The sequence below is a fragment of the Mastigoproctus giganteus genome, chromosome 5 (genome assembly GCF_048544385.1).
Source record: "Mastigoproctus giganteus isolate SK-2022 chromosome 5, ASM4854438v1, whole genome shotgun sequence".
In the NCBI taxonomy this organism is placed as follows: Eukaryota; Metazoa; Arthropoda; class Arachnida; order Uropygi; family Thelyphonidae; genus Mastigoproctus; species Mastigoproctus giganteus.
Window position 1 is genome coordinate 129,375,812 of NC_143579.1, and position 1,153,433 is coordinate 130,529,244.

At 36.9% G+C, this 1,153,433-nt stretch overlaps 2 protein-coding genes across 2 annotated transcripts; both read right to left on the reverse strand.

Moving 5' to 3' along the window:
- Positions 1-123,524: 123,524 nt before the first annotated feature.
- Positions 123,525-742,727, reverse strand: LOC150085702 (protein turtle-like). Its single transcript, XM_090374652.1, has 13 exons — positions 742,385-742,727; positions 461,833-462,168; positions 338,965-339,075; positions 273,057-273,263; positions 249,867-250,163; positions 238,018-238,308; positions 234,744-235,031; positions 193,938-194,234; positions 162,367-162,492; positions 138,232-138,262; positions 133,965-134,068; positions 126,437-126,561; positions 123,525-124,267 (listed from the first exon to the last, which is right to left on the reverse strand). The coding sequence occupies exons 1-13, from the start codon at positions 742,545-742,547 to the stop codon at positions 124,055-124,057; spliced, it is 2,589 nt and encodes an 862-aa protein (XP_090230778.1). The 5' UTR covers positions 742,548-742,727; the 3' UTR covers positions 123,525-124,054.
- A 377,086-nt stretch (positions 742,728-1,119,813) lies between these two features.
- On the reverse strand, positions 1,119,814-1,120,320 carry LOC150085703 (uncharacterized). Its single transcript, XM_090374653.1, has one exon. It carries the CDS (start codon positions 1,120,318-1,120,320, stop codon positions 1,119,814-1,119,816), a length of 507 nt encoding a protein of 168 aa, XP_090230779.1.
- Positions 1,120,321-1,153,433: the final 33,113 nt, after the last annotated feature.

Below are 1,153,433 nucleotides of genomic sequence, written 5' to 3' on the forward strand. Positions count from 1 at the left end.
ATTGCCACTCAATTATCTCACGGCATCCCACTTCGAATGTGATAGTTATCACACTGCCAGTGATTACCTGATGGCTGAACAGTTTGTACAAAAGAAACGCGTGTATTGATTTATTTGTTGGCTAGAAATTTATTTAAGATAGTTACCATTGGTCCGAATTAAATTTGTGGAAGGATAGCAGTTATTTTAAATTTATTTTCATTCTATCCTTCGTATAGCACATTCTTCCCTCTCTCCTCCTCCTTGGTATATTACTAACTTTATTAGGTAAAATTTAAATTACTGCATTGCAGCTTTTACAAAACGCTGAACTCATAAATCCTTTTTACCTATTTTGTCCTATTTTATTTTAAAACACTCACTCTTTAAGCATCTGGCTTAAAGCAAGTTGTCGGAAATTTTACGTCGAACGTCATTTGTCGATATACAGAAAGTCTAAAGGAGTTACCTGGCAGCAATATAGACTTATCTTAATTGACTACAATTAATAGACGTATAATTATGTCGTGCTCATCTTTCACTAAACGAACTGTAGATCATTATTAGTATTATAATCTTTAAAAGTATAAATTTACTTTGGCTACTAAGGAATAATTTTGCTCCTTTTTAACGGAGCATTAAATATCTCATAGTAGCAATCAACCAGAATCCAATGAACTCATTTACCCAATTATTTGAAAATGCGAAGGGTAATCGATGAACCATGAAGCGGGTGTTAAGTTAGGCTGCAAATTAGCTGTATGAGGAACCACTATGCATGAATTTGCGCAATCTTGGCTTTCAGGTTTGAGCTGCAAGTCCAAAGCTAATGATAATGTTGAAGACTGTTAAATGTTGCATTAGTACCAAAGTCCACCACTATGGGATCCGTAGAGAGGAAAAGAATCTTTATTAAGCGATGAATCTTTTGGAATGGGGGAAAGTGTGAGATTACGTTCCTTGATTTTTGGCCTAGAGCCTTTGCTGATATTTAAACTTCTCGTGGTCATCACTTTAAACATTTCGAGCATTTCCGTAAAACCTGCAGTGAATTCTACTGCAAAATTAATTCGCCCGATGAAGCCTAAAGATGGCTGGTCAGTCTTTGATCGTACATTTTATGACTACTTTGAAGAGGGGGGACAAAATATTATTTATCTCGTATCGTTGCTTCATAAGTGTCCAAGTTGAGTCTACAAGCTTGCATTTTTACCGTTGTGCCCTTGAGGTACTATATGAATATCATTAATAATTATTTTCCGAGTAATAATCGACTTAAATAAGAATAAATTGAAATTTCATAGATTACAGCTAAGTGCTTTATGTAATAAGTCCTAAAATACAGAAAAAAAGGGACATACGAGCATATGTGTTATTTTTACGATAATGTTCGAGGCGTAGAAAACTAAGATCGCACATTTTTAAAATTTATTTGGTTTCATTTATATTGAATTACTTGAGAAAAAAATGTTTTTTTTCTTCGCATGCGACTTTTAGAAAAATATCCGTTTTGCCATTTTTATTCTTTTAGCATACCATTCACTTAAATTTAAATAAAGATAAAAATAACATTATATAAAGCGATGAAAAGATGGATTAAAATTGAAAATTATGAAAGGTTATCAGCAGTTTAAAAGTGTATTATTTATTTTGATAAACGATGCCGATAGTTTACCATCTGAGAAGATATTCCTCCATTAATCACAATTGTGTCCCATGTCCTTAAAGTTCTTGTAAGAGGTACAATCTCTCACCGATTTCTTTAACTTATTTTCCGCGCTAAGAGATCTCCCCACCTCGTCCCCCGAAACAGAAGAAATATTATCTTGTCTGCAGCAACCAGAAAGGGCGGAGTTTTCTTATTGGAAGTGAATAGGAATTGTTACTGGGTCATTCTTTTCCTCCTCGCTTCCGATGAGCTGGAATCGACTTGGTGAGCGATCATTTATTTCTGAACATCAACAGTTAAAACGGAGTTGACACCAAGAGAAGAATCCGAAATACTGTGCTGGACGGTCGACTTTTGACATGGATTAAACAGTAAGATGGGTAATTCAGAGTATTTTTAAAATATAAACTTTGAAATTTCAATTTGAAGGTCAGAATAAAAAAAAAAAAAGTTATTTTTTCTTCATGTTTACCAAAACTTATGCAATGAATCAACGATAATTAATATACGGTACGGTTTATGATCATTCCCTTATATTTTGTTTATGGTTTCACAAAGACTTCAACATCACATGAATACAGAACCACCTTACAATATTTTGATATTTTTTGCTAACCTTCATTTTAATCTTTTTAAGTCAATATTCACAGGGGATATATACATCATCCTTAAGGACTAGTCCTTTTATTTTGTATAAAATTTTGTAAATATAAAATTTTATTATGCAAAATTTCTTCCTCATTAAATACTTCGAGGGTACATTGCGTCTAAAATAAACAAATAGTATTATGCTTATCTTCTTCCTGCTACTTGTAGGATTTTTTCCATCTCCAAGATGGGTTATTATTATTAGTTTATTTTCGAAGAAATACCCATTTACAACTTGCTTGTAATGAATCGAACCAAACTGACATTCTGCTGGATTCCAGGACATTGTGGAATAACAGGAAATGAAATAGCTGATCTTGCAACCAAAAAGCTAGATACTACTCTTTTGCAGATTTTTCATACTCCATATATCGATTATAAAAGTATTATCCGTAAAGCATGTTACAATAGCTGGTCATATCTGGAGAGGTTATCCAGTTAACAAACTATACCAAATAAAACCAGAACCAAAGCTGTGGCTCTCCACTTTCCAGGAAAGCAGACGAGAAGAAACGATTTTAAGAAGACTAAGGATTGGGCATACTCGCCTGTATCTAACTAATGGCAGCCGTCCTCAATGTTCATCATGTCAAGTACAACTGGCCATTCGCCATTTGTTAGTGGACTGTCCCCACTTTCGAAATATCAAAATACCTTTAAATCAATTGCTAATACACAATCATCAATAAATTTATTGCAGATTCTGGGAGATGATCCTAATAAAAAAGAACTATTTACTTTTCTATGTCGTATAGGAATATATTATAAAATACAGTAATTACAACGAAGCTAATATTTCATATTCGCCATTAGAAAGACAATATGGCCCTAGCAGCCTATGTGCCGTTAAACTCAACAACTATTTACAACTGTCCAGGTAGGGTGATTCTCAGTGGCAAGATTCGTGGCATCGCCAGGTTACAAACAAGCTTTATCGGATTAAGCCTGTGATCTATCTTTGGCAGCCTAATCTACGCAGTAATCGTAAATAGGAAGTTGTTCTTGCTCGGCTCCGCATAGGACACAATCATCTGACATTCTCCTTTCTTCTGAGGGCTGATGACCCTCCTATGTGTGAGCAATGCGACACCGTTTTATCCGTTCAACTTATTTTATCTGAAATGCTCGTTTTACAGCTTTTACCCATCTGACTGAGCCATGTACACTGTTAGATTTTAACTGACAATGACAGCGTCAGCAGGTTTTAATTTTGTTTTTTTAAATTGATTAATATATATACACTTTTATGGAATATTTGAATTTTTTAACCCTTATACTGATTTTTATTTATTGATACTTTTTCAAAAAAGATTAGCTTTTGACAAGGTAACCTTTTTAAAGGTTACTAAACTTATCTTTTTGAATTTTGAAGTTTCTTTTTCATGGCGCACTATAACCTTGTTTTTTTTTTTGCGCCACAAAATCCAAATCAAATCAAACCAGCTAGGATAAAGCAGGTTATGTATAACGTTAAATGCTACATACAAGAGACAATTATAGGCAAATATAATTACCATAATACTGTATATGGTTGACCAGACCTTAAATCAGAGGCTCCCGGACCCAAGAGGTTTCGTCCGATTAGATCCACTCCTCAAACAGACTTTCTTCCGTCCTTTCCGCCGTGAAAGGATATTGTCGTAGTATCCAATCTTGTTACTGGTTACAATCGAATGTTGCGCAATAAATTTTCTCTAATATTTAGACAGTTTTGAGGTAGGATTTCGCTTGGCTTCTTTTGATGAGTGTTTCTTATGCTTGATAAGGACGTAAGTGTCGGTTAGAGTGTTGGTTTTATTATAGTTCATCTTCTGGTGTTCAATGGATAGTCAATTAAATATCTAGATGGAATTGAGAAGCGTGGTGATCCAGATAGATCGCGCTTCGCAATTTCGATCTGATGGGGAACAAATTGGTATGGCTTCTATTTCGAGTTGGAGATCTGGAGATGGTATTCCAGATATCTGGGGAGTCGCATTTATGCAGTGGTTGAGCAAGGATCGCAAAGTCTGATAACCTAGTTATTCATCACAGAGTAACAGACTGAAAAAAAAACACCCTAAAAACACAAATCGAATACTACAATTGTAAAGAATTTTTGTAGAAGAATAAGAGAAATTTATCTCAATATGATACGCAGAACAATATTCTTCTACGATTATTGATATCAACGTAGAACGTATTGAGCATCGTAGCTCTGGTATATACTATCAAATTGAAGAATATAATTTTAATAGGCGTTAATGCTATCGACAAATATGATTTTATGAATAAAATCGTTTGATATCTCGTTGCATCAAGGTATAATAATGTATGGAATATATTTAACAGAATGTGTAAGTGACTTATTATTGTTCATTCATTCATAAGTGCAGTCCATACCTGCCTATATAAAATATTCCTCACTAATTTGACAAGCAGTGCATTCGATTTAAGTGATTCTTATACTCGAGAAACTTTACTAATCAAAATATCTAATGAAAGTTTCTTAGTAGGGTGAAATCTAAAGTTAAGGTGAAGGAGTCCAGATCGCGAGTAAAAAGGAGCAAAATTATATATAACATAATTAAAAGTATATAATACCAATAGGAATAGACGAAAAAAATAGAAAAAATAATCTATGTAGTCTGAAACTCAATGAAAATTACAGGGTATCGAATCAAATCAGTCACAGAAATTAATCTTGTAGGTCCAGAGATGATGATATCATCCACGGCAGAAAGAAATATCCACAAAATTTATGATACTTAGTGATTACGAAGAAGGATTCGGTTAAAGGGAAACTTGAATGGGAATGCGTTTTCCTGTACACTCCACAAACATGGTGAAGTCGGCAACCAGACCTTGGACAGGTGAAAGTATCTAAGCTAGCAGGAAACCATCTGAAAGTTGAAGTCGATAACTCATATATAGGGGTTTTGCGGAAGTTTAGTTTAGGAGTTGTCCTTAACTAAGCTGTTAGCGGAACTTTCCTGCAACACGTGTCCCAGAAGGATGGATGAGAACTTGACCGATAAGTAACTTAACAGTAGCAACAAGCTTTCCCGTGTTAGTAGCATCTGCATCTTTAGGGTTTTACCCAGTGCAGTTGTTATGCACTGGGGAGAAGTTTGCTGCTCTCTCGTCAACGCATTTTAGGTATTACCTGGAAATCCATTTAAGATGAAGCGTGCGGTGAGGAAAAATTCAAGATGTCATCTGAAACTTGGGTCAAACACCAGGTTCTAACATAAAAGCAATTGTAAACCATATGGAGATGCAGTGTGGGATTATTTCTGTAGTTGCAATGGAATTCTGTCAGGATATCAACAATAAATTAATACTTAACTATTTCAGTTGCGTGAATTCTGAATCACCTTATCATGTGACTTGAATTGGAGTATTTCATTAAGTAATAATTCATTTGTTAAATAATAATTCAACAAATGAATAATTGTTGAAATGAATAATTCATTAACATAGTAATATTCATGAAGTAAAAGAATGATTTGTTGTTACAAAGCATTATGGAATCTCTTTCTCTCTCTGTATTTTTAACTTCATTCTGTAAAAGGTTATCTTGGTAAGGTAAATATACGTCGCTCCTTAACTTTCATAACTATTATATATATTCTCTGTACTGTTTATTTTATTTATTATACAACATATTCTTGAACTTTATTTTACTCGGTTTAGCTTCGAATGAAAAATAGAGATAAGCATGCTCATTTTAGTATACAGGTTGGAGGTGGGGGATTTGGAGGAAAAATATTACGCTGAAATTGCGAGGTGTTTGGATTAATTCTCGACATGTGCTGCGTGGTCATTACATTAGTGAGAACATTTAGTGTGTAGTTATTTTATGATCCGCATGCTTGGGCTCACCTCTAAATAAATAACCAGCAATGATCTTCTAGCTGCTGGTGGCCTACTGTAATTATCTGCTTGATAAAATCATCACGATCTTTCTATTTGCTGGTCTCTGGAAGTTATTACTAGAAAACCAACTGTCCAATGAATAATTGGCTTATTGGCAATAACATTCGAGTCATATAGAGATAATACAGCTGTTTTTCAAGTGGACGGATAACGATTATTAGAGTAGGATTTACGAATTTAATCAAATTCGCATATAATGCTGATACCAACATTTGATTGCGCAAAAGAGGTACAAAATACCAAAGAACTTTTAAGCATTTTGGAAATTTATTACTTTTATCCCGAAAAGTACTAAATTCTAGAGAATGTCGCGTGAGAAATTTTCTCTTAAAAATTTATGAAAAAAATTGAAACAAGAGGTGAACGAAATAAAAACATTAAAATCAACCAACGTTTCAGATAAATGAGTTGTTTACAAACCAAGTGGTTAAAATAATTAGGAGAGAAATACGGTACAAGTTTCATCAAAAGGATGAAGTGAAATGCAGTTCAACAGAAATAATCACAATACCCGTTATAGGGTTGCTAATGAAGCAACGGGGAATGCGGCGTAATCAGTTCATTAAAGATAATAATGAAAAGGAAAAAAAGAAAGGGAGGGAGGAGAATGCGAGAACTTCTTTTGAGCTAAAAAAATATACGAAAATGCTTAGTAGAGAATATTTCCTTTAGCATTAATCGGTCCATTAGTTTTAGTTCTATTTTAAGATAATTTTGAAAATAACAAGCGGCCAGCGCAGTTGTATACAAAGAGATAAATTCGCTAGAGAAATGTTTTTCGATTAAAAGCAATATTATAGCACGAGGAGCATACCAATCAAATCAGATATTCCGAAACTCAACAGAACAGAGATGGGATCGTCGATGTGAATCCGCGGTATCTCCACGTTAAACGGCAGTGCATGCCTGAAAATCACTGTAACGTGGAAGAACATTAAGGGAATAAAGGAAGCGGCGAAGTTACATCTGATGTCGAGATTTTGCATTAATACACATCTTATTCGAGCGGTACTTGTTGGAAAATCCATATACTTAAATAATATGAACTCGATTCAACAGAGGAAAAAAACACACAATAGCTTAATCACACCTACCATTTTAAATACCTCGGGTTATCCTAAAAATCCTTAGAATGGTCGTCTCAGAAGTTTCTGCCGGTATAATTCCAGCAAGAGTGTTGGAGTTCGGTGTTCCAAGAATGTAACATTAGATCATTCTAAATAAATGTAAAATAATTCAAATTAAGTTGGGTTTATGGTCAGCACCTTTCTTGTACGAACTGGTTTATAGTTACGACTGAGGCGCTTTTTCCTGATAATAGCTGCCGCGGGGGGGGGGTCTTCTGCTTCTCGGGGGTATAGATAGTTTTATAGAAAATCGTTTTTGAAAAAAGTAGTAAAAGATGATTGAATGAGGTCCTCCAAAACGTTATATGGTAGCCTCAGAAGCCCCATGTCCACAGGAGAGTGAGTGATATCCATACACAGCTTTAAGACATACGTTTTTCATGGCAGAGCTGCTGTCCACATATCAAACCCGTGAATGTCAGACGTCGTTTGGAGTGGTGCCTATCATTCTTTGACAATGGAATAATGGAAATAGGTCCTGTGTAGTGGCAGGTCGCGTTACTATATCAGACGGTCGAATTGTAGGCGTGGAGAATACCTGAAGGATGTCATCTGCCTCCGAAGTGTTGTGTCCACAGTATGGTAAGGGGCCTCTTTTCGTAGTTTGCACTCGGAATAGCGCTGTGATGTTGTAGTTCCAAACGCATGTACGGGTATATCTCGCTTGACAACACTTGAAAAATTCCATCAATATTTGGATGCCATCCCTTATCTCGTTATAGTGACACCTTAAAATAATATATAGAAATATTAAGGAATGGACCACCAAATAGCAGTCCTCCAAGATGATTAGAAATAAATCAACGTTTTGATATTTACTGCCTAACCGAAGCATTATTAATAAGTAGAAGGTGCTCTCTGTGCTTACTTAATTCAGTTATTGGCTTGGTTATTAAATTTGTCTTTTTAAAATGGCCCAAAAATGCTAATGAAAGGAAGAAAGTGAAAGGAACGAAGGAAGTGAAGCCATCAAACATGACTGGATAAAAATGTGGGCTCGTTGTACCCAATATTACCTTTGATGGGAGAGTCAGCTCAGGATATACAACGAAACATTGAAAAGAGTGCAAAAAACCGCGACTTCGAATAATGTTCAGAAGACCAATAACGATTTGTTAGAATTACGTAGTGAAAATTTTACTACTAAGAACTAGTTCCACTTGAAAAAATCCAAATATGGAAGATAAAGTTGAAGGAATGGCAGCACAGTCCCAAAAATTAACATAAACCAACGACATGTTAGAAACATTTACCATATTGTCAATATAAATTTGGATGCCAATATTTAAAAATAACAAAACGCATTGATGTGCATCTTAGTAAATTCTGCTGTCAAAATCAGCATAAATGTTACAAACGAAATCATAATTTATATAACGTTTATATTTCCCATTACTCTTCGACAGTGTTAACATTTGATTCTTCTGTTAAAATATTAGATAGACTGGCAAAAAAATGTAATGCCTTAAAGATTCTGTGCCAGGTACATAATGTGTCCTACTGCTAGCATGTTTAACGTGTTTTACGTTTAAAAGTCATCGGCAGTCGTTAAAAACGTTTTACTTTTCATATTATATTAATATGACATATTACATATTTCATATTACATTTATATTAATGTAATTCATGGATAATAATATAACAATGTTTTTATTTTATTAATAATAATTACATATCGGTTACTGAAAGTATTGGTCTGTGATGACTAAAGTAGGATATATAATTTTTACATTGAAAAGATTTTAGTTCACGACCAAATACCCAACCTATAGTTGTTCCATTACGTGTAGTATTTATCGAAAGATCTGATCACATGTCCAAGTTGAAGAATGTTTTCATAAATGTGCACAACACAGAGTTTAATTGTAAATAAAAAAAAAAATTATACCCGATCTGAAAACACCCCAGGTGACTTGAAACCAGATGTTTTCGAATTAACGCATTTCCCAGTTTCCGAAAGTTTTTGTATCCTAAAACCTTAATATTTCTGTTTCTAAATTCCTCAACTTTCCAGTGATATTCTATACGTCCAAATTATCCCGTTTATTATTTGAGAAAAATTCCTTGATCACATGTTCATATTATCCACTATCCTGGAAAACTACTGAAATTTTCAGAGGTTTCAAAGTTTTTCCTCTAGTATAGAGCTAAGATGAAGCTCCGTGAATTTTTTTTTTAAATCCAGTAGAAGATAAGTTGTTGCCATCATACTTGTATGATGGCAACAATACAAGTTACAATAATTCCTTCTGGAGGAAGCTGGAGATGGCGTCAGTTCCGTAACGCATTTCGCATGACGGTTTTTCGTTACAAAATTTTTGGAATAACGCCAGTAAAAACATCTTTAACGTCAAAAGTTTTTTTTTTTTTCACTCTCCATTCGCACTCCAAGGATGTGTTTAAAATGTATTTTCAAATACTTCGAAGTAAATTGTATCGTCGATTATTTATTTCATGATTAGTCTTGATTTTGTTTGTTTATTGATATAATTTCGTGCCATAACCGTAAAACGTATGTTAGTTACAACATGCGATCTTTCGTTAAGCCACTCTTTAACTAGTGAATCTGGAGATTCTGAAATTGTAATATTATATATAAATACTGATTCGATTGTTTTATGCAATCAGATGCCATTTTATTACAAGCTTGCTTTGCCGCAATCCTGAAATAGAATACTTTCGGATTCCAGAATATTGTTCGATTCGGTTGCTGACGTAAGCAATGGAATAGCTTTAAATAAAAGAAAAAGAATGCAGTTGCGTGTTTTGTAATTGCGAAAGTTCTTGCCTATGACTGGAATTGGCAAAAGATTGAAGGCTCGCAAGGCCATTCGTAAACAGAAGATGACAGTAAAATAGAGTGGAAATCTCCAGGCCCTTTCAAATGCTAGTCATGTGCCTCCTCTTCTCTCCCTTCGACTGAAGTTTAACCGCTGGAAAACGATTCGTTACTGATGAAATTAAAAATATCTCTCGTTTCGCTCTCATGCGGATATCGATTTTGTCATTACCAGACCACAAAACAATCCATCATACAAATCCATTTTTTCTCGATTCTGCCAACATAACAAACGTTACAGATAGAGAAATCCATCGTGAAATTTAAATGCTCTTGTTTTTGTCCCCCTTTTGCATTCCACCGGGTGTAGAAAACACGAGATTTGTCACCTTGTTCCGATAACGCTCAACTTATCAAGTTTTTGTTTATCGCAAAATAATCCCCCAAATCGGAAAATCAATCGATACTGATGATTCGCCTCCTCTTCAAAATATAAATCAAAATACTTTTCGACGTAGATAATTTTTTGGATTAAGTAGCTCGTGGGATACTTTAATGTCATAATTTTTCCTTATTTACGAAGGATGATTACGCAAAATCGATATTTGTTCAGACTTACCAAATGTTCATGCTTAAAGGATCTTCTTCAAGTGACCTTTTTTATTATTATTATTTTTATTCACATTTTAAGCGATGCATTTATTCATTTTGCTGTTTATAACAACAAATGATTATTGGATATATTTAAACAGAAAAACAATCTACAACGCTATCAATATGGTTAACAGAAGGTCTATCTAGTGAACCGACTATTTTATCTATATTATTATTTCAAGCTTTGAAATATTCGGATATTCCCGAAAGTAGTGTCTGCACACTTCTTTCTCTCTGTGATCGTAACTTAGCATAATTTTTTTATGCTAAGTTACATAAATCATAACTTGGCATAATATAAATAGTTTCTGGACTCTGAAAAAAAAGGCATCCTGTTTTAATATTAATAAAGGGAAACCTTCCAAGATTAATTTAATGATCACATTAAATCAGATTATTATTCTGCATTTTGGAGCTTGAAACAAGAGCTTGCTTTACTTCGAATCGACAATTAGCCTACTTATGCAATGTGTGAGAGGCATCAATCCCACAACGCATGTTTTATCAGTCCCACAAGATGCATGTCCCATCTGCTAATCGGCATCATTGTAATTAAATATTGAGTGATGATGGGTTACTCTACAACCCAGTTATTGTTTCGAAATCAGTCGGTTTTGTTACTCTCGAGGTCAATCACTGGAAATTTTAGTGATTTCATCTCCTTCCTTCCTGGAAGATTAAAAAGAAACAAGATGCATTCCAGTACTATCGGATTTCAAAGCAGCTATGTAAGCCCAACAACCTTAAATGCGTTAAATTCATTTTCCTTGAAAATATAACTGACATTTGCAAAAGCCTCGAAATGGATCCCGTAAATTCTGCTCGGACTCGAAATATGCATCTTGAGGAAATATTTACATCAGTATGAAGATTCAAAAGATCCAATTGCAATTCATTAGATTAATCTTCTCGGAGCACCATCATTTTGTTGAAGTATACAAGAAACCTGATATCGCTAACTGCTCTTGTGGTTACATATCCTGATGGAGTTCAATAAAGACCCTTTTGACTCACCATACAACGCGCAGTGTTATTTGAACTGGCAATGTTATATATACCTCACGTTGTCATCATTTCATCAAATATATTATAGGACTGTAGTTTTTATTCATAATTAATAACTATGCATATTTGTAACGTGTGGGTATTATTATAAGCCTCTAGGTGTGAATTAGGAATAACAAGCTGTTCCCACAATAAGCTTCGGCTGAAATAAAATTTTATTATAAGATGTCTACAACAGTTCTTTAATTCAAGAAGGGCATGCCCCATAGTTTCCGTCTCTTGCGAAAGAGAAAAAAAATATTCCGTTATTCAAAACATTCTCGAAGCCTGGAATATCTTCATTGCTGCCATGCAGATGTCTGGTCTGAAGACCTCGCAACCCACAATACTGAAGTCTGTTTGTAGGAATACTTCTTTACATCGAAACTCTTAGTTGCCATTCACTACCCTCTTTCAGAGGATCCAAATCCTTACCGAAATGGGATCTCGAAATCTGTATATTCAACCTTTAAAATGGCCTAAATATACCAATAATACCAGAGTCCAAAGGGTCCCAAAAGTGCTTTCCCTAAATCCCTGGGGACTGTGGATTTCAAAATTTTATGATCTTGAAGCCCTCGCGGGGTGGCACAGTGCACAGAAACACTGTCCTACCAATACCAGTTGGAAAATGCTCGGGTTCGAATCCCGTGAATGGTCAAGAACTTTTACTGGCTGTTTTCACAACGTGTCCGAGTTTGTTTGTCTCAGACGTGGGTCGCATGGATTTTGATCGGAATTTGGGTTTTTCTTCTAGCAAACACAATTTACAAACGTAAAATTAAGATCTAAGTTACTGATGTGCCTAACACCTCACTAAGCCGTTGTTAGTAAGTCGTATAATGCAAAATAAACAAAATATACGTTCCTTATTACCATAACCTGAATCAAAATAACAACCACCACGATATTAATCGAAATTAAATTTAATACATGTACATTTTAAAGTGTTATTTTAAAGAATGCATTCAAATATATCGCCATACCGTAGTGGGATGAAATTTACCGCCTAATTGACAAACTAAAAATTTTTGAAAGGTTATAGTGCATGCTTCTCTTTATAACATTTAATGCATTGATATTATAGCGCACTCATCGGTAATGTATACTTATTGTATCATATTTCGTTGATTACGTCGTGCATTTCCTGATCTCTGACTCCTGCAGCCTTTGCAGGTGTAGTGGGGAACCTATCCTAGCTTTTCCATTGTAACGCGAGTTCGTTGCTGCAAGTGATTGAAATGGGACTATAATCAATTCCATGGCGCAGCGCGAGACTGACACGTTGACAAACATGCCATATTGTTGTAACAGTCTATGTAATTAAACAGCTGTGCATTGCGTTGATTGTTAAATGTTCACATTAATTTCCCATTAGCAGTTCTCCACCGAGAAAGGAGACAAATCGAATTCGAGAAACTGGATAAATTAATGGCCAGACTTTCCTTTTTAAAAAGTAAACTCAAACTAAAATTGGAATTTATTCTAACTAAAGCAGCATTTTCGATAAAATTCGATATCCGTGATGTACAGGATTGTATTATTCAAAATGCGAGCCGAAAGAATTCAAATAATGAGGGGCTAAGAAAATATCTGTTCATCAGTATTATTCAGTAATATTGCACGACGTCTTGTAATGGAAAGAATATGACTTTCTGACGTTTTAAGCACTCACGCACTCTTTGAGAACATTGTGGTGTTCTCAAAGAGCGGAACAGATTGGACGTGATGAGAGATAACTCGCAACACGATTAAACCACTTCATTATCCAATGTTTGAGGTTCATATGGTTGTTAAGTGTGTTTCTGGGCATATAACCAGATGGTGGCAATATATTGGTGCCAAGTATGTTTGAGTACAGTAGTTGCTTGTTAGTAGTGCCTGCCAAATCTTTCATAATTGCCCATATGGTAGAAAAGGCTTTTATCTATTTGTATTTGATCGAATAGAGAATAAATAATCCTCCTTTCAAAATCAATATTTGAAGTTGTTCATTTGTGAAAACATTATACTGTTTATCATACGGACTTTTGTTCGCATGGGATTATCACAATTTGTTGTTCGTAGCTCGTGGAGTGACTCATTTTATTACTTCTTGTAGTCTAAACTTCGCTAAACTGATAATAATTAACTAACTTACTATTTGTAAAATAAATAAAAGCTCAATTTTCACTGTGTTTAATTATCAACGGATGGCATTATATTCGTATGAATTTTATGTCAAACTCAGAAAGGTAAACAGAACAGAAGCTCAGAAACAGACTTGCTGAGCCCTAGCCGTGGCCATTTCTCAGTATGGAGGAGAAAAAGAAAAAAAAAAACCGACACATCATTGGTTCCATGGTTTTTCGTACAATGTAGCAGTTCTCAATGCTTAGCATCCTGAAGAAATTTACACCACATCTTATTGGCTTTATTCTTCTCGATTAAACTTACTGGCTTTTATCCTCTTCATCACAGTCAATCGAAACTGCCTCCGTTGATGATAATACGAAGATTAAACGCATCCACGAATCTGGATAAAATAACAGAAGAGCTACTTAACTCTAAATCACAAATTAAATGCCTATAATCCCATCGAAATATTTCGATTAGCAATTACCATTCTGTTCAATGATTCGTAATGAGGGATTTACGAAATTAAATTTTCTAATCGAAGTTATCTGTATAGAGATATTATTGAATCATATTACTTTGTATTTGTGCTATTATGGTGTACCGATGGGTGAAGAGTTACATTACTGTGTGCATGCGGTTCTTGTTTGTCGCAGCCTGAGATACGCATCGTCTCAGGACAAACGTCTACTTCATTATTTTACTAACAGGATTCGCCAATATTCTTTAAAATATTGTTCGTTGCATTGCATACCTCAACATGATTATATTACTTTTTATTTTTAATAACCTAAATAGCTAACGAGTAATATTTCATAAATGAGAATGATAGGCATTTCTTTCTTAAATATTATTATGGTTTGATTACTCTTACATTTCTTCTTTATATCTTCTTCATTTCAAATTAAGCAATTACTAGTATTAGTATTAAACGTTGTGTTACATCCCTTAAATCAGAACTTTTTATAAGAAACTGGTTAAGATTTTGGCAGTTCATCACTGTCTGGTATGCGTAACCTAACAAGGTACCCGATGCTATTTACTAGGGTAATTCATTTAGTCAGTAATTACCTCAAATAACAAGACTAGAAAAGTCTGAACTTTTACGGTCAATGACCCCCATAGTTAAAATTACGCTTGTTAAGTAGAATATGAGAACGAGATGTAAGGGGAAAAGTTCAGCTACGTGTACGAAAATGAAATAATTTTGTAGTGAAATACCAGAATTTGTCATCGAATGTCCTCACTCACTCATGGCAGTTGTATTCAACATTTTGAAGACACTGGAAGAATTTTATAGATAAACTCCACGTAGAATGAGAGAAAAACTTTTCAAAAGAAACTGGACGTAACTGGTAAAAATAAAAAATAAAAATACAGAAATAGCGCAAGGGCATTTAATTCCTGCGTTCTGTGCAATTTTCAGTCCGAGTGCATATGGAACCAGATAGCATGTTTTATGACTAGCCAGTCGTGAACATGTGGACTCTTTTTCTATTAAAGAATACATTAAGGAATACGAGAGTGTTTTGTTTCTTCCAAGTAAGTTCAAGGAAAGGTAGAAGCATAATCTAGGATCCCAGTACAACATGCTTGCTTGAGTGCCCACTAACAGATGTTACTACCAACTGTTTTTCCAGATACATCAGAGTTGCTCTCGAAGCATAAAGATCTTGATTATCTGTAGGAAATGAAGGAATTTTGAAACAGCAAACATTCTTTCCGTTTCTCTCCAAGTATAGAGAACATACCTCCATCTCTCTCTCTCTCTCTCTCTCTCTCTCTCTCTCTCTCTCTCTCTCTCTCTCTCTCTCTCTCTCTCTCTCTCTCTGAATAACGTTATAGGTAAAAGTTCTATTTTAAGAATTGTGCGTTAAGATTTCTTACGTTTAGCATGTTTTATCGAACCTCTAATTTGTACAAAGCAGAGTTGAATTATACTTTTTAAATCATAGGCTACCTCACGAGTGGATTAATTTTCTCCCAGGTACTCAGCACTCTGCAAAGTTCCCGTTTTATATAAGGCAGTTATCGTGGTACCTGGTTATCGTCATAAATTTTTATATCGATAAAAATGATATTAAGAAAAGCTGAGTTTGTATTAACCCCACATTAAGGGTATTTCAGCAGGCGCTTTTATTAAGCTCAAATTCTACTTTACGGGTATTTCAGCAGGCGCTTTTATTAAGCTCAAATTCTACTTTGAATCCCCGAGATTACAGAGCTTTAAGTATCTTAAAATTATATTTAATTTTAACCTAAATGGATTAATATTTAATTAATCCATTTAGGTTAAAATGAATTAAATTTAATAAATTTAATTAAGATCGTCGTATAAAATGTACTATGACGGTTATATTCGATACTGACATTAGCCGCTAACACTAACGCAAGAGCATTATGGCCAAAGTAGCCTATGCGCCATCAAACCTCCATATCAACTAACGCAAGGACATATTCCTTTGGTACACTTAAAATGTCATGTACATAGCAAGAGGCTTTCTTCCATCAGTGCTGTTCCCAATCAGATCTAAACAGATGATGGGATTATTCACCTTCTGCCTTTCACGAACTGGAAATGTCATCAGTTGTATTTAGCTGCGGGCACTCTATAGTTCTCATAGTAGTTTCATGTTGGCATCATGAGTGGTTAGGCCTCTGAATGCTGTACATAATAACGATCAATGTTATCAACCAGCTATAGGGAACTGTAGGCAATTCAGTTAGGTATGCAAATTAATATTAATATCGTATAGAGAACTGATGCAAACTTTACCAAAACATCATAATGTAAGATGTCAACACAAGGATTAAAGAGATTCCGCTGTAACCTTGAAATCAATCTTCATGTTTGATTTAAAGGTTAAATCAATCAATTTATCAATGTTGATCGTGATATGACACCGTTGGCGGTGTCATATCACGATCAACATTCTTTCAGGTATATGATGGTCACATGACAACTCTGGAAAATATCAGAAGGGGCCAATGATCCTAATGGGAAAGACATTACTGTAGTATTAAATTAAAAAAAAAAAAAACGCATTTTCTTATGTATTAAATCGAACAGTGATTCAACACATACAACGTTGATTCAACACAATACGCTTAAAAACTCAGCATCATTAATACGTTATAGACTCCATCTGCATAGATCGCACTGGTTGAATCTCTGCTGATGTTCTCCAGTACAAATTGGAACTGGCGATAAAGCGCATACGCAGTGCATAGTCTAATGCTAATAATTTTGTCTTGATATTAGGTTACCTCAGGAAATATTTCATATTTGTTATTGTTCATGAAATATAAAATAAATGTGCATCTCACAATCGTTAGCATTATACGTTACGTAGCAGATATGTTAGTGAAGGCTAGGAATGAATGTGCAATAACCATAATTCAAAATGTCCCTTTCATGGTTTATTAAAGAATCCTTGCCCCCTCCTCCAAATCACCTGCTGGTGTTCCTGGAATTGGAAAAAAATAGAGTTCATGTTGATGAACACATCCTCTTTCTCTTAATAATAATAGAGTGGTAATAGCCATATTGCAAGGAAGCCACAGGCTTTTGCTTTGATAAAAATTGTGTGCGGACAACATCTTTTATTTTTATGGTATTTTTCACACCATAATCCAGTTAGTCAGTCTGAGGCGCGGGTTACACGGTTTTGGGAAATTGACCAAAGAATATAATCAATTTATTTACAGAGTATCGATGTCTCAGAGTGTTGCTTGCTTTTGTTACCAACATTAATGAACTTTAATGTAGGAGACTACAAAGAATGTGTTTCATAAGTCTTTCAGCACTTCCCACTTTTGGGTAAAAATTCGAATCACTTTGCATTATGGTATTTTAGGCAAGTGTCGCTAGGCAAAACAAGCGTTGATCCTCGCTATCGTAGTTACATAAACGAACTGTGATAGTATCCTCCTCCTGTCTAGCCCACCATAAAAAAGGTTTTATCATGGGCTAGACAAGGTTTCATTAATGTAATAAGTAATGTGTTACGTTAATACACATGATCTATTTCATATAGTTTATCTTTTTAAATTACGTCTTTAAAAGCTTCGGTATCACCCAAATATATCGCACGGAAATCAAAATTGCCTTAGTTTAATTTGAACAAGCGATAAAAAAATGTTTAAGACATTTATAAATATGAAAATAATTGCTACTTCTGCTCCAAATCTTCATCTGGGTTACCTATGCGACCAAAAGACCCTCAAAAGAGCTGTTTAGAAGTAATAAACCACGAAAATGAATAATATATTCAAAACCTTCAAGTTGAACGAGTTGATATTATTTAATGAGGTGGACATTCCAATAACCTCGCTCACATTATTTCCTTCTTCCTTCTGCCGCGTTTGCTTCCGTGCCATACTGAGATTTCTAATAGTAATAAAGCAATCTTCAAATTCTTGTTTAAATAAACTGAACATGTTCAATTATTTGTCAGACGAAAGTTAAGCCTTATATAATTAATCTTCGCATTGCATTTCTTCTGAATTAGTTTAATTAGAAGGACTACTGCTATTATTCTTCTATAATGGATATAAAAATGTCAATCCGGTACAGTTTGAACTAATATACTCCGATGTCACCTTCAGTTGAAGTATTTCAAAAGTTCCATTAATGTAGGTCTCGTTATCCGAAAGGAGTATTCCAGTGAGGGCAGTGTCTTTAAATTTCATTAATTGGAATTCTACATATTCTTTGAGAACAGTTACCAGTGAAGAATCTACAAGAAATAATGAGCCTATTAAAGCATGATATAAGATAGAAACGTAGAAGTAATGTGATAAATGCTTTAATGGAGATAATTAATTGACTTTCATTTTATTAGAAAAGATCTCCATTGGTACCACAGAATCAGATTCAATTGCATCATCTTAATGATGTAAAAGAGAGAAGCTCGACAATACACCGTGAGTTCAAACGTATTTCCTTTCATTGCAAGGCAAATCTTTCGAAATTATTTTATTCTCCTTCGCTAATTAACGAAACAGTTTGAAAACTCGAATGGAGTTTACACTAGGGAGGAGAACGCGTGAATTAATCCACAGTGTTCTATTGAGATAGCTTCGAGGAAGAGAATAAATTGCTACTTGAACAAATACCTGAAGTGAAATATTATCCCCTTAACAGTGACAGTGCAAATTAAATGAATGCCAATATGACAATACATTAAGCTGATTTGTCTCAGACGTTCCTTCTTCAATGAAAACCACATTAAAAATTCTTGGACCTCTGATAATTAAGTGTTTAATTAAAATTCATTGTGTCAGTCGAATTATAAGGTCATCGGTCAGTTTAGCAGGAGTTCGATAACTGTCTTTCGAGTTTGTTACAGCGGTTAAAGGCCTGGAGTTTTCACTGGGATGATATCTTTTTAAAAAATAAGAAAAAAAAAAAGACTGCTGAGTATGTATTACTTAAAGCCTACTTATCTTGTAGAAAACTGAACGGAAAGAGGAGTGAGTAAAAACTTCCACTAGAGAATATTTCAAATGTAGCATAAATGCGTACGGTAAGACACGACATGGGGCTTACTAAAATTGAAAATTCTTTCAGCTTCTGGAATTAAACTCTCCAGGAGCCATACATCTTTAAAAGAAATGCATAATTAAATATATGTTCCGAAAACTCGATTCGATTATGAGGAATTCCATTGAAAGAATGGGGATCCGATCTAGCTAATGCCCTTTTTTACTTTTTAACTCTTTTGATACAAGGTACCGAAACATATCACTGCAATTAAATATTTAGAAAATAAGTTATTATAGGTGGTCCCTTACGTATCGACTGTTCAAATATTTCTCCCACCAGAAAGATTCGCTGAGTAGTGCCTTTAAAAATGTACTAGTGAAAACGTCTCACTGGGCCAGAGCGCTTTTCCATGTACGGAACTAGGACTTCAATTCCGATCCTTACACAATCGCCAGGGAAGGTACCCGCCTATACTTAATCCATCCATGGTACTAGCCTACTACTAACTTCTTTCAATAAAAGCTGTAGCTGTCTTTGCAAACGGAAAGTCAGAAGCTGCGCTTTACCCAACATCATCCATTAATATCTACTTTTGGTCTCTGTAATCCTCCCCCCATGTACATTTCTTAAAAAAAGCAACTTAAAGAAGGGAACGTAAAGCGTGAATAATATTCGTACTTTCACTTCTGTAAGTTGCATTTTTTAGGAAACTTTTGGTTCTCTTGTGTTTAACGTGTCCGTGGCACTTTTTAATAGGATCTCCGAAAAAAAGTAGAATTGCATTAAAAAACGAAAGTAGATAGTAGGCTCCATCAGAAATATAAAATATCAAAAACGGTATCGTGATCACTATATTCACCATTTGTAGCACGGCATGGTAAAAGTTTGCATTTTCTGTCTTCCAGTCACATAGTTCCCTGAGGAGCTGTTGTGACCACCAACAAATTCTTCATACTGCATCGATGATGTGAGATACGAGCGGCATCGCAAAATGTCACGCCCAAAAGTTCAGTGATCCCATCCTTCCACCTAGTTACAGGTCTTCCTTTAATAGCAGTTTTTGGAGTTGGTTTTGTTATGGTATTGCTTTGCCATTTACTAATTGTCTTAGCCACCAATTTTCATACACCGAATGGTAACATTTCAGCTAATTGTTATACACCATATTATCATTAAATCATGCTGTAAATCATGAATATAAATTGTGTTTATTCTGTAGCTGGTTTATTTGTTTATCGGGATGAAAAATCCCTATTGACAAAAAGAAAACTCGGCCACTTGTTAAAGATAGTTTCTGTTCTCACCGAATACTTTGAACCATTATGTCGAAGTCAGACAATTTTTTAAGAGGATACAGGTGGTAATAGTCATTATACTGTCACGGAGAGAATGATTTCATGCTTCTGTTGGTTGTTCACACAGTAATGTACGCAACGGTTCTGTCACTTTCAGGAATTTCTATGAATTTATTATTTTACTCTCTTTTATCTGACATGTAATATCCGAAATAATATTCATTATACAGTACATATTTTGACATCCGCATGGTAAATTACAGTCTGGATATATTTTTTTCGTTGTTCTTCAGTTATTTATATATAGAGTGCTGTTCTCTGGTGGCCACTAAGCCCACAGAGAATAGCGAGCGCTTCCATCTCTGTTCTGCAGAAAGAAGGTAAATTTGGCCGGTGACTGCTTTAAAGAGAGAATATCTTCACTGATTTATTGGGATTTAGGCGCAGCCTAAACTGTTAAGGATAAAAAGCTGACTCAACGATCTCGTTGTTTATTTAGTTGGTAATTTTGTTTGGGCCAGCTCCTGGAAGGGTTGAGATATGCATATCGATGTCGTTGGCGTACACCAAAATATGTCCATTGTGGTTGCAAGAAAGGTATGAGCTCATCTTTGAAGGGCAGTTGAACTAACATTCCGGAGACGACTTCCGTAGCCGAGTGGTCAGCGAAACAACGGTGTATAAGTGCTTTGAGCCACTGGGATTCAAGCCTGTGATTGCTAAATACGATGCTGTTTCTTGTATTCTCTCTTTTGCAAGCTCTTCTGACCGTGTGGTCGTCCCGGAGTATAAACAAAATTTATTTTATTTATATACTTTAGCAGTTATTTTTCTAGTGTATGCTAATTTTTTATTTCCTGAAGTATGCAGCTCTGCATATAAGGAGCTTATGAAGGTCATGGTTAAAAAAATGATTACAGCAGCGCAAGGCGTGTTTTGACGTTGTTTCTATCAAATTCTGCCTCCAGGTCAATGTACAGAACTGCTAATTCTTCTTTATCATCGATAGCTATGAGTGCAAGGTTAGACATCGCCAGGAGATTTATAACGGTGGAGTGGTTAGCTAATGACTACTAACATTATGGAGGCTGTAGTGGAGAGAGAAATGCCTTGTTAAAATAGATATTTCGAGTAGGGTCGAAGCGAACGATATAGGCCTGAAGTGCTTGGGTGCTGTGGGCATTGACCTCTTACATAGAGTTCTAATGGAATACTTCTTCCATGTGCGAGGAAACGCCTGGAGAGATAACTGCAAGCTGTTAGATATAGGAGTTCATTACGGGAAGTATCCTGGAAACTAAAATTATTTTAGTTTCGCAAAAGAAAGGTGTCCAAGCGGATGACCAGTGAGGTCAAGGGTTTAATGGAGCTAAAGAAAAAAGCATGGGATACTCATATAGTATTGCGAATACTGATTTATATCAGTATTATAAGCGCACTGTAACAAATACGCTGATAGGAAAAGACAGATGAAAGCTGAGTAAGTACAAGAAATCACTATCAAAGAGAATTAAAAAAATGGAGACATTTCCATTTCTTTTTGTAAGTGCCTACAAAAAAGAAGAGTGTTAATCAGACATTTCCCTTACTTGACCGAACTGGAAATGTCAGAGAAAGACGCAAAAGTGGCAGACGAGTTGAACTGGTATTTGACGAATTTTACAATTTAAAGACCCTTCGAACCACGAAGGATCAGTGACAAGAAGTTAAGCTGCTGTAAATTGAGTGATATATATATATCAACCCCTCTAGGAAGAATATATAATTTTCGAACTGCTGAAGCTGACCGAAAATAAGGCTTCAAGAGTGGATGGTATACATCCTGTTGTACTAAAATCGGCTGCATGTGAGTTTGACCTCAGTGTAGGTACGATCATAAATCTCTGATTAAGGATACCTGGTGGTAAAAAGGACATTTTGCTTTAAAATGATTTAGATCAGTCGAAATATGGCAACTGAAGTTAATGTATCTAAACGTAAGGTTTTGCACCTAGGGAACAGAGATACAGCTGTTACAAACTAGGGGAAGTGAAGTTAAAAATGGTACCTTACGAAAAATACTTAGGGGTAACGATTCAGTCCGACCTGAAATTATCCGAGCAGTGTAAATAGATGGCTAGGAAGCGCATAGTGTCTTATTATTGAGCCTTCGAAAGTTTTTTGGTTCATTTGATTTGATGTTTAATGATGCGTTGGCAACGTAGGCCATAATGCGCCAAGTCAATCCTTCCAAAGTGGAATGAAGAAAGACAAATTTTAAGAAATAGTTCAGAGAAGAAACACCTGATTGATGAGTGCTACTAACCGGAGTCCATACGAAATATGAAGAACGATTTACACAGTGCTGGCTGCAAAGTTTTCTTAGCGGGGACCTGATAGTGGTATATAATTCCCTGAAGGGAATCATTAAAATGAAGGGAGGAGAACTGCACACTGGTCGTGGTGTACAATTTAGTAAAGTTCAGTGCTAAATGGATTGATGCTTTTTGGCGATGGGGAAGATAAGATAAAATTTTTTAGCTATTATAATATTATTAACAAATAAATATGTAACAAAGTTTTCCTCAAACATCGCATCACAATTTGCAGCCACAGTACATCAGCGTATGTAATATGAGTAAGTTTAGATTTTAGAAAATTTTTGTTTGATCGTTGTTGATCAAATGGTTTTGCTAATAAATCAGCTGTGAGGTTGAAATGAAGGAGGTACTACACAGCGTGTCATATTATTTTTTAATATTTCGGACCTGAGGATGCAATTACAATGGGCATTTCGATCAACATATGGCGCATTATTCACTTCTTAAGCCCCTCACAAAAATTCAATACAAAATGTGGACGCCAACTTTTATCTTAACCCCGTTAGCGCACATTTCCATAACGGCTTCACTACCCTAATTCATCTCTGTCGTGCGTGAAAATTTTCCGCATCACATAGCAAATAATGAGAGAGTAATTTGAGAATTACCGTGACGACCCTATTCTTTGTTTTGCTCTAACTGAGTCTTGCTTCATTATGGTAAATGGCGATTTGCATTTTAATGGTTTCCAGCCATTGTCACATTATACTTCGAATAGACGACAAAGGTTATTCTTGAGCTGATGAGGGTTCTCTACTTGGCTTTTCGGAATATAGTCGGAGAAAAATGGAATCTTTGGTTGCTGACTGAGAGTGAGGGCGCAGAGAAAATAATGAGCTGTCATTATAGGATTACTCCCATTACGCATATGTAATCCTACACGTGTGGTAGGATATTATCAACCAAAGAACCTGGATCAGCGTTCATCACTTCCGATTAGAAAGATAACCGCGTTAATCAAGAAACCCTGGAAAAATATGGATAAAATTTCTTAATAGGAGTACCGAGAGATAAAGTATGCTCTCAAGTGAAAAATTCTTTTGATTAGTGTAATAATAATCCCAAAACATATCAGTTAAGTAACTATTCCATCATTTTCTCTTAATCTCAAACATTTTTGAGAAAAGGAAATTGAATTGGAATATCTTTACACTTAAGTAAAAAGACTTGCTAGTTAGAAGTGTAGTGGTTTTGCTACTAGACAGGACTGGCCTTGAATTCTGTTGAAGACATTATTCTTAGATTCCATTTGTTGGCATGAATTATTGAACAGAAGTTTGGGATCCCGAATATCATCTATTAATAAAATAGAAATAAATATGCAGATAGTCTTATAGTAAAATGGCTGTTCATTTCTCTAATCAGCAGTGGAGTCGAACCCAACATTTTCCAAGAGATTGTTGTCTTCATCCACCGCCATGGAAGTTCTACTAGCTTTTACTACATCGGAATGTAGTCCATTCTGTTGGAATGAAGGAGACTTGTGAGCACTCTGGGACGACCACATAAGGTCAAAAGAGTTCACAAAATAGGGAGAGAGAGAGAGAGAATATACGAACAACACCGTATACAATAGTCACGTGAACTTGGACGTAAGTCACTCAAATGAGTGACCGTGGTCGAAGTATTACTGCTTTCTCTGCTTGTGGGATGGACGAACAATGAATCAACACCATGTTGTCACAGGTTGGATAGCCCGGAAGAGTCGCCACCGAGGAAAAGTAATGTTGAATGTGCATCATTAAAAAAGAAAAGTATAACCAACTGGTGAAAGAACTTTTGTATAACTATAGAAACCCGTCCAAGTAGGTGACATTGGTCATAAACAAGGAGCAAGGTTCCATCACTACATAAGCATAATAGAACAACACTATCATGGAAGGTGGAAGCTGATTATTGTTAGTTTTTGAGCCGACTTTAACAAAGTCCCAACAGAAAAAAAAAAATATTTTATTAAAGTTTTACTTTTCTAATTCTCCGGTTAATATATCTACATCTCATAAAGTAACAATATATTAATTCATGAATAATAGTTTGTTCCCTTTTAAATAACTTCTTTCAAATCGCAAAATAAATCTAAGCAGGCTCCATGTTATGAACAATAATAAAACATAAAAAAAAAACATTGCCTTCATTTTCTTGATCATTCAAGTCGTGGTAGATATAGTTATACATATTATTAAAAGATTGTGCAATCGCCTCAGCTTGCCTTACTGCAATCCCCTTACTGCATTATCCGAATTCATTCGAACGTAGCAACATTTGATACAAAATACTGCTTTCCCAATCACGATACAAAATTTGATAAAATACTGAAAACCCCAATCACGAAAGCTATTAGAATATATTAGTACTTAGTACCATGCGTGGGTTGAAGGTTGAGAAGATAGTAATTGACATTCGACATGAAGAAAACCCAGTTTTTGATGTGGAACATTCTTGAGGGCACCTACAAAAATTTCAACCGAGTAAATCTGAGTATTCACGAAAATAGGCATCACGGAAGTGATTACGTCAACTTCTTCCTCCGCCAGAGGCGCTTCCCACGCTCCCGCCAATAGTCTGTGCCGAGGACTCGAGCAGCTGTACTGTGATTAGAGCGCATGACGCAGATTTTCGTGACCGGTATGATATCTCGAGTTACAGTGAACCAATTTACAAAATTCAAACACAATAAAACAAATAATTTTCGAAAATAAAATTTGAGTTTTCAACGATGCCAAAGTTCAGAGCGTTCTCGAGAATATTAACCAAGAATTAAAGCGATAAGACCATTCTTACACTAAAAGAATGAAGACGAAGCAATGAGTGCGCGAGAACGAAAAATGTTATAGAGATTGTGTAAAAGAGGAAGAGAAAATCAGGGGTTGGATTTAGCAATACCTTCAACCAGCAATGTTGCTTCATCTAACAATGATGCACCCGAAATGAGTATTAATTATGTTCAACAGAACGCAGCTGCAATGGCTAACTAATATATTCATCGACAAAATTAACAGAACACGTAGAAAAGGTGGTGTAACTCGCGCAGCTGGCGATGAAGCGGCAGGACAAGTTTGGTATGGTGGTGGTGTACCATAGAATAACGATGAAATGTATAATGGGCATTTTAAGGGTTGTACAAGAATTTACCAAAAAGGTAAAAAAGGTCACAATACAAAAGTCGATACAGGATGCTCGAAAATATGGTCACATGATATTAGTATACAGCGTATGACCCTCCAACAGCTGAACAGGACTGACAGCGCTGAACGAATCAAGCTCGATATTAGGATGTCTATAAGATTCTGTGGGAACAAATCCCGTTCTTCCATCAGTCCAGACCTCAGCTCACCAATTGACCGTGGAGTTGGCGTGCAATGTGACGCCCAAGGGCGTTCCACACATGTTTGATTGGATTTAAGTCTGGTGATCATGCTGGCCACGGCAGTTGTTGGTAGCGGTAGAGGAAGATATTCCTCTACCGCTTCAGCTGTATGTGCAGTGGCGTTGTCGTGCATGAAGAGAAAATCTGGGCCAACCGCACCCCTAACAATTCGCACATACAGTTCCGGGATCTGTTGTCGGTACCACTGAGCAGTTACGTTACCCCTATCAAAAACATGAAAATGTGGCTAAGGAAGGAAATGCCGAGTTTCTATAAGGAAAATAGGAAATCCGGTATTATACAGTTTTACCGAAAGGTGCACGAATGTTGTATGTTCTGGCCTTCAATTCCTTTAACTGAGACAGTAATTTTTAATTTTTTCAATACGTAGCATAGACTGAGATTTAACTGAGACATAGACATTTTTCAATACGTGGTTAGCGTTTTATTGTACTAATTGACTAAGTCGGGCTTTTTCCATAGCCCGATCCTCAATTCCGCAATCAGAATGATTTATTAAAGACCTAGCATACACAATACATTCGAAATTTAACGCAAATAAAACGACCTAATAAGTTTGAGTGGTTTGTAGTTGTACGTTGGTGAACATATTTTAACTCCGCGCGCAATTTGAATACTAACAGTATTTAAATGGTATGGTGGTGGTATTCCAATTTGAATACTAACAGTATTTAAACACTAAGATACATTAATGATTAAGACACAAAAGGTACATAAAATACCAACAACAAATACTAGGAAGAAATAACTCATCATTATTGCTCCTCTTTGGCAGGAATTAACAGATTATTTCTATTCACTTATTGTTTCCAGACATTCTCTTTCTATCCTTATGGAACAATATTTGTAGAATCTTCCACTTACCCAGGTCACTATGGCGCCCTCAGACGTTCAGGCAGTCTGGCGACCGAAGAACCAGCCTGGCTATTTGGGCGCTGGCTTCCTTTCTCTTAGTGGCGAACCCCATCGGCTTTTGTCTACCTCCTTCTGTATTTGATCTTCCAAGGGCCCTCTTTTATGTCCGAAATTTCTTTTCCAGTTTAGCCCAACTCGGCATCCAATTGGATATCGGGAAGCTCGTGTTCCAGGCACTCGGACAACACGTGATGGAAAAAGGAATGATAACAACATCCTTCATCACCTCACAGATCCGTCCCGCCCCCGTGTGATGACTAATGCAGAGTGCGAGCAAAAGTAAGTAGCCCCGCGACGTCGCCTTCCGGGACTGAAAAGAGGTACTACTCAACACTTATGAGCGGTTGCAACACTTAGACAAAGTACAAAGTGCGTTGAGGGTCAAACGGCACCAGGAATTTCTCCCATCTCCGCGAGTGTTTGCTGTATCGAGGGACAGTACTCAGTAAAGATCAGAAATTTAAGTGTGTGGATCATGTGTTGTGTAGTATTTTGTGCCCATTGTTCTTCTGGCCACTGATGGGACTCGATGTTGTCCGTACTATGCCAACGAGGAGGCTGGCCAGGTGTACCTTGTAATTTATTATACCCTGGCAGGTCCCGTCGCCTAATTTCCTGGGATTTCAGCTGCTGGGTCCTAAGGAAAAAAAAAAAGTGATTATCTCGGAAATGACCATAGGGCTGTATGCTAAGGTGAAAAGTTCTAGAAGCCTAATGGGGCGGGCAATAATTTTGGTGTTAATTTAAATTTAGATGTGTGGGGGCTTTCGCGGTGTTATAGTCAAGAGAAGAGTAGGGAGACTGAAGGCTGGGGGGAAGCAGGATAAGTAATGGGATAAGTAAGGATAAATAAGTAAGGATATAAACAGGAAGGTAACTGTGGCTGTCATATACTGGATTCTCACATTTAGTGGTGGTGGTGGTGTAGTCTCATTTGCTGCTAGGCCTCTGCATTTACTCCCAAAATATAGGTGGTTGTCTTCTCTTGGTTTTGGTGATGACCCGGATAGTGACTATATCCATGGTAAAGTCTTGTGCGTAGCGCGTAAAGGCGACATAGTCTTCTTTTCTTTCGAGGATGTGCTGTTATTTGTTTTTAAGAAGGTAATGTATCCTACCCACAGAGGCATTGTGAGTTTTCTGTGATCCTGAGTGCAGTGAGCTTTCCTCTGATAGATCCATGGCCAGTTAACAAAAAAGTGACGTATAGGCCAGGATAGAACCATGTGGGAGATTTTGAGTATACTGTTGCTATTGTAGGAATGAATTTTCTGGTGACTTCTTTTGTAGACTGAGTACACCTAGCCTGCCAGACCTTCTGCAAATATGCAGTGAGGCGCTTCTTCTCGGCCTTGATGTTATTTGAGGGGTCGGTGGTAAAATCCAGACAGGAGATACCTTTGGAAAGCAAAACCACATTTGATAATTTCTATATCTAGAGGTAGCATGTCGGCCAGCACATGTAAGGCATGTGACCTGACCGTGCAGCAGGCCCGGGTGATGGTGAGCAGGATGACGCGCTGTATAGAGTCTTCTTAACTGCTGTGGTGGTCTTTGAAAACCAGATACCGGATGCATAAGTGATTATGGGGGTGAACATAGCCTTATAGAAGAGGGTGAGCACGCGTCGCTTCAATCCCCAGTCCCGACGTGCGATTCTTGCCACTAGTGCAGTATATTTTCGAATCTTGTTGTGAAAGATAGGTTCCTATCCAAGATCACTCCATCTCATCTCATCCCAGCTGTTCACCGGATAGTTCTACCTTGGATTTTGATTTGTAGTGGCCTCACTACCTTCAGAGAGCCTTTAATCAGGATGGAATTTGTCTTTACTGGTGAGATTTTACAGGTGGTTATGCCAGGCCCAGTCCTGTAAAGTGCCGAGTGCTCTATTTGCTGCGGCTTCCAGTTGGGATCTAGTATCAGCGGCAAGATTAAGGACTAAGTCGTCTGCAGGTCTATGTTCAGGAACTCATCAAGTACGATGTTCCATCGTAGGGGCCCCAGGACAGAGCCCTGGGGACATCCTCTGTAGATTTGGCGCGTAACTTTGCGATACGGTGTCCTGACGATTATGCTCCACTGTGATAGATAATTTTTTATGCATTGGTACAGGTTGCTAGGGAGATTTGCTGTACGGAGTCTGCCGAGGACGCTTGGCCACCAGAGTGCATCAAACGCCCCCGCAAAGTCCACTGAGATGGCTAAGAAATATTTGCTGTCCATGTGCTTTGCGCCTTCAATCATGTTGTCTAGTGCATCAACAATGGAACGACCCTTTCTGAATCCATATTAATTTGGGATGGTAAGTTGGCATTGTTGTAATATGTTTCTATTTGTTGTATTAGAAGAGGCTCAAACAACTTGTTTATTACTGACAGGAGAGCGATGGATCTATAGGAATCTGTTTGGTCATGGGGTTTTCTGGAATTTTTCAAAATTAGCCTGATGTTTTCCATTTTCCAGTCTGTTGGGAACCATCCATGCTCTGAAGACAATGGTTAAAGAGATTAAGGAGAAGCTCTGGATTGACGTTTTTCACGATTTCTGGTTCTAGCAAGTCTAGTCCCGGTGATTTTCAGTCTCTCAGTTTTGATGCTGCGATACTGAGGTTTCAACTGAAACGTAATGGCCCGATCGTCGGATGTTGTCCAGTTCGAGAGATATCGTGCCAATGATCTGGATGCAAGGGTCACATCGATTGTGGCCTCCTAAAGAGTACTGGAAAAGGTTGCTGGGTTGTTTGGTGGAATTTGCCAGTAATTCTTCCAGTCGCTGACCACGTCGGTCTTCAGTTTCACTGTGCCACAGCTGGGAGCGGCAATTAACATCAGCGCCGATGACGATTTTTGCATTGGGATGTTCTACGAGGACTGTCTGCATATATCTGATTGCAGGTAGGATGTCTTCCCTTGGCCTACAATACAGCGAGACGACATATAATTCTCCTAGAGGTGTAATAAAGTGCACACATGCAGCCAAAGCTGAGCAAACGTGTACAATTTTCCTGACCGTAATCTTAGGATTTCCGACCGCTACAGCGGCCCATGGGGGTGTCTCCATCCACTTGGACGGTCCTGTAAGTTAGGAGGTACCTCCTGACTTCCTTAGAGCTCTTGTATTAGGATATACAAGAGCTCGTGTAGAGCTCTTGTATTAGGATAACGTCGATGTTCTCTTCGTCAGCTGACGAAGCCACGTCTTCGAAGCTTTCGTCAGCCACGTCTCTTCGTGCTCGAGCGGTAGTATACCAAATAAGGACTTTGTCCTTATTTGGTACACTACCGCATCTCCGCATAGTTTACATTGTGGGTGAACCAGTTGACTGGAAGAGCCAGATTTAAAAGTGATGGACTTTGTATATGTGTGATGCCTTGTACCGTTGTTCATCTGGTCATTTAGCCGATGGGCCCCTACTGAGGCGCACTTACGCCCCGTGGAGGCAGACCAGGAACCCAGTTTCACTCTTTTCATTCTGGCAGGTCCTGCCGCTTAATTTCCTGAGATTTCGGCGGCTAGGACCAAAAAAAAAAAAAAAAAAAAAGAGAGAGAAGAAAGAAACGCGTTGACGTAGGGGTAGAATCGCTTAGTTTTGCTAGGCCAAGTTGTGGGCGTTAGGTAATTTATACATGTTAAGTTTTTGGTGTGTAGGGCTTTCGCTAGAGTATAGGTAGAGAGGGGTAGGCAGAAGGCTGGGGGGAGAAAGACAGAAATATGGGGCCAATAGAGTAGGTAACCCCAGTTTTCAGTGGGGCATGCCCCTGCCCCACCAGAGTAGAAGATATAGGGTGGAGAGGAGGGGAGGACGAAAACGTCCCCCCCTCAAGGAAGTAGGTATAAAGGTGAAGGGGGCTAGAATGCCCTCTTCAGATCGCCATATGGCTATTGGCAGCTACTGTTGCATTCCTTTTTGCAAGCTCCGTCCTTGTGCTTGTGTCCCTCATCTTTAGTTTCAGCCCTTACATTGTTCTGGCTGGTGTCTCAATAGTGGTACTTGATGTCAGTCATTGTAGATGGTGATTAATGTCCTTCGCCTGACGAAGAGGTCTTGTGCGAACTGGGGTAATGCTCTATATTCATCCTCAGTATCTATGAAATGGGATTCGAATCCTTTGGTAGGTATCTTATTTTTGTTATAAGTACCCCTCTGAGGTACATTAGGTGCTCCCACGTTTACTACAGAGGAAAACGGAGTATCAGTCAGTCCAAATCCTTGTAGTTTGTCGCTAATGGTCCCGCGTCCCCTCAGCAGGTAAGTGGTGTAGAGTCTTGGTGAGAGCCACAGTGGATAATCTGGATATATCAGCCGTATATTGGATAGAAATTTTCTAGTTATTGCACCTTTTTTGGAGGTCTCCCAGCGGGCCTGCCTAGTTTGTTGTATGTAAGTAGAGAGACGGTTCCTTTCTACTTTGGGATCATTTGACAGATCTGTGGTATAGTCGAGGCATGGTCAGTTGATAGAATATCCCATGCTTAACAATCTCCAGGTCCAGAGGGAGGGATCCCGTTAGGCCGTGGAGTGCGTGGGTACTTACAGTGCTACATGCTCTCGAGATGATTGAGTATGAGTTATCAGTGGTGGCGTTGCGATACCATATTCCAGCAGCGTATGAATACTTCTCTTTTTACTGAAGAATATGGTGCTCTGACTGTCACGAACCTATTCGACAGGTAGGATTTCATGACTTGATACAGATTTGACAGTAGATTGGCCTTCCGGAATCGGGCCAAGGACGTTTGGCCACCATAAAGTGTCAAACGCCTCGGCAGTCTATTGCTATGATCAGAAAGTATTTCTGATCTGAGGTAGTTGCAGCATCAGTAATATTTTCCAGGACATCTAGGGTTGAGCATCCCTTCCTAAATCCATATTGTCGGTGTGACTGCAGGCCGGCTGCAGTGTAGTGTATTCCTATTCTGTTTCCTAATAGCTGTTCAAAGAGCTTGCTCAGGACTGATAAGAGTGCTATGGGTCTGTAATACCCCCGGAAGATCCAGTTGTGTGTTGGGACTTTTGGGGATGAGGCACAAGTTTGCAGTTTTCCAGGCCTTCTTTGAGGCACTGGTTGTATGAGTTAAAAAGCACCTCTGGAATGGTTTGGCTCCAAATGATCAGAGCCAGGAGACTTCTTGTTTCTAATCCTCATGGCAGCTGTTTCCAGTTCAAGTTTGATGAAAGGTTCTTCTGTTGCAGTCGTGCAGTAGGTTTAATTGTCCACGCAGAGGGTTATCTGCTCTGAGTTAGTGGGGGCAAGATGGTCTTGAAACATGGTATCCATAATCGCCAATGAGAACTCCTGCTACTTCGTTCAGTGGGCTTCTGTTGAGTTACAAATGGAGTTATGTACTTTCCTCTTTTATCAACATAAATTAACAATTACACAAAATACCTAGTTTTCGTTAATATTGGTACAATACAAGTAAATAAGATTCTGTATAAATCCTTAATAATGGACATTGAAAGAGGGAAAAGGGAAATAATCAGACAAAATGGGGTCAATTTCTAGCTGGAAAAATGAAGGGGAAAAATGAATTTCTAGCTGGGAAAAATGAAGATTGTAACAGTACAATCAAGCAGTACATAGTTCTAATTTCCCTTTATAACAAGCAAACGCTATTGTTATACGTTCCAGCTGGTTGTAATTTCTCATTCAAGTCACCATGCCCTCTCAGAAGGTAGGACGTTTTGAGACGTAGGAAGAACCATGAACTTACAAACATGACAAATCATGTCCAAATTACCGCAGGAAGGAATCTTTTGGTTACTATGCCGTGGATATAGTATCCCATCTAGTTTGCCATATATTTACCAGTTCGGGTTAATGGGATTATTATTTTTTATTTTTTTGTACTTGGTTGCGCCCTCCAGGGTGTCCCCTATACGCCGAAATCAATGGAATACAAACCTCTGGCTTCCTTTCGAAGAGTCCATTTGAATTGAGCCGTCTTATCACAATCCGGTTGGAAATGTTTTCACCTGTGGCGGCAGCAACCTCAAGAGATAGCTGATGACAGACACTGTAGGGTTCTTTCTTGCTATTAGAGCCAGATAGAGGTCTGTTCTGTTTGACGTAGCCCTCGTATGGCCTTGGCCAGTTCTTCTTGTAATGGTTCCTGCCTCCTGAAACCAGGGGCGTCCCTAGGGAACGTGGCCCCAGGGTGCCAACTGCAATTTGGTGCCTCCTCAAAATTATTTATATATTTTGTTGTATTTTTTTTTTCATTCATATAATAATAATTAAGAACAAAAGTAATACAATTATAATTATTGACAACGAAATTTACGTAATCAAAACTCAAAAAGAATAAATTAAAAATTAGAAAAGAAAAAATGCAATAAAGGTTATGTTTATACATAAAAATCATATAACGAAGAAGAATACAATAATACCATAGTAAATAACTGAATAATGTTTATAATTAAATTAAACAATATTAATAATGTCAACGATTATTAAATAATAATAATCGTTGACAATTTCAGAAATATTGAAACTGGAAACAATCTTTTTCAGCACTAATGAATCTCGAAATCGTTAACCTTTCTTGCGTCCTTGTTGAATTTCTGCTTCGTAAGAAAGCTTGGAATTTATGCATCACTGAACATTTTAGTGATAATTTCTGTGTCTCCATATACAAAACACTTTCTTGGTGTTTGTTACGCCACATTATCAATTTCAAGAGACGTTTACGTGAAGATCTTGTATTGTCCGCTTTTAGCAGTACTGTTTAAATGAGAATACCACCTTGATTGGGATTTTTTTTTGAAACCATTATTGTATTTACGCCATGGGCCTGGATTGGGTGGGGCCTCCCACCAGCACACTGCATTTCACTGTAATAAAAGGCATATCGTACTTCTACGTTCCGTCACCCCACAACTTTTTTTTTTTCCAGCCACAGGAACCATGCCACAAGATTTAGCCTTTACAAAATTCTTAATTTTAGTATGATGGGGCTCAAGTCTATATAGAATCTATCCGCACTTTACTTTAGCCTATATAGGCTAAAGTCAATATAGCACTATATGGCGAATGCTATTACTAAGTCCTCTCTAGCAATACTTGTTAATTTAAATGAATTCATGGACCTAATATCCGATAATGTTCCATTAAAAAGGAAACATATTTTCAGTTAGTTGTAATGTCCATATTGGGCCTATTAAAATCGACCCGAACAGGTTCTGTCATGACAAAACCTACAGGAAGCTCATTGCAACTGAAATGTGTGCTAGTCTACAAATTTAATGAAGAATCACATTCTTTGAATGCCTATGAACACTAAATAATCTGTATAGAACGCTAAACAGTATCTTCCAAAAGATTCTAAAAGGACTGAGGAATATCTTTCAACGAAGAGACTCGATTCATTGTGTTAATGACTGTATCTATGTAACTTCCTTTTGTATTTTATGAGATTTTATTCTGTTACTGTCTAATTTGTTATGTTGGATGTATGTATGAGCCACCATCCAAGATATAGATATTTTCTGTACAGGGGTGTTTGATGAATAAACTAATAATAATATCGAAATTCAGCATTTCAAAAAAAAAAAAAAAAAATAGGAGGTTGAATAAATTTATTATTCGGTTAATTAAGGAGCTCACTAACATCATGCAGATGAATATGTACATAAAATTAAATTGTATTATTACTGCAGGGAGGTGAAAACATCGCTAACATCATGCACATATCCAGCTACATGATGTTAGCGATGTTTTCACCTCCCTGCAGTAATAGTACAATTTATTTTTCTGAATTTAATAAAATTAATTAGATAAATCATTTGCATAGAGGTAGGGTAGGGGGTGTTCGGGTCTGTATTTGTGTGTGTACATCGGTCGATTTTGGTTGGTGAGGGGGGAAAAACCCCCCCTCACAGGGCCCGGCCCAAGATCGACTAACTTGGTACTGAAAGAAAAAAACCTCTGGAAACTCGTCCAGCGGGATTCGAACCCAGGTTGTTTTCAGTCAGCAAGCGCGCTGCCGCCGAAGGCACTACGCTACCGAGCCCCTTGCGTACACTCGGTAACTTCGCTTACTTGTAGTCTGCGTGCAGGTACATTACAGAGGGTAACGGAGATTGCGCTGTGCGGCTAGTAATGTAGTCAGCAGCTTTATGTGCATCCATATTTAAAGATTAAAATCAAACATTTATTTATGATTCTGTTTTTCTTTAACGATTGATACTAAATTACATAAAAAGCAAAGAAAATTTTCTACTGAATTTATTTATTTTTTTTATTACAAAAAAGTTTAATTTATTAGCCATTCCTCGATGATACATTATCTATTTTTAAAATCATTATCTCGGAAATATCTGTATAGAGCATCATATATTTTATCAATATTGAATTTAAGGACTTTTGCAGTATCAGTTCTATATTCCCATCGCGTTGGAAGTTCCAATTTTAAGATACGATATGTTGATACTGAAAAGAAAACTTAAACTTCATGGACAATGCTAAAAAAAAAAAAAAAAAAAAAAAATCTCGCACGAAATTCCTGGAAAATTGTCATCGTGAGTACTGGAGAAGTGGCTAACCCACTGAGCAAGCCAAAAAACAGGAATGAAATGGTGAGGTCCCAACCCGCGTTTTTATATGCATGAATAATTTGAATAATGCGCGGCTCTATAAGGCGATAGATCAATTTCTTTTGAATGTCAAGATGCCTATTATATCAAATTGGAGCATACCATTGGACATTATACCATTGGCATAATGGCATATTATACCATTGGAGCATAGCAAACAAATTTTCAGTTTGATTTGAATTACATTAGGTTATTTTACGAATTATATTAGGTTCCACCCACCCATCCATCCATCTTATACCGTATTGTGCAAGAACGAATCCAGTTCGGTTCTGAATATTTTTAAGTGCAATTAATTTTATAAACTACTAAAATCTCTAAAATGCCTAAAACTGCGAGAACACTAAATAATTTCATTACATTTATTGGTAAACACATAGAAGCAAAAAAAATCAGCTGACTTTTTCTTTGGAGTTTGTGGATGCAAGTTTGTGAATAATTCTGGTTGTGGGTGGGGGCTATTAGTGAATTTGATTAAAATTTAATGTTTGTTTAACATCGCGCAAACTGTGATAAGTGAATTTACATGGACGTCTGAAGAATCTTTCTTTCATTAAGTGAAGTAATTTTCTCTTAATGACATTACGGGGAACTCATTTCTAGAATATTTTCCTAAAACAGTGTTAAAGTAACCACATGGTTCTCAGCGAAGCAATGGGTTACGTAAAATTAAAACCTGTCTTTATTTTCTGTTATTACATCTCACAATTCACAATGTAAATACTGGCTTGTGTTATTATGCATTGCATAATTTCCAGAATCCACAAATGTTTTCATCTCGAATCTTAGCGAAATAGCTGCTTAATGGGAAAATGAGAAAGACGTAATAGCGTTAAGAGCAAATTTGTTCTATTAACATCGGAAAGAGTTCTCCCATTAACACTTCAGAGGAAACACACAGGCATAATCCAAAGTAAAAGATCATGCAACGTATAAAGTGTTTCATAAGCCTTGTATTCCTTAATGAAAATTGTATGAGATAGCATTCGAAGCATTGTACTGTAGAGTATTCTTTGAAATTGAAGGCTTTATTAATATTCTTAATTTCTGGAGGCGGGGGTTGTGTGAGAGGAAAGCCATTTAAAAAAATAGACTTTAAATTAGGGAACAGTTAAACTATAATTCAGTATCAGACGATTAGGTACTTAATAATTTTGAAGGTCGAGGGAAAATGCTTACCTCAATCAACCATTGTCCTACATACCGGCTTGAGTATGGTTAAGATCAATACTCAAAATAGTTAACTTATAAACCGGTTAATTAGAGAAATATCTATTTAGTTTTTGGGAACACATTTCAGTTTCCAGTTAAATATCACGACATTAATACCAGTACTCTACCAACAGAGCAAATCAAAGAAGTTTACAAAAAGTTCATATGTATTTAAGAGTAAACGTCTTTAAAACGAAAATAAAGTTTAAAAACCGTATACGTGTTTGAGTAAAGGATGTATTCAGGTCTGTAACTTTGTTAACACGTGGAATTTCGTTCTCCATGATAATATAGTGGCTTCACCACTTGCCATTCGTTTGGTGAGGTCTGAATTCCATTTCGTCACCGACTGGAAGAATTTCTGAAGTCCCATTCAATTGAAGTAATAATTATCCGACTTCAGGCAGAGGAAGTAGTTTTTTTCCCTTGAGTTATTCGGAATTTCTCGCCCCTTGGAATACGAATTCACAAATATCTGTTAACCATCCTGCAATAGATCTGTTGTGAATATCAGATGGCATCTTCTCAATATCATGTTTCGAAGAAAGACTTTGCTCAAGATGAACTTGCACAGATTTTCAACCGGCTTACAATATTTCTCGAAGGAGATGGTCTGATGGAAGGATGTGGCACGACGACGGTGAGGATAAAGTTTTCGTTATTTTTGTAGTAGTGATGAGACGCCCCCATCTCAACAGATTGGCGAATCTACCTATTTTCAATTGCTTTCTCTTGTGATATTTTACTTTATAGGATCTCAATTTGTATCTGGGTAGATATTTTGTTGCATAATTTTTATTCTACTTTTGGAGCATGCAGACTGAACAAAGGCAGCTTATTGTAGGAATTATTTCGGCTTATAAAAATAGTTTAAGGATGCCTGGTGTTAGCTTGAGAGAGAGAGAAGTAAGAAAGAAAGAGTAAAATCTTTTTTTTAAATTATCTCCTTTTTTTTCTAAATATTAAGTAAACATTATTTTTAAATATTCAGTGAAATATTTAACATTAGCCAGCATTAGTGAAGAATAAGAGTAACTTCAAAATGGTGTTCTAGTTGATTTTAGTAATCTTTTTACCATCTGTTTCTCGCACTCTATTCATTCGCTCATAACAGACCTCTCAAATCATAGTTAAGATGATATCTTCGTTAAACTTAATTTATATGTGAAAAAAAATCCCGTTGGTGCTTTCTTCTTACGTTTGTGGTTAGCCGAAGAATGCTCCTTTAATCCATGCAAGTGTCGACAGTAGAAAAGTAAATACCCGCTAGAGCGGAATTTTAAACTACAAAATTCCACTAGCCGTTAAATTCCCTTATGATAATGGTTATAAGGACCATCTGCCAGTCGTACCAGCAGCATCCCTAAACAGCCGCATTATTTTCCTTCATTTTCACCAGATGACGGTAAAATGAGGAGAAAATGACCATCCCCCTTGTTTCTCTTTTACACGAGAATATTGAAACGACAGCATAAACTTCAGGAATGAAAAGAAACCACACGCGAAACGACCCTCAGCTGGCATGTGTATTGAAACTGTGGCGTCTAACGAGCCATTACGTCGCCGAAGTGAGGAGAATGCCAAGAATGTTTCGTTGTAAGATTACACTACGTGCAAATCTCCCACAAGCCACCCTTTTTGGTATCGTATATAATGCTACTCTGCTGTTTAAGGCCAGAAAACCGCCCCAGTGGCACATACGTTTTCTTGTCACGGTCTGTATTTCACGTAGTATAAGCTGCCTCCTTTGTTCAGTCTGCATCCTCCAGAAGTAGAATAAAAATTACGCAACAAAATATCTACCCAGATACAAATTCAGCTCCTATAAAGTAAAATATCAAAAGATAAAGCTGTGAAACTATCTGCTTAATGAAGGCCTTCACCACATCAAACTGAATGGAAGGTCTATTTATTATGTATTTGATGTTATGTAGTAGTCGTCCTTGTAGAAGAGTTATCTGCACAACACTGATTAAGACAGCTAACTTCCAAAATACATAGTTCTTGTCTTCATATTGTTTGATTGGTAGATTTTGGCGTATCGATAACTTTGGTTGTAGTGCGCAGAGCTAATAAGCACGTTACCAGAGTGTTTTCAAGCTTATTATTCAAATTATAGACAGTGCTGTTTGATATTCTTTATAGGGGTTCGAATGGTAAAGTTTTAGGCAGAAAAAGGCTAATTGGGTTGTTTTGTTGCCACCATAGTGGTAACTCAGATCATAAATACATTCTACGTTGATGTACTGTGGCAGTTGTGTGTTTTTAACATGTTCTTTTATACTCGCTGTCCCTTAATGTATTGTCCTATGTTATCATTGCATTATTATTCTACTTATTATCATTTTCATCATCATTATATTATCATTTTATGATCGGTGTAAAAGTGGAGGCTGTGATTCAGCCTCAGCCAGCCTGGCGCCTTGGCCACTTCCTGAGCCTTCTTTCACTATTCTCTTTAATTTTTTTCCTTCTCTTCATTTGCCTTAATTCCTCTTCAGCAATCAGAATTTTATCAAGTCTTTTTTTTTTTTTTTGCAGTGGTCGTTGACTTGTTTTTTGCTATTAACTCTCATTGCGTCGAATATTCTTAGTGGGAATCGTATAAATCATCTGTTTTCAATTCTCAAACAGACTAACTGAACACTGAATAAAAACGACAGAACAATTTCTTCCTGTTATCAATGAATAAATTCAAATAAGTTTATTCAAACTTATTCTTTTTGATGAAATTATCATAGTGCAAAATTCTGAAACTACAGAATGTTGTTCCAGTTGTGTGCGTGTGTGTGTGTGTGTGTGCGCGATAGAGATCTTTATTGCAACAAGAGTGTTACATGGAATGATGGTATAATGGTGAACTTACCTATCACAGTCTGAAGCCAGCGGCTCACTTTTACACCGATCATAAAATGATAATGAGTAGAATAGGGTGGTTATTTGGCCTGGACTTTACTCTGAGAAGAAGTGATAGCCATTTTAGGAGCTAGAATTTTGCTGCGAGGGTTGATTGTTGAAGCCAGTGATGTCCATATTTTCTCGGTATAGAGGTAAGAGAATAAAAAGATCTTATATATCTCTTAATTGTTTGGGGATCCTTGATGTTCAGTCGATATTACTTAGCAGTCCATAGAAAACAAAGTGGCTGTAGAAGTAAGCTTTCCTCTGTGAGCACAGAACCAAAGCTTGGGTTCAAGGTTTATTATCAAGTCTGAGTGGCCTGTGACAGATGAGAGAAAAATATGCAGCTGTAAATAATAAGCACCCTTGTGATATATTGGCAAAGATAGCTTTCTTGTAAGTTCGACCACTGGAGTCAACTTATATTACTCGCTTATTGAACAAGTGATAATAGGATCCGATCCAGAGAATACTTTCCTGAATCTGTTGTTGTTGTTTTGGTTTTTAGGAGCATTAGCAACTAAGGCCATATTGTTCCGGGATATGCGGTGGTCATTCCCCGACCTTTCCGCATCTTCCGTATTTGGTGGTGACGGGCCTGAACCCCGGTCTAATCAAGAAGCATGTGATACGCACTACTGCTCCTTCCCACCTGGCTACGGAGGCGCCCTCTGAATCAGACAATCACAAAAGAACTCAAGAAGGCAAAAGAGTGACGGCACAGTGAGCCCCCTAAAGCAGTTTACTTCGATATTTAAGTATGGGAGGGAGAGCATTAAAAATAACATCGTATTACAGACGAATGGCCCATAGTTATGGATTAAGATAAAAATAGGCAGTGAAAATATTTGCTTGATTTCTTCTAAAAAATTAAGTTTTAATCAGGTTCTGCGAATAAATATGGCTATATACAATAGAACTGCAGTAAGTTTCGTTACATCGACCAGAGAACACACGCAATTTACCGACAAAATAAATTTATGGGTAGATGTAATCATTTACAGCGGACCCTAATATCATAATTTGGTGTTTTTTTTTTTTTTTTTGTGTCCCTTCTGAAGACAAGTTGGCTGTGTCTTGGTGGTTTTCCATTCTTGGCGCAGTATGTGTTCAAGTTTCCTGCTTATCACAGATACAAGGGCTATGGGACGGTAGGTGTTTCTGTTTATTTGATGAATTTTTCAAGATTAGACGTACGCTGGCTGTTTTCTAATCAGTTGGGAATCATCCCAAACTAAGGCAATGGTTAAACAGATTGAGGAGTAGATCCGGGGAGTATTCGATGGCCCTTTTTATGATTTCTGGCTTCAGAAGGCCCAAGCCTGGTGTCTTCTTCTTCCTGATCTTCTGGGCTGTGTGGTTGAGGTCTAGTTGTGTGAATAGTTCCTCAACCCGGTCCGACCGTTATTTTTCGTTCTCCTCGCAGAGTAGGAAACCTTATAAATTATAAACGGCTGAAAGCTGAAGCACGCCGAATTCGTAGAAAAGCTAAACAGGATGCGTGGATTCGATTCAGTTCTACCATCTGCAGAAACACTGATCACAGAATAATTTGGAGAAAGATCCGTATCCTCAGTGGAAAGTGTCAACAAACCAAAGCCCCAATCCTGTCCTGGAAAGGAATAGATATTTCTTCTCCAACTGATATTGCAGAGGCTTTAGCAGAAACATTTGCAGTCACTTCATCATATCAATCTTATGAAGACTCATTTAGACGCAAAAAATGTCCGTGGAAAAATATAAAATTAACTTTGTTACAAAACAATCTTATTGTTATAACCTTCCGTTCATTATGAATGAACTCAACGAAGCTCTCCAGAATTCTAGAACTAGTTCTGCTGGACCAGATGGCATTTTCTACATAATGCTTCGCCATCTCAACTCAAACTCAAAATCTATACTACTGAAATTTTACAATAGAATCTTTGAGGAGAATGTTTACCCTGATACATGGCATCAGTCAGTTGTGGTAGCCATAGCGAAACCCGGGAAAGATGCTTCCTCCCCCAATAGTTATCGTCCTATATCTTTGACTAGCTGTTTAGGAAAGATAATAGAAAAGATGGTTCACAAGAGACTTGCCTGGATTGTTGAAGATCAAGATGCTATATCATGCCATCAATTTGGTTTTCGCCGTAACAGGTGTACAACTGATGTCCACATCAAGGTTGAAGCTCACATTTGAAATGCTTTTCTTAAAAAACAGCACATGGTAATGATAACTTTCGATATTACCAAAGCATTCGATACAACCTGGAGATATGGAATCCTCCAAGACTTAGACAAACTTGGACTGAGAGGTAACCTGCCTAGATTCATTCATAATTTTCTTCACCTCAGGACCTTTCAAGTAAGATTCCAGAATGAGCTGTCCAAAATTCATGCACAAGAAGAAGGAGTACCTCAGGGATCGATTTTAAGTGCCACACTCTTTGCGTTACGTACCAGTAGCATTATAAGAGACATCCCCGCTACGTTAGAAGTTTATATGTATGCAGACGATCTTGCTATTTCCTGTCAATCATCGACCATGGCTACCATTGAAAGACAACTACAGAGAGCAATAAACAAAATTGAAACTTGGACAGAAAGCAACGGCTATCAATTAACCGAGGTAAAAACAGCAGCAATACACTTCTGTAAATTACGATCTCTTCATCCGGAACCTGTATTAAAACTGAAAGGCAGAGAAATACCGATGACCGACTCCATAAGATTATTGGGTCTGAATTTAGACACCAAATTAAATTTTCGTAAACATGTAATCTACAAACGTGCCTCCAGAAACTAAACATCCTTCGTGCAGTATCCTCAACATCTTGGGGTGCTGACAGATAGTCATTGCTGAATTTATATCGTGCTCTAATTCGGTCACGATTAGACTATGGAGCTATAGTATATGCATCAGCTAAAAACAGCATCTTACGGTCTATGAACACTATTCAACACAGTGCCCTTCGATCAGCACTATCGCCTACAGAACCTCGCCAGTACAAAGCTTATATATAGTAGCTCACGACCCTCCGCTTTATCTCAGAAGACAACGCCTACTCTGCCAATACGCTGCCAAAATAAGAAGCTTTCCAACTCACCCCTGTTGGGTATACCTCAACCAACCTTTATGGCCAACACTTTATGAATCCAAGCCTAATGAACCCAGACCTGCTGGGATTCGTCTTCAAGAAGTAATAAAAAAATGGAAACTCGATCTCAATAAAATTGCGGAAAGTGCAAATATGCTTTACCTCCATAGAATAGATAATTTATATAAACATTGATCTTTACTTCGCTCAGTGGCCAAAAAATACCATTCCACTATGTAATATCCGACAGTTGCATGCCAACTATACTTCGCAACACACTGGGAAACTCATAATCTATACGCATGGTTCTAAGACCCAATCACATGTAGGTGCAGCAGCCGTGTTCCCTTCGCATGTAATTTCAAAATCCCTTCCAGTTGAGTGCAGCATTCTATCTGCAGAACTGTATTCTATACAGCTTGCATTAAGCGAAATATGTCAACAGTCGTCCCTCTCTGTCTTAATATATACCGATTCGCTCAGTGCTATCTCAGCCATACAGGATATACATTCTCACCATCCCTTCTACAAGAAATTAGCTTTCTTATCTACCGATGTCAAAAAAACCATTCTGAAATAACTCTTTGATGGATTCCAGGTCATTCTGGAACAGATGGCAATGAAAAAGCAGACAATGCAGCCAAGTCAGCATCAGAACTATCAAACGAAACAACGACAGTACCGTTCACTGATTTCAGACCAATTATTATTATAGCAAGTGAAGATGAATGGACTCAAATATGGGGAAATCAAACTAATAATAAACTCCAAGAAATAAAACCGAATCCAGAAATATGGAAATCAAGCATCAGAAAACAGTTGTAAAGAAGAGGTAATGCTTGCGCGATTACGAATTGGCCACACTCACCTTACGCATTGTCATCTACTAGCTAATGAGAATCCCCCTCTCTGTTTTCATTGCCAAGTTCAGCTTAGTGTCAAACACATCCTATTAGTACACCCGCGCTTCAGAAATTCCAGACTACTTTGCTTTCTGAGTCTATGTAATAACCAGAATCCACCTACCCTACAACAGATATTAGATAACTCCGCAAATCTAGAGGAACTATTTAATTTCATTCGGAAAATCCGATTTGACAAACGAATCTGAAAATAGTTACAAAAAAAAAACCCTGGAAAGACACATGTTGGCCTTGATGCCTTTGTGTCTTAAAACCCGTAATCAACAACAACAGCAGAGTAAGATCAGTTCTTGGGTGGAAAGCAGTTTAGCGGGTTTGAAGACGGTATTTATGGACTCTTGCCATGTCGTTGGTTGGTTTTGTTGAAGCCTTGGGTAGACTGGATGACCTCTCTCCTGGACAGTTTCTTTGTGATGATCCGGTAGACCACTCCCTAGGGTTCATTGTTTCCACTGTAGTGACAAGGTGCTCCCAGGAGAACTTCTTTTTCTGACTGATCATTGCAGTGTATTGATTCCTTATTTCTCTGTAGGTCTGTTTCAGGGCTTCAACTTTAGCAGCCTGCCAAGACATGCGGGAACGCTGGAAGATACGGCGTTTTCTGTTCACTTCTCGTAGGAGGTTTGCAACTCTTGATTCAGAACCAGGCATCGGTTTCTTTCGTGGGATCGCAACATTTGCCGCTTTTGTGATGATCTTTGTGACCGCAGGTTGGTGGAGGTCTGGGTAACCAGCCTGTGGATCCGGTGTTTGGAGTGCTTGGGCGCCGGCGACTAGGTAGTCCCGAAAGAGATGCCAGTCAGCCTTTGCCAGGGAGTATCTTTGCATTTATTGTTTGGGGATGATTTTGCGGTCTAGAGACCTTATCATTTGGAAGGAGATTGCGCGATGGACGGATGTCGAGCAGTTGTCTTGTACGGTTCAGTTGGACATGGGTTTTGCTAGCGATCTGGTTGAGAGTGTGAGATCGATGGTCGCCTCCCAAAGGGTGCTGGAGAAGGTAGGTAAATTATTTGACTGATTGAGGATTTCGTATGGGCTGTTGACAAGATATCCTTCCATGTGTTGTCCATTGAATGAGCCGCGACATTCTTGAGTTTCACTGAACCAGCTGGGGGGACGACAGCTCACATCGGCACTGATGAGCATTCTTGCGTTGGGGAACTCGGAAGATAGGGTTTGTAGGTAAGCTATGGCTAGACGGATGTCGTCTGGAGTATATAGAAACAGCATAGAATTCGCCAACCGGGCTGTTGATGTGAGCACAACCTTGGCCGAAAACATATTTCCCATAGAATTCGAATTTATAAGAGTGAGTCGAAGTGGGAGGTAAGAGTCAAGATGATTTCTTCTCGTCTACTTCGGTCCAAAGATCAAAACTGATACAGTGATAGCATCTACTCGACCCGTTATGAGCCTTGATAGAACGAGAATATTTCTTCCCACTAACAGATGTCTCCAGGGAGTGGTACCCATATTTGCTTGAAAAATGGATCTGGAAATAGTACAAGATAGTAATTATATGTAAACGCAAAGTTCCCTCCCCCACTCGGTAAAAACTCCTGGAAATCGGGGATTTTTTCTTCCATATACATGCAAACTTAACTAGCATATTTGCGATCTAAGTGATACCCTCATACCTTGGAGATTCCGTTCCTTTTTTGATTACTTTAAAGCAACCCGGCTTACCATTCAATAATAAATTGTAAAACAAAGTCATAAATAATACGCATCTCCTGTCTTTCGGATAATTTTTTTTTATGCGCAGATGAATGTAACATCCCATTCATGTAATTGCAATTTCTATAAAATGAAATTTCAACAATTCCTGAAGGCATTCCAGCAAGGGACTATTTTTTTTTTCTCAAGCACAGGATGTATTTATCTATCTAATAAATAGCTCAAGCATCAAAATTTTGTTTACAAAGAAGGAGAAAAAAGTTCTACCTATAACGACAATTCAGTAGCAGAAATTCTGGGAATAGCTAAAGAAAGCTGTTTTACTTCTTTCGGAAACAACTTTTTTATGGAACTAAATGCCTTCTACAGATTTGACAAGAGATAGGTAGCACGGAAATTCGTTTTTGTTTGTCTTCCTGAGTAAAAGTTAGGGAAAGAAGAATCGGAAAAAAAAGCACCATCCAGGAGATTACAATATTGTTTTTGTTACGTTAGATTATGAAAGACCTTTGTGTCGTGTGGTAGATAATTAGTGTCGAGGTTATGGTCTTTCGCATAATTTTTCTTGTTTGACAAACCGGCATCTCATTCATCATGTTCAGACACTTAGAGGAGTTCCAAAACACTGCTTTACAAGTGAATCCCATTGTTATAACTCATTCTGAAAGAATGGAACTAAACGATTACAGTAAGCTGGGTTACTTTCTGTACAAAGCCAAGACCATAAAGGTTTGAAACGAAACAAGCTAACAAGGAAAATGATACAGCTTCATTCTAATCATAAAAACTCGAGATCCTTTCTGAAGTAGACAAAAGGACAGAGCTTACAGTTCACAATAGGTGTATATTTCGGAAGTGCTTCATACATAGTTGTACTGTCATTTAGAGCACAAGCGACTTGAATAGAAAGCGCGAATTTACTGCAGGAGACTGGCCACTGGGAATTTAATTTATTCAGTGATTGTCGGGTTGTGAGTATATGGAGTTCTTACTGAAGTGAACTCAACTGGAAAGAAAGAAACATCAACCAGATACGGCACTGCATTGTTTTCATCTCTTATGGAAGTGTCAGCTTTTCTGACATGCAGAAGAATACAGAAAATGTGAATACACACGTCACCAGAACGATATCAGAAAAGCTATTGTGATTTAAATATTTCTGTATAAATTCGCATTAACAACCTTAATTGTTAAAGACAAAAAGGTTAATTAATATTTTATGAAAGAATTGAGAATCTTTCTACGATTGTGTTGTCAGTATGGTTAATATAAATAGAACTGCAAATTTTCTTTTCTGGATGACGCATGCACCTGCATATTTGTTAATATCACATTGCATTAGAAATATAGTCTGGGTACAGAAAACTAACAAATTCCGCCTTATAACACTAATCTCTATTAAATATGCGGCACAATATTTATCAACTTATATATACTGCGCATTTAATAGAGAGCTTTTTCACACCCAGCGACTTGAAGTTCCAATCGGGTTATGATTACATTCTCAAATTTGTCCTAATGACCAGCAGTGGCTTCATATTACAAAGTAGATACGGAGTCATCAGACTGGTCTTCCGTGACGGTATAGACTCTATACTGTCATTTCTAAAAGCTTCCTCAATCGGGGAGGGAGTAGAATTCTTCTTCCCTTAAATTATTCCGTATTTTTCAGCCCCCAAAACATGCAAATTGACCAGTGAACTACACTTGTACAGATATAATGCACAATGGCATACTATGGCCTAAGTTCCAATGCGCCCTAAAACTTAACTAACCGTCAGCAGTCATATTATTCAAGTGATTAGCTGACCCCTTTATTCAGACCGCAAGAAATTTACTGTTGCCATGTCTTCTTTCTGGCCAGTAATTCCAAATTAAGGACATCAAATTTTGCGTCATCAAGGTTTTACGGCCTTGTCCATTTGCTTGTATTATGATATAATCCCGGCCCACCCGCAAATGTTAACTTAGAAAATCCCTTAAAATGTAAGTGAAAACTACTTCCATCTGTAAACTATCGTGCATATTTTATCGAACAAGTACACTGAGAAAGTAATTTCAACTTTGTAATTTCCTCACAACGTGAAAATGCACGCTGAGGGAAATTATTCAGTGACTTCAAAGCATGAACAGTATAATATTCATCGCTCCAACTTTGAATGTAACCGATGTCCCTGGCCTGCCACATTTCGGAATGCGTGATAAGGGGTCCATTATTGTATATGGGCTGCATATACAATAATTAAAGAAGGACAACTGTCATGTTCTGCTATTCTTTCGATTTATTAATTGATGGCCCTAGTAGAAGTTCCTTCTACTAGGGCCATCAATTAATTAATTCAGATGTCCAACGAGAGGAGTTACATGAGCAAAATTTGAGATACCTGAATCCTCCACCCCGACTGGTTGTAGCAAGGAGTTTTAAAATTGCTGATTTTCTTCTTAAACGTAACTGTAATTGGAATTATTTCTTGAAAAAATAAAACCTAGAGGCATTTCCTTCTATCCACCCTCATGTATTTTTCAACTAGAAAATGTAGGAAATCTCGAGGTAGACATGTCATTATTCTCAGAGTTCGTTTTTTTGAAACTGAAATGTGTTCCCATCCCTCTTCCCAACATCCCCTTAGGAAGTGTTGTCTTGGTGTTCAAAGGTCTATCACGACTGTTATCTAACTATGAAATCTTTTGCTCATCCCAATCTATTTAAAAGAAATAGAATAAGTAAAAAGTAGTATGACACTGATTCATTTCTTTCTGACTCACCTTTGAAGGAGATCGTACAGTTGCTAAACACAATGTTGATGAATTCTACAGGGAAAAAAAAATGAAATACTTAATAATGAAAAGATTAATTATATCATTTGTCAATGCGTTAGAAAGTTTTTTCCCCCTTAGAAATAATAGTTTCTTTTCAAAAGAAAATGAGTTTGAAGAACCAATTAAATTATTCAGTTAAGAAAATAATTTAATTTTGTATCAGAATAACTCAATGAATTATCCAAAACATTTTAGCCCAAACATATAAGCTGTCATTAAAAAGCATAAAAATCGAGACTATTAGTAGTCTTAAAAATAAAGAAATAATAAATTTATGTTATGTTCAGATTTATTAAATAATAAATAAATCTGAACATAATATGATATCTATGAACAAAAATATATTTTTGTTCATAGATATCATAGTTTAATGCTAAACTTAGATATGCTTTTTGTCATGTGAAACTCACACGCAAATTATTTGAAAACAAGATAATGAGCATCAAAATACGAGAATGAGAGCCTAAAAAATACTGCTTTTCTAGTATTTTTTAGCCTCAAAAACACAAATAATAGTAATTTATTAATTGTTCTACACCAAAAAACAATTTATTTATAAAATTAATAATAATATAACAAACAAAGCATTGCACAAAAAAGTTGAATACATACGTAGTAAAATAAATATAAAAGTAGTATAAAAATGGTAGCAGGAGTATGCTACGCTAAACGAGATTTTCCCACACCCAGCCCTTTCCAGGGAACCGATATCATCACATTTAAATGTTTAATTTCTATAGCTTCACTTAAATGAAACCATTTGAAGTAAATGCGATGAATCCATAGCATCCAAATAACTTTGCAGCTGTCATATTATTCGGATCACTTAGGATCAATAAATATAATCTTAAGGATCACTTGGCTTAATAATAAATACAGGCCACTCTGCCTAACTCTGAATTCGGCTTGTAAAGTGATTGCTTCTGCCGCACATTTAACCCCATTTTAACCCCTAGCCTCATAAGTTGTGGTTGCCACAATTTCTATATATGTTCCATTAGCAATAAAGGTTAATATACATACGTCATGTTTGTTAAACTTTAACTACGTTTGAAAAAGACCTGAGTGCAAAATTAAGACATCTTGGTTTAAAATTTGCATGTATGAAATTAGATGGACTGGTCAACAATACTCATTTTATCAAAATTTCACTTGAACTGATAATGGACGACAAATTACGGATAAAATATATGAAAACGTTTATATATTTCAATAAATTTTCAATAGATTCAGATTTTTTGTAAATAATTTTAGTTTAAACTTATAGACAATATGGCAAGAATGCTCTGAATTAATGTCAGATGGAAGAATGCAGATTAAATTATTTAGTGTCTTACTCTTATCTACTTAACTAGTACCCAGGTTTTCCTGGCTGCCCCCTTTCTTTTACGTACAATTACTCTTCCACATTCAAAGTTTAACCCAAATTAACGAAAGCTGAGTTTTATTAACCAGATAAGTAATTGTAAATTAGGTTAAGTCTAAGTAAAGTAATGGTAACTTAGATGTAAATAACAAATTTTATATCTAACTAAAAGAAATTCCTGTATCACAATATTTGATTTACTCTCGTTAATGCCAAGAATCACTCTTAGTGGCTGCATCCAAATGCATTCGTCTTATTGATTTATGAATTAGGCAAACGATATCAATTGTAGTCTGTTGAACTGTTGAATAGAATTGCTGTTCAGCTAAAAATTCTCGGTGACCGGAAATGGCGCATTTCGTTTCCGATGATGACTGAAGGCTCCTGATGCTACGTATTTTGTTCGCATCACAATTAGAAAACATGTAGTAGTTCGAATCCATGTGCAAGAACCTCTTCATTGAAGTTCTGCTGTTTGTGAGAATTGATCAATGCAATTCTAAGGCTATTCTGCAATTCTCACGCATTTTACATTTCGGTATTATTCTTAAATTACAGTATTGTTCTAAGCAGATCTACATTGCAACTGTTACAAAGTACTTTTCGATTAATATCCCTGTTTTCATTATGTCCATTATAACAGCCTGGCAGCGGGGAATTTTGTTAAATAGGAATTTCGGATTTCCAGAAAGTTCTCAATCCCTTGTGATATCAGTTAAACCATTTACGCGCTTAATAATCTATTGTGAGGAACAACGATGGATGCCCAAGAAGTCTGAGGAGATGCAAACATTGCAAAAGACAGAGTAAAACAATAAAGCAAGATGGGAATACAAAGGAAAGGATGGTGGTGATGAAATGCTTTTGTTAAATTACGTTTACGCAGCTACTTCTATTTTTGAAGGTTGGAAGCGCTCTGCAGGTTCTGTAGCAGCTTGCTTAGAACGGAAAACTTTCTTTCCACCTTCTCTTTGTTCTCCCTCAGTTTCTCATTCGCAAGAAGAATGAATGAGCTTCTCCTCTCTAACTAAATTAGCCTAGTAAACTAATTAATTAGGTAGGAGAAGTGGCTCATTACTTTTGGTCACGTGCCATAAAAATCGATTCTTTGAGCTGGAATACAAAGTAAAACATGCACCATAGCAAACGCATTTGTCGTTTGCTTAAATAATGAGGTCATTTCACAACAGAAATTAGTAGACTCTTTTGCCAATGAAAAAATTCGGATAAAGCTGTGTTTCCTGGGTGTACTGGAAAATTATTAATGCTTACGTCATGGAGGGTGTGTTCATCCTTGGATATAAAATAATTTATGTCGCAGGTCTCGATTATTTTATTCCCTATAGCTGACCACACTCGTGCGATGCTTGCCACCTTGGAAATTAGAAGGCGAAGTAATTCTTAGACTTAATTGTCCTCGTTTTCATTTGGCGCTTCATTCGTTAAGGAAACTACTGTGGCTTTCTGAAATAAATGCCGATTAATATTCATATTTATATTTCCTTACGAACTTATGCCAGACATGCTACTCATGAAAAATATATTGAATTCGAGTAAGTCGTCCGAAATACAGTTTTCTCTGATTTTAATATGGTGCACACACAATATTAATTATAAAAGAGAAAGGTCTAATAAACAGGAAGTCAAGGGCTTGCTCTCTATTGTATACCGTTGGCCGGGGATATTAAAATTAGTAATGGGCATAAGCGGCTGATTTCCATAATCTAATGAATAGATTATAACCTCTCTATTAAGCCCATCACTAGTTAAAATCGTCCACAACCGGAATTGGAATGAAGGGGATTTAGATTTCAGCAGACAAGTGAGTATTTCATCTGGTGCTTCATTCGTAGAATCTGTAGGGAAGACCCATTCAAGTGAAAACAACAGTTATTGCTTCAAAGTGGATGCAATTGCCGATACTAACACCTTTCAGTGGCGAGTTAATTCTATATTTGCAGAGCTGATCGTACAATCTACCACTTTTATGTTTGTTGAAGTTTTCAAGTTTGTGCAATGTCTGTGTAACTTTCTGCGACCAATTCTTGTACCTTTTCATATTCTAGTCACCGTTTATCACGTACACAAGACACATACAGTTAGCGCAACACGGCTGCCAATGCGTACTACTACAGTTGCAGTAAGTATGCCTAGTCTTTCCACAATGGTTACAAATCGGTTCAATGAGTCCACAAGTTCTCTCAATGTGGCCAAAGGATTGACAATGATAACAAATACTGTGACTGAATGAAACGCATTCAGCCGACTTCAAGCCTAAAAAGGCCCTGCCATGATTCAAGAGATATTTGTAGATGCGCCCAGAAACTTCTAATATCCAATTTCAACCTGTCTTCGGCTTGTTCGTACTTCCAAAGCATAATAGCGCTTCAATGTCCATATGACTTCAATGCTTATGCCCGTATGACTCCGATTCCCATCATTCAGTTATCAAATCGTGGACGGAAGATTCACACGAAAATTTGTGATGAAACAGAAAAAAATTGTAAGAGAGAAGAAATTTTTAAAGGTTTCCAATCGGAACTGTAGCTAGTCGATCCATGCAGATGGAGTTAGATTTCTACATTAATTATGCAGATTTCACTCATAATGTATAATGATCAGACCACACAATGCGAATCAACCCGTGAACTCTCTCTTTTACTGACATCGCACGCGCACAATCATTTGAATTCAGTGCAGCATGGCAAAAGTAGTTTGTGGCAAGTAATTCCTAAAGAGCCAACCACCCAACTGAAATCATAGTATATGATTTGAGTTGTGTGGCGGAGATATTATACACAGTATTCTCAGAACAGTCAGAGCAGTGACTCAGAGAGTCACTGCTCTGACTCAGAAGGAAGGATGGATGGATATGTTAGAGAAGCATTGGATGATTGGAGACGGGTCTCCTGGTCCGATTAGTCCCGTTTCCAGTTATTTCGAGCGGACGGGAGGGCACGTATCTGGTGGAAACCGCACGAAACTGTGCACCCGTCATGTCAACGAGGAACTGTTCAGGCAGGTGGACGGTCAGTAATGGTCTGAGGCGTGTTCAACTGGCACACGTTGGGTTCTCTCGTACGTCTAGATGCATCTGTGAACGGTCCAAGTTACGTGTCCATCCTTGCAGACCATCTCCATCCCTTCATGGTCATCGTGCACCCACATGGGAATGGACTCTTCCAGCGGGACAATAGCCTCCCCGCAGAGCAGCGGTGACTAGAACGTGGTTCGAAGTGCATTCCGCAGATTTCACCACCATGGAATGGTCTTCCCGTTCATCGGACATGAGTCTTGTGGAGCATCTTTGAGATGGTGTGGAAAGGCCCGTTCGAGCTTTGGATCCTCCACCCAGGAATGCGACGGAATTATGAACAGCGGTGCAGCAAGCATGGATGGAAATACCTGTGGAACGCTTTTGTGAACTAGTGGACACAATGCCTAACCGTGTGACTGTTTCACCCTTACCAGGGTGAAAAGTAGACCTACCCGTTACTAGGTAGGTATCCCTTGATTTCTGTCCATATATATAAGTCTACAACATATTCAAAGTAGTCATTTTCTTTACCTGCAGCTACTGTTTGATTCTCTGAATCCTTGATCGAAGTGGATCGCAGAATGCCGTGGTGGTTGCTTATATGGTCAAAAATAAGGGCTAATTAATTATTAATAATGAATTATGTAATAATCCCATCTCTCTTTTTTTTTTTTTTTTCAAATAGGCTTGTGAAAACTCACTTGTACAGACATTACACAAGGACTCAAAAACAAACAACTACTTAAAAAAAATCAGATTATTCCTATGATATGATATCTTATCTTTAATTATTAGATTTCTTTTTTATTTTGTCATTTTTTTTATTTCGGTACATTACGAAAAATGTTTTATTGTATTAAAGCGTCATGATGAGGAGGTGTGCCTTTCATTTTTCTTTCCTTTTTAACCAGTGGCCTTATAGCTGAAATGTCCGTGTGCCGTATAAATAGACCAACTTGTTTCTAAATAGATGAAACCTTAAACCCTCCACTGCGTGGATTTTTGGCACGTTCGGTGCTTGGCAGTATTTTGACAAACTCCGCAGGCAATAACATCGTATATAAAGTTCCCCGTTTTTGAAAGAAGAATTTATCCCTTATCAGCATCCACCTTTCCAACGTCGGAAACAGTAGCCGCATTGTTTAAGTTGTCAGACTATTCGAACAGGAAACGTCGCTGACGTTTCTATTTTTCCTTCGTTCACCCGAACGAACTTACATCTATACGGGATGACAAAAGGGATTTTTTTTTTTTTTAACTTTTACTAAAACTTTTCAACACCTGAATCTTTCGAGGAAATTTACAAGACCATCTGATCGTGTCTCCTCCTAATACCTAGCTTCGGTAGGCTATGCTACCAGAGTCCGAAGAGATTTCTTTTGCGTCACACTGCGAGAGCAGACAAAGCACATGTTTCTGAGTTTTCACTCTTTCTTTAGTTTTTCTTCGGTGCCCGGATAAATAAAGCTATTCTTCCGATTTTCTTAAGAAATATATATTTGGAAAGAATAGAACCAATAAAAAGCTCACGATATTTGACGATGAGAGTATAAAAAAATCATTAATTAACACAACTATGAATCAAAAAATACTTTACAGTCAGTACTCAAAGTCACAATAAGATAAACCCATTAAAACATTAAATCTAGCGAACGTTTTTCATAAATTTAATGTTTTAAATACTCTTAGCGCTGTGTGATGCCTTTTTATTACATATACGAACTTTGACATTGACTTTATTGCGTCCCAATTACAATCTTTCATAAGATAACGCCTCATGATGAATATAAATAATTCTTTATTTCTGAAGATACAGATAGAAAGATATTAGATATTCGTGTGCTTCCATCATACATGCTGCTGTTTGAATGTCTTGCTTACACATTTATATAAATCGTGTTTGTTAAACAAGTATCATTAGTGCTGAAAATATCGATATCAATAAAGATATATGGATGTGGTGCATTTAAAGTTTAGTTAAAATCACTGAAATCTGATCAGACTCACAGTCTGATCTGACCCTATAAACGACTTAGTCCTGTGCAATCAGGCAGCAAGCTTTTGAAATAAGCTTGTAAGTGAGGATGCCTTTTGGAAAATCCAAAAACAATACCACACCAATCTGCAGAATTCAATTGGCAATTAAAGCGGTAAACTTTGCCAAGGGTAATGGGCAAAATGATTGTGGTATATTTTACTAACGAGCGTCTGAAAGAGTATTTTGAATTGCAATTCATTCATGTACGCAGCATTTCTATTTGACAACCTGTATTTATTCTGGTTTTCAGCTTTGTTTTGACGAAGTGTAAAATAGCGAGTATTCTAACTCTACCTGCAATCTATTTTAAGAGACGTGCATCATAATTTTGGGCAAAAATAGCTTTAAGCCATTTCGACTTGCGAAATAGTCCCATTTAGAATCTTTCAGTGTTTTTCTTGCAGAATGCATGATCGCTATTGCAGAAATGCTTAAGTACTCACTGATATTTTCTGCTGTATGTATTATTTTTTTTATCTCCACCTTATTCTGCTATTCTCGCTGCTCTCTGCTAAATGGAATGTCTGAGCATCGCATTGCTTAAAAATAATGAGGTAGCTGAGCATAATAATTTTTATATCCAACTTTTAGATATTAACACTCTCCACCTCATATCTCTACTTATTAAAAGTCGATTTCTAAGTCCGAAGCTGCCATTATGCACCTCCTGAACCAAACTAAATTCCAACAGACTTCTCTTTACGATAAGGCGTTACATAAAAGTTATGAAAAATGGCAAATGCTGTTTCATTGTCAGCTACTCCCTCTCAGTCAATATCATCTTCACTTTATGGTTGTCATAAAACAGCCACTCTAACTTTATCTCATTGTCTGCCCCTTTTATCTTCTTTGCAAAGAAGAATATCCCTGCACAAAGTTTTAAGGTAATCTCTTAGGGAGCATTAGAGTGTAAGAGATAAACATTGTCTATCCTCCCAGATCGAAATATTTCATGATACCCCTTGAACACAGTCCATCATATTTGTCGATACGAAATAATAACAAAAAAATCGCTAATCCAACAATAATATACATAATCAAAAACTGTTTCAAATAAATATTTATTTCCATTATTATAAATCTTCGCGATAGCGTATGTTATATTTTATTACTGCGAGGCATAATGGCACAATTAGGTGTCGTGTTTTGAATCTGATAATTGATGGCTGTCCTTGTTCGAAATGAATTAATACCTTTAATATTTTTGGCATTTAGGAAGTAATTTATAATCTAAATACGGTTATAAATTATCGCGTTTCTAAATTACTTAATAAATAACTTAAAAAAACACGTGTAAAACTTTATTACATAAACTCACTCAAGTAAATTGACATACACTTTTCTCCATACAAAATCCGTCATCTGTGCTGTAAGTTTAAAAATTATTTCAAAGGTTTTGCTTTCTGAAGTGTGTTAAAGGAAAGTCGTATCCGTCACAGACTGTAGTTTATAAAATGGAAGCAACAGCGGACAAAAAAAAGTTCATCTAAGTCGGTTTTAAAAGATATCTGATGGTAACAAAAGGATGTTACGCCATTTTGGCCCCTTATGAACTCATTTGCATAATCATTGAGATCGATAATAATAAAATACCATCAGAGAATCAGAAGCATGCTGAAAGCAAAGCTGAACGGAGGGAACACAATTAAAGCCATAAAAACCTATGCAGTTCCAGTGCTAACATACTCCTTCGGGATCATAGATTGGACTAACACCGAGTTGGAGGATATCATGAGAAAGACAAGGACAATGATGACCAAGAGCCGCCAACGCCACCCGAAGTCAGCTCGGAAAGAAGGAGCCTGATAGACCTCATCGAGCAACAGAAAACAGCGATTGCTAACCTGAACGATTACTTCCAAGAACACACAGCAGCACTCTACCAGGACATAACTAAGACAGGCAAGCGGTATACCCCATTCAACCTAAACGAGGAGTCCCCTCCCACCCAGAAGACACAGAGGAAGCCAGAAAGATGACATCCATCAAGATCACATAGATAATTGCTTCCAATCCATGGCTCACGGTGAAGACCAGGTGTAGAGTGTTTTTAGTGTCAAACGGCATCAGGGGTTTCTCCCATCTCCGCAAAGTGGAGATGGGAGAACATTGTGGGTGTGAAACAGAACACTGTCAATGCCCCAGAGATTTAAAAGTGTTTGGATTTTGTATATGTGTAATGTCGTGTACCGTGGTTCCTCTGGTCATTTAGCCGCTGGGCCCCTAATGGGACCCAACGTTGTCGACACTCTGCCCCGTGGAGGCAGACCAGGTACACCACTATTATAGGAATTACCACCTGAGATTTCTTATTGGAGATTTGGAGTGGCGAAATCCATGTTTAGTCAGAGAGCAAATTTTTACGGCATCCTCTTCCTCCTCATCTCCTTCGACCCATGCATGTACTAAGCAGGGCACGTCCAAGGGAATGTGCACGGTTGCCAATCGCAATTTGGTATCCCCCTCTCAAAAATATTTATATATTATGTTGTATGCTACTGCACACAACATAATATATGCTTTGTGTGCTACTGCACTCTTTTATGCTGAAAAATTAGGAGAAACTCTATTTAGTGCAATTACAATCACTGCTTAGGTATGTCGCAAATATACTCCTTTTGAACTTCGCTTGTGAAAGTAGTGCAAACGTTTGGGAACCATTGATTTAAAGAGTAGTGTAGTCTCTTATTTTATCAGTAGATGAACGGATTGAAGGCTTTGGGATATTTGTTCCGTGTATAAATCCTAACTTGCATTATGGTCGTTCAAGGACTCAAACATAGAAAAATCTGGGAATTTATGGATCACTGAGCATGTTACCCCATACTCAATTGTTATTGGTGTTTATCACTTTCAAATCTGTTATTGGTTATTATCACTTTTAATTTTGAACTTTAGACACCGCATCAGTAATTAAAAGAGACGTTTATAGTCCGCGTTTAGTACTGTTGTTGGAATGAGAATTTTTCGATTGGGATTTTTCTTGTGAGCACGAGTGTATTTACTCCATGGGCCTGGATTGGGTTTGGGCTCCCACCAGCACACTGTATTTCACTGTAGTAAAAGGTTATGTCTCTGGTTAATCTTAAGTCTACCTTCCGTCTGCTGAAAACTTTTTCTTTTGCCAGAGATGTAAACTATGGTTTTAAAAAATCGTTAATTTTAATAGACTTTACATTACTTTTTTGGCGAATACTATTACTATGTCCTCACTAGCTGAATTCTTTGATTATTAAAGTCGGATAATGTGCCATTAAAGAATAAATAAATATTTTCTTTAAGTGTACAAATGCCTATATTGAATACGGCTAAAAAAGTGCTGATTAAGTACATAAAATTAAAGTAAATTTACTTTTACCGTAGTGAGGTGAAAACATTGCTAACGTCATGTAGCTGAATATGTTCAATGATGTTAGCGATGTTTTCACCTTCCTGCAATAATAGTAGAATTTAATCTAATTCATTTGCATAATAGTTGAAGTAGAGGGAGGTGTTCGGGTCTGTATTTGTGTGTGTGTACATCGGTCGATTTTGGTTGGTGAGGGGGGAAAACCCCCCCTCACAGGGCCCGGCCCAAGATCGACTAACTTGGTACTGAAAGAAAAAACCTCTGGATACTCGTCCAGCGGGATTCGAACCCAGGTTGTTTTCAGTCAGCAAGCGCGCTGCCGCCGAAGGCACTACGCTACCGAGCCCCTTGCGTACAGTCGGTAGCTTCGCTTACTTGTAGTCTGCGTGCAGGTACATTACAGAGGATAACGGAGATTGCGCTGTGCGGCTAGGAATGTAGTCGGCAGCTTTATGTGTATCCATATTTAAAGGACAAACCTTTATTTATGATTCTGTTTTTCTTTAACGATTGATACTAAATTACATAAAAAGCAAAGAAAACTTTCTACGGAATTTGTATTTCTTTATCCAAAAAAAAAAAATAATGATACATTTTCTATTTTATGCACAGATTTCAGTTCATATTGGCGTAACTTTTGATACGGGTTGTGGATTGTTATTTATTTCTATTAAAGTAGTGGAAAGAGATCCAAACCACCAGACAGAGTTGCAGACTAATGTGCTAACATCAAATTTAATTCACAGCTATAAAAGATGTGGAGTGAAGAGTTCTTCAGCTGATTTCTGTTCATTTAACTTGAATAGCTAGAAATTTGTGTCTCTCGATTATTTAATATGGTGGGACGTTGCCGGGGATTTTCATAAAAAAAAAAAAAACTTTATTAAATAGACCGTGTTTAATAATTTAGTTTATAATTATTGCAATTCTTAGTGCGTACCATGCTTGAAGATAAAAACAATTTATATTAAATAAAATTAACTTTAGAATCAGTTCTTTATTTAGAATTACATTTCACTCAAACGTGGCATGCCCAGATAGCGTATTTTCTGAATCTTTCACCATGCGAGATAGATTTGAACAATTTCATCCTAAAATTTCGAGGATGTTATTAAAGTACTGGTTTTATTCTACACAGAATAAAATCCACTTCTTTTACTATTCAGCGTTTGTACCATGGCTTCTACTATAGTATACAGTACTAGCTTTTGCAAACGCCTTCAAATAAAGAGTTCACAGTTTTATTAGGTGTTGTATCAACTTTCTCTCCACCAGCTTTGACTGAAAATCCTTTTCGATTTAATTTCGTTGACTTTATTTTAAAATAAGAAAATGTACAGTTCTTAACAAGAGTGTCTTTCTTGTATGTGTTTAATATGCCATTTATTTCGAGGGAGGTATAACCTACCATTAATACCGAGGGTGCCTTTTGTTCGTTCTCGCTCCTCTGATTACCCTGCTACACTAAAATGAAATAGGTTTTATTTTCGAATGTTTCCAGAATATGAATTCCTTGAAATAAAGAAGATTCTTTTCATAACATCTTCCTGCTTAGCGAAATAAGCTTTTTCCTATCAGGGTTTTCTTATTTGTTTGTCTTCTTTCGGTAATCTTACTGAAAGAAAACACAGCTTAGGATATTTCCTGTTACGAGAAGTACTCTCCATTTAAAACTGTAGGGCACTGGAGAAATGCCAGGCATATTCTCTAGAGAACAAGAGAGGAAAGAATAAACTCAACTGGAAATAGGGAGAATGCCTCTGGTTGGCATTGCGTTGTTTTGAGAAAGGTTAATCCCTCTGTGTACAGCAGCCTTTAGCAAACCAAGCTTTCACCGAATAGCCCATGGTTGAACCTTAGCTTCTGAGAGATTTCATTTTGCAGTAGAAGCCATTGCCATAGAAAAATAAATTCCTCTCAGCCAAGTAAAAACGTAACTTGCATGCCATGTCATCGTAGTTAGTATTGTGGTTATAATCGCTGTTCATACACTCTGTAGACAACCCCTGGGCTCAAATTACCGTCGAGAAGCATATATTTTTCATGTCTTAGTCGAATTAGTTGGTTTCTGGCGAAGTTATCTTCCAGTAAACAGACAACAGTATATAAATTTACAGACCTAATGCATTGACACCTAATCATCTTAACTGCCTCTGCGAAAATACCAAAACAAATAAACGCAGATTACATTGACGCTTTTGGGATCATTCTGTCTGTCCCAAGTTACAGATGTTAAGATTATATCAGAGTAGTATTTGATACAGGTAGAAATCTACTTACACTTGCACTTCATTAATGTGAAAGTTAATGCTGCGCTTACGTTGAGCAACATGATACGATGCTTTGTGAATTAACAAAGCCTACTGTTTTTTAACGAAGTATCTTCTGCTGTGCCTGGTGTCCACTGTGTAACTGATCCTGGTTGCATGTTCATACACACACACACAAACAAAAAAACGGAAAAAATATGCGACCCATTATAGAGTGTGAAATAAGAAAAAAAAAGCATATAACCATATTTAGAATTCTCAACTATTACAATGCTATAGTGAAAAATGGCTTTGGAGATTTGAATGAGAAAATAATAATAAAACAGTAAAATATGTATATACTACGTGCGTGTCTGTTAATTCTTATTTGTTATTTTAATAATTTTTACCATTCAAAACTCTATATCCATTTTTTAAACCCAACTTACTATAGCGCTTTAACTGTGGGAAATTAAATGAGATATCACAATGTGGATTGTAATAATATACACTGAGGGGTCACTTTATTAGGTGCGTCTATTCAATAGAGAGAAGCTCTCATTAGATTCCTCACGGGTTGGACAGCGATATATCTAAAGCGTACTACACGGATGCTCATCTATGTTGACTCGGTTGCTTCCTACAGTAGTTGCACATTAGATAGTTGCGTATCTCTACACCGAAGATCTCTTTCCTCTTTATCCCCCATTTACCAGATCTCAATCATTTATATTGAGATCTAGTGACTGGGGAGGCCACTGCAGTAGGTAAAATCCACTGACATGTTCCTGGAGTAATTCAGGATAACACTGCAGCCATTAATGGATATGCCTGGTCGGAAACAATTTCCAGGTAATCTGTGGCATTAGAACGTTGCTCCACTGGTATCAAGGCACCCAAATCACGCGAAGAAAACACCCCCACTCCATTACTCCGCAATCACCAGCCTGCATTGTTGACAACTGGCATGACTCTTCTGGTTCTTCCATCAACATCAAAACTCTCCAGACTAAAACAAATGGACAGGATGTTCCCCAATAAATCCCTTCACCTCATAAATTATCACAACATTGATTGTAAGAGGTTGATCAACTCTGAAGCCTACAGGAGTCTTATTTCCAAACAAATTATGAGAAATACAAACAACTGCCGGCCTGCAACCCAGTAACTACATCCGAGAGCCAAATGTGATGTTCTGCAATATATATTTTTGATCATTATAATTCATATATATATTTGTCTCCTTTGTACTGAATTTATGCCCCTAGCCTAGTGTTGTGATGGGCTTGCTGTAGTTGCAATAAATGAAAACATGAAGCAGCAAGAACCAGGATGGATTCGTCTGACAACCAACACTTTTCTAATTCTCTATTGCTCAGTGTTAGTGTTTCTGATTCCACTGCAACCGCACTTCCTTGTTTTGCTGACAAGAGCTGAACCCCGTTTAGTCGTCGGCTGTGGTATCCCATCCATGCCACAGAAAGACGAATTACTTCATTGGTTCCCACTGTTATATGGGATTATTATTTGACCGACTGTTACCTTTGTGTTACTCTGCAGGAATCTTGTCAACTTCTTACATCAACGAGCTGTTTCCGGCCACTGGTTCGCTGTCACAATAATAATCACAATAAAACGGCCATAATATTATTATCTTAATGATAATCATATATCCGTTTTTAATCTTTTTATATTTCAGAATCGCGTACAATAGGCTTGTGGAAGAGGAAAACCCGGTGCCTCTCACAAAATAAACAAATTATTCATGTAGAATGTATATCCGTTCCCCCACGCAAATAAAAATAAAAAAAGTGTAGATCATCCTGCCCAAATGAGTCTTTTTCTTAGACTCGTTCGTATATATATATATATATATATATACAGTATGCATAAACGCCCTATTGCTTCACCACGCCGTCTGCTTGTCCATCCGCATGTAACAACCCTATTCCCAGTGGACGAATTTTTTTATGGTATCGTCCAATTCACTTTCATCCCCAACTACCTCAGGATTCTTGTTTCTTGAATAATAAGTTTTCATCCGAGAGTTATTGCTTCCGAAACGACAGATCTTATATTTGTCCAATTTAAATAATTATTGACCACTAGCCATCCTTATTGAGTAAGAAGCAAGGTTTTTCCTGCGCGCTGGATTATAGTTTGAGTTCTACCCTGTCACTAAATAATGATTTTTGCTTTCACGAACTTTAACCATACGTTCTGTACATCGTAATTGACCAGCACACGTCACACATTTCAGGATTTATCTTGTATAAGTTATAAATGAACAAGTATACAACGGTTCAAACGCAATGATCATTTAAGCCAAATGTAGGAGCATCTCACGATTTTGATATAAGCTAAAAGTAGAATGCAAATAGAGAGGATTTTTTACTTAAAGCTCCTCAGTCAATCAGTTACTATTCATCTCGGCTAGAATTGCTTTCCCTTTTGGAAGACTGGGCACAACAAGTCTAACATCCGGAAGGAGCACCATATATCATTGGCCAAGCGTGTAACGCAGTAATCATTCGCATTACGCCACGTTTTCAGTTCTTGGCTCATTTTTCCCTTTTCCTTTTGTCAGAAATTTCGGACATGAAGGAATGAGGAATGGGCCTGACCTCATGGAAATTGATTATCCGTGAGGTCAGGCCCAGTTCATATAAAGAATACTCCTCCCAACTGTAACTGAGAGCCCACCATTATTATGAATCAATCAAGTTCATTAATATAACAAACAAAATGAGCTATAATTTTTATCTGATCCTTCTTCTTTCTTGTTTGTTAAAGAATTAATTACAACGCGTGAAAGTAGCTCTAGAATTCCGTTCTAAGAACTACCCCTATCTCCAGTTGGCAATAAGATTCTCGTGAATCGCAAATACGAGGCGTCGTGGCCGAGATGTTTCCTTTTGCTGGAGAGAGAGAGATAACAATGAAGAAGCAAAAGGTTACGTCAGAATGGAAAAGTTATTAGCGAGATACATTCGGGCACGTCTCGTGAAAGTGTCCATAAATTCCATTGCCTGATGTTTCGTGTAGCAAAAACAGCGAACTGAATCAAACAACGCATTGTTCAACCTCAGAATATAACAGGCATTTGAAAAACTGTTTGGCTGTGAGCATACCGCAGTGGCATATGAAAAACAAATGGCTGGAATATAAACACCACTACGTCCAAAGGCGAAATGAATCACTTGGCCTTCGCTACTAAGAAAACATTACTTTATGTTATAGTGGTAGTTACTATCCTCTTTTCTTCTATGTTTGGAGTAGTTTGCGAATCTCTTTAAGGAGGTTCGCACACTGCTTTCCTTCGAAGAACTGTTAATAGTTATTTAGTCGGAGGTCAAGTGACCCGATAGGCAATTTTACTGAATTCCTGAGTTGATAACTAATAAAGGTTTTCACTCAGGAACTATATTTCAACATTGTTACACCGGATAATTTATAAATATTGTTATTATTAACAATGTTAATAAGGAGATAAATGCAAAAAGATTTAATAATACCAGAGCAAAGGCGAGCCGAGATTAGAAAGCTTTAATTTTAACCAGTACGCTATACAGCCTGCAGCCTTTCTCCCTCGATTTTATGGTACAGTTTTCTTATTTCGCTTCATTTAAGAAATAATATTTTCTAGCGAAGTTTAAACTAAATCGCGTATGACAGGATCACGTGCCCTCCTTGACATCAGAGCCTGCCTTTGATGGCGAGGAAAGATGTGACTGCTACAGAAAATTAACTGAAGGGTGCAAAAGTTACAGTACGTTGCTGTGCTTAGGCATTTTTTTCAGTGATAATACTGGGTAGGGCCGTACCTGAAGATAGAGAGAAAAACCATGGGTTAAAAAGTAGTACTTGGCCTCCTCTGGCATTCCTTTGAGTCTATTGGTACCCTGAAAATTCCACGCAAAAATATTTGTATTTTAGAACCGAATGATTCGTTTGTAGGGCCGCCCTAATGCCACGAACTCTACAGGAAATATTCTGTAAACTATATATTCGTTTCTTTTTGATGGGAAACATCCTTGGGGGAACCTGCATCGAGTAAATCCGATCGGTCACGAAAGTGACGTCCTCAGCGGCTTCTTCCAGGATCCAACTAGTTGTGTGATTAGAGGGCGTGATGCATTTTTCGTGACGATATCTCAAGCTCTAGCGAACCGATTTACAATAGTATGACGTCACAATGATACTACAGCAGGAAGTATGATTGCAACAATACGAGTATTTGTCATATGAGAAATATTTGTATTGTTGCAATCAAATGGGTAATTAAGCTAAATAAATACTTTGCTGAAATTATGGAAATTTGTGAATTTTCATGGGTATTTTGTGTAAATCTTCGCGTGTGCCGTTTCACATAAAACCATCTACCGCGCGTACTCCGCACACGCGCCACTTTTTTTGAACTGATTAATGACGTCACTCGTTTTAAATTGTAATTTACATAAAATTAAGAGTTTAATAAGTGTGAAAATACACGTGGAAACAGCATTCAAAAATCGACATAACTGGATTTTGGGATCCGTACCTTCTCCTTTATGAAACAGTGAATCATAATTTAAGTATCACGTGTACTCCGTGCATTTTCTCACGTGAAATCAGCGTCATAACATCCTGAATAGGTTATAAACGTTAACAAATCCTCCTTCTAGAGCGACACTTCACACAAAGTTTATTGGTTACCTGTCTAGTAGTTAAGTTCAGTCACTACTCTAGCTGTACAACTTTCGTTGCCATTGAACTCATTTATGAACTACAAAAGGAAAATGTAAATAAATATGCACTGATGAAGTTAGGTTAGACTTGTAACTTACGCTGGAGGGAGGATAACAAACAGGTACCAATTATCGTATTTTTGTTTGTTTTTTTAACTATTTAAGAAGAACACAAATGTTCGAAGCACGTTACTGTTTCACGCAAAAAATCAAACTATCGCTGGCATTGATAAGGAGTAATCTCGCAGTCTTGATTCGAATTGCTGTAATAAATCAGGAATTCGAAACGAGGTCATAATATTTGAAAACTGCGCACCGAGACAAATTAACTTCAGTGTTAAATATGTCAGTAGGTTAATGATAAGATTCTAATTATTGATAAGACGAACAGATGGTCTCAAGTAATTACTATATTTTTATAGTGCAAAATGAAGAACACGTCGATCGAAAGTGTAGACACAGAGAGAAAATGAGTAAATGGATGCGGAAGTGAGTTGATAGAATGGAATCAACGCTTGCTACAAGGGATGGGTTCGTACAAAAAGGATTTGAATACTAAATGGTTTAGATACGTATTCAACTGAATTTAGATTTAATTATTTTAAAATCTGAATTTCTCTTTATAAGGATTTATAAACCCATTCTCTTAATTGCCTTCAGTGCATTATTACCTCTGGTGCAAAAGAATATTATTCTATTGTAATATGAGCTAAAAAAGGGCTCCTTTTGTGTTTTTCTCTTCATTTTTCCCCAGCATTTAAACGATAACTTTAAGATCCTGTTTTTATTTTCATTCTGAAAAGAAACGAAGGGTATTGGAGAAGATAAATTACTTTTTTTACGCAACACTGCCTCCGCAGTCTGCCTGACTGAATTGCACACAACACAGATGGTTAAAATAAAATAAGATTTCAGAAATTCTCGAGAGAATGGGAAGTGGCTTTCTATTACTTCTTATCCCACTGTTTCGTTTACACAATTTTAGAAGCATTTTCTTTGTGTAATATAGAAGAGAAAAGTTATTTTATGTCATTAGTTTTGTGATAGTGAATCACACGACAATTAATCATTGCGTTGCTCGACTAGGCTTCCACGTTTCTCAATAACGTGCAGGAAATGCAGCTTTTGAGTGTTTGTATATAAATGCGTTATTTTCACACAACGGTTGAAAATAAAATGGATATTGTAAAATTATTTACGTTATCTTCATAGCTGTGGCAATAAATACGGACTTCTGAATCGCTTTATCAGAAATAAATATACATTAGTGAATTTGTTTGCAGTTAATACAGCTTAAGATTTCTTCCCAGTATATTTAACTGTCCATTTTAAAACAGATAGGCAATATTTGTTCATAAATAGGGGCTGAAGGACTATACCCACCACTTATGATCAAAAATTTTATTCATATGGTGATTCAGGAGGAATAGTAAATATTTTGGGCGGTTATAGTATCGATTATTCTGAATAGAAAAGTTCATATAAACATGTGTGTGGGGAGGGAGGGATTTTGTTTCCTTTTTTTATTATTATTATCTTTCTTTGTCTTATTATACATTTAACTCAGGTTTTCTTAGGTGCCCTCACACCTACAAGACTCCACTCTTTGCCACCTGACTGCTCTGCTCTGCAAATGTCACAGAAGATTCTCAAGCTCTTGAGAGTAATTTCCATTGATTCCCCTTAATCAGAGACCAGGACTCTCTAATTGCGGGAGAGCAAGCTCTTAACTAGGCAAGCAAGGCGTGTGTTGATTAGACTTCAGGACTCAAGTGAAAACAAAACATTAAATTTATTACATACACATATACAATATTATATACAATTGAATAAAAGAAAACATACCTTCCTAATATACAAAGTCGACTCAGAGATACCTTGCATAATCATTCTAACTACAGTTTCCATTCACTAGATAATCTGAGTTTACCATTATATGAAAACACCTGATTCATTCTTCTTGCTCTAATTAACTCCTGACACTTATACATTCACTATACTCATTTCATTACTCCTGGACACAATTCCGTTTCTTATATTAACAATCAAATATACTACTTTCAGCATTATGCTCTGTGGTCTCACCATTTTGTTACAATATACTTGTAAACCAGTCTCTACTTGTCACTAGTCATTCAGATAAACCAACCATCTTCATCAATAAAACGTTACATTCAGAGTTTCTCATACAACTTCATCATCATCATCAGCCATTTTCAATCCACTGCAGGATGAAGGCCTCTCCAGCAACTTTCCAGTTCCTTCTGTTTTGAGCACTGGCCATCCATTTATTACTCAAAAACTCATGAATTTCATCTATCCATCTCCGCCTTTGGCTTCCAGGTTTTCTTCTAGCTCCTCTTGGGTACCATTCTGTTATTTTCTTAGTCCATCTGTCATCATGTCTTCGAGCTATGTGTCCTGCCCAAGACCATTTTAGTTCTTTAGTTTTGATAAGAATGTCCTTTACTTGAGTTTGCTGCCTAATACATGTGTTTCTCTTCTTATCTAACAGTCTGATTCCCAATATAATTCGTTCCATTCTTCGCTGTGTAGTTCTTAGCTTCTCTTCCATTCTTTTGGTGAGTGCCCAAGTTTCACTTCCATAAGTCATGGTGGGGAGTATACATTGATTCATTATTTTACGTTTCAGACAAACTGGGATATTGCTCTTCAGTATGTGACTATATTTCCTGAATGCTATCCATCCAAAATTTATTCTTCTCTTGACTTCCAGCCATTTATCATTATTACAGCTAATAACTTGTCCCAGATAAGTATATGACTCCATCTTTTCAATTACTGCTCCTTCAATCATTATTTCCCTTTCCGTGGCATACCTGTTCATCATTACTTTTGTTTTAGCCATATTCATCTTTAGTCCAAAATCCTTACTAACTGTACATAACTGATTAAGATTTTCCTCTAATTCTTTGGGATCGTGGCTTATGACCACAATGTCATCTGCAAATCGTAAATGGTTTAGGTACTCTCCGTTCACATTGACTCCTTTCTGCGACCAGTCTAATCTTCTGAAAGCTTCCTCAAGGGCAGCAGTAAACAGCTTCGGAGATATTGTGTCTCCTTGTCGAACTCCTTTCTCGATTTTAAATTTCCTACTGTCTTTGTCTAGTCTAATAAAGGATGTAGCACTCTCATATATTTTCTTCAAAATCATAATATATGGAGTATCTATGCCTTGTCTTTCCAGTGCCCAAAACATTGCCTTATGCTGTATGGAGTCAAATGCCTTTTCATAATCCACAAATGCCAGGCATAATGGTGTTTTATATTCATTTGCTTTCTCCATTAGCTGTGATATTACGTGAAGGTGATCCATAGTTGAGAATCCTGTCCTAAAGCCAGCTTGCTCTTTCGGTTGATTCTCATCAAGTATTCTTTCTAATCTGTTAGTAATGACCCTTGTGAACAACTTGTAGATATGGGATAACAAGCTAATTGGTCTATAATTTCCAATTTATCTCCTTTCTTATGCAGCAAAACTATGATTGCATTATTCCACTGCTTAGGCATCACACCTTTTCTAATGCACTTTGTGAAGAGCCTTGCCAGTTTTTATGTTATGTCTCTTCCTCCCAATTTTAACAACTCTACAGTAACTTCATCTTCCCCCGGGGCTTTCTGATTCTTCATTTTCTTCAATGCATGTTCTACCTCATCAGGAAGAATATCGGGTATGTCGTATGTGTTGCTACTTTGCAATCCATCTTCCCCACTGCTGGTATCATTCCCTCGCTCCTTGTATAATTCTCTATAGTAGTCTTCTGCTATTTGAATTATGCTTTCTCTGCTGTTTATAAGTACACCATCGCTATTCTTCAGTTTCAGTATCATTTGTCTTTCTGTATTACTGCTCATGGCTGCTGATTTCAATCCTTTGTTTTCCCTTAATGCTTGTTCTACTTTTCTTGTGTTAAATCTTCTTATGTCCTCTCTGAGTCTCTTTCTAATGGCTTTGCATAACTCAGTATACTCAATTTTCTCCCTGTCAGTGTTTTTCTTGCTCTTCATTTGTCGTCTTTGGTTCATCATGACAAGTGTTTCTTGACTAATTTTTTCTTCTTTGGATTTCTGTTTCCCTATAGGTTTCTTGGGCTTTATTACTTTCGGAAAGTTGTAATATTCCTCGTCGATATCTTGGTCCTGAGCAGTCTGCAGAAGCTCAAACTTGTTCTTAAGTTCCAGTACATACTGCTTTTTCTCCTCCTCTGTTATCTCAAAGACCTTTGTATTATTTACTCGAGTCAGTTTTTTCCTTTCCTTTCCTACATCTATATCAAGTGTACATCTTACCATTCTATGATCACTTCCAACATTTACCTTATTCAGGACGGTAACATCATTCACAATATATCTTCTGTTAATGAGGATGAAGTCGATTTCATTAGTTGTTAATCCATTTGGACTCTTCCATGTCCACTTTCTGTTCACCCTTTTCTTGAAAAAAGTGTTCATTACTGACATTCCTTGAGATTCTGCAAATTCCACAAGTCTTTCACCTCTTTTATTTCTTTCACCAATTACAAAATTTCCTATAGTTCCTCTTTCTGCGCTGTTTTGCCTTTTTCCAACCTTAGCATTGAAATCCCCCATAAAAATAGTGTAGTGGGTTTTCTGCTCATCTAGAAGACTCTCAATTTCAGTGTACATTTCTTCAACCTCTTCATCATCATGGCTCGATGTTGGTGCATAAATCATTATAATCTTTAGCTTGTACCTCTTAGAAATCTTGAGTATTAGTCTTGACACCCTTGGTGATGTACTTTTGAATTCCAAAATGTTGTTTTTAAAATCTTTATGGACCAGAAACCCAACTCCACCTTCACTCCTTTCACTGTTTCCATTGGTGTACAGCAGATTTCCACTTGATAAACTTATAAGTGATTCATTTCTTCTTCTTGTTTCAGCCAAACCGATGATATTCCAATTTACATTTTCTAATTCCTTTTCCAGCTCTAATAGCCTGTCTTCACCGATGAGTGATCGTACGTTATAACAGGCCAAGTTCAATTTCCGTGCATGGCAGCCTGGTCGTACCCAGAGATTCTTAGCACCCTCTGCTTCCACTCTGATCCTCTCGCTGCCGTAAGAGGGAGAGTGAAAGCTGCTGGGGACTGAGGGCCATTTGTATTGTTGTGCTCTCATTGCTGGAGGGTTTGGTCTTTTCCTCTTCACGCTGACCAGGCGTCTTGAAGAGAACCACTCTACACGTTCGTTGCCACCTAAGTGACGTAACAGGGCTTACCATCGAGAAGGTGTGCATGAGTGGGTTTTAGGGAGGCAGGCCAACCGGACTTCTCCTAAATCTTCTGTAATAGAGAGATATTGGATCCATCAGTGTTTTAGGCTTAGTGTCTGATAACACACAGGATACCTGTTCCCCTCTAAGCCCCCATACAACTTACTTGTCTATAACTTTAAAACATATATTTAGAATCTTTCTTTGTAAGTTTACTACCCTTCCTAACACATTATATCTGTTATATCAATCTTATCTACTATTCATTTCTTAGTTTCCTTTCCATTATGCACTAACCCCTTTTAACATAATAAAATCTGTTAGTATTTCTACTTCAGAGATAAATTTTCTTTCTCTTTACCTTCTAGTACTACCCCCTTTTCATTAATTATTATACTATTTCACTAATAGTCCTTCTTGCTACCTTAGTGTACTTGATATATTCCTCACCTACTTCTATCTTTTTCCTTTCCAGGTAGGTTTCAGGTTTCCATCTTAGGCTATCTTCTATGGCTCTCCTTCATCTGCTTCAGATTGATTTCCGGAACTCTAGGCTGCATGGGTCTGGCATCCTTTCTCCTGTTTGAATGCGCAACTCCTCCTTTACTAAAGATCATTCTGATGCATCTTGCTCCAAGAGGTCGTTACCTTTTCTGGCACACTTAACTGTCTTTCATAACCCCGTTTTCTTATCATCCTTGGCCTTCCCGTTATTTCTACTCTTAACTAGTTTTTTTTTTTTTTTTCATTACAGTCTAGGCCTCTTTCTATCACACCCTACATTTCTACACTGCCCGACTTACTTTATTTTTCTCTTCTCCGTCTTCCCCCCCCCCCACAAACTCCTTCTTTCTTGTTTTTCCGAGAGAGGACTCCTTTCTTTTTTCCGCTCTCTCTTTTTGTTCCCCTGAACTCCATATCGCCCTTTTTGATTGGCCCGCCTCCGTTCGGGGCTTCAACCAATCTTCCCCTTTCTATTTAAATTTACGTTCCGTTTCATTCGCTAATATCCTTTTCCCATGCTGTCCCTTTAGCGCGTGATTCAACCTTCTTTTTGAATATCTTTACTTTCTTCCCAGGCCGTATGCTCCTTCTATGTCGACCAGCCACCTCCTCAAACACTCATTTTTCATTTTCGCACCTTGCCTTCTAAAGCATCAGAAACCTTCCATCACAGACAGCCAGTCTTAATTTGAAACCGAACATTTGAAGTGCACCTACTTCCTGTTTAGTCTGACGGTGTAACGATCAAAGGAAGCGCTTCGACTAATCCGGTCTCCCGTTCTATTGTTTGCTCCCGAGCAACCTTTTTCACGCCTATTCACAAATGACCCCCGCTACCTATTTCTGCTGTCCCTGTTTGTTTTCGTGTATATTGGGAACTGCAAGTTTATCCGTCTGCTACTAGTTATTCTCACGCTTACCCCGTCCCTTCATTAAATTTTCCTCCGATTTAATCTCACCTTGCGAAAAACCCACTATCTTTATTTTATTAAATTTGTAACATTTTTCATCTTTCAATATCACTATATCTAATTTTTTTTTTTTTCTAATTAATCTCTTAGTTTGCGAAATACAACCCCGCTAGCCTCATTTAAATTAACTTGTAAGATCTTATATCATACACATGCGTCCAATTGTCAATGGATACGGTGATACAGCTGTTTGAAACTGGCGCGCACAAAGCCGTTATGAGAGATATTAAAGAAGAATAAATGACTTATTGTTTGTGTTCATTGACTTTTTGAATGATACAAAAAACAAATAATTCGCAATTTTTTTAAAGGTCACAATAAATATTCGAAAATCCCACTGCCAACCTCAATGCACTTTGCATCTCTCGTGGTAATATAATAATAATAATAATAATAATAAGATTCGTTATTAACATAAGCTGTATAAACTAGTGATCCCTTACAGAAAGCCAGAGGAATCTTAAAATTCGTTGTTTATACAAGTGATTTTGTTTTATAATAGAAAAAAAATGAAATAAAATAATAACTAAATAATAATTAATAGATAAAAACAAAGATGATAATCAAAATGTAAAAATGAAGTATTACAGCGAAAAAGGACTAGAAGTTGAGCAGAACACGAAATGACATCGGCACACATTCAAAAAGGAGCAAGATAGGACAAGATGTCATCGAAATATGCCTTGTCTATAGTCCACAGGGCGATGTCGATGTTGAACGAGTTGAGAGTGTCCAGAATCACATTTGGGAAGTGTCTCTTGAAATTCTGTAACCGCTGGAGCCTTGAGCACGAGGAGGGGGTACTACAGAGATGTCTGCCTGGCAAACGCCAACCAACCGTGTTCCAGATGTTGATGTGATGTGTTGTTCTTGGCGTTCCTTTATGAGGTCAGCAGTATCAAAAATGCGAACGAGCAATTCGTCTCTTGTATTCACCTCTTCTTTGTATACTGCGCCTTTCATCCATCTGCACAATCAAAAATCTAATGGAGTGAGGTCTGAGACCTTGTGGCCAATGAACGGGACCACTGCAACCGATCCATCGTTCCGGGAAAGTTCGATTTAGATATTGTATAACGAGTCGGGTATAATGTGAATACCAATCCTTGTAGCCAAGGGAACATCTTCCAATAATAGTGGAAGTTCGCTTTCCAGAAATTCTAGGTAAATGGGCCCTGTAAAACGATTCTGTAACAAAACAGGCTCAATCAACTGATTGTCGATGATATTCCACCACAAGTTTACAGAGAAACGATGTTGAAAATTTGTTTCTGCAGTGGCATGTGGATTTTCGTCTGACCACCTATGAGAGTTAAGTTGATACCGTCAAGGGTGAAAGTAGCTTTATCGCTGAACAGTATTAATGGAATTAATCGCATTTACCCATCGACAAAATTCCAATTGTTGGAGGTCGTCTCCTGGTTGAAGGTATCGCACCCGCTGTATGTGAAATGGATACAATCCGTAATGTTCGCCATACTCTTGTCTGTGGAACACCGATACGCGCAGAACTTCGTGTGCTAATAGCAAGACTACGTTCTACCAACTGAAGAATATATCAGCGTTCTATATCATCCACATTTTGTTCATTTGCACATTCAGAAGAAATATGAACCCTGGGAACTGTACCAGTCTCACGCAGTTTGGTGTAAACGGTCTTGTCTCCGGTATTCTGCGGTTAGGAATCTGTCGACGGTATTCTCTTCAAGCAGCAGTAGCACTTCCACCACAAAAACCGTAGACAAACACCATATCGGCATTTTCAGCATGTGTGAAGATGTGCAGCATTCTGAACCACACTTCTAACACCAAACAGGTTATAACTAGTTTTGGTCACATCTGATTCAAGGAGCTGTGCGTGCCAGTTTCACACAGCTGTACCTCCGTATCTATTGAGAATTGGACACATGTTTATATGAAATTTTTTACTCAGAATAATCAATACTATAACCTCTCAACATATTTACTGAATCACGCTATGTATACTGCTACATGAGGATTAATGATTCCAAGGAACAATTTTAGTCCCCCCTCCAGAAAATCATGGGATCGCCAGTGAATAGTGCAGCTGTTGAAATACACAGGTGGGATTATTTTTTAAATAAATCGATTAGTAGTAATATTTTCGGCACTTCCAGATACGGAATATATCAGAGAAAAAAAATTAAACTTCTATAACTTTTTATGAGTTGCAAAAAGAAATTAAACTTTTGGAATGAGACTCAGTAGGCATAAATCTTTGAATTGCTATTTCTTGAAAGATATCCTCCTTCTACATATTTTCAGAAAGCCGTCCTGCATTCTGTAAAAGAGTCACCTATTCAAAAAGAAAATATATCCCCGAGAGACTTACTGAAAAAAAAAAACTTGGCTTAGTACAGACATGCCAGCGCAGAAGATGGCCAGAGAGTTCAACAAAAATCAGAGTATTTACTTCACTGAGCGCTATATCAGGAATCGTGGAAAACGTATCCGGTAAAAGTTTGGAAATAACATACACACCTGTTACAGACAGAATCTTGAGAAGTTGGAACATATACATCCTGGGCATCAAATACATATGTTTGCCAACTGCATGTGATTTTCCAAAGCGAAAAGTTATATTTAAATAAACTCAGACTTGAATTACTCGAACTCCCTCAAATGTATTGTTATTCCTTCTGAGCTATAATTCTGCTAAAACCAATTATATAACCTGCACTGGTGTCAAAGATATCAAAAGCTCCATGAGTTAAAATAAATAAAATTGTGGAACATGTCAAGTTTAAACTAAAGTCTTTTTGTTCCAAACTGGCAATTAATTTATAGACGTTTGGATGGCGTCACTTATTTTTGAAAATTCCAAGATGTTTGATCTACAACTTCACTCAGTATTAAAATGGCATAATGATGCAAGGAAGCGAACCTTATTCTACCTCAAAAAAACCTCATTATTTCCATCACCAAAATGTGCATGTTCAATTCCGCTTCGGACATCTTCACTGGCAACTTATTCCAACGAAAATATTCCAACCTCGTTCATTTTACCAGTCCCTTTCAAGGCCTTATAAAGTTTTCCTTATACATTTCACACAAGAGAGAAATCCTGCTCCCCGAGGTATCTAGTTGCTAGGCTCTAAATACCACTTTTTCTAAGCCGTTACTGACAGGGATAATGCTTAGCGCTCTTCATAAATCTGTCACTCGTTCGTGCACCTTCTCTAGAAATTCATCTTTATTTAGATGCGGGCCTCAAGGCCTGAATACAATATTCCAAGTATGGTAACACCATCGTCGTATAGATAGGTCTAATATCCTCCTCTCTTTCTCTTCACAACGCCCTTTCAAAATTCCGATAAATAAAAGATGGTATTATATTCATGTGCCTTTCTTTCCACTTGTTTAGACTGCATGTTGAACTTCATGTCGTTTTCGTTCTGGACTACCTAATTTCCCATTTCTCTCCTCCGTTATATAAACTACAGTAATGCTTAAGTGTTTAAGGAATTTATCCTGAAGACCACAAACACATTTGTTCGATTGAGAAGTACCGCAAAAGAAAGATGCCGAAATGGATGACAGGAAGGTTGAAAGACTTAACTGAGAACAAAAAAAAAAAAAACATGGAAGAGTTGCAGATTATCGTGGGACGCTGTTTCATGTGATAAATATAAAAAGATAATAAAAACCTCTGATGGGGTAAGAACTGGAAGAGCTCAGGTTGAAAAATCCTTGTAAAAAAGAGAATATCGGGGTAAATTTTTTAACTATCTTTACTGTTTGAAACCACATCAGTGCCAGCAACAGAGATAGTTAAATTACAATAAAACAATATTTCAGAACTCCTCCAGATAATGGAAAGTGGCTTTCTGTTTCTTCTTATAACAGAATTTGGGAGAACAGCGAAGCCGAGTTGAACTGTTGTAAAATAAGTGATATTGTGATTATATTAGAGAAGCACCTGGATCTCATAGAGTTGGTAAAATCGAGGGGCGCACATCCAATTATACTGAAAAAAGTGGCAGAAGCGCATAAAACCATTAATGTTAATGAGATTTGGGGATTTTTCCTTTGGACTGTAGAAGTGCCAATGTCGCTCCAATTTATAAGGGAGGAGTCCAAGAGGTGGAGGCCCACTATAGACCAATGACTATGGCTTCTGTGTTGGTAATATTATGAACTCTATGATTCAAGATACAATAGAGGACTATTTCGACAAGAATGGTATCCTAAATGTGCCTCAGCATGGTTTTGTGAAGGGAAGATCTTGCTTTACTAATCTGGTAAATTACTATGACGTGGGTGCGATGCTGTTAGATGATAGAAATAAATTTTATGTTATATTACATGGATTTCAGCATGATTTTTGACTGAGTTCTCATCAAGGGTTATTATATAAATTAAAGAGGTCGAAATAAGAAGGAAGATCCATAAGTGGCTTAGTTGAAGTCAGGAGACAAAGCGTCGTCATTAATGGATGGTCATATTCATTTGTCAAATTGCTGATTCCAGGTGAGAACTATGAAAGTCAGTTCTCTGAAGGATGGAGAAGAAGAGAGCTAAAGGGGTTAGTGTTTGAATTGTAAATGGTAACCTAGAAAAAAATCATCACGATAGAATTACAGATAGGCAAATGCGATAGCGTGTATATATTAATATCCTATTTTAATACTTTCTTCATAACAGGAAAATTAATAATTTTATAAATAATCAAAACAATGCCATTAGTTTTTTAGTTCCATTACATATTTAAATTTTTACATGTTCATAGAGATAAATATATACACAGGGAAAAATACGAAAAGAATATCAGGGATTAATATTTATCGCATATTTGCACTTTATCGATTTTCACGTGCGTAATGCACCCCACAAGGCAGTCAAGTGATTTCTTTTATAAAACTAAAATATTTCAGCCTGGACAGTGAATATACATTTATTTGTCTATCCACGATACTATTGCAATTACTTTTCTTATTTCATATATAAAGCAATTTAAATCTGTTCATTTTATTTTCTTCTGTGTGAAAGCGTCCTCTCGTACTTATTTCTTTCTGTCTCCCTCGATAATTGTCCTTGTAAATTAATTGGCAGTAGAAAAAAGGCTTTCCGTTATCTGCAGGATCACAAAGTAAAAAAAAAAAAAAAATCGTTTGAAGTTCCTCCATTTTTACGCTTCCTCTTTCACCACGACATAATTAAACGGCCCTTCTGCATTACTCTGTTGTTCTTTCATTTAAGATTCGGATAAAAAGAAAAGCCGGGGATGATGAGAAGGAATTACTGAGATAAAGGTCACCACTGTACGGCCAATATTTGCTCCTGTATTGGCATTACATTAAACAAATATTGCCGCTAGTTCTGACAGTTTCACGAAGTGTCATTGAGTGTTCGCTGTAAGGAAAGTTTTGCGACGAAGGAACGTTAAGAATTGTTCAGGAAATACTGGGATGGCATCTGATTACCTTTCTCCAAGAATATTGCGAAAGGCATCGTGAAATTCAATGTTAGTTGTACGCGCAGCGTCAGACACAACAACGCAGTTATTCTGTAAACTAACCGATAGAAATCTCGTAAACTAAACAATATTACCACTTTTATTGGCAATCGAATGGATGCATTTACTGATAATTTTAACGGAGTCATTTAAGAGAACGCTCATAGTCATCAACTTCACTGCCTCCACCTCGGAGATAGTATGATGGTCAGCATTATTACAATGTGTGAAATTGGCCGTTTCTTTTAAGTGGGTTGCGTAGCAACGATGATAAGGGTCTGCGTTAGGTAACCTTAGAAAAGGAGAAAATTCCGGTATTCTTAGTTAGCAGAAGATTTGGTTTTTATGCAAATTTATCAGCAACTCCTGCAGTGAGCGTACTATTAAAAATGCTGTTTAACAAAATAAAAAGTTTCTTTCGAAGATGCTTATTTTGCTTTATGAAATAGTAAATTTATTTCATATTCGTTAAGCCATTCTTTTTCTAATTATGGCTATCGCGCATTACATAAAATACATATACATAGGGGGAAAGGTGCCCCAGTTACTGTTTTGCGATTCTTAATCGAAACCTTGTCACAAGAATTACATACATCAGTCGAAAAGTGCTCTGCGCTGCCATTTTTGTAATTCCATTAATTCAATCGCGTATATATAGTATGGTACTTTTTTCTTTTTTTTTGTGTCTTCAAAGACTGATTTTTGTTCGTCTTAACTTAAAAGTAAACCGTAGCATATAGATACGTACTCCTAACTTTGAATTTCACGATGCCTTTCGCAATATTCATGGTGAAGGGCAATCAGATGCCGTCCTAGTATTTCTTGAAATGATTTTAAAAAGTACTTAACAATTTTTGTCCTTCAGTATCGGGCAAATAACTGTTAAGCTTTTAATTATATAAACATCTTATATGATTCAAGAATAAAAAATACATTCCTCTTTCTATATGGACAATCAGAAACAAATTAGCATGTATACATATATATACACACACTAGTGTGCAAAACTTAAGGACCAACACTATTTCTAAAGGTTGCAACCACAAAATCTTTACTTAAGGTACTCTTTATTGATGAGAGTAGATTCAGTCTCAGCAGCGATTCTGGACATCATCTATGGGATCGAAATGGCGGTCGAGGTATTCTTGTCTGGGGAGGCGTTATCTTGGGTGGACGTACACAACTCCAGAATCTGGAAGGTGGTACTGTATTGAGGTAATCCTTCCCCATGTGCGTCTGTTCCGAGGTGCCATTGGCCCCGAGTTCGTGTTTATGGATGATAACGCCGCATCCCATCGCACTGCAGCTGTTGATATGCTTTTGGAAAGTGAGGACATTGTTTATGGAACAGGGCCTGCCTGTTCCAGCGATCTAAATCCCATCGAACACTTATGGGACGCTCTGGGGAGACACCTAACGGCACGTCCACGCCCACCAGAAAATGTTCACCAGCTGAAGATGGCGCTGACAGGGGAATGGACGATGTTACCGCAAGAACTTATCAACAACATTGTTCTAAGTATGGACAGGAGGTGCAAAGCGTGCATCGACATTAGGGGTGGCCATATCTCCTATTGAGGACCACCTCTTCCCTCTGTTATATCTTTGGCAGTGATGCATCTGTATCATGGCAGCCAGTGCTATGTTGCAATTTTTGAATAAAATCCCTCTATACCGTTTTGTTTCCTTCATCATGTTTGTACCTCACGAGGTTCCTTTTGTATTCTTTTCCCATATCCAGGCCACTCTTATGAGAAGCTACAGGTGAAAACCTGACTGGACCTTAAAATTTGCACAACAGTGTGTGTGTGTGTATATATATATTAAACTTGTATTTGTGATATTTATTATTATATTTAATTGTAGTTGTTGAACTGAATATATTCAACGAATATGATCTGTTTACTTAAACAAGGTAGAATAAATTAATACGTCACCATCCGGGCGGTAACTGGTCGCCGAATGGCCATAAATCGCTTAGAAAATGCACCCGACTTGTCATATGACTACAGGGTATACCTTCTGTCTGCAGTTAACACTGTACTAACGGATTCTCAGATTAATAGCATTTGGACAAGTCATTGTTTTCCGAACGTGAGGAATGTTAATTTGTGCAGCTCAATATACGGACCGTAATGATATTTGATCGGTTGTCGTGTTCTGCACTGCTGGCGAGGGTTGTTATTGCCTGGGGTATTTGCATCTGGGAACGTTGATCAGGATGAGCTGTCTTGAAGATGTTTGACCTCAAAGAAAGAGTCTTTGCGCATGTGGCCGAAATGGATTTAATACAACTTATTTCTCCTGAAATACTCTTGACAAACTGAGTAAAGTCGGTCAGTACGCTTTCTGTAACTTGCAGTTGTATATAAAACTATAGTTGTCCCTCTTAACATCGAATTTCTCACAACTGTAATGAAGTTTAAATGTCCTTTTCGTTGTTCGTGATAAAAGATTCTTATTCAGCCAAATTTTTATGGTTTAGCTAACACAGGTGATGCCATTCTGGCTTTGAAGACTTCAAATATTTAACTTGCACATAAAAGTATTAGCAAATGGCCATTAGAGGGAAAATGCTTCCAATTTTCACAAAAATCACGTTGTGATATGAATTGTACTAATGAATCAATAGATTTTGTACCACTAGAAATCAACGTTATGTGAACTGTTATATTAACCGCGTTAATTAAAAGAAAATATCTTTCATTAATACGAAGAGAAACTGTGTTTCAGTATTCGTGAATAAAACAAAAAAAATCTCGCTGTGTGTGCACACAAATGAGGAAATTCATCGGCCTTTTTCTGGGAAGAAGTAATTCGGGATGCAATTCGGATACCAAGTTTTTCATCTTTATAATTCGCACCACGTTTAATTAAAATATGCAGTTTTTATGTATGGAAGAAGAATCGATGAGTTCTCGTTTTATTAACAGGTCACGCATTATTCTTTTCGAATTATCCCCGAAATTAAATTAGTTCATATGTATGCAGAATGTGAGGACGGTCGTAATTATGGCTTACGGTTGAAACGTTTGCCGGAACTCATTACTATGCATTATACGATGGCTTATATATTATCTACAGATTTCTCTCTCTTGCTTTTTTATATGAAACTGCCAAATTAAATCCTCTCATACATACATTAGTATTAGTATACAAAGTTAACGTGTATAATTTTTGCATAAACTATGACTTCGGTTGCTGCCAAATTTCAAAATTCCTCATTAATATAATATTTTGAGTTCTCTTACAGTTATCATATTGGCAATTTCGTGCGCTCTTAAAGAGAAGATTTAGTAAATGTAATCACGTTACCAGTTATTAATTTCAGAGAAATTTATTATCTTTTTATAAAAACGAAAAATACAGGGGTTAAAAATACAAATCGTTTGTGAAACATGCATTTCTTCAGTACCTTGAATTGGTTGAGCAGCCAGAAGAAACATGCTTGCAATGGACTTTAGTTACTGTTTTTATAATTTCGTAATTTGCATATGGCAGGGTTATTCCAGAGAGTCTACGTGGAGGAAAGTTTAACTCAAAACGACAAATAGGTGCTGGATAATTGACGCACTTTTGTTGATTCGCTTACAGAAATGTGTTAGAATAATAGATATCTATTATTGTAACATAGAACAGTAGAAATAGCGCACCTTGAAACAGGTAGAAAAAGTATATCCAAGAAACTAAATGTTAGGTAGTGGCGCACGCGATTTATGACACTGAGATCCTCGCAAGGTTCCTACTATTTTGCATTATTCATGAAAATAGTTGGGGATCACACTTTAAAATCACTAGTCGTAAGTAATTACTAAATTTTGCTTAACTTTTCCATGGTATTTGACCACAAATGAGTGGCTTAAGTGAAGGTCGACGTTGATGGATCATTAATCAAAAATATCTGAATTACTGTGTCATGTATATAAATACAAAGTTATAAATGTAGTGAAAGATTTATTTAACATTTTAATTAGCTCTAGCGGAAGAAGCGTGCCACTTTCTTTGTTATATTTTTGTCGTTTATTTGATGTGGTGAACTGCGTTTAACGTAGACGGAAACTGTTTTGTGGGTTATCGACATGTTTGTGATGAATAGAGACCGATTGATACCTTCAGGGAAGTTTGGATTGTTCCTGTTGAAAGCTTACGTTTTTCAGTGTTCGATAGTCCTTTCCCGGTTTCAGCAAAGCAAACCGCAGTGTGCAAGACGGATTGTACCCAGGGGTTGCAGAATTACACTTCGAGTCTAAGGCAAAAGAAACATATACGGAGGTGCTTCTGTTTAAGTAGATGGCATCTTATGCTGAAATATTAATTTTTCGGTGCATTTTTAGAATTGACGTTCTCATAGCTTACTTTCTGAGATTTATTAACATTTATAGAAGATTGGACGAAAATTACAACGAAATATGGTGGTTGCACAGGAGAGAAAAAAAGTATGGAAAGGATCGTTGGGTGGACTCCAATAACCTGTAAAGAAATTGGCTATAATAGAAAGCAGCATCTCACCACACTGAACTCAGGTGGTTTAGATTACCTCTCATCTAGTTAGTCCAAGTGAACTTTAAAAATGGAAGATATCACTTAGTGCCATCTTCATCAAAATTTTATTTCTCTAACAGTATATTAAAGTAAGCTATCACTTTATTCTGCGCAATCATTGTGCAGTAAACGAGAAAACATTTCACTCTGCATTTACAGTGTGTCATCAGAGCAACGAAGAGTGAGAAAACCTGGTTATAAAGAGGATAGAAGGAGGGAAAGATTTAGTTAATACTATAGCCATGCAGAGTCTGCAAACTGAGAGTATTCTTTTAATGTTATGCGGTACTCAGCTAGGAAATCATAACATATAGGGGTCCGTTCAATTTTTTTTACAAATTATCGTAAACGATAATTTGTAAACAGAAGCAGATTAAGTGAAATGGTTGCTCCTAAATATTCTCTAAAATTCCTTGACCCGTAAGAGATTAATTAATAAAGATACTCGCTTAAGATCACCGCTTTATTTCATTCCCTTATAATGCAAGCAATTATATAATGATTTTGTTTCTTTCTGAAAAGTGTTTTCAGTGCCTTACACAACCATCACCTATTAAGTGGTGAACTTGGAACTCATGTTAAATCCCTTCTTTTCACTCACTCAATCTGCTTCTGTTGTTAAATCCCTTCTTTTCACTCACTCAATCTGCTTCTGTTTTCTCGAACTTTAAGAATACCCCCGGTTCAACAACCTGCCATAGGTGGTATTCCCATAAAATATTTCACCCGAACTTCTTGCTATTCATTAATTCTGCTTATAGACGATTATAGTTTTCCTTTGCAGATTTCCCAAATGTCTTGCCTATGTGGATGTCTTTCAATCTGTTCCAGCAGTACATCCAACTTATTACCCTGATTGTCTCGGAGACTTTTCGGCTGCCTCTTATTACTGCTTTTCCTTGGGGCCATATTTTACTCTGCAGAAAGAAATGTTGGTTCTCGTAGTCTTTCAAATAATTCTTTCAGTCAGTCGACGCGATGAGTACAATTTGCTGTCCTTATTTTCGCTTCCACTCGGAACATTCGTTCCCAAAGACAGACTACTTGAAATCGATTTTAATATTCGTTATATCCATGAATTCGAAAGCAAATGTTTGCTTTCACTCTTAGGGATGTGTACTTTTGTGTTTATTTTGCCACCAGCAGTCCAGATTATGATGTTGATCAATATTTTTCGTTAATGCAGCTTTCTGTTTTGCTAAGGTCAAAAGTTTACTAGTATCTATTTATTATTTTCACTTTTTTTCTTACGAATTCATAAATGGTAAAATAATTGAAATTAATAATTATTCTTGTTTTTGTAACAAAACTTTATGCATAAGTTGTCCAAATGAATTAATCACGGATGGAAGAATTTTCATGGGTCAACAATTTTTAAGACTGTTAAGTAAATTTCCCTTGTTTAATGCGTCACCATTTGCAACTCCATGAAGACGTCTAAAACTCATTTATTGCTCTCATATTTTCTTTCGTCGTATTCTTGAAGCCTACTTTGAATAATATGCAAATTTGTGTGTATTGCCTTTTCACTTGCCAAGAATGTGAAGTTCTTGGTATCAAAGACCTCCTTTAAAAAATGCTTGCTGATATTCTTGGAGAGGATTTAAAATCCCAACTACTGGACACGTCCTGGAGAAAGGAATATTATTTAAGACAACAAGATATATTATGATAGTGAAATGAGTGTAATGTACGGGTATTATTGATCTTTGGAGGCCTGTAAATGGAACATTAGGCTATAAATACCAAATTCATCAAGAAAACGCCGCAGGAAGCTGCCCTCTCTCTTGCAGTAGTGCATATGCTTTAGAAGCAGAAATTCATGCTTATTTTCTTGTAGTTATCTGTATGCTATTTTGAGCGCTAGCACACACCTTGTTATGATATGGAAGGTAAAGAACCTGGCATTTACCAATTCCATTATCCCACGAATCAGGTCATTTGCCGTCATTGTATCATTAATGACATGATCCGCTGACCACTGTTCTTTGCATTACTGGAACCGTTGCGTGCCATAGACACCTTTATTCACAAACAACTGGCATTCGACGAAAGTTTCACTTGGAAAGCGATCAGAAACTGCATTGTCCCTTGCGTTGATTTGGGCGAATCTATTGATCTATTGTGTCCATCTATATTTCACAGTTCGTTATAAACAATTGCACGATTAATTTTGCTATAAAAAATAATTTCCCCATCTTGATATTTCTAATTTTCAGTTGAACAACTTTAAATTATTCTTACTTTTTGCAACTTCTCTTGGTTGGACGAGTTTGAAAAAAATCCGCTGGAATTCAAATTACCTTCAATCGAAAGAAACCTTATTTTCTTTTTAATGCAAATGTTTTTAGGAAAATAATCGTTGGACCCATAAAATAAAGCTTAAAAATGGTAGTTGAGTAAAGCAAAGCGTTTTAACCTGTTTATATATAAAACACTCGTGTACTTACCAATATTTCAAGATTTTAAACTCTAAACCGTTGTTTAAACATTCTTTGGACAAGTATACTTTATACAGACGTTTGTTTATATATTTTGGTGATTTCAGTATTTCTCGACAATAATTCACTTTGTGTGCATCTGCTCTTACTGTGGCACAAAGACGGTGAACCTTCGTGCTTTTTCTGTTTCAAATTTTAATGTCTTATTCGTCATTAGTGTACAGCACATCCCTTGTGTTGTAACAAAAATGTGTGCTCGTCTACATCTGCAAGTCAGTATGCATATCCCTGGCAAATGCAAGCAGACGTTTTTAATCCCCTCGCATGCATACTTTTAGGAACACTAAAGAGAAGCTGCGTTGACTTATGTAGAGCACGAACAGAAATGGGCTTAAAATCTCTCTCTTATTTGAATTATCCTCAAAGCAGAGTAAACTTAATAAAGTATCAAACAAACGCCAACCTTCACAGAAGAACGAATGACAATTATCTTATACGACATGCGTGCCATGCTATTTTTATGTCATTAAAATTATCAAAAGTAATTTACTGCAGTACAGGCTTTGATAGATGTGGACAATGTTATTCACATCTATCATTATTGTTTCATAAACACGCTTTTGAATAATTACCTTAACAACTTCGCAGTGATTTAGCTGTTTTAAAACTTCAGATTAGTGATATTAACTTAATAATGTTACATCAAAATTGCGAAATATGTTAGTCAACGAGTGTCATAAATTGGGGACAAGTGTGCTACTAGGACTACTTGCTCTATTAAAAATCAAATGAGATCGTATTAAAATCTTATTTGTAAACCACTGTTTTCTTTTTTTCCCTCTTAGTCTCTCAATATTTTTGATAAACTTTACATTCTCTGTATGGCCCGGTTTATTTTCATGGATAAACATTAACAACTTTCATAAATAACTTATTGATTCTTCTGCTTCAATAAGTTACTTTTATATATTTCTTTAATTAAATGGAACTCTCATCAGTCCGCATTGCAAAATTTGCAACTGTTAAAAACAAAATATCACAGCGGCTATAGGACGCTTTCACGAATTTAGTTTTGCATTAAATTTACATATGGAAATAAAGCAATGGAGTTTCTTTGCGTTGGTGAGCTCTCTGTTATTTTTCAGGACAGACACAGGAAACAAAAATAATAAAATGGGGAAGCAAAGAATTTTCTTAAGTACACAGTTTGTCCTGTTACCGAGGACTGGCAGTGGAGGCAATCTGTGTTCTGCGCTATCCCATACATTGTTCGTTTGTTGCTCACTGAAATCGAACCAAAATAAATTACATGTCAAAAACTTGCTTCTCTACTTTTTTGCAATCCCCGTTACAAGACGAACGATCTGACAAAACTCACTTTACGGTACTCGACTTCGTACACTGCATATACCCATTCAACAACGTTCATATTTCTTCATAGGCTATAAACGTAGCATCGACAGGATGCACAAAAACAATAAAACATGTGTGTTCGATATTTGTATCTTTTAGTGCACAGCTTTCCGGTGTCGGTGCAGAGAGGTACCGATTAATCCTGACTGCGTCCGTGAAAAAGTTTTTGAAAGGTGCAAAATCGTCTCTTTTTTCGATAAACAACAAAAGAATCCAATGGTGAAGACATTGTTATGAAATGCCCATTCCTAATTTAAGGTAGTTATTGCAGGATTTTATCCGAGCTTCGTCTTTCCATCATATGGCAAGAACCGCAGTTTATATTTCACTCGAATAAGAGAATAACTAATTATAATTTACACAAATTAGCAAAAGGAAACTCTTTCTAAACGTATTCTAAAATAAAAATTAGAGGAATCACATTTTGTTCTTCAGTAACCACCCAGTGCATTACTAAACTACTTTTTACATTCCTTGTGAGAAGAGTGGGTTGTTATATGTAGAAAATATAAATATAGTTATGCATTTTGAAATGTTTTTTGTTCCAGCCTTAATTTGCCCTGAATACTATTACAGAGATGATTTTATTTTTCTAATGAAAAATATCCGTCCTTTTATTATTGAGATATTTACTGGGATGCCAAAAAATCAGCATTCGGTCCTGTATTCGAATTTTCCATCAGAATTGAAGCCATACTGCTCAATGTTTGTGTTTTCAAGGACCAAGAAACCTGAATGACTCAAGGTAGGAAATCCCTACTCCCTCTGTAGTTTTCCTGAGATAAGCCTAACCACAGACGCGACCGAAGATGCCTTAAGAATTCTTCCAGATCACTCGAAACAAGTAATGCTTGAAGAATCCAATATACTGTTCTGGTAGACATGGAAAACGTTATTTTAGCAAAGGAGACGACTTCTTTGTATCAGAAAAAAAGTGTCTTCGAGAACTTAGGAAACAAACGCACTAAGAAACTGCTTTCGTCCATTTCAGTTGAGGACATCATCTGAATTTACTTGCCCACTTCATATAACATTGCTTCTGAATATTTTCTAACCATATGCCCACGAAATTCTTATACAGTATTTGGGATCAGAATGCAGCGTTTAACCCCAGTCTTTTCTTTTAAATAGGTATTGATGTACCGCCTTCTTTACTCAATGGAACTGTACCACCTGTTAAATACAACTACACTCTTAACTAAGATAGTATGAATCAGAGCTGTAATACTCAATATGTTCTACGTTGATAATAATATAAGTAAATTAATAAGAGGAGTTTACCTCAATATAGTACGTGGAACACTTCCGTATGATACCCTCCAGAAATTAGAACGGAAAAAACGAAAAAATCGACAACTTACCGGTACATTAAAGTAAAATATAAATAATTAAAGTAAAATATAAATAATTAAATAATCAATACGGAAGTGTTCCACGTACTATATTGAGGTAAACTCCTCTTATTAATTTATTTATACTCTTAACTAAGAAAGAATACTTCACACTACAATTCTCTGCGCTGTTTATTTAATTCTCTGACCTGTTAAAAATTATCAAAATTGGCGTGTTTCTATCGGTCTTCAATACGCTACCTTTTCAGTAGTGGATCTCTGAAGATCATTCTCCCATGCATGTATGCATTTCCGTTATCCAACCCCCCCTCCAAGGAATCTTCAACCAGACGCTGTAAGCCACGCTTTCGAAATCAGTTTACCGAATTATAGCCATAAATGACTTCTGAAGTTTTCCATTATATTCAACAGGTCCTATTTTGAATTTCTACACTATTTAAATATTTCTAGGCAAATTCTTCGATGAGTTCTCTCATTGGGATAACTGAAACAGTTACCATTGTTCATACTTCAGCTGTGGTTCCGTACCGATCTAGTTGATCCCAGCGTTTAAGTATATTTATTTTATTCGAGTACGGTGTTGTTTTTAATTAAATACGGAAGACACGTTGTTGAGGGGTTCCAATGATATAACGCGTGCAGAGAATAATACACGGCGATGATCCTTGTATCATTAGGTTTGGCTCTTGAGAAGTTCCTGCGTGAGAACAACACAGCTGCTAAGTGCGCTGGCTAAAGTAATGAAACAAAAACCAAGTCTAGGCTTGCAAAGGAGAAACGTTAAATGTTGGTTCGTTAGGACATGACAGCTTTACTGCCATATGGCTTGAGGCCAGATATTCGTATGCGAAATGTCCATTAATAACGCATAAACTGAGCATAATAACTAGGTACAATATGAAACTAACTCGTAATTCGCGTCGTTCTAAGAGTACATTTATGCTCCGAGGCTTACCGTTAATGTGCCGAAGGTAATGAACATGAAAGGAATTGCAGGAAAGGGACATTGAAAAATAATCAAAGAATGAGAAATGTATAAACTTGGTGGTATCAATTCATAAAATGGAAGAAATGTTTGCTAAGAGCCCATCGATCGCATTATTGCAGCTTTAAATAGAACCAAAAAAGTATTCGTGCTGTTCGTTCACTGAAGACAGATTTCAGAGCGAATTCTGGGTAATTGGAATAGCCAGACAACCGCATTATGTTTCTTTGTTCGCTTCCTTTAACGAACTTAATTTATGTTTTTCCTTTTATATTATTTTCCATTCGATTTTATTCGAAATAACTTTGAAATATGCCCTCTTCCAATGCTTATGCGTGTTCAGTACTAGCGAATGATGCAAAACTGAGAAAAAATAAATAAAATAAAAACATTTCAGTCGTTATATTCGTTTTTGTATTCAAAGGTTTCCTTTCAACCTCCGCTCCCCGAAGAATAACGAACAGTACATATGCATCAACAATTGGACACCACGTAGCCCGAAGCGGTGTACGTTTCACTTTTGAAGGCTGTGTGACTAAAGTGGTCCCTTCCCATGCTATAACTTGAAACGTAGTGAAATTTGGCTGTCAGAAAAGTCTTTTTGAAGGGTGCTGTCACACGAGAAAGAAGGTAATATGACTCCAAACTTGTGACAATACCTGTCATTTTATCAACTGTTTGACACTCTTGAATGCGAGCGCATGAGATATTTTCGGATACACCCAAACATGCCTACTTGAACCTCCTAGATTTCTTCCTTAGCGAAATTCATATTTATTAGCATATTTTACACATTTTAAAATATATCTTTTACTGTTCTATGAATAAATAAATTTAAACAAATTGTTATGCTGCTTTCTAGTATAAGCACTCATTTTTCGTAACTCTAGCTGGTTGTATCACTTGTACACCCCCAAGATGGCCGACTACTAGTCTGTAATATACTACGTTGTATTTTGTATCGTAAAATGATCCTTGCGTATCGTATATTAAAATATCTTCCGCGGCAAGGACATTCCTCGAAACCACCGAATAGAAAATGAAAATTTGTTTTGATTATATCTCGGTTTTTTATTGAACATGGTCTCCATCTTACAGCATCAACTTCAATCTCATTTTCTGTTATTGGTCTTTTTAACCATTGTCGCTCCACAGAGACAGCTAATAATGTTTACAGAAATATTAAGTAATAGGTAGTTTTAATGATGCGCGGACACATCGGTAATTCCTCCGAAATGAATGTGACTAATATTACTAGACCTTGACCTTTTTGTTCAAGATGTAATTCAGTATAAGATAAGAATACCATTATACTAATTACTACCTTGTCCAATTCATCTACATTTTATGAAAACCCCAAATACTAAAGATATTAGAAATTATAGTTTCTAATACCTCTGCAGTCTAAGTACTATACAGGGTATTAGTTTTTCTAATATCCCGTGCATAAGTTGGAGGTTGAGAAGATGAAAGAAGATATTTGTGGACATTAGACTTGAACTTCTGTAGATTGTAATTTTAAGGAAAGGCCTGCGTATTAAGGAAGGTTGTTCCAGAAAACGGCAGTTCAATGAATAAACGAGGAAGATGAAAAGTTGGTTGTTCTGTGAGGTTGAAGTTGGACAGTAAATGGATGTTGGCGGCACGTGTTCGGACTGTTTTGAAAGAGTTAGTGGGAATTACAGAAGCCAAATCAGAAGAACAGTGCCCATGGAAGTATCTGTAGAAAAGGCATGCAGCAGAAACATAACGTCTATGAGACAGCGATTGAAGAGATTCTGTTAGAGAGGAGTCATTAATTAACCTAATTGTCCTCTTTTGAATGGAATCTAGAAGCCTGGGAGAGGTTTTGGGGGCACCACCCCAGTTGAGGGAACAATATTCCACGGTGGGGCGGATTTGCACAAAGTGAACAGCTGTTTGGAAGAAAAGTAACGCCGAGAGCGAAAGAGCAAACACAGTTTTTTTATATTTTATTTTATGAAAACCCCAAACACAAAAGGTATCAAAACCTATAGTACTTAGTACTGTGCATGGGTTGAAGGAGAGGTATGGGGGGAGGTGGGTGCCGGAAACTTTGCTCTAGAGACAACATGGGTTTCACCTCTTCAAGCCTCCAATAAGTAAAGTGGTGGTATTTCACCGGTTGATGAAAGTCATCTACCATTTAGATGCAGAGAAAGCAATATTTGTAATGTTCTTATGCCAAGAGAGATTAGAAGTCAGGGTAATCCTCAATAGAGATCATGCCTAGAAATTGGAGTGTCATAAAAGATGAGCAGAAGAATCCTTTCTGCGAGATATAAGACAGGAATGAGTTTTAGAAGGATTGAAATCAACTAAGTTATTTTTGCCCCACTGCAGAATTACCTGGAGATCAGCATTTGAGGAATTGGTAGGATTTCCGGTCAATGGAAGAAGGTCAGTAATACAAAAGAGCGGGAGAAAGAACTGAACCTTGGGGAACGCCAACATTAATGGAGAAGTTAGACGACAGGGAGAAAACTGGATACCCAATTACAAATAGCAGTTGGCAAACCATAAGGTGGAAGCTTATTCAGAAGACGTTTATGCAAACATGATCAAGAGCAACTGCTTGAGTTTCACCAAAATTTTCTATTGAATTTGTCCATAAATGGGTATTATAAGCCAGAATATCACCAGCGGATCGTTGATTAAATGGAAGGTTTCTAGATAATTTAATAAGAGTTGGTGGTTAATTGATTTTTCCATTACTTAAGAAAGAGTAGAAGTAATTTCAATGAGACGATAATTGGATGTGGGGAATTTGCCACTGGCTGGATATGAGCAAATTTCCAAGCAGAAGGGAAAACATCTTTGGAAGAAGAAATTTAAAAAAGTCGACACAGAAGAAGAGTAAGTTTAGGAGCACTGGTTTTGAGAATATGCATAGATCTACGGTGCTCATGAAGTCATGTCCGGGTTCGAATTCCTTCTGTGATGCCAGGAACTATAATGGAATTTTTTTATCACACCATAGCCCAGTTAGTGTCTCGGGTGAGGAAGGACATGTTTCCTCCTCCTCCCCTTCCCTTTCGGAATCCCGAAGTTTTTCGTCAGCAAACACACAAGCCGACTAGAGAGCACATGCATTTTGCACTATGTGGGTATCAGCTTTCGATTCGGCTGATATTAAAATTGAAAAGTTTATTGTTATAAAGTAATTCATGCTCTAGTTATATAATAATTGATACTCTGTACAGGAATTTTATACAACGGTTTAAAGTGTTTTTTTTTAATAAGTGTACGTACACCTTTTTTCACAATACCAGAATATGTCATGTAATTCTCTTACACTATCAGTCACTGTAAAGGAATTGCGATTAATTTAGTTTAATTTACAATTCAAGAGGAGTCTTTTATTATCCATGAAATTTAGCAGCGAGTGCATGAAGTGCGGGAAGCTCGGATGTAAGTGTAATGATTCCTTTGAAGATGAAAACACATATTTATCTTTAATGTATCGTCTTTTTTACCTTAAAGAAAACAATCATTAATCTTCTTCAAGGTGACAGATTTATTTATTTTTTCATTCATCCCTTCAACCCTTACAGACATTTGCTGTATCTATGATATGCTAGAGGGTTATTGATTGTACCACGTTTTATTAAAACAGAGCAAAGCTAATTATTTCTGTTTATACATTTGATTAACGTCCACGTGCCAGGATGTACATTATCAGCTAATCCGAAGTAATTCTTTAATACCTGTTTGACAGGAATGTTTTAACACTTGTAATATTTCAAACTATCACTCAATACTTTTTTTTTAATAGTGTTTTTTTCTTTAGTTTTATGGCGTTGTCTTATAAGATCACACCGGGAATGCCTACAGGCTGGTTGTAAAGCGTGTTCACCGTTTAATTGAAGGTGTTGATGCTGCTTCATGGATGTAGCATAAGATATTAATCAATACATCAGCTCAGGCGGTGAAAAACGGAGGCATAAATAAAATCCTTTTGATTAATCGACAGTTCTTCCATTGATCTCTACTCCTACATCTGTGCATTCAATATTGCTTGCCTTTCGCTTTTTTCCTAACCTCTTCCCAATATTATATTAATATTCTTGAATTCATTTCCATCGAGATGGAAGTTATATCTGGCTCAGCTATGAGGAGGTGTTCATTTTATTTAAATCAGTGTTTTCCAACTGTTTTATATTCCCTACAAATACTATCGCAGTATTCTGAATAATCAAGCTTATTTTAGTGTTGTTTCAATATGGCAGATCGAAATAAAAACTGTCACCAGAGTAATTTTGATCCAGTCCCATGTTCTGTAAATTCGATTTGAAAATTTATTGTAAACACAAGGGCTCTAAAAGAGAGTGAATGTAATTTTGTCTACTGGCCATCTTGTTCAAATACGGTGGATCGAAATAAAAAAGAATAGATTCCAAGGCATCTGATAGGAATCCTTTTTGGATTCCTATCGCATATCCTTCATATGTACTGCGATTTGCTTTTGGGGCTAGCACAACAGTTATCACTGGTGATAAACATTGTGATTCATAAGTGCGGCTTCTGTTTTTCGAAAATAGGTAAAAATTAGAAGATCGGCTATTTCTCTGAATGTTTCAAATAATTTTTCGAATATATAATGAAAATTACTATTGTTGTAACCACGGCGCCCCAACACGATGATAAAATGTTCAGTCTGAAGAACGTTATAACCTGGAACAACCATGATTCCTCCAACTTCCGCAACTATAAAGATCCGAAGTTGTATCATTTTTTTATTTTTCTCGGTCTCTATCCGTCCCACATCCAGTTCTGAAGCCAAACTGTCCTCTCTCACTCAACAATTCCTTTATCCACTGTAGCAACTTACCTTTAATGCCACACCTCTCCAATTTATACAGCAGTCTTCCATGTGCAACAGTATCAAAAGCTTTCCTGAAATCCAAGTATATGATATCAAAATTATTTTTGGCATTCAGTTCCTTTGTGACCATATCATAGTATACAATCAAATTGGTCAGACAAGACCTCCCTTTAACAAACCCATGCTGTGTCTTTACTATTACTGCCATCTTGTCTAGATGATTCTGCAATGCTTCTTTAACCAGCGATTCCGTTGTTTTCCCCCGGAACACAAGTTAAACTAACAGGTCTGTAGTTAATTGTGTCCCCTTCCCTTTTGAACCCCCTTTGTGAATTGGTGATACATTTGCACACCTCCAGTCCATGGGGACCTCCCCTGAGTCCAAAGAAGCTCTCATAATTATAGCTAAGGGTTTGCTTACTTCCTTTGCTGCCTCCTTTAAAACACCTGGATAGATCCCGTCCACTCCAGGTGCTTTCCTTATGTTTAACTTCAACAATTTCTCCTCCACTTTGCTCTCAGTTATTGCAAAATCACTTAGCTCCCTGTTAACGTTTGATAAACTTCAGGCACTCCCCTCATTGAATCCTCATGTGTGAATGTAGATGCAAAATACTCATTCAGTTTATCAGCTATCTGAGCAATGATCATCAATACTCAACCCATCTATCTTAAGTGGTCCAATCCGATTCATCCCTTTCCTTCTAGAGTTTAGATAAGTAAAGAACTCTTTGCTGTTTTTCTTTGCCAAAGATTTCTCGTAATCTGCCTTCGCCTGCCTAACCTCTTTTGTGACTTGATTGCAGACTAGTTTATACCTGCCATAGGCTTCTGTGTCACCTGATACTTTATATGCATCCCATACATTTTTCTTCTCTGCTACAAGCCTCATTAATTCATCTGACATCCATTTAGGCCTAAATCTTGAACAGTATTTCTTATTTAGAATGAAAAGCCTAGTAGCCTCCAAAATTAAGTTCCTGAAGGCTTCCCATTTAGAATTCAACGTTGGTAACATCATCAGTTGATCCCACTGTACAGAATTTAAAAACTGTCTGAGACCTCTGTAGTCACCTTTATGAAGAGAAAAGCCCTTCCCTTTAGCCTTGATGGTAGTTACATCTTTACGTATTTCCCACATCAATACATTGTAATCACTCTCACCCAGCGGTTCCTTTATCTTCAAATACTTAATACATGAAAAATCATGCATGGAATAATACCCTTGATCTGATAATCAGATCAAAGGTATTACTCCCTCTAGTTGCCTCTTGAATATGTTGCTCTAGAAAACAGTAATGCAATAAATCCACAAAAGTCTTGCTAATGTGCGAGTGATCAACCCACAAGTTTCAGTCAATATCTGGAAAGTCAAAATAACCCCCCCCCCCCATTATAAGACATTCTGATTTACTGGCCCACTCTATTTCTCTGCAGAATTGCTCATTATACTCATCAGGCCTATAACACACACACACACACCTACTCTCCTTTTTCCTTTGCTTATTTCGCACAAAACAGACTCAACATTGCATTATCCAACAACATCAATTGGATGCACTTCCTTAGATTTTATGTGTTTCTTAACTAACAGAATAACTCCTTCTCCCTTGTGTCCACATTGTGCTCTTCAAATTCCAATTCTGCACTGCTTATTTCTGTGTGACACCACGTCTCTGATATCCCAACAATATCTGTATTTGATGTCTTGACTAGCACTTCAGGCTCATCAAATTTATTAACTCTACTCCTAGCCTTGGTGTGCATACATGCACCTGTTCCTACTCTTAGTTACCCTAACACAGCCCATGTATTTACTTGTTCCACTATGACTCCCAACAGTCCTGGAAATCTTACCTTGCTTTCCAAGCTGCTGCTCATTCTAATCGAAGCAGTGCAAGAATCACTTTAGCCTTTGTCTGCGGCCACTGTTAACCTTTTAATCTGTGTATCGCCCCAAGCTAGCAATTTTCCGACCCACCTAACCCTGCCTCGATAGCATCAGCAAATATGCTTGCACCCTTTGTAGTTAAGTATACCCCATCCCTGTAGAAGCAGTCTCTCCTGCCAACAAGCGCAGACCAGGCTGAAAAAAAAATCTACCCCCTTGAGCCTTGCACAACCTCTCCAGGGCTCTCATCATCTGGCTTTTTATTCTATTATTTACCATTTAATGTGGACGAAACACTGTAGTAACCAAAGTGGTCCAGCAAGCAAAAAATTGGACATTTAAACTGTGAGTTTATAATTTTTGCAAACCGATAAATAATACTACATTTAAAAGCTTCGTTCATGGGACCGTTTTGTGCCTAGAGAGAACATTTAAATTGTAACCGTTGTCCTAATATATTAGTTAGAATAAATAATTCATGCATTAAACAGTACTTGTGAAATATGAAACGGAGAGCGTCTTCTACTGGTCGTGGTTCTCTTCCGCATGTGCTTTAGAATCCCTATGCTACCACACAAAAATATATAGCGTGTTATCTACTCTACCTTAACAGCTGTATTATTACTATAGCATAAACCGAACTTTTTTAAAAATTACTTTTATGCTCTTTTCGCACGGACTTCGCTAAGACTTTAGTAATGATTAATCTCATAATGAGATAAATGATTGGAGGAGAGAATGTTATTATTCTTTACTCATTTTAATTTACATTGTCCACTGAAGAGCTTGCCTGCCTAAAGGGCAATATGTTCGGTAGGTTACAAATGGAAACAACTCCTAGTACTTGTTTCTTTCCTACTGTCTAAAAACTTGATGAAATATGATCATTTACGCTTTGCAGGCATCGGACTACAGCCAATCGTAATCTACAAGCATTACGATATAAAACTTTGTCTCACGATGCTAGTAATATGGCTTTCCATTTATTTAGAAAGAAAAAGTAGTTTCTTTTTTTATTTCTCTAGCAGAAATAAAAAAAAAAATTGGCCTTTTGCCAAAGTAAGCTTCAGAAACATGTAAAGAAACTGTACATCATCTGGCGTTATATTCTAGTTATTTTAGCCTTTCTTTAGGATGAAACACTAGCCTTGTTCTACTGCGGATGTACATCTGTAAGGTTATTTTCTTAGCAACACTGAGTAAATTTTTGAAACCTTCTGCAATCTGCTTTAAGATATAAATATAAATAAATAAATATTCATTTATTGCAAATACAGCAAGCCCATCACAGCACATGGCTAGGGGCAGATAAGAATACAGAGGAAATGATATAAAGTATATGTACATAGCAAATTTTATATAGATATTAACAATGGCTAGGAATTTTAGTTATGAAATTTAAAAAATTGTAGAACAGGGCATTTAGTTTTCAGCTGCCATTACTGGGTTGGATTATTTTTCTTCATTTCATCGGAGATCTGACTCCTGTAGGCTTCAGAGTTGATTAACCTGTTGCAATCAATGTTGTGATGATTTATGAAGTGAAGAGATGCATTGGGGAACATTCTGTCCATTTGTTTGAGCCTGGAGAGGTTGGATTTGAATCGCTGGTTTCTTGTATTTTCCCTGTTGGGGGCAGCTATTATATTGCCTAAATTTGGTGAATCGCATGCAGAGGTGATTATCTTTGCAAGAAGCATGACTCCAGACTCGTTGATCATCTGTTGCAGAGGCTTTGTTTTTAGGTTTTTATAAAGCTGTTGCCTGGATATTGTATGTGGAAAGCGAAGCTTCCTATTGAGCCATCTAAGAACCCAATATTCTAGGGCAAGGAATTTCTTGACGGTTACTTGAGGAGCACCAGACCAGATTTCGGAAGCATAGGACAGAATGGGAAAGATGCATCTTTGAACATGCTTAATGACTGTTTTTCTGTCTTGAATCGCTGCTGTTTCTTGTTTCATTAACCATTTTGCTTTTTGAATTTTTTGAGCAACATATAAATAGTGGGCATTAAAGGAGAGATTTTTATCAAAAACAACTCCAAGGTCTTTGTGAGCGTAAACATTTGGGATTGGGACATCTGCAATTTTGATTTCTATGTGGTTGGGTTGTTTCTGAAGGGAATAAGTAATTTGAGCAGATTTGCTTGCATTTATATTCAGATTGAGATCTTTCAGGTACTTGATGATTTCACAAATCTGTGAGTTCGCATCATTGATAACTTTGCGAATATCATCACTGGCTTTGGAGGTTATAAATAACTTTAAATCATCAGCATATGCCAGTAGATTTGGATTTTCTTGTAGAAGTGGTTGAAGAGATGCTGAAAATATCGTACTGGAGAGAACGGCTCCTTGGGGAATGCCTGTTGAGGTTGTGACGAGAATATCGTCAGTATTAGTGGGGAAGAGGAGAAGTCTGCGATTTAGGCTGTATTGAAGATAGGAAATAATCATTGTGTCAACGAGAAAGTGATTTTTTAGTATTTGAAAAGCTTTTTTGAGATCTATGTTGTCGAAAGCACCTTTGATGTCAAAATAAAATACGTCGCATTGTGCCTTGTCTTGAAATGCAGTTTGGATGCGTACAATGGTGTCAGCTAAGCTTGTTGTTGTGGAGCGCCCTCTGGGACCAAAATGCATATTGACAGGTGCCTTGGCGAAGATTGCATGTTGAAGATATGGGAGCATAATTTTTTCAATAATTTTAGTGATTATTGACGAAATAGCAATTGGTCGATGGCCGGGATGGTTATTTCTGCAAGCTTTTTTAGGAATCAGCGTAATCCTGAAAGTTTTCCACTGTCTTGGAAGGAATGGCTGGCAGATGCACCTGGAAATGATATGCACTAACGAATCAATGATGTATACGCTGGACAATCTAATAATAAAACCAGGGATGCCGTCAGGGCCTTCACTACTATCTGGGCGTATTTGGTTAACTGCACGCTGAACTGTATTTTTGTTCACAAGTTGGTTAATTAGCAGGGCTTGATTCGGAGACACATCATGTTGCACTTTGTCTGCTTGTTCATAGGAATTAAATGCTATAAATCTGTTTTGTATACCTTCAGTGAAAATGTCAGATCTGCTTGTTTTCATATTGCATCTTATCCATTCAACAACTAGATCATGCTGTAAGGTAGCTGTTGTTTTTGTAGATAGTGCTCTTTTATTGTGCTTTAGCGTGGACATAACATAATTTTTGTATGACTGAATTTTTTTGAGTTGAAACAAAGCTCTGCTCTTTTTATATTTTATGTGTGCTGATGAAGTGCCGTATTTCTTCCACTGTCTGTGGTATTTTTGCTTACTTTTAAAGTATGGTTTCAGGTGGGATTTGAACCAAGGTTTGGAGTGAGAGGATATTCTAACAAGTTTGGATGCCGACTCTGTTTTCAGTTGATTCAGCCATTTTATAAGAAGAAAGGTGGCGTCCTGTATAGGAATATTTTTGAGAGAATCCCATGGGTAGTATTTTAAGAGCTGCAAAAACTTTTCTTTCTGAAGGAATTTAATTGATGATATTCTTTTAGTGATTTCCAGAGGGGGGCGAGGATTCCCGCAGCAAATTGTTGCTTGCAGTTCTATACTTTTGTGGTCAGATTTAAATGTAATGTTCGTACTAGATTTTTCATGCAGTGGAAAGTTAGAGTATACAAGATCAAGCGCTTGATTACCTCTTGTAACAGGGACATTGATTTTGTTTGCTCCTAGAACTAAAAATGAGTCAGACAGCAGCTTCATTTGTAGATTATATTTGGGCAGGGGAAGGTTAAAGTCGCCCATTATAATGATGTTAGTTTGAGGCTTAAGAACAGTAGTGATCCAGGTTATTACTTCATTAATGATGTCATCAGTAGGTCCAGGCGGAATATAAATATTATAAATTTGAAGCAGAGATTCCTTAACTTGAATTAGTAGGGAAATTCCTTCAAAGTTGAAAGTATTAGAGTTGTATGTGTTCAAAACTTTAAATTTGGATTTTAAAATTATTGCTGTCCCACCACCTCTACGATTAATTCTTGATGTCATGAATGGCGTGTAGCTGAGATTCTTCGGCAGTAGGAAAACATCTTGTAAAGATTCCTGCATCCACGTTTCAACTAAACATATGATGTCATGCGATTCTTCAACCATTAATGAAATAAGCGTAGACAGTTTATTTTTTATGCTTCTTACATTTTGAAGAAAAATGCTGAGATGGACATTTGTGTTAGAAGGATGTTTGCAAACAGATGTATTAGATGGCAAATTAAATGATGGATTAGGATGAGAATTAGGAATATTATTCTCTAGCTATGCAGAGAATTGCGCAGATTGGGAATTAGATGGTAACTTTTCACTAGAGTTGTTGAGCGATCCTCCAATGGCTCCATAAAATGGCATGACGAGTAGACCATTTGGCCAGATATCAGGATTTAGATATTGTTGTATGTCACAATCCTTTAGCTCAATTCTAAATGATGAATATGTGGGATGTTTCGTTCTTATTTTGAACGCTCTACCTGGAATTTCTAACTCTAATAGTAGTTGGTCCATCTGCTGGGAAGTAGTATTCGGGTCTAGCCTGCTAACAAAAATGTTACTATTTCTAAGCGTCGAACTATTTCTGTTTCTAATTTTAACACAAGACTGCATATTTCTTGTTCCTATTATGCTTGCATTTCTGTTGTTTTTGCGAGGAAACTTAAAACTTGGGGAGTTTGTAGGCAAGCCATTATGGGAAGGCACTTCAGGATAATGCTCAGTGCGATCATTTTGACAGTGCACGTACAAATTGCTTGGTTTTTGTTGATTACTAATAGAGGTGGATATAGGTTGTCTGCCTGTGTCAACACGTTGCGAGGAAGCACGATTGTGTTCTCGGACAGAAAGAGAGCTACAGCTTGATTTTTGGTATCGCGCAGCTGTTTTTTCTGGAACGAATTCTTCAGCTTCTGGGCTGAGGGCTGGAACTGCAGAGGCCTGATGAAAAGAAGGGTGAGGCACCGGATGGCTTTCGACCATAGCCTTTAGTTCGAGAAGCAAGTGGTAGAATTTACATTGCTGATCTTCAATACGAAAAAGATGTTGTTTAATATCTTCATTTTCTCTAAATTGTTTCCTCAGCATTTGTTCCAGAGAGGCAGATGAGCGATCATTGTTTGGGGCTGTTGAAGGCAGGGGGGACAAAGAGGAAGCGTCATCCGTTTGGGCGGAGGCATCTTTAGTTGACTTCCTTGTATGGTCTGAGGGCTTAGGAGATTGTACTATTTTGACGGGGGAAAACGAGGGATGGTCAACGTTGCTAAGGAGATCAGCATCTGTTGGGGTATCTTGGGAATTCAGCTTATGCTGATTAGGAGACTGTAAGTTTGCACTCCCCTTGTTAGTACTTTTGCATGAAGGGCATCTGAAATTGTTTTTTAAATTACTGGATTTAGAAAAGTTCTTTATTAATGAACATGCATCACAAAAAACCATACTGCAAATTCCCTTGCAGATAACCCAATTCCGTACTGTTTTTTGACAGACATTGCATGAAAGAGCTTCTTTAGGTGGCATGTTGAAGAGTTGAGAATGGCTTTAAATATCAGCAAAAAGAATGTAACAAATAAGCAGGTGCGCCGTTATTGACACAGCAGGGAATCGAAGAGAAGAGTATTAAGCCTGAAGAAATAACAAAACAGTTCGGACGTGGGAGTGGCTGACTGCAAAATTGCTAGAGGGCTGCAGGACTTTAAGCAGGAACACTGCCAAGGTCACCAACAGCTTTGTGTCAAGGTAGGAATTTCAGGTCAAAAGTCAATAACGTTGCTGTTTGTAGCTATGCTAAACAAAGGCTCAGATAGCAACGTTGCACACTAAAAGTTCAAGCTTAAATAAATAGTACTTATCTTGATGAGGACTTCATAAAAACCATCTAAGTTGCTTGAGAGTCATCTATGGAACATGTCAATACACAGATTTTATAAAGATGCCATTTAAAAACTACTTAAAATCACTATAAAGAAGGAGCTGAATCACACACGTCTAACACCTAGGCCACCTGGCGTGCTCGCCCCTATATATAAGATGTCATTGTTGTAAGAAATAAAACTAGTAAACGCGCATGGTTTTGATTTATTTTATGTAAGTCAAAAGTATACATGAGTTCATAAACCCCGAAATAACAGAGGGGAATAATGTATGGCGCAGTGTGCTTGAGGATACTATTGGTTTGCTGCAAATCCAACTGAAATAAGTAACGGTATGTTGTATTCCTTATCTCTGAATTTATCTCGGATAGTAGTAGTTTGGTCATCTCTTTTTTTCCTACGGATTATCCGCCTGAAGAAACAGAGGCGTGTTTCTGAAATCAGAATTTGGGATTTAATTAAATGAAATCGAAATGTTACTTCTTATGAGCTGTATAAATTATATGAAATTTTAAATTAAAGCATTACAATGGTGAATGAAAAAAAAATGTATGAGATGCATATGAATTATCAGGTGACACAGAAGCTTATGGCAGATATAAACTAGTCTTTAATCAGGTCACAAAGGAGGTTAGACAGAGTACAAGAAATCTTTGGCAAAGGATGCAAAGAAAAATATCAAGCAGTTCTTTACTTATGTAAACACTAGAAAGAAAGGGATGAATCCGGTTGGACCATTTAACATAGATGGTTCGACTATTGATGATCATGCTCAGGTAGCTGATAAACTGAATGAGTATTTTGCATCAACATTCACACACTAGGAGTTATTCAATGAGGGGAGTGCCAAAGGTTTATGGAACTCTAACAGGGAGCTAAGTTATTTTGTAATAACTAAGTGCAAAGTGGAGGAGAAATTGTTGAAGTTAAACATAAAAAAGGCACTGATACTTTAACTTGAGTTCCTGGGAAAATAATGGAATCATTGGTTAAAGAAGCATTGCAGGGTCATCTAGACAAGTCTGCAGTAACAGTTAAGACACAGCATGGATTTGTTAAAGGGAGGTCGTGTCTGACCAATTTTATTGGACACTATGATGTGGTCACAAAGGAACTGAATGACAAAAATAATTTTGATATCATATATTTGGATTTCAGGAAAGCTTTTGATACTGTTGCACGTGGAAGACTGCTATACAAATTGGAGAGGTATGGCATTAAAGGTAAGTTGCTACAATGGATAAAGGGATGGTTGAGTGGGAGACGACAGAGAGTGGTAATCAATGGACACTGCTCTTCATGGAGTGCCCCAGGGTTCCGTGTTGGGCCCATTGTTGTTTTGTATATTTATCAATGATATTGATGAAAGTATATCAGGTTTAATGTCCAAGTTTGCGGATGATACAAAGGTTGGCAGGGTTGTTAACGACAGTAAAGACAGTATGCTACTCCACCTGGATCTAGATAAATTGGGAAATGGGCTGAGAAGTGGCAACTGAAGTTTATCATTGACAAATGCAAAGTACTGCATGTGGGTAGCAACAACCGAAGATAAACGTACCAACTGTGTGGTACTACACTCAGTGAAGTGGAAAGTGAAAAAGACTTGGGGGTAATTAAATATGAAGTTCGCTGAGCAGTGCAGAGGGGCTGCCGGGGAAGGTCATGGAAGTGATTATTCCGTTATACAAGGCAATGGTCAGCCCACACCTAGAGTACTGTGTACAGGTCTGGAGGCCTCATTTTAGGAAGGATGTAGAGTTGCTAGAACGAGTACAAAGAAGGGCAACAAGATTTGTGTGTGGAACAAAGGCTTAATTTATGAAAATTGCAGTGCCTGGAGAGTAGGCACCTGCGAGGTGATTTGATTGAGGTGTATAAAGCCTTGAATCGGATTCTTCCTCTTGCTCAGATTAAGAACCGGAGGGGGCACAGATTCAAATTGAGGAAAGACAGTTGCAGAATAGATGTGCGAAAATTTGCCTTTAGGCAGCGGGTAGTTGATGGGTGGAACAGACTTCCATCTTTTATTGTGGAAGTTGATAACCTAAATAAATTTAAGGCTGAGCTGGACAGGCAGGGGTCTTTTTTTTTGGCTGATGCTGCATAAGCATGCTTTATTGCATCGTATGCCTCTACTAATGCTAATATCTTCCGAGTTTCTTTTGAGTGAACGTGTTGATCGGTGAGAGATGCTGCCTAGAAGCCTTGCTGTTGGGATATTTTGGATATTTTGAACATTTTTTGGCTGGTGACTATTTGTGCAAATGGGGGTCTTGATACACCCTTTCCAGTGTGGATTGTCTTTTTTAATCTTCCAGGTTTGGTATTATTTTGGGTCGGTACTGTGGAGAGGGCCGCCTGAGAGGTCTTTGGGTGGTTACCCCCAGTGTTGTTAGATGTAGGTTTTGGGGAGTTACCTCACTGAAACATGCATCTTTGCTATTGAACTGATTCATATCTCGTTGTGTTATAACTGTCATTGGAGTAAGGATGACAGGCGTATGAACCATTGGATTATGTGTGTTACTCCTCAAGTTGATAATTAGCATTGTAAGGGTTAGAAATGTTTATTGGCTAAACCAAGTGAAATTTCGCCGACGGATTATAGCAGTTTCGGTACTTTACAAATTAAAGGAATAGATTTAATTTTTCAGTGATTTTTGTAGATAATAAATCTTAAATTTCAAATCACCCAGTGTAAGGCGCCTCCGTAGCCAGGTTGGCAGTGCGTAGCACACGCTTCTTGATTAGACCGGGATTTGAGCCCGTGACCACGAAATACGGAGGATGCGGAAAGGTCAGGGAATGACCACCGCATATCCCCGGAGCAATATGGCCTTAGTTGCTAATGCTCCTAAAAACCAAAATAACAACCCAATGTAAGTTCTTAACTGTTCTAAAATCCGAAAATCATGATAAAATTATTGAATTTTCTTTAATAAACAACACATATAAGTATAAACATAATACACAATAGTAGTTATCCATAAAAAAAGAAGCCTGAATCGATGATCATGACAGAGAAAAACTCTGGTATGTGCTTAACGCCATCCAGAACTATTATGACAAAACTTGATTTGCATTTTAATACCCGATACCAAAAAGGATAAGATTGTCTTTCGTACCAAAGATGATAAAAATGTTTACTGGTATCGAAGTATTGCCTTTGGTGAAAAATAAGAAAAAATGGAGAACAGGGAACCATCATTGAAAGAGACGTTTTAAGAACCCTACTTCTTGAAATGAATGTAGCGATTTCTGTATTTAAGGAAGGACATTCAGTCGTTTAATAGTGCTAAGATACCTGTACCGATAGAAACTGAAGATGATATTTCCCTTACACGCTGTTGGTCCTACGAAGAAACAAAGGAAGCATTGCGTGGTTATCCCAACGATATATGCCAGATCTGAATCAATAGGGCGCAAGTTCTATGGAGAGAGGTTTCAAGCCTTCATTTGCTTCAGCCCAACAGAAATTGAGGAATTTTTTTTACCTGCAAACTGAGAGGTGGCGCTACTGGCTGCTGTCTATGATGAAAGCAGTTATGTGCTCTTGAATTTTATTTAAAATGTGGTATTAAGAAAAGTTATTTGATTTTCTTGGTGATAATCTTGTTAACGAAGTTATATTGTAGTATGATTGAGTGTATTTTTCACGATATCAGGTAATATTTAACTACTTAAAGCCATTAGGTTATTTTTGACAGTTGGAACGTTCTTCGTTCTAACCGTCAGTTGATTGTTTACCTATGCTACAGCATAGCGTAAATACTTAAATTTTAACTGGCTATAATTTAAAATCCTGATGTTTAGAGATTGCAAGACTTAATTAATGAGAACGGTCTTACTGTTCTGTGTGCCAAGGTTCCTTAAATTTAAGGAAATAATGTAAACTGTAAAGGAGGATTCAATGAGCTTTAGGTAGCATAAGCTGTACTACCGTTTACTCATCAAAGGATAATGGTTAAAGGTAAGATTAGAGAAAGAAATTTGGATGATAAGTTAGGGGACAGATGTATGGGTTTATTTAAAGATATGGAAACAAAGGAAAAATAAAATATTGTTGAGTGGAAAAGAGTGTGATTTTTGTTGTCAATGGGACATTGGTGAATGAGTCTTGCTCTCTCACACAGCAGAGAATAATCAAGACATAGTGAAGGGAGTAACGATTGCTTAGGATCTTCAAATGACAAGGTTGTTCTAGATGCAATCTGAATAATCGTGGAGAAATTAGGGGAGTTATAAATAGCGAAAGAGATATGACTGGATTTTGGAATGAGGAAGTTGATAATGGAGATGATGAATATTGTGAAATCTACATGTCTGTGGCGAGTCATGAGAAAATAACAGATGCAATATCCGCTGGAACAATGCAAAGAAGTTCTGGAAAGGGTAGGCCAAAGAACGTTAAGAATGAAACCGATGGAACATTAACTAAACTAGATACTGAAGAGGAAAGCAGAAGTGAAGGTTTGCAGATGATTGGTGATAGTTACTTGTTCTTATTAACTGGTGATGGTTCGATTAATGCAAAGTTGCATGGTTTAGGAATTAATGAAAGATCTAGTTGCCATTGTGGCGAAAGAGAATCATGGGAACATATTATGTACAACTGTGAGGAGTACTGCGATCTACGAATCGAATTGGTATCTCGGGTTAGTAATCTCAATCTTATGGCAGAAGGCTGCGAGACAATTCTAGTTGATAAACAGGAGAACTTCTTGGTTTTTCAAACCTTTGCAACTGCAATATTTCTTAGGCGGAAGACTTGGATTTGTAATGCGGTATGGTGTATGCCTTATTACCTAGAATTCTGTGAAATCATGGAGGCTTGAGTCTGCTATATTCACTGCAACTCCAGCTCCTTGTGCTGGTATTTCTCTTCTCTGTGGCTCCTAGCGCTGCTGGCTTTCCAACAGACTGTGAACAGATGCAGATCTTTCCAATGAAGTTTGGACTTTGTCTGAAATTTAATTATATGTATATTTTATTTTTTAATTTGTTCATGGCAGGTTTTTTCCTTCCCTGTACTTGGGCAAACAGGAGAGGGAGTATATAAGAGTACTGCTAAATTATGTGCAACTGACAGCGGGGTTGCCAGGGACCGCTTTAAGTAATAAATATCAAATACCTACAAATTTTATGAACTTAATTCACTTTTTTGTAAATGTTGATTTTGAAAGTTAGAAGTAGAATGGTTTAATAGCATCTCTTACTAATATGTTTTTGTTACATCACCTAAATTCGGAACCGCTTTCTCGTTTACTTGTCTTATTACTGTATGAGCTAGGCATGCTATGATAATTTTCTCCAATACATTGTACTTTTACATATACTCAAAAGTAAAAATCGCCCTAGAAAAAACAATCACGTTCTTTAATCGATTTACTGGTATCTGATGCGTTTGTCATCAACAGTATCTGAAAAACTAATAATTTTGAAGTGGTTGAACTTCAGTTTTTAAGAAGTTAGGGAAGATAAACAATAATTTCGATGCACGAAAATACATCTCTACTCGAACATACTCATAACTCAGGAAGTAGATATAAAGTCGATAAGCTAGACTGATTCCAAAACAGATTGAACAGGCATGCACTTTTAGAAGAAAAAAATTTCTGAAATGCTTACGAGGATAGAATCTGAACATTAGAAATGGAGATTTCTATATCTAAAACTGGAAAAAGTATTATCTTTCATTTCCTTCGCAATATATATTCATGAGCAGCAAACTAATCTACACAAATTTTACTATTGAGGGTGATATGATTGTAAGGAGGACGAGAAGAGAAAATTATACGGTGAATTAAAAAAATATATATTCTGCTGTACAGTACTTGAATTGTAATCTGAGAAGCTAATTTAAAATTTCTCTTCCATGTGAGATTTTGGAAATTTTTATAGCGAGACGCAATGAAATTAAAACAAAAAAAGTCCATATGCCCTAAGATAAATTAAAACGGTGTGCATCTCAGTCTCTTATTCTCAATTCCTTACATTTAAGTAATTAAAATGTGGAAGATCTTATATGGCTAGAACAGAAATCCAAATTGCGTTTGGAAGTTTGTTTCTTAAAAAGCTTAATTATTACGTACACTAAATAAATAAATTTGTCCCAGCATAGTAATAAAGATTTATTGATTTATTTAAATTTCTTATCATATATTTGAGGTGGGAGGACAGACTTACAGATCAAGATAAGAACTCTCAAGTTTGGTTAAGTTTTAAAACGTGGCTTCTTCAACTACAAAATTATTTGTTTGTGCCTACAATAAAAAAAAAATATATCAAAGGGCTTAAAGCCTTGCTCTCTTGAGAGGAGCAGCAGCATTCATTTTTTTTTTTCTAATATATCAGGTTTTCTCGATTATCGGGAGAAATTTTCCTGGCTTTTTCTATCACCTACGGGTGTCTAAGTCAGATAATAAAAGAAATATTCTGAATTCTTTACAGATGTTGTTTATTTGCATTCTATTACGTTCTTCTAGACATATTAAATTTTGTATTAAGTCTTCTCATATAAATTTTCGGTTTTTCTTCCATTTTACAGATCATATGGGAAAATTGTTTTTCCAGTCACCCTGGATAATCGAGAGTATTGCTGTAGACTGAATTTTCCCTCATACAGAACGCCTCCAAAATTGAAGGACGTTCCCTCGGATAACTGGAAATGCAAGACATCGAAGAGTCGAACCTGCGATGTGGAAATCTCTATAGATTACTTTATGGCCTGCCCTGTGCTTGCGAGAATTAAATCTATAATGCCCTCGCGTACTGCCATGAAAAAGTACTTGAGCAAGGTATCCAAAATAAAAAGAAAAAAAAATTCCAGTGGGCAGTGATAAATCTCAAGCTGAAAGCAAAGGATATGAGGAAGATACCTTGGGGATCAATTCATTCGCGCTACGACATCTTCGACAAAACCACAAAAAAATGCCACGTGCATTCCACGTTAGCGACCGAAACACTGCTGACACCGAATGGAAGTTACTGTATGCCAAAATCATGCAGAAGCATTAGTCGTCAGCTTGCTATTGGAATATGAAAAGAGCCCACGTCAAGAAAACGTATTCGGGGAATATCGTCGTATTAAATGCCCTGTGTAAAATTTATCTCGCAAGAGTGGCTGAATTCGCCATATAAATGCATTTTTCATATAAGGTATGACTGCAGCGAGAAATGCAACCCTTTCTTCCATCCCGCGAGAATAAAAGAAGGCGAGGGAACCGCATTAACTTCCGCCTCCCACTTAAATATAAATATTTTCTCCATAAACCTTGCACTATTAGCCGTAAGAATGTGTTTTCCCCCAGCGGCAATACTCCTTGTTGAGAATTATGACCCCAGAATTACAAAATGTGCGTTAGTAATTGATGCGTCTGACATTTATTTTAATGTTTCGTTAACACGATTGTAGTACTCGAATATTTTTCTCGCTGTTTTCACCATGATAGATGGCGCTACTTCCCCTCAAATAATTCATATCTACGGACGCCTCGCAGTGGCTATGAAAGGAAAAGGGCTAAATTATACGTAACATTAAGCAAGCGGCGAGAGTCGCGAACATTACTTTCTTTATAAAATTCAGATTCCGAGGGTAAAATATGTTGAAAAGTTCTTCTTCTACAACCGTGTTTCTTGGACGTTAGTGTCAGTGGTTTGTTTAAGTTGTGGCACTGAAGCAACCTCGTATACCGATACTGAGGGCCAAATTTGCCTCATTTCTTATTCTCCGGTTGATGAAATAACACGCAAAAAAAAAGTGAGCATTAGATGGAAAGTTGCTTTCCGAAATTGAAAATTTTATTTTTCAGCCGTTCAGCGTATAAACTAGAAAATAAATAAGTGCTGCAAACAAAAAAATTACTTTTTTTTTTGCTCGTTCTTGACTAGTGGCAACAACAAAAACGTTTTTCGTTCGAGACGATGCAATTTAAGAAGGCCAAAAATAATATCGATAGAAGAGTGTGAATGTGTCAGAGGGTGTTCGAACACTCAAGGAACCGTAGTATATCATGTCAAAATGGGACGTGAATTTTCCTATGAACAAAGCTATCGTAATAAATGAGGAACCTTAATTCAAAAAAGAAATTATAGGATGATTCAGCTGCCATCCTTCAGAAATTAAAGACAAGTCTTTTGGAGGTAAAGGCTCCTAAGCCCCCGTGGATCACTTCATCCACACTATATAGAAATGACTTGCAGGCGAATTTGAACGGGGGAGCTTTCTTAGAGCCAAATACTTCAGACTCGGAGGCTGTGTGGGTATGCGTATTATGAAACTTAAGCCGCACGCTTCAAAAGAAAAGAAAAATAGTAATAATACACTGCCCATTGCAAACTATACAGTGTAGCAAAGTTTTAAAAAAGAATTCTACTGAATGAGTGTATTGGATATAAAGATAAAAAAAAAAAAACATTTAACTTTAAGAAGCGCAAGTAGTGCCTTGATGACGTCAGTTCCCGTCTGTTTTTTTTTTTTTTTATATTTTGCGCAAGCGGACTTTGACCCCAACGAAGTGAGTAGCTGCCTTCAGTGAATCATAAAAAGAGCGTTAGTCCATAACATACTACTTCAATGTGGCACGTCAAATTTATGACAAAAGCTTCTGCACAAAAAGAAGGGACTTTGATACGCTGTGCTCTCTCTCAAAAACGATCTGGCATTTATTGTTGATCACCATTATAATAAGCACTTGGAGAACTAGTCCCTTGAAAGAATATAGCGTAAGGATCTCAAAAAATAGAACTTGGACTCCGCATTGGAAATTTTCCTTTAAAAGTAACAAAATATGAATTTTGTAGTAAGTATTTTACATTTTAAATCTATTCAAGGAAAACTTGTTTACATTCATGTTATTATCGTAAGGAATATGACAGCTATCTTTCCCCACATTTTAATGCAATTAATTACTTTCCTTCTCTTAATGCACAACTCAGTTCAAAATGACACATATTTCATTAAATGAATTTTAGCATATGATGCAAGAAAGCAAGCTTGTACAGCATCAGCCAAAAAAAAAAAAACCTTCCCATTTCACTCATGCTGTCACTGGAAATGTTTGTCTAGTTCATCGTTAAATTTATTTAAGCTATCAACTTCCACAACAACAGGTGGAAGTCTGTTCCAGCAACCAACTACCCGCACATCTATTCTAAAACTGTCTTTCCTCAATTTGAAGCTATGTTCCCTCAAGCGCTTAATCTGAGCAAGCGGAAGTATCCTGTAAGCATTGAGCCTGCTCGAACCATTCAAGGCCTTATACACCTCGTAGCACTTAAGCCTTTCTTCGTCTCACCAATCTTGTTGTCCTTCTCTGTACTCGTTCTAGCAACTCTACATCCTTCCTAAAATGAGGTCTCCAGACTTCTATACAGTACTCAAGATGTGGCCTGACTATTGCCTTATACAAAAGGATAATCACGTTCTTGTCTCTGCTAGTAAAATTTCATGACCTGCTTTGGCAGCCCGTCTGCACTACACAATTACCCACAAGTCTTTTTCATTGGGTGAGTGTAGTTTTTGGCGCATCGGCTTCTGTGGTCATAATGCACCTCCCAAGGTTTTTGAATTTTTACTCTGATCGAAGCCCGAGACATTTGGTTACCAAGCCCGCACTTGACCCACCTGGTACATTTCTCTTTGGTTACCGCTACCCATATGCAGTACTTCAGTTGCCACTTCTTAGCCCAACTACCTAACTTTTCTAGATCCTGTTGCAGTAGCATACTGTATTTGCTTTCATTATCAACACTGCCATACCTTCATTGATAAATACACAAAGCAACAATGAGCCCAGCAGCGAACTCCACTAATAACATTAGTTCATTTATTACCACCCCAGCATTAAAAGCTTTTCGGAAACCCAAGTATTTTTTTGCATCCAGTTCTTTTGTGGCCAAATCGCAGTATCCAATAAAATTGGTCAGAGAAGAATTTCCCTTAACAAACCCATGCTGTGTCTGAACTATTACTGCAGTCTTCTATCACTTCCTTAACCAATTACTCCATTATTTTCCCCGGAACAGAAGTTAAACTAACAGGTCTATAATTATTTGCATATCTCCCCTGACTCTAAGGGTTTGCTTACTTCCCATGATGCCTCCTCCAATATCAATGGATAGATTCCATCTACCCTAGGTGCCTATTTCATGTTTAACTTCAACAATTTCTCCTTCACTTTGCTCCCTGTTAGAGTTTGATAAACTTCTGGTATTCCCCTCCTTGACTTTTTAACTTTGTTTCACAATATATGTAAAAATAATATTGACTCGGACGATGACCAAAATATTTCTACGCAAGTTCCGTTGATCAGCTTTGAGGGATTTTAACTTAATAAGCCAGCATAAACCGCATGAAAGTGTAGATATGTTACTTAGTTTCAAAAAGAGTGAACGAAAAGCTTATATTTTAGTCCATACATTTCGTTGTTTATTTGATAGATTTTTTTTCTAAAAAGATACTTAATTGTATTATATTATTAAATGTAATAGCACAAATTTTCATATTAGGAAAGAGGATGGGTATTGAATAAATGCCAAGAACCAAATAAAGTCATTAGGGTATATTGAACTGAAATAGAATGTGGAAACCGTAGGTTGACTGATTGTTATTGGTTTTGAAGGGGCGTCAGTATTCCATGTCAGAGAAATACGCTATACCGTGTAAGATTCAGAGACTGTCTAGGTTGCGGAAAAAAATGCGTAGATGTGGATCATTGGCGTCCGCCATATTGTATATGGATGGCTTATGAGATATGCATGCAAAAAGAAATATTAATAATTGCCGGATTTCTTATTGGTCAGAACAAGACAAATTAAAACAAAATGAATGTCTGACAAAACTATTTGAAAGCACAAAATATAAAATTTTACGGCAATCTATCGACTTAGAGTCGAGTTATTATGTGTAAATGGATGGACAGACAAAGAAATAATAATTTTCCAAATTTCTAGTGGTTCAATTTTAATGAACTTTTAGAAAGAGACATATAGGAAAATCAACTGGGAGTTGAGTTATTAAATGTGGATGGGCTGACAAATCTTTATAAAATACTCAAATATGAAATTCATCTACCAAGAGTTACTGCATCATGAAGACAATAGTTGCTTCACGCATATATGTTAAATCTTCCAAAAAACGAAACGGTGGTCCACGGTAAAGGTAGAAACCGTTTCTCAATTTCAGATTCGGAAAAATGTAGAGCAAACATAGACTTATATGTCATATTTTTTAGGAAGTTCGGTAAATGTTTCTTGAAATCTGACTGAATTTCATTTATTTTTATGTTGCCCAATATTCGCTATATTAAGATGTTTTAAAGGAACCCACTCTCAATAACTGACAAGTAATTGTATAATGCGGATTCTTAACTGGACAATACTTTTTCAAAAATTTGACAATGAACACTTCGTTACTACGTGTAACGCTGGCATTCTGACTTGAAACGCCGAGCCACTGTATGTTCACCGGAGAGTTATTGTAATATCTTTAGAAACAAAATGGTCATCTCGCAGAATACAACACAAATAAAGATAATGAATGGATTTCGAAGTTTGCCCACAGTTCCTAATTTCATTACTAGAATGTAAGTTGTTATTGACATTTGTCGCCCCCCCCGACAATTCAGTTATTACTTTTGTATTTAGATGAATATGTATATATTAAAGTTCCACCTACTGGCTCTCGGTATACGCATAGATTACACGGTTGAAAAGTACACACTCAGCCATTGCTTTGGATTGAGGCACTAATCTTCATATACTCAATGTCCAGTTTCCTCTAAGTGCTAATGACCCAAACTCGGGATAACTTGCTGCTATTATGTAAAGTTAAGCAAATGTGGCTACCCTTGTTATAAAATTTCTTTGGTTGCAGTATAATGATTTATTGATGTTTTTATTTTATTCTTTGTGTATAATATATATATATATTTTTTTCAGATAACTAGTTTATGCGGACAGCCCCGGTCTCCATCATGATACCGTTTAAAAATACCCAGAAGGCGCCAGATCAAATATTCACTCCGTGATCCATTCCAGTCTTTTGTATGGTTGTAGAAACTAGGTTCTTCGGTAGCCCTACCAACTTTGAAATCTCTCATTGCAGCAGCATAAGTGATTATTAGTAGAGGACTTCAGAATTTTAGCCAGAATGAAGACGCTCTCCACTGTGATTTCCGAGCCGAATAATGAATTGGAAAAGTCTCAAAAATCCTCTTCTTGATTGCTGATATCAGTCTCAACGGTTGTCAGTGAACTGTCCCCTTCTTTGTGTAAAGTGCAGTTAGAACTGCTGTCGTTTATTCTACGAATAAGGGTGAACATTTGTGAAATGGAGCTCCATAAATCAGACAGTTCGAAGTTCATTAAGAAAATTTACTTTTATTACTTTCAAGCAGTCTGCAACGTTTATCTATAAGTATTTCAACATCTTACCCTGACACTAAGAATCTCGGTGTAAGAGATCTTAAGTATCATTGGATTTGTAATTAGAATATATGCGAACCAGTGATCGTTGTATCTGTAAAGTACAATAAAATGTTTCATTTCAGAATTGTAGTCTTTAGCCAACGAGAGTAACATTCATCTGGAAATTCTAAACTCCAAATGTTGGTGTGTGTGCTTTTTTATTTAAAAACTAACCATAACTAGTGTAAACTTTAAGAGTGTCATGTGCATCAGCTATTTTGTACATAATGCGTTATAAATCCGGGACCATGTAAAAGTACTACACTGAGGCCTTTTTATTTAGACAAACCCTTTATAGAACGCATATACTTACGTGTCATTAGCTAATTCGTGCATTACCAAAAATCTGCAATTAAAGATTTTTTAAATACCTGTCACGTCCTTTATAATCTCAGTTTCATTACATGTATATGAGCGAATAATTATGTCTTTGCCACATAAACTGCAGTTTAAAGAAAACTATTCTACTGTTAGAATTGATTTGTATATCCTATTGTAATAACAAACATTTCCCGAAATTTAATCTTTGACAAAGAGCACCGTGTTCACCTGAATAAACGAGGTCGGTCTTGCAATCGTTTTGTTGTAGCTGAGTATCACATCAAACGGGAGTATTACGAGATACGCGCTAAGATCCAAGACATGCGAAATGCTCGCTATGCATCTTGAAGTAGACGTGTTAAATGACGGTATTTAGCGTAATAGCAAGAATAATATATATGGACAGACTTGATGCAATTGTTCTCCGTCTAGTGCGATCAACATGAGAAAAGCATTAGTAAGATAATGATAGAAATAAAATTACGAAGAAATGAACTCGATCGATAGTTCGAGATATCACTCTGTTATTAAGCAAATATCTATAAGAAATTAAAGATAAAGAAGACAAAACTGTTTTTTACCTTTATCGTTAGTAAGGTTGTCATGGACGAAGTCTATATAATAAATTAACAGAATTTGGCATCAGCCTTCATTCATTAGTAAAGCACTGTTATAGACTGAGTATCTATAAGAAAGAACAGTTTCAATACTTCTCTTACTTTATTGTAGAGTGAGTGTCTATAAGAAAGAACGGTTTCAATACTTCTCTTAGTTTATTATAGAGCGAGTGTCTATAAGAAAGAACGGTTTCAATACTTCTCTTAGTTTATTATAGAGCGAGTGTCTATAAGAAAGAACGGTTTCAATACATCTCTTAGTTTATTATAGAGCGAGTGTCTATAAGAAAGAACTGTTTCATACAGAGCGAGTGTCTATAAGAAAGAACGGTTTCAATACTTCTCTTAGTTTATTATAGAGCGAATGTCTATAAGAAAGAACGGTTTCAATACTTCTCTTACTTTATTGTAGAGTGAGTGTCTATAAGAAAGAACGGTTTCAATACTCCTTTTAGTTTCATACAGAGCGAGTGTCTATAAGAAAGAACGGTTTCAATACTTCTCTTAGTTTATTATAGAGTATCTATAAGAAAGAACTGTTTTATACAGAGCGAGTATCTATACGAAAGAACGGTTTCAGTACTTCTCTTAGTTTATTATAGAGTGAGTGTCTATAAGAAAGAACGGTTTCACACAGAGCGAGTATCTATACGAAAGAACGGTTTCAGTACTTCTCTTAGTTTATTATAGAGCGAGTGTCTATAAGAAAGAACGGTTTCAATACATCTCTTAGTTTATTATAGAGCGAGTGTCTATAAGAAAGAACGGTTTCAATACTTCTCTTAGTTTATTATAGAGCGAATGTCTATAAGAAAGAACGGTTTCAATACATCTCTTAGTTTATTATAGAGCGAGTGTCTAAAAGAAAGAACTGTTTCATACAGAGCGAGTGTCTATAAGAAAGAACGGTTTCAATACTTCTCTCAGTTTATTATAGAGCGAATGTCTATAAGAAAGAACTGTTTCATACAGAGCGAGTGTCTATAAGAAAGAACGGTTTCAATACTTCTCTTACTTTATTGTAGAGTGAGTGTCTATAAGAAAGAACGGTTTCAATACATCTCTTAGTTTATTATAGAGCGAGTGTCTAAAAGAAAGAACTGTTTCATACAGAGCGAGTGTCTATAAGAAAGAACGGTTTCAATACTTCTCTTAGTTTATTATAGAGCGAATGTCTATAAGAAAGAACGGTTTCAATACTTCTCTTACTTTATTGTAGAGTGAGTGTCTATAAGAAAGAACGGTTTCAATACTCCTTTTAGTTTCATACAGAGCGAGTGTCTATAAGAAAGAACGGTTTCAATACTTCTCTTAGTTTATTATAGAGTATCTATAAGAAAGAACTGTTTTATACAGAGCGAGTATCTATACGAAAGAACGGTTTCAGTACTTCTCTTAGTTTATTATAGAGTGAGTGTCTATAAGAAAGAACGGTTTCAATACTTCTCTTAGTTTATTATAGAGCGAATGTCTATAAGAAAGAACGGTTTCAATACTTCTCTTACTTTATTGTAGAGTGAGTGTCTATAAGAAAGAACGGTTTCAATACTCCTTTTAGTTTCATACAGAGCGAGTGTCTATAAGAAAGAACGGTTTCAATACTTCTCTTAGTTTATTATAGAGTATCTATAAGAAAGAACTGTTTTATACAGAGCGAGTATCTATACGAAAGAACGGTTTCAGTACTTCTCTTAGTTTATTATAGAGTGAGTGTCTATAAGAAAGAACGGTTTCACACAGAGCGAGTATCTATACGAAAGAACGGTTTCAGTACTTCTCTTAGTTTATTATAGAGCGAGTGTCTATAAGAAAGAACGGTTTCAATACATCTCTTAGTTTATTATAGAGCGAGTGTCTATAAGAAAGAACGGTTTCAATACTTCTCTTAGTTTATTATAGAGCGAATGTCTATAAGAAAGAACGGTTTCAATACATCTCTTAGTTTATTATAGAGCGAGTGTCTAAAAGAAAGAACTGTTTCATACAGAGCGAGTGTCTATAAGAAAGAACGGTTTCAATACTTCTCTCAGTTTATTATAGAGCGAATGTCTATAAGAAAGAACTGTTTCATACAGAGCGAGTGTCTATAAGAAAGAACGGTTTCAATACTTCTCTTACTTTATTGTAGAGTGAGTGTCTATAAGAAAGAACGGTTTCAATACATCTCTTAGTTTATTATAGAGCGAGTGTCTAAAAGAAAGAACTGTTTCATACAGAGCGAGTGTCTATAAGAAAGAACGGTTTCAATACTTCTCTCAGTTTATTATAGAGCGAATGTCTATAAGAAAGAACTGTTTCATACAGAGCGAGTGTCTATAAGAAAGAACGGTTTCAATACTTCTCTTACTTTATTGTAGAGTGAGTGTCTATAAGAAAGAACGGTTTCAATACATCTCTTAGTTTATTATAGAGCGAGTGTCTAAAAGAAAGAACTGTTTCATACAGAGCGAGTGTCTATAAGAAAGAACGGTTTCAATACTTCTCTCAGTTTATTATAGAGCGAATGTCTATAAGAAAGAACTGTTTCATACAGAGCGAGTGTCTATAAGAAAGAACGGTTTCAATACTTCTCTTACTTTATTGTAGAGTGAGTGTCTATAAGAAAGAACGGTTTCAATACTCCTTTTAGTTTCATACAGAGCGAGTGTCTATAAGAAAGAACGGTTTCAATACTCCTTTCAGTTTCATACAGAGCGAGTGTCTATAAGAAAGAACGGTTTCAATACTTCTCTTAGTTTATTATAGAGCGAATGTCTATAAGAAAGAACTGTTTCAATACTTCTCTTACTTTATTGTAGAGTGAGTGTCTATAAGAAAGAACGGTTTCAATACTCCTTTTAGTTTCATACAGAGCGAGTGTCTATAAGAAAGAACGGTTTCAATACTTCTCTTAGTTTATTATAGAGCGAATGTCTATAAGAAAGAACGGTTTCAATACTTCTCTTAGTTTATTATAGAGCGAATGTCTATAAGAAAGAACTGTTTCATACAGAGCGAGTGTCTATAAGAAAGAACGGTTTCAATACTTCTCTTACTTTATTGTAGAGTGTGTCTATAAGAAAGAACGGTTTCAATACTTCTCTTAGTTTATTATAGAGCGAATGTCTATAAGAAAGAACTGTTTCATACAGAGCGAGTGTCTATAAGAAAGAACGGTTTCAATACTTCTCTTAGTTTATTATAGAGCGAATGTCTATAAGAAAGAACGGTTTCAATACTTCTCTTACTTTATTGTAGAGTGTGTCTATAAGAAAGAACGGTTTCAATACTTCTCTTAGTTTATTATAGAGCTAATGTCTATAAGAAAGAACTGTTTCATACAGAGCGAGTGTCTATAAGAAAGACCGGTTTCAATACTCCTTTTAGTTTCATACAGAGCGAGTGTCTATAAGAAAGAACGGTTTCAATACTTCTCTTAGTTTATTATAGAGTATCTATACGAAAGAACGGTTTCAATACTTCTCTTAGTTTATTATAGAGCTAATGTCTATAAGAAAGAACTGTTTCAATACTTCTCTTACTTTATTGTAGAGTGAGTGTCTATAAGAAAGAACGGTTTCAATACTTCTCTTACTTTATTGTAGAGTGTGTCTATAAGAAAGAACGGTTTCAATACTTCTCTTAGTTTATTATAGAGCGAATGTCTATAAGAAAGAACTGTTTCATACAGAGCGAGTGTCTATAAGAAAGAACGGTTTCAATACTTCTCTTAGTTTATTATAGAGCGAATGTCTATAAGAAAGAACTGTTTCATACAGAGCGAGTGTCTATAAGAAAGAACGGTTTCAATACTTCTCTTACTTTATTGTAGAGTGTGTCTATAAGAAAGAACGGTTTCAATACTTCTCTTAGTTTATTATAGAGCTAATGTCTATAAGAAAGAACTGTTTCATACAGAGCGAGTGTCTATAAGAAAGACCGGTTTCAATACTCCTTTTAGTTTCATACAGAGCGAGTGTCTATAAGAAAGAACGGTTTCAATACTTCTCTTAGTTTATTATAGAGTATCTATACGAAAGAACGGTTTCAATACTTCTCTTAGTTTATTATAGAGCTAATGTCTATAAGAAAGAACTGTTTCAATACTTCTCTTACTTTATTGTAGAGTGAGTGTCTATAAGAAAGAACGGTTTCAATACTCCTTTTAGTTTCATACAGAGCGAGTGTCTATAAGAAAGAACGGTTTCAATACTTCTCTTAGTTTATTATAGAGCGAATGTCTATAAGAAAGAACTGTTTCATACAGAGCGAGTGTCTATAAGAAAGAACGGTTTCAATACTTCTCTTACTTTATTGTAGAGTGTGTCTATAAGAAAGAACGGTTTCAATACTCCTTTTAGTTTCATACAGAGCGAGTGTCTATAAGAAAGAACGGTTTCAATACTTCTCTTAGTTTATTATAGAGCTAATGTCTATAAGAAAGAACTGTTTCAATACTTCTCTTACTTTATTGTAGAGTGAGTGTCTATAAGAAAGAACGGTTTCAATACTCCTTTTAGTTTCATACAGAGCGAGTGTCTATAAGAAAGAACGGTTTCAATACTTCTCTTAGTTTATTATAGAGCGAATGTCTATAAGAAAGAACTGTTTCAATACTTCTCTTACTTTATTGTAGAGTGAGTGTCTATAAGAAAGAACGGTTTCAATACTCCTTTTAGTTTCATACAGAGCGAGTGTCTATAAGAAAGAACGGTTTCAATACTTCTCTTAGTTTATTATAGAGCGAATGTCTATAAGAAAGAACTGTTTCAATACTTCTCTTACTTTATTGTAGAGTGAGTGTCTATAAGAAAGAACGGTTTCAATACTCCTTTTAGTTTCATACAGAGCGAGTGTCTATAAGAAAGAACGGTTTCAATACTTCTCTTAGTTTATTATAGAGCGAGTGTCTAAAAGAAAGAACTGTTTCATACAGAGCGAGTGTCTATAAGAAAGAACGGTTTCAATACTTCTCTCAGTTTATTATAGAGCGAATGTCTATAAGAAAGAACTGTTTCATACAGAGCGAGTGTCTATAAGAAAGAACGGTTTCAATACTTCTCTTACTTTATTGTAGAGTGAGTGTCTATAAGAAAGAACGGTTTCAATACATCTCTTAGTTTATTATAGAGCGAGTGTCTAAAAGAAAGAACTGTTTCATACAGAGCGAGTGTCTATAAGAAAGAACGGTTTCAATACTTCTCTCAGTTTATTATAGAGCGAATGTCTATAAGAAAGAACTGTTTCATACAGAGCGAGTGTCTATAAGAAAGAACGGTTTCAATACTTCTCTTACTTTATTGTAGAGTGAGTGTCTATAAGAAAGAACGGTTTCAATACTCCTTTTAGTTTCATACAGAGCGAGTGTCTATAAGAAAGAACGGTTTCAATACTCCTTTCAGTTTCATACAGAGCGAGTGTCTATAAGAAAGAACGGTTTCAATACTTCTCTTAGTTTATTATAGAGCGAATGTCTATAAGAAAGAACTGTTTCAATACTTCTCTTACTTTATTGTAGAGTGAGTGTCTATAAGAAAGAACGGTTTCAATACTCCTTTTAGTTTCATACAGAGCGAGTGTCTATAAGAAAGAACGGTTTCAATACTTCTCTTAGTTTATTATAGAGCGAATGTCTATAAGAAAGAACGGTTTCAATACTTCTCTTAGTTTATTATAGAGCGAATGTCTATAAGAAAGAACTGTTTCATACAGAGCGAGTGTCTATAAGAAAGAACGGTTTCAATACTTCTCTTACTTTATTGTAGAGTGTGTCTATAAGAAAGAACGGTTTCAATACTTCTCTTAGTTTATTATAGAGCGAATGTCTATAAGAAAGAACTGTTTCATACAGAGCGAGTGTCTATAAGAAAGAACGGTTTCAATACTTCTCTTAGTTTATTATAGAGCGAATGTCTATAAGAAAGAACGGTTTCAATACTTCTCTTACTTTATTGTAGAGTGTGTCTATAAGAAAGAACGGTTTCAATACTTCTCTTAGTTTATTATAGAGCTAATGTCTATAAGAAAGAACTGTTTCATACAGAGCGAGTGTCTATAAGAAAGACCGGTTTCAATACTCCTTTTAGTTTCATACAGAGCGAGTGTCTATAAGAAAGAACGGTTTCAATACTTCTCTTAGTTTATTATAGAGTATCTATACGAAAGAACGGTTTCAATACTTCTCTTAGTTTATTATAGAGCTAATGTCTATAAGAAAGAACTGTTTCAATACTTCTCTTACTTTATTGTAGAGTGAGTGTCTATAAGAAAGAACGGTTTCAATACTTCTCTTACTTTATTGTAGAGTGTGTCTATAAGAAAGAACGGTTTCAATACTTCTCTTAGTTTATTATAGAGCGAATGTCTATAAGAAAGAACTGTTTCATACAGAGCGAGTGTCTATAAGAAAGAACGGTTTCAATACTTCTCTTACTTTATTGTAGAGTGTGTCTATAAGAAAGAACGGTTTCAATACTTCTCTTAGTTTATTATAGAGCTAATGTCTATAAGAAAGAACTGTTTCATACAGAGCGAGTGTCTATAAGAAAGACCGGTTTCAATACTCCTTTTAGTTTCATACAGAGCGAGTGTCTATAAGAAAGAACGGTTTCAATACTTCTCTTAGTTTATTATAGAGTATCTATACGAAAGAACGGTTTCAATACTTCTCTTAGTTTATTATAGAGCTAATGTCTATAAGAAAGAACTGTTTCAATACTTCTCTTACTTTATTGTAGAGTGAGTGTCTATAAGAAAGAACGGTTTCAATACTCCTTTTAGTTTCATACAGAGCGAGTGTCTATAAGAAAGAACGGTTTCAATACTTCTCTTAGTTTATTATAGAGCGAATGTCTATAAGAAAGAACTGTTTCATACAGAGCGAGTGTCTATAAGAAAGAACGGTTTCAATACTTCTCTTACTTTATTGTAGAGTGTGTCTATAAGAAAGAACGGTTTCAATACTCCTTTTAGTTTCATACAGAGCGAGTGTCTATAAGAAAGAACGGTTTCAATACTTCTCTTAGTTTATTATAGAGCTAATGTCTATAAGAAAGAACTGTTTCAATACTTCTCTTACTTTATTGTAGAGTGAGTGTCTATAAGAAAGAACGGTTTCAATACTCCTTTTAGTTTCATACAGAGCGAGTGTCTATAAGAAAGAACGGTTTCAATACTCCTTTCAGTTTCATACAGAGCGAGTGTCTATAAGAAAGAACGGTTTCAATACTCCTTTCAGTTTCATACAGAGCGAGTGTCTATAAGAAAGAACGGTTTCAATACTTCTCTTAGTTTATTATAGAGCGAATGTCTATAAGAAAGAACGGTTTCAATACATCTCTTAGTTTATTATAGAGCGAGTGTCTATAAGAAAGAACTGTTTCATACAGAGCGAGTGTCTATAAGAAAGAACTGTTTCATACAGAGCGAGTGTCTATAAGAAAGAACGGTTTCAATACTTCTCTTAGTTTATTATAGAGCGAATGTCTATAAGAAAGAACGGTTTCAATACTTCTCTTACTTTATTGTAGAGTGAGTGTCTATAAGAAAGAACGGTTTCAATACTTCTCTTACTTTATTGTAGAGTGAGTGTCTATAAGAAAGAACGGTTTCAATACTCCTTTTAGTTTCATACAGAGCGAGTGTCTATAAGAAAGAACGGTTTCAATACTTCTCTTAGTTTATTATAGAGTATCTATAAGAAAGAACTGTTTTATACAGAGCGAGTGTCTATACGAAAGAACGGTTTCAGTACTTCTCTTAGTTTATTATAGAGTGAGTGTCTATAAGAAAGAACGGTTTCACACAGAGCGAGTATCTATACGAAAGAACGGTTTCAGTACTTCTCTTAGTTTATTATAGAGCGAGTGTCTATAAGAAAGAACGGTTTCAATACATCTCTTAGTTTATTATAGAGCGAGTGTCTATAAGAAAGAACGGTTTCAATACTTCTCTTAGTTTATTATAGAGCGAATGTCTATAAGAAAGAACGGTTTCAGTACTTCTCTTAGTTTATTGTAGAGTGAGTGTCTATAAGAAAGAACGGTTTCATACAGAGCGAGTGTTTATAAGAAAGAACAGTTTCAATACTTCTCTTACTTTATTGTAGAGCGAATGTCTATAAGAAAGAACGGTTTCAATACATCTCTTACTTTATTGTAGAGTGAGTGTCTATAAGAAAGAACGGTTTCAATACTTCTCTTAGTTTATTATAGAGCGAATGTCTATAAGAAAGAACGGTTTCAGTACTTCTCTTAGTTTATTATAGATCGAGTGTCTATAAGAAAGAACGGTTTCATACAGAGCGAGTGTTTATAAGAAAGAACAGTTTCAATACTTTGTTTATTATAGAGTGAGTATCTATAGGAAAGAACAGGTTCATACAGAGCTAGTGTCTATAATGAACTGTTTTCAGACGTCTTTCTTTAGTAATGCACAAATTACAAATGAAGAACTGCTCTTAGATTGTATTCATTAAGACACTGTTATAGACCAAAGTGTCTCTAAGAAATTAAAAGCCATAAAACCTTTTTCGTACTTCTCCCTTTAGTAAGCCACTTTTATAGATTGTGTGTAAGAAAGTAAAGGCATCTGAGAAAGCCTGAGCTATTATTAGACAATTGCAGTTTATTATAAAAGACACCATCTTCCCTTTATCTTTCATTGGAATCATTATCCTGTATGGTTTATACTTATCTGTTCCTTGTTAACACGTGAAATATTTTAACAATTCATGACAAATAAAAGAGGTAATTCTTACTTTACACTGTTTTATGATTTTTGTCATGGTTATTTATCGCTATTTTTCTTATGTTACATTACATTAGCAGTCTTATAGATATAATAATTCAAGTCAACTCCATGTTGTACAATGTTTACTAATAGGATTATTAATTTACAGAATAAAAAGTGTAATGCGATGTTTATTTTATAATGAGGTCTATGAAAGAAAGAAAGATATCTTTACATTAATTAAAAGATTTTATCAAGGGCACTTTACAGCATTTGCATGATAAAACATTTTTACAAAACTCCTTTACATTTCATAATTAAACATCCATATATTATAAACAATCAGTTCCAAGAAATAAGCGAATAATATGATGGTGAGACCTGGAAAACATTGTTTACAATATTTTTGTTGGTTGTTGTCCTTGTCCGTCCGAGATTGGGAGGTAAAACAGTCCACACTGTTGGGCTCCAGCCTTTTACATGAGAGAGAGAAATGCTTGAATATCCTTGAAAGTGAAACATCACTGATTGAGTTTTCTGTCTCTCCAACATCGTCGAGGAGTCAGAGATTGTCGGATGTCTCGCAGAATCTGGAAACAGATGCACTGGATTTCGAAAAGAAGCACCACTATAACCATAGTTACGATTTCTCATAAGTTCAGATTATTAAACGACACTGTTTTCCTCTTGGTCTTCCGTATTATCTTCATCCAACGTGGCAAGATCGATAATCAGCTAGTAACAAATAATCTCAAACGCAGAGTGTGATATCGAGAGTATGGAGTGCTTTGAAACAAAATGATTAAGGATTATCTTAAAGAACCGGTTGGAACAAACTGTACACGTTTATACTTGGTCCTGGTGGAATATACATATAAAATGGATGACTCGTCTCTCACATTGTTTGATTAGGGGGAAAAAGGTTCGCTTTCCCCCGTCGTGAATCACTTGGTAATGATAGAAAGTTTGTAGTTAGGTTTAAAATTGCTTTCATACAGCACTCTCGCGTTTATTTTTCATAAGGGGGGTTTCACATGACGTAGATCCCATTTCTTCATCTTCCTCACATTTTGATGGGTGGATATGGCGCTGTAGGTCTAATTTCGCATACTCTGTAGGTGGTTCTTTTCTTCTTACTGTTACTGTGGCTGCATTTTGATGGTCCATTGGTAGAGCAAGCTCGGCATAAGTAATATCTTCTTGCTAGAAAGAGAAAAAAATAATCAGTACATCAAATGAGTCTTAACAGTAATTAAAAAGTGCTTTTGTTGAATAAATACTATCCACAGTAATGTCGAAGTATTATCGTTAACCATTTATGGTTAAGTTTTAAAAAAGTGTATACGTCTAGGTTAAAAATGCATGATCCTGTCAGGCAAATAGTGTATGCATCAAAGTAACTTAACTGCATCAACTACAGCCCTTTAATTTGATTTTCCCTGTTTGACGAATACCTCCATCTTTCTAACAGTCTTCGCCTATATCACTTTCTTTGATTCTTCAAGACATTTGCTTGAAATTAATTTCAGCTATAAACAATTATTTAATTAGGAAATTTTCTAGATTTTTTTTTTATTATCTGGGCCATGTATACTAGGCCCAGATAATAAAGATCACCCATCGTGCAGTATCATGGAATTGACGTAGACCTTGCTTTTGTTTCATATTCTGACGGTTTTCTGAGATGTCTGTGTTTAAAATAAATCTGATAAATATTTCAATGTACTCTATTCTGGGTATACTTAAGAAACTTCAGTTTATTCAAATCGTACGTCTCTGGGCTGATTAATGATGTGTGTTTCTAAGCTGTGTTTCACACATATCATACTTAAATAAATATTTCACTCGAATATTTTGTTGTACAATGAAGTTGTATGAAAACAACTTAGAAACAAACATGACATAAAACAATTTTGCAATGCTAAATTGCTAACTTAATGGATATAGTAATGCGAATTTTACTTAAAATTGATCATTATGGAGGACACTAATATTTCAATCATTTTTGTTTTTCTCTCTAAAGCTTAAAGTTCACGCAAGAATTACATTCACCTCCTTGCATTTAAAAAAAGCAAACAAAAACCCCTTTCCTTTGCATAAACAAGTTTACTGGATTTCAATTACTACACAAAATAAACATTAGTGGCTTGTGCATTGAAAAAATCGATCAACTTCTTTATATTTTGACATACCCTTTGTGAACTTAAGGCACAAAAAAGTATAAAGACAGATACATTTAACATAAAAGTTTTATTCAAATATGGTCATTCACAAATCTAGGAAATTGTAAATGTTCATTGAAGTGGGTATTCATGGTGAAAAGGGACTTGGTTGTTTTAGGGGCATCAGCAACTCTTAGACCCATAAAAATTCCTAGGTTCGAATCTATTACACTGAGTAGATTCATACTTAGGTCTTTTCCACCTGGTTTGGGGAGAACGGAAAAAAGGAACAGATGTACAGAATTCTGATTACATGGTTAGCAGGCGGTACTACCTAAACCGAAAGAAACTTTGCTACTTCCAGTTTATACAGAGTTAATTACAGAAGAAACTATAATCCAACAGACAACATAAAATTTGAAACGATCTATGGTACAAAGCAATGATATATACGATAATAATTATAAAGTAATGCTTTCATGTAAAATCAATGTATTATTATTTAAATAGTCACGAATTTAACATTAACTACAGTACTGTTTGGTTTAATGGTTACTAAAAAGTGAAAACACGACAACAGTTTTATAAAATTTTCCATATCCAACCTGCTGTGGTTTATAATTCCACTCACACAGAAGCGTATTAAGAGCTCCTTTTGTGATGATTTGATTGTACTTTCAACAAAGTCCTGTTGTTCTGATTTTTCAACATTCGTTTAGATCAAATTGGAGAAAAAATATATCTAAGCCTCATAGCACGCGTTTTAAATGGTCTTTTTGCAAGGTAAACTTTTCCAGCATACAACACGACAAAGAATAAGAAATATAATATCATCGTCTTTGTATTAAATCAAATAAATCTTCTCCAGATCCTCAATAAAGGCATGGAACTGTTCCCTTTTCCCCTTTAGGTGTGCAGAGAATAGTTCCAGAAGGAATTATTCTCATTGAAGGAATGGAGCTGTTCTCTGCATATGAGAGGAGGGGGCGATGGAATAAATCGACTTATTTTAAGTATCCGTTGAGGAGTTGCTGAAATTACAAAACTGTTTTTTTTTTTTTTTATTACTCTCAAGAGTTTAAATGACCAACTCTAGAAATCATAACTTTTGACAAACAATTGCACCTTTCATTAAATAAACCACGATTATGATTCAGATTAATCTGCACTTGTGGTGCGTTTAATTATAAACGAAATTTTAAATACCTACCCTCCTAAAAGTTGAACATGCTTGGCTACCTAAAGGATTTTCGACATTTAACGTGCGAAGTGGAGATCCCCACTGACATACCGCAACTGTACTTTTAACTGGAGAAGTAGGTTCTGCTTTTTCTTCTGTAAAAAAAAGGAGAATGATAAAATTTAACTGTTTGCAATTATTAAAATGCAAAACTAATTTCATTCTAAGGTAATTATACAGCTATTCAGTAGGAAAAAAAAGAATAGTCCGTGTATAACAAACTTGCAGCACAGGTTGAGGAGTTGTTAAAAAGCTTAAATGGAATTCTGTTAAAATGATTTTTCTATTAAAATAATATGGCTTCAATTAATAGAGCAGATTGCACAGGGACGGCACATATATTTGAATTATGGAATACCTTTAAAGCAAAAAAATCCACAGAAATCATGAACCCATACATACCATTACGAAAATGGCGTCTAATGGAGCAAAGAAAGGGATAGCATGGGTCAGTTAGGGCGACAAAAAATACTGAAACTTACAACAGCTACAAGTTGACCAATAATAGTACCAATAACATAAGGTTAGCCAGGTCAAATGCCAGGGAGAATAAACCTTTGCTGATCCAATCATAAGATGCATTTGAAGCTTTTAACTTTGCAACATTAGCATTTAAACGATGGGAGGAATCGAGAGCTGCTTCCCTGAGATAGCCTGAATTTGGATCAAGAGAAAAACTAGAACAAAGACTGACAGTCTCTCTTTGCAGACTTGCACAAGAACTGCTATGTAGAAAATATAGACTACTATATCATTACATTATCACTTATTTCTGTCTTCTTATAACAACAACTGGTATTACTACTACCATGTTAGCTGACTAGTAGCATAAAACTTCAACTGTCACTTCCTGCATTTTGTCTCACGAACATTAGGCGATACAGTGATTGAAGTTAAATCTTTATTGATTGGAGTCACGAACCTACTGTGTTAGTTAAAAATAATGTATGTACTTTGACTCTAGTGCTTCAGCTGTGCCATTATTATCTAACATTGAAATTTAGGAATGGTACAACTACCGAACCTCCTTCTGGTCTGTCGTAGAGTTCTGTTATGCATTTGCTCCAAGAGGATTCGCCTATCGAACTGATGGGAGTGCTGAAGAAATCTTCAACGATGGAAGAGTTACCCTTCAAGCTGAAGGATCTATTGAGGAGGCGCCTTGACATCTGCTAATCCTGGTCACAGGATAGGAATTGCTAATCCTAATTTAGGATAGGATTACACCACGACATGTGGCTTGTACAAATGCTGAAAATTGCCTCCACCTCTTTTTTATTTTATTTTTTCTCAATTTCCTCTTATTACGGTGGGTCCCTTCTTTGACCCCCGCTGTACTTCTTTCCTTCCCCACCCATCCCTAACTTTTCCAGCTATTCCCATAACTTTATCTATCCTGGAACCTTGTTCCGGTATAGACTATCATGAAAGTAGTAGATTCTGGCCGCCTCCACGGGACGCTGTGACCAGGTGAACATCATAACATTTACACACCCAACACACTACATAAAAATGGCCGGTTTTGGCGTGAGCTTCAACAAGAAGTACAATAGCGGCTAATGGGGGAAACCCTGGGTTCCCCGACAACAACACATGAATTTCTCTGATGAAAGACCCTTCATGGTGAAGAGAGGCTGTGCAAGTGAGTGTGAGCCATTTCGAAATTACTGATACTGTTTATTAGAAAAACTTTAAGCATAAAGGCAAGTAAGGCTCCTCCAGGAGTTAATATCACATACCCAATAATTCTGAAGGTGATCACTAGTGTAAAGTGTGTTTAGGGTCACACGGCACCAGGAATTTCCGCGTTGTTTTTATTGTGACTGATTCAGTTCGCCGTAAAGGCCAGAAATTTAAAAGTGCATGGATCTTGAGATGTGTAATGTCGTGTACCGTTGTTCTTCTTGCCGTTTAGCCGCCAGAGTGGGTGTACTAAATCACTGAGGTTAATTATGAAGAATTCCTTGGATTAAAGAAATGCCGACGTATCGCCAGTCATTTAGAGTGAAATCGGTAAGTACAGAAAGGTTAATCTGTCTTTAGTGGTAGGAAAAATCTTATAGGCTATGATTATGAGTGAAATCCAAGGACATTTAAATAGAAGTCGCATTCTAAAGAACATGGTTTTGTTAAGGGAAAATCATGTTTAACTAACCTAGTAAACTATTTTGGCACAGTTACTCATTATCTGGATATAGAGAACAATTTTGGCATAGTTTATTTGGATCATTATAGACCATTTGAATCAGTTCCTCACGAAAGGTTACTGTATATAAGCTGGACATGTTCGGATCACTGAAAAGATTCTAAGATGGACTACTGGCTGGCTGCAGGGCAAAAGACATGGTTTGTGTTTAATGGATATTCTTCAGATTGGTCAGAAGTAAGTAAGATTCGTCAGAAGTAAGGTCTCCCCACGGATCGGTTCTAGGATCACTGTTTATAATTTTACATTTCAAGAATTGTTGGAAAAGTGGCATCTAAGTTTTAAAGTAGCAAAATGCGAGGTCATACGCATGGGGAATAGATACCAGAATGAGGCTGAATTAAAAACAGTAGAGGAAAAAAGAGATCTGGGAGTTACAATACGAGCAGATATGAAACTTTTGAGCAATGTAAAAAGGCGGCCAGGAAAGTCCATGGTATCCTATCGACCGTTTATCAAACAGAAATTTGTAGAGATAGGAAGGTCATAATCCTACTGTACTCTGAAAGGACAGAAATCATGGGATACCTGGTCCTGGGCAACGCGACGCTGTCATCCCTCTGGCTAGTGCACGAACCCACTGCTTGCCAGGTATATGCAAGGTGCACTGCATTCACGTAGATGCCATCATTCGATATCAGTATGGATAAACGTCGTGAGTTAACCGACTTTAAAAGGGGGATGACAGTGGGTGCCTGACGCATGGGTCACTATCTCGCAGGTGATACAGAAATTGCACTATCCCCGTTCGACTGTATCGGGACTACGCCATTTCCGGAATAACATCTCATCGTGGACAGCGCAGTGGGCGCAGACCATCCTTCGTAGTAATCGTGCACTCACAGGGCAATGGGATTTTCCAGCAGGCCAATGCGCCTCCCCACAGAGCCGTATTGACTAGAACATGGTTTGAAGAGCATTCCGCAGATTTTACCACCATGGAATGGCCTCCTCATCCACTGAACATGAACCCTGTGGAGTATTTTTAAGATTCTGTGGAAATGTCCGTTTGAGCTTTGGATCCTCTACCCAGGAATGTGACGGAATTATGGACAGCGGTGCAGCAAGCATGGATGTTAATACTTGTGGACTGAATGCCTTACCGTGTAAATGTCCTTATCCGGTGAAAGGTGAGCCTACCCATTACTAGGTAGGTATCTCATGATTTCTGTCCACTCAGTGTATAAGCCAATTGTAAGTTTGCATTTAGAATATTGTCCAAGTGTGGCCACCTCATCCGAAAAAAAAGACCGAACTTCTTGAAAGGTTCCAAAGACACAAAAGGGCGACCGTACGATGATAGACTCCGAGTGAATGAAGGAAAAGAGTGGTAATCAATGCACACTTTTCTTCCTGGATTAACGTTATTAATCGAATTCCTCATGGTTCGGTGATGGACCCATTGTTGTTGTTTTCTATATTTATCAATGAAAGCATATTAGTTTTAATGTACAAGTTTGCAGATGATACAAATGTTGGAGGGGTGGTTAATGACGATATGCTACTGCAACAGGATCTATAGAAGTTAGGCATATGGGCTGAGAATTCGCAACTAGGTTTAACATCGACAAATGCAAAGTACTGCACATGGGTAGCAGGTTATAGGCAGTAACCCCAGAATAACGTCCCGACTGTGTGTACTACACTCACGGTAGTGGAAAATGAAAGAGATCTGGGCGTAAGCATGCAGTTAGATAAAAATTCTCTGAGCAGTGCACACAGTTCATGAGGAATTTTGTCAACGATATACGGGATTTTTACCAGCAGGGATAAGGAGATGATTATTCCATTACATAAGACAATGGTCAGGCCACATCTTGAATACTGTATACAGATCTGGAGACTCCATTTTAGGAAGGATGTAGAGCTGTTGAAAGAAAAGGGCAACGGGATTGGTGAAGAGAAAAAAAAAAGGTGCTCTTAACAAGCAGGTTTCGGTTCTGCAAACTGCAGCGTCTGGAGACGGCATCTGACATAAGATCTTATTTAAGTATGAGTGAGCTCAATGCTGATGGAATTCTTCCTCTTGCTTAGCTTACGCACATGAGGGGACATCAATTCAAATTGAGCAAGGGCGGTTTCATAATGGATGTGCAGAATTTGCCATTAACGAAGAAACTTCCATCTGTTGTTGTTGTGGAAGTTGGTAGCATTCTAATGCTAATTATGTAGGCTACACAGCTAGGCAACCAGTTACCTCAGAGGGTGCCTGACTGAGGTTTATAAGGTTCTGATGGGGATAGTAAAATGCATGACGTTGGAATTTTCAGTTATAAAGAATTCCAGAACTAGGAACTATAAATTGAAATTTCAGAGAAGAGGTGTTTTGTTAATACTGTTTAGCGCTGTTTTGCTAATACTGATACTTTCTCCAATAAAGCGCTGGCTAAATTTGCAGGACCACCAACTTTTCTTTTTCTTTTTTGGAATTAACTAAAAGGAGAAGAGTGCATTGATGGATTCTAAAATAGGAGGTTCCTAAATTAAATTCTAATTAAATCATGCAGAATTTTACTTTTATTGTAGAATCTCTTTAATTCATTTTCTAAAGTTAGTCGCCCTTTCCTTTCCATTACTTGAACTTCAACATTTATCCCTGTGAGGTGGACATTAACACCATCAATATTAACGTGATGAGATGTATAACTCGAGCGCATTGTCTTGCCTGAAACAAAAGATATGTATTTATTCAAATTTCTCGCCCTTCTCTGGATCATCATTTACCTATTTATTTCAAGCAGTGAGACTATTTTTCATTTTCTGAATAGAGGGACAAAAGGTCTGTGGTGACATTTCTTTCCTTTTATGCTACGCTTGTGAAGATCATTAGTCATATTTTTCAAAGAATTTCGTTTTACTGTTTACTTAACATACTTATTTCTGTGAAATAAATGTAGTTATTCCTGGAGCTTATTGATATCTATTTTGTAGCAATAGTTTTAAAATCATTTGAAAACTAGGAGCTGTGTTTTCGTGTGCTTAAAACTAACAATGCTTACAAAGGGATCCATAACCACAGCCATTTAAATTCAAATGTTACACTGCTAGAACGTGGGTAATATGTAAACTCAAACAAGCCTGTCAGCACCAGATTAAAGCCCAAATTAATCTATAGAATTAATTAACGAGTGGTTTTATTAAAAGATTCATGCCAGAGTCACTACTTCACATCGAGGTAAACGCTTCTCTGTTAAACAAGGATAAGAGGCAGAATTCCGTCAAACTTTGAAGGAAATAAATAATACTGGATGTTATAAAATGCAAGTATGACCCAAACTAAAGAAACAATGTGCAGTGAGATGAAGGGCCATGAAAGTAAGCGCAGAAGTTTGTTTTCAATGGCCGTTTTGGATGTTGTGGATGCTGGAAAGCCCTTAATAACTCCTCCCCCTATCATTAAGCATTAAAGAGTACTTCACATTTTTCTTCACTCGTCTATTGTAATCAAACTCGTACCTCTCCAAAGGAGTAATAGATGGCATTGTATCACACTAACAAATCTGCTGCAGAGAACTGGTAAAATGTTTTTCCCTCTGCAATATTATATTTATATGTTCTTCTCTGAAACTACCAACAAAATTAAGCCTTTGTTCAATGAATTAAACATACGTATCAAATTTCTTAGAAACAACAGTTAATATTTCTAGAGTGTAGCAATGCCCACAAAGTGGAAAAGGTGTGCAAAAATACATAAATTAAAAGGGTGAGAATAAAAATGATACAACAAAGTGGGTGGGCAAATTTTAGTAAGCTAAAATACATATCTAACAGTGAAGTCATGATAAATTTAAAATGAAAACCTTAAACAAATACGTCCTTTTCGATATGGAGCTAAACTTGTCTCGTCTCCATTTCACCCTAAGTACAATGGACTGTACGTTCTCATGATCAGAATAAATCAAACACCTGTCTCTAACCTCGATCATAAAGAGTCTTCCATACCAGCTTAGTCAGAAAAATACATGGGAGTGCCTGTCGTTGGACAGGTCTAGATTCTTTAACTGGAGGAATTCTTCAAACCTTCTCAATCGGAGCTGTAGTTAGCCGATCACAATTGGATGGAGCAGGGTCTCCCCCCGGATGTTTTTCCCCCACTATATGGAATTCGGCCAGTAAAAACACATTTTATACAGCCAAAAGACATATGGCCCGTATTAATTATCTAACTAATAGTGCTGGAAGTAGTGGGGCTGAAGTGGGAGGCGACTACGAGAGGAAGCAAAATTGCTTCCCTACTCATTTTATCACAAAGAATTTAAATATGTAGTTTGAATTATAAAATTATAGAACCTAACCCCTTGTACTGAATTTAATGACTTATATTGCATTGACAGTAGAAAACCCCATGCACTACTGTTTATGTATTTGTAAATATATATACACACATCTAAAATTTCTCACTTAAGTCAAGGAGAGAACCTGCTAGCAGTTTTTTGAAGTTCGAAGGACGAATGAAGTGTGGCTTCACACCGAATAAAGAACGTTTTGCCTGCGACAGTGCAGGAGATGTAAATAGAAGTAAAGTTTCCTGTTATTTTATATTAATTCTTTGAGTAGCTTCATTACTCAGGAAATATGCACAGTTGGTGTGGTATTAAGTCAGCGTAAACAAGTCCAAGGATTTCTTTAAGAAACGGAAAACACTTTCAGTGCCACCTTAACGAGGATAATCAAAATGCGCTTGCAATTCTTTATTTTTCTTCTCTTTGCTGATTACCCAGCCTGACTGCACTGACCACTGAATAATAGGATCGTTAGCGTGGTGAAAGAAGCCTTTTAGAAAATGTCTGGGTCGAAAAAACGCCTTTAACTGAAGAGAAAAGAAGCCAGAGACGCACTGCTTCGCATTTTCTATCAGTGTTGAAATAAGAAAGGAGAAAAAAAACGCTGGAGTTGTTTGGCTAAAATTGCTCTTTCTATTATTAGTTTAGTTGGCAACTTATACGTACTGCAGTTGCAGTCTATCTATTTCATACATTTATTTGAAAGAGTTAAACTATTGTATTTTCTCGCACATGGATAGTTTTATTTGTTGAAGATTGCTCAGATTTAAATATACCGTACGTTCAGTTCATTGAGCTAAGTATTCCAGCATATTAAACATTCTGAGTTTGTTGACATTGATACTAACAAACAAAAAGAATTTTGAAATTTTCTTCAAGCAGTCATTAACCAAATTAATCCGAATTAGAAAATGTATAAATAAAATCAATATCATCTTAAATTGAAACAAAAGTTCGTTTTTACTGAGAGGAAACAATCTATCTCCAAATTACGTACAGGGTTTCTTACCTGAAAATTGCGGCCTGTTGTTGATTTTTGAAGGAATGATATCTGGTCCCTTTTCTTCACAATCGGCACTATCGTCTGTATCTTTCTTCAGCGGCGTTTGACATCTGTAAATAAGGAAATTCAAAGTTTAAGCAAACACTGTAAAAACAAATATTCAAATTTGTATATATTATTTAGGTTAACACACAGCTGTTAAACTTCAGCTTTCATTTCATTCAATGGCAAATATTTTAACTCAACTTCTGTGCACTAGGTTGCATTCCTTATTTGCCCATGCATCGCCAGTGGTACACTCGCATAGATTGGAAAACAATGCAACAGTTAGATATGAGTTAACTCAACACGTACGCTTTGTAGCATTTTATTCAACAACCTTAAAAATGTACCTAATATAAATTTCACGAGCATGCTTATAACTTGCGGACTATTTACTTGTATGCAGTTTATCCAGAATGATTAGGACATCTGCACTGCATAGAGCCCAAACCTGTTTTGGTTTAAAAATGCTGAATCGTTATCTTTTAAAGATTCAGTGCCATTTCGGATGTATGCATATTAAATTAATTAAACCTAAATGATGCTACTTTGAAGTACAGCTATTTTTAAGAGATCATTAAAGAGTTCTGTGGAATACTCCCAAATTTTAACTAAATTGTCATGGACAATGATTGAGAAGAGAGGTCAGACTGATTAGCCCTGCTCGATCTCCAAATCCTACACCTTTATTCTTTGATGGTGCGAATAATTTAAAAGACAAGGTTTATTCCGAGTAGATGAACTGAAAGTACAAATTACTCAAGAGGTAGGTGCTGTTACTTAAACCCACATGGGAAAATATCAACTACAAATGGGATGCACGCAGAGATATGGATGTCACGCACATTATTCTTCTTATTCTAAAAAGAAGACACTTTTCGTGCTTGGGGCTTCCATAAAAATGAAATCTCCAAACATTAAAAAAGGTATTCGAAGTTATAGTAATTGTTGATATTAGACTTGAATTTCTGCAGAATGTGATTTGGGGAAACACATAAAAGGCAGTTTGTTTCGGAAAACAGACGTAGAACGGATAAATAGGAAAAGTTGGTCTGTGCGTTTGGAGTTGTACTGTGGGCAATGGATGCTGAATGGTTGCAGCAAGTGTTCCGATAGGTTTGGAAGAGAGTGGGTAACTATAGATTCATAAGAACACTGTAGATTCCAATTAAGAAAAACAAATATAGTTCTGCTGTATTAGCATATAGCAGAAACTGAAAGTCAATGAAACAGAGAGTGGAGGCCTTTGTAAAAGATATGTAATTAATTTAGCAAACAGTCCTCTTTAAATGAAATCTACGAGTTTGAAAAATATTTTGGGGGCATCACGAAAATTACCGCTATTGAGCGATTAACAATTCTACATTTGTATTTTAGAGAAAATTCGAGATTTGTACATAGTGCTCAGTCGTTTAGAAGAAAAGTAATGCTGAGAACGAAAGAGAAAACCCCATTTTTTGTGTTTTTTTATGTGCAGAGGATTGTTAAAATTAATTAAATTTAATAATTTAACCATTGAGAAAGTTATGCAAGTGAAAAATTTAGCAGCACAATATAACTTTTAGGTTTAGAAAAATGCCAAAAAAACCTTTCTTTGTAGCTAAAAATAACGGCATTATTTTTGATTCTATAATCTCAATACACCACTATAAGATTGATCTCATTTGATAAGCGTCTTAGTGAATTATGATTTGGAGAACACTTAAAAGGGGCATAAAAATGCTCTTCAAATTCACTTACTAAATAATACCATCCAGGTCCAAGTTTGAAACTGATTCTAGATCATAAATGTCATTTTGCTTCGCCCAATCATTGATTTTTACATTTTTAAAAGTCTTCCTTTTTTTTTTAATTAAAAGAATAACTAAGATTAACTAGAATTTTAATTACGCGTATATGTAATATTTGGATTCTAGTATCAGCTAGCTGGAAGTTAATCAATTCTATTACTTTAATTCACTTTTTAAGTGGGAATACACCTCTTATATAAAATACTAGAATAGTACTAGAACTTGCGAAATGTACATTTATTTTAAAAATAAATACCGCGAACTTAATTCGTGTCAAACTGTTTAACACGCTACAAACGTAACGATGATTAAGGAATACACTTGTGTCACATGATTACCACTGGAAGCGGTAATCATGCGGGAATACGACGAAAAAAAAATCGCACCTTTCATAGTAGAAAACGGTTACCATAACTCGGCGAATAAAGGGTGGAAATGCTACCGAATCTTCCGTACATCCAAGGGGTCTCAGCGAATGTTTTAAAGGGGTCTCCAGTATGTTTTAAATGTGGATAAAACCACATGAAAGTTAAACACTAATAATGATGAGGAAGTGAGTTGAAAGTGGAAAATGCTTCTCTTGAAGAGGGATTTCGAAGCTCGTGTAGCATTGACAATTTTGTATAAAAAAATGGGCTTATATCAATATCTTTTTTGTTTCTAAAATAAATGCGCTCATTATTGTAGTTGAATCCTCATAAGAAATTACTACTGTTAACGGTCTCTCGCTAATGATGAATGTCATGCCCTGTTGTGCTGTTGAACGAAATGTAAATATAATTGGTTGTCTTATCTGTGATTAATGCAGCTCATAAAAAATTTTAATTTGTATTGTACAATTAGAGAAACTTTTAAATGGAGAGAAATAAGGCTGTGCGTAAAGTTCCTTAAACTATTCTTTTTAATAATGTTAAGCCATAATTCCCTATCTCCTTAAATTATAAATTTAATAACTTATAAAGTACTAAAATAGCACAAATAACAGAAAATAATAAAAATAACAAATAATAATAACAACAGAAACTATTACAATAAACAAATGATTCCATTAAAAAATTTCGCGTCGTCTTTTAGCCATTTTAAAATGCATATTTAATTTTGTTTATGCATCGCTGTAGAGAATAAAATTATTAAAAGGCACGTTGAGTGCGATGAATACCAAACGGACATCAAGTCTGAATAATTTTGAGATTTTACAAACGATCATTATATAAAATTTTACGAGCTCATTATGCGTAAATATAGATTTTCATTAGAATAACTACCTCTTTCTTTTAATGATCTTTTATTAAATCCCTACATTAAGTACAATTAAATCTCTAGCACCTTTTTATTCACTTTATTCTGTCGTTCTTAAACTTGTGTTGCAGCATTCCATTTTCTGAGATGATACCTAAATTTTTATCTAAAAAGTAGAGTTACTGTTCTATGTTAAATATATGCAAACGAATGTTTAAAATAGAATAAAAGTCGCATTTATTCGGCTAATTTTACACTTAAAAAAAACATGATAACAATTTATTCGTGCATGGAGCTTAAAACGAGTGGTTTTATTAATTGTTGAAAAAACTATTGGCATATGTTTTAATAAAGACTATTAAAACATATGCCAATTTTTTTAAAATAATTATTTTATTAATAATTAAGAAAAAGTAAAAGAATGGGAATATTAGTAGAAAACCTGATCATTAAGTCTATGATGGGGCAAAGCCAAAACAAGGAACGTTTTATAAAATATTTTTAATATATATTTTCAGAAAAATATATCGTTTTAAATATTAATAAAAATATGACACGACGTATCTTCAGGGGCTTAGAAATAAATCTGAAAAAAAAATTTCCTACTCTTGTTGCAAAAAAAAAAAAAAATATTTTGACGTGCTTCAAATAAGTTTGCTTTTATTTCAGATTTATAATAAACTACAAAGATTGAAAAATTTAACGTGTGTCTTCAGTGTTTGTTAAATCAATTTCAACTGAAATATATTTCTCCTCTGAATTTACCAGGCTAGTAACTTCTTCCAGGATGAGAAGAATGAAATATTTTATTTCTGTCACAAAAAGAATAATAAGTAAATACGAATCACCAGGCAAAATAAATCACTGAGACGGTCTCCTGCTCCACCGTTCTTGGGAATAAGAATTGGCACAGAGAATATGGATGAAATGCAATCTCAAAAATCAAATTAAATGTGCCCACAATTTTCAAAATTCGTGTATTTCGGCAGACAACGTCGTTCAATTTCAAGAAGAAATTGTCTGAAATATCATGTTTACATCGTTGCAGAGGACATCTTTTATGCGCACTGTCACAGACCTGAAGATTTCTGTGGTATAAATCTATCACAGAATTCAGTTTTATTCTATAAAAATACACGTAACTTAAATGCTATTCAAGTAAAGAAATTCAATATTTCAGAATATACATATTTCACACTTACTTGTCAGCTGTTGATGGAGTGCGCTTAGATGCTGCGTGAAAAAGAAAACAAAAATTCACAAATAATTAGTGGCCTTGTCATCAGAATACTTCGGTACCACATCAGATTTTTTTACATATTAAAATTTGATATTGTCTTACTGTTGCTGAATTTAGTGATATTTTAGAATCTAGAAAGGTTGGGTGCGAATTATAACGAAGGTTAGTCTTTAAAAAAAATCACGCTTGCTTTATTTAACTATAACTTAGTAACGAAGAAAATAATGGATAAAATAATGTCCCTCTTTTAACCAGGCTTATATAAAATTATACTTGGTACGTAATCTTGGTACACGAAAACACACAGACGCTCCATGCTACATTTCTGCTCATGCTCACCTCAGTAATATGGCTCGACATCTAAATCTAACACTTATTTAATCAAGGCAAAAGATGGCATTTCATTTTCACTACTCATTAATGAAAATGTAAGCCCTAGTATACTTTCGGATTTTGAGATTTGTCGTTAACAGAATACCTACAATGTGGACGGTAAACTTAGCAGATGCAAATAGTTTACCAATTATACAGGAAGGCAGGCTCCTATTTGGAACATAGAGAAGAATTCATGTATGGGACTAATCAGTTGCGAAAGCTTTCTCATGATTAGAACCGATAATCAAGCTTCTCCTATGACAATTAATTTTGCTTATAATGCACTTTCATACTCCAAAGCATTGCAAATAGCGGTGCCATTCAGCTTTCGGAACTGGTAAAGCAGACGGCTATCTGCGAATTATCAAAAGTAAAGCCGCTACTGTTGCTAATCATCCTATGGAAGACGAATGTTTCCCGTATTAATCAATAGGGTTCATATGTTAGATGAGATTCTTTCTCTTCATTACTGAATATATAAAATACCGTTGTCCTTTTCTTCTAATCAGGGATGTGGAGTTGCTTGAGCGAGTGCAGAGAGGGGGTGGCAGGATTGGTGAGGGGAACGATGGCGTGGTCTTACCAAGAAAGACTTAGGTTCTGCAAATCGCGGCGTCTGGAGACTGGGCGCATGCGAGGTGATCTGATTAAGGTGTATAAGGCCTTGAATGGGTTGAGTAGACTCAGTTCTGATGGTATTCTTCATCCTGCTCAGATTACGAACCTGAGGGGGCATAAATTCAAATTGAGCAAAGAGAGTGATAGAATAGATGTGCGGAAATTCGCCTTTAGCCAGAGGATTGTTGCTTGCTGGAACAAACTTCCATCTGTCGTTGTGGAAGTTGATAGCTTAAATAAATTCAAGGAGGAACTGGACAAATGTTTAGAGGGAATTGATGTGTGAAATATATATATTTTTTTGGCTGATTCTATGTAAGTTTTCTTTCTTGCATCATATACCTCTACTAATGCTACTTATAGAGCTTAAACGTGGAGGGAATTAACTTATCAAGTGGATGATAAGAATGTGCAAGAATATCTAAAGTACTCCAGACTTTTCTATCAGAATGGATATTTATTAGCTTTATATGATGATTTACGATGATTAAATGAGACATTTTATATGACATATGAAGAGAAATAATAAAAATGTTAAGTATTTTACAGTGTATAAAATAAATGTTAATTTTATAATTATAAAATATTTTTTTATAATATATAAAACGCGGATGGGCAAGTTTTTTTTTATATTATAGGTCGTTTTGAAAATTAAAATGTGTCTTATATTAATTAATTAATATTAATTTACGAGATTCAAATCGCTTCAGTTCCTGATTTGGATGATTTTTAATGAGCGTCTTTTTAAAGTCTGTGTCTGTGTATTATTTTTGTTTCAGAATAATTAAATAATATGAGAAATAATAAAATTCTGTTTGTACTCCGGCACCATCATATTACTCAGAGGAGTTATACAAGTGATAATAATATTTCCCGAACAATTTATCACTAAGATGTTTTTAAATAAAATTATTTGAAGATACTTGGAAAAAAGTATCAACTCGAAACAAAAGTTCAGAGACTCTGCGAATTAAATTAATGTCTCTTATTGATTAAAATAAATTCACGTTTTGGAAAGGTTGATAATTATATCCAAGAAAAGACCTAACAAAGTCTAAATAACAGTTTTATTTTATTTTTTTGTGAACAAACTTCTTCAATTACAGAACAATTAATGATACAAAAAGACAAATCAATAATGAAGGAAAACTAAAAATCATATTGAATGAGAAAGATTCAAGTGAATTTTAATGTTCACTCATTATTCTCCAATTAAAAATACTGATAACTACGATTTGTAATTCCGCTACCACTATCTAAAATGCTTGATTTAAATGGTACCTTCTTCTATAAAATAAGTACAGTATACCTAGGCAAAAAGAAAATAGAAGCTGTAGTCAAATAAATCATTTAATCTTTATTTCATTCGATGCAACAAAAGACTCAAGGAAATAATCGACATTATCTAAATCCTAGAAATGGGACACGGAGAGTCATCAGGACAGCATTATTATAACAAACATATTCATATGGTCGATACCTTGTCTAAATCCCTACCAATAAATAATTCAATAATAATAAATTATTATATTATTTTAATAAAATCAAAAAGGTATAGAGATATTGGTGATCCACATAGAATTTATTGAACTGAAAGGTGGCCTGCGGCGTTAAGAATCACTGGGAACAGGAATATGAAACAGGAGGGAAAGTGAAAGCTTCAAGGGTCATGAGGTTTAATCATAAAGCTCTTGAAATTTCTATAGAATATAGTTTGACAAATGTGCAAAATTATGTGTAGCTTTTAATTTATTTACACCTTTAGTGGAGCGGAAACAACATTATCAGAAAGGATATATATATATATATATATATAGAGAGAGAGAGAGAGATGTGTTAGCTTAAAAGTTTCAGGTGAAAAAAGAAACCAATTTTGCACAAGAAAAATCACTCGTTTTTCTTTTTCTATAAAATTCAGCTTCGTCACCATATGTTACCTCTGCACTGCACTAAAAACTTTCCCTTCACTACCCTTTATTCGTAGTACTATTGTACGATCCTGACAGCTATTTTTGATAATTCTGAGACAATTTGGCCATGTACGCACAAGGGCACATCATCGCAAAATAAAGAACCTAAGTCTTGATATTATTAATAATAAGTGTTGTTTCGTGCCTCGAGTTGTGCTCGATTGCTTTTGCTAACCTTCAAATGCAATTCTCTGCAAGCCGTTATCTGCGGTGTCTCCTTCTAAAAAGCACAGTGCTCCCTACATTGCCACGGTTCACTGTGTCTATTATAGCCCTACTTGAAGGAATCCTCCTTGTCGCTTGCAATACAGGAATACGGAAAAAAGAGAAAAATGTGCAGGTTTTCGCAGATGTGCAAAGGAAACTACGACGAAAGAAGCGCTATCTTCCCTTACTGACATTCAGGAAGCTTACGGATCCAGGTCTTATCTTCCGCTCCCTGAGAACCACTACTGGAATCTTTTATAACTATTTCATGCGGTCACGCCATCAGGAGACATCTGATAACAAAGCTCGATATGCGCTGACAGTTATTTATGTGTGAAAGTCATCACGCAGGAAAGGAAGCCGATCCACTAGACTGCATGAAGATGAAAGTTCCAAGGATAAGGAGACGTATAGAAGTATTTAAATTCACGAAGAAATATGTCACTTTCTTTGAACTACTATCGCTGGCTATGACTCGACATTTCCTTGAGGGTGGGCCGAATCATATCTTAAGTCTAAAAAAAGTTTACAATAGTAGAACAAGATTGTGGGACATTTTCTACATATGGTTTTGAGAAGTTTTGAAACTAGGATGTATGCACAAAATGTAGACATATAGATTTAGTATTGTAAAAGTGTGGGATGCCACGACAGACCAACGCTCTAGGAGTTTGTAGATGAAAACTACAATGGGAAAGTTTTTAATAATTTCGGAATGGAGTTATCTAGTGTTCAGCTGCGATTCGCTGACTTTTTAGATTCTATGTTTATACTATAGGTGGGATACATCGTTTTTGGTGTTAAGGAAGTTTAACTTTATGTTTAATAGTGCGTATCTGGACATACTGACCAGATACAGAATATTAAATCTAAAGTGCAGATTAAATAATTGATTTAATTGAAATATGCATGCATTCAATCAAAATTGCACAATTCTAGAGATATTTAGTGTTCTCGATAATTATTACAATAAATATTTTCCACATTCAAATAAAGACGTTCTAATGCGAAGTAATCCTTCTGAAGATCAAAAGCACCTACACCAGGGTTAGGAGAGGGGGGAAAAAAAAAAGAAGAAAATTTCTCTCACTCCTGCAAGCCAACCTGACAAGTAAGAAAAATCCACTAAGCTAAAAATTCTTGGAAAACAGAGCTCTGAAAACAAAACAAGCCACTTTGAGAGCCACCGACAATACTGATAAGAGAAGCAGTTTGATCGAAAACACATGTTGTTTTCTGCGGACAGCGATAGGGTGGGTGGGTCATTATTGGCTGTCTCAGTAGCAGGCCATGCGCGTGCATCAAACTTTTGTTCTGGCTCTTGTGTTTTTGGCCGATCTGCTCTTTTATCACACATAGGCGGTTTTCATGAACCTACTCTAAGATGGACTCCATCGCGCGACGCATACGCACACAAAGTAGACGTCGGCAGGCAGTGAAGAGGAACTTCTGAAAGAACAGAATGCTGTTTTAAACTTGTCTTCGGTGCAGAGTGTGTGAGAAGTCGATATACAACTGAGAGGGTGGTAGTGCTCTGTAATCATCGTTTCGAAATAGAAAATTCCCTGTTTTCTTTCACTAGAACACCTTACAAGGGTTTATTTGCGTGTAGAATAAACACAGACTGCAACCACCGGATTTATAACATTGGATATTTGCGCGTGATACATTTTTTAAAGAAACATTAAGGAAACGCACAGACATTCTTTCTTATATGAATTATTTTAATTATTAATACATTTCAAAGAACAAAAAAGGCATTTATCTCCATCAAAATTGAACATAAACAAATATGAGATTTATAAAGTACAGGAAACTCTCGCTTTCGAGTTAATGTATCTCGTGAAGATGCCGTGTTAAGTGAAAACGAGTTAATCGAATATAATAACCAATGTAAAATACTGTAATTTATCCAACGGGCTTTCAAAACTATTTTTTTAAATAACGTTTTTACTGCCAATAATAACTATAAAGTAATTAATTCTTGATATAAAAATGTTTGCAATAATAACACAGCAGAGAATTGATACGTGGTATACAACAGCGGGAGGACGGCTCACTGAAACAGTGGTGGACACTTACAGAAGGAAAATGCGCTCAGTCGGTTTATTGCCATCATTGCGATTTTGCGAGTTTGCTTGTATCATTTGAATAACTTCCTAGCAATTATTGAGTAGCTAACTGGAAAACGACCGTGTTAAGTGAATTTTAATCCATGTTAAATAAATTTTGGCAACAATTTATAAACCGTGCTAATTCGAAAATCGTGCAAAGCGGCGAGTCTCCTGTATATCTGCATTATTAAGATTTGGCGACGAAAAGGAACTCCTTCAGACCAGAAGTAGGCAATATTTTCTCAAAATGGAAATGGTAACGAGTTCCCTCCCACACGAAGAAAAAAGACATTTTATTGTAAAGTAATCAGAAGAGAAATAACGTGCATATAACAGTATCATTACCAGTTTAAGTAACAAACATGAATCTCACAAATTAGGTACATCTACGTACCTAATTCGTAGATATTTAGCTCCACAGCAGCCTGGATTCTATCTAGAATGGACTCTACGAAGTTTCGAAGGCGTCACACAGGGGTAATGGTCTATGTTGATTTATCTGCTTCCTACAGTTGTTAAAAATTGGATGGTTGCGGACATCTTCTCTGAAGTGTTCTGTCCACTTCAGAGGAGGCTATATTCACTCACATATTTAGTGTGCCGTAGGTCTGTTGCAATTATCAGATAACCCGTAGTGTCCAAATGTTGCTTCAGTGGTTTAAAGGTATCATGAAATTACTCCCAGCAACATTACACCCTGCATCGTTGACAAGATGGGTCTCCATGGCCTCATGCTCTCCGTATATTGGTCCTGCCATTAGAATGAAAAAAATAGTAAAACTACGACGGAAACCCGGTTTCACCGTCGATTATGACACCCCATTCGTGTCTAGTATCGTGCATAGATTGAAGGAGATGGGGAGGGAGGGGATGCGGGAAACTTGGCTCTGTTGACTAAACATGGGTTTCGCCACTTCAAGTCTCCAATAAGCAAAATGGTGGTATTGCACCAGTTGATGAGAGTCATGTACCACCTATACTAACTAGTGTTAGTATTATATTATTAGCCCTATTTTATATTAGTAGCGGTATTAATAGTATCGTGCATGGGAGAAGGGAAGGGGGAGATATAGGAAACTTTGCTCTAAGAGATTAAACATGGATTTCACCACTTCAAGCCTCCAATAAGCAAACTGGTGGTATTGAACTGATTGATGAGAGTCACCTGCCACCTAGTGTTAATATTAGTAAGTATTGTATTATATTATATTATATTAGTAATAGTCACTGTATATGTATAAAAATTTTGATAAAGCATTTTACCAGTTTTCCTTGCAGAAAAACTGGTAAAAATTACTAAAGTTTCTCTTGGATTTATAAACAATTGATTTAAGATTATTTGTATCTTTCACTGTTAAAGTTTTCATGGTTTCCCAGTTAATTTTCGTACAGGAATGTATCTTGCTAGGCTTTCCTGAAACTTAGTCAATAGGTTTCTTTAATAATACAGTACTTGAATATCCTACAACTGTGTAACCAGACTACACAGTTGGTCGGCGGCGATGGTATCATGGCTTGGGGGATATTTTCATGGAAATTACTGGATCCCACTCATCTACACTGAACAGATCTTCACCTCCAGATCTGCCCGAAGTGGTGACCGTATATCGAGATGGCACCGGACGCTTTAAACAAAGCTAAAATTGCGCAGGTATGGTTCTAGGATCATGTTCAAGCATTTTTTGCGCTCCCATGGCCGTCAAATTCCCCCAACATCAACCCCATCGAACATTTGTGGGAAGCGGTGGAACGTAGATTTCCACTCTACGCCAGTTCCTCTCTCCGTTGAAGAACTTCGGGACGTCCTTCTGTCCAACTGATCCAGGATACCTTCTGCGTTCTAGGGGAGTCATGCCACGCCGGCCGCCTCACGGCGAAAAGTGGCTTAACCTTTTAGTTAGACAGTCATAATATTTTGGCTAGAAAGTAGCCAGGGAACCAGATAAGACTGCTTCCCGCATCATTTGCCACTAGGTGTGGCAGGCGCGATGGTCGGACCCACCTAAAGGCGAATAACACGGAAATTCTTTCCAAATATAGATAGAATCCACTCTAACCCTACCTCTTCGTTTTCACCTGGCTCAGCTATCACCAACCTTCTGACAGGTCATAGAGTTATAAAAGCGAATCTCATAGCCCTTGGAATTGGGACGATCCAACCTTTGCCTGCGGGGATGTGGAAACCTAGATTCACCTGTTCCACGAATGCCCTCTTTACGATGACTTTAGAAGCATTCTTATCACAGCCATAAGATACCTTCCAAAACATCAAGAAAATCACCTACTTGACAGCAAATACAAATATAAAATGCGCTATCACGCTGTGTCCAGAACTTATTTAGTAGAAGAAGAACCTTGTTCAGACCAAACACAGACCCACCACGAATTTAAGACTAAGACAGAGTACCACCTCATATGTGCCTTACTATGGACAATACTGGACTAACCAATCACGAACCTGACCTCAAGTAATCGTGGCGGAGACAAGCCAGAGAATAATGGGCAGCCTAGGTACTTTCTAGCGGTGTGTGTGGGCAACGTGGGATCCCACCAGGGGTCCTGCGGACAAATGCCAGGATTCACAACAGAACCCAACTCAATACAATACTACACAATCAATAAACAACACTTTTCTGGCATTTACAGCACTACTGTATTGCTTCACAGCGTACACACGAATATTTTTGTATTTTAGAAAATGTTTTGCATTAACGAATCATCCAGTTTTCTGATTTTTAAACAATGACATATTGGGAATACATACCCTACCCACAAAATGTGGAATGGTATTTTTTTAAGCTTGAGAAATAATAATATTTTATTTTCAGTCTGTCTTTTTTTCCCAATTACTTATCATAATCGGTTTTAGGATTATTATTTCTCCCAGAAATATGTACGAAAATATTTGCTGAACCTGTATATGGTATTTGAAGCCCGGTGTGCAATCTTGCAGAAATCTGTGATAGAGCAACAATTTAATATAAAAGTATTAAGGACATTCACGAACAATCTGTTTATCTCATTTTAATAATCGTATGCAATTCAGGCAAATCCACATCTTTGGGAACACTGTATATCTCCGCACGCAGAACAGTGGTTGTAAGGTTACACTATGACAAACTCATCCAAAATCGCATAAATAAAAATGCGAACATCACAGCGGAATTTCGAGCAAATATCAAGATTCACTAAAACCAAACAAATCAACAATTTCATGATTATTAACCCGTTTTCGTGAAATAGACATTTGTATGATTTCGTCAAAAATCATACAAAAGGTATCATCGAATATGATGAAAAGATGGTGGATGTTTACGACATTTATTATTACAATTATTATCATAGTTGTTTTAATTACATAGTCTTATAGTAAAAGAATTAACTCATTTTAATTACTGATATTCGGGTTGTGCGAATTTTGAATCATCCAGTATAAGCGTTCAACCTTGATCAAATTTAATTCATTAGTGCGTTCTGAAATGCCATTGCTGTACCTGGTTGTTATGTGGCTCACTCGCCTTTTCTGTTATCCTGCATAAATATTGTCAGCTTCCGTTGGGCTCTCGCATCAACAAGCTGTTCCCCCCACAGGATCGCCGTTGACGAGTTGCTGAGATCGGTTAACCTCAGCCGTGACTGAATAGGCCTTTAAGGGTTTTCCGGTCTCTGACGAATTACAACCGAGACACCGTCTTGTTGTTAGCATTAAAATTACAGCGTTTTTCAGACAATTTAAATCCGATCGGCAACAAATATAATTTGATTAATTTGCAAATTTAAATGATGAAAATATATTAATTATTATCCCCATACAAGTTTAGGAAGGGTCCTGTATTAACTCCTTCAGAAATGAGCAAATACGTGAGGAGGGGCATTTGCCCCTTTTCATCTAGAATGGTAGGCGATTATGTTGGTGCTGGACACCTGCCAACAACCTTGGATTTACATTATTATTAAATGTCAGATTAGATGCCTATCTAACATGCGAGAATGCGGCTGAAGTATTGTAATCGAGGTATGGATTTTGGAAACAGTTATAAAAGTCAGAGGCTTCATTAACAATTTTCAACAAGGGGCCTAATGTCATGTGTTACGGAAACAACTCATTAATATCATATTACAACGGATGTAGACTACCGAACTGCAAAATAAAACTCTGGATTACATTCATGGGAAAAAAAACAAAAAAAAAAAAAAAAAAGACACAGAAAACTTTAAAAAAATCATCAAAAAAGTAAGTACTCAACAATACACCTTTATTACTGAAAAAAAAGTCATCGTGTTAAATTACAGGTGGGTTAGATTATCCTATAACGTGCCTCAGTGTTTACAAACTCCTCTATTATTAAATTCAAATTAAAAGATGCTTACTACCATGTATGGATGCAAACTTATAATTGGTGGGTAATCAAATGTAAACGAAATTTAATTAAATTCCTTTCCACAGGTATGATTAATGCTATGTCAGCTTGCTATTAGGAGCTTAATCCACAGTGAACCTCCAAAGAGCTTACTCTAGATTTCGTTTGTAAAGGTAATAGGAAAGATAAATAAAGACTAATAAAGATAAATAAAAACGTAATAAATAAAACCTGAAACTCTCATCACACGATATTCATGTGGCTTGTGTTTCTTTGTGATCTTCTTGGGAAGTGGAGAATGCACAGCAGAAATGAGCTAATCCAGGAGGTGTCCAAATGGCTGGTCTGAGACGATTATTTGCAGCCTGCAAAAGTATTCTTTAATTTCCCAAATTGTTAACGCTTTCTTCTTGTTTAAAGAAAGGCAACGAATCGAATTCTGTCAAAAGAACTTTACGAAATTCGTTTACTAAATTTCGGTAAAATTTACTAAATTAAATCAAATGAAAAAGTTTATAATTTTTTCAGTTGATTTTAGTATAGAATGATTTAATGGTGTAAAGTGATGCAAGAAAACTTATTACTGTATCAGCCAAATAAAAAAATAATAAATAAATAAAATAACAACAAACTACATCATGTCTATCCTCTCTAATGATTCCTAATCCTTCCTTAAATCTATTCATACTACCCACTTCACACCAAACAAAAGTTTATTCCAACGATCAATTACTCTCTGGCTAAAAGCTAATTTGGAATATTTTGCCATTCCAAGGTTCATATTTGGAATATTTACCATCCTTTTTGAGACCAGGTTTATGACCGAGGTGAAGTAAAAGAATGCCATCAGTATTTAGCTTACTTATTCCTTTTAAAGCATTACACGCGCTTGGATTCCATGCACTGCAATTTTCGGAACTGAATCCTTTCATGATAACAATGTTTTTGACTTGTTGTTCTTCGCTGCACCCGTTTCTATAGTTTCATCAATCTTAAAATGAGTCGGGTAGACTGTATGCAGTAATCCAGATGCAGTCTAACCATTTCTTTATTCAATGGTATAATCACCTTGTCCCATTTCATATGATATCTAGTAAATAACTTTGTGGTGTCGATCCGACTTTTCCTGATATTCGGAAACACTTTTTCTGAAAATAAGAGAAATTAAATTATGTCCAATTTCTTCTGATCACGTTTTAATGATATATAAGATGGATCAAGGGATATCCATAAAAGACGGAAATGCAAATTACACTAGCATCAGGTCTCTGGAAGTCAAATGGTTACACACGGACCGACAAAATGCCCGATTATTTTATCAGGGCTATATTGATTGGGACGGATTGGGGTTACCATTTGGATATTATCAAAGATCCAAACTTATCCTGATTGAAATATCCATGTTGACACTGTTCTATCCAATAAAAGAGCGAAGGCGTGAGAAGAATGTCTATACCGTTCTTTAGCTTATGCCTGCGTTCAAAAGTTTTATTTTAACAAATATTTTTATCTAGGACACTTCGAAAGCCTTTTAGTACTCATACCAAGGCTGAGTGAATATCTGCTAAACAACAAACGTTTCACAAACAACAAAAAAATAAAAACAATTTCATTGCAGTAAATTTTAATGCGCTGCAGTTTATATTGACAACAAAATTACAGTAACGTCTCTTCTTCTCCTCTGAAGCTCAACCTAGAGCAACCCAAGGGATAATAAATGAAGTGCAATTTATGTAAGGGAAGATTATAGCGCCTTACGACCATTCTTCTTGGATTCAAGCTAATCACGTAGCTAGAAAAGAGTAAAGCATAAATGAACCAATCAAATAAGGGTGGTAAGACACCCACAATGCTGTGATTCTGGGTCTTTGTTTGTGCCTTTTGATACAATAACTGTCTTCATCACTCATTACTGACCTTCCCATCTGCATTAGTTTCTAACTGCTCTAATGGATTATTCGTCCTAAAATACAGGGAAGTTCATGAAAAGTAAGTACATTTAATGCAGAAAATTACATACCAGAACAAAAACAAAACCCCCATATAGCTATTCAATACAACGGAGAGTGAGAAAGGTTTAAATTCGTCTTAGTACACTTTTGATATATATATTTTTTTATTCTACACCGGAAGTAAATATAACAAGGTTCGCAGTACTGCATTTTATTGCTCACGAGATGTCAGTCTCGTGGATAATAATTGACATATTAATAAGTTCTGTTCCAGTTATTATATTAATAAATCTAAAATGAAATAAGCTGAAATGAATAAAAACAGAAACATATTTAAACAAATGAATTGCCAAATCTGTCGAAATTTGGATATTTCTTTATGAAACTTTCAATTTGAAAGAATATTTTTACTTCAGAACAACCACGCGATGAGAGAAGTGTCACACGAGATCCCTCAGCTAGCAATGGAAGGAACATATTTCATTGCAATGCTCTTAATCGAACGTGCAATATGCGAACTTCCGATATAGAACTTTATTTTCATTTTGGCGGTAGTTCGAATATCGATTATCCAAAGTAATAAGGTAATAAGATATAAAGCTGGGAACTGTTAATGCAATAATTATTAATTCGTGCATGCAGCCTGCATATGAAGCAGCATTAGATGCAATATCACCATATGAAGTAACGAGGCATTTTATCAGTTTAGAGTATTACAGAAATTAAGTCTGTGTTTATAGGTACGAAAACTAAAAATAATACTAACCAAAAATCAGCTGGGCATATGTTTTTGATCAGATTCGAATTTCCAGAAGTCTAATGGAGGATGCGTGCAAAATTAAAGAACTGATATGTTTAAAAATGGGTTCATACAAGAATTATAGTTTCATTCATACAAGAATAACTGATTTTCGAGGGTAGTGATTGGGTAATTTTATTTAATATTCTACAAAATATTAAGCAACATGATTCAATCACTTGTCACCAGTGCACAACTAACTTAATTTCCCTGTTAATGATAATTTCATTGTGTCGAATATTAAGTGAAATTTTCTAGGGGAGCGGGGTTGAGGGTGGATTCGATAAATTTGAAACAGAAAATTAGTAAATCAGTGTTAAGGCGAAAGACCTTCCCTAGCACAGGACAGAGAAATGAATCCTTTTCATGTAGTAAAGTGTCGACAAGAGGAAAAAATCTGAAATTGTATACTTAGTAAAGAATAAAGTTTGCTACAAAATGCTTTGATCTCATATTGCGAAGCAAGTCGCCACGAGCTGCCTCGGTAACCCACATGTTCCCTGGGGAGACGTAGGCCGATATTTATTTGACATGTTTGCCATTATGTAAACTGCCGTCTCAGTGGCTATTGACAATGAAATTTTATTTGAAGTAAAGGTGCAATACCGAAAACTCCACATAAGTTGCTTCGCTGCAATCTGTAGCTTAGTGTGCTCGTTGCTATGTATACAACACAGGCTTTTACCAATCCTTGTACAGTAACTTCAGTATCTTGTGACTCTTGTGTGCCTGAAGCCTTTGCTCTAAATTTAATTGTCGGTCCTTTCGACTCGTTGTTCTATAGGTTCATTTATAAAGAAATTTCGAAAAGGGAGTCATGGATAACATGAATCCAGGGCTAGCACACGAAATTGAACCAGATTTCAACGTTTGCTGATAGGTGTCTCGCAGATATATTTGCCAATCCGTCATTTCAGAATTAATTTAAGTCACAGGAGCAATTGAATTGGCTCGAAAATTGACACTCACTAATCAAATTGCCAATAAAAGTAACATTTATTCATCCGTTCACTAGGAATTATGAGGATATTTACGATATACGAATATGTTAAGCTAATTTATAGATTTCAGTGAATATGAAAAGTTTATTGAAATTTAATTTAATCACTGGATTAAATCATCGTGTTTATTTAATCGTCGGATTAAATTAAGTTATTTAATTTACGCAATGTTTTTTTTATGGATAACATGGCTTTCGTTCTTTCCACAATATTGGCAATCATAACTTTCGTGCTTCGCTTCAAATATTCGGCAACGGAGTTTAAGCCAGAAATCCTAAACAACCGACTTGTGGATAGGAAACAGCCTTCGCCCGAAGACTGTTTCCTAACAACATCTTAGAGTGTGTATTAAAAAATTACGCATGTGCCAATACAAACAGTTTTCCCAGAGTTATTAGCCTTCAATAACTGATGCTATGGGCCTGTTCCAGATATTGAACCATGCATAATAATAACATGTAACGTAAAAATAAAATAAACGCACAGAAGGAAAGGAAAAGCGCACTTAAAAAATAAAAGAAAAGTAGGAACAGAAGTGGAAAGCAGTTAAACACTACATTCTATGTCTGTTATATATGAACCACCCTTTCCTGTACACCCCACTGATTTCATATTCTGTGTATACCCGCAAGGGCTTCTTATATGTATATTTATTAATTTATAATGTAATATGCCATTTCTCCTGGTTATTAACAAAGATTCTTGTTGCCAGACAGCGTGCTTTCAAGAAGGTTTTATAATTAATTTATACAAAGCAGTACTATATAATTGCGTATAACGCACTGCGTGCTTGATATTAGTGATGCTACTCCCTCCCACTGACCTACTCGTATGGCTGTTGCTGCGGTTACTAATGGGTAAAAACTTTGTTTGTCGAGATGGCAGTTCGTGTTTCTGACCTTTCTGTAAAAAATACACCAATTTCTGTTCTAATTATGATCTGGTTGTGCGTGAGTAATTTCGACAATACCTCTGTTGCTTTGGATGCTAAGAAAAAGAAAACCATAAAATATTCACAACGGCAGTTTATCATCAGAAACTAGCATGACATACCTAATATAATTTAAAATAATAAGAAGGTGTTTCGTGTATATAATGAAATAAAGCTAAAAACGGCCCAGGGCTAATGCTTTGAGAAAAAAGCAAAGTACTGACAAATGGTGATAACATCCAACAACGTTGGGTTGTTTCAAATACGTGCCGGAGGGGTAAGGTCATGAGGAAACTGTATACATAATTATGATGTTTAAAAGTTGGTTATATTCTATCCTGTTTAGCGTTACGAGAAACCCTAAGGAAAACCCCGAAAATGTTCAACATGTACTAATAATGTATTAGTGTTCACATTAGTCGTATTGTGCAAGAAAGTCGTGGGCTTTTGTTACACAAGCAAAAAAAACAAAACAAACATTTGACTTTACCCTCACAGAGATATTCCAATAGCCAACAACTCGCTGCCTATAGGAAACTTCTTACAATCCAACGTAATTTGAATTTATAGCCCCTGGTTCTGGAATCATTCATAAAAGGGAAAATTTCACCCTCGCTCATTTTACTTTTACCTTTCCCAGCCTTTTACACATCAGTGAAATCTGCTCCAAGGTATCCAGTGTCCAAGCTTTGTATAGCCCACGTATTCGAAGTCTTTCCTCACATGGGCGCCCTTCTGCGGATTGTTATCAGAGGCGATGACCTTTTCTGGACAATTACAAGAAGCTTAGTCTTTCTAGGTGAGGCCACCATACTTGGACAGTATTCCTGATGTGGTCTCACTTTGCCTTACAGAGTGGCTGAGGACCTCCCTACCTCGACAAGCAAATGTTCGATTAATCATCTATAGGACACCATTCCGATTGTCTACATTGCTCGGGAAATAAATGTTTCAGAAATCTGCGAGTAGTTCTTCACGCGATATCTATGAATTGATAAAAAACAGGTTTATTCGGACTGCGATAATATTTACCCTTTAGCTTTACTTCTTTGTCTATAAAGAATGTTTTCTGTTTTTATATTCCGCTCTTGACATCATTATTATAAAAATTTTATAAAAAATATCATGGGTCCGAATCCACCGCAGAAAAAAATATCGCGAAAGTCGCTTTATTGGACCTAAATCCCCTCAAAGTAGAAAGAAACATTTATGGCAGAGAGTGGCGCCATCCTTGTGTCGCTCCCAATAAGTACCACCCACCACTGGATGCCAAAGCTAAATCAGGTCCACCTCCATGGCCGGTCTTAGCCTCTAATCAAGACCAGCAGACTCATGATCAGCTTTAGCGCAACAAAGCTATTTCATTGATATCTGAACTAATGAACAGACATATACTCCGAATTGGGGTATATGTTAATGCTGTAATTGCTTTTTCATTGAAATATGAACTAACCTATCCTCCAAATTTGGAGTATTATATTGATGCGTATTATGTTATTAGCCCCACCAACACCACCCGAAGGTGGCAATCGAAATACTGAACATAGCTCATAAAGGAGGGAAGGGAATGACTGACCTCACTGAACAACAGAGGGCGTTTAAGAAACTGCGCATTTACTTCCAGAAAAACAATCTACCAAGCCATAAGAAAATAGACAAACGCACAAAACATTCAACCTCAATAAGGAGACCACACAGACTGGGCACCCTTGCCCAGTTCACTTTTAAAACCCCATCCCTAGGCAGGGAGGGGGAAGAGATGGGCCTCTGCCTCATCCCCTCCCCTGCCTCTCCCTTCTTCCCCTGGTGAGGCTTGCTCCACTGACACTTCTGGGATCGCCTTCTCTTTCGTTCCCATACTTCTACCTGTTCCCTCCCAATCTTCAGTCTCCCCCCCCCCCCACACACTCTACCTTTACTGACCGTGAATGTCTCAACTGCAAGCTGCTAAACTTCAATGCGAAAAATTAACCTAACCTTCATTTAAAACCTATCTCGGTCTTGTCTAAATCTACGCTAAATCTAGCGCTACCCCATTTTTTTTTTTTTTTTTAACATAGGCTCTAGCCACTGAAATCTCAGGAAATTAGGTGGCAGGGCCTGCCAGAGTAAATAACTATAATACTGGTGTACCTGGTCTGCCTCCAATGGGCCGAGTGTGAGCAACGTTGGGCCTCAGTAGGGGTCCACCGGCTATATGACCAGATGAACAACGGTACACGCCACTACACATGTACAATATCCACACACTTTTAAATCTCTGGCTTCAACAGTGTTCTGTTTCACATGACAAAGTATACTACAAACCGAAAGAATCATGCTCGCCATCCAAGATCATGTAATCAACTAAAAGATAAAGAATCAAATATAATTATCTATTAATGGAGTACAAGTTAAGAAAGTCAGCTCTTACACCAATCTAGGAGTAACGTGGTACGAGGGCCTCATCTTTCAAAGGTATTTACTAATGACAAATTAGTAAATCTACCAGATCAAAAACTCTTGTTGCCATATGAGCTATAAGACAGGAGATAACTGGGATTCGAAACCAGGAACTAGTGACCCGATACATCCAAAAATGTATTGTGCCTGTATCCCTTTATGCTTCAGTAATTTGGTTCTCTGCCCCAAATACCTATATTAGGAAGTTTCTCAGCCAGAAATACTGGCTGCTTCGGTGGTTGAACAGGATTACCGGGAAGCCATTTATAATTTCAAAGGCCGTATTTTATACAAACTTGAACGTAGATCCGTGATTTCAGATGGTCCCTTACGTAACATCTGCACTCTAGCAGACAGGTACTGTAATGGTACTGTACTCATAGCAAAAGACTTCAAGTGCCCATGAACTCATAAAAATCTGTACTGAACGCTTTATAGTCTTCTAGGACTGACGATATTCCTTTTTGGTCAACAGAATGACTATCAGATTTAATTCATAATATAAATGGCTGTGTAATTTTTCTATGTACACTGAAAGGGCAGAATTCATGGGACACCTGGTTCCTGAGTTGGTTTAGTTTAGTGTTTAATATCCTGGTTCCTGGGCAACGCGACCCTGTCACCCCTCTCGCCGGTGGACGAACCTCTCTCGGCCTAACCCTTCAGCGATCACTTCCCAATACTATTAAATTATTATTTAAATTCTTTTAGAGTGAAAACTTAAATTACTTGATACCTGGTCTGCCTCCACGAGGCATAGTGTGGAGAACTTTGGACTCCAGCAGGGGTCTAGCGACTAAATGGCCAGAAGAACAACGATACATAACGCTACACTTACAAAATCCATACACTTAAATCTCTGGCCTTTACGGTGAACTGTTACACCTACAATGAAAGCAACACGGTGGTGGGGGAACCCCTGGTGTCGTTAAACACGAACACACTATGCTATAGTAAACGAACCCGCCGCTTGGCAGGTATATAGGCACACTGCATGCACGTAGAGGGCAATTCGATGTCAGTATGGATAAACATCGTGAGTTAACCGACTTTGAATCAGGGATGACAGTGGATCACGACGCATGGGTCACTCTATCACGGAGTTGGTACAGAAATTGCATTGTCTCCGTTCGACAGTGTCAAGAGTTTATCGGGAATACGCCATTTTCGGAATGAATAATATCTCAGCGGAGAAAGGTGGTGGATGAACGTGGCCGTCGACATCAATCTGGCATTGTTTCAGCCAACCCGAGAGCTACAGTGGCACAAATCACCGCCGACTTCAACGACGCAGGTGCCAAGAAACGTCTCCAGTAAGACTATCAGGCGATCATTAGCCGCAATAGGTTATGCACTGGGACTCTGGTGGGGGGGGGCCTCCAAGTCCCCAGAGTCCTAGTGCTAACACCACGACACAGGACTCGCCAAGGATGTTGTTGTTGTTTGATTTTTAGGAGCATTAGCAACTAAGACCATATTGCTCTAGGGAAATGCGGTAGTCATTCCCTGACCTTTCCGCATCCTCCGTCCGAGCTCCGTCACGGGCTCGAACCCCGGTCTAATCAAGAAGCGTGTGCTAAGCACTTCTGCCCACCTGGCTACGGAGTAACAGATGACATACACTGGTGTTCAAAGAAAGTGCATCGCCCCTTAAAATTGTAATTGTCGTCCGAATTACGTAAGTATATGGCAATATTTCTTACAGATTGCATCAGAAAAGATTGACACGCGTAGATGATGACATAATATTGCATCAGCTGTTACTTTCTGCTATATAAGCACGCTCTGCAAGAGTTGCAGTCATTCCTTGCTTGTGTCAGGATGGTGGGTTACGTGCAGTTGACGCCACGAAGAAAGAGTACTATTGTTACTTTACGTGAGGAAGGATGTTCTTCCCGGCATATTGCTTATAGAGTGTATTGTAATCATAGTGTTTAGGGTAAGGCGCCACCTGTAGTCTCCCACAACTGCACAATCTTGTAATCAGTCGACAGTGAGTAGATTTCTTTCCAATCTCAAGAATACTGGTTCTGCTAATAGGAAAAAAAAAGGAATCGGACGCAAACGAGTCTCTACGCGAAAACAGGACCGCGTCGTTTTGAAGCGCTTATGCCTTAAAAACCGTAAAGCTTCTTCGTCTGAGCTGAAAAGAGAATGGGAAGAACAAACAGGAGTGGTACAAGTGCAGTAACAGTCAGAAAATGCCTCTTCAAAAATGGTCTTGTCGTTCTAAAGAAGAAGCCCCTTCTCACACAAAAAATGAAAAAGGCTCGATTAGTTTGGTGTGAGGAGTCAAATGGACCCCCGAGCAGTAGAAGTCAGTTATTTTCTCGGATGAGAAGAAATTCAACTTGCATGGCTCTGATGGGAGACAAACGATTCGCCGTAGACGTGGTGAAGAATACCATCTAGACTGTATGGTGTCTACAGTGAAATTTCCTACCAACCAAATGATATGGGAGTGCATTTCGTATCGCGGAGTAGGTCACCTGCAGTTTATAAAAGGTTCCGTAAATCCCAATGGATTCCTGGCTATATTGGAAGGCAAATTGCTGCCAACCATTAGAGACCATTTCAACCTGCCAAGTAACTGCATCTCTCAGGACGACTCTGCTCCTCGTCGTCGGGCACAAGGTTTAAGTAGGCGCATCTGCAGTTGCTTTAGCTTCACTTCTGCATTACAGGTTCGACAGCAATGTGTTTACATTTGTTACAGGTGAAAAAATTGTTGGAAGAACGGTCCATTACAACTGTTAGCTAGCCAAGAAACAGCCCGGCCCTGAATCCTATAGAGAACTGTTGGCATCGTGCTGAATCTGCCAGAAAGAAACCAAAGACCCTTCGTGAACTTCAGGAGGATGCCATAATTCGTGTTTGGAACCACGAACTATCAGTTGATTATCTTAAGAAATTGATCTTGTCAATGCCTCGACGGTGTCTTGCTGTCATCAGGGCCAGAGGCGGTTCAACTAAATATTAATTTGCACCTGGTGAACGTTTCATTTTGTTTTCCATTTAAAATGATAAACTGAAGTGAGAGCTTCTGTTAACATTTCAGCCATAATTGTCGTGTTTACCAAAACTGTTGTATAAAGGTTACAAATGCTCATTTTGGAATATTTTGAGAGCTCCTGTCAAATATGATTAGTTAGTTATTTGGTTTTTAGGAGCATTAGCAACTAAGGCCATATTGCTCCGGGATATGCGGTGGTCATTCCCTGACCTTTTCGCATCATCCGTATTTGGTAGTGACGGGCTCGAACCCCGGTCTAATCAAGAAGCGTGTGCTACGCACTGCTGCTCCTTCCCACCTGGCTACGGAGGCGCCTTGTCAAATATGACTTAACTTTGCCTTAACTATTAATAAATACCTTTTGTTTATATTTCTATTTGTGATGCTAGTCATTAATGTAACATACCATCGCGAAAATGGGTTAGAAATGTGAAATTCCTAGGTGATGTACTTTCTTTGCACACTAGTGTATATCGGCGATGCCATCTGGCCCAAAAAACAATCCAATACATCACCACAGGATGCCGGGTGATCATCCAGCCAGACTACACTCACAGAGACGAGCAGGTGGCCAGGATAAGGATAATGCATCAGAAGCTAGCGCAAAAATGCCAGCTGATAAAAGAAGGTTTACCATATTACAATACGAGCCTCAAGCCATGCTAGAGACCTCTACTTATACACTATAGAGGGATCATGAAAAAAAACAGACAAGATGATACCGCACAACAGACCAGACATAACCATCATTGACATAAAGGGAATAGCTATCTACCCGATCGACTCAGCGGTGCCCAACAACAGAAATCTCCAGAAAGCATACAAGGAAAAGATCAGGAAGTCCTGAGATCTAAGATGGGAAGTCAAAGACATGTGGCATATGGATCAAGTAAGGATCTTCCCGATCATCAAACTACCGGCATGGTGCGAAGGCGCTCCATAAAACCTCCCAGCAAATAGGGCTTCCACAGAACTCCAGAAAGCTGCAATACTGAACACCTGCAGGATAGTAAGGGAGTTCATCCACCAACAGTAACAGTACTTACAGTAACCAGACAACCAATCATTCCATGTACTTGATACCTGTACCCGTTACGGAGAGGTAAAAATCTCATAAAAGGAGATTTTTTTTATTACAATAATCGAGGAGTTCCGGGGCAATCATAGGAGCAGTTAGCACATAACGACCGAGCCGCGTGGGTAGAACTAAAACGAAAAAAAAAAGACATAAGTTCTGAGGCAACTTGTGGAGCAGGGAAGAAAGGCATAACAGACCAACCCGGAGAGAAGTAGGCCGGACGAAATGGAAAGACACAGGAGAGATGGCAGAATGGGATATCCACGTAGAAGAATTACAAGAGGCAAATTCCAGGAATAAATATCATCCACTATTGCTGGAAAGTTCACTCGCACTCATAAACACCAAGCAGAGCAGTTCACCTAGATGATGTCAAACAGAGGCAATCCCAGAGTTTCTTACTCAAGGAATTACATAACATAAGATTAAGGACCATGATACAAGAACCCCGGCGAAATACAGACCGATCACCTGTCTACCAACGCTCATGTAGTACTACAAGAGATGCAAGCGGATCAGCAAAAGATGCCAGGCCAATTAACAATTAATGCTGCAGTTATAAAGCAAGCCTACAAAGAACATTCCAACCTGTACACGGCCTACAGCGAATATCGCAAAGCCTTCGACTCCGTGCCTCTTAGCTGCCTAACAGACAATGCAGAAAATCCACAAAAGTCAACCCGACAGTGACAAACTTAGTAGAAGCCACCACGACGAAATGGTGCATCATCCTCAAGGTCAAGAACGTTATGTAACGTCACATCTCGCCGATCCACATCAGAGGAGGAATCATTCAGGGAATTGCCATGAGGCCACTTCGGTTCTGTATTGCAATAAACCCACTATCGCAAAGCGCTCCACGACAACCAAGAAGCAACTCTAACAACTACCCAGGATTATCGAAGAAATTAACAATGATATCAGAATGGAATTTAGACTAGACAAATGCAACACTCGCGAATTGCTCCATGGAAAATTAGTCCCCCGAAACTACCAGCTGCAGAGGGGTAAAGCGATCAAAGTCATGACAGTGGCTTTGATCGCTTTACGCCCGACAGTAAAATACAATCAGAAACTAAGAAGGGTACTTAAAGCAAAGCTGAACGAGGAAACACGGTTAAAGGCATGAACACCTGTGCAGTTCAGTGCTAACACTTTTTCGGGATCACATAATAGACTAACATCAACCTCGAGGAAATTATGAAAAAGCAAAGGAAATTGGTGACCAAGAGCTGCGAATACTACCCGAAATCAGCTGTGAAGAGACTGACCATAGCTCGGAAAGAAAGAAAATTGGGGGGGGGGGCTTGACAGTTCTCATCCAGCAACAAAATAGGGCGATTGTGAACCCGAAGGTTATTCCTAGAAATTCACAAAGCCACTCTACCAGGCCATATAAGGAAAAGAGACAATTGGCATACCCCACTCAATCTAAGCAAGGGGACCCTTCCAGTGCCCGGCTCACGAGCAGGAAATTCTTCCCCGACACTGAAGGATCCATGCTTGCCATCCAAGACCAAGGAACTAATCAATACCAGGAACTATAGAAAATGCATCGCTAAGAAACGAGGAGTGAAAGATAACTCATGTCTACCATGCCACTTGGTCCGTCCCAGAAACAATGCAGCACATCACCGCGGATTGCAGGGTGATCACGCAGAAGTAATAAACTCACAGATATGAACAGCTTGCCAAGGTAATAAAATTAGAAGCTAGCGAGGAAATACCAGTTGATCAAAGAAAAGATACCATATTAGAAGTAACCACTGGCTATACTGGAGATCCCAATCCACAAGCTGTGCTAGGACAGCGCTATAAAACGGACAAGACGAACCTGCACAACAAACCGGACATAACCCTAGTCCACATGAAGGAAACGGCTACCTATCTGATCGATACATCGGTGCTCATGACTGGCAACCTCCAGAAAACCCTACAGGAAAAGATCTGGAAGTACACAAACCTAAGAGATAAGGCAAGAGATGTGACATATGGAACAATGTAACAACCATCCCGGTCACCGTGTCAACCACCGGCATGATGCGAAGACCCTACACCTATAAGGATGTAAGAGAACACCTCTTACATCCTTATAGACGAAACTCCAGGTGGAACATAAGGAACTCCAGAAAGTTGCAATCTTCAACACTTGTAGGACAGTCAGCGTTCCTCGACGGGTAGTAATAATAGCCGGACATAACCACCCTCTGTATTTGGTACCAATAACCGTCAAGGGGTGGATATCCCCAATAATAATAATAATAACAACAACAAATTAAGAATAAAATATTCCAGTAATGTGTACAATCATCATGAATGGTGCACAGTTATCCACTACCCTACCTATTTTACTCGCATGCATGTTTGTCGAATCTGTATGCAATGAATTTATAAACCTAATTTCGAATAAACAATAGCATTCGAAGTATGGCTCGCGCTTAATGGGAACAAAATTCATTAATTCGAGTCACTGTTCTGCATATTCTGCAGAACCAGAATATTTATAAAAAAGAACGTAAATAAGAACCTTGCTATTCATCAGGCATCAAGTTATTCGTGTTTAAGTTCCAGCAGAAGGGAAGGGAGTAAGTCTTATTTTGTTTTTGGCAATACTGTAATCAATAATCCCTCCACACCACAATGACAGTTCAGAACCCGAAGACTTATCATTCAGTGCAGCTGTTCTTAGCGATTTTCAGGTGATCGGAGAATATTTTTTTTTTGTAAAAACCCAGTCGTTTTGTTCCTTCTGATATTTCATTTTGAACATCAAAATTCGTAGAGAGGAACTTCTTTTCTTAATGGTCTAATAAATCTGAAATAAATTCCTTAGACTTTTCGGATATCAATTTCATTACATAATGCGGGATAGTTTTCTTTTTAAATATTAATGAAATGCTTTCGTAAGAATTGACAATATTTATCTATCGCAACAAAAAGAACCAAAAGCCATTCGCGTAGAAAATTATGAACTGCGAAAAGCTTAAAACCTTGCTGCATAATTTATTTGAATGAGAATCTATGATATACACCAAAATGAAATATTTATTTGTATTATTCGATCTCATATATTTTAATAGAGTGCCATTATTCGCATTGGTTATCATAAAACATTCAAATATTTGGCGCTGTTGATCAACTGTGCACTGAACTAAATCCAAGTAAATATACACAACAAAATATGTTGAAATATTAGAGTAATCACTGAATCCATTAAACTGATTATAAAACCTCACCATTTTCTTTTTGTCTTCTTTTAACTTTCATATATACAATTATCGCTATAGCTATGACAACAAGCGCTACAACAACCCCGATTAGCAGGCCTAGAACTGGGCGAATGATGATAATCCCTTGCATTCCTACTGGAGAAACAAATAAACTTAAAATTACTACAAATGTTACATTTTTTGATAAATTTCACACATTTAAAAAAATATAATGATTTTATGATAATCTTATTCTACCTTAAATTATTTTGTGTGTTTTTCTTCTTAATTCAGGACTTTACTTATTTATTTCAGATTGTAAATAATGACGCAATTATCTACTAAAAAAATGCTCTTCCCATAACGTTGGATCAAGGATTTAAGCAATCAGATCATTCGCAGTACATCCGTCAGGAAATAATTACGTTAAAAATTATTTATTCGCCCAAACTTTACAGTGAAAATGAGCTGTTTCCTCATCAACAGCCAATCCAGCAACTTGCCAGTTCCGTCTGTTTTGTACAATGGCAGTCTGTTTACTGCCCACGAACTCTTGAATTTCATCTGTCCATCTCCGTTGTTGTCTTTCAGGTTTTCTTTTAGTTCCTCTTGAGTACCATTCTGTGATTTTCTTAGTCCACCTGTCATCGTGTCTTCGAGCTATGTCCTGCCCAAGTCCATTTCAGTTCTTTAGTTTTGATAAGAATGTCCTTTACTTCATTAGTAAAGGACATAAGAATGTCATTTACTAATCCATGTGTTTCTCTTCTTATCTAACAGCTTCCTAATATAATTCGTTCCATTCTTCGCTGTGTAGTTCTCAGCTTCTCTTCCATTCTTTTGGTATGTACCCAAGTTTCACTTCCATAAGACATGCTCTCGGGAGTATACATTGGTTCATTAGTTTACGTTCCAGACAAATTTGGATATTGCTCCTTAGTATGTGACTATATTTTCTGAATGTATCCATCCGAAATTTATTATTCTCTTGACGTCCAGCCATTTATCATTATTACAGCTAATGGCTTGTCCAAGATAAGTATATGAATTCACCTTTTCAATTTCAGCTCCTTCAATGATTATATTCCTTTCTGTGGCATACTTGTTTATCATTACTTTTGTTTTACCCATTTCATCTTTAAAGATTAAGATGAATGGGCTGTTTAACAACTGAAATCAATAAATGTTTTATCAAACATAAACTAATAAAATCAAGCATAAACCAATTATAACAGACCCAAAGATGGAATGGAAAGTAATATAAAGTAGCATAACAACAACATTAATGACATCGAACTAACAGCTTCATAGTACATCTACCAATTAAAGATATGTGCATTTTGGCTAATAGAGAAGTAAGATATGTAACTAGCTAATAGCGAGGTAAGGCCCACATTCGAATAAATAAGTAGCCAAATATATGTGCAATTATCTGACACATTGCACACAGCCCTGCATAATACAAAAAGAAAACAATAAAAGCAATAAATTATACACAAAAGTCCAGTTTTGAAAATTGAATACTGTATATTGGATCTTTATCAAACGTATCGCAATTCAATATATCCAAACCATAATTATTCGTGGGTACCTGTTTTTGATTTTCATTTATCGGTTGGCCCATGGCCGCCCGAATTAAGAGGAAGATAGTAATTATTTAATTAATAATAAAAAGAGTAATTATCAATAACGAACGAGGGAAACAAAAAAATAATAATATAAATATCCCTATTTATATCAACAGATTTGTAGCGGCTAAGGAAACTATCCATCAAGACCTTGGACTTAACTTGGATGTAGGGCTCACTAAGGCTTGAATTCTTCCTCATAAAACACAAATCTTTTGTTGTTCTATACTCCGTAAGATTAGCTGATATGAATAAGGAATGGAACTCAAAGCAGTACATAAAACGCTAAACCCACTTTCCGTATCTAGAACTATACTCCATTCCATTATAAACATGATGCCTTGAGAACTTGGCATCGTGTTTAAGGCTCTAAATTTCAAGATTTATACTTTCTTAAATATTTTTTGAGAGAGCAAACAGAAGCACTCAATGTGGTCAGTGTAGCAGCAAATTTCACAGATTCGGTAGGAAATTTGGGAACCCAAGTCTGAGTATAAGCCTCACCCACCCCAGGTTGGAGTAAGATTTTTTCCAGCTAACAAATCGACGTTAATGCTCGCAGCAGTAATTATGTGTTGTTGTTGTTTGGTTTTTAGGAGCATTAGCAACTAAGGCCATAATGCTCCGGGAATGTGTGGTGGTCATTCCCTGATCTTTCCGCATCCTCCGTATTTGGTGGTGACGGGCTCGAACCCCGGTCTAATCAAGAGGCGTGTGCTAAGCACTGATAATTATGTGAAAATGCCTTCTTCATGAAGATAACATTGACTATTTCTGATAGATTCAGGATCTAATTCATTTACAGATGTTAATATCTGAACTAAACCATATATAAGAGTATGAACATAATTAAATGTAGGTGTTCCCCCAGGCGGCTATAAAGAAAGACATTTGAAAATGGTGTGATGCGTTCGAGTCCATTGCGTCTACCGATTTTCTAGACTTAGTCATGAAACGAAGAGGCTTATATCCACGGTGTAAGCAAACTGAACGTAACTGACATCTGTCGTATCACGACGAAGGAATCAGTTAGTCACAAACAAACGCATCTCAATAAATACTAAATGAATGATTGTACATTTTAGGTGGCGGAAAATGCAAAGTACTAAATAAGTAGCAGTAACTCAAGAGTAACGTACCAACTGTGTGGTACTACACTCAGGGTTATGGAGAATGAAAAAAGACCTGGGGATAATAGTGCAGTCAGATATGAAGTTTTCTGAGCAGTGCAGACAGGCTGCAAGAGCAGCTCATGGTCAATGATATACAGAAATCTTGCTAGAAGGGATAACGAGGTGATTATCCCTTTGTATAAGGCAATGGCCAGGTCACACCTTGAGTACTGCATACAGGTCTGGAGGCCTCATTTTTGGAAGGATGTAAGAGCTGCTGGAACGAGTACAGAGACGGACAACAAAGATTAAGGAATGGAACAAAGGGTTGATCTTACGAAGAAAGGCTTAAGTTTTGCAAAGTACAGTGTCTGGAGACTAGACACCTGCGAGGTGATCTGATTGAGGTGTATAAAGCCTTGAATGGTTTGAGCATGCTCAATGCTGATGGGATTCTTCTTCTTGCTCAGATTACGCACTTGTAGCGGGATAGATTCAAATTGACGGTTGAAGAACAGATGTGCGGAAATTTGCCTTTAGCTAGCCAGTAGTTGATTGCTAGAACAAACTTCCATTGTTGTTGTTATTTGGTTTTTAGGAGCATTATTTAAGCGTGTTTTTTTTTTTTTTTTTTTTTTTTTGGCTGATGCTGTATAAGTTTGCTTTCTTGCAGAATATGCCACTAATAATGCTAACATTCCACGGTGCCAAAAAGCGCTGTTTCCTGAGGTCACGTATTTAACCTTCCACGGTGAAAGATGGCGATTGTACTGTAGCGTTAGCCATTTCCTGGGTCTGTCAGAGCTTTCTTTTATATATTTTATTGGCGATATTACGATACAGTGCTGCGTCTTATTGCACACTTCTGAAAGATCTTAAGGACTCAAATCTCAGAAGTCAGTCTTGACTATTGAGACGCAGAATACGGAGCGTGCAACGCAAGATACCATTAATGATTTGGAGTGAGAATTTGTTAGTTATTCTCCTTAGCGTCCTGACCTTACCTCTAGCGAGTTTCATTTGATGGGTCCATTTAAACAGCTTTCTGGCAAATGTTTTAAACCACGATGTGAGGGTTAAACTTATTACGTAAAACACTGATTATCGCAGCAACAGATTTCCAGAATTCAAAAAAGCGATGGGAACTTTTTTTTAAATATTCAAATAAATTCAAGCATTACATTATGCTCAGTTCACTTTTTTGCTTGCTTTTTCTTACCTCGACTCTACCCTTCGTAACTGATGTAATGAGTAATATTCATACAAGAGAAAGAAATCACTCATATAATGTGCGTACTCTCAGTAAATACATAATTGCACTTCGAGTACTGTCAGTGACAAATCCATTAATGCACTGTTTCTTATTTACATCTTTTGTGTAGAGAAGTAGGATCATAAGTATTACACAAAATATACAACTTTTTTTTGCCAAGATGACAATTTTTTTTCACAACTATTAAAATGATTGAATTCAATTGAAAAGCTATTTTCTAATAGCTTTAGCTAAATATGCTGCCTGTCGCGGCATTTCTAAATTATGAGATTTAATAAGTGACCTTGCAAAGCACGAAAGAATAACTTAGAATAATTCTGGAGGTCAATTGCTCAAACCATCAATTGTATTTAATTGCTGCAGCCAAAGTATTAACGTTATATCTCTGTAAAACGTTTATACTTTGGCTGCACTTCATCCTCCTCATCAGGCATATAAATAAGAATTTACATTCATGCGAAAACCAAATTAGTTGCACACAGTTTATTTCTAATGCTAAACTGTGCAATGTAAAAGTAACCTGCATCCAAGGAGCGCTTTAAAAGAAGAAAGTCCCCGCTCTGTCACTTCAGGCAAACGTTTTTTTTTTTTTTTCGATCTCCTTAACAATGTTTTAATGAAGGACTTTGGATATTTTCATTAGCGATAGTTTCGCTTTTATTAATCAAATAGCCTAAGATTACTACACATGAACTGTATTTATAAAGGATTTGTAACAATTACATAAATAATCATAAATAGGAATCGTAGAAAATAGGATCATGTTGCAATAAATCATAATTTGATCGCGAAACCCCACCAGTAAACCGAAAAATAAAGTAGACTCTGCCAGTGTGGCAATGCACACATTTTTAGAACCATTGAAAATAGCCATTTATCATGTTCAGCACTGATAAATAGTGTGTGAGCTATCAGAGATAAACATAACGTTTAGGTCACGTTTTTCTCTGATAGTGCACACACTATTTATCAGTGCTAAAGATGTTAATCAGTCAGGTAATAAACAATGTAAATTTATTTTAAATTATAAATGAAATGGTAATCTTTGTTTCTGATTTCCTCCGAGTAAAAAACAGAAAAGGTGTTCCATAGAGCGAAGAAGTGTTAGATGACATGGGCGTGTACAGTGGCTTGTGAACTAAGTGTGCAGTGCAGTCAATTTCCACAGTTTTTATTCGTTTCGGAAACAGAATTCCAGAGAACGCAAGAACAGTTTCAGACCGTCTAACTCTATGATGTTTGGGAATAAAATGTAATTCACTTTTCATTTCAATAAGGCGCTGTTGTATGCACTTGAACCCCTGGAGTAATCGAGAGCTGGAAAATTATATTCCAGTAGGGATCTGTATGCATAAAACTCTGCGCATATTTTTCATACACAGGCTTATTGCCAACAGGTACTTAAGAGACATTACAAATAACAGAAATTCCCCTTTCGAGAAGCACAATGTTTTATTCGGAATATAAAGTTACTATTTGTCTCTACGGGGAGTCAGCAAACACTTCACTGCTCATTTGGGAAGACGCGAACGATTTACGGTAGTTCTGAGTGCAGAAATATCTGCTGGTAGCCAAGCTGCAAAATAGAACAATAAAAAACAATAACTTCATCTAAATGAAATTCTTTGTCACCTTATGCTAAGTCTTGCCAGGCAATCTCAAATTGGTATGACTAAAGAAAAGATGAACGTTACACATCCACTATGCCCATCTACCCCCAATCCCATTTTAATGGCCTTCAACTAGTACTGCTCGTTGTCTGTTATGTATGCCTAATAGCATGACTGATCTGAAGAGCACCTGCTCGTTTTGGCCTCTCCTAAATAAATAACAAACAAGGATTCTAAATTGCAGTTTTCAGATCCATTTCAGGGTGATTTTGCGATGCGACATTTATGCCAATACACAACTGAATTTGTAGGTTACTTACCATTCATCTTACTTTACGCCATCTTCGTTCTGAAAAGCTGTAGTCTTCACGTCATGACTGTTGCTCTGGAACTGTCGTATGTGTTCATTCGAAGTCCTCTTGTCAAACATATTCCCACCGAACCGTTGAGATCTTCGAGTGTTAACAGTGCTATCGGACGCGCCGTCCTCTCCCTTCCTATCAATCGCACTTGTCTGCTCGGATAAAGTTCCTGATATTGTCTTTCCCCCCCCCCCTTTCCACAGCAAGTGATCGGACACGGATTAGTCTGTGTCGGGTGTTAACACAGCCCAAATGCTACTGGCAGTCGTGCATTAAACCATAATGCATTTGGTACCCTTATAGGAAGTGCTTCCACGTTGCAAGATTATTACTATTTTTTGCTGTTTTGATTCTTTAACCACTGTCTTTACTGTTTATAATCTGCATGTTGTTTATTGCCTGGATGGAAAAGAGAGACAGTGGAATTCGACGAATTTTTGTTGAATGCAATTTTCTCATTATGCCACCGCACGCCTGTTATTTTTGTATTAAAATAACTTCATCTTATGTCTCCACAAGAATTTCTGCTACCTTGCTGTAGAGATTTGCTGTCAACAATTTGTTTAATATTTGATTGCGCATCGCGAAGTTGGGTTTATTGCACTACGATAAACAGCACATCAGCTTCCTGCTGAAACGTGTATGAGGATAGAAAACGTTAAAAGGTTTGTTAATGCATTTTTATATTTCGGGGGTAAAACATAAATATACAGTTTTGCTTCTCAATTGCTGCGTTTCATGAATTTCTTATTTTTAATGATGCATTTCTAAAGGCATAAATTTAGTCTGGACTAGCAACAGCCAGTTTGCATGCTCAAATTAATGTTTATTTTTTTTCCAAATTATAATGATCAACAACTACACTTCTAGATTAACTGCATGAATAAAATTAATGCTCGCGCGCGCGATTTACTTTGAGCGTGATGACGCCAACAGTACTACGAATGAAAAGTTTTAAACTTAATATAAATTAGCAACAAAACAAGAAAAATAATTAATTTATATTTTTATATTCGGTGGAGAAACTAAGTTATAAATATTATAAAATAATATGAAATAGCTGTGGAAGTTTAATTACGATTATGGGATTAAGAAATTTATGAGAATTTTCGGGGATATTTTTCAGTTTTTTCAAAGAATTGAAACTGCATTAAAAAATGAGATTAGACTTCATCAGTCGATGAGGAATAATGTTACAGTACTTGCTTTAAAAAGCATATATTAAAAATCGAAATGTTAACACAGCTATAATTTTAAATAAATGATCTGAACATCTGCAAACTTTAATAAGCGAAAGGCACAGAATAGTGAGGCTAAAGAAAATACGAACACAAAAAACATAGTGAACGCCGCTCATTGTGATCACTTCGGGACATACATTGATTGATAATAACCAAAGAAGCAAAACACAGCTGTTCATTGATGCAGGGTGGAAATGTAGGTAGAAGTGGACGGAAATAAAACATTAAAATCAAGCGAAATCAAATACATTAATTTTGTTGTCAACTTTTTCTTTGAAAAAGTTATCATTAAAAATTAAACTGTCACAATATTTCCGGAAATCCATAAAAATCATCAAAAAAAATTAAGAACATATTTAAACCAATTAGAAAAGGGTTAACTCCAACCAGTCTGACTCTAAAGCAGTCAGATTGGTAGGAGTGCAGATGCAGTGCTTTCTTTCACGTGACAACCAAACGAACTGTACGAAACAAGTAGACAGGCGACGTGTCAGAATTCAAAAACAAATGCGGATGTTACGTAATTACTTCCGCTGCACAAGCTTAACCGAAATCAGGGAAAAAAGCAATTACATTACTTAAACTCAAGCACTTATTATAAAAAACAGCATTTATTCTATGTACATTACGTTTTATTAGTATGTATTAGCATGCATTTGATCGGGACTCAAAAAAACTGATAATATCACGCGAATGATAATACAGTATTATCTGTGATCACAATAAGCGGTTGCGCTGCATTATAAATGCAAAAGAAAACGCTGATCTATACTAATAGGATTGAGATCAAATATCAGATACGCGACTATAAAAATGTGCGAAAAGGATGAAACAAACTGGTTTAAAACAAATTCAAAATATGACTGGATATAATGGGTACTTTTAAAGTATTAGTCGCATAGTGCAAGAAAGCCTATGGCTTATGCCGCACCAGCCAAAAAAAAAAAAAAAAAAAAACCCGAATAAAACAATTATAAAAAAATAAATAATAAAAGAAGAGGAAATTAAACCTATCATCCTATGCGCTTCCCTGACCCGAAGGTACTATCCAGATGACCTTTGAATTTCCCCAAACTGTCACCCTCTACCACCCATGTAAGCAACTTATTCCAATAATTTATACCTCGCTGGCTAAAAAAAAACTTCCTGAAGTCCAATCTAAACATTTCTTCCCGTAACTTTTATTAGTATTAGTAATGGCAGCTTGGTGCAAGAAAGCCTATGGCTTATGCTGCACCAGCCAAAAAAATAAAAAATAAATAAAATATCCGAACAAAACTATAATAAAAATAAATAAATAATAATAATTAATAAAAAAAAAGGAAAGTAACAACCACCAGAAGATATATAAAAAGCACGGTATACTCTCCGCTTCTCTATGCTGCAGAAGTATGGGCATCTGCTGCCCCTAGCACAATTCGACCACTCTTTTATACTGAGTTTTATACATGAACGCAACTCTTAAAATGAGCCATAAACAAATATAAACTTCTTAAGGACAACTGAAATGGCCAGTTTGATAAAAATTCACGGGCTTTCCACACTGACCAGGGTAAAATACCTTACCACAGCTGTAAAAATGATCACTGGCAAGATTTTGGCACCATCATTCTGAGACCTGCGCTCTTCGAGAGTCCCTCAGCGTGCCCTCAGAGCGACTCCAACTTTGTGCCCGCATCTCAGCCGTCTCCACCTATCCGATAGGTTTCTGCCATTTCAGCTACTTTCATGTGCCCAGTCTTTGGATGCTGACCATACTAAGTTTTCTTGTGATAGGGAGTATAGACGCAGCATCCTTAAATTGTACTTCCCTGTCCCTGATCCTTCTCCTTGAAGCTCGCCTTAATGCTCCAAGCCAGTAATATGACATGAAGATGGCTTACCAACCAACCAACATTGCAGTTTCCCACCTATACATTATTTGTACATTGTGATGTTTATAATTGTATTATACTTTGAATGTTGAGCTGTATTTACTTTTATTCGTCCACATATGCATTTTTATGTTTAATTTGTTAATTTCTTTTTCTTACATATTGAACTATTACTGTTAACCCCTGGCCTTGTGGCCGTGAAGGGCAACATTGCGATGTATCCATTTGTATTATTATTATTGCGATAAAGATTTCTAGAATCAGTCCATATGAAGTTGTGCTTACTCCTATACCGCTGCTCAAAGAGGCCGTTATGAACATCCACTATGGATCACTACATTGTTGTAATTTTGCAAGGAATAAATTCGGGAGATATGTTCCAAGGCTTATTGGTGGGCAGAACCAAAAGGTTTGAAATATGCTGAGTAACTCTAACTAGTTAATTGCTTTGACATTATAGGGAAAAAGCCTCAAGCTACGAGAGCTACAGCACCTCGCATTGCACATATTGTGCATATAATGTATATTGTTGATGGGTTGTTTAGATCTTCACAATGCTCGGCATGTAGCTGTTAAAAATGATCGAAACCAGGGTCTGGGTAGACTGGTCAGCTTGAGGCTATGATGAGGTTGTGAGTTTGTGGTTGGGGTTTTTCAACATTAATGTTTAAAGGATCGAAGCGTGGGTCTGGGTAGTGGCATATACTTTAAATAAAAAAAAAAAAAACAATATGCTTATCCATTGGAGCAGTGTCTTTTATTATAGAAGTGTAAAGTCAGTGCACGTCGTGATGAAGTGTCTCCGGAATATGAGATCGATGTACTTTGTAGCAAATCCAGGCTGCTCACAGCTATGTCCGACTTAGTATCATGACTTGATTATTTCCAACTGAACACATGCCTCAAGATATGGGTACATCTGAAAGATGCGGCTCTTCCCTTTATTCTTCCTGACCTTCAGAAACTGAATAGTATGCTTAATGTTGGGTGGATTGAATCCGGGACCTTTCTTGGCCTCCATAATCGTCTTATCTCAGCCCAAATTTCTATTATTTTTTTTATCAACTTCTGTATTTATAACGGAATCTGCACCAGTCGATGACCATAAAGATGTATTTAACTCATGAATCTGGTACTTATGATGGAAAAAAAATATTTTTAGGATGAAATATAATAATTAAATGACGAATCATTCGGAACATTATGAGGTTTATAAGGGAAGAATTTTAGCAACTTTACTAATTTAAAAAAATAATTTTGCCAAATTGCTTTCTCATTTGTCAACTGACTTTTTCGGTCCCATTGTATGCGTATGCTGATGGTGCAACTGCAGGTCATAACGACGAAGTAAAATACTTAAGAAACGAACAGCGAAATGCACTTAATAGCAACATAACTTACGAAAAAATACCATAGCAGACATGCAAATCTTGCAAAATTAATGTACGCGAACACAATGTTATAATAACAAATCTCTGCAAATCACTCGCAATCTCAGCAACTCGTGTTCTAAACAGAATAGAGCCCAAAATTACAACTTAAAACCTGTGCCGTTGTTCAATTATTTCCGGATTAAACATTATTAAGGAAATATTGCATAAACGCTTTTGTCTGCAATGTTGTAGCAATAAGAATAAGCACATAAAACTTTTTTCTTCTACTTCTGGATATAGACAGCAAAAGCACCTAATCTCATCAACAAAGATTACAGAAAAAATGCATTGTATAAGTTGCAGGGAAGGAAACGATGTATTTCTCCACCTCGCTAAAGTACCATTTTTTTCTCTCTCCCATAACACCGGATCAATGCTTCAAACATTCTGATCATGTGCGTTGTGTCAGCTAGGATCTCTGTCACGTGGAGCTGATGAGATAAGAGAACTGAGCTCAACTTCCCTTCTTTAGGGATTGATCGTCAATATATCTGACATCGGTATTCAGGCATTCTGCCGTTTTTCTGAAAGCGAGAACCTATTTAGGTTGGAAAGTTTAAACTGCAGTGAATGCAACACGTACACATATGTTATGGTGCATTTACTGTTAAAATGTTTTGAAACCTGCGGAAGTCACTGTTTTCGTAATTCATAGTATGTTCTTGTCTTTCTATGAATAATTCAAGACATCTTTAAAGTAGAACTGTCTGGTAATTTTTCATCTTTTTTTTGGAATTTCCGACCGCAACGTTTGATTAATATATAAAGCAGTCTTTCGTAGAGTATTTTGGTATTTTTATTTATCTGTTTCTGCATTATTTATTTTATCATATCTGCTTACTACAATCTTCAACTGTAAAAACGACGAGCATATATTTCATGTTATTAAGTTATAAAACCTAGAAATTTGTATGATTTATATATTCTTGTTAAATGTAAACAGAGTTGAAAAAAGTATAATTTTCTGTAATTTGGATCAAAATTATGTGAAATATTTATGTACTTAACATCTTCTTGGCAAACAGGCTGTCTCAGGGGTGGCACCAATGAATGGAAATAAATGGATTTTCACTCATCTCATTTATTCAGTAACACGAGTTCTCAACAAAAAAAAAAAGTGAAAAAAATAAAGACTTCTACCTCAAGATGCGTTACTTCTAACAAGCAACGTTTTAATTTTTCATCAGAATTTACTGAAATGTTTTAAGCTGGTAAACGCTTTATATATTCAAGCTGTCGCTGGTAATATAGCGGATATAATCTTCATCCTTCCCACAACTGGTGGAAAAGGCGCGAGTTCACATTGCGTCAATGACGAGAGAAAAATTTTTATGGCCTTTTCTGAAAACGCTTAATTAGTCGGTTTCATGCGAGGGTTGAACATTTTTTCCCCCGGAAACTCGGGTTTTCGGCAAGCAAAACAGACAAATCGACCACAGAATACATGTAAAATTTCCCACGCAATATACTATCGCTTCCTAGCTTTAGTTGCCCTGGCGCTTAACAAACACACTTTAATTTGCAAATAGTATATCAAAAACTGCATAGCTTCTACTGAAAAGGATGCAGAGAACTGTGATAACGTTAGATATGTTGTTATTATTATTGCTAGTGGTTGAGACGTGAAGATAATGGCCCATAAACTAAAGATGATAGCACCTCCGAGAACGATCTCAATTTCCAACCCTATGAATATCCCTCTCACACTTCTCTTCTCAAAAACTCTTTATTCACCGGCTTGGACCACTGGCAACAGCTGAGGATATCCAGTCTGAAATAGATCAGGAGCTGCATCCCGACGTATCGGCACATTTACCGACGGAAAAGCGAAATTATGCCTTCTTTAGAGTGGAATGCAATAATCAGGTCTTAAGATAATTGCATTCACATCTATCTGCGCGGTTGGTACTCTAATTGGTACTCCAAAGACCAAATTCAACAACAAACCAGCACTTCCATGTTCCCCCACCGTGAAAGTGTCTACCAAAATGTCCCGAGCCTTCAAAACAATCCTTAAATAATTTCCCCCTTGTCGAACAACGCAGATGAAATTCTGGGAATAATCAAGAGTCAATAGGCTGTACCGTCACTGCTGGATATACGCCGTTCTACAGTTCAAGTTATCATTCCAGAGGTGGCAGAATAACCGTTCTAATAAAAGATGCCATGCTTAAATTTGCGCATACCACGTCTGGCAAATCACTACTCTATGAAGCAGTAATTGCGATTTTGACAGTGGAATTCGATGCCTGATTAATTGAGGTAGTTGCAATTTACATCTCTCCAGCATCGAATATTTCTAACATCGTTTATTCTTGCTGAATAATTAGTAATCTACACTCCTCTGCTCCTGATCTTCTCTGCAGCAGTTTCCACCTTCCATCACATCTAAGCAATCTTTTACAACGACTGGTAATCAGTTTCTCCTCATCTTAAAATAGTCAACGGTGAAAAAATAAGACATACTAAACGTCTCGGCCAAATTCTAAGTTGGCGTTTGCATAGTCAACAGCTCACCAGAAATCTCAAATCACACTTCTCTTACTAACTTCGATATCCTTAACACCGTGTAGCAGACAAGAGCGTCATACTTTAAAGACCACAATAAATGTTAAGAGGAAACCGATTGCATATGGCGCATTCTAGAAGGATGTAACCTAATCCTCACAGCTGGTCTCGTCAGGAGATGGATATATACAATTACCACATAAATAATGGCCAAAACTGCATCTCTCCAAAGACCAAAGTTTGGTGAAACTCGGATTTGTCATTCAATTTTCGACAAAAAGCAGTCCCTTCACAGGCTCTGGAAAAACGCAGGACAGGAACTTGTATTCCAGAGCAAGAGCTCTTTTCTTGACACAAAACAACTATAGTGAACTTTATCTAAAGGAAAAGTACCACACGCTGCCAGACACTGCACTTTATGTTCAAATCATGATCAAGTTAACTGGATAGGTTAGATTAACCTATCCAGTTAACCTGAGATAGGTTAACGCTTTAACGCTCCTCAAAGATCATTCCACTAATACTTTAAGTTTGCTTCTACCAAAGGCCTCTCTAGCGTTTCTGTCACTAGACAGCAACTTAAGAACGCTACAAATTCGCTCCGTCCAGCAAGCATTGCAAGGCAAGACATGATATCATTTTATCATTAAGTGCCTTGGCCCCTACATCTTAGGTACATGGCTTTCCATTTACAACTCAGTCCCTTCCACACGAGTATTTCCTGCCCAGTGGAACGAATGCTCCATGATGCCACTGCCAAAAGTCCAAATACCGACATGCACGAGTGATTTCAGACCTATTTCCAGTGTTTCCACTGCCCCAACTCCTACAAAAGTCACTCATCGCATTAAGCAAACAGCTCATGCTTCAGATACAGAAACACCTACTTTCACAAATACAGTAACCATACAGCAGTGCACAGCACACGCTTCTTGATAAGACTGGGGTTCGAGCCCATGACCACCAAATATGGAGGATGCGGAAAGGTCAGGGAATGAGCACTGCATAACCCTGGAGCAATACGGCCTTAGTTGCTAATGCTCCTAAAAACCAGATAACAAACAAACAATAACCATAACAAACCTCTTAGTGGCACAGACATCCATCCTTCAAGCTTTTAAAACTAAATCTGACTGAGCTGTTTTGTACGTGTATTGAAGCTAATTTAGGTAGCCCAGACACTACAGCCCTTCAGGACCTGTAGAAATCCTTCTTCAGGATAAAGGGCAATCTTAACACCTTCCCCACATTTTAAAGAATAGAAGTGTTCACGCCAAAATAATGAATTTCCACTAATCCGCCCCAGGAGCCACATTACAAATAATACTACACCGGCAAATCACTGAAGGCAAAAATCGAGTCCTTGCCATCCTCCTGTTCTGTTGTTGTTAGTTTGTTGTTTAATGGCACAAGGGAGGTTCCTGTTCTCAGATAAACCTTTCTCCTTTATGTGTCCCCAGGATAATTAAATAACTAAATAATTAAATAAATAACGAATTAATTAACGAAAAATATGAGAGGATTTCTGGTAATAATAGGTAAGTTAACAGAACAATTCCCACTTGCAACCCAGACCACTTCCACTATTCATTTTGCACCCGAAATGCAAAACAACCTTTTGGTTTTTTTTTTTTTTTTTTTTTTTTAATATTTAAGCCAAGGTGACTAAGACACCGGTATACTGTACTTAAACTGCAGGGGTAATGTGGTTGGTTTGCATGTAGTGGAGGATGATAAAATAGAGTGGGAAGGGAATATGCAATCATCTCTTGAGACAAAAGAACTGTGCTGCGATATGACAGAAATCCATAAATATTCCTGCTGTTAAGATAGGAAGTAGTTTTAAATTCAGTTGCGACTGGGATCAAATTCAAGCGTCTTCTACAAGGTATTTCAGAGAGCAGCGATGCTTTCCACAAGAATCATTTTGTAAGTACTATGTTAAAAGTCCGAGATGATGTGCAACAGGTGGATGAAGTTCTCGCAGATAACAGTGGGAATACAATACATTCTATTTGATAAAAAACATATTTTATTCTCACTGGGAATAAATCAGGATGGCTGCTAGTTTTGCATGAAATACAACATATTCTAATTTTACCTGATACGTGACCAGTACCACATTGTTAAAGCATTTTCAAATACGAAGCATCGAATAAAGTTTCACGAGTATATTTGTCTTTAACTGTGATTCGGAACAGAGTCATGACGAAAACAAGGTGTCCAAACTGATTTTTCAATCTGATCTTATTAATCCTATTCCTACTTACAAACGTCATTAAGATTTCTTGGATCTACAGTGAATGAACAGAAACTGCTTGCTAATGAAACAACATGCTCCTGGTATTGGCACCTTTAAAAGCCCCTATACTTTTACGCAATGATAGGGTCGCAGTATACGTATACTGCAACAAAGTGGAGGGCAAAATAACTGGAATGAGTAATAAAAATGTGATTTCATTGCTGCTGCTAGCATAATTGTTCCTATGAAAGGGAGACTTATTGCACTTTCCAGCTTTCCCTGGCAATACTTAATTACCAAGAACAGAAATAGTTGTGAATGTCTTTGTAGAGAACAAGGTGTGCTACACGAAATATTTCGTGTTGAGCCAGTGAACAGCTTTACATATAAACAGGAAGATACCACTTCTTTTGTAGACTGCAGTTGTAAAAGAAATACTGTTGCCAGTTTCCCACACAAAACTTGAATTAAGAAATAATTATATCCTCTTGATGAGAGCAGTGATGGTTGCTATGGTTTATGCTAAATAATCTTCCAAATTTGTTTAAAAGAGGAAGTAATGTTTATTCTTTAACTAAAACATCTCCGATAAAATGCATGGATAAAAGAGAAAGTTCCAACTAAAACCAAATCACTCTAAATAAAATTGTTAAAAGGATACAAAATTAAGATCAACAAAATAAATTTAAATACACCTTATAAATATACTTAATAGTTTAGTCCTATATGTCAAAAAATACTGAAAACCCCAAATATTTGGATGCTCATTAGGTTAAAATTGCGTTTACACTAAACATTTTTCATGAACCAATTACCCAGAAAATAACTGCAATATTTCACTAAAATATTGCGCAAGTGGAAATAGGTTATCAAAGAGGGAGTATCAAATGATAGCTGATTATTACTGCTCGGATTTGAAAGGTAATAAACCTAAAGTAGTAAAAAGAGTAAGTTTAAGGAATACTTTCCGAATAAAAATTAAAAACAAAATACAAATAACTCCAGTGGAAATAATCCAGTGAACTCAGATCAGGAGATTGTGGAGAACACAGATCTCATTATAGCGCTATCCTCACAAATACTTTGACATTTTCAGCATAGTAACTGGAGAGGTCTGGCATAATACATCATCTCGTTGGAAGTAACATTCTTGACCTCTTTATCATTCACTTGATCGAAAAAGCTTGAAAAATATGTAGTAATGTTCAGAATTTAGCGTATTTTCAAATAAACTTAAATTTCACCATTCATCCGTGATCCGCATATCCGCACACCGATTTTGAGAGAAAATATACAGACATCTTGTGAAATTCATGTATATGCTTGCTGCTGTGAATCCCTATGTTTTGACCGCCAAAGGATATTCTCTGAAAAGCAAGGGTAAACCACGTCGAAATAAAATGTGCAATTAACAGCACCATATTCCATGCGAAGGTGGCATTACTTTCTTTGTTTTCAGAAAGAGGAGAACACTGATGAAATATGGTTGCACTTCTAACACTGTCAGGAGAATATACAATCCCAAATACATCAACATTGGAAAAGTTACTACCCTTTTCCAACTTTACCCATGGAACATACTGGCTGAGCTTAACATAAATGAGGCTGCCTACTGGCTTTCGAGATGGATGGAATTCATTACGAGGTCTGCAATGTCCAAAACTTGCATCCTAAGTCCCCACTCAAAGCCATGGTGGAATAACTTCCTGACCAAGGCCTTTAGGGAAAAACAGGCAGCCCATGCCTCTTACAAGAAGTCGCCTTCACAAGAGTCATACACCAAATTTTCCAAAGCAAGGATGGATTTCCAGAAGAAGAAACAATTTTCTATCGACAATTTCATGAATGGCCGGCTATCCAGGGGAAAACGTGTGTGGTCCACTAGTCATACTTGCACCCCTATATCTTTTGATGTCCAGGAATGGTGTGAGCATGTGCTCCGTATTAAGCGAGATCACCGTGAGTCCGAAGCATATCCTTGGAACGAAGCGTTTAACATTTCTTCACCTACTAGTAATACAGAAATTTCCGAAGAACAACTAATAAAAATAATAAATTCTCTACCTGACAAGTCCACCATAGGAATTGACGCAATACCTCTTTTTAGTCTAAAAATTGCTTCTTATTTCATCAGCAAAGAGCTCACTCAACTCTACAACAAAGTTCTCAAATTTGCACAGGTATCTTCAAGCTGGTTATCATACAGAGTCGTGGCAGTTCCGAAAAAGCCTCATGCGAAAAGACAGGCTGACTTCAGGCCAATATCAATTGCCTCTCCTTTCCTGAAATGCCTCGAGAAGTGCATCTATAATGATGTAGCACTCGCAATCTTTGCGCATAGGCCAGAACATACCCATTATGCCATGCCTAATAGATCTACCGTAACCTGCCTACAGTCATTATCACAGAAAATACTTCAGGCCTGGAATGACAACGAAGATCTTCACACCATTTTTCTGGACATGAAAGCTGCTTTCGACTCAGTCCAGATAACACCCCTTCTTGCCTTACTTGAAAGATTCTACGGGATATCCGGAAATATGCTCGAGATCCTCAATAATTTGCTCTCTAGGAGAATGCTTCACTTCAAAGGTGATGGCATTACAGTCACTAAAAGCGTCGAAGTCGGGATCCCACAAGGTGGTTGTCTCTCAGCCTTGTTATTTGCAGCAATATTCGTTCCACTAATGGATCAAATTCCAGCTTTCCTATCGTATGCTGATGATATTGTTTGCTACTTGCCATGCAAACGCCATGTTGGTGATGCACAAGAAAGACAAACCGCCTCTGAATCTGTAAACAGCTACCTAAATACATTCTATAAGTATGCCAAATTTTTTGGCCTGTCAGTCAATCCAGAGAAGTCAAACTATCTCATCTTTACGCCAAGTCCAATGACTTCTACTGATACTGCATCTTCTCTACTTCCGGAATTGGCAGGAAAGGTCCTGACTCCCACAGACAGCGTCAAATTCCTAGGAGTAATCCTTGATGCCAACCTCACATATAAAAAACAAATCCAAGCACAGTATTCCAAAGGACTAAGAGAATTCTGGGGAATGAAAATTGATCTGTGCAAAACGCACAATAAGAAAATAATCAAGAAGTACCTCGCAACTTACTTCTGTAGTGTGCTCTCCTATGCCGTGGAAGTTTGGTCGGCGGCACCACCCACCAGCCTCAGGAAACTATGGGGCCTCGAATTCTGGGTGCTGAAGTGGGCCAACTTGTGGTCGCACCAGAACTACACAACATCTAAATCTACTCTCTGTTGCAACCTGCAATATACGCCCATAGTCCACAGAGCCCATGTGCTAAAAATAAAGTCATTCCTTCATCTGTGCTCAGCTAAGCAGGATCACATCAACATCTGACACGGTTGGTTGGCGTTTGCCAGGCAGACATCTCCGTAGTACTCCCTCCCTGTGCTCAAGGCTCCAGCGGTTACAGAATTTCAGGAGACATTTCCCTAATGTGACTCTGGACACTCTCAACTCGCTCAACATCGACATCGACCTGTGGACTATAGACAAGGCATATCGCGATGGCATCTTGGCCCATCTTGCTGTTTGTAAAGGACATTTATGTAAGTGCCGATCTTAGCTATCCGATGTCATTTCATGTTCTGCTCAACTTGTAGTCCGTTTTCGCTGTAATTACTACTTCATTCATTTTACATTCTGATTATCATCTTTGCTTTGATCTATTAATTATTATATAGTTATTATTATTATTATTATTATTATATATACATATATATATATATTTTTTTTTTATATAAAACAAAATCACTTGTATAAACAACAAATTGTAAGATTCCTCTGGATTTCTGTGTACGGAATCATTATTGTATAAAATTTATGTTAATAAAGAATCTTATTATTATTATTATTAATTGCAATGCTATTCTTCAGAAAGATCCACACAACACTCCAGATAGAAGAATAAGCAGAAGCCGATTACTTTCGTATGGTCTGCACTTAACATCTTTAATCTTTTTCTGTCTCTACTAAACTTCGAGACAGCAGACATCATAAGATCTCCCGTGTTGAATTTTTGCTATGCTCTTATTGCTCTGCAAAAGATCTTTTCAAAGAGTAACTTTCGATAAGAAAATAACGTGCATGATGAAAAAATCCCAGGACGTCCAGCAACTGATAGAACAGAAGAGAGGGTTGCAAAAATTAAGGCATTAATCCTGGAAGATCGCCGTATTCGCGTCAAAGAAATAGCATAGCTGCGGAATTCCAAATTAGTGTAGGGTCTGTGCAGAACATCATCCATCAACAATTGCATGTAGTGTCTGGTAGATGGGTTCCCAGGGTTTTGATTCCTTATCAGAAGAAGTCAAAGGGACAATATGCACATAAAATATCGATGTGCCAGGAAAAGCAAGAGGAGTTTTTTCACTGCTAGGTTCCGTCACTATGATAGCGAAACTAAACAAATGTCAAAACAATGGAAGCATGCAGAATCTCCACCCCATCCCAAAAAAGGCAAAGGTGCAACCAAGTGTTGGCAAGGTGATACTGTCAGTAATGCGATCAATGTGGTGTAACACTAACAGATTACCTTCAAACAGGCTATACTGTAACTGCGAAGTATTATTCCAACCTTCTCTTTAAACTACTTTCTGCTCTAAAAGAAAAAAAAAAGGCGTGGAATGCGCAGGGACATTATCGCTCCACGACAATGCCCCTGTGCATTCCTCGTATGCTGCAGTGAGGTGTGCTCACGAATGTGGGTTTGAAATATTGCCATATCCTGCTTATTAACCGAGTTTGTACCCTCGGATTTCTCCCTCTTTCCTACCTTGTACTCCTTTCTTTGTAGAAACACTTTGCTGCTAACAATAAGGTGATTTCTGCTGCCGAATCGTAGACAGTTTTTAGAAGTCCTCTGTTTTAAGTAACTTTCGATAAGAAAATAACGTTCCTGCAAGGTCATCGCCATCTTCGAATACTGTCTTTAGTTTATATTCACAAGTTAGAGGACTTCTAAAAAAACTGGTGTGCGGAAGTGTATTTAGAGGTAGAAAATATGTGTCATACTGTCTGGTGACTATGTTGAAAACGTGCAATACGTGCTGTTTGTTTTAACCATCTATCACAATTACTTCTGGAAGAATACAAATATATTTTTGAACCGCCCTCATACGTATATGGTGTAAGGAGCGCGAATCCTGGACTGCAGAGCAGTGGAAAACAGTCCTATGGACAGACGAGTCGAGGTGCGCATTCTACCATTCTGATGGCCGTTCCTGGGTGTGGCGAATGCCAGGGGAACAGTTCCTTCCTGATTGTATCCTCCCAACAATGAAGTTTGAGGGAGGCAGTGTCATGGCGTGTGGCTGCTTTTCATGGTTTGGCCCATTAGTCGTTATCAACAAAACCATGAATGCTGTGCAATACCAGGACAGCCTAGACAATTATGCACTTACAACATTATGGGAATACTTCAAGGAAGGCCCATTCCTGTATGAGCAAGACAACGCGCCATGCCATAATGATCGGGTCGTAACAGAGTGGTTTGAGGATATGGGTGTGGAGTGGCTGGATTGGCCAGCCCAGAGAACTGATCTGAACCGTCCTCCATCTTTGAGATGTATTGGATCGTCGGGTACGTCGAGATCGCACAAAGAACAAGGCCGAACTGGTGGCTGCGTTAAAGGCTGAGTGGAGGAACATATCATCTGACATTTATAAAAGCTAGTTGAGAATATGCCGCGAAGGTTGAAGGGTATCATAAAAGCAAAAGGTTTCAGCACAAAATATTAAATAACACAATAAAAGCTCTCTTTTGACTAAACGCAGTTGTCCGGATATTAATGGTAGGGCAGTGTAAATGGAAGACCCAATCTACCACTCTTCAAGCAAATTATCACAGGGAAGTGATCGCTTCCATATGGGTGTTCCCCAAGTGAGTGCAGGGAGTAGAAAAAAGGGGGGATGGAACAGAAAGATCACTAGCAGAAAACGTACAGGTAGGCATGTGGAAGAAAGTGCTAGTTACCCATTTAGAAAGGAAAGATCATTGTCAATGAGCATATGCTCTATGACACGTCCCCTTCCATTAATGTCGGCATTACCCCATAGGGTGTTATGTCCATGGAAATCCCCAAGAATCAGTACAGGGGATGACAGCTGCACTAGAAAAACATCAAGGTCTGTCTGGGAGATGTCAGGATCAGACGGTATGTAAATAGAACAGACTGTTAACAGAACAGACCGTAAATAGAACATACCCAACCGTAAGGCGAATTGATACCGCTTCAAAGATAGTAGAAAGTGGTACAAGTTGGAATAGGGTCTGGTTTCCCACAAGGATGGCAACTACTACATGGGCAGGTCCATTTCCAGTTCTGTCTATGATAATAGTATTATGAATGATGGGTTTTCTTTAACCTTTAAATAAGTATCCTGAAGCAAAAGCAGACCGGCTCGTGGTTATGCAGGAAGGCCTTGATGTCGTCATTATTTCGCCGGAATTCAGGACAATTCCACTATAGGAATTTAGTTATTATGGGTCCATCCGAAGTGCTGATGGCTTATTTATTTCTCAGTCTTGGATCTGTCTCTTTTAGAGAAGTATGAACGCTGTTCTGTGTCCATTTCCTCCTCCACAAAGAGTTCCAAGACTGTTTCCTCAGATACCTCTTTCTCCTCGACGTCCATTTGTTCTTGACATCTAATCATCAAAGAGGTATATCAAGGTTCTTATTCTTTTCTCCGGCGATTTCTTTTGTTACTCGTGGAGCATTAGGAGGTAGATATAGGAGTGGCAGCTGATTGACCCTTCTGTGTAGGCTTTAACGAATTGTGCAGGTGGCGTGTGAGTCTGCGCGGTAACATATTGGTATCGTCACCGTCCTCCCTACTCCGGGTGAAAAAAAAGGCCCGGGTTTAAATCCCGTCGATGAAGCGAGGAACTTTAGTGGGCTATTTTTTCACTCGGTGACTGAGTTAGTCGGTGTCAGGCGTAGATCGCAAAGTGTTTTTCCACAGAAATTGGTCCAGCAAACAGGCAAATCGACCACAGAACACGGAATTTACAGACAAAATAAATATATAATAATAGTGATAAAATTCTTTAATAAATTAACTGGTATACATTTTTGATTCTCTGCACAGATAACCAGAGAAATTTTACGAAACATTCGCTATACAAGTGACCAATCACAAAGATACAACGTTCAACTACAAAGTAACCGTTAAAGACAAAATATCTGAATAGGGAATTAATCTTAATAAAAATAAGACCACTAATTAAGCATAATAAAAAATGACATCGACGTACTAGGGCCGGCACTTGCAAACCTCTCCTTTACACATAGTAAGATAGCCCAAGATGTCATCTCGATATGACTTTTCAATCGACCATAGGTCCAAATCCATGTCGACCGAGTTGAGAGTGTCCGAAGTCACATTTGGGAAATGTCTATTGAAACTCTGGAGCCTTCAGCCCAAAAAGGGGGTACTGCGAAAGTGTCTTCCTTGCAAACGCCAACCAACCGTGTTCCAGATGTTCATATGATCACGCTTAGATGAACACAGATGAAGGAAAGTCTTTATTTCCGAACGTGGGGCCTGTGGACTCCTGGCGTGTATTGAAGGTTGGAGCATAGTACAGATTTGGATGTCGTGTAGATCTGATGAGACCACACTTCAACACCTAGAATTCTAGACCACATAGTTTCTTGAAGCTGGTGGGATTTGCGGCCGACCAAACTTCCACGACATAGGAAATCACGCTACTGAAGTATATTTCGAGGTATTTCCTGATTATTTGTTTGTTGTGAGTTCGGCATAAATCTATTTTCATTCCCCAGAAGGCTCGAAAGGCTTTGGAATGCTGGGCTTGGATTTGTTGTTTAAAAGTGAGATTCGCGTCTAGGATTACCCCTAGGAACTTGACACTGTCTGTGGAAGTCAGAACTTTTTCTGCTAATTCCGGAAGTAAGGTATCAGCGGATGTCATGCGACTTGAAGAAAATATGAGATAGCTTGACTTCTGGGGATTAACTGAAAAACCAAAAAAAAAAAAAAAAAAAAAATTGTCATATTGGCAGAAAGTATTAAAATAGTTGTTTAAAGTTTCTGAGAAGGTTTGTCTTTCTTGTGGATCAACAACCTGGCGTTTGCATGGCTAGTAACATGCAATATCATCAGCATACGACAAGAACGCTGGTGTTTGATCCATTAGTGGAATGAATATTGCAGCGAATAGCAGAGCCGAGAGAGAACCACTTTGTGGGATTCCTATTTCTGCACTTTTACAGACTGTGCTATTATTACGTCTGAAGTGAAGCATTCTCCTACGTAAAAGACTTTTGAGGAGATTGAAGGTATTGCCAGATATCCCGTAGAAACTATTCAGTAATGCAAGGAGGTGTGTGATTTGGACTGAGTCGAATGCAGATTTCATGTCCAGAAAAATGGTGTGTAGGTCCTCATTGTCATTCCAGGCGTGAAGTATTTTCTGCGATAAGGACTGTAGACAGATTATAGTAGATCTATTCGGCATGGAATAATGAGTATGATCTGGCCTATGCGCAAATACTGCGAGTGTAACGTCACTATAGATGCACTTCTCGAGGAATTTCAGGAAGGGAGAGGTGATTGATATTGGCCTGAAGTCCGCAAGTATTTTTGTATGAGGCTTTTTTGGAACTGCCACGACTCTGTAAGTCCACCAGCTTACAGGCGCCTGACCCTGTTTGAGTATTTTGTTGTAGAGGTGGGTGAGCTCTCTACTGATGAAATAGGAAGCAATTTTGAGACTAAAGAGAGGAATTGCGTCAGCTGTTATGGTAGACTTATCAGGTAGTGAGTTTATTATTTTCATTAGCTGTTCTTCGGAAATTTCGATGTTGCTGGTAGTTGAAGAAACGTTGAGCGCTTCATTCCAAGGATATACTTCAGACACTCTGCGATCTCTCTTAAAACGCAGCACGAGGTTACACCATTCCTGGACATCCAAAGCTATGGGGGTTCAGGAATGACTTGTTGACCACACACGATTGCCTCTGGACAGCCGGCCGTTCATATGGGCAGATGTAATCATTTACAGGGCACCCTAATATCATAATTTGGTTTGTGCAGGTGGCGTGCATGACTGTTTTTGTGGTATAGTTATTTCGGTCTGGGTTTCGATAGAACATCTCCCTGCTACCTTCTGAGCGTAGGTTGGTTTATTTGAATTCATAGGCTTAACTGCTTTTCTGGCCTCCTGACATGATATGCTGAGCTCTGTCTTTGTGATGCCTCCGTAGCCAGGTGGGCAGGAGCAGCAGTGCATAGCACTCTTCTTGATTAGACCGGGGTTCGAGCCCGTGACCACCAAATACGGAGGATGCGGAAAGGTCAGGGAATGACCACCGCATATCCCCGGAGCAATATGGCCTTAGCTGCTAATGTTCCAAATAACAAACAAACAAAGCTCTGAATCTGTATTTCTTTTTCTTCCTTCCACTTCTGGAAGGAAGAAAACAGCCCACATGCTCCTGAATATTCAGGGTGTTCTCCTTGGCATCTAATGCTGGTGGGCTTTGTGGCTGAACATGATGTAGTTTCGTGGTCCTATGCAGTACATCGAGTGCATGCAACAGCTCCACAACAGGCCATTTGCAAGTGTCCATACTTGGGGCATTTAAAGCACGTTAATAGATTTGGGCCATATGGACGAACTGAACAGTTGCTATAGCCAGCTTTGATCTCATTAGGAGAATTTGTATGGTATCTTTACACACAATAAAGATTAATTTATTTGGTGAATTAAAGGTCAGGATGGCATTTCTAGTGGGAACAAGTTTCCCATCCCTAAGCATGAAGATTCGTTTCTCAGATGTCACTCTTTGGGGTTTTAATTCAGTGCAGATTTCCTCTTCTGACATTTCTATGAGATCTCATTCGGCTATGGCGCCACGGAATGAGTTTAGTTTCTTGTCGGGGCTAACTGTAATAGGCATTCCCCAAATAGATGTGGCTCGGATGAGCTGTTTTATGAATGTTGTTGCTGTAATAGAGTTTCACAAGCATCGGCAACTAAGGCGATATTGCTCTGTATACACTATCTGTAAATCGCATGTGTCATGTTGTCGATTTTCTGTTTGCTGGACGAAAACCAAACCAGAGTTTCCCGGAGAAAAACCATGCTACCCTCATCTAAGACCGACTAACTCAGCTAAATTGTGAAAAAGGCCCATAAAAATTCCTCACGTCGTCGACGGAATCGAACTCAGATTTTTTCAATTCGAGGCCGTTTTACTGATTTAGGAGAGCCTGCCAGCCCTTCCAATCCTTTCTGTATAAAGAAGGGTGACGTTTTTCCTACAGCTTTCTCACTTATAGAGTGTATTATCAGGTAACGGGGTGTTGGATCTCATATGGTTCCAGTTCTCTGTCTGCTGAAGTGACATCAGCAGGACCAACTTCTAACTTTTCGGATAGGGACCGTGTTGGGGCCCCAGAAGAAAGAATTTTATTAGGGTTCATGAGTTTTTTGAATTTGTTCAGTTCCCGGGCTCCGCAACCACCGCGCAGCAGCCCAAATGGGACGTCCAAACGTGGCAAGCAATAAATGCGGTCGGAAGTGGGACACCAGGGCTACTATACCCGCACCGGCGTAAGCCTGAATCCTGTCACTCGGACCATGAGGATAGGAGCATAGCATTGACAAGGTTGACCCTTGCATGCGAATCCACTAGCCGACTGAGTCTGACCGAGCCATCCAGGACCACCCGTCTTGTCGAATCAGGGATCAAAGTGTTGTGTTGAAGCTGGGCCCCCTAAACCACCAGAATTCCATCCCCTTTCTGATTTTCCAGGGGTCGCAGAGAATGGCAAACAAGCCGGATTCCTATGGAGTTAGTCTGGAACTAGGCTGTATGCATCGATCCCAGTGATACTAATTTCGAGGTCCAGCAAGATCACTGGGAGTCCTCTCACCACGTACAGGTGCCCAGTCGAGAGGTTTTATCACTGCTATTCATCATGTTTATATCATATTTTCAAGTAAACCCCTGGCTTGTAGCTGTGTTGTGTAACGCGATGTACCTTATGTATAACAATATAGAATTGTATTAAACATTCAGAAATATTCATTACCATCATCTTCTTCTTCATAAACTCTGCCCCAGTGTGAAAAAAGCACTTAAAGGCTCTTCCTGCTTTGAGGTGAAATATTTTTCAACTTCAAGCAGAAAGCCTCTGAAAAAAGCTTAATGATGAAATGCAACATAGAATAAAAAGGGGGATATTAAGAAATTTTCCTCTAAATGGAACGAATTAAGCAATGCTATTTTAAAAATATATATAAGTTTTTATGTTTCAAATATAATAAAATCTAATTATGTTACATAATACTTTCTGATTAAGGCAATCAGCAAAATTATGCAGAAACATTATGTCAAAGGCATTACGCAAGATTAACATTTAAAGCTCAATAATTATACATTGACTCCATTTTATTTAGGCAATTAAATGGTTGTTACTGGACCCCTGAAATCAGTCAAAAGGAAAAACTATTTTATATGACAATGCATGCCCAATACACTAAATAATACTGAAATATTGTCGGTGTTTGGATTCCAACTTTGGACATATGTTATCAAGACAAAGTTGAGCATGTAACAAGTATTCTAGAAATGAAGCAAACAAATTTGGAAGAGACCAATTACTGCTGCTCAATATTAATTCGGCTTCAAAACGTCGACAAGATTGCTATATCATCCAGTGCATTGGACTTGCCTTTTACTAGAAATATGTTTAAGTAGTTTGTGTAATTTCTGTGACAGAAATTCCATAAAGCATTTGAATTTGCATAAGCAACCCGAATCAGGTATATTTGAAAGTTGAGTATAAGAAAAGCCTATGTAAGTTTAAAATCCTCAAAGATGTTCAAGCTACACACAGCATTGGCACAAAACAGTGGACTGTTACCCAAAACCACATTACAGAAATCGACTGATGTGTTCAGTTCTGAAGATCGCTGTCCTTGGCTCATCTCTTCACTGTTCACCTGAATTCACCTTGTCTGTCCCTAAAGGACTGCAGACCTGCTTATAGACTAAAGACTGACCTGCGTGGCTATAAAAATTTATTTTCTGCACGAAGAAGGATAACTGCATTTTACTGTTTGAAATATTTTCTTATTTATTACATGTTTTATTAATATACCGAATAAAATATTTATCTAGCTTAGAGTGCACACAGTTTTCTTATTGCGACAAATTTCTTCGGTGATGACCACCTAATTTAGAGTTTATATCCGAGATAATTTTAAACTTATTTTCTAGAAGACTAACGTCTAAGTAAGAAGAATGTGTGACTGTCCATTTTGGAGGATAATCTCTCCATTACCGAAAATCGCAATTTAAACTTTTATCCAACCAAATAATGCTGTAAACTGCATTTGCCATTATCCACGTAAGCACATCTGAGAAATTCAAAAGGAGAAGAAGATAAGCTTGGAAATTACGCTTCAATGATTCTTAAAACCTTTCGCTGAAGACTGATAAAAGCATTAGTCGGATAACTGATGGTATTGCAGCGAGGTTTTAGTGACGGGCTTTTAACATTTAGGAGAGTTAAGGACTGGAATGGACGTTTCACGGTGCCATTCATGCAACAACATCTTAGCAGACGACAAAAGAGTATCCAGATATATCGCAACGACCAACAGTCATCTTGTTGCTGGTGAGATTATCTCCACTTAACTAAGAACTTTTCGTTGGATATTATGACGTGCATTATATAATCGACGTTTAATTAAAAAACGACCATCAGAACTGATAGCAGTGAGAAAAATGAACTGTTGACCATATAAAACAAAGTTTTAGTGTGCTCAAACCGCAGAACGGCGAAATGTTCAAAGCTAGTGTAAATTTGAGAGTGAAATTTGCCGTGAAATGGGTGCACAGGGCGAGGATAGGTTATACTCTTAGCGTGAACTGCTTAAAAATGGCCCCAAGTGCAGTGGCTGCACATCGGCTTGGTACGACATAAGGTTGGAACATCATTGCTCCATATAATTCAATTTAGTGATAGACTTATTCACTGAGGTAGATGCATCGATTTCAATAGAGGTGGGATGATTATTGGTCAGAAATTCGATTGAAAATAGTTAATTCACCAATGGAAATTGGAGTGAGCCAATTCTCGTCATCAAGCTACCATTAAAATAAAGATACTGAAACCCTTACCATACTCTTCTAATATTATTCCATCTGATTTCCATATATTTAAGTAACATAAAAATACACTTTGCGAGGGGAGAGGGGGAGAGACAATGTTTAAGGACGATGCAGAAAAATGCAGTCCATAGCTTGTGTTAATTCCATTAAGTCAGGAAGTAATACTTCCAAAAAAATACGGCAATATTCTTCTGTTCTCTCTAGCTTGTCAAGTTCTCTGGCTCTATGTGGCCGTCCGAATAAATAAATAAATAATTTTTCCTTAATTCTACAGAATAACTGGGACAGAATAACGTTCACATATCCATTGTGACTGCCTACCTTATTTTAAGATTAGTCAAATTTTGGCTGCAATGGTTTACATTGGGCTCTGCATTTTTCGTGGCTGCGTACAAGTTCGAACGTGCGCTCTCCTTACCTATTTATTTACCGAGTGAGAAAATGTTATTCTGAGGACTGGGAAGTGAATTCCACGATAAACAAAATTAGTTGCAAAAATCAAAGAACCGCTAGGAGAAAGTTCTGAAGTGAACGTTAAAATCTGTTACATGATCTGTGTGCAGGGGCATACTGCAAGCGAACACGCCGTTAAAGTTGAATGTGTGATGAGATATATAAGCCAAACAAACAAAAAAGTAATAAACGATTAAACGGAAAATACAGTACATGAGTAATTTGAATTGATCAGAATTCGCGTGTTATCGTGCGCAAAAATTTTGAATCATTAAATTCAGTATTAATCTTATGGACCTTTTTTTAAAAAAAATTTCTAGGTCTCGGGAAAATATTGTGCTGTTCTAGGCCTATATAGGGGACCCTATTCTAATATCCAAGTCTGTCGCATGCCCTCACGTGTAGCGCAGTTGTGATAATCGCTGTTTTGTTTTTTGTTTTCTTTGAGAACAGATCCTTGAACCCTACGAGCCTTGACTTGGTTGACCAGATTTTCTTTTCAGGCACGACAACGCCACTCCACATTGAGCTCAGGTGGTGGAGAAATATCTTGAAACTGAAAATATCCAACGACTGCCGTGGTCAGCACGATCACTAGACTTAAATCGGATCGAACATGTGGGATGCCCTTGGGCGTTGCAAAGCATACCGACAGCAAACCCTTCGGTCACTTGGTTAGCTAAGGTCTGCGCTAGTGGAAGAATGGAATTTATTGCCATAGAATCTTACAGATACCCTTATATCGAGCATGGTTCACTGCTGTCAGGCCTGTTATTCGTTGGGCGGGGGTCATATGCCGTACTGATGTCATGTTGCCATATTTTCGAGGTTGTATCGACTTTTTTTAATGTGACCTTTTTTGGTAATTTTTACACAACCCCTATAAACGTCCCTTATACCTGTCCGAAGTTTCTGGCTGTCTCCTCATTTCGTCGTTATTCTATGGTACGCAACCATACCAAATTTTGTCCCACTTCATTGCAAGCTGCACGAGTTACGCTACGTTTTCTACATGTTCTGTTAATTTTGTCGGGCAGTGTATTACCAGACTAATTATAGTATAGGTATCATACTTTGTCTGGAAGCTTGTTATGCGCGTTCCTAAAAGGTGAGGATGCCTTTACACCATGGCTTAATGATAAAATAATGTAATATGCAAAAAAGATTCCAACCAGCCTTCCAATATAATATTTACAGGCCAATTCGGAACATCTTTCTCACACAAGAAAATACAAACAGGTTAACACTCTTTCTGCGTACAGCGCAACAGAAACGACACTGTTTATATCTCAGAAGCAGGAGATTTAGCATGTCATTCACTGATTCTCTTTGCACTCGAGCTCTCGAAGTGCGAGACATCAACGAGTACCATAAGGATTATTGCCGCCCTACTGTATTTACTATAATCTAGTATCATTTAAGGAATATCAAACAGAATAAAATGCTTCGCGAAGACCATCATTAATCTGGATGAACTGAGATTAATTTGGATGTTCCCATCACCAGAACATGTGTATTATGTTAAATATTAGTTAGGTAGCTTATAGAACGTCTATAAACTTTGAGAGTTTGCATCAAATTTTTTAAGTCTGTTTGAAATATTGGTCAATTCCACCCATTCACTCGAGAAGAAATTGTTAGTCAAACATTTTCCAGGCTACACTTCTGAAGGAAATTTATTCAAAGACAAGCGGATTCTATGACAGTATAAGAGGTGGTTTAGACAAATTACTGCATCGAGGCTGAATAATATGGTTATATTGTGGCTGTTAGTAAAGCAAACAAGTGCGCTGGAAAGTACTAATACACAGAATTTCTCCTGTATATAGTGTATTATGACTTGCACTGTTTTGCACGCCAATGTCTGTAACTATTTTTATTTCAGCATCTCACCTGATGTAAATATCACTCTGGTCTATTCTTCTGTATGGAGTATTATTTCTGAATAGGATAATGTATTTTACCCAGGCTGAGCAGCCATGTTTTTCTGGTAGGTAGATCAATCGTTGAAGGTTGACAGAAGGACCTGAATATTGTCCAGGAGTAACATAACGCGCTCTCTCATTAGGGTTTGACTAAAAACGAATGGTACAAACTACATTCCTTGATGAACTCGAACCCAATATTTGTGTGATATTCTGGATAACGTTCCATAAATCTTCTGCAGAAAATTAGCAGAGAGTATAGCAAAGATTAGAATTACGTAGAAAATCGAGAAATCTACGCTGAATTCTGATAACAAGTGGCAGAGAAAACCTTCAAAACATTGAAATCTCTATTGCAATATCGGTTTTAGTTTAGAAGCAATGGCAATTTAAAAATAGGTAGTCCTCAGGCACCCTGTGTACTGTATATAGAAGCAGACGGAAGACAGTTTGTTTAATCATTCATCGAATGTGTGTAATAAAAGTGAGAAGTTCATGAACTCCGTCTTGTGTACAAATTCCGTTCGCTACTTCAGTTAATAAACGGAAGAAGTGACGTTATCTCAACAGTCAGGTTATTCTCTCTCATGTTTCTGTCTCTCTCACTCCCCTACTCGCTCACGATTACTTTCCTCATGATATTCACGTGGGGCGGAAATATCGCCTCCACGTGCACGTCTTAAGAACATTTCCGTTGAAATTTAATATCACCTTACGCCGTAGCGAACGGTGAAACGCACTTTACCTGTCAGTTTTTCGGGTCTCTGCAGGGTACTAGCGGAGAGATAGACGGGTGGACTTCTTCCTTTGGCGTTCACAGCAAACAGAACCAGACGGAGAATTTTTCCGCTGGGCAAACCAGTAACGACAAACTGCGGTTGAAATGATGTGAGGTTTCCTCTCAAGCGATGTACTCCTTCTTCATATACCTCTAGGCTAAACGTCTGCACCAGTCCGCCATTATAGCCTTCCGTACACTCCACATGTAAGGAATCTTCCGTGTAATTTAAAACGGAACAGTTATGGAGGCTTTCCGGTGGACCTACAAAGTAAAAAAATAGACAATACTGCGATTACTACAAATTGACATCGTTGTCTCTTAGAATTTCATGTCATTGATCTATATATTACATTAAATACATCAAACGATTTTACAAAACCTAAAAGCATACCACACTGCATGATATCGGTGGGCACACATATAAACATACATACTAAAAACGAAAGCTACATATCGTGATGTTCAAAGTAAAAATTAAAAATATAACTCAAAATAGTTTAGGTTGTTTGTGCACCAAAATAACTAAACCCGTTTGGTATCAGTGTGTTATATCTGTAGGCGACACCTTAGCCAGCCAGGTGGGCAGGAGCAGCAGTGCGTAGCAGACGCTTCTTGACTAGACCGGGGTTCGAGCCCGTGCCCACCAAATACGGAGGATGCGGAAATGTCAGGGAATGACCACCGCATATCACCGGTGCAATATGGCCTTAGTTGCTAATGCTCCTAAAAAAAAACCAAACAACAACAAACAAGTTATATCTGTAAGCTGCATGAAGTCTATAGTCGATTTGATTGTTTTTATATACAAAAATCGCGAGTTTCCAGGGAGAGGAACCGTGAACATAAGATCAAATAACTTAATGACAGTGTGAAAAACTCATTCAAATTCCTCCCGTTTTGATAGGGCTGAAACTCAGGCCATTTTCACAGATTGTGAAAGGAGTGCGATCGTAAAAAAGCATTTTATTCGCCAGGTTCAAGTTTAGAACAAAACAGAATAACGCTGAATATGGGCTTGAAAATAAACGAATGAAGTTTTCCGTATATGATTTTCAAAGTCAAATTATTCAGAATTTATATACTTCCTTAGAAGCATGTTTTAATTGTAGTGCCCTGTTGACTAATCGTGTTTTCTCGTTCATTCTCTCTCTCTCTCTCTCTCTCTCTCTCTCTCTCTCTCTCTCTCTCTCTCTCTCTCTCTCTCTCTCTCTCTCAAACACACACACCATAACATTCTTTCTTGACTTAAGTTAGTCATCAAATAGCGATTATTACACACACCCTTTTTCTGGAAAATATTTAATATAGAAGAAGAAATCTTTCTTCGCTAACAACATAACTTACTTGCATGGCTTCTTAATGTACTGGTAATTTCATGTAATATGCAGACGTCTTTGCATCGATGACAAGCGAATTCAATCTTATTCGTTGCTAACCACTCAAGGAAGTTGAAAGAAACAGAATGATTCCCCTTCTAGATATAGAATTCACCACACGACAAAAAAAAACAGCTTATATTCATCGTTTGCCTTGCAAATCGCATTAACAGATGTAGACGAACATAATCAAAATTGTGGTAATAAAAAGGAGTCGAAATTAGAATCCAGAACAATTTAAGAACATAAATAAATATAAGGAATTCTTAGCAGCAACGAATACCTGCGGCAATATCACAAAAAAAAAAAAAAAAAAACACCTATAGGCCGTTACCCAAAAGCGATTCCAAACAAAATTAAAACGAGCTAACGAGGAGCACAGTACCATGAATAAAAAATCTAATGAAAAAAGCCATAAGGATATAAATAAGACTTCAAGACAAAACAAATTAACCGCCAAACTACTGAACAAATAAAAATAATGCCGCATATTACGCATTTTGCTCCTATATATTACATTAAGCCATAAACAAAATTGTTCCACACCTAATAAAACTTTTAAAACTGATAAATAAATCGCCAAAAGTAATTAAAAACGATTCCTTTATGCAGTACTACGAGTTGCACAGATTTCGATTATATTATTAATTTTCGTATTTAAGTTCGAATCGATGAAACAAGCTCAGTTGGATTATTATTAGGAATAAATGAACAATTTGAATTAATACTGCACAACGATATATTAATCTCGTTATAATGAGGTTTATTCCCATTGAATATTTCAATAAAACAATAATGCCATTATACTACAATAATCCGTTCAGTAACCTAGTTTCGAGAAATGGAATGAACAATGTGTCAAAGGAAACCGGAAATGGAGAAGGAAGGGGGGAAATAAAAAAGAAGACACCTTCTGCTTCCAGACAAGGTCTTCCTTTGGTCACCAAAAACGTATCACGACCTCTATTTGCCTCACTAGCGAATGCGAAGAATGAGCTGGACCATTTATAAACGCTACAATCTTTCGCAGCAGTTGTATAGCATAGGATGGGTAGCTAGCAAAAGCCTCCTCTTATATAAAAAAAGGACATGTGCGAAGCTCCTTAGAAATGGGCAAATAAGTAGGTAATTGGTTTGGAAATGATTCCCTACTTTTTTTTATGTCACGTACATCCGTGTATAAATATTTTCCCACAAATTCCTTAATAAAGACAATTTTTGTTTCTTTCTAAACTTTCATTTATAGCATTCCGTTGTATGCGTATAAACACAGTAATTATATTAGTTAAATACAATATGGAATAATTTAAACAAATGGCAAATATATGCTTACTCTGAAATATTACAAACTGCATTAATTTTCAGTTAAAATGTTGATTCAACAAACCTTTTTTATGTAGTTAATTACAGACTATATTTAATAAATACTATCCGAAACATTTTTATAATTAAGTAATCAGCTAGTATAAGTCAGCGATACTTTTCGTTATTCCTCAATGCAATTGAAAGTTTGAAAACAACAGAAGAAAATCTTAATTACATTTGTACTGCTTCTGCAAGATACATAACTGCAAAAAAGAGCTGATACCAGAAAATTGTAATGAACTCGCGAATACAAATAAACTTCATTAAATATTTTTTTTTTTTTGAATACTCTCTAATCTTCCGTGTGGCAGCGAGATTTAAAATGTATGTGTATGCAGTCTTACTTTCGAACAGCTCGTTTGATAATCACAATGGAAACGAGATGTTTTTAAATCCGAGTGGAAGTTTAACCTCCCTGATTTGCATTGTATATCAGACAACAAAAAGGTGAGCGATTCCATCCAGATAATTTACAAGAAACAAAGAAGTTTGGTGAACACAACGGTCTGAATAACTTTAGGAAAAATGAGGGAATCGCCACTTTGCTATAAACAGAAGTGAATATTGCTTATATCCAAGTCCTGGAGCGTCCTTCTATTTCCATAAAAGCTAACCCATCTATCAAATATTGAGAACTGTTTTTTTCAAGACGGTTCTACACTATGCTATCATTCAAGTATATCATTAAATCTATAATCTACTCCCTTTCTATAGCAAAGTCATATAAAATGAATCTTTCTGGGTCAAAGACTATTTGCAACGACATAGAATTTCAGTTTTAAAATGACCGGTTAGCAATCATGTTCGCGGCCCATCAGAAACTTTTCGATTTTGATGTATAAAACAATTACAAAAACATGCTTGTAGAGACATTTGCACGTGTTCAGTTCTGAGATAGACTCGAAATGTGTGTGGAAGATACAAGTCAATATATGGAATAAAACTCAGCTACTTCAAAATAAAGTGTTTTAGCGTTTCCAAAGAAATAACTTCATTAAAATTCGGAGATGCTGCTGCACTGTTATGCAACATAGCTGTGCAGTGAAGCCATCACTAACGTGAGTTACGTAAAACGAAGTAAAAATACGATAACGCAACTTTCTAAAGTGAAATTTACTTTCCAAAATTCATATTATTGTTGTTTGATCACGTAGTCCCTCACATGGAACCGGTATCAACATCCAAAACTATTACCGTTTGCGTTGCGCATAATTTCTGTTCATTTTAAATAAGAATAACATTTCGTAACGTACAAAAGTAAACTACAAAATCCAAATCTGAAAAATATCACGTAAACAAAAGGCGCAAGTACTACCTCACCAGAGCAGAATTACAAAGGATAATATATGACGAGTTCTGCAAAAATATGAATATAAAAACACGAACTCGAACCAGATCCAAAGCGTCACTAAAAATCTTACATAATATTGCTTGACGAAAAGGTAAGAATTCAAATGTCAGTTGGTGACACCTGTATATTTTTATAATCAATGAACCCGACATCTGAAGAAAGAACTGAATGAAATCTTTGAAAATGACGGAAAGTTACAATAAATGCAGCCGACATTTACGCGTGATAAGCTTCGAACTGAGGGTAGAGGTGGTTAGAGACGGATCCACAGGTATAAAGACTCCCAAATGTTGGACGCTGGATTTTTCCTGTTGGTTTTGTGATAATCCGCCCTCTTTCAGAAAATGCGGCTGGACCACATACTTGTACTCACCTAATATACAAAAAAATAACGGTATGAAATAATTTTATGTGCCACAATATAACCAACCAACTAATCAGATAGTCGTTTCTAAATGTGAGCGGTGATGTCGCACGACCACCACTTCATCATGTATTGTTTTACCAACTTTGATAGTAAAATTTATTTTCCTTCAAAATTGTAGAAATTTCTAAACCTCCTAATATTTTAGAACCTCTATTGGGACAATGTTTAATAATTATTTCAAGTGACGCTAGAGAAATTTATAAAGTGCATTGATCAGAATCATCATTCTCCGCTTTATAGTGGGTAGGTAGATGCTCCAAAACCTGAACAATCCAGTGAAAAGATAGATACAGAATATGTGAGATGGTGCAATACGTAAAATAAAAAAGTAATTTTGGTTTCATGCTTTAGGAGCTGTAAAATTAGGACACTGCTTCATTGTGTCCATGCTTAGTGCATCAATACAGTTATTAGTATTTTCATCACGATACAATAAAGCATAACTTATACAGGAATAGTCAAAAATACACTATATTTCTCCCATCCGTTCAAATATTTTATCCAAACCCTTCTGAAATTTATTCAAATTAGCCATATCCATATTCTGTGTAATTTTATCCAACAATTGATTACCCTTTGACTGAACGCGAATTTCCGTACATATATTCTGCAATTATCTTTTCCAATTTAAATTTACACGCATTACCAAGTTGCCTCAGTATTATGAAGCACTAAACACATGGCCTACCTACCCACCGAGGAGTCTCCTATCAAGATTGAAACAACTAACATGTTGTGGGTAGTAGAATACATCTCTCTGAATAAGTGTTTTTAATTAGAGTAGCGCAATATCAAGGCAACTCGTGGCGAAGTTCTTTCACAATATTGGATCGATGCATTAAGCAACAAATCTGGTTTGATGCTGATATTCTAAGACAACTGTTGTTTATGATTGGCGGAGCAAAAACGATAGATGAAGTGAACATTTTCATAAATGAAACTGATTCTAAACAAATGAGGCACACGAACTTCCTGTTCATTTCATTCTTTATTAAAAGTTTTTTTTTTTTTTTGAATTTCCTATTTGATAAACAGAAGTGGATTTCTGATCAAATTTATCACCTACTAGCTTGAATCCTGTTCAGAATATTTTAACTAAAATTGCTAATCTCCATATTAACACAGTCAAACTGATTTGACTGTGTTAGCATGAGGACGAAATTTTTCGGAATGACATTAACAGGAATAAATCTCGGTGGTGGAATCCTCCACCCGAGACAGGCTATCTCAAATCACAGTGAAAACGATTTAAGAAATTCCTCTGGTCAACGACCGAAATCACAGCAAGACCTTTCCAAAGAAGTATAAATTAGCAAAGTGCATCATACTGACAGAAAATGAGAGAGGTGCTCTATATGCTTTTACAAGCATATTCCTGAGTTAACACTTAGGAACAGCTTAAACTTTTCATTTTCAATTTTAAGAAACATTGGTGGGAAGAAAGCAAAATGAAGGCATCCAGCAGAATAGTTCCTCAATATATTTAGTGTATAAATAGTTTTTTTTTTAAATAAAATACTCGAAAACTTCTAAACTTCTTATTAAAAGAACTGGTATGAGCAAAAACGGTATGAAAACGATGCACGCTCCTTTTCTTGGCAACTCTGCCAAAAAATGTTAAAGAAAACTTTCCAAGCCTACTTTTAAAAACTTTTTTTCATCTTAGAACTGTTATATGTTGTTTATATGACTTTTTTGTAGACACCAATACTTGGTTAAAAGCGAACAAGCATCGATTTGACGGAGAGTTTCCATGCATATGTCTCCTCAGGAATTTCGAAGGAAAACGAAATGCGACATTATTTTAACCAAACCACTAAAGTTCAAAGTACTTACGACAGCGCCGGCGAATTGCTAGAAGCGGTATGGTTAGAGACCAATTTTAGTAAAGTTGTTTTTGCCTTCTAGGTGATGGTGACCCACTTTAGTAACAGTCGTCGTATGTCATGAAGGGCCGAAAAGGCTGGAATTTGTCCTTTTTAGATAGCACCCATTCTTCCCCGGAAGAGCCGTTCGAGAGGGGAAGACGAGCATATTCATTACTTTGGACAATTCGATTGATCTTTAATACAGGGTAAGTAAATGCCAATGCAGGGAACGTCCCCCACCTCAACAGCTCAGTTCACTCTTCTATTTCTAGTGAGAATTAATGCAATTAGAAAATTATGTTTGAATTAAATTTCTAGACAAGCATACTCTCCAGATTACTAATAGTTTTTTTTAACTTAAAAGTCACGCAAGTCATTTGATGTCTACTTTTCTAGCTCAGATTACTGAAAAATATCTGTTATGTCCGAAAGATGTAACAACAGTAGTTATCGGCTTATTTCTTTAGATTTAAGAGTAAAACGATCTTTCAGTAATATATACATTTTGATCCTTGAAAAGTATCAATACCCTTTGTGATTCTGATGATACCATAAATCATAAATATTTAAAAAAGTCTTATAATAATAAGAAAGATTTAAACAATCTGCATTTCACTTCGGTTTATAGTAATAAATAATGCTGGAAGCATGAAATTTGATGTGGGAATAGTGTCAGAACTGAGTCTACGTGAGTAAATCCAAGGTAATGTCGTGCAGAGTCTCTCCAGGCAACAACTATGTGTTATACACTGTTTGGTGTATAACATAATCACATAAACTGGTTGCTTCTATCAATTTTTTTTAAGTTCTGTAACTGAATCGCATTTTCCTGAATGTGACACTACAAAGATCAACACTATAAAGTTCTTAGGCCGCAGAAAACAACTAGCTTGTATGCTGTCAAAATGCGTGACATTTTAACAACATGAAACCAAATCCCATCTTCATTCAGCCAATGCTCTCATCAATTGGTGTTCTAACTGGTTCTTCATCGATGGTCAGAAGCCGGTTAGAACATCATTATACTCCGCCATGACTAACATGGATCAGATGAATTTATAATAAATCGGCTCGACAAGAATGTGTACTATCATTTATGAGTTATGTGAGCTCCAACCGCAGCAAAGTCAAAAGCATGCGTTACTGCACTGAAGCATATCTGCTCTCAAATTAATCTTCTTGTAATTGCCATTGTTTATTGTTTTTGTTGTTCTGGACAAAGGAAATCAAGGGATTAATGTATTGTGTTTGCAAATGGCATGTATTCCGAACAGCAAATAAAAACTGGCAAATAGACTGTTTGCCAGTTTGTCTCGATAAAAACTAGGGTTTCCAGGGGAAGAAAACCGAGCAACTCTCGTTCGAGACCAACTAACTTGGCCAAAGTGTACATAAATGTACAGCCCGAAGGAATTCCAATCCGGGCCTTTTCACACGGGTTGAATGGCCCAAACAGTTATCTCGGTTTAGACCACTCAACAGGCACTCCAAATCTTCATATAGTTATACATCCACCAGTAAGAAATTTGCACAGCAGAAATTAAAAGACTCCCCCATCAAAGGAACATACGCTTCGTAGCGGAAATGTATTGAAAAGTAACTGCAGTGACACACTGTGCTAGATGCTATATTTCTAGAAACGAACCTATATATAAACTGAATTATGACCAACTACCAAATACCGTGTTGGGACACCGTTCGCACATATAACAGCCGCTATCCACCTAGGTATTGACTCCACTATATGTCTGAAGACGTCCATACGGATCTGCAGCTGTTCTACCTGCAATGTTTTGTACAGTGTCCGAATAGATGACAGTTGCGTACTCATACGCCTCACTTGATTCCAAAACATGCCATGTTCAATGGGAGTGAGGTCGAGCGAATCTAGAGCCAATGAAGATCGTCGATACCGTTATTGTGTTCCTCTAACCACTCGTGCATGCGGCCCCGATGACATGGCGCATTGTAATCTTTGAAAATCCCTTTTCTGTGCGAGAAAAAAAATGAAACGTGGAAGGGTGCAATATTCGCCTAAGAGCTGCCGGTAAACCTCACCAGGAAACGGTTGGCCAATACGCAACAGAGGTCCTAGTTCTTGTCAGCAAAACATTCCCCATATTATTAACCGCCGCCACCTGCCTGGATAGTGGGCACGATGCACGATCTGCCCATGGGCTCATGTTGCTTGCGTCCCACATGAAGGCATCCGTCCAGTTTTTGCAGCCATGTTTTTCAAAAGGTATTTGGATTCATCTGATCAGCACACACATTCCCAGTCGCCCAGTGTCAAACCACCCTGCTGTTGACACCACAGCATTCGATTCGCCATTGACGATGATCAGCGGTGAGGTGAAGCTGTTTCTTGGGTATTCTTCTGCGGAAACCCCATACATTTGAGTGTGTTGGTTGGTTGTTTTTTTTTTTTTTAAGGAGCATTAGCAACTAAGGCCATATTGCTCCGGGATATGCGGTGGTCATTCCTTGACCTTTCCGCTTCCTCCGTATTTGGTGGTGACGGGCTCGAACCCCGGTCTAATCAAGAAGCGTGTGCTGTGCACTGCTGCTCCTTCCCACCTGGCTACGGAGGCGCCTCATTTGAGTGTGTGGGAGTCATCATCATTTGGGATATTATACTGTGATGCCAACTTTCGCACAGTGGACTGCCGTTCAGCCTGTGCAACCAGCGCCACCTAGATTATAGTATAAAAAGCCGAACAACTTAAAGCCAGAGCAGTGGTAATTTGCATTGGGTTGTGTGTCAAACTGATAAAGTATCAATTATGGAACATAGTAAAGATATCAAGGAGTTTCATATGGATGTGATTGTGGCAGCTCGTGCGTCAGGTGCTTCCATATCGGCAATGGCATGTATGTCTTGCCAGTTGTTCACTGCCTATTGCGGATAAGGTGCACAAAGAATGTTGTCCAACTGGTCAAACCATCTCCCATGGTTTGACCAAACGTAAGGTAGCACTGGTATAACGTGCTGCACCCTTCGCTCGCCACGAACATACACCTGCCTAATCTTTTACAATTCTGTCGGCGGGAGGTGGTTTGACCAGTTCGACACCATTTTTTGTACACCTTATCTACAATAGGCTGTGAGCAACCGACAAGATATGCCGTTGCCGATATAGAAGCACCAGACGCACGAGCTGCCACAATCATATCCATTTGAAACTCCCTGATATCTTTACTACGTCCCATAACTGCTACTTTACCAGTCTGACTTGCAAAAATGCAAATTACCACTGCTCTAGCTTTAAGTTGTTCGGTTTTTATGCGATGACCTATGTGGCATGGTCCATTATGGATAGGGTGATCATAATTCAGTGATCACTACGTGTGTGTTGTTGTTATTATTTCCTTTCAGAAGCATCGACGACTAAGGCCTCGTTGCTTTGTGTATATTGGCTGTAAATTGCGTGTCTTCTGAGGTCCATTTTCTGTTTTCTGGACGAAAAACCGGAGTTTCCAGGAAAACCATGCTACCCTTAGCCTGAAGCCGACTAACTCAGCCACGTTGTGAAAAAGACCTATAAAAAATTTCCTGTCACTTAGGGGATTCGAACTCAAGACTTTTCCACCCGGTGTGGGGAGGACGGTGTGTGTGTGTGTGTATATATATATATATATATATATATATATATATATATATATATATATATATATATATATTATATTATATTATATTATATATAACGTTGAATATTATTATTTTAAAAAAATCACGCATTCTTATAATGGAAAGAAAGATTATTTAGAATCATTAAAATTTTCTAAATATGAAATATTTAGAAAATTTTAATGATTTAAAAATAAAATGCATTTATTAATTTTATATATCAACCAGTGAATAAATTTTTTATAAAGCAAATAAATTATCAGTATATCTGGAGTTTTTTTATGCATACATTCGTTTAATTAAATTGTCGAAGTGAAAAATCATTGCCTATACATTCTTAGCAAAATCAGCAGATAAATTTTTCCACTGTATTCGTTAGCTATGGATTTTACGTAGCAATCCAATATGATACACTTTGCATATATTTTTCGACGCATTTCAAATTTGGAGCCGTTAGTGAGATGTCTACTACAGAAGTCACGTGGGTTTTTTGCATTCTTACAATATTACTATACCGAATTTGAAATCCTAGATGTTGGTTTATTCAACACATCAAATATTTAATAAATCTTTATCGATTGGGGATCTTATTGCGCCTGACGTGAATGATCCTCAACAGAGATGTTCGTAGCCAGACTTAAATTACTTCCTACCTCCAAGGTAATATGATTCCGACTCAATATTTTTTTTTGTAGGGAGTAAATTTTCGAAACTCTCAAACTTTCTTATGATTATCGAAACTGTAATGTAGATTTTGAATTAATAACTAAGTATGCGTTTTCATTTTTCGAGAAACATGATAAAGCACAAAGTTATAAACTTAAAGGCTAAAGATTAGAAACGTGAGAAATAAAGCGAAGAAAATTCCCCTTAGACCAAATCATGAAGTCTCAAGGTTCATTTTTATTTCAGCAAAATTTAAAAGTTTACCGAGCCAGAGACAGAAGAGAACTCGAGGAATGTAAAATGTTTTTAAGTCAACTGGTGCTGAAAAACTGTATATTAGTTGAATAATGGAACTGAAAATGGTAACCAAATATGGTATCGGTCGATGCTAATATTCATAATACTTCCTACCTTGTTAAAATGTTTGGAATAACTTGTGAGCCAGCGAAGGCAATTAGGGACCAATAATATTTCCAGTATGTCTGCGAACTGCGTATTCTATGGACATGTTACTTATTTGCAAAAAAAAAAAAAAAAATCCAATCTCCTGAACGAAGCAGCACATTCAGCAAACCGGTTAACTCGGCCACTGAGTTAAAATTCTTTAATCGCAAGCATTTCCTACCCAGGATTATTTCAATTCTATGCTTTCTTCACAAACTGGAATTCCTTTTGATTAAATGCTTCAATGTTAAAAAGAATTAACGATATAGAGGATAGCCAGGTTAGAATGCTGAACCATGAAATAAACTTTAAACTGAAAAGTAAGGAAAACGAAATCCAAACTTATATCTACATTGCAATCAATAGAGATGTAGTAGTATTTGCATCCTTATCTTACGGCACATGTAAGGAAAGACAAAAAGTATTAAGAAAAGGAATTTATAGATGGCACATGCACTATTGTTCGCAAGCAAGGAAAAACTTTGCTTCTTTCCCTGTCAGTGTTATAAAATAAGGATATAAATCCTACTATAGCAGTCTGTATTATTTACAGACAGTTTCGATACTTTCTTAACTCATATTTCAAAAGTACTGAAATTAAAAATGAACAGCCTTCTCATAAAATCCCAATCCACATTAAACGAAAAAAAATACGTGTTACTGATAGAATCAACCCGTATGAATGTATTTATAAAAATACAGAAATTTAATACAAAAAAGTAACTGTACATTGAACCAAAAACACAGTGAGTAATTAAAGGCACAAAATAGTTACCTCTCACAGAAATGTTCGTGAAGCACTGAATAATGGAAACGGTCTTTTTTCCAGCCACGCTATCATCACAAAGCAAATGGAATTTGGATAATGTTCACCATAAGTTTAGGACGAAATGATTATGCTAAACCGGAAGTAAAAAGGTAGGCTTCAAATGGTCAAAGAAAACTGTAAAAGAAAGATAGCGCTGAGAGATCCGAAAGCACAAAATAATAACTTCACATAATGAACGAAGTGTAAAAGAGGATATTTTTAACTCAGAAACTCCTCGTTCATAAATGATGTTACCATTAGTTTCAGCTGTGGAGAACACGAATAAGGGTGACTTATATATTGCATGTTTTGGATTCCATTCTTTCAGATAAGATTTGGAACCTGTCTGTTATAGGGTTAATAAACAAATAGAACAATGCAGATGGTGCTTTCTTTATGGCGAATCCTCAAGCGCAACATACCGGCATCCTTATATTATGTCTGAAGAAGTGTGTTCACGGGAAATTTGCATATCGTGAAGACTGAAAAATTCGGAATAACACAGGAGATCGTCTAACTACAGCTTCGATTGAAGAGGACTTTAGAAATTCCTACAGTTGTCGATTAGAATCGAACCCAGATCTCTCTCCAACCAAGTGAAAAATGGCAAAACCACTAAACTTTACGAACAGATAGTAGTTTTAGCAAAGTTTAAGGGAAAATATTAGCTAGTAATTCAATTTCCTTAATATAATAAATATCTTTGATTGAGTTGTTTTGTAATAAGTGCTATGACTGTTAAGATCATAAGTTGCATGTGTAAGTATTCAGTGGTGGAGTTATCAAGTTTTCGAAATGAAAAACCAGAGTTTCAGTTAGAGGAAAAAAAAGAAAACATGCAGCTTTCGCTCGAGATCCACTAAATTGGCGACTCTCTGCATAAAGCCCACAGAAACTGATTTTGTACAAAGGGGAAGCGCTTCTTGACTTAGCCCGGCAATCCAAATGGAAGCCAATCTTTTTCTACGTAAAAGAAAAGAATAGCGACGTTATTCATTGTGGTACAAGAAAAATATATTTAAGGAAATAAAACTGTCTTTTTTAAGTACAGTAATTTAGGGAATTCGTGGAAGAAATGACCCACTGTTTTAATAGCTCAGAATGTTCTCCTCGGGCTGAAGGGTATCAAATTCAGTTAAAGTCTTTAAGGAACACGAATAGTTCGCTGATTCTTAACGAGAGGTAGTATATTATTTAGAACCTAATAAAAGTTTCATTCTCTGCCAATGTCGAGAGAGCAACAGCTCAACGCATATTGATTGAAAATTTAGTTTTCAATTCCAACTGGCCTCACAAGATGCGTTATGGTGTGGAATAAAACCAGAAATCTCTCAAAAAGGAAATCTGAACAGAGAGTTTGCTGCGAATTATTCCTCTGGTGGAAAAAACTGTTAGATATATTCTCCACTATCTTCTATCTGAAAGAAATTCTAAATGAGCTTGCACATCAGGTCCCTAGTTTTCCGAAGACATAAATAACAGATGATAAGAAATAAATATTAACTAAGAATTCTATTATTATAATGGGTGGTGTGATTGCTCGTTAGTGTCCAAATTGTATTTTTAGATTTCTTTTGTTTCTTAGTCACTTACAGTATGCATTTATTGAACTGTAATTTTGCTGTAGTAAATAAAATAAAATGTTTTTAAATAAAATAAATTAATGAAATTTTTGCTCCGGATTTTACCTTATTAATCCTATATCCAAACGGTTCTTTCCTATTTTTTAAAGGCCAGTGTCCCCTTGAAACATCCAAATGGACACCACAGCACTTAAAAATTTGCAAATTAAAAAAGAACCGTTAAACAACAAATACTATGCGTAACTGAATGGATTTATGCTTCAGAAAAACCTCCAAACTGTTTTTTAAAAATTGTATTCATAGACAAAGGTAGGAATACTGCAAAATAAAAATAATTTCACTATCCTAGCCATACTTTTGTTTAAGTGAGGTTTAAGTGAATTACTTGAAAATACGTCCGAATAATTAATTTTCATGATTTGTGTTATTTGTTATGCGTTTGTTTCTTTGTTATCAACTTCATTCATGGCGACGTTTGAAATGAAAGTGGCTGTAACAAATACAAAACCACTCTCGTTATGCTGAAGATAGAAATGTAAACTAGCCACCTAAGAAAATGGGTGCGTATGCACCACAAGCATTTATTTTCTTCAGGTCTTGCAATATATTAGGAAGCCTCTATTCAGCAGCATTTCCTTTAGAATTGCATAAGAAAAGTGCACTTATACAAGATGTATGGGTCTAGAACCTTGTTTTATGTGCTATTCACTTTACTGCAACAAACTATAGTGTATATGCGCTTTTCTAAATCATTTATATTGAGAACGCAAGCGACAGTCATAAATCAATATTCAAGGTTCTGAGTTATTGAGGTAAGCAAGATATCTAAGGAAAAACAAAAATCGCACATATTGCGCCCAGTGTCTGTTTGCAGTAGAAGTTCTTATTTCTGCGAATTTTGGTTGTTCAATACTAAAGTGTTATCACAAAATCAAACAAGGAAAGTGGTCCGGCCCAGTTCCAAAGAACCTAACTGTTTTTTCTAAACTAAAAAGCGACTTACTATCTGAAGTACTTTTGAAATGACAATTACAGAAAAGAAGTCAAAAGACCTTCGGTATTCAAAAAAATATTCTGCACTCACTATCCACAAAATTATTTATCTTTTGCAATTTACGTCAACGGCTAAAGTTGTCACATAGTATCAGATAAATATTGTTCGCTTTCCGGGGGTTCTTAGTCAATCCGTCAGGAAAACAAGTGACCTTTCCGAATTTTAGAAACGTGTTATTGGTGGAGCACGTTTAGCAGGAGCTGCAATTGAGGGAAAAAAAAAAAGGAAGCCACTGGTGTATCGAAAGCAACCACTCAAAAGTATACACTGATGGAAGACAAAAGAAGAATGCAGCTCAGAAAGGAAGAAATACTGTAGAATGTAAGTATTAGTATTAGCAATGGCCATATGGTGCAAGGAAGCCTACGACTTATGCTGCACCAGCCAAAAAATAATAATAATAATAGAGTAATAAGAAGAAAATTTAAAAAAATAATAATAAAAAGACAACCTGTGCGTTCCTTCCTCCCGTAGGTAATTATCCACTGATCGTTGAATTTCCCCAAACTGTCAGCCTCTACCACCCATGTAGGCACTTATTCCAGTAATTTATAACTCGCTCGTTAAAATAAAACTACCTGCAATCCAGTCTAAACATCCCCTCTCGTAAATTTAAATTATGGCCCCTTGTTCTAGAATCATTTATAACCGTAAAAATTCCGTGCTCATTCATTGTACTTATGCCTCTCAGAGCCTTAATGACCTCAATCAAGTCTCCTCTAAGGTGCCTAGTTTCCAAGTTCTGCAACCGACATATTCGAAGTCTTTCCTCATATGGACGCCCTTTTTCCGAGCTCACCAGGCGAGTTACTCGACTTTGAACCCTTTCAAGAAGCTCTTTAGGTGCGATCTCCATACTTGAGCACATTATTCCAAGCGTGGTCTAACAATAGCCTTATATAATGGGATTATGACGTCCTTATATCTATTAGCAAATGTTCAATAAATATTCTATAGAACACCATGTGCCTTCCTTGCAACCTGTCTACAATGCTTGGAAAACTTCATGTCTTACCGTATCGTAGGCGCCTCCGTAGCCAGGTGGGAAGGAGCAGCAGTGCGTAGCACACGCTTCTTGATTAGACCGGGGTTCGAGCCCGTCACCACCAAATACGGAGGATGCGGAAAGGTCAGAGAATGACCACCGCATATTCCCGGAGCAATATGGCCTTAGTTGCTAATGCTCCTAAAAACCAAGTAACAAACAAACTAACTAACAAACCGTATTGTAACACCTAAGTCCCTTTCCTCCACTACTAGCTTTAGTTCAACCCCACAAAGTATATAAGTTAATTTGGGGTTACTGTTCCCCAGGTGTAATACCTTTCACTTTGCCGGATTAAAGCATAGCTGCCATTTTTCTGACCATCCTTGAAGTCTATCTAAGTCACTGTGAAGGAATTCTGCTTGGCGGTGATCATTAACTACTCTACCAATCTTTACATCATCTGCAAATTCAGACATCACGTCCTCTATCCCTTCATCAATGTCATTTATGAAAATTAAAAAGAAAAGTGGTCCTAATACTGATCCTTGTGGAATCCCACTTCTTATATCAACCCAATCTGAGGAATATCCATTTATGACAACCTTCTGCCTCCTGCCCTGAAGCTATCGTGCTATTCATCTAAGGATTTTCCCTCTGATTCCAACCTGTTCCAGTTTATAAAGTAACTGCTCATGTGGGAATGAGTCAAAAATTCTTTGCTGAAATCCAAATAAACAATGTCGAAATTATACATTAAATCAGGCTCATGAATGACCCTGTCAAATTAGCTAATCACATTTGTTAAACATGATTTTCCCTTTACAAAACCATGCTGAGTATCCTTCAGAATTCCATTTCTCTCTAAATGATCCTGTCCACCCTTGATCATTGCCTCCATGATTTCCCTACTAACGAAGTTAGACTGACCGGTCGGTAATTTATTTACTGGGGATACATGTGTGTGTGTGTGTGTGTGTATGTGTGTGTGTGTATGTGTGTGTGTGTGTGTTTTGTGCGGCGGCACCTAAACGTTAGTTCAACTCCGCCATGGTACACTGTGAAATGGCTCCGTGAAAAGGCCAGACACAAGTATGGTGCTATGTCTGCGAAGTGCGTGTCTTGTCCTGTAGTTTGTTGTATTTGGCAACTTAGCTACTAGGGAGCAGCGATCACCAGGATGACTACTCCCTAGTACCCATCCACGCCACGAGGGGGGCCGCGAGTAGGTTTTTCACTGTGCGGTCGCATGTTTTCAGGCTCCTGTTCAATGAATAGTTTAAAGGACTATACTTAACATCTTGTCGAGTTTCTGATATCCAGCGAATCAGTTTTTGGTGTGCTTTTTCCTGAGGCAAGTTGTACCCACTAAATGATCAGGTAAACAACTTTATTCTCAATTTAAAAACTTGAATACATATCTTATTTTGTTCAGCCAAGCATTATAGCCAGCGGAATGCTTTCCACCACGTTGACCAGCATTTTACAGATCGCCTAAATTAGGTCAACCGGCAGGTGGTCTGTATACTTTGTCTCACTGCAGCGGACATCGGCTACCCTCTGGGGCACTTAAAAAGGGAAAGTCGTGTTAACGCTAAATATAACTGAACACAAACACTCCTCACATAGTAGGAAGTGCTTTTTTTGCCTAGCAGTTGAACTCTTTAAAAATAAGGAACTTGAGAAACTAAATAGAATTTGCAGTAATATTTCTAATAAATAAAAAAAAAAATAATAATAATAAAAATTGCAGAAGCCTTCTGCCCCAACTGTAGTGCTACTCTAAATATTTGTTCTTTGCCAATTTTCCCTCCTTTTAATAATCATTATGCCTGGTCGCGCAAGCCAACAAACTTGTGATTGCTGCGGAAAAAATATTAAAGTCTTTTTGATCTGTAATGGCCCCTGCAAAAGAAGACTGGGGGAGTGCTGTTCTGGAAGATCTACGATTCCAAAGATAAGTTCCACGGCTCGATCTAGATACTACTGCAGCCAATGCAAAAGCAGTATTTCAAGTGCTGGAAAAAACAACGCAGAGAGAGACAGCACAACAACTGACCAAATCTCTCCCACTCCTGCGGACTTATCTGTCGAGGAGCTACAATTAGGCGAAATCTACTGCCTAGAAAAGGGAAAGAGAAGCAGTTGTGAACCCAAGGATTCACAACAATTGTCTCGCCCGCATCCGGACGTGACTGAAGAGACCAGCAAAGAGGTAAACAAAGATGCACATAAAGAAACAAACGAAGTGCCAGAACCAGCTGCAAACCCGAACCCCACTCTACCCCCTCTAATTGGAACCCCAGTTGACCAAATTATGGCTATCAGAGGGACGCTTGAGGAGTATGTGGGGAAATCATCGAAAATTACTGCTGCTATCCGCACTGACCTCATTAACATATTCAGCAAGATGGAGACGGTGATTTTAAACCTCTACGTCGAATACGAAAAACTGCAAGCGAAATGGGAAGTTCGCCCTCAGAAAGGGGGAAAACAAATGCAACACCGCCCCCCTACCTTTTCGGAGGCGTTGCGAAATGGCGCTAAAGTAGCATCCCATAAACCAGATGGACCCCAAACCAAAACACTAACAAGAAAGACAGAATCACATATAATCCTGATTAAGCCAACAGAAGACGCGCAGTTTGACACAAGTGATGCTGTAAAGGAAACCTTAACCAAAAATCTGAAAGACCAAATGAAGACAATCCAGATCAAAAGTATGCGGAAGACTAGACACCCAGGTGTGGTAATTGAAACCAACTCCAGAGAAGAGGCACAAACAATTTTAAGTAATGATAATATGATTAAGTACGGTTTAAAGGCAGAGGCTCCCAAGAAAAAAGGACCCTCAATTGTCTTATTTGACATACAGCAAGGTGTAACCCCAGAAGAACTCAAAGAGGAAATTTACCACAAAAATCTAAGTCTGCACCTACCTGAGGACACTGTGGAAGAAGACGTTAGCCCAAAATACAGTACTAAATCTAAAACACATTCAAATGTCAATTGGGTAATCCAGCTCTCCACGCGAGCATGGCAAATCTTAGAAACACAGAGTCGCATTTTCATAGGCTGGGGAAGCCATAGGTTTAAGGAGCATATTTCAGTTACGAAATGTTACAAGTGCCTTCGCTTTGGCCACACATCACACACATGCAACCAGCGTGATTCAACATGTGGCCACTGTGCCCAGAAAGGGCACAAGTACAGTGACTGCCCAGCAAAAGACCAGCTCCCAGTCTGTGCAAACTGCAAAGCAGTGAAAGCTCCTCATCAACACTCAATCAGGGATGGGAACTGTATGGTATACCTGAAAGCCAAAAGCCAATACCAAATGAGAATCCACTATGGATAGAGGCCCCTCTATAAACTGCCACCATGAAATAAAAATAGTTCAACTGAACGCACAAAGAGCGAGGCTGGTAGCTGACCAACTAAAAGTGAAAATAGAAGAAAACCAAATTGATGTGGCCTTATTACAGGAACCATATGTTCGCTCAGGTGTGGTCACAGGTTACCCTGCATCCTATAAAATGGTCTACTGTAAAACCGAAACCCCATGGGCAGCAATAATCATCAGAAACCCAGAAATCAGCACAACAAAGATTACACCACTCTGCACTGCAAACAGTGCCTGTGCACAAATCATAACTCAGTTAGGGTCTTTGTTCCTGTTAACAATATATACTCACCCTGGTGAAGACATCACCCCAGCGATCTCAACCATTCAGACGGCTCTTGAGACTCTCCCGGGGGGACGACTACTAATAGCCATGGATGCAAACTGCAGATCTCTGCTCTGGCACAGTCGCACCCCTGACAGATCTGCACAAAGAAATGGTGCAAAACTAGAAGAATTCTTCCTAGCCACAGGCCTCCAAGTAATAAACCGACCAGATCAACTTCCAACTTACAGCGGCCCCCTTTGGGAGAGCACTATAGATGTTACAGCAGCCACCCCAGACATTGCCAACAAACTAGCCAAATGGACTGTACAAGAAGCCTGGACCACGTCGGACCACAGAGCGATATCATTTTCTCTGGTTCGCTCTGTGGAACGGACCCCTCCGATCCCACGAGATGTGATACGGTACAATTCAAAAAAGGCAGACTGGCAACGTTTTCGGACTGAGCTAACAAGAAGACTCCCTGAAGACACTCCACTCCCTGAAGCACTCCCTTCAGACGATTGTGTACAGATTATTACCACTGCCATAAGATCTGCATGTGATCTCTCCATCCCACGCAGAAGGCCCTACCGATATGCAGTTCCCTGGTGGAATCCCCAACTACAGGATCTCAGAAGAAGAGTCCACCATGCAAGAAAAATGTTCCAGCAGGCTCGATCAAGGCTACCTCCCCATGAGGTAGATGCCGCCAGGGAGGCTTATCGCATTGTCAGAAATGAATACACAAAGCTAATTCGTAAAAGTAAAAAGCAAACGTGGCAAACCCTGGTATCCACTTCTGGGAATAAGGACCCCTGGGGCATAGTTTTCAAGATCGTAACAAACAAGCTGCCGCGAGGAGAGGTACTCGATACGACACTAAAGATGGATGGCTCCTCTACTTACACCTGGAAGGATAGCATTAACAATATTCTAGACACCATTTATCCCATTGAAGCTGCAGCTATGACTCAACAACAACAAGAAATAGTAGATGAAAATCACAACTATCATCCTGCCTCTGTGGAATCCCCCTTCACTAACATTGAGATGGACTTGGCAATAAACAAAATGAAAGTAGGAAAAACACCTGGTGCTGATCTGCTGGAAGTGGATGTGGTTAAAAAATTTGCAGAATGCTATCCTGTTACTCTCCTAAGCCTTCTAAATAGGTGCCTGACAGAAGGCACATTTCCAACATCCTGGAAAACGGCAACCTTGAAATTTATATTGAAAAATCCCGACAAGCCACCACAAATTCCAACCTCCTACCGCCCGATTGCCTTGCTCTCTGTAATGGCCAAGCTACAAGAACGCCTGCTCCTATTTCGCTTAACCGCCAGATATGAAGAACAAAAACTTCCAAGTGACAAGCAATTTGGATTCAAAGCAGGTAGCAGCACAGAAGATGCCATTAACAGTTTAATCACTCAAGCAACTCACACAGCCTTTAAGTACTCCCTTGCAATCATGGTAGACTTCGCTGGGGCCTTTGATCGACTATGGTGGCCCAGTGTTCTTCGGAGGCTTCGGCAATCAAATGTTTCCAACAACCTATACAACAGTTTAAGGTCATATTTAACTGGTAGAAAAGTCCAAGTTACCAACAGATTCCAGACAGTGACTAGGTACATCGATCGAGGCTGTCCGCAGGGCTCTGTGCTTGGCCCTTTCCTCTGGTCTATTGTCCTGGATGAGTTCCTGGGCATGGACCTGGGAGGTGTTGAGCCCTTGGCCTTCGCGGATGATCTTGTCCTTTTGGTATGTGCTAACACCAGGACGAACTTAGAGAAAATGGCAAATGGAGCACTGGTAAAACTCCAGAACTGGGCAGCCCTGCACAACCTTACCATTTCAGGAGAGAAAACAAAGTCCATACTCCTTAAAGGCAGACTACAAATCACAAGACCACCTACAATAAAATTAAACTTTATGCCCATACGGCTGCACGCTGAAGTCAAGCTCCTAGGTATCTTCTTAGACTCGGGGCTTACCTTCCACCACCACCTAAAGTATCTAGCCAACAAAATTCAAAGGTACAGTGCTATGATAAGGCGGGTCAGCAGGGCAGACTGGGGGCTGAAGCACAAAGCTCTTACTCTGATATACCAAGCGGCATACGTGCCAATTGTCTGTTATGGTGCCTCCATCTGGTACCGAAAAGCCATCCTAGCAAGAAATAAACGTAAGCTGGATTCAATCCAGAGGTTCATGCTCCTTTCAATTTGCAGGGCATGCCGCACCGTCAGCACCCCTGCTCTGCAGGTATTAACTGGATGTCAGCCACTATACTTAGAAGTGGTTAAAAGAGGGCTTTTTTATCACTTAAGGAAGGGAGTTCCAACCCAACTGCTAAATTTTCAACTTGACACCACAAACGGCACCAGGCAGGAAAGACAACGGATAACCAAACATCTACAAGAGATATGGCAACATGACTGGGACACTACAACAAAAGGGGCCATCACAAAACGATTCCTTCCATCCATAATTTCAACTCACCCAGAACCTCCACCCTGGTTTTCGCCTGGCCTCCATGTGACCTTTATCATCACCGGCCATGGATCCTTCCAACAAAAACTGACCGCCATGGGAATCGAGAATGACCCACGTTGCCACTGCGGCGAAGAGGAGTCCTGGGGGCACCTCATGTATGAGTGCCCCAGCTACGACAACATTAGGCTTAAATTCCTCACCACAATACAGAGAAACCCTCGCAATCAAGAATTCACTCTGCTACTCGAGGAAGATACCTATAAGGCATTAACCACCTATGCACAAGAAACATTTGCACTTAGGCGAGCTAAGATTGCAGAACTCAGAGCCCAAGAACTAAACCGGACCGGCGTGGGATAACTCTCCATTCCCCCGGAAAAAACGCAGACATAATTATGCAAACCCTAATAGGGTAGGATCCACTGCAGGCACCATCCAAGGTGCGGGATGCTGGCACTCCTCGGAGTGCGGGATTTAAAAGTCATCGCAAACCCGAAATGGGTAGGATATACTGCTGGCACCGATCTAGGTGCGGGATTGCTGGCACTGACCTCAGTGCGGGATCTACAGGCACTATGCCATTGACAATTACACAGGGGCACCTGTCCCCTGTGACTTTTAAACCCACACTCTTTCCTATACTTCGCCTAAATTAGGGTGGATTTATTCTCCCCTGTCAACCCACCCAAATTCATTCTCCCTCAAATCCTCTCTTTTTCTATGCTCCTCTCTCTCTCTTCCCTTTTTTTTTTTTTTTTTTTTTTTTTTTAATCTGTTACTTTATTTTACTTAATTTTTTAATTAATTTATTTTTTTTTATTTTTATTATCATTTTTTTTTATTTATTTTATTTATTTTTTATTTTATTTTTTTTATTATTATTATTATTATTATTTTTTTTTTTTTTTTATTTTTTTTTTTATTATTTTTTTTTTTTTTTTGGCTCCGTCAGGAAGCTCAGGCAACCCTGGCGGAGGCCAGCCAGAGTATAATGGGCAGCCTGGCTCACCTCCCAGTGGTGGTGGCGGGCAACGTGGGGTTCCCTTAGGGGCCTTGCGGCTAAGCAGCCAGAGACAGAACAACAGAACACAGCACAACTCTGTCACAAACCAGACACCACACTTTTTCTGGCTTTTACAGAGATTCTGTAAATTCTTCACAAAGTACCATGGCGCAGATGTGGGAAACCACCGGTGGCGCCTTCCACAAAACACTATGCCACTATGCCACTATGCCACGCCACGAGGAGGCGGGCAACAGCAATACGCGTACTGTAAAAGGAAAGCGACAAGGTAAGAATCCTGTATCCACTGTAGGAAAAATCAATTCCAGTGGATGCGAGCAAATCCCGTACCAAAAGGAGCTCAACCCGGTGGTACCAGCAGATAAATAAACAATAATAATAATAATAATAAAATAAATAAAATAAAATAAAAATAAATAAATAAAAAAATATTAATAATAAATAAAAGAAAATAAAAATAAGAATTCTCAAAAAAATTATTATAGACAAATAAAAAAAATAATAAAATAACTGGAGATACATTAACATTTTCGAATCTAACGTATTTTCTCTCCTGCCCAGTGATGCTCTCATAATTTGCCTCAATGGTTCAATGCACTCACTTGTCGCCTCCCTTAAAATTATAGGGTATATGCCATCAACACCAGGAGCCTTACTCGCCTGCAGGCTCGAAAGTTTTTTCGTTATATAATCATGTGAAATTTCAATTTCATTAATTATTTCATCATATTTTAAAACTTCACTCCCATAATTTCTCTTTGGCATAAAGGGGTTTCTTCTGTAAATATAGATGCAAAGTATGCAAAGTACCCTAAGAGTGCGTCAGAATAGATGGTCTATTCACTAAACCATCTATTCTGACGCACAAATTGCTGCACACTGTATTCTAGTGTGGCAAATGACTGAAAAATTCAATTTAGCCAAAGAAAGACTCACTTCCAACCGAACCATGCAGTGGGAGTTGAATAATTTTGAATTCGATAGTTGTATGGTTATAAAAAAAGTACTTATTTCTGTAGAAATTCAAAACATTCGACTAGAGTAGTGTAACTAATGCCTCGTTTTGATTTACACTTCTGAACCAATGGTCAGGTGAAAATGTGGCCTGAACCTCATGTAGTCATGCAGCCAGACTGTTCGTGTCTACTGCTCAAGCGGCTGGAGGTGGTAGGTTCGCTGTTGTAGAGTTTTAGGTGCATCAGCATCTTAGGCTATATTGCGTTTTATATGTCTATATATTGTGTGTTCTGTGGACGATTTGATGTTATTGGACGAGTTTTCGGGAAACTGGAGGTGGTATCACGGTATGGGGTATGTTCTGCTAATACAGACTGGCTCCACACATTTTTCGAAGTTCGTGTTACCGCCAATGAACATCATTTTGTTGTATCTGACAAACATCACGCTGCAAAGTTTCATTTTTTCTCGGATTTGCGATGGATTTGTTCAAGACGACAACGCAACTATCCAGTTTTCAAAACTTGTATCTGAATGATTCAAAGAATATTCCTAAAATCTGAAAAATTTACCCTGGCTGTCTAATTTTCTCCAGATCTAAATCCAATTTAGAATTTGTGGGATAATTTGAAAAGAGCAAACTCCCAAAATTTTGACTTGACATTATGGTCTTAGTAGCCAATGCGCAATTAAACGCCAAATAACCAACCAAACAACCAACACATAAAATGAAAAGGATATAATAATTTCTCTCATAATTCCGGATATTCGATATATCTAATGACAGCCGTAACTATAATTTCTAATATCAGTTTTATTAGTATTATTAGTGGCAAATGATATAAGAAAGCAAGCTTATAGAGCAGGAGCCAAAAAAAAAAAAAAAAAAAATCCGCCTCACCCGTCGAACCCCTCCAAGAAATTGTTTAATTCTTCTCTGAATTTGTTTAAACTAGCCATTTCTACAACAAAAGATGGACATTTGTTCAAACAATGAAAACCTTTCTTGATAAGATTGATACTAAGCGGATAAAAACTTAATAAAATTCATGTGTCCAATCCCTTCTGAGAGCAGGAAATTTTTTGCTATTTTTGCCATATAAAAGTGGTCATCCAGGAATTCATTATAAACGTGCACGCCGAAAGATAAAGTCGACAAAGAGGAGCTAACGGATTTTCAGAGGGAATTATGATTGATGATATATGTCATGAGAAATATCTGTATATGCCACTGCTTAGAAATTAACATTCCCAAGTCAAAAATTGGCAAGTGCTGAAGAAATGGGAACAGAGACGATATTGAGTAATAGCCATGTAGGAGTAAAATACTTACTAACCGGAGTGACTCATTAGCCATCTCCAGGCCGCCTTACTTTTAGATGGCTTACCTCATCTATTCATCAGACTAGAAAATGTAAGTTTGGATTTTCGAATCAGCCATAACCAAATCATATTTCCATGACATGTACAGAGCTTCATGTTATGGATTTTCATGAACGAGCTGAGTGAAAACGCTTTGATAATAGCACATATGCACACACTATCTATTAGCATGGTAACGCACAAAGATCTTGAAATGTGGATCAATAAAAATTGGTACTGTAGGAGGAGTGACGCAAGCCGCTCTTTCAGCCCGATGGATATATTTGTGTATTTAGAATGCCTGGAGAACGTTTATTATCTAGGATGCTGTTTTAATTATGAAGCTGGGAGAGAAGCAGGAGTAGGTGTCACAATCAACTAGTGGCTTGAAAATAATATCAGAATACCATAGTGATTAGCTCAGAGCTCGACCTCAACCCAATTTAATATTCTTGGGTGAAATTAAACGCAGAATTAGGTCAAGGTGAAGATGGCCTTGGCCTAACCTGTCCGGCGAGTACCACCAGTTTTCCATCAAAATTAATAAAAAGTCTTTCAAGATGTACTGAAACAGTCAAAATGGGCTAAAGGATTATTAATTTCTTGGAATTAATTTGTGTTTTGTTCATAATTTACAAGTGTCGCATAAGTTTGGTGGAATCATATATATTGAATGTACATGGATTGTCCTAATAGAATTTTTCTCTTGATATATTATATTATCCAAAAACTTAATCAACAAACTTAGTGTTAGGATAAACGAATATACTGTATATTCATTTATCCTAACAGCCTAACCTGTTTGTATTTATTCTAAATGCATATGCTATTATTATTACATCAGGATCATGCTGAAAGTAATACAAATACTTGGAAAAGAACACACGCAATTTACAGATATTACATACGGCTCAAGTCGCAGATTCGCAAGACCTAACTACCAAACTACTGGTAAAGAAAAATAGCACTCGTAGCCATTACATGAGCTCACATATTGCAGAACTGCTCTGTACATTAAAATATTTAGGTGAAGTATTTTCTAATCGAAAAACAAAAATCACAAATTTTGTAAACTGTGGTGGCTTGCCTGTTTTTTTCAAACTAACTAACCAGATTGGCACCATTCTCAATATAAGAAGCTTGTTTGCCGTTTAACTTCAAGTAACATAATGAAAGTTTTTGATCCAAAAGCATATTGGGAAAAGATTAATGAAACAGTCTGCAGAGTAGAGTTGCGTAAACTAAACTCCTAAATATCGAGACAGACGTACGATGGAAATCTGTGTTTGGATGGATGGAGTGAGCACTTAATGCTATTTTATCAGGCATTAGAGAAGGCAATGTACTGTAATTTTTCGCTGTGTGCGAATGCACCTTCTTGAATGCAATAGGTAACCGTGTTCGCTGCAATGCACATAAGATACTGCTGAACACTGCCGCTCCTAATACGATGAAGCATAGTTTAAAGTGCTGCTTAAATTTAAAGCATGCACGGATAGAGACCAACACGCCTACACAATCACAGTGAAGCGCAGGTATTCTTCACATGCTTCTCATATCTTTCCCACCATGCCATACATAAAGGAATAAAATTTTGTCTAACCTTCACTCAGCTCATTAATTAAAACCGAAGGTCTTAGGAAAGGTATAATGTGATTTCAAAATTTACAAAAATGAAGTGCAAAATGGAGTTTTCTAGATTTTCAGTCCTCTGGTACTTGAAAAACTTTCAAAACTTTCAGTTCTCTGGTTTGTAGGTATGAAAACTTTTCAGTCCTCAAGTAGTAGAGCACCCAATGCGAGAGTGCAGAAGCACGCGCGCAGTCATGTCTGAACACAAAAAAGTACATAACGTAATATCGACCAAAGCAGGTAAATCGACCACAGAAGGTACGCAATTTATAGACTTTTTTTTTCCGTTTAGCCACTTTTCGGTCGTTGGGAGAAGGGTGGATTCCAATCTCGTTGGAATCCTTAGAGGCTCTCTTCATTTGGAGCTGTAGTTAGCCAGTCTCGGTCAAAGGAAGTTGGTGGTTTCTCTATGAGTTCGTCTTGATTTTTCAGCCAGAAATTATTTTATTTATATATAAATAAAATAATACGCTAACGCCTCATAGCTTTACTTGCTTTGGCATAAAATAACAAGCAGGTATTGATATAAACCTAATAATGTTTCTATGCGTAGGTACAATCAGAGTATTCATTATTAGATGAAACAGACTGACTTCTGCGCACTATCCTCACTATGCCATGATTTAACCAGTATGATAACCGATGCCCAATTCTTTTTCTTCCAGTAACTGGGCGTTTTGATCTAGAAAAACAGAAACTCGACTATGGATTATGCGACGTTAGCTGGCTTGGCGAATTACAAAATAAAACAAACATAACCAATGCCAACTCTTCCCTTTATACCAGAAAGAGGACTTTTCAAGCTAAACCTTGAAGCGATGTGCTGTCCATCCATGTTTCTGGCATCATACCCATATATTATTTTTGTGTAACGCTAGAAAAGTATTTTTCTAGTAATTTATCACAGAAAAACGACAATAATATACAGGATCTACGTTTTCGGATATACAGATAGTTTTGCTCGGTATTATGATGGCTGTTTTGGCAGAAAAATTCAATTTACATTATTATTTTAAAATTCATAACTGCAGTTGTGCTTGTCGGATAACAATCCTACTTACATTGAGACATATGTCAATATTTTACCTCCGTTCTTGAATATTTAAATCGCAGTTCAGGTTTGATTTGTTCCATAAACTTTGCGCACATTTAGCATTTCCGGTTTGTAGGTTTTTCTTTGCAGTTTTAGGCAGGTTTCAGTTTGCTTCATCAACGAGTATATTTTAATACACTAATTATACGCAAAGATTTTATTTAAAAGTATTTCTATAAGAAATTATGACTTTATAAATTTATGTTGTTTATTTTAAAAATTCGCTAGAAGCGAAGACTCCCTTATTTGAAAGAATAACCATTAATATAACTTCGAGAGAACAGTTTTATTTTGAATAAAAACACACAGAAGGTGGAAACTAATATTTGTTCACTCGTAAAATAAAGAAAATTCTTATTTTGCATTGGATTTCTAACATAAACTAAGGACAGCCGCACTAAATGAATGAAAAACAAGCAACTGCTTCTATGTGGTGTTAAACACAGAGAAAAGTGACCATCAGAAAGTGAAGTGCTCCTATACACTATACAGTGATATGAGATTGGTCTCCCAATCTCATTTCAGTGCCTTTTTTTTGCCTAGATAATATCATTTGCCTTTATTGCTTCCTCTTTCTGTTCTTCATTTTCTCTAATCCTCTTCGCTACTGAAGTGCATGACCGATATCGCATTCTTCGCATGCATCTCATAACCACAATAATTAATGTACGGAATGTCGTGGTAGAGGCACTCAACCAGGAGCGGAAGCTCACGTTGGGCAGTAAAATGAAATCGCATTGGGATAATGACGGCATGTGTTGTGTATAGCCCACTCTTTCTCCCAGCTAACGCTTGACCTACATTTTTCCATTTGTTTGCGACAATTGCTTTCGTGCGAATTATTTCATTACAAGTAGAATAGATATTCCAGAACAAGACAAGAATTAATTTATAATTTATAAAAACCGATACTTTTTTATGCGTGTATATTCTTCTATTATACGAAGATTGAAAAGGTCAAGTTAAGATCAAAAATGGCTTCACAATAAACAAAAGTACTTCTCTATGGGGAAGTAGAAATTCTCAAAGAAACACCTGCCGAAGCCATGGTGGCAAACACTTATGTTTGGGCAAATAGGTGCCTATTTACTCAGATCCAACGCAAGGCATTTCAAAAGGGCCAGAAGATCTTGGCCAGCTGCAGAAGTGGAGTGCTTATTTGCCCAAACGTAAGTTGGGAAAATAGGCATCAATCATCAATTGGGCCAAATCATCAATTACATATCAACGGGCGCCTCCGTAGCCAGGTGGGAAGGAGCAGCAGTGCGTAGCACACGCTTCTTGATTAGACCGGGGTTCGATCCCGTCACCACCAAATACGGAGGATACGGAAAGGTCAAGGGAATGACCACCGCATATTCCCGGAGCAATATGGCCTTAGTTGCTAATGCTCCTAAAAACCAAATAACAAACAAATAACAGCAACAAACATATCAACGAACTTTGTTTAAAAATTCGAAAGTGAACTGGGAAATGCAAATTGAAATTCTGAAGATATAGTAATGATCATAAGTGCCCACATACATCTTTGATGAGATTATTTCACAGTTTTACAAAATTTACTTTAAAACCCGAACCTCCAGTTATATGATAGTCTGGTAAACTTGGATTTTACAACCGTCAAATTCGGAACTGAGAAAAACATCTACAGACTTGCTGTAGGTCTAACGTGGAAGATAAAGAAGGTAAAAAGAATTCACCACACAAATCAGAAAGAAATGCTAATTATTAATATTTTTCCATCATAATGAAAAATGACTTTAGGTTAATCCATTGAAGTAATTGCAGTCATGTACGCTGGACAAGCGTACATGACTGCAATTACTTCACCCTTAACCCTTAACTAGTGCATATAATACCAAATCATAAGTTAAATTTAAATCAGATTGCTTTCTGATCCTAACAATTTAATATAACCAGTGAATAAGTGAACGAATTAAGAACACCGATAAAAGCAACAGATAAAGAACGAAAATGAATTGAGTCGTCCCACTTCCAAACTGTGTTTTCTTCCAGCTGAAAAGTATGAGCAATTGAAAGATACAATACACCGACGCCTCACAATCTTAGTTAATTAGTGCAAAATAAAAACAAATATGCTTTGCACATTGTGTGGGCTGAAAATTCCAGAATAACTCAATAATCCTACTCATCCGTCTGAGATCGGCTGACCAAAGATTTGATAGTATGTGGAATAATAGCCTTCCCAGGAAAGTATTTCATATTTCTTAACCAATTCTGGAATATTAGAGAAGAGATCTTGAGCGCCAAGAATAATCATATTAAACTAAATATTGCTTCTACTAATTTAACTGGTTCGTCATTGAAGCAATATTTTTAATGTAGTTCTGGAATATCAGCAGGCGCTGTTCTTTTGGCTGCTGTTTTTTCCCCAAAAATCATGATAGTAGACTAAATTCTAATTTTATGTTTGCAAGACGTTGTAAGTGAATAATCAAATACTCACCACCCTTTCCTGTCTTACCACTTTCAAAGGACTTCTGCTTTATCTACAATCATCTTTAATAATATTCATCATTACAAAAAAAGGGCACATTTCTTTACTTTAATTAACTTGTAATCTTTCTTTGCACAAGCATAAAGTAAAATTTTTTGTTTGTTTGTCCCAAGAGTTTCTGCCGAGTTGCTATTTAATTTAACATATTCTATACAATGGCTCAAATTTTCTGCAGTATTCTTCAGGAGATCCTCCGAACGTCTCTGAAATCCCAAGACCCTATCCAAGAGAGATTAATCAATAATCACGCTTGCGAGCTCAATATATCGCAATTACATAAAGAAGCATTTTTCATCGCATTTCTATTCTACGTATATCACCATGGACATTCTTCTGAATTGACGTCATTAATCACTTCTAAACCAGTAAAACATTTGCAGCAGAAACCTGATCTGGCCAGAATTCACCTTCAAAATCAGTTCCTATTCATTCTTTGTATTTGGGTTCCATGGAGTACATTTCTCAGCAAGGATGTCAACGTTTTATGTCTACTAGTTTGTTTGTTTTTATTTCTATGGTTACTACGGATTCAAGAGCATTTAAGTTTTTATATATATTTAAATCCGTCAGTTTTATTTCACTACAGGCTTACGTACTGAACTGGCACGCATGACCAAGGAATCGATGCAGCAAAATAAGGAGGATTAACTCGTTTATAGTTAATACGCGTAATGTTTCTATTTCTGTTCAGGGGCCTCATTTCATAAGAAAGAACACATGTTCACATTACATTATAAAAAAAAGTATAGTTTGCTTAAATTTCAATGTATTAAAATTTAAACAAAAAGTATATTTTATAACAGAAAGCTGCAATCAAAGTTTTATTAAAATTGCACTGGCCGAAATTTTCCAAAAAGCTCTGCGAGATATTTAGATCCTGTAAAGTTTACATCTATATACTTTTTGAAATCCCTTTTGTAATTGTTCGCGTTTATATTTTGTAAACGAGTGTTTAATATTCAGTCAACTTTAACCCAGTTCACAGGGTGAAAAAGTGGGATCGTTATCCACTTGGTATACTAATAAGAAAGCTATCACTGGCCACTCCTAATGCCAATACAAGCCACATTGTCAACCCTGATTGATTACTACGAAATAGACGGGTTCAGCACGAAATGTACATGACTGAAAGTGTCGTTTGTGTATATATATACACGATCGACAGCTGATTACGAATCTTTCCATATTCTGACTGTAAGTAATCCGGTAATCATCCGGATAGTGGAAGTGCAGGAGTTAATCCCCTAAGGGAAGAAGGAAGCACAACGCTCGTGAGTTAGAATTTGCTTCGGCGTGAAAGAAATAGCCTTACGTTGTTTCTGTCACGTCCATTGTGTAATTTCAACAGAAATACCACACTGTAACAAATTTTCTGTTTATTGCATTTCTTGGTGTATCTTTATGAATTTGGATATGTTGATTCCGGTCTCGGGTTTTTTATAACATCAATGGCATACCCAGAAATGAAAGAAAAGTAAATATTTAATAATACCGGATCATTAAATTAACAATGTTTAACTTCTGTACAGAATAAATATATATAATTTTCTGTTTATACGCAGGGAGGACCACACGGTCAGAGGAGTTCACAAGAAGAGAGAATACAGCACCGTATTCAGCACTCACGGGCTTGAACCTCGGTCATTCAAGGCACGTGTACTTATGCGCACACGCACTTGACCACTTGGCAGTGGTGTCTTATAATAGTGGATTAATATTTGCTACAAGCAAGCAATAAGTTTAGAAAAATTACAAACTGAAAAGTATAAACCATCCTTGATCAGAGTTTAATTAAACAGAATGCGCAACATGAATGAATGATCATATGTTCCCATTGTGAAGAAACTTAGCATTCGAATGTTTACTTGAGCTGTCTATTAAAAGAAGCCACTCTTCGGGATTGTGACCAATACAAACTGTTACAAGGAAATTACAATCGAATCAAAACAATAGTACAGAGATTATGCAATAGTTTAAAAAAGGTGTGTAAGCGATATGTATTTTTTGCATGCACCAGTCGTGTAACTAGGGTCCGGCAGTTTTCACTCGCTTTAACGAGATATGAGGGCTAAGCACTGGATGGATCTGATTAGACCAAAGTTCTTCAATCACTAAGCTATTTTATTGTTTCTGATTAGAGAAATATGTCATTTTACTTGAACAGGCTTCTGAAGTGCAATCGCAATTATCCTGTTCACCAGATTCATCATCCAATTCTGGACTAGTCTCCAGAAAGTAGATTGGGAACTGGTAGGTCTTCATTCTGTAGCAAGGAGCATTAAAGAATGTTATGATGAGATACCGTAAGGGATTTTAATCTGCAAGCTTTCGAACTTTGATATAACCGCATTCAAAAGCAGTAGCCGTCATGATGGCTTGTAGGCTCTTTCCATATTCCGGGTACAGAAAGAGGTATTCACTTACGACTACTATAAAATAACTCTTTTGATATGCAACTATCACAGCAGGAAAAAAAGTTGCCTACAACCTGCTTTGATCACTCACAGTTCTCTGAATGGGTCTGTCAAGCAGGATAATGCGCCACGTCACAAGGCCAGAATTAAAGAAAAGTGGTTTCAAGAACATAAAGAGCGAATTCAGCCTACTGCGGAGTCTCATCCAAACCCCCCTTTCCCCAACTAGATCTCACTCCATATGCGCATCTGTGGGATGAGGTGGAACGGGCTGGTCGGCGTTTGGATCCGTAACCATCTAATTTGTAATAAATGTGGGCAGTAATTGAGTCAAAGTGGATTAACATCTCCGTCGCATTGGACACTCACTGAATCAAAGCCATGATAAATTCAAGCTGTTCTAAGGGCTAAAAGAGGGCTTACTCGCTATTATATAGGTGTACTTAATAAAGTGCATACTCTGTGTATTTATGCCCCTTGTATATTGTTGTATATTTAGTATTCATATAATTTTTTTTGCAGTTTATTATGGCACCAAACGAAGGTGTACGTTATCTCCACGCTCGTTCTGGTGTAACGAATATTATCAAGAGCTCTGCACTGAATTTGCTCATACTCAGCTCCCTTACTACGTTAGCCAATTCTTGCTGATTAGGGAAATGTGTTTCTTTACTTGAACAGCAGTCTTAAGGTGCAGTCTCAATTACTCTGTTTACCAAATTCATCATCTAATTCTGAAGATTCTTCATCTGCTTCCGGCGTACATTCCTGAAGCGAAGCATAACGCTGTTGTTGTTACTAAGTTCGCTGCGCAAATGATGCTTTTATAAAATAAATGATATAAATAATAACTTAACGAAATGACTTAATATCCTGGATTTCGATACACACGAGAAATAGTCATGCATTAAAACTCCAGAAGGGCTGCAGTTTTAGAAATATTCATACTTGCCTTGCAAGTATGGCATCAGCTACCGTGCCACGTTCATAATTAATGAAATATTTCTTCTTGCCCAATCTCACACTGCAATGCACACATATATCATCTCTACATATTTGTCTATCTGTTTTGCATCGCATGATAAGAAATGCCTTTAATGAAAGAGTGCTCCATTTCATAAAAATGGTAGATACATCTAATAAAGTAGCCACTCAGTGTATAAAATGTTAGAAAGCAACGATAGGCTGAATTTCAATTAAGTGTACATCGGGCAGTGTGTTGTAAATCACTGGAATAATTTATCTCTAATGGTATCTGAAGGGCACAGCTCAAGGCGGCATTAGTAGAGACAATTTTTGTCAGTAAAACAAGACGTTTTTTTTTTTGTTGTTTTTTTTTTTTGAATTTTGGTTTTGCCAGATAAAGAAATAGTGTCCTTTGCATCACTAGGTATTCTAATATTAGAGCTAAGTGAATAAACTTTTACGAATTTCTAATAAGTATTTCTCTCTCATGATGAGCCGGATCGATTATGCATTACATAAACAAAATATCATATTAGTGGTTGTTGTTACTGTTATTGGATTTTCGGAGCATCGGCAACTAAGACCATTTATACTGTCTGCAAATCGCGTGTGTTCTGAGGTCAACTTTCTGATTTCTGGACGAAAAACCCGAGTTTTCGTAAGAAAAAAACCATGGTATTCTCGCCAGAGACAAACTAACTCAGCCACGTTGTGAAAAAGAACCATTAAAGTTCCTCCAATCATCGACGGGATTCGAACTCAGATCTTTTCCACTCGGTGTGGATAGGACGGCGATCCTACCAACTGTGCTGCCCACGAAGTCTGTCATATTAGAGTTAGGAGAGAATGATAACATCCACCCATGTACGAGTATATTATGTCAGTAAATTGCGGCGTGTGTTCTCTCTTTGGTTTGCCTGTTTTACTGGGCTCACTTAGACTGACTAACTCAGCCCCGGTGTGAGAAAAGGCCATAAAATTTCTCGCATCACTGGTGGGATTCGAACTCGGGCCTTTTCATTCGGTGTGGGGAGAACAGTGATCACAGCCATTGTGCTACCCGCGAAGACATGCATAACATAAAGTAGTTAGAAGAAAATCGTATAATGGTACTGCTCAAAACACGAATTTCCTTGCTAAATGCAACTGACATGACTTCTGAATAACTACACCAATTGTCGCGCATCTGAGAAGATTCCATTACAGCTTTCAGAAGGATATGGAATTCATTAAGTTTTCTCTCAAAGTTTTTCTCATATTTTGCTGCCGCATCATATTTAAGAAAATATGAGGCTGGGATTTTGAGATATTTCTCCCTCATAAAATTCTAGCAGTTTATGCACGTTATATACTCACATATTGATCTCTTGTGGTCTTAGTTTCTTCAGCATTATGCTATATACTTACCAAATTTCACGAGGTTTTACTTAAAAGTTTCTAAACTATAATAAAGAACTGGTTTCACTAATATGCTATTCAAATAGGCTAATCCGAAGTAGCCCCCTTGAAAAGAAATGCACATTTTCCGGCAATTCCCGCATTACTGGAAGTGCTTCAGAATACCCATCCCAGTATCTCCTGAAATTCTCCTTTCAGGTTTTCTTTTGTTTCCAAAACTATCATTAAATATCCATCCTTTGGATTTAAACCCATATCAGATACCACGTTCACTTTGCTCTTGATTATTCCGATTATTTTGCTTGGCCTTCTTCGGTCTAGAGACGAAGGGATTTCTTCATCGAGAAGACTGTTGCTTCATTTTCATATTATATCCGATTCTCCTCTCTGATAACAACCTCTGAAAGGAAGGTGGGACATTCGGAACGTGTTCTTACAGAACGCGAACGTGTTTTTTTCCAAATTCATCATTTCATTGAAACAGAAATCGTAAATATTACTCGAGAGAATCTTGTTCAGAGGGCCCTCAGGGGAAAACTCGTATAGTGGCCCTAATTTCAATTCTTTGTCGTCGAGTGCAAAAGCTCTAGATTTGAATTCCCTCAAGAAAGGTGGATTTTCAGGTTCGAGGGTTGCAGAGTTTATCTTGCACACTCGAGTTTTCAGTCTAGTAATCCGATATACAAACACGGTATAGCGGTACCATCGCTTCAACCCAAAACACATGCACTTATTCCAAAACGCGTAAAAGAGCACTCTGGACGGCTGGGTTGTTGTTGTTACCTTAAAGTAACTAGGTTTGAGGAGTGGTTGTATACGTGTCTGTAACTTACGTGCATTTAATGTTTAATGTTCGGCTTGCCTATTTCCTTCGGTGAAAAACCAGAGCTTTCAGAAGGAAGGGGAGCGTGCAATCTTCACTCCAGACTGAATGACTAACTCTGGTTGTTGGATGGTTGTTATAGGGTTTTTAGGAGCATCGGTGACTAAGGCCAAGTTGCTACGTGTATATAGTCTGTAAATTGCGTGTATTCTGAGGTCGATTTTCTGTTTGCTCGATGAAAAGCCTGAGTTTCAGGGAGAAAAAACCATACTACCCTCACCTGAGCCCGAATAACTCAGCCACGTTGTGAAAAAGAGCCACAAAACATTCTCCCGCTATCCGACGTGATTCGAACCCAGATCTTTTCCATCCAATGTGGGGGAGGACGGCGATCCTACGACCTGTGCTACCCACGAGGGCACTGACGAACACGGCCGCGGTGTGCGATAAGACCATAAACATTCGTCCTATCTTTACGAGATCAAATATACAATAGATACTATTACCATCTAGCAGAACACCATTCAGTCATCTCGCGGAAATGGAAATGAGAATCTGGAAAAGTTTCTGCAACTTGTAAATCTCAACAGAACCTTTATGAAAGAAAATAAAAAATTACTCATAATAACATCGCAACAGTTATTATTAGTCGTAATTTTCCCAACCCCAGAAGCCTATTTGAAGAAAAATAAAAAACTCAACGCCGAAGTGAATATGAATGCATGACAATTAGTGAACGAGAAATACTACAGTAATTAAATCCATTCTTGAAGAAGATGATTAATTTGTGAGTATCGAGTTTTATATCCTCTATTTCATATTTATAATTTTCTAGAAATCTTCTTCTTTGCAATCTAATCCCAATTCTATAAAAAAGAAATCTAATTATTTTAAAGACTGCCGTCCCAGCTTTGTAAGAAAGTCGTAATTTATAGTTTTCATATCACAGAACGCTCAAGGAAACTTTGACAGTTCACCGCAGGAAGAAATATTTCAGTGCTTTAATTAGACGTTGCAAAATATGAGGTTGCAGTCTTGCGCAAAACATGTTATTTCATGTGGAGATTTCTGATTTATAAAGTTGTTTTCCCATTTTTTTGATTCTTTGCCAAAGTTCAAGTTGTCTTATTAAGGTCAGTATTTGGCAGTAAAATTATGACATGTCGACCAAGTAGTAGCAATTTTCCGGTCCACTGCGCTTCTTTATTCGGTAGATCTGTGCTATTACAGTGTACAAACAAAATCTACGATTTAAATTATGATGATAAAGTGAGATGTTGTAATTTTCATATTTTAACCATTTCACTATTTGGAAAAAAAAAAAAGATACTTTCTTAGATGCATACAAAGCGTCTTGAGCTGGTACCTTCGTAACAAGCCAACTGCAAGTTCCAAAGTTAACGCTCCATCTATAATCAGCGCGAAAAATGTCTGCTCTTTAATAATTATTTGAACCTTTGCCATCTGCCTGACACATCCTTACTCGCCAGATTCTAGTATAAATCAGAAACAGATAAGCGCCGGCATTCTTCTTGACTAATATTAGATTCATTTGTACGCACGAGAACTGCTAATTTCATCGTTGTTGTTCTGTCTCGTGTTTCAACGGCCCGAACTAATCCAATCTCCGAAATGCAGCACCTTTCTCATTAATTCTGAATGTTCACGGCTTGAGATAGCAAACTGCAAATGGTTTGGAGATGTGCCATATTTCGGCTTCTTCAATAGCGACGCTTTACCATCAACGTCAACGGAATATTATAATGAATAGATAAAAGTTATACTTTCATGTTTGCTGCTACAAAATTTGAAAGTCTAAACTGAAATGGAAGAACTGCAAAATACAGCTCTTCATTAGTTGAATTTGCCGATATCATTTCCCATAAGCTTTGCCTTTCAGCGAAAACCGAATGCAGTACTACTCTTCTCTAGAGATATGCAAAGGTGGACGGATTGGGAAAAGAGATGCGTTAACACAGAGGAATCAGCATAATTTAGCTTTCTAGACGGATATAAATTAATTCTCTTCTCTTTAAAGTTAAGATCATCACTTTATAGTCAAGCTGTTTGCAACGAATTGAGACTTGCTTATATAATTGATACGAACCTTAGTCCCATATATTCACCTTGTAGAGCAGTCTGAAATCTTTAAATAAGTACTCAGTGATTCCACCAATCTCTTCTGCATGTAGCATAATACTTATCACTATAAAAACTGCCAAGAGATCTTATAAATTTGTATATCATGTCTATAAATAGCTTGCATGATATATTGATTAGTGGGATGAAAAGTCGAAGTTTTCGAGAAGGGAATAAAAAGAGCATGCAACTCTCTTCAATGTAACTTGACCGCAGTATGAATAAGGTCCTACCAGCTCGATGGTAAATGTAATCGAACTATATTCATAACCTTTCCGCTAACACCAAAAAGTGGGTAAAAACAATGAATCATCTGCGTGGGGCAGTGTGGTTATAATCTAGAAGCGCTTACAAGGGCGAAAACAGAAAGTTCAGTTTTTGTAAATTCGTATCACTTCGGGAATTTATAGATAAAACCAAAAATGTAGAAACATTGAACAAATGCTAAAAGTACTTGACATTCAAATACCGACAATATGTAGCCTCCAATTTTCGAATATATGACCATTATAAAATAAGACCCCCCCAAATAATGTACTTTGCTATATGGAATTTTATTATTCAGAATAGAATACTGACCACATCACTAACAAGTCAAATTTTTGATTATAAAAATGAACAAATAATCTTGTAGATATGCTGCTTTAGTATTGAACTGGCTAAAGCTGCTAAAATACCAATTCCAGCTGTATTTTTAAAATATTTTTATTATAATATCTATATTTAAGTTATAGATATTTTAACGATATAATCGAAGAGTCCTTTGAATAATGAACACAGGGATCATTATGATATCTCCTTCCACTAATATACATTGCATGATAACCATGAAAATCAGTATGATGAACAGTGATGTTTGTCCATACCCGTTTGAGAGCAGATGGGACAACGTTTTAGATACAGATGCCTTCATTTTAGATACTTCTCCCAGCTGATCTCCAATCAACATGAATCAGTTATCCGTCTGCTGGCAAAACCCGTATTTTTCTGCAAACAACACAGAAGCCCAAATAGTATTATCCCATTGGGGAGCTCATTACTTTTATTGAATAGAATTAACTTGGGTGCATCCTGTGGATTCTTTAACATAGGCCATGCGCTCCCCTCGGAGTAATGGGAAAAGCATGTCTCTTCTACACCTACGGCGAAATGCCAGGCCAATACATTTAGCTTTGGGTGTTATACCATGTCATGCATTATTCTAACTATTAACAGCCATTGGCTGGGTGGACGTGAACGTCCAGCTCCTAGTCTTCTATGATGAATTCATGGCAAATCGAAGCCGCTAGCGTGGTAGCCGCTAGCGTGGTAGCCGCATACAGTTCACTTTGCCATAGCCACTTGGGACTCCCTGCTTCAGTCTGCCACTGTAAACCATCACTGAAATGTCGCTTTAACATTATACGGTCGAAGGTGAGTCGCATTGCACTGAGTTACGAAAATCTTCTTCGCTATATGAGCCTCAGCTGTTTCCGTCTTCTTTATAAAAGTCACTATGGTTTATAAAAGTGCACCTCAGTTACTCAACGCATTAAGATAAAGGGAATAGGTTAATTTAAATAAATAAATTCTGTTTATACTCCAGGATGGCCACATGGTCAGAGGAGTTCACAAAATAGAGAGAATACAAAAACAGCACCGTATTTAGCAGTTACCTTGTACCCCGGTAACTCAAGGCACGTGTACTTATGCACCCTCCTGCCTGACACACTCGGCTACGGAGGCCATGGAACAACACGTTTTTACGGAGCCAGAGAATATTTTAACCAATTACAACTCTTGTTATTGTAATTTCTCTCTAAATTTTGAAAATTAAATGTGCTTATAAATAACACCTGAAACCACAAAATGGTTGTAACTTAAAATGTGATGAGTAAGAATCGAATATCGAAGTACTTTTTCCATTTTCATACCTTTTTGTATTCATATTCTGCCATTAATCCTTAAAGATGTTCAGTCGTTAGTGAAGATGATCGCATTGTCTGCCAACAGAACACAATTATCCAAACTCGAATAGATGCAGGTGGGCTTTATTATTGACAACACCAGCAGAGCGCTCTCATAAAAGCGTATCATAATTTAGTGGTTGGCAAATTCAAATTGCAATGCATCATAACCATTGTCATTATAATCAATTATATCTTGTGGTCTATGTGTTTTAAACTTTAACAAGAGGACTAGGCTTTCAAATTTATCCACATATTCTAGCATCGGTACAACGTATTAGCTTAACACCAAAAGAAAATAGAAATCCATGAGGACAAAAAAAAAATCATTCGAAATCGTTCTATTCTCTTTAATAGAACAATTTCGAAACAAATTAAATAAAATGAATTAAATAACGATTGTAAGATACCTGTCCACTTTATAAAAATTGGAGAATCACTGATTTTTAAGTCAATTAAGTAAATTTAGCGTACAAGAAACAAAAGGGCAGAAGAGTGAAACTATTTAAAAAATATATCATAAAATTAAGGAATATTGATTTAGAAAAAGAGAGACAGATGTTCAGGAAAAAAAATTAAAATCAGAAAATATTAAAATTTGACAACTTTCATGCTTCGTGATAATCGCGCACATGTGAGGTAGGAGAAAATTTAAATAATTATTCAAGTTTTACGAATTTGGAGAAATGCATCACAAGAACAACGAGCAAGCCACTCCGCATCACCTATGTGTTGTGCAGTGAAACGGCACACAGCAAGTAGGCAGAGATACTCACCGGCAGGAATTACAGTGAACACGCAAGGATCTCTCTGTCTTCCCACAGCATTACTTCCCCAGCATATTATCGATCCGTAGTCGTCTTCGGTGTGTGGTATGTACGTGGCGGTGCTATGCCGGCCATTCATCTGGAAACTTTTCATATCTAAACTCTTGCCGGAGCTGTTGAATCGCCATCGGAAAGTAATATTCTCAGGATCGGCATCCAACTCACACGATACACGAACTGATTCGTAACGCCCAACTCCATAAAGTTTCTTCTGGCCAGTTTTGCATTCCGGTGCATCTAAAGAAAAGAGTAAGGATGGGTTAGTCAAATATAATAATAATAAAAAAAAAATACTCTTCGTTTTTCCATGCATTCATTGGCTCCTTTCATTCTCCTTATTGTCCAGTATATTTATTTTTAACGTTTTTCTCCTTTATTTCCCCCTCCCTCTATATACACAACGTGCGTTGTCAATATAATGACCAACAATAACGCTGCAAAAAGCGAGACAGCTGCTGTTGTACCTTCAGGGATTTTAGAATGCCACGAAATGATGAATTCTATCCCACTTGCTCACCGTAGCCAGCGGCAGTTTTTTGGCCATCGTGTTATGGAGCACGAAGCCACACGAAATTAAGATCCCAAACAGAACTGACAGCCCTATGTGTTGCAACAAAACATGTTCTCTCGGAGCTGTCACGTAGCTATTGGTGGATCAATAGTGTCTCTCTTAACAGTACTATGGTTTGGTAGCCAATCAAGAGGAACAGGCGAATTCTTCAATGTCCCCCATATGTCTGCTTTTAGAAGGAATAGACTTCAAATATCTGGAGTTACGACTGTAACTCATTTAACGACCCGTGGTGTCTGTTTGGTAATGGAACTTCCACGCTTTCCAAGTAATGAAGGATTTAAGTTTCTGACATGACTCTCATGTTCAAGAGAATTGTAATTTGTTTATCTGGAAGACGGGTTGGAAGGGGGTCTATACGTATTCGTTCAACATTATTTTAATGAATCGATAGACGCTACATTATATAACATAGTATATTAAGTAATTTATTATTAAAAGGATACAATTTTATAATTATACACCACCTCAATGCCAAACACTTAATTTATGACTACGTTTCGGGAGCTCACTGTTGTCTGTCTTCAGGTCTGCAATTCGTTTGTCGATATTTACAATTTAACTATGAAATCTATTGGTCATTAGGTAAATGTACAACATGCAAAGTTTATTTAATATATATTTTTTTCTTCATATGCTAGCATTATTTACTCAAGAGTAGATTATTTACCAAGAGTAATATTTAAGTAGAGAGCGTTTGTATTTAAAGCAGAATAACGTCTTGAGGGATACGATGCCTGAATTCTATTTTATATTGATGAAAAAAGAAACAAAAACTAGAAGTAATAAATATTTGTAAACAACAGAAAGCTACCAAAACGTTCCCATTTAAAATATTTATTCTGGTTAATTAGCGGCCTATGTACTGATTTGAGCTCATTCAATCCCAAATCGGCCTAAAACTGAAATAACAAAAAATCTCACCGTGCATCATATTATGTTTTTTTTTTCTCTAATAGTTTTTACTGTAAGTCTTAATCTTAATGTACTTCCAATGAAAGTATATTAAGATTAAGGATCTTCGCGGTAAATGGGTAGAAATTAGTAAAGAAGTAGACTGAAGATAAGGAGTTTGTTAATTATTTTATTTAGTATCTCATACTTTCCTCTTTCTGAACTAATTCCACATTCTCAGTAGTGATCTACGTTTTTTTCATTGACTGATGTTTAATGGAATTTCCTTTTATAATCTGAATAATGCTGTATCTTCACATTCCTAAAAAAAACCTTTTCTGTGGATATAAAAGTATTCACATATGACATTTTCGATATTTTACACTTTATACGCTGTTAGATAATCAATCAGCTGTAAGCGAACAGAGACACTGGAACAGCGTGTCCTCAATTTCTGGGACTGTTTTTTTTTTCAAGAGACTGAAACTTGTACTTCCACCCGCGATTGGCTCCCTACATCTTCAAACCACCCCCTACAACATTAGAGAATTATTCCTGTAAGGGAAATGGCGCCTCGGCTTCTTTCAAATGGGTAGCAGAATGGCTTATCCAATGCGCAACGAACAATCACTAGCCCATCACTGATGTCACTATGATAAACGTAAGCTGAAACAGTTCTGCTCGTTCTAAACAACTGTCCTGCTTTTAATGCATCCGAACTATTCATTCCACAAGTATACACGCAGTACATGTACGGAATGGTCCTTTTTAAATCACAAAAGTTGGCTTAGTTCTAAACAAACCATCCATTCACACAGGTAGAAGCCAGATGAATTTTTTGTTGAACTTGGGTTCCACATAGCGATTATATTGAAAAATCGTCGTGGCCTGCTGAAGAATTCCTATATTTCAATTGTCTGAGGAGAACATTTTGAGGGGTGTGGCGGGGTAGTTTCTCCTAGTACTAAGTTACTCGATCTATAGAGAGGGTGGTAGCGTTTTACATAAGGGAAACTCCCAGTTCTTAATTCTACAAAAAAAAAAATATATATATATATAACTTTGAGGCCAGACAAAACATATCGATGTATCATTTATACAACACTGGTAATATATCGTTTTCAAACTGCGTTCTTTTAGTTTCATTACTATTATAGATTTTTAATCAAATTTGAACGAAACGATCTTATTATTAATGATGGAAAGATCAGACTAATGGGTTTGTATCAAAAGCATTATATTTTTTGTTCTTTCTTCCATTATTTTAATACTGTGATTAATTTTTCCTTTCAAACAGAAATAGGTATACTGTCACTGGGGGATGGGGGAGGGTGGGCAGAGCTCTTTCGATTAATCAACCGTTTTCCACAATTTACTGTACTTCTAGATTTATTTTGGGGTGGAAAGATAATTATATCCGTTAAAGCGAATTGACAATTCCCTTTTACCTGAAAATAATCTGGTTACGAATACAAGTATTATTATTTATATTAACCGTTCTTAACAGTGAGTATTAAACAACAAAAGAAAGGTTTTCTATAAAGTATACTTATCTGATGAGGAAAATCACTGAAAATGATTATAAATAAGTTCTATATTTTATCTCACACTAGACAGCACATTTTACATATTATTTTCGCAATACAGAATATTAAATCACCAAGGCAAATTTGAAATGAATTCTTATTACTGAATTTCCATTCAGAAATATGAATAGTTTTCATATATATAAAATGTACACTAACTTAACATACTTACACCTTATCCTTAAATAAACTTCATTACTTGTGCCTTGCCCTTCAGAATTGGTAGCCATGCAATAATATCGTCCTCTGTTGACACGATTAACTTTCTGTAGAACTAAAGACTGATTGCTTATTACTATTCCTGCCGTTGTGTTTGTCCTGAGTTCGTGACCCTCAAAGTACCAACTAACTTCAGATACCCATGGGTTTGCGTGGATGTTGCACTCGAAGTAGACATCGTTGCCTTCTTGGATTTCTCCCTTTTTAAAGGTGCTTCCGAGTTGAAGCGAAACTTGAGGCGTATCTTCAAAAACAAAACAGATAAACGATATTTATTTCAAGCTGTCATTGACAAATGATAGCGCTTAAGTAATTATAATCATTGTGCTTATTTTATATAAAATTTGAGGTGAACGTTGTGGTACAGTTTCTGGTACTGCGACTTTGACTTCGCAAAACAGTAATCATTTTAAGTTTGCTCTCATGGACATTGCCAAAACACGTCTGAACTAAAGCCGAGTTCATGAGAAGGCCCATAATTTATAACAAATCTGAAAAATAATTTTATAACCCTTTTCAGGAATATGTATTTGATATTTTACCAATTATGGTACTTGGCCTGCCACTAACTGGTAAAAATGATTAAAAGGAGAATGCGCCAGAGAAGACTGAGGGATAACTCTATACTTTAGTCCATTTACTCAATTAAAATATATGGAGTATTTATTTCCTAATTACTATTAGCCAGTCTATACTTCCTTGCATAATAAACCATAAACCAGAGACTGCTTAATACATGATTTACAAAGACAATAAATGAGCAAACAGGAAAGATATTATCCCTACAGTACCCAAGCGCTCGTGTATATACTTGTATATCATACCTGAGATTCAGAACCATATTCATTCTAAATTAACAATATATTTATAAGAATATAAAAAACTTCGTAATATACCGAAATATTTCTGTTGTCGTTTATTTATTTTTTATTTATTTATTAGTATTTATATATATGTATATTATACGAGCGATGTGTCTCTTCAGGCGTGCCACAGGGTGTTGTCTTATCTGGGCTCTTGTTTACAGCGCTTATCTCGCCGCTTGTTGAGTCCAGGCATGATACTCTATGTTATGCTGATGATATGAAACTCCACACACTGATTTCTCCACATGATGATCTCCTCATGATATCAGCATCAATTAATAATATACTCCTGGAATTTTCAAACTATCTCAACCAGTTTGGACTAAAAATAAATCCAGAAAAGTCTGAATTTATGATATTCTCATTAAAGAAAACGCCTTCCTATATTCAGCCAACACTATGCAATTCCCCTATTCCCATCGTCAAGAAACATACTGATCTGGGGGTTGTTTTTGATCGTAAGCTCTGCTTTGGTAACCACATGGAAAAGCTGCTCACCAAGGCAAATCGACTCCGATGGATGGCCAAAAAGCATTTGCATTATATTAATGAAGTAACGACCACCAGAAGATATATAAAAAGCACAGTATACTCTCCGCTTCTATATGCTGCAGAGGTATGTGCATCTGCTACCCCTAGCACAATTCGACAACTCTTTTATACTGAGTTTTGGCTCTTAAAATGGGCCATAAACAAACATAAACTTCATCCACAGTTAAGGATAACTGAAATGACCAGTTTGATAAAAATTCACAGGCTTCCCACGCTAATTAGGGTGGGTAAATGCCTTACCACAACTGCAAAAATTATCACTGGCAAGATTTCGGCACCATCATTCTGGGACCTGTGCTCCTGGAGAGTTCCTCAGCGTGCCCTCAGAGCGACTTCAACTTTGTGCTCACATCTCAGCCGTCTCCACCTATCCGATATGTTTCTGACATTTCAGCTACTTTCATGTGCCCAGTCTTTGGATGCTGACCTTAATAAGTTTTCTTGTGATAGGGGATACAGACGCCGCATCCTTAAATTGTGCTTCCCTGTCCCTTCTCCTTGAAGCTCGCCTTAATGCCGAAAGCCAGCAATATGACATGAATATGGCTTACCAACCAACCTTGCAGTTTTCCACCTATATATTCTTTGTACATTGTGATGTTTATAATTGTATTATACTTTGAGTGTTGAGCTGTATTTACTTTTATTCGTCCACATATGCGTTTTTTTTTATGTTTAATTTATTAATTTCTTTTTCTTACTTATTGTACTATTACTGTTTACCCCTGGCCTTGTGGCCGTGAAGAGCGAAATTGCAATATATTCATTTGTATTATTATTATTGCAATAAAGATTTCTATTAGTTTTCATTATTATTCCTGTGCAGAATTCTTCAGGTTTGTAGCCTTTCGGATATTGTACTGTGGTATAGGCAGATTACGTCAGTATTTATATTAGTTGCATTTCATAATGTGATGTGCTATTATAACGGATGTGTTTTCACCCAAGTTGCGAAAATCCATGCCACGAGAATGAGTAATCTGTGTTCTGCTCACCTCCACCCAACAGGGCCGGACCATTTCGATTGATGTCGCTGAATGAGGTGGAGTTGGCACCTATTTACCAATGCACTACTCTCTCTCGTCTCGATTCAATCTGCAGCCAGATTCGATACATTGATCCATATCCAGTAGACAAAGATCTCTATACAGTTCCTTCAACATCTGGGATAGCGATGGTGTGATGCATCGGATAAAACTCAGTCCTACTTTCGAGGAATCCTACTTTCTTCCTGTTTTCGAGGAATCTTTTCTAATCGTCTAGAGGTCAACGAGATCCCAATCCTAGATTTCCTGTTTATGAATGATATCGCCTTTCAGTACAGAGCCTAGCAGGTTAAAGTTAACCTGGAAATCGAAGATACTTAAAGAACAAGCTGATCTGCCCTAAATTCCATGAAACATTGTTATTGTTGTTGTTGTTATTGTTATTTGGTTTTTAGGAGCATTAGCAACTAAGGCCATATTGCTCCAGGAATATGCGGTGGTCATTCCCTTGACCTTTCCGCATCCTCCGTATTTGGTGGTGACGGGCTCGAACCCCGGTCTAATCAAGAAGCGTGTGCTACGCACTGCTGCTCCTTCCCACCTGGCTACGGAGGCGCATCCATGAAACATGCAATTCCTCCTAATGTCTTGCAGCATTCATTAGTAGGGATTCATTAGTAGAGACACACCAGTGACTTAGACTACATTGAGCAATTTTGTATTATACCTGTGCAATTGTGTGTTCACGGGCCGATGCAAGTTGTGGTAGACTAAAACCACTTACGTTCGTCGCCTGAGATCGATGAACTACAGCCTCGATTGAAGAGGAGTCTAGAAATTCACCAGTCATAGAAGGAAATCATAACAAACTTTTCCCAACGAGTGACTATTGATGAAAAATAATAAATATAGTAAAAATAGTAAAAAAAATAATAAATAGCACCCTCACTATTAAATTATTATTACGAAAACTGGGTCAATCTTGAGTATGAATTGCTATTGAGAAATTAATTTATTAGGGTTTTAGGGTTGAATTTGGGTTGAATTAGGGTTGAATTTGAAAGTGTCTGCAATTCTGCCCAGACACGATAGGAGGGAGTATATGATGAGAGCCTTGTCGATCAATTCGGCCCTGGAAAGATTGTGCAAGGCTCAAGGGGTAGAATTTTTTTCAGCCTGGACTGTACTTGTTAACAGGAGAGATTGCTTCTACAGGGATGGGATACACTTAAATAGAAAGGGTGCAAGAATATTTGCTGATGCTATCGAGGCAGTGTTAGGTGGGTCGGAAAACTGCTAGCTTGGGGGGGAGACAAAGACCAATAGATTGACAGTAGCCACTGGCAGAGGTGAAAGAGATTCTTGCACTGCTTCTATTAGAATGAGTAGAAGCCTGAAAAACAAGATGCATGGTATTTCAGAGACTGCTGGGAGCCATTGCGGTACAAATAAACACATGGGTTGTGTTAGGGTAGCTAAGAATAGAAACAGGTGCAGGTATACTTGCGTGTACACCAATGCTAGGAGTTTAGTAAATAAATTTGATGAATTTGAGGTATTGCTCAAAACATCAAAGGCAGATATTGTTGGGATATCAGAGACGTGGTGTCACACAGATATAAGGGATGCAGAACTGCAATTTGGGGAGTACAACGTCTACAGAAAGGATAGACAGGATAGGAAGGGGGGAGGGGTTATGCTATTAGTTAAGAAACACATAAAAACCAAGGAAGTGAAGCCAGTCGACATCGCTGGACAGTGCAGTGTTGAGTCAGTTTGGTGTGACATAAGCATTGGGAGATCAAAATTGAGAGTAGGAGTGTGCTATAGGCCTAATGACTCTGATGAGTATAATAAGGAACTGTACAGGGAAATAGAGTGGGCCAGTAAATCAGAGAGTCTTATAATGGGAGATTTTAATTTCCCAGATATTGACTGGAATTTGGGGGCTGGTTACTCACACACTAGCAGGGCTTTTGTGGATTTATTGGATGATTGTTTTCTACATCAGCATGTTCAGGAAGCAACTAGAGGGAGTAATACTCTTGATTTGATTATCAGCAGTGATTCTTCATGCATTAAGAATCTGCAGATAAATGAACCACTAGGTGGCAGTGATCACAGTGTGCTGAAGTGGGATTTACTCAAAGAGGTAACTACCATTAGGGGTAAAGGGAAGGGTTATTGCTTCCGTAAAGGCGACTACGATGGACTGAGACAGTATTTAAATTCTACACAGTGGGACCAACTGATGATGTTACCAACAGCAAATTCAAAATGGGAAGCATTCAAAGAACATATCTTGGAAGCTACTAGGCTTTACATACCAACTAAGAAATATTGTTCAAGGTTTAGGCCAAAATGGATGTCAGATGAACTAATGAGGCATATGGCAGAGAAGAAAAATGCATGGGATACTTACAAATTAACACATGACACAGAAGCCTATGATAGATACAAGTTGATATGCAACCAAGTTACAAAGGAGGTTAGGAAGGCGAAGGCGGATTACGAGAAATCCTTGGCAAGGGATGCAAAGAAAAACAGCAAAGAGTTCTTTACTTATGTAAACTCTAGAAGGAAGGGGATGAATCAGATTGGTCCACTTGATATTGATGGGTCAACTGTTGATGATCCTGCTCAGGTAGCTAACAAACTAAATGAATATTTTGCATCGACATTCACACATGAGGAGTTATTCAGCAAGGGGAATGCCAGAGGTGTATTCAACTCTAGCAGTAAGCTAGAGAATCTTGAAATAACTGGGAGTAAAGTGGAGGAGAAACTGTTGAAGATAAACACAAGAAAGGCACCCGGGGTGGATGGGATCTATCCAGTTATATTAAAGGAGGCAGCAAAGGAAGTTAGCAAACCCTTAGCCATAATTATGAGAGCTTCCTTGGACTCAGGGGAGGTACCCATAGACTGTAAATGTGCAAATGTGACCCCAATTCACAAAGGAGGATCAAAGGCTGACACAAGTAACTATAGACCTGTGAGCTTAACTTCTGTTCCAGGAAAATTAATGGAGGCACTGGTTAAAGAAGCACTGCAGGATCATTTAGACAAGACTTCAGTTATAGCTCAGACACAGCATGGTTTTGTTAAGGGGAAGTCTTGCCTGACCAACTTGATTGGATACTATGATGCAGTCACAAAAGAACTGGATGCAGGGAATAACTTTGATATTATATACTTGGATCTTAGAAAGGCTTTTGATACTGTTGCACATGGAAGACTGCTACACAAATTGGAGCAGTGTGACATTGGAGGCAAATTGCTGCTATGGATAAAGGGGTGGTTGAGTGAGAGAAGACAGAGAGTGCTAATCAATGGACACTGCTCATCATGGACTAATGTTATTAGTGGAGTCCCTCAGGGCTCAGTGTTGGGTCCATTATTGTTTTCTGTATTTATAAATGATATTGATGATGGTATATCAAGCTTAATGTCCAAGTTTGCAGATGATACAAAGGTTGGCAGGGTTGTCAAGGACACTACTGACACTACACTGCTGCAACAGGATCTGGAAAGGTTGAGCAGATGGGCTGAGAGGTGGCAAATGAAGTTTAACATTGACAAATGTAAAGTACTACACATGGGAAACAGCAACCCCAGGGCAACGTATCAACTCTGTGGTACTACACTGACAGTGGTAGAGAATGAAAGGGACTTGGGGGTGATTGTGCAGGCAGATATAAAGTTCTCTGAGCAGTGCAGACGGGCTGCAAGAGTAGCTCATGGAGTATTGTCAATGATATACAGGAATTTTTCCAGCAGGGATAAGGAGGTGATTATTCCATTGTATAAGGCAATGGTCAGGCCACACCTAGAGTACTGTATACAGGTCTGGAGGCCTCATTTCAAGAAGGATGTAGAGCTGCTGGAACGAGTACAGAGAAGGGCAACAAGATTAGTGAATGGAACAAAGGGGTGCTCTTACGAGGAAAGGCTTAAGTTTTGCAAATTACAGTGTCTGGAGACTAGGCACCAGCGAGGTGATCTGATAGAGGTGTATAAAGCCTTGAATGGTTTAAGCATGCTCAATGCTGATGGGATTCTTCCTCTAGCTCAGAAAAATCACCTGAGAGGGCATAAATTCAAATTGAGGAAAGACAGATGTAGGATAGACGTGCGGAAATTTGCCTTTAGCCAGCGGGTGGTCGGTTGGTGGAACAGACTGGCATCCCTTGTGGTGGAGGTTGATAGCCTAAATAAGTTTAAGGCTCAGCTGGACAGGTATTTTGAACGAACAGAGGGGTGAAGTGGAAGTGGTTTTTTTTTTTTTTTTTTTTTTTTTTTTTGGCTGATGCTGCATAAGCTTGCTTTCTTGCATCAAATGCCTCTACTAATGCTAATGCTAATGCTAATGCTAACATGCAATCCCTCCTAATGTCTTGCAGCATTCATTAGTAGGGATTCATTAGTAGAGACACACCAGTGACTTAGACTACATTGAGCAATTTTGTATTATACCTGTGCAATTGTGTGTTCACGGGCCGATGCAGGTTGTGGTAGACTAAAACCACTTACGTTCGTCGCCTGAGATCGATGAACTACAGCCTCGATTGAAGAGGAGTCTAGAAATTCACCAGTCATAGAAGGAAATCATAACAAACTTTTCCCAACGAGTGACTATTGATGAAAAATAATAAATATAGTAAAAATAGTAAAAAAAATAATAAATAGCACCCTCACTATTAAATTATTATTACGAAAACTGGGTCAATCTTGAGTATGAATTGCTATTGAGAAATTAATTTATTATCGTACAGTGCAATCACCAAAATTCTTTCAATGAGGAGGAGGGGGATCGTAACCCATTGTTTTAAGAGTATACCTCACAGAATAAAAATGCTGTTTTGAATTTGGAAATGTAGATTAATACTAGAACCGCTGAGATGGTCAATTCGACCTTTTGCCTACTTCAAATTGATGCAGTTTTACAGCCCTTTTAACTACAGAGTCCATGACATTTCCTAACGTTCCAATAACTTTCAGAATGAAAAACTGCGAATTATTTTGCACACATTTTTCTTTTAAATTTTAGCTCTATAACTAAAACTGCAGAAGCAATCAATTTGACTGTAAAATTTCAATAAAATTAGACATTTTATACAGTTAATCAAGTTTTTGCATTTATTTATCGTGTGATAGGTGTTGCAATAAGTAATGATACAAATAAGAAGCTTGATACAGTATTATATTACAACGAAACAAAATATGGGGTTGTTGAGACCAAATGGCAAAAAATATTCAACAAAAGCAAACTGACATCTTGCGCAATATATTAGATCTTGCAGTAAATCACTGCTTAGATTATTTAAAAAGAAATAACAAAAAAGTTATGAAGAAAAGAGATTTTGAATTGAATCTCGCTGAAGAACCCAGAAAAGAATGTATAGATTCATAGACAAAAAGCAGCTGAAACCAGTAACAATAGCGGTCATGCCAAACTTCTCAAAAGGCATCGATGCCAAATTAGGAGATTTGGCATCGATGCCTTTTGTACGCGGAAAGTGTACAGGAACTTTTAGAAAAACCGTCGTTTGTTCAAATTGGGCAAATGAATTTTTAAACTTCAGTTTTCAGAAATATTTCTTTTATGTGTATTACCATACGCACAGCATTTTGTACTGTTACCAGTTGCTCTATATCAATGCTTATAATAAAATGTTAAAAACAACTAAAAAGTCCGTTTTATGCGCAGCGGTCAAAATAACCAGCAAACGGGGGTTTGAAGTATTTTTTCTAACCGGCAGTTATATGTTAATCACGTGTATTAAAAAAGATACAACGTGTGTTCAGAATTACTCGGTAATTTAATACTTCTCTAACAACTAAATACAACAAGGGAAACAATAATGTTTTGCACGATATCCCATTAGTTGCTGCAGCATATGCTATTTTGATCTTCTCTCTCTTTATACACCGCCTGAATATTTCAATTCCTGTTCATCTCTGAAAGAATGTAGTGTTTTCTTACTATTCAAAACACTCCCCCAATTGCTCATTTTGTATTATTAACAGATGCATCTGAAACGATTTGTCTTATATTAAAGTGCAATTGCTCATGTCTCTTCGTCTGTGAAAAAAAAATGAACGTCTCGCTGACATTTAAAACAAAGGGTCTTTACAGACAATAGAAGGAATTGTGATAAAATGAGTATCAATTTTCCTAGAAACGATTCCACTTCAAGAACATGTTTTATCACCCGTTTTATTCGTGAATTGGACATTACAACAAATGAAATATATAATAGTGTCTCGTGCAAATCGTAACCCCGAAGACACAATCGGTATTTCTGGTAAACATGAGCTTTCCACCGGGAAATAAATTTTATTTCGTAGACAACAAGCACGTTGTTCTTCGATTCAATTGTCTATTCTATGACAGTGCTGTTATTATCGAAAGACCGGCCCCGATGTCACGATATATCTCCATAAACAATCCAAACCACTGATTGCTGCGAAGCTTTACTTTATTTCAAAATGCAGATTGAAAACACAGACGACAAACATGTTCTCCGTTTACTAAGATATCTTGGAAGTTTAAAACTTTCAGAACATTTGAAAATAACCAACGTGTGCTTCGCAGGATAACCATATTTATGTTAGAGAAGGGCATCGCAAGTTTCACAAGGTTTAAACTGAGAAATTGTATTGTAGTAATAAATTATATACTGAAATAATATATATATTATACTGCATATAAAAGTTCCTTCTTTTTCTCAAGCATATCTGGTAAATATAGGTGCTCCGTTTCATCATATTAAAACAATCGGACTGTTTTAATATGTTTATTTAAAACTATAAATGTATCAAAGTTATAAGCTTAAAAGTTATAAAATTTATTGAAGTTGTAAAGGTGATTAAAAATAATTGTTTGATCGATTTGCTTTTCAATCAAGTAGCACAAATGATTTCTGTAATCATTCCTAATCATGAATCGCTTTGAAATCAGTATATCGAAAGCATTTAAATTAATTAAATGCCAACACGCATTTTCATTATTTTGTATCTTTCTAATTTGATTTTAAACGGATTTTCATCTTCAGCCCATGTTACTTCTATTAATCTTTCAATATTTTAGTATCTTCAAACGGCAAAAAATTCCAGTCGTTTCATCCAATGATTTGCAAATACTTCGACCAATTCCTAAAACTGAGATGAGAGAAATACGTGTATTATTTCTTTCAATCTGACTGTAACTGCAGCAAATATAAGTGCTACAAATAAGTTTCATTAAGATCGTTTCCAAAAAGCAATTTTAATACTGCCAGCGGCTTTGGTAAAAGATAAAAATTGATTTTAAATCTTCTCCTACTTCCGGTGTGTAATTAATGGCTGGGAAAAAAGTAAAAACTGATATTCGAGTGATGGAGGGGGGGGGGTCCTCGTCGTGGCGTAACACAAAAACCCCCTGCAAAGTGGGGTCCTGCTGCTCCAGTAGGCCCAAAAGATGCAATTTAACTCTATCGAGAGATTCTCAAATGACCGAGGATGTAGGAGGAAAAGAACAGTAGGAGGAGGAGAAGAACTCTTTCATAGAGTCATTTCTTAACATATATACCAAAATGTTAGATAATACAATAATCAAGCCATTAACAAGAGCCGGCAATGCATGAGTCATATGATTAACTGTATTATTTACAATTACTCACTGTTCGTGTAAGCTGGTCACTGATTTTATTGACTACCACTTGGATGATTCTCCAAGATTATCAAAGTTTGTACTGCAGGCATTTTTTTCATAAGAAAAACATCTGACTGAAACTGTCTTTCAAAAAACCATGCTACAATAATAATAATAAAAAAAATAATAATGTTTTTGAATTCGCATTGAATTTCCTGTTGTTGCAATGAAATTACAACATCGTTTGTTCCATCATGATTGTGGGAATACTCAAAATATCTTTTATCATGGTGCTCGTAACTTCTTTTTCCTATAATACTGGAATCAAAAAGTTAAGAATCCATCTCAGTTGCACACGCCAACATCAAGTCTGATGTTGGCGTGTGCAACTGAGATGGATTCAGTATTCTGTTAAAGGTAAAATACTCTTGCATAACAGACTTTGCCGTGTTGGGTGTCACTTTTTATATTCATTTTACTTCTTTGGAAGTGAACGTGCTCTTTTAAATTAAAGAATTCGCAGTCTGTAATGTATGGAGTACTATTTCAAATTGTACAAAAAATAATAGTTAGGTGTTTGGTTCTTTTAAAAGAGGCTTCTTTGATTACTTCTTCAGTCGGATTTAACTTTTGTTTTGTAATTGTTCAGCTGTTGAGAGCATTCCACGTATTCAGAATGTAATTAAAATTTTTGGAAACATGTAATTTAAAAAATAAACAACGACGTCTTAGACTTCAGCATAATTGAAGCTTTCAGCCAGCCTGCCTACTGACTTGATGGAAAAATTATTGCAAAGAGAGAAAATGTAACCGCGTGAACTGTCAAAGTATACAGTGACAAACTGGCAATTTAATATGCATGGCCCGAAAACGGTGAGAAACTAACTTCATGCGTCAGTAAGGTTTTATATTTTATTTATAATTTAATTAAATAGATAAGTATATAGCGTTAGAAATTATTCCAGGTCGTTACCAAAGAAATAAAATGAAGGAGGTGTCGAGGTTTTTACGGATATTATTATAATATCCATAAGTAAACCGAAGGCAAAAAAAATCGTCCGGATTTTTTATTTTATTTTACAAAATACAACATAAGGCTATTTGTCCTTTTTTTTATATTTTGGTTGCTGGTATAATACTTTACCCATGGCATTTGCTATTACTCTGACACAGATTTATATTTCTTTAGCATTTGAAGAAATTTTAATTAAATTTTAGTGAAGCGAAAATGTCCATGTAAATTTTGGGCTCAGGAATTTGTTATTGGCTTGTAGGTTAAGAACGATATAGTTAAAACTTACTCCACAAGAGGATTTCAAGATTGATCAATACGAAATATTTTAAAATGGTTAATGTAAATGCTCATGGACAAAATCATGGTACGAACCAACGTACAGTTCTCTCATGAGAGATTTTTTATTTTATTTTACTTCCTCTTGGAAGGGAATTTCGTGCTAATCCGTTTCACGCGTGACCACTCAACCATGGAATATTGACCTCAGTGTTCCTACCCATACTTAAATTTGATGGTAGGTCTCAGTTACTTTGGTTTATCTTCTGGTTGAAATTTTGTTATAATTTTGTTTACTAGGTTATTTCTTGTTTGCTTCATTTTTCGATTTGAATTGACACTCCACATAATTTTATACAATTATATTATATAATATTTATGTAACTAATAATTAATGATCAATTAATCAACCTTCAAAATACATAATTAAATACCATTAAGTATAAACAAGAGTTTCTGTAGGATACTTACAAAACACTTCCAGTTTCCAGCCGTCTTCAATTGCACTTCCGGGTATTAAAGGATTATAAGCTCGACATGAAAAATAATTTCCGTTATTTTCTATCGTAGGGGTGAAGGTGATGGTACTCGTCGTGACATCGCCACTTTGTGCCACTTTATGGTGTGGACTTTTAATTTGTTTGTTTCCTTTCCACCACGTGATTTGAGCAGGCGGTCTGGAACCAGTTGCTGTGCATGTGAATTCGTATTCTTGTTGAGCGGATAAAGGCTGTTGTGGAGGGTCTATCCTTACATCTATTGGTTTCACTGGGAAAAAAGAAAAGGGAAATATAATTTATAATACAGATATTTCAAAAAACGCATATAGAAACTTTAATGTATTAATGTACTCAACTTTTGACTATCTCCTCCCCCTCTTTTGTATACCGACAATGAACGAACAGGAAGGGAACAATGGTTGACATTTTTTATAATTTAATTATAAGTTTCCTGTTTTAACTTTAAGAAGCAAATATTATTTCTTATTCAAATATTAAATTTTATAACAGTTTTGTGATCATGTTAATGCAAATTGTTTCGCTCTATAAATAGCTTAAAAAGAAACAACATTTTATGTGTGTGTGTGTGCGCGAGAGAGAGAGAGAAGATGGGTAGAGGCAGTCAGTAAATAAAAAGAATGAAACAGAAAGGAACTACTGCATTTGAGAATTCAAGCGAACTGTATTCTGGGTCCGCAGGTGCAGCTAAAGCGTTTTCTATAAAAAAGGAGAAATCTGTTCACAAAAAAGAAGCTTTTGAAAGAGGCAAAAGAGAATGCGCTATTCAGTCATGCTGCATGTAATAAGTGTCTGAACTCCTGAAATTCTTGCTGGCAAACAAATCTCAACAATTCAAAACTGAGCCAATTTAGACTTTCGAAAGTTGAGGATTTAGAATTAATTGTGAGGTGGTATCTCTAATAAAGTACAAAAAAAGTTGTCGGAAAAGATAAAAAATAGATAAAAGTTGAAAACTATCGTGTTTTTGTAAGTAAAACACTCGTTAAATAAAATAAACAACAAAAAAAAATAAGCTCCTGAAAGTGCTGTATAAATAATAATCTATGCGGCTCTACAGTTCTTGCCTTTAAAGATGTTATTAAGGTTTAGCCAAAGCCCTTGATTATCTTCTCTACTAATATTTTTCAGTTTGAAATGAAATATTAACAAGTTAGTTAATGTATACAGTGCGTAGATTAACTAACTAACTTACATAACTTTGTGTGTTACAAAAGCATTGACAGTGACAAATTATGCAAGCAAGCATATACAGCATCAGCCAAAAAAAAAAGGCGACATCTTCCATTTCACCTATTCATTCCCTCCAATAGTTTATCTAGTTCTTGAATTTGTTTAAGCTATCAACTTCCACAACAACATATGGAAATTTTGTTCCAGTAATCAACCATCTGCTGGCTAAAAGCAAACTTCCACACACCAATTCTGCAACCATCCATCCTCAAGTGGAATTTGTGTCCCCCCTCATGTGTGTGTGTGGTCTGAGCAAAGGTAAGAAAGCAAACATAATTCGTGATTTAAAGAAGACAGATTTAAAAACAATGATTTTATGCGCGAACCGAAAATATTTCGTATATGCTCATCCCCCACATTTTCCATTTATTCCTGCAACCAGCTCATGGCAACAAACATAATATCCAAGTGCTTTAGCAACAAACTATGGTATATAGATATGCATGAAAATAAAATAATAAATAGTAATTGTCTGATTTCAATAAAATTTGGTTAAGGTCGCCAACTTGTTCTAAAGAATGAAATATAAAATTTATTGAAACTGCATCCAGTGAGAATCCAGTTATTAGACGAGGACGAAAAAAAAATAATAATAACTAGTTCCAGATATCTACTGATCTGATTTTAATAAAATTTGGAAAGGATCGATTAATCCTTTTAGAAGGCCCAAATATAAAAATATTTGAGCATTCATACAAATCCGTCCACTAGAAGTCCAGTTGTTAGCTACTGACAGGCGAACATGGTGAAGGAAATGAGTGATTTATGCATGTATGATAACGCTCCTAAAATGGTAATAATCTACAAATTCTTCACATGAAACCGAAAACAATAATAATAATCATTTCCTGCCATCAAAGACTCAGAATCCTACTCAAAGAAAAGCTGACGGAGATAACACAGTAAAAGTCATAAACACCTATGCATACCCAGTGCTAACATACTCATTCGGAATCACAGATTGGACTAACGTCGAATTTGTTATTTATTAGATATTTGCTATTTTGGCAGACATTCCTGTGGCCTCCATAAAGAACACATAGTTAAATAGCTTACAGTTCAATCAAATATCTCTTACAGTTCAATCAAATATCTCTTACAGTTCAATCAAACCTCTAATATGAGACAAGTAGAATGCTGAGCAGGAGTGGTTATAATAATAATTTTATTATATTAAAATTGTATTGTTTGAAGGCCAGAAAGGTTTTACAAAATAAGTAAAAACATTCTCGTGAATACTCACATGAATACACAAACAAATGAAAATAAAATAACGACAGCCTGTTATGGAAAAACATTTCATGTTTTCTTTGACATAAACATTTATTTTTTATCAAAATTTTTAAGGAATTTTTATCAAAATAATTAAGCAGGATTTTTTTATCAAAACAAAAAAAAGTCTTGAATACTCGAGTACATGAAATATAAATTTATCTTGTACTGAAGTGTAACAATTATAAAGTGACAGAATTTGAGTGGTGTCAGCCATTTAGCTTACATACTTCTATTTGATTTCAGTTCAAACTAAATTTACAATAAGCAAGGGAGGGAATACCAAAGTACCACAAAAGGAATATATATTTTTTTTATTTCGATCGGCACTCTGAAACAGATTCCATTATTCGTCATCACATTGTTATTATTATTATCTATTTATTTGAACACAACGTTTAGCTCCTACACAGTCTGAAAGCAAGGAGGGCTTAACACAGGTTACAATGCAGATAAATAGTATTTAAAATTCAATAGTATTAAATTAAATATTAAATAGTATTACAATTTAAAATTCTGGTAAGATGTATTTATAGGACCATGGCAACATATAAGTTTTACAGATTAATCACTATCACCAGGATAATATGAAGATTTATTTACAAGTACAAATTCAGCTACGATTGCATGCAGAATGTTTTTATGGCATTTTCACTTACAGCAATTGATGCTTCATCATGCGTTTAACACTGGTAGTCTGTCAGTGGTATTCTAAGTTTTTATGATGAGCTGGCTCTCACAATTAAGTGGAACCTGCCCCACATTAGAGATAGGTACCGTGCTATTTATCAATGAACTGGTAGGTGTTCCTGTTGCTATTACAGGAAGTGGAAAGTAGGATTCATTTGTTCTGCTTTGAACGTCATCTTGACAGGCAATGATATGGATCGCTGTCGTTCCACGTCATATAGAAAAAGCTTTGGTCCGAGACCAATCTAGATGAGAGTAACTTGTGTGGTATTTATAGATTTTTTTTTCTTCCAGAAACTTGATTTTTCGAGGGAAAAAAATTTAATTTTCGAGATTCACGTATCTATTAATTCATCCAGAAAAATACGCAACCGACAACAGAATAATTAAAACATAATTAAAAACAAAGCAAGACTTTTCTGCTGATCCTTTATGAACTAATGAATGAAATGAAAAGCATTTGGAAGGGAAAAATTGCATCTCTATCTATCTTTATTGCATTCAGTGAATAGTTACAAGGATGCCTAATGAAATACCCATAACAGCGACAATTCTAGACTAGGGAGGATCTATTTTTAAGGTCACAGTGTAATTGGGGATTGCGGAATTTCACGTACCGAATCGTATATCCGCACTGCTCCTTTTCACTAATAGTCAATTTCCGATTCTCTGTTATTCTTCTGGCTTCATAATAATTTTAACTTTTTAAAGTTATGCACATTTTTCTGCATAACTTTTTAGTAGGATAATATAATTTTTTTTCTGGTTGACTGAGTAAAATCTAAATTTACAAAGAAATAAATTTTCACCAAAAAAGTCAGTAAATCTTTGGGACGTAAAATGAAACTTATTCGATCCGAATAAACGCTATAAAGCATGCTGTCAGAATAGATTACCCATGTGGTTTCGGAAATATATTTCTATGATGAAGAATAAACATGCATACAGGATTAGATCGGTTTATTCATCCAACGAACTGCGTATAGAACGAAGGATGGAGAAATCAGACACAACGGTACTTTCGATTGTGTATAAATGTTATGGTGAAAAGGAGACAGTAGAGGTCTCATGTTGCTATCTGAATTAATCTATATGAAAGGTGAGCAAAATAAATAGCTGTCATAATGAATTTAATATGTTTAGGTTAATATCAGCTAATAATAATAATGCAAAAATCCATAAAGTGCAAAGTTTACGTAAGGAGCGGTTATAAATAAATAAAGAAATAAGTTGGATGACAGATGAGATTAACATGTGTCTCTGTTGGTCACTTGGAGCGATTCTAACGACTGAATAATGCTTAACTCTTATAATTTCCTGTACAAAATTTGTTTTCTGCTCTTGAATGCCTTAAAGTCTACCGAAAGTAGAAAACGATGCTGACAATCATCGTTCACTATAGCAAGCATTGCTCTGATCCATCACCATTAAGGATTCTGAAATAACAAACGACACTGTCGACATATCTAATCCTTTACAAAAGCACTAACTGACCTTGTTAAAAGACTTGAAGACCAAACTGCTCAAAGGATTACTTTAAGTTTAGGTATTTTCAGTGCCAGGAATACTACCACTTGAAGCCTAGATCTTCTACTGAAGGCAGTTTTAAAATTCAAGATAGATTTTGCTAATATTTATCAAGATTAGATGAAACACAATGTGGCACTAATGTGTTGTGTAGACACGAGCTTCATTTCGACATTCCTGATACTGTCAGTGCCCACAAATTGTGCAATTTATGTAAAGGAGAAGCCGCCCCACAAAAGCGATCACACAAAGCTGTTACAGTGCAAGGGAAAAATATGCCTCCCTTTTCTAATTCAGACATCTTTTTGCCTGAATCAGGCGTCCCTGGCAGATCCATATTTATAGTAAGATGGAGCTCCACATCATTCCGTTTTAAAAATGTAACTAATCTTCGTAAGTATGCACTGATCAATAATTAGCCCGACTTCTGATATTATTTAGCCTCCAAGAAGGCTCAATTTAAAACCTTGCTATTAGTTATGGGAGTTATTGAGGACCATGCTTATAAAACTTGATTTTCAAATATATTATAAAATATTAAAATGTAAACAGGCTAAAATTAGTGAGAATGTTGAAATGTCCAAGACACTTTTATAACGCTGTTTTTTTTTTCTGGATTAACCGGTTAGAAAATGAAGGTATATGGATTGGAACGAAAACATGAGGTACTTAAACTGGGGTACTTTTATATATATATAAATAAATTAGTCATGAGTAACTACTGTATTTTATGGCCACTGTTTTATATGATTCCAATATTTCGTCGGCACCCACTTATAAAAGAGACCTCTGCACGTGTTCCATCAGATCTACATCCTTCCTAAAATGAGGCCTCCACTCCTGTATGCAGTACTCAACATGTGGCTTAACCATTGTCTTATACAATTGGATAATCACTTTCTTATCCTCCTAGCAAAGCTCCTGTATATCAATGAAAAACACCACGAACTGTCCTGGCAGCCTATCTGCACTGCTCAGAGAACTTCATATCTGACTGCACAATTACCCCCAGTGTCTTTTTCATTTTCCACTACCCTGAGTACAGTATAGGAACCTATTTATAAATCATAAAGGAAATTGCTTCGCCTGAGACCGCCTAACTCAGTCACATAAAATAATAAAAATTCATTTAAATTCTTCATTGGCGAGACACTAATTCGAGCATTCTCCATTCAATGTGGGGAAGAAGGTTAATATATCCACTGTGCTACCGCAAGATGTGATAACAGAAACAAATTCATTTGTGTCATCCTTCCGCCAATTAAATCACTCACTCTTTGCCAAACCAATTAGTTTTCATTTTTAATAACATTGAAGTTTTCATAAATAAAATTATCACATTCACTGAAGATTCTGTTGCTTTCTGTGTATATTTATTAAATAGACTTAGATTTTAATCTAAATGGTAATAAATTCTACACAAAGTACTACAGTTACTGCTATTTATGAAATATATTTTAGTAACTTAAGGGCATTCTTGTGAGAGCAAATCTCTTTCGGGAGTTTGATAATGAATTGGGCGTTGTCCTTGGTCTGTCAAGCTACGAGTATATTTTTGAGTAGCACTATTTGTTGATTAACTTAAGTTTCCCCTTAGTAATGAAATTGCTGAAGCCACACTGAGTTTGAAGAGGTGATGATAACCAACTCTAAACAGTTGGATGGTGAGGTAAATAAATATAAAAATTTAATACGTAATTTTGTTACCTTTCTCGCAACATTAAACTACAAAAGAACATCGAAAATCAGTTACTTTCATATCAGTTTATAAAATAATCAAATAATCTAAACGAAATACTTTGGAAGAATTTATTCTTAGCACCATGATTTATATCTGTTTGTCTTTGCTTCTACCTTCGGTGAGTGATTTTATAGAAAAGCTAAAATATAAGAATATAAAATCTCTTTATTTCTCAGCGCTTCCCTAATGCGTTATAAATATAAATAGAAATATATAATGCATTATATATACGTTCTGGATCCCTTTCTGTTACGACTTTAATGATATCATGAAATGTCGGTCGAGGGTTCTATTTTGTCTTCAAGATTTAATTATGCCTTTACCATTCATTTTTACATAGTGACAGAATGAGGCGTTTTGTTGATTTAGTTTTTAATCCATCCATGTTGTGCTTTATTGGTGACAGAATTATAAACTTGTTTACAAGATTTTATACTTCCGATAGAATTTTTGCTATTATTAAAGGAGAAAGAAGTTTTAAAGACACTAGTGGAGAGCACATTAAAATATGAAAAGAGAAAAATGTGCATATAGAATTTAGAGCACATTTTGAAGATTGAGCATTAGCGAATGCACTATTCGTATATTTTAATGAAAAATGAAGTTAGTGTACATATTAATTGCCATTCCAAAAGTACAGTAACAGAAAAGAAAAGTATAGCGTAAATACGAAAATAAGAATATATACTATCCTTTCAAAGGTATGCAGACACTACCATCGAATAGAGGAAATCAGCAGCATCCAATATGTTTCGGTAAAGCACTTAATGGACCTTCCAAAAATTAATTACTGTCGTTTTGTTAGGATTTCGTTGCATTCTGTAACAGTATTGCAAAAACAAAACAAAAAATTCCGTCTTTCTTATGAAGAAAGTCTTCTGTGCACGTGATTTGCGGAGTGCGAGATACCACATTTGGCCTATCAGCTGCAGAGTCCTGAACTGATCATTAGAATGGGCTAACACGTTGCATCAGGACGCAGCTTGTGCAACCCACTTCGAATGCTGCAATGGCGACTGCAGTGAAGGGAGGATACACTAACAAAATCGAGCTAACTTCTACTGTGAAATGGTCGAAAGCCTTTCACGACAGTTCGGTGATGCTATTCAGTTAAATATGATTGCATTTTATTAATTTCTTTAATAAAAATCAATTTTCTTTAAAGGGCGAACGTTCTTCGAGAGGTAAGTAAGAATAAGGTAAGCAAATTTCTAAGAAAAAGCAGGGAAAACGCAAAAATGATTTTTACATAAGAAATATTGAAAAAAAAAAATTAATTAATTCAACGTTTAAAACTTTACTTGTAAGGGCATGATATGCTTTGGGGTAAGATATGGAAATCATTGTAAATAACCCAACATTTTACAATCATCCAGTATTGAATAGCTCCAGGATTTAATGCTCTGCCTGCCGGTTTCTAGATAACGACACATGAAGACATCTAAATACGCCTAATGTTCTTTCTATACAAATAAGTAATGTAAACAACGCAAAATCTTTAGTAGATAATTTTTAAATGTGTATGTTGCTTTGTAAATTGCAGAACAACCTGCTTTCTGCAAATGACTTGTTGAGTCCAGATGAAACTTGACAAATGTGTTCGACAATGCCGTCCGCTGGTTTAAAAGCTCTGTTCAACCCATATGTGTAGTTTCATAGTTCTGGTGGATGGTTTTGATAAACTACTCAAGTTGTCAGAATTACTAGCCAGCCAGCAACATTTTTTGTTGCTTTTATGTCACGAACAGTCGGTCAGCTCGCAGATGAAATAAATGTCAATGTCAAACAGTGCTCACTATATTCAGAAATCTACAGATTTTGATGCTTTGTTTTGAAATTACGTTGAGTTGTAGTTGTATACCTTAGCAGCAGCACGATGATTACAATCGCTGTCTTTCTGCACCGCATTCGATTCTATTTTATGAACGTTTTTGTACAACTTATTAGAATTAGCCAGACGAGGGATGTACGGTTTTCACAACTGAACTGTTTTTTTTTTTGTTTTTTTTATTATTATTATTATCCACAAAATAGAAAAACTGACTATAGGATGCACTGGTGCCCACAGGTTTACTTGTTTTGTTCCAAAAAAAAAAACCTAAATAACCAAAGGTTGAACATAAAAATCAAACCAACAATGAAAAAAAGCCATACAAAATAAAACTGCTTATGGATTTACTTGAAACCTGTTACGTTCTTGTATATCACTAATCTGTATAATCAATAAACTGGATAATCCAACCGAAATGACAATTCATAAACCAGATAATCCAACCACGGATAATTTCTCTCTTATTAGCTTTGCTGTCATCCATTTAGATATTTTATTAACCTTCTCAGAACTTCTTACAAAAATGACGCAGGAATCTTGCATATTTCAAAAGTTAATTTAATTTCATTTTCCTTATCCAAGACAAAGTACTTCATTATCTTATTATAAAGTGGATATTCCTGTTACGCTATGTCTTATAAATAATTAAACCATATATTTCTCTTTTTAGAGAAGTGTTATTTATTGGGAGTGTAGCTGTTGTTATTGGGTATTAGGCGCATCATTAACTCAGGCCATTTTGCGCCGTATATAATATATGTCCGAAAACTGCGTGGTTCTGTGGTCCATTTGCTGTTTGCTGAACAAAAAACCAGATTTTTCAGTCGGTAGGAAAAACAGCGCCTGAGACCGGTTAACTCAGCCATTGTGAAAAAGACCCATAATAATTCCTCAGGTCGTTGATGTGACTTGAACTCAGGTCTTTTCCACCCAGCGTAGAGAGGACGGTGATTATACCAATTATACCAACTACCCACGAGGGCTGTAGGCTAACATATGGTAAGTAATGGTAGTAGCCTTAGGATTTGAGAGTCCAATAGTCCAATATCTTTCAGAAGACTCAGTGGCTTTTTTTCTGCCTGTTCTATAAAATTGGGACGCAAGCCCTATTGCAGCTGGTGTGCAGAATTTACAGGCATGCTTAAAAAATTTTTTAGCTTAATCGGGAAAGCAATACAATAACAGGAATTCTAAATCGGGACTTAACAATTTCTTTAAGAATAACGAGCCCTTGCAGTTAGCACAATGGTTAATCCCACCTTGTGTTAAAAGCCTAAGTTCGAATTAGCTTAATAACTCAAGGAATTTTAATTGGCTTTTTCTCGAAGTGCTTGAATTAATCAGTCTGAGGAGAGAGTTCTATGGTGTTGGAACAAAAACCCCGAACCTCTGGTTTTTGTTACAGCAAACCAATCGAAGAATGCGCATAACTGAAAACCAATATACTGACACCTCATAGCCTTAGTTACGTTGAGTCTTAACACACACACATGCATAACGAACTCAGCCATAATTCCTCGCCTAAAAGAGAGCACTAAAGTTCTCTCTTTTAACGGTCCTCTCTCATAAATCACAAATATCAACTCCAGATTACAAATCTCATTTCACTCCACATGATCATGGATATTGTTATTATTTGGCAACCGTAGGTATACCACTTCCTTCTTCTAAATGAGCTAGAATTTCAACTACAAGCAAAAATAATCCGCTTTTTATATTTTTCATTCATTTCATTTCATTCATTCATTCTACTTTCTTCTGTGAAAATTTCTGGAAAATTATATTCTACAGAAACTGAATTCCAATCTCTCAGATTTATTTTGATTAGTCCACCATCCACGGTATGTACTATTACGCTATTAATATTTAAACAACCTTTTTCGTTTGGCATCACCATAAATATGTCAAAGAAGATTAATATTATGATCATTAGCATCAGTTTCCATGAAATCAACAGTTGGTATTTTTATAGCAACCTTTCCCAGCCTACACTGCAATCTTTGCATAATGCATGATGGACAGTAGAAGACGGAGGAGTGGCATTTGAGAATTTATGATAAGTAAATTAGACCCAATGAGCTCTAAATGTTTTCTGCACAAGTGGTCCTCACCGAACGGCTAAATTCAAGTGAAAGCCGCAAACCAGTTTACGCTGTTTCCTTTAATATTATCAATGTTCTTCTTATCACGTATTCTCGTCTACAAGATTTGACAGTGCGCAAGGCCGATTTGTATGCTGAAAAGCCACTGAATTTATGCAGGGATCGCAGTTAAGGGATGTTCAGTCGTCATACAGATAGATTTTAATGCTTATTTATACTTTTATTTAATAACCGAAATTTTTCGAATGCTTTTTGAATTCACTTTCTCAGAAAAGTCATATATTCACCAAATGAAATAATTTCGATAAAGAGAACTTTACAAACCAAACTTAATATCGTGACTGACAACAATCATAATTGACTCCTATGAACAGAAAGCGTCTCATGACCGTAAAATTGTCATAAAATTCCCTGCTGGGTGAAAAACGGAATTGGTTTAAAAGGCAGAAGAAATACAACTTTCAGATTATTCGCACATTTCAGTGATTATAATTCGAATGAATGCTTATATACTGCCAGAGCAGAAAAAGGGTTTATCAAAAACTCTCTGTAATGTCAAGGAGTTCTGGCAACTATCAATTTGCATTTCTTCTTCCCCACCACTACTGCATAGAATACGTGAACGACTTCAAACGAGAAATATCAGCATTGTGTAGGTTTGCTTAGCTGTGTGATGCCTGCTTTGATCGACTTATCACGCAGCGAATTCTGATAAGGGCATTGTCAAAATCTCGTTTGAACGTAACAGGCATCTGGGACTGCAAGCACAGCTGGTAAGGTTAATGGCTTAATCCAATTTTATTTTCTTAGTTAGTGAATAAAGAGGAGACCAACACACAGGGTATGGACGGGGGAGGGTGATTACCTGAGAGTCTTATCAGCGTACCATAAAAAACAAGCTCTAACTCTGCTCTTTTACCTTCTTAACTCGACCAAAGAAGATCATGGATTAAATCCACCTTCAGCACAGATACTTATTTACTATCCTTATTCCAAAAGAAGGCTACGCCACTACAAAATTACAAACCTGAAATCTTATTTTGAAATTTTGTCCTTCAAAAAGCAATTTTTAATTTAAATTTATAAAAGGACTTTTTCTGGATGCTCATTCTTGAAATGCTGATTACTGCATCATGCAAAATAAAATTGAACATCTATATTAATAATTAACTGCATTTCATCATTGAAGTCAGACTGAAAGCACCATTTCAGATTGGAACTGAGTACAGCGAAAATTCTGTGAAACAAACAAACAAAAAAAAGGGTAGGAATTTAATCATCATAGCGATACATTCAATTTAAATGTAATTACACATTGTAATGACCAAAGAAGGTTGAAGCAGAGATGACAGGAAAAATGGTCTACAGTTCTAAAAGGTGTAACCTTTCCTTTATTTGTCAAGATCATGCTGTTGTTGATGCGCATAGTTAATAATGAAGAATTCAGCAATACAGAAGTAATCATCGTTCAAAAAAAAAAAAAATACCAACTCTTTTCTAAGTTTATTTGCAGCCGTTCGAAGTTGTTTACCAATGGGCTTTGCTAGGTCTCCGATGCCTACAGACGTTCATCACTCATTTTATCTGTTTTCTGACGAAACTGTACACACAGGTATCAATAATTTATTACTCTCCAGTTTAGCTAATGAATATACACTTAGGGGAATTGGGATATACTAATTTACAGAGATGGTGCATTATAATTTCATTGGTCTTTGCACTTTTCACTACAGTTACTTAAAACCCTAAATAAAACTTATCTCCCAAATGTAGACCAACGACAATTAGATAAATCCCAATTCCAAATGCTTATTTATATTTTCTTAGAAACGGAATGCAATGGGTATGTACAAAAGGTAACAAGAGGAACTGGAGGAAGTGTTAGTTTCTTCCGATAAGAGAACTTTCGTTTTTCGCTTTTAGTAATAAGAAGGACACTGAAAACTCTTAAACATCGGCTTAAAATAGTATGAATTACAAGTAGCGAAACTAAGCGATAAAAATAAATAAATTAAAATACAAGGAAAGCTAATTGTGTAAAATAATGAATACATTTCCTTTACATTTCACAAGAATGTTCTAAAAATATTGATACTCATCCCTGTTTGTTATTAAATTTTTAATGAATCTATACAAAGCTGCACTCACCTGTATGAGGTAAATTAAACGACTGTGCGCAGTAAACATTAATTTCAAAGTTGAGAGGGACAATTAATTAATTATTTGAAGCTAATTGCCTTTTCCTATCGTCTAGAAATAAGGTATGCATAAGTGACCAGTAATAAAATTATTAGTAAATTGATTTACTAATTTACTATTAATTCGTACTGGTTTCCAAACCCAAGCCGTTACTAGGCATTTCTGCAAACAGGGCAAAGTACCAAATATGCACTCCTTTCTAAATTAGCATTAGTAAATGCAGATGATGCAAGAAAACAAGCTTATACAGCATCAGCCAAAAAAAAAAAAAAAAACCCTTCTCATTACACCCATCCATCCACTCGCTCCAAATGTTTGTCTAGTTCTGCCTTAAATCTATTTATGCTATCAATTTCTTCTTCAAAGACACATGGAAGTTGTTCCAGAAATCAACCACCCACTAGCTAAAGGCAAACTTCCGAACATCTATCCTACAACTGTCTTTCCTCAATTTGAATTTATGCTCTCTCAGGCGATTATTCTGAGCAAGAGGAAGAATCCCATCAGCATTGATCTTGCTCAAACCATTCAAGGCCTTATACACCTCAATTAGATCACCTCGCATGTGCCTAGTCTCCAGATACTGTATTTTGCAAAACTTAAGTCTTTCTTCGTAAGAGCAACCCTTTTTTCCATTCACTGATCTTGCTGCCCTTCTCTGTACTCGTTCGAACAGCTCTACATCCTTCTTAAAATGAGGCCTCCAGACCTGTATACAGTACTCAAGGTGTGGCCTGACCATTGCCTTATAGAAGGGGATAATCACCTCCTTATTGAATACATCTGCCTATATTTTATACAGATTATTAAGACGCTTTGTTGCACCTAAGACAAGTACACCATCTGCTCCACGCTTGTGGCAGCGTTTGGTTCGATTTATAGTACTAATATAGTACAGTATCGTTCGATTTATATTTATATAGTACTAATTTATAGATTTATATAGTATTTAGTATTTATTTATTTAGATTTATATAGTACTGATATAGTACAGTATCGTTCGATTTAAAGCACCGAAAAATATTCTTCGATTTCGATAGTTTTCTAGAGAAGGTCATATATCTCTATTAAGGACTATCCTGATTTCTAACTTCTCTTCGCATAAGCACATCGCAAACACTGCTACCTCTGCATCAAAAAAAAAAAAAAAAAAAAAAAAAAATATATATATATATATATATATATATATATATACACACACACACATATATATTTTCCTTTGCTCTTGGTGTTCGTCTTCTTCTTAACAACTACTTATTCCGGACAAAATTCAGATCAGCCTTACAGCTGAATACTGTTCCCATATCCGAGATGGTTCGCCAAAATTTCTCTGTAGCTTCTAGACTCCATTCAGAAGAGGGCAGGCATGTTAATTGTTTTTGCTGTTGTAGTAGGATTTTAGGAACATCAGCGGCTAAGGCCATATTGCTCCTTTTTGTGTTTGATGGACGAAAAACCCGAGTTTCGGGAAGGAAAAACCATGCTACCCTCGCCTAAGACCGACTAACTCAACCAAGTTGTGAAAAAGACCCATAAAAATTCCTTCCGTTATCGACGGGCCTTAAACTCAGGCCTTTCCCAACCAGTCTGGGGACGACCGCGATCCTACCAAATGTGCTACCCACAAGGGCATCAGATTAATTTATGACCCGTCTCTTACAAAGTTTCTCCACTTTTTGTCTACACTTTTTGCCTCACCATGACCAACAACTGGCAGGACACCAATAATATTTTAAATGCCAATTTCAAACCTGCAGAAGGAGACAACACCCATGAACAACAGAGAGATATGTCAGGCCAACAATGGGGCAGTCCCCTGCAGGTGGAGGATCCCTTTACTCACCTAGAACTCCAAACTGCCATAAATAAAATCAGAAACAAAAAATCTCCGGACTCAACATGCTTGAGCCAGAACTGATAAAGAAGGTGGCCGAATTTAAACCGGACTTGCTCTTGGAACTGTATAACGACTGTCTCCACTCTGTCACGTTCCCCTCAGATTGGAAAGTTGCTAGCCTAAAACTAACCCTCAAAAATCCGACCAAACAGCCACACATACCGGAATCCTACCAACCAATTGCTCACCTCTCTGTGCTCAGTAAAGTGCTAGAACAACTGCTCAAACAGAGAATCGAAATACACTACTCTACAGCAAATCTACCGACAAACGGGCAATACGGCTTCAATTCAGGAAAATCCACCCTGGACCCACTGAAGCACATGCTGAACACGGCAGGAAACTATACACAGAAATATCTACTCCTCATCTATAGATTTTGCTGGGAGCGTTCGATGCCTTTTGATGGCCTTGCGTCCTCGCAAGACTCAGGGCTGCTCATCTGCCGATAAATACCTACAGCTGCATAAAAAGCTACCTGAGCAGAAGAAGGGTCTTGGTTCAGGCACCCTATGCAAGGCCGAGCGCCAAGTACACCGCTGATGCCCGTAGGGCTCTGTATTGGGCCCCTCCCCGTGGAACTATGTCTTGGACGAGTTTCTTCATCTTGACCTAAGGGATGTACAAGCACTGGCGTATACCGATGACCTTTCCCTGGTTCTACCCGCAGACTCAAGAGCCCAAATGGAAATTCGTGCAAACACAGCGCTAACCAAACTCCAAGAATGGACGGAAAGGCACCGTTCCACTATTTCGCCCACCAAAACTCAATCCATTCTACTGAAGGGTTACCTAACCCCAACCAGACCACCACAGATTAGAATCCATAACAGAACTATCAAGCTAGTTACTGAACTGAAATACTTGGGAGTTATCCTGGATCGCAACCGGTTGTTCACTCTACACCTTAAGTACGTACAGAATAAGATTAAAAATTATGCAGCCATGCTCACCAGAGTTACATGCCGACATTGGGGCTGAAAAGGCGCACCTTGGCGATCCTCTATAAAGCAGCAATCATCTCGGCAATCACATATGCCTCTAGCGCATGGTACCACAAGGCCTCCACCGTGATAAATCGCCAGCGGCCGCTTCGATATTATTCATAGACCCATCTTATTGACCCTCACCCGAGCATGCAAAACAGTGTTGACCCACGCACTGCAATTGATAACAGGATCTCTCCCTCTCGACCTCGTGATGACCCGCACAGGCATTCTGCAGGAGCTTGGAGGGGGAAAGGTTACAACATACCTGGACTACACAACAGATCCGACAATTAATCGGAAAGCCGAGAAGAACAAGCTTCAGATCTACCTGCGATCAATCTGGCAACAGCGCTAGACAAACTCTGACAAGGGAGAAGTCACGCGAAAGTTCCTTCCAAATGTGGAGCAAAATTCCCGACATGGTTTTAACCATAACTGCATGTCACCTACCTCCTTACAGGACACGGAGCGATCCGTCATAAGCTTCATCTCCTTGGAATCACAAACAACCCTGCCTCTCTCTGTGGCTCCTCTGCGACCTGGGACCATCAGATGCACGAGTGTGAACTGTATGACGACCTACGTGTCCAGGTGATCATGCAAGTGCGTTGTAATCCTAAAGACCAGGAGCACCACCTACTGGAGGACGGGACAACCTACAAAGCCTTAACTGAATTTGCCCAGAGCCTATACTCTAGACGATTTATCCTTCCATTTCTTTCAAACCAAGAACAACAAGGACAAATGTAGTACTCCATGCACCCCGAACCTGAAAGCTCCATAATCAAGAGGAAACTTATAATTCCATCAATACCAGACTACTAGGTTTGGACCAAAAAATATCCCAACTCATATAGTATAGTATAACCTCTCAATTCTGCCTCAGTGGATAACGCTGGACATCATGGCGGAACTGGAACTCACTTCAACCACACTCAATTCCTTTCCACTGCGAATTGACTCACGGACGGGACATGGCATCCAAGTGCAACCTCCCAACAAAAGACCAAGCATAGCCTCCATGCATATAATATACGACTTGGACTTGCATCCTGTATGACAGATCCATTCGCCCAAATATCAACGGAATTCGCCCCAATGGCGAATAAATCCTATCAACAAATGACTTTGCATTGACTGCACTGTATGGACCTGGACTCATTGATCCTACATTTCCAGCATCAAATGGACCTCGACTTGGTTCTTGAATACTCATTCCCTACCTCCAGACGGAGTGTACACAAAAAGCCACGAGCGTCCCTCTACACAATATCCTATGGACGCCAAAATCTGATTTAACTGGACGGGACCGGTCTCCAATGAGCGACCTCCAAATAGGCGGCCAAACTTGGCTCACATGGACATCAGAGAACCGGACTTAAATCTCGGAAGAGAATCAATCCTACTGGTCTATACCAAACGCCACATGGACAAATCTCAGTCTGTGCACACAACGCCCTATTGGCGACCTGAGCCAGTTCCATTGCCTGGCTCACCTTTCCCACCCCTCCCTGGCGGGTGGGGGAGATGACTGTACCGCTTCTCCCCCCGCCACCCCATTCTTACTCTCTGGTGGGGCATGCCCACTGTAAACTGGAGCTCTCTTCCCTATGGGCTCCATGTCTCTGCTTTCCTCCCCACTCTACCTGCAGGCAAGTGAATGTCCCACCCAATCTAAATTAAACTATCTAAAATCACCTTCGCCCACTACTTTTGGCCTCCCATTCCTAGCGCCTCCTCGCCACGCGAGCGTATAAATTTATTATTATGTTTTTTTTATTAGGTCCTAGCCACTTAAATCTCAGGAAATTAGATGGCAGGACCTTCAAGAGTACAATTAACACTACTGGGTTTTCTGGTCTACCTTCACTGGGCGAAAGTGGGGCAACTTTGGGCCTCAGTAGGGGTCCAGCGGCTAAACGACCAGATGAACAACGGTACACAGCACACATGATACCACACACCTCTTGACACCACACATGTACAATATCAACACACTTAAATCTCTCGCATTTCCAGTAAACTGGCACACCCATCACAATTCCAGCAACGCGGAGATGGGGGAAACCCCTGGTGCCGCTTGACATCAAACATACTTTACATCTCATAGACCTTCTGTTTCTACTGCGATCCTTTTCTATTGCTTTAGATACTTTGATTGGCACCGCTCTTCTGAACTGGCATTTGTAATTCTCCCTGTCTCTTCAAAACCAGTCCGAACATATGTTGTCTGCAACACGTGTTCAGACTGGTCCATCCATTGATTGTCCAATTCCAAACTCACAGAACCAATTTTTCTTCTTCCTCATTTATCCGTTCAACTTCTTTTCCCCCCCCCAGAACAACCATCCTTTATTCCAACTGTGCTACGCACCCTCGTGGCTATCAAAGTTTGTATAATAACTGTCCTGCTTTACAGTATGTGGAAAAGACCTAAGTTTGAATCCCGTCAATGACCCCAGCAATTTTTATTGGTACTTTTCACAAAGTGGCTAAGTTAGTTGGTCTCAAGCGAGGGTAGAATGATCTCTTTTTCCCGGAAACCAGAGTTTACGTCCAGAAAACAGCAAATAGACCACAGGAGAAAACACAGTTTTCAGACATATTATATACGGCATAATACTGCCTACGTTGCTGATATGCCTAAACTCTAGAACAACCATCCAGCCTTCACATGTATTTGCTGAAAATTACATCAAGACCAAGTCAACCTTCAACGCATTCATGGTACCAAGTACTATAGGCTTTAATATAATACCTTTCTGTTTGCGATTTACATTAAAAAATAAAAAATAAAAATTTGGCTTGGTGTTCCACATTTTAAGATTGTACGCAGTTCGGATGCGTAAGTGTTGCACTAGCATTCAATTACCAAAATCTTATAAAAAATATGTAGTAGTTTAACCATATTCAATGACTTAATATTAATCAGGTTAACAAATGATTATATATTATTCTTTTATACACTCACTGGAGAAAAAATTAGAAACCTTTACTGAATATCTAGTAGAGCCGTCTTTTTCTCGAATTACCGTCGTGGCATGGATTCCACAAGGTGTGCGAGTCTAGATCCAGATTTCTCCATTCTTCCATGAGGATATTTATCAGCTGCTGTATTGTTGTCGGTAGAGAACTACGAATGCGATATGCACTTTCCAACATATCCCAGATATTCTCAATTGGATTTGGATATGGACGGTAGGGTAAATACTGGAAAGTTTGAGAATGTTCCTCGAAGCAATCAGATGCAATTTTTATACTATGGATAGTTGCGTTGTCTTCTTGAAAGGATACGTCGTAATCCTGGTAAAAATGAAGCACTGCAGGGTGAGTATGAGTGGATTAGTTTCTCACAGAACATATCCCATATCATGATACAACTTACAGCCTCTTAAGCAGTGCTCACTAGACAGTCTGGCTACATGGCCTCATAAGTTTCATGCCACATTTTGACCCAACCCTTTGTGTAAAAGCGTAAATCATGGCCCATCGGGCCACTTCTTTTTCCACTGTTCCACAGTTGAGTTTTTGATCTGTGGTACCACTCCACTTGAATCTTCCATTTTTTTCAGAAAGTTGTGGCTTTCTACACACGACTACCAAATTCCAAATTCTTCAATTCCTACTTAGCAGTTCCGGTGGAAATGGATCTTTCTTTGCCTAAATTGAATTTTCCATTTACTTTCTGCAAACCGGATATTCTGTTCTCATGCACAATTCGATTTAAATTTATTTGGTCTTTTTCTTTGAGTACAATTTTAAGATTAAAAAAATGTTTTTCTTCCTTCTTTTAAAATTGCATTCTACAATTTCTCAAATGGCTCCTTCTAAACGTGCTTCAAACACCTTTCTGAAATTAGGAAAGAGTAGTTGTCTTTCCCATGACCAGATCGACTAAGAAGCCACAGGAAAGTCTACAGTATTTATCTGATAAAAAAGAAATGTGTTTATTCGTGTGATAGCTTATATTTGAATATCTTACATTTAATCACCTGTTGACACCAACTGGAAAATGTTTCTAATTTTTTGACTAGTGATTGTATATCAGTGCTCTCCCGGGAAGTATATGGAAAATAAATTGATTGAAATGTCATTTTTATTCATAATTCTTTCACATCCATTACGCATTAAGAATTTTCTTTTAATATGATTGGATGGTAGAATCCATCCAATCATATTAAGTTGAATTTTAGGTAAAGTGGAAAAAAACAGAGGACGAATTGGAAATGCACCCAACACAGCACTCCGTTCCCCTTTGCTCTTATTTTATTTTTTAAAAAAATCGCCATTATATCAGTAATAAATTTGCAATGAAAATACGCTTTCTCCAAAGGTCTATTTGTATTCCAATTCAAGTTTGAGATCGAATTTATTTATTACCAATACATAGATAAGGCAACGCCAAAATTCATTTTATGCAGCCTTAAAAAAAACGATAAATCGAAGCGGCACATAGGAAAAAGTCAAAACATTTATATCCTTAATTAAAAATACAGAAGGATGCGGAGTATTTCAATTTAAATAATTAATTAATTAAAAGAATTAATTGAAATAATTCAGTTGGCAATTAATTGAAATAATTCATTTGGCAATTGATTTAAATACTTCAGTAGACAACTAAAGTAGCAATTAATCAAATGCCTATAAAATTGTAATTGTTAAGCGTAAGGAGAATAAATATCCAAACCTTAAAAAAAGCGAATTCTTCACCGGAAGTAAATCTAAAACTTACGTATATGAAGCCATTAGGTTTATGAATTTTTAATGATAAAACAGCGATGATATTAGAAATAGAATTTACTTCCGAACGTAAAATTTGTGGAACTTAATAAGTATTGGCCAAATTATCTATGATATGATGTACAATTATAATAAACTTCCAGAAATTGTGTTATCATCCAGTATGTGCGAAATGTATCTATCAGACTTGTGGGGGGTGGGGAGGCACTCGTACACATGGTTTAACCAAATTTTGTTCTTGTATCATGTATATGGATGCAACTTCGTTTAGAAAAATGAAATATATTTTCCTGTATTTATAGTTCAATAATTACAGTACACATACACCAGAAAGTTTGACTGTTAGTACAATGTTAACTCAACGTTTTAAACACAATGATAAAAAAATAATAATAATGATCACGAATGCGCCTACCTCTACTCCTTCAGTTAACAAGCATTTCATTGGCATAATATCCAGAGGTATGAAAACCTGTGCTTATTCATGGACTCAACCAATCGGCTGCAATGCAAGTTTGGACATGTCTGGCAGCATCAGCTGACATGGTTTTCTTCGTGTAGCTGGAATGTGTACACAGTGATTGAGTCCGTGCTCCAGCAATGCCTGGATCTGAAGCATTTAAGCACAGGTTTCGTTCAACCTTATAATTTGACGGTAGGTGTCAGTTGTTGCGTTACACAATATATCATGTCCAGTTAAGCGAGAGAGAGATTAGGTACCTCGAGTGAAGCAGTAACGTTTGAGATGCAGCCCAGTTGTTTACATAGCAGCTTCCTCTGGCCATTTACTTAACACTTCAACCTGCGCTTTGTCATCAGGCATGTTGTTGTTTAAATCCAAGCAATCCAACACGAAAGAACCAAAATTAATAACAAAAACATAAACTTTACAAGGGTAATTTATGCAGAAAATAAGCTATAGAGACAGAAATACAGTAACTGACCGTCCGTTAAACGTAAAAGCAGAAGGGGGGGGGGGAACAGAATCATCGCTGGCAATAAAATGACAAGGTCTCTCGTTAAGGACAAAACTACCTGAATTCAATTTACAGAACTTTTTTCCCTAACCAAACTACTCACCACCCCATTACCAACAATGTAAATCCTATCCTCATCTACCAGATTCTGAAAGTGGTGGACATTTCGATTTTATGCTTCTCTCCGTTAACATATCCTAATGGATCTATCTCTGCAGCTTCTTTTCAACATACATTCTCCTTCTTGCTTATACACAAAAAAAAGCATTCTCTTTGCAAGCTCATCGCAGGATTTGCCTCAATTTCTCTGGTCAATCATCTCTTTATTCTTACCAATCATCTCGCACCGAAGCTTAGTTTGTTCTAAACTATACCCAAGTTTTAAGCTATGCCACAGAAAAAGGGACTCTTTTCAAGTTGGGATAGAAGACGATATAACGTAATTTTTATTGTACAGAAGGTTGTCTCTTTGATTTTGTAAATAGGTTTCAATTTTTTGCCCTTTAACTTCAGTTAACATATTGGGCCATAATTAATTAGCTAAACATAGATCTGAACAGAAGAAAATTGTACCTGCATTTGTAAGGTCATGGATTCTTCGAAAGCCGATAAGCTTTTTTCATGTTAAGCTTTTTTTCCCCCTTGTTTTTTTGGAAGTGAAGAAATATCAGTTTCTGAATCAATGTTTGCATCGATGATCACGCTTTAGTTATTAGACTGTTCATCGCCACTGTGGGAAAAAAATTATAAATGAACCGGAAGATTAATTAACGCACGAATAAACTGATAAGGCATGCATATTTAATTCAAAATCTTAATATGGGACTTTTTTGTCGTTCAGTGACAACGTAATAGGCTCAAAGTCCTCTCTCAACGAAATACTTGTCTCATTTCATTAATGCGAAAAATTACACGTTTAATGAAATGAAGCTTTCACTGACGTGTAAACCAAATGCTTTTTCAAACTTATTCCCTAGTGCAATAAAACGACATCTATTTATTTTACATGTCAATTGGTTCGATCATAATTATCCGACTGAAATTTATCGCTCCTTCAGCAAGATATCGACAAAAAATGTCAATGCAATTCATTACCACGTAAAGCAGGTCAAAACTCTTAGAATATCGATGGTGACTGGAAAGGCTCAGACATTTTTAAAACGTTCTTCAGGTTGGTAGCATATCCAAGTTGGTATCACTTCCTGGAGCAAGAGGCCATTGCATCCGTAGCTGTATATTAACTTTCGTAATGAAAGAAGTGTATACAGTAACTCGTCGATGGACACCATATTGATTCAACGTCACGAACAATACACGCATTGAAAACTACTCTTGGACTTCCCACAGATGTCTAGATGATTCTTTGACAGTTTCAGACTTGGTGTTCTCAAAAAATAGCAGGACTTTGAAGATCTAAACCGCAATAGTTGAATTCTGATATTGTCAAGATTGAAAATCTACGAAATCCATAATTTGATAAGCCTTGCCCTATGGTTAACTAGCCTGTCTGTCCGCATTCAAGTTCACTGTGTGCTTTTTAGCATTGCATCCTATTCTAAATGACACCACTGCCTTCTGCAGCTTCGTTAAACTCCATGTGCTGTTGCAATGCCCTCTACAAGATAGGCATAACCAATCATTTGCTCAAATTGCGATTCTTGTATATTCTAGTTTGTACATACTCTCTGATCACTTGTAGACAAGAGCATTCTGGAACCTTTTTTCCCATTTAATTAAGGGGTTTCTGAAACTAATACGAAATAGAATGTTATAAAGTTAATGTAATTACTCAACTGGAATATATTAGGGATTATCTCTTTACTAATAACACAACGTTTTTGGATTACTCGAATTTTGTGTTTTCGGTTAAGTGAAACATTGGAATTCATTCAGTAACATCTAGAAACATCAATTTCATAAAAAGTAAAAAAGCTGAATTTCTTACAGTTAAGATCGAGGGTGACTGCACTGGACGCTGGCACTGTAATGTTGTTATTTGAAGCTTGGCAGGTGAGAACGGCTAACAGATCATGTCGTCGAAGTTCAGCAATCTTTAGCTCATTTCGTACTAAATTGTCCCCAGGCACAAAGGAATAGGTGTCGTCAAGTAGGGAATACTCTCGCCACCAAGTTACAGCCGGTCGAGGTTTACCTATAAAGCAAATAAGAAGAAAGCTTAATCGTGCAATCGCCAAAACTATAAGAAAGAAGTGTTCATCAAATACAAAATATGTGGTGGATAAAAACAAATTTATATACAGATATCAATTGATTGAGAGAATTATTCCTTCCAGCGAGATTTACTCCAAAGTGACAAAAGAGAACCTTGATTGTTTCCACAAACAGATTCAGACATGGTCGATGAACACGAACAATGGAAAACAAAACCATTGGTCCCAGACTCTGCAATCGAGCGAAACACAATGTACACCACACCACAGATTTTTATTTTTTTTTATAAAATCATTACAGAGACTTTTTTCAAATTCACAATAATTAATTCGAGAAATGTAACAGCTCCTAACTAAAGTAAGACAATTTAACTTTGTATTAAGTTTTAACGGTGTCTGGATGACACCAGTTCCATTATTTTACCTGAACGAAACCCGCATCGCTAAATTATAGCTATTTCAAACAAACTAGTGAACTGTAACGCGCAGATAAAACAATCCCATTACTTCACACGAGGGTAACAAAGCTTGACAAAAGACGTTCAGATACCCTCGTGTGAATTGCCACAATGTCTAACAAAAACGTCGGTTTATTCCACGAGAAATGCGCAATGGCCAGCGAAAAGTAACACACTTGGTTCACGCGATCTCGTCTGATGAGGAGCTGCAAAAGTGGAAGCGTGCATTGAGCCGCTCACAATAACTGAAGAAACAAAAAATATATCAATTGCTTTAAGTCCCCAATAATGAGCTGGCTAAGAACTTAAAATTAAGCGACCAATTTTTGAATCAACTGGAACGATTAGCGTGACGAAATTCGGTTATTCAAATTACCGTTGAAATTGCCGCCAGCCACTCTGAGGAGATTATAAGCATAAATGTTTCGCAGTTACTCGGAAAATGAATGTCAAACTTCCTAATTCACCACCTGTCACTCAGAAGAAAAACAGAATGGCAAAGGTTAATTACTTCATTTTTAAGATGGGCCTTGATTTTTATGAGATAGAAGATGGCAATTATACCTTCGAGCACTCATTTAAGAAGTAATTATAAAAGTTTGATATAAACTTCTCAGAATAAGATGTAAGGCGATAACGGCCGCAAAATATAGGCACAACACTAACAAAAAATGTCTGAAATCGCCTGTAAAATGGCATGTCGACTCTTCATGCGTCACGGCTCATTATTGCTAACATAACAGAAAGCAGCTCAGTATTTCCGCTCTTCTTATTTCAAGAGAAGGAAGAGTAAAAAAAAACAAAACAATCTCTCGAGATTCACAAATTAAACGTCCGAATTTTAACAAGCCAGCGAGATTACTCTCTTAAGGTTATCTGATACTGATCCTTAAAAAAAAGAGATCCAATATTAAGTCGGTTAATCATTAATTCATTCGCTGAAAAGGACGGCCTAACCGCACATAAGAAATCACTAAAGGATGCAAAGTTTTTTCGAGAATTCCGCAGCGAGTGGATATTCTGCTTCGTTCGTTTCGGGAAATTACGATTAAATTAGTCTCAGCTGAAGGCTCCATTAGACTAAGTGAATTCATATCATCAGTTTCGCTTCTTGCGCTGGACACTCCTGCACACCTATCCACGCTGTTCAAGTAATTACGCCCAAGTTCTTATTTCCTTTAGCGAAATGCATTTCTGAAGTATAACCAAAACAAGCTTTAAAAGGATAAGCACTTCCCGGAATATATTTTATTGAAATTATTTGCAAAAGAGCCACTAGCTGTTTCCTTCGATTCCAGGCCATTGCCTTTTTATTACTGACTGCATTTTTTTTCTAGCTTTTTATTGATATTTCTTGGTATTTCCCATAATTTCCTTTTTCACTCGAAGTTCACTGTTGGGAAGTGACAAAACCAGACTGGATTAGTGCGATGTCAACATTCTTTTCTTCAGTTTTTCTTTCCCACAACTCCCCCTCCCGTTTTTTGTTGCTTCTACACTGTTCCTAACAGGAAGAACTCTGACAGCAACTGGTTAGATGTTGGCTACTGTCATGAGCAAGCAAGCAATCCATCTTAAATTTTGAAAAGAATAAAAACAACATGCCAAGAAAACAAATCCTACTTTTCAACGGTGGACAGTCAGCTTGTAATCAAAGTTTACAGGGCAGAAAGTAACTTCGGTATATCACTAGTGGCAAGTTAAAACAACGTCTCAAGAAAAATTACGAAGAAAACAAAAGCAGCAGCTGGATCAAGTTGAAGAATTTTGGGCGTACTTTGACGAAATGACATAAACAGGGACTAACATCATCACAAAATACGCTTCTGTTAATGTTGAATACGGTCTGGCTGGCAGAGTAAAACAAAGTTAATTGTTTAATGACTGTTATACAATACGATGTAACAAATTTTGAAAATTTCTGTTTATCTGTATTTCTTAGAAATAAAGGTTTGCCCAGAAACTAAAAAAGGAAACATGCAATAACACTATATCAGATTTATTGTTGCCGTTTAAATTCTGTATAGAGTACTGAGTATTAATCTTTGTCATTTGTAAACAACAACCTAAAAAATCAGAAATTAACACCCTCGAAAAAACTCCTTAAAATATAAATTTGAATGTTTGTCTTTTGTATTCAGTGGGATCATCCCAAACCATGAATTAGATAGTCGCGCATCGTAGATTCAACTCACCTTTCCTAGTATTTCTTCTTCATCGACCCTCATGACCTGCCTGAAACTCACCACGTGCTCTTCGTTAACACTGCCATATTTTGGTCTGAAGAATAGCTCAAGTAATGGAGCTTTACTGACAGTCTGCGTCTCATTTTTCCGTACTTTTCAATCATCTTGCAAACATTTTCTTTTTTTTTGTAATCTTTGCTAGTAATATTACCAAGAAAGTCATTTGTTACAAGGCGAAACGACTGCCAAGCAAACCGTTCAGCATCACTCACTTTGTCTTCCAGTTCTTATGATGCCCATATCTCCTTAACTTGTGGAACAATAAATATGCCATCTTTCACTTTTGCATCAAATAGTTTTATAAACACAAATTGTATATTCAAGGTGCCACCATGAGGATCCGATGTGTTAATTTTTTCCCCCAGCTCAATGCACGCCATACAGAAGACTTTGCTAAAACCAAAGTTCCTCACTAAATTATCCCATTCTTTCTAATTAGGGAAATGTGGCGTTTTACTTGAACACGCTTCTGAGGTGTTAGCCCAGTCATCCTTGTTCACCAGATTCGTAATCAAATTCTAAAGACCATTCTCTGGAAGGTAGATTGGGAATGGGCAGGCCTTTGTTATACCGCACGGGAGCGATGGTGGATGGTATGTTAGGATATACCAATGCTTTTCGATCGATAGACTTTTAAACTTTGATATATGTAACACACAAAAGTAGTAATCATCATGATGGCGTGCTGGCTCTCTCATTATTCGAGAAACAGGAAAAGGTATTTACGATTACTCAAGGATAATCCTTATAATATCGACGTTCAATTACCATACCAAAATTTTTATGAGAATCCATCCATTAGGAGTCGAGTAGGATAGACGCACAGACATGCGAAAAGACGCATAGACTTAGGGAAGACAATAGACGCTTTGGACATATATGCTAAAGGCCTAACCAGCCAAAGTCTGATGTATCGCAGAGGGCAGTCGGTTAAATAAATAAATTATTAAGAAATAAGACCGCTGAAATCCTCGTGCTGATTGTTGATGTTTATCGTATTATGCGAGTATACAGACAGAAGCACTTAATGTTTTCTTAATGATGTTCCTGTCAATTCCATGACGAAATATGCCCGTATGGTGGGTGTTTCCAGATGAGTAATCAAGTCATTCAAATTTGAAATTTAAAGTATGTTGGGTTATGGCTCAACAATCTAATCACATCATTTCTGCCTTCATCTTTTTCACGAATGCAATTAGCTAGTTTAAATATTGAGATCATTTGGACATTTAATGCGAAATAAATTACAGTAAATATGGAGGTAAAGACAAAACATAAAATCCTACGTATTTCAGAGTGCAGGAAATAAGCAACTTAACTGGGTTGATTGTTTGGAAAATTAATTCCACTTTATGTGCTTCTTTAACTTTTGACATCACCACAGAGATATTTGGAAGGAAAGTTCAGCCACATTTATCTGAATAGAGTGTAAGAAGAGTTATCAAAAAATTCATACTTAAAGTTCGGTTATCGTTTAGAAGTATATCTGTAATTTGTTTTTATTCCAGTCGAATCTTGTATTTACTACAGAATAACAATCATCATTGCGTACGCCGTGCCTAATTTTCAAAAGTGCCTCGAAAATTTATAAAAATAACCTGAAGTCCACATGCGAATACAAAACATCCTCATATATAAATTTACACAGAATATACATGGGGATATATCTAAAGATCTATATTGTTTTATTCATGCAATATTAATCCACGTGTTAGTAAATATGGTTTTTTATCTTCTGTACTTTACTGGTAGTCTAGCAATCTCTTTCTAACCACCGTTATCGGGTATTTATTGGTAGTATAATGGCGATATCGTTTGATCTCAATCTTAGTTCTCTCATGGCTCTTTTCTGAATCCTTTATACTCTCTGCTCTTCCACAAATATTCGTGCCTTTTGATCTTAAATTTTCATTCTTAAATCTACATTCAGTTTGAATTATTTGTTTTATTTTGTAGCTTCGGTTTCCATTTTGCTGTTGTATATAAGAATTAATTATAGATGTAAATCTAACCTCAGTTAATATTAGTGTTTTCTTTTTGCCCGTTCAGAATTCCTTTAAATATTTTCAAGTAGTTAAAGTGATCTCTGATGCAGCAAAACATTATTGTGTGTTTGTAGGGGGGAGGACTAGCCGAGAGAGCCTCAATGTTACCTAGAACTGTAAGCAGATCATGGACATCAAAGTTGAGTTTCAAAGCCTTACTACTAAAATTGGTCTTAAGATCAAGGCAAAGGGAGATCGATATTAAACATCACGTATTTCCAAGGAAATTATTATTACAAACTATACACTTAACAACCAGGCATAATTAATTAAACAACATAATTAGCGAATTTATTTCGTTAATTATGTTGACGAAACTGTACGTGAACCAGTGTTGTGAGGAACCCGGGTAAACTATGTCTGCAGTATTTCGCAATGCAGTACAGAATGGCTAATTATCACACACAAAGAGTTGAAGATGGTTAACACAAGACAAAATCAAAAATTTAAACCGTCGACAGAAAATTGCTGAAAATAAACAAAAAAAAGTGTACAACGAAAGAATGAGTAAAATGGATTTTTCAAGGTAAGAGAATGCATATATATGATTCAAGAAGCAACTGCATATTATGTCCGCTGTTAGCAGGCTAACTGAGAAAAAACTAGAAGGGACAGCCAGTGATACTGGCTTCACATTCTACGTGGCTGTCTTTGAGAATTGCAAAAGCAGAGAAAAACAATTACATGAACTAATAAGTTTCAATGTACCGTCAAAGCAATGAAGGCCAGTGTTTCCACATCAAGGAATAAAAGGACAATTAACAGTTCTAACCAAATTACTGTGCGTGCAAATTAGGGGGTCAAGGATCTTAGAGATACAAATAGAATTAACTTGTCATTGCTGACTTGTCAAGATATTTCAAACTGGCATCGCATATTAGCAAACGAAATAACTATAATTAACATTATCTGAATGATAAGAATAGCTCGTATAATAATAAAATAAAATAAAATGAAGCATAAAAGAAAGTAAGACTCTCGCAGTTGATGGCATAAAAGTTTTAAGGGAGGCGACCAGAGAGTGTACTGAATCATTGACGTTAACTATGAGGACACCTTTGAACTCAGGAGAAATTCATTAGGATTGTAGAAGTGCCAACGTGCCGACAATACATAAATGCGGTTCCAAGAGCGAAGTCGGTAAGTACAGACCGGTTAGTCTGACTTCAATGGTAGATAAACCTTATAGGCAATGATCAAGAGTGCCGGCCAGCGACATTTAGATAAAAATGGCATTCTGAAGTACACGTAACATGTTTTTTTTTTTATGTGAACCCCAAACACGAGAGATATTAGAACCTATAGTACTTAGTACCGTTCTTGGGTTGGAGGTTGAGAAGACGAAAGAAGACATTTGTTGACATTAGACTTGAACTTCTGTAGATTGTAATTTTCAGGAAATACGTATGAAGGAAGGTTGTTCCAGAAAACGGCAGTTGAATGAATAAATGAGGAAGATGAAAAGTTGGTTCTGTGGGTTTGAAGTTGGATAGAAAATGGATGTTGGCTGGTGGCGGCACGTGTTCGAACTCTTTTGAAAGAGAGAGCGGGAATTATAGAAGCCAATTCAGAAGAACAGTGCCCAGGGAAGTATCTGTAGAAAAGGCATGCAGAAGAAACAGTACGTCTATGAGAAAGCGAGTGGAGAGACTCTGTTAAAGATGAATCATTAATTAACCTAACTGCCCTCTTCTGAATGGAATCAAGAAGCCTGAGAAAGGTTTTGGGGGCACCACCCCAGATGTGGGAACAATATTCCATGGCAGGGCGGATTTGCGATTTATACAGAGTGAGCAGCTGTTTGGAAGAAAAGTAACGCCAAGAGCGAAAGAGAAATCCAAGTTTTTTAGATGCAGAGGAAGCAATATTTGTAATGTGCTTGTGCCTAGAGAGATTAGAAGTCAGAGTAATCCCCAAAAGAAATAAATCATTTTGCCTAGAAATCGGAGTGTCACTAAAGATAAGCATAGGAGCAGAACAATTCTTTTTGCGAGATATAAGACAAGACTGGGTTTTAGAAGGGTTGAAATCGACTAAGTTGTTTTTGCCCCACTGGAGAATTACCTGAAGATCGGCATTTAAGGAATTGGTAGCAGATTTTCGAGAAGTTGAAGCTGATTGAGCAGGACAAGGTTTCTCAAAATGGAAAGTGGAATGCAATGTGCTATCATCGGCAAAATTATGGATAGGATTTCCAGTCAACGGAAGAAGGTCATTAATATACAGGAGGAAAAGAGTGGGAGAAGGAACTGAACCTTGGGGGACACCTGCATTAGTGGAGAAGTTAGAAGACAGAGAGTTATCTACCATCACCCTCAGTGAGCAATCAGAGAGAAAACTAGATAACCAATTACTAAAAACAGTTGGCAAACCATAAGATGGAAGCTTCTTTAGAAGACCTTTATGCCAAACACGATCAAAAGCCTTTGAGATGTCAAGAGCAACTACTTGTGTTTCACCGAACCTTTCCATTGAATTAGTCCATAAGTGGGTAACATAAGCCAGAATATCACCAGTGGATCGACACTGACGGAATACATATTGGCGATCGTTGATCAGACGGAAGGTTTCTAGGTAGTTTAAGAGTTGGCGGTTAATTGATTTCTCCATTACTTTAGAAAGAGTAGAAGTAATTGCAATGGGACGATAATTGGATGGGAGGTATTTGTCACCCTTTTTAGGAACTGGCTGGATATGAGCAAATTTCCAAGCAGAAGGAAAAACACCATTGGAATAAGAAAGCGAAAAAAGGCGGCAAAGAATAGGAGTAAGTTCAGGAGCACAGGTTTTGAGAACAAGTGGAGAAATACCATCGGGACCTGGAGCTTTCTTAGCATCAAGATTGATCAAAATCCTTCTGATATCCTTTTGACGGAAGACCACAGGAGGCATTGAATGGAGCGTGTTGGGAATGGTGGGAGGTGTTTTACCAAGATCATTAATACATGAGCTGGAAGAAAAATGGGATGCTAGCAGGTCAGCTTTGTCCTTGGCTGAAGTGACAACAGAACCATTTGGTTTGGACAGAGATGGGAGCAGAGATGGGCAAAAGTTGCGGCCAATAGCTTTGGCAAGAGACCAGAATGCTCGGCTACCATTAGGGCAAGAAGCAAGTTTTCTACTCTTAACCTGTTCAAACTCTAGTTTGGACTGATTAATAACTGTTTTACAATTGTTGCGAGCTTTGATGTAGGCAGAAAATGAAACTGAAGAATTAGAAACAAGCCAATTACGATATGCACCATTCTTCTCTTGAACAGCCTTAGCACATTTATTGGAAAACCAAGGTTTAGATAAAGGACGAGATTTTAAAGTGGAGTGTGGGATAAAGGATTCCATTCCTGCAAGAATAATTTCACTGACACGATCTGAGCAAACGTTGACATCAGAAGTTTTGAAACAGTAATCCGACCAAGGAAAAGAAGTCTTGCAGGTCATCCCATTTTACATTCTTTTAATGCCAAACAACACGAGGTTGGGATAAGCCATGAGATAAAGGTTCCATTGGAGAAGAGACAATCACCAAATTGTGATCTGAAGTGCCTAAATGACCTCTCACCTTTGTACTTAGAAAGGTTATTTGTGAGAAAAAGATCAAGCGTATTGGCTGTATGATTAAGATTGTCCGGTATTCTTATAGGTAAATGAACAATCTGTGCTAGGTCATTAGTAATTGCAAAAGCCTCAGCATGTTGACCAGCTGGGTCGGTGTGACTAGAAAACAGAAGCCAGCTGGAGTTGTGAACATTAAAATCACCAAGGAAAATTACCTCACTGTTAGGAAAGTTGGACTGGAGAAAGTCAAGTTGCAAAGACAGGAAGTCAAAGAGTTCCAAGTGATTAGTGGAGTTGGGAGAACGGTAGAGACAACAGATGAATTTGACACAATGAGGTAGAGAGATTTTAAGCCAGAGAAGATCAAAGAGAGGAGATTCCAAATTGCCAAGTCTCTGACAGGGAATATCAGATCGGACATATGCACAAGTACCACCTTTGAGGCGAAAGGAATCATATAGCGAATAATTTGGGCATATGAGATGAGCAGTAGTTGAATCAACCGATAACTGAGATTCTGTCAGAAAAAGTAAATGGGGTTTGGCAGACTGCAAGTGGAAATGGACATCGTTGAGATTAGAATTGAGACCACGTATATTTGTGAAATGAAGTAGGAAGTGCTTAGGAGGTTTAGATCTTTTCGCAGATATGCTTGCTCTATTAGTTTGACAATTCATGGTGTATTCAGTAGTAAGAAAAAGTGGGTGGGGCATGCTGTATGAAGTAATGAAATTTTTGCATATGGCGTACACGTGGTAAGAATATACCCAGATCCTTGACATGACGTGGCCTCGACAATGCTCCCCGCATACACACTACTCGGACTCCCTCCAGTCACTATCTGGCAGAGTAGAGGTAGCAAAATTATACACTAGCTGATCCGGAAGCCTTCTAGAGAGTTACCAATAGGTTCGGTCCGGTGTACTAACTAGCGGCCGGCCTGCGAATACCGTTTTAGAGCTGTACCCTCGAAATGTAAGGAATATTGGATCTCGCCACGACGTTCATCATAACCTCAAAAGTCATCAATCGTACAGCATGATGGAAGAGATAGGGAAGGGCTGACCGGAACTTAGCTCTAGAGACTAAACATGGGGTCCACCACTTCAAGCCTCCAATAAGCAAAGTGGTGGTATTTCACTGGTTGATGAGAGTCATCTACCACCTAGGGGTTATTTATGAGAAAATAACATTTAACAAACCTGATACGCTATTTTGTCACAGTTACTCATGAGCAAGTCATTTCGACAAGTCATTTTACTCAGTCCCTCATGAGAGGTTATTGAAACATGTTAGGATTACTGGAAAGGTTCTAAGATGGATCGCAGGGTGGCTGCAAGGCAGAAGGCAGGCGGTTGTGATTAATGAATATTTTTCAGATTGGTGTAACATCAGAAGTGGGGTCCCCCATGGATTAGTTTTTGGACCTCTGTTGTTTCTCATTTTCCTTAACGATAGCGACGTAGGGATGACGGGCGTGATGTCAAAATTTGCAGAACGTAAAGATTGGGAGAGTCGTTAATTATCAGTGGTCAAGCATGCTGCTTCAGGATGACTTTAACAGACTTTAAGAATGGTCAGAAAAGGAGCAGCAATGTTTTAATGCAGCAAAATGCAACAAGGTCTTAGCAACCTCAAAATAAATCATACAATTGTTGGGGTTGAATTAAAATCAGTAGAGGAAGAAACGAATCTGGGAGTCACGATACGGGCAGGTGCGAAGTTTTCTGAGCAGTAAACAGGCGGCCAGGGAAGCCAGTTTATACTGCTCAGAAAAATCATCGATGGTGTCCTATTAATGATTTAGCGAACAATAACCAGTAGAAATTTTGAGAGCGCATTTTGAACATATTATTACACGTTTGGAATAATGTATCCACGCGCATTTGGAAATGTGTGTTCACGTATGAGATCTCCACGTATGGAGATCTCACCTCAAAAAGGACATTGAGCTTCTCGAAAGGGTTCAAATAAAGTTCGTATGGTGAGATCGTGAAAAGGGCGACCTTTTCACGATAATTACGTGGTGGGCTACAGAGCTTGGCAACCAGGCACCTTAGAGAGGACCTGGTTAAGATTTATAAGCCACTGTGAGGGCTTGTAAAATGAATAAAGGTGGAATTTTCACTGTTATAAAGAATTCGAGAGCCAGGGGCCATAAATTAAAATTACAAGAGAAGTGGTTTAGACTAAATTGTAGGAAGTTTTCTTTTTTCTTTTTATTTTTACCAGGGAATGGTTGATGACTGGAACAAGTAGCCTCCTCAGGTAGTTGAGGCTGAGAGTTTGAAGGAATTCAAAGGTCTTCTAACCTCATGAATCTGATCTTTTCAATCTAAATCTTCTGATGTTGTGACAGAATGAAAAGTTTTGCACTATTCGTTACGGATAACTAGGACTAATTCCTTGTTATCCGCAGAATATGTCTAAGCACGCTGCATCTCCTAACGTCGTTTTGAAAGAAGCCAGCAACAATGTTTGGGCAAACTTAGTCGTCAGTTTAAAACGGATAAGTTACTGTTGATGGTCTAATTTTTATTCGAGCTTGTTTAGTTTCGTGTTTTTGTCACAATGGTTTTGAGATAAACAATCAAGTCCACTGCTTCTTCACGTATGGAAATAAAAGAAAAATGCTCGCTTATTTCCAGCATGATCCGATATGTTTCGGCCTAGCAACTGAACATTGAGTCTATAGTTGCTATCGTTGTAAAAATTCAAAATTGAAAAGTGCTGTATCTTAAAATTTAAAACTTGTGATTCGGGACAGCATCTTGTAGTGTGTAAATCACCGAGTAGAAACATTCCCGAGCTTCGCTCAAAAATATAAAATCATATTTGAAGAGGAATATTTAATATGGTCATTAAATATAACTTCTATTACATCTTAGAAGTTCTTAAAATGGAAATAATGGAGATGCAAGAGAAGACATAAAAGCGGGGTCTTAAATTTATCTTATAATGAAAATGGGATCGTAAAAATGTTATTGTTCAAATAAATTTCTGAAAGTGATATTATTTTTGGAGTTATGATTCCAAACTTTACGTAATACGATATATTTTATAATAATATATTTATTAAGTGAACGAGTTCGGTTGCGCTGGCTACAATAAGCAACAAGGCAACAAACATCATAAGGAGTCAATAAAATTGAGTCTAAAATTGCACCTTTCTCTTCACTAGTCGGTTTGCATATTTTGCTGAATGAAAAAGTCAAATTTTTATTTTCGATAGAGCGAGGAAAAAAAGTTCTTCCAGTGTGGAATATTTATTTTTTTACTGTTTAAGGATACCAATAATTGATAGGACTAACTAACGGGCTAATATACATACCTTGAGATTAGATTACTTTAAAGGCACCTGAAAGTCTTACATTTATGTCAAAGTATTTCTGTCTTCTAAAACTAAACACATAGCATGGCCTAACCGAGTTCAGGAGCGAGAGTATACATGCCCTCCGAGGAAAAGTTGTTCAAGCCCGCATGATGCAAATTATGATTAACGATTGTATTCATGATTCCATGCTACTTGAGATATTCCAAAGATATCCTCCAATTAACAGGGAATAGCTGGGAGTAGAATGGAACAGTTTACTGACATGGTGGTGGGGTATAAAAAGGGACATTTAATTTAAAACTTAGTAAAATGTGAATTTTCGAGTTCTCACAATGAAATACCACAAGACAGGGGAGACAGAATGGGGCATTTGTTTTATTACTTGATTTTGAGAGCGCCCAAAATTCATGTTTGCCTAAGTTTTTTTTTCTTTTAAATTTAAGTGTTTAGTTTTAGAATATAGCAGCACCTCGATATCTTTAAAGTATTTATTGAGGGATAGGTAACGAAATTTTTATTATAAAGTTTAGGGTGTTATTACTGGAACCCTAAATCAGAGATGTTTTCGAAGGGAAGGGGACCAAGAAACAAAATCTTGCTGATGTGCATAAAAGATTGGAAAAATGCCCTTAGATGAAAACGGCGCTGTACGTTGCTTCAGTGTTAAAATATTCATTGTGGCAACTACATAAACCGTGTAGGCACTTTCCTTGAGACCTGTCAAGCGTCCTGTTATATCGCAGTACGACTTGATGTACTCCCATAGGCAGAAACCAGCAGGCATAAAATATAACGCCAGGACTGCCCATCTGTTGCGATTCATGTACTGATTTTCCGTCCCCAAAATCCCTTTATGTTTCATGCTGTTCATGAAATGGGTGTCTACATTGTCTCGCATGGAAACGGTCTTGCATGAAAGCTAACAGGCATATATTATGTTTGCATAATATTTGGCTACTAGCCAAATGTACAGGGCTTTCTCCTATCGTTACAGTTTATGAATAAAAATATCTTTCAATACTCTTTTGTATGTGACGCAAGTACATATAAACAGAATTTGAGGTTGGAGATTTGCAAATCTAAACCCTAGGTAAATGCAAGAATTTCGAGTTCTTAGAACACCGTCTGAAAAGTTCGGCACCATTTCAAGAATTTTAAGAGCATTAGCCCTCTGTTAGGATGTTGTAAGGTTTTAGGGTCATCAGCAACTTAGGCCATATAGCCTAAGTTGCTGATGACCCTAAAACCTTAGGGCCATATAGCCTTAGGGTCATCAGCAACTTATGTCTATAAATTTCGTGTGTTCTGTAGTCAATTTGCTATTTTCTGAACGAAAAACCATGCTTGCTTCGCCTGAGAACAATTAACTCAGCCATAAAAATTTCTGACGTCATTGACTGGAGTCGAACCCAGATGTTTTACACCCGGTGTGGGAAGGACGGTGATAATACCAACTGTGCTACCAACGAGGGATAATCGCTGTCATGAGTCCGATGTTTACTGCCACCATATGGCATTTTTATTCCTTCATAAAATATCATGTGGCAAACAGTTTTAACATTTTGTATTTCACAACACGAATTTCGTCATTTAACCGTGATCTAATTTTTGAATTTGTTTGTCGTCGATGAGGAAAAGTTCTCTCTACGTTCATGCGTACTTCAAATGAGGACTTTTAGTTAGGTACTGTCTATTAAAATCTAACCAAAGCTAAAATTAAACAAAATTTCTTTGGGAACACATTTGCATAATTTCACTTAAATCGAGCATCTTATTGCAGTTTTATCCATTTGAACCGCGAATTTGGGATTTCACTGTTCACTGTCTCTTCAAGACTCTGAAACTTCTATCAAATGCGTTTATCGGATGATTCATTCGTCAGTCCTATATGCTTCAGAGATGTGGGCGTCAGCTTCCGCATCCTTCAGTCCAGCGAATATTGGATGATCAGGTGGCTAGCACGCAAACATAGCCTCGCAAATGACATCAACACTACTCCCATTACAGCATTACATTTCACAACTATGAAATCGAATATTGAAGAAAGAAGATTGACTTCCCTACCACCATAAAATTATTACAGGCTACATCAGCTCTCCTCATTTCTGGGGGGGGGGGACATATTGGAGAATCCCACATCAAATCTTTAAACCCTCTCCCCACAGCAACTGTAATAGGCTCTACCTAACTGACCGCTTCATTCTCACCTTCATGCTTCAGACTATCCAGAACCTGGATGCAGATCTCCATCAATTTATATAACAAAATTTCAGAAAAGATGTCACTGCAAGCATAACATTCTAGGACAGAGGTATACGTCACTGTGATAAAACCGGAGTCCAGTGTCATCTGCCGTTACCTTTTTTCTAAATTTCCTATAATTTTACTTACTTTATTCTTTATAGTAATCACATTTTAAATTTTCTGTTTATACTCCGGCACGACAACAAAGTCAGTAGAGTTTACAATAAATCGTCAATACAAATATTTATCGTATTTAGTAGTCACGGGCTTGAACCTCCACTCAAGGAACGCGTGCTATGCACTTTCGCTCCTGACCACTGGGTTACGTCAAGCCTTAATCTAATTCATCTCTGTAATTTCCGTAATACTTTGAGAAATTAGAGCAGAAGCCAATATCTCGATGTGAGTCTCGTTTACCTCGTTTGTTATTTGGAGCATTAGCAACTAAGGCCATATTGCTCTGGGATATGCGGCGGTCATTCCCTGACCTTTCCGCATCCTCCGTATTTGGTGGTGACAGGCTCGAACCCCGGTCTAATCAAGAAGCGTGTGCTATGCACTGCTGCTCCTTCCCACCTGGCTACGGAGGCGCCTCGATGTGAGTCCTCTATCCTTATGTGTTCTACGCAAGATCAGCCGAATACGCTGGATTGCCCGTCAATGTCTTCTTCATAACACAGATGCAAGAACTACAATCAGTTTTCTGCAAACCTTTGTGTATCCTTCCTTTCTGTATGCCTCTGAAATATGGGCCTCCGCGGTACCTTCTCTCATTAAGCCCATCCTCGCCAGCGAATACTGGATACTAAAGTGGGCAACCCGCAAACATCGACTTCCCCCCCTAACAGAGGGCCACCAGCATGACCGACCAACTTAAAATCCCACGGCTGCCTCAAATAATCCGCATGAACAGAACTGTGACCACTATCAAAATGCTGGTTGGCAAGATCAACTCCCCTGACTTCTGGGGTATATGTCAATGGCATGTTTCACTTTCTTTCCTAAGAGCCACCCCTCTTCTTCAGCTACAGCGGAACAGGCTGAAGATCAGTGACAGATTTCTACCCGGCCAAGTACCTCCTACAATACAAGCCCTGCTAATGATCGGAGTAGACCTCCAGAAATTCGCTTCGGATCGCAATTATAGGCGCTCGTTGGCCAAACTTGTTCCGCTTTTGTTTGACCCCTGATGTCGACTCATATTGATATCCCCCACCTGATATCTGCTATGAGGCCCAGAACGGCACGTCGCAGGTACACCGACGAACTGTTTCACAAGAAAATGCGAAACCGTATACCGAACAACTTAATGCAGGCCTGTGAAATATTCTGTCTTATAAGCATATATGTGCCTTGTACATATGAACGTGTATATACTTTGGTGTACTGTCTGCCTCAGAACTATGTATAAACTCATATCTATAGCATGGTTTAATGCCACGTTTTTAAATTAATTTCACGTTATGTTATCTTTTTGTTATACTGTACATGCTTTTATATTACTCCATAACTTTGTTAAGCCCCTGGCTGTGGTGGACATGTTATTGTATCTTTACTGTACAATAAAGATTTCTTCTTCTTATTTCAGTTTTCGATGTAAAACCTTCTACTGGTCGTGAAGGATTGTATTATTGCAATGCAATAAAGTTAGCAGGTGGTAATCACGTGCTCTTCGTTTATTTTTTGGAGTGGACATCCCCTTTCGGATTGGATTCCATGAAACTGTGATACAGCGATTCTTTTCGATACACGTTGATTCGTGTTTCAGAGTCGGCATCACGGCTTCATGGAATCCAGTCCTATCGGATGGGATGTTGACTCTGGATCATGTATTAAAATTCCTCTCCAAAGACGTTGCTTCAAGTGCGGACTCATACGGCGTGCACTGCTTTAGCACTGGACACGAACTTCCGCCTGCACCGTAAATCCCAAATCCCTTCCTTCTCTACTATTTTTGATTCAACCCCATCAAGTGTATAAATTATTTTGTAACTGCCATTTACCAAGTGATGACCTTACATTCTGATATTCTGAGACATAACTGACACTTTTTTTACCATCCTTCAAGATTATCCAAATCATCCTGAAGGAGGACAGCTTGACTCTAATCATTAACCACTCTCCCCATATTTACATCTGCAAATTTTGATATCGCGTCCTTTATTCCTTCGTCGATGTCATTTAAGAAAATTAGAAACTGGCCTGAGAACTGATCCTTGCTGAACTCTACTTTTAATGTTAGCCCAACCTGAAAAGGAGCCATGATCACAAACGTCTACTTTCGGCTCAGCAGCTACTCGCAGATCCACCCCTGATAATGTGTTCCAATTTGTACAGTAACCTCTCAAGATCAGTTGAGTCAAATGCTTTGCTAAATTCCAACTACATTAAATTATCTGGATCTAGAAATTACTTTCTATGTGAAATTTGGCTGCATCTTAAACAGACGCGTTATTTTCTGTTTGATAAAGTTAAAAATTATGGAAATCAGGCAAAAAAAAAAGAATTTCAACTCTAGATCGAGAAAGAGTGCCCCATGATGAAACCAATTAAGAAATAGAAGTATTCTTATCAGTAATCATCGCAGTTATTATAAGCATTACAGCGACAAAATAAATTGTAGTAATTAAACATGTTTTTATTACTTTTAACCATCCAAAACACCCTAGCCATTTAAAAAAAAAAATGTCATAGCTCTTCACTACCGTTCAGATATATTAATGTGAATTTTTTACTTGTTCTGGTACGTAGATTTACCCCTCTATCATTGTTAGTATAATTTAAAAACATCCTCTATACGTGAGTGAAAAGTCGTGTTATAAACAGCGACTAACGGTGTGCATTTTTGTTATTTCACTACATTACAATGCATCTATTCATATGGCATTTAATTATTAAAACTGTTAACGCGAATCGTATACAAGAGCGCACATTATGTCTAAATGTGTCTTCTACTGTAATTCCCTGGAGTTACCCTCCATAAAAGAAAGGTAGCGGCCCGTTGTTTGCATGACATTCAGAGTACTTTAAAAAGATGACAACGGATTTAAAGGTATGGGAGGAAAGCGTCTAATGATATTAGAGGCAGAAAGCACCATCAAACTCTGTCGACATGGTGGCATTTGAAGAGTAAAAGAACGACCTCGTTGTAGCGTTTCCTGATTTTGGGAATAGTGGCGCGGCAATCAAATTTCACGTGTTCCTTGTGCACGCATATTGGTGAGTAAGAACGGGCTCCACAAACAATAGCAAGGAAATCGATAGAAGGCATCGTCCCAACCAAGCTATCCGTATAAATTCAATTATTCAAACAGCAGTCGATGTAAAAGTCAGGGAAAATTGGTACTTATTCTAACAAAACCTTATTTCGAATTGCAGCTCCCACTCTTCTCCTGTCACTGTCGGATGCCAACTTTTGTACAAAACCTTTTGGATATAAGCAAGCACTGGTACCAAAGTCAAACTGATTGAAATCTCCAGACGTTCTCTATCCTATTCGGTTTTCTTGCTTAGTTTCGTGGAAGTCAGCATTTCTTAGGTGAAATACTTAAGCTCGTACAAAAAATTCGTTTTACTTATCACATAACGTACTTACAGGTGAAATGCTGACTTCGATAATAAAATTCACTTTAGAAAATTGAAGGTAGAATTCTTTAGGATAAATGCATTAGTTAGATACCAAACAAGAATACATAACAGAGTTCGCTTACTGGTGTGTGTATGTTGAAAATCTGCTTTATTAGCTGTTGTGCACGCTTATGGATATTTCAATCTCTCTCGCTCTCTCTCTTATAAATCTAATAACATACACAGTCAAATTACACCATGAAAAAGAGATAGTTTTAATTCTCAGAATGTTTTGCGAAGATGTTTATTTCAAGACAGTCAATGCGATCAGTCCACCCGTGATTAACTGAAAGCTTTCGCATCTTCTTGAGCCTATTTAAATGAAAATTCTCGTCACTGTGTACGAGCTTCGGATTCCATCTAAAGGTGAATTATTTCCTTGTTTTCTGGTTAACAAAGAATTCTTGCTAAGCACAACTCTGAACAGGAAGCGATTTCAGGCTTGATGGGATTATTATAAATTTTGATCTCTGTAGCCGGATCCGTTAGTATCTCTTCTATCGTTAGTATCGCACACTAGAAAAAAGTAAAGGAAAAAAAAAAAGAAAAAACTATGTTATCCTTTTATGTCAAGTAGCAGTTAGGGATGCAGCTAATATGTGATTTACAATCTCGGTCGGTACATTAGGATGTGAAAAGTGTCAGCTCAAAGCATCGGTATTGTCATCCCCCGAGGAAAATCTCACAGAAGGGTAGTTATTCTCAGCGAATTTAAGTACGCGAATAAAACGTCATACGTGAATTCGAAAACCGCAGTTGTTTGAATAAATAATATATTGTCTATATTTGCTACACCACGCATCACAATAAAATAGTCTACTTAAACAGCACTTGCAAATCCCAATTCTTGAGATAATGCGGCTCTTTAACATTATTATGAATTCATTTCTTTTTATAAAAAATAAAACTAAACTTATACAAAAAGGAACCAAGTGTTTTCTTTTTTTTTTTTTGCACCATACCTCACTGTAGTTCATTGCTTAATAATCTATGAGTAGCCAAACATTTAATCATCATCAACATTCTTTATTAATCAAAGTTCACTGTTCTATACCTTCTTCCGCTTCTCCTTTCCGCATTAAGCTTGCAGGGTTCATTCAGTTTTCTAGCCGGATTGCATCCTTACATCTTAATATGGGTCTTCCTAAGCCTCTCTTACCTTTTGGTTATCCAGGACATTATCTTTTTACTATTCTTGTTTCTGTGCCATTCGTTTGATGTGTTCATTCCATTTTAATCTTCTATTTTTTATCCAATTGTTAATGGGTTCAATTTTACCTTTGATATCTCATCCCAAGGCTCCTAATTTTGTCTCGAATGATTTATGTGTAATCTTAGATAGTACCTTCACTTCTATGATTTCATTTATTTCTTAGGTTTTTGTGTTTTGGCTCTACTCTCGCATCTGTATATCAAAGTAAACAAAAACAAGAATATATAAAATAAGCGTACAGATATTTTGTTAGCACTGTTTCCCTGGCCTTTGACTTCGCTCACTTTTCTACAACTGCTGTTAATATGAGCAGATATTACAGTCATTACCTGTTCTGTTATTTTTCTGTACTGTAAGTGGATTTTGTAACAAAATTATTTAGGTAAAATTAGAATTAGAAATTTAAATTAACAAACTATTACAGAAATTAAACTGTACACCACTTTATCCACTAGTGAAATTAAAATTACGCTACCGAAGTTACAGGAAGGAATTTGAATTAGGAGAACTACCTTAGAAAGGCAAAATTAAATGTAACAAAATATTATGGAAATTAGTTTCACGAAATTACAAATAAAATTTAAGTAATTACTGAAATAAAATTTAAAACTTAGAGAAAAAAAAATTAAACAAATTTTAAACAAAGATTTTGTCTACCAGACATCCCATGTTAATCCCTTTCAGTTAGCACGCCGGAGCCAATTAAAATGCGTCTGAATACTCTCTTCGACTGCCTATAGAAGAATGTCTACTTTTGAGCATAATAAAGATTCTGGTAGGCGCTATGAAACTGAAGTTCTAAATCAGCCGAAGTTAACGGCTTTATGACGTGGAATAAATGACATCATATAGGTGGTTGTAATTTTGCTTATAGATCGTGAAAGTAATGTCTCTCGAATATCTACGCATAGGACAAAAAAAATGCTGCTGGCGTGAGCTCAGGAAAGTTATGTGGGGTCCTACATTCACAGTCGCACCATAAATTTCTCAGAATGAGAATACCAGACATACAACCACTGGCGAAGTTGAGCTCCATCTTGTTAAGAATGCTATAATTTTTACGTTCAAGTAATCAAAAATTGTTGTTGGCTCTCCCGGTAAGGACCTGAATGCAATTCCAGCACTGAACTTCTATAAGATCCAAAAGGATTTTCAAATATCAAATTACTGGGTTTTGTGCATTAATGCAAAATGTCGTCCTTGTAAGAGAATACATATCTTCGGTGAATGTCAAGAGAATCAATCATACTCACTTCAACCACACACGCAAATAAGAAGAACCGTCGCGTTTCTTGCAGTCAATTAGGCTGAGAGTTTCTGATGGCCAGATTAAATAAAGGTGTATAATCTACAACATCTCGTAATCTTCGGACAGGTACGTCTCAGTCTCAGAATGTTTAAATGAAAAGTCGGATATATATCATCTGATAGAAGTTGGACACTTTCATGAACTCATCGTAAATGCCTGAGCATGATGATCGGACTCATCATGCTCGTTGCTTAACGGTTGATCACTTTCCAGTTTAAGCGTTAACGATCCCTTTGCTCTGAACTGAAATAACCACAGAATGCTTTACTGTGTTTTTAATTTCTTTCTGTGATGGACTAGAAAAATAGTGCCACTGTTTTAAGAGAGCATATTTGAAATAGACAAGTAATGTGCAACGGTAGGATAATTTTTTCTTTCAATTATTCCATAGCGTTCACTCTCCTAAGAGTACAACATAACACATCTTAAGGGGGCTCATCATGAAATCGCTATCATTATCTGGTTAATAATTTTGTTAAGATTCTCATAGAGCTTTTACATCTAAAGGTTCTAATAAAGTCGTTGGTTGTCGAATCTCCGAATATATTAAGTTAAACAGCTGAAATGTATGGAAATCAAAACCAAAAATATTTTAACAAAACAAGAAAAAGATAAACTTAGAAGGGTTTTAGGTGTATTAGCTACTTGGACCAATTACGGTATTGTCTATTACGTCTGCATAAGTATGATTTGCATTTTGTGCGGGCTGAAACATCTAAAATAACTCGCGGGGTAAAACCGTACTCCCTCCTTGAAGAAACTAGTAGAAGTTCCTCTAAGACGAGTGACAAATGTCACGGAAGTCAACTTAGAAGGTGGAAGCAAAACAACTGATTACTAGGTAGAATCTACCAAGAAGTTTTACTCCACGAAATTCATAATACTATTACCATAAATTATTCCAGTAATGATCACTGTTGTACTATCTTAAGGGTACTACAGAAAAATAAGAAAAAAAAAACAAGTGTGCATGCTAAGAGATATAAAAAAGCATAGATCAAGTAAATTACGTGATTATAATGGATTTCTTTTTAAAAACTCGAAAGATAAATATCTTCTTTCAAAATTCTTATCCATTTCCTAATGGTCTCCGTACGCTCTGAATACGAAGAACCTTTTAAAGATTTCTTAAATTAATTTTCAATTCACTTAAAGAATTCTGGAAGTCCTTGTTATTTAAAAGCTACTACAAACCTTCGTATTACTTTTTTTTTACAAATCGGCACTCCACAAATGAACTATTCTTTACCAAATAAGCAATTATATTTCTTATTACTTTCAGAGTGAAATCGCAGTCATTTTCGAGAACATGCTCTCAAGGGAAATCATCCGAACAATATCCTTTGTAATTAATTTGTATTTAGATAATCCGCAGATGTTAAATGCTCACACAGAAAACAGAATGAGGCAAAATGGAGTTCAATTAGGAAAAGCTAATGAGAACAGATCTACAATGCATCTGATATAAACCATTTCGAAATGACTGCACATAAAAAATACACTCGAATTCTATTAGGCCGTTCTCTTATACAGAAAGCTTATTATAGAAGAATTGTAAGCGAAGCAAATTTTAATGGCATAATTATTTTCGGGAAATCAGGGCTTGATTTTTTTCCTTTTTTTGTCTTAGAATCCGTTAATAATCGGATGTTAGGTTGTTAGCCCGAAAGAAAGCTACAATCAGTTATTACGCCAGTGCTGTATATTTGCTGAAGGGATTACGCTACGTAGTGACCCAGTGTTTTAGGATTTGATATTTCATTTTAAATTGCTTAACTAGAGATGAGCGTCCAGTCATCAACTAAGACACAATGCTTTGTAGTAATGAGTTCCACAAGTGTCAAATTATCATAAAATTCTCCAGATTATGCTTATCCTGATAGAATCGTTTTATTCTTTTGAAACCTCCCTCTGACTTCCAAACTCAGAAATGTTACATGGAAAACTACTTCATGATTAATCATTTACTGTTAATGAAAAAATATTAGTTGATAAACCAAAGAGAGAAATATTTAACAGCAAAGCAATTTTATGCTACTGCAGCCACGGATGACAAATCTCTTTTTTTTTTAATTTTGGAACATCCTAAGGGAAATACACTTCGTATTTTTTTCGAAAAATCTTAGAAAGATGATGAATTACTCAATATTATAAATGGCTAATATCAATGACACTATAAAAAATATGAGCATCACAGACACTTAACTATGGGAAACAATTTCACATTTAATGGAAATCACTAAGTATATACTTAGTGATCACTAAGTCAGAGCGATCATGCTGTCCTAAATTTAGCTTTTTATATTCCACTTCCCTAAAATGAAAACAAAGTTTATTATTATTATTATTTAATTTATTAACCTTGATTATATCCCCTGTACAGATGGTTGGCTAGAAGGGTGTACATAGAATTATAATTGAAAAATACATACATTAAAAGGACAATAGATAACATTATTTGACAATGCGCTTGACTGGACAATGCTCTTGACTGGACAATGCGCTTGACTCTTGCAATTAGGGCAGAGTAGCCCCTTATCTTCTATCTAATGTAGGCTAAATGGGGTTGGAATGATAGGAGCCTGTTGAGATACAGTCCCAGGTACTTGAGTTGGGCTACTAGTTAAAATATATAATAAACCACGATATACTCTGCTTTTATATGCTACAGAGGTGTGGGCATATCTGCTGCCCCTAGCAAAATTAGGCCACTTTTCGCTGCAGAGATTTGTCTCCTAAAATGGGCCACAAACAAACATAAACTTCCTTTACAATTAAGGACAACTGAAATAGCCATTTTGCTATAAATTCACAGGCTCCCCAAGCTGATTTCGGTGAAACGTCTTACCATGACTGTTAAAATCGTTTAGCAAGATTTCAGCACCATTATTCAGGAACTTGCGCTCTTGGAGAGTTTCAGGGCAACTCCAACACTGTGTCCACATTTCAGCCGCCTTCACTTGTCTGATGGGTTTCTGTCTTTTCAGCTGCTCTCAAGTGCCCAGTCATTGTATGATGACTTTAATGAGTTCTCTTGTGACAAGGAATACAGATGCCGCATCCTTGAGTTGTATTTCCCTATCCTTGATCCTTCCCCTCGAAGCTCATCTTAATGCCACAAGCCAACAATCTCATCTGATATGAAGGTGGATTACTAATTTATTCAGTATTACGATGAGTACTGATGAACTTAATCCTTCTACTTCAAGTACAAAGAACGTTACCTGTTTTATATTACAATATAAAATTATTTGCTTCAAACTATATTTTCTTTATACACTGAGTGATTACTGAATTATGACCACCTACCTAATACTTTGTGTCCTCCTTCTGCCCTCAGTACAGCAGTTATCCGACGTGGCATTGATTCAACAAGATGTCGGAAGCGTTCGAGAGGTATGGCCAACTAAGTGTAGTGCGGTCAGCAATGCAGTTATGGAGGTGATCGCTGTATCCAGACGACTGATATGCCTTTACATAGTGTCACACATGTGTTCTATGGGATTTATATCGGTGGAGTTTGGAGGCCAATCGATATGCTGGAAGTCAGAACTGTATACCACAAACCATTCCGGCACAAGAAATGCCCGATGGCTCGGCGCATTGTCATCTTGGAAGACACCATCGCCATTCGGGAAAAAGTGTAACATAGTGGGGTGTACACGGTCAGCAAGCAGTTGACGATAGCGGAGAACATTGATACGTTGTTCCACATGCATCAGGGGTTCACGTTCCTGCCAGTGAAACACCTCACACCATACAACCGCCTCCACAGGCCTATAGTTTTGATACCATGCATGATGGATCAAGAGCCTCATGTTGTTGACGCCAAATCCGTACACAACCATCCATGGTGTGGAGTAAATAATGTGACTCATCCAACCAGCACACCTTTTTCCAGTCTTCTAACGTCCAACTTGCATGCTCTTTGCACCAGGCGAGTCTTTTACGCCGATGAACCTTGGTTAGGAGAGGATGCCGTAGAGGCCATCCGCTGGTATAGCCCATACGTGCGACATGCGACGCATAATCATGGCAGATATTGTTCCGGGTTGACCCATGTTGTATTGGATAGTCACTCTTGAACAGTGCTGCGCCTTTTTGCCTATACGAATCGTCGCCGGATTCAGCGCTCGCCTCTAACATCAACGTTTCGCTGACCTTTGCAGTTTTGCCGTCGTGTCGTTCTTTGACCATTTTGACTCCAATCCTGGTACACTTAAACTACGGCGGCTCTCGAACCTCCACCAGTTCAGCCGTTTGGGAAGTCGAGGCACCAGCTCGTCGAGCACCCACAATCTGTCCTTTATCAAAGTCCGATAAGTCCTTCCTTTTATCTGGAACACTGACACCTTATTTATGCTACGTAGGCCGACTAACTCCGCACTCTAGTACCTCACGAATTGAACGGGGAGCATTCAGTTTTCATAGGGGTGGTAATAATTCAGTGATCACTTAGTGTATATTTTGTTGTATGTAATTGCTCTGTACTTCATTTTATGTTTCCATATATACTGTATATTTCCTAATGTTTGATTTATCAATGTTCTCTGTTATTATGATTATTATATCTCCATTTCTCTTACAGATTGTATTATCACTTTTAAACCCTGGCCTGTTGTCCAAGAAGGGAAATATTGTGATATATCGATTCGTACAAATATTCGTATAAATATTTCTATATAAATAAAGAAATAAATATTTCTAATGATCAATCAAATTGGATGTTCGTAATGAGCGAAGGGTAGGGTGCGGCGTTGTACGGGCTCAATGGCAGGTCATTGTGTGACAGTTGACATCGCAATAAAATATGAGGAATGCAAGAACATTATCGAAATGAAAATTCGCGCACACTCAGAAGTACGGGGTTCTACAACAGACGACCCAAGAAACAACCTCTCCTTACCGCTCATCACCATCGACAGCGAATGCTGTCGAGACAATGCTGGATGGACATTGGAGGACTGGAAACGAATGTGCTGGTCGGATGAGTCCAAATACCTGGTGAAACACGCCGAACGACGTGTTGCACCAGGTATTTGGACGCCTTCGTGTGTGTGGCACAAGCAACATGATGTACTGGGTCCATTGATCTAGTACATCGTGCCCACTATCCAGGCAGGTGGTGGTTGCTTAATATGGGGCATGTTTTTCTGGCAAGAACTAGGATCAAAGTTTCACTGGTGAGGTCTGCAGGCAGCTCTCAGGTGACCATGTGCACTCTACCTTGTTTCATTTTTATCCCACACAGAAATTGGATTTTCCAAGACGATAATGCAATGAGTCATTGGGTACGCACTTTGCACGAGGAACACAGTGAAAATATTACCCATCTTGATCGGCCTCCAAATTCGCCTAATCTCCATCCAACTGTAAATTTGTGAGATGTTTTCGAATGGGAAATGAGGCATATGGACATGCAACATCATCTTTTCAGACATTGTAGAAAGCCATGCAGGCAGCATTGCTGCGGATCCCTACGTACGTCTACAGACATCTAGTGGAGTCAGCGTCTAGGCGAATAGCGGCTGTTATCCGTGAGAACGACGGCCCTAAACGGTATTAGGCAGATGGTCATAATTCAGTAGTTACTTAGCGTATATATGTTTATGGCAATCGGTAGTAATACGTAGTTACATTGATCAAATGACTAAGGCAACACTCAGAACAGTAGTAATGATACGGTTCCTTTCACCACTTTTCTCGATCAGAGAGACATTAGCAGTTCATCAGTCCAAGGGAATCTTCTCAGAGTCCAATGACGTTCTCATTAAGGTTGAATACATACTGGGTTGTTAAAAAGTTAGGTCTCCATTGCTATATTATTCATGCAATGCATGAACTTAAAGAATTTGAAAAAGAAAGGAAAAAAAAAGATTGCATCACTGTCTGATTCTAAACGTATTTAATTAAAAAGCTCGCAATTGTTGCATCGCAATAAAATATTGGTGAGAGTGACACGGTTCTTGATCTTATATGTCTAATAATGGTGATCGTGGTTGATACTATACTTTCTTACAAATAAATAGATTTAATACTGATATGATATATTTTAGGATACCAAGAAAATATCCTGATTTAACATTTGTAAAAGTACCTTCCCCAAACCTTCTGATGAAAAGAGACTCCTTTTCAGCAAAGGAGTTCTTTCCAACTGCACCAATCGTTGACTTTCATAATTGAAAATTCAGTATATCTTCTTCTTCACAACAGATCGGAATCTACAATGGCTGATGTGTGCTAGCATGCCAGAAAGCTAACTATATAAGAGCAACAAATGACCAACTTCTCTGGAATCACAATCTGAATTTCCATAACACCTAAGAGCTGTGTAAAGGTCAGAGTTATTTTGCCACATCCTGTGAATAACAGAAACCAAATTCAATAAATGACTTGATCTTTCGTTCTTTTGTAAGAAAGAGAACTGACTTTGTGAATGCACCGTTGGAGACAGCACTTCAGAACCGTATAACGATCCCCAATATCAATTTAACTGTTGTCTAGACTTAGAGTTAGTTGGAAAAATCAATACAGACGGGTCCTTTTGCTTCTATAGAATTCGTATGTGGTACGATGTCCTTTCTGAATAGCACGAACAGTCTATTTGACTTTCATTTCCCCACCTTTCTTTCTGTGCCATTAAACAGTGTTAGCCCTGTTCAAATTGCTCATTTGTCCAAGCTGAACAAACATCAGTAGCTTCCTGCCTAATTGTAAGGCTTACAATTGGTACTGCTGTTCGCTTGCAGCAGTACCAGCACTTTAGCAGCGTAGAACAACTCAGTTAAGTTTTATATCGGCAATATCGGCCGCGACAGATATTATTTACACATGTTTACTTCGAACACTCTTTACCCAAATTAGATTCTTCCAAATTAGACTTCTTCTCCTCGTGGGTTGTTTCGTTCAATTCCGCTCTGTTGTGAATCTTAACCGTTTCGTAGATCGCTGTAAGCTAGCCTACGACAACAAGCCTTTCTTCCAGATGTAATTTCACTCCAGCCACGTCTCACGTTCTGTTTACCCACGCCCCTTCCTGTTGTAGATAAAAGGGACGATGCGTGACGGGGATACTGTTTACTTGGTATCGATAACATCGAACTCCATCGCTAAACCAATGAACCTTTTTCACTCCTCATCAGTTAGAAGATCAACCTCTGTGACCGCTTCTATACACGCTCCCAAAACGGTCCATATTAAGTTATTGATAGAGTTGCAAATATTATATGGTGCATTTTCTACTTTGATTACCTCTTTCCCAACAGTAATTCATTCATTCTGGAAAAGAGGGATTAAACTAAGCTGAGTGAATATTGCCCCGAGTATATGAATCATACGAATACTGTTTTTTTTTTAGTTATTTACGACATAATCAAATTATTTTAAGCACCTTACCGATTATCTCGGGTTCTCTCGGGTTCATAATTTACGGAAATGGTTTCTTGAGTTAACTCGCAACCATACATTAAGCTTATTTTTTCTGAAATGCACGATTAATACATACGAAACTGTAATCCATCGAAAGTAATTTTCGAAATGACGTTTCCACTAAAAAAAGAACGATCATTGCATTGATTTATGCTTAATAAGGATACCTACTATACACTCCTCTACATTACCTCTGATAATTTGTTAGGGTAAGCGTTGCCATACTTTAAAGAGAAAGCAACAATTGCTTCGTAATTTTAAAGAACTCAGAAAAGGCCCTCATGGGTAGCACAGTTGGTAGGGGATCACCGTCCTCTTCACACTGGTGGAAAAGACTTGAGTTCGAATCGACGGGAGGAATTTTTTATGGGGCTTTTTCACAACGTGACCGAGTTAGAAGGTCTCAAGCAAGGACAGCATAATTTTTTCTCCAGGAAACTCGGGATTTTCATTCAGCAAACAGAAAACAGATCACCTCAGAACACATTCAATTTACAGACATTACACACGGAGCAATTACTTAGTCGCTGATGCTCCTAAAACTCTACAAAAACAACTGAAAAAAATATATATATACAAAAATGGATATCGAAAAGAATGGCCCAGAGTTTTAAAAAGAATATATTCCTGACTTCTGAAGAGGTTTCCTTGCTAAAAGAAATTTTCACCTGAAATTTGTCTAAGAGTTGACCTTTTCTCCTTTAAAACTATATTTCCGCCTTTAATCGAGGTCAGCAACAAATGCCGTTATTATAGGGTTTCAGATGCATCAACAATTGAGGCCATATTGCCTTGCATATACTGTAATATGTACGTAATTTTCGTGTATTCTGTGGTCGATTTGCTGTTTGTTGGATGGAAAACCGAAATTTTCAAGAGAAAAACCATGCTGCCCAATCCTGAGACGATGAACCCAGTCACGTTGTGAAAAAGACATAAAAATTCTTACCGTCATTGACGGGATTCGAACTCAGAGCTTATCCACCCGGTTTGGTAAGGACGGTAATTATACCAACTGTGCAACCCACGAGGGCAGAGTGACAAAAAATGAGTTCATGCATAAAAACCCACTGGTACATATAACCTATTCATTCTTTCATAATATCCTTCTCCCATAATCAGAGAAATAATTTAATACCGTCTCGAATTTGTGCATTAATGATAAGTATGGTATTAATAACTAAATAAATAAATCTCGTTATTGCCGAAGGAATATGTATGCCGAGAAATATCAGCACTGTAGTAAGCAAAAATCCCTCCACATGTATGGCCAATGCAATACCACAAGATTAAAATTATTGGCTGGAGAAAACGGACACTGGGTTTGGTGCGGTGCGCGTGCGCGTATAGTGTGTGGCAGCATGCGAATGAGCTCCGATTAAAGTTACTAATTTGTGCGGTTATACCGTTTTGATTTTCGAGAAAGATGTTCTAAAGAATTCCTCTGGTGATGATCTGTCCGGTAATGATGCCAAATCGCCTACATCTTCCTCAGGTAATGTTTTTTTTTATATATTATTTCTTGACTGATTGTATCAATACGATACAGTACTTCCATTGTCCAACTGTAGAACAAAAGCAGTTGGCTATTGACAACCAGTGTTCGACGACTCTGAGTGCTCCCACCTCTTGGTATCTAGGTCATTGCCTCCGGCTGTTTTAAAGACTTCGCCTGAAATAAACTAGGGAGTTGTGCTACCACAAACACCGCCTAATCCCTTTAGAGCAATTGTCAAAAGTGTTCTGCTTCGCCTTCGTTTTTCCGCCCTGGTAGGGTAACTACTAAAATCATTACTGTCGCTTTCCGTCATACTGCAATGCCGACCAGGAACACCAAAAATCAACTAAAGACGACTACTGTCGTTTGCAGCCGCTGCAACAAAGAAGTCAGTGAAGTGGTCTCGTGTAAATTATGTTTCGCCCTGCTTTGCGAATCATGTTCGGGCCTAAAATCCCTACATAAATTGAATGCCCCGCGTCGCAAGAATTTCACGTGCGTTCCTTGCAAGAACAACCAGCCGAAAAAATTTAGGTCCTGCGAGCAGTTTACCAGTTGCACAGATAATCAAGTTGGTGAAGCGATCGCAGTTCCATTAGCAGATGATAATGATACATCACCCACTTCCAGCACCTCAGCTGCTGATACATTTCATCCAACTGACTGCTTCCCAGATATAAGGGCCGGATCCGTGGAACGGCTTATTTCCCATTGTGATATCACTAACGCCGCAACCTGTTCGGTTGACCCTGATGATGAAGACTCTAGCCTCTCTAACTTAACAGATGCAAAGGATAAGTCCCACCATCGCAGTGTCGCCACTGTAGCAACTCAAACAGAAGACTTCGCCAATATCCCGCATGCACAGCCAACAATGCATGCAGATCCCCAAAGAAGGAACTCCCCACCTTCTATCATGTTTACTAATGTGTCTACACAAACTGATTTTTCGCTTGCTGAATCTTTGTTTCCTAGCCACTCCACGTGCCTCTTCAAGAACCGTAAATCACTTGAAATTATTATAACATCAATACTTGAAGATATCAAACACCGTATGCTCTGCACTACTAATAACTACGTATCCGCCATAGCTGATAACTTTTCTCAAGATCCAAGTTTGTGTACATGTAATGATGGTGGTCCAGCTATTAAATGCGCTACGACTCAGACCTGCGCTACTAATCAGGATCGCAATAACTTATCCTACAGCACTAATGCACTGAATTCTGGCCAAACACTAAATTGCCCCGAGATCCAGATAGCCAAAGAACTTCCTTGCCAGGAAAACCAGACCAGAAACCCTGCCAATCCTACGGAAGAATCAGCTAATCCAGATAAACCACTTAGTGTCCCACTCCACAAATCACAGAAGCCATCTACTACATTGCAATGGAAACCCAATCCTGAAACTATCGTCGAGCCTTACTCGTACTCAAGCCGAGTGTATCAACCTACAATGCCGAAGAAACCTGAAATCCACAATTGCGGCCCCCCACTGCTAACATTACAACCATCCCGGGCGGAAGTTGTAGCTGCACCTCCTCCTACACTTGTGGCCCAGAGTTACTGCAGTAAGCCTCGCCATCCTGAAGAGGGTAAAATGGGAACCCCAAATGTACTAAAGAGAAGGCGATCGTTTAAAATGGGCACCTCGGCCACCTCCAGGCTGCAGGCGATGAATCCACCAACTGTCCGTCTTCGACGAAGTCTATTCGTTTCCCGACTGGCCCCAAATACAACTCCAGATGATATCGCGTCATACATAATGCATGAGCTGCACTTTACTGTGTACATCACACTTCTTAAGAAAACACCCCTGCATACATCGTTCAAAGTTGAGTGCGATGCACAGAATTTCAGCTCCATATCAGCGACTGCTCTCTGGCCGTCTGGATCACTACTCAGGCCATACTATGAACCTAAATCCAATATCACTCCACGCCTAGCCATGGCTAATGCGCTATCCCACCAAGACTGCTCCCAAGCGTGACGGTTTGATAGGCATTCCTATTCTCAGAAGCCCCAAAACCAGGAATCAGGGTCACACGATGATGAGCCCTATACATACCCCGATGACAAAACCTCTGATCAATCTCTGCAATACCACAGCTACAATGAAATCCACCCTCAGCTCATACCAACTATTGTAACCAACCGTGCTAAAAAGCCAACAAAGAAAATAAATAATGTCCTCGAATCAGCACTCGTGAAGGTCTCGTGTCACCTTACACTCAAGATTTTTTATCAAAATGTTCGTAGTATTCGGAATAAGCTCGAGACACTTGAGCAGATGCTTCTGTCCCAAATGGCTGATGTCATCTGCATGTCTGAAACCTGGCTGGAACCACAACAAGAATCAATTGCCTCCACCCAAGCTGCTGGTTACAAATCTTTCTTCACCTCCCGCTCTCATACCTGTGGTGGGGGCGTTGCTGTTTTCATAAATGCCAGTAGACTTGAGTTCGTACATGTAGTCTCCAGCAAATCCAATCTATTCGAAGCATTGATAGTAACGGTCAAGATCAACTCTTGCTTATTAGATCTCGGTGCAATATATACACCCCCAACCCCCGATGCTCAGACAATCAATGATATTGCATCCTGGCTAATAAATACGCTTCACACATCTGCTATCCACCTCATCTGTGGGGATTTTAACTTACCACCAAATCTCCAACATCTTCATGAGTCACTTATGGCTAAGATTGCACCTAGTGGCCTCAGGATCATAAACGAAGGCCCAACTAGAGGTCTTCATCGCCTGGATCTCATATTATCGTCTGGTTCCTGTAGCGTCGACATTAAACCCGAAACTCACTTTGAATCCGATCATGAACCCATCGTAGTCCTATTGCAGCTCCCAACGCCCAACTTTAATGTCTCCCACTACGTCAAAAGGAAGATCATCATCTCTCCCACCTTCCTACAACCGAACAGATGCCTTTATGCAACAAGATTAATTCCCTGGGAAGTTCTCGAATCAGGAGATCCGGAACTGGCTCTAGACATATTAACTAGATGGTTGCACACTGTTACTATGTTCTCAGCAGCTAAACAGGTCAGTATCTCCGCTAGAACTAATGCTTGGTGGTCTTCGGAGCTAAATCACAGTTTCAAGTGCAAACAGTCCCTTCATAAACAATGGAAACAGTCTGGTACAGCATATGACCGAACTCAGTACTCCAAAGCTAGAGCACTGTTTAATAGACTGAAATCGCAAGCCATTAAAGAATACACTGACAAGACCTTATCCAAAAGCAAAGTGCCATATACCCGTAACTCTGAACCAGATTCCAACTTCAATCCAGTTGAATGGATCAACTATGTAGCCAGATTCCAAGACAACATCACACAACCATATGATTACCAACCAGACCCCATTTCAAGTCCAGATGATGAGCTGTTTTCCATTCAAATCGATCGACAGCAGCTTCGTCAAGCCATCAACTCGCTGCGTCCGTCATGCACCGCTGGCATCGATAATGTCCCACATTTCATCGTAAAGTGCCTCAGTCCATATATCCTTGATCCTCTGCTCTACTTGTTCAACTACATCCTCTCTCATAGAGTGTTTCCGGCATCCTGGAGCAAATACAGTCTTGCCCCACTACCTAAAGTTCAACTACCAAGCCAGCCGAAGCACTATAGACCGATCTCCACTGCATCCACGCTCCTAAAGCTACTGGAAAAAGTCCTTCTTCCGCATATAACACGCCATCTTCTTCCACAATCATCAAAACAACTCCATTATGTTCTCCCTAATAGATCAACTGTCTCCAACCTTCTGGCAGTCCAAACGGAAATTTTAAATGCATTTGAGGCCAAATCAGAAATGGCGGTTGTTTATGCCGATATTGAAGCTGCTTCTGATAGCCTCAACATCTCAGCCCTTCTGAATCTCCTAACCAATTTCTTTCGGATGAAAGGTGACGTTTTCGCTTTTCTGCACTCGCTCCTCCGAAACAGAACAGTGTACCTCACTCATCGTAACCTCTGCTATACCCGATCCATCAATGCTGGTGTGCCGCAAGGTGGCGTTTTATCGGGGTTACTTTTTACCGCCCTCCTTATTCCGTTTGTGTGTAACAGAGATGATGTCATTACCTACGCCGACGATATAAAGTTCCTAACGGAAATACCACCATCAGCCGACAGGGGAGTGATCACATCGGAAATCTGTAATAAGATCACAGCTTTCTCTAGCCATCTCAACCATTTCAGTCTCAAACTGAACCCCCAAAAATCCGTTATTATGGTTTTTTCTCTGAAGAAGTGTCCCACATCCATACAACCCTCACTGCAGGGTGCAGTTATTCCAAGTGTTACTAAACACAAAGATCTCGGTGTAACCTTCGACCCAAACCTTAGGTTCAACTGTCACATCGAATGTGTTCTACGCAAGATCAACCGAATGCGCTGGATTGCCCGTCAACATCTTCTTCATAACACAGACGCAAGAACCACAATCAGATATCTGGAAACCATTGTGTATCCTACCTTTCTGTATGCCTCTGAAATATGGGCATCCGCAGTACCTTCTCCCATGAAGCCCATCTTCGCCAGTGAATACTGGATATTGAAGTGGGCAACCCACAAACATCGACTCCCCCCTCAGCAGAGGACCACCAGCATGGCCGACCAACTCCAAATCCCGCGGCTGCCTCAAATAATCAGCATGAGGAGAACTGTGACCACAGTCAAACTGCTGGTTGGCAAAATCAACTCCCCTGACTTCTGGGATATATGCCAGTGGCATGTTCCACTTCCGTCCTTACGAGCCACCCCTCTTCTTCAGCTACAACGGAACAGGCTGAAGATCAGTGACAGATTCCTACCTGGACAAGTACTTCCTACAGTACAAGCCCTGCTAATGATCGGAGTTGACCTCCAGAAATTCGCTTCTGATCGCAATTACAGGCGCTCGTTGGCCGAACTTGTTCCCCTTTTGTTTGGCCCCTGATGTCGACTCATACTGATATCTCCATCTGCTATCTCCTATGAGGTGCATAACGGCACGTCGCAGGCAAATCGACGAACTGTCTTCACAAGAAAATGCAATACCGAACAATAATTTGGCACTGTGAAATTTTCTGACTTGTGTGAATATGCTTAAATATGTGCTTTGTACATATGAACGTGCACATACCTTGGTGTACTGTCTGCCTCACAACTATGTACATACTCATATCTATTGAATGGCTAATGCTACGTTTTTAATTGTTATGTAATCTTTTATACTGCACAAATTTTTATACTGTACATATTTTTATATTTCTATATCATTGTCAAGCCCTTGGCCTCCTGGCTGTGGCGGGCACATTATTGTTATCTTTACCGTACAATAAAGATTTTCTTCTTCTTCTTCTTCTTCATCAGTATCAATATATACAGGAGAACCCTGTCAGCGGTTATTAGGTTATACACTGACCGTGTTAGTTATGGATTAGAAATGAAAACAAGAGTAATTATTTGGATCTTTGTCTTTACATGGATATCGAGGTATAATACGACATATGTTCTAAATGTTCATATAAATAATTTAGTTCTTGACAAAAGCAAAGTTAATAGGATTACTTGGAGGACGAGAAGTATTCCTAATTAATAATTCTCTTTCCCTCTCTCTAGATCAGTGTAACTGACACATATAGAAACATGAAAAACTGCATAAAAATATTTCTACACATTCCAAAAATCAGAATTCGTTGTTTTAACAGAATTCAGAGAAATCATTTAACAGTGCATGCATCGAATTTTATTCATGATTACACGTATTTACAAAAAATTACCTCGTGTAGTAAAAGACAGAAACACCAAGGCTGCTTAGAGAACAAGAAAGGAATGGTAGAAGATTAAATACCCGAGAATTAAAGTAATCATAAGAAAATGGCACCAGCTGAAGAGTCCAACATGAAATTTGATGGATTGTAGCAAATTAGTGTGACGAGACGTTATGGAAATGGTTTCTGAGATGGTTAATGAAAAACAGAAAGGATTCAGTAGACCGATTTTGTTGGAGCATTGGAAGAGGATTATGGTCTAAAATTTTCCGTGTATAGTTATTATTGTACTGAATTCTTAACGGTTTTCGACAAGTGACTGTACAACATTCAGCATATGCCCAGAGAGGAATCTGTTAACCATATTCAACGTGCTTCTGTTGGTAATTAGGACAGGAACTGTCCAAAATGTGCACAGTGGGATTCTCTAGTGTACATTTTTTCATATGTCCAATGAATATAAATAAATAAATCTTACAGTGTGCTGAACTATGCTATATGATTATCCATTACAGCCTAATCGGCCAGTAGTTTTACAGCGGACAAAGAAATTATAGCAGTGGTATATAAAAAAAAATATATATATATATAAGTATGTAAATCAAAAAATAAAGAATAACATTAAGATATGAAACAAATACAGCTGAATTATACAGTAATACAAAAATAATAATAGTTAAAATAACACAAAGTCAAAATAAAAGTATATACACATTCAACACACTGCTCGCACCACAGCATTAGGATTAAGGGAAATTTTGCTGGAGGCATTCGCGTATTTTCATTGAATTCATTTCATGAATCTTCATGAAGTGCAATTACTTTGGGTAATATTTCAGATGGAATAAACTTGCTTGAAGAATACTCCATCACTGTTGATGGAACAGAGAAATGGATTCGTCTTAAGAGTAGGCAAAGGAATCTGCGACATGCATGTATCCCAGATGATTGAAGTCGTGATTATTCCTATGAATAATTTAATTGATTGTCGTGATGGGGTGTCTAGTGTCGAATAAGGTTTGTCAATCTAAGTACTGTTTAGGAATAATACAGTCATTCAACTAGTATTTAGAGAATATTCTCATCATATGGGGTAGGAGATGCTGGTGCTCATATTTCTGTTGCATAAAGAATAACTGGACAGATCATTATGAGATCACATCACGCGCATGCACATCAAGCGAAGTCAGGGGACCTTTACCTGGAGGTGAATTCTTGTTTTAGGATCAGAGATAACACCCACATCCTTATGATGCCCATTCACAGTGACGAAGATCTCCGACAATGGGAATATAATCTGCGCCGGCAGTGATTTAAGCTAGTAGATCATTTGAGCCGACTTAGTAGGGCTGATGTGTAATCCTAACCGAACGAGGTTGGACTGCATTATGAGGAGTTTCTCATTAATTAGATGTGTGATGTCATGCCGACTGTCTGATGGGCTAATTTTAGAATTTCGAGATTGTCAACGAAATCGGCGAAATTTTGAGATCGTTAGGGTCACAAATACTCCATTAAAATTCGTCCTAATATTAGTGTAAATTGACAACGGATTTCAGAAGCGTCATACACAAACGGAATAACATACGGAATAATAATAAGACAACTAGGCTGATTTCTTTTTTATTTTGATTGAGACACAGCCAAAATTGGTGAAGGTATCTGAAACATCATTTAGTTTGGCGGTGAGACTGGTGGTGATATTATTTATATTATCTTCAACGGTAATGCTTGTATCTTGATGTCATCTGCATAGCAGAGACCATGTTTCCTGAATTTATATTACCGCATCACTTATCCAAATACTGTCCACAGACCTACAGTAAACTAATAAACTGCAATATCTATCATGGGTAATCTTTAAACAGTGGATGAATTTTCCTCTGATTCTATATATAATTGACACTTAATCTTTGCTCTCTTACTACACTATTTAGAGAATTTCATATCAGACTGTACTACAATAATAAGGTCCTTTCACTGTGATTTATTTTAACCCATTCGTATTCAAGTAATGAAATAAATGCCGAAATTTGTAAGAATTTGTGGCCATTAAAGTCTTTGGATTTAATCTTTTTTTTTTTTTTTTTTTCTTCCAACATTAAAACCCCAGAGAAGTATTTTAAATATTAATGAAAAACATCAACATGCTCAAGAAACAAGATGAAAAAAATGAATATTTGGTACACAGAAGAAGGAAGACATCTTTTATGAATGTGATTTTCCAATAAATATAGATACCATTAAGGATTACGCGACTTTTTCGATTCCTCTGCATCATACAAATACTCTCCTTTCAGTACCACAAGAGGCTTATCACTGTATATTATGCTATTATAAATTATAAAAAATATTATAAATTATATGAATCATATATTACAAAAACTTATATAATGTATCTAATTAATAAATACAGTTTTATGCAGTTTTCTTAATTTATTACAAATAAATCTAATTTTTCTTCCAAAGTACTTCTGTGACATAATAATCTTATCTTTTCTTGGAATGAGGAACATTTCTTTATATTCTTCCACGGACGTATTTCTTGTAGATTAAACACGTGTTTTTAAAGGCAAAGGAAGTAAAGCCATGAGATGATGACCACTCCCTTCAGCGACGGTAATCATAATAATGCTTCCACAGCGCAGGTCTAATGAAAGAGTATGTGACAGCAACGAACGACTTCAGACATCAGAGGCTAATGTCATCAAAGAATACGAAAAGTCAGGAAGAAAATCGCGTTTCTCTAAGAACATATTTTTTGTAACTTCATGAATGAGAAGTCTAAAATCAATACTTGGGTGCGAGTTTATTACTTTAATCTTCGGCCTGGCAGATTACTCAAGATAATGACAAAATTTATATCTAATTAGGCAAAGACAGCAGTCTGCTATACGACACACACACACACATTGTACTCAGAATGTACTTTCGAAAGCTTATTCAGGTTCGATGCGTGGATAAGAAAATTCTGTTCCCTTTTACGTTGCTTCATGAAAATCAAAATGGTAGATCTGTAATGTCCAGCATGTTGGACATTATAAATTGTCAAGGAATAGATAAAGTCTGTGAAGAATAAATATTCCAAATGTGCTTTTAAGGTATATTATTTTATTAAGCGTACTTCTTTTACACATTTTTACAAACTTCGGCGAAAAAATACTACGATATGCATACTTGCAATGCAACTTGTAAAATTGCAACGTAAAATTATGCAAAATCAAACATGCATAATTCGGAAATATATGCGAATTCACCTATATATGCTACTTGTGAGTTGTTAAGAATATGAGCCAAGGCAACTAAGGACACGCGGATATACGCTCTTTTTTTATATTATATTTAGGAATTATAACTGATATATAATCATTTTAACAGTGAGATATGAGGGATAGTCTTCCCCCATATGCTCTTGTATAAAATTCAACTGTGATTTACCTATATAACAGTATCGCAGGGAGATGGATAAAAAAGAAAAAGTTAATTTCACACTTTTCCAGTCGATCTATACATAGCCTGGATTCTTCACTTCGCAAGTACCATTGCTTTGTACTATACAGGAAAATATTGATTATAATTGATCATAAATTACTACAGCAGTGGCGTGCTTCGTAGAAAAGTTATGTCCATAATTCTTTCTCTCTCTCTCCCTACATACACGACAAAATCTAGAAGAATACATCTAAAAATGAATTTTTTATGCGATTGTTGCGCCGAAATGGGAAAGAGAATTATTTTACTACTTACTACTAGATTCTTCTTCAACCATTATTTTATCACTTGACAGGATATAGTTCTTAGTCATCATAATAAAGAATCCTTTTTACGACTACGAGTATAAAATAATGTTATCTTTAATGGTCTATGAAACGAACAAATGCTTAATTATTCACATCTCTTGAAATGTGAGTGTCCACCTATAGCTTGAAATGTGATTGTCCACCTATAGCTTGAAATGTGATTGTCCACCTATGGAGTACGTACAATGCCGGTTGGGCAAATGCATAGCTAAATTGCGATCTCTTTGGACAATTCAGTTTTTCGATTTCCTGCTAAAAGGCTGGACTAAGTATGATTTTATCGATGCGCAAGGCCTAGAACATTGACGTTGAAGAACACTGGGTTGTAATAAGTCAAACAATTCGATACCAAATAAGTGATGGTATTCGTATTTGTCAAGGATTATTCTCCCTCCATCTTCTAACGTTAAACTTACTAATTTCGTGTCGGCTAACTTTTTCTCACATCAAAAAGAATATTTTAATAGAAGCGAAAATAGACAGATATTGACAAACAGAAATTTTCATCTCCAGTTTATGTTGGAGATTAAATCTACAGCTGAGAAAAAGTTGCAACGAACAAAGAAAGTAATTAGCCGGCAACCACAGCCATTACGTTAAGTTCGCAATCAGCTTTACAGGTTATTTCGTTCTGTAGCGTGAAGTATGCACTCGATTATCACACTTCTTTGGTGCGAGGTTTTCTTTCCGAAACACGAAAATATAGCAGCGAATTCGATTATCCTTTCTAAATGGACTGCAGGAAAAGTTCCGTTAATCGAAAAATGAATTTAATCGCTATTACAAAAAAAAGGGCGAAAAAAAAGAAGGAAAATATGCATTTATGAAAAGGAAATCTATGCGTGTGATATGTTAACTTTTAGAGAGTTACCAATAATATTTATAAAGCAACGATCTACTTTCAATAATAGATGCTAAAGATTTTCACGATATTATATCCACAACGCAATTTCAAAATGGAATACTCCTAGTAGAAAATGGGAGAGTTTGAATGGCTGAAAATGATTCGCCGAAATGGTGTCCGAAATATAAATGCAATTAGGTAAGTCAATACATTACAGGTATCCCGCATTGCGCTCATGCATCCAATCACATGACAGTTGCCATAACCGATAAAACCACAAGCTTAATTAGAGTGGAGGTAAAGCGAACAATGCCTTTAATTTCCGACTGATAACAGACAGAGCGCAGAGAATATTGTTCGCTTTGCTTTATCTTACAAAAAAGGATAGAAATATGATACCATAAGTTTCAAAGCTAAAAATAATAATAAAAAAAGAAGAAAAACGCTATTAAAGCTTCGGTTCATTTTAAAAGTAAATGGAAATTTTTCAGGGAATTCACTGACAAAGAACAGAAAAGGGATTACGAGTAACCTGGAAGTATATTAAAATAAAACAGGAGTGAAACATTAGTAAACGGCAAAATGATAACATATACATTCCCTTACCAACTACACATAACACGAACATATATATATATATAAACACATATTCCCATTTGTACGTTTCACAGATTACGAAATATAACTTAGAGGGTGGAGGGGAGTCATCAATTGGCCGACGCCATTTTCATGGTACTTGAGATAAAGAAATGAAGCTATGTCGTAGTATGGATGGCTAAACGGCAGAATGGATAGGAAATTACCCCGGTGTCGAGCTCAAACTATTTTAGGAGAAGAGTCAGTAGAAATTCTGTGTCATCCCTGTGATTTTCTACTTACGCTTCTCCTAAAATAATTCTTTGACAAAAATATGAAATAATATCGAAGGGATCTACGGACTCGGTCGTGTTGTCCAAATAGTACCTTCGCTGCCATATCATAAAGTCGCTACTTGCTTTATATAGACTGGAACGGGCACGTCATATGTGTCTCTAACACAGGGGCGATTCCTAATAAACTTGTATTCATTGTACACTACAGAGTCCAAAGTCCTGGGACACTTGCAGTTATTCAAAAAACATACAATTTATTAAAGTAAAATTAAAGTGTGATAGTGGATCTTTGACCGTAATGATCGCTTCAGTGCATCGATGAAGGCTTTCTACTAATTTCTGGACGAAAGCTGGTAGTATTCTGTTCAAGTCTCCATTAAAGCATTCGTGAGGGCTACTAACGAAGAAAGCCGTATTGGCTCTTTTCACTAACGAAGAGAGCCAATAGGGCTGTATTCGCTAGTGAGATTATGCCTTCCATTCCAGTTAATTCCAATGATCAGACGTTATTCTCCTCAAATCACACGTTCACAACCCTTGCTTAGTGATATGGAGCGTTTTCGTATAGGAATGCCTAATGGCAGATTCTATAAAACTGTTAATGAATGATACATCTTTCGTGCCAATGTAAGACGCATAAAAAAGCAGCAGCAGTCTGTTCGGTGCACTAAGGCCAATGGACGCATTCCATATAGAGAGAAACTTCTCCAGACCAATGGTCCAGGTCCGGTATGCCTTTCATCATCCTCATTCGAAGGTGTTCGTTTATTTTTGCTTCCTTTTCGGTTGCAGCTCTTAGGTGAAAATTAATGGCATGCATATCTCTACATGTCATGGAACCCCGCTTTGCCTGAGGTGGCCGTATCTCCAACCACATATTCTCGGTTCTTATGGCAAGATTACGTAATTAGTGGTCTCAAGGTGTGTCGGCTTCGGTTAGTCAGTACTTTACGCTTATGCATATCTGATTGCACAATTACACCCAGGCATTTTTCACTACCGCAATTGGTACATTTCATTGGCGTTACTGTACCCATATGCAGTACTCTGCATTTGTCAATGTTAAACCTCAGTTTTCACTTCTCAGCCCATCTGCCAACTTTTCTAGATCCTGTTGCAGAAGCATACTGTTATTACTGTCATTAACAACCCTGCCAATCTTTGTATCATCTGCAAACTTCGATTTTAAGTCTTCTATACCTTCATCAATGCCATTGATAAATATACAAAACATTGGGCCCAACACTTTCTCTTTACAATAAATAACAGTACCGGTATATATATCTCTGGAGAAACCGTTACTTATTTGCAAATGGGAAGAGGAAAATAACTGTGTCAGACTAGGGACCTGAGAGAGAAATTCTATGTAAAAAGACTTAGTTCTGAAGCGCACGCGCGCGCGCACACACACACACACACACACACGATAAATGATCTGCACAACAGTTGGACCACTCTACTGAATCTCTACAGAAACATAAAAATAATTTCTGAATCACATTTTACTCCTGGAACCTCGCTAACACGGAATTACACCAGCCAACCTTCAGAAGTTGGCCTTTTAGACTGAAGATGCCAACGGGATGGATTAATGAATTACAGAGCTGTCAAAAAGTGGTATGAGGATTCGTAATTCACCATATAGAACTATCTTTCATCTGAGGCTTTCAAAGGCTTAACTCTATTAAGAAAATTGTTATCTCTGAAAGCTGCCACTGCGAAGAGATACAACTAGTTTTGCTAAGACGGGGATATCGCACTCCACAGAAATATCTTTAAGGATTGCGATTTTGTTAAACGACAGAAATCAATAACGCCACTGCCGAGCCAGAATCGTCACCAGATTACTAATACAAAACTACAATTTTGCCTTAGTGAAAAAAGTATACCTAATTTTTTTACACCAACTTTTTCACAGTTCATTAGAGCCAGGACAGATTCAGAAAGAATAGAAATATCAAAAGGTACGACTGTTTCTGAAAAGTCCAAACCGAAGAGCAATTTCTGCCAAACCAGCACTAACCAGAAAGATTTATTTAGTTACAATTATTAGAAGAGTCCCTTATAAAGAATCTACAGAACCGAAATCCATTCTTGATTCGATTGTTCGTTCCATAAGAATTGTGCAAATATGATCGTTAGAGTGAGAATGTTTTCTCTTTAGAATGTAAACAGTTCTGAATATTTTTAACGTTACGTTTTTTGCATAATTTATTTAATAATTTTCTATTAATATGACATTAAAATTTTGTTTCTTAACATATTATTCCGGTCAGAGGAGTTCACAAGATAGAGAGAGAGAGAGAGAGAGAATACAAGAAACTGCATGTATAGCAGTAGGGATCCTGTTCCTAAATTGGACCGATATTCATTATTCACATTTTATTTATTTTTTATCTTTAAACTATTTATATGTCGTATATCAAATTTTAAATACTTGGTATTAATTTATTTTATTACTATTATTATTTTGGAATTCGTGGAGATAATTTTACTTTGATCCGCCATCTTGAAACAAGATTGAAATAATTCCTATTATCAGCCATGTAAAACGAAACGAAAGGGAGAGCCATTACTATTTAGAAATTGCTTTCCGTTTTTAATTTCGTTAATTTCAGAAATCGAATATGAAATGAATCAGCTGTTACTTCATTATGAGAAGGGAAATTTTTCATTACAAATAGAGAGACAGTGAAAAAGAGGCTATAAATATTTCTGAATGGAATTTAAGAGAAAGCGATACTGTACACTCAGGCGAAGCAATCTTATCTTTCTCACCACCTATTATAACTATGGAAAATGTACCGAATGGCCCTTTTGTTTTCGGGCTTTTATGTTAGGATTATGAATACCGCCCGTGCCATTAACCTGAAGACATTTCTAAGTAATTTAATCGCTCTCATTTCTTTCAAACTAAGTGCTGAAGCACTCTGAAGGCCATTCACCTCAATTACTATCCTGTATTTGTATCTCTTAGAACAAAAAATCTCTTGAAATGGATACTGAAACCCTTTTTACGTTCATTGTTATCGGTGTCCTTTGTATCTTCACCGATATGGGGCGTGAGCAGCACTTTCCAGATAAAGGTGAGAAATCAATATTTTCAACATTATGACCAACAACAATACAAACATTGAATTTTTTTCCGAAATAATCCTAAATCGATACATATCTAACAAAACCCCTAAAACCCGTATGTGTGTGTGTGTGGGGGGGGGGGGTCGATGCTTTGTTTTTGTCCGCGCCCAAAACAACGAGACATCAGCATATTGTGTCTGTATACTGTTATGCCCTTTTCCTTGAGTTTCAAAGAAAAGGAACTGTGCAACCTGTGCCCAAGACTGACTAATTCGGCTTAAGTAAAAGCAAAGCTCATAAAAAGTCTGCCCGTCTTCTTGACGGGATTCAAGAGGAGTGTCCTATTCCACTCGGTTGGAAAGACAACGCTCGTAGTCACTGGTGCGTATGCGTGCGTTTGTGTGTGTTAGAGAAAATGTCTTCTATTCACATCACTAACTCGGCCACCTTGGGTGATCGGTTTGCCATTCATAAGACATTTACAAAGGATCCGGTTTCGAGTCTCATCGATGATGGATGATGAAATCACCAAAGACTTTTCAAATAAAGCTAAAGTGATCGATGTCGAATGAGGCTTTAGGAATCATCTATTTTTCTCACTCAGAAACGGACCAACTGGTCTAACAAAACAGAAAACACTTATCCTTCATAGCCCGATTTCTGCAAATAGTAATCCAAAAAACTCTCCACACAAACTTCCATTTGTTTCGAATTTACGGACACTATCTAATTTAACGACCACTACAGCATTAGGAAATCGTTCAACGCAGAACTTTTAAGATGTATTTCCTGAGGAAACCGTCATTCGTGCGGTCCATTCGCAGTTCCCAAAAAAGGATTCGCTGTCACTCTCTATTACTTCATCTTATGTGCACTCTCACTGTGTTAACGAGACGCATTGATCAAATAATGTGAAAATAGGCTGGGCAAAAGACACAAATGAGACTAAATAAAAGTTCCATACAAAAAATCAGGTTCCCCATGAGAGTCATGGTTCATCTAGGAAATGCTTAAAATTGATAAAATGGTGTATTGATCAGCCAAAAAAATAAGCAATTAGAGAGAGAGATGTATCCTTTACTCTGATCTAAGAGACCGAACTAAATCACTTCCTGGCCAAACACCGGAAACAAATGGAGAGATGAAATGGTATCTTTCTTTCTTTAATCAGCAGTAAAAACAATTTAAGGAAATCAGAGGGAAAAGGAGGTTAAAAATTTTATCGTTCGAACAGCTGATGCATTCTTGAAATTGATTACATCTCTCTCTCTCTCTCTCTCTCTCTCTCTCTCTCTCTCCACCCCCCAGCCAAACATCATCTGACATAAACGTTGCTGACCGCATATAATTATGACATTTCATAGTGTCATAATGTAATGGATTTCCCTTGGTTTAGTGTGTTTCATTTGCGGCAGAGAAATTTGCCAAAAAATTACCGTAGTTTAAAGCCATTTCTAATATTTTTATATTACATAATAAGCCTTCGGTTTCGTGTCTCGTAGCTTGCTAATAGAAACGCCTGATGAACATGGAGGACATCAAGCTTTAAGCGGCAGCCAAGAAGCAATACCAGCAGCTACTCCATATCTTCAATGATATCGGGATGGAATTTGGACTACAGAAATTTAAAACCCGTGGATTACATCAGGGGAAATTATTCACCCGGATCGAGCGACTGCAGACTGCTAAAGAGATCAAAGCCATGACAGGGGAAGAGACCTACAAATAGTTAGAGCACAGGAGATCAAGGTCTCCCTGACCAAAAAATAACATCAGAGACTCAGAAGCCTGCTCAAAGCAAAGCTAAACGGAGAGAACACAGTTAGAGCCATAAACTCCTATACAGTCCCAGTTCTAATATACTCCTTCAAGTTCATTGATTGAACTAACACTGAGCTGGAGGGAAACATTAAAAAGGCAAGGACAATAATGACCAAGAGCTGTCAACATCACCAGAAGTCTGGTGTGGAGAGACTGACAATAGCTCGGAAAGAAGGAGGAAGGACAGACCTCATAGAACAATAGAAGGCAGCCACACCTAACCTGAAGGATTCTATAAAAACACAGCAGCACTCTACCAGGCCATAAGAAAGGAAGATTGACAAGCGGCATACGCCACTCAACCCAAGCGAAGACTTCTTCCCGCACAGATGGAAAAACGAAGTTAGAAAGAAGACCAAATAAGACACTCTATGGTAGACACTACAATGGTCTCCATCAAGACCACATAGATAAAATGGATTTCAATCCATGGCTCACGAGTGGGACACTCTTCCCCGAGACTGAAGAATAATGCTCATCATCCAAAACCAGGTAATCAACATCAGGAACTATATAGAATGCATCGCCAGGGGGCGCGGAGTGTCAGATGACACATGTCGACGATGCCACATGGCCTCTTAAAGGATCAAATGTTTACACAAGAATTGATGTATTTCTTTCAATAGAGAAATATTTTGTTTGGTACTAGTAAGGAAAAAAAAAGTGAAATGGTTACTGATTCAGTCAAATCATTTTTTCTTGCCTGAGATATTACTTGATTTAAAATTTTACGTTTTAATATTACGTTTTATGTTGTTCTAGTTCTCTTGCATTCAACAATGAATCAAATCAAATTTGCTTGTGGTCCTCTGTCCGGAACGCGCTTTGAACTTGAATAACTCAAAGCCTAAATCAAGACTTGATTCGTTTTGCAATGGGTTTTATTTATCGGTAAAACTGAGAAAAAAATAACACGTTGCAAAATTTTCCAAAAAAATTTCCGACCAATTTTCAAAATTTCAGTTATTTTATTTTTTAATCGTTCCGTAAGGGAACTGTTGAGCAACAATATCATTATGGTTTGGAGAAATATTCTCCACGGGTAACCAGAATTATTGTAATTCTGTCTGTGCAATAATTTGTAATTTTTTATAGGACTATATAGTCATACATGTAAAAAATTACCAAATTGCATTTTTAAGCATTTTTTAAATATATTTTATTAGCCGAGTCCGTTCCACCGAAAGGTCTTTAGAATTACTTCAATATTAATGTTCCCTTCTTCTCTGAAACATTTTCGGCGAAATATTCGCTTTTTATTGTAGTTATTAAATAAAACTTACACAGAAAGCAACCGCAACTTTTTGACTTAAACACTGAAAACGATGCACAGCTCAAGAAACAACAACAAATGCATTTCCAATAAGTTTTGATTATTTTCACTTAAGTAACTTTTTTTTTTCAAAACAATATGCATGACCACATCATTTATTTATCAGATGTTTTCCCCAGTAAATTTGGAAACAGTAGCCAATGGAATGCAAATACTAACTGACCATCTACAAAGAAATAAGTTGCACAGCCAGATCAAATAAATAGCTACTGTAACGTTTCTCCACTCCTTGGTGATTATGCATAAATTAACTTAATCAAACCTTAATCAAACAGTGGTCTCAGATAGTTTTTAAATTCTGTACAGTGGGATCAACTGACGATGTTACCAACAGTAAATTCTAAGTGGGAACCATTCAAGGAATTAATAGTGGAAGCTACTAAAAGTTTCATACCTATTAAGAAATATTGTTCAGGGTTTAGGCCGAAATGGTTATCAAATGAACTAATGAGGCTCGTAACAGAGAAGAAAAATGCATGGGATGCATATAAATTATCAAGCGACTCAGAAGCCTATGGCAGATATAAGCTAGTCTGTAATCAGGTCACAAAGAAGGTTAGGCAGGCGAAGGCAGATTACGAGAAATCTTTGGCAAAAGATGCTAAGAAAAACAGCAAGGATTTCTTTACTTATATAAACTCTAAACGGAAGGGGATGAATCTGATTGGTCCACTTGATATCGATGGTTCGACTGTTGATGATCCTGCTCAGATAGCAAACAAACTGAATGAGTATTTTGCATCTACATTCACACATGAGGAGTTATTAAGGTTTGAAAATGGCAGAAGGTTATCAAATTGTAGCAGGGTACTTAATGATTTTGTAATAACTGAGAGCAAAGTGGAGGAGAAATTGTTGAAGTTAAACATAAGAAAGGCACCTGAGTTGGATGGGATCTATCCAGTTATATTAAAGGAAGCTGCAAAGCAACTAAGCAAACCCTTAGCCATAATTATGAGAACATCTTTGGACTCAAGGGAGGTCCCCACGGACTGGAGATGTGCAAATATGTCCCCAATTCACAAAGGGGGATCTAAGGGTGACACGAGTAATTACAGACCAGTTAGTTTAACTTCTGTTCCGGGTAAAATAATGGAGTCGCTGGTTAAAAATGCATTGCAGGATCTTCTAGACAAGACTGCAGCAATAATTCAGACACAGCATGGGTTTGTTAAGGGAAAGTCTTGTCTGACAAATTTGATAGGATATTATGTTGTGGTTACAAAGGAACTGAATGCACAAAATAATTTTGATATCGTATATTTGGATTTCAGGAAAGCTTTTGGCACTGTTGCGCATGAAAGACTATTGTACAAATTGGAGCAGAATGGTATTAAGGGTAAGTTGCTACAATGGATAAAAGGATGGTTGAGTGGGAGAAGACAGAGGGTGGTAATTAATGGGTACGGCTCTTCGTGGACTAATGTTATTAGTGGAGTCCCAAAGGGTTCGGTGTTGGGTCCTCTGTTGTTTTGTATATTTATCAATGATATTGATGAAGGTATATCAGGCTTAGTGTCGCAGTTTGCAGATGATACAAAGGTTGGCAGGGTTGTTAATGACATTAGTTGCAGTGTGCTAGTAATGGCAGTGTGCTACTGCAACAGGATCTAGATAATTTGGGGAGATGGGCTAAGAAGTGGCAACTAAAGTTTAACCTTGACAAATGCAAAGTACTGCATATGGGTAGAAATAACCCCAGAGAAACGTACCAACTGTGTGGTACTACACTTAAGGTGGTAGAAAATGAAAAAGACCTGGGAGCAATTGTGCAGTCAGATATGAAGTTTTCTGAGCAATGCAGACGGGCTGCCAGGGCAGGTCATGGGGTTTTGTGAATGATATATAGGAATTTTGCTAGAAGGGAAAATGAGGTGATTGTCCCTCTGTATAAGGCAATGGTCAGGCCACGCCTTGAGTACTGTGTACAGGTCTAGAGGCCTCATTTTAGTAAGGATGTAGATTTGCTTGAGCGTGTACAGAGAAGGGCAACAAGATTGGTGAGGGGAATGAAGGGATCCTCTTACAAAGAGAGGCTTAAGTTCTGCAAATTGCAGTGTCTGGAGACTAGGCACCTGCGCGGTGATCTGATTGAGGTGTATAAGGCCTTGAATGGATTGAGCACGCTGAATTCTGATGGAATCCTTCCACTTGTTCAGATTACGAACCGAAGGGGGCATAAATTCAAATTAAGAAAAGACAGATGTAGAATAGATGTGCAGAAATTTGCCTTTAGACAGCGGGTGGTTAATTGCTGGAACAAACTTCCATCTGTCGTTGTGGAAGTTGATAGGTTGAATAAATTTAAGGAGGAACTGGACAGGCATTTGGAGGGAATGGTGTGATTTTTTTTTTTTTTTTTTTTGGCTGATGCTGCATAAGCTCATACACTTGCTTTCTTGCATCACATGCCACTACTACTACTACTGCTGCTGCTTACCATAACTTATAAAAATGACAGTCTAAGTTAGGTTATTTATTACTTTAAAAAATTATCCAATTTAAAGGCGTAATAAAGCAACCAAACTTTGTATTATTATTACTCTAACACATTATATCACAAGGTTTGAAACTTGTAACATTATATGTTACAAGTTTCATTATAAAGCAGTATTATAATACATTATAATACTGCTTTATAATGAAACCTTAAGTGACTGGAAGCTATCAATCATACCTCTAACGACTGCTATTCATGGCATATGGCACCTTACACGTTTTGTTCAAAAAATTCGTAAAAAGCAAGTAGCTTTTATGAACAATACACAAGCGAATGTTTATTTGAAGTCGTTCAATGTTCTGATACTAAAAGAATTCACAATGTATTTTAACACGTAATAATCACAAACGTCTCGAGGCGTAATTTATTTAAAATAAAATAAAAAAAAAAATAAAAAAAAAGAGCCGAAGGACATTTTTGGCAGCAAACAGCCACAGAGAATTTTCATCTCTGCAAGTGTAATGCGAATAGACACTGCAGGTAAACTATCTTATTAACAAAACAAAATGCTTCGAGATATCCGTAAGTGACTTTATTTTCATGCGACTGGTCGCATGATAGATGGCGGAACACCGCATTTTTCGCGCGTAAGCCATTATGCAGTGAACGTGACAGCGTGTTGTGATAAATAGTCGCATTCTCTTCTTAAAACCCAGCTGTTGTCAACTGTTAAACCACAGAGTCAGAAAACATTCCTTTCCAAAAGCGAATACAATGAATATCGATACTTCCTCACAGTGCGTGGAATGGCACTTCGATGTCCATCCACCGCACCTCTTCTTCATCCTGAATGGCTAATGGACTACGCTTAATGTGAACTTAAAGCCTTATATTAAATCGCACATCTTCCACTATATGACACCAAATTGTGAACAATACTGCCGAGATGTGCACTATTCTCCAAGCTGGCATTTCGCCTTCCGAAAATAATCCGCTTAATGGCTCTAAGATTACACTGTGTCGTAGACGTGTAGATATTTACTCTCCTTATATATCAGGAATATAGCGCTGTTCGCGAACTTCATATAAAATTTAATACGTCATTATCTTCCTTAGATTACTTCGTTATAACGGGGCTCATTTCAAAGATTAGCGTAGCTGAATCCTACAACCGTGTTCTCTCCCAAACTAAATATTTGCTTTGAATACATCAAGTCAATGTTCCTGTTCTGCCAAAATCACTACAGCACAGAAAACTAGATATGTTCATTATTTATGTTTCCGTGAACAAATGGATATATCAAGTCCGCTTGCAGATTCCATTGTAAACAATCGTCTCAGTGGTAAACATAATTAAAAAAGAAACTAATAAATTCTAAATAATAAAATTACTTATCTTGCAGTAGACCCTTGCTTTCAGCATTTATCACATAGCTGTAGTTGTGGCGACTTCATTCTGCTTCATCTCGTCTTCAACCTGCTCCTAAGTTGGTATTTATATCCACATATTCCACCCACCCAGAGTCCAGGAGAAAAAAGCCATGCTACCCTCGCCTCAGCCCAACTGAATCAGCCACGTTGTGAAAAAGGCCCATAAAAGTTCCTCTCGTCATCGGCGGGACTGGAACCCAGGTCTTTTCCACCCAGTGTGGGGAGGACGGCGATTCTACCAACTGTGTAACCCACGAGGGCCACCCGAGTACATATGCATAAACGCCTCAGTGTATTTGACATGTATGTATAAAAACGCACAAAGTATTAAGTTCCTATGAACTATGAAATAGATTAACGGAAGTTCTCGGGATGATATAACTGTTAAAGAAATAGTAACCAGCTGCTATGCTATTTTTGGACATATAAAGTTTACCTAAAACAGGATAATGATTCTTGTCATCAATAAATTGACATAATCAAGTGAAATCAGAAATAGGACACTAGATAACACTCGAAGTCCGGATCGTAGTCAATTGGAGAATTTGCAATTAATTACTAAGGAAACTGCTAAAAATCAGCGGTATTACTATTGGTATTACGAACAATCAGAAAAAAATAAAACATCTTGTCTAATAGAGAGCCTGGTACTGACTCGCAGTAAACATGCAAATTATACTGAATTGTACATTTAGCAAAGATGGTAATAAAGTCCACGGACTTTTCAATTGACATCAGTTCGAAAAGAAAAATTTGAGTTAAACACATACGTCCCGCAATGCGAGAAACCCATTAAGGGATTTTCGAGTAGAGGTGCTTGATTTATCTGTGGTTCATTTATCTCACAAACTGGCATGGAGGCATTAGAATACATGTAATTTCCATTCCACAGACCACAGGACTCCTCATGTGTCCCTAAGTGCCTTGGATTTACCAAAATCGTTGGGGGGGGGGGAGGACTCTACTTCTCATCCTTACCCAGCAAACTATCTCTTCAAGTAAAGTCAAACTCAGATTTGTCAATTAGAAAAAAAAAAAATTACAGCTGACAAAGACTGGACAGTCTTAAATGTGTCCAGTCTCCTTACAGTCAGGGCTCTTCGTGCGCATTTCAACAGTGCAGGTTCCGGAATACCGTTGGCAAGATCCAACGGTATTTCGGAATCTAATAACTTTCATTGTACAACAAAGTACCTATTCATACCGGAAGCCTGAGTAGGCTTGTCCTAGTTGATGACGCATTTAAAGGCCCTCAAATAAGCTTACTAATATTCAGCCAAAAATATTGGTTTAATTGTCGTTGAAGCAACTGATGCTCAAATCTCAAAGGCACATCGGAGTAGAAGAACAATATAGTATTAATTTATTTCCTAGTGGTGGCATGCTATTAATATAAAGTAGATGCTGCTTGACAACATATCGAAAGCAACTGGCGAGAGATAAAAGCTGCTATAGGTGATATTTGAACGGCATTTGGAATCAAACATACTCCAAAGATAGTCCATGTCTTTTTTACGATTGACATGGAAACACCAAGTAGCTTACACTAGATAACGGATGGCATGTACTTTAACTTCCATGCACTCGTATTTGTCTAGATATATTCTGAGGCCAAATTTTAAAGTATATTATCAATTAATGAAGTAACTCATCGAGTGACGCACATTTCTTGATGTACTTGTGCCATATTAGATGGACAGCAATACCTAATTTAAAAAGTCCTTAAAAAATCAGAATTTCCTTAATCATAACTTATTAAATAAGTAATCCCTTGTTTACTTATTTAATAAACAAGAAAAATATCATTTAAAAGGAGAAACTGTTCTTCCATTTAAACTGTTGCCTATAAAAGATGTAAATCCTGCCATAACTGCTGCGATGATGATTCCTGTAATTGTTCACGCTCATGATAAAAGTTAATTTATTCTAAAATTCAAAATCTGTTCATTTGTATAAAATATGTGTATTTTGTTGAATAACCAATGCAAAAGCAAGAAACTTATAAAAATGAAACTTATAAAATTGTCGTTATTCAGTTGGTAAAGTGAGTAAATAGTCATTACTAATCACGCATCCATTATTGCAGAAACAAGATTTCATTTTCAAGCGACATTCTCTTCTATTTTGTTTAATACAAATATTACGTGCGCATATAGTGCAAAAGCAACACAGTCTGCTCTTTGTATTATAAGCGCACACAAATGTGATTGTATGGAGAGAGAGAGAGAGAGAGAGAGAGAGAGAGAGAGAGAGAGAGAGAGAGAGAGAGAGAGAGAGAGAGACGGCACATGCTCGTTTGCAGCTACTCCCTTGAGCCTTGAATTATACGGATTGTGTGTCAAATAACTTTCATTAGGAACGGCACGTGCACTTCTCCCATTCCTCCAGTGTGCTGGTTTGGACATTGATGGATACTCTAGCGAGTCAATAACAACACACCTGATGAGAACTTCATTCAAATCGATTGTACAGTGACTGATAAGAAACTCCAGGAGTATTATAAAATGCAGCATCCATTGCTCAAGTGACAGACACGAAAGGGACTTGATTACCTTATTAAGGATGAGATTCTGAAGATAACGATATTGATTTTTAATATCATTCATTATTTGTACGTCATGAATATCATACTAGGATATTCTTTATTAAAATAATTTGCTAATTATATTGCAATACTTCTCATTATACATTATCATGCAATACACACTGTGAATACATTATCATGCAATGTCCTCATAAATTATCATCTTCATTAATCTTTGAAGAAATTCGAAGAGACAGGCCACAACTGCTTATTAATGATACCAACAAGATACGCTTTTTCAACAACATCATTACATCTGGTAGGAAGGATCAAGTATCGGGAAATAATGAAAACTACATTTAGGAATGCAGATGCGACTCCTATTGCGCAAAGCTTCACTCCAAGAGTTCAATGGATTTCCATGCAACTTCTGGGTCCCTGATGGAAAGGAAGTGCAGCATAATCTCTGTAACATACACGCAATGAATTTCCAAGTTTTACTTAAATTTACATATTCAATTGATGAAGTGAGTTATCTCCCTATTGGTTAAAGTAGAGTTCTCTAACTGCCATTATTATAAATTATACTTTTAATGGTGACCGTAAGCACTAAAGGTATTGCAACTATAGTAGTGTAGTGCTATGCATGGGCGAAAGTAAGTATGCTGTGTCTATATACGCTTTTTCAGCATCATTAAGTATGGTGGGTGCAAGTATGTTGCGAAGACAGAAGATGTTTGACGTCAGACCTTGAATTTCGATAGATTCTAATTTCATGAAATTCAAAGGAAGGGCAATTGTTCTAAAGAATAGAAGTAAAAGGTATAAATGAGGAAGGGGAAACGTTAGTTGGGTGAATTTGAACTCGAAGTGTAAATGGACGTTGAGTAGATGAGGTACTGGTTCGGACCGACTTATGAGAGAGACAGATTAGTTTAGGTTAGATGAGATGTGTGTTATGTGGCAAAGGTTTTGGTTTTTGGTTTTTTTTTTATGGCACAAAAACGACTACGGTTATAATTCGCCATCCTTAGTTGCAACTAAGGCAATGAGGCAACAAAAAATACATTGTCTTTGTGAAAACTGCATGTAGTCTGTGGTCAATTTGCCTAATGTTGGAAGAAAAACCCAAGTTCGGGAAGAAAAAACCGCATGACTCAAGCTTGAGACCGATTAATTCAGCTAAGTTTTGAAAAAAAGCTCATCAAAGTTCCTCGCTCATTGATGGGATCTGAACTGGGATTTCAGGAGGCTCAAAATTACTTGTCACTTCTAGCTGGAGAATTATTTGGAGATTAGCCTTTCGATAACTGGTGGTGGTAGATATTCAAGAAGCTCTATTCTGTGCAGAATAGGCTTGTCGAACTGGAAGACAGAATGCAGTGTACTGTCAGCAAAACTATAGGTAAAATTTCCAGTCAATGGAATAAAAACATTAATACAGAGAAATAAAAAAAATGAGTGAAATAATCGAACTATGAGAACCCATGTATGGTAAGGATGGTGATTACATTCACAGTAGTACCTTCGAGGGAGTGAGAGCCGTGAAAATATTCATAGAAAAAGACATTAAGCAGATGGTGAATATCTTGGTGATAACAGTGAATAAGTTTGTAAGTGATGAATCATTAATAATCCTGAATGTACTCTTTTGAACAGAGTCTAGAAGTTAAGAGGGCTTTCAGAGCACTTAGGAGCATTTAGGAATTTATGATTTTTTAATAATCATTAGCTCTTTAAAAAATATAACGCCAAAAGTGAAGGAGAAAACCTAGGGTTTTATGCAGGGAAAAAGAATGCAGAGACGGCATAAGAATTTGAAGGTATGGCATACGAATATGAAATTATAGCATAAATATCAGAAATTGGTGATATTCGTAATTCAAGAAATAACTATGCAGTTGCAAAAAAGTAGAAGGAAGACCATAAGATGGAACTTTGTTTTAGAAAGGTCAACAGAAAATGCTGATTTTATCAAAATTTTTTCCAAAAGTGTAATTTCCACAAAGATAAGTGACTTAAAAGCAAGTATTTCCAGCAGATCGGCATTGGCAGAATCCATATTGGCGGTTGTTTTGTTAATCAGATGGAAGGCTTCATCTGATTGGTGAATTAGCTGCTGAGAGATTTCTCAATTACTTCAGAAAGATTAACGAAAGTTTAAGGGAATTAAATGGAAGGAAGGGATTTATCACCCTTTTCAGAAATTAACCGGATATGAGCCATCCATGCAGAAAGAAAGTCACCAGTGGAATAAAATAACATTAGGTGGGGGGGAGGGTGTACAACATATGGGTTAACTCTGGAGTACAGGTTTTTAGAACAAGTGAAGAAATGCCAATAAGTCAGCTTTATCTTTATATGAGAATAACATAGAAATATTAGGATATAACAGAGCTGTAATTATAAATATACAGAAGCTGCGCCAATATTATACTTGAAAAGAGACCAGAAGATTTCGCTACCACGCAGACAAAATGGACAACAAGGAAGTGTCTCATTCATACCCTTTTAAAAATCTAGTTTGGATTTATTAATAATCCAAACACAGACAGAAGAACATGGATATTTGGAAACAAGCTAATTACGATATGCTATGTTATTATAAACAGTCTTGTCTTAGTACATTTATCGGAAAAAAACATGGTTTAGGCAAAGCTTGAGGGTTTAGTGTGGAATGAAAGAGATCGTTACTGAGTTTTGATCTGAGATACCCAGACGACAACTAACATTGTGTATTTTGAAGAGTTTTCTGGTGAGAAAAATATCAAGAGTTTTAGGTGTATGTGTGGCTAGAACCGTTATTTGGTACTCTAGTAGGAAAATTAATAAGTTGTGCGAGGTCAATAGCAACAACCTCAGAATCTCTACCTGTTGGGTCTGCACAACAAGAAAACTGAACTCAGTTGGAGCTGTTAACATTAAAATCATCAAGGAAAATCACTTCACATTTAGGAGAGTTAGAACAGAAAAGTCGAAATGAAAAGAAAGTCAAAATTGCTTAGTGATTTATGAAGCTGGGAGACCGACAGAGACAACAAATCAATTTGACAGAATAGGGTATAGAAATTTTGAGCCAAATGACAGAGGCTCCATTGTAAAAGAGCCCATCACCAAGTTAAATGAGATCAAAATGATAAGATTTCAAATTAGTAAGTTCCTAAGACTTACTGATTAGAGAAAACATACGTACGAGCCCCACCTGTAAGTGTAAAGGATCGCGGAGCAAATAAGACAAATGAGATGAGTGTGGTTGAAGCAAACGATAATTGAGGTTGCTATCAGAAAAATAAGCGGAGCATGGCAAATTGTAGATGAAAGTGGACAGCATAGGGATTGGAATGGAGACAAAGTATATTTTTAAAATAAATTAGGAACTTTTTGGGAGATTTATTTTCTTTCGCAGTTATGTTTGTTTCATTAGTTTGACTCTTCATGATGCATTGATGTAGATGCAGTAAAAGTTATGGGAGGAATATATTGCATGAATGTGAAAAAAATTTAGAGTTTTTCCACAATTATCCCACATACATTACTCGAATTCCTTCCCTTGATAGCTGGTGGAGTAGAGGCGGCAGGCTCCAGATGATCCACTACCTGATCCAGATGCTTCGAAGAGTATTTTAGATGTTACACATGAGGGATATACCAAGGATTATTAACAGTCCAACCAGCTTAAAGGTAAAATAAGATGACTTGTTTGTTGCAGATTGGTTAGACTACCCAAATTCGACTCAAAAGCCAGAACTCAACATTAGTTCCTTCAGTGTGTTTTAGACTATTTTAGTTTTCATCTTTTGTTTTCACTAAAAGAATGTCTAACTGAAACCCCAAGAATCAATAATTAGTTGTTTATCTTAAAATAATTAGTAACAGATCTTCCACACTAATTTATTATGTAATTAAAATTCAAGCCTTAATTTGTGTATTCAACCGAATGCAATACTGACTTTGCAAGAACCCTTTTTTATAGTGTTTTAGGTTCATAACCATCTTAGGCCGTATTGCGCCGTGTATAACATGTCTGTAAATTGCGTTGTTCTGTGACAGATTTACTACTGTTTGCTGGACGAAAAGGCGCGGTTTCCAAGGTTAAAAACCATCCTACCTCACCTGGGATCGACTAACTCAGCTGCGTTGTGAAAAAGACCAATAAAGATTCATCGCACATTCATGACAAAATTCGAACTCAGGTCTTTTTCCATCCGATGTGGGGAAGAATTGTGATTATACCGTCGCTAATACCTCCAGAATACAAGGTACAGTGTTTGTCTTGGGTCATTGGCTATCATATCATATTACTTACCACTGATTTACAGTAAGTAATATGATATGATATCAAGTAAGGTGTTCTTGGTACTATCCCTACCTCCTCACTGTAGATCCGTAAGTGTATTTTGGTGGCTTTGGTATGTTATTTGTAATTTTTCTATTAAATCTGTGAACATTAACGTAATTTTTTATTCAGTTTAATCACTAATAAAATTTGTTTCGGATTACTGATGACTAAAATTCATTTTCAATTAATTTCTTCACAATAGTTGATAAAATTATGCGAAAATATTATGTACTCGTGATAATCAACATGTACTTAGTAGTAGTAACCTTTGAAAATAAAATCTGAATATCTAATTATGAATTCAAATAAAATATATCAATTTTCAAAGTATAAAATATCGGTACTTCTTAAATCACAAGACTTTACCACTGGAATAGTATTGCAACTTACTGGGACTTGTATTTTCCCTAAGAAGTTCATTAATGTTTAATTCCAATCCCAAAATCTGGTGATTCTAATCTTAATGCTTATTCAACATTAAATTTCCAAATAAACAATCAATTAGGCGTTTATTTTATACTTCAAATGCATATGCCCTTTATGAATTACATATTTTGTGTTTGTTTAAACTTTTCGGAATGTTAGCGCTCCCTCCTATATAAAAAAAGGTTAATACACCCCTGTATACTTACTAAACAGGACGTAAGAGTTCGTTATTGATTTTCCCCCTTGGTTCTTCTATAACTAAAAACAGCTAACATCTAAAGGAAATCTGGAATAAAGCGAATGGAAAACCCTAAGAAGTGTTACTGCTTTTAAAATGTTCCTTCTCCTACTGGAATGTATTTATCTCACGCATGAAGTAGCGTGCAAACTTTTTTTTTTCTTATTATTGAAAAGAGGTTATGGAATTTTATAGAAACTATTTCGTTTTTTATCAAGAACAATTTCAGGATGGCTAAGTTGATTAAATAGTCTGTTCGTTTTTATGTTCAATTACTGGTTTCTTCTTGATCCATAAATAAAAGCATGAATAAAAATTCTGCAGAAAATTAAGACTTCGGCCTTCTTTTGTATTGAAGATAGAGAAGCGGTACAAACTGAAGCGCTTTAATACCAAGAAGAAGAAAAGGATCTTGAAATTGTATTTCAACGTTGCTATCGAATCAACAGAAGTAACTCGTTCACTCATCTTTCGCAAGCAATAAGTTCATAAAGGTTACCATTTCATTTCTAATAAAAACTTGCCATGGTGACCAAATGGCCCGGATAGGATTCAATTTCATCACCGATAAAAACTATTTCAATTCGCTGATTACTAGAATTTACTCACTTTCGATTAATTTTTTTCACAAAGTTTAATCTAAGTAGGCGAAAATATTACGTACCCGGTGTCAATAATCTTTAAAAAGCTGAATATCTTATTTTAAAGTCAAATAAAATAATCAATCTCTTTTTTTCTCTTTTAAATGCACAGTTATGGTTAGCATATATAATTACGTCTGCACCCCACAAAATGACATTGAGATTCTACTACAGGGAGCATATAGGAGCAGAAAGTATCTGTGTATATGATTTGTATGACAAGTCTTGTAAACAAGAAAAACAAAAAAGAAAAAAAAACATACACTGAACCAGAGCTTCTCGAAGAAAATGGGTTTCGATTATGTTCCGAGAGCTACATGCAGCGATCGACCTGTTTGCTCCCCACTATCTAGTTTTGTGAGTATGGTACACGTTTGCATCCTGACACAATAATAACATCTCCTACAAGGATATAGTTGTAGTGGTGAAGGGGAGAAATGAGAGTGGGGGGAAAGGGAGTGTGCTTGCTATCCATTAAACTACCCTAGCAATTTCCTATAAGCGCGGTTCCGGATGATTCTCTTCCATATTTAAATGACTCCTATTATAGCGACAAATTCGTCCATTTAGAGTGCCTGGGAAGCCGATATTTTACGTCAATATTGCCAATAAAATGAACGACATTACTCCCATTCAGAGCTCTGTTAGTTGAGTCGAGACGGTGTAGCTTTAGAAAGTAGATTAAATCTTTTGCAATGCGAATTTATGGTCGCAACCTAATGTGTAGCTACTAAACATAATGTAATATCTATGCAAATCACCCTTCTTTCGTGAAGATGCGAATATCATGATCGTATACGCCAGGGCATATGATCAAATCCTTTTTAAGTGCCATTTTATGTTATGCTAATTGCTGCAGAATATCTGATGAAATATCTGCTTGGGATACTGCATGGCACCATTCCTCTCAGTATTTCAAGCAGTTGTAAATTGTATGCTGACATGTAACACTAGCACAAATATTATAATGATTTTAATATTTAATTATTATATCGATATATTTGCGTAGAATACTGGGGTTCCGCAAGGATCATTTTTAACTGTCACTTTTGATCAAATCTGCTTTCTTGCAACGGGTGATTGCTAAGTATTTTGGTGCAATAGACTGGTCTCGTAGACTAAATCTCAGCTCACTCTGGATTTAGTTAGCAACTGAGCATTAAACACAAATTTAACATTTCCAGATTTACGGATCCAAGGGGAAAAAATTATAATTACTGAATAAATTGTTAAATTCTCGACAGAAAGCAACCGTAATATTTTTAAATAATTTTAATATAATTTCAATGCAACTGCAGTTTCCCATCACATATAGGTCTATATCGAATCCAAAGTGCTCATCAAAAATTAAGTTTTATGATAAGTGTGCGTATGCCTCATTCTCCTCAAATTCGTGTTTAAAAATCTGTGAAATACGTATTCTCAAATCTCCGATGTTGCTGCCCGTGCGTGATCTCCTCAAAAAACATAATGTAAGAGAACAAGGGAGGAGGGGGGAGTCAATGATCCGGTTCGCACCGCATTAGCGGATGACCTTGATTTTGATTTGGGTGAAGGCGATCAACGGGGTAATAAAAAGGAAATATAAATAAGGTTTTGTACAGCTTCATAAGCTGTACAAAACCTTATGCCTATGCCACTGCATAGGCATTAGGTTTTGCTTATGTACCTCTAAATTAAATACTATATGCTTCATTAAGGCAGATCTTGAGAGAGTGATTCAGTAATTCATTGTACTACCAGTTATGAGACATCTGATGACTCTGCAATATTGAGGTTTGAATAGAGGAAAGACGGACTGTGAGGTACCAAAGGAACAGAAGTTTATAGTTCTATTAATGCAAGATGGATTGAATTCGGAAAATAATTGAGAACCTTCCACTGTGTATGTTTAAAGTGACGAATGTGGACTGATATTTAAGGATGGACTGCAGATGACTAAGGAAGGACTACTAATTGACCTAGGATCTACAAATTTGTAGTTTTATTGATTGAGGAGAATAAGCGTGCAATGCAGGATGCTCATATTGTAAGATATTGTGCCTCACCCTTTGCATTCTGTATGATATTCTAAATTGCGAGTTGTATCATAACATCTGCGTATGAAACTGCAAACTGTACTATAATTGGTGGGGATTATCAAAAGTTTGACGGGACTACCTAATTAAATAAATAAATAAATAAATGTACCGATCCACGGAAAACCCAACTTTTTTATATTAGCAAAAAGTTGAGTTCTGAAGAGCGTCCATTAATGCAATTTTCTGTCTCCTACTCTGCAGAAATCTTGCAATCCGAGCGATTGTAACAAGTTCCAGCTTATGCAAGAGCGACTCTCCTGAGCGACTGACTTAAATGCATGGTTGAAATTCAAGTAAACAATGTCGAAATGATTTCTTAGATTCAGTGAATATGTCGAAATAACTAACCAGGTTTATTAAACATGATTTTATTTTTAATGAACTATGCTGTTTCCTTCACAATTCCATTTCTATCTAAATGATCCTGTACTGCTCTTTTAATCGTTGCTTCCATGATTTTTCCTACTATTGAAGTCAGATTGATCAGTCGATAGTACCCACTTCTCTCTTACGACTGGATTTTTGTATTGACGATGAAATGGAATGGCATTTTTACAATCCAAGGAAATCTCTCCTCAGTTCAGTGATATCCTCATTAATCCTAATGGTTCGATACACTCTCTTTCTTTCCCCTCAAAGTTACTGGAAATCCATCAACCTTAAGATCAACTCCTTACTGGACTTTAAACTTACAAGTTTTTCTAATAAATCATCATCTGAAATTTCAACATCGCTAATTTCATGTTTCCCAATTTCAACGGGACATTTTCTCCACAAGATAGCTTATCAATTTAGCACTATGTAAATACGTAAAATTAAATGTTATTGGAACAATTTAAAATTGTTTATTTAATTTCTGAAGTTCTTCCACAACTCAGAAGAATTTACAATTTGTTCCAATATAATATTTGTAGAATCATCTGCATCCCTTCATGGTCATCGTGCACCCACAGGGCAATGGACTCTTCCCCACTCAATGAGATATTTCTGAATTAGTTGCTTTATAGTAACTATGACAGTCGTTTCCTTGCCTGGAAACTCGTGTTTTTCATCCAGCTACGTGGAATGAAAAAAATCCGAAAATTATTCCGCAGTTTTATAAGATTAAAATTGTGCTTATTCGCTGGCTGTCAGAAAGACCAAAGAATAGAAGCAATTTACGAAAACGCCTCAATGATACCTCATAGCCTGAGTCTCCTAGACAATTCATAGTCATTTCCCACCACACATAAGTTATGTTCCTCGCAAGTAGCACAGTGGATATAATCACCGTCCTGGCACACAGGGTTGAAAAGAGTCTAGTTCGAATCCTCAATGATCTGAGGAATTTTATGGGCCTTTTCACAACGTAGCTGACTTAGTCTGTCTCAGACATAATAGAGACCTACTAACGTGTACTGCAACTAAACACACGCGCGCCTAACACGAGTTATGAGGTCAGGGTTAAATTTACAAATGATGAGCACCTAAGCCAAAGCATGTGAAGAGGCGTCCAAAAATGTAATTATAGTTTTTTCCTGTTTATTCTCTGGTAAAAAACCACAGACAAGAGGTTTACCACTAATCAGAATTCCTGTATACATTTTGTCTTTTACGAAAAGAAACGGCGCGCTCTCCCACTGGACTGCGAGGTTCAAGCCATTGCCCATATGACTTATGTTTAATTCCCGCTGTTTCTTTGTTTGTTATTTGGTTTTTAGGAGCATTAGCAACTAAGACCATATTGCTCCGGGGATATGCGGTGGTCATTTCCTGACCTTTCCGCATCCTCCGTATTTGGTGGACCCTGGTCTAATTAAGAAGCGTGTGCTACGCACTGCTGTTCCTGCCCACCTGGCTACGGAGGCGCCAATTCCGGCTGTGTATGAGGTGAGAATATATGTGTCAAATAATAAAGTGGTTTGAGATTCGAGTCCCGTCAAGAAAAATAAATTCAAGGCAAACTAATGATCGGGCTGAAACGAACGTCGTAACCGTTCTAGCTACGAGAGCTACAGATACAGCCATGCTTATAGATTTTACGCGCAGTGTACCTGAACTTTATCTGATTACAAATGAGATGCTTTTCGAAGCGATGAATTTTTTTTAAGCAATTTCGATAATTGTCTTCACTTCACCCCTTTAATTCCATGTATCATATAGGCCCATATAATTCAAAGAGAAATTGACTCTAATAAGGTAGCTATACAAGGGAATTGTGATTACCTACTACACTGAAAGGACAGAATTCGTGGGATACCAGGTTCCTGGGGAGCGCGATGCTGTCACCTCTCTCGATAGTGGACGAACCTACCGCTTGCAGGTATATGGTTACTCTCCATTCACGTATACGGTAATTCGATATCAGTATGGATAAATGTCGTGAGTTAACCGACTGTGAAAGAGGGATGATAGTCGGTGCTCGAAGCATGGGTCACTCTATCGCAGAGGCGGTACAGAAATTGCATTATCCACATTCGACAGTATCAAGAATGTATTCGGAATACGCCTTTCCGGAATAACATCTCATTGCAGACAGCGCTGTGGGCGGAGTAAGGTGGTCGATGGACGTGGTCGTCGACGTCTGAGCCGCATTGTTTCAGCCAACCGGAAAGTGACAGTGGCAGAAATCACAGCCGACTTCAACGAGGGAGATGCCAGTAACGTCTCCACCAAGGCCATCAGGAGATCATTAGCCACAATAGGTTATGGAATCCGCCGACCCACCAAAGTCCCAAAGCTAACACCACGACACAGGATTCTGCATCTGAACTGGGCGAAAGAACATCAGCACTGGACCTTGGATGATTGGAGACGGGTCTCCTAGTCCGATGAGTTCCGTTTTCAGTTATTTCGAACGGACAGGAGGGTGCGTATCTGGCGGAAACCGCACGAAGCTATGCACCCGTCATGTCAACAAGGAACTGTTCAGGCTGGTGAATGATCGGTAATGGCCTGGGCCATGTTCAAATGGCACACCTTGAGACCTCTTGTATATCTAGACGGATCTCTGAACGGTCCAGGTTACGTGTCCATTATTACAGACCATCTGCATCCCTTCATGGTCATCGTGCACCCACAGGGCAATGGACTCTTCCAGCAGGACAATGCGCTTCCCCACAAAGCCATGGTGACTAGAACATGGTTCGGTGAGCATTCCGCAGATTTTACCACCATGGAATGGCCTACCCGTTCACCAGACATGAACCCTGTGGAGCATCTTTGGGATGCAGTGGAATGGTCAGTTCGAGCTTTGGATCCTCCACCCAGGAATGCAACGGAATTATGGACAGCGGTGCAGCAAGCATGGATGGAAATACCTGTGGTTCGGTTTCGTGAACTAGTGGACTCAATGCCTCGACCTGTGACTGCCCTTATACGGGCAAAAGGTGGGCCTAGGTAGGTATCCCAGGATTTCTGTTCACTCTGTGTATTCTTAAATTGATTTTAAAAAAACATACTTCTTATCAAACACTACGCTATACTGCTCTGTAACAATTCTAGAATAAATTACTTATCCCTAGAGATTTCATATCCAGTTTATTTTTCCTTTTTTCTAATTATGTTATTAATCGTAAATAGATTTAGCTTTGCATAATGGCTGTAAGCAAGATTTATTCGACCTCCTGAAGTAATTTCAGTTTTAAAAGCTACTAAAAATTACTTGCTAAAAGTCTAATATGATCCATTTTACTCTTATAAAGTGGACCGTTTCATCAATTATGCTGTACTTTTCTAACAATAAAACAAAACTTAGTCGGTTTAATTTGGGATGCATATAAAATTAGCAATAATTGAATTCTCTATCTAATTCACATTAATAATCCTTTGATAATCTAATATTTTTAATTTTTTTTCTAAAAGCTGTTCTTTTTATAAAATGTTAATTTTCTTTCATTTTAAATTATTTGAGTACCTGTGATGCTTGAGGAAATGTTAATGTAATAAAATTTGCATTTTATTAATTATTCTAAAACTTTCTTTACTGTTTGCCAGTTTAGAGGAACTGGGAACAACCCCCCCCCCCCTCGAAGTGAGATCCTAATATAATTACAAAAATCATACAATAATTTTTCATCACTAATATCATATTCATAAAGCAGATTTATCGAAAAGTGTGTTTAATAAATAATTCATTTCCAGCCCTCTCTCTTCTCAGAAATGCGTTTCCCAATCACCCCGCGAATCAACAATAATTTGGGATAATTCTTTGCCCGGTTTTTTAAATCAATAAAATCTGCAGATTTTTAAAAGCCGATATCTCGTTTACGAGGTTCAAATAAGATACAAAAAATTAAAACAAAGGAATAAAATAGAAGGAATAAAAATATGGAGAAAAAATGCTGAATATAAACTACAAATAAGAAAATAGTTTTATTTTCAAAAACAGTTCACGTTAACAGCTCGTTTACCTTAATCAATATTTAAAGGCCATATGGAGGATATGTTCCCTGATGCCCATAATATGTTGGTTAAAAAAGGCGAAAAAGAATACTTTGTTGTTTACACATATTCCATTTAACAATTCATTCATCTCTGTCTTATACATTCCTATGTTTTCTTTTTTCATAGTTTTTTGAGAAGGTAAGGTAATTTTGTACAGCAGTTTTTGAAGCTTTTCACTGTCCTTTTACAAGCTTTTATTTTGTGACTGAAATACTAGCTTATCATAATTGAAGGATCCAATTCGAAAAATGAAGGTGTAGAGCGCCATCTATTTCAGATACTCTATATTGTTAATATATCGATTTGCAAACGTTGTTAATTAACTAGTTATTATATTATATTAATATAATTATGTACAAAACCGAGCTGTTAAATAATTATCTGTAGGAATGTCTAGTAAACGTCTAAAGTACACGCAGAATCAGTAATATGCAGATAAATAACTATTTTTCTATAATAAAGAGATTTTACTGCACTAACAGATATTTGATAAATAATAAATCACAAATATTTTCTCTCTGAAACATTGTTGTTAAATTAATAATTACTTATTCCCTCTGCATTGATACTAAATGAATTTAATATACTCGTATATTTATGCTTACGTTTATAAAATATACTTTTGTACGCATTTATGTTTAAATATATCATTTACCTCCAACAGCTTCACATATGAGTCGTAATGAATCACCTTCGTTATATGGACCTATTAAACCTTTTATCTGCCTGCCGTCTTCGTCGGTAATTAATGGTTCTCCTGGAGGCACTGCACAGAGAAAAAAAAAATTAATAATAAAATTTAAAACCTTGAGATTTAAGTGTATTTATATAAATAGAGTAATCTTTCAGTATTTATATTATAATATAATGGATATAATGCGTGTAATTCACATATTCACTGACAGTCATTCTCAATATGCTTAATTGGAATGAAGGTGACGACTGGAGCCTATTAAGTCCCATAAAAAGAAAAAAACAAACTTTGCGTAATTTTTTTAATATACGGGTATACTGGGAAACATTTACAACTGACAACGGTTCATTACACTTAAGTGCTGCTCTGCGTAAAAAATCCTCTCTGGATTTTTTCGTTCTTTCCATATCATGATATACTTGAGGTGTCAATTCAGAGCAATCGATTCCTAATCGTGTGTAAGTAGCCTGACTTGGATGACTAGTTTACCCTTTGGTGTGTGTGTCTGCTTGCCAATCGGTTATGTCTTCTTTTTCTCCCAGTAATCACCATTTCGTGGTTATTAATGTGAGGTGTTAAAAAATCGCGTTATGCAATGATCCATTCGAGAAATCTCATCGGATGTGTCAGAGTAGCTTAATCCAATAGTGACGAATTGTTTGGCAGTCCGTAAATAGTATTAAGGAGTTGAGCCCTTCACAAAGGTTATCAGTTGAAAGCATGATTAAGGAAATCATGGCTTTTCTTAAACGTCTCCAAAATCAGGATGAAAATGAATAATTCCTCGACAGTAAAAGGACTCTAAACAGAGATGTGATACATAGTACTTTATTATTTCTTATGATAATGCCAAGGGATTGAAGAATACAGCTCATTATGCGGTTTCTTGATTGGGTTGAAAATCGAGAGGGCAGAAGATGCTTAATAATACTGGACTAAAATTGCTGTAGCTGAAATTTTCAGGAAATAAGAAGGGAGGAGTAAATGAAGAATAGAGAAAGGTTAGTTAGGTTAGTTTAGAGTTGAACTGTGAATGGACGTTCACTAGATGATGCAGGTGTCTAGGCTGGTTTGTAAAAAGAAGTGGTGTAATTACAGTTGCTAATTCAAAATATCTGTGCCCATGAAAATTTCACATAAATACCATGGAAATAATATGAAAAGACTTGCAGCAGAAAGTGATCATCTCTATGACAGAGAGCGGAGTGAATTTAAACGATTGGCATCATTAATAAACCTAATTGCCCTCTCTGTTTAGGGATAGAGCCTGGAGTTGAAGTTCTGGAAGAATTAATGCCTATATGAAAACAGTTCCTATTCACTGGTGGGGTTGTTATTAGATAGCAAGAAAGCAAGACAATATTTCAAATGGTTTCTGAAAATAACGTTTTTGCCTAAATTTATTACATAATTTATTTCTTATTTGTTATACCAAAATATAAAAGGAAAGTTAAAGTTTAATTTCAGCGGTCACTACATTTTTTAAAGAATTTAGAATATGGAAAACTAACACCTTGTGTTATGCATATATGTTATAACTTTTTTGTAAGATCTACGGCTATGCCACAACAGCGAAACGGATGACTGACGAATCTCTTGTAAACAGAGTTTTGCATGTCAATGACTCGGTTCGGTTAGAGATAAAAAGTGATCATCATTTGGGTAGCTCTGAAGAAGAGTATGCGTTCTATTAGAATCTATTAGACCAATATTAGAATAAAAACTACATATTATATTTAATGGAAAAATTTTATTCAACTAAATAACTGTTAATGCTGTATCTAAATAAAATTTTTAAGCTTTAAAAGTGGGTTGCTAATAAGAGCAGTGACGACAAGGAATTCAACTTCTTCACATAAAAATTGAATGATTAATTGTGGAATATTTCTTCGACAGCAGTCGGACAAGTTTTGCAACGAGGTACCTCTGGCATAACTTCACGAATTGGCAATCCCAACTTCGTCTCAAACACGGGCATTTGTCTCACTACTCAAGTTTGCCTGCCATGCACAAATCTGCATTCAAAACGAGTATACATTAACTTTCAACTATTACCATTTAATAAGTAATGGGGCTATTGAGGGTCTAATGCTGATTGCCAATTTAAAGTCTATTAAATCCGAACAGAAATCCTAAATGTTTTAACCAGCTGGCAGCATTACATCAGGAAACAAATGCACAATACTTAACCTTACAAAATGTCATAATGTACGACATAGTAAAAATAATTGTGGAGGAACATATCGCTTATTGGTCTGCAGTTATTCCTTCAGACAACACTTCCTTGGAACTAGATAAAGATATTGATAAGTAGGTCCCATTTTTCGTGACCACGGAAGAGAAGAAAAATGAAATATATGCAAACTGTATTTCGTGTATTATTGCATTCCATTGTCTAATTACACATCAAACAGTACAGTGATTATTATCGTTACTAACCAGTATGTGTTTCCATCTTTGCATGGGTGCCAATTTCTAGAATCTGTTTTGAGACATGTTACTATTGGTTTGCAGATATTCAGTAAATTTTAATAATTTGCATACGGTGAGTATTTAAAAAAAGAAAAAAAAAAAACACCATTCTGAAGGCCGGCTCTTAACCACACAAGGTCGTTTCAACGAGGGCCTGAAACGACTTCTTGACATTTTCCTGTATCTTCTCTTTACCTGTCTTGCTAACTGTTTCTTAAAGGTTGGCCTCTGCCATCTTTTAAAATGGAAAATCGCTGTTTAAGAGAGAAAAGAACGAGAATATTCATACATGCGAATACAATGAATAAGAAAGGAATCAAATCAAACCTTTGCGTAATGGGAGTGAAAAATTCTTCGATAACACTTAATGTTGCTAAAATCTGCACAGATTCATTATCCGTAATCCTACCCTCTGATCTAGAAGAGGTAATAACTGCTGTCCTCCCCACTCTGTGAAATACCTGGGTTTGAATCCCATCTGAGAAGCCATTATACAACTTATAGCGTTCCGTTTCAAAAATTGTTCGGTTTCAAAACAATGTTTATTGAATGCAGTGAAGTTTCACCAAAAAACGTATTCGTCTTTTCATAAAATGCAATTAGAGAGTTTAAAAATCAAGCACTGTTATTCACTTGGTACTACACTTAGGATGGTAGAAAACGAAAAAGACCTGGGAGTAATTGTGCAGTCAGATATGAAATTTTCTGAGCAGTACAGACAGCTGCCAGAGCAAGTTAGTTTGGATTTTATTGGCGCAATAGCAACTAAGGCTATAATGTGCCCAGAGCAGGTAATGGGATATTGTCAATGATATACAAGAATTTTCTTAGTAGGGAAAAGGTGGTGATTATTCCTTTGTATAAGGCAATGGTCAGGCCACGTCTTGAGTACTGCGTACAGGTCTGGAGGCCTCATTTTAGGAAGCATGTAGAGTTGTGTGAGCGAGTACAGAGAAGGGCAACAAGATTGGTGAGGGGTACGAAAAGGTGGTCTTAGGAATTGCAGAGTCTGGAGAGTAGGCACCTGTGAGGTGACTTGATTGAGGTGTTTAAGGCATTGAATGGGTTGAGCAAGCTCAATTCTGACGGGATTCTTCCTCTTGCTCAAATTAAGAACCTGAAGGGACATAAATTCAAATTGAGGAAAGACAGTTATAGAATAGATGTGCGGAAATTTGCCTTTAGCCAGCGGGTAGTTGATTGTTGGAACAAACTTCCATCTGTGGTTGTGGAAGTTGATAGAGTAAATGAATTCAAGGAGGAACTGAACAAACGTTTAGAGGGAATGGATGCGTGAAATATATATATATATATATTTTTTGCTGATACTACATAAGCTTGCCTTCTTGCATCACGTCTCGATTACTACTACTACTTTTAATATACAAATTTATTATTAAAAATACATTTCCTTCAGTTAGAATGTCGTAGAATGCCAGACTGCGGTTGGGTGGCGAGATTCTTTTTATAGACCTGGTTGACTCGAAAGATCTCTGTTTGGTGATACTATTAATTCTTAGTTAATCTTATGGGTATTTTAAACGGAATTTTCCCTCAAGTGAACGACACATAACGCTAGACTATACATAAATAAAAGAGGTATATGGCATTCGGATAAATTTTAAAAGCGAAATTTATGCTTTTTTTTTCTCCCTTAAAATTTAGCAAATTGCACAGATACCTGAGGAAACCGGGACGTTCTGTCCGTATGCAAATAAAATTTGATTATTTCGTCTAATAGTAAGGGGGTGTAGCTCAACATCAGTGATGTCTAGTTTAAGGAAACATGCTTTCCACGAATGCATGGAACATTGTTAATTTTCTGCGAATCGCTAATAACGATATTAAGAGACGTAATTAGCTAGTTCCATGCCATTAGTAATATCGATGTAGAAGTGCATAATAATGAGGTCTCCTAATGTCATCATCAGTCTGTTTCCTCTAAATGAACGACAGGATACGTCATTTTCTTTATCTCAAAACACCTGGAATATCTATTGATTTTTTTCTTTTTCTTTTTTCTTTTTAAAATTACAAATCCGTGCAAATGGTTTGTTACCTGGCCGCACATCAAAGAGATACGAGTTAGATTGTACTGCAGTTCAGCCGACGTGACTTTGCCCTTCGTTGTCGCAGTTTATAATTGTGTAGTGCCTGCGCTGACTCAATCCTAACTTCCTGACAAACTGCCGTAATGAATGGGACTCCCACAGTGTCTCTAAAAGAATTACCCACCTGAACGCCAGAGCGAATTCCCTGGGGCGCTACATTGCCCACGAGGCATCCACCATATTCCAAGATAATCGATAGACACGCCGGCATCGGACGACATAAGTGAATAGAGATGTCGAGAGAACAAGGGGGATTATGTGGTCATTTTGAAAGATAAGTGTTAGGTGTATGGAATTGGGATAAAGGAAGGTTGGAAGTGATGGATTATATTAGTTAGTCGCTAATGAAGGTCTAGTTATAGCAGCGCAATCTGAATACGTAATTTGATATGCTTATTATCAATAGAATGCTTTCAGAACGCAGGCAAAATGGTACTGTCAATTACTACACTGTTTCACTTAAGCACAAGGGATGGAAAACGAAGGGGTTATGTGCCATAGCGGAATTATTAATAATGGAATAAATTTGCCAACAGCGGGAATTCCAACTGGATTCCTGTGGTAGCGGGACTTTCGTCGACCCTTCTTCCCTTCACACAGTTCTTGTGTGAAGGGAAGAGGGGTCGACGATACAAGTCAGAAATCTGAGTGAAATGCCGGGCCCAAGATTTCATTGTCTCACTTGCATTCCCTTCCTCATTTCGTTAGCACAGCACCAACATTTCTGCTAAGTGACAGCAAACTTGCGTACAATGAAGAATCGCCTTATTTATCATTAATCATAAAGATCGCGGGGGACGGAGATTTTAATGTCAAATACCAGCGTTTAAAAATTAACTACTTAAGCAGAATACACATGCTAGTTTTAATGTAATTGTTTGTAATTAATAAAAAATAAATATTAAAATTAACAGTTTCATATTTAAAAACAAGCATTAGACAAGTAATGAATGAATTACATTAAGTGGGTTAGTGGCATAGTATTTAGGGTTAGACATTAAGGGAGTTATTCTTTAATTATATAAAAAATATTGCACTCTACACGTGGAATTAACAAAAAACAAATTACTAACCAATATATATATATATATATATATATATATATATATATATATATACACTGAGTGATCACTGAATTATGACCACCTATCTAATACTTCGTAGGTCCCCCCCCCCCTTTTGCCTTCAGTACAGCAGCTATTCGACGTGGCATTGATTCAACAAGATATCGAAAACTTTCGGGAGGTATGGCCAACCAAGCTGTGTGCAATGCTCCCAGCAATGCAGGTATGGAGGTAATTGCTGTATCCAGACGCCTGATATGCCTTTCCATAGTGTCCCACAAGTGCCCTATAGGATTGATATTGGTGGAGTTCGGAGGCCAATCGATATCAAAACTGTGTTCCTCAAACCATTCCTGCACAACAAGTGCCCGATGGCTCCGCGCATTGTCATCTTGGAAGACACCATCGCCATTCGGGAAAACGTGTAACATAGCGGGGTGTAAACAGTCAGCAAGCAGTTGACGATAGCGGTGACACATGCCCCACACTATATAACCGCTTCCACCGGCCTGCACTTTTTTTCTTACCATGCACGATGGATCAAGAGCCTCATGTTGTTGACGCCATATTCGTACGCGACCATCCACGGTGTGGAGTAAATAATGTGACTCGTCCGACCTGCACACCTTCTTCCAGTCTTCTAACGTCCAACTTTCATGCTCTTTGCACCAGGCGAGTCTTTTACGCCGATGAGCCTTGGTTAGGAGAGGATGCCATAGGGGTTGTCTGCTGATATAGCCCATACGTGCGAGCGTGCGACGCATGGAACAATATCTGGCGTGAGCCAGATATTGTTCCATGTTGGTCCATGTTCCGGGTTGGTCCATGTTGTATTGGGTAGTCAACTCTTCAGCAGTGATGTGCCTGTTCGTCTGTACGAGTCGTCGGACCCAGCGGTCACCTCTAACATCAACCTTTCGCTGACCTTTGCAGTTTTGCCATTCGGTCGTTGTTTGACCATTTTGACACCAGTCCTGGTACACTTTAACTACGGCGGCTCTCCAACACCAGTTCAGCCGTTTGGAAAACCGAGGCGCCAGCTCGTTGAGCACCCACATTCTGTCCTTTATCAAAGTCCGATAAATCCTTCCTTTTACCATCAGGCTCGGAATTTTACTACCTACTGAACCACTGACACCTTATCTATGCTACGTAGGTCGACTAACTTCGCACTCTCGTACCTCACGTGGTCAACGGGTCGCATTCAGTTTTCATAAGGGGTGGTCATAATTCAGTGATCACTCAGTGTATATCCACGCCAAGCACTTCCACATTAATTTCAAAATTTCAATCAGTTATCATTTGTGCTTTGGCCTATTCTTAATAGGCTAAGGCAAATTACGTATTCAATGTTTGCTATTACTAATTTTCCATCCTTTCCTCCATATTATGAGAAAATAAAGATAATAATAATGTCTATCCTCTATATCTATTATTTTCATATGACACCGATAAAGTAAACGCGTAAAAGGTGTAGTTGCTTTTATTTATAAACTTATTAATAATAAAATCCTGAAGCCTTTTATTTAAATTATCTAAAATATCTAATAAATGTATAAATAATTAAAATGAGAGAATAATGTCGCTATACTGTGGAAATTAATCTGTCCCTTTTTACACGATTTATCTATTTTTGGATTGCATACAAATTGGCGTCAAGTGCGTTGTTGCCTGATTCACTTAAGAACAACTGTACATTAAATCAGGTTTAGTAAACGTTCTATTTGTAAAACAGGCAACCATCTAGGTGGCTAGCGTGTGCTATGTGCATTAGAACGCGTTCTGCGAGGAAGGTAGGTTACTAGAACAAGCCGATGGCCATCTTACAGAAAATAACTCCTGAGCATGTTACCAAAATAGCCGTACTTGAAATTTCTTTCCGAGACAAAGTTGAGTACTTTTATTGTAGTGATATCTTGGAGAGACCTAAAAAACACATAACCGATCGTTAAGGATGTGATGGTAGAAATAAAAATTATTTGTACTTGGGTTTGCTCTACTTACAGACAAACGTCGTATTTTTGGAACATATGAGATCTTCAAAAAATCGATCATATTCTCTCCCTTGGGTAATCTGTAATAGCTATCGATCGACGTTGTGCATGCCTCATACTGACCTCACAGATACTATCCCAAGTGTCAAAGAACAGAGTCATAGCATTGTAGTTTTAATATACACAGGATCTACAGATTAATATACAACAAAACGGGAATTTAAGTGTGTGTGTGTGCTTAGGAATAAAACTGGCCAAATAATCTGATAAGCCACAAAGAGTAGTGGGAAAGTTTTCTATGAATTTTTTATTTCTCTAATTAGAGAATTAATTTATTATTTCTCTAATTCTTATAAATTAGAGAAATAATAAATAAAAAGCACAACTCTAAATGGACTCAGATAACGGCCAGTGGACACACACTGACAATTTGTTCTTCTTTGTTCCCTAAAATAACTAAGGTTATTAGGCGACAGAGTATTATACTTGTAAATTGCGTGCATCCTCTAGTCGATTTGATGTAAGAAAAGTCCAAGTTCCCAATTCAAGATGCAAAGAAAAGGTTAATCCGTTGTACATTATCAGACCCTCTCTTCAGTATATACTCAGTGATCACCTACGTAATACCGTGTTGGGTCACCTCTCGCATGGATAAAAGCCGCTATGCACTGATTCCACTAGAGGTCTGAAGTCGTCCTTAGGGAGGCAGACCTGCAAGGCTTTCCACAGTGTCGGAATAGATGACGTTGCGAGCCCCCACGCATCACTTCCATTCCAAAAACATCTCACAGGTGTTCAGTTGGATTGAGGTCAGGCGAATTTGGAGGCCATTCAAGATGGGTTCACTGTGTTCCTCGAACCACTCGTGCATTGTGTGGGTTCGATGACATAGAGCATTATTGCCTTGGAATATCCAGTTTCTGTCGGGGAAAAAATGCAACATGGCGGGGTGCACATGGTTTCCTAAGAGCCACCTGCAGACCTCACCAGTGAAACGTTGGTTCATACGCACCGGGGGTCTTAGATCTTCCCCAAAAAACATGTCCCACATTAAGCAACCACCACAACCTGTCTGGATAGTGGGCACCATGCATGATGGGTCCAAGGACTTGAGTTTCTTGTGCCGCACACGAAGGCGTCCGTCGGCGTGTTGCACCAGGTATTTGGCCTCATTCGACCAGCACACTTGTTTCCCGTCCTCCAGCGTCCAACCAGCGTGTTGTTAACACCACAGCATTCGCCTTCGATGATAATTAGCGGTGAGGAGAGGGTGTCTCTTGGGTCGTCTGCTGTGGAATCCCATACGTCTGAGTGTGCGGTGCATCGTCATTTTGGATATTGTTCTTACATTCCGCTTACATTCCCCAAGGCACCAGACTTTGCCATCCTAGAAGTATCCATAATGGAACTAAAATAGACTAAGAATACTCTAGAAAATTAAATATTATGTGAATAAGTTCATATTATGAAAGTTAATGTGAATAAGTGATAAATTCATATGTACTCGTGTATGGTATTGCCTTGTCAACTGGAGTACAGTGACTTCCTGTTGAGCCCGTACAACCACCTCGTTTACCACGAACATCCACCTAGAGTAAACCTTTATATTTCTGTAGGCAGGAGGAGATTTGACCCGTTCGACACCATTCTTTGTATACTTTAACTACAGTGGGCCTAACCAAACAAGACGTGCCGTTTCCGATACGGAAACACTCGACGACTGATTGAACTCCCCGATCATGCCCTTTTGAAACTCCGTAATATATTTACTACGTCCCATAACTGCTACTTTACCATTTTGACTTGCAAGACCAGATTCAAATTATCACTGCTCTAGCGTGCGAAGTAGTTCAGCTTTTTGTACTAGGAGCTATGCGGTAGTCCATGATGGACGGAAGTGGTCACAATTCAGTAATCAATGAGTACGTATTCGTTCACAATATTGGCCTAGAAACACTGATCATTCGAAAAGTATAAAACAGAAATCGAGTTTATGGCATTAACCAGAATGAGTTTGTTTTTAAATACGAATTAAGTAACTAATGCTTTTGAACTCATGACTAACATACTAATTAATATTTAATTGTATTCATCTAGTTGCAATAAAGACTCTCTCTCTTTCTCTACTGCTGTAAGCAGACCGATAACAGTTGAACTAGTGAAACTATTTCCCGTCTTGATGGGATTACAACTCAGATCTTTTACAAACCAGCATGCGAGAGGAAAAAAAAAAAAAAAGAAAGAATCAAGAATGTCTTATTCCTTAATGATGTATTTACATAATGATGGATGATGATATTAAAACGGAACAATCTGAACTGACTGTGCATATGTCTCTTTGTTTAATAATGCTTGGAAATCAACGATATTATAATTATTGAAACAACTTGTGCAGCTGTTATTTTAAGTACTTAAAGAATATTTACAAACTACTTAATTTAAAATTATGACTGAAAGGCGCTGATATACTTTAAAAATTAAAGCTGTATTCAATAATTAAAACTCACTGCTCTTTTAGGTATGCATGACGAAGACCGTTTATGAAATTGTCGACGAACTGAAGGGAAAAGCTGAATGCTAAAATAATTTAAGTATATCTGATGCAGGTGAAAACCAGAATGTGCCATATGCAAAAAAAGAGAACATAAAATCATTAATGGTAAAATACAACAGAACTTCTTTATCAAGACGTAAGCATTACAGAGGTAATAAAGACAGACTTAACTGCTATGCATGTGAGGAAAGTAGAAGCAAAAAGAAGTTTTATTACCTTCCGGGGCGTCTAAGTAGAACGCATTGCCTACTTCGTTTGGAAGGATAGCAACCTTAACGACCAAATAGAGAGGAATGGTAAGAGCACAGATGCTTTATTGCTGGTTAAGTGATAAATGGACATGTAAGTTAGTTACCTAACTGGATAAAGCGCAGTCCAGAAGCAGGAATATATGAAAGCAGCAACTGTTCCTAGTAGTGGTGTTCGCTTACCGAAATAATGAGATATAGTAAGATGATGCTCCTAATATTAAAAGACCAAAACAGCTCATACGTTTTCGTACAGCAACGTGTACATTAAATGGATTGTAGGAATTTTATTCGAGGAAACTAAGTTTCTTTCATCTGGAAACGTCAAAAATATTGGACTCAACTGCAAAGTACAACACGACACTCTGAAAATAACACATGAAGCAAATCAGTATGAGATCCCCAGAAGTAGACAGCAAGTATTTGCTGCATTCTGTTGCTGTCTACTTCCGAGGACCTCTTAGGGATATTCCAGATGTATTTTCAAAAAATGGATTTATATGGTTGTCACCAAATTTAATGTGTGCCAAAATTTTCCATTGCACAGCTAGAAATATTCAATTAAATTCATGGAATTAAATTATTAGATGGAACTGAGTGCGGGGAGTGGGAGGTGCGGTAGAGATCCCTTTATTCCAACCAATCTTTACTGCTGACAGAATTCCAGGGAGCGGCTGCAAAATTAAGATGCCGCCTTTTGGATTTTAACTGAAAGAAAATTTCGTTCCTGCAAATTAGAGAATTTGTAGGAATGTTTTGTAGCATCCCCAGCTGTTGTCATGGTAAAGGGAAGTGCAGTCTTGGGCGATAATTTACAGCGAGAGCAACAGCGAGGCACAGATCTGCTACGCTTCATATGATTCCACAAGATTTTAAAGACTTAGCTATAATCTCTTTAAGATTCTAGTCCGCATTGCGTTATTTCTATCCCAGCTTCCTTCAGATCAGCAAATGAAATCCCACTTTTTTCTCTTCACTAAACTTGTATAAAATAATCATAGATTTTCAAGATAAAAGAATGGACTATCCATAACTACTCAAAAGATTCTTACTCTTTCGTGTTACAGTTACTAAATTTGATCTTTACTATTTATCGAGAATACTGTAACAAATTTTATGCAAGCAATGGTAATTAGTTAATATATCTGATTTCTCATCAGGAACTGATTGAAAATCCAATGATTTAACTTTTAAAGGCTCGTTAGGACTAGTATAAACTTTGTTAATGCATTAAGGATTTACAAGTTCGCGCTAATTTCAATAAGTTTGTTTAAACGTCACTTGTTTCTACTTAACTATTTAATAATCTATAATTAAAAATGTTTAAACTATATGCACTTCAGACTGATATTAAATGATAATATATAAGTTTCCGTTTGAATTCTGGACGACTGATTGGTTAGTCGTTGTAGGATTTTAGGCACATCAGCAACTGACACCATATTGAGCGATGTAAATACTGTGCAAGACAGACTTTGTAGAAATGTTTTGTAGCAACCCCAGCCGTTGTCATGGTAAAGCAATATCAGGATGGCCGAGCGGTCTAAGGCGCCAGACTCAAGTTACTATGTTGTCACGGTAAATGGCATAACATCTAAGAGTTTTTATTTATTTATTTATTATATATATATATATATATATTTAATTTTTGAAAATACTGTTAAGACATAATAAGATTCGTTAGAGTCAGATCAGAGATAATATCCTTGCCAGCATGGTAGCCATTATTGTCTGAAAGTTATGCAATGCATTTCTAAAGTCAATCCATTCTGTAACAAGCAATTGCATTAACGCAATGTCCATAATTTTCTATTTATTAACGATACGGCCTCAGTGACATTATTCAAACCCAGTGATTCAAACCCTCTCCAAAGCAGTGATGTGCTTCTGCCACTTCTCACTCCTACAGAGAGGTCAGGGTTCGAATTCTCTTGGAGAATGAAGAAATTCATAGAGGCTTCTTCAATCGTGCTATAGTTCGCTAATCTAAGGAGCTGGTTCTAAAGTTTTTCCCACAAGTTATTCCGGATTTTTCAGCCATACAATTTGTAAATCGGTTTGTGAACCCACACTTGAACAAATGTAATAAAATTGGCTGAATATGACCTAAGATGAGACATAGAATCAACTACAAAAACAATTGGCATTTCAAGTTAAAGGCATTTGATTTCCATGGATTACAGGCAATTTTCATCTAACAGCAGATCACATCTTAACAGAGACAGATGCATGCAGTAAACTAAAACATGCGTACAGATCCCTAGCACGATAAAATTAATGGAAAAAAAAATGAGTTTATCTCTGGCGGCCATACCTTATCTTCGGTGTTTGCAGTCGTGATGTAATCAGTAAGTACCTCAAATTTGAGACTCATCACACAGTGGCAAAAGTTCGTTAAGTGATAAAATAAGTTATCGAATATACATGCAACTATCGCTGTGTCTTTAAAATCTGATTGAACTGATAGGAACAATTTAAACGTTGGATAGTGTTTTGTTTATTAATTAACTGATGCAGTAGCAGATAATTAAAAGTTCCAATCTCCCTTCTGGATTTAAACTGGGGAATTAATTAAGAGGAACAAACAAAAGAATCATTTTTTTTTTTATTTTCCCTGAAAAATAAAACCTTTAAGTTGAATTTGAAACTTTCACCCGCGCTAGTCTAATTCAAAATTAACGTCTTATTTATTACTAGAATCGTTTAATTAAACTAACTTCATATTATAATACCGTTAATTAGAAAAAAAATAGATACAAACAAAGTTAAACTATCATTTGGATCCATCTGCAAGATCTTTGCTTATTTGCTGATGAATAATGCAACGGCTTTCATCAATTAATTTGCCGTGTTGCCAACTCATAGCATTAAGCTGATTTGTTTCGTATTTGTATCGTGCTTACTAAGTTAAAATGGGAGAAAAAAAAAAAAAAACTGAATAAACATTGTGGAATATTTCTGCTTTTCATCCACTCCAGCTGGTGCCTCTCCTTTCCAAGATTCCCTTGGATTGGAAAAGTGCAAATGTATCTCCCATACATAAGGGTGGCTCTAAAAGTGAAGTGGGAAATTATCGACCTGTCAGTCTGACTTCAGTAGTAGGGAAAATCATGGAGGCATTGATCAAGGGTGGAATTCAGGATCATTTGGATCGAATTGAAATTCTCAAGGATACTCAGCATGGTTTTGTAAAGGGAAAATCATGTTTAACAAATCTGGTTCGCTATTTCGAAAGGGTCACTCACGAGCTGGATTTAGGGAATAATTTCGACATTGTTTATTTAGATTTCAGCAAAGCTTTTGACTCAGTCCCACATGAGCGGTTGCTTTATAAGCTGGAACAGGTTGGAATCACTGGGAAAATCCTTAGATGGATAGAAGGATGGCTTCAGGGCAGGAGGCAGAGGGTTGTGATAAATGGCTATTCCTCAGATTGGGTTGATGTAAGAAGTGGGGTTCCCCAAGGATCAGTATTAGGACCACTGTTGTTTTTAATTTTCATAAACGACATTGATGAAGGGATAGAGGGCGTGATGTCTAAATTTGCAGATGATGTTAAAATTGGTAGAGTAGTTAATGATCACTGTCAAGCTGAGCTTCTTCAGAGAGACCTAGATAGACTTCAAGGATGGTCAGAAAAATGGCAGCTGTGCTTTAATCCAACAAAGTGTAAGGTATTACACCTGGGAAACAGTAATCCCAAAATAACTTATTCACTTGGTGGAGTTCAACTAAACCCAGTACTGGAGGAAAGGGACTTGGGTGTTACGATACGGTCAGACATGAAATTCTCTGAGCATTGTAAACAGGTTGCAAGGAAGGCCCATGGTGTCCTATCGATGATCTATCGAACTTTTGCAAGTAGAGATAGGGACGTGATAATCCCATTATATAAGGCCTATGTTAGACCACACTTGGAATACTGTGTTCAAGTATGGAGACCGCACCTAAAGAAAGACATCGAGCTTCTTGAAAGGGTGCAAAGAAGGGTAACTCGCCTGGTGAGATCGGCAAAAGGGCGTCCTTATGAAGAAAGACTTCGAATATGTGGGTTGCAGAGTTTGGAAACTAGACACCTTAGAGGAGATTTGATTGAGGTGTTTAAGGCTCTGAGAGGCATCAGTAAAATGAATGAGGACAAAATTTTCAAGATTATAAATGATGCTAGAACTAGGGGACATAAATTCAAGTTACGCGGGGAAATGTTTAGATTGGACTGCAGGAAGTTTTATTTTAGCCAGAGAGTTATAAATTACTGGAATAAGTTGCCTTCATGGGTGGTAGAGGCCGACAGTTTGGGGAAATTCAAAGGTCATCTGGATAGTACTTTCGGGTAAGGGAAGCGCATATGATGATAGGATTAATTTCCTTTTTATTTAATTTTTAATTTCATTTTATTATTTTTATTTATTTATTAATTATTATTATTTATTTATTTATTTAATTCTTGTTTTTATCATTGTTTTGTTCGGATTTTTTTTTTTTTTTGGCTGGTGCAGCATAAGCCATAGGCTTTCTTGCACCATACGGCCGTTACTAATACTAATACTAATACTTTCCGATATTTCGAGCTTTTATAAGTATTGAAACCAAACTGCTTCATAACATGTCCTGACAAATGTTTCACAGAGGTTCGCGTAGATGGAAAAGAGATTAAGTACATAAAACAACCGAATTATTAAGCCGGAGAAAGCTGATCAGTTCGAAACTCGGTGGGGACAAGAAAACAAGAGTCATACGCTACTGTATCTAAATACGTAATACATTAACGTTAAATGCCCAATAAGAGCAAGAGGATTTATAGAAACTGCCCTAAAAGAAACAGTTTCTCTCTATGTATATACAAAATGAATAAAACAAAATCCCAGAGTCACCACACGGATCGTATAACCAATTAATCTCCAGATATTTTGACTAATTACAACAACTACTCTGCAAATAATTATAATATTACTTAGAAGCCCCCGACTAGAGGCTTCAGAGTAGGTCTTCGTTTTATTTTACACGTGTGTATTTAGTAGGAACATTCTCGCTTCTAAATATTTACCTATAAATACAGTTACTGTGAATATACAAAGAGAAGATCGGTCCATTATGTTGATTTCATTTACAGATCCGAAACGACCTCCAGTAATTAGATGAAAATGATCACTGGAACTAACGATAAAGCTTTGCAGTCACTTTCACTTTCAGTGGCAACAGCCCATACGCGTTCAGAAACCTGAAGACGGGTTCACTAGAACCTTGAAACGTAGTCAACTTGTATTAAATGCAAACTGCAGCGCTTAGAAACTAGTCACCCGCGAAGAGACTTGATTGAAGTGTTTCAGGCTTTAAATCTATTGAGTAAACTAAATATTGATTGAATCCTTATTCTTTCTCAGAAAACACACATAAGGGGATAAAAATTTAAATGAAAGAGGATGGTTTTAGGATAGACGTGCGAAAATTTGCTTTCAGCCAGAGAGTAATTGTATCTTGGAGCAACGTTGGAAGTGAGCAGCCTGAATAAGTTTAAGTATGGATTAGACAAGATGTTAGAGGAGATATAAAGATGAGAGTGTTGTTTTTTTTAATAGTTATTTCTGTATAATCTTACATTCTTACATCACATTCCCTACTACTACTAGTAAGTATTCAAGGGGAAATCTTGTTTTATCAATTTGATTGGATACTATGACGTGGTCACAAAGGAACTGGATGCATAAAATAATTTTGATATCATATACTTGGATTTCAGGAAAGCTTTTGACACTGTTCCACATGGAAGATTACTGTACAAATCTGAGCAGCATGGCAATAAGGGCAAGTTGCTACAATGGATAAAAGGATGGTTGAGTGGGAGAAGACAGAGTGGTAATCAATGGGCACTGCTCTTGGTGGACTAATGTTATTAGTGGTGTTCCACGGGGTTGGATGTTGGGCCATTGTTGTTTTGTATATTTATGAAGGTATATCAAGTTTAATGCAAAGTTTGCAGACGATACAAAGGTTGGGAGGGTTGTTAATAAAGGTAATGACAGTATGCTGCTGTAACAGAATCCGGAAAAGTTAGAAATATGGGCTGAGAAGTGGCAACTGAAGATTAACATTAACAAATGCAAAGTATTGCATAGAGCAGTATTTTGCTTTACATTTCTCTGGGGTTACTGCAGGGTAGCAGTAACCCCAGAGAAATGTACCAACTGTGTGGTATTACACTCAGGGAAGTGTAGAATGAAAAAGATCTGGGGGTGTTGCTAGAGTAGGTCATGGGGTCTTGTCAATGATATAAAGGAATTTTTCTAGCACGGATAAGGTGGTAATTATCCTCTTGTATTAAACACTGGTCAGGCCACACCTCAAATATCTGTGTACAAGTCTGGAAGCCTCATTTTAGGGATGTAGAGTTGCTGGAACGAGTACAGAGAAGGGCAACGAGACTGGCGAGGGGAACAAAGGAGTGCTCTTACGAAGAAAGGCTTAAGGTCTGCAAATTGCAGCGTCTGAAGACTAGGCACCTGCGAGGTGATCTGATTGAGGTGTATAAGGCCTTCAATGGATTGAACACGCTCAATGCTGATGGAATTCTTCCTCTTGCTCAGATTACAAACTTGAGGTGGCATAAACTGAAACTGAGGAAAGACAGTTGTCGAATAGATGTGCAGAAATTTTCCTTTAGCCAGTGGGTAGTTGTTCCACAACAACAAACTTCCGTCTGTTGTTGTGGAACTTTATAGCTTAAATAAATTCAAAGCAGAACTAGAATTAAAAAAAAAATCCAAGACAGAACTAGACAGTTTATTGATGAGTACCATTGATATGGTATCAATAAACATCGAAAACAAATTCACACGTATAACAATGTCTTTCATTTAATTTAACTTCCAATGTGGCCAACCACATATCGGTCCCCTTCAAACTTTGCTTATAAACCTACTGTGAACGCTTTTTCAATCATATCATTCCGTTCATTAGAGTCCAAATATGTTTCTCGACTATCGGTTGTTATACTTATGGGTAATATGTTTTTCTGATCTCTTTTATACTTCAAGAAACAAATTAACGCACAGTATTTTTTTTTTTCTTTAATATTAAGAATAACAACAAAAATAAATAAAATAAAAATGCCGTTTCTTCAAGAAAACAAAAACGTATATTTGTCTCGATCATAAATCACCTTAATGTTTCTTTTTAAACTGTAGACGTTTCTTTGCCAAAAATGAAAAATGCTGACCTCCTCGCATTTGTGACCAGCATATGTGGCAGGGAGATTCAAATTTCAGGCTTAGCATGCGTCATATGCTGGTCGAATACATTCTGTCATAAGAATTTCCCACGATACTATACAATGAGTTCACATAAAAGAACGCTGCCAAGAATAATATTTCTTCTATGACCGTTTTCATAACAATTTTAGTTTAGGGTGATTTATTTGTCGTTCAAAATGATAAATGTTTTTGTGTTCTGTTATCAGTTCAAAATATCTGGAATATCCAGTAGCTGTTTGGCAGGTGAATAACCTAGTTTGAGCAAACCGAAGTGACAAGTGAACTGAGAGAGGGAGAATTTTCTGTTCCAACTTTATTTAAACTTTGTTTTATTTTTGTGGGAAGTATTAGAAAATGCGGATTTTCATCTATCCTATAGAATCCTATTACAAATGCTGCACATATTGATGGCATCGCCTCTGTTTATGTTAAAAAAAAAGTTTAACTTCGAAAAGTAAATGATTATGCTTTAAAAATGACATATAGAAGCGTGTTGAAAACGTGTTATAGGATTAATAAACTACAAAAGGAAACCACACAAACAGGGACCCTTATTTTTATACATAATCACTATGCTTTTACAAACACTTGGTACATAAATCAAATGTACCTGGTGCATCAATGAAAGGTACTTGCTACATTGGTCAGATGTCCATGATGCATCTTCCTGATGCCATCAGCGAAGTACTTAATGAGTTGTGCTGGAAACGAGGTTTTCACCTCGTCTTTTACCTCTTCATCATTTGAAAATCGGTACCCAATTAACGATTCTCTAAGCGTTCAGAAAAGGTATACCTTGGATGATGGAGAAGTGCGAATTTTAATTTTAGAATCACTTCAACAGCCGCTGCTGTCCTACGAGATCACGCATTGGCATGATATAGAACGACCTCTTCTGAGAATAATATTCTTCATTTTGAGAGAACAGGACATTTAAACTTCTCTCATAACATGGTACAACATTGTCCATTTTCACGCAATATTATTCGAGCATTAACTCCAACAATGTTGGTCACTGTTTTTGAGGTTGTTGAGCAGCGGCCCAATTTTCGATCTTTTTTTTTTTTTAACCATGTTCTGCCACTTTTGAACTCTTCTACCTCTATGCCTTTCATAGCGTAATGAACTTTTCTCCGTACCGAACTAATGTCAGTATCTCTTTACTCTACAAAATTAAGTAAATTAGAAAGCGGACTGGCGTTTCAAGTGTTTTTGCTTGAAACGTATATTAACCCAATGTATGGTTTAAATTTGTCCGATATTGCGTTTCGTGCCTGAAGAACACCATCTGATATATATACCTCGCAAGAAGAACAGTAGAAATAATTACTCAGGGTTTCCACTGAATTATACATTGACAGGGTTCGTATCCCAAAGAGTCCCGAGAACTTTTTATTGGTTCTTTCACATCTTGACCTAGTTATCAGTCGCGGGCAATGATAACTATGTCAGTTATCACTGATAACTTTTTTTTTTCGTCCAGAAAAAACAAAGAAAACCAACCATAGAATACAAGAAATTTATAGACACGATATATTGCCAAACTCTTTGTTGCTCTGTTGTAAAGGTTGTAAAACCTTTACAACGAAGCATGTCGTGTAAAACCTTTTTGCATGTCGTATGATGAACTATTTAGTGAAGAGTCTTTTGCGATGTTTTGAAATTATGATTCAAAAGTGTAAAGAATTTTCATTAAGTTTGGTTTCATGCTTGGTAAAGCAACTTGAGAAACACGTGACAACTTATGAACAGCATTTGGAGAAAACTCAATGAAGTACAAACGTTCAGGAGATTTTCAAATTTTACTCTGCTTTTGCTGTTCCATCGTTTTTCGCCAAGAACCAGACACTCATCATCCGCATTCCTTACTCTTCGGACCTTGCTGAAGGCAACGAGTTCGTGTTTCAAAAGATTACAAAGATTGCAAAAGATTGCAATGTGGCTTCGGGGAAAGTGATTTAACGGTGTCTTCTTTTTAAGATTCATCATCATCATCATCAGCCATTTTCAATCCACTGCAGGATGAAGGCCTCTCCAGCAACTTTCCAGTTCCTTCTGTTTTGAGCACTGGCCATCCATTTACTACTCAAAAACTCATGAATTTCATCTATCCATCTCCGACTTTGTCTTCCAGGTTTTCTTCTAGCTTCTCTTGGGTACCATTCTGTTATTTTCTTAGTCCATCTGTTATCATGTCTTCGAGCTATGTGTCCTGCCCAAGACCATTTTAGTTCTTTAGTTTTCATAAGAATGTCCTTTACTTGAGTTTGCTGCCTAATCCATGTGTTTCTCTTCTTATCTAACAGTCTGATTCCCAATATAATTCGTTCCATTCTTCGCTGTGTAGTTCTTAGCTTCTCTTCCATTCTTTTGGTGAGTGCCCAAGTTTCACTTCCATAAGTCATGGTGGGGAGTATACATTGATTCATTATTTTACGTTTCAGACAAACTGGGATATTGCTCTTCAGTATGTGACTATATTTCCTGAATGCTATCCATCCAAAATTTATTCTTCTCTTGACTTCCAGCCATTTATTATTATTACAGCTAATAACTTGTCCCAGATAAGTATATGACTCCACCTTTTCAATTACTGCTCCTTCAATCATTATTTCCCTTTCCGTGGCATACTTGTTCATCATTACTTTTGTTTTAGCCATATTCATCTTTAGTCCAAAATCCTTACTAACTGTGCATAACTGATTAAGATTTTCCTCTAATTCTTTGGGATCGTGGCTTATGACCACAATGTCATCTGCAAATCGTAAATGGTTTAGGTACTCTCCGTTCACATTGACTCCTTTCTGCGACCAGTCTAATCTTCTGAAAGCTTCCTCAAGGGCAGCAGTAAACAGCTTCGGAGATATTGTGTCTCCTTGTCGAACTCCTTTCTCGATTTTAAATTTGCTACTGTCTTTGTCTAGTCTAATAAAGGATGTAGCACTCTCATATATTTTCTTCAAAATCATAATATATGGAGTATCTATGCCTTGTCTTTCCAGTGCCCGAAACATTGCCTTATGCTGTATGGAGTCAAATGCCTTTTCATAATCCACAAATGCCGGGCATAATGGTGTTTTATATTCATTTGCTTTCTCCATTAGCTGTGATATTACGTGAAGGTGATCCATAGTTGAGAATCCTGTCCTAAAGCCAGCTTGCTCTTTCGGTTGATTCTCATCAAGTATTCTTTCTAATCTGTTAGTAATGACCCTTGTGAACAACTTGTAGATATGGGATAACAAGCTAATTGGTCTATAATTTCCAATTTCTGATTTATCTCCTTTCTTATGCAGCAAAACTATGATTGCATTATTCCACTGCTTAGGCATCACACCTTTTCTAATGCACTTTGTGAAGAGCCTTGCCAGTTTTTGTGTTATGTCTCTTCCTCCCAATTTTAACAACTCTACAGTAACTTCATCTTCCCCCGGGGCTTTCCGATTCTTCATTTTCTTCAATGCATGTTCTACCTCATCAGGAAGAACATCGGGTATGTCGTATGTGTTGCTACTTTGCAATCCATCTTCCCCACTGCTGGTATCATTCCCTCGCTCCTTGTATAATTCTCTATAGTAGTCTTCTGCTATTTGAATTATGCCTTCTCTGCTGTTTATAAGTACACCATCGCTATTCTTCAGTTTCAGTATCATTTGTCTTTCTGTATTACTGCTCATGGCTGCTGATTTAAATCCTTTGTTTTCCCTTAATGCTTGTTCTACTTTTCTTGTGTTAAATCTTCTTATGTCCTCTCTGAGTCTCTTTCTAATGGCTTTGCATAACTCAGTGTACTCAATTTTCTCCCTGTCAGTGTTTTTCTTGCTCTTCATTTGTCGTCTTTGGTTCATCATGACAAGTGTTTCTTGACTAATTTTTTCTTCTTTGGATTTCTGTTTCCCTATAGGTTTCTTGGGCTTTATCACTTTCAGAAAGTTGTAATATTCCTCGTCGATATCTTGGTCCTGAGCAGTCTGCAGAAGCTCAAACTTGTTCTTAAGTTCCAGTACATACTGCTTTTTCTCCTCCTCTGTTATTTCAAAGACCTTTGTATTATTTACTCGAGTCAGTTTTTTCCTTTCCTTTCCTACATCTATATCAAGTGTACATCTTACCATTCTGTGATCACTTCCAACATTTACCTTATTCAGGACAGTAACATCATTCACAATATATATTCTGTTAGTGAGGATGAAGTCGATTTCATTAGTTGTTAATCCATTTGGACTCTTCCGTGTCCACTTTCTGTTCACCCTTTTCTTGAAAAAAGTGTTCATTACTGACAGTCCTTGAGATTCTGCAAATTCCACAAGTCTTTCACCTCTTTTATTTCTTTCACCAATTCCAAAATTTCCTATAGTTCCTCTTTCTGCGCTGTTTTGCCTTTTTCCAACCTTAGCATTGAAGTCCCCCATAATAATCGTGCAGTGGGTTTTCTGCTCATCTAGAAGACTCTCAATTTCAGTGTACATTTCTTCAACCTCTTCATCATCATGGCTCGATGTTGGTGCATAAATCATTATAATCTTTAGCTTGTACCTCTTAGAAATCTTGAGTATTAGTCTTGACACCCTTGGTGATGTACTTTTGAATTCCAAAATGTTGGTTTTAAAATCTTTATGGACCAGAAACCCAACTCCACCTTCACTCCTTTCACTGTTTCCATTGGTGTACAGCAGATTTCCACTTGATAAACTTATAAGTGATTCATTTCTTCTTCTTGTTTCAGCCAAACCGATGATATTCCAATTCACATTTTCTAATTCCTTTTCCAGCTCTAATATCCTGTCTTCACCGATGAGTGATCGTACTTTTTAAGATTATATAGCATCAAATATGTTATATCAAACATTTCGAGTGGCTGGCGAATAATTTGAAGTGTCTTTTTCCAGTTCCCTAGTATTACTAGGACAATCTGTAGTGACCCAAGGAATGCCCAGTAAGGACAGAGCACATAAAAACAATCAGATCAACTCTTCGGGTGTTCTTTTATCCTCGCAGAGGCTAAAAAAAGCTTCCTGATGCGATGAGTAGAGTGAAATTAAAAACTTTTTCAAACCTTAGTGTGCTAAAAAGTTTTTAAAACGAATCAACGTTAAAAGTATCTCTTAAAACAAATTTTAAAGACATTTTAAAGTTTTGTAAAAGAATTAGCTTGTTTTCAGGGGAAGTTTACATTGATATTTCTTCCGGAAATTTAGTTTTCAATCCAAATAAAATAACCCGATTATAGAATAGATTTAGTTTACAAATAGAGCATAGTAACGTCACATGACTTCACTTTCCTATACGCTTCTGTTCTTTGAATATGTCTGGGGGTGGGAAAGAGATTTCTTTTCTAATTTCACCTGTTCCTTTTACAGCACGTTAGATTATTTTTGCTTTAACTGGAACCTATCTAAAACGTGATGTACTTATATACAATCATGACATGTATAAAAGGTAATTTTTGAACAGTTGAGCTATTTTAATTGATATTTCTGCATAGTGTGAACGGTTAATTAGAAGTCAGCCCAGGCAAAGGGCAGTCAGATTATACGTACACAATTGTATATGCGACCTCTTCAAATTCAAGCTAGATACATGTTCTGTTGTTCCTATCAGTAAGCTCCATATCTGGTAGTCGTTAACTTATTTCTAAAATTAACGACTTAAGGGAAGCTGTTCGGATAAGATGCTTTGAATCAAATCCTCATTATGCATAGTCTTTCAATCTCCGCTGCTAGATCCGAAATAAGTTTTTAATGAGGACGTATAAATAATAATTAAGAGTTAACACAATACACTAGTTGCCTCTTAAGTCGGCCTTTAAGCCTTCATTAATTATATAACTTTCTAGGTAATCAGAAATACTGAATGGGGAGAAATAACGAAGAGGTGGTACAGAATATTAGGAGAGAGTGTGTAGCCGTTTCTTGAAAAAAAAAATCAGGAAAAAATCTCCATTAGTTTTCAAAACTGGAAACTAGTTCCAGTTAAAGTTCTCAATAAAACTAGTGACAAATGCAGAGAGCTGCAACAAATTAATTACTGCTGCTGCAAGATTACACTGTATTCCTCACAAATCGGTTCTCCGTTCTTGCAATTTTTAAAAAATCCTTCCTTGGAATCGAGTTCGGATCCTCTGTCGGACAGCAGAATCACTGGGATGCTATTCACTGTCACCAGATTAGTCCATCACAAGACTCTCAATATCATCCCCTGGAAACGCCGAATTCTCATCAGGATTAATGAGAATTCGGTGTAAAAATATACTAACACTCGCTCTCCCTCTCTGACCTATTCACGAAAATAAGTGACTCGCTTGACATATTCCAGATAATTATCCCACCATCCCAAAGAACAGAAAATAATGAAAATCCATCACTTCCGTTAATATTCGATTTATTAACTGATTACTGAGAAACCTAAAACACAGTTTCTTTTAGCATTTACAGGCAGCTTGGATTCAATCATTATAAGCTTTGCAGAGAGTAAAGCATGGCTGAAACATATGCATTCATTAAAATTTACTCGTAGAATTAACCTGATGTTCCGTCACTTGGCATTTTTCCCTGTGATTAACAAACTGGTGAAATTTTCTCATTTGCTTTGTTTGAAGCTATTTTATATATTGACTCAGATTTAATTCTAAAGAAGTTATAATTTACTAAATTCCCCTTTACTTAACTGGTTTCTTAATAAGGCATTCAAGAGCTATGCACATTTATTAAGTAATTTTTTGAAATTTGCAAAAACATTTGTAATTCATTCAAAAGTGTAAGGTACGCCCTCTGACCTTTATTATGCTTAGAAGCGAAACCATTAATGGTTAAACTGATTTAAATAAATGAATAAGATGTGGTGTACGTTTGTTATTGCACAAGTAACCAGCATATGAGAATGAATTTTATCAAGATATAAAATCAAGAACAAATCTTGATAAATATTTGTTCAGTGAGTCCAAGACTGTAGCTCCAAGCGTTTTTTTTTTTTGCTGATCCCATCCTCAAGTATATCGTATAGGATACCCAGAAGACAATTGTTCAAACACTAGTATGAAAGCTTTGAAGTAAAATGGAAAATAGGGAGTAAACTGAAACGCAAACAAAAGAAATAAAAACAACAGGGTTATTGTTTCTGATTTGGGAACCACACAAACGAGGTATTTCAGTCACGCGAACATGATCGGATCTGTAATTATCCCATTGAATGCTTGATAAAGCTGCAAAAGAATTCGAGAAAATAAAAAAAAGAATCCAACTTTGCACTAGGGACAATATAAAAGGGACTTTCTGATAAAATTATATTGCAAAGAAATAAAAAAAAAAAAAAAAAAAAACTCCCAGGAGTTAAAATTCTGAAATCAATTGCAACTAATTTTCTTTTCTTTTTTTCATGTTCTGACAACACCAAACTGTATTCTAGAAAAAATTCAGTTTGGCAGGTTCCCTGGTTTTCTTAAAGACGTTTATTCTTGTAGAAACTATTCCCAAGACGTTATTTGTAAACTTTAAACAAAACAAAAAACGCAGAAAATTAAAAAGAAAATAATAACAAGAAATCCTACTCAATTAAAAGAAACCAGGATAACGGGAACAAAGTTTTTTCCCCAAGGTGCCCGGGTAAATCTATCTATTTTTTGTTTGTTTACTATTCCACTCTGTTTTAATAGAAAAAAATAACGCAAGCCTCTTACACTGTTATTAGCCTTGGTGAATAGATTACCGCGCGTGCCGTTCTTAATTACTTGCCCATCATCCACAGCTTTAATCTTAATAGCTGTCAGAATAGGTAGTAGGAAGATATCCGTCATCTTTACGGGTAGATTATGTTCGTGCCTTTCTAACTTAGTGAGAAGAAGAAGAACACAAGCTAGCACAGCAACTGCTAATAAGCTTAAGCCCCCCTATACAAAAGGTGTAGCACAGGTTTAGAGCTGAGCCTAAGAATTATTTTCTGCATTCAGTTTACGAGTTGACAGTGGCATCTGGGTAATTGCAATGTCGGGACAATCGGTAAATCACTTAAACTGAAAAGACTTCAAATACTTTGAAGTACAAAACTTTAACATTAACAAATTTAACAAACTAGAAGCCTAGAGATAGTGTTAGCCAAATATGCTGCACATGTATCCATTTATTTATATCACTTAAAACATTTTGACAATAAAGCAAATTTATCTTACAGATAATGAGAAATACATTTTCTTTTAAACTGTAGTAATGACCAACGCACACTTCAACATTCCAACGCTAATGTCAAATGAAAGGAAATATCAGCTTTCAAATTGATAATATAAATAATGTGTGTATATATATATATATATATACACACACACGCACAATTCTGTGATCGAGTTTCTGTTTTCTGAACGAAGAACTCGAATTTCCGGGAAAAAAAAAACCATGGTACCCTCATCTGAGACCGACTAACTCAACCACGTTGTGAAAAAGTTCCATAAAAATTACTCATGTCATCGACGGGACAGGAACTCGGGTATTTTCCACCCTGTGTGGGGAGGACGGCGATTCTACCAACTATACTACCCAGGAGGGCAAGATATACATAGCAGTAATCATGTTCAAAAATTGTTTGATTAGCCATTTTTCTTTTTGATTTTTTTTGAGTAATTTGTAAATAGTGGGCATTTAAAGAAAGATTTTTGTCAAAACTACTTCTAGGTCTTTGTGGGCACAACCTTTGGAAATTGAGACTAATAAGATAATTATCTATTTGGAAAAATAGCTAATTATCTTATTAGGATTTTTGCATGGTACATTATCAAGGGATTATTATTATCTTGTTAGGATTGTACATTATCTTATAAGGATTGTTGTATGGTACACTATTAGAATGTAAATGCATTAACACTACAGGTATACAGGGAATGCTCAAACACATGATGGCTTTGTTTGTATCTGATACAGATTTTAAATATTCGTATGTTTAATGCTGTACCGGCCCAGCATAGCTAAGTCACCTTTTTTTAATGCATAGCCAAGACAAAATGCTCCAGGGGACTACGTATTTCACCCTCTAAAATGGAGTTTTCATCCCTAAAAACTGGCAAAAACCAAGATCAAATGCAAGCTGTTTACCGCTACGATTGCCGGGTCCCTTAGTTGCCTCAGCACAAATTCTAAACACTCCAATGCAGGACTAAAAAAAAAGCAGATTTCCTGTTGCACATTACATGAACTCTCTTTATAGAAAACCAGAAATCCAGATAACTTATCATTAAATGGGTGTTTAATTGCGCACAAGCTGCTGTGGCTATAGTGAGCCTTTATATATACTGTTTATTCACCTAAAGTCTGAGAAATTTAACTGAGTATAGTAAGAATTAATTTGTTTTCCCATATTCAAGGCATGCAATTTCAATTGAGAACTCACGTCACAACTGGAAGCAGGAACACTAGTAAAACTGCTATTCCTCTAAATTTCAGTATGCAGGTTTATAAATCTTGAGGTTTTCCCATACTTCTTACTAAGCTGCAAATAAATGTGACCTCCAAAGTATAGTCATCACTCGATGACTACACTTTGGAAGTGTTTCGCTTTTCCAAGTGAATCATAACAAGTACACTTAAAAACACTTAGGTTTTCGTACCATTCCATCAGGAACGGCAGCACTATGGTTACCTGTAGTTAGGTAGAAATAAATCGCGTGGTTTATGGTCAGAGTAGTCATAAAGTGTAGCATATTGATTAAATTTAGAATTATAATTTTACTTCCTGAAAGTTATTATTCCTACAGCTCTGTAATTAATCTTGCACGACTGTTCAACTCTTTGGTCGTCCTGTCATCAATCATGGCATTCATGTACTGTTCTAGACTTGAAATACTGATGCAAAATAACGTGATAGCAAATAGGGGTGAGCGGGGAGGGGGGGGGAGAGAGACGTTACGTTGAACTACGCAAATAGCACACCCAGAGATTGGGGTTTGGTGAGAAATGATTCAAAACACAGATTTAATTTCTCTTCTGCGCGAGATTTCGATTTCTAGTAACTTACATGTCTAACCTGTTTATCTAAACGCGATCTTTAACCATATCTAAAGACATTAGTCACGGGATTAATTTCAAAGTCTTATTGTGTGACCTCGCAACGAGGCCATTAAGAAAATTGATAACATTCCAGATGGTGGTCATAAAGCTCTAAATTTACCGAGGATTATCGATCTTAAAATAAACGGATATCTTGGACACTCTAATCAATCACCAGTCCATTTATCATCATCAACCGATATTCCCCACCCAACGAACTATTTCAACAAGCCAACAGAACGTTACACTGTAGTTGCTCGTTCAGAACAAATCAAAATTTCAGAAAGTTTGTTATCACTTGTTTCCCTGACAATGATGGCAGAAATTTCATTTATCAATGATTAAACTTTGGCACCACCCTGTTGGTAGGCTCCGTACTAAGTCAAACATCGTATCTAACCCAGATGATGATGATGAGTGTGTATCGGGCGATTTATAGCATCCATTATAGAGATATTTGTTTCCCAGGAATAAAAAGGCAATTAGTGGTGAGGCCAGTGTAGAAGGAAAAGAGCAATGAGGCAAGCAAGTAAAGTTTAATGATAAAATACTAGGTTGAACGTAGTTCAGAAAAAAAAAATCGCAGCTAAAACAAACAGGGCATAAAAAATGAACAATCTACAATGCTCAAAAGTATACAGTTTCTCTATTTCTGAAATTTTCATAATCACAAAAATATAATTTATTTCTTGAAAAGAATAATGTTAAATAATTTAACAAGAACATTCAGGAAATCTTTCAGAAATATCGTGGAATTAGCAATTAGAACTTTAATAGTGATTCAAATGGATGAAAGCTATTTCGGAACGAACTAATTTTTGTTATGCAAACCATTAAAACCTCCTCTGGTACAAACTAACTCAGTCACCGGGTGCAAGAAGTCCATAAAAGTTCCTCCTCTCCTAAAATAATTTCTTCAGCTAGTAATGAGAACTGAACCAATGTATTTTCCATAAGGTCGGGGAAAAACGAGACCTGAACCGCAGCCCCACGTACAAGAGAGAATAAGAAAGCCCCAAGTAGTATTAAATACAACATATTAACTAATAACTGTTGCCACTCAACAGGAATTTCACGAACTAAGGTCAATGGCAATCTTTTGTCTATATGTGCCAATTTACTGTACATTGGACAAAATGTACCTACCAGTTATCGGAAAGTTAAAGAACAGAGTTGAAACCATTCACAGTTTATGGCCTATGCTTTCAAGAGATTTAAGTTTTTCGTTAAGAATATTTCAAAAGTACAGAATAGTGGAAAAAACAACTTCAAATTTGTTGAGTGCACGTCTGCATATATTACAGCGTCAATCTAGAATAAGCGTCAATAAGATTATGAATCAAAATATTTTTTATGAGTACTTCCATTGAAGGAAATCACAAATAGTTATTAGCTTTATTCAACAAATTTTTATAAGATTATACTCAGAGATAAATAACCATAATAGAATAACTGTAACCTTTGCAATAGTGAATTCCAATAGCGAACTCTATTAAAAAATGTTTCAAGATCTAGCTGGATTTTTAGGGTGATTAGAATGGAATAGACGAATGAGATATACGTTAATAAACTGGATAAAGAAAGTAGAAAGTTCTGCTTAGTGGTGTAACTAGGGTGAGGCAGATGGGGCACTGCCCTGCCAAATTTGGGGGACGCCTTTCTATGGTTAAAAAATGCAAAAATTCCAAAAGAACAGTTTTCAAGGAGAGCCATTTTTTTTATTTGCCCTAGGCGCCATTTTTTATTTGCCCTGGGTACCATCAACCCTAGTTAAGCCACTATAATAAGAAAGCAGAACTTTTGCTTTCTTAATTATTATTTTACACTTTACCATGGGTATGAATTTGATCAAAATAGAGAGCATTCTCTATACATGAAGATATTCGAGCTTGTAAGAAATAACTGATATGTATTATTTTGTCTGATCGTTGTCGTACAATCAGACAAAATAATACATCCTTTGGTTTAAGTTCGAAGAAAATTTCACACTCTTTTCTCAGGTCCAGAAATGAAAACATCCATTAAGATTATAAGTTCTTGTCAAACTTCAGCGGAAACAACAGCCTGTAATCTCTTTTCTAGTATCCCCCTCCCCACTTTCCCCAATCTTGTGTGATGGGACTGTAGTGTTATTTTCTCCGTTAATGTTTTCCTAGTGATCAGACATAAAGACAAACTTTGGGAACCAACAATCCATCTTCTTTTTCAATACGTTTCCGACTTCCTTGTCAACAGTGATCTCCCCTTTCTGATATCTCTTGTAGTTAGTTGACAGCCTTCTTTTTTATTTATTCTAGGGGTTTCTGCGTCTGTTTTGATAATTTTTATTAAAGCTAAAAGTTTAATGTTATTTTTTTTTTCTTTTCTCTGCACACTCCCAGATTTACCAGTGCTGCACATCCATCATACTGTCAAGTAAAGCTGAATGAGACTTCTTACCAAATAATAAGCTTGCCTAAAGCTAATAAAAGGGCAAGACTTGTGACTTTTGTTGCTCATTTTTGTATTGTATCATTAATTGTTCAGTAATCCATCTAACGAAACCTTTCACGCCTGAAAACTACCTAATTAATTTTAATTGCTGTACAAATATGTCCAAACGTCTGTTTAAATTATAATACTTAAGTGAATAAGGGTGTATAAGTATTCGGATGTTTTATGTGTGCTGTGGTCACTGAAAGTGGCAGCAAACTAATTAACAGTTAGGCCGCATCCTTTCATACTGAAATTACATTCTCCCCAAAGAAAAAGAATTTTATTTTGCCTTTCTTCTGTCTTTAAAATGTACCTATAAAGCTGCGATTCATAAATGAAACAAATTATAAAATTCTTTCATTCAGGGAAAAAAAAATCGCGCTTCTGTGTTCAACAGACGCATTAATAGGTGCTTGTCATTTAGCACATTTATACATATTCATAAAAATGCAATTAATTATACCGCAACTTTTATAATTCAATACACCTACATATTCGCTGTTATGTTGCTGAACAACCTAACTACAGCGATGTTATGATACAATCTACTGAGGGAGGACATGCAGATTGCATTTTGGAATAATTCGGGTGGTAGATGTATTGAGTCCCAGATGAATCACTCTTCTATAGCTTTAATCAGAATGCGTTCATGTTTTCCGTTATATTTAAGCAAATTCTAATAACAGCGTTTAAACCGTTCTAAATTACTTTTTCTACTCGTCATCAATTATATATTTCTAGTAGCATTAAATGATTATAATTTATGAGGACTTGTAATGAGATCGGTCCAATAAATAACTTATAAAACACTAAATTAGTTTTTTTCTTCCTTTAAAAAAATTTTCAATTTATTTTTTCCGTACCAAAAGGCAGAATTAGCTTTCGATAGATTAGCCTGCATTTATTAACGTATATTAAAAAGTATGGGGCTGACACAATTATGGGCAGATAACGTGATCAGTCTCACATTTCAACATCTAATCACAAAACAGAATTTAATGTTTAATGCAAACAGGTGACAGTTAAATCAACAGTCAGCAAAATTTAGCACTCACAACAACAAGTTTCTGTTCATAAACTAACCGGCCAGTGTGAAATTTAGTAATTAATGTTAAAATTTAGCATTCCTGAAAGAAAAAAAAAAAGTTAAATCAAGATAAAGAATACCGGAGATTACTTCGTGCACAAATTAATTTACTATTATTCACGTTTCATGAATTATTTGGAATGAAGATAGTTATAATGATTTAAAGTTTACAACGCAATGTTTAATGCGTTTAACGTTCATCCGCTAGTATGGCGTATGGCAGAGCCACTTTTTTTTAATTTTCTGTTTTTTCTTTTTTTAAATCTGGAAATAAAATCAAATTCTCCCATGTACCATTTCCCCACCATTATTTTCTAATTGTTTATAATGCATTCTCTGTTTACATATCGATAAATTATAAATTACAAGACATTAAATTTTGTTTGGCATTTAACAGACGCCAGCTGAGCAAAAACGTTCTTATAGGCAACTCTCATTCCCACTTAGTGTCTCTGTGAGACGCCAAAAACGGTTTTAAGTTTGTCGTAATGCTTTGATTCGCCGGCTAAATGCGAACAGTTGGCAAAAATACAGATGACCATCTTGGATCTGCCAGACACCATGCCGTCTAGGTTTCAATTTGAGGGGTAAGTGAACTTGAAAATAAAAAAATTAAAAAAACACTTTGTTATTATTATTAGTTTCTCTAATTTGTTTTCGTTCGATACTTTTAATTGCGTTTAGAAAATCAAACAGATAAGTTTTCAATTCAATAAAAAAGAGTTTTAAAAAAATTTGAAAATTAAAACAAAACAGGATGTTAAATAAACGCCACGAGTGTTCTTGTTATAATTGAGGGTCCGTGTGAATGAAGACTAATATTAACACAATTGCCAGCACTTCCATAAGAACTATTAATAGATTGGCCGCAATTTTTGCAATTTATTGGTATTGTAACTATTAACTATGTCGCTGTGATGGTGCAACATAGCTTGGAATCAAATTCAAAGCCCAAATAAATGAGGGATCACACATTATTAGAACGCTTCCAGTGGTTTCTGTGGATGAATGAGAACCTGTTCCAAGAGAAAACAATCTGAGCAGATTTTGCAGAGTTGATCTGAAGCTAAGGCTAAAATCTATTCAGCTTCTCTTCGCCTTCAGCGACAATTATGTTGATGACCTTAGTAATATCGAATTCTACCGTTTCTGGTTCAATGTTGCACGCACCTTCATATATTCAGTATAAGGTATGATGCAATGTCAATTTTCAACGAAGAATGTAAAAATAGTGGTAAATAAAATACAGGAAGGACCACACCAGGGAATGCCTGTCATGAAAGAGAGCACTGACGCAAAGAGAGCTTTCATGCCTTGCGTGAAAGAGAGCATTGAATGGCGTTTAGAACAATTGTCCTCTCCCTGAAGAGGGCACCAATTCCAAAGCATTTATCCACCAGGTTGAGTAGCGAGGGAGTGTGTATGCCATAAAAGGCTGCTTTATCACCTTTATATCCTCTTTGTCCTCAAAGACTTTTAAAATGTGTCTTGTGTAAACAAAATTCGAAATGGTTATCTTCCTAACACAAAGTAATGCATCTCAGGTGGCTGTAATGGGATAATCTAATCTGAATAATCGGAGGTAGGACTTTCTCCATCAGCTTGATCTGCTACACTACCAAATTGATTTCTTTAGTATAACAGATACTGATTTGAAGGGTGGCCTAATGGTGTAGATATTACAGAGCGGGGGAAAGTAATACAGTGACAGTATACCATTAAAAATATCGGCTGTTGTTTAGTGATGTTGTCTAGTTGTGTCAGATTTGGTAAGTTTCAGGATCCAGGAAGTCTAGAAATATGATCGAAGAGTCAGGTCACTGCAAGTGATGTCTGATAGCCTTAAAGATAGCTTTAGAGTAGGAAAAGCAAGCACGTTGATTATATCTTTAAGAGATTCTATCTTTATCGACTGAGGGGATTTCCACTGTCTATGAAGGGATTTCTTGGACAGAAAGGATTGGACTATCTACGGTGTCTACTATGCCTTTGATGGAGGTGTAAGTGGAACAGTTTCAGTTTCTGCATAAGCTGCAGTGGATTCTTGATTGCTAGATCAATGAGGATCTTGATTGCTAGATCAATATTACACATTTTAAGAACCTGCTACACATAGCTCATAGCTAACTTCAATGAAGCAGATTAAGAAATTTCGGCATTGTGGTCTGCCTACTCCATTCTCTTTGCACTCCCACAGAATTAAAATTGGGAGATGGAAACAGCAAATATACTGAACACTGGATACCGTCTTTATTTATTTATTTGCTTATGGAGCATGGGCTGGAATGCATATGCATGCTCTCTAAATAGGCAATGCTTATAATTTAAGTGGTAATTATCTTGTTTCAAATAGATAAAACAGACTCCCTCATACATAACGTTAATTTGTACTGAGTCAGAGTGTAAAGACAAGAATTCTTAATGGGCTGTGCTTATAATTCGATAGCTACCGCCTTGTTTCAAGATGACGAACAGAAACAAAGGTATCCTCTTAAGGGTGGTTTAGTACCTTCTGACCTGTAATGTAAATTTAATTAGATCATTAAAGCCTCATCAAAGTTATTAAGGACACCGACATAACGATATTGTACGCTAGCATTCCATTTTCGAAAACAGACTAAAATATAAAGAAATAAGTAATAATCTACTGTTATTTTCTAATTTTACTTGAATGTACTCCAGACAAAATTTTGTCCAACAGTTTTTATACTGTCATACATTTTTCTCCATTGCACCCCACTTCTTCTTTTGGTGAAATAATACCTTTTTGATGTAGATTCAGTCAGAGATGAAAGCTGTTTTGCGATTTAGGCTATTTGAATACAATTAACTAATGCTAATAAATTATATGTTTAAAGTATTCTAATTTTGCTGTCTTGATATTTCTGTAAGCATATTATTTATTAAGCTTTTAGGACATAACAAAACTCAAATTTTGGCCCCCGAAGAATAAGTGGAAGTTCTGATTAATTTTGTCTTTCTCCTGTTTCCTTCACTCAACTCCCAGCAAATTTTCTCTTAATTGCTTTAAACCATAAAGCTAAAAAAAAAAAAAAAAAAGAAAGAAAGAATGGCAGCAAAAGCAAAATTTCAAAGTAGCATCAACTTTCTTAAGATTTAGTATATTCGTCTGAAGAGGACAAACCGTCAACTGTGAAATCAATGCGGATTACTTCAATAACCTAAGAAAGTCTTTATGTCAACGTTGCAAATTTAACTGGAGAAAAGTGTCGGTCTCGACATTGCTACTGAAACCAGGTGCAACCAGTCTTTTATCTGATTTGACGCTGGACTTAACACCTTTCGTTTAATCGAAGCTGTGAAGCATGGTGGCTAAGCAGTGATAGCGCAGTGTGTCGCATTCTATGACTGCTGACAGCGTGAAATTTCTGCGGCTAGCTGCTCCACGATCTTATTAGACACATCACTAGCTGTGAATTTTCTGTACTCACAGAGTTTGCTGACTGTATTGAAATTCTGTGGCAGTGAAGTAGCACGTTAAGAATAAGAAGAAATAATACTACACCGGTTTCTTGAAGCATAAAGGGAAACTCCATCTTCGAAATTTCTCAAAGTTATTTGCCTTCCCCTCCCCTGTCAGAAGCCATAAGGTACATTGTAGAAGTGCTTAAGATCCAGACGTCAGACTATTGTTTAAAGCTTACAGAATTTCTATGTGAGTAAGGATAACAGTGTGTGAACTGGTTGAAAGATAAATGCTCCAAACACTTCCTTCTAGCGTACATAATATTATTAGGAAGCAGCTAAAGATCGTTCAGGTGTGAAGCACACAATAGTCTTTGTTCGTGTGTGCTTGGCAGCTGATTTCTGCAATGATGAAAGAAAACTTTTTAATATATTTCAGAATAATCGCAGTTTGGGAGGTTTCTCACTAGTCTTTAACATCTTAGAGAAACCACTAGCAGCATACAAGTTGTAAGATGTAAAATCTTACAAATATGATATTTTGTGGAGGAGGGAGATTTAGTTTAAAGTAAAACTTATAATATGGTAAAATGGGGGATTGAAACCATACGTCAAGAATATTACTAAGATTACCCAAGGGATTAAATTAGACAACGTCTATACAAGGGGAGCAGTAAGTGAAAAGCTATTAGCAATCTGGGTAAACTCGACTCCCAGCTCACACATGCAAACCAAACAATAGAAACCAGTAGCAACGGCTATTAGTAAAAGGTGTCAACTCTGGTAAACAATAGCGCGGTGGACCATGTGTTGTCGGGACATTTCTTTAATCGGTGACACCTGCAGGAGAGACAAGGTAGTGAAAACGGAAGAAATGCTGGGAATTAGATTTAAGTCTGTCTGGCTAGCAGTGATGGCAAGTTTTATAGATCGTGGGAAATTAGTCTGCTACAGTATAACTATAAGCGGCCGACTTCAAAGGTACTGACAGCCTGAGAAATTTTACAAATTTCTTAAAATAAGAAGTTAGATCGAGCAACAAGGAATCAGCGTGAGAAAGATAAAAATTAGCGAATAAAACGAGAGAGAAAGTTGATAAAATTAGTAAGATTGGTTAAACAGAAAGCTAGGGAGTATTTGACATATGTAGGCGGTACAGAAATTGAGATGAACAAAAAGAGAGAACCGGAGTGGAAGGTGAGTCGGTGAGGTTTCTTTTTTTGAGAAGGTGTTTTTAACAAAGTGGAAAAACAAAAATAAAGAGAAAGTAAAAGGATGGAGTGATAAAAATCAGCGAAGGCGTAAGTGCTTAGGAAAGGAGGAAGTCCCTTTTGATGAAGGCATCGAGTTCTGATGTCCCAGACAGGAGGAAGCAGATCCTGTATTGAAGCTAACAGGTGGTGAAGGCAAAGTGCTAGCCGATTAGACGGAATGAAGCCTAAAAATTAGTAGCTCAACGAGAAGGAAGGAAGCAACGAATGGAAAAGATAGAAGTAGCCCTAATAAGGTGGAGAAAGAATGCCAGTCCCATGCAGTAAAGAGTTCCTAAAAACTACCTGTAGCAAATTCAGGTGTAGCAGATGAAGGAGATCCTCAGAGAGCCAAAAAAGGAAGGTTGAAACCGCCCCGGAAAGCAAACCAAAGAAAAAAGATAATAGTAAGTACAGTAGGTTAACAAGGACTGTTGGTGAAACAGTATAGTGATTAATTAATGAAAAACAGAGATAGCACTAGAAGTAACTTGATAGATAAATTATCTCTTAAGTAAATTATATATATACTAACAGAGTTTAATTAATTCAAAAGGGTTATTGTAAAATGCAAGAGAAACGAAAGATAAGTAATAAATTAATTGTTGTTCAAATGATTATAATATGTTAGAAGGATAATAAAGTTTATAGTGAGAATCTTGGAATGTTCTAAAGATAGATAATTGAATATATATGTAAATTTTATATGAGAATACTTGAATGTTCTAAGGATAGATAATTGAATATAATGTTTGTATTGATGAAGAATTGTTGATCTAACTGAAAGACTAATAACAAATAGAGACTTTAGGAAAGTTAAGATTAGTCTTCAGTGTATTGTAACAGAATGGCGAGAACACAGATTATAATGATGAAAATAGCATATTGATTGTTAATAGAAGAATAATTTATGCATTTATGACTTAACCTTGTATGCATATTACAATTTTTTTATTCAATTGTATATTTTGTTGAATTTATATAAGTGTAAATAAACTATGTCATGTCATATATTAATGTGTGTGTTGTTTGTCATTCCTGAACACTCAGCCTTTCCGAAGGGAATTATAAATAATAGAGAAGTTCCCTTGAATCTGGAATTCTCCTAGGAAGTAAAGTCAGATGCGTAATTGGGGGAAATAAGAATAAAGTGGACAAACACATAATAGGGAACAAAACGAAATAAAAATAAGAACAATAAATTAAATATACTAAATATATAAATCTCATTGTATTCCACTCCCCACAAAGTAAATCAAACAATATTTTATGCACGGTGGTATCCCTGGAAAGCTCTACGTAGGAAGGGTATCACCTAACTACAAACAAATTGTCCAGTCCTACCTTTTTGGTTTGATCACTTGCTCAAAAAGAATTAAAGTTAATATTTTGGTTGGGGTGTTTAGAATTTGCGCCGATGTAACTAAGATTATGAGGCGTCGATACACAGTGTATGTAAATTGTGCTTATTCTACAGTCGATGTGTCTCGTTTGCGATTGAAAAACCAAAGTTTTCGCCAGATAAGCCATGTAGTCTTCGCTCGAGACCGATAACAATTCGGCCATAATTATTATTGGTCTGGCGCGAGAACGAGTGCTATGTCAAGAACTACACTGGTGTGGAAAATTAAGGAGCAGTCAGGTTTTCACCTGTAGCTTCTAATAGGAGTGGCCTGGATATGGGAGAAGCATACCAAAGGAACCTCGTGAGGTATAGAAATGACGAAGGAAACAATACCGACACAACGACGGAAACAAAACGGTGCAGAGGGGCTTTTTTCAAAAATGGTAACATAGCACTGGCTGCCATGATACAGATGCATCACTGCCAAAGATGGAACAAAGGGAAGAGGTGATCCTCAGTAGGAGATATGGCCACCCCTAATTTCGATGCAGGCTTTGCACTGTCTGTCCATACTTAGAACAATGTTGTTGATAAATTCTTGCGGTAACATCGTCCATTCCCCTGTCAGCGCCATCTTCAGCTGGTGAACATTTTCTGGTGGGTGTGGACGTGCCGCTAGGCGTCTCCCCAGAGCGTCCCATATGTGTTCGATGGGATTTAGATCGGTTGAAACGGGCAGGCCAATCCAAACGAACAATGTCCTCACTTTTCAAAAGCATATCAACAGCTGCAGTGCGATGGGGTGCAGCTGTTGATATGTTTATAAACACGACCTCGGGGCCAATGGCACCTCGGATCAGACGCACACGGGGAAAGATTACCTCAGTACAGTAGCGTGCACCGGTTACAGTACCACCTTCCAGTATCTGAAGTTGTGTACGTCCATCCAAGATAACGCCTCCCCAGACGAGAACACCTCGACCGTCATATCGATCCCTTTCAGTGATGTTTGCGGCGTGATACCATGTGGCAACCTCTCGCCAGATTAGCTGACGTGCAGAATCGCTGCTGAGACTGAATCTACTCTCATCAGTAAAGAGTACCTTAAGTAAAGATTTTGTGATTGTAAACTTTAGAAATAGTGTTGGTCCTTAAGTTTTGCACACCAGTATACTATGTCACCCCAGCTCACTGAGGTTATTAAAACCACTTTTATCAATAGAGGGGTATTGTATATTTATTTTCTGTTTATAGCATAAACATACACTCAAGGATAAAATAAATATAGTCTTCTTGTGTTCTCTTGATTGATATTCTTAATCATGGAATCTGAATCTGAAATCGCTCATGAAATATAACACCCACTGCTCCTCTTATATAATTTTTTTTTTTAAAATAGGATTTAAACAACCAAAACTAACTTCCCACCACCACCACAATCTCTCAATAGCAATCGGAGTATTCTTTAATTTAATATGACTGTTAATCTCTCAACACTCAATTCGCGACTGAATGTTGAGAGATTAACAGTCCTACTCAAAGGTATGAGGTTTTCACCTATAATTTAAGATAATAATAACAATAGGACTTATTGGACTTCATAGTCCCTTTTGATTTGAATTAGTAATTTAATATTTATTTGAATTAAACATTATATTCTAATTCTTCACATTAACAATTTTATATAAAATATGGCTTATTGACTGAGAATTGCGTTTAATTTTATTTACAAAATAATATAAAAACTGATTAAATATTCCACTCTAATTAAGCCTTCAGCCGCCGAAATAATTAGTTTCCTTTTTTACGCTCGGATAACTCTTACTAAGAAGACTTCCTCGAAGACTCGCTCGAAGAAAAAGCGGTAGTTTCCACAGAATTTTTAGCTGTGAAACAATTACTGTTCCATTCGAGTTTTTGAATGATACCATTAATTTTAATAAAGTGTTTAGACATAAAGGTCTAAGGTATACAAAAGATAGCCAAAGAAGCAAAGAGGAAAACATTAAAACGTAATCTAGTCTTTATGTCTAGATGCATTATTAAATTTTATGTTTAGTTTGTCATGTTTGCGTTTCTTAATTTAAGTTTCTATTCTTATTTTAATTAAAATAAGCACTATTTCTTATTCAGTAGAGGATAGTAGTTGACTGTCCTTGTTAGTTATTCTTCTCACTTTTAATTTGAAAACAAATATTAGAAATTAAAATGCGGCTTTGATTTTTAAATGTAGTATAAAGATATTTGCATTGTTAAATTTAAATTAGCAAAAGTCCATTCTGAACTGCAAGACATGAAAATCTGAGCTGTCATCTAAACATCTCAAGGATTGGAATTAGTAAATTAAGAAGGTACTCCTAACTAAGGTAGGATATTTATTGTAGCAATGGACTGATGCTGACACAGCGACAGATATCCACATTCACATCGCTGCTAACAAATAACTGAAAGGTATAGTTATTTGAATCACGTATTGTGAATTCTGTGACTGCTCTGTATCATTGGAGAAGATCGCAGACGCACCGATATAATTTTATACACATTAACGATGACAGAATGTTACGTGGTTCACAGAAGTACACTGCTTGATAGCGGGATAAAATTTGATATGATGGTGTACCACAGGATAATGATGAAATGAGGAGACAGCAAGAAACTTCGGGAAGGTATAAGGGACATTTATAGATGGTTGTATAAGAATTACCAAAAAGGTCACATTACAGAAATCGATACAAGATGCACGAAAATATAGTCATATGGCATCAATGCGGCGTGATTGCCCTCCAATGACTAAACAGGCCTGAAAGCGGTGAACCATGCTCGATTATGTGGCAACAAATCCCATCCCTACCCTTCCACCATCGCAGACCTTAACTCACCAAGTGGCCGAGGAGTTAGCTGTCATCCAAGAGCGTCCCACACATATTCGATCAGATTTAAGTCAGTGATCGTGCTGGCCAAGGCAGTCCTTGAATATCTTCAGTTTCAAGAGATCGTTCCACTTGACCTCTATGTGCAGTACCGTTGAGGATCTGTTCTCGGTCACTCTGCGCAGTTAGGGGTACCGTAATGTATTGAGTAGTAAGAAAAGGTGGGAGGGACATACCGTATGAAGTAATTCAATTTTTGTCTATGGAGTACACACATCAAGAATATGTACAAATCCTTGAGATAACGAAGCCTCGACAATGCATTCCCTCGCATACACACTATTCGGACTCACTCCAGTCGCTATCTTGCAGAGTAGAGGTAGCAGGATTATGTACTAACTGATCCGGATGCATCCTGGAGTGTTAGAATAGGTTATCAATAGGTTTGGTTCCATTGACTAATAGCAGTAGGCCTGCAAAAGCCATCTTAGAGCCGTACCATTGAAATATAAGGAAGAGAGGATCTCGCCATGAAGTCCATTGTAGCCTCAAGAGATAGAAGTACACTGCTAGTATAGGGGTTATACTGGCACATCTGGCAGCAACAATCATGCTACGTTCAAAGTCACGTAGATATGTTGTCAAGCCACTCTCACACTGAATTTAACACATATCTGCCCATCTGGTGTATATCGCATAGTAGAATACGTTATGGTGTTAAAAGAGCACTCATTTTCTTGAAAAGAGTATGTGTAACTAATAAAAGTGTCACTTAGTGTATGTGGAGAGTGACAAATTCACTCAGTCATAGAAATTTCCACTGCTGACAGACAGTGTTCACATTACTTCATTTGTGTGTTCCTGCTGTTGTGTGCAATTATGTGATTTGTCATCCAGTAGCTAATTGACAGAACATTTTTAATTTTTTTCCGATGGTATCAGTGGTTTCAAGCAATTCTTACTAGAAAATTAATTACTGGAAACAATAAAGTCTAATAAAAAAATATTTCCCGTCCTGCATCTATTAAAAATGTCATCGTTGTATATATGCGCTGGCCCAACAGTCATCACAGTGATATTCTTTTTAATATCAATTTTTTTTTCGCCCTTGAAAAGACACCCCTGGGACAGCCACGGCTGGAAGCGTGTGAATTATATGCATAGGTGTAAGGCAGATCTGATGAACAAGAGATTATTCAGTCCACGAAGCGTTTACTCTGAAAGATTACGTACAACATGAAAAACCTTTCGTTTTGTACATAGTGATATATGATAATTATACTATACTTATGCTTATAGCATGTGTATTAATGATGAATGAACGTTCGTGATTAAAAAAAAAACAGTACTGGTGAAATGTAAATGGACACAGTACTTTGTGAAGGCATCTAAAACTTTCCGAACTGTCAATAAAATGTGGTAGGAGTATTTAATCACAGAAATTCTTCACATGTGCAAACTACGTTATAATCCATGTGAAACGAAATGTGGCTCTTGTAGATTATCTTCGAAACTTCTCAAATTATTATCGTGGAAGAGATGATAATTTCTTCAAAGAGAGATTCTGGAAGAGTAGTTCGCCTTAATGGATTTCCTAATATACTCTACGCGCCTATTTTCTAATTACCGCTGATATTCTCTAAACATTACACACATTTAAACACCCTTCTATGAAGCTAGTTCTCCTTCTGTGTGCGCGCGTGTGTGACGTCACCAGTCGCTTGATTAATTATGCATGCAATGTTCCTCCTGTAGCGAATTAATGAAGACATCTATGACTAGTGGTAAGCAAGGTGATGGTTATTAATATAATTTTGCAGAACTTTGCGTGGTTCACTTGATATTATGGAGCCGGATCCGTATTGGTCGTTCCAAGTTTCAAGGGGCAAATAGGCCTGTTACTAATGGCGATAAACAAGACTCGCTATAAGTCTTCCATTGTTTATCCTCTACTCATGAAATTAAAGTCCGTTAGCAGGCATTTTCGGGACTAACGAAACCATAAACTCTTTATTGGGTTTATTGCCCTCCGTGATATCTTACTTCGAATCGTATACTGCTATTAAATTGAGTTGGAAGCAATCCATGTTTATGAATTTACTATTTTCAATCGAAGGAAGTGGAGTTTTCGGAGAAATTTCTCCAGATCTCTGTTTCCTTTGTTAAAAATCAAGGAGAAAATAAGTATAACAAAAAGGTTGCTTATAGCAAAAAGAATGCGGTGTTGACGGTAGAAGTGACTCCCTGGATTTCAGCTAAGATTTGCCACCTGTCGAAGAATGCCCTCCTTTAAATCCTTCTATATCGTTGGATTCATTAGGTACATTACTGACTTCTATCATCCATGATCTGAAATTCTGGTCATGAACTAGATATGCTGCTTGGTACTCATGCGTATACTAATGACAAGGATGGCATCTAGCCTTGCAGCTATCTCCACCTATATAATCTGTAGGCACAGAATCCCGTATTACGGCCTGAAATATAAGTGTATGTGTGTGTCTGTGATGTGTAATGTGTGTAAAGTCAGGCCTATCTGCCACCAGGAAGCAGCCATCACCTGGGCAGATGCAACCTGGCGCCCGTCCCTGGCACCAAAAAGACTGGCTTGTATTACTAACATTGTCTGTACAAAAATGTACTAAAATCCCCGCACCAGCCCGTGTAGTGGATGCCAGCAAAGTCCCGCTCATAGGTTGCCCAAACCTCAACACCATCTACCAGTCCTGCTTGGTAGATAGTGTTCAGAATATCATCGGAGAATAGATGAACACTGCAAGATAATTTCTCTATAATATTATTTGTCTGAAACATTCGCCCGTCTGAGGCTCGTATCAGGAGGTCGAGTTGATAACTAGGCAGTTGTATCCTGTACATTACGAATATGAATTGAACGAATAAGAATGTGCTTTCAAAACAGTTACAATGCATCCTAGATGATTGATAATGTTAAACATCACAGTAAGATGGTTTAAACAGTCTAAACTTCGCGAGATAGTAAACATCTCATTTTAATCAACAGCATACAAACTGCATCTAGATATCTCCAATCTAAAATATACTTCGCAGTTATGTTCTTCGTTGAAATATGGGCTTCTACTACTCCCACTTTAAATTTTCACGATTAAGACGGTTCGGCGTAGCTGAGTAGTCAAACTCAAAAGTACACGCGCTTTCAGTAACATGGTTCTAGCCCGCGTGGCTACTCAACAGTAAATACTTTAATGTTCGCGTACCTCTCTATCTTGTGAACTCCTCAAATCTTATGTGATCCTCTCAGAGTTATGGACAGAATATTTATAAAAATGCTTGTTAGTGTAATCGCTGTTCCTAATTTTTTCCAATGGTACAATCCAATGCCACCGTTGGGATCTGCATCCTCACTGCCACTAAAGCTAAATTGGAAGGTGTTCTGTAGGCACAATCACTTTCAGAGAGCAGGTAGATGTTAATCTGAACACCCAACTCAAAGCACAAAAAGCAGCAAATTTAGTAACCGCTAGACATGATTTTGAGAGCTAATCGAATTGAATACCCGATCAAGTATGGTTTTCTCTGTACGATCGCCATATTCTATATGAGCTTCAGTGTTATGAAATAATTAATTTGTTTTATAATTCGGACTGAGTGTGACTTGCCTCTGTAAACATAAATTTTTAGATTACTTTTTTGATTTTCCATAAATCTTCAAACTTCATAATAACAAACAGTGTGCTTTATTAATCTGACTGTTTCAGGATCCTCGAGATTAATTGTATACAAGAACAAATATGATTTGGATTACTGCCGTAATGTATTATCACATAATTTTAAATCTTGCGCAATTAAAAAGCTAGAATTACCAAAAATATTAAATTTAATCATTTCCTCTTACTGAGGTTACTACCTCAGTGGATTTGTTCGTTGCTGGTTGCGCACATACACGCATTTGAGTGGCCATGGTTCAATTTACGTGATTATTAAATACGGCGATGTTACTGTATTATCTCCATCTTGTTAACACCTCTGACCTTATGCGATCGTACCAGGGGATCGTTGTTTCTTGTTATGGCTTTTATATACTAATACAGTTTACATCAAAAATGAAAATATATCAATATATAAGAGAACCTCTTCTTCTCGTAATTATACTGAGTACCGAATAAAATAAAACAAAATTTTAAAAGAGGAATTAAACGATTTTGTCCTCTAAAAATGCAATTGAGGTTAATACCAACGTCTGTTTAAGTCGGCGTAGTGAATAAAACAAAAGCTCAGTGCATACTCAGGCCATCTTAATGACGTTAAGACCACTATTGTCACATGACCCATAGCATTTGCCTTGTTCAGTATCGGGGCTTGTACCATCCTTTGGCATCGCTGTTTTCTCAGTGACACATATGACGTTGTTAATGACGTCACATCACTAAAATATGTCTCCAGTAAGCAGAGCATTAATGTAATGAAGCGTGCTACACTTCGTTCATTTTGCCATGCTTTTGTTCTTAGAAGGTGGAACGATATCTGCTGTGTTTTTGCTGTTTCATGCTAGTATTGCTTTTAGCAAGCAAGGCGTATTTATTGCCTGGAGCAGGTCCGATAATCGCACGCGGCGTGCTGCTATGGCCAGGCTGTCAGAAAGAATAGACTGTCCTAGCAGGTGTTCTTGTCGTTTGTGATGTGATAAAAGGAAACAAACAAATAAGATAAGCATGTCTTGCAGTTGTCTACACATGGAGAGAAGATTAAGGTATGGAGGGTGGGTTAGGAGTACACAAAGTACAAAATGTAAAATAAATTAACACAACTCTGAATTACAGTATTGCAGCTTCAATCGATTCTATTTGTCAAATACACATCCTTAAATAAATAAATATTACATCATTTAATCACGGATTTCTAAATGATCAACGGCGTCATTGACTAGCTTTAGTTCTTTATTGTGTACAGAATTCGTTTGGTTAATTACATAACAGCCTGAAGTTTGTTTGGTGTCTTCAAACTTTGCTAAACAACTGCATTTATAGTTGCCATGCAACTTTTCTGAACATCATTGTCGAGTACCTGCTAGCTCATTTCCATCGCTTGTAAACCTGTGATTCATCTATTTAAGGACGCCAATCGATTTATGCGATGACAAAGTCAATCTCCACTTCGGGCTCTGTAATAACTTTACTAAACTACATCATTCGGTCGTCCGACTTAACATTAGATAACCTCAAGCGAACAAGAATAACTTGTATTCTCAGTTTAGTTGATATTTATTGTTCAGAACGTTGTTTGGAGTGCTCTCTAGGGACGGATACAGATTCTCTGTGGCATACCTTGGTACGTCCTGCTGCTACCCAACTGTTAGTATTGTTTTATATTATTGTATTTAATTAAAATTTCGTGTAGAAAGAAATAAGTCCATCGGCATTTATAAAGGAGAGATATTGTTTAGGCGGTTAAGGTCATTCTTTAGCTGTCCTCTTCTTTCTCATCCACTATATTTTTCGCCCACATACTTTCAATATGCCCTTAGTTGCTAATGCTCCTAAAAACCAAATAACAAACAACAAACTGAATTATAGTACCGTCTGCCTACTTAAGCAATGGGTTTCTTAGACCATCAGTTTGTTAATGAGAAGGAGCGAATTGTAGCTAATGAATGACCTTTGTCCGCTTAAAGAAGTTCCCTCTACTATACATAGGTGGTCTAGCAGAATCCCATATGAGCATTATCATAGATTTCTTTGTGAGAGCAGTCACCTTCTAAAAGACCTCTTGGATTGCTTTTGTGGATGTTGCTATTTAAAACTCTCGGCAGGGATTCCTTTCAAAGAACATGATCACTGTATAGAAAATTCAAGTATCCAGATTTAATTTTAGTACGCAATAACTTTAAATATATTTTGGCTAAGTCAAAGATGTTTGACTTAGCCAAATCGTTCTGCCTGCAGAACGATTCGTGCACCAATTTAATTAGAAGAGCTTTTGCGAAAAATATAAAAATCTATTGACATCCCGAATATATATTACGCGATTTCCCATACTGCATTTCAGTTTTCGCTTGCTGAGAAACAGCGAGAGATACTGAGATGGTAAAGAAAGCAAAGTAATCTGAATTCAATGTTGTGTCATATTGGCTCTACTGACAGCAGTTTAATTGACTCTGATTTTGGATTGAAGGATGTCGTTACATCGACCTACTATTTTGTATTCTTCGGTCTCAAGAGGCAGCAGAGGAATTAATATCAGCGTCGCTGGGAATTACATTTTAATATTGCGTACTTCACCAAACTTATCTTCGTAAGCGCTGCTGTGAAACGAGAACCTCGGATGGGGTTTCGGGAGTCTCGGAAATGTCACTGTCACAGGCTTACAGGTGAAGAGTCCATCTGCGCTCTTTATACTAGTGATAAACAGAATTTCCATCTCCTCTTTCCTCGTCACATTTGCCTTAAAACCATCTAGAGCCCCTCACATCATCGATTCACTTTTATTTTGAAATTTTTCTGCATATTTTCCCGTTCGTTATTACTTTGGTCACCTTTCTAGTTTTCTTGACTATTTTTGTCCTTTTTTGAGATTTAGTACTCGATGATTTAGTTCGATTTCTGTTTATTTATTGCCTCGTTCTTCTCTGAATACTGCTCTTACTTTATCTCTGTTTTAATTATTTCTCTGTGAATATAAATAATTTTCGGTCATCTTTGTCTTTGGCACGTTTAGTCAATATCTGAATTCATCTGTTCACACTTTGTAGACTTGCGATTGTAATGAAAGAATTTATTTTTCACGTAAAAGTATGTTTATGGCATAATCAAGAAAAAAAATTAGAATTCGAAAGTTCAGCGTTTCTGAAGGATTCATGTATTCTCACTTTCAATCATCCCATCTGTTACTGTTAGAAAATTTAATGACTAAGAGCTAACCATTCTGTTCTGTTACCTTTGGATTGTTTTTAACTGCCAAGAAATGGGTTTGTGCTGAGTATACTAAAAAAAAATTAAATACTTGGAGGAAATCCTAAAAGTTCATGACCGATGAACTGCGTACAGAAAGTTGGTATTATTTGTTTCTTATAGTTCCTCAAAAAAAAGTTATTTCCACTCAAAGTGTTGCTCATAATTAAATTATGGAATCATACGTTATTTACTTTATAAATAGAAGGGTAAGTTTGTAATATGAATATGCAGCGTTTTTGATATTATGTTGGTCTTCTTGAACGTGCTGCATAATCAAAATGCTGTAGCAAAGTAGTTGTACGGAAATCTATATCTGAAATTTCAATAAGGACTGCATTTACGGTCATTCTATTCAAGAGATGGAATTCTTTGGATAACTTGAGAAAGTTAGCGTAGAACTCTGACTCACTGCGTTTTACTTTTTTTCGCAACAGCATTTAGGAAAAAATCAAGCAATTGACATTTTCTTGCTCATTATTTGGAAGAAAGACTGGCTGTTTATTTATACAACCCGAAACATGTAAATGGTAACCTTTGATGTACATGTAGTTGCCAATCATCCAGTAACAATAGTTCATGGTTCTATGGACAATATTTCTCCGAACTCAATAGCTCATAAAACATATATCTTGTTTCAATAACATGCTTCCTGAACACTGAAAATTCTGAAAAGGAAAAAGGCCTTTAAATACGGGAAGATCTTAAGCATTTGACGATGGAAAATTAAATTAAATACAGTACTGGCGCCAAGACAACAGCCATTGACCCTGCTTTCAAATTGGAAAATAAAAAAAAGAGGAACTGTGTGCTGCAGGCGTTGTTCGCAGACTAAACTATTTGCACAGACTCGAGTAATCATCATTCAGTTCCTGAAACAAAGGAACTTAATGATCCTTTTTCTCAGTGATTCAAGTTTCGACAATAAGAATTTACAGTAAGGAACAATATTCAAATGGTATCAGCTTAATCAAGTTAAGATAGGCTAGTTTATGGAGGAAGGGGGAGAAATGGTTAGATAGGCACAAATTCGTTAGTGAAACCAAAAGGCATCACTTAATAAATCCTCCCCATTGGTGATTTTATGACTCTAAATAAAAACATTTAAAAAATACGAAACTCTCCTTTGTTAAAACCACTCGGAGATCTGGTTCATTTAATAACATTGACAAAACATTAGTTAAACGTAATATAAGTTTTATTGTTGTGACTATCAGCAAAATTTGGATATATATATGTGTGTTTTCAATCTAACTCTTTAAAAGAAAGTTTAAAGAGTCACATAAAAAAGAGGTAAACAATAGATGAAATGGTTTCGGTGAAAGCAAGATTAATAAATTAGGTATGACAGATGCACCTAAAAGCGCAAAGCAGCATTGAAGGATGCAAGAGTATATGCATTTTGTATTAATATTAAATTAAATAAGTATAAATGGATGTTAAAGTTACAAAAGGGCCAGTGACTATAAGGGTGAGGAAAGTAGAAAAAGAAGAGAAGTAGATTAGTGAAAGGTGAAAGAATGTTAATATCCTAGAGGTTATGATGAATTAAGTAAATTATGGGGTGAATTGCCAAGCCAATATAAAGTAGGGGAACTGTAAAGTAAAATTAATACAACAAAATATTAATAAAAAGCAAATAAAAATGAAAATAAAAATAAAATGAAAATTTATAGCTGTCATCACATATGGGGGGGAACAATTTTAGTAAAAGGTCTAATATAGATAATGAAAAAATGCTTGATCTGATGTCAGCAGAAATAAATATTGATACATGATCAGGTATTTCATCAGGGGACTACACCTGACCATGTATTAGGAACTGCGTTTCTATACTTGTCCATAGTAGTAGAAGAAAAGTGAAAGGCCAAAAAGGAATGAAATGAAATTAGCACGTTCTATTAGAGTATAGAAAAAGTACTCCCAACGCAGTGTAACTTATTTAGGTAAAAATAAGTATTGATCTGGGATAAAAATGGTTAATATGAATTTGTTTAATATAAATATGTGGAATTTAGTGTAGGATTTAATTTTGTATAGATAAGAAATCAATGTATTTTAAAAAATAAATTTGGAATAAGCAAATGGTATAAGGGTGAGGTACTAAATTGAAGATGGGGAAGGGAAAAGAGTATTTTAAATAAATAAAGACGAAAAATAACAATAGTAGTAGGAACGTTAGTTTCACCCTCGTATTAGAATACGTGTTCTACAAATACGTCTATGTTTTTTTTTTTTTTTTTTCCTTTTCTTAATTGATATAAAAAGCGTTCTACTTTGTACAATTAGAAGGGAAGAATTAGGCTTTTCCTAGTAGCTTTTAAAATTCTAAATGGGAAGTGTCCATTCTCGATCGGATTCTCATTTAGAATTTAAGTAGTTAACATCATCAGCTGGTCCCACTGAAAAGAATTGTACAATTGTCTAAGGGCATTGTCACCACCTTCACGAAAGCAAAATCTTCTCCCTTAACGCTTGACAGAAGTTATATCTTTAAAGATTTAACTTCTGATCAATCCGACATCAGTGCACTATGATCACTGTCACCCAGTGGTTCCTTTATCTAGAGTAATTTAAACTTAAAAGTGGGAGAAAATATTATTTGCAAGTGGGATCCGTGGTTCGCTGATGTTTTCGAATTGCTGTTCTAAGACATTATGCTTCCATTATCCTGAATTGGTAAGACGTTCAGAAATAGGATATGCTGGGTGATTTTCCAGTGCACACTTCTGCTCCTGTTAGGTAGCTCACGTTGCTGATGGTAACATTTGTTTGTCTAGCTTTCATATACTGCAAATCATTAGAAATCTCAATTGGAGTTAAGAATAATTTTAACTGTCGCAGTAGCTGAATGAGTCGCTACAGTTTCATCGAGTATTGTCGTGATGCAGAAGAACAGCTTTTGAGAACAAACCTCTGCGTTTATTGCTAATAGTAGGTTTAAAGTTCTCTTCTAACGTGGCATAAAAAAATCTTGCATTATTGTCAGTTTTTCCACGCTCCTCATAATGTTCCACATTCTCCAGAGGCCCATACATTTTCCAAAACATCATCGACATGACTTAGCCGAAATAAGACGCACATTTGAAATTTTTGGTGGTTAGGATATGACATTCCTCTTCATGTTTTCCTCTTTGCTGTCGTCGTGATGCACCCGTATATACTTCTCTGTAACAATTTGTAATAATTGCGCATGTGTCTCCATAGTGGAACTGCTGTAAAAAAATTGCGCGCAAATATCCAAGGGCTTCTTTTTACGCTCATCATTGATTTCTTTGGGGATTCACCTTGCCAAAAGTTTGCGATATTTGAGAGTATCGTATATGATCGGATACTCAGACTTGTAGAGTTAATGCAATTATTGTCTCTGCAGATTACTGTCTCTGCTAATACCTTCCTACATTAGCAGAGACAATAATCCGTCTGCTTTTTTCCCAAATGAAAGCATTAGCTCAATCAGCATTATTTCAGCATTTTATCAGCATTTTATTTGCCGTTATTGACTTTCTCGGATGGACTGAATGGCCTTGGTCAACCACCCTTGTTCTGTCACTTCAAGATTTAATTGTAAATCTTTCTATGACAAATACATTTTTCTCCATATTGTTATAATATTCCTCTGTGAATCCGGGAAGGGGGAGGATTGTTTTCTTGTGGCCATAACACGTTGCTCACTAATAGCAAAAATGATGCAAGGAAGCGAAATCTTTCTGCATCAGCCAAAAAAAAAAAAAAAAAAAAAAAAAAGAGACGAATATCCATTCCATTCTCATTGCATGGTATTCATCTAATTTTGCTTTAAACTTAATCCGATCCACCACCTTTCGAAGCAATGTTCGAAACCCGATTTTTACAGATAAACTTCATGAGATGGAGTCATGTTATTCCCTGAGATTTTGTATTTGTATCTCATAGTTCTGTGTCACCCATGAGGGAGAATAAACTTTCGTCATTCATTTTGCTTAATCTCTTCAGTGACTTATACGCCTCAATTAGATCTTCGCTCAGATGTGTGGTCGTCAAACTTTGCAGTCTAATCCCTCTTTATGGTCTCTGCCCTCTAGGACGTTCTTCGTATGTGCATCGCTTTACACTCGTCATCAGTTTCGCAGTCCTTCTCTGGACCGAATGGAGCATTCGAAATACGCTCTAACAATCCCCTTGTAAAGAGGGACAATGCTGTTCTTCTCCCTACTAGCCTTGAAAACCATAGGATACCAAATGTCTTCCTAGTCGCATATTTACACTGCGTGGAAAATTTTCATGTCAGATTGAATCATAACAACCCTGTTAACAAACAAGTAAAATTCAGTAAGTCTGTTTTGTCTTGGACTACTTTCATCTTCTTTTCCTCCTAGTTTATATGTAACTAGATAGTTTCTGTTTCTCAAATGCACAACTCACATTTAGAAGCATTAAAATTAGTTCCCATTTTTCGGACCGCATGCAACCGATCCAAATCTTTATGGAACAACATGGACGTTCTCGGGTTGTTGATCATCCTTCCTACCTTCAGGTCATCAGTAAATTTTGCTGATGATTTGAAGGGGTATTTATGAGAGCCTAGTTCTATGCACAAACTGCCTTTACCTTTTTTTATTTATCATAGTATTTGCCAATACGAGGGAATGCCAAGTTTGTATAATGTTAGCGATTTACTAATAGCTGGTTTTGTTCATTAGAAAGTTCAACTGATTTATCAATTGATCAGTTCTCTTTTCTTTTATTTTTATTTCGTACTCTTAAAACAGAGTTTCTCAAAATAGTAAATGGAAAAAGGTTCCCACGAGCTACTGTCCTGGATTCATAAAAAAAGAAAAACCTACTGGCAGAATTAATTTGCAGAAATAACATTTGATAATCTTCAGTTATCTTGTTCGAAAAATTTTTTGATATTTAATTACACGAGTACAAATGTGAAACATTGTTTACTTGGTCGAATTTCCAAATGGGGCTGCTACTGGCACTGCATAATAAGAAGTCTGATTTTATTATTGTTATTTTATTTAATTACATCCTGAAACGAGTGAAAATCGACTACATATGTTTAAAATGGATTCTCTTGGTAGAAAGAACCGGCTCAGTTTGATCATGCTATTTGCCCCATTACAGTAACTATCCATTCGCTTCTCCCCTCCTACCCTTCCTACATTCATAATATCTTTTTTATGTTCCTTGAAACATTTCTACATAGGCAACACGACGGTAAAAGGTTAAATTTTTGAAAAATTCGGAAAAGCTCTTGCATTGCTATTGTCGAGGTACTGCAAACCAAATGTGGCTGAAAAGCAGTTTCAGCTGACAAAAAATAAAGAAAGAAATAAAACTATATATATATATATATTAAAAATCAAAAATAACGCCCAATTTAACAAAATTCTTGCTATTAATGGTTTTTCATTTTCTCTAGTCTATAAATTTCTGTAGCCTTCTCCATTAACATAAAAAAATTTAAGTGGTGATAACAGTAATTATTATTTTATAAAGCTAAGTGTGGTGTAATATTCGCTGTGATTAATTGAAATTTAATTCTTGAAGAAAAAGTTTAATATTGTAGCAGCTATAGACGAGGGGGAGAAAGCTCAACGAATCATTGCCACTCAGAGTTCAGATGATGGCGATGTTCACTGCAAAATTTCATCGTCCTTAGGGATCTCGTCAGGGATCCATCTCCTCACCAAAAGTATTCGTCACCATCACATTTGGAAAAGCCTAAGTTTTAAAAAACAAATTAATTAAATTAAGCCTACCTTTAGCCGAAATGAAAGCATTAACGTGTTAATTGTAACAAATGGCAGGAATCCATGCCGGTTCCTCCTTCAAGAGATCTACCAGTGCAGCTATAGAAGATCAATGTACTGACCAAGGTAATCCATCGTACCAGTTCATTTCAAAAATATTCGATCGGATTGAGGAATGAACTTTGTGCCAGCCAGGCTAATTGTTGGAATTTGTTTACCTGAAGCCACGGTTTTACAATCTTCTCTATTTCAGATGAATAATTATCATGCTGGCACAATAATATATGAGCCTACTTCCATAAAACTTCCAGCGTATCAGCACCATGGAAGTGTTCAAGATTTCAATGGAAGACTCGGAATTGATGTGATTTATTTTTGACAGCACATCCAACGATCGAATTTCGAGAAGCAGCCTCATACCATGATTCTGAAGATAAATCCCTGAACTTCACTGTGGACACAGTACATTCCCTGTACCCGCACTCTACCGTGCTACTAGACGTTGTTCAGCAGGACCTATCTTTGCTATTTTATGATCTTGCAATAAGCAAAGCACCTTTTAAAATAATGTCTGTCGTTTTTAGTGTTATATACGGCTTGTGAGCAGCAACTGTCTAAGACACTCCTGTGGATATTTTGAATTTTAACGTTACGTTTTCTAAGTACACATTCGCCACTTTCTTCGGAGATTGGCGGTTCCTATCATCAGTTTATTTTCTATCTAACCAGTTGGCATACCTGCATCACCCCGTTTCCTTTATTTTGGCTAAATCGGATAAAATTTAATTTGCGATGTTCAAAAGTATGGCTTCTGTACGAAAATACTAAATGTCAGAATATCAAGAATAACCAGAGGATTGAGATCACAGCATCAGTCAAACGCATTAACTTATAGAAATAAGCAAAAGGATTCAAGTATGGCAAATTAATTTTATTAAGAACAAAATACGGGATTTTTTTTTTGTTTGTAAATATGAGTAATCAAGGATAATCTTAAGTATAGTAGCAGTTGCGGAATTTAACCGTCTATTATATTCCTGACCTGTTTCTCGAATTATGTATCTGGAATCAGAGACTTAATTTCAAAAACTACAATTTTTTTGCCTTAAAAATATTATTCAGCTTCTAAGAAATCTACATATGCCTAATCACACGACAAAAGAAAATTTCCTAATATTTAATTCGTTCAAACGTTAATTAAAAAAAAAAAACTTGACACTTATGCAGCTAATATCTCACATGCTAATTCCCTCAGTGCCTTCTATTTCTCCGAAAATATGAAACTTGTCATGCTCTAAACGTTTACACTCTTTTTATCTTATCTGCTTTATTAAATCTGGATTATATTGCCTTCATTTTCATTTCTTTTACTGTGATGGTTTAATTGGCTTAAAAATACCTTAATTTATGGCATTTTCTCGTTTCGTTGGAGTAAAAACATTTGCAAGCAGTTTTATTGGGAGAACAAAACGCATTTATTCTCTGACATTTGCTTTGAGTCTAAAAGCGCTGCAGTAAACTTGTGTGACTTCCTTTCATTAATAAAATAGCGAGTAACTTTATGTAGTAACCAGCCTTTCGACACAGAAATAGACAAAATGAAATCGCGTACTGTTCCTTAAAACTCCGTTTGTATTATCATCCCTATCGACACATCGCTGACCAGTAGGCCACGCGAATGAAAAGACCAATGATTTGTTTACTTATCTGTCAAGGGAACAGGCGAAACACATGCAGGAAAGCCTAATGGCACCCTGGAGGGTGTTGCTTTGTAAAAGGAAACAAGTCTTTGCAGCCAGGCACTTCCTTTATGCGCTGACAAAAACGAGTTGCCAACTCAAACGTAACCTTCTTGAAGACGATAGTAAATGAAATTTCTGGAGACGCAGAAATGCATTGCTGTACTTCAAAGAGAAGGTCGCTCACCCCACACCTGGGAAACGGACAAGCACAAAAGAACTCGAAAAGGGAAAGGTTAGCTACAACAGTCACTCACCACTGATAAACGAAATGTTTTAAAACAATGAAATTCTGAACTTTTAAAAAATACAAATGCACAATTTGCTATTGTCTTGCAGACATAGAAATTTACGTAATTTGCTAAAATTCATCCTTTGAACAATAATAAATGCATCAGCCTCTGAGAACAGTAGATAAACGGCTGATTATTTGAAAATTGCAATGGTATGGTAAATTGAGCAAAACGTTGCGACATTTGCTATTTTTCAGAGTTACTAAATAAATAATTTGCATAAAAATAAGACAATATTTATTTCAATTGAAACAACAGCAAAATTTTTGTACTATTTTGTCTTTATGTGTAGCTTTAACATTAAACTTGGTTTTAAAATCGGAGAAAGCAGTAAAATATTGATATAATAATAATAATAATACGAAAAGAGAGTATAGGAAAAAATGGAGGGGTGGGTGAGCCTTGTACTGTGTGCATTTCCTTTATAATATGTCTATTTGTGGGGGTGGGGCTATCTTGGAAAAACTATTCCGAGGTTGTGAATACTTTTCGCAGTAAAAATAAATAAAATAAGAAATACGAAGCTGTTATCGGAATATTTTCTTCGGAAAACTGTGACGTATACAAATTTAAAAATAGGCGCATTATGCATATATGCTAATACACTTAATAAATCAGTTAATGTAAACAGTGCGTTACAATTCTGGCACGTTAGTAAGTAGTAATAATTCACGTTTTATAACAAAAAAATGAACAGAAAGCAACAACTTTTATGCGCGAATCAATACATTTCTTTTTTGCTCATCACAGTGCTCATTTATTCCTCCAATAAGCACACGGCAACAAACAATATCCAGTTCTTCAGCTGCAATATACGGTATAAGGATAGCCTACGTGATATGTATGAAAAAGAAAAATAATAATCACAGCGTTTCTATTGGTCTGATTTTAATGAAATTCGGAAAGGCGCGACAATAAATGGCGCTTATATAAAATTTCATGAAATCTTCATGTGTACCTATAGCTACACATGAAGCAACTGGGAGCCGAGTTCTTACATGCAGACGGACGCACGTTGGATACAATGGAACATTGCGCATATATGCTAACATCTCCAAAAAAAGGAAAGCATTCTTAGATGCGATAACTTGTTTTCTCATTGAAAGCAAGATATGCTCTGCATTAAAAGCAGTGGAGAAGTTACTGTAATGGTAGAAAGCATCCTATACACCTGGTTGGTATGTTGGCAATTTATAAAGTTTTTGGAGTAAAAACATTATTTTTTCCTGAAGTTGGATTATCATCATTAAAGGTAAGTGCATCCAGTGATAGCCCTTCAAACAGCAACAAAGGTGATGGAGGCCCTAGAAAAGGCAGGCGTGTGTGACAAATGTAAGTCCGATGGCTATCTGAACTGATAAACCGAGGACAAGGACACCCTACAAGCACTGAAAAACTTTTGAGGAACTCAACAGCTACTGTTATCATCCTCTCCCTCTTCCGCCAAATGAAATACAATATAAGTAAAAGCCTACACGTAAAAAAAGAAAATGCTATCGATGTGCTTCAAAGTGAGGCCAAAAAACTACCCTTTTCGACTGCGAAAAGTAAATGTAACCGCGAAGTAAACGGAAAAGAAAGTGTACAATGAGGTTGTTTCACACTATAAAGAGTTTGAAGATGTTACGAGAAACGAACAAACTGACAATGAATAAACGGGGCAAATATGGAACCATATTAAAAAATAATACTGAGGGAGAACTGGGAAGTAGAAGTAAGCGATTTGGAGAAAAAAAATTATCCTCCACATTACAAAGTAGAATGGGAATGTTTGATGAAAAATATATATGAATAGAGGTTAGTTGTTATTCAAACTGACCCTAATAATTTGGAAATGTTTTGCAAAACAAACAAAAAAATATATATCAATAGAATTAGGAACGATAAAAGATTATAATTTCTTGTTTACATAAAAAATGTATTCCATATATTGAGTATTGGAGTAAAATTAATCATTAATTGTAATGATTAAACTGGCTTATGGAAAGAGTATAGTAAGAATGATGTGAATTTGAGAAATTAGCTGCTGAAGAGCGGCTTACATAATACGGTGGATAACTGTAGGATGTTATTCAAATCTGTGTCTTTTAATTGGTATTATTTTTATTTATAATTGAGAACCTTTGCTCATTTATATAAGCGCTTCCAAACATACTCATTTAGAAAATGATGTTATCCAAGATAACTGGGTAAGGGTCATAAGGTAGATCTTTGTCAAACGACAATAGATCTTCTTGTTTGAATTTCGATGGTTGAAAATCCGAACACAGAAAGCCAGGCTAGTATTCAGTTTGGCGGTATGTTTATATTTGTATTCTTAAAATAAAGTAAATCTAAAACTTTCAGAGGAATACTCGTTGGTAAAATGGGTCACTCATAAACTACATCTTTCCCTCTGCACAAAATGGTCACGGGTATTATATCGGAGTGTATATATACGGAACATATGTTGATGGCTCATTCCCTCTGCATGTCTAAGATCAACCCCAGCAGTAATTATGTATTCCAACAGGAATCGGATCGTTTCCCTACCCAATCATACGCTTTACGGAATTCAAGAACTCGATGCTGATCTCCATCTATTTGTCACCATCGCACCTTATTGGTGCCAGGTGCTTCTCATAGGAAAATTTGCTGCTTTTACATCAGGCTTCAATAAGTAAAATAACACAGAAATGCAGAGGGAATGAGCCATCAACATATATTCCTTATATATACACTCCGATATAATACCCGTGACCATTTTGTGCAGAGGGAAAGTTGCAGTTTATGAGTGACCCATTTTACCAACGAGCATTGCTCTGAAAGTTTTAGATTTACTTTATTTTAAGAATACAAATATACACATACGTCAAACTGAATAATATCCTGACTTTCTGTGTTTATTGCTTCAAAACGTACAACAGCGGATAGAAAATCGGAGGCCATTATCTCTATCTAGACTACCCGTATCTGCCACCACAGGACTATTGTCTTCTTCCCCCACCCATACACATATTCAATATGGTGTACTTCCTGTGATTATAACAGTTCTATATATTATCTTTCTACATGTACCATTTTGTGTATGGTGCATGTAGAAAAAAAAAAAAACATGGGCATTTATGGTAACGATTTACCTGAATGTGATCTCTGTTTCGGATATCGCTCGTTATGAACTCTGTATAGTGGTTTCTTGAACTGGTTTAGTGATTCAGAAATGTCTTATATGCAAATAGTTATTCCTGGTTTTTGAACTCTGGTAGTTAATGATTTTCTGCCTGTTGGAGTTTCTGAAATAGCAAAAATTCGGATTGGTGGCCTTCCTCAAATTATACAAGATTCAACCTGTACTGTACCGAAAAATAACCTAAACAGAACAAGAAAGTGCACTGAGAACATTAAAAACAAGGATAGCCTTAGATTTGCAGAATAGCTGATACATATTAAACAGGAGGCTCCTTCGTGGTATCTGGTGCTAATAGGTGCGTTTCGGGAAAGAGGAACCCGAACGGGCACATCAGCTAAATGAGGCGTTGATTACAGGAAGATATTTATTCAGGGAGATACCCGATGAGATGATAACGGCATAGATGAAGTGAGAGCGAATTAAAGAGAGAGAGAATTTGTCTGAGAAGGCGTTATATACCCAGGCATTGATTCGGGCTAGAATTTTCAGTAACCACAGAGGATATCTTACAACTGTCTAGCCGTGGGGCATACTGAACTATTTCGTATTAAAAACTCGGCGGGACAGAGGGTTCAAACGTGACAGCCCCCCCCCCCCGGGCTACCAGAATCAAAGAAAAAAATAATTAAAAAAAAACTGTCTGTCACATAATCTAAATAAAACAAGGGTGTAGATACTGAGAATGATGCTTACACCTTAGCAGACAGCTATAAATATCTAAGTAGTCGTCAAGAGAGGGAACAGTATGCTTGAAGGTAGTAGGAGCAACCCGCCAAGCCTGTCTTTTGCCTGTATATGATACGATGTACAAGAAAGAAATTTTTTGGAGATGCAAACGTGTTCTTTCAAATATATATTTTGTATTCCCGTGTAAATAAAGCATATGTAAATATCTACGAATGAAAAATGAATAAGAAACAAACTTCATATCTGTACAGTGCACTGTACAAAAAAAAAGTTTCTCAAAATGCAGTCGTCGAAAGAGGAAAAATTCAAAGAATGCGAAATTAGGAACAGTAGGCTTGAAAAATGAATTAAAAAAAAAAGGACATAGATCAAGCTTGAGATGATTCTGGTATTCGATGATTCTGGTACACATATTGTCTCAATGTGCGAGCAGGAAAATGGAAAAAGAAAGTCTAAAATCGTTCGACAACATTAGATGTACAGAGGGAAGATGAAGAGATCAGATTAAAGCTGAGTAAATAGAAAGAAAAGTGGAGATTGAGCTGCATTTATGAGCCTAAAGATGGATAAACTTAAAAGGAAGTATTTACCCTTTGGTCATAACAACAAATTAGAACAAAAGAAGGATAATAACTGTCGTCGATCGAAACCTACAGGGATCAGGATCAAGCGTCTTCAACCGAAAAAGTTGTGGTAAGGAGCTCTAGAGTGAGAAAAGGGTAACTATAACTAAACGCTTGAGGGATAAGTTTAATCTGGAGAAACAAAAGATAAATTAAATTACAATTCTAGAAAAAGGAAGTTTATATTTTCATTTTTAAGCGCCAATTTACACGGTAAGTTGCCTTAGACAAAATTTTTAAATTTAGTTGGGAAAATGGACCATGGTGCAGTGATCAATATTGTGTTGATAAATTTCGTGTATGCAATGGTCGGTTGCCCTTTTGTGGGATAAAAATCCGGATTTTCAGGAAGATATATATATATATATATATTAATAGTTATATTAGTGATAAAAGGAAAGCAAGAAATAAAGCAAAGCAAGAAAGTTAAAAGACAATAACTAATATTTATGGGTTAATGCAGTTGCAAGCAATCATGCAATACACCCACAATGTCTATAGAATATCATTAGAAAAAGTAAATCAATCCAATAATAAGAATACCATCAAGGACTTAAGAAAACGCAAAAAAAAAAAAAAAAAAAATTATTATTATTATTATCGCTTTTTACCGACAATCTAGATGACTTCAACTGGGGCCAACCACCCAGAATGAAGGCAAAAAACGAAAAGAAGTTCTCTGTTTCTGTGATGATCAATATATACTAAGTAATTTAAATCTAAACCAAATATAAACCAGTATAGGCCGAACATAAATCGAATATAAATAAATCGAATGAAGATAATTAATTAAGAAAAATTTTGAAATATTAGAATCAAAGGTAAGAAATATAAGTAAAATATAAATGTAAGCATATATTAATCATCGTTGACCCGACAGAGAACGTAATTTAAGGATTAAAACAAGATTAAATATATAATACATACTACATTTGACCGTATCTAGGACATAATGTAATAGTCGTCAAAATAATATGTGGTGCCCCCTATGTGATGGATACGGTAAAAATAAATAATTAAATTAAATTAATGCAAAGAGAAACATGCAGATAGTAAGAAGAAAAACTAAAGGAGTAGGAAAAAAAGAACCTGAACTCCACAAAGGCGAAAAATAGAGGTATAGATAAGAAATAGTTTCTCCTACGTCCTCGGATTGCCCTAATAATTTCGGAGAAATAAAAATAAAGAGTGTAGGACAGCTTAAAGGCATTACAAGATATAAGTTGTGGCTCGGGTATGCCCGGGATCGCAAACCCGTTCCTATAGTAGGACCCTGAGCTGAATTTGCATGTTATCTCAGCGTGAATTTAAGTAAATTAAAAGAATTTAACTATATGTATTAAAAAAAAAAAAAAAAAAAAAAAATGATACACTGTAATTTGCAAGCCGGTGGGTACAAGTTTTCTACGCCGTAAGACACCAAGAATGCAAAGTGTATCCTATTTACATATATACATGGCACTAAATATAACGATTTTATTGAAAATTATATTGAAACGATAGGTTCAGAAAACAAATTTTTGAAATTAATTATGCTAATTGCTTTCCTGAAGTGATATTTCAGGTAAGCGATAGGGAAATTATTATTAATCAACTTGCCGTACAATGCTGTTAAGCCTGTTGAACAATTTTTATTACTATTGCAGATATAAGCAATCCTTAAACATTGCGATAAAATTATATTAGCATGCACTGATTTTGATACATTTGATTTCCAGTTTGTAAGGCTGACTACGTTAAAATTAAATGCATCTCTTTTATTATATACGTTTACGTCTATTTTATTATTATGTAATATTTCTATATGAAGATCCAAGTAATTTGCTATAGTATCGGAACTATTAGTTTTTTCCAACACAAGCTCCCCTGGATATAATCCACTGTAATCCTGGACAAAATGTGGACAATTAAAAACACATATATCATCTACGTATCTGTATATAAGTAGGTTATCTTGAAATTCTCTTTCTGTATAATACAGATAAAGGTTTGCGATTATGCTTGATGCTGGACTTCCCATAGGGGTGCCAGTGACTTGCAAATATAACGATGTTCCGTCATATACATAGTTATTAAAGATGCATAATTTTATTAGAGAATTCCAATAGGTTAAATCAACCTTTATAGCATTTTTATTTTCTAAATATAGTTTCTGGAGGACGACTTCTAAGTTATTAAGGTTAATGCTCGTAAATAGACTGTTAAAGTCAAAAGTTTGTATTTGATGAATATTATTATTTTTTAGAGCATTTATAATAGGTAAGTTATTATTTATTATAATAGTTTTATTTAAGTTATTTAATATACTTTTAAGTAACTTTTCTAACGTTTTTCCGGGAAATTTAGCATAACTATCTCTACATGATGTTATGAATCTAAAAGCAATTGGTGTTTTGTGAAATTTGGGTATGCAATATATAAATGGATATTTTAGGTTATTATACTTTAACTTTAATTTTTTATGCAATGCAATTAATTTTTTGATTATTATATTAGAAGAAGATGTTATCTGTTTATATGTACGGCTAGACTGTAGTTCATTTTTTATAATATCTATATAATATGATTTACATATGATTGCATAATTGCAAGCAGCTTTGTCAACGGGAGTTATTATAAAATGTTCATGTATATCTTTGAGCTGCCTATTTATTAATTTGGTATTATATAGATTATCCTGTACGAATTTCAATTGATTATATTTATTAGATATGATATTAAGCATTGTAAATAACCACATGTGATAAGCTTCAACCGGTATATTATGTTTGTATGCTGATCTTATGCAGTATTTTAGTAAATCTAGATATAACAATTTTTTAAAATTAGATTTATTAATAGGTGGATTAGGTCGAAATTTAAAACCCAGTGATAAAATATCTCTAAGTTCGGGATATGGGATTATATCTAAATTGCCGGTTATAATGTGATTATGGTTAGGATCCACGTATCTATGAAATGAAGGTTTGTGACAAACACATGTATCCTGTCCGATGTTAATATTGTGAAGGTTTGTAGCTATTGTTTTATAGTTACACGCTTTAAGACCAAATGGTTTAGAATATCTAAATCTGATATTAATATGTAAGTTATTAATAGGCAGCAAGTCATTACGTAAATTAATAGTTTTATGTATATCTAAATCATCCATCATTTTATTTTGAAAGTATAAGATGAGGAGAGTTTTCAGGCTGCTTGCTAACATTCAAAATATTAATTCTGAATTTAAAAATTCAGGAAATATAGTAAATCCAACACGTATAAAAGCAACCGAGAACATCTAGGAGACTTTATAGATTTATTCAAAATGTGGGATACGGATCCTATAAATATTAGTAAAATTCACAACACACTTTTCAGTATTAAACTTAGTGTACTCAAAGCACTATATAGAAAAACCAATGATTACGTCTTTGCATCCTCCCACCTTATGCACATTATATTGGATATTTTTAAATTCAGAATTAATATTTTGAATGTTAGCAAGCAGCCTGAAAACTCTGTCCTCATCTTATACTTTCAAAATATAACGGCGCCCCCTCTGACGGTGCCCGTCAGAGGGGGCGCCGTTAAATTTCTATTTAATTATCTTTCAAAATTAAATGAATTATTATTTGTTATTCTTATAATTAGATGTTCTAAATTATCTTAGAGATTTCCTGCTGCAATATTTTTACTCTTGTTATCCCTCTTTTCCCTCCCTGTATGATTTGATTCTTAAGTTTAATTAATTTCGACTATTTTCGCTCTTGTCTTGCCATACTTCTGGCATTATTTTATTATTTTTTTTATTTTTAACTCTCATTCAGTTTATTTGTATGGTTATATTTCAAGCATCATGTAGAGGAAAATGCTTTTTGCCTCTGATGTTTGCTATATAATAAAATATATAATGCTAACAATATATATATATATATATATATATATATATATATATATATATTATTTATTACAGAATGCTACCCCAGCCTGTTTTCCTCGCAACCCCACCATCAATTGAAATACCGTGCAGGTAATTTCTAGCATAACATATGCTATCTCTAGTTGGTAATCATTGCTGGTACATGAGGAAAGCTGAGGAGGAAGGCTGTCTCCCTGGTACATGAGGAAGGCTGTCTGCAGCGTATGACTGATATCAAATTCAGCATCCATCGTTTGCCAGAGTACCGATAACGTCATGCACTGCATCGCTATAATACTATGAATTTGGAGGATTGTCAATTCATTAGTTCATATTTCAGTGAAACAGCAAATGCAGCATCAATATAATACCGCCCACATCCCATTTGGAGGGTATGTCAATTTATATGTCAATGAAACAGCTATTTCGTACAAAAGTTGAAAAATGTGTACCACATCTTTTTCATAGGAAGAACCTTCGTTATTATGTGGCACATATGTTCACATGAGATACCTAAGATGGGACCTAAGCTCAATGTAGAGAGAAGGCTAGTTTTTACAGCCAAGCTACTCCTGCCAGATAACCCACCATAACAGGCTTGCACTAACCGACAGGTTCCTTCAGAGTAGATACTAATGGTTCTGAATAGAGAAGGTGGCGACTTCAATGCCTTGAGTAAGAACCAAAAATACACATCGGAATTTATATATGCCTTGTACGCTAGGGGATCGTGATGTGCTATTAATTAGGCTGTCTCCCAGTGAAATTCAAAGAACACAGCAGCCTTGCTCAATAGAATCGCCACACACTCCAACATGGATCTTCAAAGCCTGCTCAGCTAACTAGGGATAGTCGACCCTATGAAATGTAAGACCTTAGAACTCAGTCCTGACATGTGCATATATCGTTTTAATCATCATTATTATCATATATATCCTTCTTTTTATTGTTGTTATTTATTATTATCACTATTATTATTGTATACCACTTTCACTTTATTCTGTAACCAATATAAATTTTACAGGCTTCAGTCTTAACTGAATAACATACGTGTTGTTCAATTTGCAGACGTTAGCCTCTGTGCTTGTCTTCATGATGGGAAATTGTGCTCTGTGTAGGGTACGCGATACTTTTATTTTGCCTTTAATTGTACATCGTAACTCAACATCTAAACAGGTGGAAACGAGAATAGCATAAAAGAAAAAAAAATGTGATGCCTGTTAACGGAAACAATGAAGTTCGTGCAACGACATATCGCAAGGTGCTTAATACAATTATATCTCTTCAACTTAAAAGAAAAATGTGAGTTGTTCTTTCATGAAAAGTAAAACTAATTTTCATTCAGGAAAGACTGAAGCCTGTAAAATGTCCTTTCTTCTTCATACCCACTGCCTCCTGAGAGAAGAGACTAATGGACAAAGAGTGATAGCGAATTTCGCAAATTACATTATTCTGAAGTTAAAGTTCTTCATATCTAATAGGTTTCTAAGAAGCAATGCGAAACTCCTTCAACAGCCCTCTCTTAATTAATCCGAAAATCAATTTATAAAGAATAAAAGAGATGAAAAAAAAACTTACAAGACTGTTACCATGGGATATTTCGGCATCAGTCATGTTACTCTTTCCACTCTTCTTTTCATACCATTTCTGGAAGTGATTGCAGTTTTATACTCAGCGATGAATTCCTTAAGAATGCTTTTATAATGACTGATGATATAGGATTACTTTAAAGAGATTCCCTAAAGTAAAGACGTTTCTCTATACCAAGTAGTGTTAATGTTTGGAGAAAACCACTCTGACCATCAGTCTTATTCTCCATGGATTGAACCTGGCATGTAAGTTAGAATTCTATTGGCGATTCCGTTGCTACTCAAAGTAAAGCAGTTAAAATTATTATCTGCGGACATCTTCTATGGTGCCAATGATAAAAAATATCCTGCTGAGCAAATTAGTTTCTTACTGGCATGCTATAAATCATGCTGCCTTCTGAATATTAAATTTCTAAGAGCAGTTTTATCAGGTTACAATATGAGATATATACTACTTGGTCATTTATTAGGGCCATGAGCTAAAAGAGTATAAAAATCGTCATCGGCCCGAATCACTGCTCCGACACAACAGGGCATGGAGTCAGAAAGTTTTGAAAAGTGATACGAGGAATACTGGACCATCATGTTAAAAATTAGCTAAATTCCTGGAGTAAAGTGGACAAAGAAACCATGTTTAAGAACGCGCCTCTGGGTTTTACATGCGGATTCACAAAGAGAATGAAATAAGATGATTGGGCTAGCCAAAGCATATACATTAAACTTTCTCTGTGTTCGTCAAGCTTCTATTTCACACATTTGGCGGTGTGGATGGTTGCATTGTCATCTTGAAAGTACTTCTGCACATAAGTTTCAACATGCAATATTGTTGGATGTAAACGGTCTACAACGATGTTCAAATTTGTTTTGATGTTCATAGTTCCTCAAGCGGGATCAAAAAATTAAGGGTAAGCCATGAACACATGTCATATACACCTCCTCCAGCAGACTATAGTAAGTACACAATCAGATGATTCGTGTGACTTCAGCATTCCAGTATGGTTTCCTCCATCGATTCTGAAAGAGGTAAATTGGAACTTATTAAGCTGTATAACTTTCTCCCAGGCTTACTCCTGTATCCAATCTTTCAGTTCCGGGCACCAACGCAGCAGAAGAGATCAGCGGATTCCATTTAAGTCTCCTACTTGCGTAGTGTATTCTTTGTAGACCTCACTACCGGAACCATACTGGTACCGATGAACTGTGATGTTTCCACATTAAATGAAGGAGTGAACTGTTCCATCATTTGGAGAATATTATACTTGATAATTATAAATCAAATATCTCGCTCTGTCACCTTCCGTTTTTTGGTTGCAACTGCATCTGTTCAGAGATGTATTTCGGGCATTTTTCCATTCTTTAAAGCCTCGAATAACACTAGCCTTGAAACTTAACATGCACCCATGTTCTCTTCTGCAGCACCTGCTAAAAGAGCACGGACTATCAAATCTATTTGGAATTCGGTGAGATCCTTTACGTTTTGCATTGTCGATGAGGAGATTTGGCCGGTAGTCGGTTCACGCAGCTTATAGCGATTTGTTACGTGCGGCATACAACATGTGACCTCTTCGATTTACAAATTTTTGCATCGATTATTACATATACGTCAAACCATTATTGCCCTAATAAAATGGCCAGACAGCAGTGAACAAACAGTTTCAATTGGTCGCTGTTACAACATTTGTTATGCGCATGCACTGGAATCCTTTCCCTTTCGTTTTTGGCCAGCTTTGCAGGATTTCATTTCGGAGGCACTACAGTTTTCCAGTTGTCTCTATTTTAGTTGTTTCCTTCTGATGAAGAATTTGTACTAATCTTGTACTAATCTATTTTTACTTTTTGCATAGAAATTATATTCCCCAATAAGACTGATAACTTCCAAATAGGCAACAACAAACAAAAGAAAGAAAATTTGAGCGAAGAACCGAAGAAAGAACGAATGGAAAAACTGTGTGGGGCTGGCACTACAGAAGGTATCTGTGAGATCGTCAAGGTTACAGAAGTGGTGCAATATCTTGATGCTTTCGAAAGTTGATATTTTGACACGATTGAATGTGGAGGATTATAAACATCAAACATGTGACAAAAAACTGCAAGTGAAAATACAAAATTTTGTTGCTGTTTGGTTTTAGGAGTATTATCAACTTAGGCCATGATGCATCATTGTGTATCCTATTTCTATAAGTGTGTTCATGGGTTGATGTGCATGCTATGCCGCTGAGAAACTCAGAATAACTTACGTAGAGAAACCCTACTCCCTCCATCTGAAATTGGCTAATTATAGTTTCGACTGAAATGGACTTTAAATATTCCCTTAAGTATATATTCCTAAACAAGAGATGTGGTGAAACCACTATACTATCATGGATGGTGGACATTAAGAAAAAAAAAAAAAATAAATAAATGACACCATGGGGTGGCTTGAAAATCATCAGCGTCCTCGCTCTTCCTTAATGTGGAGGTTTGCTAACGCTAAAAGGTGGAATATATACTGAAGGTTGTTGAAATAATATTGATATAAATTCCTCTTTCTCTCATAAAATAATTGGAATGTATGCTATAAAATATAATTTGGATAATGTGTGTACCTATAATCTGCACACGCTATATTTAGACGCTGAATCTTCTGTGTAAGATATAAATTCGGAAAGAAACTATACAGACAGAAATCAAGCGAAAACTTTAGCAAGAAGAGAAAGAGAGAGGAGAAATAAAATTGATATTTTCACTTATTTACATTTTCACCGTTATTTTAGACTCACTGTGAAGTGTGTGAAATTTTCTAAACTTCACAGTGTAGAAAAATGAAATTTCCTAATCACTAGCGTCCCATGCACTCTCTATTATCCAAGTGATGTCATTATCAAAGTCCTTAGGCCTAGCCTGTTACCCATTTGAGACACGTAACGATGCTTTCGCAATGATCGACAATCTTAGCCAATATAATTTCCTTTTCGGATATCTCTGATAAGGAACCGGATTCACTGATCACGATATCCACGGATGCTCGACGCCGCAGTGCTATCTGGAAAGAGATAAGCGATTTTTGGGAGGATGGCGTCTTGATTAATAGATAATCCACTGGTTGTCTGCGCGCGTTGTGTCTGTGTTCGGCTCGTGATATCTTGTTTCTTTTGTGAAAAAAAGAAACGCAGAATACTCTTACTTATTCGACATATTCTTTTCCACTTATTTTTTGTTTTTAAATTTAGCATTAAGTATGCGTTTAATGAACACAGTTTGTAGTTGTGAATAACAACAGTTCACGTAACTTTTCCTCACACATTCTCCACCCTTTTAAGCATAATTTGTTAAAAGAAATGTTCGAGAGAACCTAAAAGAAAACATAAAAAAAATACACTGTAATGACACAAAAAGTGATAAAATTGTTACTTTTTTTTTAGATTGGTAAAGTAGCTCCTTTCTTTTCATGAGCTGTTAAGATACGTAATTACTCCGATTAAAGTATCTGAGCCTCCGAAATAGCCATATTCTGAAGACAATCAAATTTCTTATGGGGCAAGTTAGCCACAATTACTAGACAACTTTGTAAAGTAACAATTAAAGGCTAGTGACAAATATCCTTTAAATGCGAACGTTCAGAGAGGGGAGAAATAGCACTGGGTGTTCTGAGATAATTGCATGTTGTCTTACATCGTCTGCGCCCTTTTGAGTCAAGACAAATATTTTAACAGAATTTTATAATTATAAGTACTGCGAAAGGTTACAAGTGATAATTAAGTAGCAGTAAATGGTTTTGCGTGACAGAAGGCACTTTGCCTTAGCAGTTATCGGAGATGAGAGGACAATTACAAATTCAATTTCAAGTAGAGACGATACCAAGCAGAATTACAAAGATTACAGACTTCTCAAATATAGTTAATGACGCTGCTCGCTTTGCATATTTAATTGTGATTAACATGCATTCAAAACAACGTAATCCCTCTTTCAATTATATCAAATGAATTATATCTGCGTGCTTAAATGGGACTGCAAAAGATCATAATAAACTTAAGGATGAATTTTTTTATCGAGACGATATCCCACATTTCAGAGTTTCCTTGTTATTGGTTCGCCACATGAGTCACTGTTTGCAAGCCATCTCTTGACCCCTTTGGCAAGACTGTAACTATAAAGAAAATTAACAAATAAGGCAGAATGAACCCTTGCGCTTTTAAGTTCTGTTATAATGCAAAAATAAAAAAGAGAGGAAAAATATCACTTTTGATGGCACGCTTCCAGATCTTTGGCTGTACGCTGTGGAAACATTATTGGCTTAAGCTAGTGCATTTTTAAAATATCCCTGCACGTCCTCTCTCTTTCTGTGTATTCATACGGAATTCCCTTTAAATGTCTGAAGTGATTAAAGGCGACCAGTGGGGAATGGATTCTACACTTGACCCAAATGGGTTTATTTTTTTCTGTTGAAAATTGTCCGTGGAATTCCATTAAATAAATTGACTATTAAGAGAGTATTTGTAACACCAAGTAATTATGTAGACTTAGTTTTTCTGTTATCTATTTAGAAAGTACTTCAACTATTAAAAAAAAATACAGGCCAACTAAAATTTGAGGACTGAAAGGTATCGTTTAGATGCATACTGATGTAAAGAATACAGTTAAATACAGCAGCGAAATTAATTTATATTTACTTTGTAAATGAATTCCTCTGCACAGCAAGTGGAATTAGAATTTGAATTTTACCGATGTCAAAGGTATTAATTCTACTTCATTTTTTGCTGATTTTTCTTGTGTCGGTTTCCGGGATTGATGTTTACACTCGCATTTTTTTTTTAAGTAATAAAAACAGATTTCATTTATGAATCATAAAATCAGAACGGGGCTGGGGTCAGTTCTGACCACATTTGATAAAATGCATCCAGAATTAAAATTACATGAAAAATTCAAAAACATTTTGTTTATTTCTTAGAATTGTTTTTATAGCTCACTTGTTTGCCACTTTCTTAGAACTGTATTCACAAGTGCTGATATCTTAGAAACTATAATCACAGGTTGTGTGATTAATGGTAACTAATGCTAGTCGACTTATGTACCTGGATGAAAGATTTCTGTTGTTGGCTTTTAGGCGCATGAGCGATTTAGGCTACATTGCGTTATTACTGTGTACATGTATAATCTCTGCAGAAATCTGCGCTTAATTCCACACAGAGATGTTGTGTGGACTTAAAAACCTGGATTAAGTCCAAGGGGAAACCCAACTCCTTCTGCTTGAGATCGGCTAAGTACATTATCAGTAGAAGAGAACTTAATTCCTTCAGTCACAGATGGGAATCGAACAGACTTATCCAAACAATGGTGAATCCATTATACGATCACGGAGGATTCGTTAAGATTCATTACACGTTTTACGAAAAATAGTGAAAAATATAAAAAAACTCAGTGAAGCGGATTGTGTAGATGGTGTTTTTTTTTTTTTTTATTTCTATTAGCCATGTTCAAACTACCAACACAAAGAAAAGAAATCCCAGTAAACGTAGAAAATATTCAGTATAGCTTATATTCAGTACAGAAAATATTCAGTATGTTAATATTCATAACTTTTGGTACTTACAGCTGTCACAGATATTCTCTCAGGTACGTCAAACCGAGCTTCCTACACGAGAGTTTAAAAGCTGATGGAACTGATATTCAGGTGGCACTCAAGTCAAGTATACCAAATTTCGGAAAAGTTTTCTGCCTGCACCTTCACGATGGTGGGAGTGTTAGTAACTCTGGGTATAACCGATATGTGCAAGTCCTGAAATACGGCACTTTGTATTTTGGGGGTGACCACACAGAGGCGAACCAACGTCGAGATGTGCCACTCACACCACACGAAAGAATGACGCACCTCTGTGTTGCCAGGCAATACTGAGTGGTAGGCGCCTCCGTAGCCAGGTGGGCAGGAGCAGCAGTGCGTAGCACACGTTTCTTGATTAGACCGGGGTTCGAGCCCGTGACTACCAAATACGGAGGAAGCAGAAAGGTCAGGGAATGACCACCGCATTTCCCCCGGAGCAATATGGCCTTAGTTGCTAATGCTCCTGAAAACCAAATAACAACAACAATAACTGAGTGGTAGATGACTCTCAGCAACCGGCGCAATACCACATTTGCTTATTGGAGGCTTGAAGTGGTGGAACCCATTACTCTCCTCGTAAGGATTGCAGTACATCAGAATTTAATTGGAGAAATGCAAAATAATTAACTGGATTTAACACAAATAACGGAGCACTAATTTACTCGACTGTAGGCGCGACCCCCTTTTTTTTTTTTTTTTTTTTTTTTTTTTTTATGTGAACCCCAAAAACGAGAGGTATTAGAACCTATAGTACTTAGTACCGTGCTTGGGTTGGAGGTTGAGAAGACGAAAGAAGATATTTGTTGACATTGGACTGGAACTTCTGTAGACTGTAATTTTCAGCAAATACGTATGAAGGAAGGTTGTTCCAGAAAAGGCAGTTGAATGAATAAATGAGGAAGATGAAAAGTTGGTTCTGTGAGTTTGAAGTTGGACAGTAAATGGATGTTGGCTGGTGGCGGCACGTGTTTGGACTGTTTTGAAAGAGACGGCGGGAATTATAGAAGCCAATTCAGAAGAACAGTGCCCATGGAAGTATCTGTAGAAGAGGCACTGTTGAAATCCGACTCTCCCCCTTCGTACATATTAAATATATAGTCACTCGTGACCCCAATTGCTACATAATACTGCAGAAAGAGAGTAAATGTTCAGAGCGTTCAGTTCATGCCGCCTCCTTAAACGGAAGCGGGATGATCCCTATAAAGCTAGACCGAATAATAATCTGTTTGTGTGTCACTTAGTGGTAACACAGTGTGTTTCAAAACATCTTACAAAATAATTATGTTACAGTCCCAAATTGCGCATGGGGATTTTAGCTTTGAGAGACTTATTATGCATTGTAAAGGATATCTGGCCTTTCTTAATCAAGGCATCCTAATCCGAAATGAGTAACATTGATATATTTATTAATGGGTTTTCGTATACTGTAAAATATCTTTTGTTTCTTTCTATAAATCATCTTAATCTACCGTTATTGTATAATTGTATCACTTGCATTGTATTGTCCTTTGTAAAGATAAGCTGAAATACGCTTAATTAAAACATTAACTTTTCACAATACGTTAAACACGCACTACAAAATATCAAATTCCACATGATTGTGGAGTTTGGTATTTATAGTAAGGAAATTGAAATATTACTCAGGAATGAGCAATATTCAGCCAGCCGTGAATGACAACCATTCAGACATCCATGATGATTCAGAATAATATTCATGGATTTCTTGTCTTTAGTAGAACTCTCTGAAATGGTATAACTTTCGTGGATGCATTAATACCGTGTATTTAAAATAAAACACAACTTTGGTCATTCGTGTTTATTAAAATATTAAGTCAGTAAACATTTCGCCGCACTTAAGACTAGCATGCAACACATTTTTATAACTCAGTTTTAAGTTTACAAAATACCTTCAAATCACATTGATAATTTAAATAAATTAATACTAAAGTCGAAAAGTTTTTAATGTATTTCATTAAAATGCAGATAAAATTACCGAAACTGGTTCTTCAGAAAACATCACATTTGAAAAAAATAACCGAATGATGCCACAACTGCAAAATAGAAATTAATAACAAAAACTACTAAAAAACCTTTTAATAGTAAAATAGGAGAAATACGATTGTTATTATCGTCAGTTATTCCATATAGTTTTAGTATAAGTCCAACATACACAAATAAAATGCTTTCGAATTATCCAAATATATGGAGTCAATTTGATTATCGTTTAATGCCCCAATTAATTTAGATTCGAAAACCGTAAAATTAGTCAGGATCGATTGTCTCCTTCAGTAATTGCCTGTCGATATTCAGCAAAGTCATTTTTAATGCGTATCCTATTCTGCTCAATTCGCTTATCTTGACATGAAAATTCATTTGATTAGGGCTATAAATTTTGCATTAGTAATCTGTGACCAATTTATAAAAAATATAATTAAAAAAGATTATTTAGTCGATATTTGCCTTAAAGCTTAAATAAACATTGCGTTATGTGCAGCAAAACATCTACTGGTTGAAAACATTCAACTTAAATAAGAAGGTATCCCATCTGGTTCATAAGAAAGTTTACACTAGCATCCAAATGTTTCGAGTACGGAAATTGTTTTAACCTTGTTATAAGATTATTATAACCTAATTTATAACCTTTTTTAACGAATTATGAATTACTGAATTATGAAGTGGAGGAGGGTTTGACTGAAGATATATTACCAGGATTACGCAGTGGGTTATCTGATGAATATTGCGGCATCCAATAGACTTGGCTCAGTTTCATATATCTGAATCAGATGATGTTACTTTTCAAAAGATCTCTAGAAAATTTACTGCGTAAATTTTCACGCAATTTTATTTATGCAACAACTCTAAATGTAAAAATATCACCGTAGCTGGCATGCGAGAAAAAAGATGCTCACGCTGCGTGTTCGAATCCATTTGATACCACGAAATACGGTAATACGTGATCGCCTCTTTCTGTAGAATCCAACTTAGATGTTTGGAAGATTTGGAGTAGCTGATGGCTATATAGTCTCAAACTAAGGTCACCAAAGCCATCTGTAAATTCTTCCATATCTTTGGTCACCAAAAATAGTAATTTGCCAAAAATGGCAATTTCAAAATTATTAGTCACCAAAAATAGTAATTACCCAGCTCCGGAGTTGAAAAATGAAGTTAAGAGAGAGAGAGAGAGAGAGAGATTTAATTCTCTCTCTCTTTACATTTACCACTGTCTCTTGTTTATATTTCTTTTTTACTTGAATAACTTTAATTTCCTTTGTTTTCTAAATTCTTCCATTTCCCTAATCGATTTTCTTGTATCTCTGCTAAATTTATTTCTCGTTTCGATCTGAAAATACTCTCCGTGATCCATTCTCAGGACTTATTTATTTATTTCATAATCCACGGTATCAAGTCCAACTTACTAGATCAGTGATTCGCAACCAGTACCGCAAGCTTCTGGCCATGCACATGTCTAGTGCACATGTTCGAAGGTTCGACGGACCTGTCTAGCGCACAAGTTGCGCGTTCGAATCAGCAAGCTGCCACAAAAAGTTCACAGTCCATTATCAGCTAAGCGTCCTTGAGTGGCATAGTAAAGAAATTGTTAACACTCCTTTAACATCAAGGTTATCACTGATTATAAATAGAAACTTCTTTGCTTAACGGGTAGAATGCGAGACGTGGAAAATTCCATTCAAACCAATGACACATTACTCCTTGAGGTGCCACGAATATCAGGGTGTTCGAGTGATACAGGTTAAAGAGTGTTCCAGCAATCAACTACCCGCTGGCTAAAGGCAATTTCCTCACAACTATTCTACAACTGTCTTTCCTCAATTTGAATTCGTGCACCCTCAGGTTCTTAATCTGAGCAAAAGGAAAAATCTTATCAGAATTGAGCTTGCTCAAGCCATTCAATGCCTTATACACCTCAATCAGATCACCTCGCAGGTGCCTAGCCTCCTGACGCTGCAATTTGCAGAACTTAAGCCTTTATTCTTAAGACCACCCTTTCGTTCCCTTCACCAATCTTGTTGCCCTTCTCTGTGCTCGTTCTAGCAACTCTACATCCTTCCTAAAATGAGGCCCCTAGGACCTGCACGCAAAACTCAAGGCGTGGTCTGACCATTACCTTATACAAAGGTATAATCACCTCCTTATCCCTACTACCAAAATTCCTGTATATCATTGACAAACCCCATGATTGCTCTGGCAGCCTGTCTGCACTGACAGAAAACTTCATATCTGATTTCACAATTACCCTCAGGTCTTTTTCATTCTCTACGACCCTGAGTGTAGTACCATACAGTTGGTACGTTTCTCTGTGTTTACTTATACCCACCCATATGCAGTTCTTTACATTTGTCAATGTTAAACTTCAGTTGCCACTTCTCTGCCCAACGTTTCTAGATCCTATTGCATTAGCATACTGTCATTAACAACCCTGACAACCTTTGTATCATCTGCAAACTTGGACATTAAATCTGATATACCTTCATCAATATCATTGATAAATATATAAAACAACAATGGGCCCAACGCCGAACCCTGGGGGACTCCACTAATAACTTTAGTCCACGAAGAACAGTGTCCGTTGATTACCACTCTCAGACTTATTCCATTCAACAATCCTTTTATCCATTGTAGCAACTTACCCTTAATGCCATACTGATCCAGTAGTCTTCCATTTGCAACAGTATAAAAAGCTTTCCTGAAATCCAAGCATATGATATAAAAATTACTTTTTACATCCAGTTTCTTTGTGACTACATCTGAATTATTACTGCAGTCTTGTCTAGATGATCCTGCAATGCTTCCTTAACCAATAACTTCATTATTTTCTCCGGAACAGAAGTTAAACTAACAGGTCTGTAATTACTCGTGTTACCCTTTGATCCCCGTTTATGAATTGGGGATACATAATTATAATGTTTAACTTCATATTCTTATGTTTAATTTCAACAATTTCTCCTCCACGTTGCTCTCAGCTAATACAAAATCATTAAGCTCTCCGTTAGAGTTTAATAAGCTACTGTCCTCGACTGCCCTATAGAATTCCTCATGTGTGAATGTAAATGCAAAATACTCATTCAGTTTGTCAGCTGTTTGAGCAGGATCATCAGGAACCATCGATATCAAGTGGACCAACCTGATTCTTCTCCTTACTTCTAGAGTTTACATAAATAAAGAACTTTTTGCTGTTTTTCTTTACATCCTTTCTCAAAGATTTCTCTTAAACAGCTTTAGCTTTCCTAACTTCCGCTGTGACTTTATTAATGACTAGCTAGCTAATTTATAAGCATCCCATGCATTTTTCTTCTCTGCCACGAGTCTCATTAGGTCATCTGAAATCCATTTAGGCCAAAATCTTGAACAGTATTTCTTAGTTGGTATGAAAAAATACTGTATGTGGATTTCTATATAATTTCTATATAATTTCTATGTAAATTGTCAGTTTACAATGTACGATATGGAGTGAGTATTTTTGATATGGGGAAGAAGACAGTTTCATGGAGACAGCAGTGTTATCTGAGAAGCAAAATAAAATAAGTTTCTTCGGGGAACTGCTTGTGTAAATTCTGCAACGTTACCTTGCATTAAGATAACTGTATTTTTGCGCTTCTTCATATCATACACCACTCCTATCACTACTTACTGTTTACTTCCGTGGCATAGGTGTGTGGTACTAAATGTTAGACTCTTTTTTTCTCATTCCACACATCCATCTACTTTCTCAGCCCGTATGTTCTGTCTTTAACTTCGAGTACTACTGATATTTTTGGGTACTCTTTTCATCCCTTCAAAAAGTATCATCAATTGCGATTATGCGTATGAATAGGCAGTATTATTATTCACAATAAAAAGCAAATTGGATATAAAATAAACTTTTTCTTACTAATCCTTGCTTTCATTAACTTTCTGTGAAAATATACAACAATTTGTGTGTGTGTGTGCGCGCGCGCGCGAGAGAGAGAGAGAGAGAGAGAGAGAGAGAGAGAGAGAGAGAGAGAGAGAGAGAGAGAGAGAGAGAACCTTAAAAATTTGATAAATTGAAGTCCCTTGTTACTTATCGCTAATGCGACAACTTCAGTGATGGCACTGAAGTTGTCATCATAATTTCAAAGAAATTTGCGGAAAGGTAGACGCTCTTAATAAAAAAAAAACTCACGCAATCACTACTTTTAATATAGCAAACCTATTCATTCGATGCCTGAGGCAAAGAAAGCTGGAAAAAAAAGAACTTGAGGAATATTCAAATCAATGTTTCGAAACAATTTGCGTGACTATTGTTGACACGTGCACACCTCGAACAGGGAAAATCCATTTACGTTTATTACTGTATCCCCTTAACTCAATATGCACAGTGAGCTTTACAGTGTAATAACCTTCTCTAATGCAAAAGAAAAAAAGTTTCCCAGATATATAAATAAATATTGCAACGGCAGCAGAACCTTCCAAATAAATTGATGATTAAAAGTATCCGTCTTTTAAATTCGATTTGCGTGGTATGTCCAGTTCGAATTCAACTAATGGCTAGACTGAAAGTCTGGCTGTTCTTATTTACTTGCGTTTTATTAACTGTACTTTGATGAAATATGAAAACTTATGCACAGTGCGTGCGTGTGAGTGCGCGCGCTACGATTGTGTAATCAGAAACAGGTTAGCTTTTGTAAAATATTACCATATGAGATGGGGTGAAAGCAAACTCTTTTGGTTATATAATTCATTTTATAGTCAATGAGGATGTTAGTTGTTTTAGGTTGTTTTAAAGGCACACAGGCCTCAGTAGCAATAATGCGTCACGTAGATAAGTGCATATTGATCCCTAAGGGTAACCTTTTAGAAATCGCTATGTTATACCGATGACAGATTTCAACTGTTCAGTTTATTTTGATATAAATTGTTGGGTCGTTTACCTTAGAATTTTCGCTAATGCAACCCTATTAACGTAACTGGAGTGGATTGCATGGTCGGTTTGTCTGTTTTATGGGATAAAAATCTAGGTTTTTCAGAAAAAAATAGGGAACCCCCCCTCTTGAGTGTGAATAACTAGGTTACTGTGCATAAATATTCTCTTGTTGCGATGGGATTCGAAGGCAATCCCTTTCCAACGCGGCGTAGGAGGGCAGCAGCGATCACAGCAACCATGGGATATAATCTGAGGAATAAATGGGAAGAAATGCGATGAACGGATAATTATCTTTTTACAGAAGCCATCTTTTTATGTTGCTATATCATATATAATGATACCGTAGCTATTATTAGTATAAAATAATAGCTGCGTAAATATTAGTAAAGCCAAATGATGCAAGAAAGCGGACTTTTCCTGCACCAATCAAAAGTGGAAAATAATAAGAGGAAAATACATTGCCAAGAAACCCGGAGTGGCAGATGACACATGCTTACGATGCCACCTAGCGTCAGAAACGATCCAACACATCACTACAGAATGTAAGGTGATCACCTAGACAAAGTAGACTCACAGACACGGCCAGGTCGCCAGGATAATACATCAGAAGCTAGAAAGGAAATACTGGTTCGAAGAAAGTGCTGTATTACAAGTAGGAACCCCAAGAAATACTAGAGATCCCAACCCACAACCTGTACTGCAACCGCGCCATAATAGCAGATAAGACAATCCCGCACAACAGACCGGACATATCCCTTTTCGACAAGATGGAAAAGGCTACCAATCTGAGATCGATATAGCGGTGCCCAACATTGGCAACCACCAGAAAACCTACGAGGAAAAGATCAGGAAGTACACGGACCTAAGACAGACCATCAAAGAGATGTGGCATAGGCAACAAGGTAACGACCATCCCGATTACCGTGTCAACCGATATAATACCAAAGACCCTACATAAGAACATAGCAACAACAGGCCTCGCAAAGAACATCTACATGGAACTCCAGAAAGCCGCAATCCTGAACACTGTAAGATAGTAAGAGCGTTTCTCAATTAACAGTAACAATAATAATGATAACCGGACAGAACCAACCATCCCATCCACTTGGTACCGGTACCCGTCATGGGACGAAAAAAATCCCAGAAAGAGTTTTTTTTTTTTTTTATAATAATAATTGTAATAAAACTGAACATTCATACTATTCCCATTTTCGCAAGGAAAAAAGTAAGAATAATAGCAAAATATCGTCAAATGAAATCAGAAAATAATATAAAATTATTTTACTTCATAGAGTAAATTAATTTTACTCTAGAAGTAAAATACAGAACTATGGAAATAACTATGACTTAATAAAATAATTACTGACAAGAAAAGAATCCAGGTTTGGAATATTACTTATATTCAATAATTTAAAAAAATGAGGCTATAACGATTATCATTTGCGAAAATGGAAATAAAATAAATGGTTCTGTATTGTTGTTCTGCAGTGGAGGTTGACATTTATTTGTGAGAGGAGATCAGAGCAAACGATCTTGATGTTAATAATTTTATGTAAAAAACGTAATCTAGCAATAGTTCTCTGAGATAGGCAGATTAAACGATATCTATTCAAGTATTCTTCGTTGAGATCCATATAAAAGCAAATGGCGCATCTAGTTTAATTATTTGTTTTATCTCGTGTATCTATCGCTTTTTAAGAACATTTTGAGCTGGGTTGTTAAATCAGCGCAACAAAACTGAATTCATGCACTGATTTCCTTGTAGTCCCTACCTTTTCAGAGTCACGCGATGCCATGTAGAGGTCCCGAAGTGTAATCATATATTGTTTTATGCTCCGGAATGGCCACGTGGGATCAAAGGAGTTTAAAAAGATAGACTCTACAAGATTATTATCGTATTTTTTGCCATCACAAGGATTCGAACACACGGTGAACGTAACTGTGCACTACCATGCATGGCGAATTCGATTTCATGTGTGTAAATTACGTTTGTCTGAGGGTGATAACGGAGTTTTTTGTTGGATAAATTACAATAGCTTAAATACTGGGAGAAAAATCCTGAAAAGTACGTTTTCTTCTTCTGATGGATGAAAATCCTAAATTTTTCCACTTAGCTGGCAAATATTTTACTAATTAATCCATCCTCAGGAATTCTTGAAAGAGGATAAAATTGCTGAGAAATAAATAGACATGCTCGTCTAATTTAGAACATTTTCGTATAATTTTTTCATCTGTGGGAATTTGCTCTACAATAACAATAAGGTAACTATTAAGATAACACATTATTTTTAGGAATTGATTTGTTTAGCTCACTTGACTTCCCATTTAATATCCACTTTTTCTTCCTTTACTTGACTTCTTTTGATTATGCCGAACTCTCTGCAACCAGTTTTCTTCTGGTTGCGAACACAGTGACGTAAATATAAAAATCGGCCTCAGCTCAAAACAGATGAGTTTGAGAGAGAAAAAAATGACTTAAACGGGGGATCGTGTCCAAATTAAAATATGGAAAAAAAATATATATATAAAATTGCATATATTTCGCAACTTCGGACCCCTTTTGGAGTGAGCACCCCCTCGCTGCTGTGATAGAGCGGTCACACCTCTAACTAAAATTTGTAACATCATATACCTATTTATATGTCTTTAATTTTCAGTATTCTCTGTAATAATAAAGAATATAAATTGTAATAAACATCTATAAGTTTATACGTTTTTTTTTGCATTTATTCCGAAATGAACTGTACTGAAATAGTTTATTCAGGTATTTCAATAATTAAATGTTACTGCTCGTCATAGCAGGATAAAATTGAAGGTATGAGATCTATTTGTTTGGGTTTGGTTTTAACTTTAATGGTCCATCCAACGCAATGAACTAAATTTCGAAGTTAGAGAGCTGGAAGATTCAGATTTGACTGTCCTTAATTTGAACCTACTGAGCTGAAAGAGATCGGTTCTCTAAAGATGATCGGTTATACTAACCGCCTGTCAAACAACAGTTTTCTTTTGGTTAGCTTGAAATAATCTATAAAAGCATATTTACGTGGTATAAAAGGGCAAACTTCTGGCCTATTAGACTCTTATCCCATACCATGCCGGGATGGGCCTAATATGACAATTCAACAAAATGTTCAATCCTATTAAGGACAGGCACTATATCGTTCATGTTTCAAAAACATAAAAGTGAATAAGTCCGTTCTAAACAGTTCGAACCTACGCCTTTCTATACGGTGTGGAAGGTCATCGACTGTAACCAGTGTGCGACTCATAAGGATCCTCAAGGAAGCAGATGCCTTTTACAGACGGACAGCATAATTACTATCAGAGGCTGCAGGAAGTTTCATCCAAAACTCACCTCGTACTAAGGGCAGATATGCGCTTCCGAAAGAACTTTGCAGTGCCAAGAAAATTTATTCCTGCTATTGGATGACACCTTAGGTGAGCAGTAGAAGAGCGAGCCAAGAACTATAATGGCTTTCATGCTTTAGCTAAAGCCCCTCCCCATCCAGTGCAGTCTGAAAAGTTCTAATCGGTATTGTGACTACCAGAAAAGAGGGGGGGTGGAATTGTCACTGAATTATGAAGTGGAGGAGGGTTTGACTGAAGATATATTATCAAGATCACGCAGTGTGTTAGTTGATGAATATTGCGGCATCCAGTAGACTTGGCTCAGTTTCATGTATCTGAAGCAGATGATGTTACTTTTCAAAAGAAAACTGATCTCCAGAAAATTTTCAGAAAATAACTATTTGTAACTAATTCAGTGATGGTATTTCACACAAGTAAGTTAAGTGGTAACTGATCATCTCTATCTGATGATGCGGACTTTTATTTTTCCAGTTCATTGCAACGTTGTTTTTCTTTAATAGGGGTGAATAGTGAAATATTTCAGCCCAGAACTAACGCAGTACTATAAATGTCATAAGAATTCAAAATATATAGTTAATTAAAGTTATGAAAAGTGCCAGAACCAAACTTAAAATTCTGCATAACTCGTAAGAACAGAAACAGCAAGTGTGAGACTAGTAATAGTTCATATGAATAATATTTCTCATGTAATACACCTCAAATTTGAAACAAGTGAGCAGAAATTATAATTAAATAATAGAAAGACAAGTACAATGACGGTTAACAGCTCTTTTTCGGCTCTATAGCAGAGCCTACAGCTCTGCTATAGAGCCGAAATTTTCGTAATGAAACCTTTTGCCCATTTTCCCAAAACTGTAGTTCTAGAATTGCCACCAACCCTTTATCGAAAACCGCATAACCATCTGTAAAGTGATGCTTAAGATTAAAGATTATAAAAGTAGAAAGCATAGATGAAATTTGAAAAAGTACAGAAATTTAGACTGAAGACTTCAAAGGTCATTTGGTTATTTAAGTAATTCTTAATCAGTAAATATATATAAAAAAGGAACTGTTCAAAACTGGGGATAGTCCAGACAATCGCATATATAGTGGAAAATCAGCCGAGATTGCGTGGTAAAAGATCACACGGTATTATTCCTCTGTTCTTCCATCAAAATACATCACCACTATCACATAATCCGACAGAGTGCTAAAATATAGCTTCTCAGAACCTGGGTGCAATTGCGATGTTGAGCACATTCGCCTGCGATTTTAATATTTGGGCAATATTCATATATGAAATATAACAGATCTCCATTATGATCTACCATTGCACGATCAATCAAATTACTATCTATGTTACAGCCAATAACCGACTCACAATAGCATACTTTACAGTTATTTCCAATTTTTAAAATATTTGTTTAATATTTTAATATATTAAAATATAACATCTAATAAAATAGATGTTAAAGAATTTTTCTCAATAGGGTGTGGAATCATTTTTTTTTTCACCTTTAGAGTACAACGACAAAAGTGTTCGAGATATACGAAAATAAGACAGTATCAGAAAAAAAATAATAAACTTCCAAGACCACAGGCTAAATGACTATATTAATCTAAGTTTTTGAATTAAAGTTATAAAAATTAATTTTACAAAGTATATATATATATATATCATAGTTTTCTGAAGGTTACAATTATCAGTTCATAAACAAAGCATGAAAATTCCTGATATTCGTATTTCTTGCAAACATCAGAATGTTTGCAAGTGCATTATGCTTCTTGTTTTTTAAATCTAAGCGAAATTTCTTACAATACGTGATTACTTCAATTCATGAATATCAGGGGCGAAAAAATTGCGATGACGTTTTCTTTCCTATACTATTTAGGAGAAGTAATTGACTAAATGGGAACTATTTCACCGTCAAAAGTTGTTAGGACCTCGCTATTGTACTCGAACAAACACAGCGCAGAATGCCTACAGTTTTTTAATACTGAAAGACGCCTTCTTAATTAATCAAGACAAGAATAACTGTGGCCAATTATAAGATGTTTTCTGATTGTATCCTACTAAAATTTATTGACGTTAAAAACGATTTTACTGGCGTTATTCTAAAAAATTTGTAACGAAAAACCGTCATGCGAAAAGCGTTACGGAAGAGACGTCATCTTCAGCTTCCGCCAGAAGCGAATTATTGTAACTTATATTGTTGCAATCCTACTTGTTTGATGGCAACAATTTATCTTCTACTGGACAAAATTTAATGAAATTTTGCACGGATTCATCTTAGCTCTACACTAGAGGCAAAATATTTCAAATCTCTAAAAATTGCAGAAGTTTTTCCAGGATAGTGGAAAATATGAACATGTGATCATGGAAATTTTCTCACATAATAAACGGAATAATGTGAACATATAGCATATCGCTGGAAAGCAAACGAATTTAGAAACAGAAATATTAAGGTTTGAAGATACAAAAAAACTTTCGGAAACTGGGAAATGCGTTAATTCGAAAACGCAGCTGGTTTCAAGACACCTGGTGTTTTTAGATTGAATGCAATTTTTCTTTAAAATTAAACTCTGAGGCTGGAAAAGAGTTCAGCACATTTAAGAAAACATTCTTCAACTTGGAAGTGTCATCAGATCTTTCGATAAATACTACACGTAATGGAACAACTATACATAGTGTATTCAGTCCTGAACTCTTCAACGTAAAATTTATATATCGTACTTTAGTGATCACAAACCAATACTTTCAGTAACAGATATGTAATTATTATTAATAAAATAAAAACATTGTTATATTATTATGCATGAATTTTATTAATATCTGAAAATTAAAACGTTTTTAACGCCTGCCGATTACTCTTAAATGCAAAACACATTAAATATGCTAGCGGTAGGACATATTATGTACCTGATACAGAATTTTATTTTTCAAAGAAATGAATGCATCAGGATTCAAATATGTCTCGAATTCTGAAATAACTGATAGATTCTCCTGTCTTTGTGCATTAAGTTCCTGCTGTAAGTCCTTCTAAATGAAGTCTCTCAGTTGACTCAATATATTCGCAGAACCCCAACAGAGTAGTTCTTTTCTGACTGCAGCGGTGAATAAAATTTCTATCCTTAGAAAGTTACATTCCTCGTAATCCATCCAATCTTTTTCATGACACGTTTAGTTCGCCTATAATTTCCTTCTCCGTAGAAATGGTCAGAAGATTCAACAGAAAGGGAGAAAGGGTGGGGGCAATCACTTCTTACATGAAATGAAAGTTACACAAGACAAAGGTAATATTGATGGAGACTGCTCCGGAGGGCTGGAGATAAGGGTGGATAAGTAAATATACCAGGTGTAACTTCTTTGTCGGAGAAGAACTTAGTAGCAATTTCAGGTACATCAACCCAGAGGTGACAGTTTAATTTTGATAGCTGAAATCTTCCTCAAAGGAAAAAAAAGAGAAAATATCAGGTGCGTCTAGAAATGAAGTTGTTGAATGAAGTAATCATCAGAACTGTCTTTGCAATTGTATCAAATGAGCTACACTTTTTGGAGGAAATAGGTGCATTCTAAATTATTCTTGAGTACAAAGAAATTGTAAGAAGAGCTTACTAAGGTGCTGAAGAAATCGGGAAGTTAATCAAATTCACAAGGTCATATTTCATATGTAAAATTTATTGTTTTAAAATTGAAATGAGTTCATTGAATAGAGTCAGATGACTTCCTTACACGTTTCCTTTCACAAAGCTAAATAATTGAGCTAAATAGTTGAACAACCAATAATTGAACAGAAAAAGAAAAATGAAGGACGATCCAGTCGCACAAATAAGTGTAACTTATGTATTCGAACATTTATTTTCATTTATATGGGCGCGTGTTGAGAAGAGTGGTGAGTGAGTTTTTTTTTTTTTTTTTTTTTTGTTTTAATTCAGTGGCTTCGCTTCCTGGATTTGCATCAACTTGGGTCACAAATTCTTCTGATTGTAAAAATGGATCACATTCTAAAAAGGTTGGGAACAGCTGATTGATATAGGGCCAAGAAGCTTCAGTGTATCATCTCTGTAAATTTAGTAATTCAGCAGCCAATTTTTCTGTTTTGCTCAATGGAAAACTGAATTTTCCAGATAAGAAACCAACCAATCCCAGCACAATGGCAGATGCTATGCAGAAACTGCATCAGAACTATCCCAATGTCGCAATAAATCCAATTTCATAGTGAAAACTTTGATTCCAAGAATATTATATTTTAACGAAAGGGAAATGCTGGGTTGTTTGTGGGGGTTGTGTAGCTTCGGCAAGAAAATGCAATTTTAAATTCTTTTCTACATTTTATACGATAAATTTTAACCACAGTAAAAGTAAGCTGGTCTAAGTATTAATATTAGTATAAATCTTTACTATACAGTAAAGATCTATACTTTCCTAGTACGGGCACCCTTTTGCTGATGTCACTGTGTGAATTGCAAGGAAGCCAGAGGCTTTTGCTGCACTAGATAAAACAAAGTAGAAAAGAAAAAAATTATTCGGTTCATGCTCAAGTAACTAACTATTCATTTGACTTTTGAATTTCTTCAAACTTAGAAGGTAGCTGATGCTGACTACCTGCGGAGCAACTTGTTGCAGCAACCAGCGATTCGCTGGCTAAAAGAAAACTTACTACAATCTAGCCTAAAACTCATCCACTGTAACTTGAATTTATGGCCCCTAGTTCTGGAGTTCTTAAAAACATTGAAAATTTCTCTTTCATTCATTTACTAATTCCTCTAAGAACCTTCTAAACCTCAGTCAGATCATTTTAAGGTGCCTAGTTGCCAAGCTCAGTATCCCATATAATCGAAGTCTTTCCTCGTACGGGCACCCTTTTGCTTATCTCACTGTATGAATTGCCTGTGTTTGAATCATTTCAAGAAGTTCAATGTATTTTTTCAGATGAAGCCTCCATACTTGTGCACAATATTCTAAATAAAGTCTTAAAATTGCCTTATACAATGGGATTATTGTCTTTCTGTCTCATATCTGCCCGTATCGTAACTTCCAGATCCCTTTCTTCTTCTACTGTTTTTATTTCTAACACACCAAATGTATAAGTTATTTTGGGATTGCTGTTCCTCAAGTGTAATACCTTCCGCTGTGCTGGATTAAAATATAACTGCCACTTTTCTATAACGGCTCCTCCAATCTTTACATGGTTTGCAAATTTTGACAGCACACCCTCTCTCTCTTCGTCGATGTCGTTTACGAATATCAGAAACAATAATGGTCCCAGAATCGATCCTTGGGGGCACCCCACTTGTGACGTTACACCAATCTGAAGAATATTCATTAATCACAACCTTCTGCTCTGCAACCACATTGCGATCCAATTTATAATCTTTCCAATAATCTCCACATGTTCTAGCTTATACAGTAACCTCCCCACATGAAGGACTGAGTCAAATGCCTTACTAAAATCCAAATAAACTACGCCGAAATTGCTCTCTACTTCCACATGTTAACTGTGTCGAAATAGCTCCTCAGGTTAGTTAAATATGATTTCCCTTAATAAAAGCCATGTTGTGGATCCTTCAGAATGCCAATTTCTATCTAAATGTCCCTGGATGCATTCTTAATTATTTCCTCCAAGATGATCCCTACCAGTGAAGTCTGAGCAAAACTTACTAGATCTCTCGCAGTGTCCCTCGCGCCTTGAGTTAATCAACAAGGCTTTCAACATATAATTCTTCCCATCGGGTCTATGCATATATAAGCTAGTCTGTAATCAAGTCAAAAAGGTGGTCAGGCAAACGAAGGCATATTACGAGAAATCTTTGCCAAAGGATACAAAGACTTCTTTAATTATGTAAACTGTAGAACGAAGTGGATGAATCAGATTAGTCCACTTCATATCGATAGGTCGACTGTTGATGGTCCTGCTCAGATAGGTGAAAAACTGGATGAGGATTTTGCATCTACATTCACAAATGAGGAGTTATTCAGCGAGGAGAATGACAGAAGTTTATCAAACTGCAAATAAAACTAAAGGATTTTGTAATAACTGAGAGCAAAGTGGAAGAGATATTAGTATTAGTATTAGTATTAGTAACGGCCGTATGGTGCAAGAAAGCCTATGGCTTATGCTGCACCAGCCAAAAAAAAAAAAAAAAAAAATCCGAACAAAACAATGATAAAAACAAAAATTAAATAAATAAATAATAATAATTAATAAATAAATAAAAATAATAAAATTAAATTAAAAATTAAATAAAAAGGAAATTAATCCTATCATCCTATGCGCTTCCCTTACCCGAAAGTACTATCCAGATGACCTTTGAATTTCCCCAAACTGTCGGCCTCTACCACCCATGAAGGCAACTTATTCCAGTAATTTATAACTCGCTGGCTAAAATAAAACTTCCTGCAGTCCAATCTAAACATTTCCCCCCCGTAACTTGAATTTATGTCCCCTAGTTCTAGCATCATTTATAATCTTGAAAATTTTGTCCTCATTCATTTTACTGATGCCTCTCAGAGCCTTAAACACCTCAATCAAATCTCCTCTAAGGTGTCTAGTTTCCAAACTCTGCAACCCACATATTCGAAGTCTTTCTTCATAAGGACGCCCTTTTGCCGATCTCACCAGGCGAGTTACCCTTCTTTGCACCCTTTCAAGAAGCTCGATGTCTTTCTTTAGGTGCGGTCTCCATACTTGAACACAGTATTCCAAGTGTGGTCTAACATAGGCCTTATATAATGGGATTATCACGTCCCTATCTCTACTTGCAAAAGTTCGATAGATCATCGATAGGACACCTTGGGCCTTCCTTGCAACCTGTTTACAATGCTCAGAGAATTTCATGTCTGACCGTATCGTAACACCCAAGTCCCTTTCCTCCAGTACTGGGTTTAGTTGAACTCCACCAAATGAATAAGTTATTTTGGGATTACTGTTTCCCAGGTGTAATACCTTACACTTTGTTGGATTAAAGCACAGCTGCCATTTTTCTGACCATTCTTGAAGTCTATCTAGGTCTCTCTGAAGAAGCTCAGCTTGACAGTGATCATTAACTACTCTACCAATTTTAACATCATCTGCAAATTTAGACATCACGCCCTCTATCCCTTCATCAATGTCGTTTATGAAAATTAAAAACAACAGTGGTCCTAATACTGATCCTTGGGGAACCCCACTTCTTACATCAACCCAATCTGAGGAATAGCCATTTATCACAACCCTCTGCCTCCTGCCCTGAAGCCATCCTTCTATCCATCTAAGGATTTTCCCAGTGATTCCAACCTGTTCCAGCTTATAAAGCAACCGCTCATGTGGGACTGAGTCAAAAGCTTTGCTGAAATCTAAATAAACAATGTCGAAATTATTCCCTAAATCCAGCTCGTAAGTGACCCTTTCGAAATAGCGAACCAGATTTGTTAAACATGATTTTCCCTTTACAAAACCATGCTGAGTATCCTTGAGAATTTCAATTCTATCCAAATGATCCTGAATTCCACCCTTGATCAATGCCTCCATGATTTTCCCTACTACTGAAGTCAGACTGACAGGTCGATAATTTCCCACTTCACTTTTAGAGCCACCCTTATGTATGGGAGATACATTTGCACTTTTCCAATCCAAGGGAATCTCCCCAGAGTCTAGTGATGCTCGCATAACCAGCCTCAGTGGTTCAATGCACTCGCTTGCCGCCTCTCTCAAGATTATAGGGTATATTCCATCAACTCCAGGAGCCTTACTAGTCTGTAGGCTTGAAAGTTTTTTCATTAAATAATCTTGCGAAATTTCAATATCATTAATTACATATTTTTTAACTTTGCTCCCACAATTTCCCATTGCCACAAAAGGCTTTTCATTTGTAAATATCGATGCAAAATAACTGTTGAGTTCATCTGCAACGGCAGCTGGTGTATTTATTACTATCCCCTTTCCCTTACGTAAAGGTCCGATCTGGTTTGTCCTGCTCTTCTTGGCATTTATATATGTGAAGAATTCTTTATCCCCCCCTCTTTGCTCTGTTTGCTAGTGATTTCTCATAAACTGCCTTTGCCTGTCGAACCTTTTCTGTGGCTCTATTTCACATCACCTTGTAGCTGTTATAGGCTTCAGTACTTTTTATTGCTCTGTAACGTTTCCATGCCACCTTTTTCTGCTCAAGTAATGTGGCAACTTCACTATTCATCCAACTTGGAACCCTTCTCGTGGAGTATTTTTTTAATGGTATATACGCATTCAAGGCATCGGTGATTAATGTTTTAAAAGCGTACCACAGTTCAAATGTATTCATTCTCTGCGCGATATCTACCCAGTTAATAGAGGCCATGTAGTACCTTAAGGCATCGTAATTTCCTTTTCTGAAATTAAAACCCATTCCTTTGCTTTTTACTTCTGCTACCTCTCTCGTCATCATCCACCGTAGAACTCCGTGATCACTTCCTGCTACTGGTTCCTCTACTGTCAGCCCTGTTATGTCATCTGATTCATGTGTGATGATGAGGTCTAGAACATTCTTTTCTCTAGTACTTTCCCTGACATGTTGATACAAATAACAGTCATCTAGTTGATTTAAAAATTTTGTTCCCCATGTCGAGTTTCCTTCCCATTTACTCCAATCAATTAGAGGCAGATTGAAATCACCCATAATAAGGCATTGACGCTTACTTGCCCATTTCATTTGCATGTAGAGGCTTTTGTCATAGTCTTCACAATCACCTGGTCTGTAGATTACGCCTACTCGCATTGTACCTTTGTTTCCAACTATCTCACACCATACAGACTCTATACTAGCATGTGAAATGTCTGAATCTGGGAAAGCTATCGTCGCACTCAGGCTGCTTCTGATAAGAAGCATTACCCCACCACCCCTTCTATCTACTCTATCCTTCCTAAATACATTATACAAGCCGTACTGAAACTCATCATCCCCAATTTCCGGGTGGCACCACGTCTCCGTAAGCCCTATTATGTCCACGTTACTGTTTTAACCAGCAGTTCGAATTCGCTCATTTTATTGACGACACTTCTAACGTTACTGTATAAACAATTAAGATTTACTGTTCTTGTATATTTAACAACCCTAACACAACCCTTGAAGTTATTTAGGCTCTCTTCCCTGATATTAGCTACCTGCTCACGTGAAACGTCTTTGCCCCCAGAACATCTAGATAATACGTCCAGTTGGGGTAACAGATAAGAACTGTTAAGGTATTGATATTGTTGATATTGATATTGAACTGTTAAGGATATTGTTGAAGTTAAACATAAGAAAGACACCTAGGGTGAATGGGATCTATCCAGTTATATTAAAGGAGGCAGCAAAGGAAGTTAGCAACTCCTTAGCCAATTATGAGAATATCCTTGGACTCAGGGAAGGGCCCTCACGAATTTGAGTAATGCTAATTTATAACCAATTCACAAAGGGGGGATCAAAGAGGGATACGAATAATTGCAGACCTGTTAGTTTAACTTCTGTTCCGGCTAAAATAATGGAGTCACTCGATAAAGAAGCACTGCACGATCATCTAGACAAGACCGCAGTTATAGTTTAGACACAGCATGGGTTTGTTAAGGGGAAGTCTTGTACCGTGGTCACAAAGAAACTGGAGGCAAAAATTAATTTTGATATCATGTACTTGGATTTCAGGAAAGCTTTTGATACTGTTGCAAATGGGAGACTACTGTACAACTTGGAGCAGTATGCCATTAAGGGAAAGTTGTTATTATGGAAAAACGGATGGTTAAGTGGGAGAACACAGCAAGTGGTAATCAATGAACACTGCTCTTCGTGGACTAGTGGAGTCCCCCAGGGTTCAATGTTGGGCCCGTTGTTGTTTTCTATATTCAGTAATGATATTGATGAAGGTATATCAGGTTAAATGTCCAAGTTTGCAGATGATACGAAGGTTGGCAGGATTAGTAATGACACAGGATCTAGAAAAGTTGAGCATATGGGCTGAGAGGTGGCAACTGAAGTTTAACATTGACAAATGCAAAGTACTGCATATGGGTATCGGGTAGCAGTAATTCCCACGTAACGTACCAAATGTGCAGTACAACACTAAGGGAAGTGGAGAATGAAAAACATCTGAGGGTAAATTGCACAGTCAGATATAAAGTTTTCTGAGTGGTGCAGACAGGCTGTAAGAGCAGCTCATGGGGTCTCGTCAATTGCCTACAGGAATTTTGCTAGCAGGGATAAGGAAGTGATTATCCCCTTGTATAACGCAATGGTCAGTACCTTGAGTACTGCATGCATGTCGGGAGGTCTCGGAGAGCTGCTCAAACGAGTACAGAGGAGGGCATCGAGATTGGTGAGTGGAATAAAGGTTTGCAGTGTCTGGAGACTGGGCACCCGCGAGATGATCTGATCGAGGTGTATAAGGTCTTGAATGGTTTGGGCAACCTCAATGCTGATGTGATTCTTCCACTTGCTCAGATTACGCACTTGAGGGGACATAAATTCAAATGCAGGAAAGATACGTGGAAACTTTCCTTTAGCCAGCGGATGGCTGATTGCTGGAATAAGCTTCCATCTGTCGTTGTGAAAGTTGACAGCTTCAATAAATTCAAGGCAGAACTAAACAAAATTTTGGAGAGAATGAGTGGGTGAAATAGAAAGGTGTTTTTTTTTTTTTTTTTTTTTTGATGCTGTATATGCTTGCTTCTTGTATCATATGCCTCTACTAATGCTAATTGTAGAGACATAGGCATTTTGATCTAACTCGCGGTATTTTTTCAGCTTGGTCATATATTTATCCAACAAATCGTGTGATCGTATTTTTTAATATTATTAGTTCCCAGTTTAAAAATAATGTTCTCTTTACCTCTCTTAAAATCCGACAATCTCTTGGTAACATCAACAATTATTTCTCCCGCAAACACATCCTGCTTCTGGTCTACCTATCATTATTACAAAAAAATGTTATCCATTTACTTGACAGTAGTCTCCCATTACAATTTAATATCTTTCAACCGGAGCAGTATGCACTTGACTATTCTATTGTGTAAAACTCGAATCCCTCTGCATCACGTGGCTGATCCTGAGATACGTAAATTCCTGACGAGCTCCCAGTTACATTCGTTTATAGAGGAAGCATCCGTTTCTTCAATGACTCAAATTCTTATACAGGGTGATTCACTACCAGTGCGACAAAATTGCAGGAGGTGTAGGGGGCACAAAGACGAATCGAAATCACATAGCATTGTAGGGTCCGAAATGCCTTCGTCATGCGGTAGAGGACGTTGAACGGGAGGTCGCGTGAACAGCGATCCCGCTGGAAGTCAGCATTTGCGAACCGGTTCCCGAGGCAGTAGGATGGACGAGTATTTAAACGTTGAACTGGCCGACATGCACCTCGCGTATGTAGCTGCGGACCGTAACGGGCGCGCCGCTCTGCGATTGTACCAGGAACGTTTCACGCACATGTGTGCTCCTCATACGCTTTTCGCACGTGTGCACAGAAGGTTACGTGAGACTGGTTGTTTCACGAGAGGTACCATGAATCGAGAGCGAACGACGAGGACGCCAGACAATGAGGAGAATGAGCAGAAGGCAATCCGAGTACGAGTACTCGAGCGATAGGCCAACGATTGGGTATTTCCCAATCCACTGTATGGAGGATACTGTCAACAAACGAAATGAGTTCATGCCATCTGCAACGCGTCCAATCATTGGAGCCTGCGGATTATCCACTCCGGAGGACTTTTGCTATTTGGTTTCTTCAACAGAAACGGTTCGCAAATGCTGACTTCCAGCGGGATCGCTGTTCACGCGACCTCCCGTTCAACGTCCTCGAAGGCATTTCTGACCCTGCAATGCTATGTGATTCCGATTCGTCTTTGTGCCCCCTACACCTCCTGCAAGTTTGTCGCACTGGTAGTGAATCACCTTGTATAGTAATGCAATTGCTCTCTATGAGTCCATATTGGTCTCCATATTCCTTTTGTTCAACGTTTCTATTCCTGTATGTTTGTTACTCTATTGATCCACTACACCCAAGACACAGATTGTGAAGGAAAGTGATTCACCTCATTTACTAACGCAGTGTGAAGTGGATCAATGCCATTTATTATAATGTTTTTCATTTTTTGAGCGTTAAAGATGTTTTCGTAATTTTTTCATGCACCACATAAAAAAAAATAACGAAATATAGATGTGAAATTATCTTAACACAATAATTCCTGTTTTCCCATTTTTATTAGTATCTTTAGTTTATGTGATTATATTTTCCTCTTTTTTTCTTATAAACAGAAGCAAAAACGTTTGATATTATATTCATATTTTAGTATAGAAATGCATGGAATTGCTAAAAATGTATATTTTTGGAATATAAAAATCCAACATTTTAAATTCCTTTTCTTAGGTTTCGGTATTTGAATTGTAACGTAAGGCATCGAAAGTATTCTCCTATGAAAGCATTACAGCATGATGAAGCAGCTTTAGAGAGAGAGAGACTGGAACTGGAAATATTTTAAACATATATCAACTTGTAAATGGGAAAGAAAAACAAACCCAAATGTATGTTACGACTATTTGAACAGAGATCCACGTGCATTCCTCACGTTTGCATTATATCGGAATACAAACCACAAAATATCAATAGTAGATCCAAGAAATCAGAAATAGTCTAGGTAACAGATGGCATCATATCTTCAAAATATACTAAACAAACATGTGTGGTGATTGTCATTTGCAAACAAAGTTATGATGTTTGCATTCCGGAAAAAAAATTGCAAACCGGCCTCATAGTCAGACTTTCAAGAAACAAATGCATTTGAAATTGCATACATTCTAGAAAAAATATTTATCCGCATTTCATGCAAAGTTTTATCTCAATCCATTGAATGCGAATTCACTTTAAGATATAACACTGCTATTATACAATGACATTTAATATTTTGTGATACATGAGACCTACTTCAATAGTGTTCGCTTAAAAGAAATTAAATACTGAATAATAGTCATATGGACATTTAATTCGCATTTTTAAATATTAATTAATGTCGTGAATCCATTTTAGGTTCCCATTGTTATTAATAAATAATGATTTTGAGTATTCAGAAAATCTTATATTTGCAATTTCTCCTTCTTTTTCTTATTATTATTTAAATAGAGCATTAACATTGGGTATTACGATATATGTGCTGAAATTTCTGATGAACCACATTGGAATTAAAAAAAATGTAGGCACATATATTTTTATTGCAACGAAATATTGAAAAATTTGCGTGCTCACTATTATAATTAAATGATCAGCCTGCAGGAACTCGTTAAGAAACGTTGTCTCAATAAGCTTGGTCAAATTGAAACTTTCTCGATGACATCCAATAAATAAAATCACACGCCACCTAACAATTTCTGTGACACTAAATTTGAAACACTTGAGAAATTGCTTTCCAATTTTTCATTAGTTCGGAATAAGTGTAAGAGACGCCCAAGATATTTTCATATTCTCATCTGAGTCGCGAAATACGATATTTGAACTCTTTAGTGGCATTCAGATGAAAGGGGAGCTCGCAATGTGTCAAAAACATTCTTAATATATTTTGTCATATGTCATCTTTACATTTTTTATGTTTTGCATTTACTATCGGTTCATTCTGTTTTAAAAATATGAATTGACAAGTTTCATAACTCCTGTTGCAGGGTTATCACATTTTAAAATTAATTTGTTCCGGCTTTATTTGAGAACGTCTGTGTATAAAAAAAAAAAAATAAAATAAAATAAAACAGAAAGAACCAAACAAAGATATCAAACAACGAATAGAGATACAAGAAACTGACACTAATCTGATTAATAAAGGACTGTTTCATTGGCGAATCTCAGTAATTGAAGAAATCTCAAGCTGCTATACTAGTTCAGAAGAGACGAATGAAACACACGGAAAGTCACTGAAAGTCGTAGTTTTCAGGTGACATAAATGTATGATAATAAATACACTCATAGTTGAAAGAATTTGTTATAATTCGAATGAGAGGTATTCAATTAAAGCGGAAAATGCATACACAGCAAATATAGAGAAACTGATGGATGAAGACTGCATCGGAAAAAAAATTTAAGATTCTTTTTAGCATTTTCATGAACATATTTTTCTATTAACAACAAAGAATCCTGTGTGATCTACAATTCCACAGGAATTATTCTTTGTAATGTTCGCAAAACCTGTGCCAAAAACGTACACAAGCGTACATAAATAATTAACCAGAGAGTTTTAATGAAGTGCCAGTTCTCCTATTTCGGTTCAGCATACCGTAAATTTCCAATGAGCATTTTCTCCAGACACATACATTTGTAAACAGTTTTGCACTGGAAGCACGATTCTCATTGGAAACATCCGTGAATTTTCATTCACTCTTTGAAGACGGTAATTCCTACATTCTTCCAGGAAAACAATTTTAAAAAGCACTTCAAAGCAAGTCGCCAAAGGTACGATATTTTCCACAATAAAAAATTAACTTTTAGAAAATCCGGGTAATATTCAACTGATAACTGTTCAAAATTTATTAACTCAAAAATCCACCATAATACGAAGCAAATTAGCTAATGTGCGCAATACGTTACATTTTAGATGCGTTTCATTGTTATTTCTGACTTTAATTGATTTTTTTTCTTTCTTTCTGACTAATAAAGAAGAGAAAATAATTATCTTGTTATGAATTAATGAATAATTAATTAACTTATAATATCTAAAAGTAAAAGTATCAATTCATTGAACGTACCCTGCAACGTAATAGTCCCTCATTTGTAATACGCTGCATATTTCCTCCTGGGTTTTTAATAAAAACTGAAAAACAACACGTATTTCATGGGACTTCTGTGAATTAAAAATATAAACGAATAGCAACACGTATCTCAGATTGTAGTATAGTTTGTAAATATTTTTGTAATCTCGTACTTTATTTTTTTCTTCCGATATTTGAATAACAGTTTGAAGATAAAACGGATTTCACATTTCTGCCCTAATTAATAAAATAGTAATAATACATGCTTTATATATTTAGTAAACCGATGACAAAAAGCGAACTCCTCAACAAGCAACGACTTTCATATGAGTGAACTATGAACATTTCTGTTCTGAGCATCCGCCATATTGCCAATCATTACTCCAATTAGCACACGAAAACAAACATAAAGGAACGCTAGCCAGTACCGTTAGCTATCGTGCCTTTAGCAGCACTGCAACTGAATTTAAATTTCAAAAAAAGAAAGGAAAAACCGAATTTTTGTTTTTAGTTTTACAGTGGTTTTGGACGTTTAAACTGTTGTTGTTTTATAAAAGTCCAAAAATTATTTTTTGTCTTTTAATGTAATGTCCGAGAGTATATTTCATAAATGTTGGTTGGTCAAACCATCAGACCTCCACTAATCTCTTGAGTAATGTTGCAGGAATAAAAATAGTAGTTTTTATTTTAAAGTAACTCAGTGGAGCAAGCAAATTAAATGAAAAAAAAAGTGATTTTCTCTGTAAAAAATTGAGATCGATTTCATTCTTGTAAGGTGTTAAATGGAAGTTATTCCTGTTTAGAATCGAGATTCTCTCTATAAAGAGTATTTGAATTCATTTACTGATAATTACATCGTGATAGAACGTCTCCCAAAGTACACAAACAATAAGTAAATCTACTTTATTGTTTTCAAAGTAAATTTTTTTCCTTCAGAAACTGATTTACTTTAAAGAATAGCCCACCTCGCATAAACAATACGGAACTGATTAAAGTAATCAATAACCAGTTATCCCAACGGATTGCTTTTGTTCATAAAACGAGAAAAAACTCAGTACAGAGTTTGTATTATAAAACTCGAAAATAAAACCATGCATCATTTCAACAGCAAAATATGCAATGATATTGGATCAACCGCATAACGTGGAATCGACTGTAATTTTTCACAGTGGAAGACACAAACGAAGGAGCCGATATATACCCACATATATTCACAATATCGTTTCTATTTTTTCCGTCTATCATATTTCAATAATTCCCTATAAGCCAACCATCAATTTTCTCTCTAGAAAATCTGCAAATCACCAGTTGTCAACTGCAGCATCATGGTGAGCAGTGAGAGGAATGTGGTTGTTACGCTTCGGTAGGTAAAAATTCGACATCATCTCCATCTGCTGTCTTTTGATTACCTCTATAGAGCAATCAAACGTCTCAAGGCACTGTCATGTCTTTCTTTTCCGTACCGTATGGTTTATACTCCGGAGGCAAAATATTATACTGTTCTGCGAGAAGAGGCTTGAGATGACTGTTTGCAGAAAATAGAACTAGGATATGAAAGACTGCAACGAATTTTAAAAATGGAGCTTTCTTGCATTGCAAAAGAATATGATGGATATCGTAGTTAATGGCAAATTGTAACAAAAAGTATGAACACTGAAGAAGATATAGCTCATTACAGATAGTTATCATTTATACAGTTTTTCGGTTTACATTTGCACCAAGGCTACAAGGCGTCGGTGTTTTGTATCAGTAAATGACTTGTTCCTGCCCGTTGGACAAAAACCCAAGTTACAGAAATAAATAAATAAAAATATGCAACCTTCCTCTGAAACAGAGCAATTAGGCCACGTGAAAAAACACACTATATTTTTCGCTTCAAATAAGAACTCGAAACCATATCTTTTTCACCCCTAATTATAAAAACCCGTGGAAAGTTTCAATGGAATACGAATGCCTTTGAGCGAATGCGTGAGGGTGTAGGGCATAGAAAAAAAAAAAGGACTTAAACATGGACTCGATTAATACTGTTTAGTATACTATGAATATGAAGCAAAAAGACATACTATAAACAGCTTTTTCTTGGAATATTATATGCTAACTAAAGATTCTGATTGAGGTTTAGACCAAAATGGATGTCGGATGAAATTATGAGTTTGGTGACAGAGAATTAAAATGCAAGGGATTATTATAAAATTTCAAGGAACACACATTCTTATAGTACATGGAAATTATCCGAAATAAAGGTACTCAGTGGTCATCTCTGCTCGTAGCGCAGTGGTTATAATCACCGCTCTCCGCAGACCAGGTCAAAAAGCCAGGAAAAATCCAGCCAATGGCACGAGGATCTTTAAGGGCTTCTTTCTACTCCATGGCTGAGTTAGTTGGCTGGGATAGCGAGGTTTCTTCCCCAGAAAACTCGGATTTTCGTCCAGTAAAATAGTTAAATCGACCAGAAAACGCATGTCGTTTATAGACACATTAACACACGAGCAGATGACTTAGTTTTCGGGTGGCACTAATAGGACACTTTTTTACTGATGAGTCACGCATGAAAAGTTTTTGCCTAAGAGTGAAAAGCAAATAGAGGAATTCTTTGATTATTTAATTAAAAGCAAAGGGATGAATTATATTAATTAGCTTAATATGAATGGCTGGTGTTGATGATCAAAAAGTGAATAAACGTTTTTCTTCAACATTTATATAGGAAGAAATTTTTGGAGATGTCTCTAGCAGATGTGTATATAATACTGACTGGGAGTGTTGGTTGTTGTAGTACGGTTTTTAGGAGCTTAGATAGTATGAATCAGAGCTGTATTACTCAATATGTTCTACGTTGGTAATAATATTAGTAAATTGATAAGAGGAGTTTACCTCAATATAGTACGTGGAACACTTCCGTATGATACCCTCCAGAAATTAAAACGAAAAAATCGACAACTTACCGGTACATTAAAGTAAAATATAAATAATTAAAGTGAAATATAAATAATTAAATAATCAATTTAACACAATTCAAAATCAATTCAAAACAATTAAAATTCAAATTAACGCAATTAAAAGAATCTAACGAAAATCTTCAAAACGATTTTCCTTCCTGAAGCTGACAATGCTTTTCGACCGACTGTCGTGTTCACAGGAATGAAAATTCATTAGATTTTCGTTAGATTCTTTTAATTGCGTTAATTTGAATTTTAATTGTTTTGAATTGATTTTGAATTGTGTTAAATTGATTATTTAATTATTTATATTTCACTTTAATTATTTATATTTTACTTTAATGTACCGGTAAGTTGTCGATTTTTTCGTTTTAATTTCTGGAGGGTATCATACGGAAGTGTTCCACGTACTATATTGAGGTAAACTCCTCTTATCAATTTACTAAGGTTTTTAGGAGCATCAGCGACTAAGGCCATATTGCTCCGTGTAAATTGTTTGTAAATTACGTGTGCTCTGAAGTCGAATTTCTGTGTTCTGGACGAAAAACCCGAGTTTAAGGAAGGAAAAACCATATTGCTACCCTCCTCACCTGAGACCGACTCAGACAGCCGCATTGTGTAAGATGACACGAATAACTTCCATTTAACACCTTACAAGAATGAAATCAATCTCAATTTTTTACAGAGAAAATCACTTTTTTTTTTCATTTAATTTGCTTGCTCGACTGGGTTACTTTAAAATAAAAACTACTATTTTTATTCCTGCAACATTACTCAAGAGATTAGAGGTCTGATGGTTTGACCAACCAACATTTATGAAATATACTGTCGGACATTACATTAAAAGACCAAAAATAATTTTTGGACTTTTATAAAACAATAATAGTTTAAACGTCCAAAACCTGAGAGATATTAGTTGCGAATAATAAAGATACAATTATGAAATTAAAATTTAAAGTTATTTGTTAACTGGAAATCTTGAAAATATGTAAGGTATTTGGCGAACTACAAAACAAACATTCTGACGGCTCCCTGAGTCTGTCATACTTGGGATGACACTTACTGCACAGCCTTTAAAGTTTCAATCGTGTCATTACGCTGGATAGTTCGTCATTACTGTAGGTTTCAGGGAAATTTTAATGCTGCCATTATTAGGGGATACACATTAGGCCTTATACATTTGAAATATCCAACATGCAACGGATCATCTCGCTATTAGTTGCAAAATTGATTAGGTGACACCCAGTTTTTCAAAAGTGTGAATCCTTGGAAGCGCCTTAGTAGGAAGAAATCTGTCCCAGTGTTTCAGACCACCAAATATACTCCAATCAATACCGGAGTATATTTCAGGGCTTATTTAGGTATGTGACGCTCGCACAGATCCCAGAAGTTAGGGGAAGTTTAACACTAACCGTCATCTTCGACGTGATGGTGAGCAATCTCAAACGAATTAAACTGGCTAAGAGCAGTATTAGCATCTGTGGCTCTGTTTACGGATTGCCCATTTCAGTATCTGGCATTCTGCAGCGCAGATTTATTTATTTCTTTTATGAGGAGGAAGCCAAGGCCAAGATGAATGCAACATACAGGAAGGTGGAATAAATTACCATTTGGAGTTATCTGTTTGTGACTTTAGCATAGTTGACATAAAACAGATATTGTTTTATCATTCAGCCGAAATAGCTTATCCTCCTGAGTATCATGTCGATATGGCAGTGGAATTTGAATTTTCAACCAAACATTACACTTAGGTCTTTATGACTTTAACAAGTGGAATATGTACTCCAAAAAGAGAAGGTTGGATGATTATTATTATTTTTTTTAATGATTTAACTTCGTATCAAGTATTTCAATTTGTGGCTAAGAATATTAAATGACTGTTAATACGATTTGTAATAGTTGTTTGGTTTTCTGTTTTTCTGATGGAGAAATTTCTGTCAATAGTTTTATATCATCGACACCAAAGAGCATATCTTACTTGTCTAGTGTATACGGCCTACCTCTTTGCAAGAAGGCTACGTTGAATTTTCTGACATATGTCTGGATTTGGAACAGAAAGTGTAAGGATACGGTATTTTTGACAGGGCTAGGAAATGAAAAACTTCTCCTTCCACCAGAAAATAGCTACTAAGTAACTCCAAGAGGGGACTTATACTACGGTTCTTAAAGGCTGTCTCAATGTCTGAAAAAAAATGCCACATTATTGCATCCGAAATCAATAGCATAAAAATGACAAGTTCTTTGGATATGAAGGCATTGCGGTTTGAACGGCAAGAAGAATGGTAACTGCAAGTCAGACAAAGCAAAATGGAGTTGTGAAACCGTTTGTTTGTTTGTTCGTTTGGGAATTTTTTAGGAGGCGTCTATGGCCATAGTGCGCCACTGTGAATCGGTTTAAACAGGTAGTCAGTTAGTGTTAATTCCTTTAGTAGAATAAATTCTGTAGAGATGCCTGCATGATGAGACAGTGTGCTTCTGCGTTTTCGGTTTGGGAATGACAGAATATTCATTCCAGGGGTTCACTTGACTCAATCAGATCACCTCGCCGGTACCCAGTCTCTAGACACTGCAGTTTGCAGAATTGAAGCCTTTCTTGGTAAGGGAACCCTTTTGTTTGCTTCGCTAATCTATCTCGCTACCCTTCTCTGCGCCTGTTCCAGCAGTCTACATCCTTCCTAAACTAAGGATTCCAGACTTGTATGTAGGTACTCAAGATGCGGCCTAACACAATTGCCTTATACAATGGGATGATAATCTCCTTATCCCTACGGGCAAACATCCTGTATATCATTGACAAAACTCCATGAGCCATCCTGGTAGCTTGTCTGCACTGGTCAGAGAATTCCAAATCTGACTGCACAATAACCCCAATTCTATTTCATTTTACACTAACCTGAGTGTAGTACCACACACTTAGTATTACATTAAACAGGGATTACTGATATCCACACCAAATAACTTTCATTTGTCAATTAAATTCAACTTCCATTTCTCATTTTATCTGCCTAATTTTTCTAGATCTTGTTGCAGTAGCTTACCCTGATTATCGCCCTTAACCACCCTGCCAAATTTTGTATCATCTGCGAACTTAGGTATTAAGTCTGATATACATTCATCAGTATCATTAATAAATTTTGCTAGCGTGGTAGCGTGCTTTCTAACTCCCAGAAACTAATTTTTCATCCAGCCATTTTTCCCTTCTGTAGCTATGCTGTTCTCTTGGGTTGTAGGCACATCAGAAACTTGGCCCATATTGGGCCGTATCTATTATGTCTGTAAATTGAGTGTATCATGTGGTCGATTGGTTGTCTGCTGGACGACAAACCCGAGTTTCCAGGAGTAAAAAATCATCCTACCCTGACCAGAGACCGACTAATTAAGCCACGTTTGAAAAGATCCATAAAAATTTCTCCAGTCATTGATGGAATTCGAATTCAGGTCTTTTCCACCCGATGTGGAGAGGATGGTGATTATACCGACTGTGCTACATACGACAGCTGTAATCATGCAGCAAATTATATACCTTTGCTCTTTAATCAGATTGATGTAACTGTACTAACTATAGAAAATTGATTATTTATCATTATCAATGCCAAAATCAGAACTATTTTCACCACTTTTGTTAAAATTTTTCGTGAAAATTTGTGTTCTTGAATTGATAAAAAAAAAATTATCAATTCAAGTATTTGGGGGTAAGTCAACTTCAGATCAAAAGTAATTTTCTTTTAATAATAACTTCATTAATTTTTGGAACTCATTACAACGGTGTGTACGCGAATAGTCTTAAGTTAATAATGTATGACGATTTTTTTTATGCGAAGAAATGTTAGTTGGTGATAACAGACCCGCATGAAAAAGTCAAAAAAAAATCCATGAAAGCTAATAGCGGACTATTACAGTAATTCAACTCGTACCAAAGATAAAATTATAAAAAATAAAAGAACAAAACTGCTTGCAGCAACAACATTGGAAAATACTATCACCAGAGAAAAAGCTGTTTCAGCCAACTCTATTCGAAGATAAGATCGAACATACCAGAAAGAAAGAAAAAATAAATAAAATTCAACCGAAAGAAGCAATAAAGGATTATCTCACAATGTTGTGGTGCACAGACCGCAAGATACAACGCAGGACGAAACAAAGAGACATACGAATACATAAGAGAAAGAATCAAAGTTTTCGAGGATTGCATAAATGAATAACTTAACAAGAGACACAGAGGAAACCATGATTCTAAGATTAAAGGACACTGAAGAAATGCATTACCGACAATAACATCTTTGAGTTCCTTAGAGGCCGATGGTATACCTGAAAAGAAAAAGTCTGTAGTATCCTCATAACAATGCTAGGAAATGCAGTTCTATGACTAGGAAGCTTCTTAAGGAGATGAAAATGTAGGAAATTACACTGAAACTACACATTGTGCGGAAAAGAATGGCGTACACCGAAGCAAGCACAACAAATGGGAGGAAAGAAAATACTCTAGTTTAGAGAAGCAAGGCCAAGCACGACAAGAAAAGTGCAGGCAGTTAGAATTCTCGAAATAAAATCTCCACCAAAATATGGAGAATTTTGAGAGAGAAAAAGAGGTCGAATGAAGGGTGTTTTAAATAATTGTTTAAAAACTTAAGCCTCGAACATCCACGCTGTTTTGAATTTTAACGTTATACACAAATAATTAAGGAAGCCTTTTTATTCTTTCATGAATGCATGAGGAAGTGATGGTGGTGTTGCGAGAGAAAAGTGTACACCGACTAACAAGGGAAAAAAGAACGAGAGAGAGAGAGAGAAGTTAAATTTAAACAAAAAATCAAATCCACACAGACAGGATGAAAATTCATATTGCTGAGAAAACGAAATGCATGCATGAATAAGAAAGAAACAAAATCACGAAAATAATAAAGCAAAATAATCGGAAGAAACACAGAAAGAGAGGATGGAGGTAGGTGAACAAATGAAATTAAAGAACAAAAGAAATTAGGAGAATTTGCAGAGAGAGAGAGAGATAAAATGAATAAATATTATGACTGTTTATATAAAACGTTTGAAGTCATGTACGTATATAGCCAATGGTGTGTTATTTCAAAAGATTCGGTAGTGAGTCTAAGACCAACTCATATTTAAAGCAGATAGTCTACACGAAATGTTATCTTTTAAGAAGGTGAAAAGGAACGCCGTGATGCATTCGTCCCAAAACTCATCACTTATTCATTGCGCGTGGCGTTTGCTCATATCCCTTCAGGTTGCTGCAATCTTCCGTTCGTATCTTATAGAGCAATACACGGTATGCTTATATTCACCAGATTTTCTCGATTTAAAAAAAAAAAAAAGTGTCAAATGAAATTTTTCATTCCAAGAAAAATGATTTCCGAGCACGTCGGAAAGCTATAGAAGTGTGCGAATTCCGGGAATTGGATAGAAAATTCTGTGAGAATAGGTACTTTTGGGACGATACAAATGTAGTCTGATATTGTGCCGCGAAAGGATGACATACGTCTATAAACGTATGCATTCAGAGTAAATATAAAATTTGTCGTGATTTGAAATACTTTAGGAACTATTTAGTATCTTATATAAGTTATTCAACGTTTACGAATGAGTAATCGATTTTTATTTCTATTTTATTATGAGAAACATCTATTTAATCTGATAAAAGTTCTATTGTTGTCAATTTAACGTGATAAAAGTTATATTGTTGGGATTTAACCTGATAAAAGTACTATTGTTGGGAATTTAACCTGATAAAAATTCTTTTGTTGGGAATTTAACCTGATAAAAGTTCTGTTGTTGGGAATTTAACCTGATAAAAGTTCTATTGTTGGGAATTTAACTATTAAAAAAGTAGTATATGTACAGCTTAAAAGGTTACGAAAAATAAGACGTATTCCATCATGTGAATTATTAACTGACGAACATACAACTGATTTTAAATTAGTCTTCAAGCAGAAATTCATTTTACATAACCGAATATTAGGGGAGAGGGGAAACGAACTGCACGGAAATAATGTATTAAAATTTCAAATTCAAATCAATTTTATTACAGATATTTTTCTTTATTCAAGATACTTTCGAAGACCAGGACGCGACTGTCATTTTTCAGCATTAAAATGTATGCATGTGAAAACAAAAGATTACTTTTTTGTCATCCATAGAAAATATTTTGTGTACTCCTAGGGGCAAAGAGACTGGGAAGCATTGCTCTAAGGCAAAACCTTTCAAATTAAGTTGTCGGCGATTGCCACGTTTCCACGTTGTACGTTTGCAAGCATCCAAGACCACAAAGAAAGCAGAGTTACTTCTAACACACAATTTTCGTTAATAACTTATCTGACTAAATTTTAATGTATGAAACCTCGAGACGGATTCCTGTTGGTTGCGTACTGAATTTTAAATAAGAGAGACATGTTTTAAACTTTAGTTCTCGCTCAAGTTTTTGCAATTTAATATTTTATGTTAGTTTTCTGCGGACACGAACACTACAATTAAATATTAAGTACAGTTCACGAACCACGTTGAAAACGTCCATAATTTCGTTAACACGGAAGTGTTCTTCTCTTGTTTAATTTAGGAAGTTGAAACTGGATGAGAGAGCACAGTCTAATGCCAGAAAACTCTATTTTTGCTTAATTCTTTAGGTTGCCTTCCAGGTACATTTATGAGCACCCTAATGTAAAACGAGTGTAGAAAAGACCCACGACATCAAGAACACGATCCACTACGAGGTGTACGGTCAATCAGTGTTCTTTTTTTATTTATTAAATCTCTAATTTTACTTAAACTATAGTATAACTAACAACTATACTGACGGCAGTTCTTAAAGTGAAATTGAAATTGAAATTATGTGGACATAAAGTCAGCCATACGTTATACACAAAACGAATCGAAACTGGGTACTTCATTATACAGGAGGTATCTATAATTTTTCGGCATGGATATGTCACTCCTGGTTTAGAACATTCCCCATGAATCTATCTTTGAATTTGTATATTTCTCGTAAGGGAGAATTTCTTAGTGATTAACTTTTTATGCAGCAGGCTGCTATCCAAATATATTTTTTATTAACTCCTGAAGATAATAAGACGTTATTTGAGGATAATCATTTAAGTAAACATTTAAAGACTCATTAGATACCAAAATATGAAGCTGATTTTGCACACCCCACAAAAATTAACGTGGCCTGACAGCAGTGATGTAGTCGCTAACAAAGTTTTAGCATCTGCATTTTATAAAGGTGCAGTGGGGAAAGTAACCTTGTTTCTCGTTCGGTGAGTCAAATAATCACTTTGGTATTTTTAATGCTAATTGCTAAGAAGGATCATTCGCCTCCATGGTTGTGCCGAAACTCCACTGGAAGGCTCCAAGCTTTTCAGTATCAAGAAAAAGATGCAGAAGTTTACAGTCATCAGAGATGGGTGCCAGAAAAAGTGGTGGAAGCATACCTAGGGCAACAATCTTTAAGGCTTCGTACCGATGTCTTGAGATTTCGGTACGAAGACACACATTGAGCCACCAGAATTACATTAGGTCCTTGTGGCTGCTGCAAAACTGTCTGCTCCTAGCTCGTAAATAAGGTTACACGGGTGCTTTTGTGTAAAAATAAGGTGTGCTTATTTCTTTCACCCAACAACATAGAGAAGTTCGCCTGAACTGATGTCCACATTTGCTCCATAGAGTGATTTTATCTGTGCGCTAATCTGAAAGGAACCCACAGATAGGGTATTTCCCCGATAACACCAGTTAAAGGAAATATGCCCTTTTGGACAGCACAACTTTGTGTAGACTTTAGACTTTTCGACCAGTATATGCTCTCTGAGGGCAATTATTCCACAGTCGTATACAGATGCTATTCTAGGTCCCCAGCTGAGACCTTAGGCAGATATAATAGAGGAAAATTTTATCTAGACGGCAGTACACAACTACATCGCACCAGAGCAGTTGATCGTTATCTAAATACAAACACTTTGACTCTTCTTGGTATTGACGTTGTGGCCAGCGCGAGCTCCTAACCTTCATTGATTTTGCAAGAAGGTTTTATACAATAAACTGGCAAAGAGTCTTAATAATGTTATGGGAGACTGAATGTTCCCTTCAGATTTATCCCGAAATCAAAGGATCATTCAACAACAGCAAAGTCATTATTAAGTATGCTTCTGAGTCAGTTAACAGAATTGTCCATAGGAGATGTCCACAAGGATCTGTATGATGACGTAGACCTAGTCTTAATGACTGGCTGAAACGCAACTACAGCAATGTAAATATGGCAGCATACGCTGACGACCTGGTTATGTTACTTTTGATCACAGCTGGAAGAGCATTCTAGTTTTGTTTTATCAGAGCTGCAGAATTGGTGCGCTTGGCACTGACTTCAAATTTAAAAACAAAAACCTTATTACTCGATATCTATTTATCAGTGATAATGAATCCAAATGTCTTGTAGGGGATGTCAGTCTTCAATCAGATAAAACTCTAAAATATCTGGGAGTGATGATTGACAGGCAGATGCACATCATAACTCAAGTAACATACATTGCGGACAAAATTCGAAAGTTTGTAGGCATGATTGCTCGAATTACAAGGAAAGAATCGGACATCACGGGTAAAGCACAGGCATTATATTATGACTGTATTTTCCTGTCAGACATAAGCCTTTATTGTGGGATATGTAATCTATCTTTTCTATGATTGTGTTGAGTATTGTGACTTGAGGAGACAATTTATTGTAGAAGCTCCTTATCTCCATTCATGACTCCTAATCCCTAACAGCTGTTCACATTCACTTCTGGATGTGAACAGCTGTTAGTTAGCACAAAAGATTTTTACGCACTTCGAAATTTTGCAGTATAACCTTTCAGAAGAAGGGGGAACTTGCTACGGTTGAAGGAGAATACTGAATGACAGTTAAAAGCTTGAAATGTCATGCCGTATTATATTACAATGGAATTATTAAAATAGACAAGGTGGACGCAGGATGAGTGATACTGTTCTGATTATGGGCGCGATTCCACCCTGTGAACACTACGGCTTCTAAGTAACCTCACGATACATCCTCCAGATGCCTCTTCCACTAACGGACGATTCAGAGTAGCTGTTGAGGAGACCATTGCCGCTTTTCGGGCAGGCTTGTATCGGTGAAATTGGGGCTCTATTGAAATTGGGGCTTGTCTAACTCTCCAGAGTTAGACAACAAGCCAGTTGGATGGAATTGCGGTTACTTCCTCGATGGATGAAGTTTTAATGTTATGATCCTATGGTGTTATTGTGGTTCCAGGGGCTATATGTGGAGACTGATTGAGGTATTCCCTTTTACCGTTAACTGCTGTGCCGTTGGAACTGTTCAGATTTCAGGAAAAGTTTACTTCCTCATTGTGATCATAATTCCTGGTTTAGACATTTACTTCCTGGATTAGACTTATTCTCATTTTGAATCTTCATACTGGATCTAAAAGTGTCAATTCGATCCTCATAGATCATCACAAAGTTACGTTAGGACTTTATAGTGTCAGATACCTCAATGGTATTGCATTGTGATATAATTAATTAAAGGAAGAGCAGCAAGGCTTAGTATGCTCTACGTTATTTATCAGATTACAAATGAATGAGAACAAATTAACTAAGGAAAAGTCAGTATCGAAGTGTTCTATATGCCAATAACAAGGTAATTCCTCTCATTCATTTGTAATCTGCATTGCGATATGGACATTACATTGAAAACGAATTTACCCTCTACGAGGGAATCTGATATAATTTTACATCAACATTGTTAATGGTATAGCATTGTAAATAGGTTTCTGGGAAAACTGGCTAGGACCGCATAATACAATAAATAAAAATTATTAAAAGATCCTATAGAGCATGTTGGTGTATACTAGGACGCCTCTATGGAGGCGTTCTAGTATACACCAACTAATAGCAGAGTAGGATGTGGGTACTGTTCTGATTACTGGGAGTCTGCTCTGCCTTCCTCAAATTACAATGTCTGCTATTCATCAAGTCGCATCCCCTCTGTTGAATTTTGTTCTGCCAAGACTTTCAGCTTGTACTATATTCCGATTTACATTGATCATATATAATTGATGGACTGCTGATGATGGGTAGACTTAATTTGGTTTATCTGGACTTGCTGCTAACAGTGTTTTCAATTTGTCAAGATATACGTCATATTTTCAGTTTAGAAGTGCTTTCATAGACCAATAGATATAATCAAAACTAGGGCGACTTTAGAGAGATTCCTGTCCTGTGTTATCGTCTGGGAAAGGGAAACCTCTCACTAACGAGCAATTGATATTCCATTCAAAACCTTATATTTGATTAGCATGTCTTCCTCTATGATTTGTGCATATGTATATGTTTTCTTTGGTCTTAACCAATCTATAATCCTGATTAACGATCAGGTACTTGCAAAGCTGAAGTCTAAAAATTTCCACGAATGCTGCGTTTTGTGACTGTTGTTTCTAAATTTTCAAACTCGGTGTATATGATGGGATGTCTCAACGACATTATATAAAGCTGATTGGCATCTCAGTTTGGTTGGTGGACTTTGGCTGTACAGATGTATTTAGAAAATTGGTAAGTTGTAATTTCAATTAATAATTTAGTATTATTATTAGTATTAGTAACGGCCGTATGGTGCAAGAAAGCCTATGGCTTATGCTGCACCAGCCAAAAAAAAAAAAAAAAAAAAAATCCGAACAAAACAATGATAAAAACAAAAATTAAATAAATAAATAATAATAATTAATAAAGAAATAAAAATAATAAAATGAAATTAAAAATTAAATAAAAAGGAAATTAATCCTATCATCCTATGCGCTTCCCTTACCCGAAAGTACTATCCAGATGACCTTTGAATTTCCCCAAACTGTCGGCCTCTACCACCCATGAAGGCAACTTATTCCAGTAATTTATAACTCGCTGGCTAAAATAAAACTTCCTGCAGTCCAATCTAAACATTTCCCCGCGTAACTTGAATTTATGTCCCCTAGTTCTAGCATCATTTATAATCTTGAAAATTTTGTCCTCATTCAGTTTACTGATGCCTCTCAGAGCCTTAAACACCTCAATCAAATCTCCTCTAAGGTGTCTAGTTTCCAAACTCTGCAACCCACATATTCGAAGTCTTTCTTCATAAGGACGCCCTTTTGCCGATCTCACCAGGCGAGTTACCCTTCTTTGCACCCTTTCAAGAAGCTCGATGTCTTTCTTTAGGTGCGGTCTCCATACTTGAACACAGTATTCCAAGTGTGGTCTAACATAGGCCTTATATAATGGGATTATCACGTCCCTATCTCTACTTGCAAAAGTTCGATAGATCATCGATAGGACACCATGGGCCTTCCTTGCAACCTGTTTACAATGCTCAGAGAATTTCATGTCTGACCGTATCGTAACACCCAAGTCCCTTTCCTCCAGTACTGGGTTTAGTTGAACTCCACCAAGTGAATAAGTTATTTTGGGATTACTGTTTCCCAGGTGTAATACCTTACACTTTGTTGGATTAAAGCACAGCTGCCATTTTTCTGACCATTCTTGAAGTCTATCTAGGTCTCTCTGAAGAAGCTCAGCTTGACAGTGATCATTAACTACTCTACCAATTTTAACATCATCTGCAAATTTAGACATCACGCCCTCTATCCCTTCATCAATGTCGTTTATGAAAATTAAAAACAACAGTGGTCCTAATACTGATCCTTGGGGAACCCCACTTCTTACATCAAACCAATCTGAGGAATAGCCATTTATCACAACCCTCTGCCTCCTGCCCTGAAGCCATCCTTCTATCCATCTAAGGATTTTCCCAGTGATTCCGACCTGTTCCAGCTTATAAAGCAACCGCTCATGTGGGACTGAGTCAAAAGCTTTGCTGAAATCTAAATAAACAATGTCGAAATTATTCCCTAAATCCAGCTCGTGAGTGACCCTTTCGAAATAGCGAACCAGATTTGTTAAACATGATTTTCCCTTTACAAAACCATGCTGAGTATCCTTGAGAATTTCAATTCTATCCAAATGATCCTGAATTCCACCCTTGATCAATGCCTCCATGATTTTCCCTACTACTGAAGTCAGACTGATAGGTCGATAATTTCCCACTTCACTTTTGGAGCCACCCTTATGTATGGGAGATACATTTGCACTTTTCCAATCCAAGGGAATCTCCCCAGAGTCTAGTGATGCTCGCATAACCAGCCTCAGTGGTTCAATGCACTCGCTTGCCGCCTCTCTCAAGATTATAGGGTATATTCCATCAACTCCAGGAGCCTTACTAGTCTGTAGGCTTGAAAGTTTTTTCATTAAATAATCTTGCGAAATTTCAATATCATTAATTACATATTTTTTAACTTTGCTCCCACAATTTCCCATTGCCACAAAAGGCTTTTCATTTGTAAATATCGATGCAAAATAACTGTTGAGTTCATCTGCAACGGCAGCTGGTGTATTTATTACTATCCCCTTTCCCTTACGTAAAGGTCCGATCTGGTTTGTCCTGCTCTTCTTGGCATTTATATATGTGAAGAATTCCTTATCCCCCCTCTTTGCTCTGTTTGCTAGTGATTTCTCATAAACTGCCTTTGCCTGTCGAACCTTTTCTGTGGCTCTATTACACACCACCTTGTAGCTGTTATATGCTTCAGTACTTTTTATTGCTCTGTAACGTTTCCATGCCACCTTTTTCTGCTCAAGTAATGTGGCAATTTCACTATTCATCCAACTTGGAACCCTTCTCGTGGAGTATTTTTTTAATGGTATATACGCATTCAAGGCATCTGTGATTAATGTTTTAAAAGCGTACCACAGTTCAATTGTATTCATTCTCTGCGCGATATCTACCCAGTTAATAGAGGCCATGTAGTACCTTAAGGCATCGTAATTTCCTTTTCTGAAATTAAAACCCATTCCTTTGCCTTTTACTTCTGCTACCTCTCTCGTCATCATCCACCGTAGAACTCCGTGATCACTTCCTGCTACTGGTTCCTCTACTGTCAGCCCTGTTATGTCATCTGATTCATGTGTGATGATGAGGTCTAGGATATTCTTTTCTCTAGTACTTTCCCTGACATGTTGATACAAATAACAGTCATCTAGTTGATTTAAAAATTTTGTTCCCCATGTCGAGTTTCCTTCCCATTTACTCCAATCAATTAGAGGCAAATTGAAATCACCCATAATAAGGCATTGACGCTTACTTGCCCATTCCATTTGCATGTAGAGGCTTTTGTCATAGTCTTCACAATCACCTGGTCTGTAGATTACGCCTAGTCGCATTGTACCTTTGTTTCCAACTATCTCACACCATACAGACTCTATACTAGCATGTGAAATGTCTGAATCTGGGAAAGCTATCGTCGCACTCAGGCTGCTTCGGATAAGAAGCATTACCCCACCACCCCTTCTATCTACTCTATCCTTCCTAAATACATTATACAAGCCGTACTGAAACTCATCATCCCCAATTTCCGGGTGGCACCACGTCTCCGTAAGCCCTATTATGTCCGCGTTACTTGTTTTAACCAGCAGTTCGAATTCGCTCATTTTATTGACGACACTTCTAACATTACTGTATAAACAATTAAGATTTACTGTTCTTGTATATTTAACAACCCTAACACAACCCTTGAAGTTATTTAGGCTCTCTTCCCTGATATTAGCTACCTGCTCACGTGAAACGTCTTTTCCCCCAGAACATCTAGATAATACGTCCAGTTGGGGTAACAGATAAGAACTCTTAAGGTATGTGCAAGAGTTACATTGACCAATATTATCAGATAAACGCGTGTCAGTATTACCCACATCCCCCCTAACTAGCAGTTTCCCTGAGCCTTTAAGGTATCCTCAATAATACTGGCAAAAACTTTTGCACCACCTTTGTTTAAGTGTATCCCGTCTCTACAAAACAAATTCCTTCTACCTACAAGTGTGGGCCATGCTGATAGAAATTTACCCCCTAAAGCCTTGCAGATTCCTTCAAGTCTTGAGTTAATCCACAAGGCTCTTAACATATAATCCCTCCTATCGTGTCTGGGCAGAATTGCAGACACATAGACATTATGGCCTAGCTCGCGACATTTCCTCAGCATGGTCCTGTATTTTTCCAACAAATCGTCAGATCGTGTACGTTTAATATCGTTTGTCCCCACATGAATAATAATATTTTCTTTATCCCCTTTAAAATCTGACAGTCTGTTGGTGACATCATCAATAGTTGCTCCCGGCAGACATACCCTGGTTCTGCTCCACCTATCTTTATTACAAAAAATATTCCCCGTTTCCCTGACAATGGAGTCTCCTAATAAAACAATGTCCTTTCTAACCAGGGTAGTTTGCACTTGGTTTTTCTGTTTTGAGGCTCGAATCGGGTGTGCATCACTTGGTAGATTGCTGGAGTTTTGAGTCCCTGACGAGCTCCCAGAAGCATTATTTTCGAGGGCAAGCACTCGTTTTTTCAGGGACTCAAATTGTTCCATCAGTGCACCAAATTGTAATTTAAGATCGGTGCACTCCTTACATCGATCACAAAGAAAAGAATCCCCAGGTGAGGTAGGATTAGTCACCAGGTCGACCTTGGAAAACATTCCACAGGTTCCACAACGGATTAAATCATGACTCACCCGTAAATCGCCATCTGCTATTTCCGTGTGACTCACGATACCCTGTGACGTGTTTAAGGCAGATCTCGTAACAACCATTATAAAATTAAATAAATATCAATGAAAGTAACTTTAAAAAATTATATCTATAATATTATTAAAATCAAACAGTTACAGGAAAACCTATAACAAAATAATCCAACAATATTTAAATAAATCAAATATTTAAAAGCACTATCCAAAAGTAAACCACTTAACTGAGGAGCCCTGTCTAAGCGCGTCCGCTCACCTCGAATGCCAACGTACGAATGACCAATTTAGTTCAACTAATAATTAAAAATACTTAATAATTAATAATTTCAAACCCAATATGAATTCCAAGAATTCGTATTTGGTTGAGATTATATGAAATTGAAGTACCTCTCTACATATGATATCGAAGTATCTGAATCGCATATTAAGAATTTTAGGAGTGATGAATACTATCGCGGCCCATTCTTTAAGGGAAATAGAAATTATATATATACACTGAGTGATCACTGAATTATAACCACCTACCTAATACTTCGTAGGTTCTCCTTTTACCCTCAGTACAACAGCTATCGGACGTCTCATATTCGTCAACAAGATGTCAAAAGCGTTCGGGAAGTAGGGCCAACGAAGTTGTGTGTAATGCGGTTAGCAACGCAGGTATGGAGGTGATTGCTGTATCCTGACGCCTGATATGCCTTTCCATAGTGTCCCACAAGTGTTCTATGAGATTGATATCGGCGGCGGAGTTCGGACGCCAATCGATATTCTGGAAGTCAGAACTGTGTTCCTCAAACCATTCCTGCACAACAAGTGCCCAATGGCTCGGCGCATTGTTGTCTTGGAAGACACCATCGCTATTCGAGAAAAAGTGTAATATAGCGGGGTGTACACAGTCAGCAAGCAGTTGATGATAGCGGAGACTACTGATATGTTGTTCCACATGCACCAAGGGGTCCAAGTTCCAGTGAAACATTCCCCACACCATACAACCGCCTTCACCGGCCTGCACTTTTGATACCATGCACAATGGATCAAGAGCCTCATGTAGTTGAAGCCAAATCCGTACACGATCATCCACGGTGTGGAGTAAATAACGAGAATCATCCGACTAGCACACCTCCTTCCAGTCCTATAACGTCCAACTTGCATGCTCTTCGCACCAGACGAGTCTTTCACGCCGATTAAACTTGGTTAGGAGAGGATGCCGTAGGGGTCGTCTACTGATATAGCCCATACGTGCGACGCATGGTCATGCCAGATATTGTTTCGGGTTCGCCCATTTTCTATTGGGTAGTCAACTCTTCAACAGTTCTGCGCCTGTTCGTCTGTACGAGTTTTCGGACCCGGCGCTCACCTCTAACATCAACCTTTCTCGGACCTTTGCAGTTTTGCCGTCTGGTCGTTGTTTGACCATTTTGACTCCAATCCTGGTACACTTTAACTACGGCGGCTCTCGAACCCCCACCAGTTCAGCCGTTTGGGAAATCGAGGCACGAGCTCGTCGAATATCCACAATCCTTTATCAATGTCCGATATCCTTGGAGAGGCTTGCCTCCCCAATTTTCTCACTCTGATGGGGCACGGGCATGCCTCACTACCTACAGGGACTATCTACTCTGTCGGCCCCTTATTTCCAATTTCTTCCCCCCAGTCTTCATCCTCCCCCCAAACTTTTGTCTTGCACAGCGTTTAGCCCTACATTTCAAAATCAAAAGAGAACATCAAAATTCTTGCCCGAACCTATTTGGTTTTTAAAACTCACTTTCACCGCACAGCCCCGCGTCGCATACTATTAATACTAACTTGTTAAGTATCACTAATATCAACCTCGATTTATTTATTTATTATTATTATTTTATTTTATTTTTTTTGGTCTTAGCCAGTGAAATCCCAGGAAAGTAAGTGGCAAGACCAGCCAGAGTACAAATATTGGTAACACCCGGCCGGCCTCCCTGTGGCGGGTATTGGTAACGTCGGGTCTCACTAGGGGCCCGGCGGCTAACAGGCCGGATGAACAATGGGCACAACAAACTACACAGTACATAATCCCACACACTTTTAAATCTCTGGCTTGTCCGATACAGAGAACATACGCGGAGATGGGAGAAATCCCAAGTGCCGTCAGACCCCGAACATACCTAATACCTAATAATATCCTTTATCCATGTCCGAATATCCTTTATCAATGTCCGATAAATCCTTCCTTTTAGCCATCACACTTGGAATTTTACTACCTACTAAACAACTCACATCTTATCTATGCTACGTAGGTTGACTAACTTCGCACTCTAGTACCTCACGTGGTCAAATGGGTCGCATTCAGTTTTCATAGGAGTGGTCATAATGTGGTCATATATATGCACTAGATCACTCAGTGCATATATATGATACTGTATGTATTAAACATAAAATGTATGTATTAAACATAAAATGTGTACAAAATATTTTGGGACGAGACTACGTGTACAGTATATGTAACCAATTGCACGTAGTATCTCGTACCCTGATATGTACTTAGCACCCTCCTGGCAATTTGCCGTCCCGGGGTGGTTCCTTATGGAAATAAACAGATAATAATAATAATAATAATAATAATAATAATAATAATAATAATATATATATATATATATAAGGTAGAACATCGTTTATCAATCTTTTTAATAATTATGAACTTCGAGAAATTTCTCAGGGTACACAAAAATTACATATCGACAGAAATCATATAATCATAAATAATGTGTTAATCTATCCATGGAAAAATGTCTGTAATCATTAAAATGTTTTAACCAATCAAGAATTCACCCCTCTCAAGTTATTTTCAAGCTAATCTGTTCCGAAACAACAATTAAAGTACGAATTTATGATGCATTTCTAGATAGTAGCTAAATAGATAATAGCAATAGAAAGGGCCAATTCATACATAAAGGCCATGAACTGTATTTTTTATGGTTTTCAATTCCTTTCTTCTGTTCACTAGTACATACAGTATATCTGCCCATAACAAAAATGCGTTAAGAGCGGTTTAAAAGATGGTATGAAATATCTTTTACCACTTTCTTTCAAGTAAATATTTTCTGCAGAGAAATTTTCACCGTTACCTTTATTTCTATTTACATAATGAAGACATACATCTGCTGTGAATTCTTCCACAAGACTTCTATTCTTTAACTTTTTTCGCTCGTGAACTTACGGCATTATACTTTACCTTGTTCAATTTTCTCCATTCAAAGGAAACTCATGAATTATGGAAATCTCCTGAATGTGGCACGTAGCCGAACTCAGACGAGGTTCACTTAACTGGAATCTAAATCTAAGATACGTTAATCTTCCTCATATGAAGCTATCTCACAACTGAAAAATAATTATATATAATAGTCGAAATGCGTTATTATTTCAGAATCCATTTTCCATTATTAAATAAACCATTAAACGAGTCTATTCAGGAAAGTGCACAACTTTTTCAATGAACATTACTGAAGTATCACATTGGGTTACTCACACTTCATTTAGAATCTCAACTGACTATCTGTATTCCTTATAACAATGCATTTTCCTAATTATACTAAGTTTTATGGTGGTCATCCAGTATTTTTCCCTTTTATTATCTGCCAAATAAAAATTTCAATAACTATACCACTCCTCCATAAATATGATTGATTTATAGCCGCACATTGCGTGTGCTTTGCTCACCTGGTTCGATTCATGGATATCGTTCGAGAATATTGATTACCTTACATTTATATTCAGTATCGTCTGTCTAACTACTTGATGATGGCATCTGTACCATGGGTACATGTCTGGAAGAGTTTATGCCTGAGATAAACGATTTCGTTTATATAAGAAAACGTAAACAGATAATCGCTCAACTTTTCTCTGATATTTCTACAAAATGATGAGCTAATGACAGTAATGTGTCTTTCTGGTACCATCTATGTTCACAGGACATATAATTCGGAATCTTGAATTACTGTAACAAGGGCATCGAGATTGGTGAGCGGAACGAAGAGGTGCTCTTACCAAGAAAAGCTTCCCTTCTGCAAATTGCAGCGTCTGGAGACTAGGCACCTGCAAGGTAATCTGATTGAGGAGTTTAAGTCTTTGAATGGATTGAGCAAGCTCAATATTGATGGGATTTTTCCTCTTTCCGACCACACACACACATGAGAGGGCACAAATTCAAATTGAGGAAGGCCGGTTGCAGAATAGATGCGCAGAAGTTTTCCTTTAGCCAGCGGGTGGTTTATTGCTGGAACAACTTCCATCTGTTGTTGTAACAGTTGGTGGCTTAAATAAATTCAAGGTAGAACTAAACAAAAGTATTGGAAGGAATGAAGAGGTGAAATGGGAGTTGTTCTCTTTTTGATTGGCTGATGCTGTATAAGCTTGCTTTCTTGCATCATTTGCCACTGCTAATTAAATACAAATACAATAAGATTAATGTCTAGCTTAATTTTCTTAATTTTATTATTCGAAAGAGAGTAACAGCATTGCTCGTAATGGGCTACATGTGTGGAATGAAGAGTGTGCAAATAAATTGTGAAATGCCATTTCTTTTACTGTTGCCATGAGACGCTGTGCAATTGGAAGAATAAATATAACCAAATTGTATGTAAAAATACGCCGATCAACACCAGCAAAAATAACCACATTTTTTTTTTAATTCGGTATAGATAAAACATATAAACTAGATATTATCTAATAATAATGACGAAGTATAATTTTTCTTGACCTTGAAATCATGCATATTGTGTGCAAGCGAATTTGTTTACAGAAAAGTTGAAAGGTAGATTCTCTCCAGCAAAACATGGAATGCAAAGTCCATCCAAAAGAATCATATTCTTACAATCATTTAGAAATTCAACTACAGCTGAGTGGGCAAAGTACAGGATTAAAATTATGTTCTAATACTCATGATACCATTAAATTTTGTAATTGTCTTGGTCACTCTTCTGCTCCCTTTGCAGCCTTTCTGAAGTATGGACATTTGTTTATTATTATTATTTTACATTTCGGCTCGCTACTGAATTCAAAATGAATGACAGTAAAATAACAAACTTCTCTGTCTATAATATTTCCATTTGTTCTTGAAATGGGGAAAAATCGCCAGGGGATGAGCCCATAACACACATACCCTTTTTTTCCATTTAAAATGTCTTTTAGCACACAATACGTATCTTTGAAATTAGCCCGTCTCCCACTCACTTTATTCCACAGAGTAAGTATTGAGTAAGGGAATCACGTGAAAGGCACACGCCCAGTGGAGGTCTCCAAAGGGCTGTAATGAATCACATATCACGATTTACGTGGCGCAGGGTGGGAATCACAAATCTGCAATCACAACTTCAACTGTTGTGGCATGCTAAAGGCGTAGACAATTATAATGAATGAGACCATCTGCTCCGATTCTATAATAAATTGTAGGAAAAAACAAAATCCGGGAATAATTTTTAGTTTTCTCTGTAGCAAATAAAGCTTATGAATGATTTTTTCTTCATTTTATTTCATGGAGAGTCCATTTTCTGTTATTGAGTCCCCGATCTCCTAGAAACTGCTGTTGTGAACAGCGCTGCACCTGGAAGGTTGCGGTTCTTGTATGACTGTTTCGCACCTTTTGGGACATTTATATATCTCTCAATTTTATGAGAGATATATAAATTTCTCCTTGATGAAGAATAAAGTAACACACACCCAAACTTAGAACAAAACCTTCAGGATCACAAAAACTACAATAAGCCCAACTCCAACTAATGTTCATTTGATAGAAATTGGTTCATCTGCGAAAACTGGATTATAAATTCTGGATTTCAAATTATACTTCATCTTACTCCGCATCTCAGCGTAACATTTAAATATAATAAAACATTTTATCAGCGCTTGCTCTATTTCCGTTATCACAAACTGGATTTCGTAATTAGCTTAAACTTGGACAACGTTGAAAGCCTTTTGAAAACTGATGTAGTCTTATACACAACACGCTTATTGTGTGTCCACCTTAATGATTAACGAACTCGTATAACTAACGATAACATTTTTATGGAAGAAGTTTAGTCCTTCAAGATTGTTGTGGCATTACATAAATTGGTTAAACACATCCGCTCTGCTGATTAATGACAGTCCCCTACAGCCTACATGAAGCGTTCAGTTCGTTCGAGCGGAAATCCAAACCGTAAAGCAGAACACTGAATAACAATGACGTTAAATTTTTGAACTTCATTTACCGAATGAAAGTTCTGTCTCCCAAATTGGGGCTTTAAATTGTGTCTTTAAGATAAACAGGATGCTACAGCTGATACTGTGGAAAGAAAACTTTAAACGAATTTCAAATGAATTACAAGAAATTTATTAGCATTCCTATCCGGTGACATAAACCAAAAAGGAAGTCTCCTTATTACTTTAAAAATTGCGTTCACGTTGTTAGCGAATTCAGAATGAATATGGAATTAACAGTACAGTGAATGCAGCCAATTTCGCAAATCATAACAGTACGCAGTATAATTGGCAATTGGAAAGTTGAAATTTTTATCTAATTCTTACAGTGAAGTCACCAAAATCATTTTTATTTTCAAATTATAAAAAAAAAAAAACAAAAAGCTTCTGAACTTAAGCTGAAATGAATAAAATTTTTGGGTGGCATGATAGTTTTCATACGAAAAATCTTTCTCAATTTTGGGAGACCATGACCATGTTTTAATGAACACGTTATTCAATATTATAATCATAATTTTGTATATACATTTGCCCCATTTTTATCCTCTTTGATTCTTCCATTGAGACCCTTCTTTTAATTATTTTGTGGATCAATGTCATTTCTTAAAGCTACAGAGAGAGAGAGAGAGCAGCTTTAGGACTTTATGGGACTTCGGGCAAAGAAAATAGATGTAACGCCTTTTTACAAGTCTGAAATACAAGTACATAGAAGAGTGAACTGTATACAATAAATAAGTACAGTGAAATAAACATAACGTACAGTACAATATATATATATACAATAAATATAAAAAAGACGATTGTTGGGGCTGTGGCACGCGGAGGTTCCCAAAGGTTCTCCATTAGCTGGAGCCCATCAGCCGTTAAGTTTGTTGAAAAATGACAGTTGTGTAGGTTTTGTTGGCATACGGTTGCTCTTTATCTATGCCTAGCCGGTTCATCACTAGATTTACCGCATTGGATGGGAACATTTGTCTGTTGCAGGCTTCTGAGCTGGTTATAGTTTGAACACAGCAGTATCGCCTCAGTTCCGTGTGCTATCTTTTACCTACGAGGAAGTGAAATAATTTACGAAAAGTTTGATGTGCCCATTATGGATGTAAGCAGTTTTGCCAAGCTTATGATGTTGGTCCTGATTGTGATTAATTTACAGGGGGGGAAGTTAAAAGTGAAGTATAGAATGCAACTTCTTGAGTTTGTGAAAGGTTTTCCGAGTGTCCAGTTTAGCTATCTTAGGATCCAGTATTCTATGCTATCTTGCGTCGAGTACAGAGGACCAAACAACAGATGCGTAGAGTGCAACCGGGGAGATACATCTTAGGACATATTGAGCTATGAGGTTCGGTTGGTAAACACCAGTAAGTTCTTGCATTGCTATCTAGAGCTGCAAGGGTCCTTTTCATGATGTTTGCGAAGTGCCATGAGAAGGTGAGTTGTTCGTCCCAAGCGACTCGTGTGATCCGTGACTCTATTCACAGGGAGGTCATCTAGGAAGACTAAGATGTTAGTTTTATTCTTTTTGTTTAAAAAAAGCGATTTCAGCGGATTTAATTCTAAGCCAGTAGCTTTGAGATAGGCTACAAGGTCCGAAATCTGGTGTATTGCTGCCTGCGAGATATGTAGAGTATCTTGGCTCTTTTGTGAGGAGATGAACATCTCGAGTTCGCCCGCACACTAAAAACAATTTTGTGCAACGACATGAAATGGGTCGACGGCTGCCGAAAAAAAGTCATGCAGACAGAACTTCCCCTTGAGTAAGCCTCTGTTTATGTTGTTATTATTCATCACAAGAATTCTTCTTCAATAGCTGTCAATAGCAGTCTAAAAATCTCAATATGTATGGGGCGCCACTAATTCTGAAATAGTTTTCAAGGATTACTAGTAGCGAATTAACAGAGAATCTGTCATATTCTGCTTTCATATCGACGGAAACTATATCTATTTGTCCTCTGTTGTTGAGGGAACGTTGGATCCTACAAAATGTTTCAAGGTGGTTTGTGGTTGATCTGATCTTTATGGCGGAATATAGATAGCGAGGTCTGTAGCCTCTGTAGTGCTCATTTATGCGTCTGCAGATAGCTTTCTCAAAGATTTTTAGCATATTGTATTCTATGAAGATTGGTATTGATAGGAATATTGGTCTGTATTCCTTATTGAATTTTACCCATTGGTCTTTGGAATGGGCTTTACGATACATTGCTTCCAGATTGAGGATATACTTGCAGACGCGAGAATCCTATTGAAAGTAAGTAGGAGGGGATCTATTATAAATTGGATACAAATTTTTAGCATGAATAAAGGAAATCCATGGGTCCGGAAGTGCATTTGCTTGGCAGGTTGTTTATTGCGCAGACAAGATCCTGTTTGGTAAGGCTGATAGAAGAAAGCGGAATTCTATTATTTAATGGGATCCAGATACAGTATTCATCTATAAATTTTATATTATTCCTGTAAGTTCCTATTTGCTGAACGCTTGAAGACCTGTTCAGTAATAATTGTTTAACAGTTGCACAGATGGTGCGGTTGTACTTTTTTTAATTATAAGACAGAGAGTGTATCAAGAAAGTCTAATTTAGAGTTTCTTCTGTCTAACGAATATCTTACTGATCCGTCATCCATGTTCACGTTTGATAACACCGATGGCTTCAGTTTTCGGATAACCTGAAGATATGCGTATTCATTAATTATTCATCTGACAACAAGATCTGCAGTTTTTGCCACGATTTACTTTCCTACTGAGTAGAAGTAACATATTTCTAAATCCGATGAAATGAATATGCATTTTTCCGTACGTACATACATCACTCGACCATCATTTTCCAATGTTTAATTTATTTGTAGTTCATTCATTGAAAATACATATCATAACCAGGACGTGTGACTTATTCTCCATCCGAAACCTATAGCTTTCCCCTCATATTGTCTGCCATCTGCCAAGTTTATAAAATACTTGGACTCTTTAAATGTTTTTCATCTGATTTTGGTTGAAGAAAAGGACTGTCGTCTCTACACTGAGTTGTTATTTCACTATTGCGATCGAATATTTTTTCACAGACTTCAGAGTACGGTATTAGATTTTACATTCTATTACCGGTTCTAAAATCGTTTCAGCAACCATCGATGTCATTTTTAATCTTTTAATTGCTTAAAGTTTGAGTTGCTTATATTAAGTAGAAACAGTCAAGACTATGAGACATCAGTATTTCTCAAAGTGCGCGTATCTTATTGTCGACTTAGTTTGCGGGATGAAAAACCAGGGTTTTCAAGAGCAAAAACCTTGTATTTCTCCTTGTGTTCAAGAAAGTGAAAGGTTCTTGTGTTCATGGTACTGCGTCTTTGATGAATGTCCACTTCATACCATATGGTATTAATTCAAGGAATGATTTATTTCATTTTTATCTAGCCTACACAACAGCTATGGTAGCTAACCTTTATTTCCTTCTGTTCTATCTTGTCTGATTGGCCATTGATCGAATACAATATCGATCAGAAATTAGTGTTCTTCTCAAAATTTTCAAAGCCTAGTGAACTGCTATAAAGTTCAAAACGTGTCTCTAGTTGAATATGAATAAGCAAATATATACACACAGAATGCACAGGAATTTTATCCAGCGGTATTGAAATTAAATAATATTATAGCATATGATGTACTTGAGTAAACCAAAAACTTAATGTACTCACCGATAACCTTTAGAGTTATAACCGTATTTACGGTGCGAGCTTTACGGAAGTCCACTCTACACCGATATTCTCCAGCATCCTCTTCTTGCACTGGATCAAGCTGAAGAAATGCCGGCCTATTTATCATATTGAAAAATGCTCTGCTTTCTAAATGCGTACTAGCTGACTGTCTGGCTTGTTCTACGGTACCACGACGGGCGTCAAGTGTATAAATGGGAGCTGGATCTTCGTCTTTGTACCAAAGGATGAGCACAACCGAATCGTCTGCGGATGGAGGTGATATGTCACATGGCAACGCTACTTTTCCTCGTACTACGGCAGTGTACAAGATTGATGCTGCAATAACAAGAGAAAAACAGACACATATATTAACCATATCAACATATAAGCAGATACTACACTCGTGTAAAATCTACAAGCTAACCTACCCTTCGAAACATAACGTAGCGAATATCGAAATTTACCACTTGAGACTTCATATAATGAAACTAGCATAAAGCTTTAGCAATTATGCACAGAAAGCCCAGCACTTTTCTCCAGTGGACTTTAAAAGAAAACTAACTAAAATCAGCTGAACTTTCAAGGGAATTGTTATTGTAATCATTATATCTGAAAACACTTCTCTGGACTTAAACTGTATTTTAATAGGGAAGGAGGATGATGGGGGGGAGATGAAATTCGCACAATATACACGCTATGCTATTTTAATCAAAAACAAAAAGGAAAATATTTATATTAACTCTATTCCACACCATAATAATCACAGAATCGAACTATTTAGACGACCACACCTCGTACAAAAGCGTGCGCTAAAAAGTTACGAACTCGTGCTTATGATTCCCTTATTTTCAAACTTGATTATTATTAGCCGGATGAGGTAGTGACAATTAACAATAACAATGAAAGAACTATTGAAAGAACTAACAATAACAATGAAAGAACTATTTAAAGAACTAACAATAACAATGAAAGAACTATTGAAAGAATTAACAATGACAACGAAAGAACTAACAATAACAATGAAAGAACTAACAATAACAATGAAAAAACTATTGAAAGACCTAACAATAACAATGAAAGAACTAACAATAACAATGAAAGAACTATTTCTTATCTAGTAAATTCCTTCAAAATAATCATAGAGCTCTGATTATTATTTTTAACCGGTAGTTCCATGTACAACAGATGAAAGTCGAAAGATGTACTTTTCGAAAGGTCTGTTCCGAAAAGGTGCTTCTTTCATTTTGGAGAACAAATCAAAATCATGGAGACACGTAAGTAGACTTTGTGCAATTGCAGTGTTTCCCAGTTCCATCGAAAACTCAATGGTTATCGTTAATTGCTAACATCGCAAGGACAATGTTAACCTCGTAGAATCTAAAACGACACCCATGGCTTTTGAAAGCAAAGCACTTCATTCAAAAGCAATGAAATACGCAGAACAAGAACAATTTATATTCAACAACAATTTCTTGCATGAATAGTGTCACACGTGGCACAAGTGGGGAAGTTACAGTTGAATTACTTTTGAACCATTTTAATGCATTATTGCTGCATAAAATTAATGTAAATGTACTTAATTGTGTCCAATACTTCAAAACCGTTGTTCGAGTAGTCTCTTTTTAGCGTTGTCTGAACTGCGCGTAGACCTGGCTTCTTATATACGAGTATGTAAGAGGTAACGAACTAGTCAGCTAACCTAAAGAAATCTGTCAACTCTCTTGAAATCAAATCCAGGACATTAATCATTCTATGCCCTTCCGAAATAATCGATTGACGCCAGAAACTTTAATATTAATGTGCATGAGACAAACAGGACATTGAAACTACATTGATAGCAGCTGTATGACTCATCGATATGGATTATAATTAACTGCAGGAGGGACAATGACTTAAAATAATTTAACAACAAAGTAAAATTACATTCTCTCTAATGGTGCAGTAATGCCAATGCAGGACCTGCTTTTTTCATTATCTCTGCGCAATATTCCAGATAACAATTAATCTGGAAATTTCCTAAATGTCAATTCGGGTCATAAAAATTCATTCGGTACTTCCTAAACATGATTTAACGACCTGGGAGTTATTTGTAAGTAACACTTAGGAGAAATATTTTTCAATCATTTTTATTAACCATAATTTCGTAATGTTACCATCTTCGCAAAAACTAGGCTGCTTCCCTATCTCGTCATTCGAACTAAGTACAATATCAAATAAAATGATCATTATACTAATGCATTTCTACTCTCGTGGTATGATTACATTATCTATCATTACAGTCGTTTGTTAGAATCCCATAAGACTTTAATTAAGATGCCTCTCCAATGATTATTCTCGTCTTGCTAAAAATAAGTCTCATAATGAAGGAGGATCGCGAAAGACCATTTTGACACCAATTTACTACACATCTTCCCATATAACAGCTATTATTATTGTAATCATGGGAAGGTATTATTAATGTCCTTCGTTGGAGATTTGTATGATTTCTAAGTAAATTTTGCGTTTCGGAGAAACGGAAGGATTACCGTCATATGAGGGGTGGTTTCAAATTCTTTTTTAGACACAGGTGTCCAACACATTGAAGAATTACGTAACCCAATTAATCATGTACTTTTAAAAAAGGTGGACACGTTTCTTTCTATCAATTTTTGTTACTTTAAGTTGGTAAAAGAAGCATGACAATCTCCATTATTTTGACTTTCAAAAGGCATGCCTTTTTATTAAGGCCACTTTACGGCTCCTGATACGTCCTTAAACAGTTTTAATCCCTTTATATTTTATTATACACGTACGCTGGAGTTTTATAAACTTACTGAACAGAATCCTGTTTTCGAAGATAAAATTTATTAAATATCTTTAGTTGGGGGGGCATTGTTTTCAAATGCATTACAAAAAATGTATAAAAGTCAACAATTTAAGTTTTTTAATACAATTTTTAATTATAATCAAGAGAAGAGAGAGAGATACAAATAATATTAGTAATCATCTCGACTGCAGTCAGGATGAGGCAATCAGGGTCGTCTGGGTGTACTGCATTATGATTCAAAGACTCTTAGAAGTTGTTCATTCGAGATTTGAAGTTATTCATTACAAAAATGAAGGGCATTTGTGCTAAATAACAATGGTAGAACTTCTAATTATTACAAGTTCACACATTCGTACTTTAGTAGGTCTTTATAACGAATAATGGTGAAAAATAAACAAATCGTACTTTATATTCGTGCATTCATTATACAAAAGAAGAATATCTGGCAGCAGGGATATATAAAAGAATTATTTACTTCTTTAAATACTTATTTGCAATGGTTTTCTCATGTAAGCTGACTGCTCATTCTGAAAATCAAGCTTAAAATCGAAATGAAATGTCGAGAGGAAGGTGATGTTCCACAAAAGCTGTACTTCTCTTCTCAAGACATGTAAGGCATCTTGAGAATGCTAAGAGACTGCATTAAGACGATTAAAAACTACACGATAAGCGACTGCTGCAGTCCAATTTTATTTTTTTTTGTTTTCAATGTCCATTAACTATTGAAATTGAAAGTATAGAGACTTCGGAACAGCTACAGAACTGAAACTTTCTTTGAGAACTATTTTTCTTGTGTAAACAGTTCGTAACAACGATTTCAATAGACTACCCAAATATTTTCCGTATGCATTATAAAAGATAGATGATGTATGTGTTGGTTTTCAGAAAAATGCTTTAGAAGGTTTGCAGGTATTTAGGGAAAAAACTTGCGAATATTTTGCGAAAGTATTATGGTAGGTCTGTCGTAGCCAGCAGAAAAATGTTCTAATTTTAGAATTCATGGAGTCATTCAGCTGCAATTTGAACTCTCATAAATCCAAGGGAGCTATGCAAATAAAAGAAATATCAAATTTAAAAAGGGAAAATTGAAATATTATTGGAGTGTCAAATAAATACCTTGGAAACATTTGTTGCGAGTTTTCTTTAATCCTTTATGTATATGAAAGTCTCAGATATCTTATTTCGAGTTTTCTTTTCTGTGGATCGATACAAAGCAGAATTTCAGCATTTCTTTTTCACTCTTGGGTAATATCCTATTGCGAAACTTCTCGTCCCTTCAGCTTCTAAATTCTAACAACTTCTTTAGTAGAATTCAATATTTAATGCAAATTTTTCCAAAATCTTCATCTTAAAGATGAAAATTTGAGAAATTTGAACGCCGACTCATGGAATGAAATCATTATCTGATTTCTCTAAATAGAGCATTTCTGTCTAAACGTGTTTCCTTCATTATTAACCTTTAAGTGATGTAATGAAAAGATTTTCGTTACACTACAAAGAGTAGCTGCAGCCTCGTGGTCAGTTAGAAAGGACTAAAAGTTACCCACACCGAAATGGAAAAGTAAACATTAATATCGTACTCAATAAAGTATGCCATTTTATTGTGTATTCCATTTAGCATCTTAGTATTAGCAAACGATGAATGAAGCAAGCTAGAGAATCAGCCAAAAAGTGTACACTGTCAATTATTTTATTATTTTTATCCCATGACCGCTTTATTGATACAGAATGTACGCTGTACTACCACAAATATTTAATAGACATTGGGTATTGTACCAGGAAATAAAGAGGAATGAAGCTTAAGGAGGCTGAGATGTCACTCCAAACCAGCATGCCAAATTTGAACGTGGACAGCTTAAGTGATGCTATAGAGCCGAACGTAGCGTACGTTGGATTTTGAAGCTTGTCAACAATCCCAAGACCTCTGTCCGGAACATCGGTCACAAGTGGAAAACGGTCATCCCAATGATATGACGCTGCAACGAACTGGTAAAATGTGGTTGCAATGCCATACTGTTAGCAAACACGGTGACTAACGACATTCGACATTGTTTCACTGTAGATCAACCGTGCGTATCGACCCCGTGTTTGCTGTTTATTATTATAAGTAATGCATAACAAGTACAATAATGATACATTTTCCTATAATTGTATTAACATATCGCAGAAACTGTATATTGCAACGGGTTTGGTAGCCAGTAAAATCATAAACATCAATATCCCTAGAATTAAACTTCCAGAAGTAGAAAAACGATGTAACGTTTGTGATCTTGAGATGAAAGCCATGAGACTTTGGTTTGTCTTAGTAAGGGTTTAAAAACTGAGTACTAAGTGTAATTAGATTCATCTTGCGTTTTAAAATTTAAGTATACAATTAACTGACAGATTTATCACTTTAATTTAATAAATGAAACAAATCTGAGGAATGGTTAGCTAGAAAATCCAATAAAATGTTTCGGTGGACTGAATATATTAAAGGCATTACATTTATAGTTTTCAATTATCTAAGTGGCGTGCAATGGTGGTGTTATATCGAAGAAAAACACAGGTATTTGCAAAATTCTTCCGGGTTTCTAAACAGCAGTCTGACAGGTTTCTTCTATCATAAAGAACTTCTTTATGCAGCAACAAGTCTTGTTAATTTTTAGGGAGGAGGTGAGGGAGGAACAACATAAGGTGAATTTCGTAAATGATTAATTTAAAATGAATATAAAATTAATTTGCAAGTTAATTTCATGCTGTTTGAGCTAGAGTCAATTTTCTGATTATAGCAGATGTAACGATGATGTTAAGGTAATAGTGCATTGTAGGGAGCCTACAAGTAAACCCTACTAGTTTATGTAGTTATCAAACCGATAATCATCCACTGTTATCCTTTATTAAAAAAAAAATTAAGTGACCTTATTTTTCAAGTACTGATTGAGAAAGTTAAAACTGCAGCGTGCTAAATTTCTTCCAAAATAAAAACACCTCTGCATTTCATAAACATAATCAAAAAACGTTTCTCACGTGCTGACATCCAAGACAGAAACAAAGGAAATTAAGTCTTCCAAGCACTTCGTTTCTGGAAACTGAATCTTAGAAGGAACTTTTGATCATCTTACCTGATATATTTCCGAATGCTTTGGTTGACTTGGGGCGTTATGGCCTAAGCTGCCAATACGCCATAAAAATTAAACCAACCAATTTTTTGGCCATTTTTGGGAAATCGTCTCGTGCACTGACTGTTCTTGTTGGTTAATCTATTTCCATAATGAATTTATATTATTTGTTAAAGTTTTTTTGTTTTTTTTTTCTATCGTTGCGTGTTCGCCCGAATGGCAATTTATTAAGTGGGCGTCTCCATCATCCAATGACTCCACCAGATAATTTGTCACATATCGGTACAAAGTTATAAAATGCAGATGGTCAAATACAGATCGTAATACGCGTTTATGTCCAATTCGACAAGAAAATGGGAAAACGGCTCTACTTTTTAGTGTGGTATGATAGTCGGCGCTAGGTTTAAACAATTAAGGCCGCCGCAGCCGAGTGGTCCAGCGCACGGGTGCATAAGTACACGTGCCTTGAGTGACCCTGGTTCAAGCCCGTGACTGCTGAATACGGTGCTGCTTCTTGTATTCTCTCTACTTTGTTAACTCCTCTGACAGTGTGGTCGTCCCGGAGTAAAACAGAATTTATTTATTTTTATTTTATTATCAATACTGCCACCCCGCTGTAGAATTCACGCACAATATTGTGCAGGGTGAACCAATGATGAGCAAACATCCTGAAAATATCCAGCCAATGGCAGACTTGTGATTCGAGATAGCGTACTGATGTGAGAGATCAGCGGAGGGTTAAAAGAATCGTGTGAAGTGGCAAACAGGCCACAGCTGGATAAATGACGGAGCAGTACAACAAAGGGGCACATCAGAGGGCAGAATACGCCGAACCTCTGCTGCGGCGTCCATCGTTGAATCGTCGATGGGATATAGCAGCAGTCACTATATTGGGATTTCTCTCCTGTCAGCTAAAAGCAGTTACAGGTAATCACCCGTACAGAACAGGACTTTTTTTTTTTCTTTCCCTAGCGGCTCCCAACAACTTTCCTCCATTAGAATCGCTTCTCATATTATGACTATTACTCAATGACTTAAATTCACTGTTGGTGCTGATCGCGTTCGCCGCCCAGTCACCTAGGTCAGTCCATTCCTAGTTATTAGCTGCATGTTTTAGCTGCGAGAGCGGAAGCCAGTGAGAGATCCACTCAGCTATGCCTGCTGAATCCAATACAGTGGGCACAGGTTACCCAAACTAAACTAATGCATTAGTTCAGTTTGAGTATTCCTGTAAGTAAAGTTTTTAATTTATTTTATTAATTTAATTTAGTACTGTAAATCTTTTAATACAGTCACGGTATTAACAGATTTTCTAAATTATAGGTATAGTATAATATATAGCACGCTCGACCTTGTGTTCCATAATCTTGACAGCATCGCTACGATCACCTCTTCTTTTAAATTCAACTTTCACCACAATCCTATCACATGTGAAATCGCCTTACAAAAAAATCACAATCATCACTTGCCCAGGAAAGAAACCAACCTGAGAGAGAACTAACCTTTTCTACAAAATTCCTAAAACCAGAAATCATCCTCAGAAGTCTCAGAGAATTCAACTGGGCACACCTGCTTACTGTCCGTCCTGACGTAACCCTAAGCCACCTAGCCCAGGAGCTGCAAAAGAAATACGCATCACCTCCAAAACCTCTGTATTGTTTAAACAAACAATCAAGCAAACTTTCCTCCAGAAGCAGAAGGTTTACCGACGATGGAGAAAATCAGATGACACCAAAAACTTCAGCGCCTATAAAAAGGCAAGGGATCTCTTCTTAAGACAAAAACGATTTGTCTGCAACCAATTTTCCCTGGATAAGCTGAAAGGATCTAAAAAAACTCCAGAAACAGAGCCATAAGCAAATCACTATGAAGGAAGAAATATTTAAAGAATGGACTGAGCTCACTTTTCAACAGACTGACCAGTCACATGCTCCAACCCCGTTACACTTTTTGGCCCTCCCTGCAAACCTCCAATATCACTTATAACCATAACCCGAAACCACCTGATGGAGATCGTCAAAAAACTTCCACTGAAAGCTGTTGTGGGTCCCGACTGGTTTCCTCTGTTTCTAATCAAAATCTGCAGTTCATATATTATAGACCCCCCCCCCACCCCAGTCCATATTTTCAATAAAATCTCAGAAAGTGGAGAGATTCCAAATATCTGGAACACACACTTTGTTCGGCCAGTCCCTAAATGCAGGGACCCCAAGTGGCCTCGAGATTTCAGGCCAATTGCCATCGGCTGTGGGTTCCTCAATATATTTGAAAAAGCAATCCAGCCCACCATTGCAGACCAATGTTTCAATCACAGGCCTCTGTACCTCCACACCGTGATTAAGGGGAGATCTACTAAGAGCGACCTCCTAGACACCCTTACCAGAATCCAGAAAGTCCTCAACGACACAGCTTGACGTTATTTTCGTTGACATAAAAGCGGCCTATGACAAAATAGACATCACAGTTCTAATCACCATTCTCCAGTAGTACTTTAACTTCACTGGAAGGACTCTCAGTATCATTAAATCAATCCTGGAGCATAGCCATCTCATCATCTCACATCGCAGATTTCGAACAACTTGCATTACTAATAGGGGTGTCCCACAAGGGGGAGTTCTATCACCAATCCTATTTGCCGCAGCGCTGGAGCCCTTCCTGGCATCCCAAACTGACTTCCAATCATACGCGGATGACCTGAAACTTTATATCACGTCTTCTGACCGAACTCAGGTTCTTAGCACTACCTTGCAGGCAAGTAAAACCATACATAACCTCCAACAATATTTGGCTTCCATCGGACTACAGATTAATCAAGAAAACACAGCTGAAATGTCCTTCACCTGGAAGAAGTCACGCAATGACATTAATCTTACCATCAATGGATCACCGCCGACCGGGCTAGCCGGGTGGGTAAAGTACCTGCCTAGCAACCCAAAGGTCGCCGGTTCGAATCCCGCCTCGGGCTTGGATCAAAATACTGCAAAAACCTTGGGAGGTGCATTATGGCCACAGAAGCCGATGTGCCAACAACTACCAAAAAAAAAAAAAAAAAAATGGATCACCTATTCAGAAAATTAAAATACACAAGGATCTCGGATTAGTATGGGATGAGGGGCTGACATTCCAGACTCACCTCCTGAACCCAAAAACCAAAATGTACTCCGCTATGTGGGCAATCCGCCAGGAACTAACGGGAATTCATGACGCCGACCTGGTAAAGAAATTTGTTGTCCGATTTGTCTATCCCATACCTCTATATGCCGCAACCATTTGGTCCTTTGCTCCCACAACACACTTCAACAAGTTCCTCAGCTGGAATACTGGCTCCTGAAATGGCTCAACTGGCGGACTGGCAACCAATATACCATTTCTAGGGCTCAGTTATACATAAATCTGGAAGTCACCCCATGGAAACAACAGATTGTGGCAACAAACCTTCTTACACTTGCTAGACTAATCACAAGACGACTCGACGACCCTGACATTACTGATATAATAAAAACTCCCCGCATAATAGCCGGAAGGAATCAAATGGACACAAGGCTCCCACTCTCAATCAGTTTGAACAAACTGAAAGGATCGAGACGCATGTTCCCATGAAACACGGTAGATTTGATGAACAATTTAGCCATCGACCTGGATAGATTCTGCGAGCAGCATACATATAGACGTTAGAAGCTAAAGGACATATATGCAAACATGCACTTATGAGACGCCACAATGCATCCCCTTAAAGGTAGGTGAAAAGGAAAATAAAGTGAAGCCATCACTGGTCCTGTCTCTTAGAATCTACTACTCCAAAGACGCCTAGCTGTGAGCACTATTACAGTCAAGATTGAAGAGATACCACGTGCAACAACCGGTGAACGACTACCTCATTTCTCTATATTTTTTACATTTCTCTCATGGTTTTGTAATTTATAGCACTTTTGAGAAAATAATATCCTATAATTCTTTCAATTATGTAAAATAATAAATAGTGTAAGTTCTGTACCTTTCGGGTTAAGCATACATGTGCTCCATGTAACTACCGCACACATGTCCTTGTCTTAACCTCTGTATGTAAATATCACCCCCCTAGCTTCCTGCTGTGCAGGGGATGGCTCTTCGGGAGAGAAATAAACAAATTTAATAAATAAATAAATATAAGAGCAATGCAATCTGCGTCCATCAGTTTAATGACTATATCATCGTAATTCACCGGCTTTTCAGGTATGACCCACCTTTCAAGAAACTATGATAGGATTCATTCCAGATACCATTCTTGTCGAGATGGTCCTGAATCGCATCCTTAACCACAGAATCCATGATCTTCTCTACCACAGAAGGTCAAACTCACTGGTCTACAGTTACCCGATTCCCCTTTAGCACCACCTTTGTGGGAGGCATCAATATTTCTTCAGTCCAAGGAGGATCTTCCTGGAATCCAGTGATATTCTCAACCATTTGATAAACTAACATGCTGGACTTTTAATTATAATTGAGCTCATATACCATCCCCCTCCTCTGGTGCTGCACTCCTCTGCAGTAAGTAACAAATATTTCTCTGAGCTCATTACTCATTTATTATAGGTCAATCTGATTCCTTAACATTTCTCAGAGATTCAAATACTTTCTTTATACTTCAAACATCGTTGAGAATATATATCAGCAGTTTCTGGTGGTATTACGTTCGGTTGGAGGCTGCTACGTTAGTAAAACAAACGCCATAGCATTCACCCACGACAGTGCACCGTTCTATATTGCACATCCAGTAAAACAATTATTCATGTCCTTAACTACCTACTTGACATATATTGCCCACGTGAATGACCATCCCACTGAATTCACAGAACTGACATCAATCGAGTTATACGCATAGCAGACGTATAACTAAGAGAACAGTCTCCGGTTTAAGCCCATTTCCTGATCTTTTTATGCGAACTTCATAAAGTTTTACAAAAGAGCAGACAAAATTAACATATGACACGCATTTCTCGACGCTTCACACATGCATTTCTTTTCTCAAATAGTGGAACATACGTTGCTGTCTTAACTTTTGCGCACGAGTGCAGTTATCCATATAGGTTACAACCGTCATGCTGAGCATCTGCTAAATTTCTCCTCAACTATTCTAAGCAAAACACTCTCTATTACGACAAAAAGTAACAAATTACTTAGCCAGTAGATCAACATAATCAGATAGAACCATGTCACTCTATTCCTAGTATTACAGGAAGGATATCTGTTTTGGGTTATTTAATAAAGAAAACAAAAATGCTATTAGCCGAGTGTATATATAAATGTTTCCTTCAACAATTTAAAGTAAACTTCGTGATATATTCGATTACTTTATGTTCGCCAACGTTTGAACATAAAGTTTCGTACACGCTCCATCCAGATATGACAGATTACTGAACAATATCGTATAATGATCTATTTTTATATCCTCATCTATCTTTAGAATATCTGCACGTTTATTATTGGGAATGAAACTGAATAAATTACTTTGCGTTCTCTAGATTCTGGCCTCTATCTTCTCTTCTTTCAATTTCTCAAAGGAATTTCATCCGAACAGATTTATAGTCCTTATTTTGCTCATTTAATGAGAAATTAACATATATGTTACCACCAAACCGCAAGATATTAATTATTTCAAGTTCTTAAAATAAAACAAAACACGTTATCTTATAAGGACAACAGACCATTAAGACCTGTACACTCAAGAAAAGTAAACCATCGTCAAACATACTGGCTTCCTCACTGACTGTTTATAGCTAAGAAATAAGTATTACGCAGCAAATTTTAAATACGAATGGCACAATGGATTTAGAGGATCGGGGTGGGGTGTGTGCATACGTTTGAACAGAACAGAAACCAGTGAAATATAGGTATAACGACAAACATGTAACGTATTTAACATTATGACATTATTCAATTGTTATATGACAACTTGGTTTAAAAAGTGCGAACGAACATTAATTTGAACAATAAAATAACTGCATCTTATTACATTAGTTTCATAGAAGAGTGTGAAATTTGCAGATTCCAGTACAGGCTGCTGTGTATCTTTTATACTTGATGCTACTTTTCTACTTCTTTATGTTCTACTCTTTTCTTTTTATCTTCTTAGTTCAGCAAAAGCCACTGGTGTCCTTGCACTGTATGGCGAATACTACCACTATTACTATATTGAATTTCGCAGTAAGGCAATTCAGGTAACATGGCAGAAAGAGTTACAGAGCCGATCACTCCTCCTCCTGATAGATGTAGTTGGCCTGTCACGTGCAGGTGACGCATCCTGGCCTCTGCCGAGACTAAGTCCACCACCTGGAGAGTCAAAGTGAACGACTTAGATTGCAGCCCTGCTGCCAACTAGCCAAATGGCGACCCAGATCCGACACCTTTCCGGGCCTGCTTTATCTCCTTTTCCCGGCAGGGGGACACCCCTGTCCCCTCCTCTCCCTGCAAAACCCAATTTCCCTCTGGTGTGGCATGGGCATGCCCACTGAACATTTGGGGGCCACCTTCTCTATTGGTTCCTTTCTTCTTTTTCTGCCCTCCAGCCTTCCTTCTCCCCACCCAAATCTGTCTACCTTCACAGCGCACAGCCCCACATGTCAAAATTGTAACTACACCAAAATTACTTGCCCGACCCTTTTCGGCCAAAAATAAAACTCATCCAGCGTACAATCCATTTTCGCTCTTAAGGCAAATCTCTATGACCAAACAAAGCACCAACAGCGATTAAAGCATTTTTTTTATAGGTCCTAGCCATCGAAATCTGAGGAAAGTAGGTGGCAGGACCTGCCAGAGTACTGATTCCTTACTGGTAACACCTGGCTAGCCTCCACGTGGCGCGGCATGGGCAACGTCGGGTCCCATCAGGGACCCGATGGCCAATAAGCCAGATGAACAATGGGCGCAACAGACTACACTATACACGATCCACACAGTTTAAATCTCTGGCTTGACAGGGTACTATCACTCGATACAGAAAACACCGCGGAGATGGGAGAAATCCCAGGAGCCGCAAGACCCTCAACATACCAAATACCTTCTGATAGACTAAGTATATATATTTATTTATTATTTTTTTTTGTTATCGTTATCTTAGTTAATTATTTTTTTTTTTTTCTTTTTCTTCCTTTTGGGTTTTTTTTCCTTCCTCTGGAGTTGGGTCCCAGAGAAGGAAATTCTTTTTTTGTTGTTGTCTCATACTCTGAGACCATAGGTGTCCCATCTACTGGAACTGACCCACCTTCCCGTGGTGTGGACGAGTACCCAGAATCATCTGTCCAGGTTACTGATGCTTCTGGGTAGTCAAGTGGCCAGAACATAACAACAGAACACACACAGACCTCCGTCACACACATATCTGGCCCATTTGTAGTGATACTGTTCTTTACAGAGATACGAGGCGGAAATGAACTAACGTTCTAGGAGCCGCCCCTTACATAAACACATGTCCACATGTCCTTCTGATAGAACTGAGATCACTCTCTTTCGATGGAACTGAGTTTTTGGAGTAGAGTTATAGGAGCATCAGAATTTCTCCTAAAATATTGCTCCGCATACATTGTCTGTAAATTGTGTGTGTTCCATGGCCGATTTTCTGTACGAAAAACCCCAGTTTCAGGGTGAAAAAAAGCATGCTGGATTCGCCTGAGACTGACTAACTCAGCCAAGATGTGAAAAAGGCCCATAAAAATTCCTCACCTCATCGTAGAGACTCGAATTCGGGTCTTTTCCACCCGTTGCGAGGAGGACGGCGATTCTACAAACTGTGCAATCCACGAGGGAACTGAGTAATCAAAAAAATTGATTGGAAGTACAGCTTCCTAACGTCATTTATGCATTAGTTCAGTTAGCCAGCTGCACAAGGCGCTGCATCATGCTACTACAGTACTTCAGTCACAAGACGTGCAAGGAGATGTGTGGACCATCCTAGTCTGTTCTCTTTTCATATTTTTACTGAAAGCTGAAACCTAATTTGTTTTCTGATCATTAGCACAAAAGGTTTCATGAGGGCGCAGTACTTCAGTCAACCAGCATAAGGATTGCATCGTTACCCAGCACAAGGGTCTGTATTGTGACACGATAGTAACAGGCGTCGTAGTAGTAGTAATTCATTTACGAGCGTGAGTCGCAGTGCAAAATAATGAACTGTATAAATTTATGTAGTTGAGTCCATAAGAAAAACCAGTTAGAAGTAATTGAGCTGCACGAGGGATGGGGGGATTTGTCACATCGTAGCACACAGTTGTATAAACTTTTTTTTAAAAAATTAATCAAGCTTATTTTCCATCTAGCAGTACAAGCTTCATGGAGTAATTATGCAACATGAATTGCATGAATGGCCATTATAGTACAGCAAAAGGAGCCAAACGAAAAAAAGAAGCATCAGTAATCACAGTGCAGCAAATGGAGATACCAAGAAACTACAAATAGGAACACTTCAGTACCACAACAATATAATGTCATGATTTAGCTTGTCAGAAGAGAGAGAAATTAGATTAGAGCTGGAGATTAGTTTTTTTCATAAGTGCTAACAGTACCATAATATGGAACTTAACACCCATCGTTGTACAAGAAAAGATTACAACACATCCATGCCCACCTCTACTTTTGACATATATTTAATCCCTGGCGAAACTCGTCCTCAGAGATTAAATGCAAGCTTGCCGCAACGTTCTACCGCATTGCTGAAATTCCCTATTTTTTATCAAAGCAAATTCCATCTGTCCTGGGACCCAGGACAGATTTAACAAACTGTTAAAGTCTATGATTTTTACCCTCCAACAATATGGTCTTCATTCATTTCGACGGTTTCTGCCGAAATTTTACGTACCATACATCCATACCTGTTCCAATAATTGCTTTTCCGTCCAGAATCTCTTATCTCTTATTATTTGCTCAATTGAGTTTGAAATAGAATGAAACCTCAAGTGCAATCAAAGAATTCTCATTGCCCCTCTTTTAAGTCTAGCTAAATAGGTGCTGCAGAGATCAGTTCCTGCCCTAGGTCCATAGGTATTCCTGACAGTAGGTATTCTTGACAGTAGTATATGATTTGCTCCCATTTCTTCCAGTCCAAAATAATATGCTTCTCTCAGAAATAGTCAACTGGTTGAGTTTTACATTAAATGAGATACGTCTAGTTAGCAGGAACATTAGTGTAAATTAGACTTAAATCATATTGACCTACGTTATGCATATCATATGTCCTCTTACAATCGGGAAAAAATACGAGTAGTGGTACTTTTTTGCATTTACAGGCCAAATCCCTTGCCATATGCCATTAACTGATGACCCCATTGCTTTTCTTTCTCCTTCCACTATATCAATGCTAAAGCCTTAGAAGCTATGTTCGACCCCACTACGACTTATGTAGTATTTATTATTATTATGATTATTAAAAAATACACAAGCGTCTGGGTGTCGAAAATGACAGACTTCTACAAATTACACTTTCTACATCAAAACCGGGATTGGAGTTCACGTCAATTGCGCCAACCCGATTGAAACGAACGCACATATTAATACCGTCAGGGTTAGAGCCAGATGGTCTAATGGAGAAGTTTTGATATTAGCTCAGGCAGAGGCGGACTTGGAAGACTCCACCAGCCCAAACATCAAACATTGCAAATGTCCATACGATTTGGGATCATTTTTATATTTCAGGAGGTGACTTTAACAGAACTTTCAACATCGCATCCTTCCAGGGTGTAGGAAGCAATAATCCTAAAGACAAATGTTAAAACTTTGATAGCAGTAAATTCGAATACAACTGTCATCTAAGGTAAACCAGTAAGAAGTGATTGAGCTGCACGAGGGATGAGGGGTTTAGTCACATCGCAGCACAAAGTTGATAAACATTTTTTTTTAATTAATCAAGCTTATTTGCCATGCAGCAATACAAGCTTCATGGAGTGATCCTGCAGCATAAGGAGTTGCATGAATAGCCATTAGTACAGAAAAATGAGCCAAACGAAAAGAAGAATCAGTAATCAGGGTTAGACCCAGATGGTCCAATGAAGTGGTTCATCCACAATGGGAGTGCTCATTCACTCCATTAGTATATTCCCTATTGAACAATATCATCTGTTTACGTGCTAATGAGTCGTAAGTGGTTAAGGACAATCAATCGATCCAGGATCGTACTCATAGATTCTTCCCAAGCAATACAATCTATGTTAACTTGTCCTATTCCACATGTTATTTCTATATGTTCTTTTCTTGCTTGTCGATATCATATAAACTAGTCCGTCCCTAGAAAATCTGTACATATGATTGAGAAAAACTATAAATGGCATTTCTGTTTTTCGCAATCATATGTACATAATTCCTTCGCATTCTCAAAATTCCTCCTTCAGATTCCTCACATATTCTATGCTCCACCCTTTCTTCTCTAACTGATATTTCTTCCTTAAATAATATTAGTTCAGTTGTGCATCATTTTACTGGTTCAGCAGTCTTTCTTCATAATCAGAAAATTCCTGCATCTTTTATCTAGTGAATTTATTAAACATATCCCAGTTAGCACATTTAACAGCAAAGCGCCTGAAACTGTTTTACAAAAGTATTTCAGTTCAAATACAAAAGTATTTGAGTTGATCTGTTAAGACGGATTAGATATATAGTGATCACAGGGCAGTCTTAATTAGCTTACTGGCACTTCCATTCATAATACTCAGATCTATATTGGAATGCCTGTGTAGCATATGCACAAATCTCCATTTCTCCTCCCCACATTGTAGATGGTACCTCCGTATGTGTTTTGTGATCTCAGGACATTGTGCCGCTTCGTGAGCATTTAATTATATGCTCCTGGAGAGGCCCAGAACTTATTGGCCGTGAGAATCATGGAGTATACTGTCATTATACTTATTGATATAAACAGCAAAATTAATTCATTACGATTGCGCTGGTGGTAAAATAGAGGGGTTACCAATACAATGATAATATAGCCAAGTGAACTGTTTCGCAGGGGCTGGAGTTCTGGTAAATTGAATTTCAACTCTAAGTGCATGATGGCAGCTTTATTACTGTTCAAAATTATTTGTTACTGGTATTATCGCACTTCTAACATTTAAAAAAATCCAAGGTATTAGCTGGTTTTACAAGCTTCTCAAAATCAACTAACAGTTTGACTCTGGCATTCAAAGTGCAAATTTCACGCTCGTCCATTGAATTAGGTGTTATTAGTGGTAATTGGATTTTTCACTTTTTGCTATAATACATTTTTTAAAACAAAATGACGACCACTCAGATTATAAACCCTGTCGGTGAGATCACAGATGTTTGCAGTTTGACAGAAATGAAACGTATGGTACATTGAGTTTTGATCATTAGACGTCAGTGTTTTTGTTTTTTTTTTTTATTAAAATGTCCACAAAGGCGTCACATGACGTTCAATTGTGTAGTTATTGCCTATATACTTTTTCCTTTGAGTTCAACAAAGAACACAGCACATATTTCGAGGGACTGACTTCAAAGCAGTTTCGAGTCACAAAACTGTTAGTTGAATACTGAAGGATTCCAGTGTTACTAGAAGAGTTGACGGTTGAAAAAAATTGTAATATAAATATCTGCTCCTTATTATATAAAATGACACTAAGCATCATGTTAACACGGATTAGATTTCATTAAATTGCAAACTCAGTTTGCAAAATGCATTCTCGTAGCGTGAAACCCTATCATAAGGAGTTGTCCCCTTGCACTCTGAACAACGCTTACCAAATAAACAATTATTGTTAGATATTCTCAGTGGAGCGCCACCCTAGGCGGCAACGTTTCGACGATACTTGTCCTATTATCTGAGGGTGGATAGGCCCCAAGAACATAAGAGATTAACGATCCAGTTGTGAATTATTTTCACAATATGAGAGATGCTGAAATGTGTGCAGTGTTTCAGACTTGAATAATCAAGAAATTAAAGCCTCTGATTGAGATAATTTAATTCCCTACGTTGATAAAAGGAAGAGTTACACAGTTATTACACAGTTACTAACTTAAATGCTTGTAAAATTCCCGCAGTCAGAGGCTTTGATGACATGAATTATTTAAATTTGGAATGAGCAAGAGATACTTGTACTTTGACTCAGTGAATGAATTAAGTAATCACATTCACCAAGTGAATGTGATTATTTCATTATGTTGCTAAAATTAGATAAAATTCAATGAACTAATACAAAGCATCCGCTTCTGCTAATTGCCCGAAATTTCTCGGTAGCAAATATAATCAGGAGATCCTAATCTTTTTAAATATATGAAAAGAACTTGACTTTTCTGCCCAGAAACGTAGAAGAAGAGAACAATGGGAATAACATTAAATTATTCCGAGTAGAAATATTTCTCCTGAATAAATACGCTCGCAATAGCAGTTTTAGGAGAGTACCATCTTATATAGTTCGGCAGGTATCTACCACTGTTCCGTGTACTTGATTCTGCGAAAGTTTTTTTTAAGAAAGCCGAACGCTCATGCGTACCTCCAATAAAAACCATTAGTTCACAGAACTGTAAATAAAGATTTGCAATGTTATTTTAAGCTAACACTTAAGGAAAAACTAGGCCACACTTGCCCACAGAAAATTGAATACTTCAGCAAACTTTTAGGGAGAACATTTGTTTGGCTCACAGTGTAGTTTATTCAGTACACGTCTTCTCGTTTCCGTTGAAGAATAACGTGCAGCGGCTTCTTCCAATTCCAAATATTTGACGATCGGAAATGACCATCCTTTGAAATGAAAAAGAAGATTAGAAAACGGAGTTAGAACAAATATTTTTGCGAACTGTTAGTCTCCCTTTTCCGTCACCGAGGGATTCTGTTTAGAAATGGGTTGGCGGAAAAAAGTTTTTGAAATAACTTTGCAAAGCTTTATTAAATTGTAAATAGGACTATGAAATGCCGGAAATGTTCCCGTTTCAAACCATTTATATCGTTTTCAATAGAAATATGGATGAACGATCAGTGAGTTGAATTTTTGCAGAACGGGCTGCGAATAAAAAAGACGGAAGTTATTTTCGGCTTTGATAAACGAAGTTATTTTTAGAAAGTTGCTTTTTTTTCACTACAAGAAAGTTATCAGTTATTAAACACTGACCTTTCGGTGAGGATAAGGGTGGGTGATATCGACATTTAGTTCATATTCTGTCAATTGCCATATCTGCCGGTAGGGTCGCTGTTCAATCGTTACATTAATGATGAATCTATTCTTATAAGTGCATTTCCTTTTGGCACCAAGCTGTCAAACGAAAGAAGGAACAGTGCCTGTAAAATCCATACCACTGTACAATGTGCAGTGCCCTGTGATGAAAATCACTCCGTGTGAAATGTACTCTGGAAATTATAAGTAAGTTGGCTATATAGCGAGTTTTTCCTGATTGGTAATTGTAGACCCAGAATGGATCTGGAAAACCTGACCACAATTGTCATTATATAAACAAAGTACCCCGAAGTATCCTGACATCTCATCACAGCATTTTACTGACTTTAATAACACTTCAGGTGACACACGGGACGATGAGTAATATTTTTTTCAGAATTTAGTAGTCAGTAAAAAGCATAAATATAACTCGAATTGCGCTCTAATGAAAGAGGGATTTCATTTCCGATCGCAACGTGTAATTCTCAATTTGTTCTGTATTTTTAAGCAAAATGGCTTAAGGGGAAGATGCTTCACTGTGCTGTGCAGTGGTCATACTGCAGTGCAGCGACATCTTAGTGTGGTGAAGTTATTCGGAAGGTTACAGGATTAGATCATAATTTCTTTTAAAAACTAATGAATAATGAAGAACTAATAAGCAGTAAAGAAATAATAATTATTAAATTAGCGATCCAAATTTATATTAATTTTTAGCATTATTAAACGTACATGTACATAATGATCAAAATATTGCATTTGTACCTCTATTACAAAGGACAAAGCAAATAAAATAGCTCCATATGAACTTCAAACAAACATCTATCAAGTTTGCTATGGGTACTGCGTCTAGTGAGCATTGATATATATTTCTGACCTTTTCATTTCATAATACTCTAACATGCGAACCTATAAATCTGGATTATGGACTTATAATAATCCAGATTTATAACGTTTGGTATTCATTAGACGTTTCTTCATCGCAATGTAGGAAGTCGAAAAAACGCTGGTACTATTTATTTCGTAGGAATTAAGACCACATTAGATGAAACCACTATCGAAAATTAATTTTAAATGATTGGATTAGCACCAAGGCAAGTGAATTAATGCAATACCCCACAGCTCACTGAGTTGTGCAATACATTTCACGGGCTATCCTCTCCTAGGAACCACTCCTCCTCACAAAAAGGACAAGTGTGAGTGTGTGTACGCGCGTGTGTGCGTGCGCCGGTAGAATTTCACATTGCGCTGCTTCCCCGAATCGTATCTAGACAGTAATAGCAAACCATACTGCTGTTTAAAACCCAGAAGAAATGCCACAACTATATACTGAAGAACAAAATCACTTCCATTAAGTCATTGCCAAAATATGATCTAACTTTTGTAATCTTTTCTTTCTGAAAAAGAAAATAAGTTGCTTACTTTAAAGTAAGGAACTTATCACGAGCGATTCCATAGTTTATTAGCTCTACAAATCAGAAATCCCACATCGTCCGCTGACAGGGTCAATCCGGAATGCTATTTTCTTCCCGGGTCACTTTTTATGATGGAGTTCAAAATGGACCTCAGGCTAATCGAATTGATCAATTTCTGTTCATTTTTATAGAAAATTAATTCGATCTATTTTACTCTTGATGTTATACATTTATTTTTATTTTGTTTATTCCCATAAATCTCCTATTTTATTATTGTTATACATTAATCATTTATCTCTTGAGTCTTGTAATCATTATTGTAATTACTGACGTGTCACTAATGTAAACTCCATTGAGATTGAATAAATATTTATCTCCAACTGAATAAATGAATAAATATTTGTGTTGATGGAATAGCATTCAAAGTACGGCGAAAATTAATATTATAAAATCGGTTTTCGTTACTTAAGTTGGCAGACAAAGAAACAAAGTGCTAAACTGGCAGCATTATCATCAGTATTAATGAAACTTCTAGAGATTTCTAAACAAATTAGGTATTAGGTGGGGTATAGGAGCAGCCCAAAAACTACCTTTTCACTAGGCAAGGAAAAGTTTAGTTGTTCTAAGAGGAACCAAAAAAAAAATAATAATAAATAAAAAAATCAGGGAAACCAAGTTTATATTTCAAGTAATAAAAACTAAAATTATTTATATTGCAGGGTTATCTCAGATAATAATACAATTTATATACGTCAATCAAGAACTCTTATTTCATAAAACTAGACTAATATAAAAATCTCCTTTGCATCAATGTTTGAACGCGCCTTACGACCCTTAATACTTCTTAGAGCCTTCGAGTATTATATTAATTTCATATTAATTTCCTTCATGGGATACTGTAAAAAGCCCGAGGCTGCAGAAAGAGCGATAACGTAGATACGTGTGCAACGCTCGTACGTGCCTAACTGCTGAACAGAAAGCAGTTGCTGTTATTGAATTCTGGTCACATAACTCAGAAGTTCAACCGAATTAGCTACATATGTGACCAGAATTACTTCGTATTACTTAAATGCAGCATTAAATATGTTTAATAGAATTGTTTGTAATGAAAGAAAACATATTTAATAAATGTTTTTATAATGGGACACCTAACACCAAGAAAGAAATGGTTAATCCCGGAGAGCATATGACAGATACACACATACACTGAGTAGTCACATTATTAGGTACACCTACCTAACGAACAGGTTCCCCATTAGACCTTAGAAAAGCCGGGATTCATAGTGGCATGGACTCGAAAAGGTGTCAAAAACTTACTACAGAGTTGGTGGCCTTTTGTTTTGACTCAAATGCTTCATATTATTGAAAATTGAATGGTTGTGACTCTCTATTCTGAAAAGCTTGTTCCACTTCATCCTATATGTGCTTACTCTAGGGAGGCCTGGATCTCAATCTACATGGATCTGGATCTTAATTTAGGTAGGCCACCACAGTGGGTTAAATTCACTGTCGATCTTTGCAATTATGGCTTTGTGTCATGGCACATTTTCCTGTTAAAAGAATTTACTATCAGACGGATGCACACAAGCCATGAAGAGATGCTCATAAGCAGAAACAATTTTCAGTTAATCTGTGGCATTCAGACAGTGTTGCACTGATATATCAATTGGCCTAATATGTTCAGGAAAACACTCTCCACATCATTACACCGCCAAAATTAGTTGGCATCGTTAACAACTGGCAGAATGAGCCATACCGTGGTCCTCCCAGCAATATGAAACAGCAGGAAAGCGATTCCACTGTCCTTTTAGTGTTCATGAACATTATAACTGTACTATACTTGCTTTTATATTGACAAGAGGAGAATAGGGTTTGATCGTTAGCTGCGATACCCCGTAGATTTATCCCATTCAGTGTAAGTAAATAAATAAATAAATAATCTTTATTATGGAAATAGAAACCATACAGATCCCTTCATAGTATCAGAATATCAGGGTTTTATGAATTGTTTATACTTTGTTTCACTGGAAAAAGGAGTCCAACATGTATATGATACCACTACATACACCATTAGTCTGCGTCACTGACACCTGGAAGGATGGGTACATGAACGCGCTCTGATCTTTAATTATCAGAGCTTATTCGCTCTGAAGATCAGATCTTAACTATAAGAGCTTAATTCGCTTTGAGCTTTACGATCAGAGCGAATTAAGATGAGGGAGAGAATATTATCACACTTAGTATCTTCATATGTGAATACAGACACATTAAGCCAAATTAAAATCTTTGAAAATAACTTCTCAGTCTAATAATTGCGCATATTCTCCAGAAAAAAGGATGATCAGTGAGATATAAAGTACATCAATAAAAAAAAAGTCGAAATACCTGGAAGAAGGCTGGATTTAAATAGCAATTTATTAAGCTGTTGAGAAGAAACAGCTCCTTCTTCTTTACTCACTGAGAACTGACATTGAATTGCTCCGTGAAAATATTGCGTCTTCAGCACTGAAAAGCTGAAAAATGTATTCAAGGCTTAAGCGAGTTTGCAAATGAAGAGATCGCCTGTATCAAAGGACAGAATCCTCCAAGTTGGCTTTGATCTCTCACGGTGTTATGCTATCACAACCATGAAGTTACACTACAAATAAAGCTGATATTGCTTCACCCATAAACAATTTATTTGTTTCCAGTAATATTCATTATTTTCCTCTCTTTGATGGGTAGCCAGACACCCTATCTGTGCACTACCGGACACCCAGTAAAGATCTCAATATCAAGGTAAAATATGAAAACTATATTAAATAAAAACTTCAAATAATCGATGAGTGTGTGTCTTATGACTTTATCAAAAAATAAATAAAAATCATAGTTTTTATAGTTAATATTCACAGCACAGTTGGATCGATATTCTCAAGCCTCCCAGCTGTGGTCCTCAAGCTGTGGACACCAAGCTGTGGTCCTCCCAGAAACATGAAACAGCAGGAAAGCGATTCTGCAGAAGAGCCGTACTTAATTAACTGCTAACGCTGTTGTTTTGTTGTTGTTGTTTGGTTTTTACGAGCATTAGCAACTAAGGCCATATTGCTCCGGAATATGCGGTGGTCATTCCCTGACCTTTCCGCATCCTCCATATTTGGTGGTGACGGGCTCGAACCCCGGTCTAATCAAGAAGCGTGTGGTACGCACTGCAGCTCCTTCCCACCTGGCTACGGAGACGCCAACTGCTAACGCAGTTAATTAAGTACGGCTCTTCCATAGAAAGAAAATATGATATGTACTCTTTCCGAAATGAAGCCTTTTTATTGTTCGATGAATTATTAACCACTAGAAAGCAAGCATTCAATCAACTTTGTATTGAGAACAGAAACAATTCAAGGTGTGATGTGCTGGTGTACATTGTGATTCTGAGAGACACAAAAACGAAGTTAATTTAGAAGGGATGAAATAAGTGTCTACTATTTTGGCCAGGTACTGTAGTCTCTCTCTCTAATGACAGTATGGAACAAAGCTTCACCAATGTAATAAAACTACGTTTAATCACAGTATCCAAACTTCATATTTCTAACCATTTACCGAAGTTTTTTTTTGCAACTAAAATATTCAGCTGCTTTATCGACGTTTCTCCACGAAACAAACCAAGCCAGCGTACTAGAATAAGGATAATTTCCTCTTTAGAGTAATTTATCATGTTTATTTAGCATAACTACAATTTCCGTTCCGGTAGGTGGAATTGCACTTTTATATACAAAGCTAACTACCCATAACAACCTGATCATTCATACAATAAAGAGGAGTGGCTTATCGCAACGAGACCAGCAGATGTTATAGGAAGGTGGGGAGACGAAGGAAGGAAGGTGAGGGGGAGAGAGAGAAAGAGAGAGTGTCACTCAATTCAAATGACTGTATTTTGGTAGCGACCACGTAGAATAGATAGTTGTCTTTGTTCTCAGATGAATACCTCAGATTCGTGCACGGGAGCCCTTTTCTTGGAGAAAACTACTGGGTAATATGAATAATTAAGATAGAATGAAGTCGCCTGACACGAAAAGCGTGCCTGGCTACCTTACATACTAATTAGTCTTAGGCAGCTCATTTTATACCTAGTTTGCCACTGTAAAAATCCCTATTTGAACAAGTGCAGTCGTACTTATGTGCTAATTACGTAATTCTCACCTGGTCTACGTAATTATTTCTTGATACTTCGTCTGGATTTCTCGTTTCACCTTAAGCTACCCACGTATATTTGTTACTCGTGGATAAATTAACGTGTTATTCGCTTTGTGTCCCTCAGCTTGGCCTTCTGCTTGTTGTCTATAACAACAACCACCATACATATGGAAATACACGCGCTGCTTTCAACACGATCGTACTTCGAGTAGTTGAAATAAATAATTGGAAAAAAAATTAGACTTTCACTCGCCTTTCTAACTACCTGATATTTGTTATATAGTAAACGACCCTTGCAAGTGCATTGCACGCACATAGCAGTACACTAGCGGCAAAAGGATCAATTAATTATTGTTATTATCTGAGTTCGTGTATACTGGTGTCGGGGGATTAGAGCTGCTAAGGACGCCACGATCCGTGATTCTGAGATCAGCTTTGTTGTATTACACTGAGGTACTTGGGCCTAGTTGGGTGTTTTGTTCTTGGTAATCTCGTTGACAATGGCCATTAGTTAAGCGTGAAAGTAGTTTGAGGGATTTTTTTTTTTGTTTTCCTGGCCGTAATTACGTATTTAATAACACTTGCTCTTATGCAGGTGTGATCGTATTGCACACACACACAAAGACACACTGACAAGTGTATTAAATCTAAATATTATATTTAATATAACATAATATAAATTAACTTAAATGCATTCAATTATATTTAATTTAATTAAATGCATTTCATTTAATTATAGTAGGGTAAAATACTGTAACTCTCATATAACCTTGAAAGTTGTCCTCCGATCTTTTCTGAAGCCTTCATTCTATTTGACCTCATTTTTTTCTTACAGCGAAGGTTGAAAACTCACACTTCCATTATACTTAATAATCTGAAAGTTTAGTTAGTGATTGTGAAGAATTCATTCCGTTGAACAGACAAGATAATGTACTCGTAATCTTCCCTGTGCTTGTTCTGAGAGGAAGCTCAGAACAAGAAAAGAGAAAATTACAAACTTGTCCCTCAGTTGACCTTGCCTACAGCTTGAGGAACCACTAAACTAGGAGATGGAGGAATCACTTATACTACAAATTAGCCAAAATAGCGACAAAAGTTGGAGTGTGGTGATGAGCTCGGGTTAGGTACGCATATCTTATTACTTAGATATTTTTAAGACTCTCAGAATCTGTGAAGTGCTCCCATTCTGTAGTTTCAAAGGGCGCATCTCTTATAGAACGAAATCGCGTATAGAACAGGAAACACCTTTCTTCATAAAACTCAACAGTTTTAACAAGGTTTTATGACTAGTTGCAATAGCTTCAGTCCTTCCTCTTGTCGATTAGGGCTTGGGACTGGTACTGGTTGTATTGCTTTTTTATGAGGCTGGCCTGAAATAGTTGGGGTAAAGTGTTAAGTTTATGGGGAGGTATCAGAAGTTGCAGATTGTCTTATAATTTATTAATGACTATAAATTGCTTTGTGCGCACAGGGGAAAAAATCGAACTAGAATTAGAGAACAGTTAATGTTACAAGGACATTTAAATGACATTTTGGATCTCTGAAATGTGTTGTAACACATTTAAATGTATAAGAAGAAAAAAATTTAAGTTCCTACACATAGCTAACTGATGCGGACCACCTTTTGGAAGCAGCTGGGTACCTGTATCCATATAAAATAGCATTAATATAGTTCTGCTAATTTGAGGTTTTAATCATGGATAATTTGCGTTTAAGCTGCTCTTATTAGAAAACCTACAATTTGTTCGGTGTCATCTGTATTTTGTGTTCATTAAGAGCGATAAAATAATCTGTGTATTCAATGCCAGGAGATTTTTTTAAACCTATTTGTTGATTGCGATTTTTTTATTTATTTTTTTTATAATTATATATTTTTGTTCTTGAAAAATTTTGAATTTATTACTTTGATCGTTCCAGAAGACATTCTCAGGAATATTAGCCCAGAAATTTTCTTATAAATAAGATGATGTCATTTTTTAACTGTGTGCGTGTGTCGAGAAAAAATAAGGAAAAAAAATACAAGAAAAACGAGTCCAATTTGTTTTCGCCGAAAATTAATCAGGTCAAGTATCCACGCTATAATTTCAGATTGCAAAACTCCGTGACAATAAAAACGGATCAGTTATTTGCGGGTGTACATGGAGAAATTTTATTTTTAATTCTTTGGGCTTATCTTCTCATTAATAACTACACAGACGACACAGAACCGCAATTTGCATCTCCACTTTTAACACGCAATGTTCACCCAGTGGCCCTTTGCGTGTGACCCACATATTACTGGACTCTTGTCAACATACATCGTTGGGCAGCTGCCACGATTATGTATGCGTGTGTATGTGTGCGCGCGAGCACACTTGTGTAACAGCAGATTTTCTTGGAGCTTTTTTGATCACATATAATTCAATTCACGATAAGTCCATTTCTAGCCGATTCATTTTATTACCGCAATCAACACCATCAATTTGTACCCTCCACAGAGCAACAGCATTTCCACGTACAATATTTTCAAACTTATTATTTGTTGTATTCGTTCTGTTGCTACTTAGTCACAATAATATTATATGATGTGCTTTCTGAATTTCTTACAGAATAAGCCTATTTTGCTTACTCTTTAGCAAGACTATACACAAATACAATAAAAAGCTTTGAGCCTTCACCCCAGAGAAATCCAACTACTCCCAGTCTTCCAAATGAATTCCAATTGATCCACTAGCTAATCTAATTTATTTTTTATCGCAACCGCCAAACTACTGTACAGTAATATGTGAGTGCGGGCGCGTTGAAGTTCTAGAAGACATTTGCTTACAACGGATTTGAATTTTTATACTCGAATATCGTAATATTCGGGAAATACGAAGGAAGGCTATTCCAAAGAGCAGCAGTAGAATGGATGAGGATGATAAAAATTACTTCGGCGAATATGGAGTCGAACTGTGAGGGATACTGACTAGTTCAGGCACATATTCGACCAATTTGAAACAAAATGGTGGACCTACAGATTTCAGAAGAACAGTGCCTATGAAAATATCTGTAGAAAGACACACAGAACACACTGATCTGTGTGGGAGGAAACAGAGAGAGAGATAATTAATTAACATGTGTGTTCTCTTTTTGAAATGGAGTCTAGAGATGTATGAGAGGTTTTTTTTTGGTATCCAGCCCCAAACGTGGAAACAATATTCGATTGTAGGACGGATTTCTGACTTTTACAGTGAGTTGCTGTTGAGAAGTAACTCGCGAGAAAAAAAGAAGGCCTAGTTTATTTTTTTTGTCCAATCAGATGAAACACTATTTGCCATAAAGTTAGGGTAAGTGTGTGTTAAGCTCCCCCCTGAGATCGACTAAATCAGCCACGTTGTGAAAAAAAAGTTGTTAAATCCCTCGTTTCATTGACGTTATTCGAAAGAAAGCCTTCTCCACCGGTGCTGGAATACAGTGATTATAACCATTGCTATCGGCGATATGCTAATAGGCTTAAGTCAGGATTATTACTGATCACTGCTGAACCACTGGTGTGATTTTAAAGTCAGTGGTAGGACGTCATTAATACATAAGACGAAAAGGAACAAGTGAATGGATGTTTCTTGAAAATAGTAGAGGAAGAGAAAAGAATGGGGTTATCAACAGAACCCTGGGAAACACCAGCAGTACTTGAGCAACTCGAATGCAGATGCCCATCTAACATTACACGCAGTGAGTGGTGCGAGAGAAAACATGCCGGTTTGCCAGTTATAAACATCGGCAAGATCACAAGAAGGAACCATTTTAAGAGGCATTTAAGCAAGACATCGAAAACCTATGGAAATATAAATTTTGGAAAGAGATTTTGAAGGAATTTTGCTCTCGATTTAAGTCATTCAAATCTGTGCAAGAATGAATAACATAAGCGAAGATATCGCTAATGGATGGACATTACGAATAGATATTGGTAAATAATTGCGATCGCTAATCACATGGAATGTTTCAAGATAGTGTAGAAGTTGCTGATTGATGGATTTCATAATTACTTTGGAAAGGAAGTACAACTGGACGATGCATACTAAAATGGATTGATATGTCTCCATTTTGGAACGGGCCAGATATGAGAAGAATTCTCACACGGAATAGCAGCGTGTGAAAAGGCTACAGAAAACAGGAGTAAACTGTGGAATACAAATTTTAAGAATAAGTCGAAAAAATTATAATCGACACTTTTTTGCATCAAGAATTGGGAATATTTTAAAGTATTTCTGTCCGAATGAAAGGGAACAACTGAAATGAACATGCACTGTATTATAGGAGATGACTCACAAAGATAATAGATGCAACAGTTAAAGAAAAGAAGATAATAAATAAAAGTCAATTTTATCTTTTGACGAGGATGCAATTGCACCATCAAGATGTGACCGAGATGGCAGTATGAATGGATAGAAGTTGCGGCCAGCAGCTTTGGCAAGGAATCAGACATTCCGATTGCTATTTAGACAAGAAGTTTTCTGCTTTTAGCCACTGCATTCCCATTTGGGTTTATTAATAATTTTCTTACAAATATCTGGAAAAATGACGCTGAATATTTGGATACAAGCCAGTTGGGATATGTTTTTGTTGCTTGAACAATCTTAGCACACTTTTTGAGACCTATTTTAAGAATAATATCAGTGACATCATCGAAGCAAATACTAAGACTGGAATATTTAAACAACTCAACAATGGAAAAGAGGAATCATATCAATATATCGTACTGTTCCGCATTATTTTAATATAAAACGACATGAAAATATCGTTTAATGGAAAACCACATTATTTTAATGTAATGACATGAAGCTAAAAATGCCCGTGGAAGAATGCTTCTACTGGGAAAGAAAACAGCACCCGTCTGTTTGTGATCTGAGGTACATAGAGGGAAAATTAATACTAACTGTATATTTCTAAGGCTGTTGATGAGTAAAACACCAAGAGCGTTGGGTTTTTTGCTTAAGGTTATCTGATATTGTTGTTGCTGAATGAACAGGTTGTTCAAGGTCATTTAGTAATAGCAAAGGTCTCAGCAACATTAACTATATAGCAGCTGGAGCCGTTCAACCAGAAAATTGAAGTCATATGAGTTTGTGAACCAAGAAAATTACTTCACTGTCAGCAAAGTAATATTGGAGAAAATCACATTTCAAGAAATGTCAAAAAGCACTGAGTGAGTTGTCCACCTGAGGAGCGAATGAGATAACAAAATACTTTAAGTTTGAGATACTACTATTAAAGATGAAGGAATCACAGGGCAAATGATTGTGACAAATTACATGAGTGGTGGCTGAGGCAACCGATAATTCAGATGCTATTAGAAAATGCAAGTGGGGCTTAAACGTTTCCAGGATGGAAATAAACATTACTAAGTTCATCACTAAGCCCACATGTACTGTAAAATGAATTAGGATTTTTTTCTGAGGGGGTTAGTTCTTTTCTTAGATAAGTTGGCACCATAAGTATAATTGCTGGAACTATCCGGGATCTACTGCCGTTATTTAGAAGATTTTGGAAAATTTTACCATGACACATCGAAGAACTTCGTCTCCTGATGTTGCCTACACTGGGTTGACCTGTCTCCTACTTAGTGAACGCGAACGTCTCTTTATCTCAACGAAAACTTGGAATGTGTTCTTTTGTTTGCCAGCTGTGCACGAATTACTGTCTGAGCTTTTATCACAATCGATGTTGAGTGCCATCTCTTTTCCTTAATGCAGATTATAACTTCATGTACTGGGAACTTTTTATTATATATAATTTTTCATGTTTCCTTTTTCACTTTAATTCTTGGAAAATATTTTTTCTTAGTTACACTCCTGCTTAAAAGTTTCGAATGACAGGGCACGACAAATTTTCTTTATTTATTATTATTTTTTTTATTTGAAATTAACTATCACAATGTAAGGTTTAATATAAAAAAAACAACGCACAAGTATTTTAAGAGTTTTTTGACATTGAAAAATTTACAAGAAAATACTGAAATGATTAATATTAACATCTATACTGATTTTTCATCAAAACATTCTCCACGAGATTATATCACTGTCTTACACAAAGGTGGCATTCCAGCGGACGATTAATTTTATAATGGTGTCTTGCCTAACATTATTCCAAAGATCTGCAAGGTTTCCCATAAATTTTGTGAAGATGGGCAGACATTACGAACTAAGTAAGCGGACCGGGCTAAGCAAGCGGACCCTGTCCCTCTACTACAAATCTACCTTCATCCCGGTCATCACATATGCTTCACCAGTTTGGTACAAAAAGGTAATCACAGTGGTAAATAGAAGAACCTTGGACAGCAACCAGCGGTCAATAATTCTGATAATCACACGAGCTGTCTCCACAGTCAGCAGGCACGCACTCCAGGTTCTGGCCGGAGTCCTTCCGCTGGACTTGGAAATCATCAGATGCGCCCTGACATATAATATAGCAAAAGAAATACCGTGCACTATCCTGAACTTCACGTTGGATCTCACCAACAACAGGAAGCTTGAAAAAACCAGACTGCTCGACTACCTCCGACAGGAATGGCAGGATCGGTGGACAGAATCCACTAAAGGGGAAATCACCAAGAAGTTCCTCCCTAAACAGTCTTTCCAAAACTCCCGAGTTGGTTCCAACCAGGGCTCCACGTCACCTTTCTGCTCACAGGGCACGGGCCATTTAATGCAAAACTATATAGCTTCCGAATCACTGAGGATCCCCGTTGCCTCTGTGGCCACGAGGAAACATGGCAACATCTCATGCATGACTGCGACCAGTATGAGGACCTGCGATGCCGGCTCACCACTGCTATCACCTACTTTCCGCAGAACATGGAACAGCATCTTCTCGACTGGGAACAAGCATACAAAGCCCTTACCATTTTTGCACAGAAACTCTTTGCTAGAAGGCGAGCACTTATAGCAAACCACCATGCACAGCACCCAGAAGCTGATGATGAATCCCAAAACCAGGACTAGAGAAAACCGGAATACACAAGAAAACTGTACCAAATAAGCCACAACCAGGAACAAGACCATCAGTTAGCCTTGTTCACGAGGGAACTGACAACCAGGAAGACCTACGTCTGAACCAGAGACAACCTGACACAGGACTTGATTCATGTATGACCCTGCGACTGGGATCTGACTCCTATATTGAAAAAGAACACCAAAGAAGATCCGGTTCAGATCGCTTGGACACCCACGTGCTCACAACTGTCAATACCTGATGGCGATCTGTACCGGGCTCCCTTGCCTGGTACCTTTACTCCCTTTCCCCTGGTGGGGAGGAGTAGACAGTCTTGTCTCCTCTCCACCCCTGCCAACCCTGATTTTTCTTCTGGTGGGGCTGAAAATCGTGGGGTCGCCTTCTCTATCGTCCACATGTTTCTGTCTTTTCCCCCCCAGCCTTCAGTCTCCCCCCTACTCTGCCTAATACGCCAGCGTATAACCCCACACAAACTGCAAAAACTTAACTTCGTCCAAATTAAACCGCATACACCTCAATTGGCTTTTCTAATTCCAGCGCTCACCCCTACCGAGTTTTTTTTTTTTTTAAAGGCCCTAGTCACTGAAATCTCAGGAAACTAGGTGGCAGGGCCTGCCAGAGTAAAACTTCATTCGGTGTACTTGGTCTGCCTCCACGAGGCCAAGTGTGGACAACGTTAGGCCTCAGTAGGGGTCCAGCGGCTAAACGGCCAGATGAACAACGATACACAACACTACACATATACAAAATCCACACACTTTTAAATCACTGGCCTTCCCAGTGAACTGGTACACCTGCAATGAAAGCAACGCGGAGATGGGGGAAACCCCTGGTGCCGTTAGACATCAATACACTTTACACATTACGAACTTGACGGTCCAGATGGACCTATATAAGCTCTATTGGGTTTAAGTCAGGTGTAAGGTATAAAGTCTTACAAATATATTTATCTTAATAAGAATAGTGTAAAGTACTTAAGGAATAAAGAAACATCATTACGGAAATATTTCTATTAGTGGGAGTAGGCCTGGCGGTAGGGCACTTAAGCAATATGCAATTGTCAGGTGCGGTTGATGTTGTGGTATGATTTTAGGAGCATCGGCGACTAAGACCATATTGCTCCAAGTATATTGACATATTGCCTGTAAATTGCGTGTGTTCTGAGATCAATTTTCTGTTTGCAGGAAGCAAAACCCGAGTTTCTGGGATAAGAAATCATGCTACCTAGCCTGAGACTGACTAACTCAGCCACATTCTGTAAAAGGCCCATAAAATTCCTCACTTCATGGACAGGACTCGAACTCGGGTCTTTTCCACCCGGTGTGGGGAGGACGGCGATCAGATGCGGAAGAGTCAAAGTTAAAAGCTTCGGAGGGATTAAACTTCGAAAGTTTAATCCCTCTATTACACTGCTACCTGGCAGAGGGGTAGACGGGGGTTTCTGCTTCCAACCCCCGGCCGTCCCCTTCCTCGTCTGGTGAGGCATGGGCTTGCCTCACTGTTTTTCTCGAGTCACTTTCCCTATCGTTTCCATATTTCTGTATTTCCCTCCTAGTCTTCAGTCTCCCGCACTCTACTTATACTCAAGCAAACGCCCCACACGTCAAAATTGAACCACGCTCACTAGCATTTTGGTTTTCCAATTCCAGAGTTTATCCACGTTTTTTTTTTTTTTTTTTCGGACCCTAGCCACTGGAATCTCAGGAAATTATGTGGCGGGGCCTGTCAGAGTAAAACTTCAAACTACTGGGTACCTAGTCTGCCTCCATGGGGCTTAGTGTGGGCGACGTTTGGCCCCAATAGGGGTCCAACGGCTAAATGGCCAGATAAACAACGGTACACAATACAATCAATATTCACACACTTTTAAATCTCTGGCCTGAATAGGGTTCTGTTTTCACAAGACAGTGTACACTACGCGGAGATGAGGGAATCCCTGGTGCCGTTTGACACGAACACACTTTACTACACTGCTACTGATAGCCAATATGGCTGTTGTTCAGAGTAGCCACGTTTTATCGTACTCCTGAATTTTGTGTTTAAAAGTTTTTCACATCTAGAAAAATGTCCCTGGAATTGTTTCTTCAGAGGATCCCATTGACGAGATTCTTTTTTCTTTTTTATTGGGAATTAAGCCAGCTTTCTGCATTTTTTACCCGTTTCCTTTGTTGCCAGACATGTCACCATGCCGCTGGCAACAAAAAGGTACGACCTATATAATGCGGTTGTCATGCCTTAACCTAGCAATTGGCAAGTGAGGGCGCCCTCTTCAGTGACTATTTCGGGCTGCAAGAGTGCCCCAACATTTTTCATGATTCTAAACTGTTTAGAACCATTTCTACCATGTGCTTAGTGTTCTTCCCCCATTTTCTCCATAGACATTCCATGGAAGTGTAATTCGCTTTCAGCAAATTACACTGCTACTTGAGGAAGCGACACTTAGTACGTTTTAGGGAAGGGCATCGGTATGGAGCAGCTCAAAGGTATGGTCAGCAGGTGATCAAGAGGTAAAAGACGAAAGATATCCGTTGTGTGGGAACAACAGAATGTGAGTTACAGACGTATGAGAAGAGTGCGTTTAAAGAATAACACCGTGAATGGGTCAGGTTTAAATTAAATTGGGAGAGATACGTAAATAAGAATAACATAAATCAGGTTTCCAAGCGAGAAATAAGGGGGTTGAGGCTGCTGTTGTTATTCTGGGTTCAGTTTGGGGTCCAGTTCTGGGAGAGACCCGCTATGTAGGGAAGAGTTCCGCCGTGTACTACAGAGGCCGTTTCAGTAGCGTGTGTGGTGGGGGGGGGATGTCTCAGTGTTAGGAGAGAAAGTATCGGGTAAAGTAAAATGGTACCTGTCTCTTCCAATTACTCCTTAAGCAGTAACCTTATTGGGGAAAGTTTAGCTTATTCATGAAGCGGAGTAACAAGCCGGTCAGACAGCGCCCCTGCCCTCTACTACTGCTGTGGTAATTTCCTTCGGTATTAACCGAGAACCGTTCCCGAAATATGACCATACTGGAAAAGCTATACGACACACTTCAACTAAGAAGAGAGACTTCACTGAGAAGAGAGACCGCACAAAGAAACCCACTCTTAAAGAGATGGAACGTAAGTCATCTGAACTGTGTTGTATTGGAAAGGGTGCTTAGATAAGTTTGTAGATTATTTTAGAGTAAGGTTGAAGAAATTACGAGAAATAGGGTAATGTTTAGTATTGATTTGGTTTTGATACTATTGCTAAAATAAGAGATTATATGGAATTGCTAGTATTACCTACAGGGGAAATTAAAAAAAAGAAAAAGCAACTCCTCCCACACAGGTGACTGAGTTATCCACACCATAATTTGCACTTATGGCCATGAAATATTGTAACCTCTTAAATGTATTATAGCCGCTATAATACATATAAGAGGTTACAGTATCTCTTTCTCTCTCTCTCTCTCTTTCTTTACTGCATTTATGCAGATGAAGTAATAGAAAAAAAGTTGAGGTGGCGGGGGGTGGTTCTTATTCCTGGGCTTATGTTATATAAGTTTTTTCAGATAAGGAGTAAACATGGAGCATATATCCATTTCCTTATCAATACTAAAAGCATCTGCATTTAAAAATACCTGTAAAGTATTTTAACATTACATCACAATCGAACTAACAGTACGTCTAATGCATGACACTCTAAAAGAGGAATCTGTTTAGATGTTTTCCTTACCATAATCGGAAGTTTTACTTAAGTAACTTCAAGAGAAGCTGGAAAGATTTAAATTACTTGTTCAACTCGCTTGTCATGTTTCTGAACGAATATAATAAATTAAAGCAAAGTAGTCAAACAAATGGGAAGAACAAAGCGTAGTGTAAACTAATTTGTCATAAACAGTGCATTCCCACTTTCATTGCGAAAGTTTCAAAACTTTCAAGCGCTTCTCTCCTCAGTTTCCTAAATGCGAGGGGGGGGGGCTATATATGCTATTATATAGCAAATAGTTTGTTCCATTAGCAACTATTTCTTGGCTGGAAGCTCTGTGTTAGTCCAACACTCACTGGGACTAGTTTATAGAATTCATGGAGAAAACGTCCCTCGGTTATTATTAGTGAACCATTATTAATAAGCCTTTCTTAACTTTTGATAGTATTTAGTTTAGCCCAGTTCCATATAAAACCATTACTTGGAACAAAATTTATGAAGGAAATGTTCTGATAAACTCCATGAAACCTTCAATTATTTTCACGCAGATTATTTCGATAAGTACATAGAAAGGAATAGAAGAGAGAAGTGGAATTCAGGTGCCAATTCAGAAAACAGGGGCATTAGAAATATTTAGGAAAACGCAAGCAGCAGAAACTTGTAATTTAACAGCCTTATCAGGAGTTCTTTATTAGTATTATGCAGTCAAAAAGAATGCATCATAAAACAAGCAACCAAATGATTGACCTTTTATACGCCTTATGAGCACGCATTTATCTGTTTTCTTTAGATCTCAATACTTTTCATCATTCAAACAAGTTTCGTATCAGCAACAGGCATTCATTAATAGTAATTAATCGCAATAAATATTATTAATAAATATGCATGGTGGTTATACAGAACCATATCGGTCTAGATTACTTTTACAGAAACCAACTACATTGACAATAAACCAACTACATTGGCAATATTGACAATAAGTGGAAAAAAAGCACGGTTTCCACTAAAATTTAATATGCTGTTTCCGTCTAACTGATGCCCTGCTAGTAATGTCTCCAGACCGTTGACAGAAACATATTTATCTCATTCACAATGTGCACATGGACACGACTCGAACCAGTACATCATAATCCTTAAATAAATTTTCTGTTTATACCCATGGACGACCCTTAGGAGGAGTTCGAAAGCTATATAAAATAAAACGAATTGGAGTGGATTGTTTTAAATCTATGCAAAACAACTAAGGCCATGAAGCGCCAATACTATGTCTGTAACTCATGTGTTTTCTACAGTCAGTGTACCTGTTTTGATGGATGGAAAAACCAGAATTTCAGAGAGAATTTCGTACAACGCAAAAATAAACCAATAAAAGTTTATCCTATCGAAATGGAATTTGGAGCCGGCCCTTTTCACACAGTGTAAAAGAACAGCGACTATAACCACCACGCTACACGCGAAAACGTAATAAATAAATATTCTTTATTTCAGACTGTACACATGTTACAGTAGAGAAATATTCCCATCATTGATTAAGTAGTTGAGGTTAGGAGTTTGTATTATATATTGGACTAATGTAAATTATTAACACACTCTTTCATAAAGTTAAAAATAAAATTACTTTTATTTTTAATTCTATCAACTGTTCTACTCTTGAGTAGAACAGTTGATAGAATTGCAGTCCTTCCCACACCGGGTGAAAAGACCTGTTCGAATCCTGGTAAAGGGCACAATATGCCTTAAGTTGCTGATGCGCCTAAAACCCTACAACAAACAAAACTTTAACTACAATGTGAATGTACAAGAACTAGCCAAGAATATTTAAAAACTGCAATAAAGTTTAACGCTAATATGCACCATTACATCAGCCTTATTCGATCCGAGGCAACAGTCACAGTGCTATCTGTATGAAGAGAAGTTCAGATAATAAAGATATTAAGTGGATTCAGATAACAAATATATCCCATTATTGTTAAAAGTTAATGACCAATCATATTAAAAAGTTGCAAAATCTTGCCTGGTCTTCATCCATCTGACACACATACACAGGATATCATTATCTATAAAGAAGAATATGTAGTTTTTCGTGATGTCTTCAACCATAACGCCTACTGCGACAGAAAAATGTATCTCAACTTATACTTTATCCACAAATACCTTTTGCTTCTACTCGTTGTATTACTGAGGGCAATTATGGTAGAAATCGATCGCCTATTTTAAATCGATGGCAGGTCTGACGCAGCATTGGTCCTGATCTCAAAGCATGCGATGTTAGGCTTAATGTACAATTTCTAAAATTCTCGAGATGAAACAACTCCCATAATGAGTTATGTTCTTATTGCCACTCTTTTTTTCTAAAAGTCGGAACCGTAGCGTTTATTATACACATTCGTGTTCGAAGGCGAGATCTGTTCGATGCTGAGTATATACTTTAGTTGCAGTCGGTAGTAACATTAATGAAAGTTACATTGGTGACTGACGCAACATCCATAACAGCACTAACGCCAGGAGTTACCAAAGCAACTAATAACAAAAACTCTTCTGGAAGAATTTGCTTTATTTGGTGGGAGAGAATGATGCCCACATTTCTACTGCGTACAGCACTTACTGGTAGATTGAATGATGCCGTTGTCAGCACTTGAGGAGCTATCCGCTCTTTCACTACGAACAGATGAAAACCTAGCTGCTTTCTCAAAGAGATGTGTGAAAATCAACAAGTAACTGCGAAACCGACGTATAAGATGACTTTTACATTTCTATACGCCGTTTTTGGTTGTGCATTCAGAATATTGATATTGCTCCCGGAAGTAATATGGACGAGGAGTTCCAAAGAGAAAATTAGGTGAAATTCGTCTTAACTAGTGTGAAGCTCTAGCATGCGGCATATAACGATGGGATACGTCTTCAGCGTGTACAGCTGACTTCGATGATCTTCATTCTCATGTTGAATGCCAACGCAGGAGCAAAAGACTCAGTTTTGCCTAGACGCGCTGCCCTGGCGAGCCTTTTTAGAAATCCAAAATGTGTTGCCATGGCTACAAATCCTATCTCGAGGGTATTATCTTACGGCTAATTTGGCGTGCTGCTCATTTCTCTGTTCAGAACTTATGGTTGATCTGTTACGGAACATTTTGGACATCCTCTATATTATTTCTAAAACATGCGAGAACATTTGTAAAAAAAAAAAAAAAAAAAAACTCTTTTTAAATGGTATTTCAGTAGGACTGAATTCTCATCTCGCACAATATATCAAAAATAAAAAGTCAAAAAAAAAATACTTGAAAAATAAACAAAGGCGTCAGTTTGTAAGAAAACACGAACTCAATAAATTATTCTTAGAGCTGGCATTATCCTTTATTCTTTCGACTGCAAATGTTAAAGTTTAATGCTGTCTAAGCCGGCAATCCATCAATTGCATGCTTTTTCGCGTTGTTTGAAGAACACAATACAAACTACATCTAGTCGATAACAAGAAACTTTATTAATAATTAACGACAAAAAAAGTTCTGTTTATTCTGTTCTACTGATGGAATTTCTCCCCGAATCGAAAAGTGATCTTTAACTCTTTTTTCGTGATATTTACTAAGATCTCCTTTCTAGGTAGAAATTAACTAATATTAATAAATCAGAATAGGTTTATTGTAAATAGTATAGCGATTCCTTTAACTATATGATTATCTATCGCTTGGAAAATAAATTGCATTTGACTTCTACTTCTGTTTGTTGATCTTAAGACACTTTTTCAGACAGTTCGTTATTGTCTTTTAAAAAGAAACTGAAAGTACAACAAAATAATTTAGTCATTAGAATAGCAAACAACGTTATGCTACTTCGCTTTTGTCTGAAGAAGAAAATAAATGTTTTAATATTAAAAGATGATTTTCTGTAACACGGAAAAATTGTTGATGGTTTTAGGAATACGTAAATATTTATAGATTCAGACGAAATTTCAGCTCTACATACAGATTCTCTAAGAGTGGTCTTTTTTGCGATAAATATTCTTTCGATAAATATTAGAATAATTTTTATGCTCAAGCAAACTCTCTCTTCCTCTTAGAACCATTATTTTCCTTCCGTACTGAGAAAAGCGAGTTACCTATACGCCTTTAAAGGGATCTATGAATAAACTCGGGATTCTATTAGGTTTACTGCTTCATTTTACAAGCAAATCTCTCAATCCCTATAATGACAGACTCAGCTAAAATGTATGTTTCCCTTTTCCAAGCAAGTCTGATTTCTGAGTTATCAACTGGAAGCCCTTAGAGCTCGACTTGGCTTACGAGTATATGTATCGCTGAGTGAATACAAGAAACTTGGCTTATTCGAAATTCACTAGGTGTGTTCTGTTTCCTACGCTTCTATGGATGAACAAATCAAAAGTCAGCAGACCAAACTGCTGGGAAGAGAAATCACTTTTATTTTAGAAAAATCAATTGCTAATAATAACAACAGAAATATCTCAAAACTTTTTAAACGAGTAGGGCTACTGGAATATAAATCCTCAGCTTTTCCTAAAAAGTTATCATTTTTGTTATTCATTCCAGTTAAAATATTGGATTTCTTTATCAGCTATTTAATACAGCTAAAAGTTGATTCTCCTTCGCTCATATTAAAAGTCTTTCCATCCACCATTTTTGTATCTAACGGAGACTTTCACAAATTCAAAATGGAATTTATAGCACCATTTTTTAATGATTCACTGAAGATTCCATAAACAATTAATGCAGGCCGTTGCAATCCCTGATAGTTAAAATGTCTGAAAGTGAAACGGCAACCATAAAATATGTGATATAAAGAAAACTGACTACTTAAATGGAATTTATCAAAACTTTATGAAAGATTATTATATGACTCATTGCAATGCAATATAAGACTTATATTGCATTTGAAAAGAAATGTGCTCCAATTTTCATGAATCATGACTGTTCCAAGCTGAGGAGCATGATAGCCCTCGATAGCCAAAAACTTTCATAACGTGTTTTCAGACTGCTTAAAAGACTTATGCAAAGCCCCTGGAGTAATAAATTCAACTGAACATCAACAGATCTGGCTGGATATCCTCTCTCATGTTGAAGGAATCAGTCAACCAGTTGAGGCATATGAAAAAGCATTGTGGTCCATGAAACCATCAGACCATCGCCATTATTGTGATGCCAGAGGAAGGGATAGACTGCTCCACGATCTCTCCTTTTGAGAGAACATGAAATATCAGAGAAATTTACATTAACTTATCTGTAAAGTTTCATTGAGTTTTGGCTCCAGAGACGGTGCTGCCTGCTAAAAGTCGCACAAGCATGCCTGTGAGGGAAGACGAATCATTAGCTGTGTCTCTCACAGAACTCCTTTCTTCTAATATAGTTTCCCTGAAGGTGTAGTTCTTGTTTTCAAAATCCCGAGATGCTTCTGACAAGGGTATTTTAGCCCACCCTATCGTGATTCGCTTTAAGGCCAAACAGCTGTCATCCTGGAGTGTTGTAACATTAAGCCGACTTTGAATTTCTTTAGAGACACCTCTCCTGCTACTTGGTGCTGATACCCTGAAATGACCGTTCTGGCAAGCTTAAGGTCCTTGCATCTCGCTTCGCGAATATTTGCTATCAATAGCAGTGGAACGTTTAGAATTTTCAAAACGCGTACGTTGCATTCTACAGAAAGGTAATCAACGTCTGTTTTTTTATCTAGACGACCGAAACTGGAAGAGTTTACAAATTAATCGTGACTTCATACATGTTGATTAAATAAGGACGACAGGATTTTGAACACCACAGTCACAATAGCCCGTGTTTTATCTGTGGCAGCGTATGGGATAGAAATCCAATCTCTTTATTTGTGGTGGCGCACGCTAACCACTGGATCACGGCTGGTCAAAGCCAGATGAACTAAATAAGTTAAAAATAGTGTACATAGAGTGACAAATTTAATGTAACTAATTTTCACGTCATACATTTTAAACAAAACAGATTAACAGGTCAATTTCCTTGTTTAATAACAAGTTTCATAACCTTATCAATCAGCACTCGTTTTTTTGAAACTTGGTGTGCGTACCAAAAATGCCTTTAGAAAAAAAAATTAAATTGTCGAAGTGAAATATTTTAAAATATTTAACTACACATTTTCTTTAACTGAATATTCCACTGAAATTAAAACCACTGAAAATTGCTGTTTCTGCAAACCTCGTTGAGATCCACTGATTCGGCTACAGTGTATATTATTTTCGCTATGCCATGCTTACGTTATTTTCATACAAACGGAAACCCAATCCAAACCTTCAAAAATGGGTTGAAGAACTGTGCAGTCCGCGCGGATTAAATGGGAATAAATTCCAGAAATAAATTACAAAACAAAGAAGATCAATATATTGACACAATTCGCTGAATTTATTTGCCTGAAGTACATCTACAAAGAAAAGAAAACAAAAGAAAGAAAACAATTACACTTTACTAAGAAAAGCATTGCAATCACATAAAAACGAATGAAAAAATGAAATTACCAACGCACATGAAACAATTTTTCTGGATGGCATTATGGGAGGATAATGAAATCGGCCTTCTCTCTAGAAGAACTGGGCAATTCATCGGCGTGGATGTTTGCTATACACTTGTATTAGTAAGTTTCGCGTTCCATATGTGGAGCAATAAAAACAAGAATAAGAATAAAACTCATCCCTTACAGAGCCGTTGGGTTGCGCATCCAATGAAACGACCGTGTGGATTCCTACGGGTGTCTTATTCTTACCTGAACACATTGGCTACTCGCAGTTCCTTCAGTGGTACACGGTGTTCGTGAACACTCGCGTCTGAAAATTGCTGGGCGGTTGAAAACATTTCTTGACTGCTTACATTGTCTGATTGAAATTCATATTTATTGCTATTATTTGGTTGTTTTACTGTTGTTAGCCAACAGGCTGAAATCTGGCACAAATAAGACTACACACACGTTAGAAACATAAAGATGGCTGGCTACCTTGGAAGATTTCCAACGAAAGATTTTCAAATACAGTACACCATTTCGTGATAATCCTAAAGCTTTAAAAGAAATTAAAACGACAAATAAAATGATATGATACTGGCTACAGTAGCCGAATGGTCAATCGCCAGGGCGCTTAAGTATACGCACTTTTCGTGACCGTGGTTCAGTCCTTCGTGATTGCTAAATATAGTGCCGTTTCTTCAATCCTTTGAACTCCTTGACCTTGTGGCCGTCCAGGAGTATAAACAGAAATTTTATTTATTTATTTTAAAAAATGGCTGGCAGAATAGTGTGCATTTCATCCTATTGGTTTCTATCGTTAGGGAATTTGCATTATTACAGTAATACATAAGAGATATCGTTTCTAATAGCAGTGTTAATTTTAATCCGTTTGATCAGATAAATGTTTCCCATCCGGATGGATGACAGCTGTTAGATAAAGGTAAGTTCATGCAAAACTAGTGTGAGTACTCGAATGCTAACCACAATGGCGTGGGAAAATCTAAATCGTACACTAACATCCCCACTCGCGTATCATTACTCATACTGGGAGACAGTTACCTCTACTATAACTCGATCTGCAGCTAACTAATTACCACAGGGGTCGGATCGCCCATTGCCAGGCCGTTTTAGTTCGCAGCAGGAGGTGACAGTCGCGGAGTAACGTATGCATCAGTCACTATGTGTTACGGCAACGAGCAGAGGCATCCTTTGAATGCGCAAAATATCGCTTTAACCACTGCACAGCCATAATGATTTTGGGAAATGCAGAAATCAACTGTTTACGAGCATGACTCCTAATGAAATAGTAACAAACACAGCCTTCCGGAAACTAAAATTTTACACGCAACACCGCTTTTTATAAAATGCACAAATTTAAAAGAGGTTGCATTAAATTTCGGTAAAATCAGACTATTAAAGATGTGGAAGTGGCATCTCCTAACCACAATAAATGTAATTTAATGAATTAAGGATGTCTCTTTATGCAATCTTCATCTCATCCGGCTTTCCTCGTCATCCTAACATGCTTAATGTAAGAAAGAAGTGAGGGAATCTCCCTACACGCCCTGTGGCAAAGCGCAAACAAAAAAAAAAATCGTATGTATCATTATCCAATAATATAAAAGTATATTTCTATATACAGATTATAAATATTATCATTACTTGTTTAAATACGCAAAATTCCCTAACAGCTCTGTAAGAAAACCGCGATTTTCATTAATATATCAAAATTACTTTAGTTAATCCAATTATTAAAATTACGGGAACATAACAAAATACTCAACGCTACCCTCGCCTAAGTGTTGTTTTCAAATGGATCAAGGATGTTTTGATTTCAAAAATTTTCAGAAACGAACTGATATTATTTAATTCTCACCAAGATTCAGATAAAATCCGAATACAGAAAACCAATATAACAAGATCCTTTCATCTTTTCATCCATGCCTCAGGGTAACTGGTCTACAAGTCGACAAGCAATTTCCTGATGCGCAGGTAGAAAAAGAAATAGAATCCTTAGAAGTCTATCTAAGCGTTAGGCCGGATCAACTACACCCACAAAGCTCAATGTACTTTTGCTTTAGCGCGAAACGCCCAGAATGTTGTCAATGACGGCCTAGTCAGCTCTTCCATCTTCCATTAGTGCCGTCAGTGGTACGGAACCTTTGTATTGACACAGGAGCCCGTACCTCACCAGTTGCAACACGCTGCCCTTCTGTTGACAGTGTTATGGAACTTCCGGCAACCAAGTGAAGATGAACAGTGAGCGGACATGATAAATACGCCTTGTGACCCCATACCTCCCTCAGTAAGTTGCAACCCAGAACTCGCTCACTGCGGATGAATTGCTTTCCTCAAAATATGGCGTCCATCATTCATCCAATCGTTGTACAAATAAAACAAATTACTTGTTATGTTATGTATGATGAAGTGTTTCCTCTCTACCCTGGCAGTGATCGAAAGTCGTCTCTTGTTGGGGAAGAGAAAATACACCTTCAGAACGATTGTTATTCGTGTCATTCGTTGACAGCGGATGCCCACTTTTTCCATTATATTTTACCCACGAAATAACGGTGACATACGTCTATTATTAATGTATACGATCCTTGACTCATGGAAGGAAGGAAAGAAAAGAGGAGAGGAGAACGAATGAATGAAACTGTTTCGGGCTTTCATTATTTTAATGGCATAAAGAGTCCATCAGGGATTATTCTTTTTATACTTACCATTTTTTTTCTACAATAGAAGTGCCTTTTAAGCTAAATTAACATAATGCCGGCTAAAGGGCCTTTAATGAGACTCGCTATCTTTAACAATCACAGTAGGAAAACACAACACGGTTTTAAATTGATTACTAGCACAAAGAATACGCCAAAAGGAAAGAAAATTGTTGTTGACTAAAGCAGTAAACATTGAGTTGCTCAGTCGATAAGAAAAAGAAAACATACGAGGTGTATTCACTCTTACCACTCTCACTTTAACCGCATAGTAATATTCTTTTCTGTTTAGCACCTCACCAAATAATTGGCATAGCAAGTATGGTATTATGTTTGAATTTAATCCCAGTCGCAACAGCAAAAGTAGCTGGGTTCTATTTATCCTGTTGCTCTTTATTAAATGGTTGACATCTGGTATGTTTCATTTATTCGAAGAAATATATATTTACTTAACTTCATCTGTCTTTCTCCTTCCTGGTTTTGACAAATGGCCAGGGAAATAGCCCCCCCCCCCCACACACACTCATTCACTGCTGTTATGACTGTGCGTTTCCAAACACTCAGGGAAATTATACTTGACCTAACAATAACAAACAGTGATTGAGAATTAAAAAAACATCTTTGTGTAGTAGGCGGTTCATTGCGTGAGGAGCTCATTCACAAGCACAAAGGGATTGTCCAAAAAGTAAATAAAATTTGACGAAGTCAGCTAAAACACAATACACTACAGGTGTCACTCAGTTTTCCTTGGAGGTATGTCTATTGTAATTAGAGCTAGAAGGCATGCAGTGTCAGATTTTTTTTGTTGTTTTTTTTTTAATGGATAGGCTGTGACATGAAATATTTCTTAACTATTTAAACTAACGCCTGCGTACAAACAGCAGCTATGTCAGCTGCTTATTCAAAAGGCTCTGCCAATCACGTAAAAAATTGGGTTAAGCATTATATTCAAACCTGTACCATTCATTCATATAAACAAATCTCAATTCTTTCTGTATCCCTTTGGTACCTCCTTAACAATTATCAACAAATTCAAACGCGTGGCTCTTTAACATACCGATCTTTTCTCCCTTCCCTATTGGGGATCATTCAGTAGGATCATTCATGCTGAAAGCGACAGATAATACCAATGCTTCATTGGGACTTATGATATCGTGAAGGCTATAATAATTGAAAATTTAAAGAACTGTGTTCACTATCCTATCTTAGGTTCATTAATCTCTTGGGGTCTCGGTTCGAGACACACTAATAAATAGAGGACCACGAAATCGACCAGGCTATTTAATGATGATTAGTATCCAACATATAAGAACGTTCCAGACTTAATTTTAATTTAATTTTATTTTTTTTTTTCAAATTAAGCATTAATTAAATTTAAAATTTAGGTTTGTCCCCTAAGCTCTCACTAGTAGGTCGAACAGAAAGTGACTATAATCAAGGAGTGATTGAGTAATACACTTATTCCTTTCTTAATTTTTAATCTTCTTAATCTTGTTTTTTCCACTTCTCACTCTATTAGACAACGCTGTTGAGAGCTGAGAAACACTCATTCTATTCTTGCTTCGCCTTGTATGCCTTCCCCACTGACTGAAAAAGTTCACTCGAAATCACATGGTTTTGTTCAGCATGATATAGGAGGATTTTCAGTTTCGGACTCAATTCTCCTATGTTTCAGCCCTCCACTGATGAGATAATAATCAGAACTGAAAAGGCCGTTAAGGAAGTGGCGAAAGTTTTTAATAAGTTGGATAATAACTACCATTCAATATCTAACTTATGAAAAAATGTTGCCCAATTTTTCGCTTATGCCCAAGATAGGTTTCATGTCAAACAGCACCAGGGGTTTCCCCATCTCCGCATTGCTTTCATTGTGAATGAACTAGTTTGCTGGGAAGGCCAGAGATTTAAGGTATGAAGTTTATGAGACAACAGCACACCTGTGCATTCTATTACTAGGTATTAAGACCCTTAACCTTAGCCGGTTCTGAATAGAAACCGGTTGGTTATCTCATGCCTGATTTAGTTTTTCTTTTCTCTTCTTATTTTGCTAATCTACATCATTTTTCAGCTTTTTTCACTATAAGCATAAAGCTGTCAAGGGTCTTACATGAGGATAAACAAATGTTATAACGAAGGACTTAAATTCCCTTATCTCGGTCGATCTGAAGATGTTTGTGAAAGAATTATATCCAGTAGTGCCTTTCCTTCTACCTTAGGGGTGACAAAAGAAATTCAAAAATTAATGCTAGCCAAGCGATGGGATGTTTTACCATATTAATATATAAAAAAATTGTGAAACATTAAGTGATTTTCTCCAATTAGTTTTTAAATCCCCCAACTCCTTTAATCCCCCGTCTCTTTTAAAATCTTTTCGGTAAGACAGGCGTCGATGCAATAGCCGTTTGTAATTTTTGTATTCTCTGTATATATATTTGCAGGAAAGATTTGTAGGTGATCTTTAGAAATTAAATGTCTTTAAATTCTGAAACATTCTATCCCTATGAAGTTTAAATGAACAAGCCCTTAAAATTAAGGGGAAGAAAAGTTTTTTTTTTTTTTTTTCGAAATAGAACAAATACTCATCGATATCTTACAGAATACGTTATGATAATTTCTTTAGTTTCTGTCTGAACCCACAAAAGCATCTCAGTCTGGAGCACAAAGTTCAAAATACTTTATGAAATTTGAATAACATATATTTATTTCCGATTAGCTGAGAAGCTTGCCTTTTTCCATAGGCATTTTAAATCGCGCAATAAATTTTCATCCGAACTGTAAAAATTGAGGTCACTAAGTCCTTGTATTTGACTTTCAGTCATGTCCATCTTGTCTCACGAGAGCAAATTGTGCTCACATGTGGAGTTCGTAAAATTGTCCAGACAACTGCAACTTCAATTGGCGGTAATTTAGTAAAGTTAAGCTATAAAAATAAAAATAATTTCCTTAATTTTGTGGCGTTAAAGAATTTAGTCTTGGCTGAGCTGTAAAGATTTTTATTATTTTTTTTTAAATGAGGGATTGAATTGAACACATGCTCTGAAAACTAAAAGGTTTGTCTGTTTTTTAAGACTGTATTTAATTATATTCACACTGTATTCACATATTTAATTATAAACTGTTTATAATTAAATATGTGGCATTTTCAGTCTTAATATTATAAAATGTCGTTCCTTCTTTTTAAATTTGATGCTAAAACTTGGAAAATTGCGTAATACTTTCTCATTATGCACAAAGTCATAGCAAACAATGTTTTTTGCTTTGATTCGCTCTGCTTAAAATAACTTTAGTTTAATTTGTAATTATTTCATTTTTAAAGGCAGCTATAACTAATACAGGATGTATTAACAGCAAAGGCGAATAAATAAAAAAAATGCATACGTAGTTAAGCTATCAGTCGTTGCATTAAATACATCTACACAGAAGATAATTAATTTAATTATTATTTTTTATTTTATTATTATTTATTTATTTATTTACTTCTTTTTTTTTTTTTTTTTTTTTTTTTTGCACAAGCATAACAAAATATTCATAGCAAAACAACGCCTTGAAGAAAGCATAAAACAGTCAATACATAGAATTTAGCATTTCAGGGCGCACTGATATATGTGGCTACATCAACGTCATCATCCACTCCTCTTATTCGAAAGCAAAGCCGAAATTGCCATCATCTGTATTGAGATAATAGGCTGCATTCAATTCTGCTCGGATTTCCCGACGCGTTCAGCTGCTTCACTACCAAATCAGTGGGAACAATCTACACATTTCTTATATCTCTGATATCTCTTTTTATAACATAATTTAATCATTTTTACTACTGATATACTATTTAATATTATTTCTATATTCACCTTTTTTTTCCATCTGACAGAGTATGCTGTTATCTAGATGTGGGCACCTGCTTTGGAAAATGTCATAATTTATGTATACAATGTGCAATAAAATTTACCTATGTGACATGGACGCATGTCCGCACCTCCTCTGGTGGGCTTGGGTTTGATTTACATATATTGTTGTTATTATTTAAAGATTTCAGATTTTTTATTAATTACTGCATTTGTAGTCTGTTCAATCTGCTCTCGCGGCGAGAACAATGATTATAATCTAACACCATGTGGTAAAGCCCCTAATTCAAATCCCGTCAATGCCACGATGAACTTTTATGGAACTTTACACAACAGCTGAGGTGGTACGTCTCAGGCAAAATTAGGATAGCTTTTCTCCCAGAAACTTGAAGATTCTGCGATCCTGCATTCTGTGATAGACTAGATTGTTCTTTGGAACGAAAACGATTCGTTCCAGAAAACAATCGAGTCGATCACAGAATATACGCGATTTAGAGACACGATATACTGATGCCTCATAGCATTAGTAGCTTTGGCACTTACCACACATTACACTGTTCAATCTATAACTTGTTGATAATGAGTTGAATTCTTAACGAGTTTATTATATTTCTTCTTCTTCTTCTTCTTATTATTATTATTATTTATTGCTGATTGGGGGTTCCACCTCGCGACGGATATTGTTACCAATTACACAGGGTGGTTGTTATGTCTGGTGTTACTTTTGGTCCAGGAACTCTCTGACTATCCAACAGGTGTTCAGGATTGCCACTTTCTGGAGTTCCTTTTAGGTGTTCTCTGGGAGACCTATTGCTACTAGGCTGTTGTGAAGGGTCTTTGGCACCATACCGGTGGTTGACACGATGATCGGGATGGTCGTTACCTGTTGCATATGCCACATCTCTTTGATCTTAGGTACTTCCTGATTTTTCCTCATGGGTTTTCTGGAGGTTGCCAGTGTTGGTACCGCTATGTCAACCAAATAGGTAGCCTTTTCCTTCTTGTCCACAATGGTTGTGCCCGGTCTGTTGTGCGGGATTGTCTTATCCAATATTATTATTATAAGAAAGCTGATTTTTTCTGCTACTAATATTTTTAAAGCGCTGTCTTTAGACCTCCACAATGCAGTCCATTATGTTACAACTCTTAAAATTTGTTAAATTTAATTGAACGAGACATCTCCACACACTTATATATTTCAAATATGTCACTCTCGGTTGTATCTCACTGGGACATTAATTTATCTTTTCTAACAGCGTTCACTTTCTTTAATAAAGGGGCGGATTATATTATATACGAAAGTATCAATTATAAACATATTTCTTATTATTTAGGTGATGATGTATGAGCTTTTCCTAGCACACTTTCCACAGCACTGATCAAAGTCATTACCGGGACAATAAATTATAAACTTGTTATTCAGTTAGTAGCGATGCTCCAGTTTCAGATGCAATGGGCGAAATACGGTGCATCAGTCTGCAGAATAATTGAATATCCGGTTATTTTTAATTCATTCAGTTCTACTTGGCACCACATGTGTTGCCATCATTACAGCAGTATATTTAACCGCACGAGCGATCTTACTGCCCTCCGTACCTTCAAGTAACGGGGCTAAGTAGAAAGTAAAAGTAAGGAGAAAAAAATCGGATCGAATTTCATGCCTCAGTGAATAACCTGCTCTCCTAGTTATTACGGGTCCCGAAAGAGTTCGCTGTTAATCGTTTAAACTACTGCACCGTGTCGAGGCTAAAGAAGTTAGCCTACAGCAGAATGTTACTTTCAAAGCGAAAAGAAGTTTCATAGTTCCAAAGAACAAGAAAGTAGTTGGACAGAATGAAAGGTGTTGATGAAGTGCAGCTGTGCCCACCTAAAAGTTTCGCAGCAAATTATTTTCCTTTAAAAAGAAGCCAGAAATTAAATCACAGACATCTTATTCAGCCTTAGGCACGTATGTAATATGTTAAACTATCCCCTGAAGCTTTAGCAGTTTTCTAGGGAAATATGTGGCCTGAATTTTATTATCTGCCGTTACTGTTAGTTTGCTCTCTGCTTATAAATATGTCGAGACTTTTTGTGATAAACACAAAAATATTATTTTTCTTTGTTTAGGTCTATAAACTCAAGATTAATGAAACTGTGGAAAAAAAGTTTCAGTTTTATAGAATTTTACGAGTAAATATGGAAGAAGAATAGGAAGATGGACCTTGTCACCGTCGAAGCTTAATAGTATCTAAAATTTTCATCATATTACAAAAGAAGGTTAAATACTTTAAGCTTTTGATTAGTCTTTAGAACACGAGAAATGTGTTTTTTTTTTATTGTTTAATGAAATACACTTATAACCGGGATGCGATCACTATCACACTGTTAACTTCTGTGGGACATACCCGACCTTCTCGAATCTATTTATCAACTTCCAATTGTCCAAAGATTCGAGTTTATATTTTTTCGATGATTGGACGAACTGCCGTTGCTTATGGGCTTATTCAATTGGACAGTGTAGTTCTCCCCTAGTCCAGGCATGTATATTTAGAAGAGAGAGAGTCAAATATTCATAAAATAAAAGTATAGTAAAATTGTACTGCACGAAACATTGAAAATTTTAAATGTCATTACGTTGTAAGCGGACTGACAACTCTTGAAAAGCCTAATACCTGCATATTTTACTGATGTGTTCCCAACTAAAATTCTGGGGATTTAAATAGCTGTTCAAAATTATACAAATATTTTCATCCCACATTTTAAATATTAACACTTTTTTTTTTTCAAAAGTGTATGTTGCTTACTATTGCGATAATAATCAGTGTTGCCAGCACACATTTTTTAATCTTTTTACTAGCTTTATTTAAATCTCTCTATATTTACGATGAAATTCTCTCATTATTTTTACCAATTCGCTTGCATCATCTAACCTGATTCAAGCACCAGACGACAGAAGAGAAAATCGATGAGCATCAAGTTGCATTAACGTTATTAGCCTTCGCCAGATGGTGCAAGGAAGCCCTAGGCTTTTGCTGCACCATAAAAAAAACTAATTAAAATAATAGAATAACAAATACTAATAAAATACTACGAACCACCTGTTTGACTCCCTCCTCACGTAGGTGAATAAAATACAACTGACTTTTGAATTTCCCCAAGCTATCAGCCTCAATTACCCATGGAGGAACTTATTTCAGTAACTAACAACTCTTTTATTAAAAGAAAAACTCCTACAATCCAGTCTAAACCGCTTCACTGCTCAATGAATTTATAGTCGCTAGTTCTGGAATCATTTATAATAGTAAAATTTGCACACTAATTCATTTTACTTTCACTCCTCACAACGCTCCTATACAAATTACTTCTAAGATACCTAGTTTCCAACTTCTGTATCAAACATATTCAGTCTTTCCTTAAGTGTACTCCCTGTTGCAGATATCGTCAAGAACGTTGCTCGTCTTTCCACTCGTTCAAGAAGCTCGATTTTTTTTTCTCTCTTTTTGAAATGTGGTCTCTATACTTGAACTCAGTATTCCAAGTGTGGTCTTACAATTGTCTTATAAAGTGGGAATATAACCTCATTTTCTCTACAAACAAATGATGTATAAATCTTTTAAATTTTCATGATTTTTGAATATTTTACGTTTTACAGTTTCGTGCAAAGTTTTTATTAGTTTTTGGAAAAAAATCTATGCCCTTTATAAAAATAACTTTTATATATATATATATATATATATAACAAAGCATCGTTGAAGTTTTGCTTACAAATGTTTTAAACTTCTAAGCGCCGAGTAGTAATTAAGGCCAAGTAAATAAATTGCATTTTTGATTAACAAAGCGAAACTTTACTGAAATTCAAAATTGCTTCCGTAGCATCCGCAATCTTGTTTGCAAATGGAAGTCCTGATGAGTTTCTCGTGAATTACAAGTAGTCATCTAACACAAGTTAATTTTAAGTTATTTTGGGTCTTTATTTCCAGTATGAATTATACAAGCAATTTAAAAACACTGTTAATATCTCTCAACCAGCGTTTCAGAAAGCTCTTATTCGAACTGAAAAACATCCGCAAGATTGATTGTTAAAGCTATTTTCAACAAATCGCTCACGACTGTAATCAACTCATACAAGAAAATAACCACTATCGCACAGGCGTTACACACTCATGAGCCAAAACATTATGACCAGCTCTGTCTCCACAACTGGACGCATCCTAGAGCACCTAAAAGTGACGTCACTGACCGGTGCAGTACATATAGTGACGACATAGTAGTGACTATCAGTTCGTCAGTACGTAGCGCGTGCAATAGCAAAAGAGAAGGACCTGACGAAGTTTTAATGGGAATAATTTACAGATGTAGGAAAGCCGGGGCCAGCATATCAGCAAACGTAGGCATAAACGGTTTTTGAAGGCAGCCGTAGTGAAGGTATGGCAGGAATAGTCCAAAGAGGAACACAGACTTAACCACAACCGGTTGACATGCGAGGTGAATGGCAGTTAGCACGTGTTCACCGGGGCAACAGACGGATCACGATTTCTGAATTAACGGCAGTTTACAACTGTGGGTACAGAGAAACGTTTCCGAGCACGCCATACAAAGCAGCTCTTGCGGATAGGCATACCGAGTAGGCGACCTCATCATGCCTATATGCTGGACATGATATCCGACCAACTCCCAGTGGTGGTGGCAGACAACGTGTGGTCCCATTAGGGGTCCTGGGCCAAAAAGCCAGAGAAACAACAGAACCCAAAACAATACGCATACAACGTGGCACACACATTTCTGGCATTTACAGAGTCGTGTATACTTCACACGAGCAAGGTGCAGTTGTGGGAGACCACAGGTTGCGCCTTACCCTAAACACAATGCCACTATGTTGACCGACCACTAGGCGCAGTTCTGGGAAACGCCCCAAATCCAAAACACTGCTGACCGACCACCTTGACTTTTCTGACTTTTCTTGTCATCCCCCTTGTGTGGATGATGGACTTCTTTCACAGGGGTTCCCCTCTATTCCTTTAACGTCCTGTTCCTTGGTGGGCAAACTTCCTACCATCCATCCTAAGCTTCTTGCTCTACTCCCTCCCCCTACACTTTCACCCCTTCATGTCTTCCCCCTCTAAGATTTTTTTTCTTTTCCACTGAGGCCCTCTTTGCCAAGCTCAAGCACAGTGCAGGGTTCGCCCCCGCCAGAGTCTTTCTGCTACTGTACTCGGCTGCCTCAGGGAGGCTGCCGGGTACAGTAACAAAAATTGCGTGTGCTCTATGGTCGATTTGTCTGTTTTGCTGGACGAAAAATCCGTTTCTGGGGGAAACGGATTTTTCGTCCGTTTATTCGGTCTCAGGCGTAGATAGCAAGATAACCTTGCTATCTACGCCTGAAACCGAATAACTCAGCAGAGGAGTGAAAAAAGCTAATTGAAGTTCTTCGCGTCATCAACGCGATTCGAACCAGGGCCTTTTCCACCCGGTAAGGGAAGGACGGTGATGATACCACTGTGCTACCGCAGACAACACTATACACACTTATGTAGACCGACAACAGTATGCACACTATGTAGACCGACCACCATCAACGCGTCTGCCTGCAGTGGGCACTTGAACACCGTTCGTGAACATTAGACGACTGTAAAAGAGTTGCAGGTCTGATGAATTGAGGTTGCACCTCCATCCTGTAGATGGACAATTACGTATTCGACGATGAGCAACCGGCCCGTTTCCTTCCAACCTGCACGGTTGAAAGAAAACAGGCCAGCGGCGGTGGTATAATGGACTGGGGGATGTTTAAATGGATATCACTGGGTCCCCTCATCCCCAATGAACACACCCTCACCTCACTATCAGATCCTATCTCGGTTTTCGAACTACGTTTTGACCTACATGGTGACCGTTTATCCAGATGGCACTGAACTCTTTCCACAAGACAACGGCCCGTGTTACAAGACCCCGAACTATGTAAGAATGGTTAGAGGATTTCGTCCAAGCATCCCTTGAGGATGTCGCAGACATTTCTCAGATATGCCAAGCTGGGCTTGCTACCTAGGAGTCAAACGCTGATGGAACTGATATTCGAGTGACAATAAAGTCACGTGGACCTAATTTCGACAAGTCCAGTCGGTCTGTGACAGCCAAATTCTCTGTTTGCACCTTCACGATGATGGGATTGTTAGTAACCTTGCGTATAACCCCATGTGCAAGACCTGAAATACGGCACCTAGCACTGTCGGTGACCAAACGTAAGCAGGGGATCAAGGTGTGGCGCCCACACCACATGGAGAAATGCCGCCCCTTTGTGTTACCAGGCAATACTAGATGGTAGATGACTCTCATCAACTGGTGCAATATCACCACTTTGCTTATTGGAGGCTTGAAGTGTTGGAATCCACGTTCATTCCCCAGAGCTAAGCTCCGGCAACCCCCTCCCCCGCCATCTCTTCCATCATGTAGTATGATTGATATTTTTTGAGATTATGATGGACATCATGGCGAGATCCAATCTTCCTTACACTTCGAGGGTACAGCTCTAAAACAGTTTTCGCTGGCTGGTCGCAAGAGTATCCACCGGGGCGGCCCTATTGGTAACTCTCTAGGAGGTTTCCGGATCACTAGTGTATAATCTCGCTGCCTCTACTCTGCCAGATAGTGATTGCAACGTGTCCAAGTAGTGTGTATGCAGGGGGTATTGTCGAGACCACGTCATCTCAAAGAGCTGGGTATATTCTTACCATGTGCACGCCATACCAAAAATTCCATTACTTCATACATCATCAATTGTCTAACTAATAGGAAAAAAATTATCTGCGAAAGGATCTCAACCTCCCAAACCGTTCCTCGTTCATTTCACAAATATACGCGGTTTCAGTTCTAATCTCAATGATATCCATTTCCACTTACACTCTGCCAAACCCCATGCACTTTTTCTGAGAGAAGCCCACTTATCCGTTGATCCAACCACTGATCACATCAGTTGTCCTATTTATTCGTTTTATGATTCCTTTCGCTTGAAAGGTGGTACTTGTGCATATGTCCGATCTACTATTCCCTGTAAGAGACTTAGTAATTGCTTAAAATCTCTCTACCACATTTTGTTGAATTCATCTAATGCTTTATCGTTCTCCCAACTCCACTAATCACTTGAACTCTTTGACCTCATCACTTTGAAAATCCAATTTCTTCAGTCCAACTTTGCTCACAGTGAGGTAATTTTCCTTGGTGATTTTAAAGTTCACAGCTGGCTTCCGTTTTCTAGCCACACAGATGATGAGGGCTTTGCAATTACTAATGCCCTCGCACAGATTGTTCGTTTACCTACCAGAACACCAAACAATTCTAACTACACAACCAATACGCTTGATCTTTGTCTCAGAAACAACGCTTTTAAATACATGACCAAAGGGAGTGGTCCTCGAGGCACCTCAGATCATAACTTGGTAATGGTCTCTTCTCCAAAGAAGAAGTTTCTCTAGTGCTTGTTCTCAACCTCCTTTTGTTTGACATCACAAGAATGCAAAATGGGATGACCTGCAAGATTTCTTTTCTTCTTTTCCTTTGTCGGATTACTATTTCAAATCTTCTGATGTAAATATTTGTTCAGATTATGTTATTGAAATTATTCTTCATTAACATAATCTGGATGGAATCCTTACCGCCACTGGACCTTAAAATCTAGTCATTTATCTAAACCGTGGTTTTCCGAAAAATGTGCTAAGGCTGTTCAAGAGAAGAATGTTGCAAATTGAATTGGCTTGTTTGCAAATCTCCAGGTTTTCTGCCCACACCAAAGCTAGCCACAATTGTAAAGCAGTTATTAACCAGTCCGAACGAGATTTATAACGAGGTAAGAATAAAAAACTCGCTTCTTGTCCAAATGGTAGCTGAGCATTCTGGTCTTTTGCCAAAGCTGTTCCGCAACTTTTGCTTATCTCTCTTCCCACCCCTGTCAAAAACAGAAAGTTGTATTGCCATTGCAGCCAAAGAGAAAGCTGACCTACTAGCATCCTATTTTTTCAAACTCGTGTGTTGATGATCTTGTTAAACCACCTCCCACCATTCCAGTACACTCCATTCAAAACTTGTGGTCTTCCATCAAAAGGATGGCAGAAGGATTTTGCCAATCTTGATGCTAAGAAAGCGCCAGGTCCTGATGATATTTCTCCAATTGTTTTCAAAACCTGTGCTCCTGAACTTACTCCTGTTCTGTGTCAACCTTTTTCACTTTCTTATTTTAAAGGTGTTTTTCCTTCTGCTTGGAAATTTGCTCATATCTAGCCAGTTACCAAAAGGGTGACAAATCCATCCCATCCAATTATCGTCCCATTGCACTTCTACTCTTTCTGAAGAAATGGAGAAATCAATTAACTACCAACTCTTAAACTATCTAGAAACCTTCCATCTGATCAACGATTGGCAGTATGGATTCAGTTGGTGTCGGTCCGCTGTCTTATGTTACCTGTCTATGGACAAATTCAATTGAAAAGTTTGGTTGAACTCCGGCAGTTGCTCTTGACACTTCAAAGGCTTTTGGTCGTGTTTGGCTTAAATGTTTTCTAAAGAAGCTTCCATCTTATGTCTTGCCAACTGTTTTTTTGTAATTCGGTATCCAGTTTTCTCTCTGACCGCTTAATGCGGGTGATGGCAGATGAGAAATTTCTTCATTAATGCTGATGTGCCTCAAGGTTCAGTTCTTTCTCCAACTCTTTTCCTCTTGTATATTAATGACCTTCTTCCATTGACCGGAAATCCTATCCATAGTTTTGCCGATGATAGCACATTGCATCCAACCTTCCAGTTTGAGAAACCTTGGCCTGTAGAAAGAGTTCCAACTTTTCGAATATCCACTACCAATTCCTTAAATGTTTTCTTCAAGGTTTCTTATTAATCTCCAGTGGGACAAAGATAACTTAGTTTATTTCAATCCTTCTAACACTCAGTCTTGTCTTATATCTAGAAAAAAGCTTCTTCTACTGCTATGCTTATCTTCGATGACACTCCGATTTCTAGGCAAGATCATATATCTTTATTGGAGGTTACCATGCTTTTAGGTAAGCGGTCATATGTTTTGGCTCATGAGTATAAATGTTATTATTCATTTCAACGTTCAAGATGATAAAACAGTATATTAATCTACCACTGATAAAGAATGCAACAGTTTATTTTTAGTCTGACTTTTTTATGTTATTCGATAACTCTTATGAGAAAATAGTTTCCCATTACAACAATATAGTTAAAGAAAAAAAAAACACGGGAATCAAATGACAGGGAAAAAAAAAAAAACATTTCACATTTTAAAAGTATATACACAGAGGAAAAGGCTAAACAAAATACCATAAGGATACACTCCATTTGAAGATTTCAAAGAGATTTTTTTTACTACGAATCTTAACGGTATGACTTGTTTCCCGAATTGGCAACCTAGCTTATCGTTTGTGATATGAAAGAGAATATCTACTTGACTAAAGTAAAAGACCAATTTCTTTCCGTTCATAGATTTTAGCTTAGAAAGTAAAATTTTGTTCAATGTGAAGTTGGGTGGCCCTCGCGGTTATCCGATCTTGTATTTTTTAAAGGAAAGTTTTTAATAAAATATAAAATTGAAATCGAAATTTTTGACGAAATTTAATTCAAACTAATGATACAAATACTCACAAAACTTTTAATAGATAAAAATTAGGCTTAAGATTTTTCCTTTGTACTCTATATCTATTAACAGTAACAAAAAAATTATAAGTTACAGTTCAACCTGCAACACTGCTTCTATACCAAAATGTTATCTAATAATATAGATGGAATCATTTTAACTACGAAAATGAAATTTCTGAATGGCACCTGTATTGGGATCACGGTAATTGGGTGTCACATACACATGCAGACCGGAAATTAAGAAGAATCAATGAAAATCACGTTGAAATTATTTTGGACGTGCTTAAATGTTTAAACAATTAAATAGAAAAACATTTAAATAAAATATCAAGATTATATTTATGATAAATATAAATATTATATTTAAGTTACAGCATCATATGGAAATTTTTGATTCCGTTTCTAAAAGCACACGAGTTCGAACTGAAGTAGGTTTTTATTTACTCTTCAACCTTATTAAATAATGCATAATAATTTCATATTATTTGAGTTCTATTCCTGCTCCCTTTCAATTAAAGCTTGCAAAGGCGTCCACTTCCTATTCCTCTGCAAATATGGCTCTCTTTACTCCATTTCTGTCCTCCACCGAATGCAAAAGATAATACACACACAGGTCTCAAGCTTCTAGAACTTCCCAATAAAATCCTAAACCAGTGTCCAAAGTCAGAATAAAAATAGGAAGCGCACATCAGAGATGAGGAAGAGGAAGTTGTTACTCCAGCTGCTATTGCTAACAGCTATTAAGTTCTTTTTGTAGTAATAATTACTACTTAACGTTATTATTAATAATAACCGTGGACACAATATTCAATAAATACATAAGTTATCGGTATAAACACATGAATTGTGTAAAATTCTCAAACCTTCTTTTTTATTATTTATTTATTATTTTTTTTTTCACTCTGCTTTATCTTAAGAACTCTGCTTGGTTATTACAGAGGACTTTGCATAAATTAGTAAGCAGTCCCGCCACTGTTTCAATTGTGGCATAAATCCAATACTTTCAAACAGTGCTTGTTGCGTGTTTGGCATGTTGCCAACTGTTGATGGGATCAATGCGCGTGTGTATACAGACACATGCGCACGTAGGCAAAACTGTTGTCAAGTGAACGGGAACATTTGCATTTGCTTAGTCAATCAAAATTTGTTTCATCTAGTAACAGATTTTGAAAGCAAATACTTAGGTAAAAGCCTTCAAGCAAAGATTTATGGGTAAAATAACTAGTTTAACGATATAAACAGTACCCGACTAATTCTCGATATATTGTATATAAATAAGAAAGAGAGAGACATTGACGAAGTCAAATTATACACTCATTACGCTGGACTGATAAAGTTAGAACGAGTACTGTGATTACCATCCTTGTTGATTGCACTTATTTTTTTCCCCAAGCACTGTATATCTTATTAAACCGAACAGTACTGACAGATGAGAACTCACACTGTCTAATGGCGTTCAACTTTTGTATACGTGTATAAATTGCGCTTTGCTATCACGAAAGGATTGCATGCAAAAATCGTGCACCTTAATTTACTGCGACTAGGGTAGCTTTTTTTTTTGCAGTACTTTATAGTTACGGACCAAAATTCGAAGTGCTCAAGCGACGTTGTTTGCTAGTCGGAAACACATTTATAAACGCTGTCAATATGCACGAGATTCTCCTCCTAACGTGTCACAATGAATGATAAATCGAATATTTCTCGCTTCTTAATGGTGAAAGAAAACTACATCAAAGCAGGCGCGTTGATAACAAAGAACTGAAGAAGAGTTGGCATTTTTTGAAAAATATTTCTCTCCTACTTTCATTTTGCTAAGCTCGTTCGTTTCCCGCGCATCTATTTCTGTTCATTTCCACGATAAGCTGCCTGATAAACAATAAATAACCGGTCATTTGAAACTCAGTTCCATTTTCAGTCGCTGGATATGCGCGCACATCTTGGTCTGAAATGGCAATTTTCTGCCATTGTCGGTCAGAGCATTGGGGCTATTGATTCGCTTGCCGCGGTAAATGCGAAGAGAAGTGGTTCTTATTATTTAATGCGCAATATTTGTATAATATTCAATAGATATGGAGCGCATTTGCCTGGTGATTACTCTACCTTTCAGCTCACTCGCTATCTCGTGCGCTTGCTGCTTTGTATATACAGCCTCCTACTTACACTGAGAACGTGAGGGTTGCTGTGCACAGAATTAAAAGAGTATTCAGACAGAGCAACAATGCCTGTGGCATTTCTAATTAACGTATCTATCGGCTCCTTTAGTTCTACAGAGGAATAACAGAGATAGATTCGAGAACTTTTGTACATCAGTGGCTCTGCTACCAATTCCAGAGCTCTGTTTATAAAAACGCCCACTGCCCCTTCCCTCAGGCACAAACTTCACAAGTGTTGTTTGAGAAGTGGTGAGCATCCTAAACTTTCGGAAACTGGGGTGCCCAAAACAGAACGTTCATGTGCGTGCATGCATATCTCTACAAGATTTTCTATAGTAAATCTTTCATGAGAAAGATTCTTAGTATCTTCTAGAAAAGTTTCTGATAAATTCATTCTGACAATATTTTCAAGATTCTCAGAATGCCCACGTGGAGCTATGGAGTTCCCGTGCTCTGCATAAATCGATATATTTTAGATAATTAGGAGAAAATGTTTTTCCAAGAATTTTTGTGCTGTTGTTCTGTATGAAAAATTAAACAAACAGATACCAATAAGCGAATAGTCCCGGCCTTTGCAATAATCCTCTCTTATTGAAGAAAATGTGCTTTAGTGTTGATAGAAATTTCAGTACATACAAATTAAAAAGTACATACGATTTAAAGTAAAACAAAAAACTATATGGATCGATTGCTTAATTGCCTGATTTGTCCGGATGTGATTAACAAGGGAATAATAAAATGACCGCCAATTAATATTTTGCTTAATTCTCATTTCAAATCGAAAGTTAATTCATTCGTTAATTCTACACGAGATGTCGATTACTGGGAATCCTAACATAAAAGTCACTGCACGCCACAATTGATAAACTTTTCACATTAATTTGGGTTTCACTCCATTATGAATATTCACAGCGAAATGTTCGAAATGTAAAAGACTGTGCAGACTTTGCCTTCGTACTTTACAACACGCTTACATAAAAGCAAATTACAATTAATAATAAAATCCGTAATTAAATTTTAATTAGTCCATAAAGCTACGCACGTGAAGCTACTGTACCTGCTCGTTCCTTTCCCTCGATCGCCATTCTTATCAGGCAAGACGACTGACTATATCTTCGACGAATATAACCAGCTGTGCTCGGGTGATGTATTCAAAAGAATTCTTAACTTATCCAACCAAAGGAACAAACAAACAAACACGATGTACTAACTACTGTATAGGAATAAAATATGATTATTTTATAAAGTTAAAAATAAACAAAATAGATAATGTACGCACTGCGTTATATTTGGGCGCGTTAGATTATCGAATACCTCATCACATAGGTTTAAACCTGCTATACTGCCCTCGAGAAGTGTTTGCAAAACCTCATCATGTGAGATTCACGTGATGGGTAGGTTTTAGATGTGATTTGTGCTGTAGTTCTTTTTCTTGGGGAGGGGAGGGTGTCTCGGGAACGTTAATTAACCTATTGACACGATATATAATAAATTGGTTGGTTATTAGGATTTTTAAGCCTGTCACTCACGTTTGAAAGCCGCAGTACTATTTCGTTGAATAGAAACTGCAGTACTATTTTGTTACAAATCGGATGCACACACGTACACACGTTACGCCAGCGAAGTTTGCGTTCGTAAAATAAACGTGTCTCTTGACGAACAAATTCTCTTAGGATATCTCGCTGTTTCTATCATGAAAATTAAAAATAAAAGGAAACTGTATAATAAGCAAATATTTACTTCGTTCAGCAATATTGCAAAACGGCATTCCACCCACCATTAGGGTAATTATTCGCCTAATCTCGAAGTCAGTCAGTTGGACATATCCATCAATTTGTCAAATTGTATTTGTCAAAAAAATTAAATAAAAATGTTCAAAAAATTAATAATTTTTTACCTAAAAAACAGTAATTTTAGCTCTAGAGTTTGTTTTTTCCCGCAAACAACGTTATTATCGCTTTTAATATCAAATTTATATTAATTTAATAATATTTATTATTAAAAATGATATCAAAATTATATTATCAAATTCCCTTAAAAGTTTAATTCTTTATTCATATTTCTTTAATACGAAACATAATCCCTCTTAACATTATTACGAACTGTGGTCAAAATGGGATCTCCCTTTCTGGTTCTGTTTTCCTTTAGTGTAAAATGAAAAATAATAATAATAATTAATTGAGCATGCAAGACATTAGAAGCAAAAATTACTTCTGTTATTTAATTTATCTCGAAGATAAAAAAATACCATCGCTACGAAACTAAACTAAACAATAATAAGGATAAATCGGAAACTTTTCTAATCTTGGCTACGTAATCGCTACAGTTGGTAGGTTATACTGAAAGAGGAAAAAACAGAAAGAAAACAAGAAGGCAAATGCACGTTCTCAAAAGAAGCAACAGGAGCAGGCAGTTTATCATACGCCATTATGAAGTCAGCGGCTGAAATTAGAAATACTTGTGTGACAAGGTAACGAATAGCCTTCGAAAACCAGGCAAACACCATCCGGTGAAAACAAGCAATGTTTTAGAGTTGGTTACTTGAAATATGGCAGTTGTCCGCAGCAGCCTTACGAAAACGTATGGGCAAGTAGAATTATTTCAGAAAGTGTTCTTAATAAGAGCTTCGTAGAATGTTTTTGAAAAGAAAAGTGAAAATTTTTTTCAGGGATTCCTGAGAAGCAAGCCAAATATTAATAGTAAATAATATTAGAGCTGTATTGTCAACAACGGGGTCCGTTATAACAACATTTATTCTAAAGTGACAAATTTCACATCGAAACATAATGTAAAATAAGTTTTGAAGATAGTTTTGTGAAACCAAACACAGTATTATACACTGTAGACTCAAGAGAGTAAATGAAACTCAAGGGCCGGAGTTGTTTAGTTTAAGTACCGAGGAAGCTAAGGCTACGAGACATCGATATACCATGTCTGGAAACTTTCTTGTTTTTCGGGATGAAAAACGATAGCTTTTGAATGAAATTAAAAAACAAAGAAGCCTTTGAAAGTCTTACTAAGACTGTTATAAGAGAGCACACGAAAGTCGCTTTATCTAACTAAAAGTCAAAATATTTGAAACCTCTAGTAAATGCATGCAACCAGAACACAGACAAAGCTTGGATTCGGATCTACCATTAGAAGCTGGATTATTTAGTGCTCACTCTTCGCTGACTTTTGGCACGACGAGGTCTGAAGGGATTTATGTCTGACTTTCATGCTTCACAACTTCCTCACAGGATTGAAATGGGGACGTCGCGCTTTTCAGGAAGGCGACGCGGCTGAACAGTGGATGACAGTAAGCAGCCGCTCAGTTTCATGCATGCATTTATCAATGCCACTTTACAATGCTTAATGAAAGTCAAATACTCTTCACATATCGAATTCAATCGAGGCTGTAGTTAGCCGATAGCACAGAGAAGAGTAGGATTCCTTTCTCCATGTGTTATTTCTGATTTTTCAGTATTCTCAATAAACAAACCTACCCGTGAATACACATTTGTACAGAAAAATATACGATCACATATACTGTAGGTCACACCGATTCGACGTGCTATGTCCAGAGTAGTGGAAGAGTCAGAAATAGTAATAGCATAGCGAAACTGCAATGTACATGCAATATACTCAATTTTATACTTAAACACTGCAAACTTTCGTGAAAATCGATGTGAATGCTGTATTTCAATTATTTATCAGTGCATCTTTATCAAGTGATATTTATTGATTTATCAATTGATAATTGAGCCTTTTTAGCAATTTGTCGGTGGTACCAATCGGTGGTTATAGTCAATCCTGGACTGAATTAGCTCTGTTGGAGACCATGAAATTCGAAATTTTATTGTTTATTGATCATTAGCGATGTTCGAAGAGACGAACTACTTATTTATTCCTATAACTCGCCCATTGATTTAAAAATATTCCAACTGACTCTCTTTAATGTCGTGTAGCTTCAAACTTCAAGTGCACAACGTCATTCTTAGATAAATAAATTAAAAATGAGCCATTACAAGAATTAACAATCTAAAAGCCGACGGATTCATTTAAGCTAGATATCGTAAGATTTCTCTTGGTTATAGCATCCAACCGAAATATTTTATAGTCTTACTGAAAACCTTATATGTTTTTCTTAAAACTACAAAACTTTAGTACTATGTAATTCTTTCACTAGAAGCTAATATAAATTGTAAGGATAAACTCACAGCTCATCGAAAACTTACACTTTTACTGGTTGTTATGGCAAGCTGCATTAAACAAATCCTATGCATGATCTTAACTGCTTCATACAAAAGCGATGACATTAACATAAAAAAAAAAAAAAGCTAAATTGATACAGATGGCTTAAATGCCAGTTGCTGGTATCAGAATGACATCAAATAAGAGTCCTTTATATCTCAAAAATATTTTACAATTGGTGAAGCTTACAAATATATATATATATATATGCATCTTTAATGAATTATCATCGAAAATGTTATGCGTCAAAACTCAAGGAATGCTAGGCTGTTTGTGAACATTCACTAGAAAAAAGTACGAATAAGGTTCTACACAAAAAATCTCAGCTAATTGCTTTATACCACATAATGGTCAAGCTTAAATGTACTTTCCAGAACTTGTGTATCGAGCATAAACACTGCGAATACAACTGCTTTAATTCTCTTTTCAGTTAGTTATAGGCTACCTTGGCTAGGTCAATGATCTCCACTCCACTACTACCAGAATCGATATCAAAGTCTCCTCGCAGTTACGCTCTCCTCCAGGTGCGCGGCTTACCTTCTTAAGTTGTACAATATATATCTGAGAAAAACTTCTTTAAAAATTAACATTGCCGTTATTCCTTGCAGCTCTTTCCTACGTCTCCGTCCGCCCGCCTTAGTTCGAAATTATATATAAAATAAGCATATTTTAGCTTCTGAAAATAAGTTACAAAAGTTATGTACAGGCTGGATTGAGTAAAACCTTAAAGATTTCTAAGTGTACATCTGAATAGTCCCTTACGTTCTCATCAAAGATTATAAAAAGAACGAGCTATTCCGTTACCCTTCACTGTCACAAGAGTCATATTTACAAAAGATTCCTTTGTTAGTAACGGATCCCTTCGAAGTTTATTGAAACACAATACCCATTACTGATCTTAATTCTCTTAATTTTAAACAACAACAAAAAAAGTTGAAGAAAATGACTCATTATAAATCTGTAATACATTTCAGATACGTCATATTTAAAGCTTTCATTTTTCCTTCTTGTTGACAGAAAGAAAGGAAACAGTAAAACGAAGCAGACTTGGTATCCCCGGCACGAATACTAGATCAGTTAAGCTTAGAATTAATTATTTTGTCAGTGAATACAATTGTGAACCAAAATTAGCAGTCACACGACCTTGTACTGTACTACCACGGTCCACTAAAACGCGCGTGCATTACTGCGTTGTCGCGCTTGACCCCTCAGCTACGTTTAGACTATCCTCTGGGTTTGTAATGAAATAGATCGAGGAAACTGCAATAATATTATATAAGAAACCATGCCGCATGGCCGTCTTTAAGGTATGAAGAATATGGAAAAACACCCCCAGTGGTGTTCTTATTCAATTCTTAGAACGAAAATGAATTTTTATTCACAGAAGGATAATTTTCAGCTTTCATCGCTATCAAAGGATTTATGATGAATAGAGTTAACTAGCTACACATTTCTTGAATAAATGTCTTCCTCGTTAAGGAAGACATTTATCATACGCATTCATCATGAGCTGCTTTCTGATATATGAAAAGGCTATAATAAATAACAGCACAGGGTATTTCGTCTATTTTTGGTTAAACAGTCAAATTTCGGTTTAACATAGAAGAGAAGATCATATCATAGGACTTCTTAGACTTATAAGTGTCTATGAACCACATACAAATTAATATTTACTTAGCATTAATCTTTAAGCCTCCATTTTCCTTCTATCTCATCTGTCTTTTAAAAAAAAACCTTTAGAAATACTTGTATTTTATGGAACATAAGATCAGATAAATTAAATCAAATTAAATAATTCTTAAAGAACCATCCAGAATAGGATCTTAAAACATCTAAGGAAACACTCCCACAATCCCCCAACATCATTATGTAGTGCGGTTTTTTTATGTACTGAAAGTTTATTATTCCACACTATAGTCGGAAAAATTATCTTAAACAGGTTGTATGTGTGGCAATTTGTTGGATCCTGTTGGTGAATACTGGCGCTCCAGCTTATCTCAACTATCGTGAAACAAACCAGAGAAGGACCTTGCGTGGAAGTACTATTAAGTAAAAATTAACGTCCTTTATTATTAATATATTTCGATATATAAGAGCAAATTTCAGTTCGCTCCAATTAAATCGGTCCATAATAATATCTATAGTTATTATTTTTTTTTATGTGGTGATCATAAACTATTAAATTACCAGGAAGGCTAAATGAGAAAATCAAAACTGAAGATGTCGATCAACGAACTTCAAGACAGACAAATAAGCACTTGATCGAAAACGATTTCAATCTGGAGAGTAGGAGTTCTTAATGTCAAGGGAACAATGAGATCTCTTCCAAGAAACGGGAATTTGTTAAGAGTTATCCTTTAGAAAGACACCTGGAAACATGAAAGTGCGTTATTTTGAAGCAGCACGAATGGGCGACAAGTTATTGACGAGGGGTGCCGCTATATATTCGATAACGCTCCATTAAAATTTGGTAGATATCATCGATACGTGATCCGGTTCTTTCACTAATGCGAAATCATATTAATTTCTTTAACGTAAGTAGAGCAATTTAAGATAGCTACACACTATTAAAGATCTTTTTTGATTTCTGTTATTGCAGAAACACTGTTATATAACAGAACACTAATGTCATATTCATGTTTAACTGAGTGAATTCATTTAGTCGCATGTTTACTAGAGGAAAGGAGAAATTGGCATATAAAGGCTTTCTTCCCCCTCTAAAATGTACTTAGCAATGTGTAAGGTTACGATGAAACCAACATCAACTTCTCGCTTTTTACTAAATACCACATCAGACTATTACCTCTACTTAAAGTGATTAGTATCCTTATTAAGGCTGTTCACAACGTTGTTGAACTCACGTGTCAATGTTGTTTACTACTTTTTAAGAAAGAACATTCAGTTCTGACGAATAAATGATTACGACAGATATTCGTTAATCACAAAGAACAGTAAAGATCGATTTTTCTTCTCCGCTTATAACAAAGCGGTCATCAAAGTTCAAACAAATCTTTGTATATCGATTAACTCTCTGCGTTCATTTGTTCTATCAATCACAGCTTATTGTAAGTAAAACCACTAATGTGCTAGTCTGACATAAAACTACTCAAGGAAATGCGCACTCGTAATTTTTCACATTTGCCCAGATTAATAAACAGCTACAATGCACCCAGACTATTTCTCTCTTTATTTCCCACAAATAAAGAGATACAAATACCGCTTTACAGCCATATTCTTTCCCATATCTACTTGTCAATTTTCCTTGAACATGTATAATTAAGAATTTTTCCTTAATCTTGAATCAGATGGAGCTGTATGATGAATGACAACCATTAGTTTGGCAACCGTTCGAAAATTGTACGATTTTAAATGCAAGAAACGGGAATGTTCACATAATGCTGTGATTAAATTATGAAGTGAAAGTTGTAATTCATTAGAAACTGCATGCGATTCATTTCAACTGTGTCCCTAATCAATAAAAGTAAGAAACCATTTTCGTTCTACTAATTTTTATTCATTGTTGTTTACGCATTGGTAAATCCACTAAACCGCAACTCAGGATTAGCTCGATATTAAAGAACTGAAAAGCAACAATAATGTTGCCTTACACATCACCTAACAAGCAACCAACACGCCTGACTGGTTCTTTGATCATTCCACGCGTATAAACTGTTCCTGTTGCACTCGTTCATATGGCATTAGTTGTGATGTTTATCGTATTGTATCTGCATATACAGTATGTGTTCGATGACACACCTTCATGCTGGGAGGGCTGAGAAACTTAGTACAATATGGAGAAAGATCGACTTCCTCTGCCTAAGACTGGCCAACTACAGCCCCGACTGATGACACACAAACAAGCAACGTTGCTGTTGATTATTAATGTCTTTTTATTTCTTTAATAAATGTAGCAAGTTACCATGCATTATCTTTCTCCTTTTGTTGTTACTAATGTGCAAATAAATAAATAAAAATTACAGAATTCAGCAGGTTCACGTCTTCACGATGTCCGTCCTTCAGTCTGTCCATCTGTCCACATGTAACAGAGGGGACTCCCAGCGGACAGATTTTCACGAAATTTTATAGTCGGTTTATATAGAAAGATTTGTCGAGCCATCCCAATTTTCACTGAAATCCGGCAATTATTATTTCTTTTTACCAATTTGTATGGAAAAATGAAATTCATAGATTAAATGTAATTTTAATACAGTATTAATATGCGCAAGCTTCGCGTTATATAAGATTTGTGAAAGTGGTGTCTCTTGTGAATAGATACATATATTCAGAGAGAAAACAGACTTAAAAATACAAGGGAAAGACCAATAAATATTATACAATTGTAATTAAACTGAACGCTTAAGTTTCGAGAACGTAAACTAGAGACTTTTACTAAATGCCATATGAAGTTATAATCTTAATCATTAAGATTATATATAAGAGTATATATTGATGCGAAGATAACCATATTTTCTTATCACTTCAATTAATCACAGAAAAAGAAAAATCCATTAATTTTAAGAAAAAGAAAATAGAATGCTCCTGATATGAAACGCACTATGTACATTACCGAACTTGTAAATGGAAGTATATTATTGGTTGTTTTTAATCAGTCTTTAATCAGTATCAACGTGTTTTCTTGGTCCCTGAAAAGCTTTTAAGATCAATCATAACCTTCCCTGCCACTCATCTCCCCCAAACTACAGAAATCTATTCATATAAATGAAGGTATATTTCACGTATTACTGTAGAACGAAAATAGGACTGAGGCCAAATTTTCAATCCATCTTTTGTTGGTCCTTGGGAAATTTTGGGCTTGTGAAATCGTAACTGGATTTCAGATCAAGATATTTCATGTCTAGATTTTCAAAATGATGAACTTGACAAACTCCAATAGGATGTAAATGTAACTTATACATGCTAAGAAAGAAGACTATGCGTACATCCGTCTTAAATTAAAAGAAACGATTTTTTTTCTATTATTCCATAAATTAATTTATGCTAATAGCGTTAACTTATAACAGCCGACTCATGTTCTTCTTGTGTGCCTGTTTATATAGTTAGTCATCATGCTTTTCTTTTAGTTAGGCTTCTCTGCCTTTTTTTTTTTTTTTTTTTTTATTCATTTAGCTATCGAGATTTTGAACCGATGTAGGAGATTTAGCTTTATCTACTAATCCCAATAAGGCACCCATTCTCAAGAAGACGTGTTTGAGAATGAGAATAGCTGAGCAGAAAAGAAGAAAAATACAGAAGGAGAATATTTCTTTTCAAATGGTATTTAAAAATTAAGCAGGATAAAATTTAATATGTTTTAATCCTACACGCTATTATATATTATTCGCGTATTTTTCATGTTAGATATTTCATAATGAATATTTAATTCGCTCGTTGCCTGAATATGTTATTACATTTAATGTGGTCTTTTCCGTGCTTATATTTAAAAGTGTGTTAGAAATTTAAAAACTTCGAAAAATCACATTCAAACTTCGAATACGACAAAAAAGTTTCTATACACCGTAAAAATACATTTCATTAATCACGAAACTTTCTTCTTCTTGTACGAGAAAGTTTTTCGTTAGTTTCTGGAATGTTAAAAGTTAAAAATGTGAAGAAAATCTACTTTTCTTCTACTGGAAAATTGGAAGTCAGTGTTTCGAAGAATTTCCAATATCATTTCCATACAGAAAATTTTCTTCTTTTGCTTCCGTAAAAGTAAATAATATAAGTTATTCCGATTTCGGAAGTTTCTTAAGTTTGTTTGAAAGAAGACCAAAAGTTGATAAATGTTTCCTTTTTTTCCTATTAAGAACTGCTCAAAATTATTTTTAATAAAGGACTTCAGTTCACAATGATTCCGTGGACGTGAATGAACCCAGCAAAGCAATAATGCCAAGAATATTCTTAATTATTTCTTACTGTACCCAAACTTGGCACACGGCCAAGAAATCTGTATTGACCCATAACTGAGGGAGACCTCTGTTCCATATGTCTTCACCATAATCACGGGGCTGTCTTATAAAGATGTTGCGCGGATTTTCTCTTCTTGTATACGTAACACAGCCAGAAAACGCGCGAAGGAGGGATGAACTCTGGAATAGAAAGGCATCATATATATCGTCAGCTTTCATCACAAACACTCGTGTTGAGGCATTTCGAGTATTACATAACACTGTTGCGTGAAACATTTTAAATCAGGACTTGATTTGTTACTTTTATTTTCTTCTCCAAATTTATTTATAACCAATATTTCATTTTCTTTATACGCTGTTTTTGAGAAGCATATCGAGTTTCTTAAGAAATCCGATTACGTCACAAAAATGGCGCATTTTTATGAAATGGAATAAATTTTTAAGAATATCGATATAATTATAATTTTGCATGCTCCAGTGGATTATAAAAATTGCTTCTTCAAAAGCATGACATGTTTAATGCTATAAAATTTAGTTTTAACAAAAAAAAAAAGTCATATTAGAGCCACCCGAGAACTTGGTCATCTGATCGAATTACCTATTTTGCTGGTCATTTTCCGGGATGAAAAACGAAGTCGTGCAAAATTTGGTGTTCTTTTTATAGTCCACAAGAATCTGTGAAACCAACAGATATCTTGATGAATTACTACTTATATGATATAACATCTCAGAATAGGCAAGCAAGAAGCAATTTCGGATTGAGAAACACTCGTTTCCGAGTACATAATTGGCCACCCATTCCTCAGACTGACCAACTCATCCACGGAGTGAAAAAAGACCATAAGAGTTCCTTGAATCATTGAGAGAATTCAAACAGGAGTCTTTTCCACACAATGTGGGGAAGATGGTGATTATAGCCACTGTGTTACCTGAGCAGACTCAAACTTTAATAATCCAAAATACATATCATACACCTTAATACAAATTAATAATCCAAAATTACTTATTGCTTATTCCTGTGATGCAATACAATATAAGCAGTAATTCTGAAAGGTTATATATCAGTTCGTGATATTTTGTAGTCCACCTGAGCCAATGACCAAATTTGCACGATCTCCTTCTTCGTCCAGGAAAATGTAAAATAAAAAGTCCAGCGCGATATTCCAAGATCCTCCCGAGGTCTAAATTAAAAAAATAATAATAATTCAATATACATAAGGTTTCCGAATAAAAAATTCATGTTTAAGTGCAAGCATGAGCCTCCCCCATGACGTTTCAACCTTCAGTTCCCGGTGATGCGCTTCAAATATTAGAAGTCGGCATCAAAAGTTTTCCGATATTGGGTGAATGCAAGTTACTCAAAAAATTTAATCCAAATATATTTAAAATGACAGCTACGACTTTATCAACGCATTTTAACTCTAAGTTAATTCAAGTATTCAAAGCGTTCTAAGAGATACTTCTGTTAAAACTTCAAAATAACTTTGAAATTATTGAAAGGTTTATGAAAGCATATTTGAAAGCTTTACAGAACGATTTGCATTTGGTAACTCAAAGTCATAAGATTCTATAAAAGTGTATTTCACAATGAATGCATTCCCACAGAATGCATTCATTATGAAAGGTTATACAAGGAAAAGGTCTCGGCGTGTCTAATACTCTTACGCATTGATGTTTCCTTGAATAATGACTGTTAGGAAGTCCAACTTCTTTGGAGTAGCTATGCATCAACCCAGGGATTAGTTCCAGCAAACAGTAAATTACAATTTTACTAAAAACGCTCAAACGGAGATTATGTATTCTGCAATTTTCGGCGTTATATTATTCCAATAAATGGATTTCTAGGAACAACAGACTAAAAGTAACAAAAAATAAACTTAAATTATTCCAATCAGAAAGTCTGGTCCGAGTGATTTTAGTTTTATTATTGAGTAAACTCCAAAGTGAGCTAATCTCTATGAGAAGAAATTTTTTCATTTGTCTGTGTCGTTGTATGGTTTTAGGCGCATCAGAGATTTAGCCCATATTCCGCAGATTGTCTGTAAATTGCGACTGTTCTGTGGTGTTTTTGCCTGTTTGCTGGATGAAAAACCCGACTTTCGGGAGACCAACCATCTCAGGAATGTCGTGGGAAATGACCCTTAAAAATTCCTCTCGTCATTGTATGGGATTCGAACCCAGTCTTTTCCACCCAGTGTAAAGGGGAGGACAGCGATTATGCTAATTGTACGACTACGAGGGCGTCTGTCTGTCTATTTCGTCCTAATCTTCATGTACCCTACAGCGACTCTATGATAACAATATTACCACAAAGTTCATCGAACAGTGTGCCTATTTACCAATATTTCTTAATAGAAAATCTACATTTGGTTGACTTTGTTTTTAATTACAGCCTATCACTAATATCAAAGGCCAGTTTTCTGTTCATGATGTATTAGATTGATTGCCTTTACACATTTTCTACCAATTAAAAAAAAAGAAATTTTAACGTACGAAATTGTAACGTTCCATCAAAAAAGTGGATCGCAGATGTGGTACATCTTTTTACATTGATGAACTCAGGCGTCAACCTGAAATATATCTCAGTTGGTATAAAAAGCTTAGTATCCTCAGTAAGATTACCTGAAAAGTGTTATATCAAGGTATATGACACCATTAATTACAAAATTTCGTTGAAGTTATTATCAATTGTCGTGTTTTATGTCTCTTACTCTTTAACTTCGCAGAAAGGCGATTCAATTCCAAGCACATTTTACGTGATTATTTTCACATTACATTGCATCTAATTCCAGTATTATGAATGGCGCAGTTAAAATAGTTCTTTCAAATATCACATTAAAATTCTTTTGCCTTTACATGCTGAAAATAAAATGAACACTGGTTATCCACGCTTACCATCAACGTACTTATGACTCTCCAATTTGGTACTCTGAACATTTTCAATTACTGATTCAGAATTGTGTTCATTTCTTTCGCTACAGTTTGTAAGAAATCGGGCCGGCGTGCTAACTGATACTTAATACCAACTGTTTAACGAGTAGTTCAGCAATGAAATGTATTGAGAACCTTCAGCTAAAGGAAAAGCTAATATTTATCATGGTATGTTGATGTGGAACGTTTTCAAAGAAATAATTACAGTCATGAATACCGGGAAGGAATTTCGGTTTCACAATGATGATTACAATTATACGTTTTTAGCATTCTTTTCACTGGTTCCAAAGGGCGTTGTTAAGAAATGCACATTCCAAACAGTGGCCAGGAAGGTTATCACAAAAGCTATCAAACTTTTTATAGAAATTACGAGGTACCGTTTAAAGTTTATGCCAAAGTGCATGTCAAGTGGACTGATAAGCTTAGACGACGAGAGAGTCATAAGTTGAGGGATGTTTATAAGTTGGGAGTGGAAAGGGAATACAACAGCAGCTATGCATTAGTCTGCAATCAAGTTATTCTAGGGAGCTAGGCATGCTCTGGAAGGTTACGAGAAGTCTTAAACGAAAAGTGAAAAGAAAAGTTTCAAGGAATTCTTTGCTTATGTCAACAATAGAAGGAGCAGTATGAACCTTATTGGTCCACTTGACCCGAATGGCATAATTACTGAAAATTGGAATAAATATTTTTCATCTAACTTCACGCATGAAGAAGGATTTATAGATGGGATACAAGAACTGGAATAATGATTGGGAGTTAAATGACTTTGTGATAATTGAAATAAAGCTGTAAAATAAATTGATCCCAGAATTGATTTTAGTAGTGCATGTAACACCACCTCAAGGACAGTTGTTTTAATTGCAGAAATGTGTATTAAGTACACGTTCTACTATACATAAGGAATGATTAAGTGGTAGCAAACATAAAGAATTACAAATGGCCACTGCTCCTCACGGACTCTTGTGATGAACTCAAAGCGAATTCTGTGGTATTTATTCATAATTTTTGAGTCAGGTTTCGCTTTGGGCCCCTTGCCGTTTTTAATATTTATTAATGATACTGATGCAAGTATTTCATATTTTATGTCTAAGTTTACAAGTTAGGAAGTAGCATAACCTGATGTTATCAAAGGGCATGCTACCTCAAGATTAGATGAACGAGGCAAATGAGCTGAAAAGCGACAATTGAAGTTTAACGTTGCTAAATGCAAGTTCCCTAAATTGCATTTGGGGAACAGTAATCCCAGAATAACAATGTACTATTTAGGTAGCATTAAACTGTAGGTAGATGACAATTAAAAGGATTGCCTGCACAGTCCGATATATCCTCTGAGCAGTACAGATAGGCTACTAGAATCTCTGTCAGTGATACTGACAGAACCCGCAGTCCGGTAACTTTTCCACCAGAGATAATGATGCGGTTATCTCATTGTATAAAGCAACGGTTAGGCTTTATCTTAAATACAGTATATAGGTTTGGAAATCTCATTTTAAGGATGACGCAAATCTGTCCGAAAAAGTGCAGGGAACAGTAACGCGATTAGTTGAGACACTTAAAGTTATGCTTATCTAGAAAATCTGGGGTTCCCTAAATCGTAGCGGCTGGAAACTAATCATCGCTGCGATCTTAACCGAAGGTTTCAAGGCTTTAAAACATTTCAGTAAACTAAACTCTGCTCGCATCTTTACTCTTTCTCAGACACAGCGGGTTACACACGAGGGGCTATAGTTTTAAAATTAAAAAGGATGATTGCAGAAAAGATGTGCGGAAATTTGCTTTCAGCTAGAGAACAATTGATCGGTGGAATATATTTCCATATGATGTTGTCGAAGTGTGTGTTCTGAATAAATTTAAAGGAGAACCGGATAAATTATTAGAAGGGATTGGTAAATGAAGCGAGTATTTTATTTTATTTATTTATTTATTTCGTTGATTCTGTGTTAACCTTGCTTCCTTGCCTCACTTTGCCAATAGTAATACTAAATATACCAGTTCCCTTCATCCCGACAGTTGACATCTCATCATCCCCGAAGAACAACTTATTCACGATCTTGTCAAAATACTATTCACGATTCCCTGGAACTCCGAACAAAGGCCATTTCACTTTTTGAGTTTCGGTTGCTGTATAATTTTTTTAGATACAAAAACTCATATATTTCTGCCTGTTATAGTAATAATGCAAATAGCAATAATGTCAATATACACAGGAAGTTTTTATGCCAACTTATCCACCAAATACCCCATTTTTCATTTGAATTGCTTATATTGTTATTTTACATAAACACGTATAACAAATCCTAATTTTGGTACCCAACGTTACGTATTTTGCAAATTTACCTAACACAGCTTGTGATCAACTAGTCAACCCTACCGTTATAAATTATTTTCCAGTTTTATAATAGTTATAATCTCGTATAAATAAAACTTTTAGAATGGAATATATATATATATATATATATATATATATATATATACCAATATGTTAAATTCCCATAGTTTGCTAGTCTCATTTCAAAATTAGCGTTATTTTTTTTTTCTTGTAACAACGCAGAGTTTTCACAAATACGGAAAGAGGAAAATACATTTTCCTTATTTTATAAACTTTATTTAATTTCGAAATGCGAGTTTTTGTACTTTTTTAATAATAAAATGAACAAAACTCAGTTAATTGAAAGAAAACAAAACGATATTAGCACAGAAGTGAAGGTTTCTTGAAGTTTTGTCAAGGTCTTTTGGTCTCATATTTGACCTTTTTGTGGTTTTCTTTTACGCATTCCGACAGACGCCTTCAATTTCAAAGGCCAACAGTAATCTGGCACGTTTGCATTCCATATTCTGTAGTATCGTCTTTCTAAATCCTATAAATCTTGTTGGAATCACTCACCCTATTTCTCGCTGTTGGAACCAAGGTCTTATGGGAAAAAAGAGTGTGAAGCTTCAAAGACTCCAAATGTTTAGAAGCGTACTATCGTCTAATCTAACATCCAAATGTTTGAATTTAGTGAGAATATATGTTCAATGATACAATCGTAAGTGATACCTTTCTTCTTACCTAAGAAGTTGTGAACGTTTCTGAAGCCAGTTCATGTTATTTTTTAAGCTGCGGCCATCATTTTTTCAAGTCGCTCGTCTGTCTCTATTGTCCAACTTTCTCTCTGTGGTCCAACAAATACGCCTTTTCGAATTTTGCACTAGACGAAGTTAGAAATGAATTATAAAAGATACTTTTGTGACTCCTGAGACCGTTGAGTCATGAGTCGTCGAAATGTTCAGATTCAAAGAGACCAACCATACTGTGCGGATATGTACTTGTTCATATCCATACCGTGTATTTTTTTTTTTCTGCAGAAGTGTATAATTAAGGGTCGATTTACATGTTGTGCATTGAAAAATCCGGAATAGCTCACGGAGGAAAAAAGCTTCAGGCTGAGATCGACTATTATAGAATCGATTGAAGAGGAATTCAAAAATTTCTCTGATAGTCCACAGGAATCCACTCCTAATCTCTACAAAGGAGTGATAGAGTGGAATGGCCTGTTTCAACCAAATTGCCACCGAGGACGTCTACTATATAATAACACGATCTTGCGCTTAATGAAACTGCAATGAAAGTGGATATCAGAACAAATATTTGCAAGTACTGAATATTATTTCCATGCTCTTACATGCAAAATGAAGAAGACCGTGTTATAATCGCAATTTATATATTCTGTATGAAAGGTCGTTTTAGAATTTTCATTTCATTTTATTAGATTTAATGTAATATCATCACTAGAGCCCCGAGTGCTGAAGTTCCGCAGTGAACCAATTTAATCATAAAATTCAGAAAATACTGCACACCATGGTGATTTTGTTCGGCTTATTTTCTGCTAAACCACTTAACCGCTAAGGACAGAACATTTAATAAAAGAAACAATCTCCGTCGCAAAAACTCAATATCTCTAATTATAAAAGACGAAAGGTGAAGTGAGTCACTGCCACTATTGAATAACTTCACAATGTATAGTTATTTTTCTAATAAAAGTCGCCGAAATTAAAAAATAGAAAAAAGAAAAACGATACCCATAATTAGGGCGAAAATATGCCTTTGTGTTCAGCTATCAAGGTATATGTTTAACTGGGTTTTCTTTTATAATTCAATGGTTTTAAAGAAAGACCTTTTTTTTAATGTTTCGTGGTGATAGATGAAACTTCAATTTTCATTAATTTCTGCGCGAATAAAACAAAATTCCAAATTCTTTATTTTATTTTAGCTTTAGCAAAAAATCTTTGTTGTTTTCCATCTTATATACTTTCACTGCCTTTTCTTTCACCTTTTAATCAAAAATATGTAATTGACTAATTAAAATACAATTACTGAGTAATACATTAAAGTTTCCTACATTATTTCTACATACACTGCTTCATATTCCGCAGCTGGTGAGGTCTGGACACGTTTGCTCATTGAAAGCTGATAACTGACGTAGTCAATTTCAGATACTGTTGGTTAAGCGTATGCATATTATTCTGCCTCTCTCTCTCTCTCTCTCTCTCTCTCTCTCTCTCTCTCTCTCTCTCTCTCTCTCTCTCTCTCTTCATCGTCTACATCTTTTTGGCTGGAAATAAATAAAACTGCAAACCTGGTATTAAACATAAACTTGAAGAACAAAACGGTGGGGTGTCCAACAGTCACAAACGTCTGGTTGAGTTGTTGAATTATTTTAGCACTTGAATCACAATGTGTCAGGGCAAAAAAAAAATTGGAAAATACTGAGTTCAGATGTATTCAATTTGTTGCAATATCCCGATGGATCAGCAGACCAGCTTGAGTTTTTATTCAAATGAGTACTGCCACGATAAGGAATTAATTTATAAGTAATTAATTTATTAAGTATATTAAAAACTACAGTAGTTTTCACTTATTCCTCAGTATATTTATCAGGATGGAGATAGATACAAAAGAACGCACACAAATAATCGTTATTTGTCCAACCTGAAAGTAGCTATCTAGAAAATATGGACTCGGAATTATAATCTCAATGCATCAATTATAGCATCAAGATGATGCTATAATTAGGCCGATATTCAGATCAAAAAGAATTGTTGTTCAGGTAATGTGCCTGTAACAATTTATGAAACCATAAATTGTTAACCTTTTCCTCATTAAATAAAGAGTGGAATGTATCTGCGATAATAGGCAGTACTGCGATGATTTTACCATGTACCTAGAACGTTCACTTTTAATGCTTATGCCAGAATTACTATTCCTAAATTCTCTTTCATTAAAATTGCTTTCGTTCCTTTCCATATACAAGTGATATGGAAATTGGATTTGAAGATTACCACCGTCGATGAATTTCCATATTGATGAAAAATTAACATACGAATGAATTGTATTAATATGTTATCTTCATTTGTTCGAAACAGCTTGGAATACAGGATGTGGTAATTTCACACTTTTGTGTCTAGGGACACGTTGTGAATTGAATACGAGTTCTTAGACAAGAAAGCGGTATTACTTGAAGGCCACTGAATAATTTATTATTTCGAAAAACTCAATCTATTTATTTATTATTATTTTTTTTTTTCGAATTAAACTTTACCTAAAAATAAAATATTCCAGATTTAGTACCAGGAATAATTATACAACGCAAGTTGTCGATTTTATATATAAAATGGCATATGCTCAGATACAAAAGGCTGTGTATTTGAACACAACTGCTATATCATCATACTAAGCGGCTTTTAAGATATAAAGAGAATCATATGAAGTATCATACGATGGCATGTTTTTAAATGGGAAAGAAACCAAGTACTGTAGGTAACAATCCTGGAGAGGAACGAAAATAAATAAATAATAAACATCACTTAAATTCAAAATATCCCTTCTATACTAATAATATTCAAGGTGAACCAAGGTACCGCTCTAAAATTTATTTAGTATCTTACAAAAATTTAAAATGATCGCTTAAGTGAGGAAAATAGTAATGCATTCATGGAATAAACGCACTAGTATTTTTCAGGTTTTCCAATTTTTCTGAAAGGCATTGGAAAATGCAGAGAATATTTAGGAAATTGTCTTGGGACGGTAATCTTTCACTTTCATCACAAGATTTCTTTTACAATTCCAATTTAAAGAGAATACGAACTGTTTTTCTGTTCTCACAGCATTTCCGGTAAAATAGATAAAAAAAATTACAGATGCTTATTGCGATAAGCACAATAAGCATCTGTCACATACACATATAAAATGGCTTCCAGAAATAAAAAGTGGGATGAGTGTACCTCAGAATCCTAAACATTTACATAGCAGGATGTAAAATCTCATTAAAAATATGCGCTGCAGACTGCAAACTGTCTTTAGATATTTACTGAACTGTAAGCGGATTTCGCTCTTCCCAATTCTCTACCCTAACTCTATCAGAATCTATTTCTACCAAGATAACGTAATGCCATGATTTATATTATTCCAGTAGTGAGCTACCTCGACGACATCGCGCTCTGCTCACCTAATTATACAAATGAATATTCGCACACGCCGTTTCCTATCTTTCCCCTGTATCTCATTAGCAGATTCGACAGGCAGCCAGAAATTAGTCGTGTATTTGTACAGATGCAATCTTGTTTGAGTCATCACTTCAGTGTCGTCCACGTTCTCACGCATCCAGTCTGTGAATTCAAGTTAAAAGTTAGACTAAATAACACTTCTTAATATTAAAATATTTCGTTGAAGGCGAGGGGGGGGGAATTGTCTTATAATTACAAATTTCAATATTTCCTACTGCAAATTACTCAGATAAATTAATACACGGAAGGTGGAATTTATTATATCTGATCGGACTGAGTACCTGAGCGCTCATCAATATTATAATTAGTGGAGCCAGGGTTGATTTGTTACTCGCTTCATTTCTTCAAGCGAACCTGTGGACTTCGAATGCCTCTCTCGCAGTGTGAAGAGAAGCAAGTGTGCTCCTGTAACAAAACACAGCAATTGAACACAAGGTCCAGTAAACATAAAACAGGGTGCGGAAAAAAAAGTATGGACACATTTCATACTGTATTTAATATTTGTGTACTAGAAAATACTATAAGCTGGCCTAATCTTCCGATGTATTGAAGAGGCACTTATTCCTTCAGAAGTTCTAACCCTGGGGGAAAAAAGAAAAGTTCTGACTTGTTTCTTTGTCTTCACTCTGAATATGTGTAAAAGAAAAAAAAAAAACATTCATAAAATGTCTTGTGTACAGATAGTGCGATAGGTGTACGAACTGATGGAGTGCAGTCAAATCTGGCGGTCACATGTTATGCAAACAGGTGACTGCCAGATTTCACTGCAGTGGAGGTAACCTAATCAGGAATCCCCCTGCCTTTCTCACGCCGTGCTGATTCTTTTCTCAGACAGCGGGGATGCGGACACTGGTTTCAGCTGGTCTGGCCAGTGTGGGATTGTCTGTACAGATTGCCCAATAGTGACCTCAACTTCCACAGGGGCACCCTCATCGTATGATTTTATTGCTCCTTAAACCCAAACCATTTCCCATCCTCCTTCACCCCAAAACTTTTCACGATGGGCTCTACCACCGTAAATATTTTTACTGCTTCTAACAGATCCCTATGTGGAGGGTGGGTTTTTTCTACAGAAGTGCCCATCTATACCTTTATTTTACAACTTCCCGGTGGAAGCTTCTGTATCATCCACCTTCTTCACCTTCACCTGTTCTCCAAGCTCGAACTGTTATCCCCCTTCCAGGTTTGCTTTTTTTAAGGGGTGCTCCCTAGAGAGTTCATGCTTCGCCCAATTAGAGGTCTCGTAATCCTTATTTCCTGGACCACCTCCCCGTGATCGTGGATATTATCTAGGGGATCATGGTGTCCACGAGCCCCTAAGCCAAGTGGCCAGATGAACAACGGACTAACGTACAACAAGACGTAGCCCACACAATAACGGACACTATCTGCCTTTACAAAGTTTGTATTGTGTTTCAAAGATACATCGCAGAATTTTGAGAACTCCCCCCCCCTCCAGATCTTTTTGACAAGCAGTCTAAACACTAGACATTAAAAATCCTCTTGCACTTTTCGTTATATTTCAACACCGTGAGAAGTATGATCTTTAATTTTGTATATTATCCCCTTTTTATGAAAAAAGCACTAAGTGCAATAGATGTACAAAATATATTCAGTAATCACAATCTTTTTTTTTTTTTATTTTAAAATTCCACTAAAAAAAAAAAAAAAAAAAACATTAAAGAGCGTCCACACAGAGGTGGCTAACCCCCTGTTGAATTGTTTAAATATGTCGTAGGTTCAAAAAGTTCTCCGAATCACCTTCAAAATACCTTCCTGCTGCGCGCGCGCACACACGACACCGCTTCATCGGTCTTCCCAAGATTTAAAACATTCTTTAAAATCGTGTTTATTTATTTATTTATTATTATTATTTTTTTATCGCACGTAGGACTAGTTCGGCGTTTACTTTGATGTCATCCATATATCGAAAACGACAACCTGAAATCCCCATTTTCAGTTTAGGGAACAGCCAGAAGTCAAACGGTGCAAGGTAAAAAAAGTATCAACATGATTTTGAAGTTGGATTTTGTTGCGCGACACTTCTTGGACCGTGAGAATATTTCTGCGTGCTATTCGGATGATTCTACCATTGTCTATGGGTCGTAGGCAAACACAACTCTCATACCTAGTGATCACTTTTCTTAGGAAACGTGAAGTCGAAGGGCGTACACTGCGAAGTTCATCTTCCAGTGAAATGTGGACAATTAAATCAAAATATGAGAAAATGATTGAAAGCGCTGAAATGAAATTTATTCGTCTAACCAGTGGCTATAGATTATTAGATAAGAAGAAAAGTTTTGATATTCAGAAAGAATTAGGTATTGATTCAATAATAGATAGAATCTACAAATACATATAGGAAAATGGATTAATCATTTGGGTAGGATGCCCGGTGCACCCAGCAAGATTACCAAAGATTATGAAATATCGGCCAGTTGGAAGAAGACATCCAGGAAGTCCGAACAAAAGATGGACTGAGACCGGAACAGGCTATCTTCTCGAAATTCTTGAAAGGATGATGTTGATGATTATGATGATGGCATACAATGAATATAGGGCGCATAAGTAGACGTGTGCGGGACTGATAAATACTGTGCTGTTTCTTGTATTCTCTCTATCGGCTGAACTCCTCTGACCGTGGACTATAAACACTTTTTTTTTATTATTTTTTTTATAATTAACAATGTGTTGGCTAGTGTTGATTTCAGATTTAGAAGAAGTTATCCCTTTTTCAAATTAAAATATTTAATAAGAAAAATTGATTCTTAATGATTTGAGTTGCTTTAGATTTAAAAAGAACTCTGTTCACAGCGTGGAATGTATTATGTGTAGTCATTTCCGTTTTTTTTTATTCATCTTTTTTGTTTAATAACACATTTGTTTGGAAAACTATTTTATTTGATGAATTATAACTTATTGTCAAGAATTTTAATTTATTTTTACTGTGGAAAAACAAGCTTCTGTTTAAGCGTGGTCACGCGCTAAGTTTATCTAACCTCATCACGCGGTACCATTCCAGCTTTCCATATGTAACGTATTTAATTAAATAAACTAAATGCAACAAGGCATAATATTTTAAGAGTTTAAGAATTTATATAATATCGGTGTAGATACATCATAGACAACTCTTAAAGAAAAACTACGATCGTAGTGTGAAAGGCAACCACCGATGAAAAGCCAACTAGCTTTGAAACGGTCCGTTTGGGTGGTGGCGCCCTGCCGACAAAAAATAACAATAGTCTTCTCTATTAGTGAAGTGTTACTTATTCGAGGTAGTGCAATACTTAGTAATTCGTTGTGAAGGATGAGCACAATATGAGATACACTATAGATGAAATGATGCCTTTTACACTACGATCGTAGTTTTTCTTTAAGAGTTGTCTATGATGTATCTACACCGATATTATATAGATATAATAACGAATTTATGTATTCATAGCTGAGGAAGAGACACACACAGTATCGAAAGCTTCTGTAAGTATTTTATTTTATTTTATTTTATCAAAAGAAGCGAGCGCAGCGAGCAGGGGGCGAAGCTCCCTAGTTATTATTATTATTTTAAACCGCAGACAATTTGATTATTGATTAAGAAACTACCAGAACGAGATTCTGGTAATTTCTTAATAAGAAGTTACTGCTTGGCCGGAAGACGATATTTTGTTCAATGAGGGAGCAGTCCCTTTACCCAGCTGTAGGTTAGGTTAACTTCCCTTTATTCAAGGTTTTCAGCACTAAAGAAACTAAGTTTAAGATGCTTTTGTATATTGTCTGCAGTTGCGGGTATTCTTCGGTCGGTTTGCTGTTTTCCGGAAAAAACCCCTAAGTTTCCAAAGAAAAGAAAATGTAACCTTCCCCTGAGACGCAACTAACTCCGTCTTGTTGTGAAAAAATTCCTTAAAACGTCTTCGAGTCATTGACGGATTTCCAACTTAGGCCTTTTCCATATGGTGTGAGAGGTACGGTGATTATAACTAGCGGATCCCCCCCCCCCCCACCTTAACTTATAGCTAAAAAGGTCTGCAAACGTGAGTGAATTAAAAATTCTGAACCTAATGGATTTTAGTGGCCTTCTGCTCGGCTTTCTTTATTTGAATACAATATTTATTTTGTATTCTCTGGGTAGAGTGGCACCCGACCTATCCTCACAACTACTACTGCCACTACCGATTTCTTCCATTCAAGGAATAGCAGAGTAGTGGTAGTTAAATCTTTAAATGACCGAGCGAGAGAAAAACCTCGCTTAAGCGTTACTTACTGTTCGGTTTTGGCTGGTGGACTATTTAATGGCAGTCTGCCAATTCGTTTTAAAGTTAACCTTAGAATTGTAAAGGATGTTGGATCTCATCATGACTCTTGTTGCATTCTCAAAAGACATCACTTACGTTATTTAGGCAGAGCTTTTTCCTAGGAATTAAATGTTTACGAATGATCACTCTCTAAGAGCAAATAAAGACTTTTCTAGGTATCCAGTTTCTTCATATGCAAAGACGACTAAACGATTTCAAATATTTGGATTTTACAGCGAGTGGCTTTAATTTAAATTGTGATCGAGGAGTAGATTTTTCATTTCATTTTTTTAAAGCACTGATTTCTCGAGACACAGATAAAGTCCACTGTATGTTCAGATTAAACAAATGGCTCCGGTTAATACAGAAAATCAGATTGTACGATTTAAATGGGATATTTCTCACTCTATATATATATCACCTGAAGTAATGAGGTAATTCCTGTCTTTCTGAAGCGAATTTTCCTCTCATCCTACCAACACAATTTCATTTCTCTCTTTCCATTACATAATAAAGTTGATATTTTGGCATTCACTTAAATGTTCTGCACTCTACCGTCATTTTTTTCTGCCTTGAGTGCGAGTTGACATAGTTATTATTCCGGTGAGACGGTAAATTGCAAACGCTGGGCCCGTGAAAGTGATTTGTTCTCGCCATTAGTCAGTTGCATCTAATGCACTTCATAAAGAATGAAAAAGTGTCGACATACATACACGGCAAGAGAAGCGTTTATGAATAGCTTCACGAGGAGTATTGGAGGTTGCGTTTACGATTTCCCACTGATCCATTAACGGATCGTCCATTTTCCCACAAGGATCGCAGCATAGGAGAAGACGTCATACGAGATAGCAATTACTCTCCTGCAATGAAAACTGCAAATTTAACTCAGCCTTCTGGCGAAAGCAAGAAGCAATAAATTTACGCTAAACTGAACTAATTCCATTATTGTGTGAAGTTTCTATAAACTATTGTTCTTTCAATGAACGTGGCAATCCGTTCAAATTAGCTCTTCCTTGCCTTTTGGACTGTCTATAAGAGGAGTACGTGCAACTGGGATTGCATCCTTCCGCCGACAGTACATCAGAGATGCTTAATCTGCAGTCGACTGTGGATTCTCACTGGCAGTGTACTCCCGTAAATAACAATCGCAGAAGCATAATTCACTAGTGCAGGGGGTTCTGATTATCTTGTGTTTATGTACGTGCTCGTTTATTTAAAAATCTTCTGATATAAATGGAATTTTTGACTATTTACTTATTCATGGAAATTTGGTTCTGAAATATTGTTTATTGAGAACTCCTCTTAAAGGAAATGTGTGTGCGCTTTAATCCCTTGCGAACACCTTGTCAATGCAGGCTGTAACACATCCACAAATGGAAAGAACGCGCCTGTCTGTCTTCATCTTTAGGACTTTTTACAGATTGTGCTTTCTGGGAACACGAAGTTTTGTGGAGAATACGGTGAAGTATAACTTTGAGTTATCATTTCGAACAGGTAAAGGATAAACGCGTTTTACTGGATGGTGGAACCACAACGCTTATGCCAGCAATATTCAACTGTATTGCACAATCTTCGCTAAACTGATGACATATTGCACAATTTACTGGAATAATCTCTTTCTTTATATAATAATAGAAAATAAAACAGGAGTAAGAAGGGGTGTATTAATGGCAGAATATAACATTAGATTGTCAGCATGTTTATGTTTTCTTATGTGCAGTTAATAAAATTGCATTATTAATCTCTCTGTTTCTTATTTAGGCTCATTTTTTCTGCATTAAATATATTAAAAATAGAACTTTACAGATAACGGAAAAATCGAAATCATGGCATCTTGAATCCCCGAAGGTGCTTTTATTCTGAAAGTTTATTTTAGTAATAGCAACTGCTGTTTTCTTGGTTACTTCCATCTCATCGGTATTATTTTTGCAGGTATATGCCTCTGTAATGAAAAGTGCTGTTAATTAGCGATGAAATATCATGGAGCATCTCAAAGATTCCCTTATAAATATTTGGCATTTTCCCGTATAAATTCAAGTTTTACTCGCCTCTAGTGAGCAGAAGCTTTAAGCTATTTCATCAAATTGAAGAATTTTTTGCTTCAGGTTCTCCAATTTCAAAGTTAATATTTCTCATCTTTTCTCTCCAGAGTGAGAAAATATAGTACAAGAGATTTTGTGCATATCTCATTTAAAAGTACCTTACTTGGTCATAGTCATATTTTGCAAAGGAAAGACACTGGATACATCCTCAATTTTGAAAGAGATCGCGACAACACCAAGCAATCCTCTTTATCCTGACGATCTTCACAGAATTCGATTTCTCTCTTCAGAGCACATGTTCGAATGGCAAGTAGAGATTTTGCCAACCTTTCTGTAGTCGTTATAGAACGATCGATATCTTCTCGATTCATGAATGCGTAGTAGCAGTACATTTTTACGTTCTAATTATTTATGATTTCTTTCGTTATATTAGATCTTTCATGAGATTTATTTTTCCAGTTTAAAATTAAAAACAAAAGGTGCCTAAGTAAGAGCATAGTGAACCTGCATATGGAAACTACAGCTTCCAGAGAAGGAACGTCAGTTAGATTTGCAAAGATTGAGAAATTCTGCATATCTAATATATAATTATAACCTTAAAAGTTATGAATTATTCTAAGAAGCAGTTCTTTCATCATCAGTGGGCAACAAGCTGTTTTTCGCATGCACTTTAAACATACACGCAGTGACATTTTTCATCTCTATGCTCTACGAATTCCCCTTAGGGCATCCTGTCAGGGTCAGGTGCGCCAAAAATTGCGTGGAGAAAGATACCCGCTATTATGAAATGGATATTTTTTGATGTACTTCTAAAGGATGGTAAGCATCATTCTTTAGCTGAAACCATTCCTTATTTAAATCCCTGAACTTTTTTGTTCCGAATTGCATCCGAAAGCACCGTTTTCTTATGAGGCACTCAGTGCTGAAGGCCACATCACATACCTTCCTCCCAACTGCAACATTTTACAGCCTTGTACCTTGTTCAGTTCGATCTCAGAATCTCAAAATGTACAGAAATCAGCGCAAATAACCTTCACGCATATGATAACTGCAGCCATATTGGATATGTACTTAAATAGCGAGCACGGGAAGAAAGACGAACACCATAATAAAGCATACAGAACTTTAAAGGAATGTGTATAAATAAGGAAAGAAGTTACAGAACTTTCAAAAATCAAATCCAGTTCACATTTCCATACTGACAAGATGTTTGTATCTAACAGCGATATATAGTGCAATTATCTGGCCTTCCACTCCCTATAACCAAATTAAGAAGGAAAGCAGTTGAATATTGGATGTTAAGGTGGCTTAACAAAGTTACTCACCAGATGTACTCTATCTCCCAATTCTGCTTACGGACTTAAAAATTCTGACCGGTTTATGAAGAAAAGCTTCAGACTTAAAAGTAGAAATAAAACTAACCATGCTTGCTAAGCTGATTACAAAAGAAATGGATGCTTCTGATCTTAGCGACATTATTTATTTACCAGGTAACGGGGATACAGAAGAAAATACAGAATCAGAAGCAAAAGTAATGTTAAAAAATGTCGGAACGCATGTTACCTGCAAATGCCATTCAGTTAGCAAACACGTTACAAATAAATTTTAAGAAGTTCGCTGAAGGCAAAGAATAGAACAGGAAACATAAAGGATAGGAAAAGTAACAAATGCGTTACGCCAAAAATGAAAAAGAACAGCGATAAATGGTGAAATCAAGTTGTATGGTGCTACATTAATTGTGGATCTTAAGTGTATAAAATAAGTATTTTAAGACTGAAGTTTAACGGAAAAATGTACTTTATAGGTTTATCGTTAAAACAGTAAATTAGAACGTTCTCTGTTCTCTGTTAAATTAGAACGTTCTCTGTATAAAAGAAATATACCAAGATATTTTATGGATATGTTAAGAAAGAAAATTAAACCCATATGAATAATAATTTATGTTAATGATAAAAACAACACTGCATAATGTAATGTAGCATAACTCTGAACCTTCTAACCCAATGGATGATCGAAGTATGAAGCTGATAAAATAAATAAGACTTTTGGAAAATCCCTCGTATTTGTTGAATAGTAGTGATTACAGTTTGAGAATCGAAGTGGATTTAATTCTAGTTGGGACTGTCTATAGCCCATCTCAACAGTACATAGAGAAAGTTAGGTAAACTTGTAGTACTCAGAGCAGGCTGCACAATTTTTCTGCTGAAATGTTGACCACTGAATGCTTCTGATAAACAAATACTTTTCTGTTGTTTTCTTAAACAAAGAGGGTTTCATATTTTTTTACTAATATGGTCCATATTCATACTTTTCATTTGGTAAACAAATAGGGTTGCAACTTTGACTTTGGCAGTATGACTGTAACTTCAGGTTACAATCATACCTGAAGCCAACACGGAAAAGTGTTGGGCTATAAATTAAAAAAAAATATATAATAAAACGTGGTGATAATGCTGACTAATAACGTGCCCATTCCCAACGTACTCAGGAAGTACTATAATTGGTCGCGTCGTATATCCATTTTCATTGTAAGAACTGGGCCACTACTTATTGGAGCTGCTGGGTGCTGTAGTAAACTTAAAATGTAATAAAATCTCATCAGTTAGAAATAACTGTACTGCAGGTCGTTGAATTTCTCTCCCCGTTATATTTATATTGTTATGGGTGCTTCAAGTTCAAAGGCTGCTTAGGCCATATTATGTCTAAAAAAAAACCCAGAATAAAAATGAGGGACTCAGCTGAGGGACCACTTAGCATAAATTCAGAAACGGACGTACAGTTTTGCTTGTACTAAATAAAGTATAAAATTTCCGAGAGATTTGCGTTATCTGTTATAAATTGATTGAGTTGTAAAGGTTCTTGAAGATCAGAAGAGCACTACTATTAAAGTACATTCAATGATGCTGTACCATTGAATTGTGACCACCTATGGTCATAATTACACTCACACATATGGGTTTCCAAAAGACACCCACTCTTCACCACTGATCATCGTTTACGGCGAATGATATGATGCCAACAACACGCTGGAGCACTGGAAATGACTGTGCTGGTCGGATGAGTCTACGTACCTGCTGCGACACGTCGACGGAGGCCTTCATGTGTGGCGCAAGCACCACGAGTTCCATGGACCCATCGTACATGATGCACACTATCGAGGCTGACGGTAATGGTGGTTGCTTAGTATGGGGAAAGTTTTGCTGGCAGGAAATATGCCCCCTGGTGCGTATGCCCAGCGTTTCATTGGTGAAGTCTATGGGCAGTTCTTAGCAGAACTGATGTATCCTGCCACGTTGCATTTTTTTTCCAGACAGAAACGAGATGTTCCAAGAGGTTAATGCGCCTTGTTATCGGGCTCGCACTGTGCACGAATGGTTCAAGGAACACTGAAAATATCAGCTATCTCGATTGGCTTCCCAATTCGCCAGATTTTAATACAATTGAACACATGTGGGATGTTTTTGGAAGGAAAGATGGCGTACGGACATGCAACCGTCATCTATTTCGACACTGTGGAAAACCTTGAAGGCAGCATGGCTGCAGGTCTCAACAGACATGTACAAACATCTAGTGGAGTCACTGCCTAGACGAATAGCGACTGTTATCCGCGCGAACGGTGCCCCAACACGATATTAGGTAGGTGGTCACAATTCAGTGATCACTGAGTATAAATTTGAGTGGAACAGTGCGTATACTAGGGAGGGTTATCTCCAGTGAGCAGAAAAAAAACCAAGAAAGTTGTATGTGATCTATTCGGGCTCAAGATAGGATATTTTATTTCTGTTTGTTAGGTGAAAGCTGGGACCCACGGTTGCGGTTCATGTTTCATTTACTGGGTTTATTATGTGATTGTGTTTACTATATTACTGCCCAGTGATTTTTACACATTCTTTCTATATTTGACCTATAAACAAGAAATATTACTTGAAAATGCATTCTGACTGGATGTTTGATTTCAAATTTCAAGTTACGAATGCCATCAAAACGCGCATCAGTCATAGCCATATCGTGTATCAAGCGTGTGTTCGCGAGTAAGATTTTCAGGTTGGGCGTAGTGAAAAACCAAAAATACCTCATAAAGAAAACCCTTTTCTATCTCCTGAGATCGGCTAATTCAGCGACGCGAAAAATTCAGCAAAATTTCTTTGCATCACTGACGGGATTCGAACTCAAGCCTTTTCCACCCGGTGTGGAAGCACCATGTCCTGCTTGCAAGGACATGCTTAAAAGAACTGAGAAGTAAGCTCTATTACTTCAGCTTAGAATTCCTTCTCTGCATTTTGCGGAAAGAAGGGGAAAAGGACATTTAGTAAAAGATAATATTAATTCTAAAATATACTTTTTTTCCCTCAAATTTCAATATTTTTGTTCCATAAGTTCGATATAATTCAAAACTAAGTTCAGTCACTTACGAGTTAAGAGAACATAAAAGTGATAATTTAGGCAGAACTTTATTATTATTTTTTTTAATTCAATGGACTGGATGGTAACTACAAGACTCAAAAATGTCTTAGTGCATGTGTGCGGAATCAGCCTTTAGGTAGAATCCAAACTGCACTAATTACTTTAATGATTCATACTAACTACAGTTCAATGCACCAAACGTATATGATCAAAACTTTATTAAGATAAATTAAAATAAAATAAAACAGAATAACATTTTGATGTAAAAAATAAATGCGCTGAAAACTATAGAGTTAAAAGTGATAAAAATATATAAAAAATTAAAATATAAAAGAAATATTACAAATTGAAAGCCAAAAAATCACAACACCATATATTTCAAAGGCCATTACCCCTTTATCAACAGTGGACTTTACTGCCACTGCACATCCTTATATAACATCGGCAGGATCACGGCTGTAACAAAAATGATGACAAAGAATAGAAATCAAAGCATTCGCATGTGTGCTGATTTTAACTCGGTGTACCCTCAAATACGATTTGCGAAGTTTCATTTTAATTACTAAACGAACTGAGCACTTTGGCGAACAGCAAAGTGAGTAGCGTGGTTGCTTTGCATGCATTGCGCTGCAAATCAGAATCGCAAATCTTCGGGTAAATGTTGAGAGCGACTGCTTTGAGATTGAGGTTACTTTTGTGATCCAATCAAAATCTAAAATTACTTTTGTTTAAGTAGCTTGTTCTACTTAAACAAAAGTTGTTTGTTTAACGTTGGATGGAAGCACGTAGAAGACTGGAGGAATTCTAAGGACTTCTTTAATCGAGACTGAAATTGTTGAAATTCTACTGGGAAAAATCCAAATGAGGATTTTACATTTTTCAGACCCACAATATGCAACTTGAAGTATGTCTATTAAAGTTATAGTAAGCCAAAAATTTAAGAGCAACAAACATGCAGATCATAAAGTTGCGTTCATTCCGTTAGAATGACTGCTTCTTAGACTACAAGCATATTTGAAATACAGGTAGAATGTTATTTAGTCTAATTATTATGATTTTTGCATGATTTATTTGTTATATTAAAATCTAAATCACATCTTAGAGTTCGGTTTATATTTCCTGTGATAACCTTTCCCATTGAGACATAATATCAACTTGTTATTGGAAAAGAGGAAAGCATATTCTCGCTATGCTCCAGGGACTGTGTTCTTTACATGAAATACATAATACCACTAGGGGAGCTTATAACTGCAGCTACTACTACTTTGTTTACTCATATTCTGTGGAGTCGGGAAGTACCTAACACGCAATAAGCGGATCTCGTTGCTAGACAGCGTTCATTATGTTGTGTTTAAGTTGTCCATTCTGAACCTTTACCACTCCAAAATGAAATGTTCATATTATTTACTCTTTGAAAATGAATGACCTATACCATTTGTGGTGAAAAAAAATTAGCAGGGTTCATGTGTTTCAGCCTAACCTCTGCAGGTAATCAAATTTAAGATTGACCGTTCTGCGCACATATTCCGATAAATGGCCGATGTTTTTTTTTTTATTTTCCTCCTCCTTTCTTTTTTGATAGCGGACCCATCGTGAGAAGGTAAACATGATTGCAAGTTCGATATACAGTTAACTTGGTTTCCAATTCCATTAAAGTTTAGCACGCAACTCGAGAAAACAAATAAGCCCGCAGGCAAGTCAGTTTGCATTGCGTGCACTATTAGGCACTATTCAATAGCTGGTGACATTTGGGGTATAAGGGTTTGACATCTCACACGTGAAAACTTGTACGGACAAAAAACGCAATTGCATGTTTGGATATAGCAATTGCACATAAAAATAACAAAAGAAAAAAAGCAACTTCACAGAAAATAGGCGTAAAATACAAAAGGACAAAGAGTCGACTTAAAATTAATGATATTAATTTTATACTACACATATTAAGATTAGCGCAAACTAGCAGTAGTATTATATATTACTGGAGTAGGCATTCGTTTTGCTAATGGACTAAACAGAGTTGCAGGGATAATCCATTAATGTGGCTGGTACGGTGGTACTAATGATAGCTATCTGTTGACAGTAGGGTAATTTTCAAGGAGACCAGTATGATACGTTCAATGACCCGGTACCTAGTGTTATTTTCGATCGACATGTTAAATATTTAAGTAACATTACTTTTTCAATGTTTATTTCAACGTTTCATGTTATACTAGTCTATGTGGGGTTCCCTTGTGAGATTAAAAATCAAAATTCGGTTAAAAAAATCCTCTCATTTTTAGTTTTTAAAACTACACAGATATTATTACTAGTTTTTCTGGGTTGCACCACCTAGAACGATCACTTCCTGTTGAAAAAAATAAAAAAATATAATATCATTTTTAACTAATGATGTGCCACCACCAGTAACACCTGTCATAGCACTAATTTCTCTCTCAAACACACGGTAGAGTTCAAAGCATGTAGGTAAATGCATAGTAAATCACGAGCGTACATATTATATATTCCTTGTAAGCCTGTCCCAAAGGAAAACAAACACAATTTTCATCTCAAGATGACTACTTCCATATGCAAATTACTGCCCTGTAAACTGAAAGAAAACGCCCTTTTGCTCACAGCTTTTCTCAACCGCTTCATACTTATTTGCAAATATCTTCAATTTAATACACTTACAATGAAGTATTTAAAATAATGCATTCGCAATGACCATGTCCCGTTAAGTGTTCCTTCGTACTCACAGAGCAACACATACAACACACAGATATACACTGCCACAAAATGAGAAAAAATTCTCAATACAAACGCGCTTTAACAAACCAGGGATTTAATTAAATGAAACCAAACTGATCACCTCTTCAAGCCAGGAACAAGAAAATTAGTCATTTTACCCCACCTGGCATTGTTATTTCAGAGATTAAAATGCAAACCATTGTATTCATGATTTATTGTAAACTCCTCAGTCTCGGTGGTGGTCGTGTTGGAATATAAACAAGAACATTATAAACGCTCATAAAATATGCAGGGGCATCTGTTTATGCAGTATATAAAGAAACTCAAAAGTGTTACTAAAACGTATATCCTGTCTGCTCCTGAGATATGCACACTCAAATATACATGCAAAATTGCCCAATGCAGAATTTTCCGCTCTCTGTAAAACTGAATACATCTGTGCAACCAAGAATGATCCTTTCATATAAAACTGTATATGCTGAGTGACAAGACCTTGATTGGCATGGAAATTCAAGTTTGTGAGGAATGAGTTAACCACACTCTTTTTATTATAGATAGTAATGCCTAGAGTTAAGGACGATTATGGACGTAAATTGGGCATGGGCACACTTTTCTGAGTGAGAGAAGGTACTGGCGAAGACATAACACTTGTCTATGCTGTGGCTCAATAAACTCTGGCAGTTGTCCTTTCTCACAAGTCCAATTTTCTTAGGCTCCAAATAACTGCAATTCTTATAATTCTGCATATCTGTAGAATTTGGTGAAATATAAAAACCCCTTGTTTGTAGTGCAGCGAAATATTGAAAGCAAGCCGCCGTTAAATATAAGTTCAAAAATTATTCTGGTATTATCCGCAACCTCCATTTCATTATCATTTAAATACGAAATAGAATCTAGACAAAAAAATACACATTTCACCATAACTATAAGCTTATTAAAAGAAAAATAAAATTTGAAACTTCCTTTTCAAAGTTTTCAAAGGTTTATTTTCAAACTTCCTTTTCAAAGGTTTATTTTCTGGATATACACGGAAGTTGCAGTTCCACCACAAAAATACATCACTGGCCCATCCTGGTCAAGAAGACTGAAGTAAACTTCACAACGTTTACCTCTGCATTTACTCTGCCAGGGTGATTTTAGTCTTTTGTACTTCACTTTACTATCAATAAAATGCGAGTACGTACAGAGTAGCAACGAAGTAGCTTTTTAGTTTCAAACATTTGCAAACTGCAAACTTGTTTTCACACGAAAGGAAAACCTAACGACACGAGAATGAAAAGAAATACATCAATTTTTATTTTCCTGTTTGCAATTGTGTTTGCGTCCATCAGAGGCGCTGCGGTAAGACGAAGAAAAGAAATTGTATTTCGCAGGTGACAGAGAAAGTATAGTGCTAGGTTTTGGGTTTAGCAAATTCGATCATAAACGCAAATACAGCAAAGTTTTCATGCATTATAACAGGAATCCTCCCAGCAAGCTCTGCGAATGAATGGCACAAACAGGTTATGTGCCGCATTGGCAGGAAAACCAGGAGGTCCTCTGTAAGCTGCTATATAATGTTTTGAATGTGTGAGAAAGGTATATCTGCGAGATTAGAAATAAAAACCCGCGTAATGTGCGAACCACGAACTACTCCTGCCCACTGTTTGGAAAGCTGTTCAGCGGATCTCAGACATAAAGTAACGCAAAATACAAGTATAGTTTGTATGGAATTCAAACCTCTATACTGCCAGAAAACGCAATGCATTGAGTATATATGCTGTGAACGGAGCATATATACTCAGGCGCTTAGATAAGAATTCTATAGTCCCAATTTTCTTCAGCGCTATGCTATAGGTATACAGTATAAGTAAATTATTACTAAATTACAGTTGCTCAGAGCGAAACGGATACAAAAATATAGATTGTGACAGGTTTAATAATAGGAAATATACATATATTAGATTAGATATATGTATCTAATCTAATATATCTATATTTTAGGATATAGATATAATATATCTATATTTCCTAATAATAGGAAATATAGATATATTAGATTAGATATATGTATCTAATCTAATATATGTATATTTCCTATTATTAAACCTGTCACAATCTATATTTTTGTATTCGTTTCGCTCTGAGCAACTGTAATTTAGTAATAATAATGAATCCAGAGCTCACAGGCCTCTTTAATCATAGTATAAGTAAATGCTTATTCATAGATATGTTTGAACTAGTGATCCAAGACTGTTTCACTCAAAAGGCGAAACAATCAAACGAATAGCTGCTACAATTCTATGTCCAGTGGTTAATTCTAAATACTGTACAGACTGTCACCAACAAGTACTGATAAGCAAAATGCTGTTAGATGTATCGATTTTGAAATATGAAGCACCGAGTAGTACAGACTGCGTGAAATACTGTATATAATTACCTTCATTACGCGCACAAAACTTGGAACGAGAAACTTTACCTCGTTCTGTTAATTTTTATGTTGAAATCAATAAAGAAATCCATTTGCTGTAAAAATATCACGTACTCGTGATTTCTTTTACGCGAAAATTAGAACAGACTGAGGTTCATTAACGATTTTTGCACTAATTTTATTTTCAACTGTTCGCTGAATGTAAGAAGCTTTTAACATAACAGTTAATATAGTTTTGCACAGTCACAGATAGCGAATGCAGCAAATATATATATATATATATATATATATATACAGTATATATTATAGAGCTCTGTAAAGACCACTGCAATATTTTTTTTCTCAAGGTATTGCGAAGCAATTTTTAAGCTACGTAAAAAGAATACAATTCCGAAGCTATAATTCAACTGTAACTGCTTTAAAAATTTCTCATTTTTTTAAATGAGAGAAACTAAAAACGTGCCCAACTTTCCACAATGTTCCTCGATTAGATCTTTCGAAGGAAAAGAAATTAAGTACAGGTAATAAGTACGGGAATTTTTCTCACAAGAAAGGAACTGAACTCTGAAATATCTTCCGCAATTCTCAACAATAATTAATCACTGCATTTAGCTAAGAGGAGTTAAACGACTAGTGTATATAAAGACAGTATGGCAAAGAAGGGTTCCTTTCGTTTTCATTACACTAATTACGCGAATGAGACAAAAAGGGTCGTTTTTGTACTATTATACAGATTGGAAGATGTAGCTTACGCGCGCAGAGAGAATTGTTTCTTTTTAGACTGTGTAAAGCAGTGTGGTATCTTGAGTCCATTAGAAGATAGAGTTAAAGACATTAAGGCAGCGCGCGCACACACACTCATAGAGAACAGTGAAATTTTTGAAACCCGGGCTATTTCCAAGGACTGCTTCCTTTCTCGCTCTCGCTCTCTCTCTCTCTCGCTCTCTCTCTCTCTCTCTCTCTCTCTCTCTCTCTCTCTCTCTCTCTCTCTCTCTCTCTCTCTTCCTCTCAAGATGTACACGGGGATTCCTGTTTATATCAGTCGAATATCAGCTAATTGCTAAATAATATTAATATTAATAAAGAGCAAAATCGGTAAATAAAAACATAAGACAACAGGACACCTCATTATTCTCCAATTTCTGGTTCGATGAGTGCAACCGCTGCCATTACATCATGAAGCAATCAAAGCAACAGACTGTATCGGTTAATTAAATGTCATTCATTTGTTAAAGAAGAAATTAAAATCCATTGTTAATTAGCAAACTTAAAAGGAAGCAAATCGATGTGTACAGAGTTCCGTTCCGGGTAATTTAAAAACGCAACTGGGAACGCACCAATCACATTTGAATTATCAGTTGTAATGCTGCGAAGGGTTTCAAAACGCACATACAAATCTTAGATTATGTAAGATCAATTCATGTTCAGCGTCTTGTTTTACTGCACGATTCCTTACACATTGAGCAATTTTCTCGGTATTTATCTTATGTAAATTCGTTTCTTCTACAGGATGTAGTCGAACTTGTACCGTACTGTGAAGTGTTGCTATTTGTATGCTGATCTCAGGTATGTGGGCGTAACTTCTTCACTACAGATAATTTCAAACTTTCATTCTTTATACTCGTGGCACCACCCACCTTGCCACCAGAATCACACGCAAGACTTTTTGAACTTTAAGTTTAATATCAGAATTCCTATTCAACTTTAACAACCAGCATCAGTTCGCCTTCTATTTTTCTCCATCGGGATCTTCATCACGTCTCAATTAGCGTGTTCGCATGCAAGGGATGCTTGTTGTTCAAATGGAGCCATTACTGCACAATATCTTAGAGTTCGTAATAATTACATTTTTTTCTCATAAAGAAAAACGCGGAACAATAAATAACAAAAAAGTGTGCGGGAGCTTTTTCCAAAAGCTCGTAAATTATTTAAAGCAGTATCTGTAGTTATACACAGAATATAAATAAAACGCGCATAAAACTTACAAAAAAAAAAAAGAGAAATTATATGGAAAAAAATAGGAACTGTTTAGAATTTTTCATAACCGAAATCTTGTTTTACAGAAATTTTTACGCTATTTTATTAAGAAACATAACAAAAAAATTATATAAAAATATCTTATAGGTGCAACAATACTGTAATTAATAAAAAAAACAATCTATTTGGTCGGAAAGAAAAACCAATAGAATATATATTGTCTATACTACAAAGATCTCTGTTTCAATACGCAACTAACGTATTATCTTCTATTCATCTAAGATAATATGGATTCTTTTTTTTTTTTAAGAATTCTTTTTTTTTTTTTTTATGGAGTTTAAGATACATCAGCTACATACTCAGATCATATTGCGCCTTATATATACTGTCCGTAAATTGCGTGCGTTCTGTGTTCGATTTGTCTGTTTACAGAACGAAAAATTCAAATCCGGGAGAAAGAAAGAACATTTAACCCTCGCTTGAGACCGACAAATTCAGCCACGTTGCGAAAAAAAGCCCCTAAAAAATAGAATCATAACTGACGGGATTCGGACCCGGGCCTTTTCTACTGTGGGTTTGTTTGTTTGTTATTTGGTTTTTAGGAGCATTAGCAACTAAGGCCATATTACTCCGGGATATGCGGTGATCATTCCCTGACCTTTCCGCATCCTCCCTATTTGGTGGTGACGGGCTCGAACCCAACCCCGGTCTAATCAGGAAGCGTGTGCTACGCACTGCAGCTCCTTCCCACCTGGCTCTACTGTGGGTAGAACAGTGCTTATATGCATTGTGCTATCCTCAAGGAGGGGAGGGAGAACTGCCTGTGTCCTTGTCAATAAATGGATATTTACTGGGAAGGTTATGCTGATCATTTAATTTTTTTTTTTAAAAGGAATTGTTATTTGTAAACAATTATTCCTTGAATTGTCAATCTACAGGGCCATGCCTCGCCGTCTTGCAGATTTTGAAACCATAATATTTCTTTTATAATCCATTTATATTTCATTTACAGTTCAGATCTTGCACTAATAATTTCTGGGTGTCTCCTGCCTGAAACAGACTTGGGGGAAATCAAAACTTCCAAAGTAGCAATAAAACAAATCACAAAAATAGTCTATTAGAAGTTGAGAAGTACAAGCTATTATGGGCTCAGTGCACTGCAACAAAGTGGAAGGCTTTTGTATCACACAAGATGCAAGATGCTCTAAAATATGGTCACATGATATAAGTACGGTTTATGATCTCCACCAACAGCTAAACAGGCCTGAGGAGTTGGCTGTCGGCGTGCGACGCAACGCCAAAGGGCGTCGTACACATTTTCAATCGGATTTAAGTCTGTGATCGTGCAGGCCACGGCAATCGTTGGATATTTTCAGTTTCAAGATATTTCTTCACCACTTGAGCTCTATATATAGTGGCGGGCGTTGTTGTGCATGACAAGAAAATCTGAACCAACCGTTCCCCTAAAATGTCGCACATTGGGTTTGAGGATCTGTTCTTGGAACCGCTATGAAAAACACGAAGAGGGGTGCGGCCGTTGAACATTATTCCGCCCCACACGAGAACACCGTCTCCACCGTAAGTGTCCGTTTCTCTGATGTTGGAGGGATGGCACCGCGTTCCTCGTTGTCTCCAGCTGAAATAACGCCTAGAATCTGTTTGTAGGCTAAAATGGGACTCATCAGAGAAAAGAACTACAGCTTGGCTTGCACCACGTTTTCTAGTTGTTCTGTTAATTTTGTCGAGCAGTGGATTATTTATTAGAAACATCGCCCGGCTTTCCCTTGGTAACGATCTTTTATGATAAAAGCAAATTGCAAAGAGTACTACAAACGCCCTCTGGGAATAGATGACGACGCCAAAGGTTAAAGAGCTTAAATCCTCCTTACCGAAGCTATTAACAAATGTTTAACTTCATGCACAAAGATAAGAGGATGAATCACAAAGTCTCCCATGCTAAATTAAAATACTATAAATTCAAACAGTGCATTAGTTTTCTGCACAAGTTTCGTTTTCTGATGTCTTATTTTTTTATGGCTGTGCGGGCAGCTTTGTTCTATACTTCCTTTAAAAACACATTACCGGTAGTTCTAAATACATTATAGTTGTCACAAGACAATTCTGATTTGATTTTGAAATTTTTCTCTTAGTCATTAAACGCGAAAATATAGATCAGCTTAACAAAATTTCTTGTATGCAGATTACTTTGGAAATATTATTCACGATAAAAGTATTTTCTTTATATAAAACTAGTGCTCGTAAATACCGCGAGTAATTTTATTGATATTCAGTTTTACCTTTAACTGTTCCGAAAGTATTTCGCAAGATAAATTTTAAAGATGTATTCCGAAAACTTTCTTGATAGAGTGCTCAAGAAAGGGAGTAATGAGGTCAATGCACTGCAACAAAGAGGAGGATATTTTGAAATCTGTGAAAAGACGTAAAAAAAAAAACACAATACAAAATGTCTCTTTTTTCCATAGAATCCATTAATAACAGTAAATAGCCTTCGTCATAAAAGCTCAAAAATACCATTATAAATAATAATAATAATAATTAATTTCGGCTTATATTCTGGACACCGAGAGTAGTAGAGTTTACAAGTTCATTTAATTGTGTTATTGCAGCCGATATACCAGAGTAACGACGGGCCGTCACTTTTTTTTTGTGATAGTGTACGGGGTAGACCTCGCAGTGCGTGAATTCTCGTTATCACAAGCCACAACCAGCGATAAAGAAATTTTCAGTTTATACTGCGGTACAGCTACATATGGTTAGAACAGCTTACCAGATAGAGAGAGACATGAAAATCACCATATTTATATGTTACTTGGGCTATAACCACGCTGAACTCAATATACCAATATAACACGAACTCAATATAGCACGGTGAACACAAACATGCATATTACTGCGCCTTCACCTCGCGTTTAACCACTGGGAGTTTTTTCCAGGATGGAAAATATTCTCTCTAAAAACTAGAGGGAATTTCCTAAGTTAATGATCCTTAAATGGAATCAGTAATTTTAATCCCGTTGACGAACTCTTATTAATTAAAGGAATTTAAGTAGTTTTGAGATTTTTTTTTTTTTTAGATGAAACTTATGTATATATCTCATCATATCATTTCATTTAATTTTCGTTACGTTAAGCTAGTTTCTAGGTTTAAATAATGAAAACGAACGAAAGAAAAATGGAGGACACTTGCTTTCTCTATTTAAGTGAGTAGATAACTTGTACTAAATAAACAACTGCCTTGTATTCTCTGAGATTAGCATTAGTAGAGGCATATGATGCAAGAAAGCAAGCTTATGCAGCATCAGCCAAAAAAAAAAAAAAACACGCTTCCATTTCACCCCTCCGTTCGTTCCAAGTATCTGTCCAGCTAAGCCTTAAATTTATTTAGGCTATCAACTTCCACAACAAAGGAGGGAAGTCTGTTCCACCAACCACCCGCTGGCGAAAGGCCGCACATCTATCCTACATCTGTCTTTTCTCAATTTTAGTTTATGCCCTCTCAAATGATTATTCTGAGCAAGAGGAAGCATTCCATCAGCATTGAGCATGCTCAAACCATTCAAGGCTTTATACACCTCAATAAGATCACCTCGCAGGTGCCTAGTCTCCAGACACTGTAATTTTCAAACCTTAAGCCTTTCTTTGTAAGAGCACCCCTTTGTTCCATTCACTAATCTTGTTGCCCTTCTCTCTACTCGTTCCAGCAGCTCTACATCCTTCTTAAAAATGAGACCTCCAGACCTGTATACAGTACTCAACGTGTGGCCTGACCATTGCCTTATATAAGAGGATAATCACCTCCTTATCCCTGCTAGAAAAATTCCTGTATATCATTGACAAGACACTATGAGCTACTCTTGCAGACCGTCTGAGCTGCTCAGAAAACTTCATATCTGCCTGCACAATTACCCCCAGGTCCTTTTGGTTCTCTGCCACTGTCAGTGTAGTACCACAGAGTTGATACGTCACTCTGGGGTTGCTGCTTCCCATTTTGTCAATGTTAAACTTCATTTGCCACCTCTCAGCCCATCTTCTCAACTTTTCTAGATCCTGTTGCAGCAGCGTACTGTCATTAATGTCCTTAACAACCCTCCCAACCTTCGTATTGTCGGCAAACTTGAACATTAAGCTTGATATACCATCATCAATATCATTTATAAATATAGAAAACAACAATGAACCCAATACTGAACCCTGAGGGAGTTCAATAATAACATCAGTCCACGATGAGCAGTGTCCATTGATTACTACTCTCTGTCTTCTCCCATTTAACCATCCCTTTATCCATAGCAGCAATTTGCCTCCAATGCCACACTGCTCCAATTTGTGCAGCAGTCTTCCATGTGCAACAGTATCAAAAGCCTTTCTAGGATCCAAATATATGATATCAAAGTTATTCCCTGCATCCAGTGCCTTTGTGACCCCATCATAGTATCCAATCAAACTGGTCAGGCAAGATTTTCCCTTAACAAAACCATGCTGTGTCCGAGCTATAACTGAAGTCTCGTCTAGATGTTCCTGCAGTGCTTCTTTAACCAGTGCCTCCATTAATTTTCCTGGAACAGAAGTTAAATTAATAGGTCTATAATTACCTGTGTTGCCCTTTGATCCTCCTTTGTGAATTGGGGTCACATTTCCACATCTCCAGTCCATGGGTACCTCCCCTGAGTCCATAGAAGCTCTCATAATTATGACTAAGGGTTTGCTTACTTCCTTTGCTGCCTCCTTTAATATAACTGGATAGATCCCGTCCACCCCGGTTCCCTTTTTATGTTTATCTTCAACAATTTCTCCTCCACGTTCCTCTCAGTTATTACAAAACATCCAGCTCACTGCCAGAGTTTAACTCACCTCTGGCATTCCCCTCCCTGAATAACTCCTCATGGGTGAATGTAGATGCAAAATACTCATTTAGTTTGTTAGCCACCTGAGCAGGATCATCAACAGTTGAACCATCAATATCCAGTGGACCAATCTGATTCATCCCTTTCCTTCTAGAGTTTACATAGGTAAAGAACTCTTTGTTGTTTTTCTTTGCATCCTTTCCCAATGATTTCTCATAATCTGCCTTTGCCTGCTTAATCCCCTTTGTGACTTGGTTACAGACCAGCTTATATGTATCATAGGCTTCCATGTCACCCATTAATTTATATGTATCCCATGCATTTTGCTTCTCTGCCATATGTTTCATTAGTTCATCTGACATCCATTTAGGCCTAAACCTTGAACAATATTTCTTAGTTGGTATGTAAAGCCTAGTAGTTTCCAAGATAAATTCTTTGAATGCTTCCCATTTTGAATTTGCTGTTGGTAACATCATCAGTTGGTCCCACCGTATAGAATTTAAATACTGTCTCAAATATTCATTCTCAGATATTCATCATTGATTTCCTTTATCATTCGGAGCATGAAGAGGCAGCTATTTCAGTGATGAACCAATAGATTAACAACACATTAGGCAAATTTTGTGCCTAAGATCATTACAAAATCACTTTAGATTGAAAAACATCAAAGAAGATGACCCCGATTGCATAGTTTAAAGGAAATTTTATTTTAGGAAATCCACAGAAATATTAAAATCTGTATTACAAAAAACATAACACACTAGCTACCTACCAAGATACAACCGAGATGCGGTCCTATTTATGCAGTATACACCCATTGCGTAACCCTCAATTACCGCCTAAAATTATGCAGCTGTAGCGAGACGTTCCAATTATGACAACAGTAAATAAATTTCAAAGGTTTAAGAGGCCCAGAGGTGGGCAACCTCCGGCCCGCGGGCGTTTTCAAAATATATTTTTTATAATATATACTTTTGAATTAATGACATTTCTGATGTAAATTTAGAAAATACTCTGAGAATTGCTAACAAATATCGAACCAGATATCGATTCACTAATAAAAATAAACAGCATCAAATCTCTCATTAAATATTATAAAATATTACAATTTTTGCTACTGGAATTGTATTTTTGAAATTTTATCTTGAGTTTGTATTTCGTTTTTCTTATTAATAAAGTTATTTATATGTACGTGTATGTATAAATATTACAATAAATAACATAAAACTGTTCATGACATTTTTTTTCGCATTATAAACCATTTTAATAATCCTATAAATAATCCTAAAAATCGTGGTAAGCTAACAAAAAAAAAAAAAAAAAAAAAATGGCCCCCGTGTACCTCATAGACTTTTTATTTGGTTCGGCATTTATAAAGGTTACCCACCCCTCTGTAGTAGACTGACCTTCTACTGACGAGCATCGCTGGTATCGCCTTAAATTCTTTGAAATCGTAAAATAATTTATGTATGATAATAGGCGAAAGCTATCACGATGGTTACCCACGAGAGATTCCTTTAGTATGCAAGATAACACTTGTTCGCGAAACTGTTATTTATAAAGATTTTCATTTTAGATTTGGCACGCTTTAGAGATAAGCTGTTTGATAAATTAATACATTTAATAATGCAACAAATCTCCAAAAGGGAAAAAAAACAAATTGTGCGTCACTAGTGACATCCAACGGATGACAAAATTCAGGTAATGCGAAAAGACAGTGTAATAAAAAGCAATAAAAAAAGCATAAAAAGCTTAAAAATTTTAGACTACGCAAACAGTGGATTTCAAACTCAAAACACTTAAAGTTTAATTTACATGCAGTTTACGTACTGTATTTACTCTTGAAAAAAAAAAGGAACGATATCCAGCGAATCTTGCTGTTTGTTATTATTGCTGCAGTACCGGATTTCAGAAAGCATATTAGTAATTTTAATTTCACAATTAATTGAATAAAACATTCTCCAGTTTACTTTATGAACGTAATTATAATCCTGACTTATTAAAATGCAGTATTTAGAAAAAGCTATACTTCATTCCACCTATCCTATTTTCAAGTCATTATACTAACCGCAAGGGCACGTGCGGTTAGCATAATGAATGGTGCTACTGTTCTCTTACACTCCTTAAAAAAGGCTTAGAATAAATTCATATCGATGAACTTTTCTCACACTGTGGCTTCTCCCGGAAGCTATGGTTTACAAAGTAGAGCAAACAGCAAAAGCAAACCATATACATTACATGCAATTAGTTATCACGCTAACAATGCCACGCGAATATCTCACGAGATAGATGACGTTTCTTTTTATTGAAGCAAAAAAAACAGAAATAATCATACTGAAATGTCGGAATCGAAATAAAATAATTTAAATACGCAAACTGATTTGGACTTTTTGGGAATACACTGTTACCCTTAATTTATTAAGTGTGTAATGATTAAACCGCTAAACAACGCAGTGCTCTTTATTCGTGAGATATTTATTTAACTTTAACTGCTCCCAAAATAAAATTTTATTTTCAGTACAATTGTGTGTTTATATGTATATATCGATTTGCCCTTCATATACAACACTCCTGCCATAAAGTGTAGGGAGATTCCGTTTGCAAATTCTTTCTTCTGCCCGTTGAATATCACCTTTCTATAGGAAATTGCAACCGAGAGCACATGCTTTCTGAAGCAATAGATAATGATAACTCGTGATATTCGTGGTAGGCGAAAATGCTATCGGTACAAAGAAGAAATGAAACAAATGGCTTTCCCATGGAAACCAAAAGAAGATATATCATTGCAAAGCATTACCTTGAAGTGAGGGTGTTTTATGTTAACTCTAAACGCTACTGCGCTTACATATTTCGAATCGAAATTTTCTTGAAAGCCTGATTCTTAAAATAAAACAAAAATAGATATTTCTTGCACAGAACAATGTTTCCCGTATAGCTGAAAACCAACTTTCCTGGGAGCTGCTGAAGCTAGTGCATGCATTCGATATTACGGAAATGCGAAATATTCTGCTTTTGTAAAGTATTCATGTCTATCACAGAGAGCAATTCAAATCCTCCTTTTTCTTGGACAACTCTTCATTTTGAAAGACAAAGTTTCTTCGTAGCGCTTTTGGATTATAAGAAATACATTACCTTAGAAACACCGTTCCACGGTGCAGTAGATGGAAGCCCGTAGAATGATAATGGACGCACTACCACCCGTATCTTAAAGAAACTTTTTAAAAATAAATTATTTATTACAGAATAGTCATTCAGAGTCATCGTACTGTAGCTTTCCGACAAATTCATGCTAATTTGTATATCGTCTAAAGAAATATACTTGAAGCTTCGGTACATAATGCGGAGAAAGAGTTAATAATTCAGGTAGATTAAGATTGTGCTTTGGCCATAGGATTCCAAATGAAGGTCATACAGAATACCATGATTCCAAATCATGGTATTTTGCGGCCCCTAGGAAATGGCAAACACTGTAGACATAATTATAGTTTATATATATATTCATTATTTACTAGGATATTTCCAATAAGATAGTTTGGAAAAATTAATTCAGTTTTCAATATCGCAACTTGGAACATAGCAATTTTCACTTTGCCCAACATTTCATTTTCTATCAAAAGAACGCTTGCTGTTCTTGCTTTCATCAGCACGTTTTCAACATTGGCTTCGTTAACTGCAAATGGTCCTATATTCATTTTCATGCTCCAGAGTTATTTTGTAAAACTTACTATATTAATTAGTAAATAGTAATTATCAGCACGAGACTGATACAGCTTGATGCCTAATGAATCAAATGTAGATTATTTTTTTCCCAAATCTCTTGCTTAACACTATTTATTTCATTTATAATTTGTTTCACTGCAAAGCATAGCGAGGTATGCTCCACTGGCTGTAAACGAGCTTGTTAAACTGAAAGCTGAATATTTTTCTTGATGGAAAACTGGATACATCATGTGAAAAAATCGAACAAAGAGAAAATTAAATTAAACGTATTGGTATTAATCTAAGTTTATCCTAAAATGGTTAAAAGCTGGCTAGATTCATTATCTCCTTGCAGATCATTCCTAACACAAATTTTATATTGATAAAGTTCTCAATTTTCCTGATAGACGTCACTGCGCATCTTGTCCCTTTAAGGATCGTGCATCAAGACGTCCCCATTTAGTGATTTACACAGTACCACATGATCATAATTTAGCGTTATGATATTAATAATGTAACTTCTCAAATGGCTCCGAACTGCAGTTCTTTTATGCCCACTAATTCAAAACTCGATTTTGTTTTGTTCAAAAATATGCGCTCACCGACCATTTTAATCTGTGAATCAGCACCACAAAAGATATGCCATTGGTAGTCAATTGTAGAAAATTTGATTGCCTCATAAGTAAACATTAATTTGGAAACAAAAGTTTGTAAAAAGGATCTACAATGAGCAAATACAGTAGGGCAAACGTCATTCCAGCTAACCAGTGAAACATCACGTTAGCACGATCAACCTTTTAGACAGACGAATAAGGAATTAAATGACTAACGAGATTATGCTATTGCATATTTAAAAATAACATTGCAAATTATGGCAATAAGTGAATTATTAACAGTCTTAATAATTGTTTCTGTAGTCAATCAGTACGCTGCAGATTAAAAATTAGTTATAAATTCAAATAGGGAGTACACATTGCTATCTAGTTTACTATTTGGTGATGATGGATGAATCACCCGCTCATTTCAGAACTAAATTATGTTAGTTGTCAAACCCCATTGTGATCAGAAAATAAAAATTCATTTTGAAGTTTGTTAGATAGTTGTAATACTACAGTATTGATAACAACCGTTGTTATAAATTACTTCTGATTAGAAACGGTCTTTAGGAATTCACATTTGGTGACCAAACTCTATCTGAGCTTTTAGTTTACATGGGAAACTTTCGAAAACTAGCAGATTAATGTGTGTGATTTCAAGGGAACAGTGCTGCTTTAAGTAGCTATATAGATTGGAGGCTATTTTTAGTGTGCGCATAATTAGGTCACATCCAAACTGCCTGGGGAGAACGAAGCAGTGATAAATTCAGTTAAATTGATCAACACCGTTTGAACTATCGGGCAAGCGCGGAGAGTGATTTCAGTCAACGAAGAGGGTGAATAGTTAAATCAAAAGTGATCAAAATATCAGGTATTCGATATTTCGATATTAAAAATTTAAGATGTTATATTATTAAATTTTACTCTTAAAATAAAATTAAGTTAAGGTCATTTTGTTCGAATATATGCACCATGTCCGTCCGTTCGCCCTCATGTATTAACGGGACCCCCAATTCGACGGATCTTCATGAAACTTTATACTTCATCCTTTAAAAAATATATGTAGAACCATTTCCAAATTTCATTAAAATCGGACTATCAGAAATCCAGCAATTAATAGTTCCTCTTTTCCTTACAATTTGTATGGAAAAAATAAATTCATACTGAAATGGAGTTTTAATGCAGAGAGCTTTAGCTAGTCCGTGACCGCTTCGCGTGTATTGTTTTGTAAGACTCGTGAACATGTGTTTTATGAAGAGATACATATTTGAAGTGTGGGAATAAAGTTCCCGGATGGTGCAACAAAAAGAACACAAAGTAAAGAAGCTCAAAAATGGTTTTATTTTTATTCAAAGTAATCATCGCCTGATTGAATCCGCTTATTGCACCATTCTAAAAGTTATCTTGAAACAGGCCTATGGGGCTGGGAATTTCCATACTATAATAATTAATGATAAACACCAGCCAGGAATTAAACTAAAAATTTACTATACAATGAAATGTGATGCAAATAAAATAAAAACACTGATTAAATTATAGTTAAAATATAGTTAAAAACAATAAAATTAATTAAAATAAACTAGGTTAAAAGCGATAAAACAATGAAACCTGGAGCTTTCGGAGAACTGCCGTCTCCTTCTTCAACAGCATACTACTAGTGCTAAGACACATCCTTAAGTAGCCGGTCCATGGCACTCATGCACGTGATCATCAGACACATGATCTACATTCTCCATGCGCGTATCGGAAATGGAAGTGGCTCGGGAGCGTGTCAAACAGAAACGGTCATCCCTTCTGAGGACAACTGCCTCAAACAGGGGGTGTAAACGGATCCCCCTGTCCCTATTAATAGTATTGTGACTGGATGAACCGATTCGCAAGCTCTCGAGCCACTTGCGTTCCCAAAATCCATGGGCGCGGTCGGTAATGACCGCGTCTTCAGGGGAGATCCGATGCTGCTTTTCCCAGAAATGCTCTGCCACAGCAGACCTCGCATAGTTAGCAGTCTTGATAGCGGTCGTGTGTTCCCCCAGACGGTCCTTTAAACGTCGGCCCGTTTCCCCCCACATAACACTCCTCACAATCCGGGCACTTAATCTCGTAGACCACATTGCTAGTATGGTCCTGGGCTGCGGGATCTTTAACTTGGGATATCACTGTGTGCAACCTCCGACCCGGAAGTTGCACACAGCGAGTCTGATGCCCGTACAATACGTTCTGAAAGGCCCGGATAGTAAGGAATGTATGCAGTAGCCACAGGGGCAGGCCACTCCCTACGATTGGACTCAACCCTATGAATATATTTGTCCAAGACCCTCTGGGGGTATCCACATTTCCTGAGGTCTGCCGTGACTTTGCAAATTTCTATTTCCTTTTCTTCAGGGGTACTACAGTGGGTCCCCACCCTATTCAATGTGGGGGAAACGGGCCGACGTTTAAAGGACCGTCTGGGGGAACACACGACCGCTATCAAGACTGCTAACTATGCGAGGTCTGCTGTGGCAGAGCATTTCTGGGAAAAGCAGCATCGGATCTCCCCTGAAGACGCGGTCATTACCGACCGCGCCCATGGATTTTGGGAACGCAAGTGGCTCGAGAGCTTGCGAATCGGTTCATCCAGTCACAATACTATTAATAGGGACAGGGGGATCCGTTTACACCCCCTGTTTGAGGCAGTTGTCCTCAGAAGGGATGACCGTTTCTGTTTGACACGCTCCCGAGCCACTTCCATTTCCGATACGCGCATGGAGAATGTAGATCATGTGTCTGATGATCACGTGCATGAGTGCCATGGACCGGCTACTTAAGGATGTGTCTTAGCACTAGTAGTATGCTGTTGAAGAAGGAGACGGCAGTTCTCCGAAAGCTCCAGGTTTCATTGTTTTATCCTAGTTTATTTTAATTAATTTTATTGTTTTTAACTATATTTTAACTATAATTTAATCAGTGTTTTTATTTTATTTGCATCACATTTCATTGTATATTATTTCATTGTATAGTAAATTTTTAGTTTAATTCCTGGCTAGTGTTTATCATTAATTATTATAGTAATTCTAAAAGTTTCTAAAAAGAGCCAGCGAAGGCGTCCAAGGAGATGCTGTTCAGTTCGGCAACATTTTTTTTTAATGTCCTCAAAATCTTGAAATCTCTTTCCTTTGAGGGCAGTTTTCACTTTGGGAAAGAGAAAGAAATCCGCTGGTTTGTTATTTGATTTTTAGGAGCATTAGCAACTAAGGCCATATTGCTCCGGGATATGCGGTGGTCATTTCGTGACCTTTGCGCTTCCTTCGTATTTGGTGGTGACGGGCTCGAACCCCGGTCTAATCAAGAAGCGTGTGCTACGCACTGCTGCTCCTTCCCACCTGGCTACGGAGGCGCCTGAATCCGCTGCTGCTAGATCTGGAAATAGTCGGGATAGTTGATCTGTACAAAGTCATATTTCGTCAGAAATATTTTCACAAGTGCAGCATGGCCGGGGGCATTATCGTGCAACAAGAACACCTTTCTGTCGAATTGCGGCCTCATTCGGGAAATGCACTTCAATAATCTTTGAAGCACCTGTAAGTAGAAAGCAGCATTGATTATCTTCCCTTTACGTACAATTTTTTGTGAATCACACCTTGTTTATCGAAAACATGATCGGCATCATCTTGATCCTAGACTTCTGTAAATGAAACCTTTTAGGCCTTGGTGATGATTATGAAGCCACTGGACTGAAACACCCAACACTCATCTTCATTGACAATACATTTCAGAAAATTAGAATTGTCTTAACAATCTGAAGTCTTCGTATGGTGACACTATCCGTTGCTTCTGTTCATCCGAGAGGACATAGGGCAAAATTTGCACAGACCAATTCAAAGGTGTTATCAGTCCTACAACACGCTATCCAAAGGTGAGCTGCTTCATTTGGCGATCTTTAGATTGCAGCAAGTCGGTTCTTTGTGCTGTGGACGACATCTGTGTGATGCGATTCCTGATACCGCAGGCACGAGCATTGGCACCTTCCAGATAATCACTAATGGTTTAAGAGGACTAGTACAAATAGTCATCACTGAGTGCTCTTTCAAGGCAGTGCTTTCCTGAGTGGTCTTCCAAGTCTGAATACTCGATGTACTCAGACTTGAAAGACCACTCAGGTTGTGCATTTCATCCCTAATTGGTCTTTTAAGTCAGTGTACTCGACGGGTCCATTGGAAACGTCAACCTCTAACTAAGCATATTTCAACGCTTATGAAGACGCACTTGCAACAGATCTGTGTTCATATTCTGACTACAATTTACTGATGAGAATACTTCTCCGGTCTGACTGCAATTTACTTTGGAGAATACTTCCATGGTGTGGAATTCAGCTTTCCCAGTTATATTTCATTTACTGAAAATAATTTCTTTTTTTTTTTATCTCAGACTGGACATTACATTGAAATTCTATGCACTGACGACAATTTCTTACTAGCTACTTTCTGTAGCAGGGACTCCAAATTCATTCCATATGAACTGCAGCGCTTCAATGTCTTATAATGGTGCGGGAACATGAAGCACAGAAAATTCAATATCTTCTAATGGAGCGGGAATTAGTGCTGTTAGTCTGTAAATATCTGTAAATATTGTTTTCAGTGGCGGAGATGCCAGGAAAGCTGGCTGGGACCACCTAGTACAATAAATAAATAAATAAATAGACCTTTCTCTTCCCTAAATGTTCATGCGGAATATGACAAATCGTCTCCTTATTCATATCTAACTCATCACTCTAAGAGTGAAATGACGATCGCTTGTCAGAATTTCCAGAACTTTTGCAACTCTGTACTCATTTCAAGATTGTTGACCGACGTTCACTTCTTAGGTCATCGCGAAGATCCTCACGTCCGTCTTTGAACAGTTTACACATTCAAACACGTTTCATCACCATTAACAGTTTTTAAAATTTCATACTTTTCTGTTGCAATTTTTTCCACTTTAAAGCAAATTTCGATATTCCTTCGTTGTTGTACTGTTGTAAGACGAAACGTTAAGGCCACTAATGAAACTAGTCGTTACTTGCAAACTGTCAGCCTATTGGACAATCTCTGTGCCATCTGTTGAAGGAAATTTGAACTACAACATACCACTTCATAGCTCGAAGACATGATGACAGATGGACTAAGAAAATAACAGAATGGTATCCAAGAGGAGCTAGAAGAAAACCTGGAAGACAAAGGCGGAGATGGATAGATGAAATTCATGAGTTTGTGGGTAGTAAATGGATGTCCAGTGCTCAAAACAGAAGCAACTGGAAAGTTGCTGGAGAGGCCTTCATCCTGCAGTGGATTGAAAATGGCTGATGATGATGATGATGATGATGATACCACTTCAAACCCACTGAACATGACCGCAACAGCATGTAAAAATAAAACACAATCTTGTAATGAAAGGAAAGTACATTATAATGGATTTGGATACGGGAAGTCCTTATAGTCCTATTGAGCACTGTGACAGATGCAAGTAGCCTAGCTGGTGATTATGGCGGATTATCCATCCACAGCTGAAGCAATGCGACAAGATTGAATGACTTAGTTCATAGAATTTTTCTCTCTAAATAACAGCTCGTATACCTCGCAGGTATTTATTTATTTATTTAACCTTATTGAGAGAAAAATTGGGGATAAAAATTAGAAAAAATAAATTAATAACCTATTAGAGAGAAAAAATCCATGGAAAATCACCACTTAACGTTATTTCCTAATTATATTAGTTCACACGGATGATACTAGATGCTATTATGTGGCGAATCTGCAGAGGAGCTGGCCACAACAGATTACATGATCAGGTTTCACAGTCAAAAGTTTAGGAACATTCCTGCTTGATTTGGAGCCAATCTCCTGAAGCGCTGATAGCGGTAAAATCTACTGCAAATATACACTACATATTTATTTGCCAAGATTAACTAGGCATAATGCGAGATGGCACAAACGATCACTTGTTCAGCACTCCAAACACTGGGCCACTTCCGGTCTGCTCGATTCATTACTAATTGATTTGTTGTTTGAACGGTCGACGGCTCGAGCTAATTTTTCATTTTATATCTTCTTGTTGGAGCTATCCTGTTTAACGTATTACTCACATAATCTAGTCTTTTTCATAATACGACTTCGGCAGTTGCACTTTTTTGACTCGCAATGATGAAGATAATCAATATGTAGCCATTTCTGAAATGGAATGCAGTTGGGAAAATAAAAGCGCAGCAAAATCTGCATGATGTGTATATTTCTTTACCCCCATGGTGGACGGAAATTTCTTTACCCCATGGTAAAGAGAACTGATGGTCAATAAAAACCATATCTAAAACGGTGGTTTGATTGTGTTTGAAGGCATCGCTATCAATGACCGAACGATGATTGCCTTCAATAAAGCTAAGGGGTCTTTAAGTCTCAGGATAATATTCTGAGATCATATTGACTCTTTTGCAGATGTTATCTGGATTTCATTTGGTGGACAATTTAAATGAAACCACAAGAATCGCTTGCTTCGTATGCGAAGGTAATCCTTCAAAAGTAGCATGCGAGGCCTGGCATAGCCGAGTGGTCAGGTAACGCAAGTGCAGTAGCACACAATCTTTGCGTGGCTGGAGTTCAAGCCCGTGACTGCTAAATATGATTAACATTTGCATTGATTGATTTATTATAAATAAACTCCACTGACCTGGTGGTCGTGCTGGAGTATAAACAAGAACATTTTAAATATAGATTCGAGCGTGTAGTATTATGTTTTAAATTAAAAATCTCTCTCTTCCATATACCTAGCTATTATTTTACTTAAATGAGTACATAGTAAGGTGCATCAGAAAAGATTCACATTGATGTTAAATTAAAACACAGCAAAATCTTTCTTTTATAAACTACCATAACGGTATCTTATTTGGGTAATTAAATGAATGCATGTAATGCGTGCCCCTGATTGTTCACCTAGCACAGCATGCTCGGAGAACTCAGAGTCACTGCCAAGTCTGTCTTTCCGCTTCTCAAGATCTCTATACGTTCAAGACGGCTGTTGCCTGTCAGTGGGAATTATTATTGCGTGAATGGAAAGAGATTGTACTCACATTTGGTATATTTGGTATACTGTATTTAACATTACACATGCAGAGACACGAATTACCGATTTTAGCACAACCATAGACAGAGTTCATTAATTCTAATACTTGAATAATATCAAAACATGTTGCTTTATCTACCTCAATTGAAGCCGCCCTAGCAAATTCCCTGAGATGGCTTTATAGAATATAATTTCCTGCAATTTAACATTTGTTCTCTAGAAGTGTCCAACATGTGAAGCTCTAAATAAGATCATTCTTATAGGTAAACGAAGATTCCATATCTCAAGAACAACTTTGCATTCTTTTGCTAGAAACTCAGAGTTGAAAATTTTCTCTTCATCAATGCATATCTTTGATATTCAATCCAACAGATAACTATTCTGAAGAAGCCCGCTGTTTACTTATACTGCAGTGGATATTAGACCATTAATTTTCCTCTGTAACTTTTTCGCTGTATTTCAAATTATCGCCCCCACATTCTTAAGGATCGTTTACTCCATTCTGCGTATTTTTCTAACTCGTCGATATACTCCTGCATGATTATTATTATGAAAGCAAATGGTGAGCTCTATTAATCGCTAAAGTCAACTAGAAATACTCACTCATGTATATTATACTCAATTACCATAAAAGTCATGACCAATGTGAATGAATGATACCGGCAGTGTACAGCAAGGATGTTATTGCATTACAAGAGCAACTAGGTTTAAGAAAATTGGGTCCATGCTCCCTAAATTAGATTGTTCGCCTCGTTGGAATCACAATAAGGCTACCTGAATTGAGTGCGGAAAATTATGCAATTCCTAATTAAGTCTACTAAATAGTGGTAGATAAGAATCTGTATTTTCAGAGGAAACACTACTAAGAATTGTTATCCATTGGAGCCGGGGTAGTCAAATACTCTCCGTTGTTATCAGTGCTTGGTAAAATCCAAACTAATCCGCTCACTTGCTTCTCTTATGAGTTTAGAAAGATTCAAGTTGGGAAACTTAAGCTTTGTCCAAGCTATAGAGTGATGAAACTTAATTGAAAGACAAACTCTCAAATGAAGGATACATTAGTTTGTGTCTCACGTTGCAGTTAATCCTCACGCTTCCCTTCCATTATGCAAGTTGGAGACAACCACAGCTTATGTGTGTGCGTGCGTGTGCGTCTGCGCGCGCTGGCACTTGTATGGTCATATTAAATTCATACGTTAGCTGAATCATAATGCGCGTAATGGTTGAAATATGTTTACATTTACATGTAACAGCACGGATACATTTAAAAATAATCAGCATCCACCTCGTTGTTCTTGCTGTTATACGCCATTAAAATTCATTTAAAAAATCGTTAAATAACAATTATTGAAAATTTCTATGTTTGTGCATAAACGCGTGGTCATATTTTGGTATATCATATTTGAAATATTTGATGATGTATCTTTAATTCGTTGCGGTACTCGGTCACTTCTCTGTTTCATCTATAATAAATAGTATAATTAATAGGCAGCACGCGCTACTCAGATTAAAGCAAAATCTGAGCCTTCAGCTTCTACGTGAGCTTATTGTTTATGTCTGTAATATAATGCGCAATTCAGGTGAAATAATCAATAAACAAAATAACCCAGCTACTGTCAAGAATGGATGGGATTGGTCAATTCTCGACCATAGGTGGGTTACTTTGTTAAACAATTGTTGTGTCTATAAAAATGGTCTCGTGATTTCTGAAGTAAACGATTATCCAAACAGTCATCAGTTTACTAGAGGATAGTACGAGCAACATCCGTGATGTTGCTCGTACTTTTCTCTAATAGCGCAAGCAAGTTCAGAATTTTTACCCCAGAGTTCACGCTGTCTTGAAAAGTCTTACGTGAATAATTTATTCTGCATTTTTATCGTTTCCCTGAGCGTGTGTTGATTGCATCTTTATAATCGCTAATGCCTACGAATATAATAATAAATATGCATTCATAAGCAAAAAATACGGATTAATAATGCGCCTAATTACAATAGACTTTTACTACATCGTGTGTCTAATTTACTGTTAACTAAGTATAATATATTCATTTTACATTGATATTTGCGTCGAACAAAGCGGGTAATATAGAATTTCATGATTATGAATAGGATATCTTGTTCGAAAGCAAACCTTTAGCAAAGAACCTGACTGAGTTACGTTGTTGTAGGGTGTCAAGCGCATCACAGATACAGCCCATACTGCGCAGTATATAGAATGTTTTCAAAATGCATGTTCTGTGGTCGATTTGCTGTTTGCCTGACGAAAACCCCAGTTTACGGGAGTAAAACCCATGCAACCATCGCCTGAGACAGATTAACTTAGTCACATTGTGTGGAAGGCCCATAAAATTTTCTCATGTCATTGACGGGATTCGAACTCGGGTCTTCCCACCCGGTGTTGAGAAGACGGCGATTATACCAAGTGTGCTACCCATGAGGGACTGAGTTACATTTGATATTTTGAAAAGGGTGCTTTGCCGGTTTCGGTCAACTAACTTATTTAATAAACACTCCATTTAGGAATGGGTATCTGCATGATGGTTATTCATCTGTGTCTGTTGGGGTGTGGACGAGTTCTCCATATTTTTTTTAATCTAATCAGGGTGTTCCTTAGAGTTTTCTCTTGCACTTTTATTCGTAGTATATATGACTGATCATTCTCTAGAATTGTCGATGGAGGAATTCGTCCTCAAATATGCTTATGACAGAAAAATCTACATATAAACCGAATGGTTCTGAACTAGATATTAATAACATACAGTTGGTCTATGAGATCTGGGTTAACCACAATAATCTTAGCCTAAATTATTAAAAAAATTCCTAGGGATTATTAAAAATTTACTTGTTTCATTTTATGGTTATGAAGTGGGCAACTCCCGTTAAGAACTGTTTATGAATTTAAGAATATGGCGGTTATTTTTTAACTTTTCTGCATGCTACGTTTGTTTCACTTATGTGCAAGATTACAAAACAAACAATATGTTTCTTGAAAAAAATACTAATATTGTTCTATTTAAGATTTTTTAAACAACTTGATAATTGGCCAATGTTAACTGCCCATTCAGGTCTTTCGAGCATGCAAATTTCTTTAAACAAGAAAAAGTTTAAAACAAATCACAACGCGCTACAAAACTTGTAAAACTAACCACCATTTTAATGGAACTCGAACTTAAAATAAAATGAATTTTTGCTTGTTCGCGTCGAACAACCAATTTTAGGATAGCATTAAGACTGATATAGATCAGTCCTACAGAGGAATTTTATATGGAGTAAGTCGTATTTTAATGATTCAATTCTTATTTTTTTCTACCTGAGAATTTCATTACAACACGCTATTCATTTACAATGGAATTTGATGTTAATGTGTTTACTTTAAATTTAAAAGAACTGTTTTAAATTTATTTACTATTTTTATTCGAGATAAAGGAACTATTTCGGTTTTAACGTAACGTTTATACGTTATAATTATTACCTCGCAATTCTGAAGATAGATTAATTTATACTGTATGTACCGGATAGTTATAAGATAAGTTTCCCTATTCAGGAGACCATAATTTCAAAACGGTTAGAGATAGCGCTGTGAAATTCGGTGGGTATGGGCAAGCGATCTGTTGAAGAAAACAATTAGTTCAAATTCTCATCACCAGGAGAGGAATTGGCAATATAAACATGGGATGGAATACTTATCTTAGGATTAGATTTTAATATCAGAACTTAGAAATCTACAGATATTGTTCTATGTGCTCTCCTTCACTTGAGATGACATTCTGAAAACGGAGGACTGCGTGCAACACAGTTTCGCGTAGCATCTTATTGTTGATGTTGGCTACATGCTGTTTAATGCTTGCTTTCAAATCGACAAGCGTCTGTATGCGCCACGGAAAACTCTGTCTTTCAGATATCCCCATAGCCAGAAATCACAGGGATTGAGGGCTGGCTAGAACTGTGGAAAATCTCTAGAAATGATGCAATCATTTCCGAATGTTTATCGGAGCAGTTCCTTCACTTGTCGATCAACGTGGGGAGGGGCACCATCTTGAATGAACACTACGGTCTCCAATCATTGCCTTTCTTGCAGAGCGGGAATAATGCGGGAATAAATAATCTCTTATAAGAGCGCAGTACCGTGCACCTTACGGAGCCATGAGTGTAGACTTTTCAAAGAAAAATGGTTCGATTATAAACTCTGCTGTGAATCCACACCATACTGTAACATATGGACTTTCTCTTTCTTGCACAGCAGATGGACATGAACATTCCGCAGTTTTGCGCATTTACAGCCCTACGAAGAGTGAAATGTGCCTCATCAGACCACAAGATCATTCGAGCCCATGTATCGTCAAGTTCCATACGAGCCAGAAAACGTAGAGAAAGGTCTATTGGTTGTTGCTGATCACAAGACTTCAGTTCTTGCACTACGTGAATCTTGTACGGGACCTAGAGTAAAATTATTCGAAGCACTTTACGTACAGTAGACCAAGGAAGGTTCAAGTCTCTTGACACACTTCTGACAGGTAGTGTTTCGGAAACCTTAAAGCTTCCGATATTCACGTAGTGCTTCATTAGAGTTACTATTATTCTGGTAGAACAGTTTTACTAAAAGAGCACGTCTTTTTTTCTTTTGTAAGGGCCATAATGGTTATTGACGGTAGCGTTGGTCTTTCTGCTTTTATCTAACAGGATGTCATTTGCGTATACATATATATATAATTATCTAGAAATGTTTTGCCTTGCAATATTTGCAATTTTTATGCAAGTGAAATGTGTTGGGTATTTCTCGCAAGATTCAGCCGAACATACAGAGTGTAATGCACTTTGGAGGGCTGCTTTCGATATCGCAGACGAAACTAGGAAGATGCTGAGCAAGTATTCATCGTGACTGTAAGCGGCATGTATTCTGCAATCAGTTAACCTGTTTGCAGATTGAAAAACCTCACATCTTCTGTAGAGGCCGATTAACTCAGTTGCTATATGAAAAGCCCTTAGCAATGATTCCTATTGTATCTTATTTCGGTCTAGCAAAAGAAATTAACCACAAACCATTCTACACACATATACAGATTAAAACTGCGTATTAAAATTATTATTATGATAATTTTAATATGTACTAACGGTACTATCGTTCTGTCTATATATCGGAAGAACAAGAATATGTTAAATTTCTCTTTTAAGATATTAAAAACTAGCTCGCCTTTCAGAATTGATTTCAGTAGTCTCCAAAGAAGAAAGCATTTAAACATGATAATTACCAACTGCCTTATTAACTTTAAGAGAGAAAATAATCGTTTCTCGCTTTCTAAACCACATGAAAAATAAAGTGTTAGATTTCCACTGAACACGCTTTAAGGATTCCATAAGTTGCAGACAGTTTTGAGATTCCACACAAATTCTTTCTAATATTCCGTTTTGTTAGCCGAGATTTCCGTTGGAGAGGCTTTCTTCTGTATCTTGAAGACTTTCTCATCATCTTGCAATTTGCACTGATTTCTTTTTATCTCTGTTTTGGAGGTAGGTTTTACGTTGATTACGAACACTAAGAAATCAATAACGCCGTCATCTTCCACAGTCATATTTCCATGGGCGCAGCGCGGTACAGACAGTTTTACTTTAGTGACTCGAAGACTGTCACGATTCCATCTTTTTCGAATTTCAAAGAGAAATGCTGATTTCTTTTTTTCTTCTTTCCTCTCTATCTTTAAGATTCACTGTGCAAATGGACGCTTTTGTAAAGTTAATTTCTATTGATTTATACTTAGGAGAAATTTAGAAGAAAGTCCCTGTTTCAGTGAACATTACTCCTAATTATGAAGAATTTTTATACATGATACTTTTTTAGAGTAACTATTAGCCAAAGAAAGCAATTAATGAACTGAGAGAAAAATGCTATAGTTTCATTTTGAACCGTAATATTTAACAACCATACATCGCACATTTAAATTGCTTAAATTGCTCTGGTTGAAGTTATTTGAAGGTTGCAGTGATTTAAATTTAAATAATATTTCTTAAAAACTGTTAAAAACATTGCAATAATTGAATGATTTAAATTATTTTAGACTTTAATGGGAGAACAGAATTGCCGTTATTCTTAACTCAAAATTCTGAAAATGGTTTCATAAACGTGTTAGTTCTATGGACTTCAAATTTTAATTTGTGATCAATGAATTTGATCAATGAACTTCTAATCTGAATTTATAGTTCTATGAAATACAAACTCGAAAACAGTAAAGAAGGAACGACTGTCATCGAGTACTTCTGGCATCAAATCGTTCTCCGTGTTAGGAGAGTCGAGGGGAGGGGGATATTTCTGGGCTGGAAGTGGGTCATTGGAAAAGTGGGCTGGTCCATTGAGGCGTCATGCTTTAGTATGACAGAATGGGGATATGCACTAAGTAGAGAGGATGTGCATTGGAACTACTCTTTTAGAAAAATTTAAAAAAGCAAAACAAAAAACATTATACTTATTAACATTAGAACACGAGGGGCATTTGAATTCGTGGTCTGAGTATGATGGGTTTATTTGAGGAGTCTGGTGATATGTTACTTTTCAATATAGTCCACTTCGGAGTCAATACACTTTTGCCACCTTTTTACACTTTTCACTGAAAGGCATTGAATACAGCTGCGAAGAAAGTTTTCTTTGTTTCAAAGCAGCACTCATGCAGTGCATGAGTGCGGCGAATCCTTTATCGAGTTCTTCTCAGCGTTTTTCATTGATGTTTTCATGCAAATACCATACCACTATTCCTCTCTACGCATCTAAAATCTGGTCATCTGCTCCTGATTCCCACCTAAAAAGTACCTCAGGCTGGAATATTGGTTACTCAGAAGAATGAACAGTGTGGTGGACCACCCTTTTACTATCTCCATATCCATCCTCCAAGCAGCACTCTCTGGAAACGTCTCATCACGAAGAGAAATTCACTCACACTAGCACGACTTATCGCAGGCTGAATTGATGCTTCATCTCTATCTCCATTAATCTCTGGCCCAAAAACGACAAAAAGAGAACAGAATCCTGCCTCCCTCTGCGGCTTACGTTTACAAAAAGTGATTCCCTTAGGAACATGTTTCCGGCAATTGCCTCCAGATCTATAATAAATTAGGCATCCACCTTGATAAGTTCTGCGAGGACAAGATCTACAGAAAGAAAGCCTTAAGAACTGTTAGCAGTTATTGAATCTGTGATGATCACCTGTCATGTTGTTTATTATTACAAACTTTGTTTTTTATTTCGAGCTTTTGTAAGTTGAATTCTGTAAATATCTCAGGTCGGGCACGCATGTACTCTTATACATTATACATGTGGTTCCTTGCACGTCAGTATGTAAATTTCATTATGCCGCCCTGGAGTGACCCACAGTATCTAGTAATAATAATAACGATCATCTCGATCATCCTGTCAACCACAGGTATGGTGCCAAAGACCTTATATAACAGCCTAGCAACAATAGGTTTCCTAGCGAACATCTAGAAAGCCTAGCGAACATCTAGAACTCCAGAAAGTCGCAATCCTGAACAGCTGTAGGATAGTCAGAGAGTTTCTTGACCAACAGTAACACCAGACATAACAACAACCACCCTGTATACTTGATAGCAATACCAGTCACGAGGTGGGACCCCCAGTCAGGGATAAATAATATAAGGAGCAATAATATAATAACGTTGTCCAGGTGTGGCTGAGCTGATAAGTGGGCAATGCCAATACTTAAACGAGCCACAGAACAGGTTATAAAAGATTTTGGGAAGGAGAAAAGGTACTGCGTTCACAACAGAGAAAATAATAGTCATAATATCAAGTGACAGTCTTATTTGTAAGTTCATTGAAGAGGAAGTCAATTATCTCTTAGAAACTTTGCCAACAGATCATGAATCATCATAATAACACTGGTATTTTGGAAGTTAATATCAGTGAAATTATTACAACAATTGAAGCTATCCATTTAATATTATCTTTTTATGAATTGGTAATCCGATTTTAATATATTTTTCCCCATCGTGAATACAACTGTTTGATTAACTGGTAAATGGACTTAATGAGAGTGTACAACAGTGAAAGAATAGGGAAAGCGTAAGGTTTACACTATTATTTACAAGTAATGAAATATTTTCACACAATGACCATGCCATAAGCCACTTGCTTTATTATTAATTTCTCATTCTTCTCTAAATAACAAATTGCATTCGATAATGGTTCAAACGTCACCCAATAAATCAGTTTTCAATATAAAGGAATTATTGATCACAATATATTCTGTACTACGTCGGTAGCCCAAAGGGGTTACGTGCGACACATTGCCTGTTCGAGGACACATACGCTTTCCAGCTGGGATGACACAGGCGTACGCATAAATGGGAGACCCACAGTGAACTGAGCGCTGTGCCCGGCTACCGTAACGACGAAGTGTGTACCTCTCTTATCGTATTGCAGTGAAAACGATATATGGACAGAGTTATATTTTCCCATACACACGCACAACATTCGAACTAATATTATCAATAATTTAAAGCAGAAAAGATTGTTCCCAATTGGTTTTTAATTGGGAATGCTCTTTTTTATTTACTAAACAAAATAACATGTGCAGGATTTGCATATTATTAATCAGTTTTGTGTTTGTTTTAACTGAAAAAAGATTTTTGTGATTATATTTCTTTCAAATGTAGTTAACATTCTTTTTGTATTACATTCTCTTTAATGTAAAGATATAAGGATGGGAATCAATATGACCATTTTCAAGATGCAAGTATTTTATTTTATTCTTCGCAGATTGGAAAGGCCCCAAGATAACTTCTGTTGTGCAGCGGAAGAATACCGAAGAATAATAATGTAAACTAATAGTAGGATATTAACGGTGGACGTTCTTTATACCTCATACTCCGTGTAATGGGTATATTAAATTTCAATTATCTGTGACATCAATGGGAAATCTGCTGGGTATTAGGCAAAGCATTTGTTTACTTCATTCTTTCCAATAAATTTCCCTCTAGAGATTTTCAGAGCAGTGCTCTGAAAGTATATGCTACCCAACCTTTGTTTAATTAACTGTTCTTTTGTGAAGTTTATTCATTTTGTCTCTGAACATTATTCATTCCTTTCTAGGACTGTGGCTAAGACACACATAATGTCCAAATATAGGTGACTTGTTAAATTACTTCTGAAACGCAACTAAGATGAAATTCTCAGCTTTGATAAATCTCTTCATCTCTCTCATAGACTTTTTACAAGAGCAGATTTAAGCAAACAATAATTATGTAGGCTTTTGCTTCAGAGGGAAATGGATTAAAGAGTTTCCATTCCTTTTCCAAGCATTTCAGTCATCTTTATTTTAATTAAAGTACCGGATATAGCGTGAAAAGGAGAAATTACACAGGCCCAGTGCTTCAGCCTAGAAACCTGCAGTTGCTTGTGAACTCTACGGAAAGTCTAAATCTTTGCTTCTGCATTATCCAGATATCTTTTACGAACAGTGAAATCTTGAATTTTAACGAATACTAGATAATGTTTAATATTTAAGGAATACTACGTCGTTCTTCTGAACTACTCCTATAAACTAGTGAAGGCTGATATCAATAGAAACCGAGATATGTTCATTTAACTGAATATTTATTTTTAAATTGAACAGTATATTTTGAACAGCAGAAGTACTGCTTAATCCTGCAAGTTACGCTGTACATAAACAGCAGTTCTCTTCCAGACTTAAAGCTCCATTAAGCAATCGGTGCTATTCTTCACGATAATCAAATATTTGATATAGATCGTTGGTTGTTTTAGGGTTCTTTAAAGCGCATCCGAGTGGTCAGGAGCGGGTGTGCAGTAGCACATGCTCCTTGAATAGACCGGGGTTCAAGCCCCTGACTGCTGAATACGGTCGATCTGCCAACCCGCACTGCACCAGCGTGGCAGATTATGGTCCGTTTCCCTCAATATGAATTATTGAGGAGGTTTCCATCCTGCAGTGGGTTGATAATGGCTGCAGTTTACCTTTTTTTTTTTTTTTTTTTTTAAGGGACATCAGCAACTTAGAAATATTTTCGCTTATGTAATACACTGTGCTGCTACTTTTATTAGGTACACCCCTGCTGTGCACACAAATGGTTTGTCCCACAACGTTGCAAGTCACATGACCACAGTTGTGGATATAATTAAGCGTACAAACCGTGGCAAGAATGGGGAAAAGGAGTGATCTAACGGACTTCGAACGTGGCATGGTAGTAGGTGCAACATATGCTGGACAAGGCAGTTCTCCTGAACTTTCACGCACCACAGTTTCAAGAGTGTATCGAGAATGGTGCAACGGACAGAAAACATCCTCTCAACGGCACTCCTGTGGATGAAAATCGCTTGTTGTTGAGAGAGATCAGAGGAGGATGGCTATAATTGTGCAAGAAAACAGACGGGCCACAATGTCGTACATCATGTCATACAACCTTAGTGGGCAGAAAAAAATATCGCAACGGACTACTAGTCGCACTTTGTCGCAAATGGGCTACAACAGCCGACGGCCACATCGCGTACCTTTGTTATCAATGAAGAACAAGAGAGCACGCCTCCTGTGGCCACAGAAGCACCAGCACTGAACTATCGAGGATTGGAAAACAGTTAGTCTGACGAGTCGAAGTTCCTGGTGCATCATGTTGATGGGAGGCTCAGAATTTGGCGAAAACAACATGAATCCATGGACCCTTCATGTCTGACGACTACTGTGCAAGGCGATTGGGACAGTGTTATGGTGTGGGGAATGTTTTCTTGGCACGCGTTGGGTACATTTATACTCATAGATTCACGTCTGAATGCCGCATCGTACCTAAACATCGTTGCTGACCAAGTGCATCCCTTCATGTTGACAGTTTATCCTCAGTCAGATGGTTACTTCCAGCAGGATAATGCGCGGGTGCACAAAGCCCGAATTACTATGGAATGGTTCCAGGAACATGACAATGAATTTTATTTGCTGCAGTGGCTCGCTCAGTTCACGGATCTCAATCCTATCTAATATCTTTGGGATGAGCTGAAAAGGGCTGTCCGCTACAGGCCTACACCTCCGTCGAATCACAAGGAACTGCGTGACACACTCATGTCTGCATGGCACTCCATTCCTGCACAACATTTTCAGCATCTTGTTCACTCCATGCCTAGACGAATTCAGGCTGTTTTGAAGGCTAAAGAATTACCTAATAAAATGGCGGCACAGTGTATATCTTTAATTTGCGTGGTCGATCTGTAGTTTTCTGGACGAATAACGCGAGTTTTTGGAAGGAAAAAACCATGCTAACCTCACCTAAGACCATCTACCTTAATCACGTTGTGAAAAAAACCCAAATAATTCCTCGCGTCATTGACGGCATCCAACTCGTGTCTTTTCCACCATGTGTGGGGAGGATGCTACCAAAGAGTGTCAACTAAGTCGAGCCATCGCAAGATAATTTATAAGTACACATGCTTTGAGTCACTGTGGTTCAGGCCCGCGTGACTGCTAAAATACCTTGCTGTTTCTTACCAACTGACATTTCTGTGCCATGAAGGGATTTTTCTTTAGTTTTTCTTACCATAATAAACTTATTTCTGTATTTTATCTAAACATGTTCTCTTTTAAAAATGGCGGAAAAAGCGGAAACCCGCTATGTTTAGAAGCGATGAAAAGAAAAAGCTTCAACTGCAAACTAATCATTGGGGCCAAAAATTTAATATTGGGTCTTTATTCGACGTTCTGGTATACTGATAATTCATGCATTTAACGCACTCAAAACAACGGTAACAAAAAAAATAATGCGATTGTACAAGGTAGAATTACTCAAACATGATGAATAAAAAACACCCATATATAAATCGAATCCAGGCCTCCCTTCCTTACAATAATTAGATCCCGGCTTTTTTCCATACGTTGTAGAAAATAAATGCCAAAAAACTGCTATTCAAGAAATTAATAATTAAAGTTCTTTTAATTAAGCTCATACGTTTACTTCTCGTCAACACTAATAAAAATTTCAGCTGCTATAATGCGAAGGGGAAGATTTTCCCATCTCTTTTTAATCCATGAACAGATTAATATCAACAAATACACTGCTCGACAAAATTAACAAAACACGTACAAAACGTGGTGTAATTCGGCTTGCGATGGAGCTGGAAAAAATTTGGAATGGTGATGCTCCAGAGAATAAAGATAAAATGAGCAGACAGCGAGAAACTTCGGACAGGTATAAGGGACTTTTATAGGGGTTGTATAAGAATTACCAAAAAGGTCACATTACAGGAGTCTATACTAGGTGCTAAAAAATATGGTCACATGATATCAGTACGGCGTATGATTTTCTTCAACGGTTAAATAGGTTAAATAGGCCTGGCAGCGGTGAACTATGCTCGATACCAGCTCGGTGTCTGTAAGATTCTGTGGCAACAAATCCCATTCTTCCACCAGTGCAGACCTTAGCTCACCAAGTGACCAAGGAGTTGGCTGTCTGAGTGTAATGCGACGCTCAAGGTCGTCCCACACATACTAGATAGGATTTAAGTCTGGTGATTGTGATGGCCACGGCAGTCGTTGGATGTCTTCACTTTCAAGACATTGCTCCACCACTTGAGTTCTATGTGGAGTGGCGTTGTCGTGCATGAAAAGAAAATCTGGGCCAACCGAACCCCTAAAAAATTCGCACATAGTGTTCGAAGATCTGTTCTCAGTACCTCTACGCAGTTACGGTACCCCTATCAAAAACACAAAGATGGGTGCGGCCGTTTATAATTATTCCGCCGCACATGAAGACACCGCCACCACCGTAATTGTCCCTTTCTGTGATGTTGGAGGGATGTACCACGTTCCTCGTTGTCTCCAGATGAAATAACGTCTAGAATCTGTTTGCAGGCTAAAACGAACCTTACGATGTCCTGATGACAGGACATCGTAGGATTTTTTCATGCTCTTAGAGTCAGATAGCAGTCTGATCTGGTTAGCGTAGCCCTCGGGTGACCTTGGCCAGCCTTTCTTGTAATGGTTCCTGTCTCCTGAAACTTCTTCCATATTGCCAAGAATATTGCGTGACTCCTTAAGTAAACGTGCCACCTCCGACTCCCCAGCAACAAGTCATCTAACCACCGGTAAACTCAAAGAATCATCTAAACGACGATGACTTGCCATTCGTAATACTGTAGATGTAGCTATTCGAATGAGAATGCCAAAAGACGGGAATGAAGCGATGTAATCGCAACCCGTGTTTTATACGAATATTTAACTTGCATACTGTGCGGCTCTGTAAGGCGGTAGAGCGATTTATATTGAATACTTGGAAGTTGCATTCCAGGATACCTATGATATCGAATATTCACCAATGATTACCATCAACCATAAAAACTTATTTTTCCCCTTCAACTTTTAAAAATGTATTTTATTCAGGAAGTCGAAGTCAAAGCATCGCTGCATTAGTGAAATCAAGTATGTTTCCATAATATATATGTATATACTGTATATATACATATATAATTCAAATTAAATCCAATTGAATTTAATTTGATAAAATACATATAATTTAATAAAATACATATTATTTTATTAAATTATATGTTTAATAAAATAATTAATTTAATAAAATGCATATATACTATACGTATTTTATATATATATATATATATATTTTTTTTTTTTTTTTTTTTTAAATAAAATTAGTGAAACAAATGATTTTGAAAATTCTGAAACTCATTAGTCAAGTATTACTATATGAGGGCTATTCAAATTAGAAAATCACTAGCGAGAATTTACTTTGTTATATAAGAAAGTTATAACTTCAAGTTGTCAGCAAAAAAAGTGTAATTTTTATTTAGGATCTGAGTATCAGGAAAGTGCAGCACAGTCTTTCAAATAACAAGGTTCGCATTCATATTTAAATTGCTTTAAGTTATAAATTGGTGTGTCCATATCTCATAATCATTATCTATAACAAACAAGGCAAAGTTTCATACGATACAACAACAGTTAAAATAACTATAAATTCTTAGTGTTTTATGAACAATGCACACACGAAAGGATAAGAATATGCAGTACCATCAATGGATACTGTATATTTAGTACCATCAATGGGTTGAAGGTTGAGAAGACAGAAGACACTTTTTGACATTTTCGACATTTTGTTTTCTGTAGATTGTAACTTTCGCAGATGCATAATACAAAACGCAGATGCATTTTGGTTCAGTTAGTTTGAAGTTGGTTAGTGAATGGATGTTGACTAGTTGAGACATGTTTTCGGGCTATTCTGGGGGGGGGTAGAGTAATACCCTAGAAAAAACAGTTTTTTTCGATGCAGAGGGAGAATATTTGTGATGTGCTTATACTAAGAAAGATTAGAAGTCAGAGTTACTTCCATTAAAGACATGTGATCGTGTCTATAAATCTCAATATTATCCAAGATGAGCATGGAAGCAGCATACGTTTTGTGAGATAAAAGGCCGGTCTGAGTTTCGAAGTGAATTAAATTTTTTTTTTTGTTACCACTAAAAAATTGAGGGAAAAAGCAGCATTTAAGGAATTTCTGGTAGATATTCGAGAAGTTGAAACTGTTTATGCAGACCAGAGTTTCTCAAATCAGAATATAGAATGCAGTGTGCTATAATCATCAAAACAATCTATAGGATTTGCAGTCAGTGAGTAAACGGTCATCAATATACTAAGGAAAGGAGTGGAAGGAAGAATAAACCTTTGGGAGAAGACCTGAATCAGATGGAAAGTTAGAAGACACAAAGCCATTTGCCACCACTAGTAGAGTGAGGTGGATAGAACACCGCTACTTACTTGCCAAGAGCAGAAAACAGACTATAAGATGGAAGCTCGTTTAGAAGACTTTATGCCAAATACAACCATAAACCTTAGCATTATACAGTAGCTGGTTGATTTTCACCGAACTTTTGCGCCGAATGTGTCCAAAGATGAGCAGTACAAGCCAACATATTGCCAGTGGACTGATGCTGACAGAATATAAATGGTGAGTATTGATCAGATGGAAGGTTTAGAATGAGTGTAAAAGTCAGCAGTTGACGGAGTTCGCCATTACTTTAGATGGAGTTGAGATAAGTTCACTGAAACGATAACTGGAAGGAGAGATTTTTCACCCTTTTTCAGAAATTAACTGGTAATGAGCTAATTTCCATGCAGAATAAAAAAAAAACGCGTAGAAAAACAAGCCTAAATTTATTTAACAATACTCTATACGTTCACTCGACGTACTTTTAATCATACTATATATAAAAATTCTAATTCAGTTTGCATATAAAGTATGGATCATGTTTCTTTAATCGTTTAAGGATCTTTATCCTATAGAACAATATTACTATGGAGGGAGAGACGTTAGGTTGCGATATTTTGAATCATTGTCGAAGCAAATCACGGCATCGGACATCGGTGTGCAGTGTCTATACTTTTATTAGGGCTGGTTTGTATGTTCGAAGAATAAGCAAACAAGTGAAAAACGAAGGTTCACCGAAGTCTGTATATACAAATTACAATGCTGGAAAGAGTTATCGCACCACACCATAAAAAAGAGCAGCATTATCCAATGGAAAAGCAAACACAAGAAGCAGGAACAAGAGTTCAGTACATTAGAATAACAGCAGTCGCTAATGGCTAGAACACGTGCGTGAGATGTTTGAAGAAGTCCATGCACGTGTTAGGAGTGTTTGATTGAAGCCGCATAAAAGCGCTTTCACGTTGTTCATCTAATGCGTGTTGTAAGAATTAACTCTAAGAGAGAAATAAGGAAAAAAAAAACAAACTCCATTGCTGGTTGCATGAAACCCGTTTGAACAAAAAAGTGTTACCAGGAAAGGGGATAGAAACCAAACAGCAACAGTTTGGAACATCAAGGAGTTTTGGGAAATGGAAAAGTAAAAAATTCTATTCTAGAATGGAATCCAATAACAAAATCCCTACCTTGTTTCAAAGCAAACAAAAAAGGCGGCAGGAGATCACAGGAGCAACTGTGCATCACGTTCTTCAGGAACAAGTAGAACTCAGACTTATTTTAAAATGAATGAAACCTTATCGGCGAGAAGACTGGAAAACAATGTTCCCAGGGCATCATTGGCTACAAAAGAGTAGACAAACTCAAGTATGTCCTTGACTACACTGATTTATGCCTGGTTTAATATGTGATTATTTAGAACAGTCCCCAGAAGTTAGACAGCACTGATTCGTTATCTTCCGTCTGTGGATTAATTATATTTGCGAATATATTCTGCTGTCAGTTTGCTTTTCTGCAATTACTCAAACCATGTCCGGTGTGGGAGAATAGAGTAGAAAAATATAAGGGAGAGCAAAATTCAAGGGAAAGAATTTTATGACTAAATCGAAGAGGTAATCAAGAATGTAGCTTTCCTGTCTCTCACAGGAAATGAAAAGATACATTCTATAATATCAAATCTTATTTATCAATCGCATAATGTAAATAAAATAATACAAGCTTGCTATAGACAAAAACCTGGAGCCAACATATACAAGTGGTAGCGCTTTTTACAAAATACCAGATGAGGAGAAATGATTAATGAAACTGATTCTTATTTTCAACCATCTATTATTAACTGAAACCTATTTTCTTGGATAGTTAGATACAGAGGAACAGTAAGTGCTGAAAAATGCACGTGAAAAATGCACTTGGATTTCTTGGATACAGAGGAACAGTAAGTGCTGAAAAATGCACGTGACTGCAAAGTTTCGGGCTTTGGTTTTTAAAAGTATGCGCTCTGGCAACTAAAGTTATGAGCCAGTTATCAGTTATTATGTATAGTTACCGTGAAGATAAAGGCCCATCAATGTAAAGTGTGTTTGGGGTCAAACGGCACCAGGGTTTCCCCCCATCTCCGCGTAGTTTACATTGTCGTGTGATACAGTACGCTGTAAAGGCCAGAGATTTAAAAGTGTATGGATATTGAACATGAGTAGTGTTGTGTACCGTTGAAAAAACCAAATTAAAAAAAAATAATAAATAAATAAAAATAATAAAAAATAACTAAGTGAAAAATAAAAAAAATTGAGAGGTGATCGCGCTAGAATTGTGAGGCCGAAAATTGTGGGCGAATCTAATTTGGTTGTAATTAAGTTTGGATGTGTGGGGCTTTCGCTTGCGTGCAGGTAGAGTGGGAGGGAGACTGAAGGCCGGGGGGGGGACAGAGAGAAGAATGGAGTCGTTTGTTTGTTTTGTTATTTGGTTTTTAGGAGCATTAGCAACTAAGGCCATATTGCTCCGGGATATGCGGTGGTCATTCCCTGACCTTTCCGCATCCTCCGTATTTGGTGGTGACGGGCTCGAACCCCGGTCTAATCAAGAAGCGTGTGCTACGCACTGCTGCTCCTTCCCACCTGGCTACGGAGGCACCTAGAATGGAGTCGATAGGGAGATGACTCCTAGATTTGGTGGGGCATGCCCATGTCCCACCAGAAGGGAATGTGTGTGTGTGTGTGTGTGTGTGTGTGTGTGTGTGTGTGTGTGTGTGTGTGTGTGTGTGTCGGGGTGGTTCCCAGGCGTATGCCCATCTCCACCTAAATCATTTTTAAGACAGAAAAATCTGTAAAGTGGGCCTGGTAAATTAGATAGCTAAGAAATAGAATATCAAAAGCAAGAGAAATTTTGAGATGGTTCCAATTTTAGACAAAATGCCGAAAAGTAATAAGTTAAAATTTTGAATAGAAAAGATTAAACTGTATTATAGAAATGTTTATGTGTGTAGTGTGTTGTTAATGTCAGGTCACTCTGCCATCAGAAAGCAGCTGACATCAACAGCTGCAATGTGATGCCCGTCCCCGGCACGTGGAGCCGGACCTGTTTCTACTTCTGCAAGCTGTAGTGACTAAGCACAAACCTGCACCCAACAGAGAAAGTGCAAAACTGCTGGGTGCCAGCTTTCCTGGTCTTGGGCCGACCAAACCCAAGAACCAGGAAAAAAAAAAAAAAAAAGTGGGCCAGGCAAGGGCGCCCGCTCAGATCGCCAATAACGCTAGTGTGCAAAGAGGGTCTGCAGTTTCTTCAGTCGGTGGAATATCATTTCACGGACATTGTCCCGTCCGAGGTTTCGAAAAGTCCAGTTTATTTTGTAGCCATTCATTGGTTAAGGTCCCAGCCGAGGTTTAGTCCAGTCAGTTTGGATGTGCATTTGTGATTTTATTTTGGTCCTTCTGCTATAAAGTCGGATCCCTGCGGGTTTGATTTGTTCTGGTGGTCCTTAGCGATGTCAAATTGTTTTTCATATTATGGGCAGCTTTGATGGGTGCTTGCATTCTCTTCATTGCGGTGGTTGCGGCTGGGGAAGGTCCGTATTCTGTTGAAGAGGCCCTGAGCGAATTTCGTTAGCGCTTTGTAGCTGTCTTCTTCTTCCAGGATGAGATGTTCCTGGTTTTGCAGTGTGAATCGAATTTCAGTGATGAGCCTGCAGCGTAGATCTTCATACAGGTGACAGTGATACATGAGGTCCACCCATGTTTCTGTTTGGCCGCAGTGGCAGAGAGGAGTGTCACTGAGTCGGTAGCCTGATAACTTGTATCTGAATGCACCGTGTCCGGTGAGTAGGTATGTGACCAGGAGTTCTGGCGAGAGCCAGTGGGGATATTTTAGATATACTGTCTGAATTGTCGGCACGAATTTCCGGGTGATTTCACCTTTCATTGAATTTTCCCAGCGGGGGGAAAACCAAATTAAGAAATGTTCCCAGAAGAACGGAGCAGATTTCTCTGGGGGTATTTCAGGGTGTTTCCAGGCATTAGCGACACTTATATTTGCATAAGTTAAATACTTTACAAGTTGAAACCAAAAACCATGTAGAGTCTATGGTGGGGGGGGGGGTCATTAAATAGATGTTTTTAAGTTAATTTTACACAATTGAAGGCACAGTTTGTTGGAACAGTCTTCCAGCTCGGGTTTACACTGGTGAGGAGGCACCCTTCCCAGTCAATTGAAGCGTACTAGTGTGGCCACCGCGTTATATCAGCGCCTTTATATAGCCTTGCTGCCAGCCACATGGTGACCAGTGCAATCTGGCAAACGAAGGATATAGATGCTAACGCTAGTAATCTGCTAAATTCGCAATAGAATATTCAAAATTTCTTACCAGGGGGATCCTCTAAACAGCATCTTTGAAGGAGACCACAATTTAAAACTTAAACTATGGTTTAACCACATATTTAAACAGGACTTTTACGAAGCATTGTGACACACGTCCACGCTGGTTCGGCGGCTATATTTCTTCCGCCCATCAATGTAGTGATGTTGATGTATCCTTGTATAGTGTTTTTTTTTTTTTTTTTTTTAATTTATTGTACCAAATTCTCCTTGCCAAATTCTGACATTCCGCTGAAAATTAGAATACTTTACATACAATATTTATTAAAATTTACATTATACAGAAAATGAGCTACAGCCATTCAAACTTATGTAATAATGTCCGAAGTCCATCGGCTTACTCTCACAAAGATAAGAACTTCAGTCCACATTTTGGCAGTCCAGAACTGAACAGCACAAGGAACTGCCCAGTCCTGGCAAGAACCATATCCAGCACCGCAAAGAGACGTTGAGGCAAAGAGCACAAGGAGCTGCCCAGTAAAGACAATAACAACCTAGCACCACGAGGAGATGGTTATAGAATAATAGTTTTCCTCCTTCTTCCAGACGTCAGGAATAATGTTACCTTGTTCGTGTTGTGTGACTAGCCACTTAGCCCAACTAGCAGCAGAAACTGACACCGGTTGGTTACCATACCTGGCACGTAATTCGGGGCCAGAGATGTACTTTCTTACACATAAAGCGTACTCGTCAAAGAATTATTTCCTCTTCACTTGAGTGTACTGAAATTCTTAATTTCATGTGAATGTAGTGTCTATGCCAGGAAATGTAGTAAGAATAATGAAATTAGTAAATATCCAGAAAGATTGACATTCTAATACATGGGCACAGAATCCACCATCGTTAAATCCTACTCACCACATTATAAGAATTGTTAAAAGGGAGATTATAATGCAAAGACTACTTGCTACTGAAATACTTGCCCTGAAGCACAAAGAGAATCATAGAATTTCTTCTATATGATAGTGTAATTTGAAGAAATAAATCTCATACCATATTGACAAGACATCCAGACAGTTACTGTAGTTGAAAAGTTTTACAGGATAGCTGACTAGAGTTCTCAAATTCTCCCGAAGCAAGCTCAGCCGGAATGATCAAACTCCCTAGTACTATATTTTGTAGATGTGCTGACGAAATTAGGTTAAGTCGGCCTTTCACCGTAAGGCCTCACACGCGTCATTAGCAGACATAAACCATATTGCTGATCTCAAGTCAGTCCAGCAGAACAGCTTTGTCTATACAAGCCCTCAAAATTGTTATTTACAAGTCCACAGGTGTAGATCACAAAATGGTGACGTCTAAGGCAGGTGATGTTTGCAATGGCGTAAGGAACCACTACACCAAAACAATCTTGTTTGTAAATCCTGACATATTTATTCGGTTGATTTCTGTATTTTTTTTATTCGCAGCTTGCGAGAGGTAAAAACGTTCAACCTTCGCCTGTGGTGCAAAAAGAAAAACATAAATTCACAAAAAAAAAAAAATTCTGGTTTCTTAAATTTATGTTGGCTACTTGTGGTACCATGCAACATCAAGCTTCCACTTATTACGCTCTGAGTATGCATTACGTCAAAAATAAATGCTCAGAATTTTTACTCCTTGAACACAGCTGAAATCTGACTGGTCTATTCCACAACCTGGACTACAAAAAAGTACATAAATCATCCCTTACTGCAACTGGAGACAGGTATACAATATTCTTTCATGGCAGGTCATTAGGAATTAACATAGTGAACGAAGAAACTATACAATGTTACAAATCGAAACTACAATCTATATACTTTTAGTACTAGTTTAGCAATATGATGCAAGGCTTATGCAGCACCAGCCAAAAAATCTTCCAAATAATCTGTTCAAACCTTTCTTCAGTTTATTGAATACCCACTTCCACAATACCGCATAAAAGTTTATTCCAACAATTAATTACTCTTCAGCTGAGTACAAGTTTCCACACACCTATTTCTGCAGTCATCCTTTTCCAATTTAAATTTGTGTTGCTCCCCTTGTGAACTTCATCCAAGAAAGAGTAAAGATTCAATCTTTACTCTTTAATCCGAAGACTGTGATCAGTTTGGTATTGCAGGTGCATCTGGACCCCAACAATTCGGAGGCGGAGAGGACTGACAGAGGTCAGAACAAAGATGCAACCAGTTAGTTGGTATTCTCTTAGGTTGATTGGCAAAGGACAGTTCCTTCACATTAGAGATACAGCTCTAACCTGAATATATATATATATATATATATATATATCAAGGCTAGAGCTGTTGCAAATTTTTTTTTTGACCCAACAGTTCCAAATTAAGGACAGAAATATTGAATTTTCCGAGATGTGGAAACCAGATGTGGAATAAATGTCACATTCTAAGACAAGTTTGTTTTTAATAGGGCCAACCACTTCAGCTAGTATAAAAAATTCCATTAATCCCAAGAAAAAAGGAATCGCGATTATTCCTTTAAAAATACAGCGCTACCATGAAAACGTGAGCTACTATGCCAGCCGCCCACCAGCACAGATATCACTGAAACAGGCAAATTTACACAAATGAAATTCGGTGTTCTTGCATGCGTTGGACACAGAATGGATACGTTGGAAAACAATAAAAATAAATTACTTAAAATTAGAGCTAATTCCTCCCCCCGTCCATTCAAAATCCTACGTGATATTTTTTCATCAAATACTTGAAATAATCTCTGAGATAATGCGCAGGATAAAATGGCCTGTACTTAGTGTAACTATCCAATATAACTATCTAGGGATACGGCAGACGTGATTGTGATAGCTACTAGGGACGCCTAACTGCCGAGAGGAAAACATTGGGAAAAGAAAAGGGAGTGGGGACAAGGGGAATAAGAGGAAAGCAGGAATCTCTAAGGCATTAATCTTAGCGAGCTATCCGTTAGAAACGTGCTTCACTCATTCATGAAGGCTGAGCAACTAGTTCAACACGGATCACGTGGTGAATAAACGGAAACGGATTCAGTGAAAGTGCACTTGTGTCCTGCAGAGCTAAAGATTAAGATTAGTTGCCCGTGGCAGAGTGCGGAAACCGAGGTTTAATTGATCTGTAGATTCCATTACACGATGCCGTATCACTGTTGATGCTGTATTATGGTACCACGCTGACTATAAATTTCAAAAAAAAAAAAAATGTTTGGCCATTTATATAGCACTTTATAATATTGGGGACAATTCTTTGTTACTGGATGCGCACGCACTGAATTCATAAACTTAGTCGTCCCTTTGTTTCTTGGTGTTGGATCTTCCTATTACGTAAAATGAACAAAAACAAGAACAAAAAAAAGACCTGAGACTATGTCAAATAAACTAAGATGAAGTTTTTCTGCTTTAGTCATAAAGTGGTTTAAGTTTATTACATTTGAGACAAAAAAAATCCTATGTTACTTGAATCCCAGTATCTACAGTGGCGGACAAAAATACTGCATCACATTAAAAAAAGTAATATTTGTAGTGAAACGTGGAAGTTATTGCTTGATTACAGTCATTTGTCGCAAAGCAATGGTACTGCGTCCGATTGCGCTTCTATTGCATCAGATAGTAATTGCAAGGTATTGCATCAGCCGTTTCTATAAATACGGCGTTGGAAGGGTATACACGCTCAATAATATTCTGTTTTGCGGAGGTGTAAGCACGTATGTTCAGTTGACACCAATAAAAAAAGTGTAGCTGTTGCTCTGTCCCAGGAAGGGCGTTCGACGCGTGCTATCGCTGATAAAATTGGCTGCTATCAATCAACAGTATTCCCGGTGCTGAAATTAAAGTGTGAAACCGGTGATACGAAGAGAAGACCGGATCAGGCCGTAAGAGATTGGCAACGCCTTCCCAAGATCGACATTTGAAACGGCTATGCCTTCGTAATCGCTATGCTAGTGCTACTGATCAAACACTGGACTTTGAAATGGCCTCTGGTGTTGAAACAAGTGCACGAACTATCCAAAGACGGCTTTCGGAATGTGGTCTGCATGCCTATCGGTCCAACAAGAAGTCTCTGTTGACCCAACAAATGAGGAAGAAGCGACTTGCTTGGGCTAAAAGACATGTTTCGTGAACAAAAGAGCAATGGGACACCGTCATCTTTTCTGAGGAATCGAAATTCAACCTGCATGGCTCGGATGGGAAGCGATCTCTCAGAAGACAAAAATCGGAGGCATACCATCCTGAATACATAACATCGACTCTAAAGTTTCCCGCCGGTCAGATGGTTTGGGGATGCATAACAAGCAAATTGGTGGGGCGAATTACTGCTATCTTGAGGAGTGCCTGAAACCCGTTATTAGGGATCACTACACAGACGTCCAAAACTGCATTTTTCAACAGGACTTAGCACCTTGCCACACAGCAAAATTGGTAAGTTTTATGCTATTTAGATTTAATGATAAGTTTGGGCGCCTCCATAGCCAGGTGGGCAGGAGCAGTAGTGCATAACACACGCTTCTTGATTAGACTGGGGTTCGAGCCCGTAACCACCAAATACGGAGGATGCGGAAAGTTAGGGAATGACCACCGCTTTATCCCCAGCCCGGATAAAGGGTGAGGATTGGCGTCAGGAAGGGCATCCGGCCGTAAAAATTGCATGCCAAAACAATAAAAAAAAATAATAAAAAAACGCTGACCCCATATATAATGGGAAAAAGCGAGGACAAAAAAAAAAAAAAAAAAGATTTAATGACAAGTTTGTCTTCTTGTCTCACAAGACTTAAAACATACGCCAATGTTTTCCATTTTTTTCTCCCTTAAGGTGCAGTCACAGCCCAGAAATGATGGCATTACAACGTTGGACCGGCCCGGAAACAGTGCAGATTTGAACCCTATTGAAAATTTCTGGTACATAATGTTATCTAAAATTGCTCAGAAGAAGCCAACAAGTACGATTCTGCTGCAGGAGAGCATTTGTAAGGGTGTGGTACCACGAAATTGGGCAACCGTATATCCAGAAGTTGATTAACTCTATGCCGGATCGTTGCAAGGCTGTAATTGCAGCTCGTGGAGGAACAACAAAATATTGAGGACTTATTTGGCTGATTTACAGTACATAATACTATCACGTTAACTTGTAATTTCAGTTTGTACACGTAAATTCAATAAAATGTATGTTTTGTTGTCATGCTTGCCATTTGTATGATTTCTCATATTTCCATTAATTACGCATTTTATCCTTTGGCAAGATATTTATGGCAATTAGGTATATCAGGTGGAGTCTTTTTATTGGATTTCATTCACAGAGATATATATTATATCCCATGTAACAAAAAAAAAATTTCGAACATTTCTGTAACCCACAATGCAGCGCAAAACACATTATTTGCAAAATTCACAAGTGATGCAGTTTATTTGTTCGCCACTGTAGGTGAGAAAGAACTTGGACGTAGACTACATTTCATTAGGGATGATTTTTATCACACTCGCGGCTAAAGTCCTAATACAAGTAGGCCTACATCGGATTACTCCTAAATTCAAACAACTGCAGAGTTTCCAGTAATTAAATTAAAACTAATAAATCACATTTTAATTTTAACAATACCATTTATTTTCTGCCTAATTATTCCTTTGATTTTAGGATGTATCCATATACATTTAACAAATTATATACATCCAAATATCACCTTCAGTTTTATCATTTCTTCATTATCATCTAAACTATGGATGAATTAATTCAAACAAACGTTCATCAAGTATTTAAGGAATGTATCAGACCATTGAAGCTAGCTGTTAAATAAATGTTATATATATAAATAAATGTCATATATTACAAATGTTATAATTGCATTCAAGATTAATTGAACTGTCATTTCAAGTATATGAATAGGCCTATCAAGTATAGCCGTTAAGATGTTAATTCGCCAGTCATCTCTAATTTATTTTTCTCCAAACTAAAATTAATTAAATTATAACTGATTTAAAATTAACCAAGTAAACCAGTGAAAAAACACTTTGCTGTTGCTTTTTATATTCAAAAATAAAATAAAATAAAAAACAGAATAGCTGTTGTGGTCAGAGCAACTGGATCTGATCACTTTTACCGAGTGGCCAGTATCTAAAATAGAAAATTGAAATATCCAGATGTAATTCAACCAATTACACAGGTTAACAACAAAAAGCACAGGAATGAACCAAAGACAATCATTAGAAATTTAAAGAATCCTGTAGATTTTTACACATCTTTAAAGTGAAACTTTAATGCATAAAAATAGATAAAAACAATAGATAAATAGATAAAAGAATGCATAAAAATAGATAAAACAACAAAAAATCGACTCCAAATTTGAAACAGCAATTCAGTAACCTGATTAACTGATGATGATGTTTCTTAAATAAAAAAAAAAGAAAAAAAATTGACAGGCTAGTTCGAAATACCCAATGGATCAAATTTCATGGTACAGATTTAAGATTAGATATCCTCATAGTGCAGGTTTAGCACATTTATCCATCTTTATTATAAATAAATAATCAAATATCGAAGTGGAATAAAAAAAGACATTTATTACAGTCATTGCCATTGTTATAATTTAAAGTTTCTTTAGTATGTGGAGAGGATGATTTCTCGACTGCTGCATCCAAAATAAAATATATCGTGGAGCCATTCGGTATTTCGACAGCATCATCACTCATTGCTGTCTAACTTCAGCTTAAAAAAGGAATTCGGAAGATACTTTACAATGAAGTCACATTATTTAATACAGAGAAGAACTTTTTAAGAAGCATTAGAAGTTAAATCGCCATCTTTAACGACCCAGTTCATAGCAGTATCATTTTGGAGTATGCGATTCAACGCAAAAAATAAATCTAATGCGTCCCAAATGACAGACCGTAAAAGAATCTCCATCGTATATATAAGGTATTAGCGAAAGAGTCAAAATTTCATATTATAGCATCCTCCAGTCAGCGGAATGCACTCTTTAAATGCCAAACATTTAGCGATCAACCAATGAGCTTTTTATATGCCGAGACGACTGTACAGATAACGTGACCCGACTAAAATAACCAACACTGCGTTCACACTTACCGTGAAGTGGCTATCTGCCCCTTCTAGAATGTGGATTTCCATTGAGGGCTCTTGGATTTTTTTCTTTTTTTTTTTTTTATCAACAAGCGTAGCAGATAAGGCACCATAAGAGCCTGCCAACCTCTGAGAAATTGCACCTCATATCTTTATTTTTATATGAACGTTACACATCAAATATTACACGAGTTATTGCTCTTGCGGATGGTGGGGAAAAGCACCCATTTAGGAGAACATAATTATGTCACCCTATCCAGACAAAGAAAGCACGTATTTCTTTATGTTTAGAAAATAATGTTCAAATGCAGCGTGTGTGTGTGCATATAAAAACAGCAAGCAGCCGTAGAGCTGACTGAGAAAGGACCGTAGATTTTTAATGCGATAAATGCGTCATTTTCACGTCTGAATTTTCCATAAAGCACTTATTTCATTCTACACGCTTGAAAGGAAAAGATACACACCAGGAGAACTATTTTGAGTCTTCAAGTTTTATGGAGCGTATAGCTTATTTCATCTCTTTAATATTCTGTTTATCCATAAACAAAGAGACAGAAGCAAGGCGCTGCAATAAACACAGAAAGCAAATCAACGGAGTCCCAATACACAAAAGTAGTTGCACACGACAACGTAATGGCTAATTATATGGAAAAAGAGAATTGCATTCTTTTGCAGAGACATATTATACTAAGAATTAAAAAAAGAAAAACATAAATTATGGATTTTATACAGTAACGTGTGGTGAATTTTACTATTACATTTATATTAAGTAAAGCCAGATATTTTGCGAGCAAAAATTACTTCTTAGAAGCTACTTTCAGACTGGTACGAGAAACAAAGATTTGTTTTAAAATATCGATTATCACTCAAATTCATATTCGCATTGTTGACCGGTACTGGATACAAAGTCCATTTCCGGTCTAGTACATAATCGCTTGTAAGTCAGAAGGATTCAAACAACAACTGGCACAATAACAGGCATTTGAACAAAGAGAAACATTCTACAGCAATGTACACTCAATTTATTAATCTGGCGTCTTTCTATGATAGCGTTATAAATTAAATCTTGATGAGCTGTATGTACAAAGAAGGAATAACTGTAAACGTATTTAAACAGTTAAAATACCTTTAACTGTTTAAATGTCCGGAGTTATTTAGTTATTTAACAGTTATTAACTGTTAAAATGTCCGTAGTTATTTAGTTATTTAACAGTTATTAACTGTTAAAATGTCCGTAGTTATTTAGTTTTTCGCTACTCGATATTTCGACGCAAACGTACTGCAAAGAAAAAATCTAACTTTGAATCAAGACTAATATATTTAAAATTTTTAATTTATTTCGTAACAAGCACAATGCTTAACTTTATGCTACTGTTATTTCCCTACAAATTTGAAATGCATTTAAGTTGTCGTTAACAAAATGATATCTTGATTAGAAATTCACTTAAGAAGCTGTAATTAGACACTCGCCATAAAAACAAGAATGCGTGAAAGGAAGCGTTATCTAAAATTAGTGGCAATTTGTATATTTGCTACCATATAAACATTAAAGATGCAGCTAAGTGTTGGCAGATGGACATTTAATGTGAGGTAATTAAGTTTTATTTTATGTTTCCTGCTCTATGGAAAATAGATGACAAAACATTAAATATTATTATTGTCATTAAACTTACGGCACATGTCTTTAGTTAAACGAGCTGTGGAATTGTTGTTTTATGATACTAATGAACTTTACAGATACTTAATGTTTCTCCTCAGTTTGCGAACAACGGCAGTGCTACGTGACTTTAGAAAGCTGTTCACATTGGCCTTTTCTTTTTTAAGAAAAATTTTATATGACGTGACACTTTATTTTATATCTAGAACAGCGTACTGTTAATTCAGATAAAATAAATAAAAGATGTACGCAGCTTATGATATCAAGCTGCTGGAAGCAATTTAGAAAGCATCTTAGAAAAATAAATAGTGACCCCTACAGAATAAAAAGAATATGAAATGCAATACGTAAAAAACAATTAGGAAGATGGCTAAGGTGTTTGCTTTAATTGCGGTCTCCAGGGTTTTATATACCTAAAGGAAGATGGCCAGCGGTTCGTAACTCAGAGCTAAATTTGCATTTTAATTGTGAAAAATATTATTATGCGGATTAGAATAGGAGCCCAATATTACTTTAATTCTCTAATTAAGTTGTATTTTTTAATTTACGATTTTTACATCGGTGGATGATGGTGGATGCTAAAATGGTGTTGGTTATGGATGATTGACGAAAAAGGAAAAAAATAAACATATTTTCCAGCGCAGGATACCGAACATTGGATGGCACAAAGAAACACGTTTTATTTTCACTTTATCGTGTCTTCGTTAAGAATTATCGAGCGAAAATTTTTGATTAAAGCAAGTTTCACGTATATTATTTTAAAAATAGCTGTACGCCTATACGTATAGTACCTATAAAACTCGCAGATATGTATTGCACTGAAATTTTAATCAATATAAATAACCTCTCGGATGTGACTTTCACATTTTTTTCTTACAAAAGTTATTAAATTTCAAAACAAGTTTCTAAACATTTAATTTTTTCTTTGGTTTTCTTTTCGCCTCGACAAAAATATCTTTAGAAGGTTGAATGTTCTCGGTTTATTTTGTCTTAAAAAAACTCCATCCAAATTACCCTGACAAAATAGTTTCGGAAGTGATGACAGCCATCCGGAGTTAATGGGGTTGAAACGCACAGAATGACAGTAACGGGGGACGTTAGAGAAATCGTGATTCACAGGCGACTGAACTCATCGGTTTCTGAGCACTGCTAACACTGATACTCTCGTAATCAGGTAGTCATTTTTTAGTGTTTGGACCGCTTCCACATCACGTCATTAGAAGGGTAGATGCAGGAGTTGGAGGAGGGGAGAATATACAACGGATCCATAAAGATACCAGATGACTGCACTTTGGTGAGTTTATTCGAATTCTCTTGAAAAATCTTTGGTCTTCAGGAAACTTTCTCATTTAACATTTATCTTGAATAAGAAACCAAAAATAAGGAAACTAGCATCAAAAAACAGTGTCCCTCAGCACTTATACTATATGACACGTAGAGGATCAGTTTTTATTATAAGACGGTTGCAGAATGAACAAAACACTTTTGGATATGTTCTCCTTCGTTATGTACGGGTATATACATTTCTTGATCCTTTGTTTGCAAGGGCAGCTTAAGCGGTACTTATCATTATGATGATGAAAGGATTCAAAGTTTTCTGCCTCTCAAGATTGCCTTCATTTTTCAATATGAACTGAAAATCTCGTGGGACCTATTCCTCAATTTTGCTTTTCCAGTTTTTGATTACTTCAAAAATGAAGGTTCTACGAGGAAGAAAATTTCGCATTAGTTCACCACTGCGTGCAGCAAATTTTCCGCGACACAAAGAATCTTCCGAAGTAGGTAATCCAATAAGAAAAGTAGATCACTTGATGATATCTGAGTGAATATAAACGTAAAGAGCACACGTTGAAAAGTAAAGTGCGTTTGAATAAATTTCAAAGGAATCTTTGAAATTTTATCAGAAATAAAATTATTAATCTTTACTACCGAAATGCACCTCATACGTCGATTTAATCACTTTACATTCTCCCACCCACGGTCGGCCTTAACGGTTAGGAGAGGTACATACTGAGGTTAAAAGCAATCTATTACAGATTATCAAAACCGTTCTTCAATATATTTTTGATCACGACATTGGCCTCGAGTTTTGCTTCGAAAAATTTAAATCATACATTAATCGACAAGTCTCGACCAGGAATTGAGTTTATGGTATTAACCAAAACTTAACGAGTTAATTTTTAAATACAAAATTAAGTAATTAATGTGTTTAAGCAAATGACTAACATTGCCAACCAAGACGTTATAGGCACTACGCTATTGGCTGAACTAGTAGTAACAGATAAAAAGTTTCGGATGGGGTTTTCTTATCAATTCGGGAACACGGTGTTAGCATGGGCTTGCTGTTTTCCTTTCTAACTATTCCTTGGTACTTCTGATTGAAAAGTTTAGAGAAATGATATAAATAAAAAAAAAACTTCTAATCTTTGTCTTTTCTCTTCCAGTAATGAACTTTTAAATTAAACAAAATGTACTTCCCCATAAAATTTAGTTATATATTAACTAATAATTAATTTAACTTTTATTGCAAATACAGTAGAGCAAGTTTTTATTTTAACCCTTCTTGATGTTCACTGAAATAAAAAAAAATGGTTATAATTCGCTTTAAAAGTGAAACAACATCTCAGCTTCAGCCAGAATGCACACATCACTTTCGCTGAGGAACATTTTTGGTCCCTCAACGCACCTACCCCACAAGTCACCCAATCAAAGATCTTGGAATCATGATGCACAGAAAACTTACATTTAGAGCGCACATTCATCATTTTCACGTCAAAACTCTTCACGCAATCTCTCCATAATCCGAAAATACCACATCATTCATTTCCTACCTAATATACCCTGTCTTGACTTACAGTGTTCTAATCTTTAACCCTGCATCAGAATTAAACATTGAGAAACTGTTTAGGTGTGATTATTGGCTAATGTTATTGATTAACTGCATACCAGCTTTTCTACTACTACATTGAAGTTTCAGCTTGGCCCCAATTTAAATTACACATCGAAAAAAATTTTGACTGTGGACTATTATTATTTTTTAAAAGATTTTTTTTTAATAATAATATTATTTCTCCCGGATGGGGTTTCTACCCCTTGACGGATACTGATACCAAATGCACCGGGTGGTTGCTGTCTAGTTTTACTGGTTGGTAGAAGAACTCTCTGACTGTCTATAGGTGTTTAGGATTGCGACTTTCTGGAGTTTCTTGTATGTGTTTTCTGGGAGACCTATTGCTGCTAGGCTGCTTTGTAAGTTCTTTGGTACCATATCGGTGGTTGACACGATGAACGAGACGGTTATTACTTATTGTATATGCCACGTCTCTACTATCTCCTGTCTTAGGTCCGTGTACTTCCTGACCTTTTACTTGTGGGTTTTCTGGAGGTTGCTAGTGCTGGGCACTGCAACGTCGATCAGATAGGTAGCCTCTTCCTTCTTGTTGGCAAAGGTTATGTCCAGTCTTGTCCGTTATTATGCCAGCGGTTCCAGTACAGTTTTTTTGATCAACTGGTATTTCCTGGCTAGCTTCTGATGTATTATTCTAACTGCCTGGGCATATCCATGAGCGTACTCCGTTTGGGCGATCACCTTGCATCCTGCGGTGATGTGTTGGATCGTTTCTGGGGCCAGGTGGTATTGTCGATGTTATCTATCACTCCGGAGTCTTTAGCGATGTATTTCCTTTAGTCCCTGGTGTTGATTACCTGTTCTTGGATGGCAAGCGTGAATCCCTCAGTCTAGGGGAAGAGTGTCCGGCTCGTGAGCTATTGGAAGTCATTTTACCAATATAGCCTCGATGAAGGTAATTGTAGTGTCTACCATGGAGTGTCTTCTTTGCCCATCTTTCTAGCTTCATTTGCTCTGGGTGGGAGGGTCTCCTCGCCCACCACCCAGACGGCACCGTCTGGGTGGTGGTGCCCACTGAGAATAAATAACAGTAGTCTCCTCTCTTAGAAAAGCTTATTTATTCAAAGTAGTGCAATACCTGGTATCTCGTTGTGAAGGTAGCCACAATATGAAATAAAATCAAACGATGTCTTTACGCTACTTATGGTAAACTACAATGTATTTACACCAATATTATATACACTGTGCTGCCACTTTATTAGGTACACCCTTGCTGTGCACACGAATGGTTTGTCCCACAACGTTGCAAGTCACATGACCACAGTTGTGGATATAAATGCAGCAGAACAACCGTTCTAGTATCAGTTAAGCGTACAAATCGTAGCAAGAATGGGGAAAAGGAGTGATCTAACGGACTTCGAACGTGTCATGGTAAATGCTGGTTCCCCAGCAGCATCGCGGCTGGGGATCCAGCTGAAGCCGATATCGAAAGCACCTTCATAGAGAGTGTGTAACATCTGCAGAACCCCGGACAGGATTGGATGAGTAATGTGTCTCATCGCAGATAAAGCCGGTAGCACACTCAATGAATCGGTATATACTTTATAATAAACTGCCGGTGTTGGCAAGTTCTAATGTGACCCGAAGCTAACCTTACAGCGTGCAGCTCTGCAGTGTATATGCTGCATTCAAGAAGATTCTGCTCGGATGTACTACAGTCAGAAAAGAAGACAGCCGCAGATCCAACGCATGATTCTGACTTCGAGCCGTCTGTGTATACTGGCACGAAGTCAATGTTCGACTCGGTGTTGTGAGTAGAGCTGAAGGTAGACCACGGGTAGAGTATCTGACTTCGTCCAGCTTTTAAAGGAGAAGATAAAATGCTCTAACTCCAGCATGTGACTTCTCGTGCAGGAGTTAGAGTATGCCAGGGTGGAAAGGGCTGCTTGGGTGATAGCGCAACCTTGCCTACCGTGAGGTTCAGCTCCCTGAGTAGCTCTTGGACACGTATACCGAATGGACAGTTGGCAGTCTGACGTATTTTATAAAGATTTTCTCATCGTGGCTCAAAAACGGATGCCCACGTGGGGTAGTTTGGCAGGGTGTTCAGCTTAAAAGCATATTGTATTGTAGAGACAAGTGTTTTCGTCGAAGCGATAAGGGCGGTTCATTTGCTTCGACATACACTTTGCACAGGAGATGTTCTAAATGCACCAGAAGCAATGCGGATAGCTTGGTGGTGGATGGGATCAAGCCACCGAAGGACACTATTCATGGTGGACGCATACACTTGACAAACATAATCTAATTTTAACCGCACAAGTGCACGGTACAAACGGAGTAACACGCACCGGTATGCACCCCAACAGGTAGAGGAGAGAGCACGGAGAAGGTTCAGCCCTCTCGTGCATTTGGTGCGTAGCTGACGGATGTTTTCAATGGCACAAGATGACTCAGTTAAGTACTTCATCGAAGTTGACGTTCTTAACAATGTTTATTTATTTATCATTTACGTTTATCAGTCGAAGTACACCTCATCTGAAATGATATTATTAAATTTTGGGTCATATAACTCGAAAATAGCGCTTAAATCTAAATACAGTATGTCACTAGTCTTCTTTTGTTTGTATTCTCGTGAGAAAAACATCCTAATGAAATACGAACTTCACTGTTTGAATTACTCTGTATTGCCTTGTGATAAAGAACTGTAAGAAAAAATCATATTTATTTAACACGTATCTTCTTTTTTTTTTTTTTTAAATACAAGCGATAAGCGCAGCCATGCTGAAAATATAATATATCTGCGTCCGATAAGGCAAAAAAGCAGTCATATAAAGCATTTGTAAATGAAATAAGCGCATTTTAGTTGTTAACTTTTATTAAAATGATATTAAAAAAATCCGTATTAAGTTTTACATTCATCCCATATATAACATTTAGTTAAATATTAAAAAAACGTTAGTTAAAGCGCTTTATGGCCTTTAAGGTCTCGTTATTGCCAGAATATGCTAACACATAGCATCATTTAACAAGCAATAAATTCCCAAAGGAATGCAAAGCTTGCAAAAAAAAACCTACATCATCGTTAGATATTATAATAATAATGCTATTTTTGCAAACACTATTGCCTTCCATTTGAATTTTCTGATTATAAAAATGATGCTCTTGCATTATTGAGAATGAATTAAAACTGTAGGAATAACTAGAGGACACATTCTCCTCCCAGATTCAATAAGATTATCGTCTTACAATTTCTTAGACATTCCTACCGGATAACTTTAAGCTACCACGTTTACTATTATCATTGAATTTAAAGAAAGACACTTTAAGGCTGTCCTCATCCCTTGCACTTAGTTTCCCTCTCTCTCCAGGGATCTAAAATCCTTCCGTGGTTTGTTGTTAAATATAGGAACCTACTTGTGAACTTCATTTCTCCAATTTAATTAGGTTCACTGGAATCACTTGTACAGACTGACAGACATACAGACAAAAACCAAAAGCATAAAGGATTTTTTTTCCAAATATTGTGTACAAGAAAGTGCTAAAGTAAACTAGGAGTTTCTAGTTTTCGGAATTAAACAAAGAAAAAAAAATGCTCCTAAAAACTAAGACATGTCCTCCTAAAAGGGTATTCTTGTAATCTTCTGCCACTACAACTAACGACTGCTACATACGACATTCTAAGATGATCCCATGTGTTAACTATGTCAAGCAGCGAACTACTGAGTGGGCTGCTGTCCCATGCGAATCACACTTAAAAGTATTTTTAGTGTTATGCATGAAATATTTTGACATACAGTTTCAACACTCGTTGTCTTCTAAATAAATTGGTAGTAAATCTAATTTATTCTGAGCAGATGGAACGTAAGGAGCATGAATTGAATGAGGAAATTATTTTTTTTAATATCAGAGAAAATTAAGCAACAAACACTGCATGAGAAAATAAATTAAAGTGATAAGAATTCTAATGTATAAAATAAAATATGATATATATAAAGTATGAAAGTTTAAAAAATGTGTCATATTTGAAACCACCAGTGCATTTCATGTTTAAACACAGAAATGAAGTTCCAAATTCGAAGAACAGAATGTCATTTAAAGACGCTAAATAAAAACGAGGACAGAATAAATTTCTAAAATCATACGTGGGAGCAAAATCTAATTTTTAATACCATGAAGATTCTAAGTTCTTCAGATTCCTGAATGCCCATTTCACAATAACGAGTTGGTCTTCTTCAACAACGAAGATATCAGCAATCCGTCTTGTAACTGACTCTACAAGATATTCACAGCAATCCGTGCTAATATCAACATATTCATGTAAGAGGGAATCCTCTGAGGTTTCCCATACTAGTTGACAGCTTTTATCATTCTCGGATGATGGGTTTTCCTTAACAGATCCTGTTTCTAGGATGGCTTAAAATCACAAGACTGTGGGTTTCAAGAAATCGGGGCGCTTTTAAAATCACCTCTGCATAATCTTTAATCTTTTGACGCGTAAGCAATGGAATTAACTGGGGACATCATTCTCAAGGGCTCTGTTTCGAATGTGCCAACAATGGCACATTCGAAACAGAGCCCTTGAGAATGATGAGGGCGTGAGTACTATGCCACAAAAAAGACGTACCAGAAAACTACCACGAGAGAGAGAACACAATGGATTCTGGATCTGCTGCTTCGGATGGCTCCTTTTACAAGTACACGTACCTGCATCATTAGTAAACATTTAACAAACCACACTACAAGTTTTCACTTCTGCTCTACTACTGCCTGATTATGAACTTGCTTATATTGCTGGCTTTTCCAGTATTAAAACAAAGGCCACGAATATTCCATTTAGATTCAACAAAAGATATCTCGCATATCGGATTGTTGTTGTCAAGCCAATTAAGCCATAATGCTTTAGTCCATTGTATCTGTAAATTGTGGGTAATGTTTTCTTAATGAAGAACTCAAAAGCTCGAGTTTCGCGAAGGAATAAAGATAATTCAATTTTCGCTTGAGTCAGCTAACTCAGCAACAACATTCTAAAACACACACACACACACCGTCAAGATGGGGGCTCGAACCCAGGCATTACTGTATAGAAATAAGAAATAAATATAAAAAAATAAAAATAATAATAATAATAAATAAAATTATATGAAAAATAAAATTAAAAAACAGAAAATAAACTAATGATTATGTTTTAATAGTACGGGAATGCTAGCACTCATAGGACCTGCACTAGTACCTGCTGTTGCCGGATTTAATCCACTAAGAACGGTTCGTGCACAGTTGTGGCCCGTCCCCTCGTGGCAAGGACAGGTACTGGAAAGTTGGTATTGGGATTGTTTCTTCCTGATAGCAAAGAGAGCGGAAACAATTAAAACAACACATACTGCATAAACATAGCACTATACTCCTTTCTGGCCATTTTGCAGAGTTATGTATCATGACAGTGTACCACCACTGAGTTAAACTGACGTTTATGAACAACCCCCCACCCTACAGGAGACACAACACATTTCTACACAGTATGGAAGGACGATGATCGCAACTACCGTGCTACTAGCGAAGGAACACTCGCAAATCGAAATCTTCAATTCAATAATATTTTGGTAAGGCAGTGTTAATTGCAAGCGGCGGCATTGCGTTGACACTACTGGACACACACAATTATAAAGCAACATAATCACAAGCATTCGTCTGAATGCACGACTTGAACTTTATCTTCGCGGGCGATTTAAAGAAGTGGTTTCATCTGCTGATATTCCTCCTCTAATAGCTCTGTGCTGTGCATATAATGCAGGATAGTGCATCCGTCGATATCGCATTAAGTCTTCACGGCCTTTCTGCTTCTCACTGACTCCATTCTACTGCAGACGCATTTCTTTCTTTCTTTCTTTTCATGCCTTTCAATTATTCAGCTTGTCCCTAAAGGCTCTGAACGTGCCATTCCATAAAACAGCATGGCACTATATCGATAACACAGACATGCTCGTGGAAATAATTTCCTTACAGATGGGTGGTCCTTTGCCCCTAATAATTGTGCGGGATAAATAATATTGGAGATTTTCCCGATAAAAGCGAATAAGAAAAAAAAGTGCCAATTTTTTAATGTCAAATAATAATCAGTTATTATTCAAAAGTATGACGTTGCACATGCTGACCACAACATATAAAATGATGTCAGAAACATATAACGTTTAAATAATTTGTATTTCAGCATTACTGAAGTATTTTCTTTGCAAGGAAATTATTATTAATATTTTGAAATGGTATAAACAACAAAAAATATCCTTTGATTTATTCTAAGTAATGTTACCACTACTTCGAATAATGGCTCCTTCACTTCTGACATCTTATATTCATAAAGCGTGCAAAGACAAAATAATGAAAAAAATATTCTAAAAAAAGGAAAAATAAAACATCAACTAAAAAAACAGATTATGTCAAATGTTTAAAATCGCAAAGTATCCTTGTTATAACACGATGAAAGCCAATTGTAAAACTATTAAAATTACTTCTTTTTAAAGTACGTTTGTTTTCACGAAAAATGGAAATGGCTCTGAAAATGTTTTCCGTATTTTCCTAAAAATCGCTTATATTATTATTTTTTCAACTTCTTTTCCTTTATGGAATTTTTTTCGCCCTGTGACGGGAACTTCTTCCAAGCGCATGGTGGTTGGTTTTGTTCGGTTACTATTATTATTACTACCCTTGGTCGAGGAACTCTCTCACTATCCTACAGTGTTCAGGATAGCAGCATCCTGGAGTTCCATGTAAGTGGTCTCTGGGAGGCCTATTGCTATTAGGTTCTCATGGAGGCTCTTTGGCATGGTGATTGGGATAGTCATTCCTTGTTCCCAATGCCACATTTCTTTGACTTCCTCTTTTGGGTCTGTGTACCTCCCCATCTTTTCATCGTAGGTTTTCTGGAGATTGTTGGAGTTGGGCACAGCTATGTCAATTAGGTAGGTAGCCATTTTCCTTCTTGTCGATGAGGGGTCTGTGTGGTCTGTCGCGCAAAATCGTCTTGTCCTTTATTACGGCCACGTCCCAGTACAGATTGTGAGTAGTGGTCTCTAGTGCAGCATGGGGTTTGTACTTGTAATAGGGAACAGGTTCTTTGATCAACTATTATTTTTGCGCTAGCTTCTGTTGTATTATCCCGGCGACCTGGTCGTGTCTGCAAGTGTATTCTGTCTGGGTGATAACCTTGCATCCCGCAGTGATTGTGTTGGATTTTTTATGGGGGTCAGGCAGTATTGTCGACTTTATCTATCATTCCAGAGTCCTTGGGTATGTATTTTCTGGTGTTGATTACCTAGTCTTGTATGGCGAGTATGAATACTTCAGTCTTGGGAAAGCGCCTCCCACTCGTTAGCCATGCGTCGGAGGACATCTTATTTGCGTAGGGGAGGGGGCCATTGTAGTGTCTGCCAAGTAGGGCTACCTCCGCCCATCTTTCTTTTTTGTCTTCTTCTTATTACTATTTCTCTATACATTAAAAAAGTTTTCCTCCTAGTGATGTTTATCGAGCCAATGGTAGAAAAGGGCGGGCAATTATATCCCTACGCATGCGCAGGTAAATAATTATATTGTTGTCTTCCATTGAAAGACAATTTCCTCCATAACGTTCACCAACCTCGCGTGCTTCACTTTGTAATACATGACCACGCACGGGATCATTTGATGTTCCATTGCAAAGTCAGCTAATGAGGAGATCCGATATAGTTTGTATAGTTGTAAATTGTTTAGTATTTTGTATAAATAGTTTAGTATTTTGTATAAATAGTTTAGTATTTTGTAAATAGTTTAGTATTTTGTATAAATGCAGCAATATTCCTCATGCATTATGGAACCCGAAGAAAAAGGCCTTTTCCTAAGTGACCTATGAAGACGCAGGTAAATAATTACACAGTGATATTTATTCCACCTTGAGAATGCCGCGTGGTGGGGGGTAACCAATGGAAGAAGAGGGATGCGGCTCACGTGGTACAAGACGGATCGTTACGTGACTACAAATGCACAAGTAAATAATTACAGAGGTCTAATCCTGATTAGATATCGATCAGTGCATTTCGGCAGGTTTGTCTTTTGCGCAGAAAAGATTTTACTTACTCCGTCATACCTCTACATTTTACATACAAAAGCGTGCGTTGGGGTTGGAGAGCAAAGCGAGCAGGGGCGAAGCCCCCTAGTTATTATTATTATTATTATAATTATTGTTTAATAAATTTAGTGCTAAAAGCTTAAAATCACAAGGTATTCCTGGTAAAACGTTGCGAAGCTAATTGTAAAGTCGTTAAAATTACTTCTTTTTAACTTAAATTTGCTTTTAGGAAAATTCTAGATATTCACTTGTATTTTATATGTGTACATAAGATAAACTCAAAAAATTCATAATTGCTGTGTCTTAAGTCTTAACTGTAACGAATGTGAGATGTTCTCAAAAGGGAATCACAACACTTGGATTCTGATTAAATTCTGATCATTAGTCCACATTAATATGTACATCTCGATATACCATCAAGGCCTTTTAGATGTACAAGCAGGCAAAAACGAATTCGAGAATAGCAGATAAGCTTATGGATTTTAATTGATGGAAATTATTATAATAAGTTCAGAGATGTCAGTTGTTGACAATTCTTTTTAAAGAAATACAAAGAAATTTGCAATTAAACCTGAAGCACGAACAAGGTCGGATAAAGGTATTACGATAGACGTGTTTTCTCCACTGGCAGCATGCAAAAACGAACTGGGAACTTTCCCTTTGGCCCCTTGTGGAGGATCTATAAGTTCATGAACAACCAAATCGAATGTTTGCGTGCCATGAACTTTAAGATAATGGAGGGAAAGTTCGTATAGAATGGCAGAGAACTTACGCGGCCAGCAGAAAGCGGCCTACTGTCGATTTACGTGGACGGTAGGCAGCTTTCTTTTACATATCCAGAAATTACGAAGGTTCATTTGTATTCGTTAAAGGAACGTACATACGTTTTGACATGCGCATATTATATTAAGACACATTAATGCACGCGAAGTAAGCTGTGTAATTTGTGTATGATGCAACTGGGAAACGGAAACTAAAATGGGAATAATACGCAGTTGTTTCTATCTGTCCAGTTTTCCAGGCAATTGCACTTATGTAAATGAACACGGCCCAGCTAACCTCTGTAATTGATTATACTGTTTAAAAAATGATAATGCCACTGAACATGCTGAAACTACAATATACTTTCTTGCCTCGAATAATAAAATTCCTTAGAAAGAAAAGGATAATGAATAATATTTTATTAATAAATAGGACACGTTACAGCCCAAATTGCCGTTTACGAGTATCTTTATTTTTAAATTGTCCATGGAGTGAATAAGTATAAACATACCATTAAGATAAAAATTATCTATTTATACTTTACGATATTTCCTAATCCTGTCATAAATATACCATTAAAAGGAAATTTTTATAATCATCGAGTTTCGCGAGAGAATAATATCTTTAATTCCATAAACTGTGCGAGCGCAATGATATACTTTTAATTAATTGATATTATTTATTTATTTTTTGTTATTCATTTCCCCAATAACGACAAAATGGTTATAGGGATGTGATCAGTAATAAAAATCTACCCAAACGGCAAAATGAAAATTGTGGTGGATCACTGTCCAAAATGGGAGTAGAGAGAGTATTTAGAAAACTGATGTCATGACTCTTAAGAGTCTGTTTTACTGTGTATTCAATGAGTGCTTTCTGGAGTAAGATGAAAAATCAGAATTTCCGGAGAGGTGGAAAAACGCAACCCTCGTCAAACGAGAACGAGAAGGCGTTACTGATTACAGAATCATTAGAGAGATTATGAAAGAGCAGGTCTGGAGACTGATTTTTCGTTCTTAGGGCTTCAATCACGTCAGGTCTATCTAGCAAATTAAATGTTTGTGACTATAGCCTTTTAGTTGAATAATCTAGATTAGCGCCAAGACAGTTATGCGGCATCAGTATATGATATTATAAATAGCCTGCACGTAATTTCCAACGCTTCCTTATTAGACAAAAACCCCTACCCTACTGGGTGAAGCATCTCCGATTGAAAAGTATTAAAAGACTCTCTCTCTCCCGTAACTGACAATCTTTGATCACACAACTTTCCAAACGGGTGATGAGTGGTAAATACAGGAAGCTAGATGTCCTTCAATCTGTTTGGAACTATACGACTGCAGTTCCAACATTTTCAATGATTGAGTATGCATCTTAAAAAAGACTGATTGGTATTGTAAAGGAATTACACATTTCCTCTGTTATTTTACAGCCCAACTTCATCAAGTTTGTTGATTTTTGGGGAATTACCAGACTTTGTTAACGACTTTCTGCATAACTGTGTAGTCACATTTTCGATGGCTTCTTTTTTGGACAATCGTTATCAATCATCAACAGTTTCCTAATTCGTCATACGGTCGTTCGTTACTTTTTGTAATTTAATCCAAAGGGGCAAAAATCGTTGGACTAGGAGCAACCAGTTATTGAAAGTGACATGTTCAACTGTGCCGGAAAATGTTCCATATGTTACTTGAAGGGCATTGAGTACAGAATGTAAATATTTGAATAAAATGCCTTTCATTAGGTTTCTAAGAGGCTATTTAATAAATTCACTTCAACATGCAGTTAAATCGGTAATCAGTATGGTATGCACTTCTATCTCGACACACACATGAGTTTTTTAGAAATATCGACAAGGCATAGGGATACCTGCTGAAGGCCTAAGAACAACCGTTGGCAATAAGTGATGATATTAAATAATCCAGTGCAATTTACACTGTACGCAAATTTTTAACGAAGTCTTCATTCATAGCATCATGTGTTTTTGCAATGGCACCTTTTTTATTTTATTAAAAATAAGATCACTTTGTATGGTAATATCCCCCATGATTTGAATTTCAACAGCCTGGCACTTGGTAAACACAGTTATTAGTATTTCAATGTATTCAGGTATTCTTTCCAGATTTTTCTTTTTTTTTATTTTTATTTTGTAACATTCTTTCTTCAGAGCACCACAGAAAATTCCGATGAAAATTTCTCTTTCTTTTCTAGACAGATTCAATATATATTTGCGAACATCATTGCCGTTTATTTTAATTACAATTTGGTTTTATGTTATTGTTCATTCAGTCATACACGTAAGGTAGGTTGGCTTTTTAAATCTATGAGCTACTTTTACATTGCATTCTTATGATTTTAATAAACTTTGAAATTTGAATGTTTGGAATGGCAGTTTGATTTCGATTTATTGAAGATTACGCATTTTTAAAGCTAACTTTTTGAAAACGTCCTTAATTCTTTTCAATGTGGCATTTTATCACTAAAATGTGATTTGCCTGATTTCTAAGAGCTAGAATTTCTATTAGCAGGCAAGGCGTGTGTGTATGTGTGTGAGTGGGTGTGCGTGCATATTTTTAGCACTTGTACGTTCTACGTTTGTTAAGAAGATACGGGCCTATAGGGATAATATCAATGAAGCAAAAGGCAATGTGGGAGACGTGACTATTCGCATGTTAATAGCCATCAAGGTATTGCTTCTGTGATCTCGTTGAGCAAATAACCTGCAGCAGTACAATGGTAAAGTAACCGTGATATAATAGATAGTGCACAGAACTGTATCCTCTCTATCTGCTATTTCTGCATGCTTAGATAGGAAAGCATTTTCACGATCAATAAAAATGTCCGAAATTGTGCCACAAACAGTACTTTTCCTTACCATACTCCTTGAGGAAATGTCTACTGCATTCAGTTCATACGCAAAGCGGTTGGAACAGAATTTCAGGGATGCTTTCGTGGAATGCATCGTAATACGAAACATACCTACTAAAATGTGTCAGAGTTAATAGAAACTGAAGCGCAACACTTATTTTAGGGACCTTCTCAGATTTAATAAAACAAACGAGTAGCACGTAATTGAGTTTACAGTGAACATTTCTCTAATGCACTTTACTTTTTTCCTCCTAGATTTAATAAAAATTCAATTAAATTATTTAATAACACTTATTGTGATTAATATAATAAAAATAATTAATTGCATATTTAGTAAACCGCTAACAAAAACTACCTCTTCAAAAAGCAAAATTTGATATTCTCGCCGCTTTAACGGAGAACATTTCTTTTCTAACATCCATCCTGCTTACTTCTCCAACACTGTCCTCCAACGCCGAGCAGAAATGGCCTGAATTCGAATCCTGTCAGTAACCCGAGGAACTTTTATGATCTTTTTAAAACGCATGGCTCCTGAGTTTGTTGGTCTCAGGCGAGGGTCGCATGGCTTTTTTTCCTTCCCAGAAAGTGAGGTTTTACATCCAGCAAACAGTAAACCACCCAAAGAACACAACACTTGTCGCTTTGGAACTTAACACGCACCTGAAGAATACAATATAAGGATAGTCTGTGTAATACGTGAAAGAGAGATAATAATTGGCGCTTTTTAATGAAATTTGGAACGGCCGACTGATCTTTCTAAAAGAGCCAAATATAAAATTTAATGAATATCTGTCAACTGCAGTTGTGTTGTTAGACGTGGATGGAAGGAGGATGGCCACGATGCAAACATTTTACGCATATGTGAACAAACCTAAAAATGCTCTTCAGAAAATATTTAGGAACGTCATGGACTACTTACAGGTTCCTTCGGTTATTATTCTTTTTTATTCTTCTTCTTATTTTCCTCATTAACCTTGCAGTGTGCATTCAATTTTCCAGCCCAACTGCGCCATTTTCCTTAATTTCAGTCTTCCTATGCTCTTTCTTTTTGGTGCCCAATCTTTGTTTTTGTTTTTTTACTGAGCTTGTGTTTTGCATTCGATTGATGTGATCTTCAGCCTTCTATTTTTATCGAATTACTTATGGATTCAATTTAGTATTCATGATAATTTCTATGTAATCTTACTTAGTACCTTCGTTTCTGTGGTTTCATTTTATTTGTTTAATTTTTGTGTTTTGGTTTTTCTTTCGCATCACTATGTCAAAATAGGAATGCCAAAAAGAAAATTCCGTAAATTTGGAACCCTTGGGGATTAAGAGGTGCCGGAATTTAGAGAGGTTACACGTAGTGACTGCGCAGTTTTGGAGAAGTACATTTCAATCAATACTAAGGACTTAAAACTGAACCTTTTTAATCCGTAACCATTTAGAATAACAAAAAGTGACTGAAATGTAAAATATAAATTCAAAAACAGAAATTCAAAGTTATAATACAGCTAAAAGTATACTACCACAGAAAAATTATGAGTGTGCAAGGCTAACTTGTCCTTTCATCTACTGCTGCGGACTGCAGGATTTGAATTGCATTGATAATGTAGTGGTCTTCATTCTCATAGCAGAACAAATTTTCTTTTGTAATGAATTGCATGTTATTGCGGTAATTTCAAACTGATGGCTTCCCTAAATGGTTAATTGGCCATTTGTTTAAAAGATGAGACTACTATGATCGCCTGCTTCAAGACTAACCTGTCCTTTATTCGACAATCGTTTAGCTGTCCGTCAGCTAAACTGATTTCGAATACCATATGGTAGCTGTTATTGTTGTTGTTATTTTTGGTTTTTAGGAGCATTAGCAACTAAGGCCATATTGCTCCGGGATATGCGGTGGTCATTTCCTGACCTTTCCGCATCCTCCGTATTTGGTGGTGACGGGCTCGAACCCCGGTCTAATCGAGAAACATGTGCTACGCACTGCTGCTCCTTCCCACCTGGCTACGGAGGCGCCCCATATGGTAGCGGTCATCAAACAACTTCTTTACAACTGTCATTCTCTGATGGTCGCCACTAGAGACTACCTGCTATCTGATGAGGAACCAGTTAATCATGAAACAGGCTGTCAGAGCAGTCGCATGTTTTAAACAAATGCCCAATTAACCTTTAGGCGATACTGGATTGTACAGAGCTTACTGTGGTCCTATTTAAGCATCCAGCTATTTCGTTGCTATTGTTTGCCTGGTTTATGACTTTCGTTGACTCTCAAGAGTCCCTAAAAGCTGTTAATGATTTTGTTTCATTCACTGAAAGTTTTTTATATTTTGTTGAAATTTGTTAATTTTTTTTATAATAATATAATTGGCAATGAACGCCATTATATTAAAACGATATAACAAGGAAAATTATTTGAAATAAAAAAAATTTAAAAAAAAAGACTTTAATTTCTGTAATGTGAGTTTACAAAAATGGTTTATCATATCACAAAGTTACAGAACTGAAGACATACGACCAGCTGAAGTTATTTTTACTATTTTTTGAATCAATCCAAACACAAATCGTTGTTAAATCTTTACTGCGTTTGCATATTATCATACGCATATTTCGGATTATGAATAAGGGCCGTACTTTATAAGGGCCGTGCTTTGCCGGAAATAAATGGATAAACGAGAATAACATTAATTTCACCTACTATGAATAAGAACCTTAAGAGGAGTAAATGATCTCAAGTTTTCTAATAGTCTTGGAATAAAGTGGTACAATTATCGATAAACGCTGGCATACGCACGAGTTTTGAAATATCTATGGGTTATATAAAGAAGGTATGCAATGGGTGCTGTGAGTGACAGTTCAGAAAGTAACACTGATCGATATCACTCTCTGCTGAAGATTTCAGGGAGATTTTGGTATCTCCACTGAAGATGTTGAATGGTATTCGTGGTAAGATGATATTCATAAGCCAGGATAAAAAAAAAAACGAATGCTAAATAATGTTGCTATTGAGAAAATATCTATGGGCCTGAAAATTTAAAAATATCCGCTAAAAGCCAAGAAATATTCACGGTTCTCTTATGCCAAGAAAAGTTAGTGGTGAGATTACTTCTAATTAAGGAATGCCAAACTTGTCTAGAGATTTTGGCATCACTTATATCAAAAGAAAAAGAAGACGAAAAAAGACAATTTTCAGTTTTACTAAAATGAATCTAACAAAGTCATGTAATCCAATTGCACAAGAGCGTAGCGCGGCAAGGTTAGGGATGGAGGGAGGTTACAGAATTTGATTACTTGTTCAAATACAAGTTTTCTCAACCTGTCAGGGAAATGCAGTGTATCAGCATAACTACAGATATGATTTGCAGTCAACAGAGGCGAGTTATTGACACAACAAGGTAGAGGGTAATTCGATCGATGAAGGATTTGAATGCAGAGTTGGGTAGAGAGGAAGTGGTCAAAATTAATCTGTGAAGGGTGATATCTGATAAGCTACAGGTAAGCGAACAGTTTATGTCCGATCATTAGTCATACCAAATACCTGGCATCGCTAGGACTTGAACAGACCCAAGTTGAAAACAGAAGTCATATGGCTTCTATTCCCCGTGGTAACCATTCAGGTTGTCACAGGGAAGAGAAATCATCGCCACTGAAATAAAACAGTTGAAAAGGGAAAATTATACAAAAGTTATTGTAAAGCTGGAACATTTAAGAGAGAATTATTTCGACCGTTATTATTTATTATGAGGCTCGAAATACTATAAGATCGAAATATTAATAAAATGTCTAGGATAATTATTTTCTAATTTCAAAAGAATGTAATCAATGGGAAAAGTACAGAATTGTTGAAATAAATGAAATAGTGTGTTACGTAATATATATATATATATATATATGTGAGAGAGAGACACTAGATTCCATTATGGAAATCCTAAACAGGCAAATATGCTTTTATCCACACATTATTATATTGATGATTCTGGTTTCAACAGCATTATCGAAGTTGTCTGAAATTAGGGCTGGAGTGGGATATTTGGCTAAGTGACTGAACGACTACATGGCCTATTCATACGGATACCCGGTACAGCCATTATAGGTTCAGAGACAATGCACTCTTTGATAGAGGGCTCACTATTAATGCGCGCACACGCTGTTATCACATCTGGAACTTTCGGATAATGCGGTTGGAGATGGCGCTGCCAGCATCTTTAGGAAGCGAAACCAAATTAGCATTTTCCATTATGCAGTTGTACAATGACTTGATAATTTACGTCATAGAGGAATAATTGTGGTGTAAATATTCCAATAAATTATGATAACAATGAAATTGGGTAACTGAGCAAATAAAGCGTCTGGGAATTAAAGCACACAATACTGTTTTGCAGGATGAAAACGAAGAACAAAAAGAGAACAGAACCATAACAAAAACATGGAATGGGATATACACTATCTTCCAATAACCACTGAGATGCTAAATAAAAAAAAATAATAAAATGAATAAACAAATACAGTTAGGAAAAAAAAGTCATATCAAATATGAACCCAATGGACTGACGGACTCGTAGAATGTTAAGTCCAATGGAACCCTAGATGCTAAGGTGGCCTAATTCTCCTATCAGTTGCTTTATTGTAAACTTAATCTTAGTTACAGCCAAACAATAAGAGGAAGGGATGGTTTAAAAATTTCCCTCTCGAGGTCTCTTTAACAACTAAGATTAAGATTGTTATGTTAGTTTGTTATTTGGTTTTTAGGAGCATTAGCAACTAAGGCCATATTGCTCCGGGATATGCGGTGGTCACTCTCTGACCTTATTTGTATTTGTATTTTATCCTCCGTATTTGGTGGTGACGGGCTCGAACCCCGGTCTAATCAAGACGCGTGTGACACGCACTGCTGCTCCTTCCCACCTGGCTAAGGATAAGATGGTAACTATATGTCTCAGAGATGAGGCAGAAATCCAGTCATGATGGGAGGCCTTTTCATGGAGGTGTTATAACCTATGGCCGAACCGGTCAGTTTCGAGTCAGGGTAGCACGGAATTTCTTCCCAGAAACTTGGGTGTTTCATCTAGCAAAACCAGCTACTGAAGGCACGCAATTTTCAAAGTAACATACTTGTGTCACAGCCTGAGTTGTGACACGTCAAGTATGTTACTTTGAAATTTCCAAATTGCCAAATTTAGATGCTTGAACACTTATTTCTTTATCTCTCAGCTGTAATCTGCCTTTTCTATATAGTCATCAACAGAGGAGAAGGATAAGAACGCATGGTACATAGGTATGAGAGCTTGCGAAAACAAAGGTAGTCAAGAATTTCAAATTGGGCGCAACGAGTAAGAATGTGATTAAGTGAAACAACAGAAGTCTTTATTTGTACCTTGAACTTCACGTTCCCACACACAATGCGTAAAGTCAATGGCCGCATCGGCCACAAGTGAACGAATCTGAACTGACGATCATTCTCATGAATTAGTCGGTGCTCCTCTCACGGCTTTTACATATAATATTAAATCAATAGCAACGGGAAAGAAAATTTAAAAGAAATGTTGCATTTCCACTTGTGCATACTAAAGCTACATGTTATTGCATTTATTCCTATTAAACAGAATGAGTGACACCATCGTCAGCAACATACCAGTGCTTAAAATAACCAAAGTGTAATAAATAAACTGGACAATCAATTAAGTTGATATTTGAATGTCACTTCAATAGCTACGTTACAAAACTCGAAATTTCAAGGTTATTGACTTTAATTTGGAATCATTGGCCAGGAAGAGTACAACTGATTAGTGACACCTACTCTCTAGTAAAGAGGCGAAACTCTGAAGTCTAAATAGCGGAATAAGAGTTACTCTAATAACGCTTCCGCCTTCTGAAAGGCAGCCATATTTTTGTGGTGTAGTGCAGACCTCTAATTGCGGAGTGCGAAATTTCATTGCCAAATAGAAAATTAATCGCTAGTTTATAGTGCTATAAAGATTTATAAGATTTTTATAAAGTTATTCTCCAGTTAATGATGAGTTACGTGATTTGTTCCTCTAAATTTTAGTAAAGCCAAATTATTCAAGGAAGCGAACTTTTTCATTGGTAAAAAAAAAACAAGCAAAAATATAATAATAATAATCCGAATATTCACAGTATTCCCTTTTCGACAAGGTTAACCATCCAGTTCTGCGTTGAATTTAGACGGATTCCCTGCTTCTGCCACTTTGGCAGAAACTTATTCCAGTGTTCGATAGCCCTCTGTCCTAGGCCATGACATTTTATTTAGTATTTGTGTGACCTTGGTTCTTGGCTTGCTTCAGAGAAGAAATAGATCTTTCTCGTTCATTTTACTCAATCTCTTCATGTCTTTATACGCCTGAGATCTGGAATATCCTTAAATGTATATTCGTTAAACTTTGCACTCCATGCCTTATAATTCGTTCTTCATATATTTATCAATTTTCACCCATCAGTTAATCTGGTCGACTTTCTTTGAACCCTCTCTAGAAATCTGTGTTTTTAGGTGGAGTCACCAAAACTGAATACAATATTCCAAAATTCTGTCTGACCATCGTATTATATAGAGGGACAATAACGTCCTTCTCCATATTAGCAAAATATTTGTAAAAAATCATAGACAAGACAAGATGTAACTTCCTCTCCACCGGTTTACGCTGCATAGAAAATTTCTTACTTGAATGAATCGTGACGATTGTAACCTATGTAATTTTCACCATAAATCACTTTTATTTATATAATCTCGTTTATAATCTTTTAGTTATAGTTACAAAACAAAAGTTGGAAAGAAATCAGAATCAAAACTCAAATTGCAGAATCGAATGTACATTGAAAATTTCTACCGCAATGACGTGGAATTTGTCTCCACGCGGTAATAGACGTTGAGAAATGCATTACATTTGCACGTTCATTTAATTAAGATCACCTTCGAAATTAGCAAATGGAAATTTAAAAATTTTTGCTTTCCATATGTATACAGTCTAAAAGTAAGTACTTCATCAGGAGACCAACCTGAATTCTGGTTTATCTAGGTGAAATTAGAAGCAATTGAAAACAAAATTAATTAAAGAAGTCTATATTTCCTCTCAATGTTATTTACACTGATCTCCACAAAAAATTAGAAGATCGCTGTAATGATGTGATAATCGAACGTCGAGTTCCAATTACGGCTGCTACTCGTTGTGCCATCGATCTTAGTGGCGCTGGAAGATTTCCAAGAGGATATTGAACTACTAGACCAATATTTGACGTAGCTCTATTGGAAAGTAAGACATTCCACACTTGCCCTTTAGGATTCAGATTCAAGGATTGTACTATTGATATTAATCCAGCCAAATGACGCAAAGAAGAGAATTTATTCTGCATTGACCAAATGGAAAAAAAAAGGATAAAATCTCTGAGTTAATCACAATTTATTCATTTCTTAAAAGTAACAGTCAAATCCTTACTTGAACCTTCTCACATCGTGGACAGCACAGTTAGTAGGATCACCGTCCTCCCCACACCCGGGTGCAAAAGAATTGAATTCGAGTCCATTCGATGATGATGCGAGGAATTTTATTGGCTTTTTTTTCGCAATGTGGCTAAGTTAGTTGGTCTCAGGTGAGGTAGTACGGCTTTTTCTACCGGAAACTCGGAATTTTCGTTCAGCAAACAGAAAATCGACTTCAGAACATACATAATTAACAGACAATGTGAACCGAGCAATACCTTAGTCGCTGATGCTCCTAAAAAGTATTCTACGACAACAACAACTCAGACTCTCCACCTCAGCTACTCGAAAGGTAACTTATTTCAATACTCAACAATACGCTGACCGAAAACAAAATTCATGATCTTTATTGCTTCCGAAAATTTTATATTTGTGTCCCCTTGTTCTTGATTCACCTTCCAGCGTGAAAACATCTCCCCTATTCATTCTATTTATTCCTTTAAGGGTCTTATCACCTCTATCTGGTCATACCCTGACAATGTGCAGTCTTCGAGCTGTGCAACCATATCTTCTGGACGTTTCTTATAGCAATAACCCTATTGATTGGTAAAATTCAAGGAAGAATTGGGTTAGCTCGTTTTTTTTTTTTTTTTTAGAATTCAAATAATATGAATTCTTTTTATTTGTTTTTCGGAAGATGCAGAATAAGCTCGTTTCCATCCACCATTATGGTATTTTTAATACTTATTACTCTCGTGCCATGCAATTTGCAAACCTCCTTTTGTGATACTTTGCTAATGGAACAAACGTGTCTTTAGCTTCTAGAATAAAATGTTTAAACATTTCCCACAGATAATTTGTATCGAACGATCTGAAATTACCATCTAGTGGATAAAAACTAAGCTGAAAGATCCTCAATCCACTAAACCCTCCTCTTCTAAAACTTGAAGCCTTCTGAAGCCTTCTAAAACTTGAAGCCTGAAGCTCTTCTAAATCTTTGCCTTTGACCACGAAAACTGACTCAGGCCTATTTCAAATTTTGTGGTCACTGTCTGCTAGTGGTTCCTGCATTGTCAAATCTTTGATAACACTTGGATCCTTACTTGGTCCAAGTCACAGATATCTGGGTCTCTTTTACTTTCTATGGCATGTCGAAATAAGCAAGAGTCGTCTAGGTAGTTCAAAAAAAGTTGCGTGTGTACTCTAAAATGCACGTGTGCATTTTATGTGAAAACATCTTTGACGAAAATCAAAACAGTTTAAACCTTTAAAATCGAACACCTAGAACCGAAGTTATGAACGATGTAAGGTTTTATGCTTACGCCCGCTACTTACTCTACCGAATCAACGTTAGTGACTGAATTAGCATCATTTAGGAAGTGGCGTCATTGCAGTCTTGCATTTTTGTTACCGATTGGTAACGAAACTTCAATCGTATGTTAAAGTTGCCCATAATAAGGAATTCACCCTTTCTTGCTCATTCAAGTTTCCTAAAAGCATTTTTATCATATTTCCCAGAATCACTGGGACTGTAATATATTCCAACTATGGCTTTTACATTAATACCGGATATCACCCAGATTGCTGTCTTTGTATTAGCTTATCTCATGATCTCGCTGCATGCAGGCAGGACAAGATTGCCAAGGTTACCAATATTACACATTTTACATTAACGATAAGACTCAAACATAGCATTTATTGATCAGACCAGTATCCTTATAATTACGTGGGATAAACCATATAGTATGCACTAACAAATATTTATCTACCATAAGAAAGATGAAACAAATTGACGAAAATACAACCCAAAGATCAGAAGATAAGCCTTCTCCAAATACTCGGCTTTATTTCTGAATCGTTTTACCTATTTTAAAATTCTTGTTGTTATAATAATTAATCTCTCTTCCACTCTTCCTTTCTTATCTAACCACATTTTTTAATGTCCGTTAGATACTGATATAGAGTGTCAACCACTTGGACCGCATTCCTGTGGCATTCAGTTGTCAAATGCAGTGGGCGTTAGAAACACCCGAGAATCATTTCTAGACTAAAATATTTGCTAATTCGGCGGCATTGTAAATTTAAGAGCTCCTTCAACGACACGAGAATAAATAATGACACTAAATACCTCATCAAGTTGTTCGCAATGTCCCATCCCGCTGCTACCTCAACGAGAATTTTTTTCTTTTTTAATACTGCGTCTAAAACTTCAAGCAAACGAGCATATATAACACGCCGCTACTTAAACCCGATGGCGAGAGGTATAAGACGCTGCCATATCTATTATTTATTCAGGTTTTAATTTTTGGGAAATATGTATATAATATTTTACCAGCGAACATTTCCTGCATCATTACCAGTTAAATTTATAATTTAACATTCGTAAACTCGTCTTTTAGAAATCCCACCCACGGAAGTAGTAATTTTATATTCCTACGAAAGAGATAAATCTTTTATGTGTTTTTTTTTTTTTTAATTAGAGTCGGTTCATTGAAGACATACATCCTTACATTTCGGAGACGTGCATTGTTTCTTTTGAATTCAGAGGCAGGAAACTTTCTCCACATACATTAAATATTTGTGAGCGCTTCTAGAATCCACCTTCTTCACTCAATGAATAGTTAATATTAAGAAATTTAAGGAAGAAAGTCTATTTAGTACCTTAATCACTCCAACGTTGCATTTAATATCTTAAGATAGTTTTTCCCCTTTTAGACATTAAAATAAAATATTAAATGTTTCACGTTCAGTGAAATAACATTTATATTTTCTTATTTTTTACTATCTACTATTTATACGAGGGAGTATCAAAAATTTCGTACCCTTACCTAGAAATAATAGCCCTAGAAAGGTGAAACTTCACAGGAGCTTTAATCCTTTCCTTTTCCATGTACTCTCCACGGTATAGTAAACACATTTCTCCCATCTATGCATCAGTTGTTTAATGTCTTGATCACAGAATCCGCACTTTTTGCCTGAAACCACGATTCCACTTCACTGATGACTTCCTGAGGCGAATCAAAGCTGCGCCCACGCATGTCTTAGTCTCCAGATCATACTGGCAATTCACCCAGCATTCGTCATTTGTCACTAACCAGTTAAAAAAGTTCTCATAATCCGCTTTACACAAATCCAACAGTTGGTGAAAACAATGCATTGGACATTGCTTCTGCAAAGGCGTCAGCAATCTTGGAACCCATTGTGCGAAGACCCTAGACATGTGCACATGGTCATGTAAAATGCTGTGCGCAGACCCATAACTAATTCCCATTGCATTTGCGATGAAATGAATTGTCATACGTCTGTCGCTCAGCACTAACTGCTCAACTTTTGTAACCATCTCACTGTCAGTGGATGTTGAAAGCATTCCTTCTGTAGATCTTGCAAATTAAAATAGAAATATTTGTTTTGCTAAAATAAAACCAGGAAGGGCGATGGAAAATGACAATTAGCATTAATGCTCGAGTATTAATTTAAAGATAGTAAATATTAGGATTGGATATTTAGATTCAATGTAATAGAAGATAAAGTTGGAAGAACACTGGATTTAGAAATGGACGGTTTTAGGCGTGGGAATTAAAATAGTGGGTAAAAGGTAGTCAGGGTGACTGAATTTTGGATAAATTTGGGTAAGCTCGATATATTTAGCAGAGGTGCGAACACGAAACTAGATGTTTTGGATTTTACCGGCAAACATGAAAGGGACATATTGCCGTGTGAAAAAATAAGAAATTTCTAGAGAAGGGTTTGTTTGTGCGCTAGGGAGACAGCTGGAGTGAGTTGTTTTAGCAAATAGGAAGGAATGGAAAATTAAGCAGAGTACAAGGATTGCTTGCGAGTCCTTGGGGGAGGCGTTCCAAACTTGAGGGTAAAGGAAAAGTTCGAGGGGAGTAATTTGAGATAGTGGCGATTCTGTATCTGACTTCTCGGTTAGGGGAGCAAGTCATGAGTTGCGCGAGAAAGAAAGCCTGGTCCAGCATCGAAAGGCAGTGATAATGGCCAGTTGTGCAGATAAGTGAGCCAAGAATGGAAGAAAGCCTGGTCCGACATCGGAAGGTAGTGTGCCCAAGGAATGGAAGAAAGCCTGTCTGCCTGGAGGGAAGCCTGAAAGCAAGGAAATTGGAAGTAGCGGCCATTCCGGAACGTAAGTCTGTTCCTGTTTTTTCTCGCATCCTGAACTCAAGGACTCATAACCTAGCTCTGTAAGGAATTGGGTGATAGTCCTTTTAAAAAAAGAACATTCCTGTTGTATTAGGCCAGTTAGTTACTAAGGTTGAGATAATTTGTTATGAATGTTAATGATTATGAAATAATGTAAGGGTGGTAAAGGGATAATAAAAAGAAAGTAATAGAATAAAGGAATGAGAAAAGAAAGTATATTTACAGGGGTAGTACTGTAAGGATATGTAAACCTATATCATTAATTTAGGCCAGGTGCCAACACAAGATAACATACCAGGTGAGGTGTAAAGAGAAAGAAATTTTATTAATAGAGAAACCTCATGAGTAAAGAGGATGACTAAGATGGTAACTAAAGAGTAATTAAGATAGAATGAGTGATTTGTAGTAACTATTAATGATGTAAGGGGATACCAGTTGTAATAAATTGCATGGGTTAAAAGCTAAGAGATATAACAAAATATATAGAAAGAGTAATAATAGATGAAATGAGTTTTACTGCTGTAAGTGATACAAATTGGTAATGTAAGAGAATGATTGCGTAATCATTGAGGATTCATATTTAGTAAGATACAACTGATACAAACTGATGTTAATAATTTGTAAATTGAGAATGGTTGATGAGAGAGTGATAGTGTAGTGTAGAGATAGTGTAGTATGGTTCAAATATATGGAAATTGGTATGCTTGTATGTAATTATTTGTTTTTTTATGTAAATGCTGTATATGATGTCATTAAAGGTTATAATTTTTTTGTAAATAAATGTGTCTTTAATGTTCTGTTAACACCCGCTTTACACATCCTACAATCTAGAAATTTCTGTGAATTTCAGTCAGATTTGCGTTTGTGGGGTGGGATTGTGACTTCTGTATGGTGGAGGTCTGGGGAAAAAGGAAAACAAAAACATTTTTGATATCCCTCCCACTTCTCTTGGCTCGTCAAAGACACGTGTACAACCGCATTGGAACTCCCTTTTCCACTTTTTTACAGCGTCATAGGATGGAAAATTCTGTCCATACGCAGCTTTAATTTCTTCGTCAGTTTCATGAGCTTTCTGGCCCTACAAATGCAGGAACTTGATCACTGCTCGATACTCCACTTTGTCAACCATAGCCTCCTTCCACCGATTCCAGACTCCACCTCCGGTGTACGGGGATGAAATTTCACATTTTAGTTCTTGAATATGTAGACAACTTATATTAAAAACCGCATCTGCCTATTGATGTTTTATCTAGGTCAAGGTGAGAACTTTCTGATACCCTCTCGTATAAACTGAATAGAGTTTAAATTCTCTCTGCCAAAATTGTTTAACAGCAATACCCCGTTTAGTCCTAGAAAGAGTCCAAATTAAGTTGTTTTTTTTTTTTTTTAAAGAAAATGACTATTCAATAAACAATTTTGGCAACAGAAGCGAATTTTAATCCAATTCGTGTAGCAGTTAATTCTAAATGTGTCTCTTCAGTTTCAACAGTTTATATCATGGCGTAAATTTATCATTCTAACTCGGATTAAGAGAGATGAATCAGGCAAATATTACTAATAATTGAGAAAAAAAAAACATTAGGCTGTAAAGAAGATTAAGCAGTAGCATCTCTAATCGCATTAACCAAATCTCCATTGTCTAAAATTTCCAGACTCCTTTGCATAAGACTTGGCGCTATGCGTTTACCACAACGCTAAAAGAGAAATGAGTTGAAAGAGGAACCAAAATTCATCTCAGGAATTATAGTTCAGACAAAAATTAAAGCTTTAATTAAAGCAATTAAATGCTTCTGAGACATACCGTCCTCCAGAGCAATTTCATTTTGTTGTGTCATAAGGTTTCTAATAAATTTACCAGTATTCATGAAGCGGAAGTTTATCACTCCTGTTTTCTAAAAGAAAAAATTACAAAAGAAAGAATTTTTATTCGCTGAATGCGAAAATCCTAACGTATCTTGCATTTTTTAAATAAATTTCTGAAAATATATTGAGCAAACTAAGAAGAAAACATAAAGAAGCTCTAATCGTGGTATTTTCGCTTCATCCATACTAGTAAAAAATAAACTCCTGCAAGGGATTTAGTTCCTTTTGCTCTCCAGTTTTTCTAGACAGGCAGCAGAGCTCAGGAGTTTACGAAAAGATGCAAAAACAAGCGCTAAATATATAGATAAAGGAAACTCTTTGTTACATCCTCCCAATGATAATAAAAAAAAAAAACACAAAACCTTAAAGACTCGTAATGCCTTCACTATCTCTTCTAGTTACACGCGAGTGCCCGCGTGTAACTGGGAGAGATAGTGAAATCAACCCGGTTGAGTTGTATTAAGTATCAACTGCAAATAGACGAGATTTTCACAAATGTTTCTACTGCAATATTGAAACTAGGAGATGCTGCAACTTGTTTCTCCTTTTTGACACAGTAGATCGCAGCTGATTGCCCTAGCATTAGAGAAATACAACTTCACGTCTCCGCTTCCATACATTTAGAGACTCAGCAAACATATACGCCAAGATAAGATTCAAAATAAATGACGGGAGGATAGCCGGAGGCCACGCTATCGCGTCTTACGTTTGGAAATCTAACGGGACTTGCTTGATTTCTTGCAAATCGTGTTCTTACACAGTAAAATATCGATAAGAAAGAAACTAATCGTAGGCGCTTCTCACACTCTGAATACATTAAAATTTCATTTGTAACATTTATCCTATTAAGGCTTTACAGAAATATCTTTTCGAGATACTGAAGATTGTTCTTTATCTTTGTTAATAACATCAGAACGCTCTCCAATCCTAGTATCAATCTATATTAAAGATATAACCAGTCGAACCACGCTTATTGAATAAACGGAAGACTATATTGTTACACTGGAATCTTCAACGGGAGGCATTGAATATCGAGACCATTCGAATATCTTGAGATCTCTCGCTTTCTTTCGCAACTGGGAATTCACTTCCACCTACCAAAAATTAAAGTCTCTAAGTTACTGCTTCCTCACTTTAGCAAGTTGAGACGGCTTCTAATTGCACACATTCTACCATTCTTCCTTTCTTCTTTTAGTCAGTTCGAGTTTTTCAAATTCGGTTGTTATTAATCAACGGTTTCAAATTCGGTTGTTGTAATTAAGAGTAAAAGTTGGTGTACGCGTGCAGCACCTACTTGGGGGTAAGTACACTGCTATACAAGAAATTTAACTGTCAGGTTGAAATACGAACGCATTTACGAACATCCGAGTGCCTCTTTGACATATTCACGTGTGGATGAAAATTGTGTTAATAATCTTATAATAAAACTTAGCATAAATCAGTAGCGAAATCCGGATATATATAATAGTCTCTGAAGACGTAGCGAGTTTCCTTTTTGAAAAGAATTTAATGTTCCGCATAATTACGCGTCACTTTTTTGTAGTAAAGCTGTCCATCAGTGGGACAGTAGCAATAATTAGCAGTGTCTCATTAGGAAAAGCTTTGTCACAAACAGAGTTCAAGCACATGAGTGACATTAAGTAGCTCAACACCAAAGCGGGATATCGATATACGCCAACTGTAAGTTGTCTGGAATTACATGCAATGGCATTCCCTATAAAAGTTAAAGCACACGCGCAAAGCTTAATTATGGCAATCAGTAATATCAATAACAACATTAATGATAATTAATTTAACGTCACAGTTATACTAGAGAATGCAATGAAAATCCAAATGGAAACTTTCCTAATGCGGACAATTTACAGTGGAGATATAATTCCTTACAAAGGACTCGATGCACAATTTATCGGAAAGCAATCAGTAATTTGGGCAAGGGGGTTCATCCTACGCATTGTTTATAAGGGCAATTTGAAACAAATCTCTAGTTGAAAATCAATCTGATGAATATTAGTGGATTTATGATATATAAGCATCTTAAAAGTATAATTAGAATTCAAGTCCCATTACGCTATTCTTTATAAGCGGACGGTTGCTTAGAATAAGTCTACCGCTGTAATTCATCAGTGTATTTATGTTTATCCTAACATAACCTTTTTTGCTATTATACGCTGGGCATCGATGGATGAAAAATACAAGTTTTCTCATGAAACACAGAAAAGGTGATGCGTTTTTGTCAAAGATGTGGCAAGGAGAGTAAAGAATTTTAAATCATCTGTGCTCATATTACATGCCAATGTACGGAATATTTTGGTTGTAGAGACTCAAACCACTTTCCTCACAGGGCCTTTTTGAACAGGGCAGATGGATTTTCGTTCCTGTATACTCCAACACCACACATGAAATCCTAACAACATATGATTCCATCTAAATTGAAATTTGGAACAGGATTCAGCTGAGCAAAGAGAGGCGATGAAAAAAAAAACAAAAACGAAAGACATGATGTAGTTAATAGTGCTCATACATAGTGTTGGTATATATGTTGTGGAACGAATTTAAATTGCAAAATAAAATTCAAAGAATAACCCAAATTTCATAATACCATCATAATTTCTCTTTCCAAAGATTTCGACAATTCTCAGTGGTAAATTCTAGGCGAGAAAACTCTAAATCAGAAGTTCTAGTGCATGGGGTTCTAGTGTGAAACCTCTAGAATTTATGCATTTGAATGCAAAGCTGATTAAGCTTACGCTAAGGTAGAAATATATTGAATACACCATATGATACTGCTAACAAAAACTCACCCCCCCCCCCCACAAACGAGGAACAACGTATCCAAAGCTGTAAAGTTGAATAGGAATGGATTTCTACAGAATCCGTCCGCATGCCTTCAGAGAAATGCAACATTTACAACAGTTTCATATGGCATGGGAAACGATTTCAACTGAACAGAGATATTTACGATGTCTGCTCAGATGAAGAGAAAAGGGAAAAAATATCTCAGTATTGTACTGTAGTTTTTATCTTAAAACAAAGTTTTGATTCATAATACTTGATGGTCACGTTCAGCTGGAGTTGCTGACAGCAATGGTGCATACAGCAACTGTGTTTTTTTTTGTCCTTTTAATTTGTCTTTGGGAACAATTGGGCACGTGTTATATATTGAGATGATTGGTAATTGTGCAAACCATCTCCGTACATAACAGTCTCTAAATTTCGGTTAAAACTGCTTTGGTTGAAACTCTTTCATAAATATAAACCACTTAAGGGAAATTAAAGTTTCCGGAACTAAGAAAAACTTTAATTTTCAATATTTTATGGGTAAACTCTCTTTAAACACCACATATAACATCCCTTTGGATAACTGTGATAAAGCACCAAAATCTGAAGAGTTTAATCGACTCCCATTAATGATATTAAAGATTACATGAAATACCTTCATGACTTCTTTCAGAAAATGCTTTTCGATTTTATATATACTCAGAAATTGAACGATTGAAAACTATTCAAAGGAGAACAATAGGAGAAAGATAATTAAGCCTTAAGCATAATACGAATTTTAAAGTAAAATCATATTTCAATAAGTAGATCTCAAATAAATCAGCTCAAATTGTTATTAAGGCTATATAAAAATAAGATAACAAAAATCAAGAAAATTAAAAAAAACATACTATAAATATAGGAGGTGATTCGAGCAACTGAAATCTCGCTCATGAGCAAAGTTTTGATTCATAACAAGCCTCGAATATTAAAACTAAAATTAACAGCAGCGATGTGGTTATAAACAACCTAAAGAATCAATCTCAACTGGAAACAATGCCGTGCTTTCTAGTTTTATAGATTGCTGTGCTGTCCCTGGCAAGGAGAAAGTGAACAAAGAAAAATGATCAGTGAGATTTATCATTTGTAAAACTAACAATCAACACGCACTGTATTTCCTTTACAGATAAAAATAAATCAATTGATATATCAATATGATACCATAAAGAATTCTCTTCTTGGAGCAGTTATAATGGAAATGTGATGATTTGGTAAAATTGAATTAATAGGTTGGTAAAGGAGGATTTGACTGCAGAAGAGACACTTATTTTCTTTCTGGAATTATTCTCATAAAGTTCATATTCACACGATATAATTTATGAAATATCGTTTCTTATATGCTTAAAGACCAAGTTCTTTCTCACTACTTTATACAAACCTTTGTGATTATCTTCAGTACATAACAAACATCAGGGTTTTTTTGTGTTTTTTTAATAAGAAGGGGGATCTCTTATCACAGTCCCCAGTGCTTTAAAATTCCTTATTCCCCGTATTGGTAGAAATAATTTACATCGGTTATAATCTGCTGATATCTGAGTGTTCTTCCCTACCTACTTCAATTTTCGCATCACCAGTCAATCATTTACTTTTTCAACTGAAACAGATTTTTCTTGCTCATGACGATTCAAGTATAAATAATTTTTAGGTGAGATATATTTTTTATTTATCCTTTTTCACATTATACTTTATGATATGCAACTAATCGAACGGATTAACGCCGGGCAATCTCAAAATTAAAATTTACTTACATTTCCCGAGAATGCCAGCTAAGCGTAAATATACGCATACGCACTTAACAGAATGAAATAAGCGTTCTTTTCTGTGCAAAAAATGGAGAAAAAGGTTACGATGCAAGGGTTTATATCAGTTCACCGTTATGTTATTAAGCCAGCATGCTCAATGTGGTATGTTTCGGATTCAACTACAATTTACAAGAAGAATTATGACAAAGAAATTCTATCATTAATACATGAATTAATTATTTATAGTCTCCCGATTAGATAACAATACTAGTCGAAACAGTTTCCTTAAGGGAAGGGGTGGCACCAAAAAAGATTAGAAGAAGAAGAAGAAAATCTTTATTGTACAGTAAAGATACAGATACAATAATGTGCCCGCCACAGCCAGGAGGCCAGGGGCTTGACAATGATATAGGGTAATATAAAAATATGTACAGTATAAGAATTTGCAGTATAAAAGATTACATAACAATTAAAAACGTAGCATTAGCCATTCAATAGATATGAGTATGTACATAGTTGTGAGGCAGACAGTACACCAAGGTATGTGCATAATATTTAAGCACATATTTAAGCATATTCACACGAGTCAGAATTTTTCACAGTGCCAAATTGATGTTCGGTATCGTCTTTTCTTGTGAGACAGTTCGTCGATTTGCCTGCGACGTGCCGTTATGCGCCTCATAGGAGATAGTAGATGGAGTTTTCAGTATGAGTCGACATCAGGGGCCAAACAAAAGGGGAACAAGTTCGGCCAACGAGCGCCTGTAATTGCGATCAGAAGCGAATTTCTGCAGGTCAACTCCGATCATTAGCAGGGCTTGTACTGTAGGAAGTACTTGTCCAGGTAGGAATCTGTCACTGATCTTCAGCCTGTTCCGTTGTAGCTGAAGAAGAGGGGTGGCTCGTAAGGAAGGAAGTGGAACATGCCACTGGCATATATCCCAGAAGTCAGGGGAGTTGATTTTTCCAACCAGCATTTTGACTGTGGTCGCAGTTCTCCTCATGCTGATTATTTGAGGCAGCCGCGGGATTTGGAGTTGGTCGGCCATGCTGGTGGTCCTCTGCTGAGGGGGGAGTCGATGTTTGTGGGTTGCCCACTTCAACATCCAGTATTCACTGGCGAAGATGGGCTTCATGAGAGAAGGTACTGCGGATGCCCATATTTCAGAGGCATACAGAAAGGTAGGATACACAATGGTTTCCAGATATCTGATTGTGGTTCTTGCGTCTGTGTTATGAAGAAGATGTTGACGGGCAATCCAGCGCATTCGGTTGATCTTGCGTAGAACACATTCGATGTGACAGTTGAACCTAAGGTTTGGGTCGAAGGTTACACCGAGATCTTTGTGTTTAGTAACACTTGGAATAACTGCACCCTGCAGTGAGGGTTGTATGGATGTGGGACACTTCTTCAGAGAAAAAACCATAATAACGGATTTTTGGGGGTTCAGTTTGAGACCGAAATGGATGAGGTGGTTAGAGAAAGCTGTGATCTTATTACAGATTTCCGATGTGATCACTCCCCTGTCGGCTGATGGTGGTATTTCCGTTAGGAACTTTATATCGTCGGCGTAGGTAATGACATCATCTCTGTTACACACAAATGGAATAAGGAGGGCGGTAAAAAGTAACCCCGATAAAACGCCACCTTGCGGCACACCAGCATTGATGGATCGGGTATAGCAGAGCTTATGATGAGTGAGGTACACTGTTCTATTCCGGAGGAGCGAGTGCAGAAAAGCGAAAACGTCACCTTTGATCCGAAAGAAATTGGTTAGGAGATTCAGAAGGGCTGAGATGTTGAGGCTATCAAAAGCAGCTTCAATATCGGCATAAACAACCGCCATTTCTGATTTGGCCTCAAATGCATTTAAAATTTCCGTTTGGACTGCCAGAAGGTTGGAGACAGTTGATCTATTAGGGAGAACATAATGGAGTTGTTTTGATGATTGTGGAAGAAGATGGCGTGTTATATGCGGAAGAAGGACTTTTTCCAGTAGCTTTAGGAGCGTGGATGAAGTGGAAATCGGTCTATAGTGCTTCGGCTGGCTTGGTAGTTGAACTTTAGGTAGTGGGGCAAGACTGTATTTGCTCCAGGATGCAGGAAACACTCTATGAGAGAGGATGGAGTTGAACAAGTAGAGCAGAGGATCAAGGATATATGGACTGAGGCACTTTACGATGAAATGCGGGACTTTATCGATGCCAGCGGTGCATGACGGACGCAGCGAGTTGATGGCTTGACGAAGCTGCTGTCGATCGATTTGAATGGAAAACAGCTCATCATGTGGACTAGAAATGGGGTCTGGTTTGTAATCATATGGTTGTGTAATGTTGTCTTGGAATCTGGCTACATAGTTGATCCATTCAACTGGATTGAAATTGCAATCTGGTTCAGAGTTACGGGTATATGGCACTTTGCCTTTGGATAAGGTCTTGTCAGTATATTCTTTAATGGCTTGCGATTTCAGTCTGTTAAACAGTGCTCTAGCTTTGGAGTACTGAGTTCGGTCATATGCTGTACCAGACTGTTTCCATTGTTTATGGAGGGACTGTTTGCGCTTGAAACTGTAATTTAGCTCCGAAGACCACCAAGCATTAGTTCTAGCGGAGATACTGACCTGTTTAGCTGCTGAGAACATAGTAACAGTGTGCAACCATCTAGTTAATATGTCTAGAGCCAGTTCCGGATCTCCTGATTCGAGAACTTCCCAGGGAATTAATCTTGTTGCATAAAGGCATCTGTTCGGTTGTAGGAAGGCGGGAGAGATGATGATCTTCCTTTTGACGTAGTGGGAAACATTAAAGTTGGGCGTTGGGAGCTGCAATAGGACTACGATGGGTTCATGATCGGATTCAAAGTGAGTTTCGGGTTTAATGTCGACGCTACAGGAACCAGACGATAATATGAGATCCAGGCGATGAAGACCTCTAGTTGGGCCTTCATTTATGATCCTGAGGCCACTAGGTGCAATCTTAGCCATAAGTGACTCATGAAGATGTTGGAGATTTGGTGGTAAGTTAAAATCTCCACAGATGAGGTGGATAGCAGATGTGTGAAGCGTATTTATTAGCCAGGATGCAATATCATTGATTGTCTGAGCATCGGGGGTTGGGGGTGTATATATTGCACCGAGATCTAATAAGCAAGAGTTGATCTTGACCGTTACTATCAATGCTTCGAATAGATTGGATTTGCTGGAGACTGCATGTACGAACTCAAGTCTACTGGCATTTATGATAACAGCAACGCCGCCACCACAGGTATGAGAGCGGGAGGTGAAGAAAGATTTGTAACCAGCAGCTTGGGCGGAGGCAATTGATTCTTGTTGTGGTTCCAGCCAGGTTTCAGACATGCAGATGACATCAGCCATTTGGGACAGAAGCATCTGCTCAAGTGTCTCGAGCTTATTCCGAATACTACGAACATTTTGATAAAAAATCTTGAGTGTAAGGTGACACGAGACCTTCACGAGTGCTGATTCGAGGACATTATTTATTTTCTTTGTTGGCTTTTTAGCACGGTTGGTTACAATAGTTGGTATAAGCTGAGGGTGGATTTCATTGTAGCTGTGGTATTGCAGAGATTGATCAGAGGTATTGTCATCGGGGTATGTATAGGGCTCATCATCGTGTGACCCTGATTCCTGGTTCTGGGGCTTCTGAGAATAGGAATGTCTATCAAACCGTCACGCGTGGGAGCAGTATTGGTGGGATAGCGCATTAGTCATGACTAGGCGTGGGGTGATATTGGATTTAGGTTCATAGTATGGCCTGAGTAGTGATCCAGACGGCCAGAGAGCAGTCGCTGATATGGAGCTGAAATTCTGTGCATCGCACTCAACTTTGAACGATGTATGCAGGGGTGTTTTCTTAAGAAGTGTGACGGACACAGTAAAGTGCAGCTCATGCATTATGTATGACTCGATATCATCTGGAGTTGTATTTGGGGCCAGTCGGGAAACGAATAGACTTCGTCGAAGACGGACAGTTGGTGGATTCATCGCCTGCAGCCTGGAGGTGGCCGAGGTGCCCATTTTAAATGATCGCCTTCTCTTTAGTACATTTGGGGTTCCCATTTTACCCTCTTCAGGGTGGCGAGGCTTACTGCAGTAACTCTGGGCCACAAGTGTAGGAGGAGGTGCAGCTACAACTCCCGCCCAGGATGGTTGTAATGTTAGCAGTGGAGGGCTGCAATTGTGGATTTCAGGTTTCTTCGGCATTGTAGGTTGATACACTCGGCTTGAGTACGAGTAAGGCTCGACGATAGTTTCAGGATTGGGTTTCCATTGCAATGTAGTAGATGGCTTCTGTGATTTGTGGAGTGGGACACTAAGTGGATTATCTGGATTAGCTGATTCTTCCGTAGGACTGGCAGGATATCTGGTCTGGTTTTCCTGGCAAGGAAGTTCTTCGGCTATCTGGATCTCGGGGCAATTTAGTACATTAGTGCTGTAGGATAAGTTATTGTGATCCTGATTAGTAGCGCAGGTCTGAGTCGTAGCGCATTTAATAGCTGGACCACCATTACATGTACACAAACTTTGATCTTGAGAAAAGTTATCAGCTATGGAGGATACGTAGTTATTATTAGTGCAGAGCATACGATGTTTGATATCTTCAAGTATTGATGTTATAATAATTTCAAGTGATTTACGGTTCTTGAAGAGGCACGTGGAGTGGCTAGGAAACAAAGATTCAGCAAGCGAAAAATCAGTTTGTGTAGACACATTAGTAAACATGATAGAAGGTGGGGAGTTCCTTCTTTGGGGATCTGCATGCATTGTTGGCTGTGCATGCGGGATATTGGCGAAGTCTTCTGTTTGAGTTGCTACAGTGGCGACACTGCGATGGTGGGACTTATCCTTTGCGTCTGTTAAGTTAGAGAAGCTAGAGTCTTCATCATCAGGGTCAACCGAACAGGTTGCGGCGTTAGTGATATCACAATGAGAAATAAGCCGTTCCACGGATCCGGCCCTTATATCTGGGAAGCAGTCAGTTGGATGAAATGTATCAGCAGCTGAGGTGCTTGAAGTGGGTGATGTTTCATTATCATCTGCTAATGGAACTGCAATCGCTTCACCAACTTGATTATCTGTGCAACTGGTAAACTGCTCGCAGGACCTAAATTTTTTCGGCTGGTTGTTCTTGCAAGGAACGCACGTGAAATTCTTGCGACGCGGGGCATTTAATTTATGTAGGGATTTTAGGCCCGAACATGATTCGCAAAGCAAGGCGAAACATAATTTACATGAGACCGCTTCACTGACTTCTTTGTTGCAGCGGCTGCAAACAACAGTAGTCGTCTTTAGCTGATTTTTGGTGTTCCTGGACGGCATTGCAGTATGACGGAAAGCGACAACTAACACTACTCGAAAATATTAACAGAACAAAATGTCTTTCATGAATGCCTTTTGTGAACAGTGTCGCCGAAGGCGAACATTAATATATTAGGCATCCTGGAATGCAAATTCCGAGTATCCAATAGAAATCGATCTACCACCTTACAGAGCCGCACATTATGCAAATTATTCATGACTATAAAGACACGGGTTGCGATCACATCCCTTTATTCCCATTTTTTTGATTTGCTCAGTGGGAGAGCCACATCTCCAGTACTCAGGACGGCACTCATCGTCGTTTAGATGATTCTTTGAGATAGCGAGTCGTTGCACGACTTGAAGCAGGGCAGTCGCAGGCGGTGGCAGATTGGCTTAATGTGTCACGCAGTGTCGTCTGGGCACTAATAACAGCTGCCACCAACTGTACAAACAAATACTTCCTCGTCAACTCGGTGGGTTTTTCTGAGGCTTGTTATAACCTCTGGTGGTCCAGCGTCCTTAGGTAGGCCAGTATCCCATCGAACCTCTACAATTGGCTCCGCGATCAATAAGCCAACAGAAGAGTTGAAGTCTTCATTACCTACAGCAGTGTAACTTGTCATGTTCGCAGGGGATATCCCTAGGCCTCTGTTCTGGATCCCTTCCTTTGGAACATTGTGCTTGATGAGTTACTCAACATGGACCTGGGCCTGGTCATAGCACAAAGCTATTCTGATCACTTATCCTGACCCTCGTTGCCGGCTCTCTCGAAGCCTCAGCAAACCGTGCCTTACAACACCTTCAGGACTTGGCAGATCTTGATATGCTCTCAATTTCCCTAACAAAGTCAGACTCCATACTTTTAAAAGGCACCCTGCAGACCACAATATCCCCCAATTCAAAGTGGCGGGGAAAACTGTCAAACGTCACAGAAATGAAGCATCTTGGCATTTTCTTGGACTTAAAACTGAATTTCCGTCCGCACCTAGTCTATCTGAATACTGAAATAAGAAATTACATGTCTATGATATCTCGCATTTGCAGGGGGAAATTGGGGCCTAAGTGGTCGTTCCCTTTTGTTCCTGTAAAAGTCAATTTTTATTCCAGTGATAACGTATGGAGCGGGAGTTTGGTTCCTCAAGACTACCATTTTCAGAAACCGTAAAAAACTAGAAACCATCGAAAGGTGTATCCTGCTGGACAGTGAGTACTCCAGACCTTCAGATCCTGGCTGGTGTTCTTCCCCTGGAACTGTGGTTATCCGGAGAGGAGTTCATTTTCGTCTCTCCCGCGGTATCCCCACAACGTCAACTATGACCACATCGTCAACACGTCAAATAATATCACACAAGAAAAGCAGATTCTCTCTAGCAAACTGAACCAAATTTGGCAAGCACGATGGACCGACTCCTCCAAGGGACCCATCATAAAGAAGTTTATACCAAGCCTCCAATATGGTTCTCTCCTGGTCTATATACAGGGTGACCACAAATGATTACCTTGATTACATTTTGTTACAAAAATTTCATTACTATTGGGAGGTTAACAAAATTTAACCAAATTGTACACTGATATTAAAAGTTTTTATCGATTTTACGTGCCACAAGTGGCGCGTAAAATATCAAGGCGATATTCAATCTTTCTCCATACATTTTCTAACATCTGTGAGGTGATTCATTCGACTGCACGTGTAATCCGCTCTCTTAATGTTTCAATATCTGGAACAGCTGTCGCATACACCAACGGGGGAGACACGAAATCGCTCCATCCCTGCCCATCCAATGGTTTGGAAATGCCTTATCCAAAGTGTCACGAACAACTTGAGCCCAATGAGCAGGCGCTCCATCCACCTGAAAGATAACAGTAGGCTGCCTCTCTTCCAATTGAGGTATAGCATAATTAATTAGCATGTCTAAAAACACGTTTGCACTAATCGTGTTTTCGTGGAAGAAGAAAGGTCCAATAATGTAATCATGTAATAGGGCGCACCACACATTGATTTTGGGACTGTTACGAATATGCTCTCTTACCACATGTGAATTTTCGGATCCCCAAATGCACACGTTGTGTCTATTGACTACACCACTAACATGAAATGAGGCCTCATCCGAAAAACAAACGTTCTGCAAAAACTGATCGTCCTCGTCAATTTTATTCAATATGCGGTTGGCAAAATCCTCACGTTTACGATAATCATTTGGTTTAAACTGTTGAAGTATCTGAACTTTGTAGGCATATAGCTTTAGACGTTTCCATAACACTTTGTGCACTGTAGACTGCCGTGAAGCTTATCGTGCGGATTAACTAGGTGATCGCGTAAAAGCATTTTGAATTGCACCCACTTGTTTCTTCGGAATCGGACAGTCTGCCAATGCTTTTCCCTTTCTCAGCTGACCCAGTTGCCAAAAACTTTACCATCCACGATTTAATAAGCTTTACGTCTGGAGGATTTCTACTGTACTTGGCTCTAAACATTCCCTGCACAGTCACAGGAGATTTTGTTTCAGCTAACCGAATAACACACTAAGCTTTCTCTTGTACAGACGGCATCTTGAATGAATAGATACGACGCCGCTACTAGCGGCAACAGCAGTAAACTTAAGTCACTGGGCTTAAAACTCTATAATTGTATTGATAAAAACTTTTAATATTAGCGTACAATTTGGTTAAATTTTGTTAACCTCCCAATAGTAACAAAATGTAATCAGGGTAATCATTTGTGGACACCCTGTATTACTTTCCTATTAACAGGACATGGTCCCATCGATCAAAAACTAACATCTCTGGCCATTACTGCAGATCCCTACTGCCACTGGCCAGATAGAAGATTGGTACGCCCTAGCCTAGATCTGCCCTCTCTACGAGGACCTTCGTAACCAACTAATCACAGATATACACAATTTTCCACAGGATAGAGAGCAGTTTTTCATAACAGACCAACAGTACTACCAAGCTTTTCACTCGCAGAAGAACAATAACGCCACAGAAAACCACACTCTTTTTGACAGTGACTAATGTCTCCCTCTGCACATTTTTTCCAAAAACTTTTGCCAACTGAACCTGGACTTGACTTAAATCGGACACAGCTCTACCGATAGTGATTCTACTATTATCCATAACTAGTACTAACAGTGTCTTGAAGTATTTCTCTGGACTTACCTTATTCTACTCCTACCTACATGGAATGTTAACCCTGGAACATCCAGGGTAGGGAACCCCTCTGCTAATTCGGCCACATGTCTGGATAGGATTTCACCTGACCACACTAACCCGGGTATACCTTAGGAAGGATGCTGCTAACTCAGTCCTCGGATTGGGTAGGATCCAGTGATTTTTTTCCTATTCCAATGCCAACAGGCGTCCACACCCAGTACCCGCCCTATGTGGCTTTTCTTCTCTCTCCCTAGGGATACCCCTCCCATACCCTCTTTCGCCTGGTGTTGCCAATGTTCCACCGACAATTAGGGGGATGCCTTCACATGAGCGGTTTCTTTACAAGCTGGAACAGGTTGGAATCACAGGGAAAATCCTTAGATGGACAGCAGGGTGGCTTCAGGGCAGGAGGCAGAGGATTGCGATAAATGGTTATTCCTCAGATTGGGTTGATGTAAGAAGTGGGGTTCCCCACGGATCAGTATTAGGACCATTATTGTTTTTGATTTTCATAAATTACATCGATGAAGGGATAGAAGGCATGATGTTTAAATTTGCAGATTATGTAAAGATCGGTAGAATAGTTAATGATTGCCGCCAAACAGAGCTTCTTCAGAATGACCTACATAGACTTCATCAGGGATGGTCAGAAAAATGGCAGCTATGCTCTAATCCAGAAAATTGTAAGGTATTGCACCTGGGGAACAGTAACACCAAAATAACTTATACGCTTGGCGGACTTGAACTATAGTCGGTAGTGGAGGAAAGGGGCTTGGGTGTTACGATGCGGTCTGACTTTAAGTTCTCTGAGCATTGTAGACAGGTCGGAAGGAGGTCAAAAGAAAAAACCCAAAACCTGGTGCTGTTCCTTGGTGGACCCCAGAAATAGCCGTGATTCGACGCCAGATGCAAAAAGCTAGGAAAGATTTCCAGAGAGCCCGTAGGACTTGGCCTGCACATGAAGTGGAGGCTTTAAGACAGCGCTATCGAGAAGTCAGAAATCAGTATACGGACGCGATACAGAAAAGCAAGAAGCGTTCCTGGGAGCGTCTAGTATCCACGACAGGAAGAACTGACCCCTGGGGTGTAGTTTACAAGGTGACTACAAACAAACTGCCCAGGGGGGAGGTGATCAGCACCACCAGGACCTCGCAAGGAGACTATACAACCACTTGGGAGCAATCAATGGGTAATATACTCGACACAATTTTCAAGGAACCCGCGACCCTAACTCTGCAAGAACAACATAAGATTTGCGAAGAAAATGAAAAATATATCACCCCTGCGCTCGAGCCCCCCTTCACCCATGAGGAACTCGGCGCGGCTGCTACCAGGATCAAAAACCGCAAATGCCCGGGACTTGATATGATCGAACCGGAGATACTGAAAAAAATAGTAGAAATTGCTCCGCAAATCCTACTCACCCTCTACAACAGATGTTTGGAAACAGGGAAATTCCCTGCAGCATGGAAAACTGCAAACACCAAGCTAATTCTGAAAAATCCTACTAAGAACCCAGAATGTCCATCATCATACAGACCCATCGCTCTGCTCTCAGTAGTCAGTAAATTGTACGAGAGGCTACTCCATATGCGGATACAGAACCACTACGAAAGGGCAGGCCTGGCAGCTAAAAATCAGTTTGGCTTTAAGCCAGGATCCTCTACGGTGGATGCCCTTGGAGATCTGCTTAGGAAAGCACAAGAGTGCAGGAAAAAATATCTATTGGTCATTTCAGTCGATTTTGCCGGGGCGTTCGACTCACTTTGGTGGCCGAGCGTACTGAACAGACTGAGAGAAGCTGCAGTACCAATCAACTTATACAAAGCAATGGAAGACTACCTTTCAGGCAGAAGAGTGGAAATAAATACAAATTATCAAAAAATCACAAGAAACATACATAGGGGATGTCCGCAGGGGTCTGTCTTGGGTCCTCTCATTTGGAACATGGTCTTGGACGATTTCCTGTGCCAGGACTTGGGGCTGGCTGAGGCCCAGGCCTTTGCGGACGATCTCATTGTTACTATTGAGGCAGATTCCAGAGTCCAACTGGAAAACATCGGCAATCAGGCAATGCAGAAATTACAATACTGGGCCACAAAAAACCAGCTAAAAATTGCACCGACGAAAACCATATCCATCTTGCTGAAAGGAACTCTTCAGGTACAGCGTCCGCCCCAAATAAAAATAAATGGCCTGACCATCAAACTCACCAAGCAAATGAAGTACTTAGGAGTTATCTTAGATAATAACCTATCCTTCATACCTCACCTGAAACACATAAGAATGAAAATAAGAAGATACTCAGCCCTAGTGGCTAGGATTACGAGGAAGGATTGGGGACTGAAAAAACGAACCCTATTGCTATATTATAAGTCAACCTTCATCCCAGCAATAATCTACGCAGCTGCAGTATGGTACACCAAAACATCACTGGTAACCAACAAGAAAATCCTGGATATGACACATAGGACCATCCTATTGACAACCACACGAGCTTGCCGCACGGTAAGCACACCTGCACTGCAGGTGCTTGCTGGCGCGCTACCCCTGGATTTAGAAGCTGTGAAAGCAGGACTGCTCTACTTGCACTCAAAGGGAGTGGCCGCAAATCATCAGGACTTCACAATCAACCCAGCAAGCAGTCAAAAAACGGAAAGAGCCCGACTACAGACCTACCTCCTTCAGGAGTGGCAGCAAAGATGGACAGAGACGACAAAGGGCGAGATCACTCGTAAATTCTTTCCAGAACTGAACAAAATATACCCAAGGCAACCGGGTTGGTTCTTCCCGGGCTTGCACCTGACCTCGTTACTCACAGGACATGGACCCTTCAACCAGAAACTGTTCAGCTTCTGCCTCGTCGATGACCCAAATTGCACGTGCGGGGAGGTCGAAAGCTGGGACCACCTGCTTTACGACTGCCCACAATACGAAGACCTCAGATGCACCCTCATCACGAAAATCCATTACCTCCCCAAAGGACTTGAACATCACTTCATTGACACGGAAGAGGAGTACCGAGCGTTCTCCCAGTATGCACAGGACCTCTTCACAAGGAGAAGGGTGTTAATTGCCATACATCGAGACTGATAGTACAGTAACATAAATCGCATAAGACAGAGACAATTCCTGGAAAAGAAAACTGTGGAAGAAAAGAAAATGAATGGAAAAGAAAGGAATAAAGAAAAGAAGAAGAAAAGAGAATCAACGGAGAAAAAAAAAAAAAAAAAAAGGGGAGGGACAAGGATTGTCTCATGAGTGTCCCAATCTGAATCAAGTGGACAAGAATAGAGACAACAAACAACAAACTGCAGCTTAGCTCCCAAAGCAATGGCAGCCTGAAGAGGGCACCCTAGCCCCCTTCACCTTTAAACCCTACTCCCCCGGGGAGACGATTCTCTCGTCGCCCCCCCCCTCATTTCCACTCTGGTGGGGCATGGGCATGCCACACTAAACTTGGGGCTGTCTTCCCTATTGGCTCCATATTTCTGTCTTTCTCCCCCCAGTCTTCAGCCTTCCCCCCCTCTCTATCTTCACGCTAGCGAAGTCCCACACACCAAAATTTAAATACATCCAAAATATCTTCACCCACGTTCTGGCCCAACTCAAGCGACGTCAACCCCACGATTGACGTTGGTATGTGTATGCACGTTGTGTGTACATATGTGCATGTGTGTATATATGTACTTGTATGCACACATATATGCACCCAACTCAAGTGACGTCAACCCCACGATTAACGTTGGCACATGTATGCACGTTGTGTGTGCATATATGTGCTTGTATACATGCATATATGCATGCAATATAAATACATTCTTTTTTTTTTTTTTTTTTTTTTTCTTATTATCATTTTATTTATTTATCCTTTTATTATTATTTTATTTCTTTATTTATTTTATTTTATTTTATTTTTTATTTTTATTTTATTTTATTATTATTTATTATTATTTTTTATTATTATTATTATTATTATTATTATTATTATTATTATTTATTTATTTTTTATTTTTTTTTTTTTTTTTTTTAGGTCCTAGCCACTGAAATCTCAGGAAATTAGGTGGCAGGACCTGCCAGAGTAACTTAAGTCTACTGGGTTCCTGGTCTGCCTCCACGGGGCTAAGGTGGGGCAACGTTGGGCCTCAGCAGGGGTCCAGCGGCTAAACGACCAGATGAACAACGGTACACGGCACTACACATATACAATATCCATACACTTTTAAATCTCTGGCATTTCCAGTGAACTGGTACACCCACAATGAAAACTACGCGGAGATGGGGGAAACCCCTGGTGCCGTCTGACACTAAATACACCTTACACCTTACACCTTACCTTAGGTCGGAAGGAGGGTGATGATCAGTCTCTAGGATGTGATGCTTGTGCTCATCTGTGGACAGTTTCTCTCCATCGGTTTCTGCTGTAGCCTACTTGCCAGGTTGTTGCGCTGTAGCTGAGGGGATGACCATTGAACAGTACAGTTGATTTGTAATGTGAATGTGAAATTTGTATTGTTAATAATTGTATACTGTACTATGTATGGCGGATTTGACAGATTTTTTTTTTTTTGGCTAGGGGCCGCTTTACTCAATAAATGAAAATATATATATATGAATGGTTGGAAGAAGGGCCCATGGTGTCCTAAGGGGTTTAAGTTTTCACGCATTGAGTGGAAACTAGACACCTTAGAGGAGACTTGATTGGGGTGTTTAAGGCTCTGAATGGCATAAGTAAAATGAATAAGGATCAAATTTTCACTGTTATAAATGATTCTAGAACTAGGAGCCATGATTTCAAGTTACGGGGGGGGAGTTGTTTAGACTGGATTGCGGGAAGTTTTATTTTAGCGGAATAAGTTGCCTACATGGGTGGTAAAGGCTGACAGTCAGGGGAATTCAAAGGTCAGCTGGATAATTATCTAAGGGAGGAGGGAAATGCATAGGTTGTCCATTTCCTTTTCTCTTATTAATTTTTATTATTATTTTAATTTTATCATTATTATTAATTTGTTTTTATTCTTATTCTTTTATTTTATGTATTTTTTCGTTATTTTATTTTATTATTATTATTTTATTTTATTTATTTTTTTTTTTTTTTTGGCTTGTGCAGCATAAGCCATAGGCTTTCTTGCACCATGTGGCCATTACTACTACTACTAATAATAATAATTTACATCCCATCACTTTTACTCTTTCTCCTCGCCCTGTTTCTTTTTTAACTTGGAATTTGGTAATCATCCAGGGAGCTCAGACGTCCCTAGCAGAGACCAGCCAGAGAATAATGGGCAACCTGACTCCTCCTACAGATGTGTACCGGCAAAACATGGAGTCCCATCAGGAGCCCTGCGGCCAAAAGCCATACCACAACAACAGAACCCAACATAATACTACTTACTTACCACACACAATACTTTTTTCTTGCTTTTACATGTATACTTTAGAAGAGTATTTATGGCGCAGCTGTTGTTAACCACCGGTGGCACTCCCTCCCCAAACACTATGTACACCATGGAAACAGTGTCAGGATACAGGAAACATTATAAGAAGAGCTGGCCAAGGTCGCCCTAGGGCTACGTGAACCAGCACATACCGCTATCTAACAGTAAGAAGGACTCTACAATGCCCTCTAATCGAGTGAATTCTGAGTTTACTGCGGCCACAGGAAGAAAAATTTCCAGTCGGACTGTATTAAGAAGGACCAGTTCAAGTGGAACGCACGCAAGGAAGCCAGTGATTTGAATCCCATGACGAGCTTTGCGGTGGTTTAACTCCAAACCACCGTATAGCTCGTCGAAACTGGCATCGTAAACATGTAATTTAGAGCCCTAACAAAATGGTTACAGCTCTGTTCTCTGATGAGTCCCGTTTTAGCTCACATATAGATTCTAGACGTTATTTCATTTGGAAACAACGAGGAATGCCGTACCATTCCTCCAACATCAGAGAAACGGTGAAGGCGGTGTTCTCCGAGTGGGACAGAATTATGATCAATGGATTCTTGATGTTTTTGATAGGGGTGCTGTAACTGCGTAGAGGCACCGGAAACAGATCCTCGATCCCTGTGTGCGACATTTCAGGGTGCGGTTGGCCCGGATTTTAGTTTCATGCAGGACACCTCTACTACATAAAGAGCTCAAGTTGTGGAGGAATATCTTGAAATTGAAGGTATACGAGGATTGCCGTGGTCAGCACGATCACACACTTAAATCCGATGGAACATGTGTGGGTCACCCTTGAGCTTCGCTTTACACACTAACAGCCAACTTCTCAGTCACTTGGTGAGCTAACGTAATGCGCTGCTTGAAGAATGAGAGTTGTTGTCACGTAATCTTATAGACACCCTTATATCGAGCATGGTTCACCGCTGTGAGACCTGTTTAGCCGTTGTATGGGGTCATATACCGTACCGTGTCACACGACAATATTTTCGAGCATCTTGTATTAACTTCTGTAATGCAACCTTTTTGGTAATTCTTATAAAACCCCTATAAATGTCCCTTGGACCTGTCCGAAATTTCTTTCTATTTCCCAGTTTCATCGTTATTCTATGGTACATTAGCATCCCAAATGTTTCCTTTCCGCTTCATCGCAAGCTGCACGAGTTACACCATGTTTTCTACGTGTGCGTTAATTTTTTGACAGTGTAATAAATAATATGGTGCCACCCTTCTCGTATAATGGTTACACAAACATTGCATTTACGTACGGCCACAAAGATAATTGCCAAAATATAACCTTAATGCTACTCATGGAGATAATCTCGGAATTTGAAAGATTAATGCTGTTTTTAATAAACTTTGTTGGTTGGGTTTTAAGAGCATCGGCGACTAAGGCCATGTTGCTCCGTGTATATTGTCTCCAAATTGCGTGTGCTCTGAAGTCGATTTTCTGTGGACGAAAAACCCCTAGTTTCCGGGAGAAAAAACCATGCTACCCTCGCCTAAGACCCACCAGCTCAGCCACGTTGTAAAAGAGATCCATAAAAATTCCTCTTCCATTTTACCTATGAGAGAGGTTTAGGAAACTCGCATCAATTTATTTTATTTCTTACACGTGTCTACAATTTAAGCTATGAAATAATTAACAAGACCCAACAAGTTTTTTTGATCATCGATATGATTCGAACTTGAAATTTTTACGATTAAGTAGCCATTACTTATGGTGGGACATGGTTTGGAATAGGCTACGGTTCGTTCACCCTTTCTAACCAATATACATATCATTTAAATACAGGGCTATCCTCCATTGCAGAGTTATCCTCCATTGCATAACGGATTCGTTAACGGTGTGAACCGAGGTATCTATGGCAACAGAACATATGATGTCATATTATCTGCGAAAAATATCTTTATACAGAAGAGAGTTTAATTGTGAGATCAATGATATTTGAAAAGCAACAAATAGTTTCTTTTCACCCGAGAACAAATAATTTATTTTGAAAAATTACCTTGAATCCAAATTACGTTTGCAAACCAAGGAAACATTGAATAATAAATGTCCAACGAGCATGCAGAAAATAACGTAACTATTCATGGAATCACGCAGCGTTTTCGCCACATGAATGCGAATGACCACTAAACAGAACCGCAATTTGGTTTTAACAGAAGATAAACTGGAGTAAGCAATTGAGATCTCCTAGATGCAAGGATTTGCGATCTCATCATTCTGCATTCGCGCCATTTATGAATACGGTGCATTAGTGAAAGCAGTTAAAAGAGTCTACAGGGGCAATGTGGTTGCTTCCAACACATTCTGCAGCAGTTTTACTTTTGTATTCATTTAAAAAAAAAAAAACTATATTGCGGCTGAATTTCGTTTTAATTGGATTATTACAAACAAAGCTGCGTAACTGAATAATATTATACAAAAAAGGGTTAAGAGGTATACGATAAAAATAAATGAAGTTTCATACTGACTATGTATTGTCATTATTGGGGAAAAAAGGTGCAATTATAGCAAATTTATAGAGTGGTTAAAAGTTTGCACTCGGGAGAATGCCCGGAGAAAAAATAATAGAAACTTTATCAAAACGAAAGGTGCTAGACTATGACGAACACGGTTTTGCTCGAAATGCGAGTAGGATAAAAGGCCCAAATCTACCTTGAAGAAATTCACGCGGAACTTTATAAACCCTTAGCTAAACCTTAACCAAACGTCAGTTCTAGCACACACGCACACAAGGTATCCTTACTCGACGATGGGTTTTTCGTCTAAGCGAGAAAGTGCAAGCCATTCATCATTAATGACAAGTCGCTTGGGGCCATCACTTTCCTATCACCAGATACGAAAGTGATGACCAAAGGTGGAACTCGAGTCGTTCTAAAGAAAGATTAAGACTTATTTCTTTGTGCCCACTGTTAAGAATTATGGTGGTGACGTCTAAGTACGAATCAGGATGTATGCATCAAGTGCGGTCATATAAGACAAGCAGGTTGTTGTTGTTGTTGTTATTTGGTTTTTAGGAGCATTAGCAACTAAGGCCATATTGCTCCGGGATATGCGGTGGTCATTCCCTGAATGACCTTTCCGCATCCTCCGTATTTGGTGGTGACGGGCTCGAACCCCGGTCTAATCAAGAAGCGTGTGCTACGCACTGCTGCTCCTTCCCACCTGGCTACGGAGGCGCCTGACAAGCAGGTAGAAATGAACGCTCGTTAGTTGATTTAAATACGCTGTACTGCCTAGGAAGGAATTTTTCAAAGATAATGGTCAGTCAATCTTTTCATGTGACTTGCTTCTTTCTGAAAAGCTAAATCGCTGAAACCAATAGCAAAGTTAGATTACGTGTGTATTAAGCGCTAATGCAACAACAGCTACGAGGATTTAGTATACTGTATCTGTAATCGCGTCTATTAATAAATTTTCCATTTGTACACCGGGATGGCCACACTGTCAGAAGATAGAAAGAATACAAGAAACCTCACCGTGTTTATCAGTTACTCAAGCTTCGACCATGGCCACTTAAAAACGTGTACTTATGTACCCTCGCGCCTGACCACACGGCTAAGACGGTCTCTTTGTTCAGTTTGTTGCTTTCCGAAAGAATTTTCCGAAGGAAAACCATACAACTCTCATCTGAGACTGACTAATTCAGAAGTTGTACAAAACTGTCCATAAAATTCCCCTTGTCATTGATGGGATTCGAACTCAGACCGTTCCACACTGTGTGGAAGGATTGTAATTATAACCACTGTGCTACCAGATTCTATCAAAAAGCTGCCCTGTTAATCAAATAAGTGAATAAGCATGCGATGTTTGAAAACAACGGTGTAGCTAACAAACTTTAATAGACATGATGCTTCAGAGATAAAATAAAATCCTTTACGAGCCCTCTGATGAGACACAAGACGAGGCGAAACCAGTGATGGTAATGGAGTGACCCAGGTGAGGTGAAAGGTTTCTTTTTTTATTAAGGCGGTGCGTATCAAAACCACTCATTAAGAACACTTAAAAGATGAATGATGGCTTTATGTTTTGTCTTCCTATGAGCATAATTAATGAAGAAAATACGTCCAACTGGAACAATGATGCATAATTTATGTGAGGTCTTTCAGACACTTTTAATTAATTCTAAGAAGTTTTGTTTCAAAGTTACTTCAGTTACTTTGGAGTGTCGAAAACTAGAAGAAAATTTTATTTGGCTTAGATAAAAAATCACAAAAACTCTTGGACTCGCTTTGTAACTTGTAGGAAAACGAGAAACGAACTTACAGAAACTTTTCAAAAGGGTATAATATCTTCATTAAATATTGATGTAAGCTAAAGAGAATAATGCTGGTTTGTAAATGCTCAGTTCGCAATTCATACTGAAAACGGTGTACAAATTGATCTTTTACTGGCTAATTTTCACCATGAGTGATTTGAAAATGCGCATACGTGACTGTAGATAGCTAAAAGATCAGTTTTGTAATTAAATAATGTAGCTCGAAATTAGTGTATTCAATTATTTTGGCTATTGTAAAAATAGGAAAAACGTTTCAAATTATTTAGAATGGATCAAATCTTGTTTTATTGTATAGAAAGTATTGGTTAAACTGGTGTATTTCTGAGTAAAATGATTTCATCGCGAAGTAGAAATCATTATAATTCCCTTCATCAGGGAAGCACTTTAAAGAGACCCGTTACAAAATAAGTGGAGTAAGAAATATGCTATAGAATTTTAGCTGCTACCACTGACTTGTATTACCTTACCACGACGCGAGAAAATCACCTTATTAAACAAATAAAACTAACAACCTTTTCTGTCCAATGAAACCTCGACATTTTAATGTAAAATGACAGTTTTCTCCTAAAGTATTATACATTTAACACTTAAGAGGAAGCAGTAGAGGTTTTAATCGTTTCGATATTTTAATTTACCTTCTTTAGTACAAGTTAATTTGCTGGAATGACTGCAGAAAAATACGGCGGTTGATAGGAACGAACCTTTATATCACAAAATCAACCTGATCTTAGCTCTCCATTAATACAGTCTTTCTCTTTCCTGAAATCTGTCTCCAGAGCGAGCACATTGGATAACTAACATTCCTACTATTACTTGCAGCAAAATGTGCACTGTTGGAGAACCATTTACTAGATCTGCGCATATCCTCTTTATTGCGTAATTATACACAGCCCGTGGGCTGAATTTTTTTGGCCAGATGCGATATGCAATTTCAGAAGAATGCATCCTCGTTGGCATAATACTTCTGACAGGAATAATTTTTATTTAAAAAATCAAGCATCACCACTCTTGTTTCCGAATCCTAATTTTAATTCAAACTACAGTCCGATATAAATGCTAACAACGGATTAGTCAAGTTTATCTGTTAAAAGCACTGAAAAGATAACTAATTTGAATATAAACATCTTTACTTATCTTCGCAGTGCAGCCTGCGTGAACAACCCGGGCCTGTAAAAAGTGCTATGGGGAAAAAAGACTGGTTAGTTGTTTAGAATTAGAGCCACGGCTGTTAAAGCTATGAGTTCTCAGGAGCAAATCTATTACTGAGTCTATAGTTCTCCATTTCACATGTATGCGTTCAGGGGGCAGGTTTACCCGCTGAAAAGCCAGAAATAACTCATGTGGAAACTTTTTTTTTCTTCGCTTAATCAGGAAACCACAGTTCCGATTGAACAAGTCTTTCAGAATTCCTCCATTACGGGTATGAAGATCTTTGAATAATACCTGTAAATTATGCGTATTCAGCATTCAATCTGATTGGTTTTCTAGAATTTACAGGATATATATAACTCTTGTGAGATCAGCTCTAAGGCAAAAACATTTCAAATACAAATTTTTATACCCCTGAAACATATACAATATCTTTCAAACATCGAAATAAACGGACGTTCGACTCTTCAAATATATACTTAAAAACATTAATTTTCCTTTTATAAAAAAACAGATGAATTTATGCGTTTTGGTAGAAAGAGACATGGACACTGAAAACTAACATGTCGAAAAAACTAGAAGCATTTGAAATATGGGCATACAGAAGAATGCTAAAGATACCATGGACAGCAAGGGTAACCAATGAGAGTGTCCTGCAGAGAATTGGAAAAACTCAGGAATTGATGAAGTATATAAAGAAAAGAAAAACAACGTATATTAGGCACCTGATGAGGAACAACAAATACGCAATTCCACAGCTAATTACTGAAGAGAGAATGGAAGGAAGAAGAAAGCCTGGGAGAAGACGTACATCGTGGCTTAATAATATTAGGAATTGGACAGAACTGAACACTGAGCAGCTGTTCAGAGCTATCAGAAAGAGAGAGATGGCACACAGAGAAGAGAAGAAGACATGAATAATTTAGCAGTTGAGTTTTAATTTAAAACAGCATCTTGTATGTGTTCTTTTTATTATTAATTGAACAGTTTCCACCCTCCACCACTCTTCAGAGCTGTTTTCAAGTGCATTAAAAAGAAAATTAACAATTAAAATAAAAGATTTATATAATGACAGATAAGGTACAATTCAAGTCGATAGATTTATTGTTAATTTGTTAATTTAATTATTATATTTTAATATTTGATTATTAATCTTAAATTTTAATCTTCAAATTGTTAAACTTAAATTTTTCTTCTTGCTGTCGATGAATACAGTGGTAAATGTGCTAAAACAGTTCATTCACAAATAATAGAAGGTCCCTTTTATTAAAAAAAATATAAAGGTAAGTCGCATTACATTATCATCACACAATGTCGGAAAGCAAGCCAATGGCAGCTTTCAGACTTTAAAATCATGCTTTCTCTCTCTTCACTGACCGATGAACTGCAATACACAAACAGATTTTCATTTTGCATTATACTGAAGCAAAATTTAAGGTCAGAGAAAGAATCCGTGTTTGTACATCTCAAATTTTTCAACGAGAATAGTTGTATGCTGTGATAACCCGTGAGAGTAAGGAATCATAATTTCACGGCTTTGTTAAATAGAACAGAAATGCAGAATAATTAATAAAAATCAAGCACGTCGAAAAAGGCCGACGGAAGTCAGAAATGTTTTTCAATGCCATATACACACAGTAAGAATAGAAATGTAAAAATTGACCCAAAATTTCTGACAGCTCTTCTTAGTCAGTACGAGAATTACGTTAAATAATAATATTAATGATACCCAATGTAATAAATCTGATTACTACAAGTTAAGCTAATTGTAAACAGCGATGAATTGAAATTCTCCCCCTTTACGTCGAGAAACCATCGGTAAATTCTCTAGTCCTTATTCCAGCGCACAAAACAAATTGGAAAAGTAAAAGAAGCGTTTCATTTACTTGGTTATCGAGTCACGGTGATGACTACAGAGCTTAATAAGACGGCGTTTTGGTGGAAATTCCAATCTCATGTCTTCATATCCAACTGGCTTTCATTACACGTTCGTGCAAACACAAAACTATGGCAATTCTGCATGTACAAATCGAATTATAGTATGAATTTTAAATGACGTTTAAGATAACGATGTAGTTATTTGAAATTACAGCCTTTACCAGTTTTAGTAACAATGAAGTGTAAAGGTAACTCATCAAAAAAAGGTATCTTATCATTTCGTATTTCTGGAGCTAAATAATTTCCATTGAAAAACATTTATTATCTATCTTGTCAATTAATTATGGGTTGGTAAATCTACGCACATCGCAAAAGAGCATCTGTTTCCTATCAAATATGGCCTTTATTCATTAGTGACAACTTTCTGGATTTTAACACAATCTCAAATGCAAGATATTTGTATATTTTGATACATTTGTATAATGATGCAATATCGGAGGGGTTTTAGTGTTTTGGATTACAGCTGGTTAAACGGTAGAAGACACAGACGTGATAAACGGCCATTGTTCTGCTTGGACAAACGCTAGTAGTTGGCACCTACAATGTTCACTGAGGTCCTGAATGATTTCTGATATTCAAAAGCAGCGTGATGTTCAGATTTGGTATGTGCCTTATATATGCGTAACAGTTTGCACCCAGGAGCAATCTAGATACCCTGTTCCTAGTCTCTTTACAAGCCTTTCCTAAAATGCAGTTTCTACAAACTGTTTTGGATTTGCTTGTGCTGTCATAACCTTCGCTATATGCAAAGGAATAATATATTTTTCCTATACTGGCAGAGGTACTGTACCAGATGGTTAAAATTGTCTAAAGAATTTTAAGTTATATACGACTGCTCGTTTTCTTCATTATTTTTATAGGTGATTGAATTATTTATAATCATTTGTGTAATATTGGAAATACAGTAACAGAATGTCTTCATTAACAAAGCTTAATAGGCTTTAGATCCCGATTGAACAATTGAAGGAATCTGATCGGCACAAGTTGCTCTAGAAATCTGTCTAAAGTTGTCTCCAAGTTAGAATTCTCATATGGCATTAACCACGGCATGCAGTTTGAATATTTAATTTCATATTCAAATATTCGCTATGAGTAATGCCTCTTAAAACACCGTGCATTTCACTAATAGGTGCCGATGAAATGTTTTAGGACCAGTCTGTGGGTGTTGAGAGAACTTCATGTTAGACTGTACGATTAATCCCAAGGGTTTTATTATGGCTGCCTTAATGATAGCAAGGAACATTTCTCTGGTGCCATTTTGAATATTAAAATATCGGTGTTGCGGTTATCGATACAGATGTTGTGGTTATCGTCTGTTGTGTTTTTCGCTCATCTTTAGATGAGCGAAATGACTTTGGTCAGACTAAAAGTCATAGGTCGATATGACTTTGGTCATGCCACTCTATTTAATTTGGTTTATCGTATCTGAACAAGTGTTTCAATACTGTCTTTCGTGTTGTTCGGAACGAAAAACAGAGAATAACTCGCTGGAAAAATCCTGCCCTTTACGTTCGATTAACTACAGCACTTTAATAATTTGTCCAGTGTTCTACGGGCTTCGATACAAAACCTCTTTCAACAGAGTGACAAGTGACGACCTCAATATACTGGCATGGAGGACGACTCTTGAATCACGCACTACTTGGCAGACAGGAAAGAAGTCCAGGAGCGTCTAATCCCTATTAGGCATCATGGCAGCGGATAACAAGAACAGTTCATTACCACCGATTACTCATTTTTCGAAATAGAATTTAATTTTTGTTATCAAAAATTAAATTTCGGAGGAGCATAACATTTAGAGTTGGCTACATGGCTGCGGGCCTCATAACGTGAAAGATAAGCTGCACGCGGCCAGCGAGTTGAACACCCTGCATTAACCTAATACGGATCCAAACTGCATGTAACTTTCAAGTGTTAAGTAAATTATTACTAAATAGATTTTTTCAATTACGTGTAGAGTGTCAAATTATTATTGGATAACTTAACAACCTAGTTTTCAAACTTTACAATTGTTGTTATAATTTACATTTCATCAATTCGTATATATATATTTTTTTTTACAATTTACCACTGCAGTCTACCTTTATATCAATTTATTGAGTTCGAACTTTACAAAAGTAACGAAATCCTCGCCTACGAATACTGACGGACAACAGTCCAATGCTCTCATATCTTCGGCACAGTACTGTACAATACAATAATAGGAGTAATCTATTTTCTACCAAAGCATGGCAGAAGTAAAAATCTTAAAAAAACAAGCAATGCTTCCTGTTAGAGTTGTAAAGGACATCACGAAGCGCTTATCGAATGTATATCATGTCGACACTTTTATTATTGAACCCGCTATAAATCCAGCATAAACAGTTTCAACAAGCAACGACGTAAGAGTGTATTTGTCGATTTTGTAAAGAAAAAAAAAAGTAACTTGAATATTGTAAAGATAGAGTTGTTGAAAGCACAGGTACAACAGATTATAGGAAGAACCAAGACAACTTGGAGCAGAGAGGCAGGCACCATCTAACGTCACACTTAAGAGATATTTATGAAGTTGACAGTTCATTGACAGATGTTCCAGAGTGTGAAATTTCCTCAGAGAGAGAGAGAGAGAGAGAGAGAGAGAGAGAGAGAGAGAGAGAGAGAGTGGGAGAGAGATGCAGTCATATACAAACCCCTCAGCTACAAGAAAGCCCGAAGGAAAATGAGAAATCAAGCACAGAACGCCAAAGGACGTGCGGAATATTTTACTAAAAAAATTCCGAGGATATTTTTGCATGTAATTTTGTTTCGTTGCCAACAAGTAGAGTTGACAAACTATGTAGTGACGAAATTCACATCAATCTCCGACAGCGTGCTAAGGTTATTAGGAAAGGAACCAACGCATCATACACAAAGAGATGAAATGAAATACATCTGATAAATCCAACTAGATCAAATAACAACCTCTTATACTCAACCAAAGAAACTTTACTCATTATGTTCTACCTGATGGATCAAATAAAACGAAAAAACAATCAGATAAATAGAGACATTACATGATTCTATTAATAAAAGCAACCGAATCCCAAAAAAAAAAAAGTATAAACGCTGCAATAACACAAATCACTTTAAATCTGGCGACAGCAGGTGCAGAACAGTGAGCAAACAAACACAAGAGGAAGGCATAGGAGCGTTTCAGTGAAGGAGATTCCTCCAAATCTGCAACAAACATATGTGTGCACCACAATCATTTAAGAAACTTTCACCCGATATTCTCTGCAGTGGTGACTTATAATAGTACACAGCCTAGACTGTTAAAGAAATATCTCTATTTGCAGAACTTATCACAACTCAAATCGGAGACACGAATAACTCATAACCGCACTCTACTCAAAGCTAACAACCGATAAGCAGGCTCACTACGAAATGGCACAACAAACACATTCAACTAATCAGCAGTTGTTGTTTGTTCTGGGTTTCATTGGCGCATCAGAAACTAAGGCTATAATGCGCCAAAACGAGGTTATATAAGTATTGGATTAATATTTCAGCGACACAAGTCCTAAGAAATTAGGTGCCTAATGCCAAATATCCCTACAGTTATTTTAAGTGACCTTAACAATGCCTGTCCTTTAACATAAAGAAGCCAAAGAGGATCTTGATAATACTACATTGGAAAACTTCAGGTTAATGTACCTGCCGACACCACTGACCAGATGGCATCCTCTGCTACGACTGTCTTGAAATTAAGGTGACATAGTGGCATACGTCCAATCAGAACATCGACGAATTGGCTGAAAAACAGAGTACTTAAAAAAATTCCAAGCCATTTATGGGTAACGTGTGAAGTAACCATCGCAACCAGAAAAGTCATGTGAAGTAAGTTTCTGAGGCCAGAAATAACTTTCTGGAGTTTAAAAGAAGTTAATTGGAATAAGCGGTAAAATAAATTAAGTGAGGCAGCCACAACGACGATTTCCACTGAAGTCAAAACATAACAGAGAAGATAGGAGCAGCAAAAGTAATGAGAATTTCTCAAAAGTCGAACAAATGGTTAAACAAAAAAACTAAATAACCCTTCCTCAATAAACAAAAATATGTATCGTCAGTGAAAAAAGACGTGACACCCAGAAGACTATATGTGATGCAAACACAAAATGGCTAAAAGGCACAGCAAATTACTCAACCAAGAACATATCTCATAACTCTAATAATGTCCATTTCAAAATAAAGGGCCACACGTTTAAAGATAAACCCAAAGCACCTTCAGACACCACCCCACCAACAATAGCTTTCAACTATAACTGCTATAAACTGATATGACAGGATAAACTATACTGATTCGTCATCGACGGAACTCGAACGTAGAACTCTCCAAACCAAACACGTAACAAAGTGGTAAAAAAGGCCTGAATTAAATACAAATTGTAGCATCTGGAAAATGTCACCTGTGAGGAGACTTGCTTGAAGTGCTTACGGCTTTAAATGGATTGAGATAAATTAAATTCTAATGGTATCCTTATTCTTGCTCAGACGACACACATAAGGGGACAAAAATTTAAATTGAAAGAGGATGGTCTCAGGGTACTGATTGTTGGAATAAAATTCGATCTGGCGTTGTACTGGAATAAATTTAAGTTGGGATTCAAATTATTACAGGGAATTTTTTTAGAGTGATACGATATAAGTTTGCTTCCTGCCATCATGTCTCGCCACTAATACTAATCCTTCAAATTTTCCAACTTCCTGGCCTCAATGTCCAGAAGTGTCATCGTGCTAAAAATAACATTTGGTTGCAGATGTTGCATCAGAATTACTACCGATAACTGAAGCATATCGCGATCATTAGTACTGTTGACTATCGTCTCACGAAAGAATAAAAGGTTTATCACATCGTGAAGTGAAATTGCTCAACGTACGTTCCTCTTGAGACTGCTTTTCTGAGATTATCACTCGGACATTGTCAAAATATACTGCATAAGCATTTTTAGTGCCATAAATTCTGTAGTTTGTCTATTTAAAACAACGCGCACATGAAATTTTTACTTTTCACTAAAATTGACAATGTCCAAGTAGTCAAAGTCGTTTTCAATCTGTTCTGTCATGGCGCAATATAACCTTTCATTTCTGGGCCATAAAAAAAACCAAAAACCAAGCCGTTTTCAATCTGCATGAGCTTATCTGCGGCTTTCCGATATTGTTAAGTCCGGTTTTGGCGCTTTGTATAATCTGAATTTTACATTCCAATTCAAATCAAAGTGAATAACCTTCATAAGGTTTATCCTGACAAATAAAGTTTGCAGCTGACACGACCTTCTAGGGCTGTGATGAAAGTATTATACGGTTCTGATACGGCTCATAAGAACCGTATTAGCTATTATAATATAATAATAATAAAAAGTTGGCCGGCTCCATTCTAGTACAGAACACTATCTGTTTCTTGGAACTATTTAAACTTCGTTGGATAGACTATTTTTCAGGTGTCTTCTATTCATGTTTCAACTGGTAACGTTTTGCACTTTAATTAATGGTAGATATAAGAGGGCATGCGTCGTATTCTGTCGCAAAGTCATTGTGGATTTCTAACTTTGCCATCTAACAGTTACGTTACTTCATGAAGCGCAGTGAGCCTTTTTGAGTTGTCGATTCAAATAAAATGAACCATTTCCCTTTACTTAGTCTTTTCTATGACAAGATCGTTCTGGAGTAAATAAATTATCAGCTAGTCTGTTGATAATTTCCTTAGTACATCTGAAAGTCCTACGCTTATAAATCAACTGTAAAATCCACTTTTTGTTTTGTCTTGCCTTGCTCTAGGAATTTTTGTCTCATCGACTACTTAGAATACAGTACGTCAGAGCACAACAAAAAATTTTGGACTCGCATCAAAAGGATATGGGCGTGCATTAGAATGATCTTTCCAATGAAAAGAGCATCCTAATGCTACAGCACAGAACTTTTTGTTTCATGTATTCCCAATGGAATAGAAATCAGACATGAAAGCACTGATCATGACACAGCCCCTATTAAAACGCTGTAGATTTTATTTATTCTCTTTCCTCCTAGCTACCCAAATTTATCTTTGTATACAGGTTCCGACATTTACCTCTTCTGTATCGATTCACGTTAAAATTTAAAAAAATAATTAAAAAAAAAAACACGACCAAGAATACATTGAAATAACAAATCGGTAATGAACTCCTATCCGCGAAGATGAAGCGCTCCCGTGCTATGATTAAAATAAACTGAGAGAAATATGAAACACGTTGCTAATGAGTTAGAAATGACAAACAGCGTTTCGTAAGAATAAAACTGGATTATAATCACTGGTAAATAAAAGAGACGAGTATCTTAGCCAATCTCTTAGGTTACATTATTTAAAAAAAACTGTTTTTTCATCAGGGCAAATTATTTCATCTTTTTGAGTTTTTGAACAGAGTTCTCTGAGTAAGAATATTGAGGAAACACGACTACTTATATGAAGAAAATATTGATTATGTTTGGAAAAAAAAGTCATTTATTGGTTGAAAGAGTTGGGACTTTCCCTCACGTTATTGCAAGAAATGACTTCTGAATTTAAAGCCACAAAATCAATATCAAATATTTAATAACACGTCCATAACGGTAATTACTCCCCGGCACATTATTCTATGAATTGTATTTCCTTCCGTTTTAAATAATAAAACAGTACGCCCTGCCATTATTTGCCTCGAGAAGTGTTTTCTCCATAAACGTAAGTTTTTGATAAATTTTTGCTGTTTACTGACTTAATTATCATATCAGTTTACTTTCTAGAAGTAGCTTTATAGTCCTAGTCACGTTCCTTAATATATTTTGAATTTAGATAGACATTTTTAGGTTACTAATTAGTATCCATTGAATCTTGTACAGTTTGAAACTTCAGAACCTATTCACGTATTTGCCCCACTGGAAGCAAAAAAAGAAATATAGACAGACGGGGTGAGTTACTTAAATAGAAGCTCTTGCTATTTTTAATATTGAGTAAATTAGTAAATTTAAGTAGTAAATTAGTAAGATAGTAACGAGAAGTCATCGGGCTATGATTAATGTCAATACAGTTTTAACCAAATGTTCACTTTAACGAAAATATTTCCAGCTCCTACGCTTTCTCCTATTAACAGCGCTTATATATTGTTTTATCTTTGTGAATGACCCTCTCACTGAAGAAAAAATCCGACACCCTTCGTTGAAGTGAATCGAATTCAAAATTTTTTCACTCGGTTTGAATGAGACTATGATCATATCCACAATGCTACCTGAGAGGGGTAAGTAGTTAGTCTCGGAAGGTATTGTATTAATGGTAATACCTCTGACCAAGAACAACTAACTGTAATCGAATCCATAACTTTCCAACGAGTAATAAGATGGGGGAATAAGATCTAAGAGAGAAAGTAAAATAAGAGATTCTTCCCGAACACTGCAAAATATGCTAAAAGTAAAAATAACGTTAATACGCTCTCAGTCCAAAGAACTGCAATAAACCAAATAAATGAGGTAAACACCTTTTTGCACATTGGTCTAGAGCTAAATGCCGAAAAATGTGCCCGGATGACATTCAAAGAGAGGAAAAGAATGATCTCGATGCACGTCTCTATAAACGGACATCAAATAAAGTTTGTCCACTCTCACAGGGACCTCGGTTTGGTCTGGGATTCGAATCTGTCTTTTCTGGAGCACTTCAAGGAAGCAAGAAACAAATTCTATGCAGCTATTTGGTCTGCTCGACATGAACTGGTTGGTTACGGCAATAAGAAGCTAATATCTAGATTTATCCAAACTTTTGTTGTTCCCGTAGCTCTCTACCAGTCGAAAATCTGGTCCTCCGCTCCTCCAACCTACCTGCAGCAGTTCTTGGGGCTTGAGTATTGGTTGCTGCGATCCCTCAATATGTCTTCAGGACATCCCCTTACAATCTCTAAGATTATACTGCACTCACTGCATGGAATGATCTCTTGGAAATAAATAATCACTACTCTCAATATAATGATCCTCTCCAAGTTATTTCGGGTAGACTTGATGCTCCCATCATCAATAGGCTCATCATTCTACCTACCCAAAGATAACAGAAGAGCAACTAACCATCAAACAACTAGGCTCCGACCTGTCCTCAACCAAATCAGCTCGCTCAGTCATATGTTTCCAGCAAACACGATTGGTCTCCTGAACGACCTAAATATTAACCTTGAGGCGATTTGCGTCGACAAGACATACAGATCAAAAGTCTTTGCGGATACCTACGCAATCCTGCAATTTTAGTTGTTTCAAGTCTCCTCCGCTCTCCGTATTCTGTGTCTGTGGACAACCTGCACTCCTCTCCTGTTCCGGACAGCCTTCTACAACGTGCCTTCTCTCCCGCACCGTGCTTCGAGGGATGTTGAATTTATTTAGAAAATTTGTCCTGAATATTGTTTTAGTCTTCTGTAATAAATTTGAGCTGTATGCTTTATATTAATGTGTATATTGTTAATCTGTTATAGTTATGTTTACCCTCCTAGTAAATGTTTGCTGTGTAGAGGTAGATGTAACTTCTCCTTTTCCTTTACTTGAATAAATAAATAAAATAACTTCACGTACAAGACAGCTCTTGGAAATTCGTTGTTCAATACATTCGGAGCTGAGCTGTAGATTACTTCTTTCTGTGCTATACGAGTGTGATTTCATCCCAAACAGAGAAATGTTCAAAATAGATTCTGGAAGAAACAAAGAGAGGGTCTTCCTCTACTTGAAAAAATATCTACTAGAGTCATTCCAAGTGATAATGTGCTGCCCGAATACCATATAAATTGTCAACTCTTACTAATAGTACAAAGGATGTTTTGTGTAATTTACCAAATCGCGTGCACACTGAGACCATTCCTTCCACCTCCCAAGGGCACAACAACGACACGTATAGCAAAGTCTAGCAGAGCCTGCGTAATCAATAGTCATTAAGGTAAATCAACGGCAGAGGCAAGATATGCATTTTTGTTGTCCGCAAAGCTGTGCTTCTTTCAGTGACGTCATACTAAGGCCAACAAAAGTTTAAAGGAAGCGAAGAGGAGGGGTCGAACAAGCATTTTTTATACTACCGCAGACCAGATAAAATTTGCTGCGGTTTCAAGGAAACTCTAAATGATACTCATGAAGATTCCGTCAAATAAAGTCTAACGACTTGGACTAGTGATTAAGATAAAATTACTGGTAATACTTTCTCATGTTCAACAGCAGAGGACGTAGCTAATAATGAGACCATAACTAATTACTTCACACAGACAGACGATAGCTGATTACATCAGGTATTGCTTGGTTACACAGAGAGGCTGCTCATTTACTGCCAGTCTATTGGAATTGGTGCAATCAGTTCTGGAAAGAATATTTTCCTGCTTATCGAACAGAAAAAAGCCAGAAATGCAAATGAAAAATTCAATTGCAATGTTAATCCAAAAACCCATTACAAAACTATGGTTAATAAGAAATTTCGTAGGGCTGGGATTATTCAGCAGAGAACACCGAAAGATAATTAAATGAAAACCAATGTTCGATTTCTCCAGTATCAAAATAACTCTCAGAGAAATTTTTCGAACCTAATCTATTGCACGGTTTTCTTGATTTTTGAATTTATTGACTTTTGACTCTTGGCTTTAATCGTAATTTACAGAATTTGTCGGCTTATAAGACGCTGCGGTGTGGAAAACAACCTAATTTTGGAACGGTAAATTTAAGAAAAAAATTATTGCAATACAATGGAAATTTAAAATTCAATGAAAGATAAAACTCCAAAAACCAATAAAGAAAGGTATAGGATTATTGCTCTTATTATTTTAGTATTATTCAATTTCAGGTTCATTACTGACTTGATCAACCTCTTCACTAGTATCAGTCACTCTCATACAAAAAAAATATATATTTCTGTGCCATCCATTGCATATACCACATTTTTAAAGGACTTGACCACATCTTCAGTCTTAACATCATGCTATGACTTCAGCACGCATTCACACAATTGTGCTATTATTGATGGACGTTTCATCCTCCCGTAGGCGTCGTATCATGGTTCCCCTCTATCACCATTTATTCCATTGCTCCCGCATGTTATTCTTGAATGGCTTATTGATGCTGACATCTAACGGCTATACATGGGAAGTTAAGCCACCCGGAATTACCGCAAATTCTGTGTTCATCATTTCGGCCAGTTGTTTGATGTTTTCAGTTCTGTGTGCTCTTAACTAATCAAATATTAGTAGTACATTTTTACACAGTAGTCACCAGGACGTTTAGACCAAACTTTAACAAACCAATCATTGATACATCCTTTATCCATCCATCCCTTCGGTTGTACAAGTACAGTACATGAATTCCATTTGGCAGTTTATCTTTCGGTAAAGGTTTTTTTTTTTTTAAATTAACGTTGGGGAAGTTTGGTACCATCATCAGAATAAATTAAAACTACTGTGTAGTGTATCTTTTCACGTCCAGTAGTTTTAATACATTGGTGTGCAAAACTTAAAGACCAACACTACTTCTAAAGGTTACAACCACAAAATATTTACTGATGAGAGTAGATTGAGCCTCAGCAGCAATTCTGGACGTCAGCTAATCTAGCGAGAGGTTGGCACACGGTATCACCCCGCAAATGGAATGGATCGATATGGCGGTTGAGGTGTTCTCGTCTGGGGAGGCGTTATCTTGGATGGACATACACAACTCCAGATACTGTAAGGTGGTACTGTAACCGGTGCACGCTACTGTACTGAGGTAATCCTTCCCCATTTGCGTCTGTTCCGAGGTGATATTGGCCCTGAGTTCGTGTTTATAGATGAAACCGCCACACTCCATCGCAATGCAGCTGTGATATGCTTTTGGAAAGTGAGGACATTGTTCGTATGGATTGGCCTGCCCGTTCCTCCCCCGCTACCGATCTAAATCCCATCGAACATATATGGAACGCTCTGGGGAGACGCCTAGCGGCACGTTCACACCCACCAGAAAACGCTCACCAGCTGAAAATGGCGCTGACAGAAGAATGGACGATGTTACTGCCAGAAATTATCAACAACATTGTTCTAAGTATGGACAGGTGGTGCAAAGGCTGCATCGACATTAGTGGTGGCCATATCTCCTACTGAAGACCACCTCTTCCCTTTGTTCCATCTTTGGCAGTGATGCATCTATATGATGGCAGCCAGTTCTATGTTGCCATTTTTGAATAAAGTCCCTCTGTACAGTTTTTGTGTCGGTGTTGTTTCCTTTATCATTTGTGTACCTCACGTGGTTCCTTTGGTATGCTTTTCCCATATCCAGGCCACTCCTATGAGAAGCTACAGTGAAAACCTGACTGGTCCTTAAATTTTGCACACCAGTGTAGTTATAGATTTTTGCCCTCTCAGATTTATGGTTTTATTAGATGGCACATCAAACGTCAACGGACTTTCATCCAAATTCCCGATTTGGCTAAGTTCGTAGTTGCTTAGTTTTCTAGCATTAAGGACAAATTTATGGAAATCTAACATTTTCTGTTCGTACTCAGTAGGATATTCTCTGCGCTATTCTAGTTCTTGTGCTTAGATTTAACCTGTTTCTTTTCATGAAGCGATAGCACCAAGATTCAGTTCCTTTAAAGTCGTATATCAGCTGCTCGTTTCGGTGTTCCTACTATTATCATTTTAGTACTCACCCAAGTCTCTAAGTTCTATTATTATTTTCTTCCAAATCTAGCCATTTAAGTGGAATTTTAAGAAGATTATGTATTGTTTTATCAACTTATTGTAACAAAACTTCCTGCTTCCTCGATTGACGAATTCTCTTCTCAATAGGCAGTGATTCAAAATTTCGTTCTGCTGCTCTGTTGCCGTGTTCTTTGTCATATTTTACTACTTTTAGCTTAAATTCAATAGTATAATTTTGCCTTCTTAATGTGTCTGCCATCGATTATGGCTTAAATGTATAACTGGAATTCACTTGTTACTCCAACAGCAGCCTGGTAATTACTTAAAAGTGTACTAAGGTATAGCAGTTAACTATACGTTAACTCTCAGTTTTGAGCATGTTCTTTATTGCCACTTTCGGCTTCTAACAGCAGGGCGATTTTCTAAGGTTTTCCTTAATTTATAAGGGAAAAAGTGTCTTATAGGTCGACCTATACGGTAGTTCATTTTTTTTTTTATAGCTGCACACTTTTTTGTCAACCACCCAATTAATGCACAACTTCAAAAGATGTAGCCATTACTGAATGCGCACTTTTATTTTCGTACATTGTAAAAAGAGTCATTATACGTATTTTGAATTATAATAATTGTGCTCTAAATGCCTATTGACATCATTGAAATCTTTCATTAAATCATTACAGGAATGTACGCTGAGTAGACAGAAATCATGGGATACCTACCTAGTAATGGGTAGGCCCTACTTTCGCCAGGATAATTGCAGTCACACGGCGAGGCACTGAGTCCACTAGTTCATGAAAGCGATCCACAGCTTTGTCCATTCATGCTTGGTGCAGTGCTGTCCATAATTTCATCGCATTCCAAGGCGGACTAAACAAAAGACCAATTATGTATAATACACCCAATAACAACACAAGTTGTGAAAATATAACCTTCTGTCAACTGAATTGCCAACGCTCGGCCTCAGTGATCTCAGAGCTAGCAAAACTAGCAATAGACAAACAGTTTGATATCCTTGGCCTACAGGAGCCCTATAATTACAGGGACAAGGTCAAAGGACTGCCACACAACGCAAGGATAGTCCAATCAGAACCCTCAACTGACGGAGTTGGGAGAGGGGCTGTAACAAGGGTGTGGGCTGCACTTGCGGTGATGAACCCGACCATAACAGTAACCAAAATAAACAGCCTATGCACAAAGTATGCAGCAACAGCCTGCTTGGAGGGCCCGTGTGGGCAGATATATGCCACCACAATTTACATGAGATGCCCAGGCAGAAACCAGGATATTGCCCCATACTTAAATTTCATGGAGGCTCTCCTAAATACTCTTCCTGGGAAAAGAATAATAATAATGGCGGATGCCAATGCATCATCGCCATTGTGGAACAGCCCCAACCGAGATACAAAAGGAGAACTACTGGAGGAATTAATTATCTCACAAAACTTGACAGTACATAATATTCCAGGACACCCGCCAACCTTCTCCTCGGCCTCAGGAGAATCATATATAGATGTGACCCTCACCAGTAGCTCCCTTGCAAATGCGATAAAAAATTGGGCAGTACACCTATCCTGGTCAACAAGTGACCATGCAGTGATCACTTTCACCTATACAACAATGCAGAACTCTCATGGTAACAGAATCCCCCAGGAGTCTCCCAGATACAAAACAAAAAATGTAAACTGGGACAAGTTTGACAAGCAGGTCTCAGATAAATTCACCAGTAGTCTCATAGATACATTGAAACAACTGCCCCCAGAACAACTAGAGGAAAAAGTAAGGTTACTCCTAACAGAAATATGTGACGTCACATTAAAGAAAAAAAAAGAGAAGAGGAAACCAAGTGCCTTGGTGGACTAATGATTTGACATCCTTAAGGAGATCAGTTAAAATATCTAGGAAAGATTTAAAGAAAGCCAGGAGAACACACAGACCACAAGACCAAATTGGCAGACTTCAAGATATATACAAAGAGACAAGACGCAGGTACTGCAACGAAATACACAGGGAAAAACAACTAGCCTGGAAAAGACTGGTCGAAGACACAATGGGAAAAGACCCATGGGGCCTGGTCTATAGGCTGGTATTTGAGAAAATACGCCCGGGAGAAGTATTCTCCTCAATCATAAGCTCCCCAAACAATGAAACACTGACATGGGAACAGTCAATAAATGAAATCCTGGATGGGTTAATAAAGCAGGACATAACAAACCCTGAAAGCCCCACACAGACAACCATCCGAATTCAGCACCTGACTTACAAAGCAACAGATAGAGAGGATGACTTCACACATGAGGAAATAAATGCAGCAATACTCTCCTTCACAGATGGAAAATGCCCAGGATTAGATCTGATAGAGGTAGCAATAATGAAGAGACTGTGGAAAACAAATAGCACAGTACTGGAAATCCTCTTCAACACATGTCTACATGAGGGCACCTTTCCTGCCCCCTGGAAAACAGCAAACCTTAAAGTCCTCATTAAACACCCTGATAAGCCCCCCAACTTAGCTTCCTCCTACCGCCCCATTGCCCTACTTCCTGTCATAGGCAAAGTCCTAGAAAAACTAATAGTAGGCAGATTCCTACAATACTATACCAAAAAAAATCTTTCCTCACACTGCCAATTCGGCTTCACCCCTGGCAAGTCAGCTGTGGGAGCTATCAAACAAGTTCTTAATACTATCACTTCATCGGAATTTAATTATGTCCTAGGTCTCTTTGTAGACTTTAAAGGTGCCTTTGACACCTTATGGTGGCAAAGTGTGCTGGCAAGGTTTCGAGAGGCAGAGGTCTCAATTCCGATCTATCGTCTAATTACAGACTACTTCTCAAACAGGCACCTTGTGGTCTCAAGTGGAGCATGCTCCGTAACAAGACCGGTGACCCGCGGCTGCCCACAGGGATCTGTTCTTGGCCCAGTTTGCTGGAACATGGTCCTTGATGAGTGGCTCGCAAAAGATTTCCCCCAAATAACTAAAATAGGGTATGCAGACGATCTTGTTCTGCTCCTACAGGGTAACTCACGGCTTGAGCTGGAAACCAGAGCAAGAGAGGCCTTAAATGATCTAATCTCCTGGTGTGCAACAAACAAACTAGAATTGTCTGCAGAAAAAACAAAACAAGTCCTTTTTAAGGGAAAACTCAACAGAAACAGGCCCCCATTAATAAAAATCAATGAACAGAGTATAGGTAGGGAATCCACATACAAGTATTTAGGAGTCATACTAGATGAGAAACTAAACTTTGTAGAGCACGCAAAATATCTAAGAAATAAAACCCAACAATTAACAGGAAAATTATTGAGAATTGCCCGGAAAAAGTGGAACGTAAAATCATCTACACTGGCAATGTATTACAAATGTCTATTCCTACCCATTATATGCTACGGAGCAGGTGCTTGGGCACCCAGCATTAAACACTGCCTAGTAAAAAAATACTTAATGCAGGCACAGAGAATTTTCCTGCTGGCCTCCTCCAGAGCATGTAGAACCATCTCTACATCAGCACTCCAGATAATATGTGGTAAAATACCAATAACATATGAAATTATACAGGTATATCTAAAATACTATAGAAGACAAGGAACCCCACATTCCCTAGGAGAATATACAACAGATCCAAATGAGACAGATAAGGAAGAAAAAAGAAGATTAAGAGAAATGTTCATTACAGACTGGCAAAGAGAATGGAGAGAAGACACCAAAGGGAGAACAACATACCAGTTCATCCCCCTGGCACAGGAAATAAATAAAAACAATAAACCCTGGTTGAGCCCAGATTTATATACTACCTTCCTCCTGTCGGGTCATGGAAGCATAAATGCAAGACTGCATGCTCTGGGGCTGGCTGATTCCCCCAACTGCAGATGCGGGTCACTGGAAACCGTACAACATATAATGCTCGAATGCATAAACTACACAGACCTGAGACAACCATTCCAGCTTGTAACAGAAGTGTATCACACTGAGGATTTCCCCAAAGTGCTGGAATCACCAGATAACTTTCAAGCATTAGTAAACTTTGCAACAAGTGCATTCAAAAGAAGAAGAACCCTCCTCGGTATGCCGGAGTAAAGCAAGAGGCAACACACAAGCCCATACCTAAAATTGGGAGAGAGGACACAGCATGGATGGAGACTAACCTACGGAAAGGGACTGATATATATTCTCAGTACCCATGCTAAAAATACCACAATAAAAAGGAATACATGCTGACTGCAGCACTGTCATTTCAGATAGTCATAACAATGGACATAAACTGTACATGTACCATAATAAACAGTACCAGGAACAAAAGACCAGTCAACCCCAACATGGCAAAAGTCTAAGACACAACAAGTGAGTAAGGGAAATGCAGAGTATACCCTATGCCACAGAAATATGACAATAACAAGAAGTAATGATTGCAACATGGAAAACAACAAAAATAAATTCAAGGGCATGGTACTGAACTACATCCTCAGTGCCCATGTTTCAGACAACACGGTGCACTTACCACACAAGTAGTTTAGCGCCATTAAGAAAATACATGTTGACTACAATAGTACCTTCTTAGGGAACCTCAACAGTGGTCATAAACCTTATATGTAAACTCTCAATGACCAGATCCCAGACATCACAGTATGCATACCTTGCAAACAATATGAGCCATAAGAAGAAGATGAAGAAGGAGAGGAAGAGAAAGCGAAGTGAGCAGAAGAAGGAAGAAAGAGAAAAAGGAAAGAAAGAGGAGGAAAATCACCGATGAACGTGGCCAAACAACTGCACATGTGCCAGCACACTACGGCAAAACAATGGGTGTTGGGTCACACAAGATTATGCCCAAGAGGAAGGAAGAGAAGAGAAAGAAGATGGAACATGGAAGAGTGGGGAAAAGGAAGTAAAGAAGAAATGGACAATGCCGTATCCTGATAGAACAATACCGTCCAGACTCCAGCCTTCCCACTCTTGGACAGGATTAATGACCACAGACCTGTCATCCCAGAGAACCATAGAAATGGTCATAACCTACGGAAGAACCATAAACTACCAGAGCAATGCTCACCAACACCAGGTAAATCTGTCAGTGCCTGAACTTAAGGAACACCTAGAGTGTATAGGTAATGGTGAAGAATAATCCCAGATCACAGTAGTATTGCACGAACAAATGTAATGCCTATGACATTGAAAACAACAAAAATAAAACCAAGGGGCAAGATACAGACCTACATCCCCAGTGTCCAAGTTCCAGGCATTACAGCACTCTCACCTACAAGAGGTTATGTGCCAATGAGAACAAAGCATGTTGATGTTACCTACAATCCTAACATCTCAGAGAACCATAACAATGGTCATAAACTTTGTATGTACCATAAATCACAAGTGCCAGGCTTAACAAGACCAGATGAATCTGCCAGTGCCTGAGCCAAAGGAATATCTAGAGTGTATAGGAAATGGTACACACAAGGACATATCCAGGAGGAAAGAAAAGAGAGGAAAGAAGGAGAAAAGAGGGAAGAAGGGAAGAAAGAAGAAGAAGGAAAATGGAAGAGAGGGGAAAAAGAAAGACAAGAAGAAATGGACACTACCATGCCAGATTGCGTACCAATATGAACTGATCACATCATTCCCACTCTTGGTCAGGATTGAGCCCTGCAAGAGATGGAATAGTACATCCCTCCCACTCTTGGCCAGGACTGAGCCCTGTGAGAGATGGGGTATAGGGATATCGAAAAGTAAATGATAGTCCTTATATTATTATAGTTTAATTTATTTTATTTTATTTATTTTATTTTAATATATTTTACTTTATTTTATTTATTTTAATTATCTTATTTTATTTTACTTTACTTTATTTTAATTGTTTTATTTATTTTATTTTACGTTACTTTATTTTAATTGTTTTATTTACTTTATTTTATTTTATTTTATATCTAAGGGGAAATAAAAAACCAAAAAAGTGTGCCCTGGTAATTCTGCGGGGACCTTCCCTGATGCATTACCCGGCCACACAGGATTAACTTGATGGGACATCAGACGTCCAAAAACTTAACCACAGGACCGGAGCAGTCCGTGTCCTCTTAAGATAAAGTAGATCCTGGCTGCCTCCATGTGGCTAGGGATGGGAGTGAGGGGCTGTGACACAAACCTGCCACAGCCCCCTACTGCTAAATGCCAGGTGCCGGCTAACACACAACGCAAACACAACACTAATGCACACCTAATTACATATTTCATCTATCAGATGCATTTTTTTTTTTTTTTTTTTTTTTTCCTTCTCAAAATTCAAAAAACTTAAAAAATTTAAAGAAATTTTTTTTTTTTTTTTTTTTTTATTTTATTTTATTTTATTTTTTATTTATTTTTTTTTTTTTTTTGTGTGTTAAATATATACGTGAAATTTTGATGCTCTTTTTTTTTTTTTTTAAGTTCTTTTCTAAGCCGGCAACTTGGCAAAAAGCCTAACAAACGGCGGATATAGGGGAAACCCTGGAAGCCGCTAATAACTTACAAATACACTTTCTGTATACATGTCGCGAATGGATATATATGTGAGAATGTATATAAATTGTATATAAATCTTGTATCATGTATATATAAATGGATGTATATAAATCTTGAGAATGTATATAGAATTGTGTGTATAAATAAATGTATATTCCAAGGCGGAGGATCCAAAGCTCGAACGGACTTTCCACAACATCCAAAATATGCTCCACAGGGTCCATGTCCGGTGAACGAGGAGGCCACTTCCTGGTCGTAAAATCTGTGTAATGCTCTTCGAATCACGTTCTAGTTCACCACGGCTCTGTGGGGAGGCGCATTGTCCTGCTGGAAGAGCAACTAACTCAGACACGGAGTGAAAAAGGCCCATTAAAGTTCCTCGCGTCATCGACGGGATGAATATTTTCTATAGAAGTCTCTGGTTTGTTTGTTTGTTTGTTTGTTTGGTTTTTAGGAGCATTAGCAACTAAGGCCACATTGCTCCGGAAGTCTCTGGAGTTTCCTGCCAGAGGCTGAAGTACAATAGTGCAAATAGTGCAATAGTAGCTAATGGGGGGAACCCTGCTGTCTGCCACAACAAAAACCCATGAATATCCCTGCCAGAGGCTTCGTGTATTAACTCCCGTGACAGGAGTAGGGCTTTTGTCTGTGCATTACTCAGGATTTTTCAATGAACAAAATGAAAACACACACACACACGCACACACACACACACACACACACACACACACACACACACACACACACACACACACACACACACACACACACACACACACACACACACGTACATAAACTAGTGTACTAATCAAAATAACATACGTGATATTACACTGCCAGCATGACTGAATTAAAAACACTGTTAATGTAACTGCATTTTGTAAAGGTCAGTCCTCCCTTTATCCATTTCCTTGTTCCTCTGAAAATTGTGGCCAAATTAAGCTGCGCAGGTAACACAGTGGTATCGTCACAGTTCTTCCAACACAGGATGGAAAAAACCCAGGTTCGAATCCCGTCGATGAAGCGAGGAACTTTAATAGGTTTTCTTCACTCGGTGGCTAAGTTAGTCGGTCTCAGGATAGATAGCAAGGTCCCCTCCCCAGAAACTGGAGTTTTTCCGTCCAGCCAAACAGGCAAATCGACCAGAGAACACACGCAATTTACAGACAAAAGATGCATATATGGGCTTCGTTTCATGTTTTGTGAAGCTCCTGAATTCATTAAGTTTCCTGTAAGGTGATGTTTATAAGCGTGCACCAGTCGAGAAAAAAAAAAACAAAACGGCATGGTCGGATTGCCTCTTCATCGAAATATGTATTATAGCCAGAGACACCGCTGATGTAGTAGAGAAAATTGTTTGTGGGCCCAAGGGAACAGTCATGAGCAGTGAATCTGTATGTTATATTGCCAAAAATGTCTGCGTATTGCTGGGATTTGGGAAATGTGAGCCATACCCTCCATTCACGTTTCAGGAATAGGTATAAAAACACAACTGTCATCTCTCTAGAAGTGCGCAGACCAACAGTAGCTGGGTATTGTAATCAGTATTTTAATTTGATGCTGAGTTGAAGGAGGAACGGACTAAAATACAACCTTCCTGTTGTCCAAAACTGATTTGGATTCTTCCGACAAGGATACAGTGTGCAATTATGGCCAAACGTGGTCTGATATCTTATTAAACATTGTATTAATGGAAGGCTCTTTGAAAGTACACCCGAGAGATTACTTCTGGAAAACAGTACATACTGCCACCAGAGTCACAAAGGATTGTTTCTTTAAACTCCACCATAGCAACATTCGTAATGTTTCAGTTGACACGGGCATGCATTGTGGTGTCCTGGATCTACAGATATTTATAGTGCAGATGACAAATATTTCTTAAGAAGAATAAATAACCTGGATATTCAATAAAGTTCATGCATCTTAAGTCCTTTTTATCGGTGAAACTTGTACTTTAACTAAACAGACTGCGAGAATAAAATTCCGAAATAATAAATAATAAAACAGTTGCCAGAATAAACATTTCTGCTATTACAATTTTATCTCTAGGGAAATGTTTTCGGTGCTAATAGTTGTAATACTAGCACTGATTGCTGTTTGAATCACGTTCTCAACCATTTCAAAATAAATTCGGCAGTATGTCTGACGATATTATGCAGTAATGCTTTACTATATTTTTCTCGCTTCATATAATCCTAACGTGAACGAATTATATATCCTAAACTCCATATCCGCACAATAACAAATTGCGACATTTGTTTCGTTCTGAGAGACTACTATTGAACGGTTCGCTTATACTAACAAAGGTTTCATAAAGATTTCATTAGGTATGTGTGTGTGCGCGAGTGTCTGTGTCCATAGAGCTATTTCATCGAGCAGATCCCATATGCTGTTTTCTATCTAATCGCGCGTGATCCAGCGAGTAGTCGCTACCCTGGTAGCGTCGTGTACACACACGAAGTCTTCAACAGTCGATTCAAAATAGGCAATGTAGTAGAACGAAACAAAATGGCCAAGTGTGCAAGCTCGCAATATGTTTGACAAAGAACATATATTTTGTTGCTGTTAGATCAGTGTTGAGCATGCACCTTAAATGACTAAGATTATTATCATAATTGAGTATTACGAGTCTTCTCTCTCTTGTTTTTTTTTTTTTTGAGTACTTAAAAAAGTGAAAGCAAATACACTTCACAATATTATTCTGTCATATTTTCCTGTATTTATGTCGTACTCATTCTTTTCAATTCGGTAAAAGGAAACGTTTGTCATATGGCATCATATCACAAAAGGACTGAAGTTGCTTTAAGCATATATTTTGGACGAAGTGCATAATCTCATTTATAAAAATATTTCTCCTCTGCGAGGCTGTAGGGGGAATTTTTATCAGCGTGTTTAATTTGTAGGCAGAAGGAATCTATTTTGTTCAAATGGTATTCATCTGAAGAAAAGTGGTCCAAGTATTTTGCCAGTATCACTGAGATTAGAGGTTAAGGGTTCAGAGAAACTGCTAGTTAGGGGAGGGAAGGGGAAAAGGGTAATCTAGATTGTGTTTATCTAATAATATGGGTCAAAATAATGCTTCCACTCATCTCAAGAATTCTTGTTTGTTGTCGCAACAGCCGATATTGATAAGATGTTCTGAGGATAGCAACGTTTCAAATGAGGGGGAAGATAAAACTACGGAAACCAAAACCTAAATAACTTTAAGGGGTGTGTCAGGTTAGTAAACTATAGAAGGTTACTTAGTTTCAACTGTATCTAAAGTAATGTAAGGAATGTTGTCAATAAAATGGCTGAATTTGAACTCCTCGTTATGACTAATAATGCTGACATAGCGGTGCCACCGGAAATTGGATACGACGGGTTACACTACGGTATGTATAATGTATTTAGGAAGGGCAGAAGGAGTGGTCAGGATTATACTTCTTATCAAAGCAGCCTAAGCGGGTAAAGAGCTTTTGCTGAGTCTGAAATTACGACTGTCAGCATAGAATCTGTGGTGCGAGTTAGTTCGAAGGAAAGTTATAATGAGATTGGGAGTAATCTACAGAGCAGAATTTTCGAAGAGTATAACAAGAGTCTCTACATGCAGATGGAAAGAACAAAGCAAGTGAAAATGTCTTATTATGGGTGACTTTAATTCGCCTCGGATTGATCGGAATAAGAGGGAGTGAAACTCACCATGGAGAAAAAAAATAATTTTTTTAAATAAACTACACTGCTCAACAAAATTAACAGAACAAAATGTTTTACGTCAATATTTTATTATGAACAGTGCCGCCGAAGGCAAATATTTGATATAACAGGGATCCTGGCATGCAAATTCCTACTATATAGTAGAAATTGTATTATCTACCACCTTACACATCGTATTATTCTTGCCCATAAAAACACGGGTTGCGACAACATCACTTCATTCCCGTGTTTTGGCTTACTTAGTGGGATAGCCACATCATCTCCATTACTAAGGATGACAAGTCATCCTCTTTTAAATGATTCTTTGAGTGGCGAGTCGTTCCATGACTTGAAGCCGGGCAGTTGCAGGTGGCACATCGGCTTAATGTGTCACGCAGTATCGACTCGACACGATGGAAGCAGTTTCAGGAGACAGGAACCATTGCAAGAAAGACTGGCCAAGGTCGCCCAAGGGCTACATCAAACATAACAGACCGCTATTTGGCTCTAACAGTAAGACGGAACCCTACGATGTCTTGTCTTAAACTGTCTCTTGAGGTTGTTGTGGCCACAGGTTGAAACATTTCCAAACGGACTGTATTAAGAAGGCTCAATTCAAGTGGATTCTATGGAAGGAAGCCAGCGGTTTGGGATCAGCCCCTTTTTTTGCGGCGCCTCCGTAGACAGGTGGGAAGGAGCAGCAGTGCGTAGCACACGCTTCTTGATTAGATCGGGGTTCTAGCCCGTGACCACCAAATACGGAGGATGCGGAAAGGTCAGGGAATGTCCACCGCATATCCCCGGAGCAATATGGCCTTAGTTGCTAATACTCCTAAAAACCAAAAATAACCCTTTTTTGCAATTAAGTTAATACAGGCTCACCTCCTCATGTTGAGGATGGGTACTCCTTTGCTGCTGCCCGGTTAATGTGTTACATATAAGCCAAAAAAAAAAATAAATAAATAAAATAAATAAACATTATATTAGGCCACCCGAATATTTAAATTCGACTGCCGTGCGCTGTCTATTATGTCCATAAATTGGGGATGATCTATGGTCGATTTGCCGGTTTTGCTGGACAAAAACCCGAGTTGCTTGGGGAAAAAATCCTTGCTATTTACGCCAGAGACCGACCGACTAACTCAGCCACGGAGTGAAAAAGTCCATAAAAGTTCCTCACGTCAGTGACGGGATTCGAACCAAGGTCTTTTTCACCCGGTGTGGGGAGGACGGTGACGATACCACTGTGGTACCCGCGCAGACTGGCACATAAGAACCACGTGTGATTCACATTTGACCAGACTACAGCATTCTGTGAACAATACGATGATTACTGGCGAATGTGATCTCTGTTCGAGGCGCCGCCGCTACACAGAACACTTAGATGTATACATGTTTTTTCTGAAGAGTGAGTGTTTTATTGCTTTTTATAGATTTTTATGAGATAGTTTATAATCAGGAGTTTTCCAGCAGAACCGAATAATTGTCTATGAAAAGTTTTTGTATATATGTATATTTGTACATATGTAAACAAAAAAAAATCCCATTAACCCAAACCATCTCAGAGTTCGTCGAAACTGATGCCATAAACATGCGACTTGGAGCCCTAACAAATAGGGTACAGTTCTGTTCTCTGATGAGTCCCTTTCTAGCTTACGAGCAGATCCTAGACGTTCTTTCATCTGAAGACAGAGAGGAATGAGGTTGTTGTTGTTATTTGGTTTTTAGGAGCATTAGCAACTAAGGCGGGCTCGAACTCCGGTCTAATCAAGAAGAGTGTGCTACGCACTACTACTCCTGCCCACCTGGCTACGGAGGCGCTTGAGGAATGAGGTACCGTCCCTCCAACATCAGGGAAAGGGACCCTTACGGTGGAGGCGGTGTGCTCATATGGTGTGGAATAATGATCAACGGCTGCAACCCTCATGTTTTTAAAAGGGGTACCGTAACTGTGCAGATGTACCGAGACAGATACTCGAACCCCAGTGCTACTCTTTAGGGGTGCGGTTGGCACAGATTTTATTTTCATGCACGACAACGCCATTGCACATAGAGTTCAAGTGGTGGAGGAATATCTAACAACTTCCGTGGCTAGCACGATCACTAGAATTAAATCCGATCGAATATGTTTGGTACGCCCTTCGGCGTCGCATTGCAAGCCGACAGCAAACTCCTCGGTCACTTGGTGAGCTAAGGTCTGCGCTGGTGGAATCTTATAGAGACTCTTATATCAAGTATAGTCATCCTCGAGTTGTAGGAGATCATACCCCATACTGATGTCATGTGACCATGTTTTTGAGCATCCTGTATCGACTTCTATAATGTGACCTTTTTGGAAATTGTTATACAGCCCCTATAAACGTCCCCTATACCTGTTCGAAGTTTCTCGCTTCTTCCTCATTCCATAGTCATTCTATAGTACACTACCTAACAAATTTTGTCCCACTTTATCGCAAACTGCAAGAGTTACAACACGTTTTATACGCGTTCTTTTTATTTTGCTGAGCAGTGTATTGTGTTTGTAAGTCGTGTGTATTCTAAGACCGATTTGCCTGTTTTGTGCACGGAAAATCCCGGTTTCGGAGAAAACAAATTGTGTTAACCTAGTTCGAAACCAACTAATTTAGCCACGATACTAAAATGGCACATAAAAATTATATTTGTTGACAGATTTTAGTTCAGGTCTTGTAGGCGGCATGTACGATATTGATTACATCAATTGTGACACCTGTGAGGGACATCTCCATTGATGCAAATCGATGACATTATTCCAAAAGTACACTGATATTAACAGTGTCAAACGCTGCTTGGACATAAGAGGAATACTCGTATGTTATCACCATTTGAGCATCGGATTAGAAAGCGCTATGGATTTTGGAGATCATGTTCCACAAGGAGTAATGAATTTCGTTCGGTGATTATGGGAACCTTTGGTTGGTCAGTATTTGTAGGATGGCTTTCTTCTCCATAAATTCAAGGATTCATGAGGCTGTTGCGATCAGGCTGCATTGCTTCAGGTCTGTTGGGGATGGGATTTTCGGCAGTGGCTTTACAAGATAAATCTTCCACTAAGATGGAAAGAATTATTGCTATTTGATATCATTCGAACTCTGGTAGACGATCCATGGCCGTCTCCATGTGCCAGGAATGATAACCAGCTAGTAGTGGTACATGTTATGCTAGAAATTACCTGTGTAGTATTGCAATATATGGTGGGGTTGCCAGGAAAGCTGACAACCACACCCTAGGACGAGCAAACTACATTCATTTATGTACTAAATGGCTAGAGCTACTTTGGTTCCAAATGAATGTTGAAATTTTATTGAGTGGGAGAAAGAAGGAAACAATGCTGTGAATAATGAAGTGTCTTCACTGATGATTTAATTTAAACTTCTTGTAATTCTCAAACAAATATGTATTTTCCATGTGAAAAATATATTCTCCCTCATGGAGATTGATGCAGTCTATAATTTTTCTGTAAAATACAGTTTGTAATATTTTTACATATTAAAATTTCACAAATAAAAAATATAGTCTTTTAATAATTTCTCTTCATTCATGGCAGTAGTATCAACACTTCCCCTCTACTAAGCGAAGAAAAATCATTGGAAGTTTAGTTTATAGCCAGTTAGGCAGCTGCACTCTTGATTTTTGTTTATTTATTTTATTTATTATGCCTTTGAGGACGATAAATAAATAAACGGGAAAAAGTTCACCTTAGCTAGACTAGGCTCAGTGCTTAAAGTGCTATTAGAAGTTCCTCTGGTTGCCAACAAGAATCGAACTGAAATCTTTTCGGACCAGTGATCATTTGAAAAGCTACGATAATGCAAGAGACAAAGGTATCCAAGAAAATTATATACAGTACCTATTAGAAATATCCGCATATCCTTGCATTTGCATCCTATTTGTAGATCCTTCTGAAAATGATTCGTATTTAAGTGAATTTCATCCATGTTTATTCCGGTGTCTGTGCATTGCATTAAAAGCGCAAGCATGTCCGTGCGGATTATTAATATATCCATTTACATACAATTAGTAATGCTAAAAGAAAATGTAAACGCAGAAAAACCAATAGAGGGGGAATGTACGGCGTGTCTTTAATTAAATATTCAGCTTTCAATAATATGATCTGATATCGAATCGACAATGAAATAATTTTTTTCATGTTATTTTAAAAATGTACATTTAAAAATAAATAAAGTATATTTTTATGAATATAATGTACTCTTTTAATGAGTAGTTTGTTAGAATGTTATTTCAGTCCCTTTCTTATGCAGGTTGAAACCGGTGTCCATCCACACACTGTTCAAGTTAAATACCCGTTAAATAAAATTACTGAAATACGGTAGGCATTTAAAAAAAAAATCCATGCCCTTGCTTATTGCTAATGCCTCTTATGCATCGTTATCAACCGCTGTTACCCATTTGAGAAATTAGAAAATATATAAACAATGTTTTAAATGTATAAATTTACATTTCTTGAAAAACGCAAATGGTTATACTGGTGATTAACCAAAAAATGATTTATAGTGCTGCAGACTCTTTATCTTTATCATATCACAACAATAAATCCAAGGCTGCTTTACAACATAAAACGGATGGCATCCAAGCTCTGCAGGATATCTAGGTAATGCTAGCTCTTTTCCAGTCAAAGTATTACCAATATTTTACTTCCAAATGTGCTTGAATAAGCAGATAATTTGCACTTCCGGTATCCTCGAGAATGGCGTTATTGAATTTTTTTTCCAGGAGAACATAGAAGAAAATCACATCTTTTTACATTCTGTGGTTTTCGCAGGTTTCACTCCATGCATTACACCTTTCCTTGGTTTCCAGTGAGCGTCCATAAATATTTTTCGATTTGGCGCTGTTCTTTTGGGAGCTACCTGGTTTCTTTGTTATTATGGAGCTTTGTAAATGCTTCTGGGCTGATTTGAGGCGGTGTTGCTTTTATGCAGCAGCAGCAGAGAAAAGTGAAGAAAAATTCTTTATCTGATAAAGCGTCAAAAAGTGTTTTTTCTTTGAAAGAAAATAAAACAGGATATTATTAGTTTTTGAATCTCGACCTTTTTGTTTATTGTTTCATTATTCCTGCATATTGAAAAGAGGGAATAAAAAAAAGGCAAACCAAAATCTTTCTAAGGATAGACGGTTTGTCTAGTTGTATAAGAGAATAGTTCAGAAAGTCCGTAGAAATTAAGATAATGGCCTTAAATTTTATATACAGTTAAAGATTTTAGGACTGAGTAGTAAATTTTATGAATTCAAGCTACATTAGGGATGTTATAACGGAAGGAAATTCCTTAAATCCTCGAATATTATGTAGACAAATATGGCACATTTTCGTCAAATTCTGCGTCTGTTTGTTGAGATCTGCTAAGTACGTGTACTCAAGAACAGTTTGCCTACTAGTATAGAAGCAAACGTCTGTCTGAATTTGTGGGATAGCTTCGCCCCTCAGCATGAGACTAGCCAATTAAAATATGAGTGAAAATGGCATCGGAAATTCCTCCAGTCTATGACGATACTCAAAATAAATATTAATTTTACGCTCCTTATATTGGGATTAACCTGGTTTATTTGTTGTTATTGAGCTTTACAAATGCTGCTGCCGGACTGACTTTAATTAAATTTTTATCGAGTACATGAATTTTATTAAATAAACTTCGAGTACTCATTAAAAGATTACTAATCAGAACAAAGCCATTTCAAAAAGGTGATTGACAGCTTCGTTCCAACTACATTTTAGCACGCTCATTAATAAATAATGGTAGCATATTATAAAATATTATATTATTACGCATCGTGATTTTTCAGGGAAAATACAATAAAAATAAATAAGAAGCGGAGTTAAAAATTTCTGTGCTTATTATACTATAAGATGTTCATTAAGGAATATATGAAAATAGCGTTTGTGGAGGAAGAAACTATGCATAAATTTCACGTAAATCTTTATTTACTATCCCAATATTAAAAATTGCATGAAAAAAGGCAATAACTGTTCCTGAGAATTTCTATCATATTCCTAAGGAAAACTAATATTAAAAACTAGAAACACTGCGCGAATTTCTTGAAAAATGTTAAATTTAAATCATAAGTTATGTTAGGGGCAATTTTTTTTTTTTTTCATCTCTTGTGAATCAGAATATTGCCTATTTTGAAGCATGGATATTTTCCAGTCGATGTCTCCAAAAACAGTAACTCAAGCGCCAGAGAGCAAAGTTTGGCCTCCACTGCAATTATATTAACAGGAAGACCGGATAGCATATTGCTTCATCCTTTCATATATTGTAAATTCTTTGGTCATTTTAAAGTAAAATAAATCAGCTAAGGCTAGGAGGTCTGTAAATAGTGAATATTGGACAATCAGTTTCCATTCGTGAGATACAAAAACCCCAGCCTTTCGGAGAAGAAAAAAAAAAAAAAAAAAAAAACTAAATGCAATTCTCGTCAGACTATCTCACCAACGATACGAAAATTCCATAAAAATTCTTCTAGGTTATCGAAGTTGGTTATTTTTTTTACAAACTGTGTCTCTAACCATACAAGGTTAGAGATGCAAGGTCATATCGTCACATTCTCTCCGTCTCCAAAGAAACCCAGTCTCTCTCACAATCTAACTTCCTCTCTCTGGCTCTCCCCTCTCTTCCTCCCTAAGCAATGTGATAGCAACAGTTGTCTTTGGGTGGTTGGTAGCAAAGTTTTAGAGAACAATAGGCCAAGTGTATTTCAGTTCTGGGGGATGACGTTGGGGAAAAAAATCATTTGAATATGTATGATTTTTCATATTCGAAATATGAACCTACTGAACAAAGCTGAATAACGATATTTGTAATAAATTCATGTTTAATGAATATTATAATTAGCTCTTTAATCGTAAGAAGTTCAGTTTCAATACAGACACGTAAACAATATATTAGTTATTAGTAGTCATATCGTTCAAGAAAGCCACAAGTTCAGCTGCACGGCAAAAAAAAATCCAAATAAATAAAAATTAGTGAAAAATCCAAATTATGCGCTTTCCGCTCACGTAAGCGGTGCCTCCGTAGCCAGGTGGAAAGGAGCAGCAGTGCGTAGCACACACTTCTTGATTAGACCGGGATTCGAGCCCGTGACCACCAAATACGGAGGATGCGGAAAGGTCAGGGAATGACCACCGCATATCCCGGAGCAATATGGCCTTAGTTGCTAATGCTCCAAAAAACCAAACAACAAATAAACAGCCTCACGTAAGTAACTATCTAATTGACCTTTGAATTTATTCAAACTGTAGCCTCAATCACTAGCTAAAAGAAAACTGCCTATATTTTAGTCTAAACCTCTTCTGGGCAATCTGAATTAATGGCCCCCAACTCAGAACTTCTTTATACATAAAACGATAGCCTACATAATCGAAGACTTTCCCCTTTGCATTCTCACCATCTCTTTTTCAGATGAGATCTTTACCCTTGGATAGAGTATTTAAATGAGGTGTGGACATGTGTTTTTGTAAAGGGCGGCTCCTAGAACGTTAGTTCATCTCCATCTCGTATCTCTGTGAAGAACAGTATCACTACAAACGGGCCAGATATGTGTGTGACGTAGGTTTGTGTGTGTTCTGTTATTCTGTTCTAGCCTCTTGGCTACCCAGAAGCATCAGTCACCTGGACAGATGATTCTGGGTACTCGTCCACACCACGGGAAGGTGGGCCAGATTTCTCTGGGGGCCCACTCCAGAGAGGGGATAAAAATAAACAAAAAATAAAAAAATAATAAATAAAAAGTAAATAAATAATAAACTAAAAACGAAAACAAATTTTTCCCGTGGTGCAAAAAAAAAAAAAAATAAATAATAATAATAATAATAATAATAAATAAATAATTATAAATAATAAATAATAAATAATAATAATAATAAATAAATAATTCCCCGTGGTGAAAAAGAAAATATATTAAATAAATAAAAAAATAATAAAATAATAATAATAATAATAAAAAATAAAATAAATAAATAAATTCCCTGTGATAAAAAAAAAAAGAGAAAGAGAACTTTCTGACACCAATGACAGCCCAAATCCCAGGTGTCAGAACAGAGCGCGAGTAAAAAAAAAATAATGAAGCTAAATAAATGAAAAATAATAATAATAATTAGAGAATAAATAAATAATTTTAATCCCACAGTGAAGAGGAAGATGTAAGTCGGGGTGCCAGCAGAGAGAGAGAGAGAGTAAGAAAAAGAGGGAAAAATGGGAGAGTGGTTATCTATCCTGCACAGAGTAAGAAAGAAGAAAAGGTGAGCCAAGGCTGCTCCTAGTTCCAGGGCAGGACCCGGAAACAGTGCAGAACGCAGGTTAGAAATTAAATGAGGTATGACAATTGCCTTCTACAGTGGGATTATGACCTCTCTATCTCCACAAAATTTTCTTCGATAAATCATTGAAAGATTTTTATTGGCCGCCTGTGTACACTATTCAGCGAACTTTATACGTGCCCTTATTGTTATTTCCAGATCCGTTTCTTCTCGTTCTGCTTTATAATTCAACCCCACTAAGTGTATAAGTTGCCCTTTCCTTGAATTTGACATTGAATTTTGCTGCATTAAAAGGTAGCTACCACTTTTCTAACCATTCATGAAGTCTGTTCAAGCCATCCTACTTGGCAATGACCATTAGCAACTCTCCCAATCTTTACATTGTCTTCTCTTTGCCCATCGGGAAAAGAGAGATCCAGGAACCAATTCTTGTGAAACTCCAAACGCTACCTTCTGCCCATCCTAGAATCTTTCCAGTAATTCCAACATATTCCAGCTTATACAGTAACCTCTTAAGAATTTTATATTTATAAAATCTAAATAAACTTTCGAAACTGTTTCCTACAAAATATTGTAGAACTGTGGAGATTAACTTTTACAAAATTACAGAAATAAGATTTAAAAATTATAGAAATTAAAGTTATAAAAAATTTAAACATAACTTTTATCTACCAGACACCTGATCTTAATCTCCTTCGGTTAATCCAATATAAATGTCTGTAAACGTCTAATGCTCTTCGTGGACCTGTTGGTTGGGGTACAACACGGGTCCATGTTGGCCCTTACTGTTTTTATTGCTTATTAATGAGATTAATGGAGGTATTTCAGGTTTGATGTCTACGTTTGCTGGTAATACAAAGACAAAAAAAGTCGATAACCACAATAATCAGGGTATAAAGTACTTTAAGAGGATCTAAATAAAGTAAACGGATGGACTGAAAAATGACAGTTTCTGTAAGTGAATCAATGCAATAGAGATTTGAAATAAAATCCTTACAAATGTCTGGATAAATAGATAGTCCTCTTAAAACATAGCCGTGAAATATTTCCCTTAATTCCAGGCTTTAGTAATCAGGTCCCACCAATGAGGAGTACCGCAACATCACCATTTATTTCAAACTATTCATCACAACTGTGGTAACATTAGAAACTGAATAATATATCACTACGGTATGTTGTCTTTAAAAATAATGAATTTCATCTGTACGTAAGCAATAAAACTGAAAAAAAAATAATGAGTTTCATCTATTTTTCCTCGTTTTGCGTAAAAAAAATACCATCCAGGTACAATCAAATCTCATCAGGAAAAAAAATGAACGTTAATAATAAAATAAAAATAACAGCTGCCCTTGAAGAAGCTATGCTTCCTTCAAGTAATATTTATAATTAATATTAAGTCTTATATCGAAGATAACGTGTTCTAAAATATCAAAGTATCTTTCATTTCTTTGGACTTGCGCTTTTATTTGCCTTAAGAGTCAGAGAAAGTTTTCTTCATTGCGTGACTTGATTAGTCCACTTGAATAAGAACGTATTCGCCAGCCGAGGTCTCCGTTATGCAAGTATAATTCTGTAGGATTAGGTAATTTGGATTTCAGACTGATGTTGGTGCGCAGACAATACATGGAAAAGAAATCGTTGAGCTGCAGTTAAGAAATCCATTTCAGAAAATTATTCAAATATTTGCCGTACACGCTTTGGCCGTGCAGTCTACGGGACTCTAAGAGGCCATCAAGACAACAAACGAAAGTGACAATGCAGAGAAAAAGAAGCTACAATTCATGATTACGAAATGCACGTGCTGAAGGTAAAATTGTGCCAGTAAATTATTTTGTTTTGCTTTCAAATTCTTAAAACAACGCGCACGTTTATTTAGTTTTATTTTTTCTTTTCTTTTTTCTTCAGAAATGGATTAAATTATAGTAGATTTACATCTTGCGCACCAAAGTTCGAGAAAGAAAAAGAATCGTAACAATTGAAGTTAAATTTAATTCGGTGCCACACTAAAAATTTATAATGTTGACAACGCAAGCGCAAAGTTACAGCGATGTGTTCAGAAGCTTGACTCCTACGCCTATATGGCTCTTGTTGTTTGTTTAGAGATGCATCAGCATCTTAAGCCGTATTGCGTTAGTGTATTGTAGCTGTAGAATTATATGTTCATTTCTTTGGACTTGATTGTTTTTCATTGAGGGGACCTACCTCCTCACTCTGAAAAAGGAGGAATGGGAAGAATGGGAAGAATTCCAAAATTCCAATCTTCATTCCAATAGAGATTGGAGGAATGCTAAAGGAATTCGGCTAACTGCACCCCGACTGAAGAGGCCTTTAAGAATTCCTCCAACCTCCAGTGGGTTCGAAACCAGATCTCTCCACACGAGTGACACGTGGTGTAATGGTGATTATGTTATGGCACTCTTTTAGGATTTCATGCAATTGATTTGTTTAGTTACTATTTGTTACTTAAAAATATAATCTGGACACTAATTAATTTTACCACTTAATTTTACAAGAGAAGAAAAACGCACTTTTCTGTATATTAACTGCAGTGGGTTTAGTCCTGCACAATATCACAAATACGTTCTATATTCTATGACCTGACCGTTCAGCCCTTCAAGAGGCACAAAAGTGAGGTTTTAAAATGGTTAGATTTAACCAGTTACGCGTAATGGGCATGTTGGCACCATTGAAGCAACAAATAACAGTACACATATCAGCTAAATATTTTGATTGAGGAAACTGGAGATGCTTGCCAAAATTTGAAACTTGTTTCCTAAACCTTTAAAGACAGTCAAACTCTTGGCAGTGTGCCAAAGAAAGAAACCGATTAACTAAAAAAAAAAAAACAGTTTTTTCCTGTTATAATTATTACCTACAAATTAGATTTATTATAAAAAATAATAATTGATTTATATGAACTCTTGTTACGAGCACACGCATCGATCCATTGTATTTATGAATTAGTGCAACGGAGTTTAAAATCGCACAAGCAAGGCTAAAGCGTTTTACTGAAATTTAAAATAAGCATAATTCATTCATCGTAAACAAATTTGTCACCTGTGTGCACTGAGGAAACGTGGCAACAAAACGCGACTTCCACTAGATATGGAATGAGATATTTTTATAGAAGTAGCAGACTGCAATTCCTCTCACAGCAGCGGTACTTAAGGAGAAACATAAGCATTTATTAGTGCGTTATTTTTGAAAAATTCCTTGCATCGAAATCGTTTTCCAATTCCAAGAAATATTCAAACAACATTTATGAAATAGTCTTCTCAACAGTAATAAGAACTGCATTTCATAAATCATAGAGTCGCATCAAAATGCACTAAAAAAAGTGAAGGCATTCCAACACGAGCAAGGTGAGCAGTTGCATTCTGCAATGGGATTTTAATTAATTTTTCTTTCTCTTTAAATAAAAATTGCTGTATTCAAACCTAGGGTGCACTTTATTTTGACAGCTTCGCGTAACTCCGAGACGAAAATGTTGGAAGAAAGGGTTTCTTATTTAAATCAACAGCTGTTAAAAATCTGATTATTTTTCTTGATGTGCCTTCAATTATTCGTAAGGTGTCGCCAAACTTTCTTTAAAAATTTTGCCAAAAAATAATTGTATACCACAAAATAATAAAAATGCCCAGAAACCCGTAAAATTGCGTTACGCGCGGAAACTTCAAAGCAAATTCTTTTTTCCCACGTGCCGGCCACCGCCGCCGTTGACCTATGGCTATAAATTACTTGGCATTAAAGTATAGTCTTACTACGAGGCGACCAGACAATGTGACATTCATGCGGTTTATCCTCCTCACTCTCTAATCCCATGAAAACGTGTTTTTTTTTTAAGCCGGAAAAAGTATGGTTCTTTTTGGGAAACACTTCAATTCTTTAAAAATCTATTAAACGTTTCAAAACTTTAATGAGCCAAGTAAACAGAAAAAGAAATCCTAGATTACTCGGTATACCAGCTGTGAGACATTTAGTTTGTACAGAGCATGCAATGCTTCGCGAGGTGGCTCGTGATTAACTGTTGTGACTATTTGAAAATAGTAACAACAGTTAATCACGAAGCGCAGCACAGAGAGGATATGGTAATTTATTGTGTTACTGACATCGAATTTGCTGTTAATTCTAATGATATTTTATATTTTACCAATAATACTTGCAATGAGAAAGAGACTGAAGCGACGGTTTGTAGCCTAATATTCCTGAATATTTAGTAATAAGGAAGTATTTACTCAAAATTTAAATGTCATATGTAATGCGGGACATAAATAATCTTTAGGTAATTCAGATAAACTAGTTCAACGTTAAAATATTTCCCCAAAGTATAATTTAAATTTATATGAAACCAACCAATAATTTTAAGCATAAAGCACGTTTGAATGTATTATCAGGTAGCACATATTTTTGGAGAATGCAAAACTGAATAATGCAGAAAAAAAACGATGGCTAAAAGGTAAACCACGTTTAATTATCTAAATGCATGCAGCCACCGGATATGCCTGTAGCTCCTATACATGTAAATAAAGTAATTGGTTAGCCTTATGCTATAATATCAGTGCTGCTAGCAAATGTGAGTAAAAGATACACGTATTCAATCTGTTAATTTTCCATAAACATTACAAGTGGCTGAAGGAGCAAAAATTTCCATAACGAGAGAAAAGGCGCAGCATGTGGAAAAAAGGAGGGACAGCACCTGATAGGTCTACAGGGCACATTGTTAAAGGAACAGTTGAATTTCCTGGTGTTTCAGAGAGAATACTAATAAGAGATTTTAAGGAATGGTGCGAGTCAAAATAAACCGGAAATCGGTGGTAGAACTGTTGCCGAAAGTCTTTGTTAAGTGATCAGCGAAGAATATCGCGTTAGTAAACGAATGACAATTTCAAACAAGACAAGGACTCTTGCAAATAGGTAAGCAAGGACCTTATAAGCTGATTTCTGAAAGGAAACTGCGAAGAGGATTTCATAACGTGGATTTCTGGAGTAGGGTACCTGGAAAGGACCAATGTTAACAGTTGCTCATATAAAAGTCCAGCTAATATGGGCTAAAAGGCATAAAAATTGGACTGCGCTGGTGATTGTAAAACTGCAATGTGGTCTGACGAATCCAAGTTTTTCGCAGTAACAGAGTAGTTATAATAACCGTCCTCTCCACACCTGGTAGAGAAGGACTGGTTCAAATCACTTAATTGACGGGATCCGAACCCGGATTTTTTTCTTTTCTGTGGCAAGATTAGTCGGTCTCAGGCATGGATAGGTCCAGTTTTTCGTCCAAGTAAATAGATCAATGAAAACATGGAATTTATTTTTAATACACGTGGTGGCCATAATATGAACGTATTATTTTTTTATAATATAATGGTTTCTGGCACCGATTTCACAGAAGAAGCAATACGGCATTTCATCCAAACTTAGTGCGTGATGGTGTTCGGTCAGTGATGCTTTGGGGATGTTTTAACTATTATGGATTGATTTCCAACTTGAACCAGGTTCAATCCGGCAGGTTACACAAATATTTTAGTTGTGCCTTTGCTGAACATTTGAGAGAGACATGATTTCGACAGTCCCGTGTTCCAGGATGACAGCTGTCCAGTTCACAGGGCCTCTACTGTTTTAAAATTGCACGATAAACGAGGGTATGCCAGGCGATTTAAGTAGCAACCATAATTACTAGATTTAAATCTTATATAGAACGTATGGCATTATCGTAAACGAAAAGTGAAAACACAACAACAGCACCCATGAAACTTAAATTAATTACAGGTTAAATTGTTTTCGGAATAGACTAATATTGATATAAAAAAAAAAAAAAACTATTTAAGGTTGAATCCATACACCAAGAGGAATTCGTGGAAATATTCATGCTAAAGGAAGGGTTGTTGCACATTATTAAGTGAAAAATTACATAGGTGACTAATTTTCTGTCCTGGATGCTTATGTATCTTGTTGTTTTTGTAGGGAATTTTTTGTATAATAACTACTGAAGTCATATTATGCCAGTTGTACTTCATTTAATACAGTTTTATTATGTGTATTATATCTGAACTAGAGAGGGTTGATGGGTCAATATGCATATTGAGCAGACCGGAATCACTTGATGTGTGCGTTTCATGTTATAGGTTGAAATGTTTGTATATACTAACGTATTCCGCGAGCTATGATTAGTAATAGTAGCGGCATGTGATGCAAGAAAGCAAGTGTATGAGCTTTGTGTAAGAAGTTATGCACCATCAGCCAAAAAAAATTACAAAACAAATCCCTCTAAATGTTTGTCCAGTTCCTCCTTAAATTGATTTAACCTATCAACTTCCACAACGACAGATGGAAGTTTGTTCCAGCAATTGACCACCCGCTGGCTAAAGGCAAATTTCTGCACATCTATTCTACATCTGTCTTTCCTTAATTTGCCCCCTTAGGTTCGTAATCTGAACAAGTGGAAGAATCCCATCAGAATTCAGCGTGTTCAACCCATTCAAGGCCTTATACACCTCAATCATATCACCTCGCTGGTGCCTAGTGTCCAGCCACTGCAAGTTGCAGAACTTAAGCCTCTCTTGGTAAGAGGATCCCTTCATTCCCCTCACCAATCTTGTTGCCCTTTTCTGTACAGGCTCAAGCAAATCTACATCCTTCCTAAAATGAGTCCTCCAGACCTGTACACAGTACTCAAGGCGTGGCTTGACCATTGCCTTATACAGAAGGACAATCACCTCCTTTTCCATGCTGGCAAAATTCCTATATATCATTGACAAAACCCCATGAACTGCCCTGGCAGCCTGTCTGCATTGCTCAGAAAACTTCATATCTGACTGCACAATTATTCCCAGGTCTTTTTCATTTTCTACCACACAGTTGGTACGTTTCTCTGGGATTACTTCTACCCATAGGCAGTACTTTGCATTTATCAAGGTTAATCTTCAGTTGCCACTTCTCAGCCCATCTGCCCAAATTTTCTAGATCCTGTTGAAGTAGAACACTGTCATTAACAACCCTGCCAACCTTTGTATCATCTGCAAACTTCGACACTAAGCCTGATATACCTTATCCATATCATTGATAAATATACAAAACAACAGTGGACCTAACACCGAACCCTGTGGGACTCCTCTAATAACATTAGTCCACGAAGAGCAGCACCCATTGATTACCACCCTCTGTCTTCTCCCACTCAGCCATCCTTTATCCATTGTAGCACCTTGCGATTATTGCCATACTGCTCCGATTTGTACAGTAATCTTCCATGTGCAACAGTATCAAAAGCTTTCCAGAAATGCAAGTATATGATATCAAAATTATTTTTTGCATCCAGTTCCTTTGTAACTACATCATAATAACTAATAAAATTTGTCAGACAAGACTTTTCCTTAACAAACGCATGCTGTGTCTGAATTATTGCTGCAGTCTTGTCTAGATGATCCTGCTATGCATCTTTAACCAGTGACTCTATTTTTCCCGGAACAATTACTTGTAGGTCTGTAATTACTAGTGTCACCCTTCGATCCCCCTTTGCGAGTTGGGGATACATTTGCACATCTCCAGTCCGTGGGGACCTTCTCTGAGTCCAAGGATGCTCTCATAATTATGGCTAAGGGTTTGCTTACTTCCTTTGTCGCCCCCTTTAATATAACGGGATAGATCCCATCCACCCCATTAGTTATATATGTATATATACACACGCACGCACAAACCCTTAAGTTTTAGTACACAACAGTACGACTTCCCTACAATGATAACAGTGATTCATGTCCATGTTTTGTGTTGATGAAATCTACATGACGAATTGGCATACGAGATGAAAATTTTCTGCTGGTTAATATATCATCGTGAGTCAATTTTTCCTTCATCTACTGAAAATCATACAGTTTTGCGAGAACGTGTTTTAGCTCAATTTAGTACAATTTCAAGAAACTTGTATTGCGGATACATCACTTGTACTATCAATAATTGGTGAGGTTCATCTAGTGGATGGTGAGAAAAATAGAAGTTGAAATGATGGCAACACTTAGAAGAAAAAGATAGATGTACCAAGAAGTGATTCTAAATGTTCAAGAAGCCAGCAACGAAACGAATTGGGAAGATTGTCAATTTTCCACTTTCTTGAAATAAGGGAAGCTGTCCAAATTCCTCTAGCAGACAGAAAACCGATAGTACTAGAAACTCTTGGGAAGAGAAGGTTGAAATGAGTTGTCTAGTGGCATAGAATGTGACACAAGTCACTAGCTTATGCCCTCCAGATTGGTGTGCGCTTTGTGTCACATTACAGTGGAGGACTTTCTGCTGAAAGCTCATGAACGACAACCAAACAAATCATGTCCCTTGTGAGAACGCCAGCGTGTCCTGCCTGTAAGGAGAGAGAAAAGAGGTCTCGAAGACGTTGTCAATATAATCGATTCTATCTACGTTTTCACTGACGATCTAGACTTGACACTAGAAAACGAATCTGCAGTCGAAAAGATACACCGATTCTCCAGTCAGCCAATAAATCTATGGAGATGTTTCCTGCCAACGATTACGAAACTTTCCAATGGTCTTACGTTAGGTTTGAAAGTGTAAAGAGAGCTAAAATGTTTCCCCACATAACTCTCTTTCGCTCCCTAAGTTTCACAAGGCATCGCTCGATTTAATCGACAGGAAGGGCTTTACTTGAAAGGGAATACTGGGATTGGTTTTTCATGACAGTGTCTGGAAGGACAGAAGTCAAAATAAGAGAATAATAAATAAATTATAAAATGTCTTCTAAAGTGAGGATTTTTCTTGTATTTATATTTGTACCAAATTATGCGGAGTCCTTACTTCCGTACTTGGTTTAATTATTAATTTTAATTCACATAAGTTTAAATCGATCGATACTCCTGTATTGAGAAAAAACACAATCTAAAAAGAAAATAAGACATTCACGAAAATAATGGGCATCATCTACGTTTAAATCGAAACGTGGTTAAAAATATGTTTTATCGATCTTCAGTGTATATTGCAGCTTTATCAGAGAACATACATCACACATAAGGAAAGCTGCCTACAGAAAATGTCAACTCCGATTGTGAATGCTATTGTTTCCGAACTGATTCTCATGAGGCATTCCCATTTGGCAGTATCTAGGACAGAACAGGAAGGCCCACTTTCGCTGACCGAATAGAGAGGTAGTATTCTTATTTAGACCCTCTTATTATTATTATGTAATCCCTCGCCCTTGATAAAACATTTTCCAGAATGAATTTTCTGTTGACATTTTTGTAATACTGTGAGTTACAGTCGAACCTCATTACTTAATTTCCGTTTCGCTTATTCAATCTTACAAAAGTATTGCCTTTTTTATGTAGGAGGACAATAAGTATTTTGTTATGTTTTTATTTTAAACCTCCATGGAATGGCGGTTTTAAAATTAACCACACATTAGTGTTCACAATTAGAAATAAAAATATTGTCACAGCCATATACAGTTCAATAAGATGAACACTACCCTCCATAAAGTATATGGACACACACCGGTTCCACGTTGACATTACTGCCACTCACTTCAACAGAGTGTCGTTCCCCCTTTTGCCAATGTGATACATCCCAGCCTCATTGGTAGGCTTTCACCAACTAATGCCATTTTTCTGAAGAACAATAACCAAAATGGTATTGGTGTAGGATATATTGGTTTGGTCCTCACTGGATGTTGCAGTTCATCACTTAGGTGTTCAGAAGAGTTCGGCAATCGGCACCGGACGTTCCATTCTTTATACATTTACGTTTATGAATTATTCTCGAAAATAATTGGCGATATGTCATGGGCGAACATCCTGTTGAAATAAATATTGCTCTGCAACAAACAACTGCCCCATCGCATGCAGCATGAATTTATCCAAAATGTTAAGGTGGGCGTCAGCATTCATGATTTCCTGCACACTCACCAAAGGTGGACCATATCATTAGAAATATGAGTAACTTCTCCTTCTGGTTAGCGGAGTGAGCTTCGGTAGTCCATCTGTGTCACACTATCTCGCTTCCGTTTCATGTTAATATAGCCGATGGTCGACTATGGATGGTATACTGCAGGCAGATTTTCCTGATTCTGATTCCTCTCTCTCGCAGGAGGACTGGTTACCTAGGGCACGCTTGTCTGAAATAGAAATAACTAGAGAGACCCTAATTGATGTCATCAATAAACTGTTTGTTTGTTTGTTTTTGTTATTTGGTTTTTAGGAGCATTAGCAACTAAGGCCATATTGCTCCGGGATATGCGGTGGTCATTCCCTGACCTTTCCGCATCCTCCATATTTGGTGGTGACGGGCTCGAACCCCGGTCTAATCAAGAAGCGTGTGCTACGCACTGCTGCTCCTTCCCATCTGGCTACGGAGACGCCTCATCATCATCAATAAACTACCCAATAAAGCCACTGTAGGTCCGGATGGTTTCCCAATCTTTATTATCAAAATTTGCAGCCCATATATAGTCGACCTTCTTCTTCATCTTTTCAGACAAATCCTGCAATCTGGAATAGTTCCTTCAATTTGGAAAACCTACCATGTTAAGCCCATTCCAAAGATCAAGAAACCCAAATCTCCTAAAGATCTGCGACCAATATCCATCAGTTGTTCTTTACTCAAAATTTTTGAAAAAGTAATTCAGTCAACAATTGCCCAGCATTGCTTTGCACACAGGCCCGAGTACCTGCATACCGATCTACAAAGGAGATCGACAACAACCAATCTTCTTGATACCTTCTTCAGAATTCAGCGCACCCTTAACAACAAATCACAGATTGATATCATATTCCTCGACATAAAATCGGCTTATGACAGAATACACATCCCAGCTCTTTTTACCATTCTGAAGCACTACTTTGGCCTGGCGGATACCTTACTTCAAATTTTGATGTCTATTTTACTCCCTAGACATCTGTCTGTGACCCACAATGACTTTCAAGTAACTATTGACGTCTCAAGAGGCATCCCACAAGGAAGCGTACTGTCGGCTATCCTGTTTTCAGCAGTTTTGGAGCCTTTCCTTGCTCAGAATCCGAACTTTGTCTCTTATGCCGACGATCTGAAGTTATACGTAAGCTCAGATCATAATCATCAGATTCATGATATCAACCAACAAGCTTCTAGGCAGATATTGAGCTTGGAAAGTTATCTTGCAACAATTGGGCTGCATCTGAAACCTTCCAAATCAGCAGAACTGACAATAACCAAGAAGAAAGTCAAAAATGATATCCAAATCTTTGTTAGTGGGGAACCGATGCAAAAGGTGACCTCTCATACTGATCTTGGCCTCACTTGGGATGTTGGGCTCACATTTCAGCATCACTTTGTCAGGATGAGGTAGAAGACGTACGGGGCTCTTTGGGCAGTGCGTCAAGAGCTCGTTGGTGTGCATCAGCCAGCGCTGCTTGTTCGGCACATCCTAAGGTGTATTACGCCGATTCCTCTCTGTGCTTCAGAAATTCGGTCATCTGCCCCTGCCTCATACCTTCAGAAGTATCTCAGTTCAGAGTATCGGTTGCTTAGATAGATGAAAAGGGTGGTAGGACACCTCCTAACTATCTCCAGATCTATCCTACAAGCAAATCTGGGCACCACTCCCTGGAGACATATCATCATGACAAAAAATGTCCTCACGCTTGCACGGCTTATAACGAGGCGAACCGATGCTCCATCCCTACCCACATTAATCTCTGGCCATAGGAGGGCAAGAGGGGAGCACCCCGATTCCTGTCTCCCTCTACGTCTTACGCTGTCAAGCATTGATTCCCTGAGGAACATGTTTCCAGCCAATTGTCTTTGGATCTTCAATAAATTTAGGATCCACCCTGATAGGTTCTGTGAAGACAAGCCCTACAGGAAGGAAATCCTCGAGAACTGCTACCAGATAATGAACTTATAATACTCACCTGCTCCTGGACATGACAGACTATTTTTTTTTAACTTGCCTATTTGTATATGACAAAGACTTTTTGTCTTCATGCAATCATATATTTTGTATATTACTGTATATTTTGTACATTATTGTATATTTAATCCTGTAAAAGTCTCGGGTCGAGCACGCATGTACTCTTGTTTATTGTACATTGTGTTCCTCGCACCTTAGTCTGTAAATATTCACACCCTTCTAGCACAGAGCCGTCCCGGGGTGACCCAAGGTTTCTTGGGAAATAAACTGATTTTAATAATAATAATAATAGGCTGTCAGCAATTTCACGAATCGACATGCGACAAGACAGCAATACGACATTCAACAATAGCATCTCTGTCTAAATAAGAGCTCTAATCAGATAGTGCCATAACGAGAACACTTAACTTGTGTGGCTCATATGCCTTCCTTATATACCAGTCTGAGTCGATCGTTTATCCTGGAAGGTCCAATGGATCATGCAAATAGAGGTGTAAGATTATTTTTTGAAGGTAGTGTATATCCTAATTTTAACTAGCTCTGCCATATACCTGTCATGCGACCTCCAGAATTAACCAAGACATCCCAAATTAGTTTTTCAGTAAACAGTATTTAATAGATTTAGTAAAACCGAATCTGTTAAAAATATCAACGTTCATTACACTGAAACGACAATGAAAACAATAGAATAGAATCAGGCATCTGAACTACTTTCAAATGAACAGAAGCAAATTATCGCCAACAACCTCTTTGAAGTACAAATACTTTGGCAGAATTAAAGTTTTTAGTGCGTGAAGATAATGACTTTCGGAGTTGCCTTTAACCAAATTATTTCGTAACCTACTAGCTAGAAAGTTAGACGATTTATCTACCAAGGCATGATACATTATTTAAACGTGATCACTGGTTACCGGTTTCCTTTCCCCCGTTCGGTAATGTCATCAGAAGCACCGCTTTAATGGGAAACAGAAGAATCTAATCACACAACCCCGCATACCAATACATTAGCCGAATCCCTGTTGCACAGCAGCAGAAAACCAGGGCAATTCTCTCTCTCCAATAAGAAATCAAAATTGTGAATGCATCAATAGTTGGAGAAGTTGCACAGTTTTTTGCATTTTCCGCTAGGCTAGATTCAATTTGCAGCCTCCTCTGAAACATTAAATAGCTTTTACTCCTTACGAGACCACTCAAACTAGACGGCGCACGAAACATCCTATTTTAGATTATACTTAAAGAAAAAAATCATTAAAAATTAACAGTGCAAAATACAAATCCCGACTCTTCTTCATGATTCTTGCTAAAAAACAGCGTCCGTGGAGGCTGATTTAATTTTTTTAAAAAATATTCTCTCCGAATTTTATTAGCAAGTTTAATATCGGGTTTAGTGTAGCAGATAATCAATACTGAATTATTTTCAAGGAACGAATATAAGGTACAAAGTGCCTACTTAATCCGCGAAGATCAGTGATTTCAAACAAAGGTCCCTCAAGTTCCAGTTGAAAATGTCCAATGAATAATCACCATGTTGTGTCTCAAGACTTATGAATATTCAAATATAAATATATTTTTAAGCGCGACCTTTGGCAAGTCCTTACTGTCGTAACCACTGAAATGAGTTACCGTATTTATCGCCCTCGCGAGTAGTACAGTTGGTAAAATCTTCATCCTCCCTACACCGGATGGAAAAGCCCTGATTTCTAATAATGTCAATGACGAGAAGAATTTTTATGAGCCTGTTTCACAAAGGGGCTGAATTAGTCGATCTCACGTGACCATTATTTTTAATAACGAAAGTACGGGTTTTTCATCCAGAAAGCAGGCAAGTCAACTACAGAACACACGCAATTTACAGACATAATATACATGGCGCAATATGGCTTGAGTCGCTGGCGCGCCTAAAACCCTATAACAAACAAAATAACGGATCTATTACCTTAAAATGAAAAATTGTTTTTTTGTTTAAAGAAATAAACGCCTTAATGCTGTTGAACTGATGATTTGTGTATACTATATTACACAACCATGCAATGCACATTCATCAAACCAATTCCGACTTTTGACAAGCTAGATCAGATTCTCGCGATTACAAAACCGTTCCCAGCAGTTATCGTGATACACAATCATATTGCGGAAATATGCTCATTAGCTCGCTTGAATTATTGCGGAAAGGTTGCGTGAGTATATGTCGGGGTTCTAGTTTAGTACTATTTGAAGGATTACGGATTTTAGTTTACAAGTATTCCTTTTATCTCTGAAATGCTTATTTACGTTTCTCTTTGAAAGCGAGTTAAAACTGTAAAGGAAATTGTCTAAGAAAATTATTCCTCGCAAAATATCAAAAACTTTGTTGGGAGTGACGGATCGCTGGGTAACTTCATTCCTTAGTGCTGATAACCAGCAATTATTTCATGTACGCCATGTGAAAAAGCAAACAGAGAAAAAACATTGTGCTGTGAAGTACTTCAGATACTTCTATTCAGTTCTATAGACATCGATAGCTGTGTCTTCTTCTAAGTCCATTTTTAAAATCAACATGAGCATGTGCACTTAAGATACCAACTAATAATTTCAATTTCGTCTAGAATTTGATAAATTTAAAACAAGAATAACGCTTTCCAAAAATTATTTCTGTGCGTTTTACCAGATGTTGCAGTAAGTGAAAAAAAAAACAACAAATTTTTCACTTTTTTGTATTATTAAATGTGAATTCTCAAACGATTGAGAATCCAACATGATCTTTGCACGTATATTTATAATCTGTAATTTCTTACTAAATTTAATGAACGAAAAAAGTATGTTGTTGAAGACAACGCTTACGATTATGATTAACATAAATCAAAGCTCATCTTCATAGTTATAAAGAATCATATAAAACATAAATTACTTTACAAGATTCTGTGAAACAGGCAGCAAAACTACAAATGCTTCTTCCCGAAAGATAGGTGAACGCCCTTCCCCTGGTCTAATGGACACCTTCTACCTCTCCAATGGAAATATAGTAAATACAACCGAGGGTTCTGCACGGATGACTTTTCATAGAGTATCAAGTTATGTCCGCCATCTTCCACCGTGTTCTTTTTATGACATATAATTTTTCCGTCAGTTTATCCATCATTTCTACGATTTCCCGGAAGCACTTTCCAATTCCGAAATTTGAGATGAACTACATTACACTTAAACAGCGACATTCGTGTACAAAACTACATTCCTATTTCGATGGCAATTACGCTGAGTTTTCTCCAATTACTGAAGGAAGTGCAAACTTAATGGGCCTGTTTGCTTTCCCATACAGATTTCTTCACTATCATCACCTACAGGTCAAAGTAATGAAATTACATCCCTTCGTGCAACGAAACCTTTTCATTTCGCCTTTCATGTAGTAGGGTTGGTTGTGCTGTCCAGGGTCACTGTAAATGCAACGTAAGCGCTGATGCGTAATTCGAAAGGTTATTTATACTGTATATTCCTCATCACGGCATGGAGCATGCTGATTAGGGCGTTTTTACTTCCACACCCCATGGAAAATGTTTCGGTTCGATTCCATCAAGAGAGCGGGAATTTTTAAGGGGCCTTTTATCATATCGTGTCCAACTTTCATTAGGAAGTACTTTCAAGATTTGGAAGAATTCAAGCATAAAACTGGTATATCGTTCTTAATATCCTAAAAACACAACAGTTTTACAAAATGGTGTCGTTCCGGTAGACAGGATTTCACAATTATTTTTCATAGATTTATTTTTGAAGTACAACAACTGACTTTATTTTTGTTTATGGCTGAACGTATTTACCAGTATTTTTATTATGATGATGAACGGCGTTGAAAAAAATTAATTCAGTAAAGCATTACTGAATTAATTCATTGTATCATTGAAAGCCTACCCGTGAAATCTTGCCTCGAGTTTTGCAGAAAGTTCTTCAATGGTTGAAAATCGATGGAGTAGCGTGTAGTGATTCAAATTTCAATTTCTGAAACGAAAAAACTACAAGTGTCTGGGTTTAATACACAGAGACTGGGTATTAAACGCGGCCATTCGGGAGAATGTAGGAGAAGAACGATTACGAGAAATGATTGAGAGGAACAGACTGAGAACAGACTAAAGAGAATGGAGAACAACAGATTTCCACCTTTGACATCCTCAATAATGTTTGAGGATGTCAAAGGTGAAAACGGATGGTAAAAGACCAAGAGGAAGTCTGAGAAGAAGATGGCAAGAAGATGCAAACAGCAATGTGGAGAGAAGAGTCGTTAGCTGGGAGGAGCTGGATAGAGAGAAAGGAACAGACAGAGCTAAATGGAGAAGACTGGGTTTACTTTTTGATCCGGCAAGAATCTAAACGAGAACAGATAAGTAAGTGTTTTGTAGTAATAACTACAAAACATTCATAAAAAATAAATTTTAGTGCTTAAAGTGATGGTTTTAATCAAAAAGGTCTAACGTACGGTGTTTGAAAGGACGGAAGAACCCAATTTCCAAAAGTTGAACAATGCCGAACCTTGAAAATTGCACTCTGCACTAACAGAGGCATAATCATTAAAAAAAAAAACCTGTCATATCAGGGCCACCTGAGAATGAACCCATCTGTCCAAGTGCATTATGTCCACAAATTACGCCTGTTCTCTGGTTGATGTTCCTATTTCACCGAACAAAAAATCCGATTTCTGATAAAAAAAAAAAGAACTTGCTCTCTATGCTTGAGACGGACAAACCCAACAACAGAGCCAAAAAAGCCCATAAAAATTCAACGCATCACTGAGCGGATTCGAACCTGAGTCCTCACCGTTCGGCATAGAGATCATAACCACTTCGCTATCCACACAGATTGACTCATAGTGGTTAGAGAAATTTTAAAACTGTTGAACATAGCACAGACAATGTTTACTCCATTACTAGTGGTTTTTGATACCAGGACGTGTTACGACACAATGGATTCTAGCGAAAAAAATAGAATTACTGTTTGAGCACTTCTTGTGCATCATTAAGAGGAGTACGTACTTTTGAATAAGATCGTGGCAGGAGACGTCTGAGGGCCATAATTCTAAAGCATAACCTAAGCTTTTCATACTTTGCATCTTCAGTCTCAAAGAGCGAAAAAAAGTCGATCCCATATTTCTTCAAGAAAAATTATGACAACGGTTTTCTACGGTCACTGTGGTCTTTTGTTGCTGTTTAAAGAATCCGATTCCTGCAACATTAATTCGCCTTCCACTTCTCTTCACTGATAACACGTACCCAATTGAATTCAAGCTTCAAAAGGTAAGCTAGGAGACATCCTGAGTGTTGTCAAGATTGGCGAATTTTATGTTTTTAGTATGGTATAAAGAGATTTAAAAGGAAGTCGAAGAATGGTTTTACCAATTTCCGAAAGAACTATTCTAAAGAAGAATATCCGAGTAGTGGTCAATTAGTGAAGAAGCTCTCATCAAGAAGCAAAAGATGGCTTGTCAAAAATATTTTTTTTGTCTTCAAAGTGTTTTAAATTAACAAACTTCACATTATCAACTTATAACGTATATAAAAAAATCACATTCAAGAGCTTTCAAGAATTTGTGCTATCACTTCTTCAAGTGATCATCTCTTGATGTCATTAGTCTCATAAAAGCGAAGTGCAAGAATGCCAGTTCGATGTGAATATAATGTTAATTAAAAAACAAAGAGCTAGCAGCTTTATTCTTCTTTAACTTAAGGATGGTATTAGCCTATAGTGCAAGTAAGCTACAGGCTTTTGCTGTACCGACCAAGGGGGGGAAAAAAGGGAAAAGAAAAAGTAGATAAGAAAATAAAAAGAAAATTATGCGCTTCCCTTCTCATGTAGGTAATCCACTTGACCTTCAAACACTCCTGCGCAGGAAATTTGTTCAAGTAATCAGCTATTCGCTAGTAAAATGAAAACTTCCTAAAATTTAGTCCAAACCTCTTCTATTTTAATTTGAATTTATGACTTTTTCTGGAATCTTTTATAACTGTGAAAATTCCGCCTTCATTAATTTTATTAGCTCCACTCAGAACCTTAAAAACTTCAATCAGGTGCCCTCTATGGTATCTGGTTGCCAAGCATAGTAGCCTACATAATGGATGTCCTTCCTAGCGCGATCGCTGTTTTGCCCATCGTATCATAAGAGTTATGCGTCTTTGGACACTTTCAAGAAGGGCAATGTCATTATTAGATGGTCTCCATACTTGGCCACAGTATTCCAAATTCCGTCTTACAACTGCCTTATACAGTGAGATTACGTCCTCCCTACCTCTACAGGATATTGTTCGATATGGGCCTTCCTGGCCGCCTGTTTACACTGTTCAGAAAACTTCATATTTGCCAGTATCGTAATTCCCAGATCCACCTTCTTCTCTCTTTATCACTTCTTTGATAACATCCATGAAAATCATAAAAAAACAGTGGTCTAAGAACCGATTCTTGGGGGGGGGACACAACTTCTGATGTTACACCAATTTGAAGAATATCCTCTCCTTCTGCCTTGCAAGTCCCCTGCGGTCCATCTTTTTTATATGTAAATCCCCTGGAATTTACTGCCGCGAAGGGAATTTGTCACTCACCATTCTAACACTTTATTTAGAATGGTATGACAGATAAAGATTATTTATTTATCTTGGAATTTTACAGTAATTTCAATATGTTTCAGCTTAGAGTAACCCCTTTGAGGAACTAAGCCTTGCTAAAATCCAAATAAACTACCGGTAGGTCGAATTTTTTTTTATCCAACTAGCTCATGCTCAACCGTATCAAAATAGCTTACCAGGTTCGTTAAACATGATTTTCCCTTAATGCTATGCGTTCTTCAGAATGCTATTTCTATCGAAATATTGCAGTTTTAATAATTGTCTCTAAGATTTTCCCTACCACTGAAGTGAGACTTATTTGTCTGTAGTTAATGACTTCACTCTTAGAACAGCCTTCGTCTATCCAAGTTCTTCAATCGAATGGAATCTCTACAGAGGGCAATGATACCCTCATAATGAACTTTAATAGTTAAATACACTCTCTGGCCACCCCCCCTAAAAATTACTGGGTATATGCTATCAAATCTAGAAACCTTACTTGTGTTTAGGATGAAAGTTTTTCTAATAAGCAGTCATCTGTAATTTCGAAATCACTAATTTCAGCCTCACTCGCAAAGACTCTCTTCAGCGTGAAGTATTTTTTTCGTTAAAGACAGATTCAAAATACCGATTAAGTTCATCAATAACATCAGCTGGGTTAGCTAGGACTTTCCCATCTGCAGTACACAAGGCTCCCATCTGATTCACATATCTGACAAACTCCTTGTCTCCATTCTTTACTCTCGTAGTCAGTACTTTCTCATACGCAGATATTCGAATTATTAATCGTATTATCCTTATTTTTTTATTATGATCAACGAAGTTTATAGTAAGAACAGTCAATGCTAATTGCCATGTTTTTTATCACTGCAACTTGGACTGGCGGACGAATAATGATTCCAATTATAGTGAATCTACCGTTCACCTTATTTGACAATCCCTTATTCTTCTGCAGCAGTTTCTGCATAAAAAAGCTAAAAATTACAATAGTAAAGAGCTGGTCATTGAAAAGCATATCAAAATGTACATGAGTTCTACGAGTTTTAGCTGTTTTCAGATACAAAAATTTCCATTTGGGAAATCCAGAAGTTACTTTTGTTGGGCCAAGTTACATCCCAACAGGTATGAATGACTGTTGAAGCAGCCTACCGAGTCACTTTAAGAAATTTTTGACACTGTGTGTATATTCTTTGATAAGTGGCAACGTCATACCATTCGGTAAAGTAAATCGAATGCTAACCGTGGTCAAAATGAGAGTCTGGGATCAGTGTTAGGCTCTGTAATAATTCAGAATAATAATAAAATAAAAATTGCCCAATGCTTTCAACCAGTTCGTCCAACAGCACAGATGTAGCATATTATTTCTTTGTTTTCAGCGGTGCACAAACTTGTCCCTTTTGCATCAATTCAAATAACAGCTGTAAGAAGAGAGGAAATTAAAAAATGTTCGTGATATCTGAGAAATGTCTCCACCGGGCTGCCTATGCATCACAGTGGACTCTCTATACTAAGAAAGCCACTCACGCAGCTTACAACAAAAAACGCAATATACAGCATCGATCAACAAGGTAGACACGTGTCTCCTAGTAGAGGGAGAGTGACGAATCACCCCATTAGAGACACCTCATAAACACACAATAGGGCATCACATAGCTCGGTTCAAAAGAGTATAACACTTAGAAAGAAATATGAGGCTATATATTAGGTAACTTTGTCAAGATATGTTTTCCTGTCCACTGCTTGCAATATTACAGAGTTATGAGGATGTTGTATGCACACGTGCCATACAGTATCTAATAAAATGATCTCGCTAGCTGTCGTATAAGTAAGGAAATATTTAGTTTTCGAGCACTTAAACAGATTGTCTTGTTTTTATGTGGATATTTTATTTTATGAAAGAGTATACACAGAAGGGGATTGAATACCTTCTTTGGGGGACGCATCATTGAAGGTAACTGGGGAATGTTCCAGGAGAGAGTGAGAGATGGATAGCATGAATTGAAAAAGGGGGCAGTTTGTTTAATTTCTTCATCCTGTTTATCGATGGACTCCTTACGAAAACTATCTAAGATTGCACAAATGAAATTCTTGCTTCACCTGCCGTTTCCTCAGCTCAAGGTTAATAAACGGCTTTAAGAATGACGAAATTTTTTTATACAAAAGCAAGCGTATTTTTGAAGAAAAGAACAAGTACTTACTTTGGTAAACAAACACCAGAAAATATGGTGGTGAATATCAAACTAAAGTTTCTTAATTCTTAAATTTTGGTGGTTATAATATATACGTATTAATTCTTTCATAAATCAAAGACAAGTTAATTTTTCAAATAAGTTTGTAGTTCCAAAGAAAATAAAAAATTATACCGAAATAACCATTAGCTTGAGAATAAAACGACAAACAAAATATTTACTTTGAACATTATTGTTCCTCCTAAAACTGCTATCGCAAAAAATGCGGTTATTGCTGATATAAAAGGAATGGAGGTGGTAGAATGATTATTCGCCATCTTTCCCCATGCTTATATCAGATGCACGCACAGTTGACATATTTCATGATTTACTTGTTCGTTAAGAGATCTCAAACAAAGTACCCAGAGAAAATTGACACTCCACTAGGACATACGAAAACAACTGAATTAGAACTAAGACAAGAGGTATAACTTTGGAAAATTTCCTTTACAACTAGGAGAGCCTTTCAGATTCTGCCATCGGAATCCACAAAGGAAGCGTGAACAGATATGAAAATATCACGATGCTTGTTCAAAAGAATAATCGAAAGTATCTTAATTCTACTGATAAGCATTGTTATGAAAGTTGTTCAACACAAACCAACCCTTTAGGGGTAAAATTTCCTGCGATCCGTTAGGCCGTTTCACACAAAATCACCCTTAACTTTGAAGAGATGCATTAGCATTAGTAGAGGAATTTGATGCAAGAAAGCAAGCTTATGCAGCATCAGCCAAAAAAAAAAAAAAAAAAAAACACTTCCACTTCACCCCTCTGTTCGTTCAAAATACCTGTCCAGCTGAGCCTTAAACTTATTTAGGCTATCAACTTCCACGACAAGGGATGGAAGTCTGTTCCACCAACCAACCACTCGCTGGCTAAAGGCAAATTTCCGCACGTCTATCCTACATCTGTCTTTCCTCAATTTGAATTTATGCCCCCTCAGGTGATTATTCTGAGCGAGAGGAAGAATCCCATCAGCATTGAGCATGCTCAAACCATTCAAGGCTTTATACACCTCTATCAGATCACCTCGCTGGTGCCTAGTCTCCAGACACTGTAATTTGCAAAACTTAAGCCTTTCTTCGTAAGAGCACCCCTTTTTTCCATTCAGTAATCTTGTTGTCCTTCTCTGTACTCGTTCCAGCAGCTCTACATCCTTCTTGAAATGAGGCCTCCAGACCTGTACACAGTACTCTAGGTGTGGCCTGACCATTGCCTTATACAAGGGAATAATCACCTCCTTATCACTGCTAGAAAAATTCCTATATATCATTGACAATACACCATGAGCTACTCTTGCAGCCCGTCTGCACTGCTCAGAGAACTTCATATCTGCCTGCACAACCACCCCCAGGTCCCTTTCATTCTCTACCACTATCAGTGTAGTACCACAGAGGTGATACGTTGCTCTGGGGTCGCTGTTTCCCATGTGTAGTACTTTACATTTGTCAATGTTAAACTTCATTTGCCACCTCTCGGCCCATCTTCTCAACCTTTCCAGATCCTGTTGCAGCAGCATAGTGTCAGTAGTAAAGGTAGGCAATGTTGTCCTTGACAACCTTGCCTACCTTTGTATCGTCTGCAAACTTCGACATTAAGCTTGATATCCCATCATCAATATCATTTATAAATACAGAAAACAATAATGGACCCAACACTGAGCCCTGAGGGACTCCACTAATAACATTAGTCCACGACGAGCAGTGTCCATTGATTACCACTCTCTGTCTTCTCCCCCTCAGCCACCCCTTTATCCACAGCAGCAATTTGCCTCAAATGTCACACTGCTCCAATTTGTGCAGCAGTCTTCCATGTGCAACAGTATCAAAAGCCTTTCTAAGATCCAAGTATATGATATCAAAGTTATTCCCTGCATCCAGTTCATTTGTGACTGCATCATAGTATCCAATCAAATTGGTCAGGCAAGACTTCCCCTTAACAAAACCATGCTGTGTCCGAGCTATAACTGAAGTCTTGTCTAAATGATCCTGCAGTGCTTCTTTAACTAGTGCCTCCATTAATTTTCCTGGAACAGAAGTTAAGCTCACAGGTCTATAATTACTTGTGTCAGCCTTTGATCCTCCTTTGTGAATTGGGGTCATATTTGCACATCTCCAGTCTGTAGGTACCTCCCCTGAGTCCAAGGAAGCTCTCATAATTATGGCTAAGGATTTGCTTACTTCCTTTACTGCCTCCTTTAATATAACTGGATAGATCCCATCCACCCCGGGTGCCTTCCTTGTGTTTATCTTAAACAATTTCTCCTCCACTTTACTCTCAGTTATTACAAGATTCTCTAGCTCACTGCTAGAGTTGAATACACCTCTGGCTTTCCCCTCGCTAAATAACTCCTCATGTGTGAATGTGGATACAAAATATTCATTTAGTTTGTTAGCTACCTGAGCAGGATCATCAACAGTTGACCCATCGATATCAAGTGGACCAATCTGATTCATCCCCTTCCTTCTAGAGTTTACATAAGTAAAGAACTCTTTGCTGTTTTTCTTTGCATCCCTTGCCAAAGATTTCTCGTAATCTGCCTTCGCCTGCCTAATCTCATTTGTAACTTGGTTACAGATCAACTTGTATCTATCATAGGCGTCTGTGTCATGTGTTAATTTGCATGTATCCCATGCATGTTTCTTCTCTGCCATATGCCTCATCAGTTCATCTGACATCCATTTAGGCCTAAACCTTGAACAATATTTCTTAGTTGGTATGTAAAGCCTAGTAGCTTCCCAGATAAGTTCTTTGAATGCTTCCCATTTTGAATTTGCTGTTGGTAACATCATCAGTTGGTCCCACTGTACAGAATTTAAATACTGTCTCAGACCATCATAGTCGCCTTTACGAAAGCAATAACCCTTCCCTTTACCCCTAATGGTAGTTACCTCTTTGAGTAAATCCCACTTCAGAACACTGTGATCACTGCCACCTAGTGGTTCATTTATCTGCAGATTCTTAATGCATGAAGAATCACTGCTGATAATCAAATCAAGAGTATTCCTCCCTCTAGTTGCCTCCCGAACATGCTGATGTAGAAAACAATCATCCAATAAATCCATAAAAGCCTTGCTAGTGTGTGAGTGACCAATCCACAAATTCCAGTCAATATCTGGGAAATTAAAATCTCCCATTATAAGACTCTCTGATTTACTGGCCCACTCTATTTCCCTGTACAGTTTCTTATTATACTCATCAGAGTCATTAGGCCTATAGCACACTCCTACTATCAATTTTGATCTCCTAATGCTTATGTCACACCAAACTGACTCGACACTGCACTGTCCAGCGATGTCCACTGGCTTCACTTCATTGGATTTTATGTATTTCTTAACTAATAGCATAACCCCTCCTCCCTTCCTATCCAGTCTATCCTTTCTGTAGACGTTGTATTCCCCAAATTCCAGTTCTGCATTCCTTATGTCTGTGTGACACCACGTCTCTGATATCCCAACAATATCTGCCTTTGATGTTTAGAGCAATACCTCAAATTCATCAAATTTATTTACTAAACTCCTAGCATTAGTGTACACGCAAGTATACATGCACCTATTTCTATTCTTAGCTACCCTAACACAACACATGTGTTTACTTGTACCGCAATGATTCCCGGCAGTCTCTGAAATATCCTGCATCTTGTTTTTCAGGCTTCTGCTCATTCCAATAGAAGCAGTGCAAGAATCTCTTTCACCTCTGCCAGTGGCTACTGTTAATCTATTCGTCTTTGTATCCCCCCAAGCTAGCAGTTTTCCGACCCACCTAACACTGCCTCGATAGCATCAGCAAATATTCTTGCACCCTTTCTATTTAAGTGTATCCCATCCCTGTAGAAGCAATCTCTCCTGTTAACAAGTACAGTCCAGGCTGAAAAAAATTCTACCCCTTGAGCCTTGCACAATCTTTCCAGGGCCGAATTGATCGACAAGGCTCTCATCATATACTCCCTCCTATCGTGCCTGGGCAGAATTGCAGACACTTTCAAATTCAACCCTATTTCACGGCTTTTTTTCAACAGTGACCTGTACTTGTTAAGCAATTCTGCCGGTCTCCTACTCTTGATATCGTTAGTGCCAACGTGTACAACTATATCACCTTTTGTGCCCTTAAAAGATGATATCTGCTCTACAACGTCATCAACCTTTGCCCTTGGCAGACATAACCTGGTCCTGTTCCATCTATCCTTTTTACTAAGCATGTTCCCCGTTTCCCTGACAATAGAGTCACCAACAACTACTAGTTCCTTTGGGACCAGCGCATTTTGCCTTGGGGGTTGCCGCTGTGTTGCGCGACGACCAAGTGCAAGCTCTGGCGTTGATGTGGGCAGCTGAGAGCTTGATGGCCCTCAATTTAGTTCCTTCGAGGGCATCCACCCTGTCCTTCAGCTCTCATATAGGCCCATAAGAACGCTGAGTTGTTGCCTGATTTCGATACACTCCTTGCATCGCGCACACACAAACATCCCCCATGGCAATATCTTGTCCCGTACCTGAATGCTCCACAAACATGCATGAATGCATCTTATTGTTTGCATTCATGCAAACAATAATGAATGCGTCTTATTGTTTATCCAAGCGAACACACCCGTCATCGTAGAATTCCTTCGGATGCTGATGAAGCCAAACGCAAATAGCCTGCTGCACTTCATTGCCCGACTGGAATTATACATTGCATCAGTGAATTTTCTGTATTGCAGAAGATATGAAAATTGCAGGAGAAGAACAGAACGATAAAGTATATGAAATGCTCGAATACCCGCCATCACATTTATTTTTAATTAGTTTTTCTAAAATATATACATAACAGAGTAATATTCCAATAAATATGTATATTATAAAAATACAATAATAATACACTAATACGTATAGATAGTCCCTTTAGTTTCAGTTATTTCACTGAATTACTAATATAAAATTCAAAAATGGAATATAAATTATTATTTTTTCCCTTGCAACATAATCCTGATTGCGTTCAGAATTTTAATTCCTTATTCGCTAACTGAGTTATGAAAACTCTTCTGTGTGGATGTCAATGAACTGCTGTCTAATTACATATTAATGTAAAGACTTAATAATAATTTCATATTAGCGCATTAATTAATAGTTTCGATGATTTCTTATTCGAGAAATTCAACCAACGCGATGATCGTTTAGAACCTGCGCTGACACTCATATCTCACTGGCTAACAACATTTTTAATCTTGTTGATCATTAAGAACCCTGAGAAAGCAGCGTATCCTGATACCAGCCACTGTTAGATCGCGCATGAAGTGACTGATCGGAAGTCACCTTCGTAAAATATGGTAACGGTAGATTGTCGTTAAAGTCTTAATTAACTCGTCACCGCAGCACGAGTCTACACGAAGAGTGCAGTTAACGGTAAGTTTCTGACACATTAACTACTCGTTCCAATTTGATGTTTAATCGGGATCACGTGAACAGGTGTCTGTATCATGGAAACAGATTAGGAAAAACAGTATAGTTTACAATGCATATTACGTTTGGACGAATGCATTTTCTCCCAGTGATGGAGGTTGGTTTTTCGTATGGATGGTGTTATGTCCACGCTTGAAATTCAATCTCTTCTTCTAGAAAGTTGTCACAGAAATATTAATTGCCATATTATAACTGTGCCCAGTAAACCAAAACAGATTTCTATTGATAAATTATTGGATAGATTTCCATTACAAAGACGATTTTTATGGCTAAACTCCTTTCATTGTACAAACTGTTGAAAAAAAGTAGATAAAAGCGTAAAAATAGTAATTTCGTAATATAAACAGTTAATTTTTTAAGAGGAAGAGAATGCAAAATATATTTTCGAGGCCCCATTTGAGGGGGTACTAGGGCCGCACAAAATAAATGTTTTCATAACCGCAGTTAGTTTGAAAAGAATTAGTCAAATATTGTGCAGAGAGTCATTGACACCATTAAGGTATTTTCTGTAGTTAGCTATTAATGGCAGCAATCGGAGCAAGCAGATAGCCGGGTAAGTATCTTTCTTCGTGGAAGTAAGGACTGGTTTGTTACGGACGTACACCCTCGAAACACGATTCAGTAGCAATCCGACTGTCTCCATTTCCATGATTGGTCACCCATTCAAGTACTGTCGTGGGTAGATGGCTTAAGGTGTTAGTTGAAAAAGGTTACTGGCCCGTTCCTTCGCGCTCTGCCGGTCAGCACACTTCTCTTTCTAACAGACAGCTAATTCTAACAGTTAGTGGTTAAGGGGTATTCGTAATTATTCCAACGACAACTAGAATAAATCTTGATCTGTCCAATATTGTATATGGAATAAATAAACATGAAAATGAAAAACTAATGAAATTGTATCTTTACGAAGCCTCCGATCGTCTAAGAATAATTTCGCTGCAACTACTCCTTCTAATAAAGTTTCAGTTACCAGGTTTCTCGCCACCCAGCATTACTTCCGTTTCTGTGGGGCTATTTTGCTTATGTACGCATTCTAATGCCCAGTTTTACCACATTAAAGCGAATTCATTTGCTGTCTTCATCGCTCTACTAACTAGAAATCATTCTGAACCATTGAATCTTCTTTCCTTGAAACCAAAGAGAAAATATTTTAAAAATTTTCCTGACGTTCTTTAGGGGTTGGCTGTTATGTAGTTCGGGTGTTACCAGAATTCCATACATTTACCATGATGAAGCATAATCAGCATACCAGTTGGCAAGCGCCCAGCTGCTACTTCTTTCTCGCTACCACTTCTATGGTTTACTTATAAGTGGTATAAAAGGGTGTTCGATGAAAATTTTCATCCGCTTGCTAGCGATATTTCTTAGCAGGGGAGAAAAACAATTTGTTCCAGTGAAGTTTCGGGAACAAGACAGCTGAAGAAAATATTGGTTCATCTTTGATATCCATGCCCGAAGGTTATGAATAATCCGAGCTGTTCACATATAAATCAATCTAAAACAAAATCTATCTTATTTCTAGCGAAAAAAGAAAGAACCCCTTTCATATATCCATGTCTTAAATAATAGAGATTTTTTATACAAAAGCTCATTTTATTTAATACGAAAAAGGTGTTCTTGAGAGAACTTGGCATTCTGGATCCAGAATATTAAATTAATTATGGATTCTATTCATTCCACTCTCTATAACACAGTTAGTTAATTTTTAGGGCATGCTTTTTTTGCATCTATTTCCATAGTATCGTTTTTTAAACTGTTGCTATCTCAGTTATTTCTTTTGAAGAGTTAAAACGAGCGTACAACCATTAAACTTCAAACTTAACATATAAACTCCTCCTCGTCATCATTCATTCATTCGTTCATTCCCTATAGTTATGTTTTCATGAACAAACTACGGTCGTATGTATTGACTGAAAATTACAGGCTACAGCAATAAGTTCATCTATCTCACCGAGCCTCGACCTCTCCATCTTGCTAGAGTACTATAAGGATCACTATTTAAAAGATCAGATAAAGGAATTTCCTATGGTATGATGGCATAGATTCTATAATATATATTTAATGGAATAATACTCAGTGCTATGGCATTAATTTTGTTTCCATTTTGCTCTTATCAGTCATGTATGTAGTGTAATTATCAAAGTATTTGAATATTTCATTGGGAATGTTATGCGAAATTATAATTATCATCTTATCTTAATGCGTGCAAATGCCTTATTAATGTTTGCTAATTCCCATGTCAGTTCACAAAAAATCGACAAACACTTGAGAACTTTTTCTTACACAAATCGGAAATCGACAAAGAAATTAAGCACTAAGGCGAAAACCATTACAGAAATTTGCGACATAAAAAAGTGCGCGATTCAAGTAAAAAAAAAAGGAAAAACTGATAACGCCAGACAAATGAATTAAGGCAATATAAGGGGTATTTTAATTTCATAATAATTAACTAGATTTTTGGTAAATGTCAACACTGGCCATGAATTTGTCCAATTTTAAATAGGATAAACAATACGTTTATTGCTACCTATGTGGCTTTAATAAAACCCTTCAAATATCAACTCATTCACCTCTCTGACTATTCTTATTTCATCCCATTAATTGTGGCACTACGACTTTCTATTGCACGTAGCAGTAAAAGTGCTATCTATGAAGCATATCATAAAGGAGTGAAAGCTACACATTATTTGGTTGAAATTCTGGTATATGTTTTTTTTTTTTTAAGATAATGTAAAACACCATTCCCAGAATGCTTTATTCGGCTTCTTTGAATATTCCAGCTGCCTGTCATGGGAATATGATACGTACTTGAAGCAGTTGCTTTTAAAGGTAAGTGATAGTGTGATCTGATATCCACTTTCTTCTTCGCTGTAAGCATATCTCTCTCTCTCTCTCTCTCTCTTTCTCGAAGACGTGGTGGGTCTTTTTTTCTGAGAAAGATCAGGGGTCACGCCTATAATGGTTTTGTTGCCATTTTCAAAGAAATGGTATAGTATTGGGCATAAAGCTATTCTGCTGTATTTCATGCTCCTTTCATCACAGAGAACGTCAGCACCCCTTTATAATAAGTAGTCTCCTTTGCTATTTTCTGCACCTGATAGAAATATGAAGAGATTTTACTGTTATCCAACACAGCTTAACTCTCACATGATTCATTAGTGCATGATATCTCTATCTTTTACATAAAGTAAGTCTGTTTGAAATACAGAAAAACAAGGATTCGTGACGAATTTTCTCAACTACACGAATTATCTCAACTGGCATGGTCATTTGCTTCAATTCCTGAATGCCATTAGTAATACGTTCAAGTTGTCTTCTTAGGCAGTTATTACTCAGGAAAAACTATGGATTACGACAGATAACAATAATAACTCTCAGCACAACTTTTTTCATCCTGATCATGTTGTAAAACAATTTTAACTTTCTGAAGAGTAGAATGAGTTACTTCCACCAACGTCAAGCACAGTGAAATCCTTTACTGGAGTGTCATCAACTGTGTGTATGTCATATTTATACTTGACAGCCTACAATTACATTTCACACTAAAATGAAATGTGGAGCGGTTTTCGTCATAGTTACCACACTCGACAAGGCCAGAGAACTAACTTATTCTTCCTTGAATATTCCATGACCATCCCCACGAGTGAATGCATCCCACAGCTCATAGAGGTGATGTCACCGATCGATGCAGCATACATAATGACGGCACGGTAATGTCTGTCAATTCATCAGTACGAAGCTAATTCAATGGGGAAAGGGGCCTGACGGAGTTTGAACGGGGAATGATCTGCAGGGCTAGAAAGGAGGAATTTGGCATCCCATCAACCGCAGACATTGTCGGTTGTTCGAGGGCCACCCTAGCTAAGGAATGGTCCGAAGAGGGACACATAATCACCCAGCGTGCCGGAACAGAGAGACCACCCCTGGTTGACATGCGACGGGAACAGCGATTGGCATGTGCTGTATGGGAGAAGAGGCGGCTGACGATCCCTCAATTGGCGGCAAACTATAACCAAGATGCAGACGGCCAGTTTATATGCTCATGTTGATCGACCGTCATCAATAAACCTCAGCCTGCAGCGGGCATGATCCTTGACACCCATCGGTTCTGCCGCACTGTGTTCACGGCGGCCATTCAAGTCACAGCGGGGGCAATCCCGCTGGATTTTTCTGGGATCTTCCGAGGCCTCTGCTTTCGACTAAAGAAAAGAATCCCAACCTCTATACTTGACATAGAGCTGAACCTCGATAATGACATCAAGCGAGAAAAGACTAGATGTTACAATGAACTTATCAATCTGTGGCTGACCAGATAGGACTCCTCTACTACTGGAGCAGTAACTAAAAAATTCCTCCCGATGGTAACCTTTTAAACATCTAAAACGACCATCTCATGGTTTTCATTGAGTCTGGAAACTACATACATTGTCACCGGCCACGGTTCCTTAATGACAAGCTCCATCAACTGGGATTGATCAGTACAGATCTTTGCCTCTGTGGCAACAAAGAAAGCTGGTTCCATATCCTTATCCTTTTCGAATGTGATCTATATGAAGAACAACTAAAGACAACTGTCTCTAGCTTTGCAACTGACCAACTAGAGCAACTCATCCAGTACCCAGAGAACCTCCCCTCCTTCCAGGAGTTTGCCAAGGCTGTCTTTTTAAGGCGTCGTACCCTGCTGGCCAACGCAAACCCAGCACCTGAACCCAGCAATATCTAATACCCATAATCTTATTATTTTTTTTCTTTTTAATTTTAATATTAATATATTTTTCCTTCTCTACTCTCGGCGCTCTGCTCTGACTCGAGGGCTCTCCTTAGAGTCGGAGTAGCTTTTCTCTGCACTCCTTCCTTTTTCCCATGCTGGATGAAAAACTTTTTTTCTCGCTTTTTGCTTCTCTGAACCGGGGTCCCCCAGTGCAGGGCAGCCCTTTTTCTCAAAAAAAAAAAATATATATATATATATATATATATATATTATTTATTTATTTAATTATTTTATTTATCTCTCTCTCTCATTCTACCCTGGATTGGGACTTCTCTGGGCCAGGGAAGTCTCACACCTCTCTTCCCCTTTCCCCTCCCCCTCCGTCTTTAGATAGTACTACTTCCTCCAATGGAAACCCGTTCTTAAGGGGGGGAGGCCTGCCTGCTTGCAGCTAGGGATGAGTGCCTGGAAGCGGCCATCCTGTTGATTGGCTGCTCTCAGGTAGCCAAGAGGCCAATACACAACACAATATGACAAGACACACATAGACAGTATTTATTTTCTTTCCTATCTTTCTGTGCGGGATGAACTTTTTTTAATTCTTCTTTTTCTTTCCTCTCTCTTCTCTCAACTATACTTTTCCTGCCTGTGCAGAAAAATTTCCAGTGCGAATTTTTTTTTTCACTGCACACACACTGGCCTTACCTTCACAGTCTGTTAAAAAAAGTAACCAGGCGGAGTTGAACTTATGTTCTAAGAGCCGCCCACACATGTAATACATACATACGGGTTCACCGTTCTAGACATTGGACCACTGGAAAAGAGACCTGTTCTGATGAATCATGGTTATAGCTTCATCACACAGACGGACGGGTGCGTATTCGACGGCGAGCAAGTGAAGAGCTACAACCAGACTGCATGGTTGGACGAAAACAGACCGGTGAAGGTGACAGAGGAGGTTTTGGAGGATATTTACACTGGGCCTTCTCATCTCCATTGAACACGCTCTCACCGCTAGATTCTACCTCGACATTGTTTCCGACCAAAATTGTCCTACATGGTGGCTGTATACCCAGATGGCACTGGACTCTTTTAACAGGACCCGTGTCAGAAGGCCCGCATTTGTGTAGGAATGGTTCCAGATAAGATCCGAGAATTTCATGTGCTCCTCTGGCCACCAAATTCCCCCGACATCAATCTCATAGAAGGTTTGTGGGATGATGTAGAATGCAGCATTCGGCAGTTCTCGCCAGTGCCTATCTCTGTTGTCAAACTCCATGACGTCCTTTTGTCCAGCTGGTTGAGAATATTTGGCGTCACTTTCTCAGGTCTTATGGAGTCTATGGCACGCGGGGTACAAACAGTTATCACGATGAAAGTTGACCCAACACGTTATTAGGCAGGTGATCATAATGTTTTGGCTAATGAGTGTATAATTTGAAGAGCCAGAACTGTTTAAAAAATGAAACGCATTTATTGATATTTATGCGACTTATAAAAGTAAGTCTCTCACGCAAAATATTCAACGCCACCATGTCCAATATTGGTTGCCTTGTCACGAATATTTGCTCGCTCTACGTCCATTGTTCAAGTTTACCATTCAGATTTCTCAAGGCTGGAGCAATATTTTTGAGAAAACATTATAAATTAATTTATAAAGGATATCCTAAAGTAATTTAAAGTTATCTGCGAGCGCATCCCAATAAATTCGAAGATATTCATGTCTTTAGGTATACGAAATAAAATGTGATTCAAAACGATTCCAGTTTGTCTTCAACACTGTACGAAAATAGTGTCGTTTTTTGTATCCTGAGTATAAATTTGTATCACTCTTCGCTTCTCTCCACCACGTACATTAGAAGGATATCAACACAATCTTTCCTAAGTAATTTAGCTTAAATGCTATCGCGTTTTTCTTCTCCAAATTGAAGAACTGCCTCTTATGGATCTGACAGTAAAGTTAACGTTAAATACTTTTTGTTACCTTATCTGTAAATCAATTTCGCATTAATATTTCCATTTTACTTATGAAAAGTTTCTGTAATCAATAGGAATTACTGACATGTATTACTCTTAAATCCCTCTTTTTACTCATTAAGTTCAGGTGTAATGTAGTCTAATGACATCGATGTTGACTAAGCCCATTTGTGACGTTAGACGAAGTAGTTTATTAGCACAAAAATCATATTTATAATTCATTTTTTTATATTAATTAAATCTGGCATTTAGTTAATGCAGCTCCTCATTCAATTATTGAAATAAACGAAATCACTTCGAAAGATTCATTGTGTTAATGGTATGGGTATTTTGGGAAATGAAGAAACACTTCAAATTTTATTTTTAGCATAAATAAGGCGTGCGCTCTTGCTGATTAAAGATCACAAATGTTATCAAATGGGAATAGACAGCCAAGATGAATTTTTTTGGATAAAAGGTTCAGGAAAGTTATTTTTGCTTATCCACAACTAGAGGAGGAAAAACCAAAAGGGAATGGTTATTGATTTCTGTTTAGTACGGAAATAGAAGTAATTCCCTGAAATGAGTTTTAACCGATTTTAAATAGTTCCATTATGCGATTAAGCAGATATTAAAAAAAAACAGTGTTCTCTTAATTGAAGAATCTATAGAGAGCAGCTGCTTTTGAATTTATCAGGCAAAGACAGACTTTCAAAAATAAGATTTAATGTAGGTAAATGCATTATGTATGAAATCACTGATAGAAGCTAACTCAAACCAATTCACAGAAATTGTCTTGTCACTGTAAATTTTCAAAACTGTTGATGATAAACGAACAGAAAGAAGGAGTTGTAAATATAAATGATTTGGTGGATGCAAATGGATATGTGGTGCCATGTCAATGTGTGTGTGTCTGTTAAGCGTTAAAGCAACTAAGGTTGTGAGATGTCAATATATTGCGTTTATTTTATGGTCGGGCTGACTGTTTGCTATACTAAGAAGGCGGGTTTGCAGGAAATAATATCATGCAGTCCTCACCTTGAAACCGAATAACTCAGCCATTGTGAAAAATGTCCATAACATTCCTGGCTGGTTGACAGAATTCCAACCCAGGCCTTTTCCACTGAGTGTAAACAGTGATTGTATCCACGTGCTTCCCGCGAGGGCTATGCCATAGCAATGTCAGTATTGATCCCATGTACACCTGATCGATGGATCTTCAAACTTTTACATTTAAGGGCTATTAATAAAATAATTTACAGGCTAAGGGGAGAAATAAGTTTCTTCATCATTAAATATACCATTCAGGCTCTCTCTCTCTCTCTCTCTCTCTCTCTCTCTCTCTCGAGAGAGAGAGAGAGAGAGAGAGAGAGAGAGAGAATAGCTCCAAAGATTGCGAGTTGATGATCCCTTCCATACATAATGCACAAGTACTCTAATTATTGAAAAGTATGCACATCCAAATACTTTACAGATATAAGAATATTATACGCATGGAACTTTTGTTGAGATCACATGAATTTACAACAGGAGCGAGCTAGCTTCCTGCAAGCTCGCTCGAAAGAGTTTTAGTGGAAACATCAAACTCTTCCGACGAGAAGGAAGTCTCAAGACAGGTATGGCATCGGTGACACCCGTTTCACAGTCTGCTCTGATTGCCTATGGATGGAATTTCTGACATAGCGTAATGCTACTGGGAAAGACTATAATGTTTTCGACAGGCATTCAAGCATGGTGCATACTAATGATATGTTATCGAACAGTATGGGCAGTAACACAAGATCAGTATGCATGTGTATTTCCTCACACGGAGTGTATAAACGAGAGCTATACTCTAGACAGATTGTAGAGGTGCTCAAACATACTCCGTACATCTGGGTTTCTCTTTTTGCGATTGCCATATAAAGATAAACGCATATATTTCATATTAGAGTTACGGGAGAGAACAAACTAATTCATCAGTGTGTACTACGTCCGTAAATTTCACGTATTCTCTGGTATAATTTTTGTCTGTTTTACTGGAAAAACAAAACCTTACTATCCTTGCCTGAGACAAACAACCTCAGCCAGAATTAAAAAAAACAAAAAAAAAAAAAAACAGAAAAGTATGTCGCGTCATTGACATGATTCGACAGCATTTCTTTTCACCCAGTGTGGGGAAGAGGGTAATTGTAACCACTGTACTACTCCCGAGGACTGCGATATTATCATCCGTATGGAACCTTTATAAAGATATCTGAAAGGGAAGGGAGTTTGCTTGTATGCTGAGCTGGTTTATTTTCTTGTTGTTTCAACGCCAAAGCAACTAAGGCTTTGAGGCGTATATTTTGTCTGTAAATTCAACAACCGATTAATTCAATCAGAAGTATAAACAGAATATTTACTATTTCTTATAATTTTCTTTGGGGAGTTATTCAGTTCCATACCATGCTCTCTTTGAATTTTACATCGTCATAAAAAGCAGAATACGGTTTTAATAAAGTGATTTTTTAAATAATTAAATATGTTACTGAATTAATCGGGAATAAATAAGCTTGAAATGGTAGGAATTTCAATAATCTTGAAAATAAAGCCCGACATCCGGCCATCAAAATTAACATCTAAGAGATTCTAAAACGTATGATCCTAACATGGTTGCAGAAATCTGAATATCGGTTTATAAACTGTGATATATTAACTAATTGCTTCACTGTGATAGAAAATCCAAACGAGAAAAATATTCTCGCAGAGAAATATATTTCACTCCTAAAATATTATATAGAAACATCGGTTTTATGTATGATAATCATTAACGTGAAACCTGAAGTAATTTCCTGGTTAACAGTTTAATCGATAAGCCGGACAGAAAAATAGCTATTGATCCAACGGATAATAAATAACTGCTACCGTGTAACAGTTTTTTTACTAGTCAGGAGAGAAAGTAATAGTCAGAGAAATTTATTTCTCTTAAAATTTGATTGTTAGAATGATTAATAGTTGCCCTGATTTTTTTCCCCAGTAAGAATATACCTGAGAGGATACTTCACTGCAATTGTAGAGAGATATGTGGGAAGCTACACGCGAAGGGGAACTTGATAACTATACCAAGTGTGAGTAGCAGATGTATCTAAAATGACGACAAAGATACTCTAGCCAGTAAATGTTAACAGGAAGGGACTCCATGAGTTATTAGTCTTAATGTATTCTCCGATTAAACTTATAACGTCATTTACTTATAATTTATATGTAAGATTATTAATATATATTAAAATGCAGTATATACTAATATATAATACACACTCGTTTAAAATATTTCTTAAAATACTTTCGGTGTGAAATTAACCATTAATAGGCTCCGTATTTGAGGAAAACAAAGGACTTATCCCCAATCTGACTCTTAATCACTGCTACTTATTGTAGAGGTCCTGGAGTAACGTATTTGAACGTGATGTGGGAGTGTGCATATTGCGAGATGGAACTTATACGTTCCCGCAAATATATATGGCACACCAATATATATTATCTGCGGAAAAGTAATACAGATGGAAATGGGAACTCTTCGAATACCTTGGTACCATAGAAGAACATAAACGAAACATTTATAGGTGGTCCGATTGAATCTTTGGCCACTTTCCCAGTACGAATTGTTTTGCAGTTTAATCAGGTGTTAATACATTTTGTTAGTCTCTTACTGTAACAGTTTGTATAGTTGAGCAAGTCGATTTTTTTACCTTAGGAAGTCTTGGAGATTGATATTTGATTAATTATCATTTATTATCATAGCTATTGATTAATACTTGCCTTACTATTTTTCTTTTACTTTTTTTTTGGCATTTGTATTAAACCTTTCTTCAGTTCGCGGTAAAACTCAAGCAACATTTTGCAAAACTTAACATTAAGCAAAATCAGAAGACGATCTACCACTCTGAAGTATTTTCTTCTGCGTAGGGCTGAGATATTATCTTCATGACATTGTTTTCTGAGATCTTTTTGAATCAGGTTTCGACATGGTATAAGAAAATTCACGCCAGTAATGGTATATGGACTGTCATATACCATTACTATTTAAGACTAATACTTGGTATTACTCTTAATTAGCGATGACGATAAGCAATAATATCTGATCTTCCAACAGTGCACTTACGATTACCAATGTTCGATAGTGGAGCTGATTGAACAAAATACGACGCAAAACTGTCCCACAGCTAAACTGAAATTTCTCCTTTAATCGATTTAATATGTTTCGACTATTGGATATTGGTCATCTGAAAATATTTCTAAGATGGTGAACCATATTACAGAGAAATTATAACTGTCGAGACGAGTTAGATCAGCTTCACGTCGAAAATTGTTTCTTGCAAAAGAGAACATTAATTTCAACGGCAAGATGGCTATTATTTTTTCTAATCAAGTACAACCGAAATAATCATGGAATATAATACGACTGTACCAGCAAAGATTTCTTAAGCGATCCCTTTAAATACTTCTTTCAAAGATGATTATTTTCTCCTCAAATAGGTATATTCCATATTCATCAAAACCAGTTCAGAAATATTCATTTATTTGTTTGCCAAGTATGCTAGCCCCATACCAGAACCGATAAACCAGTTAAGTGCTCATATCTAAAAAAAGTTCTCAAATTTATGTGGCGTGTGGTGCAATGTTCAGCTGCAGATAACATTATTCTTATTTCTTTACTTTATGTTGTGTTCATTAATTATACGTGCGCAAAAATACAGATGCATTTTCGGATTTTTATACGCAGTGTACATCTTACTCAGATTTATATTACTGTAGTTTCAAATTGCTCATTAGCGATTTTCGAGAGATCCGTTTCCACAAAGATTTGTGATTAAGGTTAAAATTAAAACTGCTCTCTACTTAACTTTGAGATAATACTTCTATAAAAATAAGACCTGAGAATCGTACAGCGTATCGTAGAGTGTAAGAATTATTAGCGGCTTCCTGGGATCTCTTTCACAAGATTACAAATGCTTTGAGAAAAGTGAAAGGGGAAGGAGTTTCACCGAAAAGCACCACTCGGTTCTCCACCTTTGACAATTATTAAGAACGCAAGTTTAAAAGTCAAGTACAGAGCAAAATACCTCTTAAATATGCATGGAAGTAAATGCAAACGACAACATAGTAATGTTATGCTCTTCCTCTTTCACAAAACCTATTTTTCCGATCACTGTATTGCCGGATGAGCGATTATACCCTATTCATTAATACTAATTGAATCCTTAAGCAAATAAACTTTGCTTAAGGCTGTACTTTATTTATTTCTCTAAAGAGAGGTCTTTTTCTTCGGTTAACACATCCTTAACATCAGAATGATTTAGTGACTTATTTTAAGTTCAAGTTGTTTAATATTTCGGAAATAAAATTAATGGTTCTTAATAAAGGATTAGCATCCTTTAGACTCTAAACTTTGTCAATACATTCACCCCATTTTCGGTTACAGAATGCGTTTTTTAGCGACAAGCATCAACCGTATGCGGGAACGGAAAATGCTGACAGTGTCAGGTATAGTAGTTGCAACTCAACAGAACAATGGCACATCGATTTTTCAGCTTTCTGTTGAAACTAGGTTTTCACTGTTTGAATGTTTTGAAGCGAGCAGAAATGGCAGTGTTCTCACAAAATGCCCGTTATTTTTACTATATTATTCACGGTTATTTTAGTTTTTGAGGTAACTTTGTACATGATACTGACCACTGAGTTCACTGTCCTAATTTCCTCATGTTTTTTTTTATTAAACGTAAAACACGAAACTTAACTTAATTACTTTACTGAGAATCTTTTTTACAATTTAATGGTGGAAGAAACTGTTTTGCCAATCACACAAGCGTACTGCAAACGTTACATTTTGCATCGGCAAAGAAAATACTTAAAATGCTGAATTATTCCAACTCCTATTATTTGCGAAAAATAAATACAGTATCTATTGCCCATAATTCTCAATAAGGCAAGCAGACAATTCTTTCAGTTATTTTCAGAAAATATACATTTGATTGTTTAAATTATCTTAATAAATAATGTTTATTCCCGTTACGGCAAGTTGCCAGGGGCTCACAAAGTGAGTGGATATTTTATACACAAAATCGTAAATGAATCAAAAATAATAGATAAGAAAATAAAGAAAAACAAAACAATATATCCTGTAATGAGAGGAAGATAGACCATATTGGAGCTGAGTATGGTGGGAAAGACGTAATACTCCTATGGAGCACTGTGACCGATGTATGTGGTCCAGCTTAACATTGTGGCAAGTGCCCATCCGCAGCTGGAGGTACGGAAGCAAAGCAGTAAATATTGAATGGCTCCATTCGGAGTTATGATGACGAGTCAGCAGGGAAGTTTGCTGTGAGAAGCATATGGCGCCTATAAGCTGCGTTGATGGCAAATAGCTGGACGTCAGCATCGAATTCTTGAATTATTTTAAGAATCTGTTTGATTCGGAAAAGGTTCGATAAAGCAGATCTGTTGTAATGCATAATGACAGTTGAAGTTGATCTTAAGTCGTGCACAATGAGCATATGTCTTATATACTGGGCCCCAATATAATGCTGATGACCATTTTAGCACACAAATATTCTCGCTTTAACCACTTTTGGAACCCTCCATAGCTCAGTTCTTGTACCATTTTGTTTCAAAGAAATATCCGTTGTGCAGAGGAAAGTGTAATTTTTGAGTGGGCCAATTTTACCAACTAGTATTTATTGGCATAAATACGCTTCACGGTAGTGAATTCACCTGATACCAGATTTTGGCTCCATGCAGGATTTCAATATAGATGAAGGTAGTTATGAATTTGTGGACTAGCACATGCTCACGGACGTGGAGGAGTTGGAACATAGCTAACCAGGGCATCCGACGCAATTTAGTAAGTGTCTTTTCGATGTGATCGTGAAATTGTAACTTTCGGTCGAACATCAAGCTTTAGTCGGTATGTATGGGCACATTTAGTATCTGGGATTATCCATTAGAAGCTAATCTGATTTTGTTGCGTGGGTAGAGAGTCTGAGGCATTTGAAATGATTTTCGAGGTCGATTAATTGCACTGATGTTAGCACTAATATCGGTCACCTTGTCGCTGGATTGACTCAAGTTAATATCTTTATGTAAATGAGCATAGCATATAACATTGGATTATTCTCAATGAAGGGCACGTGGCGGCTATGAATAAATTTTCAGAAAGTACCTAAAATTGCGCTAAACTAATGATGATGGGGTAATGATCCAGCTGGAACTGTTCCTCGGCGAATTCCTCAAAAATACCTGAAAAGGAAGTAAATGCCGTGTGAAATAAGTTGGGTCCTCTTGTTGGCTGTTGGTTGATAACGGTCGTGTTTAGGTCGCCAAGAATGTTTTCAGTTTCTACTGAGATGATCAGGTGCAGGTGGAAAAACGGAAGTTCCATAAATGATGTGGTAGACTTATGCTTGGAGGTGGTTGATCAGCCAGTCTATCACCAGTAGATTCCTGATGGGTAGTGCACAGAGGGAAGGGATGTTCTCGGAAGAATTATGGCATTTCAAAAAATACAGCATCAAACTGTTGTGTGCTAATCAGCATAGCAACAGAAGAGAAGTGTTCAGAATTGAAGAAGATGGCGGTGCCGCCTCCTTTGTGATTATCTTCGGAAACACAGTATAGCTGCAAATATGCTATACTGCTAAACCTGAGAAAGATCAAGGATATTCTTGATCTTTCTCTAGCCATCGCGATGTATGTAACGTGTTCGTTCGAGAATAGAAGCTGTTCAGTTGTATAGAGTTTATTGTGGATCGATCTGACATTCTGAATGAAGAACGTATAGGTCGGCTAATTTTCATTCCTGTGCACATTAGTGACGGCCTGATTCTTGTTGTAATCTGAATAGTTCTGCAAGATGACAAAACCACATGTACGAGGGAATTTTACAACAGTCTCATAACTCCTAGCTTTTAGTGGTAGAATTTTAATGTGTGCATGTTGCTCGATGAACGGCAGATAAAGGTATTAACACCAAATAAGTTTGATGTGAGTTTGAAACGATGTTTTTTTTTTTTTTCGTTAAACATAGGTGACAATTCCAGCCTTGCTATTAGCGCGTGCTTACTTGATAATAATTTGTATAATATAGTATATTATTAGTAGTTCTTTTGTTCATATTGAGTAGTACAGCTCTGATTCATACTATCTAATTATTAGTAGTTCATACTTGAATTTGTTTAGTCGAAGATTTCAGCCTGGCTAAGGACAGTGACAGTGATTATGAACCAAGAGAGGATTTGCAGAAAAGTTTCTTAGGGACGTGGTCTATTTTGGAAGGACTGCTAATACTTGCAGGTGAATGGCTCGAGGCGCTTGGTCGTGATTAAACTTCGCACATTGCAGGCAGGTAATGGGAAAGAGATTAGCCAAAACACACGTAATGTACAGCGAGCTAAGCTGGTCAGAATAAAGATACAATGGAATCCACCATTAAGTATTACGGTATAAATCAACAATTAGTTTACTGAATCTTCGGATTCAATGATACAAGTGATCTTGGTGGATAAAGATATAATTAAAAATCACGGAGAGCCAAAGGCGCAACTATATCGAGTTAATAAATTGCTTGCATCTTATGGCCAGTTTGTTTCTTTCTCTGATAAAAATAAATGATATGTCACACTAGTGTCACCGGGAATGTTAATTTAATTTCACAAATGTATTATGTTCGTGCATTGCGTGTGTTTTCTGGCCGAATTGCCTGTTTTGATGGGCAAAAAATCCGATTTTCGGAAGGTAAAAACCTTGCATAGATAGCAAGGTTTTTATGTTCGGAAATCTTTTCTGCTCGAAGTTAATGTTTTCAAAATCCGCATAAAATTCAAATTTTTACTTTATATCATTTAGTTATTTAGTGCTAATTCACATGCGCTAAATGTTCATATTTTATAAGTAAACTCCCTGAATATTTTTGTACTTTTCCCTTTACACGTATTTGAGTAGTTTCTAACAGGTTTTATGTTTTCTCCTCTTAGCAAAAAAATGTATCCCTTCACGATTTAGCCTTACATTTTAATAAGGATGGTTATCGTTAATTAGAAGAACAATTTTATACTTATACGACCTGGTCGTTTAAATTTATTTCAGGCATGAAACAAATTTTCAGCAATAAGGCGTAATAAATGGCCCAGAAACAAACTAATGGGTGAATAATGCTACCGGAACTTGTTGCGATTGTTTGCATATCATGCATCTTGCAATTTTTCATATCTTTACAGTAATTTAGAAGACTGTGAGCATAACTGGAATGAAATCTGCACTAATATTTACTTTGCAGGCAAGGATAATTGTTTAGAAATATATCACTAACGTTGTTTTACCTAGCCTAGTTCAGCTACAATATTTGATTTTAAGTGAAAACAATTCTCCTCACTAGAAATAAAAAAAATAAACTTGTACCTCTCTAAATTGATATTCACGACACTGATAACAACTTAGAGCCAAGAAAACCGCAGCAATAGTTAAATTTAATTAACATTCTAAGCAATTGTTTTGGCTTAAGGGCAGCGACGGTGGTCTTTGTTCATTGAGTGCTCTAATGATTCGATGTCCTTGTCTCGTCCTTTTTATTTTCTTATTTCAAACAGGCTGTGCCTTTCGCCAAGTGAAACTGCTGCAATTCTCTCTTAAAATTGGCTATAAAATCTCTTCAAGCAGTTCATCAGGTTAGTAAATCCTTCAGTTGTATAACCAAGAGTCACGAAGTTTATATTTTGATATAGAAAGGGAGAAAATAAGATCCAATTAAGAAAATGTCTTATTTCAATGTGTCCGATTGACTAGCATTATGCGATTTTGCAATATTTATTAGGGACACTAATGGTGTAATTTTCTTTCAGCCTCACGGTAATAGATGAAGCATAAGATATTGGCTGCACGTACAACTTTTCTCTTGCAGGAAGTTACCATTTCTTCTTAAATTATTATACAGCCAAGAAAGAACATCGAAGAATGTAATTTCTTTAGGCAAAAGTGTTGCCGCATAAGAGAAACAGTATTAGTTTTTAAATGAATAATTCCGTGACTTTTCTACCAGTATTATCTGCACTATCTCATTATAGTTTAGTAAGAATGTTTTGCGTATTTATGCATATCCCAGTTTCTCAATCGAGTAGTATTCGATCAGATTGAAATTTGACGTATTCCTATAAGACATACAATAGAAAATTATCTGCTTTAACATGGAACGTCACTGAACAACATACTTTCAGTTTGCCAGTGTAATCTCTCGTAAGGTACTTTTCGCTTTATTTAAGGTTGTTAGACTTGTCAAATAGAAGTTGAAAGATCCTCAGGCAGAGGTGACTGGCATTGTCGTCGAGAAAAGTGAAGCTATGGGTCATCCGTGAAGCGAAGTGTGTAGATTTTATTTATCCTGCAGTCTCCGTAGGATGAAAACCAGGAAACAGTCCCAAAAACGGGATACGAACCCGAATTTTTTCCAACGGGGGTAGGAGGCGTAGCCACTACACTGCCACAGAATCATAAAAACATTTATTACCCTAGGTGGTCAAGTAAGTTACTTTGGGAGTCGGATTTGGTTTATTACATCGAGTCTTTAAGATCTTTTTAAATCTAGTTCTGCCTCTTTGGGAGCAGAATAAAAACAAGTGCACTTTTCTCAAACTCCAGTGCATTAAAAGAAATTTAAATGATGAATAATGGCTTTTAATATTTAAGAACAACACTATACATTGTAATATAGGATGAAATAGACAAACAGTTTGCTACTATATAAATATTTTATGATATTCCGCATTAGAGCTTCAGAAATCACTTACTCTCTTTATTTATACACGAATATACATATAATGCACTGCACATCAACGTATCTCGAGATTTATGTTGATTTCATTTATTCTCAGTGCATATTAAAGAAATGAAACCGTTGTTATTTTATTATAAAATAGTAGTCTCTTGAACGACCCCTGCATAAATCCAATTGTTTAGTCAAATTTATCTGAGCTTATTTGGAAGACATTCCAAGCATCTTAAATACAGATTTTCGATCTATTCGCATTCTGTAATACAACTGGTTCTCCCTTATAACCTAATTTCAGAGTAATATAAATCTCCACTAGCGTTTTTCTAAACTAATATTTCACATACATAGCTTAACTGAAACACATTAATAAGAAGTTACGTCGATATACGCTTACGCTTTATGCGTGTTTATTTTGTTTATGGATGTCATATGTTTTTTAATATCGTACGGGTACACACAACTTGTTTGAAAATTTTATCCTACAATATTTACTAATATCAAGCCTTCGTGCATCAAGCTTTAACGGTACACCAAATTCAGATGCTTGCAGAATGCTCCTTCATATTCACTGTTTTGATTTCCAATAATCAGAGATAGGAAATTTAGTCATGGACCTGATGATTACTTCATAAGGGTGATGTCTTCCAGCATTTAGCTATTAAAAGAAACAAAACTTTCAGCTAGTTGTTCGCCCTTCCACATTTGCCTTCTTCTCCAGACAAATTATTCCAATGTCGATTATCATTCCTGCAAAATATTATTAGCACAGACAGTTTTCTAGTTCTTTTCTCTTATCGATAGATAAGCTAACAAAAATAACAAAAAAGAACTTAATATTTTCCCCAAATTACTCATTAAAATACAGATGATTAGTAGCGCTTGTATTAGGTATAATGACTTCACTTAACTCCCTATAAAAAGAAGTACAATTATTGTATTCATTTGGGTACAAAATTATGCTGTAAACACTCGGTCTTGTCGCACTTCAGTATTTGCATTTCACATTGTACTCAGTTTATTTTCCTTGATTCGACAGGACCAAACTGCGTTCTCTATTAAAATAATAATTATTGTTCACGCCATTTCTAAGAAAATTCAAAGGAATGATTACGAGAAATTAATGAACTCTACTTGTTTCTACCCTCATTTCAAACTACCAGTAATATGATGTTATTTCGCTATGGCTGATCAATATACGGTTCCACATCAATTGTTTATACAGTACTAAATTCTGATTAAGATAATTCCTGCATTTGTTGCGTGAATCTTTCATGCAGTATGCAGTGTGCTTTCATTGCATAAATCAAAGGTGGGGGGAGACACTATCTTTCCTCTTACTTAGGTGGTTGCACGGTTTACTTATATATATATTCGATTCTCTTCAAAACAGAAGAAATTTTCATGGAATCTTATCACATAGGCATATGAATATGCAGTGGTTTTATACTGTACATGTCTAACTAGTATAGCAAAATAAAAAGAATAATAAACAAAATAGGCAAAGCAAAGATAAAACACGCTGAGTACATAAGACATATCTTATTCTACGATGAATTTAGCAGAAAATACTTAAAGTAATTCGACATGAATATTTTTGGTTCAAGAGATTTGGGAATGAAGCTTCCCCGTTTTGCATAAACAATCAAGCAGTTTGATATATAATGACCAGTTTATATTTTGGACGCACTGTTGGTGTTCAGCAGGATGGAGAAGATGATGGTGTTATGGTTTGGGTGACTGGTATAGTTTTCCTACCTTGGGTTCTCTAATTACTGCTGCCAACGCCTCTATAGGAATGCCCTTTTACATCGTCGCCATACCACAGTGCCCGGCAGGCTGCAACTGGTTTCATGATCATGGCAATGAATACTCAGCCCTCCCATGGCCGCTCACCGATCTCAACCTAATTGAGTACGTTTGGGGCTTGCTAAAAAAAGGCATTCGGTGCTACGATCATCCACCTGTGCTCGAGCATTACTGGACACTTTGTGCAACGCATGGGTAATACTATCACAGGATACCCTACAACATCTTGTGGAGTCCATGCGAAGATGTGTATGGGCTGTATTCCGGGCAAAATGTGGCCCCACAAGGTATTAGGCAGGTGCTGTTAATGCAAAGCCAACTCAGTGTATATGCCACCACAAAAATTACATGGCCATTGTAATGTCCCCCTTGTTTATCGGCTGCTGCCTATTTTAAATAGTTATAGTGAGAGAAAATATTCATTGTGACTATTTAAAGAGAATAAGATTTCAAAATAAAACAGATCATCAGACGCAATTTTAAAGCGTATTGTACAGAAGAGCAGTAGATACATAAAGCAACTACCTATCTATAATCAAAAGATATATGCATAATTCACCAAATGAATGTATATGGCCCTCTGAGGTTAATAGCCTAAACAAGAATTGAGATATTGACATTAATATTATTTAGAGGAAAACTCAGAAGGATTTGTTGGTACACCCAAAAAATCTGGTCAAGGGTCAGCAGGCCCAATAACTTTTTCGAGAGTATCGCACAGTCTATTGAAAATAAAAAAAAAAAAAGAATACAACATCTAATTAGAACGGTTTAAGAAAATTCTAATTCCCGAATTATATTGAAGTTTTATAAAATTTAATTATTTTCCTTAGAATTACGCAATTCATATGCGAGTAAAGCATAAGGTTCATGTGGAATTCTGAAAAAAAAAAACGAAGCTAAAGAGAGAGGGACCTTTTGCCCTTGTTCTTTCAACTTTCCGACATGTTTCAATGTTTCTTGCTGTCTGGGTGAGAAGTTGACTGAATTGGGTAGCGAAATCACCAAACTTTCGTGTCTCGCCATCTTTGAAGCCTTGCAGCAGGCAACGAACATATATCCTTGGCTAATGGAGAAAACGCTATCAGGTCAGAAAGTTTAAACTAATTATTAAAGGATTAAGCCTAATGCAGGATTAGGTACCATAAGAGACGCATTAATTATACTAACCCTTGGATAATGAATTGTAAAGCCATACGGACATAGTTTAGCACCCAATATACTGTCGACCGTGATAGAAATTCTGCGGGAAACAAATTTTCTGAGCAGAGCACAAAAATTGCATACAGCCACAAACTCTCCCTGTATCGCTCATAAACAGGTTAAATTGTGAGATCAGTTCCTAGAAGCCCCCTACTGAAATTCGGTTATCTGTTTTAATTTCTTTCTTCTGATTCTTTTACCAAAATTAACATTCTTTTTCATCAGAAAATAATGACAAGGGACTCTGAAAAGATTAACTCCTCGTCCTAATCTTGTTGTGCGTACAAGATTGCTGTTAACGCTGATTTGATTTGATTTAATTCCAAACTAAACTATATTCTCTCCTTTTCTTTCTGCTATAATTTATACTGTATCTATGCGTTCCATAATACCTGATTTGATTTTCGTACAAAATGAGAAATTTAATAATTTACATTAAAGGTTGTTCTCTGTGTATCAGGAGAAAGATGGTTAAGGATGGAAATAACTTTTAAGGAATAAATTATTCAAATTCGTTCATTTCAGCTACACTTTTTCGCTATCTCATCTGCAATTTTATATTCCACAAATTGCATTAAATATTTGTGTGTTAACTGAATTAAGCTGAGATGCAGCACTTATTTTGAACGTAAATTTATATATTTTTTAAATTTCGTACCATCAGAAAATTAAATTTTCGTATTAAAGCCATACGGATATAATATTTATGGACAATGTACGCTGATAGAATGAATTGTCTTGAAGGACTGCTAAATTTGCGTTAGTAATTCCGCTTGAATTTATAATTAACAAAAAACTGTGTTCGTTGTGCATACTTTTATTAGCTCATTTCCCTTCAATGTGAAGTTATCGCTTTGAAACCAGTTATAAAGATGATTAGGCGGTATACAAGAGAAATGCTTCGCCGTAGTTTAGTATTTATTTTCTCATTCTCGTGTAATGATTTTCCTTTCAATATGCATTTTGGCATGATGAAGGATAGGTAGGTGAGGTGAGTATTAAGATAGATAAGGTGTGTATTAAGAGTCACAGGAATTAAGACTATGAGGCGTCGATATATTGTGTCTGTAATTGCGTGTGCTCCTCGGTCGGTTTGCTGTAGAAACAATTCCGCGAAAAAAAGGGCCTGTTCTATTCAGTGTGGGATAACGATAATAACAACCAATGGAAGTTTGAGGGGTCGGTATATTGTGTCTGTCACCGCGTGCATTCTCCAATCAGTTTGCCTTAAGAAAAACCATACAATCCGACTTCTCTGCGAACCATAAATGCAGAACAAGTGAATCTAATAACTAATCTTCCATCCAAATTAAAATAGAGAGTAAGGAGCCATTACTGAGGATTTAACATAGACTGAAACCGTAATTTGAAAATGTAAGCTTTACATTAAGCACGAAACTATGGGGTTGGTTTAAGACACTGATGAATCCAGCAGTGCAATGGATGAGGTGTATCGCGCAAACAGATATATAAGAAAAATCACTATATACAAGTTCTCTAGTTGTGGTCAGGCATATTTCTATTATTTTATGTCTCTCGGCAATCACAGTAAATTAATCTATATTGTAAATACAAGCAGTGCCGATTAGTTTGTGGGTAGATATAGGAGGAAACATATTTCTCACTTAATACAACTTCAATAAATTAATCCATGATGGAAAATCAAATGTTGAACACAACGATTTTATGTACTGTAGAATTTCAATGATTAGTTAAGATGTGAAACAGGTTCTTTCCGAATGTTTTCAAGACAAGGTAATTTTCAGTCACTTTTTTCCTGTCCTGTCCTGAGCTTAGCAACCACCATCTCCGAATTTAAACACCATCTCATTTCTTGTTCGGGCTTGAAATCTCCAGTTTACCGTACTATTCCCCGATTCCCAGCTGAATTCAAAATGCAGAAAAATATTCCAGATAATGCTGCGTATGCGAGATATTTTAGCAGTAAAATTCGTATATGCAGTATCACTGAGCACGTCAGCTGAATCTGCTCGTGATTCGGGCCAGAACATTGCATAAAACTACGCCTTATTATCAGAAATTTCTTTTCAAAAACGTTTACTGGTCGAGGGACTTTTATTTATTTTATTATTATATATATTTTAAATTGCTATCGGTTTGTGCTGCACTGATAAATAATTTTTAATAAAAAAATACAAACACTTCCCCATGTGCTGTTACTGGGAGCAGTTTTCATACAGGTTTTTTTGCGATAAAATAGAATAAAAATAAATGATATATTCATTATCAAATCTATGGCTTATGCATTGGTAAATACTCTCACAGAATCTTCAGTCAAATGTAAATAAGCTTCATGAAAGACACGCTTCTCCTTCTGAAAACTTTACGAAATTCAGATATATGACGTGCACCACTGTGTGATGCTCTCTCTCTCTATCTCGCGCGCTCACACACATACACCTGTGTTCATGAAAAGGACTAGATGAATATGACAAATACGTAGCAAAAGGCATATTACGTTGGCAACAGTGTATATTTATAAACATATCTCTACACCTGAAAACTAATTCAAAAATCTCTGCATTCAATCTTCAGTTCCACGACTTCCACAAAAAAATACCCTTAAGTTAATGTAAAATCATTTATAAATCGAGCGCAACCGCATGCTAATAAATACTGGCGTGACAAATTGCCACTCTACATTATTCGTTATAATGTTTTCTTTTTTTCCTTCGGCCATAGAATTCATCATATCTTAAGTATACCGAATATAAGTGGAGTTCATTAAATCTTCTATTACCATTATCATTTACGCTCACTAATGAGGCTCAATTCACATATAGCAATGCATACTTTTAATTAAATATTAATTAAAATTGCTGACACCCCGCTAACTTTATTTTCTTTGAAAATTCCAGAAAATTGTTGCTATTTGAATATCCTTGAGCAGCGAGTGATTGATGGACGTATTCCATCAACGATGGGGGGTTCAAAGTTTTATTTCGTTTATTTTTCTCTATTTTTGTTCCCGCTCATTTATTTTAGCACTTGGGCATTGGAACTGGGATTTAAAACTACTAAGGAAGGATTTTGTGCATAGCCAATACGGCTCATAAAGTGTGTAGATTTAATTAAACGTTCATTCCTGTGCTTATAAAGTGTGTCGGATTCTTATCCCTTTGTTGAAACTTTTGCAAGGTAACTATTAATTTAAACACGAAGTTCTTGTTTGGTTAAGATCTAAGACATGACGCACGGTCAAATTGCTTTCCACTATAAAGTTAAGCAATAAAATGCGTTACCCTGATAAGATGCTGTTCGACGTGTAACGATTCAAGTCACTCACAAAAAACATTTCACTATTTAATTACTTCAGGAGCGGAATCATATTGCTAGTATCAGGAAATCCTTCTGGACCTTTTCGGCTCAGTACTGAGACAGTGGATCAAATGATTGTAGTGAATAAATTAATAACACAATTTAATAAATGCACTGCTTTCCATAATGAGAAGGAAAATGCAATAATCCATTAAAAAAACATTTTTTTTTTAATTCATTAGGAAGGTCTAAGTTCAAATCTGCCGATCACGAATTTCAACACGAGAATGTAATCTTAAGAATTTTCTCACTGCACAACTTCGCCTAAAGATCGTTAGCATGGTGTATCAGCAGGTAAAAAGATGGATTTTTCTTTTCGGAATAAACGTGAATGCCTTGCGCCACAGGCAAAATACACGCTGAACTCAACTCATTCCTATATTAGTGCATATACGACTCTGTTTGTTGACGAATAATAAATAAACAAATAATATAACCAAAAAGGTAAATATTCTTTATTATACAATGAGATTTGATATTGTAGTAAGGTTTTAGGAGCATCAACGACTAAGGCCATATTGCTCCATGTAAATTGGCTGTGTTCTGTGGTCGATTTTCTGTTTGCTGTACGAAAAATCTGAGTTTCTGGGAAACAAAACCATACTATCCTAGCTTGAGACCGACTAACTCAGCCACGGTTTAGAAAAAGGCCGATAAAAATTCCTCATGTCATCGAAGGGACTCGAGCTCAGGTCTTTTCCATCCATTGTGGGAGGACGGCAATTTTACCAATTTTCCTACCCACGAGAGTGTACAAAGAGAAAAATTGAACAATACTGTTGTGCTCACCCTTCTCTGCCAAAAAAGAGGCCATAGGTTAATAGTGAAAGGTGTGTAGAGTTAATTAAGCTAAATAGGTTATAATAATCGAATAAAGTAAGAAAGTTAATAATTATACAATAAAATGCAAGTTTCAAACTGTCAATCACACCGATGTCTATTATATTCAAATAATTACGTGAAATGAGATGAGCCTTTCATATTTCAGATCAGGAATTTAAACAGAGGACAATAACTTATACAATACATGTATTTCCATCGAATGAACGACAACGTCATAACTAGGAAAGAGAGTAAGTCGGTGCAATACAAAGATGTCACAGTATCAATCAAACGTTTAGCTTACAGTGTATCAAATAACTACTTGCCCATAACCACACACATCGGGACAATTAAGAGTAAGTTACTGTTCTGAACCATTCGAAATCAGGTTGTGTTTAGAAAATTCACAGGATCTCAAATAGGTTCTCACACGTGCTATCCATGTTAGTCCATTCTCTATTTCAGGGACCGTTCAGTTTATAAACACTTTCCGGACGAAAAGTTTAGATCATATAAGTGAAAGATAGATTCTACAAGAAAAGTCAGACAAATAAAAGCCCTCCTTCGTTAATTCTTATCCAGTAATTTCACTATCTAAAGTTTCTAAGAAATTTTAGGAATTTAGAAATTTTTATAAACGTTCCTGCCGTCACTAAAATACATAAATTTGGTCTGTGATGAGAAATGAACCCAGGCCTTTCCAAACTGATGATAAGTAACTAAACTATTATATATTAGTACAATTGTGGTAAAATGTCCGAAGAAATTAATACTAAAATGTTCTGAAATGAATAATTAGCAAAAATTTAAAACATTACAATATTAAAACGGGTTTAATTGTAATCTATGATCTTTTCCATCCGCTTTTCTTTCTACTGTGGGACTAATCCTATTATCATCTTCTTATATTAAAATTTTCACAAAAGACGGTAAGCTGTCGAAACAACAAAGTACTAAGATGTTATATTGCATAAAATTAATATTATTCCTCTTACATATGAAAGGAATATTACATTAAGCTCTTTATTACGCTGAGAAAAGATATCTAATGAACGATGAGAAATGATGTACACCGATGACCATAACGTATAACGCTGTCTTGAAAGATGACCACCAAATTGTCCACTTTTGTTTTAATATCTGTGGATCTAATTTAGAGTGGATACTTAGGAAATATTAGAAGGGGTTTGATACTAATAAGGTAAGCTCTATAATGAGAAGCCTCGGCAGGTAATTACAGATCATTATGTCATCTGACGTTTCCGTAATTACCCAACAAATTGTACAGAATTACCTACTAGTTTTCAATTTCTGAAATTTTAGGCAAGAATTTATTATATAACTTTGATGTAACTTCTACGTAGTGAATTTACATCTAAATCTTTATATGGCAGATTTAAATGGAAAATTTTTAAAAATAATGACAATAACATCAAAGATAATCAAGACATCGAATTCGCAAAATTTAGATCACATAAGTAAAAGACAGATTCTACAAGAAAAAGTCAAGCTAATAAAATCCCTTATTAGTTAATTCTACAACAGTCATTTCACTATTCGTCAGGTTTTAAGTATTATGCCTTAAATTCTATAAATCAACAGAATTTTAATGAACACTAATTATTTGGAACACATTCGTGTTTACCATGAAACATTAATCCAGTAAATAAACTTTGGCTTATAGTCGACGAAACAGATTGAATTTGATACTATACTTACTGCTATAAATGTGACATCGAAATAATTAGGAGCTTCCAAATATCAAAAGATATGACAGATCGTGCGATAGTTTAAATTTAATCTTATCTTTTACGTGCTTGGTGTGTGTCATTACTAAAGAAAATGTCCCAAAAAATACACCATCATTATTATTACACTTACTACAAGGTTCAGCAGATACATTCGTTATTTTCCTCTTTGTGAATGTTGAGACCTGCATGTAATTACATTGCAACTGTGTTATTAATGAATGCAGGGAAAGAGAACAACTGTTTGCTGAAAATAAGGCAGGTGTTCATTAGCAATTTTCTCTCCAAAGTGCTATATACAGTGGAATTTTAACTGGAATGTCCCAATTCTCTTGAGATGTTAATATTTCAGAATATAAAATATTAAACGTGAGCACTCCGCTAAAATTCAGTAGTGCTTACTTGCGTTTGAAATTACTGCTATCCGAAAACGATTGTAGAGGTCCTGAAACACGCTGCGTCTCAGTAAATCTCTCACCTTTGTGCAACTACGTTCCTAGATAAACAAATTGTGACAACAATTCCAAACAGTGAAATGAAATATTAATATTTCACAGATCTGAAGATGAAAAATGTGTGTATATATGTATTTATTATTTATAAACTGCTCTTAGCAAAAGTTTGAAATTATTCAGTTAATTATCCACTTTGCTTCTTTTGCAATGAGATTGTTAATCTATATAATGTGAATCAAATATAGTTCATCTGATGTTACAAAGGAATATTAGTTATTTTATAACATATCTTTAAATATCACAGAGAATAAAACTTCGTACTGTATATCTGTGATTGCCTCCTATACAGAAATGCAAACTACTCTATAGCATTTATAGGAGAGTATAAATCATAACAGCTTCCTCCTTCGGTAACAAATATACGTAAAAAAATGCATATATATTTTTTTTTTTTCAGAAATAACTGAATATCATCATTTTCAACATAATCCTAGAATATAAAATAGCAGTACGAATTTGACTTATGTAAGAAATATATTCATGAATAATTAATAAAAAATATTTATGTGAACTTAATAAAGTATCTGAAAGTTGTAGCATATTTTATAAAACTTATAAAACTCTAAGGATAATGTATCGAATACCTACACAGCTTTACACAGATTGTATGAAAGAACTTAAATATATCAATAGGTTAAACTATAAGTGTTGATCTTAATAAATAGCTGCTTTTGGTTTATAAATAAGAAAACGGTGGCGCAACAGATATTTCGTGACAGTCACATGAATCTTTATATATTTATAAGATTCTCAATAAACCTTATTTGAGAATCTTAGAATGAAATAAGTTGGCGTTAAAGAAATTACTTATTCATTAATACTAATAAAAGATTAAATAACGCTGCACTCCACTTAAATTTTAAAGATAAAACTGATCCAGTTTATTGAAATAAGCTAGAAAGAAAACTTTATAGAAATCATTCCAATAACCCAACCATTTAGAAGCCAATTTTGACGACGTTTCGAAATCCTTGTGGATATCGTTTTCGAGTCTAAAGAAACAGAGCCGACCGTCCGTCAGCAGCACCCAATTATTCGTTAATTGCAAACATCTAAACTGTTTTCATTTTAAAGTCATAATTTTGTTTAATCGTATTTTTCGAGTAATGAAGCTGATTATCACAAATACAGTTTTATTTCCAAACGAAGAGTTGAAAATCATATTTATCGATTAGTATACATTTCCGGAATAAAGCTTGTAGTGAATTTCATTTTATTCCAGACTGCGCCGCTCAACATTAAACAAGGTAATATTTGCGCTATCTAATTTCACTCCAGTTTTCAGATGAGCGAAAAAAAGCAGCCTTTGTTGATAAAAGATTTCAAAGTGTGTGTGCAAAGTAAGTAAGGAATCGTTTCTTTATTGCTAATTATCCGCTTACTATGATAGAGACGGGACAACTCTTATACCTTATCAAGAGTTTCGACAAAATTTGCCATCGTTCTCTTTGCTGGTTTCTTTTTTTGTGATCATCAATCATTCAAGCCCAAACACAACGTGAAGGCATTTTCTGTAACTATCCACAGAAACCTCAGCGAGGGTTTTTGGAGTTAAAGGCCCCCACGAAGCATCTTTCCTTTAAAGATAGAACGCCTTTTATTCGCGCCTTTCTTCTGAGGAAGAAAAGACGATACAAGGGCGATAGACATTGATGAGAAAGCTGCCGCTGATAGGAGGAAGAAGAAGAATAGATACGCGCTAACAGCCAAACTGAGTTTCATAGTAGCGGTTACAAAGAGTGATGGAACTTCGATTACAGCCACTGGTTTTATAATAACAAAGTGCAAACGATCACATCAGGAAGTGCGAGAGGTACGAAAAACGGTAAGTTTTTCCTACCTGTCTAAGTGCAAATGGTATATATTCTAGGAATATCATCTTAACATTTAAAAGATACAGAAAAATGAACTCAAACCTGTAAAAGTCCAATAGGATAATAAATATTGTTAAAGGTAATCCAAGGGGGCGCTGCAATTAATACAAGTCCAAAATATATCTCTCACCACACTGATTGCTTGGCGTGTATGAGAAGCCGTCTACTACAATCCGGCTCCATCACTTAATTTAATACTCCTGCCAGCAAGGTCACGCTTACTTACCCCATGGCTGTTCGTTGGTAGCCGGCGAAGGTGCACGTGCCCTTACTGCTAGTACCCATAAGCAGCACAGCAAAGAACAGACTCGAAGACCTAACGCCATGGGTGATGCGGTCCAACGGTGAAAATTAGACTCCCAACCTTGTGAAGCATACAGAATCCCCATGCTTCGTCTTTGGCATTTTATTGGTTTGTTTCCTCAAGTAGATCAGGCTATTCCACATCACCTCACCTCACCTCACCTCTCAATAGTAACCCATAGTATTAGTATAGAAACCACAGTGGACACTTGAAGATCAAAACACATCAGCGAGCAAAGGTGTGTGGCAAGTAGTTTGTTCCTCGGCCGCACTCAGGCACAAAGCCCCGGCTATGACTCGCGTTGAGTGTCTGTTACTTGCGGCTGCGCCTTATTGATCGATTCGCGCGGATTTCTACGCCGTACACTAGAGGGCCCTGAAAGGTAAGGTCTATACTCCCTTGTGTTTAGAGAGATATGATGCCAGTGTAAATATTAGCAATTAGCAATGGGAGGCTCTAATAAAGTAACGTACGACTGGTCTACAGAATTCGGCAAAGAGTTCCAATAATTTTTATAACATATGGAATTTCAGTCGTTGTTTTACACATTGCAATGCGGAGAACCACTAGTCCCGTATGCGGAAGGAGCAAACAGCAAGGACGAATCTCTAGCTTAACTGTTCCTATAGTTAGTTGTGCGTGTATCTGTTTCTGGAAGCTTTTATTCTATTTTATTTTAGTGCGATGTATAGGGTTTCGTTCGGAAACCTTTACCAAAATAATATTTTAATTTTATGATTTTAATTTCATAAACAAAAAGCGGTGCGACACATAAATTTATTAATTGTACAAGGGAAAAATATTAAGCCCATATGTTGGATACACACGCACATATATAATCTTTTTATCATCGGAATGGGTACGTGAAGTTCCAAAATTGATAGTGATGAGAACAGAGTTGCTTTCAACACCTCTTAAGGTAGTTTCTATGTATGTTAGGTGCGCAATGATTTGAGAATTGAGAATACCACTCCAATAGTACGCAGGCTCTATATCTGTCTCCAAAACAGTGGAGACTACCCACAGCAACAACGTTATTGCCGTATATTCTGTTAGGTAATGTCTCCAAATTCCAGAACAGTGACCAAGAAACAAGTGTACACTCCTGATAGGCCTTTCGGCGTCATTTAGCAAATGTTCCATTGGGGTGAAATCCAGGGCAGAACAGGTAAACGGGGAATCTATCAAGTATACAGAATCTCCAGAAAGATGCTGGTTCCATAGCAAGTGAAACCTTGCTGAAAGTCATTATCTCATAGAAGGGGATGAAAAACAACCTCCTGGAATGTACCTCATCCCAAGTGATCGGACAATGTTTAAATCGGATCTGCTGTCTGGGTATTGTTTCGGTTAAGTCACGAATCTTGCCCAATTTATTGTTGAAAACGTACCACAAACAACAGATATTGCTTTCCATATGCAACGCAAATGTTGTTTGGGGCATGTTACCAAAGATAATGCAATTTCTTTTTTTTTTTTCATTAATGATTCCGCAGCCTCTTTTAGTTGGTTAGGATGTTTCCTTTAGAAAAATATTACCTTTCGTTGATATACACACAGTCAGCCAAAAACATAGGGTTGTTGCAGAGCGCATCATGTTTATTGAAAATCATGCCGTTTCCCTTCCAGGAAAAACTTAGAGCAGTATTTCAATCAAATGCATTTAAGCCAAAGCCTGAACAAAATCACATTTTATTTGATAACTTCCTGAAGATACTTCAGAATTAGGAGACGGAAGGGTGGGGTGGGGGTAGGGGGCATTTTCTCTCTATGTTGGAGATGGCGATTATGATTGCAATATCTTCGGTCTATCCATATTATAATGAAAGTCAGCGCACTCTGTTAACTCCTAATTAAATAAAAATAGCAAGTAATTAGCACTGATTTTAATACACCACTATCTTAAATGTATTGTACATTTAAGTTGGCGGTGGTTACAATTAATTTAATGCTGTATATGCATTTAAAGATATCATTATAGTCATACAACAGTAATATTTGTCTTATGTGGAGAATTAGTTCAAGGTAAAACAGTGTGATCCTACTAAATTGCTTGATGCAAGATAGGTTCAACAGAATCCCGTTCGAAGTGTTGTATTCCAGAATGCTTCATCTCAAGTCATATGTCCGTCAGTAGGTTAGATTGCGGCATTAATTGTTGCTTGACCTTTTGGAGAGATTATCAATTGCGTGACTTGTAGAAATCATATTGTAAATTATAGTGGATTAAATGTCACTAACTTCGAAGTCATATCAACTTGGATTTATACAATTTTCGGGTGACGAGGGCAGTCAAATTAGAGAGATCTGTAACAGGATGCAGATCTATATCTGGGTTTGTGAAAAAAATCACCGAAAGGATGCCGATCTCAGCGCTGGAAGTGTGGCGAGTCGTCTTCGACTGGCTCAGTCAGTATCAGTATAAGATATCCTGCGCAGGAAGGATCCTGCATTTGAAGGAATAATGCGATGAATGTCATAGAGTTATGGATGAATTCATTTGAATAAGCCTAACAAATAACGGAAAAAGATTCACTAACAGGTTTTTGTATTCACCTTACTTTATAGAAAATGGGCAAGGGTCGCTTCATTTCATGAATTGACATTTTCTCCTTAAGTAAGAGTCCAAACTCCTTAATTGGACTTGATTTTAAAAACAAATCGGTAAAGTAGGTCAAAAAGAAAATTTAGAGAAAAGGAATATTTAAGAAAACCTATTTAATAGTATTACTAATATACGTAAACCCAAATAACTGAACAACTCAAACCAACCTATAAAACAAGAATTCAAATCCTTTCTTTACTCAGAGACTTCAAGGTACCAAAGGATAAAAAATTATTTCGAAGACGGTTCGTTGTCCCTTTGTCAAAAGTTGTCATCACCAGAATATGAAAAGTCTCCTTTTTAGAGAACATTATAACTTTACCAACCATTAGAAAAATTCTCAAATTATCAGATGGAGGAAATGTTAAAGAAGGCTATTAGGAAGTTTTTTTTTGTATTTTTATAATTTCGAGGCATAACTCTTCTGCGTATTTTATGTCTTTGTGAATGGATCATTGCAGCATTCTTATTAATCTCGTAGGCGGAGCTAAGGAATTTTTAAACATAAAAATAGATGCCCTTGGAACAACTCATATTCTAAAAATATAGTTCACTGATTGAAAACTAATAAAAGCAAAAATCGTCTTCGAAAAAAAAATGAAACAAGTTTCCTCAGTTATCAGCAAAATCAGCGAACAATGAACCTTTTTATGAAGGCGGCTCATTTCAGATGATAATGTGAAAAGGAAATTCCTGCATTCTATACTCAGCCCATCCTTATCGTATTATATAAAAGCGCGGCCCATTAATAGTTAGAGCTCTATTTTCTGAAATACTTGGGATAATTCACCCCCAAGTGGTACGCATTAAGACTACTCTGCGCAGCGTATGAGACTTATCACGTGTCCACAATTACGTAAGCCCACGATAAGTCCCTTATCTTAAACACTTCATCTCTTTCATAATCAATATGGATTCGCCAGATCCGTGCCACTATAACCAGCGTCGCAGTTCTATGGAGCTCCTTATCTAATATAATCAACAGCTTTCTGCAAGTAGACTTTATCTCCATTGCCCTTACAAAAGTCTTAAATCTTTTGATTATTGTTTTTTATTTCATAGTTGCAGTTTTATGGAATTATTCGAAAGTTTTTGACGGAGCCACTTTCGATCTTGTTGTTAAGGGACATTGGTGTAATCCATGTATTCCCGGTACGGAATATATAGATCCCAAGAATATATATTCCTCTTCCATATGAGTATAATCTTGGTTCCATATCATTTATTCTTTTTAATGACATTTTCCTTCCGCTCATTCACAGACGTCAAATGCGCAGACGTCCTGAAGTAGATATGTATTTTTAGCGATACGACATTGTCGCCGACTCCAATAAACAGTTGTTTATATGTCGCACCAGATTCCAACTGATATTACCACTTCTTCTTCTAAACACCAGACAGAAGAAAAAAGTTCTACATATTGATTTCTTCGTAGACAACAATCCTTGCTGGCATGATCTGCACATTCCAACAACACGTAAATAACCAGCTTAGAAGAGTCCTTAGAGACCCTTGGATGGCTCAAGGGATAACGTTTGAGCACCTACAGCGCTCAAACGTTATCCACAAATGTTTACTCATTCTCTTTAATTCCCTGATTATAAATTTTTATTTTCAATTATAAAAACTGCTGTCATAAAGCTCGTTACACTGGACAGTTATTTGCGCCCAATAAAATAAGTTTGCCTTCAAATATATTCAAAATAATCCATAAATTGGCTTTCCCCTGATTATGACTTACAATTTGCAGCCATTTGCTGTTGAGCAGGAATTAGTGATTACATAACAAACGACAGTCTCAAAGATTCAAAAAGACACGAAAAGATTCAAAATCGCTTGTTACCAAAACAGGGTTGTTTTCATTTCATAGACTACATTACTTTATATTATATTTTGGACCTAGCCTTGTCCAACGCGAAAAGTTATTTTAAACAGTTAAAACACGTATGAAAAACAAATAATAATTGCTGGATTTCCATTGTTCTCATTTTAATGAAATTTAGGACGACTAGACCAATCGTTCTAAAAGAGCCAAATGTGAAATTTCATAGAACTCTATCCACTGGGAGTTCAGTCAGTTATTACACACGGACGATCGGACAAAGAAATAATAACTGCCAAATTTCTATTAGTCCGATTTTAATGAAATTTCGGTGGCTCGGCACATCTTAAAAGCTCAAAAGAGCGAAAGGACCATATATAAATTTTTTATGAACCCCATCGACTAGGAGTCGAAGTACTACATGAGGTCAGATGGACATGAAGACAATAAGTGCTTTCTGCTTATACGCTTACGCACTAAAAATGGCTATGGAGTTTTCAGCAGTAAAAAATAATGAAAAATAGAAAAATAACAAGGATAAGCAAACGTGAACCTAGTATAAATAAACATTTTATTAGTATATGTTTATCCTTATCTATTACTTTATTATATTTTACCGCTGAGCACTAGTCATTTTTTTTTTTTTTTTAATTTAAACAGCCTCTGTAACTGTTAAGAAGCGGACAATTGTTTATATAATTTTTTGACTGTTTTTCAAGGAAGACCATGAATTGATTCTTGGCTTAGGATCATCATCGTGTGTGCTAAAGTACCAAAGCAATTAAGGCTATGGGGAGTTAGCGCACTGTGTCCTAATTTGCGGGCGCATGATAGCCTTAGATGCTGATGCGCCATTAAACTTCTAATAACCAACCAACCAACCTAATTTGCGTGTATTATTTAGTCCCTTCCCTAGAATAAACGACCACGTTTAAGGGAAGAAAAAAAAAAAAAAAACAAACAAAACAAACCGTTCCTTAGACCAAATAAACCAGTCATTTTGGGAAAAAAGACCATAAAAATTCCTCGCGTCATAAACAGAATTCGAAATCAGGTATTTTATACCTGGTGTGGGGGAGGATGTTGATTATAATGTGTGCGCTACCGGCGAGGGAGAATCAATATTGAAAGTACGGCTCACGTGTTGCAAAACACCCTGTACATGGTGTTTGATACAAAAAATGCCTTGTTTTGTGCCCTCTTGGTTAGTTCAGGGGCTACAACGTTGTTCTTTCGCACTATATAGAAAAGCGTGCGTTGAAATGCTGTCTCGATGAAATTTTATACCGTATCCCATTGTGTCCAACACTTTTTTTAGACAAAGATAAGTTTTACACTTAGGGTGGAATATTGGATAGTATATAATATTGGATAGTAAGATGCATGAACAGGATGGCGAGCAACACTCTTACTACATATTTCAAGCAAATCTGGACAACAGATTTGCTTGAAATATGTAGTAAGAGTGTTCTCTGGAGACAAATGTTGGCTGCTAAAAATATCCTCACTCTAGCACGTCTCATAATTGAATTAAACAGCTTAAACGCCACAGAGCATTATTTATTTATTCAAAATATGTTTTTTTATAGAGCCATGATTATATAACTTCAACAAAGAGGAAGAAGGATAGGCAATAGTTAGTTAGTACCGGTGGTCAGATGAATTGAATTTGATGAGAAGGGAGGTTTTTGCAACCAGAAAACAATTATAGAGGAATAAAGATAGGGATATTAGCAAAATGAATTATTACAGAGAGATATATAAGTGTAAAAAGAGAAGTTATACTAAATCAATTTACAAACATAAATTACCGAAAAGCTCTGTAAAGTATGTACATTTATTTCCAGATGATAATTTGCACAGCGATAATAATGAACAAAGTTATACTAGGCACTTAAATAGTCATTACTGATCTTTAGAGAATTGTTCATCGTTTCAACTGGATGAACTGAAGTCGGTAGTCAGTAAAATTAATATTAATAAGACATCAGGACCTGATTTGGTGGAAACAACGTGATATTAAAGATGTTACAGTTATATCCGAATGCATTATTAAATTTATATAATAAATGTTTGCTGGAGAGTGTGTTTCCAGTATTCTGGAAAAATGCACTACTTAAACTTCTACGAAAGCCAGTAAGAGCTTATCCAATCCGCGAAGTTACAGGCAAATTTCTCTTTTACCCAATTTGGGTAAATTATTTGAAAGACATACTGTGTCAGTATGGTTTTAAAAAATCTAATTCTACGGAAGATGCTTTACATGATTTGGTTGGCTATATTCATAATTCAGTAAACAAGTACGAGTTGATTTTATTTATTGATTTTGCAGGAGCTTTTGGCGCGGTTTGGCACCTAAGCATATTGAGCTCACTTAGAAAAATTAAATGTCCTGATAATTTATATAAAGTCATTGTGAGTTATTTGAAAGATAGAAAGATTACAGTTAAGTTTGAACATCTAGTTTTTAGGAAGTTTGTGAACAGAGGTCCTCAAGGGTCAGTCCTGGGTCCATTATTTTTGAACCGTGTACTTGACCAGTGGTTGCAGGTAACTTCTCAGCTTTGTCACCAAATTGCATTTGATGATGACATAGTCATCTTTATATCAGGTAAGTGTAGGAGAATGTTGGAGGATAAGATGGATGTTGTACTTAGTGAGTGGGAATTAATAAATTAAATTTTTCTCCAGAAAAATCAGTGATGATGCTTATGAAAGGTAAATTAGACACTGGCAGACCACCGAGGGCACTAATAGCCGGTAAGCAAATTCCTATGGTGAATCAAAATAAGTATTTAGGACTTAACATTTGTTAATAATGTTAATAATTTGTACCACACATTAATTATTTAATTAATAAAATTAAGAACTTCAGTGCTTCCATATTTAGAATATCAAGAGTTGAATGGGGATTAAGAAGGAATATTTTAAATTTATATTATAAGTCAATATTTTTGCCAATTCTTACTTATGCTGCTTCTATCTGGGTGACTTGTGTAACTAAATCGAAATTTAAAGCTGAATTATATTCTCTACAAAGAACTATGCTGATAGCAGTACAAAATATGTGTAGAACAACTTCAACCCATGCTCTCCGGGTTTTAGCTGGACATATGCCATTAGATCTGTACGTACTTTACAGAGCTTTTTGTTATTTTATAAGAAAAGATATTCATTTTACTTTTTTTTTGATTTAACCATGGATATCAACACTGATATTAAAAAAAAAAAGAAGCCCATATTGGAAAAGTTATTGGATGTTTGGCAAGCTAGATGGAATCAAAGTACAACAGGTATTGTTACTCAACTGTATATAATTGATGTCAGGTTTCTGTTTAATAATAAAAAGGATAAATGGTTTTCTCAGAGTATGCAATTGTTAGAATATTAAACTACAAATTACATTATTTTGGTTAAAACCAGATCCCTATTGCATGTGTAAAGCAGAGGAAACCTGGCATCAGGTTTTATATGACTGCCCACTATATGATGGGTGTGGACAGCAGGTTGTTAGTTGATTGATGATGTGAAATTACTTGTACTATTTTTTTTACTGGCACTGAGGCGAGGTGGGGGGGGTTACCTTCCTTGCCTGGGTGCGGGATTTATTATTATTATTTTTTTAATTTATTTATTTTATTTAGTATGTTTTAATATTATATTTATTTTTTTTAATTTTCATTATTATTATTATTTATTAATTTTATTTATTTTTTTTTGCTGGTTTCCAAGTCTGGGCAGCCTGGGTGGGAGCGGGATTGCTGGCACCCACCAGTCTTTCACTACCTCTGGTGGGTGCGGGTTATAGTGCATGATTGCACTGATAGAACTAATAAACCCAGGCCTGGCTTTGAACGTTAGGGACGAGCACCAGGTAGTATTTGCCCATCGGGTGGCTGCTTCCTGGTGGCAGAGTCGCCTGACATGACAACACACTACACTTCACTAACATATATACACCTACACATTCAGGCCGATATATTGCGATTTCTTCTTTTCCCACAGAGTAAACAGGTGGAGACAGAAGAAAGTCTGGGAGCCACCCAACGACACGAATATACATACATAGCACGTCACATAACGGGCGAACAGATGCCCAACTGTATCATATTTAAACTCTGGATCAAAGATGGCCAGCAGAAATCATCCTGACTTTTGCCTCTCACTTCGGCTAACCCTTACAAATCTTAATTCTCTGAGAATTCTTGCAATATCCTAGAAATTTTAAATAAAATTATTAGCATCCATTCGCGTAAATGCTGCGAAGATAAGATAAAAAGCCCTAGAGAATTCTTATCAGCTGACGAATCTGTGAAAGGCATTTGCACCCATCAATGAACACCTTTTAGACAACTAACTTTGTGAAAAAAGGCCCATAAAAATTCCTCACGTCATGGACGGAACTCGAAATGAGATGTGGGAAGAATGGCGATCGTACCAACTGTGCTACACCCACGAGGGCTTTACATTGTATACCAAGAAAGACTCCAAAGTTGCTGCAAAGGGAACCGCAGAGAGCACATTCCCCTGTTAGATAATGCCGTGACGTCGAAGGTTATTTGAAAGTTGTTAAGGGAAACTAAAAGATGTCTTGGAAGTAAGATTGACGGAAAAATTTGCGGTATGGGTATCTGACAAACTTAAGTATTGTTTGGGTATGATAAAAAGTGCTGGAAGGTATATTTTTTCAATGCCGATTTTAGTTACAAGAAGACAATGGCAATAATGCGTGAAATACCAAATGAAGTAGCCGCGCTGTTCTAAAAGTCGTTCCCGAAAAGAAGTTTTCTGGTTGATTTATGTAATGCCAAGATAATTAAGCCATTTAATAGGTATTCCAATCGGGAAAAAATGAAAGGTCGTCAATTAGGAAAACCTCTTTTTTTTTCACGTATGGATTTCTGCTTAAGCTAATAGATGGTCTATAAAATATTTAAGGGAAAAGGCCTTATGCTACGAGGTAGAATGACTAACATATAGATTAGTGCAAAAGCATCATTTTAACGTAGCCATCTACAAAAGTAATTAAATTAATTAATTAAATTGGCATCGTTTTGGTTATATCTCATATTGTGAATGCCTTCACCTATAATTTATTATAGTCTATATCACTGCACACCATCAGGCATCTCTCATATTGTCAAGTTATACTTCATAACTGGGTTGTCACTATTGCAACACTAGGGTACCTGCCCACCCACCGAAGAGCAGCCAACAAGTTTTGAAACGGTGCTGTCTGGGGTGGGGGGGCTGATGGCCACTGATTTTCCTCGAATAGGTAACAACAGTCTTCTATACTGGGGAAGCGTTGCCTATTCGAGGAATATATGAGCTTTGTGTGTGAGTCGAAGGACCTGGGTTTCCTCGAATAGGTAACAACAGTCTTCTATACTGGGGAAGCGTTGCCTATTCGAGGAATATATGAGCTTTGTGTGTGAGTCGGTGTGTTCTGATGGCCACTGATTTTCCTCGAATAGGTAACAACAGTCTTCTATACTGGGGAAGCGTCGCCTATTCGAGGAATATATGAGCTTTGTGTGTGAGTCGAAGGACCTGGGTTTCCTCGAATAGGTAACAACAGTCTTCTCTACTGGGGAAGCGCTGCCTATTCGAGGAATATATGAGTTTTGAGTGTGAGTTGAAGGAGCAACTGGCCCTTTCTTCCTTCTACGGCATTTCCTACCTCTCCTACTATCACCTTCCTACGTATTTATCTCTTTTCTAAGTCTAATAGGGATAGTATGAGGATAATCGAGAACTTTATCCCATGCCATATTTCAAAACGGTGCCATTTGGGTGGTGGTATCCGCTGAGAATAAATAGCAGTAGTCTTCTCCACTGGTGAAGTGTTACTTATTCGAGATAGTACAATACCATGGCAACTCGTTGTGAAGGCATTAACAATATGAGATATAACCAAAACGATGCCAATTTAATTAATTAATTTAACTACTTTGGTAGATGGCTACGTTAAAACGATGCTTTTGCCCTAACCTATATGCTAATAGATGATTTAAATAAATAGATATAAATGTGCTATTTATCCTCCTTGATGGCCACATAGGGCCAAAGGAGTTTATAAGATAAAGAAAGCAAGTAAATTTATCATATTTACTTGCATTCTCATAATTTATCATATTATAGGATACACCCTGGTGCTGTATATTTTCAAACAAACGGCATCGCTAAAAGCTGCCATTTATTTAAAAGTTGACAGCAGTACTACAGGACTTTCAGACTTACTGGTCATCAAATAGTAGGTGGTTCCTTAGAGACAATCCTCTACAAATCAGGGTTAAAAAGGCTGTCCAATGAGAGCCGTCATGAGGTATGCGAAATAAGAGCTTGGAAATTATGAAACAGTTAATGCAAGTTTGGCATTCTAAAAATTTGCGAAAGGTAGAAAGAATTCTTATCTCTATTGTCAAAAGGGGGTTTACCTCTATTGTCAAAAAACAAAACTCAATATCAAATTCAATCAAAGTAAAAATTGTTCCAATCATTAAAGGAATTTGAAACTTAGGCTTCTTCATTGACTAAATGAACATTGCTACAGACCAAGTCCTGATGTTCACACGCTTCAGAAGGGGCGGAAAGTTTTGGAAGTGATCCTCACTTTCTGAAGATTGTCACTCATCCAGAGCCTAAAATTCCCAATGCAAGATATACAAAAATAAAAGAACAGATCAATTAACTAATACCGTAAATATCAGTTTTTGAGGGACAAATGAATTGCTATTTCTTTGTTTTGGGAAAATTTTGGTAATTTTAAACTTCTCTTGAATAAACTTATCTTGTTAAGTGTAAGCAGAAATATTAATTTTTCTGGACTGTTTAATATAAGTTCATGTAGCATGCAATTCGTTATTTTCTCTTAATAAGTTGATATCAACGTCAGGTGTGCAGCCAAACAAGAAAACAATAATAAAACGCTTTAAATATTTTTTGCTTAATTAAGTTTTTAACCTACTGTTATAAGAGTAAATTTGCCCAATTCTTGTTTATAATGAACGTATGTGCACAATTTTCATGCTAAAACAATCTAAACTAAAGGTTCAGACAAATTAGTCAGAGGCATAAAAACTCGAGTTTTCTCTTGAAATTGTTCGGACATTTTTTGCTCCTCTAAAAAAGTATGTAATTTGCTTTGCCTGCAAACAAATGCCTTCTATTCAGGTTTGTTTCAATAATACAATGCGTAAAGATGTTAAATAAACACTTAAAAACAAGCGCCATGACGTTTTTAGAGAGACAAACAGAGACGTTTTTCTTCTAAGTATCCAGGGTTGAATAATCATCGGCAGTAGAAAATGTTTTGCTTTACCCTATTCATTTAGTTTTTGAGTTCATCTCGGATCCAGGAAGGTAATATTTTAGCCGAGACTCCACTTTTCTACTGTCAATCATATATGAAGTATTCCACAACACTTGTTATAGCTAATGTAATTACGAAAATCTACTTTCACTAAGTGCTATCAGCTTTCTGTTCATAATTATTATTGAAATATAATTATTGATGAAATCCTTACTGAGACTACGCTCACATGACGAAGCCTAAATTCAGATTGAAGAAAGATGGCTGAAGGTCGAATGTGCAGAAATTTACCTTTGATGGGTGGAACAAACTCCCATCTGTTCTTGTGGAGGTGAGTGGTTCAAAGAAGAACTAAAGAAGGCTTTTAGAGACGATAGACATGTGAAATGGGAAGTGTTTAATTTTTTTTATCTTATGCAGTATAAGCTTGCTTTCTTGCATAATTTGACACTTCTACTACTACTAATAATAATTATTATTAATGTAGTTTCCATTGTGTGTGTGTGTGTGTGTGTGTGTGCGCGCACGCACTCTCGAGGGAATGCAAAAGTATTATTTGTTTTCAGAGATCCAAGGAAAGAATGTCCTGTTGTGTGAAAAAATCAGTACTTTCATCCCTTACAATCCCCAAAGATATAGAGTATCTGAACACCGCCAGGGAATAATATGCAAGGAAAAGATATACAATGTATTAAGAAAACTCATCCAAAGATGTTCTCAACACGTGAATCTTCAAACATTTTCAACCAGTGTATCAACAAAATTTGACATAATGCATATGGGAAATTTCTTGATCTGACGCGCACTTGTGCTATATACTTTGTTGAGTGTTGAAACTGGACGATAATGAAATGAAAATGGGGACTTATTATATCTGCCTTATATTTATCTTTTCCTTCCATTTTCGCAAATAAGCTCTTATTAAGATTCTCAAATTTTTCATCAAATATGATTAATAAAAAGAGGCGTACAATCGAAGTTCTGTGGTTAGAAATCGTAATACTTTCATTCGAATAGCTCCATTTATTTACGGAGATGCCAGTAGAACATGAGTTTGGTTGGGCAATAGACTCAAGGGAGAGACACAATTTATTCGATGACAGAACGAACTCAGCGAATTTGGCCTTGATAAACATCGATCTGATCTCCTACTGATAAAATCTACTACAGCTCTTTCTGATGAAAGGTTAGAAAATATTTCAATGGAAAACGAATGCGAGAAGGATTTTAGCTCTGTCATATGGCTAGCGAGATCTAGCTAGCAAAGCATTTCAGGTGATTCTGAATTAGTAATTAATGGTCCAAACCCCAGGGGTTTCTTATAAAGCGAACAGGGAAACCAAAATAATTTGTCTCAACTTTTGAATACGATATCTGCAGACTTCCCGATTAGAATCAAAAATTTAGAGAAGAAATAGCTACACTGGTTTATTTAATGAAATTTTGAAATAAACCCAGAGCAAAATGTGCAAAATACTGCACTAACTCTTTAAGTGTGTTACTCCCATTGATATCACATCCACTGTGGAAAGAAAACCTGAAATATCAGCAACCGTCACCATCTAAATAGAATTAGATTCAACAGAGAGTGTCCATTAAGTGTCCTTAAAACGCAGAAAGAATAAAAATATTAATACATATGTTCTACTTGAAGATTGGTTTAGCGCATGAAGATATAATTATGGAAGCGGCAGCAAATATAACATTGTAATATAGACAGTAACCTTTTCAGCGTTGTATATTAGAAGTCCATTCACTTCAAATATGTATATATTATGTGACTACGTCTTGGGTAAATGCGCTTTAGGATGGTTCGTAATTATGCAAGACGTTCCTTCAATAAACCCTTGTTCTCACGTATTTCTGTGTAGAAATTAATTAGATAATGGACATTCAAGAAAAGAGACGTTAATTGATATTGTCGTATATGCGAGAAAGAGATTTCCAGACTGTAAACATGCGAAAAGTAATTTCTGCACATTTTCGTTGTTGCAATATGAAGTGCCAATCCTTGTATGTTTTGATAAATTTTAGCAGTACTTAACGCTGCTGTTTAATAAAACAGAAAGCGAGATGTATAAATTTCGTTATGAAACCAACGTCGTTACCACAATGCTACGTAAAAAGATATAAAACACGTTTCGCATCCAGTTTGTTCCCACTCAGGAAAAAACATAAAAGAAACCTGCGAGGATATCGGAAAATGACTTGTCCTCTATTTTGCCGTTTTACCAAGAGCTTCAAGGCAAAATCACATTAGCGTCTGCCTCCCATAACATCAACATGGCGTAGCACATAAAAATACATTTACAAAGTTTGCCGAAGACCTTGGTAAGCGAACTGAACATTTCAGGCCTGTATATTGTGCATGCAGCTGAGATCTATGTGGTATGAAACCACTATATATGCTTTTTGAAATAAGACGTTTCCTGTTCAATTGTAAAGTATGAGTATAATGACTGCAGTTTGTAAGAATATTTACAGCCAATCTCCATGTAGTTCTGGCTGAAAAACCTGGAATAACTCTAGGGATTGGGCGAGGAACTCTACTCCTTTCTCTTGAGATCAGCTAATTACAGAAGGTGATTGAAGAGATCTTTAAGAATTATTCCAGCTTCCCATAGCATTTTAATCCAGACTTCTTCAAACGAGTGACAAGTGGTGAAACAACTATAGCCACAGAGTACATTGCTCTTAATAAGAAGCAATCCTCCAAAAGGTACATGCTTGATGTTGTGGTAATTTTAGCTTAATTTTTAAAGATAATTCACTGGTGCTTATTTTAATGTTTTTATTATTTAAATCTTTACCTTTGCCTAAATTATTTTTTCAGTTAAAAAAACACGCATAACCTGCCAAGGGATGTCATGACTAATGGGCGGAATTGGCATTAACAATTCACCTGTGAGCTACAGCCTTTTTCCCTGTACTCGTTGTGGCATCTTTGCAGAACTTTCTCTAGCCGATGGTGATCCTTTACTCTATGCTAGATGTAAGATGATTAAAAATTCTGCATACTGTTAAAAACAGGTGTACTGTTAGACAAGATTGCGTCCTGAGAATACGAGCAGGTGCCCTAGAGAAAACTCGAAGCGGGGGACTCGACAGGAAGCAAAGTGTCTGATTCTATACTGAGGGACATTCTCCCGAATCCGGCCCAGGGATGAATCTTTCAGCGCAGAATGTTTTGATTCCATAGGTAGTAGTCTTACTGTTGGATTCAATTGTAAGGGAAACTGGAAAATCTGAAATAACACAGACGGGACAGAACCAGAGTATGTTAATTGTTTAAATAGATGATGTAACTAACCAGTTATCAATTATTAATGTTAATAAAGGGTGTTCCTTGATCCATTTGTTATGTTAAGAAATATAAAATCATTCTGGTAAAATGTTCTTGTGTCTGCAATTCTGCCCAGCTATGATAGCAAGGAATGTATTACTAAAGTTAGTACTGCGTACTAACTTTAGACTTGAGGGATTGCGCAAGGCTTATGGGGGAATTTTTTCTCAGGGTGACCTGCTCTACTTAATAGAAAAAAATTGTAAAGATGGAATTCATTTGAACAGAGATGGTCCAAGAGTGTTTGCTACTCTCATTGAAGAATCCAAAGGGTTCAGGAAAACTGCTACTGCGGGGGGAAGGCGGGAGAAGTAGGGCAGCTATTGGAATGATGCAAGTTAGTGACAGACTAAAATCACATTTGCACTCCCCTCTCTGCGAGCAGATGTCCACGACCTGCAATTACTTTATGCAGAGAAAGAAACATCGAAATAACTTCGAAAACCATAAGCAATCATATAATTGCGGGAAATTCATTTTTTAACCATCGATAATTGATGTGTCAGGGTAAAAAAGCCATAAGAAACGAAATAATTTGTTATATAGTAACGCCAAAAGTATTAAATTAAATAAATCTGAGCTTCTGACTAGATCAATCAATGCAGATATAACAGGAAAAACGAAGACATCGTGGCGTCCGGAGACTGCAGTTGAAGAGTTTAATTATGGGGAATAGAGCGTGTTCGGAAGGGATAATTAGAGTTAAGAGAAGGAAGTCATACTTCTTATGAAAAATTATCTAAAAGAGATCAGATTGTATCCAGAATCAGATAGAGCTCAGAGAGATGTCTGTGTGGTGCATGACGACATGTTGTAGAGGGAAGATGATAGCCGGGGTATGTTACAGACTAAATAATTCTGACGAGTATGATAAAAATCTCTAATGGCAAAACGAATGAGCAGTCGAGTGTGACTCTCTCATTATGGACGACTTTACAATTTAACGTGACTTTAATCTATGTCTTATAAGCTCTTTTCCTTGAATAATTTAGTCGTTATAATACTAACTCTGATACTATTTTTTTTTCATGAGAAGTCAGCTCTTGAAATGATCTATAAAAGACCGAATGAGCGATCCATTAGTAGAAATAGAATTGGTAGAAAACATAAGAGATGCTCATATTTGAACGCATATTTGTGTCACATTATTAGTATTTTTAAAAACGCAATTATTTATGAATGAATTAAAGTGCTTTGCAATTTATTGAAAACATAAATTGCGAATTAAAAACATAAATTTACCTGCGATGAGAACAATTAGATTTACTAACATCAACTAGATAGGTGCGATAAATTTTTCAGGAAAAAAAAGTTCGTGACATTCATGAAAGACGATTTTTTATGAAAACTAGTATTTTCATTAGTCAAATTGGCACATTAGTTAAGAATATGGACAAAAGCACTAGAAAAATCCATCACCTAATTAGAACAGTTACTGCCTGCTGTGAAGTTTAACATGACATTCGTGAAATTTTCAAAATCCTGTGGTTAAGTCGCACGGTGATTAGCAGAGACAGCTACGTACATTAAGCTAATTATACCCATTTTTTAAACTCCAAACAAAATTACTTTCAGTTAGTTTGTTGTTTCAAGCGGACTCAGCTCTAACTGATCAGATTGCAAGAGAATGAAAACAAAAGGGAGTAGAGTTATATCATTAATGACATCAATGATACGTAATTCGGTAGCAGATTATTATGATGAATGTACACTTTCCCACCTGTCTAACACAACAGTGTGATGAGACTGTATACGGGATTATTGTCTCCTATAAAGAGGTGACAAAATATCGCCTTTTTACATTTATGGCTGTGGCGATAATTGTATACAATCTCCTATTGTAACGATTGGGCCTGGTGTACTGGGGTCCATGGTTGAGAGAAAAATATAGATACGTATAATTAAAATCCGGTAAAATGAGTAACTGAATTCAAATACAACGGATGTAATGCGTTGTATACAATTTGTTACTATCCGTTGAAAGCTACTGCCTGTTACTTATTAGTATATTTTATTATTACATTAAACTGGGGTATAATTATACGTATCTATATTTTTCTCTCAATCTCTTATTCCTGAACAACATTAAGGCAAATTTATTTATTTTTAAATAAACAACCACATTTTTAAGAAACTATTTAGTTTTGAATTTGAATAATATGGGAATAAATAAATATGTTTTAATACCTAAAATTAAGTTTAAGAAAGTCGATAGAAATCTAAAATCTGAAATGGATTTAAGGCGGCAGCAATAGTTAGCTTTTATTTTACATTGCCTATATAAGACAAATTGTGTCTATTAAGGATGCAGGCCATACTACTATAGATGTTGCAAAATCTCATTAAAATATACCTCATATTGACTGATTTTCCTTGTGCCTGCTCACTGTCTTTCCTGAAATAATTAAAAGTCCTAATACATCGAGTTTAAGTGTGTTTTCACCTGTATGTTACAGCAATCGATAACCTTTATTTCAAGTGGGTCACGGAGCCAAAAGTAAGCACTAGTAACATCTGAGGCACAAACATAATAGGACTAATAATTCTAGCCAAGACTTCTCTCAATAAATATGCGTCGAGTGAATGTCACGTAATTGGCAAGCATTCCACTGCGCTGTTGTGGCAAAATACAGTCCGCTAATGCGGTGCGCTTCCGCCATGTTAAATTCTGTTGTACCTCACGCCCTGATATGCAACGTTCATGCAAGAACTTCGGAACGTAAGGCTTTAAGTAACAATCTTGGACGTTGACCTGCATCTATGCGAGTGTGTTTGCATCGACTGCTCAAAAGTCAATACTGTCAGCACGTAGCCACTTAGTAGTGTAGGAAATACAGAGACAAACTTCTAGGAGAGAACATTATATCTAATGGCTTCCTACCCCCCATTCTTGAAACGAAAAAACGAGCGTTAAAAAGAGAAAAATTTGAATCTGTAAACAAACTAGAAAACTAGAAACAAGAAACGGAATGAGAATACAAATTTAATAGTATAATGTCAGGCATATGCTGCAGGTTTTCAGCGTTTGGGAATGAAGGACAATTGGAGGAAATGGAAATACAAAGAAATATTTCTGAAGTAGACCAATAAAAATAATCGGCACACCTCTCGGCTAAAACGATATAATTTTTAATTCTCTTGGAAATCAGTTTGTTCCATTATTTCATGATTATGAAAATGTTTATGCAATTTTCCTTTTCAGAAATTATTTGTAGCTGTTCCCTATGAACCTAACGATATTACCCATATATTATCTAACTTCCGATGGCATCACTAATATTGAGGCACCGGTTTTGCGTAAATTATTTTCACGCATGCGTGCAAGCATCTTGTCACTTTGGTTTCTGTATTGTTAAAATTGCCACGAATAATAATGATAAAAACATGCAGCTTAATAATAATTCAGAAAAAAAAGCAATTAAATGTGACTCGATGAATGTATAAATATCGTAGTAGCAATCTGAAAACATCTTTAGAAACAATTCGCCTCCTAAAGATGTTTTAAAATTACTACCATTGAATTAGAACCAACTAGAAGCCCTTGAGCTATAATTCTTCTTATGTATATATATATATATATATATATATTTTTTTTTAAATGTCTACGCCTGTAATAATATAACTAAAGATATCTGTTGCTAGCGAGCTGCATTTACTCGTTCAATCTAAATATTCAGCCGTAAAATGGATAGGGTTGTTTACACTTCGTTTAAGGAAGTAAAGCCTACAGGAGTTCATTCTATCGTGTCGCTAAATCCCATGTTTTAAGGCTGTTTTTTTTTTTTTTTTTTCGATTAGCAGGATGAAAAATTCCTACATCTTTGTCTGAGAGCAGTTAATTCAGCCACAGAAATTATTTCCTATTCTTTTGAAATAACTGCATACACAATCAAATGCTGCCTTTTATACGAAGTATGCAGTTACCATATCAATAAAACATTTCAGATGGACACGGAATATATGTCCATTGGGCATCTTGCGACACCACGCGAATAACACTTATAACGGAAAAATACAATAGGAAGATTAAATTAATATGGCTGTAACATTAACAGCAAATATGATCCAAGAATGCGCCGAAGGATCTAATCGCGTTGAGGGCTTCAAATAGCAATTTATCGAATGATCAAGGCTTGAAACTGTTGTACGCAAAAATAAATTGATTTGAATTTTGGCATCACTATTTTCATCATTGCCGAATATATTTTCTATTTTAGTATTATAAATACTAAACTGTATTTACAGACAAAGAAACAAACCACATTAATATTTTTCCACTTGTTAAAAGTTTTTTCTTATAACTCATAGTATTAGGCCCACAAAGGAACTAATGAAAGTAATAGCATAATTATCTGAAACAAGTAAGCACCACATATGCTTTGTGAATGAATTTTTCGTAAATGGAACAGAGTGGCATATCTTTTGCGGAACTTCCTCGACGACTGTGTCAAAGTCAACCACTGCCGTCTAAACTTTATGGTAATATTTGCATGTAGAATTGTTTTTTAAAAATAAAAACTGGTTCGAAATTTGACCACTTGGGGACTAAGCGATTTATTCACTCTAAAAAATTAGTTATAAAAAATGATTCTGAGATCGGAGAATTCATGCGTTTGCTCCTTTTGGTCTTATTCTTCGTCATCAAAATAATAAACCTGAAGGTATAGGTAACTAAGTCCTTTAACGTAGGTAACTAAGTCCAGTCAAATTCGTTTTAAAATGTTGCCTAATGATAAAGCACTTTTAATTAAACTTTATTACAAGACTGATGACAGCGTTATTGCATCCTTTAGAGACTATCAGACAGAAAAAATGTCCCAAGGACTTCTAGTTTAAGAAAACCCGTATTAAATATTGTAAATCATCTTTTTAGATGCTGTATTATATTTAATACTGTTACCGTATTAAATATAATACAGCATATTACCTAACTCTTACCTACGTTTACTTAAGTTAAATAAAAATTTAAATTAAAAATAAAATAAAATAAAAATATATTTAAATTATAAATAAAAAAAATGTTTTTCATTACGGCCTATAGTTTAGAGTAATTAATTTATTTAAAAGTAGGAAAGGGACTATATCCACACTGAATATGACATTTAACGCTTTAAATCTAACGGCAATTGCAACTAACTTTCAAGTCGTGCATTTCCTTAAAATACTGTAAGCACGATTTAAATAGAAAGGAAAGAGTCTCCACATAATTTTACTATACATATTCCGTTTTATTCAAGAAGAACTGAGTGTTTTGTAGTGATCTTGCAGTAGTTGGCTGATACATTCTATGTGAATAAGCCAGCAGCAAGTTAAAAGATAGATTTTTTTGTCAGACTCGAAGCTAACGGAAGTTTTAGGAGTTTATACAATGGCTGTAATAGGTACTTATTGTAAAATTTCGGTTTTTCGTGTATTAACTATACACTCATTTCCTAATTCGAAAACTAGGAAAATGCGATGAAAATGTAGTTAAGAAACGTTGGAAAAATGTATTTAAAAAAATTAATTAATTCTTAAATAGGAAGCATACTAGCTAAGAATTGATGATGCTATGAAAGCTCCAGGTCCTGATGGTATTTCTCCACTTGCTCTAAAAACCTATGCTCTTGAGCCTACTTTCTTATTACAAAGGCATTTTTCCTTCTGCCTGGAAATTTGATCATGTCCAGTCAGTTCCTAAAAAGAGCGACAAATCCCTCCCATTCAATTATCGTCCCATTATAATTACTTCTACTCTCGGAGAAATCAATTAACCGCCAAGTCTTAATCTTCCACATTGATCAGATGAAAGGTCTAGAAACCTTCCATCTGATCAGTGATCGCCAGTATGGATTCAGTCAGTGTCGATCCACTGGTGATATTCTGGCTTATGTTATCAATCTATGGACAAATTCATTGGAAAGGTTTGGTGAACTAGAGCAGCCCTTGACATATCAAAGACTTTTTATTGTGTTTGACATAAAGGTTTTCTAAATAAGCTTCCATCTTATTTTAATCGTCTAAAAACCTTCCATCTTATCGTTTTCCAACTTTTTTTTTTTTTTTGTAATTGGGTATCCAGTTTTCTGTCTGACCACTCACTGTGGGTGATGGTAGATGGCTTTCTGTCTCCTAACTTCCCCGCTAACGCTGGAGTTCCCCAATATTCGGTTCTTTCTTCAAAACTTTTCCTCTTGTGTATTAATGAGCTTCTTCCATTGACCAGAAATCTCATCCATAGTTTTGCTGATGACAGCACATTTCATTCGACCTTCCAGTTTGAGAAACCTTGCCCTGCAAAAACAGTTTCAACTTTTCGAATATCCACAACCAATTCATTAAATGCTGACCTCCAGGTAATTCTCTAGTAGGGAAAATATAAATTAGTTGATTTCAATTCTTCTAAAATTCAATCCTGTCATATCTCGCAAAAAGGATTCTTCTGCTCCTATGCTTATCATCAATGACACTCCGATTTCTAGGCAACATTATTACTTCAAACTGACGGAACCAACTTTTCTTTTTCTTCATTATATTCATTAAACTTCCGTTTCCTGGAACAATCTTTTACGACGTATTTCTTGAAAATTATAATCTGCAGAAATTTAAGTCTAATGTCAACAAGTATTTTCTTTCATCTTCTCAACCTTCAACACATGCACGGTACTAACTACTATTCGTTCTAATGCCTCTCGTGTTTGGGGTTCTCATAAAAAGAACAATCCTAATTTATAATTCTGATGAACATGATGAAGAATTTCGTTACTCAGGAGTAAATAATTATTAATAATACTAGCCAACAAAAAATATCTGTTTTCATACTTCCAGACTAAAAGTTGCAGATTCTAAAGGAAATCGATCTGCTGATTGCAAAAATACTAAATTAGGTCTGTCTCGTCTCCATGGAAATATACAAGGAAATTTTAGTAACTTAATGGAAATTATTTCAAATATCATAATAATACAAATGCCATTTTACGAATAAGTCTTATTCATTTTAAAATACTTTAACCAAACGTATAATGTCCTATATGCATTATAATTCCTTAGTTTTAAATTCAGAGGGAGATTTTCTTTCCCCTTTAAGAAATCAGCAGTGATCTCCCAACATAAGAGTGTCTAAGGAATGTCTTTTCCATCACGGACATGTCCTGATTAAAGCTGCACTTTGTTTCTCACTTACATCTCCCATATTTTGAGTCAAAAAACTCTGAGGTGGGAATGAAGAAAATCAATTTTCAAAAGAAATTTGGAGCCCATGTCTTTATACCATTGCAGTCAAGTTTACACTACAGATTCATAATTTTCTTCTTTCCTTCTTCCAAAAAATCCACTTCAACTGCGTTAAACAATCGCCATGCGACTAGTTCAAAATTTTCTAATTTGTTTTCTTTTTCAAACATTACTTTCGAAAGTCTCTTTATTTGAGACTTAATTAAAATCCCTTTTTACAGTTTTACAACTGTTAACTTGGGAAACAACACTTTCCTTAGGTCCATACACGTAGCAAAAATTTTCAGCGAGATTCAGGCACTTCTTGTGCATCTGCTTAAATATTTTAACAATTCAAGAGCAAGTAAAATAGAAGAAACCAAGAGAATGCAACAGATACTCCGATAAACTGTACACGTACTCTCACTACAACTATCTTTCTGCTATTGAAAGAGAGAGAGGAAGGAGGTAGACAAACAATATTGAACATGTTAACCCTCTCCAACGTTACTGCCATCTATGGACACATGCAAACATTATTTTGCAAGTAATGCAACAGATCAGTGTCATAACTACTTCCCTAAATTGTAATAAGATTATGGATAGACACAAAAACCCGTATATGTAAACATTATGGCTTTATGTGAAATTTTAAGAATTAATTTCGAAATCTACGCATGAAACTTGACTGCAAACAACTGATATACTGATGAAGTTGAAAATCATGTTGACCAACGTAATTATTAACTTATAATTTAGTCAGCATTCGTTACTGCTGCATATATTTTATACAACGATTCTCACTATTTCTTAAGTACAAACAAACTACCCTGTCCATTGTGAAATTAAATTTTCAGCCTTTAGCACGAAAGTAAACGCAGCAGAGCAGTTGCATCGCAAGAAAAAAGTGTTCAAGTTTGTAAGCTTCCAGTCATATGATCTACAGCATGAATTTTGGCATTTTTATCAGTAGAGAATACCCAAGGAACCGTGTCCCAGTCCCTGTAGGCTTGTGCAAAGGTCTCGAATGACAATTTCCCCATGCCTTTGATAAACGAAAACCTCTTCATCCCGTGTTGCTCGGCTGAGAGTGGATTGTTTTACTAGGAGTGTTTTTCTCAACCATATAACGTGATGGGGAAGCCAAGGGTGAACCTGGTAAGTTAGGGGATTGCAAAGTTCTTCCATCAGATGACGATATTTTCCTGAATATTATTTTATGTAGTAGCAAGTTCATTGTTGCTTTAAACACTGTAAAACAAAGTTCTCTCACAGAAGCTGTCCTTGTACATTCTGTGAATTATCAACAACCTTTTAAAAACAGAAGTGGCTAAGTTCTTTGAAGCTGTGCTGGCTGCTCGAGAAGTAGGAAAAGTGACAACGCGTTTTTTGTCAGAGGCAACATGTCTGTTCGAAGCGTCGCTGATAAAATTCTGTTATCTCCAGAAAATAAAAAAGTCAGCATTGCGTTACAAAAGGTCTGAACATTAAACGAATTTCAGGAAATGACGTGATGTTTAGTGCTTTGTCATATGGGATCCAAGCGGCTCATGAGTTATGTGACCCTGACAAAAAACAAGGGTAACTGTACTGCTCACGGAAATGCCAATTTTCTCCAAGAACATTTAGAATTACGATGAATGTCAAGTGGCAGCTGCCAAGATACATTATCAAACGCATAGCACGCTTTATTTTGAAATATTCATCGGCGACTGAAATGATTTTGTCATTTCAGTATCAAGAGGACTATCTGAAGTCCCGAACAGCAAGAATAGCTCTAGATCGATTGACACAACGCTTCAGGATCAGTATCATATCGAAAGAAGGTGACTAATATCCAGTTCGCTCACCTGAGTAGCACCAACAGTTCTTAGTTATTACAGCATGGTCGAGGGGAGAGTAAGTCGTGATCCTGCTTGCAAGACCTACAGTCTTACAGACCGCAGATTTTGATATTGACTAAGAGACATTGATAGTGACAATTGATCTTGACTCCATCGCAAGTTAATGTCTCTGTGATGGTATTGGTCAATACGAAAGTGAAATGCGAAAATATAAATTATTAGGATTAGAAAGTAATACGTGTTATTTCATGATCCTACAGTTATTATACCTATTAAAATATAGAGCGTGTTCTGCACAGTTTACCAGCAGAAATCATTCAGAAGATAAATACAGGGTGTCTCAAAAATACACGGCATAACATCAGGAATGGGTTCCTAATATGTAGACAATAAAAATATTTTATATGAACATAATTCAGGAAATGCTTGGTTTTCGAGTTTTGAAGGTCTGTCTATGACACTTAACTGTTCACATCACCTTATAGTAATTGTTCAAATTGTCCACCTTCTGCCTGAATACAGGCCTCACATCGACGTCTCATGGACTTGCGAAAACGATGCCAAATTCCTGGAATGTTTCGTATTGTCTCACAAATTGCCACAATTCGAGATTTTCCACATCAGCTACCGAAGTCGAATACACCAATGACTTTAAATGGCCCCACAAGAAGAAATCTAGTAGGTTGAAATCAGTGAGCGTGGAGGCCAGGCAGTTGATCCAACTCTACCTATCCACCGACCAGGAAACCTTCGATTCAGGTAATTGCGGACTAGGTGGCTGAAATGTGCGGGAGCGCCATCGTGCATGAAGTGTGCTTCTTGACGAATGATCAGTGGCGTGTCGTCAAAGAAATCAGGCATGTTGTTTTCCAGAAAGTTTCTGTAAGTCTGCCCTGTGAGTTGTTTGGAAGTACATGGGCCCAAATAACTTATCACCATAAACACCCACCCAGATGTTGAGGCTGAACCGCTGTTGACGTGATGGAAGAATTGCATGTGGGTTTTCCTCAGCCCATACATGCTGATTGTGAAAGTTTTGGATTCCGTCTCGTGTGAACTGTGCTTCATCTGTGAATATCACTAAGGCAGGAAAGTAAGGAGTTGTACCACACTGCTGCAAGAACCACTGGCAGAACATTACTCGCGCAGGGTAATCTGCTGGTGACAAGGCCTGTATCCGTTGCAGATGATAAGGATACAGTTGGTGTTCTCGCAACACTCTCCAAATAGTCGAACGTTGAACAGCCAGTTGCATTGCTATTCTGCGTATGTTGATTCCAGGAGTGGCTTGCACAACATCCAAAATCTCCTCCTCTACTTCAGGAGTCGTAGATCTTAGTCGTCCTCTGTCTGCAGCAAGGGGCATAAAGGTCCCATGTTCACAAAGGCGGCGATGAATACCTTCAAACGTTTTCCTGTCTGGACATCTTCGTTCTGGGAACCTTTCGTGGTACAAACGACGAGCCTCCACAGCATTGTCGTCCGCCAAACCGTACATAAAGTGCATATCCGCTTGCTCCTGATTTGAGTACATGGTTGGAATGGAAAACCACCAGATTCTGTCAGTACCTTGGGATGAAGGAAATCACCTGCGGGAGATAAGACATTCCGGTTAATAACTCGGGAACCAAGCATTTCCGGAACTATGTTGATATAAAATATTTTTATTGTCTACATATGAGGAACTCATTCCTGAAGTTATGCCGTGTATTTTTGAGACACCCTGTATATACACGACTCTTGAATATTGTTCAGAACAGTGCCTTCTGGACCCTCATTTTGAACACGTTCTACAATAAAATGTAAATTGCACTGTAATCATAATATCAAGCTAAATAGAGCTTAATATTTCAGTAAATTATCTCTAGTTACTTTATTCTGAGCGAGCCATATTGTATAAGCACTGTATTAACTGAGAAAACTCAATGAATCTCTGTTAGATAATGATTTTGTGATCAGAATGTTTGTAACTGCGTTTTGCTTTATGATCTACTCTGAATACTACGAACATGTCTGCTAAATAGCAAAGGGGGGGGGGGGGGTTCTCTCACCACCGATATTACTGAGACAAAATAGGGGAAGAAATAATCCGCTGAATGAACATTTCTTTGTCTGTTTTCTTGTAACATCCATTTGAGTGCGTGTCTAGTCGTGGTACGTTAGCTCTAAGTTACTTTCTTTCAAAGTTATTAATACAATTATGTTGCTTGCAATAATTTTAGATATCCATACTAAATAATGTTCAATTCCTGTCGATAACTGGACCAATTAAACCTCACCATTATTTTGTATTTCTATATATTCAGTAGACGAGAGTCTGAGAACCATTATTTGACATAACTAATTTAGTCAACATTCATTTGTAAAATTAGCAGATATATTATACTTTATGAGAACTTGATTGTCCGTTTATTCAAGATATTGTAGCCTTGAGTTTTGCTACAAAGACCAGTCATTTTAATCATTCGATAAGTCTCGACTAGTAATCGAGTTCATTACATTACCAGAAATTTAATAAGTTATTTTTTTAAAACACGAAGTTACATAATTGATCCATCTGCACGAATGATTAATGATAACGAAAATCAGGATAGTGCCAACTGTTATCAGTGTGTATATTATCCTGATTTTCGTTATTAGTTAGTCATTCGTGCAGATGAATCAATTATGTAACTGGATCAATGAAAAAGCTGGTTACCCCCGAAACTAAATAAACTAACAACCGAACGTTAAGCTACAACCTTATTTTTGACCTTTATAACCAACCTCCAACTATATTCTGCAATCCACATGGGTCGCAGATATCATAAAAAAGTCGATCACAGAATACAGATTAAGATCGGATAAAGTAAAATGACTACTTTTCACATTGTAGAAGTAGTGGAATTTGGTGGCACGACATATTGCCGTTTGGCCCTCCTTTGAAGAGTCTGGGTTCTATCCCTTTCGATGACTGGAAGAACTTCTGAAGTTTTCTTCATTCCAGGCTGCAGTTAGCCGATCTCAGGAGAATAAAGTATTGAAGAAGTACACTGAATATTCATAGTACTAACGTTTAACATTTTTATAACATGCATCTTCAAATATCTTTGAACAGAGTTGACTTTTCAAAAACATTTATTACAACGAAATCATCACAAGGCAGTAAGTTAAATCTTATTCCGCGGTACGCAGGGTTAGATCAACTTATATACTTCCCATATATGCACTGCATTAGTTTGCTTCGTCGGGCCGAAAGCATGTGTTAACTTTTTCAACGAACCTGAGCGAATTCTCCACAATAAGATTATTTTCCGTGCTTACAACCTGTTTACTATTCAGAGCATGCACCCATTTTAAACGAATTCTGGAACAATTAGCTACAAGGCTCCCTGCTGAAGCGCTCTACGGAGCTTTCCTTTAACTGCAGTTTGAAACGGCTCCATTACTAATATATGCAAGATTGTCAACAGACGTACCGAATAGAGTCCTGGAACAATGTTTAACAAGCGCCAGGTCTCTCGGCTACAATGCGTTCATATAAATTTACACTTGGAGTCTTGTGGCAGTACACCTACCGTTGGGAGAAAGTCATTAATCTTTCCCGTATCAACGTAGTCAATAGTCTGCGGTGATGCAGAGAAGGACAAGGTGAAGCGGAAAACCATAGCGAGAAAGCGTCCAGGAATGATAAGCTTAACTTTAGACTGCATTTCGGATGTGTGTAGACACTGTTATACGAGACGACACATACTAGAACGAATAAAAGATGAAACAGGCTGCAATGTACAAGTCAGTTTCATATGAGGTACTCTGCCGGTGGAGGTCACCAAGTGTAAATTATTGATCTTGTTTCCTAGTTACCGCTAGCGCGTATAAGGTGTACGTCTTCGGGATATGTGGCGCAACGATGGAATCCATATTGTTTTGGATACTGAATCTCCACAACACGACAAACTTTGACTGTTTTGTAATTCAGGAGGTTTCCGTCCTTCGCCTCTATTGAAGCGCTGATAATGATGACTGAACTTCGGTATTCGTCAAAACTGTTCATTTTTTAATTTATACGATTCTTCCTTTCTATTAAAATCTTTTAATTCTAGTCCTATTTCCACGTGACAGGAAATTTGTTCGTGATTTTGGAGGATCATGTGATAATGTATATTTTTGTCTCGTTTCTTTTAATTTACATAAGGAGTTGAGATGGATATTTGTTAGATTATATTAACTACTATTAGTTATAAGATAATTAGTTTTCCGCTATTAGCGAAACGTCAGATATCATTAATAAATATGATAAATATCGTGTTAACTTTCGATCATCAGTTGATCTAAAACTTTTTAACTGTAGAGTTTTAATCGCAAACATTACATTTTATGTTAGTAAAAAAAGCATGAAACTATTAGCCAAGGATTTCAGTTTGATACAAACGCATTCATCTTTTGATTGAAACAGAACGAAAAGCATGTTTTGTATTATCAAAAAAGCTATAAATTTAATCTTTAAATAGAAAAGTGGAAAACAAAGGGTCCATTATTTAGTATACAACCAATAACCATTGTTTCTTTTCACTCGGGAAATGGTCATTGTTACTATCCACTAAAATTTTTCAACAACTAATTGCTATTGAATATATAACAACTTTTAAGCTAGATTTTTATCAGCATTAAAAATGCTATACAACTTCCAATCTAAACTAGAAAAGTTTAAAGTCGGTGGTTATGTGCGCGCTATCATCTTCTTTGGAAACTGCTCCTGTTCTCATTGAAGGGAGCCTTCAATAATTAAATGGCGCTATTTAAATACTTGTTTCTGCGAAACAAGTAAGTAATTTAATGACTGGGAAACAAATAAAATAATGAAAAGAAATTTCTTTAAGTACACCTATTAAAGTTTATCCAGCCGGTCGCCTTAGGGCAAAAAAAAAAAAAAAAACGAAGCAAACTAAGATATAATTACAGGTAAAAATAAAACATATCGATCAGTACAGAATAGCATTCTTCGGTTGCTTTTAACCAGTAAGAAAATGAAACTTCACAATCAGCGATTCACTACCCCAGGTGGTGAATAATATTTCAGTTCACTTTAAATGTTTCTGCTAAGCATAGTTAAAACTGTAAAACAATAACGGATTGTTCATTAATTAAAAATACTTCAGCGTCTTTCATATAAATAAATATGAATAAATAATTTTAGCCGTAAAGTTTATCGGTTACTGGTCCCAAATGGCCGGGGAGTGTTCATTATCACATGGATTATACTTAGTAAAGAAAGGTGATTATTAGAGAGAATAACTCTATCAAGTGATCCTCAAAGTTTTTTGAGGTTTGCAAGTCCTAAACCTGAAACCACTGACCAGAAAGAGAACATCTGGATCAATGGCACTTGTTATCTACCAGAAAGGCTAATATTTGAATTCAACGGAGCCATGTACCATTTTATACTATTTTAACTGTAGTATATTAGACGTTTTTACTATTCCATTAATGAAATTGGGAGAAAAACACTCGTTAAGGTTCATACACCAGCTGATACTGTAAAGAGAGTATTTATGGAATGGTGGTGTACAAAACTCCTTACAAATAAACCCCGAGCGGCACAAAAAAAGGAAAGGAGCCCCAGGGATAGCATGTTGCGTACGTCATTACTCTGACCCAGGAGCAAAGAGAAAGCGACTTTTCAGAACACAACTAGCTCTAGTAGCAATCCCATCCCATTCCAATGGTTACCCCTCTACCAAGGAACTGATTCCCGTATGACTGATTCTCGATCTGTTCACTCCAGCAAATTAGAGAATAGTGCTTTGCTAAGATAAATCTTTTTCCAAGAATCTGGTCGAAACAAACACACAGTTGGTAAGTTTCGGAATGGCTATACACGATGTCACTAATAAACGATGAACAATAATTCAAGACTGTTCCTGCTCATTAATGTACCCCGACTAGTACACCGACGGTGTATTTCGGAACTAGCCATAGATCGAAATGTACTATGATCCACGAGCGAGTAGGCATTACAGAAAGTATTCCACGCCCTATTAAGTTTTATGTCCGTCTTCTTACTTTAGGATTAACTTTACAAGTCTTGGATCTCGAGGGAAGGATTAAAGCTCAAAGGAGGATATCAGCTACTGAGTTCTCACTGTAACACTGATCCAAAATATAGTTTTTTGGATCAATAATTTCAATTTGATCACAATAATTTCTTGTATAATTTGATCAATATTATTTGATCACAATAATTTCTTGTATGATTTGATCACAATTATTTGATCACAATAATTTCTTGTATGATTTGATCAATATTATTTGATCACAATAATTTCTTGTATGATTTGATCAATATTATTTGATCACAATAATTTCTTGTATGATTTGATCACAATAATTTCTTGTATGATTTGATCACAATTATTTGATCACAATAATTTCTTGTATGATTTGATCAAAATAATTTCTTGTATGATTTGATCACAATAATTTCTTAAAGAACAATAATTTCTTTCATTTAGGTATTATTAATACCATCTGAATGATATAAGAGGTGCTTAAGTACGAGAATACTATTTAAATACGTACACAATGCGATTGGATTAATTGCATGAAAATGCAGTTAATCCAATAGCAAATAACTGGTTGTACGAGATAATGTCTGTTTGGACGAAGTGATCCAAACAGACATTATTTTGTAATGTATTCAATGTAATAAAATGCAAACGCCAAGATGTATACGGCATACACAGCTGACACGTATTAGCATATAAATTAACTTAAAATAAACAGCTAATAAGATTAAATAATATATTATTGCTGCTATACGAAGCAATATTAAATTTATATTACAGTCTACAATCAAACAATCATCAGCTCTACAATGTAAACTACAAAAAATATACAACGGGGTATAAATTGTACAATACTTAATATTCTGTTTTAAATGCAATTAAGTTTGATCAGGATTATTACTTTTTTATGCATACAAACCGGTTAAGTTCCAGTTCTATCGGCGAGCAAATAACGAACTACATAAAATTCTCAGGATAAAGTATCTATTTCACAGATGGCCTCATATTGAACCTTCTGATGATAAAATAGTAATTCTACTGAATTGATAAAAACAGTTGACACTTTTTTTGTAGAAATATAATCGTTGGAAGAGTTTGCTTTAGCAAATATATACTTCCCACTTCACCTCAAAAATAAAAAAAATGCATTATTTCAACCAACTTTGTATTTTGAATGCATTGATATATTATCTAGAAACTTTGGAGAAAGAGTTTCTGACTTTGGACTTGTAAAATGCTTGCAGCATTCATTTAGGATCAGTTTTTTTTTTTACATCGACGATATGACACCGTCTTTGAGCTTCGAGTGCTTTCAAGCAAGACGCTTCTTTGCAAGTAAAATAAATATTTGGATTGAGAACAGATATTACACCGAACTCATGGTCAACGCGACAAATCTGTTGTGGCGTTGACCATAATATCTGTTGACAAGTGGAAATTCTTGAATTCTAAACTAATATTTCTTTTAGTTCAACCTATTTAAGAAAATCGAATCTGCCCTTTCCAACATGAAAATCATTAATTAAATCGAGAATGAGGTTACTAAACCTTCGAGGAATACATATTCGAAAGACAATATGAGGATGACATCGATAAAATGCGTTCCTTCATGCATCAACGTAGTTGAAAACAATCAGCATCGGAATTCCCATTAGAATTTTTTAAAATAACATAATGTCCGCGATCCCTTTTAATAATAAACAGTAATATGTTTAAATTAATAACAGTGTTACGTTAATACCTCAGGGTATGTCACTATAGCCAAATACTTCCGGAAGTTAAAAATCGTACATGCAAGCAGGAATGCATCATTTTCGTACTTAGCTATAGTAGCAAACCTAAGGTTTTCACTTAAAAGCATCACACACTTTCTTATCGTGAAAGCAAACCACGACGAAACATCTCACTCTTACCTTTCAAATAAACAGCGCTTCTTCTTCTGAAGAGAAGGATGCAAACAGATCACCTCGGAAAGGAATTATCGTTCTTTAATCGCTAAGTGGATTTTGTTCACAATATGACATTTATGATGTTTTACTGAGTAAATTGCGGTTTGCCGTTATACTGTAGCCACTCACAAAAATAATACATTTTCGCTACTTCTACGATTGTTATTTTTATTTTGATATGGAAAATTTGAGTTTCTGTATCCCTTATTGAAAAGAACGAGAAGGCAAGAAAAAGACGCAAAGTAAAACTTGGGACCAAGCAGCAATAGTGGTCTGGGTTTCGAAATTCGAACACGTTTTTTATATTTTTTTTAGATTTATTGTCATTCGGAATACACTTTAAACGTCACATTTTTGCGCATTCATGCTGAACACCCTACATTCCAAATATCGCGTGAATGTTACTTAATTCCTTTTCTACATATGCGACGTCAAAATGACGCCTAAACTCGTGACCGCATTGTGTCTTACAAAAGGCTAACCGTGAAAGGGTGCGAGTCATTGTACGGAAAGATGTCCCAGAGCAAAAATTACAGCTCCACGACCAAGATAATTTGAAATGCGGAGAGGTAAGAAGAAAGCCATCGTATCACAAGGGGAGACAATTATACCCAAATGGCTTTAAGTGACAAAGAAGTTGTAGAGTGCGTTTTGGCATTTATTCCACATCACTGGATTCGTCTCTACTACAGCATGAAAAAGACTCTCGAGTAACAACTTCAAAAAGTTCTGAAGCCTCATATCCTTAAATGCTTAGATAGCTATTCTTAACAAAAAAACTAAAACTGCAAACATTCACTTCACATGTTATGATCTGTATAGAACAAGAATGAATACAGAGGCGTCCCAGAAACTGTCGAAAGATACAATTTCAGAATGTGGGAGTACTGATTTCCAACTTTTCAAACGAGAGACCAGTATACAGGTCATGCCTATCGTAACCCATGTACAGTTATTGTAGAAAATTTCACCTTTGGTCACCACATTTGCTAGAACCGAACCGCAAAAATGAAACAGGAGTTGCCAAAGGTTCCTCGAACTCTTCATAAACGGAAATAATAAATATGTATTATAAAATAGGGGCTTAGAGGGGAACAGGTATCCTGTGTGTCATCAGACACTCAGCCTAAAACACTGATGGATCCAATATCTCTTTATTACAGAAGATTTAGGAAAAGTCCGGTTAACCTGCCTCCCTAAAATACACTCATGCACACCTTCTCGATGGTAAGCCCTGTTACGTCACTTAGGTGGCAACGAACGTGTACAGTGGTTCTCTTCAAGACGCCTGGTCAGCGTAAAGAGGAAAAGACCAAACCCTCCAGCATATGACAGCACGACAAAACAAATAGCCTTCAGTCCCCAGCAGCTTTCACTCTCCCTCTTACGGCAGCGAGAGGATCAGAGTGGAAGCAGAGGGTGCTAAGAATCTCTGGGTACGACGAGGCTGCCCTGCACGGAAACTGAACTTGGCCTGTTATAATGTAAGATCACTCATCGGTGAAGACAAGATTGAAGAGCTGGAAAAGGAATTAGAAAATGTGAATTGGAATATCATCGGTTTGGTTGAAACAAGAAGAAGAAATGAATCACTTATAAGTTTATCAAGTGGAAATCTGCTATACACCAATGGAAACAGTGAAAGTGGAGTTGGGTTTCGGGTCCATAAAGATTTTAAAAACAACATTTTGGAATTCAAAAGTACATCACCAAGGGTGTCAAGACTAATACTCAAGATTTCTAAGATGTACAAGCTAAAGATTATAATGATTTAAGCACCAACATCGAGCCATGATGATGAAGAGGTTGTAGAAATGTACACCGAAATTGAGAGACTTCTAGATGAGCAGAAAACCCACTACACTATTATTATGGGGTACTTCAACGCTAAGGTTGGAAAAAGACAAAGCAGTGCAGAAAGGGGAACTATAGGAAATTTTGGAATTGGTGAAAGAAATGAAAGAGGTGAAAGACTTGTGGAATTTGCAGAATCTCAAGGACTATCAGTAATGAACACTTTTTTCAAGAAAAGGGTGAAGAGAAAGTGGACATGGAAGAGTCCAAATGGATTAACTACTAAGGAAATCGACTTCATCATCACTAACAGAAGATATATTGTGAATGATGTTACCGTCTTGAATAAGGTAAATGTTGGAAGTGATCACAGAATGGTAAGATGTACACTTGATATAGATGTAGGAAAGGAAAAAACTGACTCGAGTAAATAATACAAAGGTCTTTGAGATAACAGAAGAGGAGAAAAAGCAGTATGTACTGGAACTTAAGAACAAGTTTGAGTTTCTGCAGACTGCTCAGGACCAAGATATCGACGAGGAATATTACAACTTTCTGAAAGTGATAAAGCCCAAGAAACCTACAGGGAAAAGGAAATCCAAAGAAGAAAAAATTAGTCAAGAAACACTTGTCATGATGAACCGACGACGAAAAATGAATAGCAAGAAAAACACTAACAGGAAGAAAATTGAGTATACTGAGTTATGCAAAGCCATTAGAAAGAGACTCAGAGAGGACATAAGAAGATTTAACACAAGAAAAGTAGAACAAGCATTAAGGGAAAACAAAGGATTTAAATCAGCAGCCATGAGCAGTAATACAGAAAGACAAATGATACTGAAACTGAAGTATAGCGATGGTGTATTTATAAACAGCAGAGAAGGCATAATTCAAATAGCAGAAGACTATTATAGAGAATTATACAAGGAGCAGGGGAATGATGCAATCATAGTTTTGCTGCATAAGAAAGGAGATAAATCATAAATTGGAAATTATAGACCAATTAGCTTGTTATCCCACATCTACAAGTTGTTCACAAGGGTCATTACTAACAGATTAGAAAGAATACTTGATGAGAATCAACCGAAAGAGCAAGCTGGCTTTAGGACAGGATTCTCAACTATGGATCACCTTCACGTAATATCACAGCTAATGGAGAAAGCAAATGAATATAAAACACCATTATGCCTGGCATTTGTGGAGTATGAAAAGGCATTTGACTCCATACAGCATAAGGCAATGTTTCGGGCACTGGAAAGACAAGGCATAGATACCCCATATATTATGATTTTGAAGAAAATATATGAGAGTGCTACCTCCTTTATTAGACTAGACAAAGACAGTAGGAAATTTAAAATTGAGAGAGGAGTTCGACAAGGAGACCCAATATCTCCGAAGTTGTTTACTGCTGCCCTTGGGGAAGCTTTCAGAAGATTAGACTGGTCGCAGGAAGGAGTCAATGTGAACGGAGAGTACCTAAACCATTTACGATTTGCAGCTGACATTGTGGTCATAAGCCACGATCCCAAAGAATTAGAGGAAAATCTTGATCAGTTATGCACAGTTAGTAAGTATTTTGGACTAAAGATGAATATGGCTAAAACAAAAGTAATGATGAACAAGTATGCCACAGAAAGAGAAATAATGATTGAAGGAGCAGTAATTGAAAAGGTGGAGTCATATACTTATCTGGGACAAGTTATTAGCTGTAATAATGATAAATGGCTGGAAGTCAAGAGAAGAATAAATTTTGGATGGATAGCGTTCAGGAAATATAGTCACATACTGAAGAGCAATATCCCAGTTTGTCTGAAACGTAAAATAATGAACCAATGTTTACACCCCACCATGACTTATGGAAGTGAAACTTGGGCACTCACCAAAAGAATGGAAGAGAAGCTGAAAACTACACAGCGAAGAATGGAACGAATTATATTGGGAATCAGACTGTTAGATAAGAAGAGAAACACATGGATTAGGCAGCAAACTAAAGTAAAGGACATTCTTATCAAAACTAAAGAACCAAAATGGTCTTGGGCAGGACACGTAGCTCGAAGATATGATGACAGATGGACTAAGAAAATAACAGAATGGTATCCAAGAGGAGCTAGAAGAAAACCTGGAAGACAAAGGCGGAGATGGATAGATGAAATTCATGAGTTTGTGGGTAGTAAATGGATGGCCAGTGCTCAAAACAGAAGGAACTGGAAAGTTGCTGGAGAGGCCTTCATCCTGCAGTGGATTGAAAATGGCTGATGATGATGATTATAAAATAGTTTTTCTTTGCTTGCTGACCTGATATCCTTTACAAGCAAAATGCAATGAAACTAAGCCAAAACTTTCGTAGTAGTAAGAAGTGATCATAGGTAAGAATAATATAAGTTTTTGTCCAATTATTTGGACAATAAAATCTCAGTTTCTTGTATACTTCTATTTTAATTGTAACAGCATGAAAACTAACCAAAAAGGATTTTAGCTGATGGCCAATATGATAAGTATTAGAAACATATACTTTTATTTATTAGAAAAACTCCTCCGTGAGGAGTGCAGTTTGAATATAAAAGCTTTTATATCCAAACTACACGCCTACATTTTAAATGTTAAAAACGACTTCACTGTAGCTTGACGTTTGAAAGTTATGCAGGGTATTCATAAAATTTCTCTTCAACGAAAAAAGAAAATACTTTTGTTACTTTAAAATGATTCTTTATGAACATTAACTTACCAGATACACTCAAGGCATTTTTTTGTTATTTTATTAGGTTGACAGCATGTTAATGCCAGCTGTTTACTTTACGCACTTTAGACAATTTTAAGCACAAAAACAGCGTGGTTTTAATCGAAAGAAGAACGTTTTTAGTGGAATGTTTGTTAAGGTTTATAAGTTTATAAAAATTGTGAAAATTATGCAGCAATGCAACATTTTCTTACTGGACTTTTACCATCGAGTGCCAAACTTACTTGGCATTTAGTTATAGATTTTATCAAGAAATTTCAAGAGATAGGTTCTATATGTGAAGAAAAATTTAAAGAGTATCTCTGATTGTACTGTGCTGAGTCGTGGAAAATCTGTACGCATTCTAGCTCAATAAACCAAATTGGAATGTGCTCAAAAAGTGATTACGAAGAGGTTAAAATTACATCCTTACAAAGAAGCAACTATGCAAAATTTGGCGTTTCAAAGGACAACCCAGAGGATCAAAGATATACCAAAAATAAATTAAACAAAAAAAAAAAAAAAAGAAAGAAAGCAAAGTCTCAAATGAAAAAGAGTGTCAAGCTCGCTATAAGCACTAGAGTAGCTGAACGGTTTGTGGATCTTGCTTTGCTCAAAAATAAATTGTTACAAGCAGAATTTTGAGGGAAACTGCAGTGAGAAACAGAACATCCATTAAGAACCCGTTTGATAAAAAAATAATGAAAGAAATTAATTTGATATTTATCAAAATTTGTTTAAATAAGATCTGAAATGTATGCACTCATTTGACATATAAAAATTCTCGAGTATAAAGAACACAAAAAATAGTTGAGAAAAAAAAATACCATGTCCATTTGAACTTCATAAAGAGGATAAAAGAACGGTGGTGTTGCGATATTGCACGTGTTTTTCACAGATCGTCATTCAGTTGGAGCTTCTCTGTGGCAGACATTTTTATTAAGTGAACATTGAACTTTTGAGTTGAATATTTATATTTATATAATCCATATTTTGGATAGCCGCTCTGCCTTCTTGCCTCAGGGTGAGTCTTGTATGTAAACACAGGGGTAGACATTGGAATCTGTTCGTTTATTACAGAACTTCAAGAATTTCAGGAATGAATTTAAGTCTTAAAGACAATGTCATGTGAAACAGATCAGTGGAATTCATGATAAACATATTAATATAGTAGAACACCAAGATTACTTTAAAATAGTTTTATATCCTTTCGGAGAAATTCGGTGGTGTTCTACGAAAACTCTCAAACTTACGAGTCTAATCGGAATTAATTTTTCAAATAAGAAGTTCAATTTAGCCACTTATGGACTTAGTAAATAACTATATTAGAGACAGTGGTGTTTGTGATAAGTTTGAACAAATAAGGGAGCAATATTACTAATGCACTTAGTGTTTACTAATGCACTTAGTGTAGATAAGAATATTCAAAAAGACATAATTGAATGTTATAGCTGTGTACAGTACACATAAAGAGGAGCGAACGAAATGAAAAACCTTTAAATCAAACAGAAATGACATCACTATAACTGAACTACTTGTTAATGCTTCATACATAAATGAATCTGTTCAAGACATTGGAAATACAAGTAACACTCTAATCTAACCGCTTTTCAGCCCTTTCGGAACAGATCATTTGGTGCTAATTTAGAAAAGCGCTTTATTGTTACTACTGTAGATAATCAGATAAGTTATTATTTAAGAAATGCAGACAGCGACTTTGTAATGCATCCTTAAAGATTTTCCTTCACTAATTAAGGACTTGTCGTCATATGTAAAATTTAGTCTCACTCAATTCTGATAATCCTACAAGAACAACTAATAAAAAAAAAATGTTCTTGTTTATACTCCGGCACGACCACCAGGTCAGTGGAGTTTACAATAAATCATCAATACAAATGTTAATCGTATTCAGCAGTCACGGGCTTGAACCTAGGTGCACTCACTCTCCTGACCACTCGGCTATGTCATGCTGTTAGTTCTCCAAACTGTGATTTATACGATTACGACAATTACGTTGTTGTTGAACTTTAGGAGCATCGGCAATGTTGCCGATGCTCCACATGATTGATCATCTGAAATAAAGATATTATTTCAGATGAGTCATGTGGTACTGTCACGAATTGCTTTGATGAAAATCAAAAGAAGCGTAATACGGCTGATATTAATAATATTATTCAACAGCAATCACCTAATGGCTTATGGATAGTGTTTAATTACTCTTCCTCTTTTCAGCATGAAAAAACCCTTAATGCTGAGAAAAGGAAGTGAGGCTGAGTCATATGAAATTAGTGATTTCGAAATTACAAAAATTATTTACTATAACTGCTTATTATAGTAAATTTATAGTATAGAAGAGGCCTCCGTAGCCGAGTGGGCAGGAGCGGGAGTGTAGTAGTACACGCTCTTTGAGTAGACCGGGGTTCAAGCCCCTGACTGCTGAATACGGTCGATCTGCCAACCCGCACTGGACCAGCGTGGCAGATTATGGTCCATTTCCCTCAGCATGAATTGTTGAGGAGGCTTCCATCCTGCAGTGGGTTGATAATGGCTGCACTTTATTTATTTATTTTATAGTAAACTTTCGAGCATCTTTTATGCTAAGGCCATGCTAGTAGCAAGTAAGGCTCCTGGAGTTGACGACATATACCCAGTAATTTTTGGGAGACCACCAGGGAATGTACTGAACCGTTGAAGTTAATTATAAGGTCATCTTTGGATTCGGAAGAGATACCTTTGGATGGAGATGTGCCAACGTATCACCATAGCGGCATATTTATAGAGGCGGTTCTAGAGTGAAGTTGATAACTATAGACCAGTTAGTACGATTTTAGTAGAAGGGAAAATCTTAGAAGCAATGATTAAGAGTGCAATCCAGGATATTTAGATAGATATGGCATTCTGAATAACACAGATGATTTTGTTAAGGGAATATCGTGTTTATTTAACTTAGCAAGCTATTTTGACACAGTTACCCATGATCTGGATGCAAGGAAAAATTTCGTCATAGTTTATTTGGATTTTAGCAAGGCATTTGATTCAGTCCCTCATTAGAGGTTATTGTATAAGCTGAAACATGTTGGGATTACTGGAAAAATTCTAAGATGGATTGATGGGAGGCTGCAGTGCAGAAGGTTGTGGTTAATGGATATTCTTCAGAGTGAGGTCCCCCAAGGATCGGTTCTTAAATAAGGTGTTTACGAAATTCTTAAAAAAAGACATGTAAAATTTTATCAATATTCTATGTTCATTTTAAGTTTTTATTAATTTTAATAAAATGTAAATAAGCATTTAATCAATTGCACATAGATTCAATTCGCTCTACAGTTTTTGAAAATTTGTCTTGTTTTCTCACATATTATAAATTGGATACTATAATGTGTGATAAATAAGATAAAATTAAAAATAAAACAGCTATTCCGATTATTTGAAGAAAACTCTAACTTCTTTTGTTTTGTTCGTAGCATAAATGCTGAAATCATCTTCCTAAAAAAATAATAAAAACACATCCCGAATAATGAAATAAATTGGTTAATAATAAAGAAACGTAACGAAAATATAAAACAGATCGAATATTTACCCATTATGCGTTTTGGCCACTTACCAAAAGGATGGGAAACTCTGCTTAACTTATTTCAAGATAAATTTGATTACCTGCACTCTTGTTCAAGGAAAAGAAGAGTGGCAAATTTTGTTCTTATAAAACCGAAGAAAACAATTCGTGCCTCCTGAAATCATTCGAAGGATTCTTACGATGCATCAACCGAAGCTATTAAGAGTTTCCTCTTTCAGGAAGGGTTCATTATTGTATTGCCGTTTTCTGTAAACGTTTAGAATGAGAATCATTTTGTTTGAGATATATCTGGGTTGTTTTGATTTTTGTGGGAATTGAATTAATCGGCAACCATCATCTCAACCAGGAGACGACGCTACTTCTGTTGTCTGCATAATTAACGTCGTCAATGCTCATATCCTGAGTAAATAGAGGATCGAATTGCAGAGGGCGTGAATTTCAATTAGCCACACTTACAATAAACTTCGTTTGCCTAAAATAATTAGCTAATCAAGTTTTAATTATTACATAAGCTGTTAGCTAACTAATAATTTCAAAATAATTAGGAGCTGTTTATATTTTATCCGTTCTCTAATGTAGGGGAAACAAAGCATAATACTTTGATGACCGCTGCGTATCTTTCGTGTCCATTTTAATTCCGAAAAAATGAAAGGCCAAGGAGAACTTTAACAAGTTCTCTTTGGCCTTAAAGTTTACTAATCGTGGTAAATGCAGAACTATGTAAATCTTCATAAATAATGAAGGCTATTATTATATTTGTAATAATATTTTACTGATGTTATGTTAATCTTTAGTTATAGTGATGAATAACTATTGAGTACAGTACGAATTGAGAATACTGAGGATTAATACACGCAGCCTTTTACTGTTACAGATAGATCATAAATTCACTCATTTGTTATAATTTTTGGCATTTGTACAATTAAATTTTAAAGTATAACAAAGACTAATGTGAAATACAAGAACTCATGTGTCTTATTTATAACTTTTAAAACACATTAATTCAAACACAAAAAACTATTAATAGTTTTTAAAATTAATACGCTGATCGAAATAACCGAGATTCCAGTTGGGCGATAATCTGTAGTATCTTTGAATTATTTTTAACACAACATGTAACCCAGAAGGCAGGGGAAGAAGTGATTCGCTATGCACTGTCTCTGCTTACATAACCACCTCTTGCAGCTAAATTTGGTATGATATTAATATGGTGGGAAGTAAACCGAATCGACGGAAGATTAAGAGTTAACTACTTAGTGATGTTTTATAAGCCTTTTTGATTTTTCCTCTGAGAAAATCAGAGTTCTACCTTGGTTCTCTTAAGTAATTAACGGCTATAATAGCGAAAGGGTGTAAGGTATTCGACGCGAAGGAGACAAAACAGTAGACTCCAATTTTACATTTTTATTGCAGTCTCCAAATGAAAAGATTTCCATGAAAAAAAGTACTCGTAGCTGCAGAGAGTAAAAGCTTCTTCCAGTCGCTGCCATAACGCCAGCACCTGCAGGTTTTCTAATAATGCTCAGGCGGCCAATGAGAAACACCAAGTGAACGTAAGCTGTTGACAGTCCAAATACTTTGGGCCATTTCACAGCGTATTTCAAGTAGAATTCTACTGTTTCCCAGCCAGCTGCAACTAGCCACCACCACCCCCTTTGAGTTCCCGTAAACACCGCCAGCTTATTATACGCAATTTAAGAAAGATCAATACATTTCTCTTGTACGGATATCTCTGTCTCCGTTAGTGAAGGACAGCACGATGCCTTTTGTCGCCGTTTCGCCTTCATCCCGCTGGAACTAACGCTAAATGCCTGCTTGTCAACTTCCTACTTTTAAACAACCCCTACTAAATGACTTCTGATTTCGTTCGTAGCGTTACTTGCTCGCGAGTTACTATGATCTCTTCCGGCAAAGTGATTTCTAACAGGGATGGGGGAGGAGTGGTGGAGAACGACTTCCGCCGTAATTAACCATACTCCAGAAACGCTAACGTCATTAGCCGGGTTCGTAAACGCCGACGGAACATCTTTTCGTTCATTAAGCGTGAATTTATATTTGCAGTGCTAAAGAGGAATTGAATTCGAACTTGCATTAATAAATGGATTAGTAAAGTACAGCGAGTCGAACCACAGGGTCTGCCTCGCGATCTTCAGAAAATTTCTATTTCCTAAAGACGCCAAGGAGATTCTACAGGAGGTGAAAAGATGAGCACATCGAATTGCGCTTGTGTGTGACCGTTGTTATGGTAAGAATCATTATGTTAAGTGTGCCATCGAATTACCTTCCGATAGGATCACTGTTGTGTTACGGATCCTATCGGCCGTAACGCGTGACGAAGGAAATGCAAGGATCCTGTCACATATCCATTATGAGTGCAGCGGTTGTCCGGATATCGGTGGGTGCCCACCTTTTCGAAGGAAATCAATAATAGCTTCCTGTTCTTTCAGCTTGTATAGAGTAGGTGTGTCTGAGTGTGGGAATCGGAAGAGAAGGACGAAAGGGAATAAGGCCAATGCCTTTCTTAATGTGTTGCATCGCATTTTGAAATTAACGCCGCGAGGTACCGAGTTTATTCACCTGCGGTACATGAGCACACTCGTCACGTTCATCTCGAAATTAGTAATTTGGCCATACAAAAGAAATCGCTGCAACTGCGAACAAAAAAACAGGATTCCGATAAGGCTCTGCCGCGGCGCTTACCCTGATATTTTACAAAGTCAGTAATGACACCATTCCCTTAGGTTAGTGAAAAAAAATGTACGTCTTGCTCCTTTTTTAATGATGATTACAATTTCCTGAAAGGTGTTTAACCTTCTTAATTCCAAGTGATCGCTTGCATAAACTTCAAAAATGCGATTGCAACGACTATAAACACATATCATTCCTCCTGCTAAAAACGGAGACAATTCGGTACAGTTGAATTCAGCAGGGTTAGAAGACTTTTATTCTTTCTCTCTCTTTAAATTAGCCTTAAATTTTGGCTGCTATCTTTTGATGTAGCGCTTTTTTCTAAGTAATCTTCTAAGTGGGTAGTGGAAAAAATTCTGTTCTGTCACATTTCTCTTAAGTACGTTCTGCGATTAAGCATTATTTCTATTACGTTAATAACATTATTTTAATTTAAAATTAAAATATTATTTTAGTAGTTCGCCCTGTCAATACAATGATTTCGGGCCACACCCTTTCCTCTGTGATGGTATAAGCAGGTTGGCTACTTATTATTAATTTGTAAAGGCCTGGTTCGAATACTAACGGAGATTGGAGAAATTTTTTAAAGACATCTTCAGTCGCTAATTTAGTTAACAAATTTTCAGCCTGAGAGTGTAACTTTTCTCCTCTGAGATTTTCCCTGAAAATGAGCAAGCGACTGCAGCCTCGCAGAGAGATGATGGTCCTGATCGGTCGCAGACAAATGATTTTAACTTGAATATTATTAAGACCTTCCTAATGTTCTTTATTAAGAAAATGGTATATTGAAGGATCTCTAATATTGTGGACTGAAAGTTATCTTCAGGATGGATCACCGGCGGTAAGAAATCAATTATCAGTCCATACTTGTTGCATTCCAGGATACCTGAGGGATCTGACTCGGGTATCTTACTTTTCACTTCCACATGATGTGGGAAACAAATTTCATAACACTTGACTCCTTTGAAGATAACTCCTTTATCATAACCCTTAGAGACATTATAAATTGGAGCAATGTCTAAACACAAGTATTTTATATTTTTGAAACTAATCTTTATATTGAAACTAATCTTATTCTAAATCTTGATGCACATTTAAAAAGTCCTCAATTTAATTAATTGTCAAATTCTGTTCCTTACTATTGTCATTGTATTTCAATTACCTGTATTATTTTGTTAATAACACATTACATGTTTATGCTACATTTATCCTGCTGATCATGGTAATCTGTGCTTGAAGACTGCAGATTCTTCTGTGTATATATAATAGTTTTGTTAGCTGATTAGTAAGGTTCGCTTGTACCTCACCATATACAGGGTGTTTCAGTTAAACGTTTCAGAACTTCTAAGAGGGGTAGGGTACATCCTGACAACTCGAAATCATATAGCAATGTGGGGTCGGAAATGCTTTCCTGAAGCGGTGTTGTACACAGAAGCACCATAAAAAGAAAAGAGACCGTAAGTGAGAAATCGTTTTAATAATACATGAAAAGAAGCAAAAGGTACATGGATTAAAGTAAGTGTTCGAAGTTTCTTCCACGGGCTACAATGCACGCCTCACATCTCCGACGCATGGACATCCGAACATTCTGGAATACTCCAGGCGAATTTCGAATTTCTTCGGCAGCTACTGCGATTCTTGCAACCAGCTCCTCAGCATTGTCAACAGGGGTGTCATAAACTAGCGATTTCATATGACCCCAGAAATAAAAATCAAGACATGATAGGTCGGGTGACCGAGCAGGCCAACGCACGGGACCACCACGTCCGATCCACTGTTGACCAAATGTGACATCCAGGTAGTTACGAACATCTCCGCTATAATGGGCAGGGGCTCCATCGTGTTGGAACCACATTGTGTGTTGCGTCGATGCAGAAATCTGTTCATCTCTCAAAAGTTGTGGCAATACTTGCTGCAGAAAGATCAAGTAGATAGGTCCGGTTAGACGACACGGTAACAGGTAAGGTCCGATGAGGTGATCTCCCATAATACCGGCCCATACATTGACCGAAAATCGAATCTGTGCTGCACGACGTCGTATTGCATGCAGGTTCTCGACCGCCCAGATATGGTCGTTATGCGTGTTGAAAATTCCTTCCCTTGTGAAGGATGCCTCATCGGAAAACAACACTTCAGCAGGAAAAAGGGGATTTGTAGCACATTTTCCAAGGTACCACTGTGCGAAAGCAATACGAGGTGCATAATCCTCCGGTTGCTGTGGCTGGACACGCTGCACGTGAAACGGATGCATGTCTTGTTCTCGGAGAATCCTCCAGACGCTGCAATGGGAAACCCCGACTGCGTTTGCTAGACTTCGTGTACTCGTTCTTGGATTCCCCTGTACATGCTGCAGCACATTCTGTTCGACGGCTGGAGTCCGTGCTGTTCTTACCCTGTCCCTGTCAGCTCTTTCAAATGAACCTCTCTCAGCTAACCTCTGGTGCAGTCTTGCAAAGAAATTATGACTGGGAATACGCCTCGTCGGATATCGTTCCGCGTACAAACGCTGTGGGGCTGGCCCACTACAATTTGCAGCCCCGTACGCCAAATGCATATCGACTAACTCTGCGTTCGTGTAATCATCCATCCTACTAACTTGGCGTTCTTGTTCAAGAAATTCGAAATTCGCCTGGAGTATTCCAGAATGTTCGGATGTCCATGCGTCGGAGATGTGAGGCGTGCATTGTAGCCCGTGGAAGAAACTTCGAACACTTACTTTAATCCATGTACCTTTTGCTTCTTTTCATGTATTATTAAAACGATTTCTCACTTACGGTCTCTTTTCTTTTTATGGTGCTTCTGTGTACAACACCGCTTCAGGAAAGCATTTCCGACCCCACATTGCTATATGATTTCGAGTTGTCAGGATGTACCCTACCCCTCTTAGAAGTTCTGAAACGTTTAACTGAAACACCCTGTATATATATATAAATAATTCTCTTCCACTTGGTGTTTGGTTGGTTGATAACTTCCATAAACGTGAAGCTGTTCTTCAGATGGGTTTGGCAGAAAATACTTGTGACTGAATTCGAGTGAATATACTTTAGGAAGACGAATAGAGGCACATCTCAAAATACACCCATCTCTCTAAAATGCATAAAAAACCGGAACATCAGGTTTGTACTAATGATTTCGTGGTTGATATTAATGAAAATGGAGATAATTGTTTTTAAATCTAAATATAATCGAGTCTTATATTAATATGTTTACACAAAATGCGGATTCCAAGTACATGCTTTTATTGATATCTCAGATTTTGTCGTTGTAACTGATCTTATGAACACCGGTGTATTATGTTGATGATTTGCACAGGCTAACGATCAAAGCCCACTATGCGATATATAATAGTTTTACAGTATAAGCCATTTTATTTGACTCACTCGATTTAGTTTTATGAAGATGCAGTGCAGACGATATTCTTATCTTCATAAAATTAATTTTATGAAGTGCAGACGATATTCTTAACTAGCGTTAATCTGTTGAAACTGGATGTGGGAGATAGCGGAAACAGAAAAAAAAACCTAAGAAATTAAGGTGGAAGGAATGTTTTCCAAGCCAAAGAGATGCTGTGGGCAAACCTCTCATCCATCAAACTGTACAATGCTTAGTGACCCAAATAGAAAGAAAACCAACAGATTAATCGACAACTTAGCAAGCGAAAACCGACAGTGGTTTTTGGATGTTGGAATGTTCAGAGAATCTTTACAAAGAAGATGATAAAGAAAGTAGCAACAGCGCTGTTTTTTTCTTTTTAATATGAAGCTCTACATAAACGAGGATGGGAGAGGGTAAAAAAAGGAGTGTACTCGCTATTGTTATAATTGAGTTGCATTTCTGTGGCCTATTAATGTGTAAAATTAGTACAGAATTGATTTTAAGAGTGTGTACGCACTTAAAGATCATTCGGAGGGGAACGAGAGTTGGATAATCTCTAGGGAAAACATGTACACGTGTGGCTGTTTAGGAATTAAACAAGTTGGGAATTTTCACAACGCCCTGAAGAAACCAAGTCGAGGTGTAAATTCACAGGCCGATTTTCATGTGGTGCGGCTAAACAACCCGGAATAACTCGACGGTAAACCGGCTACTTACCTCATTTCGCCATTACAAACTAGATTATCTAAGTTTGGAGCTGCGCGTGTCACATGCAAGCCCTTAAGTATTTTTACAACCAGTAGCCTTGGATTGGTAATGCATTATGGTGCAGTGCTGGATTACCTAGAGTTCTGTGCAATCGTTCTGAACGGTTATGCTTTAGTGGAGGTATGAGTTTGTGCGGTTCGTGTGGTGTGGACATGATCCATTTACACGCGATTCTTAAAAAAGTAAAAAAAAGCAGTCCTGAAAGATTGTACAGTGCGATTGCTGCATTACATAATACCGACCAACTCATTACTAATACCACTGCTAATAGTGCAGTACTATCATTAAATAATAACAATTCAAGAAAAATTTACAGCAAACTCCATTTGCAACATGAATGTGGTGAATATGGAATAACATCAGCTCAACAATGACATTATTTGACTACACGGTCAATAATATTTTCTGCAGGATGGATGAAAAATCACTTACCATGTTGAGGAGACATAATGATAATAGCATTCGCCATATAGTGCAAGGAAGCCATAGGCTTTTGCTGCACTTGCAAAAGCAATTATATATAAGAAAACAAATTATATACCTCCCACAGGTAACTATCCAGTTGACCTCTGAATTTATTCAAACTGTCAGCCTCAACTACCTGTGAGGGCAGCTTGTTCCAGCAATCAACAACTCGCTGGCTAAAAGAAAACTTCCTACAATCTAGTCTAAACCTCTTTATCTGTAATTTGAATTTATGTTCCGTAGTTCTGGAATTCTTTATAACAGTGAAAATTCTACCTTCATTCATTTTACTAATCCTTCTCAGAGCCTTGTAAGCCTCAATCAGGTCACCTCTGAGGTACCAACTCTGTAGCCCACATAATCGGAGTCTTTCCTCACACGGTCGTCCTTCTGTCGATTTCACCGTATTTGGACCCTTTCAAGAAGCTTGATGTCTTTTTCAGATGAGGTCTCCATACTTGAACACAGTATTCCAAATGTGGTTTTTACAATTGCCTTATACAGTGATTTTATTACCTCTGTATCTCTACAGGATAACATTCGACAAATTATTGATAGGACACCGTGAGCTTTCCTGCCTGCTTACAATGTTCATAAAACTTAATATCTGCCCGTATTATAACTTCCAGATCCCTTTTCTCCTCCACCATTTTTACTTCAACCCCACAAAGTGTTGCATAATTTATTTGTGGGTTGCCTCAAGTGTAATTGTGTAACCTTGCATTTTGCTGCATAAAAACATAGCTGCCACTTCTCAGACCATCTTTGAAGTCTGTTGAAGTCATCCTGAAGGAGCGTTGCTTGGCACTAATCATTAATGACTCTGCCAACCTTTACGTCATCGGCAAATTTTAGCATCAAGCCATATATCCCTTCGTGAATAATGGATATTTAAGATCTACTATGAAGATTTTCTTTGAACTTGGACCAGAGTTCTCTGTCGCATTTATTTGTTTTATGCGATGCAAGTTTCTGATCTTCGTTTAAGTTGAATCAGTTTCATGAGTTGTGATCCGTGACTGAATTGTTGTAACAGCTGGTGCTAAGACAACACGAAAGGAATTATGTTAACTCATACGTCCTTCATCGTAATGCACATACACTCTAACCTCTCTTTCAAGAGGACACTAGGATTTAAAACATAAGCAAATCCACTTGTTATATCACACAAGCAGAAAGCGATTCGTCATTTATAAATAAACAGATTACGTGCACAGCTGCATTTGTACTTTGCAGAAATCGTTCAAACACTTGTAATCAAAGAATTAACTCCAAAAATATTTATCGCGAACAACGTAGATTAATTAACCAACCTACAGATGACCAATTGTTAATAACACACCGGAAGACCACTGGAAACCATTATTTTCTGTTTATTTCATTAATTCTAAGTCAACCAGGGGGGGGGGGGGGGAGAGAAAGAAGACGGAGCTCGACATGTGTGAAAGTAGGCGTTCTCTATCAGAGTAAATAAAATATCCGTTCTCTTTTGTCTGTGGACAACAGAGATTCCGCTGCCAAGTTAATTGCTAAACAAGACATGGGGAATCAGTGGCTGGCAATGCTAGCAGCTCCCGCTGCCTCCGTCAGTCGATGGATTTAGCTAACTACAAACTCATCTTCTCTTGTCGTCCAGGAAACATTGTGGCAATAGTTTCCTATCTCTAATGAAGGGCGTCAGTACTGCGAATATATGGACTCTTGACTAGTGTCGGTACTCTATATATATTCTGGACGTCAAGTTGTCTTACTTGGAAGAAGTAATCTCAAGTCGAGAAGGAATTATACTAAAATGCATTCTTAGATGGTGATGCACTTAATCACTGCTGAATACGGGAAACTCTGGTGCTATTCTTAAATATTTCGAGATTAAAAAACAGTGTGTGTTTGCGTCAATTGATTGTGGGTAGATTTGTTTCCTGGCTGAGGTACATTAGAAATCTTTACAATATTGAAGGAATGGTGAGACTTTTACGTTAATTCAGAGATAGATTTTCTTTCGAGTCATGGTTAGAGATTATCGGAACATAATAGTTAGCAAGCGACAGAAATTTGATCTTTATAAGTGTTTTGAAATTTCAAAATAATAATAAAATAACAGTATTCTTGACTGTAGATTCATCAACGAAACTCACCACGTAATGTAGGACGAGTTCTTACGAATAAAATATCTGAACTAAACGATTATTACGTGGTTGGAAGTTTCACCAAGTACAAGCCGTTTATAACAAGATGACACATCTTGTCGTTTCTGTCCTAGTGACAGTAATTTAATATTAACTAGGGGGCTTCACCCTCTGCAAACTTTGCTCGCTAACCCACGCGCACGCTTTTCTACGTAAAATGTAGAGGCATGACGGAGTAAGTCAAAGTTTTTCTCCGTCAAAGACACACCTGTCGAAACCCACATGTTCTTTCTCCCCCTTTTTACTCTTATCCTTCAGCTATCTTCCTCATTCGTGCTTTTTTTTTTTTTTTTTTTTTTCGTTCTCCTGAAGGAAACTCCGGCAACCCCTAATGGAGAGCAGTCAGAGTACTGTGGACAGCCTGGCTCATCTCTCAGTGGTGGTGGCGGGCAATGTGGAAGCCCACTAGGGGTTCTGTGGCTAAGGAGCCAGCAGAAACAACAGAACCCAACACTAAATTACGCATGCAACACACAACACTTTTCTGGCTTTTACAGAGGTTCTGTATTCATCACAAGAGTAGTGATGGCACAGATGTGAAAAACCACAGGTGGCACCTTATGCAAACACTATTCTACAATGAATGATCAATATCTAATCGGTAAATGAGCTATGTAATTATTTACCTATGCATTTGTAGTGACGCAATTTCCCCTCTCACTTGTACCGTGTGACCCGTATCCCTCTTCTCACATTGGCTACCCCATCCCCAGCATTCTCAAGGTCGAATAATTATCACTATGTAATTATTTACCTACGTTTACATAGGTCACTTAGGAAAAGGTCTTTTGCTTTGGGTTCCATAATGCATGAGGAATATTGTTGCATCTGGAAGAGCACACTAAAATATTTACAAACTATACAGCTATTTAAAATATTTACAAAATACTAAAATATTTACAAATATGCTGTTTGATGCTGTTTTGAATTTTAGGAGCATTAGCAACTAAGGCCATATTGCTCCGTGAAAATAATGCGGTGATCATTCCCTGACCTTTCCGCATCCTCCGTATTTGGTGGTGACGGGCTCGAACCCAGGTCTAATCAAGAAGCATGTGCTACGCACTGTTGCTCCTTCCCACCTGGCTATGGAGGCGCCTATATTTATTTACAAATATAAAAACTATATCGGGTCCCTTCATCAGCTGACATTACAATGGAACATCAAATGATGCCGTGCGTGGTCATGTATTTCAGAGTGAAGCACGTGCATAAAGGTTGGTAAACGTTATAGAGGTAATTGCCGTTCAATGGAAGACAACAATGTAATTATTTACCTGCGCATTTGTAGTGACGTAATTGTCCTGCCCTCTTCTCCCATTGGCTCGAATATCACTAGGAGGAAAACTTTTTTTTAATCTATAGAGAGATAACAAAATATTTGTATGATATTTCCGATTACTATGAACTGAAAGAAGCTAAAGTTTCCGTGTTGAAAAAGTACGAACAGAGATTATATGCTTCAGTGTCTAACACTGTCACGTTCTGGTCGCCACCTGCGCATAATTCTAACGCGACATTATGTCGCGTTAGAATTATGCATTGGAGCCTAGACTCAGAATGATCACCATTCCGATTCTGGGCTCCGAGTACCAACTGAACATCAGGAGATGGATATTTTTTGGTGGATAATTATGCGATCCGTTCTTCAACACAATACTCATTCACTTCGACAGGGTGCAAATGAAAGATGTTGATTATATTGTATAGGTCACATTCTGGAGAGACTTGAGCTGGGCACCAGCTAAAAAGAATGGCGAAACACTGCTTCTTAGAATTTTGTGTTCATTACATGGTCGAGTGACAATTTCTGCAAAAAGCGAACATACTATGGGAGATCAAGAGATCAACCTTGCCGTATGAAGGATGTTTTTCTTCATGAATAAAATTTTCAGCAGGAAGGTATCCGGGGGGGAAATGTACAGGATATTTTTTGATAAGTGAAGGACCTTCCCAGAGAGTGATTTATCCAGCAGAGGATCCAGTAATCGATTCAAAAGAGACATTTATACCAGGTCGTTGGTGCTGAAGTGTCCATATCACCGAGGCATATAGGACTTTTAGGATAAGCATCTAGCAATGTATTGTATGAGAGTGGTTAGAGAGAACGCATGGGTTCCTGTTTGGCTTCGTGAATCTACAGTTTTCCTCTATCTCCAAGTGCTGCTAAACTTCTTTGACGAAGTATGCCTTCAGGGAGACTATGATTTTGTTATTTAGCCTTTTCTGAGATAGTGCGATTTGAAGGGCTTGGATTAATCTCAAATTAATCATTTAAAGCAATCGAATAAACTCTGTAATCAGCAGGGTAGCATTGGTGACACCTTTAAAAAATCTGTTGAGTGTCGGGAGTAAATGAACATCTTGTGATCATCTGCACAGGAAATAAAAAAAAAATGTAAATAGTGTCTGTAAATTGTGTATGTTCTCTGGTCGATTTAGCTGCTTTTCTGAACGAAAAACCTTGCTATCTACGCCTGAGACCGACTAACTCAGCCACGGAATGAAAAAAGCCCATAAAATCTCCTAGCTTCATCGACGGGATTCGAACACAGGTCTTTACCACCCGGTGTGGGGAGGATAGTGACAATACCACTGTGCTACTCGCGCAGGCGTGCATGGTATGAAGGGGTCTAGAAAGACTGCGAAGAGAATGGAGGAAAGTAGCCGAGAAATCTTTTATCATTATCATTACTAGTTAAATCTGAATCACTTCTCATTTTGATTTTTCTGTTAGTTATCAGTGCATTGAGAATAGTCGAAACATTTTGGTATCCTAATAATAATAAATAGATAGCCGGAGAGGGGCTGTCAACATTTCGATATCTTGGGGTTTTAGTTTCGCGAGTGTTTATGGTGCTAAATAGAAGAGGAAACTACTTTCTGTTTTCATTTACTTCAACATGGCAGCAACCGTGTTTTACCAATTTCACACCATACAAGAATAATGATATAAAGCGTCTTTGTTTTAATCTGATTTAAATCAATTATCTTATTCCTTCAACTAAGGAAATATATGAAGTAGAATTTTACAGTTTATTTTAATTTCTATAAAATCAGATTACATACTATCCAGTAAAAACATTATGACCCCTACCAACAGTGGATATTTTCTCCTTTTGTCGCCAGTCCACGGCGAGGCAGCATGGACTCGATAAGGCACCTTAACATTGGGAGGTACGTTTTACTATGTTTTACCATTTACCAGAATTGCATCCACAGATCTACGATAGACAGTGATGGAAGATTCAAAATCCGGATTTATCGATCCACGTAATCCCAGAGATGTTCTATGGGATTACATGAATTTCGAACTAGAAGTCACTTTCTTGTTCGGCAAACCACACTCTAACAATACTGGCAACCTAGCTAGCAGTGCGCGTTATCCTGCTGGAACACATCTGTGCCATCGGGGAATACAGTAGCCATGAAGGGATGCACCTGATCAGCCACAATGTATAGGTAGATTTTATCATTCAGAGTGTGCGGTCTAGAGGTATGAAGGCGTCAGCAAATTCTAGGAAAACATCCCCATTCTGCCTGTTTCTGTTGGACCACGTATGGACTGTAGATGTAGGGTATGGTGACAACCGTACCCTACATCTACAATCCATACAGCATAACAGAAAACGTCATTTTTTTTCCAGTCGTCAATGGTCCATACACACCACGGTCAGTCGTTCCATTATTATCCGTCTATCGACCAGTAGAAAGCGGGATAGCCCACGTTCATCACTACCATCGATGAGGCGTGGGCTTGACAAGAGCTGCTCTGTCCACTATCTGTCCACTCTTTGGACATCTAAACTACATATCTGCGAACAGCCAACATGATTCACTTTAATGGGCTTTTTTCGCTCCATGGCTGAGCTAGTTGGTCTCAGGCGTAGACAAAGGTTTTTCTCCCCAGAAACTGGGGTTTTTCGTCCAGAAAAACAGACAAATCGACCATAGAACACACGAAATTAACAGATGAATCAAATTAGCCCCCGAACGTCATCCCATCTGAAGAAATAACATTAATGTTATATTACAGTCTGAGATAGTACAAAAATATCTCAGTGAAGTGATATGTTTTCACGATATAAAATTTATTGCGTTTGGCACCCGACGACTTACGTTCCTTTGATACAATCGTTGCGTCTTTATGTAATTCCCATTAATGTTGACGCATACATCTCACCTCTATTTTGTTTCCTTTCACACTCACCCCAACATGTCAAATGTGATATTAGAAACAGCTTTTATTGTCCCCGGTTTTAAGTCTGGTAAATTTATTGCAAGTGGTAGTTTAAGTTCAACATTGCATCTTTTACAAATTTTCATGGCTGTGAAAACAGAGAACGTCATGCTGCAAATCCACCTTCGGGAAAATGTTCATTTTAACACTCGCGCACATTTCCTCGCACACTGCTTCTATTGGAAAACGCAGCAGAATGGAAAGCTCTACTGTGGATCATCATGGATGGTTTTAGGCTCTACTGTGGGTCATCATGGAACAAGTGGGGAATGGAGACTTTTCTCACAGAACGACTGATGTAGTTGTATTACCTGGTCACTTGACTTTTTGTCATATTAGCAGTCGATCGGACTTGCGGGGCAAACGTTTCTTTAATAATTTTTGCAATGCTTACTAATAAACGATTCTCTCAAAATTTTGACAATTTAGTCACTAAAGCTTCCTCTGTCAATTCTTTGTTTGGCTAAATCAACAGCCTGTTGTAACTAACTTTCTGCTAATTAAAATTCAGAGTACTGGTGAGAGGGTTCTTGCAATAAATTATTTTTAAATTATGGAATTCAATCGCACGCTTTGTATTCTTGAAAGAAAAATACACGATCTTTCTGCACCTATAAATGTCGCTAATTTAATGCTATTGTACTGCAACTGAAATGCGTTGGGCGGTACACTTGAAGCATTAACTCACGTGCATTGCATTCGAATTTATTTTGAACTCAAAATGTTTTAAAAATGTTAAAGATAAGTGAACCGTCCAAAGTATTTCGGTTGCAGTCCAATAGCAACTACAGTAAAAGAGATAATTAAGTAATTAGAATTACAGTGAAAGAGATAATTAAGTAATTAGAATTACAGTGAAAGAGATAATTAATTAATTAGAATTACATTGAAAGAGATAATTAATTAATTGGAATTTAATAAGAAAAATAAAATGGTTTCTTGCAAAGTACAAAATGCTCTTAAATCCAGTCAATCCAGTAGCACTGGATCGACCAGATATTATTATAGGCCCTTTTTAATAACACGGGAACTTTATTCACCAGTTTCTATAACAGCTTAAAGGAAAAGTAGATGTTTATTAATTTATTTTAACTTACCCAGATATAAGCCTTCGTATCGGTTACACATATAAAAATATATTAGGAAATCCCAGTATGATAACGCAAGCAATTTGCCCAGACTGGAGTTTTCCGATATCTCGACGCGAATATTGGGATTAAAAAAGTAATGATAAAAATTACTTAAACTAAAACAGAACTGGCATTTCGGGAATTAATTCTGCAGATTCTCTTAACCTACTCAATTCTGAAACTAACAAAAACGTGCTACACTGATAACAATGGCGGGCAGTGGATTTTATATACAATTTGCAGACATGTAAGTTCTATATATGCGTTTCTTAGAATTGGTCCTTATTATTGAAGGACTGAAATACGTTTCTTATAGGACTTGCTTTGGCATTTGTTCTCCATAGAAAGGCTCCAGTTTACTTACAAATAAATTGTCCAGAACAAAGAAATGCTAGCACTCACAGAGTGGCGTGCCAGTGTCAGTTCCACCTGCGGACACGAGTGCTAATATTAATGGTTATTCTGTATATATTGAAAGAAAAGTGTAAGATTTATATCACGTCAAAAGAATTTCGAACATGATATGTGATGATAGTAAAGATAACCAAACCAAGTTAATTTTTTCGGTTGGGATCGGTTGTTTGCTAGTACGTGGGAGGCAACTGAGGTCACAGATGTCCATACATAGATGGTTAATTGATTAGGTTACTGGTCGAGTAATTATGTGAACTAACAAGAAAGAAACAAAAAAAAAAGAATTTTTAAGAGTACAATTCATTTAGAATAAATACTTGGATAATCCACGCCCTCTTGTTATAAGCAGAGAACAACAGTTGCTTCCAGTCACAGTCTACTCCCCCATCACATCCCCCTTACATCTTATTGGGTGAGAGGTCTTAATACGGGCGACTTCTATTTTGTTTGTTCACTTTATTTTTACTGGCCGATTTTCACGAAATTCCATCACTCCCCGAAAGATATTCCAGATTTTTCAGTCCAGAATGTGAAGGGAACTCTACTCACTCTGCCCGAGATCGACTAGCTGAAGAGGATTTAAAAGATCCCTCCAGTAACTAACAGGATATTTGAATGCTCTAAGAACGAGTAGTAAGTAGCGAATATTAAACTTTCAGGAAAACACGAGGATTAGCACTCGTTATTATTATTTATTGATTTTAATGATTTCACAGAGGTCGGGAGGGGCAAATATAAAGCCTGAATATTGTCGACGAACGTCAGCCAGCAAAGCATTCTTGCTTTCTCTTTCATATTCCAAAGAATGATTACTTTGATGTTTGATGACAATGATAAATAAGAACATCGAACGTCAAAATTAAAAATTCCGCACTCTCCAAGCCACGTTTTGAACTAGAAATCACTATGCATCGATGACAACGAACTTTAGTCACAAATGCAAGAGTTCCCTGAGGCCGACACACATATTTCAGTAATTATTTGGTTGGATGATAATGAAGTTGAAATAAACAGCAGCAGCAATACATAACTTTAACATAAACTCTGGTTGTAGGGGAGGATTCAATCACGACTACAATGAATTTATAACATCAGCTTGCATAATTACAGATGCTCGAGAGATTTAATGGTCTTGTTCCAGTCATTGAAATTTAAAGAGTATTTAATACATACCAATAGCTCCAAAGTACGTGACCTCAGGCATTAATTTAGCGAGAAGTAATCAGGAACCTGAATAGCCTACAAACATTAACACGTTATCAGGATATATTACCGGAGTGGTGCTCTTAGGAATTCTGATCCTCACTAACTCATAGCATTAGGGTCTCTTTGGTGTGCGCCTAGAGATTCTTGAAGTTTTATCTGAAATGCATACGTTAATGTTTAAGGAAGGAAGTGAGTTTGGAGAACTCTCTCTTAATTCTGAAACCTTTTCAAAGAAATAAAGTCTAATCGGTCAAACTTTTTAATCGTTTTTACCTAGAAAAAGGATCTCATACATTGTAAAAGAAACAGATTTCCTCGGAGCCCTACCTCGACGTATAAGATCATATTACAGAGTCTATTGCAGTTTTATTATAAACGCAGACTCAAGTCGCTAAAATGAAAATGTAAATATTAAAATTGGCTGCTGTATTTATTATTAGAGTTTTACCGAAATTAGAACGATCATAGGCCTACTCTGGAAAATGGATTGAACATATTGCAAATGCCATTCAAAAAAATAATGAAAGAAGTTCCAATAAACGTATTCCTTTCAAGGCGAGAGTTCGATAATGTATAAGCTCTTTTATTCGCTACAAGAATTCATTACACTGCATGACTAATTGATTTACAATGACTTCATATTTGGTTATCGCCGTGAAATCGTTGCCTTTGTCAAAAGCCACAAAAACCAAAAGAAGATGTTCTAAGAGCTTAAAATAGACGTTTTGCAAGGGTGTGGGTAGTTTAACTGGAAATATGTGGCTTAATATGGTTGGACTTCAAAAAAGCTCCTTACTCAGCATACCATGTCTTTTTGTTTTGGCACGTACCTAACTATGAAAGTTTCTTTCGGTAACTCATGCTGAACCATAATACTGCTTCATTCTCTCGCAGATTTATGATGGTTTCAACACTTAAAAATGAATTACTGAGCGCCTCTCCATTTTGGTGCAATTTTGTAAGGAAGATTCCATCTTTATAAATAAACGACTTCCACCACACATGGACAATTTTAAAGTTGACAGAAAAATTGTGTTACCAGTTGGTTAATCCTTGAAGTGGAACAAAACAAATCTTTTTTAGTGATCATAAATTTTTACTATAAAATAAACTGCCATTTCAGTTCTGAGTCAGCTTTGTTAAGTATATTTTTCATTCGAACATGCTTTATAAGATATAAAGAAGGATGCACCACTAAACCAAAAGCAGCGGCAAAGAAATTGCGTTGAGACGTACAATCTTACAACATTTAGATAAAGTGGGACATCTGTATCTTTCCCTATAAACTATTAAGAAACTATATACTTATACACTTCTTTATAACAGCGAAGTCAGACTTATACCGAACTCTTCTAATTAAAAAAACAAATAGATAAAAATGTCAAGTTTTCTAGAGAAGAAATACAAGGCACGTGTACTTATCTATCCTACAGCCATTTTTTGAACTATCGAAATTTCAGAACAGTGCTTTTTTGGCATTTTTAAAATTATGAAAAAAAAAGGGGGGGGGGCATTTTCTCATCCTCTTTCGTTCTTGAAGCAGGCAGGATTTAAACGGTTAGGTAAAACATTAGTTTTAGCGTTTACAGCTAAAGGGGCAGTTATAGGTAGTTAGTAACTGCATTCAATCAAATAAACCTATACAGTATACCGATATAATTCAAGTTCGAAAGCTCAATTTGCGCGCAATTGTACTCAAAACACCTTATTATTTCCTAAATAAACTGAGGAATATGAAACAGTTGTTAGAAATTTAACAGTTTTACATGCTGAACAAAAATGTATAACTACGACCACACTGTCAGAGGAGTTCACAAGATAGAGAGAATACAAGAAATGGTACCTTATTTAGCAGTCACGGGCTTGAACTCCGGTCGCTCAAGGCACGTGTGCATATATATCCTACAGCCTGACCACACGGCATTCCTGATACCGATGGGACAGTCAAAAATAATATTAACAATTCTCCAAGTAATGCTCCACTTTCAGACTTCGAAGATACTTTTCGAGCGACCTTACCCTTTCATTATCAAATCACTCATTAATTACGGAAATTTTTCGACACACAGATATCACCCTAGTATGAAAAGGGATTATAGACGAATGGAATATACTGTATACGCTCAGTAATCACTGAATTATGACCACCCTATGCGTAATGCAGTATGGCGCAGTAGTAATTTGCATTTGCTCGTGCAAGTCAAAGTAATAAAGTACCAGTTATGGGACGTAGTAAAGTAATCATGACATTTCAAAAGGGCATGATTGTGAGCGCTCGTGCGTTGGGTGCTTCCATATCGGAAATGGCATGTATTGTCAGTCGCTCACGGTCCTCTGTAGTTATGGCGTACACAGAATGATATCGAACTGGTCAATCTCCTCACACAACTGTAAAGGATTACGCAAGGTTCGTGGTGAGTGAAAGGTGTAGTGTGTTGTAGGCTCAAGAGTAAGTCACTATGAGATAGTTGGCATCGCAATATAATATGGGAAATGCAAAAACAATATTCCAATGACGATGCAACGCACACTTAGGTGTATGGGGTTACACAGCAGACGCCCCATAAAACATCCTCTCCTCATCCACAGCTATTGCTTGTGTCAAGAACACGCTGGTTGGACACTAGAGTATTGGAAACGAGTGCGCTGGTCAGATAAGTTCATATACCTGGTTCATCACGCCGACAGATGCCTTCGTGTGTGGTGCAAGCAACACGAGTCCATGGTGCCCACTATCTTGGCAAGTGGTAATAATTACTTAATATGGGTTATCGTTGGCTAGCTAAAATTAGAACCGTGGTGCTTATGGACCAAAGTTTCAATTGGGAGGTCTAGCGGCAGCTCCTGCACGGTAGCACTATGGTATCGTCGCCGTCTTCCCTACACCGGGTGGAAAAGGCACGGGCTCGATTCCCGTCAATGACGTGAGCAACATTTATGCGCTTTTTTTTACCCCGTGGTTGAGTTAGTCGGTCTCAGGCGTAGATGGCAAGGTTTCGCCCCACCCAGAAACTGTAGTTTTTCGTCCAGCAAAAGAGGGATATCGGCCAGAGAACACATGCATTTAATACACAATACACATGGGTAGTTGAAATAACTTTCGGGGTGACTCTAATGTAATAGTTTAGTTTACAGGTAGCTCTTAGGAGACCATGTGCACCCTCCCATGTTGCAATTTTTACCGGACAGAAACGGAATTTTTCAAGATGATAATGCGCCGTGTCAATGGGACTGCACTGTGCACGGTTCGAGGAATACGGTGAAGTTATCACCCATCTTCATTGGCCTCCAAATTCTCCTTACCCCAATCCAATGAACACTTGCGGAATATTTTGGAACGGGACGTGAGCCATATGGACATGCAATGGTCATGTATTCGACATGGAAAGCCATTTCGAAAGAATTCGAAGTGGAAAGCTTGCAGGCAGAATGGCTGCGAATTCTTATGGACGCCTTACCTAGACGAATAGTGGCTGTTATTCGTGCGAACGGTGACCCAACACTGTATTAAGAAAAAAGGTAAGCAACAGACATTAACTGCAGGATGAAAGCCTTCTCAACACTTCATGTTGAGGGAAATGGACCATAATCTGCCACGCTGGCCCAGTGCAGGTTGGCAGATTGACCGTATTTAGCAGTCAGGGGACCTCAAAGAGCGTATGCTACTGCACCCCCCCGCCCCTGACTACTCGGCTAGTAGGTGGTCACAATTCAGTGATCACTCAGTGGATAAGATAAGCATTGCATACATGAGTGACTGCCAGGAGGGTTGTCAATTTAAATCATTAGTTATAGGAAAAGATGCATTATCGCCATAACAGTTTGTTGTCAGATAAATCCAGATTGAGTTATCAGTATATTGCATTTTTTTTTTCAGCGCTTAAATGAAGAACACCTCATATTAAAATTTTCTTCAAAATTTGAATTAGAAGCTTACGATTCATTGCTCATTAGAAATCAGAACGTTCGACTATCTTAACTTCCCGTTGCTTCATTACGTTGGCAGATGATGATTAAAAGTAACAGTTTCCAACTTTTTTAATTTTAATGATTCAGACAGAACGTACAATACGCACATTTTTTTTTTGGAAACATAGCTTTTAGCGTTACTTTGATTATGTCACCTTTTCGTCGAGTATTTTTTGATTACACTTAGGATAGTAATTTAATTTTATTTTATTGTTATTTTACAAAAACAGAATGCATATTCCCACCGAGCTCAATAATTATTTTCTTCTTAAATTACTTCTATTAATTTATATTCGAAATAAATACGACGTTTTCTAATCGTGTAACCCTCATTATAAACATAAACTTTATGTTCCGATATTCATATGTTTATCTGTCAGTACAGTCATCGTGTTGCTGTATATTTAGTGTAATATACATACACCTGTTCCGCTTCTCAAAATTTCAGCTATACTTTCATTTTGCCCTAAAAGAATGCGGGACTGATATTCCATTTTCTTACCATTAGTTTAACTTTTTTCGAGAATTCAATTTACTATTTCACACAATTCCAAAATGATGAGTTGCGAGTCACATTTATTAATACCTTTTTTTCCACTTACTAAAAAGACCAAACCGTTTTCGTTTTTCATTTTGTTAATGATATTTAGAATTATGTGAGTGAATTAATTTTCGCTAAAATTACATTTTAGTCTCAGATTTATCATCAGACTCTCTTGTGTATGGTTTCAACAAAGTGCGTACTTTCGTTTTAATAGTTTATCAGCGATTTTAATTCTAACCAAAGTACTTTGTATTCATTTCAAAATGTTAACGGACATCGTGGCTGCCCTTGGAAACAACACGCGAAACAACCATCATATATTGAAGTCGGTGTTTTTTTGTTTTTTATTTTATTATTATTTTTTTGTTGAAAACAAAGGAGCACCATTTCATGAATATATTATTTACAAATCGCTTTACTAATTTTGTTAAAGAATAATGGCAACTGAAGTACGCCTAAGTGAAAACTGCATCATGTGATCTTAAAGAAGATCTATTTTAATATGGCAAAGAGCTTGATCGTTAAGTTTCAGTTCATAAGAAAACCACGTGTTGCGAGCTCCCCCACTTGATATCTGGGAAAGGAACGGAGAATCGGCAGTTCTGTTGATCTGCGCCATTTCATCATACGAACAAACTGGAGCGATCATTATGCTGCCTCTGGCGCAACTATGAGAGGTATTCACAAAGCTATCGGCGTTAATTTTGCAGTGCGACCTTCCCTAGGGTGTAATTTATGGATAATCTGTAACTTTCACGCAGAGCAGGCAAGCTTATCTTTTAAAAGAGATGTTTATTATTTCAAGGTACTTGATTGCGTATGGCATACTTCAATGTTGTTGAATGTTGCTTCTTAAATGAAGGGATCCCCCTCCCCAACCTCAATCTTGGAATATAAAAATATTTTAGTCATTCCAAATGGTATATCTACTTTACTTAATCTTTTTAATTCGCTCGTTCTCTTTAATGCTCTAAATATACTTTGGACAAGCCTAGCGATAAAGAAGCAGGAACGCTTAGATGAACCAGGTTTTGAATTGCTGACTACTGCAATTATACACCTTTAACTACTCTGATTGAAAACCATTTCAACCCTGAGAAAAAATCCATACTGGAATAGACAGCGGGAGGAAAACGAATCAAGCATAGAATATCCTCAACACCAAAGAAATCCACATATAAAAAAAAAAAAAAACATTTCCCAAACAATGATTTAATTTCTTAAGGGGAAAAAAAAACAAAGAATTAACCAAGTGCTACATAACTTAAACCAGAAATCCGTGAAATGATATCATTCGCACTCTGATTATATTGTAGATGGTGCTATATTAACGGAAAAATTCACTCTAATAAATTGAATTCTTCAAAAGACAGTCAATATGAAAAGCACTGTTCTTTCGTAAACTTCATCCAACTCAATATTCTTTGAACAAGCCTAGAGATTAAGACTCGATAAATGAGGAACACCAAATGAATCAGGTTTTGAATTGCTGACCAAAAACACTAAAGCCAATTGCCACTTGATTAAAAAATATAGCTGTTTCAAATCATATTAGGTTCTAATCAGTGAAGAGATAGGCGAAACAGAAAGACCAAATGAACAGATATACTAATCTATCATTAAATATCTTTAAGATATTGTTATACATCATTAAATATCTAAATCACTGTTTCAGATTTTTGCATAAATTCAAAGATAGACTGGGACTGAACGCATTCTGTTAATTTTTGCATTTTTGTTGTGTTATATCCGTGTATTAACGCTTTAAAATGGAAGACAGAAGCGACTCGAATCAGATGTTACTCGATGTTTGGTATTCCTTCACCCAACCGATATTCCTAATGCTGTTCTAAATGATGTGCAAAGCTAAACGAATAAGAACGATGCTGTGGTCAAGAAATGACCTTATAGAAAAAAAAAATTCAGTGATGGGAAATTTCTAAAGAGTAATTATGCTGTCCCAACAGTCCTTTCCACAGAGTGAGGTCGGAAGTCCGATCATCAACAAAAAAGCGTGTGTTTCCGACCGTGACTGAATCCACTCTCAAGGTTATAGCGCTGTTATCTAAGTTTTCGAGTCAATGTATTGGATCTGTAAATCGTGTGCATTTTATGGCCACTTTTTCTTAACGAATGAAAAAACACGTTGGATGGCGGAAGAATCGTTCAATCCTCGTCTGAGACGGACAAAGGTGTGAAAATGCTCATTACAATTTTTATTTCTTCATTTCTTAACAGATTCGAACGCAAGTCTTTCCTGTTCAGAGAGCAATTGTAGCCTATTGGGTAGCACAGTACATAAAAAAAAAAAAAAAATGTTTTTGTTTATATCCGGCAGGATTTATTATTTTTACAATGAATACAATCATTAACGGTATATTATTATTATTATTAGTTTGTTTCTCTTTTGAAACAGCCATAAACAGCATACCGTTACAGGGTGTGATTCCGCTATTTCAGTATTTACATAATCCTTATTTACAATATTTAAGCAAAACGTTGCTAATCATTGATAACTCTTAAACAGCAGAAAGATGGCCTGTGATCAATTAGTAGTGCTACCCACTCTACTCGTCAGACAGTCGAGGACGATTACAGTAGGGTGGCTGCCCAGAGAACATTTTACTTACCAGAGACTTCAGCTTTCCGAAACTTAAGTTGAAAGAAGAGCTCACACGGTAGAAGGACATTCTTGCAGTTTGGAGAAGCGCCACTATTTGTACAATCTAAAGGTTCATAGTCAAGTCGCACGTTGATATTTTGGACATTTTATACTGTTTATATTGTGGTAATTCTATAAAAACAGATGTGTCATGTAGCACATAATGAAACATTGAAGCAGAAAGGCTTGAAGATAATCCTCCATTGGAGAACTGACTTGGCCAATACATAAGAGTCAGACCCAAATACCTGACTCCATATTCTACCCTACCACATTGAGATGAGCATACATTGAATCGTAGAAAATATACCTCTGGCCGAAGGTGTTTCCAGAAGCATCGCAAACGTCGTTAGAGCCAAAATTGGATCCATATTTTATTAATTTCTTTACTGAGGAAATTAATAACCTATGGATATTAATTTCTTTAATAAAGAACAATCTTTTTCAAAAGTATTGGCCTCTGAGAGCATGATGTAGCTTACAACAAACCTTCCAGATTTTTAATTTTCCTTGTGCAAGAATATAATTTCGGTGGTTTGATATAAATTTATTGTTCAAATAAAGTTGTTGAAGATAAGCACCTTTTAGTAAAAATATTTTATAAATCATAAATAAATGAGGTTTAGTCTGAATATGATTATCAACTTTATTATTATGATAAATTAAACATTTATCCACATTTTAATCCGCTGAGAAAATGTAAAAGTCGTCTATCCACTTCTGTCCGACATAATGCACTTATTTCAGCCCACTCCTAGACATTGAGCATGAAGCATGGTAATGAACGATGTAGCACAGCCATTGTCTCTCTCGATACTTTCCTCTTGGGGAAAAATAAACAGATTTCTCGGTCACGCAGATAACCTGCAATCGCTCAAGGAAGTGTTACATGATCATTTAGCAAAAATTATTTCTGGGAAGGAAAGAAGGTGCAATTTCAAAGCGTCCTAAGGAGAGCAGATATATGCAGACTGTACAAGCTTTTATTGCACAAGAAGTTTGAAGTTTATGCTTTCTAGTGATATAATATTCACAACTAACAGAGGGTCTACAACTGCTCTCCCACCTATATGGAAAAGACTTGGTTTCAAATCCTATCTGAACTAGAGGAAATGTTATGTGCGGAAATGGTAACACACCATCGCCTAGTCAGTAGGTATCTCTAGACAGAACACGAACTTTTCTTTCCGGACTGCGGTTTTTCATCCAACGAACAGGATCAAATGGAACTTAACGATGTCATATATTAACACCTCGTGGCATTAGTTGACGCAAATGTTTCTCCCAACAGAACAATCCAATTTCTCTACACATTTATGATCAAAGTTTATCGAAAAAATTGGAAAAATTAAATGGGAGATATTAGAATCTCGATGTAACTCTTTTCATAAACTGGCGTAAAATTATTAAGAATTTTAGTGATAAGAAAAGTCTGATAATTTCGAAATCTCAATCAAAATAGGAGAAAAATCATTTAAAGTTTTTTGGACTAGTTAGCCATATGCATAAATCGCCTATTGTATTCACCATATATATCCTTTTCTCTAACCGCATGTAATAACATAACTCCTAGTAGATAGATTTTTATAAAATTTTATATTTGCCTCTTTTAGAAATATCTCAAATTTCATAAAAATCGAACCAATAAAAATCCTGTAATAATTATTTTTGGCAACATTCCTCATATTATAACTCGACTTTTAGCGAAGGGATTTTTATGAAATTTTAAATTTAACTCTTTCAGGACGATTTGTAAAGCCTTCTCAAATTTTGTTAAAATTGGACCTACAGAAATCAGGCAGTTCTTATTACTTATTTTCAGAAAAACGTCAAAATCCTGTTAACGACATAAGGAATTTTTATGGACTTTTTCACAAATGGTGATTTAATCTGTTTAAGAAGGCGAAGGTGCATGATTTTTTTTTCTCCTGGAGAAATTGGGTTTTTCGTCCAGCAAAATGGGCCACAGAACCCATGAAATTTACAGACATAACATATATGACCCAATAGGGGCCAAGTTGCTGATGAACTTAAAACCCCAAATTAACTGGTAAAAGTTTCGCTCCCTAGTTTGAAAATAATACTGCTGTTATTTTATAATGGAAAGATTTATTTTTAAATTCTTTCCATGCTTTTGGGTAAACCACAACAGCGTTTGTTTGATCCTCTGCAATTACAAATATAACATTAAATCAAATTTTATTATTAGCACAAAGCCATTCATTAAACAAATGTGTTAAACAACGTCTTCTTATAGGCACAATTATCTGCTTTATTGATGGAACCAATCTAAAACTGAAGGTCTTTTTTAAATAAAGAAAATTAATCCCAAAACACTCGCACTAATTAGCACGTTTCCTGATTTCCAATTTACGTAAGTGAGTGCTTAACTAATTCTAACATAAATGAGCCTGACAAGATAAAACAAAGAACAGAAAAGAAAGTAAACAAAATAGAAAAATGAATTTACACAAGGAAAAACTTAATCCTCACAGGCGGCAGTAATTGCTCGAGGAACAGGTTTAGTATTCTGGAATTTTAAAATTGCAATTAAAAGGATTTGTAATTGAACTGATATTCTCTGAATTCGGTATAATATAAAGTTCAGATCATTTTCAGATATTCTAACATTATTACTGGAATATCAGCACACATTTAACGAATTTTTCCATTTAATTTTAAATTTAAATAAACAAAGAATGTTTCTTGCATGCTGAATGTACTGAGGCATAGCAGTGACTCTTACCGGACTACAAATCTAGGGATCTTACATGCAGTATACGTATGTACATAGAAACTGCTGATAACATGAATGTTTATTTACGAGCTAATCATGAAATTACATAAAATACAATTGTAAATATGTAGACAAACATGAACAGATACATTCCTACACTATACGTTATTAAGGAGCATTACACTTTTATATACAGTGATACATTTAGTTTGTGGCCCCTCCGGTGTTCTTTTCATGGAAAACGGCCACTGTCAAGTGGCGGTTTTTAGTAATGGTTGGACAATGCTATAGCATACATTATAAACTGCGTCCTGCGTTGTTTTTGCCTTTTGTTGATTTTAAGGCGGATGGATTGGTGATAGGATTTTATTCACTAGTAGCGTATCTATGTGGCTGCAATAAAATTTACACAAATAATGCGTATAGCTGTGGTATGTACTCAACCAGTTGCAGTATATGATATATTCATTTGGCCCTGAAGGAACAGAGATGAATTCGGTATTGTAATGTTTAACGTTAAGCTACTACGTAGTAGTAGTGGCATGTGATGCAAGAAAGCAAATGTATGAGCTTATGCAGCATCAGCCAAAAAAAAAAAAAAAAAAAAAATCACACCATTCCCTCCAAATGCCTGTCCAGTTCCTCCTTAAATTTATTCAAGCTATCAACTTCCACAACGACAGATGGAAGTTTGTTCCAGCAATTAACCACCCGCTGGCTAAAGGCAAATTTCCGCACATCTATTCTACATCTGTCTTTTCTTAATTTGAATTTATGCCCCCTTAGGTTCGTAATCTGAACAAGTGGAAGGATCCCATCAGAATTCAGCGTGCTCAACCCATTCAAGGCCTTATATACCTCAATCAGATCACCGCGCAGGTGCCTAGTTTCCAGCCACTGCAATTTGCAGAACTTAAGCCTCTCTTGGTAAGAGGATCCCTTCATTCCCCTCACCAATCTTGTTGCCCTTCTCTGTACACGCTCAAGTAAATCTACATCCTTCCTAAAATGAGGTCTCCAGACCTGTACGCAGTACTCAAGGCGTGGCCTGACCATTGCCTTATACAGAGGGATAATCACCTCCTTTTCCCTGCTAGCAAAATTCCTATATATCATTGACAAAACCCCATGACCGGCCCTGGCAGCCTGTCTGCATTGCTCAGAGAACTTCATATCTGACTGCACAATTACTCCCAGGTCTCTTTCATTTTCTACCACTTTAAGTGTAGTACCACACAGTTGGTACGTTCCTCTGGGGTTATTTCTACCCATATGCAGGTTACAAGCAGTACTTCAAAAAGGAGACTGGCTGGAGCAGAGCGAGTACATTTTGGCCATTAGATTTTTCTTTAACTAGTTCTGCAACACCTCGTTCCTTGAGGTGTCTTCTGCAGGTGAAGAAAGTCATGTAGCCACTGGCTTCAGCGCAAAGAATTGCTCAGTGTCTCTGTTTAAGCGAAGTTTCCTTAATGCCGATGATCTCTCAGCATGGTCACTCGGAGATGATCTGGTTGGTTGGTTGGTTGGTTTTGGTTTTTTTAGGAGCATTAGCAACTAAGGCCATATTGCTCCGGGATATGGGGTGGTCATTCAACACGGTCTCTCTGAGATAATCTCTCAACACGGTCACTCTGAGATGATCTCTCTTGCAATTTTTTGCAAAAGTAATCATCACAGCGAAACAAATTTACAACAAATCGATATCTTTGTCAAATTCGCTCTTAGTTAAGGAAAATGGCAATACTTGCATACACGTACTTGATATCAAACAGATGGATAGGAAATGTTGCAAGTATTGAAAACAATCTCCTTGAATTTCATTTTAAATCAATTGAAGACATTAGGAACAGTTGGGCGAAATAAACAAAAACCAGGAAAAGGAATTATAGGAATACTTCCTAATATTACAGAGACGTTAAGATGAAGTCAAAAGAAAAGAACTTTGTAAGTCACTTACTAAGAGTAGTAATAATAATATATATTTTTTAATATCAGTCTTTTTACTTTTGTTCTTTATGTCATCATCTCCAATTTTCATATTAGACATAGAATAAATTTTTTCAAAAGCCGATACTCTCGGCAACAAACTAAGGTCTGAGCCATAAGATATAGTCACCCACAACGCGACGATTCTTTCAAAACATTATATTTGGGTGGATACATTTTGACAATATGTGCCACGAACTGTTGCTATATACATTAAAACACGTTTAAAACATTTATTAAAAAGCCGTCTTACTAATTTAGACACACGCTTTCAGTTTTACTACTCAGTGTATTCCTTATTCAAAATTCTCTGTTGACAGAATCATTCGTCTAAGACTCTTTTGACTGGAAATTATTTTCTCATTTTTCCAAAATCTCATGGGACTATCTCATAGGGAGAGGAGAAAGAGACAGTGTATTGGCAAGTTAGGCGTTGTGCGTGTTCTGTTATACAATCTGTTTGAGTATGATTACTTGAGACAAGTTGTTAAATCTCTGCAAATATTCTGGGAATGGCAAAATTTGTGGCATTTAAAAAAACAATGTGCTCAATTAGGAGTGTACAGTATAGCTTTATACAACAAGTGAGGGATGCTGGAGGTCAATTGGTATTTAAGGTTGTTGTTGTCTCGTTTAGCAAACTCCCATTTGTCTCGTAATTCTGTCAGCAGTTCTTCTAGATTAGGAATCCCAGTTGGCAACTATGCTCCGATAAGAGTTCAAAGTAGCATAATCGGAAAGAATAACTGACATTTACCAGAAGATTTCTTCTACAGCTGGCCTTATTGTCTGCCATTTACAATTTCTACAAGTAGGTCATAAGATCTTGGACGATGCTGTTGTAGGGACCGAGTTATACTTAAAGAGGTGAAAGAGCATTAGCGATTGCTCTTGGGCAGAATGTAATGAGATGAACAGGAAATGTTGTTTTATTAATTTTTGCTCCCCTAGAAATATTCTTTCCAGGTAACCAGCCCCGTTCAATAAGAGACAGAGAAAGGGCGCCCTCTGCACAACCAAGAAATCAATGGGTTAAAAACGAGAGGTAGGGCAATTAATTATAAGTTGTAATAACACGAGTTATAATTAATAATTGCTCAAACTCAGTTATTAGTTCAACATATTCCATCTACAGCTCAAAAGCACCAGTTCCACTAAAGACAGGATATATACAACTCCCGTATACATTCTCTCTCTTTCACTCACGCGCGCACGCGCTCCAGCGTACACCTTTGAACTACACGTCCTAATTTTGGTTTACGCTTATATGCATAAATCAAAATTGACACTGAAATCTAACAACTGCTGTTTGATGGTAGTATGTCAGATTTGTGTTTTTTAAGAACTTGCCTGTTGTGTCTTAGAAACCTCTTCCTCCTACACTTATATTAAAATGGAATCGCTTTATAGGCAGAAAAAATAAAATAAAATAAAAATAGGCGTTTATATTTGCGAAGTTTTGAAATTTTTCTGTTTTGTAATATTTCCTGCTTCCAGTATTGCCAAGTTTTGTTTCTTTCTACGGTAGCTAGTGGTGCCCTCTGGTGACATCGTTGTAAAGAACTTGTAGTGACTGCAATGCTGAACAGCGCGAAGAATCGACGTTAAAATTATTTTTTTGTTTGTTTATTTTCAAATAATAGAGATTCAACTGTGTTTGCAGCGGTTCCAGGGTTAATTTTATTTATTTATTTATTTTTAAATTACAATTAGGGACTAATGTGCGTAATGAATTTTTTGGTTTAGAGAGATTGTAAGTGATGGCTGAGAGCGAAAGTGATGAACAACAATTAAGCGCAGCTGCTCTCAGTGTGTTCTAATGATCATTATAAATAAGCCTGAAACAATCAAACAGTGTTTCTACAGTATGTTTTTAACTCGTTTTGCGTTCCTCAAAAATATTTAGCGTGTTGTTTTGTGTCATATTAATTAGTTCAAGCATTTATGTATTGTTTAAATAATTTATTTACAGTTTAGTCTTTTTTTTTATTCATGCAAGTTATTTATCTTAAAGCTTAATTGAAAATCTCCGCATTAATTAATATAACAAGTATTTCGTCTCTATTCCAGAATTCACCTTTATTTAAACATATCCTTTAGCTATTACACAGAAACGAAATTCATATTAATCAATTCACTTTCACTTTTTTTTTGTAAAATTTCTTGTTGTTAGATACCTTTTCCTTTTATCTTACTTTCTGCCGACCTAATTCATTTTAACTTTTTTCTTTTTTCCAAAAAATAAATTACGTGTTCTGTTATCACTTCTTACTGTATGTGGCGTGCCTTGAAAAAAAGAAAAATACTTCCTGATTTTTTTCATCCGATGAAAGTGCACTTACGTTTTTCTCCAAGTTGTCTTTTACGACATGCATGGTTAATTCAGAGGTAATTAGTTTTTTAGGGAGTGAACCCTTAATTCTTGGCAACAGTTCTTCTGGCCGATACATAATGGATGCATGTTTTATTCAGTGGACGTGTTATTTTACAGTAGGGCATCGCTTGAAGGGATGTTGCACTGTGCAGACATTCCTCACAGATAAAGATGCGCTGTACGCATAGAAAACATGTAAGAGGTATGTGATCTTAACTGTTATCGCGGAAATCGTGAATCAAGTGGGCGGTTTACAAATTCAATACCCTAGAAAATGACAAGATATGCCTTTTAGAAACAGACGGACATGGTTCATTAAGTGCGCGGAAAACGTGGGAGGGAATATTTTTCTTTCATAAATCGACAGTTACATCTAAACACAAGTTTGCTATCGTATAATACTAATGATAATCACTTATTCCCAATCGATAAAAATCACCTTCGAAATTTTACATAACAAAATATCTATCACAGTCGCTTTGAACTTAACAGATAATTACTTGGCGTGCCTAAAATATAACTAAATCTTAGAGCATATAAGACATTACAGTATAAGTAATTTAAAGTTTAACTATCCGATTATGTGTTGTCCTATTCGAAGTACTTTCCTTGGACAGCAAATGAAGTTACTCTCATCTGCAATGATTGTGAACATTTCTGGAGCTTATTTAGTTATACCGATGTTAGGACCTTCGAAGTATGGTGACGGGCTTCGTCAAAAATCTCAAAAATGTACCTCTTTCAGCAAAGTTTTGAGTGTTGAGGATAGAAAGAAGCCAGATGATGAGAAACGGGAGAGTAGTGAGGATAGGCCATATGAAGAAGCCTGAAGGTTTTCATCAACAATTGCTTCATCAGAAACGCCGTGTGAGCAGGCTCGATTTTAGTGAGAAAGTTTTTTATGGTAAAAACGAATCCTTCAGATGGAGTATACGTCGTCTTGACATTATCTAACTTATTTCTTGATCAAGTTCCAAACTTTCGCTGGCCGGTGTTGGATGTACAAGCGCGCATTTGCTATAGAGCGTTGAGGTCGCAGGGATCCAAATACAGTGCAATTACTGTTGGTCCACAAAAGAATGGCTTCATGTAGAACCACCCAAGGGAACTATTTTGGAGGTGAAAGAAGAAATAATTGGTAATTTTTTTTCTATTTAAATAACTATTTTTTTTTCCCACTAAACCGAAGAACTTTAGTACAGTCAATTATGGTCTGATGATGGTTTCCGTTAAGGTTCCCGAAACGTTTCCTAATTGTATAGTGCATTTAGTCAAAAAGAGTAAATTAACTAACTTTTAAAAAGCCCAAGTGGTATAAGACTCGTCACTTATAGAAAAAAATTCATGAAAAATCACCACTTAACGTCATTTCCTCGATATATTAAATAATCGTTAAGTGCAATTCTAACTTAATTATAAAATCACTCCTGGAACTTTCTAGCCACGCATATAAATAATAAAGAGATAAATAAGATTATGTAAATAGAAGAATTCTCTTGTTAAGCATGCCTCTTTCAGCTCAAACTCTGCACGATTCAATTCTTCTTTTCCTCAGTATTTGTTGGCTAGTCAAAGGAGTTACGTTTTTCATTAAAACAACATTAAGGAAAAGTTAAATGAAAATAACTTGAAAATTGACAGATCTTGGAAGTAGCCAAAATCTAGTGTCATGAAAATGCGCAGCATTTTATCCTCTCTACATTTCGTTTCTACTGTAATACCAGGGAAAAATAAATCAAAGTTATCTGAAAATTAAGATACCCGCCGACAAAAGCTTAATAAAAATATTCCGTTTTAGAGATGCCACGATAATTCCCCCATAATAATTTAAATATGGCAATAAAGAACCTTAACTAGACATCGCTGTATTCTCTTCGTATTTACTTATTACAGTAATAAATCGACCCTACGACTGGCTTTTGCTCGACCGTTATTGCCACTACTAGAGCATTATCAGTATTGGTATCAGCATAAACTTATGAAATAACGCGTGGCTATCAACCACGGCACAGGATTATACTGCCAAAACTGCTATTAGTAAAGATTATTTTCAGCATTATAACATTTCATTTCTACGTACTTCATATGATACAAAATGGGGAAAAAAAAAAAAAAAATCATTCCGGCGGTAGCTTTTCGACTCTACTTCAGACTAATTAGCGTCCACGAAATAGAATACTGGAATACTTATAACACCTTTAGAAGTGCTATTTCATCTGAATAATTTTCCTAGTACATTTGCTTATATCAGAGGCACATACACAAATTCTGGATATCTTCTTACTTTTAGTAGCATTGCCAGTTTATTGATAAACACAAAAGAAAAAAAAAAAAACACCCGTCGTTGTAATCTGATGAAAATGGATATTATTACTAAAAATATTAATGAAAAAATACCGCAAGTTGTTATCTGATGAAAATGGAAGAAATATTATTGCCATTTTTGTCTCATTAGAACAGTGAACTGTTTAAAAATCAAGTAACAATCCTAATTCCATCTCAATACTAATTAATAGAATTATTAATATAATTTCATATAAAATATATAATATAATAAGGTTGAAATTTATTTTATAGTGTTTGCCCATTGAAGAGGTGACCTAGCTCCGCCCACTGGCTCTCAGTGATTGGATGATCTATTCCTGCGCGTATCTTAATTTACGATTTTTTAAACCAACGCTGAAGGGGGGGGACCCCTATTGGGGTTGATTTAAAATCGGGAAGATCTCCCCCTCTGCGGCTGATTTCAAATTAGGAATGGCTCAACCAATCACTGCTAACCAGTGGGCGGAGCTAGGCCAACTCTTCACTGTTTGTCGCAAAAGATCCATGGGTAAGCGCCATAAAGTAAATTTCAGCCTATAATAATTTTAAGTTTTAATTTTAATAAGTTTCGTAGTAATTTTAGTAATTATTCCGTTTGAATTTTATTCAAAATCATAAGATGATATGATTTTTCCACGTCAAATGGGTTTGTCAAGGGGTAGTCTTGTCTAACCAATTTGATTGGATACTATGATGTGGTCACAAAGGAAATGGATGCAAAAAATAATTTTGATATCATAAACTTGGATTTCAGGAAAGCTTTTGATACTGCTGCACATGGAGGACTACTGTACAAATTGGAGGAGTATTACATTAAGGGCAAGTTGCTACAATGGATGAAAGGGTGGTTGAGTGGGAGAAGACAGACAGTGGTAATCAATGGATGCTACTCCTCGTAGACAATGTTATTAGTGGTGTCCCTCAGGGTTCGGTGTTGGGCCCATTGTTCTTTTGTATATTTATCAATGACATTGATAAAGGTATATCAGGCTTAATGTCAAAGTTTGCAGATGACACAGAGGTTGGCAGGGTTGTTAATGACAGTAAAGGCAGTGTGCTACTGCAATAGGATCTGGAAAAGTTGGGATGATGGGTTGAGAAGTGGCAACTGAAGTTTAACATTGACAAATGCATATGGATAGCAGTAACCCCAAACAGTGGAGACAGACGCCAAAGTAGGTCATGGGTTCTTGTCAATGATATACAGGAATTTTGCGAGCAGGATTAAGGAGATGATTATCCCCTTGTATAAGGCAATGGTCAGGCCACAGTTTGAGTACTGCTTACAGGTCTGGAAGCCTCATTTTAGGAAGGATGTAGAGTTTCTAGAACGCGTACAGAGAAGGGCAACAAGACTGATGAAGGGAACAAAGGGATGCTCTTATGTAGAAAGGCTTAACTTCTGCAAATTGCAACTTCTGGAGACTAGGTGAGGTGTTTAAGGCATTGAATGGATTGAGGAGGCTGAATGCTGATGGGATTCTTCCTCTTGCTCAGATTACAAACCTGAGGGGGTATCGATTCAAGCTGAGGAAAGACAGTTGTAGAATAGATGTGCGGCAAACTTCCATCTGTTGTTGTGGAAGTTGATAGCTTAAATAAATTCAAGGCAGAACTAGACAAACATTTGGAACGAATGGATCAGTGAAATGTGAAGTTTTTTTTATTTTTTATTTTTTTTATTTTTATTATTATTATTATTTTTTTTTTTTGTGGTTGATGCTGTATAAGCTTGCTTTCTTTCATCATGTACCTCCACTAATGCTAATATTTTAATTGAAAACTTCTTAGTCTTTATTTATAACATACATTTTATTTATGCTTTCAATAAAAAGCTGAAAATTTAAAACTAAATGGGTATTTCAGATACAGACTAAGAAACCAGCCTCAACCTTACTTAAGTCAGCCCATATAACTTTTCATATAATTTTTTTACTATACCGTTAGAAGTTAGGGAAAATAATATATTTGCAAAATCGATTGGTATTTGCACCGTTCACTGTATATATACGAGGTGTGATTAACGCGCACCAGAACTGAAGTATATTTGGAAAATGATGAAACTTACTAGCTATTCAGACGGATCTCCTTCGAAGTAACTTCCTCGACACTCGATACACAGATTCCGAAATTTTCAGGAAATATTTCTGGTAGGCTTATTTTGTAACTGCTAATATTCGTATAAGGGAAAACAAAGGATTTAAATCAGCAGCCATGAGCAGTAATACAGAAAGACAAATGATACTGAAACTGAAGAATAGCGATGGTGTACTTATAAACAGCAGAGAAGGCATAATTCAAATAGCAGAAGACTATTATAGAGAATTATACAAGGAGCGAGGGAATGATGCTAGCAGTGGGGAAGATGGATTGCAAAGTAGCAACACATACGACGTACCCAATATTCTTCCTGATGAGGTAGAACATGCATTGAAGAAAATGAAGAATCGGAAAGCCCCGGGGGAAGATGAAGTTACTGTAGAGTTGTTAAAATTGGGAGGAAGAGACATAACACAAAAACTGGCAAGGCTCTTCACAAAGTGCATTAGAAAAGGTGTGACGCCTAAGCAGTGGAATAATGCAATCATAGTTTTGCTGCATAAGAAAGGAGATAAATCAGAAATTGGAAATTATAGACCAATTAGCTTGTTATCCCATATCTACAAGTTGTTCACAAGGGTCATTACTAACAGATTAGAAAGAATACTTGATGAGAATCAACCGAAAGAGCAAGCTGGCTTTAGGACAGGATTCTCAACTATGGATCACCTTCACGTAATATCACAGCTAATGGAGAAAGCAAATGAATATAAAACACCATTATGCCTGGCATTTGTGGATTATGAAAAGGCATTTGACTCTATACAGCATAAGGCAATGTTTCGGGCACTGGAAAGACAAGGCATAGATACTCCATATATTATGATTTTGAAGAAAATATATGAGAGTGCTACATCCTTTATTAGGCTAGACAAAGACAGTAGAAAATTTAAAATTGAGAAAGGAGTTCGACAAGGAGACACAATATCCCGAAGCTGTTTACTGCTGCCCTTGAGGAAGCTTTCAGAAGATTAGACTGGTCGCAGAAAGGAGTCAATGTGAACGGAGAGTACCTAAATCATTTACGATTTGCAGTTGACATTGTGGTCATAAGCCATGTTCCCAAAGAATTAGAGGAAAATCTTAATCAGTTATGCACAGCTAGTAAGGATTTTGGACTAAAGATGAATATGGCTAAAACAAAAGTAATGATGAACAAGTATGCCACGGAAAGGAAAATAATGATTGAAGGAGCAGTAATTGAAAAGGTGGAGTCATATACTTATCTGGGACAAGTTATTAGCTGTAATAATGATAAATGGCTGGAAGTCAAGAGAAGAATAAATTTTGGATGGATAGCATTCACGAAATATAGTCACATACTGAAGAGCAATATCCCAGTTTGTCTGAAACGTAAAATAATGAACCAATGTATACTCCCCACCATGACTTATGGAAGTGAAACTTGGGCACTCACCAAAAGAATGGAAGAGAAGCTGAGAACTACACAGCGAAGAATGGAACGAATCATATTGGGAATCAGACTGTTAGATAAGAAGAAAAACACATGGATTAGGCAAAAAACTCAAGTAAAAGACATTCTTATCAAAACTAAAGAACTAAAATGGTCTTGGGCAGGACACATAGCTCGAAGGCATGATGACAGATGGACTAAGAAAATAACAGAATGGTATCCAAGAGGAGCTAGAAGGAAACCTGGAAGACAAAGGCGGAGATGAATAGATGAAATTCATGAGTTTGTAGGTAGTAAATGGATGGCCAGTGCTCAAAACAGAAGGAAATGGAAAGTTGCTAGAGAGGCCTTCATTCTGCAGTGGATTGAAAATGGCTGATGATGATGATGATGAATATTCGTGAGTTCTGTTCTGAAAGATTTCCTCAGTAATTGAAAACCTGCAACCCTTCGGTGTGTTGTTGTTGTTGTTCGGTTTTTAGGAGCATTAGCAACTAAGGCCATATTGCTCCAGGATATGCGGTGGTCATTCCCTGACCTTTCCGCATTCTCCGTATTTGGTGGTGACGGGCTCGAACCCCGGTCTAATCAAGAAGTGTGTGTTACGCACTGCTGCTCCTTCCCACCTGGCTACGGAGGCGCCCCTTCGGTGTGGGGGCTGGGACTGAAGTGTTTGGGAAAGAAAAGGAAATCGCAGATAGATAATTCTGGTGAGTATAATGGATGGGGAGCACCGATTATGTAAGGGCGCAGTCATGATGCAAGCGCCGATCCTCTGAATCCTACTTTTTGGGCCGTTTTCTTCGAATGGCATTGCTCAATCGCCGTAGCAATGTTTTTTTAGTATTCCTGGTTCACTGTTTGCCCATGCAGACAATTCATAATGAACAGTGGCTCTGTGAATCAAAAATACGATAGGTATCATCTTAACATTTTGTTGGTATTATCTTCCCTTTGAGAAGATGGAGTCTCCCATTAAAAGAATGAGTCGTTTGTTTCCAAGTCATGAACACAACACGATTCATCATCAATAATGATGGAAGAAACAAAGCGTTGGTCCGAAATAGCACATTGCCGAAGATCTTGACAAGTGAGAATTCGCGACTCCTTGGAATCATTAGGAGAATACGAGGCACAAACTTGGCTGAAACGCATTTCTCTCGCTCAAACATTGTGTTAAAATTGACATGTTCCATAAGAAATATCACTTTCACCAGCATAATTAAACGTCTATTACGAATAAGAGCGACTGAATTATTAGGTTCTAAAGTTGAAGGGTGGCCAGGGCGAGGATCATCTTCGACCAACAAACGTTCTCTTTCAAGCTTTAGAACATTCAAAGGTTTTCGAAGGATACACTGTATATTTTCCAAAAGTTGATTTTAATATTTCCTGGGGTTCTGTTGTTCTTTTCCTAATTTGAAACAAATTCTATGATCAGTAAAATCACTAATTTTAAGTGCGCTGTAACTGAACTGAGACTCCCTGCTAATACAGAACGAAACGGTTATTCATACAGTACTATGTCGACATGAATAATCGAACATCTTGCGACAAGTCGCAATTCGCTATGAGACGCAATTTAAAGATACAGAATCAGTTGGGTTTTTTAATTATACCTTGTGTGTGTGTGTGTGCGAAGTTGAAATTTTCCGACACTGTAGTTAAGTATACTTTATTTAGAATTATTCTCTGTTCTGATTATTTTATGTAAGATGGTTATTAAAATAATGCTCCGAATGATCGAACTATATAATTTAATTTTATGCTCATACATCAACCGATATCTCTCGCTTTCCAAATGCGATTTGAAATGTATTTCAGTAATAGGATTAGCGATAAATAAATAAATAAAAAGTTTGCATGTCCGTTCAGAATCTTACGCATGTTGCGCAATGAATAATATTATCGGTTCAAATGTTACACGTATAAATGGTATTCTGAGAAATGGGTTTTATGTTATACGATAATTATAATTTATTCTTGCGGAAGTGGGAATCTGACTCAATCAATCGGCGCGTGCATCTGAAATTCTGGAAAAAAAAACGTGATGCGCTCTGATATTCACTCCCAGGCTATTTTTAAATACATACGAAGGTCAGATTTATTCAATATTCATTAAGTTCTCTCCCTCCGTCCCCACCTCTGCTGCAGTTGTCCCCTAAGTTGTTTTTAACTTCATCTTGCATGTAGCTAGCGAGCACACTGCCACAAACTGAAAACCCCAAACATGCTCACCCTCCGATGCACCTGCCACGGCTGGCGCTTTTGCTCAGCCAAGCGTACTGCGTGACGAGGTATGGCGTCGGAAATCATTGAAGGCTTACACAGATGGGCTTTCATTATTATGCAGGTCATTAATGTAACGCCTAAAAAGAAGGAAAAAATTCTAGATGAAGTTTTAAAAACATTTGAAGTTTTTTCATCGCGCACAGAGTTGGTATTTCAAAAACAACATCTGCCATCCATATTTATTACATTTCTACGCTCGCAAAGGTATTACCAACCAGATGCAGTGTCTACAATCTCTCTAAGGATGTAGATGTGAAACAAAGCGCTGCCAAATGCTAAGTAAAGTATTAAAATTTTCCGAATTACTTTTATTTCTTTTTTTAAATAAGCATTTACTTTTTTATAGAAACAATCAGCGACAGTTAAGAAACGCCAGGTTTTTAAGAAATTTCCGACATCCTTGAGCAACTCGAAGAAACTGTAAATGCTAATCAGAAAAAAGAAAAACCTTTTTATCAGTTTATCGTAGCCAAAAACTTGTAATGTAGGCAATATAAAGAAAGCAGAACCAAGAAATAAATGTCGCAAGGATGGAATGGAAAGAGGGTGTTTCAATAAGAAAATAAAAATAATAAATCTGTTCATACTCCGCGATGGCTGTCTAGGATCAGAGGAGTTCATAGATAAAATACAAGAACATTTCCATATTTAGTAGTCATGCATGTTCGAACCACGATACACTCAAATGCTTGTACTAAACGTACTTTTCGATTTGCCTAGGCTGATAATCATTTTAATATTCTGATGAAAGACAACTGCAGATAATGGCGAATAACCTAAATTAAAACACAATGACAAAAAATAACGAACGCTATAAAAATTCATGCCTTTATTAATGGGCGAAAACAACAAACATTAATAATTATTGGACTCCATAATAAAGTACTAATTATAGCGAACATCTTGTGTGAAACTAAAATGAAAAATGTGCGCAATGTGGAGGCTAATGTCATTCTTGATAAGTTAGTGCAGGAAGAGAAATAAAAATTGCGATATGTCGAGAAAAATTATTTAATTGAAATTAATACTGAAAATATACGCAAATGAACCGAAAATTAAGAAAAAGCTCGAATACATTGCTTAATAAAAGACACCTTTTATTAGGCTTTTATCTTTATATTTTCAGGTGGAAGAAACACTTTCCCTTTCCGGGCTCGCATTGACGCTTGTAAAAGCTACCAATTTTGAGGTGTACAAATACTACAAATTTGGAGGTGCCTTTAATTTCAGAAAGAAATAAAAGGCAAATCCAAGCATATTTAAGTGCTACCCGCAAGGGTGTACGGTATATACTGGTCATTGAGAATGCCAAATAGAGACAGCATGAAAAAAACGCAGTAAGAGAAAGGATAACAAGATTTGTTTGTTGTTTGGTTTTTAGGAACATTAGCACCTAAGGGCATATTGCTCCGGGAATATGCGGTGGTCATTCCCTTGACCTTACCACATCTGGTGGTGACGGGCTCGAACCCCGGTCTAATCAAGAAGCGTGTGTTACGCATTGCTGCTCTTTCCCACCTGGCTATGGAGGCGCCTAACAAGAAGGAGCAAAAACTAGTCAAAACAGTTAGTTAAAAAAATCTAGTTAAAGTACGAAAATTAAGTTTATACCGGTTGCAAAGATAAAACACAAACTGAATATTTCGACAGATTTTCCGAAGCCTGAAATTAAGGGAATATCAACAAACCTATCAGAGAATATACTTACTTTATAGGTAATATATATACACCGATGAGCCAAAACATTATGACTACCTACCTAAAATGATGTTGGTCCTCTACGTGCAGCCAAAACAGCTCGTACCTGGCGAGGAATGAACGCTACAAGAATTCTAAATGTGTCGTGTGGTATCTGGTAACAACACGTAACCAGCAGATCCATTAACTCCTGTAAGGTCCGTGGTTGAGATGCCGCAGACCGGAGTTGCTGTCTGTTCTAACACAAACCACAGATGCTCGACGGGATTGATGTCTGGGGAATTTGGAGGCCAAGGCACTACCTGGAAGGCTTCCTCATGTTTCTCGAACAATCTGGGCTGTGTGGCATGGCGCATTATCCTGCTGAAAGACGACGCCGCCAGAGGAGAAGCCCGTTGCCATGAAAGGGTGATGGTCAGCAATAATGTTTAGGTAGGTGGTAGACGTCAGAGTGCCCGGCACATGGATGACTTGACCCAGGGCATCCCTGCAGAACATCGCCCAAAGCATGACACCACCGGCATGTTTTCGTCCCACAGTGCATCCAGGCGCCATCACTTACCCAGGTAAACGACGCTCATGTACCCGGCTGTTCACATAGTGCAACAGAAAACGTGATTAATCGGACCAGACGAACTTCTTCCAATCACTCAAAGTCCCGTTTCGATGCTCGCGTGTCGCCGGTGAACATGGGCACTCGAAGCGGCCTGCGGCTACGCATTCCCATTTTCAGCAGGGTTCGATGTATTGTGTTGTGACACGTTACTCCCGTCACCAGCATTCCAATTACCGACTAGTTGTGCCACAGTCGCCCTTCTATTGGCACGTACAATCTCCCGGATGGTACGTGGCAACAGAAGAGCATCGATTAGCTGTGGTCGTCCAACACATCGCGACGGTTCGTGGGTTCCCTCCTCGGACCACTTTTGGTAGGTACGAACCACGGCTGACCGTGAGCATCCCATCAGCCGTGCCGTTTCGGTTATGATCTGACCCAGTCGTCTGGCCATTACAATTTGGTCTTTGTCAAACTTGCTTAAGTCCACTGCCTTTCCCATCTGAAGAACAAGAGTAACACTGATTAACGGAGTTCAGTATCAGGTATTTTTTATACCGTGTCCCGACCCGCGCACGAGCCGTAGTTCACCTGCAGTTGCTTCGCTTTGTCTGTCTTTCCCGGCGAAAAAGCCTAGTTTCCAGGAGAGTGGACTATGCAATCAGCAGAGCAGCGCTAAAGCAAGAATGGATTGTGCCGTTTAGTATTTGCTCATAGGCAACTAAGGTCATGAGGCGTGCGTATGTTTGTTGGTAAACTGTATATATTCTTTGTTGCCCTTTCAAGATAAAAAAGAAATAGAAAAATGTTTTTCGAATGGAAAAAGAGTGCTATTCTCTTCCAAGACCGACTAACTACGCCATTTCGCAGGCGAATGGAGATTGTGATACAAGTGCCAACTCACTCATTCAGCTACAAAAGTGAAAAGAAAAAGGTCTCCACTTTATGGAAATGATGCCTATAGGATAGATTCATTAAACGACGTTGTATAAATCACCTGCAAATAACAGGCCATTTAACACAATTAACCGAATAATAATAATAATAACAACACACTAAGAAAAGTATTATAGTATTCTGAAATTACAAGCCATTCAACGCAGTGAAATAATAATGTTAAACTAAGAAAATACATTTTTTTCTATCCGCATTGTATTGTTGATACATGAATTTGTTAAAGTGGAAAGTATAAATTCCATATTTTGTAATTCTGATATTTTTATATAGTTTATAAGTCCGAAAGTCTTCTTACTATGTATATATTAGCCACTGATCATAATAAATATTAAATAACCTTTTATTTTGAAAAATATCATTCAATATTTAATGTAACTGTTTTCTCCATCTTTTTCTCATAAGCAGAAGGAGCTTCAGAGCCAAAAAAAAAAAAAAAAAAAAAAAAAACGAGCTTTATGACAACCAGCACACTTAATCCCAGATACTTAACTTCCTAAACTTCAGTTCTGAAGGTAACGCCGTGTTATATTATGGTTGAAAGGATTTCCATTGACGCACTTCCCTGTACTTCTTGTGTACCGAATAAAGTTCTTATCGAAAAACCTCCCAAAAGAAGCGACGATTTCCTCCCCTTTTAGAAGAATTCTGAAATTCAACCTTGCATTCTCCTGCGGCTAGAATATTTTGGAATGTCGACAATATTTCAAAATGTACTGAAATGAAAATATGGCGGAATCGTGTTGGGAATCCTTGGTATCTAGACAACTAAATCGAAAGAAGGCAATGCGGTTTCTTCCTTAAAGAAACTGTACATTTTATTCAGCAAGGGAATTCCAGTGTTGGATTTGTACCTTATCGGGTCGCCTTCAAAATTCTAAAAGGTTCAATTTAAATCGAAATCTAAGATGTCTTTTTGCCGAAAAATTTGGCTACAGCTGCGTATGCTTATTTGTGATATTACAGCTTTTTATGTATTCGTGCATTGTAGAAGTATTTTGTGCATGCGTCCAACACAACAGAACCTTCAGGTTCCGTTGCGTAGCAACGATGCTTTTTATGGCATATAAAATAATCCGTTTAAATAATTCGAGATACATCCGTTACTTCAGTAAACAAACCCATTTTTATAACTTGTAAAATAGAGGTAACTTACACTCTTTAAATACACTCTTTACAACCAGTGTGTTGTAACCTTTGTGTATAATATCCATGGCAGCCAAATACTACTATAGTTTTCTCAACAATTTTTATTCTAACACAGGGAGAAAAGACAGGAAAAAAATGGAACTGATAATAAATGGCTCTATCCAAATATACTAGTATTCTACGTATTCTGAATGTATGGCCACTTTCATGCAATAATAATAAGAGGAAGCACGACAACTTTCGGTTTTATTTTTGCAAGAAATGAAGCCTATTTTGATAGATTTTTTTTATTTTTTAGACTGACTGTTATGTGGGCTTTTATGACGGTAATTTTATAAAATATTTCTACATGCAGAATGCGATAAATTTTCCTTATTCCTTTTCATTGGCTATTTGTGGGGATTATAAAACGGTGCAAAAGATACCGGATGGATTTTATGTGGAGCCTGCGGTCATTTTTTTCCCCCAGGTGTAACTGAAGTTTACAAGAATGGTAGAAGAAGGAAAGAAGATTAATATTTTCTTTATTTTTTGAGGAAAGAAATAACAAAAAACAATTTGTAAATGAAAATGAGCTGTTAATACCAATAAAATACGTTCATTCGGTTTTGGACATGGTCAAATGTGTAACATTTGAAACAAATATTCCAGGTCAAATAACAGGGATAACTGTGGTACATATTTGTGCCTTCTGTTAAAAAATGAAAAAAAAAAAAAAAAAAACTGGAAATGTAGGCGGTGTCTGGGAATGAGTGGTGTATGCCACGAACTGATTTAAATAAAAAAAAATATATATATATTTTTTTTTTATTTAAGTGAAAGTCAATGCAACAAGGCATCATATATTTAAGAGATATAAATAATCTATATAATATTGGTGTAAATACACCATAGAAAACTCTTAAACGAACAAAATACGTTTGTAGCGTGAAAGGACATCATTTTATCTATATCTCATTTTGTGCTCATTCTTCACAACGATTTTTTTCATTGAAGAGTTTTCTATGGTGTATTTACACCAATATTATATAGATTATTTATACTCTTAAATATATGATGCCTTGTTGCATTGACTTTGACTTAAACATTATTAAGTACACCTTTTGGCATCTCTCATATTGTGGGATTATTTTCACAACTGGATTTGTCATGACTGCAATACCAGGCACCTACTCATCCACCAGAGAAGGGCCAATAAACCTTGAAACGTTTCTGTCTGGGGGAGGCCTGATGGCCACTGAGTTTTTCCTCAAATAGGTAACAACAATCTTCTTTACTAGGGAAACGTTGCCTATTCGAGGAATATATGAGCTTTGAGTGTGAGTTGAAGGAGCAACTGTCCATTTCTTCCTTCTACGGCATTTCCTTCCTCTACCACTATCACCTTCCTACATCTTTATCTCTTTTCTAAGTCTAATAGGGATAGTATGAGGATAACCGAGAACTTTATCCCTTACCATATTTCAAAACGGTGCCGTCTGGGTGGTGGTGCCCGCTGAGAATAAGTAACAATAGTCTTCTACTAAAAGAAAAGCGTAACTTCTTCGAGGTCGTTGGTGTTTGGGAGCATTAACAACTAAGGCCATATTGCTCCAGGGATATGCGGTGGTCATTCCCTGACCTTTCCGCATTCTCCGTATTAGACTGGGCTCGAACCCCAGTCTAATCAAGAAGCGTGTGCTACGCACTGCTGCTCTTGACTACCGAGGCGCCTTATTCAAGGTAATGCAATTCATGGCAACTCGTTGTGAAGGATGAGAACAATGTGAGATACAGATAAAATGATGCCCTTTCGCGCTACAAACGTAGTTTTTTCGTTTAAGAATTTTGTATGGTGTATTTACACTAATATTATATAAAAATAATAATAAGCTAGAAAACATTGCTCGAATTCTCTTGTAATTTTTAAATATATTCATGTTTGAAAATCGAAATTAATGTTTCTGAATACGAAACGAATGGGAAAAAAGAAACACTGGAAGGACACAAAATATAAATGAAATTTAAATAGTGAAGTCTATTTTGTTATTACAAAATAGCAATACCTTTGCTAAAAGTCATTGGAAAGAAGCAATAATCTGGACACAAATGTACGCTGTCAAAATGTTAACAGCTGGTTTCCAAAAAAATCCATCTGCTTTACGGGGTACTTTTAGAGAAAGTAATCCATTATTATAAATTCTAATTTTTTTTCTTAAAAACACTCCCTGTGTTTTCAGCGTTGTAACACAAAAATAAAAGACAGGCGAGAAGCAGACCAAGTGAAGAATACGAAAGAGGAGAAACATTTCAGTTCCCTTGTTTCGTTCAATCCCGAGAAAAATAAGTCTTTTTAACATTGCTTTAGCTCTCATAGTAGGATACCAAGTTCGCCCACACTGCACCACTTTCAAACAAACAGCACTTCTCAAAAAGGAAGTACGATGTATTTTGCTATTTATGTAAATCAAGGTAACAGCTGTTTTGATGGTATTTTCGTCTCATCAGAAAGAGAAAGAGTGGACACATTTCTTTTATTAAAAATGCCACGTGACGCTCGAAATTTGCAATCAGATGACAAAGAATAAGCAGGGCCCTGCGAAAACTATGAAATTCAATACGAAGCATAAAGTAATAAAATCAGTTAACGAGATATGACTGAGAAGTTCCAGGATGACTTTCTAGGTAAGTTAAGCTAAAACTGAATCTATCAATCATTATTTGCCATTGTCCCTTCAAAGTAGTACCCTTGGGCAGCTCTTAACTGAAGCGATTCACTTCTGCCACGATTGGAAGAATTTTTCTCACTCGTTTATTGATATCGATTTTAGTCGATGTACTGGACTCTCTCCAAAGAGCTTCTCGTCAAACTCGTCCCTCAAGGGAGGAAATGTTACCTTCTTTGATTCTTATTTAGTTTGATTTGTCTGAGTTTTATTGAGATTGTGAATGGAAAGCCTAGCTTTCTCTTGAATTCTTTAAGATCCGGTATTTTATTGTGAGAAACTTCTTGATTATGGATACCACTGGAGGTAATAATAAGATGAAACATGCTTCATTTAGCTGTTTCGTTTTTCGAGATGTGTTGCTGCGAGGGGAAAAAATAGGGTTCAAAACAAAGTCTATAAACTGAAAACGGATTAGTCGATTAGAGTTTGAGATTGTAAGTGTCCTACAAAACTCCAGTTTTTCATTCCCTAGAACAGAAATCCTAGCTTTTAGAACAGAGCAGTAATTTCTTCAATGTTTTCTCACCATCAACCGCTCTACTCCAGTTCCTAAGATACTCGGTATTCGAAGTACACAATTGACACCACCATCTATCATAAGTTCACACCCAAGAAAAGTGTACTCAGCAAATTCTAGTACAGTAAATAAAATATTAGTGTTGAAGGAACCTTTTCAAAAACTTATAATTGAACAATGAATTATGAATATTTATAAATATTCATAATAGTTCCATGAAGGAAACCCATTATATCCTGGTTACCATTTTTATCGCTCTAAAAACGACACGCTTTTCGTACAAATGGTTGTCTACTTTGGCTCGCTAAAGCTCAATAAGTTTTTTGAAGAAGTTTAGTGTTTGTATTCAGAATTTAAAAATGAATGCTGGTAACGCATTTAAATACAACACAAATATTCTGTATTTATTTTTATAGGAAGCTCTCTACTATAATACAATGTTCCACACAAAACAAAACAACCAGCCAGGAACGCCCTAGAAAATACAGTACTGCCCTGTAGTTCTGTATTCAATATGTCTAGACACCACCCGAGGCACCGCTCTTATGTCTGGATATGCAATGAATTTTATAACTGTTCTCCTACGACATTCTCCTGATCAAGTTGAAAGTGCAATAACGGTTTCGCTGAGCATACCAGAATAGAAATAGGAACGCTACTGTATTGTTTTTGGTTGCACCAAAACGTACGCATTTTGAAAGAAACCACAAATTTCTCTTTTTATCTGTTCGGCTCTATCAGAAATACTACTTAGTGTTCTTGGCGAGGGAATATGAAAGAATGAAATATTTTCATTTCCTTTCCAGCAGTTAGCTGTATTCAAAATAATTCATTAAATCTATTACATGGTTCTTATGCTTAAAAGAGTTTATGCTCTCAAATGGTAATTAGCGTTTATTATAAAACTAGGCGTGATACTCTCTTAAAATTCCGCGCGCAGACTACTACATCATGTTGATAAAGACTGTTCCATCAAATTGAAATTCAGTGAGAGTTCTTCCAATTATAATGCAGAAATGAGGGAGTATATGAGTTAACAATTTGAGCTGCCACGCCAGGTATTCAACAAAGCGTTCTACAATTCACACTTCACTTAATCACGAGCTATAAACAAGCCCAACAAAGAAACTAGATCTTATCTGCACTTCTCCATAGCCATAGTTATGTAATTAATAAAACAATGCTGCAGAAAAGAAGAAACCCGTTCCTTATTAAAACGCTTTCTATCTGAAATGATAATGCAGTACTAATTGAAGAGTTATTGAACAAATTCTATAAACACAAGGATGTATGATCATGCATTAAATCACTGAGGAAGATGTGTTCTCTTTGAAAAATATAAACAAAAACTAATTAAATAACTCATTTACAATTTTCATTTCTAAAGTTAAAAATGCCGACAAGCCGGCATATTTTAGCAAAGGGTCATGAGACAGTTCAGGTGCAAACGTCATAACAATTGAATATACACCTACCATCAGGTGTACACCTAAGCGAATCAAAGTAAGAAATTTCTAACTCTCGGTCATTTTAAGGTCCTCGTGAGAGTACAGTGGTCTCGCGATATGTCCCTCGTCTGGATAAGTCACGATTTCAGTCCCTTTCGGAGATCTGAGGAATTCTTGAAGGCCTCTTCACTCGAGATTGTAGTTAACCGATCGCAGTTGAAGGGAGTTGGGTTTTCGTCATAAGTTGTTCCGGGCTTTTCAGTCTGCACAACTGGTTCGTGAACGCTCCTTTGTACAGATGTAATGCGCAGAGCAGAGTATGGCCTTAGTTGCTAACGCGCTATAAAAATCCACGACAGGTATGCGTGTGAAATAGATAAGCATTCCTATTTTCATTGATGAAACTATATATGGAATTACCAAAAATAATTGGAAGAATAACACATTAATTGAGAAAGCGATAGATGTTATAACTACATAAGTTTACAAAAACGGAGCATTTAAAATGCTGATTTTAAGTTATTTATTTTAAATTACTACAGGACATTGTTCACTTCGTTGGTGCTTTTCATCAGTATGGTCCTATCCCTATCCTTCTAAATCGTATACTCGGCTGGGTAATCCTTCCAAAGGCCTAGATTTTGCTCTTCTTGCCTTAGAACAGCTCTCCAGGAGGATAGCAGCGTCCATTGCCCGTGATAGTTCACTCGTTTGGAGATCTCTGGGCTCGATTTCCATCAATGTCCGGGGGAATTGCCAAAGTGAGCAGGGTTTTCAGCCTTCGCCACATGCAAATCGATTCAAGAAACACACATTTGTACAGAAAAAATACACAATGCGTCGCGATCTTAAAAAAAAATTGAAATTACTTTTTCCTTCATAACACACTTTGGCATATTCAATTAGTATATGATTCGGCATAATATCATGATATTAAAAAACTAGATCATACACTATGTATTCGATCTGAAAGAGCCCTAGATGAAGTAAATTTAGCAACTGAGTTAATCCACCTAGTTAGGATATCAGCAGAAGAGATGAGGTCACATATCTGGATAACTTCTCACGCGATATTTCTAGCAGCAAAAAGAACTTATCAGGGTTAAGAAAAGAAGGAGCAATGATTGATACTTTTTTACATCTGTTTTGGACGTTGAACATTTGAATAAGGAGCAGTAAAATCAGTTATTCATTTGCCAAATCTCAGTATCAGCTCAATTCTGTTGTCTCCTCTTGCAGGGCCCTCATTAATGACAAACTACTGGAAGAAAGACTGGCTACAACGGTTTCGTGAAGGTAGGCAGGTTTAGGAAAAGAAGGAGCAATTATTGACACTTTTTACATCTGTTTTAGACGTTTAAAATTTTGAATAAGAAATGTTAACATCATCAGATATAATTAAGAGACAATAAGGCGTTGTTAAAATGCACCATTACTTAATAAAACTTCATGTTCATCCGTATCACAGATGTTAAGGATGGCACTTATTAATTAGGAACGTAGCTAAACAACCTACCAATTCCCTTGAGAAGCTTCCTACAAATCAAGATGGTTTATTAAAGACTTGGTAGACAACAGTCTCAATGCATACAACGGATGCTTGATTTGGATCTAATCATATTTCAACCAGATAAGTTATATCAAGTGAATTGATCAGAAGTATTTTCATATACGTGTCGAGGAGTTGTTCTTTGAACTCCTGATATTCTGATAAAAGGATACTCATACGGATGCTTGTGGGCGGTAGTGTTTCAGACAGTAATCGGAATGACTTTTGGTGTGATTATTAGTGCACTGTACGTTATTATAATTTAGTAAATCACTCAGTGGAATTACACTGCTTGTTTGGTTTATTCTAAATCTTAAAGTTTTTCGATAGTTGGATTTATAGTGGTCGAAGCCAGAAATCGTGAATAATCTGGGATGCTGTTATCTTAATGTAGTAGCTAAAGGTCAAAAAGATGTAGATAATATGGTCTGTATTTTTATTATAATCAGTTTTAAGTGAAGCATACATGAATGTATTATTGGTTCTGCAGTTTGTCATTTGCTGACACCTGGAAGTGACTGAGATACAGGTGTTTACAATTATCTACTTCTGGAAGAACTAGAAAAGTTTTGATGGCAAGAGGTTTGGGAATAGTTTACTTGTTTTTGATAATAGTCAGTAACATCGATAAGTCATCGAAGGGAAGCGAAGAGAATTTTCTCCTATGTGAAATGGCTGGAACTGCAATACATTTCTAATGATTATACTAAACAAAAATGATAAACGTTTTCAATAGGAATATGGACACCCTCAAGCTCTAAAGTTATTTTATATTTTAATTTTCATATACTCAACGTTACCAAGGAAGGTGGAAAAGCCGTATGCTGCTCTTGTGGGTAGCACAGTGGATATAAACACCATCCACTCCTCACTAAGGTTGAAAAGACATGAGTTAGAATCTAAATGACACAAGGAACTTTTATGAGCTTTTTTTTTACAACGTGGCTGAGTTGTTCAGTCTCATGCGAGGGTTATATGGTTTTTTCTCCCAGAAATTCTTCTTTTAAGTCTAGAAAACTGACAGATCAACCACAGAATACGTGCAATATACAAACATACTATATAAATGCCTCGCAGCCTTAGTCGCTTTGGTGGTTAGCAAACAAACAACCCAGTATCTTGGCAGACTATTGCTATGCATTATTCAGAGAAGTTCCTGAACATTACAAAAAAAAAAAAATACCATTTTTTACGCTATTTGTTAAAATACTTGTTAAAATTTCAATAAGTTTTAAATTGTTCCTCTTTAAATCTGAAGGTGCTAGGCAGCATTTGAATTTAAATCTGGATCGTATCAAACTCAAAAGATATACTGTATTTCGGAAGATAAAAAACCTTAAAATTTGTTGTCCAGTTATAACTATCATAATCTTTGACGTACTAAATTTGTGTGGACAATTATTATTTCATATGCGTTTTTGAAATAGTACTAGTGTTTGTAGTACTAGTTTTTGAAATAGTAATAGTACTATTTGAAACTAATGGTTAAAATATGAACCTTTTTTTTTCATTCGTCTAAGCATTTTAATTAAATAAGAGTAATCAACCACATTTAATTTTCTATCTGGTTGCAAAAACAAAATCCTCTATACTTGATTACTACAGAATGACAGAACAGTTTTCCTCTTGTTAAATTTTACTACGAATAAAATTTCATCTGTTCAGCCACTGTTTTCATCCAAAGGGCGATTTTCAAGTTAAATTTGAACAATTTTCTTCGGAAAAGGAATAAACGAAAGGAGGGCCGTATTATGCACAAAATGAAACATAAATATGAATATTTTTTCTTCCCAAGGCAACTAATCACAACTCAGGATATATTTGTAAAATATAAAATTTATTTGGAAACCTGCGAGGTCCTGCTCACCGGTTCTACTAGCTAAGTTATCTTTGCGTGCCTCTGGTGGATCGAAGTTGGTTGCCGTGGAGACAGAGATTATGATAATGACTTCCTGGAGGGTTTTACAAATTGACAAGTGAAACGACAGGATATGATGCACTGTATCTAATGGCTTAAACTGAGCCGACTTCATAAAGCACCTGGTCTGCCTGTGGAAGACTAAAATAAGCCCGAGAAGGAACTCATTTGAATTCTCTGTAGGAGGGAAAAAATGTATGTAGCTTTTTTACTAAGTAGCTTACCTTTGAAGAAGAAAGTTGAGAAAATTCAAAAACCTTACAAATAAACTTCATTTTAGTTAAACTTCTGAAAAGGAAACAAAATTCTTATTAAAACGAACTCCTACTGCGCATTCTAAAAATTTAAAAGAAACGTGAAGGTTAAGGAAGTTTGACTATATTCCCAGGTATTTTTAAATTTGCAGAAGAAATGAATATTTTAATTGGGAAATTCATACTGTCTGAAACTTCTGTTATCAGAAAAATTCGAATTTATTATTGTCTCTGTTAACATGTTTCACCCCATTTACGCTCTCTATTTATATGCACTGGTTATCGAATATTCCTGACCAGCAAATCAAATTAATTTAGTTAAAGGGTTGTTGAAGAAACGAACAGGAAAACAGGTAGCTTTAATTCATAAAATGACACATTTTCAAGAATAGTTTTCTGAATTAATGAACATCTGCTTATTCGCCTTCACTTGTCTCACTCTTAGGATCGGAATGAAATGGAGTCGGAGGGTTCTAAATGCATGAAAAGGTACAGGGAGGTGAAAAGGGTAAGGTTTATCACTTATTCATTGAAAATAAATAGATTAAAATTGCATAATTACTAATTTAACGTTCAATAAGTTTAATTTGGCAAGAATGAGTAATCATAAAAATTGTTTTTTTATGTCACTCCAACGCTTTCTAACTAACACTCCAACACGTTTTAAGGGAGATCATGAATATCGATAAAGGCAGATTATAACCGTAATTCACTTCTACATCTGTATGAAATGTGGGAGAACAAAAATTTAAATAAACTTAATTTGTTCTTAATCTAAAACAAATAAAGTAAATATAAATAACGTTGAGTGCTTACCATACTATCAAGCAACAGAGAAGCAAGAATGAAGAATTTAAAGAAATATAAGCTCTTAATTTGCAAAGTTTTACACTTCCACTTTCTTTAAAGTTTGCACTGTTAAATGTGCTGAACATAATTTTCGATAAAAAGAAGAAAAAACAACTTATATTACGAAAAAGGTAGTTCTCAACTTCTCGCGATCAAATTTTTCCTGTCTTATCCATCCAAATTACTGTGTTGTAGCATATTCCTCGTACTACCAACATAATTCTGCAAAACTGCAAGTTCAAAAATACACATAAAGGTGTCGCCAGGAGAGTTAATATATTTCAGATACCTTTCTCAACTTAATGAAGGAAATGAACGAAATGTAGAAAGAGCATTAAAAGTGTGCAATAGCAGAGATAAGAAAAACAAGCAGAATGAGTCTCTGCAAGGCAGAGTTTCAAAGGGGCTTAATCGACAGATGCTGTATCGGCCATTTGTCACTAAACGCAAAGCCACATGTTTTAACCACGCAAATTTAACTAACTTTAGTGAATGTAATGAGGATGAGCGTATGGGACAAATTCTTCTCGTAGTTTGGACGCGTACCGTTGATAACAGTACCAAAATCATTAATTCCGAGTTGTCCACTGCACCTTGGACCAATTTTGTGATGCCCATTCCGGCAGTTCTTTGGAATTGGCGCCTTCATGTTGCAGCATGATATGGCTCCATCCCACAAAGCGAAAAGGGTCGAAATTTGGTTTGCGGAATTCAAAATACTGCCCGTTCAGCCAAGAACTCAGATCTCGATCCAATCGAACACTTCCGAGATGAACTAGACCACCGCACCAGGGAGTGACCAGTACGCCGTTCTTCCACAGCTTAACTGGTGACGACGATGAAGCATACAAATTGCTGCTGCCTGCTACAAGAAATTGGTCCAAATAGTTTTACGACCTACAACTGAATGGTGTACTTAATTTCCCAACTGGTTGGCATACAAATACTCTTGGTAGGGTAGGCATATATTTTCTACACAATAGCCTAATATCACATTTGAAAACCTAATTGGTTTTATCCAGTGTGGAGATAAACCTCCATTTACGGAGGTTTATCTCTATACGGGAATAAAATCTTTTAGCTCATAACTGTCGTTAATCGAAATCATAGTATAATATTAGACTCCCTTTCGCAGCTAATCTAATAATTTCCACTCATTCACCAAATACAGTATTTGGCTATTAACTGCTTTAGTTGGCCACAAGCATATCACCCTTATCTCCAGTTAACGCTTTGTGCGTTTCTATTATACTCATACTTTAATCCACAAGGCAACGTGCAGGAATCTCCTCATTGAATTTCAGTATCATTTTCAACAGTTTTTTTTGCGCAGGAATATTTTTCAATATTCACCTGAATATTCTATACGGCAGTCTAATCAGTTGGAAAGAAAACAGATTTCGTAATTGCTTCTTTGTGTTATAATTTTGAGTGTGAATTCCAAGTCTAAGTAATCAGAATCTAGAAATTTTAAACAGTAAATTACGAAAGTTTCTCCTCACAAACCAGTTAGGATTTCGTTAAACAAAGTACTCTGATTTTCCAAATTCATTTATTCTCATTTTAAAAGTAAACTGGAAACACAAATGGATTTTGAAAAAGAATCTGATCAGTAAAAATTAGGATGTCATTACCTTTGATAAGAACCTTAATTACGTAAACTGACATTTCTCTCACTGTCTTATAAGCATGTTTTAACAGGAAAATGGTTCTTCTGCTTCAGGCTAATTGATCACCTTAATGTTTTCTGTTATATATTTGATTTCCTAGTTTTAAGTTACTTAATTTCAAACAGATTTTCGAAATTTGTAATTTATGCGCGTATCATTTGTTCGCATTTATTATAATTTTAGTAACTATCTAATTTTTTTTCAGATATTACGTTAATCTTTTTTCAATGGATGTATCCCATTTTCTAGTATTCTCATAATTTTAGAATTCCTTTTTAATACTTACCATATAAGATCTAATGACCTTCGCGCAGAGTAATTAAGTGGCACTCCATTCCCTCAGTGTGGATGATAGCATAAAACCTTTTCTGTTTCTAATATATTTTGTTGCGCAAAATAATCTTTTCCTCGCACTTTATAGATCAGACTCAAAAATAGCAAGTTTCAAGCATTGTTTTGTGTAGGTCAACACCAGAATTATTCCTAGAAAAGAAAGAAAAAAAAAAATACAGACCTATTTTGTTTTCGTTTTATAGCTTCTGGGAAACCACATAACCATTAACACTGCAGTCATCGTTCAGGGCCAAGAAATATGACATTTCTGTATTATAGTCGGATGGAAGGCTCCATTTGAGTTCGGCTATTATTATGTTTCGCCTGGTAGTCAGCAAATTGAGCAGTTTTATGTGGATTGCTTTAGAAAAATTGCATTTGGCAATTTCGACATCATCTTCCAACCCAGAAAATTTACATTTGTCACTCAATAGCCATGGAATAAGAGAACAGTGCAAAGAATACTCTATTGGTACCATCAATAAGTAATGTCCTCCCATTTCAATTTTATTGCATACACATACAATATACTGTTACTTATGTACCTCGGTTTGATGACAACACTACACAGGAGAGTCTAGGTAAGTTTTTAAGTTAATACATAATTCAGCTTTCATGTTTGATCGTTTACGATTGAGAGCGTTTTCCACAACGCTACAGAATGATCGTCAATGTCAAGATCATGATATCTTCCTAGTTCAGAAAATTCAAATTTCGAATTTTTTGTACTATGCTTTCCTTATACATAACTTAAACTGTAATGGACTGAGACAAGTCCGAATTTGAAATACATTTTTTTTTTCAGAGAACTGTATTAATTATATTAAAATAAGATTTGTAGCCTGATTGTATTCGATCTAAAAAAGAGCACATTATACCTGCTAGCATTACTCATAGTTAGTTACATAAGATTAATTACATTTTTCCTCAAATTATAATTTCTTGTCACTGGATTTCGTATTATTGCATTTTAGCTGACATGTTTTATGCCGCACAAAGGACTATCAACCCAAGTTATAAACTTTGAGGATTTAAGTTTTCCCACCCTGAATTTGAAATCCTTGATCAGAAGGGGAAGTGAATCAGTGACATCAGTCACATAACGTGAGAAGAAATAAGACTCGTGTTGTCTGTACGTAAATCAAGGGTAGAAATATGATAAAGTACTGAAGGTTGAGAATTATAACGGAACAGGCTTCACCCACATACCTAAATATTCATCTTTATTAGCAGAATAAGGCCTACCATTCTAGCTATTCTACATAATCTCATTCTTCGCCTTTACTCATCACACTTTATTTTTCTATCCCTTACGTCATATTTGTCAACAATTTGAAAATACATGTAGAAGCCATTTTAAGTGTTTTAACTGTAAGACTAAATTTATTTGTCTTAAGAATGAACAGAAACAAACACCGAATCGGAATGAGTTCGCAACCATCAAGAGAATAAAGCAGATCCTTAGCAATTAACGTAAAAGTAAAATCTTTCAATATTTCAACTTAAATATTGAAAAGATTTTGTAGCATAATAAGATCATGTTCATCTATCATCTATTCTTGGATTCATATATTCCACTACTGTTCCATCCCTAACATCCTCTAAGGCAATCTTTAAAGTGCCAGGAAACATGATATCTGGACATAGTTTTCTATTTTGAGAGCTATGAAATGTTGTATGTCATTTTGTACATGGAAATGACCAAATTGAGTTTTTTGCTACTTTGAGCATCGATCTCGTATTTTGGTGGAACTTCACCATTAAATGGCTAGGAATTATACTACTATTTTTATAGTAGTGCTTACACTACTATAAATGAATAGTATAAATTTATTTATAAAAGCACTAATCCAATGGAGAAATACACTGCTATCTATTTAATATATATTCCTTTATTTACACCGTGTTTTAACTGAGATTTGAGAATAAAAACTTGAAATCATAAAAAAAGGTTTCTAGTAGAGAATAAAAAGCAGAAAAAGGTTGCAGAGAGGAAAGAGTGATAGACATGAGATGATAAAATGCGGCTTGAAACAGAAGAGGCTGAACTCAAGGATGCAATATTTCATGCTCGCTGAATGCAAGTATAAAACACTTATTTTAACCTTCTGGATTTCTAAAAGTAGAAGAACAGCAGCAGCACAGATGAAAAGAAGAATGGAAGTATAAAGCTAAAGAGAGCATGACTGACGTTCCCCTTCGGTGGACCGTCTGAGGTTTCATTGGTGGAAAAGTAGATACCAAAAGATCTGATCAACCCAGCTATAATATACTGTGAGATGCGCATGTACTATTTTAGTACGTGCGCCTACCAACGAGTCTTAATTATTATGTTAAATTAAAATAAAAAATATTTTTCTAGCGTCAGGACAGCCCTCTGCTTCTGCCTTCTGCCTCAAATTCCTAGAATACCAGTGGCATTTCAGAAATCCCTATTATACCATTTGGACTCTTTTTTTTTTTTTTTTTTTATTGGTATGGAGGTTCTAAACGCCATGTAACCTCACAAATATTACTATACCTGTAATCCCCTAAAGATATTATCAATGATAACCCATTCACATTAATTTTATTACGATGATCATATTATCTTTCATTCTTCCCTAACCGTTGTTAAATTACTGGATTTCTTTAAAACTAAAAATTTCACTCTCCCCCTTCTGATGTTAATTCAAGTCACTGACAGGCCCCGGGGCTAATTTTTTTTTTTTATTACAGCCTATTAACTTTTGGTATTTTATTTAATGCATTCTAAATTATCAGATGCGTTTATCTTCTGTAACACTCTTATCCTTAATTTAGCTTCCCCGACCTCTTCAATGTTTTCTATATATTTGTACTGGATTTCGTTGTATTCGCATCTCGCACAGCCGAGCTACTCTGCTAATCCATTAATTTGATTTCCATTCTTAATTTAAATTAAATTATGTTTAGACATCATTTAGTTGCTTGTGGTTTATGGCCACCGATCTTTTTTTTCTCTTTATTCCTTTTCATTCTTAAATATCACTTCAATTACTTTTAATTTCGTTATATCTTGATACAAATGAAAAGTGAGCCCACTGGAAGTCGATCAAAAAAGAGAAAATTTTTAAAAAAATGCCAGTTGTCAAAAGAGCAAGCTGGTGAAATAGTGCGTTGTTCGTAGTGTGTCCTCTGATACCAATGGAGTAACGCTTGTTGGGTTCCACATGTTAAAAGTGTGATTACTGAGAACCCCAGGGTTCCACCATTAGCCGTTCCACAAAAGTTACGTAGAAATCCTTTACTTCCAGGAGCATACATTCATGGCTGCGGTGTATCAATCTACCTATGGGTTCTTCCAACATTATAACCCGCCGTGTGTACAAAGGCCAGATTTGCACAGAAATGGTCCCAGAAGGCCCACCTCTACGGTAGCCTCTTCAGTTACTAGATCTCAATTACAATCTTATTAAGCACATGTGGGACGAAGTGGAACGATTCTTTGGTGCAGAAATCAGAACCATTAATTTGCAACAACTGGAGGAAACAGTTGAATCAGCATGTACCAGAATCCCTGTGGCACGCTTTCAACTTATCGCTGTATCCACGCTACGAGGAATCCAGCTCTTTGGAGGGCTAAAGGCAGAACCTACAAGCTATTAAGTAACTGTACCTAATAAAACGGTCACTCAGTGTATAACCTCCCAACATGTGTGAGAGTAAATTATGCTTCACATGAGTCCCCTTCACACGACGGCTTCCTATCATTACCTTAAAACTTCTGGTAACATTGTTTTATATCCTTTCCTTGAGTCAATAAAGATTTCTGATGTCTTTGTCGTGTTCCTGAAACTTTTTTTTTTTATGTGAACCCCAAACACGAGAGGTGTTAGAACCTATAGTACTTAGTACTGTGCTCTTTGTGCAGTAAACGGTTACACTATTTACTCTATGGACAAGGACACTTTGAAAGTGTCCTTGTCCATAGAGTAAATGGAATATTGCTAGGAATTCATGATCTGGAACACGATGTTCAGACTCGTTTTGGCGTTGACAGTGCCGTTTAAGCAGGGTCAGAGAACCACGAAAACATGGTCTAATCTTGACCCCACGCCTTAAACCTTCTCCTGCAGCCCGGACTATCGTTACATAACAGGATGGTTCCAGTGCATCCTGTGATTTCCTTCATATATTCACCCTTCCATCAGTGGTGAAAAGCGTAATTCGAAATTCGTCGGACCACATGACTTTTTTTCCTGTCCTTGTGCATTTCCTTTGTGTCCTGTCATCAATACAGTCGTTTCTCCCTTTGATGTCTGAAATTATTGGTTTCTCTGAAAGCTCCCTACTGCCGTAGTACATTCGTTATAAGGTTTTTGGCATTGTACGATTACTGATGGCTTATTTTGTTCTTAGATTAAAAAAAGTTAAATGTGATGCGGGTTGATCGACATAGTCATATCGTTGATAGAAAAATGCAAAATGCGCGCTGATAGTCATACCTCTTTGTAAGTCTGAGCTCCTGTTCTTTCTCCATTTCCAGCAGTGAACTGATTTGGGCACGCAGTCGCATCACACAGCTTGATAATGCTTTCCTGCACATACATCCATGTGATCTCTTGGATTTATATGCTTTTACAATGATTGTGGTATATAGCTGACACTTCCATAGTTATAACAAAGTAGCCCAGCAGTATGTATGTGTACTATGCGTAGTCTGAATCGCATAGAGGTCTCTTAAGTCTAATTACATTAAAAGTGAGGACTGTTCATCCGCCGCGTGGTGCATGCTTCGACTCCTTAAGCACTAACAGAACTCCAATACACTACCTTTTGAAAGAATCATTATTAGTTTAAAATAAATTTGCGATATTACTTCCTCCACACTGCGAATTAGCTCTTCTCGGTGATTAGCATGATTGTCTATGACTTCTGCAACTGCTCGTTCTCTTCACATTTTTGTTATTTTAATTTTTCCCCGATTCACTAACGTGATGGTTCTAGAAGTTTCTCGCATCACGGCATTTGCAATGTTTGGAATAGTAATTAGGATTGTGGTCATTTGATGAATATTTTACACAGAGTAATGGCGGCTTCATACCAAGCTTTGTTAGCTTTTCGTCTATAGCACTACACGCACCACTGGATTTCAGTATTGTAATGAGAAAAGCAACGAACCCAAAATAGTGCGAATTAACCATCAAATGACGCTAATTATTAAAGACTTAGATCATCGCATAAATTCCCATCCAAATGGACCCAAAATAATCTCAGCAGAAAGGAAAAGAGACTTCGCAGAGCAACTCAAACGACACAAAATGTTTACCAACACATTTAGCTGATACATAATTTATTGAACTGGATTAGAGTGCCTCTTAATTAACAATTGCAAATATGTTACTGGCTGTGTTTTCGCTAAAATCTTATAATAATTGTTCGCTTGGACCAGTTAATACGTAATTTATTGATGCGGATTGGAATGTAATAACTAAGGATCAAAACGGATATCAGTCACTTTGAGAAAAATTAGTTTTAAATTGGTTTTTAATCATTTGGACGGTTATAATCCAAATCAGGGGGACCTGGATTGTGACTGCGTGTATGATAAATTGTACCGATTTTCTGGTAATTACTGCGGAGGAGAAATGTCAGCGACAAATAAATTTCATTTATAACTACATCTAGATTATTTCTGTGAATTAATACATCCCACTCTCGAGACAAATCTAAATATTACAGAGTCGCATTAGAATTTAAAAATTCAAATTTATAAAACTTATTCTCAACATTTATTCAGAAAGTTTATTTTAAAATTGACTCTTTACTGCAATTTATTTCGAACAGTAAAATAATTAGTTAATTTTTTCCTAAACCCAGCAGAAACAGATGCAAGAAGTCGCTTATAATATGGCTTAAAACATGAAAATATTTGCCATGTCATAAGAGACGATTTCAGTCGCACATGCATGCATGCATCTCCCATGTTAAAACTGGATCGATAAAGTCAGAGAACAATATCCTGGCAGATAAATTTTTAAACTAAGTAAGCACTGTCTCTTATCTTTTAAATGTTACTTCCTTTTTTCATATAATTCAGATGTAGCCTTGGATTGCCTGGTCGTAGAAGGTAAAAGAAAGAAGAAAAAAAAAAAAGACGAAGCAAATTAAAAGACTGGTGGTGGAATGCATTGTGGCTTCATGCCAAACAACTTTTTAACATGCTCGACAAAATCCTTCACAGTAGTTAAGCTAGGTTTCCTGCAGATAAAAGCTTGTAAATGTACAAACGGCAAAATAGTTTCAGTTGTAAAAAATTCAGATGGAGAGGACATAAACCTAAGATGTAAGTAGAAGCTCTGCCTGATTGAGGATAGTCTTGACGGAGTCGTGAATATTCTATAGATTGTCCTTCGTGCCAATACTCTGGTTTTTGCCACTTTTCCCTCGTTTGTAGGTCTGAATTCGAGTCTCCTGTCGATGATGATGAGATTTGAAGGATTTATAAAAGTCTTTTCAATCGATGCTGTCGTTATTCGGTCTCAAAAGGAAGGAGTAGAGGTTTTCAGTCTACACGACATTCAAACTGGGGTAGCATCCAGCCATTTAATAAGCAGCACCAAAACATTTTGTCATATATTTAGTGAAACGAAGCAATCGCTCCACAATAAGTCATGATAATGCTCTGTTATATACTTCGCTTTTAGAAATTTATCCATTTCTATGCCAAGGCCATCTGCTTATCAGTTATCCTAAGTCTGCACATTATCACATCCTGTCTAACCCAGTCCGAAAACTCGAAATTGACGTGTTCCGCTATCTCGTGAGGAATTGGGAAGAAGGCTTGGGCGGAATGTTCAACTGAACATTTCAATAAAGATAGAGATAAACCGTAAAGTAAAACGCAGTTTTAGCCTGGTTGTTGCTACAAGAGTTACTGCAGATCAGGGAGGGGGCAGCACTTTTCTTGCATGCACGTTATTTCATCCTGCTGTGCTATACAGTTGTATAATGTGAATGATATGCATCCTGACCGCTGCATAGCATTTAGAGTTTATGGGAGAACAGGCAACCCTCCCCCCTCCTCCTTCACGACAATATCGATAAAGCAGCGTTATTCTAAATTCAATGCGAGCGTTTATCTATCATTAGCATATATATACACAGGAACTCCAAATAATAACTTACTCCTACATAGCCATTCTGCTATCAAATGACTAAGCAATGTTTACTTTCGTGTCCAACGTTAAAATATTACTGAATGCAATCCATCTTAAAATATAAGGTCCATTCCTGACATTTGTAAGATAACTTCGAGAACAAAGGGATGAACAAGCATCCACTTCGCGTTTTTATGCAAGCTGAGATCTTAGTGATGTCAGGCGAGACCAAGTGTGAGATTATCCCTCGTAGAAGAATAGCCTTCTCTGTTTGGTGTGATGCGGTGAGCATTAGAACTAACATGGGAATAATCAGAGAATACAAAATCATAAGAATATTTCAACTACCGAACTGTAATTCAAATTCTCATTATTTGATCCGTCACAAACGAACCACCAAACTGCTCTTAAGTAAAAACAATAAAGTAAAAAAAGCAAAAAAAAAAACTAATTTATAAGCAAACGTCTCGGAACATACACCGAACATATAAACTTCCATGTTCCGCTTTAAGAAGCAGTTTTGAGGCTTAATAAAAGGCAACTTATGACTTTGCGCACTCACTTGGAAAATTACTATGAAACTGTGTAAAACTGTGGTAGGGTTTTTTTTTTTTTTTCTTTTTTCTTTACTTCTCTTCAACAAGCGATACTCTTGAACATGATGGGATGTCTGTCTACTAAACTTTATAAATATACTAGTTTCTTTCTTTTCTAAGAGTCTAAAACAGATTTCCTGAAATTAATAATCCATTTCTAGGAAACCCAGAACTGTCACCACTGCTATTTGCCATTATGATTACGAACTACTGAATATACAATTACGATTATAGAACACAGGTACGATATACTGCAAATAAAATTACAATCTGTTGAAAACTGTTACCTGAAGAGTTTTAAGAGATCCAGAACGTTTAAAAATTAAAAAAAAAACTTTCTGGATCTATTAATGAATACTTAGCAGTGCCCTTTATAATGAATCTATCACGATTAAACGATCCTTCGGTTATAATTATCACCTTCGCAAGTTTCATTTGTCGAGCGACTTTGAGCGCCATACAACATAGAGATTTAGAAACCACCACAGTGTGAAAGGCGAGAAAAACAAGCGCAAATATAGAGAGAAGTTCCATTAACGCACAGAGGAAGACAGGAAACTGACATACTGAAACCCTCATCAAGAGCCATCTGGCGATTTGAACTAGGTGCCTAACTAGTGCCCTTTAAATTTCCTTCCTTAGGCAGAAGAGGGGAGGAAACAGAATCCTCTGCCTCCCCTTCTTCTCCTGGTGGGGCCTGGGCCTGCCCCACTGTCTTTTTAGGGTTGCTTTCTCTATCGTCCCCATACTTCTGTCTTTTTCCCCTCAGTCTTCAGTCTCCCCCACCCTGCTCTACCTAAACCGTACGCTCACAAAATGTCAAAATTCAACAACGTCCAAATTAAACCGCTTTAACATAACCCACACTAAATATAAATACAAACATAAACAAAACTCAACACTAAATATAAATACAAACATAAACAAAACCCAACACTAAATATAAATATAAACATAAACATAATCCAAAACTCTTTCAGGCTTGCCTAAATTCCAGAGTTTCCCACCATTTTTTATTTTTTATATGCAATAGGCCCTTGCCACTAAAATCTCTGGAAATTAGGTGGCAGGGCCTGCCAGAGTGCTAATAAAATCTGGTGGGTACCTGAAATTCCTCCCCGTGGCAAAGTGTGGTAACAGTAGGTCCCATTAGGAGCCCAACGACTGAAAGATCAAAAGAACAACCGTGCACAACTCCACTGGTTTTCCACTTCCCATTCACCTCAAAATCTCTGACCTGCGCAGATACTGTGTAACACAAACAAAGCATACAACACGGAGATGAGGGGAACCCCTGGTGCCAACAGACCCTAAACACACTTTACTACGGCAACCGCAACGCAGTGTTAAATTATCCGTCACTTATCCCGGTAGATAGTAGGGTATACCTCCTACTGGTTTCCGTCTTTGCCTTGTGGAGGCGGGGAGTCTGTACTAACATTCCAAAAGTAGTCGCGTTTCCAATTATGGGATGAAAAGCCATAGTTTCTGGGAGGCTCTTAAAAAGCTCACCCTGTCTTTTTCATAGGGCAGGCCTTTTTAAGAGCGTTCGAAACCACTGCAATAAATAGGAGTGTCTCACCGTTATAGAAGGTTTACATCGGTTTCATTAATCATAATTGATATAACAGCTGCAGAAGACATAAGCGTTTGAGTCACGAAGTATGTGAGCAGCTAGTTTCATTACTGTTCCGAAGTTTAGAAGATTATCTTCATTACCTAGAGCCGCTCGATTAAAGTTTCTGGATGTTTAGAGTTTTAATCCATCGCATATATCATACGCCTCGATTCCGAAATTATTTGTTAGCATTGAACTACACGTCTTGGATATAACATCAATACATGCGGTACCATGTAATTAATGAAGAAAATATATCCACAGGAATAGTTCACGAGTACTTTTTGCCACGAATAAGGTAATTAGATTTAGTATAGGTAGGAATGTACTTCACTGTTTTCCAAGTCAATAAGCGATCGAATTTAATGGCATAATTATCATTTTTTTAGCATTGGAATATCTGATTTCTCTGATAATTAAAGAAATATGGACACTAGATAATTCGACGCCATTACAATGTGAGCATCTACTATAAGAGTCATTTATAGCGTTAGCTTCGCGAGCACGTATGCATAATATATATTGATGCAAAGTGACATTTTCCCATTTTCTTGCGTCTTATAACAGATTTAAAGTGTATAATTTATTAGAATGGAAATGTTCTTTTGGGATATTTTCATATGCTCAACCCGAAACGCAATGAAAACGAAAAGGTGAGACTCTACTATTAATGCTTTTTTTCGTACTGATATTTCACAATAAATTACTTTAATCGACTGCTGAAGGCAGTGGCTCTGATAAGGAAGTTATTATTCGATAGTTTCAACCGAATTTATGTTTAGCGAACATAAAATGTAGGCAGTTTGCCAAATTTTCAGCACTTCTCGAATTACATTAAACGTTTTCAATGGGACCCAAGTCGAATTCGTATAATTGCATGAGCGTAAGTAAGATATTTTTTTTTTTATATCAAGAGATATCACTGTATGATTAGTTTTAGTTTTAGACATCACTGATTAATGTGGTGTTTTAATAAACAAAACAAGCAGAAGTTCTTTATTCAATCATGTCGTAAACAAAAACATTGAAAATTTTGCAATTTCGTATACAATTTAATAATATTTCACAATAATCAAGTATGTATAAAGATAAACAAAAATAAGTAATTTCACCTGAAGGAATGAGCTATCCAAATTTGAAAAGTAATCAGAAAATTAAAACATTGGGGTGATTCAGATGCGCAAAAATAATCCAACGAAATGCAAACGTTCATAGATAAACAAGAACAACTTATACAGAAATAATATTACAATATGGAAATATGTTGACTTACAATTGCACATGAGCAGCACAGCACCGTCACAAGCCTAATCAAGATTTTATTTCTTCATTTTTTCCTTAGGAAACAAGAATAGAGAGTTGTCTAATATCTTCAAATTATGCAGTGGAACTGCATAATTTGAAGACATTAGACATGATTTTGAATATGAATGAAAGTATCATTAAACGAATTCTTAAATGCATTTTGTTCTGTGAGATCCGCTATCATACTAAAGTTGTCTACAACAAATTCGTCTTGCAGTTTTTAATTTAATTTCAGTATTTTACGATTTTAACAAACTTATTTAATCTGATTTCAGAACTTTTTTTGTTAGTATTCACCTATATACTTCTATATACTATAAAACCAAGTAAATTGCTAGTTTGATATTTAATCGGTGGACGAGCAGTTCCAACTGCAATTTCGAAATACCCAATGGATGGAAGAACTAGAATAACATTTTGTTCTATGAATTAATTATAACTGTTCGAGCTACAAACGCCCGGAGGTTACAAAAATGAGTATATCAGCTGCAGATTTCGTGAGTGCGTATTTCTGGCTCTCACGAACGGTGGGTACAGAAAAAAAGCGGCGTAAGAATAAAACGAAAGCAAATAATCAATAATTAATGAGGCAATATTCCTCATAGGGTCATTATTTGTGCGCACTTACGTGCTTTGAAATACTGATAATACTTCTCCGAAATGGAAACGTATATCATTCCTCAGATAGGCATTGACCAGCATCTTATGGCCATAGCTAGGCAATTACTTGTCCATTTAGCGCTCGATGGACGTCCACAGAAATATGCCTTTGCTCTAAGTACTGTGTGCAGTGAGGCAAGTCATGTCTTCGGTTGATTCAGTGATTAATGGATCCATTCATAATGTGTTATGATTCTGACTAGCAACTTCTTGTAAGAATTAATATTAGGAGAATTTTAACGTAAATATGTACTACACAATTATTATAACTTGCTATTTTTAGCTATCATCCGTCACTATGGATACATTAATCTATAGTACTGTAGGCTTTTTATTAATTTGATCCACTTGGGCAATGAAGCAAGGATTTCATTTGAAATTAAATTAAATCTGCTGGTTCAAAAATTCAGAGCTATCATCCTGGCTTGTGCGCAAATGTGTGCTCAAAAAAGTAGTTATTCTTCAGTTTGAGAACAAACATACTGTAAATGGCTAGCGGTATTGTTTGAAGAATAAATCAAAAACTGGAATAGTAGCTCAAATTCTGCATTTCTGGTTTACTGTACAACAGAGTTACTTGTATACCTCAGCAGAAAGAACAGCAGAAAGATTATAGACTACTGACACGAATTCTGTGTAACAGTTAAATTAAAGATGCTGAAATAAACAGTGTAATTGACCTGGTAGTTAATGATCATCGTGTTCCTTTGTAAACAGGCCAATCTTATTGGACAATTCATGTAGTTACTTTTGACCATATTGTTATTTGTCTTCATCTCATGTTAACTTCGTAAGATCTGTGGCTCTTTGCGCCACGTTTGGTCTTATTCATGTCATATGGCTCATTTGTGCCATGTGCTTGTCCTGTGGTTCTTTATGCACATATATATTTCTGAATATTATCTGTACATCGCATGAATCTGTATATTATCTATCATTTGAATCTGTATATTATCTATCATTTGAATCTGTATATTATCTATCATTTGAATCTGTATATAATATATGTAGCTGAGTTGCTAGTTTCTGGCTAGGGGCCAAATGCTAATAAAAATGAAAAAAAGAAAAAATAATGAAATGTGTAACTCAGTACGTTTGTGCATTTGAAGTTAGATAATTCCAATATGCACTTCAGTAACAGTGCAACACGCTTTGATGATTATGCGCATACAATTTTGGCATATATTTTCCGATAATATGCACAAAACTGAATTTGAAACACCCGTAAACACAATAGGCGTTCCTTAGCAAAATAGACAGAAACAATAAACTGATATTATTATTATTATTATATACGGTAGATCACCTCTAACCTCAAAATGACGCAGATCCAAAAAATCTAACCTTGACAGACAAGTTAAATTCTTCAAATAGCAGTCAACACAACCGAATGCTTTGGCTATGGTGTGCTTCTGTAAGTAAGAAGCTCACCGTAATGCAACTTCCAGTTTTATATATAACCTATAACATAACCAATTTTCCAATTAATTGTGCATGGTATCCGATTGTCATACTATCAACTCGCTGCAGATAATCAGCAAGCATGATTCCCTTCAACAACACGTAAAATTGAAGGTACAACTTTACCCACGATGCAGCAATAAGAAATTTCTTAAAGAAGAACACGATAAGTGCTTCCAACTCCTAACGTACTGACAGAATATAGACTGAGTGGCCATTTCATTAGGTACAACTACGATTTTAATTTTCGATTAAGTGTTCGTTGCATAAGATATATAGCAAGCGGACAGATATGCACGGATGCAGTATGTGTGCAATTCAGTGCAAAAATAGGCAAAAATGTTATCTTGTCTATTTTAGGCCTGAACTGCGTATCTTTTAAAACTTGAAAACCTTTAAGCGACTTTGAACATCGCACTGTAGTCGGTGCCAGGAGCGCCAGGATCATGATTTCAGAAACTGAAACTCTGCTGTGGTTTTCAAATGCATCTGTCTCTTGTGCATCAAGATTTAATCAATCACCAAATAATATCCAGCCAACGGCGATATCTCGTTGATACGACATGACAAGGGAGGCTGATAAGAGTTGTGTGGGGTGACGGAAAGCTATAGTAAGTCAATTAAAATCTCAATGCAACAGTAATAACCAAAGATATCTTGTCATGAATGGGATATAGCAAACAATGACCGAACTGGGTGCAGCTGCTATCATCAAAAAACAATAAGGCACAATCACAGTAGACTCATAACACCAACCCTTCACTGGCGCACTATGACCATAGAAGCTGATGCGCCAAATAAATCCCCAACCAAACCTTCACAGTGGAAGAAAATATATTGCTTGGTGTAACGAATCTCGGTTCCTGTTGTTTCACACTGATGGAAGAACCCAGAATATCGTAACAATAGCTTGAGTTATTAGATCCATCCTGCTAAGTGTCAACAATGAAGGCTGATGGTCGGGGTGTAATCGTGTTGTTAGTGTTTCTGCGGTGGCTGAGTTAGTCGGTCTCAAGTATATCCTGAGACCGACTAACTCAGCCACGGAGTGAAAAAAGCCCATTAAAGTAATGTTCCTCGCGTCAACTTGTGTACTGTATATCAACGTACCAAACAATCGAATCAGAAAATATGGTTCTTTCCTCATATTGGATACTGGGAAACCACAAGAACCGCCTAATAATTGCACTAAGTCCACTGCGACATCAAAACAACGGAATGCATTAGCTGGTTTTAGAGGCATATCTGAAAAGCTATGAATTTAATATGAAGTATAGCCTTAATGATGTGAATGAAGCTTACAGTATAGACGAGTTTATAGAATATCTATGATTATGCATATCTATAATATGCAAAATCTCTTATTTCAATAAAATTTTCCAAAGCATTTCTAGTGTATGAGTCGATAACGAATTTTCTTGTGAATATGCTACAAAATTAGTTGAATAACTGCATGTTAAGGAATTCGATGAAGAATTGGAAATATTTCTTTTGTTCATCTAGAAACTTAAAACATTTTGAGATGTTCGGTTTTAAAAACGAAAATTTTTCAATAGCAGAACTAAATGTGGCATGAGCTCTTAAAATGATTATTTTTTTCATACCTGGGATAAAATATACAGCGTTTGATCCTTCCCTCCCCTCTGACAGTGGCTTTCCTAGACACGGCAAAAGAGGAAGCAAGACATTCGAGAAATTCTGACTTTTCGAACACAACGAAAAATATGCTTTAGTCTGATTACTTAGTTTTACTGCTAGACAAAAAAAAAAAATAAATGATTTGTCTCAGTCGATATGTATATTTCTTGTATATATTACTTATCTCCAAACTTCAAGCCAATGAATTCTAAAAGACAGAACTTGGTCATTCTTTGGCAGTAAGCGGGTCGAGGTCATTCACTATCTCTTCCGTGACACATTCATTCTACAATTCCACTCCTTCTCATCAGCAAACTGTTGGTCTGAAAAACGCACTGCATACGTGAGCAATCGGTATTGCGAATCATGCATGCGAAAGATAAGCAGAATGAAAGAGAAGAGAGCAATTAAGGAATGACCTTGAGCTGCTTATAAAACTTCTCTCCACTATAGTTCTACATTTCTTTCTGTTTACCGCTAAACATTATTTATTTAGGTTGAAAATAACTCAATTTTACATCTCACTTTTATTTAACATTTTCGCAATTTCCGATTAACTAAAAACACACTATTTTGAAATTTGTAGTGATCTTTCGAGTATTTCAAAACGTGTACGCTTTAATATCTTAAACACTTTCAAGTTAAATGTATGGTATATCCACTGTCTATCGCCTTTCCATCAATTTCATATTTGTTATTCGCCCCATACAGAACAACAGGAAGCCATAAAAAAAGAAAGAAAAAGAAATCAAAAGTTTCATCCTCGTTGGCTTTGAAACTGCTTATAATTACTACTACGCGAATATTAATCTGTCGACTAATGTTGCATCTTCTCTCCCTGTCAGGCTTTCTCCAATTTCTTCCTGCGAAAGGCTAGTAAGACACGATAACGGGAGACTTCTTTGAAGTATATCGACACGCTAATCCTGATGCATTGCAGGGAAATGGAAAAGTGACGCTGCTTCGTACAGTAACTCAACACCTAATTACTCCTCGAGAGGTCCTCCTCGCGCTTGATTGTGATCTAAAGATCAGTTCTTGTTGAATTATACTTTTTTTTTAAGCTTCGCTGCTGCCTCAATAATTTTCGTTCTTTGTTGCAGGGTGGGGATGTAAAAGATCTGACAAATCCAACCAGCATTTTTTTTTTTTTTTGACTGTCACATCTGCAGTTTTTATATTAGCTTAAGTTTATTAAGTTAGCTCTTTTTATGATTGAAGTTAAAATCCACGCGTGTTTCAGTAAATCTTTAAATTTAACAATATGTATTGGAATCGTGTTGTTATTTTAGTATATATATGCAGAGGCATTTCAATTTATATTTATTTGTTTGCGTAAGAGATGCCACTAATTATAAAAAGATGGATGCATGGAACAAAGTTTATCTTAAAGCAAAATACATATTTCAATTTTCAATCATGGAAATAGGATAAAATAGGCAAAACTGAACCACTGGAAAAGATGTCCTAGGTCTATATTTCTTAAGCTTACTATTATACTGATATATTAAGCGTAGCTGTTCTTTCTTTCGTTGACAAAGAATGAAGGAGATAAGTATCGGCATTTCAAAGAGGTTTCACATATACCTACTTTTTTTTTTTTTTTTTTAATTCCGAAGTGAATGGCGAGTCGGCTCATTTTACAACTTTAAAGTTACAATTAATACTTCGTAAAGTCACCCCAACTTTATTAGTAATGTTTTAAACTTTAAAAAGATTACGTGTAATATAGAAAGTAGATTTTTTAAGCAGTTTCTTAACTTTGGGCAGTTTCTGAACAGCTGTAAGTAAAGATGCACAACTTATAAGTGGTGAAAGACGCCGCACAAACACTGCAGCAAGATTCTTTCTTGAGCTTTTGTTTTTGGTCAGCAAAAATTTAATTTCGTGATTCTTCTCCTCTTCCTTATAAGTCATCCAGAACTGATAATCAGGATATCCAAGAGAGTGAATACAACACATGCTCAATCAAGACTCGATCAAATTCTCAGTATTGCACTGATTAAAGAATAACAACCGAAAATGACCAATTTGATAAACGAGGTTGTCCATTAAGATTATTGCTATATTTAATTATATTAAACTATATTTAACTATGTTTTCTAACTATATTAAAACGAGGTTGTATTTTGTATATTTTTTTAAACCCAAAAATCAAGATCTTATATATTTTTAATTAGAGTAAATAATAAAATAGGAAAGCCCTTGTCACAAAAAGAAAGAAATTTATATGTAGACATTAGGAGGAAAAATTCCCGTTACTTCTTAGCGCAATGCAGAAGGATTTCGTTTGCTTTCTTATGTATTTTTAAAAGTTTCAAAAACCAAGAATTTGTGGGAATGCCTCAAGTGGCAGTGAATAAAGAATACACGAATTCAAATTCGTTTGTAAAAATGGTTAAAAGAACACATAATTCCCAATAAATCGCCTAGAAAAGTTCTTTAAATTCTTTATGGTCATGTTTTCAATACAAATAAATGAAAGATGATGTATTATGCAATGGAAAATTAGACATTTTTTATATCCTTCTACAAAATACTTGTAACTCAAGTATTTTTAGACCTGTGAGATGAATGTTTTAATGAGGCCAGCAATATGCTATTTGAGGCTAACAAAGGGATTAAAATTACTAGATTATACAATTTGGAGGATTATTAGGAGAGTCTTGACGCTGAACTACTACTATAGGTAATGTTATAGGTGCTTTCCAAACCACAGCAATATTTCCATGTAAGCCTCATTGAATTATATCTCACAAGTTGCATTTGCATTAAGCCTAAATTTAAACGTAACAAAAACGTAATCGAAATCAACTCCATTAAACAAATTATTTGTTTAATGGACGACTTGGTCATCTTTACTAATTTTGTCCTGTTTTTCAAAACTGTCAAATGATAGAGTACAGAACAGTAAAAAATTATCCCGATTTTCTTGGCCGGAATTTTTAAGGTCATTATTATTCGAGGTATCAAAATAATTTGAGATATCAAGATAATATGACCAACATAAATTACAGCATATGCTATTTTGTGTTTTATTGTAAACAGAAATTTTCCCTTTATTCGCCTATTTATTAAATTTAATGGACTAATGCGTCCATATTGCGAGACAAACAAATAAATAAGTAATAATAAAAAAAATACATGACTATAGGAAACACATCGCAAAGGACCCCGGAGTGACATATGGCACATGTCGATAATGACACCTGGCCCGAGAAACAATCCAGCACATCACCGCAGGATGCGGGGTGATCACCCCGACGGAATGCATTCAAAGACATGACAAGGTCGCCAGGACAACACATCAGAAGCTAGCGAGGATATATCATTGATCAAAGAAAGTGTACCGTAATAGAGATCCCTACTCACAAATTATACTGGGACCGCGCCATAATAACGGACGATCCAGCACAACAGATCAGACAAAATCCTTATCGACAAGAAGGTAAACTCTACCTACCTGATCGACATAGCAGTGCCCAACACCAGCAACCTCCAGAAAACCTAAGAGGAAAAGATTAGTAAGTACACACACCTAAGACAGGAGGTCAAAGAGATGCGGCACGTGGAGCAAGTAATGACCATACCGATCATCATATCAACCAACGGCATGGTGCCAAAGAGCTTCCATAAGAACCCAGCAGCAATAGACCTCCCAGATAACACTTACATGGAACTCCAGAAAGCCGCGATCCTGAACATGTGTAGGACAGTCAGGGAGCTCCTCGACCAACAGTAATAATAATAATATTAGTAACCGGACACAACCAACCACCATACACTTGGTAGCAGTACCTATAAAGGAGGAGTATAAAAAGAATATTAAAAATTAATAATAATAATAATTTCTCGTGTCTTTAACGGGATTCGAACTCAGGAGTTTTTCGCAACCTGTATGGAAGGACTGCTGCTGTTGTTGTTGGTATTGGGTGTAATGACACAAGGGCTACTGAGGCCAAAATATGTCTCTTCATAGTTTATTCACAAGCAGCATATCATTAGAGATGTTAAATTATATACTCCGTCCAGGCCAATATGTTTTAAAAACATCAAACGGTATTGTATATTTGCTTCATTTCCTAAAAAGTAAGATAAATCATGTGAGATGTTCAACGCGGAGAGTGACAGAAAAGTGTTTGACCGGATGGTTGGACGTAAGGGATAAACAACCAGAAAATGACGGACCGTAAGTTGTCTGTGACAGGATGAGCACTAAGGTGGGTTTTCTCCCAGTAATGGAAAGAAATGAGTATAACGAGCGTGAACAATTCTCAGTCTCGCCAATACCACTTCCTCTCTTCTGTTCTGTCGGAAGTCTGAGAGCCACAGCTTTGGATCTTGTTTTATCTGGTAAAGTTGTTGGTTTTACTTTTCCAGATCTGTGACCAGTTATTGCAGCGTGCTTTATAAATAATAGGCTTATATTTAGAATAAGGAAACTGAGGATGTTGTGGCAAGGTCAACACTTTCATTTCCTGGAAAGCCAGATTGGCTAGGGATTCAGCAAAAACTGATTGAATGATTGGACACGCTGCAGGAGAACAGCTGGGAATGAATGGATTTCAAGATAGGATGAGATGATGAGAGAAAGCACTGATGGCTGAGACAGCATTAAGGAAGCCGATGTAAGTAATGGAAGGTGAGATGGAAAACTCAAAATCTTACTAAATGCTAACTCGATAGCATATAATTCAGCAGTGAAGGCTAATGGTAGTGAGTGTACTGTCAGTAGACTCACTTATAGGAGTGTACTGGCAGTTTTCGATCCGTCAATAAAGATTTTACAGACATGATAGTTTAGAGCAGTGTGAGCTGAGTGCAATTGCCTGATATTGCAAGGAGGTATGACATTCTTCCCCTATTGAAGAAAATGTACATAGTAAGAGGCAGAAACGTACGCTCAAAGTGGAACAGGTGCAGTTAGGTCCTGAAAAATGTCACTTAAATTGATATTCCAACTCTGAAAAAAAAACTCTTTAATCCTGAGTGAGGCAGGTCTATTTTCATTTGGATTATTTTCATAGAAGAAATCCCACCATCGGGTTGGTTGTTTTAAGTGCATCAGCAACTTAGATCATATTGTGCCCCATATAATGTCTCTAAATCATGTGGTCTGGGGTCGATTTGCTGTTTGCTGGACGAAAATCCTGAGTTTACAGGAAAAAGCCATGCTGTCCTCCCCTGAGACCGACTAACTCAGTCATGTTTTGAAAAATACCAATAACTATTCCTCGCGTCATTGACAGGATTCGAACTCAGGTTTTTCACCAGGTGTGTGGAGGATGGTGATTATGCCAACTATGTTACCCACGAAAGGGCACAATTGGGGGCCAAAGCAAAAGTACTTCTTAGGGTTAATATTGCGTAAAGGTATACCAGCTACGCTCACAAACACATAATGGGAGGGTATTTTTAAATTATCGCAAGTGGATAACTCAGATATAGTTCTCTTAATTAACAATTTTGTATACCTAAATAGCCGCTTACTCCGTTTTATGGTTAAACCGCTCATTGATACGAGCATGAATTCGTAGACCACTCTCTTCCACGAAAGTTTCAGCTAAAGTGAAGCCTGTGTAACTGCTTAATATTGGGCTGTTATTGTATTCTCTGTCTTTTGAACTCTTCCTCCTCTGATCCTATATGGCCTCCACGATTGTCCACTCATCATATGCCATCTGCTTCCGGGAGATTGACTGCCGAGGATCTACATACTTCCCTCTGCTCAGCCACTCTTACAAGTTCTTTGTATTTGAGTCCACTCCAATCCTTTATGTTTCGTATCTATGATTGTCTGGATCGTCCTCTTCCTCTTTTGCCTTCTATTTTTCTTCCACTAACAATTTCTGACTGTCATTTTTCAGATGGCCCATATATGCTATTTTCCGTTGATCCAGTGTGTTCAGATGTGTGGAGTGTAAACCCGGAGTATAAACAGAAAGTGTGATTATCTATTTAGTGAAATCCGTTTGGGTTCTCTGAAATATATGTGTAATAATGAATACCTAAGACCACTTTCACTCAGGCTTATGAGTTTTCCGAAAGCGTCAAACTGCTTAGTTTTATTTCGTTTCATTATTATTATTATTAACCACCACGCTGTGTACTTGATGGTAATACCCATCACGGGGTACTACCACCTTTCCTCTTCCTCCATTATGGAGAAATTATATTATATATTATTTTTAATTTATTATCATTAAAGCTTTTTCTCCTTTATGGAATTTTTCCTAATAATAAATTCTTTTCATCATTTATTATTATTATTTTCGTAACGGAAGAATCTGAGACTTTTAAGGTGTGGACGCCGTTAAAAAAAAATCACATATTTATGGTGATCATTGTTTGAAGAAAGCTGCAATTTTAAGAGCAACAAACGTTTCAACGGGAGAACTTACATTTCATGCCAAAGAAAACGTTTAATTATTTCTTTCTTTGGTAATGACTTCATTTCTTATATTACCATTGATAATTTACGGTCTACGCAGTTGAGGAGCTCAAAAACTTACTGAGTTCAAAGCCCACGAAACCATGAATGAATACTGCTGAATCACCGTTCATGAACTACCTACCAGTAAAGTTAAAGCTCATGATTATGGCAGAGCTTATGCAATTGTGAATGTCTTTTGGTGTAGCTCAGTGAATGTGTGGAGGAGTTGGGTTCTGTCCACAAAGTGATTGATTCAGTTTGAAATGGCGAGAATCTGCCGTTTGATGCCATACATTTGACACCAGAATAAAAACAAAAACGCATTGAGGTGCGTAAGGGCTTGCTAACGGGGGTTTAAACAAAAATTCAAAGATTTCTTAGTCGCATAGTGACTGGTGACGAGATATGGGTTTATCGTTATGATCCAGAAACTATGTAGTGATTAAGCGAAAAGAAAGCAATTACCATGCATAATGCAGATAAGTTTATCGCCTTAGATTCAAGTAATCCTAAAACTGAAAATATTTGTTTCTGAAGGCTACGGACCATTTGCGTTTGTAACAAATACAGTATTGAATGCCACATTCAGCTTTAAGTCTGGTAAAAATTTCTCTCAAAATAGTGTTTTTGTTCGATAAAACTTTATTAAAATGCGCTCTGCAGCACAACTTGGCACTTTACTCAGATATGACACAAAATACTCATTATTCTAGTCTCCTCATACCTTCTATAGCTAATGGTTATTCTTTCGCCTGATGGTAATCACCACAGCTACTTGCTATCCCTGTGTTTCTTAATAAACTGGTAAATGATAAGAACTCATTCTTTTTCGAATCATCCTAATAGATTTAAACAATACAGTTAGCTGATAAAGCATTAACAATTTTTATTCAGCCTTAATACATTATAAAAATGGTATCCAACATCATTTAATTATTTCTAATTCTTTAAATTTCAGTTAGTATTTTTTTTTATTTAAAGCACGTATGCGAGCGAACCATTATCACAGCGGTGGAGCACAGTTTACATCCCAAAAAAAAAAGGAGATAAACAAAAGTTGTGTTTTTTGATTTGCAGATGGACTGAGGAGCCAGAAACAAATATCAGAAAATTTACTGAGATGGATGAAAATACCAGAAATAGCACCACTGTCTTAATAAAACATTTTTTTCCGTTTTAAACTAAACAAATAGAATTGATTTTTTTTTTTTTTTTTAGTTCTTTTAACCGGGAACTGCAACTTGGGTTTGCGGTTTCAAATTATTCTCCTGGAAAATGAAACAAAATATAATAAATAAAACCAGACATGCACACGATAGTAAAAAAAAACCAAGTTTTGCGTGGTGTGGATTCCGGCAAGATATTATTTCCGACGTATGACAAAAGATAGATTTTTTACCTTCGTGGGAAGGAAGTGCCCGAAAGAATGCCTGCCTACTGCTAGGAAGGAAAGTCTGAACGTTGCACAATATTCCTTATTTTTTGAAGCATTCTTGCGTATTGGTTTCTCATGAGTTTGACGAAATGATCTTTGCTAAGGTTGCAAGACGAAGGAATTCCTGAGCATAACGAATATATTCAGCGCGAGTCGAAATGTGAAGAGAGAGAGGTTTGGCACGGTAATAGTGACTTGTGTAGCAAATTTTGTGTATATTGTATTTTAAAATGCTATATATATATATATATATATATATTATTCTAATGATAACTGAAAAAAATTTCAAAAACTGAATCAAATTAAACAGCGTGGAATTGTACCACATAGGTAGAAAGAGAACAGTAGCGCTGCAATAAAAAATGCTTTCCGAAAGGTCAGTTTAGAATGAAAACTAACTATAAACATCCTTACCTCGGATTTGCCCTAACAATTCTCTAATTTAGTTTAGATGGCCATCCAAATAACTCAATATTGTGGAACACTAAAAATGAATTAAGACTAAACAACACTAAAAATGGGTACATACAAGCACAAAATAAGTTTAGTATAGTTTAGTACAAGCACAAAATCGGTAAAAATGTGCTGAACCAGCCACAAAATTAGTCACCTGTAATGCTCACTAAGATGACCCTCTACACTCAAGGGTCATAAGGCGGAGAGCCAACCTATTATTTCCGAGAAATTACAGTCTTTTGACATTTCACATAAATGATGTACATGACTGACTATGAATGTCTTCTAGTGTAGCTCAGTATGTGCGAGGGGGAGGAGGGATGGGGGACTGAGTCCACAAAGTGATTGATTCTTTTCAGTTTGGATCTATTTGGAACTTCTTATTCACTCGCTAAACGGTCACATCACGAACACGCCCACAGGTAACACGCACTTATAGAAGGAAGGAATAACTTGTTCAAATATACTTTTCATACTTTTCTGCACTCTTTAATGATTGCCGCAGGTGCTGTCTGGTAAACTGATTTCACCAAGTTTTGTATCAAAAGCAAAAGTATAGAAGAGAAATATGCCGCTTTAAAATTCTTCCTAATACATATGCATAAAGGGCATCTTCAAGGCAGAGAAAAATAAATAGTAAAACACGATTCATTGTTTCCTCAACCGCTATCAGCTGAAAGTTCACGTAGATACAGCTGGTATACAAAAAATAATAAAATAAAATGAATAAAGCGAAGGGTTATATGTTAGGCAGGATTAATCCTATCGATGATGCGATGAACTTACAGAAGTTCAAGCGTAATTGAGTGAGCCAGTCTCAAATGTAGGGTAGGTGCTGGATTTTTCCTGATTTAATCTCCCTTTTCTTCATCCTATTAATAGACAATCCAGTTAAGGAATACGTCATATGGATATATCGATATGATCACATAGTACAAGAAGAAATTGAACCCCATCGAATGTATAAGTTATTTTGGGGTTAATCCTCACCAAATTGTTGCTACCTCCGCCATGGACGGTCCCAAGCCCGGCTGCGAAAGGAGGAGGGTGGTCATCCTGCCGAAATGACCAGAACCGGGAAACCGGGGAAACTAGGCAAGAAACCGCATGAAATTCGGAACAAGCTCTTACAACAATGTTACCGCATCCGGGGTAGCCGATGCGCCAGCACTGGGGACCCAGGGTACTGGTGTGAAGTGGACCACTGGCCACAGAACAAGCTGTTATAACAATGTTACCGCATCCGGGGTAGCCGATGCGCCAGCACTGGTGACCCAGGGTGCTGGTGTGAAGTGGATCACTGGCCACAGCAATAAGCTTACTACGCCGAAAAGGACAATTAACATTGGCGAATGGAATGTTCGAACGGGGCACCACGTTGGACAAAAGGAAATCATTGCCCAAGAACTACTTAGGTGCAAGATATCAATCGCGGCATTATCCGAATTAAGACTTACCGGGTCTGGAACGATGATCATCCAACCACCAGCACCAAATGAAGCGGTTATGCTATTCTACTCTGGTGGTGAGAAACGAGAAGCAGGAGTGGGCTTTATGGTCGATGCTCAGGCCACCAGTAGTGTGATCGCTTTCCAACCAATATCGGACCGCCTGGCAGTCCTTACTGTCAAGGGCACCATCAAGACCCATATTATCTCCGCCTATGCGCCAACTGAGACTAGCCTGGACCCGACCAAGAATGACTTCTACAACCAGCTCCAACATACGCTGGATTCAATTCCGCAGACAGAAGTGATCATCCTCGCAGGGGACTTTAATGCCCATATTGGCGTGGACAGATCTGGTTGGGAAACAACAATGGGCAATTTTGGCCATGGGAAGATCAATGACAACGGCTTACGTTTGTTGTCCTTTGCCGCATCTAACAACCTGATCATTGGAAACAGCCATTTCCAGCACCCTCAAAAACATCAACTTACATGGCGAAATCCATCTGGCAAGGACTCAGCAATCCTGGACTACATTTTGATCAATGCCAGATTTCGCTCATCACTCATGGACGTTCGTGCCATGAGGGGACCTGATTGCGGATCTGATCACTACCTCATCCGGGCTAAGGTGCAGCTCAAATTACGGCATGCAAAAAGATAATCTCGGTCAGCCAAGCTGGACTGGAGGCAGCTAATGAATGCTGCCAACAAACAGGCATATCAGATCGCCCTATCCAACCGCTTCGAGATGCTGGCTGTGCCCGAGGATATAAATGAAGAAGAAAAGCAGATCTCTGATTCCATCCTGGAATGTGCCAAGCCCCTATGTCCATCTGCCCGACGTCGAACGCAACCATGGATATCAGACGAGTGCCTCGACCTCGTGGACAAACGGAAACAGGCAAAGTTGGTCGACTTTGAACGGTACCGGCAGCTAAACCGAGAAGTCCAACAAAGAATGACAGCAGAAAGAGAAGCATACTGGAACCAAGTGGCAGACGATCTTGAAGTGGCGGCATCCAAAAACGAGTACCGCACTCTCTACCGCACCCTCAGATGTCTGAGTGGAAAGACCAAATTGACTAGTGACAACATCAAGAATGCTGATGGGACCTTCGTGCGATCACCATCCGAACGCCTGCAACGGTGGAGTGAATTCTTCAAAGCTTTGTATAATCACGACCCACCTCAGGGACCGCCAGCAACAGCACTCTCGATCGACCCCCCTGAGGTCTCCATGGTCGATGTTGAGCCTACAGTAGAAGAAGTGAAAGCAGCCATACAATCCCTGAAGAATGGCAGGGCACCAGGAGTGGACCAAGTCACCACAGAAGCGATCAAAGCCGGGGGAGATGTACTGCTTCGCCGACTACACTCACTCCTCAAAACCATCTGGTGCACTGAACAAATTCCGTTAACATGGAGGAAAGCCATTATTGTACCGATCCACAAGAAAGGTGATAACCGGGACTGCAAGAACTACCGTGGCATCAGCCTCCTTTCCATCATCGGAAAGGTCTTTATGAAGATCATCCAGTCAAGACTGCAAAAACATCGCGAGCAAACCAGTCGAGAAGAACAGGCAGGATTTAGACCCGGGCGAGGATGCTGTGATCAAATCTTTGCCATTCGTCAGTTGATGGAGGAGAGGATCCGGTGTGGACAGCGAACCGTCATTGTTTTCATTGACTTTAAGTCTGCTTTCGACTGTGTCCACCGGCCTGCCTTATGGAAACTACTAGAGGTTGAACATGTACCTCGAAAAGTCATCACACTCCTCCAAACTGCATACAACGGTTTAACCAGCCAGGTGCGCATCCAGAACGATTTATCTGAGGAATTTACCATCCAAACTGGAGTCCGCCAAGGGGATGTAGCCTCCCCATTGCTTTTCAACATCGTGGTCGACGCCATTATGAGGCAAGCATTCAGAAACAGACAGGGCATACAATGTGACAAGGATCACTATGTGACTGACCTGATGTTTGCTGATGATAGTGCTATCCTTGCCGGTAACGACGCTGAAGCCACGGACATCCTCTACGACATTGCCCGCATTGCCCGGCCATACGGTTTGAAGATCAATGCTGGTAAGACAAAGGCCCTGACAACAGATGGGTCGCAAGCCACCATCTATCTCGAAGGCGTCCAGATCGAGCAAGTGCAGGACTTTAAATACCTTGGGTCGCTGGTCCAGGAGAAGAAAGTTGCATCCACCATGGAAATCCACAGCAGAATTGGACAGGCGGCCACTGCGTTCGCCTCGCTCAAATGGTGTCTATGGAAGAGGACCAACATTTCCACAAAGACTAAAATCCGACTCTTCCGGACTTTGATCCTGCCCATTCTTCTTTACGGATCGGAAACATGGATTTGTCTCAAGTTAGATTTGAACAAACTTGAGGTATTCCAAATGCGATGCCTGCGGCAGATCTTGGGCATCTCTCTTCGCGACCGCATCACTAATGATACCATCCGCGCCAGATGCCAACAGCAACCAACCATTGCCGACCAAATCCAGAAGCGAAGGCTCAGATGGTTTGGCCACGTATGTAGAATGGGCACGAACAGAATACCATCCACACTCCTTTGGAGACAACGACCCACCCAATGGAGCATCCAACGGACCGCGCCTAGGAAAACGTGGGCCAAGCAAGTGGAAGATGACTTGAAGAGCCGACGTCTCGACCTTAACCAGGCCAGGACTGAAGCCATGGATCGTAAGGTATGGAAGAACATCACAGAGCAAGTCCGAAACCCTGCGGCACCTACAGCAGCATACTGGTTGCGTGGCCAACCGCCTCCCCCAGCTGCCAGCTAAGGACCAAAGAAGAAGAAGAAAGAAGTACCCTTCAGACCATTCATGAAATCTAAGCCATCCTGAAGAGGCACTGCTTGGCGTTGATCATTAACTATTCTAGAAATCTTTATATCGTCAGAAAATTTTGCCTTGTGTCCCTTCGTCGATGTCATTTAAGAAAATCAACACCAACAGTGGTTCCAGTATGAAGAATATCCAGTAATCACAACCGTATACCCTAGTAGAACAACTCTGCGACCTATCTCAGGATTTTTCCTGTGATTCCAACATGTTCCAATACGAGACAGAGTCAAATGCTCAGCTAAAATCCAAGTAAACAATGTCGAAATTATTTCATACATCCAGTTCATGAGTGACTCTTGTCAAAATATATGATCCCGGCTGTCTAAATTTCATTTTCCCTATACAAAACAGTGGTTTGTTTCCTTCAGAATTTCATTTCTATCTAAAGATCCTGCATGGCACCCTTGATCGTTGTTTCCATGATTTTCTCTACTACTGAAGTCAAACTAACCTGTCGGTAATTACTTTACTCTTCGTATTTATGTATTTTCCATACACTGGCACTTTTCCAATCCAAGTAAATTTCTTCTGAGTTCAGTGAGGCCTTCATAATTCACCATAATGTTTACATGCACTCTTTTGCCGCTTCCCTCAAATTTTATTACAGTATTAATATATTTTATGCAATAAAATGTATCGAAATATTTAAAAAATAAAATGATTTGAGCAGGTGTAAGGGTAAGTACAGTGATCGCCTGGCTACATGTAGAGTTTGGATATTTGTAAGACTATTTCTAATAGTATTATTAGTGGAAGTTTTTGATGTTTTCACAATTTAATTGTTTTTACAGATATCACACATTATTATCACCTAGCTTTAGCCCTGATATGACCACTTTTATTTTTATTTTTATACAGCTCATAGAGCAATCTATAAGTATCGTTTTAAATGTTCTTTACTCCGTAAATTCGAAAATTTAAAGAAATGTTGCGTCCTGCATGCTTTTTAGCTTAAAAAAATTAAATTAAACTTAAGATATTTCTAGATCAAAATTTTGGAGGGTCAGTCTTGAAACCAACTGCAAATGACTAAGTGAAGGGTTATTATTATTATTATTATTATTATTATCTGTTTATTTCCATAAGGAAACCACCCCGGGACGGCAAAGTGCCAGGAGGGTGCTAAGTACATATCAGGGTACGAGATACTACGTGCAGTGGGTTACATATACTGAACACGTAGTCTCGTCCCGAAATACATTTTATACACATTTTATGTTTAATATATACAGTATTTACACATTAATGATTCTGTACATACATTCTACAACTCATATATTTACAATTCAGTAATAATTCCATCTATAACTTACATATTTACATAACTGTTACAGAAGGTATATTTTTACAGTCAACAAATTATTATTGTTCTTAAAGCGGAAAGTTTCACTTTTATTCACAATTCTTTGGTACTTTGCAGCCGATTCATATTTCGGTAAGTCTGTAAGAATTCTGGAAGATCTCTTTCCGGTATGTTGCATCCTCACACAGTTTTTCGGCATCTATGTGTAGTGAGTTAAATATTTTCGCTGCATTTGATGGGAAGAATCTTTGCAGGCTACTAAGATTGTTCAGGACTGAACGCAGTGGATTATTTACTTCTCCGCAACGTCTAGCAGTGGCACGCGGTTTAACTAGCATATTATCCAGGACTGGAGCATCCACTCTGCCTGTGAGCATTTGTGCGAGAGTGTGTATGTTCCTGTTAATTGTCCGCTGCATCCAGGGTGTGATGTTAAGGTTTGAGTAGAGAATGGCCCTTGAGATAGTAAAAGGATGGCCAGCAACTCTGTTAAGCCATCGCAAGAACCAGCACTCGATCCCAAGGACGGATTTATAATGTGAATCTGGAGCTGAAGACCAGATTTGCGAGGCATTACATTGCAATTGGCAGGACACACATTAAAATGTACTTGGTCGCTAGCTGAGGATCCCTAATTCCTACCAGTTCCTGTCTAGTAGCCCATAAAGCGGCGAATATTTTTGTCTTCATATGGGCGAAGTGTTGAGCAAAGGTGAGTCTGTCATCCCACTTAAGACCCAGGTCCAGGTGAGAGTGCACTTTTTCCACACTAGACCCGTTCACAGAGATCGAGATGTCATTTTTATTCTGCTTGTAAGTTATGGTCATTTGGGCAGACTTCTGTGCATTAATACGGAGCCCGATGCAATCCAGGTAGCTCTCAAATTCTCGGATTGTGCTATTTGCCATCTGACAAATACCTTCTGCTGATTCATGGTCTCTGGAAGTGATGAAAAATTTTACATCGTCAGCATATGTTATAAAATTGTAGTACCGTGCAAGAAACGGCTCCAGGGCGGCCGCGAAGAGAGTAGCCGAAAGAACTCCCCCTTGTGGCACTCCTTGCGAGATGGTAAAGCAAGATTGTAGCTTTTGGTGCTTAACAATAAGTTTTCTATGTTCTAGCAGGCTGGTTATTATAGTTAACAGATTTCCTCTTAGATTAAAATAATTCTTTAAAATCGCAATGAGCGCTGGAATTGAGACGTTGTCGTAGGCTGCGGAGATATCCAAAAAAATAATATCAATTTGCTTTTTCTCATTTAGTGCTTTCTGCACGCGAAAAAGGGTTTCAAGTAAGTTTGTTATTGTTGATCTACCCGAAATAACTGAGTGCAAATGTGGTGGTCTATGGCTGAAGCAGTGTTGATTGATGGTGGGAAGAAGTGCTTTTTCGAATACCTTCTGTAGGGTGCAACTAACAGAAATTGGTCTGTAATCCTTAGCCAATTTTGGGTGTTTAATCTTTGGTATTGGGGTTACAATGTAATTTTTCCAGGCTTGCGGGAAAGCTCCTGACCTAATGATTTCCTGATAGATGTGCAGTAATAGATCTATTATAAATGGGCTACTTATCTTAAGGATGAACATTGGAAATTTATCTGGTCCAACAGTGGCCTTATTGGGCAGATCGTTGATTGCTTTCATTACGCTCTCTTTGGTGATTTGTATTTCACTCAATGGAGGTCTTGTTGGTTCCTCTATTGCCGAATAGTTTCGCTTGTTTAAATCTTTCAGGAATTCAAAAATTTTGTTACCATTATGTGTTCTCAATTTGATTCAGTCCATGCAGGTTACTAAAAGTGTTATTAGCCCATTCCTTGAAAATGCATTCGGTCATATTCTCTGTGCTATTTCTATTGCTAGTAATTCTTTTTGCTCTTTTTAGTTTATTATGAACAACACTGCAGTGTGCCTGTCGTTTTGCTTTGATGAAATGTGCTCTTTCTTTCTTATAACGAATGTGATCGGCAGGATGACCCGTTCTTTGCCATTTTCTATACAGTTTTTGCTTCCTGAGGAAACTTGCTTTCAGTTGTGGGTTAAACCATTCTTTTGTTCTCTCAGATATTTTGATTTCTTTTGCTGCTCCTTCCAATGCTGTTTGGTGTAGCTTTTTAGCGATCATTTCTAAAGCTTCGTCTACTGGCTTTTCTTGCAGGTCATTCCAGTTGTAACTAGTCAGGTGACTGAGAATGACCTCTGCATTAATATACTTCACGGAGAAAAGATACTTCCTTTGCTTTTCCCAGTTCGTGTGGTTACCCTGCATGTATTTGTGTATCTTCAGTGCTGCTTCTATTTCAATGGGATTGTGGTCCGACTTAAATTTTATGCAGTTTTGCGCTAGCCTTATGTCTAAGGAACTATGATACAACAGGTCAAGTTGCTGCATTCCCCTTGTCACTGGTGTCGGAAGCTGCGTTAAGTGCAATGCACCCAATGTCGCATCCAGCTCTTTCTTGGCCTCCCTGTGTTTCCGAAGAGGCAAATTAAAATCTCCCGCTATTATTGTGTCGACTGATGGCTTTAGATTTGTAGCAAGCCAAGCATAGAGTTCGTTTCTTGTCTCCTTTGTGTGCTCAGGTGGGAGGTATATGATGCATAACTGTATTTTCACGTGCTCTTTTGAAAAGGTAACGCAAATACCTTCAAAATTATTTGAATTGGTTTTTCGTTCTCTTATAGGCTGGTATTTATTTTGATAGCAAATTATAACTCCCCCTCCTCGCCTATCTGTTCTTCCGGTTCCCACACATTTGCAGTTTGCTGCCGCAGTTAGCCGATTTCCATTTCCCAACCAGGTTTCTATTAGGCAAATGAAATCCAGATCCTCGTACATCATCATCGTTTGTAGGGTGTGGAGCTTATTTGAAATGCTCCTCACGTTTTGTGCAAACAAGTGGATGTGATGTTCTGCATCCCCAGCTGGGGGTAGTTTTTTTGATTGCTATTGAGCCCGATTCCTTGCATCATTTTTAACCAGTGGTCTGGCCCATCTGTCTCTGTAGGGCTTGACTAAGGTACCTACTGGCCAGGCGCTTACGTCTTGTAGGCGAGTTGCTTTATCTGGTGGACAAGAGATTATAAAGGAGGAGTAAGCTGGGTGTCGTGTTTTCACTTGCTTTACTTCCACAGTTATCCCATGTTCGCCCTCACACATGGCTTTAATGTTTCTGGGCTGTGTTGTGGGCCCCAGCCTTGATACAAAAATTTGCTCTCTGGTTGCAACGGAAGTAATGTTGTAGATTTCAGAAAACCGTTTGTTTGTTTCAGGTGTGTTACAGGAAGACACGTTAATACTTTCTCTGTGAACTGGATTACGTCGTCGGCCGTCCTCGGGGAGAGTAGGCATGAAATTTTGGGATGGGCGGGTTTTTCTACCCTCAAAAGTGTTATGCTTTTTAGGTAGCATAGTGATGTGCGCATAAGTGAGTGGGTTTGCAGGAACATGATTTGAGGGGGAAGATGTAACTTTGGCGTTCGTACTCTCGGAATACATGCATGCCCCAATCATTTCAGTTGATTCCTGTTGTCCTAATATTTCTGAGACTTCTTTATTTTGGTTTCGACTTTTCCTAGTGGAATGTGTGGAGACATTTCCTTGTGCTGCCCCTAAAGTTTCACTGGATTTGGTGCTATTGCTTGCGAGGTCCTGCTGCAAACAGACAGTTCCCGGCTGGGCTTGAAATTCACATATTATTTGGCTGTCTTGTAGTTTTGCAATTCGTTCTGATATGTTTTCCCCCGAATTCAATTCTTTTCTTGTCTTCTGTTTGTGATTTTCAATGCTTTCTGTCCTCCTGTACAATCCATGTATATCACTTCTCTTTTTCTTTGGGTAGCTCTGCCTCGCATAGCAAGTTTCGTCGGTTACGGGGGCCGCTGAGCCACCTTGTGCAACGAGGACGGATTCAAAGCATCCTAGTTTTTCCTCTAGTCGTTTAAGGGTGTGCAATATTTTACTGTTTTGTTCTTTGAGAAGAAAATTCTCTTCCTGCAGTTCCTGTAGCATTTTATGTACAGGGATGAAATTGCTCGCGAGGTTTTCAGCGTATTCCACAGCCTGCATCGAAAAGGGGCTGATGCAGTCTGCAAGGATATCCTTTAATTCCGTACGCGAGACATATTCTTTACAGTTCTCTTCCTGCCTTTCATTCGGGCTATGATTGCTCCTCTGTCTAGCGAAACCCCCTTCAGAGTGCTCGCAGTCTTCCGGGCAAATATCGCATCCCAAGGTTTCAAAAATTGATCCTTCAGGATGGCCCAAGATGCCATTTCCAAGGTCAGTCTGCGAGAGGATTTCTCTTGTTGCTTGTTCAAGGTCATTAATCTGTTCTGTGCAAGAATCTTCACAAATGACTTCATTAGGTAATTCTTCATTATTTTTCCCTGTTTGTTGCCTACAAGCGTTACATTCAAACTTGCGTTTTCTAGTTTTATTTAATCTCTTAATATCTACAGAAGTACAATCAGGCTTATTGCAATAGTTTTTGTGACAAGTAACGCATTTAATTATGAAGTCATCATTGGTCAGACATATACAGCAAGTAAGCGGCACGGCTGATGCGCTGAAATCTGTCATTCTGAAATGCAAATGGGAGCCGGAATTTCAGTAATTTCGAGGCAGGTAGTCTTTATCACAACAAGATAGGGCACTTCTATCGTTCGATGACTAGCCGATGAAGTATGCAGGTGGGGGGGGGGATAATCCCTAACTTTGTCACCGCTTGACCTTGTTCAGAGCTTAAGTGCCGTATTGCCTTAAGCAGAATATTGCTATGTTCCGCTGCACTGAATCGCTATAAACCAACCGTTCCTTTCAACTATTACGCGAAGTATGAATGCTTAAAATCAAGATTAGACATATTACCTGTTCAGGATTCCATTAGTAGACACTATATCCAGATTCCACTGCTCATAAGCTCTCTGTCAATATGCAGTTCATTTATGATCCTTTCAGGTTAACTTAGGTATTTGAGTATTTTTAGGAGCACATAATTCAGTAACTCACTGACCTTCGCCACCTAGCGGAGCCCACTCCTCTATACAGAGGCATGCGAAGTAAGATTTATAGAATGATGAAATTAGTGAACAACATACCTGGACTTAAGTCCTGTTGAATTATAAAAGTGATTTTGATAAGAAAAGAGTTATATTTCGTACAGTTTTACGAGAAAACCGATTTTTTGTGATAGTAACTCTAAATGCATCGCTTTTAGTAGAAAAATTCTGTTGGATGTTCCTTAACGGATACATCAGGACAAAAACATAATCATCACTCGTTTTTTTTTTTTTTTTTTTTTTTAATCAAAATGATTAGCATACGTGGAAAACTCTACCTTACCTCTATTTAAGGTTTTCGAACATATATAGATTAGTTATTCCATAATTATATATCGACTACAGTAAAAAATTCTACCAAATACATTGCATTTTTCTAAATGTTGTACCAGAGACCAAACTGCAAATTCTTAGTTCCTCCCCCTCAAGAGTACTCACCTGCCAGGCACACCGAATCAACCGTCGGATTCTCTGACCCCTACGTAAATCCCGCGGTGACAGACCTGATAGTATGGCAGTTTCATCTTTGTGTTGTACAACTTCATGAAGTCAGTTGGAAGATGGAGATCATTTTGTTTTTGGCTTTATTTGGATTGGGTTTTGTGCCAAGTACTACTTTTCATCGTGGCTGATTCTGTTCTCGACTATAAGAAACGAAACCAGCATTGCTGTTTTTTTTAAAGATTTCTGCTTTCTTCGCACCTTTAAATGGAGCTAATGTTCTGGGTTTCTACTAGACTTCAACATCGTGGAAGGAAAGAACCACGGCAAGAATATCAGCGTTTCTTCGGTTATTATTGTTCGTGAGGAGTCACCATGCTTGCTTTTTGACTTGGATTTCACTGCCTCGTCCTGTGTATTCGATTTATTGGAGAGGTTTAAGTGATGGGATTACTTCAACGCACGTAATATGCCCCTGCTCCAAAATCCACTAGTGGAAACTAATGCATGCTGAAGTTATTACCGCGGTATCAAACACTGTTTCTATACAACCTCTACGTTCCCTTATGTACGGTATTCGTTTTTTATTTTCCCTAGCTCTCTGGTTTCTTCCCCCTCCCCGATCCTCACGAAAGAACTCTCGAAAAAATATGTAGCAGTGCCGATAGCACGTACGCACGAGCTGACGGACCAGCCGCTGAAAGAAGAGGTAGCAGATCGACTCTCTCAAGGGAAAGGATTGGAAATCGACTACTGGCTGAACAAAGTTTAAAGAGTCTGTTCTCAATGTGAAAACTAAATGTTCGCCGCCAAATTCATCACGAACTAGGTTACGTCTTCGTTCTTTCTTTCCTTATTTCCGAAGAAGGGTGGATATCTGACACACGCGCAGAAAAATGCAACAAACTGACATCAAAGTTTGTAACTGAATACGCACAATTGTTTATTACGTATTAAAAAAGAAAAAAAAAATTCTCCACTTTCTGAATATAACAAAAAACACATCGTTCAGTTTCATTAATTACTCAATTTTGTTAGAAAACGTCGGAAATTTATTACACCATTGACTAACTTAAGAATTTAAATAAATATATACTGTACATTTTATCTTCTTTTATTATCATTAACATTTTTAAAAATCAAATTTATTAGACATTAGTACAAAAGGCCAATAATCTCCCAACAACCAGCAGTAAATAATTACTGAAACTGTGTTAGGTTGTGTTTCCGGAACTTGTTAAAAATCCCCTCTTCAGACCTTGGTTAGGTCTGACCCAAGTTGTGAAAAAGTGATCCTAAATACATTTAAGCATTCATTTACTGTGTTATTTAAGGGTTTGTAGCCATTTTATATTGCAATTCATTAAATTCAACTTACAGTAATACACGAAGGACAAAATGTATCAATTTATTTAAATTCTTAATGTAACATTAATTGGTGAGTTTAACTAAAAAATCAAATATACGGCAGTGCTCTATTTCGTGTCCTCGAACTCCCACTAACAGTGAAATCGGTGCATATCGATTATAGTCTCGCAGTGGAAAATAATTCAGTTCATTCCAAGTTTCGGAAAACAAAGTAATTCCATACTTTTGACAACGATGCATCACAACATCACACAACAATGCATTTTGTTGAACCGAAGTGTTTTCAAAATACCAGGTTAACAGTGGATTAACAGATGGACGATTTTCCTGGCTAATATTTGTTGTCCGATTCATTCTGTCAACTTTTTCAATTTCACTGGCAGTTAGTACAATAGATAGAATCACTGTCCTACATCATGGGACATAGGCCAAAGTACCAGTTCGGTTGAGATGTTGTTGTTATTTGGTTTTTAGGAGCATTAGCAACTAAGGCCATATTGCTTTGGGGATATGCGGTGGTCATTCCCTGACCTTTCCGCATCCTCATATTTGGTGGCTCACGGGCTCGAATCCCGGTATAATCAAGAAGCGTGTGCTATGCACTGCTGCTCCTGCCCACCTGGCAACGGAGGCGCCGTTCGGTTGAGAATGGAATTTCAACTCATAACGTAGCTGAATTAGGGCAAGGATTGCATTTATTCTTCTTCATTGTTTTTTTTTTTTTTTTTTTTTTTTGTTTCCTGGAAACGCAGAGTTTTCATGAGAAAAACAACCAAACTCACTATAGTATGCATGCAATTTATAGACAAAATACGTTACTCTTCATGGCCTTAGCTATCTAAGCAATATACATTTATATATAAAATAACTAATTAAACAAATTCATAGTGCTCTGGTGCTATAAAACATTGTTTGATATCACTAGAGCACTATGAAGTTCAATGTAGTGAAATAAAATACAGTTTTAATATCAGTAGAGTACCACCATGAGGTCCACATAAGATAGTATCTCTGATTTTGAGAATGGTTCTTAGCAGGAATTTAAAGGAATACACTAAAATTTATAAAATTTCAATAAAAGTTTTAAAAAAAAGCTACGACAACCTTTTCTCTACATTAGGTGTTCCAAAAGAATTTGAGTATTACAAGAATGCAGAAATGGAGAAAAACACACGAAGGAAGCAGGTTTTGCCGCAAGTCTAGAGCAAAAGAACATGGTATGCGGTGAGTGGAATGAGTAGATAAGACCCTCATCAATTGGAAGCACAGCTGACCGATGCCTTTAATGCCGAAACCTCGCACCATATAAGCACCACAATTCGAACTTTGCAGACACTTATCTATGACAGTCAAAGCTCGTTCTGTACGGTAGTGAGACGGGAAAATGTTATAATGGTGTTAAGAGCGAAAAGACTGATTAAAGACTAATATAGGCAGGTGACCGCGGATAGCACAGTAATTATAATCAACATCCTCCGACATTGGTAAAGGTCTGAGTTTGAATCTCATCAATGATACTAAGAATTTTTATGGGTAATTTCACAACGTGGCTGAGTATGTCAATCTCAGCCGAGTGTTGCGTGGTTTTTATCACGCAAACAACTAATACACCTCAGAGCTTTAGTTTCTTAGGTACTCAATACATGCCAGTGTCGAAGGTCATATAGTGTAAGGAATCTCGCTTTAAGGTAATTGAAAATGGTAGATGGGTTCACATGATTGTTATTGTTATTTGTTATTGTTATTTGGTTTTCAGGAGCATTAGCAACTAAGGCCATATTGCTCCGGGGATATGAGGTGGTCATTCCCTGACCTTTCCGCATCCTCCGTATTTGGTGGTGACGGGCTCGAACCCCGGTCTAATCAAGAAGCGTGTGCTATGCACTGCTGCTCCTTCCCACCTGGCTACGGAGGCGCCGGGTTCACATGAGGAAACAATATAAAACAATTGAGTTCCGCCTATTATGCATCAATAGAGTAGGCAGCTGACGAAGAATTATGATTATGGAAGTGTTTACGTGTTATATCCTTGGTTCGTTAGTCCGAATGTCCGTGATCTCGTTGCCAAGATAGTTTGATTGAATATCATCACAGATCAAATGCATCCGGCAATGTTAGATTTCTACCTTGAAATGACGAGTCTTTACAGGAAGTTAATGAGATCAACAGCAGTGAATTTATATACCCGATTGTATTGAGAAACATAGAGGAAAATTTTGGCATTTACACATTTAGAAATTTAGAGTGTGAATTTCCCCGGTACGCACAATCCCCAGAAGTCTGAATCAAATTCTGAATCTATCATAGAGGAACTGAAACAGTGTCCACATACACACTGAAACAGTGCTTATGTAGACACAGTTTCACCTCTACCCTCATCTTGCAACAACTGCAAGATATTTTGCTAATCACCTCCTTCTGACCTTTCAGAATCTCGTATTTTCTATAGTGAGACGTGCCAGTGCAATAATCTGAGCTGCCGATGGCCTGGTGCAATACCGGGCCATGGTTCTAATAAAGCGGCCAGCCAGAGAATATTATATATAAATAAAAGTAATGAATAATTAACATGCAATTCAAGACGAATTCATTTAAAAAGGTTTTGTGGTGCATCAGCAGATTAGGTCATATTGCTCCAGTTTGTTATGTCCTTACAAGTGTATATTTCCAATATGGTGCGAGCTGAACAACCCGGATTAATTAATCCAAGGGCAGCTCTACTCATCTCCACTGATATTGGAAATATACCCCCGACTGAGGAGACTTTCAAGGATTTGTCCAGTCGCGGTTCGAATCCCACGATTCTAACTGAGACTTTTCCTTTCTGGAGAGCATTTCTTCATTCAAATCTTTGAAAAGCTTCACAAAATTGTTAGATATAAAACAAATAAGCGAACGTTATTTAATGTATTTACGCTTCTTTGAGCGACAGTATTGTTATTTTTCATAGTATTGGGCAAGATATATAGCGAATATTACAGCGCAATATGTATATTGAGGGCTGAATTGCTGAAATAAATATTTGCAGGCTGAATGCGTCTAAAATCTTACAACAAACAAACTAACATAGTTAAAAATGAACTTCATTTATGGCTAATATACAAACTCGATTCCTCGTTGACATATTTACAATGATATATGATTTATCTTTCTAGATGCAAAACACGAGGCTGATAACATGAAAAGCATATATTCAAGAACAGTCTCAATAATCTATAATACTTTATTTGCTATCATTATGTTTCATTAAGTTTTTCAATTAAGCATCGAAACAGTTAAGGTAGTACGGCGTCAGTATATTGCGAGTTTTCTATATAGTTGGATTGCAATTTGAGGACTGAATAATCCAGGTTTCTAGGAGGAGTGCTGGGGAGCACGCATCTACTGCTCAATGCCATCCACGATATGATAGAAAGCCCATAAATGTTCGCACAATAAGGACAAGATTCAAACTCGGACCTTGTCCACACGGTGAGGAAGTCAATGTGCTAGCTGCAAAGGCCTGACTTCGGCAAGATGTGCTGTTGTTCTTGTAGTCGAATAAGTTATGCCAGCTGGTTAAAGAGATTTAAATATGTCTGGCAACTAATTAAACGTTAATTGCACTGTAAATGTGCGGTAACTTAAACTTACAACTTAAACAAATGACTTTCTTTAGAATGACACTAAAATGCCTATTTAACCCAATTAGCCAATTTAATTAACTGATGGTTTTGTCGCAAGAAGCCATGTGCTTAATATTACCCAAGATATATTACTTTATCTCATCTTAGGTTGCACTTCTGTCCATTACGTCTCGCCTCTGTCGTCATATTGCAATGCATTCTTTGTGGCGTGATGTAAGACATTCCCATAACATAAACTGTCCGGAAGACACATGAAGACTGGGAAGCAACCCATTACAAGCTAAAGGCGATAAAAGACTGGCAATATGACCCTAACCGTAGCGTAAATAAGTTTGGCGTAGTTATGGGGAAAACATAATGTTAGTAAGGTGGCTTATATCTATCCAAGAATAATTACCTCAACAAGGCAACGTTTCCTTGAGATGTCAGATGTGGAAATTAAAGAAATTTACTGTCCAGGTTACAGTAATGGGCAATGCTTTTTCGAAGAGAAAAACAAAATACTTCAACAGCAGAATTAATATCCTTTCTAAATATGTATTTCAAGTTTAAATAAAATATACATCATTAAAATGTAGTATATACGGGTTTGTTAACACCCATTATTTAAGTGGCATACACATGTTCGCAGTATCTCGAGAGCTACTGCTGTGAGAGTCAACAGTGGAATAACGCTTGTTTTCAATTATTTAAAATATAGTTTCAAATATTTCAAATTATATCAAATAAAACCTATCCCATAAAGTTGTCACTAGTGAATTTTAAGACAGCGAAAGTATCTGTAATTACTGTGAAAATAGCTGGTTCTCTTGCGTTCCTGCTATATTTTCATCCAGTAGAAGAGTAGTTCGAGTAGTATTTCCAAAAGCTATCCTGGAATGGATACCTCCTGGAAGAAGAAGAAGACCTAGGAGGACATGGAAAGTAGTAGTTCCAAAGGCTATCCTGGAATGGATATCTCCTGGAAGGAGAAGAGAAAGACCTAGGAGGACATGGATGGATGGAGTAGGGGAGTGCATGACAGCCCGAGGCTTAACCGACCAAGACACCTTGAACCGCACTTTACGGCGGGAAAAATTCCTACTAGACTGAGGAAACCCATTGTAAATGGAAACTCCTCTTTTAGAAGAAGAAAAGTAGTTCCACACTTTTCAGAACTGATAATTACAGAGAAACAGCTGCCTGTCAGGAGGATTCTAAATGGTATTATGAAAAACTGGTAACGTCTTCTGCAGTTATAGAAATGTCAGTTTGCACTTGAAAGTCGCACTGTTTCGTTTAAATGCCCTATTCGATGGGGTTTTGTGTGTATATATCTTACTCTCCTAATATAAATGAACTTTAATCCTTTATTTTCAAAAATACACAATAGCCATAGTTAGCGTTATTTAGTATTCGCATTAGGGTGTGCTACATTTTATCAAGTTCCATTACTTAAGACTTAAAGTCACTTAGAAATCCAAAAACTTTCAACTTTAAAGGTTGGTTATCGACACGGAGAGACACTCGCTCCACCAAAAGGAAGTACTTCATCTCTAATATCCTGAGGCTGCTGTCAACTTAGTGAGCTTAGTGTCATGACTTACGCGAGGATCTAATAGGTCAGTTCCCCTGATCTCTGAAGGTAGTGTACACTTGAGACTTTCATATTAGGCAACGAAGAAATACACGAGATCCATTTATTTACTTCTCAAACTTTGACATACAAGAGGTAGAGATAAGAATTATTTATATCTTCGGGCAATTTTTAGAGCGTAGGCACTATTTCATATTTTTACTCTGCGTATTGTTCACAAAGCTCTAGTGATTACAAATAATTAACAAGCAAAGATTTGTCTGCTTTTAAAAACGGAAGGCTAGAGCGTGAGTACAACAAATTAAATTTGGACTAAGGATTTATATGGATTTCAATTATTTTCTCGTTAACAATATCAGTTTAAATTTAATAAGTATAAATTGCATTTGCTATTTTAAACAATTTTCTGATGTTAAATACCATTTAGCCTATCACTGTTTTTTTTTTAATCGACATAACCATATTTAAATTTTCAATTTAAAATTTTGCACATCAAATCGATTTCCGGTTACTAGCAAATGTCAACAAATCTATTAATTACTGGAAATACTGAAGGCAGATCCTTGCAGTGCACGACTACGTCATCATACCATAAATATATCGTGTACTACGATATCCTCTGAAGGCCTCAGATAATAGCTGTATTTTGCGTTATATTTATTAATTTATAAAGTTATAGTTTATTTTAAACTCCATACGTTCCTTTCATAAGTTGTATTTTTTTCGCTATATATGTTTGTATGTATATGTATTATAAATATATATGTATTATAAAATTAAAAGCCTTTATCATCATAACTTCTGCGGTGGACTAGTGAAAAATTCAGCCTTGTCTACTTTTGTTCATAAAACAAGTCCACCACTTGAGTACCGATTTTCTGCTTAATGTGTCCAGTCCGTAAGTTGCAGGAAAAGATTATCTACTTTTCCTCCTATTTCACACAAAACTCAATCATAAAAATTGTAACATTTAGTCTTAAAGCGTACGAAATGTCGTTTTTACATCAATCATAAGCGAAACGTTCTTTACTTTCTGCGTGATTACAAACATAAACTATGTTCAATGTGAAGCCGCAGCGGAAATCGTCAGTTTTAAAGGCCCGAGGTTTGATTTCCTTCGTATACTAGAGAAATTTTCTACAAAAGTTTTTATTTTTGATATTTTTCCTAGTTATCCTTCGAATATTATCTTCCTTTTAATGGAATCCACCTTGCAATAAACACAAAGCATATAGAGATACTATATGATTTGCACTGGATTATTGTAGCTTAAGTTGCTACGGATTCATCTTGAACAACATAACTAAAACTAAAGAGCTGAATGGAAGAGGACAAATAATGAGCGGTGAACTTTAATCCAGGAACCATAAAGATCTTACAATAGTAGGTTGACTGATTAAAATGCAAACCAGTTCGTGAGACAAAAAAAATAAAAACGAATCTAACATTTAAATAAATTTACTAAAGAATGTTTTCTAGGTATACCTTGCTCGTGTAGACAATCACTCTTTTCAGTGAGTTAGATGGTCATCAAAGAAAAATATGTTCATTACAAGAACAGATAAAGTTCGCGATGCTTTTCTTCCTTTAAACCAGATTATAGAGGTTTAAGTCTTATTCTTCAATGCACACCACAGATAATATTTCATTACAAACACATTCTGTGGAAAAAAAACCGTGTTACTCAAGATGCTTATAAATTCTGTACACCTCTTGAAATGCCACAATGAAACTGCCTTCTTCCACCAGTCTAAAAATATCTCGCTCCACATCCTATGACATCATGTGTTGTTCTGTTATCAGAGTCACCTCCTACTTGCTATTAACCAATGGTTCTTCATAAATGGATAATTTTGTATAACCGTAATAACTGCATAAAATAAGAAAAGACTGTTTTACGATCAAAATAAAATTGGGCATGATTCTGGGACGTTAGAAGAATTTGGGGGCGGAGTGAAGGATTAAGAGCTGTAGCTTTTTCCTCCCACAAACTTTTCACCCTTCTTTTACGCACCAGTGATATCGAGGAATATGACTTGTTTCTCCCCAACTGTCGCCATATAAGGTTACAATTTTCAAGTAAAATGTGCTCCATATACGAAGTCACAAACAAAGCAAGTAGATTTGTACATCCAATTTCTTCCTATCCGTCTATTACATGGATTTGCATTTAGTTCATGCAAGCAGTCTCCTCAAAAGTAAAAACTATCCCATCGTTTTATACATACTGTAGAATTCATGTGTCCCTACATACAGATGTACTAATTATTTCATGAATGCAATGGACAGAATTTGTTCTAAATGAGAACTAAATCTGAAAATTAGCTAATATTTTTAGCTAATTTAAAATTGCAAAGTAAATATAAAAAAAAAAAAAAAAAATCAGCAACTTAGACTATTTGCACCATTGTGCATGATCTCTATAAAACTATATGTTCACGGGCAATTTCATGTTGTGCAGACTGAATAACCCTGAATTCACTGAGGAAAATTCCACTTAGTCTGCCAGAGATTGGCTGATTAACTAGAACACTGAAGGAACTTTTAGAAATTCCTTCCTTCATCGACGGGACTCAGACCGAGACCCGTCAGTCTCGATCAGATAACTTTTTCTTGAAGCATTTTGTTATAAAATGCTTAATTAAAATGTAAATGAAGAGAACTTAAATTCCAAAAAGTGTTCCAAATTGCTGCATGATGTAGAAGAAGAATAAGAAAGACTTATTCATTTAAATGCGTCCTGCCTATTTAAAATGTAGTTCACTCGAAATTACGAAACAGGAATGTTCTAATTTACTGAAGGATTCCGAATCCAAACAATCTCCTTTACGAATGTTGGGTATGGTTAACTTATCGTCATAACGCAACAGACCAATCTGAATAATTCCGCACTAAAAGACAACAAAATTTAAGCAGCTCTAGCATATGTTCGACAGTAACCATCATGTTAGAAACACGCAAATAAAAACAACAAAACTTAAAATTATGGATTATTCTCCCAAAAGTAGCCTTAAATATTCTTTAAGCGGCATGGAGCGCAGGTATATCAAGAACTGGGATTTGGTGAAACAATTGAGCACTCAAACATGTGTGGAGTGCAATCTGCCTTTAATTTCTTAAAGAATTAGAGATTATTGGTATGTGAGGCTGATAGTATCATAAGACAGTATTTCAGGAGTTTACTGAAAAATTGGTAGTGGAACAATCTGTCTGAGAATAATCTGTAATTCTTTAAGAAATTAAAGCAGATTACACTCCGCGCAGCTTTAAGTAAGTGCTCAATTATTCCAGTTCAAAAATAGTCTATTTAATATATATATATAAATAACGGTTATTATAACTGCTATGAAATATTCGGGAAAATATGTAAACGTATTTACTGCCTCGTCTCATTTTTAACTCTACCCTAAGAGGATATTTTCGCTTGCATTCAAAAATTAAAATGTCAGATATTTCGGATGAACAGTCGAGGTGTGATTTTATTATGGTACGATTACAGCCGTTGGCAACCCACGTACGTGTCATGAGAATGTATAAAAAGGATAAGTTCAGATAACTAAAAGATTCAAAATTAGTGTTACTTGTCCATAGGCGAATCTGTTAAATGGGAAACCAGCAACAGAAGTGAATGAATGCAAAATAGGATTCAGTGTTGAGGTAAGATAATCGGAGGACCGCACAAGTTGGGTTAATCGGCAATTCTAATATTGTCCATCATCAAGGGACTTGGGCATAGTATAATATAGTATGTACCAGGCAACGGTTAATCAGAGGCTAATCACGATGAAAACGTTTTGACCTCGAGAGCATATTGATATTACCTCCAAGTTTGGAAAATTTGTAGAACGAAATGTAAGTTATCTGGAAAAAATAAGTATGCAGATATTTTCACACATTTCAGTTGACTATTGCTGTTTTTTTTTATCACAAAGCTTCATTTAAAATCACGAATAGGCAAACTTGAGTCTCAAGTAATTAATTCACAGTATCTCGCATATATCGTGTATATTTTAGAATCAACATTTTATATGCAACATTAGTTGATTTGTCTAATTCTGAAAAGATCATTTTAATTGCTAGAGTGAACACGTGATATATCGTATGGTTCATAGAATATTTTGGTGCTTCAAAGTCATATTTAGTTCCGAAGTGTTTCTAGATCTTTCAAAAGTGTGTTCTAGTGCCAAACGAAGAGGCAGAAGGCAAATCCTAGTCAAAATCCCAAACACAAATATTCCGTTTCAGAACTTATCATGCATCTTTATTTGTAAAGGCTGAAAAGTTAAGCGGATTAAATATCAGCAAACGTCGGTCGGACCTTGCTGATGCCTAAAATTAATTTCATCATATTATTGTTCCATTTAATCCCTTAATAAACAATTAACTTTATTCGCACTCAACTCATCTGTATTCATTTTGGTAGACTCAGTGTAGACTTAGTGTTCAATCAGAAATATTAAGTAATCTTTTAAACCATCTAAGGGAGATTGTGGAATGAATCCGATACCGAATAAGATACTTCATCTCAGAAGCCTGCAAGTATCGTCTCTCTCCTTTATTGATCTTTTCGTTTTCCAACTGCATAGGAATTTTCACCAAGAGAAGAGAAATATCCCGGAGGTGGGTGTCATTTTCCGATCATCTTTATATAATAATACAAAAATAGGAGAATGAGAGAAAAAAAAATCACAAAATTCTGCTGGATGTAAAAATAATTTAAAGTACCTACATAATATGAAATTGAATTGCGATTTCGAAAAAAAAGGTCCCGTATCCTGGGTAAAAACAGATCTTTCTATGCACATGAAAACCTAATGAAGTCCATAATATTAAACAGACATTTAAAACTAAGAATATACAAGTGTCTCATTAGACCAGTTATGCCATACGGTTGTGAGGCTTGGATATTAACGAATAAAGATGAGCAGTCGTTGAGGGTGTTCGAGCGTAGAATTTTACGAAACTTTTTTTTTTTTAATTTTTGGCCCGTACAAGACGTTGATGGATGCTGGGGGATAGGAATGAACCATGAACTTGGCCATCTTATTTAGGGTGCGGACATTGTCAGATTTGTGAAAAGCCAGAGACTTGCCTGGTTGGGACATGTTATGAGAATGGATGACAGCAGAACAACTAAGAGGATAATGAAATGAAAACCTACCTGTAGGAGGGCAAGAGGAAGACAGCGGAAAAGATGGATGCATGTCGTAGAAGAGGACTTAAAGATCATGGGAATAAGAAGTTAGACTTCTGGGAAGCCTTATTGGTGGAACATCGTGGAGAAGGCTAAGACCCACCCTGCGTTATAAAGCAAGAAGAAGAAGAACTGCGATTTCACTTTAATTATTATGTCCACAGAAGGAAGATGATTAAAGAACAGGTTGGTTACCCTTACAGGTCGAAAAACTGCAGCTTTTGATAACTAAAGCATTACGTGGTTTTATTTATTAAAATAAACTACTAAGTCCTCGTCACACGTTTTTTCTAACTGTTTTCCAAAACCGAGTAGCTCATTAATCAACCTCTAACGTATTTTGACCAAAAATCTGCTAAAAACCCAATAATTTAGCGTTGCTTGATAAATTTCGCAAATTAATAGAGAGGAGAGACGTCTCGCTGTTGTTCCACTTAGAAAGAAAGCTTCACACTCTTTCATTCACTAAGGCTGCGCCAACAGCTGACGAAACAAACTAAAATCTTCGACAAACCACAAAACTACAACACAAACAGAAACCGACGAAGGAAATTAATAATTAGCGTCGAGAAAGAAAGCAAAGGTTTATGTATTACTTTTTTCTGAACTTCCTTCTAAGCCGTGAGTTTACCGTGAGCTATAGCGACGCCCCGCGGCCCTCATTACGCGACAACGCATAAAAAACTGTCGGCAGCATTAAGAACGCGAGTAGGATGTCGGAAGTAGCGAAATCTAATTTGATTACCCGACGAGTCGGTGCAACAAAGGAGACATTCCACGCCGCGCGTAACATGCGCGGATATCATCTTCAAAACATAATTATATTGGTTAGATAAATTTGGTAGCTTGGAAACCGAAGGAAAAGGGACCGAGAAAGGGGTGGAATCGCATTTTCCCCATTCAACTAGCCTTTTAATTACGTGCTGTTTTGAGAAAGAAAAAAAATAAAAAATGGTAGATGGGTTACTGCATAAAAAGCCAACGGAAAATTTTAAAAATAAGGATACGCAAAATCTGAAAATGAAAAGTGTGTACACAGCGATGCTGGGTTAGGATTAGATGTTAAGAAGCAAAGCAACCAAGGCTATGAATCATCAGTTTATTGTGTCTGTAATTTCGTTTATATTTGGTCGATTTACCGTTTTCTGGAAGGAAAACCCCGATTTCATAGGAGAGTAAATTCAAGTAACCCTCATCTGATATCGTCTAACTCAGAAACATTATAAAATTTTGGACTTGAAGACATTTTCACTAGGCACCATCCCGTCCGCTCGAAATCACTGGAAACAGGACTCATCGGACGAGGAGACCCTTCTCCAATCATTCAAGGTCCATTGCCGATGCTCTTTTGCCCAGTTGTAGCGTAGAGTACTGTGTTGTGGTGTTAGCAATGGGACTCTGGTGGGTCGGTGGCTTCCATAACCTATTTCGGCTAATGATCGCATAATGGGCTAGATGGAGACGTTTCTGGCACCTCCCTCGTTGAAGTTGGCGGGGACTTGTGCCAATGTCGCTCTCCGTTTGGCTAAAACAATGCGAGACAGACGCGGCGGATGAACGTGGCCACTGACCTTTCTCCACCCACAGTGCTGTCCACGATGAGACGTTATTCAGGAAATGGCGTATTTCCGGTGCACTCTTGATGCTGTCGAACGGGGATATCGCAATGTCTGTACCGCCTCCGCGATAGAGTGGCCCATGCGTCGGGCACCCACTATCATCCCTCTTTCAAAGTCGGTTAACTCACAACGTTTATCCATACTGACATCGAATTACCGCCTACGTGAATGCATACATGCAGTGCACCTACATACCTGCTAAGCGGCAGGGTTGTCCACTAGCGAGAGGAGTGACAGCGTCGCATTGCCCAGGAACCCGGTACCCCATGAATTCTGTCCGTTCAGTGTACCACACTTTAATTTTAGCGTTCGTTTCTAGGGAATGGGTTTTTCAACCCATTTGCTTACTGTAATGAATTCTAGCTATGGTATGATTTTTTTTTTTTTTTTTGTAGTTGTTGGCGCATAGGCTTCTGTGGCCATAATGCACCTCCCAAGGTTTTTGCAGTACTTTGATCCAAGCCCGAGGAGGGATTCGAACCCGCGATTTTTGGGCTATGGTACGAGTGAACCCCGTCAGCGTTCACTTCATGATGTGGGTATGTATATTGTTTGATGAATCAGAGATCATTTCGAACTTGTGTTAGGTAGTTACATACGTATACAATAGCTCTTAAATTTTAATACTTTCTTATGAGTTAAGAAGCACATTACAGTTCAATAGCCCACAGTTGAAACACAAATCGATTCAAGCAAAGTTAATTATAAATTATTTTTCTGGCATAAATCCCAATTCAGAAAGTGGATATCTGGTTCATCCGTAGGCCAGAATAAAGGGGAATTTCAGTTGTCCGATTTTTTTAATTTTTTTTCCCCTAAAGAAAATACTAATTTGTGTAATAGTCAATTATAGACTTCTTTTTCAACGATATTTTTATGATTCCAATGAGTATAGTTAGTGGAGTTAGCATCAGACTTATTATTATTATTTCTTGTTTTATTTTTAATTGCTAGTCGCATAGTCCGTCCCTCGATTTAACTTACCACAATCGTGGCTTTACTCTGTGTATTTCGATGAACTCTGTGATACATTCTTTGCACAATTTAATGATGCTCAAGTGTAAATTATTTTCGTAACAATCCTCATTATCAATTTTTGAGAGATGAGAAAACAGATTCACCATTAAATAAATACTAATCCGAATTAGACAGAAATCGAAAATGAAAGAGGGATGTTATAATGAAAATATCATATCACGGAATCCAACAGTGGTAAACTAACACCCTCCAGAACGCTACTAGATAGCAGAATCGCAAGAAGAATTAAGTTAGAGTTAGAATAAAATGATGTGGTTGAAGAAAATGCAGAATATGACATCGTTCAGTAAAACAGCGTCACCAGTTAAAGCTACGTAGAGCATAAGTATATAAAATGTATATTATTTGCTCAATAATGAAAATTACTATAATTTTTTCTCATTGAGTATTTCTCTGCTTACATTTTACTCCAGATACATTGCGTTTAAAATCAATTATCCAAAATATCTTCGATACCCAACTGTTTTGGTTAACTGGGATGCTACCGTAGATGGTTCATACTGTTCTTTTGGGTATTACGGGAGTGTGTTCGCGAAACAATTTACATGTTATGCAGAAAAATAATAATTACTATTATTATTATTATTTAGTTTTTCTTTTGCTGTTTATTTAGTGAAAGTGTATTAACTAAAGCGTCTTGTGTTGACTACTCCAAAGATTTACAATTATGAATCAAAATATATGCAAAAAGTGCAATCTATCTACACGTGGTACAGGTGGTATGTCATGGCTGCAACAATGGATATCATTTTCGTTGCTCATTGAAAGAAGCAACCTATAAAGGGATGGCGAAGCAGAAGAAACAGCAGTGGAGGTGTATATTGTGCATGAAAGAAGAGAGGGAAGAAAGAAGTGAAATTTCCTATTCGGCGGAAGATTTTCACGAATTGCTGAATTCAACAACAGGCATAAATGAAGACTTAGAGGTTACACAAATTCAGGTGAACACACTAAATTTAGAGGATGTATTAAGGAAACTATACAGTAAAATACATTTACTGGATTTGCTGACAGAAATTGTACCAATAAGGAAGAAAATGAAAGACCTCAAGACAGAAGTAGATGGTATCAAAAAATCGATTGCTTTTGTCTCAGATTCCTTCGATAAAATACAAAATAGCATAAGCAAGCTGCAGGACTCCAGCGCTGCTATCAATAAAATACTTGTTGATCTTGAAGCTTCTTTCAAGAAAAATGAGGAGAATTCTATTCTACTTAACTCACGGATTGACAATAATGTAGAAATAGTAGGATTAACAGGATTAGCGGGCTAAGACCTAGAGCATGTTATTCAGCAGATGGGGCTTGCATTAAAGCTACAGCACAATAACGAAGTGGAACACTACTACATACCTAACAACAAAAAAATAAATGACAAGCCTACACTAATTGTGAAAATTTCAAATCATGTGGTAAAGGAAAAATGGATGAGAAAGGCAAAGGAAATTCGACTCACAGCAAATGATGTATTTCAAAACAACAGCAGTGCTCCAATCTACATAAATGACCACTTAACAACACACCTCAAGCAATTATTTTGGGAAACAAAACAATTAGTAAAAACTCACAGTTTCAAATTCTTATGGTTAAAACATGGAAGGATTTACGTGAAGAAGGATGACTCTTCAAGAGCCATAAGAATCTTGAGTTGAAACGACCTGCAGCATATAAAATAGACTAGACTTCTTCATTGTGAATAATTGTAATTTCTTGAAATCTAGGCCTAAGGTAATATTAAGACATCAGATATGCTTTTTGAGGAATCACAAACTTTCAATTCACCTTTATATTTTTTTAAAAATCCAATCCAAATATCCAAGCTCTTTTAATTGACAAAAAAAAAAGTTTTTTCTGGTAGCAGTAAACATCAGGTCATTAAGAAAAAATTGGTTTAACTTTTTTCAATATATAAATGCAATGAAAACATATATTTCTTGTATAGTTTTAACAGAAGTTAACATAAAAAGTGATGAAACTGCCAAATATAACATACTAGGATATTACAAGGTCTATAAGTTGAGAGAGTTGAGAAGGGGTGGTGGAATAATAATATACTATAGAACATGCTATAAGGCAATGCAGGTTTACCACGAGACTCAATCTTGCGAAAACTGCTGTCTCAAATTATTAGGAGAAGATCCACAGAACACATTCATGATTTGTGCTTTTTATAGGCCACCATCAGATTCTATAAACACGTTTCTAATAGAATTAGATAACATAATTCTGCAATGGAAGACATACAAGCTGATAAGACCATACTAGTGGGAGACTTCAATATCAATTTACTAAACGATGAAACAGAAAATGTAATACTCAGATACTCTGCAATCCTAAATAATTATGGATTTGAACATACCTTATTTGGAACAACAAGGCAACAAAGGATGGAGGGAGATAGAACAGTAAGCTCCTGCTTAGACCATCTTATAACAAATATAAAGTTGAAGTATGCAAATTCCTACATAATACTAAATCAACTTTCAGATCATAGAACATGCATACTAATAATAGATATGTACTCAAAACAACACCCATGTGAACATAAAAAATTAACAAATGTTGCGAAGAACAAATATTTATCAACAGGCAAGCTGAACCACAACACAGAAAACATGTTAAGACGAGAGCAAGCATCTTACACAACTAATCTAAATGTCTTTTCAAATAAAATAATACAAATGATAAACAATTCGAGGATTAACACGGAGAGAAAAATAAATCTCTCAGCTTGCAACACAAATTCCAGGAGTAGCAGGATTAAACATAAGAAATGGATGACAAGAGAAATAGAAGAATTAATGGTACAAAGAGATAAATACTTCAGGCAGTATAGAAATTGTCCATCAAAGATAGAATAGTATCACAATTATAAAACAATTAGAAATAAATTGACAGGTTTGATTAGAAATCAAAAAAACACTTACTACAATCAACTTTTTATGGATAAACAGATAACCCAAAAGGATAAATGGAGCATTATAAATAACCTGCTGAGTACAAGGAAGAAAAAGTCAACTGGAAATCAAATCAAAACACTATTAGAACAGGTATCTGGTACAAATAAACAATATGAGGCTGCAAACAGATTTGCCAAAGCTGTATTAGAGCTCAGCAGATAAAATATACACTATTGCCAAGACTCCCTTGCTCACAAAGATAATCTTCCTCAGGTAGTGAACTCCTGTGTAATCTTTGCTCCAAAGTACACGGAGAGTCTCAAGATCATAGAACAGTTAAAGAACAAGAAATCCTACGGACTTGACTGTATTACAGTAACCGAAGTAAAGAGAAATAAAGAACAGTTCAATGTTCTCTTGGTGGAGCTTATAGCACGGATGATGGCGTCAGGAATCTATCCTACAAACTTACTTTCTTTTAAAATAATCCCTATATATAAAAAGGGACCACCAGATGACTTTTGCAATTACAGATCAATTACAATACAGTCGGTTATAAATAAGATAATAGAAAATTATATATTTATCCATATCAATATCTACATCAATATGGACTGTTAAATAACTCTCTGTTCTCATATCAGAAGGGTAAGAGCACACAGACATTATTAAAGAGTTTAGTAGACTCTTTTAACTTACATTTGAAGGACAATAACTTCATAATGATCTTATTTATAGATTTGGCCAAGGCATATGACTTAATTGATATCTCAATCTTGAAACAGAAATTACTGAAATATGGTATAAGGGGAACAGTCAATAAACTCTTAACGTCTTATTTAATCAAAAGAAAAATCACAGTTGGAGTAGAGAATACAAAGGGAAAATCATACAATATCAAGAGAGGAGTACCACAGGGCACCCATGCAAGGCCAATCATGTTCAACATCTATATAAATGACATATTCGAAATAATTAAAAACTCCTTTTTAAAAATTTATGCAGATGATTTAATCTTATATACAATTGGAAAGAACCTTACAAAAATGGCAACCAATTTTGTGAATGTTTGAAACATTTACAAAATTGGTTGCATGACAATAAATTAGAACTCAGTTTTGAAAAAACCAAATTCTTGGTAATTAGACCCCTTCACCAAACTCTGGACACTCATCTCTCTATTAAATTACATAAACACGAATGCCTACATGAACAGAACTTCCAGAATTGCAATTGTCTAACAGTTTAAGAAGTTTCAAATCACTGTTACCTTGGGTTATGGATAGACTATAATCTAAGTTGGGCAATTCAAATAAAAAATTTTTGGACACATACAATCTCTTTTTTTTGTTGCCAACAAAAAAAAGAGATTTTATGTGTACCCAACTCAATTATTTAGTAAATGTATGGGCAAGAGCAAATATAACTGAAATAAGGGTTATAAACAATTTTCTAAACAGAATTCTGAAACTGTTAATGGGGACAAACTCTTGGAATGATCTGAATAAGAGAAGGCAATTTTTGTTAAAATACAAAATACTATATCCAATTCAAAAACTGAAGTTAAATTTATTCTTGAAAAATCTTAACACTATTTATGAAGGGTTCAATCTTCAAACGAATGTTTCACACAACTTAAGGAATCCAAAAGCAGTTGTTTTGCCTCACCCTAGGGTATTAAATAGATTTGGAGATGGGAATACAATGAACATATTAAATAACTTGTTGGCAAGCGTTGATTTCAGGCTCAGTAGACGTTATTCTAGCTCCAAATTAAAATTCCTAGTAAGAAAAATTTTAATGATACAGTAGAATAGATTTTCAATGCGGATCAATCACTACCTCTGTTTACAGATTGGATTGGATTGGATTTAGATTTTATTGGCGCATTAGCAGCTTTGGCTATAATGCGCCAAGACTATGTCACTGTTTACCGAGTGGAATGTACTATATGTAATGACTTCATTGTCTTTTCTGTTAGCTAACAATTTTGTATGCAAAAACCGATTTAACTGATGAATTGCAACTTGTTGTCAAGAAATTTACTTTTATTAACGAGTTCTTGTATTGTAAACAAATTCAAATGATAAATAAAATAGTATTGTACTGTATTATTATTATTATCATCATCAGTTTATTCAACAAACACTCCAGTACAGAATTATCTAGGAGGGTGGCTCATACATACATCCAACTAAACTTATTAGAGTGTAACAAAGGATAAAATATCAGCAAAAATAAGGTATATAAATATAGAGGAAAAATTACACAGATACAGAAATCATACATTCATAGAAAAATTACAACATTATACATACATAGAAAAATGACATCGTTATTTACACTATCAATTGATTCTGATGTTCATTCTCTGAACAAAAAGGAATACCCTTAGTCCTATAAGAGTCTTTTGGAGACACTATAAATCGTTCATTTAAGATTTTCATGAGTTCGAGGGCACTTGAAGTCTTTCTTCAATTACGTTCTTAATCATATTTCTATTTTCGTATACAGATCTGCTGCAATGTGCTTCCTGTAAGTTTTCTCATGGCAGTACCTGTCCAGGTCTATCTTGAAATCTCTAAAGAGCTCCAGAGTATTGGCACGAAACATCCGCCTTAATCCGTTCGTGTTATTGGGAGCGCTTCGGAGACTATGAGGATTGTGGAAGCGGGCTCCAGGGCGGTGCCTTACTACAAAATTTTCAGTTTGAGGGGCATCTAAACTCCCAGGCGGAAGTTGTGCCAGAGTGCAGATGTTACGTATTGTGATCATCTGAATCCACGGAGCTGTGTTCAAGTTTGCATACAGTATGGATTTCGAAATTTTGAAGGGCTTCCCGGCAATCCAATTCAACCACCGGAGCAACCAGTATTCCAGACTGAGAAATTTCCTAATATTAGTATTTGTAGCAGTGGACCAAATTGTCGAAGCATACAACCAGGATAGAGGAACGTACAGCTTTGGATATATTGGATCACTAGTTGCTGGTTTCGAATCCCAGTTATTTCCTGTGTCAAGAGTTTTTGATCTCGTGTGTGTTCTGAAAGTGCCTTTGGAAGGTAAGGCCCTCGTCCCACGTCACTCCTAGGTCAGTATATGAGCTGACTTTCTTAATTTGTGCTCCATTAATAGATAATTTCATTTGATTTTTAATCTTCTTATTAGTTATTGTCAGTTGTGCTGACTTGTCTCAGTTTAGCCATAAACCGATTTTGCGTAGGTATGTTTCCAGTTCATACAGCATAGCGTTGGCGAGATCCTTCGTTAGAGACAACAAAGTATTTTACATCATCGGCGTAGGAAATAAAATTCTGATTCCGCGCCAGAAAAGGCTCCAGGGCAGCAGCGAATAGCAAAGCTGATAAAACACCTCCCTGAGGGATGCCCCAAGTGAGGATGTATTCTGCACGGAATTCTTAGCGTTATACAATTAGGTGCCTTGGCTTCAAAATAGTCTTGATAATCTTCAATAGTTTGCCCTCAATGCGGAAATAAACTTTCAATATATTTTCAAACGCAAGTAACGACACATTATCCAAAGCTGCCTTTATATCAAGGAATATGATGCCAATTTGGGCATTTTCATTTAATGGGTGCTGCACGGGCCGATTTGCAAGTTCGGTAAACGGCCGATTTGAAAAACTTCGAATAACAATAACATACAGGGAAAATCTTTCTGCCATCGATAAACTACAACCTCGATTATAGAGGGCTTCAACAAATCCAATATCCACGAGTGGAACACTTTGTAATTTTTTTTTTTTAGAAACACCAATCCAGATAAGTGAGAGAGGATCAACCACGGATGAATCATTTTAGTAAAATATTTGGAAATGGTGTGCTAAGTGACACTGAAGTAAATCCGAATTCCTAGTCCAGTATACTTTGGAAAATTCCCCAACAGAGAGTCAACGCAAACGAAAGTTTCCTATCGTACCAAATTCCACGGTCTTTGCGCATTTTAACTTAGTGACACAAATATTGAACTGACGACTTTTGATTCAAATGGGATTCTCCTACTAGTAATTCGTAATCATTCAGATTTTGTGAGGTTTGTTAAAGATCGAGGAATTTAATAAAGTAAACCATGCAGTGTATCATATAAAATCTGATGAGAGATGAAAGAAGTATTTTCAGTGTTCAAGAAAATTTTAATTTTGACGCCATAGATAGGCATAAAAATTGCGGCAAAAACTGCCTTGGGGGGGGATCAGAAGTAACAGTAGTTTTAATTGAAGAACTATTAACCTAGGATTGATTAAGTTTGATCATCTAAGTAAGTGGTTTGACCATGCCGATAAGAAAGCAAATTATATTTCCCGAAATTAAAAAGGATGAATTTCGGAGGGCTAAAAGGGGAGAAGGATTTGTAGAATCAAAGGTTCGTGCCCACGTATTAATAAACGTTTCACGAGTATCCAAAATTAAATAAATAATAACCTAACCTTTCAAAAGCAATTCTTGATCAAAAATAAATTGGAATTAGTAATATTTTCTAACTTGGGATTTTTCGTTCAATCTCCAAATTAAATTTCTGACTGCATATCGAAAGTGTAGATTGAATCATTCCGGTTGCTAGGTAGGAAACGTCGTCTTTCGAAATTAAACCTTGAAGAAATAGGTCAGTAATGTTCAATTTAAACTGGGCGAATACTGAAATTCCTACCACTAATGTCATTCGTGCGTAAATCGCATAAAATTTTCTAACAACACTACCATCCACGAAGGAAAATAGTTTTACCAATGCCGGATGAAATGTGGATTCTCTCTCTCTAAAGCGAAGCGTCTTGTATCATTTAGGAGCCCAACGAAATGTGCAGTATCTGTTATCGGGCTTAAGCTGGAAAGTGGATCCAAGGAACCTGTGTAATCTAAATAACTTTGTCTTCATCAGAGCAGCAGGTCTAAATTTGCATACATGGATAGACAAAATGGTTGAGACCAAGCGAAAACTAATATTACTGCTCGGCGAGGCGTTCAGCCCTGTCATTTAGTTACGGAGCTAAATAATAAACGGTTTCCAAGGGAAGCACGTGTGCTGCTCAGACAAATTAAGTCATTTGCGGCTGGTGAAGGCATTTCACGTGTCACGAAACTTTAAAACGACTTCTTTAGATAAAAGACGGAAGAACGGCGGGTGGGCAGCCGAAGAGGTGTTGGTTACAATGCTTCTACTAATTTACGTGTCTACCATAACTTGCACATAACAAATAGCGACGACAGTTTTAATAAATGGTTTACATCCTCTGTACTTTTATGAGTTTTATTAAACGTCCTTCAATGTTATCCGCGGTTTTGTGGCGCGCTGCGCTTTCCACGAACGTGGGAAATCAAATTTGTAAAGTATTTCCTAGTAAGTTGTTAAAATAAAAAAGTTGAAATCCTTGAAGGTTAAAAAAGGTCAGTCATTGCTCTCTGCTTGCCGATGATACATGCACGCACCATCGTTTTGCCTTTCTCTGATCCGCATGTAAACTTCAACCAGTACATGGTGAACAAGTAATTCAATTTATCTGCCGTGGTCAATAAGCATACCCGAGATGCACTTAAAAAATACTCTGTTACGAAAAGAGTAGTCTAGTGGATGGTGTTTTAGCATAAGATTCGCGACAGCTAACCTAAGACCATGTGGCGTTGATGCGAGTCTAACATATCTCTAAATTGTCGATTTTCCTGTTTGTAAGACGCAATTTCTGAAAGGATAAACCGTGTGGCATTAGCACTATCTTCAAACCAATTAACTTAGCCATGGTGTGAAGAATGCCTGAAAAACCTCCTCTTGCCTCCACCGAAATCGAACCCAGAGCTTTTCACAGTGTGGAAGAACAGAGTGCGTAGCCACTCTGCTGGACTTGAGAGGACGTCAATAACAGGTTTAAAGATAAAATCAATTCAGTAAAGAGTGCGTTCTCCTCATGTCCATAAACTGTGTGAGAAACTGTTTAATTTAATATAAATAGATGTGTTGTGTACGAATTTTATATAGTCCATTAAATTATTGAACTGTGTGTATAATTTAATTAGCGTAATTGTACAAATATTTTAAAATATTATAAAAATTCCAATGGAGTAAGGAACTGTAATTGACACTTATATAATGTACGAACGTAACAGTCCAAATATATTTATGAGAATCCCAAATCAGTTCAAATATGGCAACGAGCACAGTCAAGAACAAATACCGATGTGCGAAGCCTCATTCAGGTTTTTTCTTGGGGAAAGTAGACCCCTAGAGAGCGATGTTATTCATTGGAAGACCAGGAATACAGCGATAATGTGTGATCGTACTTAACGATAGAAACATACAGAAATGCTGACCAAGTAATGATTTAGATGGAATGGGAGGAAATTTTTTTAACCGTCGTCCAGCCCTTCCCTTTCAGACTTCTGTCTTTAGCTCACTAAAGTAACAAGTATCTATACGTAGTCCATCAGTGTGACAAGTGTTTAAACTGTGGTGGAAGTTACTGAGGAAAAAAATCGTGAATGCTCTTGCTTGCTTTCGATAGAGGACGACTATGAATAAGCACTATTTATTCTAGATTCTGTAGTTCTAATAACCTGACAAATATTTCGCCAGACAAAAAGATGTACTGGTCATCAGAGAGATCTCTAATCCAGAAATAATAAAATTAATAAATAAATACACTATTTTCAGTTTTGGGAGATCAACTCACTTCAAACGATCATCATTGGAGTATGATAATTAAAATGGTAAAGAAAGACAATGCATTGCACTGTCAAAGCAACCCCTTTACTCTCATTACGAAACCGATGTGCCAAAAAGAATATGACGCTTTTTAGCCTACGTAATGGAAAATTCGTGTTCTTTTATATAATCATTGTGTCATTACATAAGTTTCTATTTAGCCTTAACACATCCCCAACGCTTTTTTCTAGGCTGATGAAAACTTAAATATTGTAATAAATAAAGAAAACGCATTACCGTGTGCTTAAAGCCACAGTAAATACTTGCAGGGCCCTACTCTGCATTAATCATCGCCGAGCTAAGGTGAAATTAAATATCTGATGTGTATTGAAATTACGTGGGAGAGCTCGGTGGAGTACTTCTGTTGTTGTCTTCTAAACAAATATGTACGGCATTAAAAGTGACCCTTTTTACCAAGTACCATGAAGTGTTATGAAGACTAAATGGGATTGATATTGAGGAACATCTAAGGACTTGCTGGGAAATCAAAAAGCGAAAGCAATCAAAGCAGCAGTTATTGTTGCAAGTCACCTCAGTGTGACCACTTCATGAAGAGAGCTTTCTTTCGTTCGCCAGGGTATCCAAAAAAACCTTACCAGATAAAAGAAGAGGGTAATGCTCCTTTGCTACTTTTGTATGAGAGGATAAATACTGTATTATGGCAAAACACAGAAATGGGAAAAGAGTTTAGGCAAAGAGAAAATGATTCCTAACTGCTTAAAGGAAATAAAAGCATCGGTAATGATATTTAGTAAAGTAAATTCATTAAATTGTATTTTAATGGGAAGTACTGATGTTTTTCAGCATATCTTAACGGCAGTACTATGAATGAGATTCTCTTTTCTTATACATACCAATATATTGCAATAAAATATACAACTTTACTGCAATAAAATCCATATTGTTATGACAATAAACATTTCGCATATTCAGTTTCAACTCGATGAACGGATTTAACGAGTTGTTCTTCATAAAGCTTGGAATTTTCTGCTATCTAAGAAATGGATTTTTTAAGAGGATTTTATTAAGATTCTTATTGGCATTTATATTTGGATAGTAGTATCACAACGCGGTATGCATAGACCTTGTTGTGTATTTAATCTAAATCAATGAATATCAATTCGTTGAATAATGGGATTGTTGGCTAGGAAGGCTGGGACTGTCGTTAGAGAATTAATCTGAAATTCTGCAGTTCATTAAATGTGGGCAATTTGCCAGAATTTTTAGTTAGCATATTATAAGGAAATTAATATCAACTAACGCTTCACTTTATCGTAGTTGAAACCTCTTTATAAATAGTTAACCCATAAATTTGAACTACGAATGTAGTGTAAATGGCATCGTTTTAATTGTATCTCATGTTGTGGCTGCCTTCACAACGAGATAGCTGGTATTGCACTACTTCAAATAAATAACGCTTCTATAGTAGAGAAGCCTACTGTTATTTATTTTCAGAGGATACCACCACTCAGACGATAGTTTCGAAGCTATTGTGCTTTATCACCAGTGGGCGGGTAGGTATCCTGGTAATGCAACGTGCCATCACAAAACAGTAAAAAATACGTACTCAGAATTTGAAAATATTTAGATATATAATTCAGTGCTGATTCTACCGAGGAAATGTTAATCTGCGAGTTATGCACAATTCCATTTCCCCAAACCGGCGTTTGCAGGTTTAAAAGGATGGATACAAAAGTAATACAGGAATATTACTTTTGTATCCATTTACTTTACAAGGCGCCGTTAGGAAAGGAATGGCTGAATATTTAAACAGGGCATTTGAAAGCCAGTTTTTTGGGGAAAAAATATGACGGTAGTCATATTCCTTATGGATTTCAAAAACTTGCAATAATCACTTGAAAGTTTGTTTAACATGCATCGAACACGTCAGCGGAAGAAAGGTGTGAGAAGAGACCCGAAAATTCACAAGGAACTACGAAAAATTATTATTAAATTTGGGAAAGGGACCAACTAGGTATGTACGGGAACGATCCAATTGAACACATTGTACAGCATGTAACTGACACGTTATAATGCACTACCCAATAGTTACAATGCACAATTCTCCAGCGCAGTAGTGCTGTGTGAAGTATATGATTGTGAAAACAATCGTACATTGCCCATATCTGGCAGTCCTCAGGGCTCGAACTCGAACCTTTCCAAACGAGAGGTCTGATTCGAGCCCCATCGATGACTGAAGGATTTCTACAGGTTTCTTCAATCGAGGATGTAGTCAGACAATCCGAAGTGGAGGGAAAAGGGTTTTCTCTCACACAACAGGCAAATTAGCCCGTGAACACACAGTTGTAGAGACATAATATGCAATGGAGAAATATGGTTTAAGTCCTAAAACTCAACAACAATAACGTATCACACACACAAGATATCCTTGTTGGAGACCGAACAACTCGATTGGTTTTCACACAATATTTCTTGAATGGATGAATAATGAATATAAGTGAACGTCGAATACTATGAAACAATCTGGGGTGGATTTAGACTCATTTTCGCATATACTGTATACGAAAACGTAATCAGCAACTATAGGACATGTCGTAAAAAGACATATTTCCTAGTTGGGCTCTCATCTATATCACATGAAATATACAGATACCAAATTTCGATGCTGTGCGATCAGTAGAGACAACTAAACAGGTAAACATATATTACATGTTCTTCTTAATAAATATCTCTAGCCATGTTTCTAGCTTTAACACAATTTACATCCCTTTCTCCTCAAGTTTTTCTGTTTTGGAGTTATAAACCGTTTAAACAATTTACTAAGAAAATTCTGGATCCATAACCAGTTATTATTATTATTATTTAATAACATGTTATGGATATGTGACTACTACTACTAATAATAATAATTTATTATTATTATTATTATTATATAGATACGTCTCCCAGCGAACACCTACAAGGAACTCCAGAAAGTCGTTATCCTAACACGTGTAGGATAGTCAGAGAGTTACTCGACCAACAGTAACACTAGACATAACAACAACCACCCTGTGTACTTGGTAGCAATACCCGTCACGAGGTTCGAATATGCAAAAAGTATCTACTAAGACCCTCTTAGGCGAGGGTACATAAGTACACGTGCTTTGAATGATCGTGGTTCAAGCCCGCGTGACTACTAAATACAGTTCTGTTTCTTGTATTCTCTCTCTCTCTCTCTCTCTCTCTCTCTCTCTCTCTCTCTTGTGAACTCTTCCGATTGTGTGGTCATCCCTGTTGTGAAAAACAGAAATTTATTTATATCTTTCTGTTTGCAACTCGACTCCAGTGATGGATTTTTTATGGAGATTTTTATTTGGATCTTTAAAAAAACCCATCAATATTCATTGATGGTTTTTTATTTGCCTGATTTTAATGAAATTTGGTGTATATTAGGAAATTTCAGGCCCGATAACGATTCCATAGCTGCCCTATTATGAATTCGTAACAGCAATTTCAATGTTGTTCAGAATTTCAGAACTTATTTAGAATATTCGTGTGGAAGTCTGTACTAGACTCCGCACGAAAAGGTTAACCCATTTCACCTGGGAACCTCCTTTCTCGCCTTAACAAGTACTGCTGCACAAAAGCCACTTCGCGACTACCTCCCCCGAATATGACATGGTGAAGTTTGGTAAACGCATCCTGCCTGCAGTATAGAAATTTTGAACCACTGAGGTGTGTCATTTGTGAATAAAATGTGTCTGAATGTAACATTGCGTACATAGCCCAATTTACTCTCATCATTTTTTTTTACTCGATGTCACTGGTTGAAATAAAAGTTTCTATCATTGTCACAATTCTGAGAATTTTATTCATCAAGAAGGCATAATAACAAATTATTAAAAAAAACGCTGGTCAGTATATTTTCTTGTAAGTTAACAACACTAATCTAATGCAGTCCTTTTCATTGCCATGTAATTACATATTATGCATGTAAAATTACGTATTGGTTCTATTTATCAGTTTAATAGAGGATTTTCGCCCCTGTACAGCAATTCTGCTAGAATTTGCTAGTTACTAATTTACCCTAGCATGAATACTAAATATCTTGGAGTTAGTAAAAACCAATTAGCACTGATTCATCTACTTCTAATAGAAACAGAGAATTCACGAATGCATTGACATTTCTCTATCTGAAATTTTAATCAAAACTTCTACGGATTTAATCAAAAGAAAATTAATGAATTCTTCACATTTACCTTAAAAATATTTAGCAATTTTATTTCTGCATATTCAATGGAAAACGAAAATAAATTAATAATTCACATAAACTGTACACTCACTGCCTCTATTTCTAAAGTTATATTAATATCAAATGTTATTTATATCTCGGGTTGGTAGTTTGTCTGTTGGTGTTCAGTAATCCATTTTAACTCGTCAAAAAATAAGGAAAAAAAAGGACTTCATTATAAACAGTGCTAAAATGAATGTATTACCGGTTAAAACAAAATGCTATGAATAATTGCATATTTAAATAAATAGTATTTACCCTAATGGTAGAAAAGCATAAAACAACAGCAGCACTCCGATTATTCTGAATAAGAACATACAGTAGACTCGTGTTTCAAGAAATCTCATAAAATACTATAATCTAATACTAATCGCGTGGCTCTTTACTGTGACAGATCCACACGCCCTGGAAACAGAAACAAAAAGAAAATTAGTCATATTCAGTATGAGATAACACGATTCGTTCTGTATGATGTCCGTTGTTGCGGTGTATTCAGCGAATGGGAAAAGGACTACGAGAAATTAAAATTACTTTGATGCTTGGCGACGCACCAAGACATGTATTGGTAAGAGTTTTATAAACGAACATTGGAATTCTCTAAGATGACTAAGAATTCAGTAATTCTTAGTCATCTCGTCTTATTAAAGTATGAACCAGTGAGGATTTTCTTTCAATCTCATGTACACCATAATAAGCAGTGAGGGTTGCTAGGTTTTGTAAAGCAAATATTTATTAGATTGATTTCTTTCTTCTAATTTATTTATGACTTAGAAGAGGAGGAAATGGCAATTTCAACACTTATCTCTACTGCGCTTCATATTTGAGTGGAAAATATGCTAATAGGGGGGATGATATTTCAAGCGAGGCAGTGGGTAACTGTAAAGAGATTTCAATTAGGTAATCTCTGCACGGTTGCCCACTGAATGTTTTTTTTTTTTTTTTTTTTGTCGTCGAACCGGAACTAACATTCTTCATTAAGAAGTAAAATTATTCGTTGCATATTTTAGCAAAGCTAGTCGACCAGCCAACGAACTACGTATACACATAAATATTGAACTGAACAAAAGGAAAGAAATGACAACATATTTTTTATTTATTTTGAATGTAAGCGAAGGAAACTAAGGCAACGAGGCGGCGGCATATTTTGTATGTACATTGTGAGTATTCTATCATCAATGTTCCTGTTCCGGATGAAGAGCCTAACAGTCGAAGAAAAAGTAAAAACGTGGTGCCTTCGAAACGAACGCCAGCGATTAGCTAGCTCACGATGGGGGAAAAAATCTTCTGCCTGTTTAGAAGAAGATACGCGTCCCCAGCCCTTTTTCACATGTTATGGAAAGACAGAATTCGTAACCATTGTGCTAACCGCTAGGACCAAGAAGAAAAACAATGTGCCCGTTGCCCATAACGATCAACTCAGCTACAGTGAAACGAGTCAATAAAAGTTCCACCGTCCGAATGGGGAATTATTCTGAACTTCTGTTAGCGAAGGGAATTGAATCCATGTCGTTTCCAACTCGACATGCGAGAGAAGCAAAGCTATACACTACACGCGAGGGCTGTCAGTACATTTCAACCTAACCACATTGTCCACGCAGGTAGTTTCCCTTGTCTCATCTCTTCCTTGTTCACCCTTCAGTAGTTTCGATTTCGGTTTCTCAATATTAATTTAAGCCTTTTTCTACCTAAATCATTGCCTGCGATATGTCAAACCTCTATTACATTGCAGAGAAAGGTCGAGACAGCAAAAGTAACACCAACGCTCTCGAGGAGGTCATCTTCAAGCAGCATAATAATACTCCTCATATTTAAATAGTTGTTTTATCTACTATTCTTTATATAGCCCTCAAAAGTGTTCTCTTAGTTTGAGACACTTATAATCATCTACCACATGTTGTTATTTCTGCTTCTGTAATGGTACCAGAATATATTTTTCCAGTTATCTGACATGGTCAGACGGCTTCCACTTCCATTTTACCTTCTCATTAGGATCTAGCGGTTAATACAGTGGATATAACCGCTGGTCTTTCCATTGCATACATGAACCGGATTCGATTCCTGTCGAGATTCAATAATTTTTTAGGCTGTTTATCGGAGGGTGACCAAAATTTTCTTGTGTTGGACATGATTATTTTCCTCTCGGATCTTGCATTCTTCATCCAGCAAAATAAGCAAACGGACCACAAAAACACGCAATTTAGAGACATAGTATACTGGCGACCTCATAACTTTACCAGTGATTCTAAAGAATTCCTTTCTAATTCGGCATTAATTTTCATGTTCTTTATGATCAATTCTATTTAAACTTTTCAAAAATTCGTGTTTGATCCATTCAACTCTGTTTAAGGCACTTTCTCAGTTTCATTTTCTACGTTCCGCTGTTCTTAAAAGTATCATTTTTGCATTCTATTTTGTTTTATTTCGTTTTCATATTGTATGTTCTTCCTTTTTTAAGAAAAGAAGAATGTTTGTTTATACTTGTATTGTTCATAGAATATTTTATTCCACTTATTCATTTTAAACAGTTCTATCTTTCATCTTTTGTTCTTCTTGCAGATTTTGTTTTCTTTCCTTCTTTTTAAAAATCTCCTTCCTCGTTTCAATCTTTTTTTTTGTTCACTTTCCTTCTTACATTCCACATTGTCATTTATTAATTTCCGTATGTTGAACCTTCTTTATTTCCTTATGTTTACTGTTCTCAGTAATCCCGTGGGTCTTTACATTGCATTCTTGAAAAAAAAAAAAGTTTATGTCTTAGAGATTCTTCTTTTTACAGGGATGAAATCTATTTGTCTCTTTTATTTCCACTTTCATAAATTACTAGATATTCGGTGCCCTTTTTTTTCTACTACTTCTCATTTCTCATTCCAACTAGAAATCTCATACTTCGAGTCAGTGTGCTTCAACACTTGTTCAAATCTATATCTTGAATTGTGCATTTAAGTCTAACAGTTTCATCAATTTGAAGTATTTTTATCCTGTAACAGGCTCAAAAGTTTCTAAGCTTTCTCATTTGGCTCATTTCTCAGAAGGCTGAGACGAGACAGAAATCGTGCCTTGCTTCCATATCCCTTTATTTCTGTAATTCATGGCTTGATAGCATGCACTCAGCAATAGCCTCTTTAAAGAGAAAAACTTGTGTCTTTGGCTATTTTCTCCGACCAAAGTAAATAGTTCAAATAAGCATTGCTTTCAGATTTTCTTGAAGAATCATTTCAACCCATAGCCTCCCTTTACAGCCTTCTTAACTCGCCTTCGTTTAACTCCATGTGAAAAACAGAAATCAGAAAAAAACAACAACAAAAAAAAGAACTGAAAACGGTTTGTATTTTCCAGCGCGTTACCATATTTCTCTATACTACTGCATACAATTCATTCAGGAACGTGCGCGATTATAAAGATTGAATGCAAACTTTTGAATGGAACGAATCATGGCCACAGACGAAAAATGGGTAGTGTATGTGAACATTAATTGCAAAAACCTGTGGTCAGATTCGAAGTAACTGTATTCCGAATACTAACAGGTTATATTCGAAAAGATACTTGCACCACACACTGAAATATTCATTTTGAACTGTAACCAGACTGATACTGTTGAATGATACTAAGAGTTATTTAGTTTAAGCCAAGCTTTAATTGGCAAACGACTGCATTTGTGAATAAATCCAAGTTAATTAACTAAGAAATGTCGTACATTTCAAGCGTGTTTGAAAATAGTAGTAATTCATGATTTAAAACAAAAAAAATATATAAATAAATGAATAGAAGAAAAAAAAACAACGACTCATGCGCGAACCAAGAAAATTTCGTTTCTGAGTATTCGCAACATTGTCCATTCATTCCTCCAAACTAACGATGGTAGCAAACAATATTCAGGGCTTCAACAATAATATACGGAATATGGACAGCCTTATGTGATATAAACGAAAAAAAATAAATAGCGAGTTCCAGATTTCAATTTTAATGAAATTTGGGAAGGCTTGAAAAGCTTTTGATACTGTTGCTTCATGGAAGACTGTACAAATTGGAGCAGCATGGCATTAAGGGCAACTTGGTGCTATGGATAAAGGGATGATTGAGTGGGAGAAGGCAGAGAGTGGTAATCAATGGACGCTGCCCTTCGTGGACTAATGTTTTTACTGAAGTCCCCGCGGGTTCGGTATTGGGCCCATTGTTGTTTTCTGTAATTATTAATGATATTGATGAAAGAATATCAGGCTTAATGTCCAAGTTTGCGGACGATACGAAGGTTGGTAGTATTATTAATGACAGCTCACTACTGCAACAGGATCTACAAAAGTTGAGGGGATGGGCTGAGAGGTGTCAACTGAAATTTATCATTGACAAATGAAAAGTACTGCATATGAGAAGCAGTAACCCCAGTGTAACGTACCAACTGTGTGGTACTCAGAGTAGTGGAGAATGAAAAGAACCTGCGGGCAATTGTGCAGTCAGATATGAAGTTTTCTGATCAGTGCAGACAGGCTGCAAGAGTAGCTCATGGTGTCCTGTCAATGATATACAGAAATTTTTCTAGCAGGGATAAGGAGGTGATTATCACCTTGTATAAGGCAATGGTCAGGCCACACCTTCAGTACTGCATACAGGTCTGGAGGCCTCATTTTAGGAAGAATGTAGAATTGCTGGAACGCGTAGAGAGGAGGGCAACGAGATTGGTGAGTGTAACAAATGGTTTCACTTAAGAAGAAAGGCTAAAGTTCTGCAAATTGCAGTGTCTGGAAACTAGGCACCAGCGAGGTTACCTGATTGAGGTGTGCATAACGCTTTGAATGGTTTAAGCAAGCTCAGTGCTGATGGGATCCTTCCTCTTGCTCAGATTACTCACAGGGAACATAAATTCAAATTGAGGAAAGACAATTGCAGAATAGATGCGCAGAAATTTGCCTTTAGCCAGCGGTTTGTTGATAGTTGGAACAAACTTCCATCTGTCGTAGTGGACGACAACTTAAATAAATTCAAGGCAGAACTAGACAAGAATTTGGAGTGAATGGATGGGTGAAATGGGAATTTTTGTTTTGGTTGATGCTATATAAACTTGCTTTCTTCGTACGCCTCTATTAATGCTAATGCTAAATTCTTTATAAAAGGCCCAAATATAAAATTTTAGGAAAATTCATTTTATTGTTGTCGAATTCTTACATGCGGGTGGGAGGACGGACAAATAAATATTTTTTTTGGATTTCTATTGGTTTGAATTTAATTAAATTTGGGATGTCTCAACAAATATTTCTATAAAACACAAATCTAAACTTTGATAAAATTCCATTTACTGGGAGTTCATGTGCTACATGCAGATGGACGGTGGACAAATCGACGGACATGGATTTTGTTATAAATCATGATTTATTACATATATTCTAACGCGTCTAAAAAGTGTAACATTTTTGGACCATACTGAATAAATGCTGAAGGGGGTCATGACCCTGTCAATCCGCCATACTCGCAAGATCCCATTTTTCCTTATAATAGCCTTTCTTGCATACATTTTGAACGGTATGTAATAAGATACACAGCAAGCCCAAAGATAAATTGTCTTACAGCTGTTTTTTTGCTTCAAAACTTGTTGAGTTTTCAGGTTAATCAGCATTTGGTGAAAAGATTGGACAGAGTTTACATTTATACATTCGTATAAAATGTAAACTACTCTTACATTTTATACGAATATCAAGTACAAATGATGATATTTTCTTTCCAACTTGAGCAATGTTCTGCTTTTTTCTTTTCTTTTCTGCTTTTTTTTCTTTTCACTTTTCATTAATTTTATTGATTAAATTTGATTTGTATCAAAAGAAACTTTTAGAAAACATGGCTTTCTAAAAGTTTCTTTGTTGTTGCCAATATAATAGGGCCCGTAGAAAGCATTTTACATCATGAAACGAGCTTCATCTAAGAGCTAGATTTGTTTGCGATTCATGTAATTATTACATAAATTAGATATTAAAATATGTATTTCGTCCATTTTTTTTTAACTCTTCACGTAAGCTGGTTGACATTTTTTCAGAGTAAGCTACACTCTGCGAACAAAAAAAAAAGTTTTTTTTTAAATAAATATTCTAATAGCTAGTTTGAATAGTGTTTCTGAGTGATGGACAGCACAAAAATATACGCAAATTTATCTTTTACTGTCAGAAAATATTTGCCATGCAAATTAAGAGTACCGCGAGTTCATTCTTTAGTGTCCTCCTACAGAAGTCGGGGATTAGTGAGATAGACGTTGTTCGAGTTTATGCGTTTCAGAAACTTTTCAAGAGACGTAAAAGTCGCACTTAATTCCGAATCCGACTTCCTTCCTTTCTAAAAATATCCTAAGTCATCTCACAGTCGAAGCCGAAGAGATCGGAAGGGAGTTTAAAATACTAATCACATGATGTATATAGATGCTAGCGCACTCGGTAATGACGCAAATCTGCCTGGCGCGTGAATTATAACCATATTCTTGAGTAGCTGAACACTAGGCGGGCAAAAATATGCTTAATGGCTCTTCACATATTTCTTCATTTATAACTCATGGCCAGTGAAAGGCGTACGATCAATAACGATCCGTTCGTTGCGAATTTTATCCCCCGCGAGAACTAACCAACTCCCCCCATTTCCTTTCACCGTTCCCTTTAAGCCGCAATTCATGTTTCGTGGCGGAAGATTAGTGAAGGTTAGCCATATCGTTTACTAGATAGCCTTGCCAACATGCAACATATGGTAAGACGATCACCAAGCTTGTGTGGAGAGTGCGTGCCTCGAGAGCAGATCTCTTGAAGCGGATACCCATTATAGATCACTGCGCACGTATATATCGGGGACTTATATTTCAAACCATTTCGGTAACTACGCTGAGACCATCGTGGAGCCGACGAATGATAAGTTGGAAAGTTGGATCACGAAATGATTACTGCACGAATGTCGGATTTAGAATATTCTGTTTACTAAATGCGATTTTTATTTGAAAGAGATGGCTTTAATTCATCCGCTGTACATCAAGCACTTTCTTATAGTTTACATGAACCCACTGCATCCACTGTCTGTTAGCGAAACGTGCAGTTCATATCAACCTCTTAGGAAAGTTTGTCATTCAGGTCTGCAAAAAATTGCTATTATCTCAAAAAGTGCTGATGGAGACGAGAGGAGCATTCAAATCCGGATATAGACATTCGGGAGACTGCCATACTCAACAATATGAATCGAGTAAAACTGTATTCAAACTGTTGCTGTATTCTTCAGTGGTTCGCATAATTGAGCTGCCTCTCTCTCCACTTTCAGGGGAAGTGACTATGTTACTGACGCTAACACAGGGATTTATTCATCACAACAGTTGGAACTGCATTCACGTTTACTGTATGCACTTAAATTTCGGTTAATAATGTGTACATTTATGATTGTCATTTATAAATAAAAGTTTGGATTACATCTGACAATATTTTATGACACACTGGAAACTTAGGGACAATGAACAGCAGTTCTCGCCTTATCTCTCTCTCTCTAGATAAATCTAACTATCAATTTGCTGAAATAAGCTATCGCACGAAGTAACTGAATAGTTTCACTAGAGTAAAACTATTGAGAAACAAAATACGCAAAATCCAGTAATAATCGACTGTCTATTACTGGAACAGTGGGGAACAAAGATTATGCAAAGACACAAATAAACTAGACTTGATCTCAACTTAACTAGAGTATCTACAGAAATGTGAAACCAGACGCTCTTCTCTTTTCTTCTGGTTAAACATTCAAGTATTCATGTGTTGATCGACGGACACCAGGGTTCCCCCCCATTAGCCGCTGTTAAACATCTTGTGGTGAGGCAAAAGGCAATCTCGGTTATTTTTATGAAACGTTCTGTTGTGTGGCGACCTGCGCCTGGCTCTTAGCGGATGAGAAGCGCAAACATCAGGTCGTCGCGTGTCACCCCCATCCCTGCCACGAGGAGGCGGCCAGGATCTACTAGCATCATGCTCATCAACTTGGGACAAGTCCCAAGAGGGTGGAAAAGAAAGAATATGAAAAAGGAAATAGTTTGGTGAAGTAAACATTCAACCCAATAATTCTCGAATTTATCGTAACAGACTTTAGTAGTTTTTGGTTTAGATGAACCACTCATTTAGCCTCACAAAGACTTCCGCCGCCCTTTCACATCGCGTGGAGAAGGGCTAGGTTCGAATTTTTACGAGTTTTTTTATCATACGGTAGCAACATAATCCATCTGAACACCCTTCAAGACCCAGTTTAACTTTCTTTGCTCTTTTTTATACGCTATAATTAATGATGGCCGGCAATAAACCCTATGGGCAATAAACGTTATGGGAACTATACACAAGGAATTAAAGAATAAAACAATGAAACAAATGAAGACTTAAATGAACAGAAACTGGGGATAAGGCAGCTCGAAACTACATTGCAATTTTACAGCTTATGAGATTCATGGTTATAGGTACGATTCAAATGAAAACTAGTAATCATGAGGCATGAATCGTGACACAGAAGTAATTCTAACAGACATTTCTTACTGAAAAATTAAAAGAAAATAGTATATATATTCATTTGCTTAATAGGGTATAGTTAGAAGCAATTTCCACTTCAGTTTTGGTTACGAAAAACAGCTGAAGCTGTAAATGACCTGGACAAGCATTCTGAAACATTTTAACATTATTTATTAAAATAAATACGCTTTATGTTTTACTTAAAATACACGAGCGAGTAAATTAAATGCGGTATCACTTTATTTAACTTATATTTCAAATAATTATTTGTGAATTTAACTGGTGAATAACGTATAAGTGGTGAATGCATGTTATGCAGTCTACGAGCGGATATTTAAACTTACCTCCATGGCTGGGAGTTCAACCTCCCTGTTCACAAACCATACGTAAAACCGACCAGACATTTCTTTTTCTCTGTCCACAATGACGGTGTTTGGACTGGCGAAGTGGAAGAGCAGAACAACAGGGAGCTATAGAGTTATGTTAGCGGTAGCGTGCCACTGGGGAGAAGGTTGCAGAGGGTGTTTTGTTAGCAGAGCAAAGTGTTAAATATGCAGAAGTAATTTATTAGAGGTGAGATCATCGTAGCGTGGGTCTCACAGAAAATTACATTATCGTGCATGGATAGATTATATGTTTTACATGCGGAGATTAATCCTTACCTCCAAGACTGTCATTTCGAAATAAAGGAGTCTTTCTTCGGTGGATCTACAAACCTCAGGAATACAGCAGGATGCCGTGAGAGAATGAAGTAGACTACTTTGCTCTGCTGCTCGTTTCGATATTTGTACATCGAAATGGTGAACATGACAGACCAGGTAATACAGTTTATTACATTATTTGGACCTATAAAGCATCGCCAAAACAATGCAGTTCTACGCTACCTAGTAAAATATGCATTTGGCAGTTACATGCGTATTATCTACTTCCAACTAGTTTAAACGAATGAAAAAAAAAAATGGCTGGACGTCTCTTACTCATAGAAAATTATTTACACCTCCCTTAACGAACACTCATAATGGCGTGATTATTGTTCCCCATTTGTTCTTTATTTCTAAATAGCACTGCTGTAACCAGACTGAAAGGATAAAAAAAAAAAATGTTGACTTAATGCTAGTGAAGGTTTATTTTTGTGCTGAACAGGGCTAGTATGGAGATAAAAATTCACTTTTTGTTTCATTTTCACACTCTAAATTACCAGATGTTGCTGACGTTGCTCTAATGATGAAAACGATTAGTGGTATTTTAAGATAGAAGTGGGCGTACGAAATTGACAATGAGATCTTAACAGAAATGGAAAGAAGGAAAAGCTGAAGAAGATCTTATAGCAATCACAAATTTAAATAGTTTAACTAAAACTGTTAAAGTTTTCAGCAGAATCCCTTTGTAAGACCGATTTTATCTTGTTTCTGGACACTGTGTGATTAATTGATGTTATCCACTCCCATTTTTCTATATTTCTGCGTCATTTTACAACTGAACACTTTCATTGCTAATATAGCGCTTCTTTCTCAAATGTTGAGGATAAGGGGGCCCTTCTGTTGTCGGTGACGCAGTGGAAATAATCCCCAACAACATATCCAAAAAAGAGCTGTTATTGTGTCATTTCATATTTTGTGCTGAAACCTTTTGCTTTTATGACGGCCTTCAATCTTCGCGGCATACTCTCAACCAGCTTTTTATAAATGTCAGGTGATATTATGTTCCTACATTCGGCCTTTATCCCAGCCACCAGTTCGGCTTTGTTCTTTGAGCGATCTCGACGTGGACGTACCCGACGATCCAATACAACCCAAAGATGCTGGAAAGGATTCAGATCAGACCCTGGGCTGACCAATCCAACTTTACCACACCCATCTCCTCAAATCACTCTGTTACGATCCGAGCAGTATTGCATGGCGCGTTGTCTTGTCAATACAGGTATGAGCCTTCCCCGAAATATTTCCATAATGTTGGAAGTGCATAATTGTCCAGGATGTCCTGGTATTGCACAGCATTCATGGTTTTGTCGGTAATGACTATTGGGCTCAAGCCAAAGACGAGTTGCATGAAAAGCAGCCCCATACCATGACACTGCCTCCACCAAACTTCATTGTTGGGAGGATACAATCAGGAATGAACTGTTCCCCTGGCATTCGCCACACTCAGGAACGGCCAACAGACTGGTAGAGTGTGAACCTCGAGCCATCCGTCCACAGGACTGTTTTCCATTGCTCTACAGTCCAGTATTCGCTCTCCTTATATCGTGTTAATCGGCGTCTAGCATTTGTTGAGGTAATCAATTCTACTGAACGTGCCATCTTGCATGCTCACTTTTGCAATTGTCTGTTTGAAGCCCAGTGTGCATATTTGCAGCAGGTTCTACGACGTGTTGTATGCATAGGACCTGTTTCCCCATCCATGGAGGGGTGTTGTGTTCGAATATTAATTGTAGAACAATGTATCCATATAGGAATCTTTATTGTGTATCGAATCGGGCCACCTTTGTTTTGAATAACAGTAAGTGTGCACCATAGCATAGATTGTATAAGGTGTTTAAGTGCATTTTGATCTATTTTAGTCTAATCTAACCATTCTTTTAGCAAAATATTGCACGGCTAGAAGTTCAAAGAAGAGGATTTCATTGCCGAATAGCTCTCCTCGTCATAAATCACACATTCGCAATAGGATTGAGATCAGATGAATGTGGGGGCAGGAAGATGGTGAAAATCCGTGTCATGTTCTGTGAACATGATTGCACGAATCTGGTATGATGCGCTATCACATTGTTATCCATAAAGTGACCATCACCATCTGGATAAAAATTCAACATTGCAGGGTGCGGTAGATATGATACAAAAATCAGGTACTCCCTTGATAACATTCTACTTTCCACCGACATCAACAGACTCAGTCCAAAAAAACATTCCCCCATACCACCTCCAGATGCTTGGGCTGTCTTAACAAGGCAAGCAGGGTCCATCGCTTCTTGAACTTCTCGCCACACTCTGTGCGTCCATTATCAGTATAAAACAAAGTGTAGCGGAATTCGTCTGACCACATTACTTTCTACACATTACTCTCCAATAAAGACAGACGTTCTTGGCACCACTGCAAGCGGACTTTTCTGTTTTTCTCTGAAAAGCGTGGCGTCCGAATGGGCAGGCAACTGCCAATACCCAATTTCTTCAATGCCCTGCGCATGGCACTGATTCAAATAGGGCAGTTCTGGGCTTGGCTAAATTCAAATGTTATTTGCACTGAAGTCCTATTTTTCCATACAGTCCTCTTTAGCGTACACCGTCTGCTCTCGCTTATTTCTTTTCTGTCACATTTACGGCTTTGAGATGTGGGAGAACCGCTTGCTTTCCAGGAATTGGAAACATTTGAGATGGATGCTTTTCAGAAACCAGTTGTCTTTCGTTTCTTAAATCGTGGCTCTTGCTAAACGTGCATTTTATACTTAAGGAACAGACTGTGAACTTTATATTCAACGAGGCAACATGTTATTAAAACGTCACATTTATTTGCATTTATTTGTAGTTATTCACATTTATTTGCATTTATTTGTAGTTATTCACATTTATTTGAATTTATTCTGTCTGTGACTCTCTTAATACAAAAGTTCTTAGTTTTTGGGTTCTGTTTGTGGTTAGGTCATCAAAGAATAATGAAATAATGCATACAGAAGTAATGTTCTATTCGATGACCAAGATTATTAAAGGATAACTAATTTAATAATCAAAAACTGTAATGTTGCAATCGTTATGCCTGAATGTTGAGAAAAGGGGTAGTATTGAGACTTCCGGAATAGGAACTTTCAACCATGAATAAAATAAAATAAAGTAGATTCAGTATACTGCTGACATAGTTGAGAATATCACCACCTGTGGAAGAACGGCTTCATAAAAAATGTAATTCTATTAAGCTCGAAAAGCAAAATCCTTACACAGAGAAAATTAATTAAGTTACTAAAAAGAAGCCCATAAAATATGCATTTATATCCTTTAATTAGATTTTATAATTCATTTAATTGTATTAAACAAAGAAAAGAAAGAAGGGTTTACTAGGTGTACGAGAACTAAAGAACATTAATTTTAAATTCGGAGAAAGACAAATTGGAAACGATAAAGAAAGACGAAGGTAGCGTTCCTTTTATTAAGACGTGAAAAAGAAATGATCAAAGCTATAAATGAATCATTACGGTAGACGAGAAGCTATCAAAATGTACCAGTTGCAGGAAAACAATTTTTTGCTCTGTGATAGAAAATGAGAAAACAGCTTTATTAGCAAAAATAGAAGAGCTAATTGGTTCTTACGCCGAAATAAAGCTGAACGATGCAGATGAACTCAGCATATGTTTATATTTCCGATGAACTCAGCATATGTTTATATTACCAATGAACTCAGTGATATGATTATATGTAGGTACTGTACTATATAGGGTATTATATTATATTAATAAGACGCGAGGTTATCAAATGTTTGCCAATGTCACAGATTTAACATGAATATTTCCTGTAAAACATATAGGAAGTTGCAAGCATATTTATTATACGGCCATAGAGATTCCTCAGTTTTCTGTTCTCCCCTCCAGACGTATCAAGCACTCCTGTACGGAAGTTATCTAGGGGGGTGGCTCCTACATACATCGGAACATAACTTATTAGATAGGAACACATATAATTAAATAAAATAAAATATCACAAAATACATAAATAAATAAATAACTACATTCATTATACACCTCAATTCAGTGTCACAGTCATTCTGTTAAACAGAATATCGTCAGTCCTATGAGTCTCTTGAAGACAATATCAAGTGGTCATTATAGTTTTTATGAGTTTATGGGCTTTTGAAGTCTTTTGATATGAACAAAACTCTTCTTTCTTGAAATGCATTCTTCATTATATATGTAGTTTAGTGTTCAGATCCGCTGCAATGAGCTTCCTGTAGGTTTTGTTATGGCAGTACCTGTCCGGGTCTATTTTGAAGTCTCTAAATAGCTCCAGAGTATTGGCGTCCGAATGATGGAGCGCGCTACGGAGACTATGAGGATAGTGGAGCCGGGCTCCGGGCCCCGGGCCGGAGCCTGACCACATGATTTTCAATTTGTGATCAGGCACCGCCCGACCACAAGATTTTCAATTTGAGAGTTATCTAAACTCCCAGTCAGAAGTTGTGCCAGAGTGCAGATGTAACGTAATGTGGCCATCTGAATTCACTGAGCTGTGTTCACGTTTGCATACAGTATGGATTTTGAAATTGTAAAGGGCTTCCCGGCAGTCCTAGTCAACCACGGGAGTTCAAAATTGGTCTTGATAATTTGTAATAGCTTGCCTTCAAAGCGGTAATAAACTTTCAATATATTTTCAAGTGCAAGTAACGACACATTATCGAAAGCTGCTTTTATGTCAAGGAATATGACGTCAAATTTGGCTTTTTCATTTAAAGCGTGTTGCATTCTGAAGAGGGTCACCAACAAATTAGTAATAGTGGATCGTCTTATTACTGCGGTATGGAGGTGGGGTAGCCTGTGCACGAAACATTGTTCTATTAAAGAAGGAAGAATGGCTTTTTCAAAGAGTTTTAAAAGAGAACAACTGATCGATATGGGTCGAAAGTCTGACGACTCTTTAGAGTTATTCTTTTTTGGCACCAGCTTCACAAAGTAGTCATTCCATCTCCGGAGGAGAACCCCGTCTTTGAGGATGTTTTGGAATATGTGCAACAACACATCAGCAGTATAGGTACTGCATATTTTCAACATAAAAATAGATCGAACCCGTCGGGGCCGATCGTAGATTTGTTATGCAAGTTAATCGCATTGATGAGATCTTCTCTAGAAATAGCAACGATGAATAATGCCTCCACTCTGAAAAATATATTTCGCCATATCCGCTGGTTGATCCTCTTGTACATTTCTAGCTTGACGTTCAACTGGCAAACTTTCGAAGCTCTCATTAGCACAGAGTCTGAATGTGGTTTCCTCCATTTCGAATTTAGTAGTCTTTTTGCTCACAATTCGTTTTGAATGTCGTAGTTTTCTAAGAACCCCTTCGTAACGTGCATGTCGTTTCTTTTTCAAGAAAATGGCTCTTTTTTTTTTTTTTTTTTTTTTTCTTATAGTCCGTGAGGTCTCCATTAAATCCCAATTTCTCCATTTTCTGTAAGCCTTTTGCTTGCCAACAAATGCTTGTTTTAAATACTTGTTGAACCAAGGTTTAGATTTGTCCATGATTCTTATCTCCTTCGAGGCACCCAGGTCAGAAATTAATAAGAGCTGTTCCTCAATCAAATTGGTAAATTTATCCACCGGTTTATTGTACAGATAAATCCAGTTGTAGGTTTTTTGATGTTCTAAAATAATTTCAAGTTTAATAAACTTAAGGGAATATATTTTCTTGGTCTGTCGAGTTTGCACATCGTTATGTTGCTCACCTGCACAAGTGGATGGGGAAATTTCACAACATACTGGGCAGTGATCTGACTGAAATTTAGTTTGAAGGGTGACGTTTCTTATGTTAATCATATTATGGTACAATAAATCCCAATGCTCCTCTCCCCTAGTCGGAAGCGTACCCAGTAGGGTCTTTCCTAAGGTGTTCTTTTGCATGATCGTGTCTTGGGCTAGGCATATTAAAATCTCCAGTTACAAACACAGGAATACCAGTGGCAAGATCCTCTGTTATTCAAACTAGAAGCTCGGTCCGAGTGCCAGCACTGTGTTCAGGTGGAAGATAGATAAGACAGAGTTTACTTTTTTGAGCCTTCTTCCTGAAGGAGGCAGATATAGCCTCAAAATATTCTGACTGAATTGGTTTAATTCTTGTAGGATGTAAACTTTCATGATAAAGGATTGCAACTTCTCCACCCCGCTTTTCTTTTCTGCTGTTCCCAATAAATTTGTAACAAGAGGATTGTACCAGCAGATTCAGTTGTCTGTTATGATTTAGCCAAGTCTCCATTATACAAATAAAGTCGTTTTCTTCAAAGTATAGGAATGTATGTAATGTGTGCAGCTTGTTAGCAACACTCCTAACATTCTGAATAAAAATGCAAGTGGCCTGGCTCTCTGCAGAAGGGACATTCTCTTTCTTTAGTTACTATTTATGTTGATGGTACTGTCTGATTTCCGTACGTATGGTGTGTTCTTTTCCCGAAATCTTTTAACCATTGCACCTAACGGCCAGTTATTGTATTCAAGGATCAGATTTAGGCCACCAGGGGAGCATGCAAACATAAATGGCGAATATGAAGAGTGCCTTGTTTTTAACTGTCTGACTTCTGTGTGGACCCCCTATCCTTAAGAAAACATGGCTTTTATGTCATTTGCTTGTATGTTCGGGGCAAGCCTGGTAACGAAGACCTTCTCTCGGGGTCTTACGCCTGTAATATTGAACCTCCTTACCGAACTACCATCTACCGAAAAGTTGGTTGAGGATTTTTTGGCTCATCAGCATCTATGGCCATGGTGCACCAACTCTACTGAGAGGTTTACATGCGCCGTATCGGCATTAAGAGTGTAGTTCGGGGATTGCGTAGACTGATTAGATTTATTATTCTGAAAGTGGCTATTGTGAACATTTAAATTGGAAGCTGCTCGCAGGTTGGTATCCTTCGACAGTCCCTGATTCTGAGCGCTCCCGTGAGTCTTCTGGACTGCGGTTTTCCTTGTATTCCAGTTCATGTTTGCTGTAATTTCCTCATAAGTAGGCCTGAGACAATTTTCAGGGTATACTTTATCAGCTTCGCATAATGCCGGGGTATAGGGTAGAGACAGGTCCTATGGTAAGGTAGATGGAGATGCTTGTGTAGTAGCCTTGGATCTTTGGTGAATATAGTCTACAAGGGGCTGATGATTATCTGTCATAGGTGGGTGCTCAATGACGCCTCTTGTTTCTCTTTTCCGCCGATAGACAGTGACGGAAGAAATATTTAATACGGCATCTTTTTGTCTATGTCGCACTTCTAGTTCAGCATTAATAGCCGGAAAGGGTGCACGAGCTTTTGAGAATCTTCTACTCATCCATTGAGTTTATCGCCATCATCATCACGACCATGTTCAAAGGGTCGAGGCGCCCGCTGCCTTGTTTGGTAAGCTGTCTTACCCCATATCGTCACACTATTCCTCAGCTCAGTCATCTGGTCTCTCAGTGAGCAGAATTGCTGTTTTATTTCTTCGTTCCGTGCAGGGAGTTCTTGGTTGATAACCAGAAGAGTGGACAAGCATACAAAAATTTGAGGAAATTTTTCTTCAAGATTATGCATGTATTCCTCAGCCTGTATGGCAACAGGTTTAATATACTCCGCAAATATTTCGTCTGCTGCGCTTTTAAGCATATTCTTCGGGTCACTGAGGTATGCAGTGTCCAGTAGGGTCTGACTGTGAGCAGGCAGGACGATTTGCATGTAGACAGTCCTCGGGATACTTTTCCAAACCAAGGACGTTTAGAACATCAGTGTCAGGGTATAGCTCCTGAATTCATATGTTTCTCATTTCCATCCACGATAAAGTCATTTATTTGTTCATGGTCATCATTTTCATCACATTTCTTGTGTTGTCTATTATTTTCAAAAAAATTACAATCTCCGTTGTTTCCCAAGTCACTGTGTTGCACATCAGCAGCGGGGTGAGGGGTTGGCATAGCAGCTTCCTTAGATGTATTGTTCCTCTGTCTACGCATATCTATCGCACTGCTGGAGGGAATCAGGTTTCTTATTGGAGGTTCTCTCAGATCCTGTTACCTTACTATTCAAGCAACCTTTTCCCAGGAAACCTTTCTTCTTGTTCAGAGATAAGTGCGATAGGCTGAGTATCCTGAGCATAACCAGCCTATTCTGTGGTTTGATTTGCTACATTTAAGGGTTTCATCTGCAGAAATATTGCAGAGATCACATATGCCAAGAGATACTGCGATTGTCATGTTCAGGACTGTTCCGGTAGCTTTAGGACACAAAATGAAGGATTGCAAGTAACGGTTTCACCTTTCGCTGCGAGACAGGTTATACACTAACTGCCTAGCGTTCTCTTTTCTTAAAAGGGATGCCATGAAAACTCCTAATGCACTATTATCGGTTGATACTTATTGTCTTAACTAAGTAACACATTCCCAGTGTGAAAAGGGGGGTTTACTCTTCAGAGGAAAGTGAAGGTCAAACTCTGCCGCCAGGACATGTACGGTGAGTGTTTAGGTTCGCACGTGAACTCTTCAGGCAATTATTCCAACTGCTATAGTACTAAGCAGAGTAACCATGGTGAAGAAATGCGTGCTTCCGAATGACAAATTTAGAAACAAATATGGATATAAAAAAATACCTGGCCTAGGTAGACAGCTGCAGGCACTTCTATTCTGGACCAAGCGGGATATCTCGGTTCTATCAGTATAAAAGTTCCATTGCTAGGAGCAGGAAATCACCACTAAAATTCACAATACAGTAATGCAGAGCGCTGTTTAAACCAGCCGCATGGACAAGCGATATAGTTATTCCATTGATTCATCCGACACCTGAGTTATTGCTTGGACATTAAAAGGCGCCTCGCTCTTTGTAGTCAACCCTGTGTGTGTGTACTGCCCCACACAATTCATTGCGAACATGTGTATGTTAAAAAAATAAATAAATAATAAATAATTTTCGTTTCGTAAATCCAAAAAAGCAGACATAAATACTTATACTGTAAATGAATATCAATTAATTTAGAGGAAGCAGCAGTTAATGCTAGTATAATTAGTATTAAAAGAATGTTCTAAAAATAAAATAAAATAATTATAAACAAGGAATAGTTGGTCAAATAACGAAGCGCTCTTACAAATATAAAAAGTTCGAAGGGAAACTCATTCCTCTTTCTCTCAAACCGGATTTTGGCAGAAGGATAAATAGGTGATCCTAAAGTATAAAGGCTACTGTATCTTTTTTCTTTTCAGTTTTTAGTATGATCACAGTAAAGTGATGATAACAAAAAACCGGATGAAAAATGCAACAACTATTTAACCACTATACTAAAAAAAAATCAAACAGACCTCTACCAACCCCTCCCCTGTGCACACACACACTCATTTTATGTCTAAGTCCCAACTGAAATCGGTGGAAAGGAGTAGACAGAGTGGTGCGAAGTATAAAGCCGCATGTGTTAAGCCAGTTTCCATCTGATCAGTACAACCACGGAACTATTGTGCAGTTTACGAACGACCAGTAATATAAAACTGATTACATCAAGGAGGTGTGCACCGGTGCAAAGGACGAAGCATCGATCCAACGCAAGGATGGTTCTAAAAATAGCATATTTTCGTTTTTTTTTTTACTTTTTGCTGTGTTATGGGCGGTATCAGTTATGTCGGAAAGAGAAGCAAAAGTGCAGTACAGAATGTTTGATTTCAACAGTTATTAGCGCTGTCAAAGCGATAATGTGGGCGGCGCGTGGCACCCGAAGATTAAGTCTCCGTTATTGCCATGAATGGTATCAAAGAGCAAACCATTACCTGAGAACTGCAAGTCGGAAATTCTTGTTTATAATGCGAAAGTTATATTCCCACAGTGACGGATTTTTGTAAGAGGACAGAATTCACACTTGCACACACACAATGATCAATAACGAGGGGTTGGTTGAACGACTTCGTAGGCACCTTTCCTGCTTTTCACATGTCATCAATCTTTTTGTAGTTTAGGTTGCCTGAACAATAACATTCAAGAAAATGTCATATACCAGTGTCCCAGGCGGAATAAAAATAATTTCGTTTCATTCAATACCTCTTATTGTATTCTGTTTGTTTGTTTGTTATTTGGTTTTTAGGAGCATTAGCAACTAAGGCCATATTGCTCCGGGATATGCGGTGGTCATTCCCTAACCTTTCCGCATCCTCCGTATTTGGTGGTGACGGGCTCGAACCCCGGTCTAATCAAGAAGCGTGTGCTACGCACTGCTGCTCCTTCCCACCTGGCTACGGAGTCACCTCTTATTGTATTCTAATTGAACAAGTTAAATCACAGAGAGGAAGAAAATTTTGATCAGTTTGTAGATCGTTATGAGCAGTCTACTCTCCTGTGTGTGTGTGTGTGTGTGTGTGTGTGTGTGTGTGTGTGTGTGTGTGTGTGTGTGTGTGTGTGTGTGTGAGAGAGAGAGAGAGAGAGAGAGAGATACGATTTTATAACACGAAAGCGTTAAATCTTACATTAAAATCCTCATTTGGACGTAGCAGTTTCAGTAACGACATAAAAAAACAGTATTCCATGCTTAGATAAACCTAAGTTAAATCTATACTTAGATAAATTTATGTGAAATTCTTAAAATTCATTAAGATATTTCACCTATATGTATCTAAGAATGAATATATCTTTTCGAAAATTGGAAAATCGGCACTGACAAAAAAATAGGTGTTTAATCTGAAACGACTAAATAGCTATATATTAGAATCAAAATTTAGTACACTTTGTCGGGATCATCAGACAGTAGCCAGTGACTTAATGCCTTGATGGAATCATCTCCCATGCTCGTTATTTACCGTGCCAAGGTTTTCCGGAAGGAAGTATAAATAGAAATGGAAAGAAATGAACTTTCCGCGCTATACGACATCCCATTTCTTTATATGTATTGAGCAGTTTCTGAATACCATATCTTTAATGCTGGAGTTACCCAAAACATTTCCACAAAGCTATTGAAAGTCTTCCATGATTGTAGTTCTAATACACTCTGGCATTTTTCAAAACTTTCATCCTGCAAAATCTTTCTCTGATTTGAAATCCCGCAAAAGTTTCCTTTTTCATTCTGCGCCACTGGTCTTTGAAAATTTCTCACCAATGTAATGAAATCCTCACGAATTCATCTTACTCATCCTTTCACAAAATCCCCATTAGGCAAAGTTCAATGTGGAGAGATGGAAGGAAAATCTTCAATGGAAATAAAGAAACATACTGCATACTTCTTGTTTCTGGCTCATACTTGCTTCATTGAGGCTCCTTTTCAGTAATGAGACACTGACGTTCTTCTTCTTTTCTTCGTGTGCAACAATATCGAAAGCATTAATGAAATTAAAATATGTGATGTCAAGATAATTTTTGCTATGATGCAATAACCAGTTCCTTAGTTATTGCATCATAAGCAGCTAATCAGATTGGTCACAAAATCTCACTTGAACAAATCCATGCCGTGATTTCCGTATAACTGCATTCCTGTCAAGGTGATCCGGCATTCTTTAATCACTGTAGGATACTTCCCCGAATCTAAAGATTCTATCATAATTGTAACAAAGATTTGCTTACTCTTTAACCACTGAGTCTATTATTTTCTCCGGAACAGAATCAAGCTTACAGATCGGTAATTAGCTGCTTCTCCCTTTTATTTGATCCTCTTTAAATAAGGGAGACAATTTGTGTATTTTATATTCTGTACGATACTTCCCCAAATCTAAAGATTCTCTTATCATTATGGCAAAGGTTTGCGCACTATTTTTCTGCTTCTTTTAGTATAATTGCATAGATTCTTTCAGCACATTATTGGGTGTCTTATTAGGTGCTTTTACATGTGTATATGCATAAAGCGCCTATTGCCATCAGCATATCCACCTGTCCGTCAATATGTATAACTGGACTCCTGGCAGATGGATCTTCATAAAATTTTCTATTTGGTTCTTTTTGATAGACATTTTCGATATTCCAAAATTTCACTGAAATTTAAAAATTAATATTATTTTATTTATGCGTATCACATAGGCTATCCATATACCGGAGTTGAAGAACTAGATAATGTCTGTCGCCATAAGCTGGATGGATGAATATGAACGGGAAATGTGGCGGATACTCAGAACGAAATGTTCTCAGTTCTTGCATAAAACCGTTGCTTTTTGCTCATTTATTTATTGTTTGTTATAAATCATGAACTATTACAATTTGTAACGCGCCTGAAATATAACGCAGTGTGTATGTTAACGAATTTGCTTTTATTCATTATAGACTTCTGTGTCCCTGATAAATTATAATCATTCCATGTATTTTTGTTTTCTGCCACTAGTCTTATCATTTCATCTGACATTCATCTGTCTCAGGAGAAGGTAGAATGTTTTTTTTCTCCCGGAAACTCGCGTTTTTCATCCAGCAAACAGTAAGTCGACCAATGACCACACACAAACAACTTTAGTTCATTATGTACGACCAAATATGGCGTAAGTTGCTGATGCGCGTAAAATCGTACAGTTAAGAGAGCTCTTCAATATCCAACAAACCTAACACTCATTTAGGCCTAAACCTTGAATAGTAAAAGCCTAGTAGCTTCTAAGATTGCCTTTCTGAAGGATGCCCATCTAGAATTTTTAGTTGGTAGCATCTTCAATTGTTCCTACTGAAAAGAATTTTGAAACTGTCTAAGACCATATTATCTTTCAGTAAATTCTACATAAATTGATTGTGATTACTACCACCTAGTGGATCCTTTGTCCGGACATTTTTAATGCATGAAGAGGCACTGCTGAGGGACTCTTCGTATTATGCGTAGTGCAATAAAATCATCTAAAGTTGGTATCTTAAGAATTGGCAACGTAATTTCTCTGCAGTTTCGAAAGAGAATTCTTCTGAATCCTAATTCTTTCAGTTTCAATTTTATCTGTTGTTGTTAAATATTTTAGTTGCCATGTATATTGTAATCGTAGTGAGAGCATCGTTTCGGTGCACTGAACCTCGAGAGCAGAAACAAATTTAAAAGAAAAACAAAGAACAGCTTTCACTAATTAAAATTGATTAGTTTGATGCTATGGGATTTGTAAGCCTCTCTGCTAAGACAGTTTCCTAGTATCATTCAGTCGTCTTCCATTTTTCTTATGAGTTTTTCTTTTTTTTTTTTTTTTTTGCAATTCTCGAAGGAAAGATGTAGCAACATGACTAGGTACCTATTCGATGTATCAGTTATACTTTTACTTTTCACATAAAAATATTTCTGAAATCGTACGCTTAAAGCTATTGTGAATAAAAGCTTAAATATAGAAACTGCTATGATCCAGTAAGAGACAGAAGTACAAGTTAACAAGATCACAACACGCTGTCGACTTACTAGAACCTGTCCAGGAAATTCAATCGTACAGATAGTATTCGATAATGGTGTCAAAAATGACGTAATCATCATAGGAGCAAAATTTATTTTATTTAAAGTACATGAAATCTATGCGCATCTGCTGCTCAAATTGCTTTTGGAGCAGCAAATTACAAAAACTGAGTCGATCTTGAATTATTTTGAGATCACTTTGTTCCTGCAGTACAAACCTACAAACTACTGTTAATAAGAGACCTGTTAATATATTTTTTTTTTTTTTTTTTTTGCGTTCTGCAGACATTTGAAATCAAAATATATAACAAGTAATTGGAGAAGCCAAGCAACCAAAGTCGTGAAACTTCAATATATCATTCCAGCATCTTTACGACAGTACCCTGCCGTACGAGTACACACAACTTTCTCATTCCACAATGAATATCAATTGGTTCAACTTCCTGCGAATGAAAGCGATAGTAATCACTCTTCTGGCCGCTGTGGAAATTATACGTAGCTAAGAGGCAGTTATAATGGCTTCATTTTGGTTATGCAGTTCTGGTAGTTATTTGAAAATGCTACTCAAAAAATGACGCACTGTCTCTGTTTAGCCAATAATAACGTTCATTGTCTGTCTTCTTAAAAAGATCATTGCTTTCTGAAAACGTTTTCAGAGCACCTGATAGGCAACAGTAAACCATCGACAGCCAAAGTAGAAATGGCATTAGCCAATGGTTGTTTTAGTCCAATACTTCACAGAAAACAAAGGTAACTTTATTAGGCCATAACGCTCAGTCATTGACATATCATCAGTAAATGCCTATGAGTAGAAGACGTGAAAAAATTCCCAAATAATAAACAACGCTGATGATCAAGTGAAATTTAGATGCTTCAGTAGAATTTATAAAATATTGAAGTTAATAGTATTTCAAAATAATCGCAGTCCTAAGCTGATGGTCAAATTCAAAATTCACTTGTTTAATCTGATTTCAAACGCTGCCATTTTGAAAGAAATTTTCTGAAGCACTTCGAATGTAAATTACACGAAACGCAAGCCTGAGCGTGACATAAATCAGCAACAGTAACCTATCGATCGAGTATCTGAGGCAAACAGTATGTCATCAATAGTTGACTGGAAACTTGTGAAATCAATCACATGATACAAACCTCATGACATCAATCATAACTATAAAAACCTCATAAAAAATCAATCATTCGCACAAGTCCCGTAACATCAATCATCGATACAAATCTCATGGCAACACTCAGTGACAATCTAGTAACATCAATCATTGTTATAAACCCAATGATACCATTCTTTGACACCAACCTACTGGTATGTCACTGAAACAAGCATCAAGGTATCAAAGTTGTTGTCCGTAGGAGTTGAACACCTTGTCGGCCTTTTGTGCGGTCTGACTGGGAGGGAAGAAAATAACGACTCACCGAAGAGAACTGTCCTAGATTTAAACACCTCGAGTTAAAAATGTTTTAAAAAAGCAAAAGGACAACTTCATGCGTGAAATGACAGATGGATGCAGGTCAACAGTGTGCCAGCTTTAATTCCAAAGTGTGTCTCGTCTAGGCAACCTCAAATTTTATTTACAATAAGAAAGCGTCGCTGGTTTTTAAGGGAACATCTAGGAATTCTTTGTGAGATCGCATTTAACTTTATGAAATAGGTTACGGTTTTGCAAGAGGAAAAGTATAATGACTTCAAAAAACTCTGTGTGACTATAGTGTGACCATATGACTATAGTGAAAATAATGAAATGAATTATTTATGCTCTGCCCATTAATTTGGTTGTGCAATTCTTCTGACATTTGTCTATAAACTATTGATGGTATGAAACGTGGAATGTCTCTAATGAACAACACAAAAAATATCATCTCCTAAAAAGTAATCAGTGGGTAGACAACGACAGACACTACCTCCAATGGCTAAGTATAAAATTGGCTTAAACCATGCGAAAGATACAGCTATGATAAAATTTAAATCCCTTACCTGTTTGCGATTATCCCAATAGTGAATCCAGTCAACGGACTGGCTAGAGCTATTTTAATCTAAGAGGGATATTGACCTGCCTTCTAACAAATTTGATCCAGAGCTATTAACTGGATCTTAGTTCTATTCGTAGTCATTGCAAGACAATATTTTCATATTATTTATAATGCGAACAGAAATATTATTCTGCCCAGGCAAGTGTTTACATTTCATAAGTATCATCCGTACACTATATATGTGACGCTATTTTATATGAAAATGTATTCTAACAACCTATGGTTACTAAGTTGTGATTACTCGATAGCCAATGTTACATATTATGTTATTGTATGAACGAGGGTTACAAAGGTTACGCGAGATACCTCTCTTTGAGAATGCAAGACATGGATGTTACAAATATAATAGAAATATCTGTTTTGCTAGAATAAATCCAGGAAGGGCAATGGAAAATGAGAATTAGCATTAATGCCCGAGTATTAAGTTAAAAATAATAAGTATTAAGATTGGATATTTAGTTTTAATGTAAATAAGATTAAAGTTTGAACAAACACTGGATTTGGGGATAGGAAAGTAGTAGTAGTAGTGGCATGTGATGCAAGAAAGCAAGTGTATGAGCTTATGCAGCATCAGCCAAAAAAAAAAATCGCACCATTCCCTCCAAATGCCTGTCCAGTTCCTCCTTAAATTTATTCAACCTATCAACTTCCACAACGACAGATGGAAGTTTGTTCCAGCAATTAACCACCCGCTGGCTAAAGGCAAATTTCCGCACATCTATTCTACACCTGTCTTTTCTTAATTTGAATTTATGCCCCCTTAGGTTCGTAATCTGAACAAGTGGAAGGATCCCATCAGAATAATTCAGCGTGCTCAACCCATTCAAGGCCTTATATACCTCAATCAGATCACCGCGCAGGTGCCTAGTCTCCAGCCACTGCATTTTGCAGAACTTAAGCCTCTCTTGGTAAGAGGATCCCTTCATTCCCCTCACCAATCTTGTTGCCCTTCTCTGTACACACTCAAGTAAATCTACATCCTTCCTAAAATGAGGCCTCCAGACCTGTATGAAGTACTCAAGGCGTGGCCTGCCCATTGCCTTATACAGAGGGATAATCACCTCCTTTTCCCTGCTAGCAAAATTCCTATATATCATTGACAAAACCCCATCACCTGCCCTGGCAGCCTGTCTGCATTGCTCAGAAAACTTCATATCTGACTGCACAATTACTCCCAGGTCTTTTTCATTTTCTACCACCTTAAGTGTAGTACCACACAGTTGGTACGTTTCTCTGGGGTTACTTCTACCCATATGCAGTACTTTGCATTTGTCAAGGTTAAACTTCAGTTGCCACTTCTTAGCCCATCTGCCCAAATTATCTAGATCCTGTTGCAGTAGCACACTGCCATTACTGTGATTAACAACCCTGCCAACCTTTGTATCATCTGCAAACTTCGACATTAGCCTGATATACCTTCATCAATATCATTGATAAATATACAAAACAACAGTGGACCTAACACCGAACCCTGTGGGACTCCACTAATAACATCAGTCCAAGAAGAGCAGCACCCATTGATTACCACCCTCTGTCTTCTCCCACTTAACCATCCTTTTTATCGATTGTAGCAACTTACCCTTAATACCATTCTGCTCCAATTTGAACAATAGTGTTCCATGCGCAACAGTGTCAAACGCTTTCCTGAAATCCAAATATATGATATCAAAATTATTTTTTGCATCCAGTTCCTTTGTAACCACATCATAATATCCTATCAAATTTGTCAGACAAGACTTTCCCTTAACAAACCCATGCTGTGTCTGAATTATTGCTGCAGTCTTGTATAGATGATCCTGCAATGCATCTTTAACCAGTGACTCCATTATTTTACCCGGAACAGAAGTTAAACTAACTGGTCTGTAATTACTCGTGTCACCCTTCGATCCCCCTTTGTGAATTGGGGATACATTTGCACATCTCCAGTCCGTGGAACCTCCCCTGAGTCCAAGGACGCTCTCATAATTATGGCTAAGGATTTGCTTAGTTGCTTTGCCCTCTCCTTTAATATAACTGGATAGATCCCATCCACCCCAGGTGCTTTTCTTATGTTTAACTTCAACAATTTCTCCTCCACTTTGCTTTCAGTTATTCCAAAATCATTAAGTATCCTGCTACAATTTGATAACCTTCTGCCATTTTCAAACCTTAATAATTCCTCATGTGTGAATGTAGATGCAAAATACTCATTCAGTTTGTTTGCTATCTGAGCAGGATCATCAACAGTCGAACCATCGATGTCAAGTGGACCAATCAGATTCATCCCCTTCCTTTTAGAGTTTATATAAGTAAAGAAATCCTTGCTGTTTTCCTTAGCATCTTTTGCCAAGGATTTCTCGTAATCTGCCTTCGCCTGCCGAACCTCCTTTGTCACCTGATTACAGACTAGCTTATATCTGCCATAGGCTTCAGAGTCGCTTGATAATTTATATGCATCCCATGCATTTTTCTTCTCTGTCACGAGTCTCATTAGTTCATTTGATAACCATTTAGGCCTAAACTTTGAATAATATTTCTTAATAGGTATGAAACTTTTAGTAGCTTCCACGATTAATTCCTTGAATGGTTCCCACTTAGAATTTACTGTTGGTAACATCGTCAGTTGATCCCACTGTACAGAATTTAAAAACTGTCGGAGACCACTGTACTCACCTTTACGGAAGCAAAAACCCTTTCCTTTACCCCTGATGGTAATTAAATCTTTAAGTAAATCCCATATCAGTACACTGTGATCACTGCCACCTAGTGGTTCCTTTATCTGCAAATAGACATATATGTTAAATAGCGGCTAAATGGAAACAAGCAATTTCGAGTAATATAAGAGAGCAAACAGAAACAGTGGTCAGCAGTAGGGAAGGGGTGCCATTTGCGAACAGTCGTGAAAGGGTTGCTGAGGGCAAGAACAATAGGACCGTGAAACTGGATTATCAAGCATCTCTTTTGATGTAAGCCACCGTTAGGAAGTAAACCGGAAATTAGTGGACGTCCAGTGTTCGCCTAAAAAGAAAACGGCGTCAGGGTGACTGATATTTGGGTAGTTTGATATATTTAGGAGAGAAGGTGTTAACACGAAAATGAATGTTTTGGAGGTGACCGGCAAACATGAAAAGGTCATACTGCCGTGCGAAAAAAATAATAAATTTCTAGAGAAGGGTTGGTTTGTGCGCTAGGGAGATGGCTGTGGCGAGATGTTTTAGCAAATAGGAAGGAATGAAAAATTAAACAGTATGGGGATTACTTACTAGTCCTTGGGGGAGGCGTTCCAAACTTGAGAGAAAAAGAAAAGTTCCGGGGGGAGTAATTGAGCAAGTGTCCACTCTGTCTGACTTCTCTATGGTCTAAGGGGAGAAGGTCGTGAGTTTACGGGTTGATGGGGGAGTAGAATTTTTGGTGGTCGGAGTTCACATCTCGTGGTAGCAAGATGAAGAAGAAAAATAAGAAAAAAATGGGCGAGAAAAAGGGGTAATGAGGCGTAGAGAACGCGAGTAACTGCGGACTGAAAGTGATATGGTTTTTTTGGAAGTATGGAGGAGTGGGACACATGTGCGTCGAAAGGTTAAGGTAAACATGCAAGAAAGAAAGCCTTGTCCGGCATGTGAAGGCAGTGATGGTGTGATCGGCGTCCTTGGCAATGAAATCGCAAGCTGTACCTCAGGAGTTATGTCGTGTAAGAGACTACACTTGTGTCTAGGGTCCGGCCCGTTGAGAAATAGCCAGTTGTGCAGATATGTGAGCCAAGAAAAGAAAGAAAGCCTGTCCATTACTAAGGAAGCTTGAATGCAAGGAAATTGGAAGTAGCGGTTATTTCCGAACGTAAGTCTGTTCCTGTTTTTATTGAACCCCGAACTCGTGGACTCATAATCTAAACTCTGTAAGAAATTGATTGATAGTTCTTTCTAACGAAAATTAAATTTGAATTAGGCAAGTTAGTTACCAAGGTTGAGATAATTTGTTATGAATGTCAATGATTATGGAATAATGTTAGGGTGGTACAGGGGTAATAAAAAGAAAGTAATAGTATAAAGGAATTAGTAAAGAAATTATATTTATAGGGGTAGTATTGTATGGATATGTTAGCCTATATCGTTAGTTTAGGCCAGGGGCCAACACAAGATAACATATCAGTGAAGTGTAAAGAGAAAGAAGTTTTATTAATAGAGAAACCTCATGAGTAAAAAAGGATGACTAAGATGGTAACTAGAGAATAAATGAGTGATTTGGGTAGAATGAGTGATTTATAGTGAACATTACTGAGGTTTGTTTGTTTGTTATTTGGTATTGCTCCGGGGATATGAGGTCGTCATTCCCTGACCTTTCCGCATCCTCCGTATTTGGTGGTCACGGGCTCGAACCCTGGTCTAATCAAGAAACGTGTGCTACGCACTGCTGCTCCTGCCCACCTGGCTACGGAGGCGTCTTACTGAGGTAAGAGGACATCAGTTGCAATACATTTCATGTGTTAAAGGTTAGAAACAAATATACAAAAAAGAGTGATAAGAACTGAAATGAGTTTACTGATGTACGTTATAAAAATTGGTAATGTAAAAGAATGATTGAGTAATCATCGAGGATTCATATTAAGTAAGATACAACTGATGTTAATAATTCTTGCAATAATGCAAATTGCGAATAGTTGATGAAGGAGAGAGCGTATTGTACTAGTATTGTTCAAATATATGGAAATTGGTATGCTTGTATGTAATTATTTGTTTTTTGGTTTGAGATATTTTATTAAAGGTTTGAGATATTTTATGGAAAAAAGGTGTGTCTTTAATATTCTGCTAACACGCGCTTTACAAGCCCTAGAATCTAGAATTTTCTGTGAAAATGTAGTTAGATTTGCGTTTTGTGGGCTGTTTGAGACTTCATTAGGGTGGGGGGGGGTCTGAGAAAAGGGAAACAAAAACAGATACTCCGCAGGAGGAACTCAGACATTCTCTCTATAGTCAGAATTACTACCCTCAACCTCGATATTTCAGATAAATTACAGAAAACGTAACGTTTTCTGTAAAGTGATATTGTGAAGAAACCAACGAACCTATTCGTGTTGAAAGGTAAGTTAAGTAGAATCCCATCATACAGGGAAGAAAGAGAGGCTAAGACAAACAATTTTTTAAAACGTTGTTCAACGCATGCAATACGCTACATTTCAGGGGCGTTAGAAAATAGTAATAATTCTGATTTATAAGAAAAAAGCAACATTTGGTTTCTGTGCCTCTGGAGTATTGTCCATTCATTGCCCCAATTACCGCACAACCCAGACATAATACCCACTGATTCTTTTTTTTTTTTTTTTTTTTAAGGTAACTTTAACGAAATTCTGGTAAATATCGACAAATCGTTCTAAAAGAGCCAAATGTCAAATTTTATGAAAATCCCTGTACTGAGGTATTTTTCCTAACAACTGTAAGACCACACTTGGGATACTATGTTCAGGTGTGGTGACCGCACCTGAAAAAGACATCCAACTTCTTGAAAGGATCCAAAGAAGCAAAAGACGCTTCATGATATCTGAAAAAGGGCGCACATATGGGAAAAGACTTCGAATACGTGAGTCAGGTCATGTCTTTAAATCACTTAGAGGAAACTTCATTAAGGAACACAAAGCTCTGAGAAATGATTGTGAAATTTTCACTGTTATGATTCCAGAATTAGTGGCCAGAAATTCAAATTGCAGGGAATCGGTTTAGATCGGTTGCAAGAGGTTTTTTTTTAGCCAATGAGTTTTTGATTACTGGAATAAGTTGCTTCTCCAGGAAAACTTATTCCAATAATCAATGGGCTGACATTGGTAGAATCATCAATGGTAGAATCTAGATATTCCACAGAATTCCTTGAAGTGGAGATTCAAAGGTCAACGGAATAAATACTGTAGGTACTTATGGGAGGAGGGAGTCAAATAGGTAGTGTATTTTATTTTATTATTTATTTTATTTTTATTGCTTATTTTATTTTCTGCTGATCCAGAAAAAGCCTCATACTTCCTTGCACCATATGGCTAATACTAATATTATTCCCACACGCTTTGTAATAAATTAGCCATAAATTGGAACCTCTCGATGTTCGTAACACAAGTGGCAAAGCGTAAAATCCAGATGTTGCACGAAATTCCTGGCAAAGTTTGAAATAAACTTTTTCTCATAGACTGCTGAGCAATGTATAAAATTTTAGAAGCATTCTATATGATGCCCGGCCAAAGAATGTTTCATGCCACAGCTATGAAAACGTAGTTTTCATATCTGTATATATTGGAAAAACTACAATTGCCGGATGATAGTGTTATGTATGCTAATCACAATTCCCGAATTTCAAACAAAGTTGTATGGGAAATACAACTACTCCCACCACACCTTTTTGTAAACGAATGGGATAGGATACAAATCTACAACCTAAGTGAATAATATCAGTACTAAATAAACTTTTTTGTTCATCCCCTACGACGATGGGAATGACATATACTGTTATATAAGAGAATCACATTTTACGACTTGACACAAAGGCACAGGGGGAAAATGCTACTGCTTCTATTACCTCTGTGTAAAGAACTAACGCCCTTATTTTGCGCTGTTAAAATGAATATATAACCGTTATACCTGATTCACCTAGGCTGTCATTTCGTATTCGTTCTGATTCATTTAGAGCAAGGTGTGGCCGTAAGAACAGTATTTCTCCTCTTGTATAAAATTAGAGATTCATTATCAGCCAAAAAAAAAAACCTTCCCATTTCACACAGCCCCCAGCCATTCACTCCAAACGTTTCTCTAGTTCTGCCTTGAATTATTTAAGCTGTCAACTCCACGACAGACGGAAGCCTGTTGTTCCTGCAATCAACCACCCGCTGGCTAAAATCAAATTTCCGCACATCTATTCTACAACTGTCTTTCCCCAGTTTGAATTTATGCCCCCTTCGGTACGTAATCTGAGAAAGAGGAAGAATCCCATGAGCATTGAGTTTGCTCAAACCATTCAAGACCTTACCGCTCAATCAGATCACCTCGCAGGTGGCTAGTCTCCAAACGCTGAAATTTGCAAAACTTAAGCCTTTCTCGGTACTCTTTCTAGCAGTTCTGCATTTTTCTTAAAATGATGTCTCCAGTACTATATGCTGTACTAAAGGTGTTGCCTGATCATTGCTTTGTACAAAGGGATAATCATCTCCTTAACCCTGCTAGCAAAATTCCCGTATACCATTGACAAAATCCCATGAGCCTGTTTGCACTGCTTAGAAAGCTTCATATCTGGCTGTACAATTATCCCCAGGTTTTTTTTTTTTTTTCGTTCTCCACTACCCTGAGTGTGTAGTACTGCACAGTTGGTACGTTACTCAAGGGTTACTGCTATCCATATGCAGTATTTTGCATTTGACAATGTTAAACTTCAATCACTAAGAGGTGCTACTGAACTTCAGTTGAATAGCACTTCTCAGACCCTCTCACAACTTTTCTAGATCTCATCACAGTAACGTACTGTCATTAACAACCATATCAACCTTGGTATCGTCTGCAAACTTAGACGTTACGCTTGATATACCTTCATCAATATCATTGATAAATACATAAAACAACAATGGGCCCAACACGCACCCTGTAGGACTCCACTAAGAACTTTAGTCCACGAAGAGCAGTGTCCATTGATTATCACTTTCTGTCTCAAGTCGCCCTTAATGTCATACAGCTCCAAATTGTACAGTAGTCTTCCATGTGCAAAAGTGTCAAACGCTTTCCTAAAATCCAAGTATATAATACCAAAATTATTTTTCGCATTCAGTTCCTTTGTGACCATATCGTAGTATCCAATAAAATTGGTAGGACAAGACCTTCCCTTAACAAACCCATGCTGTGTCTGAACTATAACTGCAATCTTGTTCTTGTTTATACTCTGGCACGACCAGTCAGTGGAGTTTACAATAACTTATCAATACAAACGTTAATCGTATTTAGCAGTCACGGAATGGAACCCAGGTCCACTCAAAGAGCACGTGCTCCTGCAGTCTCGCTCCTGACCATTGATATATATATCGGGCTTCATACAGGTGATTCTGCAGTGCTTCTTTAACCAGTCACTCCATTATTTCCCTGGAACAGAAATTAAACTAACGGGTCTGTAATTACTCGTGTCACCTTTTGTCCCCGTTTGTGAATTGGGGAAACATGCATATCTCCAGTCCGTGGGGACCTCCCCTGAGTCCAAGGATATTCTCATTCATTTACATAACAGTATCATTGGGCAATTGTGGTCTTCCAAGGTGTTAAATAACCTACAATCACGTATGAAAAATAAAAAGGTTGTTTCATACTTCTCCTAGGCATTGCATAGGATGGAAAGGAATTTTATACATTGCCTACGTAATCTCTGATAAAGCCTAAAGTTTATTTCGTTGTTTTCCAGGGATTTTACATAATGTTGGGACTCTAAACTTTGTCTGTAAGAGGCGCACTTTTAAGTAGATTATCCTGTTCATGGTTTGGTTGGTCCTGGAAAGATGTACAGCTGGCTACCTATTAGGAAATAGACAGTGTCAGCTACTTATTTCTTTAACAGGTAATAAAGTGTGTGTTCACAGGTCGATCTACATGCTGTGCAGACTGAAAACCCCGATATAACTCACAGAACAAAAAGAAAACGTACTCTCGTTGCTGAAGTCAGTTAACTACAACCTTGGTTGAAGTGTCTTGTAAGAATGTTTCTTCCAGTCTCCAAACGAGATTAGAAAGGTAAAACGGGAAATAAATACGGAGAGAAAACATTTTAGTTCCTGTATACTGAGAGGTTTTAAAAGAAAAACAAAAATTTGAATTTCCATTTTTTTTCCCAATTTCTTTCTTTTTTGACAAATTAGCACTGCTAACTACCTCGTTTTAACTGCTTTGCAGTAAAGACAACGCAATTATATTGCGCCTTGGGGTAGTGAACGTGTCCTGGAGAAGTACAAGATAAAAATATATAAAAATATAATGAAAAAAATTAGGTCACGATATCATTAAAATTAGATTTATTTTTTTCAGTTTTAATTTATGTAGGCACACGTCTCTGGAAAGCGTTCTTGGCCAGAAGGATGTATAGTCATGACGAATGTATAAAGTGGATTACAGAAGTACATATACTTATTATACTAGTCAGTGATGGGTTTAAAAATCTTTGGCTGGAGGCTACAGGTTTTTGTAATTAGTTCTGTAAGAGCTGATCTGAAAGTCAGTCTGCATACGGTTATTAATGATGAATTGCTATAAGTGCAAGCGCAGAGCACCAAGGCAAAGTATGGCGTTATGAGGAAATGTGTTTAAAACAGTCCACTTTTAAAAAGACAATCTAAGAGAGGCTTTTTTTTACGGATTATCCTAACTAATGTTCACTCTTTTACAGATATTGCTAATCAGACTTCATTTTAATGGCTAATAACAGCTTAACACACAGTCCACACCTGCCGAATCAATAATTAATAGTTAAAGATAGTGTTGATATAGAACACATGGACCAATAACAAGTATTATCTGAATACTCTTAGGAAGAGAGGTCTTACTTCTCTCTTCCTCCAGAAAAATTCATTAAATTCGTGCCGTTCTAATCCAGGAATAGCGGATTACAGCCTTCATCATTAATTGATATATACCTCCATTCCTAGATTGAGGAAACGTATATTGCTATAAGGGGCTATATTTAACATGAGCTTCATTCTCTAATTGACTCTTTCGGTCTTCATATTATCTTAGATAAAATGATAGAAAACTCCCGCTAAGGTCCATTCCTTCATTGATCTGATTTATCAATGGATAAGTGAAAAGTATATCAATTATACTTATATAATTGCTATGCTAAACAGAATCTCAGTTTAATATGTATGATTAAAAATTCATTGCTATAAAAGTGACTACGTTGTTTTAACGCTGTCTTATTTGTAAGAAACATTTTTTTAGTTGTTGTTGCACAAAAAGTGAAAATATCATGAGTTTCAAAAATTTTAGGATGCCAGTTTTTGCATATGAAAAAGACCTCAACATTACTCCTACAGGTGGTTCAATAAAACCAAATTACACACTAAACAGGATTAAACATGAAGAAGTGATATTTGATGGCTTTTAAAAAGAAAAAAAAAAGATTTTGATAAAAATGAACGACCCAGCGTATAGAATACATGGATTTATCATGAAAGAATGCTTCCTGAATCGCTAATGTTGAATCAATTAATTGAACATCATATCGAATTCTTCCTAGACTGAAATCCCATAATGCTGGTCTTATGCAAAAATATAGAAAATACCAGAAAACGTTTCATAAAACATCTCTGTAGTAGAAACAATATGGATTATCATACTGTAGGATACACGGACTTCAAAATGAAGTTGAAGTTAACTAAAACTGGGCCATTTAGACAGAAATGGCATTCTGAAGGACACACAACATCGTTTTGTAAGGAGAAAATCATCTTTAACAACGTGGTAAGCTATTTTGACGCAGTTACCCATGAACTAGATGTAGCTCATGGGTAACTGTGTTTACCATGAGCTAAATGGAACAATTGCGATATAATTTATTTCGATTTTAGCAAGACATTTGACCCAAACCCTCATGAGAGATTACTTTTTAAGCTGGAACACGTTGGGATTACTAGAATTCTAAGAAGGATTGCAGGGTGACTGCAGGGCAGAAGGCTGAGGGTTGTGATTAATGGATATTCTTCACATTGGTTTAACGTTAAAAGTGAAGTCCTCTAAGGACTGATTCTGATTTTCATAAACGATATCGACGAAGGGATAAAGACAACATAAAGATTAGAAAAGTCGTTAATGATCAGTGCTAAGCAGTGCACCTTCAGGATGACTTCAAGAAAGGCCAGAACAGTGGCAGCTGTGTTTTAATGCAGCAAAATGCAAGGCGTTACACTTGAAAAACAGCAACCCCAAAATAACTTATACACTTGATGAAGAAGGGGGTCTCGGAGCTACGATGCGAACAGATATGAAGTTTTCTGGGCAGTGTAAACGAGAGACCAGAAAGCATTTGGTGTCCTATCGATGATTAATCGAACAATAAATCATCGATAGAGACAGAGAGGTCATAATTCCACTGTACAAAGCAATTGTAAGACCCCATTTGGAATACTATCTCTAAGTATAGCGAGCTCATCTCAAAAAATATATTGAGCTTCTTGGAAGGGTCCAACGAAAAGCAATTCTAATAGTGAAATTGATGCAATCCAAGTCTTTCCGTATGCGGAAAGACTTCGATATATGTGGGCTACAGAGCTTGGCAACCAGCCACCTTAGAGTGGACCCGAATGAGGTTTATAAGGCTCTGAGAAGGATTAGCAAAATGAATGAGGCGCAGTTTTCACTGTTAGAAAGAATTACAGAATTCATCATTATCATCATCAGCCATTTTCAATCTACTGCTGAAGGCCTCTCCAGCAACTTTCCAGTTCTTTCTGTTTTGTGCAAAGGTCATCCATTTACTATCCACAAACTCATGAATTTCAACTGTCCATCTCCGTTGTTGTCTTCCAGGTTTTCTTCTAGCTCCTCTTGGGTACCATTTTCTTATTATCTGTTAGTTTCTTAGTAAATCTGTCCTCATGTGCTGCCCAAGACCATTTTAGTTCTTTAGTTTTGACAAGAATGTCCTTTACTTGAGTTTGCTGCCTAATCCATGTGTTTCTCTTCTTATCTAACAGTCTGATTCGCAATATAATTCGTTCCATTCTTCGCTGTGTAGTTCTCAGCTTCTCTTCCATTCTTTTAGTGAGTGCCCACGTTTAACTTCCATAAGTCATGGTGGGGAGTATACATTGGTTCATTATTTTACGTTTCAGACAAATTTGGATATTGCTCGTCAGTATATGACTATATTTAATGAATGCTATCCATCCAAAATTTATTCTTCTCTTGAATTCCAGCCATTTATCATTATTACAGCTAATGACTTGCCCCAGATATGACTCCACCTTTTGAATTACTGCTCCTTCAATCATTACATCCCTTTCTGTGGCATACTTGTTCATCATTACTTTTGTTTTAGCCATATTCATCTTTAGTTCAAAATCCTTACTAACTCTGATTACTAAGATTTTCCTCTAACTCTTTGGGATCGTGGCTTATGACCACAATGTCAACTGCAAATCGTAAATGGTTTAGATACTCTCCATTTCACATTGACACCTTTCTGCGACCAGTCTAATCTTCTGAAAGTTTCCTCAAGGGCAGCAGTAAACAACTTCGGAGATATTGTGTCTCCTTGTCGAACTCCTTTCTCAGTTTTAAATTTGCTACTGTCTTTTGTCTAGTCTAATAAAGGAGGCAGCGTTCTCATATACAGTATTTTCTTCAAAATCATACTGTATGGGATGTCTACGGCTTGTCTTTCCGGTGCCCGAAACATTGCTTTATACTGTATGGTGTCAAATGCCTTTTCATAATCCACAAATTCCAGGCATAATGGTGTTTCATATTCATTTGCTTTCTCCATTAGCTGTGACATTACGTGAAGGTGATCCATAGTTGAGAATCCTGTCCTAAAGCCAACTTGCTCTTTCGGTTGATTCTCATCAAGTATTCTTTCTAATCAATTAGTAATGACCCCCTGTGAAAAACTTGTAGATGTGAGATAACAAGCTAATTGGTCTATATTTCCGATTTCCGATTTATCTCCTTTCTTAGGCAGCAAAACTATGATTGCATTATTCCACTCCTTAGGCGTCACAACTTTTCTAGGTTCCTCCGTAGCCAGGTGTGCAGGAGCAGCAGTGCCTAGCACACGCTTCTTGATTAGACCGGGATTCGAGGCTGTGACCACCAAATACGGAGGAAATGACCACCGCATATCCCTGGAGCAATATGGCCTGAGTTGCTAATGCTCCTAAAAACCAAAATAACAATAACAACAACTTTTCTAATGCATTTTGTGACGAATCTTGCCAGTTTTTGTGTTATGTCTCTTCCTCCCTATTTTAACAACTCAACAGTAACTTCTCTTCCCCCGGGGCTTTCTGATTCCTCATTTTCTTCAACGCATGTTCTACCTCATCAGGAAGGATATCGGGTATGTCGTATGTGTTTCTAATTTGCGATCCATCTTCCCCACTGCTGGCATCATCCAATCGCTCATTGTATAATTCTCTATAGTAGTCTTCTGCTATTTGAATTATGCCTTCTCTGCTATTTATAAGTACACCATCGCTATTCTTCAGTTTCAGTATCATTTGTCTTTCTGTATTACTGTTCATGACTGCTGATTTAAATCCTTTGTTTTCCCTTAATGCTTGTTCTACTTTCTTGTGCTAAATTTTCGTATATCCTCTCTGAGTCTCTTTCTAATGGTTTTGCATAACTCAGTATACTCAATTTTCAACTTGTCAGTGTTTTTCTTGCTCTTCATTTGTCGTCTTCGGTTCATCATGACAAGTGTTTCTTGACTAATTTTTTCTTCTTTGGATTTCTTTTTCCCTATAGTTTTCTTGGGCTTTATCACTTTCAGAAAGTTGTAATATTCTTCTTCGATATCTTGGTCTTGAGTAGTCTGCAGAAGCTCAAACTTGTTTTTAAGTTCTAGTACATACAGCTTTTTCTCCTCTTCTGTTTTCTCAAAGACCTTTGTATTATTTACTCGAGTCAGTTTTTTCCTTTCCTTTCCAACATCTATATCAAGTGTGCATGTTACTATTCTGTAATGGTAACATGCACACTTGCAAATTCTGCAAATTCAACAAGTCTTTCACAGAATTAGGGACCATAAATTCAAGTTACAAGGGAAGAGGTTTAGAACAGATTAGAAAGTTTCCTTTAATCCATCGAGTTGTTGATTTCTTGAAAAAACTGCCTTCGACGTAGTTGAGACTGACAGTTTTAAGTAATTCAAAGGTCGACTTGATAGTCAGTCACCTGCGTATTTTATTTTATCTACTTTTTTCCCACCGATATTTGTCATATTTGATGATTTGGGTTGACCTGTTAACAGATTTACAGAAAAGTCTTGCAAAAATCAATAATTTAGAATTGTTTTGTAAGCTACAGTTACAATAAGTAACTGCCGCTTACAAAGTCTGGACTTGTTTGCTATTAAATTAATTTAATTTTAATTATTAACATCCCAGATAATGAATTTACTCTATATTAAAACAACTTTTTTATTATTATTATTTTATTATTTCTAATTAAGGCAGGAACAACGACAGATCTCATTATAAATCAATTTCACACAGTATGCCCACAAGTAGTAACTGCTGTCGGTGCAGAAGACGAGGGTACCAAAGAGAGATTCTTATAAGAAACAACTGGTACAAGAAACAAACGCGCACTGAATGGACTTGTAAAACCCTTTTAAAAATGATAAAAGGAAGGGCTGGTTCAAATAAAAATGGAATAAATAAGAGAGTCTGCCAGATAAAAGCCTAGGGCAATTGACGTTGTTTAGGCTAGCACATCATAGGAATCAATAGAGCCAGAACTTGTTCGAGTATAACATATCAAGCATGTTTTCACGATTCTGAAGGCATAAATTACAGTCTACATTTGAAGCGGTAATATTCTGAATAGCAGGCTAATTTTCTTTAAAGTTTAAGGAATTTCACAGAAAAGTTTATGAATACATTTTATTGATGAAATACAGCGTACTACATCTGATCATGTATCAAGGACTGCGTTTCTATACTTATCCATACCTGTGGAAGAAAAGCAAATAAAACTGAGTGAGATCAAAAAGTGTAAAGTAATATAACTTTCACAAAATATGCACGAAGTATCCTTAACTTGTGCATAATTTGTGAAAGTTATACTACTTTCACAAAGCCTACTTTTACCCTTTCTTCCACAGGTATGGACAAGTATAGAAACGAAGTCCTTGATACATGATCAGGTGTAATCCCCTGATGAAATACTTACTTTTAGCTAATATCGGGCTTTATTTCATATTTGCTCTACTCCTTATAATTAAATTTACCCATCCATATCTGATGCTGGCTACTACTACTCATTAATTTAATCATTTTTTACTGAATCATCTTTTTTTGCTTTACACTTCCCTCCTCTCTAATTGGCTTTTAAATTCAGCCTATAATATTTGCTTAAGTTATTATAACATATAGGATACAGTATTCACATTCTTTCTTACTTTTTCGCGACTAAAATATCTGCTATCCTTCTCCTATTAATTATAGCATTTTGTGTAATTTACGCTTCCATCTTCTCACTTTTTATCAGACCTATTAATTCCACCTCGTATATATAAACTTTTGGATTCTTTGGTGCTGCCTTGCGCACTCAGATGCATTTGTCATGTCATCTTTATTTTTATCTCTCCATTGCCACTTCACTTTTTAACCTATTATTTTACTTAATCATGATGCTTAGAAGATGCTTAGACAATCTGCTGATATATATCGCCGAATATAAATATATATGTATTTATATTTCGCAATTTTATTAGAATAGCGTTGTGACTTCAGAAGAAGTCACAACGCCATTCTAATAAAATTCTAATAAAAGCCATTCTAATAAAAACTACTTCAGAAGAAGTCACAACGCCATTCTAATAAAATTGCGAAATATAAATTTATGAAGCTAAATAAGTTAAATACATAAAGGGAAGAAATTAGATAAACATGAAATAAAATACTAAATAAAAGCACTACAAGAATATCAGTGATACATCACCATATTTTTCCGTAGTAGTAAAAAACTACAGAAGTAGTGTAAATGTCATCAATTTAATTATATCTCATATTGTGACTACCTTCACAACGATTTACCATGCATTGCACTACCTCAAATAAGTAACGCTTCGCCAATGGAGAAGACTTGTTACTTATTCTCGGGGGATACCACGACCATCCAGACGGCACCGTTTCAAGGCTTGTTGGCCTATCTTCGGTTTAGGTAACCCGCTGTTGCAATCATGCCAGCCGAATCGTGAACTTCAACAATATGAGAGATATTTAAATCGATGCCATTTACACTACATCTGTAGTTTTTTACTACTACGGAAAAATATGGTCACTGATATTCTTATTGTGAATTACCAATCTGTAGCCTATTACGCCTTGTGAGTTTATTCTTTTTAGTATTATTACTATGCACACCAACTGGTATGTCTCATATTGTGGAGTGATATCATGGGTTGAGGATGTTTTCATGGACCTCACTGAGCCCTCTCATTCCCATCCTCATCGCCATATCCTACCTCAGCATTGTTTTGGATCAAGTTTTCGCCGTACATGGTGATCGTATATTCAGATAGCACTGGACTCTTTCAACAAAATAATCATTTTGTTGCTCGTCTCAAAAGGACCGCTTTGTACAGGAATAGTTTCACGATCATGTCAAAGCATATTGCGTACTCCTCTGGCCACCAAATTCCTCCGACATTAATCCCACCGAAAATTTGTGGGATGAAGTGGAACGTAGCGTTCTACAATCCACGCCAGAATCTAGCGTCGTTGCCGAACTCTAAGACGCGCTCCTATTTAGCGTTGAAGGTGTCCTCAGCATACTTGACGACACATTCGACAGTCGATGCCAATGATGGATGCAACGGTTATCACGACAAAAGCAGCCAAACAAGCTATTAGGCCATAATGTACCTCTGGTAGTCGACTAGACTTAATTTTTACAACGTAAGAATTACATAGAATTTATAGGTGGATTTTTTATAAAATATTGCTCAGATTTATAATAATAATAATAATAATATAAAATTATATATTATAACAATAAAATTTAATGATAATTATTATAACAAAACTATACAAAACAGTTTTATATAATTACACTGAAATTGTAACTGCAATATTTAAATTTAACTTTAAAAAAAAAAGAATCTAGCGTCGATTCCATTATTTTAAAACAACTTTTCACATTAAAAAGCAACAAAAATATTTCCTATTTCCATTCACCAGTTTGGTTTCATTCTGGCTGTTGCCGTAAAGGCGTGAGGGGCCTGCCCGTATTCTTCTTGGAAATAAAAATAAATATTTAGTTTATTTAAGCTCAATTCATTCCTACAACAGAGGAAATAAAATGTGAATAAGATTCCAAGGTATTTACGACAGATCAATTCATTATTGGGACAGGGATATTTGTTCACTTTAATTTTCTGTTGTAATCAATTGTATACCAAACGGAAGCAACGCTTTGGGGTTCATGTCATACGGAAGATGTTCCTTTCTTAATCAACGAATTTTTTCAGCTCTCTCACGAGTTCCTTCCAAATATAGTGTGGAGCGTCGGGATGGTCTAGTTGAATTTCTTTCAATGTTTAATGCGATGCAGTGTCTATATCTTACGACGCTTGACGCAGACACGCGTCACGTTATTACGTTACCGAGGTCGACAGCAATTTCTAATTTAATTCTTGCTTCAAAGGTTTCTTACGCTACTTGTATAAAAAGAACGTTGTAAATAGAAACAACGTACACTGGTGTGCAAACTTTAAGGACCAGTCAGGTTTTCACTTGTAGCTTCTCATAGGATATGGGAAAGCATACCAAAGGAACCTCGTGAGGTACAGTAATGATGAAGGAAACACACCGCACAACAACGGAAATAAAACGGTACAGAGGGAGCACTGGCTGCCATGATACAGATGCATAACTGCCAAAGATGGAACAAAGGGAAGAGGTGGTCCTCAGTAGGCGATATGGCCACTCCTAATGTCGATGCAGGCTTTGCACCGCCTGTCCATACTTAGTATAACGTTGTTGATAAGTTCTAGTGGTAACATCGTCCATTTCTCTGTCAGCGCCATCTTCAGCTGGTGAACATTTTCTGGTGGGTGTGAACGTGCCGCTAGGCGTCTCCCCAGAGCGTCCTATATGTGTTAGGCCAATCCATACGGATAATGTCCTCACTTTCCAAAAGCATATCACAGTTGAAGTGCGATGGGGTGTGGCGTTATCATCCATAAACTCGAACTCGGGGCCAATGGCACCTCGGAACGCACATGGGGAAGGATTACCTCAGTACAGTAGCGTGCACCGGTTACAGTACCGCCTTCCAGTATCTGGAATTGTGTACGTCCATCCAAGATAACGCCTCCCCAGACGAGAACACCTCGACCGCCATATCGATCCATTTCAGTGATGTATGCGGGATAATACCGTGCGCCAACCTCTCGCCAGATTAGCTGACGTCCAGGATGGTTGCTGAGACTGAATCTACTCTATCAGTAAAAAGTATCTTAAGTAAAGATTTTGTGGTTCCACCTTTAGAAGTGTTGGTCCTTAAGTTTTGCACACCAGTGTATTATAATACCGAAGACTGCATACTCCTTCGTATACCTACTCTAAGGGATAGGATCGAAATCACAAACTCTGTGAGAATCACTAAAATACTTGTTGATGTGAGAGACAAGAAGACATCTGCCAGCCCCCAAATTAGAAACCAGAAGGACAACAAAAAAGGTTGACATCACTAGCCCCAACTTACTTGACGTAGATAAGTGCATCAGAGCCGCCTCTCTCATTCCCTGGGTGGCCTTAGAGACTTGTGACCCAGAGCTAGCTGTGAACATTCTCACAAACTGGATCAACACGGTTGCCAAATATGCCGCCTCTAAAAAAATCACAATCAGTCCATATACAAGACTTTGGTGGAATTCAGAACTCAAAATGAGTTTCCAGCTGAAGCAACAGCTCCATCGCACATGGAAACAGTCGCAAAATGTCAATGATCGCATCGTTTATTCTAGGGCACGGGCTCAATTTAATCGCATGAAATCTGAGGCAATCAAATTATACGTTAACCGAGATCTGGCTAAAGGAAAAATTCCATACAAGAAAGTGAACCTTCATTTTCCTCTGCAATTTGATCCTGAATTGTGGCTCGATTTCGTCACAAGATTTAATCGTAATCCTATGCCAAACTCAGATCTGGCTCTACTAACAGAGCCCACCCAGCAAGAAGTGTTGAGCACCATTCAGATCACAAAACAACAGCTGATCGTCGCCATCAATTCTCTACCTGCCTCGTCAACCGCTGGTGATGATGGAGTTCCCCAATTCATGCTCAAATGCCTAAGTCCGTACATTATTCAGCCACTTTTAATTATCTTCAACCAGTTACTCTCGAACCAGATTTTCCCACAGCAATGGGAAAACTATCTTATCAAACCTTTAGCCAAAGTTCAGTCGCCATCGAAACCTAAACATTTCCGACCCATCTCCAACTCCTCCAGCCTGCTGAAGCTCCTGGAGAAGACCTTACTCCCGATCCTCACCAAGCAGATCATGCCCAGTAATCCAGCCCAAATTCACTACTCCCTTCCAAACAGATCAACGATCACAAATCTGCTAGCCACAACGAATACTATCTTGTCAGCATTCGAGAAAAGGCACGAACTAGCTGTGACTTACTTAGACATTGAGGCTGCATTTGATGCCGTCCAAGTAAACCAACTACTCACTCTCCTGGAATGCCACTTCCAGATCACAGGGAACATATTATGCTTTCTCTCCTCTCTTCTGAATAACAGAGTTATAAAGCTTCATACAGGAGATCGCACCCTTACTAGATCCGTCACCGCAGGAGTCCCACAAGGAGGGGTCCTTTCCGGCCTTCTGTTCTCATCTATTATCTTCCCACTGGTTGCACATTCTCGATGTCTACTGAGCTATGCAGATGATATCAAGATACTGACTCCCATCATCCCTGGTCAAGACCTTGATCTGGTAAAAACTGAAATTAACAACACTCTCACTGTAGTCACATCTTACCTCTGCCAGTTCGGGCTCAAGATCAATCCTGCTAAGTCCGAATTCATGGTGTATTCATTGAAGCAAACTCCTTCTTCTCTCCAGCCTTCGGTCGGCAACACCCTCATCCCAATTGCATCCAGCCATCGTGATCTGGGCGTTGTATTCGACTCCAAACTTCGATTCAACGCCCACATAGACATGCTCCTCACACGTGCTTCAAGACTCCGGTGGATAGCAAAACAGCATCTCCTTCATATCAGAGATAAAAAGACAACCGTGAGGTACATAAGAGCAATCATCTTTCCACCTTTACTCTATGCTGCTGAAATTTGGGCGTCAGCGGCACCATCAATAAAGAAACCACTCTTTGCCACAGAATTCTGGCTCCTAAAGTGGGCCAACAGGAAGCACAACCTTCCAGCTCTGATTCACACCACGCAGCTTGCCAACTCTCTCGGGATTCCACGGCTTCCCACCTTAGTCGAAGACCAACGCCTCCTAGCAACAGTCAAGATGATAACAGGCATAATCGCAACACCTTCATTCTGGGATACCTGTGGCTGGAGGATCCCCCCTGCTGCCCTTAGGGCCAATCCCGAGCTCTACTCGCATTCAGCGCGACTCCATCTCTCGGACAGGTTCCTCCCTCAGCAGATGTTCAAGCAAACCCAGGCACTTGACGCCGACCTGAACAAATTCGCTGTTGACCGGACTTACAGGAAAAAAATTATGTCTAGTAGGACTAATCAGCATTGACATGTGTACCTTGCATCTGTTCCTGTCTGATTGAGCTGGTGCTCTTATCTCGATGTTAAGTCAGCTCAATCAGACCTAACTCTCGTAAGGAGTTCTCTCCTTTGTATAAAATATGTTTTCTTTTGTAAAATTACCTGTTTTTGTAAATTAATTGTTCTATTTTCCCGGAAGTTTCGGGAGGTTGTAAAAATGTAAACCCCTGGCTTTTTGGCCGTGAAGGGCATTAAAGATTATCTCTCTCTCTCTCTCTCACATAAGGGAATAGTGCTCTAAAAAAATGCTGGGATTTTGAAGAGTGGAAAATACGAATGACAGCCTGCTTTTCGTCGCATTTTAGTAAAATTCCGTATTTCTGACATTTAAATACGGACTTTAAAAATATAAACCTACTCAAAACATCAAGACCACACAGGGCTTAAAATTACATGAAAGGGTATTCAATGTTTAGCGTTTAATTATAAAATAATAGGGCATGCACCCTTTCGTACATGAAAATTAATTGATATGCTACTCATTCGGCGCTTCCGTAGCCAGGTGGGAAGGAGCAGCAGTGCGTAGCACACGCTTCTTGATTAGACCGGGGTTCGAGCCCGTGACCAGCAAATACGGAAAGGTCAGGGAATGCCCACCGCATATCCCGGAGCAATATGGCCTTAGTTGCTAATGCTCCTAAAAACCAAATAACATAACAGCTACTCGTTCTCCAAAAAAAAAAAAAAAAAACCTCCAAATTTGGGATCCCGACATTTTTCAATTACGCTTAGAGCATTCTCAAAAATTTCATTGCACGATCACTCTCAAACTTTACAATAAAATTACCAAAATTTGGATGAAACAGAACACATTCTTCAGTCAGTAGAACGTAGTCCTACTATTAGCACACGAAGAATTTCTACTAGTATCGGTGTTCCACAGACAAGATGGCGAACATTACGTGAGCACGGCTTGTATCCATTTCATATGCAGCGGGTGTAACACCTTCAATCAGGGGACGAAGCCCAGCGATTGGAATTTTGTCGGTGGGTAAATGCCGATTAATTCCATTTATACTGTTCAGCGATGAAGCTACTTTCACCCGTGACGGTGTCAACAGCACCCATAACTCTCATAGGTGATCAGATGAAAATCCACATGCTACTGTAGAAACAAATGTTCAACCTCGCTTCTCTGTAAACGTGTGGTGCGGTATCAACGACAGTCAGTTGATTGGGCCTGTTGTGTTACAAAATCGTCTTACAGGGCCCATTTACCTAGAATTTCTGCAAAGCGAACTTCCACTACTATTGGAGGATGTTCCCTTGGCTACAAGGATTGGTACTGTAAGAGATAAAATTTTACAAGAAAAATATTTTATACACAGGAGAGATTAATTAAAAATAAAGCTCCTGAGATAACAAAATAGGGCGGCGAAACCTTACCAGTCACAAATATTATTTAAGATAATGGGTCACTCGCTAGGGATTAAATTAGACAAGGTTACAAGAAGGGAGGGGTAAACAAAGAAAAGACTAGTAGCAGGTGGGGATGAGCTTCAGCTCCGAGCACACGAAAATAAACAAAAACAACGGGAACAGGTAGTAGCGGCTGTTGGTGTATAAGTGTTAAAGGGGTAATAGCTCTGGAAAACAATAGTGCGAAAGGCCGAGTTTGTCGGAACATTCCTTTGATCGATAACACCTGGAGACGAGACAGGAAGTGGATATTTGACAAATGCTCGGATTAGAATTAAAACTGGCATCTGACTGTAGGTGATAGCAAGTTTTGGGATCTTGTGGAGTAAAAGTGCTAAGTATAAACAGGAGGGTTGTGGTAATGGCGGCGGACTTCAAAGCGGCAGTCTGCCTGAGAAATTTACAAATTTATTAAAATAAGAGGTTGGAACGCGCACTGTAGGGACAGCTTGGGAAAAGATACCATGGTCGAATAGGACAAAGAGATAGATTTGATAGAATGAGAAGATTGGTTAAGACCTAGAACTAGGGGCGGGCCTCAATATAGGGGCGGTACGTAATGAGAGAAACAAAATGAGAGAACCGGGGGAGAGAGGAGAGACAAAGTTGAGGTTTTTTGTCGGAGTTGGTTAGGATGAGTTAGTAAAAGCACAGAGTTGAGTTTTTGACGTTGTTAGTGAAAAAAATGAGTTAGGCAAGAGCACAGAGTTGAGTTTTTGACGGTGTTAGTGAAGAAATTAGTAGGCAAGAGCACACGGTTGAGTTTTTGACGGTGCTAGTAAAAAAAAAGAGTTAGAAAGGGAAACAAAGTTGAGATATTTCTCGGTGTTAGTGAAAATGGTTTAGTGTGAGACAAAGTTAAGATGGAGTAGTAAGTTGTGTAGGGTTAGATAAACCAGTTGAGAAAGATCTGGCAAAGTTAAGATGGAGCAGTGAAGGGTTAGATACGTTTAAGTACAGTCAGTAAGTTAAGAAAAGTTAGATGAGTTTCGTGATAGAAGAGAACAGTCGAGTAGTCCGTCATCGGAAGGCAAGGGTAGTGGCCCGTATGCAAATCAGTGAAGTGTAAGGCGAAATAAGCCTAGTCCGTCATCGGAAGTGGCCATGTGGTAGTGGCCGTGTGCAAACGAGTGAAGTGTATGGAGAAATAAGCCTAGTCCGTAATCGGAAGGTAGTGAAAGTGGCCAGCGTGAAAATAAGTGGTGCAAGGAGAGAAATAACCCTAGTCCATCATCTGAAAGCAGTGATAAAGGCCAAGGAGAGAAATAACCCTAGTCCATCATCTGAAGACAGTAATAAAGGCCAATGCGCAGGTAAGTGAGCTGAGAAGGTAAAGTGGTAATCCCGAGCCCGCCAGAATAGCTGAACCGAAGGCTAAGTAGCAGTATCGAAGACCAGCCCATAAATTCCTAAGAGACTCAGTGATGCCCTATCCAGACGTAGACTACAGCCCATTGAGAAACGAAAAGCCCTAAGATGGATGCCCTGGGCAAAAGATGATGACATTCCCAAACAAGGGGCGGAAGGCCCCAAAACAGAGTAGTCCGATTCGTAAAATTAAGTGAGTGACTAGTTATACAGGGTGTTTCAGTTAAACGTTTCAGAACTTCTAAGAGGGGTAGGATACATCCTGACAACTCGAAATCATATAGCAATGTGGGGTCGGAAATGCTTTCCTGAAGCGGTGTTGTACACAGAAGCACCATAAAAAGAAAAGAGACCGTAAGTGAGAAATCGTTTTAATAATACATGAAAAGAAGCAAAAGGTACATGGATTAAAGTAAGTGTTCGAAGTTTCTTCCACGGGCTACGATGCACGCCTCACATCTCCGACGCATGGACATCCGAACATTCTGGAATACTCCAGGCGAATTTCGAATTTCTTCGGCAGCTACTGCGATTCTTGCAACCAGCTCCTCAGCATTGTCAACAGGGTGTCATAAACTAGCGATTTCATATGACCCCAGAAATAAAAATCAAGACATGATAGGTCGGGTGACCGAGCAGGCCAACGCACGGGACCACCACGTCCGATCCACTGTTGACCAAATGTGACATCCAGGTAGTTACGAACATCTCCGCTATAATGGGCAGGGGCTCCATCGTGTTGGAACCACATTGTCTGTTGCGTCGATGCAGAAATCTGTTCATCTCTCAAAAGTTGTGGGCAATACTTGCTGCAGAAAGATCAAGTAGATAGGTCCGGTTAGACGACACGGTAACAGGTAAGGTCCGATGAGGTGATCTCCCATAATACTGGCCTATACATTGACCGAAAATCGAATCTGTGCTGCACGACGACTTCTGTGTACAATACCGCTTCAGGAAAGCATTTCCGACCCCACATTGCTATATGATTTCGAGTTGTCAGGATGTACCCTACCCCTCTTAGAAGTTCTGAAACGTTTAACTGAAACACCCTGTATAATATTCTCCTTCATAAGTAAAGGACTGTAGGAAACCTAGCATCCAATTAAGTAGAACGTCTAGAAAGATACTGTGAGATATATATATGTACAAAATATATACATAATGTAGAGATAAGTTAAGATAATAGTTGTAGTTTGACAGGTATAACTACATAAATTGAGAAAAGAACTAAAGGGGAGGAAACGAGTGCTTAATGATAGTTATGGTTTTGATTAATGTATAATTAGACATATGTAGAAGGATAAAGGAGAGAAATTTGATATATGTTATTAGTTATTGTGTAACATATACGTATGATAAATTTTGGAAGGGAAGGGTCGAGAAATACAGAGAAAAGAATAGCCTTCTGAATGCAGCTAACCCTTGGGACAAGCATTAGTCCAGAAATTTATGTTAGATGTACGATTTATCTTGATTAGAGAAAGTTTGTGAAATTATATTCCCCAAGGCAAAAAGGCTAAATAAATCAGAAGTTAAGAGTGAAATGCCTAAATCAATTTAAAAGGTAAGAATTTGACTTACATAGGAGAAAGGGTGTTAACGAAACCTCTTATGTATTTATTGATCATGTGTGAAGAAGAAGAAACTATAGCAGTTTTCTGTAAGGATATTGAGTTTGTTGTGTTGAAAGAAATAACCCTTCTAGTGTAAAACCAATGTACTAAATTGCATATATATATGATGCTACATAGGCAAATTTGAATAATATTAGTATGTGCTTGAGTTTTGATCACCTATCATGTTGCATATATATATATATAAATAAACTATGTTATGTTATAAATTGATGTATGTTTTTGTCATTCTTGAACACTCAGCCTTTCCGAAGGGAATTATACGTAATTGAGAAGTTCCCTTGAACCTGAAATGCTCCTGTGAATCCAAAGTCAGATGTGTAAGTGGGGGTATAATATAAAAGGTCTATATATCTATTAGGGAACAAAATAAGGTATTTAATAATTAATAATATTAAATAAAATCACAAACAAAAAAACCAAGTAAAGATAATATTTCCTGCCCCCCCCCACAGTATGTACTTTCACCATAACGGAGCTCCTGCACATTATACCCGTCTTGTGATACAATATCTAAATCGAACTTTCCCTGAACGATGGATCGACCGCAGTGGTCCCGTTCATTGGCCACCAAGGTCTCCCGACCTCACTTCGTTATTTTTATTTGTGGGGATGGATGAAGAGCGCAGTATACAAAGAAAAGGTGAATACAAGAGACGAATTGCTCGCTCACATTTTGGATACTGCTGCCCTCATAAAGGAACGCCAAGACGACCTCAGAAGAACAACCCGTCATTTATCACAAGAGTTGCAAAGTGCATTGAAGTTGGCGGTGGGATTTTCGAACATTTATTGTGAACTGTAAAAAAATTGTCAATTATTTGTGTTTTGTATCAACGTCAATAAAATCAAAGTATTTTTCAATAAATACAAACAACAAGTCATTTATCGTTCTTTCATACCTCTCATAATGGCTTTGTGCGCACCAGTGTCAAACAGCTGTATCTCCGTATCCATTGAGATTTGCACACTTGTTTATATGAACTTTTTTACTCGGAATAATTGATACTATAACCTCCCAGACTATTTACTATTCCTCCTGAATCGCCCTGTATACATATCATGAATATATGCAGTCTGCAAATTTCTGTTGTTGTTCCCACCGTGCAATCTGCACAAATTCCAAGTGAACTAGTAATAAAAACTACTATTTGCGATGAGGCTTACACATTGTCACCAGATCACGCCATATCAATCAAATAATTCAAATTTACAGATTGTTCAAATATACAGGGCCGTCAGAGGGCGCATTTTCTGCTAAGGGTGGAAAAAGATTTTATCGTGGCTATTTGTTAAATATAAGCAGCTCTAAAACATCTTTTTGCAAACGGGTTGCAGTCAACTATTTGGCAATCCGTCTGCAATGTAGCGCAAAACATTGACTTAATTCTACTATTTAATATACAGATGAGGAGTACTTGTTTAAAAATTAAGTTATATCGTAACATTTCCAACCAGAGAATGTTACTAAGGAACGGTAGGAACTCTGCTATCTTAACTTAAGTCCTGTTTTTTTTTTCCCCTTTAAGGGAAATACATATAAGTTTTTCGGTTGAGATTTTATCAGTTTATAAAAGAGTTGCATGCATTTAGCAGATCGGATTAAACAATACTAAATCCCACATATACTAGGACTTATAATGAACAAGTGTATTTCTGTAGTGTAATTCAATGCGTTCCGTCTTGTTTCCAGACGCTACTCTCAAATTTGTGAAGTCGAGAGAAATCATTTTTGCCAAATCATCTTTATATCATGTTCCAACTGTTAGACTTCCAAAGGTGAACAACTTTTCATAAAAGAAAAGTACACTTCAAAAAGAATGTGCTCATTTTTCGTTAAAAGATAATTAAATTCAAGTTCCTCCTAGAGATTAAACACGCCACCATAGGGAGGAAGTAGTGAAAGACAACGAGTGCTCAGATTACATCGTTAAATTTTGCCTTCAGAGAAAAACACGTATGGAGGCAAAAGGCTGAGATAAATGGCACTGAAATAGGAAATCCCGATTTATAGAAAATCCAGTTACAGGCAGGAAACGAACTCGTTCTAACTGCGGGTAAGCTTGCTTTGTTTCCATTTGTTCTTTTTCTTCAAGCCCTTTTGCAGCTGACCTGAAAACTTTAAAAGAGAAGATGGACACACACATATATCGAAGACAAAAATAAAACTTTAACCGGTTTTATTAGGAGGAAACCGCCAAACGTCTTTTATTTGTCAAAAGGATGAGAAAATATGGGCCTTTAGAATTCCTGCTGCAGTTCTGTTTGAATTGGAAAGATGAACTGCAATTTGTGTACTTATAACTTCAATGCATGCTTAATATGGTACACTGAATAAAAGGATGTTAAAGTAGTTATGCTGTTACATTGGGCGAGTAAGCCGGGATTGAATTCATAAAGGGAAAACTCGAATTTAATATTGGCTTCTTTCTTTCAAGTCAGCAATGCTACCTCCTCTTCTCTAGAATAACTATTTGAGTAATAAGAAATCTCAATTTTGCTTAGAGAACACGATACTGGAAAAGGTATCTTTGTTCAAACATACTGACAAAGAATCTGTCAGCCAAAACCCATATAAGTTAATTTTAAATAAATCACACTTGTCAATAAACATTTTGTGACATGAGCATTTCTTGCTAATTGTTATGTACTTATTTTTTGCTGAACCAACGCATACAGAATTTCGGTGTCACGCACAATTTTTATGTCACATACAAATCAAATTTTGATATAAATAATACAGTAAGGAAATAGTAGTAGAGTGTGGTTTCACAAAATGAATGAATCTGTAGAATGGGCTGTTCTGTGTGGCCTGACAGGTTGAATCATGTCCAGACCTTCCGTGAAACTCTATATTTGTAGCAGATAGCTGTTCAAACAAGTTCAGACTTGTCGTAATATTGCTCACTTTCGAATTTTAGACCGTTCCTTCAGTTGTATGAGGGACGTCACTTGGTTAAGGACATTATTGTTTGTGATCATTTTCTTTAAGTGTATACTTTTAAAATGTTTCTGTGCATTTACAACCTAAGATGACTCGTAAATGTATGAATCATCATAATAGTTTTTGTTATTTATGTGGTGAGATAACTTTTAAATTACATACCAAACTGCATTCCTCTAGTTAAAAACACTTACGAACTTTAATTCAAATGTAAAGTGGGTGATCAAGATAACTCTTGGGCCCCTTATTTCAGCTGTAGTGGTTGTGTTAAATTACTTACTCCCTGGTTAAATGGATTTAACTCTCATGCGCCATTTTCAGTTTCTGTGATTTGGAGTGAACCAAAAATACCATTTTTTAAAATTTATTTATTATTGAAGAAGGCGGTCCCAGCCAGTTGTCCCGGCAACCCTACCTATTGAAATACTATACGTGTACAGGTAATTTCTATCATAACACATATTACCAATATATATGCGGAGATGGGGGAAACCCCTGGTGCCGTTAGACATCAATACACTATATATATATATATATATATATTTTTTTTTTTAGGTCCTAGCCGCCGAAATCTCAGGAAATTAAGTGGCAGAACCTGCCAGAGTGAAACAGACTACTGGGTTCCTGGTCTGCCTCCACGGGGTGTAAGTGGGGCAAGGTTGGGCCTCAGTAGGGGCCCAGCGGCTAAATGACAGATGAACAACGGTTCAAGGCATCACACATATACAAAGTCCATACACTTTTAAATCTCTGGCTTTTTCAGTCAACTGGTTCACTCACAATGTAAACTACGCGGAGATGGGGGGAACCCCTGGTGCCGTTTGACCCTAAACACACTTTACACTTATTTGAATTACATGACTTCAGAATTTCAGACTCACCCCACTGTCACTGTTTTTTTTTTTTTTTTTTTTGGTAGTTGTTGGCGCATCGGCTTCTGTAGCCATAATGCACCTCCCAAGGTTTTTGCAGTACTTTGATCCAAGCCCGAGGCGGGATTCGAACCCGCGACCTTTGGGTTGCTAGGCAGGCACTTTACCCACCCGGCTAGCCCGGTCGGCACTGTCACTGTGGAGAGAATCAGACGTGGGAGCACCTTGCCCACAGCTGTGAAATCTATGAGGACTTCAGGAGGATCCTAATAACGAGACTACGCTTCAACTACCAAAATCAAGAACACCTCACCCTACAGAATGAAGAAACTTACAGAGCCCTGACTCAATTTGCAATGGACCTATTTACCAGGCAGAAAGCGCTACCACCACCTTATCATCCGAATCAATAGGTCATAACAACCATGACTGCCAACTGTTGCTGCGCATCATTGAGCTATGGATGCTAACCAATTTGGACCAACTTACAGAAGACTTGACCAACAAACCATCCGGAGTACAGAACCCATCTTGATCCCTCACATCTCAAGTAGTCAACTGGTCTCCCCACTTGGTTGGGATAATACTAGCAGTGCAATCAAAGACAGGGTCCACACATACCTTGAAAAATTCCTCATCATTGATTCCTGGACCAACTTCTACCGACCAGATGTGACACATCCCATCAAGAAGAGACGTACCATCGATCCCTGGACTTGACCATCATATCTTGCACTCCTGGTTTTGACCACCCCCACTATTCGTTATCATGGACTACTGGACCAGCCTTCAGTCTGGATGCCACACAGACTCACCAAATGGAGTTCCAATGACGACACCTGGACTAGACCTTCCTGAACATGACCCATCCACCATAGCAGCACTCACACTGCTGGATTTCCATCAAGTGTCGGTTCCAACTGACTGGCCGTGCTAGCTGTATCTACCCTGCACTAGCGGGGTCTCTCTCTTTTTTTTTTTTTTTTTGTGGCTTCTTTCTTCTGTTTCCTTCCATCTGTCCTTTTACCCCCCCCCCCCCTATTTTTGTCTTACACAATGATTTTTTTTTTATTTTTGTCCACCCCACTTCTTCTCTCTGGTGAGGCACTGGGCAGGCCACACTGTCATCAGGGGCCATCTTCCCTGTCGGCCCCCTTCTTCCCTTCTTGTTTCCTACCCTCCAGTCTTCTGCCTACCTCCCTTACTTTTCTCTTGCACAACGTTATATATATATATATATATATATATATATATGTGTGTGTATATATATATATATGCCCCACAGGTCTAAATCTAAATACATCAAAATTATTGCCCGACCTATTTGGCCCTAGAACAAGTTACCAGCGAACAACCCTGCGCTCTGTTAAAATTACAACCGTTGCTCAAAAAACAGCGATCATTTCATTCTGAAATGTGGTCCTAGCCACTGAAATCCCAGGAAAGTAGGTGGCAGGACCCGCCAGAGTACTCTAGCATCAGTGGTGCACCCGGTCAGCCTCCCCGTGGCACGGTGTGGTAACGTCGGGTCCCACTAGGGGCTCGGCCGCTAATAGATCGGAGGAACAAAGGGCACAACACAATATACAGCACGTGACCCCCACATACTTCAAATCTCTGGCCCGATACAATGCGGAGATGGGAGAAATCCCAGGAGCCGTTAGACACTAATATGCCTTACACCTTATTTGATTATCATTTCTGGCACATGGATCGTATGCCTGCGTACGGATGATATCAAATACAGCTTAAGTCGTTTGCCAGTGTAATGATAATAGCATACAGAGCATCACCATAATATCCCCAATTTGGAGGATATGCCAGTTCATTAGTTCGTATGTCAATGAAGCAGCTATTTTGCGCTAAAGTTGATTATGAGTCTGCTGGTCTTGATTAAAGAATGTCTTTCTCACGAGGAAATTTTTAACATTTCAGGGATTACCTCTAAATCTAAAAAAAAACCCTTAAATATTCAAATATACTATCAGCTATAAGACCTGTTTTACACAGCGAAGAGTTGCCTGTACTAAAACCACTGGAAACTTGTAATTTGGATAAAGATGAACCAGATGAATTTGAGTTTGATCACGAGACTCAGAATGACTATGGAGAAGATCCGCAAATTAATGATACCACATATGAAGTGGCATGTTCATTCTCGGAATTACACTTAATATCTCATGAGGAACTAAATTATCTTGTTGGTGGTCTGAACTTTTGTCTTCTAGACTGGAATCTCCTACAAGAGGGCATCAAAATATGCTATTTTCGTGAACGTTAGCAAACATTTATTTTTCTCAAGAAGGTGATTTGGTTTACTGCAGTGACGTAAATTCACTAATGGAAACTCTAGGGCACCCGTATAATTCGCTAAACAGAGGTCATTCATTGATTCCTCAAAAGAGAGTCTGAAAGCAATGTTGCTCCATAACCGAAATAGATTATCATTAGTACCCTTAAAAATGCTGCACAAATGAAAGAAACCTATGAACATGAAACTTCTTTTAACGTCTTCTAAGCATATCCGTGGTGACTTTAAAGTGATTTCTCTTTTCCTAGGCCTACAACTTGGCTATACCAAATATTTCTACTTTATTTGTGAATGGGACAGTAGATGAAAAAAAAACCACTAAGTTAAAAAACTGAAAAAAAGTACCGATTCCAGGAAAGAAAAACGTTGCAAACAAATCATTGATTATTCCTGATAACATTTTTATTAGCACTATTTGCATATTAAACTTGGTTAAATGAAATACATTGCCAAAGAAATGAAACAGGTTTTCTTTAACTAAAAGAGAAATTTACTGGAGTCAGCGAGAACAAAATCAAGGAGGACATATTTGCGGGAATCTAAATAAGCAACTGATGAAAGATGAAACTTGTGAAGAACAGTTAAATAATGTTGAGCGAACTGCAAAAGCGAGCATTTTAAAAACGTTATTGAAATTTTTGAGGGAAATTTGAAGGCTGGAAGTTACCAAGAAACAGTTAATGAGCTTCTCGAGGCTAATGAAGTTATGGGATATACAATTTTAAGTCAAGAAAATGAACCAGAGAACACACGCAAGTCATGGACATTCGGACTGTGATGCTTTCTGCTATTCTATTCTATTTGTTTTCTGTTTGATATGCTTTCTTCTGCACAGTCTAGTAAAAATATAAACATGCAATGAAAGTTTTTTACATATTTTTTTATTTATTATACTAGGCATTCCCTGCCACAAATTGGCATCCCCGCGATATCATGCAATGCCGTACTTAGAGAGCTAGATATATGGGCCCAAAATATGTATACAATATACATATTTTTAAAACCCAGATCCAGTTAGTCCAGTCCATTAAAATACGCTCAGATGATGGTGGCAGTGTAATAGTGTAAGGGAGTGTTTCCGTAGTACAAGCAGGGCTTTTGGTACAATGGAACAACATTTGGGTGCCTGGAAATTATTTCCGATCTGGTGCGTCTCTTCGTTGCTTTGGTATATCAATCTGTCAACGGGTTCTCCAACAGGATAATGCGCCATGCCACAGGGCCAGAATGTACAGAATTAGTTCCAGGAACGTGAGAGTGAATTTAGCCTAGCGTGGTGGCCTCCCTACTCACCGGATCTCAATTCATTCGAGCACCCGTGGGATGAGGTAGAACGAGCTGTTCGGAGCAGAGATACACTATCTTCGGAGAAGAGAAGAGAATAGAACCATCAATTTGCAATAACAGTGACAATCAATTGAGTCAACATGGCCCAGCATACCTGTGGCACGCTTTAGAACCTCGTTCAGTCGATGTCACGAAGATTCAATGATGTTTTGAGGACTAAACGAAGCCTACTTGCTGTTAGGTAGGTGTATCTCATAAAGCATCCACTCAGTTAAGTTTGCCAAGTAGCAAAACTAATGCGATGAGGCGCCAGTGCACTTGTGTATGCATTAGTCGATATGCCTAATTTTCTCGATAATAAAAAAATGGTTTTTCCAGAATGGAAAAATGGCGACTTCGCCATAGACTCATCGACGAATGAAAAATGGGCATAAAACGTCTTCTCTAGATGTGATTGTAACCTAAGCCAGTATTAAACTTTAATAATAACTCTACAAGTTGCGCCGTTTGTGGTCCAATGAAAGTTGTATTCTACCCGAAAACACGAATTTGCTGTTTAACTGCTAGTTTTAATTTTTTCATAGGCGAATATGGCCGTGAAGTGCCATATTCGCCTATCAAAATTTAGTCAGACTCACGCTGCAAGTCAAACTGACTCAGTAGCGGTTAACCCGGAGTGTGAAATGGACTCAGATGTCTGCATTCAACAACCAATCATCGCGACACATGAAAATCCTGTGGAATGTAGGAAACAAAGCCAAGGGGGAAAGTGCCCTCCTTAATGATGAGCAAAACAGGTTCCTGAAAAACTTTAATGGCATCTGTACAGAACACATGAAATTGTACCACATGCAAACTGCAGAATTTCTGGAAAACATAATGTGGAAACTGACATCAATTTCTGACAGTCTGCAGAATTTATCTGAAGAAAACCGGCAGCTTCGTGTACAGAACAATGACATGAAACAAGAAATATGTCTCCTAACCAATCAAGTGTGTCAACTAGCAACCTTATTTATGCCAAATGAAAACAGTATATCCAACGTCCCACACAACATGGCTCAGGGAACCTCGGAAAACAAGCCACAAGAAGTAGAATTGATACACGATTCCAACGCTAAAAGGAATTATACTCCCCAATTTATGTATAATGCAATGCCTCAAATGCCTGTTACCCTTAGCCCAATGGCAGCCGTAACACAAGGAGATAAGAATCAGCTGAATAGCGGAGATGCAGGGCTGTGTGACTGTAACTCACCCAAACCTACATCTAATAACACTGGGGGTAGCCACTCAAAGACCTCTCAGGTGGCCCTCTCCACAATACCGACCCAAAATACTACTAAATCTAAAAGGTTAAAGGAGACAATCAATACTGGAAAGGGTACATCAAGACCCACATTTGCAGAAGTAGTCACCGGCAAAAAAGATGTTGAGAATAACCAAAAGATCCCACCAGCAGGGTTCATAGGCAGCCTCTACCCCCTGACATCACTCACCGACCAACATGTTCACTCAAAAGAAACCCGGATGACATATTCAACATATCAGAACATGGAACATGAAAGACAACATGGCAATAGAGATGCCACAGAACTTTCCTCGAAGGGTATTCTTGCTAATTCGTACAATATCACAGCAGTTCAGACTCGTGGTCGAATCTTTATATCTCGACTGGAACCGACTACTAAACCAGATAGCATTAAGGCCATGTTTACAGAAGTACATAGGATGAATACTGATGTGAGACAGAGAAGAACCAAGTATCCAACCTACGCCTCTTTCATTCTTACCTGCCACCCAGAGAAGATGAGCTTCGTACTGGATCCAAGGCTATGGCCCCCTGTAACCCTCGTCAAACCTTTCCTAGATCAGAAGCCAAGAACCGCAATAAACCACCGACATCAACATCAAACGCAATAGCAATTAAAGCTACCAAGCTCCCAAGCCAACAAAACGCATGAGAAATCAGATAACTTCACTGAGAACACCAGGGGTGGATGGGATCTATCCAGTTATATTAAAGGAGGCAGTAAAGGAAGTAAGCAAACCCCTAGCCATAATTATGAGAGCTTCTTTGGACTCAGGGGAGGTACGAATGGACTGGAGATGTGCAAATGTAACCCCAATTCACAAAGGAGGATCAAAAGCTGACACAAGTAATTATAGACCTGTTAGTTTAACTTCTGTTCCAGGAAAATTAATGGAGGCACTGGTTAAAGAATCACTGCAGGATCATCTGGACAAGAATTCAGTTATAGCTCAGACACAGCATGGTTTTGTTAAGGGCAGGTCTTGTCTGACCAATTTGATTGGATACTATGATGTAGTCACAAAAGAACTGGATGCAGGGAATAACTTTGATATTATATATTTGGATCTTAGAAAGGCTTTTGATACTGTTGCGCATGGAAGACTGCTGCACAAATTGGAGAAGTGTGGCATTGGAGGCAAATTGCTGCTATGGATAAAGGGATGGTTGAGTGGCAGAAGACAGAGAGTGGTAATCAATGGACACTGCTCAACGTGGACTAATGTTATTAGTGGAGTTCCTCAGGGTTCAGTGTTGGGTCCATTGTTGTTTTCTGTATTTATAAATGATATTGATGATGGTGTATCAGGCTTAATGTCCAAGTTTGCAGACGATACCAAGGTTGGCAGGGTTGTTAAGGACACTACTGATACTATGCTGCTGCAACAGGATCTGGAAAGGTTGAGCAGATGGGCTGAGAGGTGGCAAATGAAGTTTAACATTGACAAATGTAAAGTACTACATATGGGAAACAGTAACCCCAGATCAACGTATCAACTCTGTGGTACTACGTTGACAGTGGTAGAGAATGAAAAGGACCTGGGGGTAATTGTGCAGGCAGATATGAAGTTCTCTGAGCAGTGCAGACGAGCTGCAAGGGTAGCTCATGGTGTCTTGTCAATGATATACAGGAATTTTTCTAGCAGGGATAAGGATGTGATTATTCCCTTGTATAAGGCATTGGTCAGGCCACACCTTGAGTACTGTATACAGGTCTGGAGGCCTCATTTCAAGAAGGATGTAGAGCTGCTCGAACGAGTACAGAGAAGGGCAACAAGATTAGTGAATGGAACAAAGGGTTGCTCTTACGAAGAAAGGCTTAAGTTTTGCAAATTACAGAGCCTGGAGACTAGACATCGGCGAGGTGATCTGATAGAGGTGTATAAGGCTTTGAATGGCTTGAGCATGCTCAATGCTGATGGGATTCTTCCTCTTGCTCAGAATAATCACCTGAGAGGGCATAAATTCAAATTGAGGAAGGACGGATGTCGGATAGATGTGCGGAAATTTGCCTTTAGCCAGCGGGCAGTTGGTTTGTGGAATAGACTCCCATCGCTTGTTTTTTTTTTTTTTTTGGCTGATGCTGAATAAGCTTGCTTTCTTGCATCATATGCCTCTACTAATGCTAATGCTAATGCTAACAAACTTACCATAGGAAACAAACTGTCCACATATCATTCAATCCAACTCTCAGCAGATTATAATGACAATCCCCAGGGCTTCAGACCTGTAAAGAATATCCCTGTACACATCGCAATGCACAGTAGACCAGTGCGAAGCTTAAAAAGAGACTTGCCACCTGTACGAACTCCAGTTACTATGGCTACCACCATTCGAATTGTCTATCAAAATGCAAGGAGTATTTGTAACAAGCTAGACACTGTCGAACAGCTTCTCCTCTCTAAAATCTTTGATATTTTCTGCATTGCCGAAACGTGGCTTGGGAATGGGCGGGACTCTCTTGCCTGTGCTTCTCAGGCTGGGTACCAGATGCTCAGTTCCTCCAGAGAGGATCGTAGAGGGGGGGAGTCGCAATATTCTATAATACCACTATCTTCTCATTGGCACATTCTGTGGTAACCAAATCCCTTGCATTTGAAGCTGCTATGGTATCCCTCAAGCTCAATGCCAACCTGATAGACATAGCAACAGTATACATTCCACCAGGCCCAAACAGTGACATCATTGAAGATGTGATCCACTGGCTGGCAAATCACCTCCATGCCTCTGCTAAGCACATTATTTGCGGAGACTTCAATCTTCCACCTACTCTCACACACACCTTAGTAGGAAACTCATTAGAATTATGAATTCATTGGGTATCGGCCTACTTAATTGCCACCCCACGAGAGGATCTAATCTCTTGGATCTGATATTCTCCTCAGCACCATGCGACCTCGAAGACAGTCCTCAAAACCTATTTCAATCCGATCACGAACCCATTGTCTTACTCCTGTACTTAGCCGCACCTAACTTTGATATCCAAGGCCCTAAAAAGAAAAAAGACATCACAGCACCCAAATTCATTGATCCACCACGATGTCTCGAAGCTGCATCCTCGATAGCTTGGGAGGCTCTCAATAATTGTGATCTCGAGCTAGCCGTGGACCTCATGACTAGATGGATTCGAACCATTGCAAGTTATGGTGCTACAAAGACTGTCTGCATCACTCCCTGTTCGAGAGCTTGGTGGACACCAGCACTGAACAACAGCTTTCAACGAAAACAGAATCTGCATAAGAGATGGAAAGAATCAGGCGCTATACAAGATCGTATTGCCTTCTCCAGAGCCCGAGCAGTTTTCAACCGTCAGAAAATATTTGCAATTAAAAAGCATTTAAATTCAACCCTACGAAAAGGCAAATCGTTTTATGACACTCAGCACACAGGAATCCCTAGGACATTAGACCTTAAACTGTGGATGGACCACGTTGCACGGTTCTCAAACACTGTGGCCCCGATGCACCTAGGCAACTTAGCCATCAACAACGTCCTTACTGATATGCTCGCCACCGTTCGCATCACCAGGAAGCAGCTTATAACTGCTATAAATGGATTGCCACCCACTGCAACTGCAGTGGTCAAGATGCATACAGACTTAGGAGTCGTCTTCGACTATAAATTGAGCTTCAACCCCCACATTGACAAGCTCACAGCAAAATTCTGTCAAATGCGCTGGACCACAAAACAACAACTGCTCCACGTTTGGGATCTGGATGTGACTCGTCGATACGTATACACCTCAGTATACTCCGTCGTACTGTATGCCTCGGAAATTTGGGGGTCCGCGGCCCCTACCAACATCAAGCGCGTGTACTCCGCCGAATACTGGCTCCTTCGTTGGATCACGCAAAAACATCGTCGTCCACCCCAGCAAAGAACAACTGCGATGGCGATGTCACTTCATTTTGCCCGACTTCCAGACTTGTATTTGAAAAACGCCTTGTTCTCACTGTCAAGATGACAACCGGAATGGTCTCGGAGCCAAGCATCTGGGAACTGTGTGGCTGGAGGATCCCTCTACCCGGACTGGGTCAGCTCCCACGCTCACAGCTCACTATAACAGACTATCGCTCAGTGACCGCTTTCTCCCCAGGGAGATGCTCCCCACAATCGTTTCAATTGACGGCGACCTCTGTAGGTTTGTGAAGGATCGGAGGTACCGAAGAGAGATCCTTAAGAGCCTGACCTTGGCCAGGCAAAGTACACATTGATAAGGGCAGCATAATAATGCCCAATATATTGTAAATAATGTTGAAAGTACGATGTCTTTATGAATGTGTTGTAAATAAAGTGAAGAATATCTTTATGAATATAAATATTACTATAACATAATGTAAATATGAATATCTTTATTATTTCATTGTAAATACTGTCAAAAGCATATATCCTGTAAATAAGCTGACACTGATTCCATTTTATTGTTGGCTCTGGGGGATGAGTCCTAACTTCGATGTGGGCCCCGTTCCCCCAAGGCTATTGTCCACCAACCAATGTAAAACCCCTGGCATTGCTGCTGTGAAGGGTCTATACCATGTTTGTATACAATAAAGATTATATATATATATATAAATATATATATATATATATAATGAGTTCATTTTGTGGTTGCTTTACCTATTTTTCGAGATAAAAAGCTGGAGTTTCAGGGAGAAGGATCCATGCAACCCCCGTCCCACCCGAAATCAATTGGAATAGGGTGTGAGGAAAAAAAAAAGCTATAAAGGTTACATTCATCTAGATGGTACTACAATCGAGAATTCGCGGAGTGGATGTACAGCGATAGTGTCCAGCCAAGATAACGCTTTTTGATTTTTTATTACCTTATTTATTTACTTCTTTTAAAATATCGTATATTATTTTATAAATAAATAATTTTCTATATTATTTTAGCAACCGCTTTCACTGGTCAGAACTTTTGTAGAGCGTCAATAAAGTTTTCATGTCGCTATGTATCCTGTTTTATGATTTTTATACAAAGACCTAAAATATTCGCATGAACATCTTGTATTCCTCTCAAGACAGTGACGACAGTCAACACCACATAACTCACATGAATGAAAATTGGAATGAACCAAAAGAGGAGCTCACCAAAATTAACAATTATTGCAATCACGAGGCATCTGTTATTTTACTATAAACTTTTCACACTATTATATCCTTTCAGAGGTTTTCTCCAAGATATAAATGAAATATATAAATAAATAAATGTTTTTTTTATTATCTATGCCATTTAATGTTTTTTGTATTATCTATGTTATCTATGTTAAAAACATAAATGTTTTTTTTATTATCTATGCCATTTAAATAAATGTTCTTTTTATTATCTATGCCATTTAAACCTCGCCACATTGGCGAGGTTTAAATGGCATAGATAATAAAAAGGAGCACATTATTTTGCAATCATGTGAAATTGAACCATGGTAATAATGGAAATAACCATTCAGGTATGTCAGAACTAGATATTTTCTTCGGAGAAAATATCAATTTTTGTCGGAACTGTACTCAAAGTACAAAAAGAAAAAAGGACTGTGAATGATAAAAAGAAAAAGGCCTCATGACCACAGAGTTTCCAGTGAAGACCCAGAAGACATTTGTATAAGCTTCTACGCCTAACCAAATACCAACAGAACAAAATAAAAATAGAACAACTAACCTTCACCGCATTAACTAAGTAGTATTACTCCAACTCATAAGACAGTTCTAACGAATATTTTAATTACCAAAGTTAACTTAATTACAGTAATAAATTAACTTTCAAATAAAGTAAATGCCGGTCCTGAAAAATTCCAACTTTTCCCAACAAACAACATCTACAGACCAGCTTGTCAATTAAATACGCTCTCAAAGATAATTAAATCTATTTTAATGAAGCAGCTGTCTAAATTTATGAAGCTTAATTTGTCGGATTATTCTCACGGAGTTATCAAGCGACGTTCAACCTGCACAGGTATGATTTCTTTTGTATCGGGTATATCCCAGGTGCTAGAAGTAGAAGAACAAGTCGACATCATCCTCCTTGACTTAAAGCCTTCGACTAGGTAGTTCATCAGAGATTAATTAATAAACTGAATCGTTATGGTCTCAGAGGACAGGCTCTTGATTCGATCGCAAACTACTTGGAAGGTAGAGTGTAGAGTGTGTTTAGTGTCAAACGGCACCAGGGGTTTCCCCCATCTCCGCGTGCTATACATTGTGGGTGTGAAACAGAACACTGTCAATGCCAGAGGTTTAAAAGTGGATGGATTTTGTACATGTGTAGTGTCGTGTACCGTTGTTCCTCTGGTCATTTAGCCGCTGGGCCCCTAATGAGACCCAACGTTGTCCACACTCTGCCTCGTGGAGGCAGACCAGGTACACCAGTATTAAAGTTATTTACTCTGGCAGGTCCTGCCACCTAATTTCCTGAGATTTCAGTGGCAAGGACCTTAAAAAAAAAAAAAAAAAAAAAAAAACACGTTATAGTTATGGGTCAGCCAAAATGAAGTACTATTTATGCAAATAAATGTTAAGTTTTTGTGTGTAGGGCTCATGCAATTTAACAATGGTTCAAACACTAGTAATTATAATTAAAAGAGAGAGAGAGGGGTGGGGAGACTGAAGGCTGGGGGAAAAGACAGAAATAAGGGGTCCATAGAGAAGATGAGCCCCAAATCAGTGGAGCAGGCCCATGCCCCACCAGAGGGAAGAGAGGGGCGGCGACGGGAGGAGGAGACTAAAAGTCACCTCCCCCTCCCGCCCGGGGAGTGGAGGCAAAGGGCCACGAAAGGGATCGTGGCTTAAAAAAAAAAAAAAAAAAAATCTATAGAGTCCCAAAGGAAGGTCTTGTATCAGTCCAAGATGGTTAGTTTAGTCGTGGTGCCTGTTCGTGATCCCTGTAGATAGCAATAAGTGTCCTCCTTCGGGTGAACAGTCCCTGGGCGAATTTTGTCAACTCCTTATACTCCTCTTGCGAGTCCAACAGGTTTGATTATCTGTCGCGAGGGAAGTAAGTCAGCTTTGTCATCAGGAGGCAGCGGAGATCCTCATAATTTTCACAGTTGTACATTATGTGAGACCATGTCTCCACTTCCCCACAGACACAGCGGGGATCGTTTACTAATTTAAAACTGTTTAGTTTGGCATTCAGGGTCATGACCTGTTAAAAGATATGTAGTGTACAGTCCAGGGTGAAACCATGATGGTGCCTGATCTTCCGACATCAGGCAGAAATTTCCTCGTTATTTCCCCTTTTGTGGATTCTGGCCACCTATCCTGCCAGACCTGCTGTAGGTGGGTGGCGAGTTTTGTTTTCTCTCTTTTTAGGTTTCCTGTAGGGTCAATGGAGTGGCCCAGGAAGGTGCAAGGAAGCCCTTTTGCGAGATGCTGCACCATGGCACAACGCACCACCTCGAGGTCAAGGGGGAGTGCTCCCGCCAGAACCTGCAGAGCATGTGTACTCACAGTGCAGCAGGCCCGTGTAAGGTAGAGAAATGTCGATTGCTTTTAAAGTTAAGATCTCATATGGTTTTAAACCCGAAATTGCTGTCCCACAAGGCTCATCCTTGGGCCCGCTGGTATTTGTTATCTACGTCAACGACCAGCCAAGTACTCTACGAGACTACTAAATCAAATTGAACATATTTGCAGGTGACATAAAACTTTAGTTTATGACAACACCTTAATAATCAGTATTAAAGAAATTCTATCCTGCTACTGTAAATTTAAGGTCAAAATCAAATTCAAACCCTTCTAAAATGATTTTATATTATGTACTTCCAAGGGGACAGTATGTGCACTTAAGTGCACATAATATTTCTCTCTTATGTGCCCTTGATGACTCACTACACTATCTCAGTGAGGACGGCAAGGAGGGGGTTGTTGGCACAAGGGGCTTCCTGAGCCAAATTGTGCCTGTTCATTATTTATTTAAAGATGTTCACAAAATCGTTTAGCTCACAGTTATAACTCTGTATATTTCTAATATCCCCATCCTTAAAATCATCTTCAATTTAGATGTAAGGTTGGTTACTTGCAGAGTAGCAGAATTTCGCTGGATTTATTGGATAAAGAGTCTAGAGCAGCATGTTAGAGAGGTAACAGAAGAACGCAATACTCTTTATCTAATATAGATTAAAATATCTGTTCAATTTGTCAGCAACCTGAACAGGATCATCAACAGTTAAGCCATTCTTATCTAGTGGACCAATGTGGTTCATCCCTTTCGTTTTAGTGTTAGCACAAGCAAAGTATTCTTTGCTTCTTTTCTCTACATTCTTAACCAAAGACTTCTTGTAACCCGCTTTAGCTTACCTAACCCTTTACTGACTTAATTTTAGATTAATTTGTATTTACTGTAAGTTTCTCTATTCCTTAATAATTTATATTCATCCCATTCATTTTTCTTCACTGCCACTAGTGTCATCAATCCATCCGACATCCATTTAGGTCTAAACCTTAAGAACCATCTCTCTTAGTTAGTATAAAATTTTACAGTAGTATTTTCTCCGATTACAGTTGGTCCTACTGAAAAATAATTTAGAAACTGTCTGAGATAGTTGTAGTCACGTTTATGAAAGCAAAATCAGTACTTTTATCTGAAGGATATTAAGGAATGAATGTCTCTGCTAATGATCGCATCAAGAGAATCTCTCTCTTTCTCTAAATGGGGAAATTTGCAAAAATTCCCCTTTCTTTGATTTGGATGAGTGTTTTAGGAAAGTAGTTAAAGTCAATACAGTGTCAGTATGTTTCATCGTAAACAGTATGTGTTATTTATTCAGTCAGTCTGTTTTGAGAAGTAAAACATCGAAGTTTTGTTACATAAATCTTAATTTAACGGACCAACAGATTTAGCCACTGTTTCAAAAGCCTTTTAGAAGTTTTAACTGTCATATGAAACCTTTTATATCAAATTCATTTTAATGGATTTCATATAAAATGACTTTATACTTTCGCCAATGTTTTAATTATTATTTTATATATGCATTATTTAGAAAGGAAACAAATGCTGTACAAGCCTTCTTATCTGGAGCTTTCGTTAAAAAAATATATATACATATTTAAAGAAACATTATTTAATTATTTAACAGATAAAAGAGAGTTTGTGCTACACTGCATTTATTATGCATAAGTCTTCTCCACAAATTCTTATTAGACGTAAATAAAAAAGGTTAAGTATAAAGTTATAATATTTTTCCAATCCATTAATATTATTTTTAGTACCTTTTAACCTCTACAGATTTAGGCACGTCGGATCCAATTTGTGAACATTAAATTTAATTATTCAGTTTTATTTGGATATTCTTAATATCATTTTTGTCGTCTGTTGTTTCTTTAACTTTGTATATAGCATTTTATGCTTGTTGGATACGCTAATTGCAAGCAGTCATAAAAAAGCATTTTGGCTAAGCAGAACTTTTCTAATTAAAATCTGCATCGTTCTTATTAGAATCAAAGAACAATCTTTTTCTCCAGTTTAACCCAAAATATTACACTTTATTTTATAATATATTTTCTATCATTTTGTAAGACTACTTTTCGAAAACGTAAATGCTCTCTCTTATACATATTCCAAATAATTTCATTTTTTAAAGTAAGTTTTAATAATCTTAGGAAATTTTGCATTTTACATGTCGAAAAAGTGGAACTAACAATTCTGGAATACACTTTAGCAATGAGATCAAGGTCGATGATAAATATTGTGGCATATTTTCAATTAATATTCCACATAACTCTTCATTCACTTTTGATTTCTCCTCTTTAATATTCTTAATTTCATTTTTCTAAATTTTAATGTCAAAAATTAAGAAATAAATGAGATTTCACAAAGTTCCATTTTCCCGAGAAATAAACCTAACTAGCAAAACGACATGCGCTATTTTTTGATTTAGTCGTTTGTCACTTAAATCCTTAATTATTATAAGCTTACCAGAAACTTTTTTTCTGATAAACCTTATAAATATTACCAGTGAAAGTATAGCAGTTTCCTTAGACTCGAATAATCTAATTCTCTACATTTCGCTTGGAGTACGTTCGGTAAAGCAACGGTATGTGGTATAAAAAATGAGGAATAAAAAAAAAAGAACATTCCTCGAAAGAATGAGAAAAATAGTTCAATTGAAATACAGACCCATCCTTTAAAGAAAAAAAGAAAAAGAAGCTACGATCGAAAGGTTTGTGAAAAGAAACACATTTTCTCTACACAGGAACAATTCATTCGAGGAGGGATGCTGGTTGAATGACATGAAACTAAATCGGAAGGTATCGATTTTTTAAAATATTCATCAAAAGAGATTGAATTCGAAGAACTTCTCTCAACAGCAACAGCATGATAAAAAAGGCCAGATGCAGTCGTACTTACTAAGTAAAATTACAGAAAAGTGCCTAACGAAAATCTCTCGGAAATAGATTAGATGGCTACTAACAAAAGCGTGAAACTTCAATCAGACTTCATGTGATGAGATGAACAGGAAATGCCACGTGGAAAGGCATGTAATTTAAAAGACATTTTCATTTAATGACGGTGTTTGTGGCCGCGTACGACAAAATAGAGACATCCAAGAAAGTAATTCTGTTCGCAGTCATTCGCATCAACAATTTGTGGATAATCAAATATTTAAGTAATATTTAGCCCTGGCCTCGATGATGCAAGGAAGCAGATTTCTATTACATCTGCCAAAATATAAATTAATTAAAATTTCACTCATATTTTACCATCGCCAAAAAGTGATTACGGAATTCTACTTGAAATTAACCAAACTCTCCGCATTGGCCACTACACTATGACGGGTAATTTATTCCAGTAATCTACAGGACACTGCGAAGAAAAAAAATCATGATCCACACATGTTATTTCCAAAGATTTTACATTGTCATCCTCTGGTTCTTGTCCTTCCTACCAGTTAAACTATCTCCCTAGTTGATTTTACTGATCCTTTTCAGGGCTGTATATACCTCAATCAGTTTCCTCCCCCTAAGATGTCTAGTTTTCCAAGCTTTGCAAACCGCACTTTCTAAGCTGTTCTTTATATAGGCATTGATTAGCACTTAACACTGCTCACCAATCTCTACGGCCTTCGAACTCTCTCTAGAAGGTGTGGTTTTTTTTTTTTTTTTTTTTCTCTTAGCCTCTAGATCTAAATATCGCATTACAAGTGCGCCACGCCACATCATTTGATAGAATCACAATGACAGCCTTTTTACCTACTTGCAAAAGCCCTATAAATCGTTGGAAGACACCACGTTCGTTTCTAGCTACTTTCCGCTGCATGGTAAATTTCATATCTGATTGCACCATAACCCACGTGTGCGCTTGAGGGGCTCGAAGGCCTCATGCGAGCTCCTTGTTTAAAAAAAAAAAAATGTTTGATAGAATTTAACACATTTCAATTGACTTTCTATAGACTTTCTTCTTGGGCGGGCCCCGTGTTAACAAATTGGCAGACCGCCACGGACTTGAACCATAGACCAATGTTGTTGTTATTTGGTTTTTAGGAGCATTAGCAACTAAGGCCATATTGCTCCAGGGATATGCGGTGGTCATTCCCTGACCTTTCCGCATCCTCCGTATTTGGTGGTTACGGCATCGAACCATAGACCAATGAGCACTTCGCTTAGACCCAAATAGGAGAAAGGGGAAAGCCAGGATGATAGCATAAAATTCAAATTTTAGGTGACTATACATGAATGGCCATAGGATGGCAGTGAAGAATAATGCCCGAGTGGACCCCCGTCTTGGGATAGACACTTGCTGGAATGATATACGCACATATGGTAGAGTTCCAAATAATAAATGTTCTGACAAGAAGAGCCCTTTGATTAACTCAAACTTTGAATATTGGAATGAACGTTATGGCAGATCTGGGCACAGATGTGGTGTAGGGAAGGAGGAGTGGAGTATAGGAGCGCAAACTTCACTGATTCCTCTTCTCAGCTAAAAATAAACAGCTACCGGTACAATTCAATTAATTTATCCAATCTATTACGTTAACGGTACTGGAGCTCACCGTTCATATCAATGTAGTGTGTTTATCTGAAAATCACTTTAGAAATTCCTGAATTCATCAATGGATATCAAACTCTGATCTTTCCAAAGGAATAGCAGAAGGCGATCTATCGTACCGACTATACTTTCCCGAAATATTGATACAAACAAAGAAAAACAAAGATTTTCAAGTTATGGATTTTCTGGACGGTAATTCATATATCGAAACATATTTTATCTGTATATTGCACGTGTTTATGGTAGACTTTCCTGTTTTATTCGACTTAAAAGATCGAGTTTCCAGTAGGAATAGCCGTGCTTTCCTCGCTCGAGACCGACTACGTCAGTCAAGATGTGAAAAAAACCTATAAAAGTTACTCGCGTCGTTGATTTGATTCGAATCCAGACTTTATCACGCGATGTAGAGGGCGAGGGATTTTAACCACTGTGCTACCCGCGAGGGCAGCTACGGGTACAAGAGCAGCAGTTAGGATAGCATAGTTATCCCCTAGTGATAACAACTTTAATTGATATCGACCAGAGGCTTAATATCAAACAGTATTAAACTGAATCGCAAGTTAAATTATAAGTATTCATAACCCCTGCTGTAATCACCAGCGGAAATTTCGATCTTAATAGCCACGTCTTGGGGGGCGGCGGTGTTCTTTCTGTTTTACAGTTTAACTTAGTAATGCATTTAGTGCCCTAAATATTCATTAGAGACTGGTTACCATCAATAAATCTCGTGGAAGTGGGTCACTACTATCATATTTTTCTGCTCGAAGCACTGCTTCCACTATTACATAATCTTAGTAGTTCTATAAATTTTAAAAACCATTTTTTAAACGCTGGCATGGGTACAGTTTCAGAAATATTGTCGGTAACTGAGATTAAACCAACGTAAGATATTAAATTATAAAATAAAAACATTCACCTATTTTCCTTAGAATATAACATTCAAAAATTAAAAACTGCCTTATCATAGCAAATAACAAAAAATATTTTCCTGTAAATGAAAGTTATACACATAAAGTAACCTGTCTGCCTATTAAATATAATTATACTTATTTGATTTACTTTTATAAGCCTGGTAAAGACTTTCAGTATAAAAAGGAGTGTAATGAAATTTATAATCGGCAAAGGCACAAAATCTTTGGACAGTGGACACAGGAATACCAACACTAGAACTTAGAAGAGCAGGAAAACGTCGCCTGATCCGACGAATTCTGGTTCCAGTTGTTCTGTGCTGACGTCAAGACCACAGAAAAATTGGAATTCATGAATTAATCATCGGACCCAGAAGGCCAAGTGTCAGCACAATATGTTGGAGGTGGAAGTTTAATAGTGTGGAGAGAGTTTTCGTGGCACACTTTAGGTCCCCTGATGCAGAGGATCAGTGCATGAACGCCACAACCGACTTGAACACGTTGCCATCATACACACTAATAATGAATCTCGTAGCGGGACAGTGCCCCATGTCACAAGTAAGGGATCATTCAGAAATGGTTAAAGGAGCATGAAAGCAAAGTTGCTATATTTCACTGACTCATTCACTCAGTGGATTTCAATGCGAGAATGTGGTGGAACGAGCCCTTCGTGCAGGAATCCGCCGCAACCGTCTAATCTGAGGAATGTGATTAGGTCTACATGGGCCAGCAACAGTGAAGAGCATTCTAAGCACCACAGGTTGAGTATGCCCACAGGACCGTTCTGAGAATTAAGGGAAAGTGCTATTCGCTGTTAGGTCAGTATTATTTGTAATATGCTTGTGTTCCTCTGTTTGTGACGCTCATTGAGCTTGAATAATTCAAAGACTAAACAAGCTTTTAACCTAATTCCTTAAGAAATGTGTTTTATTTAGCAGTAAAATTGAAATTAAAAAAAAAAAAAAACTAAAACAAATCCAAACATTTTCCGACCGATTTTCAAATTCCGAGAATTGATTTAGTTCCCAGGGAAACAAACTTGCAATTCATTTTTAAGAGAAGACAATTTCTTACCTTTTGTCATCACAATCTATAAATCTCAGGGTCAGACTTTCAAGAAGTTAGTGTTTTTGCTCATAGACAAATTTACGTAGCAGTTTCAGTTTCCATATCCGGATAAGTTTATTGCAATAATTGTAATTTTTCTAAAGTACGATATAGTTGTACATGTAAAAAATTATCAATTGCATTTTTAGTCATTTTATTACTAGAGTCCGTCTCACTGACGCCTTAGCTAGAAGCAAAGAGAGCCGATGGAGAGTTTACTTCGATATCCATCTTTACTTCTTCTCAGAAACAGTTTTGGCGAAATGTTCTCCACAATTATTCTAGTACCTAATAAACTGGCAATTCATTGTGCACATTGAGTGGACACTTTATTAAGTACACTCCTAACCTTTTCTCGAAATGGGACATTCCTGTAGTAAAGGCATAAGTTGTTCGTTATTATGCGACATAAAGAAGGTGAGCAAATACGTAGGAATATTGCATTATTGCAATTATTTGCGAAAGTGGGCAATACGAGTTTACATCACGCGTCATATATCACATTGGAAGTCACTTTGAACTTTACATGACCCGCAGATATGAGTATCTCGAAAACTGAAACCCTGTGTTTTTTCATGGTACCACTGTGCTCCTAGTGTATCGGGATCGGTCCCATAAAGAAATGATAATCAGATAACGGCTGTCTTGTGGTCGAAAACAGCTCGTTAATACGAGAGGTAACGGAGGTTGACAAAATTTGTGAAGGATAATAGAAAAACTACAGTCAGTCAAATAACAACTAGGTACAATAGTAATAAATAAAGAGGCATTTCATAATTCACGACGAGCTGTCACGGGTGAGGTATCACAGCCGAAAGCCAAATCAGACCATACATTGTCTCATTTGCAGATGGATATATGCGCCATGGCACATTTATAGAATTTTTTTCGAACTGGTTCCAGGAACATGAAAGTGAATTTAGTCTTCTACTTCGATGGCCTCACCAGTCACTAGATCTCAATCCAATAGAGCACCACACCTGTGAGGAAAAACAAGCTCTTCGAGTAGTGATTTACAACCAACCAATTTGCAATGATTATAGGAAGCAATTAAATCAGTATGAACCAACGCGCTTTGGATACTTTTTATCGATAATCTCACGACGAATCCAGGCTATTTTGAGGGTTAAGAAATCTTTGCGTAGGTGTACCTTAATAAAGTGTTCATTCATTGTATACTCGTTGTATTAAAATAGAAGGAACTAGAAAAAAACCTGGAAGACAATGGCGGAGATGGATAGATGGAATTCATAGTTTGTGGGTAGTAAATGGATGGCCATTGCACAAAACAGAAGGAACTAGAAAGTTGTTGGAGAGGCATTCGTCCTGCAGTGGATTGAAAATGACTGATGATGATGTATTAAAATATCTCAGTTATTATACTCCACCAGAGAAACTAATGAATAAAAAAGCTATCAAGCAGCTGACTGGAAATGTTTTCTTTTACCTCTAGTAATACAACATAATATGCATGTTATTAGTTTAACTGAGCACTCCAGTTACATTTTTAAATCAATTGTAGACTTTAATTTAAATTAAACCTTCAAAATGGTCAGAGTCAATATCCACTTTATTAATTCAAACAAACTTGAATTCCTATAATACACTTCCTCCCTTCGTAGTGTTTATAAAACACACCATGAGTCACTAGTGACTGCTTACATCACGGGAAAAGTCATTTTACAAGGATTACCACGTTTCAGATATACAGGATGGTTATAATTAAAGTACTTCACTTTGACCGTTGGCGTTACGCAGAGATTAAATTTGGAATATGTAGTATCTAGACCATGCGGAAATAAAAACCACCAAAAAAAGACTCCATAATACTCCTGGCGCTGCATGAAGTTAGTGTATAAAGTAATTCCCATGATATGACTGTACTTGGGCTTAACGGTTTTAAATTAATTCTACAGCTTTCAGAACGAAAAGTAACTATAGTGATAATAGCTGGCATCCTAATGACTGCTTCTTTCCAGATGTTTAAAGCGATCCCTTTTGCTTCAACCTTCGTTCTTTTAACAGAGGAAACCGAAACACTGTTAAATCAACAGCTAGGGCAAATAATTTCATTATGCTAATTTAGCCCCAGGATTGTTTTTTTTTTTAATTTATACAACACATTCATCGCAATAATCTTGGGAGAAGCTCATGAGAGTAGTTAATAGCGGCCATAGAAAAGTAGTTAATTGAAAATATAGAGTTTTCCATGCTGTGTGTTCAAATACCCCTCATGCCACAAAACACAGGCGGTTGTAATTTAAATTAATGCGGTCTTATTTTGAGCGATTTTGAAATAACGCTTCTGTATGATACAAGTAAAAATAAATAAATCGTATTAAAAAAAGAAAAGAAAACGCTTACAAAATTGGCCGCTAATTCAATAAATCAAAAGATCGCAGTGAGTGATGTTTTTAAATTAGATTTCGGTAAAGTTCAATATTTTACATTTTACTCTTTTATTCTGTTTTTTTTGTTTACATGGTAAGTTCTGAATTCACGTGTTACCTGTATTTTTATACTATATTGTACCACTAACTTTCAGTCGAAATTTTTTATGAAAATAATATTTCTTATAGAGTGTCATACAATATTTTTATCAATACAGTTTCCGTTAAAATTTCATTTAATTTTATCTTATTTATGTTAATTATTAAAAAAAATCCATTAGTTTTAATTTATATGCATAAAATAAGCCGAAACACTGCTACTTTGGTGACAATTTATGCTATGCAGAAGGTATCTCCTCGAATTTTAATATGCGTGAAATATTGTTTTATGCGTGCGTTCCAGGAACGCAACCCATGCGTAAATCACTACGTCCCTATACAGCAAAATGAATGAAAACAGCATCTATTTTTGCTGCTATCAATATATTTAGCAATTTGTTTATTGACACGCATGTGATGGACGAAATTCCTCTCCAGTTCCTCCATGTTTATCACAGCATCCTTGCTCAAAGAAGTTCGAGCACGTGGTTCCTAAATATACATTATTACGAAAGAAAACTTTAGTGATCTCCTGCAAAACTGCATGATTCTGCCGTTTAATGGAAGGAATATTTGGACACACCTGTTTTAATTCTGGATGGAAATCTATTTCCCGTTGTTCGGTCGGGTTGAAAGCTTTTGCTTCTGCCGCATTTTACGATACCCACATTTTTCGGCATTTAACCTGCATACATCAAGCAGTTCATCCAGATGCGACCAAAGAAACCGCAATCCTGCCTAGTCCAACTGGGAAAACCCTAAACGTTATGGAGGATATAACAGTTACTAAGCAACAGCTCATTGACGTGATAAATGGCCTGCCCGACAAGGCTACACCTGGACCTGACGGCTTTCCACTGTTTATGGTCAAGGTGTGCTCTGTATACATTGTGGATATCCTCCTTAACATCTTCCGGAAGATTCTAAAGACAGGCGCCATATCTGAACGCTGGAAATCTTATTATGTCAAACCAGTCCCTAAAATTGAAAACCCCAAGACTGCTAAAGACGTCCGTCCAATTGCCATAGGATGTACTTTATTAAAAGTTTTTTTTTTAAAAACTAATACATCCAGTAATTATCCAACACTGATTTTCTCACCGACCACCTTATCTCCATACAATCCTACACCACAGGTCCACGACCTCAAATCTCCTCGATACTCTCTTCAGAGCACAAAAGGCCCTGAATGACAGAGCTCAACTGGACATTTTTTTTTTTTTTTCTATATTAAATCTGCTTATGATACTGTGTCAATCCTACCCTTTTATTCATCCTAAAAGATTATCTCAAGGCATCGAATCAAATAGTCAGCATTCTGGAGTCTTTATTACACCGAAGATAGCTAATTATAGAAAATGGATCTCAGCGAAAAAACTATTTATGCAACGAGGGGGTGCCACAGGGTGGGGTGATGTCGACCACCCTCTTTGTAATTCTTCTTGAACCATTCCTTGCTGCACATCCAAATTTCTGCTCCTTCGCCGATGATTTAAATTTTTTTATTATTTCAAAAGACCTCAAACAAATTCAAGAAATTCATAATCAAATCTCCAATCAAATTCAACAATTAATTGATTATTTGCAGCTAGCTGGACTCCAACTAAACAATGCGAAGTTCAGAAATGACATTCGAGTTGTAGTTAATGGCGAGACGATTTCAAAAGTATCATCACATACTGACCTAGGGTTAACGTGGCATGAAGATTTAAATTTCAAAGATAACTTCCTGAAGACAAAGAAGAAGACCTATGCTGCATTCTGGGCTATCCGCCAGGAGCTCGTAGGCTGTCACAACATCAATTTGATTTGTCAATACATTGATAGGTGTCTCACTCCTATACCACTATATGCATCTGAAATCTGGTCCTCAGCACCTGCCTCTCTACGTAAAAGATTCTTAGCGACGGAATACTGGATTCTGCGGTGGCTGAACCGTTTGGGAGGGAACCCGCTCACCATCTCCAAATCTATTCTTCTAGTCAATCTAAGCATGACCCCCTGAAAGGGGAATGACCACCGCATATTCCCGGAGCAATATGGCCTTAGTTGCTAATCCTCCTAAAATCCAAACAACAACAACAACCCCCTGAAAGATCACTGTTCTTAAAAAAAAAATGTGCACATTCTCTAAGCTGCTAACCCGTCAGATTAATGCCCCATCGATAGAGGATATTATCTCATTTCCCAAAGCAAGCAATAGAAACCACCAGAGCGGACAACACCTTCTCCATAGATCCAAACAAGTTTGGAGAAAATAGAAGATACAGAAGCCAATTATTGACGAAATCTTGATCAAATCACCAAAATTATTATAAAATGCGAGCTTTATTTGTATGAGAAATGTAAATAATTTAATGCAAAAATATAAAGCAAAGCAAATTGTAACGATAGAAAAAAATATATAGGACAACCTGTATTGGTAATTACAATATTAATTTAATATCGATTTTATTTTAAAGTTACTGCTATTAAATGAATATAATTTTCTAAACAATGTCATTATTTTAAATATCAAAAAATTGTATAAAATTGTACGCTGTATTTAAAATATATATATTTGTACACCCTCCTAGCCCACTGGCTGTTCAGGGGGTGAACCTAAGGTTAATAAACAGACGATAATAATACTTTATCACTTCGCTTTCAGTACTATAATCCTTGTGAGGTTTAATTATAAGGATATCTGATGGACAGAGTTTTTCATGGCGATATTCAGTTTCTGGGTTACCTGGTGGAAAGATTCACATACCATTTTTCTAACAATCTCCGCTAATGCCAATTAGCATTAGTTGAGGAATGTAATGCAAGAAAGCAAGCTTGCATTATATCAGCCAAAAAAAAAGAAAAAAAAAAAAACGTTCCGATTTCACCCATCCGGCCACTCCAAATGTTTGTCTAGTTCAGCCTTAAATTTATTTAAGCTATCAACTTTCACAACAACAAATGGAAGTATGTTCCAGCAATCAACTACCCGTTGATAAAGGCAAATTTCCGCACATCTATTCTACAACTGTCTTTCCTCAATTTGACACTATGCCCCCTGAGGTTCTTAGTCTGAGAAAGCGGAAGTATCCCATCAGCATTGAGCCTGCCCAAACCATTCAAGGTTTTACAGACCTCGATCAGATACCTCGCAGGTGATGCCTAGTCTCTAGATGCTACAACTTGCAGACTTAAGCCTTTCTTCAAAAGTGTCCCCCATTTATTCCTCGCACCAATCTTGTTGCCCTTATCTGTACTCGTTCTAGCAACTCTACATCCTTCCTAAAGTGAGGCCTCCAGACCTGTATACAGTGCTCAAGGTGTGGCTTTACCATTGCCTTATGCAAAGGGATTATCACTTCCTTGTCTCTGCTAGCAGAATTCCTATATATCATTGACAAAACTCCATGACCTGTTCTGGCAGCCCGTCTGCACTGCTCAGAGAACTTTATATCTGACTGCACAATTATCCCTAGGTCTTTTTCATTCTCCACCTCCCTGAATGTAGTACCACAGAGTTGGTACGTTTCTCTTGGGTTACTGCCACCCATATGCAGTACTTTGCATTTGTCAATGCTAAACTTCAGTTACCACTTCTCAGCCTATCTGCCTAACTTTTCTAAATCCTGTTGCAGTAGCATACTGTCTTTAGTATCATTAACAACCCTGCCAATCTTTGTATCATCTGCAAACTTGGACATTAAGCCTGATATACCTTCATCCATATCATTGATAAATACACAGAACAACAATGGGCCCAGCACCGAACCCTGGGGGACTCCGCTAATAACATTAGTCCACGTAGAGCAGCGTCCATTAATTACCACTCTCTGTCATCTCCCACTCCACCATCCCTTTATCCATTGCAGTACCTAACCCTTAATTCCACACCGCTCCAATTTGTACAGCAGCCTTCCATGCGCAACAGTATCAAAGGCTCTCCTGAAATTTAAGTATATGATATTAAAATTATTTTTAGCATCCAGTTCCTTTGTGACCATATCATAGTATCCAATCAAATTGGTCAGACAAGACTTCCCCTTAACAAACCCATGCTGTGTCTGAACTATTGCGGCTGTCTTGTCTAGGTGATTCTGTATCACCTCTTTAACCAGTTGCTCCATTATTTTACCCGGGACAGAAGTTAAACTAAGATGTTTATAATTATTTTGTCCCTTTGAACCCCCTTTGTGAATTGTGGATACATTTTCACATCTCTAGTCCACGGGGACCTCCCGTGACTCTAAGGATACTACTTATCTTGCTGCCTCCATTATAACTGGATAGATTCCATCTGCCTCAGGTGCCTTTTTGATGTTTAACGTCAACAATTTCTCCTCCACTTTGCTCTCAGTTATCAAAAAAATCACTTAGCTCCCTGTTAGAGGTTGATAAACTTCTGGCATTCCCCTCCTTGAATAACTCCTAATGTGTGACTGCAGATGCAAAATACTCGTTCATTTTATCAGCTACTTGAGCAGGATCATCAATAGTCGAACCATCTATTTTAAGTGGACCAATCTGATATACCTTATATAAGTAAAAAATTCTTTGCTGTTTTTCTTTGCGTGCTTTGCCAAAGATTTCTCATAATCTGCCTTCGCCTGCCTAACCTCCTTTGTGACTTGATTACAGACTAGTTTACATCTGTCGTAGGTTTTTGTGTCACCTGATAATTTATATGCATCCCATGCATTTTTCTTCTCTGCCACGAGTCTCATTAATTTATCCGACATCCATTTAGGCCTGAACCTTGAACAATATCTCTTAGTTGGTATGAAAAGCCTAGTAGCCTCCAAGATTAAGTCCCTGAAGGCTTCCCATTTAGAATTCACCGTTGGTAACATCATCTGTTGATCTCACTTTATAGAATTTAAAAACTGTCTGAGACCTCTGTAGTCACCTTTACGAAAACAAAAACCCTTCCCTTTACTCTTGATAGTAGTTTACTCAGTACACTGTGATCACTGCCACCTAGTGGTTACTGTCTCTGCAAATTCCTAATGCATGCGTCATCACTGCTGATAATCAGATCAAGGGTTTACTCCCTCTGGTTGCGATCAGTTCATGCAGCGCCGAACGAACTGTAGCGCTACTTTTGTGGAATTGATATAATTTTGTGATCCTTTTGTGTCTGGTCTATACACTTTCAATTTCACCTCCATACGATTCATAGTTTCAGTCAACAGGCATACAACATTACTCGCTTTAATTTATAACCACCATGTACATATTAACTGAGTGATATCTTTTAATTATTCAAAATTTGTAATTTCTTCTTAAAGTTATTTTATCCGTATGTCCGAAGCATTAAAATTGCTTGTTGCATATTGCTCTCGATTCCTCTGATAACTGGACTTTTTGAATCATTAACATTTGTCCAAAATTTTAAAATCAGACATGAAGCTTTCTTCTCATTTCATCTGATTATTGTTTCTGACTGAATTCCCTCCATTTATTTAGAACGGAATTACAAACGCCATGTGACCGAGCTTTGCGTAAACTCAATCATCAGTAATCGAATATTTTCAAGAGAACACTAAATAATTCGAATATTTTCAAGAGAACATTTATTAAAGTGTTTAGAATGCAGGGCTAATCCTTCTTCAAAGTACATTCCACTCTGCTAATTAATTCTGCAAGAGAACATCCAGAATGAACAATATGGTACGTAATGTTGTAGGTTCACTTGCTCATGTTCAAAGATCATACACATATTGAAAGAGACTTGCATGCAGATATCCCGCGTTATCTTGTTACTTCACCTTGGTGATTTCATCTCTCTCTCTCTCTCTCTCTCTCTCTCTCTCTCTCCACAGAACAGCAAACGCTGCATTCATTACCAGTAAAATTTCCTATTTGTGAGGTCCGTAAACTGGCACTGAAAAAATTGAATTTGTATGTTCGAATTAGTTTAAATGACTTTGAAGTATGTTCTGCGTAAAAGGCCGACACTGTCTTTATTTCTTTTAATTTTTTGTTTATGTTATGAAACATATGCATGTGCCAGAAAAAATGGCTCAGTTTAAAAGATCTAATAGAACTGTCTGCAAATTTGCGTGCCAGTATATCGGGTTGATATGCAAATGTTCAAGCGGGCTATACATTCGATGCAAAAATAAGCAAAATACGAAGCCATAACAGTCATTATGGATCATACAAATGCCTAATCTTGAACCAGTAGGAAGAGAGGTTTTGTATTGCAAAATGGTTTGTCGGAATATGTATTTGAGTATGAATACCCAAACTGATAAGTCTGAAAGCGTTCGTAGTCGAGATGGTTTAAAGACCGGATAGTCCACCCGCCAAATGGTTGTTCATATGGGATAAGATCTTAGGGAAATGGTCGACCTGAAGGTTCTGGAGCACGCACCCAGAAAAACGTCGTGCCGTGAGGGCTGAATAATTCGCAGAAAGGTTACGGCTGAAAGTTCAAATTCAAATTATTCCAAGATTTATTTACGCATGTTCAGGGGGCGATCTGCATGTAGAGGGGGCTGAAAAATCCTATTCTTTCCGCCTGAGATTGGCTAACTACAGCATCGACAGATCAAGTCGTCGAAGAAAATAGAACACAGATGTTTTGATAATTTCTTGACGTTAATCTTATATATTTGTATAGCAAAACCCAGTTATATTATCCTAAACTTGAAGGGTGGGGTAATTTTTCTAGCGCTGAATGTACTTGTGGTTTATGTTGTTGTTGTTGTTGTTTGGTTTTTAGGAGCATTAGCAACTAAGGCCATATTGCTCCGGTGCGGTGGTCATTCCCTGACCTTTCCGCATCCTCCGTATTTGGTGGTGACGGGCTCGAACCCCGGTCTAATCAAGAAGCGTGTGATACGCACTGCCGCTCCTTCCCACCTGGCTACGGAGGCGCCAGCACTTGTGGTTTAACATCTGGTTATTTGGTGAACGTTTCTCTTAAACCAAGCGACTTAATGAATTACCTCACCTTAAATGAATTAACTATAGAGCAATTTGTGTTCTATAGGTCTTATAGAACAGGATATAAGTTTAAATTTAAAAAAATAAATAAATTAGAAGAACTTGTTTAAACTCATGATATGATCGGGGAGAAGACAAGCTGTAACATGAACTCAAATTTTCGATTTGTGATTAAACTTTCATTTCTGTGTATTCGCAGTTTAACACTATGTTTAAGATGATTTTATTTTGGGTTAATTGTTAACTGTTTAAATTGAACCAACATGATGCTGTTCTTCTTGAGAACCTCCCCTCCATCGTCTTCACTATACCCGGGAAAATCTCTGTAATGCTTGCTCGAAATGAACTTTTTCAGGTAGATACATTTTACAGTATTCGCAATGACATGCTGTGGAAAGGTCCGTTCGAGCTTTGGATCCTCCACCCAGGAATGCGACAGAATTATCGACAGCGGTGCAGCAAGCACGGATGGAAATACCTGTGCAACGCTTTCGTGAACTAGTGGACTCAATGCCTCGCCGTTTGACTGCCCTTATCCGGGCGGAAGGTGGGCCTACCCGTTACTCGATAGGTATCCCCTGATTTGTGTCCACTCAGTGTACAATGAAATAACATTACTGAGAGAAAAATTCATTAAGTAGTTGTAGAAATTAGTGTCATCATCATATTTTAAAAATTAAGTATCAAAAAACCCGTTTTTCAACTACTGTTTAAACGGTAACTGAACTAATGAGTCAACAGAGATTACGATTTTTGATGATTATAAAGCTGGGTATCATCGACAACTTTTATATGACTTATGGCGTACTGAGGAGTACGAAGTCTGTAATACGGTTAGGAAATACTTAGAGAGAAAAATTTCAAGGAAAATCTGGAATATTAACGTTATGTGCTCTGTTGAACTAAATTGTGTTTATTTACCGTTTATCTGTTCAAGTTTCGATGTTTCTTTCTATTTTAAAATTTCTTAGTTCAAAAGAGACTGAAGTGAATGCTTCTAGTACAACAAGATGAACATCAAAGCAATGTAGACAGATTTATCAATAAATAATCGATGAAAACTCCGCGTCAGTGTCAGCTACTCATATTTAATTAAGTTTGGATACCAGTAATGAGTTTTCTGTAATCCATTCTCCAGCAATCGTGGCATTTTTTTTTGAACAAATATCCTGAAATAATATTAAAGAATGGTTCAGAATAAAATTGATGTAATTGAAACCAAGTTGTACTCATTCCTTTGAATTGTTGCGTGTATGCTGGTTAAATATTACAAAATGCAAAGAATCGAAAGACTTTAAAAAACTAATAAATCGCAAATTGTTAGTATTTTATGGACCATTAAAGAAACTATTCATCAATCAATATTGGAAGAAGGCCCTGATTTTTGGACCATGCTGTATAACCAATGAAATTAAAGAAACAGATTATATTAGTTGATACCAGGTGAAAATTAATGATGCGCGAATGATCCTTGAAATCGCTGTTCAATTTATTTGGCGAACCTTAAAAGAAACTTAAAGAAATACTAGTGACAGTGTGCTGGAGGAATGATCATGCGTAAAACGTACAGTCACTAATAGTAGCCATGATAAAACTCAAGATGATCAAGAAAGAGAAAGAGCCGCGTTATGGACATTATCAACAGAGTCAGGCGTTTCATTCCTTCCACAACACTTCCAAATGGGAGGGAAAAAAACGATGGTAAATCAACGTTAACATGTCCAGAAAGCTATCTTGTAGTTGGCTAAGCGAGCAAGTATTGAACGAAGAATAGCGAAAGGAAAGCAGCCTGGATTTAGTGGGTATCGAGAAACAAAAACATCAGCACAGTCAGGGCGACAAGCTCGAAAAAAAATCACTCACTTTAGTGGAAGACAACATTGTAAACACGGTAGATGGACTGTGAGTGCAAACTAGCAGAAGAAACGAAAATCCGCCGAACGTGACAGCACTACCGAGGACCACGCTTAATAGAAGACATGTTACTGCTCACCGAAAAATAACAGTCCACAGAAATTTCATTTTTATTGCCCAGAGAGGCTGTATACCATTACTTATGTAGAAGATCAATACTGTATGCATTCATATATTTATATGAAGTGTCTTCAGTGGTGTGAGAAGTATTTCTACCACGCTATAAAAGCGCAGAAAAAATATATATAACTAACATTTTGCACGAAATAAATTCACAAAAACGTAGTGCTGCAATCAAAGTAGTTTCAGAGTCTCTTCAGCGAAATCTTGAGAACACATGGTTCGTTCCACACAGAACAAATTAAATTCTAAGATTTTGGTAACAATAATCGAAAAAGACCTCTGTCGTATTGCCAGAAATGTTTATTTAATATTTTCCGCCGAGTCAACAAAGACACGAGGCGTCTGTATATTGCGTCTGGAATTTGCGTGTATCCTATGGCGGTTTGCCCTTTTTTTTGGGAGGTGGATGGATTGTAACCCTTAAATTCCGGTAGGAAAATCTTAGTGAGAAACTTAGACCAACCATAGTGCGAAAAAAAAAAAGCCAATGAAAATTCCGCACGACCAAGTTTTCACCCAAGTGCTGTTCTTTCATATGTTGTGGAAAAACAGCGATCGTAACCATTATTCTAATCACAAGAGACCAGAAGACTAAACGAATTCAATAACAGTGGTAAAATTGGTGAAAAAACGGCAACGTATTGGTAATTACTTGGTATTCAGAAACTAAAAAACAAATAAAAATATTAAATTTAGACAAAACTTTAGTGAGACATTAATTGTAATTTGTTTTAATAATACACAAAGACTGAACAAATTTCGAACTGAAATTACAGATTTATGTATATAAACTCATAAGCTGCCAAATGCGGCACTTCACTAATCCTTTAAATACCAAACAAGGCGCAGGATCTACATGGTTAACAAAATAGCATTGGCATCGAATTATCATACTGAGAACAAAACTGTTAATTAGTGCTAGAGGTATCAATTCCATTCTTGCGAAAGGAATGAGGCAAACTCAATAAAGTTTCTGGGTTAGGGGATGTTACTGGAAACCCATCTGCCTAGAATATGCTCTGTTGGGAGCGAGGTCTGGAAATTTGGCTGGCCATTTCATATAAGTTTCCAAGAGGATTGATATGTGAGGGTCATGAATCCTTGTCCACCTTAAATAGTGGACCATTTACTGCAAAAAGGGCAAATATAATGATCGAAAATCACATCTCGATACGTTATATTTGTAGCACTAATAGTAGGATCTCAACGCCCATTGACAGTGATCCCACACCATGCACAATCGTGCCTCAAAACATGTCTCTTTAGGCTTGTAAATGTGATTTCATTCCATTTATAACACAAATTCCCCGTTCCCTGCAGATGAAATTACGTCGAGAATCCGATTTACAATCACTCTCCAACAAAAAGCAATCAGACACGTCGATTTCAAAATGTAAATCTTACCGCTCACTTCAATAACTTGTCTGCTTTCCTCCCCGTCCCCACTTTGGCCACTACGATACCCTGAACCTTCTTCAATAAGCGTCTCCAACGAACAACAGACTGCAGAGGGCATAGTTTCCCATTCCTCTTGCAGTACAGTGACTTGTTGAGTTACCCATGTGTGGGCGTGTTTCAAAAGTTACAACTCATCCCAAAGATGTTGTTTTGAGTTCAAATTGGCATTCTGCGATGGCCATTCTAATATTTCTACATCCATGAAACATTCTGGAACAGTACTGGCGGTATGAAAGGTACTTATCCTGTTCGGAATTTTTTTTTTTTTTTTTTTTTTTGTTCGTTGTTGGCGCATCGGCTTCTGTGGCCATACTGCACCTCCCAAAGTTTGCATTTTCTACTCTGATCCAAGCTCGAGGCGGGATTCGAACCCGCGACCTTTGGGTTGCCAGGCAGGCGCTTTACCCACCCGGCTAGCCCGGTCGCCGGAAAAACATGTCTGTACCAAATAATGTTATGTCGTGAGCTTCTGAACATAACAGTCTACAACTGAACAGGTTTAGCTAATCACTAGAAGCAAAAAATGCCTAGTCATAATTAAGTTTACTGTTGGGAAATGTGAAGAAAACAAAGTTCATTGGAAAAAGAAACCAAACAGTGGAAATAAAAAAAAAAAAAAAAAAAGTAGCAGAGAAATTCGAAAATTGGGATAATCGGATGCAAGATCAGAGAAATACATTAACAGGTAAACTTTTTCACTGAAAATAATCGTGGAACGAATTACTAGTATAAGGAGTAGCAGTGATACTTTTTCAGGGTTTTGAATAATAGAATTTCAATTGGAAATTACAAGCAAGATTTAGGAGGTTGTACATAAACATTATTCAAGAAATGAATTATTTTGTGTTGATTAGTTTAAATGAATATTTTGTTGAGGCACTCAGGTCTAGGGACCGTACCTGAAAAGAGAGAGAGTTTCTGGAGAGGAGTCACAGAAGGGCGACATCTGAGGAGAGATCTACAGAAAACAGGCAAATCAACGACAGAACAGAACACAGACAATTTACAGGCATATTACATACCTCACAATCTGGTCTAAGTTGCTTACGCACCTAAAACCCTGCTACAAACTCGCAGTATCATGTTTAATTTTCACGTCCTTATATTTTGGCCCATCTGTTCATATTAGTTGGAATGCTCATTGAGAAGTTCAGGAATCAGGAGTTTGCTAGATCTTGCTACAATGTGGTAAGTGTCCGGAAATTTCCAGACTATTGCCTGTCTTTTCTCACCAGTGGGAAAAGACAGTCAATATCCGTCAATTTGACAGATATCTAAAGAAACCCTCTCAGACAGATCAATATTAGTAACATATTACATACAAGTAAATTCGTGCTCTTTTTTTTAAATTTTTTCATTGAATTTTAAGGTGCTGAAAATGTCTCGTCAGTGCGTTAATTCACCAGGTGTCTTTTATGCGTGTTGTTATTGCAGAATTAAATCTTATCAAGTCTATAATGACTCTCTTAAAGAAAGCACGTGGACTTTATTTTGGATAAATTAAGGTGATCAGAACAAGAAGTGGGCTCCTTAAATATTGTTGCACTAATTGTGCTTTACGTCTCAGAAGCTGGTTAAAAACTAACGAAATTTTCACTGTCATTCGCTGTTCCCAAGTTGTGGAGAGAGCCAACCAGTCAGCAATTATAGTCTGGAAGCCCAGTGTGCTTGCAGACTATTACTCGACATTGATTAGAGAGGCTCCGGATCACTACAAAAGAAAAATCAAACGGAAACAAAATTATATTTTTACGACGTTTACAATACGGTCACCTGCTTCGCATGACCCTGATGGCTAGATTCACGACAAAGAGTACAAAAAAATATATATATATTTTAGATCCACTTATACGTAATTTTTTACTTTTGAACACTTTATTGCTGGTTTAATTCAGTTTGTTAGATAATCATTTTATTTCATTTTATTCCTTTGTTAAAGCCACATTCACCTATTTTATATTTTGTTATTATCATTAAATTTTGTAAATCCCTTTAGATTGGCTGCACCACGGTATTAGTTTTACTTTATGGATGGTAATAAATGATTTCATATACACCGATGGCCAAAACATTATGACCAACGAGTCGGTATGCAAATCGAAGCAACTGCAGGTGAATTACCGTGTCCCGACCCGCGTGCGCGGGTCGGGACACGGTATAAAAAACACCTAATACTGAGCTCCGTTAATCAGTGTTACTCTTGTTCTTCAAATGGGAAAGGCAGCGGACTTCAGCGAGTTTGACAATGGCCAAATTGTAATGGCCAGACGACTGGGTCAGAGTATATCCGAAACGGCACTGCTGGTGGGATGCTTACGGTCAGCTGTGGTTAGTACCTACTGAAAGTGGTCCGAGGAGGGGAAATCCACGAACTGCCAGCAAGGTGTTGGACGACCACGGCTCATCGATGCTGGAGGTGGGGGAAGGCTCTCCCGGATGATACGTGGCAAAAGAAGGGCGACTGTGGCGCAACTCGCCGGTAAGTGGATTGTGGTGACGGCAGTATTGTGTCACAACACAGTACATCGAACCCTGCTGGAAATGGGGCTGCGTAGCCGCAGGCCGCTCCGAGTGCCCATGATAACCACGGTTCACTGGCGACAGCGCCTACAGTGAGCATGAGGGGCATCGAAACTGGACCTTAAGTGATTGGAAGAAGGTCGTCTGGTCTAATGAATCACGTATCCTTTTGGACCATGTTGACGGCCGGGTACGTGTACGTCGTTTACCTGGGGAAGTGATGGCGCCTGGATGCATCGTGGGACGAGAACAAGCCGGTGGAGACGGTGTCATGCGTTGGGCGATGTTCTGCTGGGATACCCTGGGTCCAGTCAACCATATGCTGGACACTCTCATGTCTATCACTAACTAAACATCTCTCCCTTCCCTCCCTTCTTCCTTCGATCGATTTCATATCCTCCCGAGGAAATTCTTTTTTCCTCTGGGAGGAGGGCGAGCAGATAGTTGGGGAGGCCTCTCCTTCCTGCGGCTAGGGACGAGTGCCGGGAAGCGGTCCTCCAGGTGATTGCATCTTCTAGATAGTCAAAAGGCCAAAACATAACACTGCACTACAAAACACACACTAAAGCTCACAAACACTTGGATTTTTTTTCATTATCTTTCTCCCGTGAGGGATGAAAAACTATTTTTTTTTCTCTCTCTCCTTCGTTTTCATCTATCTTCCCCAGTGCGGGATGAATTTTTTTTTATTTATTTAATTATTTTTCATTTATTTTTTTTATTACAGTCCATACATATGGCCTTTTACCTTGACAGAGTGTGTAAAAACTGAACAGAGCAACGCGGTGGAGATGAACTTATGTTCTAGGAGTCGCCCATGCATAAAATGCGTACACCTAAACATCAGCGGAGATGTGAGGAGGAACCCCTGGTGCCGTTAGACATCAATACACTTTTCCTAAACATCACTGCTAACCAGGTACACCCTTTCAGGGCAACGGTCATCCCCTCTGGCGGTGCCGTCTTTCAACAGGATAAGGCGCCATGCCACGCGGAACATGAGAAAGACTTCCAGGTATTGCCCTGGCCTCCAAATTCCCCAAACATCAATCCCATCGAGCATCTGTGGTTTGTGTTGGAACAGCAACTCCAATCTGCGGTGTCTCAATCACGGACCTTACAGGAGTTACCAAGAATCTGCTGGTTACGTGTTGGTACCAGATACCACAAGACGCGTTTAGAAATCTTGTAGTGTCCATTCCTTGCCAGGTACGAGCTGTTTGGGCTGCACGTGGAGGACCAACATCATATTAGGTGGTGGTCATAATGTTTTGGGTGATCGGTGTATATGCTTGTTCAATATTTTAAAAAATTACAATTCTTAATAAAAGTAACTTTCACTATTCTCTAAGTCTGTAGTTGCTAGGCAGTAACTGACTTCAAATTTTGATTCAGCTGATCAAAATGCATCAGTTGTGCCATATGTTTGAATAAAGTTTGAATTTGTTGTCCGAAGTAATTTTTCGAAACACAAAGTGAAATACGTACACGTATTATTATTATTTTCTTTCATTTGAGAAATTCTTATTTGCAGGATAATCTCTATATGCAGTTAAAGTGGTGTCCTTAAGAGTGTTCAAATTAACAACATAAATAATAGTTATTATTAGTTTGCATTCACTAACTCATAAAAAAAACATATCTATACAATATGATGATTTTTGAAGGTTAATAAGGAGTTATGAGAGGCATTTACAAAAAAAATGTACAAACAAAGTTTTTTTAATTATGACTAGTAGCACATGCCGACCGGGCTAGTCGGGTGGGCAAAGTGCCTGGCTGGCAACCCAAAGGTCGCGGGTTCGAATCCCGTCTCGGGCTTGGATCAAAGTACTGCAAAAACCTTGGAAGGTGCATTATGGCCACAGAAGCCGATGTGCCAACAACTACCAAAAAAAAAAAAAAAAAAAAGACTAGTAGCACATGTTTCGAACAAAATCGATAGAAACATTATGACACAAGAACTGAACCCAACATAGTCGCCACCAAGGTAGATACACTTCACCGATCAGCGAGGTAGACTCTAAAATTTCAACGATATAATCCATTTCTCTCAGATAAAGCAATGATTCTCTGCCAGTTGCATTGATTGTATCTGTAGATTTATTCCGGTGTTCCTTGAAGTAACCCTTGTTCCTAGCGCACAAAATTAACCACCGCGGAATAAGATTGGGAATAGAGGATGGAGAGTTAACATCTCAGTTCCAAGTCTGCAATAGTTGTTCAACATTTTAATGAGGAACTCTAATTAATGGAAAATAAAATGACACTGCATTGAGTTTATATGGTTTTCAACGCAATGAAAGTCAATTTATCGAGTAACAAACCTACGTAATGCGTATCGTGAATGTTGCCAACAGTTCAGTTTAGTCAAGCCAATTCTAGGTGAAGAGCATGCCCAGCAGCACTTTAAGAATAATTCCGTCCATCTTCTTCTTCTGCAATGAGGTAGGATATGGATTAAGAGGTTATGTCACCGCGTCGAACTTCCCTAACAACCCATGGAACAGTCACTGTCTAAACATCCTTTCAACTAAAACTCATTTGAAAGTTTTTGGATCCACAAATACTCACTCCATAGAGCGAGTTAACTGACGGTTCCCAACGCCATTAATCTATAATTAATGGCTACTGGGAGTTCGCTCGCACAGACCATTACTTGCTGACACTACTATACAGAAACGTTTAAAATGCCATCATACCAATGAGGAGCATTTTGAAAGTGAAAAATGCAATGAGGAGCATTTTGAGAAAACGTGCCTTGTGTATTATTGGCATAATACACCACGTGAGCAATATGCCAATTGATTTACACAAATTAATAATTCATTCAGAAATGTCATTGAAAAAATCTGAATTTTCGGGAGTCAAGAAAGTCGGTTGAAAGTTCTTATCTCGCTATGACAATTGTCAAGGAATGTTGTCTTAATTTCAAAGCAGACTTTAAGAACGTTTAGAGCAGACAAATTAACCTTAACATCTTATGAAAATAGGTTGTGAAATATCGCGCAGCTCACGATGCTCTCAAAAAATGCCTACTCTCAGTTAATTAAGAAAAGTCTACTAAATTTTACTTTTACGATGATTTCATACACCCAAGTTAGTCTGGCACATTACGGTTGTAGTTGCCAATGTGCCATAAAATCTCAGAAAAACCAACGAAAGTTAGTTAAAACTTATAATGATATAGCATCATAGATAAGTGTTGATAAATAAAAAGAAAGTACAGCATATGCAGGAAAGTTAGCGTACCGGGACACTAACATAATAAAAAAAAATTCAAAAACTATATCAAATAAAAACTTGTCTTTATTTAGGAAGGTACAGAAAAGTACACATTTTTATCTTTAACCAACAGTTAATGTGGGATCGATATTTTCGAGGTGGCTCTCACAGGGTCGCTGCTACCGTCGCAGGTTAAAGGAAACAGTGGAATTACTGCTGCGGCAATGTCTTAAAACTAAGCTAAATGTCTTTCGACAATAATCTTAATCCACAGCACATCGAACTGAGGTGCAATTCTGGAGATCCTATGAGATACTAGTTGGTGTCTATAATTATGGAAAATTAGTGTGGTATAGTGCACGCGAAAAGCGAGCTGCGTGCGCTATACGCAGCAAATCAATTTCAAGAGACATCCATAAGTTCAGGTATGAGTAGATCTAAGAGGTGACCTACACAGTTCAAGAACAGGACCTAGCTTCTTTTACAAATTTCTAATATTCTCCCAGTTCGTCGTGGTGTGAGCATACGTTGCCTCTGCATTAGTTGACTACTTAACCTAAGAATAAGGTGTGAGTGTTCATTTTATTTACTTGTATTAAAGACAAGTGTAAGAGGACCACTTACAATTACAGCACCAGAACCACTTAAAGGATTAATTTTAAGTGCTCCGCAAGCTGATAAATCCCACCATAAAGGGCAAACTTTACTCTTTGGAAAGAGTAGTGGTAAATGCAATGAGACGATAACTGGAAGAGAGAGCTTTGTTACCCTTTCTAGAGGTTGGCTGAATATGTGAAATTTTCTACATAGAAGAGATAATTCTAGTGGAAAGAGTGTAGATGTGCCATTCACAAATTGGTTCACAATTATTCTAATATCCTTCCGTCTGAAAACTGCGGATGTATTGAGTGGAGTGTGCTTAGTATGGTAGGAGGTGATTGACCAAAGCCATTTTTACAAGATTCAGAAGATGAAAAGTAAGATGATAACAAGTCGCCTTATCTTTAGCTGGAAATGCAACAGGACAATCTGTTTGTAAGCATGGACGGACAGAAGTTGCAGCAAACAGCTTTGGCAAAAGACCAGATGGCTCAACTACCATTTGGACAAGAAACAAGTTTCCTATTCTTAGCCTGCTCAAAAACGAGTTTGGGTTAATTATTCGTTTATAACTGTTGCTAACTTTAATGCAGGTAGAAAATGAAGGCTGTAGATTTGCATACAGGCCAATTGCGATATTCTTATCTTGAACAGTCTTAGCAGATTTATTGAAAAACCAAGTGCGAAGGTTTAAAGGTGGAATGCGATAAAGGATATCATCCCACAAGAATAGATTCAGTGACACTATTCATAGAAGAAACATTGGAATCAGATGATTTAAAACAGTAATTCGACCAAGCAAATGAAGAAGAGAAATCGCACATATCATCCCATTTTACATCTCTGTAATTTTGAAAATGGCCATTACAGAAGCGCTATTAGAGAAAAGACCATCACTAAGTTTTTACACTCAGAGCACCACTGATATCTAAAAAACTGAAGCCAGCTGGAGTAATGAACATTAAAAACACTACGAAAATTACCTCACAGTGCAGAAAAATGCAAACTTATCACCGAGGAAGCAAAAGGAATTAAAGCAAATAAGATGAGCGACTGAGATGAGCTGTGGTTGAAGCGACTGATATTTGGTATTTCGTAAGTAAAACTATGTAAAACTTCGCAAAGTGTAGGTAGAAATGGATATCACTCAGAATGAAACTTAGACCACGTATATTTGTGAAATGAATCGGAAAGTCTTTAAGGAACCTGCGTGAATTGGTAACTTTCTATCTGAATAAACGGTGCTCGATCCTTCTAGGACATTTACATAGTCTTGTGGATTCCAAAACTAAAAGGCAGTCAATATGGTGTTAGTCCAGTAAATGTTTCTATTATTCTGTGCGTCATCGGTATAATCGAGAAGCTTTCGGGAAGTTTATACAGTCCCGTGTTCAAACTCTGAAGAAGGTATAAAAATGCAATATTAGGGTTACCTGAAAACAACCTCATCTACCCATGTGTATTATCCCTAAATCTCTTGTTTTATCTGGTCGGTCTGCCTGTTTACTGGACGAAAAACTGAAGCTTTCGGTAGGAAAAAACTTGTTATCGTCTACTGAGACCGACAGAATGGAACCCAGAGTCAGAGTTAGGGAAAGTAGCCCTAAAAATTCCTCATTCATTGACAGGATTTGAACTCGTGCATTTTTCACTTAGTATGGGGAGAACGGTAATTATAACCACTGTGCTACCGTGTAGACATTGAAATATATTTTAATTTTTTTATTATTTTTTTTATTTATTAAACTTTGGATTCCAGCCAGCTTTCCTGGCAACCCTTTATAAAATACCGTACAAATAATTTGTGTAATACATAAATTATTGTATTATATTATATATAATGCATACTGCCACCAGTTGGTTAAAATACTCGGCTCGTGAAGCCGGACCAGGGATTTGCTGTCTTCTTATTGATAATACCTAAAAATGAATAGAGAAGATGTGTTCATGTTCTGATATATACATTCCTGATAAGTCTGTTAGTTGCATTTAAGTCATTGCGTTGCAAAGGGATGCTTTCAGATCAACAGTTGGCATCATACAGAAGGTAGAATGAACAGTCCAGCTTGAACCATTGCATCGCGAGTAGATCTTCTAGATCATGAGTAACGACATGAAGAAAAGAATGAGTGAACCAGTCCATATCATTATAGGATGTTCACTATGTTGCAGCAAGACAACATACAGAAAATGCTACTACACGGGAATCGTTGCATCATAAGGAGGTGCAAGAAAATCACCAGTTGCAGTTAAGGCATTGCATCACATTGAGATACAAAAGAGGACGTGCACTTTTTTATGGAACAGCAGAAATCCCCACCCTTCACGTTGTTTGTTTTCCGCCACGCTCTCAATGAGGCTGGGCCATCAGCTAATGCACAGTGCGCAGACGGGAGGCACATGAATTCGTCAACCGTAAACTCACAAGGAACGCTTGGCGTCCTTAGGCTTAGCCAAAGTTAATCTTTAGGATGGTCCGAAATATCAATTTTCGTATCCTACCAGGCTCGTCACAACATCAGGAGAAGCTCAATAAGGAGCAGTAAAACGTCCATTCTCTGGTCCATTGTACGTATTGAAGAACACCAAACAGTTCTGTTCTAGTTGTTGCTCAATTGAAACGCAGACTGAAACAATGGACATAACCTACTGAGAACAGAATGCATTGAGAGATCACTACACAACTAGCACAAGTTGGTCTCATATGCTTTGGTAAGATGATCATAATATGTAGTATATGCTAGTCATTATAGCTGAACCACTTGAAAAAGAAAAAACTTTTTTCCTTTGGTTTTTCTTTTTTTTTTTTTAGTTTTGAAAAAACTTTCACAGTCAGAAAATGAAACCACCCTTAGGTCCAAAATCTTAAACTATCATTCACCAATACTTAGTTTATCTAAAACAACTTTTTTCTGAGCAACACTCCCTAAAACTTTCTTTTTTTTATAAATCAACTTTGAAGGAGCACAAAATCCAGCTACTGTACAGCACCGACTAGCGACTCTCCACTGACAAAACTAAGATATACCGTTAAGCTATTACATATACCCATATGCATTGTGTCTGTAAATTGCGTGTATTCTCTGTCGTGTATTCTTTTCCTGTTTTGATGAATGAAAAACCCCAGTTTCTAGAGTAAAACCTTGCTACCTACGCCTGAGACCGACTAACTCAGCCACGGAGTGAAAAAGCCCATAAAAGTTCGTCGCGTCATCGACAGGATTCGAACCCAGGCTTCTGGGGAAAAAACAAACAAACTTAAATTTCTCTAAAAACTTCGTAATTTTTATCGTTTTTTTTCTGTAGTTGTAATTTTTATGCTGTATCCATGTTGGGAATCGTATTTGCCATGATTCCGCACCACAGGCCCTTGCAGGTAGTGATATAATGGATATATTTACAATCCTCAAACACTGGGTGGAGGAGGCTTGAGTTCGACACTCCATAAATATCAGCGCTGTTCAAGTGGGTCGAACCCAGTCGGTCTCAGATGAGTATTACATGGTTATATCTCACCCCCCTCCAGGTAGCTCGGGTTTTGCTTTTAGCAAACGTGTAAAATGACCACAGAATTACAGCAAACCGATCACACAATACGCGTTCCTCACAGCAAGCAAGCACACACACACACACACACTACAGTATATTTTCCTCTTGCAGTCCTCTTTTCCATTCATATACAAGTACCAACGCATGAAGCTAAATGCGTAGTAATGAAGTAACCGTCGGTTGGTTGGTTGGTTATTTTAGGATTTTAGTGAAGTAACAATAATGAAAACAGAAAAGTCATTAAATTCCATACATAAGAATTTTAAATTTAATTCAGCTATTTAACAAATATATATATATATATATTTCTAGCTAATAATTCTTTAAATTGCTAAGAAATCTGCAAAGATAAGCAGCAAATGTATTTAGCATATAGAAAAAAGAATGCAGAATGAAGAACCTAGAATGCTTAACGAATAGTGATTATTCACACCTGCGCCAAGTGAATAAAAAGAAAATCCATGAGGTGTGATTATTCACGGTATTATTAACGGGAGTGATTATTCACAACTGCGTCAAGTCAATAAAAAATCCATGAGGTATCAGTGGGTGTATTATGTCCGGAAACTGAGTGTAATTCATCGGTGTTTTTATCATAAAGAGGCCAACAGGTCGACCATGGTAATACGATATGTATTTCTCAACTGCGTTGAGATAGAGGAATCGAATCCAGGTCTTTTTTCCAGGTTGTGAGAAAGCAGCAATACTCTCCACTACGCTACCATGAAGGCAAGCTCAACTCAAAAATTCCCTGCACCCTCCTTGAGTTCGATTAACAACAGCCACAAACGTAAAGACATCGTATTTAAAATATCCCCACGTCGCTAAAGTTAGTGAACCGGATTTTTCCCAACACGTATTGAAGCCACTATACTGCCAAGGAATAATGGTTCCTATATATGAAACCACGAAACATTTATCATAAAACTTATATTTTTTAAAATATTTTAAATGAAATGAAAATGGCATCGCAGCTTTTGCCACATAAGACTGTCAGATAGCAAATTTTCTTCCATACACTCATGTGGAACCTTTCACTCTAATTGCACCTCCTTAAATAAGCAGCAAACTCCTTTAATGCGTTAATTTTGCTAAATACGACCCATTACTAAATTCAAAATAATAATGAATTTGCTCAAATTTATAAGAAATAATTTAAGAACTAACCTCACTATCTCATCTTTCCAAAATACGGCATGTGCTTATTAAAGTTAGCGTTATTAACTGAAATGATAAAGCGTGCTGGCAAATTTTTATGTGCAAACATCTGCTGGATAGCTTTATTAAATATATTAAAATTCCGTAGGTGTTTTTGTTTATCTCAGCATTCATTAGATGGCGCTAAAGATGTCGTTCCTGCTCCAATGTTTCTTTAATATTTTCACGCCATCATCATCAATACATTTATCCCGTAATTTTCTCGTTAGAGCATGTAATTAACATACTGTTTAATTATCCCATCTGAAATTAATTATGATAGTAATCTGAAGGATACACAGAAGTTTAATCCCGTTCGCTACTTGATACGAACATAAATCCACACTGCTCAATCTACATAAAAGTGCCTAATTTTTAGAAACTCGCATATGCGCACCGTTTAGGAGCTCAGTATCTTAGCCATTCATCATCATGACCTGAGGGGGCATTTGTCAAAAGGATTTCTTCTAAACGCTGAAAATGTATTGCTGCGTTCCTAAAATTTGTGCACACCGGATTAATACGACCCACTTAGATAGGTGTACCCATGTTACTTTTAAACTCGTTCACCAGAATTCTAATCTGTTGTGAAGTATTGCACGCGTGGTGGAATAAACAGAGAGGTAGACCTTAACAGCTGTGACTTGGACACAAGCCAAGACACGAATAATGCACATTCGAAAACCCTTTGTGAAATATTTAAATCTTCCAGTTCAGCGAAGAATTAGCCTGCTTTTGATATCGCTGTGAAATCTAAAATGACAGTTGATATTTCATTCCATGATTTAAGCAGTTATCTAATGTTCTAATCGATTTCTTTTCGAATTTACAATAAGGACTATCCTAACCTCTTCAATAAGGACTATCCTCTTCAGAAACTTAGCGTTATAACACGTGAAATGGAAAAACTAATATACAAATATATGATGCGATTCATTACGGATGTTTCTGTTGGTAACTTTTTTTCCCAAGCGCGTACTTATTGGGTAGACAAAGAGACCAACAACAAAAAAAAAAAAAATCATCGCAATGCATGCTGGGAAAGTACGATGCCCATTCACCACAACACTCCAGAAGAGCAATGGACTAACAACAAAGGGTTTTACGCTAACCAGAGAGAAAACAGAACTAGTGCAAACATCATTCTTCCACTAGTAGTGGAAGTATGGTGTGCTAAGAGCATGAAATCAGAACCCTTTAATATTATAACAAATTTAAAATAGGGAAATGCACTTTCACGTTTTTTTCCAACCCTGAACTGTATAATATGGGATTAGAGGAAAAACGAAAGAACTTCAACAAAATTCTGTACAGCCCAACGATTGCAGACGATAATAACGTAAAGTATTAAAGAGAGAAGATAGGCCTATATTTAATTAGAACAAAACCAAATAATAAGTACAGCAGAGACTAAGGTAAAGCTTGGTTGATGGTTCTTTCATCTATAATTCAAATATCTACAGATTAATTAAAATATAAAAACCTGAAAACTCAGCTAAAAGACAAGTAGAAATCAGATCGTATTTTGCTGTGCAACACCTTTATAGGCTTCTAGTATTTTATTACTCTGAGCTAATATAGAATTAAATAGCCAAGGCCGAGCGCAAAAATGCAGTAATTCACACGCTTTTTGGTGGACTGTGGAATAACACTGTTAATGACTGGATTCAATGTCAAAATAATTAGATGGTAACTTCTCTGACTGTCAACATTCTTAGTGGTCGTGCTGGAGAAAATATTTTTAAAGTCAGTATCATTGAAACAATCCTATAATGGAGCAGAAACATGGGAAACAAATGCAGATGATCGCTGCAACGCTCTGAAAATAGTATGCTCAGAAAAATAGTGTGACCAATCAGCGAACAAATCGCAGGAGAATGGAGAAGGGAACAACTTTGAACTTTACAGAGAATACAAGTCTCTACTGTGAATTAGTGAAATTAAAGTTTGTACACTGAGATATATAGCGATAATATCGGTAGATAGAAAGAAAGCAAGGAAAGCATTCCTTTCAGACAAAGCTCAGGGGATGCCCCCAAAAGATGGCAACATTACTTCATGAAGGAACTGAAGAGGATAGAATTCTCATACTGGAAAGAAAAGGGATCATATGGAAGAAAGAGATGCATACAACTAAAGAAGGGGCTGCAAGGTACTTCGAAAAATGAACGATTGTATCCACAAGATATAAAGTCCGTTCTGTGTTTTTACTCTGTAGGAGTAACTAATTTTATTATTTCTTTAATTTTTTTTCCATTGAGCAAAACATCTGCATCCGTAATAGTAAAAACTGGAGGCGTAAGATGATGGTGGCATCAAGCAATTAAAAATTGGTAGTTTACCAATCTTTATTAATTAGCAGGTTAATTCATTTACTTCTCGTTAATTTATATTTAACGCTAATTGAATCCACAAGTAGTTCCCTCGCCAAGAGAGTGAGGATTTAAGGAACAAAACGTTAAGAAAGGAAGGTCTCAGTTGATTTTGTTGGGATCTTGTTGTTTATCTTGTTTTTATTAATAATTTTCGTTAATATCTCGGTTTCCTGAATGCAGACAAGATCTTATGATTCGGAGAAGAGGAAGGAAGGCTTTAAATCAACTGTCTTTGTACAATATTTATAAGCATTGTTCCCATTAAGATTTGCATTATTTATATAAGTAAATACCCATTGAGCAAACCACAGAAGTGGGACAAATCCCCTCTATTTACATGTATCTTTTCCTCCATGAAATTACACCATTTACGTGGATGAACCAGTTAATGGGAAAACAGTTAGTGCGAGATACTTTATGTTGTTTCCCCTACAAACAGTTAGTGGATAGACAAAGATTTCAACAAAAATCACTAAAATGCATGTCAGAAAAGGGTTGGTTATTAGGAGTTTTATGGCGCATCAGCATCTAAGGCTATTGTGCACCAAGTCAGAAAAGGGCGATAAGCACTTACCAACAAGACAACTAAGTAATATCAAATAACGTCGGGGGTGAGGCAGGTGCACAAGAGAAGCTGCAAGTTACGTTGAAAACAAGCGACCATGATATATACATGTATCCATCGCATCACGCCAAGTTTTATGTAGTAAGCAATATATTATTCGGCAGTTAAAGGCTCCCGAACTAGCAAAAAATCTTTATGCAAGCGATACAGAAATGCCACTGCAATGCAAATTTGATGGAAACTTCCGTTCTGACGGGCAGGCATCAATTGCCAAAAACTTTAAAAAGTGAAACAGTCATATGTCGATTTAAAACAAATTATTGACTTTTTTTTTGATTTGCACTATTATGTTTGATTTCAGATGATATTAAATAAATTTTAAGCACTCTTCATTCGTTTTTACTTCAGCAGACCGATCACTCTCATTCATGTAAAAAGGCAGAACTAAATGGAAAAAATAAATGTTCATATAGCAAAAGCACAAATCGTTTTACAAGTATATCAGCAGCATCCATCATGAATATTATTTCGGAATGAGGAACTGAAAGAAGATTCACTACAATACCTAAGAAATTAATAATGTAAGGACCGAGGGTTTCTTGTGGTCTTGATTACTTGGCAGTTGGAATGGCGCAATTCTTAAGAAACAAGATTACTGTAAATCGATCCCATTCTTCTATTCATTAGCTGCATCATTTATGCATTTGCACTGGTAAGTCAAGTTCGAAAGGTCAGTAGACTCTATAAAGAAAATTATTTCAACTTCTTGTGATTTTAATTATAGTTAGGCAGTGGTCAAATACCAGCCAAGTAAAAATCATTCATTTTTTTCGAGTGTTTTTAATATGATCTTATTAATTCTTTGAATGCCTGCATCTCGACAACGAAAGTTTAATTATCCCCGCATTATTATTCAATTTTCATAAAGAAGGATAGAAGATTAATATGTAATCACTTCGAGTGCTTCAAAAAATATAACCTAGACTAGACTTTAAGTCTTAATTAAGCAGGCTAAAAATTCGCCAAGGAGATACGCCAATCGTTAGTTTTCTCCTCTTAATTTCAGTACCTTAAGCATTAACGAAGGGTTTTAATACTTAATTTAAGAATATTCGATCCTTAACCATTCTGTTACTAATGAGTAGAAGTTCAAATACCGTTTTTGACGTGATAAGTATGAAGCATTTTTTCCCCAGTGGATATATATCAGCTTCTAATGAAAGAAAGATCTTTATCGAACACCGTTTTTCTTTTGAGTAAATTTTTAATTCTTCGTCGAGCACTTTGTCTGGTACACGTATCCGTCGATGGCAATAGCAATTCAACGTAATGTAGGCCCTATTCGATAGCATATTTAAAATTGACTCTTATAGAACTCTCGATTAATTTTTATCTTAATTTAATTAACTAGGCAGGTAGCCTTCATTCTTGAAACAATATTTTCTTGTTTGAACTTCACGTAATAACTTAATGGAATTCTCATTAATGAATATAAAATTCGGAGCTTTTATACCCGATAAAGAAAGCTTGAGAAACAATGAACGATGTCCTTTAGCTGTAGCCGAGAAAAGATGACAAACGGGGAGGGGTAAATTGGATGCACTAAGTGAGGCATTTATCCATCGCTGTCGTGAAGCAACAAAAGTACACATTAGTCTTCAGTTGTTTCTTAATGCAATTGTTTCTTAGACGCGGTTTAGAACCGAGGAGCAATAACTTTTATTTCCCTTTTATGGTTGTACGGAGATAAGTCTCTGACTGATTCGGAAAGATCCAACATCGAAATTTCTGCCAAAAACAAGAGATGACAAAAATATTACTCATACTGGTCTACTTTTAAGACGCCCGATACATTTATGACGAAAGCATTTAAACTGGAAATAATAATCATGTGCAATGTTATAACAATCATCGCAGTTGCAATTAATGAAGAAATTTATATGAGCACTTAAAGTTTAGAACCAGATAAAATTAATTTACAAGGTTAGACAATAAAAATGGAAAATTTAGATGAAGAAAGCTCGTGTTCTATTTTGATTCACAAAAGCTACGGTTATTGTACTTTTGGGAAACCGAATCTTCACATGTAGTTGAGCGAACGATTGTTAACCATCAACTATTGCGCTGTTGGAATAAAGTAGATTAACTATTTATGTTGTTTACTTGGTACCGTATTGATGCTGAATTCATCTGAGAAAATAAAGTGAGTCTAAATACTTTTTTACCCCGAAATCTTTTATTTTGCTTGTAGATTTCTTATAAATCTCGAGAAACGATGAGTTATTTGCAAGGAACACATTTTTTATCAATTCAACGCTTAAAAGATGTTTTGGGGTATTGGTTGTTGTATGGAGTAGAAACTTGAAATCCTCCAGAGCAAATCTTATGAGGACAGCTTTCCCCCTATCGAAAGAAGGTTATCCCTCGAATGGATTCAGTTTACCAACTGAGCCCAGTTGAAGGGAGACTGATTATACGAGGCTACCCAAAGGTTACGAGAAAAACCAGTATTTGTTTAACTTATCTAATGTAGAATCATGTATCTTGGTTTGTTTGTTTGTTTGTTTGTTTTATGGTGCATTACATGTATCTTGGAACTCAATACACCGAGCTCAGAGATTCTGCCATTGTTGGAAGAAAGTCTGAAATTTTTTCAACAGATTTTTTAAACCATTTCAACAAAATTATAAATTAACACCAAAAGCCTACAGGCTCACGATTTTGACGGGAGCCCTGTTGTCATATTATTTTCTTCTATTTATTTTTTTAATGTTTTTCTATTTTCTTCTGTTTCATTTTTATCTGTTTATCGGCCGTGAAGAGTGCTGTTATGATGCCTTGAAATAAACGTTTATTCGTATTTTTGGTAATACCACCAAATGTATACTGCAATTTTTGTCGAATCTTCAAGACATCAACGCGGACGTACTATGGTACAGGCGTCTGAATTGATTGTGGTTGGTGCTCACATGACCAATAAATGAGATTAATGTTATATATAATATTCTTTTAAAATAATCGGTTGTAAACTCTTCTGACCTCTAACTTTTTCCGGTGCACGAGCATAAAGAGAAAGATCCAAATAATCAGGGATGAAGAAGATAAGCATATGGTTCTTGGCCTGGTAGAGGCATGGTAGTGTGAATGTCCTTTGAATGCTGAAAACCACCTGAATGATCGTGCATTCTTTAAAATATCTTCTTCAAAAGCTGTTAGTAAAATTCCATGGCTTTTCTAATGTTGTTTTGCTAAGTTTTAAATAGCACTCAATGAAAACTCTTCTTTTGAATTACTTATTTAAAAAATATAGTGCAGAGGCACGTTTTCACCAAATGGCTCCTTATTCCCTAATAAAAGAACATACAAAGAAGTTAACTACCACGAATAACTTTCGAGTTAGTTGAAGTATATTTCCGCCTACTTGAAAAAAAAATTCATACTACCATCGGTAGCGTCGTTATGTGACCATCCTCAACTTTTGGACAGCACGTTTCTCGAACTGTGACAATGCTTCATAGCAAGAGGAAATCCCTTCGGGATCTTTTAAGCATGTGCTATTGCTTCATTAGATATTACAGGATTGGTCACTGTTTCATTGGATATCAGCAGTAAGTAGTAATAATATGTAGTATAAATTCAAATAACGAATACCTTATACGCATAACAATGATAACGTGCAATAGCAGAGAGCAATATTTAAGTCAACCTAGACTTCATTTATTATTCAAACTTTATAATAAACGGAATTACACATATTCCTCAACGTTCTCTCTCAAAAAAATAATAAAATGTCAGCAATTCTCACGTGCATACAACCAACAGTGAAGCGTATTTCGTGGAAAGAAAATTACCTTTCATCTTTTTCGCCGTGAGGATATGGTCGCTAGCTGCGTTATTGCATTTTCAAGTGCAAGTGATAAAAAATTAAACAGAAGAGAGAGCCATCTGATAAAAAAGACATCGCCAACTTGAGAGAATGATAGATTTCCCGTCTACTGTCCCATGATAATGTATGACTTTAGGACTGTATCACTTTCTTTACTATTAAAAGTACGAAGAAAGAAAACTTCGTTTAACTTGTGTGAAAATAAAAGAATGACGAGAATATTCGAAGTTGAATTTTCTCGAGAATTTTTCGCAAGAAATATAAGAAAGTTTCAAGGACTATTTAGGAATATATACTGTAAATAATAATCGGCAAATGTAGCTTATCAATTAGTTGAAAAGGAATTAGAGGGATGTAGCTATAATACACTGACACCCCACATTTAAGTGAAAAATGTTTCGAAAGTTTCAAAATTCTCTTTATTTCATTGGCTACAAAATCATTTTTCGGAACTGTCATTCAGCTTAAATATTCTGAAGGTAATACAGCACAAGACTAAATACAGCACAACAGCCCATCATAGTGACGAGCGCCGGGCTTGAACATCTACAATAAAGAGATTTCAGAATAAGAAATAGTGAGAATAAGAAGTGACAAGGATCGAATATAATAATAACAATATAAAGTAAACAAAAGAACGTTCGTTATACACCTCTTTTTACGGCCTTTAAAAATAACACACACTCCAATAGATACACAAGAACAAACGAAATCAGAGAACCTGTCTGTATAAATATATATTTGAAGTCCACTGTAGGTAGCATATATAGGTACTAGGAGTTGCTTTGTCGCAAAACTCCCTGCTGGCTAAACGCAGGCTTCAAAATCAGCGTTGTAATGTGTCGTGGGACTCCAATAACAGTTCATTTCCATCTGAGGACTGCAAATCGTGGGAAAGCAAAAAAAAAAACAAACATGGCATTGAATCTACAGTAGTTGGGGGCGCCTCCGTAGCCAGGTGGGAAGGAGCAGCAGTGCGTAGCACACGCTTCTTGATTAGACCGGGGTTCGAGCCCGTCACCACCAAATACGGAGGATGTGGAAAGGTCAGGGAATGACCACCGCATATCCCGGAGCAATATGGCCTTAGTTGCTAATGCTCCTAAAAACCAAATAACAAACAAACAAACAGTAGTTGGACCACCTGAAATCCTTAAGGCTCCTGCCCATTAACAGCATTGGTTAATCCGTTCCTATATTTTTTGTTCTGGCATCAAGGTTGCCATCCACTTTGCTCACATACGCTAGCATCTGCTTTGGTGGGCCACTAATGCAAGTGTTGACCCTAGAAATGGCTTAGATCTTCTACGAACAAGCATGGCAAATGCTGAGAGTTGATATCTGACCACTAAGTTTTTTGACTGAAAAAAACTAGGATTTTCTCTATGACCCACGGTTTCATCCTTCTGCTACCTAGCGTTAGTACCATGTCTGTTATAGTAGAAAGGAGAAGATGAAGCTTAGCCACTGCCCCGTTTCAACTGACAGTATTCTATGGTATACGCACGCTTAGGTTTGATAGATGCAGCCGAGGCCAATGTTTATGTTCCATACAGAATAACAGGATATAGTCTCGAGGTGATAAATCTTTTAACAATGAGGTGATAATCTTTTAACGAAAATCTTAGTAACTGCTGCTTTGAGACCCGCCTAAGCTGGAAAAATTAGTATTAATTTTATCGATCTGGATTTTTAAATGCCATTCATTTTATGAACTGAGACAGTACTGGAGATCGATGTGCGCGAACACGATTCGTATTGTAATTCCTTCAAATGAAACATTCAGCTAGGTTCGTACATATTTTAAAGAGTATATTATCTGCGCAAACTTCAGTGGGTTTAGATGGCGATTAGAGCCTTTTAGTAATAACTGAAGGTCATTGAGTTGCAAAGTTAATTTATGTGTAATCTGTACTGAGTTATCACCTGAATTGATTCTTATCATCAGTTTTAGTCCATCAGCATAGCACATTAGATAATTTTATGTAGGGTATGACGAAGGTGGTGAACTTCAAGGATACCTGGATGAAGGGCCAAGAACTTAGTGGGAAAAATTATCCTTTGTGTCTAAGTATCATAATTTAACTACTTGTTTTTTGTTAATTTTATACGCTATAAAGGAATAAGCTGATAATTTTCAGATTGGTGTTGTAGATATGTGGCGTTAATGCTGCTGTAATAGAAATCAATTAAACATATGCACATTGATTGAATTAGGGTATGATCCTATCTATTTTTGGATTCGTGTTTGTTGTGTAATTTATATTTTGGATAGAAGGCATCTCAGGCATTAAGATCTAACGGTGCAGCCTAACAATTTGGTGTGCTAGCAGCAGCAAGTTCACCTATTTTTTTAAATAACTATGTTGAAAAAATAAAATAAGATAAAGCTAAAAGAAAAAAAATTGAAAAGAAATATAAAGGTTAGAGGAAATGGAAAATTACATTCATCCACTTGGCCATCTCTCTGCTACTTCGTCAGGAGCTTTGACGCACACGTGTTTGGTTAAAGCGAGAGAAAAAAAAGCTAGAGAGAAAAAAAAAAGTGCTAACAGATGGATGTGTAAAGAACACAAGGTGCCAAAACTAATAGGAATTTTTTTTTTCCATTTTCCCTTTCCCTTTATTTTTTTTATTATTTTTCCATTTTCCTATTCGTTTTTCCTTTATTTTTTTATTATTTTTCCATTTTCCTATTCGTTTTTCCTTTAATTTTTTATTATTTTTCCTATTCGTCTTTCCTTTATTTTTCCATTTTCCATCTGTTGGAATTTTTTTCTCTCGCTTTATTACTACTACCTTAAACATATCACTCTGTATATATATATATATATATATATATATATATATATATATATATATATATATATATATATATATATATAGAGTGTTTCAAAGGTGATGGTCAATAATTTAAAGGTGAACTGTACAGACTACAATATTCAAAAAAAAGCCTAGTTAACATGGGTCCTTAAGTGAATCCTTTTCGAGTATTGCACATTTCTAGTCGGGATTCACCACTGACAAGGTGAACTGTACAAAGTTGGGATCCACCACTGGCTTGTTTGTTTGTTTAGGTTAGGTTATGCTCATTCTCTCCATTTCCCCTCTCTCAATGTTCTGCGACACAGCAGGAATACTAGTACTTGGCAAATGATAGTCAACATGGAAAGAGGTTACGGCAACGAAGAGTATGCGGACATGCACTTCATGTATGGTAAAGCCAACGGCAGTGCACTCGAGGCTGTACGATTGTACCAAGAAGCATTTCCCCGCCGAAGGGAGTCCAACAAGCGCACATTCATCAGGGGCTACATCAACGCTTTATAGGACATGGGCGCTTTGCACATGGAGTACGAGCAGGTAGGCCCAGAAGTATAACACCTGATGTTGAGGAAAGGATGTTAGAAAGAACATCCTGTAACATGTAACATCTGTAAAATCCTGTGGTGTTGAAACCAAAATTAAAAATGTATTATCTTATGTTTAATAAAACCGCCCTTAGCAAAGGATTCACAGTTTTTTTGCTAAACTAGTGCTCCCATAGTCAGTGGCGGATCTTAACAGAAAATGTGCATCATCTCGAAAACGGTTCATTTGCGGCCCGATGTTCACTGGGACTTTTTTTGCTTATTTTAGTTTGCACTTTTCACCTTTAATTTTTTTTAAAACACCCTGTCAACATATATACTCTATATACACACATACACTCTTTTACAGAGCCTATTAACACAATTTTAAATACTATTTCAGTCCTCTATTTTCATGATATTATGAGGAAGATAAACATTAACAACATTCGTTCAAATCAATTTTTAACATGCCTGCCTTTTTATGTACAGTTTAATGTCTTTCGAAAGACTACTAATATAGAAATTTATGTCAATTTACAGAACCGGGGAAATTTTCATTTCTTAAAAAAGTACATAAACATTTAAATTTTTTTTTTACTTTATATCGAGATCATTGTCCTCTCTCCATTACGCACACAAGAAGCTAGCTGCAGCTGTAAATTACAAGAGACCTTCATTTTCATGAAGTTCCAGCAAGATTCCCTTCTAGAATTTATAGCTCTTCTAACTCCGATGGTCTGCATTTATCTCGTCCTCAACCATTTTAATGATCTATAAATCAGCCGCATGCAGTGCTACGAATGAAAAATAAAATCACTTTTAATGTCAATTGTTGTGCTTTATTTGTTTCCAGTTCAGAAACTGTCCTTGATAATCATTTCATTTTGGCTCATTCTGTTATTGATTTTACTTATTTTAATCTTTCCAAACCTATGTTGTTGGTTCTTTAGTTGAAGAAAGGACTACAGTTCGAGTGAGAACGAATACATTTCTATCGAATTTATTATTAATGCTCTGCCAAATTTCAGAAAACAATTTCTTCGATGCAGTCTCTGAAAGAGTATAAATCTTAAAGAATATATAAGGAGATCAGCTCATTTCTTATTCCGCTCTCTCTTAATGCCAATTAAAGCAAGAACGGGCTCTCTGTCTATACTTATTGAACACAAGACATTTTTCATTTAATTTCTAGAAGAAATTAAATGAAAAATCGAATCTCTAGTTATATTTAAGATGAATAAATATGATTTAAAGGGACAGAGTGATTCTGTTCGAAGCAGTTATAACATTAATTTACCTAATTTCCTACACGATGCAAAATAAAGAAGAGTTTTATTATATTCGTTTATTTCTCACGTTAAAAGAATTACTTTTCTTATGATACAATTTCTTCTCATCAAATTTTCTATGGGTAATTACTGTGCGTGCCTTTTCTTGAGATAAACACACACAGCCGCAGTAAAGACAATTAAGAAATATTTTGCCTTAGGAATATCTGTTAAAAGAACGATTTCCGATAAAGGAGAGCCGTGCTCTTACTTTGCAGGAAGTTTCAATTCCAAATATCGAGCTATTGACCTTATGCCAGGATTTCTAAATGTTTTACTCAATGATCATAAACAATTTCTTGGCAGCTGCGATCAGAAGCCAAGATGAAACCACGAACACTGAAGTTAGATGAAAGCAATGGATGGGTAGAATGATTTTGTAAACACTCAGCTGCCGACAGAAATGAAAATTCTCTAAATCTGTTTTAGTCAACGTCATCAAAAATAAGTACTCGGGTTGAGTAATGAACATTTTACAGAACCAGTTCAGTGATTATTCAGGGAGTTAAAGTCGCAGTTCTGTCTTGTTTTCTAAGCTTGTAATTATTTATAAACACATCAAATATTTATGAAAACGAAAAATTGAAAATATGAGTGCAATTATAATTAAATTCCTAAATATGAAGTATTTAATTCAAATAGTACCCACATAGTAAAGAATTTTGAGTAGCGAATGTGATATTTTTATTTATAGCGGCTACAGGCATGCATCTGTATTTTTTCCGATTAATCTGAGAAAAAATGCAATAATGTTTTTGGTAGTTTATTATGAGAGAGAGAGAGATAAGATAAATATTAATATACACTTAAGTATCTCAGAATAAACTTCATTTTTGAATAGTCATTGTGTGATGAAATTGTCTTCGTACAATAATATCGAAAAGTTATTTTTTCAAAGAAAGTTCATTTAAATAAACTCTTTTTACTTGTTCGCAATAAGAAGTATAGCTTACTATTCATCCTCGATCGTAAAGCAATAAAAATCGTGCATATTTTTCAAATTAAATCTGTGCAAAGTAGACGAAGAGTGGAATTCAAGAATATAAAAAGGCTCTGGGTAGCGTGGATGATGGTAATATTGTTCGAAATAATGCTACAAACAAGAATGTCTCCCGAGAGTTGGTTTAAAGAAGAACTGCAGGGAAAACGAGATCCGATAGCGCCAATATTACAATAAACATTGAATAGCCATATTAAACGGAACAGCTACAGATATTCCAATACCATACAAAGCTGATTCAGTTTCAAATCAGCCTTAGCCAGTCGATCAATTTTAAATACGTTTCTGCTATTTCGAACTGTCCGTCCGATAACTACTCTAAGTCCTCATTAGTGAATATAAATGCGCATTTTCTAAACACACACATGAAATATGTATAATGTTCTGTAAATTCTTCCTTTTCAATCGATTTATCTGATTAAAGCAGCTGCTTTATTACGAGGTTCGCCGGTTAAAAGTGAGTAGATGCACATGATGCGGACCGTTGCACTGAGTCGTAGGTTTCGCATAAAATTGCTCTCTGTCACGAAAAGATGCAATTCACGATACTTCAATTTTTAATCTGCAGATTACAGATATCTTTCGCTTACATAAAAAAAAAATCTCAATTATTGCAATTATAAAATGGAGAGAAAGTATTTCATACCACCGAGAAACTGAAGAGAGGATATTCTATCATTATGTTGCGGTTTATTATCGAATATTTATCGGAAGTTTGTGCAAAGAATATAAGAATCAAGCTATATAGTGAAGTCACCAGTTATAAACATTTTCTTTAACAAAATGCTATCGTAGAATGTCGTTTATTCTAATCAAAGTTGCAAATATGATACATTTCTCATTAGAAGAGTTTTCTTCTACCTTCGTCTTTGTTCTTTGAAATGATAGTCGACGTAATGTAGGGACATAATGCGCCAGTTCCTAGAGTCGACCAGTTGATGCCGTTAGTTGCGTATTATCTTTGTATTCTCAAAGTGCCTGTGTGAGTTCACGGGTTAATTTTCATGTTTTGCGGATAGAAAAACCCGAAATAATCACAACAACCCTTACTTCCCTCTACTTGAGATCGGCTAACTACCATTGTTTGTAAAGTACCAAAGTCACCTCACTTCCCTTATTATAATAATTTTCAAAATCCGTTAATGAAATTCGTGGAGATAAAATTCAATTTTGAAAATACCTTGTTTAAAGCCACATTCTATTCATTACAACAACTTGCAAAAAACACAAGAAGAAAAATGAACATGCCTCCCAAAATATGCCATTATTTTTGTTGAAACAAAAATAGTATCGTTTAGGATGCCTTCTCACCTGCTCTGCAACCGTATTTCAATTGCCCTAGAAAGAAGGAACTGGAGAAATTTAAGTCCAGAACGAGCAAATGAGGCTCTTTGCAGATGTATATGCTGTATAAATAATAATAACACAGATGAGTGGCTATTCTAATGTCCTCTGCAACATGCATCTAAAGAGGTCTTTATGGGTAGGTATTCTTCTTGAATAATGAATGACACTGAATCAACGCGTAGAGGTAAGTACCGTTGTTCCTGTCCACATTGACTTTTCCTGTTTGATGCGTTTCGAAATTATTTGAGAACTCTTAATTCAGATAACACTAATATCGTTTGTAATATAACCCAATTGATGTCGCTAAAGAAGATTTGGTGAAACAGCCCTTAAAAATTAGTTTCATATGCAAAGAAAAAAAATATTCGTTCGTTTTCAGCAAAAAAAACTGTAGATCCATTCGCTCTACTTAAAATTGTAAACGGAATGCAGTCAAGCTGTGCGTTAGTTGGACATCAGATTAACACATACAGCATGAATACACATGCAAACAAATAAGTGGGCAGCATATCGTGTTTCAATCAGTTGTTTCTAGTTCAAGGCATAGATATCGAAATTTGAACAGACTAGATGCATTAACAATAAACGATAGGATCGTTGCCGACCTTACCAGAACTGTAAACGAGTTATCCTGAATTTCACCCTTAAGAAAATGTGAAAGAGAGATGTTCATGCACTTACACCAACCAAGAAATCTGTACTCAAACAGTGACCGAGATCCCGAAACGGCACCCTGTTATGTTCAAAACAATTGAACATAAAAAAAAAAATCTCAATTATTGCAATTATAAAATGGAGAGATTCAAACCACCGAGAAACGGAAGAGAGGATTGATGCTAATAGAATCAACGACGCAGATCAGAGTCAAAAGTCAGCTCATACTGTAGGAATAGGAAGATTCATATTTGCATCACTCCAATAGATTTTTTTCCAGCGACTTTTGTTCGCTAGACTTATCGAAAATGACAGCACTAACCAAGTACAGTATATTAGCAAGATTCACAAAATGACACATGCTGCACGCTCGTGAGTTATTCTTTTTCCATTAGTGATCCTTGTACAACTGATAAGAAAGACAAGCCCAAATACAGTTAGATGCATTAATTTTTGAAAAAAATATCTCGTTAGGCCAAGTTCGCAGAACCCCCTTCAACCTGTAATTTTAGCTGACCACTCCACCCCTTAATATGTGATCAGATCTTAATTGATCTAATTATCCGATCTGCACAGTCAACAGGAGAATTATCACGTCGAGCACTACTAGGAGAAAGCAAATGCCAACAAAATAAATATATTGTTTTATAAGATTCCATTTTCATCCAACATGCAGTTGAAACTTCATTAAAAATGAAGGCAAGTTTTCCATGTGTCTGATTCTTGTTTTTGGAATTTTCTGTAAATCAAGGTAGGTTATTAAGATAATACAATTTTCTTTCTTTTATGTTTATTTTAACTTTTATGTTGAGGGAAGCGATTAACTAATAAAATACTACGTAACCTACAATATCAAATAGTTTTTATCCTGTATTTTTAAAATTGAGTTTCTCAAAACCAATCTGAGATATTTTGTACTGCCCGTGTATGAATAACTCTCTGTGAACCAGTTTACGAGCCTGAAGAAAATAAAAACTTGCATTTCTGCTTCTGACTAACTATCTCAGCACTGAATAAAAAGGCCACTAAAGTTTCCTCTGGTCAGTGACAGCAATAGAGCCTGGACTTATTTTTTTAAACGGTCTACAAGCAGCCAGGGACCACTAATTCACTGGAACGTTGAATTTGATGACAACAAATTGAACACGAAGTTCACTTATCATCTTAGTAGGAACTAAGATGACAACAAGTTCACACTTTGCCATCTTTCGAAATTCTCAACGGGACCTTATAATAAATAAATTTCCATATGCAGTAATGAGTTATTGATTCAATATAGTCAGAGAAACTTAATGCGATAACTAATGACTATTAGGCAGCAGCGCCAGTACGCAAGAGCTATTGCGTGCAGCGTTGTTGCATCATTGCATGTTTTACGAAAGATAATTTCATTGGACTGTCAGTGGAGCCATTTCTGATTAATTATTTGCAGGTAAAGTTTGCGGAGCTATCAATCAGCAAAACCTGCGCAGTCGAGAATTTAGAAAGGTACAGCCAGTTAACGAGCGAAACATTATTTTGTTGTGAAATTCAACGAACTGAAGCGCACAATGTTGAAAGGTTGAACTACACTTTGCGTTGTGATGTTTGTCTCAACGGTCACGCAAGGGGCGTCAGTCGATAGAAAAATCATTCCTGTGAATCTTTTCTTAGTGCCTTTAGGGAAAATCGAAAAGCCAATGATAAATTGTGCAGTCAAACTGGAGTAAGAATTTCGGCAATTAACTAAGAAACGATACAACCTGAGTGGAATTTAGAACTGGGATCGACGTAAAATGAGGCCTTAATCCTGGTAATATTTCTTACTATACTTCTTATACGATCATTTTTCACATTTAATGCGCATTAATTACAGAAATTCGTACCGACAGCTGAAGAGTTGAGGAGTGAATACCCACAGGAGCAATAATGATTTCCACATGATGCTGATAAGAGGTTGGAAAATGGAAAGTCCTCTTTAATAAAAACCACGTCAACAACCCTCAAATGTCTATAATTCTGATTACTTACTTGAATCACCGTGTAGGCAGTCGTAACGAAGCATTTCATTTGAAGGCAGGGGCTTTGACAAATACTTCTAGAGCTGACAGAAGGGGGATTGAAGTAATGTAGTTGAGGTGCCTCATCGGATCGTTAAGAGCGTAAGGAAAAGAAATATCTGAACTACTTCTAATTGTGATTTATAGAGGCTTCTTCTGTATTCTACCCAAGTTTAAAACTGTAAGAGGATTTTAATTGTTATCGATTTTTTCTCCATTAAAAAAAACGCACAAAAAAAACTTTAATAAAACATTAACTCTACGCGCACGTGTAAATCCCTTAATTACGATTCTAAATCTGGAAAAGGGTGGAGAAAATTCTATCCTCTTTCTAAACATTAAGCACGTGTTTTAAGTGCGCATTAATTTCTGAAGCATCTCACTGGTGACGCATAAATCCCCCGATGGGAGGCCAAGAATGCGATAATATTTGAATTACTGCTGTATATAGATAAAACCAAAGAAAGTTTTGCATTTGGTTGTGATTGTTTGATAAAATATATATCAATAAAAGCATGCTGTGAAGAAAAGAAAACAATCGCTAAGTAGGCTTCTTTAAACGTTTACTGAATTTTTTCGAAATCACAAATATACTGAATTTATAAGTACCATGGAACAATACATAACGGTCGTATGTTCACTTTTGCCTCCTAAATATTACTCAGGAATCACTAGTCTAGCCAGAGAATATGAAATTGATTTTATAACTGAGTATAATTATTTCTAAAAAACTAATATGAAATAAAACGATAACGTGAGATTGATTATCTAATGCCCAATAAAACACTGCACATCAAGTAGATGTAAGCTGAAGTTGGAAAGCTTTCTCACAAAGATCCTGAGGATGTTAGGGCATAAAACAGTTCAAGGAATGCAATGTACTCAAAGTACAATGCGTTCTTTGAATTGCTTAAATAACAGATTAAATTTGAACGCGTCTGCATTTCTGCCCAGATACGATAGCTGTCAATCACTTCGATCACCTCCTTGTCAATCACTTCGAGCTTGTAGAGACTGTGTACACACAGCTCACGGGATAGAATTTTGAACAGTGTAGACTTACTAACAAGAGAGACTGCTTTTACAGGGATGGAATACACCTAAATAAAAAGGGATGAAAGTCAGATTCTATCAAGGCAGTGTTAGGTCGGTTGGAAACCTGCTAGAGGGGAGGGGAGTACAAGAATAATAGATGAACAACATTCTCAAGCAGAGGTAAAGGTGATTTTTGCACTGTTTCTTTTGAAACATGCAGCAGCCTTGGGAAGAAAGATATCGGGAATTGCAAGGCCTGCTGGGGGGGGGGGTCATTATGGAACAAACAAATACATGGGCTGCGTTAGGGTAACTAAAAGTAAGAACATGAACATGTATACTTGCATGTACAAATGCTAGAAGCATAGTAGTCAAATATGATGAATTTGAAGTACTTGTAAAGTTTTTGAGTGCAGACATTGTACGTATAACTGAGACAAGATGTCACTCAGACTTCACGGATGGAGAATTTCAGTATGGGGAATACAATAAGTACAGCAAAGACAGTCAGCATATGAGGGTGGAGGAGTTATGCTCTTAGTTAATCATCATATAACATCTAAGGAAAGGCATCCAGTTGATTTGGATGGCCAGCACAATATTAAGTTAGTTTGATGTGACACCAGCACTGGGAAAACGAAAACGAGAGCAGATATGTGTTATTTGCCAAATGACTGTGATATGCATAACAAACACCTATAAAAAGGAATATAGTAAGCCAGTAAATCAGAAATCTTACGAGTGGAAAATTCAACTTTACTTTTAAGTAACTGGAACTTGTGCTTTGGTTACTCACACAGTGCACATTTATTCGATGACTTTTCCAAGATATAATTACCATCAAGGGAGAAAGGAAGGGCTATTGCTTTAGTAAACGTGACTAGAGTGGTGTGAGCAATTTTTAAATTGCTCACACCACTGGGACCAACTAATGTTGTACCCAACAGCAAATTCTAAACTAAATACATTAAGGAACGCAATCATATAAGTTATTAGGCTTTTTATACCAGCTAAGATAGGATGCTGCTCAGACCTACATGAATGCCAGCTGAACTAATGAGACACACGGCAGAGGAAAAAAGATTGGGGTACATATATATTATCAGATGACAAAGAAGTCTAATGTAGATATAAACTAATCTGTAAATCAAGTCATAAAGTGGGTTAGGCAAGCGACGACAGATTACATTAGCCAAGGATGCAAAGAAAACAGCAAAGACTTCTTTACTTATGTAAACACTAGAAGGAAGGAGATGAGTCAAATTGTCCCACTATGTACCAATGGTTTCACTGTTGATGATCGTGCTTAGGTTGCTGAAAACTGAACAAGTAATTTGCATATACATTTGTACATAAGGAATTATTTACGAAGGATATGCTAGAAGTTTCCAAATTCTAACAGGGAGATAAATTCTATGATGCCTGAGAGAAATGGGGAACAGAAATTTCCCTATCAATCCAAGTTAAGGATTCTCTGCTTCAAATTTATAATATTTATATTCCGCCTGGACCTACTGATGACATCATTAATGAAGTAATAACCTGGATCACTACTGTTCTTAAGCCTCAAACTAACATCATTATAATGGGCGACTTTAACCTTCCCCTGCCCAAATATAATTTACAAATGAAGCTGCTGTCCAACTAATTTTTTTCCTAGGGGCTAAAAAAAATCAACGTCCCTGTTACCAGAGGTAATCAAGCGCTTGATCTTGTACACTCTAACTTTCCAGTGCATGAAAAACTTAGTAGGAACATTACATTTAAATCTGACCACCAAAGTATAGAACTGCAAGCAACAATTTGCTGCGGGAATCCCCTCCCCCACCCCCTCTGGAAATTACTAAAAAAATATCATCAATCAAATTCCTTCAGAAAGAAAAGTTTTTGCAGCTCTTAAAATATTACCCATGGGATTCTCTTAAAAATATTCCTATACAGGACGCTACCTTTCTTCTTATAAAATGGCTGAACGAACTGAAAACAGAGTCGGCATCCAAACTTGTTAGAATATCTTCTCACTCCGAACCTTGGTTCAAATCCCACCTGGAACCATACTTTAAAAATAAGCAAAAATGACACAGACAGTGGAAGAAATACGGCACTTCATCAGCACACATAAAATATAAAAAGAGCAGAGCACTGTTTCAACTAAAAAAAATTCGGTCATACAAAAATTATGTTATGTCCCCGCTAAAGCACAACAAAAGAGCACTTTCTACAAAAACAACAGCTACCGTACAGATTGAACTAGTTTTTGAATAGATAAGATGCAATATGGAAACAAGGCAATTCTGACATTTGCACTGAAGGTATACAAAACAGATTTATAGCACTCAATTCTTATGAATAAGCAGACAACGTGCAACATGATGTGTCTCCAGGTCAAGCCCTGCTAATTAACCAACTTGTGAACAAGAATACAGTTCAGCGTTTCTAGTATCAGTTAAGCGTAAAAACCGTAGCAAGAATGGGGAAAAGGAGTGATCTAATGGACTTCGAATGTGGCATGGTAGTGATGCAAGTAGTGCATAGTGGCATGGTGCAAGACAAAGCATCTCTCAAACAGCAGTTCTCCAGAAATTTTCACGCACCACAGTTTCAAGGGTGTATCGAAAATGGTGCAACGAACAGAAAACATCCACGCAATGGCACTCTTGTCGAAGAAAATCGCTTGTTGATGAGAGAGGTCAGAGGAGGATGGCTAGAATTGTGCAAGCAAACAGACGGGCCATAATGTCGCACATGACATCAGAATACAACCTTGGTGCGCAGAACAAAATATCGCAACGGACACTAGCCGCACTTGTCGCGAATGGGCTACAACAGCCGACGGCCAAATCGCGTACCTTTGTTATCAACGAAGAACAAGAGAGCACAACATATGAACACAGCAACACCAGCACTGGGCTATCGAGGATTGGAAAACAGTTTCTTGGTCTGACTAGTCGAAGCTCCTGGTGTATCATGTTGATGAAAGGCTCAAAATTTGACGAAAACAACATGAATCCATGGACCCGTCATGTCTGACGACTACTGTGCAAGGTAGTGGGGGCAGGGCTATGGTGTGGGGACTGTTTTCTTGTCACACGTTGGGCCATTGATACCCATAGATTCACGTCTGGATGCCACATCGTACCTAAACATTGTTGCTGACCAAGTGCATCCGTTCATGTTGACAGTTTATCCTCAGTCAGATGGTTACTTCCAGCAGGATAATGCGCCGGTGCACATAGCCCGAATCACTATGGAATGGTTCCAGGAACATGACAATGACTTTTCTTTTCTGCAGTGGCCCACTCAGTCTGCGTATCTCAATCCTATTGAGCTGGAAAGGGCTGTTCGCTGCAGACCTACATCTCCGTCGAATCTCAAGGAACTGCGTACCACACTCACGTCTGCATGGTACTCCATTCCTGCACAACGTTTTCAGCATCTTGTTCAGGCTGTTTTGAAGGCTAAAGGAGACTCAACACGCTACTAGGTAGGTGTACCTAATAAAGTGGCAGCACAGGGTATATATATATATATATATATATATATATATGATTAACTTCTTTTAAAGTTAAAATTATTAGTCTAAAAATCAAAGTACCATGATCATCAATTTATTCTTAAAATAGACTGAGTGTGATGAGCGATGATTTTGAGATCATTCTAGTGGTGTTGTACGTTGATGCGTAGGAAACGATATTTCAGCTTATATATTTATATATGTGGGGGTTTTTTTTTGGTTTTTTTTTTTTGGAAGACAATAGAGGATATGTTTCGTAAGCATTGCATAGAAGCCATTTGGAGAATTACCTGGAAATCAGTATTCAGTGATCAACAGGAAACTCCAGAAGGTGTGGTGGTTGTGTTGTGTGTCAAATTGATAAGTGGAAATGCAGTATGTTGTCATCAGCAAAACTATGCATAGGATTTCCGGTCATCCATGGTCACACGAACTGAGCGGAAAGAGAGAGAGAGAGAGGCAATTAACCACCAAGCAGATAGAACGAAAAAGACAAAATTTATGTCAAAACAATGATGTATTATTATTTGCTTCTAAATATCCTATTATATATATATTTTTTTTTAGGACTGTAGTAAGGAATTCTAATTGGAATGTTTTCTTTTTTTCATGATTGTATGCACAAAGAATAAACACAACGAATTTAATGTCAAAATAAATTTCTTATTTGATCAAAGAGTATTTTATATCAGGCTTTCTTATAAAATGAAAAAAAAAAGTAAGTGTAAATTCTTTAATTCTGGAAGTTGCAATGAAAGAGCACTCCACATTTTATTTTAATATGTTATGACAAGATAATTATACTAATAAACAAAAATGAACTTCTCTACTGTGACTCATGATTTTATGGGAGAAAAGCATAGTATAAGCATTCGAAAGTAATCAAAAGTATACGTCATTAATACTCTTTCTCAAGTATTTTCAAGAGTATAGCGATCTCTGTCTCCTGTTTATCTTTTCCCATAAAAATATTATTAAATATTTTACAGACCTGCAAATTATACAGCCCACGGTAGAGTGGAATCTGCAATGCATCTTTCAAACATATTACGAAATTTTATCGTCTTCCAGCTCGTTCTCGTCTTCTACTGAAGCTGATTTCTATTATTAGGAGCTTTGATAGTATGGAAACTCTGAATTCCAAGGGGCCCTGGCAACAACTCCAAAACAGGTTTTCGATCTCTTCCACATAACAATAGTGTTCCTTGATTTGCATTCAGTATTATTTGTGAACTGGTTCTATTAATGTTCAATAAAATTGTGAGAGGCCACCTCCTAGGTGATACAAAATAAGAACTATACGTATTTATCGACGCTGTTTCAACCTACTTTAAGTTAACTTATAGAAAGACACTATTTTCAGACTGCCTTGCCTAGTCTCCTTAAACTGTCGTTAGCGTCTTTGTCGTACAATAAAATTCCACCTTCTCTTGTTGAAGGATATGAAATAGGAATACCTTTGTTGAGACAGACATTCTAAAGTCTTTCTGTTTGTTTCTCATGGACGAAAGTATTTCCCCCATCCCCTTTCTCACACTGTTGTGTTTTATCTGTGTTCGCTACTGACAGTTTATGCATTTAAGCAAGAAGTACATACAAACAGTCGGAACATTCTTTCCAATAGCAATCGAACGTCAACATGCTTGTTGGGAGGCGTCGCATATATTCTCAGGGTTCTCATTTTAAAAGTATATTTATAGCAATTAACATCGTTGGTCATATAGGTCTAAAGTCTTGGTAGAAAAGACTAAGCAAAAGCCACTTCAGTGTAAATTACTGTGTGCGATTATTCGTCCAGTTGTTCATTTTATTCAGCTGAGCACTAGTTCCTTAAGTGTTGAAATACGGTGGCAGCCATATAAAGCGTATCACTCTAAATTTTCTTCCAAAACAAGAATTACAATCGAAACAATTATACATATAGCCTCAAATTTGTTACACGCTGATGGAAAATGATTAGGCATTTATTTTATTTTTTTTATATAAACCCCAAACACGAGATGTAGTAGAACCTAGAGTACTTAGTACCGTGCACGGGTTGGAGGTTGAGAAGACGAAAGAAGATATTTGTTGACATTGGACTTGAACTGCTGAAGACTGTAATTTTCAGGAAATACGTACGAAGGAAGGTTGTTCCAGAAAACGGCAGTTCAATGAAGAAACGAGGAAGATGAAAGGTTGGTTCTGTGAATTTGAAGTTGGACAGTAAATGGATGTTGGCTGGTGGCGGCACGTGTTCGAACTGTTTTGAAAGAGAGAGCGGGAATTATAGAAGCCAATTCAGAAGAGCAGTGCTCATGGAAGTATCTGCAGAAAAGGCATGCACAGAAACAGTACGCCTATGAGACAGCGAGTGGAGAGACTTTATTAGAGAGGAGTCATTAATTAACCTAACTGCCCTCTTCTGAATGGAATCAAGACGCCTGAGAGAGGTTTTGGGGGCACCACCCCAGATGTGGGAACAATGTTCCATGGCAGGGCGGATTTGCGATTTATACAGAGTGAGCAGCTGTTTGGAAGAAAAGTAATGCCGAGAGCGAAAGAGAAAACCAAGTTTTTTTAGATGCAGAGGAAGCAATATTTGTAACATGCTTGTGCCAAGAGAGATTAGAAGACAGGGTAATCCCCAAAAGAGATATATCATCTTGCCTAGAAATCGGAGTGTCACCAAAGACAAGCATAGGAGCAGAAGAATTTTTTTTTGCGAGATATAAGACAGGACTGACTTTTAGAAGGATTGCAGTCAACTAGGTTGTTTTTGCCCAACTGAAGAATTACCTGGAGATCGGCATTTAAAGAATTGGTAGCGGATATTCGAGAAGATGAAGCTGATTGAGCAGGGCTAGGTTTCCCAATCTGGAAAGTGGAATTCAATGTGCAATCATCGGCAAAACTAAGGATAGGATTTCCGGTCAATGAAAGAAGGTCATTAATATACAAGAGGAAAACAGTGGGGGAAAGAACTGACCCTTGGGGGAAAACCAAGATTAGCAGAAAAGTTAAAAGACAGAGAGCCATCAACAATCACGCTCAGTGAGCGGTCATAGAGAAAATTGGATAACCCATTACAAAAAACAGTTGTCAAACCATAAGGTGGACGTTTGTTTAGAAGACCTTTATGCCAAACACGATCGAAAGCCTTTGAAATGCCAAGATCAACTGCTTGTGCTTCGCCGAACTTTTCCATTGAATTTTGTCGATAAGTGGGTAGCATAAGACAAAATATCACCAGTGGATCTACACTGACAGAATCCATATTGGCGATCGTTGATCAGCCCGAAGGTTTCTAAATAGTTTAAGAGTTGGCGGTTAATTGATTTCTCCATTACTTTAAGAAAGAGTAGAAGTAATTGCAATGGGATGATAATTGGATGGGAGGGATTTGTCACCCTTTTTAGGAACTGGCTGGATATGAGCAAATTTCCAAGCAGAAGGAAAAACACTTTTGGAAAAAGAAAGTGAAAAAAGGGGAGCGCAGGTTTTGAGAACAAGTGGATAAATACCATCAGGACCTGGAGCTTTCTGAGCATCAAGTTTCATCAAAATATTTCTAACATCCTTTTGACGGAAGACTACAGGAGGCATTGAATGGAGCGTGCTGGGAATGGTGGAAGGTATTTTACCAAGATCATTAATACATGAGTTGGCAGGAAAATTGGATGCTAGGAGATCAGCTTTATCCTTAGCTGAAGTGACATCTGGTTTGGTTTTGATAGAGGTAGGAGCAGAGATGGGCAAAAGCGGCGGCTAATAACTTTGGCAAGAGACCAGAATGCTCGGCTACAATTAGGGCAAGAAGCAAGTTTTCTCCTCTTAGCCTGTTCAAAATCTAGTTTGGACTGATTGATAACTGCTTTACATTTGTTGCGAGCTCTGGTGTAGGTAGAAAATGAAACTGAAGAATTGGAAACAAGCCAATTGCGATATGCAACATTCTTTTCTTGAACAGCTTTAGCACATTTATTGGAAAATCAAGGTTTACATAAAAGACTAGATTTTAAGGTGCAATGTGGAATAAAGGATTCCATTCATACTAGAATAATTTCACTAACACGATCTGAGAAAATGTCCACATCAGAAGCTTTGAAACAGTAATCCAACCAAGAAAAAGAAATCTCGAAATTAATAAGAACATAAATTAAATAAAAAAAACTATTTAGACATACTGGAAATTGGTGAACCAATGAGCACTTCCACATGCGTGGAGTGTAAACTGCCTTTAATTTCTTAAAGAATTGCAGATTATTCTCAAACATTTCGTGTTACTGCCTGTACTACTTCTTCAGTGACTGTGAAAACAGCAAAACCGGAATGATTATTTACAAAGAGTTGTAATTTGATGATGCATTTCTAATTTAAGATTTAGTCTTAAATTAATTAACAAATACCTAACAGCAAACATTAAGTAAAAATTAAATTTTGAAAATTTAAATAATTTTACATTAGTTATTAATTTAGTTAATCATTTTAATAATTAAAATTAAATAAATGGATGACTATGAATACTTACACTCTTGCAATGCTCTCCTTACGATAGAATTCGCCTCAGCTACCAAGACCGTGTTTAGATTTAATTATATTTATGTTCTGTATTGTACTCTCAGTTTTGAATAAAACTCCGGTTAAGGTCTCATGGGGCCTAATGGCAGATTACACTGCACGCAAGTTTATGTGCTTATTATTTCGCCAATTTTCCATTATTAATATCCTGCGGATCATGCTGCTAAAGGAATATTTAAAATATATTTAGACATATTTATTTACAAATAACACAGAAATACACGGTAGGCCACATGAATGCCTTTTCTTTGTGATCAATGCCTGCAATTAACAGTATGTAATAAGATGGAAAAATTATAACAACAACAAACACATATGGCTGTGATTCAGTTAAGTTTTCGATATCAGATATTAACGTTGTGTTGGTCCAGCATGAGCTAATCTTGCATCCTTACCTTAACAAAAATTTCATGGTATCTAGTAATCATGGCTGCTATTTCATGGTATTAGACACGCATAATGATTCATTTCAGTGTTATCTTGCTTGATAGCTTTTAGCAGCAAGTTTAGGTCCAATAAAACTCCATCATTTTTCAATTGTTCAACAACCAGTTTTCAAAATTTGTCCAACGATGCAATTGGGTTCAAATCGGCACTATTTCCTGGACAAGAAACAATACTGAAAATGCGATATAAATCGAATATTTCACTAACGCATGTACTTCAGTTATATTTAAAAAAAAATTACAAACAGTCAATTCGACATAAGTTTAAATTAGCATACTAGAAACTATATTAAATGTTATGTAATGTTTTACTGTCCTTAAGTGCAGTGTGGCGAGACGCAGAGTCATGTTGAATAACATAATTTTCTGTTCTTTGAAAGAGGTCTCTGGTGATATGCAGAAGTGTCTACTTTAAAATTTTTGTCTAGTGGGCACCATTAATATTACAATTTACAAAAGGTATTCTCCACACTCTCTTGCTCGTTATGTACCCATCTAGCACAATGGAAACTTTACTTTTGATTGAATAAAATCCGGGTGATTTGCTTCGTAAGATCTATGCTGAATAATAAACGCTACGTAGCATATGCCGTATAATCCGTGGAGGATAAATTTGGATTCATCAGAGAATATTACAGATTCTCATTGCTCAATTGTCCAATTAGCATGTTCTTTAGTTGCCTTTTCCTCGTGGATTTTCTCAATAAAGGTTTCTTAGGAGGTTGATGGCTTTAAAGCTTTAAGACTACTAATCACAAGTTTTCGTTGAACAGTTCTCACTTGCATTTCCCCCAATATGTTCCATCAACATAAATTTTATGTCTTGTAGAACTTGTGCGGTTCCAAGTTTTCTTTGTTCGCTCGCCAGTCTTACGGCTCTTTTAAGTAACCTTGGCAGAGTCGACTGTTTATAGCCAACTTTTGCAGCTTTATGTCGAATAGAAATATCATCCCTATCAAGAGTAATAATTAGGATTTTATTCCTTAGAATTAATTGAGTGTATACCATATCGCTCCTGAATAGAAAATGAAGAGCAGCAGGTGGATGCTTTTATAAACAAGATGATTCGATACCACTATAATATTAGAGAATGATAATGAAACATCACACTTGTTTTACGGGGTGATATAATAGTGTCTTGAGATGGTACAGAGAGAGAGTCATTAAGGAAATGTTAAACTTTGTGAGGGAGATGCAATCAAACACCCGCAGAACAAATACCTCTTTATCTCTTTAACCAGTGATCTCAAATTGATTCATTTATAAAAGAATTAAAGTTTCTTAAATCATTATAGCCAATGTACTGCCTTTATATAATAATGGTAGACGTTACATTTTAAAGTAGTGCTCATTATAGCAGCTGGATCATTTAGGTATATTAACTGATGATTTTTATTTCTTCGTTTTTCATCGATTATACTGCTAATAGTATGTTACGATAAATGTAAAAAAGAAATGCAAGGGCAACTCTGTTACAATTTTATCAAATTTATTCATAAAATATATACGTACAGACCCTAAGAGATCAAATTCATGAGCATGTCCATCCTTTATTATTTTGAAATGGGCTTTTCTCAGAAAAAAATTACCATTTTTGAATTTTGTATGCACTACTCTAGCTTATGTAGTTCATACTATAACTATTCTCAGTATGAAGCAGATTGGTGGTGGTGGAGCAGAAATTTTACCCAAAACTTTGGACTTCTCAAGCTCTGTTCCCGCTAAATAATGAACACGGAAAGTCCATCAAAATACAAACTCGTGTTAACGCTTAGGCTATGCTAACTAGAAAAGATGTCAGTGTCAAACAAAGCGCAAAAGTTATTCTGCAACATGCCGAGCAACTTCAGTTTAACGAGGATAATAAGCATTGAAAGAACTTATTGAATGAAGTTTTCATGAGGAGAATATATATAAAAAACTAAAATAAATTGAGTCTGAAATCTTTCCCTCACACCACCCAAGATGTGGAATGTGAGAATAAAACAGAAGTCTTTTTATATACCTCTAAATGAGCCATTAAGGAAAGTGATATATAGGAAAGATAGAAAACATCTCATCAGATGTAATACTTCAAATCAATTACTCTAAAAGAAAATTGCATAGTTTTCGCTGAGATTTACGATGTCATTCTTAAATATATTTAGTTGTACATAACTTTTCAGGAGTGTCTCCTTATTAAAAAAAAAAATATGAAGATAAACATTATTAAGCGAAAATAAAAATATACATTAGGAAATCGGTTGGAAAAAGAAATTGCGAAACGCGCAATTGAGATCATTCGCTTTTCTTGACAATAAATTATGCTTCAGGTAAATGACACTAATTTTATTTTTGATTGTCATTATATAAAATTAAAAAGGTGAACACTTTCATACAACTTGTTTGACAGCTTGTCATGTAAATTCGCTGAAATGTTACTTCAGACATTAGAAGAGAACACAGATTGTATAACACTGACATCAGAAGAGAACACTGATTGAATAACACTGACATTAGAAGAGAACACTGACAGTCTTTGCGCAACTCCACAGTTTCTTAATAACTGATCATAGACTAATGAAACCATCATTAATAATATAAATTAAGCAGCTAGTCTGATTATAAGAGGGTTTAAAAAGAGTTAGCATTTAATTTGATTGATTATTTACACCTGAATGCTACGCGCTGAAAGCGCTCAACGGCCACTAAAGTCCCAAAAATTACAAGCAGTCTAAAATTATTACCTAATTAAATTTACATAACTGAAGAGCACACTGTATTCAAACTAAATCGAGGAAGATTCCTGCTCAATATATGCTGAGTGGCCAATTTATTAGGTACACCTACCTAATACAGAGTAGAACCCTACCTTTAGCTTACAGAATAATTTGGATTCTTCGTAATATAGATTCAATTAGGTGAGGATAATGTGCCACAGAAACGTAGGTACCATGTTCATTCAACTGCTTCCCACAGTTATTGCAAATTAGATGAGTGCAGATCTATATTCTAAAGAGATTATTGCAAATCATCCGACAGTTGCTCAATTGGATTGAGATCTGGATTGGAAAGCCAACGCAGTAGGCTGAATTCACTTTGAAGTTACTGGATTAAGTTATTTACAATTCTGGCCTTTTAACATGATGTATTATCCTGTTGAAAGAACCCATTCGCAGATGAATACATTGCAGCCAAAAAAGGGATGTGCTGTTCGAAAACAATTTACAGATAACCTATGGAATCCAAATGTTGCTCCACTGGTATTAAGGGACCCATTGCGTCCCACAAAAACAAATTCTTACACTACTGCCAGCAGGAAATGTTGGCACCTGGCAAATGGATCCGTGAACTTGTGCTGTTTTCGCCACTTTCTCGTTCTTCCATTAGCGCGTTAAACAACAGTTAGCGCATTCTTCAGAACAAACAGCGTTTTTCTAATCCTTCACTGTCTATTTTTGGTGGTCCAGTGCCCATTAGTACAATTCGGGCCACAATCCATCAATACAAGACGAATCGAATCAGAGGGCGATTCGGATAAAAATAAGTAATATGGCCAGTCACATAGTATATCTCAAGGTCCACAATCTACATCTCACCATCAGCTATATTTCAACCTAATAATTAAAATTTTTATTCTTTAATACTTACTCCTAAAATCGCTAAATGGCCTGATGGCCTACCACTTAATATCCATCTTGCTTATCAGTATAAATATGCAATCATGGTGTTATTATATCATTTCTAGGATGTTACAGGTAAAATATTACCTGTAACGTCCTCAACTACTGTCTAGTAGCATAAATTCACCTGGGATATCATTTCAGCATTACATCACCTAACAGAAACCATACTAACTTACCATTCATTAGAAATTGCGAAGCATGGCCTTCCTTGATCAGCTGTTTCGATTTTATTCTTCTGAATATTTAATAGATTATCATTTGACCTCATTAGCTGAACTCTGACAAAACCTACAGATTGCCACTCTTGCGCATACTTTCGTGATAACAAACTATAAGAAATGTTCATCAGAAAAAGTTAAGCAACAACCATTATTGTTTCAGGAATAAATCCACATCAGATAAAACCCCTTGGACTCGGCCGTCTCTTATGCCATATTGAACCGTAATGATGCCATTTATACGGGATGGTTGGAGGACTTGAGCGAAGAAATATGGCCTAATCAGCCCAGAACCCTGGCGTCAACCCTATAGAGAACCTATGGGATGAACTGGATCGTTGGGTGAGTGTTAGTTGCGGCTGCCTAGAGCTGAACAGGTCGTCAATTTGAAGGTCAAATGGCAGGTAATATCGGTGGACATTTACAAAAAACTGGTAGAGAGGGTTATGGGTTTCACTGGTAATGAAAGGCTATGGGTTTCAGCACACACCGTTAATTTTCCTGTACATAAAGGTTATTTATAGATAAACAAGTTACCGGATATTAATGGTAGAGCTTGTATACGATTAAGTAAACCGTGTACTGTATTTCACTTTGTGACGAAACCTGCTAACTATATAAGTGTAAACGAATATTAACTGATATTAATGATAAATTGCTATATAGATTATTGCAAAGTAGTATCAGCTTCTCCTTTCAATCATCAGCCACCAAAAAAAAAAGGAAATGTAAATCACAAATATTGTGACGTTTGAAAGTATTACTTACTCTCATTAAAAGAAAATGAATAAAAAAACAATCTTGCTAATAAATCCAAAAACATCAGAGATTGTGAGAAGAGTGGTTCAGAGACAGCGGAGTCATAATGATTTTGTAAATTAAATTTCTCTGATCCAAAATGCCTAAAGCAGAAAGCGAATGCAACAGAAACAGCATACCACCTGAAATTAAGAAATATGTTTAAGTGTTCTTGTTTTTTTTTTTTCGTGTGCAAAATGCCTTGTTTAATTAGATATCCGATTCACTCCAATTTTAATAGTTTTCTTTCTGTGGCTCAAGGGCGACAACGATAATTGACAACTGTCAGTATTTCTGCTATATTATTAGTTTATAATAATTTTAGAATTTCAAATATGAAGAAAACAGAAAACGTTTTAAATCTGTATTTATAACTTTGTTTTCACTGTTCTGGAATTAATACTTCTATTCGCGAAAAAAGAAACTCGATTATTCTCGGTTTATCCTACTGTCGATTTTCAACGAACCATCAAAGGATATTAAGTTACATCAGGTGCTCCAGAGTGGACAGCTTTTGCAATTTTTTTTTATTAGAACGCAGTCTTTGAAGAGAGACTTTTTCGCCAGTTCTTTCTCCTATTATTATTTTTTTAAAATCTTTCTGGATAGGAATTGTTAAATAATTAATATATGAGTGGGTTGAAACATCTTCTCTAAATGGAGAATCTTTCTTCATAAATTGTAGATCGATTACATTTAAGAAGAATTCAATTTGTTGATTCCATACAAGTAATTATTTTAAGAATTACTCGCATAGAATTTTAAATCATCTAAGGACGAACCATTGTATATATTTCTGCGTCCAAAAATTTTCATTTGCCACTGATGTTTCTCTCTTCTTCGCTACTGTTTTTTTTTCCTTTCTTTTCTTAAAAATGAAGTGAATAAAATAAGAGCTGCACTAGCTATTTACAGGGATTCGGCATTCCACAAGTTCCGTAAACTTGATGGAGCACAACCGCACACCGATTTCAAGTGTTTTCGGCATTGGTAGATGAATTTGAATGAAATGAAAAATACGCATAATGTAGCACTTGACACGAACTCAATGTCACTTTACAGCATAATGATCGAGTGTGGATAAGGCCTTTTGACTGTACAAATGTGTTTTTAAAGAGCTATTTTTATGAAGCGCAGGTCGACAAACCCGGGTAGCTCAAGAGGAATCCTTACTTCCTTGGCTTAAATCGATTAAGTACAGGCCCGATTAAAACACCACTAAGAATTTCTACAATCCCTAATGGGATTCAGGCTTCTTCAAACGAGTAACGTGGCAAAGTCACTGTCACAAAATCACTTTTACCCAGAACAGTAGCAGTTATAAGCAATGTTCAAAGAATTATTAATCTTAAGCAACTCATGAGTACAGTATTCCACCATTACTGTGGTATGCTGGAAAACTGTACTGAAATCGGTTTGACCCGATTTATTTCAATCATTACTGCGCATATTTCATTTGTTTCATTTTTGATTCGCTTAAGATTCGGATTTCAAATAAAAAAAATCCTTTTGAAAATTGCACCGGACGCATCCAAAACGGAGAGCACTATCGGAATAAAAAAAAGTCATGTACGGGATTGATGGAGCAATACTTGCTATAATGACAGTTGATATTTGTTTAAGAATGTGTATTTCCCCAAATAAAATAAAGTGACTCATTGTTATTGTTAATTGAAAGCTGCATCAGCAGAGACGAAACATGAGTCCTCAACTCTACTCGCTGTATTGTAAATGAATATAAGTAAAAGTAAAAAAAAAGACATAAATCAATATAAATGATCGAACCAGTGCGTTTATCTTATATTCATTGTACAGTCTAAAGTGAATATAGAAAGTACTCCATGCCTATCTCTCTCTCTCTCTCTCTCTCTCTCTCTCTCTCTCTCTCTCTCTCTCTCTCTCATTAGTTAAGGATTAAATTCGGTACGCGCAAAGAATTCCATGAAAGAAAGGGGGGGGGGGAAATTGGAAAAGTCTGTCGTCAGTGGCTTATAAGATATTTAGATTGACTGGTAGTTTACGACGATGATTAGCCACCTTGCTTCTTGTGAACACTTCCATATTAAATTGGTTTCCCAATTATAAAAGAGAAGCGGATATTGCGGTTCCTGCTCCTGTAAAAATCCTCATGTCTCTCGAGGAGGCAGAAATAACACGGCTATAATTCTTAGAAACTGCGCCAAGGCAATCAATGCTGTGAAGCTGAAGTGTCAGTACATCGTGCGTAAACAGATAACATTTTTTGTTCATTTATTGAGTAAAGCGGCCCCTAGCCAAAGGGAAAATATACATGATACAATATACAAACATTAACAATATTCTTATATACAAGAAACGCTGTACATATCAATTAATTTAATCACCACACGACGAACCAACTATACTGTGTGATGGTCATCCCGAACTCAGCTACAGCAGAAACTGATGAAGATACACTGCGCACAGTCGAGCATCCCATCCTAGAGACCAATCACCGCCGTAAATCTCCAAAACACAAGTAGTTCATGGAATAACAATCCACCAGCAGTCAGAGAGCTCAACAAAAGTTACTCATATTAACTAAAGCTGGTTTGATCCTGCTGGTTTGATCCTTCTGCTCCTGCCAACGCAGTTGGCAGGAGCAGAAGTGGACACCCATGAAGGAAACAGAGTACCAACATTATCCACTTCTGCAAAGAAATTCTGTTACTATATAAAAATAGCATACTATTCCATGTAAATGAAAGGATACAGTCCACTAATTCACTCATTTATTCAATCTTAACTGTTCCAATTGCAAAAGAATATTCCTTCTCATGAAAACTGATTTCGAAAAAAATTTGAAGGGCAATACAATTTTCCCTTGTTTTAATAAGTAATGGCTCAATCCCATCCACCAGACGAGTGGCATTATCAACATTATTCAGTAAATCCAAACGTAAATCAGCATATTTCAAACAACTAAAAACGACATGTTCTCATGTTTATATGCAGATCACCACACGTTAAGTTCCATCTTTCTACGATTCCAATAAGAATGTACAACGTAGATTAGGTACCAACCAGACGGGTTTAATATGATGTACACCATTAACATAACAGAAAGATAGATTTCAACGTTATTCTACCTTTTTCTGAACAATTCCATGTGCTTTACCATTTTTGTATAAGGAACTCCCATATTCTTTTTTTTTTCGTTTCTTAAATCATTTAAAGTGCTAATTTCGATGCCCAGAAACTCAGATTTTATACCTCTTCTCAAATAAAAGGACAGGCCTTAAATACTAACTGTAAATGAAATTCCTGCTCCTTATTACTGTGCATATCAGACTGCACAATTACCCACAATTTCCTTTTCATTTTCCACTACCCTAAGTGTAATACCACATAGTTGGTACGTAACTCTTTAAGTACCAATTAATGGCAGAAATTCTGGAATTAATTTTAAAAGAAACTTCCCAAATTCTTCGTTAAGACATTATACTCTACATAATTGCACCTTTCCAGCTAACAATTGCAAAGCTTCTGCGGAAACTGTTCTGCAGACCATAACCATTTTTAGTAACGTAACTCGATGTATAGAATAGAGCTTTCTGGTGCTGCTTACTTTGACTGCATGGGCAACCCAGATTAATACACCATGCATAACAATCAGCAGAAAAATGCAATGATAAATCAAATGGAGTGTTTTCCCCTTTATCCCCCATTCCACACGCGTTATTCTTGAATCAATTGCAATAAATTTCTTCACCTTTACTAATATATTGTTAATATGCGAGATAAAGTTATTTTAAAGTCCGAGTTCTATCACCTCTCCGGGTCTCTCTTACTTCATATATGCTACCAAATAAGACTGTAATAGGTGCATTATGGCCTTAATAGCCCCTGCACCAATAAACTAAGCTAATTAATATACGAAAGGTGTAATCGAAACTAATTTTAACTACATTGGTAACACGATCATTCTGCTGATTCTGTATTCTCATTAATTTTTTATGTTGTTTCTTTTGGTAAAATTATAATTCGTTTATGCATTTTCGAAGCCATAATATTCACTATAATGGATATAAAAGGGCCAATCTTCTCTGGAAAAGCTATTACTTAAGAGTACGTTAGGAATCTATCCAGTACTCGATGGTGGAAACTTCTTTCATTAAACTAGGTACCTTATGGACATTCATCGCGTTTTTGTTACAACCCTTAAATATTTCACTTCCAACAATTTTTTCCGCTTGTAACCATTAGTGCAAATATAAATTTGAATCTACACTAGTAATGAACAGAGCGATCTAGGAGCGTACATGCAAGCACCTTCCTGAGGGCAGTTTTCCGGCTAGCAGCAAAAATTTCAAATTATGATTCTAATTTTCCTTTCCTTCCTTCTTTTTTCTGGAACATGAGAAAGAGGAAAATTACGAAACACACTTAATGACGATGATAATCTCGCTAGTCGACCATGCAAATTGCGGACTGGTAAATTGTTTTATTATGCACATGCGATATAAGTTCAAATCTTTTATAAAACACGGAGATTGTAATGAGAATTGGTTTTCTTTTCGTTTTATTGAAACTCTTTATTCGCTCGAGATCAAAGAAAATAACTCATACTCGTAACACATCAGAATATTAGTTCGTCACACACAGACCGTAATTTGCAACCCATTTTCCCCTTTGTGATGTATAATTCTACAGAAGAGGATGATGAATATCGGTTTTTGTTATATTAAAACATGAATAGTGGTTGGAAATTCTGGGATTAATTTTAAAAGAAACTTCCCAAATTCTTCGTTAAGACATTATACTCTACATAATATTTTAATACTTATTTTGTATGAGTAATATATAATATATACCCGTATATATCTTATTCTAAATTTTTGAGATTTCCTAGTATTTAGCGATATTTTGTTATTAGTAATGGTCGTGGCAAATTACGCAAGAAAGCAAACTTATACAGCATCAGCCAAAAAAAAAAAAAAATCTCATTTCACCTATCATTTACATTTTCTGATTCCTCCTTGAATTTATTTAAATACTCACTTCCACAACAACGCAACCACCCATTGGCTAAGACAAACTTAAGCACATCTATTCTGTAACCATCCTACCTTATTTTGAATTTACGTCCCTCATTTGCATAGACCGAGAAAGAGGAAGAAGAATCTCATCAGCACTGAATTGGCTCAAGCCAGTCAAAACCTTAATCATTTCAATCAGATCAACTCGCAGATGCCTATTCTGCATCCAAACGTTGCAATTTGCAGAACTGATGCCTTTCTTGGTAAGAGTACCCCTTTTGTTCCTTCTTACCAATCTCGCTGCCCTTCTCTGTAACCGTTCAAGCAGCTCTTCATCCTTCCTAAGATTAGGGCTCCAGTCCTGTATCCAGAACACCAGGTGTGGTTAGACCGCTGCCTGATAGTCGCTTTCTTATCCTTGCTATTAAAAAAAAAACATTAGTTGTCCTGGCAGCCTATCTGACTTGTACTGGGGATTACTGTGCATATCAGACTGCACAATTACCCACATTTCCTTTTCATTTTCCACTACCCTAAGTGTAATACCACATAGTTGGTACGTAACTCTTTAAGTACCAATTAATGGCAGTAACTGATTACTGCCGTTGACCACGTTGCCAACCTTTGTGTCATTTGCAAACATAGACGTTAAACCTGCTATACATTCATCAATATCATTAATAAATACAGAAAACAACAATGGGCCCAACACCGAATCTTGCGGGACTCAAAAAATAACATTAGTTCACGAAGAGCAGTGTCCATTAATGACCACTCTCTGTCTGCTCCCACTCATCCCTTTATCCACAGCAGTGACGTGCCCTTAATGCCATATTGCTCCTATGTGCAATAGTATCGAAAACTTTCCTGAAATTCAAGTATATGATATCAAAATTTTTGTTTGCATCCAGTTGTTTGGGAAGGCATCGTAGTATCCCATCAAATTGGTCAGACAAGATCTACCGACCGGGCTAGCCAGGTGGGTAAAGAGTGCCTGCCTGGCAACCCAAAGGTCGCCGGTTCGATTCCCGCCTCGGGCTTGGATCAAAGTATTGCAAAAACCTTGGGAGGTGCATTATGGCCACAGAAGCAGATGCGCCAACAACTACAAAAAAAAAAAAGAGAGAGACAAGATCTACCCTTAATGAACTCATGCTGCAACTGAACTATAACTGCACTCCTGTTCTTGACTTGAAGATAAAAATATAGAGAATAATTTTACTTCCAATTAAAATAATCCCTTCAACTCTCCAATTCTAACACTTATATTATATTCTTGTTCTAAATAATACCGAGTGAACAATATATGCAATATTTTATTTCACAAAGTTGTTTCATCACAGATTGATATACCATTAATTTGCTCATAGCGAGTTCAAGAATTTCACATGGTTTGCTCGACTAGAACATGAAGAAGGCGACGAAAAGTATAACATTGGCCTCTTAACCCACATATCTCATTTGTAACTATTATTCTGGTTGGAATTTCTTAAAAATTTCATGTTTGCTTCTGTATAGTCTAACAAAAACAAACAGCACTTCTGTCAGCGAGTTATTTAAGCATAGGCTCTCTACCGTTCCCAATATTTCAGTCTAACAAATTTTAAAAATATATATTTTTTTTAAGAATTTTGTTAACACATCGCTTTAGTTTAAAAAAATATTACATATTAACATTCCGTACTATTTGCAACAATTGAAATTCTACCAAACTTTTGTAAATGTCTATGACTTTTAAATACATACACAAAAGTTCGCAGGAGTTTGGGTTCAAAAATGCCACAACGTCTCAGGTCCCCATTCATTTTTTATGATATATTTTCTGCGGGTTATTAGCCTTTAAATAACACATGCCATACTGTTCATTATCCTCGTATACTTATTTCTTCTTTTGTTCCTCTGTTTATATTTTCTGCAGTATAATCGATAATTTCAAATTTTTCTTGGAATTAGAAATTTCTAACACTTTTCGTGCGAAAGCCTTCAAATTCGAAATGAATAGATCGGATGCGACTAATAAATTATGTAGTAAATCCTACGTTTTTTCTCTCTTCTGAAAAACTTGCTCTAATTCCATTCTTTATATCATTTAACGCTCCTTTTTTTGTTCTTGTACTTCATTGTAAAGTTGACTACGTTCAAAAGTTCGATTTTTAAGTGACATGCAGTACGAACCACGCCATAAAATTTCTGCTCAAGTGTTTCTTTTTTTGCATACATTATATAAACTTTTAGCATTCATGTTCATGTACACTTCGGAGGCTTCCAAAATTATTGTGCATTTTCTGATGAGGCTTTCGTTAAATCTAGTTATTTCTGATGATAGACGCAGGCGATCCAATAATTTCTTACTATGCTTCCATCATTTGAAGTTCCAGTTTCTGTTTAAAACCTTAAATTTTATTTAACAAAATTGTTTCATCACAGATTGATATACCATTAATTTACGCATAGCGAATTCATGACAACATCAACCATTACATCTGTTTTAATCTGGATTCTGCTTGAATTTTTGCCTTTCTTTTTGTATGCGTTTACCTTCTGCTTTTGCCATCAGCATCTTAAGTAGCATATTATAAGATATTTGTAAAAAAACATTCAATACATCACCCCATCTGTTTTTTGTTTAGAGTTATCGTACATTACAATCTAGACATAGCCACTATATACATATCTGTGCGCAAACAACTTAGTGCGTCAATGTCATTGTGGAGGCACTTCACCACGAGTTTCATTGGTATTGCACTAATCCAAATAAAAAGCCCTACTTCAATGGAGAAGTATACTCCTTTTTATTTAAAGTGTATTTCACTACCTAAAACCAGGATCCATTTAACTGGAGTCTCATCGGTGGCAGGTAGACATTATGAAGATCTGAGCAACCAAATGGCGAGAGATATTCGCAATATATGAGATGCAAGATGGTGACGTAAGTGAGGCAGACATAGTTATGTCTAGGACAAAAGACTCAAGTTATGAAAGCCATGTAGAGTTGCCTTGTACATGATTGGTATAGCCTCTTTCTGTATATAGCTATGGCCCAACTAGGTTTGCTACTCAGTGCATTAATCTCTCATTGTGGAGGCACTTCACCACGAGTTGCCATGGTATGGACTACTTTAAATGATAGCCACTGCTCCAATGAGAAGTATACTGCTTTTTAAAGGTGTCTGCCACTACTCACAGCCAGGATTCGACTCTCATCTGTGGATAGGGAAGCATTGTGAAGACCTGAGCAACCAAGTGATGAGATATATCCACAATATATGAGATGCTAAGTGGTGCAGTAGGGGTGAAGCGTCTGTACAATATGAGATTGGTACGCTAAGCAGCAAGCTTAGTTTGGTCATTGCTATTTACAGAAAAATGCTATGCCAGACGGCAACAATAACTCTATAAGGCTTTTATTAGCTTGAGTCTTTTCCTTTAGCCTTAACTATGTCCACTTTACCATCTGATATCTCACACATTTCGGATATATCACGTTATTTGGTGGCCGAGCTCTTCACAATGATTACCTGCCTACAATCAGAGTCCAAACGGGGTTTTCGATTCTTATTGTAGTCTCCTTTCATTTAGAGTACTAAATGCCTCCATAATATGAAATTAAAGCACTAAGTAGCAATCCTAATTCGCTCGTAACTATGTACAGAAAGATGATAATATCCGAAAGTAGCACAATAACTGCATATGGCTTGAGGCTTTTGTCCTAAACTACGTCTATACACTGCATTTAAATTATACAGTTATGTTGGTTTTGGGTTATAAATGTAGCAGTACTCTGTTGACAAACTATATCTATACTACGAGTAATGTGGTGGGAAACGTTTGTACTTGCGACCATCTGTGTCACTTTTTAGAATATATTTTAAACTTCATATTGAATTAGATGGATTAAGATAACTTAGAAGAGTACTGAAGAACAAATGACATGTCAGTTTCTATAAATTTTAATAAAATTTCCGTGGGCTTATTAAACTTTTACTATTATTTTTCCTGATTTGTCCATTCTTTCGGAAAAAAGTTTCAACACTATCATACGAAGATATTAGGTTTTGCTGATAAAACCCAACAAAAAACTAAATATTTTTTTATTCAGCCAAACCATGAATTGATTTATACAGGGTATTCATTTTAAAAGTAAACCCAAAAACGATGAAAGGAAAATAAAATGTATTATCAGAATAATTTAAATAATAGTTTATAAACAACGTTTAAATGTGTTCGGTTGTTAGCAATATATAAATCCACTGTTTGTTGCGAAAGATGCGACTGGAGTGTAGCGACTAAACGTATTTGTCGCTACACTCCTGACTGCACTTTCAATGCTCGCTACTGAATGCTTCGTAGATTGCTCTCGTAATGTTTTCTGCTTTAATAACCCCCATAAAAAGAAGTTCGGTGATGTTAAATCAGGAAGCTTAGGTAGCCAAAGTCCTAGTGATATGATTCGATCACCAAAACAACTTTTGCAATTTTTTCAGCAGTTGAGCGTGACGTATTGCAGGTTGCCACGTCCTGTTGGCGCCAATATTTCTTAATTTTCTTCTATCAATGCAATAAACTGCATTATGATGCCTTGGTAGTACACATCAGAGGCCTCACTTTGTTCAAAACATAGGGGACTAACCATTTTTCTTAGAGAGATGTCACATCAAGCATCAATGTTTCGGGTATGTATTTCACAAAAAAAAAACTCCTTTCAAAATGACCACCCTGTACTCGAATCATCGTCTAATTCATTGTATCTGGGTTGAAATTGTGGAATGACAAACAACAAAGCTCATAAAGAAAATGCACCAGGAAGGCTTTGTGTGTTGCAGAGATATAAAAAGCTAACTTCAATAAATGTTAGAATGAAAGACTGGTGTTCATCCTTTAACTTTTTCGCTGTTAATCTGATGACATATTTTGTAACCGGTTAACTACATGTTTGGAATGTTAACAGTAACAACGATCGAAGTTCAAACAAAGAAAAATCTTTTTAAATGATCTTTTGTTTAACATTCATTTATGACATTACAATTTTTTTTAAATGTGAAAGCCTGATTGAATAAATAGCTTTGAAGTTGAGAAGTGAAAATGGAAAGTAACTAAACCGCAACTCTAATAATACACATAATACACAGTTTATGGGTTTCAATTTAGTCTATGGCTAAGACAGAGAAGAAACTGAACCGAACCAGATTTTTCCTTATAATTTTTCTAACACAGGGAACTAACAGATAAAAGGTTCACACAAGAAAAAGCGTTGTTTCAATTAATTCAAAATAAAGTTATGATCATTATTCTATTTTATAAACTTTAGTCGATATTATTGTGTAAATAAACATATAATTAAGCGGCGAAAATGGTTTGCTCTAGAGACATTCCGTGTTCTTTACGAACCGCACAAGATAACAATACAGTTCCATTAAATCAAAGCGCACCCCGGTTCTCCAGACATGGATTTTCAAGATCGATGGGCCGAAGACCAGAAAATGGAACAGCTTTTGTTGTTTACCCTGATATGTGCAGAGTCTCTTCCTGTAACTGTTTTTTGTTTTACCCAACGTCGCAGAGAACGACATTCTTGTCTCTCATTTAAACCAAATAAGGTAATTGAGGATACTTTTTTTCTTTTTCTTAACCTTCGTACTTCACATAATACAAGTTCTTTCACGGATCATTTTCACTAACGTCTTTACACAGGGACAATGACCACGCTCTTTTGTCTGTTAGAAAATCCGGTACTGGTGCAGAGGTTTAGGCACTAATGTCGAACTGAATCCCAGAATGATCACTAGATCTGTCCTGTTTTGAATGCTTAAAGAGTAATTTACAGATTTACAAATATCCCATTTACGAACTTTCGATCTGAAGAAAATAATTTTTGAACATCACGAATTCGATTTGAAAATTAAGTATTTGATTTTATGAAGATTTATTAAGATTTGATTTTACCTTCGGAAAGTAAAATGAATGAGAATGAAATAATTTAAGAATATATTTGTGGTATAAAGTTCATTCATATACGCTACCCTATAACGACAGCTTTACCTTTGGAAAACATGGTTTTAATGAATCGTTTAAAAAAGCGTAAGCCCATTTTCGATTCAAATAACAGCATAAATCCATCCTGGAACGATTTCAACCAGTGCTTGTTCCTGCTTTTCTGAAGTCACAAATTCAGCTGAAGAATAGAGGCGCAGAAGAGGAAACATATTAGCAGCTCCCTTGGAAAATCTTATAAGATTTTATGCAAGGGTTTTTTTTTTGTAATTATTATTTTCAATGTTTTGGCTGTAATATATTTTTTGTTCTTGAGCTAAAATTAAATCCTAGTCCGAAACCACGAGAAGTAGCTCAACGCCATGATCTCGCCTCCTCCGAACTTGATTGTTGGCACAGTGCACGTTGGTAAATGATGTCCGCCGCGTATTTTCCACCACTACACTCAACCGTCTGGTGGTAAAGACTATAAATGCATCTAGTCGCTCCATATGTTGTTGTAGTAGGGTTTTAGGAGCATTCGTGATGGCGCCTCCGTAGCCAGGTGGGAAGGAGCACCAGTGTGTAGCACACGCTTCTTGATTAGACCGGGGTTCGAGCCCGTCACCACCAAATACGGAGGATGCGGAAAGGTCAGGGAATGACCACCGCACATCCCCGGAGCAATATGGCCTTAGTTGCTAATGCTCCTAAAAACCAAATAACAACAACAGCATTCGTGACTAAGGCCATATTGCTCTGTATATAAATTGCGTGTGTTCTGTGGTCGATTTTCTGTTTGCCAGACGAAAAACTGGAGTTTCACTAAAAAAAAAAAAAAACATGCTACCCTCGCCTGAGATCGACTAACTCAGCGACGTTGTGAAAAAGGCTCATAAAAATTCTTCACGTCATCGATGGGCCTCGAAGTCAGGTCTTTTCCACCCGATGTGGCCTGGATAGCGATTCTGCCAACTGTGCTATCCACGAGGGAGTCGCTACATGGAACTTGTTTCCACAGCTCTATATTCCAACGATAGGCACCACTGCAAATGATTTGGTGTTTGTTGGTGTGATGAGACCTTGTGAGCAATAGCTTTGACGTGAAAACCCTGCTTTGCAATTCTACAGACTCTGGTTGCACTTACGGAAAATCTTGTGAACGTTGGTAACATTTTCCAAGTGCATCCTCGGTTCACTTTCACCACTTTGTTCAAAGAGGTCTAAACTTTTCGTCAGTTTTTTGGCCTACCCTACCGTTTTCAAATAGTTGAATTGTCCCTGTTTCATCTCTTTATTGCATCGGTGATTATCCTTCCCTGAAATACCTACGTGCTTTGCGTGACTGCTCCTGATATCTTTGCTATTACTTGCACACTCTTAAACCTGTTCGTTCTTTTCATACATCTTGTATTCACTCCTCACTAGACTGGGAGATGTATCCTTATATTTTCTGTAGGGTAGAGTACAATACTGTACCGTGCACTTTTTATAAAACTTAAAGTTAAGTACACTTAATTTAAACTTAAAATGTACGACATATTTTATTTATTATTATTATTTTCATGATGATCATGTAGCTTTCTTCTTATCATTCAATAGAAGAGTTGTACTACTATAAAATTTCCTTTATTACAAATTCTTAAGCGCCTTTGTCAGAGGGAAATCTGTCCAATTTACTTCCTCTTAGTCTATGAGAAGTAATGAAGGTCCTCCGTGATAGTGTAGTGGTTTCGCCATTTGTCACGACTTTGTAAAGGGCTAGGTTTGAATCCCGTCAGAGCCTGAGGAATTCCTAAAGACACCTTTAATTGGGATGCAGTTAGCCGATCTCTGGCGGAGGGATTAGGATTTTCCTGGTGAGTTAATTCCAGATTTTCCATCTTGCACAATATGTACACCGGCACTTGAAAACACAGTTGTACAGACAAAACAATGCAATATGGATTAGACATTTTTCATTATCCTTTTCATCCTTTTCATTAACTTTTTAGTAAAGAAATCAGGGCACCATTTGAATACTTTAAAAATTGTTCGTTTAATTAATGGCATCACAAATATTACCGTTCTAACCAATCTGCATCTTTGAATGCATTGTTATGGATGATTTCTGAATAAGAAATGGAAGTCATTTATGCAGTTTGAGGGAACTTAGAATTATGCCAACTCTATCCATAAGTAAATTGAAGCAGTACAGAACCTTAAACTCTTTTAACTAAAATTTGCACAATACTATACTAGCTTTAGCACCTATAGCTACTACGTTAAATTCGCTCAGAGCTGCAATGCCATATCTTTTCATTTATATGTTCTACAGATCACTTTTATGGATAGACACTTGATTTGTTTATAATCAGTGTCTAATCGCGTGTGTGTAGGTGGACATATTCAATTGAAAACGTTAACAAGGTGTAGTTTAACTATATTTCAACCTGAATTAATAAACGGAAGCTTCTTCTAATGGCTTGGGTAGACAACACAAAATCCTTCGTCTTCCTTGGAGTTAAATCAATTAGCATAAACGTTCTCGGAGTTTCTTCATTTAAAGGTCTACCGTTTAGAATATATATATATGCAATCAACTTTGGGCTGTCACAAAAGCCCTCGATTTTACGTGCCTACTGCCTTCACAATACTCAGGGTCATTTACCAAAGTGCCACCCTCCCCCTTATTTTCAACCTGTTCAGAACTCAACTGTGAACAATCCGTTTTTTATACTGAAAACATATTTTTAAATTTTTCTTTTGGTTAAATCATTATATATATAAAAAAAAATAAACAAGCCTGCAGCACTTCGTGGACATCCGCGCTCCCTCGCGTAAAACTTTCATTGAATAATACTCAAAAGGATGAGCGCGGTTCGCACTTCACGATGGGAGCCGCTGCTCATTTTGAAAGCCAAATTATGCAATACCAAATAACAGAAATTTCAGAATATGACAATTAATTGAAATTTAGCGGCGCCCGGATGATAGCACCAGGTTCGAATTATGTGAAATATCACATGATGGCAAGACATTGAGAGGAGCATAGTGTTTTGTGCAAGGCGCCACGGGTGGTTTCTCACATCTGCGCCATGGTACTTTGTGAAGAATTACAAAGTACCATGGCGAAGATGTGGGAAACCACCGGTGGCGCCTTCCACAAAACACTATGATCCTCTCAATGTCGTTGGCATCAAATAAATGGCATTATTTATAGATAAAATTTTCTATAATTTTTTTCAGGATTTTTTATAGAAAAAAAAAATACATATAGTGAGAAACATCGCGATTGTCACAAATGAATGTTGGGAATCATTCCACTAAATTTCGGTTTAGAAACAATATTTGTATTATAATGGCTAAATACGTAGTAAAATCAAAAAGCGAATATAAGGGCATTATTTCGTTACGTATACAATAGGGGCGTAACTAGGGTGAGGCACGTGCTCTGGGTGCCAAATTTGGAGAGCGCCATTTTCATGATTAAAAAATGCAAAAATTCTAATTTTTGCATTTTCCAAGGGGCGCCATTTTTTTTATTTGCCCTGGGCACCAACTACACCACTAGTATGCAAGCACTGGAACAAAGTCATTGACCACATGCCTTCATGAAATTAAAATTTTGAAATAATTTTCCTTCGAAATTTTATTATTACACCAGCACGAGGTCTGCAAATTGTCCACTACTATGGCTATCATATTATTTTTATGAAATACATGTTTTTTTTTTATTTATAACATAATTAAGGATATATAACGAAAACTGCCTTTTGGATATATAACTGCCTTTTGGCTCACTTTGATGGTCATTTTTTGTTGAAAAAAAAAATGGCCACTATAGGAGTAGGCGCGCCTGCTGCTAAATCAGTTTCCATGAATAAATCTTGCTAGGCTGTGTATTTCAGCGGATTTTTAATTCTGTACAGGCCATTTTAACTATAACGGAATAAATGTGTTATAATTCACCATAATGTGCGTAAAACCCCTACCATTCCCCGATGACTGATCATCTTTGAGGCGAGTTCAGAAGATGAGAGATTTGGTTTGGTTGGTGGTATGGATCGTTTCATGCTTAAATCGGAAGGCATTATTAGGACTACTCCCAGATTTATTATGAGGTTATTAGGGAACGTCATTAGGCCTTTTTTATTATATATGCTTTCTAGGAATTTGTTTTGTTCAATTTCAGGTTCTGCTTCGGAAACTAAATAAATAAATATAAAACAGTGTACATTGTGGGTATCTCACTTTGACAATAGCATTATACGAGATATAAAGTCTTTCGTATCATTATTTATTTATTTCCCTTCCTTATGAATAGCGTATTATAACTTGGCAAATCGAAGCTTCGCTCTCCCCACCCGCTAATCGAAAGCATTGTGAAGAACAAAGACAAGCAAGCATCAAGGAGAGATAAACTATTCTATGAGAGGAAAATCGAAACGAGACTCCAGTCCTTTAAATTTTAATGTCTCATGAATGAGAAGGCAGTGGTTATTCTTAAATGTTAAAAAGCTAAAAGGTTTGGGTGCGTTATCTCTCTGATATATTTCTGCTCAGCGAAAAAGGCGAGCGCCGAAGACAAAGAACTTAATAAAATTGGTAAGCTTTCAGAATTTTACCAGAAATTATATAACTGTGTTTTCAATTTCATGATGTGTCAAATTTTAAAATACTGTAGTTCTTTTCCTTGGCCCTCTTTAATAAATATTAATAAAGGAGGTGATCTCTGGGGACGTTCAGAAAACATAACATCTTGCCGGACTACTGAACTGGCAACAAATGTTTACGAGGGTGTTGTTTCTTTCAACTAAAACAGTATTGGAGGAAACCCTAGAAAATACATCATTCTTTCCCATGCACATATTATAAGATATATATCGCTTTACAACATTCGTTTTGAAAAGAATGGCAGGCTTGGATGAAATATCTGAAACCAAGCGAATAGTTGCAATCAACGCACATCAATAAGTACCACAAGTAGATATATTTCATTACAGCACACATCGAAAAATTCTTTCTTAATTACTCAGCCTACTTCTACTCTAAACAATCTAAAAATTCCTCGAATTTTGCTAAAAAATATTTTAAACAAATCAAGAGATTGTTCAGGAACGGGTGCGAACCATGCGAAAGGATGCATCAATATTAAATAGCATGGCTGAGTATAAAGTCTGTGCAGTTATATAGTTTTGGAACTAAAACAAAAATTTTAACTTACACTCTGAAACATGAGTTCCAGAACATTCTATAACTACTATTGGAACGTGAACAGCATCTTGAATACAGTCTGATCTGTCTTTCTCCGAATCCTTGGTCCCTAAAAAAAGAAACAAACTTGTGTTTCATCAGGCGAATAAGACTTCCATCTCCCAACTACTCTCTCATTTTGTGTTCCTCATACGTAAACTATAAAGCGTAAACTGTATACTACCAAAAGTAATGAGAAAGTTTTACATCTTAAGAGTCGCACAGTTTTGCATTCTGTGTGCAATAATGCTGCACACAGTTCATAAATATTTCTGGAAGTATTATCAAAGCAATATCCTAATGGATAGACATTCTTAAGCATCTTTGAGTGGAGCACTGTGAGTTTAAAGATTAAAAGCTATAAAGCCAGAAAAGACATTCTAATCTTCGTGATATAACAGACAGGTCAAAGAATCGTTACATAGTCATATCAATTTGTACCGATTACAATGCATCAGGAATTAATATTACTAATTCTACCATTGGGACGTATATTGAAGACCTAAATGCGCTTCTCTTTCTTGTCCAGTAAATCCCTTTCGTGGCGAGTACCTTCTATATAACATGAAAATTTCAATCAATTGGTTATCTACGAAAATTAACTCGTAATGATACGCAATTCGTGTTGCTAACCACAGCCTTACTCAAAAAACGGGTGATATTAAAATAAGTATTAATTTCTATAGAACTGTTTTAAAATTTTATTAAAATAAAGGTGTATCAATTACTTTTGACAATGCAGTATATTAATTTAAATGAAATATTACTAAAACACTCTCCTTAATTAAATGAAGTGGCAGAATTCCTGGAATAAGAAGAATGATATATAGTGTAATAATTCTTACAAATGGTATCAGAGAACTTCAGATGAGTGCTATTAAAGGTTAATTATTGCAAATTAATTCAGTGCAGTGTCAAGACTTTTAAGCTGGTTGCAAGGAAGGAAATTCCGTCCTACTACACGAAAAGGTGCTGGAACTACTGTCTTTATTCACGGAGCCTGGATGGCTAGGTTTGCAATTTGGCATGTTAACACGATCCTGCCCGAATTATTCGTAACAATACTATCATATTGTTCTCTCAGAGATTGCTCGAAAAACAATAAATTTAAAGATCAGTAAGCTGTATTCATGATGTCTTTCCGATATCCTATAGTGTTTGTTTTTAGGATATAAATATTTAATGAATTTTATTAAGCAAATGTGTTAAGCTACAGAGGCTACAATCACCACAAATAAACAACACCATTCAGGACACATCCCGGTTTATAACGAAATCCAATGTTATGCATTCTACAGATTCCGAGTTCAAGATTTTTATTCATTATTCTTCTAAACAGATTTGTAGAGCAGGAAAAAATAATAAAATATATTCATTAGATGTTCCAATTGTATTTTTCACATGTAATTTGGTGGAACCGAAAATTCTAAGTCACCGTAAAAGAGGAGGACACGGTGTACCTCAAAGATCAATGGTAATCGGCACGAAACACTATATTATTTGCAGCACGATTTATATTATCCCGAAGAATGGAAATTAATCAGTGCTGGCAGTTTTAATTTTAAGAAGCCAACTGATATGTTTCGAATAAATTTACAAGAAAATTTTTAAATTGACTGAATTGTTTTCAGTGGAATCAGTTTTATTGTGGACAAATGTTTCAAATGCAAATGTTCTTGTCCTGACCACAAGTTTAATGTATATGCACATTGGCAAACAGTTTCACAAACATTATTTTAAACATGGTATAATAGGAACTGCAATCATGAGTACTCTTCATGCATTGTTAAATTCAAAACAGTTACATTCCCTACACGTTAGAGGAGGGAGGGAGGAAGAAAGAGCCTGCACATATTTGCGTTTTATAACTGATGCTGCTAGACAAACTCAAGTTACTCCTTCTCACTGGTTGTTGCGGAAATTTGTTTTCTTTATTTTTAAGTATTTTAACTTAAAAAATAAACATAAACACATAACTGCACAGTGCTTTATCAGTTATGCCATTTACCAATTCTGTGAAATTTAAAATCGAGAAATAAGTTCGATAAGTAGATACAATAGCTCCGAAGTTGTTTACTGCTGCCCGTGAGGAAGCTTTCAGACGATTGGACTGGCCGCAGAAAGGAGTGTACCTGAACCAATTACAATTTTCAGATGACATTGTGATCTTAAGCCACGATCCCAAAGAATTAGAGGAAACTCTTAATCGGTTATGCAGAGTTAGTAAGGATTTTGGACTAAAGGTGGATATGGCTAAAACAAAAGTAATGATGAACAAGTATGCCACAGAAAGGGATATAATCATTGAAGAAGCAGTAATTGAAAAGTTGGATTCATATAATTATCTGGGACAAGTCATTAGCTGTAATAATTATAAATGGCTGGAAGTCAAGAGAAGAATCAATTTCGGATGGATAGCATTCAGATAATATAGCCACATACTGAGGAGCAATATCACAATTTGTCTGAAACGTAAAATAATGAACCGACGTATACTCCCCACCATGACTTATGGAATTGAAATATGGGCACTCACCAAAAGAATGGAAGAGAAACTGAAAATTACACAGCGAAGAATGGAACGAATTATATTGGGAATCAGACTGTTGAATAAGAGGAGAAACACGTGGATTAGGTAGCAAACTCACATAAAGGGCATTCTTATCAAAAATAAAGAAATGAAATGCAGGACACAGAGCTCGAATATATGATGACAGAATGGTACCCAAGAGGAGCTAAAAGAAAACCTGGAAAACAATAACGGAAATGGACAGATGAAATTCAAGAATTCAAGGGGTAGTAAATTGATGGATATTGCACAAAACAGAAGGAACTGGAAAGTTGCTGGGGTGACCCTCATCGTGCAGTGGATTGAAAATGGCTGATGATGATGATTAGGACAAAATGATGCAAAGGAACGGACTTTTACTGCATTTTCCAAAAAAGAGAGTACATTTTTTTTGTCACCAGTACCTTCTCATTTGCCAAAAAAAAAAAAAAAATTCTATCCAAATCCGCTTTAAACTCTACCAAACTCTCCGCCTCGACTACTGTAGCAGTTAATTCAGATGTGATTGTTTATTCAGTGCCAATTAGATAGCATTTTAATTACAAGGAACCAGCAACGAAAGTTAGTAGAGAAACACATGTTGTAATTAAAATCGGATAGGTTTTCGCAACATATGCACAATATTTGAATACAGTCAGATAGTTCTCATTACAATTAATAGCCATTATATGATAGTCATACGTGAATACCGATTTGTTCAGTGGAAGGGAACCACTTAAACTTTTAACCTATATTTTAAATATAAAGAAAGAAAAGTCTTTAAAATGCAATCACAAAGAGAAATGGGAAAATAGGAAGAAAGCCAAAATTATTTTTAAAGAATTAGAAACCATCGAAGGGCATCTCTTGAAAGAAATTACTACAATAAGACAACGTAATACAAAACACAAAAACTTACAAGCAAAGCTATAAATACAAAAGGAAATATTCGCATTTTTATCAAACGTGCAAGACGAAGAAAATGATGCAAGAAATAAAGGATAAATTATATTTTTTTTTCTTTTACGGGCAGAAGAGCAGAAGCAAGAGCAGTCGCAATACAAAAGACACGCATTGTCCTCAGTAACTTCTTTATATCTTGTTACGTTTCAAATTCAGCAAAGCGTTGTGAGTCGGCGATATAAAACGCCGTGATAAACGATATGGATGCATGGTTTCGCGCACGATCTCCTGCTTCGATCAAATTTGCATTAGAGCGAAGTTACAAGTCTTCTTAAAAGTTGACCATTTACTGAACTTTTTTTGTAACTCAAGTTTATCAACCGTGAATTATTCGTACTTTTAATGCGGAAATAGCGCAAAGGAGAATTACAGAGCCAGCCATCTAAACGTTTTCAAAGGAAAATGTGGGGGGAATAAAATTTGGGGACTTTACCAAGATTAAAAAAATATCGACCGATGCCAGTTTTACTGACAGCTTGAAAATGAAAAAAAAAATGAATACAAATAAACATCCGATTGGTTCTCCTTTTTAATAAGTAAAGTATTCGTCACAGTAGCCAAAATGCTTCGTTACAATTTAGAACAAGAAAAATACGAGTAAAGGAAAGTGAAAAATGCAAACAACTCACTCATGTTTTCTCCTGTTATCCTGTATTAAGGCTCTGAGAGCAGTTAGTAAAATGAATGAAGGCGAATTTTCACTGTTATAAAGAATTCCAGAAATAAAACCTTAAACTCAAATTAGGGGGGAAAAGGATTTAGTCTGGATTGTAGACAATTTTCTTTTGGCTAGCAAGTTGTCGATTACTGGACAAGTTGCCTCCTTAGGTAGTGGAAGCTGATAGTTTGAGGAAATTCAAAGGTCAAATGGATAGTTCCCAACTTGAGAAGGGAAGCGCATAATGTGTATTTTCTTATCTAATTTGTTTTTGGCCGGTACAACAAAAGTGGCTTCCTTCTTGGCACTCTGTGGTTACATATTTCACTGGTACAGATTTTTGTTAGTGGTGATAGGAACAATCTACTTTTTGATTTTACTCATACCGATTGAATATGTTAATGCATGATTCCATAACGCCATTTCCGAGCAGATCACAAAGGCGAAATGTACGTTGAAGATTTACACTTAAGAAAAGAAATACTGCAAAAAATTCAACTAGTTTATAAATATACAAAAAATATGAAATTACAATTAGAAAAATATAGAAAAATGAGTAGTATAAGCTGTCCAAAAACTGTAATATGATTTCAATGAAAGGACGTAGATATCCCTTATCTCAAATGACGGGCCTTCTGTAGTTCTGGGTAACGTACAACACCACGGGTAGACATATTGAGAGATCGAGCCAGTATACTGACAAAATAATAATAATAATAATAAAAAACTGCTCAATAGTGCGCTGTTTCATAGGCTGTCTTAAACAGTAATAGTGAAGCTGTAAACTCTGATGGATGTGGGCGAATAACGTCATACCTAGAAAGGCTTTAATTCTGCAAATTGCAGCATCTGAAGACCAGACCCCCCGCAGAGAGGTCTGATTGAGGTGTTTAAAGCATCGAGTAAACGTTAATGGCATATTTCTTCCTCTTGCTGAGTGGATGTGAATGGCTTTAATAAATTCAAGGAAGAACTAGACAAATTCTTGGAGAGTATGGATGGGTGATGTGCGTGGTGTTTTTTTTTTTTTTTTTTTCTTCGGCTGATGCTATATACGCTTGCTTAAAATTATTTCATACATTCTCAATTTTAGGTTTCTTGAATTTTAATGAAATCATCTTTCTTTACCTATTTAATGATGTCTGTTGTAGGATTTTAGGCGCATCAGCAGCTTTCGCACATTGCGTCAAAGCTGCAATATAATATATGTCTTTATATTGTGGATCTTCTGTAGTTTATTTGCTGTAAGACAAATCTAAGTTTCAGGGAGAAAAACAATACTACCCTCTCCTGAGATCGACTAACTCAGCCACATAGTGAAAAAGGACAATAAAAATTCCTAGCCTCATTGATGAGATTGTGTTCTTTGAATTAAAATAATAATAATAATAAATAAATATATATAAGAATAATAATTTATAGCCAAATAAATTTAAGAATACAAATAAAATAAATAAATAATTTGCAGCCAAATAAAATTCAGTCCAGAAGTCTTCGATTTGTATTCTATTACCACTTGAATTTTGTCGACAAAATATTTAGAACTGCTGTGCGTGCTGATTTGTTTGTTACCCGGGGATACTTTTATGCTGTGTGATTGATGGCCACGTGCAGCATCATATATTATATGGCAAAAAGAAATTCGTCAATCGACAGAGTCAAATGGATTTGGTTGAGTATCTACAGATTTAGCGAGAAATGAATGAAGAAATAATCTGGGTATAGAAGCAAAAAAGATATTCAAACAGAGCAAGAGCGTATTTGTCACCCCGTGATGAGAGAGCGAGAGAGTCAGACGTTTCCAAAGAATCTTGTTACCTCGTGGTGTGACTCTTGGAAACACGCATAGAGGGGAAAGAAGCGGGGCAAAACTAAAATAACCAAGCGAGTGGAAACACGCACGGAAATGGGCGGTTTGGGTAATTGTGCCCGTGGTATTGCTAGAGAGCGTCACGTGACTTCGAACAATTTCGGTACATCTAATATATTTTCTCTAGTGCTTTTCATGTCGTAGCTCCAGACATGCCAAACAGGGCGAAACGTAACGTCCGGCGACTAAACAGGAAACTGAACGATGTGTCGCGTTGTTCATTTCAAATTACTCAGTCATTGAAATAAATGATGGGGCAATGCATTTCGGTTAGTTTATAGGAAGATCACCAACCGCTGGTCTTTCTACTTTTCAATAACACCTAATAAATAACATTTTTAAACGGCGGAAAGAGGGTTGAAACTATTACTTATAATGTGATGAACTCAACAAACTTTTCACGCGATGATTTTTTTGTCGTATTCGTTTTATTCCCCAATTTTGTTTAATGTAATTAAATATTGCAGACGATGCCAAATGCTTAAATAAATAATTCTTTATTGCAAGACCTGAAGCTTTACTATCAGGATTGAAATAGATAAACATAAATCATCTAAAAATATACATATATAAATAGTGGCGTTTAAAAAAAAAAAAAAACGTTAACATCGTAGGTGCAATATTCGATCACATTAAGATTAAATTGAATTAGAGGAATACGAGGAAAAGATAACCGGCGTGAAATTAAAAACTCTGGAAGACGACCACATCGAGCATCAGCCAGTCCAATGTAAATTCAGGAACCTGTAATCCCCGGTGATGTTTATCGAGGTGTCCACTGGCAACACTTCAGATAAAGGAGCGCAGCTAGTTGATTATGGTGATCAGTACACCATAATAGGGGACACATTCATAAGGCGAACGGATGAGGGTGCGGAATTCATTCAGCACAACCGGCGATTAGAATGGCGTGGGTAAGCCATCGGTGCTGTTACTCTTCTTGTAGCCATTAATCTCGGTGATCACCGGTAACCAGACACTTTAAATTTTCTAAAAAGCAAACTGTACTATCGGATTTTTTGTGTAAATTACCAATGTGATTGTATACATTTTTTATTAAAGAAATTGGAAGGGAAAGTTAATCAGAATAGCAGGCATTATTTTGTTATTCCATGCGACTATTTTACATATATTTACGATATACAGAGAATTGAGAGAAGCATAGAAGTAAGCAACACATCTGAGTCAATGTTTAGATTTTTGAAGTGTGTGTGTGTGTGTGGTATGGGTGTTTATTGGCGCATTAGCTGCTATGGCTATAGTGCGCCTATTCTTAGGAATATTAAAAAATAATCCAGTTTAAATTAGTTTCAGTTCTGTAGCCTATTTATAAAAGATGATACACTCCAATTTGTTTTAAAAAGCAGAAAAGTTTGTTAACATTTGCATCCTCTCCAATGACATGATGTAATGTCAATGTTTCTGAATGATTATCCATATTTTGAAGTATTGCATCTCGATGTTGTTGATACTGCGGACAGTCAATCAGAATGTGTTTGACTGTTAGATGTTCTAAGCAGTGTGGACATTGAGGAGGATCATCGCCCATTAGTAGGTGGAGGTGTGTCAGATGGGTGTGTCCTATTCTCATTCGTGTGAGTACCACTTCTTCCCGCCGCACTGTCTGATTGCTGGAATGCCAGAACTTTGGTTTTTGTTTCAGCTGGAAAAGTTTGTTATTCGTTTGGTTATGCCATAATTCTGTCCACTGTGCATGGCATGCTGCTTGAATTAAGGTATTATAATCGGGCGCTGGAATAGGGACAGAAGTTAGGTCTGAATTTGGACTTTTGGCAGATATATCAGCCACTTCATTCCCTTTTATGCCTGAATGTGCTGGAATCCAGCAAAACTTCACTAGTTGTTGACGATCATAAATCTGCAATAACAAACTCCTGATTTTCATTACAATATGGTGATTCTTTTGAGATGTATTCTGCATTGCTTTGATTGAGCTGAGAGAGTCAGTATAAACTATATATTTTGCAGATGGATGTAAATTCAAATTTTCTAGAGCTAACTGTATTGCATACAGTTCTGCTGAAAAGTTGCTATACTCGGGTGGAAGAGAAGCTGATATGATAGCAGAGGGAAACACTGCTGCTGCTCCAACAGTTGACAGAGATTTGGAACCATCCGTATATATCGGTAAGAAGTCGGCATAGGTATGAATATGGCTAGCATGGAGTTGTTGCACAGTCACTGCCGGTAGGCAATTCTTTCCCCATTGAAGGAAATAGGTATCGGAGGTCAGATGAGGAAAGGTGGTCCATGGTGGATGAGAGTAATTCTTTATCTGTTGCCTATTGTGGAGAGGAACATTCCAGTTCTGCGATATTTCAAGGAGCCGTAGGCCAGCCGGTTGGATTTTACTTGGTTTATTTCTATAGAGATTAACTAGTGGTTGATTAAAAAGGTATGGCTGAATAGGATGCAAAGGGCAAGTCTGTATTTTGGCTGCATATTTAAGTAGTAACATTTTTCTACGAAGATGCAAAGGGGGCTCATTAGCTTCAATGTATAGACTCTGAGTTGGAGATGTCCTGTATGCACCGATTGCAATCCGCAATGCATTATGTTGAATAGGATCCAGCCAGCGTAGCACACTCCTTCGGGCAGAATCATAAACTGGAGCACCATAGTCTAAACGGGATCTAATCAGTGCTCTATATAAGAGCAGCAAAGTTGTACGATCTGCTCCCCAAGAGAGGGCAGATAAAGCTCTTAGCATGTTGATCTTTTTAAGACAGGCAGTACGTATTAATTTAACATGATCTAAGAAGTTGAGCTTACTGTCCAGGATTAGTCCCAAGAATTTCATATTGCTGGCAATCGGAATGGTGGAATTTGAAATCCGAAGTTCAGGATCTGCATGCAATTTGCGTTGACAGCAAAAGTGGATCGCAACTGTTTTCTGTGGGGAAAGACGATATCCATTGAGCTCAGCCCACTTTTGAACTTTATTGAGGGACATCTGCAATTGCCTTTCGATAGATCTCATGTTCTGAGAATGGCAAGAAATAGCGAGATCGTCAGCGTAAAGGTAAGCCTCTACAGTATTTGGGAGTACTTTTGTAATGGAATCAATTTTAAGGGCAAACAAGGTTGCACTCAAAACTGATCCTTGTGGTACACCTTCTTCCTGCGAGAATGTAGCAGAAAGGGAATTTTGATATCTCACCTGGAAAGACCGGCTCTTCAGGAAGTTCCTAATAAATATGGGTAGGTTGCCTCGTAAACCAAGATTATATAGGTCACTGAGAATGCCATACCGCCAGGTTGTATCAAATGCCTTCTCTATATCAATGGAGACCATGACTAGGTGTTCGTTTTTCACAAAGGCATTGCGAATTTCAGATTCCGCCTTGATCATCAGATCTAGGGATGACCTGTTTTTGCGAAAGCCATGTTGACAATTACTCAGTAGATGTTGAGTTTCAATGATCCAAGTGAGTCGACTATGGATCATTTTTTCGAGAATTTTACCAAGGCAACTTGACAGTGATATTGGTCTGTAACTATTAGAACTGGAGGGATCTTTTCCAGGTTTCAAAAATGCCAAAACTGTAGCGTGGTGCCAAGAGGTTGGATAGATATTTTCCAGGAAGATCCGGTTAAAAAAGATTAGAATCATTTGTAAGTTTTTCTCATCGAGATGCTGTAGCATGACATAATATATGCCATCTGGCCCAGAGGCACTGTTTCGTGTTGTTCTGATGGCCTGTAAAAGTTCACAATATTGCAGAGGCTGATTATATGGAAGTGACAGTGAGGTTCGAAAGTTGATAGGTCTCTGTTCTTTGGCAGTCTTAATTTTCTGGAATTTTGGAGTGTAGTTTGATGCAGCCGATATTTCAGCAAAAGTTTTGCCCAAGGCATTGGCTATATCTACAGGAGCAGAGAGTTCTTGCCCATTGCAGGAGAGAATTGGGGAAGGAACAGTTGGAAACTTCCCAGAAAGCTGCCTAATTTTTCTCCATATTAGTCTGGAGTCAGTGTTCCTATTGATAGTTGATGCGAACCTAGTCCAAGAATCTTTCTTGGCCTGCTTTTGAATGTAACGCGCCTTTGCCCTTAGTTTCTTGTAGCTAATTAGATTAGCTGTGGTTGGAGATCGACGGAATAAATTAAATGCTTTATTTTTTTCCTTCTTTGCTTTTGTGCACTCTTCGTTCCACCAGTAATTTAAATGCCGTCGGGACGGGGGATTTGATAACGGAGTTGAGTACTTAGTTGCAACTAAAAGGCGGGATGTAATATAATCAGTAACTTCATCAATGGGCTGTAGTTGAATAGTTTTTTTGTCAAGAGTGATTGCTGACTGAAATTTCGCCCAATTGGCTTTAGAGAATTTCCATTTCCTACAGGGATATTGTAATTGTGGTTGGGTAGTGAACAGATTACAAACAATTGGAAAATGATCACTGCCCATGGGATCATCCAGGGTGGACCATTGCATAGCTGAAAACAGTATCGGGGAGCAAATCGATAAGTCAATGGCAGAAGTCTGTCCATTGGGTAACTGTATATGGGTGTGCGAGCCACTGTTAAGAAGAGTGAGGTTTTCTTTTTCCAGTAAAGTTTCAATCAATCTGCCGCGTCTGTCTAATTTAGATGAACCCCATAAAGGGTGGTGGCCGTTGAAATCCCCTAGCAGGCAGATAGGGGAGGGTAGCTGCAGTAAAAGTTCTTTAAGATCGTTATAAGTGTAAGCATGGTTTGGTGGGAGATAAACTGAGACTAGAGTTAATGCAGTTTGAGTAATCAGACGCACAGCGACAGCTTCGATTTGGGTTTGGAGAGTAATTTGCTTAGCTGGAATCCTTGTACTAATTAAAATAGCTACACCACCTCGAGCAGAATCGGATATATTCCGATCTCGCCTATAGACCGAGTAGTTTTTGACGGAAATGGCAATTTGAGGAGTTAAATAGGTTTCTTGCAGGCAGAAACCAACTGGAGAGTAGCGATTAATTAAGTAACGGATGTCGTCAATGTTTCCACGAAAGCCTCTGCAATTCCATTGTAAGATGTTAGACATTATTTGAATTTAGAGGAAGAAGCTGTACCTGACGTGGCTGTCTTATGGCGTTCTGGCTTTGGTTTGTCTCTTTTCGGGAAGGAAGGGCGACCAGTGTCCATCTCTTCTTCAGCAAATATTTCCAGAATTGGATCTTCCTGTTTTGGTGGATACTCTGCCTCCATCGATTTGTCCTGGATAATCTTTTTCAAAGTCGAACTATCTTTATTTGTAGTGGCATTCACTGGCGGAGATTGAGATTTTGCTGGTATTGTGAGAGGCGTATTATTTGCTTGGTCTGAGTGCTTAACGGCACTGGACTGTTGTTGAGAGAGGACAGCCCGAGCCCAGTCAGAGATGGAAGTGTTTGAAGGAACGGTAACATCGGTTTGTGTGGCAATGGTTTGGTATTTTTTTGTAATATTGGCATAGGTACGGTTAGGTATACTCGGTGCAATTAATTTTCTAGCCTCCTGATAACTAACTCTGTTTTCAACTTTATATTTCACAATTTTTTTCTCTGTTTTCCACCTCTCGCATGTCTTAGAGTAGGCCGGATGGTTCCCTTTGCAGTTGGGACATATCATTTCTTTCGCCACACAATCACTTTGAATGTGATCGGAGGATCCACAGTTGGGACAAACTGGGTTGCTTCTGCATGTCGTTTGAGAGTGGCCATACTTCTGGCATTTATAACATCTCAACGGATTTGGTATGAAAGGACGAGTGCGGCAAAGTAGATATCCAGCTTTTACTGATGAGGGCAGGATTGGACTGTTGAAGGTAAGAATGATATTTCTGGTAGGTGTTAGAATATTTTCTTTTTTTATCATTATTCTTTTTACAGCTATTACATTTTGTTCCCGAAGCTCTTCTTTAATTTCTTCCTCCGTCACATTCATCAGGTCCCAACTAGATATTACACCCTTTGATGTATTTAGGGTTGCATGTGGAGTTACTTTCACTGGAATACCAGCGAAAGTTGTCTTTTTTAGTAATTTCTCAGAGTGCCTGCTATTTAGAGTTTCAATAAGTAAGTCCCCTGATTGCAGTCTCTTAACCGTCTTGGGAGACCCTGCAATACTTTCCAGATGTTTTTGAATTAAGAAGGGGGATAGCTTACTGAGAGGCTGTTCAGATAGTGAGTGCATTATTAAGAATGCAGGTAAGTCTGTCGCGGAGGGATTGGTTTTCAACCTCTTTGCTTGCGACGAATCATGGTCATGGTCATTTTCTGTGGTTGGCCGACAGCTTGACGGCTCTAAAGTTGGAAACATATTTTGTTCCATGTTGGCTCCTCTTAGCCCCTGGCAGATGGACTTTTCTGCCAAGGTTACCGGCCCCGCCACGGGGAGGCAGGAGCAGTGCCTGGTGTGACCAAGCGAAAAGTAGTAAGTGGTTAGTAGTAAACTAGAAGAAATAAAGAAAGGTGCCTTTCCTTTCTTGCTCTGTACAAGTGTTTTTGTTACAAGAGCTGTTTTTAAATGAATAAATTTATTAACGACAAGAACGTAAAATAACTATAGATCACTTTTGGAAAATCGCAGTAATAGCACAGAGAAATCGCTCAGTCACATTCGCTTGGCACCCGGGGCCGATTTTTGAAGTATCGCTTGATTATATAACATATTTAAAATTATATAACATATTTAAATTATATTATATAATATTATATTATATATTATATTATATTATATATTTAAATTAAAATTATATAACATATTTAAAAAAAAAACAGCACATCAATAAATATTATAACATACCTTTATCTCTTTCAATCATTCAGAAAACCAAGAAAAGCGCATTCATGATAACTTGTTGTTTTTTTAATGTTTAATGTTACACATCCAATTAAGGGACTTTACAAAAATGAAATATTACTTCCTCTTGGTGGCAGGCACCAAGCGGAAGGAAGTACTAATCTATTCATTTTTTTTAAAGTAAAAATCTGTCCCTCGAGTAGCTTAGATGCACGCCGTCTACCACTCGTTTATAAAAGTCTCTGTTCGATTTCCGTCGATAACCAGGCGGATTTCTTTAAAATCTTCTTCAATCGAAGATGTGGTTAAGCGTCATCAAGAGCAGGGGGACTTTATATTCCCCACTTCAAATCATCTGTGAACACCGAAAAACACAGATATGAGCGACAAACTCTAGTTAAAAATAATTTCGATTTTAAAATTTGTCCTCACATACTTTTTTGTTGGTTGGATTACAAATCACCAGGTACATAACCAAAATTTTTGTTTTACTATTATTATTCGTTGCTACTTGACCAAAGTTTTACGTTTTATATTAGTAGTCATTGCTATATAACCAAAATTCTACTTATTTTTAGATTTTAAGCTAGTGGGACACTGAGGTAACCGAAACACCAATCCCCATGCAACTGGATAACAAAGTTTTTTCTGTAAATTCTTTGCTGTGGTAAACACTCCAATGAATGGCTAGTTTTATTTTAACGAAGTCATTTAATGAATGAGAGAGCTGAGAATTATCTTTAGCATCTGCAAGAAATAAAACAGAAAAAAATCTTTGAATTTCAAAGTCAAATCATTTTTAGTATACATTAATTTGAAGAGGGAAAAGAGTGATCCCTAACCCTTGTTTAAATAAATAATGGCAGGCATTACTGTTATTTAGTAATTTATTCGCATTTACATTAGCAGTGGGTCTCATGGTGAAACTCAAGTTTATTATTTAAAATGCTATGTAATACTGAGTCTAAGGCTTGAGCAAGTTGGCAAAAATTACATCGACCTTTAAAATACACTACTAGATAGTGTATACTGAATACAGGATGTGTCTAATTGATGAAGGACACATGTGTCCACAATGCTCCCACAAATTGTGAGCACACTTTTATAGTCACTGGTGAGTAGTACTCAAGTTTTGGTCAATATTGGTAAGAGATACTGCTGAAAGCTGCTACTTTTATATTTGACATACACATGTAAAGGCAACATTTGATTCACACAAATACTATAAAACTCCATGTCTGGACAAAGAACATAGCTCTGCATTGTGTGTTTCTAAGTCTGAAGGCAGCTTTAGATTCTGCACAGACTGTACCACTCCTACTCGAGAACTACTAGGAAATCTGTTGTCAGTATATCACTTTGTTAAGGAACAGGTCAACCACGAGCTTTCTCTCCGTTTAATGCAACAACAGTAGTATCATCAAAGAAGTTTCTGAATCTCTCAAGGAGGCTCTCTTATTCTCCTCGTTTTTTTTCACGCTCCAGCTTCGCTTACGTGGAAAGACGATGAGAAGATAAAGAATATAAGGCAAGCTGCACACCTATCGTGTGCAGCATACCTTATCCAGGCAAACCATCCATCTCATGATACTAGTGAACCATTGGTTTACCAGACCTTAATCTGCCTTTTTTTCACAGTGAAATACGGAAAAATAAAAATGCATCATCATCTCGTTCAAAACCAACAACTCATCAAGGATATAGAGATGTTTTGCCTATTATAGGGCATAAATCTTTATCTCCTTAACAAGTACGAGTTATAGAATCCTACAGTCATTGCTTCCTCTCGGAATGCGGTTGATATAATTGAAATTGTGCTGTTTCATTTATAAACCATTCTCGTTTATTTAGATTTTAAAATTTTAATTCATATGAATTGTATGTGTTTTGATTTAAATGTTTTGTCAGAAATACTTTATCGCCTTAATAGGTTGAGCGATTCCTCTATCGATCTGTTTAGGAAATCATCATCTAATTACTCTATGTAAGAGACATACTGAGAGACACAAGAAGCTGTGCCTGCATCCGCACATAAGCAGCAGAACTGAACCACCGACATGTGGAAATATGTTGTTGACTGGTCTGATGAATCTCGTTTCCAACTCTTTCATGCTGACGTGCGTATCTGCATGTGGAGAAAGTAACACGAAACCATGGCACCTGTCGAAATTGTTGGTGTTTCGCAGGCTGGGGGGTTATGGTTTGCGGGCTGTTTTTGTGGCATGCCCTAGGTCCTCGAATCGGCGTTAGTCAATGGCTCGACCGGACCGCCTATCTTTCTGTTGTCGCCGACCTAACAGACAACTCCGGCGTCTATCAACAAGAGAACGTGCCATGCGACAAGGCACGGCAGGTTGCTGACTGGTTTCAGGAACACGACAATATATTCTCCGTCCTCCGACATCCGCCCAACTCGGTCGATCTCAAGCCAACTGCGCATGTTTCGGATCTACTGGAAAAGGACATTCGATGCTACGATCATCCACCTCACAATGTGCAAGCATTATTGGAGACACTGTGCAACGCATAGGTAGCACTACCACAGAACACCTTGTGGTATCCATACCAAAGGGTGTACGCGTTGTTTTACAGATAAAAAGTGGCCCTACGAGGTATTAGGTAGGTGTTGCCAATGCAAAGCCATCTCAATTCGTGTGCGTGTGGTTTTAATATATGAAGAAAGTGAATTCAATGAATGTTTTAAATAAAATATCCGGGGCATGTTCATAGGCTCCCATTTCAAATGCACTGGCAAGAAAACAGCAATTGTCATTCCCTAGATTTTTTCCATATTATCCGCCAGGCAGCCAGCTGTGACTTGATCTCTCTTTCCCTCCCCTTCACAAATATATACACACACGTTCTGTGCCCGCACTTATTTGAAGCAAAGTACTATCGCCTGAGCGAGCAGTACAGTTTCTAGATCATGAATGTGCTTCCCTATTCGAGCGGCATTGAATACATGATTCCGAAGGAAGTTGTTATTTGGTTTTTGGAGCATTAGCAACTAAGGCCATATTGCTCCGGGAATATGCGGTGGCCATTCCCTGACCTTTCCGCATCCTCCGAAGGAAGTAGTAGGAGTACTTAAAAATACTGATTATTATTAATGATATACCATTATTACTTTGCACCCTGTTACGATCTGGGGATTCATATTAATATTCACATGTGGAAGGATATACTGCAACATCCTTATCTCATGTTTCCAGTAATCAGAACAGTCCTTAAAATTACAATAAATATAAACATCGACGAGAAATATTATGCAAAAACTACAGTATAAGTTTAAACTCTGTTTGACCTAATAAAATTAGAGAAATTGTGGCTTTACACCAGACGGAAAGATAATGTTTTTAAGGGTTTGATCAAAAGATATGGACAGTATAACAAATATTCATGCCTGAGAGGGATTATTAATGTCTCTACTACTAATACTATCCAAATATTCATTTTCAGCAAACATGCCTTTGGAAACAGCATATTTGCTGAAAATGCCAGAATTATGCAAGGTTCGTTTACAACTCAACAGTGCAGTCTGTTTATCAAGGCAGGGCTAACAATTTTTTTTTTTTATTTATCGTGTGTACTTTGCGACGTGTGTAAGCGTCAAAGAAACTAAGGCAATATGGGTTCAGTGCATTGTGTCTTTATTTCAAGGTATTCTTCATTGGTTTGCCAGCTGGAGGAAACCCTGTATTTTTAGGAGAAAAAACTGTGATTGATCCTCACCCGAGGCCAACTAATTTCATCACAGTATGCAAAAAACACCATCAAAATTCTCCCGTCGAGACTGGCTGGCTTCGAACCTGATCGCTTCCACAGGGGGGTCGAAGAACGGTGATTGTAACCACTGTGTTCGCCACAATGGCATAAGTCTGGTGGCAGGCGAAATTACCGACGTGACAGGTTCGTAACAAACATGATTATGTGGAAAGTTGTGAGCTGAAGAAGCAGCTAACTCTCGACTTTTAGAAGGCAAATTGGTGGATAAAACAATACATGTTATGGCTTTAATGATTTCTTTAAATAGGACATTTTCTTTGCGGTGACATCCATCAAGAAACAAGCTATTCTAACGCTTAAAAATATATATATGGGACTGTTATAAGCCAGATTTTCTTTAAAAAATAAATAAATGAAAACCGTAAAAAAACTTCCAATAGAAGGATTCATTATTTTCCCCCTAATTCGCATGGAAGCATACAAATATCAACAAATACAGTATTTTGTATCGTACGATGTCTTCATGTCTTACAGAATCTTACGATATCATTATGTCAACCGATTATTATTAGGCAAGAAGATCCTGTTATTGTATCTTTCATCCTTCAAATAATAACAATTAATTTTTAAGTGGATGTTCACTTACACGAAGCATTTCTCTAGAATATCAGTTATTCGTGGAGGGAATCACCAAATTAGAATATTTACCTCTTTCTTAAACCCCAACTATACGAAAATGGAATTTAAGACTTCTTTACAGAAATCGACTCTGAAAGAAACGCAAATTTCGCTAGCTCTTAACTTCTTTCTTGGTAATGCGCTTATACTCCATTTAAGAACATTTTAACAACTTCTTGACGGCTACTAATTCCCTTATTAGTCTTTCTAAAGTCATTCATTGTGAATACACAGTGAATTCTACATGAATAACACACTAATTTGAAGTCTAGACTACGTTACATTGATGGTATCACACATAAGAACTCAGAAGGCTGACACCAACAATGTCATCGTTTAAGTGTCTTCAAAACCATATTTGCGAAGTATAATTAACCACTATTTTAATAAACACAGATAACGGGAAGCTGATGGGTCTATCAATCTGACAGAAGTTCCATGGATGCTAATTGAAATACACATGTATATAAAAACAGACTGAATTTATCGGAAGAGAATTGGGAAAAGTGCTTTAATTTTCCAGAGACGGTGACTGAACGGACTTAGTTTAAAAGTACGCTAGTCAAGGAAAAAATAGAACTGTTTAAATTAATTTTAGTTGAGCGTGGAATTAATGGTAATTGCACCTACTGTCATCCGAACTTTAAATACGAGGAAACTAATTTAATTTTGACTCACCCTGTAAAAGGAGCAGATTTAAACAGTAATTTACACCTTCTCAATGATGGAATGCCTCGAGTCAAGGAGTTGTTTTTTTAAGCTTCCTTCAATTATTTATAGGATTCTTTCAGACATCTTGCAGATAATGGCAACATTGTACCGATGGTGACAGTATACAAATCGTGCCATGGCAACAATCAAGCTTTTATTAATTATTTGTAAAGTAAATACCTTGATCTTCTTATTTAGCCAATTTTTGAAAGCACTCGGAACATCCACTTCAACTCAACACACAGAAAGAAAGAATGCAGATAATCAAAGTAGTAACAATGGCACAACAGGTTTTAAAAAGTGGTTATTAAATTTTATAATTAATGCAAGTGTTCTGAAACGTGCCATTGTTCAGGACAAATTGCAGATCTTTATATCATTAATAGGTAGGATCTCTTCGTTAATGTTTGTTTAATTCTGATTGCACTGATATTAAATAACGCAAGTGCAGCCTAAAAGAAGCTAATTCTTTCAGGTGCGAATTCCAGTCCTATGTTACGCCTGGACTACAGCCTGATGTGGATGTTGTTGGGTCCTTTAGTTCGGAGTTATGTTCCTTTAAATGTACAAACTAATTTTTTTTTTAATCGCAGCGTGTTTGCTCCGAGTTGGTTATCTTGGAATTATTTGGATCTATTTTTCCTGCTGCTCTCATTGCATTTTAATCTTTATAAAAAAAATACTGAGAATGTGAAACGAATTCACAACTGTATCATGGTTCTGCCTGCTCCATTTAGGTAAGCAGTTATTCATAAAAAATTTATTGGCACATTTTCGTACTTTACACATTATTTACATGAAAGAGAATAATGTTGTTTCAACTGCGTAAAAGTAGGAGCATCCACTAATCTCGATAAGATTTATAAACTCGAAACAAAGTCACATCATTCTTCCAGCCTTTGCAACTGCAAGAATAATTAGGCAGTTTCAGTATATGAAACCCTTCTTTGAAGTTCTACCATGCAACAGTATAAGCAACCCAGAAATTAAGAAGTATTTGTAAGCGTATTAGCCATGGGATTACAGGAGGACTTCATTAGAATTACCATAATCTGATTAGCTAGTTTCCAATCTTTAACGCGCGCTGCAAACAAAATAGACGTCATCACAGGGTAGAAGTGGCGTTCCATCAACTTAGCACAGAGTGCGGATATAAGTAGCTTAAAAGAATTTCAGAAGTAAAAAAAAAAAATAGAAATCAGACAAGTAGAAGTGAATATTTAATTCAATTTTCTCGTGATAGCTTTATTTTAAACGCAGTACTTTCTTGATACCGGCAGTGATTAACACGGATTGACATCGCATATGAAATGCATCACATCTTCTCAATGCAACAATTATTTATGTTTTATTAATTGATTTGCGTTTTAATTTTCCATTACCTATTTTTATTGCCAAGCATTTTTAGTATGATAGTCAAATCTTAGTAGAATGATCCGGTAAACCTGTTAAGCTTCTCATTGAAATGAAATACTGAAAATACTCAGCATTTCAATTTCTGAATTCATTTTGTTTATTTATTTTTTTGATATTTGTCCATTTTAAGATGTTTAACGTAATAAATTACTTTTAGAAATTAAAAATTAATAATAAAACACCATATATGCAGTACTGGAATCACTGCAGCAATTTGTAATGCATGCTGACCACCGATCTTCTACAAACGTGTTCTAAACACAAATCGCATTGCTTATTTATGGCGCGACAATGATCGTATAAATGTTCAGAAATCTTTTCTGTTAACGCAGTTTTGATAATCTAATTACAGATCGAAACCCTTTGAACTTTGCTGTGAGAGTAAATATTATTTTTATTATATTGTTTTTTTTTTTGGGAGGGGGAGACTATTTAAAAGACCATATACATTAAGAAAACCACATAACGTATAGAAACTAAACATTATTCAATGAGGAAATGGTCAAAATTAATTGTAATCATGTATTATGCTCGAAAGGTTGCAATAAAGTGCGTCACAAAGATTACTTTTAAGCAGCGAGACTTAAGGTCGCCATTTTTAAGTTTGGCACCCGCTGAGAATAAGTAACAAATCTTCTCCTTTGGCGAAGCGTTATTTATTCGAAGCACTGCAGTATCATGGCAACTCGTTGTGAAGGTATTCACAATGTGAGATATAACTTAAACGATGCCGCTTTTGCAAAAAATTGCTAAATCAGAGTTTAGCTGTGTACTAACAGGACGTAAATTAATGCTTATATTACATGTGTAATCGATGTCTTGTGGAATCAATATGATATGATTGAGCCAAGAAATGCGGTTACATGTTTGTAGTCTCATTTGGAATTCCTCTGATTTCCTGTGGTCATCCGAAATTCAGATATAAAATTTATTTATAAGTCCATAGTTTTATAGCTAAAATTTTGGTTGTGAACCACCTGCTTAGAGCCCAAAATGAGGAAAAGAAGCAATTCTTAATTCAGCACATATCCCCTTCTCGGGTAGCTGGATAAAAGATTCAATAATATATATAGTTTACTATAGCCAGTCCAAAGATATTTCCTGAAATCCTCCGCAGAAGATATTCTGTTAATGGGTCCGCACAGCAGCGCTACAAGTCTGTTTATGAAGCACCAGTATTTAGCCAGGGACTAGGCAACAACTACAGTATGAAAAGTGCTGAATCAAACTGGAAACGCTGTTTGATTTCATCTCTCACTAATGAGCAACGCGACAGTGTGGTATGTACAGGGACTATCTTCTCCCGTTCATTAATACAACTTATTGTAGATGACTGATAAAACCTGCCAACCTACTGCAGTGTGTAGCTTTGCTGATGCAGTTATACTCACGAGCTGTGCGTATTAGGCAGATGTCACGCAATTGAACGTGTTTTTCAGTAACAGAGAAACTACGCTGGTGAGCAAAATTTTGATAACATTTTAGTCGATATAACACCTATAACAGTAAACTAAAAATGCAGAAATTTGATTAAGGCAAAAGAATTACGTATAAAATAATAATAACAAACATGCGCACTAAGTATAAAAATAAAACAAATGAAATAAAATAAACGAAAAGCGAAGCGAATTTTGTTTTTTAAAAAAAGTAAGAATCGAAAGAATAAATAAATCCAAATGTAATTGCAACTTCAGGAATCCTAATGTCGCAGAAGCTTTTTTATGAGCGAACGTTAGAAGAACCATTCCGATAACTTCAATTCCGCTGACCAATATTGGAAGTGAATCCACTTTTGTTATGTATATCATGGAAAGAAACATTATAGTTTTAATACTGGTGCTTAGCATAAATATTCACAATCATATAATAAAAATAATATACAGCGGTGGGTTGTTTTCCCCATTTCTTACACTATGGAATATGTTGGGTGATCACTATAACAGTTCAGACATTTTGCAATTTGGGAATTACAATCAGTTTGTGCCTTGTTCTTAAAAACACAGTTGTAAAAATAATAACTCTTCGACAAGCGGATGCTCATATTTCTGGCATTTATAGTATCTTATCGGGTTCAGAATATATAGGCGAATTCGAGAGTTTAGGTGACTTACCTTTACACTATTGTAATATTGTTTTGCTGAATGTTACAATTTTATTATGAACGGATTTCAGTACACCAGCTTTCTGATAATTATCTGTTCGGCCTTCATAACCTTTTATTTTGTCATTTTTGGACAATCTAAAAAAACCTAGACAAGTACTTCGCTAAAGGTAGAAACTTTTAGGGAAACTTGTGTTTTTGCTGTTTACAGTTCGGAACAGCAGAACTCAGAATTGGAGTCTCCTGACCATCTTTGGTAAACCAGACATTTTAAAGACTATAAAAACGGAAACGTGGCAGTTTATTCATTGGTTGATTGGATAATGAATATTATTCAATCAACTTACCTAGATCAAAAATGATGGAATCTTGTTAAGTTTGGTAATTCTTTACCAGTAAATGTGTCATGATCGGGCTTGTGTATGTGGTGTAAGTTGTGCTCAAATGTTTGGAATGAATCACAAGCCACGGTTGCTCCTTTCAGCAGTGGTGGCTAACCTTAACTCCCAGGTATTCGACTCCGACTAAAATAAAACGATAAGAATAAAATAATAATAATAATAATAATAATAATAATAATAATAATAATAATAAGAAGAAGAAGAAGAAGAAGAAGAAGAAAAGTAATAATAACAATTATTAATAAATAAGAGAAAAGGAAATGGACAACCTAAGGGTTTTCCTCCTCCTCCCGTAGATATCTCCCTCCCGTAACTTGAAATGATGACCCCTTTTTCTAGAATCATGTATAACCCTGAAAATTTAGTCCTCATTCATTTTGCTTATGCCTCTCACAGCCTTAAACACCTCAAATCAAGTGTTCTCTAAGGTGCCTAGTTTCCAACTCTGCAATCCACATATTCGAAATCTTTCCTCATATAGGAATTATTTCCCCCTTTTTCCGATCTCACCAGGCGAGTTACCCGTCTCTGGACCCTTTCAAGAAACACAATGTCTTTCTTTAGTTGAGGTCTCCATACCTGAGAACACAATATTCCAAGTGTGGTCTAACAATAGCCTTATGCAATGGGATTGTGACGTCCTTATCTCCCAGCAATTGTTCGATACATCATCGATAGGACACCATGGGCCTTCCTTGCAACCTGTCTACAATGCTCAGAGAACTTAAAGTCTCACCGTATCGTAACACCCAAGTCCCTTTCCTCCACTACCGGCTTTAGTTCAACTCCGTCAATCGTATAAGTTATTTTGGAGTTACTGTTCCCCAGGTGCAATACGTTTCACTTTTTCTGGATTAAAGCATAGCTGACATTTTTCTGACCATCCGTGAAGTCTATATAGGTCATTTCTGAAGAAGCTCTGCTTGGCGGCGATCATTAACTACTCCACCAATCTTTACATCATCAACTGCAAATTTTGACAGCCTAACGTAGCCGAGTGGTCAAGAGCGCGAGTGTAGTAGCACACACTCTTTGAGTGGACCGGGGTTCAAGCCCATGACTACTGAATACGGTTAACATTTGTATTGATTGATTTATTGTAAACTCCACTGACCTGGTGGTCATGCCGGAGTATAAACAAGAACATCACGCCTTCTATCCCTTCATCGATGTCATTTATGAAAATCAAAAACAACAAAGGTCCTAATACTAATCCTTGGGGAACAACACTTCTTACATCAACCCAATCTGAAGAATAACCATTTATCACAGTGCTCCTGCCCTGAAGCCATCCAGCTATCCATCTAAGGATTTTCCCTGTGATTCCAACCTGTTCCACCTTATAAAGTAACCGCTTATGTTGGACTGAGTCAAATGCTTTGCTGAAATCCAAATAAACAATGTCGAAATTATTCCCAAAGTCCAGCTCTTGAGTGATCCTGTCAAAATAGCTAACCAGATTAGTTAAAAATGATTTTCTCTTTACAAAATCATGCTGAGTATCCTTCAAAATTCCATTTTTATCTAAATGATCCTGAATTCCAACTTTGATCATTGTCTCTTCTACTGAAGTTAGACTAACCGGCCGGTAATTTCCCACTGCACTCTTAGAACCACCCTTATGTATTGGAGATACATTGGTACTTTTCCAATCCAACGGAATCACTCCCAAGTCCAGTGATGATCGCATAATTAGCCTCAATGGTTCACATAAACTCACGTGCCGCCTCCCTTAAGATTATAGGGTAAATGCTATTAACCCCAGGAGCCTTACTGGCCTGTAGGCTCGAAGGTTTTTTCATTAAATGAACATGTGAAATTTCAACTTCACTCCCAGAATTTCTCATGGACGTAAAGGATTTTTCTTCTGTAAATATCGATGCAAAGTACCTGTTGAGTTCATCTGCAACTTCAGCTGGGGTATCTAATACCGTCCCCGGTCCATTACACAAGGTTTCAATCCGGTTCGTTCTTCTCCTTTGCATTTAAACACTGGTGTGCAAAATTTAAGGACCAGCCAGGTTTTTGCCTGTAGCTTCTCATAGGAGTGGCCTGGATATGGGAAAAGCATAAAAAAGGAACCTCGTGAGGTACAGAAACGATGAAGAAAACAAGACCGATACAAGAACGGAAAAAAAACGGTACAGAGGGACTTTATTAAAAAACATGGCAACATAGCACTGGCTGCCATGATACAGATGCATCACTGCCAAAGATGGAACAAAGGGAAGAGGTGGTCCTCAGTAGGAGATATGGCCATGCATAATGTCGATGCAGGCTTTGCACCGCCTGTCCATACTTAAAACAATGTTGTTGATAAGTTCTTGCGGTAACATCGTCCATTCCAGAAAATGTTCACCAGCTGAAGCGCCATCTTCAGCTGGTGAACATTTTCTGTTGGGTGTGGACATGCCGCTAAGCGTCTCCCCAGAGCGTCCCAAATGTGTTCGATGGGATTTAGATCAATGGAATGGGCAGGCCAATCCATACTAACAATGTCCTCACTTTTCAAAAGCATATCAACAGCTGCAGTGCGATGGGGTGTGGCGTTATCATCCATAAACTCGAATTCGGGGCCAATAGTACCTCGGAACAGACGCACATGGGGAAGGATTACCTCAATACAGTAGCGTGCAGCGGTTACAGTACCGCCTTCCAGTATCTGGAGTTGTGTACGTCAATCCAAGATAACGCCTCCCCGGACGAGAACACCTCGACCGCCATATCGATCCATTTCAGTGATGTTTGAGGGGTGATACCGCGTGCAACCTCTCGCCAGATTAGCTGACGTCCAGAATCGCTGCTGAGACTGAATCTACTCTCATCAGTAAAGAGTACCTTAAGTAAAGATTTTTATGGTTGTAACCTTTAGAAATAGTGCTGGTCCTTAAGTTTTGCACACCAGTGTATATGTGAAGAATTCCTTATTCCCCCCACCCTTTGTTCTCTTTGCCGCGATTTCTCAATGTGCCTTTGCCAGCCTAACCTTTACTGCGGCACTATTACAGATCAATTTGTAGCTGTTATACGCTTCTATACTTTTTATTGCTCGGTAACTTTTCCATGTTGTCTTTTTCTGCTCAAGTAATCTGGCAACATTATTTATTCAATTTGGAATCCTCCTATTGGAGTATTTTTAATGGTATATAAGCATTCAAGGCTTCGGTGATTAATATTTTAAAGGTATGCCAAGTTCAACTATATTCGCTCTCTATGAGGTATCTACACAGTTAATAGAGGCCTTGTAGCACCTTAAGCCGTCGTAATTTCCTTTCCTGAAGTTATTCCCCATTCCTTTGCCCCTCTCTCTCTCTCTCTTCATTGACTCTTTAACTACACTCTCTTCATCGTCTCTTTAACTACTCTCTCTTCATTGGCTCTTTAACTACTCTCTCTTCTTTTCTTTAACTATTTCTTCATCGTCCACTGTAGAAGTCCTTGATCACTTCCTGATACTGATCCCTGTACTGTCAGCCCTGTTATATCATCTGGTCCATGGGTGATGATGAGGTCTAGAGTATTCTTTTCCCTATTACTTTCCCTGACATGTTGATACAAATAGCACGCCATATTATGTCATCGTTAATTGTCCTAACCAATAGTTATGACTTACTGTATAAACAATTAACACTTAGCGTTATTGTATAGTTAACCACCCTGACACACCCCTTCAAGTTATTTAATCTCGCTTCCCTGGTATTAGCTGCCCGCTCATTTGAAACGTTTCTGCCCTCAGACATCTTGCTACTATATTCTGTTGCGGTAACAAACAAATACCCTTGAGGGCTGTGCAAGAGTTAATTTGACCAATACTATCAGATAAACGCTTATCTATATTACCTTTGTCCCCCACCCAAACTAGTAGTTTCCCTGAACCTTTAATGTATCCTCAATAATACTGGCAAAAACTCTTGCAACACCTTTGTTTAAGTGTATCCCGTCTCTACAAAGCAGATTCCTTATACCTACAAGTGCCGGCCAAGCTAATAGAAAAATCCCCCAAAAGGCTTTGCAGAGTCCTTAATGTATTGTATATTTGCAGCAGAAGCACCGATATTATGTAATTGTCATACCCTGCTTAAAAGAGTGAGTTACAATTTATTCGTTTTTTTTTTTTTTTTTTTTGTTATGAATCATGAATTATTACTGTTTGCTAACCCACCTGAGATGTAAACACTGCGTACATTCACTGTCAAGAAATTAAGCTCAATTTTTCATTTAATTTTAATGTAATCAGTTTCATTTAATTTTAAAAAAGCAAGCACGCTTCAACTGGAATTCATTTTTTGGATGAATGAGTCGAATTTTAAACAAAATTTAAAAAATTTCTATTTATACTTTTCATGATCATGGGTCGAACAGATAGTGAGGTGAGTTACTTGAAAAGAAGCTCTTGCAATATCTTGTTCTACATATTTTCTGCTACATTTGATTCTAGGAATGAAAGAAATCACTACTCTGCAATCTCCGAATAAACAGAATGATCTTATTCAGTTCAATGCTTCTTGAGCCCTTAATTTTATTCAAGTTTTTCAACACAATTGTCTACTTCTGTCCGCAAAACGAACTAGTTTACTTATAACGTATGACAGATATAAGTCACGAGTGTAGAGCATGAATCTTTGCAATAATTCTAATTTATCATCCCAGTTTATCCTGGCTCTTTCCAAATAAAGAAGGAGGTGGCCGTGAAAAATCGGGTGTCGCCAAAGCTTCACGTGACAGGTTATGTTTCATCTGATAGCTAAGCTTTTTCCGTCATTTCTAAAACCATCGCTAAAATATTCTTCACATGAATCATGGAAATATCATTAATCCCATACATCATAAGGCAGAATATAAGATATCGTCTCTCTCCCCTTCTACATTTGCTAATGGGTTATGTGACCTCCACTTACTTTAGATGAAAATCCTCCAAGAACAATACAGCAGTTGAAAGCAGCGATCTTCAAAAATAACCTCTCTTTCATTCAATTTTCGTACCGTAATGATTTATAATTATTGCTGCGCACTTTTATCAACTCATATTATTCAATTCTGTAGTGGAGACTCTATTAAAAAAGATACAGTGCAAAAAATCATTAACTAAAGTGTTCTGTGGCCTATCCCTATGGTACTGCAAGCCAGATTTACCCACCTTGCATTAGCCGCTAATACAACAGACATCTATTTAAAGGACGTATAAATCAAAAGGAAAACTGTGAAAACATGGAAAACATTCTTGCTTAGCACAGCCTTCTCATTAAGTGAAGCGCAACATGAGAAATATTTTATTCACTCAAACTATTTCCCTCTGTATGGTGTACCCTATATTTCAGTTCACCACTCTGTTAGAAAATCGAATCTAATCCAGCTCGGGACTTTTATTTTTTGAGGCTACATTACTCGCCCACACTAAACTGTGTATAAAGACCACAGAAGTGGACACAGCTTGAATTCTTTGAGGGTGAGCTGCACTTTGGTAGTGAATCTGAATGCTGTTATCGATGAATAATCCTTATTATATATCTTGTGGAAATTAATTTGTAGTTGGGTAATGTATTATACAATGAAATATTAAATAGAGGAACTATAATTGCATATTTAAATAAAAATCGTTTAAGCGAGGATTAAACGATCTTTAAGTTTCACTTAAAAATCGTTTAAGCGAAATCAGCCTAGTAAACACAAGTGAATATCCTTTGGTGGCCAATAAATACTTCCTTACCTATGAATGTCAGAAAAATTAAGTGCCAACCCAAAAAGAAGAATATTCATCAAAAATCCACAGTATTACAGAAGAGGTGGATTATACAGTATGTCGCCACTTTTAGCTCTGAATCACAAATTGATGCGATATTCGGATTTATGGTCGTTGAAAATTAGTATTAACACCAGAGTTATTCTTAAAGCGAAAAATATAAATCGTTGGGCAGAAGGAAAAGAGATTTTAACTTAAATGATGGAGGGAAACTTCATCAACCTCCCCATCTCCAAAATTCTATAAATTATAAATTCTTCAAAGACTGCAATGTCTGTCCTTCTTGTTTTAATCGTTGTTGTAATATTTGGATTCATTTTTCTCTCAAAGCCAAGGTGAACTAGACGGTCGGAATTTATGCGTACATTTTAAATTACGAGGAACATATTAAAAAAAATACTGTTTGCTTGACGATCATATTGCAAGATAACTTAATAAGGTGATTAGGATCAGAAATTTCAGTAAAGAAAGACCAGATGACTTCATTAAAGACACCATTAATTAGTCCTACGAATTCTCTATCGCTTTGAGGAAGATCTCGTTTGTTTGTTTTTTAAGAAATTCTTCCCGAATACCTAAGATTAATTTTGCATAGATTGTTTTCGTAATGGACTGTTAATTTCTACTTTGGATTTATCGACCATATATCCCCAGTACTTTATTCTTACTCCTTATGAATTATGCATATATTCCTTATATAACTCAATGGAAACAGTGAATAAATCCTCTTGAAATTTTTAATTGAAGAAGAAAATCGTGCAGGATGAATGCTATTGACCATAGTTAAGATAGATCCTTTTATTTCTGCATTAGAATTGTTTTATTTTGTGTACTTCTTGGAGTGTCTTTAATTCAATATTCAATCATAAATTTTACATTCCAATAACGATCTTGCAGAAACTTTCACTCTACCGACTTAAATCCTCGGACTTCTGATAACATTACTGGAATCGAATAAAAACACTTTATTCATATGAAGTAATTCACAAAAGATATCAACTGATCTGCAAAGGCAGCATCTAAAGATCTCGGAATGCTTCCCTTTCCGAAACTACTCTCAAAAGGTCAAGAATTAAGAAATAAAAGTCTTCTGAATATCTGAAGGGCGCACTGTCTTAGATAGCATCTTAAAATTATTTTGTTATTTCGACATTGAACTAGTGATTTGCAGTTAGATCTTTAATATTTCTATGGAATCTAACGGAACCCAAAGGAGCAAAGAAAGAAGGAGCTGCTTACAGTTTTCTCTTTTAAATCCATGCCTGAACGTGAATGTCATTAGATAGCTCTCGAGGCAGATTGAAAAATCTTCCTGCTTAAAGTAAGAGTGACACCAAGAGGAGATTTTATTCTAGTGCACATGTTATGTTGGCGCATTGCCTTTCTTATCCTTCAGAAAGGCAAGTTTCTTCTTATTATTTTTTTTTCTTTTCAATCTCGAAGCCTTCACGCAATCCTCGGAAAAGTCATAAATTGCACGGAGTATTGACACCAGACCGAAAGACATGACAGCATTATAAGGTTAAAATATCGACATGCATGAGTACGTGTATTAAGTCGCTCGCGTATGCAGGAGTGCTGCACTTAGATATTGGGCAAGAAGGAAAGGGCGTTTATTATGTTACTTACTGAACCAATTCATCTCGAATGACTAACCAAGAATATGCTTAACGTGAAAGGCCAGCTTCCTTTTACAGAAAAAAATATTGTAAAATACTGTTTTACGGATAAAGTTTGGTAAGACACTGCAGAAAGGCAAAGTTCAATAAACATCAAAGAAGATATTGTTCATAAATCTCAATCACCACTGAGAGAGAGAGAGAGAGAGAGAGGAAACAAAGAAACGGGAAGAAATTCTGAATAACTAAAGGTAGTGAGTGTAAGGGCGATAAACTGATGTAGGGAACAGCGTGAGAGATAAGGGATGTATTGATTTTCGCCGCGTAGTGTGCTATTAATATTTCACGAACGCCTCTCTGCGTATTTATTACACGAAGGCCGAAAACTAATGGGAATTCCTGTAGGTCAGGAGCCGAACTACAGACTGCCTTGAGACAGGGAAGCTTCTAAGCTTCGTGAACATCAAGTTCTATCTGTCATTGCTTTTACCATGGGATCCAATCAACTGATCGCTTCGCGAAACTTGTGTAAATCGAGTTTCGGGTTTACTAGAAAATCAGGCAGCACATCTCTTCGAATGTGTGTGTAAGTTCTTGAAGAGGACCGTACCAAGCATAAGGCATTCATTTGTATCATATATTTTAACTGCCTGAAAATATCATCTCTTAGAATAATAATCAAATAAGTAACGAAACTGCATACTAAGTCAGGCCTAAACATCAGCTTCAAAAATACAAAGGAACAAATCAAAATGGATGCTTTTCTCTGTTTTTCTGCAAAATGCCACATGAGAACGAAAAATGCCCGCAAAGTAAGAAGTCAATACATTTCTTAGGTTGCAGATGCAAGTCGAGAATGATCTGATGTATATTGTTGAAACTTGGATATACCATACACGATTAGCTGGCTATAAATACAAGTACATGGGTAATGACAGACAGGGATAAGAGAGGTAGGGACGAAGCCGTTATTTATCACGAAATACATAAAATTATCTCACAACAAACTAACCAATTACTAGCCAGTTGGAAGCAAAATATTTAGCATTCGTGACAAATGCAATTAAACTCAATGTATCTTTATTCTTCCTTGGGAGTCTAAGTAAGAACTGATATATGTAAATCGAGTCATGTCTAAACTGAATGCCGAACAATTGGAATTGAATAAAAAAATGGATGGAATAATATTTGACCCAATACAACTTTAACTCTCCGATCGATGTGAACAGAACCTGGAATTATATTACTGCATTCACCAAACCTAGAATGTCTTCCTCCAAAATTTCAATTAATCAGTCGATAGTCTTATTGAAGAACTCTTTATTGTACACACAAGGCACACCACCGTACAACACCCTTCACGGCTACAAGTCAGGGGGTTTACATGAAAAGGTTAACACAACAACATAATAAACATAGATGAGAGAAAAAAAAAACAGTATTACTTTGTGGGTATTACTTATATATATTATAGCGCCCCTATTCAGGATAATAATGAAAGAAAGTATATCAAAAATAATAAATATCCACACACACGTATATGTAATAGAGAGGTAATATACACACACTCAGTGATCATTGAATCGTGACCACCTACCTAATATGTTGGGCCACCATTTGCACTGATAACAGCCGCTATTCGCTTGGAATTGACTTCACTAGATGCGTCCGAGGGTAGAATTCATTTCGTTATTTTAATATTTGTCCTAATATTTCATCCTACCATTCAAGGAGAGTGTTAAGGAAGAAACGTCTTGCATGCATATATTGAGGTAATTCCTCTCATTATTTTGAAAATTGATCAATAACGTAGGACATACTGAGCCTTTTTGCTCTTTCATTAACTATCAGTGCCAGAATAAATGAATGATAGTTGCATGTCCATATTTATCACTTCCCATTCCAAAACATCCAACAAGTGTTCAATATGATTGAGAACAAGCAAATTTAGAGGCCAATCAAGACGGGTGTCAATCTTTACTGCGTTTCTGGAATCCCTCGTGCACATGTGGCCTGATACCTAAGCTCATTATTATCTTGGAAGATCCCGTTTCTGTCCGGGGGGGAAAGCAACATGCGTATACTCTCCTAAGCGCTGCCGGTAGATCTGACCAGTGTAAGGTTGGTCCATACGCAAAAGAGATCCTAGTTCTTGCCAAAAAAAAACATGCTCCTCATTAAGCAACTACCGCCACCTGCCTGGATAGTGGGATCAGTGCACGATGAGTTCATGGACTTGTGTTGCTTGCGCCACAGATGAAGGCATCCGTCAGCATTTGAGCCAGGTATTCGGACTCTCGTTCTACGAGTACATTCGTTTCCAGTCCTCCAGTGTCCGATCTGCGTGTTGTTGACACCACAGCATTCGCTGCCGGTCATGATCAGCGATGCCAACTGCCGCACAGTGATTTACTATTGAGTCCGTACAACGCGCTTCACCCTTCGCTCACCACGAACATCCACCTTGTAATCCTTTACGGTGTTGTCGGCGGGTGGTGGTTTGATCCGTTCGATACCATTCTTTGTACACCTTAACCACAGTGAGCCGTGAGCAACCGACAAGACGTGCAGTTTCCGATATGGAAGCACCCGACGCACGATCTCCAACAATAATGTCCTTTTGAACTTTTTAGATTTTAAGATTTAAAATTTAAAAATTTTATGGTTTCCTAAATCTGACTTTTCTGAGTTAAACAGTGTCCAGTAGAGTCGTTTTAAACCACCCTTAAAAAGGTCTATATCTTTCTCCCTTAACTGCGCTGCGTGCACATATCACGAATTATTTTGTCATCAGTGGGTGGGCAGGTATCCTGGTAATGAAACATGCCATCACAGTTGCGAAGTTATTTCCACAATATGAGAGATGCCAAATGGTGTATAAATAATAATGTATTAGAAGACGAAATGCACAAGGCATAATTTCTTATGGGTTTAGGTAATTAACTATATAATATCGGTGATGACCATAGTTTACCCATAAATTTGAACTACGTACGTAATGTGTTAAACTTTTTATATATCATATTGTGGGTGAAGACATCCACAATATGAGATACAATTAAAACTGGAAAGAAGTGGGTACACTCCATATACGAATGTATGGAAAGTGTATCGTGCAGCTCAACAATTATTTAAAAGACATTTCTTTCACGTTTCTACACCTGTATTACAAGATTACAAGATAAGGACAGAAAAAGAAATGTCGTATGACCTCCACTCACTAGTCGACTGATAATTTTCAGTAGTTGAAACCGGAACGAAATATTAGTTAAAATTGTCTTAAAGCTGTAAAGTACTGTGTATCGACATTAAGCATTGCAGGTTAAGTTCAATGCAGCTATTCACCGTTATTTCAATTACTATATTACTTATATCTATTTTGAATGAAGTTGATTAAAGATTGTATTTTGGATATTGTATTATGAAAGGTTTTCTGCGAAATGAAAGCAATCCTGGGTATAAAGCCTGCATGAAAATAAATGGGGAGGGTGTTGTATGTTGTATATTATTTAAAAGGTTTGCTGTACAGTCTTACAGTCATCATCGTACAGTGACTGCTAATCGCCTACGAAGAGTAATTTCTTTTCTTTCTCCGCCTCTGTCTCCCTTCCTCTTATTTCTCTATCGCTTGTATTGACAACCCATTGGGCAATTTATATAAATCTTTTGGGATTCTAAGATGAACTGATAGCCGAATTCAGTTTATGTAAGTTCGCGAGGTGTAGAATAAAGGAATCCGTTTTATCCCATTTTCTTCCTCGATGCTTTATTTTCTTTTCTACAAGTATTGGAAAAGTAATTGGGATTTAGGATGTATAGATAAAATAGTAAATCAGCTCTAGGCTGACTTTATTCAACTTGATTTCTTGCCAAATGTTCTCCAAGGCATGGAGTAAGATCTATAGTATGTAACCCCTTCAGCAATGTTTGCAGGAAGACCTATTTGGAAAGTAGTAGAAACTAGATAATATGTATTTGTGCAGACTGATTTTAATGACGCCAACTATCCTCCAAAAGAATCCAATAGTTTCTGAATTTCCTAGAATCTCTATGGGTTTAGACTCCTCTGAATATCAATGGACTGCGAAGATTTCTTAGAAAAGCAATAACACTGTTTTAGTATTTTATATAACTTTCCTTCTGAATCGGTGGCTATTTAATAAATAAACATATAATTATGGGAATTTCTGAAATAAGGTACGGAGATATTTGTATTGAAAACAGAATCAATATTTTCCTATTTCTTTTCTGAACAACAGAATCTCGATTTCCAGTACTTTAAATTATAGATTTATAGAAGGGAAATATCCTTTTTACATTCGTTCCTTCCAGAAAATTCAGCAGCAGAAAATTTCTCAGATTGCTTTGGAATAAATTACACACTTTAGAACCAACTTTTCACGGACGTTTAAACTGCTTTCATAGCAGTGGTTGTCTGTGACAATGGATACGCAACTCAATGGCTTGATGGGAAAGATCATGATGCACATTACTCAATGTAATCTGAGCTATTATGATAAAAAACACGACTTTTTTATATTCTTCGGCTCTTAGCTACTGCTGGAATACGTGAAAGAAGTTCATCCTATAAGCATCTTGGGAAAAACTGTCTTTTTTATTGCATATATAAATTTCTTTGAAATTCATAAATTCTGTAACTTTTTGGTAAACGTTCCAGTGTGATATCTCTCATAGAACTGTTGGCCTTTTCTCTGATGTTTTTACATGTAATATCCCACATCCTTTTAATTTTTTAAAACGTTGATAAAAACATCTGTAACACAATTTGCATTGTATTTGTTTATGTAAACTATCATGCAGTGTGTTATGAATCACACTGAATGATAAATCAGCTGATTCGATGTAAAAGTAAAGTGCAGCCATTATCAACCCACTACAGGATGGAAGCCTCCTCAGTAATTCATGCTGAGGGAAATGGACCATAATCTGCCACGCTGGTCCAGTGCAGGTTGGCAGATCGACCGTATTTAGCAGTCAGGGGCTTGAACCCCGGTCTACTCAAAGAGCGTGTGCTACTGCACTCCCGCTCCTGCCCACTCGGCTACGGAGAGGCCTTCGGCAGGATTCGATGTACCCCTACCTAACATGCTTATGTTAGGTAGGAATACATCGAATCAGCTGATTTAAGATCATAACTGAAGTACTACTCCTTAACTAAATGACAAAATCGTGGAAAGAATATATTGGAATCCGAAACGGAATCCAATTATCAGGACAAAAAGAAGGTTAGTACACAAGGATTAGTGGAAATGCAAGGAAAGCTTATAATTCATTAGATCTATCGCAGTCGATTGTTTCCTAAATTTTAGTAGTTTATCCCAAAAGATCAAGCCTTCCGAAACATTTGTAATCTATACGTTACGAGTAGAGCAAAGGGTGTTCATTAGACCATACTTCATCTCTGGCTCTTATGCATTATTTTAACAAGTTAGTTTCTGCTTGAGTAATCTGCTCGTGTTTCTGCTACTAATCTACATGATACGGTCTATCGGTTCTCTTCTGTAGAACAACTACACAACTACACTCACTTCACAGAATTTAATCTTTATAACCTAATCAGGAATAGCGACGATAAATCCATAGCTTTTTTCGGGATAAAGTAATTTTTCAAGCAGATATTCAATTCTTTTTTCTTTTAGTTACAACGGAATGTTTACCACTACACAGGTTTTGTGGTTCGTGCCTCATGTTGATCTCTTGAAGTAATAAAAGATGACCTTATACCATTGGTTAACTGGGTGTAGTGTTGAGTTGATTTATGCAATTATCTTAAGAATTACACTGTTTAATATTTGGAGCGTAACTTCTGTTGTGTCTCCTGGCATTGGGACCCACGGCCAAATGCCAGGAGACACAACAGAACCCAACACACAACCCTTTTCTGGCATGTACAGTGTTCTGTATTTCTTCACAGTGTATATATGGCGCAGATGTAGGAAACCTCAGGTGGCGCATGATCCTAGCACTATGAACACTATATGGAAGCAGTTTTCAGGAGCCAAGAACCATTACAGGAAGAGCTGACCAAGGTCGCCGAGGGCTACATCAACCAGAACAGATCGCTGTCTGGCTCTAACAACAATGCGGAACCCTACGATGTCCGGCCATCAATTGTCTCTTGAGGTTGCTGCAGCCACAGGTGAAAACACTTCCAACCAGAACATTAAGAAGGCTCAATTCAAGAGGCTCTATGTAAGTAAGCCAGCGGTTTGTATTCCATTAACCTCAAAACAGGGCTGAGCTCATCGAAACTGATGCCGTGAAAATGTGACTTTGGAGCCCTGACAAATGAAGTACAGTTCTATTTTATGATGAGTGCCCTTTTAGCCAATAAACAGATTCCAGACGTTATTTCACCTGTAGACAACGAGGAATACAGTACTCATCCATCCAACACTAGAAAAAGGAACACATGTTGGAGGCGTTCTCGTGTGGGGTAAGAATAATGGTCAATGGTCGCACCCTTCACGTTTTTGATAGGGGTAATAGGGGTACCGTAAGCGAGCAGAGGTACGGAGAACAGATACTCGAACACTATGTGCGACTCTTTAGGGACGTTTGGCCAGATTTTCTTTTAATCCATGACATCGCCACTGCATAGAAAGCTCAAGTGGTGAAAAAATATCTTGAAACTGAAGATATCCAACGACTGTCGTGGCTAGCACCATCACCAGACTTAAATCTGATCGAATATATGTGGGACTCCCTTGGGCGTTGCATTGCACGCCGACAGCCAAATCTTTGGACATTTGGTGAGCTAAGATTGCTGGTGGAGGAATGGGATTTGTTGCTGCAGAATCTTGTAGATACACTTATATCGAGCATGGTTCATCACTGTCAGGCAAGTATGGAGTTGGAAGGGATTATACGCCGTACTGATATCATGTGACCATATTTTCGAGCATCTTGTATCGACTTCGTGACATACAAGTTATACCTGTCCGAAGTTTCTCGCTGCTCCCTAATTTCATCGTCATTCTATGGTACGCCAGTATACCCAACTTTGACCCGCTTCATCACAAGCTACACGAGTTACACCACGTTTTCTACGTGTTCTGTTAATTTTTTTCGAGCAGTGCAGCTAATCTCTTAACTCACTGCTGTACGCTTCACAACTCAACTTGCTTCTGTCAAGAGAGTAGAACGATAGTTAGTTTTTAAAATTAAACTTACAATAAACTGTTCGATGAAAAGGCAGCCAACCGATCTCCGATATTTTTCGACGTTTACGGTAGAAATCTGTACAAAATTCTGGGTTAGCGTATATCAGAAATTTAGTTCAATGTATGCAGAATGAATTGAAGGATTTGGAAGATTTTGTCGAAGCTGAAGATAATGTGGAGCAAATACAGCATCCCAAATTAATTGAAGGAACGCATGAAGAATTTTTCTGCTATAAACACAAACTATAAATAGTCCTATACTTTAACATTAAGTGTAAAAAAAAAAAAAATGTGGTGCACATTTTTTGATGTTTGCCATCTAATCCTTTATGTGATAGTTTACAGAAAGATAATCCTATGATAGAGAAGATTTCTGCTAGTATATTGATTTTTTATTATTTATTTAATTTTTAATGCGATAAAATAATGCGTCTGTACAAATAAGATTATAATTAAGACCTACTGAATTTCTGCACATACGGAACATTACAGACGTGTCTTATGCACATTCGTATCCGAACAAATGAAGATTTCCTTTAGGATTGTTTCACAATTTCCTGTGAGCTATTCATAGGTACCAGGTCACAGAGAAAGTGAGAGAAGTTCACACTACGTGCACGATTAAATAAACCAATTGTAATCGAAGTATAAAGTGGAAAGGTGGGCGAATTTAATCGGAGAAAGGTTTGCTAAAGTTACAAGATAGCCACGATTAAATTTTCTCCTCAGAAGCGCTGAATTCCTGCCTCACTGAGCTTTTCTGTTATCTTTGGTTTTCCTTATCGGGTTAGCCAGCTGTATCTGACGACTGACTGTACTGCCCTCTAGTGGAACAGCTGAATGAAAACTGATTTTCATTTTTTCCCTGGATCAACAATTAGATTTTCTTTATCATCTTCCGCAAAATAAGGTTCAATACAAATTTCTCATAAAATATTGAAAAGCATCATAAATACTCGTAGTTGAAAAGTTATATAAAACAAGTTTCTTTTATTGATTGTCTATAGTGTTTTATCTGCACAAAATATGATAACTCTTTAGTAATAAAGGTTCGGTTGTTTTTCAATACTCTCGTAACAACTAACGCTATATCCGCGAATTACCTGTATTCTATAGTCGATTTATATGACTGCCGTATTAAACACCGATTTTTAGAAGACACAAAGATAATGTTGTACAAGAGGTGACAAACTACCGGAACGTGTACCACTCATGATAGAGGCAGCTCCTCTAAGTGGCACGGGTACCACTCGTGATAAAGGCAGCTCTTCTAAGTGGCACGGGTACCACTCGTAATAGAGCAGATCTTCTAAGTGGCACCTCTGCCACTCGTGATAGAGGCAGCTCCTCTAAGTAGCACGCCACTCAATGTAAAAAAAAAATGCTTTTTAATAAAATAAAAAAAATAACTTAAAATTATACAACTGATTTGTAAAATCATAAATTAAGTTATACATAAATAGTTTAAATTCCATTTTCGTTGCTAGGAATTATAAGCTGGTTTTACACGGGATCATAAATAAATCGATCTTGTTTTCCTACTTCATATAAATAGATAAAGGTAAACACAGTGGCAAGAGACAAATCCCCTTCACCGACTGACATGTACTAAAATAGATAATAAATAATTACAATTGCTTAACGGAAATTGATGTAACTTTGCAGTTGGCCGAAACTACCTGTTAGAGTCCTTGCAGTTTCTATACAAATGTTCAGTTTAATAACACAACCAGTATTATCGTGAGCTCAACGTTATGTTCATCAGAATTAATGATGCTCACTATTAAACTTGAATTTCAAAAAGCGTTAAACTTTTATACAGAAATAGTTCCCAAAACCCACACGAATGACATTTCATACCTTCATATGCTTTGGTATCTGCGATGGTTTACAGATTTTAGCTGTATTGTACAGCTGTATCGCGCGCTATAGGAAACACATTGCCGTGTGCTTCCTATAGCGCGCACTGATTGTCGATTTTTTAAAGTAAACTCCAATGAGCAATATTGGTTGGTATAAACCTATCTGTCATTCTCAGTCTGTTGATTTTCCTTCTTAGGCATTTCTTGCCTCTTAAAACTGGTGGCAGGATACGTCACTCACACAGCTGACAGAAGCACGGTAATGATATGGCGCTAGTCATCGTCTTTGCTGATAATATCGGTCGTTTCCAGATAATGATGTCTGGTAAACACTGTGGATAAAGTTGTTCTGCAAACTGAATGGTCTTTAACTGGTGAGGTAAGGGACGATTATTATCTTGATCTAAATTTCGCTGAGCATTAAAATTACTTTCAAAATATGAAGGAGTTTACTTATGCACGGGTAAGGCACACACATCAATTCCATTACCAAGGTGGTTTTAAAACATGGTTTTACTTATATCTCATATTATGAATACCTTAACAACGAGTTTCCATAGTATTGCACTACCTCGATTAAGTAACGCCTATGGAGAAGACTAATGTTACTTATTCTAGGCGGATACCACCACCCAGACGGCACCGTTTCGAAGCTTACTGGCTTATCATCAGTGGGTCGGCAGGTACCCTGTTTTTGCAATAGTGACAATAGTTATGAGTATAACTCCATAATATGAGGGATGCGTGATGGTGTGCGTAGTTTAATCTAAAAGATTCCTTCTCTAAATGCCTAAGAGTATGAAGGAGATTACTTATGCATGGGTAATGCACACATCTCATTTCTACTACCAAGGTACTTTTAATGCATCGTTTTAATTACATCTTATATTGCTACCTCGCACCTTGTCAAAAGAGATGGAATTTTATAAATTTAATTTAATGTGGTACTTAATTTTAATTATGTTGTAAAATTCACATGCAGTCAAATCTCTATTATTTAGTGGAGTGATTTGGTTTTAAATTTAAAATTGTTAAACTATTTTGGCTTACTGGTAAGTGGAGGAGGTCTAGATTGAAATAAATTACTTCTTCTACGCAGGTTTTACCGTCTTGTATTGGATAACAAGTGGTGCTGAATAAAAATAGCTAAGGATACCTTGGTGATATTGCATCTAAGCCTGTAAACTTTGTATTCCCAGTATTTTTAAAAACAAAGCAATCGGTAACTGCTAGTGGTAATCTTCATCGTTTGGTCCTGGTTGATCCCTGTGATACGAGGGATGCAGTAATGTACTTTCCAGCGAAAATCAATGCTTCGATCCATTATTTTGTCGCAGAGGAAGGAGAGTATACAAATATGTACAAATGTTCTTAAGAACATGGCACGCAGTAGGTACTGTAGCCACCCCTACGCAAACTGTTTAAGTTGAGGGAAATTCGTAGACATTTGCATGTAGATTAAGGTACTTTATCATCTGCAAAAGTTGAAGTATCAGAGAGTTAACGTGATTCATTTATTCCACCTTCATCTGTTTTGCTCAAAGTACTGCTTAATAATGAAGTCAGAAATCAAAAACTTAACGCACATTTATCTCGGCAATGCATGTGTAAACACGCGGAAACCATTAAGCAGTTGACACATGATGCGTAATTAGTCATATTTCAAGTTAAACTACATCTGCTTATTTTAAATTTCTGATTGTAATACCACAAATGATATTTTTTAAACAAAACAACAGAACTATTTAAAGATAGAGTTAATTGGCCATTTTGTGTAATATATTTGATATCGCAGTTTAAATTATTAATTCCTTTAGCGAATAATTTAACTATTTTAGTAAATACTCTGCAAATTAAGAAAAATGGTCTTTCCAGCTCCGCACCTCCAAAATTTAGATTTTTCATAAATCCTTGTTAAAACTTGCGTGATCATAAAGCTACGACTGTAACAGTCCTAGAAACAAGAACTGTCAGTATTGCTTTGGTTTCCAAAGTTTAAATGTATGAACGTTTAGGGATATTTTTCTTTCTTATTCGGCACAGTAAAATATACATAAAATCTCCTCTCCATTTCTTAGTACACCGAAGAAATATCTCTTATCACAAGAGCCATAAAGTTGGGCGTAATGTTACTGAAACCCCAAAATCGCTAATATCGACAAAGAAAATAACTTTGAAAGAATATGTAGTCAATAACCAACAAAGAGATATTAAAAAGAAGCTAGAAATGACGCAGTAGTCGTGTTTTAAGTCACGATGTCCTCTTTGAGTTTCTACCAAGCCATATGCTTACGTTACGATCGCTTTTCACATCACTTCTCGCTCCCACCTTCCATTTCGATATTTGCTTTTGAGCTAGTTGTTCACGACATGGAAAGAGCAAACGATATGGGCAGGCATTTCGTGCACCACGCTCCGAAGAAAGTGCAATACACGCAAAATGGCTTTTTTATATGTTGAAAGGCTCCATAAAAGCACGGAAAAAGCTTCATTTGATGAGGTACAGGTTTCCCGAAATCCTCCAATATGGTTTCTTGAGGGAAATATTGAATCAACATTAAGTTCTTAATAGCGCAGATAAGAATCGAGAACTGCTTAATTTTTCAGACTGTATTCGTGTAATTCTGCTGTAAGCGCATTGCTTTGCTTGCTAAGTTTATTCCTCAGAAACGGAACCATACCGTCATACTAGAAAATGCTTCTGAGCAAGGATAAAAAGCGTTTATTATGTATAAAGGGTAATTTTAACAAAGGAATGGAATACGAAGCAATAAGATTTTTGCGGCTATTTTCTTTGCAGCCATAAGATATACTGGCATGTATATAGAGAACGTAAGAAAAGTGTCAATAATTTATGTAAATGGAATAAAATTACATTCACTAATTTAATAAGGAAGTAATGCAAAAAGAACTGAACACTCAGTTATTCTTACATTCAAAAATGATAGCTTCGTCAGATATGAGCAAACCCGGATGCAAAACTGATAGGTGCTGTTAAGATAGTAGCAATTCTGTTACTTAGAAAATATTCCCCTTCAAGATTTTTTCCTTATTATTTTGTTTTCTCAGTCTGTTTTATTATATCGTTCCCCATTCTTTCGAGAATGGAGTGCAAATGTCTATGCCTCTGCAAATTGGCTTTACTGTTTCTGGTTATTTATACCAGGCACTCATGGTGAAAAGCAACAAAATCATAGCCGTATATGTTCGACTCGACTGCCCTTAACTTAAAACTACTAAATAGAAGAGAAAATCTAATTGGACATCTGTAGTCCGCGGGTGTGCATTAATGAATAGCTCTTTGCATTTCAAATAAAAAGTCACTTAGATCCAGCTTTTCTTTCGTAGGAATTAACTTCGTTTATGTTTAAAATCAAAAAATTGCATTAACAGCAGAATTGCTCTGTTTATTTATTTAGCGTGTGTGTGTGCACATTAAGTACACACACACACAATAAGCAATGACTTAATTCCATATATAAATACTGTTCGACATTCAATCAGATAAAATCGTTTTTAACCATGGTTAACAGATCCAGCGAGGCAAAAGAAAAAAAATTCAAATCACAACTTGGTGATGATCTCTTCTCCAATTGAGCCTTTCTCCCGTGGCCGTTCGGTTATATGTATAGCCTTCTTAAGTCTTCCTTATCCCTTCCTGAGTCAAATACAATGAAATCAAAAACAAATAAAATCCAATGACGAAGGATCTCTTATATTTTATTTCTAAACAGTAGAGTAACTGTCAAGATCAGTATTTATGGTTATATGTTTCTATCAGTTAATGGAAAACGAAGGTTGAAAAAATTCTACGCTACATGGAAACATCATTTAGAAATGTAATGCACCCATCTTATTTTTATATTGTATTTCTAAAGTAGGTAATATTAGCTGTGGATGAAAGCTTGAATATTTAAATCCCACTCTTTATGCATCAGTTAAGTTAGTGAAATTTACATGTCAGGAATGTTTAGCTTTCTTGTCCAATATATGCTAATAATTTTTAATGTAAAATAAAAATAAAAAATCCTTTCGTTATGGGTGGCCAAACTAAAGTAGCAAACATCGGCAGCAGAACTGAATTTCAAATATCTGTATTTTAACTGCACTTTCTGTATAACAGGAGTTCAAACTTAATAGTACGAGTAATTTTTCATGAACAACCGTACTGCTTGCTCTATCTAGTTGAGCTGCGGAATTTAAGATCAAACCAATCTGTATGACACAGCAACTGCGCAGTTGACTCGTGTAACCTTGGCGGTCGGACAAGTTTATGAGTATTCTTTCGCCTACATAACAATGGATGTGGCACGCAAGGAACAGTATCCTACTCTCAAATTTTGTTTCCGTCTCAAGAATCCCAAGATCGGGTGTGTGAAATGTTAAAAGAGATTTATGGTGAAATTACCGCCATATAGAACAGATCACAGGTGGTTTAGAATGTTTAAAAATATACGTGATTCAATCACAAAAATCAACGAACCTGGAGTTACAGTCACTGTTCACACCGCAGAAGCCATAAACACTGCTTCTATAATCGTGAGAGAAGATCGTCGTATAACTGGCAAAAATGTTGAGAATATCAGTAGGAAGCATGCAAGATATTCTACGTGACCATTTGCATATGACATGTTTGTGCACGCTGGATTCCAAGACTACTCACAACTGAGCAACAGCAAGTTTGCATGGGTGTTTGTCAGGAGATGCAACTGATGGTTACTGAAGATGGTGAGGTTTTGCCAAGGTAATAACGACAGAAGAGACATGGCTTCATCATTTAGACCCAGAGAGTAGGTAATATTGACGTAGACTTCCAAACAAAGCTCTGTTTGGAAGTCTACGTCATCGCTAACACCCAAAAAAACACAAACGTGGTTTCTGCAGTAAAGGTTATGGTCATCTCTTTTGTTTACATTCAAGGAATGGTTTACCATCATTTTGTGCCACAGCATACAACTGTTACGGAACCTTACAACAGAACTGTACTGTACTGTACTGTACACTTTGAGGGATCACAATGGTCGCAAACGACCACAATAGGAACGCAGATGGGTGGATGCTGCATCACGAAAATGCGAAACCTCACATAGCTCATACTGTCATCGAGTCCTTAGTCAGCATTAATGTAGCTCTAATCTTGCACCCTGCGATTTTTTTTTTTATTTCCAAAGTTAAAGAAGGAGCTGCGAGGAAAACGTTTCCAGTCGACATTGTAAAGACATCGGGGAATCCCCAAACGCATGTCAAAAAATGGCTTCCACCATGTGTTCGAAGAATGGCAGAAATATTGGAGTAAACGCATTTCATCAAATGTAAAATATTTTGAAAATGATTATCAAAATATGGATGAATAAAGGTGTGCTGTGAAAAAAAAAAAGTTATGGTCATTATTTATTGAAGAGTCCTCATAATTAGTACTTGAAGGCTATAAATTATTAAAGCAGCGTTGCTATGAATTGCAAAACGATGGTTGGTAAATAATTTCATTTATGATGGTAATGTGTTTTTTGGGGTTCCCTTTATCAGTTTATTCTGCACTGAGTATTAGAATCTCAACTTTTTTTGATGTTTTTGATACCGTCTTCAAGTTTGGATAAAATTATGAAATAGCAAATTTCTGTAGCCTATATAACAAAAATGTTTTCCCTATCACCACACTGAGATATTAATATTAATGAGAAACTCCATGCGTTCAAATCTTTTGCAGTAGACACTACTTTATTTGTTTTTCCCATCTTGATGTATCTATACGCAACCAAATTGGGAATGATATTGAGGTGGCGTCTTCAAAATGCATGGCGAGCTTGGCAAAGTGGCAGCTGTTTAAGACTACGTATCATGTATAAAAAGCGACGAAAGAAAAACAAAATTAAGAAAGGCATCTTTAAGAAGTAACGCTTTAAAGGAGGTTGCAATTTGGGATTTTCAACCGGATACGGGGAAATGAAGGTGATCAATATAACTTAAAAAGCTAAAGAAATTTTCTGGTGTACGGAAAGAACAGGTATACCTGATTTGGAGACCTTTGTGTTTAATTAATTCCTCTACTTCTAAAAATTTTAAGTAGGGGTGAATACATTGAGAAAAGGCAGCGCTGACCTTATCTAAAACAAATTTTACTCCTTGCCTTCATTCTGCCGAGCAAATAAAGGATATGAAAATATTTGATCGAAATAAAAATACATGTGCTTTCTTAATGCTCATATTTATTTTTATAAATAATTTAACTATAATTCACTTGAATTATTTTAATTAGCAATGACTAAGACAATAAGGGGAACTTTACATAAAATTTATAACGAGTCGTAAACAAAAATAACAATCATATAGAACTGCCTTTTGTTCTGATCCGTACTTTCACACTTCCTAGCAATTTTCCAACGATTTTCCGGATTATTTAACATCGATAGAGTATCATACAAAATTCATTTGAAAACAGAGATTTTTATAAAAGTTACGAATGTTTCTGTCCGGCGTGCTCCTCATGGGCGGTTTCAGATGTGTGAGCCCGCACATCAACATTAGCCTACTTCTTTCGTAATCAGGAATGAAGTAGGCAGATGCCACAAAGAATTTTCTGGGGATATAATTCTTTCTAATCTGTGAATCAGAAAAATTAACGTGGAATATTACCGACTGCAGTTACTCATGCCCAAACCGAATTTTTAACAGTAATGTTTGGCGACAATATTCTTCTTTTTTCTTTTAATCAAACTGAAATTAATATTTCTTCGAAGTTCAAGACGTTAGCTGTCATTTAATAGATTGAATTGTAAACTTAATTAATTCTCTCTATATATGTTCAAATGTAAGTTTTCTCTCTCTTGTAAATTTGTGTACATATGCTATCCCAACTCCAGGCAAGTGCATTGTCAAATGTTATCTATTGTCCTTTTAATGTATCTATGTATTTTCACTTATAATTCTATGTAAGCCCTTCTAGTCCACCAGATATACGGGGAGTGAAATCAAGCTTTAAAAAATGAATAATAATAATAAAAATCTGTAAAATACAAATTTCATCCCTGGAACATCAAGGGGTCCATAAGTTAACAACCCCCCTTCCCCAGTTGAACCTCAAGGTTTTTGTCCAGAAAACAGGCAAATATCTCACAGAATACACGCGATTTATAGAACAAAAACACTGAGGTCACACAGCCTAAGTTGCTTAGGCGCTTAACACACCAGCTGCTCTTGTAAACTTTGTCTTCCCATGGTGGGCTTTCTTAATTTCCATGCTATTGAAGAAAATGGGAGTATTGCAAGGGAGTATATAGTGTAAGCTCGAAAGATAATCAAGTAGGCTGTAATTTTTGAAGTGCATCAGCAACTTAGGCCATATTGCACAGTATATAATTCTAAATAATAATTTGCTAATACTGTTCCGTCCGGAACACTCTTTGAACTTGAATAACTCAGACTAAACAAGCTTTTGACCTGATTCCTTTTGCAGCAGGCTTATACAACGTATGACCCACTATTCACTGTTAATGAAGTTACAGAAATATGACCGTGGTTATATTTCAATAACGTCATTAGCTTTGATGATGGAGGCGTACAGAGAGAAACGGAATAAACGCATCTTCACACGTACTAAGTGAATAATTTTGTATCGTAGAAGTTTACTAATTCATGCCGTGTATTCCGAAGAGCAATGAGTTTTCTTCAAAGGCATCTTGAAGTGGTGTTTCAACGTAAAATATTAATCCTAAATGACTCCAAGGTTGCGAGAGTTAATATTCCTTCATTCAATTATTATTCCGCTGTATAAATCTGTATATATACTTTTCTTCTTTTTTTTGTTGATATACGACAGATTTGCGTTGTTTCAGAGACATTTAATTGGAAGCTAATACTATGAAGATACGACAGAACAATTTTCTTGCTGAGCATTTTGCGAAATAATGCTAGTTTTGAATCTTGTCTTCTGGATGAACAATTTAAATCGTCTGCGCGACAGGATATTTTAATTGGCAGAGAGCAGCAAATCAATGGAAATCGCGAAAGCAGAAGCATATTCTGTTATTCTGGTGCTTAAAAAGTTATTCATGAAGACCTTTCGTCAGAAAGAAAAAAAAACTGCGAAGAGGCATAGCGGGCGTTTTTTCATTTCTGAGTCGAAAGATCTTTCGTTTATCAATGAAATCACCAAATTTCGTGTAAAAGATTAACCAAGGATTTTCGTCCCATCTCAGTGAGCTCCGCTCCTCAAAGTTTTTGAAAAGACAATCCTAACTTAACTTATTGAGCACTATTTCCATCACAGACCTTGCCACTTTCAGACCGTGGTTCCCAGGAGATCTACTACCACCATTATCCTTCAAGCTCTTTCACATATAGGAAGCTTTGAATTCTCGAAACATAGCCCGACGTAATTTTTCTTGACGTTAAATCTGCATATGATAGGATTTCCATCACATCTTTACTTAAGCTCCTGAAAAACTACTTCAGGATCTCCGATAACCTCCTCATCGTACTCAATAAAAATTTGCACTAAAAACAGCTCCTTGTAGAGCACAATGGTCTCTCTTGTTCCTTTCTCTCCAGGCTCAAACAAATGGACAGAATGTTCCCCAATGGGTCCCTTCACCTCATAAATCATCACAACATTGATTGCAACAGGTTAATCAACTCTGAAGCCTATAGGAGTCAGATCTCCGATAAAATGAAGAAAATAATCCAACCTAGTAATTGCAACTGAAAACCAAATGTCCTGTTCTGCAAATTCTTTTTTAACGCTTAATTATAATTCCTAGTCATTGTTTATGTCTGTATGAAATCTGCTATGTCATAAAATAATCTGCGATTATTTTATGTCATTCCCTTTGTATTATTACCTGCCCCTAGCTATGATAGGCTTGCTGTATTTGCAATAAATGAATATTTATTTATTTATTTATTTACTATCTTGAGAGGGGTTCTACAGGGTGGCGTTTTGTCAACAGTACTGTTTACAGCTGCTTTGGAACATTTCTTGGCAAATTTCCAAACATGAAATTCTCGTACGCCGATGATCTGAAGCTCTTCATTCATTCATTCGTATCAGCCAGAACAAGCGCTATCTAGCTCTCAGTCCAAAGCAAAACAAAACAAAACAAAAATCTGAGATAAACACCTTTCTGCATTACATTGGACTCGAGCTAAATGCCAAAAAATCTGCCCGAATGACGTTCACAAAGAGCAAAATAATAAACCCAATAAACGTCTCTATAAATGGACATCAAATCAAACTTGTCAACTCCCACAGGGGCCTCGATTTGGCCTGGGGTTCGAACCTGTATTTTCTGGAGCGCTTCAAGGAAGCAAGAAACAAATTCTTCGCAGCCATTTGGCCTACTCGACAGAAACTGGTTGGTTATGGCTATCACAAGCTGATGACTAGATTTGTCAAACTTGCGTTGCACCGGTGGCTCTCCACGCATCGGAAATCTGGTCCTATGCCCGTCCAACCTACCTGCAGCAGTTCTCGGAGCCTGGACTCCTGAACAACCTAAATATTAATACCGAGGCGATTTACGTGGGCAAGATCCACAGATCCAAAGTCTTAGTTGATACCTACGCAATGTTGCAATTTTAGATGGTTCAGGTCTCCGTATTTGAGAATAACCTGCGCTCCCTCTCCTGTTCGGAACCGCCTTCTGCAACTTTCCAGCACCCCCGAATATACATTTGAACGCATTTGTTTTTACCTGCTATAATTAAGTGACGGGATCTCTTTAACTTTTATATTACTCAATGTAATATAAAAGGCAACACAACTATAACAGATTGCGAATCTGTTATAGTTGTGTTTACCCTCCTAGCAAATGTTTGAGGTCTAGGAGTGGATGTAACTTTTCTTTTCCTTTACTTGAATAAATAATAATACTATTAATTTCTCCTGTTTACCTATTCTTCCCTTAACCATGCGTATATGCATCTCTAAAGAAGCATATAAGCATGGTAGAGAAGCATACACTAGCAGTTCCTTCAGTTTACAATCCACAGATGGGATTTTAGGATTCTAGGGATGTTTCTGACAGTTGAACTGATCGTTATTTTCACTTCCCGAAATGAAATTACAGTACAGTGAAGAGAGTTAGGCTCTTGCACCGCACGTTCCTGTTTTATATATATATAATGTCGCTTTTTGCGTGTGCTCATTTTATCGCTGAAGAAGGACTGGTATAAACTGTCCAAAAGGGATAACATGAAGTAGAGGTTTCAATGGGTGTAGTTAGTGGTACTATCTTCTCTTTTATATAATACTGTTTACTTAGAAATATCTGGATTTTCGAATCCTATTACTGAAGAAGTAATAGGGATTTGTCCTAGGGACTGGGTTAATCTCTGTATGTGGAAAGATACTCATCCTCGTTGAAAAGAAAATTCAATTTTTAACCCTGCGAAAATAGAGAATCTGATCTTCGGAAATAATTTTTCTGTTCATGGCAAATGTTGAATTTTTTTTTACCTCAACTTAATGGAATATTTGTAACTGACTGTTAAGTGGATATGTTAGTGTACCGAGACAATTGTCATTTCAGTTTAACAGAAGACGAGCATTGAAGATTTTAGTTTCTTCTAAGCTGGTCATTTTTAGATATTAACATCAAATCCATCGGCTGCGTATTCGACATCAAAAGTGCTCAAAACCAATTGTAAATTCATCTCTAACTTTATTTCATTCGCTCTAAATCAGTTTCGAATACTTCTCGAGAACGTAATGGCACACATAATGACGTTTTAATTAATCAGTTTTATTAAATTATCATGCAATTTCATCTTCATATAAGGATACTTGGATCTTAGAAAGGCTTTTGATACTGTTGCACATGGAAGACTGCTACACAAATTGGAGCAGTGTGACATTGGAGGCAAATTGCTGCTATGGATAAAGGGGTGGTTGAGGGGGAGAAGACAGAGAGTGGTAATCAATGGACACTGCTCATCGTGGACTAATGTTATTAGTGGAGTCCTCAGGGCTCAGTGTTGGGTCCATTATTGTTTTCTGTATTTATAAATGATATTGATGATGGTATATCAAGCTTAATGTCCAAGTTTGCAGACGATACAAAGGTTGGCAGGGTTGTCAAGGACACTACTGACACTATGCTGCTGCAACAGGATCTGGAAAGGTTGAGCAGATGGGCTGAGAGGTGGCAAATGAAGTTTAACATTGACAAATGTAAAGTACTACACATGGGAAACAGCAACCCCAGAGCAACGTATCAACTCTGTGGTACTACACTGACAGTGGTAGAGAATGAAAGGGACTTGGGGGTGGTTGTGCAGGCAGATATGAAGTTCTCTGAGCAGTGCAGACGGGCTGCAAGAGTAGCTCATGGTGTCTTGTCAATGATATACAGGAATTTTTCCAGCAGGGATAAGGAGGTGATTATTCCCTTGTATAAGGCAATGGTAAGGCCACACCTAGAGTACTGTATACAGGTCTGGAGGCCTCATTTCAAGAAGGATGTAGAGCTGCTGGAACGAGTACAGAGAAGGGCAACAAGATTAGTGAATGGAACAAAGGGGTGCTCTTACGAAGAAAGGCTTAAGTTTTGCAAATTACAGTATCTGGAGACTAGGCACCAGCGAGGTGATCTGATAGAGGTGTATAAAGCCTTGAATGGTTTGAGCATGCTCAATGCTGATGGGATTCTTCCTCTAGCTCAGAATAATCACCTGAAAGGGCATAAATTCAAATTGAGGAAAGACAGATGTAGGATAGACGTGCGGAAATTTGCCTTTAGCCAGCGGGTGGTTGGTTGGTGGAACAGACTCCCATCCCTTGTCGTGGAGGTTGATAGCCTAAATAAGTTTAAGGCTCAGCTGGACAGGTATTTTGAACGAACAGAGGGGTGAAGTGGAAGTGGGTTTTTTTTTTTTTTTTTTTTTGGCTGATGCTGCATAAGCTTGCTTTCTTGCGTCAAATGCCTCTACTAATGATAATGCTAACACTATCTGTATGTTAATCTAAGTTCATATTTGAGGTTAATAATAATGTCTTACACTAAGTTGTAGTTTTAATTAAAAAAATAAGCATTTGGTATAAAATTGTTATTGGCTATAGCTGTGATTCACAATCGTTTATATTAAAAGGATCCCATTGGAATTTTGTGAGACATCGAGGACCATAGAAGGAAAGGTTTGGTTAATCGTCCTACTCTTTTGCTCTGTAAGGGCTAGTTAAGGCGCTTGATGTCTTTGTAGTTATACTCATTTAACGCATCTAGTGTATCTTTACAAATCGAGCTCAACGAATATTTTCCTTGCGAATCTCTTCTCCCAGTGTTCGTTACATGCACGCTACTTCAAGTCATCTTTATATTTTCGTGGATGCATTTTCAAAGGCCAAAAGATTTAATGACCTTGGGAAAAAATTAAACTTCAGACTTTAAATTTAATCAGAAACTATTACATTTCCATTTAATTATGAATATCAATAAAATAAAATAAATTTTCATGATTTAAAATTCTAGAAAATGACCTGAAGCACTTGAGCTGTGTCGTATGTGCATAGCAAAACGTTGGGGCAGACGCTCATATCTAAACAGTCTTAAAGTTATATCATGAGTAGTTCTAGTTTCATATTTTGTATCTAGCTCGTCAAATTTGAAATTAATAAAAGTAATTTCGAAAGCCCATTGGAAAGAACCCATCTCTCGAATTCGAAATTACTAAACGTAATTTCGAATTCAACCATTCGAGGAAATTAATTAGTAACACATAAAAAAATCAATAAAATCTAGGATATTTTCGAATACGCTGATGTTAATTTGAATTTCTTGCACATCAATAAAATCCATTTATGAAAGTCATCCCATTAACGTTTGCTTAAAATGAAAATTGTAAAACATGTTTGTTCTGAGAGCGGCAGAAAGCTAGCAGCTGCAAAATTCTGCAAGGTAATAAATATATCCTCCTAAGTTAAGATTTGTTTTAGGTTTTATTTCTGAAACGTTTGATTGGACTGCTTACTTTCACTTGATCCCTCGGTTTTCTTAAAAGAAGTTCCTTACGTTAAGGGAAACCCATTTTAGCAAGTTCGCGCACCATATCGGTCACCTATAGCTAGACGTGTCGCCCTCCATGTTATCAACTAGTCTAAATCCTTGTTCTCCATTTAGGAAAGATGGTAGAATCGTGTATTTGTTCAAATGAGAAGCGAAAGAACAACGTACTGAATGTCAGCACGCGAGAGCGAGAAACTAACGGAGACAATCGATAACTTGTTAAAAGTAAGACAAAAGCAGCAGTGTGCTACCAATTGTGAGGTATCCAGGCAAACAAATTTTTACTTTCTGAGTGATGAGAAATGAGGCATTGCGCCTTGGATGTTCGGTATTTGCATATGATAAACATTAAACTTTCTTAAGGCTAAGTAATAATAAATGAAGAAAATGCGGATAAAGAAAATATTTTGTTATGGATTTCTCGTTTTAATAATTAAATCACTGGCGGGATTCGTTGTTCGGAGTAAGCTCTTAGATTACTTAAATCTCTAAGCTTTTTAATTGGTCTAAACTATTTTCTATTCTAAGGCAGGTTGACTAGTTCAGGGAACTAAAAAAAAAAAAATGTCATCGTCCATTTATACCAGCCAGACTCGGCCACAATGGGGAAAAACAGCTCAGGGAAAGCTACTTCCATCGAGGTGGGATGTTGTTAGTTTAGTTCACTTAAATGTAACCAAATGGCCACTTACTATAATTGCTTATTGCTTTATTTTAATAATACAGTATATATTTTCAAAATATTTTGGGTATACTGCTCAAAAGAACACTTAATTTTTTTTTGTCAAATTGATTATAGTGATCCATTATGACTGTTCAACGGTCACCTGCTTACTTTACAATGATTAACTGGAAGGAACAATCTCGCCTGAAACTGAGGGAAGACTCTGCATCCCGTTTTCCTTATTTCTTCGGCTTCTAATTCAGAAGGTGAAGTACGCATATATATAAATATATTTTTTGAGTCAATATGGACCAGGCAGGAATGCTGGTACGTGATGACTTAACCGCGTCCCACAGTTGTTGCAAACTGGATGATTGTGCATCTCTAATCTGAAAATCTCGTTCCAATTCATCCTACAAGTGCTCAACTAGATTGCGATCTGATAAGTCGGGTGGCCACAGAAATGTTCGTGGAAGTAGTACAATTGCTGATTTTAAAATGGAGCATTATCTTGTTGGAAGAACCCTGTCGCAGACGTGTACATCACAGCAATGAAGGGATGCGCCTGGTCGGAAACAATTGTCAGATAACTAATGCAATAACCAAATGGCATCCATCCGTTGGTTGGATATCATTTCATTAATGGGCCGATCTCAATAAACCGATAAATATTAGTATGTGAAAAGGGAAGCAGGGTTACAGTTACTGGAATATTAATACTGACGCCGACTACCTTTTCACGTTTAAGGTTATTTAAATACGTCTTACCCATAAAATGCAGGCATGTAATAGTTTCACGTATCTGTCCACCTGACTTACAATCGCAGGGTACGAAAAGTGATTCGATTACTGTAGAAGCCCTCCATTTCATGAAAAGATTAGGTGTACCTAATAAGTGGCCACTTGTGTGTATTAGGTCATTTAAATCAACATGTTTAATGCCACCTATGATTTCCAGAATTCTGATATTCACCCTAGAGCAGAATCATTAATATCTCTTCTGTGAATGCATCCTCTCATTCTGTGCATCTCTGAACTTAATATATTCCTTCAAAAATGCTCGTTTTTAATACTTATTGCGCGTGTTGATTTATTGCAATACTTTTTTCATGTATTCCACGAAGACGTTTGACCTGTCCACAGAGTAGTATGCTTGTGGATGGGGTACCCTGATTCAAGGCGAATGTATTTCTTAAAATAGCTTTAATAAATATCGTTCTACTCGGGTAGGAGAATAATAAAGAGATCAATATGAGAGCCTCGCATATAGCGCGAAAGCTTCCATAAGAGCCAAAAGACGGGTTCCTGATTATGCCATTACATTGATTGATAGACAAAATACGTATCTGACTGTAACCTTCTTCTTGCTTTATTCATCCAAAACAATATATCTCTCTCCCTTTTTTCCTCCTAATCAACCAGAACAGCAAGATAAATTGGCAATCCTCGGTTGGACTCGCAATGAAAAATTATCGTCACACAAAAATACAATACGTATCCCACTACTCATTTAAAGTACCTTGACAAAATTCCCGTCTTAAACTCTCCGAAGTAACCTCATTCTATAATATTATTAAACTAATGTGTCCCTATTTTCCCTGATCAAATATTAATGGACTGTGGATAAATTGAACATATTCTCTGGAATATTATGGACTTTACTAAATAAAATTAGATAGGATTAAACATCAATATTAAGGTAGTTAGCCTTTATTTTAGTTTTTCAGTTCCACTGAAAATGAGTAGTAGAGCATTCTACCTGACATGGTTGGAGTTTCCTAACTAATGTAATGCAGCTTTAAAATAGAGGATTACTGAAATGTAAATAGTATGTATTCTTTACGATTCGAGCTTTCTAATGTACAAAACAACCTATAGTGCTTTTCTTTTAGTTACTAACTCTTATTTTGAAATATTCAATACTTTTTTATGTATTAACTCTCAAAATTAGTCTCATCAGATACATTCATATAACAATGAATAGTTTACACTTTCACATAATGGATGTCAACCTATTTTTTTTTCTTAGCAGTGACAAGGCCAAAGTGGTTACAACTTATACGAAATAATTACCCTATGTTCTAATTATTAGTTTGATTTAAATATGAATTAGGCGCATTACACCAAGAGAAAGCTTACTGCATGGCGAAAACTAAATAAGCTGAAACAGTCTCAAATAATGAATGAACAGTCATGAGTTCTTCCCCTCGTTCTGGACTCAATCATTAGTGCAAAAACATTAAAAGCATAATCCACACGAATAAAACAAACTCTGATTAATAGCCTTCATCATTTGGCAGGAAAACATTAGGTTTATCTGATGGATTAATGTCATTTCTACCTGCAAATCAATTTCGTACTGAAGGGTCTAGAAATTTTGGACTAGTTTATTTACTATTAGAAATTGTTTGAACTTTAGTAGATTCACAGAATAACCTCTATCTTCACTCATCGTACTTCCCTTATCCTAAAACAGACCTTAGATTAAGAGCTAATTTCCCATAAGAATGAACGAAATAGGGCTGGGGAGATGTAGTGCCAGCGCCAAGCTGATGCGTCGGGTTAAACTTCTAAATGATAGAAAATTATTGGCGTTTATTCATATCAAAATATAGATAAAAATTATTTTTTGGATAGAAAGTGCTTTTCGATCGCATAAAAAATTAAATTACAGTACAAAACAACTAATGCGCATTGGCAGTTCTGTATTATTTTATGTATTCATATTTCGTCTTTTTTATTGAATTTTAAAGTTTGTTTTATTTATTTATTTGTTCTTATTTACTTTTTTGTTAAGATTAAGTCAATAATATTATATTTTATATTTCATTGTACAATAGAAAATTCATGATTAAATAAATCTGAAAAATTGATATTTAATACTAATTCCATCTCCCAGCACAGAAGTCTTTTTATTTCCCGACTGGGGCCACTGACAACTGCTGAGGAAATTGAGGCTGCAATGAGTAAAGAACTGCATACCAAAGTACCTGCAAATTTACTCAAGAAAACGCAAAATTACTCGTCCTTTAGAGTAGTTTGCGAAAGTCGGGCGTTCAGATCTGTTGCATCCACATCTGTATGGCCAGTTGGCACTTTAATCAGGCCTTTTTATGAACCGAAAGATCCAAAACCATACACTATAACTTCATCTTATGAGCAAAACCGAAAGATGACACAGCTCTCCCCCTGCATGACTAAAAAATTGTGAAACTACACTAGTGTCTCTCGACTATCGAAAACCACTGCACCACATGTCCAGGTCCAATCACTTGCTTGCCCCAGCTACTGCTTAGAAACATACCGATATGACACCACATAACCCTGCTTTTCAATCACTTTCAATTAACAGGATAAATTCCACAAGGCCTAATCTGTTGGGGTGTTCAAAACAATCTACAAATAGATCAGCACTTATAAAAATTCCCTTTCAACTCATCTTTAGAATTGTCTACCAAAATGTCCAGAGCCTCCGAAATAAGCTTGAAACCCTCGAACAACTCTTGTTGTTCAACAGCATGGATGTAATCTGTCTATCAGAAACATGGCCTGAACCTGATCAGGAGTCAATAGCCTATGCTCCGGCAGCTGGATTTTCATCATTCTTCACGTCAAGATCTCAATCTAGAGGCGGCGGTGTTGCCATCTTCGTCAAAAATTCCAACCTGAAATTTGTGCACGTCACATCTAGCAACTCCTTATTTTATGAAGCAATACTCGTGACTGTGAAGTTTAATGCCTGTTTAATCGATTTAACGACAATCTACATACCCCCAGCTCCAGATATTGCAACAGTTGACGATGCTACCGGCTGGATAATGAGTAAGTTACACCCTTCTGCTACGCACATACACTGCGGCGATTTTAATCTTCCACCCCACCTGAGCCCTCTCTTTCAACGACTAATGAATAATATCTCTCCATTAAAGTTGACGATTATCAATGAGGAGCCAACGAGAGGCACCAATCACCTTGACTTGATTCTATGTTCTGGAATTTGCAGAGTCGACATTCCACCAGAAACGTCCTTCAATTCAGATCACGACCCAATTGCATTACTTCTTGTTCTGCCTATGCCCAACTTCAATTTTCATAATACTGTTGAAAAGAAAATCATATTCTCTCCGAATTTTCTGGATCCAAAAAAGTGCCTCGAGGCAGCGCAATCTATTCCATGGCATGTGCTTGATGGATGTGACCCAATCCTCGCAGTTGATCTAATCACTAGATGGATAAATACAGTCACCCTCTATGCGTCAGCTAAAACCGTACACATTTCTCCAAGAACTAGAGCTTGGTGGAACAAAGATCTAGCGTGCAGTTTCCACAACAAACAGTACCTTCACAGGCAGTGGAAAATCTCTGGCACAACCCAAGTTCGAATCCTATACTCCAGAGCAAGAGCTATGTTCAACAGACTCAAGGCATCAGCATTAAAGAGATACACTGATGCTACCTTGTCTAAAGGAAAAGCGCTATACTCATTAAGACACAGTCGCATTAATTCAAATCTTGATCTAGATAACTGGATGGCCTACATTTCAAGATTCAAAACCAATTCCGCCTCTGCTGAAATTCCTCTCCAAAACTCCCAATTTGCTCCTACTGATGACCTTTCCATAATTTCCATCACAAGACAGCAACTGATATATGCTATTAACTCCCTGCGACCATCTAGTACAGCAGGCCGTGATAAGATACCTCATTTCATAATTAAATGCCTTAGCCCCTATATCCTAGATACATTACTCTCAATCTACAACTCTATTCTTTCCACACGAGTTTTCCCGGCTCAGTGGAATGAATACTCTGTGAGGCCACTGCCTAAAGTCAAAGCACCAACAAGCCTGAAAGATTTCAGACCAATCTCAACTTCTTCCACCCTCCTCAAACTTCTAGAAAAGGTACTCCTTCCAGCATTAAACAAACAGCTGATGCTACAGAAGCCGAAACAGTTCCATTTCTCAGTCGAAAATAGATCATGGCCGCACAGACATCAATTCCTCAAGCCTTCGAAACTAAATCTGAATTACCTATAGTGTACGCTGACATTGAAGCTGCTTTTGACAGCCTAGACGTCACAGCCCTTCTCAGACTCCGGCAATTCTCCTACAGGATTAATGGAGACCTACTAGCTTTCCTCATCGCCTTATTGAAGAATAGAAGTCCACCTCACTTTGAGGAAAACCCACTTTACAAGAAAAATAATTATTGCAGGAGTCCGACAAGGTGGTGTCCTGTCTGGCCTTCTCTTCTCAGCGATTCTGATTCCTTTCATGAGTCCTCGTGATGATGCTCTAATACATGCCGACGATATAAAGTTTCTTACCTTAATCCCACAGTCTGCAAACCCAATGGCAATTACGTCTTCCATCACAGAGAACTTGACCACTCTTTCAACTTACTTGAAGATGTTTGGATTAAACCTTAACCCGTCAAAATCTGTAATAATGACTTACTCATTGAAACAGCAACCAACAATAATTCAACCTTTAGTTTTAGGTACTGTAATTCCAGTGGTTACCTGCCATAAAGATCTCGGTGTCTATTTTGATCCGAAGCTGAAATTTAATGTTTACACAGAATACCTCCGGAAGCGTTTTAACACCCTACGCTGGAGAGCGAAACAACACTTACTTCATTCCAACGATGCTACCATTACCAGATATCTTCCAGCCACTGTTTATTCGGCCGGCTATTTTATACGCTGCTGAAATTTGGGCATCTGCTTCGCCCTCACTTCAAAAACCGGTGTTCTCGTGTGGAATACTGGACCCTGAAATGGGCCACAAATAAGCATCGCCGACCTATTGAGAACAACTGACATGGCTGAGCAGCTAAATGTACCCAGGCACCCGAGGTTAATTGACAGCAGGCGTTTAATGACTTCAGTAAAAATGTACACAGGAGTGATAAACGCACCAAACATCTGGGATTTCTGTCAGTGGCACAATCCTACGCCATCCTTGAGGTCAGAGCCCACACTAATCCTCAAATACAAACCGGTTGAAACTGTGTAGTCGGTTCCTACCTGCCCAGGCACTCTCCAAAGTGGATTCCATCTGTGGAACTGGGATAATTTCCTCCAAATGACGTTTAGTCCTCATTTTTCATTATTATAATTTCCATGTTTGTAACTCATAATTTCCATTTAACGGTATTTTTTTCCTTTTTGCCAATTAATTTCATTTTTAATTTCATTTATAATGTAAAACTCCTGGCCATATGTCGTCGTGTTGAGTATTATTGTCTCTAGTACATATCCTGTACTTATTAGCAATAAAGAATTATTTATTTATTAATATTAATTTTTTTAATTGTAATTTAAATTAAATCTACACGCCATCCCTCCCTGGCGCCCTACTACGCGGCACACTGACCCACATTCCTCTTGGATCACTGAAACACTACACTAAACTTGTAGTATTTGGTTAATATACTTAGAAATGTTTTTATATGGAAAAGTTTAGTTTATTCCAAAGAATAAAGCCCAAGCACTATATAATAACATTTACCGATGTGAAATGAAACCAAGCATTTTTTCTAAATGGCTGGAGTTCATTTGGACATCAAGATGTTATAGAATGTCTCATGTTTGGATTCAAATGGCGAGTGGTTTCAACACACAAATCTGACTCTGTCAGTAACCAAAATTTGAAATTGGATAAGATAAGTACAACGACAATACGACCTAAGTGTTTCTTACTGAGTGAAACCCAAGAAAAAAACAATAGTGTTTTTTTTTGTTTTGTTTTGTTGTTCTTTTTATGCCAGAATAATTAAAGCTCTCTGTTTGTAAAATTGTTTGTAAATCCTCTTGTATTCATATTTGGCTTGGCTATTTTGCTGAAAAAACCAAATTTCAGAGGAAAGCAGGAACTGTGTAACCCAAGTCTGAGTGAGCCACAGTATTATTTCATACGGTAGCTCAGTCAGTCTCGTCAATTAATGTTTCCATAAAAATTCTTCGTATCTTGTCACGATTTGTATTCCTGCCTTTTCCACACTTTTAGGGTGTGGAAAAACGCGTAACCATTACCCACGACCACCTGCGAGGGTGGTCGTGGTAGTGGTTAAATCTACAGCAGGCATAATTGTAAATACAACGTATAAGACATCAGCAAGATTTTCAAAGCCCACCCACAGCACTATTTATCGACCCGGCGTATAGGGGCAACCCTGGTTTTACTGTTATTTATACAGTCGTACTTTGAATACTTTGATACTCTTTAACAACCATGCGAAATCGCTCTACATTCAGTTAGCAGTTATCCTTGATTCTTCACCCCTGGCGAAAACTTCTTGCAAATTTTTCTATAATTTTAATTGACAAAAATAAACGAAACAAAGTATTTCTTATGCTTTACTTCTTCCGAAATCAAGAAGCTGTCTTTAAAAAGTGTTGAAATTAAAAACAAAAATGAAAAATTTATTTCACGTGGTATAAGAGTGGCATTAATATAAAAATAACCTTAATGGAAAATAACCATGTAGCGTCCTTTCCTAACTATATTAAATACAAAAATCATTAGTAATATACCAAGGGAGACTGCAACTCTCAAGCGTAATTTTTCTGCTCCTGACTGAAAATTAACGGCGTAACAAAAATTGTACAGAAACTGACATTATTTAGTATGTGCTGGTTGCCTTTGCCATAAATGGTACCTTACAATATGTCAAGCAGCAAATTCAGAAGAAGTTTCACGGATAAAAATGAAGGAAAAGAATGTCAAGATCCTTCACTCCGCATGAATTAAAATGCGGTGAATAGGAAACTTCAGTGTTATGATGTTTAAGGAATTTTTCCATTCTTTTATTAAGCATGCTTTAGTTCAATTATGAAGAAAATCTGCGCCCATTTAAATCATAAAATTCGCTGCTTTAACTTACTCTATTTTTATCATTGGGTATAACAACTAAATTTGGAATAATGTCTACATAAAAAGGCTTCGAAAACTGCGTAATACAATTCAAATTATGAGCAACTTGGCTAGGCCACAGTATGTATCACGAGCCGCTTGACCTCTTGTAGAGTGCTTTTAGAATTCCGCCCAGAATTGCCTTGTAAAGAAACAAAACAGAGTTAGTATAAAACATCATTATCTATAGCCAACTGTCACCTAATAAAGTTCATAAATTAAATTGTTGGATTCCGAGAATGGATTAATCTCAATGAACAAACCAAAAAATCACCCATTTAAAAGCTGACGTAGAGTTACTGTTTCTGAATCTTCAGCAACTAATTACGGAAGTTTTATCTGAAATTGTCAGTGTTGTATATCAAAGTCATTACGTGATTCAAACTGACTTGTAAGGACCCGTCCTTACATTAATTAATAAAAATTGTTAAATATTATGAGAATTTAACTGTAGTACGAATAGTGGTTTTCTGGTACAAACAACATGGATTAAGAAACACTGGAATTCAAAAATACCTTCCAGTCACTCTCTGTTTAGTAGTAGCTTGTTTGTATAGAAGTTCTTTGACGAGTCAGTGAAAGTAATATACCATGACAAATCCCCATTAAGACAGAGGCAGATGCACCATAGTAAGGGCCAAGAGTGCTTAAGCTGGCCCTTTTAAAAAATTTCACGGTGAAACGCTATTAGAGGTGGGCGACGTCACCAGGTGTGCGCGCGTGAGGTCACGGGAGGAGCTGTGACGCTTCTCAGCTGACCGGAACTTCCGCCTCTCTTTCTAGATTGTTCTCGTATGTTCGAGGTCCACGGAAGTTGGGACACAAAGAGTAAGGAAGACCCGCCCACGGAAGAGGAGAGGAGACAAATGAGAACACAGGGAAAAGGATGTGCAGATCTCCTATTGGCCAGGAAGAAAGTAGAGGGAATTTTGAGAGGGAGATTTCGGAAGAAGTTTTCGTGGCATTCTGAAAAGGTTTTCGTGGCATTCTGGAAAAGTTTTCGTGACATTCGGAAGAAGTTTTCGGAGGAGGCTGAAGAAGTTCACGGAGCGGTCTGGAGAATGAATTGAAGGAGTTGGAGAACGATACTAAGCAGAGCAGTAGTCTAATTTGGGTGATAGCTGCAGACCTGAGATAGATGGAAGCAGTGATAGAAATTCTGCATATCCCGACAGCCCGTAGGAATGTTCACCTGTAAACATGGAAGCCGTAGTGAGGAAGAAGGAAGAATCACACCCTGAGAATTATATAGGCAAAGCCAGTCGAATGAGTGGTCGAACCATTGACCTACTCGAAAACCCCTCTATCCACGGAAGAAGAAATGCTGACCGATAAAGAGTATGCGACACTGATTGATTCCAGCCGTACAGTATCCGGTAGGGAAACACCGTAATCACCGAGATCCCCAAAAGAGCGCCCCCGCATTCCAGTACCTGAATGACCGATATGAAAGGAAGCCGAGCAGGGAGGAAAGTTCCAGGCCAAACACGTAAGTGCTAGAGAGTTTACCGAAATAGGTGTACTTAATTTATTAAAGAGAGGACTTTAGGAGAAATATGTATATATAGTTAAGGAGGGAAATTTCAGTAATGAATATATGAATAAAAGTGTAAGGTATTTAAGACGGACGTAGCCTATAATTAGAAGTGAAGCTCCTCATATAAATGCTTGCTGGAAGGAGAGGGTATAATAGATAACTGAGAATTGTTTAAAGCTGGGAAAGGTTTTATAATATGTATGAAATTGAAGGTTGAAATTTCAATTTATTATGAGTTGATTTGTGGAGAGTATTTCTGAATTAAGTAGGGGCTAATTAATAAGTGATATATAACGGTATAGAGGATTATCTGTTTTGAAGGGTAATGTTAAATTGAATTGATTAATATTTCCTGTTGACCTGATTACAGAAAGGGTGTCTGATTGAATAAATGAAATTTTCTTACAAATTGAGACACGAACTCTGAAGGTTTTTGTGAGCCAGTTCATTGGTGGTAGTTGTTGGTTTATTATACAGACTGTTCAGGAGAAGAGTGGGAAGAATCTATGTAATGTGTATGACACGACCTATTGAAGTCCCTGTAAAGAACATGAAGAGACACCATGTCATAATGAATAATAATGTGTATTAGAATAGGATATCAGATGATGAAACAATTGAGTTTGAACAAGATATTTACACATATAAAGGTTAATGAATTAACAAGTCACCAGCCAAATATAGTTTGACCAAATACTATTGCTAATTTCTGTATGATATGTTAATAAACATTGTTTTATTTTACATTCATGTGTTGGAGTCTGTCATTCCGAAACTCAGCCAATCCTGTGGAGAAATACTTAAAATAATTAAGGTCCCCTACGAGTCAGGTAATCTTCTGAGAACAAACAAGTCAGATGCTAAGTGGGAGGATTGGACTACGGGGATATACATATAAAAAAAAGGGGATAAATTATAATAATTAAAATATAAAGAAAATTAGGGCAACCAAGAAAAACAATAATGCCCACACACCCCCACAATAAACAAGAACAACCCCCACAGACTGGTGATTGATGCTGGAGGACGAGTTGATCCACAGTCCCCGTTAATCTTATATCGATCAATTTCTCAAGAAACCAAAACTAGCTTTTTACTAATTATTTAAATTAACTTTATTAACTTTGAGATGAAATTATTAAGCATAATGTAGCATTAGTCACTCTGAAATAAGTTATATTTCCTCCTTCCCACCCTTTAGTTTGAGTTTCCATTTCTCTCACATTCGTAGTGATGACAAAGAACAAGACGCTGCACCAAAGCCTCAATTTCACCCTAAAGAAATGTTCTTTTATTAAGAAAAGATCACAATTAAGATCAAAATAAGTTAGGAATCACCCCATTTTCGGGCGATAATGTGTCATGTGAATGGTTATGTAGTACACGAAGCAATGAGTTCAGCTGTCTAAATACAAGTGTGATGTAACTTTGTGTAGATTAATCTGAGAAGAAATATTTTGTTTTCTTATAAATATCTGATCTTCAACGTCCATTATCAGACCAGTAATTTATACACCTCTATAAATAATCTAAAGTTAGGTTACTTAGTTTATACTCTAGTTGTTTCGGGGAAAACGGTTATTGCAAATCTAGAATTGAATAGAAATTTGTATAGAAATTTCTATAGAAATTTGTATAGAAATTTCTATAGAAATTTGAGTAGTTCCCGAACCTGAAAACAAAACTTACTTACTGCAGGGCACTGAGTGCACAAAAGGAAGTTTCCTTTTGAGCTGAGGGTGAAAAGGAATTATTCTACCATGCACTAAGCGACATGATTTCGCTAAGAATTTCTGGGAGCGCAAGGAGACAAAAGATGCAAGAAATGCAATGAGATCATAGAAGGAAGCCAACTGGCGTTAACAGGACTTCAGTCTCCCTTGATTCCAGCGTACCAACAACTAGTCAATGGGAGTTTTCCGCTTATTAAACAGGCAGTTCATTCTAATCCGAATACCGCGTCGATCTGTACCTGTTAACATTCTTCCCAAAAAGTGAAAGCGGGAATTGATGATGTAACTAGGAGATAACCCACGAAGTACAGAACTCCGTACTTGCATTTCACAACCAAGCTATACAGAGGACAATGGTTAGCATGCAAACAGTCGCAAAACTTGATGCACTCTCTTCCACTAATATTATTATTATATCTAAAGCACATGGAGGTCAGAGATTCTCCCATCGTTGAAAACATGCGCTCAGTTATTATTTTTCGTTCTTTTTTCATATTCATATTTTCAAGTCTCTCCTGCGATTTTTGCTGAATCTAAGACAGTTAAATCTCTTTCCTTTGAGATTGAATTTCCTCTTTGGAAAAAAGAAAAGGTGGGAGGAGCAAGATCCAGGATATAAGGGAGGATGGGAAATAACAGAAAATTTTTTATTGGACAGAAACTATCGGAGAGACAAGGCAATTTGAACGAATACATTGTCTTTAAACCTCCTAAATGTTTGCATTTTTGATTAACCATCTTCTTCAAAGGTGGTCAATGTAAGAAGCCTTGCTTTTCTGAAGCTGTTTTTTTCTAAGCTTGAAACAAAACTGAATGCAACACTTTATTTGATTAAGATTTTTTTAAAAAATCATATAAACTTTGCATAAATGGTGAGGGCGACAAAGAACAGCGTAAGACGAAGAAAACGACCGCAGAACTCCACTTTATCACCTTCTGGATAAATTCATATACTTATCAGTAGCACTAGTACGTGACCATACTCATAACATTTGGGTAGGACCTCTGTACTACTGTACACAACTGTACTAACATTCTGGTGAAAAAATATAAAAGAACCACACAAAATCGATTCGTCTCGCGTATAACAGGATGGAAGCCCTTTGTACCGTCATTACTTCAAACTGTTTCATTATTTAAATTTGTACAAAATAAACCAAAGAAAGCCGATAATGTAAATCAAGTACTGAGCTCTAATTTTACTGCTCTGTATCACTAATTTTCCATATGACGGGAGGAATTTCTCTTGAAATTTCTATAGTAAGGATCAATCTAGCTCTTGACGTATGCAGTTAGTTTGCATGTTAAACAACAAATAAATTCCCAACTAATGCAGGCAGCAGAAGCTGCACTCTGCTACGTCATGAACGCCTTAATAGAACAGATCCACAATACGTTTTCGCTGAATTTACATAATATGTTCACAGGATTATGATTTCCATTTACATCGTCAACTGGAATTTAATTACTAAGGTTAATAATAGGAAACCTTATTTTGACTCTGCCAATGGAAAATCGAAGATACCTTTTCGTACCTTAATTCTGTCTCTCCTAACGCGAACCAAGCTCAGTAATAAAACAACTTACACGAAGAAGCAGTAATTTTTCCCACACCGGCACCATAATCAATAACAGATTTATCTACTCGCAATTATGGCCAGCGCTGAGGAGTTTTTGTGTCACTCTCTTCCTCCGTTTATATTATTCTGCAGTTTAACAGTTGGCTTCTTTCCCACGCGAATGTAATCTTAATTATCGAAGGTTCGATCTCTTTCTTCTTCCACTAAAAAGAAGAAAAAAAAAAGGGTAGGCTGCTTGCTTTCGTTCGAAATGAAAATCTAGGCTAACCAATTCTTACCTGTTTCATTATTGCTTGCTGTTGATTTCCATTAGGGCTCTTTCTTTCATTTCATGTTGTCTCGCAATCACGCCACCAACATTACTTTAAACTGTTTCATTATTTGAATTTGTACAAAATAAACCAAAGAAAGCCGATAATGTATAGTTTATGTGAAGTCACGCTATTTACCATAATAAATGTAATTACAAGACCAGAAGAAAATGTACATTAAGTGACCAGAATATGGTTTACATAGGTAAATCAGTTATTAAACTGTAAAAAAATATCCTGAAGGAGACAATGAACTTGATCCAAGTGCTAATAGTGGAAACTTTGTTTATTTTATTCCAACTATAAAAATATGTATATTTAAAGCGCTTTAAAAAGGAGCTACAATTTGAGATGCTATTTAAAAGGCAATGAGATATTGCAGAATAACCTCTGATGAAAAATTTTCTTTTTCGTTGACAGTTTTATTTTTTAATGGTGACAGGCAGGGAACACAACAATACAGTTTCACTAAAAGAAACGTAGAAAAGTTACAACTACATAGGAATCCGCTAATTCCTGGTCTCCCTTTATTTGATTCGTAAAATTGATCGTTATGTCGAAATCTTATTAGATTTAGTGTATCTACTTATTGCCATGCATCGCTATTTTCATGAAAGCACTGCACTCTAAAATTGTAAAAATGTCTGCGTTTTCTGGGCAATCCTCCAGGAACTTATGGGGTGCCAAAATACATCACTGATCTGCATATACATTGAAATGTGACTCACACTCATCCCTTCATACGCATCAGAGATATGGCTCTCAGTCTTATTAAGCATTCAAAAAAAAATCCTGGGAATTGAGTACTGGGTATTGAGGTGGCTGACAGGATCGGGGAAACCCGTTCACCATCTTGAGATCAAAACTGCTTGCAGATACTCCACTGGAAAATCAAAAGTTTGGGAAAAAAAATCTTCTCGCCTTTTCTAAACTGCTAACCAATAGAATGGTTTTGCTAAGGTAAATGAAATAACCTTAAACATCCTCGTTGAACAGTGACATAAATAAAGCTGTAGGTTGACACTTACCAACCTCATCTTCCTCATATACTTGTACTTAGAAAACACGACTGAATGCTTCAACAGTCTTCAAATTGACACCAACAAGCTAGTCGAAGACAAGAATACACTTAAATAGGGATGGGATACACTTAAATAGAAAGGGTGCAAGAATATTTGCTGATGCTATCGAGGCAGTGTTAGGTGGGTCGGAAAACTGCTAGCTTGGGGGGAGACAAAGACCAATAGATTGACAGTAGCCACTGGCAGAGGTGAAAGAGATTCTTGCGCTGCTTCTATTAGAATGAGCAGAAGCCTGAAAAACAAGATGCATGAGATTTCAGAGACTGCTGGGAGCCATTGCGGTACAAGTAAACACATGGGTTGTGTTAGGGTAGCTAAGAATAGAAACAGGTGCAGGTATACTTGCGTGTACACCAATGCTAGGAGTTTAGTAAATAAATTTGATGAATTTGAGGTGTTGGTCAAGACATTAAAGGCAGATATTGTTGGGATATCAGAGACGTGGTGTCACACAGATATAAGGGATGCAGAACTGCAATTTGGGGAGTACAACGTCTACAGAAAGGATAGACAGGATAGGAAGGGGGGAGGGGTTATGCTATTAGTTAAGAAACACATAAAAACCAAGGAAGTGAAGCCAGTCGACATCGCCGGACAGTGCAGTGTTGAGTCAGTTTGGTGTGACATAAGCATTGGGAGATCAAAATTGAGAGTAGGAGTGTGCTATAGCCCTAATGACTCTGGTGAGTATAATAAGGAACTGTACAGGGAAATAGAGTGGGCCAGTAAATCAGAGAGTCTTATAATGGGAGATTTTAATTTCCCATATATTGACTGGAATTTGGGGACTGGTTACTCACACACTAGCAGGGCTTTTGTGGATTTATTGGATGATTGTTTTCTACATCAGCATGTTCGGGAGGCAACTAGAGGGAGTAATACTCTTGATTTGATTATCAGCAGTGATTCTTCATGCATTAAGAATCTGCAGATAAATGAACCACTAGGTGGCAGTGATCACAGTGTGCTGAAGTGGGATTTGCTCAAAGAGGTAACTACCATTAGGGGTAAAGGGAAGGGTTATTGCTTCCGTAAAGGCGACTACGATGGACTGAGACAGTATTTAAATTCTATACAGTGGGACCAACTGATGATGTTACCAACAGCAAATTCAAAATGGGAAGCATTCAAAGAACTTATCTTGGAAGCTACTAGGCTTTACATACCAACTAAGAAATATTGTTCAAGGTTTAGGCTAAAATGGATGTCAGATGAACTAATCAGGCATATGGCAGAGAAGAAAAATACATGGGATACTGACAAATTAACACATGACACAGAAGCTTATGATAGATACAAGTTGATATGCAACCAAGTTACAAAGGAGGTTAGGCAGGCGAAGACAGATTACGAGAAATCCTTAGCAAGGGATGCAAAGAAAAACAGCAAAGAGTTCTTTACTTATGTAAACTCTAGAAGGAAGGGGATGAATCAGATTGGTCCACTTGATATTGATGGGTCAACTGTTGATGATCCTGCTCAGGTAGCTAACAAACTAAATGAATATTTTGCATCGACATTCACACATGAGGAGTTATTCAGCAAGGGGAATTCCAGAGGTGTATTCAACTCTAGCAGTAAGCTACAGAATCTTGAAATAACTGGGAGTAAAGTGGAGGAGAAACTGTTGAAGATAAACACAAGAAAGGCACCCGGGGTGGATGGGATCTATCCAGTTATATTAAAGGAGGCAGCAAAAGAAGTAAGCAAACCCTTAGCCATAATTATGAGTGCTTCCTTGGACTCAGGGGAGGTACCCATAGACTGGAAATGTGCAAATGTGACCCCAATTCACAAAGGAGGATCAAAGGCTGACACAAGTAATTATAGACCTGTGAGCTTAACTTCTGTTCCAGGAAAATTAATGGAGGCACTGGTTAAAGAAGCACTGCAGGATCATTTAGACAAGACATCAGTTATAGCTCAGACACAGCATGGTTTTGTTAAGGGGAAGTCTTGCCTGACCAACTTGATTGGATACTATGATGCAGTCACAAAAGAACTGGATGCAGGGAAGAACTTTGACATTATATACTTGGATCTTAGAAAGGCTTTTGATACTGTTGCACATGGAAGACTGCTACACAAATTGGAGCAGTGTGACATTGGAGGCAAATTGCTGCTATGGATAAAGGGGTGGTTGAGGGGGAGAAGACAGAGAGTGGTAATCAATGGACACTGCTCATCGTGGACTAATGTTATTAGTGGAGTCCCTCAGGGCTCAGTGTTGGGTCCATTATTGTTTTCTGTATTTATAAATGATATTGATGATGGTATATCAAGCTTAATGTCCAAGTTTGCAGATGATACAAAGGTTGGCAGGGTTGTCAAGGACACTACTGACACTATGCTGCTGCAACAGGATCTGGAAAGGTTGAGCAGATGGGCTGAGAGGTGGCAAATGAAGTTTAACATTGACAAATGTAAAGTACTACACATGGGAAACAGCAACCCCAGAGCAACGTATCAACTCTGTGGTACTACACTGACAGTGGTAGAGAATGAAAGGGACTTGGGGGTGGTTGTGCAGGCAGATATGAAGTTCTCTGAGCAGTGCAGACGGGCTGCAAGAGTAGCTCATGGAGTATTGTCAATGATATACAGGAATTTTTCCAGCAGGGATAAGGAGGTGATTATTCCATTGTATAAGGCAATGGTCAGGCCACACCTAGAGTACTGTATACAGGTCTGGAGGCCTCATTTCAAGAAGGATGTAGAGCTGCTGGAACGAGTACAGAGAAGGGCAACAAGATTAGTGAATGGAACAAAGGGGTGCTCTTACGAAGAAAGGCTTAAGTTTTGCAAATTACAGTATCTGGAGTCTAGGCACCAGCGAGGTGATCTGATAGAGGTGTATAAAGCCTTGAATGGTTTAAGCATGCTCAATGCTGATGGGATTCTTCCTCTAGCTCAGAAAAATCACCTGAGAGGGCATAAATTCAAATTGAGGAAAGACAGATGTAGGATAGACGTGCGGAAATTTGCCTTTAGCCAGCGGGTGGTTGGTTGGTGGAACAGACGCCCATCCCTTGTGGTGGAGGTTGATAGCCTAAATAAGTTTAAGGCTCAGCTGGACAGGTATTTTGAACGAACAGAGGGGTGAAGTGGAAGTGGGTTTTTTTTTTTTTGGCTGATGCTGCATAAGCTTGCTTTCTTGCATCAAATGCCTCTACTAATGCTAATGCTAATGCTAAGATATATAAGAATTAAATCCTGGAGAACTCATCATAGTACCCACTTTCAGTGATTCTTGGCTAACACCAAGAATCACTCATCTACAAGTTCGTTCGTGAATGTCGTTCTAAAGACGAAGAAGGTAATGAATTTTATAATGGGATATCGACCAAATAGTAAGCGCATTAATATGTGCACAGATTGTTTAAGTTGATGTAACCATTTGAAAGTGAGACTAGAAATACTTTTTCAATTCCTACTATTAGTTCACACTCTCCCTATATATATTTATATATCTTGTTCAAATTTTCAATCGTTAATAAAATACTTTTTATTCATCCACTCAAGTTCAAATACATTTTTTTAAACTTGTAGTGGATGACACTTGATGTTAATACAGTTTTTTCAAATATTAATTCATTAATTAAATTAAATTAATTAATTTTAGTTTTATATAGGAGAAAAAAATTTCTCTTATATAAGATATTTATCAGGATATAAATTTAGGAATAAATATCGTCAGTGGCGAAGCGTGTAGATCGCTGGAAAAAAATTTCTTTTTCAGATTCTTTTTTCATTCTGGGTTCTAGTCTGAGTCAAGGAGGGAACAAAATGGAAAATGAAACATGTGAATAAAAATAATAGTCCAACACCATATATAGAAAAAAAAAATGGAAAATTGCAAGGAAATTCGCTTTATATTTTGCCACTTAATATTGTGATTCTGTCATATGTATATACATATTTATATTAATTGTAATTATTTAATAAAAAGTAACTAAAATAAAATTTTTCTTTGTTGACCTAAGTAGGAATTGACTTTAAAATTTTTTTTTTTTATATTACTTGTTAATGATTAGTCCACTTTTGAACTTTCCAATAAAGACTACATTTTCAAAAACTGTTGCCGTATGTTAATTATTTATTATGTTAAACTCAATCTAATTATTTCCTTCAATACTTATGTAATCTTTGACATCGTTTTATGTACATTCTTCTAGGCAGCCGATTGTATAGGGGATGAAACCACAATTAATAAAATAATAATAAATGTAGGATAGGCAGAGTTTCTCGACCAACAGTGGACATAACAACCACCCTGTGCACTTGGTACCGTTACCCGTCAAGGGGTGGAAGCCTCATCAGGGAAAAATAACAAAATAATAATAATAGTAGCATAATTATTTACTCTAATTTATTTATTATTAAAAATAATATTTTTTAATAATTAAATCTTCATGATCCACACATTTCCTCTATCTTTCTTCATCCTGTAAGCAGAGAAACCGGCCTTAGAACACACGCAGTTCGCAAAAAACATTACACGCTAAACCCTACAATGCTCGAGACAAAAGCAATCGAATCAAACAAAAGGTTTTCATTGCACCAGCGACTTTAGCGTAGGTAAAATATTCTACAGTGGCGATCGCTGAACATCAGCCTGTCCTACAGTAATCGCTTGAGTACGGCATCGTTCCTCTAGAGAAGAAACTCACCACTGCGTAACGAACTTATTACGTGATTTGCACTTTAATTCCTTCCTTTTAGGTCTAAATGTTATCTTTTCTGTGGGCGTGAATTTTCTGTCACTGAACAAACACCTAATAATTGTCTGCATATATTTACACAACGATTCAGGAGTCAAATCATTCGGACGTGTTTTGAATGTTTACAGACTGGCAAAGCAAAACATATTTGAAACCGTTGTTATTGTTCTCTTTTCTGGATTTAATCAATTTTTTTCTGTCGTGTCATTAGCAGATAGTATGGTTTTATGACACCTTATACGATAAACTTTCAGACTTACAGCAATGGCAATTTTGTCAATATTAATTAACTACCATTACGGAATTCTGGGAAATTAACTGCAAAGTAAATGAATACTAAACCTCGCCAAATGGTACCGGTACACTTATTTGATTAGCAACGTTGTAACTGTAATTATTATTTTTTTAATTTTGCTTATTTCGAGTCAAATTTCTAAGGGTCGGATTGGCTTCAGAATTTTACCCTGCAAATCAAAAGTGGATTGATATCCGACCAATATAGCTATAGAGAAATAAATTTCGTTCAACATCATCTATTTAAAACAAAATTCATCAAGCTATTTTCCATTTATCGTATATCGGTTTTAAGTTATTTAGATTATATTAATGTATCAAAATATTGCCATTGTCCTAATATACTTTAATAATTGCCAATTATTTAATCTCCATCCATGACCATTAGTTATCCTATTTATTTCATGTTTAGAATATGTTTATCAAATTCGTTATACCAGAGAGGTTACGAAGTAGTCTATCTAGCAATATTCCCCAAAAGAACTAATCCTAAGAACCGCCAGTTTAGTTTTTCTCTAAATTGGGTGTATTCCGTGTCAAGTTTGCTCCTTTATGAGAAATTCAATTTCTCAGAGAGAGACAACATTATCATCATTAAACGTTGACATAGCATATACGAGTCAGAAAGTATTCCCTTTTCTTTGGTAAAAGAGGTTTCTCAGTACTTTTTCAAATACACTTTCATAGAACTGTTCCTGGCACAAGTATCTTCATAGCGCCAGACTACCCGTACCTTCGTGAGCGATCCTCCACACTAACCCAGCTGCCAATGTTATTCCGTTTTACTCCCCGCTGACTAAACTGCCGGAGATCCATATGTGGTCTAATTCCCCAATTTCCCATACATTTGTTAGGATAACTGTCTGAGGCACGCTCACCATTACCTTCCGTGGAAGTATGCATACATTTTAGCCATTATTAGAATTCGAAACACGCCCTCTAACTGAAGTGGGCTCAGAGCAATAAACACTACGACAACAAATCTTATAATGATCCGGATTCAAGGCATGCATATGGCTACATACCATTTGAAACCCATTGGTTAAATAGCTTTAAGTAATGTCACTGAAAGGCCAACTGATAGCGAATAGCTACTCGTCATTGTATCAGAACTAAAGACGGCTACTAAGCCTTGAAATTGGACGGGCGAATGTGCTATCGTTTCACAGAATAATTTCCACCATTAATACCTTAATTCGTTGATAAATTCATGCAGATAAAAGCGTAAGAGTTTAAGCTGGTGCAGCGTTATCTACACGTTCAAAGATTAATACATCGGCGCCTAAACAAGACTTGTACACTTTGGTCATCTAGCAGCAAATTGTGGCCGTCTCCAGGAGAACCAAGTTGTATAACAGAAAAGCAATGTTACGACAGGAGAATTTAGTTAGCAGGAAATTTCTCCTATAGCCTAAAATGTATTCGCAAACCAAACTAGAATTGAGCTGGTTGCAGATTTTAACTATATGAACGAAGTAGATATGATCACTAAATAGTGGAGCTTCTTGGATGGCGCAGATGAGGTGATATCCATCTCAGAAGTAGCTACAGTGACACCATTATAAATAATTTATCAATCTATTTATACTTAAATAACTTAGCACATCATCTTCGTGTTTTAATTCCAGTCACTTGTTCACATGCCTATTTGAACATAACAAATTTTGTGACAATAAGCATTAATATATTCCTGTTAAACTCGTTTATGAGGACATATATCTATGCTATTTAACTGATTATCTTTAGCCAATGAGAATGGTAATTGAAACTTATTGATCTACGATTAAATCTCTTATAAACTTGTTAAATATTTTAATACTATTGTTGTTGGTAGAATGATATTTATTTTTGTCTACTGCCTTATTTATTATAATTACTTTATTCCTCTTGACATTAGGGGATAATCAGAAAGTGATTGTCCTAGAATTGTCGCTTTTACCCGATTTATAAATGAATATTTGTAATTTCTTGTGAATTTCAATGTACTCAGAAAGACATATACCGTTTAAGTTTCTGTCCGCATAATAACAAGGATGAAGGTTTCATAATAAAAAAAAAGTATCTGTAATTTTAGCATTCCCGATTCAAAGAACTGGTAGAGAAAATGAATCAACAATTAATCTCTTATTATCTGAATAGCAATTAATGTTCTTTCATCAACGTCGTGTCAGAGTTCTATGACGTAACCAACTATTTTAAATACTCAGTGACGTCAACTTATCATGGCTAGTCGGTATGGCAAAATATCCACAATAAAAAGTTGAATTCATTGTCAGTCGATGATTCAAAGATATTTTAAACTCAATATCTAAAATCCCAAGAGATGATTAAGTACCGAATGTTTTACCTTCGGCTGTAAAATATAAAGTTGTGATACGTAAATTTATTATTAAACATGAATCTTTCAGTATTACTTTGCAACAAAACGACAGACTGCAAAAAAGTCTTAAAGGTCCATTTCAGTTGGGGCTATATAAAACCAACCTATATAAAGTGTGTATTATGTACCGTATTACTGAATTCACCAATACGGTACATAATACACACGGTAAAGATCACAAGTAGAATCCTATTATTTTTGGCGAACTCTAACCAAGGCACTCTACGCACCAAGGAACTCCCAAAAGATGACGAATGGATGCAAACTGCATTTCAAAGATGTATTATTTTCGAGACATAGGTAATTCATTTATTCATCTTGTATATAAGATGAATAAATGAATCATATTCATTTATTCATCTTATATACAGTACATTTATAGTTTATTTACTCGGAAATACATGATAGAAGCCACAGTTTGCAAATGTTATGTTAACCTGTAAAATTATTTATTAATATTATAACAATAAGCTGTTGAAAAGCTCAAATTATTTCAAGCAATCTGCGGACAAATAATTACGGGAACAATTCATCTTTACTTATGCTATCTGACATTTAAAGTTTCTTTGAATTTCAAATTGCTTTATTTGCCTACGTGTAGCGTTAATGGTTGTTGTTCATTAAGTAAATGAATGATTTCTATGTTGAAAATCGTATTCCGATAAAGGACTTAATCAGTAAGCATCAATGTCAGCCACTTCAATTGATTCTCTGAAAAAATAAAGAAAAACACGCATACTGCCTAATTAACGATACTGCAGTAAAATGCAACTAGTTGTTTGCTTTGGTATTTTAATTTGAGATTTTCTGAAAGGAATATTTTTGCAGATACAATTATTAATCATTTTACGAGAAGAATTGAACTCTCGGACAGATGTGGTAGTAAGACAGTTCAAAGCACACTTCAAACGAAACTGAAATTCTTTAATCGAAAGACAGTAACCACTCTCCAGTTTAAGAAGACACCCTCGAGGGTAGAACCGTGGTAATAATCAGCGTCCTCCCACAACGGGAGGAAAAAGCCTGTAATGATTCTGACGGTGATATGGTCATCTCTGTTTCTGTTCCAATGGTACACTTCCCAGAAACTTTCTGGGCGTATGACAGTTTGCCGCTATTTACGTTTGGATACATTTTATGGCCTCTTCATAGGTCTTCAACTCTTCTTCAGCTCTGTTTTTATTTTTGAAATTCTTTTTCTTTCTTCCCATGGTGACATGCTGGAGAGAATGCAGACTGTTCTTGACAATTTGTGCAAAATTTCCTTTGAAGTTGGACATTCCTTGCTCTCCTGATCTTTGGCGCTACATCAAGCAGAGGCAATGTTGACAAGGCAGACTGTTTTGCGAGATGCAGTATTTTGGGCATTTAAAATACCTCAGTGGATTTGGAATGTATATTCTTACTAGGCAGTTTAAGTAGCCTGCTTTGATGGAACTTGGAGGCTGTGAGGCGTTGAATGTAAGAATGAGAACCCGAGTAGGAACGAGATTCCGTCCTTGTACATCGATATTCGCTTGACGGCTGTTATGCCTTGATCTTTCAGTTCAGAGCACATCTCTTCTTCAGAGACATGAAGATCTCACTGTGAACTCTGATATGCCACCACGTGAAGAATTCAGAATTTTAAGAGGCGTTACGGTGATAGGTATTCCCCCAATGGATGTGGCCTTCAGAATTTGTTGAGCAAGTTTGGCACACGAGGCGTCTACTGAAATATCTCCAGATCGTAGCCTTTTCAAAGATTTTGGGGGTTCTGCCAACACTTATAATCTTTTCTGGACGAAGAAGGGTAATATTTTCCCGATTGCCTGTTCTCTGGTGAAATGGATAATAAGGAGAAGCAGTGTCACTGATGGTGGTGTATCCTCAGTTCTGGTTCTTTTTACAGAATTGGCGAAAGTATTATCCGTTCGATTAGGTAGGGCCTTGTTACGGGGATCCAGAATAAAAGTTGGATTTATATTACTCGCAGGAGTATAAAAAAATCGGATGTCCTAAGTACTTCATCCATCATGGATCCTTACTATGAGGCGCCCACTCGAGAACTAGCAGGTACTGCGTACGCAAATAGGACACCATGTTCGCTTAAAACATCATACCCACATTTACAATAAGTGTTTACCCTGTAGTAGGACCAAAGGGAAGATGATTAATTGAAATTGACCCTAGCAGTAATTTATCCAAGTCTGTCGGACGTCTTGGAGACAACCCTTCTCGAAGCAGGAGCTAAAATGGCATATTAGAGCTAGGACCCCTCATCCACAAGGAACCCCTTTCCTAGTTTTCACGGGTTGCGGCACATGGTTTCACACGCCAGATTTTAACGATGTAACCCTGGAACCAAGGTAGGAACGTTGAATTTCAGTGATTTAATCTAGAAGCATCACTGGGAAATCCTCTCACCATGTACAGATCCGCACGTCGAGATACTTTGGTGTAACAGGAGAACTGGTTAGAGTGGGCTGCATGTAACTGCATAGTGTTCTGGTTTGAGACGACGTTCATACCCCCAATATCCAAAGCACTCATCGTAATCCATCAAACAATTCTGTCATTGTGAATTTACAGGCAATTATGTCCAGCTGTGAATACTAATCAAGGTATTTATTATTGGTATTTTGTTTAATAATACAAGGGCTACGAAGCCAATTTCTGTGAGTTCATAGTTTATTTCGGAGGAGATCTTTATCGGTATTGAATTATTTAATTCTCTACAGGCCAATATGGTCAAAGTAGAGAAAGAGTTCTGCATTTGCATAAATTACAAGAAAATGAGATAATATCAGTGCAACGCTCAGCATGAAAATTGACTGAAAACTACACGATTGGATGGGAAAATAGCTGATATAATCAACCAGTAAATGACGGACTAGGTTGAGTGTGACAGCGTGTACATTTTCCTCCAATATGAAGGAGAGATGTGTACGCCTAATTCTCATCCTTGTCATACCACTACTTCTGGTCTGTCACTGCTGAAGCCGGAGAGCCAGAGCTTTGAATCTTAATTTATCTGGAATAGTTTGTTGCCGGTATTTCTATTCAGGTTGTTGTTGCGTTAGCCGTTAAAATGGCAGAAGAGTCTCATCGACCAAATTGTGCTAAATAACCGAAGCGAATCAAATGTATATGACGGACTTTTGCCTTTTCTTTCTTGTATTGTATTAAATTGGTCGTGAGCGTAACTGAACGAATTCTAGACATTTTCTTCCCGGAACGATTAAGTCTTTATTCGATCAAGTCCTAGATCTTGCGATATATTTGGTAGACTTTGAACGTAGATTAATGTGCCTTTATTACGTGGCATATGACATTAGGTTACTTCCGACGTAGGTTCCGATCGTGGCATATGACATAGGTTACAGGGATATGTACAGTTCTCTCATAAATATAGTTAGTTCCTGATTTCCGTTCATTATGAAATCTCATCATTTTTGCTTCAGTCTGCGGGGAAGTACTTTTTAATTGTAAAGGGTGTTTCATAAAGGACGCAACCGTATTATAAGAATTTTAACAAATCACACAAAAGGGAAATAAACTACACATTTTTACCTATACAAAGGAAATAAATTACACAACGTTTACAACAAGTGTTGGAGATAGTTTCCACTCGCCTGGATGCAGGTTCGTACCCTTTTCATGACATTTGCAGCCACCTTATAATGTTTGCTCGCTCAGTTATGTTTGCAATCTCTTTTTCAACGCTAGCCTTCAATTCGTCAAGAGTATGAGCATTGTTGTGAAACACTTCACCTTTTAATTGTCCCCAAAGAAAAAAAAAATGTAGGAGTAAGATCTAGAGATCTTGGGAGGGACACAAGCTTTTTGAGATCAAGCTATCTCCGAAAAATTCCTGTAACATGGCCATCGTTTCATTTGATGTATGGCAGGTCGCACCTTCTTGTTGAAACCAATTTTCTCATTCATTCACCTCCAACAATGCAATACTACAGTTAAAAAAAAAAGGGGGCCCTATAACACGACCGTGCGAGATGGTACACCAAACGCCAATTTTCAGGGTATGTAATGATCGTTCGTGATACGCATGTGGCTTTTCACTACTCCATATTCGGCTGTTCTGACTATTCACATCACCATCCAAGTGAAACCAAGCCTCGTCACTAAAATAAACACGATCCAACACCCCAATTCCATATTCATCAACAAAAGAACGAAACCAACGACAATACCGTACACGTTTTTCATGATCAGGTTCTTTCAGTTCCTGAACCACACCAATGCGGTAAGCATGCGATTTTAACTTCTTTGTAGACCTGAAAACAGTAGTTGGTGACAGTCCAGTTTGAGAAAGTAACTCCCTAAGCGATTTTCTTGGTGAGCGGGTTAAACATTCATTCAGATCATCCAGAACGTTCGCATTTAACAGTGATGGTCGACCGGGGCTTTTTGTCCTCCACACTCCCATTCTCACAAAATTTCGCAATTACATGCAATATTGTTGACTTGTTGGGGACAAACGACCGAGGAAATTTCATCTGAAACTCGTCTTACACACGTTTATAAGATTTATACCGAAGTAAAACTGCACAATAAACACACGCTCATTCTTGGAAAACGACATGGCCAACACAACGGACTCGATGCCTGACTGAGACTAATGCATGTCACGGTCATTCAACTGCTTACCTCGGGTAACCTTGGGTGCAGTACTGCCACCTACACTTCAAACTTGACATAACATTTGCCTGCCAGGAAGTTCTACCTTCTTCATTTTAGGGTTGCGTCCTTTATAAATAAATAAATATTAATTTATTGCTAATACAGCAGCAAGCCCATCGCAACACATGGCTAGGGGCAGATAATAATACAAAGGGAATGACATAAAATAATCGAATATATGTACATGGCAGATTTCACATAGACATTAACAATGACTAGGAATTATAGTTATGAAACACCCTTTATAACCATATATTTTTGAATAAATTACACTAAATAATGAATAAATAACAATTTATTCATTAAGTAGAAAAACCTAATTTTTCTACTTTTTAAAAAAAATTGTTTCTGTGATTAGAAGTCATTCCTATCTTCTTTTGGAATGACTTTATAGTCTTCTAGAATGATAAACGGAAACATAAATAACTTAATGACGTTAATGAAGTTTATGTAATCATTTTAAAAGTTAGCAGATAGGTACATGGTGTGCCATGAACGTGGTAATAGTCTGTCGTGTGTATGTGTCACGACAGAAAAAAAAAAAAAAAATACGCTTGATTTGTTGCAATTCATTAATGGCGTGGGTGGAATGGCAACATGGTACACTTTCGAAATGTTGCGAAGCCATCATATCCGTTATGAAACCGATTTCCGCATAACTAAATGAACAGTTCTTTTTCTACCAACACATTTGAATTAAATATTCAGACACGCTTGGTCACCATTATAGTGAATACTTTAAACGCATCAAGGAAGACTGCTGTAATCATAAAAACTTTCAGAACTATGTATTTAATATTTCCTGATACATTTAGTAAAACACTGAAAAGTGAGAGATATTCGTAAGGGAACATTTCTTTTTTATTTGAAAATAATATGAAATTCACCCCTCGTGACGACTGATTTAAAATTATTTTCATCTCCAAAAAATGTTTGCTTAAATGATGAGACACAGATCCATAGTTTACACAGAAGGAATTCAGTCTACTTCGCAAAATACAAAGATTAGAGAAAACACTGTAAACTATGTAAGCAAGCCTCTCGTTGCCATACATCTTCGAGGTAAACATAGTTCGGCATTTGATTCCTGCAATGTATGCGTGCAGATTCGTGGAATGTTGATTTTCTGCGGGCAGTGCCACCTACTTGATGAATATGCCAGGTCTTGTTATGGTAAGTAAATGAAAACTTCCGTTATCTTCTTCTCTTTGGTGGGAAAGCCTCTGATAAATATTTAAATGAATTCTGTTGAAATAAATCTCGTGAAACGAGTGCATTTTCCTTTTCTTATTTCTTAAGGGTGGCATTGCAATCATAAGATAAAAGTGTGGTGTGTTACAGGGTTCTGAATATCGAGATAAACGAGTTCGGTCCTACGCTCTTCAATTTGAAGCAGATTGCAAATTATCTTTGTGATGAACTTCAAGTAAGTTCTCCACGCAGTAGCATAAACTAATTTATAACGTCTTTGTTCTGATGGTAATTTGTGCGTGCCTGTCTTAAGAAGAAGAAAATGAGAGTTTGAAACAGTTGAGTCTGCATTGAAGACGTACTGTGGGAGGTATTACACAGATATTCCTCAGAGAAAAGAAATATAAACAGGAACATCGTCAGAATTATGAAGAACACGATATTGTGTGCCTGCATCTACAAACACACGATACTGTGTGTTTGTAGTTTCAGATTTCTGTTTTGAGATCATTATAGTAATTTTTTTCGTTATAATCTCTATACTTAAAAATATATATAAAAAATCAAGGTATAAAAATGCCTTTGTTATCCTAGTTTGAATCATCACAATATTTAAGCAGACATTAATATTTTATGATAAAAAAGGTACTTTCATTGAATATATACTTAGATAGTATGAATCAGAGCTGAAATACTCAATATGTTCTACGTTGATAATAATATTAGTAAATTAATAAGAGGAGTTTACCTCAATATAGTACGTGGAACACTTCCGTATGAAGGAACACTTCCTATTTCTGGAGGGTATCATACGGAAGTGTTCCACGTACTATATTGAGGTAAACTCCTCTTATTAATTTACTAATTGAATATATACAAAACAGTGCATTTTCAGGTGAAGCGTTAATTACTCTTTCATTTAGGAAACGAAATATGCATGATGTTCTGTAAGAACCGGTTGATATTCTATTCTTTTATAAAATTAAGGCTAATAATATTTTTCATTTGTTGCTGGTTTAGAGTAATTATGTGCATTGAATTTTGAAAGAATCTTAATATTATCATAAGTTAAATTTTAAAAATCTTTTCCTCTTTGTACATACTTCTAAACCAACTCCATTACTGCATGCGTATGTTTCTTCCAGCTTTGTCAATCCTTGTATTTCTTCAAATTCATTAACTCCCAAACATTTATTATTATTAATCTATTTTCTTCTCGGGCTTCCTCTTGGCCAGTCAACGTATTCTTTGGGGGGGGGGGATTTATTCTTGTAGCATTTTCGTATTCTTATTGGTATTTTTATAATATTATATTATAAAACAGAATGTGAGCAATGGGTAAAAGGGAAAAAAATTCAAACATACAACCACCCACTAATAATGTGACATATCAGGGGCCAAAGAAAAAGACTCCATCATCTAGAAATCTGGGAATCTACGCTTCTTCAGCGGCAAGTTACCTGCGCATCTTCTGAATACGCACGATTATACTGTAATCACAAAGACTATCTCTTTCTGAAATGTCTGAATTTCAGAATGAGCCAGATCCATGCTTCAGGAACATCCAGCAACAGCGAAACCCAATAAACCCAACTCAATTCCTGCAGCTATTAACAGAACGGTACAGGTGGAAGAAGTAGCAACACATTATCAAGAAAAGAGAGAAGAAAGACACTTGCGATATGGATAGTGACAATCAAATAAAGAAGATACAATCCATAAATGCATTGCGGAAGATAGTTCAGATCTCGTTCTGTCAGTATTTTTCAAGAAAGATAAAGAAAAAAACTGGCATGAATAAATCAATTCTTATTGGAAACAAGATGAAAACTCCCTAAATAGAAACGATCTTTATGATATCAGAGATCTTCTTACACAGTATAATCCAGTATGCTTCTGTCTACAGGAAACAAAACTCATTCCTGAAATTTCACTGTCGATTAAGCATTATACTATGCATCGAAAAGTCAGAAATTCTTCCAATGCAGCCGATGAGAATGTAGTAATAAATTTAAAGATCTTCGTAGTGAGTAAGCTCTCTCTCTCTCTCTCTCTCTGTTACTTCATGTGATAAAAAGTTTGAGTGAAATTCAAGTAGAAATATAGGGAACCTTATGGCCATATTTTCACAATCTAGCCGAGTTAAATGACGCATGCTTTCATCGCGAAAAACATTAAAACAGGCCATATAATATAAGAAACTTATTATAGACACAAAGACTTAACGTAGCCGAGTGTCTAAAGCCAGTGGACAGCACTACTGTGACTGATACATACAGTAATGGTGTTATATTCTCTATCCTGTAAACCACAAATTTTATGATTCCCCTTGGAGTAAAAACAGAAAATTTATTTTATTTATTATTATACTGACAGCTCATCGCCTTAACTGCCTTTGCTGATATTCTAAACAACGGTAACTACGTTAAAACCTAATTTGTTTCTTTGTTGATCAGGAATTTCAGAGGAATATCCTCACATTTTTTACCACATTCTGTGGTCTCTGAACAAGGGAATGAGGATATTTCTGCTATTTCTCGAAATACTTATGTTTAAACTTTTGCGCAGTGCTTATATGTTTTTTTTTTTTTTTATCTTTAGAAAACTTTCTTTCACATGCACAGTTAGGAAGGAAAGGTTTTTGTTATTCGAAATCCGCAGACTACAGTTTCCAACTCACGTGGCCAAATATCAAACTGTGCAAGGAAAAAGCGAAAACAAAGTAACCAATACTACATAAATTTTTTAAACTATGCAGCAGGTAGACTCTTTTACTCCTAACGTATGTTCACCACCTGCTTAAAGGAAATTTAAGCGTGCATGAAACTTTTCCATAGGATAAAAGTTGCAACCGATTTTTACATTTCCTGTCTGAAGACAAAAGATTTCTACCGTAAATTTCTTTTCACTTTGTGTCTACATTTTTCATGTTTGTTCCTTCTGCTTGCATGTACTATCCGTGTTCCTTTAAAGAATTCTAGCAATTCTAGGTCCTTTTTTTATTCTCCGTTTTTCTTGTTTTCTTTTCGATCGCTTCAAAAGTTCTTTATTCTCCTTTTCATTGAAAAATTGTAATTTTTCGTTTAGTACAGCGCGATTCTAAAACGTGGAACGTTGGCCAGACTGCACGAAACATTCACATGGTCGTCATTTTATATCATTAAACTTCAGCGATTCAATTTTTGTAAATCATTTTGGAGGGAGTAATGTAACACTGAATAGCATTTTGAAACTTTCTCTATACCTCATATTTTAATAGCCACAGCTCTATTAAAGAGAACTAGCACTACTCCATTACGTGTTGTTTATTTTGAACTAGGAGTTGGGTTTTAAAAACGAAGCCATTTCCAATCGTTTTGAAGAAATTAAGTGGAAGTGATTGCCATGCTAACATAATAATTAGTATCTGGAAACCAAATGTGCAGATTATGCAGACTCATTTATTTTAGGTATGCTGAATATCATTTATTAAACAGATGGAAACGTTTGAGTCATTAAATACTATACAAATCTTTACTGTAACGCTGATTAGAAATCAGATTACACCATTTATTTTCAGTGCCAATGGATTAACAATGGAGAAAAGCAAAGCAGTGAATCCTATTGGTCCTCACTGATCCCTTAAAAACATATTCACATTTCATAATTCACGTGTTCCCGTCTACAAAACAATTGCACATGCCACATTTCCTGCGAGCACCGCCATATTTAGTAGTACTTCAGAAGTATAATGTTTTGAAAAGCGCCCATTGATATACTATGTGCAGGGATTGCTAACACAGAAAACAATTTATGAAATCATAATGCTCACGAGATGCTTTATTAATTAATTACTTACTAATGCACGTAACTTATGTCTAAAACTCTTCGCCCTTATTTGAATGTGAAGCAAGACTATTACATCTGTACATCCGAGTTTGAACCATTCTGAATTGTGTTTATTTATTTTTGAAAGGTATGCTGATATGATCGCCTTTAACCCCATCCATAATAAATTAGCTTTATTTTGCACTAATTTTATTCACAGAAAATGCAAACCTGCTGTTGCCGTACTAGGACTTAACCCATGAATCGTTATATTATAAACAGTTTCCAACTCTAGATACTGTCCGCTTCCCTAAGAATTTATGGTTGCGGGGGCTGTTAAAATTTTCCATACTGACAATCAATGCATTATAACATACAAGTAGAGAAAACTTCTTATACCGAGCTTGATTGTTTTTAAATGAGGAAACACAAGAAACATAGCAACCTCTGAACATGCAGATACAGCGATAGCTTAATTAGATATAAACAGCAGCAGCCAATTCATCATACAGTTGCACGCAGAAAATATAAAGATTACCCAGTCAAATTCTGTCTGAAGGGCAATTAGCACAAAAAAGTATACCGAGATATTCACGTTTAATTATAAACTAATCGGGCAAGGCACATTTTCACTCTGTAAATATGCCTAAGAATACTTAATAAATAGAGGACAAGTTAATGCAATGCAGCACGTCTTGATTAATGGCATGATGAATTGTACTAACAGCCTTATCAATCTGTTTATAAATGAAAGATAATATTTTTAGTGAATGCGCGAGAACCCGATGCCGGCGATTGGCTTACGACTGGACGAAATTGAAATATTATTAACCCTAGCATTACTACCGTTAATAAATATGCGAAACTTCTCTACTGTTCGTAAGTTTACAGCTTGTCGAAGTAGAACCGTCATGGTTAAACTGATTACTTACAGCGCACACATCCTGAGAAGAATCAACCGTACATGCACAGCAAACTTAGAATGGCAGAACCTTGTTTCAGACACGGAGTGAAGCTCACATTTAAGAATTTTATGAGAACCAAAGTTGCTTCAAGCGGAATTAATTACTTAGTTCGGAACATAAATTTATTTAAGTAATGGCACAGGCAGAAAGCTCTAATGATGTAGGAATCTGCATCAGAAATCGACCAAAGATTTCAAGAAATTATATCAAACAATTTGATATAAACCATCATATCTCCGGATAAAATTTAAATTATTACATTACACATGGATTCTTTAATCAACAATAATTACGAATATTGATCAAGGAAAGAGAAAAGTCTTCTGATATTCAGATACTGGCATGCCTTCGCTTGCGCCTGCCATTGGGAATATTCAAACCTGCATTTGAGATTTCAATGCGGCAATCACAAGAGGCCCACAGTATTGCGACAACTGATATTATCTTTTATTCATGCATACATAACTTCAGAGAAAATAGCTATGTTTACTGTTTGTTCGCATTTTGAAAATACTCTTCGTAATGTTTCCCAAGTATTCGATACATCTTCTGTTCACTTCATCACCACTTTGCTAATTTCAAAGCAGTGACTATTTGACGTCTAACAGAACGTAACTTGCCATTTATAATTGCCGCAAAGATTAACGATCTAGTTTTAATGTTACAGTGCAGTCAAAGACGGATAGATGAGAAGAACGAGACCAAACCTCCATATTTTTCACACGTCAAACCTGCCGATGGACAACCTTTCAGCTTTACAGTCTGCCATTTCCGAAAGATTACGCAGGCATCAGACCAGAAACATCTTTTTTTTTTCTTTTTTTTTCTTTTACTTTGTTTTGTTTCCACGTTTATAGGCGTTGGCGGAAGAAGACAAACAGCATCAGAAGGGGGATTTAGTTCACTGCCTTATCCTTAAACTACTACTCCAGCTCCGGTTGATTCTTCTGAATGTGCCCTTTTGTCAGAAGGGGCAGTTTTTATCCCTCAGGCCATGACCTAGACGAACGTGAGTATATTGGTGTATTTTTCAAACAGTCGATATCCTTTCACCGTATAGGCTATTTGTGAGCGAAACACGCCGTCCGCTTCCCAACGGAGCCTTATCGCCGCGCGTGCAGACATTTTTCAACCCTGTGTGTTCGAAAACGATGTCAAAAGAAAATCGATCCCAGACCAGACTTTTTAGCTAGAAGTATATGGATACACTGGTGCTGGTCAGGGGAGGAAGTGAAATACTCCCAAGATCTTTGTTAAGATTCAGTAGATGTGACTTCCCGACTCCTGTCAACGGCCTACCTTTTTTACCACACTCAAGGAACTATCCGACCTATATCTCATTAAAGGTTTCGGTACGCTACCCATTACTAGTATAAGCAAAATCCGTTTTTGACCATACATGAAAGTCAAGATCCATTTATGTAACTCCTAATGTAGTTAACAGAAACCAAATTGGTGTTTCTCTCCAGAAATGCATTTGTTCACTTAAGACACATGTTTCCATCACGGGAAATGTCAGCAAGTTTTCGATCAATGCCAAAAAAGGTGTGTGTGTGTGTGTGTGTGTGTGTGTCCTTTCTCAATGAAGGCATTTCAGGGGTTTTATTCAATTACAGATTCGATGTTATTAGTGATTTGTGGCTTGCAGATGAGTATTTCTGAAATTCAGCAAAACGAGCAAAGAAAACAGTTTTTAATTTTAAGGTTAAATGTCATAATTTCGCGAAATTAGTACGCTTTAATTGTGGCGTTAATTTTTCTATCGAACTAAAGTGAATTAGTACATACGTTTCCCTTTTAATTGACGACAAACTTTGGAAACAGTATCTTATTTGAAGTATTTATTATTATTCTACACTTCTGCTCATCTGATGGCGCTCAGATTTCTAGACATGATCCATATCTCTATTAGATAAAACTGTTTTCTTTAACGCTCTCGGCGTTACTTTTCTTTTAAACAACTACTTCTTCCATATAAATCACAAATCCCATACCTGGGATGGTGCCCCAAAACCTCTCTCTCTCTCTCTCTCTCTCTCTCTCTCTCTCTCTCTCTCTCTCTCTCTCTCTCTCTCTCTCTCTCTCTCAAGCTTCTGGATTCCATTTAAAAGATAGCAGTCAGAATTGGCATTTATAATTCATCCCATCCTCTTCCATACCAGTTTGAACGCATGACGCAGCCAGTCAGCATCCATTCCTTGTTCAATTCCAAACTCACAGAACCAACTTTGCCTCTTCTTCATTTATCCCTTATATTTCTGCTTTCTTGAACAACTTTTTTTTCACGTGTGTTTTCTGAAAATTATAATCTAAAGAAATTCAAGTCAGCAAGTATCTTCTTGTCTTCCCAACCTTCAACCCTTGAATGACATTTATGTTTTGGGCTTTCATATAAAATATGTATATATTTTTTCACAACTTACAATAGAATATACACAGAAATCTCGCTCTCGTTCTAGCAACCGAGCTTAGAAAAACATCCATAACTGAACCAGTCAGGTTTTGAAGGGAAAAGAGCAAGGTATATACCGCAGCTAGTTGAGTTGTTTGGATTTCGTTTATTGGCATAATCTGGAATGCGGTGCAGCTGGCCATAAGTTTTCGTAAACAGCTTAAAACATATTAGGAACCATGGCTAGAGTAGTGCCCTCTCCTCTCTCTTGCAAGCAAGCGCAAGCTTCTTTTAGCTGCTACTAAAAGTCACGTCTCATTCGGACTTTTTTAATCGCATACAAATTCCAGTTTGTTAAATTTATACTATAAAATATAACACTTTCTTCTGTCATGATTTTAAAAAGTATTTCTTTAGAAATATTCACACTAATGCACATCCTACTTTGGCACTGCTAAGGTTTGATGAGCATGCTAAGGAAGATCCTTCAATATCACTATTATCAAAAATAAATATATTTTTAAATCTCTAATTGTGAATACCTTCCCAGTGAGCCGAGTGCCGAGTTGCCATGATATTGCACTACTTCGAATAAGTGACGCTTCACCAAAGGAGAAGAGTGTTGTTGTGAAGGTATTTGCAATATGGGATTTAACTAAAACGATGCCGTTTATGCTAATTCTAAGTTTGCTGCGTACTGATACGCTGCGTTGGCGGTAACTTGTACGCTTTCTAGTTTTCTCGCAGCCTGAGGCTTAAGCCCTCAAAAGTGTTTCACTCCTAGATAGGTTAATATGCAACTAAAGATCTAAATAAATCGCGGTTTTTTCTGTATTTCTAGCTAACGATTTCGGTGATTAAAATAAATAATACATAATTAGTGTAAATTATTAAAAAAATACTAATTATTATTTATTAAATTGTATTATATAACAATAAAAGATAATTATTAACAAAGACAAATAATACAATTTGAAACTTATTTCAAAAGTATTATTGTTATTTTTTTTTATATCAGTATAGATGTTGCATATTGTGCTTTGGAACGAATATGATCAGCGGTGCTCTTTTTGTGTTCGTAGGTATCACAGTTCGTTATATAAAAAAAACCTCCTACTGAATACTTCTAAGTGAAAAATCTCCAAATTCTTTCATTTTCATCGCAGTTCTGCTGAATAGAACTATAACAGTTAAAATATAATTATTCACATATCTCAATGTTATCATTATTATAATGCCTCATTTACTTTTCGTATCCTTAGTATAGTTAAAATACCTACAAAATACTAGTCTAATTCTCTTAACTGTAAATGGGCAGTGTGGAATGAGTAAAATTTAGAACAATCGAAGAGGAAAAATGTTTCCAAACTTTGCAACGGCGATCGAGTATAAAGTTTACTTGATAAATTTGTTTAAAGTGCGATTTTCTCAATCGATGAACTCACTTACCTCTACTTTATTTCGATTATGTCTACCGATCTAAGTTAACCCCATCAAACTGCTGTGTTTGTGTCTTTAGTACAATGAACAAAGTAGAATGCCTTTAGGAAAAATCATGAATTCGAATTTTAAGAAGATTTCATCAATATTCAACTTTCATTTGATGTCCAATTACTAAGTAACAACTCCTCATGAGGAGAATTAGAGAGAAGCAAACGAGTGACAAGTGGCGAAACCACTATATTGTCATGGAGGATGTAAAATTGTTGAAATAAAGCTTGGGTGGTATTTGAATAAATTAGGTGTTATTAAAACATAACAATCGAAGCGAAATATTTCCAGTTCTTATAGATCATACTCGAAAAAAGCACGCCTACTTTGTTAAGAAGTACACCTGCCTTGGTTAATACAATACTTTATAATTAGATGATAATTTATTTACGTGTTTTCTTCATAGACACTTGTCTCTTAATCTAACTTTGACTTAATCTAAATATAGAACCTTTTTCATTTTCATGGATTGTAACATCTCTGGTTGTAGCCACAAACAAAATCTATATTCTACTCTCAATACGTTAAGGAATATAGAATGCCATTCTGGATGAAAAACCCGGTTTCCCAAACAAATAAGATCTAACGCATGATCCTGTCTGCCATTTGAGGACATTCAAATATTTTCGTGCGATAACGAATTTAAATAAAATGTGCCGTTACATAAAAACAAACCGATCACTTGCCTGATAAAAAACAGAGAACCACTATTGAAAATGTAAGGAATATTTATTATTCAGATTGAATCCTCTTGTTTCTGCTTTAAACTATAAAATCAGATTCCACTTGAGGGTGTGACAACGAAATAATACAAGCAGATGTTCCATTAATTATCCGGTAAGTGAGTTCGCCTATGGTGTGTGCGTCACTGTTGTGTCGCCATCTGGCGAAGGACGATTACATCAGAGAGAGAGAGAAAACAACAGTACATCATCAACAGTTCACGAGAAAAAAAGAAACCTCTTATTTTAAATCGGTTTAGTATCGACGTATTACTTGTTCACTACCACTTCCTTTAGCCTTTTATCAATCGAGCAATTTCTTTAAGTCATCGGAACAATATGTAATGCATATCGTAATTATGTCCTTCAGGTACTTACTCTTCATATATGAATTTCTGTCATGGCATGATTCAATATCTTCAGTTTTTATAGTTTAAAATGCCCTATTATCATATAACGAGACTGATGGAGTTTTACACATTTATTTGGTCTCTAATAGCTCATACGATTTAGGCAAAACACATCACTCCTAGTGTCGCCATCTATTGCAGAAAGTGAACACTATATCAGCATATATTGATATATGTCAATAGCCATGACTGAAATAAAAATCAACATTTCAATGAATGCATCTTTACATTAACAGAGATATTAAGTGCCTTTTTATAAAAACAAATGAACGTTTTAATGAAATATTAAAATAAATAAAAATGTACTCTCAAGTATTTACTGCCAGTTTTAATTTTCATATATCGGGAATAATGCAATACTTATATAGTATATATTGCTTTGTTATTTTATTAATAGTACTGCATATTTTGTGTTACTTTTAGCTTTATTTTATGGAAGAAAATATTAGACACAGAAAGTACAGTACATGAAATTTAATTTAACAAAAATTTGGTATCTCGAAGTTAAATACGCTTGAAAGGGTATTTAAAAAGGGTATTACAGTTTGCGAAAAAAAATTAAATAGTGTATTATAGGGAACTTAAATTATTTTAGAACACGCAAAATTAATTTATGACATAGCTCACATATATTTGCGTTATTCTGCCTTTCGGATATAATTGTTATTTATTTATTATCAAGTTCTTTTTCATTTTCATTATTTTACCTCTGTGAAGTAATCATTATTTCGAGGAGGATTTTCCTGACTTAGGCTAACGAAGAAGAACACAGCAAGAATAAAATATAGCACTATTCATAATTAATAATTTTTGTTAAATAAACGAATTGTTTCGAATTGATTTAGATTCAATAATTGCCACTGTTAACAAACTAACACTGATCATAAAAATATCTTTTATTTCTTATTTTTCTCTTATGTCTTAAACCGTTTCATTTTCATCAATTATTCAAAAAATTAAATAAACTTGATTCAGTTAAAATCGGTTTAAAAAATCCATTTTGAGTAGCGTACATTAACAAACATTTAATGAGGCAAATAATGTGTTTTTTGTTGATAAGTAATTCTTTGTCACAGAAACACGACTTTAAATTTATCTCGGTTTCAATATAATTGAACAAGCTACGAACTAAGGCTCTATATTCTACATAAAATATTTTTCGCTAGAACTGTATTGATCCCTGGACTAGAAGCCGAAGCCAAGAAAAAATGCACTTAAGAAATTCTGGGGTTTTCAACCGTTAATAGCATTTTCAGAGAATACAGGCAACTGTCCTAAAGCAAAATCCGAAATGCAGTGTCTGCGTGCAACAATTGTAGCAAAGAGGAAGCGCATCTTTGCATGCAGGCGTGATGCGAAATCAACATGACGCATCTCGACAGCAAAATAAGGAACAACCTCTCTTATTATTATCCTATCGCTTCCTTGGATCTGCATGGAATTTCCAGAAGCGCGTGCTTGGAATAACAAACCTTTTCTCCCAGCTCGCTTTTTCGTAAGTTTTTGCTACAAATTATCGTATTACTCTCAGCGTATCGCGAAGAATATTCAACGATATGTCCTGTCTGACATCGTGAACTCACGTCGAACCAGAGTTATTTTGAGGAAAGCGGAACCCTGCATTTTCTTTTCTCCCATGGGATAGCCAACACAGAGAGAATATTTTAATAAATAATAACGAAAACAATGTATTATTAACAGTTTTATCAGTAAAGTTTTAAATCCCCAAAAGGTCTAGACATTAAAACTAATTCATTAATGAAAACACTATGTGAGTTTACTAATGCTAAAGTTTTAATGAAGTGCCCTTAACCGCTTTTGCCCACAAATTACCTCTAAAAATCTGTTTAAATTTTTCTGAGTTCTCCTCTACACCTCACACTACCTTTGGCTTATTTAAAGAACTAAACCAGCCTGAATTCGGAATCTCAGCATTTGTACCGAAATAAAAGGTACTCAAAATGAAGTTTCTCCAATGTGCTTTCTTAGAGCGAAAAACTTTTCAAATGCGACAATTGGGCAACTTGTTCTGGCGAGGAAAATCAGGGACGGTCTGCGCGGTGAGTTTTATCTCCTAGAAGAAGGTTGATGGATTTATTTATTGACCAACTGCGTTCTTAATGCTCTACGGCACGTTCTGCAATGGCACATCAAAGCACGAGGATAAGCGTTTGAAGATCGTTAAGGATTTCCACTGTATACTATATCGCACAACTACGTTTTTCTCGGCACAAAATCTCTCCTAAATGAAATAACTTCTCTTTTTTTTTTTCGATATCACTATAAAGGCAATTAATGAGTGGTTCCAAGTACGATGGGAATGCAGACTTAATCGGTCAGCATAACTGTTCATAACAAAGTTCCAGCTGGGGCCAGTTTTGTTAATTTTTTTAAGTTTTCACTTAGGGAAAAAGGGATGTTTTGTTTTCTGATAAAATATACCACTTTCTTTTCATTGCTTTTTCACTTGCTCGAAGCCAAAACTATCGCTGATAGCGTGTGAAGCAACATTTTTAAAATAATTTACCTTAACCAAGCAGAAACTTGTCTAAAGACTGATATCCTAATTGAGCCCGTGCGTTGCTAGTTGTAATTGAAACACCTGAAGGGAACGTTCAATAAATGATCACAAGTAAACAGAAAAAGAAGGATAAAAATAGTACATAAAGATAGGATGAATAAGTAACTTGAGAAAATGGCAACGACATTTCCTGTAGTAAATATATCATTGGTCTAAGGTAGTTCTATTCATATTCGATTGTATTTACTGTCCATAAATGATTTGACAGATGCGAAGCTATTATCAAGCCATTACCTAACCATTTCTAAGGAGAAGTGGATGGAACTAAATTACTTCTGAAGTAAAATATACAATATTACTAGGCAAATTATTGTATGTATGCTAGTGTCTACGTACAACAACATAAAAGTTAAAGGACACTTGGAGTTATGAATGAAATACGTAGATTAATAGCGTGTTTGCAATAATGAATACTCGATATATTGGGAATATATTCTATTAATTTCTGATAGAAGAAAGCTGAATATATTGTGCTCCATTCGTTATATATATCATTCCTGAGTTCTACTAACTAAGAGGGCTTTCTTCGCCTGATCCTAATTCTACATCCCTATTTCACAAAGAAGTTCAATTTGGGCGAAAGTGTGCTAGCCACTGCAATGCTTGTCTTCAAACCACACATTCGCAAATCGTGTTTTATGGCATGCAGCGTAGTCGTATTTCTAAGGGCCGCTATCCTACAGAATTGCCTGCAGCATCATGTAGGACACAGAATTCATGGTTCCATGCAGTGAGACCACTGAATTTAGTCGATGGCATCTACTTTCCAATTCACAGTTTAAACAGCACATCAGACAAGGAGAGCCTGTAGCGTAAAATTTTCTCTCCACAGAATTTATTTCCACTGATTCACAGTCTACTTCAAGTAATTTTCCAATAAGACCTTCAAATTTATTCCCTTCTTAAACTTTGTTCTTTCCAAGTGCTGACTATTTTTTATAAACCAAAATATTTTCATATTTATAACCACAAAGACTTATCTGTAATCAGATAAGTCTGTGTGGCTGTGAATCTTATCTGTACTCAGAAATATATCTCATGACTTTTAATAGGATAGTATATGTTTGTATCAATGGCCATCATATGAACAAAATATATTAAAGATAATATATATATATCGATTTCCCTTTCTCTGTATAAAAATAGCTCCCATTTCACATTATATATTCTGCAGTGAATATAATATGAAACCACCGATATAATAAATACAAAACATATTTATTTTAAACTACATAATAGCGTGCAGAAGCGAGCTAACAGTTTTATTCAGATTAACACCACCAGTCATCCGCTATGGTACTGGATCAACAAACTGCTTTATTAATATTCTAGTCCCAAGGGTTTAATTCAGATGATTTGTACCACATGAGAAAGAACGTGACATAGTAGCATATAAAATATTTGTATAATAGTAAATTTAATAGTAAACTACTCGTATAAATCAATGCCTAGAGATGCTAATAGTAATATTACTAACCGTCGTTAGAGAGTTCTCAATATTTAAAATTTCTTAACGCTAAATTTGCTGGGCATATCAGAACATGGATGTCAGGATTAGAGAGAATGGATCATATTATTTTTTGTCACAAAAGAAAAAATAAACAAGTTTCCAAGTGAAGTGAAATATCTGGATCAAAGTGTAAGAGATACAGTGAGGTCTGCTTGATTCAGTCTGAATTGGATACGTAGAGAAATGGAGAAAAATCATTAGAAAATATTATTGTCTGCAAAAAAAATATAGATGGATGCATATACGCATTGGCATCTATACAATTAATATAGATGTAAATGGATGCGCATCGTAGTTTCTCTTAGATGTGTGGTTTCCACCACCCTGCAACAGTGCGGACTTTCTTCAAAGTAAAGCTCAAGATGCAGAAGTCTTAATTTAATCAAAGGGATAAAAAATGTTATATAGAAAAATTTTGAAGAGAGAGAGACCAACAATAAAACTGCAAAGTCATAAATATGGGGAGGGAAAAAAAACTAAATCACAGAATGAGGTGTAAGGTTTGAAAATTTCTTCTCATCATTGTCAAGAAGCTATTTTCAAATGGCATTATGATGCATGAAAACAGTGGACGATTTCCTTGTAAAAATTGTTTGCACCGAATAGTGTATTATCTCATCCCAATAAATTAATCAATTTTTCCTACAGGGTAAGGTGGTACAAATATAAAAACTACAATTATAAATATTTGCTAAACTGAATATTTTCTGTGGGTGTGTCTTAGCCAAAGAAATGCATTTGTATTACCATATACAGGAACGGCATAGAGTCAGGAGTTCACGAGATAAACACAGAATACAAGAAAACCATATCACTAGTGTGGGATTCAGCCAGTTTCTCTTTGATCAAACGTGTGTACCAATGTAACCTTGTGTATGATTGCTTGGCTATGACTGCGTGTAACGGCCATGCATATTATACGATATGCTGTATCTCCGAATCAACCAAAGAACTAAATGCAGTCGACATCCAGGAGTTCAATATCTCATTCAAATCATACTTAAGAGGCACACGAGATTATTAATTTGGGCTATGGTACATACTTAGTTGGGGTCCACCTCCCCAGCGGTGTAGATAGACAATGGGCAGTCGCCTTCCTGGTGACTAAGTGGCCAGAAACAACTAAACAACACAATACGTGCCTTTCCGGCCTTTTCCAGAGTTCTGAATTATCACAGTGTACCACGACGGATTTGAACAACAGCTCTGGAGCCATCCGGCACAAGATACTGTACACGTCTATCTTGTCCAACACGTGTATAGTGATCATTAGTTTCTATGCAGCAAATCATCTCCTATGTGCATGGTGAGCAGCATGCCGAATGGCGATGCTTGGAATTTAATATTTTATGCATATTGCAGATTATTTTCTGACGGAAGGAGATTACCGATTTAGAAGCATTTCCGTTTTCTGAATTTCTTAGTTTAAAAGCAATAATTATGCAACTTTTTGGACTTGAAACGCCACGGTGTGTAAACCAACTCGCACAGCACATTGTTAATTTTGATTGATAGTATTGCATTAATTCCAATAAAGCCTGCTTGAATCATTATCGGTGTAATCATCAGAAAGGACTGATATCGCTAAAATATAGGACGATTATAAAATAATATTTACAAAGTAGTTATATAGATTCAAGTTTTATGCACTAAAACTTAACAGAATTCCAGCTGATATTTAATGCATTACATTAAATCGAAAGGTCTTGCGAAATATATTATGAAAAATTATAACCAATGTAATTGGTTAAGATGAACAATTTCCAGACATCTATGAATAAATTAACTTTATTATGGAAATGAGATCTCACTCTTGAATTACGCGCTGCTGGTTTCAAATGTTTACAGCAGGTTATTGCATTAATATTTTCCCGAACACCGGTTTCACTGTGCAGTAGTCGATGAAGCAATAACTAGTACCATATTTCATGTTTCCGTCAAACTAAATGTTGCAAGGCATATGTTCAAGAGAATAAATTATCTATATAATATAGGTGTAAATACACCATAGATAACTCTTAAACGAAAAAACTACGATAGTAGTGTAAAAAGGGCATCGTTTTATCTGTATCTCATATTGTGCACCTCCTTCACAACGAGTTGCCATGTATTGCACTACTGCACTACTTCGAATGAGTAACGCTTCACTAAAAGAGAAGGCTATTGTTACTTATTCTCAGTGGGCACCACCACCCATGGGTGGTGGTGCCCACTGAGAATAAAAGTAACAAAAAAATATTCAAGACGAAAATCTTCGCCTTAATAATTTGGATTTAGCTCAAATTAAATAACCGATACATTTACTAATTACAATTGCCATTTTAACACTTTCATTAATATGTGTATTGTTAATATAAATTAGTGGCACTTTCTCTGTGATCTACATTATGCATGAACTAAATAAAGTAAAAATAAAATACATCACTAGTATTTGCTAAAAATTGCTAGGAAATTCGACCCTCAATATGTAAGCAGATTATGCACTAAGAAATTTGGTCCCCATTAGCCCTCAAAACAGCTCGCTTGCGTCGCTACATGGATTCAACGAGGGGTCGAATGAACGCCACAGGTATTCTTGTGCTGACTGAATTGCTTTCCACAATTTGTGTAAATTGTGGATTTCTACTCCGGTTAGTTTGCTGCACCTATCCCACAGCTATTTATTTGGATTGCGATCTAGTGATCGTAAAGGCCACCGCAGTACGTTGAATTCACTTTCATGTTCCCGAAACTAGGTGTGTTCAATTCTGGTCTTTCAACTTTAATGTTAAGCTGGTGGAAGAACATCGAAGATGGATAGAGTTCAGATATAAAGGGAAATGTCTGATCGAATAACCAAATGCATTATTCCAGATAACTGTGACATCCAAATTTTGTTTCACTGGTATCAAGAACCATATGCGCACCACGAAAACATTTCCGCACCATTATACAGCCATCACTAGACTACAATTTTGATACCAGACTGGACAGGTACAGGAACTCACGCTGTTTTCTGCCATAATATGGTTTTCGTCATGTGTTATTCGTTATTCCTGCTATTTCAACGTGAAACGGTATTAACAAAGTTTCTTCAGACCAGGAAACGTTTCAAAATCCTCCACTAAGTGTTGTCCCCCCCCCCCTAAACTCATTGTAACCGTACCTTCCAGTTTGTTGCTGACAGCAGTGGAATTGCTCACAGTTTGGTCGTCGGCTGCGATACCTCATCCGTGATATGGTATGAGGAATTATGCTTTTTGCCGAGCGGTCATTTTCTCAAGAACACTTACCGTTTCAATAAACAGGGCGCTTTTTAACTAACGGCATCACATGTTCGTAGTAGGAGATGTAACGTAAGAGGTCAGATACGTTGCGATGCTGTAATGCAAATAATTGTGAGAAGGAGCAAGACGAAAATGAATATGAACGTTGCATAGTAGTCAGCGCCTGACTCACTGGTAACATTATCCCGGAAACTGAAACTATGCTGAGTTTTCACGTAAAACTCTGTCTCGAGTGTATCGAGTTTGGTCCAATAACCAAATAACATCCAGATAATGAGGATCCAGTCGTTAGAAACAACTCGTGATGCAAGACGCCAACACTGATTATCAAGAATCTACAGAGAAAAAGAAAGGCCACAGTGATTCAATCAGCAACCTAGTACAATTGTGGTGACGAAAGCGCATTTCAGAATTCACAACGGGCCGTACCTTGTTACAGCTGATGACAGAATCGGTTCTATTTTTGTCAGCAAAAAAAAAAAGAAAAAAAAAAAAAAAACAATTACAATGGGATCAGAAACACAGAAGAAACTTTGCCTGTTTTTTTTTTTTTTTTTTATGTAAACCCCAAACACGAGAGATATTAGAACCTATAGTACTTGGTACCGTGCTTGGGTTGGAGGTTGAGAAGACGAAAGAAGATATTTGTTGACATTGGACTTGAACTTCTGTAGACTAATTTTCAGGAAATACGTATGATGGAAGGCTGTTCCAGAAAACGGCAGCTGAATGAATAAATGAGGAAGATGAAAAGTTGGTTCTGTGGGTTTGAAGTTGGACAGTAAATGGATGTTGGCTAGTGGCGGCACATGTTCGGACTGTTTGGAAAGAGAGAACGGGAATTATAGAAGCCAATTCAGAAGAACAGTGCCCATGGAAGTATCTGTAGAAAAGTTATGTAGAAGAAACAGTACGTCGAAGAGACAGCAAGTGGAGACACTCTGTTAGAGATGAGCCATTAATTAACTTAACTTCTTCTGAATGGAATTTAGAAGTCCGAGAGAGGTTTTGGAGGCACCACCCCAGATGTGGGAACAATATTCCATGGCAGGGCGGATTTTTACGGAGTGAACAGCTGTTTGGAAGAAAAGTAACGACGAGAGCGAAAGAGAAAAATTAAATTTTTTAGATGCAGAAGAAGAAATATTTGTAATGTGCTTGTGCCAAGAGAGATTAGAAGTCAGGGTAATACTCAAAAGAGGTATCTCATCTTGCCTAGAAATCGGAGTGTCACCAAAGATAAGCATAGGAGCAGAAGAATCCTTTTTGCGAGATAAGACAAGACAGGTTTAGAAGGATTGAAATCAACTAAGTTGCCTTTGCCCTTCTGGAGAAATACCTGGAGATCGGCATTTAAGGAATTGGTAGCAGATTTTCGAGAAGTTGAAGCTGATTGAGCAGGACAAGGTTTCTCAAAATGGAAAGTGGAATGCAATGTGCTATCATCGGAAAAACTATGGATAGGATTTCAAGTCAATGGAAGAAGGTCATTAATATATAAGAGGAAAAGAGTGTGGGAAAGACTGAACCTTGGGGGACACCGGCATTAGTGGAGAAGTTAGAAAGCCATCTACCATCACCCTCAGTGAGCGATCAGAGAGAAAACTGGATAACCAATTACAAAAAACAGTTGGCAAACCATAAGATGGAAACTTGTTTAAAAGACCTTTAGGCCAAACACAATCGAAAGCCTTTGAGATGTCAAGAGCAACTACTTGCGTTTCACCGAACCTTTCCATTGAATTAGGCCATAAATGGGTAACATAAACCAGAATATCACCAGTGAATCGACATTGACGGAATCCATACTGGCGATCATTGATCAGACGGAAGGTTTCTAGGTAGTTTAAAAGTTTGCGGTTAATCGATTTCTCCATTACCTTAGAAAGAGTAGAAGTAATTGCAATGGGACGATAATTGGATGGGAGGGATTTGTCACCCTTTTTAGGAACTGGCTGGATATGAGCAAATTTCCAAGCAGAAGGAAAAACAGCTTTGGAATAAGAAAGTGAAAAAAGGCGGCAAAGAATAGTAGTGGGTTCAGGAGCACAGGTTTTGAGAACAAGTGAAGAAATACCATCAGGACCTGGAGCTTTCTTAGCATCAAGATGCATCAAAATCTTTCTGATATCCTTTTGACGGAAGATCACAGGAGGCATTGAATGGAGTGTGTTGGGAATGGTGGGAAGTGTTTTACCATGATCATTAATACACGAGTTGGAAGAAAAATGGGATGCTAGCAGGTCAGCTTTATCCTTGGCCGAAGTGACAACAGAACCATCTTGTTTGGACAGAGGTGGAAGCAGAGACAGGCAAAAGTTGTGGCCAATAGCTTTGGCAAGAGACCAGAATGCTCGGCTACTATTAGGGCAAAAAGCAAGTTTTCTACTCTTAGCCTGTTCAAACTCTAGTTTGGACTGATTAATAACTGCTTTAAAATTGTTGCGAGCTTTGGTGTAGGCAGAAAATGAAACCAAAGAATTAGAAACAAGCCAATTACGATATGCGACATTCTTCTCTTGAACAGCCTTAGCACATTTATTGGAAAACCAAGGTTTAGATAAAGGACGAGATTTTGAAGTGGAGTGTGGGATAAAGGATTCCATTCCTGCAAGAATAATTTCACTGACACGATCTGAGCAAAGGTTGACATCAGAAGTTTTGAAACAGAAATCCGACCAAGGAAAAGAAATCTCGCAGGTCATCCCATTTTGCATTCTTGTAATGCCGAACAATACGAGGTTGGGAATAGGCATGAGATAAAGGCTGCATTCGAGAAGAGACAATCACCAAGTTGTGATCTGAGGTGCCTGAAGGACCTCTCACTTCGATCGTGTACTTAGAAGGGTTGTTTGTGAGAAAAAGATCAAGCGTGTTGGCTGTACGGTTAGGATTGTCCGGTATTCTTGTAGGTAAATGAACAATCTGTGCAAGGTCATTAGTAATTGCAAAAGCCTCAGCATGTCGACCAGCTGGGTCGGTGTGACTAGAAAAGGGAAGCAAGCTAGAGTTGTGAACATTAAAATCAGCAAGGAAAAGAAAGGTAGAGATGAATTTGACAACAGATGAATTTGACACAATGAGGTAGAGAGATTTTAAACCAGAGAAGATCGGAAAAGAGGACATTTCAAATTACCAAGTCTCTGACAGCAAATATCGGAACGGACATATGCACAAGTATCACCTTTGAGGGGAAAGGAATCATACAGCGAATAATTTGGACATCTGAGATGAGCAGTAGTTGAATCAACTGATAACTGAGTTTCTGTCAGAAAAAGTACGTGGGGTTTGGCAGATTGCAAGTGGGAATGGACATCGTCGAGATTATAATTGAGACCACGTACATTTGTGAAATGAATTAGGAAGTGTTTGGGAGGTTTAGATATTTTCGCAGATAAGCTTACTCTATTAGTTTGACAATTCATGGTGTATTCAATATCAATAGTAAGAAAAAGTGGTAAGAATATACCCAGATCCTTGACATAACGTCGCCTCGACAATGCCCCTCGCATACACACTACTTGGACTCCCTCCAGTCACTATCTGGCAAAGTAGAGGTAGCAAGATTATACACTAGCTGATCCGGAAGCCTCCTAGAGAGTTACCAATTGGTCGGTCCGGTGTACTAATTAGCGGCCGGCTGGCCTGCGAACAACGTTATAGAGCTGTACCCTCGAAATGTAAGGAATATTGAATCTCGCCACGATGTTCATCATAACCTCAAAAGTCATCAATCATACTGCATGATGGAAGAGATGGAGAAGGGGTGACCGGAACGTAGCTCTGGAGACTAAACATGGGCTCCACCACTTCAAGCCTCCAATAAGCAAAGTGGTGGTATTGCACCGGTTGATGAGAGTCATTTTCCACCTAGTACTCTTTGGTAACATAGAGGGGCGGCATTCCTCCATGTGGTATGGGCGCCACACCTCGACCCCTGCTTACGTTGGTTCACACCTGGGTGATCACCCACCGTGTGCTTGTGCATGGAGGTTATACCCAGGGTCTGATGAATTCCGGTTTCTGTTGTTTCACGCTAAGGATGTATTGTGTGACTGGCCTCTTAGCCTAGCTCACCGCAGCAAATTCCAGAAAATTCGCCCCTAACCTTGGAGAAACATTTTATAGTAAACTTCCCCCATGATGCCAGCGAAGTTTTAATTTATAATACAATACTTTTAAAGTCACAAAACCGTTAGAAAAATGAGTTTTAATTTCAAGATTAATGCGTATATAACTTTACGCAAGGTATAAGAAAATATATCTTGTATATTTTTTTACGAAATAAAGTAATTTTTCTTACAGTAGGCGCAAACAAATTAAATATAATGTAGTAAATCAATATCCTAACGCTTTTCAAGTTTCTTATCATGTATCACCTACGTTGAGATTTACAAACAGAAAAAAAAAAAAAAAATGCGAACTTCTTATTTAATATTTATTTTGAATCAGTGGGCCCCTCCATGATAGCATATCAGGTTCACTACTTGTTGCTTCAGAAGAGCTCTGATTTCGTATCACATCGGGGAGTTGAAGAATTCTTTAAGGCTTTTCAGTCGGGCCTCAACCGACCTCAGGCGGAGGGATTGAGGATTTCCCCGAGTGAGTTAATTCATGCTTTTCTGCCAGGACAGCTCATGGGGTTTTGCTAACAGATATAATGAGGTGATTATTGCAGGTTTTTATGTTATCTATATTCCTTTCTAAATCTATATGTTCAAACTTCGATTTGAATTCAGTTCGTCATTCTCCATTTTTATGAGCTGAGATGTGCTATATTTCGGTAAGGTTAAAAATCAAAAGCTTAACATTTGTAGTCCAGTGTTATCATTGACGGATGTTCTTTTGACAGAACAGGAAAATTAAGGCACAGTTACTGATGGCAGAAGTGAAAAAAAAATAGCTTTCTGTGAAAAAACAAACGTGCTGAGTAAAAATCAGTAAAAATAGTATTCTGAAGTCAACAAAGAATGGCAAGAATTTGTGCTTAGATTACTCACAATGACGCATCTTCATAACTGAAACTTCTCATTTGAAGCATGCTAATATTTCAGTTATTTCAAATGATTCTTTTTCCACCTGATCAAATAATACAAATATTTTTCGGGTTGGGATCATCAGAAATAAATCTAATGACAATTGGGCACGCGCTGGAAACAATTAGCAATGTTTAGCCATGCATTACCACAGTAGTGTTAACAAAGAAGGGATCAATATTCATATGAAATCAGTCAACCGCAATCGTCATTTAAAAAGAAAAGTTGTAACATAAAGAATATTCTAACAGTCGCTAAATGTTACCGAACGATAATAAAATGAAAAAAAAAAAAAAAAAGTTTGCGCGAAACTTTTTAACGCATATCGACTTGCAGACTACCAATGTGGTGCCATCTATGAACCAAAAGGAACAACTCCAGAGGAACGCTTAATGGGCATTCAAAAAGATCATGAAAAAAAAATATTTTTATACTATTGGAAATATGAATTAGCTTATGTATGGTGCCACTAGGCATGTACTTATTATATTTACCACCAGCCAGTATTGATTAGCAACATTAATTAATTATTTTCAATAATGTATAATTTCAGTTTTCCCCTCCATTCAATATCTTAGTACAGTAACCAGTCTTAATACAAATTTGCACTTGCAATGGCTGCGATCACTTCCTTCGCATAGTGCAGAAAAGGATCGAGTTCGATAGCCATTGAGAGGGGAGGAGCTTCTCTCGGTGTTTTTGATACGGTGGCCGAATTTATCGGTTGATTGCATGCGTTTTATTATTTCCCCCCCTTCTATTGGAAACTCGAGTTCTTCATCCAGCAAGCAGGCCAATAGATTATAGAAAGATGCAATACCCAAACACAGTATCCTGCCTCATGGCCAAAGTTGCCTTGGTGTTTATTTTAATGCATTCAAAACTGTAAATAAAATAAAAATTTTATTTTTAACTTTCCCTAAACTTTTTATGAATAATAAAATTCCATTTCAAACTTAAGAGAAGTTTAAATGAAAACTGTCTGCCCTACCTTTTGTTTTCATCCGCAATACAAAATTCTATCCTCAATTATTGTATATTAAAGCAACTGGCGGTATGAATTCCAGTAGTCGAAGTTAGATAGTGCATATGGGCTTATTACCCTAGTGGCATGTTGAATATGATGATCCTAATCATGGTTTGACCACATTCTCAGTTTTTTAATTCAATACAAAAAGTCTACGTTAAATATGATTGCTGCAGTCTTTGTACATATGGATGAAGAAATGTAAACCAAATCATATATTATGTTTTCATATATAATATTGGTGTAAACATACCATAGACAACACTTAAACAAAATACTACGTTTTATCTGTATCTCATATTGTGCTTTCCCATCACAACGAGTTGCCATCTATTGCACTACCTCGAATAAGTAACGCCTCACTAAAAGAGAAGACTATTGTTACTTATTCTCAGTAGTCACCACCACCCAGACGGCACCGTTTTAAGGCTTGTGGAAGAGCACAATATGAGATACAGATAAAATGATGCCCTTCAAACAATTAACGTAGTTTTTTGTTTAAGAGTTGTCTATGGTGCGTTTACACCAATACTATACAGATTATTATACTCTTAAAAACATGATGCATTGTTGCATTTAATTTTACTTAAATATTATCATGTACACCTTCTGGCATCCCTCATATTGTGGGATTATCTTAACAACTGGATTGTCATGTCTGCAATACCAGGATACCTTCCCATCCACCGATGGAAGGCCAACAAGTCTTTAAATGGTCACCAGGGGGAGCCTGATATTCGCGAAGTTTCCGAGAATAGGTAACAACAGTCTTCTCTACTGGGGTAACGTTTCCTATTCGAGGAATTTATGAGTTTGAGTACATTTTTAGAATTCTAAAGATTTTAAAATTTTATTGTACAAAAAGTAACAATAGTCTTCACTACTTTTAGTGAAGCGTTACTTATTCTAGGTAGTGCAATACAGGGCAACTCGTTATGAAGGAAGAGCACAATATGAGATACAGTTTAAATGATTCCCTTCACACTACTAACGTAGTTTTTTGTTTAAGAGTTGTCTATGGTGTGTTTACGCCAATATTATATAGATTATTATACTCTTAAAGATATGCCTTGTTGCATTTAATTTTACTTAAAAATTATGTTTTCATGCAAATCCATTAAAATGAATAGTAATCTCGTTATGCAACAGTGCTTGACAGCCCTTTTTAAATATTCCTTTGTTTTCCTGCAAATCAGAATTTGCTTTAAAAAAGCGAAAAATAAGAGTCATGTGTTTTGAATGACAGATTAGAAAATAATTATTATTTTCGTTAAAAGAAAGGAAGAAATAATTTGCATCATGCCATATTATGAAAAGATAAAGGCCGATTCACTTTTAAATTCACCTAAAAGCTAATACTTCTGATTTTTTTTAATATTAAACTACATGTGTTTTTAAATATTTCATTAGTTTCTGTAAGTAACGTATGGAGTATACGCAAATACAACTATCATTAACATTTTCATTAAACTAGGGTTCTTATTACGCATTCGTTTCAGTTGATGCCGATCATTCAGTATAGTTCCCTTTGTAATTAAAAAGGGGGGCTAGTGTGATCCCCACATTGCAAATCAAATGGGGGAGTAGGTTTTTGGGCAAAGGGAAGTTGTATTTTACAATGTATTTGCAAGTTGTGTGTGCGTTCTACAGGTTGTATTGTGTGCGCTTTTTTTCAGGATGTCGAAATCAAGATTTCCAGTTGAAATTATTCTGAGACCAACTAATCAGCTTTCGGTCAAAGAAATTCTGGCGAAATTCCTTTTCTCACCGACCACATTCAACTTCGCTTCTTAGTGATCGCATATCATACAACACCTTTTATAATTATAAAGTATCATTCATATTAGCAGTATTAACACTGTTTGGTAGTAGCTTCTTTAGCAACACATCATCACACATGCGGAACCATCACATCTTCAACAAAGTCGAAAACAGTTTTCCCTTCCCACAAAATAATTATAGTAATTGTTTTCTAGGATGCAAAACAAGTATCCGTTTTCGGTACTCCCATCAGTCGATTAGGTTCCGCACAAAAAAGAAAAAAAAACAGTTTCAATCCTACAATAGCGAAAATCGTGGGAGCACCTGGGGACCGCCTCTTTTTCAGAGGTCGAAAAGCCAACAGGAGAGGCCCAAAGGAGAGTCAGACGCTAATGATGATGGCAGTGCTGTTAAAAGGGTAATGATCAGCTGGTTGCGAAGTGAAGAAATGGACGTTACTGAAGATCTTGAGATCAGTAAAACTCCACCATGATTGACAGAACGGTCTGCAAAACTGTAGTTTTGATAATCGTTTATCTCTGAAGAGAGATCTAGGCAGAATTTTGCTGATCGTTCTGAGAAATGTACAAACTATTTTTGTTGTTGTTAACTTTTCTTTTCTTTTATGTGACTTTTTGAGTTTGAAATTAACCAAATGAACCTTACTTTCACGAGACCCTCATATTATAAAAATACAAATTCCCTGCATGAAAAAAAATGATTGGTTTTGGACAATGACGCAAAGTTAGAAGTATATTTTTTATACGTTTACATGGCGTAAAGATAGCTAGAAATAGTTCTTTCTAGAGTTTAGAGATGAAGGAGATGGACTTCTTGAAAAGCTGGCAATGTTCAATAAACAACAATCTGTTAAAGTATCAGCCGATGTAGTTCCTTTCAATCCCCGAACTGATTTCTTCACCATCCAACTACGTTGATCAGTGTTCATCCCTGCACCAATAAACAACTATACTTAGTGAGTAGGATTTTAAATTTACTTTTGCGTGAAAAGAGGAAAATAAAATACCACATCTCTAGTTTAAAACTCCCTCGTAAAAACAAACTTCACATTTAGAACAACCACTGTTAGAAAGCCACTGATGGAAATTTATTTCTGAAAATCGATATATTTCTAAATATAGTTTGCAAACAATCCCCTAGATGTCGTTATAACATCATTAAGCAGCACTTGGACGCGGAATTCCGAGAACAAATGTTAGACTGGAAGTCGTCATTACTCTAGAGAACCAACGACATGTTTTCAATTGAGAATTGTAATCCACGTTGACCTCCTTGAGTCGTATCATTTAACTAAATTACCTCAAAAAACAAAAAGAATAAAATAATCTCAGAATGGTTTTAGAAAGCCATAATCCCGAGCTCTTGTTGTTGCTTTAAGAACCCTTTGCCGTTTATACTAGCAGCACTCGTCCTTTGAAAAATACTTGGACCATAAGGAAGTCATTATACTTGGATTTGGAAAACTGCCAACTCAGCTTATCTCAAATAACAAGGAAACCGGAATAAAAAGACTTGAAGTTTGTACTTTTGTTAAAAGTAAGTAAATTTGACTCAAATAAAATATAATAATAAAAAAATAAAAAAAACCTACACATGTTTAATCAATAGCGGATGCTACATATATGATAAAAATAGAAAATGAAGCCCAAAGCTCTTCGAATACCACACGAAGTGATAACATGTTAGCTTATTTATTGCTAAACTTTCTTTCCTTTAAGCTTTCTTCTCCCAGCCCCTTGAAATGCAGTCGATTCACTATTTTAAAGATGGATTTAAGGAGAGAAATGCACTGTATTGGAATTATCTCTGAATTACAACTGCAGTACTTAGCTCTCAATGACACACATCTCTTGCATTCTTTAGGTGATAAAGCATTCTTTAGGTTATTAAACACTCGAAAGTGAGTCAAGCAACAGAGTTTCCAATTTAACTGCAAGCTTACAGTTACCGAAATGAGGAAGCGGGGAGCCAAGACAACGCCTTAGAACTAGTAGAGTGACTTAATCACACGACATCCATTTTAAAATGTATGAGTTCTAGTCTCCCGTAGGCTTAAGACATTTCTGACGGCCTTTTAGATTTAGCCGGTATCAAACCGAAGTGCGTGGCTTTTCCAAGTGAGCTATTTCGGGTGCTTTGATCTCCTCGCAAACCAGCTTTGAATACACTTGATTACAAAAGCCGAACACATAGCAGGGCGGAAGCACTGGGATACTACCTCCCTATTCGGTGTAAAGACCCGCATTTGGATAGAAATTACTGCTATTGTTTCACCAACATCATTATTATGTGAAATAGCATTAATGGTAAATTTAAATGTAAATGGTACATAGCATCTGTTTTCATTTAAGGGTGAGTAACGTTTCCAATGAGGATATGTATTTATCTTGCACTTTTTGATGAAAGGGCCTGTTCTTTCGAACGTGTGTTACTTGGTGCAGGTATAATAATCAGTAACGCATTTAAATTAAGTTCCACTATTTTTGTCACTCTCTCTCTCTCTCTCTCTTGATTACTGTATTGTGAATTAACTCTGGAAAACTAACAAATCGTTATCCACTAGAGTTTAAATTTCGTTTTATGCCAATCATTATCAAAACTAGCAGGTAAAGGTTAAAAAAATTACCTTATTTAGAGTTTTCTGAAGTACAGGACAGTAATCGCACTGATCTGTCCAAGAGAAAGGTGTTTACAAGAGATGAATACCAATAAATAAAATTAAAAAACAAGTTTTATGAACTACCCTCATATTTTTGTGGTTACTCGCTTCCTTGATTATAATTGACATTTTTCACACTTATTTTAACTTCCCACTAATCATCTTAAAATTTTAATATACCATTTTTTTTTATTTAGGATTTTTTAATACATTTTAAAAATTCTCAGTTTGCTTAATCATAAATTGAGCCTTAAATATACCCACCGCAGATTGCCGACACTAATTTGGCGAATTCATTAATATGTAATTGAGTCATTCCTTTCCAACGCAACCATAGAAACTCCATTATTCCCCTATTTGGTTTGAAGAAAACGATAAATGCCTTTTTTAATTCATTTAAACCAAACACTTTTACTGAAACAATATTTTCTACGAGATATCAAGCCTTAACCTGCCCTACACTAACTTAATGTATATTATAATATCGTAACATCATATATGTTGTATTATAACATCATAAGAACAACTGAGGTTATAAAAAGAAAATTACTTAAATTAGATAAATTTATAAAGTGGAGTCCGTGGTACCGCAGCACGTGGTTTAAAATAATCACTTATTTTGAAAATAATAACAATGTTATTTTTCAAAAATGTTCATCATAAATATTTTAGAAATAAAGGAACAAAAATATATACGGGTATGCGCAATAACTGATGCTATTTAATGATAATTAGGTGATTCAGTCGATATTCTTTAATCTTATTCATTCGATTCTCATTATTCATTGTATTGGCATTCATTCGAAATTCTTATTTTCACAAGAAGAAAGTTTAACCCCAGTTCGGGCCCATTCGGAAATGAATGGGCCCAAATTGGGGATGAAAATTGTAGTTAAGCACTTTATTCTTTTAATATTTCTAAAAAAAAAGTCTTCTATGAGAAGACTTTTTTTTTAGAAATCCCTAGTGAAAACTCAAAAAACAACTCAAAAAATTCCTAGTGAAATTTTTGGGCCGTTTGAGCAAATGGTCATCATATCAGCAGGTTTTGTATTAATATGTCACCAATTTTAGAATGTGCTTAATGAAATTTCTACACGAGAATAAAAAGCTTTCCATTTTTTTTTTTTTAAATTTGTACGACATATTCACCATCGCGCGCATTTCCTTTATAATTCTCATTCAATAAGCATATCAAATTACATCTGTACACATACTTTTTATTTTATTTTATTTATTTATGTGTTGGACAAAATAATTTTGCCACTTTCCCCTCTCACGGGAAGGATGCATATTATAAACTATACGTTTATATATAATGTAGTTAATTAATAATACAATTTTTAGAAATGAGATTTCTTTCCACCTTATTTTAGATATTTTTAATCAACAATCAAGTTCGCGAACCTGATTAATTAATAAAAACAAGGTTTTGTAAACTAACTCATAATTTTATTAATAGATGGCAGCACAAGAGTTATACAGCAGTACTGTATTTCTACGCAGTTTCACCGTGAAAACGTCACGAAGGCTAAGAAAAATCATGAAAAAATAAATAAATGAAGAAATAAAGACTAATAATGAGTTATATAAATAATAAAGAATAATAATGCGTTATGTGGATTCATTTTATCGCACTAATTTAACAACACGCCATCCAAAGTATTCTTTACAATAATGTATGAATCTTTTTTTTTTTTTTATTTTAAAATTTTTACTTTAAATTATAATTTACAAGCACATAGCAACTTGATTTGCATACTGGCAACTTTCCAGTGGAAAGGTATTAGAAAGTATACAAGAAAATATAATACCCAAATACCAATATAATTTCTTTTTCGAAATATTACTGTAAGATAACAGGTTTGTATTGTTTAAATGACAAATATCCAATAAATAGTAATAGTATTCGCCATAACGCGCGAGGAAGTCACATGCTCTTACTGCACTGGCAAAAAGAAAAAAGGTCATCACAGATTTAGAACTAGATATTTGAAAGAAAAGTAAAAACGCAGTAAGCATAAAATGAGTGTACGTATTATTTAAGGATTAACATTAAAATTTTATAAAAAAAAAAAAAAAACATCGAATTTGGAGATTCTTAATCAGAGCTTAGTTTCCTCTAAGCAAATATTTTACTTAAATTTTAAAAAATATATATTACATTCATTATTAAATTAAATTAAATATTTCTTGGAAAAAAATGCCAGAAGTCTGCAATAAAATCTTTATTTTTTAAAGAAATTAAACCAAAGCAGACAATGTAGTTTAATTAATTTCAGATTAGACTATTTTTAATCAAAATAATATATGGAACAAAAAGATGATATATACTTATGAGATGCACAGATAAACTGCCTTTGAAGTTGCCACGTCTCACTGCTGAAAAATGATTTTCTTAAGGGAAAAAAAACAGATGACCGGACTCTTTTAGGGGCGTTTCATATTAAAGTCGTTTTGTAGTTTTTATAGTAGCAGCAATTTATAAAGAGGATAAATTGCTTCTCTTCACGAACTAGAGCGTTTTCGGCAAACGTTGCTTGTAAGCAGTAAACAAGTCACGATATCTAAACATAAAAATCAGAAATAGTTATAACTTCCACTTGCTGAAGTGGTAAAGTAGAAGACACAAAAAAAAAAATTCCCATTTTTTTTTTTTTTTTTTTTGGAATACAAAGCCACTTCACAAATACTGTAATGAGTGAAAACAAAGGCAATAATTCTGTCGCCAAACTGCAGTAAAAGCGCTAAACATGAGTGAACTATTTTCGTATTACGTGTCGAATAGAGTGAAAAAAAAAAACACATTTTTTTTTTTTTTTTGCTGAAACGAAGACCAGAAAAATGAGGAAAATTGTTTGCTCGTAGTGTGAGCGGGTCACATGATTTCATCATCACAGTGGAATGCCAGAGGTAGAAGAAAAAGTAAAGGGTGGGGGAAAAGAATCATAATAGGAATGTTTGGTTGCCTTATCGCGCGAGAAGCTAGCGAATGCATGCTGCTTTTGGCAGACATATGTGGAATTCTCAAAATAGCTCTTTCCAAGAATGTCAGTGTTTTTGTTCTCAAATGGTCTTTTTATTCCCCATTGCGCCCTTTAGGAGTAAGTATAAAACCTCATAAGGAAAGCAGAAATGATATTTTTGGAAGTCAGCAGCATTACAGTCTTCGGATGATGCGTTGTTTAATATAAAATGTTCTCCTCTTGTGTAATACACACATGCAGCGACGCCACCAGAGTTTCAGGAATTATTCAATGACCGCTTTGTTGCAGTTCTCTCATTTCTTGTCCCACGGCTCCCCCCATCACCTATGTGTAAGAGTATTGGGGAGGGAATAGAACCAAACCATAATGGAGCCTTCGGATTGCATAAATAAGCACATACCATGCGTTTTTTTCTTCTTTAATATATTAAGAGCCTTTGGTTTGGAATAAAGTGGCAAATCGATACTGCTCGCCATTCATCACCCAGGTATTGGCTTGAAAAGAATGAGAAACTGAGAACGTAACACTGTTTAGAGGAAATATGCTTTGTTACTGATAGTAATAAAACAATGCACACCAGTTAGAGTTTACCAAGTGCCCAAAATGATGGTTTGCACTTTATCAAACATGTCAGACTCGCTAGATTCTGTGCTCGCTTATTTGAGCACTGTAAAGCGGCCGTAATAATATGGGCGCCAGCTAAGTAGTCTTTCAAGTGGAAGTTTCTTTTAGTTATCAAAATAGCAACTGCCTTTAGACAATTATCTCAAAGTTGGAGGCAGTTTAGTTTTATTTCAGGCCGTTTGGCCACTGCTGTTTTCATCTTTAAATATACTTCATTCCACATATCAATAATAATTACGGTATAATAACTGATATATGAAATAAACTAACTGATCAGAGCTTTTTATTTGAAATGTAGTTGTGAAATTGACCTTATTTTTTTTTAGTTTTTCCTTTGAAATGGGAAAATTATTTCGAAAATTTCAAAGTAATTACTCCTCGCATCTTGTTTAACTGTGCAAAATCGTTC

What these genes read in the sequence shown, in the direction of transcription:
- LOC150085702 (XM_090374652.1), bottom strand. Translation starts at nt 742,547, where the DNA reads ATGGGGATTCTGTATGCTTCACAAGGTTGGGAGTCTAATTTTCACCGT. An exon ending in GTTCACTGTAATTCCTGCCG is followed by an intron (nt 194,235 to 234,743) that starts GTGAGTATCTCT and finishes TTTACTTTGTAG; the next exon opens with GTCCACCGGAAAGCCTCCAT. An exon ending in GAGACCCGAAAAACTGACAG is followed by an intron (nt 162,493 to 193,937) that starts GTAAAGTGCGTT and finishes TTTCTCCAGTAG; the next exon opens with GAATGCAAGGGATTATCATC.
- LOC150085703 (XM_090374653.1), bottom strand. Translation starts at nt 1,120,320, where the DNA reads ATGGGAGTGTGGAGGACAAAAAGCCCCGGTCGACCATCACTGTTAAAT.